This window comes from Macaca mulatta, chromosome 8 (genome assembly GCF_049350105.2).
Source record: "Macaca mulatta isolate MMU2019108-1 chromosome 8, T2T-MMU8v2.0, whole genome shotgun sequence".
Classification (NCBI taxonomy): Eukaryota; Metazoa; Chordata; class Mammalia; order Primates; family Cercopithecidae; genus Macaca; species Macaca mulatta.
Genome location: NC_133413.1, coordinates 30,237,206 through 31,380,180, shown reverse-complemented (window position 1 = coordinate 31,380,180; position 1,142,975 = coordinate 30,237,206). Strand labels below are relative to the sequence as shown.

The following is a 1,142,975-nucleotide window of genomic DNA, read 5'->3' as shown; positions in this document are numbered from 1 at the left end:
TTCTTTTCTTGTTCACATTGGCCATAGAAGAGATTTTTCCCTCTTCTAAGGTTCGCTGCTCAGAGGGTCTCTACTCCCTGCAAAATAAGAAAATCCCACAGATTCCAGTTATCTTCACATTTGGTTCCAGGGAAGCAAGAACTTACAAGCAAGCCAACAACATTCACTTATTATGGCTTTGCTGTCCATAGCCCTGAGCTAGGGCTATAGTGAAATAGTATGTTTTTGAGTTGAACCAGCATTGTCTACAAGCATATTTAAACATGTAGATCTCCATTGTATTCAAACAAGACATAAAAGCAAAGATGGTGGTAGAATGGAGTGTTTAATCCCTTCATGCCTTATCCTGGCTTCTGATGGTGTATAAAAGAGTCAGTGAATCCCAGAAAGTAGTAGAGACCTCCCCCGTCCTCTTCTGAGACTGACTTTACTTGCTTTCTCTTCCCAGATCCTAAAGCAGCAGCTCCAGAGTGTCCCTGTAAGAGGGACTTCACAGTGGCTGTCAGGAGGCTGAAGTGCTTTAAGCTGCTGTTGCACAGCTAGCACATAGGGTGTATTTGACCCATCGGTTTGGGTTGAATTGGGGCAGAGAAACAAAAGAGAATATGAAGGAATTAAAGGGGCTAAGACCACCTCTTAGAACAACTACTTCAGATCTCCTGCTGGCTGAGGGATAATGGGTCAAGTCACCCATCCTCAGGGACCTCTATTCTCAGTGCGTTGCACTCAGTGAGGCTCAATCCACATGTGGGGAAGAAACAACAGCTCCTATGGGTAAAGAGGTACCATTTCTCCTGTCCACCATGCAGCAATTTCAGAGATGTGGGTGCAGATGACCTCTGCGCTTCCCAAAACTCTGTTGCTTTGACAGCCATAGGGGAGAAAAGGTGATTTTAGACACAACATACCATGTTATTGGCCAAAAGGAAGGCCGGGAGAGATGTGATTTAGAGAATTGCGTTCCACAGGCACTGGAGCAGAGAAATATCTTAGTTCTGGAACCATAAGATGAAAAAGATGCACAGAGGAACTCATGGCCTCCCGGAAATGCCATCAGACATTTCTCCAATGCTGAACCCCGAGTTCAATGTGTTCTTCGAATAACTGGGTATTCCTGAATATTGTACACGTTTAGCCAAACCCGCAGGAGGCTGAGAAGTTCTCTAACATCTGCCTCATGAAAATCAGAGTAGTGGCCTGGAAAGATGGAGTTGGGGGCTGCTTGCTGGCCCCAGGATTGGTTTCTTCCCACCAGCTCACCTTCCATCATCCCTCTCCAAGGCTATTTTCCAAACTCTTAATTCCTTTAAATGTTTCCACTGCACTCCAGCTCTGCAAGAAGCCTTCCTTAATCACTGTACTTGCTATGCCTCTGGCTTTCCCTATATTTGTATCTTTTCTTCCTAGAGACAAACTGTGCACTGATTCTAAGAGGAATTTTGTTGAGAGTGAATTATGCGCTCAGAAATTAATCACTTGCAAGGAGTGGGGTTGAAGGGATGCCTTAATATATGGCAGGCTCTATACTAGAAACTTTATATGAATCATTCCCCTTGAGCCTCCCTACAATCCTGCGTAATAACTGGTATCTTTTACACATATCAGAAAACTGAGGATCCTAAAAATAACTTCTGTCATGCAGATAACAAAAGTTTGTTGCGTGTCTTATATGTGCCAGGCAAACTGCTAGGTCCTAGAGAGGCAACTTTGAAGAAGACCGATATAGACTCAATCCTCCAAAGTGTAGGGACTAGCAGAGATGCAGACAAGTAAACGGAATAGTCCATTCTACAGGAAATAAGAGTGTGTGGTCAGGAGAGAGATCTATGGTAAAGGGACACATGAAGGAGCCTCTAATTCATTAGAGAAAGAGATTGCTAAACTGAGAAAGAGGACAGGGGTTCCAGGGACACCAAGGGGAAAGAGTGGAAAAGTCAAAAGAGGAAAGGGGAAAGGAAAGAAAGAGCTTTCCAGGCAAAAGAAGCCTCATGTGCAAAGATCTGCAAGTTTGAAGGCAATGAAAGGACAATGTGGCTCAGCTACACCTGCTTCTAGAAAACTCCAAAATTAGCTCACAGGATACAAAAGCTGGGACAAGAAGGCACAAATCAAAGAGAGAAACTTAAGAAAAAATAAAAACAGGGATGGAGGTTTCAAATGGAGCCAGGAATGAGACTTTAAAACTGCATACCATCATGGTATGTATGCTTGTTAGCAGAGAGCCACCAATTTGACTCTGAGCTTTCTAGAAACCAATCCTGGGAGGAAAAGCTGGTGGTTTCTCTAGACAAGACTTCCTTAGGGAAATAGCAACCATTGGTCCAGAGAGGCCTACAGGGCCTTACTAAGCAAGCTAGGATACTCTCCACCGGGAAAGCATCCTGACAGCATCCACATGATGGGATGTCCTGGCCGTCACCCCAAAGCACGTTTCATAACAACAGTTGAAGTAGGGGCCCTGCAACATTATCCAGGGGTCTCACTCTGGATCCACAAACGTCGATTCCAGGGAAGATCCTAAAACAGCAAAAAAACAGAAGAATAATTTATCCTTCAAATAAGTGTCCCTGGGATAGCCTCTTTCTGCCAAGTTTAGAGCATATTAGTTAGAAGTAAGTTACAAACTATTTCCTTACAAATACTTGGAATTCAGCTCTTCTATGCTGCCAGTTCACTGTAGACCTTATCATACTATCAAGCTGACAGTAGAGTATGCCTCAGTGAGAAAGCATCTCCTATCTCTCATCTCCCTCCTCTCATCTCTCCTCTCTTCGTTCAAGACCTACCCCAATGCCATCCTCTCTACAGACGCTTTGTACTTTTCCAAAACCAGAATTACTTCTCCATGCTTCAGTCTCTCAGAGTGTGTTACCCTTTTAAAGACACGTAGCACATTCAGTTTGGTGCCATGTATCTGCAGATCTTTCCTCCCCTAATGTGCCCATCACAATGCCATCCTCATCACCAAACTCAACAAAACCTGATCCAATGAAAGCAACATTCTCCAAATACGACACTGAAAAGTCCTCATTCTTCAAATCACTACCTTTTTTTGGTGGGGGGCTCACTCTGTCATCCAGGCTGGAGTTCAGTGGTGCAATCATGGCTACTGTAACCTCAAACTCCTGGGCTCAAGTAATCCTCCTGCCTCGGCCTCCCAAAGTGCTGGGATGACAGGTGTGAGCCACTGCACCCAGCCAATCACTACCCTTGTAGCAAGCATGTGGATTCATTCATTCATTCATTCATTCAGAAGATGTACTCAGTGGTCTGTGATTTTTTGTGTACAATGGTTTGTCTGGCATGTTGAGCTTCCTTAGTCTGCGTGAGACCTTTTGTGACCTCCCCATCTACAATGGGAGGTCATGGGTAAGGGTCATATCCTTTGAGGAAACGTAAGAGCAGATGGGATGAGGAACTGGAAAAAAATGTAATGCAGGAAACAGCCTTGACCTCTAACCCTGACACACAGAATGAGTGGATTAGAGATCCTTATAGGCAACTGGGCCTGATGTTGTCATAAAATACAAAGACTAACACTCATTGGACCCTTGATAGGTAATAGAAATTGTGCTAGGCTTCTTAAAACATTTTAGTAGTCAAGAGTTATATCATTCAACCATGACAATAACTTATGCATTATTGTGAGAATTTATAGATATAGGGCACTAAGTAGTTAGTAAAATGCTAGAGGTATCACCGTTGGTAATTTGCAGAACAAGAATTTGACCTCAAATGCATTTGACTTCAAAGCTTAGTTGGGAGACTCAAGATATGTCACTTCACTCCTTAGTCACGTAAGCCTCGGTTTCATCATCTAAAAAGACAAAATAGTATTTGAAGGATTCTTTTGAAGACAAAATGAGGAAATACACATAAAGCATTTAGTACAGTACCAGGCAAAAAGTAGGTACACAATGAAATTTTCTTATGGATATTAGGAAGCTCTGCTATCTAATTTCAAAAAGGAAATTTGTATGCATTGAGAGTGAGCTGTTTTAGCCAGAAATGAATGCAGATTCACCAATATCTTAGAGGGTATATTAGTTTGCTAGGGCTGTCATAACAAAGTACCACAGACTCAGTGGCTTAAACAAAATACATTTATTTTCTCACAATTCTGGAGGCTAGAAGTCCAAAATCATGGTGTTGGCAGGGCTAATTTCTTCTGAGGCCTCTCTCCTTGGCTTGTAGATGGCCACCTTCTCCTGTGTCTTCACGTGGCCTTCCCTTTGTGCTGTGTCTGTGGTCAAATTTCCTCTTATAAAAACATCGGTCGTACTGGACTGCAATCTACCCTAATAACCTCATTTAACTTAAAAATAACTTAAAAATTAACTTAATAATACCTCTTAAAATAACTTATCTCAAAATACTGTCACATTCTAAGGTACTAGAGGTTAGGATTAAATATATGAATTTTGGGGGGACACAACTCATTCCATAACAGAGGGTCTCAATCAAACTTTTCTAGAAATATTTTAGTGCTTTAAAATTTTGTTTTGGTAGAAGGCATGTTAGAGCATCCTCACTTGGCTTTGAGAGGAAAGCCCATTTTAGAGCCTTCAGTAGACAAATTATTCAAATTATTGCTTGTTTAAAAATGACATTAGTCAATAGGAACTACAGTGGTTTTGGTGCGTTTATTTTTATTTTGGAATCTCCGAAGTTCCACACTTCCCTAGGGCTGCAGCTGTTCACTTTATGCACATCACGACTGAAAAGCATCTTAGCCAGGATCCTTCTTTGCCAAAGGCTAGGACTAGAATGGAGAAAAGTATAAGCAACAGAGAGAGGCTCAATGGAGGTGGGTATATTTTTTCCTAGGGACACTTCCTCCTTTTAATTTTGGAAATAAGAGCAAGATCACAGGTACACTGGTAGACACATAGTAGGTGTATTAAATTACAAACTATGCCGGGGCTGGGTGCAGTGATCATGCCTTTAATCCCAGTACTTTGGGAGACCAAGGCAGGTGGATCACTTGAGGTCAGGAGTTCAAGACCAGTCTGGCCAACATAGAGAAACCCCATCTCTATTAAAAATATTTTTAAAAAGAAAAAGAAAAAAGCCAAGTGTGGTGGTGCATGCCTGTAATCTCAGCTACTCAGAAGGCTGAGGCAGGAGAATCGCTTGAACCCAGGAGGCGGAGGTTGCAGTAAGCCTAGATTGTGCCACTGCACTCAAGCCTGGGAGACCGAGCAAGACTCCATCTCAAAAAAATAATTAAATAAAATAAATTACAAACTATGCTCCTGTAACAAAGCACAATGGTAAAATAGATTCTTTTTCTGGGTTTGAGCGACTACATTGATGACCCCAACTAACAGCACCCTGTATCTGTCCCCTTGCCTTGTAATGATAGTTTTACCTACTCTGAATAGGTCGGTTAGTGACTTGTCCTATTCAGTATAAATGGCAGAAGTGGTAGAATTGCTGTTGCAAGCCCAGGAATTCCTGTTTCAAGCTCAAGGACCCTTAGAGACAGACCACTTGGGCCACTTCTGGTTCTATCGGTTACTAATTTCATGGCCTTAGGCAAGTGTGTAACCTCTCTGCATCTTAGTTTCTTCTTTGCCAGGAAAATGGGGGTTGGATGATAATTCCAAGCCCAAAATCATTCTGAAAATTAAATAAAATAATACTGGCAAAGTTTCTTGCAGGTAATAGGGACACAATAAAGATTGTGTCTCTCAGCCTGGGCAACAGAGCAAGACCCTGTCTCCAATTTTTTTTTTTTTTTTTTTTTTTAGCTGGATATGGTGGTGCACACTTGTAGTCCCCAGCTACTCAGGAGGCTGAGGCAGGAAGATCTCTTCAGTCCAGGAGTTTGAGGCTGTAGTGAGCTATGATTGCACCACTGCACTCCAGCCTGGGCAAGAGAGCAAGATCCTGTCTCTAAAAAAAGAGCTGTCTCCCCCTTCTTTGTTCCTCTGTTGCCACTGACTTTGGTTGTCCTGTGAATGCTATTTCTAAGGAGAAGTGTGGCCCAGCTGAGATGAATTAGTTAATTAGCTAAGTGTCTTGCCCTCAGGCGTGCAGTGCAGAGGGCGGCCACCCTCTTGGAGATGAGATACTGTCACTGCCATGGTTACGGACCTAGGCTACCATCTTGCCATTTGCTGCCTGTATCTCTTCCAAGGGTGGAGGCTCCTCCATGATACACATTTAAGTTTGGCCTGGGAAGGTCCTTGTTGCTTAAACAATCCAATCTTCTGACCCCCAACACCCCAAACCATAACCTCCCTATGAAATGCCATGAGGCCTGCAGATTCCACGGATCCTGGGCTGTAGTCACGTGGGAAGGGCAACCCCTCAAGCCCCAATATGCATGAATGATTTTCATGGGAGGAGATGAAACTTGCAAGAAAGTGTTTCTCGCATAAATGTCCGGAGCCCAGAAAGAAGAAAGGGAATATGTGGTCTCTGGTCCTCTTCCCAGCCCTCTACAGACAAGGTACGGGGACTTATTTCTGGTTTGAACACAGGTGGCCTATTAAGAAGTATGTCAGCCTCTGATTGATGGAAAAGTGGAGAGGGAAAACAAGAGGGCCAAAGAACAAGCCCCACAGCACTCCCATACAGAAGGCAGGAAGAGGAGAAGGAGCCCCCATGGGTACTGAGTAAGCATAGCCAGGGAGTTGGCAGGAAAGCCAGAGTCCAATCCATCAGAAGAGATGCCCTTGAGGCATCCTTGGGAGTGGTATCTACCCACTGGCAAGTCAGTGGCCAGGCAGGATTATCTGGACTAGAGAGTGACAGTGTCCCGAGGGCCTGGCTTTATTCATAGATTCATATGACACTCCCTGGGGATGCCCAGATGTACTTCCTGGTATAGGGCAAAGGGGAGCATGAGTGTGGTTAAGGGGCAAGAAGTGACAGAATGAAGACGCTAATGCTAATGGCAGCTGATTTGTCCGGTGAGGCCAAGAGAGGTGATTGTTTGCACGGTCACTCGGTCACTCTGGCCGTCTGGTGTGTTTCCACCTTAGCTTTGGCCTGCAGGAGGCTTTGGGCCAGATTTACAGCCTACCTCTAGCAGCTGCAGAGGACTGCATAATACACACTGCCAGATGTAATCTCATCCCTGGATTTATTGTTTCATTTTCCGAATTTTTCCTTCAAACAAATTTCTTCAATTAATTTCATTTTTTTGCAGTGTGTCTGTGTTTTATAAACTGCTTCAAATCCTTTATCATATGGGAAATATAATAGATAGATAGATAGACAGACAGATCTTTTATATATGTATACATACACATACATACATACATACACATGGGAGTCTCCAACCCCCGGGCCACAGACCAGTACCAGTCTGTGGCCTGTTAGGAACCAGGCCAAACAGCAGGAGGTGAGTGGTGGGCTAGTGAGTGAAGCTTCATCTGTATTGACAGCAGTTCCCCGTTGCTTGCTTTACCACCCAAGCTCTACCTCCTGTCAGATCAGCACAGGCATTATTAACAGATTCTCATAGGAGCATGAACCCTATTGTGAACTGCACATTCAAGGGATCTAGGGTGCATGCTCCTTATGAGAATCTAATGCCTGACGATCTTTTACAGTCTCCCATCACCCCCAGATAGAACCATCTGGTTGCAGGAAAACAAATTCAGGGCTCCCAGTGATTCTACATTATGGTGAGTTTTATCATTATTTCATGATATACTACAATGTAATAATAATAGAAATAAAGTGCACAATAAATGTAATGCACTTGAATTGCCCCAAAACCATCCTCCCCCTGTCCCATTCCCTGGAAAAATTGCCTTCCACAAAACTGTTCCCTGGTGCCAAAAAATTTGGGGACCATTACATATACATATAATCATACAATAGATATATGTACATATATACATACACATACAGTATATACATACATGCATATAGGTAATAATTATTGGCAAATTCTCATCACCCCAAGCTACTTCTGTGGTTTTCCTCATCTTAGTTCATAAGTCACTGCTTACCCAGCCTCCCAAGCTAGATTTTTCAAACTCATACTTGACTTCCCTCTCCCCTTACCTACCACATTAACTCAGTCATCAACCCTATCATTTCTACCCAGAAATGGCTCTCCCTTCCCATTTCTGTCTCCCTCACCCCATTCCTATCTCACACCATCCTCGTGACTAATGCTATTATCTATTTTTTTTTATAAAATACACATAGTGCATTTAAGCTCCCAAAATAAATGAAAAAAAAAAAAGATCAAGAACTAAATAGAAAAATGGGCGGATAATTTTTTTTTAAATCACAAGGTGGATACAAAATAGCAAATTTAAGAGACACACAATTGCACTCCATAAAGTAACTGAAAGTAGTAAAACCTCACTGAGGGCCGGGTGCAGTGGCTCACACCTGTAATCCCAGCACTTTGGGAGGCCGAGTCGGGTGGATCACCTGAAGTCAGGAGTTCAGAGGCAGCCTGGCCAACATGGTGAAACCTTGTCTCTACTAAAAGTACAAAACTGAGCCGAGCGTGGTGGCACGCGCCTGTAATCCCAGCTACTCAGGAGGCTGAGACAGGAGAATCGCTTGAACCAGGGAGGCCAAGGTTGCAGTGAGCCAAGGTGGCGCCATGACAATCCAGCCTGGGCGACAAAGCAAGACTCCTCCTCAAAAATAAATAAATAAATAAATAAACAAATAAATAAATAGGCCGGGCGCGGTGGCTCAAGCCTGTAATCTCAGCACTTTGGGAGGCCGAGACGGGCGGATCACTAGGTCAGGAGATCGAGACCATCCTGGCTAACATGGTGAAACCCCGTCTCTACTAAAAATACAAAAAACTAGCCGGGCGAGGTGGTGGGCGCCTGTAGTCCCAGCTGCTCGGGAGGCTGAGGCAGGAGAATGGCGTGAACCCGGGGGGCGGAGCTTGCAGTGAGCTGAGATCCGGCCACTGCACTCCAGCCTGGGCGACAGAGCGAGACTCCGTCTCAAATAAATAAATAAATAAATAAATAAATAAATAGTAAAACTTCACTGAAATAGCATTTGTCTCCTAAACTTTGACAAAAATCCAAAGTTTTCTAGCCCACTGTGTGAGCAAAGATGTTGACTGAGAAAGCGGTGCCCTTACACACTAGCAGTAGGAGTAGAAATTGCAACCTCCATGGAGGGCAGTAGGGCAAGATTTAGCAAATTACAAATGCTGCCTCTGCCCTGTGACCCAGCAGTTCCACTTCTGGGAATGTCCCTTATGGATATACTTAAGCATGAGTGAAATGACACAAAAGTTTATGTAACATTTTTATAACGGAAATAACTCAAATGCCTACCAGTACGGATCTTTTAAAAACAAATGACAGCAAATACAATCAATGGAACACTATGCAGCTGTTAAAAAAAAATAGGGAAGCATTTTATAAACAGTTATAAAAACAACCTCAAAAATATGTTCCTATGTCACAAAAAATCAGGGTGCAATTATCATGTTAGCACCCCCATATCTCTGCTTCTCTATGCACTGACCATCCCAAAAAGGATAAGTAAGGAATGGGTGATGCTCACCTCCTCTGGAGATGGCTGGGGGTCAGGGATAGGAGGAAAATTACACCTTCAGCACCCTTTTGTGCCTTTTGCATTTTGAATCATACATATGAATCAACGATGGAAAAAATAAAAACGCGATTATGGCATTTCTCTGTTAAGTGCATGCACGTGTGCATGCTCTCTCTCTCTCTCTCTCACACACACACACACACACACACACACACACACACACACACACTCTTCTGTTGGATACCACACAGCCTTCCAGATACAAGACAAATTATTTAGAGTTCTTCACCAGGCCCTTCCCAGTACAACCCCAGTTGATCTCCCAGCCAATCTCTCAATTTCCCATCCTCTCTCCCTCCACCCTGAACTTCTCACCCTCTTTCCAACCCAGGCAGAGGGAGTGTGATGAGGTGCCATGAACAAAATGAAGGCATTGAATCAGAAAAACTTGAACTTTAGTTATTTCTTCATAACTGACAGGCTTTGTGACCTTAACCACTCTGAACTTCAGTTTCTTCATCTATCAAATGGGAAGAACGATGTCCACTTTCCTGAGGTTCTGGGAAACATGAAACGAGATAACCCTTGTGAAGCATTTGGTACATATGGCGCATTCAACCAATGCTCCCTCCCTTCCACCTCCCTTTCCTATTTGTGCCTCTGTATAATTTCTCAGTACTCTCTGCCTGCCTAGAATCCCTTTCTCCTACTCCTCTTGGCAAACTCCCACTCAGACTTAAGGTGAAATTCAAATGTCATCGCTGGTCCTTTTCTCTGCCCTGCATCTCTTTTCTTACAGGATGGATCAAGCTAGATGTCATTTTCTGCTTCCATTTCTGTCTCTACCACCAGAATGGAAGCTCCACAAAAGCAAAAACTATTTCGTCTTCCCCCCTCCAAGAGCTTAGCAGAGCATCTAAGTTTGAAGAACTCGTTCGAGTTCAGAAAATCACTAAAACAGAGAGTCCTGTTAGGGACGTCCTGCTTTCTTACCCATGCTTGCCTGGCCCATGACTTTTGGCTGTTAACACTCTCATGGCATCTTGCTCCCTTGTAGTGTATTTCTCTACAAAAGGGAAATGGACTTTTAAACAGAAGGAAAGATTCATAAGATGAACACTTTCTTCATGACCGCCCACCAGCTACCCATGCTGCAGAGAAAAGTTGCGGGTGGTAGAGTAATGGGAAGGTGAACATTTCTTTAGTGCATTTAACACCTGCTTGAAAAGCAAGGAGCCCTTGCCCAAGCGATTTCTTCCTATCAAACCCTCATATAGCATTCTTGCGCTTGTTAGCCATGTGGCATTTTGCAGTTTACTGTGGGGTTTAACCTAAGCTCTTCTCAATTGATGAGAAAGCAAATGAAAGCAGAATTCTGAAGCCAAGAGGGGTCTAAATTCCAGTCACCAGCATAGTGTTAAGGAATTCTTGGCCGAAGAGTGCAAGTGGTGTCAGAACATCTGACCCTTTGTCAAAATATGTGTCAAAATTCATGGCCCATTGCATCCCAAGGCAATCTGCATAGGTGAGTTCCTGCTTTCCTTGATCTGAAATTCTTGTAGGAAGCTAACATATCATCCTGTAAAAAACGCAATGAGAGGAGTGCTTATGGGAGCCTGACCCAGACTTGAGGGATCAAAGAGACTACAGCAGCTGAAATCTGAGGGTCTAGCAGGGTTGGCCTAGGAGTGTGGACAGATGTGTGTGTGTGTGTGTGTGTGTGTGTGTGTGTGTGTGTGTGTGTATTTGTGTTAGTGTTGACAGGAGATAAGAATGGGCCTGACCATAAAAGGCCTTGGGAACCATGTTAGTTTATCCATTCAACAAATATTTATTGTGCTCTCATAATGCACTGTGATTGAAATATAACATAGACTGGGTGCAGGGGCCTTGGTTGGGCCTGACTTAATCACTTGAGCCCTTTAATTCTGGGTAGAGAAGCCAGAGACAGAAGTTACCTGTGAAAGGGATTTGATGCAAGGGAGAGTCGGCATGGTTAGCTTTGAAGATGAGTGACCTAGAAACAGCATGTAGGAGTTGAGAATGGTCCCCCAATGGCAGCCAACAAGGAAACAAGCACCTCTGTCCTATACCTGCAAGGAATTCAACTCTGTCAACAACTTTCTTGAGCTTGGAATAGAAGTCCAAGCTTCAGACAAAAACACAGTCTGGGCAACATGTTGATATTGGTCTTGTGATATCCCGAGCAGAGAATCCAGGCACACCATGACCATATTTCTCACCTATAAAACTATGAGCTAATAAATGGGTGTTGTGGAAAGCTGCTAGGTTTGTGATAAATTGTTACACAGCAATCGAAAGCCTATATATGACATTTCACCACAAACTCAGATTTGACCAATATTTGGACATGTCCTCATAGGTTAGGGATGTTCATATGTGCCAAAATTTTTAATTTTCCCTTTAATCCTTCATGAATAATGGTACCTTAGTTGACATCGCCAGCAAACCCCTTCTCTACCATGAAGCAGTTGTACTGTTTAAATGTATTCTCAAAATCCCCAGCTGAAATCCATTAGCAATTCCATCCCACATGCTATGGTGGTTGGTATAGAGAATGTGTGACTGAGGCCTAAGACGAACAGTGCCTGGTATCCGCCAAGTCAAAAAATTGGTTTAGGAGTTAGCACATGATGTAAGTTGGTCCAGTTAGGATGATGTATAATAATTTTGGCCAGTGATGGGGGAAGAGAAGTTCTTTATGTGATATGCCTCTGGGAGGCCTGGAACAGCTGCCACCATCTTTCTTCCAGGAGAAAAGCAAATGAAGAAGGGCAGAAACCAGAGACTCAGAGAGAAATGCATCTGGAACCCTGATCAAACCATGCCTGAAGCTTATGCCACTTACAAACTTTTTAGTAGCCGTGAGCTAATCATTTCCTACAGTATTTAAACCATTTTGAATTGGGTTTTCAGTTATTTGCAAATAAAGCCATCCTAATTAATACATTATTATTTTTATTAGATAGATGAGAAACTGAAACTTAGGAATTATTTGCTAGAAGTTACAAAGCTAGTAAGTGGCAGAGTTGAGATTTAAAATCTAATCCTTCAGCCACAAGTTTATTGCTTGTTCTATTACACAAGTTGCTGCACCTGATTTTCCTTTGTCCCATCCTACTGGTAGATATGCTTTGCTCCCCCAGGAAAAAAAAATTACTCTAGCTTTAGGGATTCCCGCTTCTAGTCACTGCTAGAAAGAGACCCCCGGCTTTACAATCTACATGTTTTCACACCTCAACTTCTGGCACCACGCTATTTTCCCAGTCACAATACTTTTACCAGAAAGGGGCCCCAATCCAGACTCCAAGTGAGGTTCCTTGGATCTTGCACAAGAAAGAATTTGGGGCTAGTCCATAAGATGAAAGCAAGTTAATTAGGAAACTAAGGAGTAAAGCATGGCTACTTCATAGGCAGAGCAGCCCCAAGGCTGCTAACTGGCTATTTTTATGGGTATTTCTTGATCATGTGCAAAATAGGGGGTGGATTATTCACTAGTTTTCTGGGAATGGGGCAGGCATTTCCTGGAACTGAGGGTTCCTCCCCTTTTAGACCATATAGGGTAACTTCCAGATGTTTCCATGGCATTTGTAAAGTGTCGTGGCACTGGTGAAAGTGTCTTGTAACATGCTAATGCATTATAATTAGTGTATAATGAGCAGCGAGGATGACCAGAGATAACTTTTGATTGCTATCTTGGTTTTGGCCGGCTTCTTTACCTTATCCTGTTTTATCAGCAGGGTCTTTATGACCTGTATCTTGTGATCTCCTATCTCATCCTGTGACTAAGAATATCTGACTTCCTGAGAATGCAGCCTAGTAGGGCTTAGCCTTATTTTACCCAGTCCCTATTCAAGATGGAGTTGCTCTGGTTCGAACGCCTCAGACAATGTCAGCATATCTCTAAAGAGAACTTTGTTTTTACTCACTGCTTTTTCTCCAAAGGGTCCTAACACAAAGTGCTGTGGGAATGGCACAGACCATTCCAGTTAGGGGGAGAATGGGGGCTCAGGCCAGCACAGCAAGTGAGGAAGAGCTCCCCAAACACCCAGGGAGCCACTCTGGAGAAAGCTTCAGGAGGTGGTCAGTGAGTAAACAAAAGAGAAAACTCAGAGATAAATGAGAAAGCGTCCCCCTCTTTAGCAAGAAAATATCCCATTCATCAATGTCCAGACACCCCACCTCCTACAGGGCTGGCATCTGAAACAAAATTAAGTGACTAAATACAAGTTCCTTCCTGTCAGTAGAAGGCAATATTATTAGCAAATTAGCGAACACATCCATCAGCGGTAAAGGAAAATCAATGGGTTTTGGAGTTTCACAAAAACAGGAAAAAGGCTAGAACGAACAGCAGAAAGGTGATACACCCCTTAGAGAACTTGACGTTTCTTTCATGGAGATTACGGTTCCAGCCGGTTTCACACCCCCACTCCCACTTCCTTACCCAGAAAAGAGGGGACCTCGCCCTCTTCCCAGATACTGCAGTGGTTTCCCTCTGCTCCCTGCTTTCAGGAGCTAAGCTTAGGAATTATTTCTTTGCTTGCACAATGGCTGGCCAAAGCCATGAGCCCCCCGCCCTGAGGGAAGTCTGTTGGAGATATCTCTTTTGAAGTCAGGGAGCAAGGGTCGACCTGGTGACTTTTTCTTCCGGCATTCCCCCTCCATGGCAATGAATGGACATGCAGTCAAGAAAGAGCCTTCAAATGGCTAAGCCGGCAGGAGGGGATTGTACAGTTCCCTGCTTTTGGAAAAGTAGGTAGGATAAGAACAGTGACAGCAGAGACTGAACAAGGAATGGCCCCACTCAGCCCCTGAGCTGTGAAGCAGCTGGTGGACCTGGGAAAGGGGCTTGATCTCCCCTCCCCTCCTCTCCTCTCCCCTCCCATGTCTTTTTCTTTCTTCTTCCATTCCCTTCCCTTTACCACCCTTTCCTTCCCCTTTCCCTTTTCCTTTCCTCCCCTTCCTTCCTTCCTCCCTTCCTCCATCCCTCCCTCCCTTCTTCCCTCCCTCCCTCCCTCCCTGCCTTCCTTCCTTCTTTCCTTCCTTCCTTCTTTCCTTCTTTCCTTCCTTCCTTTCTTTTTCAATCTGGTACAAGCTACAAACACTATGCTTAAAAAAAAAAATTTCTGAGGATTCATGCACACATTGGGGGTTCAAGTACGCTTTGCTTTAAGAAAATTCACCATGCCCTGGAGTCAGACCCACCTGGCACGCTTCTCCACTGAAGTGCAGCTGAGGGCATGAACCTGGCACTTTCCATGAGGGCAGCAGGGGTTGCTTTGAACTAACCAAGGGGGGTTTAAATCATGGGATGGAGCGCAGCCTCCTTCCGACATCTGGAATTTTAATGAGCTCGGATCAGGCCGGCAGACCCTGAGAGCATGTTTAGGGCTCACAGAAAAGTTTTTTCTATAAGAATCTTTGTCCATTGTCCAAGCATTCAGTAGACACTCAATAAAGATGTTTAAGAATTAGTTTGTTTTGTTGAAGAGCAGATTCCCTTAGCAATGGCCATTGCTAAATGCCTTCACCTCTAGGGAATTGGGCAATGTACTAAAACCCCCTCCCTCGTTCTACTCAATCATCTTATTTTTGCCTCACATAAAGCCTGGCTTAACTTTCAGGGGAGCACATGACTATCAGAGGCTGAATGACCTCCTCCACTTACAGGGGCACTTGCACAGGTAGAGTACAGCCAGGCATGCACACATCTTCAGCAGGGCTCACCTGCCTTTCTGGAATCCCATTAGGTCCCAGGGGACAAGTAGAGAGCCTGATAACACTTGCCTTGATCCAACCCCAATCCACTATGTGAGAGAAGAAGGCAAAGACTCACAAGACCCCGTCTTCCCCCACCTTAAATACAAGCATTCCCTGAATAATATTCCACATTTCCAAAGTCAGCCCTCTCTTCCACTTCTCTGCTGTGTTTCAGACACTGACTGCCCCTTTTCTTGGAGCCATGAACTGTTTCTATAATAGGAGCACCCAGAAGGAGGCTGTTCTTGGTTCCCCTCTAATTAACCTCCTCTCTGCTCAGAACAGGCTTTTCCCTCCCATGTTACCCAACTCAATCCCCCCTCCAGGAATTTCTCTACCTTACGGGGATTAAGAGAGTGTGTGGGGAGCCCATTTTCTAATGGTGGCCTTGAGCATCCAGAAGTAGAGAGAATGTCTAAGGGACAGGTGCAGAAAGATCTCAAGCACCTTCCTCACTTCCGTCCCCTGTACAGGATGGGCCCCTCATCCCTGGTTCAAGATGTGTCCTCCAGGGTGCAGTGTGCATGACTCATTTCCTGAGTCTCAGTCAAGAGAGCTCTTTTTCCTGCCTCCTTGACAGGCTGGGGACTCTGGGGGATTTTCAGTTTCTTCCCTGATATAGGTATTGCCACAGCAAGAATTGCACCTGTTCCAACAGGAAGTACTGTTTATGATGATACAAAACTCAGAGAGATTCAAGAACATCAGAGCCTGAAAATAACTCTAGAAGATTCCTCCCTTGATGTCTGCATTTGATAGATGAGGACACTGAGGTCCAAAAGAGTGAGGAAAGAAAATGCATTTGCTCCACTTGGCATCATCATCCACCTGACATTCAAGTGCTTTTCAACTCTAGACTAAGTTGCTGCATCTAGGTCTTTCCATCTTAAATTATTATATTTTTTATTTTTGTAGAGACAGGGTCTCACTATGTTGCCCAGGCTGGTCTTGAACTCCTGCCCAAGCAATACTCCTGCCTCGGCCTCCCAAAGTGCTGGGATTAACAGGCTTGAGCCACCACGCCCAACCAGTAGCTCTTTCCATTTTAGAAATGGCCGTACTGAGCAAGTTTGTGTGTCTGGAGTTTGTGTGGCATAGATAGTGTGTCTGGAGTTTTTTCCTTCTCGTGGGTTTGTGGTCTCACTGACTTCGGGAATGAAGCCATAGACCTCTGTGGTGAGTGTTACAGATCTTAAAAGTGGTGCGGGCCCGAAGAGCAAGCGGTAGCAAGATTTATTGTGAAGAGCAAAAGAACAAAGCTTTCACAGTGTGGAAGGGGACCTGATCGAGTTGCTGCTGCTGGCTGGGGGTTGCCAGCTTTCATTCCCTTATTTGTCCCGCTTATGTCCTGCTGATTAGTCCATTTTACAGAGTGCTGATTGGTCCATTTTACAAACCTCTAGCTAGCCACAGAGGACTGATTGGTGCATTTTTACAGAGCACTGATTGGCGCATTTTACAAACCTCTAGCTAGCCAGGGAGTGCTGATTTGTGCGTTTTACAATCCTAACTACAGAGTGCTGATTGGTGCATTTTACAATCCTCTTGTAAGACAGAGTCCCCACTAGACCCAGGAAGTCCAGCTGGCTTCACCTCTCAATAGAACAGTGCAAAAAGTTACCTAGCACAGACAGAAGCCAGGCTCAGAGGAGGTGAGACTCCTGTCTCCCTATCACAGATAAAATGTGGTAGACAAAAGCTGATGACAACTGGGGCAGTGTTAACAAGGACAGCCAGTTAAGCTAATTCCTCTTCCACACGCTGTATCTCCAGTGTAGTTTGCCACTCCCAGGCAGTCACTATGGACCTACTTTTCAAGTGGAAACCATAACTCTTAACATGTGAGCAGGAAATGAATAAGCAGGGAAACGGATCCATTCCAACAAGGACGACGCAGCTGACTGTGGCCTTTTGGCCTTTTAAAATCTCTACATAAATAAAACTAGTTCTAATGTACCAGTTAAGTATTAAAAACAAGCTTTAAAAAATTCTTATGATTTAGTTAATAGAACAGTGCAATCAAGAACACAGAAGGCCCCCAGCCGCTTTCTCTCCTTTCAAAGATGGCAGCCGCCATCACCACCACCACCCAATCAGCAAGCAGGGCACCTTTCTCTTTGCTCCACACGGACAGTTCATCTTTTTCTTCTCACGCCACCCACAAATGTTTGCCTGGTTTCAGAATTTTCAAATAATTTCTCATTTTGGTCCGCAGGTTCCCTGGTGAAGTTTCTAGTCCAATATAAATCACCAGAAGTGTAAGGGAAGTTGGATCTCACTGTTCCTCTGTCCCATCAGGACTCACCTTGGGGGTAGTCAAGGCTTATCCACAGGACGATGTGGGTACTGGGATTCGCTGGGGGCAGTCCGCAGCTTCCATTCTTCTCTAGCTAGGGAGAGAAGGAAGGCACAGCTATGGCCCTGGCCCTGGCCCTGGCCCTGCATGAGGCAGCCACATGCCCACTCTGGTGGTGACTGTCTACTCTTCTGACAGATTTTCTTTCTCGTTCTCTGATAAGGCAACCCTAAGGTTTTTATTAATAGTGACTCTTACAAATGAAGGGCTTCAAATGTAATCTGGAGGAGAAAATGTGGTTTAGAGAAAGCGCGAGGAGAGCCGTAGGGTACCCCAATGCCAGTCACTGCATTCTGTAAATATCAACATTGATTTAATGCCTGCCCTGTACCTGGTACTATGTCCACAAGTACATGAGTAGGACAAAGTCCCTGTTTTCTAAGAGCTTGAAAGCTACTGGAGAAGACGGAGAGGTAAGCTTGTATTTTTAGCATATGATAATAGTTATAATAAAGGATGAACAAAACTTGATAGGGACCCAGAGTAAAGACCTCTTGTCTGTTCTGGGTGAGAGGGAGTTTCTGAAGGGGTGACACTTGCCCCCAGAAGGAAAAGATGACTAAGAGGTCAACGGGGAGAGGAAATGAGAATGTGGATACAGCAAGGTGTTGGGGGCATTCCGAGCCTGGGAAACAGCACACACAAACCCACAGGAGCTCAACCTGGCATGCCAACAAGTGTGAGCCCTGAATCCTCTCACCTTCAGGTTTTCCTCTAGACAACAGTTCCTCCTCCAAGCTGCCCTCTCTGATTATCCCCACCCAGCCTCTCAGGGATCCCTTCCTAATCACAGTCCCCCTTTCCTGCCTTTTTGCTGATTTGAATTCTCCACTTAGTGTAAGCTCCATGAAGCAAAATCAGTGTTGGTTTTGTTCACAGTTTTAGCTCAAGGCACACTGGCATGTAGGATGTGGTATGTAGTAATCTCTCAAGAAATAGTTTCTGTAGGATTAAGTCAAAATTTCTACCAAAATTGTATTGCATACATTTTCTGTATATTGCATATTGCGGTGTTTGCTTGTGTACATATATATACAAGCAGGAAAAAAAATCTACAATGTGCTCAAGGAGTTAGTTAATTTTAACTAACATTGTTAGGAGTTAGTAATTGCAAACGAAATTGTCCAGCATTTGCAATTTCCCTTATGTGAGATCTAGTTGGAAGAACAGGAGGCCTCGAGACTCAAGGTCTATCTCTATCACCAAGAAGTTCTGTGACCTCAGATAAGGTACCTCACTTCTCTGGAACTAATTTTCCTCCTCTGCAAAATAAGGGGATTTCAGAATTGTGTTTAACACTTATTCTTATCCTTATCTATGACTCTTATTTCCAGAAGCCTAAAGCAAAACCTGCCTCCAGAATTTAATGCAGCTGAAATTATGTTCAACCACTAACGCTCTTGAAATCTTCTCTTTGAAACACCTCCTGAAACATAAGCTTTCTTTTTGCCTTTCAAATAAAAGCTTCCTATTGAGCCCAATTCTCTATGAGAACACAGGACTCTGGCTCAAGGAATGACAATGACGTGGCGTGGGTGAGGATGTGGAGAGAACAGAGCTGGTAGAGCTTACTTACTTAATTAGCTGAGAACAGAGGGACATCTGTGACCGTGTCCTTCTGTTCCCGGGACCTTTAGGAACCACGAAAGCGTGGCACATGCTGACTTGGAGGATGTAACCTACCAGCAAGCTCTGGACTGAAAGCACATTCTCTTAATTTCACTGTTATTCAAGGAGTTCAGGTATATTTAAAATAAAACAAACAAACAAAAACAAAACACTTTTGTATAACCACACAGTATCTCCTCCAGCTTACTGGGGAAATTGCAGTTGTGTGTTCTGAAACTATAGAAATGACTTCTGTAGCTATAGAGCCTACTGATATTTTAAATTAGAACCAGATTCAACAGATGAAAATTACTAGCTGAATGGAAGACATTGGCCTCCCAGTGAAATGAACGTGCCAGCTACATTCAGGGTTTTTGAAACTGTAAGATTCAAATGGGGAGTCTCCTGAGTATGGGATGAAGGTTAGAATCTGTCACCATCATGACTTGAAACTAACAGGAATCCAGGAAAAACTGGATATTTCCCATTTTCCTCCCCCTAAAAAATTACACACCAAAGACAGATGTAAATGTGTTGCTAATGAGGCTAGAGCCTTTTCTAAACATTAGCCAAGGATTTAGAATATCTCTCCAAAAGGAAAACCTTCATTTAGAGAGCAAAATGAAAGATACTATAATCTTGGAAACTGAAGCCTATCTGTTATCAGAAGTAATGTCACTATAGAAGTTTTAATAACTGGCCAGGAATACTGGAAATGGAGAGAGAAATGATCAGAATGTGTGGGTGTCTCCAGTGCTGAAGAGAGCAGAGCACCTGCCCTTTCTGGACTGCATTCTCTCTAGGTAGAATGGGTATATCAAGCAATCATAACTTGAAGGCCTTATTTCTTTATTAAACTCTATACCCACTAGGCAGCTTTCTTACATTGATTTGGCTTCTTAAGTACATTTCCATATGGAAAGAGAATGTGCAAACCTGCCAACAAGAGCCTTTCAGGACCACCTTTGGAGATCTAGTTTTCAATAAAAACTGACTATTTGCTATTTTTGTGTCTGTAACTGGTTATAGGGAGAAGGCCTGGAAATTATCGCCAGGCCTATGCAAAATTACAACGTTTTCCAGAGCTTATACACCTTCTAAGCTATATGTCTACTTGTAAGTGTGCATTCATCTAAAGACGTACGTGATTAACTTCTTTTAATCTATAACTAAGGTCTGAGTCCTAAGAACCTTCCTATGGAGCCTCAGTAAATTTATTTCATCTAAATGGGTACAGGGGCTGGGGTGATTACCCTTATCTTGTTTCCTGCTAAACCATGGACGTTTGAGGGGTTTCTTGTTAGTGGAACTTGTTTGTGGAGGCCCAGAGAGTTTCTTCAGACCCCCCATAAAACTTGTTTAATCCCAAATGGATCCTGTTAAGAATTCCTTCGTTATTTTGTCATGCTTTAAGGCCCAGGAAAGGCCTAGGCAAAACTCTTGATGGGCTTTTGTTATATCCCAGCCTTTGTATGAGGGCACTGGCTTTTAAAAGTTAACTTAACAACACAGTACTGAAACAATTGTTAGTGAGACCTGGCTTGCACACCTGAAGAAACTGACGATAGTTTCTGAACCTTGCAGCAATGCCAGTAGGAAGCAGGCATCCTGGGAAGCTGACATATTTCCTTACTTCAATTTCAAGCTTTCTGTGCCCATGGGATGAACTAGTTTTGGCAGGATGCACATCCCAATGTATTTCCTCTGGAAGATTTTCTAGAACATTATCCAAAGGAATGATTGAGAAATAAACAAATATTTATGGACAGGGAAGACAATACACATGATGCTCTTTTGAGTTACTGATTTGGTAACTTGCAATGAGAGGATCAAGCCACAACAATTACCATGGAAAGCACTCAATGGATATTTATTGCTCACGCCTGTAATCTCAGCACTTTGGGAGGCCAAGGCAGGTGGGTCACGAGGTCAGGAGATTGAGACCATCCTGGCTAATATGGTGAAACTCCATCTCTACTAAAAATACAAAAAAATTGGCCGGGCATGGTGGCACGCACCTACAGTCCCAGCCACTTCAGAGGCTGAGGCAGGAGAATCGCTTGAACCCAGGAGGCAGAGGTTGCAGTGAGCCGAGATCGCGCCACTGCACTCCAGCCTGGGTAACAGAGCGAGACTCCGTCTCAAAAAAAAAAGGGAAAAAAAAGACATTTATTTATGCAGTGCTACCATGTGCAAGGTACTGTGAGGGATGTGAAAGGAAAATAAATCTGGGGGCCCCCAAATCACTAAACTAAAGGGAACTGCCTAGGGCAAACCTGCCTCCTGTTCTATTCAAAGTCACCCCTCTGCTCATTGAGATAGAGGCATATCTGATTGCCTTTCTTGGAAAGGCTAATCAGAAACTCAAAAGAATGCAACTGTTTGTGTCTCACCTATCTGTGACCTGGAAGCTCCCTCTGGCTTTGAGTCTTCCTGCCTTTGCTTCAAGTTGTCCCACCTTTCCAGACCAAACTAGTGTACTTCTTACACACATTGATTGATATCTCATGCCTCTCTAAAATGTGTAAAACTAAGCTGTGCCCTGACCACCTTGGGCACATGTCATCAGGATTTCCTGCAACTGTGTCACGGGCACATCCTCAACCTTGGCAAAATAAACTGTCTAAATTAACTGAGCCATATCTCAAATTTTGAGGATTCACAGGGTTACGGAGCTGAAACAAACACAGGTTTCTTTCCAGGAACTTTCAGCCTAGAAAAGGAGAGAAGATAATTCGTGTAATAGAAAGCAGACACTGATATGCACTATAAAAGATATGATTGAGGCCGGGTGCGGTGGCTCATGCCTGTAATCCCAGAATTTTGGGAGATCGAGGCCAGTGGATCACGAGGTCAGGAGTTTGAGATCAGCATGGCCAACATGGTGAAACCCCATCTCTACTAAAAACACAAAAATTAGCTGGGCATGGTGGTGGGCACCTGTAAATCCAGCTACTCGGGAGGCTGAGGCAGGAGAATCACTTGAACCCAGGAGGCGGAGTTTGCAGTGAGCAGAGATCACACCACTGCACTCTGGCCTGGGCAACTAAGTGAGACTCCGTCTCAAAAAAAAAAAAAAAAGATATAATTGAAATTTTGCTAATCGTTCAGAAAATAAAATATTATTTATTTTAACAAACATATATCCCATATGGTTCTAAGCACTTACTATGTATTAACTCACTTAATCTTCCTAACAACCTATGAGATAAGTACTATTTTTGTTTTCATTTTACAGATGGGGAAACTAAGGCACAGATACAGTAAGAAACAGCCAAAGTCCCATGGCTAGAAAGTGGCAGAGCTGGGATGTGAATTGCACTGGTCTGGTTTCAGAATCCTTGCTCTCTGCTACTACCCGCTGTCTTGCAACTGGCAGCTGGAGGGACCCAAGGAAGCTTTCAGGAAGGTGGGAATATTTACATAGAATCTCGAAGAGGGTGGGTGGCATTTGGATATGCAGACATGGAAGGAAGTACATTCCGGGTAAAGTAAACAGTGTGAAGGAAGGCAGGGAGTCTAGCATGCTTGGAATTATTGTTTCCTAGTAAGCCAACAATAGTCCCATAGCCTTAGCACAAGTTCAAGTTCAGAAAGAATAACTTGTCAAAATAAAGAATCTGAATAAAAGGTCAAGCATGAGGGCCAAACAATGGATGAGAATCTAGCCTTTTGAACTTCAATTTCCACAATTTCCATTAATTCTCTCTATCCCAATCTTTAGCTGAGTAATTGACTGAAAAAGAAGGCATGACTTTGATAGGGGCAAACGTTATTAGAGCCATTCAAATCATATCCTGACATGGCATGGAGCCAAAGGCAGGGCTAACCATTGCCCCAGAACCTTAGAGTTTGGTATTTCCTGATCTACGGGGAGGGGCAAACCGACCACATTTATTTTTATATATCCTACAGCAGAGGAGGAGGCAATACTAGGCAACCAGGGATCATGTTCTCTTTCTTAAAAAAAGTCAACCCTATTTCAAAAGTAAGATCTCTTCCAGGGTTACAAGGTCGTCTCATCAGGCTCTAAAATCAACTGAATCACAATGGTTGCACTCTTCATGAGCAACGAGATTACTTACTGAGTGTTAATTAGCACTGAGTACTGAGCTCGAAGAAACTGTTAAAGGAAAATGCATATTATTACCTTTAACTGAATGTTGGGTTCCTTCATTTCTACCTCCTGAACTGGGATCACAATTAAAAACCGGGAAGACTGGCCGGGCGCGGTGGCTCACACCTGTAATCCCAGCACTTTGGGAGGCCGAGGCAGGCGGATCACGAGGTCAGGAGATCGAGACCATCTGGTTAACTGTAAGATGTGAAACCCCTTAGAAGTATAAAAATTAGCCAGGCGTGGTGGCAGGCGCCTGTAGTCCCAGCTACTCGGGAGGCTGAGGCAGGAGAATGGCATGAACCCAGGAAGCGGAGCTTGCAGTGAGCCGAGATCACGCCACTGCACTCCAGCCTGGGCTACAGAGCGAGAATCCGTCTCAAAAAAAAGAAAGAAATGAAAACAAAAACAAAAACAAAAACGGGGAGATTGAAGAACAGGTACATGATCCCTCAAAAGTGGACTCAGGACAAATAAGTAAGTATGCTAAGGTTAGGGAGCCAGACCCTTCCCTTCCAGGGCAATGTGTGTATGGTTGTAGTTTCTTCTTCTCTTTTTATTTTTATTTTTATTTTTTGAGATGGAGTCTCGCTCTGTCGCCCAGGCTGGAGTGTAATGGCACAATCTCGGCTCACCGCAACCTCCGCCTCCCGGGTTCAAGCAATCCTTCTGCCTCAGCCTCCCAAGTAACTGGAACTTAGATGCATACAACCATGCCCGGATAATTTTTGTATTTTTAGTAGAGATGGGATTTTGCCATGTTGGCCAGGCTGGTCTCAAACTTCTGACCTCAAGTGATCCACCCGCCTCAGCCTCCCAAAGTGCTGGGATTACAGGTGTGAGCCACTGCATCCGGCCTACTGTAGCTTCCTTTGACGCATGCACCAGCCTCCGGCTCATGGCTCCAGATTCTTGCAGAAGGCACGGGAGGTGCATGGGGATGATGCCAGGAGATCACATTTGACTGAATGTAGTCCAGATTTCAGATTCTCAGGTTTGCCATCCCCATCCCTAGAGCCTGCCTGAGGAGAGGAGAATTTTGGCTCCAAATAGACCTTGGTGCAAATCCCAGCTCTGCCGCATACTTGCTGTGCAGCCTACAGGAGGTGACTTCTTGACTTTGCTCGGGTGAATCTCAATTTGCTTACATGGAAAGTGGAGGTTACAACATTTTATTTAAGAGGTGATTTGAAAAAAATCAAATGAGGCAATCTGATACATAACAGATGTTCAAACTCTTTCTTCTCTGACTCGATAAAGTCACCACATCGTTAGAGCACCATGCATTCAGGGCATACAACATTACAATCACTTCTCACGTCATTCAACAAGAGGCAAAACCTTGAAAACCAGAGATTCAACCCTTGCAAAGTAGAAAAGAAGCAGAGCTAAGCCCTAAAAGTAGAAGTGAAATTGGAGGCTGTTGGAGGCTTTGATGGGAAATACCAGTAAGAGAAAGCCACCAAGATGCAGTTGTTAGCATCTTACTCATTATTTTCTGCATCTATTCACATAGATATATTTACATAATTGAGATTAAATTATGCATAAAATATCACTTGAAATTTTCAGTTAATATATCATTAATAATTTTCCATGATGTTAATTATTATAATGTGTTCAAATGGAAAATAACTGCTTTTCCTCCCAAAGTGCTGGGATTACAGGCATGAGCCACTGTGCCTGGCCTACTGTAGCTTATAAAAATGAGTGCATTCAAAAATAAAAATATTCAAAAATTGTATAATAAATTGAAGTAAAAATCATGCCATCAATTCATACTTGACAAAGGTGATAGTCCAAATGAGAAAAAAGAAAATATTTTCATCTAATGGTGTTAGAGCAATTGGTTATTGATTTGGGAATTTTTTTCAGTTAAATTTTTATTTTTTATTTCATAAATACGAAGAAATAATAGATGTATTATAGTGCTAAATATGAAAAGCAAAACTGTAACAACAATTAGAAGAACACATAGAGACATATTTTCCTGATCTTGAGGAAGAGAAGGTTTTAAATATGTAAGAAAATATCAATAATCAAAGTATTCATTGTTAAAAATCTTGTAAACCATTAATTAAAAGATAAACAACCAAAGAAGAAAATGGATGAAGCTTATGAACGTGAATTTTTCAGAAGAAATGTCTAAAAAACATATGTAAAAGTGATCAACTTTTTTAGTTATCAGAGAAATGCAGATTAAAACAACATAAAGATGCAGTTCTTCCCTGTCAAACCAGCAAAACATTAGAAGATTTGTGATATGATTCTATGTTGACAAGAGGGTAGAGAAATGGCTTTCTCACCTAAGATGAGGGGAGAGGTAAGTTAGTGTCACCTTTGTGAAAGACAGTTTGGCAGAAACTATCAATACTTAAAATGAATGCATTATTTTACCTGGCAATTCCATTTCAAAACATTTATTCAGAGAATACACACAACATTTACAAAGGGAACCAAACAAGGTGTTCACTAGTGCACCGTGGCTTGCAATTGCAGAAGACTGGATGCTGACCAAATGCCCATAAAACAAACCAGAATGCATCTATATTTGGTAATACATGCATATTAATGATGACCATGCAGCAGCTAAAAAGGACAGGAGGTCGGGCACAGTGGCTCACGCCCGTAATCCCAGCCTGTAATGCCTGAATGTGGTCCAGATGTCAGACCCTCAGGTTTGCCATCCCCATTACTAGAGCCTGCCTGATGAGAGGAGAAGCCTGTGAGCTTTGGCTCCAAACAGACCTTGGTGCAAATCCCAGCTCTGCCACATACTCGCTGTGCAGCCTACAGGAGGTGACTTTGGGAGACCGACGTGGGTGGATCACAAGGGCAGGAGTTCGAGACCAGCCTGGCCAACATGGTGAAACCCCATCTCTACTAAAAATACAAAAATTAGCTGGGTGTGGTGGCAGACGCCTGTAAATCCCAGCTACTCAGGAGGCTGAGGCAGCAGAATTGTTTGAACCAGGGAGGTGGAGGTTACTGTGAGCTAAGATCACACCATTGCACTCCAGCCTGGGTGACAGGGCAAGACTCCGTCTCAAAAAAAAAGGGACAGGAAAGTCACATGTACTGAAACAGACAGAAAGAACTTCAATATTGCCGAATGAAAAAAGCAAACTGCAGAATATTATACATTGACTAATCTCACTTAATTTAAATAATACATACAACTAAAACTGTGTCTGTCTATATGTGTCTTAAAAGTCTGGAAGGACACAAACAAAACTGAAAATGATAGTTATCTCTGGGGAGGAAGATAGGATTTGGTGGGGTGGGCAGAAGAGAGAAATAAAAAGAACTTCTGTATTTTAATCTATGCAGTTTATTCCATATTGCTGGGAGTTTAAAGATTGACAATCTATTCAGGCTGAGTGAGGTGACTCACACCTGTAACCCCAGATCTTTGGAAGGCCAAGGCAGGTGAATCACTTGAGGCCAGGAGTTCGAGATCAGCCTGGCCAACATGGTGAAACCCCATGTATACCAAAAACTACAAAAATTAGCTGAGTGTCGTGGCTCACACCTGTAGTTCCAGCTATTCAGGAGGCTGAGGCACGTGAATTGCTTGAACCCGGGAGGTAGAGTGCCAAGATTGTGCCACTGTACTCCAGCTTAGGCAAGAAAGCGAGACCATCTCAAAAAAAAAAAAAAAAAAAAGAATGAAGAGAATACATTCATATATTGTTTTTGTATTTATGGATATGTAGACAGAGAGCCAGGATTGAGAGGTGAGGGAGACAGAGAATTCCAACACATAGAGCCAACCAATGCCAGCCTTTGGGTGAATTATCTTTTCATACATCCCTCTACATCATGTATATAGAGAGAAATTGAGATCCATAATGTGCAGAAGTGGAATTTACTCATAATTTACACAACAAATACTCATGATGTTCAAGGTTCTGGTGTGCAACAGTAAGCTTACATTCCCTGACTTTAGGTTAGTGAGGGTGAAAGATAATAAAAAACAAAAATTGCATAATTCAAGTGGATGTAAGTGCTAATAAGAAAATACATCAGTGATCATAATAGAAATGCAATCTATTCTCATCTTGTCATTATATTTTAATCTTTTTATGGCCTTTTGTTCTCATATTGGTACATACAAGTTTAAATCCTAATGTTTTTAAAAAGTTTAAAATATCACCATAATTTCAGAACTTTATATCATGCTTATCATACCATCCCATAGTATGAGAATCTTTCCATTTCAGTAAATGTAGATCCACAGTAATATTTTTAAGGGCTTTGCATCCCATTGTCTAGAGGAACCACGGTTCATTGAAACGACTGTCCGATGATGAATGCTGGAGTTGATTTTACAACTGTATCTTTGTGCACTTATTATTTTCTCAGAAAATTTCTAAAAGTGGAATTTCTGGATGTTTCAGTGGTGATTATTTATGTCTAAAGACATTAATTTTGCATTTAAAAAATCTGGCAATCTTACGGAATTCAGTATTTCCAAAAATTTTATTTTCTTGAGGTTTCAATGATGTGATCAGATCCCTTACAAATAATGAGTTTCCTTCCTTTTTAAAATATTGAAATTGTATTTCTTCACTCTTTTGTCTAATATATATATTAGACAAAATATATATGTATTTATATTAGACAAAATATACATAAATATATATTATTAGACAATATATATTTATATTAGATAAAATATATATTTATATTAGACTATATATATATTTATATTAGACAGACTAGAGTCTCACTCTGTCACCCAGGCTAGAGGGCAGTGGCGCAATCTTGGCTCACTGCAACCTTCGCCTCCCAGGTTCAAGTGACTCTCCTGCCTCAGCCTCCCGAGAAGCTGGGATTACAGGTTTGTGCCATCATGCCCAGTTAATTTTTGTATTTTAAGTAGAGACGGGGTTTCACCATATTGCCCAGGCTGGTCTTGAACTGCTGACCTCAGGTGATCTGCCTTCCTTAGCCTCCCAAAGTACTGGGATTACATGCATGAGCCACCGCACCCGGCCTTGTATAAATATATTGACTAGCACTTTCAGAGCAATGTTTAAGAAAGTAGCGGTGCCTGGGACATTGTTTTACTCCCAATTTGGGACAGCATGTGCTTCATGCTTCACCAGTCCTATGCCTTGATTTCTCATGGCTGCACTGAACATGCAGGGTGTGATGGTAGACACAACGCAGTGGCACTGTGCACATGATACTGAAGATACTGAAGAGCCTCCTTCCATGCAATAAATCACCCTGTGGGTGGGGAGGGGAGCTGTTCTAAATGTCTCAAACTTCAGCAGAGAACTGGAGATTCTTGGGTGAATCAGGGTTACCGTGGTCCTGTGTATATGTGTAATTTGCTCCCTTGGAGGTCCCAGAATTTCATACTGCATCAGGGTAGGCTGGAAGCAGCTGAGGGTAATTTCTATAATAATAAAGGAGTATTAGGAAACACCTGCTGTTTTTGGCCTCTTTCATTGCTACCTAACGCAACAGAGACTGTGACCAGGACACTGCGGGCAAATCAAGTCAGCAAGGCAGTGGGAGGACCCTGAATCCCACCTTCAGGTTTCCCTCTTAATTTGCCATGCTACCCAGAAGGTTTCTGGGGAAGATTCTCTCTCTCTACCATATTGACATCAGAGATGAAGGGCCAAATGGAAAAATGTGCATATTGTGAGTCAAGCAATTGCTGTGTCAGGCTTTGGCCACAGCTTGTTTATGATGATGGCATTCAAATGTCCTAGGAAAGAACAATCACAGTTGCTGCCCTCCGGGTGATGACATGGGGTCTAGAACAGGGTAGTAAACATCATTCCTATCTTCTCTCTAAGGAACTTTTTCTTATGAGGGAAGCTATTATTAACTCAAAGACTAAGGTCACTCAAACAGGAGTATCACTAGGAGTACTGAATCAAACGGTAGGGATGGCCGTCCCATTTTGGGTCCTAATAATAGAATTGTAGCCCCATGAGGGAGAATGTTCCCTTTGGTGATCTCCTTGTACTGTATGCAGCAGAGAAAGGGCCGGAACGAGGTCAGAAGGATAGCCTCAGTGCAGAGGCTCTCATGAGTGCTGACCAGGAGATGAGACCTCAGTCTAGTAACTGGAGTGCAAAGGAGCAGAGATGGTGAGGTTGCAAAGAAGATCATCGTGCTGTGCTCTCAGGAGGAGCCATGAGCCACCCCAGGAGCCCAGATAAGCCAGGAGGGAACAACTTGTAGGGTTAGGGTCTGGTGTTTCAGCTCACAAGAGAAGAGCCAAAGACCATCACTGAACATCTCTCGAGGTCAATCACACTCAAGAAATGCCTGCCTTATGCTCCTTCCAGGAAAAGACAACTTAAGCTTCCCAATGGCATCCATAAGTTCTCAGTTTCAGAACTTCCCGGTGAAATGAGCCCCCGTGGAAGTCACTGTTACTGTTTGTTCTTCCCTAAGTTAAATGTCAGGAGTGGGCTATGTTTGAAGGGACACTAACCTTCAAATTTTGCTATCATACCAGAAACCATGAATACAAGGAAAGTAAAATCCCCAACTGGCCAAGATGTCCTGTGACACCGGGCCACACTTTCCTAATCTGGTTTCTTCAGTAGTTGATCCCCAGAGTGGGAATCTGTGGGGTCAGTAGGTGTCGCCTCCACCAAGTAACAAAAATGGTGGTGAAAGGAGACCAAGGATATAAATTACGGTGTTCTAAATGTGTTTGGAGGCAGAGGGACCCTGCCACTTGCTGTCCTTATCTCTACTCCTGTGGCAAAGCCTCCCTCAACAGATACCAGGTAATGGCTAACACATGGAGAAAATCGGACACTTTGGAGCACTAGGTAGGTGTTCCATCAGGAAAGATGACTTTTGCTTTTTACAGAAAGCAGCAACCTCTACACCTGGAGTGAGAGCTGCCCTCAGGGTGGATTGTAAAAACAAGACTGGAATGGAAGGAAAAACTTATTCCTTTTGAAATAATAAATAGAACACAGAATAAGCTAGCCCTCCTCCACATGCAAACCATTTTCCCCTATATTTTAGCCAAAAGGCCTTTCTTGCATTTGATCATTTTTCTGCTTCGTCTGAAGGGCAGACCCCGCGAAGGCCCCCACGAGCACTTCAGAAGAACAGGGAAAGTCAATTTAGCCACACTGAGCGTGAAGGTTTCTGATTAGGCCAAGTTCTCTCTGCTGCAAATCCAGAATTACAAACCAGAAAAGTTAGCCTTGGCCTCCGCTTTTAATTGGAACTGGGGTGAAGCAGATTCTGGAGCTTCAGGCAACCAGGAGGCCAGAGAAGGAGGCCAGTCAGCCCACAAAGAGAGATGGAGAAGGCAGGTGGGCAGCAGGGGGCAGATCTGACCAGAAGACCACACCGGTCAGAGTCAACATCCCAGGGGTTTCCAGTCCCTGGTTCCAGGTCATTCTTTGACTTGGATTCTGGGAGACACCCTGAACCCTAATAACAAATTGACCCTGCTTAGTGCTGAAGTGAATTTGAACTGAGCTTCTATTGTTTACCACCAAAAGGGTTTTTTCTAAGACAGAAGCCAAGGTCATTCTTTACCTGGGCTGCTCGCCCACATCTACATCTACAGCGCTGACTTCATCGCCCTTATTCTTGGTGTTGGCCACATCCCCCGGCCACTTGCACCTTATGGCAGTTGGCGTTCATATATATATATATATATATATATATATATATCCTGCTTTATACCAAGCATTGAGGAATATACACAAAGACAGTTCTTGCCTTTGAGGAGGAAGAGAAAACGAGCACAAATGAGACAATTACTGATCTATGAATTCAGTGAAGAGAGAGAGGTGTGTGAGGCGGGATTGTCTGAGAATCTTCCTGGAAGGACTAGAGATTGAGATCAGCAAAGGAAAGAGGTAGAGAGCAGGAGAACCAGGAAGCTTGAGCAGGAAGGCAAGAGTGAGCCTTCTCAGGGCTGGGAGAGAGACAAGGATGACCAGGATGGAGAGAAGAGAGCAGTGAAAAATGAAACCAGACAGGGGAAGGGATAACTTATAGAAGACCTTAAAGATCAGATTGAGGAGTTTGGATTTGAAATGGGTTTTCTTAGGCTAGGCTGGGCTGTGGTAATAAAGAGACCCAAATATTTTCAAACACAATGCAGTTAATTTCTTGCTGATGTAGCTCAAAGTCCAATCTCATTGGTGGGTTGCTTTCCTCCTCTCAGGAATTCAGGGACCCTGACGCCTTCATTTCCAAAGCTGTCATCTCCTAAGCTGCACTGTTGTCTGCTGATAGCTGATGTTTTTCTTTAAGTGTTGTTCATTTCACTCACATTCCACTTCCTGGAACTCAATTATCTGTTACATCTGAATACCTGGGAGACCAGGAAATGTAGGAGAGCCATGAGCCCAGGAAGAGGAAATGGATCTTTGGTGCCCATGCCCTAAGGAGCTGTGATAGCTGTTCTTGACACTCAGCTCATCACTTCATCATTTTAGCAGGACTTGGGAAGGTTTGGGGGAGAGAAATACCCATTGCAGATCGACAGCTAGGAGACCATGCGTGATGTCCGGAGACCCAAAGCTGTCTGATGGCAAAAGAATGCAGAAGAAAAGAGGGTTCAGAAAAGAACCATGGAACTGGGGCAGAGGAGATTGACTTGGGGAATGAATAAAATGATGTTTAGTGAATTTACTAAATCCAAAGTGACTGCAGGGTCTGTGATGTCACAGCCTGGAGAGGGGTGGGAACTGTGACAGAGATTGACAGAGATGTTGGTGGTCAACACTAGACTGGGGCAGTCAGTCCGGGGAGAAAGAACAATCAGGAAGGGGACCAAGTGTCTCACAAAAGCAGTAAGAGGGAACTTCAACAAAACAGGTCAATGCCAAAGCATCTCAACTTTCTTTCTTTCTTTTTTTTTTTTTTTGAGATGGAGTCTTGCTCTGTCACCCAGGCTGGAGTATAGTGCATTGGCATGATCTTGGCTCGCTGAAGCCTCTGCCTTCTGAGTTCAAGAGGCTCTTGTGCCTCAGTCTCCTGAGTAACTGGGATTACAGACATGCATCACCACGCCCAGCTGATTTTTGTATTTTTAGTAGAAACGGGGCTTCACCATGTTGGCCAGGCTGGTCTCAAACTACTGACCTCAAGTCATATGCCCACCTCAGCCTCCCAAAGTGCTGGGATTACAGGCATGAGCCACTGCACCTGGCCCATCTCAACTTTCTTACAGGAACGGTGACCTCAACTCCTCAGGACTATGTCCCCCATCCTCAGATGATGAATTGAGAGACCACAGATCCACAGATCCTCAAGGGCTTTACCAGAAAAACTAGTGCTATCCTAACCTTCAGATTGGCCCTTGGCCATTTTAGACCTGGAGGAACCCATGCTCTGTTTGAAAAAGACCCCTGAAAAAGAGATGTTCCTTCCACCATGAAGTCTAATACCACCGCCCGCAGCTGCAAATTTTAGCCACTTTCCCACTTTCCACTAGTTGTTTCTAAAGGCAATGGTTCCATAAACCAGCCATGGGGTAAGGTGTGCAGGATCTCCCACACAATAGGCCCTCAGTGATGTATATTGATGACATCCCATGAATCCAAGTGACCCACAGTTGACTCTTGAACTATACCTAATAAGCGACTGTATTAGGTGGCAGGTCATGTGGCTTTCTCAGACCTGTTGTCCCTAACAAAATCCCTACCACCACCCTTATACACACACGGCCTCTCTCAGAGGGGGCATCCTTTTCCCTGGGTTCTGTGACTAATGTTTGATTCAGCTGCGTGCTTAGCTTCAAAGCTAAAAGCACATCCACCTGTTCTTTTCTCCCCACGTCAGTCTGGGGGAATGACTCACCTGATGTTTGCTGTTCCCTAACTCTTCCAACCTCCTCAACCTCCGGAGGCTGAAAGGGCTGTAGTGAGGAGCAGAGAGGAACTCCCTAGGAGTGAGAGAGCCCACAGCTACACCCTGGATGGAGAGCTGCATGATCTGAGGCACAATGGCAGACCTGGGAGGAGGGTCTGGGAGCAGTAGTGGGCTGCGAGGGGAGGGGGAGCTGGAGAGGAGTGAGGAGAGATGGGAGATCACAGCCTGCCTAAACCCTGAGTACACGGAGACGGGATGACATCCTTTTGTCCCTGCCAGCGCCTCTCCATGATACCCAGAACACCCTGGTGGGCTCAGTCCATGATTCATGACATGCAGTCCCACAGTGGCATCCAAGAAGTACTGGAATAAAGGAAAAACCAAAGAGAGAATGTTCTTTTTTTTTTTTTTTTTTTTTTTGAGACAGGGTCTTGCTCTGTTGCCCAGGGTGTAGTGCAGCAGTGCGATCTTGGCTCACCACAACCTCTGCCTCCTGGGTTCAAGTGATTCTCCTGCCTCAGCCTCCCAAGTAACTGGGATCACAGGCATGCACCACTATGCCCAGCTAATTTCTTTTTTTGTAGTTTTAGTAGAGACAGGGTTTCACCACGTTGGCCAGGCTGGTCTCGAGCTCCTGACCTCAGGTGATCGGCCCGCCTCAGCCTCCCAGACTGCTTGGATTACAGGAGTGAGCCCCTATGCCCGGCCCAAAGGGAGAATGTTCTAATGCAGCCCTGTGGGATGACTTGGCCACAGGAAGTTACATAAAGGTGACTTAGGTGTTACAGTGACATAAGAGACCTAAAGGCTCTCACCTCCACCCCACAGAGGATGTCCATCGCCTGAGGATGAACCCACACTCCAGATCAAGATATAAAGGAGCAGGGTTGCAGCTCACCTGGGCTGGGGATTGCCTGGACTCTTCAGAAAACAAAACTTCTACTTTGTCATGGAACAGCTAGAAATTCACCTCAACATACTCAATAATTCAGTGTGTTTGGGCACATATTCCATGCCAGGCACAGTACTGGAATAGGGACAGCTGGAAGGAAGTGGGAGACCCTCTAACCACCACGATCCCAGAGAAGAAGCAAAGTGACTTGCCTAGAATACCAACTGGAAATGATGGAGCCAGAAGGAGAGCTCCTATTTCCTGTTTCTCGTTACCATCCGCTGCATCCCATCTTCTCCCAGGAAATTATTTTACAACACAGGAAACATGTTTGCTTAGGAAATCTAAAAATTAAAGGTAGGAGCGAGAAAATGTCCAGCCACTCTGCTGTGATTTCTGGGCCAGTGAGGGCTGACCATCACTGTGGGGAGAGCCCAGTGTTCTCGGTCCTGACCCTTTCTTTTGTCACTGGACGCGAGGGGACCTGTTTCCCCACTTTCTCTGCAAAACCATCTCCTACTCAAATTCATTCATAGCCCTAGAATCAGGCAGCCTCCTCCACCTGCTCATCTCTTAAATGTGAACAACCACTAAGAAATGCAGCAAGGAAATCTGGTGGATCCATTTCCATAGCTCTTAATCCCTCTGTTCATCCTTCCTGGTATCAATATCACTTCCCCATTCTCCATTGCCTCCCCCCAGTTAGAGGAAATCTGACAAAGCAATGAGTCTACAGCGGAAGAAATTATTAGCATCAGGTGGACATCATTTGGATCCAACCTACATCACTTACTGGCTGTAGGACCATGAGCGAGTTATTTAAGCTCTCTGTCCCAGTGTCTTCATTCACGAATTGAAATGGACCATGCCCACCCTTTGGGGGATTTGTGACAGTAAAGCCAAATAACTAGCACACAAATGGTGCCCAATACACAGTGTAGCATGCAAGTGGAACTCAGTAAAAACTCATTCCTTTAGTTGACAACTTATTCCAATCTATCATAGTTTTTGTTTTTGTTTTTGTTTTTGTTTTGTTTGTTTTGGTTTGTTTTTTGTTGCTCTTGCTTTGTTTTGTTTTTTAAACCACAGGGCCAGAGCTGGGTCAAGGAGGAAGGAGGAGAAGGAAGAGCATCCTTTAGCCGCCCTCTGACTCTGCCTTTCCGGGTCTCGCTCCTGGCCTCACTTTAGACATCATCCCCAGGCACACCTCCGCACCTCCTTCCTGCTATAGAGTGCAGTCTCACAGGTGAGCCAGCCTGGTCACAAACGCCCTGAGACTTGCATCTTTCTCCTGAAATGGAGTGCTCTGGCCAGCTTTCGTATCCCCCTTAGCCCTGCTCCTCATCTCTGGGGCTGCTTTACCTGCAAAGCCCAAGCAAGAAAGGGATGGGGATGCAGAAAAGGAGTCTTTACCCGAATCCTGTTCCCATTTCTACCACGAGCAGCACCCCTTAGGCAAGTTAAGCTTTGGGACCAAAGGGGTCCACTCGGTTTCTCTGAGAAACTGACAGATCCTATTTTTCAGAGTCCTCTGCAGCAATCCCACCTGGTCTCCTTGCAAAGTGGCGTTGACTCCCCCATAGGGAGGTGGGGCCTATGTTCCCTCCCTCTGAACCTGGCTGTCACAGAAAGAACACTCCCGTGACTGCCAAGACCAGGTTGTAAAAGGTGCTACCGCTTCTGCCTGGCTGCCTTCTATCATTATCATCCTCACTGACCTGACACAGAGAAGTTCAACGTCCAAATGTTCAAGAAAGTGGAGGCGAGACAGGGACGAGGACTCGGCCACACTGTGCCCTGAGTCAGGATGCAGGGCTGGTTGTGGCTGATTCCCATGCCCCACAGCTCAACCCTTTTCCCCACTGGCACTTCGATCGACCTCCCAGGCACCTGACCTAAGTCCCTCTGGGGCGCAATGCTAAACAGGTGACATGCACCCAGAGACAAAAGGGGAAATGGAGCATCTCCCTGGGACAAGGCAACTGGTATAGCTACTGTTGGGTGACAGTCGCCCTAAAGGAAGGAGGGCTTGGTCCTGGGGTTAGGTCCTCCTACCTCTACCTTCACTTCCAAGACTCCTGCTGGCCTCAGAGCATGAGAGGTCATCTGACCCTGGAATCTTACCTCAAGCACCTCTGCCAAGGAAAGGGGAGAGAAGTTGCCTTTCCATTGTAGGCCAACTTTTATGTCTTAGTAGAGTGCTGGGGCATTTTGATCCAGGGAGGCAGAAGGAGGCACAAGAGGAGACAGACAGACAGACAAAGGGAGGTAGAGACTGCTGACAGCTCAGGAGATGAGACTGGCTCAACGGGGCCTGCGGTTTGCCAGCTCTGTGCTCTGCACCAAGGGTAAAAAGATGCCCTGTCCTCAGGATACTTGAAATCTAGTGGGGATTTGGACACCGACATAAACAAAGTCATGCACTAAGGAAGCTGAGTTTGGTAAAGAAAGCAGAAGTAAAGAGCTGGGCCCCGCCAACTCTGAGCTCCAGAGAAGGCTGCAAAGAGAAGACTGAGTTCTGAAGGCTTTGTCCAGTGCGTTTTACTCCTAGACCTTTGTAGTTTTAACACAATATTTATGTCTTTAAGTCCTCACTATGTGTCAGGCATGGTTCTATGCCATTGACTTATTTGACTTCATTTAATCACTGACAAGCCTACGTGGTTGATACTCTTACCTGTTTGTTTGTTTATTTATTTATTTTTGAGACAGGGTCGCTTGCCCCAGGCTAGAGTGCAGTGATGTGATCATAGCTCACTGCCGTCTTGAATTCCTGGGTTCGAGTCATCCTCCGACATCAGCCTCCCAAGCAGCTGGGACTACAGGTGTGCACCATCATGGCCAGCTAATTTTGTATTGTCTGTAGAGACAGGATTTTGCTATGTTACCTAGACTGGTCTCAAACTCTGAGGCTCACGTGATCCTCCTGCCTCAGCCTCCCAAAGTCCTGGGATTAAAGGCATGAGTCACCACGCCCAGCTAGTGGTTGAAACTCTTACTATGGCCATTCTGCAGATGAGAAGACTGAGTCATCAGGAGGGCTTGCCAAGGTCACTCTGCTGGGGAAATACAGCCAGGATGTGAACTCAGGCTCTTGGGGTCCCTGCTGGTCACTGTAGCCCAGTGGCCCTTCTGAAGAATGTCACAGGAGAGCAAGGCTGAGAGGGCCTTATGAACTCATCCACAGCTGTCTCCCACACTGACCTACACCTTTGGTTCCAGAGGTGCTTATGAAAGACAGATTCTCAGGTCCCTCCTTAGAGAGTCAGATTCAGGAGGTCTCATGTGAATCCCAGAGAGCTGGAATTTTACCGATGGCCCAGATAATTTTTATGGTCAGATACTGACCTAATTCCACCCAATTTCCCACTAAATTTTATAACTGAGGAAAGCAATGCAGAAGAGTTACAGGAAGGCCCAGTGTTACATGCCCAGGTCATGGCCCAGGGCCAAGTCAGCCCCAGAGGTAGAACCCTGGTTCTCTTGGCCTTCCCCAACACCTGTCACCCTGGCTGCTCCTCCAGGGAACCCTGTCTCGGGAGAAGCTTGAGCAAATGTTGATCTTCCCAGAATAGGAGTCTACAGAGTCCAGATGTGTTGTCAGCAGTCACATGTGTCCTGTGATTTGAGCGATTCTAAGGGATGCTTCTCCACTGCCCAGCTCCTCCACAGCTCTGAAGTTCCCATCATTAGATTTTCTCCTTTGGGCATCCTAGAAAAAGCCACTAAAATGCAAATTGCTTACTGTAAACAGTAGGATGCTGACAGCTGTTAGAATTTTGGTTCATCCACAGATCCAAACTTTGAATCGTTGAGACAAAAGATAGCTGTGCTTTGATAGAGAAGATAGATAACAAGAAAAGGGTGTGAAATCTGAGTGTCACAACAGAGGCAGAAGCAGATGGAAACTAGGTTTCTGGAGTAGGGGAGGTGGGGAACCAACTTTGTTTCTCCCAATTTTACCTTGTCCTAGTTGGAATCATCTCTCCTCATCCCAGCTGCAAAGCCGGAGAGGATTTACAGTCAAAGCGTCTACACCAGCGGTCCCTCTTACTGACACTGATCAGACAGGGAGGCAGAACTGACAGAAAACACAGCATGGCATCAGAAGCACAGCTTGGGAGCTTATTAGCAGCAAAGTGCTGTTCTCTGGGGCGTTTTCTGGGTGTTCCAGAAATACATCCCCTTGGATGGAGATACTACCGGGCCACCTAATGTGAAATTTTCTACTGGAGTGGTTAATGCTGGAGATTTCCTTGAAAAACATTGCCACTGAGAGAGGCTGGCTTCAAGTTTCATATATATGTATATGTATCTGTGTGTGTATGTGTATGTGTGTGTCCGTGTGTGTGTGTATATATAAATAAATTTATAATATAGTATATAAATATTTATATATAAATAAGTATATATATATATTTTTTCAAAGTCAGGGTCTTGCCTGTCACCTAAGCGGAAGTGCAGTGGTGTGATCATAGCTCACAGCAGCCTCAAACTTCTGGGCTCAAGCCACCCTCCTGCCTTAGTCTCCTGAGTAGTCAGGACTACAGCCTGGCTAATTATTTTATTTTTTGTAGAGATGAGATCTAACCCTGTTGTCCCAGCTGATCTCGGACTCCTGGCCTCAAGCAATCATCCCACCTCAGCCTCCCAAAGTGTTGGAATTACAGGCATGAGCCACTGCACCAGGCTGATGTATTTTTCCGGTGCAGAACTTGGGGGCCATTCCAAACAACCACACTTGCCTCCCACGTGGGTAATAGTGACCGTGGCTATGACACCCCCACTGCAGGCCTGTTTATTTCTTCTGTTCTGTAGGAAAGGGCCTTCTCACCCACAGTCACCAGACACTAATTTTCCAAACTCACAACCTCCCATCTTCTGGAAGGAATGACAGAAACCCAGCCATGCATGAGACAATAATTTTTTTTTATTAAAAATCACCAGAGTGGCCAGTTCTGAAAAAGGCATCACACTACCTCTCAAGAAGAAATTTATTTCTTCTGCCATGGTAAATCAGCCAAGCTATTCAAAGGATGGTAGAGTACATCATCCCCAAACATGCCCCAAAGATTTGAGGTAACCCACCTTCCCCATCCCCCTTGCTGGAATAATAAGATGTCAAAGATGGAGAAGACTGGAGAGGTAATGTTACCCAGAGGACACAAAGCTAAGATGCTCATAGGAGGCAGATAGCTAAAGTAATGAGGGACTCAAGCCAGGTGGGGACTACTGTGACTCAGAGAGTTCACATCCCACCCTAGGGAGTAACATTCCAAAAGTTCAAGACACCAGTCTGTCTGTCTCCAAATCCCATGCATCTTCCCTTAAGCCAGGTATATTAATTTCCTAGAGCTGCTATAATAAATCAACACAAATTTGGTGGCTTAAAACAATAATAATTTATTGTCTTTCAGTTCTGGAGGTCAGAAGTCCAAAAATCAAGGTGTCAGCAGGGCTGTGACTCCTCGGAAGGCTCTGTGGGACAATCCCACCTTGCCTCTTCCCACTCCTGGTGGCTATAGGCATTCCCTTTATATCTGCGTGTTTATGGATGTGTCACTCCAATTCCTGCCTCCATCTTCCCATCACCTTCTCCTCTGCATGTCTCTCTTTTTCTCCTCTTTCGTCTCTTATAAGTTTGGATGTCATTAGATTTAGGACCCCACCAGATAATCCAGGATGATCTCATCTGGATATCCTTAATTTTTTGGAGATGGAGGGGGTCTCTCCCTATGTTGCCTAGGTCAGTCTCGAACCCCTGGCCTCAAGAAATCTTTCCCTGTCAGCTTCCAGAGTAGCTGGGATTACAGGCGTGCTGCCACAATAAGATCACGTTCACAGATTCTGGGGGCTAGGATATCTGTTGGGGGAGAACCATTATTCAACCCACTACTCCAGAGAACAAATGAGCCATGCCGGGACCTGCAGGTGAATCTCAGCAATGCAACTTCCCTTTGTCTGATTTCTAAGAGCTGTTTGCATCCACATTTGTTCTTCACTGTTGTTAGCGGAGGCGGTCCTTCCAACTTCTGTGTGACACCAGTGTCAGGTGTGTGCTGATCAAGAGAATCCAGGTTACCTTGAGCTGCAGTCGTTGTGACTAGTGTATTTTTTATTCTGGTAGCTCTCATCACCTTTTCTTCTTATGGAGAAGAACTTCTTTCTATTTTTTAGTTCACTCCCCTTGTCCCCCTGTGCTTTCAGGGCCATCTCCTCCTCATTCTAGAAGTTTCCCTAATCCCCTTCCCTTTTTTTTTCTTTTTTTCTTTTTTTTTTTTTTTTTTTTTTTTTTTTTTTTTTTTTGAGATGAGGTCTTGCTCTATCACCCAGGCTGGAGTGCAGAGTGTGATCTCGGCTCACTGCAACCTCCATCTCCCAGGCTCAAGTGATCCTCCCTGGTAGCTAGGACTGCAGGTGCCTACCAGCATGCCTGGCCAATTTTTGTGTTCTTTGTAGAGTCAGGGTTTCACCATGTTACCCAGGCTGGTCTTGAACTCCTGGGCTCAAGCCATCCTCCTGCCTCGGCCTCTCAAAGTGCTGGGATTACAGGTGTGAGCCACCGTGCCCGGCCCCTGGCTCAGCCCCTAATTCCTACTCTTTGCGGTTCCTTAGCAATTGCCTCCCTTGGGGTTCCCTGACTCAATGTTTCTTAAACTTTAGTGTCCATCAGACTCACTGGAGGACTTATTCAAGTACAGCTTGTTGGGCTTCAACACTTGAGTTTCTGATTCAGTAGGTTTGGGAGAGGAGTTAAGAGCTGACATCTCCATCTTGGGTGCTACTGCCGCCACTAGTCCAAAAACCACAATGAGAACCACTGCTCTTGCTTGGCCCTTCCTCCTGCTCCTGTAGTGGTATTCATTTCTGACTGGGACCTCATTACCACATCCGCCTCCCATCTGCCACCCTCAGTGCCCTGTGGTCGCTTACTCAATCCCATCTGCTGGCATCATCTCCAAACAGCTGGGGCTACAACTAATTTAGTTTCTCTCCTATACCTTTAGACTCCCACTTAACCATTTCAGACCTCTAGGGCCCATCCAAAAACCTTTCCTCCAATTCTCAACCTTCTTTCTTCATTAAGTCAAAGTTGTGGAAACCCAAGGAACTTCCAACTTACTTGGAAGCCTTCAGAAAACAGGAAAATCTGGTCCCAACCAGGGGAAATGGCAGCTGTGCTGAGAAGCCTGATTTTAGATATTCTCAATGGACTAATAAAGTGGGTAGTCTGGGGCTGGCTCCAGTCTGGCCGGAGACGATTACAGAGAAAACATCCACCCTCATCTCCACCCACCCATCCGCCCATGCTTCTCTGTCCTCACCAGACCCATGTGCCCTGGAGTACAACCACTCTTCTCTAGGGTGACCCCTCAGATGCCAGCAGACCGTCTTCCCAGGACATTGAGTAACTCTTGGTGAAGCATTTCCAGCATTCACGCACTCCCCAGCAGCCTGTAAGACATTTTCTCTAAGGAATTTCAACACACATAACTAGCGCTTTGTTCTGATGTGAATGAGGGTTTGTCTGGGTGCCAGTGTTTCACCATACAGGAGATTAGCAAACATGAGCTGAAGCCTCTTAGCAGACACATTTCAGCCTTAATGATCTTTCTTCATACTATGGACAAATGTCAAACCACTCTAGAAAAAAGAATGAGAGACGATGTCAGTCCCATTTGCAGATTTAATTAATCTGGACAATATGCTGTTACAAGCCCTTTTAATGTCAAGTATCTGCTGTCAGTGTCGCTAAAGATGGTCTGAGCTAAGCATGGCCAGGTACTGTCGTCAGAGTTCTGCTAATAGTGTGTCAACACTCAAGAGCTTCTCATACTTTCTCCTTATGCCCTCATAAATTCAATTTTTTTTAAAAAAATAAGAGGTAGAGCATTAATGATGATAGTTCACATGTAGCTGTTATGTCCCAAGTGAATGGTGGACTTCTCCACAAACAGCCCAGGAACCTAAGTGGAATGGAAGGTCTAACTGGGTGCTGGAATTAGATACAAGGGACAGCTGGGGTTGGGTTGACAGGTCTCTTGTTAAGGCATGATGATCCCTTATCTCAATCCCTTGCTCTGTGCTCTTTGAAAGTTTTAGTAAGAGGTCTGTATGAGTTTTCCAGGGCTGACATAACAAAGAACCACAGACAGCATGACTTAAGCAACAGAAATTTATTTATTCACAGTTCTGGAAGCTAGAAGTCTGAGATGAAGGTGCAGGCTGGGTTGGTTTCTTCTGAGGCCTCTCTCCTTGGCATGCAGATGGCCACCTTCTTCTCCCAGTGTCTTCACATGACCTTCCCTCTGTGTCTGGGTCTGGGTCTAAATTGTATCTTCTTCTAAGGATGCCAGTCATATTGGATTAAGGTCTACTCATATGACTTCATTTAACCTTAGCTACCTTCCTAAAGATCCTATCTCCCAATGCAATTACATTCTGAGGTACTGGGGGATAGGACTTCAACATATGAATTAGGGAAAGAGACACAATTCTGCCTGTACCACTATGATCATTCATTTAAACTAATACTACACATGCAAAGGGTTACATTATTTCTAAGATACATATTATTCCCCATTCTAACATCTGGGAAGTCAGGTTCTATCTAACAATCTATGAAGTGGTCTTCATCAGTGGTATGTAAAGTAGTGATGCACCTTACAAGGGGTCGCATCTGGAATTTAATAAATTATGGTAGTCCTTGCAGTACCCCACTGAATTAGGTACTATTTTTATCATCATTTTACACGTTAGAAAACTGAAGTACACAGGATAAGCACCTTGCCCAAGGAAACCATCCAGTAAGCAACAGAAGTGGGTTTCAGGCCCACCCAGCTCACCACTGTGCCAAACTGTCGTCACGGTGTTGATCTGAGGCTAAATGAGTTAGCTTCTACGAGGCACTTAGAACAGTGCCTGGAACAGAGTATGTGTGCAACAAATGTCAACAATTATTATTCCTTCTTGGGGGAAATCTAAATGGCATGACTTTACCTTATTATCACAGCACACTGAGTGTGTGCTCCTGAGAGCAGGGCCCCCTCCACAGTCATGTGTCATCCTGATGCCTTCTTTCTTCATGAGCGAAAATATTTGGCCTAACAAAATATAATGGAAGTTTATTTATTTGTCCCTTTCACCTGAATGTGTGTTTCCATACACAAGCTTTATCTTCCATATGCAAGCTTTGATGAGCTTTGAAGGATTAAAGACAATGAATAAGGAAGGTCACCGTTTTTGAAGGACTTAGTATCAAGTAGGGGAAGAAGGCAGGTAGCAAGTCAGTATATGCCAAGGCAATGACAATTGCCACATAGGTGATAAAAGGGAGGCATTGTAGGAGTGGAGAGGATGGACATTGCTTCTGACTGGGTGACCAGGTAGATGGTGTCTAAGAGATGAAAGTATTATTTGAAAAGGTTAAGAATGGGTCAGGAAGGTAGTTGGTGCTAAACAATAACATGGACAAAGGCCCAGAAGTGACCAGTTCCTATGGGAAGAGCTAGCTCAGTTTGACAAAGGCAATGTGCAGGGGAATCATGGAAGACTCATCCAGTAAGGCAGTGATACTGAGTGAACGTTTGTATCCCCAAAAATTCCTAAGTGGAGACCCTCACGTGATGGTATTTGGAGGTGGGACATTTGGGAGGTGAGGAGATTTAGCTGAGATCATGAGATAGGTCCCCATGGTGGGACGAGTGCCCTCATAAGATGAGGAAGAGAGATCAGAGCTCTCACTGCCATATGAGAGTGCGAAAGCAGCCGTCTGCAAGCCAGGAAGAGAGCCCTCACTGGGAACCAAATCTGCTGACACCTTGATTTTTGCCTTGCAGCCTCCAGAACTATGAGAAGTAAACGCTTGTTATCTAAGCCACCCAATCTGTGATATTTTGTTATGGTAGCCTGAGCTGACTCAGACAGACAGTTTAAGGCCAGATTGTTGGGGGGCCTTGAATGCTGCAGAAATTAATTTAAACTAAGGAGAAAGCAAATTAAGTTCTTGAAGCTTGAAAGTTTTGGAGGCAGGAACAATGACTTCTTCAAAATTATGAATGGTGAAATTCAGTCAGAGACAGTGTGGGTAGGGACAGCTTGTGGAGAGAGGAGATTAAAGGCTGGGAGGCCAAGGAAGAACTCACTGCAGTGGTCTAGGATAGACAACCAACTTGTTCCGGTTTGCCTAGGGCCTTTCTAGTTTTAGCATGGAAAGTCCTGCTTCTCTCAGTCCTAGGCAACCAGGATGGTCGGAGTCCCCATCTGTAGGAGGGAAGGATGCCCTAAACCCAACTTCAGGAAATGGAGAGGGAGGAACCCCATAAAAGTGGGAGACACTGTGAAGGAAGAGCCCATCCCCGTGGGAGCTAGTTAGATGGAGGCAGGGCTAAAGGACAAGGGGAGTTAAGAATATGTCAGAGGTTTGGGGCCTGGCTATTCAGAAGAAGGAAGGGGGATGTCACGGAATGAAGCTGGGTGTGGGGAACCAGATGAAGAATCTCATTTTTACTCCATGAGTTTAGGTGGTCTAGAGCCAACCAGTTGGGCTGTGAGTGTGTGGATGGGAGGATAGTCAGAGCTTCTGAGGATAGACTCTATAGCCATCCCCTGGAATGAATGGACCAAAGGCAGCCTGGCACAGGGACAGCAGAAGAAGAGTCCACTCCTCAAAGGAAAGATGGTCCATGGCCTAGACAACGGTACTCTTTACCACGGGAAAGAGTCACCAGGGGAATACGTAGAAATGCAGATCTCTAGGTCATATTCCATTCCAAATCAGAATTTAAGGCTCAGGACCCTATACTTAAAAAAAAAAAATGGAGACATAGTCTCACTGTGTCACCCAGGCTAGAGTGCAGTGGCACGAACATAGCTCTCTGCAGCCTTGAATTCCTAGGCTCAAGTGATCCTCCCATCTCAGCTTCTCGGGTCACTGAGATTACAGGCATAAACCACTGCACCCAGCAAAGGATTGTACCTTTTAAACACATTCTCGAAGTGATTCTTTTTCAGATAGTCCAAAGCCTCCAGTTTGAGAAACGGTGGCGCATGGGCATGGGATTCAGAAAGCAGACAGTGTCTGTGCCAAGTCACCACCAGTGGGGTGTCCTCTCCCACTTTCCCAATTCCTTTGGTGGACATATTGCTTGTATCTTGGCTGCTGTGCTGATTGTAAGCTCTGGCTGGTGGTGACACCTCTTTCACTCCTTGACTGCCCTGTCCCTGGTGTTTAGGGCCAGGAATAGCAGTTTGCTTCCATGAAAAACTCTCCTCCCCTCTTCCATCCGACCCCTAATTTTCCAAAATCCTTTTTCCCTGCCCTCCAAAGACTGCTTGTTGTGTGTTCTGGATTTTATCCAGAGGGTCACTGTAACCTAAGCTCAAGAATTCTGTGGGTTCATCTAGCCAGGTCACCTGTTTGAGTGAACCACTTCCATCAGTCACCACCGCTGAACAGAAAGGGATGGCTGAGAAAGAGCCACAGTCAAACAAAGGTAAATCATATCTCTGTCGTTCTCCAGGGCGCCTGTGCTCAGACCACCAGAACAGGTTCAGTTACCAACTGGGAGCTGCAGCCTGGAACAGACCATAAACAACCTGTGTGGAGGAAGGAGCAAACTGGCTCCACTCTGACACCTCTCCACCAGCCCAAGAGATTCAGTCAAAGCTGTAGTGCACTTCTCGAACACTCTCAATCGCATTCTACTTCAGAAAAGGGCAGGGAGGGAGATCAGAGCCATCGCTGCTTGCCCCAGGCTACTGACAGAGCAACAAACCCATAGTACAATGCTCAGCATACTACTCAGTATACACTAATAATCTCATAAATGCCTGAGAGTATTACAAGGCCCAAGAACAACAGAGTGTTTGTTACTTCCAATGAACACAAAGTAAGGAAGCTAAGCTCTGCCCTTTTCACTGAACTGGAGGTTGAATTTATTCAACTTCACTTAAAAGAATCACAGAAACGGCTGGGCACGGTGGCTCACGCCTGTAATCCCAAGCACTTTGGGAGGCTGAGGTAAGCAGATCACGAGGTCAGGAGATTGAGACCATCCTGGCTAACAGGGTGAAACTCCATCTCTACTAAAAATACAAAAAAAATTAGCCAGGCGTGGTGGCAGGTGCCTGTAGTCCCAGCTACTCGGGAGGCTGAGGCAGGAGAATGGTGTGAACCCAGGAGGCAGAGCTTACAGTGAGCCGAGATCGTGCCACTGCACTCCAGCCTGGGTGATAGAGTGAGACTCTGTCTCAAACAAACAAACAAAAAAAAATCACAGAAACTTTCCTATTAACAAACATCAACATTCATGCTCTTAGCTACAAAGCATCATACCTAGTGACTTCATGTCACAGTGTGCTACCAACAGATGATGTGGGTGACCATATTCAGTTATTTCATTTCCTGCCATTGGCTCCAGCCTCTATGACTTAATTTTCTTATTTTGTTCATTTAACAAAGATACACTGGGCACACACTGCATGCCAGGCATTTAGGATATGTCAATAAGGAACACAAACAAAATCCCTGCCCTGGGGGCGTCACAATCTATCTAGGGAAGGGTGAGAGTGAGAGTGGGGAGACAGGTGATGAACAACTGACATGATAAATAACTAAATTATAAAGTAAGTTACAATGAGGTAGGGGCTATGGAAATAAAATAGAACAAGTAAGGAGAGTGGGATAAGCAGGGCAATAGCATGCAACTCTAAATAATGGTAGGCCTCATGGGAAGGCAACGTGTGAGTAAAGACTTACGTTTTCTGGCCTGAGCAAGTGGAAGGATAGGGTTGCTGCCAACTGAAATCAAGGAGCCTGGAGCAAAGCTGGCTTGGAGAAAGAGGTCAAAAGCTCAAGTGTGGGACATGTTCCACCAAGTTCTAAGTAGATGTGTCAAGAAAGCAGTTGGATTTTTTAGTTTGGGGCTCCCAGAGCAAGGACTAAGATACACTTCGAAATTCAGGAGCCTTTGGCATATAAATGGAGTTTAAAGCTTTGGTACTTACTGAGATTGCCAAGGAAGGGAGTGTGGAAAGAAAAGAAAGGAGGAACAGAAAGTGGGAGGGAGAAGCCAGCAGAGAGGACTGTGACGGAGCAGGAGCATGAGCCACATAGGAGGAAAGGCAAGGGCACAAGTCCCTGGAAACCAACCCAGGAGCTTGTTTCCTGGAGGAGGAAGTGAACAACTGACCGAATGCTGTTGATAAGTCAACTAGAGGAGGAGGACCATTGGCCACGATCAGAATCAATAATGTGGCCTCACCAGTAGCCCCTGGTGATGAGTGAGGGATGTGAAAGCCTGTTGAGAGAGAATGAAAGAGGGACGGGAAAAACTGAACACAGTTAAGTTCAAACAATTCTTTCAAAGAATCCTCTTGGCAAAACACAGGGCAATAGCTGGTGAGGGAAGTGGGGTTAAAATAAGACTTTTGTTTCCTTTTTTAAGAGGGAGAAATGATGCAAAAGGGAGAGGTGAATAGTTGTAGAACAATAACTTTGGGAAAGCAAAAGGGGGAAAAGATCCAGTTGAAAAACTAATAGATTAACTTAAGATGGGGGCACAGAGAGTCCTTCTGCAGCAGGTGGGAAGGCAGAGGCATGGGCACAGATGGGGGTGGGAGGCGATGGGGCTGTGCCATCTGCAGACGTTCTCTCTCAACCACTTATGTTTTCTCAGGAAGGAAGAAGCAAGTCATCAGCTAAGAGTGAGGCCAAATAGTGAGGGTTTGAGGATGGAAGAGAAATCATGAGCTAATTGTTTGCGATTGTGGGAGAGGAATTGGGAACATGCTGTGTTCTGTTTTCTGACAGCATTGAAGACCTGACTGAGGATTGTAGTCATGACTTCAAGGTGAGCCCAGTGAGTGAGGCAGAGGGCTTTCCTCCAGCCATGTTCAGCTGCTCAGCTGCACATGCTTAACCAGGGCTGTGGTTCTGGCCAAAGGAGCTAAGGACTTTTGCAAAGGACTAATCATAACAATTAGCCATGGGGTGTAAGCTGGGTAAGGAGGGGAAAAAAAAGTCCCAAAGGGATGCAGAATAATGAACAAATGGTAGGATAGAGGGAATGGGAGTTTCCAGTGAGGTCATGAACTCTTGGATTCGGGCTCTTGGAGAGACCAAGCTGGACAGAGAGGAGGTGGTGGCCTGAGATTGGGATGCACAAGCCTGAAATATAGGGGAGCTGCAGTTGTTGAGGACTGATCTGGAATTGGACCGGGGAAGGAGGGAGGTAAGGAGTGGAGGACAAATCATCAGAGGAGAGGTCAAGATATGCAGAGTCCTGGGCATTGGAAAGATCATCTATGAGAATTCCAAAATCACAAACATTAAAAGGAGAGGAATAGTGGAGAGACCAACAGCAAATCAGGAGCTAAAATCTCCAAGAAATCAGAGAGGGACCCCCTTCATCCATGGCAGAAACAGTGAAGAGTATTGATAGTGTGATATAATCTGATGGGGGATTCAAAGCTGGTGCTGTTTGCAGGGGAGAGTGGGGAAAGGTCTTTAGGAGGCAGTGAGGTTCGGGGAGAACACTTAGCTCTCCTCCAGGCAGGCCCAGGGATACAAAGGCTATAGGAGAAAAACAGCCTCACCCTAAGGGGCTGTAGGGTAAGCATTGTCCTGGGGAGAGATTTGGAGGGAAGAGAAGAGATTAAGGATGTATGGGATTTTGTTCATAATGGAACAGGAATTACAGAGGCACAGAAGATGGGATTCAGCAAATAGGAATGGGAAAGAGGACAGAATTGTGGGGATGCAGAACCATAGAGGGATTAGAAGTTGTGAGAGGAGGGTGACCTGCCAGGCTGGCACTCCTGTGATAACTGAAATACACATGAGATTAGTCCTGCTGAACTCAAAACAAATATTGGTGCTCACACTGTAACTATGGAAAGGTAGAGAGAAGTGGGTACCTCAGGCCTCCCCCTGAGTCCCCAAAATGGAGGGATAGATGGCCAAGGGTGGCAAGGTCATAATCCTGAGCTCAGGGACTGTTCTTCACTCCTGTAAGTGACTCGGAGATTCAACTATCCTCCTTGAATCTTGTATATGAGGCTACAGACATTTAGGAAAGCACAGAGAGACCTCTGCCTCACCAAGACCAAGTCTCCACTTGATCTCAGTCAATGAAGGGTAGAAATTTTGTTGGTTTTTTTTTTTTTTTTTTTTTTTTTGGTATTTTGCAAATATTGTTAACTTCCTCATGTCTGATATAATAAAAAATATGAGAATATCCTAGTAACAAGAGAAAGAACTCTTATGGAAATGGATACAGAAATTAAAGAGAAAATTGAGAGTGGTGAAAAAAAGGCCAATTATCGCTTGTTAGGAGAAACTTTGAACTTACAAACAACTTAATTTAAGAAGAACCTTAAGGATCTAACCTGTTTACAAGTAAAGGAGCTCATAAATTCGCTAGCCAACATTTAGAACATCGTGTGCCCCAGGTAATAACACATGGCCATATTGCAGATAACTGATCTATAATTCACATCATTGTTACTCTTTTGAATCATTTTCTGATGTTAGTGCAATCAGAGGAAGAGAAGAAAGCCTGTTTGGAAGACAAAGCTCTGACCTCAAAGTACTTATTGTCAGACTCACAGAACGATGGATGTAAAAACAGGGTCAAGGAAAATCATCTAGTCCCAGTGGCCCTTTTCTTCCGTTTCAAAGACAATCCTACCACTCAATACTTGGGAGATCTCAGTTTACACTTGCATTGAAATTTCCTTTTTCATGTATCTGCTTCTTTACTTTGAACCTGCTCACAAGCTTCTTGAGTGGAGGCTGTCCTGTGTATAATTCATGATGCTCGAACACTTCATGGTCAATTGTATTCATTCAATCCCAATCCACAAACTCCAAGGGACTGCCTGAGTTTTCCTACACTACTGCTTTACCTATAGGATTACTTTCTTTTACCTATAGAGCTATGTATAGAGAGCCTTTCTCTTGCGACTCTGCATTGGTGTTGACATAGGCAGCATTTTTGCCAGTTTGACTCCAGGGTCCTGGAGCTTAGGTCTTCTGGCCATTTCAAAAGAGTTCCTTAGTGAACATGAGTTGCATGAAACACCAGCAGGAGGAAGGTAGGTGAGAGCCCTGGGCAAGCCTCTGAAAGTTTGGAAAGTTTGTACCTCCTGAGGGGGTTTGGGAGGTACATGCCCTAATAAGACTCTCCTTTGCCCTTGACATAGTGCCTCTTATTTATGGTAAGGAGATGTTCAGACCTCTGCCACCTGGCTTGGAGTGTTTAGGCAAGTATCATGGAGGCAGTGACATTTAAGAGATGAACAGAACATTCTTAAGCAAACAATGAGGGGAGCTGTCATTCAAACAAGTGAATAACAGAACATAAAGTATCTGTGCATAGGACAGAGTAAGGGGATAAGAACAAGGGACAGAGAATAATTCTGAGGGCACGACAGAGAATAATTCTGAGGGCAAAAATAATTTGGCGAGCACAGAAGGAAAGATGGATGTCCACTATTCTTTGACTTCTGAAGTCTCCCTCATCCTTCATGCCCTGCCTAAAGACAACTCCTGCACATAAGTTGTGCTTCCCTCATCTCTCTGCTCCCAGTCTCTCAGGGTATTCTTCCTGGTGCACAGATCATATTCTGTCTTCATTGTACCAATGCATCACTTGCAATTTTTGTCCTCCTCCTTTAGATGACGGGGATTACATCCCCTGGGTAGCCGTCTGTAAGCTCTGCTCCTAGCTAAGACAGTTTTCTACTTTTTAGAATGATAAGTGTGTGTGTATCCTACTATAGACTGAAAGCTCCTTGAGTACAGATACTTTATCCTTTGTATTGAATGACAGCATTCCCTCATCGTTTGCTTAAGAAAATCCTATTTATCTTTTTGTTTTGTTTTGTTTTGTTTGAGATGGAGTCTCGCTCTGTCACCCAGGCTGGAGTGCATTGGCACAATCTCAGCTCGCCGAAACCTCTGCCTCCTGGGTTCAAAGCAATTCTCCTGCCTCAGCATCCCGAGTAGCGGGATTACAGGCTCATGACACTGCGCCCAGCTAATTTTTTTTATTTTTAGCAGAGGCAGGGTTTCACCATGTTGGCCAGGCTGGTCTTGAACTCCTGACCTTTGGTGACCCACCTGTCTCGGCCTCTCAAAGCACTGGAATTGCAGGCATGAGCCACCGCTCCCGGCCCCTATTTATCTCTTAAATGTCACTGCCTCTGTAATACCTGCCCAGATGCTCTGTGTCCCCAGCCCTCTGGTTCACATATTTCATAAATAAACTGATCGATTATACATTAACGGTGTTCTAATTTCATTAGTTACAAATCTATTATTGTCTTTTACTGAAAGGGTGAGACTTTGATGTTACTCATCTTTACATCTCTAGCTCTTTGCCTAGTGACTGGAACATATTAGGGCAAAAAAAAAAAAAAAAAAAAAAATCCTTGTTGACCCAAACTGAAGAGATTTCATGGGCAGAAGCCCAAGTAAATAAGGTAAGAATTACATCATATGACCTTAGGATGCTGAAAGATCTTTCCTTCCCCCAACAAGGGCAGGAAATTGTACCAGGAGGCCTCTGCCTCTTTAGTCTTGAGCTTTAATTACACTGCAGAGTGGCTGTCCTAGGAAGAGTTTCCATTTAAAGCCTCCTTATCCTGGAAGGTCGTGACTCCGAGCTTCCTAAGGTTGTGGGGTAACACACAATGGGCCCACTATACATCTTCTCATGGTATCAATGCCAATATCATGGTTCCCTAGAAGCAGCCCTGACCACAGTCAACAAGGGGAACAGGAGCGTAGACAGCTCAACCAGGGAAAATCTTTGGAGGAAGGAAATGGACTACAAAGGAGATAAGAGAGAGGAGAACCCTTAGTTGGAAAAAATTGATTTACAACTCATTTTACACCATCATCACTACCACCCTTTCACCCACTCTGTTGTTTAAGTCCATTGCCCTATAACTTAAAAAATTCAAGGACTTCTCACCTTGCAGTGCATTTAACATACATTTAGAGGAGCAACTTAAGGCTCTCCAATGCCAACTCTCCTTACACAATTTAGAGATAAGAATCAGAAACTGGCCTCACCCTTGACAGAGTAATGCCGATTGCTTTGGGCAGGACAAGAGTAGGCTGACACACCAGTGCCAAAGTGAAGCTAACCTAGGAAGAGGATAGGAGGAAAATGAAATTCCATGCTGTTCATGTAGAGGCAAGTGCCATGGGCGCTCCATGAGGCTGATTCACCATTCAAATGGTAACGCCAAAAACCATTCAAAAGTAGTAGAAGTTACTACTACTCAAAGCAGTAACTTCTCCTTGAGTAGGCTAATTTTATTGTTAGAGATCATGGGCTGATAACCTGACCATAGGTGGAAATGCTGGGATTTTCCTTGATATCTTTGTCTGCTCTAAGAATGGAGCACTGCAAATAAAACATAGGAATATGCGCTTTCCCATTTTTTATGTGTTTTCCAGTAAAAGTCTATTTTTTAAATTATTATTTAAAAAAAATTCTTTTAGGGACAAAATTGTTCTATTTCCCAGGCTGGAATGCAATGGTGTGATTTTAGGTCACTGCAGCCTCCAACTCCTAGGCTCAAGTGATCCTCCCATCTCAGCCTCCCAAGTAGCTGGGACTACAGGCATGTACCACCATTACTGACTAATTTTATAAAGTTTTGTAGGGACGAGGTCTCACTTTGTTGCCCAGACTTGTCTTGAACTCCTGGCCTCAAGGGATCCTACCACCTTGGCCTACCAGACTGCTGGGATTACAGGCGTGAATCATCACATATGCGGTCTAAAATTCCATTATAAATGAATGTCTTTCAATTAGTTTTACAAAAGAAAAAAGAAAAAAAATCCACGAGTATTGATAGGACATTTTCTCCTTTTTTCTCCTTTTCTTTACCAAGTCCCCAATCTCAGCCATTCCCTAATTCTGATGACAAATTTAATTGGCTCAGTGGAAAGAACAAAAATGATTGCAGGTGCTGGGGATATAATCAACACAATTACTTGGTCAGCTCTTTTCAAATATTATTTATTGAACACTCTCAGTGTGTCTAGTACACTCAGGTGCTGAAGGAGTTGCAAAAAACGCAAGTGCTATGATATCTGACCTCAAAGCATTGCATACTCATTGGTGATTTGAGGCTTCCATACAGAAAATAATTGCAATAGCTGGTAAGTTTCAGTAGCCCTTCCCCCTGGCCCGGCCTTTCTAAGAAAGTTTCAGGAAAAAGGATCTAGCATATTGAGTGTTGGCTATTCGTATTATTGAACCTAATTAGAACCCTGACATGGTAAATTTTGTACACTTATGTAAGTACCAAGCTTCACCCTTTCTTTTTCTTTTTCTTTCTCTTTTTTTCCTGAGACAGAGTCTTGCTCTGTCACCCAGGCTGGAGTGCAGTGGCATGATCTCGGCTCACTGCAACCTCCGCCTCCCAGGTTCAAGCGATTCTCCTGCCTCAGCCTCCTGAGTAGCTGGAAGTACAGGCGTGAGCCGCCATGCCCAGCTAATGTTTGTATTTTTAGTAGAGATGGGGTTTCACCATGTTGGCCAGGATGGTCTCAATCTCTTGACCTCATGATCCACCCGCCTCGGCCTCCTAAAGTGCTGGGATTACAGGTTTGAGCCACCTCACCCAGTCCAAGCTTCCCCCTTTCAACAGTGCACAGTGTTTACCCCTTTGCCAATATCCAATGCCTCTCTCATTCTGCCAGATGACTTCCTAGACACTGATCCTGCAGTTCACTAAATCAATAATCTCTGCTCTAGGAGAGAAGCCACTGCTCTGTTCTTTTCCCCAGAGTCTCATCCTCAGTTGTAGCCTAGACCTCCCTCTCCTCTACAAGTTCTTCTTGACTTATAACTCTTCTGGCCTCTGTATTTTACAGGTTGTGGTCTCCAGTCTGTGTCCTTTAAACTATGTGGTCAAGCCTGTGTGCTTGTACCTGCATCCTCTAGGCTGTGTCCCTAAGCCTCTGTCCTCTAGGCTGTGTCCTCTAGACTACTGTTTCTCTTTAAACCAAACCTCCCTCATCTTGATTTTCCCCCCTACAAACTTTCTACCACTTCAGTATAAACTGTAATTTGCTTCCCTTTCAACATCATTTTCATTAGTAGGCTAGGGAGCAGAGTTAGGGGGAGTGATTTCAGTTTGAAACATTGATTTGGGGTGCCTATGCAGTATTAATCTGGAGATGCCTCATATGCAGTTGAATGTGTGGATCTGAAACTCACAAATAAAGTTAGTGCCAAGGGCATAAGATTGGAGAGTTGTCAACATGTAGAAATTGCTTTTTTTTTTTTTAATGCGCAACAAAAACTCTGGAATGGATGGAGATTGCTCAGGGACTGCAAGAAGAAAAGAAGTCTGAGAGTGGTAGTCCCTAAAAAATACTTTTAAAAGATAGGTAGTCAGGCCGGGCGTGGTGGCTTACTCTTGCAATCCCAGCACTCTGGGAAGCGAAGGCTGGTGGATCACTTGAGGTCAGGAGTTTGAGACCAGCCTGGGCAACATGACAGAACCCCTTCTCTACTGAAAGTATAAAAGTTAGCTAGGCGTGGTGGCGCACACCTGTTGTCCCAGCTACAAGGAAGGCTGAAGCACAAGAATCGCTTAAACCTGGGAGGCGGAGGTTGCAGTGAGCCAAGATTGCACCACTACACTCAAGCCTGGGAGACAGAGTGAGACCCTGTCTGAAAAAAATAAATAAAGTAAAATATATGTAATCAGAGGAGAAACCAGAAGGACCAAGAGAAATAAGAGAAAAATGAGATGGATGTGGAGTCACGGAAGCAATGGGAGGAGAGAGAAGGAAGCAATGGGAGGAGAGAGATAAGGATGAATATGCCGTTGACTTTGGGTACTACATTGTGGGTCTGAAATTCATGACCCAAGAAGTTTCAGACGAAAGAGGAATCAAGAATCTAAGTGTTGAACAGATAGACTGAGAAGTAAGAGAAAGGTGAGACATTGGTTACAGACCCTTTGATATGGTTTGGCTGTGTCCCCAGTCAAATCTCACCTTAAATTGTAATAATCCCCACATGTCAAGGGCAGGGCCAGGTGGAGATGATTGAATCATGGGGACAGTTTCCCCCATATTGTTCTCATGGTAGTGAGTAAATTTCACGAGGTCTTATGGTTTTATAAATGGGAGTTCCCCTGCACAAGCTCTCTTACCTGCTGCCATGTAAGAAGTGACTTTGCTTTTCGTTCATCTTCTGCCATGATTGTGAGGCCTCCCCATCCATGTGGTACTGTGAATCAATTAAACCTCTTTCTTTTATAATTTACCCAGTCTCAGGTTTGCTTATTACCAGCATGAGAACAGATGAATATATTCTTCTTTTGAAAAGCTTTAACTGGAGGGAAGGAGTCATGTGGTAGCCTAGAGAGCAATGTGGGATCGAGGGGGTTTTCCCCCAGTTTTTTACGGTCCTTATTGTTGTTACTGCCTTAAGATGGGTTCAACATGAGCATATTAACAATCTAGGACCAAGAAGCCTATAGACCTGGCAAGGTTGAGAATTACAAAGAGGATAATTGATGGAGCAAGAAACTGAAAGAGATGAGAATTAGGAATTTAGATGGAGTTTTCAGTCTTAAACTTATTTCCCTGGCTCTAGAGGAAAAGCAGCCAAGGGTAATTTGACATGTGGAAGTGTGATTTGAAGGTCTCAGTGTCTTTCCCGAAGGAGGAAAAGTCATTATCTTCTGAGAGTGAGGGGGAAAGGGCTGAGAGGTGAGTTTTGAAAAAGTGGGATGATTTTAAAAAGCATAGATAAATGGGAGAAATGGTTGATTGAAGACAAGAACAGAATTGTTGGTTCATCATTCAAGACCCAGCTGAGAGAGTATGCCACCTGTAATAGTCTGTTCACATATTGTTATAAAGGTCTTCCTAAGACTGAATAATTTATAAAGAAAAGAGGTTTAATTGACTCACAGTTCCTCGGGCTACACAGGAAGCATGGCAGAGGGAGGCCTGAAGAAACTTACAGCTATGGCAAAAGGTAAAGAAAAAGCAGGCACATCTTACATGGCTGGAAAAGAAGAAAGAGGGTGAAGGGAGAAGTGCTACACACTTTTAAACAACCAGATCTTGTGAGCACTCACTCCCTATCATGAGAACAGCAAGGGGGATATTCCTTGCCATGATCCATTCACCTCCCACCAGGCCCCTCATTCAACATTGGGGATTACAATTCAACATAAAATTTGGACGAGGACACAGATCCAAACTCTATCATCACTCAATTATGCACCTATATGCACGGTGTCTTGAGTTTCTGTAGATGTACTAGGCAACTTCTACACTCTACACTAGTTAAGAGTGGAGAAACAAGATCACAAAATTGATGGCTATTTTCGGGGTTTGTTTATTGGGCCATTGAGCAGAATTTGTGCTCCATGTAATACATGCTGAATGAGCCTGTGATATAGATTTGTCTTTCCTACCTACCGTGCTTCTGCCAGCAAGATCCTATATGGACTTACTCAATGCCCTGTTCACCATCACTGTATCACACAACATTCACTCTCTCAAAGGAACTTATAGTGAAAGAAGTAAGGCCATGTGCTCATCCTCACAGAATTCATGGGTCTTACCATGTGCCCTTCAACCAGAAACAGATGGTCTCATAAACGTGGAAATGGCCCTCTAAGGCCCAGTTACAGCATGAGCTGGGAGATAACACCTGACAAGGTTATAGAATGTGGTATATCCAAATCAGCAACAAATAAATCACCATTTCTAAAACTGCAGCATCACCATTTATTTGTTGGCTGTAGTATACACTGTATTACTCCTGTATTAGCTCATTCTCACATCATATGTAAACCACATGCTGATTTGCATATACCATAGTCCACAAATAAATGGTGACTCTGCAACTTTAGACGTCGTAGTTCTCCAGGGGACACCAAAATGCTCCCATTGAACTAGAAGTTGAGACAGCCATGTGGCTAGTTTGAGCACTTCATGCCATTGAAATAATAGGCAAAGAAAATAAGGGAGATGATTGGTCTTGATGATCAAGACAAAAAAGATTGTTGTTACACAATGAAAGTAGGGAAAAATAGGCCCAGAATGCAGGGGAAACTATGTCCTTAAAATGGATGTATCTATGGTGACAGTTAATAAAGTCTGTAGGAACCCTGTACAGACAAGACTGTCAAGGTCCAGACTACTCAGGAATAACTGTTTAGAGCACCCCACTAAGTAAAGAACCTTGACTGATTGAAGTATTGGCTGAGGGCAAAAGTATTAGCAGTAGAGGGAGGAAACTATAAATAGAACTATAACCTTGGTTGGGAATTTACAGAAACAAGGACTGTAACAGATTCTCACATTTTCTTTCATTCACTCTCTCTGCTCTGCCTATCTATCTATTTGTCTGTCTATCATCTACCTTTCTATCATCTATCTATCTATCTATCTATCTATCTGTCTGTCTGTCTGTCTGTCTGTCTGTCTATCTATCTATCTATCTATCTATCTATCTGGTAACCTCTTTTATCCCTTTCTCTTTCTTTTACTGCTGTGATTGTGATGGCTATCTTTCCAACTTATTCCCTAGGTTAGAGGACAATAAAATTGGATTGTAAATGAGCTACAAGAGGCATAACTATTACTCAGAGATGGATGCTCTCACCAGTAAGACTTTGGAGAGGGTAAATATGTGTATTACAGTTATTAATAGTTATTATTAAGCCCTATGAATTTGACATTTTTAGGTCAAGAAGTCAAATATCAGCAATGTCATAAGCTTTAAACTAATACCTTAAGTTAGGCAATGTGATGGTTAATTGTGTGTGTCAACTTGACTGGGCCATTTTATGCATCAACTTGACTAGGCCCAGACATTTGGTTGAATATTATTCTGAGTGTGTTCATGAGGGTGTTTCTGGATGAGATTAACATTTCAATTAGTAGACTGGGTATAGCAGAGATGGCCCTTCCTATTCTGAGTGGGTCATCCAGTCCATTAAAGGTCTGAATAGAAAAAAAGGATGACCACCCACAAGCAAGAGGGAATTCCTCCTGCCTGATTGCCTTTGAACTGGGACATTGATATTTTTTCCTGCCTTTAGACTGGAACTGAAGTTTCAGCTCTTTCTAGATCTCAAGACTGCCAGCATTTAGATTGGAACCAAACCATTGCAGGCTGCAGATCTTGCAATTTGTCAGCCCCCATAATCCCATGAGCCAATTCCCTATAATCAGTATATATTATTGTTTCTGTTTCTCTGGAGGATCCTGACTAGTACAGGCAGAAACATCAGTTATTGTTTGGAAATTTAAATATAAGGAAAGATGTGTATGAACGTTGAATACCAAAGTGGCAAACGTCACATTACTGGGGATTAGCTTGCTCAATACCCATTCCAACCCTCTCTGGTCCTGTGAATGCTAAATTTCTCAGACTACCTAGTAATGATGATTCTGTATATAGCTTGGGATCTACCGTTCTATTGTACTTCTATTGGTCTTCGATTGTCAGTTGACTTATGTGAGAAGAAAGAAAGAGTGCAAGGCATTCATTTTCCGATGTGGATCAGGGTAGAGGTGTGCTTCTGGAGCCAGTAGCTACAGTGATGGCTTTCTGACTTCATGTCCTGATCTGGTGACTCCCAATCACACCAAAGGCAATAAGATTCTGGAACCAACCACTGCCTCTTCATGCTGAGGAAGCAACTCCCTTGGCAGTGCAGTTCTGCAGTGTGGGTTTTGGGAGTCGTTCCTGAAAGTTCTGCCTAGACTAGAGCATGGTTTCCAGCCCTCTCAGTGATTCTATAAGCTATACACACCTTTTAATAAATCTCTCAGCGCTTAAACCAGATAGAGTAGATTCTACTGCTTGCACCTAAGAATGTTATCCAATGTACAGGCCATTTGCAACTCAGCCCTGAGTTCTGACCCAGCTCTTCTCAACTCTTCCCATCCATGATGCATATGACTCTGACATGCAGCAGGAGAGTACCCACCGTTCTCCCCTTGCCTGCTGTTGTCCTCATCCCTTCTCCCTACATAGCACCTTAATGTTTGACAAGGTTAGGGAATGAACAGTACTCTGGTCGATGTAATGATTTTGCTTAGTGATCTTCAGAATGTTATCCACTGGAAACCAAAGCAAACATAGACAGGTTGCAAAGGTTTCCTTCTGAACTCTTTTACATCAAATGCTATAAATTGCGTGGTATAGCCTTTGCTAAAAAACTATTTACCATGTTGAGGTTCTGCCTAAGATTTTCTTTGAGAAAGAGAGTTCTACCACTAAAACGTTTTTAAAGCACTGTTCCAGTTACCAATTGCTGTACTAAAAGTGAGAGACACATTGAAAAATGCTATGAAGAAATGGCCTTGAAGCCAGGGCATCAGGCTTGTGGCTTTCTAGACAGATGAATTGCAATTACCTGTAGGCACGATTCTTTCCATGCAAATTCATTATCTGCAATAAGCCCCACACTGATAGGTGTGGGGCACACAGAGGTAAATCATATATAGTTTCCAATTTAGGAGCTTTCAACCTGGGACTTAGTATTTAACAGAATGCTATATTAAACTTGTTTTGAAATGCTTAAGAAAAGTGCTCTGTTCTCTGTGAAACCCAGTGAAAAGAGCTCTGGATTAGGAGCCAGATGCCCTGAAAATCTCTCCGTCTCTTCATGCCTCAGTTTCTCATTGGTGACATGGAGCTAATAATTCACTAAGCTACTGTGAGAGGCAAATGAAATATTAGATGTAAATTCACCCTGGAAACGTTCCTGTGCTCCACAAAGGTAAGGCGTTCTGATGATCATGACCTGAATATTTCCCTGAAGACTTCAGAGTCAGGGATCTCAGAGGGCCTAGCTTATTCCAACGTCCTCCTGAGCTCAGGAGTTGGCCGGCTGTGGGACGATGGGAACAGCAGAGGCTTCAAGGTAACCTCTAACTTTCATTCTACCATTTACTAGCTTTGTGGCCTCAATCAGGTGACTTCCCCTCTCTGAGCCTCCATTTCCTCATCATTAAAGTGAGGCCATAGTTCCTCGGCAGGAGGCTCTTGTGCAGATAAAGTGAAATGGTGCATGCAAAGTGCCTCGTTCAGTGCCTGGCACACAGCCACTGTTGAGAAGAACTAAGACTTGCCCACTTCTTCAACTTCCCTCCCCTGCCATCTCCAAGGCTCTGTCATGTGGCTCAGTCCGATGTAGCCTTCCAAACAGGCATCCACTGTCCTGGGGCAACAAAGAAAGAAAGGGTTCTAGGCTTTGTCATTTACTTTCAGCATAGCTTCTATTTAAGACAGATGTGCCACCACATCGAGAATCTTCCAGAGTGAGCAAGTGGTCCAAAAACTGTCCCATTTATCCGATTTATTCAACTGATATTTATCGATTTCCTTTATCAGTTTCCCTCTGTGACCTTCACATGGGGTACTCCTGGAGGAGAAAACCTCTGGGGAAGAACAGGTCGCTATTATTTCTCTGGCAAGAGCTACAGAGAGAGGAAAACACACTGTGCATGATAAGGCTGTCAGAGGACAATTGTTTCCAGGGCCAAGTAGTAAGGAACCAAAGGGCATCTCAAGCCTCTGCGGGTGGCATTGGTGGCCTCCTGGGCAGCCAAAACATCTTGCCAACACAGCCCTGACACAAGCAGAAAGCCAGCTTGGCCCACCAGATCTCGCTGAAGTTCTCCATGTGCCAGGAACATGGCGCATTGAATGAAATCCAGGCTGTGCACCTGGGTGACAGAAGGTCACAATACTGAAGGAAATGAGCACTGTCCCCAGGGCCCTAGCATTCTCACTAACACATGCATTTAAAAGGTCTGGAGATGAGTGAGTTAGGCCAGCTGTGGGCTCCAGGAAACCCTATGCAATTACCTGGAGAGAGAGAGAAGTGCTTAGCATGAAGGAAGGGTACTGGCAGTCCTTGACTTTGGCACTGGAAGTGAATGCCTGTCAGGCAGCTGTCCATCCTCGGAACATATCCTGTCGCTACTGACTAGGTCTTGCCCGCTTTCTGTGGCTGACCTGTCAGCTCTCCAAGCCACCAGCAAAGGCTATGTTTGTGGTGGCAGACATCCACCTGAGGACTCAGTGGGCTTCAGAGCTGACTTCTTGGTGAGTAAGGACCTCGGGGAGTCAGGTAGACAACCTACAAATTCAGTAACTCCATTGGAAATGATGCCATGATGCTTGAGCATCCTACAAAAAAAGGATGAGAATCAGAAGACATTCAAGGCATCCTTATTTCTGTGAAGTTCAGACCCATTATCTCTTCTCTTGACCGTAATGGCTTTCATAACCCAAGAGCAAATATGCTAAAGACAGTTAAAATGAGTAATCCATGGTCACAGTGATCGCCTTAATTTTAGTTCTGTCTACTCAGACAGAACGAAGTTAAAACTCTCCCTTAGACACATTGGGACCATCAAGTCATTGGGTATTTCTCAGCACAAATCTAGATTAACCTCTTCTTTTTCTTTTTTCTTTTTTTTTTTTTTTTTTTTTTTTTGGAGACGGAGTCTCACTCTGTCACCCAGGCTGGAGTGCAGTGGCGCAATCTCGGCTCACTGCAGACTCTGCCTCCCGGGTTCACGCCATTCTCCTGCCTCAGCCTCCCGAGTAGCTGGGACTACAGGCGCCCACCACCATGCGTGACTAATTTTTTGTATTTTTAGTAGAGACGGGGTTTTACCGTGTTAGCCAGGATGGTCTCGATCTCCTGACCTCGTGATCTGCCCACCTCGGCCTCCCGAAGTGCTGGGATTACAGGCATGAGCCACCGCACCCAGCCTTAGATTAACCTTTTTCTACAGAAATCCCACATGATCATTACAAAGTGCAAGAAGGCGAGAAGAAATGTCCTGGAATGTGGGGAATGGAGTTAAGGGATAGTATTGCAGAATAGACTATCTGTTGGTATAGACAAAATCCTAACACACAGTAAATTGTTTTCTTCTCCCTTTTTCCCTTGAGTCTCAAACAATAATAGTTCAAAATCCAACAGGCAGTGGAGTTCCAGACACCCAGTGCTATACTGGGAAACCCTCATTGAACAGGAAGCACCCACATATTCTGTGCAGACTCTACCCTACTACCTGGAAATTCATTTTCTGCAGTGGGGCACGTTGCATTATTCAGAAGCATAATCAGCTGGTGAGTATGAGTGAGGTCAGAAACTCATCATCCCTCTTGTCTGTGTAAAATCCTCCCCACCAAGTATTTCTCAGCGCCCTCTGGCATGTATTTCATGTTTGTGAATAATTCTGGGCTTGTTGTTCTCCCATGGAGTTCTGCTGGTCGTCTGTCGGATCTCCACTGTGGAGAGGCTGCTGTCTAGGGCTTCCACTGCTGTCTAGGGCCTGTATTCCTGAGTCCCTAAATTTGTGCCTGAAGGTTGTGTTTCCCCAGTCCTCACTGAACTAGAGCCAGGCTGGTGCTCTGCAGAAATGCAGAAACAGGGAGAACACTGCCCCTTTAGGAAGGGATTAAACTGGATAGCACTCCGTTGCCACCATCTCTTTCCTCTGTCCCCAGGTGTCTTAGCACCTCAGGCTTCCTACTCAAGGGTCCCCTTCTGGATCCTCCTCCCACGCAAAACAACTCGCCTGGGACACTTGGGGGCCCCACGTGCCTCTTACCCATTCTCAAATTAAACTCAGCCAGGACCACGCTGCTCTAAGAAACCCAAAAAGCACCCAAGGACCCACAAGGCAGATACTTAGAAAAGACTTACAGGAGATGAGAGTTGAACAGGATTTTGAAGCAAAAGAGATAAATAGAAAAGAGGATGAGAAGATGGTACAAGAACTCAAGGATGTGTCATATCTGCTTTGTCATTGAGAAGAAAAAGGAAGAATGGCCAAAGAACCCGACAGTTCCTGGGAGCCCAGCCCCAGGCAGGCTCTTTCCCCATGTATTATTTCATTTAATCCTGAAAACAACCTTATTAATTCCTATCATTGGTGCTTTACAGATGAGAAAACCAAAGCTTTGACTGACTAAGTCACAGCCTTTCTTAACACCATGAATTATACTTTGAGAAACAGTACTCCAGAGAAGTTCTTCTCAACCAAAGAGTCAGGATCTGGGGGAAAAAGGGACTAAGCACGGACTGGAGGAATGAAGACACTTGGCTTCCAGCTTTTTGTATGTCAGTCTCTGTGGTCCACACCACAGAGCTCCTTTGGGCATCATTATATCTGCAAGATGATTGTTGTTTCTTTGCAGGCCAAGCAAGGTACCAAGTGCCAAAATGTTAAAAGAGGGGGCATTGGATAGAAAATATTGGACAACCTCTTTTCCTAAGAAAAGAAGATCTTTATAAGAAAATAAAGCTATTAATACCTCTGTTTCTAAATACAGCCATTTTTATACCTGCCCTCGAGTTGGTTCACAGAAGAGGATACCAATTCCATGGCTTTCTTTGAATTGGCATATCTAACTTCAAACTAGTGGAATTAGTCAAAGTTCTTTAACACTCTAAACCACCCATAGGAATGGAAGTCACCAATATAGGGGACAGACAAGCAGGTTTCTGGGTTCTTTAGTCATTGATGCAGACACTGCATTTACTGAGTGTCCTCTATGGGACAGCATCATTCCAAGTGCTGGGCTAGGGATGGAAGCAAGAGGCAAAGATAAATAACTTAGGGTCCCTACCTTCAAGTGAATCTCTCTCAGTCTCTCTCTGTCTCTCTTTCCTCAAAACAGGTTTGTTTGGCTCCCACAAAACACAAGACGTCCCCTGAGATGGTGACATCATCAGGGCATCTTCCCTTATTGAGAACATTCTGGCCCATTTATACCCTCAACGTTTTTCAAACTCACTGGCAGTTCCATTCCTATATCCAAGTTTTAAAAACTAGTACACCAATGGGTTAAAACAATGCCACTGATGAAACAAGGAAATATTCAACCGGGCTTTGCAAATTCCAAACACAGTTTTCTCTGTATACAAATAAACCCGGAAGCATGGCTTGGAACAAAGATGACCCTGTAACACAATCCTCTCTGTGCAAATAAGAACGTGTGAGCGGGGTGATGTGCTCTTTGACCAAAACTCCTATCCAGGGGAGTTGGGTCATGCCTTGGCCTTTCACCACAGTTTTCCGGGAGGTCAGCAGCATCCCAACACCTCGGGAGCAGAATGAGCTAAATTATGGAGACTCAAAATCAAGGCTGTTTTCTTGCATGGCAGAAAATGAAGAGCACCAGACCAGGGTTCAAATAACACCGACCCGATATTTCAATTTGAATCACAGCTCTGCAACTTACTGGCCATGAGTTTCCAGGCAACTCACATAAGCTCTTGGATCTTCAGTTTTCCTATCCATAAATAGGGTGGAGGAAGCGGGTAATAATGCCAGCTCTGACGACCTCAAAGAAATATTGTGAGATTCTAAAGACAGAATGTGCTTGAAACCATGCTGTAAACTGCCTAATGCACCCCAAATATAAGAGAGTCCCATCGTTATTACCATAGTAGTCTCTACAGTGGTATGTTTAGAAAATTCAAGTAGTTCCAAGTGTGGCTCTATTTGCCTCCTACCATTTCCCTTCCACAGAAATAAAAAGTAGCTACCAGGGCCGGGCATGGTGGCTCACACCTATAATCCCAGCACTATGGAAGGCCAAAGTGGGTGGATCGCTTGAGCCCAGGAGTTTGAGACCAGCCTGGGCAACATGACAAAACCTCGTCTCTACAAAAAATACCAAAAAAATTAGCTGGGAGTGATGGTGTATGCCTATAGTCCCAAATAATTGGTAGGCTGAAGTGGAGAGGATCACCCGAGCCCTCATATGTCGAAACTGGTGAGCTGAGACTGTGGTGAGCTGTGACTGCACCACCGCACTCCAGCCCAGGTGAGAGAGTGAGACCCTGTCTCAAAACAAAACAAAACAAAACAAAAACAAAACCAACAAACAAAAGTAGCTACCTGCTAAATAGAAGACCAGCCCAACAAATAGATAGGCAATGATTTGTGAATTCTGTTGACTTCAGCCATTCTGCTTCCATCTAGTGTCAACTGAAGAATGTCACAAACATGCTTGTTACTATCGGGTTTCCTGCTGAAAGAGCAATCTGGACTTGATTTTCATTCTTGCCAAAAATCTGACTTCTTTTCTTGTACTACAGGCAGAGGAATCTGCCGGCTGGAAGCCCCTTAAGGCCAAGGAAGGAAGCCCAAGTTTTATTCCATCCAAGCACTACTATGTTGATGTGAGTGACAGCCCTTACAGGAGGCTGCAGCAAAGCCTGTACTACCATCCCTTCTGCCTTGTCCTGGGCTCATGATTCCCACTCCCTGGAGCAAAGCTGGCTGCTGCTATGAGAACAGGTCCTTTTGGTTTCACAGAGGACTTTCAGCAACTATGCCCTTCCTGTTTTATGATTAATAATTCCCACTTAGTTCCCCCAAAGCAGATAGGAGCTCAATCATAAAATACTCATCCTAACACCATAGTAATGGTTTTCTGTTGGCCAAAGAGAAAGTGTCAATTCCTCAGCTAGGTATACAGCCTCACAATTTGCTCCCAATCTGGCCTTTCAGCCCACGCCAATTACATCTGTCTCTCTATTAATATATCGTTCTACCTACCCACCTAGCTTCCTACCTATCTACTCTATCTACCTTTTCATCTGTAAGGTATACAAATAATTATATGAGAAGGAATTATTCCAAGTTCCAGAGGGACACACTGATGTAATTGTACCTGAAACAATACATATTTATGTGAAATGCACCTAAACAATATATATTTATAATTAATTTGTGCATTGATTATCTCTGATAGCCATGCTATACTTATTCAGATATAAAACATAGTTGTTCAGATATTACACATACACTCTCAGTGTGGGCAGGAGAAGCTTTTGTCAGCTTTATTAACTTATTTTAGAGTGACTATTTCTTTTTTAGAAAAGTTGGATTTGAGCAGCCTTTTTAGATTACTCTGACTTGCAAAGATCTCCACTTGCCTCGTAATCCCCCAGCACTCATCTGTTGTTCACACACAGTTTTGTGTTATCTCTGAGGAGGTTGAGTGTCCTCTTTCTGTCTTTGTCTTAGTTCCTGGTAAGTTTGCATCCACATTCAAATGGTCAGACAGCTACAGAACACCCCCAGGAGGTGCCCAGCTTTACATGTAGAGTCTCCTGCCACCACCATACTGTGCTTGTGGATCCACTCCGACCACCTTTGTAAATTCACATTCTCATATTTTCAATCTATGATGCATGGTCAAATGCCTACTGACCAAAATTTGACTTACGTCATGCCTTCAGTGGGTAACCTCCATAGTTTACACTCATCTGAAAGCTGAGATCAAAACACCATCAATTTCTGCTTTAGTTCACAGCTCCTTGTAGATGTCCCAGCAAGCCTTGACTGGGTTTATATTTGGGGCCCACTTGACTCTGTCTTTGGTCTATTTGTGACTTCCATCTAGATTGCTGCACTCTATCACTTTTCTTATCAGAGTCCAACCCCCCTTCAAAATCCAACGTAAATCCCACTTCCTCTGATCCTACTTCCTCTGAGAAGCTTTCTCCATCTATTCACAGCCAGATCTGACATAGTAGAAGCAACCATAGCACTTTCATCCTCTGTCCTGGTGTGGCACTTACTATACTAGTACCTATTTGTTACTACTTTTTTCTCTGATAATAGTGCTTGGAAGGCAAGGACTGTCTGCCCCTACATGACACTTTGCTCCTGGTGAGTGAGAGCAACTCCATTCTGGGTGCAATGACACAGAATCTTGCAGGGTTGAGAAGATGAAATGCAGAAGTGTTCTGTGGAGGCCACGTGGTGACCATAAATTCCCCCAGGCCTACTCTCAAGAGGAATGCTAGTCCTGAGGTTCCCAGATGAGCCTCGATCATAGAAACTTTGACTATACAGACTCTTTGGAGAAAATAATACCACGCCCCTCTTTGGCCAAATGAGGCTACTAAAGCCAAGGTAAGGGTGGCAAGTTCTCATTCATGCAATTAGTTAAACAACAGAGGTGAAACTAGAATAAAATGAAAAGCCACAACTATCCAGAATGCACAGTACAAATCTAAGTTCCTCACTGAAGAGTCTGAAGATTTAAAGAACACCATTCTCCTTTTTTTTTTTTTTCCTTTTTCTATAGACAAGATGGGTCTCACTCTGTCACCCAGGCTGGAGTGCAGTAGTGCCATCATAGCTCACAGCAACCTCAAACTCCTGGACTCAAATGATCCTCCTGCCTTAGCCTCTCAAGTAGCTGGGGCTACAGGCACGTGCCATCACACCCAGCTATTTTTAAAATTTATTTGTGGAGATGGGGTCTCACTAAGTTGCCCAGGCTGGTCTCAAACTCCTTGGCTCAAGCAATCCTCCTGTCTCAGCTTCCCAAAGTGCCGGGATTACAGGCATGAGCCACTACGCCTGGTCAAAACATCATTCTTAATATTGGCTATCACTGTCACCAACATTTACTGAGTATCCTCCTTAGTCGAGGCTCTCCAGAGCCAAGGTAATGAAAAAGAGAAAAATTGGCCAAGCAAATCCACCCCTAGTTCAACAGGAGAAACAGAGTTATCACTGTGTGGGGGCTGTTCAGAGACCAGATGAGGCAGATGACCCTGGAGACGCAGTGTGGGCAATGGGGGAGGGAATTGGCTTGCCATTTGGGATCTGTCCCAAGCTAGCTGTACCATCTTTGACTGGTTCTTCAAGCACTCTGAACTTTGGCTTTCTTATCTGGAAAATAACTGTGACCATCTTTTTTAGCTTGCACATTCTAAGACTGTTTCTCATGTAGTATATGGATGACAAGACCTCAAGCTTTTTATTCTGTGGCAAAAATTCAATGCCCGTTGGAGCCAACCTTATGCCTGTGTGTAGCTGGTGTTTACATTAAAGCCCCTCCATCTTAGGACTAAGTAAGTGATTCCTGAATGTGAAAAAGGAGGCACTCACTCATGTCTTCCTAGCCCTTCCACAAGTTGACTTGATCTACTTTTCCCTTGCTTTGTATCTTATGGGAGGGAGGAGACATGCTCAAGTATAAAAGGTTGTGTTAATTGTATTTCTCAGCTCACACCACATTATCATCATTAGGCCCTTAGAAAGCCCCTCTCCTGTTTATGTGTTTATTTATTGTCTTCTAACTATATTTTTCACTCCTATTTCCACCCCCAAGAGCAACCATCCAATGGATTTAATATATATCATTTTGCTTGGTTGTGCCCTTATAAAATGTGGATATTTGCTTTGCATGTATGTATTTTTAAACTTCTATATGTCCCTACATGACACTTTGCTCCTGGCGAGTGAGATCTGCTCTTTCTAGGTTGTATACTAGGTATTAGGTTGTACATTTCTATTTTCCTGGTAAAGCTGTTTTCACCAGGAAACAGCTTTCCTGTCTATTTTCCTGGTGAAGCTGGCCAGAGAATTCCTACCTCTGAGCCCCTTCCTCTCCACCACAGAAGATGTGTTCAAGCAAAGGAGATCTGCCAAAACCACACTTTTCATTAAGTGATACAGCATATATTATTCATCCATACAACAAAGGGAAGGGGGGCAAGATGGCAAAGTGATTAACAACACAAGCTCTCGAGTCAAACGTGCTTTAGTCTGAAGCCTGCTTTTCCACATTTATATAACCGCAGGCCAATTACTCAGCCTCCCAAAAATCTCCATTTCTTCATCTGTAAAATAAGGGTAAGAGTAAATCATGAGGTAATGGTAAAGGTTAAATAAGATAGGCTTAGAAAAACAGGGGCTGGCACCGAGTACATTCTAAATGAATGACAACTGAATTTAGTAATAAATATTTATTGGAGTGCTCACAGATGCCAAGCCCTGCAGGTCTTGTGCAGGAGAGAGAGCTTAGAATGGAAGACAAACAGGAAGTGAAGACTTTTAAAGGCATGTCTGGGAACATAGGAAATTATACCATTAAAGTCTTCTAACTGTTCATCCTTTAAGTTCCAGGGATACAAGATTCCAGTGAAGATACTTACAAGTGTCGTTATTGGTCATTTCATTTTGTACACTGGCACAAAACGATGAAAGGAAAGAATAGTCTTCCATGTGTGAAACTTCTTTTTTTAAGGATAAAATCTATACTTGGAGGCATAGGTTTTGTGTCCACCTAGCTTTCCCTACTTTCAAATGAGAGCCTCTCACACATGTAAATTGCCAGCTGTCTGGTATCAGCTTGGTCAAGTATGTCATCCCAGGCTATCTCTATTCTGAGACTTTTTATTCAAGGAAGCTTAGTGTTACAGGAAGTTGGCCAGAGCCTGGGGATAGGGGAGTCCTTAAAGACCATCTGCCCTACCCTTCCTTTGCACATGAGGACTCTGAGTAGATTAAGCAACTTCCATCACCAGCAGTGTTTTACATAATGTGCTTCAACAGACATGCAGCAATCATACAAATATGAACTCCCGTGAGTGATAATACTTAGCACGTTCTGCTGTTGCCTCCAAGTTCATGGGCACCTGCACAGAGACAGCAGTGGAGGTCATGCACGACCTTGCCTTAGGACCAAGAAATACTCCATAATTCATCTCTGGTGTCCAAATATCTAGGAAAGAATGTGACCTAAACTTAGCATATCATGTGTTCTTCAGCCCCAAAGCCTATGCCATCTCGCCATCGATTTAGCCTTTAAAGGGCACACCCTGGGGAAACAATGATCTCAGTCATTGCCCTTCAGCAATGTGAACTCTGGACTGTGTATCTAAAACAGCTGGAGCCAGGTGCGTCAGAAAAGTGACGCCCAAAGCCACAGTGATCACTGCATGATTACGAAAACCACAACCTGTAGCGTTAGCTCAGAGAAGCAAGTTGAGTGCTTCCTCTAAGAAAAGTCTTTTGATGAGCCTAATGAGTCATATGAAATCAGGAAATATGTTATTCTTCCATTTATACTTTCCAAACTGGCTTAACTGTCTTTATTAACTGTTGTTAGCCCATGAAAAATGTTGTCGATTGACTTTCAGCAGAATGATGAATTAAACTTATCTTTTCTCATTGTTTCTCAATATAACACTGGTGTTATTACCCTCTTTTAAATGTCTGATCAGCATCTACAGATATTCAACTCCTTAAGTGGAGATTAGAAGAGTCGATACACACATAATTAAACCTAAACAGCTGAGATCCACCATTGGTGGACGTTGGTCAATGAACTGTTGTCATAATTAATGTTAAATGTATAAGAAAGAACAATTTGACTTTATACTGTTCATGTTAAGGCAGCTAGATAGAAAAAAATATACAAAATCTTCCAGAAGAATCTTGAAATGGATACATTTTAGAGTTTCCTATGTCTTAGCATTCTACTTGTTTAAGATACTTATAGGGAGCTGTGAAAATGTGTCATATTTTGTTCTGATTAGTTTCAGGTTTTATAAATTTCTGCCTATCAAATAAACTGAATTTATTAAGACATAATTAACCTATTTTCACATTTTAATCATCTAAGACATATATAACTGTAATCAAAGTTTCAGATCAGCATGATAATCAATGTTATCAAACTGAATTAATTTAACTCTAATCAAAAGCAAAAATATCATGACATTCTGGTTAATTCATGCAGTTTTATTTTGGGAAATGTGCGATGTCTGTTGAACTTCTTGAAATAATGAAAATTATTCAAAAATCTCTCTTTCTTCCTTTAAAGAACTCCTATGGGCTCAGGTCCCCCAGGGGATGAACCACTGAGTTAATGTTTCATAGAAGGCTCAGTAGTAGAATTCACAGCCTTGTATTGGAGAAGGAGATCTTTTACTTTTCTGTCTTTGTGCCCCAAAAGCTGTGTTTGTGACCAAGACACAAGTCCAATGCTTACCTTTCCAATGTTTAAATTTCCCCATCTGAAAATAGGAAAACTATGAGATAATTTAAGAAAAAAAAAAAAAAGAAAGGAAGAAAAGAAGAAAAGAGAAGGAAGGAAGGAAGGAAGGAAGGAAGGAAGGAAGGAAGGAAGGAAGGAAGGAAGGAAGGGAGGGAGGGAGGGAGGGAGGGAGGGAGGGAGGGAGGGAGGGAGGGAGGAAGGAAGGAAGGAAGGAAGGAAGGAAGGAAGGAAGGAAGGAAGGAAGGAAGGGGAAGGGAGGGAGGGAAGGAGGGAGGGAGGGAGGAAGGGGAAGGAAAGGGAAGAGAAGGGAAGGGAAAAAGAAGAAAGAAAGAAAAAGAAAAAGAAAAGAAAGAAAAGAGAGAGAGAAAGAAAGAAAAGAAAGAAAGAAAGAGAAAGAAAGAAAGAAAGAAAGAAAGAAAGAAAGAAAGAAAGAAAGAAAGAAAGAAAGAAAGAAAGAAAGAAAGAAAGAAAGAAAGGAAGGAAGGAAGGGGAAGGGAGGGAGGGAAAATTTTGCACCTCAGGGCTTAACAAAAATTCTGCAGGAAGAAAACAATTTGGGTGTTCTGAGTTCAGAGAACACCTTAGGATATTGCTCATTCACAACTTCTTCTGAGCACCAGATAAATGCAACCTGCCTGAGAATTTAAAGAATTCCAAAAATTCAACTAGACTTGATGGGTTCCATTTCAAGTTATTTGAATTCAATAATCTTCAGAAAAAAAGAGTACAATTCCAGAGGGAGAAATCGTTTTGAATTCTGGACCAGGGAAAAAAGTCAAAAGTTTTGACTTGAGCCCTAAAGAGTTTCCAATTGCATTTCAATTGGAAATAAAAATGTGCCTAATTATGTCCACATCTACTTCTTTTGTAGTTTATATCGTAGCTGTTTGAGGTGACTTTCCTTAGGAAACAGAGCTTATGCCTTGATAGCTAATGAAAGGGATGCTTTAAAAAGTGTACTCACATAGACAATAGTCCCCTCTGACTTTAGACTTTTCTAAAAGTCCCTCTCTGGGTTGAATCCCAAGCTACACATGTTCATTCTTATGCAAATAAACCAAATATCCAAACCAGGTGCAGAAAACAGGAAATTCCAACACAGAAACAGAAACTTTATTTACTCACAGAATTACAACATTCTCAGTATTAACTGCTCCAACCTCATAAAGAATCACGTGCTGAGGGAATCAGGTGCTGGGGACTCACGACCCATGAATTTCAGCCTGAGGAGACCATGATGATCCTAACAAGATGAGATGCCCCAAGGGACCACAATTTCTGACCTTTGTGTACACAGTCCATTGGCCGACCATCTCCTCTAAAAGAGTCCACCTTGCAAAGAAGTGCTCTTTGTTTCTCTGATGTTCTCGTTGGAATCAAAAGAAAAGAAAACCTACAGACATGGTGTGTATCATGCTGCCATGGGTGACCCCCTGGTTTGCAGCCAACTGATAATCCAAAACAGTTGAGATGATGATTGTTTTAAAACACTGGTTTAAAGAAAGGCTCTTATTTTGGCCAACATGAGGCTGAAAAAAACCTAGCCAATGCCATTTTGAGACCAAATGGAAGAGCAGCAGGAATTCTGTCTGATTTAGAATGTTCCATGACACAATCTTTCATTAACTCCCACTTGGTTTACATGTTATTTATGCTCACTGAAATAATTTTTAGAGAATATAGAAAGAATAATTTTTAGAGAAATATGCTAACCATGACTATTGTCATTTGCACCACAGAACCTTTAAAAAGCTCAGAAATTGGTGATACCAGGTTACTTTGGAAGCAGAGTTAATGGTAAATATAATTGTTTAAAAGGCTGTTGACAAGCTGTTAGGAGTTCACCTCTAATAGAATAAACTCCCACTGGACCTCTCTGCCTCTAATAATAATAATAAACTTTGAACAACTTTTAAAAAAAGAATCTGAAAGCACTGCAGAGTGAACAAAAGCAGATAGACTGTGGAGGGGAGTTGGCATTTGGAGGGAATGGCACAAGGTAGCAGAGTAAGTTTCCCTTTTCTTCCTATTTCTTGGACCTAAGGAAGGTGGCCAGGTGGCACTACTAAAACTCCAATAGAAAATCTGCGGTCTTTCTGGTCTGAAGAACCAGAGAAAAGAGTTCAGGGCCACTATAGCCACAACCACAGGGGAAATAAAGAGGTAATATTGGAAAGGAGGGGCCAAAGAAGGGGAGCCACAAATTAAGTGTGTTAACTCTGAGTGACTGCCTAGCTACACATGCACAGGGCAAACTGCACACAGATCAGCTAAGTATGCAGGAACTACCAGGAGATATGAGCTGCCACCAAAAATCAGAGTTTTTAGCTTGAATCTATCCAAAGCAATTGCCTACTAAAATAAATAAATTCAACAACAACGCTCTCCCAGATTGTCCAAACATAACATCCACAACGTCCAGAATACAATCCAAAATTATTCCATATATGAAGTAACAGGAAAATGCAACTCATTCTCAAGTGAAAAGATAATTAACAGAAATTGACCTTGAGATGACCCAGATGTTTGAAGTAGCAAACAAGGATTTTATGGAAGCTATTATAACTGTGTGCAATGATGCAAAAGACAATACTCTTATAATGAATGAAAAGATAGGGAATCTTAGCAAAGATACAGAAACATAAGAAAAATTCTAGAACTGAGCAGTATAATATCAGAAATAAAATATTTACTAGGTAAAAGAGTAGGAAGGAGATAACAAAGGAAAGCGTGAGTAAACAAGAAAACAAATCAACAGAAATTATGCAATTTAAAGCATAGCAGGCAATTAGAACAATAGATCCTTTCCTTTACTCAACCAGATGACTTTCCCTCCTCCACCCCAACAGAACACTAAAGGCTTAACATTCTCTAAAGGAGGTAAAACAGAGTCTCTGAACTTAGTGACCAAGCATAGCTGAAGATGGTAGTACAATAATAAAAACAGAAAATTTAAGTAGAAATTGGCATACTAAATAGAGACAACACTCACTCCCATGCCTGCTCTTTTTCTCAAAATGTTAGCAGCTAGGCTTCTGCCCTCCAAGCAAGATATTAAAATATTCTGCTATGAGGACTCCTACCAACCCAGGAGAAAAGACCCAGTGATATTGACAGCCAAGGTTATATTCTCCAGCAAAATAATCCAACCATTTCCTACCTAGGAGAATATACACCTGGATGATTGCTTTTCCAGGAACAAGATGGAGAAAGAAAACTGGGACTTCCATCATTCAGTGTGCAAACTTCCATAAAATACTTACACTTGTTAGCCCTAACCCTCTGTTCCCCTCTGTGCTGTCCCAACTGTGAATATTTATCCCTACCAAGTAGATGAATTGGATATTTAAGGAGCAAGGGTCAGAAGGAGGCTAACTTCTATCTACATTCTCATTAGTAATTTTGAATTTTGTACCAAAAGCATATATTATTCATTCAAAAAAACAAAGCATAAAGTTTCCAGTGCTCAGTAAAGGGAATGACAGATAAATTTGAGGAAAGAGCCCACAAAGACCAGAAAATACAAAGAGGAGAAAAGTTGAAGAATAAACATGAGAAATGTAAAGAATCAATACAAGAAATCTGACAAACAACTAATAGTAGTTCCGAGAAAAGAATAAAGAAAACAAAGAGAGGAAATTGTCAGAGAAATAATAGAAAACTTCTCAGAACAAAATAATGTGAGTCTCTGGATTGAAAGTAACCACAAAGTGCTCAGCATAATAAATGAATAAACAATGATCCGAACTGAATTATGCCAGCCATTTAAAAAAGAAGATACTAAAAGCACTTAAAACAAAACAATCACATGCAAAAGAAATGAAATTGGAAATACATCAGAATGCTCTACAGTAACACAGGAAGCCAGGAGACATTGAACCAATCCTAACTTCAACATTCTGAGGGAAGTTATGGATGTACCTGGAATTCCATTACCAGTTAAATTATCAATCAAGTATGAGAATAAAGATATCTTCAAATATACAAGGACTCTGGAAATTTTCCTCTAATGTACCTTTTCTTAATAGGCTTCTAGAGGATGTGCTCCAGAAAAATAAGGGAGTAAAATAAGATGAGGATGCAGGACACAGAACAGGTACAAGGAAAATCCAGGAGGAAACTGGGGAGTAGGACTATGGTAGTAGTAAGTACAGACTGGACTAGAAGGATAAATGGCTCAGGGGCAGATGCCTTCGAAGCACAGTGGGATTGTCCAATTATCAAGAATATTTGACCATTTGAAGGTAAAATGGAAGGTGTTGGATAGACCTGAGTGATCGTGGGTGTGGTGGAGAATTAAATAAATTTAAGTAAATTTTAAAAAATAATTATTATCTCCAATAAAAACAAAAATTTCTAAAGCAAAATGTAATTATAGCACATCACTTGGTTCAAAAGTGAACAATGCATATATAACCATAATAAAGTAAATGCCAAATCTGATTTAACCATAAATTTGATAGAACCTCATTGCACTGGTAGATATCAGAGAAATGAGAGAATGAACAAAAGCTCAACTCAACAGCTATAATACATATAGATAGATAATGTCTAAAACTGATAAATCAAGAAATAACCATTTATACTTATTGTTTAGAACCAAGGAACTAAAAACTAGAATAATCAGCCAAAAGAATGGATTGGAAGTAACTGCCTCTGGACAGCAAGATCACAGATTGGTTGTGAACATGGAGACTGTTATTTTTCATTACTACCCTTTAAATACAATTTGACTTTTAACCAGGTTATGTATAACTTTGATAAATATAAAAAGTAGTTTAAAACAAATAAGTACAATAAAGGCTGAATTATTCTAAGCAATGATTCTGAGAGGGGTAATAATCACGATAGCTAAGACTTAAGTCATGTTCACTACCCGCCCAAGTTTTCCTTAGCATTTAATATATATTAAATCATTTAATTCTCATAACATTATATGATGTCTCCATTTTGCAGACAATGAAACTGAGGCAGAGTAAAGTTAAGTAACTCATCCAAGATTCATGCAACTTTTAAATGGTCTAGTCAGAAATTGGACTGAGACAGAAGGTTCCAGAATCTGGGCAATTTACTACCATTGCCCTTTTAGGAAAAAATGTCTTCTAACTCCCCTCTCCCTTCCTTCTATGTACTATTTAGGTTCAGTGATTCTAGTTTACATAAAATATACTAAAGTAAACAATATTTTAAAACATTCAAAAACACTTTCTTTGTAAGACTTTTTTAAAAGCAAACATTTTTATTACTATAAATTGTAAAATGATGATCCATCGTATAAGATTTATTTTAAAAATCAGAAAAATGGCCGGTCGCGGTGGCTCAAGCCTGTAATCCCAGCACTTTGGGAGGCCGAGACGGGCGGATCACGAGGTCAGAAGATCAAGACCATCCTGACTAACACGGTGAAACCCCGTCTCTATTAAAAAATACAAAAAACTAGCCGGGCGAGGTGGCCGGCGCCTGTAGTCCTAGCTACTCCGGAGGCTGAGGCAGGAGAATGGCGTAAACCCAGGAGGCGGAGCTTGCAGTGAGCTGAGATCGTGCCACTGCACTCCAGCCTGGGCGACAGAGGGAGACTCCATCTCAAAAAACAAAAAAAAAAAATGGGAAAAATATAAAGAACAGATTACCCCCTTCCTCAAAGGCTCAAATTCAGTGGATCTCTGGAAATGGGCAGAGAGGTGTGAAGACTACTCAAAGACCTTGGGTTTTTAGAGCTTCTGTTGTATTGAAACTCTTAAAGTTTGAAGCTCTTTAAAACTCAAAGCATTTCCAACAGAACAAGGTCCCAATTTCATATCATCGTCCTTTCCATGTCTGAAAGTATCATTTCCCTAAGTATGGGCAGCAGAACAATCATACTAATCATTTCGCAGGAAGAGGAAGTACTGCTACCATGACTATCTCAATTATTATAACTATTATGGTCTCTAAGCTACTTGATCAGGTAATCCTAGGCAAGTTGATGGTGGTACCCTGAGGGATAAGTTTGAAAATAGATGCCAGCACCCTTAGGTTGGCATATGCTAGATTAGTTTGTCAGAAACTATGACATTTTTTCAGAATCCATGTATACAACAAGGTTCTTTTTGTCTCTTAGGTCTTCTGCCAATACTTCAGTCTCAGTTCTGAGCTCTAAATTCTGAGAAGACTCTTGAATTACTGTAGTTGGATTCTTTCACTGTATTCTGTGTGACAAGAAGCTTTAGGAAAAAAAAAAGCACTGTGGCCGGGCGCAGTGGCTCACGCCTGTAATCCCAGCACTGTGGGAGGTGGGCAGATCGCTTGAGGTCAGGAGTTAGAGACCAGCCTGGCCAACATGGTGAAACTCTGTCTCTACCAAAAATACAAAAATTAGCTGGGCATGGTGACTCATGCCTGTAGTACTAGCTACTCGGAAGGCTAAGGCACAAGAATTGCTTGAACCCAGGAGGCAGAGGCTGCAGTGAACCGAGATCGCACCACTGCACTCCAGCTTGGGAGACAGAGTGAGACTCCATCTCAAAAAAGAAAAAGGAAAAGAAAGAAAATACCCTAATGCTCATTTATTGAAAACGGTACGCACACACAAATCCATTTATTGCTTACAATAAGCATTCAGGATAGTCGCATTATCCTTATTTTAGAGATAAGAAGACTGAGGTTTAGAGAGGTAAAGTAACTTGCCTAAAATTACACAGTGGGATCCCAATCCAGTTGTGTGAATTGAAGCTAGTAGTGTGATTCAAATCCAGTTGTATTCACAGGTTTCTCCATTATCCAGATCATTCTTGGTTTCCCTTGTCTGCAAGAATAAAGCTACAATATACTTAGATGATTCAGACCCATGGAATATTTTTTAAAGGTCAGATGTCTTTTCTTCACAAGCAGGTGCAAGAACCTTAATGAGAAATCATTACTTTTAAGAATGGTTTGAGATATATTTAGAAGAAGAGAAATGTCTTTCACTAAAATCACATATGCTAAAAGGTCAGTCTAACATTATGAGCATTGTCTTGGGGGATTTTTGGAGAAGAGGAAAAATATGGTGTTTAAATCATTTAAGTGGCCTCTTAAGTTTCCCTTATTTTTAACATAATTCCTTAGTAAGTTGACGGCACTTCCAGGTTTGAAGGGTTTTTGCATATATTTGATGTTCTGCTACTTCCCCTTCCTTTGAAAGAAATATTGGTTGTCTTCCAGAGAGCTCTGGAAGCATTTTACAGGTCTATGTATCTCTGGGGGAAAATGGCTTCTTACATAAAATATTGTTTTAAGCATTTGAAGCTGGCTTTGTTAATCTTCCATTTCTTAAAAATTGGGACATCACAGTGACATTTTAAGAGAGCAGTTGTCTATAATTTGCATGGCTAAATTTGGTTTCTGGATTGTCAAATATGCAAGTGTATTGTTTAGAATAATAGTTAATAATAGTTTCCAAGCAAGTCGGAAATAGAGCCACTATCATTTAAAGGCTGAAGCCAAAATGCAACTGCTTCTCCAGCAAGATAATAAATTAATGAAGAGGACCCCTTTCAAACCAACAAACACCATCATTCAGAGTTATCTAGGTGCCCACTACCTTGAACGTCCAGTTGCTAACCCATAACAAAACTAAGAATAGATCCATTACCACCTCTTCAGCAAGGGTGTGAGCTAAACAGCTGGCTCTTGTGTCTGTGCTCTGCAGAAAGGGTGACTACAATAAGAATAAGGTCCTGGGATTACAGAGCTTTCCTGAGAACCAGAGCAAGCTGTTGGATTATGGAAGGGAGTGACTTTAAGACTCTGAGATTCTAAGGCGCCTGCAATAGCTCCTTTAATGCACTCCCCCAGAAAACTCTTCCCAGTTTCCCCCGGCATGGATTTTGCACTGGATAGTCTCCATCTGTCCTGCCAGAACCACCCTCTGTCCATTTCCTTTCTGCACTGTGCTCCAGCCAGGAAGCTGACCTCTAAGGACTGCAACCACACAGCTCCAGTGACCTCTGGCTTCCAGGGCACCAGGCGCATGATCAGAGGATATTGGGAGAGCAAGGATGGAATATTGATAACTCTGATGCGGCAATAGCTGCGCTTCCGTACCCATAGCTGACCATGCCTCACCTACTGCTCCCTACCCCTTGTCCCTCAGTGCCAGTGGCTTCCTGTTGCTGCTGGTTCTGAGGCTTCTGCATCCCTTGTTGCTTTTCTCCAAACCAGCTCCACCTTTGTCAATGGCCCCTCCGTGGAACTCTCGATCACATATTTTGAGTGTGTCACTGGTTTCCTGTGGGACTCCGATTGATACCATCATCCTCATTCTCTTCCCTTGCAGCAAACTGATGTTGGCTCCTGCCGTAAGGAGAGTGCAGCTTTTGGAGAAGACAGAGGTTGGTTAGATGTTAGCTATCCAGGATGCCTAAGACACAGTCGCAACCCAGCTATTAGCTCTTTGTGTGAACTTGAGAAAGACATCAAAACCTCAGTGTTTACAGATCAGATTCCCAACAACACATGTGACTTCGCATCTAATCCTCCTCCCGCCAGACAAGCTCTTTGGGAAGCACGCTGCCCTCACAGCCACTACACACAATTTCCACTTAATGCTTCACTTCTCTGGCAACATGATACAGGTTTTGGTACTAGATGCTGCTTATTTTGTCTCTGCTAACGTGCAGAGCACAATTCTTAGGCCATAGTAACTTCTCGGTCCTTGTTAACTTGGGAATAATTCAATAGACATAAATTTATATCAGCAGTAAAATACACGTATCCATGCAAATATATGTGTGTGTATCTGTATCTATCTATCTATCTATCTATCTATCTACTTCTCTATCTGTCTATCAATTGTTAATATTATCTAGGGGTGGGGGCAGAGGGTAGGGCCATGAAATAGAAAGGATGGGCTCTAAAACAATATAGCTCTGGGGTTTCAACTCCAGTTCATGCCACTTACTGAGTGACCTTGGGCAAGTTTCTTAGGCTCTCAGATCCTATTTCCTCTTCTGTAAAAATGGTGATAATCCCATCCCTGTCACAGGTTATTGTTGAAGATTAAATTCCTTGTTTTATATAAAGTGTCTGACCCATAGAAGTGCTTAATAACGGTTCATTTCCTTCTTCCCAGAATTATGGCTTATAAACAATGGAGATCCTGAAATTCCATGGAAGTCCTGTTTCTTTTTCCAAGAGTCCCTTGGTTCTTTGAGTCAAACAGCCCTGGACCAGAAGCTGTGACACTAGAAGCTTTGAAGATTGACAAAATAAACTTTCTACTGCTGAGAACTTCAAATTAACCTTATCAAAGTCCCTTGAGTCCCAATGATTAATTGTCAGAAATTTAAGTGATTAATAAGATTTAGGAGTAGTAAAGAGGTACGTTTATTACCTGTCTCATGGATTCTTAAGAAACGAAAGCAGCCTCAGCTGGGTACAGTGGCTCACGTCTGTAAACCCAGCACTTTGGGAGGCTGAGGCAAGCAGATCTCTTGACACTGGGAGAACAGCCTGGGAAACATGGTGAAAACCCTGTCTCTACAAAAAATAACCGGACATGGTGGCACACCACTGTAGTCCAAGCTACTTGGGAGGTTGAAGTGGGAGGGTTGCTTAAGCCCAGGAATTTGAGACTGTAGAGAGCTATGATCATACCACTGCACTCTAGCATGGGCAACAGAGTGAGACCCTATCTGAAAAAAGAAAAGAAAAGAAATTGAAAGAGAAAGAAAGAGAGAAAGAGAGAAACAAAGGGAAAGAAGCTAAAGGAGTCTCTAAGAAGGAACCATGAGGGTGTGATCAGCTTACTGCTAGATGTCTTCAACCCAACTCATCAATCTGCTCACGTTTACAAGCTAATAAGAAAATATAGAGGCCAGAGGAAACTTTATTTATTTATTTAGAGACAGGATCTCACTCTGTCACCCAGCTGCAGTGGCACGATCAGGGCTCACTGCAACCTCAACATCCTGGGCTGAGGAGATTCCCCAGCCTCAGCCTCTTGAGTAGCTGGGACTACAGACATACATCACCTAAATTTTTGTATTTTTTTGCAGAGATGGGGTTTTTGCCATGTTGTCCAGGCTGGTCTTGAACTCTTGGGCTCAAGTGATCCTCCCACCTTAGCCTCCCAAAGTGCTGGGATTACAGGCACGAGCCATCACACCTGGCCTAACAGGAAACTTTTGCAGGTGATGATTATTTTCATTATTTCAATTATGGTGATGGTTCATGTGTGTATATATATATTCCAGTTTATTATTATATATCAATTGGACCTCAATAAAGCCCTTTTAAAAGTCATACAAGAAAAATAAATTTTAAAAAAGAAAAAATTCACTGGCCTATGCATTATGTTGTGTATATTTTACTATATATGTTATGTCTCAATAAACTACAAATAAATATAGCAACGTGTCAAGCAGTGAATATGCTACTTTCTGTGTAAGAAATAGAGGGTATAAGAATACAGATTTGTATGTGTTGGTATCTGCATAAGAGTTTTATTTCTAAAAACAAATAAGGATCGAATAACGATGATCACTTATGGTACAGGGCGAAGAAGATAAGGATGGAAGCAGGACTGAAGCTTCTCAATGCATATCTCATCATATCATCTTGCTCCTTGAACCCTGTGAAAACAAAAAGTAAATAAAGAATTTTAAAAGGAAGATGAGTAACGAAGTGACTGGAGTGGGAGTTTGGGGAGTTCATACAGAAAAAAGAAAAGGTCAGATGGGCATTTTCTAAAATAAGAAATACTTTGAAAGCACAAACAAGAAAAGCCCACATCTGGGCCGGGCGCGGTGGCTCAAGCCTGTAATCCCAGCACTTTGGGAGGCCGAGACGGGCGGATCACGAGGTCAGGAGATCGAGACCATCCTGGCTAACACAGTGAAACCCTGTCTCTACTAAAAAATACAAAAAACTAGCCGGGCGAGGTGGCGGGTGCCTGTAGTCCCAGCTACTCAGGAGGCTGAGGCAGGAGAATGGCGTAAATCCGGGAGGCGGAGCTTGCAGTGAGCCGAGATCCGGCCACTGCACTCCAGCCTGGGCGACAGAGCGAGACTCCGCCTCAAAAAAAAAAAAAAAAAAGGCCCACATCGGAAGGCTTTGTGATGCTCAGTGACAGCGCCATCACCATTTGAGGGCATGGAGTAGACGTGACCTGCAATCTGCTTGCCACATGATCTATCTACTGCCCAGGAGTAGAAACATTTTGTTATACTCGAAACAGATTTGCCAGGTATATTTAAAATTAAACAAACCCAAAGCACCATATTATGTACATCTGTTATGAAACCAAATCAACCAACCAGGACATATGTATTAAGCTACCTCTACATGTTAAATACACCTGCAGCAGCACTGTCAGGGACCCAAAGAAGGGGACATGCAAGACGAGGCTCATTCCCCTGGGGAGGTCAAGTCAGCTCAGGTGAAATGGCAGGGGACAGTTCTTGACAGTTGTCAGCTGTAGAATGAGGAGGTGCAAGTTCAAAGGGGCCAGCCAGAGATGGCTTCAGTGACTCAATTTCTAGATATTAACTTTTTGGTCCACACTGTTAGGCCCCACAATTGAAGGGGAAAAAATGAGTTCAGCTTCTCGTCAGCCAAAATGGGATCCCACACAGCCCACACATTGCTCGGCTTTTCCCCTTGCCCAACTTTGAGTCAGTGCCGGGTAAGCCCTTCTGAGAGCCCTTCCTCCTTGGTTCCCCTCCCTCCTCTCTCTTCTAGGCCCCTCTGCACATGTCCTGGCTTTATCCTGCCTCAGCTGCCTGGGCTCCGCTATGAATTAGTTTCTTAGAACTGTTGTAAGGAAGTATCACTAACCAGGTGGCTTAAAACAACAGATATCTATTCTCCCATCCTTCCAGAGGCTGGACGTGCAGGATCAAGGTGTCTGCAGGGCCACACTCCCTCCAAACCTCTAGGGGAAGAACCCTCCTTACCTCTTCCAGCTTCTGGCAGATAGGGCATCCTTGGCTTGTGGCAGCATCACTCCAATGTCTGCCCTGTCACAAGTGTTGTCTGTGTGTGGCTGTGACTCTTCTCTTCCTATAAATGTAACCGCCCAGTGGGTTCCCCTTGCCCACTGCCTAGACAGAAGCGATTTATCAAGACAGGGGAATTGCAGTGGAGAAAGAGTAATTCACACAGAGTCAGCTGTGCAGGAGACCAGAGTTTTATTACTACTCAAATCAGTCTCCCCGAGCATTCGGGGATCCGAGTTTTTAAAGATAATTTGGCAGGTAGAGTCTTAGGAAATGGGGAGGCTGACTGGTCAAGTTGGAGATGGAATCATAGGGGGTCAAAGTTAGGTTTTCCTAATGTCTTGTGTTCCTGGGTGGGATAGCAGAGCTGGTTGGGCAGAACTGGTTGGGTCTGGGTGGTGTCAACTGCTCCATCAAGTGCAAGGTCTGCAAAGTATCTCAAGCACTGATCTGAGATTTTACAATAGTGATGTTACCCCCAGGAGCAATCTGGAGAGGTTCAGACTCTTGAAGCCAGAGGCTAATTTCTAATCTTATAGCTCATTTGTTAGTCCTGCAGAGGCAGACTGGGACCCCAGATAAGAAGGGGGTCTTTTTGGGAAAGGGGAGTTATCAATTTTGTTTCAGAGTCAAACAATGAACTGAATTCCTTCCCGAAGTTAGTTCAGCCTACGCCCAGGAAAGAACAAGGACAGCTTAAGGGTCAGAGAAGCAAGATAGAGTCGGTTAGGGCTGATTTCTTTCACTGTCATAATTTCCTCAGTTATAATTTTGCAAAGGCAGTTTCATAAGGGCGCTAGTTACACTGGATTAAGGGCCCACCCTATTCTAGTATCTCCTCTTAACTTCCGTCTTAATTACTTCAGCAAAGACCGTATTTCCAAATAAGGCCACATTCATAGGTACCAGCCATTACCACTTCAATCTGTCTTTTTGGCGGACACAATTCAACTTACAACACCCCGTATACCTATATTCTACTGAGAGGGATCCCCACTATACAAACAGGTCTATTCCGTCATTTAAATAGAATCCCAAGGCAAAACTTCCCAAGGGTGATTCTGTTAAAAGCCTCCCTCCCTGCTGTGGGGCGGGATGATGAACAAAGGGGTAAAGAGGATGGAAAAGCCACTTTCTTCCATGTCGGGGAGGGTGAGTACAGGCAGAGGAGAAGGGCAGAGAAGCCGGCCCTGCCAAACTGTGTGTTCTGCGTTGATGCCACCTGCTCACCTGCTGGTTGAATCTCCTCTAAAGTGATGCTGACTTTAAGCCTGTAATGGAAAGGAGGGTAGAACTTGCTCTACCACTGCCTCTGAGAAGTCATTTAATCTTTCTGATCTCTGGTTTCCTTGCCTGTAAAATGAAGGGGTTTAACTATATTACCCAGGGTGTGGTGGGGGGTTACCTTGAAAATGTCCCCAGTTTTATGGTGACATTTGGGGGTTTCCTGCTCTCACTGACTCTGGGTTAACCAGAGGCAACTGACTCAGGATGTGGCAGACGTCCCAGGCAGGGGTCTCTGGATGGAGTTGCTGCCTCTCGGTAGCTCCTGGCCCCTCTGCTGCCAGCACTCAACAGTCTCTGGGCTGGTAGACCAGAAGACTGAATTGGCGGCATGGAGAGAGTGGCTTCAAAAGGCTGTGGAAACTGGTTATACAGAACATAGCCCTGGCTCCCTTGGCTTCTTGGTTCTGGGAGGGAGCCGGAGCTCCAATTAGGGAGTTATGTGAGTTCCTGCAATTCCCATCTTTCCCTGCCTGCTGGCACCTCCCTTCAGAGCAGAGCAAGGGACATTGAAAATGACCAGTTAGGGCAGGGCATGGTGGCTCATGCCTGTAATCCCAGCACTTTGGGAGCCCAAGGGGAGGCAAATCACTTGAGATCAGGAGTTTGAGACCAGCCTGGCCAACATGGTGAAACCTTGCCTCTACTAAAAACACAAAAAAGTTAGCCGGGTGTGGTGGCGCGTGCATGTAATCCCAGCTACTCGGGAGGCTGAGGCAGGAGAATTGCTTGAACCCGGGAGGCGGAGGTTGCAGTGAGCTGAGATCACACAACCACCCTCCAGCCTGGGAGACAGAGTAAGACTCTTGTCTCAAAAAAAAAAGAAAGAAAGAAAGAAAAAAATGAGTGAGACTTCCTCCCTATTACCACTTGATTAGAAGGACTTCCACAAGGCCTGAGATTTCCTAAACTTGACCTCTCCACATCCCCACCTGCATGGGTGATGTTTCCCGTGCAGTCCCACTGCCCTCTCCTTCTGGAGGGCCCCTCTGCATTTTTCCGAGGCCCTCCTGTACCACTGGGCACTGGGTTCCTTCCCCTAGCCAGACATTCATCCACCCAGTCAATAAGCAGTTTTTAAGAATCTCCAGTGTGAGTAAGATGCTCTCACTGCACCTAGGAAGGCTTGCAGCACAGTAAAGATAATTACAGTCCCAGTAGCTTCTATTCTGCCTGGGCCTTCCTAAAAAGGGCACCAGGAGGACAATGGAGCAGAGGGTGAGGGGTCACAACAAACATTGTGACTCCCAGACTCGAATTTCAACCCAGGCTCCTTAAAGCTTGAAGGCCCTTGGCTTAGGGAGATGGAACAGTTTTGCATAGAGAGTTCCTATGGTTGGCAGATGTGCATCATATCCCTTGGGCCATGTCTTTAAATTGGTATCTCCCATGGTACCAAATACTGAGCCACTGCATAAATGTGTTTCCATCATATCTCTGCCTAGTAACTGGCCCTCCCTGCCCAAGGGAACATTGTTCTCTGGCAAACAGTCATGGCTTCCCTACCTCTCCATGCCTCCCACTCCCAGCACCCGCTATGGATTCAGAGTCATGTGAATCGTGTGCCTCTCCAATAGTCCTCGCTGACATCCATTGCTTACGCGATCACTAGCGTTTCATTCTGATTACAAAATTTTTTCCGCATTGCAACACAAGCCCCTGCACAAGATTGATCTCTTCCCTTCGCTGTTACCATTTCTCATGTCTTGTTTTTATTAATACATTGGTTTCATCCTAGCAGCTTTATTTCAAGTGAGTCCAAGCTGACTTCCTCTTTTAACTTAATTCAATCTCAGGGGAAACTGGCCTCCGACTGCATTTGAAGAGCTCTGATCCCATGCTGATGTCCTTTAAGCACAGAGACTACACTTTCTTCTTATTTTTCCCTCAGCGACATCCAACCCAAATCCACTTCTCCTGTGTGCCGCTCCTGTGTCCTGGGTTCAGTTCTTTGAGATAAGCTCCTTGGAAATTGTTTCTCTCCGCCTGAAGACCTGTAAAGACCTACAAACTGATGAGATCTGGATAGAAGAGTGAGTGACTACTCTGGAGGCTGAGGCAGGAGAATTGCTTGAACCCAGGAGACGGAGGTTGCAGTGAGCAGAGATAGTGCCATTGCACTCCAGCCTGGGTGACAGAGCCAGACTCTGTCTCAAAAAAAAAAAAAAAGAGCGAGTGACAAGGTCATTGGATGCATGGGGTCCTAGACTCATGACTTACATGACATTTCATAGAACTACTAATCAGCCCCTATGTTTCTATTCAGCACTCCAAAACCTAGTGGCTTAAAACAGCAATCATTTACCTATCTCACAAGGGTGCAATTGGCACAAAGCTTGAAGGAAAGCTCATCTCTGCTTCATACAGTCTCACCTGGGGTGGTTCAACTGGGAATTGGAGGATTAGTTGTAAGATGCCGTATTCTTGCCCCTGGAAAGGTGGTGCTAGTGGTGGGATGGGAGCTCAGCCAGTGCCCCCAACCCGTGAAGGTACTGAAAAATAGTGTGTAAAAACAGCTTCGAGAGTATAACCTGGTGTCTGGGGCTCTAAGGCCCAAATTAAATATGAGTCCTGTTTCCGAGCTCAGACTCAAAAACACTTATCACTTGAGGCAAAATGCTTTTGCTCCTCTGCCTGTTTCTCAGGGCTCCACAGTCGGCAATCTCCAGCACACAAAACCCACCTGACTTGACTCTCCAGAGGCACACCCTCTCCCCCACCTGCCTCACTGCCTTGCTTTCCCTAGCATGTCTTGCACCTTCCTCTAGATTTACACTTGTTCTGTTTTATGCACGGGAATTGCCTTCTTCACCTGTCTCCAATTTATTCAAATTCTTGAAGGACTGACTCACGTATCAATGTGTCCAGCAAACCTCTGTTGAGTGTTTACTGTGTGGCAGGCCTATGCCAAGCACTATTATGTAGGATACAACAGTAAAAGGCCTGGTCTCTGATTCAAGGAGCTTACACTCTGGTGAGGACACACACACACACACACACACACAATTTATAATACCCTCAGATAATTGCCATAACAGAAATGTGTATTGAGAGAACCTAAGAGAAGCTGCCCGGGCCACTCAGACAAGTTAAGAAAGACTTGCTTCAAAGGTGGAGATAGCATTTGCATTCTCAGATGTCTTTTATTAGCAACAGAAACATCCCTGCATACATAGCCCAACACCTCCTTCCCCAACTTCTCTTCTCTAAAAATTTGCTCTTTCCTTGGAAAATCAACTTCAACAGTGTCTCCCAGCTGTTAAGCGTGTTCTAAAGTACAGTGCTACTTACCAGGGATCCACAGATCAGCAGCATTCGCAGTGCTTTGATAGAAATGCAACTATATGAGCCCTGCTCCAGATTCACTGACACAGAATCTAGAGGAGACAGGCAGAAATCTGTGTTTGAACAAGCTCTCCTGGCCAGGTGCGGTGGCTCCCACCTGTAATCCCAGCTCTTCGGGAGGCCGAGGCAGGCAGATCATTTGAGGTCAGGAGTTCAAAACCAGCCTGACCAACATGGTGAAACCCTGACTCTACTAAAAATACAAAAAAATTAGCTGGACGTGGTGGCACACACCTGTAATACCAGCTACTCGGAGGCTGAGGTTGAATTGCTTGAACTCAGGAGGCCAGGGTTGCAATAAGCCAAGATCGTTCTATTGCGCTTCAGCCTAGGTGACAGACTAATACTTCGTCCCAATTGAAAAAAACAAAACAAAACAAATAACAAATAACAACACCAACAAAACAAGCTCTCCCGGCTCTCTTGGGCACACTCACGTTTGAGGAGCGGTCCTAGGAGACTTGCTCCTGGTCTGCTAATCTCTCTCTGCCTTTCCTTCTAGCTCTGCTCCACAGTGCTAGCCCTCAGCAAGTTAGTCTGCCTCCTGGACCCTAGCAAATTAAACATCTCAGCCCCACTCTCCTCCCCTCCACTCGCTTCCAACGTCCAGGTCTCCTCTTGAAACAGCACCATCAAGCATTCATCAGTCATTCCCTCCGAACATTGTTCCCATCACAGTTTCTTCTGCCTCAGTCAGACAAGCTGCAGGTGTTTCTGTTTTCTTCCCATAGAACATGCCAGACTCATTGCCTGCCGTCTCTTCAATAGCTGACTGGTTGAAATCTAGAGAAGAAAACATGACTTTTGGAGCGAATCTGCTACAATTTGGTCCCAGTGCTTCAGAGATTTAAGGCATTGCCACAACAAGGTTTTTTCTGTTGATGCTTCAGGTTCATCTATTATACCAACAATCTTACCAATTTTCTTTAAAACTCTTCTTTTTTCTTATTAAGTTCAAATCTGAGACAAGATCTAAAATATTCCTGGTTTTAATTAATTCCTTTATTTTTTTTGTCTGTGATAGGGAGTTTTGTTTGTTTTCCCAAGGGACCAAGCTTTCTTTGGGATATGTATTACTATATAGACCCCACATATTATATTAATAAAAATCCAATATTATATTACATAATACATTGTATATTACCTTTATATAATTTATTCATTATTTATTTATCTATGTAATATATTTATGGTCTGAGTCATATATTTGACTCATTTTGGATTTCTATTATATTAAATTATATATTAGAAATACAATATATATTATATAACTTATTGGAAATCCAAAATGAGACTAATAATGGCCCTCGCATTTAACCACATGGCAATGTGGTAGTGGGCTGCTAGCTTTGGAAATATCCAGATTGTTCAACTGCCGTGGGCTCCTGGGGTTGAAGTCATCATCCTGGCAAATTAGCACTAAGTCTGCTTCTCAACCTCAGAAGCTCAGAAACTAGGTTTTTTTGGCATAGATATGGTGGCTGCTCCTCTCCTAGCCAAAATCTCAGGGATGGACCATGACACTGATGAATCAAACCAGAAAGTCAATTTATTGGCTCACAATGAGCAATTACTGTCTCCGGAAATGCAAAACCCTGGTCCACATATAATCGATGCATTCTTTTTCTATCTATAGTCCAATGACACGGGAAGCCAAATCATTCTCTGAGTCTAATTTATGTATTTTACAACAGGAAATCACCGACACAGGAACTAGAATACTTAAAGTCTGTATGACTAAGACATCTTTTCCTAGAAGGAAGTTTCCATGGGAGCAACATCATAATCTAAGGGTTGCTATTATGAGTTGAATTGTGTCCCGCAAAAGGTCTCTTTAAGTCCTAACCCACAAGACTTTGTGATTGTGACCTGAGTTGGAAGTCAGGGTCTTGCAGATGTAATTAATTGAACCTGCGAGGTGGAGGTTACAGTAAGCCGAGATCGCATCATTGCACTCCAGACTGGGCGACAGGGCAAGACTCCCTCTCAAAAAAAAAAAAGAAAAGAAAAGGAGAAGAGACAGATACACACAGGGAAAAGACAGCCGTGTGACCACAGACGCAGGAATAGGAGTGAGGCATCTACAAGTCAAGGAGTGCCAGCAGACACCAGAAGCTAGAAGAGCAAAGAAACTTTCTCTCCTTCAAGTTTCCAAGAGAGCCGGGCTTGCGGACATTTGATTTCAGACTTCTGGCTTCCAAAACTACGCAAGAATACATTTCTATTGTTTTAAGGCACCCAATTTGAGTTTGTGATACTTTGTTATAACAGCCACAGAAAACTAAAACAGCTAGTTTTTCTTTTTTTTTTTTTTTTTTCTGTCACCCAGGCTAGAGTGCAAGCTCCGCCTCCCAGGTCATTGCCATTCTCCTGCCTCAGCCTCCCCAGTAGCTGGGACCACAGGTGCCCACCACCACACCCGGCTAGCTTTTTGTATTTTTAGTAGAGACGGGGTTTCACCATGTTAGCCAAGATGGTCTCGACCTCCTGACCTCATGATCCACCCACCTCGGCCTCCCAAAGTGCTGGGATTACAGGCGTGAGACACCGCGCCTAGCCAAACAGCTGCTTTTTCAATATGGAATCTGAACGAAGGGAATTAGGGAGACTCCCATGTTTAAGGGAATCGAGCTCTGAGAGCCAGTTCACCTTTCTCATTACAGAGAGGACTTTTCAACTGAGACTGAAATATTCAAAGGTCCATTATGTGAGACCCAATCTTACATGGACAGTACCCATGAGATTAGGTAGTACTTATGGGGTCAAATTTCATGCTTAATAGAAATCCCACACGTTGAGGCACATGCCCTCATTTCCGAGCAGCAAATGAGACTGGCTGGGCCTAGTACAATCCTTAAGAATAAGCAAAGACTCTCAAGAATAACTTATTCCATGGCATTCCTCCCTCCCCGTTTTTTTCTGGAAATAAGGCCCATGGACAATGCCTTGTAGCTGGCAAATATCTTAGAAAAATCTCCCTGAGTTTCATGTCACAGCTTTTATGTAGTGGCTTCTGATGCTTCCTTTAGGGGTCAACAGACTATGAACCAAATAAATAGACTTCTTCTTTTTTTCTTCTTTTTTAAAAGACGGGGTCTTGCTCTGTCATCCAGACTGGAGTTCAGTGGTGCAACCTTACTTTACTGCAGTCTTGAACTGCTGGGCTCAAGGAGTCTTCCCACCTTAGCCTCCTGAGTATCTGGGGCTACAGGTACACACCATCATGTCTGGATAATTTTTTTGTTTTTTGAAGAGACAGGATCTCACTGTATTGCCCAGGCTGGCCTTAAATTCCTGACCTCAAATGACCCTCCCACCTCAGCCTCCCAAAGTGATGAGATTACAGGGATGTGACACCACACTGGGCCCTCTTTATATCTTTTAAGATGACTCTGCATATCTCTGCTCTGATTTTAAGTTAATCTTACATTTAACTCTTGGCAACCTTGTTCCCCAATTTGGACAGGAAAACCACTGGCGTTCCCAAGTACTGATAACACAGTTGCCACTACTACATGGCCTAAGGTATGAAGGAAGAATACCAGAAAAAGCCATGAAGACGCTGTTTTAAAAGTTGTTGTGTATTATGGAAATACTGTTCATTTTTTTAGGCGTTAATGGTATGGTGGTTTGTAAAATGTCCTTATTCTTAGGAGATGCAAGCTGAAGTATTTCAGAATAAAAGATCATGATGTCTGCAACTTACTTTTAAATGACCCAGCCAAACATGCACACACACACACACATACACACACACAGCTACATATACAGAGATAAAGCAAACCTGGCAAAATGTTATTACCTGTTCAATCCAGGTACAGGATATATGGGCATTCATTCATTGCAGTACTCCATCAACTTTATGTATATCTAAAACTTTTAAAAATAAAACATTAAAGGAAGAAAGTCGTATCCTTTAGGGTACTGTAGGGTAGAAGAAGGATGGAGAGAATCTTCCTTTTCCCCAGCAAGTCTTCTTCTAGAAACAAAACAAAACAAACAAACAAAAACAGTGGAGTAATCTAGATGCAACTGCTTCAGACTGACATGTTAAGTAGAAATCCATCTTTGTTTTAGACAGGGAGTCTGTAGAAATTATTTATGGAATTAAGGCATTTTTGCTTCCTCTGGCCGGAGCAAGGAGATAGGGAGGAGCAAGGGACAAGGGATAGGGAGTGTACAAGTCCTGAGTTCATCATTTTCTTTCATAACTTTGTCCAGTGAACTTAGGAGCAACCAACCAACTTCATTACGTTCCTTGGTTCTCCACATATAGTCAAAGGTATTATGTATAGAGTCACTAAACTCCTTACGTCTCACGAGGGGTGAATCAGGAGTATCAAATGCATTTATTTTCCATAACTCTCTGAAGAGTTCACACCAATGACTATTAGTGTTCTCTATACTATTAGCAGCAGAGTCCTTAGCATTTTGGGATCTAATCATATTAAGGAGCCAACTCCAGAAACCCCAAAACCAACTAAAGAACTCCATCCTTAATATTCTGTTCCTCTAGAACCACTCCTGGTAGCAAAATCTGTATTAGTCAGGGTTCTCTAGAGGGACAGAACTAATAGGATAGATAGATATAAAAGGGAGTTTATTAAGTAGTATTAGCTTAGAGGATCACAGAGTCCCACCACAGGCCATCTGCAAGCTGAGGAGCAAGGAAGTCAATCAAGTTCCAAAGCTGAAGAACTTGTCCGATGTTCGAGGGCAGGAAGCATCCAGCACATGAGAAAGATGTAGGCTGGGAGGCTAAGTCAATCTAGCTTTTTCATGTTTTTCCGCCTGCTTTATATCCTGGCCACACTGACAGCTGATTAGATGGTGCCCACCCAGATTAAGGGTAGGTCTGCCTTTCCCAGCCTCAGATGTTACTCTCCTTTGGCAACACCCTCAGAGACACACCCAGGATCAATACTTATATCCTTCAATCCAATCAAATTGACACTCAGTATTAACCATCACAGGGAGCAAGAGATTCCGGGCCAGGAGGTGACCTCCAGGGCAGGGCACAAGCAGGCAAGGGTGGAGGCAGAGACAATCAGGAGTGAGAGTGTTCACTGTTTTCCAGGGAATGGGCAGGGGGCTCCTGTATCCACCTTACTGCAGAGAGACTGAGCTAAGGGTACCACTGCAGCACAGATTAGGAACTGCTAAAAGGCCAGAGTTAACCTGTAAGAGGACCCAAGCAATGACTTCTAGAGTAAGACAATGGGTAACTGGCCCTTCCCTAAGGGACCCTCAAAAATATGGGGAGGTGAGAGGACTGGATTTGCTGCAGGGCCACAGGAGTGGAGGCTCAAGCCTTTTCCGTGGACAGAGAAGGCTTGGGGATATGTGGATTACATATGCAGAAGGGACACATTTTTGCTACCCACTGTACCCTAACACCAGATGGTGTTAACAGGAAGGCCTTTATTTTGCCAAGTGCTTGGTGGGCTTGTGAAAGTCAATTGGTGACAGAGGCTGATACCTCCGGAATGTTGACCTGTATAGTAAGGCCTCAAAGGAAAGTGAAACCTTCGCATTGAAGCAATGAAAGAATTGGAGCACCCAGGAGCCAATCCAGGTTAGAATGAGTGAGAACCAGAGGGACCAGGCGTGGGGTGGTTCACGCCTGTAATCTCAGCACTTTGAGAGGCCGAAGCAGGTGGATCGCTTGAGGTCAGGAGTTTGAGACCAGCCTGGCCAACGTGGTGAAATCCCGTCTGTACTAAAAACACAAAAATTACGGGCGTGATGGCACATGCCTGTAATCCCAGCTACTTGGGAGGCTGAGGCAGGAGAATGGCTTGAACCTGAGAGGTGGAGGTTGCAGTGAGTTGAAATTGTGCCACTGCATTCCAGACTGGGTGACAGAGCGAAACTTCATCTCAAAAAAAAAATAAAATAAAATAGGACCAGAGATAGGGGATGGCAGAAGGCTCAGGGCTCCATAAGGGGACCCCATCCCACAAACTCCCCAAACGTAGTAAGTTCTACTTAAATTCAGGATGTTTGGCATGAGCAAGTCCCTAATGAAAACAAAAAGTGGCTTTCAGCACACCGAGACCCATGTTGCCCAAATGAACTGAGGTCTGTGCCTCCAGGGCAGTGAAGCCAAACATTCACACTGAGGTTTTGTAGTGAGAGGAAACAGGGTGTTTATTTGCAGGGCACCCAGCAAGGAGAATCAGGCAGCTCACCTGACCTTCCCAAAGGCTTGCAAGCAACGGTTTCTTTCTAAAGGCAGGCAGGCAGAGGTTACACGCAAAGTCGTAAGTCGACACATGGAGGCTACCTATTGGTTTGACCTTAACACACAGGATATCTTGAAGTAGGGGCTTACAGGTTACAGGGGAATTCAAAAATTTTCTGATTTGCGATTGGTTAAGGAAGGGAAGCTCTATTTAAAAACTAGGAGTTAGCAGAAAAGAACGTTAGGTCTGGCCCATGGGCGTGACTTCCTTCAGGTCCTTCAAGAAAAAATGTAGAACAAGAAATAGCGGTCAGAGTTCAGTCCTCAGTTTCCTTTTTTCTGAGGTCTACGTGCCAGCAGATCCATTTGGTGGTGGTCTAGGTTTCTGAAAAATAACACAGGGACGTATGTTAAGATGTATCTTTGGTTTCTACAGGGAACCAAACATCTCATGGCTGTAATTTTATGGCTATTGTTTTATGCTGCGATTACCTTTTTGCTTATGAAGTTGCTCATTAATTTCTCAGGGATAGCTAGGTGCCTGGAATTTTCCTTAAAGGAACTCAAGGTTTTTATTTCCACATTGTGGAGGAGGGGTGGCACGGCAAGCCCCTAAGAGGGACAGAGACAGAACATTCAGACAGACCAGCGGGCCAGGGAAATCTGCCTCACATCTGCTGGCATACACAGATGTATACGGTATTTTCAAGTCTGATGAGAAATGGCTTGGATATATGTCATTCCCTAGCATAGGCACCAATATCTTCCCAAGTAGTTTCCTCCCACTTTTACTAGTGCCTTCTCCCTGCCGTCCCCTCCAGGGTTCCTGCCGTTTCATGCCAATAATTTAATTACTCTCTTTGCAGAGGCTCAGTTCTACAGACAGCCTAATTTGAGGTTTGCCTTACTCTTAAATATATGTATCATTTCAATGGATTTATGAAGGGGAGAAAAGAGTGCAGAACCAATTAAGGAATCAAAGACAAGCTCATCCAAGCTCCCAAGGACCAAAAAAAAAAAAAAAAAAAAAAAATGGAAGGACGGGGCCAAGGACCTCTTCCCTCCTTTCGTCCTCTCTGACAGTGACCAACACCAGGCTTTCTGGTCAAACACCCTGTGCTGCTGGGTGGATTTTCCTAGTGTTTTCAGCAGAAGGAACAGCTGTCCCGGGATTTGCTGCTATTCCCAGGGAGCTGGAGCTGAATTGTTGGCCAAACTGCAGATGATTCGTTTAAGGCTCGGAATGAGAGACGGATAGGGCTTTCGGAGATAAATAATGAACTCCATGTGGGTACACCACTGAGCCGTGTATCCTCAAGGGTTAACAGCTTAAAGGTTATTGGGGTTTCTGGCTACACGTTAGGAGTCCTGCGTCCTAATGTAAGCTCCCTTCCCCCACATTCTTTAAACACATTACTTCCTCAAGCACTTCCTCTGGCTTAGGGGCGGGGTTGGGGGGGAAGGATGCAAATGTATCTAATCTCTAAAAAAAAGCCTCTGGTATTTGCAGTGAGTTTCAGGCTGAAGAGAAGAGAGAGACCTGAGGCTGTTTCCGCCTACTCGTCCCAGCTCAGCCTCCAGAGAACGCCGCGTGGTTTGTTGCTTGGACCCTCCCAGATCCTCTTCCAGATGCTGTTGGAAAAAAAGAAAAGAAAAGAAAAGCTGGGCAGCCAGTGTCACAGCCCAGATGCCATCTCGGTCTATCCGCGGAAATGCAAGCACGCAGCGCCCAGCCCAACCCAGTAGGTGCCAAGCCCTGGGTGCAGACTTCAGCTTCACGCCGCATCCTCTCTCTCTTTTCAGTCTCTGAGTGACTTGACTCAGCCAGGGAGAGGAGATACCTACACATCCGCATGAAGGCGCGTGGGAGGAAGCCGAGAAATGAAGGATGGCGCAGGGCCTACTGCAGGCACACGTAGACTAGCTCCTTCTTCACGGGCAAAACCCCCTACTCGTCCGCAGTTGGAAAGGAGTTCGTTCAGGGCAGGCTCTGCTCGCTGAGCTATGAATGTAGATAGTAACTAGGCGCGTGGAGGTCATTACACACCGTATTCGGATGGTGGAAATTATTGCTTATTTCAGTACACGAAAATGGTCCATTTATTTATTTATTTATTTATTTATTTATTGAGACAGAGTCTTGCTCTGCCGCCCAGGCTGGAGTGCAGTGGCGCAATCTCGGCTCCCTGCAAGCTCCGTCTCCCGGGTTCACGCCATTCTCCTGCCTCAGCCTCCGGAGTAGCTGGGACTACAGGCGCCCGCCACTGCACCCGGCTAATTTTTTGTATTTTTAATAGAGACAGGGTTTCACCGTGTTAGCCAGGATGGTCTCGATCTCCTCGTGATCCACCTGCCTCGGCCTCCCAAAGTGCTGGGATTACAGGCGTGAGCCACCGCGCCCGGCCCAAAATGGTCCATTTTTATGTCTTAAAGTTATTAAGAATGAACTGGCTGGGCTGGGTGTTGTGGCTCACTCCTGTAATCCCAAGACTTAAGGAGGCAGAGGCGGGAGGATCATTTGAGGCCAGGAGTTCAAGACCAGACAGAGCAACCTAATGAGACATACACCCCACCGCCACCACCACCCCTACAAAAAACAATTAGCGGCCGGGCGCGGTGGCTCACGCCTGTAATCCTAGCACTTTGGGAGGCCGAGACGGGCGGATCACGAGGTCAGGAGATCGAGACCATCCTGGCTAACACGGTGAAACCCCGTCTCTACTAAAAATACATTTTAAAAAAATTAGCCAGGCGCGGTGGTGGGCGCCTGTAGTCCCAGCTACACGGGAGGCTGAGGCAGGAGAATGGCGTGAACCCGGGAAGCGGAGCTTGCAGTGAGTGGAGATCTCACCACTGCACTCCAGCCTGGGCCGCAGAGCAAGACTCCGTCTCAAAAAAAAAAAAAACACACACAAACAATTAGCTGGGCTTGGGGGTATGTGACTTAGTCCCAGCTACTCAGGAGGCTGAGGTGGGAGGATCACTGGAGCCCAGGAGCTCCAGGCTGCAGTGAGCTATGTGATTACACCACTGTACTCTAGGCTGGGCAACTGAAGGATACTCAGAAAAAAAAAAAAAAGAAAAAAAAATGGCTGACTCACTGTAAGGAATTTTGGAATTTTATCTAGTTAAAACAGGCTCTTCCCTCCCACTTCCTCACCGGTCTGGCTGTGCCCCAGGCCCACCCTGAGTGGTAGCTTACCCAGGTGTGGCGGCGCTATGGTCAGCTCGGGAAGCGTCTCTGAGTGGGAAGGTGACTAGTTGTCTCACAGTAAAGTTACACTGGGCCTCAGTAGATAGTCTTTGGACCCCTGCATCAGCATCCCCAGAGAGCTGTGGAAATGCAGATTCCTGGCCCTATGGCACTCTAAGTTGGACTCTGGGAGTGGCAGCTCAGAAGCTTTAGTATAAGCAAGCTCCCTGGCTGTTTCCTGTTGCAGATTAGGGTTTGAGAACCACTCCTCTTTCACCACATTGGAAACTCACTAAACGCTTGCCTAGTGAGTAAATAAATATAATAGCATCTAACTCCTGCAAAGGTATTAACCAGTCTCTCTAACAAGGATGGACATTTTTGTAAAGGAACTCTTGAAGTTTCCAAAACTTAAGTTTAAAATGGCAGCTCCTTGGGTATGTGAGGAGTGCTGTCAGAGTGGATACCATGACCACATCCCCTCCGAATACTCACATACACCCACTACTCACAGACTCCCAATCCCACGCCGAAGAACATGATCTTGGTGTTCTTTTCTCACTGCCTACCAAGCTTCCCAGCAGGCACTTCACAGACTTCATCTCCATATTCACATCAACGTACAAAGTACAAGTCCCAGTTTCCAGACAGGGAAACTGGGGTTCAGAAAGATTAAATAATTTGCCTTCTTATATTGCTACTAAGGGCCAAGGTGCAGATTCAAATCCATTCAAGTCTCAAAGCTTGCATGATCTTACCACACCCACCAAAATCTATTTCATAAGTTCAAAATGGCATCAGAGGTTCATAAACAATCAGGACAGGCAAGGCCCTGCAGGTTTATCTAGAACAACTTTCCCACTTTACAGGTAAGAGGCAATGCAGTATGAAACTGAAGCTAGCTGATATGTTTTGTCTGAGCTGCTTAGTTTTGTTTAAGAAACTTGAATTATTCAACATTGAAAATCTTGAGATTTTGCATTAAAACTCAGACTTTTTCTCCGTTATAAAAGCAGATTTTTGTAACCCTGAGCCCCGTTCCTGATTCTGTTCATGGTTAACTGTATAGGTTTTGAAATCCACAGACGTGGGTTTGAGTCTTGGCTCTAGGCCTTATTGGCTATGTGACCTTGAGTAAGTCACTTAGCCTCTCTGGGCCTCTTTTCCTCAAGTAAAGTAGACACAGCAATAGTATCCACTTTATACACTGGCTGTGAACATGGGATGAGATGACATGTGTTCACTGCTTAGCACTGTTGCTTAATAAATCTTAATCAGTATAAGCTTAGATTGTGCAGGCCTTGACAATGGCAATATGCCTAGTCTATGACAGAGCCAAGACTCACACCCCGATTCCAGATCCCAATCTCCAAACTGCTTCCACTGATCATCCCTCAACCACCCTCATGCCCCTCACCATTCCCCATGAAGTACCTAGGTAATCTTGCAAGCAATGAAGAAACCTGAGTTTTCCAAATGTCTTCGATGGCACTAACCAGATACATCATTTCGCCTCAAGAGACAAAGTGTTCTTTGTGTAAAGAACACCCAACTGAGATCCAGATTCTAGTCTCAACTGGCGTACTTTACTATGCAAGTTACATGTCCTCACCGGCCCTCAGTTTCCTCACCTGTAAGATAGATAGTGCTTATATCATTGGCTGAACTGTGTCACCCCAAATTTCATACGTCAACGTCCCAAACTCCAAAATTTCAGGATGTAAGTATATTTGTAGATGAAGTTTTTAAAGAGATGATTGAGTTAAAATGAGACCATTGGGGTAGGACTCTAATCCAATGTGATTGGAATAGATTCAAATCCATTCAAGTCCCAAAGCTTGCATGATCTTGCTACACCCACTAAAATCTGTTTCATAAGTTCAGAATGGAAGCGGAAGAGACACCAGGCACACACATGCACAAGGGACAACCAGCTGAAGAGGGAGGAAGAGGGTGACCATCTGCAAGTCAAGGAGAGAGGCCTCCAAGGAAACCAAATGGGCCGGCACCTTGATCTTGGACTTCCAGCCTCCAGAGCTGTGAGAAGATAAATTTCTGTTGTTTAAGCCACTCAGTCTGTGGTGTTTTGCTGCCCTAGCAAACGAATACAATCTGTTTTACAGAAGAATCATTGAAGAGCCTGCTACGTAGTAGGTATCTGGTTCGTTCTTGTCCTTACACAAGCTGTGCCCTTACACAAGCTGTGCAGGGGGCGTGGGATCCGCCTGATGGGGACTTTTGCTGTGCTGAGGCTCCTTCACTGAGGGAGTCTGCCAAGCACCCTGGAACGCGTATGCTGTCTGGCAAGAACGCCCTCTGCCTTGGACAAGACTGGAAGGATAATGACAGATTTGTCAACTCTCCTTCAAGCCACCACCTTCCTGTTAGCACTTGTCATTACAACAAACCCTTTCTTCATTTCAACATCTTTCTTAATGTGCCTCAATCTCTAAATACCAACTCAATCTCTAAATACCAGCTCAATCTCTAAATAGCAACTCAATCTCCATGACATCTTTTAAAAGTTCTTAATAAAATCCAGGAAGCTACCTGGACTCACAGATAAAATTTCTCTCAACGTAGAATGAGTTATTCATCGGACACATTCATTCTAGTTTTCACACCCCTTGGGTGCTGATTTTGCTCATTCTAGGAGCCCTGTGTTTCATATCTGATTGCCCTGACCTGCTCTTGTCCTTGCATCTATGGCCTCTTGTGATTCATAGGATCACCATCTGATCTTCTGAAATTTACTTGAACCTCCAACTCCATGAAAGAAAAAAAGACTATTCATATTTTTGGTTGGCACCACTATGACTACCTGTATCTCTCATGTTGTTTAAAGCAGACATTCACTCAACTCTAAAATACTACACAATACTCTTGAAAACGGAATCACACATCCATTATACAGAACTGCTATGTTGGCTAGTGGCTGCTGAGCGCTTGAAATGTGGCCAGTCTGAATTAAGTTGCACTGTAGGCCAGGCGCGGTGGCTCATGCCTTTAATCCCAGCACTTTGGGAGGCCGAGACGGGTGGATCACAAGGTCAGGAGATTGAGACCTTCCTGGCTAACACAGTGAAACCCCGTCTCTACGAAAAAATACAAAAAATTAGCCAGGCATAGTGGCGGGCACCTGTAGTCCCAGCTGCTCAGGAGGCTGAGGCAGGAGAATGATGTGAACCCGGGAGGCAGAGCTTGCAGTGAGCCGAGATTGCGCCACTGCACTCCAGCCTGGGCAACAGAACAAGACTCTGTCTCAAAAAAAAAAGATGCACTGTACATGTAAAATAGACAACAAATATTGGACTTGGTATGAAAAATAAGAAAGTAAAATGTTTCATTAGTAATGTTTTAGGCCGGGCATGGTGGCTCACGCCTGTAATCCTAGCACTTTGAGAGGCCGAGGTGGGAGGATTGCTTGAGCCCAGGAGTTTGAGACCAGCCTGGGCAAAATGGCAAAACCCCATCTCTACAAACAAAATTTAAAAATTAGCTGGGTGTGGTGGCCTGTGCTGGGTGTGGTCCCAACTACTTGGGAGGCTGAGGAGGGAGGATCACTTGAGCCCAAGCAATAGAGGCTGCAGTGAGCCATGATCATGCCACTGCACTCCAGCCTGGGCAACAAAATGAAATCCTGTCAAATAATAATAATACTAATGTTTCATATTGATTATACCTTAAAATGATAATATTTTGGATATATTGGGTTAAATAATGTATATTCAAATTAACTTCACTTATTTCTTTTTTGTTTTGTTTTCAACACATCCATCACCACCCATGCTGTATATTAGATCTTCAGAACTTGTTCCTCTTACCAAGTTTGTACCCTTTGACTAACATCTCCCAATTTCCTGGAGAGCACTGTTCTACTCTCTGCTTCTGTTAGTTCAACTTTTTTAGATTCCAAAAAGTAAGATCAAATGGTATTTGCGTTTCTGGGTCTGGTTTAGTTTTTTTACTCTTTTAATGTGAATTCTAGAACGTTTGAAATTATGTATGTGGCTCACATTCTGTTTCTATTATCAAGCTGTTAAAGAAGGGAAATTGAGGCACAGGAATGTTGTCAAATGACTAGCTCTGGGTTTCATGAGATTCAGAACTAAAATGAATGACTGATAGCCTGGGAAAACGTCACTAAAGGAATATGGCCAAATGAAATACGAATGGCAGCATTGGATGTGATTCGTTTGAAATATCTCTCTAGCCCTGAGATCATTTATCACTTAGTATCTCCTGAGAAGGAAGCAGGTGCATATGAAATCAGCCCAGAAGATCAACAGAAAGCCGTATGGCATATGAGTCTTGAAGGGTAATGAATGAGCTAAGAATTTTCCATCTCTGATATCTAGAGCAGTCATAACAGAATTCTTTACTCCCACTACCACATCAGAACATATATGACTAAAAAAAATAGTGAAACTCATATGACAAATATTTTCACTCTGTTATCTCTTCTTTATCAACAATAGTTGGGGTGGTTGATAGCCACTCGACAAATCTCCAAATGATGTCATCTAAGGTTCTGAAAGGATCATTATCTTGTGGAGGGACCCACCTGGGTATGTGCATTGCATCTAAGTGGAAATATGAGGAAAAGATAGGGCGCCTCAACTCATTCTGCCTCAGCCTTGAGGAAGGATAGCCCATACAGAGAGAAAACACCAGCATCCAGTGTGCCAAATGTCACTGAGTTTAGGGGCTCAGCTCCCAGCAGAGAGGTCCTCTTCTCAGCCAGATCTTGTCTGTGCCCTCGAACTCTCAACCTAATCAGAGCCATTCAGAGAAGACCCCTGCTCACCTGTCACAGCCTAAAATGCCTTCCTTATCTGGAAGTCACCACTGCAGCATCCTCCGCAAGACAGGCAGAAACACTGATGTAAGAAGAAGACAAAAACAAGCCTGGGAACAGCCTGAAGAGCTATCAGTTAAGTTTATAGAAAACTTATTGGGTTCTTTCCAGAGCTTGTTTACTCTTGCCCTCATATATGACTATAATGAAGTAATTTATTAGTTTCAGTAGAAAGGAGTGGGGGAGAAAAAAGGAAGAAAATACCAAGACTGACCCTGAAACCATGTCAAAGCAGCAAAGAAGAGAAGGATGATGAAAAATAAATTCATGAATTCAAAAAGCATCACAGTTTATAGCTGGTCGATGTAGTTCTGTAAGTTTTAATACAGTGTTTGTTTTGTTTTTGTTTTTGTTTTTGTTTTTTTGAGATGGAGTCATCCAGGCTGGAATGTGGACTAGAGTTGCGCTATCTCGGTTCACTACAACCTCCACCTCCCAGGTTCAAGCAATTCTCCTGCCTCAGCCTCCGTTGTAGCTGGGATTACAGGTGCCCACCACCACACCCAGCTAATTTTTGTATTTTTAGTAGAGACGGGTTTCACCATGTTGGCCAGGCTGGTCTCGAACTCCTGACCTCAGATGATCTGCCCACCTCGGCCTCCCAAAGTGCTGGGATTACAGGCGTGAACCACTGTGTCAGGCCCACAATACAGTGTTTTGAACACCAAAATAAAATAGTAGTTATGATCATTGATTATGCTTAAAATTTGATCTTCATATTAATGACCCAAAACATTCATAGAGGTTTGTATTTTGCTCCCTGTTTTCTGCTTTAACAAAGATATACGATGTTTAGAAATAGTTTGGTCACATTTCCTTAAATGTTTAATCCCTTGCAGAGAGGAGCTTGTATATTTTCCGTTCCTCCAACAATACCCCACAAAAGAGGCTTTGTTAGAGAAAGCATGCTTATGGTGGTCACAGAACATATGTCTCAGTAATCCCCGGACAGAAGTCAGTTGTCCCATCCTTAAGAGCCCTAACGTGCCTCCTGCACACTGCACACCATTTGTGCAGTGGCCGCGTGGGCCAGGGGCTGGCTGGCTCGGCTTCCTGAGTCAGCATACTCTCCTCTCCACGGAGCAGATGGGCCAACCCTCGGGGAAAGGAAGCTCTTCTAAGATCCTCCTGTCTTCATTCTTCCCAAATGGGCTTTGCTATAAAAAGCAAATTAAACAGCCATTGTTCCTTTTCTTCATGGCGCTGGCATGCTAACATCCTGCCTAATACCAAAGGCTCCCGGATGTTTGTTGCTGGCCTGGGGATGCCTGCCACTGCTTACAGCAATAAGAAAAAAATATGCCTTCCACTTGGGAACAGAATCTCTCTTAAAAGTTCCAGGCCTTTCTTTCTCATCATGTCCCTCCCCTCTTTTTTTAATGTTATGACATATAGTACACAGCAGAAAAGGGCTTTTTTGTTAGCTCAGCATTCTTCTCCGTGCCTGGCGAAGTACTCCCACGGCCTTACAAATAGGCTTAGGCATCTAATCACAAGAGATCCTGAAGGCCTGGCCCTTAAATCTTCCCCGCTACGTGATGTTTCTCAGTGCAACACTTATTGCATTGTGTTCTGGAGTCCTTCTGAAATACCAAGAAGTCACCCTCCTCCGAACCTAAAGAAGAACACATAAAATACTTTCTAAAAAGACAAACAGCCGAGGGTAAAATAATAAAGCCATATTGAGCCCCTACAAGACAAGGCCCTGAGGGGGAAAAAGGGGAAGTAAAACTTATCATGTGTCTTCAGGCAGATTTTGGTCTCTGCAGAGAGAAGAAAAACTGGGAAAAAGAGAGAGAAGAGAGAGAGGGAAATTGAAAGAGAGAGAGGAGAGGCAACCTGTATTTACCATTTATCACATTGTAATGTAATTGCTGGTGTAATTTTCTCTCTCCTCTTGCTATACACTCCGGGATCTATAATTTAGGCTTCTATTTTATATGTAAACTTTATTTCAAATTCAATTTGTTCTGAAATCTGATATTTATCGGCAACTCACTGAAAGTCAAACCATCCTGAAGTGGCTCATGGGGCTATTTCTCCTAGGAGAGTTATCTCTGCAGCTTCTTTGTGGACCATCCAAAGGTAATTCAGCACTGGCTGAAATTCTATTTGATAAGCTGAGATCCCTCTTTTCACACTTCTGTATAGTCCTATGACTGCCATTAACCACAGAGCCCTCTCTCTCCCTGATGGAATTAATAACTTACCGGCCAGGCACAGTGGCTCACACCTGTGATCCCAGTACTTTGGGAGGCAGGCAGATCACTTGAGGTCAGGAGTTCGAGACCAGCCTGGCCAAAATGGTGAAACTTTGTCTCTACTGAAAAAAAAAAAAAAAAAAAAAAAATTCTGGGCATGGTGGCATGTGCTGTAATCCCAGCTACTCGGCAGGCTGAGGCAGGAGAATCACTTGAACCTGGGAGGTAGAGGTTGCAGTGAGCCGAGATCACACCACTGCACTCCAGCGTGGATGACAGAGACTGTCTCCAAAAAAAAAAAGGGGAATTAATAACTTACCACAAACAACTCAAACATTCAATTCATTACTCTTCAATAACCCTAAGGCAGGAATTCAACAATGCAAATAAACCTCAGGAGAGTTCCAGATACAAGGTACCAGAGACAGGCAGTTCTAGGAAAGTGAGTCCCAGGAGGAAAAATATGGCGGAACAGTAGGCTTTTAGCCAAAAGGATTTTCAAAACTAATTACTCTTCCATCTTTTAGAGAGAAGACCAGATATTTTAAATACTAGTTTTTGAAAGCCAAGTGGATTCCTGGGACATTTCACAGTTACTTATTCACTACACCACTGCTAAACTTGGGGGTCTTTGAGGTTTCCAACCTCAGCTCTCACATGAAGCTTTTCAAAATGAAACCTTGGTAGGTGTTTACTGAACAGCTTCTCTCTACATGGTCAAGCGGATTTGTTCTCAGTAAAAGGACAGACATTTCTGGTAAGTAAATGACCCAAACAGGAAGTGAGCCCATGACAAGTGCGCTGAATGTGCTGGAAAGTGTGCAAAGATGAGGAAGGTCCTTGGGGACATAACTCATGCTTTTCCCAGCAGAGCTCCTCAGCATCGTGATCTTCTTCCCCTAACCCCCCTGCAAGGAGAGTCCTGGCAGGAAGGTGCCAGGCAGGACCTGTGTGACCAGTAGGAGCTCATTTCCTAGCCCATGGCTTCTACCTGATGGTGTGATACTGACCAAACTAACATTGTAGGAGATGCAAATTATACGTTTCCTATGACTGCTGTCACAAATCACCACAAACCTGGTGGGTTTTTGTTTGTTTGTTTGTTTGAGACGGAGTCTCACTCTGTCGCCCAGGCTGGAGTGCAGTGAGGCAATCTTGGCTCACTGCAACCTCTGCCCGCCAGGTTCAAGCCTGCCTCAGCTTGGGACTATAGGCACGTGCCACTACGCCCAGCTAATTTTTTTCTGTTTTATTTTAGTAGAGATAGGGTTTCACCATGTTGGCTAGAGTGGTCTCAAACTCCTGACCTCAAGTGATCCGCCCACCTAGGCCTCCCAAAGTGCTGGGATTACAGGCATGAGTCACCATGGCTGGCCCAAACTTAGTGGTTTAAACAATACCACTTATTATCTTTCAATTCTGGAAATTGGAAGTCAGAAATGGGTCTTTCTGGGCTAAAATTGAGGCATCAGCAGGACTGTGTTTGTTCTGGAGGCTCCAGGGAAGAATCGGTCTCTGTGTCTACAAGAACACCCTCAAGCTGTGCCTTCCTCTATCTTCAAAGCCAATAAGGGTGGTTGGGTCCTCCTCACGTTAAGTACCTCTGACCTACCCTTCTGCCTCCATCTTTTTTTTTTTTTTTTGAGGCGGAGTCTTGCTCTGTCGCCCAGGCTGGAGTGCAGTGGCGCGATCTCGGCTCACTGCAAGGTCCGCCTCCCAGGTTTACGCCATTCTCCTGCCTCAGCCTCCTGAGTAGCTGGGACTACAGGCGCCCGCCGCCACGCCCGGCTAGTTTTTTGTATTTTTTTTAGTAGAGACGGGGTTTCACCGTGTTAGCCAGGACTGCCTCCATCTTTTAAGGCCCTTTGTGTTAACATAAGATAGACTAGGATAATTGTTAAAGTCAGCTGATTAGCAACTTTAATTCCATCTGCAATTTTAATTCTCCTTTTGCCATGCAGTATAACACTCACAGATTCTGAGGATTAGGATGTAGACATCTTTGGCAGCCAGTGGGAGGAAGGTGGTAGGGCGCACATTGGTCTTCCTACCACACAAGCAAACCAACATAAACAGGATGTAAGATGGGGAAGCATGCCCTCTAGATTAATACACATGAAAATGTGAAAACACCAGGCAATACAAGGTGCAAGCTTTAAAGTGAAAAAATACAAGACATTCATGGGCAGGGGCCAGAATGCCCCCGTGTGTCAGGGGAGATCATAACGAAATCAAAGAAGGATGAAGCCCTCCCAGAGATTTTTGATCTGTGAGAACTGATAGGAACCTCGAGAAGTCATAGCGCTACTTTTATTGAGTGCTCCTACACTTTCGTGGTCAAAAACTTTGGTGCAATGTTTGAAGATATTAAAAGACGCAAACCGGGCAGGTGCAGTGGCTCACCCCTGTAATCCCAGCACTTTGGGAGGCTGAGGTGGGCAGATCACGAGGTTAGGAGTTCGAGACCAGCCTGATCAACATGGTGAAACCCCATCTCTACTAAAAATACAAAAATTATTGGGGCGTGGTGGCACTTACCTGTAATCCCAGCTACTCAGGAGGCTGAGGCAGGATAATCGCTTGAACCTGGGAGGTGGAGGTTGCAGTGAGCCAAGATTGCGCCACTGCACTCCAGCCTGGGTGACAGAGCAGGACTCCATCTCAAAAAAAAAAAAAGAGGCCGGGTGTGCTGGCTCATGCCTGTAATCCCAGGACTTTGGGAGGCCAAAGCAGACGGATCATGAGGTCAGGTGATCGACACCATCCTGGCTAAGACGGTGAAACCCTGTCTCTAGTAAAAATACAAAAAATTAGCCAGGTGTAGTGGCAGGCGCCTGTAGTCCCAGCTACTCGGGAGGCTGAGGTAGGAGGGTGGCATGAACTCAGGAGGCAGAGCTTGAAGTGAGCTGAGAGGGCGCCACTGCACTCTAGCCTGGGGGACAGAGTGAGACTCTATCTCAAAAAAAAAAGAAAGAAAGAGAGAAAGAGAGAGAGGAAGGGAGGGAGGGAGGGAGGGACGGAAGGAAGGAAGGAAGGAAGGAAGGAAGGAAGGAAGGAAGGAAGGAAGGAAGGAAGGAAGGAAGAAAAAAAAAAAAAGCACCCATAGTTTTCACACTATTTACCACTATTTACTCAATTCCTACCCCTATCGCTTTCAATTCTAAGTCAGGATTGAAAAGAACTGTTTACAGCCCTGACAACTGAGAAGGCAAAGTTCTCACATGGCCCAGTAAACACGTTTTTTTTTTCCCCAAGAGTTTGCTCATAGTAAATTGTTTCCCTATTAGCCTAAGTGTTGAACTGGATTTGAAAATCTGGCAAATATCTGGTGCCCATTAGAGTCACAGTACAGAGGGGACCTCCCCGAGAAGGGCTTGAGGGATACCAGTGTATCTTTGCACACTGATTGAGACCCATGGACTTCTTAAGAGCCAATTCAAATCTTCTTTCCTCTCATCTGCCCAGCAAAACTTTTTGGCAGGTAAGGAATGCTGAAGTTCCAGCAGACCTGAGATAGAACCTAGGTATGCGCTACCTACCCGTAAGTCAGAGTTTTTCTGTTGTGTTTGCTGTCACTCATGTAATCATCCCTGGTTGCTCCATTCTTCCTATTGCATTAATTATGGAGAAGATGGATTTCCTGGCTGTTATATTATAAACCATAATTTAACTAACTATAGTTAAATTATGGTTTATAATATAACAGCCAGGAAATTAAAAATAATGAAGTTATAGTATAACATATATATGTAACATATAGTATAACATATATATATATATGTTATCCGGATATGCAGTGGGTGTCAGTAAATATCCCTCTCAATCTCTTCTCTAAATTTTCCCAAATTCAAAACTTCCTTATTTTTAGTTTTCCTATGAAATATTATATCCATTAATCTCTGTGTCTCTGTTTCTGTCTGTTGACCTCTCTGTACTTCTGTCTTCAACTCTGTCTCTGTCACTCATCTCTTCCTCTATCGCTCTCTCCCTCTTTCTCTCTCCCCATCTCTCATTATCTCTTCCCTTTAGAAATTCACCTCATGGTGTCAGATCCATTTTTGTAGACAAGAAGAGACAAGTACTATTCCAAAGTAGATGTTGGGGTACTTCCTTATCCTAAGCCACCTCATTCATTTTGTCCTACCACTGTTGGGCCAAACAGTCTCAGGTTTAATGTACTTCCCTTTCTTAATATGACTTACTGCTCTGTTCTTAGTCTCAGCCCAAACCGTTGGTCAGGTACTCATCCATTCAAGCCCCCCAAATCAATCTGCTCTGCAGATTTCTGCCTTTGCCTTCTTCTTTGTTCATTTTACTCACACTTTTAACGTTCCATCCAAAGTGTTCTCATGGGAAAGTTTTTCGCCCAGACACCTACCCACTTCACTCCTACCCTTCCCCATCTGGTAAACTCCTCTCATCTTCTAGAATTTCCATCTGTCCTGCAAAATTGTCACAACTACTGTGTTTAACAAACACACACTTCACTGTAGGGCACAGGGATATTTGCATAAATACCAGGTAGCAGCTCTTTTGAATAAAATTCAGAGAAATGGTCCAATATTATAATTCACGAATGTAAATTCATTCAGGAATGGTAATGTGTTAATCAATGCAGGCTCCTCCCTTCTTCTTCAGAGAGGGATTTTGCCCTGTCAAAGAAAAGAGAACAAGTCTAATCAAGATACTCAATCTACTCAATTCACTTAGTTGCAGAGATTTGTAACACTTATCCTGTGAGATTTTTTGCAAAGGAAGAGCTTTGTTCAAAGGCATCCATGCTAGAGAAAGCTCCAAGGTTCAGGAGAGCAATTGAAATTAAAATCAGCCAGAGTGGAGGTGAGGCAAGAATAGCAGAGAACTGATTGTTTTCCGGGATGAGGTGGACAGCTGAGGCAGGACAGGATTTTGTGAAGATCTGAGGGTAGGGGAGGCAGTGCCTGGTTGATATAGAAATCTACGGTTTCTTTGTGTAGGGAGGGGAGGGAGAAGATACAGCCTTGCCCCAGTGCTTGCTTTGGTTAAACTGGGATGTTTTACCCCACTGTCTGGACACGAGACGTAGCTACTGTCCAGAAGGGTAAAATTATTTTGTTCCCACCTTTAAATGCTTAGGAAAAATATCAAATGGGAAAATTGAACCAAGAAAAAAAACAGTTGATGCCTTGAAACAGAACCCAGTAAAAGTGAGAACATTTTCTTTTCTTTCTTTTCTTTTCTTTTTTTCCTTCCTTCCTCTCTCCCTCCCTCCCCCTACCTCCTTCCTTCCTTCTTTCCTTCCTTCCTTCCCTTCTCCTTCCTTCCTTTCTTCCCATTTCCTTCCTTCCTCCCTTCCTTCCTTTTTCCTTCCTTCCTTCCTTTCTCTCTCTCTCACTCTCTTTCTTTTTTCTTTCTTTTTTTGAAAAAGAGTCTATTCACTCTCACTTAGGCATGATCATGGCTCACTGCAGTCTGAATCTCCTGGGCTCTCAAGTAATCCTCCTGCCTCAGTCTCCTGAGTAGCTAAGACTGTAAGTACATACCACTACGCCTGGCTAATTTATTTTAAATTTTTTGTAGACAGGGACTCACTATGTTGCCCAAACTGATCTCAAACTCCTGGGCTCAAGCGATCCTCCCGCTTCAGCCTCCTGAGTAACTGGGACGACAGGCACAAGCCACTGTACCTGGCTAGAGGTAGGAACCTCATTCAATGCTTGGTGACAAGGTCCCTGAGAAGAACGCCCCAAAGCGTTCCAGACTACATAGAAATTCTAGGAGCTTTCTTATACCCCAAAGAGGAAAAACTATCATTTATCAGCAGTTATTATGTGCCAGGCATGATTTATTGCTCCAAAAGTATTGCAATTCTTCAAGAAAAATATTTTTAGGTCCATTTTACAGTTGTAGGAACTAAGGTTGTACTAACTAAGAAGTTGGTAGAGCCAGGACTTAAAACCAGCTCAGCCTAATTCCAAAGCAGATGTTCTTTCATTCTTTAGGGGAAGGAGAGAAATGTACGTTCCTCAGTACACTGTAATTTAAGAGACTTCCTGTAAGAACACACTAGTTCCTACCTTTAGGCAATGGGTCTGAATGCAAGTCCCAGTTCAAATGCTTTTCTCCGTCATTCCTGTAAACACTTGTATTATTGAATCATTACTCTTGATGATATTTCAAAATTATGAATATTTAGAATGAAAACTTCAACTGTCAGCACAGAAGAAAGGATTCTTCAAGAGAAAGATACTACATGGATGATTTCTGATAGGCCTTTTGTAAATCACCTGTATCAGCGATCTTGGCTGCACGTCAGAATCACCTGGTGATATTTTAAAACTAAATGCCCAACCTTAGGCCTGGAGCTTCTGTTCTGTAGGTTTGGATCCAGGATTAGCAATCTTTCCTTTTAAAAAGTTGCTATGCTTGTGTTGATCTGCAGCCGGGGCTGATACCCACAGACACAGGGCAAAAACAGACTACAGATTTCATCTCTGTTCTGTCACTTGCAAATGCAATCACAATGCAATCAAAGAGAGGCACAAATCCCTGATCCAGAAACTCTTCCAAAGCAACACAAAGCAATCACAGAATCGTTTTTTAAAAATGCAGGCCAAAGCTAAGCATAAACTAGGGCAGGAAAACCACCCGATGTGAACATATTAAGCTTTATTTTAAGGGATCTCAATTGGAAATTGTTTAAACAGGAGCGTGAGTGCAGTGAGGTGGCAGATGGTGAGTGGCCCGAAGGAGAAAGGCAGCCTCCTCTCACAATCCTACATTAATCCAGTCCCACCTCTCTGGTCACCACTATGGGAGGTGCTGTACTGTTTCTTTGGCACAACTGCCCTCTGGCTATACCGGAGCCATTCCCATTTTAATCCAGACTTGATCCTTTCAAATAGACAAGGTCTCAAATGTTACCATTTTCAGAACTGTAACTGTAACAGTAATATCCCAAAATGTATTATGCATTTTCCCTATGTACAGAAGCTCATCATTATCCCCATCATCAGCCGTCTCCATAAAAATCTGGAGTTTTATTTATTTTTGTTTATTTGTGGGGAGAGGATGGTCTGTACAATTTTTATTGGAAAACCACATGCAGAGACGTACCCAAGCATAAGGACTAACTTGATGAATTTTCACAAAGTGAACACAACTACGATGGAACCAGCACCTATATCAAGAGACAGAATGTAAGTGTGGGCTGCTTTTGGACTTAATACAAATGGAATCATATATGTACTCTTCGGATCTGGCTTCTTTCAATATTATTCTTTCAAATATTGGGTTTGTAAGATTCATCTGTGCTGTGGGTAGTTCATTCCTATTCTTTGTCTAGGGTTCCAAAGTATAGTATATCACAATTTATCCATTCTACTTCTTAAAAACCTTTTTTTAATTTTTAACTTTTATATATTTAGAGAGAAAAGTGCAAGACGTCTTATATGCATCTATTATTGCACTGGGGTGAGGTCTGGGCTTTTAGGGTGCCCATCACCCAAATAGTGAACATGGTACCCAATAGGTAATTTTTCAGCCTTCACCACCCTCCCATCTTCCCACCATTTGTGGTCTCCAGTGTCTATTATTCCACTCTGTATGTCCATGAGTAAGCATTGTTTAGCTCTCACTTGTAAGTCAGAACATGCAGTACTTGAAAGGCTGAGCTTTAAAACCAAATGCACAGAAAGAAGAATGAAAGTGTTTCCCATGGGCCATAGAATGTCAGGAAGAACTGTCCACTGTGCATGCTGTCTTCATGGACGGTAGTCTGAGGACAGTATACCAGCGCCAGGATCTCCTACAAGAGCTACATCCGCCTGCTACAAGGTCCAACTTCTGGGATTCACCAGGTTAGTTCAGAAGAGCTTTTGTTTTTTGTTTTTGTTTTTGTTTTGAGAGAGGGAGTCTCACTCTGTTGCCCGGGCTGGAGTGCAGTGGCGTGATCTCGGCTCTTGGGTTCAAGCGATTCTTCTGCCTCAGCTTCCCAAGTAGCTGGGACTACAGATGTGCACCACCACACCCAGCTCATTTTTGTATTTTTAGTAGAGATGGGGTTTCACTCTATGTTGGTCAGGCTGGTCTCAAACTCGTGACCTCAGGTGATCCACCTGCCTTGGCCTCCCAAAGTGCTGGGATTACAGGCATGAGCCACTGAGCCCAGCCCAGAAGAACTTTTGATGTCTTCCAATAGTGTTGTTTTAAGAGTTTGGTGGATACATTTCAGGGTCACAGAGAGACATCGCAATAGCCTCTAGTAAGCAGAATAGGTGTATCAGCACAGAGGGTCATGTAACCTGAACAGATGAGGCTCTGGAAGGAAGCAGGCTGTGCATTCCCTGACAGCCCTTTCCTTGAGGGGATGAAGTAGAAAGGTGAAGGAAACATCCCAGGGAAAGTAAGACTTCATGAACCGTGCTGCAAAGGGCAGGTAAGAATGAGCCTGCCAACACTGAGACTGGGAGAGAGGACGGCCTGTGAGAAGTGAGGTCCATTCCAGGCAGCAGAAGTTCAGTGTGACCAAAATGCAGAATGATAGAGTGGGAAGCCCCAGGAGTTAGAGATGAGGCTGTGAGGCAGGCCCTGCAAAGAATGGTGGGAAGTTTAGACTTCACTCAAGATGCCATGGGGTACAGCTGCAGGGTACAGCCGATGAGTGATAAGAAAAAATATGCAATCCAGAAGATTACGCAAGCCAAGAAATGGACTAAAAGAGTGAGTCGCCAGTAAGAGGAGATGAGCTAGGAGGCCAGAAGGGAGATAATGGTAGCCAGGGTGAGAATAAGAGAACAAAGCGAATAGAAGAAACAATGGATCTCAGGATGCTCAGAGGCACTGTCAGCAAGACCAGAGGGTTCATTTGTTTGATGGAGGCAGGACAGATGAAAGACAGAGAGAGAAGAGAGAGTAAATACTTCAAGATGATTCCAGCACCGTTTAATGGGAGCAGAGAGATACTGGAACCATTTTGGACTTCGGCGTTTGGGTTCCTGCGACATCCAAGCAGAGGTGTCAAGTAGGCAAGTGACTAACAAGCCTGGAGCTCGTTCAGGACACTTCCCTTCTCCCCACCAAGTTAATTTTGCTCTTGTGTCACCTCTTTATATTTCCCTCCCAGTGACATATAACCAACACCAGAAAACTCTCTAGCGAAAGCGAATGCCATAGGCAAATGCCCAGTGGTATGCTGGTATATGTTGACAATTGCTTATTCCCATCCCACCGTCCCTCAAAAAGCCCTGATTTGTAGCATTTGCCAGTTTCCATGGTGTCAATATTCTCCATATGGCCAGGTTCAAGACCTGTCAATGTGATGCCACTGAATGTGGAATTGGGAAGAGATGTGTAGAATCAGTGTTCACAAGCCTGTGTGAACCAGTTCCACAAACCAAGGCACACACCCATCAAACCTAAAATAAACAACACCCCAAGGCAGAGTGCAAGACACACTGGCCCATCAGGCCAACCCAAGTGACCTCTGCTCTCGAAGACCTGTGTCGTACAAAAGTCCTAGAAAAAAATAATTCTGTGGGTGCCTGGGAATACCATAGACCTTAACTGAAATTGAGCTGAACCCTAGTTTGATCCCTGTTCTCTAAAGCAAGGATCAGCACTTTACAACCTCAAAGTCAAATTTGGCCAGCAGCCTGACTTTAAAGTCTGTCTGCTAAGAATAATTTTTACATTTTTTAACTAATTTTTTTTTTTTTTTTAGAGGCAGGGGTCTCACTGTGTCACCCAGGCTAGAGTGCAGTGGGACGATAATAGCTCACTGCAGCCTCAAACTTGTAGGCTCAAGCAATCCTCCCACCTCAGCCTCTCAAGTAACTGGGACATATGGGTGTATGCCACCATGCCTGCTATTTTTTATTTTTATTTTTTATTAAGAGACGAGATCTTGCTATATGGCCCAGACTGGTCTTCGACTCCTGGCCTCAACTGATCCTCCTGCCTCGGCTTCCCAAAGTGCTGGGATTACAGGCATGAGTCACTGTGCCTAGAGAGTTTTTACATTTTTAAATGGTGGCATTTTTAAATAGTTCTGTAAGTACCTACATAATATCCTTGATTTTGCCTCTTAGCACACAGCCCCCAAAGCCTAAAATATTTACCACCTGACCCTTTAAGAAAAAGTGTGCTGACTCCTGTTTTAAAGAACCCTGAAGACAAAGCCAGATCTGCTTCTTAATACCTCCTGGGCACCACCAAAGCAAGTATTTTTTTTTCCTCTCCTCTCCCAGGCCATCTCCCAGCTCCTCAGACTGGGAAAACCCACATCGAAATCAGGAGGCCAGATTGAATTAGCCTCTCCACTCTCAGGCTCTTTTGCCACTTGCTCCATCCAGCGCTCATCCTGGGCCTCTCTGTCTGCTCCCTCCCCTGCTGGATTTTGCTGAAGCCAAACCACAGGGTGTGAGTCAGGCTTTCCCAGGGCTGACCTATGCAACGTGGAAGTGCAGGGCTTATCTGCCCACGGAACAAACCTTGACTTATAGGACACAAAAGATACAAGGGAGCCAGCAACTAAATCGCCTCTCCACTCTTCCCTCCAGTGGATTGTTCTGAAGCATGATATTCCTGTGTAACCTGTCTAGATTCATCCCGTGGAGTCAAGCACCTACCTGTGTGCCTTGTGAAATAGCAGCCGCTTCAGAAAGCCACCTTCTCCACCTCCTTTCTCTTTCCCTTCATTCTGGCTTCCCTGGGATTGCACCTCTTAATAAAGTTTTAACACTTAAGCTGAGCATTAGGCTCTTTTTTCTAGGAGACCTGGCTAAGAAACCAGATGGTAAGGTATTATTTCTGATAATCCATCCCTTTCCTAAAGCAACAACAAACTAGGTCACCATGCCATACCCCTTGAATAACTTCAGATGGCATAAAGCTTTAAAAAAAAAAAAAAAAAAAAAAAAGCACAAGAAGAGCTTTTTAGAAGACTACAGAAAACCAAAGTGTTATGTGATGCTCTTTTTGAAACCGTAAGATACATCCATTAGAAAAGAAAGCCCTGAAAAAAGTATGAAAAATAATAGTGGCAACTAAAAGAAAGTCACCAGAGGCAATGAGCCCAGGAAGGCAAGACTGATTCAGTGAAATTTCTCAGTGGAGGCCAAAAGACTCATGACTCAGGATATTTGGGATGCAATCTGACCTCAAAGGTGAGGGCCAAATAAATCCATTGGAATGAATCTTACTCATTTATTGACTAGGGAACTTGAGGAAGAAGTTTTATCTGGGACAGAAATGAAAGGAAAACAGAAACCCAGACAGATAAATAGAAATCAACTGTAGAAATGTAGTGGATTGGCCAGGCACGGTGGCTCACATCTATAATCCCAGCACTTTGGGAGACCAAGGTGAGCAGATCACCTGAGGTCGGGAGTTAGAGACCAGCCTGACCAACATGGTGAAACTCCACCTCTACTAAAAATACAAAATTAACTGGGCATGGTGGTGCACGCTTGTAATTCCAGCTACTTAGGAGGCTGAGGCAGGAGAATCACTTGAACCTGGGAGGTGGAAGTTGCAGTGAGCTGAGATCGCACCATTGCACTCCAGCCTGGGCAATAAGAGTGAAACTCCATCTCCCACCAAAAAAAAAAAAAAAAGAAGAAAAGAAAAAGAAAGAAATGTAGGTTAAGGTAATGTGATAGTGCCGATGTATCTGTAACTTACCTACTGATATGGTTTGGATCTGTGTCCCTGCCCAAATCTCATGCTGAATTGTAATCCTCAGTGTTGGAGGTGAGGCCTGGTAGGAGGTGACTGGCTCATGAGGGTGGTTTCTCATGAATGGTTTAACACCATCCCTTAGTGCTGTCCCTTATGTTACTGAAATTCCTGCAGTTCAGTCTAGGTCCTATTATTCACTGCACAGAAAGACAATCACTGAGACAGCCATTATTGCCAAGAAAGAAGGTTTTAATCAAGTGCTGCAGCCAAGGAAATGAAAAGTCAGTCTCAAATCCATCTCCCTGACCAACTAAAATCAGGGCTTTATATAGCAGGGAAGAAATGTAACTATATGCAGGAAAACAAGAATCAGGGAAGGATAAGGAAGAAGAGCTGGTCAACAGGAAGCAGGTGGTTGATTAGAAAGTCATGATGAGTGAGGGATCCAACATCTCATTGTTCAGATGCAGTGATCTGGTGAGTTTCAGTTCCCTGATACTCTCTGGGAGACCTGATAGTTGGTTTCCTGAGAAAGGAACTCAGATAAGACAGATAAGATAGTGAGTGAGTTCTCATGAAATCTGGTTGTTTAAAAGTGTGTAGTACCTGCCTGATCCCTCTCTTCCTTCTGCTCAGCCATGTGAAGTGCCAGCTTCCCCTTCAACTTCTGCCATGATTGTAAGTTTCAATCATGCCTGAGGCCACCCCAGAAGCCAAGCAGATACCAGCATTATGCTTTCTGTACAGCTAGTGGAACTGTGAGCCAATTAAACCTCTTTTCTTTATAAATTACCCAATCTCAGGTATTCTTTAGAGCAGTGTGAGAACTGACTAATACATCTACATATCTGCTGTTTTGTCCCACAAGTCTTCTGCAGGAACCTGTGCTCTGCTTCAGAGGCTCTGCCCAAGGAGTATTCAATCCTTTGGAGGATCATACTAGATCTCTAGCAATAGATTCTTAGGGATGGAAGGGGACTCTAAGTCCATTTTGCACATCCTTTCCTGTATCTTTTAACTTTTACCATTAAACTCTATCAAGTGTGAATTGTTTTCCTTGGCCCTAGATGAAGATGTTAAAACTCAATTTGTGCTGCAAGTTCAAGAGTATCTCTAAACTAAGTGCATCAGCAGCAATGTATCAGCACCCAAACACAGATTCTGGCATAGGGAACACATAATAAATATGGTTCAAGAAATTAGGCCGGGTGTGGTGGCCCACACCTGTAATCCCAGCACTTCAGGAGGCCCTGAGGTGGGAGGATTGCTTGAGGCCAGGAGTTCGGGACCAGCCCGGGCAACATGGCAAGACTCTACCTCTGCACAAAAATTAGTTGGTTTTGGTGGTATACACCTGTGGTCCTGGCTACTTGGGAGGCTGAGGCAGGAGGAGGTGAGGGCTGCAGTGAGCTATGATTGTACCACAGCACTCCAGCCTAGATGACACAGTGAGACCACTGTCTCTAAAAAAACAAAATTATTGAACACATGACCAGTCCTTGAGTGCCTATTTGTCCTTTTCTTAGGGCAGAAAGCGTAAATCAATTTCAGTGGACTTTCCATAGAATGAAATGATATCCTCCATTGAGAAAAGAGTGGCAAGCAGGCCTACATAGTCCCCTTACCATAGCACATGGCTTAAATTCTGCCATTTGGGCTAAGAAGTTGAAAAATAAGGAGGTAAGAGACTCTTTCACTGCCTCCTTGCCCAGATAACCATTTGATGTGTCTCAAGGATTAAGTGAAGTAAGGTTTGCAAAGCTTTTAGTACAATGCCTGGCACATAATAAGGGAGAAAGAAATGTTTGTTAATGTGGTGGATTTTACTATTGTCATTGTTGCTGTGGTTGTTACTTGTGTGTTGCATATTCAGGTGAAAGAGTTAAATTAGCAATCCTGTCTCAGCCTTTTCATGAGTTCCATCTAAATAACAAGCTTTATGGTAATCCTTTATCTAGACCTGCACAGGCTTTCCTGAGATGATTTCCAAACACAATCACACAATTTAAGCTTTAAAAAGGTGGAGGTATTAGGAGTGCTTTCTGTTCAACAAAAGCATTTAGGATTTTACAGGGGAAAAAACGTATATATATATATATAAAAATATAAACCTTCCTTGAGCCTAGCACATGGCAGAAATTTCCCAGAGGGCAGTAAACACTTGTCCAGGAATGACATGCACACCTAAAATTCAGGACAGAAAGACACTCCCCTGAATCCCTTCCTCTTGCAGGGTTCAGGGGTTATTGAAGTTTGCCTCTATTCTCAAAGACATTCTGACCTCCCCATGTCTAGCCTGCCTTCACCCAAATTGCTCCCAGTTTCAAAGAATATTCTAAAAGCACACACAGAGATAATAGGTAGGATGCTGACACTTTGTTCTTACTCACACAGGGTAGCAGTGCGCTGGCAAAGTTTATGGCATTTGAAAATGAAAGTAAAGTTTTGCATTTCCCTGATGGCTGCCAATATCCAGGCACAGAGTCACTGCTTTGCAAACTGCATCCTTACCAACAAACACTCCCCATATTACCTGATACTAGAACTATCAGTTGGTGTATTAAACAGAAATTTAGGCTCAGTCAGCAGAATTCTACCACAATTTCATTAAGGCAAAATACACAGGTGTATTGTAAATTGTTAAAACTTTTTATTTTCCCAAGGCTTAACATCCCCACAAACTAGCTGTGAACACCCCACCCAGGTGACCAGGTACATTAGGGTGACAAAGCTGGTCCTAGCCCCACGTTCCTCTTCTCACCCTCACATAACTATGACCTAGTGACATTCAAAAGCATCAAAGAAATCACTCATTTCTTACGGGATACTCTTCCAACTTCCAATAAAGGCACTTGCCTATGAGTCCTCACTCTCTCTCTCTCCCTCTCTCCTCCCCACCTGCTTGGTTGAGTTCCTTGGAGCTCCTTCCCTATGGCCCCTCCTTCTCTAGGTGCTGAGAGTATAATAAATCCTTTAACTTCCTATGCCTCCACATGCAACTTCCACAGTCATGTTGGAGTGACCCTTAAAGGCCCCACAAGCAGGACCGGGCACAGTGGCTCACACCTGTAATCCCAACACTTTGGAAGGCTGAGGCAAGAGGATCACTTGAAGCCAGGAGTTCAAGACCAGCTGGACAACATAGTGAAGCCCTCTCTCTATAAAAAAAATTCAAAATTAATTGAACATGGTGGCACATGCCTGCTGTCACAGCTACTCAGGAGGCTGAGGTGGGAGAATTGCTTGAGCCAGGAGGTAGAGGCTGGAGATAACCATGATTGTGCCACTGCACTCCAGCCTGGGCAACAGAGGGAGACCCTGCCTCAAAACAAACACACACACACACACAAAAACACGAGGAGGACTTGCTATCCATTTACAACATAACAGGGATTCTTGGGTGCCTCCTCTGAAGGGAACAATAGAGATTCTCCTCTCCAAGTTTATTCTCCAATGACTATCCTGCTGAGCCTGCAAACCAGAAACAAATAGACACCTGCCTGTCAGCCCTGAAAAAAAATAATCCTTTTCCTGTTGCCATTTACTCTTTCTAGCACACACACATTTATGCAGATTAACAGCATCCCCACTGGCCCCATGGCCTCCACTGGCATTCACGGAGCATAATGCTGTCTTAACATAGATTTTACACTGTGCTATTGCCTTTTAGAGTCAAATGGACACCCCTCCGGGACACTGAAAGCTGAGCACAGAACAAAGATGAAGAGTAGGGGGTGGCTGGGGCATTTCCCATCACCCCAGGCCCCTGGGACCCTGTGCCCCAGGCCACAGCCCTTGTGTTACTGAAATGCCTGCAGTTCAATCTAGGTCCTATTGCTCACTGCACAGAAAGACAATCACTGAAACAACCATTATTGCCAAGGAAGAAGGCTTTAATCAGGTGCTGCAGCCAAGGAGATGAAAGGTCAGTCTCAAATCCATCTCCCTGACCAACTAAAATCAGGGATTTTAACAGGGAAGAAATGTAAATATATGCAGGAAAATGGGAATCAGGGAAGAGGAGCTCGTCAACAGGAAGCAAGGTGGTTGGTTAGACAGTCATGATGGGTGAGGGGTCCAGCATCTCATTGTCCAGATGCAGTGATCTGGTGAGTTTCAGTTCCTTGATACTCTCTAGGAGACCTGGTGGTTGGTTTCCTGAGAAAGGAACTCAGATAAGACAAATGTAACTTTATCAAGTTTTAAGAATGGGAGGGTCAATTTCTATATTTATTCAAAAGAAACCATAAACATCAGCTCTATGGGACAATTGAGCCCATTTCACCTGGGCCTTCATCTCAGGACCCAGGGAAATCTGCCCAGAAGAAGCAGGGAGAAGGTTGTCACCCTGTGGCCCTCACCCATTAGGAATAGTGTGGATTGAGGACTGAGAGGAAAAGGATGATGTATGGGGGACCCTGCAGCCATGAGGGGTAGCCGTGTAGACTTGTAGGACGTTGCAGTAGACCCACCCTGGGCACAGCTGGGGAGGGGCAGACATCCAGGAGTGAGACACGTCCAGTGTGGATTCTAGAAAGCCCCTCTCCCAGAGAGTCGATGGTGCATCCTCTTGGTGACCTGACCCCAAAGTGGGAGGAGGGTGCTCTCCCCTGGGAGTGTTCCCTCTTCTCACTGGGAGTTGACAAGGAAGGAGAATAAGCTACATGCACACAGACTTCACACATTGCCAAAATCACTCCAGGAATCTCCATAAGAAATGTGCCTCAGAATCCAAAGAACTTAAAACAGAACTACCATTGGACCTAGCAACACCATTACTGGGTATCTACTCAAAGGAATATAAATCATTCTGCCAAAAAGACACATGCGCCTGTATGTTAATCGCCATGCTATTTGCAATAACAAAGACATGGAATCAACTTAGGTGCCCATCAACTGTGGACTGAATAAAGAAAATGTGATACATATGCACCATGGAATATTGCACAGCCATAAAAAAGAATGAAATCATGTTCTTGGCAGCAACATGGATGCAGCTAGAGGCCATTATCCTAAGTACATTAATTCACCATTTCCTTTGAATTTGTGAGACTGCAAAGTAACAGAAAGCCAAATACCACATGTTCTCATTTATAAGTGGGAGCTAAACATTGAGTACCACATGGACCGAAAGATGGGAACAAAAGACACTGGGGACTACTAGATGGGGATGGGTGGGAGGCAGGGAAAGGGTCCAAAAACTACCTATTAGGTACTATGCTCAGTACCTGGGTGATGGGATCAATCATACCCCAAACCTAGCTGAATCTAAAATAAAACTCAAGAAAAAAAGAGAGTCAAATTAACTGGAGACTTTTCTCTTACCTCTGACTTTGCAGTGGTGTTTGTTTCCCTCTTGTCTCCTTGTTCTGAGATGAAAGAAGAGCCTTACCCAGCTGCTAATTGCCTGCTCAGAGGCACTGACAGTCACTAGGAAGGGGTGGCAGAGCTCTAAGAGAGCAGAGGCCATGCACATGTGGCTTGCAACCCTGCAAGGAGCTCAGGGAAGCATCCCCAGAGGAGAGAAGTTTTTCACCATCCTTTAGCAGACTTCCTACATTCAGCTGCCTTTGTGTGAAGGTAAAATCCTAAGCACCTTCTTCATAAAGCTGTTAAGAAACACAGATTTCTTCTGGGCTTCCACGGCCGATGTCACCATTCCTCCCCTGCATGTGGAGACTGACTTTTGGGCATCTTCAATGAGCTTCTGTGGTGCTGCAGAAAGAGCGCTGCAGCCACAAGGCCTGGTTTTAAGAGAGGTAGACTAGATATCTTAAGAACCTTTCTAGACCAGCGACAATTCTAACACTGAGTGAATGAAGAAGAACGCTTTAGATTTTGCCCAGGACCCAGAGTGGGAAAAGGTTGCCTTCCTTGGGACTTGAGCTTAACTAAGGCAGCTAGTTATACCAGACTCACACCTGGATGAGATCAAAACAAGGGGAGACTAGAAAATGGAGAGAAACAGCGACACCATGATTTTTAGTCGTATTCAGGATTGTAAGTCAATACTAAGGAAGCTCCTGGGAAAGTGAGTACATCCATTAATCAACCTAAACTGAATTCAATTAAGGTTAAGAAGGGGAGGAAGGGGAGATGCTAAAATATTACCCCACCATTTTCTAGAAATGTCCTAACTGTCCAGTTGAGACCTGGGGGAGAAGGTTGGCAAGGGTTCATGTTGGACCAGTCACCTAGGCTCCCCGGCTTGGGATCATCTTGATGAACAGCTGGGACCATCACCCTGTGGCTGCCACTCCCCACTGCTCAGCTGAGTCTTCAGCAGCACAAGGGCTGTCTGTCCTCCTTCCAAGTCTAGACACAACCTCTTCCCTCCTAAGGGGGACGCCACTTTCTAATCAGCAGGGAAAAGCCAACAGCAATAGTTTTCACATGAGAGAGGTGGGAAATCCCTAAATAAAACAGAAGTCGGTCCAACAGCCCTTGCAATGCCCTTTAAACCCTGGCAAAACAACAGCTGCCTTGTTCTGATTCAATCTAATCTTTCAGAATTTATGTTCCTGAATTCTCTTACTTGGCCTCAATATAGACAAAGGAAGTACATGGCTTTGCCAAGTCAGGTCCTACTGCCCTGCCAAGTCACAAGCATTCTCAAAAACCAGGAGGCCCATGTTCCTCCAGGCAGCTACCCTGTGACATACCTGGCACACTGGACTCAGATATCAAGTGGGTTAAAGGGGAATTGTCTGGGAAGGTTGGGCTTTTCGAAGGATCTCAAGGGGTGATGATGTTTCTTCTTGGGAGTCACTGAGATTTCATGGATGGATTCCAGTGTCATTCCCTGAATTGAAACTCACAGACTGACTGCTGCCTGATGAAGTATGCTCTACAAGAAGCGGATTTTTGAGACCAGACACAGGACTATGTCACAGCAAAGTGGGAAGAATATACTCGCCCCTGGGGAGTAAAACTGAACCCCAACATCAGCCCTAATACACCTCCAAAGATGGTTATAAAAGTAAGAATCCCATGAATGCTTTTTTAAAGCACTGTGATCTAAAGAGGTTGTAGATTGGGATGGGGTCATCTAGATCTATTTTAAAATAACCCCGACCCAAAAGCGGGTAATATACAAACGATTTGCTTGTATCCAGAGCTGATTTTGAAAAAACATCACATCGAAGTAGCAGTGCTGCTGAGTGCTGAGTCTGTGTTATTTGACCACCCTCCATGGCCTTCGTGGTCACACCAGGACACAAAAGTCACCCAGGGCCAGGAGAACTTGGTGCAAAGCTCAAGACTTTTAGTGGGTGAACCACTAAATAGAAGCAAATTACCTCTTCTGAAGACCCAATCTTCTCAAACAAAGGGAATTTACTTCATATAAACAAGCACATAAGTGACAAGAAGGCACACATTTCCAAATCCTTCACCATTATTGCATAAAAATGACTGGGTGCCAACACCACAATGGTATCTCTGAGAACAGGGAAAAGGCATGGTCTTCACATAGAGTTTCATGTGGCAAAGAAAAATAAAATGACCCTCATATTTGGAAAACATATAATCCCCACAAGTGCAAATCAAGCTGATTCCATCCTGTTAAGAAGGAGAGGATGGATTGATGTCTGTCTGCATTGCCGTCCCTTGTTCTGAGGTTGCTTTGGGGAGCTGGGGAAGACAGAATTGGAGATTAAATATTTCCTGTTCCCCTTCAGCAAGCATTCAAGAGGACTTACAGGGTCAGTTGCATTTGGGAAGGAATTGGAGAAGGGCAAAACAGAGATATGAAGAGAAAAACAATCATGACACTAGATGAAAGATACAAAGACAAGTGAAATGAAAGACTCCAACTGTTTCCAAAAGGAAAAGGGATAACATATTTGCAAGTAGCAGTGAATCCCATGGGCTGGAAATCTAAAAGGGAGGGGTCAGTTTTTCCAATATGAGGGACAACAGGAGGGGTCTGGTTCCCTTTTCTTACCCAATGTTAAATTTTCTCATTCTAATACCCTAGAATACACATGCACCAATATTAAAAATTGTCACTTTTAAGTGGTACAATAAGGTACAGATTCATGAATTACTTGCATAAGGTAACCCAGCAGAGACTCAGCGCCAGAACCAGTACAATCCTCTAAATGTCCAAGACAGTGGCATCATGATTTGAATTACCCACTTTGGACAGGTAAGTTTCTTGGATGTTAATACACATATGAGCACACCCCAATTAAGGTCGCCACATACAATAAAGGACAGTTGGGTACATTTGTATTTCAGGTAAACAATGCATAATTTTTAATATACATATGGGCCAAATATTGCATGAGACATACTAAAACTTATTTGTTATTTATCTGGAATTCAAATTTGTCCAGGCATCCTGTGTTTTTATTTGCTAAATCTGGCAACCTTAATACCAACGGTCTTTGCTCCCCTTTCATTCTGGTCTTCCTGCTAGAAATGCCATCCCCTCTCCTTGTACCTATTTCAATCATGCTCATCCTACAAGGTGTAGGTCACACCTTGCTGACTTTGGCGGTCTTCTCTTGACTTCTCCCACCCGTGCTATTTGTCTCCCTTTATCAACACCTAAAACAGATACTGATGGAACAGCATGAAGCAGCCTGGGATATGCCGCTGTGTCATTCTCAAATTGTTTTATAAGCTTTCATTCCCTCTGTCCATCAATATTGCAAGCTACTTGAATGGAAGCCATGCCTGACTCTTTCCTCTGTTGTATCTGGTGTGAGGCTTGGCAGAAGAAGCTTCTCAATAACTGATGGAAAACTGCTTTAAGGCATACAGAGAAGGTGACCTGGGGAAGCTGATGCTATCTTTTTTTCCCCAAGTTTCTCCCAAGGCAAAGGGTGGAGAAGGAAGGGTCTAGAACAGGGGTGTCCAATCTGTTGACTTCCCTGGACCACAATGGAAGAAGAAGAATGATCTTGGGCCACACATAACATACACTAACACTAACAATAGCTGATGAGCTGAAAAAAAAAATCACAAAACAATCTCATAATGTTTTAAGAAAGTTTACAAATTTGTGTCGGGCCACATTCAAAGCTGTCCTGGGCCATATGCAGCCCATGGGCTGCAGGTTGGATGAGGTTGATCTAAAAGGCTCAAAAAATGATTTGCACATAAATTAAAGATGACATTTGTGTGTGAGATAAGAAGCCACAACCAAATTTTGAATTAGGAAAATTACAAGAGCAGGTGATATTACCGACCTGTAGATTTGCTTCTATGGAAATCTTCTCTCCTTCCAAAGTCTGCAAATACCATAAGTTTCCCTAAGCATTAGAGCTGGAAGGACCTTAAGCATCACCTGGGCCAAACTATCATCATACAGGAGAAGAACTGAGATCTGGAGAGGAAAGTCACTTGTCTACAACCCTATAGTGGGCTAGAGACAGCCTCCTGGTCCCCAGGCCAAAGATCTTTCCGTTTGTCAAACTGACCTTCAGTTTCAGGGTCAGAGTCTCATGCCTGGGGGCAGATTTTCAGCTCTGCTCAATTTTTAAAATAACATTTATTGTCTTTTTCTTTCTGTGAAAGGCATTTACTTTTAGTAGAAAATCTGGAAAATACAGAAGTACATAAAGAAGAAAATTCAAATTACCCACCAGCCAGAAAAATGCTATTATGAATATTGGATATATTTGCTGTTATGTCTTTTTCTATGCTAGACTATAAGGGAGACAGGAATTAAATAAATCTTGCTCATCTCTCTAACCTCAACCCCAGCCCAGTGTCTGGTACATAAAAGGCATGCAATTCACACTTGTTGAATAAATGCCTGTGTCACTATGCACATCAATATATGCATTATAGATGCATACATATGTTTATATAATTTTAAAAGTGGAAGTCATACCATTATAGTTCACCCAGTTTCTTTCACTTAATATTGTATTATAAATATTTTCCAAAAAAATCTTCCTATAAAAATATTTTCAATCACTGCATAGCAGGCTGTTGTATAGCTAAACTGTGATTTACCCATCTCCAATTAATAGACATTTAGGTGATTTCCAAATTATTCTGAAAAACAAATTGTACTAAGATATCTACTTCTGGGCATGAGTCTTTGTGAGAATCAGTCTGTGGGGAGACTAGGCCTTTACTTTCACTATTGGGAAAAGTTTGGGCAAAAAAGTCATAGCGAAACAGCTACCTAGGATCATTTAATCATCCCTGCATAGGTCATTCGACTCAGCCTCCCTTACAAATCACAAGCCTCGAGACAGACGATAGCATTAGATTATCAACTTAATTTTATCTCAGTGATTGCTTACATGGGGAAGTCACCTCGTGTAAGGGTGATAAGAATATCTGAAACAAAGGGCATTTTAGAGGTGATTTCTTCAGTCCCACTCTTAGCCAAAGAGCACTAAAAAGTAAATAAGTTCCCTCCTCTCCCAAATAAGTTCAAAATATATATTCTAGGAATGTGACTTTAAATTCAAGAAAAATAAAATAGGTGACTCAAATTCATATCTAAGTATGACATTTATTTTTTCTAAAAGAAATCTGTCTGTAAGTTCCCTGCAGAACTCACACGTGGCTGGACTTTTTTTCTTTTCTTTTCTTTTCTTTTCTTTTCTGAGACAGGGTCTCACTCTGTCACCCAGGATGGAGTGCAGTGATGTGGTCACTACAGCCTTGAACGCCTGGGCTCAAACGGGTCTCCCATCTTAGCCTTCCCAAGCATCTGGGGCCATAGGCACACACCACCACGCCCAGCCAATTTTCTAATTATTTGTAGAGATGAGGTCTTGCCATGTTGCGCAGGTTGGTCTCAAACTCCTGGGCTCAACCAATCCTCCTGCCTTGGTCTTCCAAAGTGCTGGAATTATAAGGATGAGCCACCACACCCGGTTGGTTGAACATTTTTCAGTGATGGTACATTACAGATCGACTGACGTTCAGCAACCTATGAGTTCACGTTGCCGCTTTCACTTTCCCTTTCAGCTAAAGCAAAGCAGAACAGAGCGGATCTTTCAGCGGCTAGGGTCCTCAGTTCTAAGAAGTAAAGGGGATCTTCATGGTATTGTTTTGTGTGCTGCTCTGAGCACTGACATTAAAGAAGGCAGCCAGAGAAGAAGTGGGCAGAGCAGGTTCCTTCCTCACCAGCGTCACCCGCTTTTCTCTTTCGAGTTCAAACTCGGCTTAGGTCCTGGCCTGGGGAAAAGGACATCAGATTCCAGGACTGGCCTGCTGCACCAGGCGGAGAGCATGAGTAACCTTCCTGCTGTATGGTGTTTAGGCATAGATATTCTGGATGTGACCTGAGACTGCTTGCTGTTTCAGGACCATTTACACCTATTGTTGTCTTGTGAGCCCAGTCATGGCCTGACACGGAACGCCTCTCACGTAATCTTCTCATAGGAATATAACTAATGCAGAGTGCTGTGGCATTGCCAGCCCTCATCTTACACACTGCTCAGGCTGCCAAGGTGGCTAGTATAGTAACATCTGCCTGTTCAGCCAGAGCCTCAGTTGCTCCAGTTCAAATATGGGGAGGGAGCTGAGTGCAGTGGCTTATGCCTGTAATCCCAGCATTTTGGAAGGCCAAGGCAGGAAGATGGCTTGAGCCTGAGGAGTTCAAGACCAGCCTGGGCAAATTAGCAAGACCTCATCTCTACAAAAATTTTTTAAAAAAATTAGACAGGAGGCCAGGCCCAGTGGCTCATGCCTGCAATCTCAGCACTTTGGGAGGCTGAAGGGGACAGATCACTTGAGGTCAGGAGTTCGAGATCAGCCTAGCCATGATGGTCAAACCCCTTCTCTACTAAAAAAATACAATTACAGGCACGTGGTGGCATGTGCCTGTAATCCCAGCTACTTGGGAGGCTGTGGTGGGAGTGTCACTAGAACCTGGGAGGCAGAGGTTGCAGTGAGCCAAGATCGTACCACTGTACTCTGGTCTGGGTGACAGAGTGAGACCCTGTCTCCAAAAAAAAAAAAGAAAAAAAAATTAGAAGTGGTGGCAGGAGGATCAGTTGAGCCCAGGAGTTAGAAGTTGCAGTGACCTTTGATTTTGCCACTACACTCCAGCCTAGGTGACAGAGCAAGACTCTATATCTAAGTAAATAATAAATAAATAAATAAATAAAACAAATGGAGCTATTGGACAAGGAGAGCAAACATTTTTCATCTTAGGAGCTGGTTCTACCTGACTAGTAGTAACCCTGGGAGTACTATCTGAAAACTATCAGATCTTATCCAGAGCGTAGGGAAAAAAGGGTTTAGAGTCACCGAGTGACAGGGCCTGAAGGAAAACCTAGCATACCCAAACCTCAAGCATGTGACCCCTGAGAGCAGGCATTCATCTGATTTATCTCCGACCTCCAGATGCTGGCACAGTGCCTGGCACACGGTGAATACATGATTACAATGAGACAAGATGAAGACATGGAATACACCATCGATGGAATGAATAAACAAATCCTAAAAGTCTGACGACAGAGCTTAATTCTCTTTATGTTAAGTTGTTACTGTTGAGTACAAATAAGAAAATCCTCCCCTAGCAGACATATTGCCACGCCTTCAAAAGATCAGAATGACTCTAACATGAGACACATCTTGCCAGGGCTGCTGAGGACTCACAGGGCAGGAAGAACAGGACAGAGGAGGTGCTGTCTCTCCTCCACCTCGGACTCAGCTAGCAAGACTCTGAGTATGCTCCTTGCTGTGGCACCACATTGACTTTTAGATGCTTGCTGGTCTTCTTTGGACTTTCCAAACCTGGTGACTGGCCGCCCTTAGAGCTTCCTAGGTAAGCTCTGTTTTCTCCCAGACTTGAACAACAAAACAAAGACGACACCAAGGGCACTTGGCGTAGCCAGCAAGTTCCGAACATTATAGGCTGAGTGCAGGAACGTGCACCGGTAGCCCGAGTTACTCGGGAGGCTGAGGTGGGAAGATAGCTTGAGCCCAGAGAGTTGGAGGCTGCAGCGAGCTGTGATCATGATTGTGCCGCTGCACTCCAGCCTGGGCAACAGGGTGGGACCCCATCTCAAAAAATAAAACAAAAAAACGAAACAAAAAAAATCATTATAACACTCTGTTGCTGGGTTTATGTCCTCTACAGATGGATAATACATGACAATGACAGCACAAGGAAAAGCGTGAAGGAGAATATATTAGAGCAAAATTGTAACATTTTACCTGAATGAAGTCAGTATTAACCTGAGGCAGATTGTGCTGAGTTCAGATGTATCTAGTAATTCCTAGAGCAACCAATGAAAAAATAACTAAAAATCAAAACACTGGAAAAAAATCAAAAAAAGGAACTAAAGTGGCACACAAAAAATATATTTGTTTAACATGAAAGAAGATGATAAAACAGATATAGAAGACTATTAAATGAGTCAATATCTGTAAAGCTCTCGGAACAGTGCTGGCTACACCAAGTACCCTTGGTGTCATCTTTGTTTTGTTGTTATTTAACTCTGGAAGAAAACATAGCTTACCCAGGTTTGGAAAGTCCAAAGAAGACCAGCAAGCATCTAAAAACCAGTGTGATGCCACAAGCAGGGATCAGCGCTCTGACAACCTCAGAATTCTTAAGAAAATGCAACAGTTGACCGGGCGCGGTGGCTCATGCTTGTAATCCCAGCACTTTGGGAGGCTGAGGCGGGTGGATCACGAGGTCAGGAGATCGAGACCATCCTGGCTAACACAGTAAAACCCCGTCTCTACTGAAAATACAAAAAATTAGCCGGGCATGGTGGTGGGCGCCTATAGTCCCAGCTACTCGGGAGGCTGAGGCAGGAGAATGGCGTAAACCCAGGAGGTGGAGCTTGCAGTGAGCTGAGATCCCGCCACTGCACTCCAGCCTGGGTGACAGAGCGAGACTCCATCTCAAAAAAGAAAATGTAACAATTGTTGGGGGAGAAAGTGAGAGGGGATGGAGATGACATTGACCTTAAATAAGCCCCCAAGTGCATGGGTCCAAAAGATGCCTTCGAGTTTTAGCCAAGAGAAAAGGCTTGCACAAAGGTGTCAGATGCTGAAAGGGATTTTCTAAAGATGTGTGAGTAACAACAGGGATCGACTGGAGTTGAGCCTGATGGTCACATTAATGAATGACAAGGATAAAGCAGAGTTCCAACCGCTGCTTCCGTGCTTCTGCCTTCCGAGGAAAGCAACATTGATGGGCTTGACTCCACAGCAAAAACTTTTCCCATGGGTTCATTGAATTCCAAGCCCAGGAAGTCAGAAACTAACATCTCCAACTAAGCAATGGAGAAACAGAGTCAACAAAAAAAATTGCACTCTCTTGAGGACACACAGCAATAATTGACAAATCAACATTCAAGTCCTACCTTTTTGTCTTCAACACCACAGCTACTATCTTGGTCAAATAAAAAGATCTTTGGTGCTGGGCGCGGTGGCTCATGCTTGTAATCCCAGTACTTTGGGAGGCCTAAGTGGGAAGATCTCTTGAGCTCAGGAGTTCAAGACCAGCCTGGCCAACATAACGAGATCGTGTCTCTATTTAAAACATTTTTTAAAAATTAAAACAAAATTAAAATTAAATAAAAATTGTAAGAGAAAAAGATCTTTGGTCAAAAATTGGATTATTGAGAAAGAACTCAAGACTGAGCAGAATGAGTGAGGGTCTTTAAGGAAGCGCTGAATTGCCCCACATAAGTACAGCCTCCTGCCTTTGGTGAAATCCACCCAATGTGTGGAGAGAGCCTGTGTTTTAATTTCCTAGGACGGCTGAAACAAAAGACCACAAAGCAAGAGAAATTTATTCTCTCATAGCTCTGGAGGCTAGAAGTCCAAAATCAAGGTGTTAGGAGAGCCATGCTCTCTCTGAAGACTGCAGAAAAGTCTCTTCCTTGCTCCTCTCCTAGCTTCTGGTGGTGGCCAGCAACCTCAGCATTCCTTGCCTTGTGGCATTTTGATTCCAATGTCTGCCTCCGTTGTCACATGGCATTCTCCCCGTGTGTCTGTCTCTACACCCAAATTTTCCTCTTCTTACAAGGATACCAGTCATAGGTTAAGACCCACCTTAATACAACATGACCTCACCATGACTTGATCATATCTGCAAACATTCTATTTCCAAATAAAGTCCATTCACAGTTACCAGGGGTTAGGACTTCAACATATCTTTCAAGAGGATACAATTCAACTCATACCAGCCAGCAAATAAAACCACAGCTCCATTGCAGGAGGAGCCACAAGGCTGGAGAAAAGATAAGTGGCTCTTACATTTGCTCTCCTGGCCTCCTGCCTCTGCTCAGAGAGCCCACAGGAAGTAGATTGGCTTTCACAGACCCCTTCCCATTGGTGCAACCCTGACCTTCTTTTAACTGTCGAGCTATTCTGCCTCAGAAGCAAGAAACAGGCTCTACCCTGTCTTTTTCTTCCTCAGTGCACCTCACAGATGGGTAAGGAGGGCCAGGACACCATATTGGTTCACTCCTCCCATGTGGGAGACACACTCTGGTAGGCTCTTCTTTCCTGGAAAAAGATACACCATTTTCCAGTTTCTTTGCCTGAAACTGGTGAAACAAATTCAGTTTCAAATGAAGATAGAAAACCTTATTACATTTCCCAATCTTTGTACACAGATAGTGGTCCATCATGAATAAACTTCTACTTGCATTAACCACCCTGTTACATCTCAAAATGCTATCACTTATATTGCTTTATTTTATTCCTATAAGCTTCTCTGGAAATTCGTAGGTATCGTTATGCTCAATTTACAGATTAAGAAAAGCAAAAGCTTGGAAGGAGTATTTTGTTCAAGACTGCACAGATAGTAAGTATAAGAACAGGACATGAAATTCAGCAACTTGGACCCTAAAGTCCATGCTCTTTCCTAACCATTACTTCTCTCCTGGCCTCCCAGGTCCCAGTGGAAGTTGGCTTACTCCTAGACTGATCAGATGAGGAAAATTCATTAGCTATCAAGTAATAGGACATTATCTTGTCTGTAAATTGATCACAAAAAACTTTGTCCTGTCTTGGGCTGGATGCTATTATATTATAATGGAAAGGTGTATAACTGGTGAAAAGTCCTGAGTCCCCAGATGTTCACTGATGGACTGATACCTGAGATTCTAAATATGGTCAGTTCAGCTACCTTAATACCTGTCCATGTGCTCCTTTCCCCATCACAGTCTTTTGCCTGATCATCTCTTACTCATGGTCACCCTCCTAACCAGTGGTCAGGGCTCCAGGCCTGCCTCCTACGCCCATGATCACTCCCCTAACTGGTGGCCAGGCCTACAGCCCTGCCTCCTATGCCTATAATTGCTCTCCTAACTGGTGGTCAGGCCTCCAGCCCTACCTCTTACACCTCCTACATTTGAATGAGGAGAAAGGATGGAGAGTGAACAAACCACAGTCTAGGTTTGAATTCAAGCTGGAGACATAAGGATGGAAGAAGTGAAGGTTGCCGGAGATGTTATGAAGGTAGAATTGACCCAATGTCGTGATTCACTGGATACAAGGGATGAAGGAGAGGGAGTGCAAAATGACTCACGAGTCTCTGACTCAGATGGCTGGGGTGGCGAAGGGTATTACTCAGGATAGCGAATACAGAAGGCTGTGCAGGTTTAGGGGAGGACTCAGGCATGCTCACTTGAATGGGCATGTTGTATGGGCCTGGGTACTGTCCCTCAGATGCCTAGTGAGCAGCCAGCTCTAGAGGAGAGCTGTCAGGGCCAGAGATTTGGGTAAGAACATTGGATTTATGTCCTGGAGCTACCATGATAAATTACCACAAACTGGGTAGCTTACAGTTTGAAGTCTAGAAGTTCAAAATCAAAGCATCCACAGGGTTGGTTCCTTCTTGTGGACCCTGAGGAAGAGCTATGCCATGCCTCTCTCCTTTCTAAGGTTGTGGCCATTCTTGGTATTCCTTTGTTGGTAAAGAGATTACTCCAATCTCTGCCACTGTCTTTATATGTAATCCTCCTCTGTTCTTCTTGTAAGAACAGGCTTTCTTACAAGGCCATCAGTCTCTGACTGTAGGGCCCACCTGAATCCTGACGACATCATCTTAACTAATTATATCTGCAAAGACTCTGTTTCCCAATGTCACATTCAGGGTTCTGGGTGGGCACGAATTTTGAGCAACACTATTCCATCCAGTAGAGATGTTATTATCTGCAGGCAAATGGAAAGGCAGGCTTGTACACATGAGAAAGCCAGAGAGAAAGACGCAGGAGAGAAGAGCCATGAGTGGAGGAGGCAGGCCAGTGGGAAGGAAGTGGGAGAGTCAACTCCAGGTGTCAACTTGACTGGATTGAGGGATGCCTAGATGGCTGGTGAAGTATTGTTTCTGGGTGTCTGTGAGGATATTTCCAGATAAGACTGGCATGTGAGTCAGTGAACAGAGAGAGGAAGACTAGCCCTCAGTGTGGGTGGGTGCTGTCCAATCTGCTGGGGGCCTAGTTGGGACAAACAGGAGAAAGAAGGGGATGATTTATTCTTTCCATCCCTCTCTCTCACTCTCTCTCCCCTTTCCCCTCCAGAGCAAGATGCTTTCCTTCTCCTGCCCTTGGACATTGGACTTTGGACTCTGAGGCTTGTTCCACCAGCCTCCCAGGGGCTCTTGGGTCTTTGGCCTTGGACTGGGGACTGCATGGTCAGCCTCCCTGGTTCTGAAGCTTTGGATTTGGACTGAGCCACGCTAGTGGCTTCTCTGGTTCTCCAGCTTGCAGATGGCCTAGCATGGGACTCCTCCATCTCTGCGATTATTTAGGCTAATTTCCTCATAAATTCCCTCTAATATATCCTATTGATTGTCTCTCTGGAGAATGCTGATTATTACAGGAGGCAAAACAGAACTCAGAGACATGTCCTGAGAACAGGAGACAATGGCATAGAAGTCAAAGAGGTGTGGGTTTCCAAAGGGAAGAAGTGGTAAATGTTGCAGAAAAGCCAAGCAACAAAAACCAAGCAACCCAAACCAATCGCCCCATTGGGTTTGGCAATTACAAACTCATTCCTGACCTTCATTGCATGCTTTCTGTGGAGCAATGGGGCAGAGGTATGATGGTCATGGGCTGCAGAAGAGAAGGGTGGCAAGGGGGTGGGGCAAGAGCAAAGACTGCCCTGAGAAATTTGTTTTGTGATGAGGGGCAAGGAAGGTAGACTCTAGAAGGGGTGCCAGGCAGGGGGAGACTTCTTATATATTTACTGTTTTGAAAATGAGAGACACTTAACCATAGTAATATGCTGAAATAAAAGAGCCCAGAGTAAAATGTAGATTTTATATGAAAATGAAGGGGAAATTGATTAAACAGGAAACCTGAAAGGGTAAGAATTAGGGCAGTTTGGACAACAAGGCTTAGACAAAAAGGAGAGGCAGTGTGGTATAATAATATATTCAGGTTTTCTCCCCAGTGCCTGGTACAGAACCCTAAAACCCTTGGGATTTCCTGAGTGATAGGAGTGTCTTTTGTTATTAATAATAAGTCCCTTCTGATTATTCCTGAGTTTATGCCAATGAGGTGACGTACATAGGGGACCCTGATAGCTTCAGGATGGGGATAGTCCTCAGAAAGACCAAATGATTAGAAGGCTAAAACTTTCAGACCAGGCGCAATGGTTCACACCTGTAATCCCAGCACTTTGGGATGCCAAGGCAGGTGGATTACCTGAAGTCAGGAGTTCAAGACCAGCCTCGCCAATGTGGTGAAACCCCAACTCTACTAAAAATACAAATATTAGCTGGGCATAGTAGTGCATACCTGTAATCTCAGCTACTTGGGAGGCTGAGGCAGGAGAATCACTTGAACTTGGGAGGCAGAGGTTGCAGTAAGCCTAGATCACACCATTGCACTCCGGCAGACAGAGCAAGACTCTGTCTAAAAAACAAAACATAACAAAACTTTCAGCCCCACCCACTGACCTCTGGGAAGAGGTGTCAGGTCCTGAGGGTTAAGCTCTATAAAAACTACTGAAGGACAAGACGTGGTACACTTCCAAATGGCTGAGACTGTGCAGGCGGTGGGAGAGTGGTGTGCCCAGAGACAGCATGGAAGCTCCATGTCCTGCATCCCTAATGCCTTACTCTGTACATCTTTTCCATCTGCTCTTCCTGAGTAAACAGACCTAAGTTCTGAGTGCCTGAGTTCTACTGATAGCAAGTCACTTGGCGTCCTGAGTCCCTGAGAGTACAGGCCTGGACTTCTGATTGGCATCTGAAGTTGGGGGAGCAGGCTTGTGAGACTGAGCCCTGAACTCGTAGGATGTGATGCTAACTCCAGGTAGACAGTGTCAGAATTTAATGAAATTTTAGGACTCCTAGCTGGTGTTCAGAGAATTGGAGACTTGCTTGGGCTGGAAAACAAAACAAAACAAAACCCACACATCTGTTAGAAGTGCTGTGTGAAGGTAAAGAGAAACTGTGTTGTTCTCTAGGCAGAGAATTACTGGAGACAAAACGAATTCCTGGAGGGGAGGATGAGCACAGTTGAAGAATGAGAGGACTTGCTGGTGTTTAACTTGACGGCCTCACTCGTACTGATAAGAACAATGTCAGCACTATTATTCATATTTGCTGTGATGGAGAGGCCAGATCAAGTGCTGAGGCTGACAAGAGGAAACCAGCCAAGCTTCTGTGCAGAACTGCAGAGGCCCTGCTGTGGTTGGAGACCACAAATTTGTAGTCACACCCACCTGCATTTCCTCCAACTGGGCTGCTGTTAGAAGGAATTATTGCAAGGTCCAACATTTGCACCCCCAAACCACCACAAAAGTACAGGCTGGTTAATGTATTATTTTAGTGGGAGCTTGTGAGAGACAGACCTCAGAGCGTCTGCCAAGCTAAGTGAGTGGTCTAGTCATGATGGTGCACAGAAGTTCATGCTTCCTCACACCCGCTCTGTTCTGAACACATAAAAATGAGAGATAGAATATCGGAAGAGGAGCCCACTAAGACACAGGTGGTCTCAGAAACAAGCTAAACATCTCCAAAAGCCAGAAGCAGATCCAAAAGCAAGCAGTGTGTGGAATTGAAGCCTTTAGCCTGCAGGGTTCTGGGGCCAGAATCAGGTTGCTGAGAGGTCAGCTGCTTGAATAACAGGGACTCAACATGTTCCTGCTTGAGGCTGAGAGGGAATCAGACCTGATGACACTCAAGAGGCAGCTGAAAAAAATGGCACCTGCCCAATGCCTGGGACTGTTTTCGGGAAAACAGAGGGAAAGGTTCAGCCTCAGTTCCAGGACCTGTGTCCACCACCTGCTGACCAGAACATTGGACCTGGCACATCCCCAAATCCCAGGGTGTAAAGAAAAATCCCACCCAAATGACTATAGATGGGATCCTGGTCCTAAGTTGAGGCCACTCAAACTTGCTGAACAGAGATGAAGACAGTAGCAAATGGGAGGTCATGGCATGTTTGAGCAATAGCAAGCGGGCCAGAGTGGGGAAGGCAGAGAAAATTCAGGGCAGTGTCAGGAGAGGAGGTGGAAGAGCAGCCAAGGATACATCATGCTGGTCCCTGGAGACAGTAGTGCTTGGGATTGGGATCCCAATACAAAGAACAGCAGAACTTTTTCTTAGGAGGAAAGCACATCTGGACAAGAGAACTGTGAAGTGAATGCAATGGTTTGAAAGTGCTTTCTTTGGGCCCTACAAGTTGAAATTTAATTCCCAATGTTGCAGGTGGGGTCTGGGGGGAGATGTTTGGATCGTAGGGGTAGATCCTTCAAGAATGGCTTGATTCCATTCTCGCTGGAGGAAGCAAGTGAGTTCTCACCCTTAGTTTCCATGAAAACTAAACATGGTGGTTGAACAGAGCCTGGCAACTCTTCCTTCCATCCTCTTGCTTCCTCTCTCACCATGTGATCTCTGTACACTAGCTACTCTTCACCCTCTGCATGAGTGGAAGCAACTTGAGGCCCTCATCAGACGTAGATCCTGGTGCCACGCTTCTTGTACAGCCTGCAGAACCATGACCCAAATAAACCTCTTTTCTTTATAAATTGTCAAGCCTAGGATATTCCTTTAGAGCAACACAAATGGACTAAGACAGTTAATACAGGAAAATTATAAAGCCAGTTTATCCAGGAATCCATTTTGAAAATGGACAACAATGGAGAAAAATAATTTCTACTAAATGCTAAAACGTAAAGCCACAGTAAACAAAATAATGTCAAATTAAAACATTATTAGGCCAGGCACGGTGGCTCATACCTGTAGTCCCAGCACTTTGAGAGGCTGAGGTGGGTGGATCACCTGAGGTCAGGAGTTTGAGACCAGCCTGGCCAACATGGTGAAACCCTATCTCTAGTAAAAATACAAAAATTAGCTCGGCGTGGTGGCAGGTGCCTGTAATCTCATCTACTCAGGAGGCTGAGGCAGGAGAATTGCTTGAACTCAGGAGGCAGAGGTTGCGGTGAGCTGAGATCACGCCATTGCACTCCAGCCTGGATGACAAGAGTGAGACTCCGTCTCAAAAAAACACAAAAAACAAAAAACATTATTAAGCAGACAGATCAAGGTAACAGGCCTAAAATTCCAGAAATAGACCTAAATGTATTTAGTATAGAACAAAGTGACATTTCAAATCTGGGGTAAAAAAATATATTTGCACTACCCCAGGCAATCACTAGTATAGTATTAAAAGCAAATCTGATTATGTTACACTTTTCTTAAAGTGGTTTACAATTGCTTTTGGGGTAAAACCCAAAGTTCTTGGCCTATAATATGAGGCCTCCCATCATCAAGAGCCTAACTACATTTACAACTTCTTCTCCTACACATTATCTAACCGCGAAAAGTTACAAACCACACAATACAATACAAGGCCTTCAATAAAACTATGCACATATTTTCTCTTGATAAACACTTTTGTATCCCTTATGAAGTAAAGAATTACTTAGAAAAATAGTCTTATTATCTGACACAGGATAGATGGAGGCTCATTTTACTAAAACACAAAGAAGTACCAACATTCCAAAGAATAACAGGCAAACAAACAAACAAACGAACAAAAATAGTTTACAAAAAAGGTAATCCAAATGGCTCGTAAGTACATAAAATGGCATTCAAAAGAAATGAAAACAGGTTGAGGTGACATGTTTCATCCACCAGATTAGCTAAGACCAAAGGATTGGATGACATGCCGTATTGGTGAGCTTGCCAGGCATTTACCTATTTTGCTGTCAAGCCCCTTCCCAGCTCTTTTCCACCCTGCTGCTTTTATCATGTACCCTATCACCAAGAAGCCTCTGGGAGAATGGCCCTGCTGAAAGCGCAATCATTCTCCAGCCATAAGACCACACACCATCAGGTGGGTAAGCTCTCCTAACAGGAGGTAGCACATACCTTGAACCAGAGATCAATATATCATATAGTTTCTTAATACCTGGGGACAGGAACAAAGTGATGAAAGAGTGGCTTCTCTCTATATACCCAATGGCCATTCACAGAATTTTTGCTTGCCAGCTTTGCAACCTTCGGTTCTGCCCAATTAGAAGTATTGATTTTTATATTTAAGAAAAAAAAAAAAAAGAGGCCGGGCGCAGTGGCTCACGCCTGTAATCCCAGCACTTTGGGAGGGCAAGGCGGGTGGATCACGAGCTCAGGAGATCGAGGCCATCCTGGCTAACACGGTGAAACCCTGTCTCCACTAAAAATACAAAAAAGTTGGCCGGGCGTGGTGGCGGGCGCCTGTAGTCCCAGTTACTCGGGAGGCTGAGGCAGGAGAATGGTGCGAACCTGGGAGGCGGAGCTTGCAGTGAACCGAGATCACGCCACTGTACTCCAGCCTGGGCGACAGAGGGAGACTCCATCTCAAAAAATAAAAATAAAAATAAAAAAAGTATTGATTTCTAAGAGAAAAATGCACCCACCAGAGATACAATGGCTTCACAGAATTGGAAGCTGAGACCACCATCGGGCTGCCCTGGGATGCTCATGCCACCAAACCAATGGGCAGAGAAAGATAACACAAGGAACGTCGTATTGGCTGAGGAGAATAATCTCAATTTCTCAGAGAAAATCGGCTTTCTGATATATTATGGGGCAGGGAAGTCTACATCTGAAACTGAAGAGATTCTCAGCAGTGCCTCTTAGTATTTCATGATCGATAGTAAAAGACAATGGAAGGCACTGCAGACCTGAAGGGGAAATCAAATAAAAAGACAGGACTATTAAGAAACCAGATCCTTTGGGAACAAAGACTTGAATCACTCCGCCAGGTAAGGATTTTCAAACAGCCAAGTGCTGGCAGAGGTCAAGGGGATTATGCAATGAGCGGTGGAAGAAGACTGCGATAAATGTCAACTTCAATCTCACGGCCAGTGGCAGACAAAGAGGACTGAACAGCTATACTTACTTTTGTAGGCATGTATTAACCCATTTTTTTCTTTTTCTTTCTCATTCCCTGACAGTTTTGCATGAGAGATGTTCACAATAATTACATTTACAACTGGAGGAACGACGTCCATGCCTGAGACCCTGGACTATCAAGGTGCACATAGTGAGAGCGGGACGATACTCATCTCCTTTTGGGGTCTGGGCTATAGTGTCAGAGTTGGTACAAACGACAGTTACATTCTGTTAGGTAGAAGCGCCAAGTCGTTGTTGTCTGGCAGTTAAGTATGAAGCTGAGAGCAACAAGATTAGATGGTGCCAGGCCAAGGGAGGTGGCTCATGCCTGTAATCCCAGCACTTTGAGAGGTCAAGGTGGGCGGATCACCTGAGGTCAGGAGTTCGAGACCAGCCTGGCCAACATGGTGAAACCCCATCTTTACTAAAAATACAAAAATTAGCTAGGCGTGGTGATGGGTGCCTGTAATCCCTGCTACTTGAGAGGTTGAGGCAGAAGAATCTCTTGAACATGGGAGGCGGAGGTTGCAGTAAGCGAGATCATGCCATTGCACTCCAGCCTGGACAATTCTGTCTGGAAGAAAAAAAAAAAAAAAAGAATAGCCGGTGCCATACTTTTTGTTTTTGACTTGTTGTTGTTGCTGTTCCTGGATCCATTTTCCATCCTTCTCCACTCTGGTCTGCATCATGGGAAAATGCATTTATTTCCCAAGCTGAATTCAGGTGGTTTGCAGGAATGGGAGACATTGGTAGAAAACAAGAGTGTAGAGGCCAGGGCACTCCTCCCCTCCACTTTGCTTCAGGAGGCATCTCCATCAGCAGCTACTTCTCCTCCGCTCCCTCCTGACAGCCCTCACTCCATCACCAGTTCCTGACAGGCAGCCTGCTGGGGTCCTGGCTTCATCAATGGCCCTGGCTCCTGGACCCTATGACACTGCCAAGTGGTTCTCTAGCTCTGGGGGTTGCCTTTCCCCTGGGCTGCCTCACTATCCCGTGTTAACCTTTCCAGCTCTCCCATCACCTGGGTACTCATTTCCCGTTTTATGTCCCCCTTTGTTCAAAACCCCCAGAGATGTCTCCATTTCTTGACTGTCCCCTGGCTGCTATGGTGAGGACGTGGGAAAACCAGCAAGTAGGAGTATGAATTAGGACAGCCTTTGCTGGTGGGAGTGTAAACTGGCAAGCCTTGATGCCGGAAAATTAGGCAATCTCTATATATCTATTAGAATTACGAAAGCAGAAGCCAGTTGTCCCGGCAATTCCATTTGTAGAAATTTCTCCTATAGATATACATGTTTAAATAATGTTTGTATAAGATTATTCGTTACAGCATTGTTTGTAAAAGTAAAACACTGGAAACCACCTAAAAGTCCTCTGATGGGAGATAGGTTTAATAGATAAGGAAACATTCATAAACTAATATGTAGTCATTGAAAAGAATGAGGAAGCTCTTTATTCACAGTTAAATTGCTAAGAAATGAAAAAACAAGATACTTAGCAGTGCCTACACTGCCACCATAAAAGGAATGAATATACAGAGTATATTTACTTATATTCACAATGATTATTTGCAGCAAGAAACTATTAATACTGGCTACCTCTGGAGAGAAAGACTGGGAAGATGGGAAAAAGAGATGAGGGGGAAATCATTTACTGTTTACTCTTTAGTATACTTAGAATTTGATAATATATGAGAGATCACATATTTCAAAAATAAATACAATTTAAATTTTGTTAAAATGCAGCTCTATGCTGCTTACAAGAGACATGTAAAACACACATACAAATGCAGAGAGAGATTGAGATTCGAAATAAATGAATGGAAAGTATATTCTATGAGAAACCTAGTAGAAAGCAACAGAGTTCTGGGAGTAACATTTAAATCAGACAAAATTAAAAGTAAGAGAAAAGCATCAACAGGGACAAAGAATGACATTATAAAAAACTTAATAGAAAAAATGTACCAGTCATAGGATAAAGAAAATGTGGTACATATACCCATGGAAAACTATTCAGCCATAAAAAGGAATGAGACCATGTCCTTTGCAGGGACACGGATGGAGCTGAAAGCCATTATCCTCAGCAAACTAATGCAGGAACAGAAAACCAAATGCTGCGTGTTCTCACTTGTAAGTGGGAGCTGAACAATGAGAACACATGGACACATGGGAGGGGAACAACACACACTGGTGCCTGTCGTTTGGGGGGTGATGGGAGGAGAGAGAGCAACAGGAAGAATAGCTAACGGATGCTGGGCTTAATACCTAGGTGATGGGATGATCTGTGCAGCAAACCAACATGGCACACATTTACCTGTGTAACCAACCTGCACATCCTGCACATGTATCCCCGGAACTTAAAAGTTGAAGGAAAAAAGAAAATCTACCAGTCATAAATATGTATATATGTAACAACAAAGTCTCAAATATACAAAAAAAACAACAAAAATAATCACAGAGAAGAAACTAACTGTGCCAGTAAAAAAATTAGTAATGGCAGAAGGTTAGAACAATAAAATCAAGTCCCATCTGATAGAAAATATAGAATCTTTCACCAACAAGTGCAGACTCTACCTCCTTTTCAGACACACATAGAACATACATTAAAAATGGATGCAGGTCCTTAGGAGATGGAAGATATCTCAATACACTTCAAAGAATGCATGCCATACAGACCACGTTCCCTAACCATGTGTTGATCAGAAATCAATAATAAAAACGTTGTTTTGCAATATGTTTGGAAACTTAAAAATTCACTTTTGAGTAATTCATGAACTTAAAGTAGGATCATGGTGGAAATAGTTAGATATTTGGAACTTGCCAATACTCGAAATACTAAATATCAAAATTTGTGGAATGATTGTTTAGTGGGAAATTGATAACTGATTGCACCTATTTAAAAAGCAAGAAAGATTGAAAATAAGTTAATAAATCATTTCTCAAAGCTAATAAATTTAAGGAAAATGGAAGAAAGGACTCTGCATTAGGATGTTTAAACACACACATCTAGTTTCTCTCCCTCCAGAAACTTCACTATATAAAACTGTAGTAAAAGGATTTTTTTTTCCAGACAGGGTCTTGCTCTTTGGCCCAGGCTGGAGTGCAGAGGCATGATCATGGCTTACTGCAGTCTACCTTCCAGGCTCAAACCATCCTCCTGCCTCAGCCGAAAGGATTTCTTAAAAGGACAAAAAGCCCAGGTGTGGTGACTTGCACTTATAATCCCCGTTACTCTGCAGGGTGAGGCAGAATGACACCTTGAACCCAGTAGTTCAAGACCACCAGCCTGGGCAATATAGTGAGACCTTATCTGTTTTTATTTGTTTGTTTGTTTGTTTGCTTCCTTGTTTGTCTGAGATGGATGGAGTTTCACTTTTGTTGCCTAAGCTGGAGTGCAGTGGTGCGATCTCGGCTCACTGCAACCTCTGCCTCCCGGGTTTAAGCAATTCTCTGCCTCAGTCTCTTGAGTAGCTGGGATTACAGGCCTGTGCCATTACGCCTGGCTAATTTATTTATTTATTTAGATAGATAGATAGATAGATAGATAGATAGATAGATAGATAGATAGTAGAGATGGGGTTTCATCATGTTGGTATGTTGGTCAGGCTGGTTTCAAACTCCTGACCTCAGGTGATCCACCCACCTTGGCCTCCCAAAGTGCTGGGATTACAGGTGTGAGCCGTGGCACCAGACCTTTTTTTTTTTTTTTTTTTTTTTTTTTTAAGACAAAGAGCACAAGCACAACAGAGAGGACAGAGGAGACAACAACAATAAGAGATGGAAGCTGGAATGCATGTGATGGAATCATAAGTGACTCTGCAGACCTGTGACAGGCACATCCTAAACCTGCAGTGGGAAAAACTGGGAACAAACCTGGTTGACATGGTGGCAACTCTCTAGGGCTAAGACGCTGGCAGTACTAAATGCTTCTGGATTGGAAAGGAAGGGGGTACTACATGAAGCAGGATTTGGTGAAAGCTGTTTGAGAAACAGTAAATCCTTAGAGTCCCCCTGGTACTCCACACTGCATATAACCACCCTCTCCCACCCTGGCAAGGGACCTCTACACTGGGGGCCACCAGACACAGCTGAAGATACAGATGTCCTGCTCCAAACAGGGAGATCACATGTCATATGCAACTTGGTTGAGACAGGAGATCATAAGATTTTTCTCTATGGAATCCAACAGGAAAGATCTAACGAGACTGACATCAGAGATTTCCCCAATAAACAGTCCACTGAGGTCACTCCATGGCAAAGTCAAGTGATGACCAGCCTCCCTCATTCTCTCAGTGCTTCCAGCCTCCTTTTTAATCTTCTACTTTTAACTATAGAAGCTTGGTAGCCAAGGATCACTTTCTGCAGACGGGGCTTTTATACATTCTCAAGAAATCTAAAGCCACAGCGTGACTTGAAGACCCTATTCAGCATTTCTTCTCTGGCTGTGGAACTATTGCTCTTTCTTTGCACAACTAGATTTGGGCTGGCTCCCCAATATTTCAAAACTGATTCCAGAGCATACTCAATACATATGTAGGTGGTAAAACTATAATGATATGGGTGGTGCATCTCTGGGAGAAGGACACATTAAATGAGGTCAGTGCACCCCGGGAAGAGCTGTGTGGGCCCCCTTCCATTTGCACTCTCACTGGAATGCTTTCTCTGCCCTTCACTGCCCGCTCTGAGCCCTGGGGAGGCCTATCCCTACAGACCTCATCATCAGGGCACCCTTGCCCTCTGGGTTTAACTTCTTTGGAGTTTGACCAATGGGAAATAACAGCAAAAAAAAAAGGAAGCCTGGAGAAGACAGATGTCGAGATATTTATTCCCTGACATGCTCCTACTTTGGCACGTTTCTACCATAAACTACATCTCCCTAGACGATCATTCTTGTAGCATGGCCCCTCTTCAGCTCCAAGTCTTTCCTCAGTCCCACTACCATTATCCCCCGCCTTGCTCTTACAAGTGGAATTGGATCAATATGGGGAAATGGTATTATGCAAAAAATATTCTGGGGCAATTGGTGATCTTCATGAAAAATACAAGAAAATTAGATTCCTACATCATATCACACACAAAAATCAATTCCAGGTTAATTAAAAACCCAAATTAAGGTCGAGGGAACTATAAAACTTAATGAAGAAAATATAGAATAACATTTATAACCTCTGGAGAGTAAGAATATTTCCCTTAGAAAAAAGAAAGAAAGAAAGAGGGGAAATCATTAAAGTGTATTTTATGACATTAAAATAGAAATATTTTGTTCACTAAAAGACTCATAAACTGTTAGACAACAATGTGTAGTCTCTGGGAAATGATACTTGCAGCACTTTAATAAAGGGTGATGTCCAAAATGTTAAAAGGATTTCTACAAATGAATAAGAAAAAGACTAAGGTCCATAGAAAAGGCAGCAAAGTATAGAAAGAGGCAAACCACAGAAGAGTAAAACTGAAAATAAGCATGTGAAAAACACACTCAGCAGCCCTGATAATCAGGGAAATGCAAATTAAAACAATGGATACCATCAGACTAGTGAAAAATGTTGGTGTGGCAACACCATGGATAGGTAAGGACGTGGAGAAAGGAGACCTCGCATTTGTACGGGGAGCTACGAACACTAGGCAGCAGTAGACCCGGAAATTCTAAGTGCAAATGATAGAAAATAAATCTTCTGTTTGTATGCTGGAAGACAGGTACTAGTATATGTGTGTGTGTGTGTGTGTGTGTGTGTGTGTGTGTGTGTGTGTGTGTGTGTGTATATACTTTTTTTTTTTTAAATACAATTTCACTCTTGTTGTCCAGGCTGGAGTGCAGTGGTGAGATCTTGGCTCACCACAACCTCTACCACCTGGGTTCAAGCAATTCTCCTGCCTCAGCCTCCCGAGTAGCTGGGATTACAGGCATGCACCACCACATCCGGCTGATTTTTGTATTTTTAGTAGAGATGAGGTTTCTCCATGTTGGTCAGGCTGGCCGCGAACTCTCGACCTCAGGTGATCTGCCCGCCTCAGCCTCTCAAAGTACTGGGATTACAGGCATGAGCCACTGGGCCCAGCCTACTTTTTTGTTAATTTGTTTGTTTGTGTTTGTTTTTGAGATGGAGTCTCACTGTGTCACTCAGATTGGAGGGCAGTGGCATGATCTCGGCTCACTGCAAACTCCATCTCCTGGGTTCTAGTGATTCTCCTGCTTCAGGCTCTCAAGCAGCTGAGATTACAGCTGTGTACCACCACACACAGCTAATTTTTGTATTTTTAATAGAGACAGGGTTTCACCACATTGGCCAGCTGCTGATATGTCCCACTGCCTGTAAAATTTCAGAAGGTCTTTGACTCCAGGCTAAACATCCCAGGTGCATTCTGTTTCTTTTCTGATCTAGTTTGTGTCCTCTGACAGGTCCCGGCCAATGTGTCGAAGTGCCTAGGAGCAGTAATCTATTCACATTCGCTGCAGTGAACCAATAAATGGGCAAAGCGCTCAAGTGTGGCACTAAGTACAGCTTCTCTCTAACATGAACAGTCAACAACGAGCTCCCAATCTTTTCTATTCCATTAAACATTGCAAGTTGGAGTCCAAGGAGGAAGCTAATTTCCAATCAAACAGAAGAACTAGGGGCCTGAAATCTGTTCTCCAGTTTTTGCCCAGATGGCCACATAGGCCCACTCGCACAGGCCAGTTCACCCACTTCAAAAACATAACAGAGCAAAATACATGGAAATAAACAAGTGGCTAGATCCTGTGTCATGGGTTCTTTTGCTTTTATCATAGTCATCCGTTCTTAACACAGCTTGAGGGGCATGATCTGGGTGCTCTAGTATTTTGGGGAAAGGGTACAGGTGTCTAAAATGGGTTCGGTTCCTGACTTGGGTCCTCTTGCCCCAAATACCCAGGCAGTCTCATAGCACACTACATTAAAGCCTTCCATTTGAGCCAAACTTACACTCTGCCCAATAAGAGCACAACATCCACATTTCAGACCAATTTATTGTACTCGAATATAACATGTCTCATTAGTCTCTTCCATCTGTTGCTTATGTGCATGGACAACTTTAATAGGAAATATAAAGGACTGACACAGGATTTACTACTCCAGCCTCTGAGTTCAGGTTTAATTTGTAAGGCATTACTATTCCTGCAGATGGGACACAGATTGGTAAGAACTGGCTTTTCCCCAGTTGCAAAGACGTTTGTGAGAATTTTCTTGTCTGCCCGGGCAGTGTTCCCATGGCCAGCACCATGCAGAAGCTCCTATGTCATCCTACCCTGGTATCATCAGAAGTCAAAGGCAGAATAGGATTTCCAGGGCAGACATCTGCCAACTCTGTTATTCAGGAGCTTTTCTTCTTCTTACTGCCTCTGCTTTCAGATCAATTCATTACTCAATGTACCCACCACCAGGCTCCAGACCAGACAGACAAAGGTCATTGTCAGTCAGTTTTACCACTTGGAAATAGTGCAATTTAAAGTGCTTGTGTGAGAAGATGCTGACATGAAATTAGCTACCCTGAGGATGGGGGATTACTGAATGTACAGTCTTCCAATTCCCACATCACCAAGGATAATCTGTGTCTTTGAGGGAAAATTAACACCTCATGAAAAGCCAAACTGAAAAACACCAAGTATAATTAGATGAGGATAACTATGTGTTTATTAATTCAACAAATATTTGAGAGCCCAATATGTGACGTGCTTTGTGCTAGACGCTTGGCATGCGATGGTAAATGAAGCAGACACAATCCTCACTTGTCTAAATTATTCAGTGCTGTTATGGGGTTGAGTCGTGTTCTCCAGAAATTCATATGTCCTAACCCACAATACCTCAGAATGTGATCTTATTTGAAAATAGCATCTTTAAAGAGGTAATCAAGTTAAAATGTGGTCATTAGAGTGATCCCTAATCAAACATGACTAGTGTTCTTATAAAAGGGAGAAATTTGGAGACAGACCCACATACAGGGAAAACACTACATGAAGATGAAGTCAGAGATTGGGGTATTACTTTCATAATCAAAGGAACATCAAAGATGGCCTTCAGAAAACACCACAAGGCAGGGGAGGGGCCTGGAAGAGATTCTCCCTCACTTCCCTCAGAAAGCACCAACCCTGCTGACATCTTGATCTTGGACTTCCAGCCTCCAAAACTGTGAGGCAATGTGTTTCCGTTGTTTAAGTCACTTAGTCTGTGGTCCTTTGCTGCAGCAGTCCTAGCAAACTAAACACAAATGCCTTCTATAAAATAAAGTCACTTAAAAAGGAAGAATTCATGAAAAATTCCAACAAACTTTGTTTCTTTCTCTTCTATTATTGGAGGAATTCAGCTTCCAATAAACATGGCGAACTTCCATCTCTCCCAGCGGTGGCAGTTGTAGGGAATCCCAAGACACAGTCCCGGCCTAGCCACCTCTGAAGGAACCAGGGCCAGAGTAAGTGGGGGCTCCTTGGAGTTCTGTGGAGGGACCTCACAGGTCAGTTGGATACCATGCAATGAATCCTTCCTTTTTAAGTGACTTTATTATATAGGAAAACCTTTCCAAAATTTCTCTGGGGGACCCAGGATTATCCTGCCACTTCATTGTCTCAAAAAATGCTGGAAAATGCTGGCTGGCTTCAAAGATACATGTCTAAGTAAATATTTCTCACCGAATTTTTAATTCTATTTATGTTACTAGTGAATTCTGTGACCTTAGGCAAGCCTTGCCTCCTTCCTGGACCTCAGTTCCACCCATTTGCAAAGTGAGAGGTTAGACTGGAGGGTATCTGGGCCTTCTCTTCAGATTGAGTTGTGTTGCAACTTGCAGCTCATTGGTGCCAGTCTATGATAACAATAATAAGAGTTAAAATGTGAATGCTTACTTCTACCAAGATTTGATCTACACCATCTTCCTAAATTAGTGCATTTAGTCTATGCAACACTTTTATAAGAAAAAGCAAATAAGTTGATTATTCTGAAATTTCTCTATGTACCTGGATTCAGTGGAATAAAAACGTTGTTATCACAAGAAAGAAAGTCACTGTCTCAGGCAGAGTATGAGGTGGCCTCTAACCTTCAGAATGCCCAAGGGAGTGCTTGGTCTGCCCTGCATGCTGGATGTAGGGCTGCAGTTTGCTGCAGGAGCAAGCTATCCACACAGTGGAGAGGGGCCTGTGTAGCCTATTAAATATCTCATAAACTGTCATACAGAGGCCATTGATCAAAAAGCCATGGGCAGAGAAGAGAATGTGGTATGTGATGGAGTCATTGCTAATGATTCCACCTAGCCCAGACACAAGATTTCCTAAAATACATTTTCCACAAAAAATTGCTACGCTCAAAAGGGACCAAAGGCCAACCCGCTGTAGTGGCTTCCAGGTGCTGCTACGAGACAGTGCTTTTTTCTAGAAAGGAGAAGTAGTGGAGTAGGTCTGCAATATCTTGGAGGAAGAAATCACCAAGGTCCATCTCTCATCCCGAGAGCTGGCCTGTGGGACCAAGATGGCCAGGGACATGCCCCAGCACCTGCCTGCTGCCAGGAAAGAATATATCACCCCAGAAAGAATACTTCTTGCATCTCTGTATTGCTGAGATAAAGGAGACTGTGGTGAAAATTTGGGACTGAGTTCAGCCTGTTAGGCATGCATTTTTAACTCCCGCTTTGTGATGGGAGTATCTTTAAAAATTATACCAGTGAAAGCACTTTGAAAAGTGAATTAAAATATTTTTTACATTCTTATTAATGTTAAAACCAAAAATCCAGTGTAGATTGTTTTATGGAAAAGACAAATAGCTGATTACATTTGGATCGATTATTCATTTATAAATTCAATGGTATTTATTCACCTCTACAAACTAGTAAGTTTGTCTTAAATCCATCATTCTATAATCCACTCCTGAGAAGGGGTGGTAATCACAACCATAGATCCATGGCTGATAGAGATGGAAGGAATCTTCTAGAACATCTGGTCTAATGTCTTTTTTTTATTTTTTTCTTTAGACAAAGTCTTGCTCTTGTTGCCCAGGCTGGAGTGCAATGGCATGATCTCGGCTCTCCTCCACCTCCCAGGTTCAAGCGATTATCCTGCCTCAGCCTCCCAAGTAGCTGGGATTACAACTGGGATGTGCTACCACGCCTGACTAATTTTTTCTATTTTTAGAAGCGACGGGGTTTCTCCACGTTGGTCAAGCTGGTCTCAAACTCCTGACCTCAGGTGATCCGCCTGCCTCGGCCTCCCAAAGTTCGGGGATTGCAGGTGTGAGCCACCATGCCCAGCCTAATTTCTTATGTTTACATTGAGGATACTCAGTTGTGAAAAGAAACGAAGTGATGTGCCCAAGATTACAGTGGTCAGAGGCAGCACTACAGGAAAACCCACAACTCCTGACCCCAGGTGGGTGAGGACTCTGAACTATAGCCACAACACCTTCTGAAAGCCCTCACTCTTCCCTGTACCCCCAGCCATGACTCTCCACCTGCCTGGTCCTTCCCATCTATCTTTTATGCACGGAGGCTGGGGGCTGACCCTTCACAAAATGGAAGCATTTTGAGATTATATTTTCAAATCTAGAAACATCATTTTAAGTTCCTAGGCTTACAGCCAGATTTTCCCATTGAATAGTACAACTGGATAACTTGCATCCCATTTGCCAGACTTTCTTCCATAATCTTCTTTCCCCTGCCCTTTATTTGGGAGAAAAATAAGTCAGAAAGAAGGAACAAAGAGGCGCTATATGCACAGAAAAATGCATAATCCATCCCCGGCCATCAAGGCCTGGCTGAAGCCCAGGAGAAGGCTGAGAACAGTTTTATAGAAACAGGCTCATCTAGAGGGATTCCCAGGCTGACAGCACTTGTTCAGGGTGTGAACTGAGGATCTAGCCTTTGTTGCTAAATTGCTTAGGTCAATGGAGTATGATGGAAAATAATGTCACACTTCATTGTGATAATCCCAAATTGGGAGAGCTCTTAGGCATGACGCAACACAACTCCTTGAACTGTATAATATAGACCCTTAGCACTCTGATGTGTGATGTTCTCAGCTGCAGCTGTTGACACATGATCTCAAAATCCATGACATACTCATTTGTAATTTTGAGGAAGTACAAGTTTGAATCCAAGTTTTGAGCCAGCAGTGAAGGAGTAGATCAGTTGGCTAAAGAATTGGCCTTGCTACATGCCCAACTCACATACTTCACTGGGGCCCTAATATTTTTCTTCTGACCCCAATTTCTAACATTAAATTCTGTTATAATGATATCTGTATGTGTGGGGATTTCCAAAGGTCTAGTAAGTGTTTTCCCCAAGTATCAAAGATTTACTCTGTAAAACCTCTCGCCATGGAATCCCTCAGAGATACTCATTCAGCCTCCGGTTGCAGAGTGAAACAGCGAAATCTTTGACCCACTCACCTTGAAATTCTTTCATCATTCTCTTAGCAGTTTACCTGCTGCCCCCTCTTAGTCTTCAGCTATATTCCTTCTCTTTCATTATTGCTTTTTTCCTCACTTGTCTAACCCAATAGTCTTTCACATTGCCACTGGAGGGTCCTTGCAGTGCTTCACAAGTATGGTGGAGAGTCTCAGCTTCCCACAGCAGAGATTCGGATGCATATGGCTTTTGAGTTAGGTGGCATTTCATACCATGGTATCCTCTAGTACCCATTGAGTTCCATCTAGTTAGAAGCACACTACGGAAAAAAAAAAAAGTTAAGTATGTCTGCATCCATGGTGGGAGAGGCAGCCCCACTGAGGAGGCCACAGGTGCCTGGGGAGAGCAGCCCTACAAGTAGCAAGCCGTGATTCTGGCGGGTGGCAAGAGAATCCCAAGGGGCATATACCCCACAGGCCAACACAGAGTGGTAGGACAAGAGGCTGCCAAAGATCATCGTCTACATTAAAGATACCTCCAGGGGACTCCCAGGCATTCTACAGGAAGGAGAAGACCAACCTTGAAAGGCTTTGGGGGTTCTTCAGTTTAGAGGGTGGAAAGATCAAGCATAATTGGGGCCTGGATAGTCCTGTAATGTAATCTCATTTTTCTTAACATTTGTGAGGTCAGGCAGCATAAGAGTTTACCCACCCAGGAAAGGGACTGTAGACAGTTTCTCAACCATTCACAGAAAGGAGAATCCCTTCATCTCTCTGTCAACCTCTATGTATGATTTGCACAAATACAACCATAGAAGTAAATCATAAAAAACAAGCAGGCATGTAAACCCTTGTTGGGCACCATGGAAAATGTGGTTTGCCACAAGATAGTGGGGCTCAGAAATGATCCCACCAAGAGATATTTAAAACTGGGTGACACATGGGTTGCGTGTTGTTTTCAGTGTTTTCTCATTCAGAAGAGCAGCATTTTTGTGTACCTGTGAACTCAGACCCATCGAGCCTCTAGTTCACAAATCAAATCCCATGCACTCTGGAATGAACCTGTCTGTCAGTGATGTCAAAGATGTCCCTGAGAACTTTCAACAAGGTGATGTCACCTTAATGCTTTGGATTTAACACATTTCCATTGACTCAGCCCTGACACTGTCCTACGTTCTATGATGAGAAAGCAGGGGAGCAGAGGCCAAGGCTAGCTCTTCCTCCTCTGAAGATTGAAGGGACTGTGTAGAGGCCAAAAAATAAAAAATAAATGCTGCTGGGCATAGTAGCATGCACCTGTGGTCCTAGCTTCTTGGGAGGCTGAGGTGGGAAGATCACTTGACCCCAGGAGTTCGTGGCTACAGTGAGCTGTGATTGCATCACTGCACTCCAGCCTGGGTGACAGAATGAGACTGTCTCTAAAAAGGAATTTTTATAAGTAAAAGTAATAGTAACAAATAAATGTTTATTGTTTAGAAAAAAAAACCCTGAAGAGTATAGAAATACATAAGAATTAAAAGTAAGGCCAGGCACGGTGGCTCACGCCTGTAATCTTAGCACTTTGGGAGGCAAAGGTGGGAGGATCACAGCTCAGGAGTTCGAACCAGCCTGGCCAATATGGAGAAACTCCATCTCTACTAAAATTGGAAAATTAGCTGGGCATGGTGGCAGGCACCTGTAGTCCCAGCTACTTGGGAGGCTGAGGCAGGAGAATCGCTTGAACCTGGGAGGCAGAGGTTGCAGTGAGCCAAGATCATGCCACTACACTCCAGCCCAGGTGAGAGAGTGAGCCTCCCGTCTCAAAAAAATAAGTAAATAAAATAAAATAAAAGTCCAATATTTTCCAATAACCCCACCCAAATGCAAACAATTCAGACCCCTAAGGTAGACACTGTTAAGAGGTTGGGGTGTGTGTTTTTATTGTCTAAGACTAGACAAGAACTCCCCACCAACACATCAAAAAAAATGTAATCACACTAAACACATAGAGTGGGCATCCTACTGTTTTCTTTTTTCTTTCTTTTTTTCTTTTTTTTTTTGTTTGATTGTTCGCTTGTTTGTTTTTGAGACAGAGTCTGGCTCTGTAACCCAGGCTGGAGTGCAGTGGCACGATCTCAGCTCACTGAAACCTCCGCCTCCCGGGTTCAAGTGTTTCTCCTGCCTCAGTCTCCTGAGTAGCTGGGACTACAGGCACACACCACCACACCTGAAAAATTTTTGTATTTTCAGTACAGATGGGGTTTCACCATGTTAGCCAGGCCGGTCTGGAACTGCTGACCTCGGATGATCCGCCCACATCAGCCTCCCAAAGTGCTGAGATTACAGGCGTGAGTCACCGCACCCGGCCCATCCTACTGTTTTCAATCAAAACTCTGTCTTGGATAGCTCTCCATGTCAGTATATACAGCATCTCCTTATTATATTTTTTAATAGCTGCATGGCTATCCCATTCTATATGTGAACCATATTTATATAACCTATCTTTTATTAATAGACATTTAAGTTATTTTGAGTTTTTTGTTATTACATGGAGTGCTTCAATACATATCTTTTGTACAGTTATCCTTGGAGACGTGTATAATTTATTTCTATAAAATAAATTTCCTGAAGTAAAATTGCTGGATCAAAGGTGTCTTAGTCCATATATACTTCTATAACAAAATACCTGAGACTGGGTGCCATGGTTTTACTGTTTATTCCCCTCCAAAACTTATGTTGAAATGTATTGCCAATGTAACTGTATTGGGAGATGGAGCATTTAAGAGGTGATTAAGACATTAAGGCTCCATCCTCCTGGGTGGGTTTAATTTTTTTTATTTTTTGAGACAGGGTCTTGCTGTGTTGCCTAGGCTGGAGTGCAGTGACACGATCATGGCTCATTGTAGTCTCAACATCCTGGGCTCAATCGATCCTCACACCTCAGCCTCCCGAGCAGCTGGGACTACAGGTGCTCACCATCATGAATGGCTAATTATTTTATTTTATTTTATTTTATTTTATTTTATTTTATTTTATTTTAATAGAGACAGGATCTTGCTATGTTGCCCAGGCTGGTCTCAAACTCCTGGGCTCAAGCAACCCTTCCACCTCAGCCTCCCGAAGTGCTGGGATTACAGACTTGAGTCACTGCACCTGGTCTACCTTAGTAAAAGGACTTTCAACAGTGGGCTGTTTCACTCTTCTGCCATGTGAGGGACAGTGTTTCTCCATTCAGAAAGATGCAATGTTCCACGCACCATCTTGTAAGCAAAGACCAAGCCTTCACCAGACACCAAAACTGCTAGTGTCCTGATCTTGAACTTCCCAGCCTTCAGAACTGTGAGAGATAAACTTCTAATGTTTACAAATCACCCCATCAGTGGCATTTTGCTATAGAAGCACAAAACAGACTGAGACATTGGGAAATTTATGAATAATAGAAAAATATTTCTCACAGTTCTGGAGGCTGGGAAGTCCTAGATCAAGGCACTGGCAAATGAGACGTGGTGTCTGGTGAGGGCTGCTCTCTGCTTCCAAGATGGTGCCTTCTTGCTATGTTCTCACATGGTGGAAGGGGTGAAAGCTGTGTCATCAGACAGCAAAAGAGATAGAAGGGCCGGTGGCTCTCTGAAGCGTCTTTTATAGGGGTACAAATTTCATTCACAAGGTCAGAGCCTTCATGGCTTATTGACCTCTGAAAGGCTCCACTCCTTAATACTATCACATTGGGTCTTAGGTTTCAATATGGATTTTGGACAGACACAAACATTCAGACCATAGCAAAGGAGAGGTGTCTATTTTTTTATTTTGATGAGTACTTTCAAGAGGCTGTACCAGTCTGTAGTGCATATGAGGTGGCTTTTACAGGTACAGAGAGTGTCATAGTTGCAGTAGTGATGTATCCCAACCTTGCTCACTTGGCTTAGCAGTGAAATACTGTTCTGATCAAGACTGAAAGAACAGTCTGGTGTCTTGGCCTTTGGAAATTCAACAAGTTTACCCAGCTCTGCCAGTTTATTTATGGACAAGGTGGTCTTCAGCAGTTACAGGGGTGGTGGTGTTTCAGAATGACAGAAGGTTGACACAGTGGAGTCCTCAGGGAGATAATTGAATCAACCACCTCATTTGGCAGCTGAGCAAATGGATCTGTGGGTGGATGCTGTCTCTGGGTGCATGTCACCCTGTCCCCATCCTCCTGTAACGTGGGTGTGCAACAGTCATGCTCAGAATTTCTGGGTCTTTCCAGTGAAACCTCAGTGGGGGAAAACATGCTCTCAGAAGTGCAGCTGCCACTAAGGGTTTGAGAGATGTTCTCGAAATGTACACCATCCCCAGCTGGATGTGTAGTACCTGTCTGGGATGATCAAAATGATAAGAGTATACTTGTTGAACAACAGAATGAAGTAGAAACTACCTTCTGTGGCATGACTAACTCTTCAGCATGTGATCTACAGGCAGTATCCTTCTCCCATCCAAACCTTCCTGTTTCAGCCCTTAACGTTGGAACTTCTTCCCTTTCAAAAGACCCTTGCAGAAGTAGGAGAGAGTAAACATCTACCCACGTTTTCAACTACCAATTTTTCCAACTCTCTGACTTCTCAACAAAGCAGGAAGCCTGGTGTCTCTGAGTGGCATCTCTGAGTGGTCGGATTGGGAAGGAGGAACAGCCACACCTAGCCCCCTGTCTAGGAAGAGTCTGAAGGGGGCATCAAGCTCTGACTATGGGTACACATAGGTGTGGGGATGGATGGGTAACTTGATTTGAGTTCATGGTGGTTGTAGTTTCAAGCTGCGTCCTCAGCATAGCTCATCAGTAAGGTAATATTTTCATCTGACCCCTGTTTCTATCTCTTGATTGGTGCAGAACTCATAGGAAGAAAGGGATTTTTTTTATTGGCTCTCTTTAATCCACAACATCCTCCCTCAAAGACTGTGGGCCTAGAAGCTCAGGAAATAAGTGCTCCATGGTTTTCCACATGCAAAAGTGCTGGGTCACAGGTCTCCCACTCTCTTTAACTTCAAGGAGCAGGCATCAGATTGAATTGAGTCTCTCAAGTGTATTCAGTTAGGTGGTACCCCTTTTGCCTACACTGGTGGGATTAGGAGCTAGGAACATTGTGGAACAAATGTAGGCCTGTTAACAAGGTGGGCAGAGGTGCCAGCAAAGACATACTGCAAATAAGAATTGTAAGACCAATACACACAAACACACACACACACACACACACACACACTTGTGGTAGTGGGAGAAAGGGAGAAATTAGAAAAGAAAAAATATACAATTGAGCCATATGTCTTGAATTGTTAGGAATGTTCCTGGTATACAGTAGTGCTGGGGGAGATAAAAAACAAATTGTAGACTAATGGGTTTACTTCAATTATATTTGGGTAAAAAAAAAACAAAAAACAATCTATCTGTATGCAAATGTGCATTTGCATCTGTTTGAAAGAACAAGGGAAAAATGTGGAAAGTCTGCAGCAGGTGTTAGCATTGGCAGCTCAAAGGGATGGGGTTGAAGATGAGGCTAAAGAAGATGATTTGCTTTTACTTTATGTATCTTCATATGATTTCAGTTGTTAGAATAAGCATGTATTACTTTTGTATTTAAAAATATTAATGGCTAGGTGCAGTGGCTCACGTCTGTAATCCCAGTACTTTGGGAGACTGATGTGGCTGGATCACATGGGGTCAGGAGTTCGAGACCAGCCTGGCCAACATGGTGAAATTCCATCTCTACTAAAAATACAAAAATTAGCCCAGCATTGTGGTACACACTTGTAATCCCAGCTACTCAGGAGGCTCAGGCAGGAGAATCACTTGAGCCCGGGAGGCAGAGGTGGCAGTGAGCTGAGATCGTGCCATTGCACTCCAACCTGGGCAACAAGAGCAAGACTCCATCTCAAAAAAAAAAAAAAAAAGAAAAGAAAAAAGGAAAAGAAAAATATCAATGAAGGAGATTTAGTGAAAATAAAAAGGAAATGTTAGTTTCACATTTGTATGTTTCTCTGTATTTAGGGGTAAAGGAGAGAAGGGAAACAAAGGAAAAGTATAGAATAGAGTCTGTCATATAATCTATTATGTCAACAAAAAAATTCATTCATATATACAATGGTTTATACATCAAAATATCTTTCAGTATCATGTAAAATAGTTGTCAAAGTGTGTAATTCTTTCATTTGTCAAAAAATTATATTTATGAATAATTTATAATACAAGGAAACAATGCTCATAATGTCTTAAACAAAAGAGTAGTATATGAAACTGCTTATAGAGTAAAATTTCAGTAGTGAGGTAACAGTAGGGGAAATTGCACAAAGGACTAGATGGGAAAACGCCAAAATGTTAATAATGATGGTAAAATTATAGGTGATGTTTCTGAGAATTAAAATTGTGTCCTGTGACAGGGCAGGGTAGCTCACACCTGTAATTCCAGCACTTTGGGAGGCTGAGGCAGGCGGATCACCTGAGGTCAGGAGTTCAAGACCAGCCTGGACAATATGGCAAAACCCTGTCTCTACTAAAATTACAAAAATTAGCCAGGCATGGTGGCACACACCTGTCATCCGAGCTACTGGGGAGGCTGAGGCATGAGAATCACTTGATCCCAGGAGGCTGAGGTCACAGTGAGCTGAGATGGTGACACTACACTCCAGCCTGGGTGACAGAGTGAGACTCTATTTAAAAAAAAAAAAAATAGTGCCCCGTGGGTATGACTTTACCTCTGTTGCAATGAGGTTGGGACAGGCTTTGCCTGCTGGTGGATGGAAGCAAAGTCTAGGACCACACCATCTACTTGGTATCTCTCTAAGGTCACAAATGATGCCTTAACCTCAGGCTAGAACATGCAAGGGAGGGTACAGTAAATGCTACTTTGGCAGCACAGAGAGAAAGCAGCTACCAGTCTCTGCCCTAATGGCAGGATGAGTATCCTTTGCTCTGAGTACAAACAACATGATTAAAGACAGAAAAGAATCCATTGGGCTTAATGGAAGTGAGAAATATTCCATGTTAAACAGCTGCTTGGATTCAAATTCCAGGTCCACAATTTCAATCAGGTGTAAGCTTCTTAATCATTTCTCCATATTTCCATTTTTTCATTGGCAAAATGAGAGTAATAATAATCTATGCCTCATGGGATTACTATGAGAATTTAATGAGTTAAGACATGTGAACACCTCAAGATAATGTTTTTCAAATAGTGTTTGTTATTGTTATTAATATTATCCTTTTTACATTTAAAAAATGATATTAATACTTGATTCATCATCATTACTTTAATAATTACTATGATTTATTGAGCACCTACTATATGCCAGGCACTATGAGGCATTTTGTTTACCTTAGATAGGATTATTCTTTAGGACTACCATGTAAGTATTTAATATTACAAACCCCATAATAAAAAAAAATTGAGGCTCTAAAACAACAGCTCTCAACCTTTTTAGCACCAGGGACCAGTTTTGTGGAAGACAATTTTTCTATGGACCAGGATGGGGAGGATGGTTTCAGGATGATTCAAGCCCATTACATTTATTGTGCACTTTATTTCTATTATTATTACATTGTAATTTATAATGCAATAATTACACAACTCACCATAATATAGACTCAGTGGGAGCCCTGCGCTTGTTTTCCTGTAACTAGATGGTCCCATCTTGGGGTGATGTGAGACAGTGACAGATCATCGGGCGTTAGATTCCCATAAGGAGCCTGCAACCTAGATCCCTCACATGCACAGTAGGGTTCCGGCTCCTATGAGAACCTAATGCCGCTGCTGATCTGACAGGAGGTGGAGCTCAAGCAGTAATGCTAGCAGTGGGGAGCGGCTGTAAATACAGATGAAGCTTCACTCAAAGGCCCCTGGCTCACTTCCTGTTGTTGGCCCAGTTCCTAAGAAGCTGCAGACTGATACTGGGTCCATGGCCCAGGGGTTGGAGACCCCTGATCTAGAAGATTGTTTTTCTGGGATCCATACCTAGTAGGTGGCAGAACTAGGATTCAAGTCCAAATCTCTCTGCCTCTGAAGTCCAACAAGCTGTGTCTACCATCCACTGCAGCTCCTGTACTATCTAAGGTATTTACACATAGTCAAACACAGAACATCTCTTGGTATTTACCGTCTGTGAATTAACCAAGCAGAAGCCAACTTTGGTGTCCTTACTTAAGAACCAAGTGACCATCTGCCAGGTGTGCTCTCCAGCCACCCAGCCAAGCAGGCAAGGCAGCCTCAACCCTATTCTTCTACGCATGACTCACTGGCACTTGGCTCAGAAGTGCAGGGAAGTTTCACTTTATTCCACTCTGCAAACTTGCAGATGAACTCAATATATCTAATTGACTCACTCTTTAAAATGTAATTTAAGTTCCTATTGGTTAAAAGAAAAAAGTTCACAGCAAACAGGCAATAAAAGAAAAAATAGATAAGTTGCACTACATCAAAATGCAGAATTTTGAGCATCAAAGGATGCTACCAAGAGAATGAAAAGATAACCTACTGAATAGGAGAAAATATTGCAAACCACATATCTGATAAGGCATTAACATCCAGAATATTTAAAGAACTCTAAAATTCAACAACAAAAAACTCAGTTCAAAGAGGGGCAAAGGACTTTAATAGACATGTCTGCAGAAAAGATATACAAATTGCTAATAAGCACATGATAAAATGTTCAACATCATTGGTCATCAGGGAAATGCAGATCAAAACCACAATGAGTAACCACCCAGACCCACTAAAATGGCTATAAACAAACAAACAAATGGAAAAGAACAAGCTGTGGAGAAATGGGAATCCTTGTACATTGCTGGTGGGAACATAAAATGCTGCAACAGGAAATGAAATAAAACAATAGACACTGAGCCCCCTAAAAAATGCTGCAGCCATTGTAGAAAATAGTTTCACTGTTTCTTAGTTAAACATAGAACTATCTTTTTTTTTTTTTTTTTTTTTTTTGGTTGGGGAAGTGGTATGAATTTAATGAAGAGTTTAGTCAGAAGGCAAAATTTCATAAAGAACAGAGGTTTTAAAGCAAGGAAAAAAGTCACCCACTAATAAAATTGAAAGAGGCCATGAGAAGATAATTCATAGAAGAGAAAATCCAAATGTTTCACCAAGCATATATTAATGAAAACATGCTCTAACTCACTTGTGGTCATATAAATAAGTAATAAATAAAATAAATCCAAGAGTCTGATTACAAAAGATTTTGTGAGCTGTTCAACTAGAACTATCATATGACTCAGCAATGCCACTCCTAGGTATAAACACAAAAGAATTGAAAGCAGAGACTGGAGTAGATTATTTGGTTATCAGAGTTCATAGCAGCATTTGTCACAATAGCTAAAATGTAGAAACAACCCAAGTAACTATCAACAGATGAAAGGATAAACAAAATGTGGTATATACATGTAATAGAATATTATTCAACCACAAAAGTGATTCGAATTTTAATATATGCAACAAAATGGATAGGCCTTGAAAACATTATGTTAGTAACACAAGTCAGATATAAGAGGACAAATATTGTATGATTCCACCTATATGAGGTACCCAGAATAGGGAAATTCACAGAAATGAAAAAGGAGCTAGGGGGAAGTACTGTGATGTGTGTACTGTACATTCACCTACACAGCAATACCTGGCGAAAAGTATTTGGATACATGTGCTATTGTATATGTGAATGTACAATAGTACATGCATCAAAATATCTTTCAGTATCATTTCAAATATTTGACTCAAGTGTGTAATTCTTTCATTTGTCAAAGCAATTATATTTATAAATAATTTATAGTATAAGGAAACAATGCTCACAGTATCTTAAACAAAAAAATAGTATAGCAAACCACCTATATAGTAAAATTTCAGTAGTGAGGTAACAGTAGCGGAAAAGGTTAGATGGAAAAATGCCAAAATGTTAATAATGACAGTAAAATTATAGGTGACACTTCTGAAAATTAAAAATGTGTTCTGTGGGTAGGACTTCACCTCTGCTGCAACAGGGCTGGGGCAGGTTTTGCCTGGTTGCTCAAATCCAGAGAGAGAAAGTAAAATAGAGGCATCCAGGGGCTGCAGGGAGAGGGAAAGGGAAAGTTATTGCTTAATAGATATGAAGTTTTTGATGGGAATGATTAAAAATTGGGGGGCATAAATAGCAGAGACAGTTATAAAACATTGTGAGCATATATAAATTGTACTAATTGTACACTTGCAAATGGTTAAAATTATAAATATTATGTTCTATATATTTTATCACAACAAAAAAAGAAAGAAATCCATCAACATATTCCTTTCTAAAACTATTTTAAAATGTTTTATTACAGGAAATAAATGCTTGTCTTTAAAAATTAAACCCTGTAAAAATGTATCATATAACACATACGTACACACACACACACACACACACAATTCTACTACCTAGAGGTAATCGTTGTCTGCAGTTTATTATAAATTTCTAATTATGCCTCTACAAGGATTTTTTTTTTTACTTGACAATGGACTGTAGATGTCTTACAGCATCAGTCTTCTAGTACTTACTCTTTTTCATGGCTGTGTAGTATTACATGCATGGATCAGCCATATTTTGTACAGTCACTCTCCTATTGATTAATCTCTATGTAACACCAAACAGCATTCTATGCACCAGTTGTCTCAGTTCTCACAAATAAGGCAATAAGCATATGCCATGTTTATTTATCATGAGTCATTTCATTCACATAGGTTTGGAAATCATCACCACCTTTGTGGTCCCTACTTCCTACCACACAGTTAGGGTTGAAAACAGAGGTCAAAGTTGTGTCTTGGAAAATATATCAATTTCTTCTGAGAAAGAGCCAGAGGGTTCAAAACAGATAGTATGTGAAGAGAGGAACACAGTCTGTGTTTGAAATTTCAGAAAGCCTTTCTCATGTTGGTACTTGCCACGTGCAAGCTTGGGTTTGAGAAGCTAGGGGTCCCGTGGAGAATTATTCACTCCGAAAGGTGGTAGAGATAGACACATTCTCAACAGGCAACACCTCACACCAAACTTTGGGAATTTTCTCTGGTAGATTAGAAGCTTCTGTACTATTTTAATACCTGTCACTACTTCAGTAACTAACCAGACCTGAAGCCTTCATTGTATTTCAGGACATGGTCTGTGTGTTTCTTGCAGCCATCCATCACACATTGATTCATTCATGCTAAGAACCTAAGTGAACCAAAGAGAAAATTCTACAACTGATATGTCATTTGCATCTCCTTGTATAAATGCACAGGTAAGTGACAATATCCACACAAATAAATCAATATATATATAAATATATTGCATGCAGATATATGTTTTTCCAGTATATACTTATAGGTACTACATACAGTATTTATTTATTTGAAATGTCTAAATCTGCATCTCCCAAGCTCTGCCCAGGTAAAGCCCTTCCTTACCAAGTCCTCTACAAAACATCCCCTAGTCATCTTCAGATCCCATTTATACTCTGTTCTTTGGATTCTTAAAGCTTTAAAAAATTTTTTCAATTATAGACTAACTTGCATTGTTATAGGTGTTTCACATGTGTTTATCCTTCTCATCTTGAGAAATTTTTTTTTTTTTAAAGACAGGGTCTGACTCTGTTGCCCAGGTTAGAGTGCAGTGGTGCAATCATGACTTGCTACAGCCTGGACTCTCCAGGCTCCAGGGTTCCTCCCATCTCAGCCTTCCAGGTAGCTGAGACTACAGGTGCACACCATCATATCTGGCTAATTTTTAAAATTTTCTTATAGAGATAGGATCTCACTTTGTTGCCCAGGTTGGTCTCGACATCCTGGACTCAAGCAATCCTCCTGCCTCAGCCTCCCAAAGTTCTGGGATTACAGGTGTGAGCCACCATACCCAGACTTAATACATTTTTTGATGATACATGGTGTAAAGGGTTAAATCTACTCTCTCCTACCCTCCCTGCAAAAGCTGACAATACTATAAAACCCAATATAGAATACTAATTCATGGAATTTTAGTCCCAGCAGGGACTTGAATCTGTGGAAGGGACTCCTTTCATAACTGAAGAACCTGATCAGGCATCAGTTTGTAGGATGACTATTTATCTGAACTATGGACACTGATGGTAAACACAGATATTCTTTGTTGTTTTTGTTTTTGTTATTTGTCTTGCTTTTTGTATTTGTTTGTCTTGTTTTTTGTATTTTTGTTTTTTGTTTTTTTTATTATACTTTAAGTTCTAGGGTACGTGTGCACAATGTACAGGTTTGATACATATGTATACATGTGCCATGTTGGTGTGCTGCACCCATTAACTCATCATTTACATTAGGTATATCTCCTAATGCTATCCCTCCCCCCACCCCCTCCCCACAACAGGCCCTGGTGTGTGATGTTCCCCTTCCTGTGTCCAAGTGATCTCATTGTTCAATTCCCACCTATCAGTGAGAACATGCAGTGTTTGATTTTCTGTTCTTGCGATAGTCTGCTGAGAATGATGGTTTCCAGCTGCATCCATGTCCCTACAAAGGACATGAACTCATCCTTTTTTATGGCTGCATAGTATTCCATTGTGTATATGTGCCACATTTTCTTAATCCAGTCTGTCACTGATGGACATATGGGTTGATTCCAAGTCTTTGCTATTGTGAATAGTGCCGCAATAACATACGTGTGCATGTGTCTTTATAGCAGCATGATTTATAATCCTTTGGGTATATACTCAGTAATGGGATGGCTGGGTCATATGGTATTTCTAGTTCTAGATCCTTGAAGAATCGCCACACTGTTTTCCACAATGGTTGAACTAGTTTACAGTCTCACTAACAGTGTAAAAGTGTTCCTATTTCTCCACATCCTCTCCAGCACCTGTTGTTTCCTGACTTTTTAATGATTGCCATTCTAACTGGTGTGAGATGGTATCTCATTGTGGTTTTGATTTGCATTTCTCTGATGGCGAGTGATGATGAGCATTTTTTCATGTGTCTGTTGGCTGTATGAATGTCTTCTTTTGAGAAGTGTCTGTTCATATCCTTTGCCCACTTTTTGATGGGGTTGTTTTTTTCTTGTAAATTTGTTTGAGTTCTTTATAGGTTCTGGATATTAGCCCTTTGTCAGATGAGTAGATTGCAAAAATTTTCTCCCATTCTGTAGGTTGCCTGTTCACTCTGATGGTAGTTTCTTTTGCTGTGCAGAAGCTCTTTAGTTTAATTAGATCCCATTTGTCAATTTTGGCTTTTGTTGCTGTTGCTTTTGGTGTTTTAGACATGAAGTTCCTGACCATGCCTATGTCCTGAATGGTATTACCTAGGTTTTCTTCTAGGGTTTTTATGGTATTAGGTCTAACATTTAAGTCTCTAATCCATCTTGAATTAATTTTCGTATAAGGAGTAAGGAAAGGATCCAGTTTCAGCTTTCTACTTATGGCTAGCCAATTTTCCCAGCACCATTTATTAAATATGGAATCCTTTCCCATTTCTTGTTTTTGTCGGGTTTGTCAAAGATCAGATGGCTGTAGATGTGTGGTATTATTTCTGAGGGCTCTGTTCTATTCCATTGGTCTATATCTCTGTTTTGGTACCAGTACCATGCTGTTTTGGTTACTGCAGCCTTGTAGTACAGTTTGAAGTCAGGTAGCGTGATGCCTCCAGCTTTGTTCTTTTGACTTAGGATTGTCTTGGTAATGCAGGGTCTTTTTTGGTTCCGTATGAACTTTAAAGCAGTTTTTTCCAATTCTGTGAAGAAAGTCATTCGTAGCTTAATGGGGATGGCATTGAATCTATAAATCACCTTGGGCAGTATGGCCATTTTCACGATATTGATTCTTCCTATCCAAGAGCATGGTATGTTCTTCCATTTGTTTGTGTTCTCTTTTATTTCACTGAGCAGTGGTTTGTAGTTCTGCTTGAAGAAGTCCTTTACATCCCTTGTAAGTTGGATTCCTAGGTATTTTATTCTCTTTGAAGCTATTGTGAATGGGAGTTCATTCATGATTTAGCTCTCTGTTTGTCTGTTGCTGGTGTATAAGAATGCTTGTGATTTTTGCACGTTGATTTTGTATCCTGAGACTTTGCTGAAGTTGCTTATCAGCTTAAGGAGATTTGGGGCTGAGACGATGGGCTTTTCTAAATATACAATGATGTTGTCTTCAAACAAGGACAATTTGACTTCTTCTTTTCCTAACTGAATATCTTTTATTTCTTTCTCTTGCCTGATTGCCCTAGCCAGAACTGCCAACGCTATGTTGAATAGGAATGGTGAGAGAGGGCATCCCTGTCTTGTGCCAGTTTTCAAAGGGAATGCTTCCAGTTTTTGCCCATTCAGTATGATATTGGCTGTGGGTTTGTCATAAATAGTTCTTATTATTTTGAGATATGTTTCATCAATACCAAATTTATTGAGAGTTTTTAGCATGAAAGGCTGTTGAATTGTGTCAAAGGCCTTTTCTGCATCTATTGAGATAATCATGGGGTTTTTGTCTTTGCTTCTGTTTATATGCTGCATTACGTTTATTGATTTGCGTACGTTGAACCAGCCTTGCGTCCCAGGGATGAAGCCCACTTGATCATGGTGAATAAGCTTTTTGACGTGCTGCTGGATTTGGTTTGCCAGTATTTTATTCAGGATTTTTGCATCAATGTTCATCAGGGATATTGGTCTAAAATTCTCTTTTTTTGTTGTGTCTCTGCCAGGCTTTGGTATCAGGATGATGCTGGCCTCATAAAATGAGTTAGGGAGGATTTCCCCTTTTTCGATGTCTTGGAATAGTTTCAGAGGGAATGGTACCAGCTCTCCCTTGTACCTCTGGTAGAATACGGCTGCGAATCCATCTGGTCCTGGACTTTTTTTGGTTGGTAAGCTAATAATTATTGTCTCAATTTCAGAGCCTGCGATTGGTCTATTCAGGGATTCAACTTCTTCCTGGTTTAGTCTTGGGAGAGTGTAAGTGTCCAGGAATTTATCCATTTCTTCTAGGTTTTCTAGTTTATTTGCATAGAGGTATTTATAGTATTCTCTGATGGTAGTTTGTATTTCTGTGGGGTTGATGGTGATATCCCCTTTATCATTTTTTATTGTGTCTATTTCATTCTTCTCTCTTTTCTTCTTTATTAGTCTTGCTAGTGGTCTATCAATTTTGTTGATCTTTTACAAAAACCACCTCCTGGATTCATTGATTTTTTGGAGGGTTTTTTGTGTCTCTATCTCCTTCAGTTCTGCTCTGATCTTAGTTATTTCTTGCCTTCTGCTAGCTTTTGAATGTGTGTGCTCTTGCTTCTCTAGTTCTTTTAATTGTGATGTTATGGTGTCAATTTTAGATCTTTCCTGCTTTGTCTTGTGGGCATTTAGTGCTACAAATTTCCCTCTACACACTGCTTTAAATGTGTCCCAGAGATTCTCGTATGTTGTATCTTTGTTTTCATTGGTTTCAAAGAACATCTTTATTTCTGCCTTCATTTTGTTATGTACCCAGTAGTCATTCAGGAGCAGGTTGTTCAGTTTCCATGTAGTTGAGTGGTTTTGATTGAGTTTCTTAGTCCTGAGTTCTAGTTTGATTGCACTGTGGTCCAAGAGACAGTTTGTTGTAATTTCTGTTCTTTTACATTTGCTGAGGAGTGCTTTCCTTCCAACTATGTGGTCAATTTTGGAGTAAGTGTGATGTGGTGCTGAGAAGAATGTATATTCTGTTGATTTGGGGTGGAGAGTTCTGTAGATGTCTATTAGGTCTGCTTGGTGCAGAGTTGAGTTCAATTCCTGGATATCCTTGTAACTTTCTGTCTTGTTGATCTGTCTAATTTTGACAGTGGGGTGTTAAAGTCTCCCATTATTATTGTATGGGAGTCTAAGTCTCTTCGTAAGTCTCTAAGGACTTGCTTTATGAATCTGGGTGCTCCAGTATTGGGTGCATATAATTTAGAATAGTTAGCTCTTACTGATGAATTGATCCCTTTACCATTATGTAATGGCCTTCTTTGTCTCTTTTGATCTTTGATGGTTTAAAGTCTGTTTTATCAGAGACTAGGATTGCAACCTCTGCTTTTTTTTGTTTTCCATTTGCTTGGTAGATCTTCCTCCATTCCTTTATTTTGAGTCTATGTGTGTCTCTGCATGTAAGATGGGTCTCCTGAATGCAGCAAACTGATGGGTCTTGACTCTATCTAATTTGCCAGTCCGTGTCTTTTAATTAGACCATTTAGTCCATTTACATTTAAGGTTAATATTGTTATATGTGAACTTGATCCTGTCATGATGATATTAACTGGTTATTTTGCTCGTTAGTTGATGCAGTTTCTTCCTAGCGTCGATGGTCTTTACATTTTTGGCATGTTTTTGCAATGGCTGGTACCTGTTGTTCCTTTCCATGTTTAGTGCTTCCTTCAGGATCTCTTGTAGGGAAGGCCTGGTCGTGACAAAATCTCTAAGCATTTGCTTGTCTGTAAGGATTTTATTTCTCCTTCACTTATGAAACTTAGTTTGGCTGGATATGAAATTCTGGGTTGAAAATTCTTTTCTTTAAGAATGTTGAATATTGGCCCCCACTCTCTTCTGGCTTGTAGAGTTTCTGCCGAGAGATCTGCTGTTAGTCTGATGGGCTTCCCTTTGTGGGTAACCCGACCTTTCTCTCTGGCTGCCCTAAACATTTTTTCCTTCATTTCAACTTTGGTGAATCTGACAATTATGTGTCTTGGAGTTGCTCTTCTCGAGGAGTATCTTTGTGGCATTCTCTGTATTTCCTGAATTTGAATGTTGGCCTGCCTTACTAGGTTGGGGAAGTTCTCCTGGATGATATCCTGCAGAGTATTTTCCAACTTGGTTCCATTTTCCCTGGCACTTTCAGGCACACCAATCAGACGTAGATTTGGTCTTTTCACATAATCCCATACTTCTTGGAGGCTTTGTTCATTTCTTTTTACTCTTTTTTCTCTACACTTCTCTTCTTGCTTCATTTCATTCATTTGATCTTCAATCGCTGATACTCTTTCTTCCAGTTGATCGAGTCGGTTACTGAAGCTTCTGCATTTGTCACGTAGTTCTCATGTTATGGTTTTCATCTCTATCAATTCGTTTACGGTCTTCTCTGCATTGATTATTCTAGTTATCCATTCTTCCATTCTTTTTTCAAGGTTTTTAGTTTCTTTGTGCTGGATACATAGTTCCTCTTTTAGCTCTGAGAAGTTTGATCAACTGAAGCCTTCTCTCAACTCGTCAAAGTCATTCTCCATCCAGCTTTGTTCCGTTGCTGGCAATGAGCTGCGTTCCTTTGGAGGGGGAGATGCACTCTGATTTTTTGAATTTCCAGTTTTTCTGCACTGCTTTTTCCCCAAATTTGTGGTTTTACCTGCCTTTGGTCTTTGATGCTGGTGACGTACTGATGGGGTTTTGGTGTGAGTGTGCTTTCTGTTTGTAAGTTTTCCTTCTAACAGTCAGGACCCTCAGCTGAAGGTCTGTTGGAGTTTGCTTGAGGTCCACTCCAGATCCTGTTTGCCTGGGTATCAGCAGCAGAGGCTGCAGGAGATAGAATATTGCTGAACAGCGAGTGCTGCTGTCTGATTCTTGCTCTGGAAGCTTCTTCTCAGAGGTGAACCCAGCCTTGTGAGGTGTGAGGTGTGAGGTGTCATTCTGCACCTAGTGGGGGATATCTCCCAGTTAGGCTACTCAGGGGTCAGGGACCCACTTGAGCAGGCAGCCTGTCTGTTCTCAGATCTCAGCCTCCATGCTGGGAGAACCATTGCTCTCTTCAAAGCTGTCAGACAGGGGCATTTACCTCTGCCGAGGTTTCTGCTGCTTTTTGTTTAGCTATGCCCTGGCCCCAGAGGTGGAGTCTACAAAGGCAGGCAGGCCTCCTTGAGCTGTGGTGGGCTCCACCCAATTCGAGCTTCCTGGAGGCTTTGTTTATCTACTTAAGCCTCAGCACTGGTAGGCGCCCCTCCCCGAGCCTCACTGCTGCCTTGCAGTTAGATCTCAGTCTGCTGTGCTAGCAATGAGGGAGGCTCCATGGGCGTGGGACCCTCCGGGCCAGGTGTGGGACATAATCTCCTGGTGTGCCGTTTGCTAAGACCCCTTGGTAAAGTGCAGTATTAGGGTGGGAGTTCCCCGATTTTCCAGGTATTGTGTGTCTCAGTTTCCCTTGGCTAGGAAAAGGAATTCCCTTCCCCCTTGTGCTTCCCAGGTGAGGCAATGCCTCGCCCTGCTTCAGCTCTCACTGGTCGAGCTGCACCCACTGACCAGCACTGACTGTCTGACAAACCCCAGTGAGATGAACCCAGTACCTCAGTTGAAAATGCAGAAATCACCCATCTTCTATGTCACTTGCACTAGGAACTGGAGGCCGGAGCTGTTCCTATTTGGCCATCTTCTGTTTTTTGTTTTTTGAGACAGAGTCTCACTCTGTCACCCAGGCTGGAGTGCAGTGGCACAATCTCAGCTCATTGCAACCTCCGCTTCCTGGGCTCCAGCAATTCTCATGCCTCAGCCTCCCTAGTAGCTGGAATTACAGGCATGCACCACCATGCCCAGCTGATTTTTTTTGTATTTTTAGTAGAGACAGGGTTTCATCATGTTGTCCAGGCTAGTCTCAAACTCCCGACCTCAAGTGATCCACCCACCTTGGCCTCCCAAAGTGCTGGGATTACAAGCGTGAGCCACCACACCCAGTCACAAGTTTTAACTAATCCTAAAGTCTGCCAGTAAACCACGGTAACAAGTTTCCTAGTTCTAACTGCAAAGCACTGTGTTAAAGTGTTACTTAATCCTGTTAGCCATATTTATGGTAAAACTCTATGCATGGTTTTACACCTTTTATGCTAATGTGTTTCCTTCATAAAATATAAATAGGGCTAAACATTCAGTCCAGCATCATGTCTCACCATTGTATAAGAAAAAAAAAAAAAAAAAAAAAAAGCCTTGCTGGCAAGGGGCAGGGGACGGGGCACACAGACTCCAGAAACTGGGCCCAAATCTTCATTTCCTTCTACACTAATGAATTCAATGGCACTGGGAACTTAGATCTCATGGCTTCCTGTGACTTTGGGGGTAAGTCAAATCTATACTTTCCCCCTTACATATCTGAAACACACACCATAAGAAGGAATTGGATTTGGCTGGTCACCCATAAATTTCTTGAGTCCTACAGGCTGACTGACAGTCAGAAGTGCTCTTGGCAAGCAGAAAACACTTTGCAACTTTGAGTTTGGTGATTGGGCAATAGCTTCAGAATTCTGCTATGATAAATCACTTAAAAATCTTCTTTCTCTTATCTGCATACCTTAGACTATAAGCTAATCAGTAATTTTTTGTTATTTATCTCTGCACCTCAGTACTAGCAAACAAGTCTGGTGGGTGCTCAAACGATATTTATTGAGAACTGATTTGAAAGTGAACAGATAGACAGCAGGCAGGCTACTGCTCCTGACGGTAACCATCCCTGTCAAAACAACACCTTCCTACTCTCCAGCAATCATCACCCCTTTTCCTTTTCTCACATCTCCCTTAGATTAGCAGGGGGCCCCTGCCTACAGAACAACCCCCAGCTGACTCTCCTTCTGTTTGGAAAACTGACATTTGTTTACAGATGATCCCAGATTACACCATGTTCCCCACTTTCCCAAAAATATCATGGTGTCAAAACTCAGCCTGAATATAGATAGTAAAATGAGCACTGATGTTCCGCCTAAAGGCCTTCCACAAGCTGCAGGAAGAATATTAATTATGTGTTCTATTTGTTTTCGTAGCCTAGAGGGAAACCCAGCAACAGACACCGGCAGATCTTTAATCTCGATGCCATTTCCTGTCTGGGGGAGGGGGAAGCTGGTGTTCTCTTCACCGACTTTCTCATTCAACTTCACCCATCCCCTTCAAGCTACTATGAGCCAGCAGAAACTACTGAGGAATCTGAAACACAATGGGGAAGCCTTTTTCCCCAATGAGGAGTGGGATTAGCGTAATATAAAAACAAGACCTTACAACAGTTCTAAAATGACTTGCTTTTCCATCTGTTCAGACACAGGATATTTCTCTTTTCATAACAGTTTGTTACAAAGACTATAAGAATATTTTGCCTATGTCAATTTCTGTTTTTCAGACTAAGTTTACCTATGGCCAAGATTTCATACATGTATTGAATTTGTAGAATTTCAAAAACTCCACCACAGGTGCTAGATAAATAATAATGTTCTCAATTATTAAGGATCTTTTTATTTTCAGATCACTGACCTAAAGGTATACGTGTTAATGCCCAGTTCTTTCTGTAAACATCTTAGGTGTTAATAGTCTTATGTTCCAATGAATGTTTATTTTGGCATTTATTTTTGGCATTTCCTGAAATTGGTTTTACCACAAACTGAGATTTAGAAAGGAAAACATGTTTAAGGAAGGAAGAAATATCTATCACCCAACCTAACAATCTTCTAAACTCTGAGAAAAATCACTCATTTCCTAGAAAATTTGGAAACCATTTCTTAAACCAATTTTTAGACAATTTTTAGAGGCAAAACTTTCTGATTATAGTTTGCCAGCCCATAATCTTGGGCACGCAAAGCCTTACAAGTACTTTATTGACCTAGCTTTTCTTTCCTTTTTTTTTTTTTTTTTTTTTTTGAGATGGAGTCTTGCTCTGTCGCTCAGGCTGGAGTGCAGTGACACGATCTCGACTCACTGCAACTTCCCTCTCCCCGATTCAAGCAATCCTCCTGTCTCCGCCTATGGAGCAGCTGGAATTACAGGCATGCACCGCCACACCTGGCTAATTTTTATATTTTTGGTAGAGACGGGGTTTCACCATGTTGGTCAGACTGGTCTCAAACTCCTGACCTCCTGTGATTCGCCCGCCTCGGCCTCCCAACATGCTGGGATTACAGGCATGAGCCACTGCACCCAGCTGATCAAGCTTTTAAAACACACTCAGCATGAACTGTTCCCACTATTATAGTTCCTTTAAAAGAACATTATAACAGGTTCAATGCATTAAGAAACAATAAAGATTACATAAGCTAGTCAATCAAAAAGTACAAATGGACTTTGCCAAATAGCAATGGGTGGCCTAGATTTTGAATGTACATAATTGATCTTACACAGATGTAAGCATGATTGCAGCCAGCTATGCTCAAGGGTGACCGTAGCCCTCTTCGGTGATTTCAGACCACACAGCGTCCTCACCCGTGGTGTCTCTTGTTACAAGTTGCTTAGCACCTCAGTGCCTTGTGGGTGGTGAAATACAAACCATCACCACTGAAACAAAAAACAAAAAACACCACCACATTTCATAATATCCAGTGTCAGCTCTTTCACTTCCAATTATCCCTTCACTGCTTATCACCCCACAAGGGCAAGATTAGGGTGTGGCAAGTGAGGCACATGCCTTGGGACAAAACTTGAGGATACCAAAAACTCAGTTACCAAGATAACATTTTAATGCATTTTTAAATGAAATTTAATGCCAAAAAAAACCATCATGCATGAGATATCAAAATTTTAAATAACAAGATCCAACCTGCCTTTACACAGTCTTGCTTCACTTGCTTGACCCTAATCTCAGCTCTGGTTCCAATAAAACTTTATTTATAAAAACAAGCAGCTAGTTTATGGGCCACAGTTAACCAGTTTGATTTTTTTCCCTTGAATGTTTGGTAGAATTCACCAGTAAAACCATTTAGGCCTGGTTCTTCTAGTTTTGAAAGGCTATTAATTGTTGATTCAATATTGTAAATAGATTTAGGCCTATTCATGTTATCTATTTCTCCTTGTGTGAATTTTGTAATGTTGTATCTTTCAAGGAATTGGTCCATTTCATCTAGGTTATCAAAACTTCGAGCATAGGCCAGTCGCTGTGGCTCACGCCTGTAATCTAGCACTTTGGGAGGCTGAATCGGGTGGGTGACATGAGATCAGGAGTTTGAGATCAGCCTGGCCAACATAGTGAAACCCCGTCTCTACTAAAAATACAAAAAGTCACCTGGCATGGTGGCAGGCACCTGTAATCCCAGCTACTCAGGAGGCTGAGGCAGGAGAATCTCTTGAACCCGGGAGGCAGAGGTTGCAGTGAGCCAAGATCGCACCATTGCACTCCAGCCAGCCTGGGGGACATGAGTGAAACTCCATCTCAACCAGGACAAACAAACAAACAAAAAATTTCGAGCATAGAGTTGTTCTTAATATTTCTTATTATTTTCATGCCATGGGATCAGTAGTGATGTCTTCTCCTTTTTTTTTTATGATATAAGTAACTTGTGCCTTTCCTTTTTTCTCTTAGACCAGTGAGAGGTTTGTCAATATTATTGATCTTTTCAAAGAATCAACTTTTGGTTTGGTTGATTGTCTTTATTGGTTTCCTATTTTCAATTTCATTGATCTCTAATTTATATTATTGCTTTTTCTCTGCTTACTTTGGATTTAATTTCCTCATCTTTTTCTGGTTTCCTAAGGTAAACACATATTATTTACATTAGGTCTCTCTTCTTTTTTAATATATGCATTCAATGCTGTAAACTTCTCTCTAAACACTGCTCTTGCTGCATCCTACAAATTGTGGTAGGTGATATTTTCATACACTTCTATGAGTTAGTCTGTTTGAAAATAAGGTAAAACCAGAGCTGGGTGTGGTGGCTCATGCCTACAAACCCAGCACTTTGGGAGGTTAAGGCAGCAGGATTGCTTGCCCCCAGGAGTTCTGGATCAGCCTGGGCAACATGATAAAATCCTGTCTCTACAAAAAATATAAAAATTAGCCAGGTGTGGTAGCACCCACCTGTAGTCCAGCTACTCAGGAGGCTGAGGTGGGAAGATCACCTGAGCCCAGAAGGTCGAGACTACAGTGAGCCATAATTGCACCACTGCACTCCAGCCTGGGTGACAGAGTGAGACCCTTGTCTCAAAAAAAAAAAAAAAAAAAAAGGTAAAGGTAAACCACATATTATCATCTCCAAATACCTACCAATAAACAATTGTTTCTGGAGATTCTTTAAGATTTGAAAAAGACAGAATGGGGAGGAAAAGTAATGGACAAGTTGGAGAAACTGTCCTAAAATGACCTTCCTTGAACTAATTATTGTGAAGTGTATCTTCACAATATCTTCTCAGACATAGAGTATATGCCAAAGAGCACAGACCAAAAACAGCCACTGTCCTCATACCTCCACACCTGGCCTTTCTTTTTTTTAAAAAAAAGTGATGTCTCACACCAAATGTTATGGTCTCAGTGTGCTAGAGCCAGCTTGCACCTGCCCTGGACAGCCAGTTGCTAACCTGATGGTAGCTTGAAATTGGCAATGGCTGGCTGGGGATGGTGGCTCACACCTGTAATTCCAGAACTTTCAGAGGCTGAGGTGGGCGAATCACAAGGTCAAGAGATTGAAACCATCCTGGCCAACATGGTGAAACCCCGTCTCTACTAAAAATAAAAAGATTAGCTGGGCATGGTGGCGTGTGCCTGTTGTCCCAGCTACTTGGGAGGCTGAGGCAGGAAAATCGCTTGAACCTGGGAGGCGGAGGTTGCAGTGAGCAGAGATGGCGCCATTGCTCTCCAACCTGGAGACAGCGAGACTCCGTCTAAAAAAAAAAGAAAAAAGAAATTGGCAATGGTGGGAGTATATGGGAGTCTCTGTAAGAGAAAAATCAGCCCGTACTATAGATCAGGGCTTTGTTTTGCTTTTTCTGTTTGTTTCTTCCTTTAAGAACTGTCCTATTAGCACGCTAGTGCCAAATTACAACACCTACAAATTCCAATTCCTCTAGCCTTCTGAATTTACTGGATACGACCAAGAAACAAACTATTGTATGTAAAAATTGGAGGATTGGGAGCTTCCAAAAGTCACTATTACACCAGATGCCATGACTATATCAGATCATCTGAGGAAAGGAATTATTTCAAGTAGCAATTTAAAATGTAGCTGGGCAATAGTCCAAAATAGATTTTCTAAGAACACTCAAGTTACGTATTTTATAAACATGACAAAAATATTCTTCAACCAACTTTCATAGGGTTAAACTTAAATGATTCATCCAAATGTAAAAGCTCAAAGGAACCAAAAATGGAAGTCACTCTTGGGTTATTATTTACTCTGTGGTGGTTGAGATCAAGATTTTCCTGGGAAATCAAGATGCTTCACCCATATCAGAATAAGCAATTACCTGAGGCTTGGGGTTTGAACAGCCTCTGTAATAAGTGAGGAGAAAAGGCCAGGAGAAAGAGAAAAAAAAAATTCCTATAAAGCTAAAAATAACTTTAGGATCATTATATACTTATTTGTATATAAATGCATATTCCTAATTATAATTTGAACAGACATCTGGTGCTACAATCTAATTACTGCCAGAAGGAAAGAAGAGAGATCAACGATTCTAAAACTAAAGTGACTACTTGTAATTACCTACAAATAAAATTTTTACAAAACAAGTTATCTCATTTAATTACTGTGGTATGTATTTTGCAAACACATGAATACGGGCACATACACACACACACACACACACACAGAAACATACGTAAAAATATACCTGTGTGCATGTATTACTGGAAAGGGGTCCCGATCCAGATCCCATGAGGGAGTTCTTGGCTCTCATGCAAGAAAGAATTTAGGGTGAGTTCGCAGTGCAAAGTGAAAGCAAGTTTATTAAGAAAGTAAAGGGATAAAAGAATAGCTACTCGAGAGAGCAGACCCGAAGGCTGCTGGCTGCCCGTTTTTATGATTATTTCCCAATCATATGCTAAACAAGGGGTGGATTATTCATGCCTCCCCTTTTTAGACCATATAGGTTAACTTCCTGAGGTTGCCATGGCATTTGTAAACTGTCATGGCACGGGTGGGAGTGTAGCAGTGAGGACGACCAGAGGTCACTCTCATGGCCATCTTGGTTTTGGCGGGTTTTGGCCGGCTTTTTCACTGCAACCTGTTTTATCAGCAAAGTCTTTATGACCTGTATCTTGTGCTGACCTCCTATCCCATCCTGCGACTTAGAATGCCTTAAGCGTCTGGGAATGCAGCCCAGTAGGTTTCAGCCTCATTTTACCCAGCTCCTATTTAAGATGAGTTGCTCTGGTTCACACGCCTCTGACACATGTCCTCAACTTTCTTCCATCTCTCTACTAAAATCAAATAAAAAGCAATAGGGCAGGCAGCCCTCAGTATCCATGGGTTCTGCGTCCATGGATTCAACCAACTGCAGATCAAAAATATTTGGGAAACAAATGTGTTTATACTGAACATCAACCGACCTTTTTTGTCATTATTCCACAAACAATACCAGGTAATAACTACTAACATAGCATTTTTATATTAGATATTATTGGTAATATAGAGATGATTTAAAGCATAGGTGAGAAGATGCATAGGTTATATGCAAACACTATGCCGTTTTTTATCAGGGACTTGAGAATCCACAGATTTTGGGATTCAAGGGAGATCGTGGTGTTTCCCGGGGTCCCAGCTCCCAGAGCTCCCAAGATGGTGGCGAGTCGCTTCCAAAATTGGGGCGGGCCACTTCCAAGATGGTGGCAAGCCTCATGTCCTCTGACCTGGGGTTCTTGGCCTCACGGATTCCAAGGAATGGAATCCTGAGCCATGTGGTGAGTTTTATGCTTCTATTTGAACCTGTGGGTCAGGGAGGAGAACTGTGGAACCGAGTGACTAGTGTTCAGCTCGATTAGGACGAACCCAGGCACTTAGCGGTATAGGAACAATGGCAAGCCTTTAGCCTGAGTGGGAGCGGCAATGGGCGCCTGGCTGGATCAGGAGCACAGGGCATACCCTGCCGAATCTGGAGGGATGGAAATCAGCGGTGGGTCTGCGAGGCGAGTCTGCCAAGGCGGCAAACAGTAGTGGTGGACAGCGAGGGAAAGCTCAGCTCCAGCCATAACAAACACGGACCAGAAGAGTGCAGTTGCAAGATTTAATAGAGTGAAATAGAGTGAAAACAGAGCTCACATACAAAGGGAGGGGACCCAAAGGGGGTTGCTGTTGCCGGCTCCAATGCCTGGGTTTATATCCGTATCATCGTACCTCCCATTGTGTTCTCAGGAGATAGATGATTGGCTATTTCTTTACCTCCTGTTTTAGCCTAATTAGCATTTTAGCGAGCTCTCTTTCCTACCGCTTGGTCGGGTGTGAGCTAAGTTGCAAGACCCATGTAGCGGTCACCTTCCCAGCTAGGCTTAGGGATTCTTAGTCGGCCTAGGAAATCCAGCTCGTCCTGTCTCTCACTGGAACCAGTCCCCATGGATAGTGAGGGACACCTGTACTGTTATTTGTGCAGCAATTATGGTCTACGAAGCAGCTTCACAAACACTATCCATTTTCTATCATTTGTTCATGTCAAAGGACAAAATTGCAACCAATTTAGTTAAATTATTGCATTAGCTTTTATTTTCGATTCATGAATTAAAGCATCATCTCTAAAAATTTAGAAAAGATGCTTGGATAAACTGAGCACAGGAGGTTGACTTTATTGGCAAAAAAGGGTTAACATACACAGAAATAGGGAACAAAGCAAATTGGTGGTTTCAAAGTTACTTTCCTTATAGGATTTAAAATAGAGACTTCCTTGTCATGATGGCTAAAACTGGCCTATTTGAAGATTTGGCTATACTCTCTCCTGGTTTCTCAGAAGGTCAGGTAAACAAGTTAGTTTTGGTTTGATGACATGGAACTTTAGCATGAGTGACTCCATTTTGGTTTGGTCTGTTGGGGCCTAGTGCAGGAGCTCAGGCCAAGTCAATGAACGCCTATAAGTTTTATTTTATATTAATAATGTAAACATCATTAACATCCTAGTTTTACACATGAGGAAACAGCCTCCGAAAGACCAACTGACTTGCTCTAAGTTGCACTGTAGGTTAGCACATGAATCAGCATTGAAATACGATTTTTTAAACTGAAGTCCTTCATTTCCTCTTTATCACAAAACCCTTGCTCCATTTTGCCACTTCCTTTATGGCTGCCCTGAACAAATATTTTGACCAGACTCACCTGTAGTGTCATACAATGGGATTAGTCCTGGGCTGAGAATTTTCTTTCTCGCTTTCTTATAATCTCTATGCTATGCTGGGTATCGATCCAGAAGAGTTGAGGATTTCTCCTGCAGGTAAGAATTGCATCTGTATAGTCCTAAAACATAAGCGAGGAGAGAAGAGGGCCTTACTAACTCAACCACACCTATTCTGAGCACAGGCCTCCTTGGACTTGGTTTTATCTAGTACAGAGAACAGCATAGTTAATGCTCAACTCGAAATGCTTAAAAAGAGGGCTTCCACTACATCGTGGGTTCCTTTTGGGTTCCCTTATACAGACATAGAGAAAACAACTTTTTCAATCAAATGAGTTGCTAAAACTGAAGTCATTTGCGTTCCTGGTATGTCTAAATCTGCATCTATCTAGCTCATGTTATTTACTTCTACCAAAAAGAAAAATGGATTTATCAGAAAATGAAAACTACCTGACTAATATCATTGAAAGGCTCTTAAGTCATTCTGGTTAATTTTTTTCTTTCAACGTTTAAAGATTTTTGTCTGGTTGTGATTACCCATGATTTTCATATGTATGAAATCTTTGTGAGTTTTCATACATATCTTTGCCAGTTACTTCCTATGTATCTGACACCTCATGCAACGTGTATTGTTCAGATCATAAAATGCAGATCTGAATAAGGACTGTATCACTACCTATCTCAGAGGTTAAGAATTTATGACAAATTCTAAGAATGGGGAGGAGGGGAACTGTAGCTTTTTCAAGTAGTTTGAATCAAGAACTGAATTGAGAAGGATGCTTTTGGGCTGGGCATGGTGGCTTATGCCTGTAATCCCAGTACTTTGGGAGGCCGAGGTGGGTGGATCATGAGGTTAGGAGATAGAGACCATCGTGGCCAACCTGGTGAAACGCCATCTCTACTAAAAACACAAAAAAATCAACCGGGTGTGGTGGCACACGCCTGTAGTCCCAGCTACTTGGGAAGCTGAGGCGGGAGAATCGCTTGAACCGGGAAGGCAGAGGTTGCAGTGAGCCAAGATCACACCACTGCACTCCGGTCCAGGTGCGACAGAGCGAGACTCCATCAGAAAAAAAAGAAGAAGAAGAAGGAGAAGGAGAAGAAGAAGAAAGAAAAAAGAAAGGTGCTTTTGGATTTCCAGATTCTCTGGATTTTTTAAATGTACACATATAGTGAAGTATCCAGGTAAATGTAGAGGAGAAAGTCTAAACAAGCTGAAAACATCCTGGATGAATCACTTGATTAGTGTCTACATTGCCCAAATGCCCCTTTACTTTGCTTTAGGCGGAAAATCTGCTTGTTTTCACCAAAACTATTTGAAACAAAACAGGTCATAAACCAGATGGACTCCCTCCAGGCATTTTATTAAGGTAGCACCTCAAGGTATGAGAGGTAGGCTCACAGTTCACTCTCCAACAGGGAAGTGAGGAAAGGCATTTTCCAAAATTAAGCTCTTATGAATTAAATATTCAGAACAAGTTCTCTGAGGAAGGAAAAATGGCATTATTGAACAGTTATTTTAATGAATCATAAAGCTTTCCCCCCTCTTCTAAAATGCTTCTTTAGCTGTATAGAATAAAATTAAAAATAGACTGATCCTCACATTTAAATATAAATTTGCCATGCAAATTATTTCCTGCTTAACTACCCTTTGCCAGCCAGGGGTGGAACAGGGGATTGGTTCAGCAGCCCAACACACTGCTCTAGTTGGTACAGGCTGGATCCCTACCTTAGGTTAGGTAGCTAACCTAGGATTCCAAAGGGCCCCCGCTGATCCCTAAAGAGAGGGAGCTTGGGGTGGGTTATAGAGGGAAGACGTCTGAGTTGAGTGCTCCTGACATATCCTATTAAAGATGAGCATTCCTTAAGAATCCACCTATCTTAGGAAGACCAATTAATTCCAGGAAGAAGAAGAGGAAGAGGAAGAGGAAGAGGAAGAGGAAGAAGAAGAAGAAAGAAGAAGAAGAAGAAGAAGAAGAGGAAGAAGAAGAAGAAGAAGAAGGAGGAGGAGGAGGAGGAGGAGGAGGAGGAGGAGGAGGAGGAGGAGGAGGAGGAGAGGAGGAAGAGGAAGAAGACGACCACCTCAGGACTTGCTTTTCTCTTTTTGTTTCAGTTTCTCCATTAATGGAAAAGCATTTCCCACAACCACAAGTAACCATTTTCCCTCTTCTTTAAAATATTTAGGAAGGACACACCCAGGAAATTTCATTTGCATTTTGATGATAGCTTTTGTCCCTTGTTTTACTTCCAAAGCTGATATTTTGTTGCCTAACTTGATTGATAACTGCTTCATTTACAACCCAAAAGGTTTAAATAAAAAGTGATCAAGGGAATTTGCATAGGTAATTCCAACTGAGCTCCCTAACTAGTAGAGAAACCAATTACACTAATCCTGCTATTTTAACTCCCTGGAGTCTATTCCCATCTCCGTCCCCTAACTGTAAACAAAATTTTGTTTTGAAAGTACCTATGTGCATTTCCCCCCATTGGGAAAGGGTCCAGAGACTTGATCAGATTTTCAAAGATGTCCCAGATCCAGAAGAGTTTAGAACCACCATTGTCAAGTGGAGAAATGGAGCTACAATCAACAAAGGCTGAAAAAAAAAGTGAAATCAAATTGGTGCTCCCCAAACTAAATGGAAGTCTCCCTGGGGCACTGCTCAAGTGAGGAGAAGTAAGGCTGTTAAAACCTGTGGCCAGACAAACTTCCTGTGGACTCCCAGTAGAATAACCCTCTCCTGAGAATTGGGGATTTCTTGCCCATGGATGTAGTGTATTTCCATAAAAGCAGCCAGAAACAAACCAAGAAGAAGAAATGAGACCCCTAAAATTATTTATCTAGGAAACACAGGTAAATCACAACGCATGGCTGGATTATGTGAGGGCTCTCTTACTGTACAAGACATATTAATCTCACTCCTTGCATTAGAAATGACTGAAGCCGGCCAGGCACAGTGACTCACACCTGTAATCCCAGCACTTTGGGAGGCCGAGGCAGGAGGATTGCCTGAGCCCAGGAGTTTGAGACGAGGCTGGGCAACATGGTGAGACTCTGTCTCTATTAAAATTTAAAAAATAAAATAAACAAAAAGAAATGACTGAAGCCTGTCTACAGCTAATTCAAATGAAAAGGAACTTTTTGTTGTTGTTGTTTGTTTTTTTGAGACAGAGTCTTGCTCTGTTGCCCATGCTGGAGTGCAGTGGTGCCATCTTGGCTCACTGCAAACTCCACTTCCCCAGTTCAAGCAATTCTCCTGCCTCAGCCTTCTGAATAGCTGGGATTACGGGCACACGCCACCATGCCCAGCTAATTTTTGTATTTTTTTAGTAGAGACGGGGTTTCACCATGTTGGCCAGGCTGGTCTCAAATTCCTGGCCTTGTAATCCACCCACCTCAGCCTCTCAAAGTGCTGGGAATACAGGCGTGAGCCACTGCACCTGGCCAAATAATGTTTTCGTTGACGTATGACAAATATACAGAAAAGTGCACAAATTTCAAGTATACATCTTGATAAATTGCCACAAAAGTGAGCACACCCACTTAACCACCACCCAGGTCAACACGTTTACAAAAACATGATCAACATTTTCCTAATGACTAAAGATGATTAATGAGGCTGAACACCTTTCATATCTATATAGCTGTATATGGTTTTCTATATATGTATGCATGTGTACGTTATTTGGGTATTCTCTTTTATAGAGGGCCTTTTCAAGTTCTTTGTTCATTTCTGTACTGGGTTATCTGTATTTTCTAGCTGATTGGTAAGCAATAATTTGTGTATCTGGATATGAGTCATTTGTCAGTTATATGCGTTGCAAATATCTGCTCCCATGACAGAGGCCCTTCTCTCCCATAAAGATATCTGTGATGAATACAATTTATGGTGAATGTTTGGTTTGTTACTTAAGAAATCTTTCTTACCCCAAGGTCATAAGGATATTCTACTATGTTCTGGAAAACGTACTGAATGACCATTCACATTTGGAGATACAGTCCACTTGAAATAGATTTTTATATATATGAGATAGGGGTTAAATTTTAATTTTTCTTTGTGGATATCTAGTTGACCCAACACTATTTATTAAAGACTGTCATTTCCCATGGCTCTGCAGTGTTCCTTTGTGATAAATCCTGTGTCCATATATGTGTGGCTCTTATTGAACTGTGTTCACCAGTTTGGTCTATTTACCTGTCGTCGTACTGGTTACCTACTGTATTAATTTCTGTAGCTAAATAAAATCTTGATTTTAGTAGTGTAAGTTTTCCAACCTCTCTATTTTTCAAGATTATCTTGGCTACTCTTCTTTTCCCTTTATATTTCCATATAAATTTTAAAATAAAATAATCTCATCAGTTCCTTCGCACTCAATAGAAGCCAGTTGGGATTACACTGAATCTATGTATCAATTTGGGGAGAATTGGAATCTTTACAATACGGAGTCTTATCTTTTTATTTTTATATATGAATTTTATTAGAATTTCCTTCAATTGTTAAAATTTCTCTCAATAATGTTATATGGTTTTCTGTGGAGATGTCCTCAATATCTTTCATTAGATTTATTCCTAAGTAGTTGATTTAATATACTATCCTAAATGGTGATATTTAATAATTTTACTTCTAATTTTTTATTGCTGTAGAAATACTATTAGTTTTTTATATGTAGATCTTGTAACTGGTGACCTTACTTAATTCACTCATTTAGTCTGAAAGTGTATCTGTAGATTCAGTTGTAATTTCTATGTATTATCAAGTCATCTATGAATAACGACTTTTTTTCCTTTTTGTCTAACCAATGCTAATGCCTCTCACCTCTCTTCCTCCTCCTCCTTCATTGAATAGAACTTCAGTACAATGTTGAATAGAAATGGTTCCAGTGAACATCCTTGTCTCAGTCCCAATTTCAAGGGGAAGTGCCGGAATTTTACTATCAAATATAATGTTTGTTGTGAGATTTTTGTAGACACACATTATAAGATTAAGGGCATTCTCTTTTGTGGAAGTCAGCATCTAAGATGGCCCCAATAATTCTCACCTCCAAGTCCAAGTTCTTGTATAGTATTCTGCCACACTGAATCATGGCTAACCTGTGTGTTGAAAAGAATATGGCAGAATCAATGGGTGACTTCCAAAATTATGTCATCAAAGACATTTCTGTGTCCATCTTATCTCTCTAGGGTTTCTTAATCTTTCTTGAATTACTTACCCTGAGGGAAACCAGCCATTATATCTTGAGAAGACCCAACCAGTCCTATAAAGAGGTTCACAAGTAATAATAATGAATAAAGAATAATGTATCTCACCAACAACCAACACCAAGTTGCCAGCCATGTGAGTGAGCCACCTTGGAATCAGATCCTCTGAGTCAAGCCTTGCTATAACTGTGACCCTTACCAAAATGTTAATTAAAACCTCATTGAGAGGTCCAGAGCAAGAATTCCAATCTAAGCTGCTCCCAGATTCCTGATCCAGAGAATATGTAAGGATGATAGGCGTTTATTGTTGTTTTGAGCCACGAAGTTTTGGGTAATTTCTTATGCAGCAATAGTTATTACAACTCCTGCTCTTACTTTACCAAGAGTTTTATTTTAAATGAGTGTTAATTTAACCAAATGTTTTTCTGCATCTATTAAGTTATCATATAATTTTTCTCATATTTTGCACAATATGTGAGTAGAACACATTTCCAGAAGTAAAATTTTTGACTCAAAGATGATGTGCATTTTTAGTTTTGATAGCTATGACCGAACAGGCCCTCAAAGAGGGTATATCAATTTATACTGTCACCGCTAATGCCTGTTTCCTCATATCCTTGCCAACAGAGTGATATTAACTTTCTCATTGTCTAATATAAGGTTTAAAAAGGTATTTTTTGTTTTTTAAAATTTGTATTTTCTTAATATGAGTAAGATTGAGTATGAGTGCAATTAAATGCATACAACTTAGAATTATTACATTTTCTTAGTTGGTTACCCTTTTATCACTCTGAACTCTATCCTGTCACTAACTTTTGGCGTAACTTTTATTGTTATGAACCTCTAACTTTAATACTGCTTCTTTTCTTAAAGCTTATTTTGTTTAACGTAGGACTTCATCTAGTATATTCCATGATACACCTTTTTTCATTCTTTTACTTCCAGCATTTCAGTATCCTTACCTTTAGTGTATGATTCTTAGAAAGTAGCATATAATTTGAGTGTTTCTTAATCCTTTCTGATAATCTTCACCTTTCAATTGGAGTATTTAATCTCTTCATATTTAATATAATTACTGATACATTAGATTTTAATACACTATCTTACTATCTACTTTACATTTGTTCCACCCATCCTGTGTTCTTTTACTTCTATTTTTCTTTTTCATGTCTTCCTTTGGATTAATTGGTTTTTATTACTCCGTTTGGCCCTGTATTTGCTTGTTAATCATACTTTCCCAAAAAAAGATTCTTTCAGTGATTACTCTAGAGATCTAGCATTCACCCTTGATTTATTAAAGCAAAATATAGGCTGGGCACTGTGGCTCACACTTGTAATCCTGGCACTTTGGGAGGCTGAGGTGGGAGGATTGCTTGAGCTCAAGACTTTGAGGCCAGCCTGGGCAACACAGTGAGATCCCATCTCTAAAAAAAAAAAATAACTGTACATGGTGGCACATGCCTATAGTCCCAGCTACATGGAAGATTGAGGTAGTAGAATCACTTGAGCCCAGGAGATCAAGACAGCAGTGAGCCACGATTGTGCCACTGCAGCACTCCAGCCTGGATGACAGAGCGAGACCCTATTTTTTTTTTTAAGTAAAATATAAATTGGCACTTTGTCACTTCCCAGACAATGCAATGACCTTAGAACATTTTAACGCCATTTAATTCTTCCTGCCTTTTATACCATTGTTCTGTGACTTTAAATTCTATACGTAGTTAAAACCTCACAAAACACTTCAATTACTGTTTTATGTATCACTTTTTATTTTGATTTATTTAAATATTTAGCCTGTATGTTTTCTTCTTTCAGAATCTGTAAACTACAATCTAAGAATTATTTTCCTTCTACCTAAAAGATTCCCTTTACTATTTCCTTGAGTGCAGGTTTGCTGCTGATGAATTATCTCCATTTTTATAATAATGCCATTGTTTTCTCTTCATTTCTCAATTTTTTTAAATTGGACCTAGAATTCTGAGTTTCCAGTTACTTTAATACATATTTATACAAGGTTATTCATTGCAGTATTGTTTGCACTAGCAAAAATGGAAACAGCCTTAAGTCCATCAGTAGGGAACAGATAAATACATTGTGAATCATCCACTCAATGAACTACTATAAAAATAAATAAGGCCAGGTGCAGTAACTCACACCTGTAATACCAGCACTTTGGGAGGCCGAGGCAGGAGGATCACCTGAGGTCAGGAGTTTGAGACAACCCTGGCCAACATGGTGAAACCCCGTCTCTACTAAAATTACAAAAATTAGCCAGGCGTGGTGGCACACGCCTATAATCCCAGCTTCTAGGGAGGCTGAGGCAGGAGAATCACTTGAACCAGGGATGTGGAAATTGCAGTGAGCCGAGATCACACCACTGCACTCCAACCTGGGCAACAAAGGAAGACTGCATCTCAAAAAAATAAAAATAATAAAAATAAATAAATAAAAACTAGCTGTAATCCAGCACTTTGGGAGGCCAAGATGGGTGAATTGCTTTAGGTCAGGATATTGAGATCAGCCTGGGCAACATGGCAAAACCTCGTCTCTACCAAAATAATAATAATAATAATAATAATAATACAAAAAATTAGCTGGGTGTGGTGGCACAAGCCTGTGGTCCCAGCAGGCAGGCTGAGGTGGGAGGAATGGCTGAGCCCAGGAGGCAGAGGTTGCAGTGTACTAAGATTGTGCCACTGCACTCTAGGCTGGGTGAGAGTGAGACTCCATTTCAAAATAAGTAAGTAAATAAAAACTCACACTTTCTGTACTAATTTGAGAGACGATCTAGCTCAGTGGTTAAGAGAATGAGCTCTTAAGACAATAAGATTATGGAGCAGCTTCACCACTTTTAAAAAGGTTTTTAAGCAGAAGTTTAAAGGATCGTTACATAGTAAAGTCAATCTACAAGCCTGTAGTCCCAGCTACTCGGGAGGCTGAGGCAGGAGAATGGCGTAAACCCAGGAGGCGGAGCTTGCAGTGAGCCGAGATCGCGCCACTGCACTCCAGCCTGGGCGACAGAGCGAGACTCCGTCTCAAAAAACAAACAAAAAAAAACAAACAAAAAAAAGAAAATAACACCCACTCCCTTTTCACCTCGGTGTTTTTGTGGAGGTCAATTGACCATGCTCAGTTGTCTGGGTTTATAATTTCAGACAACCAAGGAATGGGTCCCAGATAATCCACAGAAAAAGCAGAACTTGGTAGGACCAATACTGAGATAAGACTAAGATAGTTACTATGAACAAACTAGAACACATTCCAGGAAGTACATGTGAACTCCTCAGTGCAATGCATCAAACCACCGGCCTTGATTCTAGCAGCAGGAAGCGACTGTAAGAGCATAGGCTATAAATATAAAGTATTTGAAGCAAAAATAGAGCAAGGTGTTAACATGTCTCCTCCAGACTTCATTCCACTGTCTTCACATTCTTGATATTTTCTCTGTCCTTCCAATTTTTGTCAGATACTTCAGAAGATCTCATTATGAGAACTTCTTGTTGGTTTTCAAAATCCTTTACAACAGAGGACTGAAGTTATGTGGTAAAATGGAAAGAGCTGGGGACTTGGAGAAGGAAGACTTGTTTTAATTACTAATTTTGGGTTTTTGTTTTGTTTTGAGACTTCTTCTTGCTCTGTCGCCCAGGCTGCAGTGCAGTGATGTCATCACAACTCACTGCAGCCCTGACCTCCCAGGCTCAAGTGATCCTCCCATCCTAGCCTCCCAAGCAGCTGGGACTACAGGGTGTGCAAGCACGCCCAGCTAATTTTTGTATTTTTTGTAGAGAGAGGATTTTGTCATGTTGGCCAGGCCAATCTGGAACTCCTGGGCTCAAGTATTCCACCTGCCTTGGCCTCCCAAAGTGTTGGGATTACAGGTGTAAGCCGCTGCACCTGGCCTAATTACTAACTTTGTGATAAACGATCTCTATGAACTCTCTGAGCCTCAGTTTCTTCCGCTGTAGAATGGGTCACAGTGAAACCTGCTCTGCTTCACAGAACTGCTATTAATATGAAAATGACTTAAGGCATGTATACATGTAAATGCTAGCGCACTATACAAGCATGAGGTATGATTTGTCCAACCATCAACCCAGCCATGGACAAGACTGAAAGCTGTCTACCTAAAATCTATTTTCTCCATTTCACTTACTAACAGCAACCCTGTTTTGTGGGGAAGGGAAAGTCATTGTGCTCAGGTTAAAAACTACATCTCCTATACGTCCTTGAATCTCAGAAGTCTGCTAGAGACTTCTTGGAAATATCGGTTTTCTAAATATGGGGACTACCTCTTCCCTTTTGTGCCTTCCTTCCTCTTCCTGATGAAAATGTGGACATAATGTTAAGAACAGCAGAGACGCCTTAGAACTATGAGGGAAAAGCAGAGACCTCAGCCCTGATACTCTTGGGCCATTGAACTAACGGTAACCACTGCCTGTGCCCAGATTTCATGGCGCATGAGAAATCAAAATAAACAACCAAACGTGGCGTTTAAGCATTGGTAAGTGTCAACTCCTGGCTCTTGGAGGTTGGGGGTGGGGGCGTAAAGCCCTGATTTTTAGCATTTGTTATTTTTGTGGTATAAATTATTTCATTTAGGTCTGATTTCAAAAATAAAAAGAGATGCACAATAGCACACCATTATATAGTATTCCAATCACATGGACAATGTAAATAACATATTTACATATCTAATTTTCAATAATGGCTGTTTTTAACAATTGGCACACAAAACTCCTGAAAATTCAAGAATCAGCTCTTGTACAACACACTGTTGGGTTTAAGCCAGCATTCATTGCATTGTCTGTTTCTCTAGGAGAAGACCATCTAAATTAATACATCAGCCAATGTTTTCTTTCCCACCATTCTTCAATTTGTCCCTACTACATAACCAGATCAATTCCTCGCTTAGTTCATTCTTGCTTTCATGCTTTCTATCACACGTTCCTTTCATTATTTTCTATCTTTCTTTCTTTTCTTTTCTTTCTTTTTTTTTTTTTTTTTTGAAACGGTCTTGTTCTGTTGCCCAGGTTGGAGTGCAGTGGCGCAATCTTGGCTCACTGCAACCTCTGCCCCCAGGCTTAAGCGATTCTCCTGCCTCAGCTTCCCAAGTAGCTGTGATTATAGGCATGTGCCACCATGCCTAGCTAATTTTTGTATTTTTAGTAGAGACGGGGTTTCCACCATGTTAACCAGGCTGTACTCAAACTCCTAACCTCAGGTGATCCACCCCTCTCAGCCTCTTAAAGTGCTGTGATTATAGGCATGAGCCACTGCTCCAGGCCTATTTTCTATCTTCCAAAAGGGTAAAATTCCATCCACATTGGAGATGTATACATTGGTTACTGCTGTCTGGATATATTCAGACCTGTCCTGTTCCAAGCTTAGCAACTGAATGACAACACATTCTTGAGATGCATATGCAACAGGAAGTCAGGAGGGATGACTTTTTTTTTTTCAGTGCTAGAATAGAGGAGGATAGTAAGCAAAACATCTCATTTTGTTGTTGTTGTTGTTGTTTTGGAGATAGTGAAGATAATGGGTATGATAATGAAGATAAGATAGGGGATAAATGCAAAGTATCTTCCGGTTCAAAAGAATAGAATGTGGAAGAGCTGAATGACCAGCAATATGGATAATCAACAATCTGAAACAGTTGATCACAGAATGAATCATTAGTCAATAAACTTATAAATATGTAAGTTGAAAAAAAGCCTTGGCCAGGAAGGAAGAAAGAGGAATTTGGAGTAAGCGTCATTCTTTGCAGCTTCAGAAAATACAGAATCGGGAATACTAGGTAGAAATTATTTCATGACCTATTTTGGCATAAGGGATAATGTTCTAACAACAAGCATTGAAAGAAACAAACTCAAAGTATGATGAACTCCTCTTAGAATAATTCAAGCTGAAGCTAGCTGGGTACTCACTAGAGACGCTACAAAGGGGATTTCTGAAGAAAGAAGTAGCTGAATTTGCCATCTTCTAAAATGCCATCTTCAAATATGATTCTTTGGTAAGGAGTACATTGCTCTAAAGAGATGTAAGAAAGTTGCTAATTGTGGTTCTTACAGAATCCAATTTGAAGATGTAGAATCACTTTTAAAACTTGGTGTGGCTGGCCAGGCGCGGTGACTCACACCTGTAATCCCAGCACTTTGGGAGGCCGAGGTGGGAGGATCATGAGATCAAGAGCTCGAGACCATCCTGGCCAATATGGTGAAACCCCGTCTGTACTAAAAATACAAAAATTAGCTGGGCGTGGTGGCACACACCTGCAATCCCAGCTACTTGGGAGGCTGAGGCAGGAGAATCATTTGAACCCAGGAGCTGGAGATTGAAGTGGGCCAAGATCGTGCCATGGTGACAGAGCAATACTCCATTTAAAAAAAAAACAAAAACAAACAAACAAAAAAAAAAAAAACAAAAAAAACTTGGTGTGGCTTTGATTCAAACATCGAGACCCACAGTATTGCATGTCTTACGCTCTTTCCTACATACTCAGCTAGGCCAATCTCAGTATAGCTAATTGTATCTGTTATCTATTGGTGCATAGCAAGCCAACATTTTGTGGCTTTAAGTAAATCTATTTTATTTGCTCATAAGTCTGTGGGCCAATATTTTGGACTGGTTTCAAGTGAGCAGGTGACTTTTGCTGGTGTTGTCTGAAGTTATCCATTGAGGCTGTGGCCCTGGTGGATTGCCTGGGGGCTGCTCGATCTAGGGGGTCTCAGCTAGGATAGCACCTATGTTCTACAGTTTCATTCTCCAATAGACTAGCCTAGGCTTCTTCATACAGCAATGGTAGCATTTCAAGGGGATAAGAACAGAAGCTGCAAGACATAGAAGTCATATAATATCACCTCTCCAACATTCTATTAGTCAAAGCAAGTCACAAGGCCAGCCCAACTTGAAGAGGCGTGGATATAGATTTCATTTCTTGATGAGAGGGGCTATAGATTTTGTGGCCATCTTAAATCTATTGTATTAGTAAATCCACCTAACTTTATTATGTCTTATACAGATGCTTAGTCTCCTATCTGTGTTTGCTGGTGATGATATTTCAACAGAATGGGAGTGGAAATCTTGTCCACAAAAGATCCAACTCTGATGAGGCAGTTGTCACCCCCTTACTTCTTCCATAGTTGTTGATAAGGCCAGGCATATCAAACCTTTTCTAAAACCGTCTGTTACTAGCATCTGTATGAAGAGGAGGCAGAATGGTCCCAATCTGCTACCTACAACAGATTGCCAGAGAAATGGTTGCTTTCTTTACACTCAAGTGCCCTTTCCCCAGCACCCTTGCTGATAAGCCAGCATTCGCCAAAGACCAGTAAGTATGCTGACATTTCACTAAGAGTTGTTATCTCTAGACACCTGTGGACAAATGTGCTAATGAGAGGGTTTTCTTAAGGGCTCTTCTATCCATGATTATTCCAAGCCACAGTTGAATACAAACATCATCAGAACAGGGGGTTATGCTTCATAGCCTAGAATGCTTCTGTAATACTTAATCCTCTTTATGCTTGTGACAGATCAGCCTCTGAAATAGGAGCACAGCCCCAGGGGAGAGAGTGGCTTAATCATCAAGCTTGAGGTGGGAGAGCACCAATGGGTAATGACTCTGCAGCCCCATGGCACTCATAGTCTATGTATTTCCAGTCCAATCAAGCCAGAAACCCAAGTAATTATTTACCATCAAACTTCGTTATTCAAATCATTTATGGAACAATTCTCCGAGAGGGGCTAGTTGTTTCTTATACTTTCTTAGTAGAGAAAGAAGTCAGTGAAAAGAAGTTTTTATATCATGCAAAGGCTTTACTCCAAGACAGTTAGTTCCCCATGCTGCTTAAACAAGCCCGATGACCAAATATCTGAACTTTGTTCAAGTTTCTTTCTTTCTGTTTTTCTTTCTTTCTTTTTCTCTTTTTTCTCTTTCTTTCTTTCCTTTTTCTCTTTCCCGCCTTTCTTTCTTTCTTTCTTTCTTTTTCTTTCTTTCTCCTTCCTTCCTTTCTTCCCTCCTTTCTTTCTTTCTTCTCTTTCTTTCCTTTTTCTCTCTTTCCCTTCCTTCCCTCCTTCCTTCCTCCCTTCCTTCCTTCCTTTCTTTCTTTCTTTTCTTTCTTTCTTTCTTTTTTCTTTCTTTCTTTCTTTCTTTCTTTCTTTCTTTCTTTCTTTCTTTCTGTCTTTCTCTCTTTCACACACACTCTCACTCTCTTTCCTTCCTCCCTTCATTCCTTCACAGGATCTGGCTCTGTTGCCCAGGCTACAGTGCAGTGGCATAACAATAGCTCACTACCGCCTTGACTTCCTGGGTTCAAGCGATCTTCCCACCTCAGTCTCCTGAGTAGTTGGGACTATAGGTAGGCGTCACAATGCCCAGCTAATTTTTAAATTTTTTTGTAGAGTGAGGTCTCACTATGTTGCCCAGCCTGGTCTCGGTTTTCAGAGCTCAAGTGATCCTCCCACCTTGGCCTCCTGAAGTGCTGAGATTATAGGCGTGTGCCACTGCACCCAGCCATTTGTTCAAGTTTCTAGAAAATTTTACTTGTCACTTCTTGAGTTTTTCATGTTCTGTCTGGACTGTCAGCAGTTATAGGCGTTACCTTCTCAGGCGCATAAACATGTCTTTATTTATTTATTTATTTATTTATTTATTTATTTATTTATTTTTGTAGAGATGAGGTCCTGCTATGTTGCTGGTCTTGAACTCCTGGCCTCAAGCAGTCCTACTACCTTGGCCTTCCAAAGTGTTGGGATTACAGGTGTGAATCACCACTCCTGGCCTAAAGTTACCTTCTGCTTCTTCTTCCTCTTGCAACTCTACCTCCCACCATCCCCTTCTTTTTTATCTGCTCCCTTTTTTCCATTATCCTTATGGGTCTTGCTTTCCGTTTAAAGTAGAATCTAGCACTTGAAACACAATCTACTCAGTATTTTAAACACAAAGGGATTTCATTATAGAAGTAGTAGAAAGGTTGGAGAAATGGGATCTCAGATGAAGCTCCAGGAGAAACGCCCAGAATACCAACGAATTAACCACCAGGGAGCTACTTCCTCTGCTAAAATCAGGAAAGTGGCAAATCCGAAGGCTGTTCCAGAAACTACTGTGTTCAAGAACATATCACCAAAGTTGCAATCCAGGGATGAAGAAACAGGAATCTGAAAGCCAGGATCAAAAAGTTATTGTTTCCGGCCAAGCGCAGTGGCTCATGCATGTTATCCCAGCATTTTGGGAGGCCAAGGCAGGTGGATCACCTGAGATCAGGAGTTCAAGACCAGCCTGAACAGTATGGCGAAACCCCATCTCCACTGAAAATACAAAAATTAGCCGGCCTTGATGGCGGGCGCCTGTAATTTCAGCTACTCGGGAGGCTGAGGGAGGAGTATGGCTTGAATCTGGGAGGTGGTGGTTTGAGTATGGCTTGAATCTGGGAGGTGGTGGTTGCAGTGAGCCGAGATCGTACCACCACACTCCAGCCTGGGTGACAGAGCGAGACTGTCTCAAAAATAAAAGAAAAAAGAGTTATTGCTTCTCACCACCTATAAAGCTAGACCAGTGCTCCATTAAATTCCATGATCCCAGGACCTTGCTTGCCTACAGAAAATAGCCAAAAGCATCATGCAATTGGCCACCATATCATCTTGTCCTTGCAAATATCACATAAGTATCTCTGATGAAAAGAAACAATTTTCTGGTTGAAAGTGTGTCTGGGAAGTCCAGTCACTTTTAGTTTTCTAACCTCTGCAGTAAGGGAAGACATGTTAGAAGGAGATGTCCATGAGTACCTATTGATCAAATCCTACAGGGTTACCCTCAGTGGTTACCCTTCGCTCTAATAACCTCAATTAGAATGTTCAACAAACAAGCACGTGCCAGGCACTCCTACACTTATTTTCATTTTTTTTTTCTTTTTTTTTTTTTTTAGACAGAATCTTGCTCTGTCGGCCAGGCTGGAGTGCAGTAGCACCAATCTTGGCTCACTACAACCTCCGTCTCCTGGGCTCAAGCAATTCTCCTGCCTCAGCCTCCTGAGTAGCTGGGATTTACAGGCATGTGCCACCATGCTGGGCTAATTTTTATTATTATTATTATTATTAATGTTTTGAGTAGAGACAGGATTTCACCATGTTGGCCAAGCTGGTCTCAAACTCCTGACCTCGGGTAATCCACCCGCCTTGGCCTCCAAAAGTGCTGGGATTACAGGCGTGAGTCACTGCGCCGGGCCACCTACACTCATTTTCAACATGATTCCATTGAATGCTAACATCACTCCCATAAATTAGACATGATGCTGACTCTAGTTTTCTAGATGAAGAAACAGAGGCTGAGGAATTTAAGTAATTTACCCCAGAACACTCAGTTGTAAGGAAAGAGCTGATAATCAAACCCAGCTTTATGTAATGCCAAAGTCGATTTGCATCAAAACCTATCTCACCTTAACTACTATGATAGATCACATTACAGAGCTGTTGACTCCCTCCCCAGACCATGGGCTCACTCAGTGAAGCACATAAGAACAGTCTTCCACTCTCCTTTCTAGAATAAGGCTGATTGCTTCATTCGTTTAACCCACTCCAGCAAGCCCTGGATCCAGGCATAGACACTGGCCAAATAGAGGACTGACAATACCCTTACTGTATGATGTTCACGGTGGTTTTGCCACCCCTACACCAATTGGTTTTCTTAGAACATCATTGCAGAGAAAGCTGAAAAGACGAAATTTAATGACATAAAAAAGAGTCTGAAAACGATTTTTAGCTTAGTGTTTATAATCATCCCATGCATAATAAATATCATTCACAAATGTTAGGAGAAAGAACAGAGGCCCTCTAATCTGCTGCAGACCCAATGAATAGCCTTTGGCAGGTGAAAGTCAATGTAAAGGTATAGGCTCACCCACTAATGGTATGCAAAAACAATTAAAGCACTTGTTTTTTCCATTCTGATAAAGAATATAATTTAGGATCTGATGGTGAATTCCCCGTCTGTAGGTATTTGAAGTATCTTTCTGTCACAGCTGAGTACCAGTGTTTATGTCAGGAAAACAAAAACACAAAAATATTGTTCCTGGTCTAGTACTTCATTGTTGTTGTTGTTGTTGTTTCCATTCTAATTCAGTCAAGGTTTAAATCCTTTCAACACAGGAATTCTTCATTCAAATAGAATGCTGCATCAAATCCACAATGAAGGTGTGGGGGAGGCAACAGGTTACCTCTCACCTCCTAGAGCCTCCAGCAGGGGCCTGAGAATTAAATGGACATAGGACAGATTAACAGGAGAGAAGCACACTGATTTTATTTCTGTGGGACCCCAGGTTGGAGTGCAGTGGCTCATTATTGGCATGGAAGCCCACACAGAAAAATAAAGACTCAAAGAAGTGGCAAAACCCAAGTGCTTATGTACTGAGTTGAACAAATAATAGTTAATAGTGAAAACATGGCAAGACAAAAGGGCTCAGACTTGTGTAGTTAATCGTGGAGAGAACTGGGAAGATAAGAATTAGTTTAACAAGTTTTGTCTGTACAGTTGGCCATCTCCATCTGCATCTGCAGATTCAGCCAATCATGGATCAAAAATATTCAAATAGGCCAGGCGTGGTGGCTCACGCCTGTAATCCCAAAACTTTGGGAGGCTAGTGCTAGAGGATTACTTGACCCCAGGAGTTTGAGACCAGCCTGGGCAACAGATTGAGACCCTCATTTCAACAACAACAACAAATTTTTTTTTTTTTAATTAGCTGGGTGTGGTGGCCTGTGTCTGTGGTCCCAGCTATTCAGGAGGCTGAAGTGGAAGGATTGCTTGAGCCCAGGAGGTAGAGGCTGCAGTCAGTTGTGATCATGCCACTGCACTCCAGCCTGAGCAACAGGGCAAGACTGTCTCAAAAAAAAAATTTTTTTTTTTTAAAAAACTAGTAAGAAATAACAGTACAAAAAAAATACAATTAAAAAGCAATTTAATAATACAATACAATAATAGTACAACTATTTACATAGTATTTACATTGTATTAAGTATTATAAGTAATCTGGAGATAATTTAAAGTATGTAGGAAGATGTACGTAGGTTATATGCAAAAACCACTTTGCAAATACTACTATATGTTACATGATTTTGGTATCCACAGGGGATCCTGGAACAAATCTCCTGCCAATACCAAGGGACAATTGTACAGATTTCCCTCAGCCTCAATTCCTCTTCCCTGGTGATACAACTGTTTCCTTCCTCCTAGTCTTGAAGGGACATCTTCCATGTGGAGGTTTCATCCCCTGCTTTCAGGAAGAAAGGGGAGGTCACAGAACCCTTCTTGCACCTACTGTTTTCCAAGCGCCTTAAGTTCAAAATAATCCTTCTGCCAAACTGGCTTATTTAGGGCAGCACATTCTGCCACCCTTCAGATGTCAGCGTGCCACCACTGAGCCGTTCACCTGACTCAGTACCTGGCCAGTCCTTCTGGTAATGGACAGACTTGCTGCCTCCAGCCTCCAGAGAGTTCCTTCTCAGACACAAGTGCTGTGAGACAGCTTCTGGTTCTCAGAGGGAATCTCACTTTACACACACAACTGGATCAGTAAATAGTACTTTCAGGCTGGGCATAGTGGCTCACCGCTGTATTCCCAGCACTCTGGAAGGCCAAGGCAGGAGGATCACTTGAGCCCAGGAGCTGGAGACCAGCCTGGGCAACATAGCAAAACCCTGTCTCTAGAAAAAATACAAAAAATTATCCGGACATGATGGTGCATGCCTGTAGTCCCAGCTACTCAGGAGGCTGAAGTGGGAGGATTGTTTGAGCCCAGGAGGTCGAGGCTGCAGTGAGCCAAGATTGAGTCATTGCACTCCAGCCTGGGTGACAGAATGAGACCCTGTCTCAAAAAGAAAGAAAGAAAAGGAAAAAGAAAGGGAGGAAGGAAGGAAGGAAGGAAGGAAGGAAGGAAGGAAGGAAGGAAGGAAGGAAGGAAGGAAGGAAGGAAGGAAGGAAGGAAGGAAGGAAGGAAGGAAGGAAAAAGAAAGAGAAAGAAAGGGCCGGGCGCGGTGGCTCAAGCCTGTAATCCCAGCACTTTGGGAGGCCGAGACGGGCGGATCACGAGCTCAGGAGATCGAGACCATCCTGGCTAACACAGTGAAACCCCGTCTCTACTAAAAAATACAAAAAACTAGCCGGGCGAGGTGGCGGGCGCCTGTAGTCCCAGCTACTCAGGAGGCTGAGGCAGGAGAATGGCGGGAACCCGGGAGGCGGAGCTTGCAGTGAGCTGAGATCCGGCCACAGCACTCCAGCCTGGGTGTCAGAGCGAGACTCCGCCTCAAAAAAAAAAAAAGAAAGAAAGAAAGAAAGAAAGAAAGAAAGAAAAAAGAAAGAGAAAGAAAGAAGAAAGGGAGGGAGGGAGGAAGGGAGGGAGGGAGGGAGGAAGGAAGGGAAGGAGGGAGGGAGGAAGGAAGGGAGGGAGGGAGGGAGGAAGGAAGGGAGGGAGGGAGGGAGGAAGGGAGGGAGGGAGGGAGGGAGGAAGGAAGGGAGGGAGGGAGGGAGGAAGGAAGGGAGGAAGGAAGGAAAGGAAGAGAGAAAAAGTGCTTTCAGAACTACCAGTTCTTTTAAAATGGAGCAAAATGTTACAAAAAAAGCAGGGGGAATATTTTTATCTGAGGAGTCCCATGTCCTACACCCTCCTACAAAGGATATGATAATGAAAATGAAAACAAACCTTATCTCTCCCTCTTTGAGGCTGTCATGAACAAACAGTAAATGTTCTTATTAACTGTGAGGTACCCTTTCTGCCTGAAAATCACCACAGTGCGTGTGGGCATTTACTCAGTGTCGATGATGTATGGGTAACAATCAATGCTTCAGCACCATCAAGAGAGAGGATAGGTCTTCATTTTATTAGTCAGGGTATCTTATCTGCTCTGCACATTTCAACAGATTATAATATAATATCCTGCAGCAGCAACTCCTTTTTTGGTTTCTACTATAATTATCTGGAAATTCTTCCTAATTCCCATGCAATACACCTATCCCAGTGGGAATGGTTTATATTTAAATATAAACCATTTTTACATAAACTATATTAAATATAAACTATATTTAAATATAAACCAGTGTTTATTAGATTGAGTGTCCAATCTAAGTAATTCTAGTTCGTTTGACTTTTCCTTGCTCTCTGACATGGAAAGTCAGCTTTGAGTCATCTGTACACTCTCTCTTGTTCTGTGTGTTCCTATTCCCTGAAATCCAGAGCAAGTTTTAATCCTCTAGGGACACAAAGCTTCACACAATTCCGGCTTCATTATGTACAAGAAAAATATTACCTTGGCTAAAAAGGGATCAATCCTTCTTTACAAACAGAGAATTAAATGAACAAAGGAACATGTCAGTGTAATTTACCTAAGAATGGAGAGGTAAACGATAGAATTGGAGCCTGAGCTCAAATCAGGATAGTGCCAAAAATATACCATAGGTGCCTGGCATACACCCAGCCGAATATCTGGTGCAAATCCAAGGACACTGACTCAAAATTTTTCCATTCCAAAAATTCCTTTTCCAGTTTATTTTTCCAATGAATCTTTTGTAAAATATATTCCTTTAAAATTAAGGAACAGGTGATCCTCCTGAGTAGCTGGGACTACAGGCGCCCGCCACCATGCCTGGCGAAATTTTGTATTTTTTGTAGAGATGGGGTTTTGCCACATTGGCCAGGCTGGTCTCAAACTCCTGGGATCAAGAAATTTTCCCACATCAGGATCCCAAAGCGCTGGGATTACAGGCATGAGCCACTGCATCCAGCCCCGGTTATACCAATATAATAAAAGAAGACATATATCCATCATATATTACATCATTAAATGTAAATGTATTTACATTTAATCTGTTTGAAATACAATGTTTAAATATTTTAGCTTAATGGATGGTTAGCATTTTGCTAAAACTTAGTATCTACTCATGGGTATTCAAAATATATCAGCTATTTAATTTTTAAAAATGTTTTCTCATAAAATGAATGGTAAATATTACCTGAAGGAAACCACAGCTTGATCATGCTCTGCTCATAATACAAGGTTGTAGCCGTCTCTAAAGGTGGGTTATTTTATTAAATCCTGACATGAGCTGACATAAAATTTATAAAACAATCTAAGAACAATTCATGTAACATAACCAACCATCCAGAGGGTAAAGAATATATGCAAATAAACTAATCAATCTGTCACTTGGATTAAAAAAAAAAAAGAATAAAGAAAAAGAAGTTACCTTCCCTCATATGCCTGTGAATGAATATTTAATTTTCTTAGTCATCCATTCCCTCCCCATAGCTAAGATGAGGTGAAAGGGTTGTACTGTATCATTACCCTCTGGCTATGCTGTTTTAAAAACTAAAATATGCAGGCCGGGCGTGGTGGCTCACGCTTGTAATCCCAGCACTTTGGGAGGCCCAGGTGGGCAGATCACGAGGTCAGGAGATCAAGACCATCCTGACTAACACAGTGAAACCCAATCTCTACTAAAAATACAAAAAATTTGCCGGACGTGGTGGCAGGCGCCTGTAGTTCCAGCTACTCAGGAGGCTGAGGCAGGAGAATGGCATGAACCCAGGAGGCGGAGCTTGCAGTGAACTGAGATTGCGCCACTGCACTCCAGCCTGGGCGACAGAGTGAGACTCCACCTCAAAAAAAAAAAAAACAAAAACAAAAACTAAAATACACTACATCTGTGATTTTCCATCCCCTTTCCTACCTCAGTGTTTACTTAGATGCATCATACATGAAATGAGCTGCTTTCATGTAAAGCCCTGAAGAAGTCAACTGATTTTTAAAAAATCTGATAGATGTATGTTTTCTTTTATTATATTCATATAACCAGGGCTGGAGGCAGGGGCTCACGCCTGTAATCCCAGCACTTTGAGAGGCCAAGGTGGGTGGATCACTTGAGTCAGGAGTTGAAGACCAGCCTGAGAAACATGGCAAAACCCCGTCTCTACAAAAAATACAAAAATTATCCAGGCAAGGAGGCATGCACCTGTAGTCTTAGCTACTCGGGAGGCTGAGGTGGGAAGATCACTTGATCCTGGGAGTCTGAGTGTGCAGTGCTACAGTGCACTGCAGCCTGGATGAGAAAGTGAGACCCTGTTTCAACAGAAAGAAAGAGAGAGAGAGACAGAGACAGAGAGAGAGAGAGAGAGAGAGAAAGAAAGAAAGAAAGAAAGAAAGAAAGAAAGAAAGAAAGAAAGAAAGAAAGAGAGAGAGAGAAAGAGAGAGAGAGAGAGAAAGGAAAGGAAAGGAAAGGAAGGGAGGGAGGGAAAAGAAGGAAGGAAGGGAAAAGAAGGAATGAAGAAAGGAAGGAAGGGAAAGGAAGGAAGGAAAGGAAGGAAAGAAAGAAATAAAGAAAGAAAGAAAGAGAAAGAAAGAAAGAAAAGAAAAGAAAGAAAGAAAAAAGGTATAACTATAATAGGTTTGTTGCCCAATGTGCACAGCATGACAATACACAAAGACACCAGGTTGCAACAGAGAAAGTTTAATTGTAGGGCCATAGAACAAGGAGAAGAACTTCAGATCTATCTCCCTAAGGAATTTGGGGCTAGGCTTTTTAATCATTTTGGAGTGGATGGAAGTGTGGAGATTGTTGATTGGTGCGACAGAGAGAGGAAGACACTGATTCAGTTTCTCTTTGGGGGTCTTTAAACTGGTTGGTGTCAGCAGTTCCACTGAAATTCAGGATCTGCTTAAGCAACTCTTAAAAACTTTATGATTCTAATATCAGAAATTCTATCTGTAGAAACAATGGAGATGTAAATGGTCAGTGCTACGTGACTTTCGGTTACAAGGAAGTAGGTCAAAGTGCACTCTGATTAATGTTTAATTATAACTATTAATTCTTGATAACTCTGTGAGGATGGTTTCATTGGGAGGTACCACAATGGTACTGGTTGATTTGAATATTAAATGTCATCAGCATAAAATGTTTGTTGTTTTTATTTACTGCTCATACCTATTTAATGAAGTCCCAGAACACCAAGCATTTACTATTAATGTTCCAATCTGTCCCCCACAAAATTCTCACCACACACTCACCATCATGGAAACCATATTTTTAAGAGTTTATTTTGCAAGAAAATTGGATGACTTTTCACATTTCTACTACTCATCAAATGCACCAATATCTACCTATGAGAGTTTTTGATGAGTGTGAGATGAGAAGAATTCTGTAATAAGTTGATACAAATCCAATCAAGAGCAAGGAATCTTGAGATTTCAGTTAACTTGCAGCCCTACTCTAGGTCAATGGAAAGTTAAAGAACCAGTTCATCTCATCCCCACCACACCTGACTCCCACAATTTCTTCCTTTATAGTATCCCAAGGATGAAGGGACTGTCAGCCTAGAACCTCTGTTCTAGGAGATAGAGCTGAGAAGATTTTTCTTAGATCATTCTTTTACCCAGTAATCCCCAGTACAAGAGCTGTGAAGAGCATGAAAACAACAAAGCTGTTTCCACCGGAAGCTAAGAAGCAACCAAACAGAATTAATCTGGAACCCACGCTGCAGATGGAATTTTGTTGTTGATGATGATGATTAGGAGGAAGGATTGTTTTTATTATTGTTATTTTATTCTCTTTTTCCTCCCATAATGTTCTCTTGTTGAATGATTATGGGGACAGTTTGATGACCATTATTTCAGTTACTCTTTTACCTGATTCTCCTCCCTTTTCCTCTATCTTCCATTCCCCAACCTCTCACAAAATCCCAATTGTCTTAAAAGGATCTACTCTTTCATGGATATTTTCCCCCTTCTCCTGCCATCTAGCAACAGGACTGAGGTCTCTGGGGGCTTTGTAATGAGGTGGAGATCCTGGAAGGGTTGAAGCTGAGATGCTTACAGCACATGGAATTACACACTTGCCTCTGCTGATTTGCGTGGGGACTGGGATTCTCTAGGGTTCAGATACTTTCAGGCATATCCAGAGACTGGGGAAGTGGAGATTGGGGAATAGATAGAAGTGAGATGAGAAAGAGGATTTTAGGTCTCTGAGAAGAAAATACAACTTAAGAGAAGGAGACAAATTGTCCTAACTCTCAGTACCTGGTAGTAGGAGGCACAGTGTAGTTCTAGAAACAATATAGTAGCTGAAGGAGTTAAAAATACACAACTCTGCCATATTAATTATTTTGAGCTAAAAGCACTTAAAAAAAAAAAGGTGCAGGAAGAGCGCTCTGAACTTCCTTCTGTTTCTTCAAAGCAGGAGATGAAATTTCCATGTGAAAGATGCCTCCCGACACGAAAGGAAGCATCGTTCTTATTATCAAGAACGGGAACTTGAGGTGGTGGGAAATCTGTACCAAAAAACCTTGTTAGATGAACCCTAATCCTCTTAGCTACCTCTCTACACAATTAACTGCCCTACCCCAAACCCTTTGACCTTGTCACATTTTTACAATGTTCTGCTCTTTGTCCAATTCGGGGTGTAAGTGTTCAACTCTGACTGCATCTTTGGGGTCTTCATTGCCTTATGCAGGCTCCCGAGCCACATAAAACTTTTATATTAAATAAATTTGTCTGCTCTTCTCTTAATCGGACTTATGTCATTTTAATTCTCAGATGCAGCAAAAACGAACAACAACAACAAAAACACTCTGAAAGGGTAGAGGTAAAATTTTGCCTCCCTACATAAGTCTGACGTAATCCCTCCCTACCTGGGCATCCCACCAGCCTATGCATCTTCCAGAAATGAACATTGTGGCAGAAGTGTACAGGCTTCTCTACAAGGAGGGAGGAGAGAGAATGGGGGAGGAGAGAGTGCAGAAAAGAAGCCATTCCCAAGCCTTCTGTTGTGGTGTCTTCTGTGAGCTCTGCATCCTCAACCTATCCTCAAGATGTTGGTTTTTGGTTTTTGGTTTTTGGTTTTTTGAGACAGTGTATCACTCTGTCGCCCAGGCTGGAGTGCAGTGGCGCGATCTGGGTTCACTGCAACCTTCGCCTCCCAGGTTCAAGTGATTTTCCTGCCTCAGCCTCCTGAGTAGTTGGGATTACAGGCACCTGCCACCACACCTGGTTAATTTTGTGTATGTTTAGCAGAGATGGGGTTAGACCATATTGGCCAGGCTGGTCTTGAACTCCTGACCTCAGGTGATCTGCCTGCCTCAGCCACCCAAAGTGCTGGGATTACAGGCTTAAGCCACCGCATCCAACCACATTCCCAAGTTGTTCATACCACCCAGGGTCATGTCTGTGGCCCTGTTCCCACCTAATTCCACCACCAGGATTGTCACATTCATTCTGTCTCACAAGTTCAACTACTGCATATGTCCTGATGGCTCCAAATTCACTCCTGCATCCCAGACTTTCCCTGTATCCAGATCTGTATGCCCACATGCTTACTGAAACTATCCATCAAAGGTCACAGCAATTTTTAACATATCCAAACCGAAATTGTTCTCTTATCCCCTCCACATTCCTTTCCCTCAACCACGTGTTCTTCCTCCTATGTTCCCTACATGCTAAATGGTGCAGTATCGTCAATGAACAAACCAAAAACCCATAGAGCTTTAAACAAAAGTATTCCCTCAAGAGGGTAAGTTTTTAAGTGCTAGAAAGGGGGAATATGTAATAATTATCCTAATGGAAGCATTGAAAACTATCAGTCTGTATTGGATAAAGTGAGCCAGCGGATCTGCAGACAGTTGGTTAAAAACAAGGCTCATAATACCATGAGAAAGGAATCTTCCCTTGTTCTGGGGTATGGAGACCACTGAAAGTGCACAGTCCTTATCCGCTTGGGCGGATCAGAATCAGTAGCGCTGAAACTCGACAATCAACTTTGATATCTCCTAGGCAAGTGCTGCTCTAAGTGAAAAACTTGCTTTTTACAACTTCTACTCATTCACCCTAGCAGGAAACGTGAGGGCTGGCACAAATGTCTCCATCCCGCGCATGCTGCCTTTCATCAGCCCTGATTGTCTCTTGCAATCAGATTTCTGGAATCATCTCCTGACTCGTTGATACTCGAAGTGTGGCAGAGAACACGCAACCTCAGCATCACTTGAGAGACTGTTAGAAACGTAGTTAGGCTCCACCTCACACCTTAGCATAGTCAGCCTTTTAACACTACCCCCAGGTGATTCATGAGCACAGAAAATTTTGCGAAGCACTGTCCCTTCTGACTGCCTCCCTAACTCACCCTCCAACTCGTTTAGATCTTTCTAAAATATGGGTATGACCAAATACACTCTGTACAGCTTTATTAGTGTAGTATCCTGCACCCCAACTCCCTGTTGCCTAAATCTGGTGTTTCTCACTCTGGCTAAACCTTAGAATCACCTGGGCTGCTCTCAAGACTGCCAATATCTTCGTCCCCATTCCTGAAATTCTGATTTAAGTGACAATAGGGGATTAGTATAATGTTGTTGCTCCAAGTGATCTTAATGGGTCACAAAGTGTTGAAAGTTATTGACCCAACAATGAAGTTGCAGTTTCTTATTAGGGCAGGTAAGTTCCTTTAGGGACTGAACCCCTCTCTGGCCTCCTCACTCTTATCACATTGGTATCCGTCGGACCATGAGCTCAGCTTTAATAAACACACAGAAGAACACTTTCCCCCAGCACCTCCAGGCCCCTGCTCATGGATAAATATCCCCCATCTTCTCCTGTCCACCCTAACTTCCACTAGCCAACATCTACTGCTTTTTTAAGGTTAAACTTGCTCCACTGCCCAGGTAACCTTGCCTCCTGTCTTCCTCTTCTCCCACTCTGCTGAAGGTATTTACACAACTGCCTCTCTTCCCACAGAACTATATGCCTCCCAGGGCCAGATCCCAAATCTAATCCTAGCATCCTAGCAAATATACTACATAAGGCCAGAGATGTGTGTGTGTGCGCGCGCACGCGTGCATGCCCGTGTGTGTGTTTTACTGCTCAAGACGGGCTACAGTATTTGCAGCGCCAGTGCTAAATGAAAATGCAGACCCTCTTGTTAAAAAACATTGAGAATTTCAAGAAGGCATCAACAGAGCATTAAATCAAGCCGAGGGCCCTTCTGCCTGTATATAGCTGGTGCTCAAAAGGGTCTGTTGAAGGATTTTTTTTTTTTCAGGTTTTGCACCTGGTATAATGATTTGTGGAAAGCACGTGTACTCCTGCATTCTGAGAAAGGCACACATGCCGTGGCTGCAGTGGTAGAAAGAAAGAAGGGGGATGGGAGAGGCACTGCACAATTTATGATGAAGCAAATGCCTCATTTAACAACATCCAGACACTGCAAACAACCATGCAGGATTCATCTTTATGATCCTATTGATGATTGCACGTAGCAACAGATAATCTACTCCCAGACTGGCAGGCAGAACATGAAGTGGGTCTCTCTACCCAATCAAGTATTTTCTGCTTTTAATTGGATAGCAACATAACCAAAAGGGATTTGCCAAAGGCACTTGATCCTGGAGAGAAAAAAACATGTATCTTCTAAATTTTGCAAATAGCTTTATTGTTTTTTTTTCCATTTGCTAAAATGTAACATGCTTGTTTTTGTAATTATTCTTCTATTCTTAACAGAGAGGTTCCTTCTAATCGCACCTTTTACACAAAATGACTCTTAAGATTTTGGTTTATTTCATGGTTTATTTGTTTGTTTTGTTTTTTGTTTGTTTGTTTGAGACGGAGTTTCGCTCTTGTTGCCCAGGCTGGAGTCCAATGGCACGATCTCAGCTCACCACAACCTCTGCCTCCCAAGTTCAAGTGATTCTCCTGCCTCAACCTCCCAAGTAGCTGGGATTACAGGCATGTGCCACCGCTCCTGGCTAATTTTGTAGTTTTAGTAGAGACAGGATTTCTCCATGTTGGTCAGGCTGGTCTCAAACTGCCAACCTCATGTGATCCGCCCACTTAAAGACTCCCAAAGTACTGGGATTACAGGCGTGAGCCACCATGCCAAATGCACAGCAGCGTGACCTTTCATTTCTCCACACGTCTCTTAAAAATTGGGACATGGCTGGGCCTGGTGGCTCACGCCTATAATCCCAGTGCTTTGGGAGGCCAAGGCAGGCAGATCGCTTGAGCTCAGGAGTTTGAGACCAGCCTGAGCAACATGGTGAAATTCCATATGTACAAAAAATACAAAAATTAGCCAGGTGTGGTGGTGCTTTCCTGTAGTCCCAGCTTCTTGGGAGGCTTAGGAGGGGGATCACTTGAACCTGGAAAGTTGAGGCTGCAATGAACAGAAATCGTGCCACTGCACTCCAGTCTGGGTGACATAGAGTGAGACCCTGCTGTAAAAAAAGAGGGGGGAACATTACTTACATACCATAAAGCTGCAAAAAGTCCAGAACCATTCATGTTATTATGTTAACAAAACCATAACTGTATTGCCATTACCATACCTAACAAAATTATCCTTAATCCCTTTGTATGTATCTCCTGATTCTCTCTTGAACAAGTACACCAGATTCCATCTTTATTAAGATGGAATATCACCCCTAAAATCTGTGTCCTGCTATGTCCACTGAGAATGGATTATCTGGAAAACTACCGCCTGGGAACACCCAGCTTCAAGGGAAGAATGAGTCACGTCAAAAGCGCGTTGTCGTGTCCATTCCTGCCTTATTCACCACTCTGGTTAGAAACGTCTTAATATTCTGATATCTGGGAGGTTAGGGCACCTACCTAGTTTTTCTCTTAAAGAGGAAAACCAGCATTTCAGCTAACTGTCTTTATCCTCCAATATTAAATGGACTTTTCTCTAATCGTGGATTTCCTTTTATGTCTCACCATGCCCACATTTCTCCTTTCCTTCTTGCTCATCCTCCCCTCACCTGCTGAAGACTGAAAGTGTGGTGTTAAAAATACCAAGTTTCATTCACAAACCCTTGTTCCGAAAACTTAGATTTGATTTGCAGTACAAGGGCTTTCTTAATCATTCTATTCTCAGTCTTAAACACATTCTATTAATTATTCCATTAGTAGTGATGCATCCCACTAGCCTCTTTCCCTTCAGGGCAAATCCGCTGAGCAGACAGTGGGCTTTCCTCTGAGACTCATTAAAGGAGAACAGTATTTAACATCTAAATGGATTTTTAAATATAAAATAACACTAACACTAAATTAATTCCATACAGGGATGCTCTGTGCATAGTTGGAAAAAGATTATTGCCAACAAAAGTCCAGAAACATTGGGACCCATCGGAAGCCAATCCCAGAGCTGGTTTTCTCTAGAAGCAAACACATTGTGTTTAGAATTCTACCCTGAAATTTAAAATGATAAGGCTAACATTTATTTAGCAATTTACCATGTCTCTACTCATCTTTGAAACAACCCTATGAGGTAGATACAATTATGCTCATTTTTAAAAAGTTGTTTTTTGGAGAGACAGGATCTCACTATGTTGCCCAGGCTGGTCTCAAACTCCTGGTGGTATGGTTTGGCTATGTCTCCACCCAAATCTCATCTTGAATTTTAACTCCCATAAGCCCCACTTGTCCTGGAAGGGACCTGGTGGGATTGAATCATGGGGGTGGCATTTCCTCTGCTGTTTTCATGATACTGAATAAGTCTCATGAGATCTGGTGATTTTATAATGGAGAGTTCCCCACCTGCACATGCTCTCTTGCCTGCCACCATGTAAGTCGTGCCTTTGCTACTCCTTCACCTTCTGCCATGATTGTGAGGTCTCCCCAGCTAGGTGGAAATGTGAGTCCATTAAACCTCTTTTTGTTTATAAATTACCCAGTCTCAGGTATGTCTTCATTTGCAATGTGAGAACAGACTAATACACCTGGCCTCAAGCAATCCTCCCACCTCAGCCTCCAGGAGAGATTAGTTTTTCTGGGAAGGATTGTTTCTAGAAATGAAAATGCGGAATAGCAGTTCAGACAAAAATTTTCTTACTGCTTCAGTCTGTTCAGAGGACAACAGTAATAGAGTGAGATACACAAATCTCTTCTGTAGGTCCATTACCAATTCAACAAACACTAATGAAGACACTTTTGCTTTCATAGCCTGTGGATTTTTTTTTTTTTTTTTTACCACTAGAGATATTCTATAAGCCAAACTTGTGTCCCAGAGAGAAAAGAACTGCTTACCTGGGAGCCCAGACAGCCAGAAAGAGAAGGATGAGATTAAATCATCGGCACACAGACCACTGAAATTGAAAATGATCTTTGGCCACCTGAAGAAAAAATAATAATAAGGGAGGGTGGGGCAGGAAGGGTATGTGCGTTTGATGGGTAGATGGGAGTTGAAGGAGTGCTAAATTCTCATCGCACATAGTGAAGATCAATTGATAAATGCCCACAACTGAAAAAGCCAGAAATATAATGTTACATAGAGATACCATAAAATGTGTCTAAAAGAATGAAGGGGATTCCCCCAAGAAATCCCTTTCTCTTAGTGAGGGACTGTGGAACTACTTGACTCTTTTAAAAACTCATCAGATTTACTGAATTTGCATACAATATAATTTGCATATAATATTTACATACAATAAACAATCTTTTTTAAGTGTATAGTTTAGTGAGTTTTGATAACATATGCAGTCATGTAGCCACAATCACAAGCAAGATATAAAAATTTCCATCACCTCAAAATGATTCCTAGTGCCCCTTTGCAGTTAATCCCTTCCCCCAGTTCCCAGTTCCTACACTCACTGATGTGTTTCTTCCCTATAACCTTTTTTAGAATGTCATATAAATGCAATCGTTCAATATATAGCCTTTTAGGTCTGCCTTCTTTGCCACTTAGCATAATGTTTTGAGATTCACCCATATTGCTATGTGTATCAGTAGTTCATTCTTTTTTTATTTCTGAGTGTATTTCATCATACAGACATACCACAATTTTTTTTTTAACCAGTTGAAGGACATTTGCATTGTTTCCAATTTGGATCTATTACAAATAAAGCTGCAATAAACTTTTGCATACAGGTTTCATGGTAGGCATATGTTGTATTTATCTTGGGTAAATACTCAGGAGTGGGATTGCTAAGTCATATGATAAGTGTATGTTTAACTGTAAAGAAATTACCAAGTTCTTTTTCAAAGTGGCTGCACCATTTTGTATTCCCACCAGCAAAGAGTTCAGGTTAATTCATATCCTTGCCAATACTTGATAAAATCAATCTTTCTAATGTTAGCCTAGAATGTTACACTAGAATGTGGGTGTGTAGTCATATCTCGTTGCAGTTTCAATTTATATTTTCCTAATGTCTAACGGTATTGAGTATCTTTTCTTTTCTTTTCTTTTCTTTTTTTTTTTTTTTTGAGACACAGTCTCACTCTGTCGCCCAGGCTTGCCATCTCAGCTCGCTGCAAGCTCTGCCTCCCGGGTTCACACCATTCTCCTGCTTCAGCCTCATGAGTAGCTGGGACTACAGGCGCCCACCACCTCGCCCAGCTAGTTTTTTGTATTTTTAGTAGAGAAAGGGTTTCACCGTGTTAGCCAGGATGGTCTCAATCTCCTGACCTTGTGATCGGCCCGCCTCCCAGAGTGCTGGGATTATAGGAGTAAGCCACCGCGCCTGGCCAGTATTGAGTATCTTTTCATGTGCTATTTGCCGTGGTGAAGTGTTTCTTAAACCTTCTCTTCATTTGTTAATGGGGTTGTGTAATTTCTTATAATTGAATTGTAAAAGTCTGTATGTATTCTGGATACAAGTTCTTTATCATATATATGTCCTGCAAATAATTTCATCCAGTTCTTGGTTTTTTAAATTCTTTTATCGGTGTCTTTTGAAAAGCAGTTTATAATATTGATGAAGTTGAATTTATCAGTTTTTTCATTCATGCTTTGTACTATTTTTGTGTTCTACCCAAGACATTTTTGACTAATTCACTGTCACGAAAATTTTCTGTTTTCTTCTAGTAGTTTTATAATTTTAGCTTTTATATTTAGGCCTATGATTCATTTTAAGTTAAATTTTGTAATACAGTGTGAGGTAAGGGTTAGGCCTGTTTGTTTTCTGTGTTTTTGTGTGGTTTTTTTTTTTTTTTTTTTTTTGCATATGAAAATCCAGTTGTTCCAGCACTATTTGTTCAAAAGATTATCACTTCTTCTTTGAATTGCCTTGGTAACTCTATTACTGGAAAGGGATCCCAATCTAGATCCCAAGAGAGGGTTTTTGGCTCTCACACAAGAAAGAATTCAGAGTGAGTCCACAGAGTAAAATGAAGGTAAGTTAATTAGGAAAGAAAAGGAATAAATAATGGTCACTCCATAGGCAGAGCAGCCCCAAGGGCTGCTGGTTGCCCATTTTTATGATTATTTCTTGGTTATATGCTAAACAAAGGGTGGATTATTCATTTCTCCCCTTTTTAGACCATATTGAGCACTTGTAAACTGTCATGGCACTGGTGGGAGTGTAGCACTGAGGGTGACCAGAGGTCACTCTTGTCACCATCGTGGTTTGGGTGGGTTTTAGCTGGCTTCTTTACTACAGCCCATTTTATCAGTGAAGGCCTTTATGACCTGTATCTTGTGCTGACCTCCTATCTCATCCTGTGACCTAGAATGCCTTAACCATCTGGGAAAGCAGCCCAGTAGGTCTCAGCCTTATTTTACCCAGCCCATATTCAAGATGGAGTTGCTCTGCTTCAAAAACCTCTGACAACTCTGCTGGAAATCTATTGACTATGTATGTGTAGATCTAATTCCAGACTCTCTCTTCTGTCACATTTATCTTTATGTCCATCTGAATACGAATGCCTCACTAAGTTACTTATTCTTACAATTTTATATTGTCTTAAAATTAGGTAATGTAAGTCCTCCAAGTTTGATGTACCCTTTCAAAATAGTTTAGTCTTTATTAGACTTATTACTTATAAATGATTTTATTATAAAAATTAAAAATTAAAACCCACAAGGAAAGGAAAAAGACAAGCCAAGAACTTAAAGAAGACATTGGCAACCCATATAAGAAAAACAGATCTTTTATGTATAGTATATACATTGTTCATACATTCAATAAGAAAAATACACACAACCCCAAATAAAATCAGATAAAGAACCTGTAAACACTTAACAGAAAACAAAGCAATAACAGCAAATAAACATTTGGGTGAAAAAATTCTAAACTACCTTGATGGCTGGGCATGGTGGCTCACACCTGTAATCCCAGCACTTTGGGAGGCCAAGGTGGGCGGGTCATGAGGTCAGGCGTTTGAGACCAGCCTGGCCAACATAGTGAAACCCCGTCTCCACTAAAAATACAAAAAATTAGCAGGGCGTGGTGGTGGGCGCCTGTAATCCCAGCTACTTGGGAGGCTGAGGCAGGAGAATCGCTTGAACCTGGAAGGTGGAGGTTGCAGTGAGCCAAGATCGTGCCACTGCACTCCAGCCTGGGCAACAGTGCAAGACTCTATCTCAAAAAATAAATAAACAAACTATCTTGATAATTAGTAAAAAGCAAATTAAAATGACAATAGGCTATCAGTTTACAATGTAGGAAATTTTACAACTTAGGAAAAATTTAAGAAATCGACAATATTAACTATTTGCAGAAATGGGAAGCAACAGAAACTCTTAACACTGCTGGAAAGATTGTAAATTGGTAAGACTCCTTAAAAAAACACTTGACATTATAGTGGTCCCCCCTTATCCGAGGTAGATATGTTCCAAGACCCCCAGTGGATGTCATAAACTATGGATAGTATGGAACCCTACATATACGATGTTTTTTTCTATCCATAACATACCTATGATAAAGTTTAGGTTATAAATTAGGCACAGTAAGAGATTAACAATAACAAATAATAAAATAGAATAATTTAAACAATATATTATAATAAAACTTACGTGAATGTGCTTTGCCTCTTTCTCTTTCTCAAAATATCTTCTTGTACATAATATTTTTGGATCACAGTTAACCACAGGCAACTGAAACTGCAGAAAGTGAAACCTCAGAAAAAGAGGGCCTTCTGTATCCAATGTAGTTAAACCATAAAATTTTAAATCAGGAAAAAAAAGACAGAATAATATACACATGTTCCTCAATGTACAATGAGGTTACACACTGATAACCCTATTGTAAGTAGAAAATGCATTTAATACAACTAACATATGGAACATCAAAACTTAGGTTAGACTACCTTGAATGTGCTCAGAACACTATGGGCAAAATCATCTGGCACCACTGCACACTGTAGTGTCAGTTGTCTGCCCTGTGGTCATGTGGCTGACTGGCAGCTGTGGGCGCTGTGGCTCACTGCTCCTGCGCAGCACCTCAAGGATGCTGTAGCGCTTTCCACTGAATACATATGGCTTTCACATCATCACAAAGTTGAAAAATCATTAAACTGGAATCATCATAAGTTGGGTTTATCTGTATTATTTAGTGGTGTATACATATACATAAAGAAAAATGGGGTCAGGCATGATGGCTTATAACTGTAATCCCAGCACTTTGGGAGGCAAAGGTGGGCAGATTGCTTGAGCCCAGAGTTCAAGATAAGCCTGAGCAACATTGTGAGACCTCTTCTCTACAAAAAATACAAAAATTAGCCAAGCATGGTGGCATATGTCTGTAGTCCCAGCTACTCAAGAAGCTGAAGTGGGAGCATCATTTGAGCCTGGAAGGTCAAGGCTGCCGTGAGCTATGATCATGCCACTACACTCCAGCCTGGGCAATACAGCAAGACCTTATCTCAAAAAAAAAAAAAAAAAGAAAAGAAAAGAAAAAGAAAGAAAGAAAAGAAAAGTTGGAGAGACAAAGATTAAATCAGAAAAGGATGTACAGAGAACTTCAAATGTCCTGACAATATTCTAATTTCAAAGATAAATAGTACATATAGCATTATTTCATTGATTTGTCACTATTTTTTTATTATTATTATTATTATTTAAAGTTTATATTTAAAAGGTGGTAAGCAAAGCAATACTAGGCAAATGTAAAGCAAAAAGAAATTGGAGTAGAGATATGAATTTCAGACAAGATGAAATTTAAATTTATAACCACTGAATAAAATAGAGGAACATAAAATTCAAATGTCAGAAATGTTTTGCTTTCTTTCTTCCCACTTATACTAGGTGGACATTATCTGAGAAAAAAGAGAGAGACAGAAAGAATTAAGTATGGACTCTATCTCCTTGGAGCAGTATTTTAAATCTTGGTTGATTATCTTCCCAGGTTAGATTGACGACCTAGAAGCTTCATTGAGTTAATTTTGTATTGAAATATAATATCAGTAGAGAAAAATGTACCTATCAGAAGTATCAATGAGGTAGGGCGTGGTGGCTCACTTCTATAATACCCGCACTTTGGGAGGCTGAAGTGGGCAGATCACTTGAGGTAAGGAGTTCAAGACCAGCCTGGCCAACATGGTGAAACCCCGTCTCTACTTAAAATATAAAAATCAGCTGGGTGTGGTGGTGTGCACCTGTAATCCTAGCTACTCAGGAAGCTGAGGCCGGAGAATTACTTGAACCGGGGAAGCAGAGGTTGCAGTGAGCCGTGATTACACCACTGCACTCCAGTCTGGGTGACGCAGCAACACTCTTTCTCCCCTCTCCCCCCAAAAAAGAAGTATACAGCTCAAATAATTTTTAACATTTTTAAATTTTTTAAATGTATTTATTTTTGAGATAGCATCTTACTCTGTCACCTAGGCTGGAGTGCAGTGGCATGCTCATAGCTCATTGCAACCTCCAGCTCCTGGGCTCAAGCATCCTCCCTCCTTAGCTAGGACTATAGGTGTGGGCCACCATGCCAGGCTAATTATTTTATTTTATTTTATTTTTGTAGAGATGAGGTCTTGATACACTGCCCAGGTGGGTCTCAAACTCCTAGTCTCAAGCAATCCTCTCACCGCAGCTTCCCAAAGTGCTTGGATTATAGGCATGAGCCACTATGCCCAGCCCCAATTAATTTTTCAAAAATGAAACATCTGTGTAATTGGTCCCAGATAAAAAACAGAACATTACTAGTGCATTAGAAGTGCCCCATGTGACCCTTCCAGTGACCACCTTGCACACACGGAAACCCTTATCCTGACTTCTCACATCATAGATAAGTGTTGCCTGTTCAGCAGCTCTATGTTTAACCACATTCAGATGTAATGTATGTAATTCTGCATGGCACCTGGAATAGAGACTGGTCGCATTCCTCACTATCCCATGTGTACTTCAAGACATAAGGAATAAATTGAAGTGATTATTTAATGCTAAATGTGCATCTTGTCACTCTACACATATGTCAAAAAGTCAACAAATTAATACAACGGTGGGGTGCCTTCACACTCAGCCCAACTTAGAAATTTTTTAAATATCGAGGGTTTGCTATGTGCTAGGTAATGTGCTGAGTTCTTTACATATATAATCTTATTTTATCATCATAGACATTCCTTTAAAGGTGAGTTCTGTTATTTTTCTTACTTTCCAAATTCAGAAACTGAGCCTCACAGATACTGAACAACTTCACACAGCTAATAAGTGGGTCTTTCTTACTCAAAAGGCCATGCTCTTGGTTACTGTACTATTAGACCTTCTAGAGATAGTTTATCTCTCAGTGTGTAGATAAGAAAATCAGAAATAGCTTCAATGTCCTCTGAGTCTATATAAGCTGTCTGATAAGCTTCACTCCTATCTATGAGAGAGGACATATTCATTATTTTAGAGGTGATATACACAGAGGAAGCCAAGATAATAGCCCCAAATGACCCCTATCTACAGGGCTATACAGAATCCAATACCATTTCTAATCATCTCATCCCACAATCCACCCCCAACCCCACATATCCCTGAGATGCCTGGAAGAGGGAAATTCCCTTCACACTTCAGACACAACCAATGATTAATATCTGGAGGAACTGAGTTATGCTTAAATTTGATTATCATCTCTATCTTTCAACCTGAAGCAGGTACCTCCTTGTGGCTCACAGAACTAAGATATGAATTGGGCGTTCCAGTCTGTTTACTGTCTTTTATAAAAAAGATTGGATTAGACTTTCATGTAGTGGCAAATAACTTCTAATACTTTAATTCTACAAGTACAAGATGACTGAAAATCATTTCATTGTGCATTGAATGAGTATGTTTATTTTCTACTCTTGTAAGCATTCAGCAGTTTACAGAGTTAGGAAATGAACTTATGGATTCCATGTGGTTTATTTCCCAGAAACTTATAACATTTGCCAAAAAGGATAGATGGGAACTTTATTTGCTCAAATTCCAGCTGACCTACGCCAGTGGCCCATCCTCAATGATGAAAATGAGTAAGAACTTTTCTCCACTGTCCACAGATCCCCACCTAGTAATCATCCCAGTAGAGCTTGAAACTCTACTGTCTGGTCTTCAACCACTGCAGTTCAACTCTTCAAACCAGATGAGTCTGTGGTGTTTTGGCAAAGAAAGGAATTGGGACAATATTATTCACCATTTAAGAATAGGATAGATCTAAGCATACTAGGGTGGTGAGCCTTCTTGAAGCATCCATCCTCTTAATCAGAGAGTGGCTTCCTAACCAACCTATGTGTGGTTGAGAAACTCCCATGACTGGGAGGCTGCAAAAATTGCATCTGGAAAGAAAACCATCCTGACATGTGTAAAAGAATCAGGATTGGACATGATATTCCTTCCGACAAGGTCCCAGGGCCTTTCTATCATTGCCCAAGATAAATTCCTGATGAGAAACCTAATGTAGGAGCAAACACAATGACTTGAGGCCATACTAAGCGTAATAATCACCAGTCACCACTAACTGCCTCTCGTGATAAAAATCATTTTTATATAAATCATTTCATTTGACCTCTATGTCCTATGGATGTCATTAGTGCCCTTTGCCATATATTTCTGGATCTACCTTTTTCCCGGCACGTGATACAGTCGCACTTTCTGGCTCCCTTGTAGTTAGGTGGGGCCGTGGGGATAGTTCTGGTTAATGAGTTGTGAGCAAAGAGAAGTGGGTGACTTCCACTTTAAATGGTTTCATTACAGCATAAGTAGCAACATTCGAGATAGGAACAGCTTCATCAGCCTGGGCCGCTGAGTAACTGTTAGGAGTGAAGTAGAGCCTAGAGCCCCCGCCCCCACACTCCCTGCCAACCTTTGATGGACATTAAGTAAGAATATAAGAAATAGACCTGTGTTTTGAACTGCTGAAACTTTGGGGTTGTTTGTTCCACATTATGACCTTGCTCATCCCAATTTACGTCACTACTAGGTGGAAGAGACAATTGTTATAATTATTTTACAGTTTCATTCATTCTTTTATGCAGCAAGCATTTACTGAGCCCCTACTTTGTACCAGGAATTGTACCAGCTCCTCAGTACTGCACAAAGCAGACACAGTCCTTTATCCTAGATCTATGGCTACAGATATAAAAATGTGGAAAGAAAAAAACCTTCATTTAAGTAACTTGGCTTGTCAATTAGCCTTTCTAAGGTCAGTCCTCTCATCTGTGAAAGACATATGTATATTACCTACCTTACAATATTTTTGTAAAGATTAGCAAAATGGCATATGAGAGGAGAAAACCAAACAGTCATAAATATTTTCTTTCACATTTCATAACAAATTATTTTTGACAAAGAAGAAAAGATAGCTGAAAATGAGAATTTAAATTCTCTGAACATCAGTTGCCACTTTCACATTCATCCTTACTCAGGGGTGTCTCTTGTGTTTCTTTTTTAATTTAGTACTTGGCACAGTTTATCTTCCAGCCTTTTTGTAACAATAAACTCCAAGGTCTATAAACAATAGCTTGGGTTTTCCTTGGAGACAAAGTATCTCGGAGAGGCCTCTGTGTTTCCATAGGCTGAGCTTTTTACTAAGGACAAGCAACATCTTCCCCCAGATTTTCAGGAGTCCCTGAGCAGAGAAGAAACTCTGATTTGTTATGGTCTTTACTGCATTAAAATCAGCTCAAAGGTGAGGAATGTAGGGGAAGACAGAGAGAATAGGTTTCCAGAGAATAGGCTGGACAGAGGGACTTGAGGTAGCAGGATATTTGCCTGTGACCTACAGGATCATTTTCACAGGCATCAGTGTCTCCACGAGTGGGCAAACATGACTCAGGCCATGCCTGTATGCCTAAGGATTTGCGTGATTTAGAAGCTCTCACCAACTTCCTCAGTGTCAAACAGAAAGTGAGAAGAGAAGAGGCCTGCACATGGAGTGCGTTTTCTTGAGATAATCATCATCACCATCTCAAAATAGTCCCTCAACTCTCTAGGCGATAGTGATGACATTTGGACCGTCTAGAAAACATGCAAAATAGCTGTGAATCTACGTACTCTTTGGGAAGTGAGCAGTAATGGAGAAACAAATGTCTGACACCTACACTTTGGGAAGTTAATGAAAGTCAGTAGGCTATTGACTAACAAACCTAAGAAATGAATGGATCTTCAGGTGGGAAGACGATGCCTTCAGTTTGAGGATGCAATGAACTGAATGAAGGTGCCCATGGAGCTGTCGAGTAGGCAGTTAGAACCTAAGCTAAGATGAAACATTTGGGCAGAAGATAATTACTTAGTAGTCATCTTTATATGAATGGTAATTGAATACTTGGAAATAATTGAAACTAATCTAGATTCTAGACCAGGGGTATCCAATTTTTTGGCTTCCCTGGGCCACACCAGAAGAATTGTCTTGGGCCACACATAAAATACACTAAGGCTAACAATAGCCAACGACCTATAAAAAGAAATTGCAAAATAATCTCATGATGTTTTAAGAAAGCTTATGAATTTGTGTTGGGCCACATTCAAAGATATCCTTGGCCATGTGTGGCTCACAGGCCACAGGTTGGACAAGCTTGTTCCAGACAATGAAGCAGAAGAGGTGAAGAATAGTGTGAAAATCATTGAGATGGCCAGGGGCAGTGCTCACACCTGTAATCTCAGCTCTTTGGGAGTCTGAGGCAGGGGACCACTTGAGCCCAGAAGTTTGAGACCAGCCTGGGCAACATGGTAAAACCTTGTCGCTACAAAAAATACAAAAAAATTACCTGGGTGTGGTGGTGCAGGCCTGTAGTCCCAGCTACACAGGAGGCTAAGGTAGGAGAATCAACTGAGCCCAGGAGGTCAAGGCTGCAGTGAGCTATGATCATGCCACTATACTCCAGCCTGGGCAACAGAGTGATACCAAGAAAGAAAAGAAAAGAAGACAAAAGAAAAGAGAAAAAGAAAGAAGGAGAGAGAAAAAAAACACAACCCATTGAGATTACTCAGAACCTTGAGCCTCCTGCTTGGTCCTGCTAGAAAAAAAACTAAGAAAACTAATGGAGAACACTGGGGCTTGTCCCTGTCTTCTGTTTTAGCCATTAAAGGCATAAACATGACAGTTCTACTTAGACAATATAAACATAAAAGTTAAGAGCATTAGGTTTTAGAATCAGACCAGGATTTGAATCTCAGTTCCAAAATTTACTAGATGTATGCCCTTGGGCAAGTGATTTAATCTCTGAGTTTCAATGTCATCATTTATAAAATATATTAATAATATCCACAATGAATAGCTACCTGTGAGAATTAAATTAGATAGTGCATCTATACACACTACAGTGCCTCCTATGTAAGTGTTCAGAAGGTAATATATAAAAACATTGTGATTGTGGCTATAAGACAATGACAGCTATGTGTCCAACAAATATCCAGGCTCCACTTCTGCAGTGTAGAGTTGTTGCCACAAAGTGGAAGCTCAGCCAGGGACTACACTTCCCAGGATCCCTTGCAGTTAGGTGCCTATGTGACTGAGTCCTGGCCATGGAATGTGAGCAGAAGAGATCTGCACTACTTCCAGGACTGGCCCTTAGAAGCCTGCAGTGCAGCAGTCCTCCATGATCTTTGTCTCCTTCCAACTAGATGGGAGTGGAGGTAACCTCCAGGCAAGCTTGAAAGTCATAAAGTGGAAAGAGTAGGGCCAGCAAAACCTGGGTCTCAGAATTATTATGTGGAAGAGGGTCACCCTACTGAACTATTCAATCACCCACTTGTTATGTGAGCAAGAAATAAATTTTGAATGCACTAGAACCATTATACACTTGAAGGTCTATTCGTTACATCAGTTAGCTTACCCTAATGGATTTTATTTTTCGGTGGCATGGCTCTTGAGAATCAAGTATCTAAGAGGCACTGGTAGATAACAGTTCATTGTAGGGCTCTTGAGTCCTACTTGTATTCTCTGTAGGATATCAAATACTCAGATTTATACTCTTTCTAAAAATCTTTTCAGGAATGGTGGTGCATGCCTGTAGTCCCAACTATTCGAGAGGCTGAGGTGGAAGGATTGCTTGAGCCCGGGAGTCCAAGGTTGACTGACCAACAAAGCAAGAGCCTTTCTGTTAAAAACAACAAAAAACAAAAGCTTTTTGAAAGGAGAGAAAAGGTCACTAGCATTAGGAATAGATAGCACAGGTTGTCTATATGACAGGACACACGTAGGATTCACAGCTGTAATGTGCCATAAGAAAGCCATGTCGGCTCTAAAAAGGCTATGGGAGATTGGAATCTGCAGAGATGTGGTCAGTAAGGAATTTCTGGTAGCAATGTGCCAGAAGGATTTCTGAAAACACAGATGTCCAATATTTATTTTTAAGTTACTTGCATTGCCATTATAGAAACCCATCTTTTCAAAACCTCAACAAGTCTGATATGTACATACACACACACACACACAAACACACACACACACGTCACACATTAAAAAGAGAGCAATATTGAACTATACATCCAACAAAGGTCCAATATCCAGAGTCTATAAGGAACTTAAACAATTCAACAAGCAAAAAACAAATAACCCCATTTAAATGTGGGCAAAAGACATGAGCAAATGCATCTCAAAGGAAGACATACAAGCAGCAAACAAACATGAAAAAATGATCAACATCACTAATCATCAGAGAAATGCAAATCAAAACCACAATGAGATACCATCTCACACCACTCAGAATGGCTATTACTAAAAAGTTAAAAAACAACAGATGCTAGTGAGGCTGTGGAGAAAGGAATGTTTATACAGTGCTGATGTGGAATGTAAATTAGTTCAGCCCCTGTGGAAAGCATTTTGAAGATTTCTCAAAGAACTTAAAACAGAACTATCATTCAACCCAGCAATCCCATTATTGTGTATATATCCAAATGAATAGGAATCGTTCTACCAAAAAGATACATACACTCGTATGTTCATCACAACACAATTGACAATAGCAAAGACATGGAGCCAACCTAGGTACCTCTCAATGGTGAACTGGATACAGGAAATGTGGTACATATACACCATGGAATACTACACAGCCATAAAAAGATCAAAATCATGTCCTTCACAGCAACATGGATGCAGCCAAAGGCCATTATCCTCAGTGAATTAATGTAGGAACAGAAAACCAAATACCACTTGTTCTCACTTATAAGTGGGAGCTAAACATTGTGTACTCATGGACATAAAGATGGCAACAACAGACACTGGTGGCTACTACAGGGGAGAAGGAGGGAGGGGGGTAAGTGTTGAAAAGCTGTTGGGTACTATGCTCAGTACCTGGGTGATGAGATCATTCATACCCTAAACCTCAGCATCATGTAACACACCAAGGTAACAAACCTGCATATGTACTCCTGAATCTAAAATAAAAATTATTATTATTATTATTTGAAACAGAGTCTCACTCTGTCACCCAGGCTGGAGTGCAGTGGCATGATCTTGGCTCACTGCAGCCTCTGCCTCCTGGATTCAAGCAATTCTCTACCTCAGCCTCCCAAGTAGCTGGGACTACAGGCACATGCCACCACGCCTGGCTAATTGTTGTATTTTTCATAGAGATGGGATTTCACTATGTTGCCCAGGCTGGCCTCAAATTTCTGACTTCAAGTGTTCTGCCCATCTTGGCTTCCCAAAGTGTGGGATTACAGGCATGAGCCACCACGTCCGGCCAAATTGAAATTATTAACAAAAAAAAAAGAGAGAGAGAGAGAGAGATAGCAATGTTGAAAGGGCAGTTCTGTTCTTCCCTGGACCACTGGCCACTGATAAACCTCAGGAAAGAAAACAAAAGGGGGATGAGATGTTATTCAGATTTTTCAAATTATTGGTCTATGTCATGGGTATAAAAGTAAGGCGGCTCGATTCAGTGTAACAGCATACATTAACCTGAAGGCACACAGACCTTTGCCCTTCAGAATAAAGTTATCTTCTCAGAGTTATATTGGTTAAACACACACCAAATACATTCCTAAAAGTAACACAATTTTCTGTAAAAATATGGCTGAACAGCTTTGGGAAAGCTAAAATATAACCTTGGCAACTTAGATATGGTCTCAGAGACATGCTTACTAAAATATGAGTCTAACTAAAAAGACAAAAATCTCATTAAGTACATTATATCCAAAAAGAAGGGAAATGGTAAACACTCGAAATCTAGCTAGATGGAGAAGGGGGTGTTAAAAACAAGAGTCAGAATTTGTCAGTGTTGATCAGTATCCAGGAAGAAAGCCATTGGGCCCAGTTGACAAGACCATTCTATTCATAAGAGATCTCTATTCTATTGCAAGAGACAGGTATTTTGTCAGAATGCCCCATGCTGAAAATATCCCTTAAATCAACTCATTCATTTCAGCAGTTTGTATAATAGCAAAAGATTGTAAGCACAGATATGCCCATCAAATTATGGTATATCCCTACAATGGAAAAAGTAAGACATCATGGAAAGATGCCCAAGATATAATGTCAAGTGAAAAAAGTAAGACATATAACAGTGTATGCAGAGTATTGCCATATGCACACATAAAATGCAAGTGGAAGAAATAGGCACACATGTATGTTTCCACACATATAGAATATCTCTGGAAGGAAGCATGAGAAATTAGGAGCTATGGGTAGGAACTGGAGAACTGGAGACAAAGGGGGAAGAATAATTCTGTTTTCACTGAATACCCTTTGCACTATTCGAATTTTTTTAGCATAGGCATGTTTATTATTACTATTTGAAAATAATAAATAGTAAATAAATAGGTGACAGATAACCTGTAAAGCTTCTTTGGTTTTGTTTTTACTTAAGCAAGTCTGCTACACACACACGGAAACACTAGAGAACAATGAAGGGGGAAATAAAACTGGATATAGATTTTAAATCCACCTCTTTTTCCCCTGGTTCTAGTTTTACCAAGACATTCCTAAAATTATAATTGGCTTCACACATAATATAAGTCTACATGGAGAAGATAAGCTGGTTAGTGAACTGTCCGCTGGTCCTCCTGTGGTTATATTTCTTATTCTAAATTGATAATCTCCTCTTGAGACTTTTGACCGTCATGATGATTATGTTTCTCTTTGCCTGAAACAGAATATCTGGATTCTGTAACCCCAACCAGAAGACCCGATCCTGATTGGGGGATCTGCCCTTGAGATATTACTGGTGAGGTCAGCAGGTCTAATCCACGACAGGACATGGCCGGCTGGTCCAACTGGAACACTCCATCCACCATGGAGGTGGAAGAGACAAGGCGGCTCCGAAGCCATATGCAGCTGTCAACCTCCGCCCCCCATTAAAGGGATCCTCCTGCTCTGCTCTACAAGATCTAGCCCATCTCCAGGAGGAGAGGGAAACATGCATATTTTGGTCAATATCCAAATGTTCTGTACCTCATTTGAAGGCTGAAATATTAGCAAAGGACTGATTAAGAACCAAAACAACGAAAACAAAACAAAACAAAAAAAACACAGAGGCAGCAAGCCTGAGCTATTTTCGAGTTCTTGTCATTAGAAATGATTTCATCAGCACTCGGCTGGCGCCGAGGTCATGATTTACACCAGGCAGGCAGCCTCCCTGGGTGGGAGCTCCTTTTTAATAAATGATAGTGAGTAGGCTTATTCCGACCTGTGACTATGAGTCACCATATTTGAAGCTGAATGACAAACCCCATCAGGAACAGACAGATGACCTTGTCCAGGGGACTTTTTCTTTCAAGAAAAACCAAATACATTTCCTGACAGTGACACGAAGCCCGAAAGTCTCAAATCAGATCAGTGAGAGTCGCGTGGGCCTGTGAATTGAGAGGACCAGACCAAATCGTCGCCATGGTCCCCCTTTCCTCCCTCCCCAGAGTCTGTGATTCACTGCACTGGGGAACTGGGTAGGAGGAACAGTATTTAATTCAGACAAAAACTGAGCTGCTGTGGGAGAGCAGGGTAAATTACTTTTTGAAAAAGGTTGTACCCTGCGATTCTTGCTGTCACTAATAATCCTACAAATTAATAACAGGCTGATGGCTCAGCCATTGGTTTTGGCTTCAGGTTCCCTTTGATTGCTACAGAATGCCTTTTCCAAGAGTGAAATGAAGAGGAGGTTCAAAGGCACCCAGGACACCTATGATGCATCAGGGCCATGGGCCAGGGACATGAAAGAGGAAGTCTGTGAGCCCTAGAGGTGGGAGGGAGAAAGTCCATAAAGTCACCTCCTTGAAGGACATTCATGTTCCATGGTCTGTGAGCTGCACAGAGCACAGCTTGGGAGGTGCTTAGGCAGGCTTCCTGGAAGCCGTGTCAGCCTGCCCCCTCCTTCTCTTCTGCCCCATCTGTTCTGCAGTTTTGCCTCTTGCTGTACCACTCTATCATCTAATATTCAACTGCAGGGGAAGGAGGAAGAAGAAATAAGATCAGAAATAAATAGGAGTGGCTATTTCTCTCTGATAAAGAGAGGGAAGAGGGAGAGAGGAAGGGAGGAAAAAATGGTAGAGATTAGAATCTGAGGGAGAAGTCAGAAGTCCTAGTCACAAAGAAAAAGATAAAAGATAGTGCAGTTAGATCAGCCCAACATAGAGCGAGCCAAAATACACTTTATTGCCAGTCTTTTTGTTCTTATTTTGGCCCCTAATTGTTACATGCCTCTCTCTCTCTCTCTCTCTCTCTCTCTCTCTCTCTCTCTCTGTGTGTGTGTGTGTGTGTGTGTGTGTGTGTGTGTGTGTGTGTGTGTGTGGTTGCTTATATAAACAAGAAAAATCTCTGGAAAAATACATAAGAAACTGATAACACTGTTTGCTTCCAGGAAGGGAACTTCTTGTACCTTCTGAATGTCAAGTGAGGTGGAAGTACTACCTATGCAATCGATATATAAATAAAATGTATAAAAAGCAGAATGCTTCTCAACTCATGGGATAAGGACACAGTGGTCCCTGTCTTAGAAGTAGTGAATGTCAGGTTGTAGGTGACAATTTGTTAGTGAATGAAACATTTCTAAATGACAATCACAATGGGAGATCTCACAATCTCACATTCACATACACCCCTTCCAATACCTGGCAAAGAGGTTTTATTTTTGAATCGAGAAGATATAAATCTTGTTTTTGAGACCGTGTCTCGCTGTCATCCAGGCTGGAGTGCAGTGGCACTATCTCAGCTCACTGCAACCTCTGCCTCCTGGGTTCAAGCAAGTCTCCTGCCTCAGCCTCTGGAGTAGCTGGGATTTCAGGCATGCGCCACCATGCCTGGTTAATTTTTTTATTTTTAGTAGAGACAGGGTTTTGCCATGTTGGCCAGGCTGGTCTCGAACTCCTAAGCGCAAGTGATCCACCTGCCTGTGCCTCTCAAAGTGCTGGGATTACAGGAGTGAACCACCATGCCTGGCCATAAATCTTTAATAATACTTCTATTTTAATAATTGTTAAAATAACACATACCAAATATAGAAAAGATTTTTAAATATTCTTTAAAAAATAAAATTTACTTTAATCCCATAACCAGAATTAGTTATTTCAAGTAGTCACTCTGCCCAGACAGGATAGATGGATATCACAGACCATTCATTGGTCATATCTGACTTGACCTCAATATGAAATTGGTCCAGAAAGAGATAATTTCTTTTTAAAGAATCTGCCAGCCTGAATCCATAGCTTGATATTCTGAATATTTTTTATTTAACATCTTTCAACAAATAGAGCCACAATTTTTTAGCTATCTCGAGGTAGGCAAATATCTGTTTTTGATTTTGTTTGTTGTTGTTGTTTGAGACAGTCTCCTTCTGTTGCCCAGATGGGAGTGCAGTGGTGCAATCTCAGCTCACTACAACCTCTGCCTCCTGGGTTCAAGTGATTCTCCTGCTTCAGCCTCCCGAGTAGCTGGGACTATAGGCATGCACCATCACGCCTGGCTAATTTTTTATTTTTGTAGAGACGGGTTTTCACCATGTTGGCCAGGCTGGTCTCGAACTACTGACCTCAAGTAATCCACCTACCTCAGTCTCCCAAAATGTTGGGATTACAGGCATGAGCCACTGTGCCTGGGCGAGGCAGGCAAATATCTGATTCCCGTAGTACAGGAGATTCTCTAAGATCCCCTCAGAAAGTAGACTTCCTAATCTGGATGGATTGAGGTCAAGCTTTCCAGAAAAGAAGTGGCCACGGTCAACCATACCAACCATAGGATCTTCCATGGCCCACTGCTGATGGAGAAGTTCCAACCTTAAACAAGGTCATCTGCAACCGTTCACTGCCAGTTGATATCCACTCAACACTCCCTCCAAAGAAAGAAACATTCAGCTTATATTACTGCTTTGTATTCCTTAAGGTAAACTCCTTTTGGAAGGCTAAAGGAAATCCAGGGATGCCACAAGCAGAAGCAATGGGAAGTGTATTGTTTAGCACTATTTGAAGGTGCAGTCCCCCGGTACATCACACGAAGTATTGATAGCATTTGTGAGAAGTGGGCTCACTTTCCTTTTTATCACTGTTTGGGAGAGTAAACCCATGAAAGGCAAGGCTTTGGAGTCAGATGAGGACCCAATTCCTGTTACAGTCAATTATTTAACTGAGACTTTTGGCAAGATTTTTAATCTCTTTAAGTTTATATTTCCTCATCCATGAAATAAGGATAATAACGCCTTCCTTATAGAGTTTTTGTGAGGTATAAATGAGAGGATATAAAAAAATATTAACCCAATGCATGCTACGTGGTGCACTGAACAAATCTCGTCTGTTATCATTGTCCACATATTGTGGAAACAAGGGTGCCTATCTCGTAGGTGAGTAAACACCACTCAAAGTTTCCAGGGACTCAAACTCTTATATTCTACATCTCTGGACTCTAAAGCAGTTGACTTTTTAGAGCCAGCCAAGTAACCGCTGGTATCTTGGGCTCCATCTAGTTTTATCCCACAACTCCTATACCCCATATTCCATAAGAGAGCTAGCAATACATTCACATAAAGGAATGAATTTTCTCATTTAGGATTTAAGTGGATCACGGGTAAGCTGTCGTTAAGAGAACTCTGAATAAATAAAAAGTTGTTGGTTTTAACATTTTTTTCTAAAACCCCAAACAGCCTAGGAAGCTTAGCAAAGAGAAAGCAGGGATTTTAAAAAAAATCCTATTGGTCCCATTTAAAAATCAAGGGCTACTAACATCAGTTGCCATCTTCCCCAGACACAAAGAAGGCATCTCAGCCCCTAAAGGACTGAGCAAGGGACTTCAGGGGACTTGAGAGTTCCCACTCTCTCTTTTCTACATCATTGTGCTGAAGGTCTCAAGGTCAAGGAATTTAGAACTTTTTAAAATGACAAATAAAGCACATTTCCCATATTCCACAGCAGCGAAAAATGTCAGCATATAAGGCACTTGTATTCAAAATGAACATTTTCCCACTGATAGAAAGAGAGAGCAAGGCACATTGGCTAAATTCCAACTTGCTTGATATATTCTGTAAATTCTTCCACTCTGTTCCTAAAAGGAGTCCATGAGAATATGTACTATACTCCCACAGCTTTCCCCTTTTTCCCTGTACCTTCATTCCCACTCCACCCCTACCAAATAACAATAACTAAGAAAAAAATTTCAGATGCCTTGCATTTGTGTGATCAGTTTTTGTTTAAGTTGGTTATATCCTGTTTATTTTATGAGTACAGAAATTAGAATGAAGTAATTCAGGTCATTTATATGAGGCATTGTACTGAATAAAATAAGGACTACAGGACCAAAAGTTAAGTTCTACCTTCAATATTTCAATGTAAATTGAATGACTTGAGGACACACACACACACGCCAAAAAAAAAAAAAGTATATCTAACCCCAGGAAAAATGTCTTTTTAATAGAAAATTAACATGAATCTATAAGCTATGAGCCAGCTACCTGTAGGAAACCTGTTGAGAAGGCACAGCAGGCACAAGGGAGAAGGGGCAGAATCTCGGGTGATTCCTCCATTAGGAGCCAGTGACATCCCAGCATCATATCCCTTGGTAGTGTGACCGTCCAATCCATTTGCCCCAATTTAAAGAAGGACCCCTCCTTCACCCTACTGATGGGGAACATTATAAAGGGGTCGAATGTTCCATGGGGAGTGACAGAGAGAGGGTTTGTTTCTCAGTGCAGACAAACTATAGGTGAGTTGATATTTCACAGAGAATGATGAAAGGCATGAACATCAATAGAGCAGAGCTAATGTTGCAAAGGAGAGGGTCTAGGAAGGTTACTGTCCTACAGGGTCATCATAGCATGTTACAACCCTTTGCCCTTTGAACTCTGTGTGTTTTGTGCTTTGGGCATTTGCTTGCATTTACAGCATTCTCTGCCATACTTGTAGCTTTGTGTCTGTATCCACACAGAGAGTATTTCTTCTAATAAGATGCAGATTCCTTATGGAAGACATAATGCTTTTTTTTCCTTAGTGTCCTTCACCCCACAGTGACAGGAAGAAGTTTGTATGCAGAGAAGCAGGTAATAAGCTCTTATATCTCCCATCGGAATGTTGTAATTGAGGTTGCTCACTGCCTACCATTTCATGCTGATGTCTGGGCACAGAAGCCAACCACATTTCCCAGACTCCTTTATGGTTCAGAGTGTCATGTGACTCAGTTCTCACCCAACAGACTGTGAATGGAAATGACATGTGTCACTTGTAGGCTTGAGCCTTAGAAAGTGGCCATGCCTTTTCTGAATTATTTTGCCCTTTCCTACCAGCAAACCTACTCACCACCCAAGCTTCAACCATGTAGCAATGACAAGACCATAGTTGATGGTGGAGTAACCCAGTAGAAGGAAACTGGGTCCTTGATAGCTGGTGTGGAGCAGAGCTGCCTGCCAACTGGAGTGTCTCCTTGGAATGTTATATGAGAGAAGAATACAGTTCTAACTTTAACCACTAAACTATTGCTGAGTCTCAATTACTATAGCTAACCCTAACCTAACTCAGAGAAATACAAACTCCAATAGGTCAGGGATCTTACCTGCCTTGTTTATACCTGGCAGAAATAGGCATTAATAACTATTTGTTGAACTAATAAATGAAATCGACCCCCGGAAATGTGAATGAGGAAAAATTTACTGATGAGACTAAGAGGCTCTGCCTAGATATCCCTAGGAAACTTACCTAAAATGGAAACATTGCTAACCACATTATTAGCTTAGAACTGTAATTGTTAATCGTGAAAATAAAATAATATGATGAAGTTCAGTATTGAAGGGAAAAATCTGAATGCACTGATTGGCCCATTCTTCTCCAATACCACTAACAGGAGACAGTCCCTGACCCAGTCTGCTTGACATATATAGCTGTGTAGAGAAGAGAATGAAGGATAAACCTAGCACAGATTGATGAAAACATACTAATACTATCCAACTATTTTTGTTCTGCTTATGATTTCACTAAGTGATCTTCTCATATTCTTTGATTTCCTAAGCAAACTGTCCCATTAGAAGATAAAGAAGAAAAGAAGCACTTATTCACCACTGCATAGCAGCCCAATTGTTACCTGTATCCATGGATCAGTTAGGATCAACTAGGTTCTGTTGCAATAACAAAAATTCTAAAATCTACGTGCTATACTGGAATAAAGTTTTAATTACCACTAATGCTTACATGCCCATTATAGGTTCATGGGCAGCCAGGCTATGCTCATTGTAATGATCCAGGGATCTGGGGTAATGGGGTACTCACCACCTCAAATGTTGTTGGTTTCTGTGCCAGAAGGAAACAGAGTGCATTGTGGAGGGTCTTGAACCAGCAATTAAATGTCCCAGCTAACGTGACAATAGGTTTAGCTTGCTGGGGACTGTCCTGATTTAGAGCTGTAATTCTCACATCTTGGGAAACCCCTCAGTCTCAGGAAACTAGGACACTTGGTCACCTGAGCTGTAGCCCAGATGTGACATATCTCATTTCTACTCACAACTTAACGTCCAGACCCAGTCGTGTGTATTCTCTGCCCAACTACATGGGGGCCGAGAGGTATAATCTGAAAATATGCCCAAAAGTAGAAAGAACCAGAAATAGTTGACAAGCAGTATGAGCATAAACTCTGATCATAAATTGGTATTCTGATTTATAAATCACTCTCTCATGAATTTATTTTTTTACTCCTTATTTTTGATTTTAAGGGAACTTGGCTATATGAGTCAATTCTGAATTTCTATCTCTATGCTGAATTGTGCAGGAGCTGTAGAGATAAGTAAGCTTTAAGCCTTGCCCTCAATAGAGTTTTTAATTAATAGGGGAAATAATATACTAACATTATAAGATGAATGCAGAAGAATATAGAAAAGGCTGAGATATTAAGAGTAGAGAGGAATAACACCCAGTTGAAAAGTCAATCGGGCAAATAATTCAACAGGAATAATATTACCCCAAGATAGTATCCATCAGACACATCAGCACACAAAAAATCAGAACCACACCATCAAGCCCTCCGAGAAACCTTGCCCCGTTATCAAACCCTCCACCAAATCTTCCAAATTTAAGACTTTTAAAACTGATCCCAAAGGTTGGCTTTGTTACTTACATGTTATTATCCTAGCCTTCATATTTTCCAAACCTTTGGAAAAAAATTTATTTTCATTCACTCAATACTTACAGCATGCTATATCGTTTTACCAGTGTTATTTTTGCCATCACTTTTAGGAAATCTCTGCATTATTCTAAAAGTCTTCAATAACATCCCTATAAGTGAAAACTGGCATTGATGTGTCGGGATGTTTTGTTCTCTGATAATTATTCTTAATAAAAATGACGAGTCTGTACACTGCCTACTTGCAGTTGACAGGGGAGGGGTCATGCGTGTTACCGCAATTAACCAACTAGTGACTCAGAAACAGATTTAAAAAAAAGAGATGTTGACCGACTCGGTGGCTCATGCCTGTAATACCAGCATTTTGGGAGGCCAAGGCAGGAGGATCACTTGAGGCCAGGACTTTGAAACCAGCCTGGGCGAGAGTGAGACCCTGTCTCTACAAAAAAATACAAAAATTAGCTTGACATGGTGGCATGTGCCTGTAGTCCCAGCTACTCAGGAGGCTGTGGCAGGAGGATCACTTGAGCCAGGAAGGTTCAGGCTCCAGTGAGCCATGTTCATTCCACTGCACTCCAGTCTGAGTGACTGAGCAAGATCCTGTCTGGGAAACGAAAACAAAGAGAGAAAGAAAGAAAGAGAGTGAGGTCTTCCTGTTCCTCTCCGTGCAGGACCAGGAGGAGGCATGCAGTAATCAGGCAAGATTTTCCATATTTTCTATCAACAGATCGCTGGTGGCAGGCCCTTTTTCCAGCCAGATTTTGGGAACGCAGTCCTGGAAAATGGCACCTGCAGTGGGTGAGGCTCATGGCCCTGTTTGCAGTTTCCTCCAGGATCTCAGGAGAATCTGTCACCCAGACAGACGACTAGTACTTGAAAGTGTTTCCAGTTCTTCCACAGCTTTCAGGCTGCAAACAACTGTGGAATGGAAATCTGCTGCACAAATTGAGAAAGGGCCAGATGCAACCCGATAAAGGGATTTACACTCTTTTGGGAGCCTCGTGTCCCTCAGCGAAAGGCAGCTGGCAGTCTACTGCCCCCCTCCCACTCTGTGTCCTCCCTCAGTGTCTTTCTAGTCCCAGATGGTCATTCCACAAGTCCCCTCAGTCAGCCCTACTCCAGCAACACAGCAATAGCATAAACCTGGACTCCCAAAGGAGATGAGGCAACCTCTGTATATATGAGTCTCATTATCCAAAAGTTTCAGGTCAAATCATTCATTCACAAACACTTATTGGCCCCTACTAGGGATCAGACACTGTACGATAAGCCTGGGGCACAAAGATAATCAAGACATGGTCCCTGACACTAGAGATCCCTTCAGAATTACAGGATAGACAGAAAAACAAGTGAGTGCAATGTGGAAAGAGCTATAATAGAGATGCAAACCAAGTGCCAATCCAGGAGAGGAGTGGTGTTTGACCTAGGTCTTCAAGGATAGTGAAATGGTAACCAAGAAAGGGGCCTTCTTGGCAAAGCAAACGGCATGGAGGTAGAAAAGAGTGTGGCATGTTTGAAAAGCTGCAAGAAGTTTGGGGTGGTGCGAGTACCAAGGGGCAATGAGAAGGGGAAAAGTTTTTCCACTCATTCAGCAGATATTTACTGGATGTCCTGATGAATCTCATGTTTGGTGTTAGAGATACAACAGAGAATAAGACAAGGCTTAGTAGACCTTAAGCTTCTAGTAGAAGGAGATGGGTAAGAAACGAGCAAAAAAAATAAAGCCGACTTTCAGGCTGGGTGCGGTGGCTCACGCCTATAATCCCAGCACTTTGAGAGGCTGAAGTGAGCAGATCACTTGAGGTCAACAGTTTGAGACCATCCTGGCGAACATGGTGAAGCCCCATCTCTACTAAAAATAAAAAAGTTAGCCGGGCATGGTGGTGCATGCCTATAATTCCAGCTACTTGGGAGGCTGAGACAGGAGAATCACTTGAACCTGGGAGGCAGAGGTTTCAGTGAACTAAGATTGCACCACTGCACTCCAGCCTGGGTGACAAGGTGAGACACTGTCTCAAAAAAAAAAAAAAAAAAAAAAAAGGAAAAGTAAAGAAAAGAAAAAGATGAATTTCAGAAAGAGATAGCAGCAAGAAAGATGATAAAACAGAAAAATGTGAGGGCCATGGAAAGAGACCATTGTTAGACAGTGGTCACAGATGGCCCTGATGTGAGGAATGCACATTTTGGCTGGGAACCAGATACAAAGGAGGCAATGACATAACATCCTAGGGAGAGAGATTCCAAGCAGCCTGAACAAGCAAGTGGGAAGATGATGGAGTGAGGAAGACAGTGGAGTGAATGGCCTTGCCCACTATGATGATTGCTTAGAAATTCAAGGTCTTATTCATAATTGGTTCACCAATGGCAAAAAGAGTGATGATTTTGGAGGTCTAGTTAGTTGGTGGCCCTACAACATACCCAGAACATATACAAATAATCTCTGACAGGGCCGAGCAAGGTGGCTCACACCTGTAATCCCAGCACTTTGGGAGGCCGATGTGGGTGGATCACCTGAAGCCAGGAATTCGAGAGCAGCCTGGCCAGCATGGTGAAACCCCGTCTCTACCAAAAATGTAAAAATTAGCCACACATGGTGGCGCACGCCAGTAATCCCAGCTACTCAGGAGGCTGAGGTGAGAGAATCACTTGAACCTGCGAGGTAGAGGCTGCAGTGAGCCAAGATTGCACCACTGCACTCCAGCCTGGGGGAGAGAGGGAGACTCTGTCTCAAAGTAAATAAATAGATAAAAATAAAATCCCTGACAGAGCTAAACATTAATCTTCTAACACCTAGGTACTTAAAATTCTTATTTGAAGAATTTCCTAAAGAAAATGCTACCGCCTATGCAGCCACTCAAGAAAGGAGGTCAGTGCTAATAAGGTATAATATAAAGAGGACTAAAAAGGAAAATAATTATTTTATCTCCCAAGTGGACGGAATCTCAAAAGTTGTCCAATCTAACCATTCCCCTAAAACCCCATTTCACAGATGGGAAAAAAAAAAAGGATCAGAGTGTTCAAGTCACAAACTAAATCAATGGCAGAGTTAGAACCAGAGAGAACCCAGGTCTCTTAACTTCCAGGTTTAATTCTCTTGCTAGTTTGTTTTAGAAAAACTCACGCACTTAAGCAACATTAACCTATGCAACTAAACTAAGAAAGAACATATACTACTCCCGTTCATTTCCACTTAAATAGAATCACCAGCAATAGCAGGGCACAGACGAGTTCACCTATGAACAACCTTAGAGTTTATTATATAGACTGTATCTCTCTTTCCTCTGCCCCACTCCCACCTGCAAGCGCAGAAATAGCACCTGCTAGCAAGGACTTTGGAGAGTGAAGTTTTACTGTGTACTCAGTTTCAGAGGCGGAAAAATCAACTCTAAAATCTATAATCATTTTGCAGTCAAGTAGGAGACCTTAAAATGGAAGTATTTCTTACTCTTGGGGAAGGATTCTCTGCACCGTTTTCATCAGATGGTAGTAGCCACAGAAACCTACCTTCCTTATACGAGTTGAAAAGCCATTTCCAACTTCTCCATATGGGAAACGAAGAAAATATTTTGCCTTGAGAAACTTTTGGCATTTTCCCCTTCCTGGTTGTGATCCATGCAGCCTGAGAAAAGCCAGTGTCATACATACTATTTTGGTAGATCTAACGCCAATGCTGAAAGAAGTAAAATTAACTACAAGTGAGGGAGAGAGACTCAACCATAAGTTGTGTTCGAACTGGTTTCCATTTGGTTTTGCGGTGGAGAGGCAGTCTTGGTTCCTGCACAGGCTTTTGGGTTATTTCATAAATGCTCTCCTTAGAAGCCCTGTGAGGATCCTCTATGTGATTAAAGTCACCAAGAAGTTTTATGATTGAAAACTCCCCTTGGCTTAGAATTTATTTAGATACTCCTCTGACATGCTCTTGCTAACTCTGTAGCTCCGGTGGGAATTGTACAAGGAAATTTACTCATAAGTCACAAAACCAAGCTAATATGACAAGCAGAGAAGAGCCATCTGGCAAATTGTTTCTAAAACACTTTCCTCATATTTGTTCGATCCTGTTTCCCTGCAAGGCATTTAACAGAAGATCCAGCACACACAGCTAAACCAATTCTGAACGTTCCCCAAAGCTTTTTGGGTGGGTATCTAGGGTAAGAAATTATTTAAAGACTTCCAGGTATAAAATAAAGTCTTAAGAATAAAGACAGAGTCCTCAGTGCTGGGAGACTTAATCATGGAATTGTGAAAGAGATATGGGCATTATGAAAGGGTCCCAGAGGCTTCTAGGACTCCCAATGACTGAAGAAACAAAACTAGCCTTTGGCAGATTGAGTGCTAGATGGTACTTCCCTTGAAGTTCATAAGAGGCCCTGAATAAGGGTGAAAGGCCACAGGAGTGCCACTCCCCCAGCCTTATGAGGCAGAACCAGCATCTGCAGCACAACATTCTACCTGAGTGAAGAGGGATGAAAATAAAAAGGTTCCAGGCTCCCATTCCAGCCAATAGTGGATAGGGAACACAAACCATTAGACAAGATAGAATCAAGCTCTGAAAAGTCTTTACCTAACAAGGCACCAGACCTACTTAACTTCAAAATGCAAAAATGGTTTACATTACTGTAGATACCCTGTTTAAGCCCTGGGACTCTGAAATGCTTACAGCCTTCAAATGGGTCTTGTTTTAGCATCTGATCATTAACAAGTACAATCCCCCCACCACCTTTTTTTAGAGATAGTGTCTTGTTCTATTCCCCAGGCTGGAGTGCATTGGCGTGATCATGGCTCAATGCAGCTTCTAAATCCTGGCCTCAAGCAATCCTCCCGCCTCAGCCTCCCGAGTAGCTGGGACTACAAGCACATGCCTCTGCTCCTGGCCATGCGGTCCCCATTTCTTACTTTGGTTTTAATTCATGGCTTAATTACTGAAGGCCACATTGACTCTTTGGGTTTGGAATACCAAAGTTGAACTTCACCCCACACCCTGCCCCCAGGTTTGCCTTCCCTATGTCTCTGCCCTCCCCATACCTCATTCCAGCCTCACCTCAGAAACACAGGTGCAGACCTGTCCCCAGCATCAGCTGCTCTGACCACTCAGCAGCTGACAGCACAAGCTTGTGGTGTTGACAGCTGTTATTACCCAGAGCTCCTAAGGAGAGATGCCAGAGGCAGAGACCTGCCAAGCAGGTAAAATTTGTTTTAGCAAAGCAAAGTGAAGAATCTACAAAACAGGAGCCTGTGGCCCAGGGTGAATGAAGGGTTCAGCAGAGTCCTCAGCTCCCATCTCTCCCCTACGTGTGAGAAATCCCCAGGACTGCTTGATCACACTGACCATTCCTGGATTCTCTCCACTCAAGGGTAAGCGGTGAGCCTCATGAATCTATTAGTGCTGGGAATACAATAGGAAAGGGTGCTGATTATATGTTCAAGTGTCCGCTGTCCCAGGAGGAAACAGTCTGGCTTATATTCTCATATCAAGGACCGTAAATGTTCCTACTTCAATTTCTCATCTCTTAAGTAGAGATGATCAGAGCTCACCCCACAATCCTCTCTGTACCCATTCTCTCCACAACTTTAGATCTGTCACCCTTTGGAGAGGAAGAATTTACTTTTTAAAGAAAAGTATCTATAAATAGGATAAATGGGAGGAATTGGAAAGTTTTAAAATTAAACAACTTTGTTTCAAATAAAGCGACCAATTTCTAGACATTCTTATACTAGCCTCTCAAAACAGGTTGATACCTAATATGCATCTTGAGAATTTATTTTTCCAGTAGCTATCTATGCATGCATAGTCAATTTTCTGATTACCTATTTTGATAAGGGTTAGGGATAGTCTGATGATCTAAACCTTTGTTTTAAGTTTGAGTAGTGCTCTAACTTATTTTCTTCCTTATTTTCACCTTGTTGGCCAGGCTTACGCCACAATGCTTGACTAATTTTTTGCATTTTTAGTAGAAACGGTTTTGCCATGTTGGCCAGGGTGGTCTCGAACTCCTGGCCTCAGATGATCTGTTCACCTTGGCCTCCCAAAGTGCTGGGATTACAGGTGTGAGTCACCACGCCTAACTGAACACTTTTTATAATGAATATATATTAGCCATATAATCGCACACACCCAGTCTAAGTTAATCTCCCTCTATAAGAAAGCCGGGCCTGTGCTTGCTTCTGGAGCACACATACTGTGCACACCGGCTTGTGGGGTCACCTGTGTGTGTCCCTCCGCCCTATTGTGTGGCTGTCACCCATACGTGGAACATAGGATGCCCCGAGGACTCTGCTTCTGCTCTCAGCTATTTTTTGGAACAGACTTGAAGACTTGTCATTTTGGTCACCTATCAGAGGAAAAGAAAAACAGCAAATGAGTCACAGAAACCACATATAAGGAAAAATAAAATAAGCTCCCTAACCTCAAATACATGAATACAAATTTGGATGCCATGTAATTTCCCCCTGGGGGTCACGTTTGTAATGATTGGAAAAAAAGAGAGAGAGAAAAAAAAAGAAAGAGAGAATCTGGTTTCAGGTGTATAAAGATCAGATAAAACAAGGCTTTATTTGAAGTAAAACAAACACAAAAGGAGAAAGTTATGTATTGCAACATTTTATGAGGATCTCCTCTTCCTTTTCTTCCCCTCAACTTTCAACTGCCAAGCTCTTTAAAGTACAGCTTGCCCTGGATGGTGGCATATTATAATTTCTGTGATTTCCCCAAGCAAAAACCTGGACAGGCAGATAAAACTTTTCTTGGGCAGGAGGATGTGAAGAATTAGGGGTAAGGTAGGCACAGAGGAGAAAGGAAAACAGAAACAGAAAAAAAGCTAGAGGCAAACGTGAGTATCCTGAGTTGAAATTGGGGGTTGTTTGGGTTTTTGTTAAACAAAGCTGAAGAGTGAAGACACAAGATGGACCCCAAATTCAGAAGTCCTCTTGCATCTAAAGCCCATCACTTAGTCCTGATGTAGTGGCTCATGCCTGTAATCCCAGCCCTTTGAGAGGCTGAGGTGGGAGGATCACTTGAGGCCAGGAGTTTGACACCAGTCTGGGCAACTGAATGAGACCCCCATCTGTACAAAAGTTTTAAAAAATAGCAGAGCGTGATGGCACATGCCTGTAGTCCCAGCTACTCAGGAGGCTGAGGTGGGAGGATCGCTTGAGCTCAAGAGTTGGAGACTGCAGTGAGCCATGGCTGTGCCACTGCACTCCAGCCTGGGTGACAGAGCAAGATCCCTTCTGGAAATAAAAAGCCCACAACTGGCCGGGGCGCGGTGGCTCACGCCTGTAATCCCAGCACTTTGGGAGGCCGAGATGGGCGGTTCACAAGGTCAGGAGATGGAGACCATCCTGGCTAACCCGGTGGAACCCCATCTCTACTAAAAATACAAAAAAATTAGCTAGGCATGGTGGCAGGCGCCTGTAGTCCCAGCTGAGGCAGGAGAATGGTGTGAACCCGGGAGGCGGAGCTTGCAGTGAGCCAAGATCGCGCCACTGCTCTCCAGCCTGGGCAACACAGAGAGACTGCCTGGAAAAAAAAAAAAAAAAAAACAAGGCCCACAATTTTACATGAAAGAGGGAGGCATCTGTGTGTGAGTGTAAAACAATGAACTCCATCATTTCACAGTATGTAAAAGAGAGAAAGAATCATCCAAGATTCCACAGAGGAGAAAAAGAAGAAAACTGAATTTCTCTCCAAAACCTCTGCGTAGACAAGTCTCTTTCTGGAAGCAAGGCAAGGGGTGGTGTGGGTGGGCCGGGGTCTGTGCAGAGCCCTGGAGAAGGTGCAGCTTACTTGGTTGGCCCCCGGATGGAAGCTATGGCATTAGAGGCTTTAGCAGTGCGCAGGGACTCTGCAACTGTTTGTTGCTCAGAGATGAGCCAACCAAAGGCCTCTTCACATCTCTTACGTCTGAGAGTGGGATGAGAGGCGGGGGATGGTCTGAGAGCGGGATGGGAAAAGAGTTGGCTCTTTTACTTTCCTTCCTTTTTAAGGAAGGAAATTTTCTGGTTGTTGTTCACTCCCAATTTCCTTTCCTGTTATTTCCACTTCCTAGTCCCACACATCATCTTAAGAAACACAGCTTCCTTCCTAAACAACTGCCCTGATCTGAGGCCTTATCGTGCTGTCTGACATGATCTTGACTTTTTCATGCCAAAACTTAAAAATCAGAGAAGGAGAGGGTTAATAGGTATCAAAAACAAAACAAATATATAGAAAGAGTGAATCAGATCTAGTAGTTAATAGCACAACAGGGTGACTATATTCAGTCCGTATGTATGTATGTATGTATGTATGTATGTACTTATGTGTGTATGTATTTTTTGAGACAGAGTCTCGCTCTGTCACCCAGTCTGGAGTGCAGTAATGTGATCACGGCTCACTGAAGCCTCGAGCTCCTGGGCTCAAGTGAAACTCCTACCTCAGCATCCCAAGTAGCTTTGATCACAAGCACACACCACCACACCCAGCTCATTTTTAAACTTTTTTGTACAGATGGGATCTCGCTGTGTTGCTCAGGCTGGTCTTGACCTCCTGGGTACAAGCAATCCCCCTGTCTCGGCCTCCCAAAGTGCTGGGATTAGGCGTGAGCCACCACACCCAATCTCAATAATAATTTAATTGTACATTTTTTAAATAAGTAAAAGGCTGGGAGTGGTGGCTCACGCCTGTAATCCCAGCACTTTGGGAGTCTGAGGCGAGTGGATCACCTGTGGTCAGGAGTTCAAGACCAGTCTGACTCACATGGAGAAATCCTGTCTCTACTAAAAATACAAAATTAACCAGGCCTGGTGGCACATGCCTGTAAATCTCAGCTACTTGGAAGGCTGAGGCAGGAGAATTGCTTGAGTCTGGGAGGTGGAGGTTGCGGTGAGCTGAGATTGTGCCACTTCACTTCAGCCTGAGTGACAGAGGAAGACTTCCTCTCAAAAAAATAAAAAATTAAAATTAAACAAAATAACTAAGAGTATAATTGGATTGTTTATAATACAAAGGATAAATGCTTAAGGGGATGGATATCTCATTTACCCTGATATGATTATTATACATTGTATGCCTTTATCAAAACATCCCATATACCTCATTAAGATATACACCTACTATTTAAAAATTTAAAAATTTAAAAATTAAAAATCAGAAAATCAGTCTTCAGAAAAAAAGTTCTTTAACAAATTCAGCAAATGGTTTATGAAAGTCAAACATTCCCAATGCCACCCGCTACAACCCTGTGAACTAGGTGGGTTTTTGTTGTTGTTGTTTTTGTTGTTGTTTTTGTTTTTGTTTTGAGACAGAATCTTACTGTGTCGCCCAGGCTTCAGTGCAGTGGTAGGATGTCGGCTCACTACAATCTCTGCCTCCCAGGTTCAAGTGATTCTTGAGCCTCAGCCTCCCAAATAGCTGGGAATACAAGCGTGCACCACCACACCCAGCTAATTTTTGTATTTTTCATAGAAACAAGTTTTCACCATGGTGGCCAGGCTGGTCTCAAACTCCTGGCCTCAAGTGATCTGCCCGTCTCAGCCTCCCAAAGTGCTGGGATTACGGGTGTGAGCCACCACGCCCGACCATGAAGTAGATTTTGTTATGCCCCCTGTTTATAGGAAGAGTGTGAGGTACAGGGAAGTTTGTGGGCATCACAAGTAAGGATATTTCACAATAACACCTGAGGCCAGGCTCTTGCACAGTCCCAGGGGCCTCAGTCTCTCCTTTGTAATCTGATAAGCACATGTCACTCTGAGGCATTAGGGTAATGGACATCTGGAGTATTTTTGATGAAAAACTCAGAAGGAAACCTCTTTGAAAAATTCCTGAGTCTCACTGTTTTGCTAAATTTCCCTCTTAATGTTAATTTCTACTAGGGAACATTTCTAAAAGAAGGCTGGGAGGGTGCCTCTGATGATCTTAAGGAATCCTCCAGGCTTCCTATGGCTCCCACTATTCCGTATCTGTGCTTCTTTTCCCCACTCTGTCATGTTCTCCTTTTCATTCCTTAGATACCTTAGTAGGGAAGTGCAGAGGCTTCACATTTAGAAGTACTATGTGCCCATCACTCATGTGCACACCCTCCCACACACGCACGTGAAATTATGTGTGTATTGGTTTATTTTCTATACATTTGTTTCCTTTAATGTTCACAGTAAACCCTGACAAGATAATGATATTGCCATTCCACAGATGGGAACAGGAATCTTCAAGAGGTTGAGTAATTTGTCCTTGGTCACTGCTGCATTGCTTGTGCAGTAGTTAACTCACTCTGAAAGCAAAGTAAATTACCACAATGGCTGGAGTGCAATGGCATGATTATAACTCACTACAGCCTCCAACTCCTGGGCTCAAGCTATCTTCCTGCCCCAGCTTCCAAACTAGCTGGGTCTACAGACATGCGCCACCACACCCAACTAACTTTTTTTGTTTTCTGTAGAGATGGGAATTCACTGTGTTGCCTAGGCTGGGCTTGAACTCCTGGGCTCAAGCGATCGTCTCTCCTTAGCCTCCCAAAATGCTGGAAGTACAGGTGGGAGCCGCTGTATACAGCCAACTTTAAAAATACATCGATAAAAACAGTGTGATACTTGCAGAAGACGCTTCTGATTTATATACTGAGGGCAGTTAGTGTGCATTCAAGGACAAATCAAGACCCAGCCTTCCAGGAGTGGTTAACAGATGAAGTGACCTAATCAAGGATCAATCTCTTCAAAGGTAGTTACTTAGCATTTAAGTTATAGTATGAAAAGCTACACTAGAGAGTTTATTGGTTAGCATAAGGGATGCTAGAAATATTTGTATTGGCTACATGAATAGGTGATTCATTGCAAAAGAGGTCATTGGTTAGAAATATCACACAGCCTCCAGTGGCCTTGCATATTTGAGGCTGAAAAGGTGGGCAAGTCGGGCATTTTCATGCCAGAGGACACTCCCGTGGATTCTGTCTTTCCCATTCCCTGTGGACCTAACAAAAGACGTTCCCTGCACTTCTGAGCTAACCTTCCAGGCAAGGCGCCTGTCTGAGTGACGCAGGACAGGGTGGGTGACCAGGTTGCAGGACTGTTTGTACCAGCTTGCTGATAAATATTTGCGTGCTTAGTAGAATTTAGTTGAAGACTCGCTTTCATCGTTACCCACTATTGGGGACACGGCTGAGGAAACAGGCCTCAGCCCACTTATCTCAGAAAGTCGCTGTCTTTGCCAGGTGACCCCTGCTGCTTGCTGAGTGACCGGACTGGCTTAGGTGTGTCAGCAGCAGTTCCACAGCTGGTGAGGGGCAAAGGCAGAATTTGGGACCAGCTCCATCTTCTCCAAACCCCACAGACCGGTTGCCCCTTGAAAGAAAAGATGGTGCTGTTGAGGCTGAGAAACTGATACCTAAAATACGGGACGTTGACATGCTGGACTACAGAAGCAGGCTCCAGGTCTCTCTGACCTCCCCCTCCTGTCTCTCAATCTTCTCTCTGTCCCAAAGTGAAGGATGAAGCTGTTCTCTGAAGTTCCCTTATCTGCCTAAAGTCTGCACCCACCAAAGAAGAAAACAAGCACCTCTGGTCCCTTCCCTGAGTTTTCATTAACCAAGCTCATATCACAGGAAGAAAGGCTGAAGCTTATCAGCACACCTGGACAGACTTGTCACAAACCATTGTCTTCCGCTTCAGTCCCATTCAGTATTTCAAAGAGAATCTTTTACCAGCCATTGTCTGATCTGTGGACCCAACAGACTTTGACCTAGGCCATGGTATGTTCTCCAAGTCCATTGAATTATCCTAAAAATCATTTACTATACCTCTCAAAGCCATCCACATTTCCCCATCTTTCCCCTATGAAGAAGGGAATATAAGCGTCTGTAACCTATCAGGTTATGGGGTCACTGATTTCCTATGGTTCCCCCCAGTGCAGGTTAAAATAAATTCTGTATGCCTTTTTTCCTATGAATCTGCCTGTTGTCAGTTGGTGTTCTGCAAACCTTCAGAGGGTAGAGAGAAAGTTTTCCCTTGGCCCCTGCAGTTTTGGCACTGTGAGCAGGACAACCAAATCCACTCTGCTCTTCTGAAGATGCAGTCAAGGGAACCCAGGACCTGACAATCTGGCAGAAGGGTAAGAAATTCTTACCGGTCAGATTCCTGGTCTCTTATGTGGAATCCAGTTGAGCGGATGATAAAAGTCACTGCTTGTCTCTTTTTCCTTTTCCAAGTTTAAAATGAATGGGAGAAAAGTATTTGTGTGACTAGTGTTAGATTTAGCGACTCTGATGTATTTTTTGTTATGAATGTTCATAGTCTGATCTTTTTCCCCCCAGAAATAGTCCTTGTTTTTCCTGTCTTTGTCTTCCTGTGTCATTTTTTCACAAAAAGGTGTGTCATAGGGTAGAACATGAGCCTAATGCCCCTCTAAGCCTATTCCCTAGCCCTTACAGATTGGTGATTTTGATGGTTCTCATCAGACCAGCAGACAAATTGTACTATGGGTCTCTGAGATAAAGATAGAATGAGGTTCGCCTCTCATCTTGTTTGATGTCCTTGAGAGCTTCATTGTGACCAAGTGGGAGCCCCCCACACACACACCATCTGCTATCCGAGGGGCATGATTTTCAAGTCTTGTCTGGTGGCCAGTCCAAAAGCACTGGGGATGACAAGACATATTTAAATTTTAAGCAGCACACTCTCTGTTCCTAGCATGCCAAGCTCTCAGGGGAGTTTATCTTAATAAGAGGTCCCCTCCATAAGGGGCTTTTGCCTCAACTCTTGTTGCCTGGTACTCCTGGAAAAGTCCAATCCCAGGAGGGCGTACCTGGTGTCACAGACTAATGGGTCTGCGATTGGCAAGCCCTTCCACCCAACAAGTTTGTGGGTCCTGGAAGCACCATATCCACAAACACTATTCTTAACCATCTGTGGCAATAAGAGTCTTGTGCTATCTCAGCCTATTTCTGGGAGTGAATTTTTGGAGAATCATGGAGGCTGCATTTTCTGTGACCATTTTTTTAAAATAGCACTAACATCCATGATATTCTAAACCTGGAAATTTACCTCTGGGACTTTTTATGAAAAAGGCTCATTGGCTTGAGTCACTTATGGGATAAGTATATTGGCCATATATATTTTTAAAACTTTTTAGAGCGCTCACATGTTAAATAGTGATCTTACTGGTACCTATGAAAGGATGGGAAAGAAACATAGCCTTAAAAATTAAAAATTATTTTGGACCAGGCATGGTGGCTCACACCTGTAATCCCAGCATTTTGGGAGGCTGAGGTGGGCAGATCACTTGAGACCAGGAGTTTGAGACCAGCCTGGCAAACATGGTGAAACCCTATCTCTACTAAACATACAAAAAGTAGCCAGGCATGGTGGTACATACTTATAATTCCAGCTACTCAGGAGGGTGAGGTGGGAGAATCACTTGAACCTGGGAGGCGGGGGTTGCAGTAAGCCGAGATCTCACCGTTGCACTCCAACTACACTCCAGCCTGGGTGAGAAAGCAAGAATCTGCCGGGAAAAAAAAAAGAAAAAAAATTCATTTGGCAAGATTTTTAACAGATTGAATACAAAGTGGCCAGGCATGGTGGTGCATGCCTGTAGTTGCAGCTACTCAGGAGGCTGAGATGGGCCTTGGGCCCAGGAGGACAAGGCTGTATGAGCTATGATTGCGCCACTGCCCTCCAGCCTGGGTGACAGAGTAAGACCCTTTCTTAAAACAAGAAAAGAAAAGTTAAAAATCCTTTGTACACTCACACTACCTGCTTTGGGTTCCTTGTGGGATTTGCAAAAAAAAAAAAAAAAAAAAAGGTATTCACTCTACCCTGTCGCTTGCCTGGTTAAGGTTCTGCACTTTCACATTGTAGCTTGGGTTTGATTCCAAGTCAGGGAACCAATTTCTAGATGATGTAAATCCTTTAACTCAGATCAAAACAAAACAAACAAACAAGAAAAAAAACAAACAAAACAAAAAAGAATTCGTTTGAATTATTTGTTTTGATTATGTATTTGTGTGACTTGACTTTTTGCACTGCCTATTTGTTCTTGATCCTCTTCCCTCCTGTGGACAGCTCTTGTCTTTCTGCTCATCTCTAGGTACCTTTTTTTGTTGTCTTTGTAATGTAGCTCTGGATCTTGTGAGGACTCCTTCTTTGCACCTCTTTGGAGATGGCTCATGCATCCTTGGTTGTCATACTTATTGGTTTGGTTGAGTCACTTGGTAGGCACCTTTGATTTAAAAGGAAAGAAAAAAGCCTGGGTGTGGTGGCTCATGCCTGTAATCCCAGCACTTTCGGAGGCCAAGGCAGGTGTATTACTTGAGTTCAGGAGTTTGAGACCAGCCTGGACAACATGGTGAAACCCTGTCTCTACTAAGAATACAAAAATTAGCCAGTTGTGGTGGTGCATGCCGGTAATCCCAGCTACTTGGGAGGCTGAGGCAGGAGAATCGCTTGAACCCAGAAGGCAGAGGTTGCAGTGAGCCGGGATTATGCCACGGCACTCCAGCCTGGGCAACAGAGTGAGATTCCATCTCAAATAAATAAATAAGTAAATAAATAAATAAACTCTGCTGACTTGTGGGGTAATCACACTCTTGTGATTCCCTCTGCTTCCTTCCACCTATGCACATTAAAACAAACTTGTATGCCTTTCCTCCTATTAATCTGCCTTATTTCAGTTGATTTTTCAGCAAATCTTCAGAGGGCAAAGGGGTAGTTTTCCTTTGGCCCCGACAAAGCCAGCAAAAGGAAACATTTGAGGCCATCAGTTCTGTTAGTCAACAAGTAGGAAAAAAAAATCATTTTTATTGACTGAACGATCTTTAATCTTCAAGATCTTCCATAAAGTGAATCCTTCAAAATCCTGTTTGTGTCATATCTTCTTTAAAGGTCAGGCTGAATATATAAACCACTTTAAGTCCTAACAGGAAATAAGCGACGTTTACACTAAAATATGTACTCAGATATTTTATATGAAATTCAGTACAGGGCCATAAAATGAGAGAGTGGGGAAAGTCATGGCCCCAAGGTTCTCAATGTTCCTTTGCAAAAGGTCAACTTTATTATTATTCTGGTGTCCTGGGCCCAGCCAGGGAAGTGCACCCTCTGTTTCATGTGGTGAAACTCCAGGCTGCTGCTTTTTCAAGCAATCAGATTGTCCAGATCATCAACAAGGACTTATTTTTAGACCTGCAAGGATGAGAATTTCCTACCCTTCTACCGCCCATTGAAGGCGATGGGGCCTTGTTTGTGAGTTTTATCAACAAGGATATAAAACAGAAAATCTTCCAGGTTTTTTTTTTGTTTCCACCCACACTGACATATTGACTGAAAACATTTCTGAATTGGACCCAAAAAGAGAAAAACATGAGCAGGAAAATCGCCTCAATGGCAATGACTGTTGAATTGTAGCCTTTAAAACATTCATCTCTGTCTTTAACACACATGAGCCCCCTGTAAAAAGATTGCTGGGAAGTTTCCCTCGAATGCGTTCATAGTGGTGAGGTCAGTGGTATCTGTGCTTAGAGTTCATAATACCAGAAGCACAGGTTTCTGGTTGGAAAGCTGGAAGGGGTCTTGGAGGCTGTCTAATCTAGTTTTCTCATTGTACAGATGAGGAAACTCACTCACTCAAGGTCCCATGATAGCTAGAGGCAAAACCAGAAGAATGCAAGAGTTTCAAATCCTAGTGTCCTTTTTCCAATCTCTCTTACCAGAAACTAAACTACCTGTGAGCTCCAGGCCAAGCTGGGGCATCAGGAGATAATACTATCTCTAGATCTTTCCATACTAATCTTTCTATGATAAAGAGTCATGCTGACCCGGTGCAGTGGCTCACACCTGTAATCCCAGCACTTTGGGAGGCTGAGGCCAGAGCATCACTTGAGCCCAGGAGTTCAAGGCCAACCTGGACAATATAGTAAGACCCTCTCTCTATTTAAAAAAAAATACGAAAATTAGTCAGATGTGGTGGCACGGGTCTGTGATGCCAGTTACTCTAAAGGCTGAGGCAGGAGGATTGCTTGAGCCAGCAGGCTGAGGCTGCAATGAGCGTTGATTGCACTGCTGCACTCCAGCCTGGGCGATGGACCAGAACCTTGTCTTTAAAAAACAAACAAACAACAACAACAAAAAAAGTCATGCTGAGGTCAGAGTGCCTAATATACTTCCTCTTCTCCACACCTCTCTTGACATCTTTAGTTCCTGCCTAGAAGGACTTAAAGTTTTCAAGATTTATCATTTAACAAAATATATTTATCCCTGCACTGGAACAAACATTCTGAAACGAGGCCATATTTTCTATCTCTTGTAAAAGCAACTTCCCACCTAAAGCCAAGTGTCTGGTTTCCTGAGGAGCTGAATGGCTGGAGACCCTAGCTAGGTGAATTAAAACTATTTACCATCTGCCTTTGTTTGATGCCTTAACAGAGGACCTGAAGCACCAGTCTGAAGCTACTCTGAGAAGTGAGAGAGGCAACAAGTCCTAGACATGACTGTGAGCCAACCTAGGTGAGCTTTCTGGGGATCTCCAAGTAAATTTCTTTTTTCCTTTCTTTTCTTTTCTTTTATTCTTTTCTTTTCTTTTATTCTTTTCTTTTCTTTCCCTTTCTCTACTCTTTTCTTTTTGAGTCGGAGTCTCACTGTCACCCAGGCTGCAGTGCTGTGGCATGATCTCAGGTCACTGCAACCTCCACCTCCAGGGTTCAAGCGATTCTCCTGCCTTAGCTTCCTGAGCATCTGGGATTACAGGTGTCCGCGCCACCATGCCCGGCTAATTTTTGTATTTTTAGTAGAGACAAGTTTCACCATGTTGACCAGGCTGGTTTCAAACTCCTGACCTCAGGTGATCTGCCCACTTCAGCCTCTCAAAATGCTGGGATTACAGATGTGAGCCAATGCACCCGGTCAGGTGAATTTCTTGATCCTAAATGGGAGGAGTGCTATGCTTGGTTCTATCAGTATACAGGAATAAGAGCAGTAAGGTATGGGGCTTGGGGGCAGGAGAGAGAACCCCTCTTATTCTTTATTCTGGAAACTCGTAACCTCTGGTCCTTATCTCCAGCCCCCTCCCCCAGACCTTCCTCCCTATTTGACATTATGTTTTTGTCCCTGTATCCTGGAAGGGTTGTTTTTCCAGGAAGTAAGGATAATCTGGAAGTAAGAGGACAACATGGATTCCACAGTGGGCAGTCGCTAACTCCTTTTCATTCATTCATCATACACGTTCTGAACATTTATGTGCTAGGCTCTGTGGTTAGCACTGAGGCTGTGGTGTGAACCAACTCCTACACCTTCCCTAACACTCAGCCTTTCTCCTAGCAGGATGACTGGGACTGATACCCCTAAGCCCTTGAACTAGGATCACAGAATTCTGCATCCTCCTCTTCCTGACCTTTCATCCACTCAACCAAGACTTACTGACCACCTGCAATGTTAAAAATACCGAGAGTGTGCAGGCGAATCAGATACGCATCTTGTCCTCACTGTCTAGAAGGGAAGATGCTCATATAAAAAATAAAATGCATGCCGGCACGGTGGCTCACACCTGTAATCCCAACACTTTGGGAGGCCGTGGCGGGCGGATCACTTGAGGTGAAGAGTTCGAGACCAGCCTGGCCAACTTGGTGAAATCCTGTCTCTACTACAAGTACAGAAACTAGCCAGGCGTGGTGGCGGGCACCTGTTGTCCCAGCTACTGAGGAGGCTGAGGCAGGCGAATCACTTGAACCCGGGAGGCGGAGGTTGCAGTGAGCTGAGATCGTGACACTGCACTCCAGCCCGGGTGACACAGGGAGGCTCCGTCTCAAAAAATAAAAATAAAATACAAATCTGGATTGTTTCCAATTTGGAAGTATTATTTTAAAAAGCTACAGTGCATATACTTGTATGATTATTTTGTGGACATATGTTTTCATTTATCTTAGGTAAATACAGCATCCAAAGGACTGTTATTGGATGAATAGATAAATTGTGGTATATTCATTTATTCAATGAAATATTATTCTGAAATAAAGAGGAAAGAACAACTAATATTTGCAGCAATGTGGAAGAATTCCAGAAACACTGTGATGAGCAAAGGAAGCCAGGCACAAAAAGAGTTCATTCTGTATGATTCTATTTATATAGAGTTCTAGAACAGGCAAAACTGATCTGTGTTGAGAGAAATTAGGACAGTGGTTGCCTCTGGCAGGGGGCATTGACTGGAAAAGATGCATGAGGAAAGGTCTATATCTTATCCGGGGTGCTGGTGGCACAGATGTACACATTTGTCAAATCTTGCCACATTGCACGCTTAAAATCCATTCATTTTGTTATATGTAAATTATTCCTTAATAAAGATTTCGTTAGAAAAATAAATCTGCACAGGGTTTATTTGTATCGGGAACAAACGTGACAAAAAGTTAGGATCTGGCAGTTACAGGGTGGTGACATATGTGTTTGTTATTTGTTGTATTATTTTTGTGCCTTTCAGTATGCTTGAAACAACTCCTAATAAGAATATTTTAAAAGTTTAAAATAGAAATACAGAATAATCAAATCCCAAGTTAGGAAAGATCTTAATGTTCATTCATCCAATTTTGAGCTTGCATTCCCTTAAAACGTCCCTGGTAGGTGGTCTTCCAGACTGGATGGGAATCCACTGAAGGAGAGTGCTTCCTACCTTGCAGGGCAGCATATTCCAAAACTAACAGGGTGAGTGCGGCAGGCAGACAGGTATAGGGATAGGATGCTATAGGATGGAAACTCAAAGGGGGAAGGAAGCACCTCTGGGTAGCCTGCCCTCCTTAAGAGCAGATGGATTCCAGAACCGCCAGGAGCTGGCACTGGAGATGTAATAGGCAGTAAAAGCATCCTTGCAAGCAGCAGCGCTGTGGCTGATAGTTTGATACTACTTAAAGGTCTGGTTCTTTCTTCTCTGCCTGACACTTTCCATGTCTACCAGCACTGACCTAGCTTCAGGGCTTTTAGGAGAAGATCAAGGAGGGAGACAGCGACCCTGGAGCCAGGCCTGTTAAGAGTCAGAGCTGGGAGGCCAGGTCGGACGCTGGGCACATACTGAGAGGAACCCCTCTCCTTTCTATCCAGAACAGGGGTAAGGTAAAAAAGACATTCCGGAAACTGTGGGTTAAAATATCAAGGAATTTTCTTAATGGCAACATTGACCACCCAGCTCTTCCATGACATCACAGGACAGGAGTGGCTCTGCCTGCTGGCCTTCCTCCTGCCACAGCTTCACCATCATTGCGGAAAGCAGGGTTCCAGGGACCCTGTGACTATGGCTGGACCTATTTCAACCTCTCCCTGTGCAGGATCAGGTCCAAAGGCAAGCTGCAGATTGGCTTTCCTATCACTTACTGTTCTCAGGTTGCCAGTAACAGAAAACAACTTAATCTAGGCAAGAAAATGAATGTATGAGACAGATACAGGGTAGTTCTCAGAGTAGCAAAAAGAACTGAACAACCAGGCTTGGAGGGACAGGAATTAGGGCCAGCTGGGATCTGAGTAGCAGAATCACATGGACGGTCCCACTGGGGCAAATTTGTGCCAGCTGTTCCCATGTCTGCTCAAGAGAAAGAGAGTCTAATAGGCTGGGCTGGAGGTGGGGGTGTATCCATTGTAGGCAGGCATTTTGATTGGCAGTTCCACCAAGACCAGGGATTTCTCCAAGGGAAAATGATGGTGCAGTGGCCAGAAGAAGCGCTGGGCAGGTGAAATGCCCCAAATACTTCCAGTGCCCTCAGTGTCTAATTTGTGTCCTCATCTGCTATAGGGCATTTGCAAGGCCCTGCGATATCACAGAGCAGCATGGTGCACTGAGCGCGAATGGCCCAAATAACCCTGAGGCTCCCCCAGGGCCCTCTCTGTTGTTTGTATCCCAAATAGCCCACCAAAGACCTGGGTAGTGTGGAGTTCAGAATGAACTCTCCAAATCCACAGGACAAATTATCGTCCACCATGTGAGCTTCCCAGGATGTCCCTTTTGGCCCAACCTAAGCTCAAATTGCGTGGGAGATTTTCCTAAGCAAACCCCACTCTGACTCTTCCTGAGTCACCTCTGTCTCTGTCTGGCTGAGCACGTCCAGGTCTTCCTTTGCAAGCTCTGCCAAAAACCAGCCTTTAGGGAAGTCTGTTCCTTTCGGAGGCTGTGGTGTGAGCCATGCAGGTAGAAGAGGCCCACAGCTCCGGATCTAATCTTGGCCTTCCCTATAATTTGCACTGACTCCAGGGGTGGCCAGGACCAGGAGGCAAGATAAGGTAGCCCAGGCAGCACAGGGTCTGGGGTGGAGGCAGGACACAGGATGAGAATGCCCCACAGGACAACCTCAGCTTCAGGCTGCATAGAATTTTCACGAATCTGGTTAGCGTCACTCATTCATTCACTAGAAACATGTGCTCCTCAAGTGCAGGGTGTCTCATTCATTTTCTTCACTGCTGTGGTTCCACTGCCCAGAGCAGCACCCAGCCCATCTGGGAGTCACTATGTCTTTGTAGCACGAATGTGTAATAATATGGCGTTGTCTTCTTTGCAAAACCAGGGTGGGATCCTCTTCCTCACCGGCCGGGACTGCCTGTGGAAAGGGGCTCAGAAAGCCCCCCTTCTGCTTGGTTCCGGCCATCAGAGGCAGCCGTGTGACCCAGCCAGGCAGCTGGCCAGCGGCTCTGCAGTACTCAGGGCTGAGGATGAGTCAGGAGTTCCTCCGCCCTGAGTACTAGGCTGAAGAGGCTGTGACGCGCCCGGTGGCCCCTGTGGGCAGTGGCTGGCAGCAGAAGCACACACGCAGCAGACACACTCGGCTTCCTCGCCCGGAGAGCCGGGAGAGAGCAGTCTCTTCTGTTATGTAAGAGACAGAAGGCAGACTGGGGGGCCTGCAGCTGCACAGGGCCCGCTCCCACTCAGCCTTCTTCCTGAGATCCTTTTCTTCCTTTGACTCCAGAGGATGTGATGAGGAGGAGAAGGGAAGCCTGCTGCCGAGAGCAGCTCCACTCACTGAGCCCCCGCCCCTTAGAGGCTGCAAGGGCACTTACCTCCCACTCTTCCTGACCAAGGCCACGGCCTGCAGCGGCTGCCTGGGAAGCACCCTTGACAGGGGCCCTGCTTACCACACCCCTGGGCAGTTAGCACCCTGCCTGCCCACTCTGCACCCCTGGCGCTGGGGGCCTGCACCCCCCTGCAGCCTCTCCACTTCCTTCCCTTCTCCTCCTCCCCGGGATTTCCATGGTCAGGAAGGATTTCCCCTGGGTAACCAACTGTCTCTGGGTACAAAGAACTGCCTGTGAAGGCCGTCTCCCCAACAGCCTATCAGAGCTCACCTCCCGCTCACCCCTGGGCCGGTCACAGAGGCTTGCTGTGTCCCTGAAGGGCTATCCACGGCCCTTCCACCTGTGCACATCAGTGAGTACTGTGGAGGTTTCAAGAGTCTCTGGGGCGAGCCCACCTGAGCTCACCACCTGCAAGCTCCTACCAGAGAACCTCGAGGAGTGACCTAAGCTCTGCGTTCCTCACTGTCCTCATCTGTAAATTGGGAGCAATCGCAGGGTCCCCCTCATAGATCTGTGGTGAGGATCAACCGGGTTCGGGTATCACTTAGAACAGCTGCTGGCAGGTAGCATAGGCATAAGAAATGTTCACACCTGTCCTCATCCTACCTGCCCTTCAGGGCCTACCTGGAAGTCTCATCTGGTCTTTCTCTTCTCCAGACCCCCAGAGTACTTCCATCTGCAGCACACAGTACATCACAGATGGTCAGCGCTGTCACTCAGTACTACTCCGGTTATTTCTGGTGGTTTTCTTTGCTCCTCAGGGAGATGGTGAGTGTCCTGCTCCATGGAAGGCCTCGAGGTTGCCAGGCACACAGAGACCCCCTGCGAATCTCTATGAACTTGGACATTCTGTGTGCTGGGCTCTTGATTTCTTGCAAACCTATCTCAGAATTCACTTATACGATTTTTTTTTAATTTTTCTTTTTCTTCTTTCTGTTTATTTAAAGACAAGTTCTCCCTTGGTTGCCCAGACTGGAGTGCAGTGGTGTGATCATAGCTCACTGAAGCCTCAAACTCCTGGGCTCAAGAGATCCTCCCACCTCAGCCTCCTGAGTAGCTGAGACTACAGGCATGCACCCCCACACCTGGCTAATTTTTAAATTTTTCGTAGAGACAGGCCCCACCGTGTTGCCCAGGCTGGTCTCGAACTCCTGAGCTCAAAGAAACCTCCCATTTCGGCCTTCCAAAGTGCTGGAACTCCAGGTGTGAGCCACCACACCTGGCCCACTTATAGGTTTTTTGAGCTATGATCATCACTGCACTCCAGCCTGGGCGAAAGAGCAGGACCTCTTCTCTTAAAAAAAAAAATTATATGTAGGTTTTTCATATTTTCATATTTAAGTGCAAACAAGCAAGGCCTATTTTTCAGAAACCTGTTATATGGTAAGTACTATGAGGATAAAAAGACTCATCAACACAACTGCTCAGTTCCAGCCAGAAACCTTTGAGTTACCCAGGCCTGCCCTCCACTAGTCCCCATCTCCAGCAGTCATAAGCCCTGTGGCTCCCACCACATCCTTCCCCTCCTGAACTTCCTCTCAGTCACTGCTCTCATCTTGGCCCCCTGTTTCTTGCCGAGACCATGGCAAAACCCCCCCACTGGTCTCTCTGCCTCCAGTCTCTGACCCTAAGACCCCAGAAGTATCTTCCCCAAGTACAGTTTAGATCCCGACACTCTTTCATCTCACGCACAGGTGGAATCTAAAAAAGTTGAACTCTTAGAAGCAGAGAGCGGAACGGTGGTGACCAGGGACTGGAGGCTGGGGGAAGGGAGTGGGAAGATGTTGGTCAAAGCACACAAAATGTCAGTTACACAAGAGGAACAAGTTTGAGAGACCTATGGTACGACATGGCACAAGAGTTAAAACAATGTGTATTGTGATCTTGACAATCACTAAAAATGTAGACGAGTGTTCTCACTACAAAAAGGAATAAGTATATGAGGCAATGTGTGTGTTCATTATCTTGATTTAACACACAAGACATACATATTTCTTCTCGGTGTTTTATTTTGTTTTGTTTTAGACAGGGTCTCACTCTGTTGCCCCGGCTGGAATGCAGGGGCACGATCCTGGCTCACTGCAGCCTCAACCTCCCGGGCTCAAATGATCCTCCTCCCCAGTAGCTGGGACTACAGGTGCATACCACCATGCCTGGCTAATTTTTTTGTATGTTTTTGTAGAGACGGAGTTTTGCCATGTTGCCCCAGGCTGGTGTCAAACTCCTGGGCTCAAGCGATCCTCCTGCCTCAGTCTCCCACAGCAATAGGATTATAGGCATAAGCCACCACATCAGGCTGGCATACATATTTCAAAACATTGTGTTGTACACCATAAATATATACAATTTTTATTTGACTACTTAAATAATTGATTGATTATTTTTAAAAAGACTTCCAGCATTTCCTATGGTCTCTGGGATAAAAGTTCAATTTCCAGGCCGGGCGCGGTGGCTCAAGCCTGTAATCCCAGCACTTTGGGAGGCCGAGACGGGCGGATCACGAGGTCAGGAGATCGAGACCATCCTGGCTAACATGGTGAAACCCCGCCTCTACTAAAAAAAAAAAATACAAAAAACTAGCCGGGCGAGGTGGCGGGCGCCTGTAGTCCCAGCTACTCGGGAGGCTGAGGCAGGAGAATGGCGTAAACCTGGGAGGCGGAGCTTGCAGTGAGCTGAGATCTGGCCACTGCACTCCAGCCTGGGCGACAGAGCGAGACTCCGTCTCAAAAAAAAAAAAAAAAAAAAAAAGTTCAATTTCCACACAAGGTCATTGTCAATGAAGTCTACAACCTTAACAGCCTCAGCGCCCAGCTCCCTCCACTGCATGCATTCCAGACATCCCCCATCTTGTGCCTGGACACACTCTCTTTCTTCCACTGAGAACAACTTTTTTCCCTACTCTACCTGGCAGCCACCACCCTTCCTTTACAACCAGCTCAAAGGCCCCTTCCCTGGGCTTCCACAAAGCTTGTCTCTGCCTCTTTATGCTCCCACAAAACTTAGTACAATCCTGTATCAGAATATTTGTCACTTGGAATTGTCATTGTTTACAGAAGAATTTCCTCTGCTGGGGAGTGGCTAGGCCTTGTTCATCCGGCACCCATCCCTAGCCTGCAGTAAATGATCAAGAAATATACGACTGACTTCATGCAAATAGCACTGGAAACTCAAGGACTTACCTTCCATTTTTCTCTTGTCATTTTCAGCAATACTGAATAGAAGAGTGGTTTATAATCACTGTCTCCAATTCCACTTCTCCCATCTTTCTTGAGTCCACCCCAGTTGTTTATCTGCACTACTTCTCTCCAAGGGCACTGGTGGCCTCCTCATTGTTTAACCCAGTGGTCAGACGTCTGTCCTCCTCTTCCACAGTTGATCACTCCTCTGCCTGGTCACTTGCTTCTCTGGTGTTCTTTTCCATCTCATCTCATCAGTGCTTCTCAGACTTCTTTCTAATTTTCCCTCATCTCCCTAAACTCCTAATGTTAGAGAGTTTCAGAGCTTGGTCCTGGGGTCTCTTCCTACTCTATTTTTTTTTAGAGACAAGGGTCTCACTGCATTGCCCTGGCTGGAGTGCTGCGGCACCATCATAGCTCACTGTAGCCTTGACCTGCAGACTCAAGTGATCCTCCCACCTCAGCCTCCCAAGTAGCTGGGACTACAGGTGTGTGCCACCATACCCAGCTCTTTTCTCTCTTCCACCTGCACTCACTTTCTTGGTTATCACAGGCAGATACATGGCATTAAGTGTTATCTCTGTGTGGATTATCCCCAAATTTATGACCCCTGCCTATTCTCCTCTCTTAAACCTAAGGCTTCTATGTGCAACTGTATACTCCACATCACCACTCCTCTTCTCAAGCTTGTTCAGCTGAATTCCTGACCCTCCCCTGCCCTCCCCAACACCTCTTCTCCAGCAGTCTTCCTTGTGTCAGTGAGTTGCAGCTCCCATCTTCTGGCTGCTCAGCTCAGACATCTTAAGTTAGCTTTGGGTTCTTTTTTACTCTTGAGACCCCACCCCCATCCATCGCCAAATTCTGTCACTCTATCTGCAACTTATCTGTAGACCTGGCTAGTCTCACCTGGACTATTTTCAGCAGGCTCCCAACTGGCTTACCCACTTTGGCCTTTGTCCCCTACAGTCAATTCTCAACATGGCGGCCTGATTGATCCTGGAAAATCCAATCCAGGTCACGTCACTGTTCTGTGCAAAACTCTCCAAAGGCTTCCGTCACTTCAATCAAAGCACATCTCAAACGGAATTCTGCTTGTGTATTTATTAACCAAATGATTATTAGTAAAGCAGACCGCAAATTGTTCATACAACCTGTTCTGAATTCTCATCACTCTCTACATTTCTGAGGTTCTGGCTTTGTAGTTGGAATCATGTAGCCACACATTCTTTCAAACCAACAGATGGACACAGGGCAGATTAGGCCTCAAGTCTCTCCTGATGAATACAGGTTACAAGCCTTGTGTAATTCTTATACCCTGTTTATGTAAGAGTAGGGGTTGTCTGGGCTGGGCGCGGTGGCTCATGTCTATAATCCCAGCACTTTGGGAGGCTGAGGCGGGTGGATCACCTGAGGTTAGGAGTTCGAGACCAGCCTGACCAACATGGTGAAACCTTGTCTTTACTAAAAATACCAAAATTATCAGGGTGTTGTGGTGTGTGCCTGTAACCCTAGCTACTCCAGAGGCTGAGGCAGGAGAATCGCTTGAACCTGGGAGGCAGAGGTTGCAGTGAGCTGAGATCACGCCATTGCACTCCAGCCTAGGCAATAAGAGCGAAACTCCATCTAAAAAAAAAAAAAAAAAAAAAGAGTGAGGATTGTCTGTAAATAATTGTAGTCAATGATTTGAGCCAATCCAAAAAAAAAAAAAAAAAATCTCATTTTACCTCGATTTTAACTTTCACCATGTTATTTAGCATATTGCTAGTTTTGCCAATAAAGACTTTTAAAAAAAATGTAATGTGTTAATTAGCAAAGTATTGGTTGTTGCTTGAGATGCAGATGACAGAAACTCTTCAGATTTAGCAGCTTTTGGAAGGTGGTCTTTTTGGTAGAGGGCCAGCTGAACTGTGCATTCTCGATTGCACGTTGGCTGACTGGCTGTAGTATTAAAGCTTCAGTGAGCTGGCACATACATAATATCCCACTGATTGTACTCAAGTATTTTAAAGTAAATTACAAATGTTATAAAGGTGGTTGGGCAAGACTTGAAGGTGGTGGAGAAGTGAGTCCTGCATCCTTTGGGAAGCGTGCTAGGCTGAGGGGACCATGTGCGCAATAGTGGCATTATGGCTGAGTAGCTCATGATCTCACCTACCTCAACCTCCTTAGTGTCTACTACTATTTACTAAAAACAACTTAAGAATTGCATATACCCAGACTGGCTTAGGTCAAGCTCCCAAGACCTTCCTATTCAAAATTGGAAGCATTTTCCCATACTCCCTACCCCTGTTCCACCTTGTTCCCAGCCTGTCACCATCTAACACACCATGTATGTCACTTCTTGTGTTGTGGATTGTCTGTCTCTGCCCATAGATGATGTAAGCTCCATCAGGTCAGGGATTTGTGTCTATATTTGTTTGCTTTGCTCAATACCACAACCCAGTGCAAATAACAGAGCCTAGTGGAATAACAATGGCTCAGTCAGGTGCAGTGGTTCATGTTTATAATCCCAGCACTTTGGGAATCTGAGACAGAAGGATCACTTGAGCCAAAGATTTTGAGACTAGCCTGGGCAACATAGCAAGACCCCATCTCTGCAAAAAAAAAAAAAAAAAAGAATAGCTGAGTATGATGGTGCTTGTTGGTAGTCCTAGCTACTCAGAAGGCTGACGTGGGAGGATGGCTTGAGCACAGGAATTCGAAGCTGCGGTGAGCTATGAGCTATAAGCACACCACCACTGCACTCTAGTCTGGGTGAGAGAGTAAGATCCTGTCTCAAAGAAACAAAACCAAAAAATAATGTCTGAGTATTTGTTAAATGAATGTATAAAAGAAGATGAGGGATCACTGCAAGAGAACAGATGGAACACTGAAAATATTCAAAAGCAACTCCTTGGCTGGAATATCAAGAAAATATAGAATGTGGTCATGTCACAGAACAAAGATAACCAGTGCAGTCTCAGTTACAGACACAAACTTATCGTTTACCCAGTAAGGAGAGTCACATCCTTTAAGAAAAGTCGGTGAGTCTCCCTGAACTGAAAGTGAAAGGGACAGACATAACGTGGAAAAGAAGTTTTGCCCAAATTTCCGATTGACTCAGAAGTGAAGTTTGAAGTCTCTCTTGAGCTGGGTTCTTACTTTTGTTTTTCATCATTGAGACGTGGGGCAATTCTCAAACAGATCCAGGATTTGCATAAGGCTTCCGGGGAGCATGCTGGGGATAACACTGAGGGCAGATTCATACGTGCATGCTCCAAGCTGGGCAAAATCTTCCTTAAACTATCCCAAGAGGCCCAGGAAAGGGGCAACTAGGGCAGAGAAAAGAGTGAACGAAAGCATTCAGGAGATAGAGTAGAGAATGCAGCCAGGAAGACACGTGGTTCAAGGGAGCTGAGCAAGGGGTGATTCCAGATGAGGGGTGGGAGATGCTAGGAAGGGAGGTCAAGGTCCCACTGCAGATCCCATGAATGTGGGAGGCAATAAAGAGTCCTAAAACATTTGCGATCAGGAAATAGAATTGGAGTTGTGATACTGGGGGCAAGAGGGCTGCTTTAGAGGCTGGTGTGATATTCCAGGTAAGAGGTAGCAAAAGCCTAGACTCAGAGCCTATACACAGACATGCCAGCTGCCAGGGAAGGGGCCAAAGAAGAGGGTGGGAGGAGTCACAGATGGCTCTGGGACAGGCCGCTATCAATCCGTCAATCTGAAGTCCACGGATATGTATGCTTCTCCGCAGTCACTCTCTCAGGCTATAAGGCTGTGACTCAGCCAGGAAGCATGCTGAACTTCACAGGGGCAGGTTGGTGGCCTGGAGGGATTAACCTGGTTTGAATTAGCTGGCCACTGGGTGGAGGGAGAGGGAAGGAAGGGCAGGAAATGCAAATCCCAGTGGTCAGTGTAACCAGCTCCAACGCTGGGTGTCACAGAACCTGGTGGTTCAGCCCCCCTTATTTAGGAGGTGGGAATCTAGTGAGCAGCATTTCATTCCCCCCGGGGAACGTCCTGACCACCAGATCCAGCCAAGGAAATAAGATACAGGCAGCAAGAACCCAGGCCCAGAGGGGATGGAGCAGAAATTAGAAAATCATGGTGAAAGGTCAGGCCTGGGCCCTGCCTGGGCAAACCCAGTGTAAGGCTACCAGACTCATGCAAGGTTTAGCAGCTGGTGGGGAAAGAGCTCCAAGCACCCAGCCAAGCTTGGCTGAGGAGCAGTGGGGCTAAGTGCCTTCATGGACAAGCAGTGGAAGGCTGGGAAGCCTACTTTCAATCCCACATTCCCTTCCCCACTCCCTGGCAAAGCTTCATGCAGATGATTGGGCTATGGAATGGCCAGTGATGACTTACCCTTTGTCTATGTCCTGTTGTATCGGGAAGAAGGGGTGCTTCTGAGTACACGACACTCAAACAGATCTAACACAGCTGCCTCTGCCAAGCAAAATGGACTTGCTTCTCTGTCACCTCTTCCTCTTTGTGCACCTTCTGGAGAAGGTGGAAACTAACCATTGAAGGGCAGGAAAAGGCCAGACAGGGAGGCCAGGGAGAATACAGCCACCAGCAGGGCAGCTTGCCCTAAGCAGTGCCGGGTCAAACACGTGCAGCTGCCCTTGGCCTGGCTGGCTCTTCTCCACTCCCCCTCTCAGAAGGTGTTGCTGCCCAAAGTCCCCCAGATGTCGCTGCCCACCAGAGCCCTGGACTTCAAGGAAGCTCCCACTCTCAGCAGCACAGAGCCATAGGGGAGATGAGTGAATGGCACTTGGTGCAGTGATTCCAGCAGCTCTGCAACCTCCTTCAGAGAGAGAAGCTCCTTCCCTGTCTTCGGGGATGTCCTCCACACACTGCCTTCTAGAGCAAGGAGTGTCACGTTCTTCCAACTAACCTGGCACTCTCCCTCTTCTTCCCCACCTTCTTCAACTGCTCTTAGCAATTGTTTCTGACTCTCCTGACAAATAAACAGGTCACCTTACCCAGCCTAGGGAATTGCTAATCACTTGAATCCAACAGCTAGTGCAAGTGGCGTTTGCCTTGGCCCCCATTCAAGGCTGGAGGGTTACTATTTCAGGCTTCAACCTCTCTGGCATCCTCACCAGGTCTCTGCCCCCTCCTCTGCTTGTCTCGGGGCATGGAACTTTGGGGGATGGAGGCCCCTAGTTCTCCCTCAACCCCAAGCCCAGCAGGGTAAGGAGCTGCTGCTGTGGGGAAGGTTTGGGAGGGGTGAGACCAAGCAGGAAGCTGGCTCAGCTGTGCCTGCAGGAACCTGGAAGAGACGAGGGCCCCAGGAGACTGAGATCTTCCCTAGAGATTCAAAGATGTCATGAGATGGGCACAAGCGATTGACCCAGGAGATAGTTGCTCACCTTATCGGAAATAGATGCATCTGTCTGATCCCTGAACAGGTAAGTCCTTGGAGACCTCAGAGAAGTAAAGACACATTCCCGAGCCTGGAATCAAGGTAAGAAAACTAGGTATTGAGTCAGACACCATGCCAGGCTCTTTTATGTCATCTCATTGAATCCTCAGGCTTACCCTCAGGTGGTCTATTTTGTACCCATTTCAAGGCAGAGAAAACTGGAGATCAGAGACATTAAGTAACTGACCTAAGGCCATGTAGCTGGAAAGGTCAGAGCTCGGGTCCAAACCCAGCCTTGGCTGACTCTAGAACATGTAGTCAAGCTCTTATCAGCCTTGGCTTACTCTCTCTACTGCACAGAACTGCCTTCTGGTAAGAGTATAAGAAGAAGAGTGTTGCCAGGTTCAAGCCTCTTTCTGGGAAAACAGAAACACTTCTGTTATGCCCTCTCCAGATTCATATATAGAGGTCCTAACTCCCGGTATTTCAGAATGTAATGTGTTTGGAGATAAAGTATTTAAAGAGGTAATTAAGTTAAAAAGAAGTCATCAGGATGAGCCTTAATCCAATACAACTGATGTCCTTATAAGAAGAGAAGATTAGGACACAGACACAGACAGAAGACCAGAGAGAAGACAGCCATCTATAAGCCAAGGAGAGGGGACTCAGAAGAAACCACTCCTGTGACATTTTGATCTTGGACTTCTAGCCTCCAGGACTGTGAGAAAATAAATTTCTGTTGTTTAAGCCACTCAGTCTGTGGCACTTCACAACGGCAGCCCTAGTAGACTAATACAAGTTCCCATTTACTGAGGGTTTCTTGTTGTCTAGTCCACAGTCTTGGACTTCCCAGCCTCCAGAACCATGAGCCAAATAAATTTCTGTACATTGTAAATGACCAAGTCTCTAGTATTCTTTTATAGTAGCACAAAATGGACTAAGACAGGTAGGTAGGAAACCCCTCATAAAATTCAGCATGTGGCATATGTGGCATATGTCTCTGTCAACTCTCTTTCCATCTTAATTCTCTTGGCAACCACTGCCCTTGGACTTCTCTCAAAACAGGACTTGACTTACAGAAGGAGTACAGAAGGAAGTGGGATAAACAGACACTGGGTGAGCCTTCCTGACTGTAGGCCTAAGCTGACTTTGAGGACAGTGGCAGGGTGGGCTAACAGGCACTTCCTCCCTTGGCCTAATTTGAGCAACTGCCTTTCTCATGACAATAATCACAGTGAAATGCAACATGCTCCACTCCTGGGGGTGCCCCCTGACCTTTCCTGTTCCTGCCTATCAATCACCACCCAGTGACTGCTGATAACCTCCTCTAGTGAGGACTGACTGAAGAATCACCAAAAAGTGAGCAGCTTAGACTGGATGTGGAAGGAAATTGGTCCCTGAATTTTGTGAGCATTTAATTTGAGTACATTCCGTGATCAGTCAACGCTAACATACGTAACACTCACAGAAAGCGGGAAGGAGAAAACTCCTTTCAATTGCAAGGGGTGGAGAAGGAACTAGGGCTTTGTTTTTTATTTTGCTTTTTACAAAAATGAATCCAGCAATAGAGGGAGAGGTTGGAAATGGGTGTTTCAAAAAGAAAAAAAAATTACATGCACACATACATACACACTCTTCATCTTCTGCAATATAAGGTCTTGGGGAATTTTATACAGGGAGAAGGCCTTAGCCAGAGCTGTCCAGTAGGGAATGTTTAAGCCCATCTCCAGCATTTTTCTTGATTCTTCAGTCAATTGTTACAAAAAAAAAAAAGAAAGAAAGAAAGAAAAAGAAAAAGAGAGAAAAAAAGGCACAGGAATAGGAACTCTCATAAGTAAGGGGAAATCTATATTTTTAGCATTCTGCAGTTTGGTATTCTTCAAACTTGAGAAATTCCAAGTGGAAATCCTGGTGGGGTTTTTTTGTTGCGGTGAGCCAAGACTGCGTCACTATACTCCTGACCGGGTGACAGGAATGAAATTCTATCTTAAAAAATAATAACAAAATAAATAAGTTCCTGCAAAGCATGCGAGAGGATGAAACCTGCATCTCTGGGGCAGGACTGGAAGTGCCTGAAGCTCTTGGACTGAGGATGGAGTAGAGGGAGCATAAGGGGAGGTGGCTAGGGTGTATCAGTCAGGATGGGTATCTCCAGAGAGGGAGTCGTGGCCCTGGGTACCCAGGCAGGAAACCTCAAAATCATACAAAATGAATAAGAAGTGGAAGCCAGCAACAGTGGTGTGTGGTGGAGCAGGTGGATTTGCAGAGTATTTGAAAGAATGTAGGGGACACAAAGGGAACAGAGAGACATAGGCAGGGCGGGGAAGTTGGGGGGTTGGTGCTTGGCATGTTCGCCGAGCACAAAGTCAGTAATTAATCAGTTAACTGATCTCTGTTCCAAATATTTGGTGCACAGCTGTGGCCTGAGGATTGCAGAATGTTTGCCAGTATTCAAGAACAGACCTCACAGTGCCTTCTGGGTAGATGACATGGGCAGGGGTTGTAAGGTGAATTGGCTGCAATATTTAGGAATACTTAATTTTGCTATAAAAAATAAGAAAAACTAATGTTAGCCATAGAAATAAATAGAATATGTGAGTATTGAACACAGATTTTAAAAAAGGATGAAACCGGTGGTCTCTCAAAAAGTTAAGTAGAATTACCGTAGGACCCAGCAATTCCACTTCTAGGTATAAACTCTCAAAGAAATGAAAGCAGGGACTCAAACAGATACCTGAACATCCATGTTCATAGCAGCATCACTCACAATAGCCAAAAGAAAGAAACCACTCAAATGTTCATCAACAAATGAGTGAATTCAAAAATATATGGTATACACAAATGACGGAATATTACTCAGCCCTAAAACGGAATAAAATTTTGATACATGCTACAACATGGGTGAACTTGGAAACATTATGCCAAGTATTGAAATAAGCCAGACACAAAAGGACAAATCCTGTATGATTTTACTCATATGAAGTATCTAGAATAGGCAAATTCATAGAGACAGAAAGTAGAATCGAGGTTACTAGGGGCTAAGGGGAGGGGAATGGGGAGTTAGTGTTTAATGCACACAGTTTTTAGTCGGGAGTGATGCAAAAGTTCTGAAAATGGACAATGGTGATGGTTGCACAACATTGTGATTGCGCTTAATGCCACTGAATTATACTCAAACATTGTCAAAACAGCAAAGTTTATGTTCTGTATGTTATATCACAATTCTTTAAAAAGAATAAAACAAATAAGAACGTTGCTTACGTTACAGGAAAGTGGTCCCAGTCCAGATCCCAAGAGAGGATTCTTGGATCTTGCACAAGAAAGAATTCAGGGCAAGTCCGTAGAGTAAAGTGAAAGCAAATTTGTTAAGAAAGTAAAGGAATAAAAGAATGGCTGATGCAAAGGTAGAGCAGATCCGAAGGCTGCTGGCTGCCCATTTTTATGGTTATTTCCTGATCATATGCTAAACAAGGGGTGGATTATTCATGCCTCCCCTTTTTAGACCATATAGGTTAACTTCCTGATGTTGCCATGGCATTTGTAAACTGTCAAGGCGCTGGTGGGCATGTGGCAGTGAGGACGACCAGAGGTCACTCTCTTGGCCATCTTGGTTTTGGTGGGTTTTAGCCAACTTCTTTATTGCAACCTGTTTTGTCAGCAAGATCTTTATGATCTGTATTTTATGCTGACCTTCCACCTCATCCTGGGACTTAGGATGCCTTAACCATCTGGGAAGGCAGCCCAGTAGATCTCAGCCTCATTTTACCCAGCTCCGATTTAAAATGGAGTTGCTCTGGTTCACACGCCTCTGACACTTATAGTGAGAAAAAAGATGAAAGGGCCAAGTTACAATGTGTGTATTATGCCACCTCTATATGACAGGCACATTATCGCTGAATCAGCCATCATTGGTGACACTACGTTAATCCCATCTGTACCCACATGAGCTTTGTCTAGAAACACAGATAAAAGCAATGGCTGTTTAGCAAGCTCTTTATTGGCCAGGCATACTTGCGCCTTCTTCTCTCTGCTAGAACAAGATTGTTTTGGCTTTAGGCAGTTTTCTCTGCAGAGCCTCCTTGTTCCAAAGTAACTACCCCATGAGTTTGGAAGGTCAATGTAGCAGAGAACACCGGTCACATGAACACTGAGTCACTGAGGATCCTGTCGTATGGTCCTGCCACCCGCTTGCACCCTAAGCTAAGCGGGTGAACATATCTCACATATTTCCCCTTGAAAATACTGGACATTTTCAGCTGATTCAATAAACCTTGCAATATGAGTGACTTAACTTGGTCTGAGAGCCTTTCTATTCCACGACCTCCGGGATGGCTTGCCCAGTAGCATAATTGGAGACTACCATTGTATCAAAGAAATTGCTCACACAATGTCAGAGAAAAGACAAGTACTGTGCAGGACACAGTAAGAAATAGATGTGAAAAGAAGGAAGGGTGAGAGAAAACTAAAAAAGGGAAGGAGCGCCTTTCTTCGCTTGGATAAATGGGGGTAGCATCGAGATGAATCAAGGAGACAGGGAAGATGGGAGGTGGAGCAGTCCAGGTGGATGGAAAGCAACAGAGAGAATCCAGGAGCCTATCATGTTCTGTTGATGGACAGACAAACACCTGGACTAACAGCTGAGGCCACTGAGCAGCTCAGTCTGATGGCATGAAGACCCACCCGTGCATTTCCGTGCACCTGGAGTTTTGCCAAATGCATCTCCATGGAGAAAACAATGTATAAATCAGAAATGTTGCCCCATTGACACCCCTCAGCTTAAAAAAATTGTCTACGAGAAAGGAATAAGGAATAATAATACATTTTTTGAAAATGTTCCCTATGATGAATCTAGGTGTTAAGAACATTCCCGGCTGGGTGCGGTGGCTCACACCTGTAATCCCAACACTTTGGGAGGCCGAAGTGGGTGGATCACGAGGTCAGGAGATCGAGAACATCCTGGCTAACACGGTGAAACCCCATCTCTACTAAAAACACAAAAAATTGGCTGGGCGTGGTGGTGTGCACCTGTAATCCCAGCTACTCGGGAGGCTGAAGCAGGAGAATGGCTTGAACCCAGGAGGCGGAGCTTGCAGTGAATCGAGATCATGCTACTGCACTCTAGCCTAGGTGACAGAGTGAGACTCCGTCTCAAAAAATATATATATATATATATAATAATATAATAATAATAATAACATTCCCAGTGACAAGATGTGGAAAGCAACGGCCAGAAATGTACCCAAAGTTCCCCAGCTACTGAAACAGTGGCTCTGGCATCAAAACCCACAACTGTCTGGCTACAGAGCCTGTGTCCTTTTTCAGTGCAACAAACTAAGCCCAGGTCTGCAGAAGATAAAACTCAGATTCAAGGCAGGGGCATCCAGACAGTCCTTGGAAAAGGGACCTTGGGCTTCTGGAAGAGAAGACAGACCTCGTCGCCTGGTTACTTGATGGAGAGTTTTAGGACTGTGCGACAGAGAGGACACACAGCATTGTGAGTCTAGGGGAGGAGAGAGAGAAATATATTAGATTAAAAATGGAGTTGGCAGGGTGCTAATGAGTGACCCTCCAGTAAATGGGCTGAATAGCAGGATGTAATTACCCTCTGCTTAAAGGGGACTCTTGGTGTTTCCCTCAGTGGGTAAACCCTTTAGTACTGTTATGCTAATTCCAATGAAAAAGGTAGAGAGAGACTATAATTCTTTTCTGCAAAAGAAAACAGCACATTTTGCTGTATTCTTTTCTTATTATTGATTCCGGAGAGTCCAAATAATTGTTTTAAAATTAGATTACATAAATGAAATAAGTCAGGCACAGAAAGATAAATACTGCATGTCCTCATTCATATGTGGTAGCTAAAAAAACGTTGAGCTCATGGAAGTAGAGAGTGCAGTTGTGGTTATTAGAGGCTGAGAATGTTATTATACGAGGGAGAGGAAGATGGGGAGAGGCTGCTTAAAGAATACAAAATTACAGCCAGATAGGATGAATAAGTTCTTGTGCTCTATAGCACCATAGGGTGAATATAGTTAACAACAATTTATTGTATATTTTGAAAGAGCTACAAGAGAGGATTGTGAGTGCTCCCAAGATAAAGAAATGATCAATGAGGTGATGGATATGCTAATTACCCTGATTTGATCATTACACAATGTAGATAGATACATGCATGAAAATACCAGTCTATATTCCATAAATATGTACAATTATGTGTAAACTAAAAACAAAAGGAAAAGAAATTTAAAAATTTAAAAACTAGACTCATAGAAGATTAGAATACATAGAGGAGAGACGAGCAGCTCCATGGTGCAGGATGACCAAGGCACCCGTCGGTGCTCGGGCTGCAGAGCTGTGGCTCTGCAGGTGTCATCTCAGAACAGCAAACGGTTGAGAAGCGCGGGGTGACATGGGGGTCCTTTGGCTCCTCCTCACCTCTGCTTCTCCTTTTGTTCCATCGCAGGGCTGATAATCTGAGCGTCCCATCCAGTGGGGAAAGGCTGTTCGTGCCTTGACTTCAGAAAACCATTATTTCAACTGGAGTGATTTGATCAGTCTCATACAGTATCAAAGGCCTTTTGCTTTTAGCTAAGGTGGAAATTTCTTATTTAGAAATTGTTGGTGTTGGCCTTTTCCTTCAGTCTACCAGAAAAATCAGAACGAAGGACTCCAGGGTTTCTAAAGCCACTGATTAGCTGGAGGAGACCTGCTCACCATCTAATCAAGGCTTAAGCTGAAAGCTCTGACACCTTTCTTTGCACTGTCTAGCACCTGGTCAGCCATGATGTGGTTACAAGAAGAATTAACTGATCATTAGACAGGGCAGGGAAGACTGGCCAGGACCTCGACAGAATTAATGTGGAGACATTAGTGGATGATGATGGCCTGGGGCTCTGGTAGCAAACAGGTGTCATGACAAAGGTCTTCTATCACTTTGTCTCATTTATTATTTTGTCAGTGAAGAAATAAGTCCCCGATTTTCTCTGATAGACTTGATTTCAGGTTGTCTTATTTTCAATAAAAGAAGATTTAGTAAACATATAAATAAATGTGTTTTTTAATGCTTCCTTCTTGGTAAGAATTTTTATGTAAGTAATTTCACAAGTCCAAAAGACATCTTTTCTGACCATGTACTCCAACATTGATTTCGAAAATACATTCACTGTTGAAGCCTTGGAAAGGTGATTCAGACATTTTGTTGTCCTGAAAAAAGTAAATATAAAATGTAAACAATAATTACATTATTTTCCTTTGTTTTACAGATGGTAAAATCAAAGTATGGAACAACTGACTTGGTTAGGATGGCAATGAAAAAGTCAGGCCCTTACTTAGGTCAGCTACCATTCTAGGTCGGTTGTTCGTCCATGGCACAGATTTTCTACAGAGCTTTTGCATCATCTTAGCTCCCTTGTAGTTTCAGACCAATTGCTCATCTATTTTTAGCAGGCAAACCCACTGGGGAAGAGAGATGCTAACAAATGAAAGGAAAAGAATACAAGGCACAAGGGCAGAATGAATGTCAGAGGTGAGATAACAGTTAAAAAAAAAAAAAAACCTACAAGAGAACTCAAGGACATTTCAAGGATAACATTTAAGTAGATGAAATGCACTTTATTCATGATGGCCTTTTCCTCCATTTCCCTAATCCCACAACACGGCTCGATCCCTTTCTCTTGTGAAACTTCCTGGCATGCTGTTTGTTCTCTAATGACATTTGTTAGATCCTGCTTTCTGGCAATGTACAGTGGCAATCACACCCTGACTAGACCAATGAGACTGTCAGCTTTCTGAAGGCACGATGTTTTGGGCAAATTTGTTCCCCTACTTCCCACACCTCTTGCTGAGTCTACCATGTTTGTTGAATGAGTAAGAAAATCTGCACAGATAGAGTGACCCCAAACAACGGAGTTTTGTCTTGTATTGTTTTGCTTGTTTGTTTTTTGAGACAGAGTCTCACTCTCTTACCCTGTCCTCCAGGCAGGAGTGCAGTGGCCCAGTCTTGACTCACTGCAAACTCTGCCTCTCCAGGTCAAGGGATTCTTTTGCCTCAGCCTCATGAGTAGCTGGGACTACAGGCACCCACCACCACACCTGGCTAATTTTTGTATTTTTAATGTTGGCCGGGCAACCAGGAGTTGGTCTCCAACTCCTGACCTCAAGTGATCCACCAGCCTCCCAGAGTGCTAGGGGATTACAGGCATGAGCCATCATGCCTAGCCTCCCAGTTTATTTTTATTTATTTATTTATTTTTTTGACAGAGTCTCGTTCTGTCCCCAGGCTGGTGTGCAATGGCGCAATCCCGGCTCACTGCAACCTCCGCCTCCCGGGTTCAAGTGATTCTCCTGCCTCAGCCTCCTGAGTAGCTGGGATTACAGGCACCCGCCACCATGCCCAGCTAAGTTTTTTGTATTTTTAATAGAGGCAGGGTTTCACCAGGTTACCCAGGCTGGTCTTGAACTCCTGACCTCAGGTGATCCACCCACCTCGGCCTCCCAAAGTGCTGGGATTACAGGCGTGATGTTTCTGAAATTTTGAAGACGTTTTATCAAAATGCTTGGGACATTAGCACTTGACTAAACAAATAAATAAAAACTATCAGCTCTGCTCTCCATAAGTTTATATTCTAAAGCAGGGACAAAGAGGAGCTAGAGATCGTCCTTTATCTTATGGCATTATAGTGTGCTCGGCTCTTCAGAGGGTGAGATGAGAAACCTAGTGAAACTTGGACTTGGAGCTGACAAGTCTTCTTCTGCTCTGAATCACACAGGGTTGGAAACAGACCAGACCTGAGAAAACATCCTGCCCAAAGTCTTCATTTTGCAGGTGAAGAAAGTGAGGCCAAAGGAGACTGTCTTGCCCAAGGGCACTAAGCTAGATGGTGGCATAGCCTAGATTGAATAGTTTTAAAATAAAGCAGTAAATAAAGCAATGCATTAAAACCTTTCTACAGAGACCCTGGGTTAGAAATTTAGCCTTTTATCATTTTTATTTGTGTTTATTTATTTATTTTGACATGGAGTTTCGCTCTTGTTGCCCAGGCTGGAGTGCAATGGTGTGATCTCAGCTCACTGCAACCTCCGCCTCCCGGGTTCAAGTGATTCTCCTGCCTCAGCCTCCAGAGTAGCTGGGATTACAGGTGCACACCAGTCATGCCGGCTAATTTTGTATTTTTAGTAGAGACAGGGTTTCACCATGTTCGCCAGGCTGGTCTCAAACTCCTGACCTCAGGTGATCCGCATACCTTGGTCTTCCAAAGTGCTGGGATTACAGGCATGAGCCACCTTGCCCTCCGAAACATAGCCTTTTAAATCATTAATAAGTGCTAGAGTATCAAGCATAGAAAACAAATGAAGATCTGTGACAAAGTCAGGACTTAAAAAAAATAATCCTCAGGCTATGTATTTGAGAGTTTTTGGTTAGGTTCAGTGTGAACATTGAAGACTCTCCTTCGCTTTCAGTCCTGACTTGATGGGCAGAGGTAGGCAGGGAAGAACAGACATTTCTCAATTCCATTTCTAAATGTTGCCTAAGAACATGCTGTGTAGACCACAGGCTTCTCTGCTTTCAGGAGCAGGAGAGAGTCTCCCAGTTCTTTTGAGCCTTCCCACTACCAGGGGGCAAGTTCCCTAATTAGTTGATCTAAGAAGGCTAACCAACAGATCTGTGCAAAATGGATTATTCCTGTTCCAGTTCTGCGTAATAGCAAGGCTCCCTCTTTGCTCAGGAAAGGAAAAGCCATAGGACTTTTCTTTCCATCACCACCTTAATTAATTCATTAATGATTTTTCAGGCAAGTTTTATTCAGGCACTTTGGGACAGGGCAGTGAGTCAGAGGTTGGCATCAAAACCAGAATAGAAGCTGTACTTCTCTCTGGGGATTCTACTCTGGGCTTTAGATTCCCAGATCATACAACTTCCTAATTGGAAAGAAATGTTCCTAAACAAGAGCAGGGGTTTTGCTGGAGCCTGACAGTGACTAATAAGGTCGGTCTAAGGACTGTCTGATGAAAGAGAAGCTGGATTTACTTGTCACAGTGAATTTTTAAAAGTTCTTTCACCCCGAGGTTTACTGCTGAATATAAATAAAAGACCTCTCCTTGGGCAATCCCACCCCAATTCCTGCAAATATGCCTTAGTTAATTAAATTAACTTTGAAATGACATTCCATGTCTTGTTCCCAAATGCCTTTGTTTTCTCCAAGATCTGGTTATTAACAAGCTGTTTCACAAGGTTCCTGTTTAAACTGGTTATGTTTTGTCCACAGACTGCAGACGAATCGGAGACAGGTTTTATCATCATCTCTACAGCCGGCATGGAATAGCCCTCCCGTCGTACTCATTTGACTGTGGACCAAATGGCTCACAAACATACAATTAAAAAAGTATGTATCTAGGGTGTTTACACAGTACCCCGACAAATATAATATGGTAATTTAAATCCCCTTTGCTGAAATTCCTGAGTTAGCAATGGGGTGTGGGAGGGAATTTTAAAAATTAGTCTTTTTTAAAAATCAGGCCTTCTATTTCGCAATTCAAGTGGCTCTCGGCTTAAACACATTAAGTCCTAAGCTGTGACTCCCCTCCAGGGAACAGCCGCGCAGGCGCGGGGCACGCACACGTGGACACACACACACACACGCGCGCCCTCCCACACCCCTTTCCGTGTGAATCGCCTGCGGGATTTAGGGCTTCTCCACCAGCGATTACTGTCAGGTGCAGAAAGCAAGCCTCTTTGTTCTATGAGCATTTTCCTCCCCCCGGATTTGACTGTTATTTACGGGCCACGTGAGCGCCAGGCGCGGGTCCCTTGGGGGAGGCGACCCCAGAGCAAGGGAGACAAAGGCTGGCCCAGAGCGCGACCCGTGCGCCCCAGCGACGTCTCCCCAGCTCCTGCGACACGCGGGAAATTGGCCCGGACCTGCCTCCTGAGAGGCTTTTTCCAGAAATGTCGTTAAAGCCTTTGTAAAGGTATCGGTGTTTACTTGCGCCGGGAGAGCTCCGGCCCTGGGGCCTGACGGGCGGCGGATTTCTGAGCTGCTAGAGAGCAACCCGGGAAAGCAAAATCAGCCTTGGACTGTCGGGGCCCCTGGGGCTCCTTGCTCCTTATCGAAAGCGAGTTATTAGATAGACCCCCACAGTCCTATTCAGCAGAATGGGAAACTGGACTCCGACACCTTTTGCCCTCCCCACAGGGAGGCCACGCAGTGCGCCTTTGACCACTTATCTCCCACCCGGAGTACCCGACGCCCAGGGTCCCGCCACCGGGCAGCCTCGGTCAGTCCACAGTTGTGGCCCCTTCCAGGGCCTGGACTAGGGTGAGCACGAGCCTTGAGCGCAACATTTAAGAAGGGCGCCGAAAAGTCAGTAATCAAAAGAAATATCTTGATGCAATGCCTCTTTAAACAAATAAACAAAAAAAAATGCAAAATATCCATGATTAATAAAATACTAAATTTTAAAAAGAGAAAGGATCCGTGCTGTGCCATCGTGAGCCATTTTGGAGCCCGGAGCAAAAGGAAATATCACCTTGCCCAAGCGGTGCCCCTCACAGCCCATCCGAGTAGGACCCGAGGGCCGAGGCATTCGGGGCGCAGTGGGGGACGAGGCTGGTCGAAGGTCTCGGAAGTGGAGGCTCCGCCGAGCTCCGGTGGGAGAGTGCAGGGATGCCCCCGGGACCGGAGGTGAGAGCTCTAGAGAGCAGCTCCGCCTGGAACAAAGGCATGGGGAGAGGGCGAGCTGGGGCGGGAGAGACCCGGCGGGTTCCGCTGCCCTCGCTGCCTGGGTCGGGCTTCCACGCGCGCGCTGGAATGGAATACGCTACTCTGCAGCCTCCGAAACTGCGAGCGAGTCCTGTAACTCCCTTGCTCTGTGATTCTCACTAACAAGACTTGGCAAGATGTCGGGCGAATAATTTTTGGCTTCTGCACGGTCCCCACCGCGTGCGTGCACAAACCCCCAGCCAAAAGCCGCCTCTGGGAAATTAAACGCAAAAGATAAATGGGGATGGGGAGGGCTGTTACGTGACCAGGAAAAAGGGATGCCCAGAAACCTGAATCAGGCCCAGAGCTGAAGTCCTTTCAAAAGGTCATTTTTTACGGGTACATTTTCCAGGGTCCAGCTCCGCAGCAAATGTGGACCCTGTCATTTCCTGAAAGGATAATTCACAACTATGCAAAATAGGGTGAAAACCTTTCCCAAATCCGAAAACCTTGTTTCTCCCCCGACCAGGGTTAAACAAACATCTTTTAGGAAGCGTGGACAGAAATGTAGACGGCTCTCCTCCCTCGGAACACCATTCCGGCAATTAATGCCTCCCTTTGGGTCGTAAAGCAACAAACCCCACACCTCACTCGGATCCTGGGCTTCGGGCGGGAGGACTTTCTCTTTCATCTTCCAAGCAGGGGGTTGCCCACGTTCCTGAGGAAGCTACAAAACTGATTTAATGGCTTTGGATGAAAATCGATCACGCTAATACAAACTACGTCTCAGGAATCACATTTTCAGAAAGGACTGGCCGTGTCGAAAGCGCATGGGGAGTCTGGGGCTAGGAGGTGCCAGGCCCCGCCGGGTGGGCAGCGGCGCTCTGGTCCCCTCTCCACTTGGGTACCCAGGAGAGACCTGCGGGGCTGTCACGCTGGGAAGCGCGAAGGTGCAAAGGGATGAAAGCTCAAACCCGAGCCCCGGCCTCCTCAGCCGGCTATATTCCTTTGACACCGCCCGCCTAGCGGCGAGGTGTAGCGGCGGCACAGGTGCCGGTGTCGGGTTGGAGGCGCGGCGCAGCCTGGGCCAGCGGGCAGACAGCGAAAGGCGCCGCGCGCTCCATTCACAAAGTCCAGGCGCTGCCTGCAGCTCGCGGCGGGTCGGAGGCCGCCTCGCTCTTCCTCTCGGCCTCGGTTTTATGAATGGGCCTGGCGGCGAGCACCCGGCGCCCTGTTTACTCCGCTCTTTGTGACGTCGAGTTCCCGTGACCAGGAGCCAGCGGCCGCGCTCCATTCAAGCTCCGGGGAGGGGGTGGGAGGAGGGGCTGGAGGGGGCGGGGAGTCAGCGCGGGGGGCGGGGGAGGGCGCCGAGCCCGGAATGGAACGGGGCGGGGCCTGGCGGGGTAGTACCTAGCGCCCCCTCCCCCTGGAGCGCGGAGGAGCATTAATAAATCTCTAAGCCTAGGAGGAAACTCTGGCTGGGGTAGTGCGCGGCGCGCCGGGGGAGCGTGGGGAGCGGCAGCGCCTGCGCCGGTGGCGACAGGAGCCGCGCGACCGGCAAAAATACACGGGAGGCAGCCGCCGAAGAGAGTCCGCGGTCCTCTCCCGTAAACACACTCTCCTCCACCGCCGCCTTCCCCTCCGCGCTGCGCGCCGCCCGGCTGGGCACCCGAGGCCGCTCCAACTGCTATGGGACCGCGAGGCTGCGGGAGGAAGGGGACAGGGGAGAAGAGGCTCGCCCGCGGGAGCCCCTGAGGACCAAGTTTGCGGCCACTTCTGCGGGCGTCCCTTCTTAGCTCTCGCCCGCTTCTTCCTGCAGCGTAGGCAGCCCGGGTGCCCTTCTCTTCCTCGCGCGCCCAGCCGCCTCGGTTCCCGGCGACCATGGTGACGATGGAGGAGCTGCGGGAGATGGACTGCAGCGTGCTCAAAAGGCTGATGAACCGGGACGAGAACGGCGGCGGCGCAGGCGGCAGCGGCAGCCACGGCGCCCTGGGGCTGCCGAGCGGCGGCAAGTGCCTGCTGTTGGACTGCAGACCGTTCCTGGCGCACAGCGCGGGCTACATCCGAGGCTCGGTCAACGTGCGCTGCAACACCATCGTGCGGCGGCGAGCTAAGGGCTCTGTGAGCCTGGAGCAGATTCTGCCCGCGGAGGAGGAGGTGCGTGCCCGCTTGCGCTCCGGCCTCTACTCGGCGGTCATCGTCTACGACGAGCGCAGCCCGCGCGCCGAGAGCCTCCGTGAGGACAGCACCGTGTCGCTGGTGGTGCAGGCACTGCGCCGTAACGCCGAGCGCACTGACATCTGCCTGCTCAAAGGTAAACGCGGGCTCCGGGCGCTAGCTGGAGGGGAAATGGAGGGGGTCTTGGCGGCCTGCACCTTATTGGCACGGGAAGGAGTCCCCGGCGAGATTCGTAGTTGCAGGGATCCCCGCGCGCCCTTTTGTGTGTTGGTGTGTACGGGTTTGCGAGGTTTCTGTGCAAGTGAGAGCTTCAAGTCCTCAGGGACAGTGCGGACGGGTTCCCCCGCTCACCTGCAATTCCGCACCGTCCTAGCGAGGCCCCGTTTATTGAGACTAACGGTCCTGGCCTCGAGGATGAAGCGGCCACTCTGCGCGGCCCATCTTGAGTCCCGGGAACAGTTCCCAAGTACCACGGGGCGCGTGGGGACAAGATAGGCCTGTTGGTTTGGCTTGCCAGGGCCCTGCACTGAGCCGGACCTGGAGAATCAGAGAGGTGGGGAAAAGGGTGAAGAGGGGTGGACGCCGAGGTACAATTGGCCCTGCCAGTTTCACTGAAAACAAGACCCTGGCAATGCAGAAAGGAGATTGGGTTGCACACACCGTGTAGAGCGATCTGTATCTGCGTTCCCGCTGCCCAACTCCGAGCTCAGCTTGGAAGGTGGCCAATTCCCGTCCCGGGCTAGATCCAGGCTCTGGGAGCGGGAGGCTGGAGGACTGGGTATCTGGGGGACGCCGGGCGGAACCGGTCCTCTAGCTCCTGCAAATCCGGGCAGCGGACAATGACCACCTTTTGTTCAGCCCGGATTTTCGACTATCTGATGGCGGCGCGTGCCGGATTTTAGCGAGCCCTGGCGAAACTCTTGGCGGCGGGGCTGTCTTGTCACATTTGTAGTCAGACATCCCGGAAAAATCGCGTGCCGTCCGAATCCCTGGAGGGATCGGGGGCCCGCCACACCTGCAGGGCCGGGTGGGTCCGCGGCCCTCGGGCTAGGGAGCGGGCAGGGCGCGTGGGGTCCGGGCGCTCCCTGCCGCGCTGCGCCCCCCGCCTCCCGCAGCCGCATTCCGCGCATTCTTTCGTGCGGGTCGGGTCTGCGCTTCCGAGCCCGGGAGGCATTTCGGACCCCCCCACACCCCATCAAAGAGCCGCTCCTCCCCCTGCAGGCGCCTTCGCCGCCTCCCTCTTTTCCTTTCCTTTCCTTTCCGCTCCTCTTCCGACCTGTCCACCAGGGAGGAAGGGAGCTGGAGGGGGGCGGAAACCTCTCCCCTCCAAAAAACACAACAAAATTGCTCGGTGCTGAGGAGCCGGGTTCGCCCCTGCCGAACAGCGGGGGGCTTTGTTCTCCGCAGTTGTTTCCTGCCCATTTGACCTGTCAGCTGCTGGGGAAACGCTGCTGTTGACCTTTGGTTGAACTGCTAAGGCGATTTTGCTGATTTTTATTTCTTTTTCCGCGGGGGCCGTCTTTTGCTCCTCCAATTGAGCCCAGTCCCCCTCCCTTCTCCCCAAAGCGCTCCAAGAGAAAGTGCCAGGAAGGGGCTTGTCCCGGAAGGCCTGACCGCTGAGCGGGGCCAGGTCCTGATTAGGCCACCAGGGTGGGCTTCCGCGCCATTGTTTGAGCTTGTCGGCGCTGGTGGGAGAGATGAGGGCAATTCCTCTGGGACGCAAGTCCCCTGGAGTGGCCGGGGCTGGCCGGCATGTTCCCCGCACGGCGCTGCCCTCGAGTCCCCCCGATGGAGAGCGCGGGCGCGCCTTCCTTCGCTGGCCTCCAAACCCGGGACCCGCGAGAACACAGGAGGGCTGGGCTCCAGCCCCACGTGGAGTCTGGGTTTGTTTTGTTGTGTTTTGGTTTCCTTCCTGGAAGAAATCCCGAGGGGACCGCTCTAGAGCGGCATCTCCGGGACCTCGTCCCTTGGGCTTCCGGGGTTGCAGCCACTTAGGCCCCGCTCCCGGGGAAAAAGGGATTATTTTTTAAGGTTTATTCCCAGGGCGCGCGGCATTTCCCTGTCCCTCGTGAATCCCGTTGAGAGTCCACCTCCCCAACCTCCTCCGTTTCCTCAGCCAAACCGATTCGAAGCCCTGGAGACTCTGGGCGAGGCTAGGGACTGAGTGGGATAGGCCTCTTGGTAAAATGACAGCCCTCCGGTGTGTGGTGAGGTGCCTGGCCAACGGAAGAGAAGTATTTTAAAGGGCTGTTTCCTCCTGGAGCCTGCACTGCCTCTCGTAGTCGGCCCCGATGCGGGCAGGGAGGATCATCTTCGGCATCGCCAGGTGGACATCCTTGCAGATGGAGGTGTGCAGGCCTGGGCCACAGATCAGCTTCGGTCTCTTCTGGAATAGCCCCTCCTCCCCTGCCCCCTGTAACCAGAAGTTCAGCTTCTACTTCACAAGCAAAGGGAGCCTGCCCTTGGAAGCAAGCACTTAAAATTGAGAGGTGGGGGAAATCTTCCAGCTTGCTCTGTAGTGGTGATGAACATCTTTGAGGTTAATTGGGCCCTATTCGTTTTAGCTTAGCTGATTTTGACATATGTGTTCAGCAGAGGCCATCTTTAACCCAGTTCCTCTTCCTTGCCCTCTAATGGAAAGCATCCCTAGAGAGGTCAGAAGGAAAAAGTCAGTATCTGCTCCCACAGCTCTGCGGGTAGGGGCTGGGGAAGGAAATCAAGGTGTCTCCCAGGTCTCCAGATACACCTCCCTTTCGTGCCTGGAAGCCAGTGCAGTGGATCAAATGTGGTTTCCCGGGAGGGGGCTCTGGGGCAGAGACCTAAAGAGGAATTTTGAGAAGCAAAGGAAGAAAAAGCTCCTTAGATTATCTCTAGTAAATGCCTTAATTGATGAAGGATTGTAGAATTTGTTTCCTACTGGAGTTGTTCATTTTATTTTCCAGTGAGGGAATTTATGTATGTCTCATTTCATGTGTGCCTGTGCATGTCTGTAGAGCAGGACAGGAAGCCAGTGGAAGGCCTGAGGGTTGGTGTCTGCCATTCTTGGAGGGGTTAGGGGAAGCAGTAAAAGCAACAGAATACTTTCAGAAGTGATAGTAGCATTCCCAGCCAAAGCTAGCTAATTGTCTTAATTAATTGTATTTTAAAATTCAGTTTTTCTATTTCTGCCACGTTGAGGGGTTACTTCACGTTGAATTGGTTACTCCACGCAGGTGGCAGGAGGTAAACTTCGCTTAATATCAATAAAGTACAGCCTAGCCTTAACATTTCCTCGATTACCCGACTTTTGCTAAAAGCAATAACGAAAAATGTAATGTTTTCTATCTTTGCTAGTAAAGGAATTCCAGTGGGGTAACTTTTAAAAAACTCATTTAAAATCCTGTAAGGCATTTTTAGGGTCAGTTTGGAAATTTTAGTTTTTCAGATTTTATCACAATACACTTCTTGAAATCCCTTTCTCTCTCATTCATAAATCCTTGGATTAGAGTTTGAGACTCCCCTGGTCATTAGAGAAAGACAAAAAGAGCTTTTGCTTGCCTTATTCTTTGCCTTTAATAACTCCAAATAACAAAACAGTCCGTGATGCAAAAAGATTTCAGGTATAAAAACATTGCCTTCCTTTCCACCTACCCAAAACTTCCCTCAGCCTTTGTCAGTTCTTATTTAAAAGCTGTCCTGGAGCTGTCTGAGAAATGGGGAAGATCATCTAGATATTTCAGTTTCTCCTTCCACTCACCCTATAGTACCCGATAGCCTCCAATAGCCCAGGGCCTGACCATACAGTCCCTGATATTACCCTTTCTGTAGAAAACAGTCACTAAGGCCAATGATGAATGTGGGGGAAGAGGGGCACACTTAACAGCTCTGGAAACTCTGGTGACATTTTTCCATTTTTTCTCTCTCTACCCCCACCATTGCTATCTCTGTCTTCAGTTCCCCAGGAGGGCAATGGCACCAAACAGCACAGCTCTGGGGGATGTCAATATTGCATACCTTTTCTACCTAAAGGGAAAGTGACTAGCCTTTCTGCTTCCAAATATAATAGCCTTTCTGATAGCAAATACGGTAGCTTTTCTGCTTGCAAATGTAATACAATGCCCATGACAGCCAAGGATTGGAAGTATAAGTGCTAGGCCTTACAGGTAATTTTTAACCCAGATTGTAATTCGTTAAATAATTACAATGAAGCAAACTCACTACGTTGGGCGTCATTTACATTGGATGTCTCCAACTAACAAAAGTAACTAAAGACAGATGCAGGTGAAAATTGAAAGTGAAATTTGACCCTTTAGACCATCACAACTTCCTTGGGCTTATCCTAGGTGCTTATAGGAGAGGTGGGCTCCACCCACAAAAATGGGCTGCTCAGAAAAAGGAGGGAGAGAGAAAAGGTGGCCACTTTACTGAACCAAGAAATTACTTGAAAAAAAATCAGAACATCTGAAACCAGATAGCTGATTTCCTTACCGGGAGGCAGTTCCCGGCTAACAAAGAGGAAGCACAACGGGAAGAAAAGTTCACTCCAAAGGAAGGCAGTTTGCTGAATATAGCAGATCGCCCAGGAGGACTGGGAGAGACTGCAAACCAGTTCGAGCCCCCAGCATGGCGTTAGGTGTCAGCCAGCTGGCAGGAAGGTCCAGGTGTCTGTGTTCAGAGTCTCAAGGTGAGAAGTTCACTTAGTTGGATTTTAAATACAGCTCAACATTTACGTCGGTGCTTACTAAATCAACACTCACCTAAAGTAGAGTTCCCAAAGGCAAATGGCCTTCAAACAACCCCAGACTTTCTTGCAGGAGCATGACTTTTCTGGCAAGAGCAAGGCCATGAGCCCTGCCTGGGATCTGGCACTATTCTGAGTGTTGGGGCGTAATGGGGGAAAAGTGGCAGCCACGTTAAGATCCATGATCAAGGCCGGGCGTCGTGGCTCACGCCTGCAATCCTAGCAGTTTGAGAGACAGAGGCAGGCAGATCACTTAAGGCCAGGGCAACGTGGCAAACTTGGTCTCTACAAAAAATATAAAAATTAGCCGGGCGAGGTGGCATGTTTCTGTATTCTCAGCTACTCAGGAGGCTGAAGCAAGGAGATTGCTTGAGCCCAGGGAAGTAAAGGCTACAGTGAGCCATGATCGTGCCACTGCACTGCAGCCTGGGTGATTGAGTGACAGTGACAGACCCTGTCTGGGGGAAAAAAAAGATCCATGACCATAGTCACCACCAAAGGACATCTTCCCCATCACAAATCACATTAACAGTGCTATTATGGTGATATTATCAGCGCTACATCAATCTGCCCTTTTTAAAGTACTTTTACATACATTATCTCCTACTCCTGCAAGGGATGGGGGAGTGGGGGGAGAGCTTCTGATGAGGGGTCCTCATTTCCACTAAACTTTGAAAATTGCCTTCCTGTATGAGGATGTGAGGAGGAGGAGGCACGGCGGAGTTGAACTGTAGATAGAGTTATTCTTCAAGTAAGTCTGATGAAAATCACACTCTTTTTTTCTTCCAGACTTTAAAATTATAAAATAAAGGTGATAAAATGAGAGATTTAGGAATAGAAAATATATTCTTGAATAAGAACATGGGAAAAACAGGTTGAAATTAGTAAGAAACCTGTTATGGAATTACATTCAGTAGGACACAGACACGTTCAATACATTCATTTCATACCTTCAAAGGACGTAGGAGAAACAGAATTCATTCATTCAGAATGGCACATCTGATAATGAAATTATTCAGAAGATAGAAATGCAGCATTTAGGCACCTGCTGCTTCAGAGCTGGCAAAACTGACCCGCAAATAAGTAGATCCTGGATATTTAGAAGCACAGGATACTGGAACTTAAAGATCATTATAATAATAAATTCTTACATTTTGAGAGTGGGAAAAACCAGAGTTGAGGAGGGAACATACTTGTCCAAGTTCCACAACTCGAGTTGGACTTCACCTGGATCTGTCTCCACTTCTCCTTGCACACCTGCTAGGGGCACGGGATAGAGCCCTGCCCCTTTGTAGACAATGAAAATAAGCTTTCGCTTTCATGATTTTCTTGGGATAAAACTTGGTGATCTAAATCTAGCTCTTGAAAGAGCTGTGACTATGGTACTTGCATGGATTTGGGGATGGATAGGAGGGACTGAGTGGAAGTAGCCTTAGAATAATCTTTTTTTGACCCCGCCTACAGTAAGAAACGCATTTTAATTTATATCGTGACCCAGGAGAGGGATACATGCACATCTGAAAAAATGTTCCATGAAATGATATCCTCTTTAAGGGTAATACATCCTCCTAATTCCTATTCTATTGTATTCAGTTTTTAAAATGTGGGTCATGACTCTTTAATGACAGCCTGGATTAGGAAAGCAATGGATAGAAGCAGAGTTTGGTGAAATACCAGCAGTGCCCTATTTGGATCAGTTCTGTCTTTGCATGAAAAGTCTGTCTTCACTTGAGGAAACCAGCAGGCACTGCCCCCTGGAGAAGGGCCCCCCAGGAAGGGATGGAAGGCAGAGGTGGCATAGATTGACACCCAGAGATGACTTACTGGGTCTTGGCCCTGTGGGAGGTGGACTTGAGCAGCTTCTTCCACCGATGGATAAATGCTAACTTGCATGCATCCTCCCGCGTCACCTTCACTGTGTCCTCAGGGCTCCACCAACCCAGAGCATATCGTTCTCACCCATGAGTGCTGGCCTGAGTGCAGCCCAGAGCTCACCAAAAGGGACTCCCTTTAGTGTGGCATCTTGTGACAACCAGCCACAGACCCCCAAAAGCTGGCGACCATTGTTAGGGACGAGAACCTTCCAGTGCTCCTGCCCCTTGAGCGAATTTGCTTCTTCACCTTGTTCCTTTTTGCTTGTTCTTTAAAACTCCCCCAGAGGAAACTGACTTTCCTGTAATCATTTTTCTGCTGCCTTCTAATGGTGCCTTTTCCAAACAGTTGTGATCAGCCTGGGGGAGATGTCGAATGGCCCCCTCAGGCCAGATCTAGCCTGTTTCCCACGTAATGGGTCACGTCGGCACTCCCTGCCTCCCACACCACTCTGTGGCCAGCAGCCGACTCCAGGTCCCTGAGAAGGGTTCTGCTGAGTGGCAGCAATGGCCATGCCTGGGAGAGAAGATGGAACCCTTCCTCTTTCTTCACTATGAGGTCTGGAGGTCTCCCGAAACCAGGAGACAGGTTTGTGGGAGAGCAGGCTGTCAAATGTGCAGTACCTTACCAGCATTACCCCATCCCCTGGTTCCTCTTTGGCCTTTGAGGATCTCTGCTGAGGGTACCCAAGGGCACCCCTCCATGTAGGCACCGGGAAGGGAAAACTTCCTAATCTGTCTCCCTGATGCAAGGCACAGAGCCTGGCTGTTGGAACCAGTCCTCAAAGGCCTCTGTGCAGGGGACTTTCATCACCTCTTACAGACAAGGAAGAGGCTCTGAGAGGTTCAGGAGGGCCGGGCTGCACAGCTGATAAATGCTCCGAGTGGGGTGCAACCTCATAGCAGAGCCTGTGCCCTTTCCAGAACTTCACTCCAGTGCCCTGTTCCATACCCTCAGCAATGAGGACAACATCCTCTAAGCCGCTCTGGGCTCTTCCTGCTTCTCCAGCCCTGAAGGTCGCTCTGCTCTGTGACCATGGGGCCTGCCCTGGCACTCCTGGGCCACCCAACCATTCACTTTCAAGTGCAGGCGACAGCTTGTCTGTCTTGGTGGTGAGTTTTTGCAGGACACCACCTGTGTCTAACATGTCGTTTAAAAATGTGTTTTAATAGCTCGGATTATGTAATAGACACAAAAGGATCATGTAGTTAGAATTTTTGCAAATCCTAGAGAAGTATATAGAGTAACAAGTGATGGCTTGGGATACAAGTGCTCAACCACTGTTAATGAATGGGTTTCCCTTCCACTTTCTCCAAAAGGGAGCATGGACCGAAGTTTCCCATCACTGAGGCCCCTGAGGGACTTCAGCTGCAGACAGATATTTCCTTCCTCTTTCCCCATCCTCTAATTACTGCATTTTGGGCAGCAGTGATGGCAGCCGAATAAGGAAAGGGGTTTATGATGGGAGGGAGGGGGTACTTCTGTGATGAGGTGGCTGCCGAGGCCACCAGCATGACCGAGGCTGGCGGTACCAGCCCTGCCAGCAGGTTTTCCATCCAGGGAGGCTGGTCACTGTGACTCAGCAGGAACAAGGGCCTGTGACCAGAGAGAGATCCATTTATATCCTGAGGGAGGGAGAGGAGGGGAATAGAGAAGCCTCTGGTCAGAGAGGAAAAAATGTACACCCTGTTTCTATAAGCCTTATGATGTGGTAGAGAACCGTTTCCTTCCTCTCAGTAGGAAGCAGTCTTTAGGGTTGGGATTTGGGGCAAGTGACTGACTCACCATCACATGTCTGCACATTGGAAAATTTCTATGAATGGCCCTAGGGCACAGAGGTCCTACGTCACTGTCACGAAGATCGCAAAGGTAGCGACATCCGGGACCGTTGGCCAACTTGTCATTGGAGTCAGTTGAATGGGTCTGTTGGAATGGCGGTTCTCCAACGCACAGGCCCTATTGAATCAATCAAATCCATTTCTGGCCCTACCGAAACTGTAAAATAAAAATAAAAGCAGGGCCATACATTGATAGCACTGTGAATTGGAAGTTGGCCGCAAAAGGAAGTCCCAGAGATCACAAGAAAGCCAGAGATAGGCCTTGAAAGGTTGTCTTTTTGGAAGGCCTCCCTGTGGCCTCTCCCTGAATCCCACCCGCCTCCACCCCTCCTGAATAGGAGCACCCACCCTATCCCAGCTCAGCTGGCCATTTATCTTCTTCTTCTTCTTCTCTTTTTATTTAAAAGATCTCCCTTCTCTGGAAGATGACCCCACAGATAACCATTCCAGGGCTTACCCACTCTCAGGTCAGGAAATCCTTCCTTGCCCCAAACGTGCATGTAGCATGAGGGATTTATTTAGATTTCAGCCCGTTTTCTCTTGTTCTGGCCTCTTGGTGACAGAACAGCTGTTCATGAGGATGTGCAATGGGCATCTGCTCCCTTACTGAGATCCAGAAGAGTTTGTGCCAGGGTCATTTTTTTTTTCCCTTCTTTCTCACATCGGAGAACCTCCCCCGAGGAAGGGCTGGAATCGGGGGTGGCAGGTGTCTCTACAGGTGCTTAGTGTCCTTGGAATCCCAGCGTGACCTTCTCTTCTTTGTTTTGTGATTGCCCTGAGGAGCTACTCCGCAGAGTCCCTTCTGCACATCCCCTGCACGTCTTCCTTTGTATGTCTTCCTCTCTAACCCAGGTCTTGTCCATAAAGCTTATCCTTCCAGCTTTGCTGCAGTCCTGGCGAGTGTGTCCTCTGCATCTCTGGAAACCGCTCCATGGCCATTCTCTAGGTCCACAGCGCCACCCAGTGGCCAATAGGGAGCACTCCAGCCTCTGCCTTTCCAAGCAGCTCGCCTGAGTCTGTAGGAGTCAAGTTCATTCTGACTTCTGCTGGCTTAGTGACCCCATTAACCTGAGCTTTCTCCTTTACAGGTGGCTATGAGAGGTTTTCCTCCGAGTACCCAGAATTCTGTTCTAAAACCAAGGCCCTGGCAGCCATTCCACCCCCGGTTCCTCCCAGTGCCACAGAGCCCTTGGACCTGGGCTGCAGCTCCTGCGGGACCCCACTACACGACCAGGTAGACTCGGGGGGCAGCGCTTGGAAGTGGGGGGCAGGGCAGCGTAGGGGCCAAGGGATGCCTTCTTTTCAGAATTACAAAGGTGTTTTTTGTCTTTGCTTTTGAGACAGTCTTGCTCTGTCACCCAGGAGTGCAGTGGTGTGATCATAGCTCACTGCAGCCTCGAACTCCTGGGTTCAAGGGATCCTCCCTGGTAGCTGGGACTACAGGTGATGCTACCATGCCTGGCTAATTTAAAAAGTTTCTTGGTAGAGACAAGGAGTCTTGCTTTGTTGCCCAGGCTGGTCTTGAACTCCTGGCCTCAAGTGATCCTCCTGCTTTGGCCTCCCAAAGTGTCGGGATCACAGGGGTGAGCCACCACATCCAATCCTGAGATTTTTTTTACGTCTTTGAATGTTATACCTCAATTTGGGGAGAATGCGGTGAACCCTGAGTATTGGGGTGGGATGTTTGGTAGGGCCCATTTACTCCTTGGAAATCTTCCCCTTCTCTCTCTAAATATCCTCCTAAGAAAACATTCTAAAGACACGACTCCCTGGCTTGACCTCTAGCGTGGTGTGTGGACAAGTGAGGAGGCCTCCAGAAGCCCTGGGGGACCTGCGGTATGGGAAGCTGAGGTCATCCTCCTTTGAAGTAGCAGGCCATGAAATACATCTCAGTCCCCGACAGGCAGGCTGCCCCCATGGATCAGCCAAATGGACACAGACGGTCACCCACCCTCCCTCCAAGAAAACTTGCTTGAACCACTGTGTTTCTTACAAGCCCACCCTCCAGCCCTTTCAGTTAGATGGACTCTGCTGCCCACATCTCATGTGCTGAATTTAAGCCACCGTTGCCTCATTTTTCCAAGATCCTTTCTCTTGTCTGTGTGGCCAAGAAGGCATCGGCTTATTTACTTATTTTTAGAGACAGAGTCTCACTCTGTTACCCAGACTTGAGTCCTGTGGCGCAATCATAGCTCACTGCAGCTTCAAACTCCTGGGCTCAAATGATCCTCCCATTTCAGCCTCCCAAGCAGCTGGGATTACAGATGTGCACCGTCATGCCAGGTTCATTTTTTGTAGAGACGAGGTCTCACTGTGTTGCCCATGTTGGTCTTGAACTCCTGGCTCACATGATCCTCCCACCTCAGCCTCCTAAAGTGCTGGGATTACAGGCGTGAGCCACTGCACACCTGTTTCTGATATGCCCAGTGAATACATATCCAATCAAATAAGTATCTAAACCACACAGCAAGTGGCTTGATGATTAGCAGATACAAACTCAGTGTCACAGATGGTGCCATAAGGCCAGCATTGTCCTGCCACTTCTTTGCCATGGGCGAGGTGGGCTGCAGAAGAGTCCCACAAGACTTTACCTGCCCCGGTCTTCCTGCCCACAAGTAGAGAGCAAAGGCTGGGGAAGTCCCACTGGGCCCATCACCCCTCCAGGAGCTCCAGGAGGCTACCGGGGGAGCCTGGGAGGGCCAGGCTAGCAGGCATTCTCCCCGGGCCTGGAAAGGATAGCTCTTCTTAGACAAGCTTCCACTCCCTGTGCCAGGCACCTTACTCTCATGTCGTTTGGGGGCATTTGTTTCCCTTTCTGCGCAGGGGGGTCCTGTGGAGATCCTTCCCTTCCTCTACCTCGGCAGTGCCTACCATGCTGCCCGGAGAGACATGCTGGACACCCTGGGCATCACAGCTCTGTTGAATGTCTCCTCGGACTGCCCAAACCACTTTGAAGGACACTATCAGTACAAGTGCATCCCGGTGGAAGATAATCACAAGGCTGACATCAGCTCCTGGTTCATGGAAGCCATAGAGTACATCGGTAGGCTGGCCCTGCTCTCAGGTTCCTGGGTCCAAGGGCTGGTGGGAACGATGAGAAGGAATCCCTGTAAGCCTGGGTTGAGGGTGGACATGGGAGGCACTGAATCCAAGGATCCCCATTCCCCCTCTCCCTCACTGGGAAGGCTTGCACGTTGGATGTTTGGTTGGGAGGAAGGTGGGAAGATGGACCTACACCCAGGCTTAGCTTGCAGAGCCAGGCTTAGCTTGGGTGACAGAGCCACCCAAGGGGCACTGTCCCCTTGGGTGGCTCCGGTGCCTAGATGGTAAGAGTTTTTGAATGGGGAGGAAGACACAGGGAGCATTGAGTCACAGTTTTTATTTTATTTCTATGTATTTATTTATTTTGAGACAGAGCCTTGCCCTGTCGCCTAGGCTGGAATGCAGTGGTGCCATCTCAGCTCACTGCAGCCTCCGCCTTCTGGGTGCAAGTGATTCTCCTACCTCAGCCTCTGGAGTAGCTGGGACTACAAATGTGCCACCACGCCCAGCTAATTTTTGTATTTTTGTAGAGACAGTTTCATCATATTGCCCAGGCTGGTCTTGAACTCCTGAGCTCAAGTGATCCGCCCACCTTGGCCTCCCAAAGTGCTGGGATTACAGGCGTGAGCCACCACCCTGGACCCTACTGTTTTGTTTCTGCAAATGGAAATCCTTGAACGGATAATGGGATTTAACCTGCTCCAGCATAGTGATTGGAGAAAATAGACCTCAGAATGGGGGGCATTCTAGAGAATCTCCCACATGGGTTTTCTTCCTCCCAAGTCCTTGGTCTAGCATGGCTAGTCCTTCCTTCAGAGCGCCCCACCCTCAGGTGCTGGCCAGTGACCCTGGTCGGGCGGGGACTGCAGAAACGCGCACTAACCTGTTGAACCCTGTCCCCAGATGCGGTGAAGGACTGCCGCGGGCGCGTGCTGGTGCACTGCCAGGCGGGCATCTCGCGCTCAGCCACCATCTGCCTGGCCTACCTGATGATGAAGAAGCGGGTGAGGCTGGAGGAGGCCTTCGAGTTCGTTAAGCAGCGCCGCAGCATCATCTCGCCCAACTTCAGCTTCATGGGGCAGCTGCTGCAGTTCGAGTCCCAGGTGCTGGCCACGTCCTGTGCCGCGGAGGCCGCCAGCCCCTCGGGACCCCTGCGGGAGCGGGGCAAGACCCCCGCCACCCCCACCTCGCAGTTCGTCTTCAGCTTTCCGGTCTCCGTGGGCGTGCACTCGGCCCCCAGCAGCCTGCCTTACCTGCACAGCCCCATCACCACCTCCCCCAGCTGTTAGAGCTGCCCTGGGGGCCCCAGAACCAGAGCTGGCTCCCAGCAAGGGTAGGACGGGACACATGCGGGCAGAAAGTTGGGACTGAGCAGCTGGGAGCAGGCGACCGAGCTCCTTCCCCATCATTTCTCCTTGGCCCACGACGAGGCCAGCCAGAATGGCAATAAGGACTCCGAATACATATTAAAAGCAAACAGAACACTCCAACTTAGAGCAATAACGGCTGCCGCAGCAGCCAGGGAAGACCTTGGTTTGGTTTATGTGTCAGTTTCACTTTTCCGATAGAAATTTCTTACCTCATTTTTTTAAGCAGTAAGGCTTGAAGTGATGAAACCCACAGATCCTAGCAAACGTGCCCAACCAGCTTTACTAAAGGGGGAGGAAGGGAGGGCAAAGGGATGGGAAGACAAGTTTCCCAGAAGTGCCTGGTTCTGTGTGCTTGTCCCTTTGTTGTCGTCGTTGTAGTTACAGGAATTTCATTTTTTAAAAGAAATCTTCAAGGGTGTGGTTTTCATTTCTCAGTCACCAACAGGTGAATATTTACGCTTAATAATAAAGTATTTATTAAGACTTTCTTCAGAGTATGTAAGTACAAGAAGTCTAGTGACAGTGGATTTAGAATATATTTATGTTGATGTCAAACAGCTGAGCGCGGTAGCATGCAGATGTCAAAGCAGTTAGGAAGTAAATGGTGTCTTGTAGATACGTGCAAGGTAACGTGATGAGCAACTTGCATTAATTGCCACTGAGAAGCAGGCAGGGTGGGTGGGAGGAGGAAGAAAGGAAAGGATTAGGTTTGAATTGCCTTTTTAAAAAAAAGAGAGAGAGAGGATCTCACTATGTTGCCCAGGCTGGTCTCAAACTCTTGGGCTCAAGAGATCCTCCCACCTCAGCCTCCTGAGTAGCTGGGACTGCAGGCGTTTGTCATCATGACCAATGTGAATTGCTTTTGAAGCTGGTTGCTGGGCACCAGCTAGGCCACTGAAGCAATTTTAGACCACAGTAAGTCAAGCTTTTTTCTCTCCAATGATCACTGGGTGATTGGAGCATTTTTCGCATAAACCTGCCTAAGACTTGTCTATTGTCTGTGATCAATGCCATATTACACTAAGGTGCTCCTGGAAAATTGGGTGCAGTTCAGATTTTCCTACAGCAAATCATTTGGCAAGGCCAGCCATTGGGGAAACCAGACAACTAGAGATAACCCTGAAATGAATCCTTTTGTAAATTGAAGCACCATCTTTTCCTTTTTGCATAAATTGGAGGTTTTAATTTTCGGGCAGTTACCTGAAGTGAAATATACCAACAATTTCTTGTGTTCTTTAAATTCCTAGTTAAATGAATATTTTCTCGAATCACTATGCTGGAGCAGGCTAAATCCCTCTTTTGAATTGAGAGGGGAATGGACACCACATTTCAGGTCTCCTCAAAGTGTGGAAGGGCAAGAGAGCATCAGTGAGCTGATTGTGGATTGCTTATATCGGATTCCATTGGTATGAATTTCCCAAACTGGAAACCAAAGCGCCAGGGTGGGGTCGCGGCTGACTGCTGCTGAGCCGGCTGGCCACTGGCTCCCGTGACGTGCATCATGGGTATGCAGGCGCCATTTTGAATCTGTCGTGGGCACGTGGGTGCCATTTTGAATCCTTAGTTCGGCCTTTCTACATGGGGAATGGCTTTGGAGGGAGACACATTTTCTGTGGGGAGGGTTTGGGGGGGAGGGAGGAGGGAACAAGCTACATGCTAATTTGTTTGTAGTATTGTGGAACAGTCTTGTTATGGAGTGCCCGATTAGAGGTTATTGCAAACTTGTCTAGAAGTGAGAGCATGGTTTTTTTTTTTTAGCCGTTTGAGAGTCTACATCTAATGAACATTCTTGCTCACCCATAAATAATGTCAAGCTTTAATGTTAACGTCACGTTGGGATGCTGTTTCTCATCTGGCATCCTAGACAGGACCAGGTTGGTTACCGTCCCTTCCATGGACCATGAACCTGTGATGGCATCATTCGTCCTGACTTTGCCAAGCTCTGCCTGTGGGCGAGGCCAGAGCTCCCATGGGCAATTTTTAGAAGAGCCAGAGGCTTCCTGCTTCCTCTGGAAATAACAGTTCAGGGTGAAGCATGGAGGGGTTGGGTTCCCAGACAATGGAACCATTTAAAGACAACACCGTTGGACATTCCCACTTTTTCCTTGGTTCCTGAAGTCCAGTGGGTTCTGCAGCTGAAAAAGTCCTGGGTCCCAGCAGCAGAGAGACAGGACAGAGGGGATGCTGGGGCGGGGAGGGACGATAACCTGCAGAATGGATTCCATTATTGTAGAACGAGCACACATTTGCCAAAACTGTCCTGCTTTCCCAGACTGGACTCCTGCCATGGGGACAGTCGGAACTCAGGACTAGCTCCAGCGACATCTTTCCTCCCAATTCAAGCCGCCTATCACAATGTCAAAACAGCTATTTATAAAGCCATTTTCTTTGTATTTGATAACACGAGTCCCAAAACTTAGAAATAAAATAGGACATTGGCTTGATTGGAAAGAAGGACTTTTAAAAAATTGTTCTTTCATCAGAAGCCTTTTGGATGACTTACAATATCTCTGATGAAGACACCACCCCAGGGTAAGTCCAAAAGGTCAGTGAGTTTCAGTAGGCATGCATCCCTCCCATGAAGGGATTCTGGTGACGGAAACTTTCTGTAATGACAGGAAAGCATTGACACTCATTGTCAACTTTGCTATTACTCATGAAAGGACAGGATGTTCACTGGGTATTCTACAGAGTGAGGAATGCTGCCCATTCCCTCCCAGAATGTCTGGCCCAGGGCTGTGTGTGGAGGAACCCTGGGGGAAATGGACCAAGTTTTCCCACAGAGCAGTATTAGGCTGAAGCGCAGGTGAGCCGGTGACTGGTAGGTCCCAGCTCCATCATTCCCTCCCGAGGCCATTTTGTTTGGTTGCTCATCCAAGCTGGATTCCAGAGAGTTTTCCAATTTGGGAAGCCATGAGAAAAGTTTTTAAATCTTGGGAAGATGGAGAGAGGGAGATAGGATAGTTGACTCCAACATGACAGGAAAAGGCTGGAGATTGGGAATTCACCACCAACCAAGGCTGTAGTACAGCCATGGTTCCACGTTGGAATTACCTGGGGAACTTTCACAATTCTGATAGCCAGGTTCTTCTAGACCAGTTCAACCAATTCTAGGGGGGACTCGGGCATCAGTGTCTTTCGTAGCTCCCCAGGTGGTGTCCCTGTGCATCCAAGCTTGGGAAACTGCCATGCTTTCTGGATGTCAAGGCGCTGTTGGAGGCTGGGTGTGATAGCACTGAGCCAGATTGTCTTGTGGAAACCACAGCCACGGGTTTGCCACTGGCTCAGCATGGCCTCACCACCAGTCCCAGTCTGGCTGAGGAACAAGATGGTTTCTCTTGGGAGTTCCTGAGTGGAGCACCCTTCCAGGCGTTTTGAAAGCCAGCTGATCTGTGGATCCTTGTTAAGGGACTCTACAATGTTTGGGTATTGATGTTTTTCCTTGAGACTGTCTTGTCCATCAATAAAGATGGAGGATGTCTCCTCTTTGAACCCCACTTCCCCACCAGTACCCTGTCTCCCTTAGAGTTTATGAGTTATTCAAGGAGGAGGCTTCTTAAAGGCAGCAATGCAATTCTTGTAACTTGTGTAAATAGCCCCGTCTTTCAGAGTGATGTCATTTCTACATTTGATATGCCTGTATTTCTGTAGGATGTATATAGTTTAGGGGATTTTTTTTGTTTGGTTTTGTTTTTTAGAAGTCAATATGTCTGGTTTTATTTATTGCTTGAAAAAGATCATTTGAAAAAAATAAATACATTTTCAACCACTTCTGGCTTGGTTTAACCTTTCCTTGAAAACTGTTCTGCTGTTACGACTTGGAAGGGGAGGAAAGAACTGCTGGGTCAATTAATAACCTTGCCCACTTAACAGCACAGTGGAGATGGAGTCCATTTGTTTCCCCTCTTTTCTATTTTCTTTTTTTCTTTACGGAGCCCATTTGTTTTCCTTCTTTTCCTTTCTCTTCTTTTCTTTTCCTCTTCTTTTCTTTTCTTTTCTTTCTTTCTTCTTTCTTTCTCTTTCCTTCTCTCTGTGTCTCTTTCCTTTTCTTCTTCTTCTTCTTCTTTTTTTTTTCTTAGACAAGGTCTCACTCTGTCCCCCAGGCTGGAATGCAGTGGCACAATTATAACTCACTGCAACCTTGAACTCCTGGGCTCAAGCAATCCTCCTGCCTCAGCCTGCCAAGTAGCTGGTATTATGGGTGCACACCATCACACCAGGCTAATTTTTTTTTTTTTTTTTTTGAGATAGCGTGTCACTCTGTCACCCAAACTGGAATGCAGTGACACAATCTCGACTCACCACAATCTGCCTCCCAGGCTCAAGCAATTCTCCTGCCTCAGCCTCCTGAGTAGCTAGGATTATAGGCACATGCCATTATTGCCTGGCTAATGTTTTATTTTTGGTTTTTGTCTTTTTGAGATGGAGTTTCACTGCCCAGACTGGAGTGCAGTGGCACAATCTCGGCTCACTGCACCCTCCATATCCCCAGTTCAAGTTATTTTCCTGCCTCAGCCTCCAGAATAGCTGGGATTACAGGCATGCATCACCATACCTCACTAATTTTGTATTTTTAGTAGAAATAGGGTTTCTCCATGTTGGTCAGGCTGGTCTTGAACTCCCGACCTCAGGTGATCTACCCGCCTCGGCGTCCCAAAGTGCTGGGATTAGAGGCATGAGCCACCATGCCCGGCCTCCACCTGGCTAATTTTTAGTAGAGATGGGGTTTCACAATGTTGTCCAGGCTGGTCTTGAACTCCTGCCCTCAAATGATCCACTCATCTCGGCCTCCTAAAGTGCTGGGATTATAGGTATGAGGCACCGCACCCAGTTTTTTTTTTGTTTTTTTTTTAAGAGACATGGTCTCCCTGTGTTGCCCAGGCTGGTCTTGAACTAAACCCAAGCCATCCTCCTGCCTCAGCCTTGCCACCGCACCTGGCATGAACCCCTTTTTGCTCCCTGAACGCTCTTCAAGGCAGGCGAGAGGAGAAGGCTGATACTCATCCCTAAGAGCCTGATTTCGCCACACCGTTCTCCAGTAGCAGAGAGACAAGGAAGAAGTAAATGATGAGAGATAGTACTTCCTCTTAGCCTCTGCTATGTGTCATCACTTAGGCCTTTAACATTGACCTCTCCCACCGAGAAGCCATCATTAGGCCTTTAAGATTGACCTCTCCCACCGAGGAGCCATCATTGTATCCTGTAGTTGGTTGTAATAGAAGAATGCAAAAGGAATGACCACTCCTGGAACACCCCTCCCCATTGGGGAGGAGGTCCCGCGTGTCTCAGAGAATCTGAAGAAATTTTACTGACCTTCAGTGGTACCCCTGGTGCTGATTGTGGATTACTTGTATCAGATTTCATTGGTATGAGTTTCCCAAGCTGGAAACCAAAGGCATTAGTGAGCATGCATTCCCACCATATCATGACAATTTAACATTATGGAAGCACTGGCCAGTGTAATTCACAAGGGAGAGAAATGATGTACACAATGTGGAAAGTGGGAGGTCAAATGATTTTCACATGATGTGTGTTAAACAAAAGGGAATCAACTGAGAAACCATCAGAGATAAGGTAATTCAGTAAGTGGTTGATTACAAAGTAAACATAAAAAACAGCTTTCCTATAGGAAATACCAATAATTAACTAGAAGTGGTGGAAAATCCCATTTGCAATCAAAACATACCTATGATAGACCTTAACAGAAATAGGATGTATACGATGGACATGGTGTAGCTCTGCCACAGGACACATAGAGACACTTGGAGAAAGCGGAACTTACAGATGGTCCCCAATTTACCAGGGTTTGACTTTATGGTGGTGGAGAAGTGAATGCATTCGGTAGAAACCATTGAAAAAGGAACGTAAATCTCAGGACCCCCAAATCACTAAGCCAAATGGAACTCCCTAATAAATCTTGGGACCCCAAAAATCACTAGGCCACAAGGAAATTCCTTGTGAACAAAGGACAGACAGAACTCAAAGTCCTCTCTTTGCTCACCGTGAGACAAATGCTTATCTGATTGCTTCCTTTGCCATATTGTTTCACTAAGAGACTAAGGCCTAAGTGACTATTCCTGTAAATTGTGTTTTCAGTGGAAGGCTTATCAGAAACTCAAAAGAATGCAACTGTTTGTCTCTCATCTACCTATGACCTGGAAGCCCCTATCCCCACTTTAGGTCATCCCACCTTTCCAGATGGAACCAATGTACACCTTACATATACTGATGTCTCATGTCTCCCTAAAATGTATAGAACCACCATCGGGACCTCCTGAGGCTGTGTCACGGGCACATCCTTAACCTTGGCAAAATAAACTTTCTAAATTGACTGAGACCTGTCTCCGATATTTTGGGTTTACACCACACTACCCATACAGGCATCCTGACTTTCACTTTCAGTACAGTACTCTTTAAATTACATGAGATATTCAACACTTTGCTATAAAATCAACTCTGTTGGATTATTTTGCCCAGCTGTAGGCTAATATGTCTTCTGAGCACATTTAAGGTGTACAGAACTAAACTATGATGTTTGGTGGCTTAGGTGTATTAAATGCATTTTCAACTTACGATATTTTCAATTTGCAATGGGTTTATGGGGATGTAATCCCATCATAAATCAAGGAGCATCTGAACTGTATTCTAGGATAAGAACACCCAGTATTGAATAGTATGATGTCTCCATAAATGAACCTATACAGTTAACGGGATCACAATCAAAAGAGCAAAAAGATTTTGGGAGGAACATGGCAAAATGATCTTGAATTCACCTGGAGAAATAAATATTCAGGAAAGCTTTGAAAAAAACATAACAGAAGGGAATCACATGGTGGAGGGAGATAAATTTATGTCCTTTTGAATTGTCCATTTACTACTATTGTGATAAAAGTAGCTTAGCATTTTCACAGGAGATTATTCTTAAACATTCCTGGGCCCACCTAAGACTTAGAGACTCTGCAAATTCCCATAAGATTCTGATTTACAAGCCAATTCAGCAATGTCCGACACAGGTTTCTCCTCTTCCATTCCTTTTCATTCAATCCCCTCCTAGCATAACAGCCCACAAACCATAATGCTTTCGATTACTATCACTGTATAACAATTTACCCAAGAACTTATTTTTGTAAACTAACAACGATTTGTTTTCTCACACATTTGTTAATTAGGAGCCCAAGAAAGGCTCTGTGGGCATTTCTTATTTGAGGGTCTCTCCCGTGGTTGCAGATGAATGTTTGCTAGGGCTGCTCTTACTTGAAGGTTTGGTTGGGTTGGCCATCCACAATGGCTCACTTACAAATGACTGTTGATGTCGGTCATCAGCAGGGAGTTCCATTGTGACTGTTGACTTGAGTGCCTATACGTACTTTCTCCATCATGGTGGTTCCTGAATAGTCAGATTTCTTACATGACAGATCAGAGCATGAGTGTTCCAGTGAACAGAATGGAAGCTACCCGCCTTTTATGATCTAGTTGCAGAAGTCTCAGCATATCAGTTCCTCTCTACTAATTGGTTTCAAGCCTGCTCAGGTCCAAGGGAGGGGAGACAGACCCTGCCTCTTGATGGGAAGAGTGTCAAAAACTCTGTGTAGCCATTTTTAAAAAATCACCACTCCAAAAAACAGATAGTTACCTAGAAAACCTGAAAATGCAAGTTTCACCACTAATCCGGAAACATTTGTCAGCTAACATAACACACACTAGATATTAGTAGTAACATCGATGATATCATGAATATCAAAGTGTGTTAACACTGGACAAAGTGTGTTTATTTAATATCACAGTTTGTTTAATAACAGTGTGTTAACATTGGACATCAGCAGTAATATCAGTGATATTGTGAATAATATCACAGTGTGTTTAATATCACCGCGTGTTAACATTGGACATCAGCAGTAATATCAGTGATATTGTGAATAATATCACAGTTTGTTTAATATCATAGTGTGTTAACATTGGACATCAGTAGTAATATCAGTGATATTGTGAATAATATCACAGTGTGTTTAATATCACAGTGTGTTAACATTGGACATCAGTAGTAATATCGGTGATATTGTGAATAATATCACAATGTGTTTAATATTACAGTGTGTTAGCACTAGATATTAGTAGTAATATCAATATTTCATTAAAATCACAGTGTGTAAACACTGGCTATTATAAATATCACAGCGATATTTTATTAATATTACAATGTGTAAACACTGGATATTATAAATATCAGGGTGATATTTCATTAATTGCAAACACTGGATATTATAAATATCCTGGTGATATTTCATTAATATCACAGTGTGTAAAAACTGCATTTTATAAATGTCAGGGTGATATTTCATTAATATCACAGTGTGTACACACTTGATATTATAAATATCAGGGCTATATTTCATTATAATATCTCAGTGTATAAACACTGGATATTATGAGTATCAGGGTGATATTTCATTAATATTACAGTGAGTACACACTGGATATTATAAATAACAAAGTGATATTTCATTAATATCACAGTGCATAAATACTGTGTTTAAACACTGGATAATGTAAATATCAGAGCGATATTTAATTAATATCACAGTGTGTAAACACTGGATATCATAAATAGGGCAATATTTCATTAATATCACAGTGTGTAAACACTGGATAGTATAAGTATCAGAGCAATATTTTATTAATATCACATTGTGTAAGCACTGTGTGTAAACACTGGATATTATAATTATAAGAGCAATAATTCATTACTGTCACAGTGTGTAAGCACTGGATATTATAAATATCATACCGATATTTTGTCAATATCACAGTGTGTAAACACTGGATATTAAAAATATCAGAGTGACATTTCATTAATATCACACTGCTTAAGAGCTGTGTGTAAACACTGAATATTATAAATATCAGAGCAATATTTATAATATTAATTATATTAATATCACAGTATGTAAACACTGTGTAAACAAAGGATATGATAAATATTAGATCAACATATTATTAACATCACACTGTGTAAACACTGCTTGTAAACACTGGATATTACAAATATCAGAGGGATATTTCATTAATATCTGAATAAACACTGAATATTATAAACATCAGAGTAATAATTCATTAATGTAACAGTGTGTAAACACTGGATATTACAAATATCAGAGCAATATGTCATTAATATCAGAGTGTGTAAACATTCTGTGTAAACACTGGATATTATGAATATCAGAGAATAGACAGTTAATATCACAGTATGTAAACACAGGATATTATAAATATCTGAGTGATATTTCATTAATATCACTGTGTAAACACTGTAAATCCTGGATATTATAAATATCAGAGAGATATTTTATTAATCTTACAGTGTGTAAACATGGGATATTATAAATATCAGAGCGATATTTCATTATTATCACAGTGTATAAAAAGTGTGGGGAAACTGGATGTTATAAATATCACAGCAATATTTCATTAATATCCCGGTGTGTTTACACCAAATATTATAAATAGCAGAGCAATATTTTATTGATATCGTACTGTGTAAACACTGAGTGTTAAAACTGGATGTTATAAATATCAGAGAGATTTTTCATTAATATCACAGTGTGTGAACACTGCATATTATAAATATTATAGCGATATTGTTGTTCATAATATCTTCGATGATATTACTGCTAATATAACAGTAGGTGTACACCCTACTTTACTGTTCAAATATCTTTGATGATATTACTGCTAATATCACAGTGGGTATACATCTGTGATGCTGTTCATAATATCTTAGATGATATTACTGCTAATATCATAGTAGGTGTACACCCTATGATACTAAAAATAGTATCTTCAATGATATTACTGCTAATATCACAGTGGGAATACACCTTGTGTATACACTTTGTGATACTGTTCATAATATCTTCGATGGTATTACTGCTATTATCAGAGTGAGTGTACATCCTGTGTGTACACCCTGTGATTCTGTTCATAATATCTATGATATTACTGCTGATGTCACAGTGGGTGTACACCCTGGGTGTTTACCCTGTAATGCAGGGGTAATACAGTGGGGTACACCCTGTAATATTATTAATAATATCTTCGATATTACTAGTAATATCACATTGGGGTACACACTCTGATATTATTCACTATATCTATCAAGGATATTACTGCAAATATCACAGTGGGGATACAACATGTGTGTAAACCCTGTGATATTATTCATAATATCTTTCACATTACTACTAATATCACAGTGAGTGTACACCCCTGGATATACAACCAGTGATACTATTCATAATATCTTCGATATTACTGCCAGTATCACAGTAGCATTATTATGTGACATTATCCAAAATATTTTTGATGTTACTGCTAATATCACAGTGAATATATACCTTGTGATATTATTCATAATATCTTCAATATTACTGCAAATATTACTGGGTGTGCACCCACTGTGATATTATTTATAATATCTTCGATATTACTGCCAATATCACAATGTGTGTAAATGCTATGATATTACACATAATATCTTAGATATTACTGCTAATATCACAGTACATGTACTCCCTTAGATATTACTGCTAATATCACAGTGAAGATACACCATGTGTGTACATCCTGTGATATTATTCATAATATTTTTGATATTACAGCTAATATCACAGTGGGGATAAACACCCTGACATTATTCATAATATCTATCTTCGGTATTACTAATATCACACTGAAAGTGTATTATTCATAATATCTATCTTTGATATTACTGATAATATCACAGTGAAAAAACACCCTGTGATGTTACTCACAATTCCTATCTTTGATATTACTACTAATATCCCGGTAAGGGTACAATCTGTGACATTATTCACACTATCTCTCTTTGATATTACTGCTAATACAAAAGTGCAGGAACACCCTGTGATATTATTCACAATATCTCTCTTCAATATTACTGCTAATATCACAGTGGAGGTACACGGTGTAATATTATTCACAATATCTTCTATGTTACTGCTAATACCACAGTGGGTGTACACCCTGTGATGTTATTCACAATATTATCGATATTACAGCTAACATCACAGTGGGGGTACACCCTGTGATATTCTTCACAATATCTTCGATATTACTGCTAATGTAACAGTGGGGGTACAACCTGTAATATTATTCACAATATCTTTCTTATTACTGCTAATATCAAAGTGGTGGTAAACACTCTGACATTATTCATAATATCTTTAATTTATGGTTAATATCACAGTGGGGATACACCCTGCTGTATTATTAACAATATATTTGATATTGCTACTAATACCACTGTGGGGGTACACCTTATGATATTATTCAACATATCTTCGATATTACTGTTAATATCACAGTGGAAGTACAACCTCTAATATTCACAATATCTTCGTTATTACTGCTTATATCACAGTAGTCGTATATACTGTGATATTCTTCACAATGTCTTCAATTTTACTGCTAATATCACAGTGGAGGTACAGTATACCCTGTAATATTATTCACAATATCTTTGACATTACTGCTAATATAAAAGTAGAGGTACTCCCTGTGACATTATTCATAGTATTTTCAATATTATTGCTAATATGACGGGGGGTACCCCCTGTGATATTGTTCACAATATCTTCAATGTTACTGCTAATATCACAGTGGGGGTACACCCTGTGATATTATTCACAATATGTTTGTTATTACTGCTCATATCATAGTGGGTATGTATACACCCAGTGATATTATTCACAATATCTTTGGTATTACTGCTAATATCAAAGTGGGTGTACACCCAGTGATATTATTCACAAGATCTTCCATATTACTGCTAATATGACCCTGGGTGTATACCTTATAATATTATTCACATTATCTCCCTAAGATATTACAAATAATACCACAGTGTCTGTACCACAGGGTATACACCCACTGTGATTTTAGGAGTAATATCTCCATAGATATTATGAATAATATCACAGGGTATACACCTACTATGATATTAGGAATAATATCTTCCTTAGATATTACAAATAATATCAGAGGGTATTGATATTAGGAGTACTAGCTCCCTTTGATATTACAAATAATATCTCCAGGTGTACATTCACTGTGATATTAGGAGTAATATTTCCCTAAGATATTACAAATAACAGGATGTACACCCACTGTGATATTATTCATAATATCTTCCTTAAATATTATAAATAGTATCACACGGGGTATGCACAGGGGGAAAACCAACTATCACATTAGGCATAATATCTCCCTTATTACGAATATTATCACTGTACACTCACTGTGATATTAGGAATAACATCTCCCTAAAATATTACAAATAATATTACAGTGTACACACACAAGGTGTATACCTATTGTGATATTAGGAGTAACATCTCCCTTGGATATTATGAATAATATCACAGAGTGTACACTCACTGTGTTCTTAGGAGCAATATCTTCCTTAGATATTATGAATAATATCACAGGATGTACACACATGGTGTAAAACCACTGTAATATTATTCATAATATCCCTCTCAGATATTACAAATAATATCACAGTGGTTGTACACAGGGATATTACTCATAATATTCTAAGAAGATACTACCTTTAATATCACAATGGATGTACACCATTTGTATACACCCTATGATATTACTCAGAATATCCTAGGGAGATATTACTCCTAATATCACAGTAGGTATACAATATGTTTGTACCCTTTCTAGGATATTAGCAGTAATATGGATATTATGTAATATTACTAGCAGTAATATCCTAGAAAGATATCCTAGAAAGATATTACTGCTAATATCACAGTGGGTGTACACATGTGTGTACACCCTGGGATATTACTCGTAATATCCTAGTAACATACTACTCCTAATATCATAGTGTGTTTACAGCATGTGTATACACCTGTAATATTACTAGTAATATTTTAGGGAGATAGTCCTCCTAATCTCTATGTGTGTGTGTACTCCCTATGATATTATATGCAATATAGTAGGAAGATATTACTTTTAATATCACAGGAGGTGTACACCATGCATGTACTCCCAGTGATATTACTCGTAATATCCTACAAAGATATTACTTCTAATATCATGATGGCTGTACTCCATATGTGTACACCCTGTGATATTACTCATAATATCCTAGGGAGATATTACTCTTAATATCACAGTGGGTGTACAATATATGTGTATACCTTGTGATATTATTTATAGTATCCTAGGTAGATACTACTCCTAATAGTACACACTATGTGTGTACACTCACTGTGATATTACTCATAATGTCTTAAGGAGATATTACTCCTAATACCACAGTGAGTGGACCCCATGTGTGTACACCCTGTGATATTACTCATAATATTTTAGGGAGATATTACTCCTAATATTACAGTGAGTGGATACCATGTGTGTACACCCTGTGATATTATTCACAATAATTTAGGGAAATATTACTCCTAATATCACAGTGTGTGTATGCCCTGTAATGTTACCCATAATATACTTGGGAGATGTTAAGCATAATATCACAGTAGTGGTACACCCTGTGATACACATGGTGTACACACATTGTGTACACCCACTGAGATATTAGGAGTAATTATTTTAGGGAGATATTACTCCTAATATTACAATGGGGGTGTACACACTGTGATATTACTTGTAATATTCTAGGAATATTTCGAATCCTATCACAGTGTATACCCACTGTGATACTATTTGTAATACCCTTAAGAGATGTTACTTTTAATATCATAGTGGGTGTTCCCCATGTATGTACACCTTGTGATATTATTCATAGTATCTTAGGGAGATATTACTCTTAATATCACAGTGAGTGTACACTTTTGTGATATTAAGGGTAATATTTCCCTAGAATGTACACCTGATATACACACACTGTGATATTAGGCATAATATCTGCCTAGAATATTGCCAGTATTATCATAGGGTGTATTATTAGGAGTATCATCTTCATAGGATATCATGAGTAATATTACAGGGTGTACACCAACTGTGATATTAAAAGTAATATCTCCCTAGGATATTATGAGTAATATTACAGGATGCACACTCACAATGACATTAGGAATAATAGCTCCCTAGGATATTAGGAGTAATATCACAGGGTGTACACACATGATGTAAAAACACTGTGATACTACAAGTAACATCTCCCTAGTATGTTATGAGTAATATCACCCACTGTGATATTAAAAGTAATATCTCCTGGCCGGGCGCGGTGGCTCAAGCCTGTAATCCCAGCACTTTGGGAGGCCGAGGCGGGCGGATCACAAGGTCAGGAGATCGAGACCACAGTGAAACCCCGTCTCTACTAAAAAAAAAAAATACAAAAAATTAGCCGGGCGCGGTGGCGGGCGCCTGTAGTCCCAGCTACTCAGGAGGCTGAGGCAGGAGAATGGCGGGAACCCGGGAGGCGGAGCTTGCAGTGAGCCGAGATCGCGCCACTGCACTCCAGCCTGGGCAACAGCGTGAGACTCCGTCTCAAAAAAAAAAAAAAAAAAGTAATATCTCCCTAGGATATTACAAGTCATATCACAAGTTGTACAAACATGGTGTACACCCCCTGTGATATTAGGAGTAAAATCCCCCCGAGATACCACAAATAATATTACAAGGTGAACACCTACTGTGGTATGAAAAGTAATATCTCCCCAGGATACTACAAATAATACCAAACGGTGTACACCCACTGTGATATTAGGAGCCATATCTTCATAAAATATTACAAGTAATATCATAGGCTTTACACACTTTGTGCACACCCACTGTGATATTACTCATAATATCTCGTTAGAAAATTACTCCTAACGTCACAGGTTGTGCACACATAGTGTACATCCACTGTGATATTAGGAGTAATATCTCCCTAGGATGTACTAGTAATATCACAGGGTGTACACCCACTGTGATATTCATAGTAGTATCTCCCTAGTATGTTACTAGTAATATCACAGGGTGTACATTCACTGACATATTAAGAGTAATATCTCCCTAGGATATTATGAGTAATATAACACCCACTATGGTATTAGGAGTAATATATTCCTAGATTTATGGGTAATATCTCCCTGGGATATTAAGAGTAAGATCACTGGGTTTAAACATATGGTGTACACCCACTGTCATATTAGGAGTAATATCTCCCTAGGATATTACAAGGAATATCACAGGGTGTACACACACAGCATACACTCACTATGATAATGGCAGAAATATCTTCCTAGGATATTACAAGTAACATCACAGATCGCATAAACATGGTGTACACCCACTGTGATATTAGGAGCAATATCTCCCTAATATATTATGAGTAACATTATATGGTGTACACACAAGGTGTACACACACTGCGATGTTAGGAATTACATCTCCCTAGATTAGCACATGTAGTATCACATGGAATACACATATGTTGTACACCGACTGTGATATTAGGAGTAATATCTCCCTAGGATATTGCAAGAAATTTCACAGGGTGTATGCATAGGGTGTACTCCCACTGTTTTACTAGGAGCAAAATCTCCATAGGTTATTATGTGTAATATCAGAGGGAATACACACATGTTGTACACCCACTGTGATATTAGGAGTAATATCTCCCTAGTATATTATGAGGAGTCATATCTCCCTAGAATATTATGAGTAATATCACAGTTGGTGTACATTGTGTGTGTGCACCCTGTGATATTAAAAGTAATATCTCCCTAGAATTTTATCAGTAATATCACAGGGTGTACTACACCCTCTGTGATATTAGCAGTAATATCTTTTTAGGATATTACTTTAAATAATACAGGGTGTACACACATTTTATACACACACTGTAATATTAGGAGTAATATCTTTCTAGGATATTATGAGTAATATCAAGGGGGTACACCCATGACAATATTAGGAATAATATCTTCCTAGGATATTATGACTAATATCACAGGTTGTACACATATAATGTACACCCACTGTAATATTATAAGCAATATCTCTTTAGGATATTATAAGTAATATCACAGAACTTACACCCCCTGTGGTATTTGGAGTAATGTGTTTTTAGATATAATGAGTAATATCACAGGGTGTACAACCACTGTGATATTAAGAGTATTATCTCCATAGGATGTTAGGAGTAATATCACAGGGTGTACACATATGGTGTACACCCACTCTGATTTTAGGAGTAATATCTCCTTAGGATATTATGAGTACTATCACAGAGTGTACACACATGGAGGACATCCACTATGATGTTAGGAGCAATATCTCCTTACTATATTATGAGTAATATTACATGGTGTACACACATGGTGTACACCCACTATGATATTAGGAGTAATATCTTCCAAGTATATTACAAGTAGCATCACAGGGTATACACACATGGTGTAAACCCATTATGATAAGAGGAGTAATATGTCTCTAGTATATTATGAGTAATATCACAGGGTGTACACATGTGGTGTACACCAACTTTGAAATTAGGAGTAATATATCCCTAAGATATTACGAGTAATATTACAGGGTGAACACTCACTGTGATATTAAGAGTAATATCTTCCTATGATATTACCAGTAATATCACACCATGTTCACCCACTGTGATATTAGGAGTAATATCTTCCTAGAATATTACTAGTAGTATCACAGGGTGTACACCCTATGTGATATTAGGGGTAATATCTCCCTAGGATATTATGAGTATTATCATGGGGTGATGAGTATTATCATGGGGTGTGCATACATGGTGGACACCCACTGTGATATTAGGAGTAATATCTCTCTAGGATATTACAAGTAATATCCTAGGATGTAATATCACAGGATGTAAGCACATGATATACACCCACTGTAATATTAGGAGTAATATCTCGCTAAGATATTGCAAGGAATATTACAGGGCATAAGCACATGGTGTACACACACTGTGATATTAGGAACAATGTCTTTATAGGATATTACATGTAATATCACAGGAAATACACACATGTCATACACCCACTCTGATATTAGGAGTAATATTTCCCTAGGGTATTATAAGTAATATCACAGGGTTTACACACATGGTGTACACATGTCGTGATATTATGAGTCATATCTCCTTAGGATATTATGAGTAATATCTCTCTAGAATATTATGAGTAATATCATAGGGTTTACACCCACTGTGATATTATGAGTAACCTCTCTCTAGGATATTATGCATACTATCACAGGGTGTATAAACATGGTGTGCCACTCTCTGTGATATTAGGAGTAATATCTCCCTAGAATATTACAATTAATATCACAAGGTGAACATTGACTGTGATATTAGGAATAATATCTTCCTAGGTTATTACAAGTAGTATCACATTTAGTACATACATGGTGTACACCCACTGTGATATTAGAAGTACTATCTCCTCAGGATATTACAAGGAATATCATACAGTGTACATCCACTTTGATATTAGGAGACATATCTTCCCAGGATATTATGAGTAATATCACAGGGTGTAAACACATGTTCTACATCCACTGTGATATTAGGTGTAATATTTCCCAAGGACATTACGAGTAATATCACAAGGTATAAACACATGGTGTACACCCACTGTGTTATTAGGAGTTATATCTCCCTAGGATATTCCAAGTAATATTACAGGGTATATGCACATTGTGTACATCCACTCTGATTTAGGAGAAATATCTCCCTAGGGTATTACGAGTAATTTTACAGGATGTACACCCATTGTGATATTAGGAGTATGTCTTCCTAGGATATTATGAGTAATATCACAGGGTGTACACCAACTGTGATATTAGGAATAATATCTATCTTGGATATTATTAGTAATATCATGGTGTGTACATCCACTGTGATATTAGGAGTAATATCTCCCAAGGATATTAGAAGTAATATTACAGGATGTCCACCCAGTTTGATATTAGCAGTAATATCTCCCTAGGACATTAGGAGTAATATCACAGGGTGTACAGCCACTGTGATATTTGGAGTAATATGTTTCTAGGACATTACCTGTAATATCACAGAGCGTATAACCACTGTGATATTACTCATAATATCTCCCTAGGATATAACGAGTAATATTACAGCGTGTACACACACGGTGTACACCCAGTATGATATCAGGAGTAATGCAAAGCTTATAGCTTGCAGTGAATGCCAAGAATGAGTTCTCAGACAATTCCAGCTGAGCAGGGGTGGCGGTGGGGGGACAGCTCTTCTGAGAAAGTGCCACTCCAGCATCCGTCCGCTAAGTATTGAAAGGGCTTGTTAAACCACAAACATCCACTAGATGGCCATTTGAGGTCGGTTAATTTAAGCACTTACGGCCTTGTAAAAGCACTCAAACCGCATTCTCAGGAGGCTGTTTTCAGCGTTCCTTATCACACACTCCACTCCTTGTCCTGTTTTCAGGGTCAAGGAGTTACATTCTTAAGCACAAATAACATACACACAGTGCCTCAGTATTTTTCCATGCCCCGACCTCAAATGCCATGTACATAAGCTTGTATATGTTGACGTGCGCCCACCACAACCCCCCCTTCTTCAATTCTTAGACGTGCTGGTCATCCAATGCAAGGTAAGGTTCTATCGTTCTTCTCTGGCCATAGATGCACCGGGTGGCAGCACAGAGCCATCTGCAGACGCCTAGCAAACAGATACAAAAAAGTGTAAGCAGAGCGGCCATCACCCAAATGTGTACGTATCACCCAGACAACCAAGTGGTCGGGTTTGACCACAAAGCCTTCTTGTAATTGCTGAAGGGTACTTGCTTGTAATTGCTGCGACTATTCTTCAAGTTGTTTCTTTAACTCACACTCACGAGTAGAAATTTGAGAGGAAAAATGGTCGTGATAAGCCCCTTGCAGGTGTGATTTCACTGTCTCCCAAGCATATTGGAAGCTATTATATGGCAGAGGTGTGACACAGATATAATTATATTGCCAATCACAATGTAAATTTTGATGGGTAATGAATGCCTGCTGCTGATCCCCCAGCCATTCAATGTCGGCTTCAAGAGCCTCCAGGCGAGACAGAATAGTTTTATCAATATTTACCTGTTCTTGAAATTCACGGGTTACATTATATACCATGTGGTTCACCACTGAGGCTGTGTGAATTCTGTTGGAGAGACAGCTGCAGTAGCAGCAGTTGCTAGTATGATAATAGCTGAGACTAAAAAGTCAATTAAAGTGGCCAGAAATCTTTTTTTCCGAATATGAGACAGTGCTTTTCTAAATAGCTGCTGGGTGGAATTTCCTTCCCAGCTCCAGGTTAAATTTACAGGCAGCCACACTTCTGCATGCCGTTTTAAGATCATGACGTAGGTTTATATTTAACTGTGTAACGTTTTGATAAGACAAGCAAGTAGCATACCAACTCCTGGAAGAGACTTCAATACTATAAAAGGACTGATTCTGCTTTATGTTAGGAACACCTTGCCCAAACAGAAGTATATAGGGGTGCGTAGTACAAATCAGGACTGTGTCAGTAACATTACGCAAAGAGAGGGTATAGTTGCCACTGCTAGTAATGTATTCACCCTGTAAAAGAACTCATTCAAAAAGAAGGAAGTCCTAATCTCCAAATTTGGGTATGAGCAGGGCTTAAAGCTTGCTTCCCTTTTAGTTGTAATATTGGTCCTGAAAGCCCATACTCTGACGGGGTGATAGAACTATTGGAGGGACTCCCAAACCCAACAGTCTGATTTGCAGACATAATATAACCATGGGGACCCCAATCAAGTGAGGTGCCATTATTAAACAGAGGCCCTTGACGCGGTGCAGGTTGTCTGCACGGGGACCACTGGACAGCCTCAAACTTATATCGCCAGTTCCTACTCAGATGGCATATAGGAAGATCAGGCACTTGTGTAGCTTCCTTAGATACCTTAGTAAGATTAGTAGTAGCAGTAGAAATAAAGGTCAAGTTTGCAAGCTTAGCATCCCTTTTAGGCGGATAGTTAAGATACTCCTGAGGAATGAGAGTAACACAGTTATCATGTGCTATTGTGGAAAAACAAAGACAAAAACTAGACAATAAAATCAAGGAGTCATTAAGTTTAATCTATCCCAAATTTTCAGTTAAGGGGTATGACAGGGACATCTATTGACCTCCTGTCCAAGAAGTATCATTAGATAACAAAGGCGGGTCAGCATCCCACCATGTAATAAAATTAAAAACAGGGGGATTTAGAACATGACTCCAATAAACATGTTCTTGAGCTGATTCCACTTGGCAAAGGACAAAAATTACCAACCACCTCAACATCCATGTCTGTCTTACTTTCTCAGAAGTTCCCCCAATTACCACCAGATACAAAAGAAACCGATTCTCTGCAGTTGCAGGGGCTTCCATGGCGGCAAGCCAGACAGTTGCCTATCGGTCCAATTTCTGTAGCCGTCCCCAGGTAATGTCAGGTGCCTTCCGAGTCATCGTCATCATTGTCAGTTGATTCTCCAACAACAGGTCCTATTCTCGAGAAGAGAGCCCCATATTCCCCCTTTTTGTTTATTAAGTTATACTTTAAGAGTTTGAGGAGTTTAATAATGGCCTGACTGGTTGAGTTATAAGGAATACCAGTTTTGTGTTGTATGTGACAAAGTTGCAATACATGTGCAAATCGAGCACTCAGATAGCAAGGTCTATTATCAGTTTTAATAGTTTGTGGAAGAACTAAAGTCATAATAGATTCAAAAACATGATCAATTGCATCTTCAGTTTTTTTCTCCAGTCCGGGGGGTAGCATGTATTAAGCCTGTATAAGTGTCCACGGTAACCGGGAAAAATTTGAAACATCCAAATGATGGATACTGAGTAACATCAGTTTGCCAAATAGCATTAGGCACCAGACGTCATGGGTTGGCACCAAGCCCTAAGGAAAAGGGGGAAAGAGAATGCCATTGGCAATCAGGACAAGTTTTAATAATCATGCGAGCTTGAGCAAGTGTCAAATGAAACTGTTGTTTAAGACTGCAGGCGTTCTGATGAAAAAACAAAGCATGACCAGCTTGAGCTCACAAAAAGGCAGGAGAATCTGCAAACCACATCTGTGTTTGTACCACAGCATCAGCTCAAATGTTCCCTTCTGATAAGGGACTAGGTAGCCCAGAATGAGAGTGAATATGTGTGATGTAAAGAGGGTGATGACGGGCACAGAGGAGCTCTTGCGCTGCAAGAAGCAAAGCTGGTAGGGGTTCATTAGTAATGCCCTTCACATGTGCATGATCTAAATGAGTAATACTACACACCGCATAAGCGGAATCACTAACTATATTTATGTCTTGGTGAGGAAAAGTTTGTAAGGCCGATATTAGGGCACCTAACTCTGCCTGTTGAGTGGTTCTAAAATGTTCCTGGATTTTGTGCTGCCAGTTCTATATGGCATCTTGCCACACTATAGTTACCTTTCCAGTTTTTCCTGAACCATCTGTAAAGACAGAAGTGGCGTGAAGCAAGGGCTCAGAGACAACAATAGATATGAATTTAACAGGCACAGTTTGTAAAAAGTTCAGGAGCTTAGAGGCTGGTCAATGAAAGCTGATGTTACCAATAAAGTCAGTCATTGCTACTTGCCAATTAAGATCACAAGCTAGGAGAGTATGAAATTGTTCCTTGTTTAACAGTAGGAAAAGAGTAGCAGGGTTATTTTGGTCATACGCCCGGTTAGGCCACAATTATGATATGTGGCCCCAGTTATCATTGCAGCAAAGGTCTGAGCCAGATGGGTTGTAGTGCCTATATTCTGGCACACTTTAATAAACATGCTGATTTCAGTGGCAGTGGCTGGGACTGGAGTTATTCCTGCCTGACAATCCTTATTTGCATTTTCAAAAGCCAATTACAACATAAGAAGTTTGGCAGCTTTAGGATAGGGTGCCTGTTTTTATTGCAGCCTGCAATTAGTCAATAAATTCAACGTATGTTTCTGTGGCACCCTGTTTAACTATCATAAAGGAACCCTGGGATTGTCTTATGGGTATTTTTTATGCTTGTATTGTTAGCTGTGAACATTGAGGAAATAGACGGCTATCTGCCTGAGCCTAAGCCTGAGCCTGAGCTGAAGCAAAAGGCCCTGTTCCCAATAGCATATCAAGTTGTATTGGGATATTATTATCCAAATTTTGTAAGGATTGCTGCATGGCTAAATCACTGTACTCTCTCCACCACACAGTATATTCAGCAGCTGAAACTGAAAGTTTTACTAAAGTTTTCCAATCATATAGAGTCATAACCATTTCCCAAAGCCTCAATCATCCCCTGCGTAAAGGGTGAAGGTACACCGTTTTCAAGAATGCTTTTCTTTAACTCTTCAAAGGCAGTAAAAGGCAAATTCTCATGCCGTCTCCTGTTGTTTTGAACAATAACGGAATGCGCCAAAAAGCGCCTCAGTCTCCCTTCCGAAGTCCCTCTTGGAGGCATCCGTCTAATAAGGAAGTTCGAGGAGGAGTCGGCAGTCGGCATCGAGGACGCGGCCACCAATCACACAGATGTTCACTGACCGAGGCCTTATCCAAGAACCATCTCTTGGGCGTCTCCAATCTCCTCGAGGGGGATGGGAGGCGCTGTTGGCTGAACCGATGCAGGTCCCTCTAAGGGTGGAGGAAAGGAGGGCAATGGCTTTTCTACAGGGGAAGGAAAGGGCTCCGGTCCGTCCTCATCCTCACTAGCAAAAATCTCTTCCTTATTCCCCATAGAAGGGAATGAAGAGGAGGGAGGAGTCTCTCCCTGTTGTTTTGGTTCCTGTTTTTCCTTCTTTAAATCTCCTGATTTCCTTTCAGGAGGAGAAGCTGGGCGGTCTGACTCACCGCAATCCTGCAGATAAAGAGGATACAACGCAGAGCGTACCAGCGCTCAGGTGGTCAAAATGGTAACCGTAGTAAAATGACCTTGCTCATATCCGCTTTTCAGGCAGCGAACTACCTGCTCCCACAACTCTAACTCTAATGTTCCTTGATCTGGAAACCGAGGGCATTCCTGCCGAATTAAAAACATAAGCTTGTGCAGAGCTCCAGGCTCTACAGTGCACTGGATAGCCTTAAGTAGCTGTTACAAAATACTTTCTGTTCTTTAGTCATTTATTGACCCATGATAACCCAACCCCTGGTAGTTTACGCGTGGGTACCGTCCTCCTGATGGGAGTCAGGGCTGTCCCTTACCGGGATTCCCCGAAAACTGATGAGTTTTCCTACTTCACGCGTAACTTCAAGGCCACCACATTGGAGGCACCACTTACAAAGCTTATAGCTTGCAGTGAACGCCAAGAATGAGTTCTCAGAGAATTCTAGCTGAGCGGGGAGGGGAACAGCTCTTCTGAGAAAGTGCCTCCCCAGGATCCGTCCGCTAAGTATTTATTGAAAGGGCTTGTTATACCACAAATATTCACTAGATGGCGTTCTGAGATCGGGTCGTGAGACACCTGCAGCCTTGTAAAAGCCCTCAGACCTCATACTCAGGAGGCTGTTTTCAGCGTTCCTTATTACATACTCTACTCCTTGTCCTGTTTTCAGGGTCAAGGACTTACATTCTTATGCACATATAACACACACACAGTGCCTCAGTATTTTCCCATGGATTTTAAGAGTTGTATCACAGAATGTATGCACATGGTGTACACCAACTGTGATATTAGAAATAATATCTCTACAGGATATTATGAATAATATCACAGGGTGTATGCACATGGGGTATACCCACTGTGATATTAGGAACAATATCTCCATAGGATACTATGTGTAATATCACAGGGAATACACACATATTTTACACCCATTGTGATATTAGGAGTAATATCTCCCTAGTGTATTACGAATAATATCACAGGGTGTACACATATAATGTACACCCACTGTGATATTAGAAGTAATATGTCTGTAGTATATTATGAGTAATATCACGGGATGTACACCCATTGTGATATTAGGAGTAATATCTCCCTACAATATTATGAGTAATATCACAGGGTGTATACACATAATGTACACACACTGTGATATTAGGAGTAATATTTCTCTAGGATATTACAAGTAATATCGCAGGGTGTACACACACTGTTATATTAGGAATAATATCTCCCTAGGATATTACGAGTAATATTACAGGTTGTACAAATAAGGTGTATACCCACTGTGATATTAGAAGCAATATCTCCCTAAAATATTATGAGTAATATCACAGGGTGTACACCCACAGTGATATTTAAAGTAATATCTCCCAAAAATATTATTAGTAATATCACAGGATGTACACACATAATGTACACCCCCTGTGATATCAGGAGTAATATCACCCTAGGATATTCCGAGTAATATCACAGGGTGTACACACATGGTGTACCGCCACTGTGATTTAGAAGAAATATTTCCCTAGGATAATATGAGTAATGTCACAGGGGGTACACCCACAGTGATATTAGGAGTAATATATTCCTAGGATATTAAGAGTAATATCACAGGGTGTGCACCCACTGTGATATTTGGAGTAATATCTCCCTAAAATATTATGGGTAATATCACAAGATGTACACACATGGTGTACACCCCCTGTAATATTAGGAGTAATATCTCCCTAGGATATTCTGAGTAATATCACAGGGTGTACAACATGTGTGTACACCCACTGTGATTTAGAAGAAATATTACCCTAGGAAATTATGAGTAATATCACAGGGTGTACACACACTGCGATATTGAAAGTAATATTTCCTCAGGATATTAGCAGTAATATCACAGTAATATTACTGTTAATATCACAGTAATATTACTGCTAATATCACAGTGTGTATACCCAATGTGATATTAGCAGTAATATCTCCCTAAGATATTATGAGTAAATTCAAGGAATGTAAAGCCACTATAATATGAACAGTAACATCTATCTGAAACATTATGAGTAATATCGGGAGTACACACATGGTGTAAACCCACTGTGATATGAGGAGCAATATCTCTCTAGGATATTATGAGTAATATCACAGTGGGTGTACACAAATGCTGTACTCCCACTATGATATTAGAAGTGATATCTCCCTCAGATTTTAAGAGTAATATCACACGGCATATGCACATAATGTACACCCACTGTGATATTGTGAGTAATAGCTCTCTAAAATATCATGAGTAATGTTACAGGTTGTATACACATGGGATACAGCCACTGTGGTATTAGGAGCAATATCTTCATAGGATATTATGTGTAATATCAAAGGGAAAACACACATGTTGCAAACCCACTGTAATATTAGGAGTAATATCTCCCTAGAATATAATGAGTAATATCACAGACTGTACACTGACTGTGATATCAGGAATACCATCTTTCTAGGATATTACGAGTAGTATCACAGGTTGTACACACAGGGTTACACCTACTGTGATATTAGGAATAATATCTTCCTAGGATAGTAAGAGTAATATCATAGGGTGTACACACACTTTGATACTATAAGTAATATCTCCCTAGGATATTACTAGAAATGCTGTGATGTTACTAGTATTACTTGTAATGCTCCCAATATCACAGGGGGTATACACTGCCTCTGTGATATTGTTCCTAATATCTGGGGGGAGGGGCGGGAAAGGATATTACTACGGATATTGCAGGGGGTGTACACCCCCCTTGTGATATTTTTCCCAGTTTCCAGGGGGAAAGATGATGATATTACTCCCAATATCGCAGGAAGTGCACACTCCCACTGTGACATTGTTCCTAATATCTGGGGACAGAGAGGATATTACTCCAGGTATACACCCCCTTTGTGATATTGTTCATAATATCAAGGGGGAGAAAATATTACTCCCAATATCACAGGGGGTGTACATCCCCACTGTAATATTGTTCCTAGTATCTGGGGAGAGAGACATGATAATATTACTCCCAATATGGCATTAACTGTACACCCCGCCATGATATTGTTCCTAATATCGAGGGGAAGGAGGATGATGTTACTCCCAATATCGCAGGGAGTGTACACCCCCCTTATGATATTGTTTCTAACATTTAGGAGGGGAGAGGATGATATTACAGCCTATATGGCAGGAACTGTACATCCCCCCGTGATATTGTTCTTAATATCTGGAAGGAAAAGATGATATTACTTTCATTATTACAAGGAGTGTACACTCCCAGCCATGATATTGTTTCTAACATCGAGGGGGAAAAAGGATGATGTTAATAACAATATCACAAAAGTTGTTCACACCCTTGTGATATTGCTTTTAATATCCAGGGAGGGAGGAAATGATATTACTCCAAATATCGCAGTGGGTGTACACCCCCCCGGGATGTTGTTCCTAATATCCTGGGAGGGAGAGTATGATATTACTCCCAGTATCACAGGTGGTGTACATTCCCCCGTGATACTGTTTCTAATATCCAGAAAGAAAGAGGATGATATTACTCCCAATATCGCAAGGGGCGTACACCCCCCTGTGATATTGTTTATAATATCCAAGGGGAAAGAGAATAATATTACTCCCAATATGGCAGGGTGTGGACAGCCCCTCCTGTGATATTTTTCTAATATCCAAGTGGGAGAAGATAAAATTTCTCCCAATATCGCAGGGGGTGTACACCCCCACTGTGATGTTTTTTCCTAATATCCAGCGTGGGAGAGGACGATATTACACTCAATATCGCAGGGGGTGTAAACTCTCTCTGTGATATTGTTCCCAATATTCACGGGGGGGGGGAGAATATGATATTACTCTCAATATCACAGGTGGCGTACAGCCCCTCAGTAATATTGGTCCTAATATCCGAGGTAGGGGGGAGAGGATGATATTACTCCCAATATCATAGGGTTTGTACACCACCCTGTGATATTGTTCCTAATATCGCAAGGGGGGGACGATGATATTACTCCAAATATCGCAGAGGGTGTACATTCCCCGTGATATTGTTCCTAATATGCAGGAACGGAGGAGGATATTACTCCCAATATCACAGAAGGTGTACACCCGGCCTGTGATATTGTTCCGAATATCAAGGGCATAAGATGATAATATTACTGCCAATATCGCTGGGGGTTTATGCCCTGCCCCCCATAATATTGTTCCAAATATCCAAAGGAGAGATGATTACATTACTCTCAATATTGCAGAGGGGTGTACACCACCCCTGTGATATTTTTCCTAATATCCATGAAAGAAGAGGATAATATTCCCAATATCGCAGGAGCTGAACACCCCCCTGTGATATTGCTCTTAATATCCAGGGAGGGAGACTATTATATTATCCCCAGTGTCGCAGGGGGTGTGCATTTCCCCTTTGATTTTTTTTTTTTAATATCCACGGGGAAGAAAATGATATTACTCTCAATATCACAGGGGGTGTACACTCCCCCTGAGATATTGTTTTTAATATCGAGTGGGAAGGAAAATGACGTTACTCCCAATATCGCAGGGGGTGTACACTCTCTGGTAATATTGTTCCAAATATCCAAGGGGGGAGAAAATGGTTACTCCCAACATCGCAGCGGGTTACAGCCCCCCTGTAATGTAGTTTTAAATATCCAGGAAAGGAGAGGATGATTTTACTTCCAGTATCGCAGGGAGTGTACACCCCTGCTGAGATATTGTTCGTAGCACCCAGAAGAAAAAAAAGATGATATTAACCACAACATAGCATGAGGGGTACACACCCCATGTGATATTGTTTCTAATATCCATGGAGGGAGAGGATATTACTCCCAATATCGCAGGAGGTGTACACTCTCCCTGTGATATTGTTCCTAATATCCAAAAAGGATGGGGATGATATGACTTTGAATATTGCAGGGGGTGAACACCACCCTTGTGATATTGTTCCTAATATCCAGGGAGGGAGACTATGATATTACCCCCAATATCGCAGTGGGTGTACATTCCCCTGTGGTATTATTCCTAACATCTAATATCTAGGGAAAGAGAGAACGATATTACTCTGAATATCGCAGGGTGTGTACACCCCCCGTGATATTGTTCCTAATATCCAGGGAGGGAGATGATTATATTACTCTCAATATCGCATGGGGCTGTACACTCCCCCTGTAATATTGTTCCTAATATTCAGGGGGAAAGATGACGACATTAGTGTACACCACCTCTGTGATATTTTTTCTAATATTCAGGGGCAGGGGAGGATGATGTTACTCCCAATATCACAGGGGGTATACACCAGCCATGTAATATTGTTTCTAATATTTAAGTCAGGAAGTATTCACATGCCTTGTGATATTGTTCTTAATATCTGGGGGGGAAATGATGATATTACTCCCATTATTGCAGGGATGTACCTTCCCTGTGATATTGTTTCTAATATCCAGTAGGAAAGAGGATAATCTTACTCCCAATATCACAGAAATTGTACTCCACTCTGTGATATTGTTCCTAATATCCAGGGAGAAAGGAAATGATATTACTCCAAATATCGCAGGGGTGTAAACCGCCCTTATGATATTGCTCCTAATATCCGGGGGGGGAGACAATAATGTTACTGTAAATATCGCAGGTGTTTTACACGCCTCCTGTGATATTGCTCCTAATATCCAGAAAGGGATAGCACGATATTACTCCAAATATTGCTGGGGGTATACACTTCCCCTCTTGATATTGTTCCTAATATCCAGAGGGGGATAAAATGATATTACTCCCAATATCGCAGGAAGTATACACTCCCTCTGTGATGTTGTTCCTAATATTCAGGTGGGGGGAGAGGACGATATTACTACCAATATCCCAGGGCGTGTACACCCCCCTTGTGATATTGTTCCCAATATCCAGGGAAGGAGATGACAATATTACTCCCAATATGGCAGGGGATGTACACTCCCACTGTGACATTGTTCCTAATATCCAGGAGGAGAGAGGATTATATTACTTCCACTATGGCAGGAGGTGTACACCCCCCACCCTGTGATATTGTTTATAATATCAAGGGGGTGAGAGAATATTATTACTCCTAATATCACAGAGGGGTGTACACCACCCCTGGAATATTGTTCCTAATATCCAAAGAGAGAGATGATGATATTACTCCCAATATTGCAGTAAGTGTACACCAACCCTGCCATATTGTTCCTAATATCCGGGAAGACCAGGATGATGTTACTCCCAATATCGAAGGGAGTGTGCGCAGCCCTTGTAATATTTTTCTAATTTTTAGGAGGGGAGACAATGATATTACTCCCAGTATCGCAGTAAGTGTACGCCAACCCTGCCATATTGTTCCTAATATCCAGGAAGACCAGGATGATGTTACTCCCAATATCGAAGGGAGTGTACACAGCCCTTGTAATATTTTTCTAATTTTTAGGAGGGGAGACGATGATATTACTCCCAGTATCGCAGTAAGTGTACACCAACCCTGTCATATTGTTCCTAATATCCAAGGGGGAGAAGATTGATATTACTCCCATTATTGCAGTGTACTCCTCCCTATGATATTGTTCATAATATCCATGAAAAAAGAGGATAATATTACTCCCAATATCGCAGGGAATGAATGCCCTCCCTGTGATATTGCTCCTAATATCCAGGGAGGGAGAGTATGATATCACTCCCAATATTGCAAGGGATGTACATTTCCCTTTTGATATCGTTCCTAATACCAATGGAGATAGAGGATATTATTCCCAATATCGCAAAGTGTACATCCCCCTTGTGATATTGTTTTTAATATCCAGGAAGGAGGAGAATGATATTACTCACAATATCGCAGGTAGTGTGCAGCCTCCTTGGATATTGCTCCTAATATCCAAGGTGGGAGAGAATGATATTACTCCCAATATCACTGAGGGTGTACAGTCCCTCTGTAATATAGTTCCAAATATCCAGGGAAGGAGAAAATGATACTACTCCCAATATCACAGGGTGTGTACACCCCTGCTACCATATTGTTCATAATATCCAGGGAAAAAGAAAATGATATGACTCCCTTTATAGCATGAAATGTACATATGCCCTGTGATATTATTTATAATATCCAGAGAGGAAGAGGATGATATTACTCCCAATATCACAGAAGGTGTACACCCTTCCTGTGATATTGTTCCTAATATTCAGGAAGGGAGGAGATGATATTATTACTCCCAATATTGCAGGGGTGCACAATACCCCAGTGATATTGTTCCTAATATCCATGAAAAGAGAGCATGATATTATTCCCAATAAGGCAGGGGTTGTCACCCACCCTGTGATATTGTCCCTAATATCCAGAAAGAAAGACTATGATATTACTTCCAATATCATAGAGGGTGTACATTACCCCTGGGATATTATTCCTAATAATCAGAGGAATACTTTCATTATCGCAGGGCATGCACAGCCCCACGCTGTAATATTGTTTCTAATATTCAGAGGAGGAGAGGATGACATTACTCCCAATATCGCAGCAGTTGTACACCCACCCTGTGATATTGTTCCTAATATCCAGGGAGGGAGACTATGATATTACCCCCAGTAACACAGGGAGTGTACATTTCTCCTTTGATATTAGTCCTAATATTCAGGGAAAGAGAGGATGCTATTACTCCGAATATCACAGGGCGTGTACACCCCCCCCCCCGATGATATTTTTTCTAATATCCAGGGGAGGAGAAGATGCTATTACTCCCATTATTGCAAATGAAGGACACACCCGGGTGATATTGTTTTTAATATTTAGGGGGGAAAATGATATTACTTGTAATATCGCATTGTATGTACACACCTCTGTGACATTGTTTTTAATATCCAGGGGAAGAGAGAATGATATTACTCTGAATATCGCAAAAAGTGTACACCCCTTGTGATAGTTTGTAACATCAAGGGGGAAGATGACATTACTCTTAATAAAGTAAACACATAGTGTATTCACCCCCCTGTGATACGATTCGTAATATCCAGGGAGGAGAGGAGGGTGATATGACTCCCCATACCGCAGGGTGTGTACACCCCTCTGTGATATGGTTCCTAGTAACCAGGGGCGGGGGGAGGAGGGTGATACAACTCCCCATGTCGCGGGGGATGTTCACTTCCCTGTGATACTGTTCGTAATATACAGAGAGAGTGATCTTTTTTTTTTTTTTTTTTTTTTTTTTTGAGACGGAGTCTCGCTCTGTCACCCAGGCTGGAGCGCAGTGGCCGGATCTCGGCTCACTGCAAGCTCTGCCTCCCGGGTTCACGCCATTCTCCTGCCTCAGCCTCCCGAGTAGCTGGGACTACAGGCGCCCGCCACCTCGCCCGGCTAGTTTTTTGTATTTTTTTAGTAGAGACGGGGTTTCACCGTGTTAGCCAGGATGGTCTCGATCTCCTGACCTCGTGATCCGCCTGTCTCGGCCTCCCAAAGTGCTGGGATTACAGGCTTGAGCCACCACGCCCGGCGAGGAGAGTGACCTTACTCCCCATATCGCGGGGGGTGTTCACCCCCCACACTGTGATTTGGTTCCTAATACCCAGGAGGGGAGAGCAGGATGATATTACTCCCCATATCGCGGAGGGTGTACACCCGCCTGCCATATTGGGAGTGATATCGTCCTCTCTTCCCCTGGATACTACGAGCAGCATCTAAGGGGTGTGTACATTCTCCGCGATATTGGAAGTAATTTCATCCTCTCTCCCACCAGATATTGTGAACAATGTCACAGTCGGATGTACATTCCCTGCAATATCAGGATTAATATCATCCTCTCGCTTCTTGGCTATAGTGAACAATATCACATGGGGTTGTACATTCCTCAATATTGGGAGTAATATCTTCCTCCTGCAACCTGTATATTATGAACACTATCACAGACGGGTGTATAGCCCCTAAGATATTGGGAGTAATATCATCCTCTCGCCTCCTGGACATTACAAACGATAACACAAGGGTATGTACGCCTTCTTCGATATTAAGAGTAGTATCCACCTCTCCCCCGCTGGATATTGTAAGCAATATTACCAGGAGTTTACACCCCATGCGATATTGGAAGTAATATTACCTCTCTCCTTCTGGATATTATGAACAATAGCACAAGGTGGTGTACACACAGGGTGCTTACGATATTGAGAGTGATGTCATCTCCTCCCTGCCTTGGCTATTAGGAACAATATCACAGCGGGCTGTACCCCCCTGCGATATTGGGAGTAATATCATTCTCCCCCCTCTGTATATTACGAACAATATCAAAGGGGGGATTAGGCCCTCCCACGAAATTTTGGGTAATGTTATCTTCTCATCCCCTGGGTATTACGAACAATATCACAAGGGTGTGTGCACCCCCTGCAATATTGAGAGTAATAACATTCTCTCGCCCCCTGGATATTGTGACCAATATCGCAGCGGGGTGTGCACCCTTTGCAATATTGGGCGTAATATCCTCTCGACCCTTGGAAATTGCGAACAATACTGCAGAAAGGTGTGCACCCCTGCGATATGGGGAGCAATATCATTGTCTCGACCCCTGGATATTGCAAACATTATCACATGGGTGTGTGCAGCCCCTGCGATATTGGGAGCAATATCATCCTCTCGCCCACTGGATATGGTGAACAATATCACAGGAGGGTGTGTACCACCTACGATATCGAAAGTAACATCCTCTCACCCCCTGAATATTGTGAACATTAGTACAGGGGGGTGTGCACGCCCTGCAATGTTAAAAGTAATATCGTCTTCTCGCTCCTGGATATTACAACAATATCACAGGTACTGTGCACCCCCTGAGATGTTGGGAGTAATATCATCCTCTCACCCCCTGAATATTATGAAAACTATCACAGGTGTTTGTGCACTTCCTGCGATATTGGAAGTAATATTATCCTCTCGCCCCCTGGATATTGAGAACAATATTACAGGGGGTGTGCCCCTCTGCGGTATAAGAAGTAATATCATCCTCTCACCCCCTGGATATTGTGAACAATATCACGGGGAGGGGGGAGAGGGTGCATTCCCTGCGGTATTGGGAGTAATGTCATCCTCTCGCCCCCAGGATATTGCGAATATCACAGGTTGGTGTACACATTTTGCAAGAGGAGTAATATCATCCTCTCGTTCCCTGGATGTTGCAATCAATATTACAGTGGGGTGTACACTCCCTGTGATATTAGGAGTAATATCATCCTCTCACCTCCTGGATATTGTGAAAAATAACACAGGGCAGTGTGCACTCTCTGTGATATAGGAAGTAATATCATCCTCTTGCAATCTGGATATTGCAAACGATATTAAAGAAAAGTGTGCACACCCTGCAATATTGTGAATAATATTACATGGTGTACACACATTGGGTGCACCTACTGTGCTATAAGGAGTAATATCTATCTTCCTAGGATATTATGAATAATATCCCTCGGTATACACCCACTGTGCTATTAGGAGTAACATCACCCTAGGATATTACTAATAATATCACAGGGTGTACAAATATAGTATACACCCATGGTGGTATTAGGATTAATATCTCCCTAGGATATTAGGAATAATATCACAGGGTTTACACCCACTGTGATATTAGGAGTAATATCTCAGAAGGATATGGAAAATAATATCACAGGATGTACACATATTGTGATACTAGGAATAATATCTTTCTAGGGTATTAAAAATAATATCACGGGGGTACACCCACTGTGATATTAGCAGTAATATAGCCCTAGGATATTACAAATAATATCACCGTGTGTACAACCACTGCGCTATTAGGAGTAATATCTTACTAGAATATTACAAATAACATAATAGGGTGTACACCCCTGTGATATTAAAAGTAATATCTCCCTTAAATATTAAGAATAATATCAGAGGGTGTGCACCCTCTGTGATGTTAATAGTAATATCTCTCTTGACATTATGAATAATATCACAGGATGTGCACTGACTGTGATACTAGCATTAATATCTCTCTAGGATATTACAAATAACATTACAGGATGTGCACCCACTGTAATATTAGATGTAATATCTCCCTAGGATATTACGAATAATATTACAGTGGGTGTACACACATGGTGTGCACCCACTGTGATATTAGGAGTAATATCTCCCTAGGAGATTACAAATAATTAGGAGTACTATCTCTCTAAAATATGACAAATAATATCACAGGGTGTACATACACGGTATGCACTCACTGTGATACTAGGAATAATATCTCCCTACTATATTATGAATAATATCACAGGGTATACACACGTTGTGTGAACTCACTCTAATACTAAAAGAAATATCTCCCTAGGATATTGCCAATAATATCACAGGTTGTACTCACATGGTGTGCACCCACTGTTATATTAGGAGTAATATCTCCCTAAGATACTACAAATAATGTCACAAGGTGTACACACATGGTGTGCACCAACTGTGATATTAGGAGTAATATCTTCCTAGGATGTTACAAATAATATCACACGGTGTGTACCCACTCTGATACTAGTCGTAATATCTCCCTAGGGTATTACAAATAATACCACAGTGTGTGCACCCACTGTGGTGTTAGGAGTAATATCTCCCTAGGATATTACAAATAATATCACACGGTGTGCACCCACTGTGATATTAGGAGTAACATCTCCCTAGGATATACAAATAATATCATGGGGTGTGCACCCCACTATGATATTAGGAGTAATATCTCCCTAGGATATACAAATAATATCATGGGGTGTGCACCCCACTGTGATATTAGGAGTAATATCTCCCTAAGATATTACAAATAATATCACAGGGTGTGCACCCTCTGTGATATTAGAAGTAATATCTTTCTAGGATATTAAGAATAATATCGGGCCGGGCGCGGTGGCTCAAGCCTGTAATCCCAGCACTTTGGGAGGCCGAGACGGGCGGATCACGAGGTCAGGAGATCGAGACCATCCTGGCTAACATGGTGAAACCCCGTCTCTATTAAAAAATACAAAAAACCAGCCGGGCGAGGTGGTGGGCGCCTGTAGTCCCAGCTACTTGGGAGGCTGAGGCAGGAGAATGGCATAAACCCGGGAGGCGGAGCTTGCAGTGAGCTGAGATCCGGCCACTGCACTCCAGCCTGGGGGACAGAGCGAGACTCCGTCTCAAAAAAAAAAAAAAAAAAAAAAAAAAGAATAATATCAAGGTATGCACATACTCTGATATGAGAAGTAATATCTTTCTAAGATATTACAAGTAGTATCACATAGTGTGCACCCACTGTGATGTTAGGAGTAATATCTCCCTAGGATATAACAAATAATATCACAGGGCGTGCACCCACTGTGATATTAGGAGTAATATCTCTCTAGGACGTTACGAACAACATCACAGGATGTTCACCCACTGGGATATTAGGGGTAATATCTTTCTATCATATTATGTATAATATGCACCAACTGTGATAATAGGAGTAATATCTTCCCATGATATTATTCCTAATATCACAGGGTGTGCACCCACTGTGATATCTGGAGTAATATCACCCTAGGATATTATGAATAATATCACAGTGGGTGCACACTCTGTGATATTACTCTTAATATCTTATGAAGATATTTCTTTTACTATCACAGTGGGCACATGCCCTGTGATATTAGGAGTAGGATATTACAAATATTATCACAGGGTGTGTGCCCACTGGGATATTAGGAGTAATATCTCCCTAGGATATTATCAATAATATTACAGGCTGTGTACCTACTGTGATGTTAGGAGTAATATTGCCCTAGGATATTTTGAATAATATCACAGGGTGTACACTCACTGTTACATTATGAGCAGTATCTCCCTAGAATATTACAAATAATATCACAGAGTGTACACCCACTGTGATATTAGGAGTAATATTTCCCTAGAATATTGCCAATAATATCATAGGGTGTACACACATGGTGTACAACCATTGTGTTCTTTGGAGTAATATCTCCCTAAGATATTAGGAATAATAACACAGGATGTATATCCACTATGGCATTAGGAGTAAAATCTCCCTTGAATATTGTGAATAATATCAAAGGGTGTACACAAAGGGTGTACACCCACTGTGATATTAGGAGTAATATCTATATTCCTAAGATATTATGAATAATATCAAAAGATCTCCACCCAATGAGATATTAGGAATAATATCTAACTCCCTAGGATATTACAAATAATGTCACATGGTGATATTATGACCAATATCACAGTGGGTGTATACCAACTGTGATATTAATAGCACTGACTTCCTCAGATATTATGAATAATATATCAGGATGTACATCCACTGTGATATTAAGAGTTATATCTCCCTAGGATATTACAAATAATATCACAAGGTGTATACACAGTATGATACTAGGAGTAACATCTCCCTAGGATATTACTGCTAATATCACAGGGTGTATACCCACTGTAATATTAAGAGTAATATCATCTTTCTAGGATATTATGAATAATATCACAGAGTGTGCACCCACTGGGTGTGTTCTTCATCCACAGATTCAACCAACTGTGAATTGAAAATATTCAGAAAAAAATGACAAAAGTAACAATACAACACTTTAAAATAATACAGGCTGGGCATAGCGGCTCACACCTGTAATCTCAGCACTTTGGGTGGCTGAGGCAGGAGGATTACTCGAGGCCAGGAGTTTGAGGCCAGCCTCAAAAGGCTGCAATGAGCTATGCTCATCCCACTACACTCCAGCCTTGGCAACAGAGTGAAACACTGTCCCTTAAAAAGTAAACAAATAAAACAATACAAATAAACAACACAGCATAACAACTATTTATATAGTCATTACATTGTGTTAGGTATGATAAATAATCTAGCAGTTAGGCGCAGTGGCTTACACTTATAATCCCAGCATTTGGGAGGTCAAGGCAGGCAGATTGCCTGAGGTGAGGAGTTCGAGACCAACCTGGCCAACATGGCGAAACCTCGTCTCTACTAAAAATACAAAAAAAGTTAGCCAGGAGTGGTGGCGCTCACCTGTAATCCCAGCTACTCAGGAGGCCAAGGCGCAAGAATCACTTGAACTTGGGAGGTGGAGGTTTCAGTGGGCCAAGATTGCACCAGTGCACTCCAGCCTGGGTGACAGAGCAAGACTCCATCTCAAAAAAAAAAAAAAAAAAAGTTTACAGGAGGATGTGTGTAAGTTATATGCAAATACTACACCATTTTATTTATTTATTTATTTATTTATTTATTTATTTATTTATTTGAGATGAGACCTCACTCTATCACCCAGGCTGCAATGCAGTGGTGCGGTTGGCTCGCTGCAACCTCCTCCTCCTGGGCTCAAGCAATCCTCCCACCTCAGCCTCCCAAGTAGTTGAGACTACAGGCTTGCACCACTAAGCCCAGCTAATTTTTTAAAAATTTTGTGTAGAGATAGGGGTCTTCCTATGTTGCCCAGGTTGGTCTTAACTGCTGGGCTCAAGCAATCCTCCCACTTCAGCCTCCCAAAATTCTGGGATTACAGGCATGAGCCACTGCTCCTAGTCACTATACCATTTTATATCAGAAACTTGAGCATCCATAGAGTTCTCGGGGGTCCTGGAACCAATCTCCCACGGCGCCAAGCAAGGACTCTATATGAGGTTTTGGTACTAAATGAACAGCCCACATCACCCTCACAGAAGCCAAATAAGACAGCTAGGGGTTGAATTTGGCCCAGGCTGACACCCTGTGAGGCACATTCTTGTCCTAAGTGCAGGCTGTTAATGGACATGTAGCCCTGGGCAAGGCTTCCCAGGACTTTCCCTCAAAGAGAAAGAGCAACCTTTGAAGGAGGCCCATATACTCTTCTAGCATTCTCAAAGGCATCTCACTTTTTCTCCAAAACCATATTTGGGTAGGGTGTGGTGGCTCATGCCTGTAATCCCAGTACTTTGAGAGGCTGAGACAGACAGATCACCTGAGGCCAGGAGTTCGAGACCAGCCTGGCCAACATGGTGAAACTGCATCTCTACTAAAAACACAAAAACTAGCCAGGTGTGGTGGTGGGTGCCCATAAGCCCAGCTACTTGGGAGGCTGAGGCAGGAGAATCACGATCCTGGTAGGCAGAGGTTACAGTGAGCCAAGATCATGCCACTACACTCCAGCCTAGGTGACAGTGAGACCCTGTCTCAAAAATATACATAAATAAATAAAAGAAAAATTTTCTAAAAACTTTGAGATTAGCCTAGGCAACATAGCAAGGCTCCATCTGTACAAAACTAAAAAATAAAAATAAACTGTATTCATATTTGCATAGCGTCCATTACTACCACAAGTGCTAAGATTATGGATTGGGGGTTTCCCATCATCTCCAGCCCTATGAAACTAGATCTTCTTCCCATAAGAGAGAAGAGGTTCTGGAGAGAAAATAGTTTGATCCCTTTGGGGAGCACTGAAGACGCTTCCAATAATTGTTTTGGAATTGAAAGGGGGCCGTAGGTGAGTGGCTTTTAAGAGTAACGCTGAGTTGATTCATCTAGCTGCCAGGCAAGTGGCAGCTAACAGAGGGGCTCCAGAGGCAACTGTTTCTGGAGCCAGGGGAGGTGCAGACTGAAGGTCAAGGAAGAGGCCAGCACCAAGCTTTTGATCAGAGGGAAGGAAGGATGCATTGGAGTCTCCGAGGAAACAGCCTGAGAACCATACCTGTGTTCTGGGATTATTTCAGCTGAGCTCTGCAGAGGCTCTGAAAACTGTTCCAGGCAACAGAGCTCATCACAAGGGGCAGAGCTCACTCTCTTAAAAAGAAAGACTGGGCCAGGCAAAGTGACTCACGCCTATAATCCCAGCACTTGGAGAGGCTGAGACGGGAAGATCACTTGAGTTCACAACCATCCTGGCAACAAAGCAAGACCCCATCTCTCCAAAAAATTTAAAAATTATCTGAGCATAGTAGTATACACCTGTGATCCTAGTTACTTGGGAGGCTGAGGAGGGAGGATCGTTTGAGCCCAGGAGTTTGAGGCTGCAGTGAGCTATGCTCATGCCACTGCACTCCAGCCTGGGCAACAGAGTGAGGCCCAGCCACAAAAAAGAAAAAAAATTAAAAGAGAGACTGAAGGAGAATAGACAATCCTCAATAGATGACCTAGGAGACCACTTCCAGGAGACGGAATAAGATCCAAGGCACAGCTAAGGGGCTGAAAGGAAGGAGGCAGGACGTGTTAAGGTTTTGAAGCTCCATTATGGACAGGACACTGTGCAACGTGCTTCCACGGGTTATTTTATTGAAAACTCTGACACTAGCCTGCTGGGTTGGTATTGTCATTTCCATTTAGCAGGTGGAGAAACTAATGTTTGGCTTCAGTCACTTGCCTGCATTGCACAGCTAGTAGCAGTGAGAGGACTGTGACCCAGGTTTGTCTGATGTTTGAGGAGCAGCACAACATTTGTTAAATGGAACAGGGCTTGTGGAACACTTTGGAGTTATGGTTCTTGATCTTATTTTGAGTCACAGACCTCTTTGAGGGTAGGAGTCTTAAACCTAGGGAACCTATGGGGGAGCTTTTGGGGGCCCCTGAACCTCCTGAAACCATCCACAAAATTCACCTTTTGTGTGCATTTTTCTGAAGAGAAAATCCAGAACTTTCTATCAATTCTCTAAGGGTCTCTGTCAAAAGGTTTTAGCCATTATTCTAAGAAGTCCACAACCTTTATAGTAGGAGGAAAAGGAAAGGACCCAAAAAATTTTAGACTGGCCGGGCTTGGTGGCTCTTGCCTGTAATCCCAGCACTTTGGGAAGCCGAGGTGGGTGGATCACAAGGTCAGGAGTTTGAGACCAGCCTGGCCAATGTGGCGAAACCGTGTCTATACTAAAAATACAAAAATTAGCTGGGCATGGTGGCATAAGCCCATAATCCCAGCTACTCTGGAGGCTGAGGCAGGAGAATCACTTGAATCCAGGAGGTGGAGGTTGCAGTGACCCGAGATTGCGCCACTGCACTCCAGCAAGACTCCGTCTCAAAAAAAAAAGATGATGCAAAAGAGAAATGAGAAACAGGGGCCAGGTAAGACGACAGGGTCTCTGAGGACATCACATATCCACATGGGATCAGCGTCCCCACTAACATCCATGGCCACCCAGCATCATTTTTATTTTTTGAGACAGGGTCACCCTGTCACCTAGGCTGGAGTGCAGTGGTACCATATTGGCTCATTACAACCTCTACCTCCTGGGCTCAAGCAATCCTCCTGCCTCAGCCTCCCAAGTAGCTGGGACTAAAGGCACAGAACACCATGTCCAGTTATTTTTTTAAATATTGTGTAGAGATGGGGTCTTGCTATGTTGCCCAGGCTGGCCTCAAACTCCTGGACTCAAGCAATCTTCCTGCCTCAGCCTCCCCAAGTGTTGGAGTTACAAGCATGAACCACTGTTCCTGGCCACACAGCATCTTTTGAAGGTTCTTCCTGTGTCCTGGGAATTTCTCACTCATGTTGTGAGTCCACTTCCCTTTCCCAGGGTCACATAACAAAGATCTGTGACATGAGCTCTGCCAATCGGATGCTCTTTTATTGGACTGGGGCTCAGACAGTTCTGACCCAGGAAGGGAAACTTGCTTTGTCTGAGGTGGAGGCAGCAAAGATGTTGATGAGGCTCCAGCAGTGGCTACCTTGTGAGTCTGGGGCCCAGAAGAGGCAGTGGTGTTAACTGTGGAGTCCGGTGCCCAGTGGCCCTGGCAGGTGTGTCCTCACAGGCCAGGCTTGCAGTGTGGTTTGGACATTGTTTCTGGAAGCTGAGCCTCAAGCTGAGTCCTTCTGCCTTCCCAGCGCAGCTTCCCATTAGCCTCGTCATAAATTCCTTTCCTGCTTTATCCGCCTAACTCAGTGTCTGTTGCTTGTAATTAAGACAGCTAAATGAGGCCAGGTGTGGTGGCTCACGCCCATAATCCTAGCACTTTGGGAGGACGAGGCAGGTGAACCACCTGAGGTCAGGAGTTTGAGACCAGACTGGCCAACATGGCGAAACCCCGTCTCTACTAAAAATGCAGAAATTTACCAGGTGTGGTGGCACGTGCCTGTAATCCCAGATACTACTCAGGAGGCTGAGGCAGGAGAGTTGCTTGAACCTGGGAGGCAGAAGTTGCAGTGAACCGAGATTGCGCCACTTCGCTCCAGCCTGGGTGAAAGAGCGAAACTCTGTCTCAAACAACAACAACAACAACAAAAGACTGCTAAATGGCATAGCCACATTTGAACGTGGGGAAGAAATGAAAATTACAGCGTATGAGGCAGAGGTTCACGATCATGAACATTAACACCCCTATATAAGAGATTGAGACCAGGCATGGTGGCTCACACCTCTAATCCTAGCACATGGGAGATGGAGGCAGGTGGATCACTTGAGCCCAAGAGTCTGAGACCAGCCTGGGCAACATAGTGAGATCCTATCTCTACAAACATTTGAAAAATTAGCTGGGCCTGGTGGCACATGCCAGTAGTCCCAGTGACTCAGGAGGCTGAGGTGGGAGGATCGCTTGCACCTGGGAGGTGGAGGTTGCAGTGAACAGAGATTGCACCACTGCACTCCAGCCTGGGCAACAGAGGCAGACTCTGTCCAAAAAAAAAAAAAAAGATTGAGACCAGCTGTAGAGGCAGGAGGATTGCTTGAGGCCAGGATTTTGAGACCAGCCTGGGGTCTTTTGTAGAGACCCCAATCTCTACAAAAAACATTAAAAATTAGCTAGGTGTGGTGGCTTATGCCTGTACGTCCCAGCTACTTAGGAGGCTGAAGTGGGAGGGCTGTTCGAGCCCAGGAGGTTGAGGCTGCAGTGAAGTCGTAATTGTGCCACTGCACTCCAGCCTGGGTGACGTAACGAGAAAGAAAGAAAAGAAAAGCTTAGAAGGAGTAAATGGAGTAGATTAGAATATTACAAAGCAGACACAAAGAAAAAAGTAAAAGTGTAAGACAGTCCAAGGATTGTTTTTTAATTAATAGTTTGAAGGGAATGGAATGTTTAAAAAAAAATGAAGTAGAAAAATTATTTGGTGAGTAGTTTGGCAATTACCACTAGAAAAACAGTAAAATTACAGGTGCAGTGACTCACATCTATAATTCTAGCAGTTTGGGAGGACAAGCTGGGCGGATCACTAGAGCCCAGGAGTTCAAGACCAGCCCAGGGACCATGGTGCAACCCCTACTCTACAAAACATACAAAAATTAGCCGGGCGTGGTGGCATGTGCCTGTAGTCCCAGCTACCTAGAAGGCTGAGGTGGGAGGATCACCTGAGCCCGGGAGGTCAAGGCTGCAGTGAGCTGTGATTGCGCCACTGTACTCCAGCCTGGGTGACAGAGTGAGATTGTCTCAAAAAAAAAAAAAAAAAAAAAAAAAAGAAAAGAAAAACAGTAAAAGTCATTGTTGCATCCTCTAGCTGTTTTTCATTAGATTATGTATAATTTCAGGCAACAATGTATATGGTCCTGCAAAACACAAATGCATAGTGCACGTAGTTTTAAAGTGCTTCCACCTTTATCATTCTCTGAATTTAACAACAGTCTCAATGCTGATATAGTCTGAAACAGCCTCACAATTGTCACTGAAAGCAGAGTGGCTAGAAATGATGAAAGAGGAACTATTTTATGACTTTACATTCTGCTTTAGTCACATTAAAAAGAAAAGCAGGCATAGGGATTTCTGTTAAAATTCCTACCCAGGTGGAAGTAAAATTTTCAGAAACCAGAAGAGGCAACTTACAAAAAAAGCGTCTTGAAGAATGTTTAGAAAATGTCAGAATGGATCACTTCATTACAGGAAGGAAAGTCAATGATAGATGTGTTATATTTTTAAAAATCACAAGAAATATAATCATTGGTAATTAAGGACACAATGAGAACTGCATAATTTAAATGGTTGTACGAGGCTGGGAGCAGTGGCTCACACCTGTAATCCCAGCACTTTGGGAAGCCAAGGAAGGAGGATCACATGAGGTCAGGAGTTCAAGGCCAGCCTGGCTAACATGGTGAAACCCCATCTCTACTAAAAATACAAAAATTAGCCTGGTGTGATGGCATACACCTGTGGTCTCAACTGCTGAGGAGGCTGAGGCAGAAGAATCGCTTGAACCTGGGAGGCAGAGGTTGCAGTGAGCCGAGATTACACCACTGCACTCCAGCCTGGGCCACAAAGCGAGACTCCACATATAAATAAATAAATAAATAAATAAATAAATAAATAAATAAAAATGGTTGTAGGAGATGTGAGAATGAGGACCAAGTCAAAATAGAATGTCACCGACACACACACACGATCCCTGCCTAGCTATCCGGAGGCAGGTAGAGTTGAGTGGGGGTAGGTGCTCCCCTGCACTGGCCCAGAGAGTGATGGATTCACAGACTCAAAAGCCATGATGATGAGCTGGGGTCTCCCTGCCCCCACCCAGTCCACCAGTGTCATGGACTAGTCCCCCACCCCCAAATGTACCTGGAGAATGGCAGCTCTCTCCTCAGTCGAATACAAGGAGTTGGTAAGGGAAGGGAGGTCAGGTCCACCCTGGTGAGAGGTGAAGACAGCTGGGCTTCTGGGTCAGGTGGGGACTTGGAGAAGTTTTCTGTCTGGCTAAAGGATTGTAAACACACCAACCAGTGCTCTGTGTCTAGCTAAAGGTTTGTAAACACACCAATCAGCAGTCTGTAAAAATGCACCAATCAGTGCTCTGTGTCTAGCTAAAGGTTTGTAAACACACCAATCAGCACTATGTAAAAATGCACCAATCAGCACTCTGTAAAATGGATCAATCAGCGCTCTGTAAAATGGACCAATCAGCAGGACGTGGGCAGGGCCAAACAAGGGAATAAAAGCTGGCCACCCAAACCAGCAGCAGCAACCCGGTCGGGTCCCCTTCTACGCTGTGGAAGGTTTGTTCTTTTGCTCGTCACAGTAACTATTGCGGCTGCTCACTCTTTGGGTCCACGCTACCATTATGAGCTGTAACACTCATTGTGAAGGTCTGTGGCTTCATTCCTGAAGTCAGCAAGACCACAAACCCATCGGGAGGAACAAACAACTCTGGATGCACCACCTTTACGAGCTGTAACACTCACCGCGAGGGTCTGCGGCTTCATTCCTGAAGTCAGTGAGACCACGAACCCACCGGGAGGAACAAGTAACTCCAGACACACCATCTTCAAGAACTGTAACACTCACTGAGACGGTCCGTGGTTTCATTCTTGAAGTCAGCGAGACCAAGAACTCACCGGAAGTAATAAATTCCAGACACAATTTGCCCACCACGAAGGGACACTCACCAAGCAGTGAGTACCATTGGACCCCTTTCACTTGCTATTCTGTCCTATTTTTCCTTAGAATTTGGGGGCTAAATACCAGGCACCTGTTGGCCAGTTAAAAGCAACTAGCACAGCCTCTGGACTAAAGATGTGGGTGTCAGGCTTTCTGGGAAGGGGCTCTCTAACAATCCCTGACTCTTCGGAGTTGGGAGTGTTAGTTTGCCTGGAACCAGCTTCTGCTTTTCCTGTACTTCTGGGCTGAGCCGAGGGTTGACAGAGAGGAAAGCCATATAGCTCTGGGTCCTGATAACAAGTTGGTTGACCCTGCAGCCATGAGCAGAACTCTCAAAGTCATGTTGCACAAGCGAGACTCACCCATCTATCCTATGTATCCTGACCCTTGCCTACTGGGTCCTAATGCCTATCAGACAAACTTCCTCTCACCTCTCTTCTCCAAAGCTAGTCTCACTTCTAAAATCCACTCCCTGTCTCTGGTGCTTTTCTAGTTTCTCCTATAAGAATGGTTTCTAGTATAAACTTCAGGACTCTGTTACCTTCTTTAAGCACCCAGGCTCACCAATCAGAAAGACATAATTTTTGCCCAAAGCCCCATCAGGGCGGGGGACTATCTGGAATTTTAGGATCCCTCCTCAGACTAGCAGGCCTAACAAAAGCTATTCCTGAAGCTAGGATATGGGGAGCCTCAGAAATGGTATCCTTCCTATTCAAATGAGGACAAAAGGCATCACTCTTCCAACCCTGGAGATCCCTTCCCTCCCTCAGGATATGGCCCTCCACTTCATTTTTGGGGCATAACATCTTTATAGGACAGTGGTAAGGTCCCAATACTAACAGGAGAACACTTAGGACTCTAAAAGGTTTTCGAGAATGTGTTGGTAAGGGCCACTAAACCCGACCTTCCTCGGTCCTCCTTGTGGTCTAGGAGGAAAACTAGTGTTTCTGCTGCTGTGTCAGTGAACACAACTATTCTGATCATCAGGGTCCAGGGACCGTTGCGGGTTCTTGGGCAAGAGGTGTTTCTGCTGCTGCGCCGGTGAGCGCAACTATTCCTATCAGAAGGGTCCAGGGACCATTGTGGGTTCTTGGGCAGGGGTTGTTTCTGCTGCTGCATCTGTGAGTGCAACTATTCCGATCAGTAGGATCCAGGGACTGTTGTGGGTTCTTGGGCAGGGGGAGATACAAACCAAAACCATGGGTGATTTTGTCTTTCAGATGGGAAACACTCAGGCATCAACAGGCTCACCCTTGAAATGATCCTAAGCCGTTGGGACCAATTTGACCCACAAATCCTGAAAAAGAAGTGGCTTATTTTTTTCTGCACTACGGCTTGACCCCAATATTCTCTCTCTGATGGGGAAAATGGCCACCTGAGGGAAGTATAAATTACAGTACTATCCTGCAGCTTGACCTTTTCTGTAAGAGGGAAGGCAAATGGAGTGAAATACCTTATGTCCAAGCTTTCTTTTCATTGAAGGAGAATACACAACTATGCAAAGCTTGCAATTTATATCTTACAGGACGACCTCTCAGCTTACCCCCATATCCTAGCTTCCCTATAGCTCCCCTTCCTATTAATAAGCCTCCTCCAGGCTGAGCACAGTGGCTCGCACCTGTAATCCCAGCACCTTGGCAGGCTGAGGCAGGCAGATCACGAGGTCAGCAGATTGAGACCATCCTGGCTAACATAGTGAGACCTTGTCTCTACTAAAAATACAAAAAATTAGCCAGGCATGGTGACAGGCGCCTGTAGTCTCAGCTACTCAGGAGGCTGAGGCAGGAGAATGGCATGAACCTGGGAGGAAGAGGTTGCAATGAGCCAAGATCGCACCACTGCATTCCAGCCTGGGCAACAGAGCAAGACTCTGTCTCAAAAAAAAAAAAAAAAAAAAAATGCTTCCTCCAATTTCCCCCACCCAGAAGGAAACAAGCAAAGAAATCTCCAAGGGACCACAAAAACCCCTGGGCTATTGGTTATGTCCCCTCCAAGCTGTAGGGGGAGGGGAATTTGGCCCAACCCAGGTACATGTCCCCTTCTTCCTCTATGATTTAAAGCAGATCAAGGTAGATCTGGGGAGGTTTTCAGATGATCCTGATAGGTATATAGATGTCCTACAGGGTCTAGGGCAAACCCTTGATCTCACTTGGAGACATGTCATGCTATTGTTAGATCAAACCTTGGCCTTTAATGAAAAGAATGCAGCTTTAGCTGCAGCCGGAGAGTTTGGAGATACCTGGTAATTTAGTCAAGTAAATGACAGAATGACAGCCAAAGAAAGGGACAAATTCCCTACCGGTCAGCAAGCCGTCCCCAGTATGGATCCCCACTGGGACCTCAACTCAGATCACGGGGACTGGAGTCGTAAACATCTATTGACCTGTGTTCTAGAAGGACTAGGGGGAATTAGGAAAAAGCCCGTGAATTATTCAATGATGTCCACCGTAACTGAGGGAAAGGAAAGGAAGAAAATCCTGCCTTCCTTGAGTGGCTATGGGAGGCCTTAAGAAAATATACTCCGCTGTCACCTGACTGACTAGAGGGTCAATTGATCCTAAAAGATAAGTTTATTACCCAATCAGCCGCAGATATCAGAAGAAAGCTCCAAAAGTGAGCCCTGGGCCTTGAACAAAATCTGGAGGCATTATTAAACCTGGCAACCTCAGTGTTCTATAATAGGGACCAAGAGGAACAGGCCCAAAAGGAAAAGTGAGATCAGAGAAAGGCCTCAGCCTTAGTCATGGCCCTCAGATAAACAAATCTTGGTGGTCCAGATAGGACAGAAAATGGAGCAGGCCAATCACCTGGTGGGGCTTATTACCAGTGTGGTTTGCAAGGGCCCTTAAAGATTGTCCAACGAGAAACAAGCCACCCTCTCATCCATGTCCGCTATGCTGAGGCAATAACTGGAAGGCACACAGCCCCAGAGGACAAAGATTCTCTGGACCAGAAGCCCCCTACCAGATGATCCAACTACAGGACTGACGATGCCCAGGGCAAGCGCCAGCTCATGCCATCACCCTCACTGAGCCCCTAGTATGTTTAACCATTGAGGGCCAGGAAATTGACTTCCTCCTGGACACCGGCATGGCCTTCTCAGCGTTAATCTCCTGTCCCAGATGACTGTCCTCAAGGTCCGTTACCATCTGAGAAATCGTGGGACAGCCTGTAACCACGTATTTCTCCCACCTCTTTAGCTGTAATTGGGAGACTTTGCTCTTTTTCACATGCCTTTCTTGTTATGCCTGAAAGTCCCACACCCTTATTAGGGAGGGATATATTAGCCAAAGCTGGAGCTATTATCTACATGAATATGGGGAACGAGTTACCCATTTGTTGTACCCTACTTGAGGAGGTAATCAACCCTGAAGTGTGGGCATTGGAAGGACAATTTGGAAGGGCAAAAATTGCCCACCCAGTCCAAATCAGGCTAAAAGACCCCACCACTTTTCCTTATCAAAGGCAATATCCCTTAAGGCCTGAAGCTCATAAAGAATTACAGGATATTGTTAAACATTTGCAAGCTCAACACTTAGTAAGGAAATGCAGCAGTCCCTGCAACACCCCAATTCTAAGAGTACAAAAACCGAATGGTCAGTGGAGACTAGTGCAAGATCTCAGACTCATCAAAGAGGCAGTAATTTCTCTATATCCAGTTGTACCCAACCCCTATACCCTGCTCCTTAAATCCAGAGGAAGCAGAATGGTTCATTGTTCTGGACCTCAAGGATGCCTTCTTCTGTATTCCCCTGCACTCTGACTCCCCGTTTCCCTTTGCCTTTGAGGATCCCACAGACCACACATCCCAGCTTACATGGACAGTCTTGCCCCACGGGTTTAGGGATATCCCTCATCTATTTGGTCAGGTACTGGCCCAAGATCTAGGCTATTTCTCAAGTCCAGACACCCTGGTCCTTCAGTATGTGGGTGATTTACTTTTGGCTACCAATTCAGAAGCCTCATGCCAGCAGGCTACTCTAGATCTCTTGAACTTTCTAGTTAATCAAGGGTACAAGGCATCTAGATCAAAGGCCCAGCTTTGCCTACAGCAAATATCTAGGCCTAATCTTAGCCAGAGGGACCAGGGCCCTCAGCAAGGAACAAATACAGCTTATACTGGCTTATCCTTTCCCTAAGACATCAAAACAATTGCAGGGGTTCCTTGGAATCATCAGCTTTTGCCAACTATGGGTCCCCAGATACAGTGAGATGGCCAGACCACTCTATACTCTAATCAAAGAGACCCAGAGGGCAAATACTCATCTAGTAGAATGGGAACCAGGGGCAGAAACAGCCTTCAAAACTTTAAAGCAGGCCCTAGTACAAGCTCCAGCTTTAAGCCTTCCCACAGGACAAAACTTCTCTTTACACATCACAGAGAGAGCAGAGATAGCTCTTGGAGTCCTTACTCAGACTCGTGAGACAACCCCACAACCAGTGGCATACCTAAATAAGAAAATTGATGTAGTAGCAAAAGGCTGACCTCACTGTTTACAGGTAGTTGCAGTGGTGGCCATCTTAGTGTCAGAGGCTATCAAAATACAAGGAAAGGATCTCACTGTCTGGACAACTCATGATGCAACTGGCATACTAGGTGCCAAAGGAAGTTTATGGGTATCAGACAACTGCCTACTTAGATACCAGGCACTACTCCTCGAGGGACCGGTGCTTCAAATGTGTACGTGTGTGGCTCTCAACCCTGCCACTTTTCTCCCAGAGGATGGGGAACCAATCGAGTATGACTACCAACACATTATAGTCCAGACTTATGCTGCCCAAGATGATCTCTTAGAAGTCCCCTTAGCTAATCCTGACCTTAACCTATATACTGATGGACGTTCATTTGTGGAGAATGGGATACGAAGGGCAGGTTATGCCATAGTTAGTGATGTAACCATACTTGAAAGTAAGCCTCTTCCCTCAGGGACCAGCATCCAGTTAGCAGAACTAGTGGCACTTACCCGAGCCTTAGAACTGGGCTCCCCTTTCTAGGTCCTGTGGCAGCCATCTTGCTATTACTCACCTTTGGGCCCTGTATTTTTAACCTCCTTGTCAAATTTGCTTCCTCTAGAATTGAGGCCATCAAGCTACAGATGGTCTTACAAATGGAACCCAAAATGAGCTCAACTAACAACTTCTACTGAGGACCCCTGGACCAACCCACTGGCCCTTTCACTGGCCTAAAGAGTTCCCCTCTGGAGGACACTTCAGCTACAGGGCCCCTTCTTCACCCCTATCCAGCAGGAAGTAGCTAGAGTGGTCATCACCCAATTTCCAGCAGCAGTTGGGGTATCCTATTTAGAGGAGAGAATGAGAGGTGAAGCTGGCTGGCCTTCTGGGTTGGGTGAGGACTTGGAGAACTTCTCTGTCTAGCTAAAGGATTGTAAACACACCAATCAGCGCTCCGTGTCTAGCTAAAGGTTTGTAAACGCACCAATCAGCACTCTGTAAAATGGATCAATCAGCGCTCTGTAAAATGGACCAATCAGCAGGATGTGGGCAAGGCCAAATAAGGTAATAAAAGCTGGCCACCCGAACCAGCAGCAGCAACCCACTCAGGTCCCCTTCCATGCTGTGGAAGCTTTGGTCACAATAAATCTTGCTGCTCCTCACTCTTTAGGTCCACACTACCGTTATGAGCTGTAACACTCACCACAAGGGTCTGCAGCTTTATTCCTGAAGTCAGCAAGACCATGAACCCACTGGGAGGAACAAACAATTCTGGACGCACTACCTTTATGAGCTATAACACTCACCGCGAGGGTCTGAGGCTTCATTCCTGAAGTCAGCGAGACCATGAACCCACCAGGAGGAACAAACAACTCCAGACACACCATCTTTAAGAACTGTAACACTCACCTTGAGGGGCTGCAGCTTCATTCTTAAAGTCAGTGAGACCAGGAGCCCACTGGAAGGAATAAATTCTGGATAGACTGGGAAAGCTAGACTTTCTCTAATCCTGGCTTTTTTGGGCCCAGAAGGTTCTGCCCTTTGGGGTGGTGCCAAACACGCCTCCAGCATAAATGACTGCAGTTACAGCTGACGTGCACAGAAGCAGGGAGGGGGGTTTCTATCCTGCTCATTCTGTCTTTCCTTCCTGGTGAGAAAGTGGTCTTTTATCATAAAATATGTTATTCCAATTATGCCATGAAATGGGGTTAAATATCAGCAAGGTGATGGTTTGCTTCTCTGGTGGATGTTTAATTTTTAATTTTTTTTTTTTTTTTTTTTTTTGAGAGGGAGTCTTGCTCTGTTGCTGAGGCTGAGGCTAGAGCACAGTGGTGCAATCTTGGCTCACTGCTACCTTCACCTCCCAGGTTCAAGTGATTCTCCTGCCTTAGCCTCCCGAGTAGCTGGGGCTACATGACTGGCTAATTTCTGTATTTTTAGTAGAGACACGGTTTGCCATGTTGTCCAGGCTGGTCTCGAACTCCTGACCTCAAGTGATCCAACTCCCTCAGCCTCCCAAAGTGCTGGGATTACAGGCTAGATGTTCTACTTTGATCCCAGACCAGCAGCTCTGCTCAATGCCAAGAGGGTGCTGGACCCCGTGGGGATGTTCAGGAGGAAGGTTTGCAGGGACATGAGGACCCAGGCAGAGACTGAAGAGGGGAAAACCCCAACAGAAGAATTTCAGGACACTTGCTGCAGCTGCATGTGTAAACCTGAAAGTTGAAGTGATGGGGAAGATAAAGAATTGCTTTGGCTTTTTATCTGGGTCCTGCTGGTCTGTGGTCTGCCGATGGTAACCTCTCCTCACTTTCTAGCACAACCGGGATATATCTTTCAGACACTGCAGGGCTTGACGGAAGATCTAAACCATTTGCTTGGACATTCTCCCTGCTATTGTGATTGGCCTCATCTGTCTGAAACCTTGCTGACCCCAGCTTATCTGGTGTTGGACCAAATGGCCCTGGAGTCTCTGCATCCTCTTCAGGGTGACCTGCGCATATCCTCAATCCCTGCCCCCGCAAGCCACAGGCTGACCTACCTGGCCCTCAACTGCATGGGCCCCAGTGAAGTACATTCCTTTTGAATCCAGGCCCTCCCTTTAGTTTGGAAGATTGCTGGAAATAGCTCCCAGCACTTTGGGAGGCCAAGGCAGGCGGATCATGAGGTCAGGAGTTTGAGACCAGCCTGGCCAACATAGTGAAACCCCATCTCTATTAAAAATACAAAAAATTAGCTGGGCGTGGTGGCAGGCACCTGTAATGCCAGCTACTTGGGAAGCTGAAGCAGGAGAATGGCTTGGAGAGGTTGCAGTGAGATGAGATTGTGCCCCTGCACTCCAGCCTGGGTGACACTGCAAGACTGTCAAAAAAGAAAAGAGAGAGAGAGAAAGGGAAAGAGAGAAAGAGAGAAAGAAAATAAATCAGATAACCTGCAGTTGTTAAGCCACTTCCATATCCTGGGCTTGGTTTGATCAGGGGGAGCAACTAAAAGATTGATTACAATTATAAACCGTGGGTGGAGACAGTGGCTTACACCTGTAATCCCAGCACTTTGGGAGGCCAAGACAGGAGGATCATTGGAGGCCAAGAGTTCAAGACCAATATGGATAGTGAGACCTTGTTTCTGAAAAAGAAAAAAAAATGTAAATTGTGATTATGATAAATGCTCAGGTATCAGCATAAAAGGGTGTTGCATAATTTGTGTTCCCTTTTTTAGCACTCACTTTTTTGTTTTTTTGGGTTTTTTTGAGTCAGGGCCTCACTCCATTGCCCAGGCTGGACTGCAGTGGCACAATCATAGCTCAGAATAGCCTTGACCTCCTGGCCTCAAGCAGTTCTCCCACCTTGGCCTCCCAAAGCACTGGGATAATAGGCATGACACACTGCGCCTGGCCTCTTTCAAGAGCACTGTGTATGAAGCTGTTCTTCTTTGGGCAAGCCTTGGCCTCCATTTGAAGACCCTCAGTCTTCTGCTCTTGCCTCTGCGTATTCTATTGCTTGAAAGCATTCATTCTCACGGTACCCAAGTCAACATCCTAGTCCCAATTAGAGTCCTGAGGCCCACTTGTGTTCTAAATGCAGGTGGCATGTTTCCACTTCTATGTCCAGCCAATTAGCTCTAACCTAAATGGCCTAAAAACAAATGTCCATCTCAGGATAACCTATCCTTACCTTGCCTTCTTCTGTAGGCCAGGGTTATTCTCCAGGTAACTAAGTTGAAGTCTCCAAGGATCTTCAGAAGGAAGGAAAGGTGGCTAAAGCTTTGAGTGTCTTCTCTAGCATTGCTCTGTCCACGTAGACCCTTGGGGACAGGACGAGGTGAGACTAGTGAGGGGCCCAGGGGCAGGTGTGTCCCCTGAGAGTGGATGCCTCCTGACACTTTGCTTCCCACCTTGCTTCTCCCGTTGACCCTTCCTTTCCATTCCCAGAGCCACAAGCCAGGTTCCTGAGCTGATTCTTACCATAACTTTCCAGATGGGTTTCCCACTTCCATCCTTCTTCTCCTTTCAGTCCAAGGACATTTCTACTGTTGCCTCCTTCCAGCATCATTCTGCTAGGCACAGTCACATCTCCCTATGTTCCTAGAACACCATGAAGCCACTTCTCACCCAGGATTGTGGGTTTGGGGGTTTGGTTGGTTTTCTTGGGGGTGCAGGGGAGACAGGGTCTCATTCTGTTGCCCAGGCTGCAGTGCAGTGGCACAATCATGGCCCACCACAGCCTTGACCTCTGGGGCTCAAGCAATCCTCCCACCTCAGCCTCCTAAGTAGCCGGGACTACAGGTGCATGCCATCATGCCCGGCTAATTTTTTTTATTTTTTGTAGAGACCAAGTCTCTCTATTTTGCCCTGGCTGGTCTTGAACTCCTGGGCTCGAGCAATCCTCCCACCTCGGCCTCCCAAAGTGCTGGGATTACAGGTATGAGACCCCATGCCCAGCCCAGGGTTGTGTTTTTTTTCTTGAGATATCTGTCCCTGTCTTGAAGGCAGGTGCTGTGACCATCGATCTTTGTGCCCCCACATGTAACAAAGTGGCATAATCACATAATGAGTAAGAGGAAGTCAGCGGGGTGGTTATGAATGTGGGTTCTGCAGTCAGGACAGCTGCATTCAAATCCTGCCTTGCTCTTTATCCACCTGTGGCAAGTCACTTAGCCTCCCTCACTCTTAGATTCTCCATCTCTAAAGCAAGATCATCAAACTATCTGCCTCATAGAACTGTTGGCAGCAGGGTGGTTGCTCATATTTGTAATCCCAGCACTTTGGGAGGCCAAAGTGGGCAGATTGCTTGAGCTTAGGAGTTTGAGATCAGCCTGGGCAACATGGTGAAACTTCATCTCTACAAAAAAATTTGTTTTGAAAATGAGCCAGGCTAGTGGCCCGTGCCTGTAGTCCCAGCTACTTGGGAGGCTGAGGTGGGAGGATCGCTTGATCCTGGGAGGTGAAGGCTGCAGTAACCTATAATCACACCAATGCACTCCATCCTAGGTGACAGAGCGAGACATTGTCTCAAAAAAAAAAAAAAAAAAAAAGACTTGGCAGAGTTGAATAAGACTGTCACTGTCACAGGGTTTTCTTCAATAAATGCTAGTCACTATTTTTTTTTTTTTTTTTTTTTTGAGATGGAGTCTGGCTCTGTCACCCAGGCTGGAGTGTAGTGGCATGATCTCAGCTCACTGCAACCTTCACCTCCCAGGTTCAAGCGATTCTCCTGCCTCAGCCTCCTGAGTAGCTGGGATTATAGGCGCCCACCATCACACCCGGCTAATTTCTGTATTTTTAGTAGAGATTGGGTTTCACTGTGTTAGCCAGGATGGTCTAGATCTCCTGACCTCGTGATCCACCCACTTGGGCCTCCCAAAGTGCTGGGATTACAGGTGTGGGCCACCGTGTCCGGCCTCTTTTTTTTTTTTTTTTTTTTTTTTTGAGACAGGGTCTTGCTCTGCCACCCAGGCTGGAGGGCAGTGACTGAACATGGCTCACTACAGCCTCTACCTCCTGGGCTCAAGCAATCCTCCTGCCTCAGCCTCCCGAGTAGCTGAGACCACAGGCATGCACCACCACACCCAGCTAAGCCACTATTATTAATAAATGTTTGCTGAACCAAACTGACTGCCTTATACTTCAATGTCTGATCACTCTTCCTACATTTTCACTTTTTTTCCATCACTCTTCTGATCAAAATCTCCTAGAAGCTAGGCATGGTGGTACACACTTGTGGCCCCCACTACTTGGAGGCTGAGGCAGGAGGATTCCTTGAGCTCAGAAGTTCAAGACCAGCCTGGGCAACATAGCGATTCCCTGTCTCATAATGAATGAATGAATGAATTAAAAAATCTTCCAGGGTCCTGCTCCATGTGGATAAAACCCCAACTCCTTAGCTTAAGTAGAATTTTTTTTCCTTTTAAAGCTAGAAGGAACTTTATTGATAATTTATTTTCTTATTTCTTTTTTTAGATTTGCCTTGGCATATAGACCTTTGAAAAAAATACATATATAGTTTTAATTATTAATAGTTTTTGGAGTAAAAGTGGTTTTCAGTTACATGGATGAATTGTATAGTGGTGAAGTCTAAGAGGATTTATTTTATCTCTGTTTAAAAAGCACATTTAGGATTGTTTAAATGTTTCTTTCAACACTAGTTTTATAAAGCTTATTTTGTAATTACTAGGCAGTCACAAGAAAATGAATCCATCAGAATGAACTTCTTAGTGAGCAGCTCTAAAAACCTGCCCATAATCCAGTGGCTCCCAGTCGTAGCTGCACATTAAAATCACCTGGGGCCTTTAAAAACATACCAGCGCCTGGGCCCAACCCCCAGAAATTCCAGTCCAATTGGTCTGGGGTGTGGCTGAGCACTGGGTTTTTTTTTTTTTTTTTTTTTTTTAAAGCTCCCAGGTGAGTCAAATATGCAGCCAGTGTTGAGTGGCACTGTTGTCACCTCTGCTTCTTCACACCTGAACCTTCGTCTGTCGACTCATCTGCAACCACACAGTTCTCAGGTTCTTTCTCCTGGGCCCCATTTGCCTGGGATAGGGCGAACTCACCCCAGTTCCTGCCCTGGAGCAATTATACAGACGTACCTTCTAAGGCAAACAAGCCTTGTCTTCAAATCAGGCCACAAACACACCTTGACCCACCCTCATAACTTCCTGGATTCTTGATCTGGTTTATGGTTTACCAATAACATCCTGGATGGAGAACCAGTTTCGGACTTTCGGTGACCTAGTCACCCCTTGGCTGGGGCTGGAATTTCATGTTATCTGGGCTCCTTGATGGTCCCGGAGTGGGCGGTGATTATTTTTCTTTGGTCCTTGGTGCTGCACCCACTGAGTGCCACCTTGATAGGTTCTAGTTTCTCAGCTTTTGCAAACTGTAGCTTTCGTTCTGCAGTTCTAAACCCTCTTGCCCCCACCAGCCCCCAACCTCAGCCACTGGGGCCTTACAGGTCACCAGCTTCCACTTACTCTTCTGATAAAGGACTAGGTGACGAACTGAACATTGAAAAACAAGGAAGAGAGAAATTTGGAATAAGTTAATCTAGGGAAAGCGGGGGCAGTCTTTTGGGTTGATCCAACACAATTTACCTTTCCTTTTTTCTTTTTTTTTCAAATAGAGATGGGTCTCGCTATGTTGCCCAGGCTGGTCTCGAACTCCTGGACTCAAGTGATCCTCCCACCTTGGCCTCCCAAAATGCTGAGATTACAAACATGAGCCACTGCAACTGGCCACAATTTACCTTTTCTTTGGTGTCTTAGGAACCTGAGGATAATGCATGGGGTATTCCAGTAGACTGTGCAAAACCCACCATCTTCTCATTTCAATATCACGGTTTCTGCTACTTATCTATTCCTGCCTCCTTTTTTGCTTTCCCCTATTTTATCACACGCAGCACAAGGAGCCCAAATAGAAAAGCACAGTTACTTATACCGTCAGAGCAAGAATGAAATTTCAGAATCAAAGGAACCGTCTGGGACTATGGAGTAGGCAAGAGTTACAGGTGACAAGGATTCAACATGTATATAGTTCCCTAATACAAGGCTTGCACCACTTGTCTGGGAGGGCCATGCTCTTAATGAATGTCCCTGCAGTAGACTTGAGACTCATGATCTTGTCCCTCCTTGCCTTGAGTCATGCAAGTGTAACAGACTCGCAGGACACAGCCACAAGTACCACTGTAGAAGCAGGTGCTACCTCTCACATCAGCTCACTACATTCCTTCTGCAGTTGTCAGCTGAGAGCCACCGAGTTCACAGTCTGTTCAGGGGAACTCAAGACATTAAAATCAACTAAAAGATGCATCAAGAATGAGGTCGGGTGCAGAGGCTCCCGGCTGTAATCTTAGTACTTTGGGAGGCCAAGGTGGGCAGATCATATGAGGTCAGAAGTTTGAGACCAGCCTGGCCAACATGGTGAAACCCCATCTCTACTAAAACTACAAAAAATTAGCTGGGCATGGTGGCATGTACCTGTAATCGCAGCTACTTGGGAGGCTGAGGCACAAGAATCACTTGAACCCAGGAAGCGGAGGTTGCAGCAAGCTGAGATTCCACCATTGCACTCTAGCCTGGGTGACAGAGCGAGACTCGGTCTCAAAAACAACAACAACAACAACAAAGAATGAGGAAATCTACACTAAGGAATGAGAACTGTGTGCAATTTACTCTGTAATTAACTTAAAGTTACTTATGTAAGTCAGAACAATAAATAATATAGGGAAATTCTCTACATCTTGGTGAAACCTTTGATAAATTTCTTTGCGGAGTTTCCTTATTTCCATTTTTTGTTGTTTGTTTGTTTGTTTTGAGGCAAGGTCTCACTCTGTCACCCAGGCTGGAACAGTGGTGCGATCGTGGCTCACTGCAACCTCAACTTCCTGGACTCAAGACTTCCTCCTCAGCCTCCTGAGTAATTGGGACCACAAGCACATGCCACCACGCCCAGCTAATTTATTATTATTATTATCTGTAGAGATGGGATTGCAATATGGCTGCCTAGGCTGGTCTTGAACTCCTGGGCTCAAACAATCCTCGCCTTGGCCTCCCAAAGTTTTGGATTACAGGTGTGAGCCACCGCCCCCAGCCTGGAGTTTTCTATTTCTCATGGTTTACCTCAGCATCAGCATCCCATTCTAGTCTGCAATGGAAAAGTCATTTCCTTATAGCATGAGCCTTACAGCTAATTCCAGAAATTTCATATTCACAGTTAGCAATCACTCAACCTTCAGACAGTACTAAAACATTTTATTTGATTATTTTTAAAAAGCACCAAAAAAAAGTGTTGATTACAGAAAATTGGGAAAATATGAAAAGTATAATAAAAAAGTAAAATACGTCATAATCTTCCCACTCACATATAATAGTGTGAATTGTTTGTTTCTAGTTTTTCTTTTTCTTTTATTATATATATTCATATACATTCATTGTTTGACTAAAAATTGGATCACACTGTAAACTGCTTCTTAAAGTTACTGTTAAAATGAGTTTTGGCTGGGCATGGGAGCTCACACCTGTAATCCCAGCACTTTGGGAGGCTGAGGCAGGTGGATCACCTGAGGTCGAGACTGGCCTGGCCAACATGGTGAAACCCTGTTGCTACTAAAAACACAAAAATTAGCTGGGCATGGTGGCTTATGCCTATAGTCTCAGTTACTTGGGAGGCTCAGGCACAAGAATTGCTGAAACCCGGGAGGCAGAGGTTGCAGTGAGTCGAGATCATGCCACTGCACTCCAGCCTGGGCAACAGAGTGAGACTCAGTCTCAAAAAAAAAAAAAAAAAATTAGTCAAGTGTGGTGGTACACATCTTCAGTCCCAGCTACTTGGGAGGCTGAGGCAGGAAGATCCTCTGAGCCCAGGAGTTTGAGGCTGCAACGAGTTGTGATCACACCACTGTACTCCAGACCAGGTGACAGAACAAGACTCTATCTCTTAAAAAAAAAAAAAAGAATAAGCCGGGCGCGGTGGCTCATACCTGTAATCCCAGCACTTTGGGAGGCAGAGGTGATCACAAGGCCAGGAGTTCGAGATCAGCCTGGCCAACATAGTGAAACCCTGTCTACTAAAAATACAAAACTTAGCTGGGCATACTGGCAGATGCCTATAATCCCAGCTACTCAGGAGGCTCAGGCAGGAGAATTGCTTAAACCAGGAGGCGGAGGTTTCGGTGAGCTGAGATTGCACCACTGCACTCCAGCCTGGGCAACAGAGCAAGACTCCATCTCAGAAAATAAATAAATAAGTTTTAAGGTCTAAAAACATGAGTTTTAAGGACTGCATTTATTCATTAGAACATGCAACATAAAGCAAAAGGACTGTATTTAATGACTGCATCCCATTGTTAAAAGAATTAATACATTACATACATGTCACAGTTTATTTCCCTATTGTTGAAAATTTAAACTATTTTCAATTTTCAAATGTTATAAATAAAGCCCAGTCAACTATCCATAACTATAAATGTTTAGGAACTTCTTTAATTATTTCCTTAGGATAAATTTCCCGGAAGTGGAATTACTGACTCAAAGGTACAAATATGTTTAAGACTCTTGAAATGCACATTCAAGTTGCTCTCCGGAAAAGTTACACCAGGCTGGGAATGGTACCTCACACCTGTTATCCCAGCACTTTAGGAGCCCAAGGCAGGAGGATCACCTGAGGTCAGGAGTTCAAGACCAGCCTGGCCAACAGTGGTGAAGCCCTGTCTCTACTAAAAATACAAAAATTAGCCAGGTGTGGTGGTGGGCACCTGTAATCCCAGCTACTCGGGAGGCTGAGACAAGAGAATCACTTGAACCCGGGAGATGGAGTTTTCAGTGAATCGAGATTGCGCCACTGCACTCTTGCCTGGGCGGCAGAGTGAGACTCCATCTCAAAAAAAAAAAAATAAAAAGAAAGAAAGAAAGAAAGAAAGAAAAATGAAAAGTTGCACCAATATAAACTTCTACCACAAAGATCTGAAAGTGTGTTGTTCACAGGGGCTGTGCATGTGTGATTTTAGCAGTTAAAGCACCACATTTCACAAGACTCCTCCACAGGACATGAGAAGTCCCAGTTTTCAGCAATGAATGGGGAAGACTGAGGACAAGCAGAAAACTTGAATGGTAGTCGAAAAAGCGGGGTTGAAAGTAACACTGGTTTCGGTGTCAAGCAGTTAGTGCACAGACTGTCCACCTACCATGGTCATTGGCCACTGATACTGATTTGTAGTTCCCAATAATAGACACTATTATTAGGGACAAGGGCTGCTATAGTTCTTGCTGGGCATGATAGGACTTCAGTGTAGAACTCATGTGCTTTGTCACCATAAGCGTGGACAGTCTGGCTCCGCCTTTGCCTGTGGAGTAACTGTCGTGCTTTGTTTGTATTGAGATAGTGTAATCTTTAACACCATGAATATTATGATCAGGTTTTCTAAGAGTTCAGATTACAATACCAATGCCAGCAAGACCCAGTGGTCACTGAAAAGGAAGGTTAAGCAACTGTGCTATTTTAATGACAGATAGAAGGACAGGGGTGCCTGATTAAGGAGGCAAATGTCAGAAACAGCACATACTTGATGGGTGGGGTGTGGTGGACAGGAGATAAGGCACATATAGAGTAGATTCTCACAAGTCTGGGGTGAGACAGACAAGACTTTCTCAAGCAAAAGGTTTTTTGGGTTTTTGTTTGTTTTTGAGACAGGGTCTCACGCTGTCACCCAGGTTGGAGTGCAGTGGCGTGATCACGGCTCACTGCAGCCTCAAACTCCTGGGTTCAAGCAATCCTCTTTCCTCAGCCTCCTGGTAGCTGGCACTACAGGTGCGCAATACCGCACCCCACTAATACTTTTATTTTTTGTAGAAACAGTCTTGCTATGTTGCCCAGCTGGTCTTGCACTACTGGGCTCAAGGGATCCTCCCACCTTGGCCTCCTGCCTCAGCTTCACCGGGCCAAAAGTTTTTCTGTTTCTTCAAAAGACACCAAAAAGGCTGGGTGTGGTAACTCACACCTGTAATCCCAGCAGTTTGAGAGGCAAAAGTGGGATCACTTGAGGCTAAGAGTTTGAGACCAGCCTGGGCAACATAGCAAGACCCTATTGCTACAAAAAATAAAACTATTAGCGAGGCAGGGTGGTGTGCACCTGTCTCAGCTGCAGGGAGGCTGAGGAAGTAGGATTACTTGAGGAAGCAGGATCACTTGAGCTCAGGAGTTCAAGGCTGTAATGAACCCTAATGGCACCCCTGCACTCCAGCCTGGATGACAGAGTGAGACTCCGTCTCAAAATAACAATAATAATAAAAATAATTAGCTTAAACTTACCACGCTAAGGAACACACATTATCATATCATTCCCTTGATTGCTCTATGAAACACCAGTATATCAAAGAATGGGTTAAGATCACACCAACAACAGTCACCATGAAGGGAACCAGAACATGCCACTTTAGCATATCGATTCTTTTGAGCTGAAGGCAATTGAGAAACAGCAGATGTGGGAAGAGCTCTCTGTCCTCCTCCTATCTGTCTAAAAATAAGGCGCATATTCCCCCTTAAAATAGGTAACTCTCCCCTTGCCCCAGAAGAGAAGAGCATTTTGATCACTGGATACAGGTAGAAGACATTGAGACCAGTTTGCATAAACAGACCTTACTAATGAAACCCTTATCTTGCATTAGTTCCCCCATATATTTCTGTTGTTGTTGTTGTTTGAAACAGAGTCTTACTGCCTCCCAGGCTGGAGTGCAGTGGTGCGATCTCGGCTCACTGCAATCTTTGCCTCCCAGGTTCAAGCGATTCTCCTGCCTCAGACTCCAGAGTAGCTAGGATTACAGAAGCCTGCCCCTACACCCTGCTAATTTTTGTATTTTTAGTAGAGACAGTGTTTCACAATGTTGGCCAGGCTGGTCTCGAACTCCTGGCCTCAAGTGATCCGCCTGCCTCAACCTCCCAAAGTGCTGGGATGACAGGCGTGAGCCACCACACCTGGCCAGTTCCCCCATATATTTCTAGTTACTCCCCATGATTGTCCCTTCAAGCCCAAACCACTTTGTTTTTATTTATTTTATTTTTATCTTGCAGCTGCAGCTCAAAGGACTCTTTTCCTTGTGAAAATGGTATATAAGCACCTGCTTTGAGTCTCACTTCTTTTCTGTAAATGCCTGTGTATGTAACTGTTAAAAAAAAATTTTATCTTTTCCCCTGTTAATCTGTCTTTTGTTCATTGAATTATCAGGCCTCAATTACTGAATATAAGACAGTGGAGGGAAGGTTTTTCCTCCCCAACAACAACAAAATGTTCTCTCTACTTCTTAGGTACTTTCACCAAAAAAAAAATTTTTTTTTAAATCATCCTCTTGATTTCTATGAGGATTTTAATGAAACTATAGAAAACATATTCAACAAAATTATTGATACATAATATTGATATATTATCCAAATATAAACTAGGCCTTGCTGGTCTATCTGCATATATGGCAAATAGTACAAATATAAATTTTGGGAAATTTCATTCCATCTTTATATTTCTTACCAAAGACAATAAAAAGGATCTTTCCTGTTCAATATCCTGCACACCTTGTACACCACATTGCTAAAAAGGAGTGTGACTTGGTTACCTGTAACATTGACGCTTTCATTATGAAAGTTTTGGTCACTTGTTAGTTTCCTCCAAGCTGCAGGATTACTTAATGAGATAATAGATGTTATAAAAATGGAAGGAGGTAGTTTCCTTAGATATGTGCTCATAAGATAGCTGTCTGGCTGCCAGCTATAAAAAATTATTATTGTTATTATTATTGAGACAGGGTCTTGCTCTGTTGCTCAGACTGGGGTGCAGGAGCATGATCATAGCTCACCACAGCCTCGGACTCCTGGGTTCGAGTAATCCTCCCTCCTCAGCCTCCCTAGTAGGTGGGACCACAGATATGCATCATCATGCCCGGCGAATTTTTTTACTACTTGTAGAGAGAGGGTCTCGTTATGTTGCCCAGGCTAGTCTTGAACTCCTGTACTGGACTCAAGAGATCCTCCTGCCTTGGCCTCCTAAAGTGCTGGGATTACAGGCAGGTAATTAAATATTGTCTATAAAGTTGTATTCTCAAAATGTGAGACAAGGGCCAGGTGCAGTGGCTCATGCCTGTAATCCCAGCACTTTGGGAGGCCGAAGCAAGTGGATCACCTGAGGTCAGGAGTTCAAGCCCAGACTGGCCAACATGGTGAAACCCCGTCTCTACTAAAAATACAAAACTTAGCCAGGCGTGGTGGTGCATGCCTATAATCCCAGCTACTCAGAAGGCTGAGGCAGGAGAATCGCTGGAAATTGGGAGGCAGAGGCTGCAGTGAGCTGAGATTGCACCAGTGCACTCTAGCCTGGGCAACAGAGCGAGACTCCATCTAAAAAAAAAAGTTACCAAAAAAGGGCAGCCAAGTTAAACAGGACTTTCTCATTTCTTTACTAAAACTACAACTTATTTGGAATCCAGTTTTTATTTCATAAAATCAGATTACATCTATGCTTTAAACCCATTTTTCCCGAGAGGGATTTAACTTATGACGGCATCCAATGTCCTTTGGAATGTTTACAAATGATAGATATCTTAGATGTGGATTGTCTATATGATGGATGTATAGATGCAGAGGGCCTCATTGAAAACAGCTGGTTTACAAAACAAGACTGTAGATACAAAGCAGATGGACATTTTTGGAGTGTTGGAAATGAATTCTCCTTAGTCTAAAAATCCTAAGGATTCCATGCTTACACGCTTTTGTTGAGATGATATTAAGCTTGATGTCATCCCAAGAAATCGACACCACAAATTAGTACACCATGGGATCAATAACAGCAGAGCTGCAGGTCAGACTGAATTTTCCATTTGACCATATTCAGTTCACCACTGCAGGAAAAAAAAGAAGGATATCCTAAAGGCTGCAGGCATTTCAGAGAAATATTATTGGAAAAGGAAACAAAGAGTAAAAATATGCTATATTATGGAACAGAAAGAAATATGTCGTTGTTTTTTGTTGTTGGTATTTTGAGACAGAGTCTGTCGCCCAGGCTGGAGTGCAGTGGCATGATCTCCGCTCATTGCAACCACCGTCTCCTGGGTTCAAGTGATTCTCCTGCCTCAGCCTCCCAAGTAGCTGGGATTATAGGTGTGCACCACCATGCCTGGCTAATTTTTGTATTTTTAGTAGAGACAGGGTTTCACTATGTTGGCCAGGCTGGTCTCGAACTTCTGACCTTGAGTGATCCACCCGCCTCAGCCTCCCAAAGTGCCGGAATTATAGGCATGAACTGCCGCACCCAACTGTCATTATTTTTTATTAGATATAGGTTAATATTTGTTTAACTAGTCCTATTGTATTCATGCTCTCCTTTTGAAGAGTATTACATTTGTGTATTTTAAGAATATATGAGGCCCAGGTGGAGTGACTCATGTCTGTAATCCCAGCACTTTGGGAGGCTGAGGTGGGCAGATTGCTTGAGCCCAGGAGTTCAAGACTAGCTTGGGCAACATAGCAAAACCCTATCTCTATAAAAAATACAAAAATTAGCTGGGCAAGGTGGCACATGCCTGTAGTCCCAGCTACTTGGGAGGCTGAGCTGGGAGGATCACTTGAGTCCAGGAGGTTGAGGCTGCAGTGAACCGTGTCTGTGCCACTGAGCTTCAGCCTGGCTGCAGAGTGAGATCTCGTCTCAAAGAAAAAAAGGAAAAAAAAAAAAAAAGAATACACAATAATATGATCTATACAATTTAAATATCTAATAAAGAGTTAAAAAATTGTTGTATCAGGCCAGGAGTGGTGGCTCACGCCTATAATCCCAGCACTTGGGGAGGCTGAGGCCGGTGGATCACTAGAGGTCAGGAGTTCGAGACCAGCCTGGCCAATATGGTAAAACTCCGTCTCTACTAAAAATACAAAAATTAGCTGAGTGTAGTGGTACACACCTGTAATTCCAGCTATACAAGAGGCTGAGGCAGGAGAATAGCTTGAACCCAGGAGGTGGAGGTTGCAGTGAGCAGAGATCACACCACTGCCCTCCCCCTCCAGCCTGGGTAACAGAGTGAGACTCTGTCTCAAAAAAAAAAAAAATTGTTGTATCAGAGAATCCAAAGAAACATTATAAAATATCATTATACTTTCTTGCACATTATTTTTAATTACTTCTATTATTACTACTAATTGCCCCTGTTAACTAGTCTTATGTGGTTTTGTTTAATAGCATTTACGGAAGAAAAGTAACACAGAATATATAATTTTAAATAAATACCTATTTTTCATGTTTTATGTTAAAGTAGTAACATATATGTGTAAATATTATATATACATACGTGTGTGTGTGTGTGTGTATATATATATATATATATAGGTCTGGTATGACTGTTTCTCAGTTGACTCTCTAAAAAGCTGGTCACCATACCCCAAAAACTAGGCATTAGCTTTTTGCTAAAAGTTTGCTAGCCAGGTAGTGGCTCATGCCTGTCATCCCAGCACTTTGAGAGGCTGAGATGGGTGGATCCCTTGAGCCCAGGAGTTCAAGACCAGCCTGAATAACATAGCAAGACCACCCACCCCCCCCATACCATCTCTTAAAAAAAAAAGTTTGCCAAATTGTTAGACAAGAAAATGTATGTTAAATAATTATTTGATTAATAACTTTTGAGAAAATGTACATTTCTTTGATTCCTAGGGAGACTGAACATTTTTCACATGTTCATTGTTTACCAAATGACTTCCTTTGGCGCAGCCTGGTTTTAACGTTTGCCAACATTTCCACTGACCTCTTTTTGTCTTTTTTTGATTTGTTAAGACTTCTTTAGGACTATACCCCTATGCCTATCATATATTGCAAAAACATCTCAAATTGTTGCTTGCTCTTTATGGTGGGTTATTTGGACATACTATAGAAGTTTTTCTCTTCTGAGTTACCTCTTTTTAGTTTTTCCTTAAGGAGACAGTTTCATGCAAGGTTAAGAGTGGGGCTCTGGGCTGGGCATGGTGGCTCATGTCCATAATCCCAACACTTTGGGAGGCTGAGTGGGGAGGATCACTTGAGCTCTGGGCAACATAGATCTCATCTCTAAAAAATAAAATATATATATTTTAAATAAAGAATGGGGCTCTGGGCCAGGCGCAGTGGCTCATGCCTGTAATTCCAACACTTTGGGAGGCCAAGGCAGGTGGATCACCTGAAGTCAGGAGTTTGAGACAAGCCTGGCCAACGTGGCGAAACCCCATCTCTACTAAAAAATATATAAAAATTAGCCAGGCATGGTGATGGGCACCTGTAATCCCAGCTACATGGGAGGCTGAGGCAAGAGAATCGCTTGAACCCGGGAGGCAGAGGTTGCAGTGAGCCAAGATCGCGCCAGTGCACTCCAGCCTGGCAGACGGAGCAAAATTCCGTCTCAAAAAGAAAAAAAAAAAAAAGAATGAGGCTCTGGAGTTCTAAGTTTGAGTCCCAGCTCCACCTAGATAGACTTTGAGCAAGTATCTCAGTACTGTTACTATTATTGATGTCTTCTCCCTTTGCTCGAGATCAGCTAAATATTCACTTTTCTTTTCTTTAGTTTTTCAAGTTTTTATGCCAAGCATTTCATTTGTCTGGAATTCACATTGGTAAACGACGGCGAAATCATCCTCTGTTTCTAGGGAGGTTTTGCTTTCCTCCCATACAAGATGGAAACGGGTGAGCCCGCAGCAGCCGTCCCTCTGTTCTGGGTCCTGCTCAGCTGCCTCTGAATCACGCTTTGCTGTGGCACTGGGAGGGTTTTATAGCTCCTGGCTTCCTGGTGGGCAGAACAGCGTCCAGATTGGGTCCCAGCTGAAACAAGTCTCCCTTCGTGGCATAGAAAAATGACCTCTATGTGCTTCCTCTGTGTGGCTATTATGGAGCCCCTGGCTGCAGTTGTCTTGGGTTTCTCTTTAACTGATTCATGCCCAGTGGCCAGAAGATTAAAACCACAGGCGACATCTCTCTGACCCTGTGCCACTTTCTCCGACCTTCTCTTCCCTCCAGAAGCAGGATTTCCCACCCATCCTCATGTTTCCTGCCTAAGTGACACCTTCTAGATCTGAATCCGGGGTGACTGGTTCTTCTTCCTCCCCTCCTAGGCTCAGGCCTCACTTCCACCCACCCGCAGGTGCAACATGTGACATACTTGGGAAAACAAGCTCTTGTTTACCTGCCTGGTAACAAAGTAGGAATTCTATGGACATTTGATTCCATTTTAACAGCATAATTATCTTCAAACAAATTCTAGCTTTCTGGAAATGTCAAGTGTGTCATATTCACTTTAATTCCCGGTTTGGCAAGTACTTTGCATTGATTACATACGCAATCAAATATTGGTTAAACTGAATTATATTTGATTTTTAAAATATTGATAATGAATACAGGGAGGAGAGTGTCTTTGTATATCAACATAGGCCTGGATTCCTCCCTAGGCCTACCTCTGCCAGGTTTCTTTTTTTCCAACTCTAATTTATCCAGTATTTCTCAGAGGAGAGCTTTGCTCCTTCTCCAAATTATTCTTTAGGGGAAAAAAGTCAGTTGCTTCTCCTTAGGCTAGGGGCCCTGGGCAAAATAGTTTCTTTACCTCTAGCTTATCTCACTCTTTCTCCTGTGGTTTCAAAAAATCCCTGTAAATTCTAGATCAGATTTGCTGATGAGCTATGGGAACCTCTGAGCTTAAGGGAGCATGTAGGCTGCAACCGCAGGTTCTTCTGACTAATCTGATCCCTCCGGAGGCGGGTCCCCCAGGCAGTCAATGCGTTTGTACCACAGCCTATGAATATTTTATGGGTGTCCTTTTGTGCTCACTAATGGGGCCTGAACTGTACAATCTGCCTTAAATAATACCAAAAGAATGCTCTCTCCTGACCTCTGTCCCTGAATGATTTATGTAGATGAACTAGGCCTATCAGAGATTCATTATTGATGTTGTTCTTTGGAGACATTTTTCAACAACGTGGGAATGGGGGTTGTAAATTGATGTTCATCCAGACAGTGAACACTTTGGGAGAGTTTAGTGTGAAATCTGTGCGTTTGGAGATGGTTTTTAAGTTGCTGACAGAAATAGAGTTCTAGCTCTTTGGAGGTTACAAGATTAGAAGGGGCTTAAATTTCTTAAATAAAGAGGCCAAAAGAATATTCTAAAGATCTTTACTCCCACTACCCAAGATTATGTAATTCCTCTAATTTCTTGTCAATCTAGAGCATCAGTCAAAATAATTAAAGTCCTTCCTTGGCTCCGGGCTCTCCCACCTCTATGCCTTCTTTTATCTGGAAGTCACTATTCAGCCACCGAGTATTCATTAAGTCAGCTGTGTACTCTTCACTTTGAGTGATACCAAAAAAGGGAAGACATTATTTCTGCTACTGAGAAGTCCTCAGTCTAATTGGAGAAGACAAGACCTACGTACATTATTTAAGTCAGCTTGTAACCGAATGTGAATATGGCACAGTGCTAGGAAAGTTTCCAGAAGGAAAACATTAATGTCTGCAGGATAAGTGAAGCATGACTTTACGGAGAGAATGGGGCTTGAATGGTTAGATTTCGACTGGCAAAGAGCATCCTAGAAAAGGTAGCAACATGAGTATAAGTCACTAAAGCAACAGTGTGGGTTACAGGGACTGCATCAGTTGGGAAGAGAAGAGAAAATAGGGGCTGGGAATAGAAGGAAGTGTCATCCTCTAGAATGAAGTGGAGCCCAGAGCCCAGAGCTGTATGATCAGTATGAAAAGAAGACTCTCGGCTAGGCACGGTGGCTCAAGCCTGTAATCCCAGCACTTTGGGAGGCCGAGGCGGGCGGATCACGAGGTTGGGAGATAGAGACCATCCTGGCTAACACGGTGAAACCCCATCTCTACTAAAAATACAAAAAAAAATTAGCGGGGCGTGGTGGTGGGTGCCTATAGTCCCAGCTACTTGGAGGCTGAATCAGGAGAATGGCGTGAACCTGGGGGGCGGAGCTTGCAGTGAGCCGAGATTGCGCCACTGCACTCCAGCCGGGGCAACAGAGCAAGACTCTATCTCAAAAAGAAAAAAAAAGAAAGAAAAGAAGACTCTCCTGGGGCAAAACCCAGTGATCTCTAATCTATCTATCTATCTATCTATCTATCTATCTATCTATCTATCTATCTATCTATCTTTCTATCTTTCTATCTATCTATCTATCTATCTTTTTTGAGACAGAATCTTGTACCATCTGAGCTCACTGCAACCTCCACCTCCCAGGTTCAGATGATTCTCCTGCCTCAACCTCCTGAGTAGCTGGGATTACAGGCACCCACCACCATGTCTGGCTAATTTTTGTATTTTTAGTAGAGACAGGATTTCACCATATTGGCCAGGATGGCCTCAAACTCCTGACCTCACGTGATCTGCCCGCCTCAGCTTCCCACAGTGTTGGGATTACAGGCGTGAGCCACCGTGCCTGGCCCAAATCTCTACTTCTGATTTGCCTCTTGCTGTGGTGTCTCCCCAGTTCCCACTGCCCCCACCACATTGGCCTCAGAGGTTAGACTTCCTCCTTTTCAAACCTCTGTCCCACATGTGGAGCAATGTCCTTTCCTTTGCTTCCCCTTGCACAGCTGAAATAAACCTAAATTTAAGGAACATTTACTAAACACAAAGGGTAAACCCAAAGAGAACCAATACATAAATAATTTAGTTTATAAAGTACACCTTGCCTTCTGGGCTTGTAAATGCTAGCTCATTCCAAACTCCAGGAAAAGTGGGCATTGCCTCAGTCCATTCTACCTAGCTTATTTTATATTTTATTTTATTTTATTATTTTATTTTATTTTATTCTATTTTATTTTATTTTATTTTATTTTATTTTTTTTGAGACGGAGTCTCGCTCTGTAGCCCAGGCTGGAGTGCAGTGGCCGGATCTCAGCTCACTGCAAGCTCCGCCTCCCGGGTTCACGCCATTCTCCGGCCTCAGCCTCCCGAGTAGCTGGGACTACAGGCGCTGCCACCTCGCCCGGCTATTTTTTGTATTTCTTAGTAGAGACGGGGGTTTCACCGTGTTAGCCAGGATGGTCTCGATCTCCTGACCTCGTGATCCGCCCATCTCGGCCTCCCAAAGTGCTGGGATTACAGGCTTGAGCCACCGCGCCCGGCCTATTTTATTTTATTTTATAGACAGAATCTCACTCTGTCGGCCAGGCTGGAGTGCAGTGACACAATCTTGGCTCACTGCAACCACTGCCTCCAGGGTTCAAGCGATTCTTATGCCTCAGTCTCCTAAATAGCTGGGACTACAGGCGCCCACCACCACACCTGGCTAATTTTTTGTATTTTTAGTAGAGACAGAGTTTTGCCATGTTTCCCAGGCTGGTCTCGAACTCCTGAGCTCAGGCAATCCGCCCACCTTGGCCTCCCAAAGTGCTGGGATTGCAGGCGGGAGCTACCTCGCCCTCTCCTTAGCCTATTTTAGGGACATCTTTAACCTTCAACACCCAAGAAGATCCTTCTAAACATGTCAGTCCCTTAAAATCCAAGTCAATTCAATTCAGCCTCCTAAACCCACAGGTATTACCTTATCAGGAGAAATGCAATCCAGCTATCACAAAGTAAGTGATGCCTGTGCACAGTTAGGAGGGATACTTTCTGCCTAGGAGATATCTTTGGGGAGGGGCCATGCAAGGCTTTGAAAGCAAGAGCTGTTGAAAGCTGATGGCAATGGGTTCAGGATAAATGGATAAGAGAGATGTGATATTTGAGGTACATAAACTCACTTGAACTTTTTGCACGGTATGCCCCTGAGGCTACTCTCTGATACAGACTAGCATTTCTTTCTTTTGCCTTTTGTCCCCGTTATTTTTTTGAGCTGACGTCTCATTCTGTGGCCCAGGCTGGTGTGCAGTGGCACAATCATGACTCACTGCAGCCTTGAACTCCTGGGCTGGAGCAATCCTCCTGTCTCAGCCTCTCAAGTAGCTGGGATCACAGGCACGCACCACCACACTCAGCTAATTTTTTTTCTTTTATTTTTTGTTTATTTATTTGAGATGGAGTTTTGCTTTTTCTCCTAGGCTGGAGTGAAGTGGTGCGATCTCAGCTCACTGCAATCTCCACCCACTGGGTTCAAGCGATTCTCCTGTCTCAGCCTGTCAAGTAGCTGGGACTACAGGTGCCCACCACCACGCCTGGCTAATTTTTTTTTTGTATTTTTAGTAGATATGGGGTTTCTCCATGTTGGCCAGGCTGGTCTCGAACCCCTGATCTCAGGTGACCCACCCCCCCCCAGCCCCCCGGCCTCCCAAAGTGCTAGGATTACAGGAGTGAGTCACCGTGCCTAGCCCTGGCAAATTTTTTTTTTTTTAAGACAGAATCTTTCTATATTGCTCAGGCTAGTCTCAAACGCAAACCCTCAAGCCATCCTCCCCTCTCAGCTTCCCAAAGTGCTGGGATTACAGGCATGAGCCACCACACCCAACCCTTTTGTCATCTTTCTTTCCTTGGCTGCCCACTTTTTTTTTTTCCTTTTCTTTTCTTTCTTTCTTTTTTCTTTTTTTTGAGACGGAGTCTTGCTCTGTCACCCAGATTGGAGTTCAGTGGTACAATCTCGGCTCACTGCAACCTCTGCCTCCCGAGTTCAAGCAGTTCTCCTGGCTCAGCCTCCCTGGTAGCTGGGATTACAGGCACCATCAACCACCACACTTGGCTAATTTTTGTATTTTTTTTAATAGAGATGCGGTTTCACCATGTTGGCCAGGCTGGTCTCAAACTCCTGACCTCAAGTGATCTGCCCGCCTTGGCCTCCCAAAGTGCTGGGATCACAGGCGTGAGCCCCCGTGCCCAGCTTGCCCACTTTGTCTCTAGCTCCTCTTTCCCCAGGAACTCCTGAAGGTCCTTAGCTTTGCCTTCCACGTTCTCCCCTAGGTCGAGCTACTGAGCCTCCTCCTTTTCAATGGTATTTGTCCTTAAAGGGGGTTTCCACTCCGTACCAAGCAGCAATACAACCTGAAGAAGTTACCAAATTTCCAGAAATCTGACCAAACCTCTTAGTCCTTAAAGACCAGGAGTCTTTTAAAAATCTTTGTATCCTGGCCAGGCGAGGTGGCTCATGCCTGTAATCCAAGCACTTTGGGAGGCCGAGGCAGGTAGGTGGCCCGAGGTCAGGAGTTCAAGACCAGCCTGGGTAACATGGCAAAACCCTGTCTCAACTAAAAATACAAAAATTAGCGGGCGTGGTGGCACATGCCTGTAATCCCAGTTACTCAGGAGGCTGAGGCAGGAGAATCGTTTGAACCCGGGAGGAGGGGGTTGCAGTGAGCTGAGATCGCACCACATCACTCCAGCCTGGGCATAGGAGCGAAACTCCGTCTTTCGGGAAAAAAAATTAAATATTTGTATCTCAGGCTCTTAAGATAGTTCCAAGCCTGTAATAGGGAAGTGTTTTAACTAACCTAATATATTAATTAAAATAAGGGAGAAACGAGCCATGTCATAGAAGCCAAGGATGAATCAAAAGCTTCCAGAAGGGGATGCTCAATAACACCAACTATTACAGAGACACCAAAGGAGGACCAAAAACCACGCTCCTGGATTTGCGAAGGGAAGGTCAACGGTGTGCTTTGTCAGGACAGTTTTAGTGCAGGGGTGAGGGCAGGTGAAAGCGTGATTGAATTAATTGTTGGTTGACTAATGACAGGTGGAGAAGGGAAGCTGGTGAGTGTAGACTATTACATTGGGGGGAGGGCTGGCGCCAGAGGAGGTAGGAAGACTTCGGGAAATTGTCCTTGTTTTTTCTTCAAGTGTTACTGTTTGTTCTTGTTTTTCCATGGGAGGTTCTCAGCCGAGGATAAGGGGTTAATGGAGAAGGAAAGGTTGAATGTATCAGAGAATGACTAATAGAACAACACTGCCATGGAGGTGGTGTGAAGAGTGTGGTCGTTCACTGCAACCTCCGCCTCCCAGGTTCAAGCAATTCTCCTCTCTCAGCCTCCCGAGTAGCTGGGATTACAGGCACATGCCAACGCGCTCGGCTAATTTTTGTATTTTTAGTAGAAATGGGGTTTCACTATATTGGCCAGGTTGATCTTGAACTCCTGACCTCAGGTGATCCACCCACCTCAGCCTCCCAAAGTGCTGGGATTACAGGCATGAGCCACCGCGCCGGCCTGTTTCCTCTCTGTTAAAGGCCATAATGATAGTGCCAATTTCATGGGATTGTTGTGAAAAACGAGATCATATGTGTGGAGTGCTAAGTGCAATGCCTGGCACATCACAAACACTCAATAACAGCTAGAAGAGGTCATTGTTATTAGTGAGATCTAGGCTTTCACTAGGAGTTCACAATGCTGGAAAGACAATGTACACCTGAAAAATATGTAAGGGGACACACAGGGCCTTCTTTGTGGAAAGGGCAAAGATTTGTGGAATCAAACAAATTTGTGTTTGCATTCCAAGTCTGCCACCTACCAGCTGTGTGGCTTGAGGCAAGCCATTTAATCTGAGAGTAATGATGATGCCATGTAGTTAATATCTTCATTCTCCAATGTGTTAAGTGCCTACTAAGTACCAGTCACCGTACGAGGTGTTAGAGATAAAGAGACTTTAAAAAGACACTTTCAGCCAGGTGTGGTGGCTCACGCCTGTAATCCTAGCACTTTGGGAAGCTGAGATGGGTGGATCACCTGAGGTCAGGAGTTCAAGACCAGCCTGGCCAACATGGTGAAAGCCCATCTCTACTAAAAATACAAAAATTAGCTGGGCGTGGTGGTGCACACTTGTAATCTCAGCCACTCAGGAGGTTGAGGCAGGAGAATCCCTGGAACCTGGGAGGCAGAAGTTGCATGGTGAGCTGAGATTGTGCCACTGCACTCCAGCCTGGGCAACAGAGAGAGACTCCATCTCAAAAAAAAAAAAAAAAAAAAAAATTACAAAAGACACTTTCAAGCTGGGTGTGGTGGCTCACGTGTGTAATCCCAGTACTATGGGTGGCTTGAGGCAGGTGATTGCTTGAGCCTAGGAGTTGGAGACCAGCCTGGGCAACATAGCGAGACAAAAAATACAAAAATTAGCTAGGAGTGGTGATGTATGCCTGTAGTTCCAGCTACTTTAGGAGGCTGAGGTGGGAGGCTCATTTGAGCCCAGGAGTTTGAGGCTGCAATGAGCCATGATTATGCCACTGCACTCCAGCCTGGGTAACAGAGCGAGACCCTGTCTCAAAAACAAAAGACACTTTATCCAGGCTCAAAGAGCACACAGTAGCACAGTATAGCTGGGGAGGCAGATGAAGATATGGTTACAATTGGGAAAACTGCTCTCACAAAGGTAGGTGTCAGGCAAGCAGGGAAATCCTGACACAGCGAGACTCCATCTTAAAAAAAAAAAAAGATAGGACAAAGTGACTTCCATAGCCTATGCAGGGACCACCAGAAACTATTGAATGGGTAAAGCCACAGAAAGTAAACTAGAAATCAGTTTTAGAATGAGCAAGATTTGCAAAATGTGAGGGCAAAAAAGGAGAAACCCCTTATCCACACAGCTAAAATTCAACAGCTCTATCAAAATGGCTGTAGTATCTATACCATAAATACTTGTTGATTTCCTAAGTACTGGCTTTAAGAAACAGGTACAAGGGAATGCCTTATTTACTAGTTGTTTCTTTTTCCTCTAATAGTTGAAAAGAGAGAAACTGGCCAGGTGCAGTGGCTCACATCTGTCATCCCAGTACCTTGGGAAACCGAGTTGGGCAGATCACCTGAGGCTGCGAGTTTGAGACCAGCCTGACCAACATGGCCAAACCTCGTCTCCACTAGAACTACAAAAATTAGCCGGGCTTGGTGGTGAGTGCCTATAATCTCAGCTACTTGGGAGGCTGAGGCAGAAGAATTGCTTGAGCCCAGGAGGTGGAGGTTGCAGTGAGCCGAGATTGTGCCACTGCATTCCAGCCTGGGCGACAGAGCGAGGCCCTGTCTCAAAAAAGAAAACAAAAAAAAAAGGGAGAGAAAAGAGAAAAGAGAGAGAGACCAGGACTTTTCTCTCTGTCTTGCTGGAGCCTGTGCTGAACCCCGAAGCCTGTTGATAGTTCTCCAATTTCATTTGGCATTGAAGCCCCTGAAACTCCTGGGCTGCAGGTTGTAACTTGCATCTTGGTCCTCTGTCTCCCACCTATCAGAGGAATACTTTCCATGGGAAGATACGGGCATTTCTAGTCTTGGACTCTCTTTTAAGAATCATCTTCACTGCAGAAGTCAAAGGAGACAGAGTAGTGTGAACAGAAGTCAACAGGGGAAACAGCTCACAGGGGCTCTTCCCTGCAGTCCCTAGGGGGAGGATACTGTCATTTTCCTCCAAATATTTTCAGAACATTTTAAACGGTTTTGAGGACTTCAGAGAAAGTCCTCACTTCTCTGTTCTATTCCTCCCTTGCTTGAGCTCCTTAGGGGCTTTCCTCTCTTTTCAGTTTCAGCTTAAGTTTAAATACAATATTTCCATAGAAATGTTCTCTGGTTATCTTTTTCTGCCTGCTTTGACTCTGTTTAAAAAGCCAGATTCAAGTTAGCACCAGGACACACCACTGACAAATTAAGTTTACCTGGTTATAAAAGACATATAAAGTGACGTATGGAACCTTGGGACATTCCAAACTCTTATTTTTTATAACCTGAATGTAGGGAGGTGGTAATTAGGATGTGTGTTTAAGACAAGAGTACCAACCTCTGATAACCAGTCTGGGCCCATGGCAAACACTAAATAAGAGCAAAAGGACAGTAGGGCAAAACAATTTCAATATAAAATTATACCCTTTATGACCTTTTTTTTTTTGAAAAAAAAAAAAAAGATAGTGATGGTAGGTAGTGATTGTTGTGTGCATTCCTTTTCAAATAATTTACTTGATGACCTAGCACAATGGCTCACATCTGCAATCCCAACATTTTGGGAGGCTGAGGCGGGAGGATCACTTGAGGCCATGGGTTCAAGACCAGCGTGGGTAACATAGTGAGACACTGCTTCTACAAAAAATTTAAAAACCAGCTGGGCATGGTGGTGCACGCTTGTAGGCCCAGCTAGTTGGGAGGCTAAGGTGGGACGATCACTTGGGCCTGGGAGGTTGAGGCTGCAGTGAGCTAAGATGGCGCCACTGCACTCCAGCCTGGGCACAGAATGAGACCCTGTCTCAAAAAAAAAAAAAAAAACATACTTGCTAAAATTAAGAAGCTGTCATAGTGTCAAACACTAAGACTGGCAATCCTAATTTGGTTTTCCTGATGTTACTGTTTACTTTATTGGGCTGTGAAAATCAAAGGACCTGCCACACTAAACCCACTGCTGGTCTAGCTGAGACCTCCTGAAGTGCAGAGGCAGTGCCCCTAAGAAAGAAATTTCCTTTTTTTTAAAAAGGGGGCCTTCTGGGGTAGCATTTTCTATTTTTAACCTTTTTTGAAATTTTGATAAAAAACACATAACATAAAACTTACTATTGGCCAGGCCCAGTGGCTCATGCCTGTACATTTTGGGATGCTGAGGCGGGCGGATGACTTGGGGTCAAGAGTTTGAGACCAGCCTGGCCAACATGGTGAAACCCCGTCTCTATTAAAAATATAAAAATTAGCTGGGCATGATGATGCACACTTGTAATCCCAGCTACTCTGGAGGCTGAGGCAGGAGAATCACTTGAACCCAGGGGACAAAGACTGCAGTGAGCAGAGATCATGCTGGCACTCCAGCCTGGGCGACAGAGCAAGACTCCGTCTCAAACAAACAAACAAACAACAACAAAAAACTTACCATCTTGGCTGGGTGCAATGGCTCATACCTGCAATCCTGGTGCTTTGGGAGACTGAAGTGAGGAGGATTACTTGAGGCCAAGAGTTCAAGACCAACCTGGACAACACAGCAAGACTCCATCTCTACCAAAAAATGAAAAATAAAAATTAGCCAGGTGTCATGGTACGTACCTGTAATTCCAGCTAGTTGGGAGGCTGAAGCAGTACAATCGCTTGAGCCCAGGAGGTTGAGGCTGCACCACGGCACCCCAGCCTGGGCAAACAGAGCGAGACCCTGTCTCTAAAAAAACCTAAAACACTTTACTGTCTTAACCACTCTTAAGTGTTTAGGTGGTGTTAAGTACATTTACATTGTTGTGCAACTATCACCACCATTCATTTCTGCAGCTGAAATCTTCCCAAGCTGAATCTCTGTACCCATTGAATATTAACTCCTCATTCTCCCTTCTCCTAGCGCTTAGTAACCTCCAGTTTACTTTCTATCTCCATGAATTTGACTACTGTGTGTATCTCATATACATAGAACCATGCAGTGGTTGTTCTTTTGTGTCTGACTTATTTCACCCAGCATAATGTTTTCAAGGCCCATCATCCATGTTGCAGCATGTGTCAGAATTTCCTTCCTTTTAAAGGTATTTTTTGACCAGACACGGTGGCTCACGCCTGTAATCCCAGCACTTTGGGAGACCGAGGTGGGAGGATCACCTGAGGTTAGGAGTTCAAGACCAGCCTGGTCAACATGGCAAAACTCTGTCTCTACTAAAAATATGAAAATTGGCCAGGAGGGGTGGCACATGCTTGTAATTGCAGCTACTCAGGAGATTGAGGCATGAGAATCGCTTGAACCCAGGAGGTGGAGGTTGCAGTGAGCCAAGATCGTGCCACTGCACTCCAGCCTGGGGGACAGAGCTAGATCCATCTAAAAAAAAGGTATTTTTAACTTTTCTGACAACACTGCTTGTATTGAAGATGTTCAGTAACAGGATGGTTGATAAAAGGGCAAGTCTTGCCAGCTTTCTGTATTTACTCATCTGTAAAATGGTTCTGAGTTCTATTACTATCATTTAAACACATCTAAGCAGGGGTCACCAACCCACAAGGTCCAGGCACATGTGTGGTAAAGCCACCTGGAGGGAGGCTGTGGTGAAGTGGAGAGAGACTGGCCTTTGATAAAGGCGGCTGCTGCTAGTTAGTTCCAATCCACTCTGTCCAATGTGTAATGTAGGCCCAGTACTGCAAGCACAAATCTGATTTCACACTCTGTCACCCAAGCTGGTCTCAAACTCCTGGCCTCAAGCGATCCTCCTGCATCAGTATCCTAAAATGCTGGGATTCCAGGTGTGACCCCCTGCCCCTGGCCACAAATCTGATTTTTATGTGTTGGCCAACACTGTTGGGCTAAACAGAACATGTTTGCAGGCTGGCTCTGGCCCACAGGGTCACCTGTTAGAATGTCTGCCAGGGCTAATAAAAAGCTAATTTTAGTGTGGCCTCATTGATTCATTCCTGCAATTAACGTTTATGGGTCTCTACTAAAGGCTAGGTTACACATGTAAGTTAATCTTATTTAAAAATGTACCTATTTTATTAGGTACTAGCATCATCTCCACTTTCCATATTAAAGACAAACCCAGAGCGGTGAAATAACTTGCCCCTGGTCACACAGTGGGAAGCGCTGAGGTGGGATTTGAACTCAGATGGTTTTCAGAGCCCAAAGTCCTGTCTCAAAGGAGGGCGACTCATAGGACAATGTTAACCTATGCACCTATGGACACTCCCAGAAAAGGTGATTTGCAACTTGTCTTGAAGGACGTCCTCAGCGGACAAGGCTGGACTGCAATCTAGGCAGAGGAACTAACTTGAGCCAGGGATCAAACACTAAGATTGGCAGGAAATGAGCAGGAAGAGGTAGCGGGGTCCCTGACGCCATCTATTCAACTGTTTTTCAGAAAAGGTATCAGCTCTCGAAGTCTTACTTCTCGAAGGCTTACATCTTGCGAGAGCAAGAATGGTGTGTAAAGACGGGAATTTACAAAAGCCCTCACTGCTGACCGTAGGTGCCAGCGAACGACTCGCGCCCTAGCTTTCCCGCCTCCGCCTCCGCTGCGGCCCCGCCCACGACCCTGGGGAACTACAAGTCCCGTCATGCACCGGCGCGCGCCGGGAGCTCGCTCCTGCCCCGCCCCCAGCCCGGTCCCCGCCCCCCGCCCCGCCCCGCCCTCGGCCCCCTCCCGCCGGGTCAGCCCCGAAGAGTCGCCGGTGGCCGCGGCAGACGGAAGCAGAACGAGTGCCTCGGCGGCCGCAGGATGGGGGACTCCAAAGTGAAAGTGGCGGTGCGGATCCGACCCATGAACCGGCGAGGTGAGAGCCGAGCCCCCCCGGGCCGCCGGGGCTGAGGCGGCAGGTGCCTGGCGCGCCCGTCCCTCGGCCGCCGTGGGGGGTCTGGCGGCCCCGCCCCTATAGTCTGCGGCGGGGCGCGAGGAGGGGCCCGCGGACCCTGAAACCCGCGCCCGCGCTGAGTCGCCCGGCTCCCTCTTCTCCCCTCCCTTCCCCCCCTGGCCAGTCCCGTACCGGGAGCCGCCAGGCCCCTCGTGCCGGCCCCGCTGCCCCTTCCGCCTGCGCCCGCCCCGCCCCGGCGCCCTTTCGCCCTCTCGTCTCCCCCGGAGGTTCCCGAGGGCGCCCTCGGCCCTGTCGCCCCGCCTCGCCCTAGCCCCTCAGCCCCGCGCCTTCCCCGCCAGCTGTCACTGTCGCCCCCGCGCGCGGGTCGCCAGCCCCTGCAACCCGCCTCGGGACCGCCCGGGACCCCGCGTCTCGCCCGGATCTCCCAAGCCTGCACCGCCGCGGCCCGCGGCGGGAAGGAGGGCAGGGGGCCAGGTGGGTGCCCCGCGGCGAGTTCCTTCCACCTGGGCGTCCTGAGATTGAGGTCAGGTGGAGGAGATGCCTTTTTCGTTGTTTTTGGACAGTCGAGAAAGTTTTGGTTTTGCCTGAAGTCTCATTGGTCATCTCTCAATAAATAGCTTAAGTGCCAAGATTCTTTTGGAATTGTATCTTTCTGACATTCTCTTAAGTCTGCAGGGAGGGTAGAGAAAGCAGATAAACCGAGTACATTGAAGTCATCTGTAGACCCAGGGAGTGGAGAGAACCCCAAAAGTCGGGAGAAGGTGGGCTGGGTCTTGGCTTTGATAGTAAAAAGCAGCGTGACTGGGCGAGTTGCTTTAAATAAGATAATGTATTTGAAAACGCTTTATATACAAGGTTCTATCATTGGGGTCACTATTACTGTCCCAGGGGATGACTTTGCCATTGATAAGACTTTGAACTAATTAGAATCTTTTAAGTACCAGAGACAACTAAGAAGTTGTAGCTTCTTAGCAAAATCAAATGTTAATTTTTATGTAGAAATTATAGGTTGTTTTCCTCTTCTTTGCTCTCTTTTGTGTATATTGAGACGTACAGATCAATCAGTTGACATAAGCTTTGTTGGTTTGTCCTTCTCGGGGAAATTGGTTTCTCGCTTGGAGTTATCTCGTCTATGGGAATTGGTTTGTCCTGTTTCTGCTAGGTCCGATTAAGGCTGTCAGGTGAGTTTTTTTCCTTAAGAACTTAATTACTTTAAGTTCTCAACTAGTGCAAGATTGAGTCCTGCTTTGCTTCACTAATCTCGTACTCTGACAACACAAAGCAAACGTCGATGCAATTCTGAAAATTTTCAGAAGCGTCAGTTTTTAAATATTCAGGTATTTGTATTTCAATTTACTTCCAGTTTACCATCACAATAATTTAAAGAAAGAAGCCAAATGAAACATATCTGGGAACTGATTCTGAAAGGATGGTTTCAGCACATTCTTAAAATTTCCTTTTCACAAAAAACTTGGAAATGTCAGTGCTAAAAAGAGGCCGCGAACCAACCACCACAAAAGACATCTCAGATATTTAGAGCCCTTCTTTCCCTCTCCCTTTCTCCATTGGTTTCACTTTTTGAGGGGAATTCGTATGCTTTTCACTCATAAATTGCCATTGATAAGGTTGTAATAAACATCAGAGTTTAGAGGAAGGCAAAGAAATAATAGTTTTAGCTGTGGAATGGATGTAAGCTGATCCTTGGGTTCAACTCATTTTAAAATTGAGGTTTACCCATAGATTCCATTAGCCTATATAGAGAAGTGCATTATTTGGAGTAAAGTACCTCCTGAGTTCACTTAGTGCCCATTCTTAGCCTTATATTTCCTGACATGCATGTGGACTTCTTTTTTCAGTGATTACCACACATAAATTTGTTCTTTTCCATTTTTGCTGTGAAGTAATTGTTAACATAAATAAAAAGGTTATTATGGAATACAGTGTGGTGGGATTCTAAATCCAGTGATTTTTAAAAATTGGTATCTAAAGTTTGTATAGAAAGACTAAAACAGGCCAGGCACGGTGGCTCACGCCTGTAATCCCAGCACTTTGGGAGGCCGAGGCAGGTGGATCACCTGAGGTCAGGAGTTCGAGACCAGCCTGCCCAACATGGCGAAACTCTGTCTCTACTAAAAATATAAAAAATTAGCCAGGTGTGGTGGCGGGCGCCTGTAATCCCAGCTACTTGGGAAGCTGAGGCAGGAGAATCGCCTGAACCTGGGAGGCGGAGGTTGCAGTGAGCTAATATTGCGCCACTGTGCTCCAGCCTGGGTGACAAGAGCAAAACTCCGTCTCAAAAAAAAAAAAAAAAAAAAAAAGGATTAAAAACCATTTTTCTTTCCAGTAATTTCTTTTTTTCTTCCTCATATGATCTGTAGGAACCTTTCCCTTAATTTTGAAAAGAATATTACTTTGAACAGTTATTAGTATTATAGTGTATAATTATGACAAATAGTAAAACTTGAGTCCTAATAGTTTCTATCATAACGTATAAGTGCAGGAAGCAACCTTATAAATCACTGTCCACAAATGAGGGGATGAGAATGGATTACTGTGATGATGTAGTTTTACTGTATAGACTCTGATATTTGGAATCACATTAGTTATCTTTTGAGGAAAATCTGAAAATTTCCAGAAAACTCTGGTGTATTAAGTCCTTGTGTGATTCAGTGTCTGGTTGTGCTTAGCTGTTTGGCGTTTTAAGGTGGTTAGCTGATTTATTATTTAACAGTTATCCTCGAAGTGAAGTGTTTTAGTCTTTTTGCTAAACTGTATGTGGGATTGGGAACCTTAGTTATTTGAAGGTTAAGCATTAGGCCCTAATTCAGTAACAGGAAGAGTTGTAATGGCTAATTTGTCAGGAATATTTTTGTAGTCATACATTTATTTTAACATTACACTAACAAAAGGAAAAATAAAAAGGAAAGAAGTTCACATACTTTCTTCATCCTAACAGCTTTTCTTTTCCATGCCAGTTTGTGCTCACATGTGTATGTAATTTTACATGATTTTAATATTACAACCTTTATTTTGCCTTTCTTCATCTGAGATACAAAGCGAAACAACTAGAGAAAAAGGGGTAAGTTTTTGTCACAAGATCTTCGAGTTCTATTTGCAGATATTGTTTGTTTTCCAATGTTGTTCAGACTGTACAGCTCAACAGATAACTCTTGTGTGCAGTCCGTGCACTGCACAGAACACCCATTCATACATTGTTAACCTGTCTAATCATTACAGGAGCTGAAAGTTTTGTAGCCATAATTGGTGGGATTAGTTAGATCAGCAGCATTCTCCTTTCCAGGAATTTGATGTTTTCTAACTTTAGGTGGCTTAAAAAACATTTAATAGTTAAGCAAACTTTTATGGAGTGCCTGCCAGGTATCTAGCTTATATTAGATAGGATGAGAGCTTAATGCCTTTCCTCAAGGGATTTCCTGTGTTTAAATCTGTGTAAGATCAACTACCAAAATAAGTAAATATCTGTAAAAGGTGTTTGGAATGCCTTTGTTACCTATCTAGACTAAGGGGGTAGAACCAGGAAACGAAATAAATGAAGATAGAAACAGTGAAATAGATTATTTCAGGTGTTAGGGAGCATGGACAAGAAATTTATTTCAGGAGATATTTCAAATGAGTTTACTTTGCATTTTCCAATACTTGACGTGGTGAAAGACACAGAAGTATGTAATAATGTCTAATAGAGTCAGTGCCTTGGTAATCATGATGTATCTCAATGGAGGGACTGTTGTACAGCGATTAAAATGATGACAGTCAAAACCATTTAACAAGGAAGATCATTTTCTCTGTTAGTGGAAAAAGAATGTAAAGCTGTATGTGTAACTGATCAAATCTATTATGATTATTACTATGTAAAAATGTATACAGGAATGGGCAAGAGCTAGAAAGAAACATGAAAAAGTGAAATTGATTGTTCTTGTTAGGGGGATTTTACTTCCTAAAAGTTTTCTTAGGGTTGCCTGGTACCATCATATTAAGTTTCTTAAAGCATGCTTTATGGTTCATGCCTGTGAGGAAATGACTGTCATGGGCTTGAAAAGAAAATGCCTGTGAAAAGATTAGATTAAAAGATAAACAGCTGTAGCAGGCTGCTAGTTATTAAGTGCTAGGCGAATGACAGGGAAATAAGGGAATCGAGAGTTTAGACTTCACTGAGGAGGGTGAACTTTGGTTGGACTTCCAGGGAGGAAGCTTATGATGTGAGCACGGGGGAGGGGAGGGCATGGATTCTTCGAGGAGGAAGTGTGGCCTGAGAGTGAGGACGCAGAGACAAGAATGAGCAAAGCAGGTTTAGGCAGCAGAGACGAGATCTGCCTGCCAGAATGGAGATTCTGTGAGGATAGCTAGAGAATGATGGGACGGGAAGGTCAGGTGGATTGCAGGAAGCCCTGAATGCGGCCAGGCCAGAAGTCTGGACCTAGGGTGGCTGGTCCATGCACTCTGTTTTGCTTCTTGTGACCTTGTGTGGGTCTTAGACACAAACACGACGGAGAAAAATTGGTAGATCTCAAAGCAAGATTGGAAACCTCAGTAGATGACCGATTTCTGGCGTAGCTGGGCAGGTTTTAAAAGCGCTTGCTGAAAATGAAGCCTTGTGGATGGGCAGCGTAAGGAAGCCAGTCAGAATTAAGCAGCTGTGACTCAGAAGGCAAAGGAAAAACCCAGCAAGTGCGAGGAAGCTTAGAAGATGCTGGTAGTCAGTGAAGATGAAGACATAGGTGACCCTTAGGAAATGAAGGGACAGGAGAAGGTGGCTTTGACCCCTGGGGTCATTGGTGATTCTTCAGTCTTCTTAGAGAGATCACTGACAGATGTGGAGCCAAAGAGGACCATGGATGGAAATTTGCTAAAACAGAAGATACTTGTTTTGTCAGCATCTGCTTGCTACATTAATGGTGAATGAGACACACATCTATTACAACATTGTTTTGTTTCTGCTGTCAACTCAGTGACTGAAATTTGGATATATGCGCATAGGGCCAGAGGCATTTTGAGAAGAAGGTACACTCTTAAATTCTTTTCCCCAAATCTTGTGTGTGTGTGTTTTTTTTTTCTTTTTCTTTTGAGACAGGGTCTCCCTCTGTTGCCCAGGTTGGAGTGCAGTGGCATGATCATCACTCACTGCATCCTCAACCTCCTGGGCTCTAGCAGTGCTCCTGCTGCAGCCTGCTGTGGAGTTGGTACACAGGTGTGCACCACCATGTCTGTCTAATTTCAATGTTTTTTTTGTAGAGATAGGGTCTCACTTGGTTGCCCTGGCTGGCCAGACCTCCTTTCAAGAAATATACATTTATAATATAAAATACGATGTTGTTTAATTGGCATTAGCTTTTACCCTCTCACCTCCATAAAACGATGACTGTCTGACTTTTCCACCTAAGTGCTGAAAATGGAAGAAACCACTGACAAAACTATTAGTTAAGGAGATGGATTGAAGTGCTGATTGAGTGGAAATGGATGTATTGATCTCTATGCTTGCTCATCACGTTCCCCTTGTGTTCGGCAGAGCACGTTCTTAAAAAAAAAAAAAAATTCGGCCAAGATGAGCAGTGTGCCCTGTGACCCCAGAAGTGCGTGAAACTAACTGGTCCACTCCACACAAGTCCATGACTTAACTGTATGGGGCTTTTGCTCTCAGGAGATAAAGATATCTTTAGAAATTGGTATCCATTCGTCATTCATTTCAACAGTGTCGATTGAAGAAAAAGAAAATAGCTGCTTTTTGACAGCTTTCTATTTGCAAGCAATGGAGTTCAGTGCTTTTTAATGCTTTATTTTATTCTTCAAACCAGACTTTCAAAAGGAATTGTAGGCCAGGTGTGGTGCCTCACCCCTGTAATCCCAGCACTTTGGGAGGCCGAGGTGGGTGGATCACTTGAGGCCAGGAGTGTGAGGCTAGACTGGCCAACATGGTGAAACCCTGTCTCTGCTAAAAATACAAAAACTAGCTGGGTGTCTTGGCGAGTGCCTGCAATCCCAGCTACTTGGGAGGCTGAAGTGGGAGAATCACCTCAACCTGGCAGGCAGAGGTTGCAGTGAGCTGAAATCGCACCACTGCACTCCAGCCTGGGTGACAGAGCGAGACTGTCTCCAAAATAAAAGGTAGTAATTGTAGCATTTCTGTGTAACAGAACCTCAGAGAGGTTAATTAACATTCCCAGAACTACAAAACCCACCTGTGCGTTTACTACAGTGTTGGACATTATTATCTTTAAGAGGATCTTGCAATCCTGAGATTACTTAATTTTCAGAGATGTGCAGGATACACTGGAAGCATAAGTCTTGATCTTCCACCAAAGGAGCTCCCAGTCTTGTTGATAATAAGAGATACATGTGTAAGTTCATTGGAAGAACGTATGTACCTAGTGCACCGATGGCAGCGAATCATGAATTAAAGAAATGGGGGCGGGATTTGAGAACAGCACAGAAGACAGCTTGAGCGGGCCCCTTGGCTCCAAGTCCCACTGAGGTGACGTGGAGGAGTCCAGATGGGTGCTGCACATGCAGTGGATTTGTGTTGCATCTGAGGATCACTGAACTTGGGAAATCCCCTGCAAAGCCTCTGATTTAGATGACTGGGTGAATGCTGGTGTCATTAGCTGAATCAGAAGCACAGGAGAAGCAGGTTTTAGGGTGGAGGTGTGGGAAATGATGAGTTCTAGTCTCAGACAGTCCAACAGTATGTCATCAGTGCTTATGTGCCATGTACTTTGCCTGCAACTATGAATAAGATGCAGTGTGCCTGGAAGCAACTCAGCACAATTGGGTTTTAGGTGTCTGAAGTGCAGCCAGGTGGATGGATCCAGAAGACCATTGTGAATATGAGTCTGAAACGAAGGGACTGGACTTAGGTGTAGATCTGGGAGTCATTACTGTAGGTAGAAGATAGAGCACCTCAGGTGTGTCTGTGATAGAGGCGGTCACAGAGGCCAAGAAGAGCAACCTCAGGAGAATCAGGTGAAAGCAATGTTGTGGATGCCTAAGAAGGAAAAAATGTGTCAAAAGAGTGAAAGGTCAGCAATCACATGTCACAGGAATGGCTGCGTGATTAACACAGAATTGTGTTCAGTGGATTTGGTGTTCTGATAGTCAGTGTTAATGTTCAGGATAATTTCACTGAAATGAATTAGTGTTGGGCATTGGAAGTGGGCTGAGGAGTGAGTGGAAATGCCAGTATGGAGGCAGCGAGTCTCAAGAACATTCTTTCAAGAAGCTCCAGGTAGAAGGGGAGGGTTCAGAGTGGTACCTGGAGGGGTAGGTACTTTGTTTTTTTAAAATTTTTGGAGATATTTGAACCTTGTGTAGATAGAACCAATAGAGATAAGTTTTTGAAATATGGGAGGAAGAGAATAATTACATAATGGGAAAGCCCTGGAATTTCAAGCTTCATTTTCTTGACAGGGTAAAATGTGAGGTTATTGAAAGTAGGAGGAATTTGGTGAGCTGGGGTATTCTGAGTAGTGAATGTGTAGGAATGTGGTTGAAGGACCCTAACTGTATTTTCTATCTGTTGAGGGTAGTAGGGTCATCCATTCCAAGTTTTTTCTTCTTGGTTTTTAGATATAAGTCACATCCCCAAAGTGTACCATTACTGGGTTTTAGTTTACTCACAGACTTGTGCAGCCATCGTTACTATCCAATTCCAGAACATTTTCATCACCCCACAGAGAAACCTTGTACCTGTTAGCAGTCACTCTCCATTTCCCACTCCCCAGCCCCTGGCAACCACTAATCTACTTCCTGACTCTATGGATTTGCTTATTCTGGCATTTAAAACATGGAATCCTATATTATGTGGACTTTTGTATCTGGCTTCTTTCACTTGGTATAATGCATTCAGGGCTCATCCATGTTTTGTCATGAATCAGTGCTTCATTGTTTTTATAGCTGAACAACATTCTGTTACACAGATATGCTGTGTTTTATATTCATTCATCAATTGATGGGCATTTGGCTTGTTTCCAATTTTGGCTATTATGAATGATGCTTCTTTGAACATTTATGTACAAGCTTTTGTGTAGACATGTGTTTTCGTTTTTCTCATATGTGCATATATATAGGAGTGGAATTTCTGGGTCATATAGTAACTAACTTTTGAGGAACTGTTTTCCAAAGCATCTGAACCATTTTACATTCCCATAGAAATGCATGAAGGTTCCACTTTCTCCACATCCTTACCAACACTTGTTCTTGTCTCTCTCCATGAGTATTGCTATCCTAATGGGTATGAGGTGGTATCTAATTGTGGTTTAGATTTGCCTTTCTCTGGTGGATAATGTTGAGCATCTTTTCATGTGCATATTGGCCATTTGTATAGCTTTGGAGAGATCTCTATTCACATCTTCCCCTTATTTCAAAAACTGTTTTTTTGTCTTTTTATTACTGAGTTGTAAGACTTCTTCATACATTCTGGATACCATTCTGTTATCAAATAGATGATTTGCAAATATTTTCTTGATTTTGTGGGTTGCCTTTTCACTCCCTTGTGTCCTTTGATTCATGAAAGTTTTACATTTTGATGAAGTTCAGTTTATTTTCAGTTGCTTGTGATTTTACTGTGATTTCTGAGAAACCATTATCTAACATCATGTGGATTTCATTTGTTTTCTTCTCAGAGTTTGATAGGTTTAGCTCTTACATTTAGGTCTTTGATCCAGTTGGAGTTTTCAATGTGGTGTGAGGTAGGGATCCAGCTTCATTCTTTTGCATGTGAATATCCAGTTGTTCTAGAACCATTTGATGAAAAGACTGTTGTTTCTCCATTAGATTGTCTTGGTATCCTTGTGAGAATCAATTGACCATAACTGTGACAGTATGTTTCTAGACTCCCAATTCCATTCCATCAATTTATATATGTCTTTCCTTATGTAAGTACCACACTGTCGTGATTACTCTACCTTTGTAGTAAGTTTTGAAACTGGGAGTCAAGTCCTCTGACTTTTTTTTTTGAGACAGTGTTGCTCGTGTCACCCAGGCTGGAGTGCAGTGTCATAATCTTGGCTCACTGCAGCCTCTGCCTCCTGTATTCAAGTGATTCTCCCACCTCAGCCTCCTGAGTAGCTGGGATTACAGGTGCCTGCCACCACGCCTGGCTAATTTTTGCATTTTTGGTAGAGACAGAGTTTCACCATGTTGGCCAGGTGCCTTATGAGTTTTTTAAATACCTGTTTGTTAGTCTTCTGAGGTTGATTGGTTTCTTTTTTAAACTGTTTATTTATTTAGAGATGGAGTCTCATTCTGTTGCCCAGGCTGAAGTGCAGTGCTGTGATCATAGCTCACTATGGCCTTGACCTCTTGGGCTCAAGAGGTCTTCCCACCTCAGCCTCCCAAAGTGCTAGGATTATAGGCATGAGCCACTGTGCCCAGCTGATTCGTTTCTTGAGTATGAACATTTTATGTTTTTGATCACATAGGATTATTTTATTTGTTTTTAGATATGGGGTCTTGCTCTGTTGCCCAGGCTGGAGTGCAGTAGCACAATCATAGCTTATCACAGCCTTTAACTCCTGGGCTCAAATGATCCTTCCATCTCAGCCTCCTGAGAAGATGGGCTACAGGTGCATGCCACTACACCTGGCTAATTATTTTTTTAAAATTTGTTTTAGGGACAGATTCTTGCTGTGTTGCTCAGGCTAGTCTTGAACTCCTGGCCTCAAGTGATCCCCCTGCTTCAGACTCCCGAGTAGCTGGGGGATTATTTTAATTATTTTCACACTACCATGTCTCCTCTCCTAACCTGGCGTCTCATTCTTACATTAGCCATGTTAGAGCTCAGTTATATTTTAACCTTTTATTTATTTAATACATTTTCATGTTTACTAGTAACAATATAAAAGTAGTGATTAGGATATTTTACATACTTCTTTTTAGAAAGCAAAGACCAATTTGCTTTTTACTTATATGGTATCACGTGATTTTTTTCTCCCAGTGTCAGCAGATCTCAATAAAAAAGGGGGTCCCAAGTGACTTATAAATAGAACAGAGTAATATAAGTAGTGTTTCCTGCTATGCCATTAAATGTTAGATTCCAATTGGGAAAACAAGTCCTTCCTACATAAATATCATTGATGAATGTTTTATTTATGAACGTGTGTAGACATGGAAAAGTATTGGGTATGTGACACTAATTGGTTGAAAATAGGATCACATGTGGCATGCAAAGTTTGTGGTTGAATAAGTAAATCTTACAAATAGTTTGTTATCTACCTTTAAAAAATGAACCCAAGTGAATTTAACAGTAAACTATAGTTAGATATTTAGGAACTTGACTGGTAAAGGGAGGTACACCTATGTTTCTGGATAGTAGATTTGGTTTGGAAATTATTACTAATTTTCTGGAGAATTAGAAAAGCAGATTACTAAGTAGGCAACTCAGATTATTTTGTTCAAACTGGGAATGATGCATTTCCCCAGATGGAACATGAGTTTTGTAAAGGGAGTCTCCCAGGTCCTGCCCGTATTTTACTATGATGTCATTGGGGTGCGAGCCATAGCTGATGTGTACATCGAAGAAAGACTTGTTTTAAATTATTGTTCACTTTTACAAGGTGACTAATATGCTGGCTGAATAAACTGAGTTGTCAACTGTTGATATTTTAATATTCATTGTGGGGAATTTGCCCTGGAAAGGAATCTTGTTTGGGAAATAATACGGGATCTTTAATGTTGGTGGAATGTATTAATTTTTTCCTTTCTTTCCTCTTCCCCTTCCTCCCTTCCCACTTCCCCCTTCTCCCATCCCCTTTCCTTTTTTCCTTTTTCCTTTCCTTTCCTTTCCTGGCTCGTGGGTACATCAAAGCATTCGTGGTTCTGAGTATTGTAAAGCTTGGTTAGTCATGAAATAAACTTACAGTGCTACCTTAATATCACTGTTGCTTTCAATTGCTTTTTATACATAGTACTAATTAAATTATAATCTTGCTATTTTAGGCTTCACTATGAATAAACTTGTCCATGTGTTACTTATAATGAGTATTGAGTGCTATATTTTAAATTGTAAAATAGAATATAATATTTACCATTTTAGCCTATGAAGTGCACAGTTCAGTAGCGTTGCGTACATTTCACATTGTTGTATCACCATCACCACCATCTATTTACAGAATGTTTTTCATCTTGCAAAACTGAAACTCTATCTCCATTAAGTAACAACTCCTCTTTCTCATTTTCCCCCAACCCTGGTAACCCCCATTCTACATTGTGTCTCTATGAATTTGACTACCCTAGGTACCTCATGTAAGTGGAATCATAGTCCTTTTGTGACTTGCTTATTTCGCTTAGCATGATGTCTTCAAGGTTCATGTTATGGTGCGTCAGAATTTCCTTCGTTTTTAAGGGTGAATATTGCAGTGTATGTATATACATTTTGTTTATCCATTCATTTATCAGTGGGTGCTTGGGTTGCTTCCGCGTTTTAGCTGCTGCCATGAACACGGGCACACTTTAGTGCTGTTTTTACAAAGGCAGTGCATAGCAGCTAGGCTCTTTTTAATTTAGTATTTTAAACCAAGAGAAAGGTGTTGATCCTTTGGATTTTTGGTAGGTGTTTTTTGTTTTTCCAGGCTAAGTTTAAAGCTTAAATTTGTAACTGCTATTTAATCATTGTTTTTGCTTTTTTTTTTTTTTTTTTCTGTTTCCAGACAGGGTCTCCCTCTGTTGCCCAGGCTGGAGTGCAGAGGCATGATCTTGGCTCACTGCAACCTCTGCCTCCCGAGTTCAAGTGATTCTCTGGCCTCAGCCTCCCGAGTAGCTGGGGATTGATTACAGGCGCCCACCTCCACACTCGGCTAATTTTTGTATTTTTTTGTAGAGACAGGGTTTTACCATGTTGTCTACACCACTGCTTTGCTCTCTAAGCATTATATACAGCAAGAAGTTTTCAGTGGCGAGTGTGTCACATTTAAAATCTTGTAGCAATATAATTTAATTCAACCAACTAGTAACATTTGATGGTACACTAGCTATAGCATTTTATATTGAAATGCATTTCATATTAAAATGCTTTTCATATATCTGACCCTTAAGCTTGCTTCAAATCTCATTGGCTTTATTTGCTTGGGTGTGTGCCCTAGATGTTCTGCTCGTGTATATATTCTCAACAGTCCTTTGAAAAGCCTTCTCTTAATATCCTTCAATCCACAGGGTTGGGGTGGGAATTTTATTTGACAAAAAAGATTGTCTGAAATAGTGAAGATAGTTGTTTACATATTAAAGGCCATCTTTGATGAGTGTTGGATGTAAGGGACATTTGTAAGTTGCCATCTTAGGACAAAATGAGTTTAGGTTAGATGTATTAGTTATTAGGTGATTTTTTTTGTATTATTTTGGATTTTCCAGGATTGGTCCCTTAATCACACCATTTAATTCTTCCAAGTTACTGGTTTTATCTGATGACATACATGGTGTAGGGGGTGGCAGAGGGAGAAGCTGTTAAGAGCATAGGAGAGAAACGTGAATGCTGAAGGACAGTGTTTGGTTCCCTTCTTAAAATAATTTGAAATGAAGGAACTGCACTATTGTAGGGAAAATATTTGATGAACCACCCATTTTTTTGAGGCCTGCATTCTAGATGTATTCTGTATGAGAACTGCCCTTGCAGTTCTTCTGTGCAGACCAAATGTTCTTGCAAGAAACTAATGACCAACTTTGTGGTGGGTGGTGAGTCACAGTAGATTTCCGGAGAGTTGATAATGTGCTTGTGTATGATATAGATTTGACTGTGAGGAGCCAGCTGATACAATATGGTCAGATTGCATTAAGCAGTGGTTTTAAGAAACTCTCATGGACCTCTGGGCCTGAGGAAGTGAAGAGGTAAAATTGCGTGTTTGAAAAATTGTTGCAGTGTGGCTGAGACTTTCTTGCAGCATTTTTGTGATTGATAGTCTAGAGTAGATTTAAACACAAAACATTAGAAATAGATTTTAATGCTAGTTGACCACATTAGAACAGATTTGTCTTTTTTGGGTTAGTGTTCCACATTTAGGTAAAACATAACTCTAAAGTTTTCCTTTTGATTCTCTTTGCTCTTTGCTTGAAAAATGTGTGGCTAAAAGAGAGACCACTAACTACTTAGTACTTTTTGAATATGTATTTAAGAATAAATGTAAAATAACTGATGTGAGAAAAGTTAAGTTTTGGCTAGCACAGGGAAGGAAGTTTTTGTTTTGTTTTGCTTTTTTGCATTTGGCTTAATTACGTGAGTTAAAGTGAAAAAAGCAATTACCTTTCTTGAGAGTGGAAACACTCTTAAGTTATAATGAATATGACATTGACCTTGGCCAAGGTTCTTTAGGAAGTACAGAATAACTCTGACATGGTATTGTTCCTTTCCTTAGAGCTTATCTTCTTCTTTTCTTTCTTTTTTTTTTTTTTTAAGAGGGAGTCTCGCTCTGTCACCCAGGCTGGAGTGCAGTGGTGTAATCTTGGCTCACTGCAACTTCCACCTCCTGAGTTCAAGCGATTCTTGTGCCTCAGCCTCTTGGAGTAGCTGAGACTACAGGCACACGCCACCACACCTAGCTAATTTTTTGTATATTTAGTAGAGACGAGGTTTCACCATGCTGGCCAGGCTGGTCTCAAACTCCTGATGTCAAGTGATCCACCGCTCTCGGCCTCCCAAAGTGCTGGGATTACAGGCATGAGCCACTGTGCCTGGCAGAGCTTATCTTTTAGTAGTGGAGATAAGGGAAACAGAAACAGTTTCATACTTTGGGTCAGAAAAATATAAGAATATAAAAATATGAGATCATAAACAAGCCATGGTCTTTACTTTTTTAGAACAGCTGTATTGAGACATCGTTCATGCCCCATACAATTCAACCAATTCAGTTATTTTTAGTTTGCTCCCAGTTGTACAGCCATCAGCACAATCAATTTTAGAACATTTTCATCAGTCCTGAAAGAAAGCTGTACCTGTTAGCAGTCACTCCTTGGCCCTAGACAACACTAATTTATTTTGTCTCTATAGGTTTCCCTATTCTGGATATTTCAAGTAAGTGGAATCATACAGTGTATGGTGTTTGATGACTGGCTTTTTTTACTTAGCGTTAGCTTCATACACAGTGTAGCTTGTATCAGTTCTTGATATAGTTTGGCTGTGTTCCCACCCAAATCCCATCTCAAATTGTAGCTCCCATAATTCCCTTGTGTTGCGGGGGGACCCAGTGGGAGATAATTGAAACGTGGGGTCAGTTTCTCCCATACTGTTCTCGTGGTAGTGAATAAGTCTCACGAGATCTGCTGGTTTTATAAGGGGAAACCGTTTTCGCTTGGCTCTCCTTCTCTTCTCTGCCGCCATGTGAGATGTGCCTTTTGCCTTCTGCCATGATTGTGAGGCCTCCCCAACCACGTGAAACTGTGAATCCATTAAACATCTTTCTTTTGTAAATTGCCCAGTCTCGGATATGTCTTTATCGCAGTGTGAAAATGGACTAATACAGTTCTTCATTCCTTTTTATTGCTCAGTAGTGTTCTGCGCTAGGGATATACCACATTTACCCATTTGTCAGTTGATGGACATTGGGTTGTGTCCACTTTTTGGCTGTTATGAGTATCCAAATAATGGTACTGTGAACATTTGTGTACAAGTTTTGTGTTCTCATGGGTATGTATCTAGGAGTGGAATTGCTGGGTCAGGTGGTAACGCTGTTTAACTTTTTGAGGAGCTGCTGGACTATTATCCGAAGTGACTGTACCATTTTACATTCTCAGTGGTAATGTATGAGGGTTCTAATTACTCCACACCCTTGCCAACCCTTGTGATGATCTGTCTTTTTGATTATAGTTATCCCGGTGGGTGCGAGGTGGTATTTCATTGTGGTTTTGATTTGCATTCCAGTGTTGAATGATATGGAACATCTTTTCTTGTGCTTATTGGCCATTTTTGTATCTGTTTTGGAGATGTATATTCAGATCCTTTGCCTATTTAAAAATTTGATTATTTTTCTTTTTTTTTTTTTTTTGAGACAGGGTCTTACTCTGTCACTTAGGCTGGAGTGCAATGTTGCCATCACAGCTCACTGCAGCCTTGATCTCCCTACCCCAAGTCATCCTCCTGCCTCATCCTTCTAAGTAGCTGGGACTACAGGCTCCCACCACCATGTCTGGCTATTTTTAAACACTTTTTTTTTTTTTTTTTGTAGAGACAGAGTCTGTTGCCCAGGCTGTTCTCAAACTCCTGCGCCCAAGCAGTCCTCCCAACTTGGCCTCTCAAAGTGTTGGGATTACAGGAGTGAGCCATTGTACCTGGCCTATTTGTCTTTTTATTATTGAGTTGTAAGGGTTCTTTATATATTGTGATGCAAGTTCCTTATTAGATATATGATTTGCAAATACTTTTTTGATTCCCTTTTTCACTGTCGATGGTGTCCTTTGAAGCACACAAATTTTTAATTAAAACTTTTTTTGTTGTTTTTAGAGACAGGATCTCTTTTGCCTGGGCTGTAGTGCAGTGGCACAGTCATAGCTCACTCTAACCCTGAACTCCTGGGCTCAAGGTATCCTTCCACCTCAGCCTCCCCAGTAGTTGGAATTATAGGTATGTACCACCATGCCTGGCTAATTTTTGGGTTTTTTTTAGAGCTGGGGGGGTCTCACTATATTGCCCAGGCTGGTCTTGAACTCCTGGCCTTAAGTGATCCTCCCATCTCAGCCTCCTAAAGTTCTGGGATTACAGTCATGAGCCACCATGCCCAGCCCCAGAGTTAATTTTGATGAGGTCCAGTTTATCTTGTCTGTGTTTTGGGTGTTCATTTCCTAACCCAAAGCCATGTGGATATACACTTATGTATTCTTCTAAGAACTTGATAGTTTTAGTTCTTACATTTAGCCCTTTGATCTGTTTGGAGTTTTGAATGTGATGTGAGGTAAGGATCCAACTTCATTCTTTCGCATGTGGATATCCAGTGTCTCACCATTTGTTGAAAAGACTGTTCTTTCTCCATTGGGTTGTCTTGGCACCGTTGTCAAAATCAATTGACCATAAACGTGACAGTATATATTTCTGGACTTTCAATTCTATTCCATCGATTTATATATGCCTTTCCTTCTGTAAGTACCGCACTGTCTTGATTACTGTGGCTTTGTAGTAAGTTTTGAAATTGGAAGGTGAGTGCCCTCTTTTTCCTTTTCAAGATTGTTTTGTCTATTTTGAATTTTTTGCATTTCCATATGTATTGTAAGACCTTGTTGATTTTTGTAAAAAAGCTAGTTGAGATTTTGATAGGATTGCCTTGAATCTTGCAGATCAATTGGGAAGTATTGTCATCTTAACAGTATTGTCTTTCAATTCATGAACATGCAGTGTCTTCCCGTTTGAGTCTTTAATTTCTTTAAAAAGTTTTTTTTTTAAACTGATATATCACAGTTGTACATATTTTTGGGGTATATGTGATGTTTTTCCTTTCTTTCTTTCTTTTTTCTTTTTTTCTGAGACAGAGTTTTGCCCTTGTCTCCCAGGCTGGAGTGCAGTGGCATGATCTCAGCTCACTGCAACCTCTGCCTCCTGGGTTCCAGCAATTCTCCTGCCTTAGCCTCCCGAGTAGCTGGCATTACAGGCGCCCACCACCATGCCCGGCTGATTTTTGTATTTTTAGTAAAGACGGGGTTTCATCATGTTGGCCAGGCTGGTCTCAAAGTCCTGACCTCAAGTGATCCACCTGTCTCAGCCTCCCAAAGTGCTGGGATTACAGGCGTGAGCCGCCGTGCCTGGCCACATGTGATGTTTTGATACATGTATACAATGTGTGATGTTCAAATCAGAGTAATTGGGATATCCCTCACAAGTCTTTAATTTTTTTCAACAATGTTTTGGAATTTTCAGTGTACAAGTCTTGCATTTCTTTTACATTTATTCCTAAGTATTTTAATATTTTTGATGCTATTATAAATGAAATTGTTTTCTTAATTTCAGTTTCAGATTTTTCATTGCTGGTATATAGAAACACAACTGATTCTTACGTATTCTTGTATTCTGCATAACTTGTTCTCAGATTTTTAGTGGATTCTTTAGGATTTTCTCTGTCTTAGGATTTACTTCTTCCTTTCCAATCTGGATGCCCATTGTTTATTTTTCTTGCCTAACTGTCCTGACTAGAATTTCTAGTACAGTGGTGAGTAGAAATTGGGTAGCAGACACCCTTGTCTCATTCCTGATGTAGGGTGGGAAGCCATCCAGTCCTTCACCATTAAGTGTGATGTTAGCTGTGGGTTTTTGTTGGTGCTCCTTATCAGGTGGAGGGAGTTTTTTTAATTCCTACTTCATTGAGTGTTTGCATTATGAAAGAGTATTGAATTTTTGTCAAATGCCTTTTCTGAAATAAATTACTTTTTAAAATGACTGTTTTTCTTGTTTTCTATCTGCAGAGATTGACTTGCATACCAAATGTGTGGTGGATGTGGATGCAAACAAGGTTATTCTTAATCCTGTAAATACGAATCTTTCCAAAGGAGATGCCCGGTGAGTTAAGAAACAGTGCTATGCTCAATGGATGTTTAAGTAACTGGAAGCAACTGTGGCTGCAGAATTAAGTTGCATTGAATAGATATTGAATGCTTACCCTGTGGAGACATATTGCTGTCTTCTGCGAGCCTGTACTCAAGTTGAAGAGATGAAGTCTATACTATGGGATGACAGTGTGCCGAATGAGTATTAGAGGTAGTAATTGTATTAGAAGCACAGAGAAGACAGTGAGTGTTACGTTGAGAAGTAATTGAAGGCTTCTTGAAGGAGGTGCAGCTGGCTGGAGGATTAGCTAGGATGTAAATCGGTTCCTTAGCAATAGTGGCTTTTACTTCTGCCAAGTTCAAATGCTGTCAGAGCCCATTTCAAGTGCTGTCTTCATGAAGGTATGCCTGCAGCCCTCAGTGATTTATTTCCTCTAAATACCTGTCAGTTATAATCTGTCCTACTTAATTTAATCATAGATTGTTTTGGATTGTTACTTCCAGCTGTACGGTGGATTTTAATGTCTTTGGGGGAAAGACTCAGGCTGAAGATGAATATTTGAGCATCATTTCTAGATGTGGATGGTAGTATGAACAAAAGGGAAGGGAAGAACATGAATTTGGGGCAAGAAAAGATTATTTTGGGTTTTCTTAGTAAATGGAGGACAGTAAATAAGCTGGGATCAGATTACAGAAGACCTGGAAAGCAGACAAGGAAGTTTGGCCTGTGTTTTTGTCAGTAAGATTTTGTTTTTGACAGTTTTTGAGTATTATGATTGAGGATCAAGGAGAATTAGGAAAAGTTGTTGATTGGCAATGTAGAGAGAGGGTCAGAGCGGGGATAGGCCGACCTTTTGTGGAGATAGCTGTATCAGAGATGTTTTCGTACTGGCCCTGACAGTGGAGAGGACAGGTGAAAGACGTTTGGCATGAGGCTTTGTGCAAAGTAGGGTTCATAAATCCTTCTAGAAACAGTACTGTATTTGGCACTCTGCAGATGTTCTTTTGAGTTGTGTTTAATTGAGTTGAAAAGAGCACTGGATTTGGAGTGAGAAAATCTGAAATCGAGTCCTTCATTATCTTATTGTAGTGAGTTATTTTTAATTTTTTGAACCTGTCTTACATATCTCTCAAGGGTTTTTTCCCACAAAGATCAAATAAGTGATTTTTAAAAGATCTTGCAAAGTGTTCGGTACCAGGGGCAGGTTTATTGTTATTGATGTAGAGACACATCAAAATGTACAGCTTGATGAATTTTCATAGTGAACATACTCCTTATAAGTGGCACCCAGATAAGAAATAGAACGTTACTAGCATGGCAAGAGACTACATCAGGAGAAGAAGTTTTTCTTTCTTTTCTTTTCTTTTCTTTTCTTTTTTTTCTTTTTTTTGAAGCAGAGTCTCACTCTGTTGCCTGGGCTGAAGTGCAGGGACATGATCTCAGCTCACTGCAGCCTCCGCCTCCTGGGCTCAAGCAATTCTCATGCCTCAGCCTCCCGAGTAGCTGGGATTACAGGAGTACACCACCATGCCCAGCTAATTTTTGTATTTTAGTAGAGACAGAGTTTCGCCATGTTGGCCAGCCTGGTCTTGACTCCTGACCTCAAGTGATCCGTCTGCCTCAGCCTCCCAAAGTGCTGGGATTACAGATGTGAGCCACCACACTGGGCCAGTTGTTACTTTTTTTTTTTTTTTTTTTGAGACTGAGTCTTGCTGTGTTGCCCAGGCTGAAGTGAAATGGCAAGATCTTGGCTCACTGCAACCTCCGCCCCCCACGGGTTCAACCGATTCTCCTGACTCAGCCTCCCTAGTAGCTGGGATTATAGGTGTCCATCACCACGCCCAGCTAATTTTTGTATTTTTAATAGAGAAAGGGTTTTGCCATGTTGGCCAGGCTGGTCTTGAACTCCTGACCTCAAGTGATTCGCCTGCCTCAGCCTCCCAAAGTGCTGAGATTACAGGCGTGAGCCACCACACCTGACTGGTTACTACATTTTTAAGCCAAAATGTATTCAATACTTGAGTATACATGTCTACCAAAAAATCACCTAGTTCTAGAGAAATTTCAGCTTTGCAAGGTCAGAAACTTTATTTTACTCAGTTTGCTTAATGTTGAGTGGAGTCTTGGGGACTAACATGCCATCTCTTAAGGAGACAGGCAGGACCTCTGATTTTATGTTTACAGTGAGTAAAATATTAATCTCAGCAATCCACTCTTCTCCTTCTTGGTATCAACGAATTGGAAAACCAGGTCAAAACATTGCTGTGAACATAGGATAAGAATGAAGGGACGTTTTTGTCAAATATGGAAAAGATAAATGACAAACTCTTCCTATTCCACATCACTGCTGGGAGCACTCTCGTGACTGAAATACTTGAATCCGCCAGATCAGTGTAGTTCTTCTGTGTATAATCCTGGATACACATGGAAACATTTTATCACTTATTTGCTCATGCAGAGCTGTACTGCTTATACTGCTAGAACAATTAATATCTTTTTGGAATTATCTTTTTCCCCTCAATTAATTTTCTGGATCAGTTTTTGGGATTTTCTAAATCTTTGTCAGCAATATATTTCTAAATTGCTTCCCTTTAAATGACTAAATCTTTATGCCTTGTTTTATTTGAATTATATCTTAAAACTTAAAACTTTTATCCTATAATAAATTTTTGTTGTTGTTTGAAAGCCATGGTGAGATTGTAGTAAAACTTTAATGCTTGTCACCATGGTAGGGAAAGTAGTTTCTTTTTGTTGTTGTTGTTTGTTTTTGAGATAGGGTCTCCCTCTGTCGCCCAGGCTGGAGTGCGGTGGCACGATAAAAATAGTTTCTTAAGCTAAGTTTTATCTTCTGTTTTTGCTTCTTTCTCTCCTCTACCCACCAAACAGGACTTTCTTGCTAACTCTGGCTAAAAAGTTAATTGGTATACTTAAAATGTTGCCTTAAAAGGGATTAAGGTGCATTTTCTCGTGGAGAGTGGGAGCCTCCACTGTATGAATCATTTGTGTTATAAAAGTTGAGGCATAGGTGAGTTTGGAAAATGGAGTGCATTTTCCCACAGGAAATGTTAGTTCCAAGTGAAAAGTTTAACCTAGTGACTAGTGTAACCCACAACTCGAACATACTTTTTTTTTTTTGTCTCATATCTTTTTTTAAAAATATATTTTGTCTCATATCTTCACATTTCACTGCAATAATATTAAGTAGTTGTGTACTCAAGGGCCGAGACTGAGTAAAATGAATAATCATTCTTTCTGCTTTGTGGAGGACATTCTTATGTGGAAAAGGCTTTTTTTTTTTTCCTCCTGCTGTGGGTGCGTGGTGATGAAGCGTACAATGACTGCTGCTTTGCTGTGGTGTCTTCGTGCCCAGGGCACCAGCAGTTTCCCCTCCATCATGTTCGTGCCACCAGCACAAATGTCAACACAGCAAGGAAGGCAGATGCTTTAGTACTGTTATGTAAATAATCCCAACCTCCAGACTCTCTGAAAAGCTCTGGGGAACCCCCAAGAGTCCTCAGACTACAATTTGAGGGGTTTAATCCAGTTTATAAGTTTCTAAGAAGCAAATAGATGTGCCTGGTTTATTTTTTAAAAAATTTATTGAGATATAATCATAATACAATACAATCCACCCCTTTAAAGTGAACCATTCAGTGGTTTTTATTACACTTACTGAGTTGTGCAGCCTGCACCACTATCTGCTTTGTGTATGTCATTTTTATCACCGTGTTAATTAATCCACTTTCTGTCTCTGTAGATGTGAGATTTGCCTGTTCTGGACATTTCCTATAAATGAAATCATACATGATGTGGTCTTCTGTGATTGGCTTCTTAGCATCATGTTCTTGAGGTTTATCCACTTCGTAGCATTTATCAGTACTTCATTCCTTTTAATAATGAAATAGTCTGTTCTATCACATTTTGTTTATCCATTCATCTGTTGATGGGCATTTGGATTGTTTCTACTCTTTTGGCTTCCTGGATAATGCAGCTTGTGTACAAGTCTTTGTGTGGATGTGCGTTTTCATTTCTCTTAGATTCATTTCTAGTTATGGAATGCTTCTGGGTCATATGATAACTGTATTCTGAACATTTTGAGGAATTGCCAAACTGGTTTCCAAAGCTGCTGTACCGTTTTACATTCCCACCAGCAATGCGTGAGAGTTCCAGTTTTTAAAAACTCTCATTTACTGTAAAGAAAATGGAGGTAACTCTGGCTAATTAAAGAGTGCATATCCTGCCTCAAGGCATTCAGATTACAATGAAAAAGCAAAACCAAACATAGTGCTGTCCAAGCTAAACACTCCTGGCCAGATTCAGCCCTTGGCTACTGATTTAGAACCCTGGGTTCTGGTAAACTGGATTCTGGTGTACTTCTCTGTTGAGCAGTACCTACTTATTTTAAAACAATGTTTTGAAAAATTTGAGCAAAATTAAAAAACATGGTATACAAAAAGTTCTACAGAATGAAACACTTTTATGTACCTATCAGGTTAACAAATCCTTGCCAATGCAATTTAAACCTATGTGAACTGCCTTCTGTTCACATAGGAACCCTTTCCCTCTCCACTACAGTTCACCACTTTCTTAAATTTGATCTTCTTTCCCTTGTATTTCTTTACATTTTCACTTTATGGAGGACCTTCTTACGTGGAAAAGACTTGTTGTTTTTTTTTTCCTGCTGTGGGTGTGTGGTGATGAAGCACACAATGACAGCTGCTTTTCTTAAGCATACTTGTAAGTTGTTTGCCCAGTATTATGTGTACATGAATGCCTTTTTCTAGTGAAAGGCCAGATGGGTGACTTGAAAAAGTTTCACTGTTCTTATAAAATATAATGCATGATTTTTAAAGACCAAAAAAAAATGTTAAAAGGAGCTAAAAATAATATCACCTACTTAGCTTGGGGAAGAAAGCTCAAACTTGGTATTTTATCAAATTTCCTGTTCCTTGTTTTTTTCCTCTTTTGTGTTTCTTTTTCCTTTTAGGTTCCAGGGGTACATGTCACAGGTTTGTTACAAGGGTATATTGCGGCTGGGTGCAGTGGCTCATGCCTGTAATCCCAGCACTTTGGGAGGCCTAGGCGGGCAGATCACTTGAGGTGAAGAGTTTGAGACCAGTCTGGCCAACATGGTGAAACCCCATCTCTACTAAACATACAAAAATTAGCCAGGCATGGTGGTGGGCACCTGTAATGCCAGCTACTCAAGAGGCTGAGGCACGAGAATTGCTTGAACCCAGGAGGCGGAGGTTGCAGTGAGCCAAGATCGTGCCACTGCACTCCAGCTCGGGCGATAGAGTAAGACTTAGTCTCAAAACAAAACAAGCAAGCAAACAAAAAAACAAGGGTATATTATGTAATGTTGAGGTTTGGGCTTTTATCAGTCTTGCCATCCAGACAGTGAACATAGTACTCACTGGGAGTTCTTCAGCTCTTGCCTCTTCCTCCTCCCCTTCCCCCTTTTGGAGTCCCCAGTGTCTGTTGTTACCATCTTTGTGTCCATGTGTACCCAGTGTTTAATTCCCACTTACAAGTGAGAACATGCAATATTAGGTTTTCTGTTTCTCTTTTGTCCTTTTAAACAAAATCAGAACATAGGCTCTCCCGTCTTGTCTTATGTACACTTCTAGTTCTTTTGGAGACTGAAACAGGGAGCTATACCTCCTCAGAGGTGCTGCTTAAACATCAGAACCAAAACCTGAAAGGAAAGAACACCTCTATGTAAGTTGCATTTTTCAGTTGCTTGGTCCAGTGTGAGTCCATTTTCTTTCTTAGCCTTCTGTTTTCTATTACGTGTGGGGGTGGGGGGTGGGGGTGGGGGTGGGGGGGGCGGGGTATGCACATTAACACAGTGCTAAATACATCAGCCTAGAGTTTCTCCTGTCTTTCTTTTCTGTTTTTTTTTTTTTTTTTTTTTTTGTTGTTGTTGTTGTTTGTTTGTTTGTTTTGAGACAGGGTCTCATTCTGTTGCCCAGGCTGGAGTGTAGTGATGCAATCACTGCTCACTGCCACCTCTACCTCCCAGGCTCAAGTGATCCTCTTATCTCAGCCTCCTGAGTACCTGGGACTACAGGCATGTACCACCATGCCTGGCTAATTTTCATTCTTTCTTTGTCCTCTCCACCCCCAAGTGTAAGGTTTTGAGACCAGAACTTTTGGAGGTTGAAAGCATTTGGAGGTTTAGGTGTCAAGATCTTCATTAACCTGAACACTAATTTTTTTGGTGTTCTGTGAGTTAACTTATTCTTTAGAACAGGTGGGGAAGATCCTCTAACATGGATGAAAGTAGCCACAGATGGCACAAATAGGCAGAGACTGTTAAAGTTTTACAGTAAAAGATGGTGCTGCCCTCTCCATCCCCCATGTGTCATGTTTAACCTAATGAGCAATAGACAGTGTAAGGGTTAACAGCTGCCAGTCTAATGAGACGACAGATGTTGATCGCACCATCTTTTTTAGTAAGGTCATTGAAAATCTTTTTGTTCCTTCTTATAGTTTTACTGGACATCAATTTAGTCAGTATCATTAGGTAATCAATGAGTACCTAATATGAACAAAGTACACCCAGCCCTTCCTTGGAGCTTCAGTATACTCTGACCCTGGTAGATGTACAGATTGGAGCCCTTAAAGTATGTGCAGAATTAAGTGAGTTTGACCCATGTCCTTACAGTTCTCTTGCAAATTATGTTGCATAATTCTACTGAGGGGAGGGGCTTATGGCATACATGAAGCCATTTTCAGACTAATTCCTTGTTAGTGGAAGGCATCATTAGGTCATATTAGATAATGACCTTTTAGATTTCTCTACTGCTATGTGGATGCTAATTTAAATAGCGATTTTAATTGAAGGAAGTCATGCAAAATGTAATTATGGTACCCACAATAGACCTGTTTGTTCTCTCTGCTGTGAAATGACTTGAATGGGGCTAATATTTCTCCTCAAATAGAGTCTGCTCCTCTGGAGAATAGTACGTGGTATGTTTTAATTTCATAATGGGGCTCTTCCTCAGGGAGCCTGTCCTGCTAATTATGTTAGAGTATAGTGGGGAGAGCATGGTTCTATGTACTCAGAAGTTGTATATGATTCCTCAACCTTTCCCTTTAAAAAGAATACTGTGATCATTTACTGCTTTTGAATATACTTGTGAAAATGAATCAGGGAGATTCTTAAAAGCTAAAAAGATAAGAAAATATGTGTGGTTGAACGCGTATCATTGCATAATTAATGGAGCAGATAGTCAAATTCAGCAAATACAAATTTTGCGAAGTTTTACCAGCAGAGTCTAGCTGGTTGCCAAAGTAAACTGTCTGATAGCCTTATTAGTGAACCTCTCTAAACACAAATTACAGTAGACTGCTACTATAGAATTTGGTATTTTAGCATTATCATTAGACATAAATATTGTTCATGCTTTCACTACTTTTATTGGTGCAGCAATAAGAAGGAATAAACTTTTTTAAAAATGCAAGAAAAGAGAATCTTTACCTCTGTGCTTGAAATACTACTTGGATACTAACATTTGATATGAGGACTCAGGGTTTGTGTATATGGTTAGTTGCCAGCTCTTGATTAAGTAAGTTATGGATAATAGGAATTACATGTTTTGAATTTCCCTAGAATTCTGGATTCAGCATTAAGTGGTCAGATTGCATATAATATACTAAATAAAATATCGAATTATGAACACAGTTTAGGCAACTACCAGGTCCTACTATTGCTTTTTTTTTTGTTTTTTTGTTTTTTTGTTTTATTTTGCTTAGGTTTTTTGACAGTACTTTTTTAGGGCTCTTTGTCTCAATCTCTAGGGTAGGAGTTGTTACTAATATAAATCAGACACTGTATAAGAATCTAGATTTCTGGGCCTGGTGTGGTGGCTCACGCCTGTAATCCCAGAACTTTGGAAGGCCAAGGCGGGCAGATCACGAGGTCAGGAGATCGAGACCATCCTGGCTAACACAGTGAAACCCCGTCTCTACTAAAATACAAAAAATTAGCTGGACGTGGTGGCAGGCGCCTGTAGTCCCAGCTACGCAGGAGGCTGAAGCAGGAGAATGGCGTGAACCTGGGAGGTGGAGCTTGCAATGAGCCGAGATGGCGCCACCACACTCCAGCTTGGGTGACAGCGAGACTCTATCTCAAAAAACAAAACAAAGCAACAACAACAAAAAGAATCTAGATTTCTGTTTTAAAGATGGAGGGAGCAGTATTCCTTGAGGAAATGTGACATGAGAAACCCATTCAACCACAAAAGTTGTTGTATCATAACATGTTTATAATTTTTTCTGATGTGATGTATTCAATATTTGAACATCAACAGTGTGCCAAGTATCAAGCTAAGAGTTAGGTTAATCTTTACCAATCCTTAGTTCCATTAAATTTATTGTGTTATTCATTTTCTTACATGATGTATCTTTCAGCATACTAGTAAAAAAGCAAAACAAAAAACTGGAAAGCAGAAAAAGAAGTTAAATTATTCTGTTGTGCATCTTGTTAGATTTTGCACACTCAAGTTTGAAATTATTTAATTTTGAGAATTGTACATTTTCTCGTGAGAAAGTTTTCTTTTACAAAGAAAGGAGTTTAGAACTCTGGAGTCCTCAAACTTCTTCCACAGAGTTCTTTTAAAAAGCATAGGTATTTTATAGATGGTAAATTTCACCTTTGCTTTACTTTTATCAAACCTAATTTATATATACTTTTAATTAAGTAAAAACATATAGGATGGGTCATAATTATTAAGGGTAGTGACTGTCTTTATGTTTTGACCTATATATACAAGTCAGTAATCCTTTTGTTCCACTTTTAGGAAAATTGAAATAGAATTTATATAAAGATCATTGAATATGTAAAAGTTTTATTTGCAATTTAATTTTTAAAAACTTTTGTTAATGGAGAATTTAAAAGATATGCCAATTTAGGCAGAATAGTACAGTAGTATAATGAACCTCCATGCTCCTGTCACTCACCCTGAAAACCATTAATTTGTGGCTGTTACTGTCCTAGCTACATCTTCGTCCCTGTCTTCTTCCCCATATCATTTTGAAGGAGATCCGATTTTACCCACAGATGTTTTAATGTGTCTTTTATCATTTGTAAACATAACTGCAATACCATTATCATATCTAAACAATTAACAATAGTTAGGTGCAAGGAGGAGGAAAAAAATATAGTGAGGTGGTGGCATCAAATTTTCAGTGTTTAAATGCCCAGTTGTCTCATAAGGTCTTTTTTTCCCTGAGGTTTGTTTTGAATAGGATTGAGATGTGGTCTGCACTTTGAGGTTGGGTGATAGGGTTTTTAATTTATTGATTCCTCAGTCGTTGAAGAAGCCGGATTGTTTGTTCTGTCCTGTGGATGGATTAATACGTGAAATTATTACAGTAACTAGATTATCCTCATTGAGTCAAACGCCAAACCGTGTTTGTTTTCCTTGTAAATATTTTCATTCCAGTATTCCTTTTCATTCTTCTGACATTGCCCTAGTGAAGGACCTCATTGCCTTGTGTTTAGATGACAACATAGCCTTCTAACTGGTTTCTGGAACCCACCATCGCCAGACTGATCTTCAAGCCTGCTCTTGCTTCCTGTAATCTGTCTTTTGAATCTAGAGCATTTATGATTTCTCCTCATTGAGAAATGCCACTACGTAAGTGGCATCTTTTATATGTTTGTCCCACATTGTTTTCTAATATTGGTACTGCTTTGCTTTTATCTGTGCATTTTGAAAACTCCCTTCCCTTCAGGCTGTGGCTGCTAGAAAGCGGGGGCCGCTGTGGCTTCTTCCTGGGTCTTTGGTGGTCTGTACTAGAGGCCTCTTGATTGATTGCAGTGGTCCTGTTAGTGCTCATGCTCAAAGGCTCCCTCTTCTGGTATTACCCTCAATTAGTAGTTTGAAGGGTGATTTGCAGGTCTCAGAGTTGGAATTTCTGAAGGGTACGTCTCAAGACAACAGAGCCTGATGAGCTGTCTTCCTCCATCCCACTCTATGGAGTTCAGTATTCTAGCAGTGGCTGTCCTTGTCCACTAGATAGATTATCTTGCTTGGACAGTGCACAAGGGTGACATTTGCATTACTGTAACCTTTCTAGACTCCCAAAGCACCACAGCCTTTGTTTTGCTTTTGTCGCTTTGACAGCAATCTTTCGTGTCAATGCTGTTTCATTGGTTATATTTTATTTTTATTTTTTAAGCCATTATAGAGCTAGGTTATATTTTAAGTTTGATGTTTCTTTGCGATCTAATATTAGGATTATACTATAGTATAAATTTCCATTGGGAAGAATTTCCTGAAGATAAAACAATTCTGTTTATAATGTATAGATTAGAGATTGCGTACTCAGGCACCATAGTCCATATTTTACCCAGGGATATGTTTTGTTTGGCCTGAAGTTTGAACATTTAAAAATCAGGTTTTGTATAAAGATTCAGATTCATTGTGTTTCTTAAATAATCTGAAAATCTGGCAATCCTGGGTTTTCTGTCCTCTTCCGGCCCCTAGCTGTTCCATTCCATCATTTATATGATTTGCCAGGCCCCTGTAGGCCTTTTCCTTTTCAACCTTGGTGTAGATTCTTACTGGCTTCAGTCACAAAAAATGTCCTTTCCTGACCTTGGCCCTGGGTTTTGAAGCTCACATTACTTTTTCTTTCCTCAATTTTTTTTTTTTTTTTTTGGTAAAATACTCATAAGAAAATAAATCATTTAACCATTTTTATGCATATACAGTTCACTGGTGTTAAATACATTCATAATGTTCTGTAACCATAGCACTATTCATCTTCAGAACTCTTCTTAAAAACTGGAACTCTGTGCTCATTCCATACGAGTTCCCCATTCCTCCCACCCCTAGGCCCAGGCAACCACCATTTTACTGTCTGTATGATTTTGACTACTCTAGGGACCTCATGTAAATGGAATCATGCAGTATCTATTTTTTGTGTCTGGCTTATTTCACTTAGCATGTCCTCAAGGTTCGTCCATGTTATAGGACATGTTGGAATTTCCTTCCTTTTTAACGTTGAGTAATATTTCATTGTATGGATGAACCACATTTTGCCCATCCATTCATCGGCCGATGGATACTTGGGTTGCTTCCACCTTTTTCCTTTTGTGAGTAATGCTGCTGTGGACATGGGTGTGCAAGTATCTCTTCAAGACCCTGCTTTCAGTTCTCTTGGGTATAGACCCAGGAGTGGAATTGCTGAATCGCACATTGGTTTTCGAGACCATCAGTCTCTGCACTCTGAATCTGTCATGTTCTCAGATTTTTCTTTAGCTTATTAAGAAGTGTAGCCATGTGAATTCCCAAATTGTTGACATGACTTTGTTTATAAATTATCAAACGTTCTTAATGTAGTATTCAAGTTAATACATTATATTGCAAAAATGTACAGTGCTACTCTTATTAAATGTCTATTTTTCTTTAACAATGTTGTTTATATTAGCATATAATGACTCATTGTTAAGTGAACTAAAACACACACACACACATATACGTTCATTAGAGTCAAGGTCTCACTCTGCCACCTAAACTGGAGTGCAGTGGTGTGATCATAGGTCATTATAGTCTTGAACTCCTGGGCTCAAGCAGTCCTCCTACCTTGGCCTCCCAGAGTTCTGGGACTATAGGTATGAGCCACTGTGCCTGGCTCTAAAATACTTTTAAAATTTCTCAGTTTCTAATTCAAAAAATATCTATCGGCTATAACCCCTATAAACAAAAGCTGTTATTGCCCTCACTGATATTTAAGAGTGTAAAGGGGTTTTGATACCAAAAAATTTGAGCATCTCTGATCTAGATAATGTGCTAGCACAGGTTAATTAAAATTGTCTGAGATACTCGCCACAATTTTAGAACATTTATAACATTTTTCCCCGTATAAGCAATGTCACATAAATGTGTAAATCATCCCTGGGTTACTACACATACTTACTTACCTGTGGTATTTCTGAAGTGCATAGCATTATTAACTAAAACATTTTGAGCAAGTAATTCTATAAGTTCAGCATTCCAACTTAGAATGCCAAGAAATGTAGCTATTCCCTCTCCTTTTGGGGTTGGAGTGGCAAGGATTCCCTGGTTCTAAACCTCTCTGATTGTTCTCTTGCTATTGATAGAGAGGGTTAGTGGGTAAACAGTGGGAACGGGATTTGAAGAACCAAGATGGAATTTTGGTGTCATATGGGATTTTTTAGAAAGCTTTTTTGAGATGGAGTCTCGCTCTGTCACCCAGGCTAGAGTGCAGTGGCATGATCTCTGCTCACTACACCCTCCACCTCCCGGGTTCAAGTGATTTTCCTGCCTTAGCCTCCCGAGTAGCAGGGATCAAAGGCCTGTGCCACCATGCCCAGCTAATTTTTGTATTTTTAGTAGAGACGAGGTTTTGCCAGGTTGGCCAGGCTGGTCTCGAACTCCTGACCTCAAGTGATCCACCCCCTTGGACTTCCAAAGTGCTGGGATTACAGGTGTGAGCCACCACCCCTGGCTGAAAGCTTTCAAATGAGTTTCAGGTGCTGGAGGGGTGAGAGTGGGCAGTTGTATGGGTGCTATGGAGTCCCTGTGTCTACCAGGATATTAAGAGGACAGAAGAGGCAGAAACAAGTATCTACGATGGGTCCTGGAAAAAGCAAGAAACCTTTGATAGATCACTGTTGTGCTTACTGTGAACAAGTTGGAATTATTTAATTGTGAATTTGTCAGAAAGTTTATAGTAATGTAATAAATTTTAAAATATTCCTAAGTAAAAGAAAACTAAAATTTCTAATGTCAGCAGAATGTGGTCACTGTGAGGGAGAAAAGGATGGCAAGACTAATTTTATTTTTGTTTTTACTTGGAAGTATAAATTCAAATTTCGGGATCTCTGAGTTTTTTTGTAGCTGGAATCTTTCATTATGTGTGTGTGTGTGTGTGTGTGTGTGTGTGTGTGTGTGTGTGTGTATTGTTCTATTTTTATTGTTTTAGAGACAGGGTCTTGCTGTGGTTGCCCAGGCTGGTCTTGAACTCCTGGCCTCAAGTGATCCTCCCATCTTGGTTTCCCAAAGTGCCAAGCCTATATGTATTTTATTTTTAAAATTTTATTTATTTCTAATTTATTTATTTTTAAGTCAGGGTCTCATTTTGTTGCCCAGGCTGGAGTGGAATGCAGTAGTGCAGTCACGGCTTACTGCAGCCTCAACCTTTCTGGGTTCGAGGGATCCTCCCACCTCAGCCATCCAAGTAACTGGGACTACAGGTGTGCACCACCATACCCTGCTAATTTTTGTATTTTTTTGTATAAATGGGGCTTCGCCATGTTGCCCAGGCTAGTCTCAAACTCCTGGGCTCGAGTGATTGGCCTTCCTCAGCCTCCCAAAGTGCTGAGATTATAGGCATGACCAGCTGCACCCAGATATTTCTAATTTCTTTTAAATTATTTTTTCAAGATCCACAGACAGACTGGAATATGTAGCTGGAATCTTACAGATTCTTTGTAATTCTTAAAAAAAAATTTGGAAGTGGAATTTATAATGCATAAGAAGTTTTGATTGGAGTTATTTGTTTTGTTTACATACACACATATATGTACATTTCCATTAAAGCAAACCTTTTTCCTTTTTTTTTTTAGAGGATATAAACAGCTACAAAATTATTGTGTTTTAAAAAATAAATTTTACATATGAAATTCAAACCATCGTAGGAATCAGTGCATGGTAACTGCTGTTCTTATCATTGCTCTTTATTATTTTGTTAGATTGCATATTCCTTTCCAGAGAAGATTGGCTGACTTGGTGTTTTAGTCACATGTAAGGAGCACAGAAGCTTTCTTGCTCAATTTCATTCTCATCCAGTGTTACCACAACAGAAACCTGTGTGTAAGCGAAATCCTTGGCCTGTTCAGTGATTACCCCTCCTTAGTTACTAGGCCAGTCATGGCCACACTTGCCACCTGCCCTCTTCTTTGGGGGATTGGGTATAATATGACACAATGGGAGGAGCCAGACATTTCATACACGTTTGGTATGATTTTGTGTTAGTCATTTTAATATAGTTATATAAGTAGTATAGGAAAACCCTACTGTGGGAAAAATCCCTTCTCTGAATGTAGGATTTATCAGGCCGAACCCGTATGGTAGCCTTCATCTATTTACATCAGGAAGGATGCTTAAAAGTAGGATGGGGGACAGAGACGGGTTAAGATTAAGTCATATGTCTGGGCGTGGTGGTTCATGCCTGCAGTCCCCGCACTTTGGGAGGCTGAGGTAGGCAAATCACTTGAGCCCGGGAGTTCAGGAACAGCCTTGGCAACATGGTGAAACCCTGTCTCTACAAAAATAAAAATCACCTGGGCATGGTGGTGCATGCCTGTGGTCAGCTACTTGGGAGACTAAGACAAGAGGATCACCTGAGTCTGGGGAGGTCGAGGCTGCAGTGAGCTGTGATGGTGTGATTGCACCACTGCAGCCTGAGTGACAGTGTGAGACCCTGTCTCAAAAACAAAACAAAACAAAAGATTAGGTCACACTCTGGCTTTGGACCAGGACTTTATGCCTTGCCGTTTCCAGAAGCTTCACTTAGGGTTTCAGACTCTGCTTTCATCGTTCTGCCCCGTATCAGACCCCTTGCAGGTGCCGCTTCAGGTCTTCTTGGCCTCACCTCTCCTCGGAGTAACTTTGATCACTTTTCAACCCTGGCTTTTGCCAGCTCAGCCTGGGCTCACGCCAGCTTCACATGCTCATAATCTGACACTTCCTCACGCTCACTCCCTTCCCTCCTTGCCTGGGACGCACTCCTACACAAGCCTTGGTTTTTGCTTACTGAGGAATCCACACTAAGACGTCCTCTTGCAAGCCCTTGTCTGTGTCCTCAGGGATTCTCTTGCTGTGTGTTGAGCTGGCTCTCCGTTGACCTGGCCTTTTTGGGCCTATCTGGTCCTTTTGCCCCCCACAACTTGGTGTGGATAGTAAGGACCTGAACTTAAAGATTAGGAAGAGGATAGGCCAATTTATAGATTGGGTTAATTTTTAAATTGATCAACCCCACAAGCAGTAGCCAAGCTGCAGAACAGAGGTGCTGCGAGGGAGTTTAATGATTACCACTGTGTCTGGGGATGGGAAAGGCAAGAGTTGGTTGAAGAGAAGCATGACTCAGACTTGGGTGTGAGTGCTGGGTCTACTGTTTACCAGCTGTGTAAAATTTGGAAGTTTATATCGCCTCCCTGAGCCTCCATTTCCTTTTCTGTGAAGTGGAGGTGATAACACTGTAATATGGATCATGCAAGATTGCCGTGGTCATGAGTGAGTTATTTGTGTAAAATGCCTGGCACATGGTACCTACTTAGTAGGTGGTAGCTGCTATTTTGCCTTGATTTATTTATTCTTGTCAACTCTCTTAAACAAATTTTATTTATCAAAACATGTCATATTTTAAGTAATATTCTTTTCAAATAACACTGGCATATATGCTAGGTACTCAATAAATGTTAACTGGGTTAGACATGTAGTCAATTATAATACCAGGTTTCTAATAACAAATGATGCCCTTTTGCTTTTAATTGACAATAATCATAGCTGTTTAAGCTGTAGATCTAAGTGTAGTTTCTTGATGCTCCAGATAGCAACTGTAAGATGTTTATTTCAGGGATTGTGGGTTTCCTCTGAAGAGCATCAGTTTGCATAATATTGCTCAGAGTTGGTTTCTTGAACTATCATTATCACAGGAAAAGGAACTCCGTGGTCAAGGTCTTTGAATGCTTAGAAGGTGTCGGTAATGCAGAGACAGCCAGCCCAGCATTCTTGGAAATACAGGAAGTGAATAGAGACTTAGTTTGTGGATCTTCTCATTGATGACAACCAGCATTTGTTTATAGGCATTATTATTGTTTATATTGTGTTAGAGCCTTTGCAGGAGTATAAGTTCTCATGACATCTTTACAACAAACGATATAGGTACCATTGTTATCTCAACATTTTCAGAAGGGAAATGAGACTCAAAGGTGTTACAAGGCTTCCCAAGGTCACATGATCAGCAAGTGGCAGAGTGGGGATCTGAACTCAGATCTGCCTAAGCTCATCTCTCCAAAACTAGATGAGATCACAGCTTCTCATTGCCTTCTAAGATTTTACAGAAGAGTTTCTTCTCCAAACATTTGGAAAAATGTAACTGGTTAATTCAGATTAGATCAGAACTAAAGACATTCAGCAGTTATTCATTGACATCTGATACGCATCACTCCAGCAGAGTGTCCTGACATGGGAAAGATAAATATGACGTGCTTTTTTTTTTGTTTAAAGGAACTGACATTCTGGAGCTAGGAAAAACCCACATACAGCTAAATGTGTATCATATTCATTAATTCATTCAACAACTGTGGAGTGTCCTCTGTGTGTGTATCAGGATGTTGACCCTAAGAAAACACTGGTAAACAAAAGAGAATTTGGTTCCAGCCTTCATGGTCCTTATTAGTCTCACGGGAGTGTTATGAACTGATCTAAGCCATTTTGGTCATTTGTAACAAGATATTAACAGGGTTCTGCTGCATCTTTATTAGCAAGCAGCCGCAGCATTAGTCATGCCACCTGTTCCTGTAAGCTTAGTGAAGCCACAGCTCTCAGACAGACACCTTCCCCAGAAGTTTCCCTTGAGACAGATGTAGCAGGATTCAGGTACTCTTCTGATCAAAATTATGCAATAGAATCTGAGTCTAAGTCTGGATAGAGCCCTGACTAAATGACAGGGAACAGGATGCTAGGTTTGTTAGTCTTATACTTTGCTGTCCTAAGAATGGAGGAACCTGTATCATATTTTTAGTCATTATTTTAGTGACACTTTCAACACTATGCACTTTACCAGTGAAAAATTATTTCTTACATTTCTTTTGCTAATTAAGCCCTCTAGTTCATGCCCAGTGATAAATTTGAAAGAAAAAAAAACCCCACAAATGTTAAAAAAAATTCTAGTGTTGATCAGGAAAGAAAGGTAGCTGAAGGCACTAAAAACTGCTTCGAGAGCAGACATAAAAAAAATTTTTTTTTGAAAGTCTTGCTTTGTTGCCCAGGCTAGAATGCAGTGGTGCAATCATGGCTCACCATGACCTCGAACTCTTGGGTTCAGGTGATCCTCCCACCTCAGCCTCCTGAGTAGCTCAGGCTACAGGCATGCACCACCATGCCCAGCTAATTTTTCAAGTTTTTTTTGTAGATTTTTGGTTCCTTCTATGTTGTCCAGGCTGGTCTTGAATTCCTGGCCTCAAGTGATCCTGCCACCTTTGCCTCCCAAAGCCCTGGGATTACAAGCGTGAGCCACTGCACCCAGCCTGGAGCAGAAATTTGCAACCTTTTGTTGGTCATGAACCCTTTGGCAGTCTGATAAATCATATGGACTCCTTTCAGAATAATCTTCCAAAAGCATAAAATACATAGGATTAAAAAGGAAACCAGATATGTATTGAAATATACCTAAGTAAGGAGTTCAAGACCAGCCTATCCAGCATGGTGAAACCCTCTCTCTACTAAAAATACAAAAATTAGCTGGCTGTGGTGGTGGGCACCTGTAATCCCAGGTACTTGGGAGGCTGAGGCAGGAGAATCATTTGAACCCAGGAGGCAGAGGTTGCAGTGAGCTGAGATCACGCATTGCACTCCAGCCTGGGCAACAAGAGCGAAACTCCATCTCAAAAAAGTGAAAATAAAAATAAAGTGTAAACCACTATAGCAATTCGTATAAAATGCTTTTTATTAATAAGCGGCAGAAAATATTAAATATTTCATAACTTAAGATGAGGATTGACTGTAATTGAAATAAATATTTTATGTTGTGATTTAATAAAAATAGGTTAACTACCTTGTTGAATCCTTATTGAATAAGGTACATCAAAAGCCGGAAATAAATGGTACAAAAATGTATCTGTGCATAAAGCTGATGCATCCTAAAAGAGTAATCGGTCATCCTACTTTGGCTGTTTCAAAGTACTTTACCTTCCAACTAATGGCCTGTCCTAGGGATGAGTATTAACCCATTTATGCCTGAGGTTGCAATTTTTTGAATTTTTGCAATCAGACCTTGGTGATGACCTTGAGCAGAATATAAATAACGCCCATAAATTAAGAACAGATGAAAATAATTGCTTCTATTTTCCAACCTGGAAATCTACACTTTAGTAACTACAATTAACAACTAAACTTAAACAGAAGCTGTTTGCTAAGAAATCTTAAGTCAGACCATTAGTCAATATGAAAGTGAAAATTTTAAATATGGAAGTGAAACATGGGATGCAGAGAAGAACACATGTCAGAGACCACGAGGGTGAAAATTTTAACATTTAGTCTTGACTGTTCTTAAGATCTTCACTGCTTTCTGGTAAGTTAAAAACAAATCATTCTGACCAGCAATCTCAGAGAGCTTAGATAAGGAGACACCTCTCTGGGGCCTGGGAAAGTGATGGAATAGCTCCAAGGGTTGGGTGGGTGAGCGTCTGGGGAGTGGACACCCGTGGGCTTTCCGGACTACCCACCCACAGGCTCCTGAACAATGACCTTCAAGTGAAGGGCTCCCATGGTACAAATACAAGGCCAGGAGCTGAATCTGAACCCGCCCAGTAAAAGACTTTTGGACCAGGAACCAGCTGACTGTCAGTGCAGGTGGTGAGTTAGGTATGTTTTTATAAAACTCCCATTTAGCTCCAATCATCTAAAATTCCATCTATAATGTGAAGAGCTACAGACCCTAATTACTTACATGCCAGGCAGTCATGTAAGTTCAAATTACTTTTATGGTCTCTTGAATCTGTTTATTAGAGAATTCACTGTGCTGCCAGGACCTTCTCTCTTTTCCTGCAACTAGGAAGTTGGGACTTTGTTGTATTTTACATCAAAGATGAATCAATCAGTCTCTAGATCCTGCATGCATTCAATGCAGAAGGTAGGTTAGGTGTGTTTTTATAAAACCTTCATTTAACTCCAGTCATCTGAAACTCCATCTACAATGTGAAGAGCTACAGACCCTAGTTACTTATATGCCAGGCAGTCGTGCTCTTGACCTTAAACGTTCCCTCCCGCTTCACTCTTAAGTTCTTGCAAACTGCTAGCAAATGGGCTAAATGGTCCGTGTTTCCTTTGCTGCTATCTGGTGCAAGCATCTGACAACTGTGAGCTTAGTCACCATATAATGAACATTTGGAAACTGTGTTACTGTTGTTCCTATCTGGTCAGGGGACTAAGGTGGTGCTTAGTGTAAACATTAGCTGGTGATTACAATAAAATCCTGCCCAGACGAACATTCTTTAGTTGGAGGGAGACGCTGGTATTGCAGGAATCGATCCAGCCAGGCACAGGAATATTTAAAACTGCTGGTAAAAATCTCTACTCAGAAACACTGAACTTTTATTCCCTATTTTGTGGGTACTGTCTAGCCTAAAAACAAATGTTTAGATTTCCAGGCTGGACATATTTTTTCACCTGTTCCTGATGCTTGACTGGCAGGGTACACCTCCACCGTATCTTCGCCAGCATCATTTCAACAGCCTTTGACTTGATCTCCTATCTCCAGTCATGCTCCCACCTAAGCAACAGCTCAATCTTGCATTGAGTAGTTTTGAGTCCGGAGGAGCCAGACAGACCTAGTTTTGACTCAGGATGTTACTTAATCTCTCTATGCCTGTTTCTCCATCTGTAAAATGCAAATAATAGGGTTGTTGTGAGGACTAAAACCATTAATATGCATAAAATGCTTATAACTGTGGCTGGACTAGTCTGTCCTTCACATGCGGAAAAAGCTTCTGTGCCTTCCCGTCCTCCACGTGTGGCCCTGTCTTTCTACCTTCCCATGCTGTCATGCTATTCTCTGTCTGAAACAGCTTCAGCTCCAGACCACAGACAACAAAGACCTTGTGACATATTTTTTCCGCGATGTCCTTTTCAATCTTAAATAAGGAATAACAGTAATAACGACTTTCATTCTTTCTCTCCACTTTTTTCCTAGCTGCTGTAACACATATTACTGTATTTGTGTTTGCCAGATCCTCTTACAGTGTCTTTAATTTAAAATACTTCAGCATAACTGCACTGCACTTCATGGCTCACCCCTTTGGATCTCCTTGTAAGTCCTCACTGTTTGTATTCATTTGTACAGAAGTCTCATCATCCCTGTTAAAGTATACCCAAAAAAGTGATATAGATGCAGGCATTAATTTTAATCCACACAGAGGAATAACTGGTTAACATTTGATATCCTAATTACGAGTACACACTCCAGGGTGGATGAGGTAGCATATGACCACCTCTAATCAAGGATGCATGCTCTAGAATAGGGATTCTTAATGTGGATAGAATGAATGGGGGGTCTATAAATATGGATGGGGAGAAGGTTACACTTTTGTTTCTCAGCAACTTACAAATGAAATTTAGCAATTCCTTCAATTATTAACATAGGTAATGAATTATAGTATTAGCAGTACCTGTGACCTTGTCACCAATAAAAATCACGACTGTTTTCATATCACGTTCTCATTGTTACAGTTATCTTTAGATGTTGACATTCAATACAACTTTGAAGTTGAAGCAATTATTCCCAATGCTAGACCCTGTTAGTTAATAATAAATAAGCCACTATGCCTGGCCAGTGGTTCACACTTCTGTATACTCACTTCTTTTATTAAATACTTAGGAAAAAAGCCCACTATTGATGTTTAAGAAAATTGAGGCCTGGTGCGGTGGCTCACGCCTGTAATTCCAGCACTTTGGGAGGCCGAGGCAGGTGGATCACGAGTTCCGGAGATCGAGACCATCCTGGCTAACACGATGAAACCCTGTCTCTACTAAAAAAAATACAAAAAAAAAAAAAAAAATTAACCGGGCGTGGTAGCAGGCACCTGTGGTCCCAGCTACTCGGGAGGCTGAGGCAGGAGAATGCCCTGAACCCCGGAGACGGAGCTTGCAGTGAGCCGAGATCGCACCACTGCGCTCCAGCCTGGGTGAAAGAGTGAGACTGCGTCTCAAAAAAAAACAAAAAAATTGATAGGCTGGGCGCGGTGGCTCACACCTGTAATCCCAGCACTTTGGGAGGCGGAGGTGGGTGGATCACGAGGTCAGGAGATCGAGACCATCCTGGCTAACACAGTGAAACCCCATCTCTACTAAAAATACAAAAAATTAGCCGGGTGTGGTGGCAGGCGCCTGTAGTCCCAGCTACTTGGGAGGCTGAGGCAGGAGAATCACTTGAACGCAGGAGGTGGAGGTTGCAGTGAGCCAAGAGCATGCCACTGGACTCCAGCCTGTCTCAAAGAAAATTGATAGAATTCCTTCTCATTCTTATTTATTTTCAAAAATATAATATACCGGAGTTGGATTACTTAATAACATACATTAATCAGAGGAATGCCCTATCTTTATCATCTGGCTTGTTTTATTAATAGCTGCTAATTTTAGTTACATGTTAAATTTTATTGCAGATTAATTACTAAGAAATAGCATATTGATCTTTTATCCCTTTAAATTGTTAGATATACATAATTCAAATTCATCCTTGGTTACTTTTAGTAATCTTATAAAACATTTAATAATCTAGTTCTCTGTGAAGTGGCTGTTAAAACTTTTGTTTGAATTTTAAAATGAGGCCGACTTGTACAGAAAATGTTTGATTTAGCTGATTTTTTTTGTTTGTTTGGAGACAGGGTCTCTCTCACTCAGGCTGGAGTGCAGTGGTGTGATCAGGGCTCACTGTAGCCTTGACCTCCTGTCAAGGCTCACTGTAGCAGTCCTCCCGCCTCAGCCCCCAAAATAGCTGGGACTTGAGCACCACCATGCCTGGCTAAGTTTTTTTTTTTGTAGAGAGGAGGTTTTGCCATGTTGTTCAGGCTGGTCTTAAACTGAGCTCAAGCGATCCTTGTGCCTCAGCCTCCCAAGTGCTGGGATTATAGGCAAGAGCCATAGCTCCCAGCCATATAGATTTGATAATGTATATAAAAGATCAATTTTTGATCATAAAGCTACTTTCTAGATTATATGTCAAATTGTTAGATCACATAACAAATTTTCCCGTAGATTGAATTAGCTAAATCTGCAGCTCTAACATTTTGAGGAAAACATATCGTGTCACATAATATTACTTTGTCAAAGGTATGATGAAGTTAACAGTGTTTTGTCTTCTCAACCCCTTCTGTGTATAACAGGTTAAGCAAAGTGCCACTAAGTGAAACAGTAGCAGGTATAATTAATTTGAAAAGTTATGGTGAAGTCTTTGGCGTATATCCAAGAAATTGAGAAAAAGAGTGACTTTTATGATCTAAATCACAACTCTTTTTGCAAGCCATATAGTTTTCCATTATTTGCTTTCAGGAAATCGAATTCATTCTTTAGCTGAAAGATCATTAAAAATAATATTTGACCAGCCTGGGCAATGTAGTGACACCCTGTCTCTACAAAAAAAAAGAAAAAAAGCCAGGTGTGGGACTTGAACTCAGGAGTTTAGTGTTGAAATGAGCTATGATTGCACATTACACTTTAGCCTGGGTGACAGATTGAGACCCATTTCCAAAATAAAGAAAACAAAATAATAATGTTAGATGTTAGAGTACTGTTTGTTTTGTTCTTTTGAGACACGGGGTCTTGCTGTCACCCAGGCTGGAGTATGGTGCCGTGCCATGCCATAAACACAGCTCACTGCAGCCTTTACCTCCTGGGCTCAAGCAGTCTCTTGCTTCGGCCTCTTGAGTAGCTGGAACTACAGGCACACACCACCATGCCCAGCTAATTTTTTCCCCTTTTTTTGTAGAGATGGGGGTCTCACTTTGTTGCCCAGACTGGTCATGAACTCCTGGGCTCAAGCAATCCTCCTACCTCAGCCTCCTGAAGTGCTGGGATTGTAATTGGGAGCTACTGTGCCTGGCATATGTACATATTTTTATAGAAAACAGTGATAGAGTGGTTAACTAATAAGACTCTACATTAGGACAGAATTCTTTGGGGAAAGTGGAATGGAAATATGAATTCATTGAAAAAAGTAAAGATACAAAACTACTGACTATTCAAGAAGTGGTTTTTCATTTTACAAAGTATCGATAGTGAATATAAAAACTAAAAATACTATGAAATACCCAAATACCAAATTTTGTGCTCTTTTGATACCAATGCATATATTGAAAGGAATTTTATTTAAAAAACAATATTTTGTACGTTATCCTTTGCAGCTATTCAAACTTAATTTTGAAAAATCTTGTACATTGATTTAAAAATGTATGAGCAGTTACAAGGCTTCACAAAATTCTTTTGGGGCACATGAGCAATAATACTTGAATTACTGTAGGTGATACATGTGTACCTTGAATAATTAAGATTCATATTAAAATCATATTGGATACATATTTATTGACTCCCTGAAGAAGATTAAGTTCATATGTGCAATCCTTTTTACCTCTTCTCCTATTTCATTTTTATATTAGTTTTAGTGCTTTTCGGTGCTTCTTTTCTTTTCTTTTCAATACAAGATCTCACTCTGTTGCCCTAGCTGGAGTGCAGTGGCATGATCACAGCTCACTGCAGTTCGGGCGCGGTGGCTCACGCCTGTAATCCCAGCATTTTGGGAGGCCGAGGCGGGCAGATCCCTTGAGGTCAGGAGTTCGAGACCAGCTTGCCCAACATGAGGAAACCCCGCCTCCACTAAAAACACAAAAATTAGCTAGATGTGGTGGCATGTGCCTGTAATCCCAGCTACTTAGGGGGCTGAGGCAGGAGAATTGCTTGAACCTGAGGGGCGGAGGTTGCAGTGAGCTGAGATCATACCACTGCACTCCAGCCTGGGTGACAGAGTAAGACTCCATCTCAAAAAACAAAAAACAAAAAACAAAAAACAAAAAAAACAGCTCACTGTAGCCTCGGCTTCCCTCGCCTCGGGTGATCCTCCCACAGCAGCCTCTTGAGTAGTTGACACTATAGGTGCATGTCACTGCACTCAGTTAAGGTATATACATATTTAAATTTTAACATATAAAAATATATTTATTTATAGAGATGGGATTTTGCTGTGTTGCCCAGGCTGGTCTTGAACTCCTGGGTTCAAGCGATCCACTCGACTTGGCCTCCCAAAGTACTGAGATTTTTTGGGATGTTTTTACATAAGATATTGATACCCATATTTCTTGTTAAATCAACCTTAAACTTTATCTCTCTGCTCTTTTCTTACCAATATTATGAGACCCCATGTTTCTCCTTCCAGCACTCTTTTACAAGCCACCTTTCTTTATTCATAAGTTGACATTGGTTTATATGTTATATGCATCTTTTTCTGTCATTGCTAGACCAAAGGGTGTCTTAGGCTTCCTGGTCCTTCTCTGTGGGCTTATTATCAAAACCCATGGGCTGTTTCATGGAGACTGTTCTAATATAGACTTTTTTTTTTTTTAAATAAAGAAATTTTATTTACTTAGAAAGATTCAGAATGTCAACAAACCAGCTGCCGCCTTCCCCTCCTTGCCAGTTACTGAGTAGTGTTCAGTTAACAGAACAACAGTTATTTTATATAAGCTGCAGCAGAGACAACTGAAGATGAAAAAGCAACAACCATCTGCATATATAACTAGCTGTCCTGAGCACTGGCAAGAACCTGCTTTAAATTTCCATGCCAGTTTACAGCCCCGTAGAGGACCAGGCAAGGTTAATGACCACTGGGAATACTATCAGGACAGGGCTCTCTGAAGACACATTGGGTAGTGCATTAACTATACAAAAGAAGATACTGCACAGTTTAAAAACAAGTCTTACATTGCCTTACATTTCAGTTTTTTTCTTTAAAGGAGTGAGTTGTGTACAGGGGGCTTAAATGTTTTATAGACAAAAATATGTTAGAACCAACTTATTCATCATCATCATTTTATTTTATTTTTTATTTTTTGAGAGAGGGTCTCACTGTGTTGCTGAGGTTGGAGTGCAGTGGTGTGATCTCGGCTCACTGCAACCTCTGCCTCCTGTGCTCATGTGACCCTTCCACCTCAGCCTCCCGGGTAGCTGGGATCATAGGCATGCACCACCACACCTGGCTAATATTTTGTATTTTTAGTAGAGATGGGGTTTCACCACGTTCCCCAGGCTGGTCTTGAATTCCTGGGTTCAAGCGATCTGCCTGCCTCGGCCTCCCACAGTGCTGGGATTACAGGCGTGAGCCACCAAGCCTTGCCTTATTTATTTATTTATTTTGGAAACAGGGTGTTGCTCAATCTGGAGTGCGGTGACACAATCTTGGCTCACTAAAGCCTCTGCCTCCCTGGTTCAGGTGATTTTCTCACCGCAGCCTCCCGAGTTGCTGGGGACTACAGGCACCATGCTTGGCTAACTTTTTTTGTATTTTTTGTAGAGACGGGGTTTCACCATGTTGCCAAGGCTGGTCTTGAACTCCTGGGCTCAAGCAATGCAACTGTCTCAGCCTCCCAAAGTACTGGGATTACAGGCATGAGGCACCGTGCCTGACCCATCATCTTCATTTTCTTTTCTACTCCTCCTCTTCATCTTTCTCATCTTCCTCCTCTTCCTTCTTTTTCTTGCTTTTTTACAGCCTTGATGACTGCCTTTTTCACCCCATCAGGCTTTCTTGAGTTCATATGCAGTAATAGATTTTTTGTGTTTTCCTTCGGCTTAGCAGCCCTCTGGTCTTGGGTCTGCCTGTCATCAGCAGCAGCATTATTATTCCACATCTTGCCCAGTTTCTTTGCAACATCGCCAGTGGATTGGCTGGGATGTTCGCCTTTGATTTTTGGTCAGTGCTCAGGACACAGCAAGAAAAAGGCCCAAGGAGGCTCCTTCTCTTTGATGCATTGGGATCCTGGAACTTCTCTTTTGTGTTCCATGTAGTAGGGATGGAGCTTGTCATTTCTTTTTCTGCCTTTGCCATGTCTGCAGATTTTCTTTTTGCAGACATGACCTTCCAACTCCTGAGCACTTCTTAGGAAACTCTGAGGAGTTGACTGAGGCCTCTGGCTGCCACCACTTGTGTTTGCACGGAAGTTGCATATGAGGATGTTTTACCATTCCTTTGCGCACGCTTTGTTATTTTTTCTCAGCAAGGAGCAATTTGCGCAGTGCCCATCAGGCTCTCCCTTGCTGTGGTGCTGTCTCTGTAGTGCAGGGCACTGTAATGGCTCATAGCATAAAGTTTAAATAAATTCTTTCCGTAAATCCCATCAGTTGCATCAGAGTGTACCACATTTTTGTTTGCTTTATATAATCCATGACTCTCTTACAGCTTTTTTTTTTTTCTGTAGTTTTATTTGTGTTTTTTGGTTCTGTCTTTAGCGTATTCTTGAAATTTTTGTTTTCACATTCTTAGCCATGCCATTCTATTAATTTCCTCCAATGCTCTCCATCTTAGAATCTTCTGTCTTCTGGTTGTTCTCTAGACCTGCTGTTATAGAGCTGTTGTCTGAAATTTGGTGAGGAATACTTTTAAACTAATATCTTCTGTCTCTTTTTAATTTTCAGCTCATGGTTTCTTAAGGAAATGCATAGTTTAAGATCTTATGTCTAACAGTACAGCAAGGACAAGATGTTGACAGAGAACAGACGTAGGAAAAGTGGCGTCTGGACATTTGAGGAGCGGTTTATGAGGAAAACTACTTTTTAGACAGGTTGTAGTCATGGTTAACCTAATTCCTAGGCTCTGATTTCAATAAATGTTTGCTGAATGCCTACAATTTGGCAGGCACTGGGCTAAATTTAGTTGCTGAGGATTTCCAGTGCAGGAGCTGGTGTGGAGGCAGCAGGATCACCTGTAAGTGGCTGATGACATGTAATAGATGTTAAAGGTGTTTAGGAACCTTATATTTTCATCCTTAATTGCTGTAATTCTCTTATCCCATCCAATAAGCTTACACTGTGCTTATGTGTTCCTAGACACGTCGAGTATTTCACATAGGAAACAGGTTTAAGAAGTTCGAAGGGGAATCAGTTGATACCTATACTAAGTAGAGAGCAGAGGTGGTTTCAGGAAAAGCACCAAACTCTCACATTGAGTATTAGTGAGTGATAGAGCTGATTAATATGGAAAATTATAATGAACCATCTTGGGGGGGGGTGTGTCCTGATAGCCCCCCACACTGGAAAAAACCATGACATTGCAAATTAATTTCTCATTGGTAGAGTATGGTGGGGGAGGTTTTGAACTAGGCACCCTAGTGCTTTGTCTTTGGGACCAGCTGTTATTCTGAAGTTTTCTCCAAACTAGTTCACCAGAAAGTAACATAAGATATTTGCATCATCTCGCTACTGTAGCCAAAAGACGTTCTTCCTGTCTTACTTTTGAAAGAAATTCTTTTTTTTTTTTTTTTTTTTGAGACGGAGTGTCGCTCTGTCGCCCAGGCTGGAGTGCAGTGGCCCAATCTCAGCTCACTGCAAGCTCCGCCTCCCGGGTTTACGCCATTCGGCCTCAGCCTCCCGAGTAGCTGGGACTACAGGCGCCCGCCACCTCGCCCGGCTAGTTTTTTGTATTTTTTTTTAGTAGAGACGGGGTTTCACCATGTTAGCCAGGATGGTCTCGATCTCCTGACCTCGTGATCCACCCGTCTCGGCCTCCCAAAGTGCTGGGATTACAGGCTTGAGCCACCGCGCCCGGCGAAAGAAATTCTTTCTCTCTGTTGGGATTTTAGGAAGCTCGCCTTTGTTCCCCCTCCTAGTTTTGAACTGAGATTGTTGCAAGGATCGGTGAGATAGAAGAAATAAATAATAAAGACACTAACACTGAATGCTTATTATGTGCCAGGCACTGTTCTAATCTTCATCGCAATCCTATGAAATAGGCTCTCTTGTTGGCTATGTTTTATAGAGCAGGAAACTGAAGGCTGGAGAAGTTAGGTTAGTTGCCCAAGGTCACATAGTAAGTGGTGGGGCTGGGATTCACAACCAGGCAATTCAGTTCCTGAGCCCAGTCTTCGCCACTGTTTTTCCCTTTGTCTCATTTCACCTTAGTTATTGATAAAGCTGTAAGAGAAAATGGCTTTCGGTCTATTGGCCAAGTAGGCTTGCTGACCCCTCACTCTTAGCAGGCACAGGCAGGCTGGACAGTTGCAGGTCTCCTCTACAGGGTGGAGGAGCAGAGCCTGTGCGTACTCATTTCCTTCTCTTGAGTACCACTGATTTGATAGTTCATGCATCCTCTACTAAGAGGTAGAGTGAGACAGTTTAGGGACATCAGAAGCACTACTTTCAGTTCTTTCACATGGAAACATGAGGAATGAGGAATAAGTATTCTTTCCCTAACACTTAACAGTGCACTTAAGAAAAAGTTGTTTTTTTTTTTTGACTGAATATACGTCAATGGACACAGGGCCAGATACTGAGAAAGGGCAGGTTTCCTCTAGGCAAGATTTGCATGGGGAACCTGAAGCTCACATCGCTTCAGCCCTGCGCCACAGCTTACACTTAGACACATAGGTTTCCCTACTCATAGCCCAGTCTCAGGCTGCCCACTTTATTTGAAGGCAAGGGAAAAACAACAGACCAAGTAAGATAATTTGAAACAAGCATCTTTTCATTCAGTTTTCTGCTACAAAGTTGTCTTTAATTTCTTCTCCTGTATCATTTGCCATGGGTGGGAGGGCAAAATGTTTAAGCAGAAAGAACATAGTTGTATTTTTTTTTTTAATTAAAAAAAATTTTTTTTGAGATGGATTCTCACTTCGTCACCCAAGTTGTACTTCAGTGGCAGGATCTCCGTTCACTGCAACCTTTTCCTCCCAGGTTCAAGTGATTCTCCTGCCTCAGCCTCCCAAGTAGCTGGGACTATAGGTGCCCACCACCATGCCCAGCTAAGTTTTTTTGTATTTTTAGTAGAGGTGGGGTTTCACCATGTTGACCAGGCTGGTTTTGAACTCCTGACCTCAAGTAATCTGCCCGCCTTGGCCTCCCAAAGTGTTAGGATTACAGGCGTCAGCCACTGCGCCTGGCCTAGTACGTGGTTTTAGAATGAGAGACCTAGGTTTGAATCTAGCTTTATTACTGAACAAATTATTTAACCTGTTTGTGATATGCTTTCTTTGTTACTCTATAAAGTGGAGAGGATAAGACCTACCTTGTAGGGTTGGTGTATTAAAGTGTACCAGGTATTTGACATTTAGCAGCTTAAAAAAGGTAGTCTCTATTATTATTACTAAAGCAATTAAAAATAGAGACAAACATAATTTAACAAATTTAAACAAGCAGGTGAACAGTTTTTTCAGGCAAGTCTCCCTTTATCTCCTCTGGGAAAGAGGTGATCAGTATTGGGTGTTTTGTCTGTTTATCTGCACACACACCCATGTGTGAAGATCAAAACAAATGTTCAGATATACCTCCTATAGGCAATACTAGTTACCTGTATGTGTATACAATTTAGTTTTAAAACTACTGTTCATATCCTCATTTACTTTTTTCCACCAAGATTATAAATTTGCTTTCAAAGCTTTTAATACTTTAAAACACTTTTTTCTTTGTCCTTCAAGCATTCAAAGATTCCCATTGTTTTCTACAAAACATTTTTAGCTTAGTTGACAAATACCATAAACTTGGAAGGCATACTCTTATTTAAAAGGGTCTCACCTTGTCGTCCAGGCTGGAGTGCAGTGGTGCCATCATGGCTCACTGCAGCCTTGAGCTGCTAGGTTCATGCAATCCTCCTGCCTCAGTCTCTTGAGTAGCCGGGACAACAGGCGCATGCCATCATGCCTGCTAATTTTAAAAAGTTTTTGGTAAAAACAGTCTCCCTATGTTGCTCAGACTGGTCCTTGAACTCCTGAGCTCAAGCTATACTCCCTTCTCAGCCTCCTAAAGTGCTGGCATTATAGGTGTGAGCCACCACACCTGGTCCGCATACTGTTCTATAGAGTTGGTTCAATCGATCCTGAGACATGAAATAAAGAATTTAGTTTTTTTTCGCTTCTCTAAGACATTTCCTATGCCTCCCTCCCTACTCCAGGTGTTGCCCCAAAATTGCCATATTTTGCTTGTGTTAGGTAGGTTGGAAAAGTCTTTTCTGCCCTCTGTCTTCCCTCCCTTGCCTCACATAACACTCCCTCTACTTGGAGGCTGGAACACATTTCCTCCAGGATGTTCGCCTGCTCAGAACACAGGGCTTCATGAGGATGGGGAAAGGAGGGAAACAAACATATGCGACTCATGCAGGGAGCGTGGAGCCACTGGAGCAACAGGTCCTGGAGAGAAAATGCAGTCCTTATGATGTCACAAGACCTGTACAGTTTTGATTTTGTCTCTCCAGCAGAGTATTATTTAGAGGTAAATATTCCTTCTGCCTTGGTTTGGATCACCGCTGTATCACAGTCATGCACCCCATAATGACATTTTAGTCAACAGTGGACTGCTTATGTGAAGGTGGTCCCGTCAAATTATGAAGGAGCTGAAAAATTACTGTCGCTTAGTGACATCATAGCCATTGGTAAAGTTGTAGTGCCATGCATTACTGACGTGGTTATGGTGAGGTTGGTGAAAGCAAACCTACTGCACTGCCAGTTATATAAAAGTCTAGCACATACAATTATGCATGGCATATAATACTTGATAACGATCATCAATGACTGTTACTGGTTTCTGTATTTACTACACTAGACTTTTTATTGTTATTTTAGTGTATATGCCTACTACCTATTTTTAAAAAGGTGAATTGTAAAACAGCCTCAGTCAGGTCTCTCAGGAGGTACTACAAAAGAAGGCATTGTTATCACAGGAGATGACAGCTCCATGCCTGTTACTGCCCCTGAAGACCTTCCAGTGGGGACAAGATGTGGAGGTGGGAGACAGTGATACTGATGATCCTGACCCTGTGTGGGCCTAGGCTAATGTGTGTGTCTTAGGTTTTTTTTTTTTTTTTTAATCTAAAAAGTTTTTTAAAAAAGTTCTAAAAATATAGAACTTCTAGAATAAGGATATAAAGAAAGAAAATATTTTTGTGGAGCTCTATAGTGTTTGTGTTTTAACCTGTTATTGCAAGAATCAAAAAGTTAAAAAGGTTAAAGTTTATAAAGTAAAAACTTTACAGTAAGCTAAGGTTGGTTAGTTTATCAAAGAAGGAAACATTTTTGAAAATAAATTTAGCGTAGCCTAAGTGCGCAGTGTTAATGAAGTCTACAGTAGTGTATGGTCATGACCTAGGCCTTCACATTCACTCACCACTCACCCACTAACTCACCCAGTGCAATGGCCAGTCCTGCAGACTGCATTCATGGTAAATGCCCTAGACAACTATACCATTTTTTAAATCTTTTGTATCTTATTTTTACTGTACCTTTTTTAAATTTTATTTTATTCGTATTCAGTTTTTTTGAGACAGAGTCTTGCTCTGTCTCCCAGGTTGGAGTGCAGTGGTGCAATCTCAGCTCACTGCAACCTCCACCTGCCTCTTTCAAGCTATTCTGCTGCCTCAGTCTCCCGAGTACTTGGGATTACGGGAGCCTGCCTCCACACCTGGCTATTTTTTTTTCTTTTTTGTATTTTTAGTAGAGACAGGGTTTCACCATGTTGGCCAGGCTCGTTTCGAACTCCTGACCTCAGGTGATCCACCCGCCTTAGCCTCCCAAAGTACTAGGATTACAGGCATGAGCCACTGTGCCTGGCCCCTTTTCTATGTTTAGATACACAGATGCTTGCTATTGTGTTATATTTGCCTCCAGTAAAATACTATACAGGTTTGTAGCCTAGGAGCAATAGCCTATACCATACAGCCTGTGTGCATAGTAGGCTGCACCATCTGTGTTTGTATAAATACACTGTGTGGTGCTTGCACAGGTTAAAATTGCCTTGTCATGCATTTCCCAGAACGTATTCCTTAAGCAATGCATGACTGTATTTAATTGTGGACCTTGAGTAAAGTTACTTAATCTTTAAGCCTCACTTCCCTTATTTATAAAATGTGGGTGATAATAGGATAGATGCTGTAGGGTTATTGTGAGAATTAGAGAAAATAATAAGTGAAATGCACTTAGAATAGCTTTTGGTTCCAGTAAGAGCACAAGCATTTATTGAATCTAGATTTGAATTTAAGTCTGCCTAGCTCCCAAGCCATGTTCTTTCCATCACACCCCACGATGCACAGTAGTGTGAAGTACGTTATGTAGATAGTGACCCCACTTTACTACCGAGGTGGCGGAGAGGTTGAATGAGGTTAAGTGACTACCTAGGATCCTAAAGCCCATGTTCAAGGCAGACCATAAACTGAACGAGGGCTGCTTACTCTTAGTGTAGAGTACTGTTTCTTATAGTGTCATGTCATGAAGACAGTTTAATATCTTGAATTATCTAATTACCTCTTGTCTCATCAACTAGACTATTAGCTGCTTGGGACTGTTACATTCATGTGCCATCTGATTATACATGCTTAAATAGTTAGAGACTTGAGACCTAAAGGAATAACGATTACTTTAGCATAGTGCCTCAGGTACGTGTGTTATCTAGTATGAACATTAGAAATCAAATATAATTTCCCAAAATAAATTAACATGCATTATTAATTTGGGCATCTGGACCACAAAACAAATAGTAATTGTGAAGTTTACAAATATATGCTTACCACATGACCCAGCTGTTCTACTTTTAGTTACCCAAGGGAAATAATAACGAATGTCTACACTAAGACTATGAAGGAGCTCGAATGTTGTTGAAGAGGTCAAAGGACTGAATAGATATGGAACAGAAAAATCAGTGTGAATGGGCTAAGGAAGTAGTTTGGACTTGGATAAGAATTAATCTTTGTAATAGTCTAATGTGGAGAGAAACTCAATTGAGAAACTTTTTCTCTTCTCTAAAATGAAGTCTAAACACATCTTTAGAAGATTCTCAGCATCATTCGTTGTTAGAGAAATGCAAGTTTAAAACTGCAGTGAGAGGCCCCTACACTCCCACTTGAATGTCTGTAATCAAAACGACAGACGATGCTGCACTGGCTGTTGGTGAAGATGGGGAGCAAACCGTGACTCTCACGTCTTGCTGACAGGAATGTAAAGTGGTACATACATTTTGGAAAACTGTTTTACCATTTCCTAAAAAGTTAAATATACTTTTGGGTATAAACATACTTACTATGTGACCCAACAACTTTACTTTTAGGTATCTATTCAAGATAAATAAAAATAAATGTGTATACAAAGATTTATTCTTGAATGTTCCAAGCAGCGATATTTATAATAGCTTCATGCTAGAAAAAGCCTAACTGCCTATCAGCTGGTAAATGGATAAACAAAATACTGTGCACAATAAAAAAGGAATAAAGTACTGATAACATGCTGGGTGTGCATGAATGAGTCTCAAAAACATGCTAAGTGAAAGACACCAGGTAGAAAAGCTACATATTTTATAATCTAATTTATATGAAATGTCCAGAAAAAAGACAGTAGATCAGTGGTTGCCTGGACCCAGAGGAAATATACTAAGAAAAAAAAATATATAAATAATGCTAAGTGTATCACAGAACAAAGCAATTAGAAATTAGCAATTGTGGCAGTTAGCAATACTAGGCTCTATACCAAATGCTGCCTGGCGTTTAAGGAGATCTTTCCTCTGGCTGGTTGTAACTCACGCCTCCAAGCCCCATGTGAGCTCTGGGAATTGTCCAGCTTACACATGCTTCTTCAGTACTAGTTGTTTCCTGGTGATTTTTGTAGCTGCTTGGTGTCTCACCTCCTGAATGTGCAGTTTTCTCAGCCAAAGACTGAAGGGCCCCCGAGCAGATTCCTGGAGTTCTCCCTCTGCATTGCTTCCTTCTCCCTGGCCAGCAGACTGTAACTGCGTCAGCTTCTCAGGTCTCTAATCCCCGTCTACTCAGTTCCGGCCACCAAGTTCTGGCTTGGGTTCCCCCTTCCTGGCCCATGATCTGGAAAGTGTCTATAGGCAGAAAACCTCAGCACTTGAAGGGCTCACTTCCCTTGTTCTCCTCTCAGGGATCCTCGTTTTACTCTGCCTGTTGTCCATTGTTTGAACACATTCACTTCAGGTCTTTTGCCCAGTTTCCTTGCTGTTTATGGCAGGAGAGCTAGACCCAGTTGTTCTATCATGGCTGGGGCTTCACACCTATAGTAAATGCCTTGTCTGATGCCCATGGCAAACAATACATGGAAGCCAATGCCCTCTCCAGGGTTCTTACTAGTAAATGATGTTTTTGTGCAGATGAGAGGAAGGTGACCCCTCTGGCCAGACTTAATTAGAAGAAGGCACCACTTCTGAGCTGTCTCAGTTTTATGGACATGGTGCCTTTTTCTTTGTGCCCCTTCTTGGCTGTGGCCCTTTTCTGCCTGCCCACTGTGGCAGGGGCTGCTCTTTAGCCCCCACTCCCCTCTGGGTCAGGTGCTTCCATGAAGGACACAAACCGTACAACTGCAGGCCCTGGCCAGGTGGTCTCACTTTACCAGGTACCTCTTTTCCTGCAGCAGCGTTTAGCATGTCAGTTGCTGAAGGGAAAACAAATTAATCCTGTTATCCTGTAACCCGTTTGTGCTCTTTGTGCTCTACTTGTGGCTCATATTGATGAAAACTCTCTGAAACATTCTTTGGTATTTCTCATTCACAAGAGGGGTTAAGTAAATTTGGCTAAAAGTTAAAGGAAAAGGACCAGGAAAAAGGTCGTTCATGTTACTTTATTCTGAATCACCATGGAAATAAAAAGTCTCAGGATCCCATCTTAATATCTTATGACCAAATATTTTCTTGTTGGTTCTCATATTGAAACAAGTGTCATCTGCCATACACTTCTTGTTTCTATCGAACTAAATGAAAGATAGAGCCCTATAAACTCTTGGGAAGAAGATGCTTTCTCAGGCTTATTATTTGGGGGCAATAAGGCTGGAAGGAGGTGGCGTAGGGTGTGCTTGGGTGTGATCTCATCTGAGAAAGGATCTGAACACGTTCCTGCTGGTGTATCTAGACAATCAGTTCTTCCATCTTCAAGTCATTTCTAGAAACAGTGAAGCCTGTAGCCCTCTCTCTGGTGAGTAGATTTGTAGGACTGTCTGTGTGCTCTGGAATGGTATCTGGAATTCAAGTGTTCTGGGCAGTTTACACAAAGGTATACTGAATGTCAATCCTGTGAACTTTTACAACTCATTTTAGATATTTTTAGACTCCATCCCCTTCCATCCATTACCCTCTCTCTTTAATTATATTTCCCATTTCTTCCTTGATCCATGGTAGTCTGCCTACTCTTCCCACCACTTCCCTGCTCATGTGGTGGATCAAGGATCCTTTTTTCTTTTCTTTTTTTGTTTTTTTTGAGACAGGGTCTGGCTCTGTTGCCTAAGCTGGAGTGCAGTGGTGCAGTCATGGCTCACTGCAGTCTTGACCAACTGGGCTCAAGTGATCCTCCTGCCTCAGTCTCCTGACTAGCTGAGAATACAGAGGTGTGCGTCGCTACACCCAGCTATTTTTTTTTGTTTTTGTTTTGTTTTTTTGTAGACGTGGGGTCTCACTCTGTTGCCGAGACTAGTCTTGAACTCCTGGGCTCAAGTGATCCTCCCATCTTGGCCTCCCAAAGTGTTGGGATTACAGGCATGAGCCACCACATCTAGCCAGTGATCCTGTTAAGTGATCACCCTCTATCTTTTTGTGCTCTAGATACTAGTTCAGAGTGTACTTGATGCTCACCTTTTAGTTGTATGTCCAAAGCTTGTGCCACTTCGCGTTGGTTAGCTGTGAAGCAACAGAAGCACCTTAAGGGACTGTCACACAGATATGCTTAGTCACACCCTGCCTGGAGAGGGGAGTCAGGAATCATCACACAGAGTCACAGGAGATGAACTCAAGGAGTAATTAAAGCAGCTCTTAAAATTGGTCTTTGGGAGCTAGAGACCCAGGCCTGCTGTGCTAACCTCCCATTTCACTGGCCTTTGTGACATTGGACTCAGACCACTATAGGATGGTGGCAGGAGCTTGTTCCTTGGATTTCTGAGGCTTAGGTAGTTTGGATGGCTATGTGAAATGCAGAGAATAAATGAGATATGGTTGAGTCCACATCAGAACGGAGAGACAGATATAGGGAGCCTTCTTGTCCTCCATGAGCCTGTTCTTTCTGTAGCCTGGGTACTACTGCCCATGGCATCTTCTCTATCCAAACTCTCACCTCCCAGTGGTGCCTGTCGCCTGGTTTTCCTCCTCTTCTGGCAGTTCCTTTTTTCAGTGTCTTTTGAAGTTACCTTATTGTAGAAATGTAAACTTGCAAGTTAATGTTACTATTCTGTTGGTGTCTTACGTTTACATTTGGTCCTCAGTGGCTCTACTTCTTATCTAAGGTGTTAGATAACCAGCCTATGGAAATAAACTAAGACCACACAAATGAGAACAAACAGACTGTTAACCAGAGTGCACTCCAGCAAGGGAGTCGGCCACCATCACTTGAGTTTGGCAGATGCACAGAGGCAGGTGGGGGTGTGGGAAACTTTATGGTGGAGAAAAGGAGAGCTTCGAGGGTTTTCTGAGAGGAGGCTGTGGCCTGGGGGAGCTGGAAGCAGGCTTATAGAAGTGGATGTCTTAGGTGCTTGTTGTGGGGAGCATACTTGACTTTCTCTCTCTGATTCTGGGTTGCAAGCAGGGGCGAAAAATAAGGAAGCTAAGAGTCACTGACCAAGGTCCCACCCTCATGGGCCAATGACCAAGGCTGTGAATTAGAGCTCTGGTCGTGTGCGATCTGCCTGCTGTCTATTTGAATATTCAGTTTCTCCCGAGCCAGCGCTGACCTAGGACATGGAACCTCATAGCTCTTCATGAATTGTCTCTACCGCACTGTTTCTTAACCTTTTTTGGGTTATAGACTCTAGACTATTTCAAGAATCTGAAAGCTATATAACTCCTCTGCCTAGAAAAAACCAAAAAGCAGTAGCAAGGATTCACAGACCCATTGAGGCCCACCACGGATCTCATTTTATTTATACAGATGTAACAATTTTATCTTTTTTGTGACTATGATGCAGCATTATTCCATGTGAAGTGTATAGACTGTTACCACTTTCTTACACCTTAGAAGTAATTGCCAATCAATATATATGCGAATATGTTTAAATGGCACTACTTTAATCCTATACCAAGTAAGTAATATGCTAGGTGAGTCAATATTGTGCGATACTGTTGAGTAACCTCATTAAGCACCAAAAAGGATATTTTTTTGGTTATTTCAACTAATTTTTATTTAAAGCTTTCTAAGTTCTTATTTCTCTGCCATCAGAATAAATTAATGGAATATCATGGCTTAGCATCCATTTCATGATGGACCGCAAATATGTGATTTTCTAATGTTGAGATACCTGACTTACGGGATTGTCAGCTCCTTGAGGGCAAGGACTTGTGCCTGTTCTGCAGCCTCTCAGGAAATGTCGAAATTAATACGTCAGGGCTCTCCTCACATGGTCCCTGCCCCAGACTGCCTGTCATGCTTTCCTCCTTCATGTTTCTCTCTTCATTTTTTGAGCAGTAACTGTTGGCTTCTATAATAGTAAGCCATCATTTCAAACTCCTCCAAAACTCTAAGATTGTTAGAAGCAGATGAGCCAACCCCTTCTGGTCTGTAACCTTAAATTAAGCATATACCTGGCCTCTTCTGTAGAGAAAAGCATGGCTTCTGTTTTTCTCCATCTCTGAAAGCATTTTTTTTGCTTTTGATTCAAGTATATTCTGAATAGTTGATAGGTGGAATTCCAGTCTTTGGATTAAAAAAGGTGTATTAATGAATCTGTTGAAACTTTTTTTTTTTTTTGGATGAGTATCAGTACACTGGGAGAACTATAGCAGGCATGGGGACAACATAAATCGGGACCGAACAGTTTAGACAAGCTCATCATTTCATGTCAGAATCCAACAAGCATTATCGAGTGCCCACCAGATGATGTCAGGCACCAGGAAAGAAACACCTTCTGTGTCCTCAGGGAGCTCGCAGTCACAGAGAGGGCAATATAGCTTTGATACTTCCTTAGAAAAGAAGACCCGAGGGACTTAGGAGTCACTAGTAGGGGACAGAGAAGGTCACTTTTGTTCTGAAGAAGTAGACCATCATCAGGCCTGAACAGTAGGGGAGGCACCCTGGTAACCGAAAGGACGGAAGTGACTGAGCCTGAAGGACTTGCTGAGCTTTTAGAGTAATTCAGTGGAAGCATAAGCACGGCTGTAGGAGATTGAGGCTGGAGAGTTGGGGGGTGGTGGTGCTGTGAAGAGCCTTGCTTGCTTAAGGAGTTAGAATTTCATCTGGGGGCCGGGCGCGGTGGCTCAAGCCTATAATCCCAGCACTTTGGGAGGCCGAGACGGGCGGATCACGAGGTCAGGAGATCGAGACCATCCTGGGTAACACAGTGAAACCCCGTCTCTACTAAAAATACAAAAACTTAGCCGGGCGAGGTGGCAGGCGCCTGTAGTCCCAGCTACTCGGGAGGCTGAGGCAGGAGAATGGCGTGAACCCGGGAGGCGGAGTTGCAGTGAGCTGAGATCCGGCCACTGCACTCCAGCCTGGGTGACAGAGCGAGACTCCATCTCAAAAAAAAAAAAAAAAAAAAAAAAAAAAAGAATTTCATCTGGGAGGGAGTCGGGAGCCATTGAGGGATTTGAGGCCAAATTATGACCACCAGGTCAGTGTGTGGTTTAGATGCGTGCTTTGGGTGAGAGCACAGCTGGGAAGGTGCGTGGTAAACCAGGAGGGCATGAAGCAGGGCAGTGTTGTGCCCCACCAGCCATGTGGCCCGCTCCCTTGCTTCCACTTGGTCACCATCAAATGTCAATTCAGCAAAGCTTCTCTTTTTTTTTTTTTTGAGACAAAGTCTCTCTCTGTTGCCCAGGCTGAGTGCAGTGGCGTGATCTCGGCTCACTGCAAGCTCTGCCTCCTGGGTTCATGCCATTCTCCTGCCTCAGCCTTCCGAGTAGCTGGGACTACAGGTGCCTGCCACCACGCCCGGCAAATTTTTTTGTGTGTTTTTTTTTGTTTTTTTTTAGTAGAGACGGGGTTTCACTGTGTTAACCAGGATGGTCTCGATCTTCTGACCTCGTGATCTGCCGGCCTCGGCCTCCCAAAGTGCTGGAATTACAGGCTTGAGCCACTGTGCCCAGTCCAGCAAGGCTTCTCTTGACCACCATGTTTAAAATTTCCACTCTACCTCCACTTCCGCACACCCAGTCCACCTTCCCTGCTTTATTTTTTCCCTTAGCACCTATTATATGACGTATTTATTTACATTCATTCATTCATTCATTCTATTTTTAATAATTTAAGCTCCTGCAGGGCAAGATTTTTGTCCCATTTTTCCAGGCTGTCTCTCCAGGGCTTAGATTAGTGCTTGGCACAGCAGACTCTGTAAATATTTGCTGAATGACTATCAGAAGGAAAAAGGGAGGTTGGGGTTGTGAGACATTTCAAGGTGAAAACCATATCTTAGGACAGGGATAAAGCCATCTTTGGTTACTTAAGCTGTTTATTCTCTTGTAAGTAGTGAAATAGGTAGTCGGGGAACTTTTGGAAACTGAATTTTCACTCAAGGAAGTTAAGGGAATCTTTGCTAAGCTATCAATTTGAGGAGTAATTATAGTAAATTTCAGTTTCTCTCAACCTATTGGCTGACTTAACCCCAAAACATTGCATCATGAGACAGAATCACAAAAATGATAGCATCTAACATTTATCAAGCATGCATCAACATACATGTGCCAGGCACTTCACATATGCCTTTTTTTTTCTTTTCAATTTTTTCGTAGAAACGAGGTCTCACTATGTTGGCCAGGCTGGTCTGGAACTCTGAGCTCAAGCGATCCTCCCGCCTCGGCCTCCCAAAGTGTTGGGATTACAGACGTGAGCCAGCATGCCCCCATCCCCAGCCTCTTTATTTAAAAAAAAAAAAAAAAAAAAAAGGTGGGGTCTTGCTCTGTTATCCCGACTAGAGTTCAGTGGCACAATCATAACTCACTGCAACTGCAAACTCATCAGTTCAGGTGATCCTCCCAGCTCAGCCTTCCAAGTATTGAGGACCACAAGTGAGTGCCACTATTCCACACTGAGTTTTTTGTTGTTGTTGTTGTTGTTGTTGTTGTTGTTGTAGAGATGGAATTTTGCTGTATTATTCAGGCTGGTCTTGAACTCCTGGGTTCAAGTGATCCTCTCACCTCGGCCTCCCAAAGTGTTGGGATTACAGGTGTGAGCCACTGCGCCCAACCTGTTTTTAATTTGAAGTCCCAAGCTTTCCAGCTTAGATCTAAACTCTAGACCTACTGCTGGTTATAGTGAAGACAAAGGCTTTAGGTTTAATTTGATTTCATAGCTATTAATTCTAATGACATTACTGCTGCTAGGGACATTTGAATTTGGGATTCCTTGTTTAGCCTAGCTGGAATTAGGTTTTGGAATTTTAAAGCAGACTATAGTATTTAATGGAGTGCATAGAATCTGTAATGTAGTCCTAACATAATTGTGATGGCTCTGTTAGGTTCTTAGGACTTGGATTTGGAAGTGTTCTCTTGATTTTCCTATGAATTTGTGAGTTGGTGTTTTTCTTCAAGTCTGAAGAAAAGAAAACTTTTTTCTGTTTTCTCTTAATAGGAGGAATTTGAAACTGCAGGGTCCTAGTAGGAGGTGGTAGTGGTTCAGATCTACCTGTTGCTGCTGTGTGGGAGCTTAAGCCTAGCATTTCCAAGTCTTCTGAATTTTCAAGAGAATTTGAAAATTTAGATTTTCTAATGTAAAATCTTCTAATTTTCTACTTTTGATCAATAAAGTGAGGCCCAAACAAAATGCTTGTGGACCTTTTTTTAAAAAAATTTTTTTGGTGGCAGGATCTTGCTCTGTCACCCAGGCTAGAGTGCAGTGATGTGATCATAACTCACTACAGCCTCTATCTCCTGGGCTGAAGTGATCCTCCTTCCTTCGCCTCCCAACATATTGAGATTATAGGTGTGAGCCACTTTGCCCAGGCAGGCCTGTAGACCTTGAGTGTGTGGCCTCTGGTTTGGAGATAGAGGTGTAGAAAAGGTGAAGGGCTGGGGGAAATTAGTTAATTTCATATTCAGTGAACACTTTCCCCAGTTCAATCTAATCAATTAGAAATTCAGTCGTATTAATCTGATCAAGAAACACAATGGAAAATAGGGATTAAATTGAAAAGCACAAATATTGAGAGAAATAAAAATTATAAGCTTTCTTTGCTTGTAGTCTAAGAATATCTTAATAATCTGTCCTTTTTTTTTTTTTTTTTGGCCTGTCTCCCAAGGCCAGATGTCTGGCCCCAGGGCCTCAGCTCAATAATGTATTCTAATCTCTGTATATAGAATACCTTGAAGTTATTTGAATTTGCCATGATTAAAATGAGTATGTATTACCCTGTGAATGTGGGACATGAAATACACTTCACAAAAAACCCTCTGCAAATGAGTCAGTGTTCTTTGGCCAGATTTAAACTTTTTTTTTTTTTTTTCCTTTCTTTTAAATTTTTGTAGAGATGGGGATCTTGCAATGTTGGTCCTGAACTACTGGACGCAAGCAATCCTCCCACCTCAGCCTCCTGAGTAGCTGGACTACAGGCCCACACCACTGTACCTGGCTAGATTTAGGCTTTCTTATAGTGAAAGTGGACAATGAAATGAAACTTACTCTGCTGGTGTGTTTGACAGATGAGAAAAGACAAGTGATTTGCAAGTTATTGAGTTACTACTGAGTGTATTCTTTCAAGTATGCTATCCCAGCATATGACAGTTTGAAATTATGGAATTTATACATCAGAGTCTTCATATTTCTAAAGTCCTGTGATTGTGAAATATACTAGTTGTGGTTCAGTGGCCATATTGCTTGGATATCCCTCTGTTCTCAACCAGTTGTTGTTTGTGTGGGTGGAAGATTCTAGTAGAACGGGGTTGTCAAACTTTTTTCTTCTCTGAAAGTTTTCTCCAAGGACTGTAAATTACCGGTAGCTACCAACTGTCCTGAGATTGGACACAGGAAATGTGTAACTACTCTTTTCAAACAACCTTCCTTTTCTAGGTCCCCTCCCCTTCTACCTTCTGGGGTAATTGGCACCACTCAGTTTCAGTCTTTTCTTGTATTTTGTGGATGCATTTTCTGTCTTAATGTCATATGTTTCAGTTGTAAATATCTCCACGTTTCATTGAACATGGAAACATTGTTTTCTTTATTGTTTTGGGCATGATTTTAGAGACAGAGGATGGTGGTGGAAGTGGTTTTATTCTCCCCATAGTACTTTTTCAAGAGTAACATAGGATGTTTAGGAAAGATAGTATCTAGGGAACTCCTGATTAAACTGAGAAATTTAATCATCATGAGTTTAATAAATGAATAAATGAAGTTTAATAACTGAATAGGAGTTAGCCTCTAGAGTCCAAGACAGAAATAGTCATGTATGAAAGCCCTGAGACTGAAAAATGGGTACCTGGGTCAGTCCCACGGGGGTGAAAGGAATACCAGTATAAGATGTAGTTGGAGATAGAGGCAGGGGCCAGATCACCTGAACAGCTTAAGAAATATTTGCGGAATAAGCAAAAAGCCTTACATTCCCGTAAAGGAAGAACACTTTGTCTTTCAGAAGCTTACGGTCTAGCCGAGATGACATGTGAAAGTTTATTCTATCATGAGACAAACCGAGTGGTCCTACATAAGCAGTAGAAACAGTTTCGGCTTTATATAGGAATTGGGGAAGGAAATCAGTTTTGTATAGGTTCATATGGACGGATGTTTGAGGGAGATGAAATGTGATAAGAGCCTTTCTCTTGTGGGTGGGCCTTGAGCAAGCAGAGTTGCTAGGGGGAATGGTGTTATCTAAGTGTAGGTATATGGAGTACAGGGAAATGACGTAGCTGTGTTGGGGGAGATGACGCCTGAGCCGCCAGTGGTCCACAGGTGGCACTGATAGGGATGTTGAAGGCTCACTGCTCCTTTTCTTATTGTCAGTGAAAAGAGTTGTACAGTGAATCCAAGGCAGCTTCACATTCCTTGTGCCAGTTCCCAGCAGAAGCTTTCTGCTCTCCCCTTAGACATTCCACTACTAGGGGAACTGGCTGTCTCTTGAAACAGTGTTAATTATTCTTATACTAAAGAAATAAACCACTTGCTATAATCCCAGCAGTTTGGGAGGCTGAGGTAGGCAGATCATCTGAGGTCAGGAGTTTGAGACAGCCTGGCCAACATGGCGAAACCCTACCTCTACTAAAAGTACAAAAATTAGCTGGGCATGACGGTGGGTGCCTGTAGTCCCAGCTACTTGGGAGGCTGAGGTGGAAGAATCGCTTGAACCCAGGAGGCAGAGGTTACAGTGAACCAAGATCTTGCCACTGCCCTCCAGCCTGGGCAACAGAGCAAGACTGCATCTCAAAACAACAATAAAATAAAGAGATATCCCACTTCTGGCAGCTTTTCCCAGTAGATTTTACTGAATGCAGCCCTGGAAGTGACCTAAAACAAGTCAGCTCCCCTGCCAGGTATGAGTCCCGTCAGCTTCGAGGGTGGGCAGCCTATCTTCCTCTCATCTTACCCACTCCAGGCATTTCCACTTCTTTCACTGGTAGAGTTTTCAAATCCCCCCACTTCCTGAATGCTATTATTCTCCAGTCATACTCTATTTTATCAATGTTGCTATTAGAATTTATCCTTCAAAAGTGGATGGAAAATTCTAGATATTGAGAACACAGCGAATGGGCCTGTTTGTGATATTTGTACTTCTTACAGAGAGTTGGCTGGAGTAAGCAAACGTTGAGAAGCTTCTGTTGTGAGTGTAGTCACTTTCTAAATTTCAAGTCAGCTCGGCTTCATTCCGCGTGTGGAAAGTACATTGGGGGAGGAGTGACAAAGAAAAAAATCATGCTCATCACACAGATTGTTGTTTGGTTGCTGGTAGTGCCAGCTAAGTTCAAAAAAGCAACAGTATCATGACGTAGTATGGCTGTATTAGAATAAGCTCTTTGTGATGTATACATCTGTTATACAGCGGGTTGGGGTGGGGTCTTGTTGAAACAGAGATTCCATATATTTCAGTTGTGAAGATTTCAGTTTAGAATTAAAAGAGGTGATGGGATTTGGATTCAGTATTTTATTTTGGTAGTTGATAACAGTAATTGGTCTGTAACTTTCCATTCTACTGACGTTGTTTTGTGTTTTACACATATGTGATACTGTGTGGTTTACTTTTGGACGCAATATCAATTTTTTTGTGTGTCATGGACAGAAGTATTACAACATTTTCAGAGGTGATCAGTTTATAAAATTCTTCGTATTCTGGCATTCTAGAAATTACAGATATAATTTGATTTCTTTGTATGATGTGATTTGTTATTTCAATGAGAAGTGAGCACGAGCCCCCAAGGCAGATCAGTAAAAAGGAAGAAGGTAGTTTATTCATAGATAACTGTCTTTATCCCAGATATGCAGCCATATCGTTTGTTGTTTCCCAAGCTGCCTGCTCCCAAAAAAGCACATTCATCTATGATGATCTACCTGGGCTGGGGAGGTCTCCAGTAACTAAACAGTCACTATTTGGGAGGTAATAGTTGTTGCAGGCAAGAATTACAAGTGGGTGCTAACATTCGCAGGTTGAAGTATGATGAGAAACAGAGTGTTTCCATAGTCTCAAAGTTTATCCCCCACATGATTCTTACTAGTTACAAAGGGAAAAATAGTAGTTTTACTGTGGGAAACCTCATAGATCCAGCCTTGACCAAGTGATCAGAATTAACATGATCAGTAATGGCACATGCACCACATATACCTCATGGTATAATGCACCAAGGAGGGCGAATGTTGCTTCTGTGGTAGGCTTGCCAAAATGCACAATCTGGATTTAGTCAGGAGGAAGTATTAGGTAAACCCAGATTGAGGGACATTCTACAAAATAAATGGCCAGTCCTCTTCAAGTGTCAAGGTCATGAGAGACAAACTGCCCCAGGTTGGAGGAGACATGACAAGTATATGTAACACAAGGTCTTGGACCAAGAAAAGGACATTAGTGGAGGTAGCTGGCAAAAATTTGGAGGAGGTTGTCTATAGGTTATTTAATAAACTGTGTTGATGGTTAATTTACTGGTTTTGGTCATTGTGGCTGTGGTGTTACAAGAAACATTTGGTGGTTAACATTTGAGGAAGCTTGGAGAAGGGTGTACAGGATTTTTTTGTACTATTTTTGGAGCTTTTTGTAAGCCTGAAAGTATTTCAAAATGAAGTTAAGCAACAACAACAACAAAAATAATTCAACTCAGCTGAGAAATTACAGCTTCAATGCTTGCACTTTGAGACATTTCTCTAGATTGGTCAGCAGCTGCTTTTGCTTCCTGAATCTCCACAGTGATCTGGATAGTTGAGGTTTCTAATTAAGGGATCTTGGGATGAGTGAGACATGGCTGTATTGAATTGCAGCTACACTTTGACAAGGTTTTGTTTAATTAATTTACTTATTTATTTTTGTACAGGGTTGTAATTACATCTTTGGGTGTCCCATGCCTGTGCAGGTTATTTGAGCTTTGCTGTCGTAGCTACCAGAATCCCTAGCGGCAAACTTAGCTCTGTAATTAATTTACTGGTTTGTTTCTGTTTTTATTATGATGTGAATTCAGGTTAGTCCCGTGGATTCTTCTGCTATGTGTCATATGGTATTGAATTTCATAGTTGTTGTTTGTCTCTTAGGAAGAGTTGATATTTTTGGTACGAAAACATTTTATTTAAACTTGAAATATCACACAATATATATTTTTCCCCTCAGAAAAGACACTTTGGAGTTTCTATAAATAAAATGAATAGTAAATGTACTCTAGCATAAGCACCAAGTGCTAACCTTTTATTAGGTAATCATTAGAATGAGAGAAATTAATACATTGGGAAATGTTAGCAGGAGCAGTGGTTAATGTGTGATTCATAGATTGTTGAGAGTGTTTTGATCAGTGTGGGCAAGAACATGGACTTTGGGAGTCAGAAGACCTAGTTTTGAATCCCAGATCCATCCTGCTTATTACAGGTTGAGTATCCCTTACCCAAAATGCTTGGGAAGTGTTTTGGATTTCGATTTTTTTTTTTTTTTTAATATTTGCATTATACTTAGGTAATGAGCATTTCCTTTGAACATGACCTTTTGAGCATCATGTTGGTGCTCAAAATGTTTCAGATTTTTGGACCATTTCACATTTTGGATTCTCAGATCAGGGATGTTTAGCCTGTAGTATGTGCTAGACGGGTTGACTTTTCTGAGCCTTATTTTTTGCATCTGTAAAACTGAAATCCTAATAGTATCTTGCAAAGTTATCATGAGAATGGAGTCATGTAGCATGCAGTGCACCTGGCCTAAAGTGGGGCCTTTCATCCATGTTGAATTCTCTTCTTACCTCCCTCTAGGTTTATAGCAAAGCCACCTGCAATTGATGAGAAACTGCTTTGCTTATAAAGACAATGAAAAGATGATAGCATGTCAGTAACCTCTCTAGCATTTCAGAAGTCTTTTTTTTTTAAATTTTCAAAAACTTTTTTCTATTAAAAAAATTTTTTTTTATTTTGATAGCTTTTGGGTACAAGTGGTTTTTGGTAACATGGATGAGTTATACAACAGGGACTTCAGAGATTTTAGTGTACCCCTCACCTAAGTAGTGTACATTGTACCCAATATGTAATCTTTTTATCCTTCACCCCTCCCACTCCCCCTCTTCTGAGTCTCCAAAGTCCATTATATCACTCTGTATGCCTCTGCATGCTCATAGCTTAACTCCCACTTATTGGTAAGAACATGCAATATTTGGTTTTTCATTCCTGAGTTACTTCATTTAGAATAGTGGCCTCCAGCTCCATCCAAGGTGCTGCAAAATACAAGAATTCATTCCTTTATACAACTGAATAGTAGTCTATGGCATATATATACCACATTTTCTTTACCCACTCATTGGTCAGTGGGCACTTAGGTTGGTTCCAGGTCTTTGCAATCTGGAATTGTGTTAGAATAAACATACGTATGCATGTGTCTTTTTCACATAGTGACTTACTTTCCTTTGGGTGCATACCCATAGTGGGATTGCTGGATCAAATGGTTGATCTACTTTTAGTTCCTTAAGAAATCTCTGCCTGGGTGCCGTGGCTCACACCTGTATTCCCAGCACTTTGGGAGGCTGAGGCAGGCGGATCACTTGAGGTCAGGAGTTCGAGACCAGCCTGGCCAACATGGTGAAACCCCATCTCTACTAAAAATACAAAAAATTAGCTGATGTGGTGGTAAGGCCCTGTAATCCCAGCTACTTGGGAGGTTGAGGCTGGAGAATCACTTGAACAAGGTTGCAGTGAGCCAAGAATGCGCCACTGTACTCCAGCCTGGGCCACAAGAGTGAGAACTCTGTCTTTAAAAAAAAAAACAAAAAACCCACAAAAAAACCCTGCATACTATTTTACATAGAGGTTGTACTAATTTAAATATCTGCCAGTAGTGTATAAGCATTTCAGAAGTCTTTTTGTCAGGAAGTTCTTCCACATCTGTTATTCCAGAGAAATTATTTTCTTTTATGTATTAGCCGTTGGATATTACTCCAAAATCTCTTAAACAGGTATCACTCATTTGCTAGACTTTCTGTGGTGTTTTAATGTTCTTGTCTGAAATCATTTGATACAAATAAGTATTAAATTTCTTTTAGAAGAAAATCTTAGAAGACAAAGCAACAAAGAGATGGTCGAAGACAATTGGAAACAAACATTTTCATGTACAGTTTCCTTTCAGATTTCAGGCCCTGAAGGTTGAGTTTTGATCCTCTGAGAAGGGCCAATTATTATTGTTCCTATTTTATTCCAGTTTCAAAAGTACTTTCCTTTATTCTTAAAATTGTCTGATTTCAGTATTGCCCTGTTATTATGTAAGTGAACATCATCGTTTTTAGGAAGTTTAGAAAAGCTTGTCCGACCTGCCTTAGTTTGTTGTGTTGTTGTTCTGTTTTGTTTTAGGCTTTTAGCAGCCTGAAGCCGTGGTCTTTAGTTTCTGTCTCTAGTGATAAGCGGAAAAGAGGGATGAGGAAGGGGCTTTACTGGCCCAACCGGAAACAGAAACCAGGAACCCATGACTGTTTTCTGTGTTTCGGACACCCGGATTGTTAAAAGAGGCATGTCTGCAACTTACCCTCAAATGGTTCAGAAAAAAAAAAATGTATATATTTTATATATATATATATATATGTGTGTGTGTGTGTGTGTGTGTGTGTGTGTGTGTATTTATTCATATAAATCCTGGGGGGAAAGGGAAGGAGAAGGAGAAAAGCAGTCATGGCAGTGTTAACAATTGCGGGGGAAGGTCTATGGGCGTTCTTTGTACTTTTTACCACTTTTCTGTAAGTTTGAAACTATCTCAGGATTACATTGGTTGTATACATTGAGTTATTTTCCTGTCCCCTGATGAGATGTCAGTAAGTGGCAGTTTCAGTGGGAGGAAGGTGGGAGGTTAGAAGTGCTTATGTGTGCAGAGAGGAATAAGTAGTGAGTAATTCAGTAAGTACAGGTTGAGCATCCCACATAGAAAATCCAAAATGCTCCAGAATTTGGAACTTTTTGAGTACCCATGTGACACTCAAACAGAATGCTCATTGGAGCATTTTGGAGTTTGGATTTTCCGATTTGGGATGTGCAACTGTTAAGCATAATGCAAGTCTTCCCAAATTCAGAAAAAATATGAAACCCAAAACACTTCAGGCATTTTGGATGAGGGATACTCAGCTGGGTTAACTCACTGGCAAGAAATTAGTGGTTTCTTTAATTTCGCCTTTTTTCCTTGGCCAGAATAGAATTCATTGTTTTGTAGAAGAGCCTGAACAGATAAGAGAGTATCTGTTGCTTTTTCAAAGCAGAGAAAGCTACTTGGACCTGAAACCAGATGATAAAAAAGTAAAAGATTAAAAAAATATATATTTATAAGGCATACACAAAGATAAAAGCTAAATCTATAAGGCAGAAATATTAGGACTGTTGCAATTATCTGTGCTCAGTCCTCCTTCTGCCAGAGAGACACAAGTTGTCTATGATTAGCAGCCTATCTTACTAGCTTATAGACATTCATTTATCCTTTAAATTACTATGTGGCTTCAAAGGTAGTATTTTATATTCTTACTGTGAATTTACATAATGTTTATTATTTTACCCTTCAAAAAAAGTCTTCTAAACTAACTTTTGTTTGTTTGTTTTAACTTTTCTTTCATGTCAATGACGACATCTGTTTTGGGAGCTCAGGGGCCAGACGAAGGTAAGAGATTTGATTTGTTACGTGATGCTTGTAAAGATCTTATGTGCATATTGTTGAACTCTTAGAATTTTTCTTCTCAAAAAGGAAAATATTTTCTGTCATCTTATACAAGTAATGCAAGCTGCAGCCTACTCACAAATCTGAAGCCATTTATTGGCATGGGAAGGGCCGGAGGTTTATGGAAAAGCTGTATTTGCACTTTGACCACTTCTGGCTGGTCTCCTAGCAGCTACAACACAGATTCCTTTTGTGCCATAGATTGGCTCAAGACTGGTAGTTCCAAACTGTGGTCAAAGCCGACTCATCCTCCCCGCTCCCGAGACAGCTAGGGATGCATTCCCGGCCAACAGAAACCTGCGTGGCCTCAAGCTGCCTCCATAGATTGGCTCAAGACTGGTAGTTCCAAACTGTGGTCAAAACCGACTCATCCTCCCTGCTCCCGAGACAGCTGGGGTTGCATTCCCCGCCAACAGAAGCCTGTGCAGCCGCAGCCGCCTCAAGGGAACATGCTTTCGCCTCTGTCTTTTAGGGAATGTGGAGCCCTGCTTGAAGTGAGCACAAAGACTGTTTCTTATCTGACCATGAAGTTACTTGGAACTTCCAGGAAACTTAGATTGCTAATCTCCATTCTTGGGGTTTTGTTTTTCCTTTAGAGCCCGTGGCTGAATTGTAATTCAGTTCTCTATTATTATTGCTAAAATGTGTATTATAGACATGGCTGTTTGGGACTCTGACTTTTTAAGATCTTTTATTTATTAAATTTTTTCCCCCTAACCACAGGGACTGAATGACAAACAAAGTCACCCTGTCAGTATAAAACATTATTAAGAAAAAGTTGAATAGGGCGCTGGTTTCTTTATATATGTAAACTTTCTCTCATCTTTTCTACTGAAAATGTGTTGGATTATTTTTGTTTTCTTATTTTTATGTATTTTTTTGAGATGGAGTCTCGCTCTGTCACTCAGGCTGGAGTGCAGTGGCGTGATCTCGGCCCACTGCAACCTTTGCCTCCCGGGTTCAAGTGATTCTCCTGCCTCAGCCTTCTGAGTAGCTGGGATTACAGGTGCCCACCACCACACATGGCTGGTTTTTATATTTTTGGTAAAGATGGGGTTTCACCATGTTGGCCAGGCTGGTCTTCAAATCCTGACCTCAAATGATCCACCCGCCTCGGCCTCCCAAAGTGCTGGGATTACAGGTGTGAGTGATCATGCCCAGCTGTTTTTTTATTTTTATTGGTGCAGAGGCTGGAGGTTGCATTGAAGATATGAAGGAACCATTGCCTGGTTATTTAAAAATTGTTCATATTTTATTTAATTCAGTTGCATGTTTAGAGAAAATGTGTTGACTTAAAACACATGGGAGGTTAAACACCTCAGAGGTCACCTCTGGTGAGAGGTGGACTTGTTGAACAGGGAGACCTTGATTTTTCCTTTATGCTTCTATGTTATTCGAATTTGTTATAGTGTTTACTTGGAAAGAAAAGGCTTGTCCACTTTATGAAATCATTGCCTGGAAGATACCTATAATAATTTATGAAGTTGCTAAGCCTTGAAGAGGATGATTGAGTGCTGGAGTAAATAAAAAGTGTTTATTAGTCCCCAACTTTGTGCCAGGCTTTGGCACTTTCATATTGGGGAATAGAGCTAGGCTAGCCTAGTGGTGCAGAGGAGGGACCTTGGATCCAGACTGTGGGCTGGAATCCCAGCACCGCAACCTGCTAGCTGCAAGGCGCTTACCTTCTTTGTTCCTCAGGTTCCTTTGAACAATGTTGAGCACACGGGCTTAGCTCCGGTATGGTTGCTTCGGTGATAGCCTCTCAACTCAAATTGGGAATAAGAAATGTCACTGTTAAATCCCTAAAAGAAAGACAAATAAAAAAAAACCCAATAATAATGGAGAGGAGAGTGCCATTTAGAACCTATCTCTGGTAAATATACAGTCGGCCTTCTGTATCTGCAGATTTCACGTCTGTGGTTCAACCAACCGCGAGTTGAAAATAGTTTTTAAAACACTACGAAAAATAATACAATAAAAGTCAAAATTTAGGGCCAGGCACTGTGGCTCACGCCTGTAATCCTAGCACTTTGGGAGGCCGAGGTGAGCGGATCACAAGGCCAGGAGATAAAGACCATCCCTGCTAAGATGTACCTGCAAACTAACATGCACACCATCGTCAGTGAAACACTGTCTCTACTAAAAATACAAAAAAAAAAAAAAAAAAAAAAAAGCCGGGCATGGTGGCGGGCGCCTGTAGTCCCATCTACTCGAGAGGCTGAGGCAGTAGAATGGTGTGAACCCAGGAGGTGGAGCTTGCAGTGAGCCGAGATAGCACCACTGCACTCAGCCTGGGTGACAGAGCAAGACTCCATCTCAAAAAAAAAAAAAAAAAGTAAAAATTTCAAAAGCAGTACAGCATAACAACTATTTACATACATCTACATTGTCTTAGGTGTTTTCAGTAATCGAGAGATGATTTGAAGTAGATAGGAGGATATTTATGTGTTATATGCAAATGGTACAGTATTTTATACAAGGACTTACACATCCATGCATTTTAGTATTCATAGGAGGTCCTGGAAGCAGTCCCCCTCAGGATACTAAGGGACAACTGTATACACATGTGGAGATGGGGCTTTTGAAGTGAGAACTAAGCTTACAAGAATCAGGATGGTTTCTACTTAGCCTTATTAAGAACAGAATTAATTAAATAAAATTATGGAGATGAGCGTGGAAAGCTAGGGCAGGAGAAACTTTGTTTGAGCTCCACGTTTTATTTAATCCTACTCTGCTGTAATGATTCTCACTATGGTTGACACCTGGAGTTTGCAAGGTAGTTCCTCCCAGTTTGATGCCCAGTCCTTTGGGGCCATCTTCCATCTTCCTCCTTTTGTTCCTCTCTGTTTGAAAATGGCTTAGTGAGCCACCACTGCTGATAGATAATACATTTTAGCTTTGGAAAAACATGGAGGGTGAGCAGTGTGTAACACAGCACTGCAGCTGGATGACATCTTCTGGGCCCAAGGGCTCTTGGGAGCTGTCACCCACTGGGGGTCTGCTTTCACTTCCTGGCCTCGCTTCCTCCTCACTACCCCATTCCAGGGAACAGGTGTCTCCCCTGCCTGCTGTTTCACACAGAGACGCAGGTGTGCTGATCCTCACCTGTCCAGAGGTGCTGAGTCAATTGTCCTCTTGGTTGCTGCCAGGGTTTTCTCCCTGCCCCTTTAGTTGCCCTCCTGTTACCTCCCAGAACTGCTCACTGGCTTTGCAGCCTGTGTTCTCCCTGCAGGCCCCCACCCTTACCCCCATCAGTTTCATCGGAACTATTTTTTCAGGAGTTTCTCAATTCTGATCCAGGCACAAGCAAGTACTCTTGGTTTCAAAAACTTGTTCTTTTCCCCCCTTGTCTCCCTTTTTGGCATTTTCCCCACTTCGCTTACCCTCTGTCATTTTGAGTTAATTTTAGCTGGGTGATGGATATCAGTATGCATTCTTAATTTACCATCTTAACCTAATTTTCTTTCTTAAAGAAATTAACCTTTAAACTTCTGGTCCAAATAATCTTGAGAGTTTACACAGAAACCTTCTCCTGCCAACACCAAAATTATAGCAGGGATAGATAAAATATTTTAAAATGTGAAAATCATGTCATCATACTCAAAAACAACATATTTAGACCGGGCATGGTAGCTCACAGCTGTAATCTCAGTACTTGGGAGGCTGAGGCTGGAGGATTGCTTGAAGCCAGGAGTCTGAGACCAGCCTGGGCAATATAGTGAGACCCATCTCTACCCAAAATTAGAAAAATACAACAACAACATATGTAACTTCAAGGACCAGCAGTAAGCAAGGGCTGAAGTGACATATTTTGAGGGCTTTGGAATCAGACCAGGTGCCTGGAGGTGATTGGAAGTTCAACTCTTGCCGACTCATGGGGGCACTGGTGTATAGTTGGGGACTGGAGCCAAGCTCACCTTGTGAAAACTGATTTGGGTGAGCCTTCTCTGTGAGTGTGGGCTTACAATCAGTTTTTGGCCACCAACACTGAGCTAATGTCTGTGTTAATAGGAAGGGATAGAGACATTGGGCCTTGAGAAGACCAAAATCTGGGCTTCGGTAATGGAAATGACAGCATAAACTAGTCATGGAAAGGTGGCCATCAGGAGAGGAAAAAATAAGCAATCATATAAACCATAAAATAAACACTCCCTGCTAAGATGCACCTGCAAACTAACATGCACACCATCATCAGGAAGCATGGCAACAGACTCGTAAAGTGGGAGAGTGTGGCAAAATGGGAACCGAGATACATTTTAAAACAATTGCATTTAAAATCTTTAAGGAGGTAAAATCACAAAACACGAATAAGTAGATTTGAAACTGTCAGAAATTGAAAAAGTGAAAGATGCAGTCAGTGAAAAACTTGCCTTTGCTTCGTTGGTTTAAAGAAAAAGAAATAATTAGTGAAAAGAAGCTTTTCAAACAATGCAAAAGAACTATGTGATATTCTAGAAAGTGGTGATAAGGCGAAAGATCAAAACAGATTATCTGTAAGATCCCAGCAAGTAGCATTTTAATACAGATTGTGCCTGCTTTTTATGCATATAGTTTTTTTGTACAAATATAGAATCATACTCTGGACTTTTATAACTTTTTCATTAACATAAACTTTTTTTTAAATCAGTAAATCTTCTATACCCTCAAATCTATACTTGTGCATGGGCGTGTCATAATTTATTTAAACATTCTGCTATTTTAAGCTATTTTGGACATGCTGTAGTGAGCATCTTTAAATGTTATTTAAAAATATCTTTGACTACAAAAATAAAAATATTGAAAACATATAAAAACATAAAACAAAGATCACTAATTTTGTTGCAAAAAAATAAACTTTATAGGTGTAACTGTGTGTGTGACTATAGGTGCATGTGTGTGTGCAATAGCCATTTTATTACACATTTTGTTTTGTAACCTCTTTTGTTACTTTGTGAATAGTTTTCTGTGTAAAATATAGAGTCATATCACCTATAGGGTGTTTAGTTCTCATTGTAAGCCTCTACATACGTAATTAATTCCCATTGTATGACAATAAGTTGTTGTATTTCACTATTATGAACAGTTCTATCAGTTATGGTTTGTAAGTAATGTTAAGGTTTTCTTAATACACACTTATGTTCACTTTCAACAGGTGTTTGCTTATGATCATTGTTTCTGGTCTATGGATGAATCTGTCAAAGAAAAGTATGCAGGTAATAGAATCCAGCATCCTGTCAGCTACTGATCGTATAGAAGAGGTGTTCAGTATTTTTTCCTTTACACGATTGCTTGGCAAACCCCCCAAACTATGTGTTTCATCTGCTGTCACATCGCAATAACAATCATCAATACAGAAGATGACTGTGTGTGACCAAACATGGGGGTGGTTTTCCCTGCACCCCAAGCAGCAGACATTGGCTGAGCGTCCTCGAATTCAGTTCTGACGCTGTCTACCTGGGGACGGAGTCAGATCCACAGACTGAGGAATCAGTCCCACAAGACTGCTCCTTCCTTCCCACCAGCGCAGGTCCAGGCCTCTAGAACTTCTGACCTACTGGCTTCCAGTTAGGGTTCCCACAGCCTCCTCTTCTGGTTTGATTAATTTGCTAGAGCAGCTCGCAGAACTCAGGGAAACACTCATGTTTAGGGGTTTATTACAAGAGATTTTCTTTAAAGGACACAGGTAAACAGCCAGATGAAGAGATACAGAGGGTGAGGTCTGGAAGGGTCCCAAGTGCCGGAGCTTCTGTCCCCGTGGAGGTGGTGTGGCACCTTCTCGGTGTGTTGGATGAGTTCTTCCTGTTGGGCCCTGTGTGTTCAGCAATCCAGAAGCTCTCTGAACCCTGTCCTTTTAGGTTTTTATGGAGACTTCTTTACATAGGCATGATGGTCAACTGATTAGAAATGTGATTAGACGTAAAGCGCATGATCTGAACACAGTGTGTCCTGTCTGTTCAGACTTTTCTTGGCCATTCTGTGTAGCATTCCTTCCTCTAGGATATGAGGCAGGACCTGTGGAATGAGAAGCTCGAGACCCACAATCAGAGGAGAATCTTGCCTCGGGCAGGTAGAAGGAGGGTAGGAGATCAGATCGTTTCCTGAGGCCTAAAGTGCCCCAGCAATGTAAAAGACTGCAACAAGGGTTAATGAGCCAGGAACTGTGGATGGTAACCTATATCTGTATATTTACCATAGGATATATATGAGTACCATAGCATTATTTTGCATAACTTTAGAAAGTACAGACAACACCCTCCCGTGTTTGCTATTAGAGTTTTTAATGTTGATTAGAAAATGGGAGACTCACGATGTGCCATTCTTGGTATATGCTGATGAAATTACATGACTAGTGCACACAGTGGCTATTCCACACTCACAATCCCCAGCTCTTACATGAGGCTGGGAGCGCAAGGTTGCTCCTTAGATTGCCCTGGAGGCCTGAGATTGGGCGGGAGAGACAGGAAGGCATACTGAAAGAAGGGGAGCACCGGCCAAGGAGAAAAGGAACCCTAGGCCCACCTCACCTGTCAGAGCTTCAGTTTTCTCTCTTTGATGAAGAGGAAGATACCATATTCTCTCTAAATTTTCTTTTGGCTCTGGAAGTCTGTTACTCTATTCTAAATGATGACTGTCTCTAGCCCCATCTCACCACAAGTTTAGGACTACAGAGACAGCCTTTGATTGCCTTTATTCCTAACTGCTTTTGTCACCTGTTTTTAAACAATCTCTTTTAAATATTAAGCATCATATTGTTTTGGCTTCTGTTATGAGAAAGATGAATATTATGGCTGTTTGGAAGTTAAGATTCATTTGGTCTAGGTGGCCCAATATCAGAAGTATAAATTAACTGGTATTAAAAAAAAAAAAAAAAAAAAAAAAGAAGAGCCATAATGGAATACCCTTGCCATAACATAAAAGCATCCAGTTCTTCCATATGGTATTGAGACTAAGTGAGGTAGGGTGACTTGTCAGATTCACATTCGATTACTGACTATTGACATATCTCATTTGGCCTGTGGGGGGAAATGACATATCTCATTTATCTCCATGGACATAAACTTGACTCTGTGGTTTATGTCCATGATGAAAACTGGGGGAAATTTCCAGGCTCTGACTCCCTGTCCTAACTGGTATGTATTATAGATCCTGTAATTAGAAATTGTCACTGAGGGAAAGGAGAGGGGGTTGATATATATGATTGTTCTAAACTCTGGTACCCACTGAATAAAAGCATTGGCTGAGTGGTAAATAGTTAAATCCAGGTACACCTGGGTTCCAAGTATAAATTTCAGATATTTATAATCATTGATTATAAAGTGAGCAGCTCATTGGCTCTGCATTGCAGGGGATTCTTAGTAGTGTTTATTTGTTCAAGTATGTAGTACAGGGAGCTGGTTTTCCCTCATGTGCTAACTAGAAATAACCTGGAAGGCATAAGCCTTTGGGAACATTCATCAAATTTAAAAATCTTGTTTGGAGATAAATAAGCACATTATACGTTTTTGAGATTTTTGTTTTTGTTTTATGAATTGTTCATATGTAGTTTTGGCTTAAAATGTCTTTTCTCTTATTCTCTCTCTCTCAGGTCAAGATATTGTTTTCAGGTGCCTTGGGGAGAATATCCTGCAGAATGCTTTTGATGGCTACAATGCATGTATCTTTGCCTATGGACAGACTGGTAATGTTAAATAACATGGAATCACATAACCATCAATGAAGGAGAAAGTAGAACTGTGTGTATTTTACTGAATAACATTGCTGATTTATTCCTTGTTATTTTTGCTTTCAGAAAGTATTGTAGATGTTGAAAGTAGTCAATAACATTATTTTAGAATGAATGTGATAAAATTAGGATTGGGATCTTTTATCTTTACTGATTTTTTCTCACAAGGCACTAGCAGGGTTGTTTTTAAAAAAAATACAGAGCTATGACCGTTGAACATATTACTAGCCATGCCTATAGATCATGCTTTTTTAAGGCTTTCAGAATCTTAACAGAGAAAATACCAAAAAGAATGTACTTCTTAATGTCTCTCCAGTAATAACTAATAAGCTTTTTGGCTTTTGCATCTCTGTGGTCAAGAAAAGAAAATCTATTTGAAGTGAACTTGTTACTTTTATGAGAGTAAAGCGTACAGCTTGTCCAACTAGAAATGTTCTCACCGAAGAATGTGTCAGATGTTTTCAAGAAGCCTTGTGTCGTGTTGAAAGGGCAGAAAGCTGGGGTCAAGTGGCGACAGCTCCAGTGCTGCTCCTGCAGCTGGCCAGTGGAGAGACCTGGGCAGTTACTTAACCTCTCTGCCCTTTAGTGTCCTTACCTGGAAAGGCTGATGATCATAGACCTTCTTGTAGGGTTGTCATAACGAGTTCCCATGTGCAGACTTTTTACAGAAGTCCTGGTACTTAGGAAATGTGGCACATTAGCTTTAGGTATTATGATAACAATAAAATGTTGCGTGACAAAAGCAGCAACTTGTAGGTTAAAAGCATGTTTGCAAAAACACTGGTACTAAAAACGGAATTATACTTAGGTGTCGGTAGTTACTTGTTTTTGGACAGTAGGACTATGGTAATTTAAGTTTTTTCTTTCTATTTTCCTATGTTTTCTAAATTTTATTTAATATATATTTCTTTTACAAAGGAGAAAATGCATTTTTTTTTTTCCCTGAGACGGAGTCTCGCTCTGCTGCCCAGGCTGGAGTGCATTGGCACAATCTCTGCTCATTGCAGCCTCTGCCTCCTAGGTTCAAGCGATTCTCCTGCCTCAGCCTCCTGAGTAGCCGGGATTACAGGTGCCTGCCATTGTGTCTGGTTAATTTTTTTGGTATTTTTAGTAGAGATGGAGTTTCACCATGTTGGCCAGGCTGGTCTCAAACTCCTGACCTCAGGTGATCCCCCCACCTTGGCCTCCCAAAGTGCTGTGATTACAGGCATGAGCCACCACGCCCAGCCAAGAAAATAATTTTATATAAGAAAAAATAAGATTATTCTTTAGTTTCCATACTAGAGTGAAAGGGTAGTGAGTTAATTTGCTCTGGGGTCTGCAGGGAGAACATTTTTTTTGTGCTGTGATCACTGGTTGGGAGCAGGCACAATAGTATTAATTATATGGCTCTTCCAGCTTATTTCAGAAAACTTTTAGACCTCACTATTTCTCAGTTGTTTTAGGTATTTTCTAAAAGTATGAGGATGATTAAAGACGTTTCTTTTTCTTTTTCTTTTCTTTTGGAGATGAAGTCTCACTCTATAGCCCAAGCAGGACTGTCGTGGCGCGATCTTGGCTCACTGCAACCTCCGCCTCCCGGGTTCAAGCAATTCTGCCTCAGTCTCCCGAGTAGCTGGGACTACAAGCACACGCCGCCACGCCAGGCTAATTTTTTTTTGTTTGTTTGTATTTTAGTAGAGATGGGGTTTCACCTTGTTGCCCAGGCTGGTCTTGAACTCCTGAGCTCAGGCAATCTGCCCGCCTCAGCCTCCCAAAGTGCTGGGATTACAGGCATGAGTCACTGTGCCCTGCCTATTTTTCTTTCTAAAGGACATTTGCTTTTCACTTTCTCATGTGCAGTAAGAAAGCTTGTGTATTTATTATTCTCATATTTGGATGTATTTTTCATTGCATTTTGCTAAGTGTTTATAATTTATTATGAGCAACAGAAAGAGGGTTATATATTTAACTTCTCAAAGAGACAATAGTAACTCTGATTTCCTTGTTTTTAGGATCTGGAAAATCTTACACCATGATGGGCACAGCTGACCAACCTGGATTAATCCCAAGACTTTGCAGTGGACTCTTTGAACGAACTCAGAAAGAGGAAAATGAAGAACAGAGTTTTAAAGTAGAAGTGTCCTACATGGAAATTTATAATGAAAAAGTTCGAGACCTCCTTGATCCCAAAGGGTAAACGAATTTGAGACTTTAGTGTTTCAGCATTGTGAACTGAAACAGACTTAAATTGGCTTAAGTACAAATCTTACTTTTTAACTTTTTAAGAGGGTCTCGCTCTGTCACATAGGCTTCAGTGCAGTGACATGATCATAGCTTACTGCAGCCTTGAACTCCTGGGCTCAAGAGTTTTTTTTTAATCAAGAAGTTTCAGGTGGAATTCAGCTCTTTGCGGGCTGTGAGGTGAGGGAGAGGCATTATCAGAGTGATGAAACCTGGTCTTTAGGACAGTGAATTTTTAAAGATTCTCAGGAACAAAAAAAAGTGCCCATGATTGCATGGCACAGACTTGGAAAGAGAATTGGGTCAGAAGTCTTAGGAGGCCTTCACAGATGCTGGTTTGACACTGCAGCTGTAACTGAGTGAGGAAAGTGCGAGGTATCTAGAAATCTATTCCTTCCACAGAGAGTTCTTTGAGTTCAGATTTTAAGGAAGCGTGACAGTGGAGAGAGATGGAGATAATGACCACAGCCTGTGGCTTGTTGATGTAAAAACAATATTAGGAAGGTCAAAGAGCCAAATAAGCTGAGGCCTACAGAAAGTTTGGAGGACAACAGGAGGACATTTAGTTTTGCCGGATGAGGAAGATGATCAAGGAAAAGAGAATCTTAGAGGCAGTGAATCTTAGTGACTCTCAGTCAAGAGCAAACAGAACCCTCAGCTCTTCTCTGTTGTCAGTTTTCCTTGACCAAGATGATAATCTTCAGGGTTCTCTCAGGGAGATTGAATTGATGCTCAGTGCTTCTATACAAACTTAACAAACATTTATTGAGTGATCATTGTATGCCAGGCACTATGCAAGAGCTCACAATGTGGACAGAATGAGAGTTTTGTAAACAAATAATTAAAATACAAGGCAGTCTGCTTTTAACTTGTGAAAGAGGCTCCTACAAATTAGGGAGCAAAGAGACAATGACTGATCTTGCCCTGAGGAGAAGGGAAGATTCCACCGAGTATACTTGCTTGATAACTTTTGTGCTGAGTGGGAAGTTTGTTCACTGGGAAGTTGGGTGAGAACTACTCAGGCGTAGGGAACAGCCTCTGCCACACCTTGAAGGTGTAAATTAATCATTAAATGTAAATCTCCTTTGGAGAATGATCCAGCAGTTCAGTGTGGTCAGAGAGTAGGATGCACAGAAGTCAACATGGAGCGAAAGGAGGCCAAGGTGGGAGGATCGCTTGAGCCCAGGAGTTTGAGGCTTCAGTGAGCCAAGATCGTGCCACTGCACCCCAGCCTGGGTGACAGGATGAGAGATTCATCCTGTCTCAAAAGAAATTAAAAGTAAATTTCTTTTAATTAATAAAAACTGTTCCAAAACAAAGAGGCCAGAGAGTACCTTATGGCCCAGGTACCCACATCCTACTTAATATTATACCCCTGTATATGTATATATTTTGTTCTGCCTTGAATACTTTCTCTTGGACTTTGACCTCTGCAAAGATCATCACTTTTCTGAGATCCAGCCCAGACTTAACTCCTTCCAGAAATTCTTAGCTGACTGACTTCATACCTGTTCGTTCTTCTGCTTAATCCAGGGTGCTTGTATGGCATCTTTTCAACTTATCTGCACGTGTACAGTCTTTAGTAATTTCTCCTGTGTTTGTCTTGGGTATAGTAATTAACAGCTTACTTACAGTAATGAATTAACAGTGAATTCCGAAGAGCTTCGGATTCGCGTAGCTCCAGATCTAGGTCCTCTACTTGTTACCTATTGAGCACGTTTCTTACGCTTTCTAGGCCTAACTTGTGGGCCTAGAGGGAACTTGAAGAGGGAAATGATAGGATACAATTATCTCAGAGGGCTGTTGTGACGATAGACTGGGATGATACACCTGAGGTCTTAGAACATTTGCTGGCATACAGTAAGTACTCAATAAGTGGTAGCTGCTGCTGTTATCTCCCCAGTGAAAATTTCTTGGAAATTTTTTTTTTTTTAGTTTCTGAAGATTCAAAGTAAATGGATTAAAATCTCTAAAGGTGAATTTCGGTCAAAGACCATTTGAGAAAACTTCGTTTTTTATTCACGTACTAATTATATTAATTCAGCATCTAGTATGTAGTAATATAATTATGTTGTTTTACTCAGGAGATAATAGAGGATACATTAAGAAAAAAGAGGAAATATGAAAGGAAAAAAGTGAATAATAGAATATATCCTGGGGTGAGAAGTAAATCACATACTCTATATCTGCTTTATCCAGTTACATGGTAATAAGTGACATTTTTTTTGTGGTTGATCCTAGGGTACTATAGATTTTAGATTTAAGAGTCATTTCCTTATCCCCTGATTTTACTGTTTATATGAAGGGTTATTCTAGAACTATCCTTTTCTTGCTTTCTTTATTATGGGTATTAGCGATTGAATGCGGTTCAGCTTCCGTGCTAGTCATTCACTGTATGTGTTCAACATTTCTTCCCTTCCCCTCCTGCCTTCTTAGTTACTAGCACTCCCTCTCCAAATGATGATTTCTTCCCTTCCTCTCCTGCCTTCTTAGTTACTAGCACTCCCTCTCCAAATGATGGAAGCTAACATTTGAAGTCCTCTCTGTCACCTTAATCTCTCTCATCTTCACTTTGTTAGTGAAGTCTGTTCATTCATCTAGTGATTCTTATGTGACAGGACTTGTGCTAGGAACTGCAGACTCCCAAAGTAATTAGACATTATTCTTGCTATTCTAGAGCCCAAAGTTTATTATAATACAAATGGATAAAAGTAAATTAATTCCTGCCTAAGGCGAGGATAAGGAGAGCTGACTAAGAGGTAGTCAAGAGCAGATTATAAAGGAGCATACGTATCAAGCTGAGGAGTGTGCACCTCTCTTCATAGGCATCAAAGAACCACCAAAAAACTTGAAACACTGGTTGGGCATGGTGGCTCATGCCTGTAATCCCAGCACTTTGGGAGGCCAAGGCAGGCGGATCACTTGGGGTCAGGAGTTCGAGACCAGCCTGGCCAACATGATGAAACCCCGTGTCTACTAAAAATACAGAAATGAGCTGGGTGTGGTGATGTGCACCTGTAATCCCAGTTATTCAGGAGGCTGAGGCAGGAGAACTGCTCGAACCCGGGAGGCGGAGGTTGCAGTGAGCTGAAATCCTGGTGCTGCGCTCCAGCCTAGGTGATAGAGCAAGACTCCATTTGAAAATAAAAACAAAAACAAAAAAACTTTAAGTATTATAATTTATTACTTTTTTAAAAAAGATTTTGTGTAGTTCAAAAATGGACACACATTCGTGGTATAAAATAAGGAAAAAAATATAAAATGAAAATCACCAGTAACCTCATTATTAACACTCTTTTTTATAATTTAATTTTTAATTGACAAATGAGAATTGTATATGTTTATGGAGTACAGTGTGTTTTGATCATGTATATATTATGGAATGATTATATCAAGCTAATTAACATATCCGTCACCTTACCCACTTACCTTTTTTTTTTTTTTTTTTATGGTGCAGACATTTAAAATCTACTCTCAGCAATTTTGAAACACACACTGTGTTACTGACTATAGTCACCATGCTGTGCAATAGATCTCAAGAACTTACTCCTCCTAACGGAAACTTTGTACCCTTTGACTAACACCTCAACAAATATTCTTAATATTTTTGGTTTATATTATTAACTATGCTATCTGTGCTCTACAGTTTTCTCAGATGTCCTTTACTGGGTTTATTAGTTCCTTGTTTGCTAAGAGGGTTTTTTTTTAAAAAAAAAAACAACTTACGAATATTTAATTTTAATTTTATTGACTCTTTTTTCATGCGTTTATTGAAATGATCGTACTTCCTTCCTCTGCCCCCTTAGGCTGTCAATGTGATTAAAGTGCGAGCATCTTTTTTCCAGTGGTCAATAGCCTAGAAGCCCTGAGATAAGCCCAATTTTGTATTTTGAAATCATTAGATTCAGTTTATTGTCTTTTGTTTGTCTTTCTTCATGACAGACTGGTCTGTAGTTTTCCTTTCTTGCACAGTTAACATTTACTGAGTTTCTGCTGTTTGTACCACATTCTGTGTAAGACAAATAGATTGTTCATATTTATTTGACTCTGCATTCTTTGTAGTAGCAAAGAGACATCCCACAATGTACCCTTTGAGTGATGTGATATTTAATCACATTATGAAGTTTTCTTCGCAGTGAAGATTTTAAAGTTTGGTTTAAATTCTTCTGGGATCAAGTCGGTTGGTTTTATTTATTTGGGGTCTTTCTTGAATTCATTGTATATTTTTATGGAGCAGAGCTGAGTCCTTTTTAAAAATAGGCTATTATTAAAAAAATCATTTCTTTGTTTTTCGTGAACAGAAGCCGTCAGACGTTGAAAGTCAGAGAGCATAGTGTGTTGGGACCTTATGTCGACGGACTTTCTAAACTGGCTGTCACAAGCTACAAGGTAACAACATCCTGTATGTGAACGACTTAAATTTAGTGTAGTAGGGTGGGCTCCCTTTCCTGGCTTACTTTGTTGTTTTTTAAAATTGCATATATAATAGCATCACTTAATAAATCCCTTTTTACAAAAATCCTAAAAATGAGGTAGTTGATCAGAGACCAGTGAATAAATATAGACTAAATAGGATGAGGCTTTTAAATGAGAAGTTATCAGACTTAGTGAATCTAAAGTGGGTTTGAATCAATCTAGAAAATTATGAATTTTATCTTTTGTTGTTGTTTTCCCATTCTGGGGCCCACTTATACTTCCTTTTGCAGTTAATGTTTTTACTTTAAGGCTCTTTATGTATCGTGTTGAATTTTTTCTTAAACATTATTCTTTTAATAGAAAATTGTGATTTTCAGTTTTTGGTGATGTGTGTCAGTTAGGATTGTGTTCAGTTGCATATAACATTAAAAAAATGTAACAGTTCTTTGAAACATGGATTATTACCTGTTTTGTCCATTGTATATTCTCAGTGTTTGAAAAGTACCTGCCCTGTGGTAGGTGCTTTCAGTATATATTGGAAAGTATGAATGAATGAATGATGATTGAAACAAGACTTTTAATGGAAAAGAAATATGGAGGTAGGCTCTCCAGGGCTGATATGGTGGCCCCAAATGTGTTATTAGGGACCTGGATTCCTTCCAGTGGTCAACATAGAGAGGTGTGGTAATGTCCTTATTCCCATAGTTCAAGATGGCTCTTAGAACCAACACGTGATAGCACGCCTACTCCCTGAAGGAGAATTCCCAGATGGCCTATTTTAATTTTAAATCTTACTCACTAAAATGTCATGTGGCCAGAGTGAGCTGCAAGGGCATCTGGGAAATGTAGTCTCTTACCTTGGCCATATGTGCCAAGTTGAAGATTGGGCTGTCTTACTGGAACGAAGTGAAGACTGGGTAATAGGAAGCATCTAGTCAACTTTCACACATACCATTTTTCTCACTCCTCATTAAGATCCTTGTAAGGCAGATGGGTATCATAGCTCTGCATTGTTGTTAATGCAATTAAAATCCAGGTTGGTTAACTGTTTTAGAGCTTATAACATTAAAAAAAAAAAAAAGAAAATCCCTTGACCTTCCTATTGTATTTTGTTGTTTCTCTTTTTTAGTAGTAGTAGCAACCAAGTGGTAAATCAATGCAGAAAATTAGTCTCTTGACATTCTAATTTTTAAAAACAGGTCTGCCGAGTTAATGGGTGCAGCACACCAACATGGCACATATATACATATGTAACAAACTGGCATGTTCTGCACATGTACCCTAGAAATTAAAGTATAGTAAAAATAAATAAATAAATAAAAAACAGGTCTGCTAAGATAGTAGTAGTCGGTGATATGCCTGGATGAAAGGAGAAATAACACAAGTTATTTAAGTTATTTGTGTTGCTTATTTGTATAATCTAATTTGTTTTAACAATAAATTTGTATTGCTTCTGTATTAAAGAAACTTAAGTTTTTTCAAATTTCTATATTAGATGAGGTTGGCGTGGCATACTTATTCATCTTGTGTGACCAAAGGTGTAGCTTCTGAACTTTGAGTCAAAGCTGCCACCTCTGTACCTGTAGCAAATGATCTACTTTAAGTTTTCAGAGATGGTATTGGCTATTGTACTCCATGGGGCCCAATGTTCATTGAGAAACAAGAATGTTAACTCCAAATGTTGTTGACTTAGTAGCAAAACTTGTAATGCATTTTATAGTGTAGCAGGGTTTTAGTGTGTATTACACAAGTAAAGAAATGTGGGTCTATGATTTGTTTCCACTTAGGATATCGAGTCGTTGATGTCTGAGGGTAACAAATCTCGCACAGTTGCTGCAACCAACATGAACGAGGAGAGTAGCCGATCCCATGCAGTTTTCAAAATCACCCTCACACATACTCTCTACGATGTGAAGTCTGGGGTAGGTGTTCAGATGCATGACCTGTTTTTATATTTCTAAAGTGGATTGTGGTTTTTTTTTCTCTACAGGTGTTAGATGAATTAAAGTCCTGGCTAGACTTGTGTATCAATGAGGACTCTGGACAAGAAACAGAAGCCACTCTAGGTCAATAGAAAGGGATGTCATGTAGGGAAGCAGGTGATTCCAGGGTTGTTGGGACATCTGAGGAGGACCAGGTTCTAGACTGCCTCTTGAGGAATAACTTTCTGAACAGCACACATCTGGCCACCGGGGTGGTGCCACCTCTGAGGACATCTCTAGAACGCTGAGTTCCAGGCATACCCATAGCTGTGATCCAGGAAGCAGGAATAGAGAAGTTGCTTCGGTCCATGCTGCCGCCTCATAGCATCCTGGAACCTGGAGAATGTGCTTACATTTCCCTAGTCCCGCTGCCAGCAGAAAGAGCCAGAAAGTGGCAGCAGGCGGCCTATGCTCTACTTCTGCTTTTCAGCCTCTAGCAGGTGTATCCTGAGCCTGGGCTGCCAGGGAGTCTGAGAAGTGTGGGTTTAAGCTTTCCACCCACTCCCACTAAAGGAAGGTGGAGCAGAAGTTAAGTGGACCGATGGCCCACTGTCTGCCCCAGCAGTTTTTGAGTTTTAAACTGTGATGGCTAACTGAGTAAGCCAATGGTAATGCTCTCGCTTGCCCAGGCACTGTGCCTCACACCTGTAATCCCAGCACTTTGGGAGACCAAGGCCGGAGGATTGCTTGAGCCCAGGAGTTGGAGAACAGTCGGGTAACATAATAAGACTCCATTTCTACAGAATATTTGAAAATTAGCAAGGTGTGGGTGGTTCATGCCCATAGACCTAGTGACTAGGGAGGCTGAGGTGGGAGGATGAGTTGAGCCCAGGAGCTTGAGACTGCAGTGAGCTATGATTGCCCCACTGCACTGGGCAACAGAGCAAGACCCTGCCTCAAAAAAACAAAACAAAACAAAACTTCTAGCTGATTTAGCAGAGGTTCTTTTGCAGTGTTGCCTTCTGTAAAACACCATTAGAAGGAATAAATGACACTGGGGAAATTGTACTATAAAATCACTCGCTTTTGTAGAATAACTTTTTGAGTGTTTGGTTTTGAATCTTGTGAAGAGTAAACCCAGTCAGAGATACATGTGCTTCTGCTGCGTTGCAGACTTGTCTGTTGCCTAGTATATTTGCGTCTTCCCTCTTAATGTGAATTTTACATATTTTATTATGATGCCTACCCCCTAGTGTGTCCATTTCAAATACCAGAAGGTAAAATAATCACCCTGGCAAAGTGCTATACTTTGGCAGGATTTTCATCTGCTGAAAGCATATTTTTCTCCTTTTACCATCACAGCAAGATTAGTGTAACAACAAAAAGTTCTTTGTTTCTTATTTCCTTTTCAGCATAAAACAAAAAACATACTGAGGACTTTTTTTTTTTTTTTTTAAACTAAAAGTGCTTTTGATTTGGGATGCTGAATATCCTTTTGTTAACAGCATGTTTATTTATGGAAATGTCTATTTTAAAGGAAGGCTTTAAAAATGATTCAGTCTGTAGATTTTGGTATTGGTTTCCTACATTTCTTGTATTGCTATTGAAGTACAAAGTATGTTACATGTATGTGCTTGATAAGAAAACACTTTTGATAACGATATCTTTGTGTCTGTATGTATATAATATCTTAACTAGAAAAAGATATAAATCTAACACCCGACATGAAATGGAATTATATATGAATAAGATGTAAATGTTACAAAATATTTTGAGATTTTGAGGGATTCTTCTATTGTATAAAGGTCAGTTGTTTTTTTATGTCAGAATTGCAAGTGTTTTGTCTCAGGATTATTGATAAATATCCATGAAATTTTAAACACAGTTTCCAATAATAGTAAAATTTAACTCTTAGAAGTACTTTTGTATACTACTCTGGAAATTTCCTTGGGCACCCTTCAAAATGGCTCATTTTGGAGGCACTGTTTTTCTGAGATAATTAGCTTTCATCCTGGCTGGATTAGTAGTTTTATAAATTTTCTGTGTCTCCATCATTAGATTGTACAGTTTTCTTACAGTGTGTTATAGCAGCACAAAATAATTTTGAAGTAATGGTAAATACTTTTAATAAAGGGTTTAGATCATAAATTCATTTAGTTGCGACAGAACTGCTTTTTGTATTGCTTTTTAAGAGACAGGGTCTCACTGTGTCGCTCAGGTTGGAATGCAGAAGTGCAGTCATAGCTCACTGTGGCCTGGAACTTCTGGGCTCAAGTGAACTCCCACCTCAGTTTCCCAAGTAGCTGGGACTATAGGTACGCACCACCATGGCCAGCTATTTTTTTTTTTTTTAATTTTTTGTGGAGACAGGATTTTGCTGTGTTGCCCAGGCTGTTCTTGAAATCCTGGGCTCAGGTGATCCCCATTCCTTGTCCTCCCAAAGTGCTGGGATTACTGGCATGAACCACCACAACTGGCCTTGTGTTCCTGTTTATTAGCACTGATTGATTTCCTTTGTAGACATCTGGAGAGAAAGTGGGCAAACTGAGCCTGGTGGATTTAGCTGGCAGTGAACGAGCAACGAAGACGGGCGCTGCAGGGGACAGGCTGAAGGAAGGGAGCAACATTAACAAGTAAGTGCTCTCAAGCTTATTTGTATTGCTTTGTTGATTTGATAGCCAATGAGGGAACATCTGTGGTTATTAAAATAATAAGGTGATTTGGAATTTTTTTCTGGTATTTTCAATGGCCCTGGGCTCATATGAGGTTTTGTTGAGATGCCTGATGGGGCGAAAGAGCACAGCCTCAGGTCAGGGTTTCTCAACAGTGGCCCTGTTGCTGTTTTGGGTCAGGTAGTTCTTTTCATGGGAAGGGTGATCCTGTGCTTTGTAGAGTGTCTAGCTGCATCCCTGGCTTCTCCCCACTAGATGGCGATAGTAGCTGCCACCTCTTCCCCCACCCCTAGGTGTGTCAACCCAAGCTCACTTTCAATATCCATGGCTGTTCCTTGTGGGGACACAGTCACCCTCCAGTTGAGAACCACTGGTTTAGCTATAGAGAAGATCAAAGATAACTGGTCTCTCAGAGTGGAGCTGTTGAAACTTGACCTGTGTGTTGCTCTTTGGACAAACATGTACTAACCACATTGAGCTTTTCCTTTATTAGACACTGTCGTGCTTGTCCAAGTCCAAGAAGCTAAGACTTTACCAAGTAATATTTTGTTCACCAGTTCCTTCATGTGGGCTCATTTTAGGTTTTGTTGAGATGCCTGATGGGGCCGAAGAGCACAGACTCAGTCAGGTCAGGGTTTCTCAGCAGTGGCCCTATTGCTGTTTTGGGTCAGGTAATTCTTTTCATGGAAGGGGTGATCCTGTGCTACGAATAATACGAAGTAATATTTTGTTTACCAGTTCCTTCATATGGGCTTCAAATTTTCTCCCTCAAGCTGAATCGTTAGCTCATTATGGGTAGGAAGCTTTTCTGTCCTTGTGGCTCCCAGAAGGACACATAGGAGTCATAAACCAAATGGAGATGATAGAACACCATCACCCAGATGCTATCCTATTATTGAATCTCATATATATAATTTTTGCTTTGTACTATGGTTTAATTACTGTGTTTCTGGCTTGCTTTCTTAGAGATATGTGGTTTTGGTATTATATTGACCTGAAGATTTATAACTCACATTTTTATGTACTACAAAATACTGGGCTAAGCATTTTTATTGCTTATAGTAGTATTGGGGAAAATAGCTATTTCGAGTTGTGTGCTTTTGAACTGAGCAGCAAAGTGCTGACAGGGTGCTGCTCACATGCAGGTACAAGGGCATCTTGGTGTTCAATCTTTGTGCTAAAATGTGACATTTGATATATTGTTGTACCATGCAGGTCCCTCACAACCCTCGGTCTGGTTATCTCAGCTCTTGCAGATCAGAGTGCTGGCAAAAACAAGAATAAATTTGTTCCATATCGTGACTCAGTTCTCACTTGGCTGCTCAAAGTAAGTTTGTTTTTTTTCTTCATGGCAAACTTTTGGTGGTTGGCAAGAAGAAAGGAAAAAAGAGTAGACTGTTAATCCCTTCCAGGTATCATTTCCTCCATCGGTGTGCAAATGTATAATTATTAGGCTCTTATGGTAATGACATTTTTGATGGAATAAACATAGGTTTTTTTTCCTAGCAATTCACATTCCAGCTTACTAGAACCTGGATGCAGTGAGGTTGCTGGACGCGCACGGAATCACATGATTGCTTCTGGAGATTTGGGGGAGTAGAGAAAGGGCCTTCTGCTAATCTGACTGCTGTGTGAGTCATGGAGGAGGAGCCTCCGCTGCCCTCACACTCAAGTGGGCCACCCTGGCCTACCACAGACTCCTTTTCTTGGGCTAACATTTTGGAGCTTGTTTTCTGTTTAACTTCAGTGCATTCAGACCTTGGTTTCTGTTTAGCTTTCTCATGATGGCTTTAATTTGCTTTTGGCTTCTTAAAGGTGTTGTTAAAGGCTGCAGAGTAGGGCACACAGTCATTCATTAATTGATTGATTCTGTATGAACAAGAGCAATGGAGGTGAGAAAGAAGAAAGTCAATGTGCAGTGGTAGGAGGAGAACGTAGCCTCCATTTTAAAACAGAGGAAAACAGAGGGCACTTCTTGCGCTCTGTGGCTCACGAGGGAGATAAGATGTGCACACACAATATTAGAACCTGAATTTGTGATAGATCATGACAGAGATGGTGATAACATGTAATAGGAATTTGGTGAAAAAAGAGAGACTTATTTCCAGCTTCCTCCAGCCCTCCGGAGCCCCTTTAGTCTTCATAAGGTGGTGTGGTGAGTTGGATATTGGACTGGGAATTAGAGGATATAAGTTGCAGTGACAATTTAACCCATTTATAGGGGTGTCACCTGACTAAATCCTTTAATACTCTTTTTTTTTCTATTTTTAAAATGGAGAAATAATTTTATGTGCCCTGTTTAATTTTGTGATGCTCTATTTTCTTATTGATCAAGAATTTGTTGAATACCTGGCATGCATTGCATTGGGAGTTGAAAGTACTAAGATGAGTTCAACACGGGCCGCCCCAGTAGCTTAGTAGAGGACATAGTTACTGATTTAGTCCATAGCATGTTTAAAAAACAGCCTTTGTGAAATGAATTAGGGGTTTCTCCTGGTTTCTACCTCCTCTCAAGATTTACTAGTGTTCAACTTTTTAATTCAAAACTCCGCACACTGTTTGAGTATGTTTTGTTAAAATAAAACATTCTTTATGTAAATGTCAGTGTGTTCTTTCTTAAATGTAATGCTAAAATTCAATAAATTGGCCACAGTAGAAAATCAGGTCCAATTACTTCCTTTGGCCAAAATGCAGTACTGTTAGAAATTTAAACAAAAGTGTAAACAAATTTTGATAATTAAAACCACTTGTAAAGGTTTGTCATGCAACCTCACAAACATCAGATAGTAAGAGATAATTTTTAGGAACAAAATTAAAACACCTTGGCCTGCCATAAAGACAATTCTAACCTTTAGTCTTTTAAAGTAGTACATTATTATTCAGATTTTGTTATTTGAATCACTGGTGTCGGCCTATATAACTAAACACCTCAGTGCTTTTAACCTAAAAAAAAAAATTTACTTTTCCTTCCTGTCTCAAACAGCATAAGCACTTCTACTTCTGTAAGACTAACAGAAATGTTTTGTAGTTTTTTTCTGTAGAATAATTAGAAAAACAAGCAAACTGCAAAATTCAAGACTTTGGAGGATGAATATAATTATTCTTTTTCATAAAAGCCATTAAAATTAGTGAATAAACTTGCAGTTATATAGGATACTAAGTCTGGATATCTAATGGGCAGTATAAGGACTATAGTTAATAACATTGTATCGTATACAAAAAAAAATTTTGCTATATTTTAGGTGTGCTTCTCACAAAAGGTAACCGTGTAAGGTGATGGATGTATTCATTTGTTTGTAGTAATCAATGATATTAGTATGTTTACATATATCAAACATGCTTTATACCTTAAACATATGTATTAAAAAATTTTTTTTAATTGTTTCATTACCAAAGGAACTTTTTTATTTATTTATTTTTTTTTGAGACAGAGCCTTGCTCTGTTACCCAGGCTGGAGTTTAGTGGTGCAGTCTCAGCCCACTGCAACCTCCACCTCCTGGTTCAAGTGATTCTTCTGCTTCAGCCTCCCGAGTAGGATTACAGGTGCGCACTGCCACACCTGGCTAATTTTTTTACTTTTAGTAGAGACAGGGTTTTGCCATGTTCACCAGGCTGGTCTTGAACTCCTGATCTCAAGTGATCCATGCACCTCAGCCTCCCAAAGTGCTGGGATTACAGGCATGAGCCACCGCAACTGGTCAGGAATTTTTTTTTAAATATATAAGAAGTCTTTTTTTTTTTTTTTTTTTTTTTTTGAGACAGGGGGGGTCTCTGTTGTCCAGGCTAGAGTGCAGTTGTGCAGTCATAACTCACTACAGTCTAGAACTCCTGGACTCAAGTGATCCTCCCACATCAGCCTCCTTGGGTAGTTGGGACTACAGGTATGCACCACGATATGTAGCATTTTTTTTTTTTTTAAATTTTTAGTAGAGATGAGGTCTCACTATGTTGCCCAGGCTGGTCTTGAACTCCTGGCCTTAAGCATCCTCCTGCCTTGGCCTCCCAAACTGCCAGGATTACAGTTGTGAGTCACCATGCCTGTCCTCTAGAAGAAATCTTGATAAGATGCTTCCTCAAACTTTCCACAGAAACATTTCCTGATCATACATTGTCCTTGTTTCAGTGTTGCTACTTGAGTCCATTTAAAACAACAAGTATCTTTTGTTGGTCCGACATAGAGGCTAACGCCTGTAATCCCAACACTTTGGGAGGCCAAGACGGGAGGATCAGGTGAGGTCAGGAGTTTGAGACCAGCCTGACCAACATGGTGAAACCCTGCCTGTACTAAAAATACAAAAATTGGCTGGGTGTGGTGGTGCATGCCTGTAATGCCAGCTACTCGGGGGGCTGAGAGAGGAGAATCGCTTGAACCCAAGAGGAGGAGGTTGCAGTGAGCCGATAACGTGCCACTGCACTCCAGCCTGGTGACAGAGTGGGACTCCCTCTCAAAAAAAAAAAAAAAAAAAAGCACCAGAAAACAAGAACTATCTTTTGTTAATCGACACAGTGAAAATGGCATGGGTAATCACTGGGTGGCTTCAGTGGGCTGGAGGCCAGGAGCACCCGTTGCAGGAGTGTCTGGTGCCATACCAAGGGCTTCATGGACATCATCTCATTTCCTTCTTAGAACAGAAAGGGTGGTGTTCCCAGTAGTCAGATGAGACAGAGGGTGCAGAACTAGTGAATGGCAGGATCGGGATTGGAATCAGCACTGACTTGACTGTGCAGCTATTTTTGCCAAGGTTGTGCTCATCTTATCAAAGGTTATTTTCATTAGAAGGATACTCACTTGATATTTACCAGTCTTTGATAGAAAATAATGAAAAAAAAAACTGTTCATAATACTTGAGCTTGAAGAATGAAACCATAAACATTTTTTAAAAGGTCACTTAATCTGCTATTCAGTTAACTTAAGTTATAATTACAACTTTCATGTATTAAAAATAAGTCCCGTGTTTGCTGAATATTTGACATTATTTTTTTCCTTAAAAATGTATGTGATCTGGCTGGGCATGGGGCTCACACCTGTAATCCCAGCACTTTGGGAGGCTGAGGTGGACAGATCACCTGAGGCCAGGAGTTTGAGACCAGCCTGGCCAACATGGTGAAGCCCCCATCTCTACTAAAAATACAGAAATGAGCTGGGAGTGGTGGTGTGCACCTGTAATCCCAGCTACCTGGGAGGCTGAGGCAGGAGAATCACTTGAACCCAGGAGGTAGAGGTAGCAGTGAGCGAAGACCATGCCACTGCACTCCAGCCTAGGCAACAGAGTGAGACTCCATCTCAAAAAAAAAAAAAAAGAAATGTATATGATTTTTTTTTTTAACATCATTTAGCCTTCACAGAAGATCGTAAATAGGGGTATTTTTTGCAAAACATGTTCCAGAGCTTAAGCAGTTTTCCCAGAGCCCTCTCCAAATTGGTGGAAATGCAGATTCTTTTCCTTTAAAGTGGGTTTCAGGTCCCTGTTGCTTTTTCCTTCTTAAATTCTTAGTCTGACTCATCCAGATCCTACTTTGACATGGGCATACTTCCTGTATTCTCCAGAATAATTTCCATTGAACTTGTAAAACTGCCCATCTTCTATAACATTTTCAGTTTCCCAGGGTCTTTTTTTTTTCTGCCTCGTATTTGCATTGTAATTGTGTTGTGCTCTTAATGTGTGTAACATCTGAGAATGAGAGAAGCTGTGGCTCCTCTTGGTGAGTTGGTCCGCGATGGATGTGAGTGCTCTTCTCCCAGGGAGGATGGAACAACCATTAAACGAGGGTTATGCATTCGCTAAGTGGTTAGTAGAGAACTGTTTCATATTAAGATGATTTTTGGTCCTCTGAATAACCATCTAAATGTGGGCCTCTTAACATGAAGTAATTTCTGGTAATGAGTGCTCAGATGATGAGTACCTTTCTAATTCATCTCCCTCTTTTTGTTCCTACTGCCACCTCCCTAATGAAGGCCACTTTCATCTGTCGCTTGGATGACAGTCATTTCCCTCAAGCTTTCTTAGTCCAGTCCTTTCTCCATGGTTAGGTTGCAACATCTTTTTAAATTAATACTCTTAACCCTCAGTCTCTTCAGTAACTTCCACAGGCACTTAGGATAAAGTCCAAATTCTATTTTTTTTCGTTTTTGTATAAACAGGGTCTCACTATGTTGGCCAGGCTGGTCTTGAACTTCTGGACTCAAGTGATCCTCCTATCTCGGCCTCCCACGGTGCTGAGATTACAGGCATGAGCCACTGCACCCAGCCACAGAGTCCAAATTCTTTAATGGCGTGTGACTTACAAGGTCCTTCATGAGCTGACCACCTTTACTTTTTATTGTTCATCGTGTGCTTCTTGGTGTTACAAACTCCAGCTAGGTGATGAGTGTTGTCTTACCTCTAGGACTTTACTCTTGTTTCACTTGAAACATGCTTTCCCCTCCCATCTCTTCAGTCTCTCCTGCCTCCTCTCAGACCCTCTCCCTTTACCTGGGTAACGCTTCTCTATTTTTGAGTCTCACGTGTCACTTTCTGTGAGAGTCTTCCTTAACCTTTCAAGATTTGGCTCTCTGCTGTTTGTTTTAGACCATATTGTATTTATCCCTATCATCTTAGTTCCTGTCATATAATGTTTGCTTACCAGCATCCTCCCTAGATGGTGAACTCCAGGAAGAGTCGAATGAATGAATAATTTCAGCTCTGCTCTGAACCAGCTCTGTGACCTTTGAAAAGTCTGTCGTTTTCCTGGGTCTCACTTTCTCATCTGTAAAATGAAATAATTTGATTATATGTCTTCACAGAGTTCTTTCAGCTTTTAAAAATTCTGACTTCCAAAAGTAAATTCTATCCTATGTCTAATTTGCAGTTGCCACTCTTGAAACAAACCTCGTCCGATTTGCCCAATTAAACAGTTAAAGAGTAAACAAGACACTTTCTACTTTTTCCTTGAATGAGTGCCAGTTCTTTTGTTGTGATTTCCTTTTTGCTGATGGCATGAGGTCATTTTTAACATAAGGGTATTGTTACTCCATGAACAAGGGCTTTTAAAATATCAAGCATTTGTTGTTTGCCAGGTTTCCTTTTCTCAGCATAAATTGGAGCACAATATACATGCTTTTCTCCTTTGGTAGTTGTTGTTACAGATCCCCTTTCAACTGACAGCATTTGCTGTTCACGTGGGCTGACAGTGTGCTGTGGTTCTCAGAGGACAGCGCGATGCTGCTGGTGAACCAAACAGCAATGAGATTGAATTCCTGTGCTCTTGTTATATCACATTTGAATTTCATTCATGTGCATGGGACTCTTCGTGAATTTTTTCTGGAAGTTGCCAAATCTGGAGCACCAGCTATGTGAGATTAGTGTCTAGAAGTGAAGAGCGAAGCAAACAGTCATGGCTTTTACCTCCTAAAGTCCAAATTAGTTATAGTTCTTTCTGTGTCATGCATTAAATTATATTTTCTTCAACAATATAATTATGTTTTCTGTGGAAAACCAAACTTTCACTGTATATGAATAAGGGACATACTGTCTGTGATCATACTGACCTTTTAGTAACACCTTAGGAATCATTTTGTTTCTGAAACTAGGGCAAGATAATTTGGAAAGATATCAGGTCACCTTATTCAATCTTCAGACCTGAATTTTCTCTGTGTTACCAAATGTGTATTGTGGGCAGTGGAAATCATGTTGGACTTGAAGGCAGAATCTAACTGGGCTAGGATATTGTTCAACTTACCAGTTCTAGATTTTTAGGCAGAGTGCAAGATTTAACCTCCATTGTCCAAACGGACCTGTTTCTCACCGATAAAACCAGGCTCTGTGATAAATTGAATTCGCAAAAGGTGGAGACCTAAGTAAAATAAAGTGCGTGCCCAAAGACTGGGGAAATCACAGATTGTTCCAACACATTTTAGTTGTAATAAGATTGGCAAAGTCTTCAAAAGCAGTTTTCCATAGGTTAATGCTGCCCCAAAGGAGAGTTAGCTTTCTTATGCTCTAGTGAATTCCCCATTACTGGCCCGTTGCAGTGTTCCCTCTAATCTTGAGAGTCTGTCATTCAGTGACATTCTGTTACCAAAAAGAGTATATTCAATCTTTTTGTTTGTTTGCTTTGATACTTTGTCTCAGCCTGGGTTGCTGTCCTAGTGTATGAGTAGTTACCTATTGCTTGTAACACATTACCCCCAAAATGGAACAGCTGGAAACAAGTCATTTATTGTCTGAGGGTTTCCATAGGTCAAGACTCCGGGGGCGTGCAGCTTAACAACCTGGCTCTAGCCGGGTTGTTTCACGTGGATGTAATTAAAGTGTTGGGGATGGGGGTGCCATCATCATCTCAAGGCATGACCAGTGTGGGGAGGTGTCTGCTCACTTACATGGTTGTCAGCAGGGTCCAGAAGATCTGCTTCCAAACGCATTCCTGTGGGCCTGTCTTCATAGGGCCACCTCACTTCACGGCAGCCCGTTTCCCCTCGAGTGAAAGAAAACACCCAAAACAGAAGCCACCATCTTCTTTGAATCTACCCTTAAAAGTGACATGCCATCACTTTCATTCCTTGGAGACCGATGAATAAGTCCTGGCCACACTCAAGGTGTGGGTACCAGGAGGTCACCTGCACGGGCAGCCTTGTCTGTGGTGCAGTACAGCATGGTGGGCTTGATGTCCCAAGTCTAGTTTTGTGCCTGAGTTATATCTCTCTATTTTTAATGTTCTCAAGCAAGGGTCATTTTTTCATTTTGTTGGAAGCCAGTCAGTCCTCAAGCTGTTTCACTGCACTTCGCAGTTTGAGTATCGTGAAGACAGTATCTCTTCTCAGGACCGTTGTCCGAATGGTGGAAGTGTTTCTGTAGAACTTGTAACGTTAGTAGCTTTTGAAGTGCTATCAGAGGGAAGAAAATGAAATGGCTTTAACATATTTTTTGTAAGATTGTAATTGTACCTTATGTTGTAAAAACTTTACAAGGTGCTTGATAGCTTGTAACAGCAACTTTCTGAGCCGTTATTAGGCTTCACAGAGACTCCCAGTGCAGGGGGTTGTGGAGGAGCTTGCCAAATAAGTATCATGCTTGTTCCTCTAAGGAAGATGTTGGAGGCATTTAAGGAGTCCTTTTTTATTCCGAGTAGTCTGTGTTCTTGTGGTCTCATCTTGCTTATAAAATAGGGCAGATAGCTTAGAATTAATTTTTGTTACCCTGAGATAAAGGTAGGTTTCATGACATTTCCCTGTCCTTTATCAAAGGCTAAAACTCCCTCTTTTTAGTACAATGGCTTGGCAGAGAAGACACAGCACAGGACCCAAGTCCGTACACCTGCATTTTAGCCCTGGCTCTGTCACTGAACGTGTCGGACCCGGGGAAATTTGTTCACCATTTCTGATTTCAGGTTTCTCATATGATGTCTTGTTTCAACTTTAATATGCTACTCAACTTTCTTTTTTCTCCTGTAGGACAGCCTTGGGGGTAACAGCAAGACTGCCATGGTGGCTACTGTGAGTCCTGCAGCTGATAACTATGATGAAACCCTCTCAACTCTGCGGTATGCAGATCGAGCCAAGCACATTGTTAACCACGCTGTGGTGAACGAGGACCCTAATGCCCGAATTATCCGGGATCTCCGGGAAGAAGTTGAGAAACTCCGGGAGCAGCTGACCAAAGCAGAGGTAGGAGGCACAACCGCGTGTGCCCTGTGAGTCCAGAAAGAGGAGTCAGCCTGGAGCTTGAATTTTCTTCCCCTGGGCTGTGAGGGATGAGTACTCTACTTTGTGAATCCAAAGAGGTTTTACAGATATGAAAAAGATTGAACAGCAACAAATAAAGACAATTGAGAAAATGTTTGCATTTCTATTCAGGCAGCAGACAAAAGAGAGGTAGAATAGAATAGGAGAGGAAGAGAGATGCTGGAGACCTTGTGTATATAATTTTAATTTTTGTGCAGAAAATGATGGAGAGCAAGATTTTTGTTGAATCTCATTTGTTACCTGGTAGAAGTCAGAATGAAAATCTTGAGTCTTCTACACTTTCATAATCTAGCTTTTCCATGTTGTGGATTAATTATGTTTGTAGAAAATATTTTATAGTAGAAGTACCCATATATTTAGTAGTATTCTGTTATAACTATCTTCTGTATATTCTGTAATGGATAATGTTACATGAATAAATTTGAAAACCTGCCAACTCTGACCTGCAATCCCAAGTGCTCATCCTCTTGGGAAAGTGGAATGAAGTGTCAGATTCAAGATTCCTACTTTTTTTTTTTCGAGATGGAGTTTCACTCTTATTGCCTATGCTGGAGTGCAATGGTATGATCTCAGCTCACTGCAACCTCTGCCTCCTGGGTTCAAGTGATTCCCCTGCCTCAGCCTCCTGAGCAGCTGGGATCACAGGTGCATGCCACCACGCCCAGCTAATTTTGTGGTTTTAGTAGAGACGGGGTTTCTCCATGTTGGTCAGGCTGGTCTTGAACTCCTGACCTCAGGTGATCCTCCCACCTCGGTCTCCCAAAGTGCTGGGATTACAGGAGTGAGCCAGTGTGCCCGGCCAGGATTCTTGCTTTCATTAGCATTTCTCTTCCCACAGTTTCTCAGCACTATGGGATTCTTTCTGGAGTTTGCTTTCTTTCTTATACCTGTTTTCTGGGAATAAATCAGTAAGAGACATGGTCAAGATGATTATCTTGATCATATTTTTACCTGTTGAATTTTATCCTGTTTTTATAGGAATAATTTTACAGTCCATGAAGAGTGTTGTCTCCTTGGTATTAATAACACCATCCAATCTGCAACATGTACACGTTAAGTCTGTATATACGTGGATTAATTCCTGAAGTCATCAGCAAGGGCTAGAATGAATCATGTGTCTGAGTCTAGATGTATAACCTATTGGGATTTTAAAAATAAACCCTTAGAAGCTTTACATTTTTGCATCCTTAAATGTAATTACATCTTCACAGTAGAGTGGCAGAAAAGGAAAAAAGCCTTCCTTTTGGGCATATTTTGGATAACTCGATGAGTTTGTGGTCCTCAGAACAATCGAGGTACTGGAGGTCTGTCGTTACATTTCAAGTAGATGTTGGACCTCAGCATGACATTCAGCCAAGAGGAGGCAGATTGTTACTTTTGTCCTTTTAGAGTTGGCCGCTTCTTTTTCCAGGGCATCATCTAGACATTTCATGAAGTAAACATTTTGCTTGTAGGCAATGAAATCTCCAGAGCTAAAGGACCGGCTGGAAGAATCTGAGAAGCTAATCCAGGAAATGACTGTGACCTGGGAGGAGAAATTAAGGAAAACGGAGGAGATTGCACAGGTTCGTGTTTCCTGACTGATGAAGCGCGTGAAACCTCATGGCAGTTTGCACAGTGGAACACATGGTCTTCCTAGTTCCTTTTTGATCTTCAGCTTGGTTGATGGCAAATCTAACACTATCATTAGGAATCTAGATCTAAGAGAATCTATACTTTGCAAAATTAATTCGAAGGATAAACAGGATATAATTGCATTTAATCATTTATGTGAGAAATAATTTTTTAGTATCAGTAATCTTTTTTAAAAAAATTTAATGAAATAACTCCTTTGTAGCCCCTGGCTCTTAACACTCCATTCTATTAAGTGCTTTAGAGACCTAAGGAACTTCCTGAAATTACAAAATTAATCCAGTGCATGTGGCCAAGAAAAAAAAAAAGTATCATTAATTTTTTTTTTAGGTATTAGGCCATGAACTTCTTGGTTCCATGTGAAAACCCAGTGAAAATAATATGAAATTCCTAAATCTGAGGTGACTGTCTCTCACCATTTTCTAGTAACAGTAATAGTTATGAAATCTTAGGGTGGTGGCCAGTGTGGTGGCTCACACCTGTAATCCCAGCACTTTGGAAGGCTGAGACAAGTGGATCACCTCAGGTCAGGAGTTCGAGCCCAGCCTGGCTAAGATGTCGAAACGCTGTTTCTACTAAAAACACAAAAATTAGCTGGGCGTGGTGGCACACACCTGTAGTCCCGGCTACTTGGGAGGCTGAGGCACAAGAATCGCTTGAACCCGAGGGGCGGAGGTTGCAGTGAGCTGAGATCATGCCCCTGTACTCCAGCCTGGGTGACAGAGCAAGACTCTGTCTCAATAACAAAAAACAAAAAAAAAAACACAACAGAAACCTTAGGGCGGGAACATTAGTATTCGTCTAGGAAGATCTAGTTAAGTTTAGCATTGGGAGAAAAAGTCTGTCCACCTAATAATAGATTTACACTGTGGCTTTCCTGTTTCATGATTATCCAACTTCTGTTTTAGAAATATATATAGTAATGTGGAGCTCAGGACCACATCTGACAGGCTTTTTGTGATCAGACAACTCTAATAGTAGCGATTGAATCAGTCTTTTATTCTTTCACTTCTACTTACTGGCCCTAGTTTGTTCTTTAGTAGCTAAGAGAGGTCCCACCCAAACACAGGAACTGGTGATGACAGTAACAGCCAGCATTTATTGGATCCACTTACGTATTGAGCCCTATGCTAAGCACTTTTAACTACAGTACTTGATGTAATCCTCTCAGTAGTCTTACAAGATAGGGACTGTTGCTACCCAAGTTGTTCGTGTATATAAAGTCATCTCTCTGCTTCTTCCTCTTCCTTTTCTAAGTTAAAATTCCCTGTTGTTTTTAACTGTTTTAACTTGTATTAGAGAATATATAGAACTTGTTCCATCTGTTTTCACTCAGTAGATTCCATCTTGAAATGTGCTGTCCAGAATCAATCTGTGTATCAGATATTGTAGGATGGTACTGTTGTTACTTAGCATAAAGTGGATGTTATATTAGCACAGACCGGGATTAAAATAGATTTTAAAAACATTTTTATTGCAGACATTTTCAAAGTAGATAAAAATTAGAAAAAAGTATACTAAATCTACAGGTACCCATCACCTGGTTTCATTAAAGATCAACATATGGCCAGTGTTGTTTTTGTGTCCCTGCATTGGCTTATCTTAAAGCATATCCCTCAAATTATAGAGAAGAGATCAGTATATAAACTATTTCTCATTACATATCTCCCTGTGGTTTTTATGAATTGTAAGTCATTCTAATAATTGTCCAATTTGGAAGCCACTTTGAGCCATTCTCAGTTGCTCCAACAGTAAACATTTGTTGTGATGAGTCGTTGTGCTGATAGAAAACAGGGCAAGTCTAAGTGAGTCTGCATCGGGGATCTTAGTGTTGGCACCTTTACTTTTCCTCTCCCAGGGGTCCCTTTTGGGGGCACTGCCTGATTTTATTCAGCAGCAGCTTCAATGCCTTACCTTCTAGAGCTCCCAGGCTGTAGTGCTGCTGAACGTTTTTCTTCTGTCATTGAAAAAACCTGGTCTGTTGGTCACTTACCTCTTCCTAATCCAAACTGACATCTTCCAAAATCTATTTCTGACAGTAGAGCCACAAAGTGTTAGTGTATCTTCTGGAAGATGACTTGAGACATGTCAGTTGACGTGGTCCATGGTCAGATAAATTTGGCAATTTCCGGGCAGACTGAATTCAATGACTTTCTTTTTTGAAGGACTTCTCACATCATTTTGGGGGCAATTGCAAGTTAGCTGGGCTCTCCATGGGTCCTCCGGGCTCTGTGACACCTTCCGATAGGGTGCTAGCCCTCAGATGGCCCTGCCACGGAATTCCCTGCAGCTTCTGCACCCTTTGACCCTACATCATCCAATACTTTACCATTGTTTAATTGTTATGGGTAGTTTTAGTTGCTATTGAGTTTGTAAGGTTCTTAAGAAAAAAGACTATCTTTTAGTGTTGTACGCTTAATAATATTTTTGCATAAAAAGAACTCATGATGAGTATTTTCTAATTACAGTGCCATATCTGCTATACCACATTGTCCCTTATTTTTATCTTTTATATTCCCATTAGAAGATATACACTTAAGTGAAATCCAAACCTTGAGATAGGTCAGGGGTTGACAGACAATGCATGTGAATTAAACCGGGTCCGCCACTTGCTTTTGTAAATTTTTTTGGAGTACAGCTGTGCTCATTTGTTTACGTATTATGTATGTTTTCGGCAGCAGAAACGAATAAGACAGAGAGCCCATGGCCCACAAAGACTAAATATTTACTATCTGACATTTTATAGGAAAAGTTAACCAACCCCTGATATCAGAAGCAATATTTGATGATATCAGTAAACTGTATTTTATCATATAGTACTTTGTTATGAGCTGATTCCTAGGTGTTACAAACATTCGTAATTTTTTAAGATGATTTTAAAACTTTAGTTTTTGGTGGGAAACACAATAACGAATTGACAGTTTTCCACCATTATGTCTCTTTTGGATTAGACAAAAGTTTTGTAGCGTTTTTACCAGTATAAAATCTCAAATGACAGAAACATGCACAGGGAAGTAGCGTAAAACAGTAATAACTAGGATAACTTAGAGAAAGGTATAGTTACTTTCTTCATCTTATGGACATGACTCTTTATCAAGGAGAAATTCTTGGAAATGAGCACAGAAAACGCTGATGGTTAGTGTTAAATGACTCAAAACTTCTGAAAGAAGCCTGTAGTCCTTTTTGTTAGAACTTGATTTAAAGACTTGATTTGATTTGAAGACCCAGGACCAAAATACACATTTCAGTTTTGTGGTAGTATACTTCTAGGTAGGATATATTGGCTGAGTTGCAGTGATTGTATAAATTACAGTGGCATGCCTAGAAATAGCAAAATTGTGAAGCTTTATTTTAATTATGCTGCAAACTTACTGTGTGGCTGTAGTTAAGTGACTTAGTCTGTCTTGCCTTTCCCCAGAATCAGAGGTCTTAGGTGATTGACTCATTGCTACTTGCTGTTTACCCATAGTCGAAGATACCCTCTCCAGCTCCGACTGTACCCTAACCACAGAGCATCTGGTTGTGAGATCCATGCCTATACCCTTATGATGTACAGATGTTCATATGTTGTATGGGTTCAGAGGCAGGCACAAAAAAGGAAAGGCCCGTATTATGAAGATAGTGCTTGAGTGCATATGCAAGTTTGTTTGTTTTTGGATAAATTCACCACACTGATGTTTTGAGTGCTCACCATGTGTCCTTCACTGCTAAGTGCTGGGAACACAACAGTATATAAGGTAGGATCCGTGCCCACACAGCACACAGTCCCGTGTGAGAGAAATGGCTTGATAAACAGTTACGAAGTGGAGCATGTCTGCTCCAGATAGAAGAAAGAGGTATAAAATCTTTTCAGCTAACGAGAACAAAGATAACTTTTTTTGGTTTGTTTTTTGTTTGTTTGTTTTGTTTTTTTGAGATGGAGTCTCTCTTTGTCGCCCAGGCTGGAGTGCAGTGGCATGATCTCAGCTCACCACAACCTCCACCTCCCGGGTTCACGTGATTCTCCTGCCTCACCCTCATGAGTAGCTGGGATTACAGGCGCCTGCCACCATGCCTGGCTAATTTTTATATTTTTAGTAGAGATAGGGTTTCACCATGTTGGCCAGGCTGGTCTTGAACTCCTGACCTCAAGTGATCTGCCTGCCTTGGCCTCCCACAGTGCTGGGATTATAGGCGTGAGCCACCACGCCCAGCTCAGAGAACATTCTTAGCATTTTCAAGGACCTGGAACTTGTTTCATGCAGTTTCATGCCGGGTTTGACAGAAGTTAGAAGCCAGAGGGGAAGCAGGCCACATTGAAGGGCCTTGTGAACTTTACTGAGGGAGTTTGGCCTTTATCCTGATTGGGAGGTCGCTGAAGATGTCAAGCAGAAGAGTGTATTGATCCTCCTTTGCTTTTAAGAAGGATCACAGTTGAGGAAAGTGCACACACCTTTGCTCATATATTCAGAGTTAAATGAGATGAATTCAAGATTTTAGATATTTTCAAGAATGAAAACTGAGAATTCACTAGTACAATTAGTTACTATATGTAATGGACTTTATTTTTCAAAATAAAATTAGAATTAATGCAAAAATTATATAGTTTGGAAAGAAGAGAAAAATGCAATAAATCTATAATACCATAGCCTAAGAGAATGTATTTGAATTACAACACTATTGAATAATTGTAACATTGTAATGTAAGCGCTTGGATATCTCACTGCCTCAATGGCTGTGGAATTAATACTTCTCTGATACATTTACAGGAACGACAGAAACAGCTTGAGAGTCTTGGAATATCTCTTCAGTCTTCGGGAATCAAAGTTGGGGATGATAAATGCTTCCTGGTGAATCTGAATGCTGACCCAGCTCTGAATGAGCTTCTGGTCTACTACTTAAAGGTGAAGTAATGTGCTTTGCTACTAGATTCTTGTCACAAAATAGGATAATATTTCACAGTACTTTAGTAAACTTGGGGAACCATGCTTACTCAAAAAACAGCAAGAAGTTACGGACCATCTTGGGTTTCTGGGCTCAGTTTTCTTTTTTAGTCCTTGATGCCATTCAACCTGACAATAGAAAAAAATGATACTCTGATATTATTTCCAATAAGTTAAATAGCCTTCCTACCATTATTTAATGTGATTTGTATCAAGGAATTAAGTAGATAACTTTAAAAATGGATGACTTTGAAGACTAAATGATTCATTTAGTAAGTATACTAAAGCTTTTATGGTTTACGTGAAGTGCATTTTTCTGGGAGCAGTGTGTTAGCTCACAAGAAAAAAATGTATAAATAAAGTTCTTAGGACCGGTTGGTATGAAATTTATGTTTCCAATAACTCTTAGGAAAAATTAAAAATTTGGGTTATCAATCTGTTAAAAAAAAGAGAGAGAGTATAGGTTACTTAGAGACTGAGTGAGTCAGAGCATGGAACAGAAAAGATGTATCCACTGAAATCTATAAATCATGGGATATATTAGTAAGATAAGAGACAACTTCAGAATAAGCCTGAACCCTGAGATGCCACATGGATTCGAGGAGTGTCCAGAATGGGCTGTGTCAAGCCCAGAGCACAAATTACTTATTATATATGATGGACTGCACGACTCTAACACAGGGTTGATAATAGTTTTTTTCCCCTCACATGTGTGGGTTTAATTAATGTGACCAGGAAAGTAAAGCTAACAAGCTGACTACCTGGAAAACAGCTCTAAGAGAACTGCATGATTTCATTTCAGAAAAGCTTGGAAAGATCCGGGGGCAGTGACTCTGTGTCATTTTGAGAAGGCCTGTTGTTAATAAATGTCTTATACGGTGTGTTGTTGTGCTGTGAGTTTGGCTGTGTCTTTGATGCATACCTTCATGTGTGCTTGTCTCAGGTGTTGTGGTTCAGTGGCCCCAAAGCTGGGGTAGGAGGGAGTGACCTGTCTCTCTAGTCTGTGGCCAAGCCCTTTGCCCCCTCTAGATTAATTCCTTTGTAAATGGAGGGAAGTGTCTCTGGCTACTTTACCAGGTTCCTGTGAGGGTTGGAGATACAGAAGCACTTTGTAAACAGAAGTACTACACAAAAGAAAAGATTCCACGTTCCACTTTTTTGTTTGATACTCCTATGGTTTCTTATACACATATTTTCCTTGCCTATTAAAAAATGATGTATTATTGGCCGGGTGTGGTGGCTCACACCTGTAATCCCAGCACTTTGGGAGGCTGAGGTGGGCAGATCACTTGAGGTCAGGAGTTCAAGACCAGCCTGGCCAACATGATGAAACTCTGTCTCTACTAAAAATATAAAAATTAGCCAGGGGTGGTGGTATGTGCCTGTAGTCCCAGCTACTTGGGAGGCTGAGGCAGGCGAATCTCTTGAACCCCAGAGGTGGAGGTTGCAGTGAGCTGAGATCATGCCACCGCACTCCAGCCTGGGCAACAGAGCAAGACTCCGTCTCAAAAAAAAAAAGTATTATCCATTACCTACTTTGCTTCTGAACAGTGCTGGTAGCATTCTGAGTTAGGATGTCAGCTGGGGATAGTCACATGACGGTGACCAGGAAAGTAAAGCTAACGAGCTGACTATGTGGGAAGAGATGCGATGTTAGAATAGGACCTAAATATTCTGTCCTTTTTTCAGAACTAGAAATTCTTTTTCTTTCCATTGTAATGTAGTTCAAATCGGAACACACAAACACACACATCAAGAAAAATCTCTGATTCATATCTGCTCCTTGACTAAAAACTAAAGAAGCTGTTTAAAGATGTTTGGAGAGTCGTCAAATGTTTCTGGTCATCTTGTATGGAGGTGTTTGGGTTCTGTTTCAGACTGTGTGGCCAGCCCTGTTGGGCCGAGTCTGAGGCAGTGTTGATTTCTTGACTGCCCAAGCTGACCCCACAACAAGCATATCTTCAAAACAAAGCACATTCAAAAGGATGAACAGTTTTTGCTTCAGTAAAAGAATACTTTTTGCTTCAGTAAAGTGATACCAACTGTTTTTGCTTAAGTAAAAGAACCGTTTTTGCTTCAGTAAAGTGATACCATAATGTGGGATGGTGGAATTTGGAGGCTGAGCATTTTTTATTACTATGCCTTCAAATTCAAAAGTCAATTTAGATGCTGGGCAGATGACTTCCGTCACTCCATGTGTAAGTGAAGGCATTGGATTAAAACATCTCTAAAGTTCTTTCTAGTTCCAATTGTACAGTTCTCTTACTCTTCTACAATATAACACCCCCTTTATTTATCCTGGAATACTTTATAATAGAATACTTTAGAATCATGATACCCATCTATCAATAAAGAGACTGAGATGCTATCCCTGAGTAACTTCATCTTACTTTGATTACCTGGGCACACAAAGGGAAATGATTGTGCATTTATTTTTATATTTTTTTAATGCCTACATATGCCAAGCCTTTGTTAAGTGCTTGGAGTACAAGATGGACAGTAAACCCACAGTCAGTCAGTGTCATGGAAAGAGTTAAAATAGGGCAGGATGACAGTGGCTTTTTCCAGTTGGGAGCTCAGGAAACACCTCTCTGAGGATGTGACTTTAAAAACTGGGATAGAAATGATAAGAAATGACCCATATCAGGATCGGGGAAGAACATTTCAGACAGAGGAAACAGCTAGTAAAAGGCAATAGGATGGAAATAGGCTCAGTGTGCTCAAAGAACAGATGGGAGCCGATGTGGCTGGCACATGCTCTGTGAGGGGAAGATGGTGAGAGTGAGGGTCAGAGACAGGCAAGGACAGGTTGTTGAATGCTTCGTAAGCCTGGGTAAAAATTTGGGCTTTATTGGAAATTCAAAGAGAAGCCACTAGAAGGTTTTATTCTTTCTTTTTTTCTTTTCTTTTCTTTTTTTTTTTTGAGGCAGAGTCTCGCTCTGTCACCCAGGTGAGTGCAGTGGTGCGATTATGGCTTATTGTAGCCTCAATCTCCTGGGCTCAAGTGATCTTCCTGCCTCATTTTTATTTTTATTTTTATTTTTTTTGAGATGGAGTCTTGCTCTGTCGCCCAGGCTAAAGTGTAGTGGCGCGATCTCAGCTCACTGCAACCTCCACCTTCCGGGTTCAAGCCACTCTCCTGCCTCAACTTCCCGAGTAGCTGCAGTTATAGGCACGCGCCACCACGCCTGGCTAATTTTTTTGTATTCTTAGTAGAGACGAGGTTTCACCATGTTGGCCAGGCTGGTTTTGAACTCCTGACCTCAAGTGATGCGCTTACCCCGGCCTCCCAAAGTGCTGGGATCACAGATATGAGCCACTGCGCCTAGCCACAATTTTTTTTTTTTTTTTTTTAGTAGAGACAGGGTTTCACTGTGTTGCCCAGGCTGGTCTTGATCTCCTGGGTTCAAGCGATTCTCCTGCCTTGGCTTCCCAAATTGCTGGGATTACAGGTGTAAGCTACCATGCCCACTCTTAGAAGGTTTTAAATAGGGGATGATGTGACCAGCTGTTGTGGCAGGAGTGGAAGGGAGTGGCATGCAATGGAGACACAGTAGGAAGCTCCTGCATCCACAGGCAGGAGATCCTGGAGTGCGAATCTAGGATGTGGTTGTGGAGGTGGGGAAAACAAGCTGATTCTTGATAGACCTTGGAGGAAAAATCTGTAAGATTCTCCCTGATTGACGTGGGGTGGGTATGGGCTTGTAAGAGAAAGAGGACTCAAGAATCATATCTAAGCTTTTCATTTGACTGACTGGTAGTGGTAGTGCCATCCATTATTATTGGAGAAGGAAATAGACTTCTGTTGGGTTGGGGGAGACGGGAACAAGAGTTTAGCTTTGGCCTTTGTTCCCTTTGATACATCTTCAGACATCCAAGTTGTGTCAAGTAGGCTGAGTAGGCAGAAAATAATAGTGGCTGAGGCTGGGCATGGTGGCTCACACATGTAATCCCAGTGCTTTGGGCAGCCGAGGTGGAAGGACTGCTTGAGCTCAGGAGTTTGAGATCAACCTGAGCAACATAGTGAGACCCTGTCTCTACAAAAAATAAAAAAAAATTAGTGGTCAGGGTGGAGCCTGCCTGTGATCTCAGCTACTCAGAGACTGAGACAGGAAGATTGCTTGAGCCCAAGAGGGTGAAGCTTAGTGAGCATGGATGGTGTCTCTGCACTCCAGCCTGGGTGACAGAACAAGACCCTGTCTCAAAGAAAAAAAAAAAGTGACTAAGACTGCAATAGTGGTTGTGGAGGTGGGGAAAAAAATGAAACTAAAGTATGTAGCTCTAGGGTGGTGATAGAGATGTAGTTTATTTGTAGATGGCATTTAAAGCTGTGGGAGTGGGTGAGTTAGTCTAGGTCAGGGTCAGCCAACTACTTTTCACAGGCCAAATCTAGCTCCCTTCCTGTTTTTGTTTCAACCACGCCTGCCTCCGTTTGCTTTTTAAAAATCTTTTAGGCCAGGCATGGTGACTCACGCCTGTAATCCCAGCACTTCGGGAGGCTGAGGTGGTTGGATCACTTGAGGTCAGGAGTTTGAGACCAGCCTGGCCAACATGGTGAAACCCTGTCCCTACTAAAAATACAAAGAAAATTAGCTGGACATGGTGGTGCATGCCTGTAATACCAGCTACTTGGGAGGCTGAGGCAGGAGAATCGCTTGAACCTGGGAGGCGGAGGTTATGGTGACCTGAGATTGCACTGCTGCACTCCAGCCTGGGGAATAGAGCAAGACTCTGTCTCAAAAGTAAAATAAAAATAAAAAAATATTTTAGCAAAGGTAATAGGACAATATAAGAGGGCTCAGTGTAAATGATTTCAATTGTGTACATGTAAGAATACAGTATTAATCAGTGAATTTGATTTTTTTCTTAGGAACATACATTGATAGGGTCAGCAGATTCCCAAGATATCCAACTGTGTGGCATGGGAATTCTTCCTGAACACTGCATTATAGACATCACGTCAGAAGGCCAGGTCATGCTGACTCCTCAGAAGAACACCAGGTAACGTACTTGAATTAGTGTTCATATCATGAGAGTTTTTCAGAGGAAGAAAGTACTCTACTGGCGACAATGGCCTTTGTTGCTTTTAAGTTGACCACATTAAGCTATCCAGTTGGTTGGGTGGGCCCCTTACATTTAGCTTTAATGCCTGTCACACCCGTTCCTTCCTCTGTATGCCCACTGCCATGGCCTTACGTATTTAGGCCTCATCAAGTCTTCATCAGAGCCCCTGCTAACACCCTGAGTTGCCTCCTGGTTCACTCACCACAGCCCTAGAAGGCTTTCCTCTGTTTGTGATAGAAAATCCCTTATAGCCCCCTGGTTTATCTCCTCCTCCTCTGCACCTGCCAGTCCTTTGGCCTGCTAACTCCTGTTCGGTCTGCAGGGTTAAGGGCTGCCATGATCTCCTGCGGGGAGGTCCCTGTTTGGTCTGAATGCAGTGCCCTTAGGAGGTATTGGACCATCCCCCTGTTGTGGCAGTGCTTCTTAGTGTCTGCCTATGGGCTCTGAACCCTTATTACCCCATTAGACCGTGAGCTGCTTGAGGACAAGGGCCTTTTTTTGATTCTCCATTCCTGGCGCAGAATATGAGACTAGTACACAGGAACTTAATACACCATTGAGGAGTGAAGGGGCTCCACATTTTATGAATGACACGTTTGTCACTTTGTTTCCATCTGCTATAGAGCTGTTATCCCCTGTTAGGGAGTTGGAAGTATAACAGTCTGTAACTGTTACAGACAGTGATTAACGAATTATGTTGACCTTTCAAATGCTGATTTGTTTCATTTTATGGTATCAAAAAATCACTAATATCACTGATTTTATCCATAAAGTCTTCAAGTATTGAGACACTATCAAGCTCTGGGGAAGGATCAAGTGAGAAAACAGGAGCAGAAGCTGGTGTGGCCCTCACAGCTGTGCTGTGCTCTTCTCTAGTGAGGCCATAAATAATCACACAGAACCCCAGCCTCAGGCAAGGGTTCTCCAAGACCGGGATGCAATAAGACAGAGCAGGCCACGTCATCATTTCGTTTAAGCACAGACGAAAACATGGTCACTGTGCCACCCGAAGAATACTCTTCTCTGTGCCTTATCAATGAGCGGTAATATTTTGAAAGGAATCTTCTGAGCATTAGGTCTCAACAGTGGGCTTAAAATATTCAGCACACTGTGGTGTACACAGACATACTGTCATCTGGGTTTTGTTCCATTTACAGAGCACAGGCAGAGCTGTTTTAGCATAATTCTTAAGGGCCCTAGGATTTTCAGAATGGTCAATAAGCATTGGCATCAACTTAAAGTCACCAGCTACATTAGCCCCTAAGAGAGTCAGCCTGCCATTGAAGCTTTGAAGCCAGGCGTTGACTTCTCTTCTCTAGCTAAGAAAGTTCTAGATGGCATCTTCTTCCAATAGAAGTCTGTTTAATCTACATCGAAAATCTCATCAGCAATCTTGCTGCAGCTTCTACATTAGCACTTGCTGCTTCATCTTGTACTCTTATGTTATGGAGGTGACTTCTTTCCTTAAACCTCACGAACCAACTTCTGCTAGCTTCCAACTTTTCTTCGGTTGCTTCCTCACTTTTCTCAGTTCATAGAATTAAAGAGAGTTAGGACCGTGCTCTGGATTAGGGTTTAGTTGAGGGAATATTGTGGCTGGGCTGATCTTCTCTCCAGACCACTGAACTTTCTCCATATCAGCAGGAAAACTGTTCTGCCTTATCATTCATGTAGTCACTGGAGAAGCACCTTTAATTTCCTTCAAGAGCTTTTCATGTGCACTCACAGCTTGGCCAGCTGTTGGTACAAGAGGCCTGACTTTCGTCCTGTCTTGTTTTTTGATGTGATTCCTCAGTAAGCTTAATTATTTCCACCTTTTGAGAGGTGTGTGACTCTTTCCTTCACTTAAATAGGTAGAGGTTATTGTAGTTATTAATTAGCCTAATTTCAATATGGCTGTGTCTCGGAATAAAGAGACCCGAGGAGAGGGAGAGAGTCAAAACCCACACTGCTTTTATTAAATTTGCCATCTTACATGGGTGCAGTTCACGATGTTCCAAAACAATTAGGTGAGGTCAAAGGTCCCTGATCACAGGCCTCCATGACAGATGTGAAGTGAGCACATGCTGTTTGAAAAGAATCTCCCATAGCCTTGCTTAACACAGGATAGCTACAGACCTTCAATTTGTAAAAAATGTGATATCTGCAAAACACAATAAAGCAAAGCGCAATAAAATGAGATGTGCCTGTGCTTTGTACCATCAACATTTTAGGTGAATCAGCAAAGGAGTGAATGTAAATATTAAAATTCACCAAGAACAGGTTGTATTTGGGGGAATTGTTGTTTTCCCTAGTAACTATATCTCTATGTTACTGGGAATTTAAAGCAGAAGACGTGATACTGCACTCCTCGTTCACGTTTGATCTCTTCTCCTTACAGAACATTTGTAAATGGGTCATCTGTCTCCAGTCCAATACAGTTACACCATGGGGACAGGATATTATGGGGAAACAACCATTTCTTCAGGTATGATGTCATTCGTGTCCCTTAAGGAGATTATTGAAGATTGTGCTCTGAAATAGGTTTACTCTTTAATATGTATTTTCTGTCTCTAAAACAATTATGTTATTGTGTGTGTACATATATATTTGCTGCATATATATTATATATATATATGTGTGTGTGTGTGTGTGTTCATTCACTGTATATGGTCTGAACCCTAGAGACATATAAACAATATACCGTGGAAAAATACTGAGTTCATCTACACAGTTTTTCCCTTTTATTTCCCACTGGAAGGTGATTCCTTTGCTGTGTGGTGTAAGAATTTATTAATAAACATTAATAGTTTTCCTGACATGTTTATCTTTTTAATTTTTTTTTTTATGGAAACATGGTTTTGGTTTTAGTTTCCTTATCTATAAAATAAGGTTGGTATTTCTTTTAGAAATTCTTTTCGGCTCTAAGTCATGGCCAGTTTTACTGTAATGGGTTAGACAGATCATTTATTTCCCTGACAGAACCAGAAATCTAAAGGAACATGGTTGTTAGTGTTGGCTAAGCCTCTCAAATAAAGTCATGGCTAAAGTCTGGTCACTGTCTTGGCGTCTCTCTATGGCCTGAAGTTGGCCATGCTGCACTGCCGTCAAAACAGCATTCAGGTACAGGAAGAAAAAGGAGAACCGTAAGCTGTGCTAGCCCTGACTCTCCTGTTCATCCGAAAAAACAGAGAAGTCTTCCCAGAGTCCTCAGCAATCTCCTTCTGTCTCCTTTGCTAGAAATTGCTTCCTAGTTGCAAAGGGGGCTGCAAAAGACTGTATCTCGCCTGGGGCTGTACATGCGGTTTCCCAAACAAAATTGATGTTGCGTTGACAAGGCAGGCAGGCTGGAGATTGTAAAAAGTGAACATCCTGGTCTCTTGTTACTGTCACTGGTCATCGTGCTCCAGATGTCAGACTGACTTTTCTGTAGCTAATAGAGAGCGTTTGCCATGGGCCAGTGATACTTTGGTTACTGAGAAAAGGGTAGATGGGCACAAAGAGCATGGAGTATTTTTTTCCTTCCTAAATTAAATGACGTGTAAACTGCTTTGCTTTGTGTTCAAAACCCTCATTGTTTGGATGAAGCTGATCTTTCCAGCTTTAGCTCTAGTGTGCTGTACAAATTTTGAATATCCCGTTGTTTTACTCATTTCTCCAGGGAATGTGAATGTTTCCATTTTCACATCTTTTCCCACGCTTTCCCTCTACCCTGCTTTCTCTGTATCCGTGAAGACAGTTCAAATGATTTCCTCCTGTTGCACTTTCCTTTATCACCTTGCTCTGAAATCGTCCTCAGCTTTCCTTTAACTCTGAGTTTGTCACAGGTGTGTGGACTAGTGTCACACTTTCTGTTGTAAGTTTTTGCTGGCACTTGAGTGTCTTATTTCTATGACTAGATTATCAACTTCCTGAGTACAGTAATTGCCTTGTACTTACATGGTATCTACTTGGCTTCTAGCGGATGCCATTACTTAATGAATGACATAAATAAGTACCTGTCTTAACTTCAGAAAATAATACTCTTTTTTTCCCCCCAAGACTCAATTTGCCTAAAAAGAAAAAGAAAGCAGAACGAGAGAATGAGGACCATGATCCCTCCATGAAGAATGAAAACAGTTCTGAGCAGCTGGATGTAGACGGAGACTCCTCCAGCGAGGTGTCCAGTGAAATTAACTTTAATTACGAATATGCACAGATGGAGGTCACCATGAAGGCCCTGGGCAGCAATGGTGAGCAAGTCAGGCGTGCTGTTAAGCACTGGTTCCGGTTGGTAGACTGTTGCCTACAGTCCCACCTACTCGGTAGGCTGAGGTGGGAAGATCACTTGAGTCCAGGATTTCCAGGCTGCAGTGAGCTGAGGTTGTGCCCATGAATAACCACTGCTCTTCAGCCTGGGCAATGTAGCAAGACCTTCTCTCTTGAAAAAAAAAAGATGATAGAGTGTTAAAAATGTTTATGATTGAGGCCTTTTTAAATGTTAAAAAGGAAAATCTTTATGTTGCTATTCTCTGTATTTTGTGTCTTTGGCTTTAATTTATATCAAAATGTTCTGCCTTAATATACAGTCAGATCACTTTGTTCTCATGGATAGAATCTCTCTGGTTTATTTTATTTTAATTTTTTGAGACAGAGTCTCGCTCTGTTGCCCAGGCTAGAGTGCAGTGGCACGATCTCAGCTCCCTGCAGTCTCCACTTCCTGGGCTCAAGTGATTCTATTCTCCTGCCTCAGCCTCCTGAGTAGCTGGGATGACAGGCTTGCACACCACCGTGCCTGGCTAACTTGTATTTTCAATAGAGACAAGATTTCGCCATGTTGACCAGGCTGGTCTCAAACTGATGACCTCAGGTGATCCGCCCACCTCGGCCTCCCAAAATGCTGGGATTACCGATATGAGCCACTGCACCCGGCCACATCTCTCTGCTTTAGAGACTTGCCTGCCACTGGCTTGTGATTGTATTTCTGGAGGATTCGCCATGTCTTAGGTTATGTGTAGAACATATAATAGACCTGCCTTTTCTGCAGGGAAGATGGTTGAGGATATGTCTGAGAATAGATAACAACCTGAGTGATTGAAAGTCAGGAAAGCTAAGTTTATGCCAAATTGTCTTTAAAGTATTAGTTAGGTGGTATAGTTAAGATGACAAACAACATCACCATATAGAACCACATTTGAAGTTTGTTATGTTGTAACTCGCGATCATTTATCTTTTTTAAAAATGTGTTTAGATCCAATGCAGTCCATATTAAACAGCCTAGAACAACAGCATGAAGAAGAAAAACGATCCGCACTGGAGCGCCAGAGGCTTATGTATGAGCACGAATTGGAGCAGCTCCGGAGAAGGCTGTCTCCTGAGAAGCAGAACTGCCGGAGCATGGACAGGTTTTCTTTCCACTCGCCCAGCGCTCAGCAGCGCTTGAGACAGTGGGCTGAGGAGAGGTAGGCGGCACAGAGAGGCTTGTTACACGTATAGCTCGGCCTCGCCACCTCTAACACACCTAGGGAAAGTGTCAAATGGAAACATTGAGATGGTGCTTACAAAAGAATTATGTTAAAAGATAAGTGTTACAGCCAAGAACCACTTTGCATTTTTTTTTTAAAAAGGGAAATTGCCCATTTATATTGCATTATTTAAAACTGTTGATGTTAGGTGCTGCTCCATTTTCAGTTGGTATGGCTTTTGGATTTGGATATAGAGTACACTTTATCATTGTATTATGCTTCAGGTTCTGAAGCTTGGGTAGATGATTTTTAGAAAAACAAAGTTGATTATCTGGACTGATTAGCTCAGGTAGTTAAAGCATGGTGCTGATGAGGTACAGATTGCAAGTGTCATCTCTGTACGGGATAATCAGCGTTGTATTGAAATGCGTCATCCCATGGTTGCAGACTACTTCACTAACCTCATATTATTTAAAGTTTGGTCTGCAGGCAGGCAGCTTCCCTTTCACCTGGAGATTGATAGAAATGTAGGATTTCAGGCCTCCACCTCAGACCTGCTGAGAAAATCTTGAGTTGATGAAGATCCCCTGGTGATCTGCATACACGGGCACTGCCCTTATCTACAGCCAGCCTGCTGTGTGGCTGTGCACCAGTGCCTATCGTGTAGTTCAGGTTCAAGTGTGTGCATGGGTCAGTGTCAGCAACACAGTCCCTGCGTGCAGACCACCATGGAAAAGCTCAATTCACATTTTGGCAATGATGTACTGCCACTGTATGATTTTCTGACTAGCTGCTTTGTGTTAATCTCTTCCCTACCTCTGCCCCTTCTTTATTTTTTTAAGAGAAGCAACGTTGAATAACAGCCTGATGAGGCTGAGGGAACAAATTGTTAAGGCCAATCTATTGGTGAGAGAAGCTAATTACATTGCTGAGGAGCTGGATAAAAGAACAGAATACAAAGTTACCCTACAGATTCCAGCCTCCAGCCTGGATGCCAACAGGAAGGTGAGGTTGCCATTCCTTGAAAAAAACAAAGATCTCATTGGATAAGATTGCCTGATGTTTCCTGGTGTTATTTAAGCTTCAGATCCCTATCTGTGCCTGCCCCAAGTCAGATCCTTTGTCCTCCTTGCTTTTGGGTAGAATTGACTTCCTTTCCGTTCTCTGCCTTTGAGTGTATATATATTTTATCCGCTAGGGGAATATTCTCTCCATCTCACCTGGCCCTGACAGTTCATTTCACTCAACTTTCTCCCTTCAAATCTGTTTAAATTCTTTCTTAGAAGTCTTCTCTGATTCATCTTCCCCAAATGTCTTTTTTTTCTTCCTTATGCTACCACTCTACACCCCCTTTCCCACAATTTAGGTGTTCATTTTGCTTATGTTATTTTCTACTTTGAATAGCTTACTCTGTGAAACCGTTCATTAGTTGTGTCATGGTGTCATGTATATATTCAGGTATAACAAGTTTAATAAAATGTAGGGGGAAGTCCCATCACAGTCTTCTATCTTTGCCATTCAGTTGGGTTTTTTTTCCTTCTTTTTTTTTTTTTTTTTTTTTGAGGTTCTTTTCTAGCTCTTGATCACATTCATACATAATTTCTGATGGATTAGGTAGAATTTTCTATTCAGATGAATTTTTTTGTAGGTCCATGCGTTCTGTTTATCCTACAGTAGTCAATACAGAAAAGCTTTAATCGATCCATCTTGGATATTCTATTTTGTTTGTTCATTTGTTTGTTTGAGATGGAGTCTGGCTCTGTCACCCAGTGCAATGGTGTGATCCTGGGTCACTGCAACCTCCACCTCCTGGGTTCAAGCGATTCTCCTGCCTCAGCCTCCTGAGTATCTGAGATTACAGGTGTGTGCCACCACACCGGACTAATTTTTGTAGTTTTAGTAGAGATGAGGTCTTGCTGTGTTGGCCAGGCTGGTCTCAAAGTCCTGACCTCAAGTGATCCACCTGCCTTGGCCTCTGAAAGTGCTGGGATTACAGGCAGATATTCTAATTTGATAGCAAGGATTACATCTTTCTTTCCCTATGACATCACAGCATTGAGGTCAGCATTTTGTACAGGGTTAGATATTTGGCAAATGTGATTCTTAGTATTTTAAGAAAGGTATTGTCAATATGATGTGATCATTACAGATCATTGTTTTTGTATACTCTGTGTGTATTTTGAAAAATTTTACTTAATTAGAACTTACTAGTATTTGTAAGGGCAAAGTCTGGGTACAGTAGGACTCACCAAAAACCAAAGAGGAAGGCCAGTCACAAGGAGAAGGTTCAGGGCCTAGTTTCTTCTTGAAGGCTGAGAAGTACAAGATCCTCTTTCATTTTACAGTGTACGAGTTGAAAAAAGCAGAAATCTGAAAAATTTTTCCCCATTAAACATGACTGCAGCCCTTTTCTCTAACCTATTTTGGGGTTTGTTGAAAGGTGTGACTCTGCTTTGGGGTAGCCATGTCAACACCCAGAAGTAACTCATGTCACCTGACATCTCTCCTTAGTTTAGTTAGGCTGAATCTGTAGTCTTTAATGCAGCAGACTATTTTTTGGTATTTGAAAACTTGTTTAATGTCCCATCCATTCTGTGAACACTCTCTCCTCTGGCAAATTTTTTTCTTATTTCCAATTTTGCAAGAGGGCTAAGTTATGGTAGTTGCACCGTATTGCCCATTGCTATTTAGTCCCAGGTCCAGCATTCTCCCCCAGGAAAGCCACTACCTACAAAGGTCACAGATGGGATTTTTGGATTTATTCACTGGCTGACTGAATATAAGGTAGGAGGGCCTTTAATTTTGACTGTAGGATGGCTGGGCATGGTGGCTCATGCCTGTAATCCCAGCACTTTGGGAGGACAAGGTGGGTGTATCACCTGAGGTCAGAAGTTAGAGACCAGCCTGGCCAATATGATGAAACCTCATCTCTACTAAAAATACAAAAATCAGCCAGGCATGGTGGCAGGCACCTGTAATCCCAGCTGCTCAGGAGGCTGAGACCGGAGAATCACTTGAACCCAGGTGGAGTTTGCAGTGAGCCGAGATTGGGCCACGCACCCTAGCCTGGGTGACAGAAAGAGACTCTGTCTCAATTAAAAAAAAAGAAAAACACATTTTGACTGTAAGAATTCTCAAATGTTTGTTTTATTATTTAAATTTTGTTTCTTAGAAAATGATTGTAGGCAAGATGTTAATGAAACATCAATATGTTTCCTTAAATTTTTCCCTGTATTTCAAAGTTCCCTTAAGTTTTAAGTGGAACAGTTGAAAAATTAAGCCAGTAAACCTAGATTGATTAGCTAACCAGTAGATAAGTCTCCCTTGGGGAAATGTATAAGGGCTTTTTTTTTTTTTTTTTTAAACTTTGTGGTTTTTAAAAGTTCTAAATTTTTTTCTATGTTAAAAATACATTGCTCAAGTTCTTCTGCTCTGAAAAAAATCCACATTGCTCTTATAAGCTGGAAAAACTTCAGAGCGTACCTTTTTTTGGAGGGGGGTGATATTTGCATAACAGAACATTACTATTTTATTTTATTATTATTATTTTTTTTGAGATGGAGTCTCACTCTGTCGCCCAGGCTGGAGTGCAATGGCGCGATCTCAGCTCACTGCAACCTCTTCCTCTTGGGTTCAAGCGATTCTTCTGCCTCAGCCTCCAGAGTAGCTGGGACTACAGGCACCCACCAGCATGCCTGGCTAATTTTTGTATTTTTAGTAGAGATGGGGTTTCACCATGTTGGCCAGGCTGGCCTCAAACTCCTGACCTTGTGATCTGTCTGCCTTGGCTTCCCGTAGTGCTGGGATTACAGGCGTGAGCCACCGCACCCGGCCAAACATTACTATTTTGAAGTGAACAACTCAGTGGCATTTGGCACAGTAACAATGTGGTGTGATCACTGCCTCCATCTAGTTCTGTATGATCTTAATAAGAAACCCGAACTGCATATTTGGAAACTGGTATCATTTATTGTTTCCACATGGGTAAACTGGTTTTCAGTTTACTCTTTTAAGTGTTTCATGTTTTATACTCTATGAAGATGCCATCCATTACAATAAAACAAAATTCACCTTCTGAGAGGTAAAGGGACGTTTCTTCCCCGTACACCGCAGCAAACTTTCCCTCTCTCCCATTGATACATTGTGGTCATATGGTGGCCTGAATAAAACACTTTTATTTCAACTTGCTGTTAAATGTGGTCTTTTGGGTTTTAAACTTAAAATCATTTCCAACTACAGTCAAAATTTAAATGTGGTGGCTCATGCCTGTAATCCCTTTGCTTTGGGAGGCTGAGGCAGGAGGATCACTTGAGGCCAGGAATTCCAGACCAGCCTTGGCCATATAGCAAGACCCTGTCTCTGTGCAAAACAAACAAAATTAGCTGGGTTTATTGGGATGCACCCGTGGTTCTAACTACTTGGGAGGCTGATGCAGGAGTATCACCGGAGCCCAGGAGTTCGAGGCTGCAGTGAGCTGTGATGTGCCACTGCACTCCAGCCTGGGTGACAGAGTGAGATGCTGTCTCTTTACACACACACACACATACATACACACATACATACATACATACATACATATGTATATATTTATTTTTGAGAGCCTCACTCTGTCATCTAGGCTGGAGTGCAGTGGCGAGACTTCAGCTCACTGCAGCCTCTGCCTCCTGTATTCAAGCTATTCTTGTGCCTCAGCCTCCCAAGTAGCTGGCATTACAGGCACATGTCACCACACCTGGCTAATTTTTGTATTTTTAGTAGAGAGGGGTTTCACCATGTTGGCCAGGCTGGTCTTGAACTCCTGACCTCAAGTTATCCACTTGCCTTGGCCTCCCAAAGTGCTGGGATTATAGGCGTGAACCACCACGCCCAGCAACCCCCCCCAAAAAATTTTTTAATGTAAGTTTATACTTAAACTCAAGTTTATAAATAGATTTTGATTGTACTTGGGTATGAAGGTATTACGTTATAGCTTGTTAGACTTTTGGGAAACTTTGTAATCCACAGATTAAAGGGTGATTGCCATTTGAGTTTTGTGTAATGACATTTGACTGATGGGGGTGGAATTTTCAGCTTTGACTTCCCCTGCTGCCTGTGTGTTTCTCACGGTCATTCTTACTCTCTCTGCAGCGAGGCTCTCTTCTTAGTGAGCCTGCAATCCAGGTGAGAAGAAAAGGAAAAGGGAAGCAGATTTGGTCTTTGGAAAAACTGGACAACAGGCTGTTGGATATGAGAGACCTTTATCAGGAGTGGAAAGAGTGTGAAGAAGATAACCCAGTAAGTTATTTAAGAGAAAATCACTTAATTGGTGATTATGGAAGGAGCCAAGCTGGAATGAGCCTACCCATATCAGGGGAAAATTGTTCTTTTTCCAAAATTATAATCCTATTTCTGGAGTAAGGTTTATTTTAATCACCTAAATTGTTTAGCAAATTAACAATTTTAATAATCTCTCTTTCTGGTATCTTCTTTTTTCTTCTCATTTCTGTCTTTTAGATTTCTAGCAGAATTCTCCACTTTCCATTCTGACTTCTGTTGGTGTGCGGGTGTCTGTCTCCTGTGCTCTCTGGGAAACTCTTTAGGACAGAGGCCAGGCCTCGTTATTTGTCTCTCCTCCCATTGCTCAACCCGTTTAACCTTGCAGATAATAAACCTACAGTATATGTTTTGTAAGTTGAACATCAGTGGTATCTTAATATTTACAAGGAACATTTTTGAAGAAGTTTTGATCATAACATAGATGCTGTAGATCTATATACATTGGTACTCTGTCCTCCACTTGCAGGTTTTCTTACTTAGATCAGCCGTGTACTCATATGTATTTAAAATAGAAATGCATATTACGTATGTCTGAACATATTTTCATTACTGTTAGGCCTGTTTCCGCATAGAGTTGTTTACTTCCTTTGCCTTTTGTTTTGTAAAAATGATTTTTCCAGATTGTCATCAATAAAAATGTTTCTTAGGTGACGTTTTTGCTTAAAACATGTTTGTCTCTTTGGTCCCCCTCTCCTATTTCAACTTAGAAATAAAACAACAATAGTAAATACAAAAGAGTCACTTCCATAAGGGCTTTCCTTTCTTTTTTTTTTTTAATTTTAATTTCTGTGTTAGTGTAGCCATTTTTTTCCCATAATTCATCCTCGATGTATTTTCAAATTAGAGAAAGACATGCTCCTTGTCTCAGTTTTTTTTTTTTTTTTTTCTTTTTTGAGATGGAGTCTTGCTCTGTCGCTCAGGCTGGAGTGTAATGGCACAATCTCAGCTCACTGCATCCGCTGCCTCCTGGGTTCAAGTGATTTTCCTGCCTCAGCCTCCCGAGTAGCTGGGATTACAGGCACACGCCGCTGCACCTGGCTAATTTTTGTATTTTTAGTAGAAACGGGGTTTCACCATGTTGGGTAGGCAGGTCTCGAACTCTTGACCTCAGGTGATCCACCTACCTCGGCCTCCCAAAGTGCTGGGATTATAGGCGTGAGGGCTCACCTTTCATTAGCAGAGTTGTATCTGATGACTTGCTAGGAACAAGCAGAGCAGATAAGAATTACTGTCTTCCCCAAAAGAAAGGTGAAGTGTAGTTTAGCACACTCTACTTCTTTTTCTGGTCAACATGTATTGTTTATTTTGTGGCAGGATTTCCATGTAAAGTAGAATAACTGCTAAAAGTAATGACCTGTTACTGGGATCGCTCTGTCATGGGTGGAGGATGCTGACCTCCATTGTGAATGGGAGTGACCTCCACTGTGAATGGGAATGAGGAAGACTGTGTGTGGGAGTAATAGAGTGCTGTGCTTCGGCAAAAACTTTAGAGTGTTTTACTCTAAAAAATACAAGAGTCAGGATGATGAAAGTTAAGTTTAATGACCTAGAGTGCATCAAAAAGCAGTAGGTGGAATGCATTTATTGTAAGTGGTTATTCTGAAGTTGTATGTTCTCAATCTCTTTACAGGTCATACGATCGTACTTCAAACGTGCTGATCCATTCTATGATGAGCAGGAAAATCACAGTCTGATTGGGGTGGCCAATGTCTTCCTCGAGTCCCTTTTCTATGATGTGAAGTTACAATACGCTGTCCCCATCATCAACCAGAAAGGAGAGGTTGGTTGGTTTTCTTTTCATGCCTTGTTTCCTGTAGAGAACAGTTTAAGAAACAAGAGGGTGGTGATGGGACATTGTTGCTATTTTTTGTCAGTAATGTGTCTTATTAATACCTTGTGTTTCCAAGGACTCTGAGGGCAGAGTAACTGTCAGAGACTAGGCCTCTAAATCCCCATTAACCTGACACCTTGACTCTAAAAGAGAAGAGAGGTCGTCTTAAGGGAGCATGAACCAAATCTGGAGAAATGTTTCTGCCTTCCCCCATTGCTGCAGGTGGCAGGCCGGCTGCACGTGGAGGTGATGCGCATCAGTGGTGATGTCGGGGAAAGGATCGCGGGAGGGGACGAGGCAACAGAGGTCTCCTTTGAGAAGGAGACCCAGGAGAACAAACTGGTGTGCATGGTAAGTCCCAGCTTCATCCTAGTATTACATTGATATAAAAGTCATTGCAATTTTTGCCATTACTTTTAATGGCAAAAATCACAGTTACTTTTGCACCAACCTAATAGTTCAAGTGGGGCTGATTTTGAGAACTGCAGGTCTTTAGATGTAAGTATCATGTTCCTTTTCAAATTTTGGAAGTAGAGCTGAGCCTCCCCCACTCAGGAAAATGCAAAATCCCCTCCTTCATTTCCAAACACCTGCTAGTGGGCCAGACCTGCTGGTGGCTGAGAATCCCCACAGGAACCAGTTATAAAAAGAAGGTGCTGGGGGGCAGGAAGTCAGCAGGGGGCGTAGGTGCTGTGTACAAGTGAGAAGGAGGTGAGGTGAGGCAAAGGAAGCCTAAACCTGACTCTTAATTCATAGCTCATCCTAGAACCAGTCCTCTTTCCCAGTAAACGTTTTTAGAATTGAAGCTGATGTTGAAGGGAGTAAGTTACGTGTTAGCCACAAGGTAGCATGAAGCTGGAGCTGTTGGAGTCAGGGTGCTTTCTGTAAGGCTTCGCATATGTTGAGAGGGCTTCTGGTGTTTCAGTTACTTCACTAGGAGGGGGAGGAATCTTAATTCACTGAATGGTTCATTTTTGTTATATTGTACTTGATTTCAGAGCAGCTTCTTTGAGTCATATGATGATCAGAGATGGAGACATAGGGTTGATGACCCCACAATGGCCCATTTTAAAGGTGATGGACTAGTAAATGCAACTCTCAAATATCACCTTCTGCTATTAAAGTAAAATAACATACAAGGACACTTCTCACTTGGGAAATGTATCCTTATTACGGAAAAAAAGTTGTACATTCTGAGTAATATGGACTTCCTAAAATGAAGTTAAAATACCATGTTTTTTAATGGAAGACATCAAACATATACAAAAATAGTGAGAAATGTGTTACTGATCCCCATTCACCTTCACTCCACAATTATCACCTGTGGTCAAGCTTGTTTCATTCATACACGCAGTCACTTCTGTGCTGCCCCCTCTCTTAGCACCCCAGGCACCCCAGCATCGTATCTTATCTGTAAATAGTTCAGTGTGTGTCTCCAAAAGATGAGTCCTTAAACCAATATAACCATAGTTGTCAAAATTAGTAATTTGTCAAAAATTAATAATTTCTTAATATCATAAAATTGTCAGTTTCCTTAATTGTCTTGGTTGGTACGTCTCTTGGGTCTGTTTGAATCTTTAGGCCCTGGTATGCTCGTGCTGTCTGACTTGCTCGCTTTCTCTTTTTGCCTCTCTCACCAAACCTGCAATTTATTGTAGAAACTGGGTTGTTGACCTGTAGTTTCCTATAGTCTGGATTCTGCTGATTGGTGTTACTTAGCATGTTAAGATGCTTTGCTGAAAATTGGTAGTTAGGTATACACGTGTTACGTGAGGGAGGGAGGAAGGTAGCCAAGGTACTTTGTGGGTGGTGGCCTGTGTTTTTCCATCAGGGGCCACGTCTTGTCTGGTTGTTTGTCTTTTGGGGATGATCAGCCACTGATGATTATTACCTAGATGCATTATTTTGTTAGGAGTTACAAAAGAATGGTGCTATAATTCTATTGTCATTTCGTTTTTCTCCAGAGAAAATCTTCCTATTATCAACTGTTTTGCTCTACAGAGATAATTTATATAGAAAAGGAAGGATAAATGCTCCATCTCTCCCTTTATTTACAAATTTTGTTTATTTTATTTTTAAGACAGAGTCTCACTCTGTCACCTAGGCTGGAGTACGGTGGTGTGATCTCAGCTCACTGCAACCTCCACCTCCCAGGTTCAGGCAGTTCTCTCGCCTCAGCCTTCTGAGTAGTTGTGCCACCATGCCCAGCTAATTTTTGTATTTTTAGTAGAGACTGGGTTTTGCTATCTTGGCCAGGCTGGTCTTGAACTCCTGGCCTCAAGTGATCCACCTGCCTCGGCCTCTCGAAGTGCTAGGATTACAGGTGTGAGCCGCCATATCCAGCCTAATTTTTAAAATAATAAATTGGTTTTCCAAAATGTGACCAGTGGGGTTTTTTTGTCCTTAGTCTTAACAGCATGATTATGAACTCTTGGACTTAACCATATTTGGTATGTGTCTATCTGTTGCATTCACTACCTGTATTTAAACACAAATGTTCCCGTCTTTGGCCAGTGGGAGGCACTTCAGTTGGCCCTTGAGTCCTGTTGTCATAACTTTAACCTTCCTGGACTGGGATAGCTTTCTTGTTTTCTGGTGTGATGAATATTCTGATCTCATCTTGTGTATTTCCTGTCCCAGACCTGGAATCAGCCATTTCTCCAAGGAGCCTGATTCCTTTCAGTGGGAAGTGGTTTTTAGAGACCATATACTGGCATGTAATAGCCTTTTATGTAAAAAGGACGAGGACAAATAAGCTGTATGACAATAAATAAAACGGTGGTAGAAAAACAAAAGAAACCAGCCTGGAGACAGTTAAGATATCATGGGTGATGAGTATAATTAGCCCCCAAAGAAGTCTGGATTTGTTTTTTTGTAACAAGGCTATATGCACATATTAACATCTTCATGTTTTCACTGATATGAAGTAAAGTTTGTATGTTTAAAACCTGGGCACAAGCATCAATCCCTGCAGACATTTGTCCTCTGTCTTGAACAGCTGCAAGTTGAAGTCTGTAGTATTCTGACACCTTGTGGTGGTTTTAGTTTTTGTGTGCAAAATTTTTTTTAAAAACCCCACAAAACCCAAACAGCCTGTGTTCATTTCTTATGGCTAATAGTCTTCATTCCTGGCAGTCGCATTCCTGAGAGGTTGCCTGTAGATGAGAGTTCAGCGTATTAAATCTTGTTTGTCTATTTTAACATTAAAATTGTGATTAATTTTGAACGGAAAAAAAGGCTTTCAGATGGCATTTACTCACAAAGAAGTATGTATTGAACATGTATCTACTCAATACCTGTTACAGGGCTGGGCGTGGTGGCTCATGCCTGTAATCCCAGCACTTTGGGAGGCCGAGGCAGGTGGATCACAAGGTCAGGAGATCGAGACTATCCTGGCTAACACGGTGAAACCCTGTCTCTACTAAAAATACAAAAAAATTAGCCGGGCATGGTGGTGGGCGCCTGTAGTCCCAGCTACTCGAGAGGCTGAGGCAGAAGAATGATGTGAACCCAGGAGGCGGAGCTTGCAGTGAGCCGAGATTGCGCTGCTGCACTCCAGCCTGGGTGACAGAGCAAGACTCTGTCTCAAAAAAAAAAAAAAAAAAAATGTTACAGGTCTCTTTTATTTCATTCCATTGGTGTGGTCAGTCTTAACCCTGTCGAGTAAGTTAGCTACTGATATTCCCATTTCACCTAGGAGAAAACTAAGCCTAAGAAAAGTAAGAATTTGAGTTATTTGAGCCAGCACACAAGCTAATAAGTGGGCAAGATTTTTTTTTGTGTGTGAGATGGAATTTCACTCTTGTTGCCCAGGCTAGAGTGCAGTGGCGTGATCTCAGCTCACTGCAACCGCCGCCTCCCAGATTCAAGCGATTCTCCTGCCTCAGTCTCCCGAGTAGCTGGGATTACAGGCATGTGCTACCACATCCAACTAATTTTTTGTATTTTTAGTAGAGATGGGGTTTCTCCATGTTGGTCAGACTGGTCTCGAACTCCCAACCTCAGGTGATCCGCCTGCCTCGGCCTCCCAAAGTGCTGGGATTACAGGAGTGAGCCACCGGCGCCCGGCCGAGATACTTATTCTATTTATTTTATGTAACTCCAACATCTTGTAATTTTCCCAAATGCCATATTGCTGTACCTTAATACGATAAATATTTAAAAACAATGAGAAAATGATGGTTTTTAAAAACTTGGTGGAAAAATTAATTGCAGAGTACTGTTTGCTCAGTTTGGTTTGGAGGAATAAAATATGTCAGCCAGTCTGTCTTTCGTAGCCTGTCAGGAAGTAGCTATCTAGGTGTTTCAAACTCCTGTTGACATCACAGAAAAGATGAATTATAATGGGGGTTCCTGTTTGTTGCTGGTGTGTCTGGTATGGAAGAAAATAAAATTATCTGGTTTGTGTAGTTTTGTGTGTCATTATCAATGCTTCCCGAAATGTGTTTTTATTTGTTTGCTTGTTTGTTTTTTGAGACAGAGTTTCTCTCTGTCACCCAGACTAGAGTGCAGTGATGCGATCTCTGCTCACTGCAACCTCCGCCTCCTGGGTTGAAGCGATTCTTGTGTCTCAGCCTCCGGGAGTAGCTGGGACTACAGGCATGTGCCACCACATTTGGCTAATTTTTATATTTTTGGTAGAGATGGGGTTTCACCATGTCGGCCAGGCTGGTCTCAAACTCCTGACCTAAGTGATCCTTGGCCTCCCAAAGTGCTGGGATTATAGCCTGAAATGTTAAGGTTATGTTTGTGGTTTCTGAACTACATGAACTCTTATGTCATATATTCAGATTTATTTTCATTAAATACATTTACTGGAGGTAGATTAAATCATACAATATGCAGAAAGTGACCAAGTGAAAAATATCATTTATGATGAATGCTCAGTCATGTGAAAATTGGTTTAATCAGTTATAAAGTCAGAATTTAGCTTAACTGACTTCAGGATTTCATTTTCTTTATAGTTGGAGAAGTTTTAGAATATCGCAGTTTATCACAAAAACTCCAAATTAAAAATCAACGCAGGCCAGGCATGTCTATAATCCCAGCATTTTGGGAGGCTGAGGCAGGAGGATCACTTGAGCTTAGGAGTTCAAAACCAGTATGGGAAACATAGTGAGACCTCATCTCTACTAAAAATAAAAAAAATTACCTGGGCATGGTGATGCACACCTGTGGTCCTAGCTCCTCGGGAGGCTGAGGCTAGAGGATCACTTGAACCCTTAAAATTGAGGCTGCAGCCCATGATTGTGCCACTCACTCCAGCCTGGGCAACACAGCAAGACCCTGTCTCAAAAAAAAAAAAAAAATCAATCTAATGCTGCCCACCAAAAGAAATATTAAGAGTATTTGGGGCCGGGCGCGGTGGCTCAAGCCTGTAATCCCAGCACTTTGGGAGGCCAAGACGGGTGGATCACGAGGTCAGGAGATCAAGACCATCCTGGTTAACACGGTAAAACCCCGTCTCTACTAAAAATACAAAAAAACTAGCCGGGCGAGGTGGCCGGCGCCTGTAGTCCCAGCTACTGGGGAGGCTGAGGCAGGAGAATGGCGTAAACCCGGGAGGCAGAGCTTGCAGTGAGCTGAGATCCGGCCACTGCACTCCAGCCTGGGTGACAGAGCGAGACTCCATCTCAAAAAAAAGAGAATATTTGGCTGCTTAGAAACTGTTATAGGTGTTTCTTCTGGGGCCTTTGGGTCTGATTAGACATGTATCTCCAGTTGCACTTTGTTACAACCACGCCCTGCCCTCCTGGTCCAGAGCACGCTTCCTTTGATACACCTTCCCCGCAAATCTGCATAGGGAAGGTTTTCCATAAACGGTGCAGAAAATGGTCAACATTCACCATCTTCACTTCCCTTCCTTCTCCCCCTATATCTTTAAATTATACATTTCTGGTGCTTTTAAGTTCTCCCAAACAATGTTGTAGTATCGTGTAAAATCTTCAGCTGAGACCCTTGTTCCTTTTTATACTTCAAAATATCAAATCCATGTTTTGCTCTTTCCTTAATATTTGTTGTTTCTTGGCACATACATTGATTTTGTTCTTCATTCGCTGTGCCTGACAATCTTGTTCTGTTCTGTGGCATATCTGTGGTTGGCCAAGTTCATATCATTGAAGAGTGCTGATGTTTGAGATCTTTCTTCATCTGAATTGATGATGATGATTCTTGTATTCTGAGAAACTAACATTTAAATGTTCTTAGACTTTACAACGTCCACATCTGTAGTCAAGGTCCTTGTAACCCTGCGTCCACCCTCTCACTAAACATAATAATTGCTACCGCTATTTCCCAGATGCAGAAGTCCAGTCTCAGGGTGGTTGGGATTTGGCCAACGTAAACATAAGCACCTAAATTAGTGACAGACCTGGGACTGGAACCTGCAACTCTGACTCCGAGTGCTTGTTGGAACCCTTGGGTTTCAAAACACACAGCCTTCTTTTTCCTTCAGGTTAAAATCCTCCAAGCTACTGGGTTGCCACAGCATCTGTCCCACTTTGTGTTCTGCAAATACAGCTTCTGGGATCAACAGGAGCCGGTGATTGTCGCTCCTGAAGTGGACACCTCCTCATCTTCCGTCAGCAAGGAGCCGCACTGCATGGTTGTCTTTGATCATTGCAATGTGAGTTTGTTTTCCAGAGTAGGTCAGCATTTAGATTACTTACGTAAAAACAAAACAGAAAATGACCCTTGTTTCTTTGAATAATTGTACCAGTATATGTGTTGTAGAAGTTTCTGTAGAGTGTGGGGATTGAGTAAAAAGCGTCAATGCATCTATACTCCTCCACAACCCAAAGGTAGCTTTTGCGTGAGAAACAAATACATGTGTAAGTATATATGCATATTCTTCTCCAAAGAAAATCTATGTCCTATATTAGATTATTGGAGAAATTATCTAAAACAGTTAAGAAACATATTTTAGAGAAAGTGAACATAGGTAACAGAAGAACTAACTTTATTGGGCACTGAATGCTCTGTGAAGCTCTTTGTTATTCCTTCATTTGGATCCTCACCACAGTTGTCTTTGTTGATAGTGCATTTTTTTGTGTTTGTTTGTTTTGTTTTCTGTCACCCAGGCTGGAGTGTAGTGGCACGATCTTGGCTCACTCCTACCCCTGCCTCCCGGGTTCAAGCGATTCTCTTGCCTCAGTCTCCCAAGTGGCTGGGATTACAGGCGCCCACCACCACGCCTGGCTAATTTTTTTGTATTTTTAGTAGAGATAGGGTTTCACCATGTTGGCCAAGCTGGTTTCGAACTCCCGACCTCAAGTGATCTGCCCACCTCAGCTTCCAAAAGTGATGGGATTACAGGCATGAGCCACCACACCTGGCCGATAGTGTGTGTGTGTGTGTGTGTGGTTTTTTTTTTTTTTTTTCTTTTTCTTTCCTTCCCAGCTGAAAACACGAACAAATCAGAGAGGTCATTTTGCCCAAAGTAGTTCTTCACTGGTTTGTCTGTGGCTGGTGACCAGCAGAATGTGGACTATTGGGTCCCCCAGTCTTTCTTGCTCCTGCACCACACTTGATCCATTTCATCTCTTTCAAGAGAGAGTCCTCTTTCTAATCCATTTGAAACCAAAATACTTCAGTGCATTAAAGATAGATAGAGAGGTGGAGACAACAACAGAGATAGGAGATTCTGTGATTTCTTTAATAAACTGTTTTAGAGCTAAATCCTAATTGCCATATGTTATCTTATAAAGATGGAGAGGCTGGGAGAATTTTTACAAATTAGGTCTTTTTTTGGTGCTAATGATTTTTATTTTGTTTCTTTCCTAATAGAGATAGTTAACTTTCTAAAAAGTGGGAAGAAATGTTTTTGCAACACACTACCTTATTGCATATAACTTTTATATCAACACATTATAGATCAGTGTTGTAATACTTTATGCAATTATGCTTTTAAAAATAGCTCCCAAAATATTGCTAACAAAATAGAATACAATGCTGGTCTTACATACTAGACTTTTGATCTGAAAAGTTTTTAAAAATTCAGACTTATAGTTATGTTTAAAGTCAACCTTTTGCCATCCGAGCATTCATTATGGGTTTTAGATGATAGTTCTGTATAACTAAAACGTTCCGTTTTCTTTTTTTTTCCCTGATATAATTAAGTATGTGATGTCTGGTATAAACAATCATAAGATTACCAGAAAGAGTTTGCTCTTCTGTAATTAGCTATTGTGTTTCAGGAGTTTTCTGTTAACATCACTGAAGACTTTATCGAGCATCTTTCCGAAGGAGCATTGGCAATCGAAGTATATGGACATAAGATAAATGATCCCCGGAAAAACCCTGCCCTGTGGGATTTGGGAATCATCCAAGCAAAGACACGTAGTCTTCGGGACAGGTGAATATTAGATGTTCATCTGATTCCATTTATATATATATATATATGTAATTTTTTTTTTTTTTTTTGAGACAGTCTCATTCACTCTGTCACCCAGGCTGGAGTGCAGTGGCACGATCTTGGCTCACTGCAGCCTCTGCCTCCTGGGAGTAAGCAATTCTCTTGCTTAAGCCTCCCCAGTAGCTGGGATTATAGGCATGCACACCACACCTGGCTAATTTTTGTATTTTTAGTAGACACGGGGTTTCACCATGTTGGCCAGGCGGCTAATTTTTGTATTTTTAGTAGACATGGGGTTTCACCATGTTGGCCAGGCTGGTCTTGAACTCCTGACCTCAAGTGATCCGCCCACCTCAGCCTCCCAAAGTGCTGGGATTACAGGTGTGAGCCACCATGCCTGGCCAGATTCCATTTAGAATTTTTAAAAATTGCTGGAAATTAGTACTGCCGTTTATAAAGGTTACTATTTCCTGAGCATGACCAGTGTTCCCTGGAGGGATGGCGGTGTCTCCAGGGTATTAATCACACAATTAAACTTCCTTAGGGAAGTGAACTGCAGAGAATGATGGAAGAAAGTTCAGTTTGTAGCTGGTTAAGAAGAAACAGTGAAATGAATTTTGGAGAATAGTGACTTACTATTATGAATTACTTCTAATTAATTAGCTGTAGAGAGGATGGATCGAGATTCACTCTAGTGTTGACATTTTGTCTTTAGCTCATAGCTCTGAGTGGCATCAGTGTTGGAAAGAGGTAGGCTTCTTTGTGGACTTAAAAGAAAGCGTTAATAGGGAATGAATGAAATTGCATATGTTTGTGCTTTTCATCTAATTAGAGATGAAAACCAGACTTTTTTGCATTTAGATAGTTTAGCAAATACTAAATTAGAAAGTGACATTTGACATTTTTTTCTTGATTCTCTTCCTGACCTGAGAAAAATACTTGGCAAATCACTGAAGCATATGGTACTACCTTTGTCTATCTATGAAAAGACAACTCCTGTATTTGCTTTTTTTTTTTTCCTTTTTTTTTTTTAATAGTTTCAAATTATTTTAGATTCGGGGGTACATGTGCAGGTTGGTTACCTGGGTATATTGTGTGATGCTGAGCTTTGGGATATGATTGATCCTGTCACTTAGGTAGTGAGCATAGTACCCAGTAGGTAGTTTTTCAACCCTTGCTCATTCCCTGCTCCCCAACCCCTGGGAGTCTCCAGTGTCTTTTGTTGCCATCTTTTTGTCCGTGAATACCCAGTGTTTAGCTCCCACTTATAAGTAAGAACATGGGGTTTTTGCTTTTCTGTTTCTGTGTTAAATTGCTTAGGGTAACAGTGTCAAGCTGTATCCAAGTTGCTGGAAGGGACGTGATTTTATTTGGTTGTATTTTTTTATGGCTGTGTACTTGCTGCTTCTGTACATCCGATTAGAATTTCCAGTTTTTGAGTAACGACTCTGAAATAGATTTGTCATTACATCTTTTTGAACAAAGTAAAGGAGCCGTTTCTAGTTCCAATACTGTGAGTTTAACTTTGCTTTCCATTATACTTGCCAGTATGTACATGCATGGTACTCATTGAACTGCAGATCATTCTGAATTACGCTGTTTGGAGGTCATTTTGGTTGTTAATTCTTATGTGGGTAGGACCCTAAGCTGCCTGTAATGAAATAGAAATGTATGATTTTCCAAGAACTTCACCTATTTCCTAGATGGAGTGAAGTGACCAGGAAATTGGAATTCTGGGTTCAAATCTTGGAACAGAATGAGAATGGTGAATACTGCCCTGTAGAAGTGATTGCTGCTAAGGATGTCCCAACAGGAGGAATCTTCCAGCTTCGGCAGGTAATAGAATCGTAAATGTTTATATTAGATTCTTTGGTGCCAGAAAGCTTAATATTGGCTTCTTTTTAGCAGAAATGTTGGTAATAATGAAATCTAGACTGACTGAGTCCATTTCTTACATTAAAATTTTCCTATCTCATGTGTCACAAGTATTGCTATTAAATTTTTTTTTCTTTTATTAAAGTAGAGACACAGGGTCTCGCTTTGTTGCCCAGGCTGGTTTTGAACTCCTAGGCTCAAGCGATCCTCCCGCCTTGGCCTTCCAAAGTGTTGGAATTACAGGTGTGAGTCACTGCTCTCAGTCAAGTATTGCTATTTATAATATTTTAAAAACTAGTTCTGTTAGTTTAGGTAAGAAAAAGGTTAAAGGAAAACTTAGAATTGATTTGTAGGACGTACGCCAAGCATATCAAACAGCTTTAGAACATTTAGGAAGACAAGGAGAAGCTATGTGACATGGCAGAAAAAATCAGCATTCAGACTCTAAAATGCTTGGGCTCAATTCTGGCTCTCCAGTGTCTTAGCTGTCTATCCCTGAGCAAGTTCAATAACCTCTCGCCTTCGCCTGTTATGTAGATATGATGGTAACACCACCTTCATAGGATTAATGTGAGAATTAAGAGAGATGCGTGTTTAAAGCATAGGGCCTGACATGCCAGGTGTTAAGTACCTGCAGTTGGGTAGATACACATGCCAGAATCCACAGAGCAGAGAAGAATATGGGAGTGGCCACATAACCCCACGTGCATCTGCAGAGTCTGTGCTGCCAACCAACAGGGAAATTTTTAATTTAATTTGTATACAGGATTTGGAATTTTTTTTTTTTTTTTTTGCTATACCTTAATGCATTGTTTAGGAGACTGCTATGTTCTGTGAGTTTCCATACTTTAAAACAGTAGTAAAACACTAGAATCGCTCTAGAAAATGAGCGTAGAAAGCTTTCAAAGCAAAATAGAGAAAATTGAAGGAAAGAGAACATTTGCTTAAACGTTTAAGTTCTGGAATGTTTTAAGAGGAGGAGGATGATAAACACTTGTTCTCTGACCCCAGCAAATAAATTTTAGCAAAGTGAAAGGAGATTAGTTTAAATTAAAGCATGCGTTATACACATAAAATATAATTCTTTTTTTTTTTTTTTTTTTGAGACGAAGTCTCGCTTTGTCGCCCAGCCTGGAGTGCAGTGGCACGATGTCCGCTCACTGCAAGCTCCATCCCCCAGGTTCATGCCACTCTCCTGCCTCGGCCTCCCAAGTAACTGGGACTACAGGTGCTCGCCACCACGCCTGGCTAATTTTTTTTTTTATTTTTAGTAGAGACAGGGTTTCACCGTGTTGGCCAGGATTGTCTCCTGACCTAGTGATCTGCCCGCGTCAGCCTCCCAAAGTGCTGGGGTTACAAGCATGAGCCACCGCGCCCGGCCATAAAATAGAATTCTTAAGGGTGTGAAGAACATCTTTTTCTGGGCATCTGTTAAAAAAATATATATGTCTTCTTCGAAGCCTTAGAAAATCATCTACTGGAAGGCAAGACTGGATAATTTTCTATGATTTAGTATAAATTGGATATTTAAGTATTTGTCAGACTTCTGACACCCTTTACTAAAAGTGTTCAAAGAAATGTTGGTTTGTCAGGAAAGGACTTTTTGAAGGATATGCTTCTTTACCTTGATGCTGAAAAAATCAAGTTCTGAAAGGATTTTTATTACATGATGGCAAAAACCGCAATTACTTTTGCACCAACTTAATGATACTAAGGACACAGAGGCCAGAAATTAGGTCCATTTGGATAAAAAGTCATGTGGAGAAAGAGCTGGAAAACAGAAGAGAAGAGGTTGCAGAAGCTTGTGGCAGCTGGTTTCGGAGGGCCTTGAATGCTAGGCTCATTTGAGTGTAGTATGTTTGAAAATTGGGTTGTATTGTTCTTGAACAGGAAGGTGGCAGAGGACAACTGATTAACTTTAACCAAGTGAAAAGTGCTGTTTTTGTAGAAATAAATGGTCAAATATCAGCAGTGACAGAAGTTCTAATAGTTTAAGTGTACTTTTAAAAGTTGTTCTGTGGAACAGTAAACCATTGCCGGATCCTTTCTCTCCTTTTCTTCCCTCTCCCTAGGAATCTTCCCTTAAAGTGCACACTTCACCCTTCACACTTAGGCACAGATTCAAAATAGATCACTTTGGAAAGTGCTTAGGCAAACTAAGCAAATAAAAGGTAGCTAATTGAAATGACAAAACTGTTTAGGCTATTAAAATATTTTCTTTAGGACTTTTCCCACAAAATATCTGAGGCTTAGTCCTTGGTGATACTAAATCAGAAAACATCTGTATCCCATCCATTCAAATGGAGCTTGATAGGATCATTGGTTGCCTTAGCTGATTTTCCTGATCATGCAGAGCTCTTGGGAACTAAAATCTGATGGAAGAGGGCAAGAGTAATTGACTTGCAATTGAACATTTAAATTCCATTTTTCAAATGCTATTTTACATTTCTAAAATTTATAAAGCAAGTTTGAAGTCAGTAATTTGGGAATACTGTGAGTTCTCTTTTAAAATATTGCTTCATTGTAAATATATACCAAGTCCCATGCAATAAACAGTCTAAACAGTCATACTTGTATTTACTGATTATTATGTTTATAATTATACAATTAATATATTTATATTTATGACATATACTGCTATATCAGTAAATTATATTTTATATATTATATATACAAATTATATACGTAATATATTTACTGATATTTACTGATACTGATTTATTTATATTTACTGATATTATATTTATATTTATATTTACTGGTGCTTTACTCTTTAACAAGTCATGTTTTTCTACAGTAATACTTTAACAACTGTATAGTGTTTTATTATATGTTTCACAATTTAAAGTTACCAATATTATATATTCAATTTGCGTCTAATTTTTTGTTCTTAAAAGTGCTTAAGATTTTTTGTGTATATGCATGATTATTTACTTAGCTCTCTAGAAAGTCGAATTGCTGGGTTAAAGGAACTTATATGTTTTTAAGTCAAATTGCCTTGCAGAAAACTTGCACCATTTTAAATTCCCACTTACAGTGTATGAAATTGTTTGTTTCATAAATGTAGGGCATTATTGGAAATTCCCTTTTTAAAATATATTTGCCAATTTAGGAAGTGAAAATACAGGTGTATCATGCTTTAATTTAATTTGGATGTATTTATCAGTAAGTTGAACTTTTTTATTGGCCAACTGTTTGCATTTCCTTTGTTAGAATTTTTTTAATGTTACTTCTTATTGAAAGAATATGTAAACATATATTCTGTTTTTTAGCTCACTTAAAAGGGAAATGATTTTTTCTAATTAGTTTTTAAATTTGTATTTTAATGCTTAACAATAAGGTATGGTGATAGTGTCCGAATTGAACATTTTTCTCAACATCAGCCTGTAGGGGTCTCTCTAAACCAAATTTTTGGAAATCAAGAAACTGATTTTAAGACTCTAAATTGTCTGTGACCCAGGGGCAGTCCCGGAGAGTTCAAGTCGAAGTGAAGTCAGTGCAGGAATCTGGGACTTTACCACTGATGGAAGAATGTATATTGTCTGTTGGCATTGGATGTGTCAAAATTAGACCGCTCAGAACCCCCAGAATGCATGAGACCTTCCATGTAAGTTGCTATGCCTGTTATGTTCTTCTTGAAAGACAAAATCAGACCAGAGTGCCTTTTGGAACCTGTACGAAAACTACTTTCTGTGAACAGTTCTTTCTGTGAACCTCTTTGTTTACCTTTGCTGTCCTTTTTTGTGTCTTGCATTTTCATGGAATCATTGCATCGAACTGTATTACTGGTTTTGCCCTGGTGTAGGTGGCAAGCTGAGGGTTAAAACGTCTCTGCCTCCACAGATTCCACAGTGCCTGCTAGTGATTAACTCCTCAACATCACCCCACCCCTCTGGAGAAACCCCCTACTGGCTTGTAAAGACTATTTGCCAGCAGGTGTTTGATTTCCCCTGGTGAGTGGGACTATAAACCCAGCAGGGAGAGCATTGCACTGGTTCCCGAAAAGGTCAAATGAGTGTTCTTCACTCTTCTGTGAGCGGCTCCAACTTCCTGACAACTGTAAAACCCAGAGTGAGGGAGTGGGTAGGTGGGAGATGAAATAGTATATTAATTCAGTTGAAAAATATAAATTATGAGTAAAGAGTCAGATTGCTTAGCATAGCCTGATTCTTGGATAAATCAATAATTCAGTTCTATGTAATGTATTTTTTTTCTTTTAGGAGGAAGAGGAAGACATGGACAGCTACCAGGTAATTTAGCACCTGTTAATCTCAAATAAGCATGTTTAAAGTATATAATTACACATTCCTGGATCTGGCTATACTGTTATTTAAGGATTAAACAATTCATACTGCTTTTTTTGTTGTTTTAAAGTAAAACAGAGTAGGGAACATTGAGTGTTGTTTCATAGACCGTAAAGTGTTTTAGGAGTGGGAAATCATTTGTGACTGAGATCCTTTTCCAAACCTGGAGCTCCCCAGCCAGACCCCCAAAGATCCTTTTCTTCGGATGCTCTTTCCTGGACATTTTCTGTCCTGAGTGAGTCACCACTCGTTGCCCTTATTATAGTTGTGTCAATCTGAGCTTCAGTCAACACTAGGTGTTTTGCATATTTTTGTTTTTTTGTGACAGAGTCTCATCCTGTTGCCCAGGCTGGAGTGCAATAGTGCAATCGCAGCTCACTGCAACCTCCATCTCCCGGGTTCAAGCGATTCCCCTGCCCCAGCCTCCCGAGTAGCTGGGATTACAGGTGCATGCCACCAAGCCCAGCTAATTTTTTGTATCTTTACTAGAGACGGGGTTTCACCATGTTGACCAGGCTGGTCTCGAATTCCTGACCTTGTGATCCACCTGCCTCGGCCTCCCAAAGTGTTGGGATTATAGGCGTGAACCACTGCGCCCGGCCGTATTTTGCATTTTTTAAGCCAGATCTTTCTTCCCCACTTCCTGGAATCATACAGCATTTGGAATCTGTTTTTTTACTTTCTTTTCCTAACCTTCTAAAGATTTTGTTTCTGTCTGTGCAGTTTCATCTGTTAGTCATTGTTCAGGACTGTCAGGGCTCTTTGGAGCCTGATTATGTCATCTGTGTAGTCACTGTCTTGGTTTTACATCATTCTAATTTGATAGAAATGTCTGCTTTCCTATAAGTTGCTGATAAAAACACTGTATCAGATAGGGTTAAATACAGAGTCCTATGGCACAACAATAGAGACTTTTTTCAAGCTGACATTAATCACTGTTCTTTGGATGTGATGTTTGAGTCCTCTGTGATTTCACTGAAGTAGATGTATCGCCTGTTTCTCCATCTTGTCCACAATAGTGTCATAGGCTATTTGGTTAAGTGCCCTAGTAAAGTCCAGACACACTATATCTGCAGCATTCCACTGACATACCCAGTCTTGTAACCTTATTAGAAAAGGAAATGAGGTAAGATTGGTATTCATGTAGGTGTTGGCTGGTAGGTTGTTATTCTGTTAATGACAACCCCTGTCCCATTTTCCCCTACCTGTTACCCCACAAAATGCACAAAAACAAGTGAGAGAAGCATTTACATGTCTTCGAGAGCCTATGTTGATAGAAAGCAGAAGTTACAAAAGTTAAAGGATTTGTCTGATTATTCCAAGGTACATAAATTGAAAGTGGTTTTTTGTTTGTTTTGTTTTGGTTTGGTTTTTGGAGACAGAGTCTTGTTCTACCACCCAGACTGTAGTGCAGTAGAGTGATCTTGGCTTATTGCACCTCTGCCTCTCAGGTTTAAGCAATTCTCTTGCCTCAGCCTCTCAAGTAGTTGGCATTAAAGGTGCACACCACCATGCCCAGCTAATTTTTATTTATTTATTTATTTATTTAGATGAAGTTTTACTCTTGTTGCCCAGGCTGGAGTGCAATGGCACGGTCTCGGCTCACTGCAACCTCTGCCTCCCGAGTTCAAGTGATTCTCCTGCCTCAGGCTCCCGTGTAGCTGGGATTACAGGCACCTGCCACCATGCCTGGTTAATTTTTGTATTTTTAGTAGAGATGGGGTTTCACCATGTTGGGCAGGGTGGTCTCGAACTCCTGACCTCAGGTGATCTGCCTACCTTGGCCTCCCAAAGTGTTGGCATTACAGGTGTTAGCCACCGTGCCTGGGCAATTTTTTATATTTTGAGTAGAGACAAGGTTTTGCTGTGTTAGCCAGGCTGGTCTCACACTCCTGTCCTCAAGTGATCTACCCGCCTCAGCCTCCCAAAGTGTTGGGATTACAGGTGTGAGCCACCACGCCCAGCCATATTGGAAGATTATTGAGTGCTGTTTGTGGGTTTTATCCAGCAAAGAGACCTTTTAGAAGATTTTTGTTGCAGGTGCTTAAAGTTCTACCCCCAAGCCATTAGAAATAAAATTGGTTCTGGATACCTGAGAATGCCCTTTCTGTTCAAGAAAATAATGCTTTAAATTCTGAAAACAGCTGTTTTGAATGATGGGTGCAGTCAACTGGTGGTAGTAATAAATTATTATGTACTACCTTACCTTTCCAAGGCATAGGAGAGTAAGGTTCTAAGATAGGAGCTTCAGTTTCAGATAGATTATCTTGACATTACATTGAACATGATTTTCCTTGCTTGCTTCCAGGATCGAGATTTAGAGAGACTTCGTAGAAAATGGCTAAATGCATTAACAAAACGTCAGGAGTACTTGGATCAACAATTGCAAAAGCTTGTCAGTAAACGTGGTAGGAAAAATGAATATTTTTCTCCCTTGCAAATCAGTGCATAATTAATTATTCTCCCTTTGTAGCCACATCAGTTAAGAACCAGATGAACACATCAGTAGTGGGGATGGCAGGAGCAGATGAGTGCTACTCCTTGTTTATGTCATACCGTTTATCCAGCTGTCATATCTTGGTGGAGGTCTTCCTCCCACCCCTCACAAAGAGAAAATACGGTGCACAAAGCATACATGGTCCCTCAAAGATAATGTAAAGGAAGGTGGTGACTTTTCTTACCCAGAGGGCTCGAGTCCTCTGACTCTGGACCAGTCACTCCTGTGTGGTCCCTCTGTAGGCCTCCCAGGAACTGAAGGTGGCCTCTGCAGGAGCCCATCTGACCTCCCTAGCTGTGGGTTGGTTTTTTATCACTGGGAAGCACTTGTCAGCTAATAACTGAAATATAGGCAAATCCAGTCTTTACTCGGGACAAAAAGATAAATGGCAGGTGAGGTTTTGGCATTGAATCCTCATTCTTGGTGTTCTAGATAAAACAGAGGATGATGCTGACCGCGAAGCGCAGCTTCTGGAGATGCGGCTGACCTTAACTGAGGAGAGGAACGCGGTGATGGTCCCCTCTGCTGGCAGTGGTATTCCAGGGGCCCCAGCAGAATGGTACGAACCCTGTGATGTGTCTTGTGAGGTTCTGAATGCTCACCAGACCATCTGCTTTTAGCTTGAATTTTGCGTGTGCTACGGTTAATGGAAGAGTCATAATAGCATGGGGGGAAATGTTGTTTAAATTAAAGGAACTGTTAAATTATTTTCATGAGTTGAGTAACTATGACCTAAAACTGTTTTATTAAATAATGTTGTTATTGGCCAAAGTCATTAAGATTTCTGAGAACTTAAATCAATATTTAATACCATTGCACTTAGCATTAAAAAAATAGTTAATATGTTAATTACTTGGGTCATTCCCTTAGAAGACTGCTCGGTCATAAGAAAATTGCATCTCCACGCGATTTTGGTTTTGGTGCTGGCTTAAACTGTGCTGTCAGCAAATGTTCTGTGCTACTTTATAGAAATTAAAAATAGTAAATTTAGCCAGAGGGAGCCCTTAAGTGTATCATTTTATGAGAAAGTAGGTTTAAACAAGAGAACTTCACTATAAACAGGTAGGGGTGTCTTATAAGGCTAAGTTCAAATGTCAGGGTACGAAGCAGCAGCTACAGCGGAGGCTTTGTGGCCTCTCTGATTCTGGATTAGAGTAAAATCAGGGCCAGGGTTGTTACCGCTTTGCCCTCTAACAGCCCTGAATGCCATTAAGGCTGTGTTCCTACATGCCTGCCACTGAGAAAGTAACCTGATTCGGATGCCATTTGTTCTTCATGTTTTAGGACCCCAGTGCCTGGGATGGAGACACACATTCCTGTTATATTCCTGGACTTAAACGGTAAGTTAGGAGGTGTTTTCTGAAGGCTTACCTCTGAAAATTTAGTGCCTCATAACATGTAGATTCCAACCAAGTGCATCATGAGGCAGTTCTGTCCTCCTAAGGCTAGAACCAGTTTGACGTGTGTCCAAGTCCCCTGGTTGTAGACAGACTGATTTCTATGTCATAGTCGAATATGTTTTTGACAGTAATAGGCGCACTTCACCATGCTCCTCACCTCTCATTCCTGCAGCTCACAGTGCCATGTGGATGCTCTACTCTCCCGGTATTAGGATGGTAGCAGTGTTCTTCTGCACTGAAAGTATTTTCTTCTTTAAATTTTTTTTTTGTTGAGATGGAATCTTGCTCTGTCACCTGGGCTGGAGTGCAGTGGTGCGATCTTGGCTCACTGCAACCTCCACCTCCCCAGTTCAAACGATTCTCCTGCCTCAGCCTCCTGAGTAGCTGGGACTACAGGTGTGTGCCACCACACCCGGCTAATTTTTTGTATTTTTAGTAGAGATGGGGTTTTACCGTGTTTGCCAGGGTGGTCTCCACCTCCTGACCTCGTGATCTGCTCGCTTCGGCCTTCCCAAAGTGCTGGGATTACAGACGTGAGCCACCGTGCCCAGCCTCTTTAATTCTTAGGGAAAGACTTCTCTCTGGAAAGGACAAATAACTAGTAGTACTTATGAAGCATGTTTCCTTCTCGTGGTGTTTTCTTAGCATTATCTAATAAATTTTTCACTTTTTCTATGAGTTCTTGTGCCATTCATCCCTGTATTACCTGTTTAAAACAAAACAAAACAAAAAAAACTGTCATTTTTTTCTGTTTCCCATTCACCCCCATGTCAAATATTTTGGGCCTGGATACATTTTACATATATTCTGCCTGTAGGAGTTCTGCCTGTAGGAGGGAAAATAGAAAATGGAAAGGTAGATTAAGGATCTAAAAATAAGTTGAAAGTCAGCAGTTAAATTCCTAAAACATCTGCAGAACTGTGTATTAACATTAACTCTCCTTAATAGATGAGTGTGGATGTCCTCCATGATTTTCTTCCACCTAGCTGACAGCGAGATGCAATCTCTGAGGCATTTAGGATCTCCTGCCACTTAGCTTATTTACATGGAAGATTTTTCTATGTATAGAGTTGGAGAATAATACCGAATAATACAGCCCCTGTCTGTTTGCCTGATGGGGTGGAAGGTGTTTGTTTTTTAATGTTTGCCACAAGTCCTTATCATGCTGTGGTGTTTTGAACTTGGCGCCTGAGGGTGATTCTGGCCTGTTCTTCTGTTAGGTTTCCTGGGTAGGTGAGGTGCTCATATTTGGGTGCAGGCAGGGATGTGCATAAAAAAGTGAAAAACAATAAGCTTAAGGAAGACGCGTTAGTCTGGGCATTCGAGGGGATGATCAGGACTTTGGTCAGCATGGTCCATGTTCTCGGTCCTCCCATGCCCACCTCCTAGAAAAGGAACTTCAGATGTCTGCCCATGAGCTCCAGGTGAAGGGGAGTGGGGAGGGCCAGGCTCAGGCCTGAGGAACCAGGGGACCATGGTGTAGCCCTTCTGTTTCCAGCCCATACAGCCAGTGGAACTTTCTGCTGAGTGTCACTGTCAGGCTCGTTTCTCACTCCTTCAGTGCACTAAATGGTAGGGAATTTGCGTTATAACCCAGTCACTGATATTGATGAGATGACCTTGGGTAACCTCTTAGGTATCTTGGTTTCATTTCTCTTCCCTATAAAATAAGGCAAAAATGTAGCAGATTGGATGAGATCATTTTTTGAGGCACTTTCTTATCTCTAAGATCCGTGAACTTTTAAATGGTCATCTTCAGTGTCATGTAAGATTTCAGAGCAAAAAGTAAATGAAATTTGAAGCAGAAGAATTTTAATAATCACATTGAAATTTAGCTGGTAGGGGTTATCCTTGAAAATGATCTCAGTATTTAATGGAAATTCTTTGCTTTTAGCTGATGATTTCAGCTCTCAGGATAATCTTGATGACCCAGAAGCTGGTGGATGGGATGCGACCTTGACTGGGGAAGAAGAAGAGGAGTTCTTTGAACTGCAGATTGTGAAACAGCATGATGGGGAGGTAAGGAAAGCGTAACTTGGGACAATCAGATGAAAAGTGGTTTACTTAACCTCTCCTCGAGCTTTTTGAAACAATTAATAAGGCAATCATGCCAGTGCTTTACATTTCTCAAAATACATAAAGGAAAACCTTTCATCATGACTTGCAGAAGAATGGAGCTTGAGCATCATATTATATCCATTCACCTTTTCCTTCCTTTCCTGGTAACTTGTACTGAGCTTTTGTGAGCAATTCAGGTCAGCAGCGGTCGGGAGCTTGAGGCTGTCTCTGTTCCTCAACCAGTGAGAGATGGAAGCACGGGTTGCGGAAGGGCATGGAGGTAAAATGGCACCAGGTTTGGGATTTGCTTTGGGGTTTTTTTGTTTTTTTTTTTTGTTTTGAGATGGAGTCTCGCTCTGTCACCCAGGCTGGAGTGCAGTGGCAGGATCTTGGCTCACTGCAGCCTCTACCTCCCAGGTTCAAGCGATTCTCCTGCCTCAGCCTCCCAAGTAGCTGGGACTATAAGTGTGTGCCACCATGCCTTGCTAAAATATATATATATATATATATATTTTTTTTTTTGTAGTAGAGATGGAGTTTCATCATGTTGGCCAAGCTGGTCTTCAACTCCTGACCTGAAGTGATCGTCTGTCTTGGCCTCCCAAAGTGCTGGGATTACAGGTGTGAGCCACTGCGCCTGGCTGGGATTTGCTTTGAAATCCTTTTGTCAGGACTTTTTTTTTTTTTTTTTTTAAATTGAGATTGAGTCTCACTCTGTTGCCCAGGCTGGAGTGCAATGGCACGATCTCAGCTCATTGCAATCTTCACCTCCTGGGTTCAAGTGATCCTCTTGCCTCAACCTCCGAAGTAGCTGTGAGTACAGGTGCACATCATCAAGCCTGGCTAATTTTTGTATTTTTAGTAGAGATGGGTTTTCTCCATGTTGGTCTGGCTGGTCTCGAACTCCTGACCTCAAGTAATCTACTTGCCTCAGCCTCCCAAAGTGCTGGGATGACAGACATGAGCCACCGCACCCAGCCAGGATTTATTAAAAAGGAAAAGAATAGGTGAAGGCAATGTGGTGACATCTTGATTTTTAATGGTTGAATCTGAGCGATGGGTATCTCACAGGAGTTTATTTTCTAATTTTGAGTATGTTTGAAAAATTCTGAAATAATCAGGAAGGAAAGCTGTATGTGATGCTTTGAGGACACATCATTACTTAGTAGTGTCCCTAAGAATCAAAACTTGAGTCTTAACAGTGAGGAGTCAGTCCAACACACACAGCGGCTGTGCATTCTGTGAACAGTGGGCCGGCACCCTTCCAGTTCAGCAGGGACAAGGAAGGGCTGAGGAGCTATTGCAGATTAGAGTAGGCTAGAGGAACATGACTAAGGCAGTGTGTGGTTCCGGGATGGGAAAATTGAAAAATTTCAATATGGATTCTATATTAAATAATAATGTATTGCTGTTAAATTTCTTAGATATGATATGCAACTTACTTGAAAGTGGTTCAGCAAAAGTGATAATGTGTGTGTGTGAGTTTTGAGAAAGAGAAGCAAAAGTGGCCAGATGGTAGCAGTTGGTGCATCGTGATGAAAGGGTTACAGATCACTCGACTGAATTTTTGCAACTTTTCTTGACATTTGAGCATTTTTAATACAAACTTTAAAAGTAAGCCAACTGGGATCATCATGCCCTATACTTTTCAGGCTAAGGTGATTGTGGCCACACTGTCACACTCCATTGTCTTTTCAGGGCAGCTGTCATAGTAGAACTTCGCTGGTGACTGGCATATGCCCTTTCAGCCTGAGCCAAGGTGGTTTCCTTGAAAGAGTTTTCGTGTTTCTGGAGAAGAGAGAAACCTATTTCCTCTCTGTCTTCTCTGCAGGCGAAAGCAGAAGCCTCCTGGGACTCCGCGGTGCACGGCTGCCCTCAGCTCAGCAAAGGCACGCCCGCGGACGAGCGGTTGTTTCTGATCGTGCGCGTGACGGTCCAGCTCAGCCACCCGGCTGACATGCAACTGGTGTTACGCAAGAGAATCTGTGTCAATGTTCACGGCCGGCAGGTTAGTCTTCCGTGGAAGAAACGACTCTAACCACAGTTGCGACCCGAGGGTAGGGCCGGGCAGTGCTTGCTCTAACCTTCTGTCCAAACAGGCTCCCGGGAGCACTGACCTATTCTTTTCCAGGTGACTGCTGCTGTCCTGTACCCATGCTTGCTTCAAGCCCCAGATGTGTCACTTGCTCCTGGACAGTATTCTTACACTGAATCTTTCTTAGGGCAGATTCACAAATCATGGTTATTCTTTTGGGTACCACACAGCCCTGTCAAGGGCAAGGTCAGTGGTTTGGTTGTTGCCTTTTTATCTGGGCCCTGTCAAATGAGGAGTTTCCCTCTTACTCTGCTGTTTCCAGGCTTTTTTTTTTTTTAAGATAGGGTCTTGCTCTGTTGCTCAGGTTGGAGTGCAGTGATGCGATCATAGCTCACTGCAGCCGTCACCTCCTGAGCTCAGGTGACCCTTCCACTTCAGCCTCCCCAGTAGCTGGGACCACAGGCACGTGCCACCACACCTGGCTAATTTTTTGTTTTTCTTATGGAGATGGGGTCTCGCCATGCTGCCAGGGTGCTTTCCAGACCTTTTACCTCTTGCCGTCTTTGATGTGTATATTTGACTTTGGGATAAAAAGGTGAATAAGAAATGAGCCCAGTGCAGTGGTGCACACCTGCTTTCCCAGCAACTCAGGAGGCTGAGGCAGCGGGATTACTTGAGCCTAGGAGTTCGAGTCCAGCCTGGGCAATGTGTCTCAAAAAACAAACAAAAAAGTCTGTGTCCTGAAAGAGCCAGGTTGATTTGCATAGGTAGATACATAACAGGCAACTGCTCTCGGCCTGAGCTGAGCGCGTGGTGCAGCAGGTCCTCACCACTTGTGGTGAGAATGCAGGTAAGAGAAGGAAGAATTCAGCCCCAGGGAGCTGGGGGGTGGTGGGGGCGCTTCAGAGAGGAGGGCAGCATTGAGCTGGGACTTAGAGAGGAGGGGCATTGGCTAGGCAGAGCAGGAGGAGATGCAGTTCTGTGGATCGGAGGAAATACATGTGCAGAAAAAGTGGGGAGGGCAGGACATGGTAGGATCGGGGACCACGAGGAGCTCCATGTGCTGGGGGTCCTGCTTGTGCCAAGGAGCGTGGCTCTCGCATAGTTGCAGCTGGATTGTGAAAGTCCATGTGCCATATGAAGGGATTTAATACAAAATTTCTAGGTAAGAATTTAAGGCCGGGTGTGGTGGCTCACGCCTATAATCTCAACGCTTTGGGAGGCCGAGGCAGGCGAATCACCTGAGTTTGGGAGTTTGAGACCAACCTGACCAACATGGAGAAACCCCGTCTCTACTAAAACTACAAAATTAGCTGGGCGTGGTGGCGGGTGCCTGCAGTCTCAGCTACTAGGGAGGCTGAGGCAGGAGAATTGCTTAAACCTGGGAGGCAGAGGTTGTGGTGGGCTGAGATTGCCCCATTGCATTCTAGCCTGGGCAACAAGAGTGAAACTCTGTCTCAAAAAAAAAAAAAAAAAAAAGAATTTAAATTCTTTCTCTTACTAGTTTTGCAAATATAAGGATTTGGGAGATTGCGTCTGGGGATCCTTTTAACTGTCTTATCTCCCTTTTTTGAGGCATTCTCAATACACTGACTAAAACCAGTACAGATGAAAATCTTTTCATTTAAAAGAGCACAGTCATGGTTGACAGACTCCTAGATGTAATCTCCACCCCTAAAAATTAATCTTTAGTTCTAAATGTCACACCGATATCAATCTTTGAAATGAAGACTGGCGGTAATGCTGTTAAAATTGCAACTCTTTAGCTTGGCAATCCAACATCAATAAAATCCAGGTCACGGGGTTAGCTATAGATGTATGGTATGCTCCCATTCACTCTCTCTGTCTTCCTTTTCTCATAAGTCTGTGAGGGTTTGAAAAAGACACACTGCTCATGAGGAGCATTTTGAAGAGCGATTTTCCATTTCGGAATTAGACATCCTGGTTGCCAGGCCCTGGGACTGACCTGCCACAACCACCGGCCCTACAGGGTCCTTGACAGAAAAGGTACATTGTGCAGTCACCACATGTTGCTTGGTTTTTGTTTCTATTGTAGGGACAATAGGTTTCCATATATATATATGGGATATATGTATATCTATATGGCATATATATATATATATATATATTTTTTTTTTTCCTGGTTGAAATGATGTGGAAGTATTTGTAAGGCATGCCATTTTCTCTCTCAATTTCAGATATTTCATTCCTAAGAATGGTCATGTGGAAGGCTCTCTTCTGCTTTATAACAAGAATAGGACCTTCCACATGACCCTAATACACACACGTCAGCTTCACTAATTCCATACAAATGGAAAACGAAAAGGTCGGATAATAGTAGCATCGACATCTCCCTTCACCACCCCTAGGGACAGCGATCTCTATACCTTGACTTGCATAATTAGCCTTGGCTCAGTACTGCAAGGCTAAAGTCAAGGGAGAGAAGTAATGACATAAATTGTCTCCCTGCATTCTGAGATACTATATTCTTTTAAAAATTTAAAGATCATTGAATATGAAATAAATTATCATTAGGTAGGTTTCTGAAATGGTGTATGTCTAAGACCAAATAGCTTGGCTTTGCTCTTTTCTTGGGGGCTTCACATGTTTCTGCTGTTCCTTTTGCGTGGGTAGAAAGCTCGGTGCCCATTTCATGTTCTCTCCCCTTTACCTTTGTTCCCTGATGGTATTCTGCTCTCATCCCTGCTCTCTTCAACCTCTGCAGGGTGTTCAGTCTTAACAGCATCTTGAAATGAGTCATCTATACATTAATTCAACAGTTCAATTCCTAACTGTGCAAAGAGCGCAGTCAGCATAAACAATGACCGTGCACTCTTAAATCATTCCTCATAACGATCTTGCTTTGGTCAAGAATTTAATGCCTGGACTTGTCAATATTCATGGTACGAGATGTCCATCGTGCTGGGGAGAAAAAAATGTGTAAGCCTCACCAGTCCTTGCTTCTGTCTTAGTTAGAAGGTCATTTTATTGTGTGGAAGTCAACAAGCTTATATTTCTGTAGCATTTAAGCACCGTTCTTCTGGATGCCTACTGCCAGTTTACAGACTTGGAGGTCTGTACTTTTCCTGTGTTGGGTGTGGGACCCTTCACACACGGTGGGCATCTAATAAGTTGGTTTCGTACCATAGGACGACGTTGAGGAAACGGTACTTGGTGATTTCACTTGCTTATGTTGGAAACATGACCTGTTTTCTTTTGGTTAGAATGAACCGGTATTTTCTATGCTGTCTTTTGTTAATAATGTAAACTCAGTTTTTTAGGTGGGAAACCATATCTTCTATTTTGTTTTTCTCTAGGGTTTTGCACAGAGTCTCCTAAAAAAGATGTCTCATCGAAGTTCTATTCCTGGCTGTGGAGTGACTTTTGAAATTGTCTCCAATATTCCAGAGGTGAAGGATATACAATTTGAATTTACTAAAAATAAACACTTAAAAAAAGAGCCAACTCCCTGAAAAGTGACCTACCCAAGACATACATATGAAGTGAAAGTGTATGTTTAGGGAAGCTGTAGATTTTTAGAACGATTTTCTAATATCAATTCATAGTACAATGTACTTGTGGCTTTAAAAATTACAGTTTTAGCTGGGTGCGGTGGCTCAAGCCTGTAATCCCAGCACTTTGGGAGGCCAAGACGGGCGGATCACGAGGTCAGGAGATCGACACCATCCTGGCTAACACGGTGAAACCCCGTCTCTACTAAAAAATACAAAAAACTAGCCGGGCGAGGTGGCGGGCGCCTGTAGTCCCAGCTACTCGGGAGGCTGAGGCAGGAGAATGGCATGAACCCGGGAGGCGGAGCTTGCAGTGAGCCGAGATCCCGCCACTGCACTCCAGCCTGGGAGACAGAGCAAGACTCCGTCTGAAAAAAAAAAAAAAAAGTTCCAGTTTTAGTATTTTGTTGAAGAACTTTCTTTTGAAAAGCAAATCAACACCTTTTTACACAGAAGATGACAGAAGAGAAACATATTGTACCCAGGAAGGGAGGCAATATAGCATAGAGATTCCAGTTGGATCCTGAAGTCAAACAGAAATCTTGTTTCTGTCACTTACTAGGAAAATGAACTTGCGTAAATTACTCTGAGTCCGTATTTTTTTTTCTTGTCAAATGGGGTTAGTAATACCTTTGCACAAAGTATTTTTAAGGGTCAAATGAGACAGTTTGTACCAACGGTTGTGCATGTGCTAGAGAAAATGTTATTGCTACGATTGTTGTTACTACGATTATTTTATTAGTACTATTAGTATTTCTCTTTCTGAACTAATTGAGATATTCAGAGGATTCAGAGAAGCAGAGCTTAAATTTATCCTTGGTACAAACTTGATGGAAGATGTGGCTTATCCGTACTTCCTGATAGGTCATTCCTGAATTAGATGTGTATTCATTCACCCAGATACCAGCACAGCTGGGAAATGGGGCATCCCTTGCAGGGCCAGGAGAAGTGAGGGTCTTAAGTGAAGGACTCTGAAAAGAGAAAATTCCTTCTCCCACCCTCACCCTCAAAGAGGGGGTGTGGGCAAGGTGGTGGAGGTTTCACTTCCTCGGGGTTGGAGAAGTGGGGGATGTGAGACATCAGAGGATGCCCTTCCTCACCATGCCATCAACACCAGCACCAGTTCCTGTCATTTCAGGGCTTAGGATTTGCCCATCGACACTGTTGAGTATTTGAACAATAGGTGAACAGTGTATATTTTAATACAGAGATCAGCTTTTTTTTTTTTTTTTTAATTGAGACTGAGTCTTGCTCTGTCACCAGGGTGGAGTGCAGTGGCATGATCTTGGGTCACTGCAACCTCCAACTCCCGGGTTCAAGTGATTCTCCTGCCTCAGCCCTCCGAGTGGCTGGGATTACAGGCATGTGCCACCATGCCCAGCTAATTTTTGTATTTTTAGTAGGGACGGGGTTTCACCATGTTGGCCAGGATGTTCTCAATCTCCTGACCTCCTGATCCGCCCGTCTTGGCCTCCCAAAGTGCTGAGATTACAGGCGTGAGCCACCACGCCCTGCCAGAGATCAGCTTTTGGAAAAGAAAAATATTACACAGTACTTAGGCTTTCTTTTAGATATCTTGTGTTGCAGGATGCTTTTGCCTCTCAAATCATGTTGGATAGTAACTTGTTCTTTCCTGGATCTTTAAAGTGTTAGGCTTGCATAGCAAATATTAACCATCTAATTATTTAATTTGGAGTTTGCAGAATATTTAAAAATTAAGCCTGTTTGCAGAGTTAGTTGTTGCACGGTCTTGGGTCTGTAATAGATTGCTCTGTGTGCTTCATTCACTCTTGTTTGCAAGATTTAAAATAAATATACATCTATGTCTAGCTAGAGACTTACTGTTTATGTATCTAAACATTTTCTGTATCTTCCAGTTGTTTCAGATCTTGTCTCTGTAAATTGCTTGAATGCAGTTGAGAAACAGTGATGGCTATAGGAAACTGTTTTCATTTCTTTTCTCTCTTCACCCCTCCCTTTTCCTTCTCTTCCACTTAGTTTCTTATGCCTCTTAAAAGTGCTTTTATTCTCCAGAGGACAGGGTTTAAAAGGAAAGAAATATGGGGGGGATCAGCTTGAAGATAAACATAACCTCATGTAATTGTGCTGTTAGTTAGCTAAACATCCAAGCTGGCAAACGTTGTTTCCACATTATCAAATCCTGATGATAGAGGCAAAATGAAACATAAAACTGATTGTGTAAAGACTAGACCCAAAAACAAAACAAAAAGATCCCATAATAGGCAAGTTTCATCATGAAAAAGCCCCAAAAGTTCCTTGGGTTCTGTATCACAGAAGCCAATAGGGCATCATGGCCAAAAGAAGTAGCCCAGGCCAGAGACAGTTTCTTTCTCCTTATAAAATGAGGATAATGTCTGTTCCCTTCAGACACTGAAAGTATTCTGTGTTGGGGTGAAAAGAATATCCTACCAGGAGACGGGAGACCTAAGTTCTAGTCTTCACTCTTGTAAATTGTGTGGTCTTCCTCTTGTCATCTAGGAAATGAGGATGATTCCTTCTTTTCATGGTTATTATGAGGCTTAAGTGAATTACTGTACAAGACAAAAAAGTTTTTGTGAACTTAAGCCATCTTACAAATCCTCCCATATTTTATCTGTTCTAGGACTCACTTAAATTGTTTAAAGTATCTTTGAAGTAGAATGTGTCGTAACTGACGGTATCTTAAAATTAACAGAGTTTTTTTCCCCTCAATCATGTATAAAATCTTTTGTCTTACAGTTGATGGCATTTAAGGTGCAGTGGTATATGGATATACATTCTGTAGTTTTGGCATAATTATAAGAAATTTACAAGTGAATAAAGTATCTGATTGTCTCTGAGAATAGTAATTTGTTAAGAGCCCACTTTGCTTGAAATAACTAAATACATTAATAAAGCTTCTTTCTGACTGTGCATCTCCCATTTGTATTCGCAGCCAGCTCATGTCCCAGGATTGGGGACGGGCTGTACCAGAAAGCTCAGTGTAGGAGAACTTACCTAGACAACCTCTCTTTGGCTGGCTCCAGGCCTTTGGCCTCTGCCACTTGAGCAGAAGATTGAACCGGTTCTAGAAGCTGCGATGTTCTGAATATGTTAGCTACCCCGGGCTGCGTGGTGGCAGGCGCTGAAACCCTATGTCCACTATTTTCTCCATACCGGGTCTCCTCCCTGGGAGGCAGTTTGATTGACACCCTGTGTAGCAGTCACCCCAGTCCCTCTTCCCTTTCTCTGTCCCTCAGGAGTTCCAGGTCGGGGGGTAATGTTCCTGAAATATTGTTTTTATGGTGGTTACATTTCTGGCTAGTCGACAAAATCCTTTCTAACCAGTCATGGGTTTTTTGCAGTGGGAATGTAGTAGAGAACAGTTTTGTTGAGAATGCGCTGTGTTTCAGCTGTGCTGTGTTTAACTTAACCGGCCTTTCAAGTGGACTTAGCCACCTGATCACTTTTTCATTATTTCCTTGGAAAAATGCATTGGCCTTCCAAAGCTGACTTTAAAATGGAGCTTTGGAATACGTTCTGTGTGTGTGTGCATGTGTGTGTATGTGTGTGTGCACGCGTGTATGTGTGTAAATCAAGAAGCTTTTATAATGTGCAACTTTCTACTCCTCAGGATGCCCAGGGAGTGGAGGAACGGGAAGCATTAGCAAGAATGGCAGCCAATGTTGAAAATCCAGCTTCTGCTGACTCGGAGGCTTATATTGAAAAGTACCTCAGGAGCGTGCTGGCTGTAGAAAACCTCCTGACTTTAGATCGTCTGCGCCAGGTTAGCCAACCGCGTGGATAGGGCAGGCAGCAGAGGCCCTGATGCAGGCTGAGTCTGTGTTGGACTCTGTAATTCACAGTGTTGTTGCACCTAACATTTGAAGAGTTCACTCTTACGAACTTTGAATAATCCAGAGTGATTATAATTGGATCATTCTGTCTTATGAAGTAACAGCCTTTATTTAATTTAAAAAAACTGTTTATGGGTACATAGTAGATGTATGTATTTATGGAGCACATGTACTGTTTTGATACAGGCATGCAGTACGTAATAATCACATAACAGCATTGTTTAAATAGCTAGGGATGTCTGTATAGATGGGGGATGCAAGTCTGCTGTACATGGTGTTGCTTTTGCAGTGTGTCTCTTACATGTCTTTTTCCTCTGTATGTTTTCTGATTCGCAGGAAGTTGCAGTGAAGGAACAGTTAACAGGAAAAGGGAAGTTGAGCAGGAGGAGTATCAGTTCTCCAAATGTGAACAGAGTGAGTGTGTGGAACCAAGCTCTGTGCTGTGCCTGGGACTTCTCTCCTCTCCTCTTTTCTTGGGTAACTCTTTTCCACCTGTCAAACCCCATCTCTGAAACCCTTCCCTTGCCAGGACTGATGTCAGGTCCCCTGGTCTCTACCCCATTGGGTCTGTGCACCTCTGCCCCATTCCTGTTAATATTGTAGGGGAAGTAGCAGTTAAGTACCTTTCAGTTGTTTCTTATCTTCCCATCACCACTGCCTAGCATAGACTGAGGTGTTCAGTGAATGTTTGTTGAACTAAACCAGAACTAGCCAAGGGCCCATTGCAAACCAATGCCATTTTCTTGGATCAGATTATTTTTAAGTTGAGGAGGAGTCTGGACTAGGTTCAGAAACCAGTTGTTCACAAGACAGCCAGGGTGGTGTCCATGTGTCAGATACATGGGGTTGTTTCATAACAATGGCTTCAGTTTATTGTTTTTAAAAACCTAGATATAATTTATGTGCATATTGAACGTGGGAATAATCCTTCACAAAGAAATAGGCTCTTGGCCCCTTGATTTATTACTCTTTTCCTCATTTTTGATGAAGATGTGGATATGAAAAATGACACTTTCATCCTAACTTCACACAGAGAGAAGTTACAGCACAAGCGCTGTGAGAAAGGGCAGCTGACATTGGCCTTAGCGTCTGAGAGAGAAGGGAGAGCGATAGGAGGAGTTTCACACTGGACGCCACCAACCATCTCAGATATTTAGGAAGATCACTTTAACTCAAGGCAGATAACGTCTCATTTCTCCAGAAAATGATATATTAAAATACACTGATATATGCAGAGATTCAGTATTTGGGATCTGATAATTTAAATAGTTTGTGAGTTTATTTACAGTTGCTACAAATACCCAGAGAAAGGAATCATAAGCTCAGGCCATGGTAAGACAACCAGTAACCTGGTATCTTTCACACAGAAGGGCTCACCCAACAGGACAGCTCTTGTTCAGGTCCAGCCGGTTGTGACCTCAGTGTGAACTGAATATCCAGATCTTACAGAAACCTCTCATCTGAAAATTGTTCATAACCAATTCAATGTTGGTAATGTCCCAAAGACCACTAGTGTGCAGCCTTCGTCTTGACAACCTCTCTGCTGCCACCCAAATTTTTGACGTTTGGTTGACTGGGTTGGCAAAGGCTGGCATTGCCTAAACCACATTTTTATGCTCTGATGCATAAAGAACTAACCCTCCTTTCTTTCTTCTTCAGTTGTCTGGAAGCCGACAAGATCTCATTCCATCATACAGTCTAGGCAACAACAAGGTAGGTGTTTGTAACTATTTCTATCAGTGTTTTAAGGCCCATTTCCCATTCGGCTTTCATCTTCTCAAATCTCAGGTTATTTTTGCAAACCAGAATTTCCCCTACTCATCTGTATTATGTGAAACTTACTGGAAAGTATTTTAGAGTTCATTTCTTTTAACCTGCCAATTAAAATAAGGTTTACTAGACTCTACTGGGGTTGAAAAACAATTTTCCTCTAAAGCTTGCTTCTGTCTAAATTATCTTCCTATTTCTGTCAGAAAAGAAACTTTAAATTAGATTTTTTTTTTTGGAGACAGAGTTTCACTCTTGTCACCCAGGCTGGAGTGCAATGGCGCCATCTCGGCTCACTATAACCTCCGCCTCCCAGGTTCAAGTGATTCTCCTGCTTCAGCCTGCCGAGTAGTACCTGGGATTACAGGCACATGCCGCCACACCCGGCTAATTTTTGTGTTTTTAGTAGAGATGGGACTTCGCCATGTGAACTCCTGATGGCAAGTGATCCACCCGCCTCAGCCTCCCAAAGTGCTGGGATTACAGGCGTGAGCCGCTGTGCCCTGCTGAAATCAGAGTTTTATGGTGAAGTACTGATGTATAATGATAGAAAATGTTTGAGGAATAAGAAAATTATATCTAAAAGTTAACATTATTTGTGAGAAGAAAGAAAAACAAGGGAACGGAAATTTTGTTCACTGGAATTTATTTACTTGTAATAGAGCCTTCCCTGTTTAACAGAGTTTGAAGCATGGAGAACTCATTCTTATTTTTAAAAAAGGTTAGCGCTCCTTGAAACCATCTTATTTGGGCACCACACATCATAGTTTGTGCCTGTCGCTTTTGCGGGGTCTGGGTAGATGTTGGTGCTGCCATCTGTGTGCAGCATGCTCCAGGTTGATTTGCGGCCCTGGAGGAGGTCAGTAGCGGCTGTGGTCTTATGAGATGGTCTCATGTGAGGGACTTGTTTTCAGATCTCACTCAAATCAGAGTGAGAGAGACAGACTGAAGATTGGCTGCTTCATGATAATTCTTAGCTGTGTGGGGTTCATTATGCTATTCCTATTGTTAATTATTCTACACTCTGCTTTTGTGTATGTTTGACATTTTCCTTATAAAAATTTAAGAACAATGAAGATGAAGTTGATTCATTAGACTGTTTATTTGTTTATTTGCATATTTATTTATTTATTATTATTTTTTGAGACAGAGTTTCGCTCTTGTTGCCCAGGCTAGAGTGCAGTGGCACCATCTCAGCTCACTGCCGCTTCTGTCTCTCACGTTCAAGTGATTCTCTTGCCTCAGCCTCCCCAGTAGCTGTGATTGCAGGCACTCGCCACCACGCCCTGCTAATTTTTGTATTTTTAGTAGAGACGGGATTTCACCATGTTGGCCAGCCTGGTCTCGAACTCCTGACCTCAAGTGATCTGCCTGCCTTGGCCTCCCAAAGTGCTGGGATTACAGACGTGAGCCACTGCTCCCGGCTCTAGACTCTTTTAAGATCTAGATTATGAGTAGTTTGCCTACACTATGATACATGTATGTGTTTATAGACATACAAATTGCTGTCCAGCTCACCCATTCGCTGAAGCCCTGCATGGACATGGTTTCTGTAAGGGTGCTGAAGTTTGAATGCTTGCTTGTTCTCTGCCAGTGATAGGTTCGATTAGCTGTAGTTTAGCATCAGTCGTGATTACCTGAGGAGAGCAGAGTTTTTGAAAATTGGTTGTACGTGATTTTTTAATGTAAGTAAAATATCTTAAGGAAAATATAAGAAAAATACGACTTTCTGTGTTTTTTTGGGAAATGCATCTAACTCAAATCTCCAGTTATAAGTTCCTTAAAAGAAGTGGCCAAAATTCTTCTGTTTTTCTTCTGTTAAGAAAACTCTGGCCAGACCTGTAATCCCAGCACTTTGGGAGGTCGAGGCCAGTGGATCACCTGAGGTCAGGAGTTTGAGACCAGCTTTACCAACATGGTGAAACCCCATCTCTACTAAAAATACAAAAATTAGCTGGGCTTGGTACCAGATGCCTGTAATCCCAGCTACTCGGAAGGCTGAGGCAGGAGAATTGCTTGAACCGGGAGGCAGAGGTTGCAGTGAGCCAAGATTGTGCCACTGCACTCCAGCCTGGATAACAGAGCAAGACTCCGTCTCAAAAAAAAAAAAAAAAAAAACAACCAAAAAAACAAAAAAAACTCTGCCCAGTTTCTTTATTTTAAATGGATACAATAACAGAACATAATAGAATCTACTTCAAAGAAAAGTACCGTCCCTCATGTACACCAGAAAAATAGAACAAAGGAGCAGAGACGCTATTAGAACTGAGCCAGGGCACGGCAGAGGGCGTGGACCCCCCACTGGCTTCACACACGACTCACAGGAGGCTGCAGGGCGGAGGCCATTCTTAAGCCTTTCCCTGAAGGATGACGCTGAGGTCCACACAGGCAGGGAAGGAGCTGAAGGAACACTGTGAACAGAAGGATCTGTATGAAGGAAGGCTTGGGGATGAACCAGCTTGCTGTGTTCTTGACAGTACACGTGGTGGGGGTCAAGCACAGGGCGTATGGGCTGGGCACGGTGGCTCATGCTTGTAATCTCAGTGGTTTGGGAGGCCAGGGTGGGAGGATGGCTTGAGCCCAGCCGTTTGAGACCAGCCTGGGAAACATAGGGAGTCCCCTTCTCTGCAAAAAAGTTTAAAAAATTAGGCATGATGGCTTACACCTGTAATCCCAGCCACTCGAGGCTGAGGCGGGGGAGGATCATGGGAGCCTGGGAGTTTGAGGCCACAGTGAACTATGATCACAACATTGCACTCCAGCCTGGGTAACAGAGAACCTGTCTTAAAAAAAAAAAAAAAAAGAGGGAGTCTGTGGGCAGAATCCAGAGACATGGGGCCTTATTTTTGGCATCCTGACGTCATGGCCCAACGAATGGCAGAGGAGTTGGACACCATGGAAGGAATTGAAAACAGAGCAGTAACATGGCCACATGTGAATTAGAAAGTTTGTTTTAATGGTCCAGCTGAGTCCCACCCTGTCCCTGGCTGTGGTGTGTAATTTTGCATTAGGAAACTATATGGTATAAATGTATACAGTTATCAGTGCAAACGTGGGGGAAAATGGTTTTGAGTCGGAGGGTGGAGGGACTGGTTAGGGGAGAAGTAGCTAGAGAGAGGAGGAGAGACACAGATGGGTTGGAGAGGGGGACTCTAGAATCCTGCAGAGGCCAGGTATGTGAGGGGCTGGAGTGAGGGGACTTGGGTGACATTGGGTTTTGGACGGCAGTATATAGGTCCGAGAGATGAACTATAGGGCAGGCTTGGGGAAGAAATGATTCAGTTCCATTTTTGAGGGTCTCATGTGTCTGAGTTGAAGTCAGGTTCGGGAGCCCGAGGGGATAGTGGGGACAGTGAGGGGCTGGGTTGGCTAGGGAGCACCAAGGCGGGGTGATGCTTAGGGTCACGGTGCTAAGGTGGTGGCACCAGGGAGGAAGGCAGGACCAAGGGAGTCTCAGCAGTCCAGGGGAGGAGTGTTTTAGGAAGGACTCCATCCAGATGCTTCAGAGACAGCATGGGGTGAGGATGGAGGAGACCATTTCAGGTGCGACACTGCAGCACTCATTGTGTGCCTGTGCAAGGTGCCTTCTGTGCTGAGGGCTGAGGGTTAGCAGGACAAATCGTATTAGGCAAGTAACTATAATGTTACACAGTTGTGTTAATGCTTCTGGACCTTCCTACTTCCGGTTTTTGGTTCCTTGGGGTGCCTAGGTAACTTAGTGAAGATGAAGAAAGCCTGGGTTCTGGCTGCTCGGCTGCCCCTCCTGTGGCAGTGCCAGCGCAGGCATAAGGACGCATCTCTCCGCACTGTTTCATGTACATCTCAAGCCCTGGTCATAGTGCTCTCAAGGTCGTGCGCCTTTGTTCAAGGACGGCAGTGGTTTGCGGTCCTCCTCAGATTTTGGCCTCTCTGGCTGTCCCCAACCGTGGCAGTCCCATCCTCTGAGAAATGGTGAAGTATGTCAGGAGAGACAGAGACGCCAGCCTGCCAGTCCTAGCTTTGCTTCCAGTTCAGCCGTGGAGGCTTTTGGCACCCACAAGCCTGGAAGGTTGCCATGGATACCAGGGCCTCAGCATCATGGGGCTCACCACGTGTCAGCTCAGCCAGTTAGGTGAATGTCCGCGTGTCAGAATTGGAGAATTGTTTCTCCACAGGGCGAAGTGAAGCAGAAATGTTCTTTAACAGAGTTGTATGGATCGACCTTAACAGATGAGCAAGTTCAGGTGATAGAGGAGAAAAAGACTAGCCCAAAGGGCTTTGGTTCCAGATCCCCTTGTAAGGGGTGCAGAACAGCTTCCCCATTTTCAGTGGAAGGGACTCACAGTGGTCTTACCTAAAATAGAGCATCCTGAAATAACATTAGGGAAAATAAAAATGTTTTAAATTGTATTTTCTTAAGAAACACCCCTCTACCCCCATAGCAGCAGGGAACAAGAGACTCTCCCTGTGGCCTTTTAAATGAAACAAGGAAAAACATCTTTAAATATTGTGTGGCATTGCCTTAAAATCAAAGTGCTATGGGCCACCTGTGGCAGCACTTCTCAGGAGGGAGTAGTGTTTAAACACACAGAATGCTCAGGATCCTACAACTCCTTAACGCGGCAGTGCTTACACAGGTAGTATGTACAAGGGCATTGGTGGCAACATTGTTACACACACAAATGGACACTATGCAGCTGTAAAAATGACCAGAAACCCTTTCAAGTATATGAAAAGATTGCCAGGATATATTTAGTGATTAAAAACGAAGTGCGGAACAATATACCACTGTCTATAATGGGAGGGTTGCTTATAGATTTGCCTGCATGTAAATGAGAAGCTGTAAGGATTCATCGTTCCTTTACCTGCCTGGGGATGGGGATGGGAGGTTGCAGTGGGTCAGCAAGTCAGGGTAGAGGTCGGAGGAGACATCTCGCTGTGTACCTTTTTATATTACTTGGCTTTTGGACCACGTGAAGAGATGATCTTAAAGTCTTATTTTCCAACATTTTAACTTGTTGGAAGTTTTTGTTCTTCTGTAGTTAGTGTTTTGAGGAGGTCTCCAGTTGCTTTTTCCTTAATAGCCTGCATACAAAATCCCAAAGGAGAGATACTGAAAACATTGTTGTATTGGAAATCTCAGACTCGTGGTTTTTTTTGTTTGTTTTTTCTTTTGGGGACTTCTGCGTTCCTCAGTTTTCAGAGCTCCAGGGAGAGATAACTGATTCATTAGGCTTTTCTCCTGAGTGGGATACAAGCACTATCCTACTCTCTAAAACTTACCATGCTTGCTTTTCCCTCCAGCTTATGACTGCTTTTTTAACTGTAGTTTTTAGAAGATGACTACATTCTACACTGTACTAACCCTCACCCCCCTCCCCCTTTTTTTTTTTGAGACAGAGTCTCGCTCTGTCGCCCAGGCTGGAGTGCAGTGGCTTGCACTCCAGCTCACTGCAAGTTCCACCTCCTGGGTTCATGCCATTCTCCTGCTTCAGCCTCCTGAGTAGCTGGGACTATTAGCCTGCCACCATGCCTGGCTAATTTTTTGCATTTTTTAATGGAGACAGGGTTTCACCGTGTTAGCCAGGATGGTTTTGATCTCCTAACCTTGTGATCCACTAACCCTCACCCTTTTGTAAAAATACCTATGGCAGTATGTCTGTCTGTCGGTACAACCAGTACAAGTGATGCCTTGCAAATGTTCCCTGTTACCTGGGTCCAAGGCTGTTTATAAAAGTATTTATCTGTCAAAAAAGACCGGGAATTAAGGCATCCTACTGGATTTAGAAGGTCTTGGAATGTGAGGAGTTGGAGTTAATTCGTATTAAAATAAATAATAAACTTTTGGAGACCTGGAAGCTTGGGTGAGGGTGAGTGGGGAGCAAACCATGGTGAAGGTGCTCTAGGTGACCTTTTCACACCAGAATTGTGCCCAGTGGGACCATCTTGGTTTCTTTGCATGAAAATGTTGAATGTACAGGAGAGTTGAGTCAGAAATGTAATTTTAAGCTGGACTTGATGATGCTGAGAATGCTAGAAAATACATTTTGAAATCATTGACAATTATAATGACATTAGTTATGTCTGCTTTGCAGACATTTTTGGGGTCCCTTCCATTAATCCATACGTTCATCTCTCTGATGCTAATTACAAATCAGAACTGTAGATTGTAGGGTCTGTCATGCTGTGTATTCTGTATCACATCACACGGGAGCAGTCAGGTCAGGTTAGTTGGAATAATGTTAGAAGCAGAGAGAGGCCACCGGGAGGTTCTGGTGAGGGTCTCTTAGTTTTCAGTTAATGTTGTAGCAAAGATTTCTCAATTGGGTACATGAGAGACATTGTGAAGTGGGCAGGGAGGCACATGCCTCTCTGTGTGATAGGATTAGGGGTATGGGAGGCGAGAGGGAAGTGGTTAGGTTCTAAAGACAAACTCACAGTTTGGCCTAATAATACTTGGAGTAAGGCCAGCCTGCTTTCCATTCCTCTATTTGTCGATGCCCCTACATGTGAAAAGTGGAATTGTTTTGCTGAACTTCACCAAGATTGAGTTGATGAACTAATTAATTAAAAAAAAATAGTTTGGTTAACTATTCCAAATGCAAAATTCACCATAGGGCCTAAAATAAATCACTCTTGGGATAAGTCTTTCAATTAAAAATATAAAATACGATCCCTGATTGAAGTAGTGTTGCTATTTATTGCTATTGGGTGTTTCGTCATTATTGTACAGATATTTCCTGTAGGTATAATGAAACCTTAGCAGGGTTTTTATGAGTGTCTGCCAAGACCGGCTGAAGTTGAGGTGCAGGGTGAATTTCGGCGTGTCGCTTCCCCCCCGGAGTCAGCTATGCATTGAGGTCTTCTGCAGTGCGACAAATGCTTTCGACAAAACCATTTTTATTTCCAGAGTTATTTTAGGAGAAATTTTATTTTTAATAAGCCAGTAAGGTTGTATGATTGTCGTCTTTTGATTGGAGTTTTTGAGGAAATGAAGATTAGTCAATAGCGTGAACAAATATCCAGTTAGCAGAATTGAATTTTGTGTTGGCTCCATCGCCTCCCTGAAAGCCGTGACGGTTTCATGCAGCCCTGGGAGGAGCTGCCAAGCATGAGTCACTCCTCTTCCAGCTGCAGTGGAAGCTGCCTTTGGACCCGAAATGTCACTGGCACTTCTCGTTATTTACCTTTTTGTCACTTTCCTGATCAAAACCAGACTCATTTCCAGAAAACCCAAATAATTTGTATCTGGCAGAGGAGCAGGAGTGGGAAAACTGCAGGGGTGCCTGGGGACCAAGTCAGGCCCTCCCCCGGTGCCTCCTGTGTTTTTACCTCGTCAACTTTGCCCCTGAGCATGGTGCTGCCTACCAGTGACTTCAGTATCGACTGGGATTTTCTCTCTTTGAGTCTGCCTGCGAGGACAAATGCGCCCTAATGGCAGTAAAGCTGGGTAAGGATCCAAAACGAAGCCAGCTTCCCTCTTGTGTAACTGTATCATGGCTGATTCTGAAGTGTGGTAGACATGCAGGGTGTTGGAGACAGATGAGAGATGTATCTTTTTCGAGTTCAGGTGGAGGGGTGTAGATCACTGGAGGAGAGGTAAAACAAGGATATCATACTCTTTCAGTTTTACATCTGAGCTATTGAGAGAGCCAGAAGTTCCAGCATCCTGAGAAGTCCTTTTAGTCCATGGTCCTGGGTTCATCTCCCTGTGAGGTACATTGAACTGGGTTGCTTCATTTTTCTTTTTTTTTTTTTTATCTGCCCCAACATTTCAGTAAAGGGAGCGTAACTCTAGGACAGCCAAGCATATACAATGTATTGGGAAGATAGTCGTTACGTTGTCCTTGGGGAACAGTGTGCGTAGCCGTAGCCGGACCCTGAACCACAGGTTTTACCTCTGTCAAGAGGATGGAGGTGTAGTGCAGGAGAAAAATCGAGTGAGTAATTCCAGTGGAGCGTTTCCGCAGAGATACGTAGGCATCAGCTGGAGGAGGAAAGCGAGTGGTATCCAGTTTAGCATCTGCATTGGTTGCTCCCTCTGAAGCAGAGCCTTTTCCATCCCAGTGCAATTTGAGGTCCCTGTCTCAGAACAGTGGGATCAGAATAGGTGGCTGGGGGGAAGCATGTGAGGTTCCTCAAGGTTAAGATGACTGTTCAGGTAGAGGGCAGAGTGAGCCGTGTCTCTGTTTGTCGCACTCCACAGGGCTGGCAGGATCTACGCCTTGTGTCGCTTTCAGTGTTCTCACTTGCAGTATTTGAGTAAATGAGATGGAGTTACTGCTCTGTTCTGATTGGGTGGTGCCTGCTGGGAAGAACTGCCCCTGAAGCCGTCAGGGTCTGGGTGTGCCTTGGGGAAGAGGTGGCACCTCCATGATTTGTTGTTGGCCCAATTCTACGTCAAGCAGCCCAGGTGCCGACTCCAGATCACCGGCTTAGTTTTCCGTAGGGACAGACTGCAGCCATATCAGCTGCCAAACAAAGAAAATCTAAAATATGAAAATAAATACTCTCAAGTAAGCTGTCTTCAGAACAGCCATGTGTGAGCTCGCCACTGTACACAAAGCAGGTGGCTTTTCTTCCTCTGAGAAACTCCACAGAGGGCTGACCTCTGTTCAGTCACCTAATGGTGATATCCCGGGGTACACAAGGCCACAGCTTCCCAGACAGATCATGAAATGTGAATGCAAAAATTAACAAAACATTAAAGTATGTAAATCAGCGTGTGATTCATGGGGATGCCAGCGCTCCTCTGGTCAAGTATCTCAAAGCTCACAGTCTCACTGATCACATGTTCCTGTCTCTCTTGTTCTCCTTGCTTCCTAATCAATCCTGACCATCACACCAATTTAAAAAATGATACCAAGTGCTGAGAGAGTTCCTAGGGAAAAGTGGCATTCTCTGAGGTACACAGGATCCAGATCACTTAGGGCTTATTGATTTTTATGATCAGTACTTAGGTTGCTACTAAAAGCAGATGAGTTTCCAATACATTTCTGAAACCTAAGAGGCCCTTCCTCCACAATCCATCTTCAAGAGCAGCGAGAACTCACTGTCCCCATCCTGCTGTTCAGGGCAATTAGTAAAGAAAACTTGCCAGGCCCGGTGGCTCACGCCTGTAATCTCAGCACTTTGGGAGGCCGAGGTGGGCGGATCACCTGAGGTCAGGACCAGCCTGACCAACATGGAGAAACCCCCCCATCTCTACTGAAAATACAAAATTAGCCGGGCATGGTGGCGCATGCCTGTAATCCCAACTACTCAGGAGGCTGAAGCCGGAGAATCGCTTGAACCCGGGAGGCGGAGGTTGCCGTGAGCAGAGATCGCGCAGCTGCTCTCCAGCCTGATCGACAAGAACGAAACTCAGTCTCAAACAAACAAACAAACAAACAAAAATCCTTGAGTTAATCGTTAGGGTTATTCATCTGTGCAGCGCTAGCTCAAACTCATATTCACGTGTTTATTAAACTCCAGTGGTAAAGAAGTCAGTGGTTATCAGGGGATCAAAGGGAACTTAAAGCATTTAAAAGATTTGGTCTCATCTCTTACCAGTTTTAGTAGAAGCAAGCAACGTTTGGGGTTTATATCTTCCCTAGATAGGGCTGAAGTTAAAAGTGCTTTGATGGTATCACTATTTTTATGGCTCAACATGAATTTTGGAATGTTTTGTTTTTGTTTTTGTTTTTGTTTTTTTGAGACGGAGTCTCGCCCTATTGCCCAGGCTGGAGTGCAGGGGCGCAATCTCTGCTCACTGCAAACTCCGCCTCCCAGGTTCCCGCCATTCTCCTGCCTCAGCCTCCTATAGGTGCCCACCACCACGCCCAGCTAATTTTTTGTATTTTTAGTAGAGACGGGGTTTCACCGTGTTAGCCAGGATGGTCTCGATCTCCTGACCTCGTGATCCGCCTGCCTCGGCCTCCCAAAGTGCTGGGATTATAGGCCTGAGCCACCACGCCCAGCCTGGAATGGTCTTTTAATCCATCAGCTGATGAAATGTCTTTAATGGGTATTTACAAATAAGTTGAGAGTACAATAAAATTTGATAATTCAGAGACTTCCATCATTGAGAATTTGTAATTATTTGACTTGGGCTTGACTGTAATATATCTTTAATATCTATTTAAAATGAGAGGTTTGGTAATATTTACTGTTACGCACTGTATGTGAGTGAGTGGAAACACAGTCTGGGAGTAGAGAGAAGAGGCACCCTCTGACTACAGAGTTGTTCGTGGGTTTCTGTGGAGAACTGAGTGAAAAAGGGCATCTTGAGGCAAAAGAGCAGAAGTTGTCTCAAAGCAGAACCGAAGGGAGAATTGCGGAAGGAATATGTCTGTATTCTGTGGGAGGCAACAGGATGCACAGAGTAGAAAACATGTTAGGACAGAGCTTAATGGGAGACTGTAAACTGCAGTATGGAGGGGCTGTCCAAATGTGTGTGTGGGGGCATTGTTGTTGTTGTTGGAGAAATTAATAAAATAAGCAGGATGACAAGGAGAAAAGTGCTGGTCAGGCATGGTGGCTCACACCTGTAATCACAGCACTTTGGGAGACCAAGGCAGGAGGAATGCTTGAAGCTGGGAGTTTGAGACTAGTATGGGCAACATAGTGACATCCCATCTCTACAAAAGTAGTAAAAAGATTAGCCTCCTGTGGTGGCATGTACCTGTAGTCCCCACTACTCTGGAGACTGAGGCGGGAGGGTTGCTTGAGTCTAAGCGTTGGAGGTTACATGCGCTATGATGGCACACCCATGCACTCCAGCCTGGGTGACAGAGAGAAACTTGCCTCTTAAAATAGAAAAAAAAAAAAAAAAAAAAAAGTGCTTCTGTAATCAAGCTTATATTCAAAGGAGCTTTAGTAATATGTAACAGTTTTTTTCTTGAGTATCTGTACTTTTTTTTTATTTGGTTAATTGAATAACTTGAAACACAATTGCCAATTTTGTCTTTACTAGGGCCGGTGGGAAAGTCAGCAGGATGTATCCCAAACCACAGTTTCCAGAGGAATAGCTCCTGCTCCCGCGCGCTCTGTTTCTCCCCAAAATAATCATTCTCCAGATCCAGGTAAGTTATCTTTTCACTTGTCAATTACTGTCAGAAATCTGAGCATCTTTCAGAAAGTTTAAATTAGGATTTCTTGCCAGGCAGCCACTGTTCTACTAGATAATGTCCATCGAATTGTTTCATTTCTCCTCTTAACTGGTTGAGTTCCGTTGGCTCTGGAATGTTGGATTGATCTTGCATTGCCCTGATATATACCGCCTGATCATGGTGTGTTAGCCTGTGCATTGCTGGACTCTCTTTGCTCCTCTGTGTTAAGGACTTTTGTGTATGTGCTCTATAGTAAATATCTGTAATGTTGTATCTTCTCATCTTCATGTCTTTGTTAGGTTTTGTTACGATTGCATTGGTTTCATAAAATGACTTGGGAAATGTTTCTCTTTTTTTTTCTGGGAGAGTTTATGTAAGATTGGTATTACCTCTTCCTTAAATGTTTCATGGAATTCCTTAGTTACATGATCCAGGCCTGGAATCCTCTTTGTGGAGAGATTTTAAATTATGACTTGAGTTTCTTTTTTTTGAGACGGAGTCTTGCTCTGTCAACAGGCTGGAGTCCAGTGGTGTGATCTCGGCTCACTGCAACCTTCCCTTCCCAGGTTCAAGCGATTCTCCTGCCTCAGCCCCCCGAGTAGCTGGGATTACAGGCACCCGCCACCAAGCCTGGCTAATTTTTGTATTTTTAGTAGAGATGAGGTTTCACCATGTTGGCCAGGCTGGTCTCAAACTCCTGATCTCAGGTGATCTGTCTGCCTCAGCCTCCCAAAGTGCTGGGATTACAGGTGTGAGCCACCACGCCTGGCAAGTTTCTTTACTATGGGAATATCTAGATCTTTGTGTCTCCTTTTGAGTCACCTATCATAGGTTATATTTTTTTCAAGGAGTTTCTTAGTTTATCTAGATTATTAAGTTTATTTTCATAAACATCACTTTACTTTTTTTTTTTTTTTTTTTGAGACGGAGTCTCACTCTGTCGTCCAGGCTGGAGTGCAGTGGCATGATCTCGGCTCACTGCAACCTTCGCCTCCCGGGTTCAAGTGATTCTCCTGCTTCAACCTCCTGAGTAGCTGGGACTGCAAGCACGTGCCACCACGCCCAGCTAACTTTTTGTATTTTTAGTAGAGATGGGAGTTTCACCATGTTAGCCAGGATGGTCTCCATCTCTTGACCTTGTGATTCACCAGCCTTGGCCTCCCAAAGTGCTGGGACTACAGGCATGAGCCACTGTGCCTGGCTACTTTACCTTATTGCTTAAATACTTATAGGATCTCTTGTGATGTTCCTTCTTTTTATTCTGATACTGATAATTTTTATTTTCTGTTTTGAATACTTTTCTGACAGGTTTATCAGATATATTAATCTCAGAACCAGTTTTTGGCTTTGTTAATTTTTGTATTGCAATTGTATTTTTAAATTTTTCTCATTTTACGTATTTTGTTATGTTGTGCTTTCATTTTCATTCTATTCAGAGTGTTTTAAAATTTCTCTGATTGCTGCTTTGATCCGTGACTTATCAACTAGCATTAATTCTTTTTTATATTTGGGGGTAATCTGTATTCCAGATTGTGTTCTATCTTGGTTAATATTCTATGTGCACTGTTGTGTTTGGGGACATGGTGTTCTATGTATATCTAATTAGGTCACTGTGGTTTATCGCCTTGTTCAAATCCTCTGGATCTTTGCTGATTTGGTGGAGGCCTATTCTATCAATTCTTGAGAGGGCCTTAGATATCCAAATACGATTGTGAAAATTATTTGTATTTCCCTTTATAACAGTTTTTGCTTCATTCATTTAGAAACTCTGATAATTAGGTACACACACATTTAAGATTATTATATCTTCCTGATGGAGTGACCTTTCTGTCGTGAAATGTCCCTTTTATCTCTGGGAATACTCTTATCTTGAAATCTCTCTTACCTATCATTTATATATAACTGCATCAAATTTATTCACTGTTTGCACGATGTATCTTTTTCTCAGCTTTTAAAATTGTAGCCTGTATTTGTCTTTAAATCAAAAGTGATTGCCTTGTAGACAACGTCTGTTTGGGTCCAGTTATTTCCCCCTGCATCTCATCTCATAGTTCCTGCCCTTTAATTGCCATGCTTCACCCCTTCCAGTGCCTCCCATTCTGGTCCGCCATGTTATTATTGGTTTTCTCCTTGGCCATTCTTCTGTTTTTTGTTTCACTGTAACTCCTTATTTACCTTCTTTTGGGTTAATAAAAAACAATTCGTATCTCATTTATTTCCTCTTTTTGCTTTTTTGGACACCTGTATTTGTTTGCTAAATTCTTTGCTCAGAAACCCTACTTGGCATCCTTAACTTACCAAATCTGCTTAGAGTTCATATGATGTCTTCCCTCACCTCACAGTACAAGAACCATGCAACAGTGTAAGTCATTGACCTGTTCCTCTAGGCCCCTTATTTTGTACTGTTGTTTCATCTTTTACATATATAGGTGTTACAAACCTCTATGACGTTATTCTTTTTGCTTTAAAATAGCCACTTGTAGGCCGGGTGCAGTAGCTCACACCTGTAGCCCTAGCACTTTGGGAAGCCAAGGTATGGGTTAGTTGAGACCAGCCTGGGCAACAAGGCAAAACCCTGTCTCCACACAAAAATACAAAAATCTGCCGAGCGCGGTGGTACACACTTGTGGTCCCGCTACTCAGGAGGCAGAAGTGGGAGAATTACCTGAACCCGGGAGGTTGAGGCTGCAGTGAGTCACAACTGCATCACTGTACTCACACCTAGGCGACAGAGTGAGATCCTTTCTCAAAAAAAGCTCAGGCTGGGCGCAGTGGCTTATGCCTGTAATCCCACCACTTTGGGAGGCCATGGCAGGTGGATCACCTGAGGTCAGGAGTTCAAGACCAGCCTGGTCAACATTGTGAAACCCCTCTCTCTGCTAAAACACAAAAATTAGCCAGGCGTGGTGGCTGGTACCTGTAGTTCCAGCAGGCTGAGGCAGGAGACTCGCTTGAACCTGGGAGGTGGGCGGAGGTTGCAGTGAGCCAAGATCACGCCACTGCACTCCAGCCTGGGTGACAGAGTGAGACTCTGTCTTTAAAAAAAAAAAAAAAAGCTACTTGTCTTTTCAGAGAATACAGAAAAAATGGATAATCTTTTATTTATTTATTTATTTTTCAGATTATTTCTGACAGTATCCAATCCTTCCTGATGGTCTTATTTTAATCTGATTTTATTTCTTTCTAGCCTGAAGAAGTAGTTGGTTTTTTTGGGGGGGAGACGGAGTTTTGCTCGTTGCCCAGGCTGGAGTGCAGTGGCCCAATCTCAGCTCACCGCAACCACTGCCTCCTGGGTTCAAGCGATTCTCCTGCCTCAGCCTCCCGAGTAGCTGGGATTACAAGCACCTGCCACGACGCCGGGCTCATTTTTGTATTTTTAGTAGAGACAGGGTTTCTTCATGTTGGTCAGGCTGGTCTCCAACTCCTGACCTCAGGTGATCTACCCGCCTTGGCTTCCCAAAGTGCTGGGATTACAGGTGTGAGCCACTGCACCCAGCCTAGTATTTCTTAGAGTACAGTCCTGCTGGAGAAAAATGCTCTCCTTTTTTGAAAGTATCTTTATTTCACTGTTTTTTTTTGTTGTTAACAATATTTTCACTGGATAGAGAACTCTTGAGTTGGAGGTTTTTTTTTCAGCACTTCAATGACGTCTCCTCATCTCCAGCCCCTTCTTTTCTGCTGAGAATTCAGCCATCATTTGTCAGTTCCCACTCAGTGTGATATCTCTGTTTAGTTTGCCTGCTTTCAGAAGTTTCTCTTTATCTGTGGCAATTGTACCATGATTTGCTTAGGTATTGTTTTCTTAGTATTTAACTTGCTTATCAAGTTATTGGATCTGTCAGTTGATGTTTTTCAGCAATTATAAGAAATGTTTAGACATTATTCATTAAAACTTTTCCCCTAATCCTTTTGTCTCTTTCTACTCCTTCTGAGAATCTCATTACTCACAGGTTAGATTGTTTAATATTGTCCTACAGGTCACGGAGGCTCTATTCTTTTTTTTTTTTTTAATCTTTTAATTTTATTTTTTCTAGTTGGATAATTTTTTTTCTGTGATTTCCAGTAGTCTGTTAAGCATATCCAGGGAACTTTTTTCATTTCAGTCATTTTATTTTATTTTTTTTCGGTTCTAGAATTTCCATTTGCTGCTGCTTTTCTGGTTTTAATTTCTCTGCTAATATTCCCGGTCTGTGCACTTGTCAAGACTGTATTCTCCTTTGCATCATTGGACTTGGTTAAGAAAGCTGCCTTAAAGTCATTTTCTATTAAATCCAGTGTCTAGACATCTCATGGTCTATTTTTATTGACTCCTTTGTTGACTGTGGGTCATATTTAATAAGTTTTACCAAATGTATTTGTATATACCCATGTGATTCATACCCCAGTCAAAATGTAGGACATTGACATCACTCCAGGTAATTCCCACTCCCTGTGGGCAGCCAGTGTTCTGATGACTACTTCTCTAGATTACTTCTGCAGTTTCATAAATGGAGCCAATACGATGTATGCCCTTTCTGTGTCTGTCTCTTTGGCTTACCTTATATGTTAAATTCTTCCAGATTGTTGCTTGCATTAGTCATTTATTTTTTACTGGTGAGAAATACTTCACGACCATGCATTGTGTTTGTTGAAGAAACCAGGTTCTTGTACGGTAGACTGGTACGGTAGGCCAGGTTCTTGCACAGCAGACTCTGTTCATTCTTATTTTTTCCTGTTGCGTTCCCATGAGACTATTGAAACGCAATTCTATCCCCTGTTTTGCCTGTGAACTGGTAGTTAGGGCTAGATTCTTGATTCAATTCAGCTGATTTGAGAAGGATGCGTGTGGTAGGGTGGTTGGGTGTGGATGTGTGGTGGGGAGGTTGGAGACACATAATGTCTGATGGTCTCATTTAGTGATATGTGTGGCCTTTGATTCATTACTGGCTAGATTTTTACTTAATGAGGGATTATCATTACTCTAGAATGTTAATTTGATAAAGAACTCTAGATTATAATTTTTTTCCTCATCTTTGAAATAATTGTATCTTTTTGGATCTTTATTCATCTTAAACTTATTTTGTTTTCTGTCTCCCCTCTTTTATTTTTCTTATCCTTGTTTTTGCCTTGCTGTAAATAATTGGACTTTTCTAAACTGAGGTATGATGTATCTATCTCTTGGCTCGGTATAGCCATTCTTTGCTTTATTTTTCAGTGGTCGCCCTCATGATTACAATGTACATCCTTAACTTTTTGCAGTATGCTTACACTTAATATTCTACTGCTTTATGTAAAATGTAGAAACCTTACAGCTGTATCCATCCATTTACCAACTGAATTGCCAGTAAATTTGGAATCCTTTCAGGGTTAGTGTGGAGTAGAGATCTGTGGGGAGTTGTGTGCATCTGTTAAGGCAAATGTATTCCTTAAGATGACTTGCTTGTTCATTTCTAAATGTTATATGAATACAGCTTTTCATCACTTATGACTTGGGATTAGATTTTAGTATAAATTAATAGGGGGAAGAAATCTTAGTATATCATAAGTATGACCTGTTTATACCTCTGATCCCAGCCCTTGGAAATTAACAGCAGATAAGAACGTAAGTTGTTCAGGGCATCTCTCCCTGACTTGTAATAAATAACTCAAACATTACCATTCACCCTTTTCCCAAAAGGTCAGTTTCATCATCTTCCTTCAGTAAATAGTTATGAAACATTAGATTGAATAAGACATAGTCCCTGACTTCAAAGAGCTTAAAGTCTAGACAGAGAGCTATACATGTGTGTCATTGGCAGTGTGACTTAAAAATCAATCCCATTTTATTCTAGGGCAGAAGTGAATGCTTTTGCCAATTATTGACAGGATAGAGGTGAATTGCTGTTCTGATGCTGATAGGAACACTGAGCATTTTGGCACTAGAGCATTTTGGCAGCACCCCAGTTACTGCTATTTAATTTAAAAAGGGACATTACTATGTTTGAGGGAAATTACGGAAACTACAATAATACTGTGTTTTTCTAATATTTTTTAAGGATACCTTTGGTTTTTGTTAGATTTGCTGACAAGTGATGTCTGGCAAATGTACAGGAAAGAAGATGTCTATGTAATTGTATATGTTTTATCTTTTTCCCCTATAATATGGGCAGGACTAAGTAACCTCGCAGCATCCTACTTGAATCCCGTCAAATCCTTCGTGCCTCAGATGCCAAAGCTCCTCAAGTCTCTCTTTCCTGTCCGCGACGAGAAGAGGGGCAAGCGGCCATCTCCGCTCACACACCAGGTACAAAGCACCGAGAAAGCAGCTGTGAGCGTTTTTCTGATAAACCCGTGCTCTGTGTTGCACCAAATTGGCTGGAGGTGGAGGCGCAGCCTCGCGGGTGGGGGCTAAACCGGGTTTTTAAACCCAGGAACAGCTGTCAGTCATTTCTCCTCCACGCTCTTCAACGATAACAGAGCTGTTTAAACTTACAAACACACTCCCTCTTTTCTGCTTTTAAAAAGTGCCAAGGACACTGCTAATGTGATTTATGGTAATATTACTTAGAGCAACAGTAGTAAAATTTATGAAGTGCACTTAGTGTTGTTTGTGTATTGCCAAGTAGAAAATGTAATTCTATTTTTATTTCTTGATTTCATTTCTTTTTTCAAACAATTTTGTATGAGTGCCCTTCCCTCTCAACCTCTGTTTTCTCTACTATGGATAACCTGTTCTTTCATTGAAAAGTGATCACCTGTCTTACTTCGTTTTTCTTAAAACTCTTTACCCAGCCCTAGGGTAAGTGTTAGAGCAAATGCGAAAAGGTTTTCTAAACAATCAGGAAGCTGCTCTTATGCAATAGTGAATGGGAACCCCATTGGAAATGCAATTTCCAGCCTTATATAGGTGTTAACTCAGCAGAAAATGATAAATGAGGATTTATTTATACTCATTCAAAAACACATACAGGGCAAGTTCTGTTGTCCAAATAGGTCTTTTGACATCAGCTTCTCCACGTTCTTCTAAACATTCGAGTTGCAGAAATCCAAGTGAGTTGTCTGAGACTTAACTATTTAAAGAATTCTCTAAGTGTATGAATGCATATATTCAGGGGAGAAGGAATTAGTTTTTATCAGGCTGCCATGCAGATATGTAATTTTTAAAATTCTAGCTTTATATAAGCATATAAGTAAGCATACACAGTAGATGGAAAAATTAAAACCAAGATTTTGCAGCTGTTTAAATTGTATTTAGGCACATGGTGGGGCTTGAGAGTTAGTGAAATGAATCTATGACTGCAGGAGCTAAGTCCTGCGGGGACTGAGGTAGGCAGTGATTATTTTTCCTGGTGTTTTTTTTTCCTCAGAGATCCACCAGAACTGAACCAGTGGGTCATTATTGTGTGTGTTATTCAGTTCTAAACTTCTGCATCATTGTTTCACAAAGTGTGATTCATGAACTGTCAGATTTATCAAGGGAGCTGTTTTAAAAAACAGTTTCTTGGCCTGCCCTGGGAACCCATAGCTAACTTGGAGAGACCTTGTAATCTGCATTTATAAGCGCCTGTGGTGATTCTTATTTTTATTCAGAGAAGTCTGCTATCCAGTGTTGTTAGTTGCTGTTTGGTGAAGGCAGTCACGTAGGTTGGAGGAAATTGGAATCACGCTGGAAGTCACGGAGTCAGCCTGCCATCGTTACCATTCTCCTTTAAAGCTATTTTCAGTTTTGCTTGTGGCAAGTCATATCACCTGCTACCTGTAGAACTTACTTACTCTCTTATTGTGTTGGCAATGAGTGATTAGCTTTCTCTGGATGTGAGAGGAACAGTGTGTTAGAAACAAATGTAGTGATTGGAGACTAACTATAATTTATAATGCCCAGGTTAGAGGTTACCTTGAAATATATGGAAGATTTCTTAAGCAACTTTTATTCATTTACTCTAGTTGGTCATTTATTGTTTGAGCACATGTGAGCAAAGGTTTGGGAAAGCTGGCCTCATACATATATTTTGTATTTCATAAAAATATAAAATATATGGCTGAGTGCAGTGGCTCACACCTGTAACCTCAGCACTTTGGGAGGCCAAGGCAGGTGGCTCACCTGAGGTCAGGGGTTTGAGACCTGGCCAACATGGTGAAACCCTGTCTTTACTAAAAATACAAAAATTAGCCAGGCATACTCCTGTAGTCGCAGCAACACATTAGGCTGAGGCATGAGAATTGCTTGAACCCGGGAGGCAGAGGATACAGTGAGCCAAGATCGTGCCACCGCACTCCAGCCTGGGTGACAGAGTGAGACTCTGTCTCAAAATAAATAAAAATAAAAATAAAAATATATAAAGTATATAAATCTAAAACTGGTCTTGATGAAGATACCTGGTAATAGAGCCAGAACATTCCAGTTGGTTTGTGAGAACTCTGCTCCTTGGAAGGCATTTCCCTTTTCTCAGGGTCTCCAGGGAGCTCCCCCTTGTCCATGCCGCCTTGTCCTCATGGTGCAGACTTTGCGTCAACATAACACTGGAAACACTTCCATCTCCAGGCTTCAGTGCAACTTCCTTTCCCTGGCTTCCCTTCCCTCGGTCCTTGATCCTCTCCTGGGACTGTAGATTCCATCAAGTCTTTACATCCAGCGCCCAGAGCTACAACCAGGACGCTGTCTTTTATTTTTAAACCTGTTTCCTTCCATGCATAAATTTCATTCAGTTCCGTGGCTTTAGCTGTTTAAACAGAGTAGCCAGAGTGGTCTTTCACAGCCTTACAGTCGTCAGTAGCGTGACACCTTCCACTTCCTCCCACTGAAAGGAGTGAAATGTGAATTTCTCACTGTGGCTCACAGTGCACTGCAGGACCTGTCCCCGGTCTTGAATCTTCATTCTTCTTTATTTGCTCACCAGTACTAAGTCAGATAAGTCGCCTTTTTATAAAGCCTATGAGCACGCGAAGCACCTTCAGTCTGGAGAGCTCTGGTGCTGGCCCTCTCACCCTGCTCTTCCCAAAGGCCTCCCATGGAACAGTCAGGAAAGGCCACTCTGAGGAAGGACCTCTGAGTCTAGAGTGGGCTTTCTTGAACGGCCACACCAGAACAGCTTCCACCATGCACACAGGCACTACATTACCATTTCTTTCTTTCTTTCTTTTTTTTTTTTTTTTTGAGACGGAGTCTCGCTCTGTTGCCCAGGCTGGAGTGCAGTAGTGCAGTCTTGGCTCACTGTAACCTCCACTTCTCAGGTTCAAGGGATTCTCCTGCTTCTGCCTCCTGAGTAGCTGGGATTACAGGCACTCGCCCACCCCACCACGCTTGGCTAATTTTTGTATTTTTAGTAGAGATGGGGTTTCACCATGTTGGCCAGGCTGGTCTCAAACTCCTGACTTCAAATGATCTACCCGCCCCAGCCTCCCAAAGTGCTGGGACTACAGGTGTGAGCCACCGCACCCAGCCCATTTCTAACCTTTTTATCAGGAGTTATTGTTAGGTTTACATGTTTATCAATTATCCCTCTCCACAGTATTCCTTGAGGGCAGGACTTGTTGTGCCAAAATGGTGCCTGGTGCATAGAGGATGCAAAATGTCTATTGTTTGACATGTGAACAAATTATAATAATATTATTTTAGAGACAGGGTCTCGGTCTGTCGCCCAGTCTGGAGTGCAGTGGCACGATTATAGCTCACTGCAGCGTTGAACTCCTGGGCTCAAGGAATCCTCCAGCTTCAGTCTCCCAAGGAGCTAGGACTACAAGTACGCTCCACCACGCCCAGGTAACTTTTAAAAAATTTTTATTTTTAGAGACAGAGTCTCGCTGTGTTGCCCAGGTTGGTCTCGAACTCCTGGGCTCAGGTGATCCTCCCGCCTGGTATCCCACATGTCTGGGATTATAGGCATGAGCCACTGTGCCCAGACTGTAATATTAGACTGTGGGTCCCAAGTGTTACTCAGTGGTAGACAGGACTGTGTTTACAGCTTAGAGATGAAAGACGCACGACTGAGTGGGGATTAGAGGGATGAAGACATATTTAAGAACCTTCTTTCCTAGGTTGGTGGAAGTGCTAAAGAACATTTCCAAAGGAGAGAAAAATCTTAGCTTTTCATTATGGATTTAGTTGATCAGAGATGATCTTGGTTATCTCATTTTCACTGACCATCTCTACTAAAGCTCTGTGAGAAATAAATTAGAACTGTAGATGATAATGTCAAGAAAACTGTTTTTCTTACTTGGGTCACACTTCAGGGTACAACAAGTGAAGCATACTTGAAATATACTTTGAATATGCTTTATGCTTTCACTTGTACTCTGAAGTGTGTTTCATCTTTGAAAAAGGGCATTTTAGTGCCTGTGGAATTGCAAATAACAGGAAGAAGAAAAATGCCGTATTGGCTAGACTCCTTTAGTGTTCCTCATTTTTTAAAAATAGTAAGCTTTATTATTATAATGGAGTTCCATGCACTTGAAAATCAGATTCGATACCTACAATTTGAAGTTTGAGCTTCTAAAACAATCTCTACTCCCCCTCCTGGGGGTCCTACAGGAACGAGATCGTCATTTTTCCAACCAATCTTTGCCTCAGAGTTTGTTCTTACCAGGAAGTAAAGGGAGTGGGGAGGATTGTATATGTGAGCCAGGACTATATATGTGAGCCACCCTGCCCAACAAGACCCTATTTTTGAGGTGTTTAGATTAGCAGACATTCTTTAAGTAAGCATCTTTAATCCTTCATGGGCACTTGAGAAACTAATAACCATCATTTTGGATGAAGTGAGTATTATATCCTTTAAAATATATACTTATTTTTTTTGAGACGGAGTCTCGCTCTGTTGCCCGGGCTGGAGTACAATGGTGCGATCTCAGCTCACTGTAACCTCTGCCTCCCAGGTTCAAGCGATTCTCTTGCCTCAGCTTCCTGCGTAGCTGGGATTACAGGTGCCCGCCACCACGCCCAGCTAATTTTTGTATTTTTAGTAGAGATAGGGTTTTACCATGTTGGACAGGATGGTCTCAATCTCGTGATGTCGTGATCTGCCTGCCTTGGGCTCCCACAGTGTTGGGGTTACAGGCGTGAACCACCGTGCCCTGCCAAAATATATATGTATAATTTTCTTATATAAATATTTGAATAAGTTTTAACTATTATTATGTTGAAGTTTTTTAAATTTTTTTTATTTTTTGTGACAAGATCTCGCTCTGTTGCCCAGGTTGGAGTGCAGTGGAGTGATGATAGCTCTCTTAGGATCTTTGTTCTCTCAGACCTCCCCCGTCTTAACAGCTCTAGATGAGTCTCCCACATCTCATCTGAGACATGCTTTGTCATTCCACAGTTGTCTCGCCAGGGTCCTCCCTAAAGTGAGGAGTCCAGAAATGAGAGCGTTCCCCCTGGACTTGCAAATGGTGGAAGTGTTTCCTTCCTCATCTAAATGATCACGCTGCTGGCGCAGCCTGGGACCGCGCTTGGTGGGGCTTGTTTTTGAAAGGTGTTAGCTCATTGTGCTGTTGGTCAGGTAACATCACCAGGTTTTTTGTCTGTTGATACGCTTGTCACTGTACTACTACTCTTTTATTATATGGTGTAATTGATGTGTGAAAATAATGAGGAACTTCGGATTCATTCCTAGAATTTTTTATCTTTGATAGTGTTTTAACATTCCCAGGATATCAAGATCTTTCTGAGTAATTTTTTTTTAAATGCATATATTCTGGCCGTCCACATACTTCTAAAGCTGTAATCTCTCTGCATTTGAGAGTATTGGGATATTGAACATAATAAGGCCTATGGCAGAGCTCTATACCTGGAAGTAGACATCACTTGTCAAGCCAGAGTGACAGACCAACACATTTCAGTTCCATGTAGCCAGTACTACCTTCTCCACTCCACACTTCTCCCTCTTTCTACCAAAGAGTTTGTGGGAGACTGTGTTACATACATATATGGAAATAAAGTGGCACTGCGGCCAGGGCCTTCCTCTGTGTCACCAGCCACGCAAGCCTGAAGCAGGGTGGATGTTGATGGCGGTGGCTGGACTGCCCTGCGCACACACTGGTGTGGCTATGGCCCTGTGTGAGGCATCCAGTGCTGGACTTAGCCGCACCTTTAAAGAAATACACAAGTACCCGGAACCTTCCTCTCCAGTTTTGAGTCTTATGCTTCATTTTTATTTGCTAGTGCCTGTTAGTGCACCAGTTTCAATAGTCTGTGACCATTAAATGGTTGTGAAATAAGCAATATCAGATATTTAAATGTTTAGACAACATCAAGATAAAATCCAGAAAAATCCAGGTCCATTCATATGCCTAAAAGGAATCTGGATCAATAGTACAATATAGGAAGGGGGAAATAGTGATACTAATATGGCATAAAGACTTAGGACAGATAGTTAACATCGCTTAAGGGTGACAATGTGAAACAGCACAAAAACAAAACACCCCGAACGGTTTGGGGATCGGCATGGAAACCAAGCAGGTCATGTTTAATAACACACTTCCTGAAACCGTTTGTCTCCCGTTTCCCACCTGTCATGAAAGATACTGAAACTGCTTTTTAGTTTATTTTATTTGAGACAGATCTGAAACTCCTGGCCTCAAGTAATCCTCCTGCCTCAGTCACCCACATATGTTTTTATTCCAGTTTAGTTTGGAGACTTAAAACTTCTCTGAAACAGTTGCAATAATGCAGAAACTCACACTATCCTATCTAAACAAAGCCCCAGCCCCCAACCTGGGCTCTCTTTGATATTATTAGATGACACTTAGATTACTGTACTTGGTTCTGGATTTATTACTACTAGAAATGCAGTGACCAGTTGGAATTGTTTCAGAGAATAACATCAAAAATGATTTATGAGGAAGGATTAAAGGAGTTATTTATAGCTTCACCAAACAATGACTAAGAGAGCTGACTGTATAAGCATTCAAGGGATACCAGCACCGAGGAGGGAAGGATTGTTAGGGATGGTTTTGCTAAGGCAGTGGAGGGTCCTAGGGCCATAGTGATGAAATTAACAGAGAGGATGGTGACAGCTGACAGTGGGAAAATGGTTTACAGATAGCAAGGTACTCTTTTTTTTGAGATGGGCTCTTGTTCTGTCGCCCAGGCTGGAGTGCAATGGTGCTATCACAGCTCACTGTGGCCTCAACCTCTTGGGCTCAAGGGATCCTGCCATCCCAGCCTGCCTGTCTTTTTTTTTTTAAAAAAAGGAGGGGGTGGATTTCTGTTACTTAAAAACAGGAAGTTAGACTGGGTGCGGCGGCTCACACCTTTATCTCAGCACTTTGAGGGCCAAGGCAGGCAGATCACTTGAGCTCAGGAGTTCGAGACCAGCCTGAGCAACATAATAAGACCCTTGTCTCTACTAAAAATTAAAAAAATAGTATTTGGGTGTGGTGACACATACCTGCCTCAAAAATAAAAATAAAAACAAAGTTTATGAGAATATAAAATAATCCAGGTAAGGACTAAGGAATAGAATGAGTCCTGTTTTTACCAGTCATTCCTTATATTTTGTTATGTTAAGTGGAAAAGAGGTACAAGTTGTGTAATGGAGGAATGATTATTATAAAAAAATACTTTTAATTAGAGTGTCCTTGACATTTTCAGACAAGAATGTTCAGTTCTCTCCCTCATGCAAAGATACACAGACCCATAACTGCAGAGAAGCTTTAATGAAAACCTGGATGCTTATTAACCTGTTCTTTGGAATCAGCAGGTTCTCAGGTGAAGATGTTATTGTTTTCCTGTTACTTTATCTTCATATTGTTTATCAAATGGAAATGAAAATGTTCCTGGATCTTTTTTTATAAGATGAAAGTCAACAGTTTATTCAGAAGGTTTAAAAACAAAGATATTCTTAAATTTACAAGATCTTTTGGTTTGAACATATTCATAAGGACTTATGTTTCTCATTTTTATGGAGATTTGTTTTTGTTTGTAATCAGTTTCTGTCTGAGTTCCAGAAATGCAAAAATACTGCACTGAAAGAGGTGGCAGCTGACAAAATTGCTGTCTTTGACCTTCTGATGCAAGTTTAGTAACTAATCTGGAAAATAATGAACTGCAATTAATGAAATCTGTACTCATATTCAAGTGTGTTTCTCAGACAGCACATAAAATAATTGAAGGAACTTCCTGCTCTCTAATTAGTTAGATTGAATTAATTTGTCATAATAGCTTTTTTTCATGTATCTAGAAGTTTGTGTTCAGATGAAGCTATTTATGTACTTCAAAGTTAGGAACTGTAAATGGCATCTTTGATGAATCTGGAGAATTAAAGAGTTAATGGTCAGATTTAATTTCCACTGTCAAAAGCACAGTCACATTGCTGGCCTGTCTTGATTTATGTGTCCGTCCCTTTTGGTTAGGGCTGCCTTATCAACAGCAGGGATATTTTTCTCCTATTTCAACATAGCCTCATGTGTGGTAGGTAGATAAAGGCTTGTGTAGAAAGAGCACGCCCCTGCCCATCTCTGATGCTAATTGAAAAGATGTCTGTGTAATTATCCATCTTTCATGACTGTGATTCTTTCTTATATAAAACAGGGAGAAACAAGCACAAATACTAATTCTTGCCTTGTACACAAGGATGCTGTTTTAAACTAGCCATACTTCCTTGATTAAATGAATTATGTAAACACGTATCCTTGTGTCTCAAGTAAAGGTTCAACATCCTAACTAAAAGAAGAAAACACTGCCGGGCACAGTGGCTCACGCTTGTAATCCCAGCACTTTGGGAGGCCGAGGTGGGCAGATCACGAGGTCAGGAGTTCGAGACCAGCCTGGCCAACACGATGAAACCCCATCTCTACTGATAAAAAACAAAAATTAGCTGGGCGTGGTGGCAGGCGCCTGTAATCCCAGCTACTCAGGAGGGTGAGGCAGGAGAATCGCTTGAACCTGGGAGGTGGAGGCTGCAGTAAGCTGAGATGGCACCACTGCATTCCAACCTGGGTGACAGAGCGATACTCCCATCTCAAAAAAAAAAAAAAAGTAAAGAAAACACATCTAGGCCTTGTTTCCCAGCCTCCATTTTTCTTAAACCTTCAGGTTATTTAAAAAATAACATATGAGCATTTTCTCTGTAGTTGAATACCGCCCATCTTAAGCAGCTATTGATATAGTGTGCTGCATTTCACTTGTTCTGGGGTTAACAAATAGTTTTTTAAAAAAAATTCAGGGCAATTGATTTCTCTTCAGTGTAGGGAGGATTTTTTAGGCAATCCTGCCATTGTTGTAAGACTCTTATCACTCTTTCAGTTTTCTAAAATCGTAGCATTTTGCTGTCTAGCCTCGCCCCATGCATTTATAGGTAATATAGTGGACATAGTTAGAGATGCCGGAGTTGTCTTCATAATCAGGTTTAGTAGCTGATCTGAAAAATAATGAAATTTAACTTAAATTCACTTCAGCAAGTAAGAGGGTTTCTGAGGCAGTAAAGAAGTCGATTGAAGAGGTGCATCTGCCAGCCATTTTTAAGGAATGGGCTTTGTTTTATTCTCTAGACCAAGGGTTGCCATACTGTATTTTATAAAGGGACAGATTGTAAATATTTTAGGATTTGCATGCCATGTGGTCTCTGTCAAAACTAGCCATAGACAGTATTAAACAAATAAGTCTGGCTGTGTTCTAGTAAAACTTGATAACCTGCAATTTGAATTTTACATAATTTTTATGTTATGAAACATTCTTTTGATTTGTTTCAATCTTAAGAATGTAAAAGCCATTTCTTATTTCATAGGGCATATTAAGTTGGTGACAGGCTGGATGAAGACTTTTTTTTTCTTTTTTTAGACAGGGTCTTGCTCTGTTGCCCAGGCTGGAGTGCAGTGGTGTGATCATGGCTCATTGCAGCTTTGACCTCCTGGGCTCAAGTGATTCTCCCATCTCAGTCTCCCAAATAGCTGAGACTACAGGTACACACCACCATGGCTGGCTAATTTTTAAATTTTAATTTTGTAGAGACGGGATCTCCCTATGTCACCCAGGCTGGTTTTGAACTGCTGTGCTCAAGCAGTCCTCCTGCTTCAGCCTCCCAAAGTGCTGGGATTGTGTGTGTGAGCCACCCCGCCCAACAAGGCCCTATTTTTAAAGCTTTTAGATTAGCGAACATTCTTTAAGCATCCTTAATCCTTCATGGGCACTTGAAAAACTAGTAACTCATTTTGGATGAAGTGAGCGTTTTATCTTTTAAAATCTCTGTGTCTAATTTTCTTATATGAATGTTTAAATCAGTTTTAAGTATTATTATGTAGAAGTTTTTTGTTTTTTTTTTTTAATTTACTTTTTCTGACAAGGTCTTGCTCTGTTGCCCAGGCTGGAGTGCAGTGGTGTGATCACAGCTCACTGCAGCCTTGAACTCCGGGGCACAAGTGATCCTCCTACCTCAGCTTCCCAAGTAGCTGGGACCACAGGAGTGTGCCACCATGCCTGGCTAATTAAAAAAAAAATTTTTTTTATAAAAATGGGACCTTGGTATGTTGCCCAGGCTGTTATGTAGAAGTTTTTAAAGTAAACTGGCTAGATACTAAAAATCAGAAGCGATATCTTTTCTGGTAGCTCTGGAAATATTAGTATTTAAAATTTTATTTATGTAATACTTAGAATAAGTTAGACTATAACACATATCTAATGTCTTATAGACCACATGAATGGTATTATTCACTTATATCCAGTGATAAAATAATTTACTTGTTGATAGGAAAAATAGGCCTTTTAAAAATTGTTTTGTGTAACCAAAATTAAATAGGAATATAAATGTTAGACTTTGAGTGCCTAGTTTTGAAGAGCACAGGGACTAGTTTTGCTCACACTGCATCCCCAGTGCCTACCACAGTCTTTAGAATGTAGTAGGTACCTGGTACATATTTGTGAATGAGTAAATTAATGAAATCTTAGTTTCTTTCTTTTGAAAGAAAATGGAATTCATCCTGGAATGACTTTGGGACTGATTCAGTTAATTCAAAACTTGTGATTTCTAGATCAGATGAAATTATTGACTGTTTAAAAATGTACTTTTAGTAAGCCAACTTAGAGATATCTAGGAAGACCAGACACAAAATTCCAATGAAGTACTTTACAAATGTGCCGAGAGCTTCCAGTGTACCTGGCACCACACCAGGAATTTTAATGCGCCATCTCAACAACAGGACTGAGTTAGACAAGCACCATGCAATAGATATATAATGCGAGTCATGTATGTAACTTACAATTTCCTAGTAGCCACATTAAGGAAGTAAAAAGAATACAGGTCAGATTATTTTTAATAACATTTGTTTAACCTAGTGTATTGAAAGTACTGTCATATCAACTGTAGTATAAAAAAAGATTGAGATATTCCCATCCTTCTTTCTGTACAAAGTCCTTGAAATCAGGTGCGTATTTTACATTTCTAGCACATTGCAATTCAGACACTAAAGTTCCGTCGGAAATACTTGATCTGCATTTAGAATTCATAAAATTTATGGTTGAAAAAGCAGACCCACATGCCGAGGCTGTTCTAAACATACTTAAAACCGTTTCAGTTATATAACCAGTTAAGGTTGTACTTTATTAATTAAAATAAAAAATGGACTTCCTGAATCACATTAGCCTCATTCTCAGTGCTGGGTTACCACCAGGGGCCGGTGGCTGCCATGTCAGGGCCGCTGCCCTGTTGGGGAAATGGGGAGGGTGCGCACCTGTCTCTGGTTACAGAGCCTTGGGAGTGGCAGAACTGAGCTTCCCATTGAGAAAGCGAGGTTAAATGCTCAAATGTGACCATAAGAGATTTCGCTGACAGTGATTAAGAATAACCAAGTCATTGTAGTTGTGGAATGAATGAATCAGTAGAGCGTTTGTAGGAGGGAAGGATCGAGCAGCAGAAATACACCATGCGGGACCTGCCGGCGTTTCCTCGTGTGCTGCAGTGGGAAATCCTGGCAGCTGCTACGCCGAGAGTGACATGGTCACTTCTGTTTTTCGGAAAGCTCCCTCTGGCTGCAGTTTGGAAAGTGGATTTGAAGAGAATGGAACTAGAAGACACTATTCGAGTGTGGGTAGAACCCTTAGCAGGGATTGTCACGTGGGTCAGAAACCCGCAGTCGCCTTCTGGTGTTGAGTCCTTCGAGGCACTGCTTGGAGGGGTATGTGGCAGGCAGGGTCACGGTGGCTGTGGCGGGCATCAGCAGCCACCGGCCCGCCTCCCTGCTTAGAGAATTCATGTGGATGGGATCACCCCCTTGCAGACAGGTGTGGAAGCCCAGAGGTGATGAGGTTTTTACACGAAAGTTACAATGCCAAGCCATGCATTTAAAATAACTACACCTGCCAACTGGACAAAAGTGCTGCTGCCGTCATGGCTCACACATTCCTCCAGATCAGCCTGTCAGGATCTAGAGCCTCCAGGTGCACAGGGTGGCTGCGTGTCCCGGTCACTGAAGGCCTCACGTGCCGGAGCCTGGATCACAGGCTCCAATCCAGGGCTGGACGTGTTCTCCCCGCTCGCCTCCCAGAACGCTTCATTTTCCTCTCTTCCAGGCCCCTGGTCAAGACAACCTTAGAAAAGTGTTTATATTGATTAGGTTATTACTGAGGCTTAATGTTTGGGTTGTACATGTCTTTTTTTTTTTTTTTTTTTTTTGGAAACTGGGTCTCATTCTGTCACCCAGGGTGGATTGCAGTGGCGTGATCATTGCTCACTGCAGCCTCGACCTTCTGGGCTCAAGTAATTCTCAGCTCCCAAGTAGTTCGTACTATAGGTGTGCACCACCATGCCCAGCTAATTTATTTTTTGTAGAGATGGAGTTTCTCCATGTTTTCCAGGCTGGTCTCGAACTCCTGGGCTCAAGGGATCCTCCTGCCTCAGCCTCCCAAAGTGCTGGGATTGCAGGCGCGAGAGTCACTGTGCACTGTGTCTGATTTGTATCCGTTGTGTATTACTTTTATCAGAACGTTTTTGGAGGTTAGCAGGTGTTTCCTTATATGCCCTTGCCCTGCTTCCTTTTGTTTCTTAGGTTTTTCACACTTCAGCAGCGGGAAGATGAAAGGTTGGCTACTAGTTATTTGTAATAAAAAATAAATCTTACATATCTTATATATTCCATTAAAAAATAATTTTCTATACTTGGATTTAAATCATTGGTTAGTATTTAAAACAAGACTTAGAGGATCGTATTAGTTTAAGCACCATTAAAAAATGACATTTAAGAATTTTTGAAATTCAGGATAAGGCGTGATTGTTAGCCATGAAAGGTTTATTTTCAAACAAGAAAAAATATGCATCAGAAAATTCAATGTTGGAGAAGTTCTGAAGTGATTATTTTTTTGCTTCAGCTGGGACCTCTTTTCCCCTTTACCTCCTCTGATGCCCGCATTTCAGAGTCTGTTCTATCCCACATTCCTATGTAACTGTACAATTTAGTCTTCTCTGTCACTTGCTAAGTAATTTATGCATTTGTTCATTCAACAAACACTGAGCTACTGTTTTATGTAAGGAAATACAAGGATGAATGAGACGTAGTCTGTCTCCTTCCAAGAGCCTGAAGTTTAGAGAAGCCCCTTTAGAGCCACATAAGCAGATGAAGAGACAGTGCAGGATGATGTAGATACCATCACATGTGAGTGTCTGCGGATGACACAGTGAAGCCAGTGGGCGCTGCTCCCTGCAGTTGCAGGAGAATTCGATCATGCTTGAGCAGAGACTTAGAAATGAGTCTGTATTCACTAGGTGGAACACGATTCCCCAGGGGGTGGAGTGGCATGAGGAAGGTTCTGGAAAAACCATCCATTGAGGGAATTCTGAGTGGAAAAGCCGTCCATTGAGGGAATTCTGAGTGGCCTAGTAGAGCAAGCAAGGCAAGGTGTGTCCCCTTGGAGATTTTGTATGTCATGTCAAAGGGTTAATTTTATTCTTCTTGGCAGAGGGGTCTCCAAAACAGCTTTTATTCCAGGTTTTGAAATTCTGATCCGATCTCCCGTGTGTTCATGTAGAATGTGAAAGCCAGAGTTAAAAAATAGCGCAATATGATTAGAGCAGTGACTGGCACCTTTTCCCTGAAATATTTCTAAGCCGTTCTGTTGCCTGTAAGCTACTCATCTGTTCAGTTTCAGCAACGCTCAGTAGACAGTGTGATTGCAGGTTCAGCCAGCACTTGAGAACTTAGTCCTTTTCCATCTGTGTCACTCACTCATAGGGCCACGTGAACACATTTAACCATTAGGTAAGTGCTCTCTGAGCCTCGGTTTCTGTAGTGTGAAATGTAGATAATTATACTCATATTCACTTGCCTCATGGGACTTCTCCTTAATATTTATAGCTGCAAAATACTTCACAGTCATTTTTATTAATAGTTACCAGATGTGTCATAAGGATTAATGAACTTACGATCTGAAATGTTTTGAGCCCCTGAAACAGGAGGTGACTGCCTGTACGGGGGAGATGTAGAAGAGCATGAAGGTGCAGGAGACACTTGAAAATTTCAGCTATTACATGTGAAGGATGATGGCACAGTTACAGTCAGTTACAGTTTCAGTATTCTTGGTCGATATATTTGGCATCCTTAAAAAGTTGCTGAACTCATACCCAAGGCCTGTGCCAAAAGCCCCCCTCATGTGGTATTCACACCCGTTGTATTTATGACCCCTTCCTCCTCTGAATCCTCTTTTTTTTTTTTTTTTTTTTTCTGAGATGGAGTTTCGCTATCGTTGGCCAGGCTGGAGTGGTGCAATGGCACTATCTTGGCTCACTGCAACCTCTGCCTCCCAGGTTCAAGCAGTTCTCCTGCCTCAGCCTCCTGAGTAGCTAGGATTATAGGCATCTGCTGCCATGCCCTGTAATTTTTTTTTTTTTTTTTGATTTTTAGTAGAGACAGGGTTTCACCATGTTGGCCAGGCTAGTCCGAAACTCCTGACCTCAGGTGATCCTCCTGTCTTGGCCTCCCAAACTGCTGGGATTACAGGCATGAGCCACTGTGCCCGGCCTCCTCCCTGCTTTTGAAGTTTCCATTCCGCTGTCACATTCCTTGATTTTAGTGATTTGCTCACGTGTTCCCCACCAATGAGGTTGCCCATCTGTTGAGAGCAAAGCCCATGCCTCTGATGTTTATGTTACCCGAGGCACCTGGTGCCATGCCCACCGCGTGGTAGGACCTGATGCAGTCTCTGTTGAGCTGAACTTTTTTACGTGGAGGGTGAGAACCAAAGTGGCAGGCAGTCCAGTCCCTGAGTCCATTTCAGCAAATATTTAATAAGCATCTATCTACTGGGTTTTTCTAATCACACTGGGTCCTGAAGGAAAGTGTAACTTGTTTGCATGTTCTATTTCAGAGGGCAGGAATCATGTGATCTTAGAAAAGGTTTCATGTTAGGCACTTAACATCCCATCCTTGGAGTATTTACATTTTTAGGCTTTAAGGGGAATAAACTTCACCGTAGTGGAAACAGTTGCTCCCCAATCTTGTCCACTTTTGGTAACATGTAGCTGAAGGATGCAAGTATTCTGGAGTTTGAGAAATGTTTTTGCTGCTTTTGTCATGAAATATACCCTTGAACACCCTCCCATTTGTGGGGACGTTAAATACTATGGGGAGAAAAATGAAGACACCAGCCCCGGCATGCGAGGACTGCCTGGCAGTGTGGGATGCGCGCTTGAGCCTCACTTTCTTCTCTGGGAGGCCACAGGCGGGACCGTGGAGAGCAACAGCCGGGACAGAAGGAACTCAGTGCTGGGAGGGGCGCAGAGGAGAGTCTGTTCTGGTCAAGGAATTGAGGTGGAGGCTGAAGATCTTGTTCTTCTGGCCTTGTCATGTGCAGTGGCCTAACTGCCACTAGGGGACCCTCCCTCATTCTGTCCCACTGGTTGCTCACATAGTTTTCAATGGACCCTGGTCCTAGCTGTCCCTGACCTCAGACCACCGCAGGAGCGCCCCAGTGTTTGCAGGGTAAAGTACCCATGCCTTTTGTTCATTTCCTTGGTCCTTCCACCTTTTTTCTTTTTTTCTCCTTTGACACAGGGTCTTGCTTTTTGCCTGGGCTGGAGTGTGGTGGTGTGATCATAGCTCACTGCAGCCTCCAACTCGTGGGCTTAAGTGATCCTTCTGACTCAGCCTCCTGAGGAGCTAGGACTGCAGGTGTGCGCCACCACATCTGGCTCCAGTCCTTCCAGGTCTTTAAGCTTGATCGCTGCGTTTCCTCTCGAGTCCTCTCCACCGTGCCTTTTCTCGAGTCCTGCCACTGCCCCCTTACCTTCCACAGAATCAATTCCCTCTTATACTTTTCTTCCAAAAGCAGCCCCAAGGCACAAGTGGTCATAGTGGTGCCCTTTGGTGAAGCGAGGCTCTTCCATGCTTGTAAACATGGTGGGCACCCTGCTGAGCGGACTGGCTTCTTCTGGGGCTCTTCTCCCTATGGCTGGAGTCCAGGCTTCCCAGTAGGAAGGCCTGGGCAGTCCGACTGCACGCCTGCAGGCTCTGTCTAGAAGGCCTGACTCCGTCGAGGCCTCAGGTGCCCAGACACACAAGAGCCAAAGCACCAGGACTGCCAAGGGCTGGGAGGAAGGAGGCGGGAGAGGTGGAGTCCACACCTCTGGGCAGTTGAAGTTCAGTAACTGAGCAGCCACCAGCTGTGCCCTGTGGACCCAACAAGGAAGAAGCCCGACCTGCGGCTGTCCTGGCAGAATGGAGTCCTCGTGAGGCCCAGCATGTGAGGCCAGGCCCAGTTCCTGCAGCTGGGGAGTTGGGAGGGTGAGGGGCAGAAATGGCGTGTTCCTAGCTTCTTCCGGGATGAGCACATCTGTTCAGCTGCTTGTGTGTCCCACAGCCACTCCGCAGCAAAGAATGATGCTCTGGTTCCTTCTCTCCCCCAGCCTTCCCTTTTCCTGGCTCTGATGATTCTTTCCTCTCGCTCTTTAATGTTCCCTGGCCCATGTGTCCACAAGTCACCAGGCCCTTTCCTGTGGCTCTTATCTCCTCACCCCTGCTCTGTTGCTGGAATTGCATTACTGATCTGCTTCTTTGGACTTTAAATATTCTTCTGGTCAGGTTGTGTCCCCGCCTGGTCAGTCTCTCTGGCTTTCAGCTGTCTTCTTGATTTGCTCAGGACTCAGTGGGGACCCCCTTCCTCTCCTGAGTAGGGTTAGTTTCCAATGCCCAGGGCCTCCTGCATACCTGCGCCTGCCATCTTGGGCTCTGGGTTTGTGCTCCAGCCAGCCTGGCCTCCTTCCTCCTCCCCTCCTGTGACTACACTCCTTCCTCTCCCCAGCCATCAGGGCCTGGCGTGGCTTTCACCTCCTGCCGGAAGTCTTTCTGGATCTTTCCTGTCTCAATGTTTGTCTGTACAGGCCCAGTCCTCGGTTCACATGTGCATATGTGATCGGAGGGAGGGAGGGAGTGTCACATGTGTCTAAGTGCACCACGTGTGTTGGTGATCTTGGCATGCGGCCTGTTTCCCTGGCTGGAGGAGTAGCCCCTGGCTGGGTCCCTTGTTCCTTGGAGGGTGTGGAGCCCCTCGCACTTGCTCACCTGATGGGCCGATTCCCCTCGGGCAGGTCCTGGCCCTCCAGCCTGTGCAGCGGAAGCCTCTCCGCTACCCCTGTTCTGTCCTCTCGACCCCTGACCTGCGCACTTGCCTCCTCAGCCCGTGCCCCGCATCATGGTGCAGGCAGCTGGCCCGGACGTCAGGGTGACCAGGATGGAGGAGGTGAGTCAGTCGGGCCAGGGATGGCCACCTCGCCTACAGCGAGCGGGTGGCCCTGATGCTGAAACGGTTGAGTCCACACCCGCGGTTTTTGATGTTAGCATTCCTGTTTTGGTAATTAGCTATAATATAGGTCACTGCCTTTTCCCTCTCTATTTTCCTTGTTACACTTTTCTATTTTCAACTTGTTAATCATATGATTGCTAAACTTTTAGGTGCTTGACTGCTAATGTAGTCTGCTGCCTTAATAGCCCACAGCTAGGCAGAGGAGATTTCTATAAACAGAACAATCTCCTCCTTCTAAATGTTTGCTTAATTCTCAGTTTTATATTTCATTCTGATTCATGATATCAGCGTGAAAAGGCGAATGCTGAACTGGGGAGAAAATAGTCTCTTATGATCTCCCACAGATCAACAGCACTTCTCATCTTATGAACAACAAATCTATTTTCTCCCACTGCGCTTTCATTCTCTTAGGAAATGCTCTATCTTCTTAGGAAAATTTTCTTTATTAAAACAACAGCAACAGAGGCACAATAATTTGAAAGAATATTCAGATCTCCATGAATTTACTTGTATCTGAACGACCCTTTAACTATCCCAGTGTACGCTGGGCATTCACGAATTTGCTGTGGATGGGATGGGGTGCCCCCTCCCCCCGGAGTGGTGCTGGTCTCTTTGCTGAGGCAGGTTTGAGCATCCCCGGTCAGCGGGACGGTCAGAGCAGGCCCCTTGCCAGTGAAGGCAGTGGCTTCTGTGGTTCATCATGGTAGTTTTCCAAGCTTGGACTTTTCCAGAAATCTCCAGAAATGTCTCCTTCAGTGGCAAGGGTATAATCCAGAGAAGGCACCTGGGTTTCAACTCGCAAATCAACTCCAGTCGAATGGGGGCGTGGCCTGGAGTGCTAGTCAGTGCTTTCCACCATCCTGCTCCCTCCTTTGTTGACACTGCAGCTCTGCCCCCAATTCCTGCCTTTTTACTTCGAGCAGCCTTGGATAAGGGCTTTCCCCTCTGGAGGCCTGTTGTAGAATAATGTGATGATCCTTCCAGCCCAGCCCAAGCCAGTGACTTCCGTGGAAGCCAATGGGATGATGATACTTGCAAATCTGAGGCATGCAGCTGGCCTCATCCTGGGACAGCCTGACCTGGCCGGCCCTTAGCGCCGGGTGCTGAAGTGACAGTGGCTGGCCTCACGCGGGGTGGGGGCAGGGAACAGAAGCCATTTCAGGACCCTGGTTACCATTCAGATTCCCGGCTCTCGTAGTTTTGCATATTCTTCCCTGCTAGGTCAGTGATATTAAAACTAAAATAGAAGAGAATAAATAAAAAACATGGACAATGTGCAAAGGAAAAATGATTGAAGGATTGCCTAATCTTTTAGAGTATTTATGCTGGTGACAGTTATTGATCTATTGGATTGAGTAAATTTTGCAGCCTAGAGATTCATCACAAAAATGGGCTGTTAATCTCAAGAGGTGCCGTTAATTTCACACCCTGAAAGTGTGGCTGGTGGGGAAAAGAGGGCCCTTGGAAACGGGAATATAAATGACAGTTCCTGGGAAAACGCATGATTTATCAAGCCGCTGAGGTAAGCCAAGTAACTGTAAGAGACTTATAGATCTCAGCCGCTTCCCCGTTCAAATAAATCCTGTATTTCAAATGGAAAATGACCATTCCTGTAATATAAATAATTTTTCCGTAAATATCGGAAAACATATTTCTTCTGGATAGCAGTGCTCTCCACCCCACCAATCTCATTCCCTGTTCCCATCTTCTCCTTTTCTTCGGTCACTGTGAACAGGAATAGAAAGATGATCTGGCAGCTTCTTCACATGGTTTCCGTTATAGACGAAAGAATACCCCAGAGACAGTAGGACTGGGGCAAGCGGTGGCTACTATCCCCCATGAGATGTGGGCATTGCATGTGTGTGTGTGTCCTCTGCCTGGGTGACTCAGACAGAGTGACCGACATAAGGAGAGCAGCTGGCCTCACTTGGTGGCTTCTCCCTGGGGGCTGCTTCCTGGCCTCTCTCCAGGGTCCGAGGCCCCCCCAGCCCCTGACATGGCACCTGCTTTCCATAGCAGCCAGAATAGCAGCCTTGGAGAGAAAGGGCCACGGACCACAGGGAGCCTTTGTCTCCCTCCTCGTCTGCCTCTTCATCCCCCTCCTCGCCTCTCTCCTCACCCCCCTGCCGCCTTGCCCAGGATGCCCAGCCAGGCTGCAGGCCTGTGGCTCCTTGTTGGTGCCTGAGCTGGCCAGGCTGTGCTGAGCATGTTCCAGTCCTCCAATGAGATCATTGTTTAGGTTTTGCCGGAGAAAACAGTGCTCCTCTGGCCTCTTTAGTGACTCAGTCTCTTCGTGAGGTCAGGGGTGGGCAGGGCCTTTGTCTCCATGGGAGGAAAGCTCTCGCCCTAGCAGAGTTTTGGTGTGCACCTACTGTGTGCTGCCCTCTGTGGCAAGGGGTCTTGGTCTTAGTAGCATGCTGGCCCTGCGTGGCAGGCGCTGGATTCTATTCTGTATGAAAGGTAAAAAGTAGATGGGGCAGGGGCTGTGGCCATGGTCAGTGTTCTTGATCCTGGGCACACAGCACAGGGCCTGCAGAGTGCACCATCGGCCCCTCAACCTTTGTCACTTTGGAAGCCAGGGCCACGCAGCCCTAAGTGGCAGAACCAGTGTGGGAACCAGGCCTGGCCGGGTCCCAGCCATGCTCTTTTATTTATTTATTTATTTTGTGGGGATGGGGTTTCACTATGTGGCCCAGGCTGTTCTTGAACTCCTGGGCTCAAGTGATCTTCCGCCTTGCCCTCCATAAGCACTGGGGTTACAGGCTGAGCCAGTGCCCCTGACCTTATGCTCTTTTCCAAGTCATCGCTGCCTGTTTGGATTGTGTTGGGAAGTTTTCTGTTCTCAGCCCCTGCTTCCCCCTGTCCCGCTGCAGGCTCAGCCAGAGATGGGCGCTGACGTGCTGGTGCAGACGATGGGGGCCCCAGCCTTGAAGATCTGCGACAAACCCGCCAAAGTGCCTTCCCCACCGCCTGTCATAGCTGTCACAGCGGTCACCCCGGCCCCGGAGGCACAAGACGGGCCCCCCAGCCCCCTGAGTGAAGCCTCTAGCGGCTACTTCTCCCACAGCGTCTCCACCGCGACCCTGTCGGACGCCCTGGGCCCAGGCCTGGACGCTGCGGCCCCGCCCGGCTCCATGCCCACCGCCCCTGAGGCCGAGCCCCAGGCGCCCATCAGCCGCCCCCCGCCGCCCACGGCCGCCTCTGCCGAGGAGCCCCCTGGCCCCCAGCAGCTCGTGAGCCCCGGCCAGGAGCGCCCGGACCTCGAGGCCCCGGCGCCCGGCTCCCCCTTCCGCGTCCGGAGGGTGCGGGCCTCGGAGCTGCGCTCCTTCTCGCGCATGCTGGCCGGGGACCCCGGCTGCTCCCCAGGGGCTGAGGGGGACGCGTCGGCCACGGGCGCTGGGGGGCAGGCCCTGGCCTCTGATTCCGAGGAAGCTGAGGAGGTCCCAGAGTGGCTCCGAGAGGGCGAGTTCGTCACCGTGGGCGCCCACAAAACAGGCGTGGTGAGATACGTGGGGCCCGCTGACTTCCAGGAGGGCACGTGGGTCGGCGTGGAGCTCGACCTGCCCTCAGGTGGGTACCGGGCACTCCGGGCTCCAGGGCGGTGCCGGGGGTCGGGGGAGGCAGGAGCGTGGCCGACCTGAGAGGGGACAGGGTCCAGGCAGGAGAGGAGGAGCCGGGAGGCAGCGGATTGGCTGAAGCTGCAGGAGTGGCTGGGCCTGCGGGGGTGAAGCTGGGGGCAGGGCTAGTCCCTGGAGATGGCGTGGAAGATTCCTGATAATTTTGGCTACGAAGATGCTGTACCCATCCCCCCTATTGCCATGGCTGCCCCTGCTCCTTTTGTTCTGGTCTCCCCCGCCCTTGGCTCTCCCTGGACTCTGCTTTCTCATCCTTCACCTTAGAGCATCTCTGCTTTGCCCTTGGAGGAGGCTCTTCCTCACCCCATCCGGACACATCTCGCTGGCCTCTGACTCGCCGTCATTTGGCAGTTTTGCCAGTTTCCACTTCATAGATTCAGCAAAAGAACCATTCTCCCGCCACCCAGCCCAGGCCTGGGTCCAGATGGAGAAGGGTCTGTTCCCCCACGGGTCGGACCAGCTGTGCCTTAGTGGCTGACCTGTACCTGCGTTTCCGCAAGGCACTCCCCAGGGCCTGTCACCTCCTACCTGAAGCTGCAGGATGGGCTGTGCATCCTTGGTCACCACTGCTCACTGTCGTGGGAGGCGGTCACTCCATGCCCTGGCCACATTCATTTAGTCCCTGCCAGACAATGGCCAGTGTCTGAGTGCTGACTGTGCAGGACCTGTGCCAGGGGGGTGGCAGTGTGGGCACATGGCCTCTGCAGAGGTGAGGGAGGTGTAGGGGGGAGTCTGCAGCTGGGCTGCCCTCCATGTCACCCTCTCCTTCCCCCACAGGTAAGAATGACGGTTCCATCGGCGGGAAGCAGTACTTCAGGTGTAACCCCGGCTACGGGCTGCTGGTCAGGCCCAACCGGGTCCGCAGAGCCACGGGCCCCGTGCGGCGGCGCAGCACAGGGCTCCGGCTGGGTGTCTCAGAGGCCCGCCGGAGCGCCACTCTCTCAGGCTCCGCCACCAACCTGGCCTCGCTGACAGCTGCCCTGGCCAAGGCCGAGAGGAGCCACAAGAACCCTGAGAACCGGAAATCCTGGGCCAACTGAGCCGCTGCCTCAGAGCGAACTCTTCTTGGGGTGCCCAGCCCCTTTTGAGCCCTGCCAGTGACAGCCCTGGGGAGCCAGGAGCCTGGTGGCCTCTTCCCCAGGGGCGGGGCAATGAATGCTTTTTGCACGACACAGAGCTGGTGACCTCCCTGGGCCTCTGGAAGCTTTGTTTCTTCTCTGCCTGGGGAAAGTGGGGGCCTCAGCTGTACCTCCTCAAGTGGATGGAAGGTTCTGGGTGCCCGCAGGGGCTGGGGGATGCTAGGACTGAGGCCCTGGGTGGTGCAGCACCTGGCCATCTTGCTGTGTGCCTGTGCCTGGGGCCTTATGTTGCTCTTTCTATCATTTCCATTCTGGTGGCCCCACTAATGTCTTAACCTAAACCATAGTTGTAACTAGTGCCTTTCCTCCCCACTGGAGGGCAAGCCCCACCCCCGCCACCCAGGATGTCCTGGCTCACTCCTCAAGCCCCCCAGCCTCCCACCCTGGTCCCAGGTTCCTGCAAGTGCCTCTGGGGACCCCCCAGCCTCCCACCCTGGTCCCAGGTTCCACAAGTGCCTCTGGAGGGCCCTGGACTCTGGCAGATGGCCCTGGTGCCCCAGGCGGGGGCCGAGGGCCTGAGCCCCCCATCCCTCCTCTGCCAGGGTTTCTTAGTGATTTCTTTGTGGGTGTTTTGGCATCTTTACACCTGAAAAGTCTCTTATGTTTGCCGTTTATTCCCTTCACAGAAGGCTTGGAATGTATTTATTTATATTTATTTTTTCAAAATCCGAAATCATTTGCGAGCCGCAATCGTCGTCTGCCTGTGTATGGGGGCCCAGGGCCTGCCTTGCACGTTGCGGCCTCTCTGGCCATTGCAGAGCTGCTGGCCTCCTGCCCGGGTGGAGGGTCCTGGGGGCAGCAGAGGATAAAGCCCCCTCCTCACGTCACTCTATTGCGGATCCACAGTGGCCTTACTCTTAACTTGGATGAAAGCAAAAACCTGGGAGAATGATGTGCTTCTGTAGTCGGTGACAAAGGAAGAGGCATTGCTACTTTATTTGGTGCACTTTTGGTTTCTAGGAAGGTCTTTGGATCATTTTAACTTCTTGGCAACTCCCAGACCCTGAGAGTATAGGGCTGGGACTTGGCGGCTGGGCGGGTACAGGGAGTGTGCCTGGTTTGTGTCCGGACCCTGGCAGCAGCTGCGCCCCCAGGCCCACTGTGCATGGTGCGGGCGACACAGCCGGAAGCTTCCAGGGTGGCCTCCACCTCCTTGCTGGGGCACTTCTGCTCCTGGAGCCTTTGGTGGGAGGTTTGTGGGGTGGCGGTTAGTGTCTGTGTGTGGAAGGCCACCAATCGAGGGACAGGAGCCCTGGGTCAGGATTCATACAGCCACTCTTGGAGCTGGTTTCTAGTTCTCATGTTTAGACAACACCTAGAAAGCGCTGTGGAAGCCTCGTTCTCCAGGGTCTTGAAGCCTCCAACGGAGTGGCCTCCATGGTGGGCCTGTCCCAGCCCTGGCTGCGAGGACAGGTTGTCTTTTTCTCCCCAGTTGCTGTGAGGGACACGAAGGCCGAGGCCGGGCTGGCAGAGGGCCTGGCCCCTGCGGGGAGGCACTCCCTGCAGGGCTCTCCCTGTTCTTAGCCAGAGTTTCGAGGGAACCCTGTGGCACCTGTCCCTGGATGAAGAGCTGTCACCTCTGCCTTGCCCTTTAACTCAACCCGCTTCCCAGCACAGCAGCTTTCTTTTTAAAACCCGTTTCACTCAGAAGTTGGTTTCTGGGTCTGCTGGTGTCACTGTGGCCTGGGTGAGAGGCCGGCACTGCTGTTGCCCTGAGGGGGAGCCCCTGGGCTGTGTAGTGGGGACGCTCTGGGAATGGCGGTTGGGCAGTGTGGGTGGGACCTGGAACTTCGTGGTGGCTGAGCCATCCACCCAGCAGTGGCCTCCTGTGGCATCGTCCCGGGAAAGTCCTGGGGGACGGGTGTGCCGTGCTTTTTACCATCGGTTTGACTCACAGTGGAGTAGAACAAGCCAGAGTTCCTGATTGGAGCAGGTGGACTTGGGCCCAGGCCCTGTTCACTCTTGCTTCTCGGTGCAGACTAATGTCAGCTTGTGGCTGGGAAAGAGGGACGTGCAGCGCTGTGGTCGCTAAGGCATTGAGCCCCACCAACCCGGGCCAGCGATGGCAGGAGGTGCGGTCTCAAGAGTGGTGGGCCAGGACGGGCTGGCCTCCGTCTTCTAGTCTGCACTTCTTGCCTCCCTGACCAGCAGACTCTCCTCCCAAGAATGCCTGCCCGCCTACCTGCCTTAGGACTCCTGAAGCGCTCCTGGAATGCCCCAGGAGTGGCACCTTAGTGCGGGTTGGCCCGCAGATGGCACCCGAGGTCGGGAAGGGCAGTAACCGCACACAAGGTGCTGTCAGAGATGGGGATGGGAGATGCTTCTGGGGGCTCTGCCTCCCCACTGCGTGCCTAGAACGTCCCTGGCCCTGCCCCGCCACTTCCCTTGGGCCCTTGTGAAGGACGGAGGCTCCAGGGTGAGAAGGCTCACTTCTGCCCAGGGCCCTGCGTCCGGCAGCAGAGGGGACAGGGGCAGGCGTGTGACTGGAGTCCCGGGTGCTCAGGCCTGACCAGAGGGAGTGGGAGGGCGGAGCTGAGGAGGGGAAGATGTTTCTGGTTCCACCAAGGTGGGCCTTGTGTGTTCAATAAGAGAACGGAGCTGGGACGGTGACTGGTGGAGGTGTTCAGATCCCCCCGTTACTTCCTAGCATTTTCTCCTCTTGCCTTAAAAGTTCCCTGTATGTGAAACAGGAAGTCCTGAGTGTGTGTGTGTGGCTGTGTGCACGCACACAAGACGGGAGTGACCCTTTGCTTCCTGCCCAAGATACTGACCCATTGAACCGCAAAGCATCTTTCTCCGCAGAGTCCGCGGTGCCTTCCTGGTGGGCTGCTGACACTAATGGTGTTGGGGGGTCTTAGAACAGCTTCTCTATGTGTGGATTTGTGTAAATGCGAGGAGTTCACATATAAAGAAGTGACTTTGATTCTGGGATTATAATGATTTGGTACACAGTAAATGGGAGTTTAAAAAATCCAAAGACTGTAATGACTTGTAAAGACTCTAATGATTTGTATCATGTAATGAACTAAACCACCTGTAATTGTGTACCATATATGTCTTTCCATCCAATGACCAACAGCTTCTCAATAAAACCAGATGATTTCTCACCTGCATCATGTCTGAGGTCACTCTTGTTGCTTCTCTTTCCCCTGACCCCAACATAGGGTTTTGGGGCTCCTGGCAGGCCATCCTGTCATGGCGTAGCCTTGTTCTCAGCAAAGGTGGTGGTGGGGCTTTTCCAGACGGAGACTGGGAGGAGGAGGATCAGGGAACAGCAGCGGGCCATGCTCGCCTCTCCAGCCCATGGACTCCAGAGGCCGAACTCTTCATGATTTGGACCAAAGAGCCCAGGGAGGCCTCCTGGTTCCGAGTCATCTTTCCTTGTTTGGACTTCAGCCCCTTACAGAAGCCAGGAACTATGGAAACTTTCTGGGGCCCTTCGACCCCAGGTAAGTGGTGCTACTGGGAGACAGGTGACCTGGTAAGGACTGTCCTTGGCTCTCAGGCATGACTCCACTGTCTGCCGTGACCTTCGTGTTAGTCCCCACACTGGACCTCCCCTTTCCCTCCAACTGGGGTGAGAGGACTTCTTTCCCCGCTGCAGAGGTGGGCAGCCTCTGGCAGGGCTTCTGTAACAAGGGGTTTTGGGAAGTGGGGGATCATGGTTGCGGGGCTGACATTGGTGTTGCCGGGACCTGCTCGCCAACGAGGCCTGCGTTCTGCAACCACCCTGCCCAGCTGTGCCGTGTGGGCCTAGAACGGTACTGAGGATGCTGGGTCCAGCCTTTGAGTCGGGTAAGGTGACCTCGCTCCCTTCCGTTCACCAGTGGATTCCCACTCAGCCACAGGGCCCCAGCCCAGTACCAGTGAGGGATGCCCGCAGCCAGTACACATTCCCACAAGGACACAGAGGCACTTGTGGCCCTGTATAAAGCTTTTCTTGCTGTGCCAGCGAATCAATTGGCCCTTGGATATGAAATACACTTGCAAGTGGAGGGCTCAGCCACTCCGAGGGCCGACGAGAGCTGTCCATCAGCCAGCACAGCCAGGCAGGGCTGGGTTACATTCCTCAGTGTAGAAGAACGCTCGGAGACAAGCGCTGCTGAATAATGACAGAAATTTGGCAGCAGGAGATGCCCTGCTCTGAATGAGGCAGGAATCTGAACGTAAAATTGATACAGCGCCTAGAGTGGATCTTACTTTTCAAGCTGCTACTGTCTTGCAACTCAATGAGATGTCTTTTGTTTGCCTAAGGCTGTGTTTTTTTCAGAGTTGCCCAGACCCTGAGATGGGCTCTAATGGATGTCACACCCAGTTCATTCCTTCCACTCACTGTTAGTCGCTTAACTAACATTCACATACTTACCCTGTGCCTGTCCTCATGGAGAGGACAGAAGCAAGCTTTCCTGATGGGTGCCATGGTAGGGCAGCCCTGGTGCACCCAGGAGGGCCTGGGGGGTTGAGGGAGTTGGCCCTAGAGTGCTCTGAGGACACAGGGCAGTCGGGAGATGTCCGGGCTATGTGGTGCGCACGGAGAAGGGTTGGGCGGGCTGTGGGAAGGAGGGTTCACCAGCGCTTCTGCTTAAGCAGAAATAGCAATCCCGGGCCAAGAAAGGGGAACATGGGTGGGGATGTCGTCAGAGCTGGCCCCTGTCCTCACCCCCCAACCCCGAACCCCTCCCTGCCTCTACTTGGCAACTTCAACAGGGTTTGGGGCAGCTGAAAATTTGGCATCATCTTTCCTCATGATGCTTGTGAAGAAGAAAAGACACACCCTTTGTGTCTTAGGTTTCCTCTGAGAAGGGAGAGGGAAGCCAGGGCACCTTGTCCTTGAGTCCTGCTTAAGAATTTGATGCCAACCAATGGAAGCCTTTAGAGAAAACCAATAATGAAGGCTTGGCTTTATTTACTGTGTTTTTTATTTACTGCTGAAGGTGCAGCCCCAACAGAGACAGAGCTCTTTTAAGAAAATGAGGCTCAGGGCGTGGCCTGGAATGGAAGAGAAAAGCTGCATGGACTTCAGCCGCTTGGCGTAAGTCAGAGGCTGCACTCCTAGTTCGGGGAGAGCTGCTAGGATCCTGATGGTTTTAGGGGCGGCCAGATCTTCATGTGATCGTGTAGCTTGAAGATGGTGGGGAAAAGGCAGGCCGGGTGGGCATGTGCCATACTGAGGGTGCAGTCAGGGGACTCCCAGAAGGCACAGCCTCTCCTGGTGTCATCCAGACACGTGCCAAACGCAGGCTGGAGGATCAGGGAGTGGGATGTGCAGAGGGGCTTTCCTGGCTCGGTGTTGCCCTCTTACCCAGGTGGTGTGCAGCAGTCTGCGTGAGCCTTTCCCAGTCATTTTAAATGCACAAAAGGACCAATGTTCAAAATGGAACACTTCCATCTCTTTGTTTGGGTCGGTCACTTCCCAAATAATCACTTTGATCCAAAGAAATCCCAGCCAGTCTGTATTCAGTTATACATTTTATTCTCTAATAGGTACAATACTAAAATAAACACAAATTAAAAAAAAGTTTTATTAAAACAAAACTGTACAAAAAAGCAGTATACTACATTTTAATTACAGAACAGTCTACTGTCCAAAAGGCACTAATCCAGAATAGGAGATACAATGATACAGGACTCATTTGAACTATTTTATTCAATACAATAGAGCGCTTGTTTCTTTGACCATTTACATCTAGAAACAAGGGCTTTTTGCTACAGCCATTACACATTGTTATAAATATGAGTCCTACGGGTGGAGGTGCAGTATCGCTCTCCCTAGAGGAGGTTCCCATTAGAGGGACCACCGTGGAGCTCAGAGGCGGACGGCAGCAGTGGGTGGGGCCTGGGACCTGCCACATGGTTGGCCCGTCAGCCCCTGGGCACCCGGAGCTTGTCTTTCAGCCTGGCCTCTGGTGGTTGGTTTCTGGCCATTACTGGCAGCCACTTTCACCCCCTCTTGTGTTTTAGCACCGGCAAAGTGGGTTCTGAGAAGCTCCAGGTAACTGGGGCTGGAGGTGTGGGGGATGAAGCGTCAGCAGCGGGGAGGCATTGTGGTAACCTGATCTGAAGAAAGGCAGCAACTACTCAGAAGAGGGAGACGAAGCCCAGGGACAGCCGATGAGCCGGGCTACAGCCAGGCAGAGCCACCTGCTGCTTTCTGGGCAAACTTCTGGCCCCAAAATATGAGGGGCTGTTCCAAAGTTCAGAGACATCCTGTGTCCTTTCCTGGTGGATCCAGAAAAGTGACATCGGATCATCTTTTGTCTTGGAAGTTGATTTTTACGAGTGGGATTTTGCTTCCCAGAGGGAAGTCAAAATACAGTGACCAGCCTGAAGTGGGGGAGCCCTTTCCCTCCCTCAGTCCCACCTCAGGACCACGAGTGGCTCCAGGTCCCAGGTCCCACCACACCGTGTAGGGGAGCTGAACTCTGCTGGCTTACCTGTCTGTGTTTGGTGGCCAAGACAACTCTAAGCCCCATGTTTATTCTTTAATGGCCTCTGGACCTCAGGAAGAGAGATACTGCAGCTTTCCAAACAGTGTCATACACATATAAGACAAAGACAGGCATCTGATGTTAACAAAAATAAGTAACAAAGAAATAGGATTAAACCAATCTCTTCTCACAGCATCCTATACTACATCCTCCTTCTGCTTAGCAGAAAATTGTACGTACACAAAAATACAAATACACAATTTTGTAGAACAGTCTGATTTTAATATATTTATATATATTTATATTTATACGAGTGGCAGGTTAGTTCATTATATAGAGCTTTTTGCACTTTTGGCTCATACGCAACAAGGCTTATAAATTCAGCTTCAGCTTTCATTCAGGTTTTATAGCTTTTGAACAATTGTTTTCACATTTAAAGCAGCATCCAATTTGCACTAGGAGTTTGTGGTGATTATAGGAAAGACAGGGTCAGGAGGTTATCGAAGGGGCAGGGCGGGGGAGATACATTCCAGTGTGTGTGGTGATGGACGGAGGATGCCGTGGGACAGAGCTTACCATGATGACCCCTTGAGGTAGACTGAACACCTTACAGCAGACTCAGACACAGGTGTGACTCACCCTCAGGGACACATGGTGTACAAGATGGACAGGGACTAGAGGAGACGCCAAGGGGAAACACGAAGACTAAGACACACAGCAGCCGAGGCAGGGAGGAGCGCGCTGCCCCCACGCCCATGTGGCAGGGATCCTGCATGGCCCATCTTAGAAACTCAACTTATTTGGTGGATGCGAAACACTTCAGGCAATCCCAAGGCATCTGCTCCGGGGTATCCGACGAGATTACAGCCGTTAAGCTTGCTTTCCATTTCATAACTTGCTGTGCAGCTAGTTACCACCCCCATGCTGAAGAGTAAAGCAAAGGTGCCGCGGTTTGGCAGTGGAATCCACCCCCAGCACTCTGCTCGCGCTGGAGCTTTCAAGTCCGGTTACGTGAGAACAGACTAGGACTCTCTTGCTGCCTCTAATTGCATTTCACTGTCGCCCTCCCCAGTGCTCTGCACTCTCACTTACATTCATCTCTTCCCTAGACAATTACAACTAGGGTAATCAACAAGCACTTGGTAGAACCTGCAAAAATAGCATCTGGAGAACTGAGGGATGACGCACTGCCAAGGGCCTGGTTTGGTTTACATGCTACAGAAAAGCCTCATTCTCATGATCACCACAGCACTGTTCCCCCATTCGATCACCTTTGTCAGCCTGCCTTCCCTTCTCTATCAGGTCATAATTCCACTGGCAAGTTTGCCCATGTGTCAAATATGAATACCCAGTGTTTTGGGTCATTACATTGTCTGAACAAAAATGCTGGATTATTAATGAAAATAAAGTGCCTGGGTATGGATTGTTCCATTTTGCAAAACCTTTTAATGCACCAACAAATCATCTGAGCGCTGCTTAGTGATGTGATTTGAACAGAATGCAGTCACAAAATAATCTGTCGTACACCCATCACAGAATAAAGGCCCCATATTTAGATCAGACTTAAATTATTTTTTAAAAAAGAAACAAATACACTCACACTCATTTCCAAAGACACACTTTGGATCTGAATGCCCGACTGCTGGTTTTCCCAAGCCCTCGTGAGCAGACACCCCGATCCCTCTAGGAAGAGAGGGCTCGCAAAGGCAGCTGGGGTTCCAGTGGCTCATGCTGGCAGCTGAGTCAGGCTCATGAGCTAGGATGATTCGACGCTTTGCCCTCTTGGATGTGGATACATTTCCAACTCCTACCAAAGCCAGAGCTGGAATGCTGCTGTGAGGCTGTCTTGCTCTCCTGTCTTCTTAGTGGCTACTGAGATTTCCCTAAGCAGACTTAAATTCTCTATGAACCAAGACCAAAACCACATAAACAGAAACAGCCCTAAAGAAACAAACGCTGGAAAACAGTGATGAAGCCAGCCTGCTGTGGCTGTGAAGCGATCTCCCCCGCTAGTTTGTCCCTGCCTTGTTCTGCCTGCAGAACGCCAGGGACACTGGAGAGGGGCAGCCGCCCTGTGCCCACCCTCAAGGGCCAGTGCAGGGTGGGGAGGGATGGGGACAGGGCACAGGCCGACTCTCTGGCAGGTTCCAGAGGTCTGTAACTTGCTTAGGCACTTAAAAAACATAAACAAAAATTTATCCTTGAAAGGTACTGCATACCCAATGTGACCATGGCCGTGGAAGGCAGGGCAAGCCCGGGCTGGGGGGAGGTCATAGAAGGCGGTGGGCTCTTCCAGGGGAGGCAATGATGATGCACTTGGCATCTCTCGGCAAGGGGAGTGTCCTGCCTTGCAGCCAGGGTGTGTCTGACGACACCAGTGCTGTGATGGCTTAGGGGCCAGGGACTTGGCCCAGCAGAGGCCTTCCCATGACCGTGTTCTACAGCCCCCTGGAAAAGTGGCCAGAAGAGGCAGGGGTGGGGAGGCTCCCAGGGTCTATCCAGATGCCCGCCATGGGTCGGGGAGGCACAGGCTGCACACGCTTTCTAGAGTCAACATGAGGCAACTACTAGGAAAAGAGGAGGCCCTTCTGAGTGTTCCGACAAAACTGAGGAGCGGTCAGGGGACGCCCTGCCCAAGCTCCCAGTGCTTTGAAAGAAAAGCTCCACTCCCCACCTCCAGAACTTTGGTTTTGGTTTCAGGGTGCCCATTTTCAGAGATGCAGTATTAAGGGGATCACCGATTCTAACATAATGAAATGTGGTTTTCAAGGCATACAACAATGCTGCCTGAAAGCAGCCACCACTGAACACACGCCTTCATGCGGCCCACTCTTCTAACTCTGTCCCTGCCCCCCGTGAATCTGGTTTAAGAACAAGAGTTCAATGGAACACACCAGGGTGGCTGCTGCTGCTCACATTAGTATGACTGATGTCATTCTGTGTCCAGCTTAATACCTCCAGCAAATGATGAGGTGGAAAAGTGACTCTCACGAGTTTATGCTGGGATCTTAGTTCCAGTAATGGAAGGAAAGGAGAGGTTTCTGTGCTCAAAGGAAGCCACAAAACATGACTGAAATTTAGACTTAGCCCGAAGTGACAGGAAGTTGAAAAAGTCCTAAAGGGAAGAAGGAATAAACCTTGAAACACAAATTCAGTGACTTGTCACTGCCACAGACACTGGTTTGTGAGAGCCATGAGTTCCTTCCTAGGGAGGAATCAAACTACTCCCATTCCAAAATCCCAATGGCACCCCAGCCACCACCAGATGCAAAATCTGGACCGATAACAAAATGCAAGGCACATACACCTTTTCTCTTTCAAATTAAGGAGGCTTTTTGGGGATTGGAGGTTGGATAATAACGTAACTATGTACCTATTACAGGTACATAGGATCCAGGGAGACTCTCACAAGGACCAGTCCACAGCTGTGGCTTTGCTTCTGAGATGGTTCCAAGATGCCCACAACAGGGCAGAGCAGATCAGAAGAGAGAGACCATGAGAGAGCCAACCCCTAGAGGACCACTTATGTTTGATGGAAAAGAGGTAGACAGGTGGAGAAGGGAAGAAATGTGGAACTTTAGTTAGCCGAGTTCTCAGGTCAGCTTGGCACCCATGTCCCTTGTTCAATGTCCCTAACAACAGTCACCGCAGTTCCACGTGAAATGTGACAGGACAGGAACCAGACCTCTACCTCAAAGGAGCTCGTGCTTCAGCTGGATTCTGACTTCTAGAAAGTTCTTATGCTGAGCCCAAATCAAGGTATGTCTTTGCAGTCAGGACCCATGAGGAGCCAGGGAGGCCTGAGGCAGTGCAGACACTGATCTAATTCCAGAACCCCAGACCCTCGGGTTCTAGAGAGAAGGAGGGGCCAGCTGGGCAAGATGCTCCTGAACACAGCAGGAGCCCCGAAGGAACGACCAGGGAAGTGCTACAAGAGCTGAAGAGAGAAGACAGGAAGCGCAAGAAGGTTTCCTGGTCTCTGCCTTTGCTAACTGCAGGCAAGGGGTGCTGGAGTTCAAGTTCCCCTCAGCCACACAGGCTTCCCACCCTGTCAACCACTGCGGCGCCTCCCTGCACTCCTGTCCTCACCACTGACCAAGGAGGAAGACTCTGGAGAGGCTGTAGCATCCAGACCCTCACGGAGGGAGTTCAGCTCACAGAGGTGGGGGCGATGCCACAGCGCGCCTGGGGGTACCTGGCACTGCTGCGTGAGAAAACCAACCAGGTTAGTGTTCAGAGGGCAGACTGTCCTATGCGGTCTGTTGTTTGAAGATGAATGTCCTACTGAAATGAAAGAAACGAGGGGAGACTTGCCTTGACGTGGGCGAGGGGACTTGCTTGGTGTTGGGTCATGAGGCAGCACACATGTCCAGCACGACGCCCCGCACACAGTACGTGCTCAGAAAACATGGGCTGTATTGACTTTGGGGTGCTTGGGAGACCTGTGCGTTTGTCTCTGTCATACTATGATTTACAGTGGTGGCATCTTTAGTTTCCTACAAGAACAAAACCCACATATTTCATGGGTAAGCACTGCCTCGATTTTCACTGATTTTGGTAAGCTGAGTTGTGATGGAGAGGGGTGGGGGCTGCTGATAAAGGAATATATGGTTGGGGTTTTCTGAAGCACCAGAGTGGCCTGCAGAAGCATTTGGGAAGGGAGGTGTCTCTCCAACTTCGGTTCTTTTGAAGTAGCACCATCCCTGAGGCAGCACCTCTAATACCTTGATCCCTAAGACAGGGGCTCCATTAGAAGGTTTTAACTGTGGTGGTGTTTTGAGTGTAGGTGGATCATCAGAATGTTCTGCTGACGATTTTAATGCATGTCTCACAAATCATAGAATTAGACCCATCCAGTCAGTTCTTACCATCTCTAATCTTAAGATGGATTCTAAATTCTAATGGAGATAGTCATCTTTTAGCAGCTGGGAAAATAGGAAAAGGAATGCTCTACTCTTTGGGGTCATAAATCTGTAATCATTCCAATTGTCATAAAGATAGGATCCCAAAGAAAACAGTTTCAACAACTGCATGCATGGATCTTGAATGCAGGTGTGCAAGGACTGGGTGGGAATGAGGTTGCTTTCAGGGCCTATAAGAGGAGGAATACTGAAGGAATACTACACATTTTTTTGTAGGTATTTTGCGGGGAATGAAAAGATTCCCAAGGCCTAAGAGCCTTTCCCTAAATTCTCTAGGTGTGTGTATTTTCAGGGAAGAGGAAAATTTTAAATCAGTAGCCTACTTCAGCATTCTCATGAAACTGATTTGCAACTAGCATTTCAACTAGGTTAGGATTCCTTTTGGTATATGGAGGGGGAAAGATCTGTACAAAGAGAAGCAGCAAAATATGAAAAAAGGCCAGAGTTGTACTCTCCCCAGTGGCTAGCCAAACCAACCCTGGAGTGTCCAGACCTGGAAAAGAAAAGGCTCATGGTCCCAGGCTCACCCAGCACAAGTGTGAGCCTCTTGGGCATGGAACCGCTTGCAAAAGGCCATTTGGCACTATGTCTGGTGCTGGTATCCTTGTAGACTCATTCTTGATCATATAATTGAATAAAGACCTCTGCAAGTGATGGGGGAAAAAAAACAAAGCCACATTCTAGGGAAAGGTGAGTTGGTGACTCAGCAGCTCCTGTCCAGTGTGACACTTCCGGAGAAAAGTAGGGGACCATGGTCAGGGACTGTGTATGGCATCAAGCCCACATGGTGTCCCGTGCGACAGGGAGCACGGAAGAGACAGGAGGAAGAGTGGGAGGGAGAGAACATGAACTTGAGTGCCAGGGAGATGCTCACACTGGCACAGCGGAACAGTGGGGAAGACTCAGGGCAACAGCGCCGGTGGGAGGGGGCACCTGCCAAGGGGTGTGAGAGGAGCGCACAGGCACATGTGTCCCATGCTCCAGTAGCTTTAGAATGTCATGAATAGTACTCCATTCATGCCCCCACGTGTTTAAAGCCTGTGTTAGTTATGTGTGTGCTGTCATGTTGTCTGAGTCTTAGGATTCAATGAGGAAACCTTGATTCAATTTTCTGTAAACTTCTGTTTGGGAAATGCTTTCTGATAGTGACATCAATGGAAATATCAAGCAACCAAGGGAAATCTGAAGATCCCAGAGAGCCCAGCAAGCAGCAGTGTCCTCGAGCTAGGCAAGCAAGGGCCCTGAGCTGGCCAGACCATGGGCTGGAACGCACTAGAGGCTGGTCAGAGGGGCTCCTTCTGGGGTCCCGACTGTGGTTTCTGCCAGAGGTGGAGCAAGTTGGAACTGGATGTTGAATGAAGTTTCAAAGAACTTAGAAGTCAAATGGGGAACAATAATCAAAGGCTTCCATTTTGAAGCTGAAACAACTCCAAATTCTGCTGTTTCACTTAGGGGAGAACAGAAGCACCATGTCATTATTTTAGTTTACAGAGCTGCTGTTCCAAATGTTCTTGGGAGCATTAGTGCTAAGAGGGAACAGGGGATGGGAGCGCTGCCATTTCCAATCACATAAAGGACAGAAATTCTTTTAATTATGACCATGCCAATCTACATCCTGCTAAAACAGCTAATTACATGTCAGGAGGACACTCAGTCATTCAGAACAATTGCCATTATATTTTTATATATTCATTCTATGCCACCCCCCTCAATTACCATGGTTACAATTTGAAAAGATTCAGTCCAACCTTCATTTGATCACAGCACACCAATGTGAATTTGAGAGTTAATTATGGCTATACAGAGCCACTCTTACTTAAAAGAAGAGAAAATGAAAATGGAGTCGAGGGAGCCGGCATCCCAAGACTTCTCAAGTGGGAGCCGGGTTGTGCATGCCCACGCCGGCCGCACCAACCAACTGGAGGGCAGCCGAGCAGGCACGGACACAGCTGTCCAGACTGGGGCCGACCAACCTGCAAACCTGCCACATGAAAGGAGTGTCAGGAGAGGAGAAAGGCACGGCTCCCCTTCAGCTGCATCCCTCTGGATGCGGTTATGGGGCTGGCTGATGAGACAGACAATGGGTGTGGCATGTGGGTAGTAAACTGTCTCATGGTGTAAAAATGCTTGTCACATTTCATGTGAACAGAATCAACTAGAAAGTTCTGCCACAAATGTCAAAGGAAGAACGACAAAGAGGTTCAGTGCTCCGCATGCCTGTAATCCCGAGGCATCTATGTCACTGAGATAAGAATGGGCAGCCAGCAAATCTTCCCTCCCTCCCCTCATGTATCTCTTCCCGTCTTGATTTAAAACAAAGCCAGTGTTAGAGGAGACTGGAGTTTTCAGATTGCTGGCTTGCTTTTTGCTGCCATTTCTATTCCTCATCAAGAAAGAATAATACAGCTAATACTGAAACTTTCAATTTACGAACTTCCAGGTTTGAAAATACATAGATATGAACAAAGTTACCTTTCAGAGATGAGTGACTCAACTATTGGCTCTGCAAGATCACAAGACAGTAGCTTATCACTTTCAGTTTATAGGTGGAATTGAGGGACAGCCTTTCCAAACACAACCTGCATGTGAGAGGAGTTTCTGTAATCAGAAAACAGAATGTTGGCTTGTATCTGAGAAGCCTTTCCTATCACCTTAGTATGATAGTTCTCTGGAGAGCTGTAAGGAAATCTTTCTTTTAAAGTGGTGGTCATCTTTGAAACCAAGCACGCTGAAGGAAGTAGAGCACATTACAGGAAAAGAAAGGCCCTCTGCTCTGACCGCACACCACCATAACATCCTGACAGATGACCTGGCATGGACAGCTGCCTTTCCAGGAAAATATTCTACTCTCATCAGGGAACACTGGACTGGATAACTTAGGTATTCCTAGGCGAAGTAAGTCAGACAATATGGAAACGAAGAAATAAAAAGAGGGCTTTCAGGGCACGCAGCTCAGTTTGCCAAATTCAACATGGCTGACAACTGATCCCCAAATCCCGAGTAAACACCCTTGCTATGTAATGAGCACAAGCAAAAAAAAAAACAAAAGGAATGCCTTATATGTGTCATTCCCACCCCTGCCCCAGGACATCCCCCCACCCCATCCCACACTCCCCAAAGATACCACCAGCAGGAGCTGGGCAATGTGCCCAACTTTCACTTGGGAAATCTTGACAAATCAATCCGGCTCAGTAAAGCTATAAATGGATTTGGCTGGTCTCAATGCAGCCCCAATGAATACAGTAGTAAAACATTACTAATAATCACAACAAAATGATAAAATCTATCATCTCTCTGACATGATTCAGATCACAGAGATTAACACAGAAACCAACGCACAATGGTGAGGGCCAGGGTTCTTCAATGTAGTGTGCTATTGAGCACAGGATCATCAACAAGAAAAATTATTGCCTAAGAATCTGTTGGGACACACTGGGGAGAAAATACTCTGGTTGTTCCCTGAACAACAAAAGACAAAAAACAATTTTAAAAGGCAGAGCCACAAATTAAATGGGAAGACTGCTTCTAACCAAACCCTCTGAAGACCAGAGAGTAAAGACTTAAGACTTCACATTTTTAGGAAGAGGAAGGGAGGGAGGGTGGGTGGGAGAACATCTGTGGGAAAGGGATCATTTCCACTGTTGAGGGCAAAGATGATGAGGCTGTTCAGTGGAATATGTAGCTGGTCAAGACAGGGAGGAGTGTTTGTGTTAAGAGATGGACCACATCCAGCTACTTTTCCCTGCTGTCACAAGATTAGAAAATTCCAGCAAAGAAGTCAGCTTAAGGCCTTGTCAGAGGGAAACAGAAGAGGAGCTATTCACAGACAGGATGAGGCTGGAGACTCCTGATTCAATGAGTCTGTTTATACTTGGTGCCTGATGGTTGATATCCAAGGGAGAAGTTTCTAAAGTCAACATTTCTTAAAGACAAACGTTAAACAGGCAGAAAGGAAATAACTATATTGGTCAATTCTTCAGTCATCTCCTTTGAGGTAAAATATATCTGGATATACGGACCTAACATAGGTGGTGATCACTGAACGGGCTGCCACCATCAATCTACCAAGAACTAGAGAACTGGATGTGTACACTTCTGCATTAATGATTTTCCTCCTCTCTGCCTCAGGTTCCTTCTTCCTGTGATGGGCCATGGGAATGTGAATATGGGGGTGGGGTGGGAGGACTGCCCTTGTGAGTGACAGGGATGGGGACTGTCCAGAGTCATAGGTGGGTGGAAGGCAACTACATTTATTAACCACTTAAAGAACTGTGATTTTGATTGTGAAGAAAATTGCTGTAAGGGCACTCCAACATTACCGGCTTTGCTGAAACAAATCAAAACATCTATTTGGGACTAAATAGCACTGAAGGGCTCAGGTAAGAATGCAGTGTGTTGCCCTCCCAGCCTTCATCTGCTGTTAGGGTTATCAACAGATGGGCAGAGATCTCATCAAGATGGCCCATTTTAAAAGGTCCCTGTGTCAGTGTTTCTAAAGTTTGGAAAGTTTACCCATCTGACCATAGTAATTCAATTAAGGTGTCTTTAAAGAAATAAATTATATGAATACCTGTTGGCAAGTTCCCCCACATCCCACTTCAAAAGACTTTTGAAAGTCTTCCTCGACAGGAACAGCCCCTGCAGGAGTCTCCTGGGGCCTGAAGGAGAGAGTGAAGTACAACCCGGGTCGGGCGGGGGGCGGGGCGGGGGGAACAGAACAACCAAGAAGCACACAGTGTGAGTTTTCAGAGCCTGGCTGCTTTCCCTTCAGTAATAAGGAAGTTTAGGGTTTCTAGTTTAATTCCGCCACTAAAACCTGAAAAAGCTTAAGAGAGAAATATACTACCTAAAGACACTAGAAATATAACAGTAGCAGTGCCACACACCATTATAAGAACCAAGGTGGCCTGGACAAGATGGCAGAATTGAACTTGGTGACAAACAGAAAACTAACAGGTTTAAATCTAGGCCCAGAGGAAGTAAATTCTCACTCTTGGTGAAAAAGCAAAAGTGACATGTAAGGCAGTGGGTCTTCAGAGCAGCCAGCGGTCTTCTCCAATGACAAGAACAGCTGTGGGTGGAAGATGCCTTCCTCCTGCTCCCACTGAGCTCTCCAGGACATTCTCCTGCAGTGGCAGAAATATTCTTTCAGTTTCACCACATTGCCATATAGGGTCTGGTACTGCCCTTCATGGATGCGAACTTGCCTTTATTCTCTGAAGCTTTTTTCCTCCCGTAAAGGTGTTAAAACAATGAAACCTTTGAGTACATCTATGACAATCTTTGTAGTTCTTTAGAAACTGCAGCTGTCTTAACAGTTTGAGTCTGTTCCTTTAAAAAGACTAGCAAGTACAAATGATACTAGCAATCCCATGATAAAGAAGCTATCAATTATAATAATCTCCTTACAATCAATCATGGATGTGGCTTGTCAGAGTGGATATTTCTCTGTCTCCTTGTATTTTGATTCAACTGAGAATAAGCAGTCAAAATTCCACAAAAATGGAAATATGTTACATTTCCTTTAAGCAAAATAAAAGGAAAGCAAGAGAACACAATCTCCTAATTGAAATAAAAAGTCAGATAAACCAAGAAAGAATATGAGTTGGCCGCGGGGGGAGGCTCATTCCTGAGAATAACAAATGCTACTCTTGAATTTGTTGGTTCAAGTAATACAGTAAAACAGAAGAGACGGCTCCACTTTACTTCAATGCTTGGAAGCTGAAAAAAGTACATATATTTTTTCCCCCTGAAATCCATGGACAACAGCAGGACCAGGCCCTGCATATAGCTCTTTAAAGTCACAGACATATATAAGGTGGCACTTTCATGCCCTCTCGAAGACTTTCCTCACACTCACATAAGCAGGATTAACAGATAAGGAAATGACGCCGTCAGCGTGTGCCTTAAGTGGAAGGAGACCAGCTGGAAACTGGCGGATATTCAGTATCTCCTGAATGAGAAAGAAAATTGAGGAAGGTCATTGAATACATTTGGTGGAGGAGGATGGGTGAAGAGGTAAGGAAACGGCACCTTCCTTTTATTTTAGAAATTGTTTTCAGGTAATGGACAAAAAGAAGCCCTGCTTAACAGCCAGCCCCACATGCCCCTTTAAACAAGGCTTCATTATACATAGGAGAGATGGAGCAAGGCAGAAACCACAGCAGTTGTGCCTCTTTCAGACGCACCCTGTGCTGCTACATTGAAGGCTCTTTCCTCTTACCCACAGTGACAGTGTGTCATTTAATCGGGATGCCAAGAGATCATTTTCATACAAGGCCAGCAGATGTAATTTTCTTTGATGCATGAATAGTTCATCATTTTGCTACTAGATGACAAGGTGATCACAGGGTGACTTTATAACGCAAGTTCACTGTTTGGTATTTTGAGTTCTCAAAATGAAAAAAAGATTTATCAAATATAAATATCTTTAAAAAGTAACAAAAGTGCTACATATGTGATCAAGGAAAAAAATTCCATTAGTTACTGCCGCTTAAAGTAGATTAAACTTTACAAATATTACCACATCCATTATCAATATGGCTTGCAATTATTAAATAAATTGCCTGTAGCAATACAGCTTTTCACACCTCTCCAAGGACAGAGTAAAGAGAACAGCAAAGCAGTCCCATCGTGTTCTTGTACAGCCACAATGTGAGTAGGAAACGTCCCCTGCTTTTCTCTGCTCCTGTCTGGGCAAGTGTCTGCGTCTGTGACAGGCAGCACAACCCCACTATGAAGTCCTCTAGCGACCTCTCAGATTGAGGGGGCTTCCGTTTAATGGATACAAACACTGCAAGTTTTTTCACTCATTTTTGACCTTAGCTCCATCCTTGAAAGACTTTTTTGGTAGCAGGGAAAGGGGACACTGACAGGAGGCAAAGCAACTTCCACGATGGCCTCCAAAACTTTTCCAGGCAGGCACTGCTAACTGTGCCGCGGAATGTACAGTGGTTCTGAAAACTGGACTTAGCATCCATTAGACATTCAGCTCATGTTTTTTTCCAATGCTCTCAAGCTGGGCCTTTTTTTTTTTTTTTTTTTTTTTTATGACGTTTGGTTTTTGTCTTTGTTTTTAATCATGGTCCCAAAGGCAGAAGGCAGTATTTTATCTACTAAGTCACACAGCTTGTGAGAGGAAAGGATGTCTGTGTCAGGCATGTTAACTTCAAACAAAATCTGAGATTGACTTTTTCCATTGACATTCTTAGCACAGCACCCAAAGAAGTATAATCTAGCCACAGTGTGGCTATAATGAGGCACGGCTTATTGCAGCTGGAAATCAATTATCCTCACACTGAGGTGGGGATTCTAGTGTTCCTTTGACTCTGTGGATACTCCCCAAATGGTGTCTGTCATTCCTGTGCCACGACCTCAGCTTGCATCCTATCAGTCTTGGGGAAGGAAAAGGGGGTACAGACTAGTGTTACAAGAATCTAAAGGTACCCAAGATTTTACACATAGCCTAATATTTCAGAACTGAGGGCTATCTAAATACCTGGAAGCACTTTCTTGGAATGCTAAGACGGAGCAGCAAGATTTTCTAGCCTCACGGGCTGGGAGAGGGAAGTTTGGTTGGTTGGTTGGTTATTATTTACTGGGAATTAATACTGAGAGAGTATATGCAAAGGCTGAGGGCACCATGCCATCTTCACAGAACAAGACCCTAACGGCTACCTGACATACAAGAAACTGCAAGTTATACTGTAAGAACACATGTTAAGGACCGAGGAAAGTCTGCTAAGGTGCTACGTCTAAACTAAGTTAACCTGTCGTGTTTAACCTCCCTGATCAGTCATCATCCAGGGCCTCTGTCTTGATTTCGTTGGCTCCTTGTCGGGCCAATGCCAAGATAGTGTGGTTGACTGCTGCCATTTCCACAGCTAATGAGATGGGGTCTTGGTGGTCACTATGGCTCGTACTGTCATCCTAGATGTGCAGAAATAAGAAATGTTATTAGTGGATTGGAAGAATTCTTCAGTCACAGAAAGACATGCTGGGGCAAGGGGAGGCAGAACATTCGTGGGAGGAAACTGGGGGAGGGGCTTATGATAGAATAGAGGTAAATTGTATTTAAGTAGACACTGAATGGATATAGGTCCAAAGATTTTCAGTTGATAATTTTAGGATTCAACAAGTAAAAAGCACAAAAAATGTTTTTCCTCACTGAGAATTCTATTCATTCTATTAATAAGGTTGCTGGTGATGATGATCAAACCTGCAGTGATTGATATAAAACCAACAATTTGGATATTTGGATCTTTCTGTTTGTAACAAATATAGCACTAATCACTGAAGGCCATACTAGTGAGCTATTAAATTCCAGATTGCTGCTTTTACAAATAGATTATTAGAATTCATGGTCCCTCTCTGAACTGAGAAAACTAGACAAAACTTACAATTACATCTTACAGATAAAAAGTGCATTTTTGTTAAAAAAAAAAAAAAAAAAAAGGAATTCTCAATTACAACAGGACACGTGTCTCTGCTGGAAATGGCTATGGGAGAAAGGGGAGGAAGGTGTGGAGCTCTCCTGCTGGAGGCAGCTGTGCAAGGGCAGCGGCAGGTGTCTTACCTAGAACAAGTGTGAGGCTGTCCTCCCCGCGCAGCTCAATGTGTTAAACAATAAAGCTGTGAAGGAAGCTGGCATTGCAGGATGTACGTCAGGCACTGAAGACGGTGTTACAAATAAGGGGTACGTTTCTCACCTGTCATCTTCAGGGGAATTCTGTATCAAAGAGCTTTGGAAAGGGTAAGTCCCTTAAGGAAAAAAACAAACAAAACATGGGATGTGCTGCCCTTAGGGCATCTGTAAAAAAAGATGGAAATGATCCATCTTTGTGGGTAGACTGAAAAATAATAGGAATGTATACGAACAGAAAGACTTACAGAATATTCTCTTGGGGCTATGAAGTAGAGTCCTAAAGGGAAAAAAATGGTAGTTCTTTGGAAGTGTGGACATCATTGTTTCCTTCTGATGTTCACAGATTAGTTTTTAGAATTTACAAAGGGATCAGCACAGACTTGCATGCATTCTAGGCGTGTGGTAAACAGAGGCTGTTAAAGAACACACTGGACTATATGAGCTGGCTGGGGGGCAAGGAAAAAGCACAGACCCCAGAAAAATGAGAAGTTTTCTTGCTGTGGTCTAGGGGAAGGCACCATGCGTTCCCTGCATATTCCAAATGGAAATTTACATCCTATCAAAATTTTAATGAAATCTGTCAACATCTATGTGGGGTCAAGGAGGAACTCCCACGGTCTTAGTTACTGAATTACTCCATGCAGTGGCTACAATTAAATACATTTTCCCCAAAAGCAATGCAGAATAAATCAGGGCGAGGTGACGAGTCATGCAGGTATTGCACTTATGAGAGGATGCATGTGTCAGTGTGCCAGAGACTCTGGAAGAACCACTCCTTTGGGCAGGAGGGTTCCCACTGCAGTGGGGCCAGAGTGAGTGGGGCCTTCCATCGTGCCCTGCATCGGTACATGTTTAGGCATGGGGTCCAGCTGCCCCTAGTATTTCTCAAACACTGAGTGTGTGTCGTGAATGGTGTAACTTGCTTGTTTGGATCAGATCCTCCTCTCTTCTTCTACCTTCTCTGCTTCTCTGCCTCCCTCTGAACTTCTTCCCTCCTCCTCCTCCCCATTGCGTACTTGCCAAGTATCCTGTTGTATGACAATAAATCCATGTGGGTGAATAACGATTTCTCACAAATTCAACAGGACAACCGAATCTTACCACATTCCTTTCAAATTACATGAAATCTAACTAGACACAGGAGCAGAGTGGAGGGACAGTGACTGCTTCCCCTCCCCCACCCCATCAGCCACACCCACGGAACTAAGCTGTCCCACTGTTCCCCTGCTCAGGCACCAAGAACCTCGCCCAGCTGTGCAGGGGCTCACCTGCTCAGAGTAGTCATTCCCGTCGACGTCATCACTGTTCGAGTGGCCTCCTGGACTCTGCACATCTATTCCATGACTCTCCAGGATTGCTGCTTCTTCGAAAAAAGCAAATAGATCCCTAAATTATCTGTTACCTTATCACAATGGCTGAAACACTGAATGAATTTTTGTGCTAAGGAAATTAGAATATAATTAAACAAAAACCTATATTTCTCTACAGTTGTTTCTTTTAGACTGTAAGATGGATGAAATTCAAATGCATGTAGGTCAAGGGAGGCACACATTTGCCATTCTGGGGTCTCTGCTGCTGTGCATGTTACGTGCTTCATAAATACTTGCTAACTAACTAAACAGTCCTCCTATCTTAGGGTTCTATAAAGCATATGAGAACTGTACTGATGAATAAAAAGTATATTTACAAAGGAAAGGAAAGGAAATGAAATGCATTCTATGCCCATACCACGCTCAATGCGCCCGATCTCGTCTGATCTTGGAAGCTAAGGAGGATCAGGCCTGGTTAGTACTTGGATGGGAGAAATGAAATTCAATTTTAGAAGCTAAAAACCAACATCCTACCTGACTCACCAACTTAAATTTCTTATTCTTATGTATTACTATTATAGTTTTGAATGGGAAAAAATCCTTTATTTCTTCCTTTTTCAGTTGTATTCATAGTTCCCTCTAGGGCACTTCTGGCATTTTTGTTTTCTCTGTTCAGCTTTATTGAAATATAATAAAAATTGTATATATTTATAATGTACAAAGTGATGTTTTGATATGTGTATATATACATGTATACATGATTACATCGAGAATTCATATTTCTTAAATGCTCTTTATCTCTGCCTTTTGCTGCATTCCTTGTCTATTAAGTCTCTTTCATTCCAAACTATTAATCGTTTTGTAATATCTAAGTCATAGTCCAGTAATAATAAATTCTGGGTATTACACTCCCTTTCTCAAGACCCTACAAGTATCTTTCATATGTACCACAGGAGTAATCAATTGCTCAGGGGCCAAGTCTAATTCTATATTCTAGAACTTTAAGAACAATGAGTTTTATAAAAATGTCATTACCATTACAATACAAATAGTGCAAATACTACTAACTGTGGTTTATTAAAAATACAATGAAAGACATTAGGGCAATTTTTGTTAGTCCTAGAAGTTAGGATCTGGCATGGTGGCTCACGCCTGTAATCCCAGCACTTTGGGAGGCCGAGGCGGACAGATCACCTGAGGTTGGGAGTTCGAGACCAGCCTGACCAATATGGAGAAACCCCATCTCTACTAAAAATACAAAATTAGCCAGGTGTGGTGGCGCATGCCTGTAATCCCAGCTGCTCGGGAGGCTGAGGCAGGAGAATCACTTGAACCCGGGTGGCAGAGGTTGCGGTGAGCCGAGATCGCGCCACTGCACTCCAGCCTGGGGAACAAGAGCGAAACTCCATCTCAAAAAAAAAAAAAAAAAAAAAAAGAAGTTAGGATCCTTTAGACTTGCAGTTTCTAAACTGAAGTTAATCTTAATATAAACATGACGTTCACAACTGCAGCACAAGAGAAAAGCAGCCTCACTGATACATTACCAATATTGGCTCTCCTCTTGATCTCCTTCCTTCTGTTAGCAAACCAATTATATACTTTCAGGGAGGTAACTCTTTCCAGATCTGACAGTTTTTTGCCTGTAAATACATGCAATAAAATTCAGATAATCTGTATCTGGGATCCAAGAATAAACTAGTTTTAAGGGCTAATATTTTTATTTTGTTGCTTTTGATTACATTTGTTGCCAAAACTATAGATGCAGAGGGATGTTTAAAGTATTACCTGGTACCATGTACACACCCCAATTATTGAATGAATAAATATGTAAATGAATACAAACACAGCAACTAGTAACACAACATGCTTCAATTCAGAAAGCCATACATAATATTAGAGAATTCCACAAAGTCAGTTGGCTAGGGTGCCAGATCCATGTTCATGTGACAGTACTATGGGGGTTTCATTTAATTACCATTATTGTATCAGAATAAGTTACTCTTTTTTTATTTTTTTGAGAAAGGGTCTTACTCTCTTACCTAGGCTAGAATGCAGTGGTGCAATTATAGCTCACTGCAGCCTTGACCTCCTGGGCTGAAGTGATCCTTCCACCTCAGCCCCCTGGGTAGCTGGAACTACAGGCCCAAGCCACCATACCAAGCTAATTTTTGTGGTTTTTGTAGAGATGGGGTCTCACCATGTTGCCCAGGGTAGCCTCCAACTCCTGGGATCAAGCTATCTGCCCACCTTGGCCTCCCAAAATGCTGGGATTACAGGCGTGAGCCACACAACGACCCAAGATAAGTTCTTCTTTGTCAAGTATCCAGACAACAAAAATTTACTTACATCTTTAAGACCTTATGTTAACTAATTACCTGCTGTCTTAGGACAGAGGATATTATACATGTTTTCTTGAAGGCTGAAGGCCGCTATGACTATCCATTATCGTAACTGGGTTTGACTACATAGCACAATTCAAGTTGCATTTTAGATTTACCATCTTTGAAGTCCAATGTGATTTTTTTTTTTTTTGAGACGGCGTCTCACTCTCTCCCCCAGGCTGGAGTGCAGTGGCGCAATCTCAGCTCACTGCAAGCTCCGCTTCCCGGGTTCACGCCATTCTCCTGCCTCAGCCTCCGGAGTAGCTGGGACTACAGGCTCCCGCCACCACGCCCGGCTAATTTTTTTGTATTTTTAGTAAGGACAGGGTTTCACCATGTTAGCCAGGGTGGTCTCGATCTCCTGACCTCATGATCCGCCTGCCTTGGCCTCCCAAAGTGCTGGAATTACAGGCGTGAGCCACCACACCCGGCAAGAAGTCCAATGTGGTTTTTTATGGATAGTACCATGCTTGCCAATACAGACCCCTCTGTAACATTCCCTCCTCACCTTTCCTTTTGTTTTTCAGCTATTAATCCAGTGTGTGAAGAAACCAGAAAGCAGGTTTGTTAGGGTCTTGATGATACGAGGGCAACATGTTCCAGGGAGAGTTCAAGTTTCTGCACAGCTTTAGGGCTGGGACTTTTGGCATGTTTGAAACAGGGTACAGATTCCTTTCACTTATGTGTCACTGGAGCAGAGTTTGTAGGGTCTACATTGCTAGAAGTCTGGCTTCTGGGTGAGGGAGAATGAAGGTCTACTTAATTTTATAAAACACTGATACTTTCATATGTAGCCTTTAGGCCAATCAAAATAACTGGCGACATGGAAATCAATTGGATCTATTAACTGAAAATGGTTTATGTTTAACAAAATCTGTAAAATGTGAAATAACATTTTAGCACAAGGAAGAAAATACATTTGAAATATTTAAGTGGGTTTGTTGAGTTTGGAACAACAGGACTTCAAAATGGTACCTGCCCTAAATTTTTCTTAGCTAAGCAAGCAGAAGTCATCTCAATGTGTAAAGGAGATAGAAACTAACTACAAAAAGAATTCTTTTCCCAAAGAGAAATACAGCATTTTACAATTTATAACAATTGTTTTAAAAAATTCTATCTTAATTTTATATTGACAAAGCTTGCTTAAATATTTAAAACTTTAACACTGTTTCATAGTATCTTTTAGCTAAATTCTTGGAAAAGGAAATCTACACATTAAAAAAATAGTAATTTCAAGGTCTCACATCTCATGTAGGGTCATTCCTTGAAAATTCTCCTATGTGAGCATTTGATTTTGAGTACCATAAAAACATCCCTCAGAAGTACTGTGTGAGCAGGACAGGGCACTGGTCACCTGCTGAAGGATGGCACAGACTGAGCTGGGAGCACTATGCCAACGCACGCACAAGACTAACTGTCCTAGATGTCAACCTGTAACCAAGCGCTGTGCTGCACCACCGCAGAGCAAGGCTGTGCCTGCGACCTTACCTGGCTTCTGTATAACTGCATTGCAAGCGTTTGCAATTTCTTCCCTCTTTGCTTCATCTGGGTATTGATTCTCATTGAAGTAACTGCAGATGCAACCAATACAAACACAAAGTTTTTATTTTTCAAACATACTCTCATTAAAACACTAACTCGTTGAAAAATATGTGCTGTAAGATGCCACACGTAAGTGTCTAGGTCCAGGCTGTCGAATGGAATGTTCTGTGAGAGTAGAATCTTCTATGCTGTCCAGTATGGTAGCCAAAACTCAAAAATGGCTACTGAGCACTTGAAAGGAGGCTAATGTCAGGGATGGAATTTGAATTTTATTTAATTTTAATTTTAATTTGAATAGCTCCATGTGACTAGTGGCTATTATATGGGACAGAACAGGTCTACATACTGCTGTGCTTCATTAAAAGATGTCATTGATATAGCAAAAATTTGAAATTACCCACGTATCCATCAATAGAATGGCAGAACAAATTATGGGATATCTATACTTATACATTGCTGTTTAAAACTAGTAGGAAAAAATAAGTTAAGAGTTCTGTCCACTGACCTGGAGGGATGTTTATGACATATTTCTAAGTGAGGAAAACTATCCACAGAATAATACTGAAAACACTGTTATTTTCAATATTGGTATTATACCAATAATAATATGAAAATATCATTACAGAATTAAAAATTCCTATGTGTACATAAGTTTGCATAGATGAAAGCTGGAAGACTACACAGTAAGCTTAAATACTGGTTACTGATTTGTGGGGAGGGGGCTTAGTGGGAGGAGTTTAAACATTTTCTTTTTCATTTGTTAAAAAAGTATGTATTACTTTTGTACTTTTTAAAGAACAATAGTACTTTAAAGAAAGAATAAATTTACTTAACCCATCCTTAGAATTCTCAGACCCATCAGACTGCATGTGGGAATAGAATGCTTATTAGTGCTACTTTTTCAGTCACCCATGAGTTTAAAAAAAGAAAAGGAGAACTTTCATGGTTTCAACTTGGAAACTTCCAATCAGGAAATGGGCCCCTGTCAAATTCTAGCACCTACCATTTTTTCACGGGTTTCCCTTTCCCTGTAATCCAGCCTTTCTTAAACCTTCAGCACTCCTGTCTGCACTGGTGGAAATGCCATCCTACTGTGAATAGCACTGGAGGCCCCAGCCCTTCCTGACGATGACCTGCAAACCCAGCTCCTAACACTGACTCCCTCCTCTCACCGCCCACTCTTCCTCGGAGGGCATGCCTTCACTGTAGTTATTTATTTATTTAACCTCATCTGATGTCTCACCTGATGTAGTCCTGACCCACAGCAGCTGTCCCCACCTAACTACCTTTTCTTCTGTAAAACTTACGTCATATAGCTATATCCTCCCAGTCTTGTCAACTACCACCCTCCACCATGGTCTTCTGCTTTATTTGAGCATCTCTTCCTGCACCATTTTCTGCTGTCATTTCTGGGACTCCAGTGTGCATACTGAGGATTTTTCCAAGTCACTACCCTCATAATTGCTTCACTTTCACATTTCTAATGGCTTCTGTCTCTGCTCTATGTCTGCTATTTACTTAGGCTAAGAAGCTTTGGATTAACTCTGAGAACTAACAGCATGGCTGTCACCTAGGAGCCAGTTAGAAGAACTGAATCTCAGACCCCACCTCAGACTTACTAAATCAGAATCTGAATTTTAACAAGATTTCCAGGTGACCTAAATGCACAGGTCATAACTTCTGAGATGTTCTGGATGAGTTCATTTACACAAAATTTAACAAAAAGCAGATACTAAGTACCTAATATGTGCTTGTCACTGTGGATAAAGAAAGATGATATAGTTTCTGACTCCGAAGTGTTCACAGTCCACTAGAGAGAGACATGTAAGTCAATACCCTGTGGTGAAATGCCATAGGATGTACGGACAGAGCACTGAGGGAGCGTGGATGAATGTGTGCTCAGTGTTGTTGGCAGGAGCCTGGAAAGGCGTCACTGAGGAGTGCCATCTGAATTAGGTCTAGAGGATGTGCAGGAGATTGCAAGGCAGAGAAGAGGAGGAAAAGCATTTTATTTAAGAGGGAACAGCATATGCAAAGGCAAAATAGCAGATAAAAGCTTTTGAGGATTCTGGGCATAGAGAAGAGTTAAATGTGGCTAGAACATAGGGCTTGTACAAAGCAATGAGATAGTGGCCTGGAAAGGTGGGATGGGGCCAGTTTGTGAAGACCCTTGTGTGTTCCTCAAGAAGACTTCATACTGAAATAAACGGGGTGCCTTCGAGGTTTCCAAGGTACACAGAGATATACTCCCATCTGTTCTTTAAAAGACAACACTTTATCTTCAAGGCTTAACCCTTGGAATTCTACCTCCATGATCTTCAATTCTGAAATTCCCCAGTCAACTTTGTATTTACCTATGCCTCCTCTTCAAAATAATTTGTTCTGCACTTTCTTTATTTTAACTCCTTAATTCTCCCAACCACCAGTTAAAAAAACAAAACAAAACAAAAACAAAAACAATCTCTGTTTTTCACTCCTTTGGGCTTCACCTGTCATTTCTTAGCCTGAACTCCATGGCATGCGAAATCAGCAACTTCCCTTAGAGAAACTAGGTTCTTTAGCTTTTCTGTCCTTCCACCATACCTGTCCAGTCAATCTCCTACCCTGCAGAAAGCAACTTCCATTTATTTTCTTCCATCCTTTTCTCAGGGGACCAAGTGTTCCTGGACAAAGTCATAAAATAGGGCCAATTGGTTTTTTAATAAATCCACATTTTTCAACCTTAACTGAGACCCTCATTTCTGTTCGGAATTCTTTTGGTCTTTTCTAACCAATTGCCTTTCATATCCCATCTTTCCTGCCCCATTTACCTGAAAACTTTGCACTCTCTTACCCCAAACCCTCAAATTGACCACTGTCACTTTTTGCAGATGACCTTGCTTTCTCTCTTATGAAGATGGAGATTATTTAATATGAGTTAATTGCTTGGCTTCTCAACTTGTACAATGTTCTAAGCATTACTCATTCATTTGTCTTATGGCAGAGGAAGATGCATGCATTCTCCTCCTCTTCAAGGTCAACTTCTCCGCTTTTGTCTTTGACCTCATTCCCCTTCCTTTCATTTTCTCAACTCTCTCCTTTCTTTCCTGCATATCTCATCTTTTCCATGTGCCCATACAGTGATCTTACTTCACTGTTTTTATAATACATATTTCTTCATTATTGTGATCTCTGAAGTCAGGATGCATTTTATAATTGGTGGTGTTCTGTCTCCCTTACTGGCACGTCAAATAAGGTGTGTCTTACAATCTAAGGCCTTCTTAGACTTGATGGGATACACTAGTTGCTAAGACCTACGGGTTCCTTTTAAGCAATAGCTCTTTGGCCAGTACACCTCATTGTGATAACTTTTCTTCCAAGTGACTGCAAAGCCTGTGATGACACTGTACCCGCTCCAGTGCCTGATTGATATTCCTAAAGCATATCTCTAGTTACTATCCTGTTCAGAAATTCTCAAAGGTTTATTAGAGAGGTGTTCAAAGTCCCCTCTAAACAACCTCATAAAAACCCTAGAAGAAAACCTAGGTAATACCATTCAGGACATAGGCATGGGCAAGGACTTCATGCCTAAAACACCAAAAGCAACAGCAACAAAAGCCAAAATTGACAAATGGGATCTAATTAAACTAAAGAGCTTCTGCACAGCAAAAGTAACTACCATCAGAGTGAACAGGCAACCTACAGAATGGGAGAAAATTTTTGCAATCTACTCATCTGACAAAGGGCTAATATCCAGAACCTACAAAGAACTCAAACAAATTTACAAGAAAAAAACAAACAACCCCATCAAAAAGTGGGCAAAGGATATGAACAGACACTTCTCAAAAGATGACATTCATACAGCCAACAGACACATGAAAAAATGCTCATCATCACTCGTCATCAGAGAAATGCAAAACAAAACCACAATGAGATACCATCTCACACCAGTTAGAATGGCAATCATTAAAAAGTCAGGAAACAACAGGTGCTGGGGAGGATGTGGAGAAACAGGAACACTTTTACACTGTTGGTGGGACTGTAAGCTGATTCAACCATTGTGGAAGACAGTGTGGCAATTCTTCAAGGATCTAGAACTAGAAATACCATTTGATCCAGCCATCCCATTACTGGGGATATACCCAAAGGATTATAAGTCATGCTGCTATAAAGACACATGCACATGTATGTTTATTGCAGCACTATTCACAATAGCAAAGACTTGGAATCAACCCAACTGTCCATCAGTGACAGACTGGATTAAGAAAATGTGGCACATATACACCATGGAATACTATGCAGCCATAAAAAAGGATGAGTTCGTGTCCTTTGTAGGGACATGGATGCAGCTGGAAACCATCATTCTCAGCAAACAACCTCTACATCTTTATCTGCTACTCCCATATATGCATGCTACCACCTAGGAAAATGGAACAACTCTATAAACTCCTTGCATCTCTATACCTTTCTCTTGCAAGTACATCAGCTTTTTGCCTCCCCCCACCCCGCAGTGCAAATCTTATCTTTCCAGGGTACACCTCAAATATCACCTCTTGGCCAATCAAATGTATTTTCTTTGCCCTATGGATCCCACCGCACTTCATCTATTCCTCTCTTATATATCTTTCATCTTGTATTACAGTTATCACTGTATACATCTGTCTTCTGTTGCACTGAAAACCACATGATGCCAGGGTACAAGTCTGACTCATCCTCACATGCACTCCTCACTAATGATAGTGCTGATGAGTCAATAATGATAGACAATGGCACCACCAACCCAGTGTGGGGGCCTCCAAAAGAAATGGATCTCACAGTAAATGAACTGCTAACAAGCGAGGGCAAATAGGTATTGCAAAATGGATCTTGAAGGATACGTACTAAGGGGTTAGCAATGACTACCTCCAAGAAGTGACAGTGTTGGGGATGGGGGTAAAAACGGAAAATATTGGTGGCAATTAAGAATGATTTTCACTTTTTCTTGGAGAAATAAGAAAAAAATTTTAAAAAATTGACATTCTGCCTTATATACTTCTCTGTTGAATTTCTGAAATAAACACATGCTATTTTTATAAATTACTTTTTAAGAAGAGAACTTGGGAGAGACAGTACAATATTTAAGAACTAGTTTAATGATTAATACAACTCTGTAACTATTTATGTTTGGAAAGTGTATTTGGACCAGCTAGAAAATATTAGGATTGTGATTTCTGTTCTTGTGACAAATAGATAAAGCCATGCTATCTCTGGAAGCTAAATTAGAATTTGCAGTTATTCATGGTATATATAATTTTTTGTACTGAGTTAAAAAGGTTTAAAATGAATTAAATTTAATTAAAGATTAAAATTAATCTGTATTTTTAGGATCTAACTATATAAAATAAAGAAGACTAGAGTAAAAAAGGAAATCAGTAACTTTTTCCAAATCAAAGGCTAAAGAAAATAAGAATTGATTCAATATGGTTTTAAATCTCTAAGTCTGGTAACTAATTAATCCTTTCTTCTCTACTAAAGACCTGTTATTTTTGTAATTAAGAAATGTAGGCCTATTAAAAAATATGAATTTTCATTGAAACGTGCTATTGCAGCTGGAGGAGTATACAAAGGACTGTCAGCACAACTCTCTTCTTTATTTCTGTAATGTTTCAATGTTTAAAAAATATTAATTCAAGATACAGAGTATAATCTAAATGGATAAAATGACATTTACAGTACCTCATGGTAAAATTTAAGTTTAAAACGTAGTAAGATTTTTCACTGCAAAACTCTTAAAACTTTTTTGTGAGAAAAGACACACAATATTGATATAAGTAGAAGAGTTTTTTGAAAAGATAAAGGTAGACCAGGAAATTAAAATACCAAACAACTATGTATTACATGACTATGCATAAGGCATTGTACTTGAGGGATATGAGTAATTTCAAAATATGGGCCCTGATTATGGTTCAGTTGAGAAGAAGATATAAAAAAATTAAATAATAAAAGGAGTCAAAACATAACTGTGACAAAATAAAATGCATCTAGCTTCTAATTAAGTATAAAACAACATGTTAAATTCAGAAAAGAGTGATATCTCTATGGACTGGGCTGATCTGGGAAAGCTCATTGAATTGGGCAGGCTTCTGAGGGGTGAGCAGGCATTGGAGAGGCAAGGGCAACAGTAATAGTAAAGACAAAAATATGAAGGTATAAAACTTAAGACATGCTTGAAAAACAGAAGGCAACTAGTGATGTGATGTGATTAGGCTATAGGGCTTACAGAAGGATGGTCATACACGCTGGTTTGCCTGACATAGTGCTGTTTTCTTGGATTATTAACAAATCCCATCTTAATCTCCCAGAGTGTCCCGCTTTGGACAATAAATTATATGGCCACTCTAGGACCACACTACATAATATATATATATATATATCTGAATTTAATGTCAACTAAAATCCTCTGAATCTTTTTCACATGTGCTCTGACGAGGAGGATATGGTAATTGCTCAGAAAAAAGGAAGCATCAAGAGGAAGATGGCTATAGTTTCTATCTACTCACAAAAGGAGGTATTTAAGCCCAAAAAATATGCTTGGCATATAATAGACAGTAAGTATCTAATGAACAGATGGTTGAATAAATGAATACACCAGGGAATAAATGAATGAGAAAAGGAAACAAAGGTGAAAACAGAAAACAGTGGTTTCAGTTAAGACTTTTGGTAAAACCCAGACTATCTCAGGAGAAAGTGAGGATTTCACCATTTCGTACAATTATCTTCTCTAAGTAAATTTGGTGGTTTTAGCCTAAGCTATTTTTGTTTTATTTGTATTTATTTTTGATATTTGTGTTTATTTCTGAGCTATATATAACCAAAATGAACTGCCAATGAAGTTGGGAAATAGATCTAATAACTTTGATTTTGAATATACTGAATTAGTCATTCATTTCAATCACCCAAAAATGTTAAGTCCTAGTGTATACCAGGCAGTTGGCTAAATGGTGGCAAAGGTGAACCAGACAAAGCTTCCCCAAGTAGTCACCAGGAGATACAGGTATGTAAAGAAGATATTAGGAAGTATTGTAAAAGAAATTGTATTAGCTGTATGAATACAGTACCGCGGTAGCAGAGAGGAATGTATATTTGGGCAGGGTCTTGAAGAAATAGCAAGGGTTTTCAGGGCAGAGAGGGTGGGTGCAGGGAAATGTTGTCAGGCAGAGGAAACAACACGATATCCAAAGGCAGTGAAAGAGTCACGAAAGAGCTTACAATGTTCCGAAAATGGGAAGGAGTTTAGTATGGCTAGAATACACAGCGTATGACGGGGGGTTGTGAAGGGTTGGGTCCAGATTTTAAAGGGTATGGAGTTAACTTTGTAGGCAACTGGGAGCTATAATTTAAAGCAGAGGTATTCTAAGATCAAACTTATTTTTGTAGGGCAATATCTCTGCTGATACTAGAGGCAGAAGCCAGTTAGGCAGCTGTGATGATGGCTGTGGAGAAGGCCTGAAGTAGGTTGAGGCCTGGACATAGAAAAGAAAGGTGAGATTCAAGAGATGCTTCGGAATGGTGATAAAATGCATTCAAGACAGCCCTAGGAACAGTACACACTGTTATTCACCTTCCAACATTTTAGATTATTTTGAAGGACTAGAAATTTCTGTTACCAAGTGGATAAACTGTAGGAGAACTTGGCTGCTGGACTCTAAAGGGGACCTGTTTCTGAAATGAAACTCTGGAGCTCAAAACATACTTCTAGTCCATATGAAATGTATATAGCCCTAGACATTTCCTAAGACAAAACAGGAAAAGAAGTATAAACAAAAGTCCGCAGGTAGCAATAAAAAAGTGATAAAATAAATCCGGAGGGCACTACACTTCTACAGACAAAGGACACCGTCGGCTGAGTGATCAGTGAATGTCTTCACAGGGAGAAACCAAATGATCTTTTGCCAGACAATGACAGCAAAGAATTAAAATGAAAAGTGGCAAAATAATTTACATGAGATGAGAAACCATAAGCTAGTAACAAATGGAAATGTCCTTGAACCACTTTCATTTCAATAACACTGAAGTCTATAAAAATTGCAGCCAAAGAATTCCTTCTTTTGTGTCTGCATGAGCATATAGAAAAGACAGAGACTGACTCTCCAAGCAAGGGATAATGCCATGTAAATGAACATGTTCTTCTGTGCCTTCCTGTGAACTATCTCTGCTAAAGAGATATTTAAACCTCATCATTTCAGTTATCCAAAATAAGGTTTTAGAATTGCCAGACATGTCCCACTAAGTACAATTCAGTGTGTATTTCTTCATCACCAAGTAAACTTACTGGGCAGTGGGCAGGAAAGGCCTGCTTTTAGAAGAAAGATTACTCTTTCAGAAGAAGGAAAAAAACCAGCTTTAAACTAACATACTTTAGAACCTAAGTCCCATCTCCTATTTGAGAGTATCTATGTGATAAATGATCTCTGGAAATAAACAAAATGATTTCCATATCCAACCACCAGGGACTGGGTAATAAATAAGAGGATATTCTTAAAATGGATTTAGTCAATGAAAATCATGTTTTCAAAGATCATATAAGTGAGAAAGTATAAAACTACATATCTGGCACAATCATCTTTTGTATGAAAAGATGTGTAGATATATACATAATACACAGAAAAATGACCCAAATGAAATATGCCAAATGTTAACAGTTACTATCTTTGGATTGTAGTATTAAGAGGTATTTTAATTTTCTTTATATTTTCTTGTGTATCCCTCAGTTTTATATATTAAGCATGTGCTAATTTTATAATTTAGAAAAGCATTATTTGAAAATAAAGTTTGCTGTCTTAAAGTATCAGCAAAATGGAATTAGATTAAAATTATTCTTAAATAATAAACTTTAGCCTATCTTAATGCCTTTTAGCAACAAACCAACTTACATTTTAAAAGTTTGTTTTGCATACACACTGAGGAATAACAAACAAAAGATGTTCTATACTAATGTATTTTTTACAGATGAGCTTATTTTTAACTCCATGGGGACTTAATAAAATAAATAATGGCTCTGTCCATATCAACCTTTCAGAAGGTGTGAGCACAAGCTAAAATATAAATGAGTTCTGTTACAGAAGAAGCTGTAAGTTTTCATGACTTTGCAGCATCTTAAGGTTTTAAAATAGAATAGCCTGTGAAAAGAGAAGAGAGTTCTAAACGGAAAAATAAGTACTGACCTAGGAAGAGATTCACATGAGAAAGTGAATTCTTGAAGCCTAATTTACAAATGCCTATGGAATCCCATAACACAGCTCATTACACATGGATTTAGATGTAACAGAGTAGATCTGACAAAGAATCAAAGACCTTTAAGCTGAAAGCTTCTTTATTTTGCAGGGGAGGACATGAACGTTGCAAATGAAGAGCCAGAGAGAACTGACTTGCTCAAGGTCACGTGACCTGTAACTCAGGTTTCTTGACTTAGTTCACTAGATCAGGAAAAGCCATTACTCAGCTAAGAGACATGGTATTGTTTCTGACATCATTTAACATATGTAATGCAAATCTCTGTATCAATGAATCACCTAGACCAAGTTTCTGTTAATTTCACAAGAGTTCCTGGAAGCAAAGATGTGGTGGCACCAGAAAGAAACTCGTGATAGCCAAAGGACCACAGTTACATCTCATCTAGCCTTGCCTTTTCCTCTTTGGGAAAGGAAATCTAATTGCTCTGGAGACACAACCATAACACTGACCTCCCTTTTTTCCTGGGCAGAGGAGAATTAAATAAACCCTGGGACTTCTCACTTGAAACAGAACATCAACACCCATTAAGTGTGTCTACTACACAGTTAACCTATCTTAGAAGAGTTAGTACCTCTTCAGACACTAGCAGAAAACAAAGCTTCCAAATCATTATCAGGATGGTAGGATGCTTTTCTTTACTTGTTTAAAAAAAAGAAAAAAATCCATACATGAGAATGAGAATTATGGACACCATGTATGAAATGTGCCCTAACATAAAGTTTTCCTTTCCCCAGGCACTTCACTGCAAAGACTCTATGTTTAAATGTTTCATTTACTTGCAGCATGCTAATAGCCACTAGATCCCACTTGCTAATTGATAAACAGGTGTCAAGCATAACACTGGATTTAGAAGGTGAGTTTTTAGTACACTTTATCCTATTACTAAGTCCTCAAAACAACACTGGCTATCACTTGTCCTAAAACATGCAGTCTTAAATGAAGTGCTACCATATTAGAGGTTTGGTGTGAGTCTTATTACTATGTAATAATTGGTTTTCCTTCTAATGTGTACTATCTTTTAATTATGTCTGTGAAGACCATGAAAAGAATGGAGACAATTTTCTAGAGTTGTCACAAAAACAGTAAAACTGACAAATTTGACCCAAATCTTAAAGAAAAACTGAGAAACAGTATTTCTCCTAAAACATGTCTTTTGACTACCACTGAATTTAGCAAGTATTTGCTTAGCCCTCCATTTTATTTAAATAATGAAGAAAAAGAACATGCACAAGAGGGCAGTGTTTGGTTTTGTTAGTCTGTGGATTTCTTAGTTTCCTAATGAAAAGACCAAATGTGAGTGATAACTAAGGTCATACCAGTGGAAGCCACGGTACCTTGGAGAGTAAACTGCACTTAACCAGTTCCCAAACTCCTAGGGCACAGGTAGTGGTATACTCCTTCCTCCATTTGCTCCACTTTAGCTAGATGCCAGCTGCATCTTGCTCTCTCTGTTTTGTCAGCCTTCACTGGTAGGAAGTAGGTTTACCAAAGAGGTTTGTAAGGTGACCCAGAATTAAGTTTCTCATTCATCGTGTACAAGGTGTCCCAAGGCAGGGAATCTATTCTTTTTTTTTTAAAGTGCTGAATTATAAACTGGTCACTTACAAACTTGACACGATTGATCAATAATTATTATAACATGGAGATCAACAGAACAGGATTGATACGGATCAATCCATTGTTTTTTGCATGGTTTTTCTTATGATCAATACTATGCTTCTGCAAAATGACTACCTCTTGCTAAAAGGCTATTGTATTGTCTGTATCTAAAATGAGAGCTGGTCCTCCCAGGGATCAATCCAAATTCTTTATCTCAATAAGCAGCAAACCAAGCATGGAGAACAGCATAGATTCTTTTAAGAATCAGAGGTGCATTGGTCTGGGATTATGCTGATATGTCTCTGAAGGCAGAGGGAGAAACACAATACTTTATATACAGGGATACTTATTACTTTTTCTTAAACCTAGACTTTTACTTCTTTTTTCTTAGGTTTGCTGCTGTTTTAGGTGGGAGTCAATCAAACTACCAGGATATAGATAAATGAGTCTTCAATTGCCTTTGTTTGTTTATTTATTTATTTTGAGATGGAGTCTCACTCTTGCCTAGGCTAGAGTGCAATGGCGCAATCTCAGCTCACTGCAACTTCTGCCTCCTGGGTTCAAGTGATTCTCCTGCCTCAGTCTCCCAAGTAACTGGGATTACAGGTGCGCACCACTAGGCCTATTCTTCTGTATTTTTAGTAGAGACGGGTTTCACCATGTTAGCCAGGATGGTCTCGAACTCCTGACCTCAGGTGATCCAACCGCCTCGGCTTCCCAAAGTGCTGGGATTACAGGCATGAGCCACTGTGCCTGGCCCTCAATTGCCTTTTAAAAAGCCAAATTAATTCTGATCACATCTGACCAAAAAATGTGCTACTTATATTAATACTGACAGAGCTGGAAAGTTATCTTACCAACTGTATACAAGCTAAATGAATTTCTTCACAATAACACTGCAGAGCAAAAATATTTTGATGACAAGCCTAGTAAGATGATGATAATCACATAATAGTGTCAAGAAAGACAGAAACATAGCTTAATCTGGCATTTTAATTTAATGGATGACATGTCAAAGTAGGAACCAATTAAATAGAATATTTGGACGAGACACTATTATAATCAGGGCTCCTAGGTTTTCAAATATACTCTTAAGACCACTTTTAGATGCCTCCTACCACTAAACTAGCACAGTCCATTCAGATCCTACCAACTGAGATCTTCAAACACCAAAGACATATACAAGCCTCTGTACATGTTGTGTATGTTTAGTATAACAGTAATGATTTCTTAATGCCATTAAGGCCAGAACCACATTTGTCCTGTTAATTACTGTATTGCCCAGTATCTATTACAATGATTGGTACAAAGTAGAAGCTCAATACATATTTGCTTGAGTTTTTGAAGGTTCACTAGTTTTCTGTGAAGATTTTCCAATTCATCTGTAAGTTGATTTCCCTTGGTATTAATGTTTATAATATGATGCCTAGAATTCTGCTCTGGGATGAATCATATACTTAACTGGTCACTCGTTATATACAATACCAGTATTTACCTAACTATGCTTAATTTATTTGTAAACTGTGGCCACAGAACATTGTTATGAGGAACATGGGGTCTTTTGCCCTGTTTAATTGGCTTGGGGACTAGAGAAATAAGGGGTATACCATTTGTACAATATGAAACTGCTGGCAAAGCATCTCTATGAGGATAGGGAAAATTTTTAATCTGCCTCAAAAACATCATGATAATTTCTCTTCTGGCTATTTGTTTGACCAAAAAGGAACCAGGAAGTATAATTTGCCAATTTTAAAATGCATTTAAGCACAGTTCATCTTCTTACTGGCTATGAGAAATGGATTGGGATAACTTTACCTGTCAATAAGTGGGAAAGTTTTTTGTTTTTTCCTCAAATAGTCTAATGGATTGAAATGAGGTCATGTCCAGGCTCCTGCTGTCTCATATAAATGTTAAGAACTGCCTTCTATTTGTAGAGAGATACAGGAGGTGTAGTTCATTATGTTCCACCCGAGTCATTCCATAAGGAGTATAAAAGAGGGTAAACTCCTTTTAAAATACAACTTCCAGCATAATTAATTCCAAAATTTATAGTGCATTCTTCCAGCATGTTCTCTTAGAACAGCAATGACATCAGAAGAGAGGGGAAGGAAGACCAGCTTGCCAGGGGTTGCAGTGGTGGCAAAACAACCTAAGGGAGGGCAGAGTGCATGTTTTACATCCTCGTTCATTACAGGCCAGGACAAACATCACATTTTAAAGGACTCAACTCTGCTCCCACAAAATGTTTTTTTAAATGGATGAAAATGATATAATGTTCTAAGGAAAACGACACTGAGGCATTCAAAAGTAATTTTCCTGCTTTTTTGAGTCATTTTGATTGGATCACTTTAAATCTTCTGATTATTATTATTTATCATCAAACTGATTTGAATGACTTAGGATTTTAACAAAATTAGAAAATACTGCACTACCATATCTACCACGTTGAGTCTAGCATGTACGGTGGGGGAAAAAGGGTGGTAACATTTTCTAATGTTGTTAAAGTTATAGGATCTTCTTAAATATTCGATCAAGTTCAAGTGACACTCTGTAATATCAGACTTCATACATAGCACTATGCCTGCCTACAGACCAGCCGAGTATAACCAAACCCTAGCCCAAAGGAGCATAAAAACTGCACCACTGAAATACCAAGTAGACTTTACTCAGCAGATGGTGAAGTAATTCATTCTGGCAAAGATATTGCCCAAATTTTCATCCTAGCAATGTACCTCTATAATAGAAGTCAGTTAAAGAAAAACTGAATTATCTAATTTTTGTTAACAATGTACCTGTGTAACATGAATCAGGAAAAAAAATTGATCAAAAGATTTTTTTTCTTCTTTCTAATTGAAAATGATTAGAATTTCAAGATGTTTCCTTGATCACGTAGAAAGGGGAATCTTATTTACGCTTCTGTCTTTAAAAAGGAAGGCTAGAAAGATTTTTCAAAACAGTTTCAATTTTTTAATTCTCAGGATGTTTTATAAATATTAACAGAAAATCCACTCCCCACCTGCAAAACAGTTTGAATCATTGGCATAAAAGAGTTATTACTTCTGTTTTATATCTGGGAGAAAAGTGGCACCAACAATTCCAAAAACTGATTAAGAAAACTGTTTTTTGGTTATTAAAAGAACATACTTCACATAGATACAAATAGCATGCTTTGAGAAAGACAAATGTTGCAAATGTCACAATGTAAGGTCATTCCCAATCTGACTAGAACCTACTCACCCAGCCTCATTTCCCACCCGACTGAGCAGACACTCAGCAGCCTCATTTTTCCAGTCTCTGTGCCTTTGCACATGCTGCTCCCACTGCTGGCCATGTCATTCTTCCTCTTCTCACCCCATCGAAACTGTACTGCTCTCCAGGACCCCACTCCACTGTGACCTCAAGGTTTCCTTTCCTTGCACCACTCTCCTGTGTCCTTATTGTACTTGGTACCCATCTCTTGTGTGAGATTTTTAACCTGACTCCTCCAATGGACTGAGCCTGCCAGGGCTAGGAGCTAATCTTTCCGTACTCCTCAGCACGGGGTACAGCGTTGAGGAGCAACACTATTAGAAAAAGTATGTTCCTAAAGCCATACCAAAGTACTCCTATTAGATAGGTATGGTTATTAAAATCGTTTATAACAAGCAATTTCCATAAGGACACATAGCTGGTGAGTAAGAGGGTAGGGCCTGGAGCACCAGTTGTTCTAACTCCAAAGTCTGTGTTTTTAACCATTATGTCATCAGAAAAAAAAAAAAAAAAAAAAAACTTAAGGTAAATTATTTATTTATTTCTCTCATTATTTATATTTGGATATTTATGGCTTTTTACATTATTATAATATACTGTTTCTTCTTTTGCTTAACATTATTTCATTTGCATTTTTCTTCAAACTTACATAGGCCATATCTGTCATCTTACGATGATATTCCACTTAATAAATTCATCATCACTGACTTAGCCACTTGCTACAAAGCTATCAGAGGTGAATGTAAAGAAGCTGGAAAAACATTCACTGAATTTCCTATCCAAATATAACCACCATCTTGGTCAGACACATGGGCTCTTTGTTATGACATATGAAGAAGATATCTTCACCTAGTTCGCTCAATTCAGCAGCAACATAATAAAGAAGAAAATGAAATGTAAGTTTTTTTGCAACTGTAAACCGCTGAAACAAGTTTTAGAGATAAACTGAAAAATAAGAGAAGCTGATTTCTTCTAAGCAGTAGGAAGGTGAGTTTTTAGTTTTCTCATTTATAAGGAAGAAGGAAGTAATTCTAACTACCTAGACTGATAAAAAGGTAGGTGAACAATAATTTCTTAGGATTTTCAGATTGCAGCAACCTCAAGATACTTCATTTCTGTAATGCATAACCATAAAAAGTGAGGGAACCAGAATCCAAGCCAATTGCTAAACAAACTATTAAGATAGCTCATGAGAATATGCATGACGTGATTTTGTCTTCTGAAGTTAGTCTGTTTGTGTTGTTATGCTAAGAATCAGTTATTTTCCAAAGATTTAATTCTAGGGTGGGAAATAATTTCTTATCCAAAGCCACAGAATCTCAGAGAAAACGAAGACTCTACACAAAAACAGGAAATTATTTACAATCATAGCATAGAGTGATATAATAATTTTAATAACTTGAAGGACCTTTTAAGAAATTATATAACATTTACAAATTGATTTTAAAAATAGGTATTGATCGGCCAGGCGTGGTGGCTCACACCTGTAACTCAGCAGTTTGGGAGGCCAAGGCAGGCAGATCACCTGAGGTTGGGAGTTCGAAACTAGCCTGACCAACATAGAGAAACCCCATCTCTAATAAAAATACAAAATTAGCTGGGGCTGGGGTGGCACATGCCTGTAATCCCAGCTACTTGGGAGGCTGAGGCAGGAGAATCACTTGAATCTGGGAGGCGGAAGTTGCGGTGAGCCGAGATCGCGCCATTGCATTCTAGCCTGGGCAATAAGAGCAAAACTCTGTCTCAAAAAAAAAAAAAAAAAAAAAAAAAAAAAATTTGCTTTTTAAATGAAAACAATTTTGTTTTTTACATGAAAAAAAAAAAACTGGAACCTAATACTTTATTCAGAAAGTATAAGATACACTAAAGCACATACTTCAGTTTTACATTATAATCAACAAAACCAAGAACAGAGTTGGAGGGTGTGCTTCAAAGAAAAAAGTGTAAAAGAAAAGAAAAAAGAAATGGACAGAAGTCTTTTTGGCAAACTAAAGTACCAGAAGGTGAGGAAGAGGAAGATACAGAAAGGAGTTTAGGAACGAAAATAAACAAAAATAATAATAATAAGGGGGCCTAAGAGAAACAAGAATAAAGAAACAAAGAGAAGAAATCTGGGTTAAATGAAATAAGGACTTTTGTCTTCCTCATCTCTGTGTCCCAATTCTTAGTCTAAACCTTAGCAACAGTCAATAAATGTTTACCACATAAAAGTTAAGGAAGATAAAGGGCTAAGAAGTTCAACGAGTAGAATTATTTTTCAAATCACATTTTACGGTTCCCATAACTGTAAAGTCTCAAAATAAGCAACTTAATCTTATTTCTTCTGTGAATGTAACCAAGTTAATTAGTCTCTTTGAATTACAGGTTCTTGATCTAAACAACAAACTGAACTAGAAGATCTTTAGGGTCACTTCCTTATTCTTTGCAGTAATGGTGACCAAATATAGGTAAATGAAATCAAAGGAAGGCTCTCAGCTTACACCTGGATTGCTTACATGGAATCAGTGGTCAGTAGATGCAATTTATATTTTTTTGTACAACAAGAGCAAAAGTCACTTACTGTTCACATGACACAAGCTGCTGTCCAAAGAAACATCCAGATAGGTTTTAATTTCTCAGAAGAGCAATATTAGAAAGGATTTATAAGTATTTCTGCTCTAATTATTTTTCTGGCTAGGAGTAATCTTACTGACATTAGAAGGGTCTCTAACTCCATAGGTTTCTGCATAAGTGATATACATATTGGTACATTATACAGAATAATGAAAGATATAAACAAAATAGCATCACTATCACAATGCCATAACAAAGTGAGGATACTGCTAAGGAAGAAAAACATGATTATTTTTGCATTTTGCAAAGTAACAGGATTCTCTTCAAGAGGTAGAGTGTTTTTTTTTAAGATGGGGAAAATCCTACTAGAAGTTATTTCTTCATTTTTAAATGACAATTAAGAAAGCCTCAAATTATATAAAGCAAACAAGAAAAAATATATTAAATGAAAGCATAGCTTCATGAAACGAGAGAAGAAGTGGAGAGAGCTTCCTGGGTAAATATTTTTAAAATCTCACAGTGGTTAATAAAGGTAATAAAAGAATAACAGGAAGTGACACTAGGAAAATAGGGCAGGTTAATATTATTCAGAGATTGCTATAAAAGAACACAGAAGAAACTGATCTTCCACAGTCACTTGAAGCTTGAACCTATGAGTCTCTTTTGTCTTTACACATACGAAAGTATTACTACAGATCATCATATCATCGCTCAGCATAGTTCAGAGTCAGAAGACTAGGAAAAGAAATGTTCTTTGCAGGTCAGGGTTTTGATGACTTGCAAAACACTAGGCAAGTTGCACTGCAGTTGTCTGAACCAACCACACCCAGTCTGCAGTTAAATATAGAATTTAGTTTCTGGAACTGTTAGTCTTAACCTTCACTGAAAAAATTAAAAGTAAAAAGGAGAAAGGAAAGACACCGAAACCAAAGTCTATGTACTAATAAACTCTCCTGGGAAGAATTCCAAAAAGCAGTAAAGACCAAGAAAATTAAATTACAGAAACCTCAAGCAATGTTCTAGAAATCGTTTTACAAGCTGATTTGTCTCTTCCATGCTAGTTCTCCCAGTATGTAAAGCATCCTTGAATAAAATCCACTTGGTTATTAGATGCATGCCTCTAATTCAGATTATATACATGTCAGGTTAACAGCAGTGACACCAAATTTAAAACTATGATATAATTTTGATTTGTTATAGTATTGTGGTTGTGATGCTATTTTTGTTCATGAAGACACTTTTATTGTAAGACCTGATTTTTAGATGCTTAAATTTGGGGGAAAGAGATACTCTCAAGCTAAAATTTTTAATGCTGATTCCTTGCCTGGGAGAATATTTTGGATTAATTTTTTAAAGTTGTTTTGGAGACTGACAGAGGTTAAAACAACAAAAACAAAATATTTTCCGTATAATTTCAGAGGGTTCTAGGTTTTACTAATGATTTTATTTCATATTGCTCGCTGAAGATGAACATGAACAGAATTTAATAACAAAAACATATTAAATATACTTATCCATAAGAAAAATAAAACATGCAATAGTTTTCATTACAAACAGAGGTATTCATTTGCCTTCATTAGCATTTAATTTGCATGTTCCTGGATACACCCAAATACAGGGTCATCATTTAGCCACTCTGATTAAAAATGATAGCAATAAGTAACCTTTCCACATAAATTTGGCCCCAAAGCTGGTACTATTAACCATTATATTCTATTGCTTCTATCTATCACTGCTAGGTATTCTCACATTTATGCCTGCATCCAGTCAAAGCTTTTTTCCAAGTTGTTGCTTCTCTTTCGTTCTTGCTTAGTTGGGCTGAAAAACCTGTAAGGAGATTTGGAGGCTTATTTTACCTTCCTCCCTTGTGACCAGAATAGGTGCTATAGCCAGGTCTTACTCTTTTGTGTCCCAGTCACATACGCTAATGCTCTAGAGACACGCCTGTTTCCAAAGATAAAGGAATATCTAGCCCAAATTGCTGAAAGATTAGTAAGGAAAGAGTATATTAGAAGTCACTCTCCTAGGCCATGAAGCCTCCAAAACTTCTTCTGACATAAACCTTCTCTTCAGCTCTACTCCTTTCACTCTTCTCATCCTTAAATGTATCTATTCTTTCTATTCCTAGCACTTTGCCTCACAGCCCTTAAGTACTTCATTGAATGAATGAACAAATGGGACAGTTAGCTTTGTAGAATCACGTTTGAGCATGTAGAATCACATGATCTGCATATGCAGATATTCCAGACATTCACTATAGATGACTTTTTTCCCCTTGAGAATATGTAAACTACTTAAGGTAAGCCTAGGTTACTGTTAACACACAGCAAATGCTTTATTTAAAAAACGAATAAATATTAGTCAATTATATATTTTATCCATTAAAATCTAGTCAGGTCCTCTTTTTAAAAACAAAATCCTTTTAATTATAAATATTTTAAACCCACAAAAATATAATAAACCCACAATCCCCTACATACCAGCTTCAACAATTAGCAACCATTTTGCCATTCTTGTTTCATCTTTTCCCCATTCTAATCCCCATATGCTCTTAAACAAATGGAAGGTTGCAACATATATTAATCTAGGGACATCAGACTTTAGAGTTAATAAAGCCCAAGTCCATGAATTAAAAACAATCAGTATATACCCAAATTAAAATAACATTCTTCTTAGTTAATAAAAAGAACTCAAATCTATGAATAGCACTGGTTAAAGATCTACATGTGGCCGGGCGCTTCAAGCCTGTAGTCCCAGCACTTTGGGAGGCCAAGACGGGCGGATCACGAGGTCAGGAGATCCTGGCTAACATGGTGAAACCCCGTCTCTACTAAAAAATACAAAAAACTAGCCCGGCGAGGTGGCAGGCGCCTGTAGTCCCAGCTACTCGGGAGGCTGAGGCAGGAGAATGGTGTAAACCCGGGAGGCAGAGCTTGCAGTGAGCTGAGATCTGGCCACTGCAGCCCGGGTGACAGAGTGAGACTGTCTCCAAAAAAAAAAAAAAAAAAAGATCTACATGTGACTGGGACACTTGTTAGCTTTGTGGTCCTAAGAAGTTAGTTATTCAACCTCTTTGAGCCTTGACTGCCTCATTAGAAAAAGGAAAAACTAGGACTGCAGTGAGAATTAAATACGGAGGGTAAGTATATGTGAAGCTTCTAATAGTAAGTATATGTGAAGCTTCTAATAGTGCACTGAATAAATGTTTTTTAAAAAGCAGCTTGATATAATTCATATACCAAAAACTTCACTTATTTAAGGCATACAACAGTTTTGAGCATATTCATAAAGTTGTACAAGCACCTCCACAACTGATTTTAGAAATCTTCAGCACCCCAAAAAGAAACACACACCCCTTAGCCATCACATACCCCTCCCAACACCCTTATCCTCCCCTGGCCCTAGGTGACCCACTTATCTACTTTTTGTCTCTATAGGTTTGCCTATTCCAGATACTTCATCTAAATGGAATCACAGAATACTGTCCTTTGTGACAATAAATGTTTCTGGAATTAAATATTTTAAAAGTCAAATATGTGGAATACACCGTGGAATGAGGTCAGAGAAGGAGAAAACGCACATATATATGAATGATGCACCAAGACACATACTAGGAAATATACATATCATTGAAGTGCTCTGGGTATGTTAAGAGGCAGGAAAACTGTGTGTGTGTGTGTGTGTGTACATGGTAGCAAGTAGGTAGTTTGTGGACAGTCTCTGATTGCTTTATTTTCTTCATTTCCTTTCATGATGAGCAAGGTCACCATGAGAGAATGAGGATGGGGAGTTTGCAGAGAGAGAAGAAAGTGTGAAATAATCTTATAGGAGAGTGGGAAAAAATAAACCAGAAAGGTATAATATTAATTCTGCTTGGCAGAATTAAAGACCCACTTGAGGTTCATGGTCATGAATTTAAAATGAGATCAGTCAGTAGGGTTTTAAGTTTTTCTCCAGCCACATTTTGCTGCAAAAATGCACGAACTGTATAAGTGGATATATTTAACCAGAGTTTATTCACACTCATGGCTTTAACTGTACCTAATATATTGATGACTCCCAAATCTCCATTTCTAGTGCCACTGAACTCTCCTAACACAGAAATCTTGAGGTGACTTCACAGTCAAAGCATTAAACTAGAAGAAGCTTAGATGGAAAAAGAACAGTGGTCTAATAAGGGTTATGAGAAAGGCATTCTACTGTGTGATTTATACATATTATCTCAAATAATTCTCATAACTCTTCTCATAATAACCATCTCCATTTTACAGAAAGCTGAAATTCCCACAGATTAAAGTGAAGCTGTGACTAATTCCTAAGTCTGTGTGCCTCTGAAGTCCATCTTTTTACTTCATCATGATATTTAACTCTTCATAAATGTGGCAACTGGGACCCAGAGATGCTGAATGATTTGCCCAAAGTGAAAGCTTTTTTTTTTTTTTTTTGAGATGGAGTCTCGCTCTGTCGCCCAAGCTGGAGTGCAGCGGCTCAAACTGGGCTCACTGCAAGCTCCGCCTCCCGGGTTCACGTCATTCTCCTGCCTCAGCCTCCAGAGTAGCTGGGACTACATGCGCCCGTCACCACGCCTGGCTAATTTTTTTTGTATTTTCTAGTAGAGACGGGGTTTCACACCCCGTTAGCCAGGATGGTCTCGATCTCCTGACCTCATGATCCCTCATGATCCGCCCTCCTCGGCCCCCCAAAGTGCTGGGATTACAGGCGTGAGCCACTGAGCCCGGTTAGTGAAAGCATTTTCTAATAGCACGTACTGTCTCCCAGATGCTCTCTAATCACTATGCTAAACTCTTAAATACTTCCTGTTTTGTCATTCCAAAGTGTGTAACTAGGTTAGACTGTTTTTCTTCCGTTTTTTTTCTGATATCTATCACTTTTTATCCATTTGCTATCCTTTTGCTTATACAATATAGCTTAGGTCCTCAGCAGTCATGCACAGGTTACTCTAATAGCTTCCTAAGCTGGCCTCCATCTATCCCTCCTCTAATCCAGTGTTCTCCAACCTTTTTGGCACCAGGGGGCCAGTTTCGTGGAAGACAATTTTTCCACAGATGGGGTGCGGGATAGGAAGGGTGGTTTAGGGATGAAAATGAATAGAGTTCGAGCTCCTGTGAGAATCTAATGCCACTGCTTATCTCATAGCAGGTGGAGCTCAGGCAGTAATGCTTGCTCTGCTGCCACTTGCCTTCTGCTGTGTGGAGGTCCACAGCCCAGGGGGTTAGGGACCCCTGCTCTAATCCATTTGCATATGAGTTAGTCACTTCCTTTCTCTGAGGCTCTTATATATAAACTGCAAATAAAATACCTACAGTACAGAATTCTGAAACTTAAATAATTTCATATAATTATCAATAAGATCAGTAACTGTATAGTAATTAAATTCCTATTCAAATGTAAGCTATCACTGCCTTAAGATTTACGAAGGGAGATACTATAACTTAGATATATATTACATTTATTTCTCCAATTATACGCATGTAGTATGTGTTAAAATACATACTTGATTGATTTCTTGTCCATTATCCATACTCCCACCACTATTATCTAATCAGATATATCTCCTACATAAGGCCCGAATGCCAACGCTTATGGTATAATTAAACACGGTGCTTGTTTGATTATAGAATGCACAATATAACCAAGTTCTGAATAATCAAAGTAAGAATGCTCCTAACATTATAATGCCTTTTCTCTAACTCGTGAACTCCTATCCCTCATCTGAATGCAGCCAAAATGCTACCACTTCGGTGTAGTTTCCCACTTTTCTCTACATGCTCCTTTTGTCATAACAGCATTCAGTTCTCAGTTCCACAATTACTTATATGTTAGCTCCCTCCCTGCCGTCACACATTTGTGAGGGAGTACATTTCAGGGTAACCAAAGAGTTGATGAGGGAAAGTTCTTTACAGAATTCCAGCTGATTAATGTACAAGAAATAAACAAATTTCAATACAACAATTTTGTGACTCCTTATGGAAAAAATGACTAGGAAGCAATCATCAATAGATAACAAAACAGTGATTCTCAGTCCTGCCTACACTTCAGAATCACTTGGGAACTTTTCAAAATATATCTCTGCCTAGGCTCTACACCCAGAAATTAAGATTCAGTCCGTCAGGGGTGAAGCCCCCTGATAGTTTTTTTTTTGTTTTGTTTTGTTTTTAAAGCTCCTCAGGTGATCCTAATATGCATCCAGATTTAAGAATCAATGCTCTAAAACTATTAGGCAGATGGTTAATAGGGGATTTTCTAATAAGTGAATCAAGAAAGTAACACTGAATTCACTGATCAATCTTATGGTTACTAAAATTGGTGCTGTAGCGGTGGATCATGCCTATAATCCCAGCACTGTAGGTGGCCAAGGTGGGTGGATCTCTTGAGCCCAGGAGTTCAAGACCAGCCTGGGCAACATGGCAAAACCTGTCTCTACAAAAATATAAAAATTAGCCAGGCATGGTGGTGCGTGCCTATAGTCCCAGCTACTCAGGAGGCTGAGGTGGGAGAAAGATTTGAGCCCAGGAGGTTGATGCTGCAGTGAGCCATGATCATGTCACTGAACTCCAGCCTGGGTAACAGAGCAAGATTCTGTCTCAAAAAGGGAAGGGGGCTGATAAACATGTTCTAAAATTGACTGAGGTTATGGTTGCCTAATTCTGTGAATATACTAAAAAGCATTAAATTGTACACTTTAAATAGATGAATTGTATTTCACTAAGGCTGTTTTTTTTAAAATCAAGATAAATTTCTATCTCTATGCAAACATACACACAGAAGACTACAGTGTTTTATTTAAATCTTTTGATTTTATATTTCTCTTTTCCTTTGCACTGACAATCTTGGTTCCTAATAACTTTAATATGACTATTTGTTTTATCTGTACCTACATCTATATCTACACCTATCTAGCTATATAAATAAAAATAGTATCTAAATAGCAGTATCTATGACACCAAATTCAGGAGAAACAGTGTAAGATTTTTTTGGTGTTTCTTTTTCTTAAGCTGTTTCCCACTTGGGAAATATAGTGAAATTACTGTGTTATAAACACATTTTGAGAATTCTTGGGTGTTTAAGTCACTATTTTGATACACAGGTTTCATTTTAGTTATTTTTTAAAGATCACCCTTTTCCCCCCATTTTTTCCCTGATTTTAAATTTTGTTTTATAATTGTGTAATTTAGTTACAGGTCAAAACAAAGTGTTTCCCGAGAAATCTAGCTTCTACCCCTCCCTCTTCCAAGTTGTTTCTCTTTTATTGATAACCATTTATTTTATGGTTTATTCCTCCATTTTAAAATAAGTTATAAGCAAATACATAAATGATAGCTTTGTATTATATACAGTTGATTCTGCCTTGTTTTTAACTTAATGTTGTATCCTGGAGATCACTGTATACAGAATTTTTGTTCTTTATCTGCATAGTAATCCATTACATGGGCTTCAACATCCAATATATGGATGTGCTATAATTTCCTGACCTAGTCACTACAAATAGACATTTAGGTCATCTTCTGTATTTTGAAATTAGTAAAAACAGTGCTGTTATCTTTTCATATTTTTTGCCAGTATATCTTTAAGATTCTTTTTTTTTGTTTGTTTGAGATAGGGTCTTTCTCTGTCACCCAGACTGGAGTGCAGTGGTGTGATCACAGCTCACTGCAGCCTCAAACTCCTGGGCTCAAGCAATCGTCCTGCCTCAGCCTCCCAAATGGCTGGGACTACAGGCATGCCCCACCACACTTTTTTGTATTTTTTGTAGAGATGGGGTCTCACTATGTTGCCTAGGCTGGTCTCAAACTCCTGGCCTCAAGTGGTTCTTCCACCTCAGCCCTCCCAAAGGGTTGGGATTTACAGGTGTGACCCACTGGTCCTAAGATAATTTTCTAGAAGTAGGAAGGTCAAGTCAAAGGGTAAACTCATAGGTAATTTTCCTTGATATTGCCGAATTCCCTTCCATTAAGTTGTTTCATTTTGCATTTCTACAAGTAATGTATGAGAGTGTCTGTTTCTCTACAGCCCAATCAATAGAAAATGTTGCCAAACTTTTAGATTTTTGTTAATGTGATAAGAATAGTATCTCAATGTAGTTTTAATTTGAATTTCTCTTGCTATCAATTAGATTGAGCATATTTTCATATGTTCAAGGACCATTTGCATTTTTTTCTCCTATCTTTAGCCCAATAAGGATAGAGTTGTTGGTCTTTTCTCTTTTAAGAACTCTTTATTAGAGATAATAAAAGTTGCAATTTTTTTTCCCAATTTGTCTTTTACTTTGCTCAGCTTTTTCTCCCTCCAAAGTTTTTCTTTTAATTTACGTAATCATATTTATCGATCTTTTCCTTTATTGTTTTTAGATTTTGAGTCACAGTTAGGAAATATTTTTCCCATTTCCAGGATATGAAGGGACCACTCATGTTTTCTTCTATTATTTATATGGATTCATGTTTTCTTCTATTATTTATATGGATTCATTTCTTTGACTCATTTGAAATTTATCTTGATATATGAAGAATGGAATAATTTTTTACTTTTTTAAAATTTCATTTTAATTTTTGAGATAGGATCTTACTGTGTCACCCAGGTTGGGGTACAGTGGTGCAATCATAGCTCACTGTAACCTCAAACTCCTGGGCCCAAGCAGTCCTCTCACATCAGCCTCCTGAGTAGCTGGGAATGTGGGTGTATGCCACCACGCTCAGACATTCTTTGAATTTTTTGTAGAGATGGGGTTTTGCTATGTTGCCCAGGCTGGTCTCGAACCCCTGGCCTCAACTGATCCTTCCGCCTTGGCCTCCCAAAACTGAAATTATAGGTGTGAACCACCATGTCCAGCCTTACTTTTCTCTTATACTAATATCTGAGTAAGGCTTTCTTTGCTGGTTTTACAGTCTATGCATTATGTATTCATTTGTCCATTCAGTCAAGAAAAAATTTTATGTGTCATACTAAGGGTAGGAATTTTGCATTTCATTTTGGAAAACAAAAAGTTACATTTTTACAGAACAAAAATCATACTGTGACCTTCTGTACTATCAAGTATTTTGAAAGGCTTTTTGCACTTTTGCAACTATTGGCATAAACTGCATCCTCTTTCTAGTTGTGCCAGGTAACATAAAATTAAGCCAAAGATAACCAACTCCTGCATTAGATAAAGCCATTTGTTAATTAAAATTAATGTTAAAAAGCATAAATTAAGACTAAATAGGAGTCACAGAACAGGGTAAATGCTCAATATCTTTTTAATTAAAATTCAGTGTGATTCTGTGTCTAATTCTTGTCACCTAGGAAAAATAAGAATCCCTAAGTCTCTGAGGTTCCACTCTGAAAGTACATTAGGAATATCACCTATTGATATTACTGTCATCAATTTTTTACTTAATTCTTTCTCATGCTGACATTTTGTGATAAATATATACTGGTATTTTCATGAAAAAAACTAACTGGCTAAGTCACTAGCACAATTAGAACTTAGCACCAGGTAGAAACTAATACCTAAAGGAAAATGTACAATATTGAAAATAATTTAGGTTAGACATTATTTTAATTCTCATCTGCTGTGTGCCAAGTTCTAAAGAAATTTTCAAAAAGAATAAAAATTCCTAGATGAGAAAAATAGAGCAGATTGTAAATGTCAGGTCTCCAGGACAATAATGTCTCATTCTTTCACTTTAATGACTCAAGAATATAAGGATTCATTATTCAATGAATGGCTTCTGCTCTTATCTATAATAAAGAGAGCGAGGAAAGGAATAGATGACAACATCAATGGATAACCTATCATCTCATTTTGGATACTGGATCTCACCTTCACCTTAAGCAAACCTATTAATTTCAACCATATCACATGAACAAAAACATCCGAATTTCGGCATTTTAAATCTCCCTCTCTTTCAGGTAGTGAAGTTCATGAGCTGGGAAATAATCAGAAAGTAGCAGGATGAGAGATGGCAAAAGTCTTAGATGACATATTGGCTATCAAAAAACTTCATTTTAGACAGGAGTTACAGCTGAGAATTTGTGACCTAAACAAAGTTAGTTGGGTGTAAGTCTTCCGACTCTGAGTCCAGTGCTCTGTCCAATATACCAATTCTACTAGTCAGGTCAGATAAGAAAAATGTACAGCTGGAACATTATTACCTAACTGCATATAAACAAAATTCCACTGAAAAAAAATTCTGTAAACATCACTTACAAGTAGATGACTAAAAAAGATAATTCTACTATAGGATCTATGCTAAGTATGCCAAACATTTCAGAATCATAATTAATTTATACCATTTCAGATGGGAAAATTGAAGCTACGGTCAAATTTAGGTTAAAAAAAAAATCACTGAGTACCTACTATGGATCAGGTACTGTAGAATGAGAGGATAAATTACTAAAACAAAGTCAAAAATAAGTATTTTTAACCTTTGGGACAAAGCTTATTTAGACCATACTCCTTATTAAAGAAAGTTAAATCTCAGTAGTCTCCTATACAATTATTCAATATTTTTGATGAAAAGAAGACTTCAGAGAGTTTTCCAAAATATAATACAAAGATGTGAATTCAAAAAATATTTATTCCAACATTTCTTAAATTACTGGGGACACTATTATAAGTAAAATAAATTGACAGATGCTAACTCCAGCTTTATGAATTCTCAATGCTAAGATCACCTTATTTCAATAATACAGCATTTATAATATTCTAATGCACTTTTAGAGATAGAACCAAGATACCCAATTACTTGTTCGAAGTGAAAACTGTCCCAATCTATCCAGAGTTGATGTCTTCCCTAAGTTTGCGAGATTTCTCATAGAAAAAGGAGATACATACCTTTCCATAACAGCCAGGCACTCCTTTCTCCAAGTAAATCGACTCCCTCGTCGTAGTCGGAAAGTACCAGATGTGGCAGAGACTGGGGGAGGCGTTTGTCTCCATTCAGGGTCCTCTATTGGAATGGGGGCTGGTCTCATACTTAGTGTAGCGCCTGAAATAAATAAGACAGTTTTAGCAAATATCTTGCAGTTAATTTAAACCAATATGACATCTACCTCCTATGGGACTAGGGAAGTATGGTCTTTGGCTTAGTGACAACTTAATCAATGTATCTTTCTCTGAAAAATTTCTTTTGAAATTCCTGCTTGATAGTTATACTTTTTGAACAATATACCTCAGATGTTCAGAATCTTTCATTACCATTCAAATAAGTTATGAGGTTAGGAATTTATGCATGTAGGAGATAAACTTAAAATAATCCTAATTCTTGTAAACTCTTTTTTTTAAAGAGTGAAATACAGCATGAAAGAAAATAAGATGATATTTGATGTGCTTTTTGTCTACTAACTAAATCAGGTCTCTATAGGTCTAGATGCTATACTAGATTCTGCTACCTCTTGAACATAATAAAATTTCAATGAAAAATATCTATAATTGAGACATTTTACTAATTCAGATTACTCTTTTCTCAAATAGCTTGAATTGCCAATGACGCATTCATTATTCATTTACCATTTATCAAATCCTTTTCAAGTGGCTTGCTCCAGGCTAGAAGCTAAGAATACAACCAGGAAAGCAACATTGTCTCTGACCTCCATGAACTTATTTCATAGACTTCCAGTGTAACTTGGTATATGCTTTCATGGAGTTCAGTCCCTGGCTACCCCACTCTTCTTTCACTCCTTACACTGTTAAATTCATCTTCCCAAAACATAATTATGATCATATCGGTCTTCTAATCAAAAATCTTCAACAAGTTCTCTCTGCCTGTAGTTTAATTCAAACTCTTAATACAGGTCTAGAAAGACACATTAGAATCTGTAGTTTATGCAAACATTAATGCATATATTAATTTTATGTTAATGAATATTAATAAATATTTCTTTCTAACAGAATTAATACTCTCTTTATTGTACCTTGCAAATAATACTATGGATAGCATTTCTACTTCAAGACTTACAGACCTATTGTAGATCCCTTTCTTAATAGCTACATCTTTAGACGTATTCTCTTACACAGATGTCCAAAATATTAATCAATACTGATTTTGCTTTTCAAACCTACTGTCCTGCAGTCTTTCCCATCTCAGTAAATAGATACCCACTCTTCAAACTGCTCAGCTCAAAATTCTCAAATTAATCTTTCACTTCTCTAATTCTCCCACCTACCACATAACTAATTCATAGGCAAGTTCATTTTATCAAAATATTTCCAGTATCAGACCAATTTTTATTTCTTGCACTGCTACTACTTTTAGAACACGTCAGCATCATCTCTCACAATTATGGTTTCCTGGGACAAGTTTCAAAGATGGCTCTTCACAGTAAGTCATACCTCTGGCTAATCATGCCCTTGAATCTGGGTCAGTCCTGTGACAGGTTGTTGAGCAAGAAAACCTAAACAATTCAAGGCTACGTTATAAGATGCTTTGAAATTTCTGCCTAGGTCTCCTAAAATGCTGGCTCTGGGGGAAACCAGAGTGGCCATATAGGAAGTCTGACTAACCTGAGACTATGATGTTGTAAGGAGGCCCAGGATAGCCACGTGGAGAGGCCACATGGAGTGAAAGATGCTCTGACAGTCCCCAGGGGCTTGTGCCAACTCCACCCAGGTGCCAGCATTTGAGAGAAAAAGCCATCTTGGACACTGCAGCCACAGCAAACGCCACATGGAGAAGTGCAGAAACCAGGTGACAGACAGAAACAAGGCCTCAGACATTCAGTCCCGGCACATGAAAGTAGACGTCAACCTCCAACGTCCCTAAGGATCCCTGCCTCCTGGTCTGCACACCTCTGTGTAGTCCCTTCCCACATTGCACCATGATTAGGCTGTGTGACCAACAGCATGTGGCAGTGATGGTATGTCACTTCCAGGATCAGAATACAGAAGACACTGTGGCATCTGTCTTGGATGCTTTCTCTCTTATTCACTCAAGGGAAAACTACCTGCCATGTGTGAGGACACTCAGGCAGTGGACGGTGAGGCCCATGTTGTGAGGAACTGATGTCTCTGACCAACAAGCAGTGAGGACCTAGGACCTGTCCACGTCCACATGAGTGAACTTCCAAGTGGACCATCCAGTCTCAGTGACTGCAGCCCAGGCTGACAGCTGGACGGCAACCTCTACAGAACTCTGAGCCAGAAACAACCAGTTAAGCCACTCCTGGATTCCTGATCTACGAAAACTATGAGATAATAAATGCTGATTGTGTTATGCTACTAAATTGTGGGTAATTTATTGTATAAGAATAGATAACTAATAAAAATTATCACAATCATTCCCAGTTGTTTATTTCCCTTTATCCCCCAATACACTATTATTAATTATTCAAATGTATAAATTTGGCAGCAAAAAATTTCCCTTTAATATAGAGGCTTCACTACTTACAAGAATGAGCATCTTTGCCTGTTTATTGACCATTTATATCTTTTCTTGTGAAGTCCTATCTGTTGTTCCTTTTATAGGGGGTTATTCATTTGTTTTTTATAGTGTGCTTTGTGATCTTAATTGTAATATAGTCAAATTTGTCAGTCTTTTGTATTATGGCCAATGGGTTTGAATATCACTCAGGGTATTTTTATATCTTTCATTTTGTGTTTCAGCCCTTAGTATGTATGTGATTTCCTATAGCATGTGATGGAAAGTAAATATTTAACTACTTAACATTTCTGCTCAAACAAGTAAGCTTGTCATCATATAATGCTTTAGAGATTTACAGCCCACCCTGAAACAGAGTTGGCAAATTATACCCGCTGCCTATTTTTGTAAATAAAGTTTTACTGCAGCATGCTCATGCTCATTCATTTACAGATTGTCTATAGCTATGAATGCACTGGAGCAGAAGAGCTGAGTAGCTGTGATAGAGATCATATAACCTGCAAAACCTAAAATATTCACTGTCTGGCCCTTTATATGAAGAGTTTGCTGACCCCTGGTTTAAAAACATTTCTGCTCTACCCAACATGAAACTCTAAACCGAAACTCTTCTTTAAACAATTTAAAAGGGTTTCACTCTGCCAAAATAAACTGAGAATTTAGTCTGGGCCTAATTGAAAGTTAACTAAGTTTAGACATAAGCAGGAATTTGGGGGCTGGAGGGTTTCACAGTCTTTAGTACTTTTCTGAAAACAAGCAGGGATTACAGCACAGCAAGAGCTCTGGAATCTACCTAATTAAAATTATATAAATTTTATTCTACAGCAAGGGTGAAAAGGACTAAAACACAGCCAACCGGTTATCATGGCTGATCAAGATAGAGGTAGAAATAGACTCAGTAAGGGAATACAACCTCTTGTCTAGGGGCTGACCCTGGTAAAGAAAGAAAGAGTTTCAGGATGAAGGGTGGGCAATAGGTCAGTGAATTCCAGGTAGTAGGCCACATCCATAATTGCGGCACGCTCCTCAGTAAGCAGAGTGATAAATGTGTACAAATAGAACGGAGAACAGAAAGAATCTTAACCAAGAGGTTGAAGGAAATAAGCCAACTAATAATAATGGTTCTTTCTTGGTATTGGGGTTTATTGTTAATATTATGCTTCTTTATAATATTCTGTATTGTCAAGAGCGTCTCAAGAACTGAAAGAAATTCAGATGAAATAAAACTGGGCAGGAAGGAAAAGGAAAAGGGGAGAGGAAAAAAGGGAAAAAAGGAGAAAAAGAAGATAGAAAAGTAAGTAGTGGCCTGGTTATTTTGAAAGAAATCAAGGCTGGGTACGGTGGCTCATGCCTGTAATCCCAGCACTTTGGGAGGTTGAGGCAGGTGGATCACCTGAGGTCAGGAATTCAAGACCAGCCTGACCAACATGGTGAAACCCCGTCTGTACTAAAAATACAAAAATTAGCCAGGTGTGGTGGCGTACACCAGATACTCAGGAGGCTGAGGCAGGAGAATCACTTGAACCCAGGAGACAGAGGTTGCAGTGAGCCAAGATCGTGCCACTGCACTCCAGCCTGGGTGACAGAGCGATACTCTGTCTCTGGGGGAAAAAGAATGAAATCAAGACAGTTTACACACAGAAGGTGAAAAATGAATAATCTTAAATTCATCAAAATGCTTAATTTAAAACATACTATTACATTACTTTTCAGATTTTTTTCTGGCTCCTTTTTCTTTTTCAATGTAGCGGTAGTTAAAAACAGCACAAAAAAGTACTCTGGAAACACTCTATTGATGAACAGATTTGTTCTGGAAACCTTAGTTCATCTTGTTTTGGTTGAAATGGATGAAAAGCAATGAAAAAATCCAAGAATGAGTTCAAAACTACGGACTCTAACAGAAAAAAAAAAAGATACTAGAATGCAGGAACAATGTATATAAGCCTTTAAACTCCTCTGAAGTAAAATACAGGAGTTCTGGGTTAGCTAAGGTCCTAACAGGAAAAGTGTATTGTCTATTTCCTTACAGAAATGTTTTTTCCCCTCATCTAAGTTTTCATTAAAACAAAACTTTGCACCTTCACCTAGCAAATCTAAACCCATGAGGAAAACAAAAACAAAAACAAAAACAAAAAACCTCTTTTCATAATTTGTTAAGAGACTTAAAAATTTTGTTAAGTGTTCTCTTTACATATATGATAGATAATGTTCTTGCTGATCAGGGTTAGCTCTGGGTGAGGGACTATAAGCACATCATTACTATGCCATCCATAGGAACTAGCCTCTCCAAAATTTCACATCTCCCCCCATGTCACACACATGTTTCTCTGAGATCTAACACTCTGAAAGTGAAGGACTGGACATTTCTTCTGATGACATTTATCTCATGTATTTGCTGCATAACCTTCTTGGCAAATTTTATTTAATTGTTTAGAAACATGCAGAATATGCGCCACATGCCAAGAGGAACTCAGCAAACCCTGTCTGCTATAGTAATGTTTAAATTAGACAAGGGAAAAAGACTGTGAACTTAATTTGATCAAATAAAGGGATTTTTGATGTCAACCATGCTGAATTTAGCACTCACTTTAAAAAAAAAAATAGGTATTTTATTGTAAGTGTTTTCACAAGAAACAAGATAAAATCTATCTGATTCGTTTACATCAGCCTATTTTATTAATATGCCTTGGCAGGCTTTCAGTTATGCTGGTAAATTCTGATAATGAGTCTGTTATCAGAGAACTACACTATATCAACTGGGTTATCAGTAAAATTAACCTAAATATCCATTCTATTATTTTTCTTGCTGAGTCCACTTAAAGAGAAACTTACAAAAAACCAAAAGCCATATCCAACTGGATCCAGACTGAAGAGGTTGAAAAAAAGAACTTCCACTGGGTGCGGTGGCTCACGCCTATAATCCCAGCACTTTGGGAAGTCCAGGTGGGTGGATCACAAGGTCAGGAGTTCAAGACCAGCCTGGCCGACATGGTGAAACCCCATCTCCACTAAAAACACAAAAATGATCTGGGCGTGGTGGTGTGTGCCTGTAATCCCAGCTACTCCTGAGGCTGAAGCAGGAGAATTGCTTGAACACGAAAGGCAGAGGTTTCAGTGAGCTGAGATTGCGCTACTGCACTCCAGCCTGGCGGCAGAGCAAGACTGTCTAAACAACAACAACAAAACAAGAACTTCACTCAAAGTATACAAAGAGAAATGCTCTAACGCACGGGAACAGAGTCATAGAACATAGAAACATTTTTGTTTTCTAAATGCTTAAATTTACAGAAGAAAAAAGAAAAAGTAGTTTTTCATTTTGTGACTTTTCTTAATTTTGCATTTTCTTCTCAGAATATATGTAAAGGGATCACATTATTTACACTTACCCTAATGAGCTATCTTTCCTAGACAGACAAAAAATTATGAAATAAAAGAATTACTTGATAAAAATCACAGACAACTTATTTTCTACTTGCTTCTCAAAAGCAGGTCTGGACTATATAAACCTAAGTTTTTCCTCCCCTCCCCTCCCCTCCCCTCCCCTCCCTTCTCTTCTCTTTCTCTCTCTCTCTCTCTCTCTCTCTCTCTTTCTTTCTCTTACAAGGCAGATTGATTTCTTTTGGTCTCTCCCTCCTTCCTATTACACTTTATTTTTCAAATATGCAATACAAGTACATAATACAAAATTTAGAAAGACACGTTAGGCTGTGTAGTTAACACCTTACCCCTGTACTCCCAGTCACTCAGTTCCCCTCCACAGAGCTATTCTTCCCAGTTCCTAACACAGCTTTTCAGAGATCTTCAATGCTTAGGTAAGTATATACATGTGTATGTGTGTGTGTGTTCCCCTACATAAATATGCCCTTGATACTGTTATGTACCTTTTTTTACTTATGAATTCCATATCACCTCATATAAATTTAATTCATATAAAGCTGCCTTCAAAAAGTAGTTACACAGCTCCATAAGATTCCATTGTTCAGATGTGCCATTAATTTATTTATGTTCTCAATTGAGGGACATTTGGGTGGATTCTAATCAGGTCTGAAATGACTTGCAACAAAGGATCTGCTGTCCTATAAGCTAACATAATTTTAGTTCATCTTAACCAAACGTAATAGTAGCTCCAAATTCTTTAGCTAAAATCAAAGGTTATTTTACAGTCAACAAAACAAAATCATTTTTATCAAGAAAGAATTCTATGCCATATTTGCCTTTATAATAAAGGTGAAAATACAAAGAAAAAGATAAACAAATTTCAACTGCTAATACCCAATTGCTGTTAATGCAACAACAACTACCAACTGGCAATTATGAACTTACCCTCTTATCTCTGGCTGCCTTTAAATTATGTCCCACAGAAAAACTTGACAAGAAAACCAGTAGTTAGGATTTGGTTTTTAAACAAAAAATAAAAAGTATTTCTTTTAAAAAGGTGACAATAATGCAACCTCACCAAAAACCAAATGCAGATAATTAAATGAACGTCTTAAAAGGAGGCACTATGTCCTTAAAGAAATCAGCTCCTAATGATCAGATAGAAGAATGCTGTTAGTTTCAATTCCCTAGTTCTACCTTCCTCTAATTTCCCGATAATGAGTGGGCCCAGCTCTAGTTTCAAGATAAACTAAAATAGGAAATAAGACTTTTAAAAGCTAAAATAAATAACAATAAAAAAATAAATAAAACCAGTTTTGGAAGAACACTATCAGCCCAGTGCTAAAGCTGGACTCCTGTAGTTAGTATCCAACAACTGGCTATCAGATCAGCTGCAACAATGCCACCGTGGCCCTGGAGCTGCGCCTTAGTCCTCCCTCCTGTTTCTAGTTCAGAGCTGGACTAGAGCCCAACCCCGAAACTCCAGTGAGGGAATTTGGCCTTACCAGTTGATGACCCCATTTTGCAATCCCCATTAGAATAACAGATTCAATCAAGAAGCATCAATGAATGCTAAGGCCACTGGTGAAAGCTGCTGCAGGAAAGGATATTTATCCAGGGGCAAAATGTCACCCTAAAGATTATTCACAAACTGCAAAGAAAAGATCTGGTGGTTACCATTTTAACAAAACCATCAAACTTGGCATATGAATAGTGCTACAACCTTCTAATGCTGACAGGCCTTTTAATATGTGGCAATATTAGGTAAACACTACCTACAAAGTATTTTTCCCCAGTGTTTCATTGCAAAAATTTTCAAACACACAGTAGTGAAATAATTTTTTAAGTGAAAACCATACTCATACCACATATTTTACTTTATCACATACCTATCCATTTCCCTAAATATAAATCCATTTTATTTTCTGATGCATTTCAAAATAAATTGCTGCCATTAGTACGTGCCTCCCTAAATAATCTATGAAGTAATCTTGCCTAAAATATTCAACATGAATCCTAACTTCAGATTTTAATTCTAACTTCCAGTTTACAGAAATATAGAAGATAAAGAAATGAGATATTTGATAATAAAAGTAAACAGAAAAATCCAGCATGTGGGACATTCTGTCAAATTACATGGCTTAAGAAGTTCATGTCATTAAAAAAAAAAAAGTTTGGGTTACTAGATTTAAGAGACATCCTAATTTTCCAACCTAAAAGAGATACTAAAAAAAGAGCTACAAAAGACATTCTTCTAATGGCTAGAGAAATGTGACTCAGACTGGATATAAAATAATATGAAATTATTATTAATTTTCATAGGTATAATAATGAGGACTGTGGTAATACAGATTATCTTTATTCTTAGGAGATGAATGCTGAATACACACATACATAAATCTTAATTTATTTCTTTTATAGGAATAAAGCAAATGTAAAATGTTAATAATTTTTTATATATATATATATATATATATATATATTTTTTTTTTTTTTTTTTTTGAGACAGGGTCTCCCTTTGTCACCCAGGCTGGAGTGCAGTGGCACCATCTCCGCTCACTGCAACCTCTGCCTCCCGAGTTCAAGCAATTTCCCTGCCTCAGCCTCCCAAGTAGCTGGGACTACAGGCATACGCCACCACACCTGGCTAATTTTTGTATTTTTAGTAGAGACAGGGTTTCACGATGTTGGCCAGGCTGGTCTTGAACTCCTGGCCTCAAGTGATCTGCCCACCTGCCTGCTTCAGCCTCCCAAAGTGTTGGGATTACAGGCATGAGCTACCACACCTGGCCAAATGGTAATTATTATATCTATCTATTAATTACTATATCTAAGAAAGAGTAAACAGGTGTCTACTGTGTTAGTCTTTTGAATTTTCTATACATCTGAAACATTTCAAAATAAAAATTGGGGGTTAGAACAGATTTTTAATATTATTGTAGAGGCTGATATGGTCTCTTGTGTTTCACCCTGCCTGGACCATTCGGATTGAGAAACTGACCTTTGGGGAAAAAAATCTTATCACATACTTAAATACAAAAATACATGTCTATGACATTCTTTATTTCTACCTCAGAGCCAATGCTATTATTATGCACTATTTTGACTAGTGATTCAGTCTGTGTGCAAAGGCTTTAAGGCTGCAGCATTACAGAATATACAACCCAATCATAAATTTACACATGAGGGCAGGCTCACTGCCACTTGCCTGCGTAAAGTATAGATTGAGATAGTCCCATAACTTCAGATTTTACTTTATAAAATCACCTGTTAAAAGTATCTTGAATAGATCTTGCCTACTTCTTCCAACTCTAGACATACATTTTTTTTGTCATCTTAGTTTTCTTAAGATTTCATTCTGCTTTCCAATCTACTGCTGCTCCTGGGAGTCATCAGGGCAGCTGCATCCTAAAGTCCAAAGACACATCCATTACCCAGGTCATTAGAATTAGAAAAAAAGAAATCATTAGCAGAGATCATTGGATATGGTACAGCATGAATTAAATAAAAATATTAAATTTACATTACTAATTCAAACAAGATTTGCCAAAAAAAAAAAAAAAAAAAAAGATACGGAATCTTACATAGTTATGTAGTTGAAGAAAACAAAATCAGCCACTGAACATTCATGGCATTCTTTCAAACTATGGCTAGAAATATCATATAACCTTAAAGCAAAGAGGTGTCTTAGGGGAAGAAATGAATACAACTAGATAATATTAGACAATAAAATAAAATTTATTACAATCAGGGTTTAGCTATTGCCGTTAAGAGTGTTTTTCTGCATAAAGCAACCATAGTAAAGTATGAAACTATCTTACTGAACAAGTTAGCACATGGAGTCATTAAAGTAATTCATTATATCTGTCTTTTTTCAGATGCAATAAATAAAAGAAAATGCTATTTACCAGGGTTTGTCTTCTCAAGTTGATACCATCGGTAAAATGCTCTTTTCTTCTGTTCACTCAGATCTGATCCCTGCTGCAACAGCCAATGAGAGATCCGGCTCTGACTGATACCTATGTAGAAATAGAAATAAGTTTTGGGGGGCACAGAAATTACAGTGAAATTAATAAAGGTTCCTTTGGTTCTAGGTTACTGGACATTCTCTGTGTCCAGTCCATAAGGAAGTTGCAACCTGAGCCAACTATTATTGGATTTTGTAATAAGACTGTAAAGACTGAGCTGGCTAGGATATACTCAGAAATTATCTCTTAGACGTCAAGGCAGTTTATTAATTAAGACCCGACAATGGCCTCTAAAATTAATCTCCAAAAAAGGTCCATGAATCTGAGATAAAGATTCCTAAAGTAAGAGTTATTTGTCAGAGTTTATTATATTTGTGCTCCTTCAATTACCACTGCTCTCCATTCCACCCCTAATTTAGAATAATAAAACTTTTAACAGATATTGAGCAAAAAAGTCAAGTCAGCAAGTTTTGTTACTCATTACAGATATTGACCAAAAGATTTAGGGGCTAGGAAACAAAAGGTCATTGAAAATACTGTCTTAGTAAGGTTTTTTTTTTTGGCTTATTTGTTAATTCATTTAGCCATTTTTAGAGTCACTACCATTAGTACAGAGAAGAATTAGCAGACTTTTAGAGTTATGTATGCTACAGTATGACCTCTTAAGAAATCTCAACAGCTAAAGACATTTTTCCGGCACATGCTTTCCACAAAACTGAATAGAATATAAAGCAGTAGTTTTCTGCTATCTCCAAGAAGCTCTTGACAGCAATTACTTAGAAATGTAAAGAATCTCTACATCTGAAAGTAAAAAAGCATGCCTAAACCTTACTAGTATGAGAATCACATGTTCATTTGATCATTCATAGCTATTCCAAAAAGTGAGTAATTCAGTACAAACTGGCAAACGCAAGTAACAATGGGAAAGACAAAACTGTCTTGTAAGTTCACAGGCACTTTCCAAAAGACCATTCAGCTACCAGAGAAGGTTACCAATACCTAAAACCTCCCAAGGAATTACTGAGGGTAACCTAATATTACTAAATACCACCTGTGTTGACACCTGTTTAAAGCTATACTGCCCAACAGGAAGAGCAGCTATCATGAAGCAATCATACCCTCTAACATCAGAAAAAGCAGGAGATCCCGAGGATCACATTTAACTCATTAAAAGCAAGCCCCTAGAGTTTCACACACTTAAAAACCTATGTCAAAAGAAAATTTGAGGAAATGGGAGAGGGGAGTGTTAAAAGAAAGACTGTGAAGCAAAGTTCTCCAACTGGAAACATCTTTTGTTTTTCTTTTTCTTTTTTGAGACAGGTTCTCCCTCTGTCTCCCAGGCTGGAGTGCAGTGGCGCAATCATGGCTCACCACACCCCCTCACCTCGGCTTTCCAAAGTGCTAGGATTAAGGGCATGAGCCACTGTACCAGGCCCCACCACATCCAGCTAATTTCTTATTTTTTCTGTAGAGACGGGGTCTCACAATGTTGCCCAGCCTGCTCTCGAACCCCTGGGCTCAAGTGGTCCTCCTGCCTTGGCCTCCCAAAGTGCTGGGATTATAGGCACAAGCCACCATGCCCCTCCTGGAAAAATCTTTCAATTTCAAAAGGCAAAATTCAAACAGCTTTCCAAAACCTAAGTGATTATATTCTCAAATAATTCACACAGCAGTTTTCCAGTGGACTAAAGATTTATGTGATGGGTGCACTGTATGCCTTTTCTAAGAAAATGCAAATTATTTTGGATAATTAATTCGGCTTTCACCAAAAGTCTAGTTTCAGACATTATGGTTATCTTTTAACACTACTTTTTTTTTTTTTTCTTTTAAACAGAGTTTCACTCTGTTGACCAGGCTGGAGTGCAGTGGTATGATCTCGGTTCACTGCAACCTCCACCTCCTAGGTTCAAGCAATTCTCCTGCCTCAGCCTCTTGAGTAGCTGAGACTTCAGGCATGTGCCACCATGCCCAGATAATTTTTGTATTTTTAGTAAAGATGGGGTTTCACTGTGTTGGCCAGGCTGGTCTTGAACTCCTGACCTCAGGTGATCCGCCCACCTCAGCCTCTCAAAGTGCCCAGATTATGGGCATGAGTCACCGCACCCAGCCTATACTGCTTTTTTAAAGGGTGAAGAAAACAACCATCATGAAATCAACATTGATTTTCATGTTAGCAAAATAAAATTATTTTACATGAATTTTTCATGTTGCTATCATACTACTCAAAACAGAAAACTTCAGAAAAATTGGTTAGGAAAAAATATATTATCAGCTCTGTTAATTGGTTCCAATATGAAATCTTCCTTAGTCAGATCATACATAGAACAAGCCTCAGAACTCGCTAGTCAACAGTGCTGTCCAGGTTCTGACTTTGCTATAGTGAGAGAAGAGGACAAAATCTCATCAAACAGACGTTAGTTAAGTTAGAGTATATTATATAACAAAACACTTGAAGGTTTTAAAATTAATGCTTTTAAAAAGCCATAAAAACCCCAGAAAACTACAACAAAAAAGCAGAACCAAACAAACAAAAAGCCATCAATACCAAGTGTTGGCAAGGTTATAGAGCATATAAGATTCTCACACTGCTGATGGAAGGGTAAAATGGCAGGGCCACTTTGGGAAATAGTTGGATGATAACTGCTAGAGCTGAACGTATACATACTCTATGACCTAGCAATTTTTTTCCTAGGCATATATCCCACAGAAATGCGCACCTGCTCAACAGAAGTATGTTCAGAAGAGACAAGAAGGCTCTTATAAACATTTCCATAATAGACCCCAATGTGAAACAACTAAATGCCCATCAAGAATAGAATGCATCAGCCAGGCGCAGTGGCTCACACCTGTAATCCCAGCACTTTGGGAGGCAGAGGCGGGTGGATTGTCTGAGGTCAGGAGTTCGAGAACAGCCTGACCAATATGGTGAAACGCCATCTCTACTAAAAATACAAAAATTAGCCAGGCATGGTGGTGTGTGCCTGTAGTCCCAGCTACTCGGGAGGTTAAGGCAGAACTGCTTGAAGCCAGGAGGTGGAGGTTGTAGTGAGCCAAGATTGTGCCACTGCCCTCCAGCCTGGGTGACAGAATGCCACTCCGTCTCAAAAAAAAAAAAAAAAAATGCATCAACTGTGATAGCTACACATTCTATTACAGGCTACTATACTAAATAGAAAAAGATAAACTACCGCTATATGAAACCACATGGATAAACATCACAAAAACAATGTTAACTGAAAAATCTTATAACACAGACACACATACACAAAAGCCATACATAACTATATATGATTCATTTTATATAAAGTTATAAAACAGACACGACTAATCTATAGGGATGGAAATCAGAATAGTAGTTACACACATGGGAGGGAGAAGGTTTCTGCCTGGGAGTTAGAATGAGGAAGGTTTATGTGGTGACCAGCATTTCTCTTTATCTCGATCTGGAGGGTGGTTATATGGGTGTCCTCACTTGACTTTTATGTGTCCATTAAGTCGGACAGTTTTCTGTGTATATATTTAAATTTTAAAGTCTCCCCAAAAATGTTTTTAAAATTCTATGTAGTTTCAAAAAAATGAAGTAAATGGATATGTATCAATATGGAAAGATGCCCACGAAATAAATGAAAAGGTATATATTTTTATGAATATACAATTTTACATATTCTAAATTCTGTCTGTATAGTAACAAAAGCTAATATATAACTAAAGATATACAATATGAATTTAAAGTGGCAGATTCTTCCTACATTTCTATCTCTATATTGTTTTCTTAATCTTTCTATAAATTCGCATTAATTATTTTTGGCTTTTCACCCTAAATACTACATACAGAACTTTATTGGTTATTTTAACAACCAAATAGTTGCAAAGAATTTCTGTCCTCCCCCTCCAATTCTACTTTCTGAAGTAAGCAAGGTTAGCTATTTACACATATGTTGTTCCACAATTTTCTCTATATGTAATTACTACTTTAATAAAACAAAGGGAGAAGAGAAATATAGAATATTCTCCTGTCTTTTGTGTGAGGAAGAAATAAACAAGAATTTCTTCCCTCTAAATTTAATCTCAGTATTCACATAATAAACGTAGAAAATAAGTAAAGCAGGTAGTTTTTCCAAAAGAAGCACTGTAAAAAATAAAATAAAAGCATAAAAGGACACATTTTACAGTGATTTTTCTTAGCAGCCTGTTAACAGATGGGTAAGGCTCCACGATCTCATGCTTCGAGCTGCTTTGGTCCTTCAGCTGAGCACAGTCTCATAAGCCCTGGCAGTCTCTTGATACTATCAGCTTTGATACTTTTCCTCAGGAGAAAATTTCCCTAACTTTCCACCTACTTCCCACTGCAGAAGAAAATGTCATTGCCCACAAGTTTTAGTTCCTCAAAACCTCATCTTGTCTACTTCTGACAGGGCAGAGGAAAAGAAAACATTTACATATAACCTTCACACATTGAGAGACTAAAACTAAGCCCTGATTAATTTCTTTCCAATAAGAAAGTTATCACATGGTATTCAAAGGAAGAAAAGCCTTTCCAGCCTCATTCACATTATTCTCTGAGCAGCTGCATCAGGCTATGTGTTCCTCAAACACCACACTCCCATCCACTAGAGGGCTCTCCACCATAATCCATTCTTGTCAGAATCTCCAGTATCACTAATTTATGTTTAATTTTCCTTCCACTTCCTGTGGAGTGACACTACTGACTACTCCCATCATCTTCCTCCTTGGAATGCTGGATACAATTTCAACACCACATCTTTTCAGTCGACTTCAGGGCTGCTTTGCTAGCTTCTTACGTGTTAGTGGCCCTCAGGATTCCTTTGGTCATCTCAGTTACCAACAACATTGATTTAAAATGTGATCTAAATGCCAATGACCTCCAGGGTATCAGACCATTCTTTCAAACCATCTGCTAGATAGCGTCCATGAGATTTTCCCACAGGTCCTCAACATAGTCAACTTAACTCACTATCATCCTTAAATCTGTTCTTCCCGTGTTCTCCATCTCAATTTTACTGTTCACTCTACTTTCCCCCCACACTCTTACATATTTACTAAATACAATCACTTTCTCTTCCTAAAATTCTTTTCATGTTCTCTCCAATCCTTATTCCAGAAGTTTGGAATCTCAGTCTCTTTTGCCTGGACAATTGTAGTAACTATAAGAAAAAGAACAAACCATTTAAGATCTACAAAGTACAAAATTCTCATGATAAGTTCCTTCTTAATTAGAAGACCATTTCACAATTGAAAAATTGAAATTTCCTTCTTCAAGCAATCTTCTACCTCAGAACTGCTATCATCTCTATAATTCGCCATCCACAGTGCAAGCAGAGTTATGTTTAAATTTCAGTTAAAGCACATACACACATTCTCTACAAAAATTCAAATAATTCATAAATGTGTGCAGAAAAAAAAAAGCTGTTGCTCCATTCCCATCCCTTATTTCCTATCCTAAAGGTATCCTTATTTGGTGTGAATCCATCCAGACTTTCCCCATGCATTTAATACAGAAAAATATGCAAATATATATATAGATATATATATACACACACCCAGTTTTTTTAAAAAACATACACTTGGGGTTATTCTACATATAATAAGTAACTTACTTTTGTCTAATATCTTAGAATGTTCTCATGTAGTACATTATAAATCTTCATTCTAGTGGTTACAAGGTATTCTATACCATAATTTAATAAAACATGAATCTATTATTGGATACTGCAGTTGTTGTTAATGTTTCACTATTATAAATTATGACACAATGACACTCTATGTATATCCTTCTGCAGACAGATAAATATTTCTCTAGGGCTAACTCACAGGAACGAAATTTTTGATTCATAGTTTGTGAAGAGCATTTATGTTTGTGACAAATGTCACCTAACTGTCCCCTAAAGAAGACTGTACTCTCACTCCTCTCCTACTTAGATTAAAAAAGGAAAAAAAAAAGACTGTACTTAATTTTATATTCTAACCATAGTGATAAGCATGTTTCCCTACATTCTCACCATTACTGAATATTATAAAACTGTTTTGAAAGTCTGACTTTCTTTTTGTAAGCATAATACATATCCATTATTTTAAAAATCCTAAGCAATTCAGATGAAAGGAAAAATTAAGAGAAAAGCAAATTTTAAAAACCACACACCTGAATTCTCGCCCCTTAGAAATAAATACACTAATTGCAAGATCACTCCAAGCATATATAGACATAGGACAGGTAGAAGTAATAACTGAAATGAGACCATACTACAGACAGAATTTTAAAATGTATAAAAAATTAGTTTTATTTTAACACAGGATTTTTTTTAACTGGAGTGAAAACAAAAGATCTGAAGTTTTGTAAATGTTTCCATAAGAGAAATGAGGTTCCTGAAAGAGTCCACTAAAGCAAGGCAAAAGCATTATATAAAAACACTGTATCATTGGGATGCATTTTTTTTTTTTAAACTTACGGGCACTATTTAATGGTTCCAAGCTTTAAAAGCTAAGGAAATTAGCAGACTGTGGTAGCTAACCTCCAAAGGGACCTCCAACCTCCAAATGATCCTTCTGGTCTTACTACCTTTGTGTAATTCCCTCCAACACTGCATCAGAGTTGCTCTGTGCAACCAACAAATGTGGCACAAATGATGGTCTGTGACATCTGAAGCTAGGTCATGAAAGATACTACATCTTCTGCCTTCTCTCCTTCTCTCTTTCCTCTCTCCCTGTCTCCCACTGCCCCACCCTCAGATAGCTGGTTGTGGGAGAAGCTAGCCATGTTATGAGAACACTCAAGCAGCCCTATGAAGAGGTCCATGTGACAGAGAACTGAGGCATTCTGCTAACAGCCAATGCAAGTGAGTCATCTTGGAAGAGGGTCTTCTAATCTCATTTAAGCCTCCAGATGACTGCAACCTCAAGAGACCCCCTGAACCAAAACAACCTATCCAAGCTGCTCCTGAATTCCTGGCCAATACAAACTGAGTGAGATAATAAAGGTTTATTTATTACAAGATGCTAAGTTCTTAATGTAGCAACAGATAACTAACACACATCCTTACACTCTAGTTCCCCCATCTCCATATCCCAGCCTTTGCACCCATCTCCTCATATTTAGAACATATGTTTAGATGGTCAACATTTACATTCTGTTTTGAATTCATAGTTGCCACAGCTGTACACTCACGGTTATAGATTTTAAAAGATTTAGGATTTACCACAGAGTTTCTTAGTTTTTCCATTCCTCAACTCCATTTTTGTTTTGTTTTGAGTTATATTTTACAAACAGTAAAATTTTAAGTATATAGTTCAATGAGTTTTGATAAATGTACAGATGCATGTGATAAATGTACATGATGCATGCTCAAATCAATTTATAGATTATTTCTATGCCCCTTGAAAAGTCCCTCTTGTTCCCTTTCCAGTCAATACCTAAATGCCTTGTTTTGTTTGAGATGGAATCTCGCTCTGTTACTCAGGCTGGAGCGCAGTGGCATGATCTCGGCTCACTGCAACCTCTGCCTCCCAGGCACAAGTAATTCTGCTGCCTCAGTCTCCTGAGTAGCTAGGATTATAGGTGCCCACCACCACGCCTGGCTAATTTTTGTATTTTTAGTAGAGACAGGGTTTTGCTATGTTGGCCAGGCTGGTCTTGAACTCTTGACTCTAGGTGAGCCACCTGCCTTGGCCTCCCAAAGTGCTGGGATTACAGGAGTGGGCCACTGTGTCCGGCCAAAATGCCTTCTTTTTAAATATAACTTTGGTTATAGATTTCTTCCCAGAGTAGTTTTTAACAGCACAGGCTAATTGGTGCTGTATTTTCCAGCCCTTGTATGTTTGTATGTTTGTCTCCATTTTTATACTTTGAGGACAATTCTACAGGGAAAATTTTTGGGGTCAGCATTCCTTCAAAATCTCTTGGAGTGACATCAGTGAGAATGGTGAAGTAAAAACCTCTGAAAAGCTACTGCTCCATAAAAGCAAAAACAGTAAAATCTGCTGTTCCATCAAAGCACTGTCAACAATTGTCAGAATCAACTTCTTCAGAACTTTAGAAACTACCAAAGGCTTTCCAACAATCCAAAGAGCATTTATTTTAAAAAATGCTGAATTCTGGTAAGAACAACATGTGACATTTTAACTTGGCCTCCTCCCATGCCTGTCATACTATCATTATAGTAGACTTAAAAACCAACATTACTGCAATCACAGTGAAAACCAGGTGTGGCCTAGTAGCCACTGGAGGGGAAAGGACAGGTTTGAAGTTCCTCAAAACACCCTTCTAAGAGAACTGTCATTATTTGACCTGTCTGGCAATTACCTGGAAATCCTTTATTTGCAAGGGTTGCTTTATTTGACCTGACTCAAGATCTCACTCAGTATGAACAGCTTCTCTCTGAGGAGGAAAGACAGATGTGAGGTAATTTGTCGAAAACAATCAGTGCCAGTAAGTTAACACTGCAGCTGCCTGAGGCAATGACAACAACTGATGTGAACAAGAAGCTGACCAAAATATTTCAACAGAGAAATGGAGGTATGAGATGTCCATGAGAGTCTTCAAAAAGCTATGACATACTCCTAGGAATCTAGAAGGTCCTCAACTTGAGTAGGGCTGTGCACATGTATAGGGCTATTAAGATGTACAGGAAAGACCCATGAAGACTCGAAGCTCTCACCTCTGGCTGACCTTGAGACCTAGTACAAAGAGAAAGTGAAGGGTTAGGCAGAATTATAAGCTGTCTGCCTGAGCATTAAAGGTGTGCCCAGTACACAGAGAGACACCCTTGACAAAAGCTGGGAGACTTATTGTTTCTAGAGATTTAAGGAATTCTTTACCTAGTAATTATCTGACCATTAAGCTGACAAGGAAGAGAGTTCAACAGCTACATACCACAAAGAATAATAACTTTATAATGTTAAATCAGGAAATTCATTAAACAAACATCACCAACAACGGTAATAATAAATCCAAGGGAGGAAGGAATCTGATTTCCAGTTTCCACATTACTTAGAATTTCCAGGTTTTAAAACAAAACTTACGAGACATGCAAAGAAACAAGAAAGTATGGCTCATACACAGTAGATGCAGTCAATAAGAAGTGTCCTAGAAGAAATCCAGACAGTGAACTTAATAGACAAAGATTTAAATTAACCATTTTAAAGACTAAAAGAATCAAAAGAAACATGTCTCAGGAACTAAGGAAAGTATGAGAAAAATGCCTTACCAAACACAGAATATCAATAAACAGACAAAAATTACAAGAACCAAATAGAAATCTTGGCATTGAAAAGTATAAAAAATGAAACGAAAAATTATCTAAAAGGACTCAACGGTAGATATGAACTGGAAGAAGAAATAATCAGCAAACTTGAAGACAGGTCAATGGATATGATCTATTATAAGGAACAGAAAGAAAAAAAGAATGAAGAAAATGGAACAAAGGCTCAAAAACCTATGGGATACCATTAGGCTTACTAACATACACATACTGGGAATCCCAGAAGAAACAGAGAGACAAAAGTGAGGAATATTTTGAAAAAATAGTGACCAAAACTTCCCAAATTTGATGAAAAACATTAATGCACACATCTAAAAAGCTCAATGATATTCAAGTAGGGTTAACTCAAAGAAATCCATACCTAGACACATCATAAATTATTGAAAACCAAAGACCAAGAGAAAAATCTGGAAGTGACAAGAGAGAAGTGACTCATTACATACACGCAATGCTCAATATGATAAACAGCTAATTTCTCATCAGAAACCATGGGAAGGAGACATTAAGACATTTTCAGATGAGGAAAATTACAGAAAATATGCTCTCAGCAGATGTGCCCTGTAAGAAATACTAAAGGGAGGTCTTCAGGCTGAAAGGAAAGGACATTAAGCAGTAACTCAAATACACCTGAAGAAATAGAGTGATGGTAAAGGTAACTAAGTAGGTAAATATAAATGAGAGTATAACTAAATATTTTGTGTCTATAACTCCTTTTCCTGCTTTATTTATACAAGGAAACTATATAATGCAATAATTATAATCTAAGTTGATGGACACACAATATATAAATGTAATTTATAAGACAAAATGAACCTATTATAGGAGAAAAGTTTTTTTATACTATTAAAATTAAGTTGGTATTAATTAAGTTGTCATAAATTAAGATGTTAATGGTAATCTCCAGGGCAATGACTGAGAAAATAACTCTAAAAATATAGCAAAAGAAATAACAAGGGATTTCAAATTGTACATGAGAAAACAATATTTTTAACACAAAAGAGAAAGTAAACAGAGGAACAAAAAGATGAAACACATATAGAAAACAAATTGCAAAATGGCAGATATAAATCCTTCCTTATCATAATTAAATTAAATTTAAATAGATTAAAAACTCCAATAAGAAGACAGAGATTGGCAGAAACCCAATCCAACTGTATGCTGTCTATAAGAGAGACATTTCAGATTCAAAGACATAATTAGGTTGAAAGTAAAAGAATGGAAAAAGATACATCATATAAAAATAACCAAATGAGAACTTGAGTGACAGTTAAATATTAATGTAAGACAAAACAGACCTTAAGATAAAACTTGTTACTAGAAAAAAAAAGACATAATAAAAGGCTCAATTAACGAGGAAGATATAACTATAAATGTATATATACCAAACAACAGAGCACTAAAATGCATAGAGCAAAAACTGACAGAACTGAAGACAGAAAGAGATAATTCAACAATAATAGTTGGAGATATCAATATACCATTTTCAATAATAGGCAGAACAAATACATAGATCAACAAGGATTATATAAACAACTATATGCCAACAAATTACATAATCTAGATGAAACGAACATAATTGTAGGAAAAAACTACTAAAGCTGACTCAAGGCCCAGAAAATCTGAATAGAGCTATATAGCAAATAAAGATACTGAATTCATAGTCAAACATCTTCCCGCAAAGAAAAGCCAGAATGCTTTACTGGTAAATCCTACCACACATATAAAAAATAATTAACGCACATACACCTATTAACAACTCGTCACAAACGCTTCTATAAAAATAAAAAAGGAAAAAAACACTTCTGACTCAATTCCATGAGGCAGTATTATCCTAATATCAAAATCAGACAAAGACACCACAGGAAAACTACAGACAGGCTGGGCATGGTGGCTGACACCTGTAATCCCAACACTTTAGGAGGCCAAGGAGGGAGGATCACTTGAGGCCAGGAGTTCAAGACCAGCCTGGGCAACACAGGAAGACCCCATCTCTGCAAAATAAAATTTTAAAATTAGCAAGGCATGATGGCACACACCTGTACTCCCCAGCTACTTGTGAGGCTGAGGTGGAAGGATCACTTGAGCCCAGGAGGTCAAGGCTGTAGTGAGCCCTGATGGTGCCACTGCATTGTAGCTTGGGCGACAGAGTGAGACCCAGTCTCAAAAAAAACTACAGATTAATGTCCCTTACGTATGCAGATGTAAAAATCCTCAACAAAATGCTAGGAAACTGAATCCAACAACACATATAAATATAAAGGATTATAAACTATGACCAGGTGGGATTTATCCCAGGATAGCAACGTTTACTCAACAAACGAAAATCAATGTAATACAGTCACATAAATAAATGACAAAATCCACATAACTATTTTAATAGACACAGAAAAACATGACGAAATCCAACCTTTCATGATATAAAAAACTAAGAATAGAAGCAAACTTCCCTACCCTGATATGTATCTATGAACAAACAACAGCTGACATCATACGTAATGCGGAAAGACTGAACACTTTCCCTAAGATCAGGAATAAGACAAGGATGTTTGCTCTTGCCACTTCTGTTATACATTGTATTAGAGGTTCTAGCTAGAAGGCAAGATAAAGAAAGAAAAGGCATCCAGATTGGAAAGGAAAAAGTAGAACTACTTCTACTTGCAGATACATAATTTTGCATGTAAAAAATCCAAAGGAATACACAAACAAAACACACACACCCCTATTACAACTAACGAATGAGTTCAGCGTGGTTGCAGAATATAAGATCAATATACAAAATAAACCTTATTTCTATCCATTAACAATAAACAATCCAAAAATAAAATTCAGAAAACAGTTCTACTTACAATAGCATCAAAAAGAATAAAATACATGGCACAAGTGGATATCCACATTAATAGAATGTTCACATCCCTTCCTCACATCATATATAAAAAGTAACTCAAAGTGGATCAAAGATGTAAACGTAAGAGCTAAAAGTATAAAACTCTTAGAAGAAAACACAAATGCAAATCTGCATGATTTGGGAATAGGCAATGTTTTCTTAGCTATGATACTAAAAGCAAAAACAAAACAACAAAACAATATATACTTCATCAAAACTAAAAACTTGTGTGCTTTAAAGAACACTATCAAGAATGTGAAAAGACAACCCAGCGTCCACCTGCTGGGTTCAAATGATTCTCCTTCCTCAGCCTACCAAACAGCTGGGATTACAGACATGCGCCACCACACCCAGCTAATTTTCGTATTTTTAGTAGAGACGGGTTTCATCATGTTGGCCAAGAATGTGAAAAGACAACCCAAAAACATGGGAGAAAATATGTGCAAACACCATATCTGCTAAGGGATACATCTGATAAGCGACTTGCCAGATATAAGTTCACGTATATGTGTGTGTATACGTGAACTTATATAAAGAATTCAACTTATACATGAACTTTTATATGAACTTAAAGAACTCAATTTATATAGGAACTTATATAAAGAACTCAACACTTCAATATATTATATAAACCTATATAAAGAACTCTTAACACTTCAATATAAAGAGTATAAAAAGATGAATAATCCAATTTTTTTTTTTTTTTTTTTTTTTTTGAGACAGAGTCTCACTCTGTCACCCAGGCTGGGGTACAGTGGCACGATCTCAGCTCACTGCAATCTTTGCCTCCCGGGTTCATGCCATTCTCCTGCCTTAGCCTTCCAAGTAGCTGGGACTACAGGCGTGTGCCACCATGCCCGGTTAATGTTTTGTATTTTTTTTTTAGTAGAGACGGGGTTTCACCGTGTTAGCCAGGATGATCTCGATCTCCTGACCTAGTGATCCACCCGCCTTGGCCTCCCGAAGTGCTGGGATTACAGGCGTGAGCCACCGCACCCAGCCAAATAACCCAATTTTTAAAATGGACAAAGGATTTGGCTAGACATTTTTCCAAAAAACATACCTAAATGACCAAGATGCATGTGAAAAGTGCATTACTCACTAAATCAAAACTACAGCAAATCAAAACTACAATGAGAGACATACCACTTCATATCCACTAGGATAGCTATCATAAAGTGTTGGTGAGTATGTGAAGAAATTGGAAATGTCATACATTGGTGGTGGTTTTATAAAACGGAAAAGAGTTTTGGCAGTTCTTCAAAACATTAAACACAGAATTACCATGTGACCCAGCAGTTCTATTCCTAGGCACATTTCCCAGAGAATCTGTCCACTCGAAAACTTATCTACAAATGTTCATAGCAGCATTATTACCGACAATAGCCAATGAAACAATCCACATGTCCACCAACTGATGAATAAATAAAATACAGTATATGCATATAACGATATATTATTCAGTTATGGAAAGGAATGAACTACTGATGCATGCTATAACATGTGTGCATCTTAAAAACATTATGCTAAGTAAAAGGAAGACCAACACAAAAGTTTAAGTAGTGTATGATTCAATCTTATGAAATGTCCGGAAGTTTGTTTGTAGCTGTATCTACAGAGACAGAAAGTAAATTAGTGCATACCAGGGCTTGGAGGACTGGGGGATTAGGAATTACAGCTGATGGGTATGGGTTTCTATGTTAGACTGTATCTATGCAAGATTTCCCACCATTTTCCTCTGTTTTGATCCAGAATTCTTATTTGACTTGGTCTGTGTTTTAAGGTTCTAGCTACTGCTTCACTAGTTTTTCTTCTATTTTTGTTTTATTGTCTTTGCTGGGTTTTGATGGACAGAAGTGGACCACTGATATCCCTCAATCTTCTAAAGTTTGCTGATTTAATGGGCAAAAATCCCCCCGATCTCTTGCAATTAAATTGTTCTTATTTAATATTCTAAGATGATGCTTTACATCTTTTCATGTTTATTGGCCATTTATATTTTGTCTTGCGTAAGTTACACACTGCTACTCTTTACAAATTTTTCATTAGGTTACTTGTCGTTTTTCACAATAACCTGTAAGAGCTCTTTTGAGATACCATCATAGATACCAATCTTTTGCTCTATAATGCTACAAATATCTGTCAATGTGAATCTTTACAGTATCTTTTACTGGATATATGCTTAAAATTTTTATGCAGTTAAACCCATACAATTTTATTTTTTGGGTCTTATGTATTGCTTAGGAAAGCCTTTCCTATCCCAAAATAATAAAAATATTCATTATTTTCTTTTAACAGTAGTGTAGAATCTTTTCTCCAGCTTTAAAAAGTATATTCGTTTAGTTCTTTATTCTATATGAAAACTGATTTTTGCTTCCAGTATAATGTTGGTATCTATATTTATTTTTTCATTTTCAAACAATCAATGGAAAAACATTATTTCCTTACAGATTTTAAGGGCTTCCTTTATTTAAGCTAAATTTGCTCATCTCCAAGGATCTATTAATGAACTCTATCCTGTACAACTGATATATTTATCTGACAATAAAATGACTCTGTTTTACTTACTCTAACTTTATGTAGCGTATTTTAATATCTGGTAGGGCAAATGTGGCCAACTCTTCCCCCCACAACCCCCCCCCTTTTTTTCTTTTTTTGTGACGGAGTCTGACTCTGTCGCCCAGGCTGGAGTGCAGTAGTGCAATCTTGGCTAACTGCAGCCTCCACCTCCTGGATTCAAATGATTCTCCTTCCTCAGTCTCCCGAATAACTGGGATTATAGGCATGCACCACCACACCTGGCTAACTTTTGTACTTTTAGTAGAGACAGGTTTCATCATGTTGGCCAGGCTAGTCCTGAATCCTGACCTCAAGTAATCCATTCACCTTGGTCTCCCCAAGTACTGGGATTTCAGGTGTGAGCCACTATGCCTGGCCTTCCCCTGTTCTTTTTAAACAATCTCTAAGTTATTCTTATGTAGTTTTTCTTAAAGATAAACTTTAGATTCATGTTGACAAAAACAACAAAATCCTGTTATGATTCTCATTGGTATCAGAGAGCACAATGAACAAACTGGTAACCCTGGGGTTGAATTTGGCCAATAGAGATTATTGTTGAGTCTGTGACATAATATTTGTTTTTAAAATTGGTGCTGGAATTTTTTTTAAATACAGAACTTATACATGGAGTACAAAATCCAAAAGGAACAAAAATAAGTCATCTTCCATCCATACCTTACAACCTATCCCCTTCTTCATTCCACTGGAGACATACAGAGCTGCTTTATTCTTTTATGGGCAAATAGTACTCCATAGTATAGATGTACTATAATTTACCTAGCTAGCCTCTACTAGTGAACATGTAGGTTATTTATAGCATTTTGTTATCATACGATATGCTGCAATAAATATTATTCTACTGTCATCATTCTAGACATAAGCAAATATTTCTATAGGATAAATTCCTAAATTACACAGTCAAAACTTTAAAAAATCCTACTCATACAAAAGTATGTATATCTTAAAGAATAATACATCATCAAATTGAAATCTTATCTAAATCTTTATCAAAATATACCTTATTTAATTTGTTACATAAGTAGTGTCTATTTTGTGTGGAATAAAGGCAAAAAATAGTTTAAAATAGTTACTTAATTGCTAACTATTAATAGTTGAAATTTATGCATCTAGAAGATGGTATACTATGTTCTTTCCGAAAATACTGATAATACTCTTATATACCGACATGGAACAATTTCCAAGTTAAAAAAAACCTAGGTGTTCATTTGGCACAAAAGGACAATGGACATACTTATTTGCTAATAAATGAATAAAATTTCTGAAGAAACTGTTAACATTAGTCTCATCCGGGAAGGGGATATGGCTGAGGAACAGAGGAGAAAGGAGATTTAGCATTGCATACTCTTCTTTTTTTTTTTTTTTTGAGACGTAGTCTCCCACTGTTGCCTGGGCTGGAGTGCAACGGCAGATCTGGGCTCGCTGCAACCTCCACCTCCCAGGTTCATGCGGTTCTTCTGCCTCAGTCTCCTGAGTAGCTGGGAGTACAGGCACATACCACTACACCCAGCTAATTTTTTGCATTTTTAGTAGAGATGGGGTTTCACTATGTTGACCAGACTGGTCTTGGACTCCTGACCTCGTGATCCCCCCTCCCTTGGATTCCCAGAGTGTTGGGATTACAGGAGTAAGCCACCTCACCGAGCCAGCATTGTATACTCTTCTAAGGGTACTTCTGAAGTTTGAACCACATGAGTATATTTTGTAATATAAAAAGTAAATTTATGGTTCAAAAGTTCATTATCAAGTGGCCCAAAGCTATAAAAATTATGGTTAACATATTTAGTCTCAGGAAACTTAGCTTTAGGAAAGTCTAACTGGAGAGACATGAATGAAAAATGATTGCCTGCTGAAAATTAAGCAATTATAATGGTTAACGATAATAACAGAAAAACTTCTATGGCATTTACTATACGCCATTTGAAACTTTACCAAAACTAACTCATTTAATCCACTCAAGAATCCGTTTAGGTAGGTACTGTTGTTATTCTTTCTATTTTCTAGAAGAGGAGAAACTGAGGCTTAAGTAATTTGGCCAAAGTTACATAATAAGTAAGGGATGGAAATCAGATTTTTGAAGCCAGGCAGTCCATCAACAAAGTGCCCTTGACCATGGCAGTACATTTTCTCTGTATACCAAATTGCTATGTAAAGAACAGTGGCTGTGTGGCAAAACAAACAGCAATTAACTGCATGACTATTGGCAAATGAGTCAATCCCCTTAAGCCTGGGTTTTCTCATTTGTAACTGAGGAAGTTAACACCTGCTTCTCAAGTATATAAAACAGCATGACATCTAACACCTGATAGTGTTAAACAAGTTATAGCTAAAAATAAACCCCCCCCCCAAAAAAAGAGGGTTAGCTAAGAGGGTGCAGGCTAGTAAAAAGCAGAACCACTGGCCATCTATAAGTCACTTGGACGGCTAGATACTGATGGGGATTCAGCTTAATGATAAAGCTGAAGACTAAAAACAATGTGGCTAAACAATGGCTTAAGAGATTTCTTATTATTATTTCTTATGCATGATAGTAATTATTTTAACACACAGCACTCAAGCATTTCAAAGACTCTTTTTTATCTCCTAGAAAAATCAAGACAAACTGGTAATAAAATGTCTTGCAAAAACTGTTCAGCAATGGAAGGGCTTGGAAGCAAAAGACAGTATGTTTAAAACTGTCAAGGGAGAAAAAAGCACTTTTAAGAAAATAGCATATTCTAGTTCTTAAAATGACTCAGAACATTAAATGAAAGATCACATTAAGAAAGTTTCTAAGAATCCTGGACTACATTTCTCATCAAGAACAATGATAAGCTTGGGGCAATATTAGGACTTGTACTTTAAAATCAACATGTTCAAAAGCAAGATGGTGTTCATGGATCTGTTTGGGAGATCTAGTGACAGGCCACTCAATATTTTTAAAACTACTATAGGGAGCAAAATCTCATAGCATAGCAAGTAAAAACTATGTTCTTTACTCAGGCATCACAAGGACATAAGGGAAGGGCCACTGCTTATTCAAAGCTAATTTAATTTGGTTTGTGGTTAGTAAATCTGTTATTTTAGGCAACTGGCAAGAGAAAAATATTCCTGCCATCAGTAAAATCATGTAGAAAAGTGCTGGCAATCTTTCAAATATTAAGGACCCAATAATCTCTACTGTTCTATATTCTATTCTGCTGACTTGAGTACAGGGCACAAGCCCTAAGATCCAGTTAGTAAATTATGACCAGTGTAAGATATTCACTATAATAAAAAAAAGGCACATTTGCAAAGACATTTAAGAAAGAAATAATACCAATTCTACACAAATGCTTCTGGAAAATACAAGAGAAAGGACCACTTCCCAACTTATCTCATGAGGCCAATGTTATTATGATAACAAAACTATATAAGGACATTGTAAGACTAGAAAGTGGCCGGGCACAGTGGCTCACGCCTGTAATCCCAGCACTTTGGGAGGCCGAGGTGGGCAGATCACTTGCGGTCAGGAACTCGAGACCAGCCTGGCCAACATGTTGAATCCCTGCCTCTACTAAAAATACAAAAATTAGCCAGGCGTGGTTGCAGACACCTATAATCCCCTCCAGAGGCTGAGACAGGAGAACTGCTTGAACCCGGGGCAGAAGTTGCAGTGAGCCGAGATTGCGCCACTCCCTGGGAGACAGAGTAAGACATCGTCTCAAAAAAAAAAAAAAAAAAAGAATAGAAAGAACATAGGAAGTAAAACATAAACCCAGAATAATGTCCCTCATGAACACAGATGTGACAATTCTTAATATCACCAAATTAAATGAAATAATGTAAAATGGATAATATAACTGAATGGGGCTTTTCCCAGAATATAAGTCGATGTGATTTACCATATTAACAAGACTAAGCAAGAAAAACCATATGGTCATCTCAAAAGATTCAGGAAAAGCATTTGATAAAATACAACATCCATCATGGTAAGAACTATTAAAAATTATAAATAGAACTTTCCTTGAAAGGAATCTTGGTAAAGGGCAACTATGAAAAACTTACAGCTAAGATCATACTTAACAGTGAAAGACTGAATGTTTTCTCCCTAAGATTGGGAACAAGGTAAGGATGTCTGCTTTTGTCACTCTATTCAAGATTGACCTGTAAGTCTTAGTTCAATAAAGGGGAAAAAGAACAAAGAAAGAAGAAAGACATATTGAAAAGGAAGAAGTAAAATTATCTCTATTCACAGATAACATGATTGTATAGAAAATCCTAAACAAAAAAAATCTTTTAAAGCTACTCGAACAAATAAATGAGTTAAGCAAGTTCACGGGTCAATATAATAAAAACAATTGATCTATGATACAAGAAACAAGGAAGTGGGCACCGAAATTAAAAATAATACAAATATAATAGCAACAAAAATATAAAATATTTAGAGAGGAATTTAATGTGTACAAGACGTGTACACTGAAAACCACTAAAATGGTTAAGAGAAAATAAAAAAGACCTAAACAAGTGGAGAAGTATCAAACTGTGTTCATAGATTGAGACTTGATATGATTAAGATGAAATTCCTAATGTCAGATTGAGCTATATATTCAACATAATCCCAATCTCACTACAGATGTGCTTTTTGTAGAAACTGAAAGCTAGTTTTAAAATGTATATAAAAATACAAAAGACCTATAAAGTCAATAGTGATCTTGAAAAGGAAAAACAACATTGGGAGAATTACACTTTCTGCTTTCAAGACTTATAATAATCTACAGTTTGTATTGGTATACAAATAAAGATTGACAGAACAGAATACAAAGCCCAGAAACAGACCTTGCATGGATGTCCAACTAAGTTTCCACAAAGATAACAAAGTAATCAAATGGGGAAAGACTAGACTTTTCAAAAAATGATGTTCCAACAACTGGATCTCCATAAGAAAATAAAAAATGCCTCAAGCCTTATCTCAATACAAAAATTAACTTTAAATGGTCCACAGACCTAATGTAAGAGCTAAAATTATAAAACTTACAAAGGAAAACATGAGGAAATCTTTGAGACTTTGTTTAAGCAAATTTTCCTTTTTTTTTTTTTTTTTCCTGAGACAGAGTTTCACTCTTGTTGCCGAGGCTAGAGTGCAATGGCGCAGCTCACCGTAGCCTCCGCCTCCCTGGTTCAAGCAATTCTCCTGCCTCAGCCTCCCGAGTAGCTGGGATTATAGGCAAGCACCACCATGCCTGGCTAATTTTGTATTTTTAGTAGAGACGGGGTTTCACCATGTTGGTTAGGCTGGTCTCAAACTCCCGACCTCCTGTGATTCGCCCGCCTCAGCCTCCCAAAGTGCTGGGATTATAGGCGTGAGACACGGCGCCCGGCCCTGTTTAAGCAAATTTTCTTAGAACACAAAAAGCAAGATCCCACAAAAGAAAAAAAAGGATAAACATAACTTCATAAAAATTTAAAACATTTGCTCTTTGAAAGATATTAAGAAAATGAAAACGCAAGCCTTAGACTAGAAAATATGTATATCTGTATATTTAAGGACTTGTACCCAGAATATACAAAGAGCTCTTATAATAAATAAGGCAAAAGATAATAATAAATAAGGCAAAAAATAATAGACAAAAGATTTGACAGACATCTCACCCAAGAAGATACATGAATAACAAATGATCATATAAAAAGATGCTCAACATAGTCATTAGAAAAATGCGAAATAAAACTAGAGTGAGATATCATTATAACTGCACTAGAATGACTAAACTCACAGAGAAGCACAAACACCAAGCACTGAAGAGAATGCAGAGCAGTAAGACCTCATTCTTTGCTGGTGGGAAGACAAAATGGTGGAGCCACACCGGAAAACAGTTTGGCAGTTTCTCAAAAAGTTAAATGTATATTTACCAACAACCCCACAATCCCACTCCTGGGTATTTACCCATAGAAAATAAAAACATAATCCAACACAAAAACTTGTACACAAAATGTTCATAGCAGCTTATTTCAAAATAGTCAGGCCCTGGAAACAATCCAAATGTCCATCTACTGACTAATGGGTAAACTAATTTTGTTATATCCATTCAATGGATTAGTATTCAGCATTCAAAAGGCATAATGACTGAAACATGTAAGAACACTCACGAATCTTAAAAGCATCATGCTAAATGAAAGAAGTTGGAGACATAAAAGGTATGTTTTTTATGATTCCACTGACATGAAATTCTAGAAAAGTCAAATCAATAGTGAAGGAATACAGATGAATGGTTGCCAGGGACTGGGGGTGGGATAACAGTATTTGACTGCAAAGATGCATGAGACAACTTCTTGGAATACTGAAATACTCATATCTTGAATTTGGTAATGATTATACTACTGTATAAGTTTGGTACAACTCAGAAACCTATACTCTTAGGTAAATTTTATCTTAAAGGTGATAAAAACAAAGAAAAAAACAATTTCCCCTGCATATCTCCAAGTTTATTTTGTGAGAATCAAATGATATAGTCAAATTTAGCTGAAGTTGACACATTCTGATATTAGAAACTTTTCTTCTAAGCCAAAATAATTTGAAACACTGCTTCAAAATTTTATAGGCCTCTCAGGTATCAAGGCTCTCAGCTGTAGTTTAGTTAGTGCAAGCGTCAGTTCCTTACTTAAGTAGATTTAGTAACACTAAATATAGTATTACATCTTCCCGACAAAACTATTTGCAGCACCTTGATTTAAGGTCTCACTCTGAGTAAAACTTTTTTTTTTTTTTTTTGAGACGGAGTCTCGCTCTGTCGCCCAGGCTGGAGTGCAGTGGCCGGATCTCAGCTCACTGCAAACTCCGCCTCCCGGGTTCACGCTATTCTCCTGCCTCAGCCTCCCAAGTAGCTGGGACTACAGGCGCCCGCCACTTCGCCCAGCTAGTTTTTTGTATTTTTTAGTAAAGACGGGGTTTCACCGTGTTAGCCAGGATGGTGTCGATCTCCTGACCTCGTGATCCGCCCGTCTCGGCCTCCCAAAGTGCTGGGATTACAGGCTTGAGCCACCGTTTAAGACTGACAGACTACAGCTGAATCTAAGGTTTTGCTATTTTATCACGCACAGATACCTTCTGACTTTCTTACTTGGGTATCACTTCCTCTTTTTGTCATTTATTCCTGTATATTTAACAATTAACATATTTAATATAACAATTTTTAAATTACATTAGGCAAGAAATATTTCACACAACAATCAAAGGAACATTGTATCTAAGTACAGGCTTTTCCCCATAATCTTAGGAAACAAGATCTGGAGAGAAACAAAAATGGTAATTACTGAATGAGGGAAAAACCACATCTGTGCCTAACCTTTATAAGTCATTGTCAGGGCCTGTGGTAGGGTAGTGTTTTTAAAAATACAGTTTCTCCTTTATATACAGGTGAAAGAGATGCCATTTTATACCTGACAATGAGTCTTCCTAGTATTTACACCAAAAATGTATACTCCTATGCATTGTATCTGAGATGATCGAAGCCCTGGCAGGACAATGAATTTCAATAACTGTACAGAACTGATTTTCAAACAACAAAAAATATCCTCCAAAATTATTTTCACTCCAGTTCCTCACTTAGCTGTCAACAAAGTGAGAAAATATGGGCATTTAGATGTAGAAAAGGCTGGTTTTTTCCTATGAGGGAAAAAAAAGTAACTTCATGTGTTATGTTTATAAGAAAATAGTTTTCCAAAAAATTAAAGAAGACAGAAGGAAATGAGATTAAAAAGTAAGAATTTTTTGAACCATGGAATAACATCTGTTCCTATTCCCCCAAGGCTGCAAAACAAAAGAAAATCCCAACATGCACTCTGCGAAAACAATTATAACGTGAGTGAATGAAGTACATTCAGAGAAGATTTGAAAAGAAGGTTTCTGCTAACAAAAAGAAAAATTCTAAACCTCTTCCATTTGGAGAGAGAATTACATCTTTCATGTAGAAGCCCACCCATTCTGTAGATAGGTGATAGCCTTCAAATTGGAGATCCACATAAAACTGGTAAAATCCATTAGGCAGAAATTCATAAAATCTTGTTAAATGAGCAAGATAATTATTTCTGGTTGTATTATAATAGGACAATTCCACAGTCTGTGACTTATAGTCTACCAGCATTGCTTTACTAATATAGATAGAAATTCCACTTGTTTACAGCAGCTTTATTCATAATTGCCAAACCTTGGAAGCAACCAAGATGCCATCCAGTAGGTGAATAGAGAAACTGTGGTACATCCAGACAATGGAATATTATTCAGTGCTAAAAGGACATGAGCTATTAAACCATGAAGAGACAGGGAGGAACGTGAAATGTGTATTACTATGTGAAAGAAGCCAATCTGAAGCTCCACACTGTATGACTCCAACTATATGACATTCTGGAAGGCGAAACTAGGGAAACAATAAAAAGGTTGCCAGGAGTTGAGGGGAGGAGGGGACGAACAGGCAAAAGCACAGAGAATGTTTTGGGCAGTGGAACAACTCTGTGTGATACTACAATGGTGGATACATGTCATTAAACATTTGTCCAAAAACCACAGAATGTGCAAAACCAATATAAACTATGAACTTTGGGTGACAATGACATGTAATGTAGGTTCACTGGCATTAACAAAAGTACCACTCTGGTGCTGGATGGTGATAGTGGGTCAGGGGGATGTATGGAAGGCAGCTGTGAACCTAAAACTACTGTAGAAAATGAAGTGGTGGTGGTTGTTGTTTTTAATATACTGAAACTTTAGTTGATTTTTAATGTCTGATCTTAAGTTCTCTGATTAGGGAACTTAATTCTTTACCTTTGTAAAAATTTTTTTGCTATAATTAAATAGAATATGCAGTGGTTTTATCCCATATTTTAGAGATAAGTTAAAAAGGAATTGATCTGAGTACAGTTGGAACATTTGTAAAACCAGTTCAGAACTTGTCTTACACAAATTCTTATGTTTTGGGAATGAGAATCACTAGGTACAGGTAAGATGCACATCTGATAAAATGCATTTACAACTTAAAAACAATAAAATTTGACAGCTAGAAAAGATATATAGAAGCTGCTATGGTTGAATGTTTATGTCCCTCTAAAATTCCTACTTGTTGAAATTGTTACTTCCAAGATTTTAGGAGGTGGGATCTTTGGGAGGTGATTAGGTCATATGAGTTGAATCCTTATGAACCAGAATTAGTCCCCCAATAAAAGAGGCCCAAGAGAGACCCTTTCCCCCTGCCACTATGTGAGAACACAATGAGATGGCATGGTCTGTAAGTCAGAAAGCAGGCTCTCACCAGACACTGAATCTGGCTTGATTCTGGACTTCCCAGCCTCCAGAAATGTGAGAAATAAATTTCAGTTGCTTATAAGCCACCCAGTTCATGGTATTTCGTTAGAGCAGCCAGTTCAAATGGACCTAAGAAAGAAACTATTTAGTCAAAGTCCTTTATCTTATAAATAAGGAAAATGAGACTCTGGGTCACAAGGCTATTTTATGGCAGAAAGACCAGAACATTGAGATTCTGTTACTTCTTCATTATACTACATTTTAAGAAAATAAAATTATGGTAAATTTCTTAAAATTCTGAGGCGCTGTTTTTTTCTTCTTCTGTGTATTTATTTCTTCAGAGGAGATGCATCAAATTAGTATATTTCTTTGGCTGATAAGCGCTCATCAGGCTCTGCCCATTTACTCATTTATTCTGCATGCTTGATTTTTTTCCCCAAAGGTCATTAAAAAAAACTATTTTTAAGCATTCTTAAACAGCCTAAGAAAACACTTTACCCTGAAAGTGAATAGAGAATACATGTGCTTATTACTAAAGCAAAGACTATGCTTACCAACCCACCATTGTTAGTGAGAATTTAGAATCTTGGCTGACCTCTTACAGAGGTAAAAATCCACCCTTGGTGGGAACAGCTGCGACTGTGAAAGAAGCTACAAATAACATGCTGGGAATTCAGCAGGCACTGTTATTATATCCTGTTTATACTGTCATTTTTCCTATCAGTAGGATATTATTTATACAGACCCCACCCATGAACTTCTTGTTTATCTTATTATAGAAATCCTCTGAATCTATAAAAAGAAACTTCTGTATTTGTTTCTGGAACAAGCACATGTGTTATAATTTTGCACCTCATTACACTTTTTATTTAGCATTTTCTTTTGTTATGCACCACTCGTTCTCATTTTTATCTCAAGGTTGACTTATTTCACATATTAGAGTTGAACTTAAATCTTTTTAAGATAACTTGTTATAAGATTCAGGATAACCACATCCTAAACCTTAAGGTAGATTTCATTAGGTACATATTCTTTGAAGATACACTTGACTAATTTGTTTAAAGACAAAAAAATATGTATACACACTGATGAGGTACTGCAGGGAGTGAGCTCTAGGTGACCAGAAGGCTTCCATACTCAGGTTCACTCTAACCTAAGTGGACCAATTACGAGGACAAGGCTTTATTCAGTTCTACCGCCTCACTATTCTCTAGCTGGATCTCTTCTCTGCAATGAGAAGCCTTGCCCCTGAGTTTAGCTTGATGGCTGGGCAGTCTGGGTAAAAAAATGTTAACACAATAATACACAAAAAACATAGGAGTTCAGTAAATTGACCAATAGGACAACGAACCAATATGGTTATCAATCATCCTCATTCCCCAGGCCTGATATAAACAACTGAAGTAGATAAAGGAAAAATGCAAGTTCCTTAACGGCAAAAATTCACACAGCATTTGTCGGGCAAATGAATTATTATTTTTGGAGAGGGCACACCACTGAAGAAAGTCACACTGGACAAATTTTCACATGTATAGCTTGTGTCAGCATCACCTGTTCTCCTCTTATACTATAAGGTGGCTAGATAAACATGGAATGTTCAGAGTACATGCACAATGCTAGACTCTTTGTGTAAGGAAAGGTCACTCTTGAAGAACACTGCTCTAAAATGCATAACTAAAATGAGTACTAAACCTCAGGGTGATGAACTAAGTGTAATTCATTTCAGAAAAAAAGAGAGGTCTGCAAGGACTAAATTGGTCTAGAAGTTAAAATGAGGGTAACAACTGAGATAATCTTGATAAACAGAAATTCATAAGGCTGGGATGAGGAGGTGAAAGATATCTTTGGCACAAACAAAACTTCGGAAGCATCCAACTGAGCAGAATTCTGGGAATGGCAAATAGTGAAATTCAGCTGGGGGCATACTGAATAGAGGATGGCAACAAAAGAGAAGACTGGAGTCAGATTACAAGAAATTTCATTTTTTAGACAATGGAGAATCATCAAAAGATATCTGATCAAGGGAAGAGGAACCCAAGCTTTTGGAGTAGAAATGAAGAGGAGGAAGAACAAGTTGGGGTGAGGCTGAAAGGGGGAAATAAGTTTGTAACACCACCAAATCCCATAGTTATGGCAGCAAAAGAAAGGTCCATGTGGTACAATAGATAATAAATGTGTAACTGTATTTTCAGTTCTTGCTTGCAAAAACAGAAGATGATGGTCGGGTGTGGTGGCTCATACCTGTAATCCCAGGAGATCAAGACCAGCCTGAGCAACATGGTGAAACCTCATCTCTACAGAAAGTAAAAAATAGGCTGGGCACGGTGGCTCATGTCTGTAATCACAGCACTTTGGTAGGCCGAAGTGGGTGGATCACCTGAAGTTCAGGAGTTCAACACCAGCCTGGCCAATATGGTGAAACCCTACCTACACTAAAAACACAAAAAATAGCCAGGCATGGTAGTGGGCGCCTGTAATCCCAGGTACTTGGGAGGCTGAGGCAGGAGAATCACTTGAACCTAGGAGGCGGAGGTTGCAGTGAGCTGAGATCACACCATTGCACTCTAGCCTGGGCGACAGAGCAAGACTCCATCTCAAAAAAAAGAAAAAGTGAAAAATAAAAATTAGCCAGGTGTGTTGGTGCACAACTGTAGTACCAGCTACTCAGGAGGCTGATATGGGAAGATCACTGGAGCCTAGGAGGTGGATGCTGCAGTGAGCCATGATCACCGACCACTGCACTCCAGCCTCGGGAACAGAGCAAGACCCTGTCTCAAACAAAACCAAAAACAAACAAAAAAACAAACAAACAAAAACAAAAATAAAAACAGGGGATGGCATCATGATGACCATTACTGAGTAAGGTAATGTTAAACAATGCCAATCCACTGAAGTTAAAGTCAGTAAAGTTTACCAGTCTCCTAGAATAGCATTTCTCAAACTGAAATCACCTGGGCTTGTGGTTAAAATGTAAATTATGTTTCAGCACATTTAGAGCAGTATTCAGTATTTCTACAATTCTAACAAGCTCCCAGGTGATGCCAAAAACGCTGTTCTATGTACTATATTTTGAATAGCAAGATGGGAAAACATATCTTTCAGTTTCCCTTTCCAAAAAAGCAATACTATATTTAATGCATCATGTTTAACCCATTATGGTTTATCCAATGCCTTTAGATATGTTCAAGAAATGCTTTTTAAAGGTATGTTACTATGATTTGTATTAACTAAGGTTGGATGGGTTTCAAAGCTACTATTTTAAAAGTCCTAAATGATTCAAGATTCAGGGAATTCAATACACTAAGAAATGCTTCTACCTGAAAAAAAAAAAAAAAAAAAAAAATCAACATTGCAATGCTATTCTGTAACACTAAAATTTTGTCTTTTTAGTTTTAGGCTGGCAAACTGGAAGATACTATTGCTTCTAGTAATGGAGGCTGAAATATAAGTACTGAAAGGCAACATTTCATCTTTTCAAAGTCCAAATCAGTGAGTTTCACTAAAACCTGCTTGACTTGTCCTTACATTGCATTAAGCACCATAACTTGGTCCTTGAAGATAAAGGTTAACAACATATTTTAAATATCCTATAGAAAAACACCTAAATACTACAACAACTAAACTAACACACTATCCTTTGGTATAAGACTTCTACACCGAAGGATACCTTTAATTAAAGTATTTTACCATAAACAAAAGTGTCGTTTATAAAAATATATTACTAGTGTAATATATTAAACACACACACACACTATAAAAGATTGGCTGACCTTAGATACTTGGGATGAAATGTAAGACTTCTAAACTCTGGAGTTTCATTTTTAACAAAATTAATGGCCAGTAACAACCTTTTAGGTAAATTAGTTACAATATGTATCATGGTCTGGAGAACAGAAATAATATTTTAAAATCGTAAGTTATTGTTGAAGATCAGATCCAAGTATTTCATTGTAGAAGGAAGAAAACGGAGGCACAGAGGTTAAAAAGCCCAAATTCACATAGCCAGCTAGTAGAATGTTAATAAAAGGAGGGGAGAATTAATTTTTATATCTATCAATATACAAAGTATAACAACATTGCAACTACAAAATGTACTTGAAAGAGTGTCCGGTTCTTCTAATGACTAAGGCCCAGTTAATTTTTTAAGGATCTTATAAATCACTGAGATCTAAGAAAGGAAGTTCACACATTAACAAACAAAAGACATCTGCCCCCAAATTTAAGAACTTCATTAAAAAATGCAATCTGAATAGAGAATGACAAAATACACCACATACTAAGGATGGGGCTTGGGTGGGGGTGGAGAATGGGATGGGATATAAAGAACAAAGAGAAGACAATGGTAACTCTTCTCAGTAATGTTTCAAGGAATGCTTTTACATATGCAGAAGTGGTTTAAAAAACAACTTTCTTTACCCTCATGAATCATTTTTTTAACTGTATGTATAATCAGGGATTATACTTGGAGGACTACAAAGCTTTTAAAAATATATAGTATAGAAAGCAGTTGGATGTGCATGTGTCATACGCTCTGTTACAATCAAAAGCAAACTATAGGAACCTTTTTTAGCCACAAAATAGGGAATTTTGTGCTTATTACAAATGCTATAAAGTTTACTAGCACAAGTAAAAAAAAATCACTAGAGAAGTTCGGTGATATTGGAGACAATGGGTTTTAAATCACAGGCATACATAATTATGCCTAAGTTGACAGATCTGCACTGCAATGCAGAAATGCAAGCATTATTCCAACATCTGCACCAGAAGGCAGAGACTAGACATGATTCCAGAATAAAGGGCTCTTCAGCTCTTACCTGTTACCTGTGCAACAACTGCTTGGGAAATCCTCCGATTGGCAAGAAAGGCTTTGATTTCCTCTTTTATCACACTGCTGTCCCTCCTAACAAAAACAGAAGACAAGACCAACAATGTATGTTGAAGGTAGAAATCCTCATCTTTGCTAAAAGAAAGGTGAAGCAGAGAGGTGGGGAGAACACAGAAAGGACACAAAAATAAAGGGTAAACAGACCAAACTTGTGTGAAAATATGAAATTACAATGAACCAAGAAACACCAAATATTCAAGTCCTAAAACATCACACCATCAGACAGACGCTTTAGTGAAGATCATAACAGATATAAGTCTCATACCAGAGGATGGTTAATCGCATGCTCTGTATAATTCATATTAGGAACAAGGCTGTCATATGGTATATACAAAGTTTCATTACTGGGGAATGAATGTATCTTACAGAGACAGAAATCCTAGAAAAATAAAGAGCAACAACAACAAATTCAGTTGTGAGCAGACTGTGGGCTTGCATGTTAACTACACAACTGCATGAACAATGTTCATTTAAAAACCTTTAAAATGATTAAGGAAAAAGAAATCATCGTTCCCACAACTGTAAAAATGTTAGCCATTTGAAGAAAGGCTTGCCCTTTAACTTCTTTTCCTGTATAAACAAAAAAAGTGGGATCGGTTGAATATAAAGTTTTAGTATTAAAAAGGCATTTATTCATTTTGTATTATATATAAGAATACTTAAAACTACACAATATTCTGTGTCCTTGGGAATACATTATAGACCTCATTTTTCCTCCACTAAAATGCTTGTTCCAAATTTTTACTTAAAGACTCAACAAATTCTCAAAAGACCAGACATCCACAAAAATGACAATGAGTGGCAAGACTTCTGTTATTTCACCAGAACAAGATTTAATAAACAAAAACTATAGTTAAACCCTTAAAACTGACCAATCTCTCTTTCAATGCTTTATCTTCAAAAGGATTACATAAATAGAGCAGTGGTTTCTGTTTAGAGGTAACTTCTTATCTAACACAGGGGTCAGCAAATTACGGCCTATGGGCTAATTCTAGCCTGCCACCTATTTTTACACAACCTGTGAGCTAAGGATCATTTTCAGAGATGGACATTTGCAATTGATTTGATGACAGAAAATGCAAACGATAAACACAAACTAAGCAAAATATTATCCCTCCCCTTGCAATTTCACTCTTCTGACTAGTAGGCCTATATTTTTAAAAACTCTACCCAATTATTATTATTCTGTATTGACTTTTGTCAATAAAAATTTGTGGCTGTTTGTTTTCTGTCTTGTATGTGGCTCTACATGATATCCTTTTTTTTTTTTTAATTGAGACGGAATCTCACTCTGTTGCCCAGGCTGCAGTGCAGTGGCATGATCTCGGCTCACTGCAACCTCCACCTCCCGGGCGCGAGCAATTCTCCTGCAGCCTTCTGAGTAGCTGGGGTTACAGGCATGCAGCACCACACCCGGCTAATTTTTGTATTTTTAGTAGAGTCAGGGTTTCACCATGTTGGTTGGCCAGGTTGGTCTTGAATTCCTAACCTCAAGTGATCTTCCTGCCTTGGCCTCCCAAAGTGCTGGTAATACAGGTGTGAGCAACCGCACCCAGCCTATGTCTCTTCATTATATCCTTAAATTTGCCTCTTGGCCACAAAGTCTAAAATTTTTACTCTCTAGTCCTTTAGAGAAGAAGTTTGCTGACCCTTGATCTGAGACAAAGGATCACAAAACCTTAATAATTGTTTTGTGAAAGAACCACAAACTCTTTTTAGGGGTTCACATTTCTCTGTAGACTATTTGGAGGAACTTAAGTATCCTATCCAAAAACAGTGAGTTGTGATTTAACTTGGATGAGGGATTTTAGCTCCCTGATGAGTAGTTGTTACATGCTCTGTTGTAAGACCATGCTCCCTTTGGGGAATTCTGGAAAAAAACAGAGAGGTGATAGTGGTGAGTTTCCAATCTGTAGCTCTATAGTATACTGCTGATTTATCAGTTGGAAATCCTAACCAAAAATATTCTTAAAGGAAAAAAATAATCAGCTGCCTAATGCAGTATTTAAATTTTCTCATACTGATCTAGATTCTGGTTAGATTCTTCCCAAAATGCCTGTCTATATTTGAAATATTTCTTTTTTTTTTTTGGAGACAGTCTCGCTCAATCGCCCAGGCTGGAGTGCAGTGGCACAATCTCAGCTCACTGCAAGCTCCGCCTCCCGGGTTCACGCCATCCTCCTGCCTCAGCCTCCCAACTCACTGGGACTACAGGTGTCCGCCATTACGCCAGGCTAATTTTGTGTGTGTGTGTGTGTGTGTGTGTGTGTGTATTTTTAGTAGAGATGGGGTTTCACTATGTTAGCCAGGATGGTCTCAATCTTCTGACCTCGTGATCCACCCATCTCAGCCTCCCAAAGTGCTGGGATTACAGGCGTGAGCCACTGCGCCCAGCCTGAAATATTTCTTTGAAAAACATGCATTCACATTTTATTTAAAAATTATGTATACAAAAAAGAAAAACGTACAAATAAATATATTTTAAAGTCAAACAAAATAATTGCTGACTAAAATGCAGGTAATGTAGAACAAAAGCTTTCAAATGTGCATCAATAATCAGTGTGCAAGAGATAACTTCAGCACTATTTCAATTGGCTTATATAAACAAAACAAATCATTTGGTTTCTAATATAACTATAAAATTAATCTGAAAATTTTTAAATAAAGTATTGCATTTCTATATATAGAATGATCTAGGAAAATGAAGCTGAATTTAAAAAAATATTTTTTCAGGTTAAATTAAAAAATGTACCTTTGTGGAGGAAAGAATTAAATAGGTTTTTTGACTAATTTACATTGATATTTAAATCAATTTATTTCAAATCAAATTCATTTAGACACTAAATCATACAGAAGAGATAACACTCAATTATTGAAATAGGAAATATCCAGTTTGTAAATTATTCACAGCCTTGCAGCATGATATTATTAAGGACTGCACAAGACAGAAGGAATCCCAAAAATATGTCAAACAGTAGCAATTTTCATTTTTAGATATTTGACAAGTTTCTAAGTATCAATAATGTTTAAAAACATAGAAATAGACAGACACGGTGGGTCACGCCTGTAATCCCAGGACTCTGGGAGGCTGAGGCAGGCGGATCATTTGAGGTCAGGAGTTCAAGATCAGCCTGGCCAACATGGTGAGACCTCGTCTCTACCAAAAATATTTAACAAATAGTTAAATTTAAACAAATAGTTAAAAAAAAATATTTAACAAATAGGTGTGGTGGCATGTGCCTGTAATACCAGCTACTCAGGAGGCAGAGGCAGGAGAATTGCTTGAACCCCAGAGGCGGAGGTTGTAGTGAGCCAAAAACGTGCCACTGCACTCCAACCTCGGTGACAGAGCAAGACTCCATCTCAAAAAAAAAAAAAAAAGAAAAAACTCTTTACTGCTTTACCAGAGAGCTTTTTCAAAAAGCAAAAGAAAAGACTTAAAAGATAAGGGTGTGCAAGGGCAAGACATTTAACAAAGCTGGGCCCTGGCTGTATCATCTGATAAAATAAAAGCATTGGCCAGGTACAGTGGCTCACTCCTGTAATCCCAGTTACTTGGGAGTCTGAGACATGAGAATTGCTTGAAACCAGGAGGTGGATGCTGCAGTGAGCCAAGATTGCGCCACTGGGCAACAAAGTGGGACTCCATCTAACAACAACAACAACAAAAAGCATCAATACTCCCTTCACAAGGCTTTTAAAATTTGTCTCCTAGCAATGAAATTAAATATTGTGTGTATACATATGTCTGTAATACATAGAATCAAAAATTCATTGCAAAATTTTTTTTGAAATTGTAAAAATACTAAACATTGACTATTATTTTATAAAACTTCAGAAAGGTTCCCAAGAAAAGAAGAAACAAATGATCTGCTGTAATCATATAAGACCGAAGTAAACATCTGTACCAGGTACTTAAGGTGGCATTAAAAGAATTCTATACACAAGCAGTGATGTGTCATTTAGTTGGTTTCACTAGGTATTTTCAAAATACTAAACACATTCTATTTTCATTGTGTCCAATTCTCTTAAATATTTTTAAAAGTTCCATTCTAGTGGGTTAGCTTTGTTGTTCAAACCTTGACATCACCTCCTTCCCTCATTCTCTCCTCATTCAGCCTTCAAGGACCTGCTACTCCTATTGTCCTCATTGTAATCTAAGAATCACCACTTTGTTAGTGTAAAAACTTCATTTACTCTAAATCTAATTATCTCATCTTCTCCCACCCCTCACTTCCTCTCTTCATCTGCAATTTTACATCCTCCTTAAAAAGAATAAATCCCCTCCTTCCTCTCTTATAAAATCTCATACTCTTCAAGATTTCTATGCCTCAAGTCTTATGGAATTAAAGTGAAGAGCAGGCTGATCTTGTCTTTCATTCCACAGCTTACTTACTTCAAGATAAGATACCCACCTGACTTGTAGCTAACCAGTTCAAGTCCATGTCATTGCCTCCTACTTCCCTTTTGAAATCATTGCCATGCTAGATTCATCTGGTGATTTCCACGCCAGGATGAAATTCTTCCTTCCCACCCTCCATTGCCATTATTTTTATAATTTGCTAAACTTTCACTGTTACTTACAGACCTTTCTTAATATCTGGATGAATTCATCAGTAATGCCTCTTTGTGGAATCCCCTTTTACTAAGACACAATTTAACTGTCATCTATTCAAAGAAGTTCTCCCTGATCTTCACAGCTAAAAAAGGTATCTTCTTGCAATGGCTAACTTTAACATTTCAATACTACTACTCACATGCTAATATATTACATGCTGTTCTGTATTATGGTTGTTTCTAATCTTGTCTTATCTCTCCTACTACGCTGTAAAGTCCTTAGTCCTTTAGCACAAAGACTGTGCCTTATTCATTTATGGGGTTTGCATATAATAGAGCTTAATTTGTTCAATGAATGAACAATTCTGTAGTTGGAGAAAAAAGGTTGTAAAATGGAAAGCCCAATCTAGATAATTTATAAAACAGCTTTAAATTTTTATTCTCAAATAGATTTAAGCTTACCAAATCAGAAAGGAAAAGAATTATTTATAGTAGTTCAAAATGACATTGCTTCCTTTTCTAGAACAAAGAATAATAAAGACCACCTGTTTAAAAAATGATATGCTTTAAGATCTTCCATATTTTCATAGTTAATATACACTGCACATTTTTTAGGATCTCTGAAAGGTAATCATCTATCTGAAAGACTTCCAGAGATGAAGCAACACCTGCCAAGACAGACTATTTCACACTTGGAAAAATACAATGATGTACAAATTTCTTTCACATTTGAATAAAACCTATCCCCATACATTTTTACCCATGGAGACAAAGTATAACTTTAAATTTTAAAAATTCACTCAAAAATAAAAGTTACTATATACGTATCAATAACATAGTAACTGGATATCATGACCATTTTGTCTTATCTACAGAACATGCACATCCTACCTATGCAAGTAAAATACTTAGCCTATAGATAACCAACTTAGAATAAAGCCTCAGTTTTATACAAAATACTAACATATCATAAAATTTAGTACATGGGTGGTTAAGAATAATATATTTAATGTATGGCATTATTTACAAATTCTGATAAATTAAATTATATTTAAATTTTATCATAATATGTACATAAAACACACACTAGTATCTATACACTATATTAGCAGATGTGTATACACACATACCCCTACACATATATTTATATATTAATAGATACATTTTTAAACATTAATATGTAAAACAGTTATTTCTGGCTTTAAAGTCCTTCCTAAAATGTTATATTCAACAATCTGTTAAATTCATATCCTAGTTTACCTTTATTTTTTTAACCTAACTCAAAAACGAAAAAAGTGAAAGCTACTTTCTCACTGTTTCTTAATGAGTTGATAAGGTGTACAATTATAACTTGATGAAGTTATACAAAAAAATCTCCATTATGGGCTGGGCACGGTGGCTCATGCCTGTAATCCCAGCACTTTGGGAGGCCGAGGTGGGAGGATCACTTGAGGCCAGGAGTTCGAGACCAGCCTGGTCAACATAGTGAAATCCCGTCTGTACTAAAAATACAAAAATTAGCTGGGGGTGGTGGTGCACATTGTAATCCCAGCTACTAGGGAGCCTGAGACATGAGAATCACTTGAACCTGGGAGGCAGAAGTTGCAGTGAGCCCAGATTGCACCATTGCACTCCAGCCTGGTTGACAGAGTGAGACTCTGTCTCAAAAAAAAAAAAAAAAAAAAAAAATCTCCATTATGTATCTTGAAATTTTTAGGAGTGAAATTTGTAAAGTGAATGAATTATAAGATTTTTAAAACTACGTCTTATGTTTGAGTTGAGGAATGTGAACAAGCAAGAGGTGAAGCACACAGGTAGAAAAGGAGACAGGAAAGCATTCAGATATCCAGGCTCCCCCACCAGAGACCACCACTTCCAGCGGGCTTATAGCATCTAGTGATCAGCAAGGGCAGTATATTCCTAAAAGAGCACAGAATACTCAGAAAGATCCACCGCTCAAAATATTTCTCTAACATTCCACTAAATAAAAATTCACATGGTAAGTGAATTTTTGAAGCAGCAAATATCATGGGGGAGGGGGATGCGAAGCCCATTAAGGCAATTCATGCTTTGTCTTATGTTAATTAACCACCTTTCCTAAAATCTTATTAAAATCTACAGACACGAAAAATTTATTTGGAGAGGCAATGTACACTAGTGATATATTGATAATAAAGACATAATTTAGGCTCTGCCACTTAATATTGAAGTTCTCTTGAGCAAAGTATTTAATTTTTGTGAATCTCAGTTTCTCTGATCAACCTCACATCATGATTTTAATAAGTGACAATGTCATCCAATAAACTTTCCCACTGATCCAAGGATTGTTATTATCTACAACCTGAGAAGCGTAAGAGACGGACACAATGGAGGAAAGCAGGAGTGCAGCAGTGGGTGAGGGTGCAATGGCAGAGAACCAGAGAGATCTAGAAGGACCACTGAGACCCCAAGATGATCAAGAGAACCCAAAGGAGCAGTTCTAATAAAGAAGCAGAGAAATGGAAAAAGATCAAGTGTCCTGATTAAGCGACAACTGGTAGTACATAAATACTGATAACAAAGTATAAACCTGTATATATTTCACAGTGAAACTGGAATGGGTGTAATTACAGGATTTAACTACAAATCCCAGTCATTGCTAAATAGGTTTTCGTTTAGTTTGAGCATATATTTGAATTAAAACATCATGCCAACCTATGAGTTAAAAGTCAAGTTTGTAGACCTTTATTTTTCCAAACAATCTTCTAGAGACTTTTACTAACGAGCTTTCCCATACTTCTTGTTAGTCTTATACATGTTTAAGAATTAACTGTTATGTCAAAAGCTTATCAAAACTGATGAACAGCAACACCACCGAAAAAACCAGGTTGGCATCCTTTTAAAATTTTTGATATCCTCTCTACTCAGAATAATTAAAAGCTAATCTTGTTATGTTTCAATGAGTGAAGTAACTTCTTTGCCCAAATGGTTCTCCCTCTTAATCTTAACAACGTTAAATTCAAAAGCAACACCTGAACTTCGGTCACTTACTTTAACACATGAAAAAGAATTCAAACTCAAACTGATCTCTTTTATTTTTAACTTTTAAAAAAATTAGCTGAGCGTGGTGGCACATGCCTGCAGTCCCAGCTACTCGGGAGGCTAAAGCAGGAGAATCACTTCAGCCCAGGAGGCAGAGGTTGCAATGAGCCGAGATCACACCACTGCACTTCAGCCTGGGTGACAGAGCAAGACTCCGTCTCAAAAAAACAAAACAAAACAAAACAAAACAATGACTTGTAACTGTAACTGCTGTATCATATTATTCATTACAGGTATTAATATTATACTTTATTTATACTGTATCTGAAATCCAGATAAAATAGTTGATTTAGCACAGAATTTCATATAATAAAGATCTACCTAAAAATAAATTCAGGACAGTTTGAAGGATATTTCAACACTGTGGTACTATTGGACAGATCTTCCAAGTGGCAATATTATGTGTCACTACTATTCAATCTTGAAGTTTAAAAATCTTTAGGAAGAATTATAATGATACTTACAGGTACTATTTTTATTTCTGACAAATTCCTGCTACAGTTTCTTTCATTATCTACTGTAGCTAATTTATTTGCAGGCTCTTTCCCTTCTATGGTAGTGGAAATCTACTGAAAACAATACCTTTATCATCTCTATTCCTAGAGGAGTTTTTACAAAACTCCTCAATTCCAACAAAAGTAAATAAACTAGTATGAACTCAAAGTCTCCCAAAACCTGTATTGTTTCCTAATATATTATTCTTATTACATTGTCTTACCCGTCAGTAATTTTTATCAGACTGAAGACACGCCTTGCCTTTTCTACCCTTTACTAGTCCCTTAATTTTAAATAAAGTTCCTGTATTTTAAAAACAAATGCTATTCTTTACCATTTAGGTCAAGGTTACCCATTCATTAAACATATTAGGCCCTTACCATGTGCCAGGGAAAGTTCCAGATCCTGGAGGCACAATAATGGAAAACACATGGTGTTACCCTCAAAGCGTCCCAGGGTCCAGTGTGAAGCCTTTCCTAATTATCTCTGTTGAAAGTAGATTTCTTGTGGGCTGGGCTCGGTGGCTCACGCCTGTAATCCCAGCACTTTGGGAGGCTGAGGCAGATGGATCACCTGAGATCAGGGGTTCAAGACCAGCCTGATCAACATGGAGAAACCCCGTCTCTACTAAAAATACAAAAGAGCTGGGCGTGGTGGTGCATGCCTGTAATCCCAGCTACTCGGGAGGCTGAGACAGGAGAATTGCTTGAACCTGGGAGGCGGAGACTGAGGTGAGCTGAGATGGCGCCATTGCACTCCAGCCTAGGCATACAGAGCAAGACTCCATCTCAAAAAAAAAAGTAGATTTCTTTTCTCAGTGTTTAAAACTCTAAGAGTTCTTACATTTATAAGACAATGTGTGTATATGTGTGTGTGAGTGTGTGTGTCATCTATTGCTAAAATTAGAACCTATATAATAGGTACCCCAAATTATTTTCTTGATTAGAATGTTGGAGAGAAAAATTAAGAGTGTATGTATTCTGTATCAAGATAAAATTATCCCTCAGAAAAAGTACTTACTACAGATTTCAAGATTAGAATGTGTCTGTTAGTCAGAAATAAGCCAGTAGAGTCATAGAGAAGGTTAGTGTTTGATAAAGAGAATGGAAAAGACTTATCAAGCAGCAAAGAGAAAGGGCTGAAGTAAAGAAGAGAAAATTTAAATTAAAAACATAAAGCTTGAACTTCCTTTCATCTCCAAAGGTGGGAGAAGGAAGTTACAGTTCTTATAGCTAAGTAGCTGAAATGCAGCATACTACTTTAAAACAATCTAAGAATACAGATGTTTCTAGGGACTCTGAATAAGCAAAGTCACTAACCTCATTAATTCTTCCACTTTATCATCTACATCTAGGTCCTCTTCTGAGGCTTCAAAACTGTATGACCTCTGACCCATGCTGTTTGCATGGTAGCGAGTTGGTGACATCTTTCCATTGGATGTAGATAATCGCTCATTATTCTCCCTCCCATTTTGATTGGTAGTGCAAGGCTGCGGGGAAGTATCATAACTGTTGCTAGGTGATGGGGACATTCCCGAATGCTGCGTCTGTGTGGAAGCTGTAGCTGTAGAGGAAGATGCTGGGACATTGTTGGTACTATTCCCATATGAACTTCCTCCATAGCTGGACCTTCTTCCAAACTTGTCACTATGCTCTTGATCAAGACGGTCCAAAGTTTCCAAGGCATGGAGAATTTCATGTTTAGTCATTCCAGTACGCCGAAGTCGCTGAAGCAGATCTATCTGCTCTATGGTAAATCTGGGTTCATCTGTATAATGAGACATGGTTTCCAGCAAACTAAAAAAAAAAAAAAAAGATAAAAAGAAGTCTCTTTATTGACAGTATCTACCAAAGCACATATCATTAGAGAATGTTCAGAAGATGCAGTATTTATACACAAGCTTCTTTATTGAAAATGAAAGCATGTCCCATGCTAGAATGATTGTGCCATGGCAAATGGATTGGTACAGATACTAAATGTGTTAGTAGGTGAACATAGGTGTAACATAAAACCTAATTTCATATGGCATACAATTTACATTTTCCTCAATTTTGGAAAATATCAGAACCAAAATTTTAGTTATGTAAATAATACCAAAACAACAGATTAGGTACATGGAATGCATTAAACCCAGGCTATGTGATAACTCAGAAGTGTTTTGCCCATCTCCAGTGGATTACTCTACATTAGAGTATTAATGGAAAATTGCTGAAAAAATAGTTTGTATTATATTATTTACCAACTATTAGCTACACAGACCTAGGAATTCTCTACAACCTCATTTAGTGAAAACAAATGATTTGCTAAGCTAAGTCCAAGCAAATGCTAATAACCAGCAAAAATATTTAAGTGGAAAAGAGAGGTACATTAAAAAAAAAAAAAAAAAGCACCATTTCATTCACTACTTAGCAATTTCCTAAGTTTTTCATCTCTGGTAATGCATTCTCTCTTAATAGCTACCCTGAGAAAGATATTTCGTGGTTGTAGCCAGACAATGCTATTCATTTTTCTTAGGAAATTACTTTTACATGTTTCCTTTAACTAGCACAAGATACTGCAGCATATCAGAAAATGTTTTCTTAGGGTGAATAACAATATTAAGAGAATAGTCAAATACTGTAAAAATTCTCACTGCTTGAATTCCTTTGTTGTTGTTGTTGTTGTTTTGGACACAGAGTTTCGCTCTTGTCACCCAGGCTGGAGTGCAGTGGCGCGGCCTTGGGTCACTGCGACCTGCACCTCCTGGGTTCAACCTGCCTCAACCTCCTGAGTAGCTGGGATTACAGGCACCTGCCACCAAGCCTGGCTACTTTTGTGTTTTTAGTAGAGATGGGGTTTCAACATGTTGGTCAGGCTGGTCTCAAACTCCTGACCTCAGGTGATTCGCCCACCTCGGCCTCCCAAAGTGCTGGGATTACAGGTGTGAGCCACCATGCTCGGCCTTGAATTACTTTCTTATAAGACCTGACTTTCCCATTCAAGATTTTTTGAAGTGGTAATCTCTTTTATTTTGATATTTATTGTTCTAGTGCCAAATATAATGCATGGCATGCATAGGCTCTCAATAAGTGTTTGCAGATGGAAATAGATGTCAAGTTTTTTCATCTTTCTCAAACAAACATCTGCTCTGGGCCAGTGCCCCACAGCTATTGAAAGTTTCACTGTTTCTTTGTCCTTCTACACGAAAACTTTATTGAACAGTCACTTCTAGGCAGGTATTGGGTAAGAGTTTCACACATAACATAATCTCATCCAATTCTCACAGCAATTCTCGTGGTAGATGTTCTTTATTCATTTCATTTTATGTTGATGGATTGATTGTTGAGGAAACTAAGGCTCAGAGTAGTTTTATACCTTACAAAAAATCTGAGTAAACATTAGGAAAAAGATTTAAGCCTAGATCTTATTGACTCCAAAAGCACACATCATTCTCCTTTACAATACCTTGCAGGACTTAACTGGAAACATATGATATGGGACACAGGCTATTCTACTCCTTTAAGTCTCATTTAAAGCCATTTAGATAAAACTACTCTAATTACTGATGAACCTAGGGGTCCTAGTAATAGTTTTCTACATTTAAAATCTTTGCTCCATCTAGAATTTTTATTGACTTAACAAGTATAAAAAATTGGGGTTTTATTTCATCCCAAATGGACAGCTAGATGTCATATGTTTTTATTGAATATCTGTCTTCTCCTCTGATGTGAAATGCTGCCTTTATCATATACACAATTTCCATATGAATCTGCATTACCTTTGGATAGTCTATTCCATTTTACTGATTGTTTTATCTTTCAAATTCTTTTTAAAATAAGTAGGCGGAAATCTAGAACTTTAGATGAAATCTCCCTAGTTTTAAAAACAAGCTCATTAAAATAAAACACAACCAAACACACATATTCTGTGGACCTAAACATGTTGCAGGCCATTTGTGCCCACGGGCCACAGTATCTGACCTACACCTACAAATGTTACGGTCTGATTTCTTCCGATACTCACTTGTAATAAGCTAGGCATCATTTTAAAAAGACCTATTTTCATGATTAGTATATTCTTTCTTGATGGCCTAAGTTCCCCCCACAATATTTTGTAATGAAAAATATTAAACATAAACATTATTATTTTCCCTTGAAAATGAAGTAGACCTGTTTGTTGCTATCTTCAGCCTTCATGTTATCAAAGTATTTCATAAAGTGATCTTACTTTAGATGACTTCAATAACTGTTTTATTATATGGACAAAAATTCCCAATCACAGTATTTTCCTACAGTATTCACATCAGAGCAGTTAGTTATCTGTATACAGTTCTTCAAACTATTCCTGGTATGGAGCAGCACTCTGTATTAGCATAAAACAAAAGTAAGTTATATGACTTTCACTTATTACTGAAAAGTATCCATCCTAACACTTGAATTGTCAAAACTAAAGATTTCACAGCATGTAAAACAATCTAATATTTTATGTTATTTCAGATTCATTGACTATTAGAACCACTTTTATTCCAAGTCATAAAAGGAGAAACAATAGGCCACCTATTACTTTGTCTGCCTAGAACACCTCATTGTTTTCAAGCACATGTTCTTGGGCTATCACTCATAATACCCCACCTTCTGCCCAGTGGGGTGGGCGCACAAGAAAGCCAAACCTTGCTCTCCCCACAATTTTCTAGTCAGACGAGGGGAAAGATGAACAGTCACCATAACTGTGCTCGGTTTCAGGAAGATATTAGTCTGGTAAATTCCTTATTATACAGAAGCAGCTAGTTCATGGGAAGATGAAGCGGACATACCAAGAAACTTAGAACAGACCGATGGCAAAAGCTGTGCAGTGCTCATATCCCTTGTTCCAATAATCCCTAAGCCCCTGATACATCCCTGCTCTTCTTGCTGTTTTGTTTCATCAGAGAATACATTTCCCTTTATGTATCACCTTGTTCAAATTAGATGTCTGTGCCCTGCACTGAGAGGTCCCTAATGCAAACATAACCTAAAGCAAAATGATCCACAATTGCTAGAATGATCATTCATATGATCACTACAAAGCAAAATGATTAAGAGCATAACAAACAAGATCAAAGCATGCATGTGACACTGAAGATACGATATTTTACTGAGAAAACGCTGACACTAGAAGCTCTCCTGGATATTGAGAACAATGTTCCAATGTGTACTAATATAAACAAAGGCATATACACTGGCATTTCAAAATTTTATTTCTCATAATTTACCTAGTTTAAGCACATAATCACGAATTTATGGCAGTAAATGACCTACAAAGGTCATCTAAGTCCATGATACCAGCAATTCTTTTATAACAGAAAAAGATAACGTGTAAGAATTGAATTAATTTTCTTTTGCACAGGATTGTTCACAGGATAAGGAACATCTTTCACTTTAAATTACTAATCTGAATGCAGACTCAGGCCAACAATAATTGAAAATGATGTGAGAAGAATTTCAACACTGTAATAACAGAGAATGTTTAAGGCATAAAAGAACAATTAAATTCAGGAATTATGGCTCAGTTCATAAACTGATATTCTAAGAAAATATCATACCATAAGACCATAATAACTTTCCACAATACATTTTATCCTGACTTGAATATGTACCTAAACCCTTCTTGGATAAGGCATGAGGTCCAGAATATAATTTCATAAGCTAAATTCTACAAACATATAGAGCAGAGAAAGCATTCACAAATAATTAACCTTGAAATAACATGGGTAGAAAGGACATTACTACCTTACTTGTAAAGCACCAACAGTTAGTAAAATTTTATTGAATAACAGCTTTTTCTTTAGCGCAATTCTGCTCTTTATTATTATTATCTAGAATGACTAGGCAAAATAGGTTAGTTTTGTTTTGCATACATGATATTTACTGCATGATAATTTAACACACTCTAGAGTCAATCACAATATTTTTATCAGAGAGTGAACTCTCCATCCTCTCAGGAATGTCACCTCATATCAAACTGTATATGTGAGTTACTGTCACAACTACTGGACTTCAAAATACATATACACTCAAGAGCTTAACAGACACTTTGGGAGCTTAGGCTGTGGCAGGGCTACTCTGTCAGTGGCTTCTCCAAAACCGGAGAGCTCAGGCTGCAAAAGACCTCAAAGCTTTTACACTTTGCAGGCCAGCACTTTCTAGCAATGAGGGGCCTTACTTGTGGTTTTGGATCTCAGCTATGGTGGTCAAATCAGTTTCTCCCAAGAACTGCTCATATAAAGGTACACTTCCACTTTTAGCCTTCACTTGAACACAGAGGCCTCCTTTCATCATAATTGAGCAAAGACACTTTAATAGCTTTGGAACACACTCACAATGTGGTTAATGTACCTCATCTATTGAGTGTATTCCCTGTGAAGTCTGTCCATGTTACTCTCCCCATCTTTAAGTATTGTTAAGTCAAGAAAAAATTCTCTTTGTATGGCAATAAACACTGTGATTCATGAAATCATAGGTTGATCATCTTATTTCTACCATAAGTAACAAAAATCCAAGTACAAACATGCACATTTATAGAGGGAGATATAAATTAGGTGTGGAATGAGAAAACTGGAGACTATTTAGACAAAAACCATCCATTTAAGTAACATTTATTGAGTGCCTACTATGTAACAGATCCTATGTGAGGCACAGAGGACACAACAAGGAACAAATCATGCAAAATTTCACAGCTTCATGATGCTTACATTCATTTCAGTAAGTATTAGACATCTTACTATTTTCAATAGCCATTAGACATCTTAACTCTCTTGAATGCTTAGCCATCTATCTCAGAAACTTCTAGGCTTTGAACAGTTAAAAATAATAAGTAATTTTATATTCAATTTAAAATTAATGTCAAAATTCAAAGTTGAAAATAGAAATGATAAAAGAGAAGGCTGATAGATTGAAAACAGCTTTTAGCAAATAAAATTTTTTAAAAAGTGGGGAGGGAAACTAAGGCCCAAAGAGGTGAAGTGCCTTCCCAAGGATATAGCTACTTAGCAGAAAGTCAGGCTACAGTTCACATCTTCTAGGTCTGTTCCAGAAACTTTTCATTGTGTCATAGAATCTGTTGGGGTGGGGGGGAACTATAATGAAAAGACTAAATAATAAGGAAAACCTCTCTTAATATCTACTTATTGTTTTATAGAACTGTCAACCAAAACGGAAGAAATTTAAGCAAAGTGGAGACTCCATCAAATTTTAGAAAATACTTATGCTAAAGGCACTCTGCATTAGACTCTAAAGATGCACTTAATGAGCTAATAGATACTCTGTCTTCTCTAATATCTGAAATTCCCGGAATACTTTTATTCAAAGGCCTATTTAATATGAACTGGTGGTTATAGTTCATATCCTAGCACAAAAACACTCTCAACACAATACCACTATCTCAATTTGTATTTTCTGCCTGACTCCAAATAAAGGCTAGCACATTAGCTAATAGGCTTAACTACATTATCATGCCCCCAGCAGGTAAAGGAAAATGGTTAAGGTGCTAGGAGTTTTCACACAAAAGGCAACATGAAGGTGTATGCTTCCAGTAGTCTGCTTGTCACAAGGAATCCAATACTAGCTCTCTTGAACTGTTAGCCATCTATCTTGGATGCTTCTAAGCTTTAAGCAGTTAAAAATAATAAGTAATTTTATATTCAATTTAAAATTAATGTCAAAATTCAAAGCTGAAAACAGAAATGGTAAGAGAAGGCTGATAGATTTAAAGATTCATTTCTCACCACATGATCACGACACTTATTCACCTTAATGTCAAACAGGTATACCATTTGATTCATTTCCTAAAAAAACTTTTCAACTCTACGAACACCCATTGTCGAATCTGGATCATAATCATAATGACATCTTAACTTTATTAAAATGACTATGAAGATAAAAATCAAGAAGGACTTGATACTTACACCACTGGAAAGGAACTGAGCATACTTTACATGAGGTGGATCAATATCCTTTCCAGAGATGATCTGCGTTATCTACCATTCTGTAGAACAAAGATAGAAAATTGAGAAATACTTATGTTAATCAAGTGTTGAATAAAAATTTTAATTATATAACTTATGGATATCAAAAGTTAACACTAGCTAATCATGTTAAATATTATGTCTTCTGATTTGCATTCTACTGCTTTATTCACTATACAGTTTGAACCCTTTCAATTCAGACACAGATCTTCACAAAAAATGGTATTTACTATTCATTGTTTAGAAGCTAAAGATCATGAAGACAACTTATTAGCTGGTTAAAACCATAGCCATAGAGGCACTGATTTCCATTAACTCTAAGTTAAGATTATAAATTAGACAAAAGTTAAAAATGTTGATGTCAAAAACTCTCACATTAAAATACACATTCAGTACTGAATTACATTATGCATGGCTGAAGTGTCCAACAATGACTAATGATATATGCAAAATGTACAAGGTAAAGTTAGAAACCTTTCACATTTGTATGTTCTAAATTGTAGCATTAATGAAGATCCTGTTGTAGATAATTTTCTTGCCCACTTAAAAGACAGGCCCAGGCGCGGTGGCTCACACCTGTAATCCCAGCACTTTGGGAGGCCAAGGCGGGTGGATCATCTGAGGTCAGGAGTTCGAGACCAGCCTGACCAACATGGCGAAACCCCAACTGTAGTAAAAATACAAAATTTGCCAGGCGTGCTGGCACATGCCTGTAATCCCAGCTACTTGGGAAGCTGAGGCAGGAGAATCATTTGAACCTGGGAGGCGGAGGTTGCAGTGAACCGAGATCGCACCATTACACTCTAGCCTGGGCCACAGAGCGAAACTCCATCTTGGGCTAGGGGGGTGAACCTGTCCTAAAAAAGTAGATATAAAGTACAAAATGAAACTACTGAAATTGTTCCTCATTGTAGTTCCTAGGCAAAATAGTAAACCAAAGACACAAAAATGATTACTGGTCAAAATACATTTTTCACTATCTGCTCAAATTCAGTTAAAACATATGAAGCACCTGCTTGCCCTGGCATAGACACAAGAACCAAAATATGAGTAAGATATGGTCCCAACAGTAGAGGAGCTTAGGAGCTCATTAAATGGCAGAAGGTGGGGAGAATAGAGACGAGGGACAAAAATTATAGACACGCCTCTCTCGAATAAAAAGTATAACATTAAAGAAAGACTAAAAATAAAACATTTATATGAATAACAATCCAGAAACTAATTTAGGTTAGAGAGAACTAGGAAGATTTCTTAGAGTGAAATCTGGCTGTTATTTGAGGATTAGAACAAGACTTCCACAACATCAAGGCATAGAGGGAGGTGAGAATCATTGGAGGAAAGATTCCAGGAAGAGGGAACAGTGAAAAGAAATTATGAGATTTATTTAGGTAATCAGTAGGCTTGTGTTGCTGGCCTTTAACACAGTATGTGTGAGGAGTAGATGATCTAGAAGGGGATCCTGGCCTTTATTCTGTAATCATGAGAACCATGCAGCATGTTTACATGTAGCATGTTTAGCATGTAGCATGCACCATGAAAATAGAATAAAGGTCAGGATCCCCTTCTAGAGGGGATCCTTTGATAACTTCCATGCTAGGAAGTTATCATCAAAGACCCTGATTTAACAGACAAGAAAACAGATTAAGTCACTGATACAAATTTATGTAACCATAAGACACTGAATTTTGTCAGTTATATTTCAGACATAAATGGGCTTAAAATATTCTACAAAAACAAAATGTTCTAAAAACAGAGGACCAAGCAAACAAGATGTTATGAATTCTCTCAATTTCACAAAGCTCTTCTGGCAGAGGAGACAGACTATTTTTTTTCTAATTGACAGATGTTTTGAAGTTATTTTAAAAATAGATTAAGAACTAAATCAAAATGGATATTAAGATCACATCCACACTGAGTGCAATGGCTCACACCTGTAATCACAGCTACTTAGGAGGTTGAGGCAGGAGGATCGCTTGAGGCCTGGAGTTCAAGGCTAGTTTGGGCAACACAGTGAGTCCTCTGTCTCAAAAATAAATAAATAAATAAATAAACAAAAAAGCAAAATACAATCACACCCATTTGAATGCCTATTATTTAAAAAATAAACATAAAACAACAAGTGTGGCAATGATGTGGAGAAAATGGAATCCTTGTATGTTACTGGCTGAAATGCAAAATGGTGAAGCCATTATGGAAAACAGTATGTCAGTTCCTCAAAAAACTAAATACAGAATTATCATATGATCCAGCAATTCCACTTTTGGATATCTATCCAAAAGAAGTGGAATCAGGCTGTGTTCACAGCAGCATTATTCACAAAAGCCAAAGGTGGGAATAACCCAAATGTCCACTGGCAGATAAATGGATAAATGAAATGTGATATATATATAAACAACAGAATATTGTCTCAGCCTTTAAAAGGAAGGAAGTTCTGACACAAAAACATGAATGAACCTTGAAGACATTATGCTAAGTGAAACAACCCAATCACAAAAGGTCAAATATTATATGATTCCATTTACATGAGGTACCTAGAGTAGTCAAATTCAGAGAGACAGAAAGTAGAATGACCGGTAAAATGGGCAAGGAATAATGAGAAGTTATTACTTAAGGGTACAGAGTTTCAATCTGTGAGGATGAAAATGTTCTGGAAATGGATGGTGGTGACTGCTGTATACTGTATGTATTTAATGACACTGAACTATATAAGTTAAAATGGTAGATTTTATGTTATGCATATTTCAACACAATAAAAAAGTAGAACATTATAATAAAAACCTTATATTAAAAGGCATTAGGGATATAAATTTATGGATGTTGGATCACATTCAAGCACCTGGTCATAGAAAACAAGCAACCTATAAAAGAAAAAGAGAGGCCGGGCGTGGTGGCTCATGCCTGTAATCCTAGCACTTTGGGAGGCCAAGGTAGACAGATCATGAGGTCAAGAGATCAAGACCATCCCGGCTAACATGGTGAAACCCTGTCTCTACTAAAAACACAAAAATTAGTTGGGCGTGGTGGCATGCACCTGTAGTCCCAGCTACTCAGGAGGCTGAAGCAGGAGAATCGCTTGAACCTGGGAGGTAGAGGTTGCAGTGAGCCAAGATCATGCCACTGCACTTCAGCCTGGCGACAGAGCAAGACTTGGTCTCCAAAAACAAAAAGAAAAGAAAAAGAGATTATACAATTATAAAATATACAGTTTATGACCAAGATATAAGAGTTACAAACACAAAGACCAAATAACATGAGAGGTAATAAAGCAAAAATCGTAACAACTTTAATAATTTTGTTTTTAAAAATATAAATGAGTTATTTCAGTATACCTTTTAGAATGAACAAATATAGTTGGAGAAAATTTTAAAAAGAGAAATTTGCTGTATTATCAATAAACATAATTTTAAAGATAAAAAGATACTTTGTAAACCTTTTAACAAAGAAGTTTTTTTTTTCTTTGTCCACTACCATAATTGATCACAAACATGGTAAAACAAAAGGTTTAATTTCATTTATATAATCCAAACAATCTAGGGAAAAATGTACAAAAATAACTACTTATAAACTACAAGATAGTCATAAATAACCCTTGGATCAAAGAAGAAATCACAAAGGAAATTATGATCCACATAGCTATACACTGTGACAAAAAAAGAGGATTATTATTCATAACGAAAATCCAGGCCAGGAACGGTGGCTCATGCCTGTAATCCCAGCACTTTGGGAGGCCGAGGCGGGCAGATCATGAGGTCAGAAGTTCGAGACCAGCCTGGCCAACACAGTGAAACTCTGCCGCTACTAAAAATACAAAAATTAGCTGGGCATGGTGGCACGCACCTGTAATCCCAGCTACTCAGGAGGCTGAGGCAGAACTGCTTGAACCTGGGTGGCGGAGGCTGCAGTGAGCGACACTGCATTCCAGCCTGGGTGACAGAGCAAGACTCCGCTTTGAGGGGGGAAAAAAACCCCAGAAAACCCAAATGACCCAACAAAAGTTGTATTTAGAAGTAAATGTATGGCCTTAAAGACTTTAATATTTTAAAATTCATATTCTTACTGTTTTAAAATTTACAGCCTAAATATTTTTAAAAGTCAAAAGAAAAAACAGTATTTAAAAAACTAGAAAAATAAAATACTATACATCAAAATAAGCTAGAAAAATGAAACTAAGAAATACTAGTTGAAATTAATATAAAATGAAGCTACGGAAGGTATAAGTCCAAATGTTGGCTCTTTGAAAGACTATTAAATAATTACACAAAGTCTAATAAAGAAAAGAGAGAGAAAAAAACTGCTAAGATTCAGAATGAAAAGAAAAATACAGCCATGGTATTGGGGAAAAAAAACCCTAAGAAATTATAAATGCAACTGCATGACAATTCATTTAAAAACCTAAAAGAGGAAAACGATTTCCCAGTAAAATAGAATACATCAAAATTGACCAAAAAATAAATTCTTTAGTTGAACCAGATAGCGTAAAATAAAGGTAATTAAGAATCTATACAAAGAGGCATCAAAATCAGCTGAGTTCTCAGCAGATTCAATCTATTTTAAAAACAGAATTCTAATAATACTAAACTATAGAAAAATACAGGAAATGTTCCAATCCATTTTATGAAGCCAGAATTATTCAATAGCATACCTAATAAAGGTAGTACACAGAACATGCCATTTCACTTAAAAATTAAATGTAAAAGTTCTAAGGAAAAACTCACATTAGACTATAGAGTGCAGGACATATGAGAAATAATACAGTAGTCCCCCACTTTATCTGCTGTTTTACTTTGGCTTTCTGTGGTTTCAGTAACCTGCAGTAACCATGGTCCGAAAATATTACGTGGAAAATTCCAGAAATAAACAATTCGTGAGTTTTAAAATTTGAGCCACTCTTAGTAACTTAGAAACCTCATGCCCCTCCTTCAGGGCATCCACACTGTAGACCCTACCTGCCCCTTAGTCACTTACTAGCTCTCTAGATTATCACACTGACTGTCCTGGTATCTAACAGTGCCCCTGTTTAAGTAATCCTTATTCTACAGAATGATGGCCCCAAAGCTCAAGAATAATGCTGCTGGCAATTTCAATACACCAAATACAAGCCAAAAGTGCTTCCTTTCAGTGAAAAGGTGAAAGTTCTCAATTTAAGTTAAAAAAAAAAAAATCATATGCTGAGGTTACTAAGAACTATAAGAATGAATCTTCTGTGAAACTGTGAAGAAGGAAAATGAAATCCACACACACTATACATAGAGTTTGATACTATCTGCAGTTTCAGGCATCTACTGGGAGTCTCAGAATGTATTCCCGGTGGATAAGGGGGGTTCACTGTATACCACTATAATCTACGCAGAAATGCAAGAGTGGTTCATTTTTAGGAATCAACATAATCCAATATGTCAACACATTTAAGGCAGAGAAATTATATGGTTACATCAATAGATGTTGAAAAGGCATTCAGCAAAACTTAGCAGCCATTTTAAAGAAAAAACTCTATGGAAAAGGCGGCTAGAAAAAAAACACTGATAAAAACATAAGAAGGGAAAATATTATTCTAAACAGCAAAACACTAAAAGCATTTCAAATAAAATTAAGATTGCATGCACACACAATAAATATATAGAGTATATATGTGTGTAATTTCACTTTTATATGCATAAAATAATCCGTGGAAGAGATCCAATAACAGTGGTTACTTTGAATGCCGGGTTGGGAACTAGAGAGATTATGGAGAGGAATGGGAAGAAAGCTGTTCATAGGAAGCTTTTTAAAAAAATTATTTTAACCATGTGATTGTTATTACCTATTCAATAAATCGAATGAATAAAATTAGGAATTAGAGTGAGACGCCCACTAAATCCTTTATAAGTAAACACTGACTTAAAGTTTATAGGAAAAATGGTAAGACACAGAAAAGAATTAACTGGCAAAAATAATGGAATAAAAGAGAAAAATATCTTTTTGTCAATGATTTGGCAAAACAATGTCTAGAAAACTCAAGCAATTACATTGTCAAAAAACTGAAAATTAACTGTGTGTAGGGGCTCATGTCTGTAATCCCAGCAGCTCAGGACACTGAGGCAAGAGGACTGCTTGAGGCCTGGAGTTCAAGACTATCCTGGGCAATATAGCAAAACCGGTATCTTTAAAAACAAAACAAAACCCTGAAATAAAAGAAAGTATTAAATTGAGATATGATACAATACATTTAAAAGTAAAAGTTTCTCTAATTGAGCAGGAAACACCTAGAAAAAGAATGGGAAAGAGATTTTCATTGACAGTGGTAACCTTTCCCAATATTTATGAATAACTATATAGAGAAAGAAGCCCAAAAGGTTTTCCTTTCAATTTAAAAATAGGACCGGCCGGGCGCAGTGGCTCAAGCCTGTAATCCCAGCACTTTGGGAGGCCGAGACGGGCGAATCACGAGGTCAGGAGATCGAGACCATCCTGGTTAACACGGTGAAACCTCGTCTCTACTAAAAATACAAAAAACTAGCCGGGCGAGGTGGCGGGCGCCTGTAGTCCCAGCTACTCGGGAGACTGAGGCAGGAGAATGGCGTAAACCTGGGAGGCGGAGCTTGCAGTGAGCTGAGATCCGGCCACTGTACTCCAACCTGGGCGGCAGAGCGAGACTCCGTCTCAAAAAAAAAAAAATAGGACCTAGGCTGGGCGTGGTGGCTCATGCCTGTAATACCAGCACTTTGAGAGGCTGAGGCAGGCCAACCACTTCAGGTCAAGAGCTCGAGATCAGCCTGGCTAACATGGTGAAACCCCGTCTATACTAAAAATACAAAAATTAGCTGGGCATGGTGGCGCACACCTGTAATCCCAACTACTCGGAAGGCTGAGGCAGGAGAATTGCCTGAACCCAGGAGCTGGGGCTACAGTGAGCCGAGACTGTACCACTGCACTCCAGCCTGGGCGACAGACAAGACGCTATCTCAAAAAAATAGTAATAGTAAAAATAAATAAAAACAGGACCTAATAGAGCAGAAAGGTTTTGTTTGTTTTTCAACTTTTATTTTAGACTCAAGGGGTAAATGTGCAGGTTTGTTACAAGGGTATATTGTGGGCTGCTGAGGTTTGGAGTACAGTTGAACCCATCACCCAGGTAGTGGGCATAGTACCCAAGTTAGTTTTTTCAACCTTTGCCCCTCATTTCCTCCTTCCCCTGTCTTGGAGTCTCCAGTGTCTACTGCTTTCATCTTTACATGCATGTGTACCCAAAGTGTAGCTCCCACTTATAAGTGAGCAGGTGGTATTTAATTTTATTTCTGTATTAATTCACATAGGATAATGGCGTCCAGCTGTACCCACCTTGCTGCAAAGGACATAATTTTGTTCCTTTTTTATGGGTAGTATTCCATGGTGTAAATGTACATTTTCTTTATCCATTCCACTGTTGATAGGGACCTAGGCTGACTACATGTCTTTGCTATTGTGTATAGTGCTGTGATGGACACATGGGTGCATGTGTCTTTTTGGTAGAACAATATATTTTCCTTTGGGTTTATACCCAAAGGAAATAAAAGGATATTTTATTTATATCTATCCTGGCAATTAACCGGCAAAAATATTGGAATAAAGGAGAAAAATATCTTTTTGTCAATGATTTGGCAGAACACTAAAATAACAAATATTTATTTATATAATATCCTTTTATTTTCTCACACACACATACATATATATATACACACACATACTGGAGATATATATACAGGAAATATATATATACTGAAGATATATATATATACAGGATATATATATACTAGATATATATATACACACACTAGAAATACATATACTGGAAATACTGTGTGTGTGTGTGTGTGTGTGTGTGTGTGTGTGTGTGTGTGTGTATACTGGAGACAGAGATATATATACTGGAATTGCTGAGTAGAATTTTTCCACTTTTAGTTCTGTGTTTCTTTTTTTTTTTGAGATGGAGTCTGGCTCTGTCACCCGGGATGGAGTGCAGTCGTGCAATCTCGGCTCACTGCAACCTCCACCTCCTGGGTTCAAGTGATTCTCCTGCCTCAGCCTCCCAAGTAGCTGGGATTACAGGCGTGCACCACCACACCCAGCTAATTTTTGTATTTTTAGTAGAGACAGGGTTTCACCGTGTTGGTCATGCTTGTGGGGAACTACTGACCTGAGGTGATCCGCCCGCCTTGAACTCCCAAAGCACTGGGATTACAGGCATGACCCACCATGCCCAGCCTATTTTTGGTTCTTTGAAGACTCTCCAAATTGCTTTCCACAGTGGCCTTGCCAACATCTGTTGTTTTTTGACTTTTTTAATAATGGCCATTCTGACTGGTGTGACATGGTATCTCATTGCAGTTTTGATTTGCATTTCACTGATGACTAGTGATGATAAGCATTTTTTCATGTTTGCTGGCTGCTTGTAAGCCTTCTTTTGAGAAATGTCTGCTCATATCTTCTGTCCACTTTTTAATGGGGTTAGAACAGACAGTTTAAGAACTACTAAGAAAATTGAGCAAAAGAAGAAAACCAAAAGTGGACTTCTGACCAGAGAAGTCAAAAGCCAGTGTAATGAAATCAATATGGCACTGGTATAGAAACGGATACACAAAGGAGCAGGACAGAATAAAGATCTTAATTATAGATTACAGCAAGTACGGCACAATGTGCTATCAAAGGTTACATTTTAATTCAGCAGGAGAGAATAAATATTTTTTAAAATTATAATAGAAAAACTGGTTATCATCTAGCAAAAAAACAATTGCATTTTTATCTTATATTATATGTACAAAATAAGTATCAGGCAAAATAAAGACAAATGTAAAAAATCACAGTAACACATCTACAACAAAATTTAGAAGATGACAGGTCTTGTAGATATGCTTAACAAAGACCAGAAACTTCAAAAGAAAAACAAAAGGTTAAAAATTCCTTATTATGAAAAAAAAAAAATAAGCAGTTAAACTGAAAAAAATATGACATGTAGAGAAAGAGCAGATCCAAGTTATCAAGTTCACTCAAAAAATACTCAAATGCACTAGAAGTCAAGGAAATAACAGCTTAACAATGAGATGTCACTTCAGTAAAAATTTAAAAGATATATCTTCAATCATGCTACCATATTTCATTGGTCTAAATGTGATTATGACATCATTTGGAAAGAAATATTGTGATATATATTAAAATTTAAAGAACTTACACCTTTAATTTAGCAATCCTACTCCTGAGAATCAATTCTACAGAAATAAAAGTAACCATACATAGGGATATATATATAGGAAAATCACCTACTTTCCAATTTCTTTTTTTTTTTTTCCTAGTCAGTCTCATTCTGTCGCCCAGGTTGGACTGCAGTGGCGTGATCCTGGCTCACTGCAACCTCCGCCTCCCAGGTTCAAGCGATTCTCCTGCCTCAGCCTCCCTAGTAGCTGGAACTACAGGTGCCCAACAACATGCCCGGCTCATTTTTGTATTTTTAGTAGAGACGGGGGTTTCACTACATTGGCCAGGCTGGTCTCGAACTCCTGACCTCAGGTGATCCACCTGCCTTGGCCTCCCAAAGTGCTGGGATTACAGGCATAAGCCACGATGCCCAGCCCCAATTTCTTATCTCTACAAAGCGTTGTTTCAATCAATACAGAAATGGCTAAATAAACTATAATACACTTTGATCAATTAACATAAATCCAATCATTAAAAAGAATTAGAGTTTTATCAAGTGGTTTGGTAGAATTTATTTAATGCAGTGTTGTGTAAAAAACAAAATGCTATTTTAAGAAAGCATATGATCAGATTTTAAAAAAGAAAACTACAACCAAAATATCCCTTTATATGTGTGTTCTGACGTCAGTTTGCATATCTAAAGGCATACATACATATGCACATCTCTATGTACAAGAGCATAGAAGACAAGAACAGGTGAGCAACACACAATGGAACTGGGGTGAAGAATGGGTGTGCGTATAGGATATGATCAGGAAGGAAAAGTGAATGGCCTGGGAAGCCAAGGAAATGAAGGAGGTAAAGAAAAAAAACAACTTGAGAAGAAAAAAAAAAAAAGACTATACTTTTTAAAAAGTATATGGCCACATTTACATATATATGTATATGTAACAAATATATATATGCATATTTGATAAAATTATAAAAATTCCTACCATCAGAAATAAACTTTTAATTACCAAAGGACTAGAACTGTCAAAATATTACATGAAGTCAAGTTGAGCAATGAAGATGCCTACCATCAACAATGTTGACCTCTAAAGAAAAATATAATGAAGAAAAATCTGTTAGGAATAAGAACTTGTCGATACTGTATTGCCTGCAGGTGGCACAATGGCTCATTCTACTCTAGTTTTTCTCTTGAATATAAAAAGTAATTACTGTATAAGGTACAGAAAAAAGTAAACTTTGAAAAACATAAAATGAAAGGTAAGCTGACCTCCCACCCCAAACTCCTTCTTTTCCACTCACACACCATACAGTTTCTTGTCATCCGTCCTTCTTCATACATCTTTGTACACGTGTAAGTACGTCATCAGGGTAAAATACTAGCAGAACAATTGTTGTGACAGAGTACATACATTTTAAGTTATGACAGATTTTGTCAAATCGCCTCCCAAAGAGGCACCAGTTTATACGCCCATCTTCAAAAAATGCTGCATTTTGAATCCAGTATGTTAGTGGTGACTTAAAATTGAATTTACATTGTACAGCTTGGCACAGATCTGTTTCACTCAATAATGGTACACACAGAAAGGGCAGAATATTTAAATCAGGGAAGAAAGAAATATTAAGAATTTAAGGCTTCTGGAAGAAAGCAAAGAATTAAGAAAGGGTGGCACAGTCAGCAAGTAAGCCATCATTGGGAGAGATGACAGGGTATACTACAGAGACCAACTAGTAAGACCCTTAAGCCCAGATTTGGATAGTAAAAAAGAATCCCCAAAAGTTTACACACCATTACAGAGCCCCTTTTACTGCTCTTTTATTCCCTTACACAGAACCCAATTTTACCCATCTAAAATATCTATAAAAATAAAACCAAAAAAGTTTAAAATAGAAAAGTATGCAATGCTCAGAATCCCATAAATTAGACATTACTGGTATTTTCAATTTACAGACTAGAATATGAACCTCCTTCCTGACTATAAATTTTTAAAAAATACATATATACATAAATATAAAAATAAACACAACTCATAGAGGAAAAAATATCATAAACTCCAGCAGGATAAAAAGAAAAGTGAACATCCTCTCCCCTAAGCTCTCAGTGCTACTGACCAAAGATAAATACCACGCTTTCCTGTGAATCCTTACAAAAATAAAAACAAAGATACAAAATATGCATAGGCCTGCATATAGCTAACATACAACTCTATTTTTAACTGGTGGTTCTTTAAAATCAGTTATTATTACAAAAATTTGCAAACATGTAAAAGAGCAGAAAGAGGAGACAGTTAATGAACGCTTATATAACTATCATCCAGCTTGAACAATTAGCAAATCATGGCCAATCTTATATCCCTTCCTCTCCCTGCTCCAAGAGGTATTCTCAAGCAAATTCCAGGTATCAGATATCTCATCATTTTAACATGTAAAATTCTTAGCAAATGCTCAATATTTGGTTTCCAAATCCAGACTAGACATAGAAACTTAAAAAGTGGTTGGGAGAGTATAAAAAGGCTTAACCACTGGTGGGGGGTGGGGGAATGATAGCTACCAGAAGAGAAGAAAATAAAGTAAATGAAAACAACTATTTAATTACAGCTACACATAACAGTGACTCATCAAGAAGTTAAAGTCATGTTTAGGATCTTTGTTTTAAACAGGCAGGAAACTATGTTTTTTAAAGCTAAAATGGCTAAAAGACAAGTTTACCTTTTAGGAAGTTAATCAGCAGGTATTGCACTCATGCCAAACGGTTTTTCCCTCAAACAATGCCCAATAAATGAGGCCTTACTACATTTAGCTGTGACTTGAGAGACAGACACATGGAGGGTCTGGGGTGAAGGATGGTTGGTGACACAAGGAAAACACATACCATAGAAACAGGAATTAAAAATGATAATTAAGATATAAATCTCTCAAATAATGCCTCTTGATAGTTTAAAATGGTAAAGAAAAACTACTACCACCATTTAATGAACACTTCTTTGGGTCAGACACTCACTGGGAAATAAGTACTTTACACTTAATAGCTCATTTAATCTCAGAATCCCTTCAGGTTGGTAATTAAGACAAGACACTACTTGCCCAAGGTCAGTCAGCTAACGGACTTCCCTTTAGTAGGCTTCACCTTTCTCAAAATGTAAGATTCAAATACTATTTGTTATCATTTCTCTGGAGCAAATGTTTACTTCTGATAAGTACTATGCAAGAAGTCAAGCATCATTATGATTTGTGATTAAAATTACATATATCACATATCATGGATATTTTTATTCCAAAAGAATTATTACATATAGTACTTGTCAAAAATTGATAGACCTATAGATAATCATGTAGCCTTTCCTACACTTCCAGTGACCAGAAAGCATATTGGAGAGTTTTACTGATAAAGATCTTCCTTTTATAGTTTCTAAAATTGTTTCCTGTAACTTCAACCTATTCATCTGGCTGGACTGATAAAGATTAAATTTCTTTTTTCTTCCACAAGTCAGCCTTTTTAAAAATCAGCATAATCTTTGCAAATAGTCTCCATGTTAAATATTCTTTGTCCTGGCTGGGCACGGTGCCTAACGCCTGTTATCCCAGCACTTTGGGAGGCCCAGGTGGCCAGATGGCTTGAGGGTCAGGAGTTCAAGACCAGCCTGGCCAACATGGTGAAACCTCATCTTTACTAAAAATACAAAAATTAGCTGGGCATGGTGGCGGGGGCCTGTAATCCCAGCTACTCGGGAGGCTGAGGCAGGAGGATCGCTTGAACCCAGGAGGTGGTGGCTGCAGTGAGTCAAGATCATGCCACTGCACTCCAGCCTCGGCGACAGAGCGAGACTCCGCCTCAAAAATACAACTAAATAAATAAATATTCCTAGTTCTGATTCCAGTTGGATATGGTTTTCTAATTTTCTTTTCTTTTTAAGATAGGGTCTTACTCTGTCACCCAGGCTGGAGTGCAGTGGCACCATCACAGCTCACTGCAACCTCAACCTTCCAGGCTCAAGCAATCCTCCCACCTCAACCTTCAGAGTAGCTGGGACTACAGGTACATGCCACAATGCCCAGCTGAGTTTTAAAAAATACTTTTGTAGAGACAGGGATCCAACTATGTTGCCCAGGCTGGTCTCAAACTCCTAATTGGACTCAAGCGATCCTCCTCCCTTGGCTTCCTAAAGTGCTGGGATTACAGGTGTGAGCCACCACGCTCAGCCTGGTTTTCTCATTATCTTGACTGCCTTCTTCAGATGTGCATGTCAGAGTTTATCTTAAAAAGTGGCTCCCCAAATTCAGCACAAAACTCCTGCAGAGAGCCTAACCAGAGCAGAATGCAAGGAAACTATTAATTCTCTGGGCCTGTACTTTAAAATTATATTCGGTACTTTCTCTCATCACCACATCATTTTTTTGTATATTAGATGTGCAGATAACCCTTATGTCTTTTGCACATTCATTCAAGAAGCATTGATTAAACATGTATGATGCAACCACACAAGCTTCTCTTTTTTCCAGGCTTCCTTTTCCTAAACTCAGCTTTTGTTGTTGTTGTTAAGCAAAATAGTCTTATTTTCACTTTTTCCTCTAAGCAGGTATTACCACTTGACATACTATATATTGATTTTATTTGTCTATTATCTATATCTGCTCCTAAAATATTATTTGGGCCGGGCATAGTGGCTCACACCTGTAATCCCAGCACTTTGGGAGGCCGAGGTGGGTGGATCATGAGGTCAAGAGATCGAAACCATCCGGGCCAACAAGGTGAAACCCTGCCTCTACTAAAAATATAAAAATTAGCTGGGCGTAGTGGCGTGCGCCTGTAGTTCCAGCTACTCGGGAGGCTGAAGTAGGAGAACCGCTTGAACCCAGGAAGTGAAGGGTGCAGTGAGCCGAGATCACGTCACTGCACTCCAGCCTGGCAACAGAGCAAGACTCCGCTCAAAAAAAAATAAATAGGCCGGGCGCAGTGGCTCACGCCTGTAATCCCAGCACTTTGGGAGGCCGAGGCGGGCGGATCACAAGGTCAGGAAATCGAGACCATCCTGGCTAACTTGGTGAAACCTGGTCTCTACTAAAAATACAAAAAATTAGCTAGGCGTGATGGCGGGCGCCTGTAGTCCCAGCCACTTGGGAGGCTGAGGCAGGAGAATGGCGTGAACCCGAGGGGAGTTTGCAGTGAGCTGAGATCGCACCACTGCACTCCATCCTGAGCGACAGAGCAAGACTCTGTCTCAAAAAAAAAAACAAAATAATAATAATAAATATCTGGAACATAACAGGCACTATAATATTTGCTGAACTAATTCATGAATAGAGAGAAGAGTTTAAAACATCACATTCTTTATGGCTTCTGGACAAGAGGCTCCAGGCTACTGCTAGATGATGTTAGAGCTTTATCAATAAATACAGGTAATCAGAAAAGCCACATGACTGCCACATACCCTCCAGAATTTACTGTAATAGTCTAGTACAGGAATTATAGGTCTTGATTACTTTAAAACACATGGTGGCTTTTACTGTTGATCTCAATTATGTTCTCTACTTTTTTCTATTCTAAAATATGTAATCTGAAATAGAAATATATATTTCTCTATTATCAATAGTGAGTAACTGGTAAACTCTGTTGAACTATGCTAGGAAATGTCAGAGAATACTTATCCCTAGGTCAGAGCTGAGCTACCATCTCTACCTCTATACAGTTGTGCCTCTAATGTACTGACTCCAACCATGATTACCTTCAAGCATAGTCAGTTTAAATGTCACTTCCCTTGTGGCTTCACTGTTTCAGAAAGAGTTGTAACTGTACAATCTGTGGTTTGACTTCAGATCTTCAGATTCGTCTAAACATATCTAAGGAGCCGCCACTGTTTATAATACACTACTTAGCATTCCCTTCTATGGAAATCTCAGGGTGCTCCACTCCCATGGGGTCGTTACTGTTAAGTTATATGTGAACCTATTCCATTCTTACTGAATTACAGTACAAATGTATTATAGCAGGTAGAACTTTCTCTCCATGTCAGTTTAGTGCAATTGTTCCCAAACTGTGCTGTACATCAGAATCACATGTAAGTCTTTTATAAGCATAGAAAAATCCCCAGCCAACTCTGGACTTACTGAATCCAAACTAGAGGTGGGGGTCCAAGAATATTTTTAAATGGCTCCTAAGATAATTCCACTTGGAAACTATGTACTGGTTTAGAGTACAAGAAAAATTCTCATGATGCAATACCTTATCTCCTGGGTAAAATATAATGTCTAGGCATAAAGACATACATACTGGCATTCCAAGCTGAATTGATGAAATACATTTAATGATTTAATCATAAGTGAAGATAAACTTGACAGCACTTAGGATATGTCTACTTTAAAGGAATTCATATACGATATTGGTGAAAGTTAACTCATAAGAATTCCCAAACTAGTCTCTAACCTCTGTTGCTCTCATCCCACATAGTAATGACTTGCCCCAGCCAATCAGGTCCTGTAGACCTTCTGAACCGGAATACCTTCCTCCCCTTTCTTTTCTACTGGCTTCAGGACAGCAAATAGTCTTTCAAACTTCTGCTAGTACAGCACCACACATATATTTCTGTTATCCTGTATTACAATAATTTGAATACCTATCTGTCTTTCCCTACTAGAATGTGAGCAGAAGAGCAGGGATTGTTTCTTATCAATTGCTGCAGTCTCAGCTGCTACCAATGAGCTGGCAACAAGCAGTAAATAAATCTTTGCTTAGTGAAGAAATAAAAGAAAATGCCCATTTTGAAGTCTTATTCAAGTAAGATCATCTTAAGGGTTCCAGTCCTAAAAATTAGCACCAAAAGATTCTATGATACTAAATTTAAAAATAGCATAATTCAGACATTTTCCAAGATAATTAATAAGAATTTATTAAGTATCCACTGCAAGCCAAAATGCTAAAGTTACAAAGATAAATAGGCTTTGTTCTTGATAATTGGGTAAATAATATGTGTTCTCAGGATGAAAGAGTTACCATCCACCCTACCCTGTCATTGGTTTACGATCTATATTCACAGTGCCTTGCAGGCCAAACTCTGTTAAGACTGCAGGTGCCCCACCCCTCCACCAAGGTAGCTAAAAAATACCAGAGAATCCAGATCAACATCTCCATGTTGCTTAGCCCATGACAGCTCTCCAGAGTTGACTCCAACAGGAAAACTTAAAAAGCTGAATTGCAGAGTCTCCTATCATCATTATAAATAATTTTAACGTCTGTGTAACTATTATTCAAAAAAGGAAACTATCTCCTGGACTAAAACAAACAAAAATTATTCCTACTGGCATACATCTGGAATATTTTCATGTTAAAAAATTAAAGTTTACTCATAGAACTAATACAGAATATAATACAGATGCCCTGATTTATTACTCATTCATGTAGCTTTGAAACCTCTACTCTCTTCGCTTTGCAGGCAGAGTATAATAAACAATTACTAGAGCAAAAAATTGTGGTCTTGAGTTTCTGGAAGATTTAATGTCTTCATCCTTATTTTGCATTTCCCTTACCCCAGAAGTTTCCCAATCCTTAATAAAGGAAATAATTATAGAATTGGAGAAAGATATTTTATTAAGCTAGAATAAGGTAAATAATAAAATCTTATATTAAGCTACAACTGATATTAACAATCATGTTTTCCAGTCACATCAGTTTACAGATGAAAAAAAATCTGATCGTAGGAGCTAGAAACTCTGATTCCCAGGTTAGTGCTAACACTAATTTGCACAATAAATAAAAGCAAAAATTCCAGACATTCAGAAACTTAAGATCTACTAAATGCATGTCATTCAAAGGTTTTGTTAAGAGTTAAGAATTGTTATAAATGTGCAAACAGAAGCCTTCTATAGCTGGCCATAGACAAGGATTTCCTGTAGAAGGAGAAGAAAATAAAATTTTAAAACATATTTTCACAGAATACCATCTTTAAAAAACCTGTAACATGAGATAAATGGTATCCTCTCTATACAGGCACTTCTTTTATGCCTCAATCCTGCAAGACCCAAGTATTCATTCATTTATGCACTCAGCAAATATTTACTAAGCACCTATTACATGCTAGGCACTGGGAAATATAGCAATGAACAAAACAAAATTCCTGCTCACATGGAAGTTACATTCTTGTGGTAAAACAATGTATTTTCAGGTCATGATAATTACAATGGAGAAACAAAAAGTGGGGAAATTTGATAGGGACAGTGCATGGTAGGATTACGATTTTAAATAGAATGCTCAGAGAAAGTCTTATTGAGAAAGTAAAATCTTAATAAAGATTTAAATAAGGTTAGGTTAGGCCTGGCACAGTGGCTCAAGCCTGCATTCCCAGCACTTTGGGAGGCCAAAGAAGGAGGATCACTTGAGCTCAGGAATTCGAGACCAGACTGTGCAATATAGTGGGACCCCATATCTACAAAAAATTTTTTTAAATTAGCTAGGTATCATGGCATGCACCTCTAGTCCCAGCTCAGCTACTCAAGAGGCTGAGACAGGAGGATCACTTGAGCCCAGGAGATTCAGGCTGTAGTGAGTGTATTCGCACCACTGTACTCCAGTCTGGGCAATGTAGCAAGACCCTGTCTCAAATAAATAAATAAATAAATAAATAAATAAATAAATAAATAAATAAATGAAGTTAGGCAGCAAGCCATGTAGATACGAAGGACAAAGCATTCAAGATCAAGATCTCGCAGCCTACCAGTTTCAAAGAAACTGCACGAAGACAATATGGTTAGAGCTGCATGAACAAAGTAACACGTGAGAACATGAAATCAGGGGCATGAGGGCCAGATCAAAGGAGAATCTACACTTGAAAATTTCTATTAAAAATATGAAATATTATCTTAGCTAACGTGGATTAAGTCAACAGCCTTAGTAGGGATAATCCAATTTAACAGGAGATTTAGCATGAATTGCTAATGGTAGAATTTCTGATAATATCAACAGGTTACTCGAGACATTAATTTTGGACATTCCCAGCATCCATTAAATTGTACTTCAGAGTATTATCAACTACTCTTCCGACTAGCTTTGATGCATCATCAGTCAATTTACTAGGTGGTGAGTGCTGAAAGGAAGAAAAGAAGGCAGAAGATGAGAGAATTCATATGCTTTCAATTGCAAAAGAAGTGGAGAAGTGTTTTACTTTCCATATCTCAGGAGGATATGCTAATATATAATTCAGAATAACCAGGTGGCCAGTCAGATAATGGTTCACAATTAAAAGCTGAAGTCTAACAAATTCCACAGAGCCAACTTACTCTTTACCCAATACTCGTAATACTGTAAGCAACTCAAGGACAACAGTTTATTTCTCTGCATTCCTCAGAGTCTACTATAGAGAGTTATTTTAGGGCCTCACATTTTATACTGCCTTGCTAATAGACATAAAAATTACCTGAATTCATGAAAAAAGGTTCTCCATCTGAGTTGTGGAGCATACATCTTTCTTACACACCCATCTTTAAACACCTGGGCTACAGATAAGCATCACATTTTCTCTTTCTTATGTTCCTCTATATTCCTCAAGATAATGTATTCTACTCCAAAATGACAAGGGTTTATCTCAATTTTATCTTCTAAAGTATCCATATGTTTCAGATCCCTTATCCTGAATTATTTTCCTCAGATATCTACTGACAAGCTCCTGGGTTCTCAAACTATAATGACAGTTATAAACTACAATGTGCCATACAAATATACAGTGTTAATATTTGTATTTATTGTGTGCAACCAAATATAATGAGGTCTCACAAAGTACCCATTGTTCTATGGACTTATATGTAACTATAGGTGGCAAGACCTCTTCGATCTTTAGAATAATTTCCAGACTCAAATTGGCTTTAAATTCTTTTATGTTATTTCTATACAGCATTTTTAAATGAGCTAAATTTATATCCTATGCTCTTTATTACTTATTTTATCTGAGCTAAGATACATAAAAATAATGATTTGAAAATATATATCAAACATTATTATTATTATTTTTTTTTGAGATGGAGTCTTGCTCTGTCACCTGGACTGGAGTGCAATGGCACCATGTCAGCTCACTGCAATGGCACCAGGTCACCTCCTGAGTTTAAGTGATTCTCCTGTCTCAAGCTCCCAAGTAGCTGGGATTACAGGCATCCACCACCATGCCAGGCTAATTTTTTGTATTTTTAGTAGAGATGAGGTTTCACCATGTTGGCCACACTGGTTTTGAACTCCTGACCTCAAGTGATCTGCCCGCCATGGCCTCCCAAAGTGCTAGGATTACAGGCATGAGCCACCTACCATGCCCGGGCAACACAATCGTATTAAGAATATCCCCTATGGGCCGGGCACGATGGCTCACACTTGTAATCCCAGCACTTTGGGAGGCCGAGGTGAGTGGATCACCTGAGGTCAGGAGTTCGAGACCAGTGTGGCCAACTTGGTGAAACCCCATCTCTACTAAAAATATGAAAATTAGCTAGGCGTGTGGCAGGCACCTGTAATCCCAGCTACCTGGGTGGCTGAGGCAGGAGAATCACTTGAACCTGCGAGGCGGAGGTTGCAGTGAGCCAAGATCGTGCCATTGCACTCCAGTCTGGGTGACAGAGCAAGACTCTATCTCAATAAAGAAAAAAAAAAAAATAATATGCTCTAAGGATTTCATGATGGTTACACAACTGTGAATATGGTAAAATTCATTGACCTGTATACTTTAAATGGGTAAATTGTATGGTATGTGAATTATATCTTATTAAAGTTATTTCAAAAAGTGGGGGGAAAAAAACATATTCCCCATGAAAGGCAGAGAATAATGGACTATTAAAATTCTGCCTTTATACTTTATGTTATGCCATATCCCACAATATTAAGTGTTATTAGATAAATTCAAAATATAATTGATAGGTCATCCTTTTAAACAGAAATTCACATCTGGAAAAATTCATTCTTTACTTGATAAACTAAAACAAAATACAAAAATGCTACACTAAGTGGTACCAACTGCCCTCCTTAGCAGGTTCTTTTATCTATAACTTTCTCTCCAATCCTACTGCTATCTTACTTGAGACCTTCTCTTTCTGTTGTACTAATGTAATGATTTCCAACCACTCTCCCTACCTTCTGTCCTATTCTTGTTATACATCATTAACAAAGTAATCTTCCTCAAATGAAAAACTGGGAGTTGGATAAAATAAGAGATTACAAAGAATAAGATTTTACGCAACACTGTTGTGTGTTTGACCTCAGGTTCTAACACTTGTTAGCAGTTTGATCTTGTACAAATGTCTTAATCTTGTTAAGCCCTCATTTCCTCTTCTGTAAACTGTGGACAATGATATCTTCCTCAAGGGATCAGTATGAGAATTAAAGATACAGTAGAAGAAGCTTCTAAAGTAGGCACCTAGAAACGTTAGCACTTTTGCCTCTTTGAAAGTTTGAAGCATTAACCTTTCTAAAAGCTATCACATCTTTAGGGAAACCTCTTAAGGAGGATAAAGTCACAGGAGGTAGTATTTGTAACAAAAATAACAACATTGGAATGGCCTATTGAGAACACTTGCTTTTGAGTGGGGGAGTTTATTTGCAGAATCAAACTATGATGAGAAAGTTGTTTCCTAAATACGCAGAAATCCAGAGCTAGGCAGGTATCTCTCAGCCAAGAACTGCTTGGATGAGACTTGCTTTCCCCCAGCAACTGCAGGGACTCATTGTCCCGAGTTTCTTTCCAAACTTCAGGTTTTTACAGTGCCTCTAATGAACCTTTTAATTATTCTAATTATGAATAAATTACTATTTGAGAAAAAGAATCAAAGCAGTAGTTTCTAACCACCTTGAAGGAATTACCTTTTTCTTCCCAAAAGCTGTGTAATCACTTTTGATGGATTGGAAACAGGTCCAACAAGAGGAAGAGAAGAAATGATTAGTGACAACTGTACACCTCTCTCCAGTGGGAATTTCTAAAAACTAAAATAAGGATATAGTACCGGAGACCCACCAGGTTAAGATTTTTGATCCAATGGAAATAGTAATCCAATGCTTGGAAACTTTAGCTCAAGTTCTTAATTCCTCTTCCAGGACCTCACAGAACAAACCACATTCAAAGGATGCCATGGATGACTTCAGACAGAAAAACTTTTATTGGTAAGCTTTATTTTTATTAATAATACTTAACCAATATCAATGATCATGCTCTCCTGCTCCTTCAAATAATGACCAGACTCTAGAAAGAATCTTGGTAGAGATCATGAAGAGAACATAACAAATGTCTGTATTTTCTGTTTCTAGTTGCTAAAATTCTAAGTCTACACTTACAAAATAGAAATGCTTGTTGGATTTATAGGATATGAATAATTAAATGAACAGAAATGCAGTATTTGAATCTCATGATTCTGTATATTGTGACTAAAACACATCAAGGGTAAAGGAAACTCCAAATAAAGATTTCAGAAGACAGACAATGATGATACGCAGAACTGAATATTGTAAAAATCAGTGGACCATCTAGGGCAATATCTAGCCTGCAGCAGATGATGAGAGACTAGAATATGTAGAAAGTCAGAGCTAGAGAAACAAGCCAAGAATGTGTCTCTGTAGGTACAACAGTAGAGGGCAGAAACTCCCGGCTTAGGGGGCTGGATCAATCCTGTGGATGTATATTGACCTACACAGTATTTAAAAGTTGGGAGGCTGCATATAAATATTGAGGCTTCTGTTTTTATAGAAGAAGAAGTGCAGCATCTGTCACCACTGAGTTTGTAATCCCTCATGTAATCCCTCGATATGGGACATGCACCTTTCAGTTCACCACAGGGCAGAGTGACAGTGGTCACCCCACCATCTCTAGACACCAAGTATCAACTCTCATTTATCATTGAAGGTTATACTGTGGTTTGTCCCACGCAAGAGACGTAATTCTTTACACTTATGTCTCTATGAGAAGTGTTAACAGGGTTCGGAGCATGCCACCCCAAAATATGTTACTTTGGCATATTGATTATTTTGAGTTAAGGGCACTAGAAAAACAGCAGATACAAGAAGGCACTCTGACCTTCCTTTCCTTCCTGAAAGCAGAAGATAACATTTCCATGTGAAACGTGCCCTCCCTGTACCAGGAGGAAGGAAGACATTCTTATCACCAGAACCTGGGAGTTGAGGACAAGAGAAATCTGTACAAACAAACCTTGTCAAACTAACCCTTATCTGCCTAGTCAGTTTTCCACGACAAACTGCTCTAGCCCATATCCCTTTGCCTTGTCATGTTTTCACAATTTACTACTCTTTGTCTACTCAGTATATAAGGTTTTGGTCCTCACTGCTTCCTTGGGTCTTCATTTTCTTGTGAGGGCTCCCATGTACATGTAAATTATTGAAAACAATTTGTATGTTTTTTCTCTTGTTAATTTACATCAGTTTAATCCTTAAGCCCGGCTAGAGACCCTAAATGTACACAGAAGAAATTTTACCTCCCCCACAGTGTGAAACAAAACAATCTATTTTTTTCCCCTTATACCTGGTCCACTTACTTATATTGCCTGGGCACTTCCTGAGCAATCATCAAATAAAATCAGATGGTGATGAAGCAGTTCACAAAAAGCAGGAGTCTAGAGTAGAAGCTAGGAATCAAAGACAAAACAAAAGCCAAAAAGCCAGACAAAGCCCCTCAGAGTTTAGTAACTGAAAAGGTAGCAGGATCCAAATTACAATGCACACAACTTTTAACCCAGCAATGCCAGTAGTAGAGATTTATGCTACAGATACACTCATAAGCAAAATAATTTATGTTCACTATTATTCTTTGTAGTATTATTTGTAACACCAAAAGATCAGAAAACACCCTAAATGTCACCATTAGGGGACTACATAAATAAGTTACAGTATAACCATATAATGCAACTATAAAAAAAAAATAAGAAAATTCGTTATGTGCTAATATGAAACAGACTCCGAGAGAAAAGAACAAGGAGCTGAATATACATATGTCAGTTGTGAAGGAGCAGCAGGAGGAGGAAAGTGGGGAAGAATATAAATAACTATATATAGATTTGTTTTTACACATGCATGAAATATTTCTGGAAGGATACAGAAGAAACTGGTAGTATTAATTCCCTCAAGGAGGAGAACTTAATAACTGAGGGATGGGGGCAGTTCTGTAGCAGGTAAAAATTAGTTTTAAAAATGTAACAAATTGGCCGAGCTGATTCCAAATATGACTAAGAAATTAAGTAATTACCAGAACTGGTGTGGCAATGACCCCCTCCCTCCATATATATGTTATTTTGCCTTGTTCAAGGATGCTGGAGATTTCAGAAGGAACCGAGAGGGGGTGAAGGAGTGAGCAGAAGGAGACTGCGATGAACTAAGGACAATGGAATAAATGGCATGGTGTCTTTTTCCATCTGGCTCCTTGAACTGGGTCTAATTCAGTCTGGTACCTCCAGGGCACCCTGAAGACTGGCAGCTCTGAAGCACTAAAGACAGCATTTCTCACACCGCTACCATCTCTCACAGAGGACCCAGTAGCAGTGGCATTGATAGATGCCACACTGGGGTGGCCTGAGAGAGGATGGACTTCCCAAGGGAGGCTGTAAGGAAGGAGTATTCGTTTCTGTTCTTGAACACATATCACATTCCATTCGAGGGCTCCTAGAAATACTGAAGAGGACTCTGAAAGGGCTGGGGGGTTTGTGTAAGCAAGAGGAAACTAAAAGTTATTCTCCATCTCTGCCTTTGGTGATGAAGCCCTAGAAGCAATCAACCTATAAAAATATAACAGTAATATGTAGAGAAGTAAAAGAACAGAAAACAATACTCTGGCAAGAGAACCAAAGGAAATTCTTACTGAATTTTTTTTAAACTTAGGCTACTGCTCACTGAACAGGAAGTAGAGAAAAAACATGAGGATGGCTGGAAAGAGGTTACTCAAGGCTCTGCTGGGAACCAACACACTTAGTTATGCAGTACCTACTTTCTAAAGTGAAATCTTTCAACTGCTTTAAAATGTTTCTTTTCTAAGCCATTGAAAGCAATGAGATCATGTTCTTGATTAACTGCCAGGTTTTTTTCCTCTGCAACCCAGATTGTTGAAGTTAAAAAGAAGAAAAATTAGAAAAATAAAAAAGTAAAGGTAAGATTTGGGAACAGAAAAGAGAGGGGGAAACCATAAATACATTTTAATAACCTAGTGGTAGAAAATTATGTAATGACCTAATATAGAGTTGTTTTGTTTTTTAAATTGAGGACATCTTGCCCTGTTCCAAAAATACAACAAAGTATTTATTTCAATTTAATTTATCTAACTGATGTTTTCCTATTCCATTTTACCCAGAGTTAACATATACAATCTCTTTATGCCCCACAGCACAAAATATTTATAAATACATAGATGAGCCATTTGTAAAAGATAGTTTGTGCTGAAACCATAGAGCTTTCTGAACCATAGAAAAAAATATGAGGACTAGCCTTAGGTAATTTTGGTTTACATGTTTTTCACAAGGGGAAATAAATAATATTCACTACTCTAAACAATGGACAGTAAGATAATTTCTAAGATAAGCAAAAAGTAAAATATACAAGAATTAGAAACTAAACTCCATCTTGAAATACAACTCCTAGAGGTTATAGAATAAGTAACAATAACATGATCCATGTATTAATATTATTACTTTGTATCCACCACAGTGCCTTCCACCTATATCAGGAGCTATTTAATGTAATTTTATATGTGAATAGAACCTTTATACTTTTCAAAGTACCTTCACATTTCTCATTTGATGCTCACAACGCCCTGTGAAGTAGGTAGGGCAGGTTTCATTCAGTTTTACAATACTAAAAGAGATAGAGAAAAGTTAAGGGATAAATTGTATGTCAGTTGTAAGTCAGAGACAGAATGCAAGGGTCCAGAACTCCTGGTCCAATGCTTGTCCAAAAGATGTCTGCAGACCATTATTCCTCCACCCACTCAATATTTATTATGCAACAACTGTGTTCTAGGAACTATTTTAGTCATTAGGAACATAACAGAGAAAAAGAACGTACGTATTCCTACCCTTAGGAAGCTTCCAGTGTAGTGAGAGTCATTACATAAATAACAGTACAAATAAATGCAAAGTTGCACTTGTGATAAACATTATAATGGGGTATTGAGTGCTATAAGAACATATAATGTGGGGGAGTTGACTTTGTCAGAGAGATTGGGAAAGGATTCACCTTAGGAACTAATGATAAAGTTCACTGACTAGCCTTTTAAAAAAATCTAAAACAGGCCAGGCGCAGTGGTTCACACCTGCAATCCCAGCACTTTGGAGGCCGAGGCGGGTGGATCACCTGAGGTTGGGAGTTCAAGACCAGCCTGACCAACATGAGGAAACCCCATCTCTACTAAAAATACAAAATTAACTGGATGTGGTGGCACATGAATGTAATCCCAGCTACTCAGGAGGCCGAGGCAGGAGAATTGCTTGAACCCAGGAGATAGAGGTTGGGGTGAGCCAAGACAGCGCCATTGCACTCTCTCAAAAACAATAACAAAAAAAACTAAAACAATTGTTTTTAAAAAGATAAAGCTCAGATCTGAAGGATAGACATTATATAGACAAAGAAGCAAAGGGAACATTATGTATAAAAGACCTACTATGGGAGGGGCCAAAATACAAGAGATTTTTTAAAAAAGCAGCCTGTTTGACACACTGCCTCATCCCCAGCTTACTGCAATCAGAGTGTAAGGTTAGGGCTGGTGTTTTTTAACAAGCTCCCCAGCCGGGCCCAGTGGCTCACGCATGTAATCCCAGCACTTCAGGAGGCCGAGGCGGGTGGATCACCAGAGGCCAGGAGTTCGAGACCAGCCTGGCCAACATGGTGAAACCTCATCTCTACTAAAAAAACAAAAATTAGCCAGGCGTGGTGGTGGGTGCCTATAGTCCCAGCTACTAGGGAGGCTGAGGCAGGAGAATCACTTGAATCCAGGGAGGCGGAAGTTGCAGTGAGCCAAGATGGCGCCACTGCATTCCAGTCTGGGCGACAAGAGCAAGACTCCATCTCAAAAAACAAAAACAAGAACAAAACAAAAAACAAAGTAAGGTTTCAGTGACTCCTGCCCTATTCCAATGATTATTTCAGAGCATCCAAGATGTTTCACTCAGGAATAGCGGGTGACTGTAAACAATGCAAAAATAGAAGAACTGCTACATCCATTCAAAAGCTGCTAAATTATCTGCATTCTAGAGGGTGATATCATTTTTTGTTCTTTCTTTTTCTTTTTCTTTTTTTTTTTTTTTAATTTTTTATTTTTGAGACGGAGTTTGGCTCTTGTTGCCCAGGCTGGAGTGCAATGGTGCAATCTCGGCTCACCGCAACCTCCGCCTCCCAGGTTCAAGCAATTCTCCTGCCTCAGCCTCCCGAGTAGCTGGGATTACAGGCACATGCCACCATGCCCAGCTGATTTTTTATATTTAGTAGAGACAGGATTTCACCATGTTGGTCAGGCTGGTCTGGAACTCTTGAACTCAGGTAATCCACCCACCTCAGCCTCCCGAAGAGCTAGGATTATAGGCATGAGTCACGCCTGGCCGCTTTTGTTTTTTTAAAGAGACAAAGTCTTGCTTTCTTGCCCAGGTTGGCCTGAAACTCCTAGCCTCAAACAATCCTCCCATCGTGGCCTCCCAAAATGCTGGGATTGCAGGCCTGATCCCCCATCATTTTTAATCTAGAAAGGAAGAATTTATGAAGGTGGTGCCATCGCCCTAGGCTTTGAATTTCCACAGATAGAAAAAGGCTACTACTCCAGAAGAAAAAGAAAAGAAGCAAATGAAAAGATACCCCTGGCCAGGTGAGGTGGCTCATGCCTATAAACCCAACACTCTGGGAGGCCAAGGCCGAAAGGATCACTTGAGGCCAGGAGTTCAAGACCAGCTGGAGCAACATAGCAAGACCCTGTCTATACCAAAAAAAAAAAAAAAAAAAATTGCCAGGAGTGGTGTTGTGCACCTGTAATCCTAGCTACTCTTAAGGCTGAAGTTGGAGGATCACCTGAGCCCAGGAGTTAGGGACTGCAGTGAACTATGATTCTATGATTGTGCCACTGTATTCCAGTCTAAGCTAATGAGCAAGACCCTGTCTCTTAAAAAACTAAAAATAACCAAAAAAAAAAGATACCCCTTGCTGCTTCCTATGAGTGTGAATATTTTATTTTACTGTAGCCCTTCCTAAGTGGTACTTATTTTAGAAATATCATTCCCATAATACCTGAAAGTTGCAGAGGTCTTGCAGCTTACAAATCTTTAATTTTATACTCACAACAAATTCTATTACATTGCAACAGGAGATATTAAGTTTCTCGATTTTGCAGATAAAACTAACTGAGGGAGGTTTACTTGTGCAAAGTCACAATTCAACACTGCTCTTTGTTTTTAACATATAGATTCCTGACCAACATGATGTGGAAAACATACTTATCAAAGTCTGTTATCTGAAATATGGAGAACTGAGTAGGCCTGCGATGCCAGACATACAAGAACTCTAGTATGACAAATTGAAACAAAAGCCTGTTATCCTGGCTTCAATTAATAAAGGCAATGAGCAAGAGGTCTCCTGAGGCAGTCAAAAAGAGAAAATGACAGACGGAGATTCAATGAGGGATCTATGATGACACCTAATAACTGAAGTATAAAAAAAAATTATGGACAGAGGAGAAAAAACAAAACTAAGTAGCATAATATACTGAGGGACAAAAATGAATAGATGGCAGATCCATGTTTCACCTTCAAAATTTACTTTCTAATTTTTAAAGTTATTTTTCAGTTTTCTCCCATAAATTACCTTCAAGAAAACTTTGATCATCATCACACTTTCTAAGTCTATGCTGTTCCTGGCTGTAAAACATGTTTATTCTTCTCTTCCTTTTCTAACACAGGGGGGCCCTAGAAATGATAAGAGTCTTGCCTTTGAGATTAAACCTCCACTTTGCGCAAAATATTATGGAAGATACAAAGAGGAGGTCTCCAGTCTCAAGGTTAGTATTTTGGCAACACCGGTAGGTACTAAGAATACTTCCCAAGATTGTATTGAAGAAAATGTGTTGGGCTGCACTCTATGTTCATAAACAAAAAGAACTTTTCTTGAATGGAAGAACAAAACTTTCAGAGCCATGATGAAAGAATTCCATGTCACACAGAAATTAATCCAAGGAACTGGAGGCCTTTGGGTTATGAATCTATCTGGCCTATAGCAAGTACTCTTATGAGATAATAATGTTGTACACATCAGAATAATTTTCCTTTAGGGTGGCATAAAGTTAGAAAGAACAGAGATTAGGAATAAACATTAACTGCTAGTGAGAAAAACAGAATTTCAATGACTACGGATAACAAACAACTTATTACTACAACCCAAAAGATTTAGGACATCTGTACAGAAATGCTGACACCCACTTCAAAACCACTAGAACCAGTTTATAAGTCTCTTTTTCCATCCTAGCTATGCTATCCTCACTAGCAATCTCACATCTTCCTTCTTGTCTGGCTGACTGGAAAGGTGGTGCACTAACAACTGAAAAATATACATATAGAAAGAAGATGATAGCCTATTTTTTTCTTTCACTCTTTTCAATACTACCGTCTTATATCCTGTACTCCCTAAAATGAAGAATAATATTGTACTTTAATTGTATTAATTGAACAAAATTCTATATTCCTGTTTTTATATTAAAAGTAGAATGAACGCAATTTTTTAAAATCTTTCTTGCCCCCAAAACCCTCAGCACAGCTCTTTGAAAGTGGCCTTGGTTGCTGTTTTTTTTTTTTTTTTTTTTTAACCCTCTGGTTCAGTGGTCCTTGATGGAAAAAATACTCTTAACTTGTGTAATATAGAAAGTTTAAATTTATAATGGATGAATCTCTATAACCTAACTCTCAGATATTAAAAAGATTCATTTTCTCTGTGCCAAAGACAAGTGGATTTGTGAAGCCATAGAGTTTATCTCATTTGACATGAAATCATTCTCATTTTAGCTCAAAGTGCCTAATATGTTCTTGGGAACCACTTAACTATCTTTCATTTCTCACAGTGGATAATTACATGTTTTAGAGTACAGCTGAATCTCACTACAACTAAAAAAGTACATGGAGAAAATTTCTAGGCAAAAAGTACTCTAATGACCAGTTTTATTATTATTATAGTTTAAATGTATAATACATAGTATGTATTTATAATGTAATATTAATTCATATAATTATAAATGATATTATTATCTCTATATTTTAATTGCTCATAAAAGTAATACTGGTGAAAGGGACTGGTCTGACATAAAACTACAGAGTGTAACAGTGTGAGCAGTTCTTCTCTTATGAGAAAAAAAATGTGATTACACCCACTTTTGATTCCTACAGTCAAGAATCAGAAGGTTAAAATAAACTGGAGTTTATACATCTACTGAAACATTAAAAAATTTTACACTCCCCTTAGCAGATAATTATAGTTAGTATTGTGAAAAAGAGACATCTTTTCATACTTAGCATTTTGAGGAACTATTAAGGACCAACTATGTATAATAACAACAATGGTGATGATGACACATTAAATAATAGCAAGAGCACTTTATATATATTTTCTTTTCTATTTTTTTATTTGACTTTCTATGTAATTCTAGAGAGCAGGCATCAGTATTACCATTTTACAAAAAAAAGAAAGCCAATACACAGAGAAAATAACAAAACACTAATTTACTAAACAGTATCTTTGATAAGTGTCAGAGTCAAGATTATATATTAGAGGTTCCTGACTAAGCTCAGTACACTCTTTTCTATGCTATACTGGAGTAATGCATTGCAAAATAAAGCTGCAAATTATACCCATCTCATGTTGCACATCCTTTTGTAATGTGACCTTGCTGCTCTTCCATCATGTCTTTAGAAGTTTATAATTTGATAAAATAGAATTTACCAATATTCTCTTATTGTTCATGTTTTTTGGTTTCTCTCTAAGAAACTTGGCTTTAGCAAAGTTATATTTTCTTCTGTATTTCTTCTAGAATCTTTATCCTTCCACCTCTTAGGTTTAGGACTATAATCTACTCAACTTAATTTCTGTATATAGTATGAAGTAAGAGTCAAGAAATGCTCTCCCTTACCCTCAAATGGATATTCAGTTCTTCCACCTCCATTTCCTCAATGAACTACCTTGGCATATTTGTCAAAAATTAATGAGCCATAAACAAAAGTCTTTCTAGTCTCTATTCTGTTCAACTCATCTATCCTATGCTAACATCACACAGTCTTTAGTTATGTAATTCCTCTAATTTTTTAAAAATTGGCTTACTGTAGGTATTCTGAATTTCCATATAAGTGACAGACTAAGCTTATCAAGTTCTATAAAATCCTCCCAGGGATTTGATTGAGACTGGGTTCAACTTCTGGAAGAATTTGGAAAGAACTGAAAATTACAAATTATTGAGTCTTCTGATCCATTAACATAGTATATATCTTAATTTATTCAGGTTTTAATTTATGTCAGCAGTGTTGTATATTTTTCAGTACCAGGTCTTGTACATATTTATTTATTTTTAAGTATTTCATTTTTTGATGCCACTATAAGTGGCAATGTTATTGTGCTTTCCCTTTCCAATTGTTTATTTCTAATATAAGGGTGTACAGAACTAAAAATGATTCTGTATATTATTTCATATATCCTGTGACTTTATTAAACTAACTTAATAATTCTAAGAGTTTTAAAAAACATATCCCTTAGGATTTTTTTTTTTTTTACAAGCACAATTAGGTTGTCTGTGAACAGAGACAGCTTTGGTTCTTTTTTCTGTAGTCCATATGCCTTCTATTTTCCTATTTTACTGGTGAGGAGCTATAGTATATTATGAATAGTAGTAGTACCTGCAGAAATTCTTGCCCTGTTGCCAGTCACAAGAGAATAGCATTCAGGCTTTCACCATCAAGTACAATGTAAGTTTTGGGTATTTAGTAGACACCCTCTCTCAGTTTAAGGAAGTTCTTTTCTATGCCTAGTTTGCTAAGTTTTGGTTTGCTTTTAGATTATGAATGATGTCTTTCTGCATCTATTGAAATGATCATAGTTTCTCTACTGGAGTCTGTTAATATGGTGAATCATATTGATTTTAGATTGTTAAACCATCATTACATTTTTTGATATACAAACCTTTTAGTCATCAGGTATTAACCTTTTATTTTTATACTGCTGGATTCAATTTGTTATTTTATCATTTTCTAATATTTTATTAAGGATTTCTGCATATGTTTCTAAGGAACACTGGCCTATAGATTTCCTGTAATGTCTTTGTCTTAGTATTCTAGTAATCCTGGCCTCATGAGTTGAGAAGTGTTACCCTTCTTTTCTGTTTTCTGAAAGAGTTTATATGAAATTGGCATTCATTATTTCTTCCTTAAATATTTGGAAGAACATTAATTAATTCACCATTAAGCCATGGAGTTTTCTTTGCAGGAAAGGTTTTTAGCTATAAATCCAATTTCTTCAAAAAACATATTACAGTCCACTATAGACTTTAATAGGGGTTTTTAGATTATTTCTTCTTGAGTGAGCTTTGATAATTTGTGTCCATCAAGAAATATGACCATTTATCAAAGTTGTCAAATTTACAGGAATAAAGTTGTTCATACTATTCTCTTATTCTTTTAATGTTTGTAGCTGCTGTAGTGATATCACCTCTTTCATTCCAGATATTGGTAATGTGTGCCTCTTCTTTTTTTCTAGATCAGTCTACCTAGAAGTATATCAATTTTATTGATCTTGATTTCAAAGCACCCAGCTTTGAGAGGTTCACTGATTTTCATACTTTTCTATTTTATTGATTAATGTTCTCGTATTTATTTCCCTCTGTTTACTGTGGGTTTAATTTGCTCATTTTTATCTAGTTTTTTAAGCTGTAAGCTCAGATCACTTATTTGGCAGTCTATTTAGTTTACAGGTCTCTGAATCAAGAGTTCCCATACTGGAGAAACTGAATTTGAGAAGCCTTATTCACACAGGGACCTGGTATAGATCAAGAGATCATGGACTTGGAGAGTATGGTTGCAAACAAGTATGGTTTTTTGGTATTTAGGGAGAGGATGAGTGTTTGCATGTGGGAGAAATATGAATTGCAGTGGCTAGAGGGTAGACCATGATAGACTATTTACATAGATAATCAAAATTGCTCCTTTACAATGTGACTTTGCCCTTCTTTCCATCAAAAAAAGAGTACAGGATCTGACTGGACTTGGACCTGCTTTTATAAGCAGAATGTGACAAAAATGAGGTTATATGACTTTTGACTATAAATCTGGTGCCTCTGCTAGCTTCTGCTTTTCACTTTCTTGGAGAGCTACGCAGAGATCACCATGTAAAGAAAATGATCTAGTTTACTGGAAACTGCCTTGGTTCTCTGATTTAATACCACATCTCCATCATCAGGGAGAACGAAGGCACTCCAATCAACAGTTAGACATGTAGTTAAGGCCATTTTGGACCTTCTAGCCCAGCCACACCTCTGCCTAAATGCAGCTCCTGAGTAAGCACAGACAGAATCAACAGAATAACAACCCCATCAACCTTCAAAATCATGAGAAATAGTAAATTCTTGTTGTTTTAAGTCATGTAGTTTTGAAGTGGTTGATCAGTCTACAAATAAACTACTGAGTACTGATAAAAAATAGATGAAAAGGTTTTGTTCTTGAAGGTTTGATAATAAGGGGAAAACATATGGAAGAAGAAAGTTGACTGAAATACTGCTAACCCTACTTTTTTAAAACCATGAAAGTAAAAAGAAAAAAAAGATAGGTATGAGGCAGAAAAGCTTATATAAGGACTTCCTATAATTTATACACTAGTTTTACACTGTCTATCAGTGTCTACTAATCCCTCTCTTTAAAAAGCAGAATTTACAAGCCATTCTCAATGGTAGTCAGAATCACCCTTCAAAACCGTAACTCAAATAATGTAATACTCCCACTTAAAATCTTGCAATTGGCTTCCTACTGTACATAGGATAAAATTCAAATTCCATCTCATGATCTATACTGCCTTATAAGATTTGGCATCTGCCCTTCACTCACCATTCCCTAGGCACAACTGCCTTCTTTCTGATCCTTGAATTCCTTTTAGATATTTTAACTGTTCTTTCTGCCTAAAATATTCTTTTCACATTTGGTTCCTTCTTATTACTTAGGTACTAGTTTAAATGTCACGTCAAAGAGACCTTTCTTGAGCCCCTAAGTTTAAAATACTAACATAACCCTGACTTATATGCTTCTAGCACTTACTACTATCTAAAATTATTTATTATATATGTCCTCCCAACCCTATCAAAGTAGAGATTGTTTCAGGCTCGTTCACCATTCCATCCCAGGATCTTACACAGTGCCTGGCACATAAAAGGTCCTTGTTTTCCTAGTAATTACATTACGTAAAGATAAGGTATTGGCTGGGTGCAGTAGCTCACGCCTGTAATCCCAGCACTTTGGGAGGCCATGGCAGGAAGATCACTTGAGCCCAGGAGTTCAAGACTGGCCTGGGCAACATAGGGAGATCCCATCTCTACAAAAATGAAAAAATAAGCTGGGCACAGTGGTACACTCTTGTGGTCCCAGCTACTTAGGAGGCTGAGGTGGGAGGATCACTTGGGCCTGGGAGGTAGGGGCTGCAGTGAGCTGTGATTGTAACACTACACGCCAGCCCGAGTGACACAGCAAGATCCTGTCTCAAAAAACAACGACAACGACCAAGATAAGGTATTAGTTTTGGACTTTCACTCCACCCCACTGAGAAGGGGGATGAGAAAGACTAAGCTCCCCATTAATGGAAAACTAAGTATTTTGAAAGGTACAAGTATTAGGTTATCTAATAAGTTGTCACACTTAACTAAATACGGTCTCCTCTAGTACAACCCCTACACTTCATGCTACAGACCAGGACTATGCATGAGCACAGGAAGTAAAACTAGTGTTTCCACAGAGAAAGTTTAGACTATAATTGTCTTCACAGAATAACTGAATACACAATCTAAGCTGTCACTATATAACTTTCTACATTTGTTATTTTTTAATCATGTGAAACATATATTAGGTGTTGGAAAATAATCTAGCTAGATTTTTAAATCTCCTCACCTAAAATGAGATGTAAAAATTACTATTAAGTTTAATGTAAAAAATCACTTTTTGAGTTAACATTTCATGCCAAAAGTCAACATGGTAACAACAACAACAACAACAAAAAATAATAAGAGGGTTGAGGAGAAAGGGCAAATTGTTCCCAAAATGATTTCTGATGACTCTCTCAGTACCATGTCATATAATCATAGATCATTTACCAATCATTTATATTCAGAATACACAGCTAGGTGCTAGGTGACATGTTCCCTACCATCAAAAGTTTCACAACCTAAATGTCGAGATAAGAAAAATATAGTTAACACAAATCAAACAATAAGGATGCACAGGCTAAATAACACATGGTACAAAAAATGTATGTTACAATTGATTCAAAGAAGTGAATGATCACTGAGACTCTGATTTCAAAAAGGAAGATTTCAAAAAGGACATAGGAGGAAAGAAGCGAGGGAGGGAGGGAATTCCAGGGAAGTGGAATTGCTATAACAAAGATGCTGAAAAAGAAAAAAAAAACAACGTATGCTTAAGGATACTGATTAGACTGGTTTGATTTAAACCTGGGGCTGGTAAAGGTAACAGTGAGGGAAAAAGACAAAGCCTAATAACCATAGTGATATTTGCATAATACTTCACTTATGTTATTTGACTATCAAAACAGCAGCACAAGAAAGGGTGGATTGTAGAGGGCCTTGAATATCAGGTTATAAATATCTAGCAGCAGTATCTACGTGTCTACAATGGAATACTCCATCATTAGAGGATAAAGAAAGTGGAAGCAGGGAGACTAGTTATGACCGTTCAGCAGTAAGCTAAAAAGGACCCAGGTTAAAGTGACAGCAGTGGGAACAGAAAGGAAGAAATTTGTAAGGTGATAGTGATAACTGGGGAAGGAGATAAAAAGGCTACCAGGTCTTAGACCTCAGTTACTAGGAGAAGGATGGCAGAATTGAGAGAAATATTTAAGTCCAGATGGGGAGGAGCTGTTTTTAGTAGTAAAGAGTCTGGTTCGGACATATGAGTTTGAAGCAACAGCAGCACATCTAGTTTCTAGAACCCCTATCACTCATTCCAAAGACAGTCTTCTATGCCCACCATCACTCTAACCAAGAGAAATATGTTTCCCTGACATTAGGCCCAGTGCCCTTCTTTCTCAAAAAGACTGCTGATGTAGGAGGCAGGAATGAGGAGTGACTTACGATTAGAGAGTCTCCGTTGGGGGGGTGGGGGTTAGAAACGTTCTGGAATTAGATAGAGGCAATGGCTATTCAACACTGTGAACACACTAAATGCTACTGAATTGTACACAGAGGTACAGTAAAAAGGATCGAGTCCCGTGGGTGGGCAGGGGACAGTACTGCTTCATTTTAAAATAGTCAAGAGTGGGCCTCACAAATTTATTTCTTCAACTCGGAAATGTCCTCTGAGCTCCAGACATGCATATTCAACAGCTTATCAAACTCAAGCAGGTCCAAATGGAATACATAAATGCCTTCCCCATCTCTCTATCCCAAACAAATACAATAAACAATAACAACCATCCTAGTTCAATAAAGAGCAATAACCTCCAAGAACACTGTAAAAGCCAGACTTTGAAGCTATTCTTAGTATCTTACACTCTCTCATTCTTCCCCATATCCAATTCAAAGTCCTATCAATTTAACATCCTAAATATTTCTGGCATTTGTCATCTGTCTCCATCAATAGCCATCACCATTGCCACCACTACTACCCAAATGCAGGCTACCATCACCTTTATTTTATCAGTCTTCATTCATCTTGCCTTCTCACTTTCCTTCTCACAATCATTCTTTACAAAGCAACGAGAATGAGATTTTCCAAACATATCTTTCAACTTGCTTAAAACACTTCATATGCTTTCATTGCTCTTACGATGAAGACCAATTTCCTTAAAACTTGATACAAAAGGCTATGGGTAATCTGACCCCATTTCACCCTTTCATACTCATTTTGTACCACACCTCTCAGATTTATTTCCCCCAAACTTTATTGGGGCATAAGAGACAAAGAGAAATTATATATATTTAAGGCATGCAATGCGATGTTTTGATATATGTACACATTGTGAAATGATTACCACAATCAAGCGAATTAACATATCCATCACCTCACACCATGTAGTTACCATGATGTACATTAAGTCTCCAGAACGTATTCATCTTATAACCAAAAGTTTGTACCCTTTGACCAACACATCCCCATTTCTCCCCCTGCAACCTACCTTTGGTAATTACCCTTCTATTCTATTTCTATGAGTTCAACTTCCAAAGATTCTACATACTAGTGAGACCACGTGGTATTTGTCTTTCTGTGCCTGGTTTATTTCACTTAGCATAATGTCCTCCAGGTCCATCCATGTTGCCACAAATAGAAAGTTATCCTTATTTTCTCTTTGATGCAACAGTATCTTTGTTTTCTAATGAATAATTTTGCATTGTGCATATGTGTGTCATACACACTCTGCATTTTTTTTATTCATCTGGGGACAGAACTTAGGTTTTTTCCATATCTTGGCTATTGTGAATAATGCTGAAATGAACCTGAGAGTGCATGGATAGTGACTTTATTTCCTCTGGATATATATCCACAAGTGGGATTGCTGGATTTTATATAGTCATTCTGTTTGTAATTTTTTGAGGAATTTCCATGCTGCCCTCCATAACAATTGTACTAATTTCCATTCCCAACACACCTCTCAGACTTCTTGACTCTAATCATACCAGCTGATCCTTATATTTGTCAAATTCCAACTTACTACTGGGCTTCTGTTTGATTGGTTTTCTCTTCTCTCTTAGACTGGTTAACTTCTATTGATCCTTCAGATCTTAGCTCAAGAGGTACTTTCTTGGGAAGTTTTCACTGACTTCCCATACTAGGGCAAACTGGTATGCATAACACCCTGCATCTTTACTTTAGAATAGTTGTCTATGGTGGTAGTAGTAGTTCCTTTTTTTTTTTTTTTTTTTTTTTTGAGACGGGAGTCTTGCTCTGTCGCCAGGCTGGAGTGCAGTGGTGTGATCTCAGCTCACTGGAATCTCCACCTCCCAGGTTCAAGTGATTCTCCTGCCTCAGCCTCCCAAGTAGCTGGGACTACAGATGCACGCCACCACACCCAGCTAATTTTTGTATTTTTAGTAGAGACGGGGTTTCACCATGTTGGCCAGGATGGTCTCGATCTCTTAGGCCTCTCAAAGTGCTGGGATTATAGGCGTTGCGCTTTTGTTGCCCATGCAACAAAACTCCCCACCTCAGGTGATCTGCCCACCTTGGCCTCCCAAAATGAGCAGCTCTTTTTAGAAGTTGTTCTAGTGGTTACATATGGTTTGTTTGTACCCACGTTGAAATCGGATCCTCACTGTTGGTGATGGGGCCTAGTGGAAGTTCTCTGGGTTGTGGGGGCAGATTCTTCATGAATGGCTTGGTGTCATTCTCAAGGGAGTGAGTTCTCACTCTTAGTACCTCCCTCTCTTCCTTCTCTTTTTCCTCCTCCTCCTCCTCCTCCTTCTCCTACCTCGCCATGTGATCTCTGCAGGTGTAGCCTGACACCCTCACCAGAAGCAGATGCTGGTGTCATGCTTCTTGTACAGCCTGCAGAACCATAAACCAAATAAACCTCTCTTCTTTATAAATTACCCAGCTTCAGATATCCCTTTATAGCAACACAAATGGACTAAAAGTGACATTTTTATTATTTTAAAATATATATTTTTCTTTTTAATATTTGTGGGTACACAGTAGGTATATACATTTATGGATTACAAGAGATATTTTGATACAGGCATGCAACGCATAATAATCACATCAGCATAAATGGGGTGCCCATCCCCTCAAGCATTTTATCCTTTGTGTTTCAAACAATCTGATTATACTCTTATTTTAAAATGTACTAATAAGTTATTTTTTACTATAGCCATCCTGTTGTGCTAGTAAATACTAAGTCTTATTCATTCTTTCTAACTATTTTTTTAGTACCCATTAACCATCCCTACTTCTTCCCTAACCCCCTACTATTCTTTCCAGCCTCTGGTAATCATCCAACAATTTTATATTTTTTGAATGGGTCATGTGATTAAAAACTCTCTGCCTCACAAAAATTGCTATGGAAAAACTTAAAACAGACTATTGAGTTCATAGTACAAAACCTTATTTTACAGGCCAAGTGTGCTGGCTCACACCTGTAATCCCAGCACTTTAAGAGGCCAAGTTGGGAGAATCCATTGAGGCCAGCAGAGTGACCCCATCTCTACAAAGATTTTTTTTAATTAGCTAGGCATGGTGGTGTACACTTGCAGTCCTAGCTACTTAGGAGGCTGAGGCAGGAGGGTCACTTGAGCCTAGGAGTTTGAGGTTAACAGTGATTGTGCCACTGCTCTCCAGCTTGGGCTGACACTGCACCCTTGCCTGGGGGACACAGTAAGACCCTGTCTCAAAAAATAAAAAAATATAAAAAGCTCTACTTCTCAAGGTTTACTCCAGTAAATTACACATTAAAGTTAACTATGCCTATTAGACTAGATCTGGAATAAGTCATGAGGTTGTTAGAAGCATTTAATTTTTTCTGGCAGAGGTATTCTCTCAAACTCAAAGGTGAAATTTGAACAGTACAAAGATATCTAATACATCTAGTCCATCTACTTCTAAATGAATATTTATATTTTATGCATCCAAAGTATATATGTGTGTATGTGTATATATATATCTCTCTCTCATGAATAAATACATATATGTTTATCTCTAATAAAGTCACACTGCAGCCTCAAACTCCCGGGCTCAGGTAAGCCTCAGTCTCCTGAGTAGCTGGGACTACAGGCATATGCCACCGTGCCCAGCTAGTTTTTGCATTTTTTTGGTATAGACAGGGATTCACCATGTTGCCCAGTCTGGTCTCAATCTCCTGGGCTCAAGCCATCTGCCTGCCATGCACTCCCAAAGTGCTGGGAATACATGCATAAGCCACCACACCTTGTCCAGGTTCATTTTACCATAAGAAATCATTATAAAAAAAAAAAAACCTGAAGCTGATGACATGTTTATACTTTGAGTAAATAAACATCATTTAACCATCAACACACCAGGTTTTAACTGTTTCTAATCTTTCATTTATCACAAGTGTCTAAAAGTAGATTCAAGGTCACCAAAAACAAGTTGAGAGAAAAGTAATTAACTACTTTTATATTATTTTTAATACATTATTTTTAAAATATTAAAAAATGCCTTTATAAGGATCAAATAAAAAGATTTCTTGACATAAAAGCCTCTCATTAAAAGGACACAAAAGAAGCAACATAATGAGGAAGAAACAGAATAGATGGATACTTGTAAAATAATGAGAGAGTTTTTTTTTCAATGCCAGGGTCAAAACCTCAAGGCTAAGTCCGTATTTCTGACAGGGTCAAGGTGGTTTATCTGCAGTGCTTTACTAAAAACAACACATCTTATTTTCAACTATAGAACTCTATGTGCTTTCAAAACATTTTCCCCATTACCACCACATAACTGAGGGCAAACAATAATGAATACAGTGTTTGCCAATAAACAAAAGAAAGGATTAAACAATAACTATATGGCTGCCATTTAAAAAGAACAAAACTAGAACTAAAGAACACCCTGAAGAAAAAAAACAAAATAGTTTTCTCTGCAACCAGGCTGATCAGATGCAAACCTTGGGTTATTCTCCCTTTAAAGTACTCTTATTCAGGGGCTAAGTTCTTAGTCACTGGTAAAAAACACCCTATGTCCCCTGCAACCACAGACAATACACCAACAAAATGTGTACACCTGCGTTCTACTAAAACCTGATTTCTGGACAATGAAATTTGAAAGATATAATTTTCACGTCACACAATGTTATTCTTTTAATTTTTTAATTAAAAATTTAACATCACTCTTAGGTTACGACTGAACAAAAACAGATGGTGAATCCAATTTGGCTTTGGGCCATAGTTTATCAACTCCTAGCAAAAAAGAAAGATCACTAATAGAAAAGATAACAAGTTCTGCTCTTATATGTAATCCATAACTTCACTGAACTCCACTTTCTTCAACTATTAAAAAAAAAAAAAGAGGCTGGGCATGGTGCCTCGTGCCTATAATCCCAGCACTTTGGGAGGCCAAGGTGGGCAGATCACCTGAGGTTGGGAGTTCAAGACCAGTCTGACCAACATGGAGAAACCCCGTCTCTACTAAAAATACAAAACTAGCCAGGCATGGTGGCATATGCCAGTAATCCCAGCTACTCAGGAGGCTGAGGCAGAATTGCTTGAATCCAGGAGGCGGAGGTTGTGGTGAGCCAAGATCACCCCATTGCACTCCAGCGTGGGCAACAAGAGCGAAACTCCGTCTCAAAAAGAAAAGAATACCATATACAAAAATCACCTCAAAACGGATCAAATACCTAAATATAAGAATTAAAATTATAAAACTTTTAGAAGAAAACAGGAAAATCTTTATGACATCAGATTTAGCAAGGATTTCTCGGGCAAGACACCAAAAGCACAGGTAACCAAAAAAAAAAAAAAAATTAGATAAATTGTATTTCATCAAAATAAAAAACGTATGTGCAGGGCCAGGCACGGTGGCTCACACCTGTAATCCCAGCACTTTGGGAGGCCAAGGCAGGTAGATCACGAGGTCAGGAGATTGAGACCATCCTGGCTAACACAGTGAAACCCCATCTCTACTAAAAATACAAAAAAAAAAAAATAGCCAGGCGTGGTAGCGGGCGCCTGTAGTCCCAGCTACTCGGGAGGCTAAGGCAGGAGAATGGCGTGAAGTCCAGAGGTGGAGCTTGCACTGAGCTAATATAGCACCACTGCACTCCAGCCTGGGCGACAGAGCAAGACTCCGTCTCAAAAAAAAAAAAAAACAAAACAAAACACGCAACTTATGTGCAAAGGTCACTCTAACAAGACAAAAAATAACCTATATATAATCGGAAAATATATTTGCAAATCATGTATATCTGATACAAGATTAATATCCAAAATATATTAAGAACTACTAAACTTAACAACAAAAAAGCCTAATTTAAAAATAGGCAAAAGGTTTAAACAGACATTTCTCCAAAGATAAATAAATGACCAATAAGCACATGAAAAGATACCCAAGGACATTAGTCATTAGAGAAATACAAATCAAAACCTTAATGAGATACCATTTCACACTACGATGGCTAGAATTAAAAAAACAAAAAATACAAATAGAAAAATAACAAATGTTGGTGAGGATGTGAAAAACTGGAACCCTTGTATATTGCTGGTAGGGATATAAAATGGTACAGCCACTGTGCAAACAGTTCGGGAGTTCCTCAAGAAGTTAAACAGAATTACAAGATGACCCAGCAATTCCACTTCTGGTGTACTTTAAAGCATCTCTAGATTACTTATAATACCTAATATAACGTAAATGCCATGTAAATAGTTGTTATACTGTATTGTTTAGGGAATAATGACAAGAAAAAAGTATTGCTATATATCCCAAAGAAATGGAAACAGGTGTTCAAATGAAAACTTCTTTGTTAGCTCCTGGTTTTAGCTCTAATTTCATAGCAATATCCATCAATTTGGACAAATTGAATGGATAAAATGTGGCATACCCACAAAATGGAGTATTATTCAACTACAGAAATTAAGTAATGAGTCATGCTACAATATAGATGAACCCCGAAAACATTATGCTATGCAAAATAAGCCAGATTCAAAAAGTAGTATGCTGTGTGATTTCCATTTATATGAAATGTCCAGAATAAGCAAATCCATAGAAACAGAAAGTAGACCTGCAGTTGCTAGGGGATGAGGGCAGGAGAGAATTGGGAGTGACTGCTTAATGGGTATAATTTCCTTCTGAACTGAACCCTAGATGAAAACCTTCTGAACCAGACAGTGGTGACAGTTATGCAATACTGTAAATGTATTTAATGTCACTGAATTGTACTCATTAAAATAGTTAAAATGGTCAATTTTAGGTTATGTGTATTTACATAATTTTAAATTTTAAGAAAACAAAAGAACAAGTACAAAAAATGGATAATGCCCATCCACCTGTAGGCTTTTTTATAGCATTACTTGATGTGTAAAGAGAGATCAGACACATAGCATCACTTTACTCACAATAAATTATTATTATTCCAGGGAACGATTATTATGCCAGAAAAGAATGGTTGCTACCAAAGCACACTCTGGATAAATGAGATTTCACAGTAGTAACTCATAGAATATATTAGAAATAAAATATTGTTACTCCTCTTCAAACGCAACTTAATGTGTTCAAAGTCTCCATTACAGATTAAGAATAACTTAAGAAAATAACATAAAATTAATGCCTGGTGAGTTAACTAGAGGTCTGAGAACTGTCTGAAATTATGTGGAAATTGTGTGTGTGTATTACTGTAAGAATTCATAATTTTTAGATTTCAACGGTATCCAGGTTAACAACTACTGATAAGCCACAAAGAAAACATTAAACAAAGAATGTTTTGCTTCACTTCTCAAAGCACAGATTTGATTTTGCAAAGATAAAAGTGCTTTAAAAAGTAGAATTCAAAAATAAAAGCCCAAGAAAGCAATGGTCTATTACAGCTGTCCCTTGGTATCCTCGGGCTATTGATTTTAGGACCACGCGCCGTTCCACCTCTCCACACAGATACCAAAATCCATGGATGCTCAAATCCCTTATGTAAAATAGTGTAGCATTTGCAAAGAACCTACGCACATCCTATGGTATACTTTGAAGCATCTCTAGATTACTTATACTATCTAATACAACGTAAATGCTATGTAAATGGTTGTTTGACTGTATTGTTTAGGGAATAATAAGAAAAAAGTCTGTATATGTTCAGGACAGACACAACCTTTACTTTTTCTTCCCCAAATATTTTTGATCCATATCTGCATAAATCAATGGATGTGGGACCAACAGATATACAGAACCAACTATATTTCCAGGCAAAGTTTAAGTTCTGCCTCCTCCCTGTAGCTTTTCCTGATGACATTAGTTCATAATTGTCTCCCTTTTCTAATACTTCTCTTCTAAGTATTACTTTTGTGATGGTTAGCTTCTTATGTACTCATTTGTTGATTTAGCATAATTCAACATCTTATTATGTACTACCTTGATCCCAAGTACTTTTGCGTATAAGTCTTCTCTATCTCCATAAATGAGAAGCCACTCAATTGATAGAGGTTTTGTATTTTACTTATTTAGTAGCCCTACAACATAAAAGACAACACATAACTATTTTATTTTTATAAGCTTGCTATGTCTTTTAAAATTAAATATAAGCATGTTTTATTTAGTATGGCATATGTTCTATGCTTCAAATGAGGATGTGTATTGTGGAGTAATACTGCAGTTATCATAACACTGAATAATGAATGAAACATATATAGTTATCAAACCCATCATTAAAGTATCTCCTAATCATGTTGGTTCATTTGGTCAACCAGATCTACTAATGCTTTGTGGTACTACTGGTAGTATTCATTCTTGCCTATTTTACTTACACATAGAGAAGGTTTATTAAAATCTTTCTCAAGTCTACAGGTTTCCTTTATACAGTATATTCACTGCATAACAAACTAAAAATAAAAGGTCATAATCCATCATCCTGATATCAAGTGATGGCCAAAGGTCTATGGAAATATATTTGGTTTAGGTATGATTGAGACAAGGTCTCACTCTGTTGCCCAGGCTGGAGTGCAGTGGCGTGATCTCAGCTCACCACAACCTCTGCCCCCCAGGCTAAAGTGATTCTCCTGCCTCAGCCTCCCCAGTAGCTGGGATTACAGGCACATGCCACTACCACCTGGCTAATTTTTGTATTTTTAGTATAGAAGGGGTTTTAACATGTTGGCCAGGCTGGTCTTGAACTCCTGACCTCAAATGATCCACCCGCCTCAGCCTCCCAAAGTGCTGGAATTACAGGCGCGAACCACTGTGCCCAGCCAGGTTAAGCTATGATTTTAAATGCTTATGAAATGTTTGTTTTAAAGATTTATTTATATCATAAAGTTATAGTGTATTTAGCACCACTTATTACAAATTATTCTGGAATCCATAAAAGTTTTCTTATATTTTTTGTCTAGTTAGACTATATTTTGTCTATATTAGACTAAGTTATTCTTTAAGTCAGATATAAAGTAAAATAACATACATCTCTACTTAAATTTCACTTACCCTAGCTTTTCCACTGTGATTATTTCATCTACTCATTATTTTATAGAATGTCTGGTCTCTCAAAAGATAGATGAATACTTTTCTGACACTCTCCTCTAAAAAATCAAGGCAGATTAAGCACTTTCCTTCTATACCACCTTGAGCATGTTTCTATTATGGCAACAATCATACCGCTGGGCTCGTTCATATTCGTATCTCCTTCATCAGACAGTAAACCTAATGACAGTCTCCAGCATAGTAGGTACTCAATAAATGCCCATTAATTTCTTTGAGGAAATATTTGGGCATGAGGGTACTATGCATAAATGAACACATGTTACAGAGAATCACTTAAAAAGATAAATCTCATGAGATAATCTAATCATATAATATCATAACAGTTACATCTTTTCCATTATGGCAACACAAAAAATTATCATAATAAAATATAATGTATTTAAACTTCAGGCAAATACTGCCTAGGGTTTTAATTTATAAGCAAATATGAAGGGCTTATGAGTTTGGATGACCAACTGTATTATTCACAACTACATTCCAAGGCCTTACCACAGCACCTTGTTCATAGTAGGAACTCAATAGTGATTTGATAAATTAGTTAATAAAAACAGGTTAACGAATTTGATGCAGAGAGGCACAAGTTAGTAAATAGTATCTGGAGCTAATAAACAATGAATATAAAGAAAAGGTTAACATATAAATTTGAAACTGGGTTATCAAGTTTACCTGGTTGATGTAAAATCTTGGAAGAAATGTAGAAAAAAAATGCTGTATCTGTCACAATAAATGTTCTTGTTTATTCATAAGCCAGCTCTGTGTGCAACACATCTCTAGGTCTAGCTATTGAAAATAAAACACACACACACAAAACTTTGCTCTTTATAATATTTAGCATTTGAAATACCTTTTTGACTATGGCTTTCATTTTAAAATTAAGGTATAACACTGATCTCGAGTATTCATTTTAGCTTTCCTTGTTCTTGCTTAGGGCATGTGCAACAAAATTTGATTTATAAAAATTCATATTATATACTACTTTCCAAGGAAACGGATTTTGCCAAGAGAAAATAAAAATGTGTGTGGGTATGTGTATCACTATGACATCCAAAATTATAAAGAAGTCATTCAAGTTGTGGACATCCTACATCTTTTACCTATACAGTTGGCCCTCCATGTCCACGAGTTTTACATCTGAGGATTCAATCAACTATGGAAATCTGGAGCTAATAAACAATCCACTGTATTGTTTATTGAAATTATTGAAAATACAGTATTGTGCTATCTGTAACACAATAAATACTGAGATAAGTACAGACCAAATATTCAATAAAGAAATAATGTCAATTCTACTCAATTTCTTCCAGAAAATATAAGGGAAGAAAGCATTTCCCAAATCATTTTATGAGGTCAAAATTATCCCAATAAAAAGGTCAGAGAATTAAATTACATGAAAATACAGTATTGTGTTGGCTATAATACAATGAATACTGAAATAAATACAGTGTTTTCCATCCATGGTTGGTTAAATCTGCAGATGCAGACCCTTGGATACAGAAGGGCCATCTAAGGGACCTGAATATCAGCAGATTTTGGTAGCCAAAGGGAGTCCTGGAACCAATTCCCCACAAAGACATAGTCAAAAACACAGTATATAGTTTGAAGGCTAACTGTATCTGTTACTGGGTTAATCCTTCACCAATGGAGAAAAATTTATGACATGAACACTGAGCAATCAATATTCTGTCACTTTCCTCTCCGTTTTCCTCAAGAAAAAGAACTTCCCCGTTTTTTAATTCCCTAATTTTTCTATTTAGAATTGATAGTATAAAGAAATGCTTTGAAAGTTGCTATAGTTATTTGAATGTCTTCGGAAGTTCCGGCTGTTTTTAAAACTGGGTTATGGCTTTACACACTGAATACAGGTGTGTAAACAACTTTGATAATATATCATAAATAGCAGCAGACCTTATTTTGTATTCATGTTCCAGAAAATGACGATGCTTTTGATGACAGTGATTCTTACTACTTTAAGATATTTATGTTAAATGAAAGGTGGGAAGCACTTAAACTTGGTGTGCTGGTGGTAAAATGATGTTTATAAACTCAAATAAAGCACAAACATTTCACCAGTTATGATTTTTTAATAACGAAAGAGGGAACATCAGTAGAGACCCTACAGAAATTAAAAGTATCAAGTAATACTATAAACAAGTCTATGTTCATAAATTCAGTAACTCAGATGAAATGGACCAGCTCCTTGAATACATACATTACCAAAAGAAACAACATGGCTGGGCCTAGTGGCTCACCTCTGTAATCCCAGCACTTTGGGAGGCCAAGGCGGGGAGATCACAAGGTCAGGAGATTGAGATCATCCTGGCTAACATGGTGGAACCCCATCTCTACTAAAAATACAAAAAATTAGCCGGGCGTGGTGGTGGGTGCCTGTAGCCCCAGCTACTCGGGAGGCTAAGGCAGGAGAATCGCTTGAACCCAGGAGGCAAAGTTTGCAGTGAGCTGAGATTGCACCACTGCACTCTAGCCTGGGCGACAGAGTGAGAGTCCATCTCAAAAATAAATAAATAAATAAAAATAACATGAATAGTTGAATAGCTCTTAAGGAAACTGAGTTCATAGTTTAAAAATATCACAACCAAGAAAACTGCAGGCCTGGATAGTTTCACTGGCCAATTTGACCAAATATTCAAAGAAATAATGCCAATCCTACTCAATCTCTTCTGGAAAATAGAAGAGAAGAAAGAATTTCCCAAATCATTTTAGAAGGCCAGCATTGGCCGGGCGCGGTGGCTCAAGCCTGTAATCCCAGCACTTTGGGAGGCCGAGACGGGCGGATCACGAGGTCAGGAGATCGAGACCATCCTGGCTAACACAATGAAACCCCGTCTCCACTAAAAATACAAAAAAATTAGCCGGGCGTGGTGGCGGCGCCTGTAGTCCCAGCTACTCGGGAGGCTGAGGCAGGAGAGTGGCGGGAACCCGGGAGGCGGAGCTTGCAGTGAGCCGAGATCGCGCCACTGCACTCCAGCCTGGGCGACAGAGCGAGACTCCATCTCAAAAAAAAAAAAAAAAAAAAAAAAAAAGAAGGCCAGCATTATCCTAATACAAAAGCCAGAGGATTAAATTACATGACAGGAAAACTACAAACTAATATCCCTGATGAACACAGATGAAAAAATCCTCAACAAAACTGTACCCAACTGAATCCAGCAATATATGAAAAGAACAATACAGCACGTAAGGTTTATTCAGTATTCAAAAATCAGTTAATGTAATTCTTCATAATCACAGACTAAATAAGAAAAGATGAAGAAAAAGCATTTGATAAAAGTTAATACAGTATCTTATTCATGACCAAAACTCAGAGCAAACCAGAAATAGAACCTCCTTAAACTGATAAATGGCATCCATGAAAACCCTAAATACATCATATTTAAAAATGAAAGATAAAATGCTTTTGCCTTAACACTGAAAACAGACAACTTTGTTCGTTCTAACCACTACTATTCAGTATCATACCAAAAGTCTCAGTATAATACAGTAGGGAACAAAAAAAGCACAGATTGGAAAGGAAAAAGTAAAACCTTTGCTATTCATACACAATGGGATTGTCATGTAGAAAATCTTAAGGTTTCTAGAAAAAAACTCTTCAAACTAATGTACAAATTTAGCAAGGCTATAAGATACAAAGATGATATACAAAAATCAATTACATTTCTACATATTAACGATGAACTAACAATCCAATAAAAACATACCATTTATAATAGCACCAAAATCATAAAATATTTAGGCATAAGTCTAACAAATAGATGAAGAATCTATATGCTGAAAACAATAGACAGAAAAAAATCAAAGATGATCTAAATACAGTGTTCACAGACCAGAAGACTTAATATTGCTAAGATGTGAATTCTCCCCAAATTGCTCTAACAGCCAACACAATCCCAATAAAAATTCTAGAATATCTTTTGGTGTATATTAACAAGCTAATTCTTTTTTTTTTTTTTTTTTTTTTGAGACAGGATCTTGCTCTGTCACTCAGGCTAGAGTACAGTGATGTGATCTCCACTCACTGTAACCTCTGCCTCCTGGGCTCAAGTGATCCTCCCACCTCAGCCTCCTAAGTAGCTGGGACTACAGGCATGCATCATAGCTGGGACTACAGGCACGCATCACTAAGTTTGGCTAATTTTTATATTTTGTAGAGACAAAGTCTCACTCTATTGCCCAGGCTGGTCTTGAACTCCTGGGCTCAAGCTATCCTCCCACGTCTGCCTAACAAGCTAATTCTAATATCTGCATGGAAAGGCCAATGAATGAAAATAGTAAAAACAATTTAGATTTTTTAAAAAGTTGGAAGACTCATATTAACGGACTGTAAGACTTACAATACCGTAATGAAGATAGTGTGTTCGTACAAAAGGGACAGACAGACAGATCAATAAAACAGAATAATAGAAAGTCCAGAAACAGACTCACACAAATATGGTCAATTAATATTTGACAAAGGTGTAAAGTCAATTCAATGGAAAAAGGATAGCCTTTTTCAATAAATGGAGCTAGAACACAGGAAAATCTGTATCTAAAAAAGTAAAACCTTGCCCATACCTCAAATCTTCTACACACATTAACTCAAAATGGGTCACAGACTTATATGGAAAACCCAAAACTATAAAATTTCTAGAACAAAACACAGGAGAAAAACTCTTTATGAATCACATAGGATTTGTGGTCCTGGCTTATATCCCATGGGTGATTCCTGATTGGCACATACCATTCAGTACATGTCATCCTCCTGGTTACAGGGGCAGGAATCATGATCAGAAGGCCCAATACGAACAACGAAACTCATGGTGACATCTGCTGAGGGATTCTGGGGAAAAATTTCCCCTTACTTAGAGGGCAGATACTGAAAATATGCTGTCTTCTTAAAGATATAAACAAGAAAACACATAAATCTGCTGATGCAGTGGCCAACCTGAGAAAATGAGAGCCAGCCCTAAGACAAAGTAGAAACTATAACTGCTGTCCAAAATAGTAGCCACTGGCCACATGTGGTTACTGGGCCTTTGAAATCTGGCTAGCCTTAATTGAGACATGTTGTAAGAGCAAAATACCAGTTTTGAAGACTTGACAAAGAACGTAAAATATCTCAGTTTTTATACTAATTCCATGTGAAATAGTAGTATTTTGGAAATACTGAGTTAAATAAAACCTGTTATTAAAATTAATTTTGCCAGGCACAGTGGCACATGTCTATAGTTCTAGCTACTCAGGAGGCTGAGACAAGAGGATCACTTGAACCCAGGAGTTCTGTGCTATAGCGTGCTAAAGCTGATCAGGTGCCCCCACTAAGTATGGCATATCAATATGGTGACCACTCAAAGCAGTGGGGAACCACCCAAGTTGCCCAAGGAGGGGTGATCCAGCCCACATTAGAAACAGAGCAGGTCAAAACTCTCATACACCTGTGAATATAGCCACTGCGCTCCATCCTGGGCAACAGATCAGGACCCTGCCTCTCTCTTTTTTTTTTGAGACGGAGTCTCGCTCTGTCTCCATCTCGGCTCACTGCAAGCTCCGCCTCCTGGGTTCACGCCATTCTCCTGCCTCAGCTTCCCGAAGAGCTGGGACTACAGGCGCCGGCCACCACGCCCAGCTAGTTTTTTGTATTTTTAGTAGAGATGCGGTTTCACCATGTTAGACAGGGTGGTCTCCATCTCCTGACCTTGTGATCTGCCCGCCTCAGCTTCCCAAAGTGTTGGGATTACAGGCGTGAGCCACTGCGTCAGGCCAGACCCTGTCTCTTTAAAAAAAAAAAAAAAAAAAAAGAATTTCATCTGTTTCTTTTTACTTCATAAAATGTAGTAACTAGAATATTTAAATTTTAAAATGTAATAGGCATTATATTCCTATTGGAGAGAGTTGCTCTAGGAAGTTGAGAATACAAAGTAAAACAACACAACAACATTACAACAACAACAAAGATTACTGATGGTATCTTAGAGCCTCTGGATCAACTTTTGCCAGAAGCCTTCCCTGTCTTTGGATTTTGTGATATATAAACAAATAAATTGCCTTTATAGTTTGTTAGTTTCCGTAGAATTTGTTGTTTTGCAACTGAAAATATCTAATCCAGAAGTACTTCTATAGCCATCTTTGAAGAAATAAAAATATGTTCTGCAGAATTTCCTTTGCAGTTCTTTCACTCTATTCGCATATGCTTATAATGCATTCACTGGTTTTTATAAAGCATTGCATTTCCATTATAGGTATTACAAGTATAACATTGTATTCAAATAAAGTAGAATATATTCTAACAAGGAGGTTCTCACTGAAATAAGAACAGCAAAAAAAAGAAATTTTCACTGAAATGAAAACCACATATTTATTTTATTAATTCAAATGTTACTGACCCTCTAACTTAGGTTAGGGATGTCAAATAGGCTTCAATGTCACATTAACTGTCACGGCTGTCTGTTGTGCTGTGGTTCAAAGAATGCTAAGCTGACGTTTATACAGATGTTTGTCTTGACCAAGATGAGGGAAGACATGTGTTCAGATATTTGCTTACCTAGCAAAACAGTGGCTGTCCACAGTTTAAAGTGGGAAAAGATGATTCTGATGACGCAATTTTTTAAGCATTTAATTAGTATGTTAAATTTCCCATTGGCCATTCTTTAATAGATGGGGTATCTATTTGATTCCACATTTACAATTTGATCCTTAAGTTCCCAAATACAGATTTTACTATATAAGTCCCAATAGTTTTCTAATATCCTCTTTGACAATGCAGGTTTATAAAATTCTCGGTAGTTTTTCCGTAGGTGAATATAAATGTCAACACTGAACTTACCCATCTCAAGTGGTTAGGCTGATTTATTTAATACAAGGAGGTTATCTCTTTTTAAAACAGATCAGGCTGGGAGCAGTAGCTCACGCCTGTAATCCCAACACTTTGGGAGGCCTAGGCAGGCAGATCACTTGAGGTCAGGAGTTCGAGACCAGACTTGCCAACATGGTGAAACCCCGTCTCTAAAATTACAGAAATTAGCCAGGCGTGGTGGCACATGCCTGTAGTCCCATCTACTTGGGAGGCTGAGGCAGGAGAATCACTTGAATTTGTGAGATGGAGGTTGCAGTGAGCCGAGATTGCGCCACTGCACTCCAGCCTGGGTGACAAGAGTGAGATTCCATCCCCCCATCCCTGCAAAAAAAAAAAAAAAAAAAAGAATCACTTGAACCCAGGAGATGGAGGCTGCAGTGAGCCGAGATCATGCCACTGCACCCCAGCCTGGGCGACAGAGTAAGACTTTGTCTCAAAATAAATAAATAAATAAAAATAAAACAGATCAAAGGATCTTTATTCACTTAGCAGATAGTTACTAAGCATTTACTATGAGTCAAGAACTGTGCTGGGTGCTATGGGGAGAGAAAGAGAAATGCATGGTTCTTAACCCTATGCAGTTTACAGTCTAGTGGGAAAACAGACAAATAATTACAATAAGTTGTAATGTATATTATAGGGAAAGTACAGAGTATTCCAGAAGCATGTAAGAAAATATCCTAACCTAACTTAGGGAAGTATTTAAAGTGAGATACAAAGAAATAATGGACAGGGAAATGAGGGAAAGTGAGGTTGAGGGAGCTTGTGTCTTTTTACTTTAAGATGGGAAACACTCGAGATTCTTTAATACTAATAAGACGGAGCACCTATTTTTCATTAAGAAGCTTGAAAGTGCCAGATATTCATACCCCGGCTTCCTTTAGAAATACAGTACAGATGTTCCTCGACTTAGCGTAAGGTCGCATCTTGATAAACCCACAGTAAGTTTAAAGTTGAATATGTACTTAATACATCTAACCTATCAAACATCATAGCTTAGCCTAGCCTAAACAAAATGTGCTCAGAACAGTTTCAGTACAGTGTTCAATAAATTAAATGAGATATTCAACACTTTATTATAAAATAGCCTTTGGTTAGATTATTTGGCCCAGCATTGTGAAAAAGTATCATATCACATATGGCCAGCTGGGAAAGAAGTCAAAATTCAAAATATGAAGTATGGTTTCTACTGAATGCATATCACTTTTGTACCTTCATAAAGTCAAAAAATCATTAAGACAAGCCATGGTAAGTCGGGGATCATCTATACAGCTGTCCCTTGGTATCTGCAGTGGGCTGGTTCCAAAATACTCCCCTCTGCCCTCCCCTGACACTGCAGATACCAAAATCCACAGATGCTCAAATCACTTATATAAAATGGTGTAGTGGTGGTGTCACAACCAGAAAGAACCCTCTCAAATAGAGATGACCACTGCAGCAGGGGCAAGTTTTAGGGGCAGCAGCAATAAAAGTCAAGCAGCAGCTGGGCGTTGTGGCTCATGCCTATAATCCCAGCACTTTGGGAGGCCGAGGTGGGTGGATCATATGAGGTCAGAAGTTCGAGATCAGCCTGGCCAATGTGGTGAAATCCTGTCTCTACAAAAACACAAAAATTAGCCGGGCGTGGTGGCAGGCACTTGTAATCCCAGTTACTCACGAGGCTGAGGCAGGAGAATCGCTTGAACCCAGGAGGCAGTGGTTGCAGTGAGCTGATACCACGCCACTGCGCTCCAGCCTGGACAACAGAGGGAGGCTTCAAAAAAAGTCAAGCAGCAGCATTCAGTGGTGCCAGCAGTAAGCAAGCAACGGTATTGCTGTCCTAATCAGACTGCACCTGTGGTGTGGCTCTGACTATGGTTTTTGCCAAGGAACAGCCCCCCACAGGTCTTCTCATTGTACAAGCCTGGTTGCAGCCTTCCTAGCAAGTCTAAGAGCTTCCTAATGTCTATTTAATAAATTTACTTCTAGGTTAAATAAGCCAAAATCAGTTTTTGTTGCTTCCAACTAAGAAATCTGACTGCTTAAGGAATTACAGTAAAAGATGATGTTCTGTCAGTGGTATGGTGGCAAATCGACTCCCCCAGTACAACCACCAGAATGTTCAGGTTTGAAACAGTGACATGGTCATTTAGCATCACTAAGCAAGTGAACTCTACAATTAGATAATTACTTTCTGAAACAGAGCTGAAGCAGAATAAGGGCTGTCACTGCTCTCTCATTTCATTAGTCCCTGTGATTCTTTAAAATGAGCATCAATTTTATAAAGAATTGAAAGGTTCCCCCTTCAAAACAACTCAATAAGAGAAAGACAAGGGAAAGATTAGGAGAAAATATCTGCAAAACATATTAATATATCTATAAAAAACATGTATCCTGAATACATACAGAACTCTTACAATTCAATATGATGACAACCCAACTATAAGATGAGCAAATACCTGAATAGGTATTTCATCAAAAAAGATATATGAATTGCCAATAAGCACATGAAAACATGCTCAACATCATTAGTCATTAGGGAAATGCAATCCAATACCATTCCCACTAGAATGGCTATAATAAAAAAAGACAATAACAAGTGTTGACAAGGATGTGAAGAAACTGTAACTCTAATATATTACTGGTGAAAAAGTAAAACAGTTTTGCAGTTTCTTAAAAAGCTGAACATAAATTACCATGCAAGCCAGCAATTCCACTTCTAGGTACCTATCCAAGAAATAAAAACATGTTCCCACAAAAAGTTGCATGCAAATGTCATAGAGACATTTTTAAAAATATCTTCCAATCTGCAAATTGGAACAACCATCAGCTGCTGGACAAAATGTGGTATTTTAAAACAACTGAATGCTATTTAGCAAAAGAACAGAATATTGATACATGCTATGATGTGGATGAACTTCAAAAACACTACACTTAGTCAAAGAGACCAGAAACAAAAGGCCACATACTGTCTGATTCCATTTACATAAAATGTCCGGAAAAGACAAATCTGTAAACACAAAAGGTATTTTGGTTGGTATAAGCACATAAAGCATGGTGGTTGTCTGGAGCTAGTGTTGGGGCTAGGAATAGGGATTAAGTATAAAAGAACATGAGGGTTCTTGTGGAGGTGATGAAAGTGTTCTGGGACTGAACAGGCTGAGAGGTAGGAGAATCACCTGGGCCCAGGAAGTCGAGGCTGCAGTGAGCCATGATCACACCACAGTACTACAGCCTGGGTGACAAAAGTAAGACCTGGTCTCAAAAAAAAAAAAAAAAAAGAAAAAGTTATAAAATTGGATTGTGGTGGTGTTTTGCACAAGTTGGAAAATTCACTAAAAGTCAATGAACAGTACACTTAATACAGATGAATTTTACACCATATAAATTATATGTCAATAAAGTTTGTTGTTTCTTTTTAAAATAAAGTTCTCAAGTCTCATTTTTTTGGTCTTCATAGAAGGCCACTAAGCACTCTAGCAGGCGAGGCACCTTTATATTGCTTGCAGAAGCTGTGTCTGGTGTGAAAGACAACTCTTCAGCCTAGCAATGACTCCTATTACACAGCATTTATATATTCTAGGACAGTTTGTCTCAAAGTCTGGTCTGTAGACCAACATTGATCCATGGGTACTGTTACTGTCTGAAACTGGTCCATGACTAGATAATTACAGAAATTGAGACTAAGTGTTTAGAAATTTTAATAGCAATTTGATAAATTAATATAGCTCCTAAAACTGATATTTGGACTTGTGTCGTATTTCTTTGGCTATTTTTCCCACTTAATTTTTCTAGTTACCCATTTTTATTGTTTTACAAAAGACACTATCAGCCAATGAGATTATAAAAATGCTGCGTTACCAGATAGTTCAAAAAACATTGCTCAACAAGGTTTTTCTACCATCCTACAACTGGCCATCATATAGACTGGTAGGTTAACTATCCTGTCAAACTAACTTTTAAAAAATACATAAACATGCTTTCAAATAACCCAACTACCCTGGTGGTACAATCAACGTTAATTTTTTGTTTTTTTTTTTTGAGAGATAGGGTCTTACTCTATCACCCATCTTGGAGTGTAGTGGTGCAATCATACCTCACCACAGGCTCCAACTTTGGCTCAAATGATCCTGCCTCAGCTTCCTGAGTAGCTAGGACTACAGGTGCATGCCACTACACGCAGCTAATTTTTAAACATTTTTTGTAGAGATGGAGTCTCTCTATGATGCCCAGGCTGGCTGGTCTCAAACTCCTGGCTTCAAGCAATCCTCCTGCCTCAGCTTCCCAAAGCACTGAGATTACATGGAAGAGCCACCTCACCCCGCCACAACGCTAAATTTTAAGTCCTTCTATATAACCCAGGTTTTTTTTTTAAGACAGAGTCTCGCTCTGTCGCTCAGGCTGGAGTCCAGTGGCATGATCTCAGCTCACTACAGGCTCACCGCAACCTCCGCCTCCCAGGTTCAGGCAATTCCACTGCCTCAGTCTCCCATGTAGCTGGGATTACAGGCATGTGCCACCATGCCCGGCTAATTTTTGTATTTTTGGTAGAGACGGGATTTGGCCATGTTGGCAGACTGCTCTCGAACTCCTGACATCAGGTGATCTTACCGCCTCAGCCTCCCAAAGTGCTGGGATTACAGGCGTGAGCCACCACGCCCAGCCCCAAACCCGTATTTTAATAGATTTTTGTTTGTGTTCCCGTTTTTATAAATAGACTTTCAAGTTTATAATTAAAAGATAAAAATTCAAGCTGTATATAATTAATGTCAATTTTTTCCCTTTCCCTTAATTAAAAAAGTAGGTTTGAATTTGAAGAAAAATAAATCTACTCTTTGAATTCTAATAAATTATGGTCCTAGGAAAGGTCCTATAAAACAAGACAAGCTAATTATATTTTCATTTAAAAATAACAGTACAAACCAAATATGTTCCTATGTCCATTTGGAAATTAATCTAAAACATAATATATAAATCAGTATATTTTAGGCTGGACACAGTGGCTTATGCCTGTAATCTCACCACTTTGGAGGTTGATACAGGCAAATCACTTGATGCCAGGAGTTTGAAACCCACCTGGGCAACATGGCGAAACCTCATCTCTACAAAAAATACAAAAGCTAGCTAGGTATGGTGGCATGCACCTGTGGTCCCAGCTACTCGGGAGACTAAGGTGGGGAGGATGGCTTGAGCCAAGGAGACAAGATTGCAGTGAGCCAAGATCATGCCACTGGACTCCAAACTGGACAACAGAGCAAGAACCTGTCTCAAAAAAAGAAAAAAGAAAGAAAGAAAGGAAGGAAGGAAGGAAGGAAGGAAGGAAGGAAGGAAGGAAGGAAAAGAAAGAAATCAGTATATTTTATATAGTATACAACGAAATATCCCAAATGTATGTCAATGAATTAAATCAGGCAATATAATAACCAAGGATACACATATACTCAAGAGATCTCCAGGAGAGGTGCTTTATAATTCGGTGGTCAGCAAATAGCTGGAAGACTCAGGACAACAGCAGAACAGAAGCTGTCTAAGATCCCACAGACATGCTGAGATGTCTGTAGGCTTCTTAAGACACATAATCAGGAGCAGAGACACATAACAAATCATTGATTGCACTAATCGTTTTTATACCACCTGGATGAGATGTTTAGACAATGTACACTATATAATAGAGATAAACTGAATTACTATTAAAAATCAATACATATCTACAAAAAGGAAGTAATTCAAATCCTAAGTGTCTAACACAAATTAGTAGCATTTGGGCACAATGAATTAGAATGTTTCAGCCACCTTTGGCAACAGGTAGTACAATGGAGAAAATGTAAAACTAGGAGATAAGTGACCGAGTTCTACCCTGGCAATAAGACTTTAGACAAGAACATCTTACTCCCTTCATTTCCCTACTGGACACAAGTGATAAACTAGATTATTTCTGGTCCTTTCCTTTCAAGAAATCTACATTACAGTTTGTTGATTTAAATATCAACAATGCAAACCACCACCACCACCACAAGGAATACACTGCCTTAAAAGGTTACTGTGCTTCTTCTAAAATGAACCCTATATATATGGTTCATTTGGAAAATAATCTTTCATTTATGCCTTGAAAATAAATTAATTCCTGCTATAAAGCCATGTAATTATTTTTCAAATAATTTTGATAACATTTTTCAATAATTTTGATAACATTTTCAGTAACTTTGATAACATTTAACATTATAACTGACTTGCAATTTACCATCTTGATCAGTTTAGAATTATTAGTTTGATAACCCATTAAAAACCATCATTTTCAAGGCCAGGTGTGGTGGCTCACACCTGAAATCCTAGCACTTTGGGAGGCCAAGGCCAGCAGATCACCTGAGGTCAGGGGTTCAAGACAAGCCTGGTTCAACATGGTGAAACCCCATCTCTACTAAAAATACAAAAAATTAGCCAGGTGTGGTCAAGCTAACGCCTGTAATCCCAGCCACTTGGGAGGCTGAGGCAGGAGAATCCCTTGAACCCGGGAGGCGGAGGTTGCAGTGAGCTGAGATCACACCACTGCACTCCAGCCTGAGGGACAGACCGAGACTCTGTCTCAAAAATAATGATAATAATAATAATAATAATAAACCACCATTTTCAAAAAGCATTTACTAAGAATCTCTACATAAGTCATTATATTTGAAAAGTGAGAGGAAATGGACATGTAAAACTGAACAAAGTTTCAAATACTAAGTATTTTATAAATGTAAGATAACCACACAAATACACAAAATAACTTTTTATACGGTGATTTTTGTTTTAATATAAGCCTGGAGGGAAGGAATGATTATATTTAAAAATCTCATTACCTTAAGAGTTAACTCAGGCATGCTGCTCCAAGTAATCTCTTATCCTTCTATAATCTTAAAGTTTCTCTAAATAAAGAAACCACCATCATTAGCAGAAAGTGCAGGAAAGAAAGGCTAACATTTTTCCCAAAAACTACAGAAACAGTAATTAACAACTTTAACAAGTCTATGCTAATTCAGCTTTAATCCTCTAGCTCTGACAAGATTAACAATCTATTCAGGTTAGATTTCCCAATGGGTGTTGGTTACTAGAGAATCCATTAGACTATCTAAAATGCCGTTTTCTGGACCTCTCTGATTAATCTCTGATTAAATTCTAAAAAAACATCACTTTTATTAAGCAACGAGTCAGCCTGCATAAATTCATGTAGCCAAAATTATGCATATATTCTGAAAATGCATATAATCAAAGCTGAAAAAAAATGTGCTGTTACAAAGATTGGAAATGTGTTTGAATCAAGTCTTTAGTGAAAACTGAGATGCTGGGTTTAAGTATTTTAAAGAAGTTTAAGAAATGTTTTGGCAAAGTGCATGAGACTGGCTGACGGGGCTTAGTATGTAAAGGCCCATATGAAAGTATTCCAGAAATACAGAGGACATGATCGAGGCTGCTAGTCTGCTTAAAACAGAGTTGTTAAACAGGATAAGGCCAGCTGGTAGCAGCCCTTGAAGCACACACAAAAATATGATTAAGCACATTTTATGAAACGAACCGAAACCTAGCAAAATAACTGAATCACTTCTAGATAGGCAGAGCTTCCTGATTATCCTAAATACCCAAAGATTTCTGAAGTTACTCACCAAGGCTGATAAATCAAGAGTGAAGAGCACTGTTCTCTTTCAAAGGCCATAACTGGCATCATCACCGTCCTCTGATGCCCTCACAAATCTTACCAACTTGGGATAAGACAAAATTCAATTGAAATATAAAACTGTATTATGCTTTTAGGCTTTTTGTTTTTGCTTCTCTCTCTCTCTCTCTCTGCATGTGTGTTTGTGCCTGGTTTTTTTTGTTTTGTTTTTCTTTTGGCTTAAGCAAAAGTTTCCGGTGAACTTACTTTGAAAACGATTCTTTTCAACAACAACAACAACAAAAAAACCCTTCAGTTCCTATTGCTCATGTAGAAGCTCTTGGTCAACCTCCAATTAACCAACCATCATAATCAACCAATATTCTCTAGATCCCCTTCTAAAACAAATTGACAAGGATGCTTATTAGGCTATTTCAAACACTCCACTGTGTGCCAACCAAGAGCAAGTTGGTTTATTCCCTGTTTAGACAAGTTGTTCTTGCAACTGTGGAATTTGATTATACTATCTAAACTAACAAAATAAGAGTGTGAAGAGGCCGGGCGCAGTGGTTCGCGCCTGTAATCCCAGCACTTTGGGAGGCTGAGGAGGGTGGATCACAAGGTCAGGAGATCGAGACCATCCTGGCTAACACAATGAAACTCTGTCTCTACTAAAAATACAAAAATTTAGCTGGGCGTGGTGGTGGGTGCCTGTAGTCCCAGCTACTTGGGAGGCTGAGGCAGGGGAATGGCATGAACCTGGGAGGCAGAGCTCGCAGTGAGCAGAGATGATGCCACTGCATGCCATCCTGGGTGACAGAGCGAGACTCCGTCTCAAAAAAAAAAAAAAAAAAGTGTGTGAAGATTTGTTTCTATTAAAAGTAAGTCACACACACACAAAAAGGGTTAAATGTTTGGCACAATTTAAGATGATTTCCTTAAAAAAATACGAATGCTATTGAATTGAGTATAGGTGAGACTACTGTAAAAGATTTGGGAGAAATGGGCCGGGCAAGGTGGCTTACGCCTATAATCCCAGCACTTGGGGAGGCCTAGGCGGCGGATCACAAGGTCAAGAGATGGAGACCATCCTGGCCAACATGATGAAATCTCATCTCTATTAAAAATACAAAAATCGGCTGGGCGTGGTGGCACGCACCTGTAGAGGCTGAGGCAGGAGAATCGCTTGAACCTGGGAGGCAGAGGTTGCAGTGAGCCAAGATTGCGCCACTACACTCCAGCCTGGAGACAGAGCAAGACTCTATCTCAAAAAAAAAAAAAAAAAAAAAGATTTGGGAGAAATAAAATATTATGATTTGACTCATAGATTATAAATGTCTTTAAGGTCTCCTTCCATTTAAAAAAAATAAAAACTGGAAATAATAAATGATACATTATGGGTATGGTTTATGCATGAAAAGCTGATGTAGAGTGTCAGTCAATCCATAGATTCACACACAAAGAAAAGGCATTGGCCCTAGATCAGTTTCTCAACCCCAGTAATACTGACATTTTAGATGGGAGAATTCTCTGTTGGGAGGGGGAGGTATTGGCCAGTGAACTGAAGGATGTTTGGCAGCATCCCTGCCTTTGCTATTCCCCACTATATGGCAGTAGCACTCCCACTCCAGTAGTGGTAATCAAAAATGTCTCCAAATGTTACGAAATGTCCCTGGAGGGTAAAATCACCAGTTGAGAACCACTGTCCCTGTACCAAATAACTAACAAATGTGTGCATGTCTATATATTTTGATTAAAGTAAAATGTTTAAGTCATCAGTTTTTAATGCTTTTTACTATAACCAACTTTTTAAAATCAATTGATCAACTCCTAGTTCAAGTTAAGTCATTTAAGATGTCTTTTGCATACACAACAGGAAGAAAGACAAAAAATAATCCTTCACCTGATCAAGTGCCAAATGAGATATCTTTGTACATGATGATAGCCCCATCTCATCCATATCTTTTGCTGAGATCAAGACAGAAGCACAGGATTACTGAGGAGGTTGTAGCAGGGAAAAAAGAAAGAAAAAGCAGCAAAGGGGGGAAAAAGGAGACGTAAGAAACAATTCCCAGATGGTTGCAACAGTGGCACAAGGAAAAAGCTTATTACCTCTTGCCTTCTTAGTCCCATTCACAGCAATGTTTACTACAGGCCAATCTAACACCAAACAAGAGGTTCCTACTAAAATTACTTACCAAGGCTGATAAATCAAGAGTGAAGAGGATTATTCTCTTTCAAAGGCCACAAGTGGCATGATCACTGCCCTCCCTGATGCCCTCACAAATCCTACCAACTTGGGGTAAGACAAAATTCAACTGAAATCTAAAACTATATTATGCCTTTAGGCTTTTTGTTTGTTTTTGCTTCTCTCTGTGTGTGTGTGTGTGTGTGTATGTGTGTGTAAAAGAAAGCTTAAATGTCCACTGGTGGGTAAATGGTTAAATTATACTTCATTTGTTTACATTTAAAAAAATGAGTTATGTCTTTATATGCTGACACCATTATATATCGCTAAAGAAAGAAATATAAGTGATAGTATGACACCATTGTAGAGGAGAGAACACACTTGTAACCTGAAAGCAAAGCAAATTATTAACAGTATTTATCTTTTGGTACGGCAGATTGCATTTTCCAAAACTGCCACAACATTTCCATCATATATGCTCTTTGAGAATGTTGCCACTCCTCCCATCAAAAGGTAGAGTGGAGTCTCTGTTCCCTGCTCTCCAACATGGGCAGGCCTGCATGACTGCCTTCATAAGTAGAATGTTGTGGAAGTAATCCTCAAGTTTCCAAGGATAGGTCATAAAAAACAATAAGCCTGACTTCCTTTCTCTTTTGGGACACCTGCCTTTGGAGCCCTGAGGCACTACGTGAGAAGTCTGGCTACCCTGAAGCCACCATACTGGAGAGACCACACAGAGACAGGGAGATGCCTAAGAAGACAGTATGTTTTCCCCAAAGGAACAGTGAGCACATGAGTAAGCTAGCTCAGATGACTGAAATTACTGAAGCAAGCATACCCCATGTGCAGTACTGAGATCTGTGCCTCATGGTTGAGTCCTCTTTCTGATCCTATTGAAACCAAACGGTGAGTTTCCTAAAGGGTAGGCCTACATCTCACTCATTGTTGGCTAAAGAAGTGGAAGTTAACAAATGAACTGTGAAAATGAAGGGGGGATGGGAAAGAACGTCATTTCTCTGATCCAGTACCCTCAGTACTAGACAGATTGCTGTGTCTAAGTTCTTGACAAGTATTATTGGCTGTAGAATGCTGGCACCAGTGGCAGGGGTACCAGAAATTTTAGGTTCATTATCTTCTGAGGATAAATTCAGTCCCCTCACCCCTGCCCCCTCCCAGGGGCAAGTCAGTAGAAAATTCAAGGATCTTACACTTCAACCAGGAATCCAATTCATATACACAACATGAAAACTAAACTATTTTAAATGTCACATACCTTACAAATAAATACAAAAAGTTACAATAATGATTGAGTATGTAAATACAGCTTATATGTGGAGTAAATGACTAGTCTAAGTGTGTCGAGGTTCACTGGGACATGTCTCTTCGACAGAAGGATTTAACTGGGTTTTAAGTATAAGGTTTTAACTAGTAAGATAAGGATATACAAATATATTAAGTGGGTAGGGTAGCAAATACCAAGAAACAAAGACTGAAAATATACAGCAGGAGGAAAGGTAATTTATTTGAATGCAATGTAGAAAATATCTTCTGGAATAAGAAAATAAGACATGGAAAAGGGAGGAAAGGAAATGTCAGCAAACCCATTACAAAGCACGGGGACTAAAATTTGGCATATGGCACAATTTGAACTAAGGTATAGTAACCTCTTAAATGACTTGATGAAAAGTTCGATAAAAATTATTCTAAGAGTGCTGTGCACCATGGAATAGAGTAGGGAAGTGGCAGGAAGGTCAGTATTACTTCTGCAGTCATCTTAACAAGAAGTAATGAGGATGGCAATTACAGACAATAAAGGAAGAGAATAATCTAAGCGATGTTATGGGGTGACAGAATCAGCAGATCACTGACAAATCAGATGAGAGGAGAAGGGAAAAAAGAACAAAAAGAAAAGTACTAAAGGGAGATTTAAAGCCTTTAATTCTAGGAACTTCAAGACCAGCGGTAATTTTAACAAGAGAGAAAAGAATGATGGAAGAAAGACTTGTATAGAAAGAATTTTAAGGGGAAATATTATATCTAATGCAGCTAAGAGCTACAAAAGGAAAACTGAGAAGAAAATAAATAATGCGCAAAGACAAAATAAATTAGCCAGAAAGAGATTATTTACAACAAATGAGAATTCTAAAGATTAAGGAGGGGGGTAAGTATTACCTTGGAAAAAGAAGAACAGGACAACTAATAATAAGATAAGGTGTAACAACCACTACTCTAAGCACTTAGCAAATGATGCCTCATATACTCACAAGAATCCTATTAGTAAATGAATAAATACTATTATTTATCTATGCCCAGTTTACAGATAAGACACATAGAGGTTTACACAAAATTACAGGGTTAAGTAGTGGAGATCAGATTTGCACCTAGACAATACAGCTCCAAAGTTCATGTTTTCAACCAGCTCAATATCGTAAGAGTAATTAAGGCTCCAAAAAGAATGACAGACCTTAAAAAAAAAAGGTGAGAAATTTAATTCGTGAGGGCAAAGGTTCAAGAGATGGCTGATATTCCAAAGTATATAAGTTAAAAAACAAACAAACAAAAAAAAAACTTGCTTAGTAGATCCAGAAAATTAGAATAAAGGAGGACTTAATGATGAAAGGTGGGAATAAAAAAAGACTGTCTTCTTAAGAGTTCATATATAAAAATACAGAGTTTAAGAAAATGAGCTGCCGGGCGCGGTGGCTCACGCCTGTAATCCCAGCATTTTGGGAGGCCGAGGCGGGCAGATCACAAGGTCAGGAGATCGAGACCACGGTGAAACCCCATCTCTACTAAAAATACAAAAAATTAGCCGGGCGCGGTGGCAGGCGCCTGTAGTCCCAGCTACTCAGGAGGCTGAGGCAGGAGAATGGCGTGAACCCGGGAGGCAGAGTTTGCAGTGAGCCGAGATCGCGCCACTGCACTCCAGCCTGGGCGACAGAGTGAGACTCCATCTCAAAAGAAAAAAAAAAAAAAGAAAAGGAAAATGAGCTGATGCCATAACCATAAAAACTAGATGTTTAGGGCATAATACTATTAAGTACGACATCTAGAAAAATAATCATACTTATCCAAAATATAGCCCATGTCACGATTTACTGACATAAGCAATCAGAGAGGATGGACATAGTGTTTAATATGAGGCAGGCACATATCAGGAAAGAAACACTCCCAATTATAAACAGATATTTGAGACTTCCACAGAACAAAGCACATAATAGGTTCTAAGTAGGTATTATGCTGTCTATGCACTTTCCAAGCATTCTGAGGACTCTACCAATTAGAATTACTTGATATACTTATGAAGGATATATATTCCTAGGCCCATCTCAGATTTTAGGAATCTTGGGGTAGAGCTCAGGAAACAATTTTTTTTTTTTTGAGACGGAGTCTTGCTCTGTAGCCCAGGCTGGAGTGCAGTGGCGCAATTTCGGCTCACTGCAACCTCCGCCTCCCAGGTCCCAGTTCAAGCAATTTTCCTGCCTTAGCCTCCTGAGTAGCTGGGATCACAGGCGTGCGCCACCATGCCCAGCTAATTTTTTTGTATTTTTAGTAGAGATGGGGTTTCACCATGTTGGCCAAGCTGGTCTTGAACTCCTGATCTCATTATCTGCCCCACTCAGCCTCCCAAAGCGCTGGGATTACAGGCATGAGCCACCGCGCCCAGCCAGAAACTAAAATATTAATACTTTTTCCAGGCAATTCTTCAGCACAAAAGTTGAGATCACTGTTTCCTTCTGTTGTAGCCTAAGTGCTTAGAACTCTGTGACTCCCCATCTATTTATCTCCTGTGGATCTGCAATGTGACTCTAATCTTCTAGGTTCCTTAGTTGCCTACCCTTGACTTGTACTTATTTCTAAAAATCTTGGCCCTGATTTGGTAATATAATAAAGACTTAGCTTTGGAAATTTTAGCTCTGAAGTCCATATAAACTCCAATACTGACATAGGAATAAAAAGGTCCAGTTCCTTTCCCTGAACTCATGGAGCTTTTGTTAAATATCACATATGCTGTTGACTGGACATTGGACTGACCCAATATGTCAATTCTCTTGTTGCCAGATCTGCAGAGAACAAGATGCTCACTACTACAGACTCAACTATTTGAATTCCTGCTTATTGCCTCTAAAGTAAGAAGGCACAAATTGTCTTGTTAGGGATGAATGACATTTGCTAAGAGAATAGCTGTCACTATATAGATAGAGGGTACCTATGAGAATGTTCCAGTTCCTAGAATAGTGATGAAATGAGTTCTCCTAAGATGTCTCTAGATCTTAACGATGGGACAAAAGAATGTCTGCTTGATATGAATAAGAGCTTCTTTATTCAATAAGGGATAGTCTTTGATAGCAACAATGAGGATCCTGATACATGGCTTCTAGATGCTTTCATGCTTAGTAGATCAGTGATCCAAATTGTAGAGATAGTACATTCATGTATCCAGGGCTACCTCTCATTCTCCTTCCTTAATCCTACCTAGTTCTTACAGTCCTACTTTGTCATCTTTCTGGTTTGCCTGAAGTGACTAGAATAAAAAGCCAATATTAAATTATAGGAGTCTTTTTGCTATTTCCAACAAACTGATCCTTGCAGAAAAGGATTAAATCCAACTTACCTTTGTATCCCACAAAGTACCTCATCATGCACTGCTAGACTTGACATGTTTAACTGAGTGCCTTGTTCAACCCCAACAAGAAAACCCTCCTCATATAAAGCATCTAAAAGCTTAAGCCTCACACAAAAGGTGCTTTCCACCCTACCTCCCACCAAGGTCATGGGATAAGGACAGGCATTTAAGTCACGGTGGTCATGCAATGCATTCCAATTTCTCTCTTCCCAACTGAACTAAAAGAAACATACTGTCACCAACAGGTAAACTTTAGTTGAAAGAACAGTTCAAGTCAATACCATGGCAAATCAAATCCACTTTCCAGTCAGAACTTTGGAGAAGCAGAGACTATGAAAAACCAGGGCAAGACAAACAGAACTGGAAGGAAGACATGAGAAAGGGAGATGAAGCAGACACGGAAGGAGATGCTGAGACAAGAAACCATTTAACACCAGAGAGCTTGAGAGACTAGCTTCTCAGATTCCTAACAGTTCTCCCATTCACACAAGGTCTAGTCACTCTTCTTCAACCCAAAACAGCTGAATCCCTACAACAGCCTGTCCTTGAAGCCAAATGATCCCTAATTAAAGCATTATTTTTTAGAAGGTACACCAAGACAAATAAAAAGCTAGAAACATAAATCCAAGGAGGAAAAAATAATTCTACCAGGAAAAAACTGAAATCACAGGTAGCCAAAAAGCTTTATAAATATGAATCTTATTTATCAGGAAGTGCCATCAATATTTATATTGATGTATTCCTACTAATGAAACAAATGAAACTTTAACTGGTCTTTTTTCAATGGAAATTATCACAGTATTGACATATGGAAAATTGTCTCAAATCCAGAGAAGACAAAAATCAGGTGCTCTACCTTTGTGAATACATTTGAAAATATTTTGTTAGCCTGTTCAAAACAGACTTCTGTTGTTGTCTATAATAATCGATAGTATATTGGATTAACAGCCTCATCTTTTTAAGACAGGCTTTATAATCATATGGCTGATTAAGGGGCAGCAAAGTATAACCAACCGTGTAACTATCCTTTAACTTGTACCTAACAAAAATAGTAACTATAACCTCCCTTTTTATTCTGTAAAGATCCTTTTTCTGAAAATATCTTTGAATTAACTTTCTTTAAAGCTAGTTCCCTTGCAATAAGTACAAAATAAAACTACGACATATGCTGACAATCAATTAATCTGACAAGTTTGCATTAACACTGTCAAAACCAAACTAATGTCAAAATAGCTATAATTTTGGTTATCTAACACAGATTCTAACATATCGTCTCTAGCAAGAAACATATCATGTAAGCCTTGAATTCATTAAAATTTAAATCTTTTTTTTTTTTTTTTGAGACAGAGTCTTGCTCTGTCGCCCAGGCTGGAGCGCAGTGGCACGAACTGGGCTCACTGCAACCTCCACCTCCCGGGTTCAAGTGATTCTCCTGCCTCAGCCTCCTGAGTAGCTGGGAGTACAGGTGCATGCCACCACACCCAGCTATATTTTTGTATTTTTAGTAGAGACAGGGTTTCACCATGTTGGTCAGACTGGTCTCAACTCCTGACCTCATGATCCGCCCAACTCGGCCTCCCAAAGTGCTGGGATTACAGGCCTGAGCCACCAAACCCAGCCTCATTTAAATCTTACACATTTGTGGACAATTTCAAAGTTATCGTTAACTTTTACCAGAAAATTTTAATGGGTCCTAATATTATAATTCCTCATTAAAAAAAAAAAAAAAAAAACTAGCCGACCTGGCGCGGTGGCTCACACCTGTAATCCCAGCACTTTGGGAGGCTGAGGCGGGCGGATCACCTGAGACAGAAGTTCGAGACCAGCCTGAGCAACATGGAGAAACCCCGTCTCTACTAAAAATACAATACTGGGCATGGTGGTGCAGGATCCCAGCTACTCAGGAAGGCTGAGGCAGAAGAATCGCTTGAACCTAGGTGGCAGAGATTGCGGTGAGCTGAGATCACGCCATTTTACTCCAGCCTAGGCAACAAAGAGCGAAACTCCATCTCAAAAAAAAAAAAAACAAAAACAAAAACAAACTAGCCAATATTTAGATTCTTATAACAAAAAAAATTGGTATGCTTGCAATGTCAGTTCATCTAAATAATAAACTTTTAAAAGAAAGTTTAATTGGAATTTTTCATAAAAACTTTCAGGATGTGCCAATGCAACACTTAACGACAGAGATACATTCTGAGAAATGCACCATTAGGCAATTTCATTGTTGTGTGAACACCATACAGGGTACTCACACAAGCCTAAGTGGTGTAGCCTATTGCTCCTAGGCTACAAACCTGTACAGCATTTACTGTATTAAACACTGTAGGCAACTGTAACACACTGGAAAGTATCTGTGTTTCTAAACCTTGGAAAAAGTACAGTTAAAATATGATATAATCTTATGGGACCACTGTCATATATTCAGTCCGTTTTTGACTGAAACATCATTATGTACTATATGACTGTATTACATAAGGCAAAAGAACGAAATTACTGATCCAATAATTGGTATCTTTCTCCTTAGCTATATTGACAAAACAACAGAACTTATGAAGAAGAGGAGAATCATTCAACCTTTGCAGTAACAGTTCTGTACCTTGATTTTGGTGGTTGTTATGCAATCTACACACTTGTGATAAAATGGCATAGAACTATACACACACATTGTACGGACGTCAATTTCCTGGTTTTAATATTGTATTAAAGTTATGTAGGATGTAACCAATAGGGGAAACTGGGTAAAACGTACAGTGCCCTCTCTACTATTTTTGCAGCTTCCTGTAAACTATAATATGCCAAAAGCATCCTAAGGACTTGCCAGCACTTCAAGGGCTCACAATAATCCTATGAAGTAGCTACTATTTTTATCCCCAGTCTATTGATGGGGAAGCTGAGGTACAGACATTTTAAATGATTTGCCCAAGGTCACATAGCTAGTAACTGGCAAAGTCAGGATTTGGACACAGGTGGTATGACTCTAAATTTTTGATTTCTGTGAAAGTCTGAGGAGCTGCTAAAGGATCACAGGCAAAGTATGGCTGACAATCAAATTCACATTTTATTTTGGCAAGATACTCCAATAGGAGTTTAGAATGACTAATGAAAAAAACTTCAAACAAGATTAGTTAAGATACCGAAGCAATAAACCAGAAATGATGAAGGCGTGAAATAAGAGAACAGTAATAGAAAGAAATGTATACAAAACATGAAACCAACTTGACTTCACGACTGAAGAGAGAGAACTTAATCCAATTTCAAGGCTTCAGTGACTATACCCAAGCCAAGAGTTTCATGTTTTAACAATACTATTACATTATCAAAATCTTTTTTTTTTTTTTTTTTTGAGACTGAGTCTCACTCTGTCGCCCAGGCTGGAGTGCAGTGGCGCAATCTCAGCTCACTACAACCTCCACCTCCCAGGTTCAAGCGATTTTCCTGCCTCAGCCTCCCGAGTAGCTGGGATTACAGGCATGCACCACCACACCCAGCTAATTTTTGTCTTTTTAGTAGAGACAAGGTTTTGCCATGTTTGCCAGGCTGGTCTCGAATTCCTGACCTCAGGTGATCCGCCCGCCTCGGCCTCCCAAAGTGCTGGGATGACAGGTGTGAGCCACCATGCCCAGCCTAAATTATTAAAATCTTAAATCAGTTCAGTCTTAAGTCATCCCTGTTTCAGCAGTAACCACAGCATTTCACTTTCTTGCTATAAAAATTGTGACTAGATACAAATTAAAGTTACTGCCACTTGGCAACTCTACACTATTTAATATGTATACAGTAATGAGGCTACTAATATTTTCAATACACCACATGTGGACCATCTCTGGACATAAGATAAACAAAGAAGCAGCCAGAGAGTATATTCAGCATGTGGAATTTAGTAAACATTTTTTATCACAATCCACACTCTAAGAAAAACCTAGTGCCCTTTGACTGAGTTAGAATCATTTTACCACTTAACAGGAAGGAGTCTAGTGCCACCCATTTTAAGGGCGAAAAAGTTAAAATAATTGATCACTTCAAAGCTAAAATCAGACTATTGTTACCTTTTTTTTTTTGTAAATGTAAAAAAAAAAAACACTATAGCCTAAGAAGCTGTCAAATATTGCATTAAGATTATAATAGCCACTGGAAAAACTTAATGTAACTTCAACCTTATTATCACTATGAGGGTAAAAACCATGCTAAAGCCAGGGCCCTTCCAGGAGCTAAATGCTCTTGGAAAGTGTCCAAAACAATGTTATAGTAAATTTCCAACTTGTTTCATCTAAGGTCAAGGAAAACAAATTATCTAAAGCACTGGATTATATTTGAATACACTGCAACTAAAAGTTTTACATCAAATAATCCCATGGAAAAATCTTTACTCTGTACCTATCATGGGCCCTAAATTCAGTAAGGGCAATGTGGGGGAATAGCTGCACCTAGGAATCCATGCTACGTGTTACTTAGTGGTATTTTGAGAAAACTTTCAATATCGATAGCTTCCATTTTGAGAGAACTATATTTTAACAAAATCTGTGAAAATAATGGCTTGGAATGACACTGAAAATCTCCTTAGCTTCTATAATGTGGACAACATGTGCTGGTTACTCTTTGGTTTCTAGCGTCACTCAAAGTTCAAGGTCTCCTGCTATTTGTGGCTCAGATTCTTTCTTATGGGAGGCATGTCTGATAGATATATACCAATTTCATAAATAAACAAACATAAAGGTATTTTATGTGTGAGTGCATGTGTGGGTGTACATATATAACACTCTAGACAAGCCATGCTTTTCACTCACAACAGTATTTTAATAAATTACAGTTCTACTAAAGTGAGAAGTAAAAGCCAACCGTTAACAGAAAAATCTAGCCAAAGAATAGCAAAGTGAGCTACAAAATTAATTCCAGAAGCCAAAGAACTAAATAATGCAGGTTCACAAAACAAACAAAACCAACACATTTTCAATGAGCACTATTCGGTTTATCTATAAATGTTCATGTATTTAAAAAGTTGAGTAGTACGTCAACTTTCACTTATGACAACATTCTACATAAATACCTAATTCCCAAGAGAAATAATTCAGGTTTAAAGAGCTGTATACAAAAATAAGAGAAGAGCTACAATGAAAAGAACAGAAGCAAATTACATGGTAGCTGCCTGAAACACTAAATGTGGGATGTACTGAATACAGTGTACAGGAGACTCAAAATGCACATATTAAGCCTAAATATTCCCAATGTATTCAATATCTATGAAACAAACAATAGAATTTCAATCAACACTTGCCACAAAAATTGCCATAAGCTGGTTGCTTCTATTTTTTAAATGATGTAACAATGACAGATTTGTTGCCACATATTTTGTAACTTACCAACACTGAGCTATTAAGTTTCTATTAGCAATGTTTTAACTGAGGATTTGGGCTAGAAGACTGAAATCTGTTCATACAGCAGTGAAAACGAAGCCTCACTAAAGGCATTCAACTTCCAGCTAAAGGCTCCTTTCCTTGATGCATATTTGTGATCATAAATAGTGTTCACTAAATGCAGTACACTAAACTAGCAACAGATTAGTTAAAAGTAGCTTAGATTTTCAACTTCCCATAATACAAGCAACATCTTTAGAAGCAATCACATTAAAATAAATGTGTCTTTCACAGTTACGCGATGAAATTTTAAGCTGGACAAGCACCAATGCCCTGGTTTTCTACTTTATTCGTAAACCATATGACTCCCACATGCTGAGAACGTTTTATGCTTTAACCTGCAGTAAAGGCTTTACATCATTTTAATGCCCAGTACTTAAAATGAAACGGAATCACCCCCAATGAATGCTAGGAATATATTTGGTTTACACGTGATGATTTTGATCCCACTAGTAGTCAGAAAAAGTTTAATGAACGCTTTTCCCAGTAAATAACTTTGTACTTCCATGGACAAAACAAAAAGAAATTTTGAGGTAAGGGTGGATGGAAGAGAAAATACTCATGCTTTTCCAATTCAAAATATTAACAAACATGTAGGTTTTTTACTTCTAAAATAACTATTAAACATTTTTTAAAACCTCCATGACTATAATAATATGCTTCAGAAAAATAAAACAAAACACTCCGTTAAGTAGTTATGTAGGATTTTTCTCCAGCTTTTGCAAAGTAGTGTTTCAAGTTAAGACACAAGCTTAAAACAAATGATTCTGAAAATCCTGGTCTATCACAAACTAATGGCTTAGTTTGGAATCAACATATTGTATATTCTACATCTGAAGATTTAGAAATCACAGTTTTTTTCTATTCAGGTCAATTGAAGTATACATGCTACCTCATTCTTTCAGTCCCCCTTATCTGTGTGAATGACCAACAGCAAAAATTTCAAATAAATGGTTAGAGGACATACCATAAAATTATACACTATCAATGTGGTTTTCAGTTATCATAGAATCTAAAGGTCCCTTACTGATGATAGGTGGCAGATTCAATAATTGATAAGTTTGGGGAATATATTCAACTCTCAACAGTTGAAATAGAAATTATGCCAATTTCTTTATTTTAAAAATCCGTTACACTAAAAAAATTGTCACATAAGAATTATTGAAGAAATTAACAAGGAAGTACAAAATATGTGATCTTAAATTCTTCTAGTGTGTTATTAAATATTAAAAACTGTGAGAAATATATTGCAATCCTTTTCTTTTTAACTCTAATTGAAATTTGAAAAAAATTTAGAATTCAAATTTCCCAACTTTGACTTAGAAACATAATTCAACTAGATCAAGCAACTTAATTGTACAATTTTAAAATAAGTTTAATGCAAAGCACTGCAATCCTGATGTGATAATTACCTGCAGCATAAATGCAAAATAATAAATGCATTTAATGATGCATTTTATGGTAAAACCACAAAAAGCACAACCATATTAGCACAAACTAAACAAAAAGACACAGGCGGTATTACGTCCATCAGAATGAGAAATGTCGTACTAAGCCAAGAAAGAAAGGAAGGACTTAAGGAAGGAAGGAGGGAGGATAGGAAGGAAGGAAGAGGGAAGGAAGGAAGAGGGAAGCCAGAGGTTTCTATACCTGCAGGATCCCAGAGAAATGAGCTAGTCACATCACTCTACCCTATATGATACATGGGTGATTTTTTTTAAGCTTCAGTGTAAATAAAAGCAGTAATCACTTTATACCATTCAACTTTACACAGTGTTATCTTTAATGCCAACTGCATTCTTCCCTTTACTCACCCAATGCTTCTTCACTGTTCCATTCCACCAGCTTTCAGGCAAATGCAAGACAGAACAGGGTGGAGTAGAAGAAAAATACAAGCAGCGCCTTTCCGCGCACCCCCTCTCCCGCAAATAATTTCCAACAGTTCTTCCTACTACGAAAATAAGTCGCCCTATCTCAAGATACACAGCAGACATTCCGTCTCTTTAGTAGACATACACAGACGCGTACACAATCCAGCACTCCCGACCCCCACCCCAGGCCCCCCCGAATCTTCAGCAATTATTCATCTAATCACACGAAGACAAGATACCTCTACCTACGGTTTCGGGGTGAAGGTGGGTGGAGGACGCCTTTCAAAGTAGCCCCAATAGTGTAACCAAAACACGGTTCCGGAATAAAATATTAAGAAACACTTTTCCTTTCCCACCTATCTACCGACTTGAGGATGCAAAAAACCCATCTCCACATCACACCATCTCTACAGTTCTCGTGGCTGGAGTTTGGGGTGGAGATTCGTCCAGGGGAGGGGGCGGAGGCGAGTGGCGGAGTGTGAGCGGGCGACGGGACACGAGCGAGTTGCTAAGCCCGGCTGCCCCGCACCACGTCGCCAGCCCAAATGCCCAGCACCAGGACCTCACGCCCGCCCCTCAGCCCAGGCCCAGAGCGAGCGAGGACTCGCGCTGTCTAACTTCTCATCTACAGACACCGCTCCAAAACAAGCAGAGCACACAAGTACACGTCACACAGTTTAAACACACTTCCACACCCCAAACAAACCAACACACCTGCAAATCACCTCACAGTTTCTCGAACTCCACACCAGAGACCCCACCTCCAGGATTCAAACCTTCCGCTCGTAGTAGAGGAAACCAGAAGAGTTGGGGGGCAGTCGACGCCTTTCCAGGACCGGCCCCCACGAACTGCCCCACCCCACAGCCCGCGTCTGGATCACCCACTCGGAAGCCCCCTGCTTCCTCCCTCCTCTCAATCCGGCCGCTAACGAGACCCATCCCCAGCGTCCGCTCACTTCCTCCCCAAAACCCCTCCAAAAAAAATTGTTTTAAATGAAGAGAAAGAAGTGAGGAAAGAGACTTGAGGTTGTCCGGCTTCAAAACCGCTCGACTCACCTCAGAATCCTCGCTGAGTTCTCTCCGCCCGGCAGAGCCCCCTCCCCAACGTCCCAGTACGAAGGGCTGAGGTAGGGAGGAGGGAAAACGGGAGGGGGAGGGGTGTCTTCCGCGTGGGGCGCCCGTCGGGAGGGGACTGGGGAGGGGTTGAGGCCGGCGCAGGAAGAGGAGAAGGGGGAGGGGAGGCCCCTATCTCCCAGTCTCCCCCTGAAAAACCTCCCTTGTCTCAATCACATCAGACTGACTGTCTTTGTCTGGCTGACAACCGCCATATTGATATCAACAGCCCCGCTCCCACCTGCTGCCGCCCGGCGTCCCTGGGAGTTGTAGTTCCTGCCTCCCCCGAGTAAAAGCGCGGAGCCCGGCGCCTAGAGGCCCAAGAGAACTACAACTCCCGGCAAGCCCCGTGCCCATCCGCCTTCCCTTTGGGAGGAGGGGAAAGGGGACCCGGAGCCGTCGGGACTACACATCCCAGAACACCATGGGCTCCAGGCGCGTAATGGGGACATGATATCATGCTGGGGTGGAGAGGGCGGCGGGGATGAATTTGAGCTGACGGAAGGAGGCGTCCGCAGAGGAAACGGAGGAAAAGGAAAGGCGACCACAGTTCCCATGGTGCCTGGAGGGGAGACTACATTTCCTATGATTCCCCTGGAAGGGACGTGAGAATGAAAGACTGCAAGTCCCGCGATGCTCTGGGCTGGCAGGTGGCGGAGATTGCACCGGAAGACGCTTCCTGCGTTTGAGGAGTTCAGTGACTGCTATTGAACCACCAAAAGTCCATTATGAAACTGGTGAGTCTTCGCTCCTAGGTCAGAGGGCAAAGTTGATGCTATATCCTTTTGGACCTCTTTTTTTCCTACTTTGGGCAGGGAATCGTCACACAGGAGGGGTAGCAATTAAGTAGCTGGAAAGTGGAGTGGGCTAAAGAAAGCTGCTTTTTGTTGTTAAGAAGGCTTGAATTCCCTCTCCCGCCCCCCTATCCCTCCCAGGAGGTCTTCTTTCACTCGTTGGTGGGTCTTTTTGTTCAGACAAGACGTTGACTCGGTCACAGTCCTTCCCCTATGAACTCTGTGGGCTCTGTTAACCAGGTTTGGACGTCCTGGCTCCCACGTTAGGGTTATAATAGGCTGTTAACAACCCCTTTCCATTCGACTGGCGCTTGAGTAGCCTGTCTCCCTACTGTTGTTGAAACTTTGGCTAGATTTAAGCAGACAGTAAAAAAAACATTCGGCAGAACGTAATCACTTATTAAATATCCTGTTGTATAGACTCCTCACTGCCCTTGGTATTAAGGACGAGGTCAGAGTGTGGAGAAGTTGAGTCTTAAACCCTAACTGGGATTTAGATGGGGAGAGAAGTGTTATATGGTATTCCATTCTAAGACTGTAGGGACTGCATGAGCCAAGTCTGGATGAAGTGTGCCGGTATACCTGAAGTCTTAACATCACACAACTCAAGCACCTGGCTCATAGAGACTTCTCAAACCTTTGATTTGAGCCATTTGACTCATTGTGCATACAGGTCTGACTAGTTTATTCCAACTCGATTCAATTAGTAATAACATAGTGTAGAAAGGCAGGTGTGAAACTCTCTTTATCAACCTTTTAAAATCCATATTCGTGCAGCCAAGTTACTGTCAAGCTTTACTTGAGGCAGGAGAATCGCTTGAACCCAGGAGGCGGAGGTTGCAGTAAGCAAAAAAAAAAAAAAAAAAAAAAAGTTTATTTTACCATTTATATAATTATCTGAATATGCTTTTCCAAACCACACAACCCACCTACCCTCATCTTGATAATCATTGTGTTACAGGCATATACTCTGCAAAGCCAGCTGTTTTCTGCGTAGTCAAAGTGTTAAAAGTGGATTCAATTCTGAAATTGTCTCCATGTAAAGATGTTTATGTAAGAGGAAGGATGCGGGTCACTAAACCTTGAGAATAGCAATTTACTCCTGGGTCAGTGTGCTATACATTTAAGAATGCAGAATTAAAAGTCATAGCAGTTGCCCTACAGAAGCGTGCAACCTAAGAAGAAGATGAAAAGTAAACCAAAGTTATTATTTATTTATTTAAAGACAGGCTCTGGCTCTGTGGGGCCCAGACTGGAGTGCAGTGGCGCGATCTCAGCTCACTGCAACCTCCACCTTTTGGGCTTAAGCGATCCTCTCGTCTCGGTCTCCACATGTAGCTGGCAATACAGGCACGCACCACCACACCCTGCTGATTTTTTTGTAGAGATGGGATTTCAACATGTTGCCCAGGCTGTCTCAAACTCCTAGGTTCAAGGAATCTGCCCACCTCGGCCTCCCAAAGTGCTGGGATTACAGGCATGAGCCACCGTGCCTGGTCCGAGATTATAATTCACTGTGTTCAAGGTAAAATAGAGGCGTGTTCAGGGTTTTGGGAATTGAGAGAAGATTGGGGAGGTCAGGGACAGCTTCCTGGAAAGGTGACTGACTCTTGAGCTGATAAGAAGGATAAGTAAGCCAGGACCTTCCATGAAAGAAGTCAGCTTATAGGAGCAGAAGACCTTGGTAACTTATTGGCTAAAGCACAGACCCTGTGTTCTCAATAAAGAACAAATTATACTTGGTGTGTTCAGTTTAAAAAGGCAGGGAAGTGTGAAATAGTTTTTCCCATAACAACTCATTAGTGAGGGTATCAAAAAGCCAGAGTTGGCCGGGCGCGGTGGCTCAAGCCTGTAATCCCAGCACTTTGGGAGGCCGAGACGGGCAGATCACGAGGTCAGGAGATCGAGACCATCCTGGCTAACACGGTGAAACCCCGTCTCTACTAAAAAGATACAAAAAATTAGCCGGGCGAGGTGGCGGGCACCTGTAGTCCCAGCTACTCGGGAGGCTGAGGCAGGAGAATGGCGTGAACCCGGGAGGCGGAGCTTGCAGTGAGCTGAGATCCGGCCACTGCACTCCAGCCTGGGCGACAGAGCCAGACTCCGTCTCAAAAAAAAAAAAAAAAAAAAAAAAAAAGCCAGAGTTTACTTTACGTATACTTTAGTTTGCTCATAAAATCCTTCTGCTTAATTTATTTAGAAATAGGAAACCAGGGAATAGGAAAAAGTAAAAAAGTGGAAAATTATTTTTTCCATTAAGAACCAAAGATGCCTCAGAGGAAAAGGAAGTCTTCTACTGATACTCATACTCTCTCTTTACTTTGCAACTATGTATTACATACTAAAACTTATTTGGTAGTTGATAGATACATATAATTGAGAATTTCCATCAACATACCAAAAGCATTGTTGCTCAGTAAGTTAGGTTGATGCGTCATGCCTCCCAAATGGTGGTAATAAGTCCTCCCATGGCCTAAAAGTTTTAATTTTGTGTACTGCTTCAGGAATATGTGATAGGCTGTGTTTTAAGTTTATAATTATGAAACAAAAATACATAATTTTGTTTAACATTTTCTCATTTTTGAGATTGACTTTCCAGAGTACCCTTCCCACATACAATCTATGACCACCTCTTATTGATTCTACTTCCTAAATGAAACTTTCTTAAATAGATTCTGTTCCTCTCCAGTCCAACTAGAATACTGTCTTTGTAGTGGGCTCTTTTTGCTTGGAATTCAACAAGACCCCTTATCTGGTCTCCCTGTATTCAGTCTTAACCCTGTCAAATTCATTCTTTCCTCTGCATCCAGAAGTTGTTTTAATTGCAGAGTTCCATGAAACCCTCTCAGTATCTTCCTTTGCCCTTAGGATAACTTCCTACACTTAACTTGGTTGAATGCGTTCCATTGCCGGCCTCACTCTTTTTTGCCTGGCTAATTTCTTCATATATTTCAGATCTCTGTCTAAATAACACTTCGTCAGGGCCTCCTTGAATTAAATACCCCTGTCATATGTTTGATGGCATACTTCCTATATGTAGTACTAGTAATTATTGGACTGTGTCTGTCCTCCCCCATGTAGACTCTGTGTAAATAATTAGTAAATAATTTCTGAAGGTTTATCAAGGTTTATCATATTATCTATGAATACCCTTGAGAAAAGATTAAAGAATGAAATTAAAGAGATTACAATAAGCAGTAACAATTGAAGTAAAAAATGAATAATTGCTACCTTTTATAAAGCAATTATTGTATGCCAGGCAATGTGCTAAGTATTTGCTATATAGTCTCCCATTTAATCCTTTGATTCAGATGACAGTATTCCCATTTTACAGACAGAACAATGTGAGCTTCAGGGAGGTGAAGTAAGTGGCTTAAAGTTAGCACGGATTACAAATGATAGAGTCAAGATCTAAACCCAGGTTTCCCTGTTATTTAGTGAGGGTAGGAACTCTAGCACCCTGCATCATGCCTAGGTTATCTCTTAAAAAAAGGAAGGTAGAGTGCATACCCAAAATGTATTCAAGGCTATTTTTAAAAATTAGCTTTAAATGCAAGTGTGGTTCAATTAAGATCTTCAGGCCAGGTGCAATGGTTCATGACTGTAATCCTAGCACTTTGGGAAGCGGAGGCAGGCAGATGGCTTGAGATCAGGACGTTCTAGACCAGCCTGAGCAACATGGCAAAACCTATCTTTACAAAAGATACAAGAATTAGCTGAGCGTGGTGACATGTGCCTGTAGTCCCAGCTACCTGGGGGGCTGAGGCAGGAGGATCACTTGCGCCTAGGAGTTCGAGGCTGTAGTGAGCCGTGATGGCACCACTGCATTCCTGCCTGGGTGACAAAATGAGACCCTATCTCAAAAACAAAAAACAAAAACAAAAAAATATTTTTAAGGTTATTGGTTAAAAAAATTTTTTTTTTTAAGTTTGGAAACTTTCTTGATGAGCTAAAGGCCCCCATATCAGAGCATACCAATTTGATTTTGAAGTTAGTCTTTTTTATATTCCAAATTTAGTTCCTGCGATACCATTTATAATTCTCCAACTTTGCACATCACCCTCTTGGTGACTTTTCACACACCCACATGAAAACAATGGATGCCATTTTAATGTAATACTTGGGTATCTCCTTCTTAGATACCAACTCAGAGGATTTCAGTGGCCTTCCATATTTATAATATGCAATATTCAGGCAGCTTTATTTAACTGAAGAAAACTCGTTGGCATTTTCAGTTAACCAGAATCATTTTAGAAAGCAGAGGAAAATTAGAAATGTATCTTTTAAATTAGCGCATTTTAGAGCATGTTCTGTTATTCATATAGATTGAGCCTAATTGGGTACCCTGATGGCCAGTTCAGCTAGGGATAGAAACCTGAATTCACAAAGGCCCTTACCGAAAGACCATGGAACAAAAAATTCTGAGCACATCGACAGAAATTAAGTTTGAAACATCATGTCCAGCAACCCAGTCATTTAAATAGATGAAGATTCAAGCGAATAAAATAGTCCGAAGCAGTTCAAGAATGCAGCCTGTGTGTTGTACTTCCTACAGATACTACCTGAGATGGAGAGACTCTTCTGGCTTATTCAGTCAACAAAGATTTATTATGCAACCACAGTATACCCTTGGCATTCACAGTTTTAACGCTTTCCATTTTAACCATTACATTTGACCCCTGTGACATGGAATTATTTATAACTTTGCTGAGACACAAATTTGAATGTGACTTTAAGATTAATGATAATCCTTTGGGAGGGGCCTGAGTGCCTCAGAATCCATGGAGCTCTGCAGAAGCCGGCTTGTTAAAAGTCTTAAAAGAAGGTCATTTAAATGCTTGTTATACTAACTAAATTTGATGGAGAAAATTATATTCTGTAGTTGTGTTTACAAATTTTAAAACTTGAGAAAGCCACGAAATACATTCTTCAGTGGTCTTTGCTCCTTTGTTCAAAATGCTGTTTCATTTCTACTGGCTCAAACTTTTAACTTGCCATTTCTCCTGGGAAAACAGATGGAGCAAAGAAATGAATTCATGGACTGCTCCCAGTGGAAGACAAGTAAAACACTGAGTGCAATTGTAGATTATGTAGAAGATTGCTTGAAAGGGGCAAATCCTGCCCCAAGGTCAGTTTAAGAAATCATTAGAAAGGGGCGTGGTTAATCCTCACCTTGGATCTGCGAGTGTTGGATTCTTCCTCCAATTTACATGGTTGGAGAATCCTGTTGGCTTGCTAGGTTGTACATGAAAAACAGGAAATCTTGGGCTATAAATTACAAGCCCTCAACGTTTTACCAGTGCCTGATTCAACTATTGCAGTACAATTTGTTAAAATGTCAGCTTGACTTCACTGTCTTTTCTGTTTTTCTTTGCTGGTTGATAAGAGTGCCCTCCTGTGTCTTTAGGATGTAATGTCATTTCAAGCTTTTCAAAGGTCATATTTTATCATAACCTCAATAGGTTTTTTCCTTCATGATTTCCTCAAACTCTGAAAAGCTACGTGTGACATAAGGCTAAGTTACATACCTTGCTCAGTAATGCTCTGTGATAAAGATGGGTATTTTACTCTTAGGCATTTCTGAGTCCAAAATTGTTGTTCTGAAGATTAAATCTTTTATACTTAACAAGATAAAAAAATATACCGGGCCAAGCACAGTGGCTCACACCTGTAATCCCAGCACTTCAGGAAGCTGAGGAGGAGGATCACTTGAGCCCAGGAGTTCCAGACCAGCCTGGGCAGCATAGTGAGACCCTGTCTCTACAAAAAAAATTAAGAATTAGCTAGGCCTGGTGTATCATGCCCATAGTCCCAGTTACTCAGTAGGCTAAGGTGAGAGGTTTGCTTGAGCCTGGGGATTTGAGGTTACAATGAGCTGATTGCACCACTGCACTCTAGCCTGAGTGACAGAGCAAGCCCCTGTCTCAAAAAAAAAAAAAAAATACACTGATGACAGACTTTTGGTAATAATAGTTGAATTGAAAAAAAAAAAAAAATTCTGGCTTACCTATGGTCAATCAGCAAAGCCAGAAGACTGTTCTAATACAAGTACTACAGCATTACTGTTGCTATAACCACAGTAGCACATTTGTTTTGTGACTGGTTTGCTCTGAGTACTCAGATCCCTCTGGCATTTGCTCTGACGCTCAGCAATATTTAGTTAATAGTTCACAACGGCCCAGGTTGCAGCATGGCCACCAAGTCATTCCACATGGAAAATACACTCCTGGTTTGCTGAACACCAGCAGAGGTCCAGGCATAAACCAACCCTCAGATCTCCATCATTCATTTATTTACTCAACAAACCTGAACACCTCCTCTGTACCAGGCATTGCTCAAGATACTAAGCATATTGCAGTGAACAAAACAGATTTATCCCCAGCCTATATGGAATGTGAAGCCTCGTGGGTTTACTATCCAATTCAAACAGTATTACATTGAATGTCCTGATTAGAGATACCCTTGGGCACTGTCTCAAATATTTTTGTTACTTGTAATGGTCAAAACTATATTTAATTGTATCCAGTAATATGCTTTCTGAATATTTTAACAGATGAGGCCAAATTGCTCACTAGTTTTCCATTGTACAGGTAGTATATGAGAATGCATTTTCCCCACCCTTGCCAATGATACTGTTTCTTTACTTTCACTATTTGTGTTCCAAATGTAACTTTCTTCTTTGATCTATCCTCACATGCTCTCAGTCTACTATAGACTTCATCCATGTTTAGTAAAATGTCCCTAGAGTAGTGATTGCAGACGTGGGAAGATGTACCAGAAAGGGGAACACATTTCTTCAGATAAAAATATGGTGCCATAAGAATCTTCAAAAGGAAGCTTGTAAAAGATCTATGGTGTTGCTTTGAAAATGCCAGTGCTTAGATGTAGGAATTAAGATGATGGTACTATGGGATCAGACAGATTGGAGAGGCAGCTGGGGAAGTGTGGGTAGATAGCAGAGGAAATCCCTTATTCTCCCCACAATAGGGAAGGCCAGTGAGAGGAAGCCTGCAGTTGACACATCAGGCAGGACTAAGAAAGGGGTACATGCCAGAAATTTGCAGAGATCATAGGAAAAGGCAAAAGTAGGAACAGCAAGGACAGGAAGGGAAATAGAGAAGACCCTGTAAGAGCAAGGCGCTGGCTTGAAAGTCACAAGTTGCTCAGTGATCATGACTAGTAACTGTGTGGTGGGAACTTTACTGAGAGAAAAACAATGGGTTTAAATGGCTCCTGATTTACCATAAATTTGAAGGAAATGCCTCGAAGATTTAAAATGTTTAAATTTATTGAAAGCACATTTGAATGAACTTTAGCTCTCTCGAAGATAGGTAATCAGACAAATGATGTTCAAGAAAGCTATTCTTTAATAGGTATTGTAAAACTAACACCTTTTTTGGCCTTAGATTAGTTTATTTCTCATCACTCATGTTTATGAAGAGGTGGGGGAGGTGAATAATAAAATGTCTTGTATAATCCATTTCTCAGATTTATGGCTTAATCAGTCTCTTTTTCTAAATACAGTATTCCTACATTTTTCTATGCTGTTAATATGAAGGCAAGCATAATGAGATGTTCTAGCTTTATAAGTCTTCGTTCCTCTATTTTTTTCCAGCATGTGGAAATATGGGTAAAAAGCAGTAGTTTTAATATGTAAATGATATTATAGGTACCTTTTTTTACATGGTTTAAACAGCTTTTTTGAGGTATAATATGTAATATGTAAAATTCATGCATATAAAACAAAATTCATTGACTTTTAGTAAATTTCTTTTTTTTTTTTTTTTTTTTTTTTTTGAGGCGGAGTCTCGCTCTGTAGCCCGGGCTGGAGTGCAGTGGCCGGATCTCAGCTCACTGCAAGCTCCGCCTCCCAGGTTTACGCCATTCTCCTGCCTCAGCCTCCCGAGTAGCTGGGACTACAGGCGCCCGCCACCTCGCCCGGCTAGTTTTTTGTATTTTTTTTTAGTAGAGACGGGGTTTCACGGTGTTCGCCAGGATGGTCTCGATCTCCTGACCTCGTGATCCACCCGTCTCGGCCATGACTTTTAGTAAATTTCAGAGTTGTGCCTCATTCACCACAATCCAGATTTAGTGCATTTCCATCACTCCAAAAAGATCTCCATTACTACCTCCAGGCCTCAGCAACCACGAATCTATTTAATTTCTGTCTCAGAAGATTTGCCCTTTCTCGTCATTTTATGTAAATTAACTCATTTGATATGGGGTGTTTTGTGGCTAAGACATCTTCTTTCATTTGGTGTAATGTTTCTGAAGTTCATTGATGTGGTAGCATATATCAGTTGTTTCTTTTTTCTTGCTGAATAATACTTTCCTCTGTGGGTACTCTGCATTTTGTTTATTCCTGCACTAGATGATGGACATTTGAATTATTTCTGCTTTTTGGCTGTTATGACTGTGTAGACATAAGTTTTCATTTCTAATTTATCCAGGTTTTCACTTCTTTTTCTTATAAGATTGTACTAGCTAGACCCTCCAGTACAATGTTGAATAGAGGTAATGCAAGCAGGCGTCGTTGATTTGTTCCTCATCTTAGGAAGAAAATATTCAGTTGTTCACTCCTAAATATGATGTGAACTGTAGGTTTTTCATAGATGCCCTGTGTCAGGCTGAGGATATTCCCTTCTATCCAGCTTGTTGAGTGTTTTTTATCATAAATGGGTCTTGGATTTTGTCAGATGCTTTTCCTTCATCAAGGCGATCATGTGGTTTTTGCCTTTATATTAATATATTACTTTAATTGAATTTTGAATGTTAAGCCAGACTTGCATTCCTGGAATAAATTCCGCTTGATCATGATCTTTTGTATATGTTGCTGGATTTGGTTTGCTCACATTTTGTTGAGTATTTTTGTGTATGTATTCATGAAGGATATTGGTCTGTAGTTCTCTTGTGATATCTTTGTTTGGCTTTGGTATCAGGTAATATTGTTCTCACAGAATGCGTTGGAAAATGTTTCCTCCTCCTCTATCCCTCTATGTTCTGCAAGAGTGTATGAAGAATTAGTATTATTTCCTCTTTAATTTTTTTTTTTTTTTGAGACTAAGTCTCACTCTGTCACCCAGGCCGGAGTGCAGTGGGCAGTCTTGGCTCACTGCAACCTCCACCTCCCGGGCTCAAGCGATTCTCCTGCCTCAGCCTCCGGGATAGCTGGTACTACAGGCACCTGCCACCATACCTGGCTAATTTTTTTATTTTTAATAGAGACAGGGTTTTTCCATGTTGGTCAGGCTGGTCTCGAACTCCTGACCTCAAGTTACCTGGCCTCCTCGGGGCCCCCCAAAGTGCTGAGATTACAGGCATAAGCCACCATGCCCAGCCTTTAAATGTTTGATAGAATCTGTTAGTGAAGCCATGTAGGGTGGGCTCTTCTTTGGGGACGGTTTTTAATCAACTAATTCAATTTCTTAACTTCCATAGGTGTTTTCAGATTTTCTATTTGTGCATTACTTCTTTTTAAATTGTGGCAAAATACACACAACTGGGTCAAATTTATCGTTTAACCATTTTTAACTGAACAATTCCGTGGCATTAAGTACTTTCACTTTTTTTTTTCTTATTTTTTTTTTTTGAGACAGAGTCTGGCTGTGTCATCCAAGCCGGAGTGCAGTGGTGCTCTTTCAGCTCACTGCAACCTCCACCTTCTGAGCTCAAGCCATCCCCCCACCTCAGCCTCCCGAGTAGCTGGGACTACAGGCACATGCCACCACACCCTCCAGCCCCTGACAAACCCCATTCCACTTACCATCTGTATGAATTCAACTACTCTAGGTACCTCATATAAGTGGAATCATGCAGTATTGTCCTTTTGTGTCTGGCTTGTTTCATTTAACATAATGATTCATACATTTTTGTAGCATGTATCAGAATGCCCTTTTTTTTTTTTAAAGGCTAATATTTCATCGTTTGTATATGCTACAAACAATGTGGTATTATTTTCTTTATCCATTTATCCCTTGATGGACACTTAGGTTGCATCTGCTCTTTGACTATTGGTAGTAATGGGTGTACAAATATCTGTTTAAGTCCTTGCCTTTGATTTTTGGGGTATATACCCAGAAGTGGAATCCCTGGATCAAATCACATGGTAAATCTGTGTTTAACTTTTGGAAGAACTAACATTGTTTTCCATAGTGGCTGCACCTTCACTGTTTTATATTCCCACCAGCAGTCCACAGGGGTTCTGATTTCTCCCCACATTCTTCCCATCTTGTCATTTTCTAATTTTTTTTTTTAATGATTGGTGTTCTGGTTTTTTAAAATAGTAGCCATTGTAATGGGTGTGAAGTGATATCTAGTGATTTTAATTTGTATGTCCCTAATGATTAGTTATGCTGAGTATTTTTTTTTTTTTGGTATATTTTTAGTTAGGTAATACGTGCACTTTTCTTCTTTTTTTTTTTTTTGAGATGAAATCTTGCTCTTGTCCCCAGGCCGGAGTGCAGTGGCACAGTCTTGGCTCACTGCAACCTCCTGGGTTCAAGTGATTCTCCTGCGTTAGCCTCCCGAGTAGCTGGCAGTGCCTGCTACCACACCCGGCTAATTTTTGTATTCTTAGTAGAGACGGGGTTTCACCATGTTGGCCAGGCTGGTCTGGAACTCCTGATTTCAGGTGATCTACCTGCCTAGGCCTCCCAAAATGCTGGGATTACAGGCGTGAGCCACCACGACCTGCCTGTGCACATTTTTTTTTTTTTTTTTTTTGAGACAGGAGTCTCGCTCTGTTGCCCAGGCTGGAGTGCAATGGCACCATCTTGGCTTACTGCAACCTCCGCCCCACCTCCCGGGTTCAAGCAATTCTCCTGCCTCAGCCTCCCGAGTAGCTGGGACTACAGACACCCGCCACCATGCCCGGCTAATTTTTTTTTTTTTTTAATTATTATACTTTAAGTTCTAGGGTACATGTGCATAATGTGCAGGTTTGTTACATATGTATACTTGTACCATGTTGGTGTGCTGCACCCATCAACTCATCATTTACATCAGGTATAACTCCCAATGCAAGCCCTCCCCCCTCCCCCCTCCCCATGATAGGCCCCGGTGTGTGATATTCCCCTTCCCGACTCCAAGTGTCTCATTGTTCAGTTCACCTATGAGTGAGAACATGCAGTGTTTGGTTTTCTGTTCTTGCGATAGTTTGCTGAGAATGATGGTTTCCAGCTGCATCCATGTCCCTACAAAGGACACAAACTCATCCTTTTTTATGGCTGCATAGTATTCCATGGTGTATATGTGCCACATTTTCTTAATCCAGTCTGTCACTGATGGACATTTGGGTTGATTCCAAGTCTTTGCTATTGTGAATAGTGCCGCAATAAACATACGTGTGCATGTGTCTTTATAGCAGCATGATTTATAATCCTTTGGGTATATATCCAGTAATGGGATGGCTGGGTCATATGGTACTTCTAGTTCTAGATCCTTGAGGAATCACCATACTGTTTTCCATAATGGTTGAACTAGTTTACAATCCCACCAACAGTGTAAAAGTGTTCCTATTTCTCCACATCCTCTCCAGCACCTGTTGTTTCCTGACTTTTTAATGATTGCCGTTCTAACAGGTGTGAGATGGTATCTCATTGTGGTTTTGATTTGCATTTCTCTGATGGCCAGTGATGATAAGCATTTTTTCATGACACGTGTTTTCATGTGTCAAGATATGAATGTCTTCTTTTGAGAAATGTCTGTTCATATCCTTTGCCCACTTTTTGATGGGGTTGTTTGTTTTATTCTTGTAAATTTGTTTGAGTTCTTTGTAGGTTCTGGATATTAGCCCTTTGTCAGATGAGTAGATTGCAAAAATTTTCTCCCATTCTCTAGGTTGCCTGTTCACTCTGATGGTAGTTTCTTTTGCTGTGCAGAAGCTCTTTAGTTTAATTAGATCCCATTTGTCAAGTTTGGCTTTTGTTGCCGTTGCTTTTGGTGTTTTAGACATGAAGTCTGTATTTTTAGTAGAAACGGAGTTTCACAGTATTAGCCAGGATGGTCTCTATCTCCTGATCTCGTCATCCGCCCATGTCAGCCTCCCAGAGTGCTGGGATTAGAGGCGTGAGCCACCATGCCCAGCCCAACATTTTTAAAGTATACTTTACTTAAAAAAAAAAAAAAAAACAGTGAAGGCCAGGCACAGTGACTGACACCTGTAATCCCAGCACTTTGGGAGGCCAAGGCAGGAAGATCACTTGAGCCCACAAATTTGAGTCCAGCCTGGGTAACACAGTCAGACCCTGTCTCTACAGAACAAAATATATATATATATATATTTTTTAGCTGGATGTGGTGGCACGCACCTGTACTCCCAGCTACTCAAGAGCCTGAGGTAGGAGGTCCACTTGAGCCCAGGAGGTCAAGGCTACAGTTAACCATGATCGCTCCACTGCACTCCAGACTGGGCAACAGAGTGAAACCCTAAGTCAGGAAAACAGAAACAGTGAAATGATTCCCTCCCACTCTATCACTCCTTATCCTCCTTTCCAGGAGCAATCTCAGTTATCAGTTTGCTTTGTATTTTTCAAAGATATTCTGTGGATTTTCATGCATGTATATAGTTTTCATCCCTATTTTATTTTTGACAAAAATAGTGAGATATTATCCACATTGGTTTGGCATATCACTTTTTCTTTTTTAAGTTAGAGATGTGTCTTTAAGATTATTTCATATAAATATCTAGAACGACTTCATTTTATAAGACTGCATACCCATACCTAATGAACAGAATCTGCATTTAACAAGATCCTAGTTCTTTTGGTTTCAAGATACTTTTCTTCTGAATAATGAAATATTTTCAATACTGCTCTCAAATATTTTTAGAAAATATTTCTGACACACTTTTTATTTTCATTGCTTGTAGGAAGAATTTAGAATTGTGGGTATTTGCCTGAAAGATATCATTCCACCACCTATACTCTTCCCCAGCTATTTTAAAAATCATTCATGATTAAAGTTTAGGGCATGGTTTTTGTTGCTGATTTAAAACATAATTATGAAACTAGTGTCAATATATCTCAAAAATACATTCATATTGTTGCTAAAAGAAAAACCAGTTGTATAATGTTCTGTTGTTTAAATATACCATAATTTATCTAACAAAACTTCTATCAATGAACATTAATTGTTTCCAGTCTCTTGCAATTACAACTCATGTTTTACAGATTATCTCCTTTGTGAACCTCTTAGGAAGTACATCTATAGCATACATTTCTACTGGTGAAATTGATAGTTCAAAGGGCATATGCATTTTTTATTAAGGTTTATTGCAAAAATGCTCCCATAGAGATTTATCAAATTGCAGTTGCCAGTAGCATATCCTAATGCTTACCACTACAATGTAATGATCAAACTTGTTTTTTTCTCACTGAAAAGTGAAAAAATATTATATCATTATATTTTAAATTTGATTTTTCTCATATGTATGCAATGTGGAGCATATTTTTATATATTTATAAAAGCATTTGTATTTCCGTTTCCTGCTCAGTTATCTTCCTCTTGATCTATTAATATTCCAGTAGTAAACTGTTTTACCTTATGTAGTTCTGGAGTATATTTTAATATCTTATAGTATTTGTTCCTGTTCATTGCCCTATGTCTCAGAATTTTCCAGGCTGCTCTCAGACATTTATTTTTTTGTATAAAACTTAGATTTTTACATTTCGTATAAATTTACAATTATTAGTTCCTGGTAAAATATTTTTTGTAATTTTATTGGGATCAGGTTGAATTTATAAAATTTAAGAAGAGAATTGACTAATTTATTTTACTATATCATTGAGTCTAAGAATAAGACATCTTTTCCTTTATTTAAATCTTTTTTTAAATGTTTCTTTGTAGCATTTTAAAACCTTTTGTTAATATAGCTTTTAGATATTTCTTGTTAAATCTATATCTAAATACTTTATCTTTTTGATTGTTACTGAAACTGAAATCTTTTCCTGTGTGGTTTTCATGTAAGAAGGCTATTTATTTCTTGTGTTCACTACACAGGCCCCTTGTTGAATTTTAATTTTTAATGCCTTTTCCAGTTGATTCTCATGGGGTTTCCAGGTGCATAACTTTGCAGATTTTTTTTACACTTCATTTCTTTCTCTGATGTAATTGCAGTGGCTTACATGTACAGAATGATTTGGAATAGGAGTTTTGGTGGTAGGCATCTCTGTTTCTGATTAGAGTGGGCATACTGACTTTTGGCTTGAAATTTTTATATATTTCAATTTACATGCTGTAGCTGGCTGCTTTCTTGGTCCATAATTTTCTAGTCATTAGTAAAGTGAGATTCTTTTACATAGCCTAACAATAAGGTATTTTTCTAAAGAGAAAGTATATTTGTGTTTTATTGTGTGTCCTAGGCAGTTAATTATATCTTGTAAGCCCTTTCCAGACTTTTGAGTAAACAATGGATTTTATAACTTAAAGTCTTAGGTGGTGCATAGCACTCATAGAAGTAATATATTGCTACACATGATCCTAGCCAAAACACAGGGAAGAAATGAGTAATAGATTTCTATGACCTTAAAAGAAAATTGCAAGGTTTCCTTGGAAAACAGAACAGCCAGAAATAGTTTCTCTGTACTTGAGAGAGAGGCCTGATAAACCCAAGAAATGTAAACAATCAATCTGTTAAAATAAACACAATGGCCACTCACACACACCCCCACAAAAAAAAATCTCTGTAGAAACACAAAGGGGCTCAGAGCCGTAGGTGGTGGCTTATTTTTAAATGGTTTTTGATTGAAGCTATGTATCCAGTAGGAAGAAACTGTTGATGATTATGTTGATGACTGTGATAGTTACAGCTAACAGATAAGAGAAGCAATAACAAAAATCCATTGTTTGGCTATACGATTGAACAAATGTTATTAAATGTCTATCTCGTATAAAACATTCTCAGTGCTCTGAGATATAAAGATGAATAAGACATAGATCCTACCTATCAGTTACTATTGAACAAACTGTGTATATTCAATGTATGTGATTGAGAATATAACGTTTTGGTGATAGCCTTTGATACAGGCAGTAAGGACCTACCTATGTAAGATTAAGATTATGGAAGATTAATCTCATCAGGTAGGTAGCGGGAGGGAGAGCATCAGGAAGAATAGCTAATGGATGCTGGGCTTAATACCTAGGTGATGGGTTGATAGGTGCAGCAAACCACGATGGCACACATTTACTTATGTAACAAACCTTCACATCCTATATATGTACCCCTGAACTTAAAAGTTGAAGGAAAGAAAAAAAGATGAATTCCAATGGGAGAATCACAGTTCCCTAGAGAGGCAAAATCTGAACTGACCTTGAAAAGTACTTTGATAAATATGTTCAAGAAGGAGTGTTTTGTCTTATTCCAAGTAGAAGGAACAGTTAAAGTAAAAATAATTTGGAGAAGTTCCATTTCCCCAATAATGTATGTGTACAATTTATTTTGTATTTTTTGCTTTGTAGTGCTCTGTAGCAGTGTGTACAAAAATGGACTTATTTCCCCCTGGTGACATCTTCCTATTTGGATAGTTCAGAATATCGACTACTGATGTGGTTGGATCTGTGTCTCCACGCAAATCTCATCTTGTAGCTCCCATAATCCCCGCGTGTTGTGGGAGGGACTGGTGGGAGATGGTTGAATCATGGGGGCGGGTCCTTCCCAAGCTGTTCTCATGATAGTGAATGTGTCTCACAAGATGTGATAGTTTTAAAAATGGGAGTCTCCCTGCACAAGCTCTCTCTTTGCCTGCTGCCATCCATTTAAGATGTGACTTGCTCCCCTCTGCATTACATAATGATTGTGAGGCCTCCTCAGCCACGTGGAACTGTATAAGTCCTCTTTCTTTTGTAAACTGCCCAGTCTCAGGTATGTCTTTATCAGCAGTGTGAAAATGGACTAATACAGCTACTCATGAAATTAGTTTCATTATATATGTTATTAACATCTGACAGATTTGTGTATTTGATGGCAACAATAGATCACTATAAGTGGGGGAGGGGCAGACCTAATAAGTGTATTGGAAGGGGAAGTTAGGCAAATTGAAGCAAAAGCATGGTGGGTTTTAACTACAAAGCTGAGTGGTTTGGACAGTAAAGAGTAAGGATTGTGGAGGTTTTCTGTTTTCCAGAAAAAGTTTCAAGGAAGTTTAAGAGTTTAAAGTGGCCAGGCGCAGTGACTCATGCCTGTAATCCCAGCACTTTGGGAAGCTGAGGCAGGCGGATCACGAGGTCAGGAGATCGAGACCATCCTGGCTAACACAGTGAAACCCCATCTCTACTAAAAAACAAAAAATACAAAAAATTAGCCAGGCGTGGTGGTGGGTTCCTGTAGTCCAGCTACTCGGGAGGCTGAGGCAGGAGAATGGCGTGAACCTGGGAGGTGGAGCTTGCAGTGAGCCAAGATCGCGCCACTGCACTCCAGCCTGAGTGGAAAAAAAAAAAGAGTTTAAAGTAAGAATTTGTAAACATGTAGAGCCTTTAATTTTTTCCCTTTGGAAATCTGGGACCAAGGAGTTAAAAGAGCTTTATTTCACACAATTAAGAAAAACTGGAATGTGAAATCAAAAAATATGACTTCATTGCAGTTACAGAAAATATTTAGGAAAGTGACATATAATCAAAACAAGAAGAATTAGGGAGCTTAGCAAATGCATCAAAGCAAATTCCAAGTCAGAATTACCTACATAGGAGAGAAAATATTTTTTAGCACTTTACAGAAGACCTCAGAAGCAGTAACAGAATTCACAAATACACCAGAGGGCAAAAGACATCCCAACAATCAGTGGGACCAGTTGATGATACAGTATGAGAAGAATGCCCAGATGTGAATAAGGAGGGAACAGAAACCTTAAAGAATTTCTTGACTTTCATCTCTGTTGAGGAAGAGATAGTGAGCAGGGGGTATCCTCCTCTTCCAGAACTGATAAATATGTATTCTCAGTCACATCAACATGTTGAGTATAGACAAATTACTAGAAAGTATGTTGCGGTCCACAGGGTGCTTGTTTGGTTTTAGGTATACTTTTCATTCAGTTCAGCTAGCATAAACTTCAAGCATACGTACAGCTTGATGAATTTTTACCTATATATGCATCCATGTATTCATGATCAAAATTAAGATCCAGAACATTTCCACCAACTTTGTTTCCTTCCCAGTCAATAACTTTCCCTCCAGTTAATCACTATTCTGACTTAAATCACTGCGTCTCCCATTTGCCTATTCTTGAACTTCATTTAAATGGAACTATACCTTATGTCTCATTTGTGTCTGACTTCTTTAATTCAACATTATGCTGACCTGAAAGTTTTAAAGGGTGAAATTGTTGAATATGTCACCTATCTGCAAACAGCAACTTGGTAGAGGACTGGCAAACTGCCTTTCATCTGTAAATTCATCCATAAATCCATTATGGAAAATCTATCCATAAAGATAAATTACCATCTTTATGTGGGGTTCTTCAGGAAACCTTAAGAAATTCAGCCTAGTAAAATCTATTTGTGTGCCTGGCAGGCTGCTGAGATTCAGTGGGAAACTGTCAGGCAATATAGTTGTTTTTCAAAAGAAATCAATCTGACTAAACTAAAGAGAGTTCTTTCAAGGAACTAAGTAAAAGAAAGCTTCTATTTTTTTTAACACATTTTTAGAAAACTTCTCAAAATAAAAATAACTATTACAGAATCAGTACGTATTGATGTAAGAAAAAATTTTCAGAATATATTTCTGAATCCTGAGAAGTATAAAGAAAATAATAAAAATCACCTGTAATCTCACCACCTCAAATAATCAGTCATTATGGTATACCTGCTATGATAGGTGTATACAGTGATAACTTCTGTGTGAGTCACCCTAAAGCTGTACACCAGTTAGGATTAGATTCAGCTCTGAGTGACAGAAAGCCTGAAGTAATGGTGGCTTAAACAGGATAAATGTTTACATCTCTCTTGTGTAAATGATGTGCTGAGTTAAATAGTCCAGGGCTGTTGTGGCAGGTCCAGGCTCTCCTGATAGCTTGTAGCTCCACCATCTGTAATCCATGACTTCCTCTTTGTGATCCAATATGACTACCAGCTCAGGCCATTATATCCCTATTCTAACCAGTAGGAAGGAGGAAGGGACAAAGAAAGGCATGTCCTCTCCCTTTGATACTTTCTCAAAGTTGCGTACGCTACTTCTATTTATACCTTCCTGACGAGCATTTTCTTACATGGCTACATCTAGTTGCAGTCAAGTCTAGCAAATAGTTTTTGTTCCAGGTGGCCATAATTACAACTGAGACACGGATTCTAATTTAAATGGAGAAGAGACATATAGATAATGAGAGACAATGGTCATAAGCTTTTTCATTTGGAACATTTATATAGTTCATTTTAAATATGTTTACAGTATAACATTGTATGGACGTATTATGCTGTTGAACATTTTGGTTTTTATTCCCTACTGTCCTGCACAGTGCTGATGAAAACATATTGTTTATATTTTTTGCACCCATCTAGTTACTGTATTTGCTTATTGTAAATTCCTAAGTGGAATTTCTTGTTCAAAGACTATACATGCACATTTTAAACTTTGATGCAATATTGCTCTTCAGGACTGCTTTAGTTTTTACCCATAGAATAAATAAGAATTTCCATTTCCCCACAACCTCATCTTTAGCTTCTTTGCCAATGTATGGACTGGGCATTTTATCTCAGTATAGTTTTAAATTACACTTTTATTTCTTCTGGGTTTCTGCTTTGCATTTCTGTTACATCTTTGCATATGTTTTTTCACTCATTTGTATTTCATGAATTAACTGTGCTTTTTGCACATTTTTCTGTTGGAATCTTTGTCTTTTTCTTACTCATTTGTTAGTGCTCTTTATATATTAAGGGTATCAATTTTTTGTCTTGGTTTTATAAATACTATTTTCCCAGATAATCTTTTACTTTATTCAAAGTAGTTTTTCTCATAGAAAAGTCTTTAGTATAAGTAATCCAATCTATCAGTGTTTTCTCCCAGGATCATGGCTTTAGGATCATGCCTTAAAAGTTATTTCCTGGGTCAGGCATGATGGCTCACACCTGTAATCCCAGCATTTTGGAAGGCCAGGGTGGGCGGATCGCTTGAGCCCAGGAGTTCAGGACCAGCCTGGGCAACATAGTGAGACTTCCTCTCTACAAAAAAATACAAAAATTTGCCAGGCATAATGGCTTGCATCTGTAGTCCCAGCTACTCAGGAGGCTGAGGTGTGGGAGGATTGCTTGAGCCCAGAAGATTGAGACTGTGGTGAGCCATGATCACACCACTGCACTCCAGCCTGGGCAACAGAGTGAGACCCTGTCTCAAAAAAAAGTTATCTCCTACCCCAAAATTATATTAAATATTTCGCTAAAATTTTAGAATCTCCTTGCTTAGATTCCATAATAAAGATTTTCAAAGAAGTATTTTATCATGGACCAAGGTAAACTGAAAATCAAAACTTAACTAGTTCCTCCAGTAAGTATGGCTCTCCCTTCTGCCTAATCTATAGGATCAGCATACGTTAGTAAAGAAGCTACTGCTTCCGTTCTCTCCCAAAGTCTCTACCAAATGATAGAGGCAAATGGAAGCTCTTTCCTTTGCTGACTCCTAATTTATTATGGTGTGACTAGTAAGAAGTTTTTCCATTGAAAAGCCTTTTCTCGGCCCTAGTACTTAGCCAGTCAGCCTGGTTTTTGTGCGTACATAAATGCATGCGAATAATCCAGCATGAAGTCAATAATTAATAAATGTTCGCTGTCTTTAAAAACTTACTCAATTTATCAAAAGCTGTTTGGCAATCCATTTCTTTGAAAAACTGAAGTGACTAAAGGCGTAAATTTCTCCCCACCCCCATCTGTTGATCCACCCAGCAGCATATTTGTTCAAAGATTGAAACTAGGCGTGCTCTCCTTCTTGCTGAAATGTATTATACCAGGCATCTTCCCCTAAATATAAAACACTTTTGTCTGCATTGAAAAGTCTGTTAAGTTAGGGAACCCCTTCCTGATTGTCTTCACAATTGTGATCAGGAACTCCCTAGTATCCATGGTATTTCTGCTCCATGCTTTGTGATTGATTGTGATGTCCAGATTTGTCTAAACTTTGAAACTTGAACCATTGCATTTATATGTGGTTTGAAGAGAGAGAGAAAAAAAGCGTATTTCTAACATGCTAGAATAAATTCTTAGCTTACTCTTGAATAATATTACACTAATAAGTCTCCCTTCTTGATGCTGATCCTCTAGCCATGTACAAGTTTTACCATTTCATTAACCATTTTTCTTGCCAGTCGTCATTGTTGCACATTTTCAGCAATTTGTATAAATTATATTGTCCTTAAAAACTTTGTTGCCAATAGAAACTTCTTTGGTAGTGACTATTCAAAAAAAAAAAAAAGAGAGAGAGAGAAAAAGGGGTTTTTCTGATTTCTTTAAAAAAAAAAGAAAATTCTGGTTAATGTTTAAAAGTAGTAGTAGTCAAGGATACAGAAGTATCTAAGTAGAAAGTGAGAGTTCCAGTATGGTCAACCACTTTCCCCTGTGGTAACCACTTCAATCAGTTTGGTGTGTGTGCTTACAGTCTTTTATACATACATACATATATACATATATATAACAAACAGAGTCACATATATAGTTCCATGAACTTTTTTTCATCAACTATAATTACTTTTTAACGTGTATTAAGTGCTGGTTCCAGATAGCCAACAATGTTGGTTCCAAAGGCAGCCCCTACCTGTTTTCCTTCCCTTACCCTTAATGGTTTACTATCAACATTTCCACCCTTCCTGTGCTTCTGTTGCGGAAATTTTGCTTTTTATGACCACCCTCTGCTGCTTGTCTCGTTTTCATGGAAAGCCAAGGATGAGCGTGAGGGAGCAGCCCTAAGTGGCAGTTACTCAGCTGTGTGTGATATCTAGCCACTCTTCAACCGGAAAGTGGCTTTTCTGTGTTCGCCATGCATGCTACAGATTTTCTGCACAAGTGGAAAATTATCCTTCTCTTTTATCCAGCTGTGTAGTCACTTTGACAGTGAGTATGATTGGCACATTTAACAGCTCTCCTGCGAGATGGAATCAAGACACAAAGTGGAAGAAAGTGAAAGATTACCAAATAAAATTGAAATGTATTTATAGAACTCTGATTATTGGAGGGCCTGGCCCAAAATTCCTAGCAGGGATAATTTGCCTCCAAATTAGGCAAATTTGCCTCAGTGGAAGCTAGCATCTCAGAATGGGGTAATACAAGGTAGAGACGCTCCCTGTCCCTCTGGGAACCTTATATGCCCTGTTAGGCCATGGAGTGTCTCCTAGTAAGCTGCATTTACTGATGGCAGTGAATGTTAATACTCGGATGTGTTGGAGAAGAGAAAAGTTTACAAGCTCTGGAAGAACAGGGTTCCTTGTTTCTAAAAGAAATATTTAGGCTGGGCATGGTGGCTCACGCCTGTAATCCCAGCACTTTGGGAGGCCAAGGCTGGTGGATCACTCGCTGGAGCCCAGAATTTCAACAGCAGCCTGGGCAACATGGCAAAACCCCATCTCTATTTTAAACTTTAAAAAGAAAATAATAAAAGATTTTTTTAAAAGGAAGCATTTAGACTAGATGATCTTGAAATTAGTTCCAGCTTGTGCATTGTATAGTTTTTTACATTTTCAGAAAGTCAATTTTTTTTTTTTTTTTTTTTTTTGAGACAGAAGCCTCATTCTGTAGTCCAGGATGAAGTGCAATGGTGTGATCTCGGCTCACTGCAACCTCCACTGCCTCAAGCTATTCTCCTGCCTCAGCCTCCCAAGTAGCTGGGATTAAAGGCACGTGCCACCACGCCCAGCTAATTTTTGTATTTTTAGTATAGACGGGGTTTTACCATGTTGGCCAGGCTGGTCTTGAACTCCTGGCCTCAGGTGATCCTCCCACCTCGGCCTCCCAAAGTGCTGGGATTACAGCCATGAGCCACCGCATCCGGCCCAGAAAGTCAATTGTAAAGAGTACAATGTCACAAACATGTGTTGGTGACAGGTTATATAAAAGAGGAGTTTTGATTGACCCAGTGAAATGGTGGAATAATGAGAAACAACATTTGTGTGTTAAAAGAAAGCTTAAAATAATCTAGTTAAATCTCCTCATTTGTCAGATAAAGATATTTGAGACCCACAGAATTTAGGGATTCATTCAGGCTAATATCAATGTATCAGCAAAGTTAGAACTAATACTTTATGCTGACATCAAATGAGATATTAGATGATGTGATACATGGGTTGGTTAAATAGAAAATGGAAAAAATTGGTGATGTCATTTACAACTTATTTCATTAACACTATTGCCTATTTAAAAAAAAAAGTTTCTTTATGACTGTGCAGTTCTCTCAAGCAAGAGTAAGAGCTATTGGCATCAATTCAGCCTAGAAGTTATAGGTTACAGTATAGATAATTAAAGGCAGTCTCAGCAGCAAAACTACTTTACAGTAAGAGAATCTTCTCACTCTTTTTGAATGGAAAGGAAACCAACGAAAGAAAATTACTGCTTATAATGGATTGCAGGGCAATTTAATAATTTAATTTACTTGGGACCTTTGCTTTATTGCATCAGTCAGCTAACTAATTCTCTTTGTTCAGAACCAGATTATAAACTCATCTGCATTCTTACCAATTCAAAATAAGGCCTTTTAGAGTATACCATCTCTGCAAAAAATAATAATTCTTTAGGTCTCTGACAATGCCTTTCATACTGTGTAACACGGTGTGTATGCTATGTTGGCTAACTGTACTGATTCCAGAGCTCACTGTCCAGGTTCAAGAAAAGTCCTGGCACATTTTCTTAGAACATTGAGATCATGTGAAAGTTTTATACTTTCTGTGCCTCATTTCTTTCATCTTTAAAATGAGAAAATAATTCCTACTTCATGGCATTCTTGGGAGGATTGTAAGAGTTAAAATATAAAGTTCTTACAGAGTAGTACCTGATACCTAATAAACACCATAGCATAATAACTATGCATATTGTAATTACTTTAAACAAGATTAGGGAAAAGAACATAGATGATGTTTTAGACTATGGTTCTTTTTGCAAAAAAAAAAAACAGACTTGTTACCCAAAGTCAGTTCACTAAAATTCAATTTGTCCTATGACCAAATTGCCAAATTTACTAATTTGCCAATTTTTTTTAATGAAGTTCACAGTATTTCATACTGCTTTTAAAGATTTTTGTGAGATTATGTTGGCTGGCTGTCATTTTGTTTGTATAGCCTTTTTTTTTTTTTTTTTTTTTTTAAATCTCGGCTCACTGCAACCTCCGCCTCCCAGGTTCAAGTGACTCTCCTGTCTCAGCCTCCCGAGTAGCTGGGATTACAGGTGCTCGCCACCATGCCCAGCTAGTTTTTTTTGTTTTTGTTTTTTTTGTAGACAGAGTCTTACTCTGTCACCCAGGCTGGAGTGCAGTGGTGCGATCTCCACTTACTGCAAACTCCGCCCCCTGGGTTCAAGCAATTCTTCTGCCTCAGCCTCCCAAGTAACTGGGATAAGAGGCGCATGCCACGACGCCCAGCTAATTTGTGTTTTTTTAGTTGAGACAGGGTTTCACCATGTTGGCCAGGCTGGCTGGTCTTGAACTCCTCCTGACCTCAAGTGATCCACCCGCCTTGGCCTCCCAAAATGCTTCGATTACAGGCATGAGCCACCGCTCCTGGCCTGATGTCTTATATTTTAGTAGAGATGGGGTTTCACCATGTTGCCCAGGTTGGTCTCCAGTTCCTGAGCTCAGGGAGTCCACCTACCTCGGCCTCCCAAAGTGCTAGGATTACAGGCGTGAGCCACCGCGCCCAGCTGGAAAGCAGATTGTTTCTTTTTCTTTTTTCTTTTCTTTTTTTTTTTCTTTTTTTTTTTTTTTTTTGACAGAGTTTAGCTCTGTCGCCCAGGCTGGAGTGCAGTGGCAGGATCTTGGCTCACTGCAAGCTCCGCCTCCCAGGTTCACAACCAGTCTCCTGCCTCAGCCTCCCGAGTAGCCGGGACTACAGGCAACCGCCACCATGCCCGGTTAATTTTTTGTATTTTTAGTAGAGATGGAGTATTACTGTGTTAGCCAGGATGGTCTCGATCTCCTGACCTCGTGATCCGCCCGCCTCGGCCTCCGAAAGTGCTGGGATTACAGGCGTGAGCCACCGCACCCAGCCAGCAGATTTTTGAAGTATTAGATTTGCTGAAACCTTAGCATAATATGATTTAATCTTGTTAGTAATAAATGTGACATTCAAAATGCATATTTCAAGATTGATAATCAAGAAACTCCCAAGGACTATATACATCAGTGAAGGGAGTACTAGAAAAATTTCATTTGTTTGCTCCTGGGGTCTATAAGGAAGCTCGTCTCTGCAAGGAGCTTGGGCCAGTGTTTTGAGAGTGTTGAGAGTCTGATGTGTATGCTTCCCTTACAGTACAGATATTTAAGTTGAGAAATCAACATAAAATGGTCTCAAAATGGTGACATTTATTGGGGACCCGCCTCAACCCATTCCTCATAGAGTTCCCACAGAATTCCCACAAAGCCCTATCAAAAATGAGCTCACCATGCAAACTGTTCAAGGATCTGAAATCCACCATGAGTAAGGATGAGTAGACATAATAAGACTACCAAGAACTTCAGAAAATCGTGTAACATGGAGACTCTGTAATATGTGAAAGTGATTTAAAGGCATGTATGAAAGAATCCAAACCTTTGAAAATAATAAGATGCTGTTTTTAATAAGGAAAGAGGACTTACTAGATTTCAGAAACATAGTCACTGGGAAGAAAATTTCAGTATTTAACCCATTGGTTAAATAGCAGATTTGACACCACTAAAGAAAGAATTAGCAAAATGTAAGATAAATCTGAAGAAAATACCCAGCATGCACTATACATAGCAAAAAAAAAAAAAATTGAAAGGATAAACAGGGAAGGGGTAGTAAAATGAAACATTACCACATGTATTTAATAGGCATTCCAGAAGTAGAAACTAGAAAGAATGGAGAGAGGCCATATTCAAAGTGATCATGTCTGACAGTATTTTTCACAGTTGTGAAAGACGAGTTCTTATGTGTTAGAAGCGTAAACCAAAAGGAAAGTAAGTTATACCTCACACCTGTGTTTGAAAAATCAGAGCACCAACAACAAAGAGAATATTTTAATAGCAGCTTAAAACAGCTAGACTGGCAGCAGGTTTCTCCCCTTGAAATCTTTGGAATTCTGTCAAATTTCACTTCATGTATTTTGAGGCTATATTGTTTGTGCATAAGGGTCACAGTTATTATATATTACCAGTGAACTGTTTATTATTATATAATAATCTTTGTCTTAAAATCTATTTCCAGGTTTTTAAAATTTTACTAATTTTTTTTAGAAATGGGATCTAGCTCTGTTGCCCAGGCTGGAGTGCAGTGGCATGATTATAGCACACTGTAGCCTTCAACTCCAGGATGTGAGCAATCCTCTTGCCTCAACCTCCCAAGTAGCTGGGCTATTTCTAAGTAGGTTTCTAGGTTTATTTCTAAATAGATACATCCCCTTTTTTTTTTTCACTTGATGAATCATTGTCTAATGAGGTTTTTTTAAAATAAAATTTTATATATGCACAGTTAAAAATGAATCAAATAGTTTTACAAACTGGAAAAACTCTCAGTCCCCAGTTCCCAAATGTAAGAGATAACTTTTTTGGCTCTGCTAGTTACCATTATATTTTTCAATAGTATGATTATACTGTTATTTCTTGATTTTTAAGTTTTAGTTATTATGATTTTTTGTTTTTATTTTTTCTTCTGATTCGCTCAGATTTTTTTTTTTTTTTTTTTTTTACTATGAAAACTGACCACAAGTTGAAGCTTTGTTTTGTTTTTTTTTTGAGACAAAGTCTCGCTGTGTCTCTGAGGAGGGAGTGCAGTTGTGCCATCTCAGCTCACTCACTGCAACCTCCATCTCCTGGGTTTAAGCTGCTATTCTGCCTCAGCCTCCCGAGTAGCTGGGATTACAGGTGCACACCACCATGACGGGCTAGTCACTCAAGTGATCCACCCGCCTCAACCTCCCAAAATGTTGGGATTACAGGTGTGAGCCCCACATCTGGCCAAGTTGAAGCTTTGATGTTTTATAACCAAGATATGTACAACAGGATTCCCTATCTCGTTCTAAAGCACATGAAGACAAATGATAAATTTCTTGCACTATATGAAAGGAATTTCAAAGTAAAAAGAAGTTAGCGTAATAATATACTGCACTGTTCAGTCCCATCATTAAAGCACTGTGTTTTTATTTATTTCTCATTGTTGCTGTTTTTCTCAGTGGTATGTAAATAAAAGATGTGTTTTCATCACATTTTAGAGTCAATGAATTATTTGACTTTTAAAATAGTTATTATTTAACAATATTTTAACCAATTTATTTGCTCACCAATCCTTCTTGTATCGTATGTCTTCTGAGTTCAACTCCCTTCTTCCTGAAATATAACCTTGAATATACCTCCTTCAGTGATGGTGTTGAAATAGTGAATTCTTACTTACTATTGGTCTGAAAATTTCTTAACTTTACTTCTCGACAATGATGGTGTTGGAATTGTGGGGTAGCAAATTACCTTAAAACCCCAAAGATACTACTCCAGTTGTCTTCTGGCATCTGTTGTGTGCCACCACACCTGGCTTTTTTTTTTTTTTTCTTTTTTTTGTACAGACAGGGTCTCACTGTGTTTCCCAGACTGGCCTCAAACTCCTGGCCTTAAGTTATCCTGCCCTGACCTCCCAGTGTGCTGGGATTATAGGTATGAGCTACCATGCCTGCCCATAATAAAAGCTTTTTAATGAAAATAACAGAATGAGAAATATATACATTAAGTATAACTGATAAAATTTTTATTCAAAAAATATAATGTTTATCTTAGCCACATGTAACTTTCAAAACCAGTTCACTTATTCTGTGAAAAAAAGGCACACGGGGAAATACAGATAGTATAGTAGTCCCTCCATACCCACAGTAGATAGCATCTAATACAATATAATTGCTGTGCAAATAGTTGTACATTGCTTTTTGTTTGTTTGTTTGTTTGTTTGTTTTTTGAGACAGGGTTTTGCTCTGTTGCCCAGGCTGGAGTGCAGTGGCATGATCTCAGCTCACTACAACCTCTGCCTCCTGGGTTCAAGTGATCCTCCTGCCTCAGGCTCCCAAGTAGCTGGGATTACAGGCACTCACCACCACGCCCAGCTAATTTTTGTATCTTTAGTAGAGATGAGGTTTCACCGTATTGGTCAGGCTGGTCTCAAACTCCTGACCTCAGGTGATCTTCCCGCCTTGGCCTCCCAAAGTGCTGGGATTACAAGCATGAGCCACCATGCCCAGGCTGCATTTTAAAATTTATATAACTTTTGCTGCGTTGTTATATTTTATTATTTGTAGTTTTTTCTTTTCAGATATTGTTCCATTTGTAGTTGGTTGAATCTGTGGATGCAGAAGCCATGGATATGGAGAGCCAACTATAGATTGTAATCACAGAAAAACCTGTAGCTTTTTAATTAAGTAGAAATAAAGTGAACATGAAAGCATTGCTATGTGCTTGTTAAGCTGGAAAAAAATAAAGTTTATTCTGTACTTACTAGTGGATCTATCTTCCTGAAGAGCAGACTAGCAAAATGGGAACTATTTATAAAATTGTTCATTCATTTCACCTAGTCTTAGGGGATGCATATATAATGTTAGTGAATGCCGCTGCAGAATATAAATTACTCCATCCAAACTTACATGACCTCTTCAGCCCCTTAATGATTTTGTAACTAATAGCAACTAAAAGCACTTACTGTTTACCAGGTAGCGTATCCATTCATTTAGTCCTCCCATCAACTCTGCTACAGGGATAGGTTCTATTACTGCACCTTACAGTCCAAAGTTAAGTAACTTCCCCAAATCACACATTAACACTGAGTGCAGTCAAGATTTGAGCCCAGGCAGTCTTAACTTCAAATTCCCTACTTTATATCATTGCACCAAACTGCCTCTCAGAACTAAAGCCACTTATCACATAGTTAACTTTCCTTGGTTAGGGTCATTTCATTACCTCTACATGGCTACTACTAGGGTGATAACTGCATTTCAGTACAGATTCTACATGGTTTTGAATATAATGCTCATGGGTTTGAGCAGTGAAACAGATCTTCTGATATATTACCAATGACATTGTAAATAAGTACAGTCCTTTTTGGAAAGCATTTTGGCAGCAGATTGAAAGTGCTGTAAAATCCTCATCTTTTTTGACCCAGTTAGTACCACTTCTGGGAATCATCTTAAAAAATAGTCCAGTGTGGAAAAAGACTTATGCACTAAAGTAATCACCACAGCCATGCTTGTGATAGTAGAGTGACAGGAAACAACCCTCAATGTTCAACAATAAGGGAATGAATGACCAAATAACATGGTATATTTACTTAGGCCAATAAAAATGAAGTGTGATGTAACATGAGGAAAACATAGTCATCCAGAGTTGAAGCAGCACCCAAAGCAGTATGAATACTAAAATTACAGCTTTTACAAATATGAAAAAAGATGAAATATAAAAATGATCAGATTGGTGCGATTGTAGATAATTTTATTTCCATAATTACTTACTGGTTTTGAGCCTTAGTCTCATAACCCTCAGTAGATGATACGCTGCTTGATGACAGAGGCAGAAAACTGGAATTGCCCAAAGAGCATCGCTAGAGGCCACAAGGTCTGGGCCCTTTGCAAGCGCCTCCTGTACAAGTGTGCGAACCTCAGGCAAGCCACTCTGTGCTCCTGTGCACTCAGTTGACCCATGATGAGCAGTGCAGTTTGGGAAGCATGAGTGGGATCTTTGGAGTCAGAGAGACCTCGCTGTGTGTCCAGCTCTTCCCAGGAAAGCTGCTGAAACTTGGTAGAGCTCAACCTTCTCATCCATACAAATAAGGCAAATGAGCTTGGGGCCTGGCACCTTTCATCAGTGCTCTAAAAATGTTTGTTCCGTTTGGTGGTAGCTGTTAGAAAGCGTTCCTCACTTTTCTTTGGCCTTTGGCCTTTAACAACAGTAACAAATGTAAAGTCGTTCAGCGAACTTCCTTTGCTGAAATATTTTGAGCATCAGCTTTTAAAAATTGTACATATTCTTCTGTTTTCTGGTGTACCTTATCTTCCATGATTTAGAGTTAAGGAGGAAGATAAAAATTTTGTCATTCAACGTGGCTGGCTAAATTTTCTGTTTTGTTTTAATCACATTTTTTTTTTCTGATTATAAAAATGTAGTAAAAGCTCATTGCTGAACTTTTGGAAAATAGAGGAAGACGAAAGAAGAAAATTGGACAATAATCTTCCCACTCAGAAATAAGTGTTATATGCATTTCATTTTATTTTCTTCCATGCTTTTCTGAATATCTGATTTTTTCTTATTTTTGAAAGGAAAAATATAGGAAAGCTTTTCCTGGAACATTAGCTATATTTGGAGCAAGTTTAACATGATGCTTTGTGTTCATTTTGAGATAGTTTATCTTTAACAAATAGTTTTTAGATGGGGATAAAGACCGAGTAGCAATAGGGAACCAGATGGAGGGTAGAGATAGGAATATCTCTGTCTTAGACAATTAGGAGGAACAAATTTTCTGTAATTCTGATACCTATCAAAGAAGGAACTTATGTAAAATGTAATTACCAAAATCATGGATCCTAGACTTCTTCAGGACAATTGCAATTTTAAATACTTTGTATTGTTTTCATTGTAAGTGCCCTGCATCTTTTCAAACCATGACTTGTGAATTTTTGTTTGGTAAAATGTAATCATCATACATAAACTTGGAATGAAGAAGCAGCTTGCAAAATACAACTTCTTGGCTCTTGGCCTTACCATTTTTAGAACATGCAGTTTTCAAAAATTATCAGTTCCTGTAATGTCCTCTGGAAAAAGTCATCCACTACAAAGATAGAACCAACAGAGCAACAAATACCTGGAAAGACTTAGCCTAAGTGACTGTAGCCATATGGGGCTGGGCATTGATGGAGCTTCACTCCCACTCGTGCTGTCCTTGTGCTTAAATCAGGAGAGGGCTGGGTGCCATGGCTCACGCCTATAATCCCAGCACTTTGGGAGGCCGAGGAGGCGGGCGGATCACTTGAGATTAGGAGTTCGTGACCAACCTGGCCAACATGATGAAACCCCATCTCTACTAAAAATACAAAACAATTAGCCAGGCATGGGGGCAGACACCTGTAATCCCAGCTATTTGGGAGGCTGAGGCAGGAGAATCGCTTGAACCAGGGAGGTGGAGGTTGCAGTGAGCCAAGATCGCACCACTGCACTCCAGCCTAGGCGACAGAGTGAGACTCTGTCCCAAGGGGAAAAAAATAGAGAGAATGGACTTGCTAGTGGATTTAACACACTGTTCCCTTCGTTTTCTGGGCTTTGTTGCTCAAGGGAGGGCTTTAAAAGTTGGGGAAAGGGTCTTCCTCCATTTCTTTTCTTCAGAGCAGCAATGGAATTATTAAAAGTGGCAGAGCGTGTCCCATATAGATAATTTTCAGTGTGGCAGATCTGTTACTGCCACAACATTGAGGAGAACATGAGAAATGTTTTGGGTCAATGTGTTGTGCTCACTCTCCTTTGAAGACACCATTGTGGCTTGTGCCCCTTTGACTTCTGAGCTCTGCCGCCACAGGCAAAAGACTCCTACTTGTCTGGAAGTAGGTTCCCACACTCCTGCTTAGTGTCTGCACATCAGGGAAGTCATTGTCCTTTTGAGTCATTTCTTCTGACAAGACTGAGCATAAACCTTTACTCATGCTTGTTAGTTAACCTTTCTAACCAGTTCCTCTTTGAGCAAGGTCACTTATTTACAAGGGGAGAAAACCAAACCTAGAGCACAGTTTGAGTATCTAGCTTAGAGTTGCATTGACATCCACAGCTTTAGACAGTACTTCCATACAAAGGGGAAGATGATAATTCGCCAGTGTCTTGTGAGAACAGAATAACTATAGCCTTGAAACCTTCTATTTTGAATAACTGTGGCCCATCTAAAACCAGGCTTGCTTGGCACCCTGTGAAAAGACAGACGGGCGTGATCTGAGACTTGAGTATTTTGAACAGCTGGGGAAACTAGTCCCCAAGCAGTAAAAGGGAGGAAACCACATAGAAAGTTAGCTGAACTTAACATTCTGGTCTTATGAGAGAAGATCGTCAGTGTTACTTAATTCATTTTACTTTGTAGGATTCTTCTGTAATTGATTACTGATCAAAGTGATTTAATTTTTTTCAGTATTGCCTGTCAGGGCACCCAACCTTACCATGCAATGTGCTCAAATTCAAATCAACCACCATTATGTTGGATTGTGGACTGGACATGACGTCTACCCTCAATTTCCTTCCTTTGCCACTTGTTCAAAGGTATGTGCTGGTGCAGCCAAAGAAAAAATGAGCTTTAAGTTTGCTGAAAAATGATACCATTAGTATGAATGTTACTAGTACCTAGTGTATTGTCGTAAGTTTGCTTTGTTCCCTTAAAAATGTTCTTTATCAAAATAATTTCCTTTGGCTGAGTTGATGGAAAGTGTTCTATTGATTTATTGATTGGCTTCTTTATTATAACTTCTTTTGAGCTTCTGTAAAATGTTCCGGCATCTGCTCAGTACAACTGAAGTCATGTATATTTCATCTTTCATCACATAAGAGCTGGTAAATGGTCAACTGATGAGCCCAAGAATTGAATTTTAGAATTATTTAACAGCCTTTGCAGAGACTTAACAGCATGGAATCTGACATTTCTTTTCGATAGGCTTCTGTGCATTATTTTCATACCAAGTCAACCTTAGATTTAGAACCACATATGTAGCCCAAGTTCATATCTTAAATGAGACAGATTGCCTCAGGCCTACAATAGCACTGTTTATGCTTAACTGAGACTTTGCCTTAGGAAATTGGTTTCCCAGCATACTACTATTTAGAAACAGTTTATAAAAGATGTGACTACCTTGTAGAAGCAAATATACTTACAGTAGCAAAAAGTGACACCACATACAAGATAGGATATGGAAAAGCTATCTAAAGCATATTTAAGAGCTCAAAAGCATAGCAAGCTGGGTAAGCTTTCTAGTTTATCTCAGTCATTCCTGAAGATATCACTGAGTACAATGATTATTCACAGCGATAACCTGATGAACCATCTAAAATTTTCATCAACTATTGATTTTTCTGAGATAAGGGGTACAGTAAGGTGGTGTGAGGATAAGGTCAGAGATAATTCCAGATTACATTTTATGCAAAGCTGATGGAATTCAGTTATAATTACACCCAGCATTTAGAAATACATGTGCCACCCACAGGCCAGGCGCAGTGGCTTAGGCTTGTAATCCCAGCACCTTGGGAGGCTGAGGCAGGTGGATCACCTGAGATCAGGAGTTTGAGGCCAGTCTGGCCCACACGGTGAAACCCTATCTCTACTAAAAATACAGGAAAAAAAAATTAGCTGGACATGGTGGTGGCTGCCTGTAATCCCAGCTACTTGGGAAGCTGAGGCAGGAGAATCACTTGAACCTGGGAGGTGGAGGTTGCAGTGAGCCGAGATCGTGCCACTGCACTCTGACCTGGGCAACAGATACTCCATCTCAAAAACAAGAAAAAGAAAAAAAGAAGTACATGTACCACCCACAGATATTGCCTAAAAACTGGGTTGGGAGGAGCTTAATTACATGACAATTGGTTATTTCCTAATAAAATAGCCTGATATTATTGTCTTTTTCCCCCAAAGAGCAAAATGTTTGTTTTTTGATGTTTATTAAAAATCTGCACTGTTCTGGACCAGAGGATTTAGAGATGAACAGAACAACCTACTTTCTCTCATGAAACTTACAGTCCATCAGGGAGAAAGATATCACACAGATGAATATTTAATTACACCTGTGATTAGAAAACAAGTATATATATTTAGGATAATTACTTAAAAAATGAAGTCTAAGATACCATGAGAGATTCCAAAAGGGAGCCCAACCTGCTCTGTGGGGTCATGAATTTCCTGGGTGATGAGAACTGGATGAGATCTCTCTTCCGCTTCCCATTCTTTCACTCTCAGAGGGAAGTTCTACTAGCAGAATGGTTAGCTGTCCATACGGTTTCTTACAAAAGGTGTCTCCTTTTGCTCAGACCAGGGCACAGTTGCCTAAAGTGGTATTCCTGACCCTGTCTGTCCGCTCAGTTGCTTTATTTGTCTTCGTAGCATTTATTATATTATGAGTACATATTTATTGATTGTCTTTCTTCTCCACTACATGTAAGTTTCATAAAGGCAGGGAATTTGATTCTCCATTGTATCCCCACTGCCTAGAACTATTCTTGGCATGTGGTAGCTACTCAGTAAGTATTTGTTGTATGAATGAGTTGCTTTATCTTCTCTGGATTCCATCCTAATCACTTTTTCAGAGTCCTTTTACTATTACAATTAACTAATTAATTAAATTATTATTTTATATCTGCTTGGACTTTTCCATGTTGATTGTCATTTAATTATAATCATTCACATTTAACTTAAAATTTAAAAAACAATTTTAATTTCTCTCAACTCGTTTTTCCCCTTCAGCATTTCTAAACCCTGTCCAGGCTTCACTCTGCCCACACCACTCCACTAGAACCTCTCAGGTCCCACATGACTTCATGTCATTGGACGTGATGGGCATTTGTCAGTCCTCATCTTATTTGACCATTCAGTAGCAGTGACCTCCATGATAATGCATTCCTGGTTTTCCTCTTACCTCTGTGACCCTTCTTTCTCTGTATACTTTGGAGATGTGTTTTCCTGTAATTGGCCATCATTTATTGACATTCTTCAGTATTCATTGCTTGGCCATCATATTCTCCATCAAGGGCATTTAATAAATGCTTAGCACTATTCATAATAGCAAAGACATGGAAGCAACTTAACTGTCTCTCGGCAGTGGAGTGGATAAAGAAAATGTGGTACATATACACCACGGAATACTACACAGCCATAAAAAAAGAATGAAATCATGCCCTTTGCAGTGACATAGATGCAACTGAAGGCCATTATTCTTGGTGAATTAACACAAGAGTAGAAACCAAATACTGGGTTGTTGGCGCCAAGATGGTGGAATAGGAACAGCTCTAGCCTCCAGCTCCCAGCATGAGTGACACAGAAGATGGGTGATTTCTGCATTTCCAACTGAGGTACCGGGTTCATCTCACTGGGGCGTGTTGGACAGTAGGTGCAGGACAGTGGGTGCAGCCCAAAGAGTGAGAGCCAAAGCAGTGCAAGGCATTGCCTCACCCGGGAAGCACGAGGGGGAAGGGAATTCCTTTTCCTAGCCAAGGGAAACCGTGACACACAACACCTGGAAAATCAGGACACTCCCACCCTAATACTGTGCTTTACCAAAGGTCTTAGCAAACGGCACACTAGGAGATTATCTCCCGTGCCTGGTTCGAGGGGTCCCACACCCACAGAGCCTCCCTCATTGCTAGCACAGCAGTCTGAGATCTAACTGCAGGGTGGCAGCGAGACGGGGGGAGGGGTGCCCGCCATTGCTGAGGCTTCAGTAGGTAAACAAAGAGGCCAGGAAGCTTGAACTGGGTGGAGCCCACCACAGCTCAAGGAGGCCTGCCTGCCTCTGTAGACTCCACCTCTGGGGACAAGGCATAGCTAAACAAAAAGCAGCAGAAATGTCTACAGATATAAATGTCCCTGTCTGACAGCTTTGAAGAGAGTAGTGATTCTCCCAGCACGGAGGTTGAGATCTGAGAACGCACAGACTGCCTGCTCAAGTGGGTCCCTGACCCCAGAGTAGCCTAACTGGAGAGCCTAACTGGGAGTAACCTAACTGGAGTGGACCTCAAGCAAACTCCAACAGACCTGCAGCTGAGGGTCCTGACTGTTAGAAGGAAAACTAACAAACGGAAAGGACATCCACACCAAAACCCCATCTGTACGTCACCATAATCAAAGACCAAAGGTAGATAAAACCACAAAGATGGGGAAAAAGCAGTGCAGAAAAGCTCAAAATTCAAAAAATCAGAGCGCCTCTCCCCCTCCGAAGGAACACAGATCCTCGCCAGCAATAGAACAAAGCTGGACGGAGAATGACTTTGACGAGTTGAGAGAAGAAGGCTTCAGTCGATCAAACTTCTCAGAGCTACATGAAGAACTATGAACCCAGCGCAAAGAAACTAAAAACCTTGAAAAAAGATTTGACAAATGGATAACTAGAATAACCAATGCAGAGAAGTCCATAAATGACCTGATAGAGATGAAAACCATGACACGAGAACTACATGACAAATGCGCAAGCTTCAGTAACCGACTTGATCAACTGGAAGAAAGAGTATCAGAGATCGAAGATCAAATGAATGAAATGAAGCAAGAAGAGAAGTTTAGAGGAAAAAAGAGTAAAAAGAAACGAACAAAGCCTCCAAGAAATATGGGATTATGTGAAAAGACCAAATCTACGTCTGATTCGTGTACCTGAAAGTGACAGGGAGAATGGAACCAAGTTGGAAAACACTCTGTAGGATATTATCCAGGAGAACTTCCCCAACCTAGCAAGGCAGGGCAACATTCAAATTCAGGAAAGACAGAGAATGCCACAAAGATACTCCTCGAGAAGAGCAACTTCAAGACACATAATTGTCAGATTCACCAAAGTTGAAATGAAGGAAAAAATGTTAAGAGAGAGAAAGGTCGCATTACCCACAAAGGGAAGCCCATCAGACTAACAGCAGGTCTCTTGGCAGAAACTCTACAAGCCAGAAGAGAGTGGGGGCCAATATTCAACATTCTTAAAGAAAAGAACTTTCAACCCAGAATTTCATATCCAGCCAAACTAAGTTTCATCAGTGAAGGAGAAATAAAATCCTTTACAGACAAGCAAATGCTTAGAGAGTTTGTCACCACCAGGCCTGCCCTACAAGAGCTCCTGAAGGAAGCACTAAACGTGGAAAGGAACAACCGGTACCAGCCATTGCAAAAACATGCCAAAATGTAAAGACCATCGATGCTAGGAAGAAACTGCATCAACTAACAAGCAAAATAACCAGCTAACATCATCATGACAGGATCAAGTTCACACATAACAATATTAACCTTAAATGTAAATGGGCTAAATGGTCCAATTAAAACACACAGACTGGTAAATTCGATAAAGAGTCAAGAACCATCAGTTTGCTATATTCAGGAGACCCATCTCACGTGCAAAGACACACATAGGCTCAAAATAAAGGGATGGAGGAAGATCTACCAAGCAAATGGAGAACAAAAAAAAGGCAGGGGTTGCAATCCTAGTCTCTGATAAAATAGACTTTAAACCAACAAAGATCAAAAGAGACAAAGAAGGCCATTACATAATGGTAAAGGGATCAATTCAACAAGAAGAGCTAACTATCCTAAATATATATTCACCCAATACAGGAGCACCCAGATTCATAAAGCAAGTCCTTAGAGACTTACAAAGAGACTTAGACTCCCACACAATAATAGTGGGAGACTTCCACACCCCACTGTCAACATTAGACACATCAATGAGACAGAAAGTTAACAAGGATATCCAGGAATTGAACTCAACTCTGCCCCAAGCGGACCTAATAGACATCTACAGAACTCTCCACCCCAAATCAACAGAATATACATTCTTCTCAGCACCACATTGTACTTATTCCAATAACTGACCACATAGTTGGAAGTAAAGCACTCCTCAGCAAATGTAAAAGAACAGAAATTATAACAAACTGTCTCTCAGACCACAGTGCAATCAAACTAGAACTCAGGACTAAGAAACTCAATCAAAACCACTCAACTACATGGAAACTGAGCAACCTGCTCCTGAATGACTACTGGGTACATAACAAAATGAAGGCAGAAATAAAGATGTTCTTTGAAACCAATGAGAACAAAGATACAACATACCAGAATCTCTGGGACACATTTAAAGTAGTGTGTAGAGGGAAATTTTTAGCACTAAATGCTCACAAGAGAAAGCAGGAAAGATCTAAAATTGACACCCTAACATCACAATTGAAAGAACTAGAGAAGCAAGAGCAAACACATTCAAAAGCTAGCAGAGGCAAGAAATAACTAAGATCAGAGCAGAACTGAAGGAGATAGAGACACAAAAAAAACCCTTCAAAAAAATCAATGAATCCAGAAGCTGGTTTTTTGAAGAGATCAACAAAATTAATAGACCACTAGCAAGACTAATAAAGAAGGAAAGAGAGAAGAATCAAATAGACGCAATAAAAAATGATAAAGGGGATATCACCACCGACCCCACAGAAATACAAACTACCATCAGAGAATATTATAAACACCTCTACGCAAATAAACTAGAAAACTTAGAAGAAATGGATAAATTCCTCTCCCAACACACACTCTCCCAAGACTAAACCAGGAAGAAGTTGAATCCCTGAATAGACAAATAGCAGGCTCTGAAATTGAGGCAATAATTAATAGCTTACCAACCAAAAAAAACTCCAGGACCAGATGGATTCACAGCCGAATTCTACCAGAGGTACAAGGAGGAGCTGGTACCATTCCTTCTGAAACTATTCCAATCAATAGAAAAAGGGGGAATCCTCCCTAACTCATTTTATGAGGCCAACGTCATCCTGATACTAAAGCCTGGCAGAGACACAACAAAAAAAGATAATTTTAGGCCAATATCCCTGATGAACATCGATGAAGAAATCCTCAATGAAATACTGGCAAACCGGATCCAGCAGCACATCAAAAAGCTTATCCACCGTGATCAAGTGGGCTTCATCCCTGGGATGCAAGGCTGGTTCAACATAATGCAAATCAATAAACGTAATCCAGCATATAAACAGAACCACAGACAAAAACCACATGATTATCTCAATAGATGCAGAAAAGGCCTTTGACAGTATTCAACAGCCCTTCATGCTAAAAACTCTCAATAAATTCGGTATTGATGGAACATATCTCAAAATAATAAGAGCTATTTATGACAAACCCACAGCCAATATCATACTGAATGGGCAAAAACTGGAAGCATTCCCCTTAAAAACTGGCATAAGACAGGGATGCCCTCTCTCACCACTCCTGTTCAACATAGTGTTGGAAGTTCTGGCTAGGGCAATCAGGCAAGAGAAAGAAATTAAGGGTATTCAATTAGGAAAAGAAGAAGTCAAATTGTCCCTGTTTGCAGATGACATGATTGTCTATTTAGAAAACCCCATCATCTCAGCCCAAAATCTCCTCAAGCTGATAAGCAACTCTAGCAAAGTCTCAGGATACAAAATTAATGTGCAAAAATCACAAGCATTCTTATACACCAATAACAGACAAACAGAGAGCCAAATCATGAACGAACTCCCATTCACAATTGCTACAAAGAGAATAAAATACCTAGGAATCCAACTTACAAGGAATGTGAAGGACCTCCTCAAGGAGAACTGCAAACCACTGTTCAGTGAAATAAAAAAGGACACAAACAAATGGAAGAACATTCCATGCTCATGCATAGGAAGAATCAATATTGTGAAAATGGCCATACTGCCCAAGGTAATTTATAGATTCAGTGCCATCCCCATTAAGCTGCCAATGACTTTCTTCACAGAATTGGAAAAAACTAAAGTTCATATGGAACCAAAAAAGAGCCCACATTGCCAAAACAATCCTAAATCAAAAGAACAAAGCTGGAGGCATCACGCTACCTGACTTCAAACTATACTACGAGGCTACAGTAACCAAAACAGCATGGTGCTGGTACCAAAACAGAGGTATAGACCAATGGAACAGAACAGAGCCCTCAGAAATAATACCTCACATCTACAACCATCTGATCTTTGACAAACCTGCCAAAAACAAGAAGTGGGGAAAGGATTCCCTATTTAATAAATGCTGCTGGGAAAACTGGCTAGCCATAAGTAGAAAGCTGAAACTGGATCCCTTCATTACTCCTTATACGAAAATTAATTCAAGATGGATTAGAGACTTAAATGTTAGACCTAAAACCCTAAAAACCCTAGAACTAGGTAATACCATTCAGGACATAGGCATGGGCAAGGACTTCATGTCTAAAACACCAAAAGCAATGGCAACAAAAGCCAAAATTGACAAATGGGATCTAATTAAACTAAAGAGCTTCTGCACAGCAAAAGAAACTACCATCAGAGTGAACAGGCAACCTACAGAATGGGTAAAGTGTTTGCAATCTACTCATCTGACAAAGGGCTGATACCCAGAACCTACAAAGAACTCAAACAAATTTACAAGAATAAAACAAACCACCCCATCAAAAAGTGGGCAAAGGATGTGAACAGACACTTCTCAAAAGAAGACATTTATGCAGCCAACAGACACATGAAAAAATGCTCATCATCACTAGCCACCAGAGAAATGCAAATCAAAACCACAATGAGATACCATCTCACACCAGTTAGAATGGCAATCATTAAAAAGTCAGGAAACAACAGGTGCTGGGGAGGATGTGGAGAAACAGGAACACTTTTACACTGTTGGTGGGACTGTAAGCTGGTTCAACCATTGTGAAAGACAGTGTGGCGTTTCCTCAAAGATCTAGAACTAGAAATACCATTTGACCCAGCCATCCCATTACTGGGGATATACCCAAAGGATTGTAAGTCATGCTGCTATAAAGACACATGCACACGTATGTTTATTGCGGCACTATTCACAATAGCAAAGACTTGGAATCAACTCAGATGTCCATCAGTGACAGACTGGATTAAGAAAATGTGGCATGTATACACCATGGAATACTGTGCCGCCATAAAAAAGTTCGTGTCCTTTGTAGGGACATGGATGCAGCTGGAAGCCATCATTCTCAGCAAACTGTTGCAAGAACAGAAAACCAAATACCGCATGTTCTCACTCATAGGTGGGAATTGAACAATGAGATCACTTTGACACAGGAAGGGGAACATCACACACCGGGGCCTGTTGTGTTGTTGGGGGAGGGGGGAGGGATAGCATTAGGAGATATACCTAATGTAAATGACGAGTTAATGGGTGCAGCACACCAACATGGCACAGGTATACATATGTAACAAACCTGCACGTTGTGCACATGTACCCTAGAACATAAAGTATAATAATAATAAAAAAAGAAAACCAAATACTGTATTGTTCTCACTTGTAAGTGGAAGCTAAACATTGGGTTCATATGGACATAAAGATGTCAACAATAGATACTGGGGACTACTAGAAGGGCTAGTAGGGAGGGGGTCAAGGATTGAAAAACTAACTCTTGGCTACTATGCTCACTACCTGGGCAACAGGTTCAGTTGTACCCCAAACCTCAGCATAATGAAATATACCCAGGTAACAAACCTGCATGTGTACCCTATGAATCTGAATAGAAGTTGAAATTCTAAAAATTAAATTGCTCAGAGCTGCAATAACCATCCAAATAGCAACTTACAAATGTGTATCTTTAGTTAGTAACTCTTTTCCAAGTTCCAGATTGATGTGTCCAAAATGCCTACCAAAAATTTTAAAATTACCTAGGCATGGTGATGTGTGCCTGTAGTCCTAGCTGACTTGGGAGGTTGAGGCAGGAGGATCACGTGAGCCCAGAAAGACGAGGCTGCAATGAGCCATGATCATGCCAGTGTACTCCAGCTTGAGGGAGGGAGGGTGGGAGGGAGGGAGAGAGAGAGGGGGAGAGAGAGAGAGAGAGAGAGAGAGAGAGAGAGAGAGAGAGAGAGAGAGAGACTATGTCTCAAAAAAAAAAAGAAAAAACTCAACATGCCCTCAAACTTTTTTTCACGATCACACTGGGTCCAGAAGAGGAAAACGAATCCTTCCAGATACGGTTTTCTTCAAGTTCCTATCTTAGTAAATGGTATCCTTTTATAAAAACGAGAAAACTGGGAGTTAACTTTCATTCAGCCTTTTTCCTCACTGCTCCATATGCAATCTTTGATTAAGCCTTGACACTTTTACCTTCTAAATAGTTCTAGAATCCAGTCACTTCTCTTCAGTGCTGCTGTAGTCATTCCCGTCTTTTATAGGTATCATTACTAAAGCCTCCTCACCAGTTTCTTCAATTCTCATCTTGACCCTGTCTCAATCAAGCGTCATCTTTTTGGTGTGACTTTTTACTGGAAATCCTACAGATTTACAGAAAAGCTGCAAAAACAGTACAAGCAATTCCTAATTGCCTTTACCAGTTTATTGGCATTTTAACAAATTTGCTTTATCATTTCCTCTTGATATGTATACACATAATTTTTTTCTGACCCATTTGAGAGTGAGATGCAGGCATGATGCTCCTCACCCGTAAATGCTTGAGTGTATTTCCAAAGAGCAAGGACATCGTCTAACATAACCATGATACAAAAATCAAAATCAGAGAATTTACATTGATAGTATACCAGTGTCTAATCTGTATACCTTATACATATGTCTCCACTTTTGCCAATTCATAATTCACTATGAAACCCGTTATAGCAAGAGAGAGAAATGGTAATTTCTGGTCCAGGATCTCATCCAGATCCCATCCACGTTGTATTTAGCTGTCATTTCTTCAGACTCCTTTAATCTGGAAGACTTTCCCGGTCTGTGTTTTATGACCTTGAGGTTTTTAAGAGTATGGCCAATTATTTCATATAATGACTTTCAATTTGGGTTTGTCTGATGTTCCCTCGTGATTAGGTTGGGGTTATTGTTTTTCGTAGGAATACCGTGCTGATGATAGTATCTATTATCAGAAGGCACATGGTTCCGTTTTCCCCACAATCATCTTTTAGGAGCACAAATCTAATCTTATATTCCTTGTTTAAAACCTTTCAGTGGTTTTTCATTGCTCTTAGGACAAACACCACACTCATCTCAGTGTATCAGCCTTCACGCCTGCCCCTCCAGTACCTTCTTTATACTCTGCCTCTTGTTCTTTGTTTCCTTCTATTAAATAGTTTCAAAGAAATCTTCTGACTCCTTACTCAGAGCAGTCACATGTATTGTTTTTCCAGCTTGGAAGACTGTGTGAGATCATCCATGACTACAGTTTTGATATAGGAAGGACATAATGATGGCATTCTAGCTGGATGGGGACTGGGAGGGAGTGTCTTGGAATCTGCTCAAAGTTCCATGTGAATAAATGAATAACCTTCATGGAAGCTGTCCATGCCAAGGACTGGTGGTGAAAAGGACTGAAGGAACCTGCTGGGCTGTTCACCATGGAATACGACACAACCAGAAAAAAGGAACAAAATCATGCCCTTTGCAGTGACATGGATGCGGCTGGAGGCCATTATTCTTGGTGAATTAACATAAGAACAGAAAACCAAATTCTGTATGTTCTCACCTGTAAGTGGGAGCTAAACTTTTTCTAGTCCCTCAGGCCCTGCCCCCAGTTTCCCCTTGACTCTGCTCCTGTCCAGATCTCAACTCAGTCCTCGTGTCCCCAGGGAAATTTTTTGATGCTGCCTCCACTTGTCCCCATCAATTTGCATGCTGACTGGATTCGTGTGCCTCGCCTGCTTCCTCAGGAGGAGGGAGTATTTTGCTCACAGTCCTATCGCTGGCACCTAGTCCTGTCACCAACATCTTGACATACTAATAAAGATTCCTAAATCAGTGAGTGAAAAGATGAGCACCTCACTGACCTGCAACACCGCACCCTGTGATGAGGCTCTTCCCTGTTTCCTTCTTGAAAGACCTCCTCCACCTTCACTTCCTAACTCCTATTTTCTACTCTACCACCTCACTGCAAACTGTCAAAAGTGCACTTTCTGTGAACCCATGGCACCTCCTGTGTACCCCTGTCAGAGCTCTTATTTTATTCTGGTGTAATGACTCCCTATACTAGATTGCAAACTCCTAAAAGGAAAGGATTGTTTATTTACTATCATTCCAACACTTTGCACTGGGAATTAAGCTTGTTAGTATTTTTTGAATAAATGAATGAATGGACTCATGCCTCTTTCATTATTATTTTCTGATTGTAAAAGTAATACATTTCATACCTGGATGTGGTGGTATGTACCTGTAGTCCCAGCTACTTGGAAGGCTGAGACTTGAGCCCAGGAGTTTGAGTCTGCGGTGGGCTGTGATCTCACAAGTGCATTCCAGCTTGGGCGACAGAGTAAGACTCTGTCTTTAATAAAAATAAAAAAGAAATTGCAGGCCAGGCGTGGTGACTCACGCCTGTAATCCTAGCATTTTGGGAGTCCGAGACGGGCGGATCCTAAGGTCAGGAGATGGAGACCATCCTGGCTAAAGTGGTGAAACCCTATCTCTACTAAAAATACAAAAAATTAGCCGGGCGTGGTGGCGGGCGCCTGTAGTCCCAGCTACTCGGGAGGCTGAGGCAGGAGAATGGCAGGAATCCAGGAGGCAGAGCTTGCAGTGAGCCGAGATGGCGCCACAGCACTCCAGCCTGAGCGACAGAGCGAGACTCCGCCTCAAAAAAAAAAAAAAAGAAATTGTGTATAATGTTCAATCTTCTTTTCAGTATTTTCCTAGGCAATAGATTACTTGTCTAAGGTTATTTTGCTTTTAAGCATTAAAGTTCAACTGTGTAAACTTCGTAAATCTTTCCACAGAAATCTTAGAATAATTTACCTATTTTTCCAAAATAAACAATTACTTTAAAAATCTTTTTTTTTTTTTTTTTTTTTTTTTTTTTTTTTTTTTTTTGAGACGGAGTCTTGCTCTGTCTCCCAGGCTGGAGTGCAGTGGCCGGATCTCAGCTCACTAAAAGCTCCGCCTCCCGGGTTCACGCCATTCTCCTGCCTCAGCCTCCCAAGTAGCTGGGACTACAGGCGCCCGCCACCTCACCCGGCTAGTTTTTTCTATTTTTTTAGTAGAGACGGGGTTTCACCGTGTTAGCCAGGATGGTCTCGATTTCCTGACCTCGTGATCTGCCCGTCTCGGCCTCCCAAAGTGCTGGAATTACAGGCGTGAGCCACCGCGCCTGGCCCCTTTAAAAATCTTTTATACATTTTTTCGACTAAAAATTTTAATGGTATCCTTTTTTCCTAAGAAATGTTAGTAAAATAGCGGGTGCAAAGATGTGCTCTTCTACAATCTTTTTTTTTTTTTTTTTTGGGGCACCTTTACCTCCCATGTTTTATTAGATTGATTTCTTTCTTTTTTCTTTTTTTTTTTTAGATGGAATTTTGCTCTTTTTGCCCAGGCTGGAGTACAGTGGTGCCATCTTGGCTCACTGCAACCCCTGCTTCCCAGGTTCAAGTGATTTTCCTGCCTTGGCCTCTCAAGTAGCTGGGATTACAGGGAAGCACCACCATGCCCGTATAATTTTGTATTTTTAGTAGAGATGGGATTTCATCATGTTGGCCAGGCTGGTCTCGAACACCTGACCTCAGGTGATCCACCCACCTCTGCCTCCCAAAGTGCTGGGATTATAGGCGTGAGCCACCGTGCCTGGCCATTTTATTAGATTTCTGTGGAAAGATCTCTAGCTCCTTGTTTACAAAGTTTACACCATCGAACTTTGTAATCATTAAAAGCAAAAAACTAAGTCCCTTCCCCTTTGGTAACTTAAAATTTACTCTTTGTGGTTTATTCATTAACTCATTGGAACACAGTAAGCAAATATTTTCATCTCTATAGTCAGCATCCCTTTGCCATGTGGTGATGTATTTGCATCCCCTTGTCATTGGCACTATTGTTACAACGTGGTCATGATTTCCTTTCAGCATTCAGTCTCATCTACTAGCAGTGGCTCTAACCCAAAGTAACCACCCAGGTATAATAGATGGCTTTGATGTTATTAAAAAAATGTTTTCCAGGAGTGTAAACCACAACACCTGAAAATTTTGCTTGTTAAAAAATTAGTTATATTCTGATAAGCAACTTACTATTTCTAAACGTTTGTTGAGGACAGCTAACTGCATCTGTCATCTGATTTGTGTGGGTCTGATGGGGAACAGACAGAGTGTGTGTCCTTTGATCCAGTTATCTTTATAAAGGGAAGTAGATATTTACAACCTTGTTTTAGAGAGTTAACATGCATGAAATGAGAACAGTGTCCACATTGTCTTGTCATTACACTTTTATTGGAATACTTGCTTTCTTAATCTGATCTGATAGCAAATATATTTTTCAAGAAGTAAGAAGTCTTCAAAATATATGACTATGAAATGAGGTGGGAATTAAAACAACTAATGGTAATAGTATATTTTTCTGAAAAGTTAGAGCAGAAAACTCCCAGAGTTTATTTTTAAAACTTTTTTAAAAACTCCCAGAGTTTAAAAAAAAAAAAAAAAAGTTATCAGGTGTGATTTATACCAGTCAAATTTGATTCTCTCAGTAGTGATTTTCTTTTTTTGTTTTTTTTAGACAGGGTCTTGTTTCAAAACAAGATTCTACTTTGTTGCAGTGGCACGATCATGGCTTCCTGCAGCCTTGACCTCCTGGGCTCAAGTGATCCTTCCTCCTTGACCTCCCAAGTAGCTGAGACTACAAGCGTGTACCACCACAGCCTGCTAATTTTTTAATTTATTGTGAAGACAGGGTCTCACTATGATGCCCTGGCTGGGCTCAAACTCCTGGGTTCAAATGATCCTCCCACCTTGGCCTCCCAAAGTGCTGGGATTACAGGTGTGAGCCACTGCACCTGGCCTCCAGTAGTGATTTTCATTCTCTAATATACATCAGTATTCTCACTTTTGGATAAATAAAGGCAAAATGTAAACAGTTAATCTAGATAAAGGGTATGTGAGAGTCCATTGTATTCACATCCTTGCAACTTTTCTGTAAGTTTGGAATTAATGTCAAAATTATTTGCACCAACCTAATAATTAAAACTTAACCCCCACCCCCGGCTGTGTGCGGTGGCTCACGCCTGTAATCCCAGCAGTTTGGGAGGCCAAGGCGGGTGGATCATGAGGTCAGGAGATCGAGACCATCCTGGCTAACACGGTGAAACCCCGTCTCTACTAAAAATACAAAAAATTAGCCGGATGTGATGGCGGGCACCTGTACTTGGGAGGCTGAGGCAGGAGAATGGCGTGAACCCAAGAGGCGGAGGTTGCAGTGAGCCACGATTGCACCACTGCACTCCAGCCTGGGTGACAGAGCGAGATCCCGTCTCAAAAAACAATGACAACAACAACAACGAAAAACTTACCCCCACCCCCAATTCTCACTTTTTTCTGAAAGTAGATGCGTTTATATTTTATTCAGGTTTTTAACCATTTCTAAAAGATTGACAGATATTCACATATTTATGCTTTTATGTTGACTTTCATACCTATCTACTTACAGACTTAGCATCTGACCAAATTATTTTGAGAAGAGGAAGAGAGACCTTACAGATACTTGGTTTCTGATTCTTTTAGTCCCGCACCCTTACTTTGTCCTTAACTTTTGCATCACAGAAGATAATTTTGTAGTGAGTGCTGAAATCCTTTTGCCATCCAACTTGGAATCCTGATGGGCTTTTTCTTCACACATTACCTTGGTCATTACGCTTTTAATTTTACCAGCATACTGTTTTCTCTCCTGAGTTATTGGCACTTTCAGCTTGCATTATATTTCTTCTGGTCAACTAGTAGTACACAGTTAAATCTTTAGATTATTAGTAGTAAATGATTTTTTAATTCAGATTTTTAAAATGTAACATACACATGAAATTGACCTCATCTGCTAGAAGCTGTTCACTTTAGACATGGTGTCATTTTGTAACACTTGGGAAAACTAGCTTCATTCTCCAGAATTGGAAGCTCAAGTCACAGGTGACAGGTGACTAATCCACTTGTAAAGCTGTGAACCCAAAGCATGGATTGGACTGGAATTCGGGTATTCGTGTTTGTGGTGAATGCTGACGGGGAGATAGTAGGGCAGTGTTCTCATCAGAGCTCCTATTCGCATCTGTTTTTTCATCCGCAATAAGATGATGCCTGTTCTGCCCTGTCTAAGGACTGTGGCCAGACACATGGGAAAGAAGATGGGGTGATTGGACAACTATAAAAGCCTCTCATGTCTCATCTTTCTTTTTTCTTTATTATTCTGCATACGATTCTTTTAGTTTTTCCAATTTTCCGCCAAACTGTTTGACCTTTTAATATCCTATTGCCACATAATTTTTAAGCTTGATACAACATGGTTATTTCTCTTATATTTGATTGGTATTTAGGATAAGAACTACTACCAGTAATTTTAAACTGTTCTTAACTTTATGGAGACAGTACAGTTACCATGAAATCATTGAGGATTATAATCTATCTAGGTTAACTTAATCTTAATATTTTGTTTTGCAGTCCCAGGCTGTCCAGTCTTCCTGGCTGGTCCCTGAAGGATGGAAATGCTTTCTTGGACAAGGTAATATCTAAGACTACAAACTAAAGCATATCTATACACAGTGGAAAGTTATCTTCTCATACCAGAGCCACCCTGTAGTAGTGTGACTGATGGCTTTTTTTTTTCCCTCTCTGAAAAACCCCAATATCTATGCTGGGGTCTTCAGGACATGGTAGCTACTATTTTTAAGTGCCTTTTAGAGAATGTCACTGTTCTGATTCAGATCCATTTTGCTCATGTGTAGAAATTTAAGTACTTCTGCTGCAAATACCTTTTATCACCGCAGAAAGAAAACTGTTATTTCTAGAATTGCAATGAGTGTTTCAAAGACAAGGTTTTTTAAAGAATCAATCCAGTTCATTTTGTGATTGAAAAGAGTAAAACCTTTTTTAAAATAACTTTAAAATCCTCAAGTAGATGAGTTTTAAACTGCTTCTATGAAGGGTCAGATCAGGTAGGGCTTTGTAAAAAGCTTGGTTCTTTTTTGGGTAACAATAGGCCACAGAAGGTTACAGAAGGACAGTGGCATTGTCAGATTGGATCACTCTGGCCACTGTGTGGGGAATGGTCTGAGGAGCAGAGTGTTTGACTTCCCCGGCAGTGCCTTCGTGTGCAGGGGACAGTGCTCTTAGGTAAATTTGAGTAGAGGGTCTCCCACACTATGATCTGTGATCCCATTTCAGCCTGTCCTGATAGTCTAGAATGGATAATCTCTATAGATGATTTAAAAAAAAAAAAAAAAAAACAGTTCTAGGAATCTGGGATTTGGAGTTCTATTATGACTTTAATGACTGACTACACCTAAAATAAATGGCTTAAATTACTTCTTTCTCTTTGAGGCTATTAAATTTTTGACATTAGGTTATCTTTTCAGTAATTTCTTCCTCGGATCAATAGTTAGACAGTTATTTAATAAATGAAAGACTAAAGCTACCAAAAAATGTTCCAACTATAAGCTAGTCAAACTTTGTACTAAAATCAGAGGTATAGGAAGGTTAAAGACTGTAAAGCCCCCTCAGGCCACTTCTTAGTCCCCTAAATCATTCTTCCTTTCCTCAGTTTCACATTTGAAAAATTAAGAGTTTAAAGATGCTTAACATGATTCATCTAAATAAAGCATTTTCTCTTGTAATAGATACTATTAAATAAAGAGGTGTTCTTTTTACAGAATTAATTCCTGTAACTGCACTGTAGCCTCAAGTACAAGCCAAATGCATAATTTGAAACCAGATTTTCTTCAGAGCTGACTGTAAAATTATGTGACATTCAGAAACCTGTGCACCTGATTTCAGCCTGATTCTCCTGCTGGCTATAAATCATTGTTCCCTGCAAAAGGCTCTGAAGCATCCCATTACCAGCGCATTGTGAGCGAAATGACTTGCATGTGCATGTGGGAGTATTTCATTAGAAGGGAGTGGTGAATAAAATACAGTGACATTGTAAGTGTTTGGAATGGCAAATATGCTTCTGCAGGTCAGGAAGGATGAGAGCCTGCAAGGAGACTTCATCATATGCCCTGTCCTGAAATGTAGCATTATGGGGAAGAAGATTACATAGCCCATTTAAGGCCAGGCAAAGCTTTGAAATTTCCCATGATTTGTCTTTAATCATTTTTAACCTCATCCTAAGGGAGTGGGGAGTCTTCTCCCATTAAACATAATTGCTCATTTGTTTTTAGCTGGCAGGTACATTGTAATTAAGAAAAGTGTTCAGTCTCCTTTTGGCTCAGCCTGTCACTAGTTAAATGGTACTCATCTAAGGAGAGGAACCAGAGTGTATAGTGGAAGGCAAGGGGAGGAAATTGTCTATCAAGGTTCTGATATGAGACTTGTAACATTCAAAAGGACAGTACTATGTAGTCAGTGCCCTATTTTCAGATAAAGATTGAGAGTAAAATCATTCAGACTCCGATATGTAACTATAGATACATGTATATATAGATACGTATAATATATGTTGAGTGACTAATGGAAACATGATAGAACAAAATTACAAAAGTATCTTTCCCTTTCTGGAAAGAGCAAAGGAAACTGTCAACCACATTCTATCTTTTACTGGTTTCAGTGTGAAGTCATAGGTAGCTTTAACCTTGATGGTGCAAAAAATTCACTGTGGACTTCAGTTTAAAGTGTCAGTGAGAGGAGAAAGCATTAGTGGCCTTCAGGAGGCATCGTAGCAGACCCTATTGGTAGCCCACCCATATCTCTCGGACTTTGCTATTTCACTGTCGTCTGTCATAATTCCATCTGCCAGTGTCTGTATGGCTTTGCCTGAGAGTTTTTTTCCTGAGGCTGCACAAAATGCAGGAGTTGGTATATAAACATTTCAGCCCCATTGCTCCTCAGTGGGATAATTTGGAGCTGTCTGTGTTAGATCATTTCTGAGTTTCCCCATGGGGATAAGTTCCAGTTGCCCCAAGTTGTATGTGGCTCAGTGACAAAGCCATTATCTGTCACCTTCCTTTGCACTGATCACTTCTCTACTCTGTTTTCTCAGCACCTCCCATATGAACTACCTTCTGTCAAACTCTTTTCTCAGGGTCAGTCTGTGGGGGAAAGACAGGTTTATTAAATTTGGTGGGTCATGGGTGGGGTGAGAAGCTGGACTATATCTATTTATTTATACATATACTTTTTTCTTTTGAATAAATACATTTGGTTTATAATGCTAAATAAATGGTATGTTGTGCAAGGAAAAACGTTATATTCGTGGTGCTGGTGGTGGTTGTGGTGGAGGTGGAGGTGGCAGTGGTGGAGGTGGAGGTGGTGGTGGTAGTGATGGTGGAGGCAGTGGTGGTACTTGTGGTAGCGGAGGAGGTGGTGATGGTGGTAGTGCTGGTGGTGGATGCTGAATCCCTGTTTCAGGCTCTTGACCCTCCCTCCTTACGTCCCCCTTTCCTCCCAACCCTTGGTAGGTGGAGAAAAAGCCTTTAAACAGTTTATGTAGGGCCATGACTCCTAGCCTGACAGCATAACAGAATCACTGGAGGTGCTTGTTATAAACACACATTCCATGGCCTCATCCCCAGTTTCTGATCCCTTCAGTCTTAGATAGGGCCAGGGATCTTTTTTGTAATCCACGTCCCCACATAATTCTGGTGTTGCTAGTACAGTTTGCATACCTTATTTGGAAACCACTGGATTGTGGGTTATGGGAGCAGCACATACCCATGCATGGAAGAGGTTTCAAAAAATGTGCATTCAAGTCCTGAGTCTGCAACCAACCAGCATTTTACCCTTAGTAAGACACTTGGCCTGCCTGAGCCTAAACACAGGACAGTCGGCCTAATAACCTCCCAGCTTCCCTCCAACTCTAGTAGTCTATGATTCTTCGTGAAAAGTTTTGTTTGAGGAGTATATTTATTTGGTCCTATATGTACTGGGTATCTCTTCCTTGTGTTTTTCCTTTTCATTTCTTTTAGGAGCTAAAGGAGTGCTCGGGTCATGTATTTGTGGATTCTGTGCCTGAATTCTGTTTACCAGAGGTAAGATTAAGGTGAATCTTATTGTAGAAACAAACCTTATTATGTAATTGCTCAAAATGAAGTCAAGAAATAATTTTAAGAGGCTTAGCTTCCTGTTTTCAAGTTTAAATGAATCCGTTATTCCAGGCACATTGTTACACAGCCAAAATGTGATCATTTAGCAGCTTTTTATATTGTCTGTAAGTCATTTACGTCACTCTCTTCTTCCTATTTCCTGTTCTTTCTGTAATCCCCACTAATACTCCTACTAGGGCATGTTTTGAGCAAGGTAAGGAAATAACTCAAGCCTTTTAGTTTTATGATTCTGATGCCTGTGTGCTTAGGTTAGCCATATGTGTCCTGGTCTTGCTTTATGGTGGATAACTGACAATTGCTATTATTTAGCCAATGCCAGTAAACTGTAAAAATTCTTGCTGACTTGAAATACCATATTTAATATTGTTTGAAATTCATAGATTCTGAACTGAGTCATAGAAAACAGTTACTTATTATTATCATAGTGAGACTTATTGTTAGGGTGTGGGGCCAGTTTCATCCTTTCAAGGGAAACTAAGATCAGTTTCCGTTTGTTTTAAAGGCAGCTAATCTCAGCTGAGAGACCTAATCCCCAGAGTAGCCTAGATGCGGTTCTTAACAGACATGTGAAATGTGGAAAGCCGGAGCTGCTCGCAGGTTCATGAGAAGGTGCCATCCTCTTTTTTCCATATGCCCAGTGGATCACAGTACCTGTAGAAAATACTTCCACAAATTCAGGGCCAAAGAGAAAAAGAATTTGGAGTGCAGTTTCTCTTATTTTTGTTTTCTCTTCTTCCTTCTCTTTCCATTTCTACGCTTTGTTTAATATCCTGTAGATCAACATTTTTATCTCTCTTGGAAGTATGTGTATATGTCTTTGAGGGTACCAGAGCAAACAGAAAAAGAAACACAGACAAACGTGGTAATTGAAGTTGGCAGATAAGGGAGAAAGTTTGAGATTTAGTAGTAAGCCTAAAGCTGAAGGAATCCAAGAATCCAGAGCTCTCCCTCACCATTAACCAAAGTCATTTTGTCATCCTCATTTGTCACTTAGGAATTGGTAGGGCAGTTCACCATCTGTTTGAAGATTCCTGATCCTAGGTGCTACATTTGTTTTCAGTTGACCACGTGTGATACTGACTACTGCAACCTTCTGTTTATGGACACCACTGTAGAATTTATGAATTGGTGTTCCGGTGGCTTTCTGACTTACTCTTTAGGATACTCAGCTTTTAAATTAGACAGTTACCATTCCACAGTTCACTTTTGCCAAGCTAAAGGATTATTGATATATTTAGGGTTCTAGAGCCATATACATTTTTTCAGGCAAGATTTTAGGGCACAAATTAGTAATAGTCACTGTTTTAAGGTAGAGCCAGGCCTTGTATGATTGGAAAAAAAATGGGAGAGTAATGGAAGCAGGAGAGAGGCACTTATTATAGCCCAGTCTTCACTGACTTGTGGGTGAGCCACACAGCCAAGGTCCCAATCGTCATGAAATTTACAAACTAGTACAAATAGCTTATATATCTTTGTATCCCAGTACAGTACGCAACCAGTAAATGAGGGTTGTTTTGATTGAATTTATGGTCTGTAGAACCCCAAGTGTTGGTATACAACAGTTTTAAAGTTAGAGTAATCTTTACTGGATTCCATTGAGTGAACATATGTAAGTAAATATGTTAGTACAGTTGACCATTGAACAATATGAGTTTGAACTGGAAAAGTCCACTTACATGTGGAGTTTTTCATTATGACAATTTGAAAAAACTTGCAGATGAACTGCATAGTCGAGAAATAGCAAATTAAGAAAACGTTAGACATGTCATTAATTCATAAAGTATGTATAGACAGTAGTCTATTTTCTCATTTACCATCATAAAGTATACACAAATTTATTATAAAAAGAGAAATTTTTTTTTTTTTTTTTTTTTTTTGAGACAGAGTTTCACTCTGTCACCTAGGCTGGAGTACAGTGGCATAATCTTGGATCATTGCAACCTCAGCCTCCTGGGTTCAAGCGATTCTCCTGACTCAGCCTCCCAAGTAGCTGGGATTACAGGTGCCCACCACTATGCCCTGCTAATTTTTGTATTTTTAGTAGAGACAGGGTTTCACTATGTTGGCCAGGCTGATCTTAAACTCCTGACCTCGGGTGATCCACCCACCTTGGCCTCCCAAAGTGCTGGGATTACAGGCATGACCCACCACGCCCAGCCAATAATTTTTTTTCATTGGCTCTATTGCCCAGGCTGGAGTGCAGTAGTTCAATCTCAGCTCACTGCAACCTCCGCCTTCCTGGCTCAAGCCATCTTCCCACCTCAACCTCCCAAGTAGCTGGGACCACGGATGCACACAACCACACCCTGCTAATTTTGTATTTTTTGTAGAGAGGGGTTTTGCCTTGTTGTCCAAGCTGGTCTTGAACTCCTGAGCTCAAGCAATCTGCGTCAGCCTCCCAAAGTGCTGGAATTACAGGTTTGAGCCACCGCGCCCAGCTGAAAAAGTTAAAATTTATCAAAACTATGCACACCAACATTTACAGACCATACATGACACGATTTGCACTCGAAAGAAACATAAATGAGCATTAAGATTCAGTATTTAATCACATGCATAAAACTGTAGTACAGTCTATAACTTCATAGCCACCTCCTGTTACTGTTGTGGTGAGCTCAAGTGTCCGCTTAAAACACCATGTGATGCCAGTCATCTCCATGTGAGCCGTTCCCCTCTCCTATAAATTGCGTATTGCAGTAAAGAGTGATCTCTCACAATTCTCATGGATCTTGCGTCATGTTTAATGCAGTACCGTTAACCTTGAATAACACCCATACGAAGTGGGACCCATACGAAGTGCCGCTAGTGATGCTTGAAGTGCTCCCAAGAAGCAAAGAAAAGTCGTGGCATTACAAGGAAAAGTTGAAGTGCCTGATATGTAGATTGAAGTCTGCAGCTGACATTGCCCGCCATTTCGGGACAAATGAATCCAGCATAAGGACCATTGTAAAAAAGGACCATGTTAAAAAAAAAAAAAAAAAAAAGAAAAAGAAAAGAAAAACAAGAGAAAACACATGAAGCTGTCACTGTAGCTACACCAGCAGGCATGAAAACTTGTACTTCTTGTGAAATACATTTTTACCTCGTATTGAAAATGCAGCATTACGTGGGTGCAAGTCTGCTGTAAGAAAGGCATACCTATAGACTCTGATGTGATTCAAGAAAAAGTGAAATCATTGTATGACAACTTAAAGCAAAAGGAAAGCTTAAAAAAATGTCAAGATAACAGGAAAAGCAGCTTCCTCCAGCCAAGAGACACCAGACAAATTCCTAGATGCCATTAAGAAAATCACTGAGGAGAAAGACTATCTGCCTGAATGGGTTTTTAATGCAGATGAAAGTGTCCTAATCTGGGAGAAAATGTCACAAAAAAACATTTATTAGGAAGAGAAGTGAGTTCCAACACTTAAGGCAGGAAGGGATAGGCTAACTCTACTGTTTTGCGCAAATGCACTCGGGTTTTTTTGTTTGTTTATTTGTTTGTTTTTAATCAGGACTGCCTTTATCTATAAAGTGGCCAACCCCTGATCCCTGAAGGAAAAAGGTAAACACCAGTTGCCAGTCTTTGGCTTGTACAACAAGAAGGCCTGGACAGCGAGAACGGCTTTTCAGGATCGGTTTCACTGATGCTTTGTCCCTGAAGTCAAGAAGTACCTTGCCACTAAGGGACTGCATTTTAAAGTTCTTTCAGTATTGGACAATGCCTCTGGCCACCCATAATCCCATGAGTTCAACTCCAAAGGTGTCAGAGTGGTCTAATGCCCTAAACACACCATCACTAATTCAGCCTCTAGATCAGGAGGTCATAAGAACCTTTGAGCCTCATCACAGTACTCTGTGGAAAGGACTGTCAGCTCTATGGAAGAGGACCCCAATGGAACATCATGAAAGTCTGGAAGGATTACACCATTGAACCTGCCATCATTGTTATAGAAAGAGCTATGAAGCCTGAAACAATAAATAAATTCCTGCTAGAGAAAACTGTGTCCAGGTGTTGTACTTCACAGGATTTACAACAGAACCAGTCAAGGAACTTAAGAAAGAGATTGTGGCTATGACAAAAAAAAAAAAAAAAAAGTGGGAGGTGAAGCGTTTCAAGATATGGAACTTGGAGAAATTCAGGAGCCTATTAGCACACCAGAGGAGTTAACAGAAGATGACCTGACCAAGATGAGTGCTTCTGAACCAGTGCCAGATGATGAAGAAGACATAGAAGAAGCAGTGCTGGAAAACAAATTGACATTAGACAGTCAGGCAGAAGGGTTGCGATTATTCAAGACTGCTTTTGACTTCTTTTACAACTTAGATCCTTCTATGATATGGGCACAGAAACTAAAATGGTGGAAGAAGGGTTGATACCATATAGAAACATTTTTAGAGAAATGAAAACGTGAAAATGTCAAACAAATTATGACATATATCCGTAAGCACTCCGAGTGTGCTGGCTTCTCCTACCTTGCCTTCTACCTCCTACACTTCTTCCTCTCTGCCACCCAAGCCAACAAGACCAACCCCTCTTCCTCCTTCTCCTCAGTCTGTTTAATGTGAAGATGACAAAAATAAAGACCTCTATGATGATTCACTTCCACTTAATGGATAGTAAATGTATTTTCTTTTCCTTATGATTTTTTTTGTTTTTGAGATGGGGTCTCACTTTATTGCCCAGCCTGAAGTGTGATGGTACAATCATAATTCACTGCAGCCTCGACCTCCTGGGCTCAAGTGATCCTCCTGTCTCAGCCTCCGAGTAGATGGGACTACAGGTGTGCAGCACCATGCCTGGCTAATTGTTTAAACATTAGGTCTCACTACGTTAACCAGGCTGGTCTCAAACTCCTGGCCTCAAGCAGTCCTCCCACCTCAGCCCCGCAAAGTGCTGGGATTACAGGTATGAGCCACCACATCTGGCTCCTTATGATTTTCTTAATAACGTTTTCTTTTCTCTAGCTTATTTTATTGTAAGAATATAGTATATAGTGTATATGCGAAGTATGTGTTAGTTATGTTATTAGGAAGGCTTCTAGTCAACAGTAGGCTATTAATAGTTAAGTTTGAGGGGAGTCAAAAGTTATTTTCAACTGTCCAGGGGGTCAGCACCCCTAACCGCTGTGTTGGTCAAGAGTTACATGTATATAAATGTGGTTTGGAATTTAAATTTCTCAGAGGAAAAATGTTTTATGTCAGCATACATTTTTTATATATACCAACAGAATAATTTTTTATTTTTTTAATTCTAGACTCTGTGGGCTGGTTCTTAGACATTAAAGAGAAATTTCAAGTTTTCTCACCCAGTTTCTGTATACATGAGGACTGGTGGCGATGGTTTTCAGCTTTATTGTTGCTTCAGTGTGATTCGCATTGTTTTCTTCTGGATCTATCACTGTGCTACTCCGTCTTAATTTCCCTATTTATTTAAAAATGATGCTAGGGAGGTAGTGGAGAGTAGGACCAGCAAAGAGTTATATGGTCCTTCATGAGGAGGACACTGTCTTGCAAGGGCAGTGCACAACTTGGGGTGAAGGTTAGGATGGGTTGGCTGTTCATTAGGCATGGTGTTCACACAGACAGCAGTACCCTGGCACTGAGTAGTTTATGAGCTCTGCTGGCATCCTATCCTTGGGGGCCAATGCTGCCTGGCATCTTTATTAAATTACTCATTTTGTTTGTAAAGTTACTCAACTGAAAAATACCCATAGCCAGAATGGCACCCTGCCTCTCTTCATCTGCTTGTGTCACATCATCCTTCTTATTTCTTCTTCGTGGGGATGTATTATCTCAAGGACCCACCTCTTAACCGAGTCACTTGCTTTTCCTTAGTGCACCGTACATTTCCCAGAGTTATGGGAAATGTACCTCCACGGCGGAGGGCCCTGTGAGTGACGGGTTGTCTCTGAACCACGGTGTTTCACTTCTCCCAGAACATGCCACTAATAAAGCTGCATTCCTTCAACAGAAGCACACCAAGGCTTGTTAAGTACTGGCTGCCACAGGTGGGAGGGGACAGAGGAGTCACACAGGACAAAGTGCTACTTTGAGGTGTTGTGTATAGATTGTGAACTGTCATAAGAGTTACACATACAGACCAGGCTTGGTGGCTTGCTGTAATCCCACCACTTTGGGAGACTGAGGCAGCCGGATCACTTGAGGTCAGGAGTTTGAGACCAGCTTAGCCAACGTGGCGAAACCCCATCTCTACTAAAAATACAAAAATTAGCCAGGCGTGGTAGGGCACATCTGTAATCCCAGCTACTCTGTCTCAAAAAGAAATAAAAATTTAAAAATTGAGTTACACATACAATACTTTGGGAGTTCTGAGGAAGTTGTGGTTTCTATCTTGTGAGCAAATCAGGAAGACCTAGTGGAAGAAGAGAATTGCGCCTTGACAGACTGGTAGGACTTAAATATATGGAAGAATTTTAGGTGTTTTCCTAAAATTTACCCAAACTTGGATAGCCTTTTCCCTCACCTGCTAACCTGTCTTTTCTCCCTTTTTACATGACCTTAGTGATGAACTTCAAAGCGCAGATCTGGGGTTAAGATTAGGATGGAAGATGAAAAGATAATTTCCTTTCATGACTGCCACTCTGCTTTTTTGGAGAGCTCTATAACCAGCACTAAACTAACAAAAGTTACCTCAAAAGAAAAACCAAAACAATTGTCTCTCCATCTGGCTTTTGAAGAGCTGGTTTCTGTGTGCTGCGTCCCCATTGCCCATTAATCTGTAGCAGTGGGGTGTTGTGTTCTAGTGTATGCTTGCAGCCTATATGCTGCTCTCTCTGCTTCCAGTTACCTGGTTTCACTTGCCTGGCAGCAGCTGCCGAAGGGTCCTGCTGTCATTTAACCTCATAAGTCTAATTCAGAAGAATTCTGTTCTAGTAAAATCAGAGTGCTGCCTCTGGGCTGGCTGTGTTCTCATTGCTGGCCATCCTGTCCTGCTACTTAATGTCAGTGTAGAAAACCTCTTCAAATGAGAGAATGGCAGTGTTGCAGGGAAAGCCATTGTTATTCTGCAATACAGAAACTACTTCTCTGCATTCTGACAACATCGTTTTTTAGTCACATCATATTGATCGATCCCTGAACAGATATATATCATTCCCTCCCTTTCTTTTCAGACCGAGCTAATAGATCTGTCTACGGTAGATGTGATTCTCATCTCTAACTATCACTGTATGATGGCGCTGCCATACATCACCGAGCACACTGGCTTCACGGGCACAGTGTATGCCACGGAACCGACCGTCCAGATCGGCAGGTGAGAGGGTTGATTCTGATCCCGCTAGGATGTGGCTACGGAGCTCCTCCTTCAGTGACGACGCTGTCACAGTATTATACCAGAGCTGGTGGTTACTTCCTTCTGAACAACTAACCCAAAGAACAGGCAGGAGTAGACGACTCTCTAGATGAGGAATGTTCATTGGAAATGCCTAAGGATTGATGGTGCAAGTAGCCTTGTTGGTCTTTTTCTTATAAATTAATTGGAAGGAGTTCATGGAGACAGCTGTACAGAGGATACTAATTAGGGGAGGTAATGTTTAGGAAGATGCCACAAAGATGCAAGGCAGAGGGCTTCAAAGAGAAAAAGTGTAGCATCTTTAAGAAGACATTTTATTGCTTTGCTTTCAAAAATTCCCCCTTTTGTGGTTTGTTGTAGACTATAAATGGAGACAGCTTGTAGAAAATATAGGATAGATAAGTAAATAGATGGTTAAGTTGTCTCTGCTGTTGATGGAGTGAAACTGAGCAATCTAGGAGTAAAACTGCAGTTTTCCTTTGACTCTAAGAAGCCTCTGCCATCCCTTTCTCTGCCCCCTACTAAGCCTTTGTGACACGGGTGGTTACCACAAGTAACCATAGTATCATTTAGTGAGAAATTAGGTAAAGAAAATTACTCCAGAAAAAAAAAATTGTCAATTTATTTTTTTGAAAGAATAAGAATGGTATAAGTTGAAACTGTCAGGTCCCAAAATGTGAGACTTAAGAATTGCTGTAGACTCCTAGGTTGGATTCTAGAGTCTTATAGATGAAATAATGTGTTTTCTTGTTTTTATGTCAAACCATATTACCTGCACTGTGTATGTAACCATAAGGTTGCTGAGAAAGGGCTCTCATAGGAAAGTAAAACACTCAAAGTGATGCATCAATTTCAATTGAGAGGATAAGCTAAAAGACTAGCCTCTAGTCTGGAAAAGTTAAAGCAGTGAGGATCAGCACACCATACTGTTCCTATGAAAGCTACATCCAGGACACCAGTGAGCTGGAATCACAGGTCTTGAGATGTTGAAACTAGCACTCTTCCTTCAAGATGGAAGGAGGAGATGGTATTAGGCCAAATAAATAAATGAGAATGAAATGAAGTTGTTTAGCTTTCAAATACTAATACATTAATGGCTTAACAGTATGTATATGTTAGCTTGGAGGGGATTTAAGTCAATACGTATCACCAGTATTAGATTAGGAATGAGGATTCAAGGTGTTAAATCCATTTCTAGCTTTGTGGTCATCCTCTGGCCATCAAGAATTCCCGCAGTTCTCTGTCCTGTGAATCCCCAAAGCCTGTGTACCTTGATCCAACTGATAGCGCAGCATTTCTTAGATTCCTCATCCCTGGTTCTGTGGTACTCCAGCTCATCTCAGAGAGAGCTAGCCTTCTGCATTTAGCAGCCTACTCCATTTGTCCTTGGAGTATTCTTCCAGATGGAATTTTGCTAATTCCTAAAACATGTCAAGAAAACTTATTTTATCCATTTAAAATGTTCATTTAGGCCGGCCGTGGTGGCTCACGCCTGTAATCCCAGCACTTTGAGAGGCCGAGAGAGGTGGATTCGCCTGAGGTCAGGAGTTCGAGACCAACCTGGCCAACACAGTGAAACCCTGTCTCTACTAAAAATACAAAAAATTAGCTCTGTGTGGTGGCAGGTGCCTGTAATCCCAGCTACTCGGGTGGCTGAGGCAGGAGAATCGCTTGAACCCAGGAGGCGGAGGTTGCAATGAGCTGAGATTGTGCCATTGCACTCCAGCCTAGGCAACAAGAGTGAAACTCAGTCTCAAAAAAAAAAAAGTTCATTTAATATTGTAATTAAAAAAAAAAAAAATCCTGCCCATTCCCTGCTGTGTCACCAAAATTAGATACTTGACAGTCATTTAACTTCTCCCTATGTATTTTTAGTAACATAAAGGTAGAGATCTTAGAGTGAGAGTTAAAACAGGCTTGTGTATTTCTATGTTTAGAGACAAGAAACGGGCCAGGCTTGTTTTAAAGGTGAATTAAATTATTTAAGTTCAGGATTTTTAGCACGGAAATGCAATAAGAGAGTGAGGATTTTGTTTAACTTAATATCAACTGGTGATCAAGTTTATGTGCAGCAGAGAGGAAGATGATGATGAGATGGTGTAGGAGGAGGTGGGCAAGTCATTTCTCCTGGCCAACTGTTAGAGTAGGGTGTTTCTCTAATTTTTTAATGGGTGTTCCTCACTTTTTTTCTTTAAACTCAGGCTTCTCATGGAAGAGCTGGTGAATTTCATTGAAAGAGTGCCAAAGGCTCAGTCTGCCTCCTTGTGGAAGAATAAGGACATTCAGAGGTGAGGAACAGACCACTCTCTTCCCAGAGACTATAGCACCAGGTGCTTTGCAAAGCAGTCTCATTTGATTTCTTCTTCTATGCTTAAACAATGATTTGGTTATATTAAAGATTCTCTTTTTCCTAATACATGAAAGGGTTACATTTGATTCAACCAATGTTTTCTGAGAGGCAACTATGTGCAAGGTGCTATGCTGGGTACTGGAGTTTTTAGGAACAATTGGCTCTGTCCATGAGGTGCTCAAAGTTTAATGGAAAATCAGATAACTCAGGTCAGTTACAGTTTGCATGGCATGTCTTAGAAGAGATGTTTGCCAGCTAGGCGCGGTGGCTCACGCTTGTAATCCCAGCACTTTGGGAGGCCGAGATGGGCAGATCACCTGAGTTTGGGAGTTTGAGACCAGCCTGACCAACATGGAGAAACCCCGTCTCTATGAAAAATACAAAAAAATTAGCCGGGTGGTAGCGCATGCCTGTAATCACAGCTATTCGGGAGGCTGAGGCAGGAGAACTGCTTGAACCCGGAAGGCAGAGGTTTCAGTGAGCCGAGATTGTGCCATTGTGCTACAGCCTGGGCAGCAAGAGTGAAACTCCATCTCAAACAAACAAACAAAAAAAAGATGTTTACCCACAGTGCTGTAGGCACTCAGAAACTGAAGAACCCTGCTTAGGGAGGCTGAGAAGGACATTCCTTAGGAGATGACAGTTGAGATGGGTCTTGGAAGAAGAAATGGACTTGTCCCTATTGCAGAGGTTGAGAAGAGAAGTCCAGGCACGGTGTCATGGGACATAGTATATTCAGGAAACAGTGAGATGTTCAGTGTGGATTAGGGTGAGTAGAGAGATGAGAGGTGCAAGTAAAGGGGTGAGTTGGAGCAAGAGAATGAAGATTCTCATATGTGAAACTTGAGTTTTACATTGTTGAGAGTGTGAACTTGGCCAGTGAAGGTTTATAAAGGAGGCAGATGACCACATTTGTTTTGGGGAAGGTAACTCTGGAAGTAGCATAAAGGATGGACGGGAATGCAGAGACAGGCAGGAGGACCAGCAGTGTGACTGCTGAAATCCAGGGGAGATGACAAAGCCTTGAACTAAGGCAGTATCTGTGAGCATGAAGCTGAAGTCTAACTTCAAAGGAATTTCTGAGATAGAATTAAAAAGAACTGGTAAGAGCTGTAAAAGAGGCTGTAAGTAATTAAGAAGGTAAGAGGAGAGCTGAATGGAAGCCAAGGGACAAGGAAGTTTCAGAAAATATAGGTTGTTGTTGGTCTCAGATGCTGCAGGAATATCAAGTAAAATGGAGATGAGGCCCTTGACTATAGGAATGGGAAAGTCCTTAACAATCCCAAAGAGGTGAGTTGCCGTAGAGTGCTAGGTCCAGGAACCAGGCTGTAAGAGATGAAGTAAGGAGAAATATGGTAGAAGCAGCAGCTTAATTTCACTTCCATGCTCTCTTACTTAAATTGGCAACAGAGTACCCCCGTGGATGTTAACACACTGGGCTTTCTCTAACCATAGCAATTGTGCCTTCACCTCCAGGCCCTGCAGCAGCCCCACCTTCTGATGGTGGCATCACATCTGGAGTAAAAACTAGTCTTTTGATTTCTTGTTTTCTTTTTCTTTTTCTTTTATTTATTTATTTTTTTTTTTTTTTTTGAGACGGAGTCTCACTTTGTCGCCCAGGCTGGAGTGCAGTGGTGCAGTCTTGGCTCACTGCAACCTCTGCCTCCAGGGTTCAAGCGATTCTCCTGCCTCAGGCTCCCAAGTAGCTGGGACTACAGGTGCATGCCACCACGCCCAACTAATTTTCGTAATTTTAGTAGAGATGGGGTTTCACCATGTTGGCCGGAATGGTCTTGATCTCTTGACCTCTCAATCCAGCCACCTCGGCCTCCCAAAGTGCTGGGATTATAGGTGTGAGTCACTGCACCCGGCATAGTCTTATAATTTCTTAGGCAGTTTATATTCCATATGCTCCTACCCAAGTCCACTTTTTTCCAGTTGGCACTGGTTTCTCTTTCCCTCTAGATCAGCGATTTGTAGTCATCTGCTTATTTCAACATTAGAATGTCTTAGTTTTTGCAGATCTTCTTTTGATTAGAGTATAAATACGTAGCTAGAGGAATACACTTTTTCTATAGTGACTATTTCAGAGCCTGAGCATTAGTCTCCTCCGTGCATCCCTTTGTACACATGTTATTTATTTTACTTATGTAACACTTGTTGTGTGCCAGGCACTCTTCTAAATGTGTTGTTTAATTTATGTATTCCTTTAATAAATAGGTAGGTAAGTAGTCGTGTTACTACATTTTTTTTTTTTTTTCTGAGATGAAGTTTCTGTCTGTCTTCCAGGCTGGAGTGCAGTGGTGTGATCTCCGCTCACTGCAACCCCTGCCTCCCAAGGTTCAAGCAATTCTTCTGCCTCAGCCTCCCGAGTAGCTGGGACTACAGGTGCGTGCCACCATGCCCGGCTAATTTTTGTTTTTTAGTAGAGATGGGGTTTCACCATATTGGCCAGGCTGGTCTCAAACTTATGACCTCGTGATCTGCCCACCTCAGCCTCACAAAGTGTTGGGATTACAGATGTGAACCACCACACCCAGCCAGTGTTATTACTTTTTTACAGGAGAGAAAACTGATACAGAGAGATTAAGTAACTTGTCCAAGGTTACACAGCTAGTGAGTGGCAAGATTTGCATTCGAACCCAGCCAGCCAGCTAGCCTGGCTGCAGGGTCCATGCTCCTAACCCATCTGCTGGGCCACCTCTTGTGCACACACACATGCCTCTTCTCACATGCATGTGAGCCGCTTCTTGTGTCAGGGGATGAGAAGGTAGGCTTATCTGTGCACATTTTCTCCTGCGTTTTAAGGATTTTCTGAATGTCCATTTCCTTGTTTGGGGATGTATAGTGTGGGCGTGGCTTCACATTAGGAAGCATTTTCTGGACATGTGCATATATAAGTCTTCGGAGTGTATGTGAATGGCCTCCTTGATCTGACTGCCCTGGTGCAGTACCGCATTCTTGTTCCCAGCTCCCTTTTCTCTTTTCCTCAGTTCTGATAACCTCCCTTCTTTTGTTTTCATCTCCCGTGTGCCCACTGGACTGGACAGGACCCCAGTTCCCTACATCTCCCTCTCAGAAACCTCAGGACTTTGTTTTCTTTCCCATGGAACATGCATGCTCTGACCTCCCTTCTTCCTCTTAAATATAAACCATTTATAGTGTTTTGCTGCAAATAATTTTGGCACACCACAAATAGTGTTCAAAAGTCAGTATTTCTTGGCCAGGTGCAGTGACTCAGGCCTGTAATCCCAGCATTTTGGGAGACCGATGCAGGCAGATCACTTGAGGTCAGGAGTTCCAAGACCAGCCTGGCCACTATGGTAAAACCCCGTCTCTACCAAAAATACAAAAAAAATTAGCCAGGCATAGTGGCGGACACCTGTAGTCCCAGCTCCTCAGAAGGCTGAGGCAGAAGAATCGCTTGAACTTGCGAGGCAGAGGTTGCAGTAAGCTGAGATCACGCCACTGCACTCCAGCCTGGGGGACAGAGTGAGGACTCTGTCTAAAAAAAAAAAAAAAGGCAGTATTTCCTGACTCCCAAATCTTGGGCAAAGTCTTAGGAAGCCCCAAATCCTTACTTCACCTTTTCTCTTGTGACCTTGGACACAATCCTCGGCCATTTTTTCTTTGCCTCCTATTTGGCCACACAAAAGAAGTGCCACCTACATTAGGGAGAGTATGAATGAGGCTAAAGGAGGAGAAGGCTAGGGAGGGGCCTGAAAGGTATTTCCTAAGATGCACAAGAAATCTCCCTTTCTAAAAGTTTTTTCATTTTAAGTTCTGGGATATGCGTGTAGGACATGCAGGTTTGTTACATAGGTAAACATGTGCCATGGTGGTTTGCTGCACCTGTCAACCAGTCACCTAGGTAGTAAGCCCCGTATGCATTAGCTGTTTATCCCAATGCTCTCTCTCCCCATTCCGCCCTCCCTGAGAGGCCCCAATGTGTGTTGTTCCCCTGCCTGTGTCCATGTGTTCTCATTGTTTAGCTCCCACTTAAAAGTGAGAACATGCAGTGTTTGGTTTTCTGTTCCTCAGTTTGCTGAGGATAATGGCTTCAGTTCCATCTATGTCCCTGCAACACACATGATCTCATTCCTTTTTATGGCTGCATAGTATTCCATGGTATATAGGTACCACATTTTTTTAATCCAGTCTATCACCGATGGCCATTTTGGCTGATTCCGTGTCTTTGCTATTGTGAATAGGGCTGCAGTGAACATACACTTGCATGTATCTTTATAATAGAATGGAAATCGCCCTTTTAAAAGAAGCTGCTAGTTGAACTGTGGGCAAAAATCAGAAACTGTTGAGACTAACTTGGTGGAGGAGCAAGGAGAGTAGTAACTTGCACTTTTGGAGAAGGCCGTCTTTGATTCTCACCCTGGCCAAGGATTGTGCTTTGATTTTTGAGCATGACAGCATGAGATGAGCCATAGTTATTGGTAGAGAAAGGGAAGAGTCTAATTATTGGAAAATATACTGAGGTGTGAAAGAGACACTCCATAGCTGTGTTCTCTTTTTCTCCTAGATAAATTCAGCATAAATATTAGAAGTGGTGGAAGAATTTGAAGAGCTATTTTTTTTTTTTTTTAATTTTTTGAGACAGGGTCTCTGTCACCCAGACTGGAGTACAGTGGTGCAATGTCGGCTCACTGCAGCCTCCACCTCCCAGGGTTCAAGCGATTATCCCTCATCAATTTGCTGACTAACTGGGACTAAAGGTGCACACCTCCATGCTCACTAATTTTTGTATTTTTTGGGTTTCACCATGTTGGCCAGGTTGGTCTCAAACTCAAGTGATCCGCCTACCTCAGCCTGCCAAAGTGCTGGGATTATAGGCATGAGCCACTGTGCTTGGCCATAAGATCTATTTATTCTTTAATTGGCATCAAGCGAAAGAGTTCTTTTGAAATATTCACCTAGAATTTAATCTTGGACCAGAGTTCTAAAAGTGCTGCATTTGGACAATGTTTGTGCTAAGGGATTTACATCACCTTTAGATTTCTCTCTATCACAAGCTAGTTGATATCTAGCGTCCCAAACTACTGTGGCATGCTACATTGACAAACGCTATTTTTTGCTATCTAGTTCACCAAAATTTTTCCCATTATGTAGGCTGTATCTTCTCTTTATGTTTTCATTCTTTTTGTTGTTGTTGTTGTTGTTGTTATTTTCTTCATTCTTGCGCTTTGCCTGTCCAGGTCTTCCAAAGTAGGGATCACAGGTCCACATGCCTACAGGGCTGAGGAAGGTACACACCGGAGTGAGATGGGCTGGTGGAAAATGTGGACCAGTGACCACACCCCTCTATAGGGGCAGCTGACTTGCAACTCCAGCAGATCGTGGCCATATGGGAATGTGAGCCCACAGTTGCCAAGCCTTCCTTAGAACTCAAAGTCTAGATGTTGTAAATGTGACTTTTAAAAAATCTTTTTAGAAATGTTGGCTGCTACATTAGAATAAAATCCCGTATGATCTGAGCAAACTACCTCTTTGAGAGGTACTTTGAGAGGTACTCGATTTGAGACTTGAGCCCCCAGTTTTTGACTTACACTATATATAGGCAGACTCAAAGCAGATCTTGTCAAGTGCCTAGAATTAATACATCTTAGTAGCTTACATTACTAATAAAACTATCAACTAAAGAAAACAGTAAATTAAAAATTTTCAAACTCAGTCAAAAGAATCTGACAAATTCTCATAAATCATTTGAAGTTAGTTCGAATTAGCATTTGATTTATTATTAGTACATGTACCAAAAAAAAAAAAAAACTATTACTCCTACTTTTTGGCAGCTGTATAACTTCCTGCCTCAGTTGACAGTGCTCCTTGAGATTTATATCAAAGAAGTTAGCCATCCTTCTTCCTAACTTTGACATTACAGTTTACTCTTGAAAAAGAGATGGATTTTGAAGGGGAAGGAAAAGGAGAATCCCTCACAATATAATTTTTGGGTCTCTGACTTTCCCACACTCACTTAAGTTTAGGTTTTTAATGGAAAAATGTAAAGGAAGATACTCCACTTAAGAAAGTAACCCCACCTCTAGTACTTCTTTTGTATAAAGCTAACATTTTTTATAAGATTAGAAATCTACAGTTACAATAAGGATAAATCATTACAATATATTGTCATCATCCTCATGCAAGCATTAAGCAATTAAGCATTGATATATTCTTGGCTGAATTTTTATGGCAGTTTTTAATACTTGAAACTTGAAATGTGGCTTCATACCTTACAGAAGACTTAAAACTAGCCAGGCATGATGGCTCATTCCTGTAATCTCAGCACTTTGGGGGGCCAAGGCTGGTGGATCACCTGAGGTCAGGAGTTCAAGACCAGCATGACCAACATGGTGAAACCCCATCTCTGCTAAAAATACAAAATTCGTCACACCTATAGTCCCAGCCACTTGGGAGGCTGAGGCAGGAGAATCGCTTAAATCCAGGAGGTGGAAGTTGCGGTGAGCCGAGATCGTGCCATTTGCACTCCAGCCTGGGCAACAAGAGTGAAATTCCGTCTCAAAACAAAACAAAACAAAACGAAAAAGACTTAAAACCATGCATGTTCAAGTTGAAGTTCCTCTGCTCTGACACCCCTTGGGTATGCGTACAGTTTATCAACTAACTGTATGATAGGAAGAGAAGATAAAAGTGTGTACTTGGAGGTCAAATAGACTGGTATTCGAATTTCAGATCTGTTTTTTGGTAACTGTGGCAACTTATTTCTTCTAGGCTCTATTTCCTCCTTCATGAAATAGGAGTGATATTAACAACTTAATAGGATTGTTGTAAGGACTAAATGAGTAATATGACTAAGTTCTTAAAATTATGCCAGTCACCCAGTAGGTGCTCAATAAATGCCAGTGTCCTTGTCTCCTTTAATAAGATAAATGGCTTACATAATCTGCTTTTGTTAACCAGAACACATCTGTCTTCCACAGCGTAAGGTACCTTCAGACACTGCCTTTCCGATGAGAGCAAGGTAGTCAAGTGGACAGAAGGAAAACGGTTTTCAAATTCCACTGTTACCTGTAGTTAGCTGTCACTGTCACTCAGACTCTTAGACTCAATCTTTTCTGTAAAATAAGAATTAAATTATCTCTAAGTCCACTTGTGTTAGAGATCTGAAAGTTGTCCAGAGAGAGGCTCCTTAAGGCAGGCCCTCAGAGAGCAGCAGTGCTTTGACGGAGTAATCACAGCTGGTTGGGCTTTGCGATTCCGGTCACTTCACTGTTTCATTTCACTCGGAGTTGATTAGCCTCTGAGGGACTGATTCATGCTGACCAGACTCCCAGGATGTAGAGTGACAAACAAAAATCCTGATTAATCACTTTAAAGTAAGACCTCTGACTGGCTCCAGAACTAGAGTGGCTCCTCTATCTAGGACACTCTGTGCTAGCCAGGAAGTCCACTTAAGACCTCAAATTATGGGTAAGAAATTTTTCCATGAGCATAGGATTAGAACAGAGATCGTTGACTTGCTCTCAAGAGTTGTTCCTGTCATGCTTTGGTAGCCTAAGCAATTGCTGTTTTTTAAGCAATAATTTGATCTAAAATAAACATCAGGGGTTATAACCTAGTTTCTGGTTAATATTGAAACATACTTCATTTTGAGGCTCCACAAACTCCATATGGGTCCTTATTCTGCCAACATACCCAGTCCATCCCAGCCCCAACGGGCATGTTAAGCCCTTTGCTGTGATGAGAGTCAGGCGGGGAACTTTCTTGATTCCTATCTTCTTTGTATTCTCTCCTTACATTAATTTTGTTCATTCATTCATTCATTCAACAAACACTTAATGCCCAGCCAGTTTTTTACTTACCACCTTCCAAGTGGTCCTTCTGGACTTAAAAGTCTTAATATTTAATAAAAACACAAAAGCGTGCTGCTTTTGCTGGCAGGATGGAGGAAGAGGCCGCAGAGCTTTGGCATCATGTCAGAGCCCTGGGAAAGAAGTTCATCAGGCATTCAAGTGTGGTAAGAACAAAGCAAAACAATGAAATCCTTTAGAAAGTACTTATGAAGCATTTAGACTCTGAGAACTTGACTTTGATAAATTAGAAAGCCAGAGAAACACAGAACTAGTTCCCTCTGGGTTTCCTTATCCTTCTTATCCAAAATCAGCCAATAATTCTAATGGCTTTAAATGGCTCTATAAATGCCTCTCCGTAATTGGGACCTCAAGTAAGCCTAAGGAGAGTTTCTGGGAAAGCTAAGTTAGACAAGATGTGTTAGGAGATAGCGGAAGCACAACAAAGTAACTAAATATCTAGAAAGAATAAAAGAGGATGTCAGCAAAAGGACTTTGTGGGCAGAAATATGAAATTCAGAGAATTTCAGAGTTGTTGAGTAACTACCAAATGCCTGGTATTTTGATAAGTTTGTAGAAAAATACCCAAAAAAGTTTAAGATTTAGTCGCTCTACTCAAGGAGCTTGTCAAGCAGAGAAAATAGAGGCTAAATGGCAAGACTTAGGCTGGGCTGGGCAGATTGAGTAGGGCTTGAATGAGGAAAAAGAGACCATTCCAAGCGGGCAAGAGAGTGAGCAAGATAGAAGTCCTAGTCTTCTGTAACCTAACCACTGAAGTGACAGCCCATCATCATCTTTGTCATATTAGAAGCAAGCCACTTGATCCAGCTCACACTCAGGAGAGGATTCCACAAGGGGGTGAATCCTGTAGGTGGGGGTCACTTGGAGCCATGGCAGAAGCACCTGCCACAAAACCCTGAACCGGGCAGGTCAGACTGAACCAGAGGCAGTGGGGATGACTTGACTTTCCTCTTCTGGGTTACCCCTGAGCTCCTCCCTGCTTTTTTCCACCACCTCTCGCAGTTATAGGGCTCACCTCTACCCAAACGTGGTGCAGTTCAGAGGGGACATGTTGATAATTGCATTGCTGGTTCTTTTCTTTCCTGGGATAGCAACTGAACTTTTTTTCTTTTGAGTGTCATTTATATTGGGCACTGTGCTCAGTGCTGAGGAGACAAAAACGAAAAAAATATTGCTGTGTGAATCATATGATACAATGGGATAAAAAGATACACGTTACTCTTTTCAGTGGGTACTAGTAAAATACAAAACAAAAGGCGAATTTAACACGACTGTTCTTCTAACTACAGTGTTCTATGGATCTGATTAGCAAAAATCACCTGTAGTGAAAATTTCTGTATAAACATGCTTTCTTCAGTTTTTGTAGAACGTAAGTTTATGATTTCCATACCATTTACTTTAAAAGAAAAGATGGGAAAGATTCAGGCTGAAATATACCTGGATCTTCAGGAGCCTTTTGTTTTGCTTAAGAAAATTGTGTCCCTATTTGAAACACCAGTAATTTCTCTAGAAATAAGTTCTGGGCTGTTGAGGACAAAAGTTGTAGATGCTTTGCATCTTCATGATTCCCTCTTTCCCTTCTAAGGGTTCGGTCAGAACACTGCTAGTACTCAATCAGCTGAATATAAGACTGTTTCATCTCCAGCACACAATGAAAACATTAAAGTGACCAAAGCCTCTTTTTTAGCTAGGCTGTTCCAGTTCTTAGTCTGCTGAATTTTCACAGGGTGTTGTCCTAGATGGAAAGGGGAGACTGTGCTGGGAAGGGCCATCAAGAGAAGACAGAGCTAGCAGGAAGGAAAGCCCACGTGGTATGGTGTTCTGGGTAATGGCAGTACTGGTTGTCAAATAATGGGTAAGGAAAATCACAGAAAGAAAGCAGGCATAGTTCTGGCCTTGTATGTGACTTTCTAGTCAGCCTTTAAGAGAGGTGACTGTTGCAGGGCCCTGGCAAAGCTGGGGACAATGTGAAAGAAATTCAACTGAATGGAGAGATGTGGTTGGGGGTTGCAAGTGTTATTCATCATTATTCATCACAGTCCCTGCCCTCTAGCCACTCCCATGACAGCCTTCCAGCTCTGGCATTTTTAAGTCAAGAAACTCTTTGGCTGCTACCGGGCCCAAAGTGAGAGGTCTTCATTTTCTGTGCAGGGCAGCCCCAGGAGGTTCAAGCCCCTGGGCTGCCTGATCCTGAGAACTTAAAGGAGGAGTCAAAGCTGGGTAGAACCTTGGGTTTTTCCTTGAGGCCTCTCAAGTTCAGAATCGTTGCTGCCAGTCAGAGTTAATCTCCTTGGGTTGGAGTCCACTGCAGTATTGTAGAGAAATGCATATGCTCCTGGGGCTGTGTTGGAGTAGGGCTGGAGACAAACCTTGACTCAGCATCTCTTCTGCACCAGACACTTCACATGCATTATATTATACATCATTTCCCCATTGCAGAGAAACTCTCAAAGGAAGGTAGTATTCTCTCCATTTTATAGATAAGGAAACTGAGGCTTGGAGGTGAAGAGCTAACTCCAGGATGTAAACCTAGACTTGTCTGGTTGTAAATTCTCTTTTTTCCTTATTTACCAGTGCCTCTGAGAGAAATATCTCCTTCCTCAAAGCAGGCAGTCGTGAGTTATGGGGATGTGGAGGTAAGAGATGCAGGAGCAGCAGACCCTGAGGTGGCCTCAGTCCAGAGGGAGCTTCTGTGCCACTTCCCTGCACTCCTGCCAGACTCAGGGCCAGCCAGCCTTCCTGAAGAGCATGTGAGTGTGCACCTAGCCTAGACTGGGGTCACAAGATCTGAGAGAAAGTGACAAATGTGTCTAGGTTTTAAGCAAGAGCAAGTAAGTGTTGTCCACTCAAAATGTAGAAGACAGAGGGACTTAGGTAGGTGGGGTGCAGGCAAGCAGGGCCTTGCACTGAAAAAGCCCGGTATAGACAGTACAGGCAAAAGCAGCGCCCAGATAAAGAAGGGCCTTAGGAAGTCATGCTGAGAGCCTTGGATTTTATCCTCAATGTATTGGTGAACCATTGAAGTTGGGGGATGATACGATCTTGAGATTTGCATTTGTAGTATATTGTTTAGGCCTTTCTGGGAGGGAAGGCCAGCCTGTAGGCAAGAATGACTCGAGTCCTTTGGCATCCCTTTTGTTGCCTTGTTCTGTTAAATTTTTCTTAGACTTAAGCACAGTGTGAACAGAAGCCCTGTATTGTGCGTGTCGTTCCCCTTATGTGACTTACGTCCTGAGACCACAGTCAGTGCTAAGTAAATATGTATAGAATAAATATTGCAAAACCTAAAGCAGTTCACTATGTGTACCTAAGATAAGTGAATAAGAAAATCTTCATGTATCTGTTTATGTAGAAGGTAATGACAATGGATCATTGATACTTTGTTGCTAAAGAAACAAGGGTAAAAAGCATAGGAACGATTTGATCTATGTGCTGCTCTGGTTAAATCTTAATTCAGTGTTTCCATTGTTATGGCTGTATAAATGCAATTCACCGGCCATATAAGATTATTAGGATTGTTTTTTCTATCTTGTGCAACTTTTTGTTTTCCCTTGAGTTAATTACCTTGTTTTCTTATTTGTGTAGTAATTTTATGTACCTATTGTCTCTATACTCTTCCCCTACTTGTCTCTCCTCAATATGTTTGTAAGTGATTACAAATTTCTCCTCTACCCTCTTAGGGTATCCAGTTGTGCCTAAGAATTAAACTGACAAAAAACAGGTTAACAGAAGAAAGGCATACACATTTGATTAAATTACATATATGTAGGAGTCCGCACAGGAGAATGAAGACCCAAAGGAGCAGTTAGAGTTGAACGCAGACACTGAGTTGGACAAAGAGCAGGACGTTGGGAAAATGTGACAAGGGAAGGGGACTTGGGCCAGAGCAGTCAATTGGGTGGAGAAGTGACTGGGAAGATCAGGGTTTAACAAGGTTTGCTGGTACAGGTTTTTCTCGAACTCCATTCCCTTTCCCTACAGATAAAGTGTTACTTTCCTCCTGCTATAGGGAGGACATCTTCCATATGGGGATTTCATCTCCTTTCAGGAAGAAAAAGAGGAGGTCAGAGAGCTCTTCCTGCACCTGCTGTTTCTCAGGTGCCTTTACCTCAAACTAACCTTTATGCTGAAGTGGCATATTTTGGGGTGGCATATCCTGCCACCCATCATGTTCAGTCTCCGTAGGTATTCAGACAACTTTTATCTCCTTGAAAAGTCCTCTCCCCAGCCTTCTCTCTCTGATGTCAGCTGTCTTGGGCCCAATGCCATGGCTTTCAGCTGAGGATTTTCCTCACCATTATCCCAAGGACTTCTTTTGCTTCTGTTAGAAGCTCTGTTTTGAGTCTTCCATTTTCTTGTTTACTCCTTGATTTTTCAGGCCACATCCTCCAGCAACTCCCTGACAAAGAATGTGTGGGAAGTAAATTTTCTGAATCTGCACATCTAAAACTATTTGGTTGAAATAACCCTCAAACTATTTGACAGAAATCTACATTAGATATAATTTTCTCTTACAATGTTGAAAACATTATTATATTTTCTTCTAGCTTCCAGGAGCGTTGTTGAAATGTCCAGTGCTGTTTTGAGCCTACATCTTTAGTTTGTACCTCTTGATTCCCATATGATAGCTTTTAGAATCTTTATTCCTTGCGTTCATGATGGTGGATCTTACTAAAGCAGTTTCATTCATGTGCTGAGTACTTAATGGGCCCTTTCAATTTAGAACAGGAGTGGCAACTGTTGGCCAGCACTGTTTCTGGGCCAAATCTGGCCCACCACTGTTTTTATAAAGCGTTATCAGAACACAGCCACGCTTATTTACACATTGTGTATGCTGTTTCGCGGCTAAGCTGAATAGTTGTGGTGGAGACTGTATGTGATCTGCAAAGCTTAAAATACCTGCAACCACTTATGGAAAAGGTTTGCCAATTCCCAATTTAGAAAATTAAGAATTTTAATTCTGGTTTAAAAAAGAAGTTTTCTACTTCCCTTTTCTGTGTTCTGTCTTTCTGCAACTCTTGCTATTAGATGCTGAACTTCCTAGATTGTCATGTAAATATTTTTCTCTCCTCTTTTCCATCTGTTTTTCTTTTTGTTTGTTCTTCTGCAGAATTCCCTTAACTTCATTTCCCAAGCTTTCTATCCGTGTTTCATTCCTACTGTAATATTTTTTAACATAAATTCTTCTGATTGTTAAATTAACCTTTTTATTGTAATATAAAACACAGATATTAGTCATGCCCATAATCCCAGCACTTTGGGAGGCCACGGCGGGCAGATCGCTTGAGTCCAGCATGGGCAACGTGGCAAAATCCCATCTCTACAAAAAATATACCGAGCCGGGCATGGTGGCACACACCTGTAGTCCCAGCTACTTTGGAAGCTGAGGCAGGAGGATCACGTGAGCTTAGGAAGTTGAGGCTGCAGTGAGCTGTGATTATTCCACTGCACTCCAGCCTGGGTGGCAGAGCAAGACCTTGTCTAAAAACAACAGCAGCAAAAAAAAAAAAAAAAAAAAAACCCACAGTTATCAAAACACACAAAACTAATATATTGCTTAATAAATTACTATACAGCAACCACTCTTAAAGCCACCCCACTAGTCAAGGAAGAGAACATTCCCAGCAACTCAAAAGCTCCAGTCCAATCACAGCCCCCTCTGAAATATTGCATGGTTTCAACCCATTGGGTGGTGGTGGTGGTGGTGGTGGTGGTGGTGGTGGTGGTGGTGGTTGTTTCAGCTGAAATTGTCCCATCTTTGAACACTGAAAGCCTTGTCAGGTGTTGATACAGTTTGCCTCTGTCCTCACCCAAATGTCAACTTGAATTGTATCTCCCAGAATTCCCACATGTTGTGGGAGGGACCCAGGGGGAGATAATAGAATCATGCAGACCAGTTTTTCCTGTGCTATTCTCATGATAGTGAATAAGTCTCACAAGGTCTGATGGGTTTATCAGGGTCTTCTGCCTTTGCTTCTTCCTCATTTTCTCTTGCCTCCGACATGTAAGAAGTATCTTTCGCCTCCCGCCATGATTCTGAGGCCTCCCCAGCCATGTGGAACTGTAAGTCAAATTAAACCTACTTTTCTTCTCAGTCTCAGGTATGTCTTTATCAGCAGCATGAAAACAGACTCATTGTCCCCTAGGTCATTTATTGTGACCCTCATAGTCTTTGATTGTTTCCTTGCCATCTGTGATAGCAGGATGTTTAAGACTCTTCTTGTACATTCTCTGCCCTAAATTACCCATTTCTCCAAGAAACCCTGGTTTTCTTGGGAAGTGGAATTTTAAGATCCCATTTTGGTTGTTAGCAATGCTCATTGCTACTCAGTTGGTCACTGTTTCTAGTACTCTTTGGAGAACAGAGCATATATATTTCCCCCCGCTTTCTTTTTATACTTGTACCATATCTGTGTTGTCAGAATATATATTCATTACATACTATCCTCCCTTCCTTTTAACCTTCATTTAGTCTGTCAGCTACTAGCAACTGTATATTTAATGCTCACTACTGGCCCATTCATACTGGTTTCTTTAATCATTCTGATTGTCTGAAACTCAGTCTTCAGTAGATTTCTCGGGATGGGATCACAAGAACAGTATTCCCTGAGTTCCTGCATGTTCATAATTGTTTATCTGTCATCTTTGGCCTTGAAAGTCAGTTTTGCTAGATATATAGTCCTTGGCTTGCATTTTCTTTCTTTGAGTATCTTAAATATGTTCTCCTATTTTTTTCTAATATTAAACATTGCTGTTAAAACCACTGATAAAATCTAATTTTCTTTCCTTGTAAGTCACTTGCTCTTTTTCTAGATCCCAAATGTTTGCTTGTTGTCTAAATATTTTCCCAGAATATGTCTGGCGTTCATTGTTCTGGGTCAGTATTCTCAAGTGTGCACTATGTTCTTTTAGTGTGTAGTTTCATGTCTCTTTATTTTAGTAATTATAATATTTAGTAATTGAATGTTATGAGTATTAATTTTTATTCTCTCACTTGGTTTTCTGTTAGGGACTACTATTACCCTTATGTGGCATCTTGCTTATCTGTCTTCAACATTTGTTTCTTTTGAATTGTTTAAATCTCTTCATTTCTTTTTGCTATTTTTTCTTCCCATTTTTCTTGTGTCATTATCTATTGTGTTAATCTACTCTTGTGTTTCTGTTACAGGTTGAGTGTCCCTTATGTGAAATACTTGGGACCAAAGTGTTTCAGACTTCAGATTTTTTCCAATTTGGAATATTGCTGATTGAGCATCCCAAATCCCAAATCCAAAGTAATCCAGTGAGCATTTCCTTTGAGCATTATGTTTGCACTCAAAAAGTTGCAGATTTTAGAGCATTTCTGATCTCAGGTTTTCAGATTTTTTTTTTTTTTTTTTCTGAGAGGGAGTCTCTGTCACCCAGGCTGGAGTGCAGTGGTGAGATTCTCGGCTCACTGCAAGCTCTGCCTCCCGGGTTCAAGCGATTCTCCTGCCTCGGCCTCCTGAGTAGCTGGGACTACAGGCACCCGCCACCACACCCAGGTAATTTTTGTATTTTTAGTAGAAATGGGTTTCAGTGTTGCCCGGGCTGGTCTCAAACTCCTGAGCTCAGGCAATCCGCCCACCTCGGCCTCCCAAAGTGCTGGGATTACAGGTGTGAACCAGCGCACTGTCCAGGTTTTCAGATTTGGGATGCTCAACCTGTAGTTTAGTCTTCATTTCCAAAGTGATGTTTTCTTTTATTTCTAATTCTGTATTGAGTTCTGTCATGTCATTTATAAGCTTTGCTAGTTTTTCATGTATGTGCCTCTTTCGTGTTTGCATAACTTTTAAATCTTTTTCGCGTATTTTGAAATTCTGGTGTATTGTTGGCATGCTTTCACTCTCTGTATGACATTGTATTTCTAATTTCTAACAGCTCTTTTTATTCTCTTAATCTTTTTTCTGTAGCAATCTCTTCTCATGTCTTAGCTATACTATCTTATTTTCTAACGATAGTAAGGACAAGCTGTTTAACTTAAAGTTTTCTTCTACCTGCCTAATTTATTTCTTCTAATTTCCCTACCTGCTCCTCTGCCCCCATTTGAGGCCTTTATTATTTTAGAGACTTTTCTCAAATTTATGGTAGTTCTTGGCTTACTGGCTCATGTTTAAGAGTTGGAAAATTTAAAAAAAAAAAAAAAAAACTAATTAGAAAGTCTGTGTGCCATGAGTAGGGCTTATTCAATTCCAGACTTTACCATAAAGTAATCTGGTTGAGCTGTTTCTTTGTGGAACCCCCTGTGTTAGGATCTTTTCATCAATTTTTTTTCTTTGAGGCTGATCGGATTCTTCAGAGAAGATTCTTTCAGCCCCCTACCCTGGAGGGTATAAGCTTACTCATAGTGCTCTGGCAGCCAAATGAAGAGAGGAACATTGTTTCTCTAAATATATGAATTTTTGTTTAGGAAGGCTGCCTCAGTTGATGGTTTCCCCTAGTCCAGATTTCTATTTTTACTCCCTCCAGAGAACAATCTCTGGTAGCATATCTGAGAGGAGAAGGGACAGCCGCTGAGCTATATGGAAGGAATGAGGAGATCTGGAAGGTTCTAAGAATCTCATCTATTTTTTCAACAATTCCTCTTGTTTTTAGATTGATTCAACTTCCAGATATACCTGTTGTTTTCAGTTGCCATACTTTTTGTGGGTTCTGCAGTAGAAATTAAACATTTGCATTGAACTTTCCTGGGCCTACTAAGTCAGTTATCATTTGTCTTTCTGCTTTCTAAAATGCCTTGCTATTGTCTCTTCTCATTCTCTTTGTCTTAACGGTGTGTGTGAGTGTGTGTGTGTGTGTGTGTGTGTGTATGCGTGTGTGTGTGTAGCCCTCCTCTATTGTTCAGTGTTGTTTCAGGAGAGAGAGGAGAGGCTAATGGCATGCATTCATTTCACCCCAGTACTTGGACCTGTATTGTACAGTGAATGTCAGGGAAGTTACTCTTCAGGTCTCCTTCTGATTCTTTTGGAGCAAATGATAAAACGTTTTTCTGTTGACACATATTGGGCAACATAGCAAGACCATGTCTCTATTTAAAAGAAAAGAAAAGAAATGGCTGGGCACGGTGGCTCACACCTGTAATCCCAGTACTTTGGGAGGCTGAGGCGGGCCTGTCACAAGGTCAGGAGGTCGAGACCATCATGGTCAACATGGTGAAACCCCATCTCTACTAAAAGTACAAAAAGTAGCTGGGCATGGTGGTGGGCACCTGTAATTCCAGCTACTTAGGAGGCTGAGTCTGGAGAATCGCTTGAACCCGGGAGGCAGAGGTTGCAGTGAGCCAAGATTGCACCGTAGCACTCTAGCCTGGTGACACAGTGAGACTCTGTCTCAAAAAAAGTAAAAATAAAAAAAGAGAAACGATCATAAAGGAATCCTATGAACAATTATATGCCAGTAAATTAAACCATTTAGATCAAATGGACAAATTACTGGAAAGGAATGCTGTAGAACATGAAGAAATGTTCACCCGGTAGTTGATATTGTGATCCATTTGCAGGCTATTACCTTCTCCTCTCAAGGATGCAGTGGAAGTGTCAACCTGGAGAAGATGCTATACAATGCAAGAGGTGAACTCTGCCCTTAGTAAAATCCAGCTGGTGGGATATTCTCAGAAAATTGTGAGTATTCATATTACATTTCATTCATTTATGAATGCTTTCCGTTCATATTGTTATTGTTTCGAAGGATCCTATAGTTACGTTTTTAAAGCCATTCCGTTACTGAGGATCCAGAGCCTCTGTTCTTTCCTCCGTTCCAGTCAGGAACAAGGGCCTAACAGCTAACTGAAAATGAAAAAGGAAAGCCAAAGCGTATCTTTGGTCTGTATGGTAATATTTCATCTCTCCCTTTTAATGTGTGAACCTTGAGTGCCTAGGGATATGGAAGAGGGCTGGAGCTCTCAGGTGACAAGTACAGATTATAGGATTGCTTTCTATATTTGGAGCATGATGATCTCCATCATCTTTCTGTTTTCCTTAAACTTTGTAGTTTACTTTATTGATTGATTGACTGAGACAAGGTCCCACTTTGTTACCCAGGCTAGAGTACAGTGGCACAAACACGGGTCACTGCAGCCTCGACTTCCCAGGCTCATGTGATCCTCCTGCCCCAAGTAGCTACTTGGGGACTACAGGCATGTGCCACCATGCCCAGCTAATTTTTGTATTTTTTTGTAGAGACAGGGTTTCGCCACGTTGCCCAGGCTGGGTTCATGCGTTCCACCGGCCTCAGCCTCCCAAAGTGCTGGGATTACAGGCGTGAGCCATTGCACCCAGTCTCTGGTTTACTTTAAAATATTTTTTGTTTTTAAACTGAGGATATTTCTGTTGTTTTTCCCTCCAGAATTACCTTGTGTGACTGTCACTGTAAGCTCATTGCACATTCTTACTGTGGTTCTCTTTTAGGAGCTTTTTGGTGCAGTCCAGGTGACGCCTCTGAGCTCTGGCTATGCCCTTGGGAGCTCCAACTGGATCATCCAGTCTCATTACGAGAAAGTGTCTTATGTCTCTGGATCCTCCTTGCTTACCACACACCCCCAGGTATTTCCAAATTCTCTTCTTGCAACTCAGCTTTTTGGTTACTTAACTCAAATTCGGAATGTGTCCAGGGTACCATCAGCCATTTTTAAATCTTCCCAATTTGGTTTTCTACAGATACTCTCTAGCCAAGGTAGACTATTTGAATCCCAACATTTTGGCCTACAGGTTTCTCTGAAATAGTCCTGCTACCTTGAGGGTCACCACTAGGGTTCTGAAATTCCCACAGTCCTTCCAAAGACCATAGCCTAATGTGGGACACAGATAGTTAGGCATTTACTCAGCAAATATTAGCTGTTTAAAATCCTTCCCAAGGGCCAAGTGTCAAGTGTCATGCACACATCTGGGTATTGGGGATTCAGTGGTGACCAATGGGCAAAGCCACTCTTGTGGATCTTATGTTGTAGGGGAGTTGATGATGTTGGGGAGAGGATGGTGTATAGTAGGTAAAAAAATAAAGTGTATGGCCATTTCCAATTGTGATACAAGTACTGAAAACAGTAAATCAGGATGATTTTCAGAGCGCTGGAGACTGGTTTAGATTGGGTGCCCAGGAAAACCGGTGGGAAGATCTCACTTAACTGAGATCTGGAGAGGTAAGCCATGTTGGCTGGGCGCAGTGGCTCACACCTGTAATCCCATCACTTCGAGAGGCCAAAATGGGATAACTGCTTGAGCCTAGGAGTTCAGGACCAGCTTGGGCAATATGGCAAAACCCTGTCTCTACAAAAAATACAAAAATTAGCCGGGTGTGGTGGCACATGCTGTGGGCCCAGCTACTCAAGAGGCTAAGGCAGAAGGATCGCTTGAGCCTGGGAAGCAGAGGTTGCAGTCAGCCAAGATTGTGCCACTGCACTCCAGTGTGGGTAACAGAGTGAGATTCTGCCTCAAGAAAAAAAAAAAAAGTCTGGGTATGGTGACTCATGCCTGTAAATCCCAGCATTTTGGGAGGCCAAGGCAAGTGGATCCCTTTTTTTTTTTTTTTTTTTTTTTTTTTGAGACAGAGTCTCGCTCTGTTGCCCAGGCTGGAGTGCAGTGGCCGGATCTCAGCTCACTGCAAGCTCCGCCTCCGGGGTTTACGCCATTCTCCTGCCTCAGCCTCCCAAGTAGCTGGGACTACAGGCGCCCGCCACTGCTCCCGGCTAGTTTTTTGTATTTTTTAGTAGAGACGGGGTTTCACCGCGTTAGCCAGGATGGTCTCGATCTCCTGACCTCGTGATCCGCCCGTCTCGGCCTCCCAAAGTGCTGGGATTACAGGCTTGAGCCACCACGCCCGGCCAGGTGGATCACTTTAGGTCAGAAGTTCGAGACCAACCTGGCCAACATGGTGAAACCCTGTCTCTACTAAAAATACAAAAATTAGGTGTGATGGTGTACACCTGTGATCCCAGCTACTTGGGAAGCTGAGGCAGGAGAACCACTTGAACTCGGGAGACAGAGGTTGCAGTGAGCCGAGATCGTGTGCTGCACCCAGCCTGGGTGACAGAGCAAGACTCCGTCTCAAAAAAAAAAAAAAAGAAAGAGAAAGAAAAAAAGAAAAACAGAAAAATCAGCCACGTGAAGCTGTGAGTGTTTGTATTATAAAGGGATGGCCAGTGAAGGGCCCCTAAAGCAAGAATAATTTGAAGGGCAGAGAAGGCTATTGTGGTCTCAGCATGGTGGTCAGCAGTGAGGTCCAAGAGAGTGGCAGACACCATGTCATGTAGTGCTAGCAGGCTGTGAGGAAGAATTTTGGTTTTATTTTAATATGGAGAGGGAAACTATTGGAAGGTTTTAAGTTACTCATTCCAGTCATATTTAGCAAGAAGCCCAGCACATATAAACATTGTTATGAATGTGATACTTACTCCTTTTTAGGTATTTCTAAATAATTTACTGTTCATTTCCTGAATGTTGGTTATTTCTATGTTTGTAATAGGGAGTGGGGGACATTAGTTAGCTGTTGAATGGGTATATAGATACATGAGGTAACTTGTGGGAGTCCATATTCCATTTATTTATCTACATCCATTTACAGAGAGATTGAAGGTCTTGTTCTGTCACTCAGACTGGAGTACAGTGGTGCAATCATAGCTCACTGGTAATCTCAAACTCCTGGGCTCAAGCAATCCTCCCAAGTAGCTAGGACTATAGCCACCACACCTGGCCTATTTATTTTTTAACATAACCTCAAATTTTTATTGTCTTCATAATACAAACAAAAATGAAGCTAAGAACTGGATCACTTGGCGTTTTCTCCTTTTATCCCTTCCCAGTTAAAAATGCTTATGTCTCTTAGTAGCCAGCATTCTCTTAGATCTGCAGTTGGGCCCAACACTTAAGCTTTAGCACAATCTCATTTGTAGTTTTAGCCTTTTTCCAGAAGATTGGCTTGGTCTGCCTGCGTAGCCACTCCTTCCTGCCATTAAGCCACTTTCCCTCAGCATACAGATCATCTTTGCCCTTCTTGTACCGTGTCACTCTGTGGAGTTGGTGCTGACCATGCTTCTTACACAAAGTTCAGTGGGTGTGAAGAACATTCACCATGTTTGTGAGAGCACTATCCATAAGTAAAGAAATTATTCATCTTTTAATTACAAATAAAAATTGTATATATTTATGGTATGCATGATGTGTTGATATATGCATGCATTATGGAATGGCTAAGTCAATAATTAACAGACCCATTTTAATATGGGGAGAACCATGCTGTGCTCTAGTGGGGAATAATAGGATGTCTGAGCTGCCATTCTGCATTATTTCTTTATACTTTCTTTTATAGCCAAGTTTCATCTCAGGGTCTAGAGGGGACGCTGCTATTTTTTCCTCCATCTAGCGGAATTCTGGGCCCTTCCTGGTTATTGAAATCAAAAGCCCATCAATGTCACCATCATCTGGTTCATTGAATCAAAATTTTTTATTGGCATCTTCTATCATTCCTGATGTGTTCTTCCATAAAAGACAGAAAGATGACTTGGCTGCCAACTCTTCTGATTTGTCCTGCTTAGTTCAAAGCCTTTACAGTACTATTGATGTAATTTCCAGTAAATTATTCTTACAAGATTCATAAATTTAAAGGGAAAATAATGTCTTGAAAGTAATGAGCAACATACCTAAGTAATTAATTTTAATTTCTAGCTGGCGACCTGTGTTATATGTAAAAAAGAAAAAAATTAGATTTTTCTTTACCCACGTAATTGGATTCTGTGTTGAATTGGCAGGGATGAGAAAAGTTTTGGTTTGAAAAACTTGATAGTCTAATTGCACAGTTAGCAAACTGTGGCCTGGGCACTAAATGTGGCATGCCACCTATTTTGGCATATAATATTTTGTTGAAGTACAGCCACACCCGTTTGTTTATGGAATGTTTATGGCTCAATATACACCATAGGCTGGACAGGGTGGCTCATGCCTGTAATCACAGCATTTTGGGAGGCCAAGGCAAGATGATTGAGCCCAGGAATTCAAGACCAGCCTGGGCAACATGGCAAGACCCCATGTCTACAAAAAGTTTAAAAAAAAGAAGCCAGGTGGGGTGGCATACGCCTGTGGTCCCAGTTACTCAGGAGGCTGAGGCATGAGGATTGCTTCAGCCTGGGAGGTTGAGGCTGCAGTGAGCCATGTTTGTGCCATTTGTACTCTAGCCTGGGCAACAGAGCAAGACCCTGTCTCAAAAAAAAAAAAAAAAAAAAAAAAAAAGGTTATAATGGCAGAATTCTACTTTAAATGTTACAGCAAACTTTGCTAACCCGTGGTCTATTTGAGTAGAATCTTTACTAACTAGGAAGAATATCACAGGCTGCTGTATAATTCTGATAAACATAGAGAAATAAGGCTTTGGATTAAGCCTGAAGGCAGTAAGAATGGAGAAAAGAGTTAAAACATTGGCAGGTCTTTAATGCAAGAAATATTTGTTGAATGCCCACTGTCTTCAGAAAAGAAAGAATAAAAATTAGAGATCTTATGTCTGCATGACATTGAGAATGGTGTTAATGGCCACTAATCCAGTTAACAAGGAAGAGTTGGCAGAGGACCATTTGTTGCAGAAGAGGGTAGTAGGTTTCATGAATGTGAATTTGAGAACATTAGACAAATGGAAATATGGGGCTGGAACTGGGATGTGGAGGCAAGTCTGGAGACAGATTGGAGAGTTGTCACATTTTAAAAATCTAACTGAGCATGATTGCTCATGCCTGTAATCCCAACACTTTGGGAGACCAAGGCAGGCAGATCACAAGGTCAGGAGTTCAAGACCAGCCTGGCCAACATGGTGAAACCCCATCTCTACTAAAAATACAAAAATTAACCGGTGTGGTGGTGTTCACCTGTAATCCCAACTACTCAGAAGCCTGAAGCAGGAGAATCGCTTGAATCTGGGAGGTGGAGGTTGCAGTGAGCGGAGATCGCACTATTGCACTGCAGCCTGGGCAACAGAGAGAGACTCTGTCTCAAAAAAAAAAAAAAAATCTAGATAAAGGGCCGAGGGCCAAAGACTGAGCCATAGGGAACTTTTACCAACAGACAGTGGAAGGAAGAAAAAATAGTCTTGTGTAAGAATGGTTGGAGAGTTAAAGGAAAATTGAGGCCAAAGAGTGCAGCCTCCCAAATGGAGAAGGAAGAGAACTAGCCTTTACTGAGCATGAGGTCTCAGTATTAATTTTTTAATGGATTTGATATTTAGCAACCATGCTGAATTCTCTTAATTCTGATATTTATCTATTGATATTATCTTGCAATGAAGTAACAGTTTTCTCACCTCTCTTCTAACCTTTGTATCTTTTATTTTTCTTATCTTGTGACTGAGCCCTATAATACTGTATTGCACAGCAGTGATGATAGTGGACATCCTTGTCTTGTATAAGACTGTAAAAGGAAAGCTTTTGTAGTTTCTTCGTTAAACATCGTGCTTACTACACCATTTTTATTTGTCAAGCTAAGGAGTGTCTCCTTTATCCCCAGCTTTCTGATTTTTTAAAAGTCAGATATAAGTGTTATACTTTATCAAATGCTATTGAGCATGTACGATCAACTTTGATTTCTCTCCTTTGAGACCATTAGTGTAGTGAATTGCAGTGTTAGCTTTGCTCACGTTCAACCATCCAGTATTCCTGGGATAAATCTTGCTTGATTACAATCTATTATTTTTAAAATACTCTCCAGGAATGAGTTGGTGAGTATTTTATTGAAGTTTATAATCTATAGTCATAGGTGAAAAATGGGCCCATACATTATTTTCTTATACTACCTTTGTTTGTCAGAAACCAAGGTATGTTCATCTCATAAGGTGATTTGGGAGCCTTTCCCTCTTTTTCTAATGTCAGAAAAAATATATGAGGTAGGGATTATCTTTTCCTGAAAGTTTGGTCAAATGTTCCATAAAACTGTCTGGATCTGGATGACCACTATTGAACTACGTTTTCTGGGCCAAAATTGTGCCAGAATTTTGGCAGAGATTTGTCCTTTTTGCCTAGGTTTTCAAAATCATAGGTATAGAGCTATTTATAATCCTCTTTTATTTGTTTAACCTTTTTGTGTAAGTCTGTTTTCATTCTAAATTTTATTTTCATCATCTTCTTGATCAGACTTGCCAGAAGATTGTCTATATTATTGATTTTATTCAAAAAATAAGTTTTTGCTTTTAATTGTTTTGGTTGTATTTTCATCCTTTGTTCTGCCCTTTATTTCCTTCCTTCCTTCTTTACTTCAGATTTACTGTTTTTACTAAGTGCGTTTCAGTGTTTGCTTTTCCACAAATGTATTTAAAGCAACCAGTTTGTATCTTAGTATAATTTTACTCTGTTACATTTTTGATACGCAGTGCTTTGTCATTCATCTCTAAGTATGTCATAATATTCTTTATAATGTTCATGATTTAAATAACCAAAGGTTATTTTACAGTATAATTGTTTCTAGTCCATCCAGTCTGATTAGACATAGGATTAGAGGAAATTTTTTTAAGCCTATGTTTCAAGAGTCTAATCTTTTGCATTATAATAAACATATCCTGATGGACTGAAATTTGATTAGGCTTCCTTTGAAGCACAATCTATTTTTGTAAATGTTCTCTACGTGTCTTGGAAAAGAATGTGTATTCACTGTTGGGTAAAATATTTCTATATGTATTTGAGTGTTTTGCATCATTCAAGTCTTACATCTTTGCTTAGCTACTGATTTCTGAAAAGGGTGTGTTAGTTGTTGATTATTTCTCACTGTAGTTTTACCAATTTTTAGTTTTTAATATTTCTATGCTGTATACTCAGGAGTCCATATATTCATGATCATTATATTTTATCAATCAGTTATTCTTTTTATCAGGATGCTTCGATGCTTTCTTTTTTTTCTCTATAAAAACTGCATTAAAAGCCAAGAGGCTTTTTCCCAGGTTTGGTTTGGTTTTTGTTTGTTTGTTTGTTTGTTTGTTTCTGAGACAAGGTCTTGCTGTGTCACCCAGGCTAGAGTACAGTGGTGTGGTCTCAACTCACTGCAGCCTCTGCCTCTGCAATTCAAGCAGTCCTCCTGCCTCAGCCTCCAAAGTAGCTGGGACTACAGGCACATGTCACCATGCCTGGGTAATTTTTGTCCTTTTTGTAGAGACAGGATCTTCCTATATTGCCCAGGCTGGTCTCAAACTCCTGGGCTCAAGCGATCAGTTCACCTTTGACCTCCCAAAGTGCTGGGATTACAGGCATGAGCCACCGTGCTTGGCCGGGATTTTTTTTTTTTTAATCTAGTGTCTCTTGGTTGGTGAGCCTGTTTGTATTTCTTGTGATGGCTGTTGTAGTTTTGCCATCTTCTTTCATGTTTTTAGTTCGTTCTTTTCCTAGTCTTTTCTTGCCTTCCTTTAGAAGGGTAAATTTCCTTCTGTATATGTGAAAATACACATTTTATTTTTATTCTTCTGAGGTATTTCTTAGTTTATTTTTTCTGTGACTATCTTACTTACCAGTATCTGTATGTTTCCTCCCAAAGCCACACTGTCCTCTTGTCTCCCCCATCTTTCTCTCTTCCTTTGCACACCATACCCCATGCTGACCATGGTGAAACCATCTCGAATTTTAGTTCTGGGTCATTTAGAATACACATAGGGTGGTGAATGTATTCCTTATTGCAACAACAGTGATCTTCATTGAGATACATTGTAAGTTTTTCAACCTTACTTTCCATATGCAGGATCTCATAACATCCTGCTAGATTGACTTTTATTCTTCCAGGAATACTTGAGGAATGGGAAGGAATCTAGAGGATCTTGAAGTGGTAAGCCTATGAGGCCTTGATTATTAAGAGTGTCTTTAATTTTTTCTCACATTTAAATGATAGCTTGGATGGATTAAAAATCAAAGGCAAAAAAACTTTGATAGGATAAAGCTTTGGAAATACGACTTCATTTTCCACTTGTATCACTTGTTGTTGTTAAGAACTCTGAAGGCATTTAGATTTGTGTTCCGTTATATGGGATCTGCTTTTAGAATTTTCACTTTAATATTTGTATGTTTTACAATGATTTCTCTTCAATGTGTGTTTTTCCTGTTAATATAGTGTCTGTGAGATCTTCCAGTTTCCTTTAACTTAAAAAACTTCTTAGTCATATTTTAAATTACTTACTCCTGGCTGATTTTCTTTTTCTTTTTATGGAATTTCTAGTATATAGATACTGACACTTTTGTGTATTGCATGTCTTTTTTCTTATATATTTCCCATCTACTTCATGAAGCCTCCTGAAAAAAATCTTCCAGCTCCTGAATTCATTCTCGGCCATATTCATGCTGCTCCTCACACAAACATACTTTTGTTCACAGTATTTCTAGATGTTTCTCCTTACACTTGCTCATTTTAATCTCCCTCTGTATATTTTTTGGGACATTGTAATACATATATTCCTACTGTGGTTCACTAATTCTCCCTGTGGAGATAGATTTTAGCTCACAATGTTTAGTAGGTGCTGCCTTCCTTGGTGGTCTTGTTTGATTCCCTGCGAGCTCTCCTTGCTTGACCCTCAGGGCCCCTCCTCTCATATCTGTGCTTCAGACATTGTTTCTCCTGAGTGTCTCCCTGACTTGTCACCACTTTGCCCTTGTGGTGTGAGGGAACAACCAAGGAGTGGCTTAGTGTTCTGTGAACCTTCATCCCGCTGTTCTGGCATTTCCTTCCTCACAGAGTGGGGGTTGAACCGGCCACAATCTGCCAACTGTAATATGGAGGAAAGAAAAAAGGACAAAGGGTTTTTGCGCAACCTCTCCTCCACCCGCAGTAGAAGCTATTGCCTGCCCTTTTGTCCTCATTCCAAGGCCCCTAGTTTCCCCAGGAATTTATTCCCCAGGAATTTATGATTTAGTTTCTCACATTTGTCAGCTGCCTTTGCTTCTGAGCACCTCTGTCCTTTCAGTTTAGATTCTGGGAGTGTGGCAGAGCACATTGGCTCACGCCTATAATCCCAACACCTTGGGAGGCCAAGGTGGGAGGATTGCTTGAGCTCAGGATGTTCGACACCAGCTTGGGCAACATAGTGGGACCCATCTCTACAAAAAATCAAAAAAGAAGCTGGGCGTGGTGGCACACGCCTGTGGTCCCAGCTACTCGGGATGCTGACGTGGGAGGATCACTTGAGTTAGGGAGGTTGAGGCTGCAGTGAGCTGTGGCCGCACCAGTGTGCTTCAGCCTGGACCACAGAGTGAGACCCTGTCTCAAAATAAATAAATAAAAATAAAAATAGATTCTAGGAGCATGCCAGCAGCTCATGCCCATGTGTGGTCTTGTCAGGAGTCATAGTAGATGTCTTATTTTGAAATAATATTATTTTCTTCTATTTCTGATTAGAAAATTTTAATTTGTATTTATTGTAGTAATTTTGGAAAATACAAAAATCTCAGAGAAAAGATAAAAATTGTATGAATCCTAACATTAAGAGCTATTTGCAGCCTGCTTTTCTGCTCTTTCTGATGAACTGTGTAGTGAACTTTACTTAGGTCATCATGGATTCTACCACATGACATATGATATCTGTCTAGTGCTCTGTCCCGTGGATATACCATGAAATGTTTAACTCTTTCTCACTGTTGGACATTGAAATGGTTTAAAACTTTTTTCCTGAAAAAAACTTATTTCAAACAGTTGTATAGTCTGCCCAGAAAGAGGGCCCAGGACACAGTTTAAAAATAATACTAATAGAACAACACAAGCAGCACCTGTTGGAAAGATCCCATAAATGTATTGGCAATAACTAGCAAGCACTTTTGATAATTGAAGTCGCGGCCTTTCTGACTGTGGAAATCAAATGACTGGATTTGCTTGTGACTTTTGAACCTGTATTTGAATACTACATTTTGTATTATGTTGGTTTGAAAAGGCAACGTAATAGTCATATTATTTCAATAGCTTCTTGGCTACTCTGCCTGACTTCAGGGGTAGACTTGAGTGTTAGATGTGAAACTCCCCAGCATAGTATAGTAAAAGCTACATATACCTAGACATTAGGGCTTAGTTTTATAATTTATTTATTTATTTTTGAGACAGTCTCACTCTGTTGCCCAGGTTGGAGTGCAGTGGCGTGATCATGGCTCACTGCAACCTTAAACTCTCCAGGCTCAGATGATCCTCCCACCTCAGCCTCCCAAGTAGCTGGGACTACAGTGCACCAGCACATCTGGCTAATTTTTTTTTTTTTTTTTTTAGAAACAAGGTTTTACCATATTGCCCAGGCTGGTCTTGAACTCTTGGGCTCAAGTGATTCACCCATCTCAGCCTCCCAAAGTGGTGGGATTACAGGCATGAGCCACCACGCCTGGTCTGGTTAGTTTTAGAAACTTATCTATAATAGAATGTGACACTGATGTCCTTACCAGGCTAAGATTTGAAGTATGGAAAATTGTTGGGCACGGTAGAGTATTTTGTTGTTACTCTTGGCAGTATGTTTTCATTTGTGTTTAGGTTTAGTTTGTTTATTGTTTTGATCTTTTCTCATCCTTCTGACCACAAAACAGACCTGGAAAGGTACCCATCCTACCCCTTTAGCTGTTACCTGAAGGCCTTGAAGACTCTCCAACACCTTGGTCTCTGGCCAGGAATAAATTTGGAAAACCAGGCACCGCCAGTCAGTGGGCTGTTTCCTTCCCACATAACTTTTGGCCTTGAAGCTAAGACACGTGGTTCCCTAGTTTCTAAGGCTCCTGGGTCTTTGAGGGAGAAGGGGAGGAGAGATGATTTGAAAGCAAGGGTTCCACAGGGGGATGTCTGCCTTCAAGCAGTGGTTCTTAACATTTTGTGGGTCATTAACCAAAAGCCTGATAGTAATAATCTGATGAGAAGTACTCCAAAAAAAGTAATAAAACATTTATGCACATTGACACAGACTTCGCTTTTTATTTCTGGAGACCCTGAGTTTATGGAGTCCTCAGAAGCCCATTGTTATTTTTCAGGTTAAGAATCTCTGGCTTAGAATTTTGGAAAGAATTTGTTTAAGAAATGAAATAAAAGGGCCGGGCGCGGTGGCTCAAGCCTGTAATCCCAGCACTTTGGGAGGCCGAGACGGGCGGATCACGAGGTCAGGAGATCGCGACCATCCTGGCTAAGATGGGGTGAAACCCCGTCTCTACTAAAAAGAAAAAAATACAAAAAATTAGCCGGGCGAGGTGGCGGGCGCCTGTAGTCCCAGCTACTCGGGAGGCTGAGGCAGGAGAATGGCATAAAACCCAGGAGGCGGAGCTTGCAGTGAGCTGAGATCCGGCCACTACACTCCAGCCTGGGCGGCAGAGCGAGACTCCGTCTCAAAAAAAAAAAGAAATGAAATAAAAGAAAATGAATTGGCATTTTCCACCCAGTCATTCCCTGAGCTTATGATGTTTTATTCTTCACTGTGGGAATTCCTTCTTATCCATGGGGTTGGAAGATGGTGGTTGGCCTATGAGAAGGTCTCCTAGAGCTGGCACAATTCCCACACCTGTACTTCATGATCCTTTTCCCTTTGAAGGTCAGGGGAATGCTCCTATTGGCTCATTTTCTTGAGGTCTTAAAGACTCTGGCACTGGTTGGGCCTGGTGACTTGCGCCTGTAATCCCAGCACTTTAGGAGGTCGAGGCAGGAGGATTGCTTGAGCCCAGGAGTTTGAGACCAGGCTGGGCAACATGGTAAAACTCCATCTCTACAAAAAATACAAAACTTAGCTGGCCATGGTGGCATGCACCTGTGGTCCCAGCTACTTGGGAAGCTGAGGTGGGAGTCTCGCTTGAGCCCAAGGCAGTGAGCTGAGGTCATGCCACTGCACTCCAGTCTGAGCAATAGAGCAAGATTCTGTCTCAAAAATAAATAAGAAATAAATAACAAAGACTGGCAGTAATGTAGTTTCTTCTCTTAAATCTAAAGAAAATATCTTAAATTTGGATTTCTTGAATCAGGTTTTTTGTTTTTGGGGTTTTGTTTTTTGTTTGTTTGTTTGTTTGTTTTGAGACAGGGTCTTAATCTGTCACTCAGGCTGGAGGGCAAGGGCATGATCTCAGTTCACTGCAACTTCTGCCTCCTGGGCCTAAGAGATCCTCCCATCTCAGCCTCTTGAGTAGCTAGAGGTATAGGCGCATACCACCATGCCAGCTAATTTTTTTGTATTTTTTGTAGAGATGGGGTTTTGCCCTGTTGCCCAGGCTGGTTTCAAACTCCTGGGCTCAAGTGATCCACCTGCCTCGACCTCCCAAAGTTCTAGGATTAAAGGCATGAGCCACCATGCCCAGCCAAATCAAATTTTTAAGAACTAAGGCAGTTGCTAGGTAGGTTTGTTTTGTTTTTTGTAATGTTTTCTTCCCCCTGAATTTCCCCAAATGTTATGCTGTTTCTGCAATACTATGCCCTGATCTGGAAGCTCTACAGTAAAAATTAAGCCTAATATATTTGGGGGCTAGGGCGGCAGGTAAGCTGAGCTACTAATAGTCCATGGATTGGTTGGAGGTAGGTCCCACGAAGCAAGGAGGGGGAGACCGGACAATTTACTGGCTCTCCACCTGTTTCTTTCCATGCTTTCTATCTTATTTGTCTTATCTGGCTATACAGCTTCTCTCTGCAGAATGTTTCCTTCTCTCAGAAATAAAGTATACCATTTATGGTGCATTTGTTTAGATGTTCATTCATTACCTCCTGTAGTTAGTGATATTTCCTAAACCCCTACTTTGGGGAACAGAGTAAGCTAGGCTATAGGAGAAACATGAAATTTACAGAAGTGGTAATAGTGGGCGAAGATGTGTACATGCAGAACTTTTCTCCAGGGTGCAGGTGATCAGTCAAGTGGATCTGCTGCTTCCATCTCCTCACCTGCCATGACATTATAATTTGTTTCTCTCTGTCTGGACTGCTATAGGGGCCTTAAAAATGTTCTCTGTTTGCTCTCACCTACCTCCTTTAGCAAAATCTCCTGTAATTGCTGTTACCAGAATGTCATTTGCTGCTTCAGAAGGTTGACTCCTCACTGCCCACTCTGTCAGTGGGCATGATCCTGACCACTTTGGTCCTTTACCAATTGCACTCTCTTTACTCAACTCCTTTCTCTAGCCCAGAGTACACTCTCCATCCTGCAGTGGTCATGCTTCCTCTCACCTTCCTGACTCCCACTGCACTCTTTCCCAGTGTGAAATTCTCACGTTTCCTACCAGACCATGTTCTTTTTATTTATTCATCTATTCAGCAAATGTTTGTTTAGCAAATGCTGTATGCCAGGCATTTTGCTAGGCAACAGGGAAACAAAGTTCTTGCCTTCACGGAGCTTCAGAGTCCTGTGGGGGACACAGACAAGTAAATAGTACTTTCAGTTTGGAGTGATCAGTGCTGAGATAGAAAGTATTAGAAGCCCCAGCGCACATGTTAAAGTGACAACTTGGTATTGGGGAAGGGAGAGATGTCCGGGAGATGTTCCAAAGGCAGTGAGTGACCCAGGCTGTTGAAATTGAGTCTTAAGTTCCTTAGCCAAGGAAGAAAAGAAAACTGGAGCAAAACATCATCTGCCAAAAGCCATGTGTTACTGACCTCACCTGGCCTGGTGCAGCTTGCTAGTCTGCATTCCTCTTGGCATCTGTATACTCAGTGCAAACTCTGAAAATTTGCGTTATACTTTCTGTGGCTTTTTGAAAAATCCTTTTTCTAAAATTATGCATAAATGTTTTCTTCAACTGGATTATAAGCTTCTAGGGACCAGGTCTTCTTCTCATGCCTTGTGCCAAGTGTTCAATCTAAATGAAGCATCAGAGGCCCGACACCATGGCCACAGCCCTCTTAGGCTTGGGGTTTATGAAAATATTATTCCTCAAGTTTGTGAGAGCAACAGGAGGCAGCCAAATGCCTGGGCAGATAGGATGGGTACCCAGTGAAACCACACCTCCAAGCCAAAGACGGTTTAAAGCCTGAAAGCCAAGCTACAAGTTAAATCTTCGGACTCGGATTGAGAATTTATCTTTCTGTTTGGTGCGCTTTCCCCTGATTGATCCCCACCCTTCACCTATTTTACATATACCTACCCTTTCCTACTTAGTTTTCTACACTGTGATACTCACCTTTTATTGGTGTCTTTGCTTTAACCTTTTTTACATACTAACCAATCAGCATGCACTGTGCATCCTCTGCTTGTAAGACCCCAGCCTCAGTCAATAATAGGAGAGAACCACCCAACTGCAGGGGTGGGGGACCACCCCCCACATCCCCTCTCTTCTAAGAGCTGTTCCATCCTCAATAAAATTCTTCTTCACCCTCCTCGCCCTTTAATGTTCAGTGTATTCTCATTCTTCTTGGGCGCTGTACAAGAGCTCGGACACCACTGAACACAGGTATAAGCAGTAACAGGTAAGCTGGGGCACACCAGCGTGGCTGAGTGAGGCCCGAGTGGGGAGTCGCTGGCCAGGGGTCCCTGGCTTGCAAAGTGACCAAAAAGAAGAATCACTTGTTTATGACTTTCAACTTTGTAAGGTATTTTAAGTTGGTACTTGGACAAGATGGCTTTTTCTTTGTGTGTGTGTTTGAACAAAATGTTCCCGTTTGCAGCACTCAGTGAGTGGTCATTGACACCAGTAATCTATACATTTGCCCTTTGGTGGTGAAATGGAGATGTTTGAGGTGTCAGCTTGCTTTGGAGAGTGTCACTAAAAGCCTTTTAAGCCTGCTTCATCACAGTAGCCCTGGGAATCAACGAGAAATGTCTCTGAGTTAAGGGCTAAAATTACAAACATCCAGTCTGAACTGATCATGAGGTATCTTAAAATGGTTCCCACTCGGCGACATTCGTACTGTAGCACTGCCTCTGTTTGTGTGTTGGCGGTCCTTTAATATTCAGAGGAAGATGCTGATGGCCAAGTTTCAGAGATGTTTGCAGAGTTTGCTCTGTGTTACATGTTTTGTTTTGTTTGAGACGGAGTTTTGCTCTTGTTGCCCAGGCTAGAGTGCAATGGCGTGATCTCAGCTCACTGCAACCTCCACCTCCCGGGTTCAAGCAATTCTCCTGCCTCAGCCTCCCGAGTAGCTGGGATTATAGGCACCCGCCACCACGCCTAGTTAATTATTTGTATTTTTAGTAGAGACGGAGTTTCACTATGTTGGCCAGGCTGGTCTCCAGTGCCTGACCTTGTGGTCCACCTGCCTCGGCCTCCTAAAGTGCTGGGATTACAGGCGTGAGCCACCGAGCCCTGCCTGTGTTACATGTTTTTATCTGGATCGGTAGTTCTTTTGTTTTGTTTGAGAGGGAGACAGTCTTGCAATGCCGGCCAGGCCAAAGCACAGTGGTACACACATAGCTCACTGCAGCCTCAAATGTCTGAGCTCAAGTGTGGATTAGCAGTTCTTCATCTTTTTAGGATCATGGCCCCATTTCACCACCCAGTTAAATTTATGGAAAAGTATACACAGAGGCTGGGCATTGTGGCTCATGACTGTAATCCCAGCACTTTGGGAGACCAAAGCAGGAAGATCGCTTGAGGTCAGGAGTACAAGACCAGCCTGGCCAACATGGTGAAAATTTTCCCTACTAAAAATACAGAAGTTACCTGGGCTTGGTGGTGAGCACCTGTAATCCCAGCTACTCAGGAGGCTGAGGCAGGAGATCGCTTGAACCCGGGAGGTGGAGGTTGTAGTGAGCCGAGATGAGAAGAAAAAAGAAAAGTATACACAGGCACACACAGAATTGTATATACCATTTCAGAAGGTTCCTGGATCCTCTAAAGTCCCTCATCTCCCTTCAGCCCTCGGGATCATTATTGGTTCATTCTAACAAGGTCCATATAAAATGGTTGCCATTTTAAGCTAACTGCTACCCATTGATGCTTGGTTCCTTTGTCACCATTCTGGTTTCTTTCCAGTTGATACTCGCACATGAGAAATCATCTGAGGCCCCTTACACATCTGCTAAGAATCGCTGTCCTGTACTTACCTTCCTCTCTTCTCTGGAAACAATGGATGCATATGTATTTGTTGGAGAAGTACAAATAGATGAGTTCTGCCCAAGCAGAGAAAACGCTCTTACATACTTGTGTGAATATACTTGTGCAAATAGAAAATAGAAGCTATTCACATATAGCTGTCTTCACCACTGGCCTTTTTCTGTTTTCATAGTAAATGTTTTTCAGGTTATAAAGCTGCTTATAACGTAGGACCACAATTATGTTATTTAAAAAATAATGAAGCTCATGTATCCATGCTTATATATAATAGAAGGTGAAAGGAAAATACTCAAGGCACAGCTCCTCGGAGACCACAATGCAGATGTTGAGACTTTGCTATTATTTGGAATTTTATTTATTGCGAAATTGGGTGGGACAGAAAAAAGAGGGATAGGCCTTCATAGTAAACTGTGTTGCTAGCTTTTTTCTTCTGATGATCCACTGGGTATTTTCAATGGAGACGAGGAGAGGATGCATTTCACATGGAAATCTTTATGAGCTCTCCTGTGAGCTCTCCAGCTTCTTAATCCATGGGCCCTCATTTTGGTTTCTTATTTTAATCCTAATTTATTTAGAAAGGGTAATATTTTTTGAAATGATTGGAAAACAATCAAAATTAAATTCAAGCTGTGGTGAGTAAAAATAAAAACACAGCATCCTAAGAATCACATAGTAGTGTGCCCTGGGAGTTCCTAGTTCACAAGATCATGGATGTTAACCTATGAGACTTACAGAAGTCATCTAAGGGAGATGGGTCAAGAAATAGCCCCATTTTATAGGAAACTCAGCTCAGAGCCATGACTGAGGTCATGAGGCTGGTCATGGAATTGGGAGTAGATTTGACCTTCTAGTTCCCAATCCAGGGTTCTTCATGGCTTCTATGCCACTGGGATTTAGTGTAAATCTCCTTACCTCTTTGAGTCCCAAATTCCATATTCCCATAGTGTATGCTTACTTCCTGTGCTTCAGAGTTATTTTAAGAATCAAATTCTATAATGTATGCTTCTCAAAGTGTGATCCCCCAGGCCAGCAATGGCAGCATCTCCTGGGAACATGTGAAAATGCAGATTCTCAGGCCCCATCCCAACCTGCATCTGAAACTCTGGGAGGGACCCAGCAATCCGTGTTTTAGCACACCCTCCAGGGGATTCTGACTCACATGAAGCTTGAGAACCACTGATGACATGTGAGATAGCATTTTGAAACGAAGAAAGCATTACAGAAATACAAGATACCTTGTTTTAATGGAGGTAAAATGTATATATGGTGAAACATAAAGTTCTTAAATGTGTAAAACTGAATTTTGATATAATCACTGCCCCAGTGAAGATACAGAACTTGTTCATCCCTGCGTAAAACTTCCTCTTGCCTCCTGCCATCAGTCCCCACCCAACTTAGGCAGCCAGTGGTTAAGGACAGACTATTCCTTAGAGAACGTAAGAGAACTCGATGATGGGTTCAACATAGAAAGAGCAATGTCTGTGTTCTCTTATTCTTTCACTATTTGCAGGTAATGCTCCTTTTAAAATTACCAACCATATTTCTGTGTTCTTTTTCAGCCCATGGACCAAGCTTCTCTCAAAAACAGCGATGTTCTTGTCCTGACAGGGCTTACCCAGATCCCCACTGCAAACCCAGATGGCATGGTGGGAGAATTCTGCAGCAACCTAGGTGTGCAACCATCTCTCATCTTACGTTGGATGCTCTATCTTGCATTTATTTTACAATAATAAATATACTGGCCGGGCGCGGTGGCTCAAGCCTGTAATCCCAGCACTTTGGGAAGCTGAGGTGGGTGGATCACGAGGTCAGGAGATCGAGACCATCCTGGCTAACACGGTGAAACCCCGTCTCTACTAAAAAATACAAAAAACTAGCCGGGCGATGTGGCGGACGCCTGTAGTCCCAGCTACTCGGGAGGCTGAGGCAGGAGAATGGCGTGAACCCGGGAGGCGGAGCTTGCAGTGAGCTGAGATCCGGCCACTGCACTCCAGCCTGGGCGACAGAGCCAGACTCCGTCTCAAAAAAAAAAAACAAACAAACAAACAAAAAATAATAATAATAATAAATATACTATTTTACAATAATGCGGGAAGGAGTGCTTACAGGGTAGCAGTTGTCGAAGAAGGGAGGCAGTACATCTTTGCAAATAATAGCACAGAAAAGAATGTTACACTTTGAACTCACAACAGCAATACAGTGAACAGATATATATATATATGTTTGTTTGTTTGTTTGTTTTTGAGACAGAGTCTTGCTCTGTCACCTAGGCTGGAGTGCAGTGGCATGATCTTGGCTCACTGCAACCTCCGTCTCCTGGGTTCAAGTGATTCTCCTGCCTCAGCCTTCTGAGTAGCTGGGACTACAGGCATGTGCCACCACACCTGGCTAATTTTTGTATTTTTCATAGAGACAGAGTTTCACCATGTTGGCCAGGCTGGTCTGGAACTCCTGACCTCAGGCGATCTGCCCACATTGGCCTTCCAAAATGCTGGGATTTCAGGTGTGAGCCACAGCACCCAGCCAAACAGGTATATTTTTTCCCCACTAATATTTGCTTGGTTTTATTCTTTCTTCTTTTGGAGAAAGGCTAAATTAAGAGAGGTATGGGTCATTTTCTACCTGTAAGAAATTTATTTTCCTTCAGATATAACTCACTAAATCTGAATAGCTGGGACTACAGGTGCACACTACCGTGCCCGGCTAATTTTTGTATTTTTAGTAGAGATGGGACGGGGTTTCACTATGTTGGCCAGGCTGGTCTCGAACTCCTGACCTCATGATCCATCCGCCTCGGCCTCCCAAAGTGCTGGGATTACAGGTGTGAGCCACCGTACCCAGCCTCTCTTTCTCTTCTTACGAGGGCATGAATCCCATCATGGGGCCTGCACCCTTGTGACCTCATCTAAACCTGATCACTTCCCAAAGTCCCTGCCTCTCTGTACCATCACAGTGGGGGTTAGGCCAACAACATAAGAATCTTGTGGGGGACACACACATTCAGTCCATAACAGCTAAGTTAATGAGCTCAGACCTTCAGCTCTAGCAACTTTAAGTGATACTACTTCTGCTCTAGGAAGAAGAAGTGGTCATCTTCTTATATTTACATGGAAGGCACTGTTCTTAGAAATTTCACTTGGCCATGCTAATAAACATAGTCTGTTTTTGTTCTTTGATACTAACCCAAAGGTAATTTATTTTTACCTTAGAAAAATAATTGGACTAATCTCAAATAGTCTTGGTTTGTATGTTTGTTTATAGTCTAGAATCATCTACTCGAAGAACTTTAGGCTTGAAAGGAACCTTACTTCTAATTCAGTCTCCCAAAGTGGGGTCCACTAACCACATTCCTTAAGACCAATGGGATTACTTATTAAAAATGCAAATTTGGGGGCCCTACCTGGTAAGTCAGAATCTCTGGGGAAAGGAGACACCCAGAAGAAAAGTTGCATTTTCAACATATTCTCTGACATTTTCCATGCAAACTGAAGCTTGAAAATTACTGATCTCATTCATTCTTTTCGTGTAACGGATGCAGGAACTGAGGCCAGGGAAGGTTGTAGTGGCTTTCCTGTGGTCCTGTGGGTTGGGACAGAGGTAGGATTTGAGCCAGGCTCTTGAGCTATAACCAGCTATGTTGATTTTCTCCACTGTACCCTACTTTAATACCATACTCTAGCAATAGCAAGTCCACCAGCACTCAAGTTACAGCATCTAGGTGAGCCTAAGTACTTAAAGTATAGGGGATTTTCCTGCAGACAAACGTTAATGAAAGAAAATACTACTAACTCCTGCAGACAAATATTACTCAAACAGAAAAACTTGGCCTATTTCCTTATATGTCATTCAGCCATGTTCAGAGACTGAACAGAGACAAATCCAGCAAATTTTTGAGCAGGATCTAAAACAGGAAGGAGCTTGGAGGCTCTGTTCTGAAGCTCAGCTGCCATTGGTAAAAACCCAAACCCCTAATCACATGCTCTATTCCCAGGGACCTAGATTAGACAGTGATGAGAAAATCAGTATCAGCCTATAGCATCCCCTGCTTTGATGTGTTCTTCAAAAGAAGCAGGTTATTAGACAGGCGAGTGAATCATAAAAACAGAAGTCGGAAAACAAGTGCAAATCTTATTTTACAAGTTACAGTCTATAACACTGCCCTCTTGATACGATGTTTTTTCTCCTCTGGCATCCACTTTTCTAGCTCTGACAGTCCGCAATGGAGGAAACGTGTTGGTTCCCTGCTACCCTTCTGGAGTGATCTATGACCTCCTGGAGTGCCTGTATCAGTACATCGACTCAGCTGGGCTCTCCAGTGTCCCCCTCTACTTCATCTCCCCTGTGGCCAACAGTTCACTGGAGTTTTCCCAGATCTTTGCTGAGTGGTATGTCAGTAGTTTTTTTCTATGAATTTTATTTGATTCAGGACATTCAAGCAGTAAGAATAAAAATAATCCTGTTTTTTCTCACATTACTATGGAAATTTCATTTTGTTGTTTTTCTTTCTGTGATAAGATTGCATTATTAAAAGCCAAAACTGTGGCATTGCTAAGTTTAGAATAATAGTTGTCAAAGAGGGAAGCATGTAAGGCAGAGACTTACCTTAGCCCAGCACTTTCAAAATTGGTAACAAAAATCTTATATACTACTCAAATGTCACCCTCTGCCTGTTACTCAGTGAAATGACATTCTAAAAGTTAAAAAAATTTTTCAAGCCCAAGCTCATGTTGTCTAAAATGTATAGTACCAAATCTGAGAAGAAAAACTAGATTTTTTAAAGTTGCAATAGTATGATATTTGACAAAATTTTATTACATCAGAAAATTGATCAAATCCTAGAGTTGGCAAAATATTAAACAATACGAAGTTAGTGAACCTTTTTAGAGTTATTTAGATGCATGTTTGAATGTGACTCACCAGACCAAAAATAAAGGGAGAAGTGGGAAATAACTTGTACAATATCCCAATGGTGCCTTAGAATGGTGCTTCCCAAACGTTCTGGGACTGTGACACAGGCAGTCTAGGGTGCATTTAATCCTTTTAGTCGTGAGGTAACCAGATAGACACAGCATGTACTGAGTTTCTAATTAAAAAGGAATTTGTGCATCACCTTCTCGTAACATATTCAATTATGCTGCTCCCAACCCTTGCTTTTTTAAAGTACTTTTTTCATTCCCTTCTGTGGTCTTTTTTTCTAAACCCCACCTGTGTTTAGACTCATACAGGCTTCTCTATCCTATGTACAAATTATTCTTCTCTGTAGCATTTTTTTTCTGTTTGTTTATTTTAAGACGGAGTCTTGCTCTGTCGCCCGGGCTGGAGTACAGTGGCATAATCTTGGCTTACTGCAACCTCTGCCTCTTGGGTTCAAGCAATTCTGTTTCAGCCTCCCGAGTAGCTGGGATTACAGGCACCCGCCACCATGCACGGCTAATTTTTGTATTGTTAGTAGAGACGGGGTTTCACCATGTTAGTCAGCTGTTCTCAAACTCCTGACCTCAGGTGATCCGCCTGCCTTGGCCTCCCAAAGTGCTGGGATTACAGGCGTGAGCCACTGCGCCTGGCCCTTTGTCACTTTTTATTGGTACCCAGTGAATTTTATCCTTTGTGAACAGGGTCTCATTTTCCCCAACAGAGGAAGGTCATCTTGAGTAATGAGCAGTCTACCCTCAGTATCACTTGCACATTTCATCAGTGTGCTCTGAATTTCTGCTTCCAGATCCTTAATAAAAATACTGAAGAAGATAACTCCCTGGGCCAGCCCTGTGGGCCTCTGTGCTTGGATCCCAGCAGGGTGTGCACTCTTCAAGTCCAGTTTTCACCCACCACATATGTTTTATGTTGTTGGAATATTTTATTCAACAGAAGTCGAGAATACAAAAATGAGAGGAGGTTGTTTTTGTGTTTCTGGTTTTTAGATATTTGTTAGTTTCTAATATACATGTAATATGTGTTTACCATAGAAAAAAATTTAAATTACAGAAGACAGTAAAAAAAAAAAAAAAAACTGACCCCGGCCAGGCACAGTGGCTCACACCTGTGACCCCAGCACTTTGGGAGGCCGAGGCGGGTGGATCACCTGAGGTCAGGAGTTTGAGACCTGCCTGGCCAACATGGCGAAACCCCATCTCTACTAAAATACAAAAATTAGCCGGGCGTGTGGTGGGTGCCTGTAATCCCAGCTACTTGGGACGCTGAGGCAGGAGAATCACTTGAACCTGGGAGGCAGAGGTTGCAGTGAGTCGAGATCACGACTTTGTACTCCAGCCTGGGACAAAGGGAGACTTCATCTCAAAAAAAAAACTGACCCCATAATCCTGCTATCCAGAAGTAACTTACCACTCTTAGCATTCTGATGTATTTCTTTTTCCTATATCAGTATCTTACTGAATATTTAATTTTGAATCCTGCTTTTAAAAATTAAATATTAGAGGCCAGGCACAGTGGCTCATGCCTGTAATCCCAGCACTTTGGGAAGCTGAGGTGGGTGGATCACAAGGCCAGGAGATTGAGACTACCCTGGCTAACACGGTCAAACCCCATCTCTACTAAAATTACAAAAAATTAGCCAGTTGTGGTGGCGGGCACCTGTAGTCCCAGCTACTCGGGAGGCTGAGGCAGGAGAATGGTGTGAACCCGGGAGGCGGAGCTTGCAGTGAGCCGAGATCGAGCCACTGCACTCCAGCCTGGGTGACAGAGCAAGACTCCGTCTCAAAAGAAAAAAAATAAATATTAAAGCATCAAATCTTTAAGAACATAAATTTTACATGACTACATTATTCCATCATTTGTACATCATTTGTATATAGTATGATGTAGTTAACTATTTCTTACTACTGGATGGAAGGGCTTTTCCCAATTTTTTTGCTTTTCGTAACAAATGTTCAATTAATATCTCTGTATATATGGTGACATCTTTTGCTTTAGGTAAATTACTAAAAGTAGAATTACTGGAACAAAGGGTATAAATAGTTTTTAATGCTTATTATCTGCATCTAAATTGCTTTCCAGAAAGATTTTTCTGTAAAATCGTTCTCTTCTTGCCCATTTACTTGTTAGAGGTTTTGTACATCACTCATACATTTATTCAAACTCCTTATATATGTATTAAGGATATATTTAGGTAGACTTTTTTTTTTCTTATTTTGGCACATTTTTGTCTTTTTTTTTCCAATTTTTAAATAATAAACTTACTACTTTGGAATGATTTTAGATTTACAGAGAAGTACACAGATCGTACAGAGGGGTCCTGTATACCTCTTACTCGGTGTCCCCTAATGTTGATGTCTCACGTGACCATGTTCATTCATCCAAATTTTTAAAATAACATTAGTACCTTTTTTTGGTTTTTTGTTTTTTTGTTTTAAAGACGGAGTCTTGCTCTTCTCGCCCAGGCTGGAGTGCAATGGCACGATTTCAGCTCACTGCAACCTCCGCCTCCTGGGTTCAAGTGATTCTCCTGCCTCAGCCTCCCAAGTAGCTGGGATTACAGGTGCACACCACCATGCCCAGCTAATTTTTGTATTTTTTAGTAGAGACAGGGTTTCACCATGTTGGCCAGACTGGTCTCGAACTCCTGACCAGGTGATCCACCCACCTTGGCCTCCCAAAGTGCTGGTATTACAGGCATGAGTCACTCTATGCCCGGCCTAAATAACATTAGTACATTATTATTAACTCTGATCTTTATTGTGATTGCACCAGTTTCTCCACAATTTTTTTTTTTTTTTTTTCTGTTCAGGATCCAATCCAGGGTCCCACATTGCATTTAGGCCTTTGGTTTTTTTGTTTGTTTTTTTGCAATAAGTTTTTTTAGTTTTTTATACTGATAATTTTAGTCTCTTTTGCAGTTTCTTCTGTTGATATTATCTTTAGAAAATTCTTGCCTGATAGGTGTCACATGGCTAAACCTACTTTCTTTCAGTTTTATTGTAGCTTCTTTCTTTCTTTTTTTACATCATCCCTTAACTATTTTATCTGGAATGTGTTTTAGTATAGAGTATGAAGAGAAGCATTAACTTTGTTTTTTTCCCAAATAGTCACGTAGTTACCTGTCCAAGTACTATTTACTGAATAATGTTAACTTTTTCAACTGACTTGTGTTAATGTTGTATGCCAGACTTTCATATGTACTAGATTTTGTTTCTAGACTACCCTGATTGAGTGATCCATTCATTCTTTGGCCAACATACTGCCAATATATTTTAATAACTGCAGCCTCACTTATAATTGTACTCAGTGGTAAAGTACATTTCTCTATTATTTTTCTTAGTCAGAATTATTGGAGCTATTTTTGCTTACTTATTTTTGTGTAAGAATTATAGAATCACTTTGCCAGTTTTCAGAATATTTTTTTGAGTCCACAAAACCTATAAATTACAAATCAGCATCTTTGCAGTAGTTTTCCCATGCTGAGACATGAGATGTGTCTCTGTCTTTTAAGCCTTTCAAATATTCCTCCCATAGACTCCTAAACTCAGAGATCATATTATTCTTGTTTCCATCTGTAGTTGTATTTAGTTCAGTCCATAAACCTTTAAGTGCCAAAGCACTGAGGATACAAAGAGGTCCCTGACCTTGAGGAATGTGTACCATGAAGGAAGAGGCAGCTGTGTAAACCTCTTACCACTTGGAAATAATCTGATGGAGATATATACACACATACCCACGCATACACCTATGTATATGTGTATGGTATTCAGAGAAGGGGTGGTGACCCCATTTGGGGGTTTAAGAAAGGCATTCTGGAAGGAGGTGCTCCTGAAGAATGACCAAGAATCAGCCAGACAGAAACCCTACTTAAGGATGAGCTGGGTGGGCTGCTGGGGGTGATAGTGTGGGTCAAGAGGATAACACAGGCCAAGACATAGATGGGAGGTTTGAATGGTTTGGTTCGTTCAGAGAACTATCCATAGTTCTTTATTGTTTCAGTATGAAGTTCAGGGTGGGGAGTGGCAGGGTACGAGGCTAGAGGGATCCTGTCCATGGTAGGGATTCATTGGAGGATTTTAAGCAGGAAATGAACATGATTATATGTGCATTTTATATAGAGCCTTCTGCATTTATGTGAAGTTTGTTGGGGGTGGTGGGAGTGGGTGAAACTGAAGTATAAGACAATAGTCTTTGCAGAGGCTGAGGGACAGAAGACTCCAGTCTCTACCATCATGGAGGAAAGGAAGGCAGGAACCGATTTGAGAGGCGATGAGGAAATACAACGGGCAGTACTTACTGGTTACTTGACACAGAAATGGTAGCAATCGAGATTGACACTGCAATTTCTAGTGTGGTAGATCGTGTTGGCCCCAAACAAAATAGATTCTATAAAGGAAGGGTAGGTGCATACAGCAAGGATGGTTAGCTTAGTTTGGTTTTGTCCCTGAGGGCATTCACGGTGCCTGAGGCAGGGGATGTGCAGGTGAAACTTGCCCAGTTCAAAGATCTGAGAAGCCCAGGCTGGAGTCACAGGTTGGGTGTCCTCAGCATTGAGGTAGTTGTGAGTGGCTGGGATTGCCACAAGAATGAATGGGATTGCCTGGGGAGAGGATTTCAGGTTAGAAGAACACGCAGTGGGAAAAGGATGGACTTAAGTAATGCCTGCATTTTGGGGGTCAGTAGAGAACAAATATTTAGGAAAAGTGTGAAGACAAATAGTTAAAGAAGTAGAAGAGGCCAGTCAGGATGGCTCACACCTATAACCCCAGCACTTTAGGAGGCCAAGACGGGAAGATTGCTCGAGACCAGGAATTCAAGATCAGCCTGAGCAACATAGCAAGACCTCATTTCCACAAAAGATTAAAATATTAGCAGGGCATGGTGGTGCATGTCCGTAGTTCCAGCTACTCAGAAGGCTGAGGCAGGGGAATCTTTGAGCCTGGGAGATTTCTCTGTATTTCTGTTTCACTGTGCTGTTCTCTTTCATGCAGCCTTGCTGAAAAGCACCCTTTCTCCCTAAATAAGGAACTTAGTTACCAAAATGGACAGCTGCTAGCTCCAGACTTGCATTAACTTAGCAAGTCCCAGGCCCCTACGCCAGGACCACCACAGCCTGTTCTGACGTTTGGCTTCCTCTCCTCTTTGGTGTTCTGAATGGGTGCCTCACAGCCTGGCTGCTCTGTGCTCAGCCTCAGGCCCGGCCTGCTGTCCTGGGCTTACTCCCTGCCACTCTGGTTCCCTGGCTCTGTGTTTCCCATTCTCAAGGGTTCTGCTCTGGCTTCTGCATGGTCCTGCTTTGATGCCTGCAGAAGCCCAGCCCCTTGCTATCCAGTGTCTGTCCCTGCTCCAAGCTAAGAGGCTTGGTTGTTTGGGTTGGTTTTGTTTTTGCAGGGGATGGAGATGGGAGGGAATAGCTCTTGACAGACCTCTCTGATCTTTTGTGGGGTTTGGAGTGTTGGTTGGTTGGTTGGTTGGTTTTTGAGACAGGCTTTCAGTCTGTCACCCAGGCTGGAGTAGCACGATCACGGCTCAGTGCAGCCTCAACCTCCTGGTCTCAAAGCAATCCTCCCACCTCAGCCTCCTGAGTACCTGGGACTACAGGTGTCACCATCATGCCCAGCTAATTTTTGTAAAGACAGGATTTCATCATGTTGCCCAGGCTGGTCTCAAACTCCTGGGTTCAAGTGATCCACCCACGTTGGCCTTCCAGAGTGGTGGGATTACAGGCCTGAGCCACAGCGCCTGGCTCTGATCCTTTGTTGAACAAGCAGTGGAAGAGTGTGTGGTACCTGAGGTCCGGCCATCAGGGAGCAGGAGGGTCTGTCACATTCCCAATTAGAGATGATCCTGGAAGCATCATTTATTCTTCACTCTTCTGATAATCTGGTATACACAGATCTCCTTTTGAACTCCAGCAGCTATCCCCAGAAGAAGCAAACTCTAATCAGGTCCTTCAACCTCTGTCTTAGAAAGGGGGTGGGTTGCTGTCTGCTGTGCCTGCATGAAGATTCTAGAGCAGAGCATGAAGGATCTGTTAGCAGAACTGGCCTAAGTGTTATGTAGATGGGCTTCACAATCTCTAATCATATTGTGATCTCTTCGGTATCCCTAATCTCTGCCTTTAATGGATGTAGGATAATGTCCTTTGGAACAATAAAAATAAGTTTAGAACCAAGCACTTTATGTTTGTCTTTCTGAGCTAGAAGTAAAGACGGAACTAGTATCTATTTAGATAATATAAGGTAACCCTCCAAAAGCATCTTGCTCTTCCATATTTATATCTTCCAAGTAGGGTATACAGTGATTTTTTTAAACCACAGGTAAATGAAACTAAGGGTAGGAAAAATTAGATACAATGTATTAATACAAAATCCAAGCCCTGAAGCCCTGAGCTCCTCCCCTCTAAGTAGGACAGTTTTTTAAATGTCAAACCTGCACAACACTCACATATATTGATTTATCAACTAAACTTTTTGCCACATTTGCTTTATCCAGACATCTCAGTATTGTAAAGTCATAACTGACTAGGAAAAAGCAAACGTAAATTACCAAAAACATTCACAGTGTCTCTAGCCCACGATCCTTTGTTCTTCTCTCGTTGGAGTTAACAATGCTGCTGTTAAAAAGAGTGTGTGGGCCAGGCACAGTGGCTCACGCCTGTAATCCCAGCACTTTGGGAGGCCAAGGCGGGTAGATCACCTGAGGTCAACAATTCAAGACCAGCCTGGCCAACATGATGAAACCCCGTCGCTACTAAAAATACAAAAATTCGCCAAGCATGGTGGCGGGTGCCTGTAGCCTGAAATCCCAGCTACCTGGGAGGCTTTGGCAGCAGAATCGCTTGAACCCAGGAGGCAGAGGTTGCAGTGAGCCGAGACTGCGCCATTGCACTCCAGCTGGGCAACAAGAGCAAAACTCTGTCTCAAAAAAAAAAAAAAAAAAAAAAAAAAAAAAGAGTACATAGACAAAAACAGAAGCCATGTCTCAAGGTGTAAATCACTTTCTTTGTGAAATTGATCACAGCTACATGCACTGTGGTATCTTGGATTGGATCCTGGAACAGAAAAGGGACATGAATTGAAAAACGAGTGAAATCTGAATGAAGTCTGGAGTTTAGTTGATTGTCACGTCTTGATGTTAATTTCTTAGTTGATGACTGTGCCAGTCATATCAGATGTTAACTCTGGGGACATAGGGTGAAGGGGACATGGGAACTCTGTACTGTCTTTGCAGCTTTTCTTTAAATCTAAAATTATTCCAAAATAACAAGTTTATATTTTAATAAAAAACGTATTGAGAAATTTTCTAAAGTTTAAAAAAATACAAGATATGTCTGTGCTCTGTAGGCACTGCCTTTCATTCACGGGGAAATTCGCTGGCAGGAAATTTTTAATAAATTTCAGTATTTAATATTTGCACTGCTGCCTCTAGGTGGCAACAGATGCCACCGTGTGCTCCTCCTCACATGCTGCTGTGTTTTTCCTCTTTAATAGGCTTTGTCACAACAAACAGAGTAAGGTGTATCTTCCAGAACCACCTTTTCCTCATGCAGAGGTAAGAAAACAAAATCACTGGGACATGGAAAGGAAGCAGTGTGGGTAACCTGATGCAGATGCAGGCAGCAGGTCGTGAGACACAGCAGACCCCCAGTAAACCTGTAGACCCCTCTGCCTCCCAAGTCAGACGCAGGGAAGTATTTTAACTCAAGCTTCACTTGTTTTCCTTCTATTAACACTTTCTGTTGCACACGTGGAGCAGCCCTTCCCCGAAATGCTGGGGGCCACAGAATTGTTTCAGACTTGGGATTTGGGAATATACTTACTGGTTGAGCATCCCAAATTTGAAAGTGTGAAATCAAAAAGCTCCAGTGAGCATTTCCTTTGAGCATCATGTTGGTGCCCAGAAAGTTCAGATTCTGGAACATTTTGGATTAGGGATGCTTAGCCTGTACTATGTTCATGCAATTCATAGCCTGCTTCTGTTCTACTGACCGCATGAGGAATTTTATTTTGATACATACTACTACCTTTTTGAATTGGGTTTATGTATTGGCAGAGTGTTCTTCCCAGTTATGTCAGTCATATATGTACATTTTTAATGATGAAAATAACATTTCAGTTCAAAAACTAAAGGCTTCTTCCTCCCTCACAGAACAAATGGGTGTTTTCTGTGTAGCTGAATACCCAGCTTTGTTGTCAGATTCTTCTCACCCAAGGGTATATTATGAACATTTTTCTGTGTTTCATGTTATTGTTGCTCTACTACCATGAAGCTAACACACAATAGTTACTCCTCTTTTTGGTTATATTTTCACTCAAAGGTTGTCTAAATTGGTATCACCACCTTAGAAAACTGACAGTTTCGGCCGTGCGTGGTGGCTCATACCTGTAATCCCAGCACTTTGGGAGGCTGAGGCGGGCGGATCACGAGGTCAGGAGATCGAGACCATCCTAGCTAACACGGTGAAACCCCGTCTCTACTAAAAATACAAAAAAATTAGCCGTGCATGGTGGCGGACGCCTGTAGTCCCAGCTACTCGGGAGGCTGAGGCAGGAGAGTGGCATGAATCTGGGAGGTGGAGCCTGCAGTGAGCCAAGATTGCATCACTGCACTCCAGCCTGGGCGACAGACGGAGACTCTTTCTCAAAAACAAAAAAAAAAAGAAAACTGACAGTGTCTGCTAAAGCTGAACAATGTACTCTATGCCTCAGCAGTTTTGTTCCTAAAGTATACATCGAACAGAAATGCATAGAGATGTTACCAAAAGACACACACACAGATCTAGAATTTGGTGAGGTGTGGTGGCTCACAGCTGTAATCCCAACACTTTGGGAGGCTGAGGTGGGAGGATTACTGGAGGCCAGGAATTTGAGACCAACCTTGACATCATGGCAAAACCCTGTCTCTACAAAAAAATACAAAAAATTAGCCGGGTGTGGTGGCGCATGCCTGTAGTTCTAGTTACCCTAGAGGCTGGGGTGGGAGGATCACCTGAGCCAAGGGAGTTTGAGGCTGCAGTGAACTGTGATCGTGCTACTGCACAGCAGTCCGGGTGACAGAGCAAGACCCTGTCTTTAAAAAAAAAAAACTAAACTTTTTGGTAATAGTACTGAAATATACTCAACTGCCCATCAACAATAGAATAGATTTTGTGGTATAATCACACAATACCTTACATCACTGTGAACAAATAAGCTCCAATTACATGCAGTGTAGATAAACTTCACAAACATAATGTGAGTGAAAAATCCAGATCTAAAAGAGTAGATATGGTATGATTTTATTATATAAAATTAGTTTATTGTGTTTTGAATACAATAAACTAATCTGTGGTATTAGATGCCAGTGTGGTAGTGATCCTGGAGGGGAGGGGACAGTAGTGACAGGAAGGGGACAAAGAGGGATTTCTGAGGAGCTAGTAATGCTTTATTTCTTGATGTACATGTGCTCACCTTGTAAAAAATCCATCAAGGTGTACAGAGTTAGATATAAGGAAAGAGCGAAGGCCGGAATGAATCCTGTGCTGTTGGATAGAATTGATGGTATTGGTGTGAACTCCTATTTTCAATATATGTAGACAGACACAGAGAGAAATACACTTGTGCATGTGTGTGTATGCGTGCATGTGTGCACATATGTATCTTCCAACTCTGGCCAGAGAGAGGGCCTGGGAGAGTTACATGCCACTAACTGAAGAACACATTTAACTCCCAGATGCTGTTTCTAGATACTATTCTCCACTAAAAGGAACCAGGCCTCTTTGGAAAATACAACATGAGGCTGAAAGATCTTGCTGTGTGCTCAGAGAATGGTGGGTCAGAAGCCACATCTGAGATCACTGGAACATCAAAATAAATAATGCTAGTAATGAATATAATCCATTGAATAACAGAAACTCCCGCATCCATAGTGAAGTAACTGAGTACGTAGGCAAGAAGGGAAAGTTCTTCCAACAGTAAACTTACATAATTAATGTAGGAAAGAATCTTAGAATTAGAAAATCACCATTTGGCAGCCACCACAGTTATAATTTATTCCTGCAAGAAACACCAGTGGGTGCTAAAACCAACAAGTAAAAATTGTATGAAGAACTCGATCATTTATAGTCCCAAAAAGTGTGTCCCCACAAAATTCATGTTTAAAGAGAGAAATAGTAACTGGAGTTTGGACAAACTTGACATATGCAATCAACGTTAACATCACCAGTAATTGGACTAATTGACACTGCATGGCTCTTAGTGCAAATTATTGAGAAAACAGCATGATTTCTGTGATCCTGCTGCTAAAAATGCCTCACCTGAATCTAATGAGCATTCAGACCCAAGTTGATGATGCTCAACAAAATAACTGATCTGTACCCTTCGAGAATGCCGGAGACCTAGGGGACAAGGGAAGACTGAGGAACTGCCAAGAAAATGAAGAGTTGTGGCAGATACATGCACTCCATGGCCATGGGCTGGATCTGGAAATGGAAGAACTTGTTTGTTGTCTTGTTTGTTTGCTATTAGGAGCATTGATAACAGTTGGTAAAGTCTGAATGGGGCATGTAGATGAGAGGGGGCAGTATTGTGTCAGTGTTCATTTGCTGCTTTTGATGAGTGTACTGTTACAATACATCCATGTTAACTGTGATTATCTCCCCACTCATTTCTTTGTCAAAATTATAACCTTTCTTCAACTAAGGCAGATAGACTGTTTTTACATAGAGCATGTCAGTGCAGATAGATATGTTTAGGAATTTAGTTTTAGAGTTTTGTTTTAGAGTTAACTATTTAACACGTATTTCAACAAATGTCCTGCTAATTACTTTAAATGTAATTACTGTTTTCATACTGTAAAGGAGAGGTCTTATAAGTGAACCAGGATGCCAAGTAGAAGGTTTTGAAGAAGTTAGTTTTTGGTTGCAGTAGTCTAAATAGTATTTCAGCAGCCAGGGTTTTTGCAAGCTGTGTCAATGCCATAGTGAAATACAGGCTAGAAATATTATTAAAATGTCAGAAAATTAAGTGTGGCAAAACATCTTGTGGTGGACTTTGCTTTTGAAAGTCTATTTTGCTTCCTTTGCAGTCAGCCTTTCTGTAGAGCTTGTTTCCTAGGAGCGTGATCACATTCTCACTTACGCACCTGTCACAGATGACCTGGTGCCACTTAGAGTTAGGAATGTGAGTAGACTGGTCGCACCATCAGGGTTCCTCAGGTGCACCTGTCATTGTTAGGGCACGAGGGAGTCGACCCTTGGTATTGTTACCATTGCGCATGAGAAACGATGGTTCTGCCCTTAGTACTGGTAACAAATTACTGTCCAGAATTCCTGCCCCACAGCTTCATTTCCGCTGGTCACATGCAGTAAGTTGGCTAGAAAGGTAGATCCAATTGGCAAAAAATGATGAATTTATCTTAGTTTCTATGCATTGATCAGTAGAGCTACAGGAACTATAGATAATGCTTAAAAGTGACTTAAGTGTGCAGAGACCTGCTGCTATTCTTAGAATCACATTCATCATCTTGACATCTCTGGATACAATAGACTCCTTTTGACAGCCACTCACCCATTTAACTGAGACAGTTAATGATTTTGGCCATATAGGTTATAAAAAAGAATGTCAGTTTGACTTGCAGACTACCTGGAAGGAAAGTGGGAATTCGATGTTTGCTCCGGCTTTACTATTCATATTCCATCCAAGCATGCGACAGCTGATAAAGATCTCCGGGATAGTGTTAGTGTCTTCCTAATACAACCAGGTCGCTTTAATTAAAGATGAGGTCTTCAAGGTGAAGACAGTTTGGCTTCTGTTTGGGGTGTGTCCCATTCTGACCACATCCCCACTCTTAGGGTGACTTCATTTGCACTTCAAGGTGTTGGCCAGGGCCCTCTCATGCACCACGTGTGGCCACAGGATTGAGCCTATCACAGGCCATTGCTTTATCCATGAAACAGCCTCCCAGAGCAGTGCTTCCTTTGGCCTGGTTGATATTTAGGGTCTGTGAAGTCTGGGTGTCTGCCCTCTGGATACTGGGGTGGGGCGAGGAAGCCTGGGCGGCAGGCACAGTGTCTGAGACGTTACAAGATGCCATCTACTCGTAAGTGTCTTTGCTGTTGCCTTGAATGGGCCTGGCACTGGGAGATGATTGTCAAGTGTTGTGCCGCAGGGGTGACTCTTGGTTCAAAACATACACTTGAAAGAACGCTTTGAGGCTGCGAGCTACCTGCTTTTTTTTTTTTTTTTTTTTGAGACAGAATCTCACTCTGTCGCCCAGGCTGGAGTGCAATAGCGCGATCTCGGCTCACTGCAAGCTCCGCCTCCCGGGTTCACACCATTCTCCTGCCTCAGCCTCCTGAGTAACTGGGACTACAGGCGCCCGCCACCACGCCCAGCTAATTTTTTTGTATTTTTAGTAGAGACAGGGTTTGACCATGTTAGTCAGGATGGTCTCGATCTCCTGACCTTGTGATCTGCCTCCCAAAGTGCTGGTTTTTTGTTTTTTGTTTTTTTAATTTGTGTTTTTTTTAGTGACAGGGTCTCAGTCACCCAAGCTGGGATACAGTGTTGCAGTCATAGCTTACTGCAGCCTTGAACTTCTGGGCTCTAGCCACAGTATCCAACTAACTTTCTTTTATTTTTTTGTAGAGAGGTATTGCTTTGTTGCCCAGCCTGGTCTCAAACGTCTGGGCTCAAGCAATCCTCTTGTCTTGGCCCCCAAAGTGCTAGAATTACAGGCGTAAGCCATTATGCCTGGCCCCTGTTTGTTATATAATATAACTGTGTGTGTTACGAGGACATCACATTTCTAAAAGCCAGTTTGATCTTTGTCATGCATGTGCCTGTGTGCGTGTGTGTGCATGTGTGTGCATGTGTGTGCATGTGTGCGTGTGTGTGCATGTGTGTGCATGTGTGCGTGTGTGTGCATGTGTGCGTGTGTGCGTGTGTGTGCGTGTGCGCGTGTGTGCATTGTGCATGTGTGTGCGTGTGTGCGTGTGTGTGCGTGTGTGCGTGTGCATGTGTACATGTGTGCGTGTGTGCATGTGTGCGTGTGTGTGCATGTGTGCGTGTGTGTGCGTGTGTGCGCATGTGTGCGTGTGTGTGCCTGTGTGCGTGTGTGTGCATGTGTGCGTGTGTGTGCGTGTGTGCCTGTGTGCGTGTGTGCCTGTGTGCATGTGTGCGTGTGTGCATGTGTGCGTGTGTGCATGTGTGTGCCTGTGTGCGTGTGCGTGTGTGCATGTGTGCGTGTGTGCTTGTGTGCGTGTGTGTGCCTGTGTGCGTGTGTGCGTGTGTGTGCCTGTGTGTGTGCCTGTGTGCGTGTGTGTGCCTGTGTGCGTGTGTGTGCATGTGTGTGTGTGTGTGCATGTGTGCGTGTGCATGTGCGCGTGTGTGCGTGTGTGTGCATGTGTGCGTGTGTGCATGTGTGTGTGTGCGTGTGTGTGCCTGTGTGCGTGTGTGTGCATGTGTGCGTGTGTGTGCATGTGTGCGTGTGTGTGCATGTGTGCGTGTGTGCGTGTGCCTGTGTGCGTGTGTGTGCCTGTGTGCGTGTGTGCGTGTGCATGTGTGTGCATGTGTGTGCCTGTGTGCGTGTGTGCATGTGTGCGTGTGTGTGCATGTGTGCACATGTGTGCGTGTGTGTGCATGTGTGCGTGTGTGTGCATGTGTGTGCCTGTGTGCGTGTGTGTGCATGTGTGCATGTGTGTGCCTGTGTGCATGTGCGTGTGCGTGTGTGCATGTGTGCGTGTGTGTGCATGTGTGCACATGTGTGCGTGTGTGTGCATGTGTGCATGTGTGCGTGTGTGTGCATGTGTGTGCCTGTGTGCGTGTGTGTGCATGTGTGCATGTGTGTGCCTGTGTGCGTGTGCGTGTGCGTGTGTGCATGTGTGCGTGTGTGTGCCTGTGTGCACATGTGTGCGTGTGTGTGCATGTGTGCATGTGTGCGCGTGTGTGCATGTGTGTGCCTGTGTGCGTGTGTGTGCATGTGTGCATGTGTGCACACACATCCACATGCTGTACACAGAGAAGCTTCTCTAGTAGCACACAACAGAAATGATCCCAGAAAATAGAGTCTTTGGTCTTGGTCCTTATTCAGTTGCTGCAGTAGCTTAAACCTCTAGCTTCACAGGAGGAGGTCCTGTACTGGTAAACAGTGTTTCTGGTGTGACAGATGTGTTTATTGTCGCCACTACTTGGTGACTAACGAGTGTTGGGAAAGTCACTTGTACTTCAAACAAAAAGTGATAATGAGAACTTCAGGCCCGGCATGGAGTGTCAGGCAGTTTATAAAGGAAGAGTCCAGCTAAATCAAGCCATAACAATCTGAATCAGTTTCCAGGAAGTATGTCAGTATTACTAGAAAGACTTGACTTGCCCAGGTGTTCCAGAAATCACATTCTAGGTAAAAACTATTTTAATAAGATCCACTTGTATTTTTTTAAATTAATAAATATTACTTTTCACAGCAGTTTTAGGTTCACTGCAATCATATGCCCCTGCCCCACACACTCAGTTGCCCACTGCACCATCCCACACCAGAGAGGTGCATTTGCTATAGCTGGTGAACCCACATTGACACGTCACCATCACCCAAAGCCCAGAGTGTACATTAGGGGTTCCTCTTGGCGTTGTGCTTTCTGTGGTTTTGGACGAATGAACAGTGACCCGGATCCACCATTACATCATCACACAGAGCAGCTTCCTCGCTCCGCAAATCCTCTATGCTTGGCCTGTTCATTTCACCCTCCACGAATCCCTGATGACTGCTGGGCTTTTTACTATCTGTATAGTTTTGCCTTTTCCAGAATGTCATACAGTTGGAATCATAGGGGCCTTGCCTTTTCGGAGTGGTATCCTTCAGTTAGGAATAGGTTCCTCCATGTCTTTTCATAGCTTGGTAGCTCATTTCTTTTTTAGTGCTGAATAATATTCCATTGTCTGGATGCATCACAGTTCTGTCATTCACCTGCTGAAGGACATCTTGGTTGTTTCCAAGTGTTAGCAATTAGGACATTCATGTGCAGGTTTCTTGTGGACATAATTTTTCAAAATATCTTTCAAAGTGGCTGTATCATTTTGCGTTCCCACCAGCAGTGAACGACAGTCCTTGTTCTTCCATATCCTTGTCAGCATTTGGTGCTGTCAGTGTTCTGGATTTTAGCCATTCTATTATAATAGGTGTGTAGTGGTATCTCGTCATTTTAATTTGCGGTTTCCTAATGACATAGGGTGTGGAGCATTTTTTCATATGCTAGTTTGCCATCTGTCTTCTCTGATGAGGTGTCTGTTCAGGTTTTTTGCCCACTTTTTAGTAGGGTTGTTCATTTCTTTTTGCTGGGGTTTCGGAGTGCATACATTTTGGGTCACAGTCCTCTCTCAGTGTGACTTTTGCAGACATTTTATCCCAATCCGTGGCTTGTCTTCTTTGTTGGTATTTTAGATCCAGTCCCGCTCACCCTCCCGTACTTTGGTTCTCCCTTCAGCCTGGGCAGGCTCACATCTCTGTGTACTTTTTCTATATTTTCCAGCTCATTCAGACCAATAAGCTGAAGCACTACCCCAGCATCCACGGAGACTTCAGCAACGACTTCAGACAGCCCTGTGTGGTGTTCACCGGGCACCCTTCCCTCCGCTTCGGGGACGTGGTCCACTTCATGGAGCTCTGGGGAAAATCTAGTCTCAACACCGTCATATTCACGGGTAAGTGAAAAAAATAAGAAACAAAACGGTTCTCTCCACTGAGGCCATGAGTGAATGCACCTACAAGGTAGAGACCCAGGGAAGGATTTTGCAGTGAGGCATAAATACGAACAGTGTTCTACTATAGGTTCCAAAGAATGAAGAAATCACAGAGAAAGAGTGAAGCAGCGTGTGCCATTGGACAGCTGGGCATCCAGCAAGGCCTTCATGCCTGTTTTCAGATTTCTCCAAGACAGAATCCTACTGAGTGCTTTTTGCTAGGATATCATGAGCCATTTCAAGAACTGCAGTGATTCAGTAACCGATCTTGTTTTACCTGTTAGGGATTGTTTACAGAGGTAGATCTTTCTCTTCTGATTGTAGTTTACTCTAGCTATGGATTTTCTTCTGGAGACAAATCCCTCAGGGGAAAAAATTCCTTTGGTAAGGTCAAGTAGAGAGTTTACGTAGATAATCACTATATCATTTTTATCAGTGTAGTGCGCCCAGCCCTTTGAATGCTAGGACCTTCTTGCTTATCTGTGATGGGGGATATCATGGAAATTATGCACAGACCTTTTTTTTTTTTTAGCTCATCAGTTGTCATTAGTGTTAGTGTATTTTATGTGTAGCACAAGACAGTTCTTCTTCCAATGTGGCCCAAAGAAGCCAAAAGCTTGGACACCCATGGGTTAGGATCTTCAGTCGGCCTTGGGTTTTAGAAATCTTACAGGCTATGAAGTTTAAAAAAAAAAAAAAAAAAAAAAAAAAAAACCTTGATTTGAAATCTGGCCCAGCTTGCAGTGACTTCAGCCAATTCACCAGCAAGCATGACTGTCCCCACGGTAAATGGGACTGTCAGTAGCTACTTCTGTGGGTCACTCTGGGCACCAGGCACATCACCCGGCACGTGGCAGCTGTTGGGAAATCATCGTCACCACCTCCCTTCCTAGCTTTAGGGGCTGGGTTTGGAGGAGGGAGTCCAGTTACATCAGAAGCATGGGGGTCAGGGACACTTCGGCCCTTCCCCCAGCCTCTGTTTGTGACCTAGAGGCCACCAGGAACATGCCTGTGGTCAAACCAAGTTGGGTTTATTGCCTCATTTCAGCAAGGGGAACACACAGCATGGGTAAAAGCAAGGTAAAAAGACCTTGTAGGAGTCAGGCTGGTATTCGGTGATGCCCGGGTGTTCACGGAGGTGAGGCGTCACCCTGTATTGGGTGGCATCAGGATACAGGGTCATTCTGCGATGAGTTTCTAAACTCATTCTTATCTAGAACCCAGGAAGAGCGGAGCCGGCATAGCGGGCTGTTTGCTCCTGCTGTGGCCAGGACGGTTCTGTGTTCCGCGTTCAGGATGATTACGGAGGGGTCTTGTCTTTGGCCGGATCCATCATTGTCAGTCAAGGTGTTGGTGTTCCAGGAAGTTGCGTTCACACAGCAGGAGGACACATGGCTTTGCTGTGGGTGCCAGCCCGGCTCTTGCTGATACCAGGCCAGGCAGAAAGTGCCAGGAGAGGCCCGGTCACCAGGACTGCTTTCCCCTTCTCAGGCCCACTTTCAGCTAACGATGGAGGAAGTTGGGCCACAAGGTATTGATTCACAACACCCAGAACTTCGAACTTCATAGCTGCCAGGATTTCATTAATCAGGAGGTTGTCCAGAGAATGTCCTACGTAGTGGGGGCTGAGGTTGGTGTCTCCTGCTCCTGCTGCTGAGTGGTGACTCTTGACATTTGACATGACAGTGGTGACAGCACCTACACAGCACAGTAGGTAACCTGGCTTTAGTACAAATGTTTCTTCAGCTAAAAGGAAATTAGGACTGTGTGATTTCCCGTGACAACTCTGGGTAACGGGTTTGCATTTAAACTGGTGTATGGAGCTTCCAGGGCAGAAGCTGTGTCAGGGAGAGGTTGGGGCCACCTTTTTTTTATTGTTTTGTGACTCCTGGATACGTGAAAAGGGGGTCAGTATTCTCAGAGAAGCACGATCCACTGGAATGGGCGTTCACGTACCTGGCAGCTCTGCCAGTTTGTCCTGACAACAGTGGGGACGTGTGTGTGTCCAGTGTGCCTAGGCCAGGGTCCCTCGTCACTGGGCAGACTGCACTGGGAATCAAAGCACACATCAGTTAGGACCGAGCGAGGTCTTTTGGCTCAAGGCGGGTAGCTCCCTCGAGCTGGGGGAATGTTTCCTGCCAAGCAGGCTGCAGCAGCCCTCAGGAGACCGGCTGGGCCGAGCAGTGGGCGAGGACTCTTCCTGGTCAGAGGGGCTGGGCCTGCTGGGGAGCATCGCAGTCTCAGTCTACAGACCATTCATGGGCCTGGGGGTGGGGCTGTGCACTTGTCTCCCGGGTGCATCTCACACCTGGGCGTTAACTCGGAGCTGATTCTAGGGTCCCGGGGTCTATGCCAGTCCTCTCCACTGTGAAGTCACTGTTTTTCTCATTGTATTAAATCAGTACCTTGTGGGGGACTCTTTGAAACTATGTATATACCTGTTCTCCCTCAAAATGGTATCTAATATTTTTAGCATTTATTAATGATTCTCATCTGAATAAGTGGTGAACTGTAATGGTTGCCAAATGGTGGTTTTGGTTTTTATTTCATCGTTTGTTTCTTGGCATTTCGTTGTAAAGAAGAGCTTTCTTTTCTCCCCCACATACGTTATTTCTCCCTCATTTACCTCATCTGCCTCTGCTGAAGCTTGGAGCCCACCCACAGGGTCCATCCCAGCCTGCCCCTCCTTCCACGGGGCCCCTTTGACCTCCGTCCCCCCCCCATGTGTGCTTCCTGGCTCCCTCCCAACCCCCTGGCTGTCTCTGGGCCCTCAGCGCCCCAGCCGCCGCCTGGCTCGGCAGCTCCTGTGTAGTCTGCATTGTAAGATTTCTTTCTTGTACTTTCCGTAGAACCAGACTTCTCCTACCTGGAAGCCCTGGCTCCTTACCAGCCGCTGGCCATGAAATGCATCTACTGCCCCATCGACACCCGGCTGAACTTCATCCAGGTGTCAAAGCTGCTTAAAGAAGTGCAGGTAATGAAGGCCACTGCTTGTGCCTTCACATAGTCATGTCACCTTGGTGTGGCTCATGCTTGTGTGGGGTGAAGGGAGAGAGGCTGCATTTGATTCTTGTCTTCAGTTCTCACGCATCTACGGAATGCTGGGACACAGGCCAGCCCCCCTCCACACTGAAAAGGAGTGGTCTTTACACCCTGACAGCAGTTTCCATTCTAAAGAAATCAGAAGTGGAAGGGAAAGAAAACCATCTGTGTCCGCTTAAAAGCAAATCCTCTCACCCCTGCCAAAAAGAGTCATTCTAGAAACATATTCACTAAGCTGAGACAGTTTAATTGAAACACGTCCTGGGGCCATGTCACACCTGTAGGCTGGTACCACAAACAGTGCTGTTGGGTTTGGGTTTTGTGGTAGTTTTTGGTCATTTGTTTCACTTCACATTTTCTGCCCTGGAGAAAGGGGAGAAGTAGCTGGGGTACAGTGTAGACCAGGAGAATCCACGCACAGGAGGAGCGTGTAGCAGGAAGGCAGGGCCACGGAACCACTGTGCTGGCTCGGCCACTGCTCGCTGGGTTTCTGGCTCTTGAGAGTCGGGAGAGGCACTGGAATTGGCAAGGAGGACAGCTGCCACCGGCGAGGAAGAGCTCTCCCTTTCCACTCCCTGGTGTTCCCAGGAGGGAGATGAGGGCCGAGGGGCCCAGCACAGCACCTTCGGCCTCTGGATGAGAGAGCTGTGTCACAAAACTCTAAGACAGGAGAACAAGAAACAGAGAAAGCGGAGAACCCCTGGAGAGCCCCAGGAGCGGATTCTGGTGATTATTAATGTGCTTGCCCAACAAAGAAAGAATATTGGCGCTCTCTAGGCATGATGAGAGCAGACGGCAAACGTGGAGCCTGTCTGCAGTGATTCGCTACCCCACTGTGTGCTCATCCACGTTAGAAGCAGCGGTGAAGGGAAGGGCGTGTTGCTTCTCATTAACTGCAAATCCCAGTCCCTAAACCAGCTCTTGGCCCCCCTGTCAGGTGCTAATCCTGGAAACTGGAGGCCACCTGGTCTCCACTTTAGGCGAGGAAAACCTGGGAGAAGCCATCAGGCTGCGACTGTGGCATGATATGCTTTGAGACAGGTCAAGAAGAGGAGCAAAGGGCAGTTCGAAGGAGAAAAGTATTAGCCCTAAGGAACAGGTGCTTTTGGAAGCTCAGCCCGGTCAGCCTGGTGGAAAGCCGTATTCATCAGGGAATTCAGGGCTTGGTCCGAGCTCTTAAGTAGAAGCGGGGAAGACACAGTGCCCCTGTGGGCTGCCAGCATTCCTTTTCATTTGGGTGATATTTGTGCAAAGTAAAAATTGGTTTACTTATCTTTTTTTCTCAAGGGACATTTTGTTAAAAAAAAAAAAAACCCTCTGCCTCTGCTGCTTGGTCGTACACAGTGAGCATATGACCTGAGCAGTGTCCACTGCCTAATACCAGTCGACCTGCACATCCAGCAGAAACTCCGAACCCACAGCGCCTGGTAATTGGCCAAGAGCTTATAAAAGCAGACATGTGGGAATGTTTTAGAAAGACCGTGCCCCCAGGAAGCCCAGAGACTGTTGGGAGCAGACACATGGAAGTTACCATGAAACTTACGTAAACAGTGAAAAAAACGAAAACAAATGCAAGCTGAGGCAGCTTAGGGGTTTCTGAGATGTTTCTTCTGCCCCAGTGCCTTCACGTTCCCTCTGCTCTCTACGGTTCATTGGGCTTGAGAGGATGAAAGTTCACCTTGGCCTGGAGGTGGTGAGCCTGTGATGGTGGGGAGTGGATCGGGGTCAGGAATGGGCCTTCTGCAGGGGCCACTGTACTTCACACCTCCTTTCTCGCCTGTCCCATTGGTTCCTCAGCCCCTGCATGTGGTGTGTCCCGAGCAGTACACCCAGCCGCCCCCAGCCCAGTCCCACAGGATGGACCTCATGATCGACTGCCAGCCCCCTGCCATGTCCTATCGGCGGGCCGAGGTCCTCGCCCTGCCCTTCAAACGCCGGTACGAGAAGATCGAGATCATGCCAGAGGTGAGCCGTTCTCCTTCCTAGGGTTAAACTAGAGTTTTCCAGAGGCTCTTGAAGATCATGCAGGGGTGGCCTTCTTTTGGATTTATGTCAAGTATGAATGAACCAGGCTGGGCACAGTGGCTCACACCTGAAATCCCAGCACTTTTGGGAAGCCAAGGTGGGTGGATCACTTGAGGTCAGTTCGAGATCTGCCTGGCCAACCCAGCCTGGCCAACATGGCGAAACCCCATCTCTACTAAAAATACAAAAAAAATTAGCCAGGTGTGGTGGCACGCACCTGTAATCCCAGCTACTGGGGAGGCTGAAGCATGAGAATCGCTGGAACCAGGAGGTGGAGGTTGCAGTGAGCCAAGATCACACCACTGCACTCCAGCCTGGGCAACAGAGTGAGACTTCAAGTATGAATGAGCAAAGAACATGGACCCTTAACCAAGTAACCGGGAAGAGGGGGGATTTTCAGGGCCTTCTTGCTTTTCCAAGTAATAAAGTAACAGCTGTTAGTCCATACTTAGCGTTCAGCAGTGTGACCCCTGGGCCACATCACGGGCCAGAGCCCTGGGGAATGGAGATGCTGACACCCGCTGTGTCCCTAAATACCATAGGGTGGTGACTTTTCTCTTCCTTCCTGGACCTTAGTTATGAGTGTCAAAGTTCGCTGAATTCAGAGGTAGATAGGGGAGATAACAGGAACAAAAACATAAGGATTGTAAACTTGGTTATTTATATCCTCTTGAGCATACTTGCAGGTTTTGGTCTATCAAAGTCTAAGTATTTTACGGGTCTGTGAACTCTTAGCTTCAGTTTTAGCAGGGAAGGAGCAGAAAGCACGCTGTCCATGTGGAACAGCTGTGGCATGCTGTGCTTGGGCCCGCCTCTGAGAGAGAGACAGCTAGGGATGCGGCCTCTCCTGAAAGACAGCGTTGAGGATGGTTGGAGGATACCTCTGGCTTCCTTTCACCCCTTGAGGCAACTTGAATGTGTTTTCAACAGACAGGAAAAAGAAATACAAAAACTTACTGTTAAAACCAGTGTGCCCAAACTTCTTTTGGAGTTTGAGGTTCAGAAATGGCCTCCAGACCTTGGGTTGGAGGTCTCGGCTCCTGAATGTGACTCATTTCCACAAGCCTGGAGAGGCTGTTAGGGACCACCAGGTGCCATCCTTAGAGTTGTTTAATGTTTACTATGTTTTTATTATTTTGTTATGATTTTGTTTTTCATTTTCTCTAGATGTGTCTCTGGATTGTTTTTGTCTAGTATTTTACAGGGGCTGGGATTGACGGCCTCGGTTTAGATTCCAACTCTCTAAGCCAGCATTCCTTATACCTTTTGGTCTCAGACATCCTTACAAATAGAACTCCAAAGAGGTTTTGTTAATGTGGGTTATGTCTATTGATGTTTGCTATATGAGAAATTAAAGCTAAGACATTTTTAAAATATTCATTTAAGAATAATAAAAACCTTATATGTTAACATAACTAAGAGATAAAGACAAAAGCAAAAATCAGTCCCAATGCCAGGGATAAATGTTAAGATTCTGACGTATTTGCCTTGTCTGTTCACTGTGTGTGTGCATACTGGAATCACACCTCATACACTGTCTTTTTCACCTAACAGTAAGTATATAATTAAAGATATTTTGGCCAGGCGTGATGGCTTACGCCTGTAATCTTAGCACTTTGGGAGACAGGGAGAACATGAGGTCAGGAGTTCAAGACTAGCCTAGCCAAGGTCAAGACTAGCCTAGCCAAGATGGTGAAACCCCGTCTCTACTAAAAATACAAAAATTATCTGGGTGTGGTGACACGCGCCTGCAATCCCAGCTACTTGGGAGGCTGTGGCAGATAACTGGTTGAACCGGGAGGCAGAAGTTACAGTGAGCCAAGATCATGCCACTGCACTCCAGCCTGGATGACAGAGCAAGACTGTGTCTCAAAAATATATATATATTTCAGCTGGGCATGGTGGGTCACGCCTGTAAACCCCAGCACTTCGGGAGGCTGAGGCAGGGGCGAATCACTTAAGGTCAGGAGTTCAAGACCAGCCTGGCCAACATGATGAAACCTTGTCTCTACTAAAAATACAAAAATTAGCCAGGCTTGGTGGCGGGCGACTGTAATCCCAGCTACTCTGGAGGCTGAGGTTGCAGTGAGCCAGAATTGTGCCATTGCACTCCAGCCTGGGCAACATAGTGAGACTCCATCTCAAGAAAAAAAAAAAAAGGTATTTCAAAAGCGTCAGCTTTAATGGTTGCACAATGGTCTGTCATAATTTAACAGTTCCTTTATTCATAGATTTTCATTTCTGCTTTTTCTGTGTTATAAATAACACTTTTAAGAACATCCTTTTACATAAATCTTTGTCCATATATGTTTATTTCCACAAGAAAATTTTCTGAAATTAGAATTTCTGGGTCAAAGATTATGAACATCCTTTTCTGGCTCTAGGCTATATATTGCCGGCTTGTCTTCTAGAATGAGTGCAGTTTATACTCCCACAGCAGAGCTGGAGACAGCTCTTATTTCTGCCTCCTTGCTAATATTGGATGTTGTCCTTTTTTAGTTCTTTTCCAATTTTATTCTTTTCCAGTTATTTAAGTATACACTGATATCTCATTTTAAATTGTCTTTTTTTTTTTTTTTTTTTTGAGATGGAGTCTCACTCTGTTGCCCAGGCTAGAGCGCAGTGGCACGATCTTGGCTCACTGCAAGCTCCGCCTCGTGGGTTCACACCATTCTCCTGCCTCAGCCTCCTGAGTAGCTGGGACTACAGGCACCCACCACCATGCCCAGCTAATTTTTTTGTATTGTTAGTAGAGACGGGGTTTCACTGTGTTAGTCAGGATGGTCTCGATTTCCTGACCTTGTGATCCGCCCCTCGGTCTTCCAAAGTGCTGGGATTACAGGCATGAGCCACTGTGCCTGGTCGTATGTCTTTTTTTGAGACAGAGTCTTGCTGTGTTGCCCAGGCTGGAGTGTAGTGGTACTATCTGGGCTCACTGCAACCTCTACCTCCCGGGTGCATGCAGTTCTCCTCCCTAGCCTCCCAAGTAGCTGGGTTTATAGGCACGTACCACCAATTCTGGCTAATTTTTGTATTTTTAGTAGAAATGGGTTTCACCATATTGGCCAGGATGGTCTCAAACTCCAATCCGCCCACCATGGCCTCCCAAAGTGCTGGGATTACAGGCGTGAGCCACCGCACCCAGCCAAATTGTATGTCTTTGATCATTAATGGAGATAACTGTCTCAATCCAACTTGCTACAGTGATTGCCTTTAAAATGGACATTATGGCCAGGCACAGTGGCTCAGGCCTTGGGAGGCCAAGGCAGGAGGATCACTTGATGCCAAGAGTTCAAGACCAGCCTGGGCAACACAGCAAGACCCCCATCTCTACAAAAAAATAATTTAGCCAAGCGTGGTGGTTCATGCCTGTAGTCCCAGCTACTGGGGAGGCTGAGGAGGGAACATCACTTGAGCTCAGGAGGTTGAGGTTGCAGTGAGCTATGATCACACCACCGCACTCCAGTCTGGGCAACAGAGTAAGGCCCCATCTCAAAAAAAAAAAATAAAGACTCCTTCAGAGTCTTCTTGGAGAGCGTAGAACGCCAACCCAAAGCTCCCACCCCAGCCTTGTGCAGGGAGGAGGCGGCCTGAAGTGAAGAACGGGATCTGGCGCACACCCTGCTCTTCCACGAGGGCCGCTTCACGCTCACCACGGGCAGTTTTCTTATTTCATGAAACAGGCCTCACGTACCATTTGCCAATCTGCTTAACTATCCTAAGCTGCTTCCTCTGCCTGTGTGTTACTGATCTTCATGTTTACATAATGGCCTCTTGCGTGTTTTTGTTTTTAAATAAAGGTGGCTTGGCTAGGTCGAGGCCTACATGTCTTAAAACCCATGCGGCTAAACGCAGCCACAGAACACTTCATAAGGTCAGGCCGCATGGCAGGGCACCCAGCAGGTGCAGGTGGTCAGAAAGACACCACCCCCAGGTAAAGCCGTGGCTCCCACCATCGGGAGAAGTCAGACTTTCAGCAAGCAGAGAGCTCCCTCAACTCCCATGCTGCTGTCCCTGTCCTTCCTGCCACTGGTCACCTGGAGAGGGAACAAGGGTGAACTAAAGGCCAGAATGAATGAAAGGCTGCACCTGGTGTGTCACCTGGGCGACAGAGCGAGACTCCATCTCAAAAAAAAAAAAAAAAAATTGTTTAAAGTTACTTTGTCTTTGTAGATTGCAGTGATGTAAATACAGATTAAAGGAAGAGTAACGGTCATCATTAAAGGCCCCCAGCCTGAACTGTGCCCTTTGCTTTCAGCTCGCAGATTCACTGGTGCCCATGGAGATCAAGCCTGGCATCTCCTTGGCAACCGTCTCGGCCGTGCTGCACACCAAAGATAACAAGCACTTGCTTCAGGTAGGGGGTGCTGGGCGGGAGTGGAGGGGACCCTCTCCCCAACAAGAGACCAGACCACCTAACAGATTATATTTGAAACAGCACTTCATATGCTTTTGTGAGATGCAGTTGTGCTCTGTCGCCCAGGCTGGAGTGCAGTGGCACAAGCTCCGCCTTGCGGGTTCACACCATCCTCCTGCCTCAGCCTCCCAAGTAGCTGGGACTACAGGTGCCCGCCACCACACCTGGCTAATTTTTGTATTTTTAGTAGAGACGGGGTTTCACCATGTTAGTCAGGATGGTCTCGATCTCCTGGCCTCGTGATCCACCTGCCTTGGCCTCCCAAAGTGCTGGGATTACAGGCATGAGCCACTGCGCCCGGCCCATGAATTCTTGTTGAAGAATTATTTCCCTGGCCATGTGCCTCAGAGAGGCTGCTTTGCCCAGAGATGAGGCCGCACATCATCCCAAGGGCTGCCACAGGCACATTCCATAGGGGAGCGCTGCCATGCAAGGCAGGGCAGCAGGTGCAGCCCTGCCCTTGGGGGCTGGAACTGGAGGGCACCTGCATGAAGCTGTGGCTGCCTGAGAGCCTGGCCCTGCCACTGACCCGCACACAAGCGGGTGGCACTTCGGCTCCAGGGCAGGCACTGCATCTTAAGAATTCCTTTCAGATCTAGACTGTGTCACTTTTATGCCACATGTAGAATTGCTCCTAGCTACCACTTAAAGTCTGTTAGACCCTGTGCTGGGTCCTTGACCCGCCTTGTCTTACTGAGCCCTCAGAATTCGCTGCTGTCATCATTTTGTAGGCAGCTTCTCTAACATTGGCCAGATGGTGGCAAAGCTGGGGTTTCCCCCTTTTGGTCTGACCGCACAGTGAGTGTACCTCGCCACAGGGTCATGACTGTACCTGCAACACGACACAGTGTATTGTGGAGAATTTACTCAGCAGATACTAAAGTGAACCACCTGAAAGTTTAACAGTGGATCTTGATAAAAGGCAGAGATCTTAGCGAATAAGGTGTTGGTCGGGTGGACAGTTGAGCATCAGAGCGTGTGGATATGGGGCCCCCGGCAGCCAGGGAACTTGAACTGAGTGCCAGCTGAGGAAACCGGGCCAGGGCTCTGTGGCCTGTGAGGACAGGATAGTCTCAGGCTCTCAGTGTGGCCTGCAGTGGCCCCTGCTGCTCAGAGGAAGCTCATGAAAGCCACTCTTTCCTTCTGCTCTAGCCCCCTCCTCGGCCCGCCCAGCCCACCAGTGGGAAGAAGAGAAAGCGGGTGAGCGATGATGTCCCGGACTGCAAAGTCCTGAAGCCTTTGTTGAGCGGTTCCATCCCCGTGGAGCAGTTTGTGCAGACCCTGGAGAAGGTGAGCAGGTTTCGCGGGCGCCGTGGAAACGCCACACGTGGCAGCCTTTCTCTGGCTCACTATGGCCCCCTGGCTGCAGGGAGTGGATGTTGCTGCTTGTCACTTAGTCCCCGCTGTCCTGTGGCATCTGCTTGGTCTAAGGTCCTGCTGGGAGACCCAGGAGAAAGACAGCAGACTGAGGAGTGCCCCGTCCTTCCTGCCAGCACGAGGTCACCAGAAGGCCTCTCCAGACTGAAGAAAAAGCTGCTTCCACACACAGATGTGATGAGTGGGGCAGGGTAGGGAGGCCAGGACAGAGGAGGACCCGGCCCTGCCAGAGCCTTGCGCTTCCACGCGTGACTCCTTGCTGTCAGAGGGGAGCCAAGGCTCCAGCTGAGTGTCAGGATTTGCAGGAGGCCATGGAGGGAGGGGACACTGGCCCTTCCCCTCTGTCTCAGCAGCCCTGATGGCTGCTTCTCCCAGACATGAGATTTCTTGACTATGATTAAAAGAAAAAAAATATCTAACCTTAAAGGTTGTAATTTTGGCTTCAGTCACAGGACTTCAGAGATGACTTTATTAGGATTATAGAGTCCTTGATAGGAAGGAGAAGGAATTGGCTAAAGGTAATACTGTTCATGCTGCTGCTTGCAAGAACTGCAACAAACTATAATTACATGGAAGGAGATTTCTACAAATTTTCTATCCAATGTAAATATCACAATTACGGACTTTCAAATCTTAAAGACTTTCCCTTTCCTAGGATTGGTTTTCTCCACCACCTGTCGTTGATCTTCCCATAGGGAAAAGGCTCTGGCTGGGTGGTTGCAGCTCTCCTCCATCCTCCTCCATGACCTTGCAGGGCTCCTGGGCCCTATTGATGGGCCTCAAGCTTGACTTTTTAAAACTTAAGATGAGGACCTTCTGCCTGGCCTGGCCTATGTCCTGACCCAGTGTTCCACCCTGGCACGCCCACCTCGGCTCCTCTATGCAGGAGGAACAAGCACCTGTCCAAGTCCCCTAGGGGAGCCTGCAGCCATGAAGTACAGGTGGCCTCCCCACACCGAGGCCCTTCACCTGCTGTGTGTGTGTTTCAGGCACATGCCTCCTTTCCACGTCACGTCTGATTTGGAAGGAAATTCTGTCCTTAGCAATAGCTGAGAAAAGTTTGCTCTGCTGCCTTCTCTCCTTCACTCTTGAGAGGGCTCTGCCAAGTCCCACAGTCAGGGGTATCTTGGTGTCACCTGGCATTTTCCTGGAAGCTCAGAGAGCTGCAACTTAGGAGGGAGCTTTGTCACCAGGGGACGGCATGGTGCAAGCAACCGAGCGTCCCAGACTCCTGAACATAGGGCTTGGACGTGCCCTCAAAGAGCTCACAAAGCTTAGGCAGGTTGTGGAAATTCTGTTCTGTTTTGCATGAGATTTTGCATGTTTTGGGTCTCTTTTCAAGTATATGAAACTATTGCTGTCAAAGGCCCTATGACTAGTCTGAAGAATTAATGTTGAGGCGTGTCAGTTTCTAGAAAGTTCGGTCAAGTCTGCGAAGTGTAGTTTGTAGATCTCACAGCTGCAGTCCGCCCACCCCGTTCTCTCTTTTCTTTCGGAGCAGCACGGCTTCAGTGATATTAAGGTGGAGGACACAGCCAAGGGCCATATCGTCCTGCTCCAGGAAGCTGAGACGCTCATCCAGATTGAAGAAGACTCGACCCATATCATCTGCGACAATGACGAGATGCTCAGAGTGCGACTGCGGGACCTGGTCCTCAAATTCTTACAGAAGTTCTGAGTGGGCCGCCTGAGCCACTTCCCTGAAATCCTGCAGGCCCTCACTGGCTGCCCTCACAAGCCACCTGACGAGTGGCATGAGAGGCCGTTAACCATGTCTTTGTGGTGTCCTCTGGCTTAAGGAGTGAAGAGGTGGCTCTTGAGGGAAATGGTCTGGACTTACTCCCAGCACTGTTTCAGGCAAGAACTTTCCCTTTCAACTTCAGGCTAATTTCTTCTCAACTCTGGCTCTCCCGAGGAGCTGAAGGGTGGCAGAAGTGGAACGGAAGCAGTTTTCCAAGAGGCTCATGGGAGCCAGGGAGGCGGAGATGACCGGCTGGCTGTCTCACATGGGTCCCAGGCCTCGGGCAGGGGAGCCAGCCTTTGGTTTCGTTTACTTGCCTACAGTGCTGCACCCAATAAGATGATCCCAAAATATGGTAAAGTGAACCCATCTATCTGCATTTTCTACTCTGAGCACATTGGTTAATAAAAACTTATTTTTATATAATTAGCTGTCTTCTGTTGAATCTACAATCTTTATATTGATTTAGTAGCTGAAAAAATATGAAAATATACAGACAGCATGAACTTAGAAAACACCACAGCAAATTGAATTTTGATGTGTATGTTAAATCATATAATTTGCAGTTTATAAAAACACAGATCTGTTTCTTCTTAAATTGCGTACGAAGGTGCTCACCTTTAAGCTGTGGCTGCATGGAGAGTGATGCAGGTCGGTACCCCAGCCTCAGGCTCCACCTGCGCCACCTCTCCCACAGAGCCTCAGTCTCTGCGTTAAACCGAGTGTTACTCACGGATACCCTCAGAGCCACTCGTCACAGGAAGCTTTCAGACAAAAGTAACCTCACAAAAGACGACTGCTTTTGAAGTGTATAAAACCAACAGTTGCCAGGTCAGATAGCATGAGCTGTGACACTTTGTGAGTTTTAAGAACAAATCTTAGCCCTGGCGGGCCATGCTAGGTAGTACGCCCAGCGCAGGCTGTTCTTAACCGTCTTGGAGTGATTGAAATCCAGTCAGAAGTCAGCCTCCAACTCGGCTGACTGCTAAACAGCACACGGGGATTTAGTGACCCGATAAATACATAACATGAACAGCTGCAGAACTGACTGCTCTGGCTTTATGGCGCATTATCACTTCTGTTGGAACGATCATATCGGTGGGAATGACTGCTTCAGTTTGCCATCTCCGACCTTACCAAACCTGGGCACAGGAATGCTTAAGCAGGTTTCTATTTTCCAAGGTTTGGGTCCACTCCAGTCAAGGGATAGGCTACAAAATAAACGAGGCTTCCAACCACGGGACAGGACTGACATTACAAGAGATGAATGTGCCATGGCTATGAACATTTAGTTTTCTTTTTAGAATTACAAATAGGCATCCCAGGCAGGCATACTTCCAACAGAACCTTTGAGAGAATCAAGTGAAATTAAATTTTAAAAACATCTGAGGGCCAGGTGCAATGGCTCATACCTGTAATCCCAACAATTTGGGAGGCTAAGGCGGGCAGATCACAAGGTCAGGAGTTCGAGACCAGCCTGGCCAACATGGTGAAACCCCGTCTCTACTAAAGATACAAAAAAACTTAGCCAGGCATGGTGGCACGCACCTGTAATCCCAGCTACTCGGGAGGCTGAGGCAGGGGAATCACTTGAACCTGGGAGGTGGAGGTTGTAGTGAGCTGAGATCATGCTACTGCACTCCAGCCTCGGCAACAGGGCAAGACTCCATATAAAAAAAAAATCTGAAATGCAAAAACAGTGTAAGCTAGAGCTCAGGAGAAACCAAAAATTTTGGTTTTATTTAAATGTCCTAGCAGTGCTATCTAGGAATGATGGGATCTGTCAAGCCTGTCTGCTGTGAAAGGGCTTGATCAGAGAGCCCAGTGCTGGTCCCTTGAGGGGGGTTGCAAAAGAAGTAAGCAGTAGGCACAAGTGAGTCAGTGGGTGCCCAATGAGCAGGGTGAAACTTAGGAGGTTTTAATCAAGTCATCACCACCCACTTAGTGGCAACAGTCAGAGGCAGGAAGCAGCAAAGACTCATGCTTTATAGAGAAGAGAGAAAAATCCAGAGCCGGCCTTTCCAGGTATGAGAAGAGCAGTTAGGAGTAACTGCCTAAAGTTCAGGTATTTGGATACCATGCCAGGTTGATTAGAAGACTCAGAAGAAGCGGCATAAGTGGCATGAGCAGCAGATGTGGCCTGGCTGTATCAGAGATGCGGCTCACTGACACTAACTGATATTGACTGACATTGACACCAACCTGGTGAAGACTCTGACATCCAGAAAAGTTTGTACTCAAACCCAGTGGAATCCTAGTGATTAATTGAAAAAAACTTAACAATAGTGCAGAGACCTCATATTATTTAAGTCTTAGTACAAAGTGATATATTAGGTATCTGTTGCACAACAAATTACCCCAAACACAGTGGCTCACGCCTGTAATCCCAGCACTTTAGGAGGCGGTCGAGGTGGGCAGATCACAAAGTCAGGAGATCGAGACCATCCTGGCTAACACGGTGAAATCCCATCTCTACTAAAAATACAAAAAATTAGCCAGGCGTGGTGGTGGGCACCTGTAGTCCCAGCTACTCGGGAGGCTGAGGCAGGAGAATGGCGTGAACCCAGGAGGCGGACCCTGCAGTGAGCCAAGATCACGCCACTGCACTCCAGCCTGGGTGACAGAGCGAGACTCTGTCTCAAAAAAACAAACAAAAAAAAAACCAGATGTTTCTCGTCTGTTTCTATGGTCGGGAATCTGGTGTGGTGTGGCTTAGCTGGTCGACCCTGGCTCAGGGTCTCCTCTTCACACGGCTGCAGTCAGGTGTTGGGTGAGGGAACAGAGGTTAAGTAACTTTCCACAGAACAGCCAGTGAGTGGCTTCTGCCTTACCACAACACCATGGGTGAGTATCAGGTCAGCAGCTGGCCAGGAAATGGAAATCTGTCTTTTAGGCCATTGCTTTTCAAGTCACATGTACTCCATCTCTCCCGATCCCTGGAGAGCTTGAAGCTTTTGGCCCTCACAGTTGTCCTGTAAAGGCGTTTCCAAACTGTAATGAAGTATCAACAGAAACAGGAGTGAAGAAACCTTTAAACCTGCATAATGACATATTAACAGGAGCCAAGCAACCAGTGGGAAGGAAAGGAGCACACTCTTCCTCTGGCCCTGAGTCCAGTTTTCTTCCTGAAGCCAAGAGAAGCGAATGCTGCCTCACTGCTTTAGGCCATCTATAAGAAGGTAAACAACACTTACCTTTCAAACGCACTGCAGTGGGACTACAGATAAATAACAGTAGTCTTCTTTGAACCTAAAATAGAGTGGAAATAACCAACGACAATCCTGGAGGAAGTCACAGGTAAATCCTGGAGACCAGCAGTGCTGAGCTGAGCCGGAGGGCCAGTCTCACTGAAGACTCAATCCAGCCTCCGTCAGGAACTGATCTTCTAAAGATCAAATACCAGAGTCTCTACTGCTCCTTGGCAGCCCCTTATGGCTTTTAATCACATCATAAAACATGATATACATTATGGCCAGGTGCAGTAGCTTACACCTGTAATCCCAGCACTTTGGGAGGCCAAGGTGGGCGAATCACAAGGTCAGAAGTTCAAGACCGGCTTGGCCAAGATGGTGAAAACCCGTTTCTCCTAAAAATACAAAAATTAGCCAGACGTGGTGGCAGGCACCTGTAATCCCAGCTACTCGGGAGGCTGAGGCAGAGAAACCCGGGGAGGGGGCGGGGGAATGGAGTTTGCAGTCAGCCAAGATCACACCACTGCACTCCAGCCTGGGAGACACAGCATGACTGTCTCAAAAAAAAAAAAAAAAAAAAAAATATATATATATATATGCGCGTGTGTGTATATATATGTGTGTATATATATGTATATGTGTATATATATGTGTATATATGTGTATATATGTATGTGTGTGTATATATATGTATACGTGTATATATATGTGTGTGTATATATACACACACACATATTAAACGTAAACTTCTGAGTCACAGGACCACAGATCTTTGAAAGGGGTGTAAACGCCCATCTCCTTAGGCATGTAGAGTATTTCTTGCTTCTCTTATGTTGGCATTGCAGGCCATTGAAAAAAAAAAAGCGTAGCCCCCACGTAATGTTGTTTGTGTTAGCAGGATTTACCCTTTACCTTTCTCTACAATAAACATTCCTAATCCATGTGTAAGTCTCCCTGATGTAGTTATCAAATCAATCACCGGTAAAAAGTAACTTCTCATTCTGAGTTACCAAACACATTATCAATTAAGTTTGCTAACATTTTGTTAAATTATCCAATATTAAGTTTTTACTCTAGTAACTATTCATAGTTGCTTCACATACTTTGGAAATAATGGCCTTTCATTTCACAAAGCCTTTCCCAGTCATCAGGAAGCACCTTCCAGTCATCAGGGGGCATTAGTCGGCACCTGCTCACATATTCGGTGTGTTGTGCTATCATGGCTTTAGCTCACCGTCACAGATAAGCCCTTCTCCCAGACTTACAGCTAGAGAGGAGCACATTTCCAGGACCATGAGCACCCTGAGGACAGAGTCTGTTTTTTCCACCTTGTCCCAGCATGAGGCTTGGGGGAAGAAGGTAAGGAAAGAAAATTTCAGAAATATTTAGGAATTACAGGCCAAAACAACATTTCCTGGTGGGTCAGTTTTTTAACTGCAATATTCTAAACATGGGAACCTGCACATAAGTGTAAAAATCCCTATCATTTAGCCCGTGCTTTAAAATAGCTACTTGATTCAGTGGGCAGCTTCCTGATGAAAAGAGGTCGGTAACTGTGGCCAACAAGCCAAATCTGGCCCACAAGCAGACTTGTTGGAAAAAAGATGCAACAGAAATCACATGTGGTCCACAAAGCCTAAAACATTTGCTGACCCTTTACAGAAAAAGTACGCCAATCCCTGCTCAGTGTGTTGAAACATTTCTATAGTACTTATTCAAGTAATGGTCAAATAATGGAATGGCGATGTAACAGCTCCCATCAGACCTGACCCTCCTAGAGATAAAACTATAAACTCCGGACGTATGTAGTTAGGTAAGTAGGTAGACAGAACAACCTACCACAAAAAACAATTCCATTAGCATAGAGATTTTATCACCCTGGTAATAATTATTAAAACAACTAGACAAAAAAAGTAAATTCTTTAGATGACCTGAACAAAACTGTCAAAAACTTTGACGTAATTGATACTTTTTAGAGTACTTGCTCCACAGCAGCAGAATGTTTACCATGAAAACCACATGCTAGGTGATAAAACACATCTCATTACATCTAAAAGGACTGAACGCATACACAAAACCTTCTCTCACCACAATGGAATTAAATTCAAACTCGACAAAATATTTTGGAAAACCACAAATATTTAGAAATCAAACACTTCTGGTTGGGCGTGGTGGCTCACGCCTATAATCCCAGCATTCTGGGAGGCCAAGGAGGGCGGATCACGAGGTCAGGAGATTGAGACCATCCTGGCTAACACGGTGAAACCCCGTCTCTACTAAAAGTACAAAAAATTAGCCGGGTGTGGTGGCGGGTGCCTGTAGTCCCAGCTACTCAGGAGGCTGAGGCAGGAGAATTGCGTGAACCTGAGAGGCGGAGCTTGCAGTGAGCTGAGATTGTGCCACTGCACTCCAGCCTGGGCAACAATGCAAGACTCCATCTCAAAAAAAAAAAAAAAAAAAAAGAAAGAAATTAAACACTTCTAAAATAGCTCATGGATAAAGATGACATCACAAAATGAATTGGAAAATATTTTGAACAAAAAAATAAAGCTCAAAATGTATAGGATACTGCTAAAGTAGTGCTTAAAAGTCATTTTATACCTTTAAATGCTTACAGAAAAAATGAAAAGCCTAAAATTGACCTAAATTTTTACCTTAGAAGACTATAAAAAGGGCCAAGTAAACCCAGAGAACACAGAGGAAAGAAATCATAAAAGGACAAATGAACAAAACAGAATAGAGAGAACTAACAAAGTCAAAAGCTGATTTTTGAAAAGATCAGCAGAATTGATACACACCTCATTACACTGATCAAGGAAAGACAGGACCGACTGCCCATATGGGCAGTGAAAAAACTATGGTCATCACTACAGATCCTACAGATATGAAGACGACAACCAATCGGAAAGGAAAAGGGGGGTATTACTAAAGAGCCTACAAATATTAAAGGGATAAAAAGAATACCAACTTATGCCAACAAATTTACCACCACAGGTAAAATGAAAAATTTCCTTTGAAGACACAAATAGACAAAGCTCATTCAACAAGAAAAAGAACTTGATATTCACTTAAGAAATTAAATTTAGTATCTTCTCACAAGGAAAACTCCAGGCCTAGATGGTTTCCCTGGGAAACTGTATCAAACATTTAAGGAAGAAATAACACCAATCATGTATAACCTCTATGAAAAAGAGGAAGAGGGGATACTTCCAATCCTTTTTAAGGGGCCAGCATAACTCTAATACCAAAACCTTACAAAGTCATTACCAAAAAAGAAAATGAGAAGTAAATATATCTCATGAACATCAATGCAAAAAACAAAAACAAAAACTTCAATTATCAGCAACCTGAATCCAGCAATACACAAATAGGATAATATGACATGACCAAGTAGGGTTTATCCCTGGAATGCAAGGATAAATATTTGAAAGCCAATCTAATTTATAATAGCAGAATAGAGGAGAAACCCCATATGATCATTTCAATAGATACAGGAAAAAAGCATTTGATGAAATTCTCTAACAGCACTCAGCAGACAGGAATAAAAGGGAACATACTCAACCTGATAAAGGTCATGTATGAAAAACTTACAGCTCAGTGAAATACTAGAGCTTTTACCCAAATATTGAGAACAAAGCAAGGTGCCGATCCATACTACTGTTCTATAGTGTTCTTGGAGTCCCAGTCATTGCAGTAAGGCAAAAATGAAGAAGAGAAGGCAGGCAGGCATACAAACAGATAAAGCATAAAGGTAGGAAAGAAGTAAAACTGTTTTCAGATGAGACTTTTTACATAGAAAGTTCTAAGAAATCTAGAAAACTACTGGAATAAGTTCGCAAGACTGCAGAATACAAGGTTAGTATCCAAAAGTCAACTGTATTTTATATATTAACATGTTTTTGAGAGAGAGTCTTGCTCTGTCACCCAGGCTGGAGTGCAGTGGCAGAGTCATGGCTCACTGCAGCCTTAAACTCCCAGGCTCAAGTGACCCTTCCACTTCAGTTTCCCAAGTAGCTGGGACCACAGGCACATGCCACCGCATCCAGCTAATTTTTTTTTCGTTTTACTTTTGTAGAGACCCACCTTGGCCTCCCAGAGTGCTGGGAATAAAGGTGTGAGGCACAAAACCTGGCCAGAAAATAAAATGTTTTTGAAACAGCAACTTCATTCATAATAGTGTGAGATAACTTTTGAAAATATATGTAAGATCTCTACACTAAAAGTCTCAAAACCTTGCTGAAATTAATGACTTGAATAAACGGAGAAATATACCATATTCATGGATTAGAAGACTCAATACTAACATTTTAATTCTGCCTATTGATTTACAGATTTGATACAATACCATCCCAGCAGACAGCCACACCACAACCTAACCCAATGTTTTAAGTAGGTAAAGGACTTGAATAAACATTTTTCCAAAGAAGATACATGGATGGCCAATAAGCACATAAAGAGATATTCAACACTAGTCATTAGGGAAATGAAAATCAAACCCACAACAAGGTACTTCACACCTACTAGGATGGCTGTAATATTTTTTTTAATTTTTTATCAGAAAGTAAGTGTTGGGCCGGGCATGGTGGCTCACGCCTGTAATCCCAGCACTTTGGGAGGCCAAAGCAGGTGGATCACGAGGTCAGGAGTTCAAGACAAGCCTGGCCAAGATGGTGAAACAAAAATACAAAAAATTAGCCCGGCGTGGTGGCGGGTGCCTGTAACCCCAGCTAGTTGGGAGGCTGAGGCAGAGAATTGCTTGAACCCAGGAAGCGGAGGTTGCAGTGAGCAGAGATTGCACCATCGCACTCCAGCCTTAGTGACAGAGCAAGACTCCATCTCAAAAAAAAAAAAAAAAAAAAGAAAGTGTTGGGAGAAGTGGAGAAATTGGAACCTTCATACACTGCCAGTGGAATGTAAAATGACACAGCTGCTATGGACGACAGTTTGGCAGCTCCTCAAAAAGTTAAATTACCATATTGAATTGAAATTACCATACAGAATTACCATATTGTCCAGCAACTCCACTGCTCTATAGATACCCAAAAGACTTGACAGCAGGGACTCAAATATTTGACCACCTATGTTCTTAGCAATATTATTCCCCACCTGAGTAACCAAAAGGTGGATGCAACCCAAGTATCCACCAACAGATGAACAGATAAACAAAATGTGTAATATACATACAATGAACTATTATCCACCCACAGAAAAGAATGAGATTCTGATACACACTGCAATGGGTAAAACTTGAAAACATGCTAAGTGAAAAAAGTCAGACAAAAAAGACCACATATTTTATGATTCATTGATATTCAAATATCCAGAATAGATGAATCCATAGAGACAGAATAGAGGTTATCAGAGGCTGGAAGTAGTGAGGGAATGGGAAGTTACTGTTTAATGAGTACAGAAATTGAGATGAAAAAGTTTTAAAACTAGCTAGTGGTGATGATTACACAACATTGTGAAGGTACTTAATGGAACTAAATGGTACACTTTAAAATGGCTAACGTGGCAAATTTTATGTTTACATTTTTGTATCTGATATCCCAGGTTTCTTAGAAAAGACTGGCAATATTGAGATGGATTTTATATAAGCATAAGAGCTAGTACCACAGAGCTAATTCTAAACTTGACAGAGAAATACAAAGTAACTATAATATTGAAAGCAATCTTGGAGATGAACAAAGTTGGAAAGCTACGTTCATCAAGACAGTATGGAACTGGCACGAGGATGAACCAAGCAGCGTAACAACAAAGGTTGCTCAGAAATAGAGCCCCACTTCTATAATGGCCACCTTTTCAACAAAGGCCCTAAAGCAATCCAATGGGGAAGGGAAAGTCTTTTTAACAAATGGTGCTGCAATGCCCATAAAAAGAATCAGAAACCTGACCACCACACACCATACATAAAAACTGAGATGGATCTTTAATTACAAGAGCTAATACCATACAGCATTTGGTGAAAAACACTGAAAATATCTTCATGATGTTGGGTAGGCACAGGTTTCTTGGGTCACTGAAAGCAGTAACAAAAGAATTGTATCTCCTCAAAATTAAAAACTTCTGCTAATCAGAGGACACCATAAAGAAAATGATTAGGCAAGCCACAAATTAAAAAAATAATTTACAAAACATATCTGACAACGGACTAGTGTCCAGGGCAAAGAATTCCTGTAACTCAGTAATAAAAAAGACGATACATCCATACAATGTTATTCAGTGAGAAAAGAAATTGGTTATCAAACTGAAAAGATACAAAAGAACCTTAAGTGCATATTATATTACATGAAAGCAGCCAATGTGAAAAGGCCACATGCTGTATGATTTTATGTGACATTCTGGAAAAGGCCATAGTGTGAAAACAGTAAAAAGATCAGTGGTTGCCAGAGATTCAGAGAGGGAGGGAGGGACCAATAGGTGGAGCGCAGGAAGTTTTTAGGGGAGTGAGACTGTTCTGTATGATACTATAATGGTGGATATTTGTCATTACGTATTTGTCAAAACCCACGGAATATACAACACAATGAATGAAGCCTAATGTAAACCATGGGCTTGAGTGAACAATGTGTCAACACTGGCTCATCAGTTGTACCAAATCTATCACACTAATGGCAGATGTTAATAAAGGGCAAGTGAGGAGTGAGGTGGAAGAAGAGAACTCCGTACTTCCCATGCAGTTTTGCTGTAAATCTGAAACTGCTCCCCTCAAAATCTATTAAAAATGTAGGAAGAAAAGAAAGCAATTCAAAAAAGGACAATCCAGTTTTTCTTAATGGGCAAAAGATGTGTACAGATAATTCATAAAGGAAATATATATAAACGGCATAAACACATGAAAAGGTACTTAAATCATTAGGAAAATGCAGAATGAAACGGTAAGACACCATTACTCACCAGAATGGCTAAAATTAAAAAGACTGACAAGACCACAGATTGGTGAGGATGTGGAACTGGGAGTCTCATAATTACTGGTGTTAGTACAAAATGGAATGATCGCATTGAGAAAAGGTCTAGAAGTTTCTTATAAAACTAAACATGTATACATCTATCATATTACCCAACAGTTCCACTCCTATTTACCCAAGAGAAATAAAAATCCACAGAAAGACTTGCACATGAATGTTCAGAGAAACTTTATTCGTAATATCCAAAAACTGGAAACAGCCCCAGCACCTATACAATAGAATGGACAGATTTTATTCGATTCATACAAGGGAATACTAAGCAATGAAAAGTAACTAATCACCCATCTATGCAGCAATGATGGATGCCTCTCCAAAATGTTATGCTGGGTGTGTAGAAGACAAACACAACAGTAGAAATTGTATGACACCATTTATATGAAATTCTAGAATATGGAAAACTAATCCAAAATGAAAAAAACAATCAGCACTGGCTATGTCTGGGGATGGAGGATGTGGGGACTGACTAGGAGGAAGGAGCATGAGGGGACTTTCTGAGTTGATCATAGTGTTCTGTATCTTGAGAGGGGTCTGGGTTACACAGGCGTGTGCGTTTGTCAGAACTCAAAAGAATGCACACTTAACATGTGTGTAAGTTTAAAATAAATTTTACATTAAAAACACAAATACTGCCCTATAATTAACAGTTGTATGCCCACGTATTTAGAAGGAAATGCACTGATGTTACCAGTTTACTCAGAAATGCAGCCAGTGCACTGTGAAAGGATGAATGAAGGAACGGGTGAAGGGACAGGGCATGGGAAGATAGGACACTCCAAGGCAGGTCCAGTAAAATGACAGACATATACATTTATACCCTAGAAATAATTTCAACATTGCTGTATGTTTGAAATGTGGGACCAATCGTTTACATCAATAGAATTTAAGTAGTTTAAATGCTAACATGACAGTCCTACAACAGGACCAGCAGTTGTACTTTACTTTTTTATTTCTTATTTTTATGAGACGGAGTTTCTTGTTGCCCAAGCTGGAGTGCAATGGCGCAATCTCAGCTCACTGCAACCCCCACCTCCCGGGTTCAAGCAATTCTCCTGCCTCAGCCTCCTGAGTAGCTGGGACTACAGGCACGTGCCCCCACACCTGACTAATTTTTGTATTTTTAGTAGAGATGGGGTTTCGCCATTTTGGCCAGGCTGGTCTCAAACTCCTGACCTCAGGTGATCCACCCGCCTTGGCCTCCCCAAGTGCTGGGATTACAGGTGTGAGCCACTGTGCCCAGCCTGTACTCTTTCGTAAACATGAAGACAGATGAAGAAAGGTAAAACAGTTTGCCTAAGCTGTGATTTCTAAGTGGCCCTCTTCAGTCTGTCAAAGCATTCATTCATGAGAAAACTATGGAACTCCTGTTGTGTGCTATGTTCTCAAGAGGCTGCAGTCTGGTGTGGGAGGCAGAGCAGTCGCCAGCACACAGCATGGTGAGGCGACAGAGCATGGGGGCTCTAACAGGAGGTGGGCAGGGCACACAGCCAGGCGCTGGTGCTCAAACCTAGTGGAAGGCAGAAAGAGCCATGAATAAGTGGACAGTATTTTACTCCAGTAACAGTTCATTTTTATTGTGTCAAACAGTGGACTCTACATATATTATGTTATTTAACTTTTAACATATGCTTAGGAGATGGGCACAACTTTTGCCATCGTATGGTGGGATTAGAGCCTAAAATATTAATAGATAACTTGCTCTCCACCAGTGTGATGGGCAGCCCAGGATCTGCACCCAGTGTGTTCTAGGATCCAGACCTTGACCCGCTACATTCTCCTTTCTTCTTTTCGGTATCTTCATAACATTCTATTTTTAATTTTTTTTGTAGAGATGGGGGTCTTGATATGTTGCCCAGACTGGTCTTGAACTGGCCTCATGTGATCCTCCCACTTCTGCCACCCCAAATGCTGAGATTAAGACGTTAGGCAGCACACCCCGCCATTAACATTCTTCTTCACACATTTTTGTAAACCTTGTGGAGCCTTCCACTTCAGTGACGATCCCATCAACAGCTCACATTCACCACCTTGGGTGACCGTAAGTCCAAGCCACAACTCAACAGGTAGAGACTCAAAGCAGACATCGCATCTCTGTGTATATAGGAAGATTTTCTACAGCCTCATGCTACCTTCTCAAGTCTCTCCGGTCCCAGGACAATCGTAACATGGAGACGGATGGCTGGAAGAATAGCAGCTTGACAGCCAAAACTCCAGAGAACGCCCCTAGATGACATCTCACCCATCAGCTGCTGCAAACCTGCCTGATCAGTCGTGAACCCCACTTGAGGAGGGACACTGACCGTTAGGTCTCACCCATTCTTAGGACTGTCAGTGTGACCGAAAATGCCACCTGCAGAGCCCAGGAGAGGAGCCCTCGCCTTTACCCCCTTTCCCTTCTCCATCCTTCTCCCCGAAGCCCACAGCTCAGTGCCCTCTCCTGAGGAAGCCTCTGATCCCACGGCCAAGCACAAGTTCTAGGCCTGTGGGCACCAACAGGAAGGGGCTGTGCAGTCAGGGAGCGCCAGCCCGGTGCAGGTACAGGTGTCTTAGTGCCCTGTAGGTCAGGGGCATGACCTATGGACCGAACTGAGCCATTCACAGTGAGGCCTCGCCTGTCCTGGGATCACAGGCACACACAGCTCCCCATAACCACTCCATATACACACACGCTTTTAAATTCCCGTGAAAAAATTAACTTTGCATATATGGGCCACATGCCCTTCCACATCCTGCAAAGCACCTCAACAGCCCCTAAGTTCCTGTTTAGTCAAAATGACTTGCCCTGGAACCGGGTGCAGGCAAGGATGCCCGCGTGAATGTGAGTGTGTTCACCCATCTCTGGTCCACAGCCCACACCAGGGCCTGGTCACGCTGCCTCCTGTCTTCTTCTGCGAGCGGGCCCAGCTGGTGTACGCAGGTGGCGACCTGGAATCAAACAATCAAGCAGGTGCCTTCTCTCAGGTCACTCTTCCATACCTGCTGAGGAAAACCACAAAAGAACTCCAAGCTGCTTGAGTTAAAGTCTCCATTTATTTTTATTTTTTTACAAAAATCCAATGTAAGACCATTGTGCTCGTGACGAAAAGGGGTGGGGTGGATGGACGTGGCATGGATATCAAAGCTTCCCCCCTCCAAACTAGGAGCTCCCCACTCGGTCCGGCGCAGCTCCCAGAAAGATCCCATCCTTCTGGACAGGACCCCAGCTGGTGAGCCCTGGCCCGAGGCACCGTCCACACGGAGGAGCACTGCCCAGGGAGCCAGCGCTCACAGCGGCCTGTGGAGCCCTGGGATGGCGTTAAAGTAGGACAGCCCAAACCGGAGCAGCAAGCTGGCCACCCAGAGAACGAGGTGGTCCTGCACCCTGCGAGCCAGGACGAGGTGGCCACGGGCGGCTCACAGACAGCCAAGGAGACCCGGCGTCTGTGGCGCTACTTTCCCGTCTCGCATGAGTCACAGGTCAGCGGCTTTCCCGTGGTGAGAAGCACCTGACCAGTGACACTGTGGCCGCCTTGCTGCCTCTCGCCGAGGAGGGCGTGCCCCTCCGAACCTGTCTGCAGTCCTTCAAGCCAGTGTTCCTTTCAGGGTCAAGGAGGGCTGTCCTTGCTGGAAGCGCCAGCACCACAGCCCTCCCTACAGCACGTTTTGGTGTCAGACCACTCAGCCCTTCTTGGATCCACCAGTGACATTCAGGGCCCGACAACCTGGCTCCACTAAAGGGACAGGCCCCTGACCCCACCACACAGACGACCTATGCTCACCAAGTCCCTCTAAAGGGGGTCCCACCACACAGACGGCCCCGGCTCACCAAGTCCCACTAAAGTCAGTATATGAGTTCCTCACATTAAAATAAACCAGATAAAATAGCAGCCACAATATAGCGCCACACACCACACTCTTTGGCTCCCCGAGGGAAGAAGGCTACTGCTAAAAGGAATACCAGTCAGGAGTCAGGGAGAGTGCAACTAGAAAGTTCTGAGGCAGAGCGTCCGACCCCCGACTGCTGGGAACAAAACCACACTTCCTAGGTCGCTGCCTCAGCGGGGGAGCTACAGGCTGTTGCCAGGGGGAACCTCTGGAAACAGTCCTGGCAGTAGCCAGGTCCGATTTGCCAATGGGGAGCGTTCCCTTAAGCTGAGCTAGCCCTACAGGTGGGTGGGAGCTACCAAAAGAGCCCAGCTTCAACACAATACTTGAAGAGGACCCATGTGGTACAGGCAGGTCAGAGAACGTATTCCGAGAAATAGAAGCACAGGATGCCAAGGTCTAGGGAAGACGGAACTGGCTTAAGGCATGTGCATGACCAGGACAGACCTGAGCTTTTGTTCAGTTGCTAGAAACCTTCGAGTCAACTCCACCTCAAGAAAGCAGGGTTCAAGAAACAGATTTCATGGGCTAAATCCCTGACCAATTCCACTCACACCCTCCTAGGTTCCCCTACTGCCACTATGACCCAAAAAATTAGCTTATTTCAGTTTCAGCCCAGGGAACAGAATCCTAAGCAGGGAGTGGAAAGTGGTAACTCGGGCTGTGAATGCCTGTTAAGATTCGAAGGCTGGATGTGAGCTTACACAGCAAATCACGGCCTCCCATTGTTCTAGCACATACCAAACCTCAGGGGGTCCTACAGCCAAGCTGACATTAGGGGTCCAAAAACCACAGATAACACAGGATGGGGCTCCAGACAGAGGCAGGGGGAAGGTGAATTTCACCAAGGAATTATCCCAAGGCAGGTGCCTTGCTGTAAAACTTCCCGGCCAGCCGGGTGGGGTCCTCGAAGGACACTGGCTTGCTCTACACCAGGGAGAGGAGGCTGACCTGCAAACCACTTCAGACCACAGCAGACGTGCACCCTGCTGATTTCCTGTCCAATCCAAGAGAGAGCACTTCAGAAAAGCCTGAGGCCCACAGCACGTATGTTTCAACAAAAGAACAAGACAGAAAGAGCCATCTGGGAGTAGCATCTTCAGACCCTATTCTTTCTCACTCTTTGCTTCCTCATTCTCTCTCAAACAAGGGAGAAATGGGAGAGCAGGGGTAAGTACTGAGGCAAGCCTGGCCTAAAGATAAATCCTCAAACATCACTGGCCCCAGCAGCAGGAAGCTGAGCAGCCCACCAGGGTCAGGCGCTCCCAGGGATTCACTGGGAAGAGAATGGGAGTTACAGGTTGCCGACTGGCAGCAGAAAGGGTACGGAAGACACCCACAGGTCTTCTCTCGTCCAGGCCCGTAAGAGGGCCACGTTCATCCCTGTCTGGTTTCTGCACGCAGACGGCGCTGGGGAGGATGGGAGATGATCTTTAAGTATAAGCCAGTGACACAAGGCCAGGAGCCATCTCCGCCAGAATACAGAACAAAGGAGCCTGCGCAGTCCCTCCCTTAGAGAGGCAAAACTCACGCTCCCCCAGCCAAAAATATATATGTATGCAAGTGTGTGCGCATATATTTATATACACACACATATATATAAATAAGCCGTGAATGGCAAATCTGAAACTTTCTCTTTTTAAATAATCATAATAGTTGTTACTGAATTTAAAAACCACAAACTAGCTGTCCTGGGCGTATGAATGGTGTGAGTGACTCTGCAGAGTTTCCACGGTCCTCAGTGTAAGCTATCAGTCAGTGCCCTGTGTGGGGAACCCCGGGGCCTCCGCCCAGGGCTCCAGGCCCAGTGTGGCCGACTTCAAGATAAAGGCAGCGGTTTCCTTCCACTCTTCATGCTGCCCCTCCCAGCAGAGGGTCTGGGCCACCCACCCAGCAGATGTCCCCAAGGTCCTGCAATGCCTTGGAACCTTGGGAGCCATCTTCCTCCCTCTGCCCATCCTCTTCCCCAGACCTTGCGCTGCCCCTAGATGAACTTGAAGCACTTGGTCTTGTCATGAGGCAGGCGTGTCTTGAAGAGCACGGAGTCCACCCTGAACTGCGTGTACAGGAGGGGCATGTAGCCGTACACCTTCACAAAGAAGTTGATGCACTTGTGCCGCTCGTGGAAGTGGGAGTCATCGTGCGACAGGGCCTGAGGGCATCCTGGGCATCGGAACGTCCACCGTGAGGTCACCTGGAAATGGAAGAGAGACACAGAGTGGGAATCCCAGCTAATACCAACAGAACCCTTGCAGCTGAACCGATCCCACAACCCCCATGTCCAGGGTGAAGACGCTGATCCCCCAGAGGCAACAACCCCGCAGAGTGTGGCAGGAGCCAGAGCCCCGCCCCAGGCCTCCTGCCTACCAGATGTCTCCAAACATCGTCAGGTATTCTGTCCAGACGGCCTGCACTTCTCAGATGCCACAAGCCTTAACGTGTGCAGTGTCAGCTGTCTCAGTAAGTCCACTCCTAGTATGTACACCTGGTTGCAGAGCCATAGTTAGGTACCGAGTTGTTTGTTTCATCAATGTTTTGAATGAAAATGCTGAAGACTCCCCAAAGAGGGGCTAGTCAAATCATTCTTGAATACTGTCCATAAAAAAGATGCTTAACTACATTTAAAGCCATGGGAAAGTGGCCATACTACAGTCTAGTCATATTGTTATTAATTAGAAAATGTCTAACCAGAAAAGTGTGAAGAGGGACAGCTTCATTACAATGTGGCAGGCCGAATGGCATAAGTCCCTCAGAACACCTGAACACGCAAGATGAAATACAGAAACCCTCTTTAAATACAGGGCTGAGCCTGTAATAAGAAATGAAATCACCTGGTGATTAATCCCAGCACTTTGGGAGGCCAAGGCAGGAAGATCGCTCGAGCCCAGGAGTTCAAAACCAGCCTGGGCAACAAAGCAAAACCTCATCTCCACAAAACATAAAAATATTAGCAGGGTGTGGCAGCAGGCCAGTTATTTGGTGTAGTCCCAGCTACTTGGGAGGTTGCTTGAGCCCAGGAGTTTGAGGCTGCAGGGAGCTATGATGGTACCACTGCACTCCAGTCTGGGGGACAGTGAGAGCCTGTCACTCACTCACATACATACATGCATGCATGAATAAACAATGAAGAATGAATGAATGAATGAAAGAATGAACAAAATCCTGAGGCCAATGAAAAAGCAAATCCTGCAAGATAGCCATGAACTTGGGTTTTCAATGGGCTGAAGAAGCAACACCTGCAAAGCGGGCTTTGGAAACACTGGCTCCACGGAAGGGAGGATGGAGGGGAGCAGGGAGGGGAGGACGCCACACAAAGAAACATGGGGCAGAAATGTCTTTAAATTTATCTTCTACTTCCTTAATTTTCTTTTCACCTAAGTCTGATCTTTTCATGCCTTTTTGACAGAGATTTTAATAACTATGATTTTCATTTTCAGTAGTTCCATTTAGGGCTTTCCAATCTGTTCTTTTTGGAGTGATTTGTTGCTTTTTTATGTTTTCAGGTTAGTCATTTTAAGCCTACTTGTTTTAGAGTCTACCTAATGGCTTTATTACTTGAAATCCTTGGAGAACTATAACCTGTTTATTATGTGTGTTCGCTCTTGCTCATGATCAGCTGTTTCCTTGGTGGCTAACTGGTAATTTTACATTTCAAGCTCATTTTCAATGAGGCTTTTCCTGTGCATGTCCTATGTGGCCTGAGGTGAAGAAATTTCTTTTTCTTAAGTGGGAACTTCCTCTGCTGAGAGTAATTTCTCCTTACAACAGATTTTTGGTTTTATTCTGTCAAACAGTCCAAGGGTATCAATGACTGGGTCGAGTTTTCTTTTGTTATTTTCTCCCTGGGGACTCCCTACATTGCCCAGGCTGGTCTGGAACTCCTGGCCTCAAGAAATCCTCCTGCCTCAGCCTCTCAACGTGCTGGGATTACAGACTTGAGCCACCTCATGTGGCCCTGGGTCTAGATTTCATACAGAGTGAGTACCTAAGCCCATGGAGGCTCAAAAGACTATTTAACGTTCTCAACCTACACTTCGCGCGCCCCGCTCTGTCAGAGTCCAGGTTAAAATAAGGTGCATGTCATCTCCCCGGGGCAACAGGTAGGAGATCTCCATTCTAATTCTCCGCCCTTAACAGGCTCTTCACTCCTTCACATGAGTGATAAAACCCAAGCCTCTAGACAGCTGAGGTGAGAACAGCTCCCCATGAAGGCCTCAGCGACGCCTCCATGCTTGCCACCCTAAGTTTTAGTCCTCCCGTCTGCTTCCTTTCCGGCAATTCTCTTACCTTTTTATTAGCTCAACTATACACTGAAAAAAGAAGTTTGTTACTTATTTCAAATTACCTAGTCCACTATATAACAAAAACCGAGAAAATTTACTGTAAAGTTTTTTTGTTTTTTGTTTTTTTTTTTTTTTTTAGACGGAGTCTCGCTCTGTAGCCCAGGCTGGAGTGCAGTGCGGTGATCTCAGCTGACTACGAGCTCCGCCTCCCAGATTCATGCCATTCTCCTGCCTCAGCCTCCCAGCCTCCCAAGTAGCTGGGACTACAGGTGCCTGCCACCACACCAGGCTAATTTTTTGTATTTTTAGTAGAGACAGGGTTTCGCTGTGTTAGCCAGGATGGTCTCCATTTCCTGACCTCATGATCCACCCGCCTCAGCCTCCATATTGGGATTACAGGTGTGAGCCATACCGCCCAGCCTACTGTCAAGTTTTTAAAAAGCAGACTGCAAATCAAGTATATAAATTTAAAATACAAAAATAAGGCCAGGTGTGGTGGTTCCCACCTGCAATCCCAGCACTTTGGGAGGCCAAGGTGGGTGGATCACTTGAGCTCAGTTTGAGACCAGCCTGGCCAACATGGCGAGACCCCGTTTCTACTAAAAATACAAAAAAATTAGCTGGGCATGGTGGCACATGCCTGTAATCCCAGCTACTATGGAGGCTAAAGCAGGAAAATCACTTGAACCTGGGAGACAGAGGTTGCAGTGAGCTGAGATCATGCCACTGCACTGCAGCCTGGGTGACAGAGCAGGACTCCATCTCAAAAACAAAAAAAAAAAGAAAAAATATGTATATATGTATTTTTACACATGTACACGTGTGTGTGTGTTTGTGTATATATATGTATGGATAAAAAAGTCACCACAATAGACAGGATACCAGAGAACCAAAAGAAGCCAAAAGTTTTAGCACTTTTGATTTCTTTCTGCATGTCTCTTTTCCCAAATAATTTTTAAATTTCTATTATAAATTAAGTGGAAAATTTTTAATTAAAAGACACATCCCATAACTTAATAGCAGAAGAGTAATCATTGTGTACGGCCAGTATTCGCCGTCAAAGCCCAGGTCCCAGAGTTTAAACTGGGAGGAGACACAGGCCAGTGCTCGAAGGGTGGCTCACCTCAGAATCTAGTCTCTGGGCAGTCGTGACCTCCACAGCTTCCCCTCCAGGTCCCACTTGTCTCCTCACATCCCCCCTCACTCACTGGCTGCTCCCTTAGAACCCTTTGGGGTCATGTCAACACCGAGTTACTGCTCTTCCCATGGTTCCCCCTGGAACAGGATGTGGGGGTCAGGAATCTGGGGAAGGATGTTCTCAAACAGCATCTATGTCCAGTATTCCATGGGGCTCTCACTGGATCTAAAAACCCTTCTCCTCACCCCAGACACCAGAATCCAGCCCCAGGAGAAATGCCCTTTAGCCTGCATATTATTCCACGTGACACAAAAAGTGTCTTTATAACTGTTGTTTTCACGGAAGCAGTGGTTTCCAAATGTTTTTAATCATGTAATCCATCAGTAAAAAAACTTTTAAGCCGGGCGCGGTGGCTCACACCTGTAATCCCAGGACTTTGGGAGGCCGAGGCGGGCGGATCACAAGGTCAAGAGATCGAGACCAGCCTGGCCAACATGGTGAAACCCCGTCTCTACTGAAAATACAAAAATTAGCTGGGCGTGGTGGCACATGCCTATAGTCCCAGCTACTCAGGGGGCTGAGGCAGGAAAATCGCTTGAACCCGGGAGGCAGAGGTTGCAGTGAGCCGAGATTGTGCCACTGCACTCCAGCCTGACAAAACAGCAAGACTCCATCTCAAAAAAACAAAACAAAACAAAAACAAAACAAAAAAACCACTTAAGACTGCATCCCCAATATATTTGTAAATATATAAGTATGTTGCATAATAAAACATGCAAAAAAATTAAAAAGAATGAAATAACTATAATATAAACTGAAGTTTGGACATTTACTTATTTAACCAATATCGTGGATCACAGTTTACATGGAAGATTCCAGGTAACTCAGTCTAAGAGAAATATTCGTTTTATGCTTAGTAACAATGAGGAAAATCCTCAATAGATGCCAAGAACCTATATTACCCCAAAGAACCAAGACGTTCACTTGCATTTCAGCTTCCTTACCACCTAAGCCATCTGTTTTCTCAAAACTTTACGGGTGATTTTTTAATCTCTTATCCTGAATGAAGCCTATTTACATTCTGTGTTCTCCTTACAAAAGTAGTACATTATTCAAAGCAATAATATTACATTAACTCCCCATTCTTTAGTCAATATCATTAAGATATTAACATTACTGAAAGAACACTGCCAATCATACAAAGCAGTCAGACCTCCCTAATTCAAACAGGGAATAGTTTGACAGTAAAAATTGGAGGTATTTAAAGCACAACAAAAAAATTACTATTTTTGAACATACAATAGTACATACACCTGATACCATTAAAATTAGGTAAATAAAATATTTAATTCAAACTGGTTATTATGAATAATTAGATTCATAAGTTGAAGGAATTACTGAGTTTGAAAACACACTTAATTTCAGCCTTTGAATTTGAAAACTCATCCCAATCTTGAATTCTTCATATATTCCAGAAAGATGAAGAAAACTGAGAGAGAATACTCAGTTTTGAAGTTTTCAATTGGTAAGAATCATGTGCACCATGCCCACATTACTTCCCCCTGCACTGAAGAGATGGCTTAGCTAATGAAACACTGGCCTAATAATGCAGTAGACAAACACACGTTACAAAGATGAAAAATCCCCCATGTCTGTGCCTGCTCAGGTCACTGATGCTATTATTAGGTACCTAATCACTCAGATACTTTAAATTTTCATGGACCATGTCTTCTGGTCTACTAGAGAGGCATAAATTGATGCACACATCTTGACTCAAATCCAGTCCCTGGCTACATAAGAAAGGAAACATAAGGAAAAGAAAATTGCACCCATTGTTCATTGCTTTCTAAAACCTTTGCCTCCCTACCTCAAAGTCTACAAAGTCTTTTCACTGTTTAATATGAGACCTACCACTGTACCTGGAAAACATACTATTTTTATATAAATACTTGTGACTATTATTTTTCACAGTTAAAAAAAATTGATACATTATTTTGCTAATTATTCTTCTCTTGTGAGACTTTAGCAGAAGTCTCGGACAGAAGAAACCCTGGGACAATCAGGAGTGACATTCTACCCAGGAGCCACAGTTAGCCTCCAAATACATTTCTATCTTTGTTATGCTTTGCTGCATGGAACCAGCGTCCTCTGGTGGCCACTCTGCTTAGCACTCAAGCTACGACTTACTTCTCACTAAGATGCCCAGGCAGTGGCTGTTCACAGACACGCCCATGGAACATTCAGCCTTGAACTTCTGGATTCAAGCAATCCTCCTGCCTCAGCCTCCTGAGTAGCTGAGACTACCAGGTGTGTGCCACTGCACCTGGCTTCTAAACATATGATTTCATTATCGTTATTAGTATATGCTGGTGGGTACTTAGTCTAGAACCAATTATTATTATTAATTTTTTTTTGAGATGGAGTCTCACTTAGTCACCCAGGCTGGAGTGTAGTGGCACGATCTCAGCTCACTGCCATCTCTGCCTCCTGGGTTCAAGCGATTCTCCGGCCTCAGCCTTCTGAGTACCCGGGATCACAGGCGCATGCCATCACGCCTAGCTAGTGTAGTGTTGTGTGTGTGTGTGCGTGTGTGTGTGTGTGTTTTCTTTTTGAGACTGAGTCTCGCTCTGTCGCCCAGGCTGGAGTATGGCGGCATGATCTCAGCTCACTGCAACCTCTGCCTCCCAGGTTCAAGTGATTCTCCTGCCTCGGCCTCCTGAGTAGCTGAGACTATAGGCGCGTGCCACCACATCCAGCTAATCTTTTGTATTTTTAGTGGAGACAGGGTTTCACTGTGTTAGCCAGGATGGTCTCGATTTCCTGACCTCGTGATCCACCTGCCTCAGCCTCCCAAAATGCTGGGATTATAGGCGTGAGCCACTGCGCCTGGCCTAATTTGTATATATATATATATATATATTTTTTTTTTTTTTTTTTTTTGAGATGGAGTCTCGCTCTGTCGCCCAGGCTGGAGTGCAGTGACCGGATCTCAGCTCGCTGCAAGCTCCGCCTCCCGGGTTTACGCCATTCTCCTGCCTCAGCCTCCCGAGTAGCTGGGACTACAGGCGCCCGCCACCTCGCCCGGCTAGTTTTTTGTATTTTTTAGTAGAGACGGGGTTTCATCGTGTTAGCCAGGATGGTCTCGATCTCCTGACCTCGTGATCCGCCCGTCTCGGCCTCCCAAAGTGCTGGGATTACAGGCTTGAGCCACCGCGCCCGGCCTAATTTGTATATTTTTTAGTAGAGTCAGGGTTTCGCCGTGTTGACCAGGCTGGTCACGAACTCGTGACCTCAAGCGATCCGCCCGCCATGGCCTCCAAACGTGCTGGGATTACAGGCATGAGCCACCATGCCAGGCTGAACACAACTATTTACTCATGGCAATGACACCCATGAAGGTAAACTTATTTCATAAAATTAAGTAATATACCTTTTTGATAATAATGAAAATATGACCTCTTTAGTTTGCTGACCCTTCTAAAGACATCAGGTACAAATCTCTTACTGGAATTTAGCATTTTCTTCAATTATGAAACAGACATAAACACAGACATAAGCACAGTCACAAATATTCGTTTGAAGTGACAGACTCCACAGTACTACTGGTTCTAATAATGTCTGCTTCTCTAAGGACTGAGCTATCCTAACGCTTACCAGCATGCTCTAACTTGCTGACAGAGCCCTCAAAGATGACAGGAAGGCAGTGGAACCAGGCTTTCCGTGCACTGAGTGTATTTGTTAATAACTCCAAGAAAAAAACAGAACAATACCCTCAGAATTTCTAGAATTCACAGGTGTGAGTAGTCCTCACAGTTGATGTATTCATCCACCATGTCCCAGATGGCCTGGGGCATCACATAAGAATACAGGTAGGCATAATACTGTCAGAGGAATTCTAGAAATTCTGAGGGTATTTTTGGTTGTGAGCAAATAATTTACATAGTACTTATGTGCCAACACTATTCTTAGAGCCTTACATATATTAACTCAGAAATTCTTAAGTTTTTTGTTTGATGGACATCGCCTGTGCCTCTGGCTTGGCAATCTGATCAAGGCTGTGGACTCCTCAAAATAACGTTTTTAGATATATAAACTGCAATACACAGGATGACAAAGGAAGCAAGTTTCAGTAAAACACAGTGACACATATGCTCTTTTCCTAATGCATTAAATAACAACATCTAGGGGAAAGGGAATAACTGCCGTGAATTCAAAGTGGTAACAAATAGAAACAATACTTTTTGCAGATACTCCAACAAAGGTAATGTGATACGAAGATATCTATGATTTCTACTGGTGACAAATCAGTTACTACAAATACTATTGTGAACTGTAGCCTGTTTCATAATTGAAGAAAATGCTAAATTCCAGTAAGAGATTAATAAAAATAATGATGCAACATCTTTCCCACCCAAGTTCCAAACCTTCTGATTTCTATCCATTGCCCTTAGGAATGAAGGGCCCCTGTCGTAACAACTCATTTAAGCCCATAATCCTTTGATGAGGTAGGTAGTATCATCCCTATCGTATGAATGAGGACTCTGAGGTACAGTGCAGTTACGTGCTGCGCTACTGTAAAAAAAGTGAAGTAAACATGCGCGCATCCAGTCCCACCAGCGGCGGGACCTCACCTTGATGGGGGGCTTCCGAGTGATGTGGGAGACAAGGAAGTTCATGGCGATGTCCTCACAGTTGATGTATTCATCCACCATGTCCCGGATGGCCTGGGGCATCACATAAGAATACAGGTAGGCATAATACTGTCAGAGGAAGAAAAAGAACCACATGCTGTGTTAGAAGACACAGGTTGTTGGCTTTCAGCCAAAATATGCGTGGATGGAGGGGTTGTTTGGGTGTGGCAGTAACTAGGAGGTATTCCTGGCACTCAGGGCTGGGCCCGGGGATTCGAGACATTCTATCGTGTGGATCTTCTGCAGTGAGGAATTATCCCATTCAAATTGCCATCATCACCCCCTTTAGTAACAATGTCATATCATCTTCTTGGTACCGCAGCAATTTTGAAATCAGTATAAAGATTTGTCAAACTAGGTCAGATGCTGGTTCAGTTGAACACTATTTTCTCTCTAACAATGGCGAAAAAAAAAAAAAAAGATAAGTGAGGGAAAAAAGCCTGGTTATTTTCTCAGATCTCAATAAATCACAGAACCACGAAACACACGATCCCTCGCTGCCTCCTGTACAGATTCTTGAGTCTGGTCACTACTCGCTATCGGCCCTGGCTACCCCCTGCTCCCAGCCACCTTCATCTCTTGTCTGGATTCTCCACATCAGCTCCTGAAGATTCTCCCTGCTGCCATATTCTTCCCTATGTGCTAGTCCCAGCACAGCAGGTGACTGTGTTAACACTCAAGCCAACTGAACATGTCACCCCTTCCCTCCAAAGCCTCCAGTACTTCCCATCTCACTCAGAGTAAAAGGCAAAGTTCTCAGACTGTCCTACAAGGCCCACAGAGGGGCGTGCTGGAGCCACTCACACCTGCTCATGAATGCCGACCGCTACATTTTCAGAATGTTGTGAGCTTGTTGTTAAACATAGCCATTAAAGACGTAATTACATAAACTTCAAATTAAATAATTATATTAAAAATCCATGCAATAAATACCTTCAACTCATTACTTCCTAACTTTGTATTTTACTATTAACTTGAGGTTACCTATATCTACTGTTTATGTTGAAATTACTATGTAATGGTGTACAACTGTGTATCTCTTCCCAAATCCATGTTCAGTGACTCATGTTGATAACTTCAAATCAGCCAAGGTAAGAATATTTATTCATACCACAGAAATCAGCAAATACTACAAGACAGGGCACATGTTAACTGCTATATGTCGCAATTTGCTGTAATGAACAAATGAACAGGTGAAGTGCCCAGCTAAACTGATTAACTGATTAACATATTTCATTACCTACAATACAATCTATTTAGTGAAATAATAAAATTTTTTTGTAACACAGAACAAATGTGCTCGTTTAAGATAAACTAACTTAAACAGCAAAGTACTTAAGAGTTGGTGAACTTAAAAAATGAATTGTACTTTTTTTTTCTTTTTTTAAACAAAAAAGTGGTCCAGGCTGGGCATGGTGGCTCATGCCTGTAATCCCAACACTTTTTTTGGGAGGCCAAGGTGGGTGAAATGCTTGAGCCCAAGAGTTCAAGGCCAGCCTGGGCAACATAAGGAGAAGACCTCATAGCTACGAAAAATAAAAAAAATAGCCAGATGTAGTAGTATGTGCCTGTAATGCCTGCTACTCAGGAGGCTGAGGTGAGAAGATCGCTTGAGCCTGGGAGTTCTAGGCTGCACTGAGCCATGGTTGTGCCACTGCAATCCAGCCTGGGTGACAGAGTGAGATGCCGTCTCAAAAAAAAAAAAAAAAAAAGTAAGAATAAATAAAATAAAAAATAATACATTTTTTAAAAAAGGTAATTCAAATTTATTGACCCTTTAAATGGCCAGTGACTGTCCTTAGTATGCTGATGAGAAGGTATTAACATAACTCATGTCTTGAAAGAAGAGACATTTTAGTAATAAGAACTGCCTTTTAATAATAATTTTTTAAAAACTATGATGAAAGCATTATCAGAATAAATGTTCAGTTATTTCCATCAGCATGTGGTTCTGCTGTCAAAAATGATTTATGTTGGCCAGGTGTGGTGGCTCACGCCTATAATCCCAGCACTTTGGGAGGCTGAGGCTAGTGATCACTTGAGGTCAGGAGTTCGAGACCAGCCTGGCCAACAGAGTGAAACCCCATCTCTATTAAAAATACAAAAATTAGCCGGGCGTGGTGGCACATGCCTATAATCCCAGCTACTGGGGAGGCTGAGGCAGAAGAATTACTTGAACCCAGGAGGCAGAGGTTGCAGTGAGCCAAGATCACACTACTGCATTGCAGCCTGGGCAAAGAAGTGAGAAGACTCCACCTCAAAAAGAAAAGAAGAAAAGGAAAAAAAAAAGTTTAATTTAGAAACAGACTTGACTTGCTGTAACACACAGTATCAAGATTTTCAAAAATAATAAAACATATTCAATCATACTGCTTTCACTAAAATTTAAGACTTTAGTGATCACATTATTTTAAAATTTTGTTTCACCTTTATTTCAACCTTTAAAAAATATCTATCACATGCATGGATCACTTGAGGTCAGGAATTCAAGACTAGCCTGACCAACACAGTGAAATCCCATCTCTACTAAATATATAAAAATTAGCGAGGTGTGGTGGCATGCTCCTGCAGTCCCAGCTACTCGGGAGGCTGAGGCAGGAGAATTGCTTGAACCGAGGAGGCAGAGATTGCAGGGAGCCGAGATCGTGCCACTGCACTCCAGCCTGGGCCACAGAGCACGACTCAGTCTCAAAAAACTAAAAACAGAAATGGGTGTAAGAAAAACGAGGAGCCACAGGCAGGTGAGCGCACACAGACCCCATCATGGGCCCCAACTACAGGAGCAGCCGCCACGAAGCCCCAGCCAGGGCCTCATAGGACCTGATCTTCATTTGTATTGCAGCTCAGGTCTTTTATGAAATCTTCTGATTTTTAAAAGTTGTCAGTGTATAGGACAACACTAGAGGGCCCAAAAGTCTCTCTGGAAGCCAACTGAGGCTTGGGGGCTGCTAGTCTGTAATCTTCTTTATAGATTTTCACACAGAAAAAATACTAAATTTCATTAAGTAAATGATTTCTTGAAAGTAGAGGTACCTGACCGTTCGTGATTTTAAAGAACAATCTGAATCTGAGAAGGCAATTCAGAAGAAAAGTACATCCTCAAGGTATGAGTAGACACTGCTAAGATCAGTCAGTGGCTCCTTCTTAGCTGACCAGCTGCTAACACCCTGCTCCTCTCACCCTACTTGCAATTCCCCAAACAAAGCCCACCCAAGGAAAGGAAGTCCTGAGGAGAAGTGCAAGAATGGGATGAGTGTATCAACTTCACACATTAAGTTTTTAAAAGAACAGCTGAAAGTTTAATGACTGCTTAGGCTGGTTCAAAATGTCCCTATAGGTCAGGCACAGCACCTCACATCTGTAATCCCAACACTTTGGGAGGCTAATGCGGGCAGATCGCTTGAGCCCAGGAGTTGGAGACCAGCCTGAGCAACATTGCAAAACTGCGTCTCTACAAAAAATACCAAAAAAAAAAAAAAAAAAATTAGTCAGGTGTAGTGATGCATGCCTGTCGTCCCAGCTACCCAGGAGGCAGAGGCAGGAGGGTCACCTGGTCCCAAGAGTTTGAGGCTGCAGTGAGCTGAGATCCCACTATTACACTCCAGCCTGGGCGACAGTGAGACCCTGTCTTAAAAAACAAAAAAAAAAGTCCCTATAAAAATGAATTGTATTGTTCTATTTGAGGTGACCAGCAAGATGCCGCCACCTGAGATGTGAGCTATGGAAGGGAGGAAAGACTTCAAGGAGCTGGGGAGAGACGGTGAGGGAAAAGTTTATCTGAAGTGTCTGGGGGGCAAACGGGAGATATGCTGAAAATAATTAAATACACAAACGCAAACCTCAGCAAGAAAGGCCAAGGCTGGAATACAGAAGAGGAAATCACCAGCCTGCAGATGCTAAGAAAAGCCTCGAAACCTTGAGTGTGTGAGAGAACGCCTAGGGAAAATAAGAAGAGCAACAGAGGCTAGACCCCGGGACGCTTCACCATCCATGCAGAGAAAGCGGTGGGAGGGTCTTCTGTGAGGACAGTGAAGGCGCCAGAACCGTGGAGGGCATGAATGCAGACAAAGAGAAGGAGGCAGGTGCCGCCATCTTTGGTGACTGTCAGGGCACGATGAAAAGGCTAGTTGATGGCAGGAAGACAGACGACAGGAGCTGCAAATGAGACTTTATGTGCCAGTTGGGAAGGAAGTGTCATTGGTAAGCAATGAAAACGTTCCCTACGCCTGCCCTGTGCCAAAGCACAGATGTGGGGAAATGAGTGCCTCAAAGTCCACAGGAAAAGGCTAAAGGAAGCACTGTCTTCAGAGAAGACTCGGGAGAGAAGAGGTGCTCTGTGAGGTGGGCAGTGGGGGTAATGCCAGGGTAATTTAGAACAGGGACTCCTCAGGGCCCGGGAAGACCTCAGGAGGGAGGTAGAGAGCAGCACTCACGGACACAGAAGGCAAACCACATACAGCACTGTAAACTTTCTAGAAGCCACATCGTTAAAAAGTAAAGAGAGACAGTAAAATTCAATAATTTTATTTAACCCAGTAATCCAAACTAACTGCATTTCAAGATGCAATCAATATAAACAATTACTGAGCTATGTGACATCCTTAGTTACAAGTTTTCGAAGGCTGTTGTGCACTTTACACTTAACAGCACGTCTCCATTCTGACCAGTCATGTGCCAGGTGCTCTGTGGCCACACGTGGTCAGGGGCCACTTTACAGAATGGAAGAGGTAGAGAGGGAAGACAGGCCAAGAGCAAAAAAACAGAACACAGACCAGTAGAGGAGGAAAGACTGCAGGGTCCTAAGCTTCAGATATTCAGTGAAAATCAGATGATGAGACACAGTGAAAGAATAAGCACTAAAGTATCACAAAGAACTGGCAGAGCCACACAGAGGCTCATCGCGGGGCCTGGGACAGGCATGGTACATCTAAGTCAGAAAAGTGCCCAGGTCACCTTCTGATAGCCGGGCCACATCTGGGGTGGTAGTGTTGAAACCAGAAGGTATTTGAGGTGTCTTTTAGCCCAGAGCCCTCAGTTTTACAAAGGGAGAGCCAGTGCCCAGAAAGATAAAGTGGTTTCCAAATGGCCTATGTGCAACTGTACAGGCAGCCCTCTCATCTTGACTTTTTATCCCAGAGTTGCTCTAAGCATCTTGATCATTGTCTCTAAAAATTGAAACAACTGACTTCTAGCACAGAAGAAACATGTAAGAAGCATTAGGAGAGCTAAGCTGAGGGCAGCATTCCACTATCACACAAAGGCCAAACTCTCACCAAGTCAATGCCATTATTACCAGCTTTTTCCTACCTTGTGAAAGAAGGCAGCACCTGTCAGCACCATGGACAGCTCACACGAGTAGTTGGAGTTGTAGAGCCAGGACTGATGGGGGATGTCCCATGCGTGGTAACGGCCAGGGAAGCCCACGATGCGGTCCCGAGCTTCTCTCCACACCCTTGAAAAACACAAGTGCATACACAGACCTGAGTACAAAGCTTTAGGGTCATGAAAAGCGTTCACAGTTATTGCCTCTACCTTACAAGCTCTGGCCCTTAGGCTTTTACTTCTCTTATCCTTTCAAAATAAAACAAAATCAACAACAAGCCAAACAGGATAAAAGCAAATAAGGTACCATATTCAGCTTCCTTAATAAGCACCTGCACATTGTTCCTCTAGCAGTCAGTATCCTCCAGCCCTTCCAGAAAGAATAAGTCATAACTTGGGAAAGGGGTCTCCAGCATGGGGTATATACAATAATCTACTAAGGAGGTCTCCAGAATGGGGTATGTACAATAATCTACTAAGAAGCAGGAAGATGATATCAATTTCAATTCTTTTTTTAGCTTATTTAATTTCTAAGAAAGGGCCGGGCAGGGTGGCTCATGCCTGTAACCTCAGCACTTGGGAGGCCAACACAGGAGGACCGCTTGAAGCATGGAGTTGGAGACCTGCCTGGGCAACATAGCAAGATCCTGTCTCTATAAAAAAAAATTGTTTCTAATTAGCTGGGCATGGTGGAGTACAACTGTACTACCAGCTACTTGGGAGGCTGAGGTGGAAGGACTGCCTGAGCCCAAGAGTTCAAGGCTGCAGTGAGCTGTGATTGCACCACTGCACTCGGCCTGAGCAACAGAGCAAGACCTGGCTCTAAAAGTGAATGAACCAACATTTTCTAAGAAAGGCTTTGTTTTTAATGAGCACGACATATTAGTTCAGTAGGACGTGTATGTAATTTACATATACTGCACACTTTTCTTTTATGAAGAAGGAACATAATAAAAAGGTTTGGAGACCACTGGTTTAACCACAGAAGACTACTGAACTGCACCACTCCTAATTCCAAATTTGAGCAGGGCTGAGGGAGAAACGTGTATCGTGAGAAGTGGTCTACAGAACCATACAACTGAAAGGTTTCATTAAATGGCAGAAATAAATGGAGAATTCAATATGTTTCAGTAGAAACTTTTATATCATCTCCAAATTTATAGGCAAAGTAGAACAAATAAAATTGGTCCCCAGTGTCACAGGATACATTGGAGAACTGAAAGCGTTTTAAGCTCCACAGAACCCAACAGGCCTGCAGAAGGGCTGCCAGAGATTTAAACTGCCTGCAAACTCCCTCATCACTTACATGGAACTTCAGTTCCTAAGACACATATTTTATTTCAAAAGAGCTTCTCTCCTAATAAGTCTGGAAGACTCTAATCTAATCCAAAAGATGAGAAATCACAATTTCTATCACAATGTAATAGCCTTCTAGGTGGGTTTTTTAAGACAACTGATTTTTTTTTAATTGTGGCAAAATGAACATAAAATGTACCATCTTAATCATTTTTAAATATATGGTTCAGTGGCGTTACAGACATTCACAGTGTTGTGCAACCATTCCTGCCATCCATCTCCAGAACTCTTTCATCTGCCCAAACGGAAACTCTGTCCCCATTAAACAGTCATCCCCACTCCCACCTTCCCGCAGCCTCTATTCTGCTCTCGGTCTCTATGAATGACTACCTAGGGACCTCACATAATGGAACCACAGTATTTAGCCCTCTGTGTTGTTTGCACTTCTGTTACAAATAATGCTGCTCTAGCCATTCGTGTATTCCTTTCTGTATGGACACATGCTCTCAAGTCTCTTGGTATACCTTTTCTATCTGTCCCTTACGATTGATTCTATCTCTTTCTTGGCTACATAAGTTGAAGTGAGTCAAGATCTATCTTTGCCAGAGGAAAGAATTCTTAGACTTACCCTTTCCTTTCAACTTAGGTCTGTTTCATTCCCATTAAGGTGAAATAAGCAAATTGGGGAGATTAATAAGAGAAAGGCTTTAGATCAAAGGATGCCCAAACGCATAAGAAAAGGGTCAGGGTAGGAAAAGGTTAGGATGTACAGACAGCAATAATTCACCAGCTCCATTACCAGAGGCTAAATCTCAAACGTGAATGACGGTTAAGAGACACATTAAAAGGCTTCCCATTACTCTCTCACCACCTGCAAATCTGCTGGAAAATAGCATGGGCAAGGTCAGAAATCCCTAAATCAGGGGCTTGGAAGCTATGTTAATGCCAGCTATGTTAATAAGCTTCAAACTCCTTAAAGCTGGGCTCCTTATCAAAATCATTCTTGGATCTAAGGGTTGGCAGTTCTCCTGTTAACACCCCACGACTATGCTCACCACACCAGCCCTTCAGCATGCTCCAAACCACATCACGCTGCAGCAGAAACACACTCCCTGCCGCCCACCCCCTACCACTACCACCTGCAGCAGCAAAGATCACGCCTGGAGCTACTGCATGGCTTTTTTCCTTTCATAAAAACAAATGGAGAGAGTCAGCTATTTGTTATCGTGTAAAAAAAAAATACACCTCGGCTTACAAGGATTTTTTTAAATCACAGCTATCAATAGATTTGCCTCAATAGTACACTAGGCAAGAGGTCAAAGGAAATGTGAGAGGCTGGGTGGAGGAGAATAAGAACAGATGTTCTAATTTTTCAGAAATGTGTCAAATCATTCTTTACAGATGGATTTAAGACAGATGAGCAATAAAGCCACTGCTCTTTTCATCTGAGCATCTGCTCTTACAAGCCTAAGCCAAAGGCAGCCCCATTGCCAGGTAGGTCAGGTTAGGCCTTCGGTGAACAGAATGGAAGCACAGAGAAAGAACTCTCTATTCTGGATCCACACTTAATTTGAACAAGACCTCCAAAGAAATCTACTCCAGTGGCTTTTTTTTTTTTTTTTTTTTAAGCTCTGTTGCCCAGGCTAGAAGTGGCGTGATCTTGGCTCACTGCAACCTCCGCTCCCAGGTTCAAGTAATTCCCCTGTCTCAGCCTCCTGAGTAGCTGGGATTACAGGCACGCGCCAACACGCCCTGCTAATTTTTATATTTTTAGTAAAGACAGGGTTTCGCCATGTTGGCCAGGCTGGTCTCGAACTCCTGACCTCAGGTGATCCACCCACCTTGGTCTCCCAAAGTGCTGGGATTACTGGCGTGAGCCACTATACCTGGCCTCCAGTGGTTTTCAAATGATGTGGGGAAGAACTAATTTTTCCCCAAAATTATTATAGATTAATACTTTGGTAAAATATAACAAAAATGAACTGCCTGGTTTCTAAATATGACACCCAAAGCACAAGCAACCAAAGAAAACAGATCCACTGAATTTCAAAACATGAACTCTGTGCTTCAAATAATACCATCAGGTAAGTAAGAAAATAACCCATGGAATGGGAGAAAATATGTGCAACTCTGATCTCTGATAAGGGACTTGCATCTAGAATATATAAAGAACTCTTATAACATGATAATAAAAAGACAATCCTGGCCTGGTGCGGTGGCTCATGCCTGTAATCCCAGCACTCTGGGAGGCTGAGGCAGGTGGATCACCTGAGGTCAGGAGTTCGAGACCAGCCTGGTCAACACGGTGAAACCCCGTCTCTACTAAAAATACAAAAATTAGCTGGGCATGGTGGCGGGCGCCTGTAGTCCCAGCCACTTGGAAGGCTGAGGCAGGAGAATGGCATGAACCCGGGAGGCGGAGCTTGCAGTGAGCCAAGATCACACCACTGCACTCCAGCCTGGGTGACAGAGCGAGACTCTGTCTCAAAAAAAAAAAAAGGACAATCCAAACAAAAATGGGCAAAGATTGTGAAAAGCCATTTCTCCAAAGAAGGTATACCAAGGCTAACTAACTGATCAATAAGCACATGAAAAGATGTTCAACATCGAGAGAAATGCAAATCACAACTGTATGTCTGGGTACTGTGGCTCATGCCTGTAATCCCAGCACTTGGGAGGCCTGCTGGAGGCCAGGAGTTTCAGACCAATTTGAATAACAAAGTGAGACCCCATCTCTACCAAAAAAAAAAAATGTAAAGATTAGCCAGGTGTGGTGATGTGAGCCTGTAGTCCCAGCTACTCAGGAGGATCACTTGAGCCCAGGAGTTCAAGGTTACCACGTGCTAAGATTGCACCACTGTACTCCAGCCTCAGTAACAGTGTGAGACCCCCATCTCAAAAAAAAAAAAAAAATACACACACACACACACACATGAGTTGTTACTTTACAATGACTAGGACGGCTATAAATTTTGAAAATAGAAAATAACAAGCGTTGACGAGGATGTGGAGAAACTAGAAGCTTCATACACTGCTGGTGAGAATGCAGTATGGGGCTGCCACCCAGAAAAACAATCTGACAGGCTCAAAATGTTAAAGCAGCTATCCACATTACTCTTAGGTATACACTCAAGAGGAATGACATGTTCATACAAAAACTTGCACATGAAGGTTCACAGCATTATTCACAATAGCCAAGAAATAGAAATGACCCAAACAGCCATCAACAGAAAATGAATGACTAACTGGTACCTGGGCTGGGCACCATGGCTCAAGCCTGTAATCCCAGCACTTTGGGAGGCCGAGGCGGGCAGGTCGCCTGAGCTCAGGAGTCCAAGACCAGCCTGGGCAACATGGTGAAATCCCATCTCTACTAAAATACAAAAAATAAAATTAGCTGGGTGTGGTGGTCCATACCTGTAATCCCAGCTACTCAGGAGGCTGACATGAGAGAATCGCTTGAACCTAGGAGGCAGAGGCTGCAATGAGCTGAGATCAAGCCACTACACTCCAGCCTGGGCAACAGAGTGAGACTCCATCTCAAAAAAAAAAAAAAAAAAAAAAAAAAAGAACTGATACCTGCTACAAGATGGATGAACCCTGAAAACATCATGTTCAGTGAAAGAAGAAAGTCATAAAAGGCCATGCGTGGTTGTACGGTTCTATTTATAGAAAATGTCCAGAATAGGCAAATATATAGAGACACAAAGATTGAGTGGCTACCTAGGACTGAGAGGGGTTGGAGAAAAATTGGGAATGGCTGTTAATAGATACTAGGTACAGGGTTTCCTTCAGTGGTGATGAAGATTTCTAAAATTAACCATGGTGATGTTTGTGCAACTCTGAATATACTAAAACCACTGAATCATACACTAATATGAGGAAATTTTACGGTGTCTGAATTATATTGAAGAAATGTTGCAAAAAAAAAAGAACTACAAGAAAAATAATCATATACTTGGATTTCATAGTAAATGTCAAATTGCTTTAAAAGTTTCTGAATGCTTGCCCTCAATTTTTGTACTTACCTCACCATAAACAGGTAACCAACTGTCCCCAAGCCAACATCCCAGTCCCTGACACACTTGGAGTAGCCTTCATCTACTCCATCCTCTTCCCCACAGTGACCCTCAAGTGGGATCCTTCAGCAATTCCTAAGACTCAAGAAGGCACGAGAGCTGAAGGCTGGGTGAACGTCGGGAGTGTGACAAACCTGCATTTGAACCCAGAGCTCTGCTGCCACTTCCTAGCTTCTACATGGTTTTGTTCTCTTGTATCTCAATTTACTCCTATATAAAATGGAGACAGCTACAATTTATGTCATCAAATTTTAGAAGGATTAATGAGATAAGACAGAAAAAGTCCTAGGCTAGTCCCTGGCACACAGTACGGGTTCAACATATGTTTAGCATCATCATCGCTGCCATCATTACCACCACCCCCTTTTCCTCCTTCCCTTCTTTTCCCTTTCAAATCATTGCTTCTGACACCCTCTTTCCCCCAAATCTTTTTGGGTCCAGGATCCTGGCACTGTTCCATTGCTCCAACACACAGCAACATGTCACTTCTGCCTGCCTGGAAGTTACTTCCCATTCCTCTAAAAATGAAACCCTCCTATTTCCTTTAGAGAACTACCCTACCCATTGCCTCTACTCTCTGCCCATGTAGTTTGGATTTAAGGATGATACACCTGCAGCACCAGGAGCAGGCAGATAACCACGGTCTAGCCAATCAAAGAATTCCACCTCCCCGGCCACAGAGGGAAGACCTGTAGGAACGCAGAGCACAGCCTAGAGGTAAAGAGAGACAGACTCCTCCCACGCCATCTACAAGCCTGCATCCAGCCACGTCCCACATCAGCCCTGACTACCTGTAAGGGTTTCTCAGTTACCATCAGCCAATTACCATCAGAAATTCATTTTGCTGCCTAATCCAGGTTTTCTGTCACTTGCAACCTAAAGTGTTTGACTGGAAATTAGTCTCTCACCGGAACCCAAACATGATTTCGTCATGGCGGAGGTGAGCATCGTCATCGATGGACAGGATGGCCTCTGTCTCAATTTCATTCCAGGGTAAGAATCGGTTGTTCAAACTGTTCTTCTCAGTACGGACCACCTGTGATGAGGAAGGAAAAACATTAAAAATCAAGGCTGTGTTATGGAAGGTCAAACAAAATGTGTATTTAGGTCTAAGGAGATCATGGCTGGATTTACTGAATAATTTTGACTGATCTCCGCACTTGTAAAATCTAGCATGTGCCTTTCAGGAATAAAAGCTGCCTTACACTTCAATAAATGTATATGGATTTACCTTTTCAGCTTCACTCGTTAGCTAATTTTCTTGTGAATCAAGCAAAAGCTGAGGATTATTTTACACATGCAATAAACACGATGTAGGGAAATTAAAAACGACTCTCCCCAGAGAACACAAGGTGGCAGAGTGGATCTGAGATTCCAATGGCTATGGAGTTCCCAGCCTGGTCAGTAATTTTAAAACCTAACTCAGAAACCTCGTGAGTCTGTCACTTCTGACTCCCAATTCTAATGCCTTTTTGGGATATAAACCCAAAAAAAGAGCACAGCCCATCTGGTCGAGATTAATTACTTCACCTTTGCAATTCCTACCTACAGTGCTGACTACTCGTACACAAACTTTTTCTTTCTTTTCAAGGTGTCATGTACTCAGTACAACAGCTTCTGCATCTTCAGCAAATCCCAATTCAAAAAACATCTAAGTGATTCTACATATATGCAAAGCAGTATTTTCTTCATAAAAAAAAAATTGGTGCTTCAAACAGTACAACTATATAACAAAACAATTTTTATTTTACCATATCTCAGTTTAGTTTACCTACAATGTGGGTGAGTAGCTGTGTTATTCACCTTGCCACCTAATACTCATATAAATCATGACCACAGTCAGTACCTGGATGGCTCATTTTATTCTTAGAGTATCTTTGTCTAATTAGTCCAACCAAAGGGGAACCATTATTTTGCTCTCAAACCCCAAAAACAAAGAGCATCTCGTGAAGAATGATCTTTTCAGAATGCCACGAAAAATCACCTTACTTCCAACAAACTGTTTTACTTGTACTGAGGACAACCTCTACCTGGCATGATGAATTAATTGCATCTGAGGACTTAAATTTATGAATGGTTTCCAAGGAGCTCTGTGACCTACTAGCATGTCTCTTCAGCTTCAAATAATACCTTCCCTCCCGCTGGAGGTCCAGCTAAGACGCCTCTTGCCATACCCTCCTTACCAGGAGAATCCTTTATTCCGTGTTCTTAATGCAGAGCCCTCATACTTCAATTAATTCATTCTAGCACACTTAAAATCCAATTAATTCAGAGCTAGAAGGGCTTTGGAGACTATAGTGTCTCACTTTATACATGCAGAAACTGAGGCCCAGAGTGATGTCATACAACTGGCAAGTTGCAAGAGCCAAAACTCTAATTCATACCTTTAAAAAAAAAAAAGTTCTCAAAGTCTCATCACTATGTTGCCCAGGCTGGTCTAGAACTCCTGAGCTCAAGTGATCCTCCCATCTCGGCCTCCCACAGTGCAAGGATTACAGGCATGAGCCACCACGCCCAGTTTTTTTTTTTTTTTTTTTTTTTTTTTTGAGATAGAGTCTCACTGTGGCCCAGGCTGGAGTGCCATGGTACAATCTCAGTTCACTACAACTTCCATCTGCCAGGCTCAAGTGATCCTCCTGCCTCAGCTTCCCAAGTAGCTGGAACTACAAGCAGATACCACCATGCCCGGATAATTTTTGTATTTTTGTAGAGACAGGGTTTCACCATATTGCCCAGGCTGGTCTTGAACTCCTGACCTTATGGCATCTGCCTGCCTCAGCCTCTCAAAGTGCTGGGATTACAGGCATGAGTCACCACACCTGGCCTCAAAATGCATTATTAATCTGTGCACTGTCAAGGAAAAACAATGTTGCTAATTAAGAAGGCATGTGAAATTGATGATCCCATGTTTACTTTATTACAGAACTTTAAAAAAAATTTTTTTAAGAGATGGAGTCTTGAGTTGTCACCTAGGCTGGAGTGCAATGGTGCTGTCATAGCTCACTGCAGCCTAGAGCTCCTTAGCTCAAGTGATTGATCCTCTTGCCTCAGCCCCCCAAGTAGCTGGACCTACAGGCATGCACCACCATACTTGGGTAATTTCAAAAAAAAAAAAAAACTTGTAAAGACACGGTCTCGCTAGGTAGCCTAGACTGGCCTCAAACTCCTGGTCTCAAGCATTCCCCCTCCCTCAGCCTTCCAAAAAAAGTGACAGGATTACAGGTGACAGCCAACACTCAGCCAGAGCTTTCTTTAAGACTCCACTTCAGCCCCAGAGGAGTTCCTGCCCAACTCAAGACAAAGAAGGATCTGCAACAGATTCGCCACCACAGTTAACAGATGTCCAAGCCAAGCAACAGATTGAGAGATCTACTTTGCCCTGCAGCATGTCTGACCAGCATAAAAATCCCCAAGTGTACAGCCCAGGGTGTCTTAAGCTCAGACTCCGCAATGACAAAACGAAGGACGGAGTGAGGCCTAGGTCAGACAAGAGAGAGCGGCAAGGAGAGGAGATGCCAAGTGCTCACCTTAGCAGCTGTCAGCTCCGCTTGCCACAGGGCGGGAGGGTGGCAAGAAGGGGCTGGACTTGAATGGCAAGCTCGGCGATGGTGAGAGGCCATCCATTGTAAGACGCATCCTCAATTTCAGAGATGACAAAATGTAAAATAAGGTCTGCCTTGGAAATGATGGCACATAGCAGCTGTTCACAAACTCCCTGAACAAACTCCCCCCGATCATTCACTTTACCTTCCTAACACACCTAGCATTCACTCAGTATAGAACTAATTCTGCCAATTCAGCCAAACAAAGCTCGCCGTCACCCGCAGCAGTGAATACACACAGCTTAAAATGAAGAAAAACCACTTGAAAATGTCAGTTCTTGAATATTGGCTTGAAGATTATCAGTTTTGTGGGTTAACCTTCAGACAGATTATCTACGGCACAATTAGTAAACCAGGAATATAGCAAGGAGCTTCAGTGTTCAAAGTGTGAAGTGAAGACCAGCAGCACACACCACTGGGGCCTGCAGGGGTGCTGGCACCACCCCAAGCCCAGAGTCAGAATCTGCATTTTAACATGCCCCTGGGGGATTCCTGTGCACATTAAATGGGGAGAAGCACTGGTACAGAGGGAGAAAGCATGGCTTTGGAGCTATTCAGAAAAGCTTGGGTTCAAATTCCAACTCCTCCACTTACTAGACGTGTGAATGTAAGTACCCTCTCTGCTAACTCAACATAGCACCATGCTGTTTGCAAAATCTGAAGTTACTTATCAGCCAAAGTTGACAATCCTATTAACAACCTAACTCTGCACCTGCAAATGAAAAACAAGAAAAACTAAAATGATTTGATATCTAGGTCATACCCAAAATTATCTAAACAACCAAATCAAGAGAACCTACTTGTGCTCTAGAAGACTTCGGTGGGGTCATGGAGCTGGAGGTCAAATATCAAAGTGTTTTGGCCTAGATTTCACACCAGTTTTTTTAGTAAGTTTATTAAAGTCCATTACTTAGGTATCAAGAAGCAACAAGAGAACAACTACTAAGGACTCCAGGAACACAGGGCGCCTGCCACCACGGCTCACCCTCTGAGCACAACTGCTCTGGGCTAGAATGACAACAGCTGTTCAGGTAGAGCGAACTGCATTTTAATAATCAGAACAGCAATCAGAATAAAAGGGCCAGGCATGGTGGCTCACGCCTGTAATCCCAGCACTTTGGGAAGCCAAGGCGGGCGGATCACCTGAGGTCAGGAGTTCAAAACCAGCCTGGCCAATATGGCGAAACCCTCTCTCTACTAAAAATAATTTTTTAAAAATCTAGCCAGGCATGGTGGAGGGCAACTGTAATCCCAGTTACTCAGGAGGCTGAGGCAGGAGAATCCCTTGAATCCAGGAGGTAGAGGTTACAGTGAGCCAAGATCGCACCACTGCACTCCACCCTGGGCCACAGAGTGAGACTCTGTCTCAAAAGGAAAAAAAAAAGAACAGAAAAGCTGTTAAAGATTCACAGAAACACACCACCAAGCACTACAGTTTATTTGTGGTTAGCTGACAAGTAACTGCAGTAAGTCAGCTTTAAAAATTCGGAGCAGTGGTTCTCAACCAGGAATGATTTTGCCCCAGGCTACAGTGGCAATGTCTGAAAGGATTTTTGGTTGTCACAACTGGAGAAAAGGGTGCACTACTTGCATCTAGTATCTAATGGGCAGAAGACAGGGATGCTACCAGATCCTACAGTGCACAAGACAGCCCCCCACAACAAAGAATTATCTGACCCAAAATGTCACTGTGCCATTGCTCAACACCCTGATTTAGAGTCAACCTGCAGGAGACAGTAAACCAAACAGCGCTTGGAAGAGTAACTATAGTTCATTACCTAAGACATTCCCCTTTTCCCCATAACCACAAAAAGATTTCTGCCCTCACAACCTTTGCAAACACCAACTAAAACTAAATGGGTGGAAGAGTAAAAGTTTTCTTCTAACAGTTTTGCTTCAAAGCTGCAGTGTTTAATGGCTAAACAAAAGCTCAGCAAACCAACTATTATCCATTCTGGCACCAAAATCAGAAGAACAAAGAGGCTCAAACATTTCTAAATGCAGGCTGGGCGCAGTGGCTCACGCCTGTAATCCCAGCACTTTGGGAGGCCGAGGCGGGCAGAACACAATGTCAAGAGATCGAGACCATCCTGGCCAACATGGTGAAACCCCTTCTCCAATAAAAATACAAAAACTAGCCAGGTGTGGTGGTGTGCGCCTGTAATCCCAGCTACTCAGGAGGCTGAGGCCGGAGAATTGCTTGAACCCAGGAGGCAGAGGTTGCACTGAGCCGAGACTGTGCCACTGCACTCCAGCCTGGGCGAGAGCGCAAGACTCCGTCTCAAAAAAAAAAAAAAAATTTCTAAACGCAGACTCACAGATTAACATGGCCTCTAAGAATCTGAGAAAAGACAGGTTGAACATAACAGAAACCAGTCAACCAGAGGGACTGTGTCATGTTTAGGAAAGGTTCTCATTTTTGTTGAAGTCGTTTTGTTTCAAATTAAAACAACACTCTTCCCCCGACCCCACAATACTGGCTATTTCTTCATGTTACTCTAGCACATTGCTATTAGATGCCTTATGATTACACCTTAGTAACTTGTGAACAGGAAAACTCACTTTCAAGTTATTGCTTTAATTACTGGTATGACATTAACCAAAATGGATAGACCATAGTGCCTGGCAACATAGCAGATGTTCAGCAAATGTTTTATAAATGAATGAATGAGCAGAAAATAGAACATAATTTAGCCCTGCCATTCTATTTACAGAATATGAAATAAAGACTTGAGAAGTTTCTAGATCAAAATTATAAGTAAACATTCAATATCTGTAATAATCTTAAAGAATGATAACTAGAGAGGAATAGGAAACCTCTTAGTATTTACTGTAGTTTTCTATAGCAAAAAACCCATCCACCTACATCAAGCCAGGAGCACTCTTTGCTTGGCTTGTCTCACACACAGGGCTCCCTGACGGTGCCTCGCTTGCTCTTCTGCACAATATCATTCACGGGACCCTTGACCTCCCATCACAAAGGAAAAGGGACAGCAATCGTGGCCTAGAACGCTGCCACCTCTGAAATTTGGCCATTTAAATACACTTGAAATGCCCTTTTTCTCTTTAAGATTATATCCAGCCCAGGCCGGGCGCGGTGGCTCAAGCCTGTAATCCCAGCACTTTGGGAGGCCGAGACGGGAGGATCACGAGGCCAGGAGATCGAGACCATCCTGGCTAACACGGTGAAACCCCGTCTCTACTAAAAAATACAAAAAAAAACTAGCCGGGCGCGGTGGCAGGCGCCTGTGGTCCCAACTACTCGGGAGGCTGAGGCAGGAGAATGGCATGAACCCGGGAGGCGGAGCTTGCAGTGAGCTGAGATCCGGCCACTGCACTCCAGCCTGGGCGGCAGAGCGAGACTCCGTCTCAAAAAAAAAAAAAAAAAAAAAAAAAAGATTATATCCAGCCCAGCCATGCCCAATAATCTCCATCCTCCAACAAAACACATACATGCATAATACATCCCTATAGCAAATCCGTATCTGAGAATGAAACTTAACATCATGCCATCACACAGGCAAGAAAGGAAACGGCAACTGATCTTAGTTCTCCATCATCCCCTTCCTCCAACTTAAAAGAGGAACCCATCAGAGAACTCAGGACAGGAAAATCAGATCCAGGAAGAGGCACACAGTCATGCCCACCTAACTCAGGAGGACCTAGGTAACACAGCTTGGAGTGAGTGGGGAGGGAGGTGAGTGACAGAAAGAAGATGACAGAAAGAGGACTACTACTACATCATCATCATCATCATCATCATCGAGACGGAGTCTTACCCTGTCACCCAGGCTAGAGTGCAGTAGGATGATCTCGGCTCACTGCAACCTCTGCCTCCCGGATTCAAACTATTCTCCTGTCTCAGCCTCCTGAGTAGCTGGGATTATAGGCGTCCGCTACCGCCCCTGGCTAATTTTTGTTTTTTGTTTGTTTTTTAGCAGAGACGGGGTTTTCACCATCTTGGCCAGGCTAGTCTCAAACCCCTGACCTCGTGATCCACCCATCTAGGCCTCCCAAAGTGCTGGGATTACAGGTATGAGCCACCACACCCGGCCGAGGACTACATTATTTAAGGGATTCATTCAATAAACGTCAAGTGATGGGGCAGAAAGCAAGAAAATGCAAAGGAAGGAAAGAGAATAAGAAGGTAACAGTGCATTGGTTTTCCATTTATAACTTTACATATGGATGTCATACAGTACAAACAAAATTGTACATGTTTTAAATGACACAAGTCTATTTTAACTTCTAAGAGAAAAAGTTGCCAATGATCCCAGTGCAAGTGTAGGTAAAAAACCTAGGTTAGCAGGTCAACAAATGAGAGAATGCAGATAAAGACCATCCACAGTGCCTAGCACACAGAAAATGCCCAAAAACTGTTAACAATTATTATAACATGATATTAGCACAGTCTCTATTTTAATTGTCATACACTTTACATGTATATTTTATATTCTGTATGTATTTTAATTTATACATTTTCTATATTTTATATACATATTTTAAAAAACAAGTTTGTGCTTCTCCAGGAAATGTGCATGCAGAAAAAAAAAAGAAAAAAAATACATATCTATTGGCAGAAGTCCTAAGACCTGGGGCTGGCAGTGGCTCACACCTGTAATCCCAGTACTTTGGGAGGCAGAGGTGGGCAGATCACCTGAGGTCAGGAGTTCGAGACCGGCCTAGCCAATATGGCAAAACCCCGACTCTACTAAAAATACAAAAATTAGCCGAGCATGGTGGTGTGTGCCTGTAGTCCCAGCTACAAGGGAGGCTGAGGTACGAGAATCACTTAAACCAGGGAGGTGGAGGCTGCAGTGAGCCAAGATCATGCCACTGCGCTCCTGGGCAACAGCGTGAGACTGTGTCTCAAAAAAAAAAAAAAAGTCCTGAGTAATACAGGCATCAATTAGTCAAGTGACCTGAAGCAACAGAATTATCACAGTCTCAGATTCCTTACTTTGAATTAGTAAAAAGAGTATACATAAACTAAGAGGGGAAGACACTACCTCAAGAATCAATTTGCTGCAATTAGTAAATTATGCAACATGACTTTCCGGCAATTCCTTTAAACTTCTGCATTTCTTGCTATTCATTTTTGGTTTGGGGTAGCCTTGTTTTATATAATTTTCCTTTGCAGCCATACAGCCCATTCGCAAACAGAAAGCCACAGCTATAGCCAACAAGTTATTAAATCAAATGTTGTCAAAGAGAAAATCAAACCACCCAGATGTGCCAGCTCCTAGTGAAGTGCACCAGACCTTGCACAGTCTTGGACCTGGAGAAGCTGGACAAGGTTTTTCCTGCTGGCTTCACCTAGCTATCACAATTTTAGGAAATTATCATCTCATTCGTTCAAGGGACATTTTTAAAAGTAGAGTGGGCAGAGATAAAAAATACAGCTTACCAACACTTTAAGGAGTAAGCCCTGAGAACGATCTCCACTCTCTTGCCTGAGGTCTAGCCAGAAGCCAAGCCTCTTAGCCTGAGAGGCAGAGTCCCCATCCAGAAAGTTCCTGACGCCAAGAGTGCACTACAGATGCTACTGGGGAGAGAGCATGAAAATAACTCCCCTGGAATGATATTTACATCAGAAAAATAATTTTGTATCTCTCTCTCTCTCTTTTTTTTTTTTTAGAGACAGGGTCTCCTTCTATCACCTAGACTGGAGCACAGTGGCACAATCACAGCTCACCGCAGCCTTGAGTTACCATGCTCAAGCAATCCCCCCCACCTCAGCTTCCCAAGAACCTGGGATTACAGGCATGCATGATGCCTGGCTAATGTCTTCTATTTTTTTGTAGTGATGGGGTCTCCCTATGTCAGCCAGGCTGGTCTCAAGCAATCCGCCCGCCTCAGTCTCCCAAAGTGCTTGGACTACAGGCATGAGCCACTGTGTCCGGCACTATCATTTTCATTTGGAAAAAAAAAAATGCATTCTGACCTCATCACTTCCACAGACCTTGCAGTCTGCAAGGATGTATGCTATGCTGATCTCTGAACTGGTTCTCTCCACCACCGCTCCTCACCTAGGCTACTGCGAGTCTTTTTGCTTCTGCTCTTTTCCCCATAGTTCCATAAAAATCATGTGCCTCCTCTGTTCAACACCCTCCAAGGGCATCCTAAGGCAGAGAGGATAAAACCCAGACAAGCGCGACCTGCGCTGTCCTGCACCTGCTGGCCCTACCGCCTACTCCAACCTCCTTCAAACATGCCACCCAGATGCACTGGGTATTGCTTCTGGCGCTTGCCGTTCCCCATACATCCCTCCAGAATGTACGTGGCGTTCTCGCTCGCTTCATTCAGGCTTCTGCTCAAATGTCATCCCTTCTAAGAGCCCTTCCAAGGCACCCTGTGTAAATTAGCCATACCCTTTATGAAGAAAAGAATGAAAAACTAAGACTCAGGGATGGGCTGCCAAGAGACTGTCTCAGCAATCAGTGAGTATACAGTGTGAAGAGAAGCAACGTCTTGAGTGAGCTAGACTACACTGTTAGTAACTGAAAGACGTCCCTTTCCTAACAGCCCACATGTTACAACTCCAAAAGGACAGATTCTAAAACGGCCACCCTACTTACTATTTTCCAGAGTATAAAGCAGAGTAAGGAAGATGTGTCAACTGGTCAAAGTAGTAACTGAAACCAAAATTTTTTTTTTTTTTTTTTTTGAGACGGAGTCTGGCTCTGTCGCCCAGGCTGGAGTGCAGTGGCGCGATCTCGGCTCACTGCAAGCTCCGCCTCCCGGGTTTACGCCATTCTCCTGCCTCAGCCTCCCGAGTAGCTGGGACTACAGGCGCCCGCCACCTCGCCCGGCTAGTTTTTTGTATTTTTTAGTAGAGACGGGGTTTCACCGTGTTAGCCAGGATGGTCTCGATCTCCTGACCTCGTGATCCGCCCGTCTCGGCCTCCCAAAGTGCTGGGATTACAGGCTTGAGCCACCGCGCCCGGCCTGAAACCAAAATTTTTAATGGGACTATCTATCAAGAAGAGATTACTTGGCGTTTCTGCCTCCAGAGAGTTGAGTAAGCTTCTGCCAGACCCAGTCTTCCCTCAGATGACAACTATAACCTCTGCACAAAAATCCCAAAAAAGCAATTTCCAGAAGGCACTAGAGAGTCAACAAAAGACAACCAATTATGGAGAGGTGCTAAAATTCAGAGGGAGGGAGTTACTGGTACAGGGAGAATTACTGTTGCTTCACCCTGAGAGCAAGCCAGAGTTGGTACCAAGAAAGACCGCTAAAACTCTCATACGAAACCTATGGTCTTTCTGGCCTGTAAAGGAAATGTATAAGGTAACCATAGCCCCTAGAAAGAAAGGAGAAAAATCCAGAAAGGAGAAAGCCAGAGAGGGGGAGCTCCAAGTTCTGTGTAGAAACTGCTCTGTCTCTGGCCCACCCCTAAGCCATGCATGCTTGGTGCAGGCTGTAAGCAGAGCAGCTACATATAAAATAACTCAACATGCGAGTGGCCATTCACGAGACAGGGCTTTTAGTCTGAGTCAATACAACTAACCACCTACTAAAACAAAAATATCAACACTTTCCAGAATAAACATCAAAGAAAACCATGCTGAGGCATACCACAAACTGCTGAAAACCAAATAAAAAAAAATTTCAAAAGTAGCCAGAGAAAACCACACCTTACATACAAGGAAACAAAAATCTGAAAACCACTGACATATCGTCAGAAACAACAGAGGCCTGGAAACAGTGGAATATCTGTCAGGTGCCATGAAAGTGGTGGTCCCCAATACAGTGGAGAGTTTTTCAAAAGCCTAGACCTCAAATCCTTTGGCATAACAATACTCTCTAGTTGGCTTTCATTAGGTATTTTGTTGTTGTGCTCCAGGAGCTAAGGGACCTGATTCACATGTTTACAAAATATACAAAAGCCAGGGAGAGAGCAGACACCCACCATCGCCCCTCTGTTTAGTAGTCCTACCCCATTCAACAGGAGACCCATTTCAACTGGTGACACTTCTCCCATCTCTCTACAAGTCCTGCCTCCTTGCCCCACCACCATCCCATTCGTGCTGAAGTTCTCTTTACACAGAGCATTTGAAACAGGACTGTTCAAGGGTGGTGGCAATAAAGATCACCTTCACTCTAAGCTAGATCTTTTTATGTAAGTAATTATTTAAAAGAATGAGAAATTTTAACATGTAAGTCCTATGGGGGATCCCTAAGACAATCCTTCTCCACTTAAAATAGCTGGTGCTCAATAGACTTCACAGCCCACAAACATCCAGCACTTATGCCTATTGTTAGTGGGAACCTGAGCATAAGAGAAGCCCGTAATGCCCAGCACTTTCTGAAATGGCACGGAGGTTCCTGGGTAGATCCACTGATGCCTGGGAACCTTGGTTTAAGCTAGCATACTGAATTGGCTATATCTACATCTTGACAGAAAACCCACTCTGAGGTGTATCATAGTAGTGCCATTTTTCTATAGCAGAGAGGGCTGCCAGTCTCTTTCTAGCTCTGATACCCAGGTACATCCAAGATGTCAGCAACTTCAACTGCAGGCCAGAACACCTGCCTCTCCTAGATACAAAGCACAACCAGAATATTTGCAGGATGGAGTGAAATTCTCCATCTGAAGCTACTTCCTCTTTTTTAAAAGGATCAGAAAAAAAACTTGTAATGCTAATATGAGAAAGCTGTTTAGAACGGCCTATTTGTAAAGTTTCTGGCATTTTCCATTAGGTATTATTGCGATGGGCTGCCCAACAGTCAGGACAACTTATTTCCCACGAGAGTTTTTTAAAAAGGATTCATTCTGGTAAGTTCTCGATGAATTTCAGTCAACTGGGGTGGTACTAGCTTCTCTACGTCCCTATCAAAATCAAAGAAAACTCAGGAAAAATGGAAAACAATGGCTTCTCTATTATTCCACTATTTGAGGAGCATCTATCTTTCACAGAGCAAATCCTTCTTTAATTTCAATGACAAAGTTGTAACAGAAAGAAAAAAAGTGAACTTTGAGAAGTCTATTAAAAAAACTCATTTACAAAACTTTGCTTAATATACAAAATAAACAGGGATAAAAAGGATTTATAACCCTACAGTCTTTGAATAGCTTCTGATTATAAATTCAATTAAATAAAAAAATAAGATTAGCAGCAGTAAGAAAAAATTTAAAGCAAAGAGGTACTTTGCACAGAAGGAAGCAGGCAGTAACAACTATGACACAAACAGAAATGATGCAGAGAGGATACAAGAAGCCTTTATGAGTGAAGTCAGTTAAAGCTGCCCACAGCATAGGCAAGACAAACATATTGGCTTCCATCTCCTTTAACATTAAGGGGCAAGAAGGAATCAAGTAAGTGAGCACCTTTCTAGAATTCTTAGTTGTCTTATCTTAGATTCCTCTTTAATGCAAGATCAAAAAAGCTAATTATCAAAGATCACAAAATGACTACTTAATCCCAGGTCTGTATCACGCCAAATCTCATACTTATTATACCATGCTGCTGCTTAGAAAAACAATTCAAATAAATTGGCTTCCCAGTGAAATACATTTTTTAAAAAACTAGACTTCTAGCAATGTGTGGCCCATCAGACCTTTTGCTACCTTTTGCCGGAAAGTAACTACATATGCAGCAGGTTAAATAGTTGGCAGTCTGCTTAAGACCTGCTCTAAGGCTGCACATTTAAGAGAGATGGTCGCCATCTCTCTTCTAGAATGCCAAGTTTCATTCTGAAGTGGATACACTCCTCAGAACTAAAGCCCTGTCCTACATATTTAGCTATTATTTTTCCTGTAAAATACAGCACCTAACCATGAGATGAAGTAAAGAATGAGAAAGAACCTACAAGACACCCTGGAAGGTTCCACTGGAGTTGGTTCTCCAACTCCAAAATATCAAACCCCAACCCCAGTCTTCCAAAAGACTTCTATGAATACCTGGAAAATGACACAGGCCTTCCTAAACCCTTTGGGAGGTGACTAAAGCTGCCGCTTCTGGAATCAGACACACTAAAGCTCAGCTTCTCCATTACTCACCATGATCTTGGGCAAATTCATTAACCTAAGCCTCAGCTCCCATATGAATAAGTTGAAGAAACAGTGATAATGATATGTCACAAAATGCTTATTATAGTGACTAGATGCTAAGTGCTTCCTAAATGGTAGCTTATCATTATCATCATCATCTTGTTGTGACATGGAAGAAGTCTATGGGATAACCGACAAGGTTTTGTATATTGAATATACAATCAGTTTTGGTTTTGGGGATCCTAGATTTAGGAAGTGAGTAACAGCAACAGAACTACCAAGGCTTGAAAAAGCAGCAAGCAAATCCTTCAGGAAGAAAGGAAACTATACAGGTTTTTCATGAGTATGAATGTATTCTCCTCTACTAGAAGTCACTATTGCTAAAGTGAAGGAAGATGGAAAAGGGATTAAGAGCGACACTATTTCATGCACCAAAACGAACTCTTCGTTTTTCTATTACCATGATGGGGACGCCAATGTCAGGCCACAGAAGGTCCTCTGATGGCAGCTTGGGAGAATTCCACACCACCACGACCTTGTTCAGGTAAGGGAGGCCGTTCAGCCTCTCTAAAGAGTTCATAAGCACTTCCTCCCGCTCATAAGTCAACATCACCACTGTGAACTGCTCTCGGGGAACATTGCCTCCAAGCGCTGCCTGAAACTCCTTGCCAGAACCCCCAGCTCCACCACCAATAGGCCGAAAGCCAGTCCCTGAGCCCAAGAATTTGGCCTCTGAGGGCAACACAGGGTCAAAGGGAGTGTGGGGGAAAAGATGGAAAGGCCCTGGGGCAGAGTTCCAGCTGCGGTAAAAGTCAGTGACAGTCAGAGTGAAATTGCGGAGGTATCTGGGTGAGGCGTAGGGCGGCTCTGTCTCCACTGGCCCCAGGTCCAAGTCCCCGTTGTCAGCCATGTTGGGGTCGGTTCCAGCCGCCTTGCCTGAACGGTGGGGGATCTCAGCTGCCGCCTCTTCCCGTATGGGAGCGGCTGGGATCTGGATGCGAGTCCTAATCATCGCCAGCACGGTATTAAAAATACTGTCAGCAGTGGAGAAGTAAGTCTCCCAGAGAAAGCGGCCTTGCCGCCTCATAGCCAGGAGGTCACTATCGGAGAGGCTTCTGAGCAGGAAATGAACCTCGGTAACACGAGGCTTGGGCACCACCAGGGCCGCCTCGTTCCACTGCAGCATGTCCTGGTAGGGAAGCTGCACCTGCTCCCCGAGCACCACCGGGACGGCACCAACTTCCAAGGCTTCAAAGAGCCGTGTTGCACACCCAGAGGAAATAACCAAGCGAGGGTCCCCGGGGGTGATGATGAGGGCGAAGGTGGAGAGCTTCAGCAATTCCAAGCGGTCCTCCCGCTCCCCACACAGCGCCCACTCAGTCGGCAGGCTGGGTTTGGGCTGGTTTTTGCAGGTGAATTCCACCAGGACCTGATCCAGCTTGCTGTCCTGCACCGCCTTCAGGGTGGCAATGATCCGGTCATCGTAGTCAGCAGGAGGGTCGCCCTCCATTTCCTCTTCGAAGGAGCGGGCCTCCTGAAGGCTAGACCTCAGAGACTCAATCTTCTCGCCCTGGAAGGTGAAGAGATATTTCCGCTTCACCGGCACCTGTGGTGGGATTTCCATGAAGTTGGGCTCAGACATGGCATGGACCAGCGGCGATACGACCAAGTCAAAGCCAGGTCTGTACTGGACAGCGTAGAAGGTGGACTGGGCCACCATGGCACGGCCAGTACTGACGTTATATAGGAGGTTCTGTGTATCTGACTTACGCGACAGATTGATGATGACATGGTTGTGTCCATCTGTCCGCCAGTGTGGCAGGGAATGCAACTGCTTCTCCAGCTCAGCAGGCCGCAGCACCACCGGCTCCTGCATCTCTCCCACTAGTATCACGTAAAGGCAGGCAATGTCTGCGTTTTCTGTAACATAAACGTTAGCTCGTGCTGTTGCCTGAAAAGCCTGCTTGACCAAGGGATCCAGGTAGCTGCCAAAGACAAACTGGTCACTGTCATAGACATAGACCGGAAAGCCAGAGGTGAGAGGGCAACGAGAATAATCAAAGCAGTTGTGCAGCCGGCAGCCCCGAGTGGCCTTCGGGGGAGGGAGGCCTGCATCGTCCTTCTCTGGGAGCAGTCGGATGGGCAGGGACAGCTTGGGCTGGTTCTGGGCCATGAGCTCCTTGTAGGAATGCTCGGTCTGGCTGATGACATTCTTGAGCTGGAGCAGGTCCTGCTTGGCATTCTCGATGCTCTTCTTACAGGCTTCGATCTTCAGATTCAGCTTGGCGATCTCGCTGTTCAGCTCTTGGCGCTTGGCCTCCAGCTGCAGGAGCTCTTCACTCACCGACTCCCGGATGCGGCACAGATCCAGCACGTGCTTCACCTCGCACAGCTCGTTCCCCACCCGGGGGCCAAAAATCCGCTTGCCTGCCTCATCAGCCTCATCCAGAGTGGTGAGGTAATAGTGGGCGATGAGCGGGAAGAAGACCAGGATGACAAAGAGCGTGAAGCTGAGCCACGTGAGGCGAATGCGGTTGGACCAACGCAGCATGCAGGTCTGACCTCCGTTCCCCACGCCCCCATTCCGCAGCATGGTATAGCCTGTCATGAGTCCTCTGCAGCCTGCCCCCCAGATCACGTCGGGTCACTCGCCATAACCATGGGTTGCTATTCCACAAAACTATCTCTGTTTCACTGACGCGTTTCCGGAAGAGTTAGTGTGCTCCCTGGACAAGGCACCAAATAAAATGGAAATTTCATTTTCCTCAGCTGCAGCTGAAATGGTCTCTGACCCTATTCCAGAAGATTTTAAGTTCTGGCTGTTGACCAAAGAACATGTCCTTAATCTTTATCAAACGGTAAAAGGTGCCACATTCTTGCTGCGATGAAAGGGAGGAAGTACCTGATGATGAAACCCAGAAAAAACACCCTGGAATCAGACAGACTTTCTCAACTGCCATAGCTCTTGTTTCTTGGCTTTGCTGACCAACAAGTATGCATAGTGTCAATTCACAGTTATACAGTAATGGGTTAGAACAGAAATAAATGCCAGCTTCTTACAATGCCTTTGCCAACAATCAGGCCTGCAAAAGAAAGAGAACCATGTCAGTCTTGAAGAGATTATGTTCAACACCCCCACCACCATACATTTCTAGAAAATGCTTAAATCTTAGATGGAACAACGGCTAGAACACTGGCTGTGTCTCAAAGAACATTACAATGACAATGTAGAGATGCTGTTTGTTGTTTGGTACGGGTATTTTACTTGGGGCAATAAATGGATAAGTGCCCCCAAAAAGCTGCAGTTTACAACCCCTCCCCACTTCTTATTTAACTGGATCTAGAGTGGCATTACAGCCCTATAACACAATGACCAACTAAATTCACGGGACAAAGATGTCCACAGTCTCATTTTCTTATCTGTTCCATACCTGGGCATCATCTTTAGATGAAGAGAAATACCTTCCTAGCCAACTTGGGTAGTTTATGTTTACTCCTAACCTGTAAGTCTTCTTTGGAAATACTTTACAAAAAAAGACTCTGAAAAGCTTAATTTGTTCAACATAGAGTTGAAAGGGTTGAAGAGAACTCTTTTGATCTGTATCCAGTAGTAGATGCAGTAATCCTGAGACAAAATGTATTTCCCAGTTTGCTTCTCATTTATCTTCCATTAGCAGACATCATGTGCTCTTTCTTAAAATATAAATAGTAACTTGCTCTTTTAGAAAGAACACTATACTTAGAAATGAGAGACATTCGTTCTCATTCTTTGCTGACAGATTTGCTATCAGACCTCGGTTTCCTAGTCTTCTAAAATGGAGATAGGTGCGTGGAGATGGCAGTGCACCACAATGCTGTGACACAAAGTAGAGTGGACGGGAGGATGCTTGAAGCGACTCAGTCCCTCAACGACACTCCCAGCCCTGCTCTCTCACCAAGCTTCACTGCCACTGACTACAGAGGCTTGCCACTTGCTTTCCCTCAAACTCAACAGAGCTGGAAGCAAATCATAATATTCTATGCCAGGGAATATTCCCGGTTTCTTTTTTCATTCTTCCAAAAAATATTCACCATACTCTTAACAGGGCTAAGACATGCTAAATATAACTGTGGGAGAATCTAGGATGTATAATCCTTGACCTCATGGAACTTCCTTCAGCCTAAGAGATAAGATATAAACAAACAAGGGTACACGTAGCATAAAATGAGTAGGAATTCACAGAGGCACAACCACTTTTTCTAGCCTCTACCTCTGTCAAAGATGTTTAACTATTAAAGGTGTAATACTCTTCTCTCCTTTTTACCATTTTTATAAACATAATTTTTTTTCAGAATAAAGATTTCTTAAAACATTCTAACATTTTTTCAAGTAACATTTGATTTCATTGTAACATTTGATATTAAATTTTAATCTGTCAATAAATTATAATAACAATTTCTAAAGAAAAGGGGACATTAGGCCAGGCATGGTGGCTCACGCCTGTAATCCCAGCACTTTGGGAGGCCAAGGCGGGTGGATCACCTGAGGTCAGGAGTTTGAGACCAGCCTGGCCAACATGGCGAAACCCCATCTCTACTAAAAATACAAAATTAGCTGGGTGTGGTGGCACGCAACTGTAATCCCAGCTACTCAGGAGGCTGAGGCAGGAGAATCACCTGAACCCGGGAGGCGGAGGTTGCAGTGAGCGGAGATCCCACAATTGCACCCCAGCCTGGGCAACAAGAGTGAAACTCCATCTCTTAAAAAAAAAAAAAGAAAGAAAAGAGGATATTAGAATTGGCTAACAGCAAAGAATGAGAGGAGGGAAATGATGGTGTGAGTCACTTCGTCCATTAGAAAGAACATCTGACAAGACATCAGACCTCAAGTTGATGATAATATTAATAAAAGTTTTAAGTATTTGGATAATCTAAACTTGGATAATTAGCAGCTGACCAAATACTCGAATTTACATTATCCTTGTGATTCACATGTTTAAATCTCTTGCTTTCAAAAGAATCTTCTTTGCACTTATGACCAAATTGTAACAAAGAAACAACAGAATGGAAGAAAAAGAAAAGAAGGCATAATCACGTAATCACCGCAATCCAGCTGACTCATTCCTTTCTCACCATGTGTTTCAGGATCCTTCCTTCCTCTGACTTGTGTAGCATTACACTTCAACACATGATTTCTTGAAAGAGTGAACCTCCAGGGCTTGCTCTCCTGATTAAAAAAAATTAAGCAAAAACAAAAATAGAACAGTGACACGCTATTAGAAAAATACTCAATACTGAAAGTGCTATTAAACAACTTATTTACTGTCCCCTATGAAAAGATTTCTCTCATGTATATGAGGTCACCGAATAATTTACTGTCCAAACAGACTCTTTTAAGTGGAAAGGTAGACTTTTAATAAACACACCGTGACAAGTGGTATACAAGGGGACTCACGCAGGCAAACCATCCAGACAGACGTTACCTATTTATGTGCTCTAAGGTGGAATAAAACCAAACACTAAAATATGGAAAAGTCCTTACTTGTTGAAAGTATATACTGAGATATTTACAGATGAAATATTATTGGAATTTGCTTCAAAATAAACAGGATGAGGGTGGCGGGGAGTGTTTGCAGGTAGAAATCAACCCAAGATCAGCCGTACGCTGACTGCTGTTGACAGTGAATGATGGGTACCCATGGGGGCTTATTATATCACGCTCTCTGCTTTTGCCTAGGTTTGAAATTTTTCATACCAAAAATTCAAAAAGATACCACATACAGTGTCTAAACACGGGTTTTTAAAAAGTCATTTGGAGACTGACTATACTTAGTGTAATATTTCTAGTGCTACCAACTTACATATAAGCAGAGCTGAGAGTAAAAACAAACATTCTCACAGAAACCAATAATTCAACAATGATTCAAAAGAATGCATCCCCACTAAATTCCCATCTCTTTTACTGGAGCCAGGCAAAAGCATCGTCCATGTCCAATAGCATTAGCATTCCTTCCTAAACAGCTAATTAAATTATTTCAAGCTGAAAGAAAAAGAATACTCTCAGAATCTCTTCTGTCATTCTCTGGAAAATGACAATAAATATATCAGCCTCTAGAATAAATGTCACTGAAATAATGATAAGGAGGAACCTTCAGATTTTTTACTCCATATACAATGTACATGTCTAATTCATTCTCCGTCACCTGCCACAGCATTTCATGCTTAACTTGCCAGCTGGCCTCCATTCCTGCCCCTACAATGCACTCCACACACAGCGACCAGGACCATCTTGAAACGTGACTCAGACCACGCCTCCCCTCTTGGTATTTTCAAGGCTGCCCACCGTACTGCCGGGCCCCCCAGACCCATCTCAGTTACCATCACTGTTCCCCTTGCTCTCTCAGCTTCGGCCACACTGGCCTCCTCTTACCTCCTCGACTATGCCAAGCTTCTCGCTCTCACCTGTTTTGTCTGAAATGTTTTTCCCCAGGCTTCTGCCTGGCAGACTCTTTCTTATCCTTCAGGTCTCAACTTTCCTGGCATTCTCATTTAAAGTTGCCTTTCTTACTCCCTGATGGCCTCTGGCTCCGACCCACTGATTTACTTCCCAGTATCTTTTAATTTATTAATTCCCTCCCTTCCCCACCAAAGCCTAATCCTCAAGGGGAGGAACCCTTTGTGCTTGGATCACTGCTGGGTGGCCAGCACCCAGCCCCGTGTCCGGCACACTGTACACACTCTATAAATATTTGTTAAATAAATGAGTCGTACAAACTCACTTCCTCATCCTACAAACTCTCAATTCTCCCCTGGACTTCCAGGAAGCTGTGCTTTTTTAGTGTTCCATCTACTTCCCTGACTCATCCTCCCTTTCTGCTTTGCTGGGACCCAGTCCTCCTACCTCATACTGAACGTGTTCCCCATGGCTCTCAACATAATGTTAATGAATCCATGAACAAATAATGTATTGAATACACTGTAAACTACAGAGAGAGAACTTCAGAGTCGGGAGGCAGCTGGATGGCCATATGGACCTGCAGCTAGACTACCTGACTCAGGACGCAGCTCAGCCTTGAGAATTTCGGAATGTTACATAATCTCCCTGAGCTCATTTCCTCCTTTGTAAAGTGAGGCTGAAAATCTCTGCCTACTGCCAAAGTTACTGCACAAATTAAGTAAGATATTATAGATGGAAGAAAAAAAAAACGGGAACATGGCTAAAACAGTGCTTAGAGGAAAATGTATGCACGAATTCTTATATTGAAGAAAAGTCTCAAATCAATCACCTATGCTCCTCCTTCAAGAACCCGGAAAAAAAACAAAACCTAAAGAGCAGAAATCAACAAAATCAAAAACAGAAAAGCGGAAGAGAAAAAGCAAAAAGCAAGAAAACAGAGGTTTGTCACTGGTTTGACAAACCTGCAAGAGTGACAAAGAAAAAAGGGAAAAGACACAAATTTCCAGTACCAGGAATGAAACAGGGACTACCACTGCAGGCTACAAACAACTCTACACACTTCAGTGAAATGGACCAACTCCTTGGAAAACACAAAGTACCACAACTCATCCAATAGGGAATAATCTAATTTGTTTTATAACTATTAAGTAAATTGACTTCATACTTTTAAAAATCCCAAAAAGGAAATCTCCAGTCCCAGATGGTTTCACTGAAGAATTCTACTAAACATTTAAAGAAAACTAAACACCTACTCTACGCTGTCTCTTCCAGAGGAAGGAACACTTCCCAGTTCATTTTATAAACCTAGCATTGCCCTGACACTAAAGCCAAACAAAGACAGTACTTAAAAAAAAAAAAAAAAAAAAGACCACCACAAGCCAGGCACTGGGGCTCACGTCTATAATCCCAGCACTCCAGAAGGCTGAGGGGAGAGGATGGCCTGAGACCAGCCCTGGCAACACAGTGAGACCCCACCATCTCTAACAACAACAACAACAAAAAATTAAATTAGCCAGGCATGGTCCCAGCTACTCGAAAGGCTGAGGTGGGAGGTGAGATCATACCTGGGTGACAGAGCATGACCCTGCCTCAAAAAAAAGAAAAGAAAAGAAAAGAAAGAAAACTACAAAAAAAATCTCTCATGAATATAGACACAAAAAAACTCAACACAATATTAGGGACAGAATTCAGTGACATATAAAAAGAATCCCATTATATTGCATTTAAGTAGGGAAGTCTTAAGTATTTTAATATAGTTAATCCTATCCAGAAGCATAAAAAGTCTCTCCACTTACACCTTCATTTCTCCTATCAAAGTGTCTTGCATTCTCACCCGTGCTGTGTACCTCATATTAAGGCAGTTTGCATTTTACACTTCCTGCCCATGCCCTCTCCTGGTTCTCTTTCTCTGACCCCTTTTCACTGCTCCCCAAATGTAGCTGTTCCCGCAGGCTTGTCCTCGACCTCTTCTCTGCCTTCACCTCCCAGAATTTGCCAGTGAGCTTCGGTTAGCCCCGGATTGGCTGACTCTCAAATTTACTTTTCCCATCTTCACCTCCCTCCTGATATCCTTTTTCCAGTGGTCAGCAACACAGCCATCTACACGTCAAAGGTCCAATGGCAGCAAGCACATCTTCTATGACTAGAAGGGGATTGTGACAGTGTCTTCTCCCAGGGGGAAAAAAACTAAAATAGTTGTATACAGAGATTTATCATTCAGATTGTGGCCAGCGTCCTACCTTTTACTCTTTTCCCTAATTAGACATTTTGGTGACAAATGCAAAGTAGAAATCTCTATCTGCTAGCTATTCACTGAACGGCTGAACCAAGCTGTAGCCCTGGAAAGCTACAATGTAATCACTCTGTTTCAGAGTCTGAGCAGTGGGCTGAGAAGTCGGGGCTCAGAGTTCCAATCCAGAACTGTGCACGTGCTGGTGTTCCCCTTCACCTTCTCACCCCTCCACCTCCAAGTACCAGGGCCCTCCTCCTCTCGCATCCCTTATCTCAACAGCAAACTGCGATTATCAGCAGGAACATTACTCACGGCCTTGCTTTCAAGAGTTTGTTGATATAACAACCATCCTACGACTTGACTTTTCTCCTTGTAAAACAAAAACACTGATATTGAAACTTCCCATCTCGGATCTGGGATATGTCTCTATTTAGGTCTTCTTTCGCGTCTTTTAATAAAACTGTATAATTTTATACGCAGAAAATTATCAGACTACAATGCAGCTCTGACAGAAAGAAAAAAAGTTAAACTACACTAAAACACTCACCTGGAGAGACAGGAGGCGCAACGGGGAAGAATGGAGTCACTGCTCCATCTGGCTATTATGCCTTCCACGTGGAAGGTATGAAGGGCGAACAGGGCGAGAAACAGAGAGGCTAGACGCTTTCCAGATGTTCCCAGTGAAACCTTCAATGGCCTCTAATATCTTAAATAATTATGATAATAGCTAACAGGTACTGAATGCTCACTATATGCCGGGTTAAACCTACTACCACATATTCCTCAACACACTCACTTAATCCTCACAACAATCTCGTGAAGTGGATTTACTGTTATTCCTGTTCTGTACATGAGGAAACCAAAGCACAGAGGCTAATTAGCCATAAGTCACCCTTGTTACGTGGTGAAACTTGAATTCAAACCAAAGCAAGCTGACTGTAAGGCTCATACCTTTAATGCCTTAATTATGTTACACTGTCTATATTAATACAAGTAACAATGCAAGCAGGCACACACACATGCCTATCATATGTATTTTTACATTCTCCATATCACTGCTACTCCACTGTAACCATGAATAATAATTACAATTGAAACACATAATATTCCTCCAAAACCGAAAGTCAACACTATATTCAAAGTATCTACCTGCTAAAGAGAATAGCAGACTTAGAGCAAAATATGTTTGCCAGTGTGCCTTTGACCCACCTGTATATCTGTGCTTATAGTACCATTTTCTCTTTTTCATTTAGGTCAAAATGGGCCCATCAAGTGGCAGAACTCCATGACAACCCAGGTGCGGGTTCTACAGAGCTGTCTGCACGTTGCTGCCATTGCTGCCATCACCAGGAGCCCTTCCAATTAGGTAAAGAGAGTTCTCCACAGGAAACCATTTCAGTGAGGTCGTTGAAAGCAGTATTTCAGAGGATTGTTTTGTTTTGAAGTACTAACAACCCAAAAAAACATCATTTCCTGATTTCCTTACTAAGTACAGGCATGACAAACAGCCTGTCAAGGCAAGACAGTACCTAGTTCGTGAAGTCAGGAAGTATGTTAATAAGCACTAAAACACATTTCCCAACGCGATCACTGATTTGTCTTCTGTTTAAAAAAAAGGCACTTCCCAGGGAAGCTAATTGTAGATAAAGAGTAAGCTGTAAGAACTACATATAGACACTTCCCAAGTTACAGGAGACCAAGGCTCTATGTTTTCACAATCCAACGACCACAGTGGTTTCTTACTGGATAATTTAGCCTGGATGAAAAAAGCGAAATAGAACATCCTCAGCAATTAAAAAAACAAAATGAAGTGTGAAAAACTGGTTGTGCCTTGACCTACTGACTCGAGAGTGAAGATTATGATGCAACCAGAGAACCGGAGTTTGAGCCACCCTTATGGCTGTTAGAAAGGGAAAACAAGTTATTCTTTGGGTTTAAGAGCAGATTTCTAAATCCCAAGGTGTTCCCCAAATGCCACTAGCAGACAAATCACAAAATACAAAAGGAACTCATCAATAAGTGGTGAGCATTCCTTCCGCTGCTCAATATATAGATACTAAAAAGGAAAATGAGGCTATTGATTACCCCAAGTCATCTGTTTATTTGGCAACAAACCTGAGCCCAGAAGTCTCAACTCGCTGGGTAAGTCCTCAATTTGAAAATTATGCCATTGCCTTACCTGTTTCCCTTCCCACCAGTTTGCTAATGTCCCACAAATCCAAATCGTATTGTCTTACCAGGCAAGTTTAACTAGGTGTAAAAATCAGATTCACCACTTAAGAATTTTTTCAAATAATAAACCGTGGCCCAAGCTACTTTAACTAAATCGGAATTCCTACGTGTGGGGGGCCAAACTCCTGCAGTTTGACGAAGTTCCCAGGTGATTTTAATGCAGAGCACACAACCCTAACTCCAAAACCATTGGTCTAATGAAGAACTGATAGTAATGGAGATTCAGATTGATGGCAGCCGAATCAATGTAACTGTAGACAGCTGAAGAAGACAAACAGCACTATCCCTTAGCTAATGCAGAAAGTCCACACTACAATGCACCACACGCCCTTGGAAGATGGGGAGAAGAGGGCTTTATCATAATTGCTACTGATTTATATTTACAGTGTGCTAGGCACAGTACTCTAGATAACACACTTCACACATATTATCTCATTTCATCAGCCACATGGGATTACTGTCTTTCCCACTTCACCGATGAAGCAGTGGCATATCACTGAGGCTAGGAAATTTGTTCAACGCAATACAGCAACCAAGTTACAAATCCAGGTCTGTATGACCTACAGCCCTGTATACTGCTTCTCACTTATCTACCATTTGTTTACTTAGAGGATTCATTTTGTCTTAATTCATTTTACAATCAATATGTATTACTTTTGTAATTAAAAATATTACCTTGTTGCAATCTTTTTTAAAAAACACCTCACTACATTTTTCAATAAATAATGTGACACATCTATTTGGAAAAAAAAAATAAAGTCAGATTACTACATGACAAACCAAATCCAAAAATAAGTTCCAGATGCATTCAAGAGTTAATTATAATAAATGAACTGTAACAAGAAAAGGAAAACATAAGTGTAATTTCATCTCAAGTTAAGCATAGCCACTTTTCCAGGAATCCAAGCAGAATTAAAATCCAGAAATGTTCAACAGGTTTGACTCTATAAGAATCAAAGGATTCTAAGTATTCAGAAGGGAAAAAAAGCTTAAATTTGATTAAAAACTGGGAAGCCTGCGCAATATGACAGAATTTTAAAAAGGCAATCAACAGTGGTCAACGGATATAAACAAGAAATTACACAAAAAAGGGTTCAAGTGATAAACATGTTTATATATTTAACCTTCCTAGCGATCAAAGAAATGCACATTTCAAACAAGATACTGTGGTATTTTCCACTAATAAATCATCAAAGAATTGTAAAATTATAATATCTGGTGCTAAGCAGGATCCAGGGTAAACATTCCCACACTTGGCTGCTGGGATTGCAAGTTGGCACACCTTTCTGGAGCACAATTTGGCAGTAATAGAAACAGTGAAACTGTGCCTGTCCTCTTTCCCTGTAATTCTATCCCAGAAATTATTCTTAAAGAATCATGAGTGAGAAAAAAGATTTAACTTCCAAAATGTTCGTACTAAAACATTAAAATAAAGTGATTAGAGTACAACTCTGAACTATGCTGGCTGCCACAATGTGGCAGGTACTCTTGTGTCAGTAAAAAGGTAAACTGAAAAGTAATTTGCCATTTGTAAGAAAAAAAACCTTCAAAATTTTCTTATCTCTGATTCAGCAATTTCACTTTCTAGGAATGTATTTTAGGTGAGCAAGATTTGTATATAAAGATGCAATCACCTCATTATTCTTTATCATCTATATAAAATATATAAATTAAATGTCCAAGACTAGGAGCAAGGTTAAACAATGTGTGACTGTCACTGATATGACTATCATACCATTAGGAAGCTTTTCAATGGTTTTAAATAAAAGGAAAAGATGTTCACAAGATAATGTTAACCGGAAAAATACAGATTCAAAGCCATATACGCCGTATAACAAGTTTAAAATGCATATGTATGTATTTCTGAATAGAAAAACAGAAGCAAAAACACCAACAGAGGCACTTCTAGATTCTGAAATTATAGGTCATTTCTGCATTCTTCCTGTCTTTCTCACTCTCCCTCCTAAAATGAGATGCATCATTTTCATAAGGGCTGGGTAGAGATGTAGAAACAAGGTTTTTAAATACGGTCTTCAGATGGATTTTGCTAACTTATTCTCAGAACAGTCAACTTAGTATACAAGTGCCTAGAGTATAAACTAATCTCTCTAACGCTTTCCACTTCTCCAAAACACATGATTTTTATTTTATGCTGTGGAGGCATACAACTGATGTCGTTCGTGCCCTGGGCCTCCCTGAATGAGACACAGAAAGTGAGGCAAGTTTGCTAAGCCATGCATAAATCAGTTTTTGGTTTGTTTTTTTTTTTTTAAGAGACGGAGTCTTACTATGATGTTGCTCAAGCTGGTCCTGAACTCCTGGACTCAAGGTGAGTGCTGGGATTACAGGTGTGAGCCACCGTGCCCAGCCTTAAATCAGCTTATGACTCGGGCATCCTCCTTCACCCTTCGTGGGTGAATTCAGCTTGAGACGCTTTACCATCCCATCATCATTACCATCTTTCTGATTCATCAGGCCCCCTAACTTCCCAGTTCCTCCTTCTTGACTCACAAGCTCCTTATCCTTTGTTAACTCATAAATTAAGGGGTTAGACCAGATGACCTCAAAGATCCTTTTAGACTCTAGGCCCTCAGTGACTGACAATTGTCTTGCTCCCAGAAAGCACAAAAACATGTTTTACTGTGGGGAAAATTTCACCACCCTATCTACTCAAGGCAGCAAGGCCATTTCCAAGACCTCCTTCTCGTTTCACCTCCAAGATTTCAAGCATAAGGCTTTCCTTTAAGGACCCTCTTAATTTTCCACAGACTCCATTAATAATTTGGGATCCCATCAACTATTTTCTGCATTTGAAGCCACTGTGCTTTTTATATTTTACAGCTCTATTTCAGAAACAAAGGAAGCCGGATGCTGCAGCTCACGCCTATAATCCCAGCACTTTGGGAAGCCAAGGTAGGTGGAAGTTCAAGACCAGCCTGGCCAACATGGTGAAACCCCATCTCTACTGAAAATACAAAATTACCCAGGTGTGGTGGCGCGCACCTGTAATGCTAGCTACTCGGGAGGTTGAGGCAGGATAATTACTTGAACCTGGGAAGCGGAAGTTTCCAGTCAGCTGAGATCATGCCATTGCACTCCAGCCTGGGTGAAAAAAGCGAGACTCTGTCTCAAAGAAAAAAGAAAAGAAAAACAAAGAAAGGAAGCCATGCTGGAAAGAGTACATCAAAATTGCTGAAAAAACATGTAAAAGCAAGTTGGAGAAGAGGTTTGAAAGAGAAAGCAGTCAACAAAGCAAACATCCAGGACGTTAACCATTAATGTTATTGACCAGTCCAAAAGGTACTGGATACAGCCAAATGAAGGAATATACCAAAGAAAAGGCATGTGTGTGAGGGGTGGCGCTCTAAGGCAGGCACCCGCAAGTGGCAGCTGTCTGCTTTTGTAGATAAAGATTCACTGGAATACAGCTTTGCTCATTCCGTTATGGATTCCGTTTGTATGGCTGCGTATAGTAGGCATTCTTATATATTATGTATATGATGCTTTCACTCTCCAACAGACTCTACAGTTCATCTTCCTATGGCTCCACTTCTAGACTTTTAATGGGTCATTTGGGTGTGAGTAGTATCCTACACTGCACTTTATGGCCTAAGTGTGGGAGAGGGAAGTATGTTAGTAATGAGTCTCCACATTCCTCTTCTATTTTCAAGATCACAGGTTTTTTAAATCCTGCTTCTCTTCTCCCTAGTAACATCACCCAAGAGGTCTGAATGATTGAAAATTTAAAAGGACTGTGCAACTGATTCCGCCAAGAAAAGAAAAGATGAAGCTTACAGGTGAGCCCACCTCTGTCCCTCTGGAGCTCATCAACTCTCTCTGCCTGGGCTATGCTATTTCCATGAAACCTCTAAAAGTGAAACATCCTTTCTTCCCTCTTAGTCAACTGCCCTATCATTGAAAGTCTTCGAAATGATAGTTGCCGAAATGAAGAGGTAACAAAAATAAAACAGAAATATGTTAACAGAAGTTTTCTGAGCTAAACTTAATAACCAGTGAATGGAGTGGGCAGTTTTAAGACGTTATGAAAGGTCCTGGTTTCATATTCCTTGCCTCACTCTACAGTAACATGCCAAGGCACTCGAACCTTTACCAAGAGTAGGTCTGGTGGGACCTTCATTTTTTTCTCCTAACACCGGAGTCTACAACAGGGAATCCCTCCCACCCTCCTCCAGAAGACCACCAGTCTCAACTGGGACAGGGTCTCCGCATCACTCCTGCACCCCCTCATCACCCATAACCCTCCAATCCACAGCTGGCCTAGGGCCCTGCGGAAAAGAACCGGAGTCTAAGACATTCTTCTGCTGGCTTCAAACCACCCTCTGGACTTGCCCTCTCTCCTAAAAATACATTTCCCATGCTCAGCCTGGCCCCTGACTTACTTCTCTCCAAACTGTTCACTTAAAATCTTTTTACTCTGAGATCAAAACTCTGAGGCCTCATCACTGAAAGATCCCAACTACACACCAAATATTAACAGAGTTTTCCCCCACTAGAAAAGCCAGAGGTGGAGGGATACAGACATATGCCTGTCAATCACTTTTTAGGTAGGTATGCCCCTCACATCTGGATATTAAACACATGTTTCCGGAAGTCAGAAGAGCCACAATTCCGACTCTTCCAGAAAGCACTTAGTTAAGCTAGATTCTCTCATGCTCGTGAGTTCTTATGATTCTTCGGGCCCCCCACAGGCAAAAGAATGGGGAATTCTCACAGGATAAGGTATTTTTAACACACCAAATAACAGTTTAAGAAAACAGTTCTTTCATCACAAAATATTTAAAAGTCCCTCTGCTAAACAGCAAGTCGCTGAAAAGGCTTCGCTTCGCTCCAGACTCTGTGCCCCGCTGTTACTATACCAGCACACAGGTCACAGACAGTCACCGTATCAGAATGCAGGACTCGCTGGCGAACAAAATACAGAAAACTGCAGAGTCTGCATGGCTGCAACACACAATGCCTTTAAAAACAAAAGAACCCACGGGGAGCTTGGCCAGTAAAAATGAAGCTACCTAAATTGGACAAAGAATAGGACAAAGTGACAAGAAATGCTAAAGACGCCTCTTAAGTAAATCACATATGGGGAAAAAAATGGACATGTGGTGGTGTTCTGCGCTTCCTCCTCCACCAAAGCAGTCGAACCAAGAAGACTTGATGAAGCTTTTGGAGTTTTTAAAAGGGGAAGCAAAACAATCCAGGTTGCGGGGAAGGGCGGGGGTGGGGTGGTGCGGCTGGCGGGGGAGGGGCAAAATCCACAAAATTTAAGTCTTCTGAGAGCCATATAGATTTTATTAATAAAAGGAGCCGAACCTCTCGCTCAATGTGGGGAAGAGAAAGCAGCACCCATCAGCAGCCGGGCAGCCCTGCCTCGCCTCCGAGGGGCTCGGAATAGGTGCTGTCCCCGTCGCTGGGCTCGGAGCTCCGCCGCGCACACACGCCCCGCGCAGCCCTGTCCGGTCCCGCCCGGGCAGCGCGAGGCCGGCTCTAGGGGAGCTGGGCCTGGGAGTCAGGGTCCTGCAGCACTTGGACCATCGAACAGGAAGCGGCTCCTCTGACTGTGGCTCCTGAAAGGAGGCGAGCCCGGCAAAAAGAGCCAGCGGGGAGGGCAGCAGGCGACTGCGTGTAGAAGCAGGGGGCAGATGTGGGAAGGTGTGCACGGGAAGGGGTGGGGGTAGTCCCGGGCTGCGCCTCCGCCGACAGAAGATGCTCCGGGCCAGCAGCCGGACAAACGCCGCGAGCCACAGAGGATGGAGGGCTTTAGGGAGCAGAGGAAGCTCAATAGCTGCAACCGAGCGTGCAAGAAGAGACGTGGAGGCGGATCCCGAGCAGCCCAAACTGGGGCGAGAGAGGGCGTGTGGGGGCGGGGAGGGGGTGCCCCAGCCCAGGGACCCGTTAGCCTTCCCCACTGCCGGCCGAGGGCCTGGCGGCCTCTCCCCGGGCCCCTGAGCCGTCGGGCAGGCCTACTCCGCTCGGAGGCTGCACGCCTCCCGCCGCCGGGCAGCAGCCTCCCCAGGGCACCGCGGACCCGGTTCCTCCCGCCGCGTCCCCAGCGCTCGGGGCCAGCCCCGGCACCCTCCCACGAGCCCTTCCGGGCGCGGCCCCCGCTCCTCGGGCTCACGCGCGGCTAGCAGTCCTACCGGCTTCCAGCTTAGGGACCTGCCGCCGCCGCTGCCGCTGCCTGCGCGAAAGTCGGCGTCCCAGAAGCCGCTCGGGCTGCCGGCCGCCCGCCTTCCAGGCCGCGCCGGATCCGCCGCTCCCCCTGCCGGCCGGCAGCCATTTCCGACAGAAGCCTGCGGAATTTGCCGAAGGGCGCCGCGCCGGAAATGGCCGAAGCCGGCGTTCGCGAGCGGGGGCGCGGACGCGGGCACGCGCTCTCCACTTTCCCGACCGCGTCCGAAGACCGCCGAGGCCTCCCGCAGCGCCACGGTGACACCCGGGTCAGGGCGCGAGGCCGGGCGCCGGGGATTGTGGGAGGTGCGGGGGGCGCGCCGGCCGCCTTCGGAGCCTCGCAACCCGCGTCCTGCAAAGGCCGCCGGGCCCAGTTGAGAAGATGCGACCGCGGAGGGCAGGGAGGATGCTCCCGGCGGCGCGGGAACCGGCTCTGACTCCCGAGCCACCGCCGCTTCCGCAGTAGCGGTGGCCCAGGAAAAGTCAAGTCACAAACCCCTGAAATCTAAAACTCCATCCCCAGAGAAAAGGCCTCCAAGGACGGGCGCCGTGCGCGGCAACAGCCTGCAGTTTTGAAGCCCTTTGACTATTTCATAACAAAGACAAGGCCGGACGGCTTGGACGCTTAGGAAAATCCTGGGGCTTTGCAAAAACAACAGGTTAATCCAGTCGTGTGAGATATCACCAAAACAAGACAGGAAAGAAGGACACCGTGTCAATGCTGAAGAGCCAGCCCCTGTGAGCCCCAAACTGCACATTTTCCACAGTCCCAAGGAACACGTAACTGTGTTTCCACACTTGGCGAAATCAGGACAAGACCTCTTGGATAATGGAACAAGGGATGGGGATGGGAGCAGGCACCCTACCTGGTCACCTGCTTAACTTAGAAACCAGCTTTTAAAACCTGTAACTGCAGTATGAGCTACGATCAAATTTGTCTCAATGTATTTTTTTTTTTTTTAATGTTTTTAATACCCAGAACACAGGGCTTCTACTTCAGGGTTTCCTCGCCAGGGAACCCCAAACACACAGGGCCTGGAGAAGCCGGGTAGAGCCCGGCCAGGCTGGCTTCTGGCCCTGCGCTTGGGTGGTCGGCTGCCTTTAGAAGAACTGCTCCCCAGAGACAGGCTCGCAGCTGCCGGCCTTATCCACTTGCCCTTCCTGCTGGAGCCCAGGCCCAGTGCTCCAGCGAGGAGGCTGAGAAAACGGTGAAGACTGATGCCCACGGGGGACAGCTTGGGCTAAGGATGACGTTTGCAAAACAAACCTTTAAAAACCCATAGCAACCTGTTTTCTAGAGCACACTCTTCATCTCTCCACCCCCAAACCAGTCCCTACTCGGATCCTCCTTTTCCTATCCTCTTTCTCTTGCTTTCCCCTCTCCTGTTCACTTTTCCTGTCCTTTCTTCTTGATTACTATAAGCAAACGCTTTCCAAGTCTTATCGCCATCAGATGTGTACATACGCAACCCCTTACTGTTACCAATTTGTTGAGGAAAGTCAAGAGAGGAGGAGGAGGCAAAGTTTAAAAATCAGAAGCATTGCAGGAAATGAAAATGGAGTGAGTGTTGCCTGGGTATCATAAATTCTATTTTTTTTTTTTTTTTTTTTTTAACAATTCCTCTACTTGGCTCTCCTCCAAAGGTACGCGGCGGTAGCAGGTAGGGGCTTGGCAGTATGGGAGGAGATACCACAGAAGACGGAAGAACTACCAGGCCTTGGTTCATCTCCACACTGGCGAGAGAGGACGTGCAGGTACCTGCTACCTGTTGGACTGTCTTCTTTTACGTTGGAGTAACTTAACACATTGCTGCCCTTAACTTTGACTTACTTGCTTTTAAAGATGATGAAGCTGGCCAGGCGCAGTGGCTCAGGCCTATAATCCCAGCATTTTGGGAGGCCCAGGCAGGTGGATCACGAGGTCAGGAGTTCGAGACCAGCCTGGCCAATATGGTGAAACCCTGTCTACCAAAAATACAAAAATTAGCTAGGCGTGGTGGCACACGCCTATAATCCCAGCTACTTGGGAGGCTGAGGCAGGAGAATCGCTTGACCCCAGGAGGCAGAGGTTGCAGTAAGCCAAGATTGCGCCACTGCACTCCAGCCTGGGCAACAGAGCAAGTCTCCGTCTAGGGAAGAAGAAAAAAGATTATGAAGCTTTAGGGAACAGGGATATTCACCTGCTGCTGACCTCCCCTCCGCTTTGATCTTGTGAGCCTGCACTCTCCTGCTCCCCTCTCTGTCTCCTGTTCCTTCTCCTACCTTGTGTTCTCTGTCAACGATATGACTGGGGCTACTTTCTTTTTTCCTCCTCACACTCTCTTCTTGCTAATTTCAGCCAATTTCCTTGCATCATCTTCATCTGCAAGCTGGTCCTTTACAGCAGAGCTTGGGGCCCTGCTGCCAGTAGCACTCTGGACACCCTCCCATCATCATCATCATCCTTATTTATTTTTTGGAGACAGGATCTTGCTCTGTCGCCCATGCTGGAGTGTAGTAGTGCAATCACAGCTCACTGCAGCCCCGATGTCCCTGGGCTCAGGTGTTCCTCCCACCTCAGCCTCTGGAGTAACTGGGACCATACATCCCTGCCACCGTGCCTAATTTTTGTTTTTTGTTTTTGTTTTGTTTTGAGATGGAGTCTCACTCTTTTTGCCCAGGCTGGAGTGCAGTGGCGTGATCTAGACCCTCTGCAAACTCCACCTCCTGGGTTCAAGTGATTCTCCTGCCCCAGCCTCCCAAGTAAATGGGATTACAGGCACGCACTACCATGCCCAGCTAATTTCTGCATTTTTAGTATAGATGGAGTTTCACCATGTTGGCCAGGCTGGTCTCGAACTCCTGACCTCAAGTGACCCGCCCACCTTGGCCTCCCAAAGTGCTGGGATTACAGGCATGAGCCACCACGCCGAGCCTAAGTTTTGTTTTGTTTTGTTTTGTTTGTAGAGATGGGGTTTCACCATGTTGACCAGGCTGGTCTCAAATTCCTGAGCTTAAGCAATCAGCCTGTCTTGGCCTCCCAAAGTGCTAGGATACAGGTGTGAGCCACCACCCAGGGCCGTCATCACCCTATTAATATATACTTTATGAATACTTAATTGCCAGGCAATAAGCTAAACCCTTTTATTCACTGCCTCACTTCAATCCTTACAGGGAGGTATCGGCTGCCAGATAGGGAACTGAGACTTCAAGAAGCTAAATAAATAAGGTGTTCTACACCACACAGCATGGAGCAAAGGACACATGGGACTCCAAATCTTCCTAATTCTTGAGCTCATCTGGCTATCTCACCAGGGCCTTAAATTTAATATATCCTAAACCGAACTCATCTTTATCCCTTCCCACTTTGCACTTCTCAAATGTCCTTGTTTAAAATAGTTACCTTTATCTTTCCTAACCCAGAAACTCAAAACCTGACATCATTTTCAACTTTTCTCTTTACCTTCACATTCAATCAGTTTCCAAGACTTAAAGCCTTTACTTGTAGGATCTCTACCATTGATCCTCTACAGTTTCACACCTACATCCCATTCTCATTCCCAATCCCCGTAACTCCCCTCCCTGGCCCATCCCTTAACACTGAAATCCTGGCTTGGAAAATATGGTCACGTTCACAGCAGCTGTCCTCAAGAAGGAAGCCAAGGCAACAGTATGCACAATGAAGTGAGTCTTCACTGTCTTCACTGATCTCTCCATATTTTGACATTTTACAGCACTTATTATCTCTACTCTGTATTTTGAAACTGAATCCAAAATAGTTTTGCATTGTTGTTTTTAACAGTCATGTATGTAGATTTTTTTTTTTTTTTTTTTTTGGAGACAGAGTCTGGCTCTGTCACACAGGCTGGAGTGCAGTGGCGTGATTTTTGGCTCACTGCAATCTCTGCCTTCTGGGTTCAAGCAGTTCTTGTGCCTCAGCCTCCTGAGTAGCTGGGAATACAAGCACACACCACCATGCCTGGCTAATTTATTTTTAGTAGAGATGGGGTTTCACCGTGTTGCCCAGGCTGATCTTGAACTCCTGAGCTCAGGCAATCTGCCCACCTCAGTCTCCCAAAGTGCTGGGATTACAGGCGTCAGCCACCGCACCCAGCCCTGCGATGTGTGTAGATATTTATCTACATCTAGAAATTAGGAAAAGCAGGATGCATTGAACCTTTGGTACCCAGCAGCAGGAGCCTGTGGGTTTTCTATCTGGAGCACAATCACAAGGACTGAGCATCAGCAGCATGCACTCTCCTTTCAGCTCCAAATTTTAAACTCCCATAAGAGAGACATCATTGGCCCAGCTTGGGTCACATGTCCACCCCTTTAATCAATCAGCTTTAGCCAAGCAGCAGGTCATCCTGGTCCAAACATCACAGCTGGGGGCCTCACCTGTAAATAGAGCTTGTTCCCAAAAAAGAGGGAGGCACGCACCATTCATTTGTTCATTCATTCAATCAGCAAATAGTTGAGCATCTATAGAAATATATGCAAGATTCTATTATGTATGCAAAATGTGTAAAACGGCCCTGCCCTCACATCACGAAAGTTACCACATAAAAAGAAGTCACCAGATAAAAAGCATAATGGTATTCATAAGTATTCATGAGTGACCATCAATTCAGTTACACATGATGGAAGATAATTCATTATACCTAGTAAAAGCCACTGGCGGTAAAAGTAGTTAGCAGCAATGTGTACATGATCAACAAAAGCTCACAGCAGCACCATTTACCCAAAAACAGAAAAGTACCCAGATGTCCATCAGAGGTAGACCAGATAAACAAAATATAAAATATAACACCGCACAATGGCTCACACCTGTAATCCCAGCACTTTGGGAGGCTGAGGCGGGTAGATCACTTGAGGTCAGGAGTTTGAGACCGGCCTGATCAACATGGTGAAACCCCGTCTCTACTAAAAAATACAAAAATTAGCCAGGTGTTGTGGCACGTGCCTGTAATCCCAGCTACTCGGGAGGCTGAAACAAGAGAATCGCTTGAACCTGGGAGGCCAAGGTTGCAGTGAGCCAAGATCATGCCACTCCACTCTAGCCTGGGTAAAAGAGCGAGACTCCATCTCAAAAAAAAAAAAAAAGTATATATATGTATAGTGTATGCATGCACACAATACTTTACGGCAATAAGAATGAATGTTCTACAAATATACACAATATTGCTGACTCTCCCAATGTTAAACAAAAGCATCCAGACACACACAAATGTGTACAGTATATGATTCCATTGATAGCTTAAAAACAGGCAAAACTAATTCACTCTTATGGAGTCTTAAGTAAGGGGGAACAAAAGGGGCCATCTGGGCAGTGATAATGCTGTTTCTTGAGCTGGGTGCTGGGTTCACAGGTGTGTTCAGTTTGTCACATTCATCAAGCTTACACTTCCCATACATCTTCTTTTCTATATGTATGTCATCCTTCGATAAAAAGTTTTTTAAAAATAAATAGTTGGGCTTGTGTGGTGGCTCACACCTGTAATCCCAGCACTTTGGGAGGCCAATGTGGGAGGAGCACTTGAGTCCAGGAGTTTGACCAGCCTGAGCAACATAGGAAGACCCTGTCTCTAAAAAAAAATTTTTAAAAGCCTGGCATGGTGGCACACTTAGGTGGCTAAGGTGGGAGGATCGCTTGAGCCAGGAAGTCAAGGCTGCAGTGAGACGTGATCGCACCACTGCACTCCAGCGTGAGTGACAAAGCGAGACCATGTCTTAAAAAAATAAATAATTGGCACTCAAAGTAAGACACTTTTAATCTCCCTTGAACATCAGCACCATGATTATCGTAGAGTTGCCAATTATTCCCACACTCCCTGCCTCCTTCCCACCACCACCACCATTATGCCCCGTTCTTAGGGACATAAGACACCGGAGCCTTTGGAAGGAGCCACTATATTTACCGCATGACCTCCTCTCCTCTGGTCCCAGCCTACTGGACTTCTCACCTGGAATTGTGGGAACAGGTCACTGTAACTGAGTCACGTGACAGAGACAGTGCTTGATCTATTAATTTACACAGATCTGGGAGAAAGAATTTCTGGGCCTGTGCACAGTGATAAGCCCAGAAAGCTGGTCTGCAGAAAATAGAAGCAAATAGAGTCAGCATAGAGAGAGAAGCAAATAAACCCACCAGAGATGCAAGGAGAAGCCTCACAGGCTGTTGACATTGACCTCTGGTACCCACAGGTCCCAGCTGACACTGGGTGTCCACGTGATTGCTTATGTAGCCTTATTATTTAAAAAATCCTCATAATCTCAGCACTTTAGGAGGCTGAGGCGGGTGGATCACGAGGTCAGGAGTTCAAGACCAGCCTGGCTAACATGGTGAAACCCTGTCTCTACTAAAAACACAAAAATTAGCTGGGCGTGGTGGCTGCTGCCTGTAATCCCAGCTACTCGGGAGGCTGAGGCAGAGAATCACTTGAACCCAGGAGGCAGAGGTTGCAGTGAGCCGAGATGGCACCACTGCACTCCAGCCTGAGTGACAAAAGTGAAACTCGGTCTCAAAAAAAAAAAAAACAATCCTCATTTACTTAAACTAACATGAATACGTTTGTCTCTGGTCACCAAACATGGCCCTGACTAAAGTTACGATGTTCTTCCCTGGGAGTAACTAAGTAGTTATTTTGTTTGTTTGTTTATTTGGAGACAGAGTCTCACTCTGTCACCCAGGCTGAAGTGCAGTGGCGCAATCTCAGCTCAGTGTTGGCAACCTCTGCCTCCTGGGTTCAAGCAGTTCTCCTGCTTCAGCCTCCCGAGTAGCTGGATTACAGGTATGTGCCACCATGCCCAGCTAATTTTTTGTATTTTTAGTAGAGATGGGATTTCGCCGGGTTGCCCAGTCTGGTCTGGAACTCCTGAGCTCAGGCAATCCACCCACTTTGGCCTCCCAAAGTGCTGGGATTACAGGCGTGAGCCACCACGCCCGGCCCCTAAGTAGTTATTTCAGAACCAGACTCTTAAGCACTTTGCATGTGTCATCCCATGTGCTCCTTTAATGACCCTAAACAATAAGGACCATTATTCCTTTGCCACAGATGAGAAAAATGAAGCCCAGGGAGGTTAACTAATTTGCCTAAATCGCCAACCTAGTAAGTGGTGGTGCCAGGTTTTGGACCCGAGCAGTCTAACTCCAGAGCCTGAAACTTTACCAACTCTACTCCACTGTGGTGCAAGATAGATGCTGACCATGGTGATGTGAACTGTCTGCTGCATTAGATTTAACAAAGGCATTTGATTTGTTAAATGAGTTCAAATGTAGAGATGATACAAAAGATCGGCTGTCTAGAGAAGCTGGTGCGCACATTTCTTTCACAAGGGAATTATCATTTGAGGTGTACATGCCAGAAAAATGTAAATTGCATAGAGTGTGACAAATATGCCCAGCAAGTCTGTGTTCTCTTATCAAGAAATTATTTTACAGATTTCAGCAAATGCTCTCTTGGGGGCCCCCACTGATTGCTTATTTATCCCCACGTGTTTAATATCCAAAAGAAGGGGGTTTGAGTCCCACAGAAGGAGAAACTGGTGGTAACAGTTACTTCAAGTCTCAGGGAGGGAGGTGCCTGAGTCATTTTCCGTGCTAATGGCTGCCAGCCCCACAATCCACTCAGCAAGCCTTCTAGATCAATCCCAAACAAGCCATTGGTGACCCCCAGCAATCTTCAAAGGGAATTATCAGTGAGGTTAAGTCAGATAAGAATTAGTCTATTTGTAAAGCTTTGATTTTAAAAGAAAGTGCTGTCTCAAAAAAAAAAAAAAAAGAAAGTGCTGACAGCTGCTATTCAAGATCTCTTCTATATATAAATGACTAAGCAATTTTGTGGCTTATAATTAGAACAATGCATGACAATTTCTAGACTGAGGTTCCAAGGTTACTCTTCTCTTTGGTCTATCAGTGCCAAAAAGCCAAAAGGTCATCTTCTAAGGCTCCAGGGATAGCACTCATTACCCAGATAAATGGCTCACTCTAGAAGTCCTGACTTTGATGTTACCTTTTAAAAGTAGCTGGTTTTTGTCTGGCCAAAGGTGGGGCCATTTGGGTGGCTCACAGATAATTTGTGGCAAGAACACTGAGTTAATATCAGTTTCAAGACAAGACACATTTTATTATTAAAGTATTTGTTAACTCATTACCTCATGTCATAGTATTTTCTGCCTTGCCATGTGGCTGTAAAAAAAAAAATAAACATTCAAGTTTCACATTAGAAAGCTTAGCCTGATTCAAATCTGTTAGCTGTGGCCGGGCACTGTGGCTCATGCCTGTAATCCCAGCACTTTTGGGAGGCAGAGGTGAGGGGATCACCTGAAGTCAGGAGTTTGAGACCAGACTAGATAACATGGCAAAAAACCCATCTCTGGCCGGGCGCGGTGGCTCAAGCCTGTAATCCCAGCACTTTGGGAGGCCGAGGCGGGCGGATCACAAGGTCAGGAGATCGAGACCACAGTGAAACCCCGTCTCTACTAAAAATACAAAAAATTAGCCGGGCGCGGTGGCAGGCGCCTGTAGTCCCAGCTACTCAGGAGGCTGAGGCAGGAGAATGGCGGGAACCCGGGAGGCGGAGCTTGCAGTGAGCCGAGATCGCGCCTCTGCACTCCAGCCTGGGCAACAGCGTGAGACTCCGTCTCAAAAAAAAAAAAAAAAAAAAAAAAAAAAAAAAAAAAAACCATCTCTACTGAAAATACAAAAATTATCCTGGTGTGGTGGCAGGCGCCTGTAATCCCAGCTACTTAGGAGGCTGAGGCAGGAGAATTGCTTGAACCCGGGAGGCGGAGGTTGCTGTGAGCCGAGATCGTGCCATTGCACTCCAGCCGGGGCGACAGAGCAAGACTCCATCTCAACAACAACAAAAAAATCTGTTATCTGCATAAGACACCTAACCTGTAATGACCAATTAAGACTCAAATTAGCTAGCACCAACAGCGGGTATCAAAATGCCATCAAAATTTTCTAGGCTTGTACCTACAAATGTTCCCTAAGGCAAGCATAAAGGCATCTAACATTTACCCTAAATTATGCTGGTGAGTAGCAAAAATGTGCTCAGTTAGACGCAACATGTCACAACATGGTCTGACTGTTGGAAGAACTTAGTGCAGTGAGAGCTATACCCAGAGGAAAGAAGTAAAATTAGGCAGAGTGTTGATGGCTGAGTTCCAGTGTCACATTTATATACAGCTCAATGACTCTAGAATTGTCCTTACACCAAAATAATGTTATTCATAGATTCAAAAAATCAACTGCTCACTACTTTCATTTAAAAATGCCTTGTGTGAACAAGGCGTTCCAACTGAAAACTGGCAAAATTCACAGAGGTTCTTAAAGCACATCAATTAGCTTCTTAGTCAACCAATTTGGCTGTAAAATCAAAACTGAAAGTACAATTTCCAAAACTAATTATGCTACTTTTAAATATATATAACTTGTTAATAACATTTGGACTTTATGTATGGAAAGAAACAGTAGTTTCCACCAAAGGGATTTTCAAAAGAAAAATATATAGGTTTTAAACCAATTTATGAAGATCTGCAATAAGATTTTATTGAAGAGAAAGTTTTCCCCTTATTTTCCTAAATATTACTCAAAATTAATTCTCAACCTAAAAGGTGATAGCATGATTCCAGTAGGGTCCAAGTCAATCCCAGAACAAAATAATAATTGATCCCTTTCCCAACCCAAGCCTTCAGCCTTGCAAACACTATGCCATAGATCAAAAGTGGAACCAAATGAAAATGTGACCATATTTCTACAAATCCATCAATTTGGAGGGCAAAAAACTAACAATCCAAAGCCCATCTCTAATGGATAGTGTTAGATATTTCACCCTCATGTCAAAAGAAACATGTATAATTACATCATCTAGGTTACTAAGAAAAGCATATATTTAAAGTGAAGAGGTGATTATTTAGAAAAAGGATACTTGACATAAATGATGCAAATAATAAAAAAATATATTAAACATCGTGAAATGTATTAACTATGAAAGTCCTTTAAAAGCTCATGCCGAGCCTTGTATTACCTTTATGTACATTTAACGAGGCTTCAATAATGCTCTATTTATCTTTATTTCATTAATTAAATAATAAACATCTAAATTTTTTAAACATTTTTTGAGATGGAGTTTCACTCTTGTTGCCCAGGCTAGAGTGCAACGTCGCTATCTCAGCTCACCGCAACTTCGGTCTCCTAGGTTCAAGCAATTCTCCTGCCTCAGCCTCCCGAGTAGCTAGGATTACAGGCATGCGCCACCACACCTGGCTAATTTTGTATTTTTAGTAGAGACGGGGTTTATCCCTGTTGGTCAGACTGGTCTCCAACTCCCAACCTCAGGTGATCCACCCGCCTCAGCCTCCCAAAGTGCTGGGTTTACAGGCGTGAGCCACTGCAACCGGCCAACATCTAAATATTAGTAGGAACACAATAGCAAAAAAAAAAAAAAAATCACAAAAACTGATACATTAAATATTTACCAGCTCTGTGGCTTCCTTCCAGCTCATGAGCATGATTTTATAAAATTGCTATCTCTGTGTCAACCATTTCAAGTCCTTCTTTTTCACTTACTTTGAATGAACTATTATGTTTCTACATGATCCTCACAGTCATCTTGAAAATTACTGGAGCATCCTATGGTCTAGCTCAGTAATTCCTGAATAACAATTTGTTGACCAAGCTAGGATGAAGTTTTCATCAGTCCACAGTTAAATGCGAAAAGCACAGACAAGTTTGCGAGTTTTTCACAAAGTTGAATGATTCAATTGAAAGGATTAGACTTTATTCTGAGATTATGTCCTTCTCCCTTTTTTATGTTAAAATGTGTTTTTATGAAATGAACATGGTGGTGGTCAATGGCAGCTTTTTCTGTATCTTTCTCACACAACAAAACACTGAAATATACTAATTTTGGTATCCCCTACCCAGTTATTTTTTATTTTACTGGTCTATTAAATCTAAAAGTCTGGTAACTATAATACCAGTCTAGCCTGTCTAACAACACACATATATATTAAGGCATACGCTTCCCCCCAACGTCACCCCCCCAATACAAAATGTTTTCGGAGACTTCCATGGCAGCCAGCCTCTGAAGAGGCCCCCAGTGATCCCCGCCCCCTGGTATTCACACTGTTGTGAAGTCTCCACCCACACCCCAACTAGGATCCATCTTTGTGGCCAATGGAACATGGCAAAAGTGATGGTATGTCACTCCCAGGATTAAGCGACACGAGGCGTTTCAGCTTCCATCTTGGTTGCTTTCTCCTTCTTAGATCACTCTGGGAGAAACTCACTGCCACGTTGTGACAACACTATGGAGAGGCCCAGGTGAGGGACTGATGCTTCCTGCCAAGGGCCACATGAATAAGATTGGGAACAGATCCTTCAGCCCCCATCAAGCCTTCAGATGACTGCAGTCTCAAGAAAGACCCTGCACCAAAACCACCCAGCTTGATGAAATAATCTGTACAACAAACCCCCGTGACACAAGTTTACTATAACAAAGCTGCACATGTACCTCTGAACTTAAAAGTTAAAACAAAACCACCACCACCAGCAGCAACAAAAAACACCCAGCTAAGCCACTTCTGAATTCCTAACCTACAGAAACGGTGAAATAATAAATATCTGTATTTTCAAAATTAGCTGGGTGTGGTGCCATGTGCTTATAATCCCAACTACTTGGGAGGCCGAGACATGAGAATCACTTGAACCTAAGAGGCAGAGGTTGCAGTGAGCCAAGATTGTGCCACTGCAATCCAGCCTGGGCAGCAGAGTGAGACTCTCTCAAAAAAGAAAAGAAAAATTAAAATTGATGTGCAGACTATTTTTTTAATTAAATAAATATTTGTACTTTCAACCATCAAGTTTGAGATAATTTGTCAAGGACCAAAAGATAATAAATACAACCCTTTTATCCTATTTCAGCCGCAAAATGAACATCCCTGTAGCCCCCCAGGGATGCAATGTGGTGCGGTGCAGAAACTGTATTTATGGCTGAGTTGGAAGAGAGATTGGATCAGCAAAGACTGTGATCTCCTTTACCCTGGCTTTAGTTTACATACTCTGACTTTTTTTCTCCCTGTTGCTTTTTCTACTTTTCTTGTGTTGACCAGGGTACTCAGTAAACCGAATAATCCATCTCTAGCAAGGGAATCAATCCTAGAAGTTTCTAAGCTTAAAGGAATTACTTTATGTAAATATGGTATTTTATGAAATTTTAGAAAACTGGTAAATGTCTATTGACAGAATCCCTAACCCCAGCTATCCAAATCTTTGCTAGACTCATCCCTACCTCCAAAGAGGAGCATGTCTTATATTTCACTAAGAAAATAGAAGACAACAGATGTAAACTCTTTGAAATGCTTTCCTTCCACCTTTAAAACTATAAGTATTGAGGTGAAAAACTATTATTTTAGTAGATGCTAGAGTTCTTCTTAGGGATGGAAAATGCCTTATTTAGGAAACTACTTTGAAATGACATTTGAAGTATGGAAGAAGACAGGATGACTTAGAATAAAACTCGGAAGCAAAGAGACAGCTAGTCGGATCTATATTTTTTAAAATCCAAAAGCATGGGGACTGGAGGAGAGGAAATGGAGGTGGATAAAAAGAGATGGGGCTCAAATAACAGTGTGGGAGGCTGGATCTGCGGGAGAGAGTTCCCAGTGATGGGGAGCTGGAGAGTGTTTAAAATAGAGATATCCATTGTCGGAATTTTAAGTTATTTGTGTTGCTAAGGATATAAAATCCCCTAAGCCTTCAGTAATATCTGTCACATGCACAAATGCCTTATGTGAGTGATCTGGGGGAAAATTAAGAAAAAAAGATTGCAAGAGGCTGAGTTCCACAACTGGGTCAGCAAAGAACCAAGAAATGAGAACAGCCACAGAAGTTCGGTAACAAGTAAGATAAAGAATTTAGTGGAAGCAGAAACTCAAAGCCAAAGAAACCATAAGAAGGGGAGCTTCCAGGAATTCACAGAAATCTTGGATTGAGTTTCCCAATGGATGGGGAATGGGGACTTAAGCCAATGTTACTTAAATCTCAGAAAAGAATGTTGCCTTAAGCTGACAGCTGAGTACATATTCACTGGTTCTTCTTTCATCTCTTCTGGCCCTTGACAAAGGGATGTCCCTAACTCCTTTCTGAAACTAGATGCTCCATTTTTTAATGTGGTCTAATATCCTTCCTTTAAATCTTGTTTGATCAGTTATTCTCTTTGCTACATATATGGTCACTATCCTCCTTACTATAGGGTTTTACCCCCATTCCCTTATAAACAGGCTCAGTCTCAGGCCTGGGGGAAAATAAGAGAATAACTCAGCTCAAGCTACTATCATCTTACAACACGGGCACTGAACCCAGAAAGATTTAGATTTGAATCCTTGTTCCACTATGTATTCATGGTAGAACACCTTGGGCATATTACATAACCTCTCTATACTCTCTCCACTACAATTTCCTCATCAGAACATGGGGATAATAATGGTACCTACCTCATAGGAGTATTGTAAGGATTATCCCAGATAATCCATGTAAATTTTTAGTCCAGGGCCTGGTATACAGTAAGCCTTCAATAACATCAACTGCTGTCATCATCATCATTTGCCCAAATTCTTGAGTCATCTCAGGCTGGGCGCGGTGGCTCACGCCTGTAATCCTAGCACTTTGGGAGGCCGAGGTGGATGGATCACCTGAGGTCAGGAGTTCAAGACCAGACTGGCCAACATAGTGAAACTCTGTCTCTACTAAAAATTAAAAAAAAAATTAGTTGGGTATGGTGGCAGGCACCTGTAATCCCAGCTACTTGGGAGGCTGAGACAGGAGAATTGCTTAAACCTGGGAGGCAGAGGTTGCAGTGAGCTGAGATCGCACCACTGCACTCCAGCCTGGATGACAAGAACAAAACTCTGTCTCAAAAAAATACATAAATGAGTCATCTCTTCTCTACTGTCATTCACTCTTTAATCCCTGGGGGTGCTGGCTGCAGTCAATCTACTGAAACTGCTCTCATTAAGATAACCAGTGATCACTTCTAATATGAGGTTATCGAAAAAAACAAATTTAAAAAAAATGAAAAAAAATAACCAGCAACTTCCTAATTTGTTATCCCACTTAATCTTTCAAGCTTCCCTTTGGAACTCTTCTTTAGAACTTAACAGACCTAGTCACTCACCTTCTTGAAATGGTCCAGTCTTTGCTTTGCCTCTCCCCATCCTTTCTCTTTTCTTTCACTGAGTCTTAATTCTCCACCATCCTTTAAATGCTTGTATGCCTGGGTCTCCATCCTTAGCCATCTTTTCATCACTAGGTGAACACTTCTAAGACTTCACCAGCCAAATCACTATCTTTAGGCCAGACCTTTCTTCTGAGCTCTTGAGCAAAACTGTCCACTGGATATATTGTCTAAGGTTTTCACAAACACAGTCATCCAAACCAAATTTATACAAACTGTTAACAAAATCATTATTTTCTCTCCCTTCCCCAATTCCCAATTCCTTCCCTTCCTTAGTAATCATTTTCTTTTTTTTTTTCTTTTTGAGACAGAGTCTTGCTCTTTTACACAGGCTGGAGTGCGGTGGTGCGATCTCGGCTCACTGTAACCTCTGCCTCCCAGGTTCAAGCAATTCTCCTGCCTCAGCCTCCCGAGTATCTGGGATTACAGACATGCGCCACCACGCCCAGCTAATTTTTGTATTTGTGGTAGAGATGGGGTTTCACTGTCTTGGCCAGGCTGGCCACAAACTCCTGACCTCAAGTGATCTGCCCACCTTGGCCTCCTGAAGTGCTGGGATTACAGGTGTAAGCCACCGTGCCCAGCCCCTAGTAATCATTTTCTCTAGTTTCCAGCTTGGACTGGAATGTCACTGTTATAGTCTAGCCAGGAGTCCAAGCTGGAAACATCAGTTGTTACCCTTATATCTCCCTCACCTACCATGTCCAACTGGCTAGCAGGGCCTGACAGTCCCACCTCAGAGTCTCATGGCTTCCCGGAGTCCTGCTCTGTCCTACATGACCCCACTGTATTTCAGAGTGGGCTTTAGGGTCACATGGGCCTGGGTTCAAATATTAACTATGCCATAAACCTACTAATGACTGTTTTTGGTCAAGTGACTTAACCTCTCTGACCTCAGCTTTTTGTGATAATTAAATGAGATATCATATGTAAAATAGCTGGCACACAGTAAACACTCAACAAACATTCCGCTGCATCCCCTTCCTTCGGGTCTCCCTCGCTACCTGGTGGAATGCAATATCTGCCTACTTGGTCTATCTTGTCCTTTCTCCTCCTAATTGCCCTAGAGTTAATTTTTCTAAAATAAATAAATCTGGTACTATCATCGCTGGCTTTAAAACCTTCAACGTTTTCTTTTTTCCGTGGAATGAAGTCCCAATTCCTTAATATAAGTTGTAAGTTGCAGCTGCCTTTCTGGTCCCTGTTCCCTCAGCCCATTTACTCCAAAACATTGGCTTTTTGCCAGCCACTTCATGTACATACGGGCTGAATCTCCACACATGCAGAGCCCTTTGGCTAATTCCCTTCCCCACACCAAGTTCTGTCCAATTGGCAAGAACCTCAAGGCCCACTTCCAAAACTATCACATAAAGGGTGACACCTATTCTTAAGTGGTTCAATTTTTTTATTTTTTTCTTTCTTTTCTTTTTTTTTTTTTTTTTTTTTAGAGAGAGAGAGGGTATTGTTATGTTGCTCAGGCTAGTCTTGAACTCCTGGGCTCAAATGATCCACCCCCCTGTCAGCCTCCCAAAATGCTGGGATTACAAGTGTGAGCCTCTGCACCTGGCCTGGTTCAATTTTATAAAACGATTTTTTACGTATACACAAACATAGGCCGGGCACCGTGGCTCACGCCTGTAATCCCAGCACTTTGGGAGGCCGAGGTGAGCGGATCACTTGAGGTCAGGAGTTAGAGACCAACCTGAACAACACGGCGAAACCCCATCTCTACTAGAGATACAAACATTAACTGGGCATGGTGGCAGTCACTTGTAATCCCAGCTACTCGGGAGGCTGAGGCAGCAGAACTGCTTGAACCTGGGAGGCGGAGGTTGTAGGTGAGGCGAGATGGTGCCACTGCACTCCAGCTTGGGTGACAGAACAAGACTCTGTCTCAAGAAAAAAATAAAAATATAAAATATATATATACACACACACACACACATAATATAATATACACACACACACAAAGGAAGAGAGAAAAAATGCTAAAACATGGATGTGGCAAAACATCAAAAATTGGTGAATCTGAGTAAAAATAATTTCAAATGTACAAAAAAACTTGCAAAATGCTATATAATTCTGGCAATGTTTCTGTAAGTTTGAAAATATTTCAAAAGAAAAAAGAAAGGATGGGCAGGGTGGTTTGTGCCTGTAATCCCAACCCTTTGGGAAGCAGAGGCAAGAGGATCACTTGAGCCCAGGAGTTCAAGATTACAGTGAGTTATGATCCTGCCACTTCACTCCAGCCTGGACAACAGGGCCAAACAACTAGGCTATGTTTTAAAAATGTCAATGTCATCAAAAAAAGCAAGGGCAGAAGGAAGGAAAGGAGGAAGAGGGAGAAGGGGAGGGGGAAAGGAAAGGAAAAGGGAGACAGGAAGAAAGAAGGGGAAGCTGAAGAAACGTTCAAGAATAGACAAGACAAAAGAAACATGAGAGCTAAATGCAATGTGTTATCCTGGATTGGATGTTAAATTGGTATTTAAAAAATTGCTATAAAATACATTACTGGGCTGGGCACGCTGGCTCACGCCTGTAATCCCAGCACTTTGGGAGGCTGAGGCGGGTGGATCACGATGTCAGGAGTTGGAGACCAGCCTGGCCAACATGGTGAAATCCCATCTCTACTTAAAACACAAAAATTAGCCAGGCGTGGTGGCATGTGCCTATAGTCCCAGCTACTCAGGAGGCTGAGGCAGGAGAATTGCTTGAACCCAGGAGGCAGAGGTTACAGTGAGCCATGATCATGGTACTGAACTCCAGCCTGGGGAACAGAGCAAGATTCCATCTCACACACACAAAAATATATATATATATTTATTTATTTATTTATTATTGGAACAAGTGGTGAAATTTGCAAATTGACTCTATTATATAATAAATAATAGCATTATAACAATGCTAAATGTTTTGAATTTAAAAGTTATTCTGTAATTATGTAAGAGAATGGTCTTGTGCTTTAAAAAATTCATGCTAAAATATTTAAGGCCAAAGGATCATGATATGTGCAACTTTAAAATGTTTCAGATAAATAAATAGCCTGTGTTTGTATGTGTGTCTGTCTAGAGAGAAAAAATATATAGCAAAATGTTAACAACTGGTAAATCTGTATTAAGATTTACTACTTTTGCAATGTTTCTGCAAGTTTGAAATTTTTTCAAAATTAACATTTTTAAAAATATTTTTTCTGAAACAGGGTCTCACTCTGTTGTCCAGGCTGCAGTGCAGTGCCAAAATCACAGCTCACCACAGCCTCAAATTCCTGGGTTCAAGTGGTCCTCTCACCCCAGCCTCCCGAGTAGCTGGGACTACGGGCATGTACCAAGATACCCAGCAGCATTTTTTATTTTCTATAGAAACAGGTCTTGCTGTGTTGCCAAAGCTGGTCTCCAACTCCTATCCTCAAGTAATCTTCCCACCTCAGCCTCCCAAAGTACTGGGATTATAAGGGTGAGCCATCATGCATCATGCTCAGTGAAAATAAAAAAATATTTTTACAGAGTCACCTCAGATAGAAATAATGCCTTCTGAAAACCAAAAAGCACTGATGATAGATAGTATGACCACTATGAAGAAGAGTTTTGAGGTTCCTCAAAAAACTAAAAATAGAACTACCATATGATCCACCAATCCCACTGCTGGGTATATACTCAAAAGAAAGAAAATCAGTATATCAAAAAGATAGCTGTACTCCCATGTTTATTGAGGCACTATTCACAATAGTCAAGATTTGGAAGCAACCTAAGTGTTCATCAGTAGACAAATGGATAAGGAAAATGTGGTGCATATACTTAACGGAGGACTATTCAGCCATATGAAAATGAGACCTTGTCACCTGCAGCAACATGGATAGAAACAGAGGTCATTATGTTAAGTGAAACTAGCCAGGCACAAAAAGACAAACTTCACGTTCTCACGTATTTGTGGGAGCTAAGAATTAAAACAACTGAATTCATAGAGATAGAGAGTAGAACAACAATGGTTACCTGAGGCTGGGAAGGGCAGTGGTGGGGGAAAGGGGAGATGGTTAATGGGCACAAAAATATAGTTAGAAACAATGAATAAGATCTCATATTTGATAGCACAACACAGTGACCATAGACAGCAATAATTTATTGTACATTTTAAAAATAACTAAAAGGGTATAACTGGATTGTTTGAAACAGTTGTAAACAAGAAGGATAAATGCTTGAGGTGACAGATATCCCCCCAAAAAAATCAATGAAAGAAATTGCAGACACAAATGAATGGAAAGATATGCTGTATTCATTGAATGGAAAAATTAATGTTATTAAAATGTTCATATTACCCAAGTGATCTACAGATTCCATGCAATCCCTATCCAAATTCCAATGACATTTTTCATAAAAATAGAAAAAATAATCCTAAAGTCCACATGAAAACACAAAAGACCCTGAATTGCCAAAACAATCTTGAATGAAAAGAATACATCATGACCTGTTTCAAAATATACTGCAAAGCTACAGCAATCAAAATAGCATGGTACTGCTATGAAAACAGACGTATAGACCAATGGAACAAAATAGAGCACCCAGAAATAAATCCACACATTTATAGTCAATTGATCTTCCACAAAAGTACTGAGAACATACAATGGGAAAAAGACAGTCTTTTCAATAAATGGCACTGGGAAAATTGGATATCCACATACAGAAGAATGAAATTAGACCTTTATCTCACACAATATACAAAAATGAATTCAAAGTAGATTAAAGACTTAAACACAAAACCTGAAACTGTAAAACTACTAGAAGAAAACACAGGAGAAAAGCTTCTTGACACTGGTTTGGGCAATGACTTTTTGGATATGACTCTAAAACACAGGCAACCAAAGCAAAAATAGACAAATGGGATTGCATCAAACTGAAAAGCTGCAGCCTGGGTACACTGACTCACGCCTGTAATCCCAGCACTTTGGGAGGCCAAGGTGGGGGCATCACTTGAGGTCAGGAGTTTAGGACCAGCCTGGCCAACATGTTGAAACCCCGTCTCTACTAAAAATACAAAAAATTAGCCAGGCATGGTGGTATGCACCTGTAGTCTCAGCTACTTGGGAGGCTGAGGCAGGAGAATCGCTGACCCTGGGAGGCAGAGGTTGCAGTGAGCTGAGATTGCACCACTGCACTCTAGCCTGGACAACAAAACAAGATTCTATCTCAAAAAATAAATAAATAAATAAAAATTAAAAGCTGCTGCACAGCAAAGGAAACAATCAACAGTGAAGAGACAACCTACAGAATGGGAGAAAATATTTGCAAACCATACATCTGATAAGGGGTTAATAGCCAAAACACATAAGAACTCAACTCAATAGCAAGGAAACTAATAACCCAATTTAAAAATGGGCAAAGGACCTGAACAAATATTTCTCAAAAAATACGTTAAAATGGCCAACAAGTATACCAAAAAAAAAAAAAAAATGCTCAACTTCGCTAATCATTAGGAAAATGCAAATTAAAACCATAATGAAGTATCATCTCACACCTGTTAGAATAGCCGTTATCAAAAAGAAAACAAATGTTGGTGTAGGCGTAAAAAAAGCAAACCTTATAGATTGTTGTTTTTGAGACAGAGTTTCGCTCTCGTTGCCCAGGCTGGAGTGCAATGGCGCGATCTCGGCTCACCGCAACATCCACCTCCCAGGTTCAAGCAATTCTGCAGCCTCAGCCGCCCAAGTAGCTGAGACTACAGGCGTGCGCCACCACGCCTGGCAAATTTTGTATTTTTAGTAGAGACGGGGTTTCTCCATGTTGGTCAGACTGGTCTGGAACTCCTGACCTCTGGTAATCCGCCTGCCTTGGCCTCCCAAAGTGCTGGGATTACAGGTGTGAGCCACCATGCCCAGCCTATATTGTTGATAAGAATGGAAACTGGCACACTCATTACGGAAAAGCAGTATGGAGGCTCCTCAAAATATTAAAATATTAAAAATAGAACTACCATATGACCCAGCAAACACACTTCTGTAGTATTTACCCAAAGGAAATGAAGTCAGCATGTTAAAGATATATCTGCACTCTCATGTTCATTGCAGCGCCATTTACAATAGCCAAAATATGAAATCAGTCCAACCCATCAAGGGATGCATGAATTTTATTCACTTTTTGAGACAGAGTCTCGCTCTGTCATCCAGGCTGGAGTGCAGTGACACAATCTCAGCTCACTGCAACCTCTGCCTCCAGGGTTCAAATGATTCTTATGTCTCAGCCTCCTGAATAGCTGGGATTACAGGCACATGCCACGGTGCCCAGCTAATTTTTTGGTATTTTTAGTAGAGACAGGTTTTCACAATGTTGGCCGGGCTGGTCTGGAACTCCTGACCTCAGGTGATCTGCCTGCCTCAGCCTCCCAAAGTGTTGGGATTACAGGTGTGAGCCAGTGCGTCTGGCCGGGATGCATGAATTTTTAAAATGTGGAATACTATTCAGCCTTACAAAAAAGAAGGAAAATTGGCCAGGCGCGGTGGCTCATGCCTGTATCCCAGCACTTTGGGAGGCCAAAGCGGGCAGATCAGGAGGTCAGGAGTTTGAGACCAGCCGGACCAACATGGTGAAACCTCGTCTCTACTAAAAATACAAAAATTAGCCAGGCATGGTGGTGGGCACCTGTAATCCCAGCTACTCAGGAGGCTGAGGCAGGAGAATCGCTTGAACCCAGGAGGCGGAGGTTGCAGTGAGCCGAGATCGTGTCACTGCACTCCAGCCTGGGTGACAGAGCGAGACTCAGTCTCAAAAAGAAGGAAATCTTATCATTTGTAACAACAAGGATGAACCTAGAGACATTAAGCTAAGTGAAATAAGCCAGGCACAGAAAGACAAATACTGTATTGATCTCACTTATATATAGAATCTAAATAGATTAAACTCATAAAAGAAGAGAATAGAATGGTGGTTGCGGGGATTGGAAGTATGGGGAGATGTTAGTCAAAGGGTACCAAGTTGCAGTTAGATAGGATATATTGGTTTTGGAGATCTGCTGTACAGCATGGTGACTGTAGTTAACAATGTATATTTATAAATTGCTAAGAGATTGATCTTAAATGTTCTCACCACACACACACACAAAATTAAGTATGTGAGGTGATGGATATGTTAATTCATTTGATTTAATCATTTTACAATGTGTACATAAAACATCGTGTCATACCCTGTAAATATGCACAATTTTTATTTATCAGTTACACCCTAATAAAGCTGGGGGGAAGAAAAGAAGAACCAGGGGAAGAGGATACTTCTTCTCTGGATATGCCTTTTTTTTTTTTTTTTTTTTTTTTTTTTTTTTTTTTTTTTGAGATGGAGTCTCACTCTGTCGTCCAGGCTGGATGGAGTGCAGTGGCGCGATCTCCACTCACTGCAAGCTCTGCCTCCCAGGTTCACGCAATTCTCCTGCCTCAGCCTCCCGTGTAGCTGGGACTACAGGTGCCCACCACCACGCCCTGCTAATTTTTTGTATTTTTAGTAGAGATGGGGTTTCACCATGTTAGCCAGGATGGTCTCGATCTCTTGACCTCACGATCCGCCTGCCTCGGCCTCCCAAAGTGCTGGGATTACAGGCGTGAGCCACCGCGCCCGGCCGATGTGCTTTTTTGTTGTTGTTGGTTTGTTTTTGAGACCGAGTCTCATTGTGTTGCCCAGGCTGCAATGCAGTGGTGTGATCTCAGCTCACTGCAACCTCCACCTCCCAGGTTCAAGTGATTCTCCTGCCTCAGCCTCCAAGTAGCTGGGATTACAGGCACCTGCCATCATGCCCAGCTAATTTTTGTAGTTTTGTAGAGATGGGGTTTCGCCATGTTGGCCAGGCTATTCTTGAACTCCTGACCTCAGGTGATCTGCCCACCTTGGCCACCCAAAGTTCTGGGATTACAGGCATGAGCCACCAAGCCTGGCTGAGGAAGAGGTTCTTTTTTAAGGCAATAGTATTTTGTCTATGTACTGTTAACCTACACCAAAAAAAAAAGCACAAATATTAAATCCTAGCTTGCTTTTCAAAACATAAAAAAGAACTAATGTGGCTTGGTTTAAGCGGCTATAAATTTTTCTTGTTTTTACTATAAAAAGCCTGGATTAGGTTGTAATTATTGGTTTAAGCATTTGTCTTATTCTATTAGATTGAGAGCTTCTTGATGCAAGAACTTAAATTGCCTTTTGGAATTGAATAGTGAGACAACTATCCTAATTCAGGGCAGTATTATTTTCCTGGCATGGCGTTATTAGAGTACTTTCATGCTACAATTTAGGATCATAGTAGACAAGGCTGGACATTCTTTTTTTTTTTTTTTTTTAAGAGGTAGGGTCTTGCTTTGTCACTCAGGCTGGAATGCAGTGGCACAGTCATTGCTCACTGCCGCCTTGAACTCCTGGGCTCAAGCGATCCTCCTGCATAGATGGGACTACATGAATGCCTCACAACAGCCTGCTATGTTTAGTTTTTTTGGTAGAAAAACTGTGTTTTATGTTGTAGAAAACAGTTTTTTTGTAAAAAAAAAAAAACAAAAAAACTATGTTTTATGTTGCCCAGGCTGAATCCTCCCACCTTGGCCTCCCAAATGCTGGAATTATAGGCATGAGCCACCAGACTGGACATTCTTTTTTTTTTTTTTTTTTTTTGAGAGAGTCTTGCTCTGTCTCCAGGCTGGAGTGCAGTGGCGTGATCTCGGTTCACCGCAACCTCTGCCTTCTGGGTTCAAGTGATTCTCCTGCCTCAGCCTCCCGAGTAGCTGAGACTACAGGCGCGTGCCACCACGCCCAGATAATTGTTATATTTTTAGTACAGACAGGATTTCACCATGTTGGCCAGGATGGTCTCAATCTCTTGACCTCGTGATCTGCCCGCCTCGGCCTCCCAAAGTGCTGGGATAACAGGCTTGAGACACCATGCCTGGCCTAGACTGGACATTCTTAAAATGGGAACAAGAATAGAAAACGACCCTTTGGTTTGGAGCATAGCACAGTGCTGGCATTAATCTACTCAATGCACTGTTCTGTGTCTTTACAGAACCTTCTGCAGGCAAGACTGGATAGTCCACCCCTGGTCCCAGGCAGATGCACAAACAAGCTGGTGTGAGGGAGAGAGAGGCCTCATGAAAGTTAGAGCTGAATTTGCCATTGATGCCTAGGATTGCATCCCCTGGTATCTGTTTTATCACTTCCACTACATGCAGTGCAAGAGGGCAGCCCATCCTCGGTTGGCCAGAGGTTTTATTTTAAAACCCATGGACTAAGACACCAAACAGTTGGAACATACAGGGGAAATCATGCTCTTCCCTTCTCCCCATGCTTGCTTTGACCAAGAATCTAGGAAACTTTCTCTTCTCCACAGTATTGAAGCGATGGCATCTGTCTTAGTCCATTTGTGTTGCTATAAAGGAAGACCTGAGGCTGGATAATTAATTTACAAAGAAAAAAAGGTTTGTTTGGCTCACGGTTCTGCAGGCTGCACAAGAAACATGGCACCAGCATCTGCATCTGGTGAGGGTCTCAGGCTGCTTTCACTCATGGGGGAAGTTGAAGGGCAGCCAGAGTGTGCAGAGGTCACATGGAAAGAAAGGAAGCAAAGGGGGGGGGGGGGGGTGCCAGGCTCTTTTTAACACCAGTTCTCTCAGAAACTAATAGAGTGAGAACTCACCCACTCCTCCCACCATTAATCTATTCCTAAAGGATCTACCCCCATGACCCAAGCATCTCTCATTAGGCTTCACCTCCAACACTGGGAATCAAATTTCAACATGACATTTGGAGGGGACAGACATCCAAACTATCTCAGCGTCCATCCTTCCCTCTGCGCACTCTGCTTACTTACTCTTCCTTGTAGAAGAAAACAATTCAGTGTGTGATCGATGAGACTAGGTGCAGGGTCACTGCACACTCACTGTCCAGGCTCCCTTTGAATTCCTCTTTTGTAGATGTCTGCCCACAGGCCACGTGCCTTCTTCTCTTCTCCACTCAGCAGCAGATACAGCAGTTTCCAGCGACTATGCCTATGTCCAAGGTCAAGTTCAATTCATGGAGAAAGAAATGAGAAGCCTGTTTTGGCCTTGGATCCAAGCCACCTTCTCCAGGCCAGCTTCAGTAGCAATCAAGCTGACATTTTAAACCCAGTCTGATTCCTGTGACTGTACCGTTTGGCTCAGGACTCAAAAGAGAGAGGAAGATGAAGGACCTCTCAGAATCCCAACAGTATTTTACTAATCTTTGGATCCCAGCACCTCTCCTGGTGCTTGTTCTATTACAAGCCCTCAATAAAATTTTGTTGTCTTGAACTCAGAGTGTGTAGCACACAGGCAGATAGCTGCTCATAGCTATTATTGGGGTGGCTGTGTGGTTTTTTTTTTTTTTGTAACACAACAAAGTGATTTTTGATGCTTTTCTAGTTTGTCAGAGGGCTCTGAGGCTATACAGAAGCAACTTTAGTGAACAGAGGAGAGCGAGATGTGTCTTTGTGCTTCACAATGATTGCAATGCCAGAGTGATATCCCAGGGGAGCTGTCAAACAGCTTGACAGCAATTCTAGCAAGAAGTGGTAGAAACACAATTTTGCAATAATGATCATACGTTTTTTGAAATTTTCCTTTATCCTTGAAATGCCTTGTGTTGTTGAAAATCTATTCATTACTGTTCAGTCATCTGTAGCGAGTCATCCCTTCAGGTCTCTGTACCCGGAAGTTACAGCCCTGGGAGAATTTTGGCAGAAAGACAAAGGCTCCTAGGCACAGTGGGGGAGTCAGAAAGGTACAAGTAAATAGCAGCTCCAAGGAGTTAGATTTTTTTAAAAAAATAATAAAAGGAAAGGAAGTGATAAGAAATCATCTTCCTCAAAGGGGCTTTAGTTTTCTGAAAGCAGGCACCATAGCTCTTTAATATTTTTACTGTGCACATCTCTGGTGCTTTCATTTTCTTTTTCCTCTAATCTCTTCCATGCATTTCCTTCATTAATTATCCCTTTTCTCTCCAGGATGTTCAACTTCTCCCCGTCCCTACTGCCTCCTTCACCTCGACCTATCAAGATGTACAAGTTTCTTACATCCCCAGAAACTTCCAGCTACCCTCAGATGCTCACTCTCTTCCCTTCTCTTTGTAGCCAAGGGACGAGCCTATTCCAATGCTACCCAAAGCATGGGCTGCGGACCAGGAGCATCAGCATCCCAAGGGAGCCAGATGTGAAATGCAGTTCTCAGGCTCACCCAGACCTACTGAATCCGAATCTCTGTGGTTGGGGGTCCAAAAATCTGTTTCAACACACTCTCCATATGATGCTTACGCACATTGGGGTCTGAAAAGCACTGCCTCTACTTCCTGTCTCCTTTCACCACTTTGGGTGATCTTCCTCCATCCCTTTAAGGCTTGCACCTTCCCCAGGGCTCTGTCCTGGGCCTTGGCTTCATTGCACTCTATCATTTCCCTACGTGATCTCATCCACCAAAGGTTGATTTAGTTATTTGTGTGTTTTAACATAGGTTTATACCAGTGATTCTCAAATTTATGTCTCTATCTCAGGACTGTTTCTCTGAGCCCTCAGAATGTCCAGTTGCTTTCTGGACTTGCTTACCAAAATGTTGCACAGCTCTCTAAACTATGTCTAAAACCAACTTACTATCTCCTAAACCCACTCTGCATCAATATCAATAATCTGGGTTGTATGACAGCTCTGCCACCCCCTTGGCCCCTGCCACCCCGAGATCCAGCTACACCCACTGCATTTATGCTTCCCGGTTCACTAACTGAAATGTACACCACAAGGTCTGGCCCACAGACAAGAGCAATCACGGAGCTCTTCAAGGATGCCAGGGCACCCCTCACACATTTATTTCTCACAATACTGATAAAACGTATGCCTTCTAGACCCTCCCAGGGTGGGTGAGTAGACCTCAAATGACAATTGCACTGTAACCTGCCTGTCCCTTAAGTCTTTGAATCCCTTCCTCCACATTAAACCAAGGCATGTCCACCATTTCCAGTTCACTCATGAGGACTACTTTTGAGTGTATGTTTCAGCCAGCCAGGCAACCAATCAGATTCAACACTTCCTTTTTATTCTATTTTATTTTATTTATTTATTTATTTTGAGACGGAGTCTCATTCTGTCACCCAGGCTGGAGTGCAGTGGCGTGATCTTGGCTCACTACAACCTCCGCCTCCCAGGTTCAAGCGATTCTCCAGCCTCAGCCACCCAAGTAGCTGGGATTACAGGCGTGCACCACCATACCCAGTTAATTTTTGTATTTTTAGTAAAGACATGGTTTCACCATGTTGGCCAGGTTGGTCTCAAACTCCTGACCTCAAGTGATCCATCTGCCTTGGCCTCCCAAACTGCAGGATTACAGGCATGAGCTGCTGCGCCCAGCCGGATTCAACACTTTCTAACGCCCCAAGCTGCAACACTGAATGGAGAATCTCTGCTCCCATAGTGAGCCCATGTCAAAACATTCAGCCCAATCCAACTTTATGTTCCTTCCACCTGCTGGGCGAGGTGTCAGAGCCCCAGCATCAGAAAGTGGTAAGCTCATGGATAGTAGCGTAGTAAGAAGAATCTACTGACAGCAGTATAGGTTAGAAAAGGACAGTTTTATTAGACAGAAAAGTGCAGCTGAGTGCTTCTGCAAAAAAGGACTGAGCGTGCTGCAGTGGACTTTTCCTTAGGGGTATTTATGAACCTTAAAGAGGGAGCGTAACGGTAATTTGGACTATACTAACCACATAGGTCATGATAAACGATTACATTTGTAGACATTTTGGTGCCTTGATGTCAGCAAGGGTTGCACAATGAGTTTTGACGTGCATGCATTCTGGAGATGTACATAAATTCTAGTTACGCATACATTTTGGAGAAAGAAGCGCATACCAGATGCCTACTTTAGATCATAGGGAATCTCATTATTTGTAAATCCCTCAGTTGAGGAGTTTGGCCTCTGGATGGTCTGCTTGGTGCCCTCTGCCCAGGTGATCTTTGCTCTCCTCACCACCATTATCCCACACTCATAGTATCCATTCCCATACACATTCCCTGAATTTCTGTCTGTAGAAATTTAAAAAGTCAAGTAGTTCAGTGGAGTATAGCACACCTCTTATGGGCCAGTCACACAGTGTACCTCATCTTCAGGGGCTGCTGGACTGAAGTCTAACAAAGAGGAGTGGTGGGGTGGGTCCCGAGGAGTTCAACATTGTGTTGCTCGGCACCTGCCTCAGGGGAGGCCATTACTATTTCCTCAGGCAATGCAGGCTTCTTCCTCTCAGAGGGGGAAAGACCAATACAACTGAGGGGTGGGGATGCCGCCATTGCTGGGGTTGGGAAGCAAAGGTGGGAGTGCTCCTTCACTGATAAAGGAGACATCAGAATTTAGGGGCTCAATGTCCTCAGCTTTATCAAAGTTTTCCCAAACATCCCCATCCCAACTTGCAAGATCCCATTCTTTCCCAATTAATGCTCTCACTTTAACTGCACACAGCCTGCAAAGCTGTGAGTTCAACTTGTAATTCAGCCACTTGCAGGATGAGGTTCTGCATTTGATTTTCAGCAATTTCAGCCCTTCTGTATAGTAGATAAAGGTCTCCCTCAGGGCACACATAGAAGCTCCTAGGTCATTTTTGTGGTGCACGAACTAGGAATATGAATCCCTGACCTCATCCTTTCCTTCCACCAGCATGACATTAGGGTTCCAACCAACATCATTATATTCATTCATTTTCCAAAATGTTTGAAAGTATCATATATAAGCCAGGCGAGGTAGCTTACACCTGTAATCCCAGCATTTTGGGAGGCCAAAATGGGAGGATGAGTTGAGCCCAGGAGTCTCAGAACAGCCTGGGCCACACGGCAAGACCCTGTCTCTTAAAAAAAAAAAAAAAGCTGGGCAAAGTGGCACATACCTGTAGTCCCAGCTACTCAGGAGGCTGTGGTGGGAGGATAACTTGAGCCTAAGCAGTCAAGGCTGCAGTAAGCCATGATTGTGCTACTGCACTCCAGCTGGGGTGATAGAGTAAGACTCCATCTCAAAAAACAAAAAAGTATCATATATAACATTAGTGAGCTCATTGATTCTATAGTTGGTTGATTAGGAGTATCCAACACAGTATTCTGTGTATCTCCACAAACAGCTCACACTATGGACTATTAGCACTCTTTTTACTACTGGAAATAGAGTCATTAGTGCCTTTAATCATATTAGAGAACCAATTCTAGAAACCCCAGAACCAGTTCAGAAAATTCATCCTTAAAATTCTGTTCCTCTAGAAGCACTCTCAGTGCCAAAATCTATACAAAGTTTTCCAGAGAAACAGAACAAGGAGGAGATATCTCTATATATAGATAGACATAGAGATATCTCCAGATATCTCCTTCTGATTCTGTATATAGACAGATACAGAGAGCTAGTCACATCCACAAACATTCTCAAAGACACAATGAAAAACAGAGAGAGAAAGAGATAGATTAATTGTAAGGAATTGACTCACACGATTATGGATAGTAAGTCCCATGACCAGCCTTTCTGTAAGCCAGAGACCCAGGAAAGCTCGTGGTATAATTAAATCTGCATCCGAAGTCCTGAGTACCAGGGAACCAATGGTGTGTAAATCCCAGTCTGGAGATGTTCCAGCTCAAGCAGGCAGGCAGGAAACCAAAACAGGGCAAACTCCTCCTTCCTCTGCCTTTTGTTCTCTTCAGGCCCTCCACTGATCAGATGATGCCCGCTCACACTGGGGAAGGCAATCTACTTTATGGAATCCACCAATCCCAATGTCAATCTTATCCAGAAACACCCGCAAAGACACATCAAGAAATAATGTTTATTTTGGGTATCCCATGGCCAGTCAAGTTGACAGATAAAATTAACCATTTCATGGGCATATGACTAAACTTAGCAACCATACAGTGATGAAAATGCCTGCTGAAAGGAAGAGTGTCATCTGCAGTTTTGAAGTTCTCTAGAATTCTGGTTTGTTACTGTATTAGTCCATTTTCATGCTGCAGATAAAGACATACCCAAGACTGGGTAATTTATAAAGAAAAAGAGGTTTAATGGACTCACAGTTCCACGTGGCTGAGGAGGCCTCACAATCGTGACGGAAGGCTAAAGGCACATCTTACATGGCTGCAGGCAAGAGGGAATGAGAGTTTGTGCAGGGAAACTCCCCTTTACAAAACCATCAGATCTCACTATCACAAGAACTGCACAGGAAAGACCCACCCCCCATGATTCAATTACCTCCCACCAGGTCCCTTCCATGACACGTGAGATTTGTGGAAGTTACAATTCAAGATGAGATTTGGATGGGGACACAGCCAAACCATATTGGTTACCTTTCTAGGTTTTAGGTCAATTTCAAGATGTATGCATCACCACCAAGCAACTACATGCCAAATATACTCAATCCGTAATTCTGAAACATGGGCATGCATCAGAGTCACCTCGGTGGCTTGTTACAATGCAGATTTCTAGGGTCCAACCCTAGAGTTTCTGATTTAGTTGATTTTGGATGGGACCTGAGATTTCCTAGTACTAACAAATCCCCAGGTGATATTGATGCTGATCAAAGGAATATACTTTGATATTGATGCTGATCAAAGGAATACAGTAAATTCAAGAGTACAATTGCTACACCTGACAATCTTCACAACCAAGACAAACTAATCTGATCTCCCTTAAGAAAACCATATTCTTTTTTTTTTTTTTTTTTGAGACAAAGTCTTGCTCTGTCACCCAGGCCGGAGTACAGTGGCACCATCTTGGCTCACTGCGAGCTCCGCCTCCCAGGTTCATACCATTCTCCTGCCTCAGCCTCCCCAGTAGTTGGGATTACAGATGCCCACCACTACACCCGGCTAATTTTTTGTATTTTCAGTAGAGATGGGGTTTCACCATGTTAACCAGGATGGTCTCAATCTCCTGACCTCAGGTCATCCACCTGCCTCAGCCTCCCAAAGTGCTGGGATTACAGGCGTGAGCCACCACTCCTGGCCAGAAAACCATATTCTAAGGAAAGCAAACAGTTATCACAATTACTTCAGCAACCTCAGCTCCTCCAAGCTACTTAAGGGAGGAAAACATCAACTGTGTATGTAAAAGCTAAATGTTGGAAAAGTGGAGGAACATAATTTTGTTTTGTTTTGTTTTGTTTGTAGAGACAGGGCTCTCACTCTATTACCCAGGCTGGTCTCAAACTCCTGGACTCAAGCACTTTGCCTGCCTTAGCCTCCCAAATAAGTTCTAACACTTTAAATTCTGTTCATCTCTGAAAAATAACTGCAAGGCTGAATTCACTGTACAATAAAGAAATTACTGGCCAGGCGCGGTGGCTCAAGCCTGTAATCCCAGCACTTTGGGAGGCCGAGGCGGGCGGATCACAAGGTCAGGAGATCGAGACCACAGTGAAACCCCGTCTCTACTAAAAATACAAAAAATTAGCCGGGCGCGGTGGCGGGCGCCTGAAGTCCCAGCTACTCAGGAGGCTGAGGCAGGAGAATGGCGGGAACCCGGGAGGCGGAGCTTGCAGTGAGCCGAGATCGCGCCACTGCACTCCAGCCTGGGCAACAGCGTGAGACTCCGTCTCAAAAAAAAAAAAAAAAAAAAAAGAAATTATGCCCACAGTGTTATTCTTCTGGGGTTCCCTTTTCCTCACAAAGTGGTGCCAGTGGAAAGCAGCATTTCAGTAACTCCTACCTTTATCCTAGTTTAGTGACCGATGCATTAACATGGGGTGAGTTTGATTAAAGGGTGCAGCCAACATTTACAGGTACATTTAAAACAGTAGCTCTGGGCTGGGCGTGGAGGCTCATGCCTATAATTCCAGCACTTTGGGAGGCAAAGGCGGGTGGATCACCTGAGATCGGGAGTTCAAGACCAGCCTGGCTAACATGGTGAAACCCTGTCTCTACTAAAAATACAAAAGTTAGGCAGGCATGGTGGCGCACGCCTGTAATCCCACCTACTCCAGAGGTTGAGGCACAAGGATTGCTTGAACCCAGGAGGCAGAGGTTGCTGTGAGCCAAGATTGTGCCACTGCACTCCAGCCTGGGCAACTTAGAGAGAGTCGGTCTCAAAAAAAATGATAAAAATAAAATTAGGCCAGGCGCTGTGGCTCATGCCTGTAATCCCAGCACTTTGGGAAGCCTAGGCAGACGAGACCACCTGAGGTCAGGAGTTCAAGAACAGCCTGGCCAATATGGTGAAAACCTGTCTCTACTAAAATACAAAAAATTAGATAGGCATGGTAGTGCACACCTGTAATCCCAACTACTGAAGAGGCAGAAGCAGGAGAATCGCTTCAACCCAGGAAGCAGAGCCTGCAGTGAGCCAAGATTGTGCCACTGCACTCCAGCTGGGTGACAGAGTGAGACTCCATCTCAAAAAATAAATTAATTAAATTAAAAAAAAGTAAAACAGAAGCTACAGTGCTGTCAGGAAAGGGAGTAAAGATTTGCTCCCATTCTATTCTCTCCTCCTTTATGTTTCAGATAGTTGAAGGGACTACTTAAATACCAAAATGATATTGAGGAGGAGGAACTTAGTGATGGCTAATTTTATGTGTCAGCTTGATTGGGTCAGGAGTGTCCAAACATTGGGTCAGATGTTATTCAGGTGTCTGGGGATGACATTAACATTGGACTCGAGAGACTGAGTAAAGCCTGCTGTGCTTGGGCCTCATCTGAACAGTTGAAGACCTGACTAGAGCGAAATGGCTGAGAATGAGAGAACTCCTCCTGCCTCACTGTTGAGCTGGGACATCAGTTGTTTCCTGCCTTCAGACTTGAACTGAGACATTGCCTCTTCCTTCAGACTTGAACTGAGACGTCAGCTCTTCTTGAGTCTCAAGTCTGCTGGCTTTCGAACTAGAATTTACATCACCAGCCCTTCTGGGTCTCCAGCCATCCAACTGCAAATCCTGGGACTTGTCAGCCTTCATAATTATGCAAATCAATTCTGTAATAAATTTCTTTATACACCCACATACTCTATTGGATCTGTTTCTCTGGCAATCCCTTAATACAGCACTGGACCAAAAATTCTTTCTAAATCACTGTTTTCTGCCTTAATTTCTACCTCACTAAAGATTAGCACTATTCCTAGCAACCTGTCTCAAAGTCCTCCCTCTCCCCCACCCATTTTTTTTTTTTTTTTGAGACAGAGTCTCACTCTGCTGCCCAAGCTGGAGTGCAGTGGTACAATCTCAGCTCACTGCAATCTCCACCTCCCTGGCTCAAGCGATCCTCTGGCCTCAGCTCCCCAAGTAGCTGGGACCACAGACACACACCACCACGCCCAGCTAGTTTTTGTATTTTTGGTAGAGACGTGGTTTTGCCATGTTGCTCAGGCTGCTCTCAAACTCCTGAGCTCAGGTGATCCACCCGCATCAGCCTCCCCAAGTGCTCGGATCACAGGCATAAGTCACTGCACCCGGCCTCAAAGTCCCTTTAAAGGACATCTGTAACTTGGCATCTCAGTACAGGTGATTCAGATTCAATGACTCAGTGGTGATTTCAGCCCTTGTTGTGCCATCAGCCCTGGAAGTGAAGGTTGAGGCTTGCTGGAAGGGGAACACATGGTCACTGAGACACCCACTATAATATTCTGGGTGATGTTAATTTTCTTGCTTAGTATCAGAGAACAGAGGAGTTAGAGATGATATCAAAAGTGGAAACAACATGTACATTCCCCATAATTTGTGAATTATGGGGATAGATTCCATTTCTGTCTTTTGTCTTGAAGATTCTATGTGAGCTACTACAAAAATGACAGGGCTTTCTGTCCTCCATTTCCCCCTTAGTTTGCACAACACACACTCCTTCTCAAACTTCTGAAAGCTCTCAGACATACTTTTGAAAGTAAAGAGGCCATAGAGGACATATCAATTTATCTAATAGAGTAATAGCATTATGCAGGAAATGGTAACTTGACGAGAAGCATTTGATAGGCATGAAAGAACAGCGAAGCTGCATAACATTAGCACCCCACTCCACTTTAAGTACTGATGTAGGTAACTGCTGTAATAATTATGCCATTAAAAAAAGAGTGTTCCAATGGCCTTGATACATGCTGCTATTGGAATAAAGTTAGGACATTTTCCTTATAGTTAGTGCAGTGCAAATTGAAGAAGACTAAGAATGCTTTTCAGAGTAAGAGAGGTACCATAAAGGGCCTCGGAGATTTGCTTCTATCAGGTCAGGCATGGTGACTTACACCTGTAATCCCAGTATTTCGGGAGGCCAAGGCGGGTGGATCACTTGAGGTCAAGAGTTTGAGACCAGCTTGGCCAGCATGGTGAAACCCCACCTCTACTAAAAATATAAAAATTAGCTGGGTGTGGTGGCATACACCTGTAGTCCCAGCTACTCAGGAGGCTGAGGCAGGAGAATTGCTTGAACCCGGGAGATGGAGGTTGCTGTGAGCTGAGATTATGCCAATGCACTCCAGCCTAGGCAACATGGTAAAACTCCGTCTCAAAAAAAAAAAAAAGAGAGAGAGAGATTCTGTTTCTATCAAAGGAGACAGGGGTATGCTATTGGTTACTGGTACGTATTAGATGCTTGCCAGATGCCAAGCCTAGGTCAACTTGTACATTAGCCATGATACGGGAAGTATGTTGGGGCTGGCCCTGGCTTCAGGAGATCTACATGATGTGAGTGAGTTGGGATCAATAAAATGTGAAAATTAATGATAGCTTCCATTTAGTGAACAATGATGATAACATCAATAGTTAACAACTCTGGGCTGGGTGTGGTGGCTCACGCCTGTAATCCCAGCACTTTGGGAGGCCGAGGCAGGCAGATCAACTGAGGTCAGGAGTTCGAGACCATCCTGGCCAACATGGTGAAACCCCGTCTCTACTAAAAATACAAAAATTAGCCAGGCGTGATGGTGGGTGCCTGTAATCCCAGCTACTGGTGAGGCTGAGGCAGGAGAATCTCTTGAACCCGGGATGCAGAGGTGGCAGTGAGCCGAGATCACGCTACTGCACTCCAGCCTGGGTGACAGAGTGAGACCCTGTCTCAAAAAAAAAAAGTTAACAACTCTGGAAAGAAAGTATTCTTTGTCTTTTCTTCTTTCTTTTTTTTTTTTTTTTTTTTTTTTTTTTTTGAGACAGGACCTCACTTTGTTGTTGGAGTGCAGTGGTACAATCATACCTCACTGAGGCCTTGTACTCATGGGCTTGAGCAATCCTCTCTCCTCAGCCTCCCAAATAGCTGCCACTACAAGTGCACGCCACCATACCCGACTAATTTTTCCAGTTTTATTTTGTAAAGACAATGTTTCACCATCTTGCCCAGGCTGGTCTTGAACTCCTGGACAGACTCAAGAGACTCTCTCGCCTCAATCCCCCAAAGAGCTGGGATTACAGGTGTGAGTCATCGCACTTGCCCAGGCTGGTCTTGAACTCCTAGACTGAAGAGATTCTCTTGCTTCAATTCCCCAAAGTGTTGGGATTACAAGTGTGAGCCACCACGCCTGGCCAAGGGAAGAAAATATTCTTAAGTGACCTGCCCAAAGTCATACAGCTAATAAGTGGCAGAGACAAGATCTGAACCCAAGTGCTTCTGATTCCAAAGCCTGGGCTTAAACACAATTTGATTCTGCTTGCCAAAGCATTAGAGCTGAGTAAGCTTTAAAGAAACCTCACCAATCAGAACCATGCAAAATAAAGAAGTATCAGAGGCCTGAGCTATCAAGTCCAGTGAGGAGGGTAGACACTTGGCCAGGAGGCCCAGTATTGAACAGAAATATTCACAGAACGTTGAATGAAGGAGGGGCCAACAGTGACTCCCGGTCCTTGACCAAACTTGAGTCAGGCTTCTCTGAGTGCTCTTCTTGACCAGGTCTCATCCTTGGCCTGCTGAATCTGGTTCTGCAAGAATCCCCCACATTTGTTACTTTGCCAAGTTCCTCGCATTACTTTTCCATCCACTGGCCCCTGCACCCTGTCCATTGTCTACAAATCCCCAGCTGCCGCTGTTACATTCAGAGTTGAGTCTTGACCCCCAATGCAATAGTCTTGAAAAAAGTTTTCTTTGCCTACTTAACTTGTCCAGTGCAATTTTTCTCTGACAGGTAAACAATGGGGGAGCTCCATTAGCACAACCAAAGTATTTCATCCTTGCTGCCCCAGAGGATCTGGTGTCTGGGTCAACAGACCGAGCAGCACAGGAAGCTCCCACACCTTCAAGTCCAGTCTGCCAGGAGGATTGTCCAGGATGCACTGCTGTGGGGACCTTTATGCAAGGTAAGGAGATAAAACAGGGAGTCGAAGGCAGGAGGAGAGGACTGGAATACAATTTTAAGAAAGGAGTGGCTGGGGCTGGGCATGGTGGCTCACGCCTGTAATCCCACACTCTGGGAGGCCAAGGCAGGCAGATCACCTGAGGTCAGGAGTTCGAGACCAGCCTGGCCAACATGGGGAAACTCCATCTCTACTAATAATACAAAAATTAGCTGGGTGTGGTGGCATGCACCTGTAATCCCAGCTACTGGGGAGGCTGAGGCATGAGAATCACTTGAACCTGGGAGGTGGAGGTTGCAGTGAGCCAAGATCACTCCACTGTACTCCAAGCCTGGGTGACAGAGTGAAACTGTGTCTCCAAAAAAAAAAGAAAAGAAAAGAAAAGAGTGGCTGGGCCTGAGCATGCCTGTAATCCCAGCACTTTGGGAGGCCAAGGTGGGAGGATTGCTTGAGACCAGGAGTTTGAGGCCAGCCTGGGCAACATAGTGAGACTCCATCAAAAAAAAATTAGCCAGGCATGGTGGTACACGCCCGTGGTCCCAGCTACTCGGGGGGCTAAAGCAGGAGGATCACTTGAGCCCAGTTGTTTGAGAATGTAGTAAGCCATGATCGTGCCACTTCAGTCCAGCCTGGGTGACAGAGCGAGACCTTGTCTAAAAACAAAAAGCAAAAGAAAGAAAAGAAAAGAAAAAAAGAAAAGAAGCTTCCAGAGCTTAAACTGATGCACTGAGTACCTAAGATCCTTCTCATCTCCCATTCAAGGACCCATTGAAATGATGAAAAAGATACTTTGAAAAAGAATGAAATAGTAAGAGGCGCAAAAATAAAGGCTGGATCAGCAGGCAAGAAATCTTTAAAAATCCTGGAGGGCAGAAAGCATTAGGATGAGACTGACAAAGAAGTAGACAAGAAAACCACAGACTCAAACGCCACCAGGAAGGCCAGGTCTTGAAAAGAAGTCCATGGAAGCTTCTAACTGGATGGCGCCAGACAGAAGGCACAGAAGTGCACCACGGCGATTCTTAGGATAATTCATTAAAGCTGGGAGAGTTGGGACCGCCACTGTCTTAAATACCTTCAGCTTTTGCCCTCCAGCTAAACATAGAAAACCCATCCAGAAAAGAATAAAAAAGAGTACTTGGTAATTAAGGTATGATTACAGGGCAAAAAAAAAAAAAAAAAAAAAATCAGATGGCAGGACTGCCTTCCTTAGAATGTACACAAGTAGGCCAGGCACTGTGGCTCATGCCTGTAATCCCAGCACTTTGGCAGGTTGAGATGGGAGGATTGCCTGAGCCCAGGAGTTTGAACCATGGGCAACATGGTGTAACCGCATCTCTACAAGAAATACAAAAATTAGCTAGGTGTGGTGGCATGTGCTTGTGGTCCCAACTACTTGGAAGGCTGAGGTGGGAGGATGGCTTCAACCCAGGAGATTGAGGCTGTAGTGAGCCATGACCACAGACAGAGCGAGACCCTGTCTCAAAAAAAAAAAAAAAAAAAAAAAAAAAAAAAAGTAAACAAGTGAAGACTGAGCTTGAGATGTGAAAGTAAAGCGGCCAGATGCGGTGGCTCATGCCTATAACCGCAGGACTTAGGGAGGCCGAGGTGGGCAGATCACCTGAGGTCAGGAGTTTGAGACCAGCCTGGCCAACATGGCAAAAACCCATCTCTACTAAAAATACATAAATTAGCCAGGCATGGTGGTGGCAGGCCCCTGTAATCCCAGCTACTCGGGAGGCTGAGGCATGAGAATCACTCTAACCCAGGAGGTGGAGGCTGCAGTGAGCTGACGTCACACCATTGTACCCCAGCCTGGGTGACAGAGTGAGACTCCCTCTCAAAACAACAACAACAAAAAAAAAACTTTGGGAGGCCGAGGCGGGCGGATCACGAGGTCAGGAGATCCAGACCATCCTGGCTAACAGGTGAAATCCCGTCTCTACTAAAAAATACAAAACACTAGCTGGGCGAGGTGGTGGGCGCCTGTAGTCCCAGCTACTCGGGAGGCTGAGGCAGGAGAATAGCGTAAACCCGGGAGGCGGAGCTTGCAGTGAGCTGAGATCTGGCCACTGCACTCCAGCCTGGGCGGCAGAGCGAGACTCCGTCTCAAAACAAAACAAAACAAAACAAAACAAAAGTAAAGGAAAACTTTCAGAATAAGAAGGAAATAGACAAAAATAGGTAAATGTGAGAGAAAAGGCTTAAGGGTGATAGAGTCAGGTAGTCCAATATTCCTTTCATAGGAATTCCAAAGGAGAAAAAGAAGGAAGGGGAGGAAATCACCAAAGATATGAGAGAAAAAGACCCTGAGCTGAAGAGGAACTCATCGTCAGATTACAAGGACCACTGACTGCTGTACAGAATGAATTTAAGAAAGACCTAATGGCATTCTTATGAAATTTCAGAACGCCGGGAAATTTTGAAAGCTTCCAGTGGGGGAGATGTATATAAAAAGGAAAGGGAATTAAACTGCCATCAAATTTCATCGACAATACTGGTTGCTGGAAGACAATGGAACAATATCTTCAAATGCCTGGGGAAAGGAATATTTTGAACTCTGGATTCTATAAAGAATCATCCGATACAGTTAAAGAATTAATATGAAAAAAATATATTCAGACCTGTCAAAACTCACATCATTTACCACCACTCATTCCACATGAAAAAAGTGCTTCAGGTGTTTGCTTACTCAAAATGAAAAAAGACCCCAGAGGCCGGGTGCTTTGGCTCACGCCTGTAATCCCAGCCCTTTGGGAGGCCGAGGTGGGTGGATCACCTGAGGTCAGGAGTTCAAGACCAGCCCGAGCAACATGGTGAAACCCTGTCTCTATTAAAAATACAAAAATCAGCTGGGTGTGGTGGCACGTGCTTGTAATCCCAGCTATTCGGGAGAACCTGGGAGGTGGAGGTTGCAGTGAGCCGAGATTGTGCCACTGCACTCCAGCCTGGGCGATAGAGTGAGACTCCGTTAAAAAAAAAAAAAAAAAGAAAAAGAAAAAGAAAAAAAGAAAAAGACCCCAGAAAGACGATGGCCTGGGTCTCCCGTAACCACCGTGATTAATTTTACAGATGAGATGCTCACCATTTTTCTGTGGGTCATTTGCCCCCTTTCTGCCCTGGTGCTGGCTGAGAGATCAGTTAACAAACTCAAATTCAGACTTTGGGCTTATTATTTTCCTCTAATCAACCTAACTCTACACAGATATTTTTTGTCCTTTTTGTCATCCTTCTGGGGCTGGGATACTGTAAAACCTGACTTATACAGGGGGGGTCTCCGGGAAATTGAACTTTTCTTGTTAATGCCTTAAATTAGACTTTTCATGTTAATGTCCAACTATCTTTCAATGTTTATTATTTTTAAAATATTTTTTGATCAGGCACAGTTGCTCACATGTTTAATCCCAGCACTCTGGGAGGGCAAGCCAGATGGATGGGTTGAGCCCAGGAGTTCAAGACTAGCCTGGGCAACATGGTAAAACCCTGTCTCTACAAAAAAAATTACATAAATTAGCTGGGCACGGTGGCACATGCCTGTAGTCCCAACCACTCAGGAGGCTGAGGTGGGAGGATTGTTCGAGCCCAGGAGGCGGAGGTTGCAGTAAGCTGTGATCACACCACTGCACACCAGCCTGGGTGACAGAGAAAGACCCTGTCTCAAAAAAACAAAACAAAACTTGAATATGTTAGCTTCAACTTTGTCACAGTAAACAACACAGTGAACAGAATGCAATCTGCCTCTCAACACAGGATCTTGTATGTATAATCACAACTGGGTCACCATTTCCCCATAATCACACATGCCTTCCTTGAAACCCAGAAAAACAACCAAGCCACCAGTCCATTGGGATCACAATCACTTAGTGGCAGAATCAGGATCAGATGCCTCATATCCTGATTCTTGGTGAATCAGTGAATTGTCCCCCAAAATTCGTATGTTGAAACCCTGTATTAGTCCATTCTCACATTGCTGAAAAAGACATACCTGAGACTTTATAAAGGTAAAGGTAATTTATAAAGGGAAGAGGTTTAATAGACTCACAGTTCACATGGCTGGGCAGGCCTCACAATCATGATGGAAGGCAAGGAGGAACAACTCACGTCTTACAGGGATGGTGGCAGAAAGAGAAAAAGCTTGTGCAGGGGAACTCCTCTTTATAAAATCATCAGATCTCATGAGACTTATTCACTTTCACGAGAACAGCAAGGAAAAGACCCGCCCCTATAATTCAATTACCTCCCACTGGGTCCCTCCCACAACACGTAGGAATTGTGGGAGCTACAATTCAAGATAAGATTCGGGTGGGGACACAGCCAAACCATATCAAACCCTAACCCCCAATGTGACTAATTATTGATAGAGCTTTTAGGAGTTAATTAAGGTTAGAAGAGGTCATTGGGTAGGGTTCTAATTCCATAAAGATTGATGGTGATTGGCAGCTTTATAAGAAGAAGGAGGCAACATAGTGAGACCCTCATCTCCTTAATAAAATTTAAAAAATTAACTGGGCTTGGTGGTGCATGCCTGTGGGCTTTGCGGCTTGAAAGCCTAAAGGCCGAAGGATCACTTGAGTCCAGGAGATTGAGGCTTCAGTGAGCCATGATCACATTACTTCACTCCAGCCTGGGTGAAACAGCAAGACCCTATCTCAAACAAACAAACAAAGATGGAGAGAAAGATTCTGTCTCTGCCCATGCACTCACCAAGGGAAGGCCACATGGGCACACAATGAGAGGCAGCCACCTGCAAGCCAGGGAGAGGGTCCCTACCAGACGGGGATGCTGGCACCCTGATCCCAGACTTCCAGCCTCCAGAATGGTGAGGAAATCAATGCCGGATGTTGAAGCCACCCAGCCTGCTGTGGTATTTTGTTAGGGCAGCCCAAGCAGACCATGACAGCCCGCCAAATCCGGGTCTTTCTCTCTGCTCATTCTCTAACCCACTGCCTGTCAAGTGTGTCTTCACCAATAGTCATTCTGTCACTGGTGAAGAAGGTGTCACCTGGTCAGGGCCCATGTGTATTTTCGAAGGATAAAGAGACAGCAATGTTTCCTCACCTATTTTCTTCCTCTTTTCCTAGGGGTCTATTCACTTCATAATGCCTATCTACTGAGCAGCCAAATTCTTTAGCCTGCAGCCAGCAATGGCAGCCTCCTCAGCCCTGCCCCAGAGAGGAAAACTGAGAAACCAGCTTCTGCCTGAAACCGTCCTGCTGAGAGGAGATTTGAGAACGCTGTCTTGTAAAGTAGAAGAGATCAGGGGTTTCAAAGAATAGTGGTCTTCAGGCCAGCCGCAGTGGCTCACACTTGTAATCCCAGCGCTTTGGGAGGCTGAAGTGTGCAGATCACTTGAGGTCAGGAGTTCAAGACCAGCCTGGCCAACATGGTGAAACCCCATCTCTGCTAAAAATTTAAAAATTAGCTGGACGTGGTGGAGTTCACCTGTAATTCTAGTTACTCGGGAGGCTGAGACAGGAGAATCGCTTGAACCCAGGAGGTGGAGGTTGCAGTGAGCCAAGATCACACCACTCTACTCTAGCCTGGCAACAGAGTGAGACACCATCGCAAAATAAAAACAAAAGAATAATGGTCTTCAAATGGAGGTGTAAGAACACTTCCTCTTCAGTACGAGGGCACCAACAATTTTAAAGGAATTGATTTCCAGGTATTCATTAGGCCCGCTTTTCTGCAACTGATCTGCCTGAGCCCTTGCCTGCGAGGGAAGGGCAGAGTCTTACTTTCCCCAGTAGCCCCTTTTCCACCTTATAAAACAAGAGGACACCCCTTACCCATCCTAATCTTACCATGGCATATTTCCTCGGGCACCAAACCCAATCCCGGTATTAGTGCTGAACCAACATATAACCGCAAGGACTGAGTAAAATTTGCTTTTGCAAAGTCAGGGGGTTTCCAACATTTTTCCTTTCCCTCAAGCCCAAGGAGAGATCCCATTGAATTGCATGTGGATAGAGCATTAAAAATTATTTTTGACAATAAATTAGAATAGGGTTTTCAGCTCAGAATGAGCTCAAAGAATTAACTGACAGTACGGTAATACAATTATTTCCATTTCCATCTACTTTTTTATTTTTTGGAGACAGGGTCTCACTCTGTCTTCCAGGCTAGAGTGCAGTGGCACAATCATGGTTCACTGCAGCCTCAAACAACTGGGCAATGGCGCAACTGCAGCTCAGCTCACTGCAGCCTGGACCTCCTGGGTTCAAGCAATCCTCCTGCCTCAGTCTCCTCAGTAGCTGGGACCACAGGCACGTGCCACCACGCCTGGTTAATTTTTGTATTTTTCACAGAGACAGGATTTCACCATGTTGCCCAGGCTGGTCTCAAACCCCTGGACTCTAATTATCTACCCATCTTGGCTTCCCAAAGTGCTGGGATTACAGGCGTGAACCACCAAGCCTGGCTCTACTCTTTATACAAACAAGTTTCCTCTGCAGTGTCATGGAGAAACCCAATTGATTCCAGCAGTGAGTAGGAACCAAACCTAGACACATAAACTAATCGGAGAAAAAGGCCAACCATCTCATTAAGGAATATATTTCTAACTTAAATTAACTTCCTATTTAATAAGGATTTATTCATTGGAAATACATAGTGTGGTTTTGGCCAATTTGTATTACTACTACTGATGACAACTTCATCAGAAGAAATGATTAAACGCTTGTTCAATGGTGACAGCAAATAAAAATATCAATTTAGGTCTATCCTTTTTATGCAGTATGATAGGGTGACCAGCAAAAGACTTTCAAGGATAAAAATATATATGAGAAAAAGCTGTGTGGGAATGGAATGGAAATTCAAATTTAGAAAAAAAAAAAGAATAACATTTCTTATGTTTAAAGGAGAGCTTGTCCAGGTATTATTTTAATGGATGATGGCGGGAGTCAAACACTATGAGATTCCTTTGTATACCATCAAAAGAAAAGAATAATGTAACAGGTTTCTGCGCATGTGTATGTTACACCCATATATACACACACATCTATACACATATTTATGTTAAGGACCTATCATTTACCCTCTATAGTTTATATAAGTATATTTATATGTTATATTGTATTATATATATTTATACTTTCACATATTTAATATTGTTTGTGTAATATGTGAAACAACATGTAATAAATACATTTATATTTTATTTATTTAATTTTTTTTTTTGATGGAGTCTCACTCTGTGTCCCAGGCTGGAGTGCAGTGGCACAACCTCGGCTCACTGCAAGCTCCACCTCCCGGGTTCAAGCAATTTTCCTGCCTCAGCCTCCTGAGTAGCCGGGAGTACAGGTGCCTGCCACCACGACCAGCTAATTTTTTTTGTATTTTTAGTAGAGGCGGGGTTTCACCATGTTGGCCAGGCTGGTCTGGAATTCCTGACCTCAAATGATCCATCCATCTCAGCCTCCCAAAGTGCTGGGATTACAGGCATGAGCCACCTCACCCAGCCTACATTTATAATTTATATAACATACAGTCTTAATATCAATACATATGTGTACTATACATATATGTGTGTTTATATACACCCCAACATACATATATTCATGTTAAGGCTTTATATTTACGTATATGTATTTAGATATTTTTTATTATATATAATATACATATCTATTCATACACATGTATGCATTTATATTTATGCTAAGGCTTTATATCATATAATACATACATTGTGTGTATATGTGTGTACATATATATATGATAAAGCTCATATATAAAGCCTCAACATGAATATGCTCTGATTGTGATGAGATTATACATACAATGACCAAAATTTATCAAATTATACACTTCAAATTGGTAGACTTTATTGTATTAAATAATATAAACGAAAAAAAGAGAGAAAACTTTCTCCATTAAAATAGTAATCGCAAAAAAAAAAGCCAAAAATTGGAATAGAGGGCTATTTCCTTAGTATGTGATAAGTAAGTAATATTGTACGTGCCTATGTGAGGCACACAGAATAGTGAGAATCGAAGGGTAGAGAGTGGAGGGGGGGTTGCCAGGGACACGGGGAATCGAGAGTTAGTATTTAGTGGGTACAGAGTTTCAGTTTTACAAGATGAAAAGAGTTCTAGAGAAGGACAGTGGTGATGGTTGCACAACATTATGAATGTATTTAATACCACTGAGCTGTACACTTAAAAGTGATTAAGATGATAAATTGTGTTATGTATATTTTAACAAAATAAAAAATTGGGTATGTGTATATATATGTGTGTGTGTGTACAAACATATATTTATTATCATTATTTAAGAGCTTAACATATATATACATGTGTACATGTCTACCTAACAACTTTTTTTTTGGAGACAGGGTCTCACTGCTCTATCACCCAGGCTGGAGTGCAGCTGTGCAATCACAGCTCACTGCAGCCTCAACCTCCCTAGCTGAAGCAATCCTCCCAGTTCAGCTTTATAAGTAGCTAGTACTACAGGTGCATACCACTACAGTGGGCTAATTTTTAAAATTTTTTGTAGTGACGAGGTCTTGGTATGTTACCTAGGCTGGTCTCAAACTCCTGGCCTCAACCAATCCTCCTGCCTTGGCCTTCCAAAGCACTCAGATTACAGACCCAGCCCAACTTTATTTTTTAAATAAAGTTGAGTGTCAATATTGACAATATTCTGTAAAATATATCCTCACAACTGTTTAAACGTATAATAAAATGTCGCATGTAGATTGTCAGCATGCTAGGGGGCATACAATTTTACAAAGTTCTTTCAGGGGATATTCAAGCCAAAGAATGTGAAGAGCCCTGGACCCCCAGGCAGAATTAGACACAGGGGAGACTCCAGCACAGTGAGAACCGAGACAACAAAGAAACACTGAGGACATTTTCACCACCAGGATATAGGCAAACGAAATTTGCAATGATGTCATGTTTGCATATGTGGCAGATACAAAAAGCTTAAAAGCAGCTCTTTGTTCTCTTGCTGAGTTTGGGGCAGGCGCTGGCACAAATTGAGGAAAGTAAGCGACGGGACTGGCAGCAATTAGACTTGCTGATGTTAGGGGCAACCCTGGGGTTGCATCTGGGAAACTGACACCCAGATCCAGGATAGAAGCTGACATAGAAGTAAGCAAAACTGCTGTACGTCCCAGTCAAGGACTCTCCTCTCAGGATTCCTACCATAACTACCTGAAACAAGGATGTGGAATACCTTGACTTTGGAGGGAGAAGTTGAAATCAGTTCAGCTGAACTCTAACCAGGCGTGAGAATCCTCTTGTCATTCAAGTTTAATTGGCTTAATCTCCCAAATGATACTGAAGGCAGAAGTAGTTCTTATGCTCCTAGGGTGCAGTATTATATTATTTATAAATGCAGACACTTCAAAAGCAATAAAACACTTGGCCCTTGCTCTCAATAAACTTGCCCTCTAACTGGGAGGACAGCATCCAAATGGAAAGAAAAAAAAAAGAAGAAGAACAGTTCAAAGCAACATATAAGAAGTATGTAATAATCCCCCAAGAGAAACAAAGACTGCATTGCATACTTTCCCGGCAGAAGTACAAATTGGCACAGTACCCCATGGAGGGAAGTGGGCCAGAGATCAGAATTACAAATGAGTATCTCCTTTGACCCGGTAATTTAACTTCTGGGAATTTATCCTTCAGCCATACTTAGGAAATAACATATACTCTAAGTTACTCACTGTAGCATTGCTCAAAATAACAAAAGATTGGAAAGAAGGCAAATATCCTTGAATAGAAGACTGATGAAATACATTGTGTTACATACATACAATGGAATATTTTGAAGGTATAAAAGTGCATGAGGAGGGCCGGGTGCAGTGGCTTATGCCTGTAATCCCAGCACTTTGGGAGGCTGATGTAGGTGGATCACTTGAGGTTGGGAGTTCGAGACAAGCCTGACAAACACAACAAAAACCCATCTCTTTTAAAAAATACAAAAATTAGCCAGGCACGGTGGCAGGCACCTGTAATCCCAGCTACTCGGGAGGCTGAGATAGAAGAATCACTTAAACCCAGGAGGCAGAGGTTGCAGTGAGCTGAGATTATGCCACTGCACTCCAGCCTGGGCGACAGAGCGAGCTCAAAAAAAAAAGTGCATGAGGAAGCTTTCAAGGTACAGATATGTTTAAAGTCTCCAAGATATATTAAGTAGGAAAAAAAAAAAAAAAACAGCAAGGTACAGAAAAGGTGTATAAGACACTTCCTTTTGTTTACAAGGAAGGAAAACAAAGAATAGAGAATATATTTGTATGTGCTTTAGTAGTCACAAATAAAGTCTAGATGAATACACATAGAAATGAAAAGCTGATTACCTGGAGTGGATCAGGGAGGGTGAAAACAGGGTGGATGGGGCTGAGCAGGAGGGAGACTTCTGCTCCATAAACCATGTGACTATGTTCCTACTCAAAACAATTAAGAGAATAATGAACAAATATCCCCTGCTGAGGCCTGACATAATGAGCAGGAAGTTGGTTTCTGGGGGACCCCCCCATCCCCCATCCGGTGTCAAGCATAAGCCCTCAGCTTTGGCCGGCTCTGAACAGTAGGGGAAATGTGAGAGCGGGACCACGTGGCTTCTGCGCGGGCAGCCCTGTGTCCAGGCCCCTGCCCAGCTGCTGAGCTTCCTGCCTGGTGCCCCTGCATCAGCCAGAGTCCGAGCCCACCCTCTCAGCGTGCCCTCTTGCCAGCGGGCTCAGGATCAGCTGTCCTTACCAGTTACCAGAATCCGCAAGCAGCTGGCTTTAATTCTGTCTATGGGAAGGCAGAAAGTGGAGGGGAAGGTCGATTAAGTAAACCACTATTAAGGGAGGAGTGGAGCCCAGGAGGTCAAAGAGCCCAGGCAAGGCTAGCTGCCAAGCCAAGCTTGGAACACTCCCCAAAGATACCACAGAGAAACATGCCCAAATGCAAATGCTACTGGCTTCAAGTTGTGTAATAATGGGTAGGTTTTTTCCCCCCTGGTCTTTATGTTTTGATGTGCTTTCCAATTTTTTTTTCCAATTTTCCAATTTTGTATGACTCTTACAAAGCAAAAAAATAGAGTGTACAATGTGAAAGATGTATACATTAAAAATAAAAACCAAACCATGATTGTTACCAAACCATGTAGTCCAGAAACCTTGAAGGATAAAAAAGGAAGCTCAGATGGGCAGCATAAGAATGTTACAGCTCTAAACAATTAAAATTAAAATATTACAACAAAAAAATGTTCCCATAACGCTGAAGATATCTTTGGACGGCAGGTCAGTGGGGCCCACTTAGTCAGGCCAGGCAGAGTGGAGCTGTCCAAGGTGCCAGGGTAAGAAAGGGCAGTAGATGCAGAGATGACTGCGTTACTCAGTGCGCTGGCCAGGCCAATAGCTCCTCCCCAGTCTTCCTCCCACTGAGTTTAAAACTCTCTATGCAACACTTCAAACCACTGTCTTCCTTATACTCGCTAAAGTCCATAATGAGACTGGGCACAGTGGCTCACATCTATAATTCCAGCACTTTGGGAGGGCGAGGCAGGTGGATCACCTGAGGTCAGGAGTTCAAGAGCAGCTTGGCCAACATGGTAAAACCCCCACTTTACCAAAAAATACAAAAAAATTAGCTGGGTTTGGTGGTGGTGGGCACCTGTAGTTCCAGCTACTCGGGAGGCTGAGATGGAAGAATCACTTGAACCCGGAGGCAGAGGCTGCAGTGAGCCAAGATCATGCCACTGCACTCCAGTCTTGGCAACAGAGTGAGACCCTGTCTCAAAATGAATGAAAAAAAAGAAAGAAAGAAAGAAAGAAGAGAGAGAGAGAGAGAGAAAAGAAAGACCATAATGATGGTCACATTCATCTCAGAAACAACAAATAATTTTTGAGTCTTCACAAATTTTTTTTCTCAGCTCTTTAGGGGTTATGAAAGGAATAAGCAAATATTTAAACTATTTGAGGAGGTTTGGGCATATTTGAAGCTAGCAAAGTTTCCCACCATTTAACACAAGGCTTTATATAAAGTCAGTAAAATCAGACGCAAAATCAAGCCCCTCAATACTTGAAAGAATACAGTAGACCTTGACGTGTGCAAGTTATTTATCCCAAAACCTTTCCTAATCCCAAGGTTGGGAACAGCCCTGTAGCAAAAAACTTTCCCCTTTATTAGTCAGGACTCTTTTGATTATAAATTATAGAAACTCAAATGACACAGAGGGGAATGAATTGGAGGATATAATTCAAAAAATGGCTGAACAGATTGGGCGTGGTGGCTCATGCCTGTAATCCCAGCACTTTGGGAGGCTGAGTCAGGCAGATCACTTGAGGTCAGGAGTTTAAAACCAGCCCAGGCAACACGGTAAAATCCTGTCTCTACTAAAAATACAAAAATTAGCCGGGTGTAGTGGCTCACCTGTAATCCCAACTACTCAGGAGGCTGAGGCAGGAGAATCACTTGAACCTCCCAGGAGGCAGAGGCTGCACCCCAGCCTGGATGACGGGAGAGAAACCTTGTCTCAAAAAAAAAAAAAATGGTTGAACAACCTTCTGATTGCTCACGGATGATAAATTATAAATTATTAATGACCAGGGTCCAGCATGCCATAGAGAAAAGAAGTTTTAATGGCAGGTGCTTCCCTGAAATGAAAAGATTTATTGTCTAAAAGGCAGAAGGTTCTCAATGATCCTGCATCTGTACTCATCTTGACACCACCTGCTCTTTCTCACCCACTGCATCATCAACTAACTCCTATTATTTCTAGGCCAATAATAGGTCTCCAATTAGTCCCTTCCTCTCTCTCAACTACTGTCCTTGTTCAGGCCCCCATCATGACGAGGTTGAACCATTCTGTAAATAGTAGATGGAGAAATGTGATGCCTGGGCTTATTAGCTAAATACCCATTAAGAATGAATGATTTAGGCCAGGTGCAGTAGCTCATGCTGCAATCCCAGTACTTTGGGAGGCCGATGCTGGTGGATCATTTGAGCCCAAGAGTTCAAGATAAGCCTAGGAAACATAGCAAAACCCCGTCCTCTACTAAAAATACAAAAAACTAGCCAGATGTGGTGGCACACACCTGTGGTCCCAGCTACTCCAGAGGCTGAGGTAGGAGGATCGCCTAAGCACAGGGAGGTCAAAGATGCAGTAAGCTATGATCATGTCACTGCATTCCAGCCTGTGCAACAGGAGACCTTGTCTCCAAAAAAAAAAAAAGAATGATTTTTATTCTCAAAGTATATTAAAGAAGACTAGGAAAATCACAAGAGCATGGGTTTCAGAATCAGCTAGTTCTGGCTTAAATATAGCTCTATCACTTACTCTATGGATGACCATGGCAAAGTATTCAATCTCTCTGAGTCTGACTTTCTTATAAAATAGGCATAATAATATTTGTCTTGCAGAATTTTTTTCTTCTTTTTCTTGAATAGACAATGGGCCTCACTGTCACCTAGGTTGGTCTTGAATTCCTGGACTCGAGTGATCCTCCCACCTTGGCCTCCCAAAGTGCTAGGATTACAGGTGTGAGTCACCAGGCCTGGCCTTGTGAACTCTTAATGAAGATTAAATCAGGTGAAAGATTTTTAAAGTGCTCAGAATATTGAGACAATATTCAATATATGCTGCTAATATCAGAGGCCTCATGCTAAGCTTACAAAAGTCAATAAACAAACACAAGGAAAATGATGAGGGTCAGAAAAATACATCGGCCTTACTCTTCTCACCTTGCTTTGGCTCCCAAACAAAGGTCTGCTACCATTTTATTTCCCTAAGCCCAAAAGGTTTGACTAAATAATAGTTCTCTGTTTGCCTTGTTAGGCAGTGTTTTGATGTGGTACCATCACCTGAAGAAAGAAGTCAAGAGTCATTCTTGGAAGAGGGTTAGAATGTTCGAATGTTCAGGTTTGAATGTTTGCAGAATTACAACAAAATTGGGGTATGAGAAAGAAGATGGGGCTCCAGAAAGTCAAAGATCTAAAGCGTTTGTTCTATATTATTATATGATGTAGACTGCAATGTGGATATAATGATAGAAGATGGTATTAAAGATGATATTACAATATTGAACATGGATTCAATAATAACATCTTCCTGAAAGATTTTGTTTAGAGCCAGACTCCCCAGCCTGGGCAACATAGACCCCATCTTTACAAAATATAAAAAGTTGGCTAGAAGCAATGGCACATGCCTATAGTCCTAGCTATTCAGGTGGCCAAGGTAGGAGAATTGCTGGAGCCCAAGAGGTTGAGGCTGCAGTGAGCTATGATGATGCTACTGCACTCCAGCCTGGGCAACAAAGCAAGATCCTGTCTTTAAGAAAAACAAAACAAAACAAAAACAGCACAGGGTAAACTCATCTCATTGTGACCTGCTAAACATAATGAAGTCCACAAAATCTCCCAAGAATCTGAAGCCATACAAGTTTCTTTTTCACCTGTTTAACAATTCTCAGAAATCATGACTGGGGAAACCAATTCTGGTATTAAAAATAAATACTGCTTTCTCCCTTTTTAGCTAAACTTTGTAAGACTCAGCATTTCAGAAAGACCCTCTTATATTCTAGAGACATGCTACTCTCTTCCTAGAGAGCACCAGTAAACAACTAACTTAAAATGTAATCAGTGAAAAAAAATATAAAACATTGCCAAAAGAAATTTTAAAAGACCCAAATAAATTGAAAGACATCCCATGTTCATGGACTGAAAGACTTAACACTGTTAGGATGATAATACTATGCAAAGTTTTATACAGATCCAATGCAATTCCTATCAAAATCTCAAGAGCATCTTTTGCAGAAAAGAAAAATCCCATTCTAAAATTCATAAAGAAGAGACCCAAAATAGCCAAAAATAATCTTGAAAAAGAAAAACAAAGTGGGAGGGCTCACACTTTCTGATTTCAAAACTTATTACAAAGCTACAATAATCAAAAAAAGTGTAATCAAAACAGCACTAAGTGTGGTGCTGGCATAAAAATAGACATATCAACCAATGGAATAAAATTTAGAACCCAGAAATAAACCCAAATGTCTATAGTCAATTGATCTCAGCAAGAGTGCCAAGGCCACTCAATGGGAAAAAGATAGTGTTTCCAACAAATGGTGCTGAAAAAACTGGATATCCACATGCGATATGAAGTTGGACCCTTACCTTATACCATATAAAAACTAACAGTGAATCAAAAGCCTAAATGTAAGAGGTAGAACTATAAAACTCTTAGAAGAAAACATGGGGCAAATCTGCAGGGTCTTAGATTAGGCAGTGGTTTCTTAAGGATGACACTTAAAAAGCACAGGTAACAAAAGAATATATAGATAAGCTAAACTTCATGAAAATAAAAAATTTGTAGGTATCAATGGACACTATCAAGAGAGTGAAAACACAATCCACAGAATGGGAGAAAATATGTATAAATCATCTACCCAATAAGGGTTTGATGTCCAGAATACGTAAAAATCTACTACAACTGAACAACACAAAAACAATCCCATTTTAAAATGTGCAAAGGGAGGGATTAGCAGGAAAGAAGAAATGAATAGGATGAGCACAGAGGATTTTTAGGGCAGTAAAGCTACTCTATATGCTACTATAATGTGGATTCATGTCATTATACAGTCATCAAAACCTGCATACCAACACCAAGAGTGACCTCTAATGTAAACTATGCATTCTGGATTCTAATGATGTGTCAAGTTGGTTCATCAATTGTATTAGATGTACCACTCTGATGAGGGATGTTGAATGTGGGTCAGCTTATGCATGTGTGGAGGTGAGAGGTATATGGGAATTCTCTACTTTCTGCTCAGTTCTGCTGTTAACTTAAAAACTACTCTAAAAAATAATACAATGGGGAGAAAAAGACGACAAAGAGCTTGAACAGACATTTCTCCAAAGAAGATACACAAATGACCAATAAACACAGGAAAAGATGCTCAACATTGCTAATCACTAAGGAAATGCAAATGAAAATCATGAGATAGCATTTCACACCTACTAAGATGGCTTGTGCCCTCTCTCTCTCTCTCTCTCTCTCTATATATATATATATATGTATGTATTTTTTTTTTGAGACAGGATCTCACTTTGTCGTCTGGGCTACAGTGCAGTGGCACGATCATGGCTCACTGCAGCCTCCACCTCCTGGGGTCAAGCGATCTTCCTACCTCAGCCTCTTGAGTAGCTGAGTCCGCAGGCATGCACCACCACAGTCAGATAATTTTTTTTTTTTTTTTTTTTTTTTTTTAGCTATGGGGTCTCCCTATGTTGCCCAGGCTGGCCTGGAACTCCTGGGCTCAAGCAATCTTCCCATCGTGGCCTCCCAAAATGCTGGGTTTACAGGCATGAGCCACCACACCAGGTTGACTATATTTTTTTCTTTTAAAGGAAAATAGCAAGTGTTGAAGAGGATATGGAAAAATGGGAACCCTTGGACATTGCTGGTGGAAATGTAGCGACGCAACCACTGTGGAAAACAGTTTGGCAGTTCCTCAAGAAGTTAAACATAGAATTACCATATGATCCAGCAACTTCACTCCTATGAAAATACCCAGAAGAAATAAAAAGGACTCAGGCAAATACTTGCACACCGATGTTCATTGAGGTATTATTCACAGGAGCCAAAAGCTAGAATTGAAATGCCCAACATGGGAAGAAACAAAATGTGGTTCAGTATATACATACACACAATGGAACACTATTCAGCCATCAAAATTAAGTTCTGATGCATGCTACAATATGGACCTTGAAGATATACTAAATGAAAGAGGCTAGACACAAAAAGACCATATTGTATGATTCCACATATAAGAAGAGATGCAAATTCATAGATACGTAAGTCTAATGGTAGTTGCCAGAAGCTGAGAGGAGAAAGGAATTGGGAATTATTAACCTCGGTTAATGGGAAGAGAGTTTTGTCAGAGTAGGGATGTTTGCACCGATTATGAATGTAATGAATGCCACTGAGTTATACACAAAAATGGTTTAAATGGGAAATTTTGTGTTATATGTATTTCAACACTTTTTTTAAGAAAAAAGTAATATGTGCAAAATGACCTATGAATACAGGAATTAGATACTGTTGCCAGTCAGGCATGGTGGCTCATGCTTATAATCCCAGCACTTTGGGAGGCTGAGGCAAGAGGATCACTTGAGCCCAGGAGTTTGAGATTAGCCTGGGCAACATAGGGAGAGCATGTCTCTACAAAAAAATTAAAAATTAGCCGGGTGTGGTGGCACATGCCTGTAGTACTAGCTATTCTGGAGTCTGAGGTGGGAAGATTGCTTGAGCCTAGGAGTTCGAGGCTGCAGTGAGCCATGATAATGCCACTGCACTCCAGCGTGGGGGACAAAGTTAGACCATGTCTTTGGAAAAAAACAGAAGAAACTGTTCTGAAAGCTTATCAGGAAGGATAATGTCATCGGGTCTAGTGCAAACAGCAGCATGGTGGTCTAGATGAAGCCTTGGAAAGTACTCAGGATTATGTATTCTGTTTTTAAAGGTACAGATTGAGCATTCCAAATCTGAAAATCCAAAATCTGAAACTTTTGAGCAACGGCAATGGCACTCAAAGGACATGCTTATTGCAGCATTCTGGATTTTGCAGTTTGGGATTAGTAACAGTGCAAACATTCCAAAATCCAAAAAATCAAAAATCTGAAACATTCAACACCTGTGAAAAGGAGAAAAATAAAATTTGAAACACTTCTGGTCCCAAGCTTTTCACATAAGGGAGACTCAACCTGTACTAGATAAGCTGATTCTAAAATACATATGGAAAAACAAAGCACTGAAAATAACAAGAAGGAAATCTGAAAAAAGAAAAAGAAGGTAGGCTTTGTTATCCCTATGAGATATCAAGGCTTTTAACAAGGTATAGTATTTAGACTGTACAATATTAGCCCAGAGTAGATAACTAGATCAACCAATCAAAGGGGCGCAAAACCAACTCCTACCTGCATGGAAACTTGCCATCAGACAGACATAAGAAACTAGTAGGGAAAGAATAGAGAAATAATCAGTAAAGAATAAATATAGGCCAGGCACAGTGGCTCATGCCTGTAATCCCAGCACTTTGGGAGGCTGAGGTGAGCAGATCACAAGGTCAGCAGTTTGAGACCAGCCTGGCCCAACATGATGAAACCCCGTCTCTACTAAAAATACAAAAATTAGCCAGGTGTGGTGGCGCATGCCTGTAATCCTAGCTGCTCAAGAGGCTGAGGCAGGAGAATCGCTTGAACCTGGGAGGCGGAGGTTGCAGTGAGCTGACATCACGCCACTGCACTCCAGCATGGACAGAGCAAGACTGTGTCTCAAAATAATAATAATAATAATAAAGAATAAATACAATAAAGGTGCTGAACCAATCAATTATCCATATTAAAAAGAAAAGAAAAATGGACCCCTACCTCACACCAATCACAGAATAAATTCTGAAACTGGGGAGAGGTAGAGAGAGGCCTTCAAAAACATCTGGAATTTTTTTTTTTTTTTTTTTTTTTTTTTTGAGACAGAGTCTCACTCTGTTACCCCAGTTGGAGTGCAGTGGTGCAATCTCGGCTCACTGAAACCTCTGCCTCCCAGTTTCAAGCAATTCTCCTGCCTCAGCCTCCAGAGTAGCTGGGATTACAGGTGTGCACCACCATGCCCAGCTAATTTTTGTAGTTTTAGTAGAGATGGGGTTTCACCATGTTGGCCAGGCTGGTCTCAAATCCTGACCTCAGGTGATCTGCCTGCCTCTGCCTCCCAAAGTGCTGGAATTATAGGCGTGAGCCACCATGCCTGGCCTTTCAACAACATCTATATTTTGGATTATCTGCTTATTGCTTATAGGCTTGATGTAAAAAAAAAAAAATCAAAACCTTATAGAATTTAAGAAAGAAAACACAGGATAATGCATACATGATTTGGAGTAGAGGAAGAATTTTTAAAATAAGACTTGAAAGCATAAATCACAAAGAAATTACTGTGAAATGGCTGACTACATTAAAATTAAACTTATCTACACACTGAAATACACCATAGACAAAGTAAAGAAACAAACAAGCAAGAGACTTGGAGAAGATACCTGCATGGCACATGGCTGGTAAAGGTTTAGTAACCAGAATATATAAATAACTACTTCAACCAATCAGAAAAATGACAACACAACAGACAAAAAAGCAAAGAATATGAACAGATCATTCAACAAGGAGGAGATGCAAATGGCCAATAAACATATGAAAAGATGCTCAACTTCATTAGTAATAAGGCACATGCAAACAATTACAAGACACGATTTCACAGGCATCAGATTGGCAAAAATTTAAGTCAGCCAACAGTAGTAAGCATGGTAGAGGCAGAGGAGAAGCAAAAGCTGTCATACACACCATCAACTGGGACAAGCACTGTTGAGAAAAATTTGACCAGATCAGTGTGCACTCACTAAGCCCCAGCAATTGTAGCTCTAGATAAATATCCTAGAGGAACAATTGCATAGAGGTACAAGGAAATGATACATGAATATGACTTATGTGGAGCACATTAGCACATGGCTGTATTCCCAGCTACTTGGGAGGCAGAGGTAGAAAGCTCGTTTGAGCCCAGGAGTTCAAGTCCAGCCTAGACAATGTAGTAAGATCCTGTCCTGTCTCTATAAAACAAAAACCTTAGCTGGGCATGGTGGCGGGCATCTGCAATCCCAGCTACTCAGGAGGCTGAGGCAGGAGAATTGCTTGAACTCAGAGGCAGAGGTTGCAGTGAGCTGAGATTGCACCACTGCACTCCAGCCTGGGTGACAGAGTGAGACTCTGTCTCAACAAACAAACAAAGAAACCAAAACAAATCTTAGCTGGCTGTGGGTGCATGCCTATAGTCCCAGCTACCAGGATGCTGAGATGGGAGGATTCCTTGAGCCCAGGAGTTTGAGTCCGGCCTGGGCAACATAGCAAAACCCTATCTCTAATAAAAATAGATTTAAAGAATAAAAGTATGTGCCTTATGATCTGTGCATGGATATATAGTAACAGGAGGATAGCATGCCCTGTAATGACACACAGCTCACTCAGGACAGTGGTGGCCTCTGGAAGGGAGGGAGGGAGGGAGGATAGTGAAATTGGAAGTGGTGCACAGTGGGTGTTCATGACTTTTTCTCGTATTACTTAAAAAAAGGATCTGGAGCCAAAAGGCAGAATGTTATGATGTGTCAAAGATAAGTAATGACTATGGGATGTTATTCTTCATACTTTTCTGAATACTTGAAATATCTCCAAATGATAATTTTTTAAATTTGTGCAGGACTTATTCAACATGAACATGAACATTCCAGAGGGTTGGGCAACTGCAGACTGGCAGAGGAAGAGGGATATGGGGGAGCTGGAGGAGCTGAGGAGGCACACCTTTCCGAAAGACTCAGGGCCAGGAAAAAAAACCCAAAATTACAAAGTATAGTAGTTAGACTGTACAATATTAGCCCAGAAATAGATAACCAGGGTCAATCAACCAAAGGGACCCAAAACAAAACTCCTACCTGTATGGAAACTCAGCATCAGAATGACATAAGAAACCAGTAGGGAAAGAATCGAGAAATAATCAGTAAAGAATAAATACAGGAAAGGTGCTGGACCAATCCATTATCCAATATCCACACAACACTGTGCAGTGTACAGGAGGCGTCAACTCTTGGATTTCTTCACCTTAGCCTGGTAGCATGACCAGCATCAAAGGACCTCCACTGATGGTCTCCCCTACCACCCCCCACCCCCAACCCAACTAGTGCCCCCTCAAGGCTGCACCCTGACTTCTCCTTCTAATTGAGACCTCTTTTTCACATGTTGAGGAGAGTCACCTGCAATTCCTGATTGATTCAAAGAAACATTCTAAGCAGAGCTGTCATTTTTGCCTTCTCCAATCATTTCCTGCAGAGATAATTAAATATTTTAATACAAAATGACGAAAACTCAAATTTATTTCCCCGACAGCTTCTGCTGCTTAGAAAAAAGTGTTGGCAAGAATGTCAGAAAAGAACTATCAGCAAAAATGACAGCCTCACACAGACACTGGAAGCGAGACTCCCAATGTGCAGGGATCAGGCGTGAGCTTTAGAGACAGACAGCCTGGGTTTGAATACCATCTTCTCCACTGGCTTGTCTCCTGAACTTAACATAACCTCTCTGATGCTCAGCTGCCATACCATCAGATGACAACAGGAATCTCTGCCTCACAGAGTTAATGAGAAAATGAGATTATGTATGAGTGATTATGCAGGCAATCACTCCACACAGTGGCTGTCACATAGAAAGAACTAAATTGGGGCCTGTAATCCCCACACTTTGGGAGGCCGAGGTGGGTGGATCACCTGAGGTCAGGAGTTCGAGACTAGCCTGGCCAACATGGTGAAATCCCGTCTCTACTAAAAATACAAAAAATTCGCTGGGCGTGGTGGCAGGCACCTATAATTTCAGCTACTAGGGAGGCAGAAGGAGGAGAATGGCTTGAACCTGGGAAGAGGAGCTTGTAGCCAGCCAAGATCATGCCATTGCACTCCAGCCTGGCCGACAAGAGCAAAACTCCGTCTCAAAAAAACAAGAACTAAATAAATAGGAATGCTTATTAGCAACAGCCGTGGATTAGAATACAGTTTATTTCATGTTTGCATCTGCTTGAATTTGTAAGACTCACAAGAACAGAGATTTTTGTCTGTTTTGTTCACTGAAGTAACCAAGTACCTAGAACACGGACCATAGTAAGATTCACTTAGTGTATACTGAATGAATGGGACTTAAAGCTCAGTACCTGGCACTTAGCTGTAATTTTTTGAGAACTTACTATGATGCATTTTGTATCTCATTTAATCCTTGCAACAATTATGCATTCATACTATTCACTTTATAAAGGAGGAAATGGCAGCCCAGAGAAATTAACTAACTGCCCCCAAGCTCACAGTGTTAAATAGCAAAGCCGGCATATGAACCCAGCCTGTCAATATTCAGATATCTGTTGAATTAATGAATAAGTAATGACTCAGATTTAACTTGACAATTTAGTGAATGTGCATAGTAGTTACACTGGAAGTTACAAGGTAACCTGAAAGGTTACCCTGGCTGGCCAAGATGGACCATGTTTCATTCCAGGAGGGGAGTCCCCGGAGACTTTTAATACATCTGCTAGGGTAGTAATGAGAAAGGCATTCTCCACATTTCACAGAGAGTTGCTGGACAAGAAGCGGCAAAGTAAATATGCCAAGGTTGTAAAGAGAATTAGTATGTCAACCATAAACAAAATCCAAGTTCCCTGTTCTCTTCTCACAAGGCTCTAACTTAACATAGCTATGGACTCGGAACCCACTGCAGCTGGGGGAAAAGTATTATCAACGCAAGAAAGTAAAAGAAATGTGTTCCTTTTCACAAGACCTCAACTATTAACAGTTATTTATTTGTAATTGAGTACTTCTGAGGAAAAAGAGCTATATAAAATAATTACATTAACAGAAGCTCTGGTGGCTGAAGCAGTTTTTAATTTAAGAATAACTTTAGGCTGAGCACAGTGGCTCAGGCCTATAATCCCAACACCTTGGGAAGCCAAGGCAGGTAGATCACTTGAGCCTAGGAGTTCAAGACCAGACTGGGCAACATGGCAAAACCCATCTCTACCAAACATGCAAAAATTAGCCCAGTGTGGGCTGTGGTCCCAGCTACTCAGGAGGCTGAGGTGGGAGGATCTCTGGAGCCTGAGAAGTTGAGGCTGCAGTGAGCCATGATCACAACACCACACTCTAGCCTGGGTGACAGAGAAAGACCTTGTCTCAATCAATCAATCAATAAGAGAATAACTTAAAAAAAAAAAAAAAAGTCCAGATGCAGTGGCTCATTCTTATAATCCTAGCACTTCAGGAGGCCAAAGTGGGTAGATGGCTTGGGCCCAGGAGTTTGAGACCAGCCTGGGAAATATAGCAAGATCCCATTTCTTAAGAAAAAAAAAAAAACAGAGTAACTTTAGATAGCAAGACCCCATTTCTTAAGAAAAAAAAAAAACAGAGTAACTTTAGAAAGCCTTAGTTTATGGTAAGACTACAAGTGGTTCTAATAAAAAATAAAGGTTTATTGTAGAAAAGTTTAAAACACAGATAAGCAAAAAAAATTTATTTTCATCACTAGCACATATTCTTTGTGACCATTCTCCTAGTCATTGTTGTACATTTGTCTTTTACAAAAATAGGATGACACTGTACATTATAGCTCATGTTTTCCAATTAATAAATCATAAATATCTGTATCCATATATATGTGTGTGTGTGTGTGTATATATATATATATATATAATTTTTAACAGAGGAATTCCACTGTATTTATGTGTTAAATCCCCATGGTTGAAAATTTGTTTCTAATTCTTCTCCGTTACAAACAAGGCTGAGATGAACATGTTAGACCTAAATGTTTTTGCACAAGTTTTAATTATTTCCATAAGATAGATTTCAAGAAGTAGACTTGCTGGGTCAAAGGGTTGCATTTGGAATTTTTAAATTAAAGCACAAACATCTGTTTTAAATATATCTTAAACTTGTCTTTCATTTCATGTTAGTTTCTTTTTTTAGTGTCAAGTACCACGACAAATACAGTGCAGGCCCCCAGTAGAGACTGGCTGAGCAGTTCCTTCTATTATTTCCTTTCTCACTCCCCTTTTCAGAAGAAACAATGTGCCCCAAATTAAGAAGAAATGAAAGGAGGAGAAAAGATGAAAACAATACGATAATGTTAACCCAAAATGAGAAAGACTAGCTGGCCTGACCAATAGCTAAGGAAATAAAACTCCATCACCAGAGGCGTATACAGAACATTGCATCAGGCACCATGGTAAGATCTAAGAGATATGAAATCCATAGGTCCAGTAATAGCCCTTGAGAAGCTTCAAATTCATTTCAAAAGCAAAATTATAATACATGAAGATTCAGAAGCATAGAACAAGCCACATACATGCAGTAAGAGAGTAGGTTTTTCTATTAACTGAAATAACCAGTTGAAGCAAGGAATCATAACAAAAAGATACATTGAACATTTTATTTTACTTTTAAAATTTATTTTTTAGAGACAGGATCTTGCTCTGTCCATCATAGCTCACTGCAGCCTTGCACTCCTGGGCTCAAGCAATCCTCCCACCTCGAGCTTCCAAAGTGCTGAGATTATAGGTGTGAGTCACTGTGCCTGGATAATTTTTAAAATTTTTGTAGAGATGGGGTCTCACTCTCTTGACCAGGCTGGTCTCAAACTCCTGGCCTCTAGTGAGCCTCCTGTCTTGGCCTCCCAAAGTGCTGGGATTACAGGTGTGAGCCACTGCACTGGGCCAAACATTTTATTTTAAATTAACAGTTGAGACTGTACTTCAGAGATTCTATGTCCAAGCATACGCCCAGAGTAATGTTCATAGCGGCACTGATTCACTAGCAAAAAAAAGAAAAACTTGAAACGTCCTAAATGTCCAATAGTAAAACTGATAAGTAAATTGTGATCCCTTTATATAACAGAGTACTACTCTAAATAAATGAATCACACCCATCTTTAATGAATCAATCTGAAAAACATAATATTGAGCAAAAAAAAGGCTCATAAGTATACAAATAGTATAATTTCATTTATCTAAACGTCAAACTAAAAAAAAAAAAAATCAAACTGTAAATATGTTTTAAAAACATATGGCTTAGGCTGGGCACAATGATTCATGCCTGTAATCCAAGCATTTTGGGAGGCCGAGGCAAAGGATCACTTTATCTTAGGAGTTTGAGACCAGCCTGAGCAACATAGTGAGACCTCATTTCTACAAAACTTTAAAAATTAGCTAGGTGTGGTGGTGCCCACCTGTGGTCCCAGCCACTTGAGAGGCTCAGATTGGAAGATCACTTAAGCCTGGGAGGTTGAACCTACAGTGAGCCATGATTGTGACACTGTACTCCAGCTTGGGTGACAAGGCAAGACTCTGTATCATAAAACAAAAAACCCATATTGTTAAGAAATACAAAGACATGTACTAAAAGAAAGCAGGAGAATGATAGGTTCAAAATTCAGGATAGTGGTTATTTCTTAGGGGGAAGAAAGGGAGTAGAATGGGCCAATGGGGGCCTCTAAGACAAGCCATCATGTTCTTAAAATGGTTGATGAGTACACAGGATTCACCGTGGTATTATTTCTTTTTTTTTTTTTTCTTTGAGATGGAGTCTTGCTGTGTCACCCAGGCTGGAGTGAAGTGGCTCAATCTCGGCTCACTGCAACCTACACCTCCCAGGTTCAAGCAATTCTCCTGCCTCAGCCTCCTGAGTAGCTGGAATTACAGACACCCACCACCACACCTGGCTAATTTTTGTCTTTTTAGTAAAGATGAGGTTTCACCATGTTGGCCAGGATGGTCTCAAACTCCTGCCCTCAAGTGATCCATCCACCTCGGCCTCCCAAAGTGCTGGGATTATAGGCGTGAACCACCACACCTGGCCCAACGTAGTATTGTTTCTATACCCTACACCTGTATTGCACATTTTCTTTTGCATCTACTCAATATTTATATAAAAGTCATTTTAGAAGTAGTTTCTACACGCTAAATTTAAAATTAAAAAGTCTATAACTATATATCCCAAAAGTCAATTTTTTGCATGTCAATTTTTAAAATAAAATTTCAACGTTAAAAAAAAGTTAATGGTAAAAAAAAATTAACATTTGAAGAACAATTATGTGCAATCTGTGGCCAAGAAATTTCCTTTTGGAATAGGTCCATTCACTGGAGTTTCATAATATATTGGTCAATCGGTTCTACTTTTGGTTTTCTTAAAACATTTCTTTTGTAATGCTAGGGTCTTGCTCTGTCTCCCAGACTGGAGTGCAGTGGCACAATCAGAGCTCACTGCAGCCTCGAACTCCTGGGCTCATGCAATCCTCCCACCTCAGCCTCCCAAAGTGCTGGGATTACAGGTATGAGCTACCACAACTAGCCCTTTTTTTTTTTTTTTTTTTTTTTTTTTTTGAGACAGTGTTTCTGTCACCCAGACTGGAGTGTAGTGGTGCAATCTTGGCTCACTGTAGCCTTTACCTCCTGGGCTCAAGTGATTCTCCTGCCTCAGCTTCCCAAGTGGCTGGGACCACAGGTGCATGTCCCCATGCCCCTGCTAATTTTGTATTTTTTTATAGAGATGGGGTTTCACAATGTTGCCCAGGCTGGTTTCGAACTCCTGGACTCAAAAATCTGCCCACCTAGGCCTCCCAAAGTGTTAGAATTTACAGGCATGAACCACTGTGCCTGGCCTAAATTTTTAATTAAAAATTTAAAAAAAAAGTTATGGCCAGGTGCCATGGCTCACACCTGTAATCCCAGCACTTTGGGAGGCCACGGGGGTCGGCGGGGTGATCACTTGAGGTTAGGAGTTTGAGACCAGCCTGGCCAACATGGTGAAACCCCATCTCTACTAAAAATACAAAAATTAGGCTTGGTGGCACACGTCTGTAATCCCAGCTACTCTGGAGGCTGAGGCAGGAGAATCACTTTAGCTCGGGAGGTGGAGGTTGAAGTGAACTGAGATTGTGCCACTGCACTCCAGCCTGGAGGAAAGAGTGAGACTCCGTCTTAAAAAAAAAATAAATTAACTAAATACTTTTCCCCAATATTTGTTTTTTTAATCCATACCCAATTCTAAAATAATTATTTTTCGACTGTTACTCTTGCTTGGTCTTTTCCAAACCTTAACTTACAGAAACAACTTTCTTTTCAAGCTCATATTTCGTAATGGACTGTTCCATTGCCCCTGTAAAGTTAACAGTGTGTCCTGTAGATTTCACAGAAGCAATGGGGAACAGTTAATACAAAGAGTTAAACCAAAGTCTGTTACTTCTTTTACACAATATAAGCATTCACCAGATCATCAAATCCAGATGGCATCTACTCAGTCACTATCCTTGTGAGGTGAAACTGAAGGAGAACTGAATGCAGTGTGTAACATCTGGCTCTCTCTGAGCAATGTGTTAGATATTAACCCAACCCGTGAGCACAGAACCTTAGAGGATACCCAGGCGTCTATAGACCTGGCAGTGATTTTCCTCCTGAAAATCTATTGAGATGTACAGGATCCAAAAGTACATTTTAAAAAGTAAAACATGAGGCTATAAGCAATAAGATTCCTTTGTATCAATACAAAAAAAAAAAAATCATACTACACTAGTCTGTTAAAAGTGCTAGTGACAGCCAGGTGCAGTGGCTCATGCCTATAATCCCAGCACTTTGGGAGACTGAGACAGGAGGATCATGTGAGCCCAGGAGTTTGAGATCAGCCTGGGTAACATATTGAGACCCCCATCTCCACAAAAATATAAAAATTAGCCGGGTGTAGTGGCACATGCCTGTGGTCCCATCTACTCGGGAGGCTGAGGCAGGAGAACTGCTTGAGACCAGAAGGTCGAAGCTGCAGTGAGCTATGATCGCACCACTGCACTCCAGCCTGGGCAACAAAGCAAGACCTTGTCTCAAAAAAATAATAAATTAAAAATACATAAAAATGCTAATAAAAGTGTTAATACCATGGTGAAGCCCTGGACTGAAAGTTGGGGGCTCTGAGTTTGAGTTTATGGATCGAATTATGCAACCATAAATAGCTCTGTGGTTTCTGCAAGTTACAGAGACCCTCTGAGCCTTCCCTTCCTAAGCTGTCAAATGAAGTGAATTAGTGCTAGATTTTACTACGATCTTTTCAATTCTCAAATGTTACCGTTTGTTAAGGGGGAACAATAAGCATATAAATAAAGAGAAAGAGTAGATATTATATTTTTAGATTTTTCCAGTTTATGGAATCAATCTAAATTCTAAAATCTAGAAGAGAACTGGAAAACCACTAACACAATTGCATCTCATTTTATGGTACAAGTCAACAAATACATATTGAGTTCTATTCTGTAATATTGGGGATATTTCATAAAGCAAAGCAAATATCTGCCCTTGTGATCCTTAGAGTCTGCAGAGGGGTATGGATTTTTTTTTCTTTTTTTGAGACAGAGTCTCACTCTGTTGCTCAGGCTGGAGCGCAGTGGCGTGATCTCAGCTCACTGCAACCTCCGTCTCCTGGGTTCAAGTGATTCTCCTGCTTCAGCCTCCTGAGTAGCTGGGATTACAAGCACGTACCACCACACTTGGCTAATTGTATTTTTAGTAGGGACAGGGTTTTGCCATGTTGGCTGGGCTGGTCTAGAACTCCTGGCTTCAAGTGATCTGCCCACCTTGGTCTCCCAAAGTGCTGGGATTACAGGCACGAGCCACCGCGCCCAACCCAAAAGTATGGATGATTTAAAAGCAATTACAAGAAAGGGTGATAAGTACTAAGATGGAAAAAGTAGAATGTTCTAACAGGAAGAGTATATACATACTGCAGTATGAAAGGCTGTCCTCGGTGAAGTTATGTCTAACTATGACCCAAAAATCAGCTGTCAGGAGGGACTCAGGAGGAGAACAGTCCAGGTGGAGTAGGATGGAGAGAGAACTGGGAGGGAGTGGCTCATCTGGCATCAGAAGCCAAATCACAGGGACCAAGAGGGGAAGTATAAAGAGGTAGGCGGGCAGGGGCAGGCAGGAGCCGCAGCAGGCAGCGCCTTACAGAAAACATAACAGGGAGTTTTGCTTTCAGCTTCCTGCTAATGAGGACTTTGTATATTGAAGGGATGGGACCAGATTAATGTTTTCAAAAGATGGTCCCAGCTGTGATGGGAAGAGTGGAGTGCAAAGCAGCAGGAGCTGAGGCAGGAAACCCCCCGGGGGTCAGACAGGGATGGAGACAAAGGACAGTGACCTGAATGAGATTATTGGCAGCAGGGATGCAGAGAGATTGAGAACCTGGGACTGGACTTGGTGTCTAAGCCAATGTTGGGAAAGAGGAGTCAAAAATTATTCCTGGTCAGGTGCGGCAGCTCACACCTGTAATCCCAGGACTTTGGGAGGCCGAGGCAGGCGGATCACAATGTCAGGAGTTCGAGACAAGCCAGGCCAACATGGTGAAACCCTGTCTCTACTAAAAATACAAAAATTAGCCAGGTGTGGTAGTGGGCGCCTGTAATCCCAGCTACTTGGGCGGCTGAAGCAGGAGAATTGCATGAACTCGGGAGGCGGAGGTTGTGGTGAGCCAAGATCACGCCGTTGCACTCCAGCCTGGGTGACAAAGTGAGGCTCCATCTCAAAAAAAAAAAAAAAAAAATTATTCCTAGCCAGGCTCAGTGGCTCACACCTGTAATCCCAGTGCTTTGGGAGGTTGAGGTGGGCGGATCAACTAAGGTCAGGAGTTCAAGACCAACCTGGCCAACAGTGAGACCCCGTCTGTACCAAAAATACAAAATTAGCCAGGCGTGGTGGCACATGCCTGTAATCCCAGCTACTCAGGAGGCTGAAGCAGGAGAATCGCTTGAACTTGGGAGGCAGAGGTTGCAGTGAGCTGAGATTGCACCATTGCACTCCAGCCTGGGTGATAAGAGCAAAACTCCATCTCAAAAAACAAAACAAAACAAAACAAAACAAAAAAGAATCCTAGACTTCCAGCTTAAGAAATTGGGTAGAAGAGGCCGGGCGCGGTGGCTCAAGCCTGTAATCCCAGCACTTTGGGAGGCCGAGACGGGCGGATCACGAGGTCAGGAGATCGAGACCATCCTGGCTAACACGGTGAAACCCCGTCTCTACTAAAAAATACAAAAAACTAGCCGGGCGAGGTGGCGGGCGCCTGTAGTCCCAGCTACTCGGGAGGCTGAGGCAGGAGAATGGTCTAAACCCGGGAGGCGGAGCTTGCAGTGAGCTGAGATCCGGCCACTGCACCCCAGCCTGGGCGACAGAGCAAGACTCTGTCTCAAAAAAAAAAAGAAATTGGGTAGAAGATTGTCTTGTGTTTGCTAAGAGGACTGGGTCTCAGCCTGGAGATGCTGGCAGGCATTTTGCCATCACTTGGAGAGAGGCTGCCTGAGAATGAAGCAAACAGAAAAACAAACCAAGAGACAGGCAGAGGGAGGCTGAGCATGACGACCTTACTTTATGTCTCTGGACCAGATATCACAGATCTACCTCTGGATTTTCAGATGCGTGAAACAATGCATTTCCTTTGTCATAGGTTTCGTTTGTAGTGGTGTTTTAGTTGGTTGAGTTTATGGAGCTAATTGTGCAACCATAAATAACTCCATAAACTCAACTATCCCTTTGGTTGGCTGTTACAACCAACAAAGCAAAACACCACTACCAACAAAACCATGAATTTGGGTTCTGTCACTTGGAACCAAAAGATTTCCAAGAAGATGGGTACAGGGAGAGTAGGGGGCCCGGGGCAGAACTGCCATGGAAGAAGAGATCCAGGAAGATGAGACCAAGAACAAACAGCACGAGGAAAAGGAGGAAAGAAAGTGGGAGAGGACAGGGCCAGCAGAAGAGAATTTCTCAAAGACACGTGCTTTCGGGAGATAAGTTAGATAAGGACTAAGACACATACATTGGGTTTAGCAGCAGGAAAGTGGTTGTGACTTTTGCGAGGATGGTTTCAGTGCAGCCAGGGGAACAGAAGCCAGAGTGAAGGCAGCTGGGGAGCCGAAGAGGAAGGAGGTCCCTGGAGAGAAATAATTCTAAGCCAAGAAGCTGGGCTGTGAAGGGGCGGGTTGCTGGAGGAAGACAGACTTTGACGGATGAGATGGGACAAGGTGTAAAGGCCAAGAAGGATGCAGGAGAGGTGATCATCAATGAGAGAGACCCTAAAGGAGGGAGAAGGCCTAGAGCACAGGCCAATCCACAGATTGATTGATTTTTCTTTTTTTTTTTTTTTAGAGATGGGGTCTTGCTATGTTGCCCAGGCTAGTCTCAAACTCCTGGGCTCAAGTGATCCTCCCACCTCAGTCTCCTGAGTAGCTGGGATTATAGACACAGACCACTACCATGCTTACTCAATCGACAGATTCAAAGGTTGGCCCTAATCAAAGGAGTGATACTTCTTCAGCTGGAATGAGATAGAAAGAGAGAAAAACTTGCTCAGATGCACCTGGACGGCAGCAGGAACTGACTGTCTCTCCTATCTCCATAAAGTAGCCAGCTGGCTCTTTGCCGGGAGTGATGGGAACCTGGGAGGTTTAAGGGGAATGGGGGTGTTTGAAAATCTGCTGTGAAGAACAGGAGAGAGAGAAAGCTGGCTAGAAAATAGACTAAGCTAGGAGAGTCCCGTTGATCATAGAAACTGCTCCCATTTTACCAGAACCTGATGAGAAAGAATGGAATCTAGAAGTTTGATTACAATAAAACGACTGATTTATAAAAGGTTTCTTTTATAAAGAAATGTTATTACTGGGACATTTTTCATTAATGACCTGAAAGAGGAACCTTTAGGTTGGCTGATATAACACTATGTTTGTTTGATTTTTTTTTGAGACAGTCTTGCTCTGTTGCCCAGGCTGGAGTGCAGTGGCAGGATCTCAGCTTACTGCAACCTCTGCCTCCTGGATTCAAGCAGGGATTACAGGCACACGCCACCATGCCCAGCTAATTTTTGTATTTTTAGTAGAGACAGGGTTTCACCATGTTGGCCAGGCTGGTCTCGAACTCCTGACCTCAGGTGATCCACCCATCTCAGCCTCCCAAGGTGCTGGGGTTATAGGCATAAGCCACCATGCGCCAACCTGCTATAACACTAAGTTTTCTGCAGAGTAAACGGGCAAGCTCATGGGGATCTGCAACCCTAGGAACTCACAACAGGCCCAAAGTGGCCGAAAGGATTCCTAGGCTAGAGTGAGAGTATGAAAAAACCAACTCAAACTGTTCTTATAAGATAAAGGTCTTGAGAGCTCAGTGATCACCCAGCTGAGGTCAAAGTTACAGACAACCATTCTCTTAAGGGCAGATATTGCCCTTGGAGAGAGCAGATAACAAGAGGCTATTAGTTAAGATCCTTCCAGCCCCAAATCCTTCCTTGTCTTGTGACAAGATTCTGTTGAGAGTGATAAGAGCTCATGTGTACTTGAAAGATCTTATCTCCTGGCCAAGTTAGACATTTGCTTTTTTTTTTTTTTTTTTTTTTTTTTTTGGAAATGGAGTCTCGCTCTGTCGCCCAGGCTAGAGGGCAGTGGTGCAATCTCAGCTCACTGCAACCTCTGCCTCCTGGGTTCAGGCGATTCTCCTGCCTCAGCCACCCAAGTAGCTGGGACTACAGGTGCGCACCACCACACCCAGCTAATTTTTTTGTATTTTAGTAGAGACGGGGTTTCACTGTGTTGCCCAGGGTGGTCTTGAATTCCTGACCTCAGGTGATCTACCTGCCTCAGCCTCCCAAAGTGCTAGGATTACAGGTGTGAGCCACCGTGCTAGGCCAACATTTGCATTTTTCAAATTCTATCCTCTGCCAGGGGCAGTGACTCACGCCTGTAATGCCAGCACTTTGAGAGACTAAGGCAGGCAGATTGCTTGAGCTCAGGAGTTCAAAACCAGTCTGGCCAACATGGCAAAACCCCATCTCTATTGAAAAGAAAAGAAAAGAGAAAAGAAAATTCTATCCTTATATTTTATCATCAACAAAGTTGTTGCACAATATTGTCTCAGCCCCTCCTGAAATGTCTTCTCTGAATTACAATGTAGTCTTGTGCTATAAGTCCTTGGAGAGGTATTACATGAATATTGTTTGATTAGTGTGTGTGTATGTGTGTGTCTGTTTGGAGTCGGGGGTCTCACTATGTTGCCCAGGCTGGTCTCGAACTCCTGGTCTCAAGTGATCCTCCCACCTTAGCCTCCTGAAGAGCTGTGACTACAGGTGCACATCACTAAACCCAGATTTTTTTTTTTTTTTTTTTTTAGAGACCAGTCTTGCTATGTTGCCCAGGCTGGTCTCAAACTCCTTGGCTCAGGTGATCATGCCTCAGCCTCCTGAGCAGCTGGGACTACAAGTGCGTGCCACCATTCCTTGCTTAGTGCTTTCTGTCTTTTATAGTTAAGGGTATTTCCTACTGAATTATTCAATATCCTTCACATAAGGGAAAAGAAAAAAGCCCAGCCAGGAATATTGCCACCCTAGGCCTTCCTTGCTTGAGTTTCCATTTATCACCATCATCTCTTATTAAGGAATTTCTAGTTCTTGAGTGAGAAAGTTCATTCCTCCCAGTCCTTCAGAGGACTCTGATCCTCATTTTCAGCCTTCACACATTCCAGGTTACCATGGTCCAGGAGCCGTGTAGGGTGCTAAGCTTATAATGTCATCCCTAATGGGAAAGAATCCATGGACAGTGGACATCGCCCATGCAGAGTGACAGGTGGTAGGATAGGAGGTAGAGTGTGGCAAAAAGGCAGATGTCAGCCAGGCGCGGTGGCTCATCCCTGTAATCTCAGCCCTTTGGGAGGCCGAAGCGAGCAGATGAGGTCAGGAGTTCAAGACCAGCTTGGCCAACATGGCAAAACCTGTCTATACTAAAAATAAAGAAAATTAGCTGGGTGTGGCGGTGCCTGCCTGTAATCCCAGCTACTACAGAGGCTGAGGCAGGAGAATCACTTAAACCCAGGGGGTGGAGGTTGCAGTGAGCTGAGATTGCACCACTGCACCCCAGCCTGGGCAACACAGTGAGACTCCATCTCAAAAAAAAAAAAAAAGAGAGAAAAAAGAAAAAAGCAGATGTGGTCATCTCTTTCCGGATGGGCAGAAAGAGCCAGGGAGGGCCTCCTGGAGGAGGAGGTGGCACTTCAGCAGAATCTTGAAGACTGAGGATTCCGCCAGGCTGGGAAGGTGTGGAGGGGTAGGAAACAGAGGGACCAGCAGAGAATAAAACAGCATGAAGGGTGCAGCAGACTTCTTCCTGGGTGCTGCGAGCTGCAGGGCCTGGGCAGAGCCAGGGTATAGGGAGTGATCAGGAGGGGAGTCCCGACAAGGAAGTGACAGGGGCCAGGCAGACACAACATGGCTTAAGAACAATGAAGAACTTTGGACTCTCTCCTGGCCCAGATGTGAATCAATCATTTCTCCTCCTTGGTTTAGCTTCAATGAGAATTTTAAAAGAGAATTTTTGCTAAAATACAAAGGGAAAAGCAATCAAATACGAAAGCATAGAAACAAAAAGCTCAGAGATCCCAGATTTCTCAGCCTGCTCCACTAAGTTCTGGCCCTAGATGGGCTTGGCCCCAGCCCTGTTTCTCTCCTCAACCCGGCCCATGTGCATGTCGGGACTGCCCAGCACAGGCCCTGTCCATGGGTTCAACAAGGGGGCAGATGGGATTTCTGCTCCTACCGGATTCCATGTCTGAAAAGTCACCCCTGGGCGATCTTGCTTACACAGAGGTCAGCTGAGTTTCTGTTCTGTAGCTGCCCCTGGAAGTCTTGTTCTAAATCAGGGATCAGCAAACGTTTTCTGTCAAGGGCCACACAGTAAACATGTAGGGCTTTGCAGGCCATTCGTATCTCTGTCACAACCACTGAAGATTAATGCAGCACTGATGGCTTTAGATGGCATGTAACATCTTTAGACAGCATGTAAATAAAGGGGCATGAATGTGTTCTAAGGAAACCTTATAAACACTGAAATTTGGCCGGGTGCAGTGGCTCAAGCCTGTAATCCCAGCACTTTGGGAGGCCGAGACGGGCAGATCATGAAGTCAGGAGATCGAGACCATGCTGGCTAATATGGTGAAACCCTGTCTCTACTAAAAAATACAAAAAACTAGCCGGGAGAGGTGGCGGGCACCTGTAAGTCCCAGCTACTTGGGAGGCTGAGGCAGGAGAATGGCGTAAACCCGAGAGGCGAAGCTTGCAGTGAGCCGAGATCCGGCCACTGCACCACAGCCTGGGCGACAGAGCAAGACTCCGTCTCAAAAAAAAAAAAAAAAAAGAAAAGAAATTTAAATTTATATCATTTTCATATGTCATAAATTTTTCTTTTTTTTTTTTTTGAGACAGAGTCTCATTCTGTCACTCAGGCTAGACTGCAGTGGGGCAATCTCAACTTACTGCAACCTCCGCCTCCTGGGTTCACGTGATTCTCATGCTTCAGCCTGCCAAGTAGCTGGGACTACAGGCGCCCACCATCACACCCGGCTAATTTTTGTATTTTTAGTAAAGAAGGCCAGGCTGGTCTCAAACTCCTGGACTCAAGTGATCCGCCCACCTCAGCCTCCCAACGTGAGATTACAGGAGTGAGCCACCACACCTGGCCTGATTTATTTTTTTATTTTTATTATTTTTTTGCAGACAAGGTCTCCCTCTGTTGCCCAGGCTGGAGTGCAGTGGTGCAGTCATGGCACACTGCAGCCTCAACCTCGCAGGCTCCAGTGATCCTCCAGCCTCAGCCTCCTGAGTAGATGTGAATACAGGTGTGCGCCAACACACCTGCCTAATTTTTAAATTTTTTGTAGAGATGGGGTCTTGCTATGTTACCCAGGCTTGTCTTGAAATCCTGGCCTCAAGTGATCCTCCTGCCTCGGCCTCTCAAAGCACTGGGATTGCAAGTGTGAGCCATCGTACCTGGCCTCTATTTTCATTTTTTTCCTCAACCACTTAAAAATGTATACACCATTCTTAGCTCATGGACTACAAAAACAGACAATGGGCCAGATTTAATATTTTTATTATTTATTAATTTGAAACAAATGATACCAATATATACCATCTGCTGAGCATCTTCTAGTTGCTCATATGGTACATATGGTAGTATGTACCATAGAGAGTACATGCTAATCCCTGGTCTTCCCATCAGCAGTAAGCATTATTAAGAATAAATGTGGCTGGGCGTGGTGGTTCATGCCTGTAATCAGAGCACTTTGGGAGGCCGAGGCAGGCAGATCACCTGAGGTCAGGAGTTCGAGACCAGCCTGGCCAACACGGTGAAACCCCATCTCTACTAAAAAATACAAAAATCAGCTGGTCATGGTAGCACGCCTGTAAATCCCAGCTACTTGGAAGGCTGAGGCAGAAGAATCGCTTCCACCCAGGAAACAGAGGTTGTGGTGAGCCAAGATCATACCGCTGCACTCCAGCCTTGGCAACAGAGCAAGACTCCATCTCAAAAAAAAAAAAGAAGAAGAAGAAATGAAATAATGCAGTTAAAGCACTTAGCAGAGGGCCTGCACTAAGGTCTCAATCATTGTTAGCACTCATTATTATTACTATTATTATTGTTTATATACCTTATCTTTAATTGGCAAAACAACTAGAAATATGAGATAACTCTTTTTTTTTTTTGAAATGGAGTTTCACTCTTGTTGCCCAGATTGGAGTGCAATGGCGTGAACTCGGCTCATGGCAACCTCTGTCTCCTGGGTTCAAGCGATTCTCCTGCCTCAGCCTCCCAAGTAGCTGCGATTACGGTGCCCAGCTAATTTTTGTATTTTTATTAGAGATGGGGTTTCACCATGTTGGTCAGGCTGGTCTTGAACTCCTGACCGCAGGTGATCCACCTGCCTCAGCCTCCCAAAGTGCTGTGATTACAGGCGTGACCCACCACGCCCAGCCCAAGATAACTTTTTTTGGTGCGGCACGGGGAGCGGGGGCAGGACGGAGTCTCACTCTGTCGTCAGGCCAGAGTGCAGTGGCTCGATCTCAGCTCACTGCAACCTCTGCCTCTCAAGTTCAAGCGATTCTCCTGCCTCAGCCTCCCTAGAAGCTGGGACTACAGGCGTGCACCACCACACCCAGCTAATTTTTATATTTTTAGTAGAGATGGGGTTTCACCATGTAGGGCAGGATGGTCTCGATCTCTTGACCTTGTGAACCACCTATCTCGGCCTCCCAAAGTGCTGGGATTACAGGCGTGAGCCACCATGCCTGGCCCAAGATAACTCTTAATATCCCATTGAGGATCAGAAAATTAAGTAATTTGTGAAACTACCAACTAGCAGACCTAGGATTTGAACCTGATAAACCTGACTTCAAAGTCTATGCCTTTTCCATGACATCACCCTACCTCCTGTTTAGTTTATCTGAAGTATATTCCCTGGTTGGTTGCTAATCCCTGGTCTTCCCATCAGCAGTAAGCATTATCATCCCCAGAGCCTACTATCTTGTGTCAGGATTAGCACAGGACTTATTCTATTCTTGTTTTAACACTTCAACGCCTGTTGGACCACTTAGCTCTTATTTCATGCCAAGGGATCCTCTGCCCTGTAGCACAGAGAAAATAACTAAGCTCAGAACACTGAGAACTTTTCCAATCCTCTCACTTCTCCAGGTTCTTCTGATGACTCATCGCCAGGTAACTTGCTGAAAGTGACTCTCCCAGAATCCTAGCACACCAGGATTCTAACAGTAAACCACTTTACACGTCAGTGATAACTCCAGAGAGCTTCCACCAAAGGTAAGAGGAGTGCCGTGGTATAAAAACCATCAGAGCTGTCCATAAAATGTTACTGATGGTACTGTTCACAGCTTCAAAATTATATTCAAGGGAGTCCACGTGATAAATCCTTCCTTGATTTAGCTCCAAAAAAAAAAAAAAAAAAAAAGTCCTCTCTAAAGTTGAATCTGTGTACTTTCTCTTACTAGAATAAGAAAATGATGTCACCCAACCTGTTTCCTTTTCTGTCGTGGCTTCTAAGAGACTTAAAGCCAAATTCTCTGCCAAAATGTCTCATCTCAGGTGTCCCATGAGATTTATTTCTGCTTCATTGCTTTGATCATTTTTATGTTTTATAATTTTAAAAACAGCTAGTATCTACTGTGTCTCCTATATGCCTGGCCCCATGCCATTCCTGACATGCCTTCCTTCTTTCTGCACACATTTCCTGATATACCTTCTTTCTTTCCTGTATGCATTTCCAGCAAAGTTCTTTGACACCTCACCCACTTGTCTATCTACGTGTCTGTCTTCCTCCGCCCCAGTTATAAGCCTCTCAAGGGCAGGCACCATGTCTTACCCGTCCTTACCTGTTCTGCTCCTAACACAGTATTGCCACTAATGTAGCACTCAGTGAAAATGCTGAATGAAAACACTAATGGATTTCTAATTCTCCCAACACTCTGTAAAGTTGTTGTTATCTGCATTTTACAGATAAGGAAACATAACATTCTGGTAGGTTAGGTAATTTTTCCAAGGTTCCAGAGTTTGATAAGTGGTTTCAAAGCTGGTCATTGTTTTACTAAACCACCCTAGTGCCTCATTTTTAAAGTTGTTTTATCGTGTAGTCTACAACTCAACTCTCCTGGAAGCAAGCAGGTACAAATAGTGGGTTAATGTATTAGTACTGCTAATAAAGACATACCCAAGACTGGGTAATTTATAAAGAAAAAGAGGTTTAATGGACTCACAGTTCCACATGGCTGGAGAGGTCTCATAATCACAGCAGAAGGCGGAGGAGCAAAGGCACATCTTACATGGTGGCAGGCAAGAGTGTGTGTGCAGGAGAACTCCCCTTTATAAAACCATCAGATCTCAAGAGACTTATTCACTATCATGAGAACAGCACGGGAAAAACCTGCCCCCATGTATCAATTACCTCCCATCAGGTCCCTCCCAAGACACATGGAGATTATGGGAGCTACAATTCAAGATGAGATTTGGGTGGGGACATAGCGAAACCATATCAGTTAAAAAAGAAAAAGAGGCTCTATCTACCTTTATGCATCATTGTGACGAGTCAGTCTGGCTTTATCCTTAGAGGCCACAAGATTGAGATGTCATCCCAGGAAAATTGTGGTTCTTCCAGATTGCACTCTCTTCCACATCTCTCTCTCTCTCTGCATCTCTGCTTATCTCTGAATATCTCTCCTTTCAGTCTGTCTTTTGAGTTTTCTGCTGCATGTATCACTCTGAACATCCATGCAGGCATTAAGACCTCCAGGCAATCCCCATACCTGGTCTCTGCTGGAGCAAGTTACACTAACAGGATTCCACTTCTGCATGTTACAGCCCCTAGACACACGTCTGAAATGGAATCCTGTAGCTCTGGGTGGCTTCCTTGATGGAACTGAAACTCTGTCTGGCATCTGGTACCGCCCACCTTCATCTCATATCATCTACCCTCCAACTCTACCTATTCCCGAGTGGCCCCATCCAAGACTCAATGAAAGCTTATATAAAAGGAGTTTATGTCCAAGGGCAACTGGCAGAACATCTAGAATAAAGATGGCAGATGGTTGTTACTAGATAGAAAAACTAGAAATTGGAAAAGATATTTGACACGTTGTCAGCCCTCAAATATTTGATAATGAATGAATGAATGAACGAACTCACTCTAACATCACCACTTTTTCACCTTGATACCTAGACAGCCAGCAACCAAACACCAAATTCTGAGCACCCAAATCTCTTCAGCCATGGTAGTCCTATGAATATGCTGTAGCAAGACTGATGGAGATGAAAAACTCGGTTTGTTTTCTGCTTGAAAAGCAAGCCAGAGCACAGCTTTGTCAGTCAGCCCAGAGATTCCTTCTCAGTACCAGGCGCTGGTTGTCTTTCAGGGGGAATGGGAGGGTGGGGATGGGGGAGGGTGGACAGGTTTTGGCTTCACATCCTCCCTTTGCTTGAAGTTGCTCAGTGACCCTAGGCAGTCACTGGATAACTCGGGCCTTACTGTTCTCATCTGTAAAAAGAGAAGTTGAACTAAATGCCGTCTCTGCCACCTTTCAGCTTCTCATTCTCTGATTTGTCCTCCAGGAATCCAGCCAGCATTCTTTCCTTGGGCTGTGATCTATGAGATGCCCATTTTAATCTTCCCAATTGCATTTCCTAGTCTTCCTTGTCACAAATCTGTCAGGAGTTGGAGATCAGCCTGGCCAACACCGTGAAACCCTATCTCTACAAAAAATACAAAACTGAGCCAGGCATGACGGTGTACACCTGCAATCCCAGCTACTCGGGAGGCTGAGGCAGGAGAATTGCTTGAACCTGGGAGGCAGAGGTTGTACTGAGCAGAGATTGTGCCACTACACTCCAGCCTGGGCAACAGAGTGAGACTCTGTCTCAAAAAACAAACAAACAAAAAACAAGTTTGTCACAAGCTCCTAGACCTTGAAAATCTGATCATAACGTGACGTTCCATGGAAATTTTTACGTGTGTGGTAAAATAGACTGAACATGAAATTGGCCATTTTCACCATTTTTTATTTTATTTAAGAGACGAGGTCTCACTTTGTTGCCCAGGCTGGAGCAGTGGTGCAATGATAGCTCACTGCAGCCTCAACCTTGGCTCAAGTGATCCTCCTGCCTCAGCCTCCTGAGTCACTGGGATTACAGGCGTGAGGCCACCCTGCCCAGCTATCTTAACTATTTCTTTTTATTTTTTGAGATGGAGTCTCACCCAGTTGCCCAGGCTGGAGTGCAGTGGTGCGATCTCGGCTCACTGCAACCTCTGCCTTCTGGGTTCGAGCAATTCTCCTGCCTCAGTCTCCCGAGTAGCTGGGATTAGAGGAGCGTGCCACCACACCCAGATTCTTTTTGTGTTTTTAGTAGAGACGGGGTTTCATCACATTGGCCGGGCTGGTCTTGAATTCCTGACCTCAGGTGATCCACCAGTCTCAGCCTCCCAAAGTGCTGGGATTACAAGTGTTGAGTCAACGTGCTCAGCCTATCTTAACCATTTTTAAGTGCAATGGTCTATGACATTAAGTATGTTCACATTGTTGCATAACCATCACCATCATCCTTCTCTAGAACTTTTTCATCTTCCCAGGCTGAAACTTTGCACCCGTTAAACACTAACTCCCCACTCCTCCTCTCCCCAGCTTCTGGCAACCCCCATGCTTTCTGTCTCTATGAACTTGACTGCTTTAGGGATCTCATACAAGTAGAATCATATAGTATCTGTCCTTTTGTAACTGGCTTATTTCACTTAGCATGATGTCCTTAAGGTTCATCCATGTTGTACCATGTCTCAGAACTTCTTTTTTAAGGCTGAATAATATTCCACTGTTTGTATTGACAGATCTTGTTTATCCATTCATCTGTCCATGGACACTGAGGCAGCAGCCACCTTTTGGCTATTGTAAAGAACTTTGCTAGGCACATGGATGTACAAATATCTATTCAAATCCCTGCTTACAATTCTTTTGGGTTTAAATCCAGAAGTGGCATTGCTGATCATATAATTCTATGTTTCATTTTTTCCAGAACTTCTATACTAGCTCATTGCAGCCTCTACCTCCTCAGCTCAAGAGATCCTCCCAGCTCAGCCCCAACTAGTAGCTGGGACAACAGATGCACACACAACCATGCCAGGCTAATTTTTGTATTTTTTGTAGAGACGAGTTTTGCCATGTTGCCCAGTCTTAAGTGATCTGCCTGCCTCAGCCTCCCAAAGTGCTGGGATTAGTCATGAGCCACCGTGCCCAGCCTCAAGGGGAATTTTGTTTTATTTTTTTTTAATTTTTAATTTTTTTGAGATGGAGTCTCGCTCTGTCACCCAGAATGGAGCACTCTTGGCTCACTGCAAGCTCCACCTCCCGGGTTCACACCATTCTCCTACCTCAGCCTCCCAAGTAACTGGGACCAGAGGCGCCCACCACCATGCCCAGGTAATTTTTTGTATTTTTAGTGGAGACAGGGTTTCACGGTGTTAGCCAGGATGGTCTCGATCTCCTGACCTCATGATCCGCCTGCCTCGGCCTCCCAAAGTGCTGGGATTACAAGCGTGAACCACCGCCCTAGGCCAGGGGACTTTTAAATGCATAAACAGCACTGCTTGAGAAGCCAGGCACTGCGGTCTCACTCCCACGCTGGCGCCTGAGGTGTGGGTTTACCTGGAAGGGCTGTCCCACCTCCGTCTTCAGAGGCAAGGACCCACCTGCTGTTCAGAATGAGCCCTGTATGAAAGACCGCACCTGGGGCTGATTGTGCCTCTGCCCTCACTGGTGCCTTAGTACACACTTCTGGGAAATGGGCTAATAATGCTCAATTCATAGGGTTTTTGTAAGAATCAGGGATAGTGAACACAAAACACCTAAGTAAACACTTGTAGAATGAGCCTATTAATCTACCCTACAAAAACCAAAGGGTGGTTATAAAAACCAAATGAAATCATGTCTAAGAAAGCTGATAATGTCTAAGCATGAATGACCATTTGGTCACACATTCCACCAATGCTGCACCCTCATCATTTCTTTCCTAATCACCGTTGCAGCCTCTTAACGGCTCTTCCTGCCTCCTATCCTCCTAAGTCCATTCTTCAGTGAAGTCTCAGAGCAAGCTGCTTAAAGCAGATCTGATCCCATTATTCTCCCACCAAAGTTTCCAGTGGCTCCCCCTGCCTTTACAAGACTTTTTATGGTGTGACCCCTTCCTCCTTCTTTAGTCTTATTCTGTATCTTTCTGGGCCTCATATTTTGGTACTTTATCTCCATCATTTAAAAACTTTTTTTAATTTAAATTTTTTTTTTTTTTAGACAGGGTCTCACTGTGTTGCCCAGATCGTAGTACAATTGTGCAATCTCTCAGCTCACTGTAACCTCCACCTCCCGGGTTCAAGCGATCCTCACACCTCAGCCTCCCAAGTAGCTGAGACAATAGGAGTACACCACCTCACCTGGCTAATTTTTTTTTTTTTTTTTTTTGGAGAAATGTGGTCTCACTATATTGCCCAAGCTGGTCTCAAACTCCTGGGTTCAAGCAATCCTCCCACCTTGGCCTCCCAAAGTGCTGGGATTATAGGCATGAGCCACCGTGCCTGGCCTTTACCTCCATGATTTTCTTAATGTTTGTCCCCTCTACCTGGAGCACTCTCGTCCCACTTCTGGCTAAAACTTAGTCATCCTTTAATACTAATTTCAGCCATTGATTTTTTCAGAGGTCCAATAGCACTACGAGCAGACATCTATCATCATACCATGTACATACTATAATTATCTCTGGGTTGATTTCCCCAACTAGATCAGCCTCTTAAAGTCACATGTTAAACTATTCATCTTCATATTCCTAATCCTAGAACTGTGCTAGGGTGTTTATTGAACAAATACATGAATAGGAATAGAGTGATGTTTTTATTATTGGAAACCTGGATAGTTCATGTATGAGTGACTCTCCTTCAGAATAACTGCTTCTATAGCCTCACATTACATGACTATTATTTAAAAATTAGTATCATTAGACAATAAAGAACTTTTTTTTTTAAATTGGCACCACAAAGGGGGAAGCCACAGAGGAAATGCTCTGAGTTCCTCTCTGTTGTTCTTTCTCTGTTCCTTTCTCCCTTCCAAATAAATGATGTGTTTTAACACAGAGCTACTCATGTCTTTATGGTTCTTCTGAGAGATGCTTCTGTTTCATCAGTGTCTAAGAAATACACTGGCCCCTACTTCTGAGGTCTTGATGACACAGCCTCCATTAATAGATCCTATGTACAGTGTTTTCACTAGGACTGAGCTAAAGCTATGAGTCCAGTCTTGCACTTAGTAGGTAAATAATCCTCAGAAAAAATGAGTAATTGATGAGTCAGTCACCTGTTTATGTTAACTCCTCTAAGTGCCAGTCTGTAACTACAGGTCCGTTTTTAAAGTTTACCTCCTTTAGAAGCAAAAACTATGCCAGTTGTGCCTTTTTGGAAGCATATGGGCATTGGAATTTTGTAAAAAACAGTGGATCATTTTTTAAATTAACCTAACATGTGTGTATTTACAGTTGATGTTGGAGACCCTTGATCTGCTTATTTTTTTAGTAAGCCCTGAATTTGTATTTAAATTTCTTGATCTGAGTGTCAGTGTCTTTCCATAGGAATCACTTGAGGCTATGGGTTTACCGATGTTCGCAAACCACTGTGCAAAGTTATTGTCTGAATTTAAGATGTCTTTAAACTTCTTTTTAAGCTTCAAATGGTGCCTTCTAGTTCTTATGGTGTCAGTGACTATTAATGACTAGATTTTGGTTTTATCTTTTGGGTTTACTGTCGCTCCAGGGAAGTCAAAATGGTAATCACTAAAATATATTAATTTTTTCTTGTTTTTAATCTTTTAAAGATTTGTTTCTTTTTACTCACAAATACACAATGATTTTTATTTTTTGAGACAGGGTCTCACTCTGTCACCCAGGCTGGATGGAGTGCAGTGGGGTGGTCTCGGTTCACTGCAACCTCTGCCTCCCAGGTTCAAGTGATCCTCCCACCTCAGCCTACCAAGTAGCTGGGACCACAGGTGCTCATTACCATACCAGCTAACTTTTTCATTTTTTGTAGACATGAGGTTTCTCCATGTTGCCCAGGATGGTCTTGAACTCTTGAGCTCAAGCAATCCTCCCACCTTGGCCTCCCAATGTTCTAGGATTACAGGTGAGAGCCACCACGCTCGGCCTCACAACGCTTTTAAATGAATATTAATGTGAGATGTGGAATATTGTATGTAATAGGCAATTCATAATTCACATTTTGAAAAAGAACTGATAATTCCAGAGCAAAGTTAAGGACCAGCAGGAATTTCTGCTTAACAAAATATTTAGAATCCCAACAACCTGAGACTTACCTCCTTTCCCTGGGGATAGGTAAGGTGAGAACAATTTGAAAGAATTTTCTTCAGTTCTGGGGATGGGGAGAATTTTCTTATTTTTTATTATCTCAAGTCAACAGGTATGAACGTCTAGCAAAAAAGGAATCTGAGTTCATTGCTGGCATTTTAGACTTGGAATGAACAATAAATGTAATTTTAATAGTTCAACCTTCTCAGAGGCAGAAATGTTTTAAAACCAAGCTTGCCTGATTTCCCATCTGCTTCCTTTTATGATCAGCAAATTCGTTAAGGAGGATCGTGTTTACCTGATGAATATCTTTCAGTTTTCCTAATTATAACCTTTATTACTAAACACCTAAAGGAGTTAACAAGTAAAATCAACCAATTCGTATTTATAGGAATGAAAATATAGGGTGAAGGTTTTAAATAAAAACATACCTTTAAAAACATGAATTATGCTACATGGGGGATAAGGATCAAAAGACACACGTGCTTTGCCAAACCTTGAAAAGTAGGCAAAGATGGGGTCACCTTAGACTTTCAGCCTGGAGCCTTCAGGGCAGGACATTCTTACCAAGGGGTGAGACTGAACGGATGGAGCCTTGCAGGGTGACCCAGAAACAGGCTGAGGACAGACACCAACAAAATTCAGCATTCCTAGCGCCCCCTATTCCCAGGCTTCCAATCTGCCAAACTTAACTTTTGAAAAGCTCCAATTGTGGGATACCAAATTAAAGTTAGATGTGCTGAGGGGCTCGCGGGTACAGCTGGCTTTGGGGTCCGCATTCTGTGGTGTCCTCTGGGGTAGGTATGTTTGGGGCTGCAGGGATGGGAGGGCACCCACGGCACGGGCTTACCCACGGGGACGGCGCCTCCTGACAGCGCGCGAGGCGGGAGGGTGGCAGATGCCGCTTACCCCGTACCCGAGGCAGCAGGGGTTGGGACCCCCGCCCACAGTGTGATACGGACCCCTGCTGACAGCCACACTCTCCCAGCTCTCACACATTCCCGCCTCTGCAGAAACCCAGCCCAGCCCACCCCGGAGTTCACGTCCACACTCGAGGCAGGAGGCATGCACCGCGAGCTTGCAATCGCCCGCCCCAGACACCCAGAGCAGGCGCCCCACGTTCGGCCCGCGGGCAAGACGACGGGGCCAGACAAAGAGTTTTAAAATCGATCCCCCGGGCAAAGCCCGGGCTACGGCGAGAAGTGCGAAGCCGTCTCTAAATTTTAGCAGCTCGCCGCTTCTCCCATTAGCACGACGGAGAAAAGACTTCCCACTCCCGAAAGCGAAGATCCCGAAGAGTCCCTACCTCGCTGCAGCGCCAGGTCCCGCGGTCTCCAGCGGCTGCCACTGCGGCCGGCAACAGGGCCAGTGGCCTGGCCCCGCCCTCTCCACGGGACCGCCCCCTGAGGCCCCGCCCCGGCGCTCGGCAGTCCCGGTCCCACCCACCGCCCCCCGGTCGCTCTCGGGCCCGCCCCCGACCGAATGCCCCGCCCACCGCCCCCTCGGCGGCTCCCGGCCCCGCCCCCTAACGCCCCGACCACCGCCTCCGTGTAGGCTCCCGGCCCTTTCCTCGGAGGACCCGCCCCCGCCGGCTCGTGGGCCCGCCTTCTCGAGGCCCGGCAGCTGGGTTCAAGAGGTAGTGCAGGCCCCAGAGCCCGGTGCATTGTGGGACGTCGCAGCCAACACCGAGCCTGCGCTGCCTCCTGGCGGGCGCCGCTGCAACAACACCCGCACCCGGGTGCACGCGGCGGTGGGCTAGGGCGCCGAGCGCCGAGGGCGCAGAGTCGCTGGGGTCCGGGTAAAGCATGACAATGAGCCAGATTCTTAGAGTGCGAGGCCACCTCCCGCTTAGCGATATAAGGAAACGCGAAAGCAGCGTTAAGACTAGGGCAAGCTTTCGAAACTAGGGAAAATCATTACAAAGGGTCAAACGAAATGACGTCAAGGGAAGGGAGAAACCTGTATGCGTCGTTTTTATTTCTGGGGAAACCACAGATCAGCTCAGTCTGGAGAAGAACGGGGTTCCGTGTGACAGGGGCTAAAACTGGAATCCCGAATTCTTCCCATACATGCCCCGAGGAAAAAGTTTAAATGGAATTAAACAAATTACACAAAAATGTAGTGAAAAATGAGAACATAAATGACTAGTAAGTCGCTACTTAAATAAGATATGAACATTGTCACTACGTGGAAATACTTGTCATGCGATGTTAAGTAACAAACACAAGACAGCACGTGGCCAGTGATGTCAACTGTGGCAAATCTGCGTGTCCACGAACAGAAGCAGCAGCTTCTGAGCAGCTTAAGAGTTTAATGCGTCTTAAGGTTCTTTATTTTTATTAGATCAGTTTTTAACGTTTCTGAGTGGTTGGGACTAATCCTAATTGTAGATGGCATTGCAATATTTCAGTTTTTCCTCACTGTAAGTAATAATTTTAAAAAGTGACTTAGGAAGAAAACATTCTGAGGCGTTAGGGAACCATGACAATTTTGCTTGTCTGCAAACCCTGGTGGGGCACAAACGGAAAAGTACGTTTAGCAAGAGAGCGTATTGGTTAGCTAGCGCTGCTGTCAGAAAGTGCCATAAACTGGGGTGCTAACTCAGCAGACGTGTGCTGTCTCACAGCCCTGGAGGATGGAAGTCTGTGTTCAAGGTGTGGGCAGCCTTGGTTCCAGTTCCGAGGACTGTGAGGGAAGATTGTTCCAGGCCTCTCTCCTGGGTTGTAAATGGCCAGCTTCATGTACACGTGGCATTCTTCCTGTGTCCACATATCCCCGTTTTATAAGAACACCAGTCAGATTAGATTTGGGGCCCACCCTACTCCAGCATGCCCTTATCTTAACTAATTACATCTGCAATCGCCTGATTTCCAAATAAGGTCATATTCTGTGGTACTGGGGCTTAGGACTTCAGCCTGTCAGTGAGCAAGGAGGGGGATAATTCAAACACACCTGGAGATTCAAAGTGTACTCTTTGGAAAATCACACAAACTGAATGACAAAAACAATCATAATTAACAATAATGTACATGATCCTAAATGTCTCAGAAAGCCAACAGTGGTCACTGTGGCTCACATTTGAAATCCCAGCACTTTGGGAGGCTGAGAGGGGAGGATCGCTTGAGCTCAGAAGTTAGAGACCAGCGTGGGCAAGATAGCCAGACCCGGTCTGCACAAAAATAAGAAAGTTATCCAGGCATAATGGGGCCCACCATAGCCCCAGCTACTCAGTAGGCTGAGGCAGGAGGATCACTTGAGCCTGGGAGTTCAAGGCTGCAATGAGCAATGATCACATCACTGTACTCCAGGCTGGGGGATAAGAGTGAGCCCTATCTCTTAAAAAAAAAATAAAAAGAAAAGCTAAACGGTTAAATACAGTCAAACCAAATTGATTACAATGTTTTTGTTTCTGTTTAACACCTTTCTGGCCTTTCCAGTTTAACGCTGAGATGTTAATGAGCTAAGACAGCCTAGAGGCCATGAAGCCTACATGGCGAATCTAACGTGCCTGGACTCCGGTCCAAATGCCTGAGACGGGTGTAGGGGCAGCATCTCCTTGCATTTGAACCCCAGGAACATGAGAGGACATGGGTTGGCAGTTATGGGAAACAGCATCCCCATTCGTGGATGGCACACACAATCCTTCCTGCTGAAGAACTCAGCGCTCTAGTTCAAGTTCCGTAGGAGCCTGCAGAATGTGCTTGTGAACTGAGCCACCTCTATCAGTTAGCCCGACCACAGGGGTGAAATGGGAAGTTCTACAATGTCAGGGAGCACTGGCCCTGCCTCCTGAGGTGGTGGGGACTTAGTGGATCTCAGAGTATTGAAGCCCTGCCTGGCACTGTGGGATCAGTTTTTTTTCTTGCGGGAGTCTGTCTACAAGAACCAGAAGCCCTGTCGGCGGTGTACGGATACGGATGACAGCTGGCTCTCCAGAAATAAAAGCTGTGATGTGTGGTGTCTGCAGATGCCTGTGCTGTAATACTGCCACCCTCGCTGATTTCAAGCTACCGACATGAAGTCACTGAACAAGGAGCTGGGGCCCAGGTGACTGAGTTAACAGGGTCTCAAAGTGGAGAAGCTACTGGCAGGGAGCTGTATCTGGGAGCACCATGGGGGAAAAGCAGACAGAAGCAGCAGCCCTTGGGGGTTAGGAGCAGAACCTCCACCTGGCAGCAGTGGGCAAGGGGAGCTGGGAGCCATGGGCAGTGGGTCAGTCCAGGGAGGAGCAGCAGGGGTGGGGAATGGCAGGGAGCCCCAACACACCAGGAGGAAGCGTGTTCTTTCGGAGTGCAAAAGGGGGGCAATCTGAATTTTCAGAAGGGAGGAAAATCCCCTTCTTTCACTTCTCCCCCAGGAGACCTTGCCAGGAAGGTAGATATTTAGGTTAGAGGGTCCAGGGCTCACACAGGTGTTTCTTTTTTTAATCACCAAGGTAATTTCTGTGTGGGCTTCCTCCCCAGTTTAGAGACTTGATATCCAGGTGAGCCTCGAGAAGGCCATATGGTCTCCTGTTAGAGCAGGGGAAGCTCGTGCTAAATCAGGTATCAGAACTGAGATACAGGTGGGTCTCCTGTTTCTCACACTGGCTCTTAGGAGCACTAGGGGCTGCTGGGGAGTGGGAGCGAGGCCAGAGCCTATTTTCTCACGCCTGGCTGACCCTGTGGCGTTCTCTCACTGCTTTCAGCACTGTTCTCAGGCCATAAATCCCCCACACTTGCTGGAGTGATTTTACCCACGGTCAAATCTGACCAGCCATAAGCTCCTTCCTGCTTAGAAACCTTGCTGCGCCAGGTTCAACCTCTTTTGTGCCGAACATGAGGCTTCTCCTGATCTGACCTCCACTCAGCTCCCCAGCAGCTACATTCACTGCCAGCCCCTGGTGACTTCATTGAACCCAGGTTCCCATTTCCCAACAAGCTTTTTTTGCTTCTAATTCTAGGCCTTTGCGTTTTTCCCCCTCTGGATTTTATCTCTTTTCCATAGTTCCCTCAGTCTATTCCCATGCCAGGAATCTCGAGTCACATCTATAGTTTTACTATTATTATGATATACCTTTTTTTTTTTTTTTTTTTTTTTAGTAGAGATGGGGTTTCACTCTATTGGTCAGGCTGGTCTTGAACTCCTGACCTCAGATGACCCACCTGCCTCGGCCTCCCAAAGTACCTGGGATTACAGGTGTGAGCCACCACACCCGGCCTCACTGTCCTTTTTATTATGGTAAAATATTTAAGATAAAGTTTGCCATTTTAGTTATTTTTAAGTATAGAGCTCAATAGCATTAATTATATTCATAAAGTTATGCAACCATCAACACTATCCAAAACTTGTCATCACCCATAAGATAAACTCCATATCTATTAAAGCAATAATTTCCATTCCCCCCTCCCCTTAGACCCCAGTGAGTTCGAATCTGCTTTCTGTCTTATGAATTTCCATGTTCTAGATATTTCATATAAATGGAATCATGCAATATTTGCCCATTTGTGTCTGTCTTCTTTCAGTATAATGTTTTCAAGGTTCATCCATGTTGTAGCATGTGTCAGAATTTCATTTCTTGTTTTTTTTGTTGTTGTTGTTTTTGATTTTGGTTTTGGGGACAGCGTCTTGCTCTGTCACCTAGTCTGGAGTGCAGTGGCACTATCTCACTGCAGCCTCCATCTCCTGGGCTTAAGTGATCCTCCCACCTCACCTCCCAAGTAGCTGGGACTACAGGCATGTGCCATCACGCCTGGCTGATTTTTGTATTTTTTGTAGAGACAGGGTTTTGTCATGTTGCCCAGGCTGGTGTTGAACCCCTGGGTTCCACCAGCAATCCACCCACCTTGGCCTCCCAAAGTACTGGGATTACAGGTGTGAGCCACCATGCCTGGCCTGACCTTCATTTCTTTGTATGGCTGAATAGTACATATATATTGTACTATTGTATATTGTACATAAACATTCCTTTTTGTTTATTCATGTGATGAACACTTGGATTGTTCCCACATTTTGGCTATCGTGAATAATGTTGCAATGAACATCAGCTTACACTTCACATATGTTTTCCCCTCCGCATAAGACCTTATTTCCACTGGAGACCCTAGTCATGGGCCATCCCCATGCAAAATGAGGAAGGAAGCTGCCCCATCTTCTTTCTGTGTCCTCGCCTTCCCCGCACGGGGTGTTGCTAGCAACAGGTATGACTCATTCATGGTGGAATTTTTGGCATGAATAGGACAGGGCAATCTTGCAGACACTCCTCAAATCATTCCACAGAGACACACCACATACTTGGCGTGGCTAAAAAGCAAGTCCTGCCAGGACAAATCCTCTCAAGACTGAGACACTCTAACAGGAAGTGGGCTTCCTGGAGTCGAGTATTAGTAGGCATACTGTGTTTCCTTGATGTAGCCTTTGTGCAAAGGGTTCGAGCACACCTGTTAACTGAATTCACTTAGAGAGGAAAGCTCTTAAGCATTCAGGCAATATCAGCCCTGGGTAAGAATCTTGAAGAGCACATATTTTGGCTTTCATGTCTGACTGCCTCTCTTTCTCTTTGTAGGTCTTTCATCTCCCTCCTTCAGTTACTGACTCTTCATCCCTCACCCCCCTCCCCCATTTCCCTCCACAGAAAAGTATACCTGTTTATTGAAAGTCTCTTATATACTAATTCTTACTAAGGTACAAATGACTGAAAGTACCTTACTGCACTGCCCTTTGTAAGAATGGTTACATTTTTCACAATAATAATTTCACCAGTGATATATTTTTTCTTTTTTCTTTTTTTAAAAGATAGTCAGCATCTCCCTATGTTGCCCAAGTTGGTCTCAAACTCCTGGCCTCAAGTGACCTGCCTGCCACAGCCTCCCAAACTGCTGGGATTACAGGTGTGAGCCACCGCCTGGCCCAGTGATAGATTTAATGTAATAAAATCCAAGAGTTGGAGAAAGACATACTATGCTAACACCAATCAAAAGAAAGCTGCAGGCTGGACGTGATGGCTCAAGCCTGTAATCCCAGCACTTTGGGAGGCCCAGGCAGGCAGATCACTTGAGGTTAAGAGTTTGAGACCAGCCTGGCCAACATGGTAAAACCTCATCTCTCCTAATTTTGTTTGTTGCACACAAACAAAAATTAGCTTGGCATGGTGGTGCATGCCTATAATCCCAACTACTTGGGAGGCTGAGGCAGGAGAATTTCTTGAACCCAGGAGGTAGTTGAGCCCAGGTTGCAGTGAGCCGAGATCAAGCCACTGCACTCCAGCCTGGGCGACAGAGCAAGACTCCATCTCAAAAAAAAAGAAAAAAGAAAACTGGAGTAGCTATATTAATTTCAGACATATTAGACTTTTGAGAAAGGAAAATTATCAGGGATAAAGAGGAACATTACATAACGACAAACGGGTCAGTTCTACAGGAAGACATCACAATACTCAATGTGTATGTGCCTAACAACGGCATCCAAATAGATGAGGCAAAAACGGATAGACCTGCAGGGAGAAATAGACGAGTTCACTATTGTAATTGGAGACTTCAGCACTCCTCTATCAGAAGTGGACAGATCCAGCAGGCAGAAAATCAGTAAAGATACAGCTGAACTCAACAGCACCATCAATCAACTGAATATAATTCACATCTACAGAATACTTTATCCAGCAACAGCAAATTACAAATTCTTCTCAAGTGCACATGGAACGCTGACAAAGGTAGACCACATTCTGGATAAAATACATCTTAAGAAACATAAAAGAATGGAATTCATTCAAAATATGCTCTCAGACCACAATGGAATTAAACTAGAAATCAGTAGCAGAAAAATAGCTGGAAAATTCTCAGATATTTGGAGATTAAACAACATAATTTGGAGGACAGGGGTGGGAGGAGGGAGAAGATCAGGCAGAACAGCTAATGGATGCTGGGCTTTATACCTGCGGGATGGGATGATGTGTGCAGCAAACCACCATGGCACACGTTTACCTATGTAACAAACATGCATATCCTACACATGTACCCCACACTTAAAATAAAAGTTGGAAATAAAACACATAATTCTAAATAATACATGGAAGAAGTCTCAAGAAAAATTTTTAAACATTTTGAAGTAAATGAAAATGAAAATATCATTTATCAAAATTTGTAGGTGCAGTGAAAGCAATGCAGAGAGATAAATTTATAGCATTGAATGGAAATATGAGAAAAGAAGAAATATCCAAAAGCAGCAACCTAAGCTTGCACCTTAGGAAAATTTAAAAAGAGCAAAATAAATACAAAGTAAACAGAAGAGCTGGGTGCCTCACACCTGTAATCCCAGCACTTTGGGAGGCCGAGGTGGGTGGATCACTTGAGTCCAAGAGTTCAACATCAGCCTGAGCAACACGGTAAAATCCCATCTATACAAAATATACAAAAATTAGCTGGGCATGGTGGCACATGCCTGTAGTCACAGCTACTCGGGAGGCTGAGGAACGAGAATTGTTTGAACATGGGAGGCAGTGGTTGCAGTGAGTTGAGATTGTGCCACTGCACTCTAGCCTGGGTAGCAGAGTGAGACCCTGTCCAAAAAAAAAAAAAAAAGCAAAAAGCCCCCTCCAAACCCCACAAAGTAAACAGAAGAAAAGAAATAAAAATTAGGCTAGAAATCAAAGAAACTGAAAACAGGAAATCAATAGGGAAAATCAACAAAACTAAAAGCTGGTTTGTTGAAAGCATAATAAAATTGATAAATCTGACTGGGTTCAGTGACTCATGCCTGTAATCCTAGGGATCAGAAGGCTGAGGCAGGAAGATTGCTTGAGGCCAGGATTTTGAGACCAGCCTGGGCTCATGATGTTTCATGAGACCCCATCTCTACAAAAACATAAAAAAATTAGCTGGGTGTGGTAGCATGTGCCTGTAGTCCTAGCTACTCCAGAGGCTGAGGTCAGAGGATCGTTTGAGCCCAGGAGGTCAAGGCTGCAGTGAGCTATGACTGCACCAAGTGAGACCCTGTCCCTAAAAAAAAAAAAAAAGAAAATACACCTGTGACTAGGCTAATAGGCTAACAAACAAACAAACAAAAAAAACAAAAAAAAAGAGAGAGAGAGAGAAACACAAATTACTATTATCAGAGATGAAAGAAGAGAGGCCATCACTACTGATCCCATGGCATTAAAAGAATAATTAAAGAATATTATGAACAACTATGTCCAGAAATTTGATAACTTAGATAAAATGGACCAATTCTTTGAACTCACATAAGGAGTAGATAATTTGAATAGATCTATACCTATTAAAGAAACCAAATCAATAATTATTAACCTCCCAAAACAGAAAGCACCAGGCCCAGATGGTTTCACTAGTGAATTCTATGAAATGGTTAAGGAAGAAATGATATCAATTCTATACAATCTCTTCCAGAAAATAGAAGCAGCGGGAGTACCTCCCATTTCATTCTATAAAAGACAGCATATGGCCGGGCACAGTGGCTAACTCCTGTAATCCCAGCACTTTGGGAGGTCGAGGTGGGTGGATCATGAGGTCAGGAGTTCGAGACTAGCCTGGCCAACATGGTGAAACCCCATCTCTACTAAAAATACAAAAATTAGCTGGGTATAGTAGCGGTTGCCTGTAATCCCAGCAACTCAGGAGGCTGAGGCAGGAGAATCATTTGAACCCAGGAGGTGGAGGTTGCAGTGAGCCAAGATCATGCCATTGCACTCCAGCTTGGGCAACAGGGTGAGACTCCGTCTCAAAAAAAACAAAAAACAAAAAAACAAAAAACAAAAAAAACCAGCATACCTAATACCGAAACTAGACAAAGGCATTACAACTATAGACCAATATATTTCATGAACATAGATGCAAAAATCCTCAACAAATTATTAGTAAATTGAATACAACAATGTTTAAAAAGAATTATAGACTGGATGTAGTGGCTCACACCTATAATCCTAGCATTTTGGGAGGCCAAGGCAGGAGGAACACATCAGCTCACAAGTTTGAGACCAGCCTGGGCAACATAGTGAGACCTCATCGCTACAAAAAACTTAAAAATTAGCCAGGCATGGTGGTGTGTGACTGTAATCCTAGCTACTTGAATGGCTGAGGTGGGAGGATTGCTTGAGCCTGGGAGGTCGAGGATGCAGTGAGCCATGATTGCAACACTGCACTCCAGCCTGGGCAACAGAGCAAGACCCTGTCTGGAAAAAAAAAAAAAAAAGTCAATTTGTGTAATCTATCACATCAATAGGCTATAGAAGAAAACTCATATGATCACAGCGATAGATGCAGAAAAAGCATTTAATAAAACTCAGTACCCGTTCATGATAAGAATTCACCCTGGGGCTTTTATAAAATTAAGAAGATAATAATAACTTTTACCTGGGTAGATTATTGGTCAAGCATACCTGGAGAGTTGACTCACTTTGCTAGAGTTTTGTTTTTTCTTTTTTTTTCCTTTCTTTTTTTTTTTTTTTTTTTTTTTTAAAGAGATGGAGTCTCACTCTGTCACCCAGGCTCCCAGGCTGGAGTGCAATGGCACGATCTCGGCTCGCTGCAACCTCCACCTCCCAGGTTCAAATGATTCTGTTGCCTCAGCCTCCTGAGTAGCTGGGACTACAGGCATGTGCTACCACGCCTGGCTAATTTTTGTATTTTTAATAGAGACAGGGTTTCGCCATGTTGGCCAGGCTGGTCTTGAACTCCTGACCTCAGATGATCTGCCTGCCGCAGCCTTCCAAAGTGCTGGGATTACAGGCGTGGGCCACCATGCCCCGCCCACCTTGCTAGAGTTTTAAGACATGTTAGAAATGTACAACCACCAAAAAGTTACCATAGGAGATTTAAACATCCGAAGAACATTTGCACTGAAGATAGATTTTGAACAAACATCACGCCACTAAGCTGGAGTGGCTCTTTCTGTCTGCCATCAGAATACTGTTCTGGATCCAGGCGGGCTCACGTCAATGAAGAAAGAGCCCTTTGCTCTTTGCTGTTGGCAAAGCCTAAAAGAAATGACGGTCCTCTTGCAGGGAGCCCCGATGACGAGGTCTAGCTGGGGTGGGTGATAGCGGCCAGCTTCCCAGCCAGCAGTGAACAGACTCGGTTCTGTATTTAACCCTGTGACCCCTTTGACATTCGCCATCAGACTTGGTCTTCAAAGCACAATGATTTAGAAAATGAGAACTATTTTCCAGAGCTAAGGAAAGGAAGGCGCTGGGGGCAAAGGGAGCAAAGTGACTGCGACAGAATCCTTTATGCTTCCAAGAGGCCTTTCACCTCGGGGCTCGCAGCAACAAATCCTTGCATTTCAGATGCCCCAACTGCTGAATCATCACCCCTCTTGCTGGGAAAGCGTGGAAATCATGCTCTCGCTAAAGCATTTCAGCTACAGTAAGATTCAAAGTCACTTAGAAAACTGAAACATAAACACACTCGAATGCATTCAGAATCCAGAATATTACAGTTAGATGAAACCGTAACAGTCAATGTGGTTTTTTTTTAAGAAGCAGGGTCTCGCTCTGTCACCCAGGCTGGAGTGCAGTGGCATGACCACAGCTCACTGCAGCCTCAACCTCCTGGGCTCAAGTGATCCTCCCACCTCAGCCTACCAAGGAGCTGGGACTACAGGCATGCACCACCACACCTAATTTTGTTTATTTTTTGTAGAGATGAGGTTTCACTATATTGCCCAGGCCTATCTTCAACTCCTGGAATTAACCAGTTTTCCTGCTTCAGCTTCCCAGAGTGCTATAATTATACAGCCCTGAGCCACCACACCCATCCTAATAATGTCCCACTTAATAAATGAAGAAACCCCAGCCCAGAGGGACTAAAAATCTGGCCCAAGCACATGCAGCAAGGAGAGGTAATACAGTGGAACAGCATCAACAGATGTGGGGGGCGCAGTGGCTGACACCTGTAATCCTAGCACTTTGGGCAGCTAAGGTGGGTGGATGACTTGAGATCAGGAGTTTGAGGCCAGCCTGGCCAACATGGTGAAACCCCCTCTTTACTAAAAATACAAAAATTAGCCAGGCATGGTGGCAGGCACCCATAATCCCAGCTACTTGGGAGGCTGAGGTGGGAGAATCACTTGAACCCAGGAGGCGGAGGTTGCTTCGAGCCGAGATTGTGCCGCTGCACTCCAGCCTGGGTGACAGAGCAAGACTCCATCTCAAAAAAAAAAAAAAAAGGCCAGGCGTAGTGGCTCACGCCTGTAATCCCAGCACTTTGGGAGGCCGAGGCAGGTGGATCACTAGGTCAGGAGATCGAGACCATCCTGGCTAACATGGTGAAACCCCATCTCTACCGAAAATACAAAAAATTAGCCAGGCGTGGTGGTGGGTGCCTATAGTCCCAGCTACTTGGGAGGCTGAGGCAGGAGAATGGCGTGAACCTGGGAGGCAGAGCTTGCATTGAGCTGAGATCATGCCACTGCACTCCAGCCTGGGCGACAGAGCGAGACTCCGTCTCAAAAAAAAAAAAAAACAAAGAAAATTAGCCAGGTGTGGTGGCATGTGCCTGTAGTTCCAGCTACTCAGGAGGCTGAGGGAGGAGAACTGCTTGAACCCGGTAGGCAGAGGTTGCAGTGAACTGAGATCGCGCCCCTGCACTTCATCCTGGAAGACAGAGTGAGACTCCATCTAAAAAAAAAAAAGAAATAGATCTGGGCTTGATTTACAAACTTGAAGAAGCCATTTTACCAACCTGAGCCCATTTCTTCATCTGTGAAGTGGGGAAAGTAAGAATCATCACAAAGTTCTGGTGTGGAAATTAAGACAGAGATCCTGAGAAGCACCACATAGGGTTGCCACGTGAAAGTGCTCGATAACTGTTATTTTTCTTTGTTTTGATTCCTGGAATCAGAGCTGGTTCTCAGCGCCTGAGCTCTGGGATCCCAGTTCATCCCTTTTTCCTCTGGTCCAGATGACAACCACAGGTAGTGTATTTGCCAGGACTAGGTCAGGTTGGAAATGAAAGAGATCCCTGGGTATGTTACAGCGGCTGTCCAGCACACAAGACATTGACTTGGACCTAATTAACGATCCGTTAACAAAGAGATGAGGAAATTTCCCCTGTTGCCCCAGGATTCCCCACATCTATATTTTCAGCCCTGATCTCTTTTCCCAGGACTCTTGACTAACTCTGGAGTTGTTTCACATGCGTACACACACACACACATATATATTTTGAGATGGAGTCTCGCTCTGTCACTCAGGCTGGAGTAAAGTGGTGGGATCTCAGCTTAACTGCAAGCTCCGCCTCTCGGGTTCACATGATTCTCCTGCCTCAGCCTCCCAAGTAGCTGGGACTATAGGCACACACCACCACGCCCGGCTAATTTTTGTATTTTTACTAGAGGCAGGGTTTCACCATGTTGGCCAGGCTGGTCTCGAACTCCTGACCGCAGGTGATCCACCTGCCTTGGCCTCACGAAGTGGTAGGATTGATTACAGGCGTGAATCACTGCATCTGGCTTTTTTTAAATTTTTTTTGAGCCAATGTCTCACTCTATCATCCAGGCCGGAGTGTAGTAGCTTCATAACGACTCACTGCAGCCTCAACCTCATGGGCTCAAGCGAACCTCCCACCTCAACCTTCCAAGTAGCTGGGACTACAGACTCACAGCACCACACGCGGTTATTTTTGAAAACTTTTTGTAGAGACGGGATTTTGCCATGTTGACAAGGCTAGTCTTGAACTCCCGGCCTCCACCAGAGATCTACCCACCTTGGGCTCCCAAAGCTCTGGGATTCCAGGTATGAGCTACCATGCCTGGCCTTGCATACGCCTCAAAAGAACTTATGCAAAAGAGAACTCTGGATTCCACCTTTCCTTTGCCCACCCAGATCTCCTCCTTCAGGGGTCCTCATCTTTAAAAAGGCACCATAATCCACTCAGTAACTTAAACCAAAACTGTAGGAATTTCCCTAGATTTCTTTTTTTTAAATCTTCTTTATCGCTTGTGGAATCCATGTCCGAAATGCACCCAAGTCCACTCTCCACTTTTACTGTACCACCCTCCCCTCCAGCCAAATCCTCATGCCAGTGACCTTTTAAAAATATGTACCATATCAAGTTTTCCCTCTGCTTGTAGCTTTCCAACAATTTCCCATTGCAGTTAGAAAAAAATCCAGACTCCTTTCACTGAGTCACACATTCTCTGTGATGGCCCCAGGCTATTTCTCTAACTCCTATTGTACCCACTCTCTGTTCACTCACTGTGCTCTGGACAAATCGGCCCTTGTTTCTGTGCCTCAAATGTGTCAAGCTCAGTCCTGCCCGAGGGCCTTTGCACGATCTGTGACTCTGCCTGGGATGCTCTGCTAGCAGACCTCTGTGTGGTAGGCTCCTTCAGAACTCAGCCTAATGTCACAATCTCAGATCACCCGACACAAGAAGCCACCCATTCACTGTTACGCCATTTTATTTTAATTCCCAGCTCTTATTGCTGTTTGATAATTTTCTTGGTTATTTCTTTGGGTTTTGTGTGCGTGTGTTTTTTAGTTCATTTTTGTTTTTTGTTTTTCTGAGACAGTCTTGCTCTATCTCCCAGGCTGGAGTACAGTGGCATGATCTTGGCTCAACCTCTGCCTCCCGAGCTCAAGTGATCCTCCTACCTCAGGCTCCCAAGTAGCTGGGACCACACATATGCGCCACTATGACCGGCTAAGTTTTTGTATTTTTGGTAGAGACCAGATTTCACCATGTTGCCCAGGCTGGTCTTGAACTCCTGAGCTCAAGTGATCCTCCCGCCTTGGCCTCCCAAAATGCTGAGATTAAAGGTGTGAGCCACTGTGCCCAGCCAGGTTATTTCTTTGGTTATTTTCTATCTCACTCTACAGGAAGGGAAGCTCTATGAGACAGCAGAGATCTTATCAATGTATCTTGTTAACTATATCTTAGCACCCAGAAACTCTTTGGCTGTCAGCAAAGGTATGTTGATTGGGTAAATGAAAGACTGAATTCCAACCCACAAAAACTAGTAGTAAAGTGGAGAGCCTTATCTTGGGGAGTGTTCATTTTCACTGGACTCCCAAGATGGTCTCACATTAGGCACATTTGTGCCTAAATGCACTAGCTCACTGGGCAGGAGCCACAGGATGGGTGAGTTCAGCAGGATACCCTGAACCCTTCCCCAAGTGATCCCAACTAGCTGGACATCCAAAGGCCTCTCCGCCAGGAGATCTCTGCAAAGGGAGTTCTCTGTGTGTTTCTGTAATGGGACCAGCTTAATGGCCTATTTCTTTCTTTCTTTCTTTTTTTTTTTTTTTTGAGATGGAGTCTCGCTCTGTTGCCCAGGCTGGAGTGCAGTGGCATGATCTAGGCTCACTGCAAGCTCCGCCTCCCGGGTTCATGCCATTCTCCTGCCTCAGCCTCCTGAGTAGCTGGGACTACAGGCGCCCGCCACCACGCCCAGCTAATTTTCTGTATTTTTAGTAGAGATGGGGTTTCACCGTGTTAGCCAGGATGGCCTCGATCTCCTGACCTTGTCATCCGCCCGCCTCGGCCTCTCAAAGTGCTGGGATTACAGGCGTGCGCCACCGCGCCCGGCCTTGATGACCTATTTCAAGACTGTTAACTTGTGTTCCCAGTGCTCTGTGCTATGGCAGTGGATGGTCTCTTACCACAGACATGTGCACGGAAGTTACTGCCTCAAGTCTGTGCTTAGCAGTCTTTTCGGAGGATCAGTTACCTAAAGTAAACACGACACTCTTAATTATTTCCTTCTTTTCATGGCATGCCACGTGCTTTCACACTATTTGCTTTTACTTGAGCTCCTTCCCACCCCACCCGACTCACCACCTATGGAAACCCCATTTCTTCCTCTTTAGGGCACAGCTCAGGTGCTGCACCTTCTGAGAACCTGTCTGATATTTTCAGATTGAGATTGGTCACTGCTTCCCCAGATTCCCGTACTCTTTTTTTTTTTTTTTTGGAGACAGAATCTCGCTCTTTCACCTAGGCTGGAGTGCAGTGATGTGATCTCAGCTCACTGCAACCTCTTCCACCCGGGTTCAAGTGACTCTCCTGCTTCAGCCTACCGAGTAGCTGGGACTACAGGCATGTGCCATCATGCCCAGCTAATTTTTGTACTTTTAGTAGAGACAGGGTTTCACCATGTTGACGAGGCTGGTCTGGAACTCCTGACCTCAGGTGATCTGCCCGCCTTGGCCTCCCAAAATGCTGGGATCACAGGCGTGAGCCACCATTCCTGGCCCCAGTACTCTTTTGTATGTACACACATTATTGTACTTATTTTATCTTACCTTATATAATTACTTTTATACACCCACACCTAGAAAATCATGTTTTTGAGGGAAGAATCATGCCATTCTTTTTTTTTAAACTCCCCTTAGCAACTATCACAGTTATTTATACTGAGTACGTACTCAGTAAATGTTAGTAAAATGTATAAAGGAATCCAAAAGGTAGAAGCAACCCAAATATCCAGCTACACGTGAATGGATAAGCAAAATGTGGCTTATGTATTCGATGGAATATTACTCAGCCTTAAAAAGGAAGGAAGACTGGATGTGGTGGCTCACACCTGTCATCCCAGCACTTTGGGAGGCCAAGGTGGGCGGATCACTTGAGGTGAGGAGTTCAAGACCAGCCTGGCCAACATGGTGAAAACCCATCTCTACTAAAAATACAAAAATTAGCTGGGCATGGTGGCTGGCGCCTGTAATCCCAGCTACTCAGGAGGCTGAGGCACAAGAACAACTTGAACCCAGGAGGTGGAGATTGCGGTGAGCTGAGATCGTTTCACTGCACTCCAACCTGGGTGACAGAGTGAGACCTTGTCTCCAAACAAAAAAAAAAAAAAAGGAAGAAAAGAAGGAAATTTGGACCCATGCTACAACATGGATGGAACTTAAGGACATGATGCTAGTGAAATGAGCCAGTCACAGCAAGCAAAGCTGTAAGATTCCACTTACACGAGGCACCAGGGGGAGTCAGATTCCCACAGACAGGAAGTAGAATGGGATTGCCAGGGACTGAGGGCAGGAGGAATGGGGGTTAGTGTTGAATGAGGACAGAGTCTCAGTTTGGGAAGATGAAAATGTTCTGGGGATGATGGTGGAGAAGCTACACAGTGATGTGAATGTATGTAACACAACTGAGCTGTACACATAAAAAGGATTAAGATGGTAAATTTTGTTATGTGTATTTTTCCACAATTAAAACACTTTTTAGGCCAGGCACAGTGGCTCACGCCTGTAATCCCTGCACTTTGGAAGGCTGAGGCAGGAGGATCACTTGAAGCCAGGAGTTTGAGACCAGCCTGGACAACATAGTAAGACCCCATCTCTACTAAAAATACAAAAATTAGCTGGGCGCGGTGGCATGCACCTGTAATTCCAGCTATTTGGGAGGATAAAGCAAGAGAATCATTTGAGCCCAGGAGTTTGAGGCTGCAGTGAGCTATCATTGCACCACTGCACTCCATCCTGGGTGACAGAGCAAGATCCTGTCAAAAAAAAAAAAAAAAAATCGAAGAGAGAGTGAGCAGTATTCCTTTTAGTCAGGTGGTAGCTGAACACCTTTTTATGACTACGGAAAGCAGACCCAGGGAGTGGGGAGGATCTTAAACTTCTGCCAGCAGTTCATAGCTATTTTCTCTCCTCTCAGCACAGGGAGACTGCAAATGCAAACCAAACGTGCTGATCTGCTCAAGTAACCCAGACCAGAGGTCCAGACCTCCCCCCTTGTCAGGGCAATATGCCAGGCACTCAGAAATTACCAAGCAACCCCAAGTCACTCTGTCCAGTCATCTTGAAGGGATGACGAGGAACTGCTAGGATCAGACTTTTGTTCATGATAATAATAATAATTTTCTTTTATTATTGTTATTATTTTATTTATTTATTTTTTTTTTGAGATGGAGTTTTGCTCTTGTCGCCCAGGCTGTAGTGCAGTGGTATAATCTCGGTTCACTACAACCTCCACCTCCCTGGTTCAAGCGATTCTCCTGCCTCAGCCTTCTGAGTAGCTGGGATTACAGGTGCGTGCCACCACATCCGGCTAATTTTTTTTTTTTTTGTATTTTTAGTACAGACAGAGTTTCACCATGTTGGCCAGGCTGGTCTCGAGCTCCTGGCCTCAGGTGATCCGCCTGCTATGGCCTCCCAAAATGCTGGGATTACAGGCATGAGCCACTGCGCCTGGCCTTATGATATTTCAATTCATGTACACAATGGGTAATAAATCAGGGTAATTAGCATACCTGTCATCTCAAACATCTATCATTTATTTGTGTTGGGAACATTCAAAATCTGTTCTTCTAGCTTTTGAAAATATGCAGGCCGGGTGCGGTGGCTCAAGCCTGTAATCCCAGCACTTTGGGAGGCCGAGATGGGCGGATCACAAGGTCAGGAGATCGAGACCATCCTGGCTAACAAGGTGAAACCCCGTCTCTACTAAAAATACAAAAAAACTAGCCACCCCAACTTCTTTCCAGTTCATCTTTAGGAAGAGCCCTCCCTTCTTTGGGAGGCTGAGGCGGGTGGGTCACGAGGTCAAGAGATTGGGACCATCCTGGCTAATACACTGAAACCCTGTCTCTACTAAAAATACAAAAAATTAGCCAGGTGAGGTGGCGGACCCCTGTAGTCCCAGCTACTCGGGAGGCTGAGGCAGGAGAATGGTGTAAACCCAGGAGGCGGAACTTGCAGTGAGCCAAGATCCGGCCACTGCACTCCAGCCCGGGCCACAGAGCGAAACTCCATCTCAAAAAAAAAAAAAAAGAAAATATACAATAAATTGTCATTAACTGTAGTCCCCCTATAGTGCTACAACTAGAGCGTATTCTAGCTGTAATTTTGTATCCACTTAAGATAGGCTTTAAAATATATATATATTTTTATATATATATATTTATATATATTTATATATATATATATATATATATATTTGGGGCGAATTACTAGATGAAATGTCAGGAGGCTGAGGCAGGAGAATCACTTGAGCCCAGGAGGTGGAGGTTGCAGTGAGCCAAGATCACGCCACTGCACTCCAGCCTGGGCAATAGAGTGAGACTCCATCTCAAAATCAAACAAACAAACAAACAAACAAAAAACAAATGTGGACAGACATGGTGGCTCATGTCTGTAATCCCAGCACTTTGGGAGGCCAAGGCAGGCAGACCACTTGAGGTCAGGAGTTCAAGACCAGCCTGGCCATATCGTGAAACCCTGTCTCTACTAAAAATACAAAAATTGTGGCTCACGCCTGTAATCCCAACACTTTGGGAGACCGAGGTGGGTGGATCATGAGGTCAAGAGATCGAGACCATCCTGGCCAACATGGTGAAACCCAGTCTGTAGTAAAAATACAAAATTAGCTGGATGTGGTGGCGCTTGCCTGTAGTCCCAGCTACTCAGGAGGTTGAGACAGGGGAATCGCTTGAACTTGGGAGGCAGAGGTTGCAGTGAGCCAAGATCACGCCACTGTGCTCTAGCCTGGACAGCCTTGACAGATCGAGACTCCATCTCAGAAACAAAACAAAACCCACAAAAATTAGCTTGGCGTGGTGGTGCATGCCTGTAATCCCAGCTATTTGGGAGGCTGAGGCAGGAGAATTGCTTGAACCTGGGAGGTGGAGGTTGAAGTGAGCTGAGATTGCGCCACTGCACTCTAGCCTGGGCGACAGAGTGAGACGCTGTCTCAAAAAAAAAAAAAGATGAAATGTTACAGGTTAATGAAGAAAATATACAACTTTAATACTTGCTTATAAAGTTTTTCTAGGATGCATCTTGTAAAGGATAAAGTTCAACTATTGTAATAAAATTTCGTTTTTAAGTAAAGAAGACGGGAAATTCACGGCCTCTGCCTCTCCGGGACAGTAAATTTTGATCTACATGACCAAGGCTCCACCACCGCTGCAGGCTGGTGACATGAAGGGATTTCAAGGAGATATTTATTTCTGATTTTGTTGTCAGGAAAATTAACTTACTCATTTTTACAGGCAAATGGCATAACTCTGAATGATTTTAACCTCTTATAAAAGCTTTGTCGTTTCCATTTTCTTTCTTTTTTGTCGTCAGCAAGAGAACACTCAATCCTGGAGCGCGCTCTGGGGACAGCATCCTCAACACCGCCCTCTTTGTTGGCTTTGACCTCAGCGCCCCCTGATAAGTTTTTATTCCATGTGCTCGAGCCCTGACTCTTCCTCCCTTTTCTTCCTTGCTTCTCTCTCCTTTTCTCTGACACTCTCCAGTCAGTTTGTCCTTATGTCCCTCACCACCTCCCACCAGCTGGCAACCGAGTGGGTTTCTAGAAGCCACAGGTGAGAGTTTCCATGGAAGATGCTTCTCTCTCCAAGGCACCTTGGGTGAAAGCAACTGCGGGTTCAGTGCCTACTGAAGCTGAACGTGTGCCTAGCTCTGCCTCCGGGATTCCACTCCTGCAAAATGAGAGTCTATGTCCACCAAAGGCTTGTACAAGAGTGTTCATGGCAGGTTTATTCATAACTCAAAGCTAGAAACAATGCAAATACCCATCAACAATGAAATAGATACACTGTGATCAGTCACATCACGGAATGATACACAGCAAGAAAAAGGATGAATTATAGGCCCAGCACGGTGGCTCATGCCTGTAATCCCAGCACTCTGGGAGGGTGTGGCAGGTGGACCACAAGGTCAGGAGTTTGAGACCAGCCTGGCCAATATGGTGAAACCCCGTCTCTACTAAAAATACAAAAATTAGTTGGGCGTGGTGGCATGCACTTGTAGTCCCAGCTACTCAGGAGGCTGAGGCAGGAGAACAACTTGAACCTGGGAGGCAGAGGTTGCAGTGAGCTGAGATCGCACCACTGCAGCCTGGGTGACAGAGCAAGACTCTGTCTCATAAAAAAAAAAAAAAAAAGGAAGAAGAAGAAAAAGGATGAATTGTTGCTATATGTACCACCATCCACTGATGAATGGCAAAAACAATAATGAACAAAAGAGGCCAAACACACAACTAATGCATACAGAGGTGTCTCCATATGTCTGTCTAGCACTCTGTCTCCATAGGTACAAATCACACAGGCAAAGCCAATGCATAGTTATGGAGACTAGAAGAGTGGTCACCTCTGGGGGATACTCACTGGGAGGGGCACAAGGAGCCCACTGGAGTCCAGAGGCATCCTATCCTATGTCTTAATGTGGTTGGTGGCTACATGGGCCTATACACATGTAAGAAACTGTCATGACTTGCACACTTTACTGTATGTAAGTTACACCTCAATCAAAAAGTGAGAAAATATATTCTCACACCTGTAATCCCAGAACTTTGGGAAGCTGAGGCAGGAGGTTTGCTTGAGCCTTAGAGTTTGAGACCAGCCTGGGCAATATAGCGAGACCTTGTCTCTACTATTTAAAAAATATATATCTAAAAAATTTTAAAATTAGCCCTGTGTGGTGCAGTGTGCCTGTAGTCCCAGCTACTCTGGAGGCTGAGGTGGGAGGATTGCATGAGCTGGGAGGCTACAGTGAGTGGTGATCACATCACTGCACTCCAGCCTGGCCGAGAGAGCAAGAGCCTGCCTCAAACAAACAACAAAAGGAAAATGTATTTAGAAATTCAAAATAAAGTAACCCATAGATTATCACAAATTGCAAAGCAGAAACGAGCGGGGCTCTGTCCCTCTCCCCGCGTTCTCACTTTGTTGCCTGCTTGGTGTCTGTGCCCAGTGGCATCTGAGGGTGCTGTGAGTGTGCAAGACAAGCAGACACGCAGCAGGTGGAAGCACACGTCCCTCCCCAAAGGCAGCAATCTGGACCCTCCCTTTGCACTTTTGCAATCTCCTAGGCTGTGGATAAAGAGATGAGTGTATGCCCTGAGAAAAGTGGTAGAATTAGAAGTTTCTCTGATTGCGTTTTTCCCCTTGCGTTTTCCCTGATTGCACACAAATGCTCTATCTCAGAGTTAAGGAAAATTCTCCAAAAGCACCGCACCTGTGGAATAACTTCTATGGGTGGGATCCACTATGGACAAGTCGCCCCGCACCCATCGAGCCTCTGTCTCTCCCTTTCCCTATTTTATCCTATTGTATCTCCTATTTTATCCTATTTTTCCCAGATCCTTCTCTGTGCCCACATGGTCTTGTCTCCCTCCTTCCTTTTTCTGTCCCCATCCCTCTCGGTGATTCCCTCCCTCTTTCCAATCTTCCCTCACGTAAAACCTCTAGGGTGTGGAAGAAAGATGTCACGATTGCTTACAGCATTCTATCTCACGATTGCTTACAGCGTTCTAAGTTATTTCCTTTTTTTTTTTTTTTTTTTTTTTGAGAATGAGTCTTGCTCTGTCTCCCAGGCTGGAGTACAGTGGCACAATCTCGGCTCGCTGCTACCTCCGCCTCCCGGCTTCAAGCAATTCTCCTGCCTCAGCCTCCTGAGTTACTGGGATTACAGGCAGTGCATCACCATGCCTGGCTAATTTTTGTATTTTTAGTAGAGATGGGGTTTCACCATGTTGGCCAGGCTGGTCTCAAGCTCCTGAGCTCAGGTGATCTGCCCGCCTCGGCCTCCCAAAGTGCTGAGATTACAGGCGTGAGCCATCGTGCCCAGCCCCAGTTTTTCTTTCTTTTCTTTCTTTTCTGTCCTTTCTTTCTTTTCTTTTCTTTCTTTTTTTTTTTTTTTTTTTTTTTTTGTGACAGAGTCTCATTCTATCGCCCAGGCTGGAGGGCAGTGGTGCGATCTCGGCTCACTGCAACCTCGGCTTTCAAGCAGAGCGTTCAAGCGATTCTCCTGCCTTAGCCTCCTGAGTAGCTGGGATTATGGGCGCGCGACACCACGCCCGGCTAATTTTTGTATTTTTAGTACAGGTGGGGTTTCACCATGTTGGCCATGCTGGTCACGAACTCCTGACCTCAAATGATTCCCCTCGCCTCAGCCTCCCAACGTGCTGGGATGACAGGCGTGAGCCACTGCGCCCGGCCTGGTTATTTCCTTTTAAAAAGGACTTTGGAAAAAAACTCAGTTTTGTTTTACTGAACGCGTTTCCTGTTAATTTAGAGTCATGTACATTACTACGTGGAAATTTGATTTTTTAAACTACATAGCTGTCACTCTAAAGGTTAAAAAAAATAAAGAAATCACGCCTGTTGGGGTTGTGGTGTGGTAGGCTTGCTGTTTTCTCCCCAGGAAAACAATTTACAGCAATGCTGGCATTAAGTACGGAAAAGATTTACTCCAGCTGAAAATCACATACAATTTCTAAACGGTCTCCATTTATATACACAGTAATTTACAAAATGCCTCGTGGTGGGAATGCTGTCGTGAGAGAGTTGTTTCATTGATCCCGTGTGACCCGCAGAGAGAGGAAATGCAGCTGGAGTATGGCTGGGGGGAGAAGTGAGGCCCCCTGAGGGAGGCTACCAGGGCAGGGAGAGGCCTGCATGCTGGTCAGAGACAGGGCTGGGTGCAAGTTACCTGGGACCGTGGGAGGCAGACCACCTGCCTCTCCTTCAAAACAATAGTCTTCTCTGTGCCCACACATCCTTGTCTTCCTCCTTTTTTTATCCCCACCCCCTCTCAGTGATTCCCTCTCTCTTCCCAATCTTCCCTCATATAAAACCTCAAGGCTATGGAAGAAAGATCTCACAATGCTTTACAGCATTCTAAATTATTTTCTTTTAAAAAGGAATTTGGAGAAAGCTCAATTTTGTTTTACAAAACACAGTTCCTGTTCATTTAGAGTCTTGTACATAACTGTGTGGAAGTTTGATTTTTAAACTATATAGCTGTCACTCTAAACGTTAAGAACGTTCAGTACGTGGAAGGGAGGCCACGCCGCATGGCGTGATGGGGCGGGGGTTGCCGGGAGGAAGAGCAGTGGACCCTCCGGTGGCCCTGCTCAGTCTTTCTTCTGTTGCCCTGAGGATTCAGGTATCACTGCAACCTGGCCCAAACCCTGCATTCACCGGGCCCTGCTCCACCCTCTGCCTAGTAGCCAGGGGTATGACTCATCAACTGTGTCTTACCATCTGCTGCTGTCTATGCTCCTCTCCCCAGGAAAAGAGCCGGAAGTGAAACAGTCTCACCTCATTATGTGTCCAGTAAGGTATCTGCACTCTTTAGAGATTGATGTCTGGGCCACTAGAGTTGGCTTAGCCTTTATTGTGTTAATTTATTTTGATTTTTTATTTTTTTGTAGAAACAGAGTTTTGCTAGGTTACCCAGGCTGCTCTCCTGGGCTCAAGTGATCCTCCCACTTCAGCCTCCTAAAGTGTTGGGATTACTGGCCCTGGCCCAGACTTTAAATCAGCCCTGCAAGGAGTTTTGCTGGAGCACTAAAAAAATCCCCGGTAAGAAAAAAAAATCTGGTCACTTACCCTAATTATCAGTTCCCAGATCTTCAAGATTAGGGTGAAAATACTTAACACAGAGAGTTGTTTTGAGGCTAAATGAGATAGGAGGCCTTGTATACAGCAGGTGTGCAGTCGTGGTTGCTCCTCTCACTCACATCCCACTCCCCCTGTTCCCCGCCCCTTAAACAAGATGAGTTGATAAGTTTATTTCAGACTGCTTGGCCAGCAATTAAGAGACACTCCCCCCACGTGGGTAGAGCCAGCTTGGTTCCAGCCTGATGGTCCCTGGAACTCCATATTCTACTAGATTTGTGACAGCTTGATGCAGCTGCTTTGATGCAAGAGCATTTTTGATACAGTTTAAAACACCATCATTGTTTTTGTTTTTGCTTTGTTTTTGAGAAGGAGTCTCGCTCTGTCGCCCAGGTTGGGGTGCAGTGGCACGATCTTGGCTCACTACAACCTCCTCCTCTTGGGGCTCACGCGATTCTCCTGCTTCAGCCTCCGAGTAGCTGGGATTACAGGCACGCGCCACCATGCCCAGCTAATTTTTGTATTTTTCAGTAGAGATGTGTTTTTGCCATGTTGGCCAAGCTGGTCTCGAACTCCTGAACCCAAGTGATCCACCCGCCTCACCATCCCGAATTGCTGGGATTACAGGCGTGAGCCACCGCACCCGGCCCATTGTTATTTACCTTAAGAAACATTACAAATTATAAACATTCTTGCTCCTTCCCTGAGATTAACCCTATTAAGACATCTCTGCTCTCCTATCCCTGGATGGATGTCAGTTCTGCAGTAATCCCTACCCCTCTACCGCAAATGCAGCTGAAGCTTTTTTATTTTTTGTTTTATTTTATTTATTTATTTTTAAGATGCAGTCTCACTCTGTCGCCCAGGCTGGAGTGCAGTGGTGTAATCTCGGCTCACTGCAACCTCCGCCTCCCAGTTCAAGCGATTCTCCTGCCTCAGCCTCCTGAGTAGCTGGGATTACAGGCGCCCACCACCACGCCTGGCTAATTTTTGTATTTCTAGTAGAGACGGTTTCACCATGTTGACCAGGCTGGTCATGAGCTCCTGACCTCAAGGGATCCGCCCGCCTCGCCTCCCAAAGTACTGCGAATACAGGCGTGAGCCACTGCACCTGGCCACAGCTCAAGCTTCTTACAGTAGTTTGCCATTAGGGTTTTCATTCAGATAATGTTTTCCTACTAGGAATTACAAACTTGAAACACTTTTTAAAGCTTAAAAATATTTAAAACAGGCTGGGCGCAGTGGCTCACACCTGTAATCCCAGCACTTTGGGAGACCAAGGCAGGCAGATCACGAGGTCAGGAGATCGAGACCATCCTGGCTAACAGAGTGAAACCCCATCTCTACTAAAAATACAAAAAATTAGCCTGTGTGGTGGCGGGTGCCTGTAGTCCCAGCTACTTGAGAAGCTGAGGCAGGAGAATGGCATGAACCCGGGAGGCAGAACTTGCAGTGAGCTGAGATCGTGCCACTCCAGGCACTCCAGCTTGGGCGACAGAGAGAGACTCCATCTCAAAAAAAAAACTTTTTTAAGAAATTAAAAGGATCTACTAAGCCTCACTTGTTTTCTTTACTAATCATTTTGGATTTTTTTCCTTTGAATTATGGGCAGGGAAGATACTCAAATATGGAAGATTATTGCTCTAATTTGAATGAAATAAATGTTTATTAATGCGAGGCAAAAAAAAAAAAAAAAAAAAAAGTGGACTTGCAGCTAAGTTCAACCATAGGGACCAGATGGTGTTTTACAGACTTGAAAAAAAAATTACAACCCTTAATAACACTTATTCATGTAGTATAATCAAAACTGACCAGGCATGGTGATTCATGCCTGTAATCCCAGCATTTTGGGAAGCTGAGGTAGGAGGATCAGTTGAGGCCAGCAATTAGAGATCAGCCTGAACAATATACTGAGACTCCATCTCTACAAAATATAAAAAATAAAAACTTAGCCTGTCATGGTGGCATATGCCTGTAGTCCCAGCAACTCAGGAGGATCACTTGAGCCCAGGAATTCCCAGATATAGTGAGCTGTGATTGCACCACTGCACTCCAGGCTGGGCAACAGAATAAGGCCCTGTCCCTAAAAAAAACAAAACAAAACAAAACAAAAAAAACCCAATAAACAAAACCCAAACATATTTCACAAAACAATACTTTTTGTTTTTTTGAGGCAGGGTCTCCCCCTGTCACCCAGGCTGGAGAGCAGTGGTGTGGTCATAACTCACTATAGTCTTCACCTCCCTGGGCCCAAATTCTCCTACCCCAGCCCCCCAAGTAGCTGGGACCCCAGGTGTGTGCCACCACGCCCAGCTAATTTTTGTATTTTTTGTAGAGACGGAGTTTTGCCATGTTGCCGAGGCCAGTCTCAAACTCCTGGGCTCAAACAATCCACCTACCTCGGCCTTCTGAAGTGCTGGCATTACAGGAGTGAGCCACTGTATCCAGCAATCATATCTATTCCCCTACCACCCCACATGGATATTTTCCATTCCATTCTATTTCAATTAAAAGAAAATCTAGGCGGGATACATGGGACTCACACCTGTAATCCCAGCACTTTGGGAAGCCGAGGCAGGCAGATCACCTAAGGTCAGGAGTTCAAGACCAGCCTGGCTAACATGGCGAAACCCCATCTCTACTTAAAAAATAAATAAATAAATAAATTAGCTGGGCATGGTGGCAGGCGCCTGTAGTCCCAGCTACTCAGGAGGCTGAGGCACAAGAATCGCTTGAATCCGGGCAGCCGAGGTTGCAGTGAGCCAAGATCGTGCCATTGCACTCCAACCTGGGCAACAGAGTGAGACTCCCTCTCGATTAAAAAAATTAAGAAAAAGAAAATCTTAGGCTGGGCATGGTGGCTCACGCCTGTAATCCCAGCACTTTGGGAGGCCGAGGCGGGCAGATCACATGAGGTCAGGAGTTCGAGACCAGCCTGGCCAACATGGCGAAACCCCACCTCTACTAAAAATATAAAAATTAGATGGGTGTGGTCGCACATGCCTGTAGTCCCGGCTACTCGGGACGCTGAGGCAGGAGAATTGCTTGAACCCGGGAGACGGATGTTGTAGTGAGCTGAGATCACGCCACTGCACTCCAGCCCCGGTGACAGAGAGAGACTCAGCCTCAAAAAACAAAAGAACATCTTCTTTTGACCCACTAAGCTTATTCTACTTCCTGCTAATGGATTATGATACGCTTTGAAAACCAGTAGGCTAGAATGCAGAATTGCTCTGTGAAATAGAGAAAAATACATGTATAGTGTTTAGGGGTAACAGAAAAAGCACGGGAGGAGGACAGGTGGGAAAGGGAGGCGTGAGGAGGGCTGTGCAGACATCACAAGAACAGAGCAATAAGGGGGCAAAATGACCTGGAGTCATTGGCTACCTGAAGGACTTTTAAACACAGACATTCTGATGTCTGTTTCCAGCTGTTTGCCTTGAAGCATTGTGACCTACTCTTTTTTTTTTTTTTCTTTCTGTGAGCCTATGGATTATATTGAAAGACCTACTACTCTCTCTTCCTGAACATCAGCTAAGTCTATTCTTCACACAAATGCCTCTGGAAAGTAGGTTTTAGGTGGGAAAGTGGGGGATGGCTGAGTCTCATTTCTGGGTCAAGGAAGTGCAGAGCCCACACAGCACTTACAGGGCCTGGGTGAGATCCATCAGCTCAACTCATGGTGGGAGCAGGGCTCACAGTCGGGAAGTCACAGAAATGAGTGCAAATTCCTGGGCACGCGATGGACATTCTCGCCAATCTTATTTGGAGAGCAAGGCTATACCAGCACTGTCAGACCAAAGAACCCAAATCCCAACTATTCAGTGACAGTTTTGAGAGCGGCAGGAGGCAGCCAAATGCCTGGGCAGATAGGGGTGCATCCCCCGTGAAACCCCACCTCCAAGCTGAAGAGAGTTTAAAGCCTGAAAGCCAAGCTACAAGTGAAATCCTCAGACCGGATTAAGAAACTGTCTTCCCGCTTGGCGTGCTTTCCTCTGATTAATCCCACCCTTCACCTATTTGACATATACCTACGTTTTCCTAATTGGTTTCCTACACTATCATGCCCACCTTTGAGTGGTGTCTTCACTTTAACCATTTTGGCATGCTAACAAACCAATCAGCATGTACTCCCCATCCTGAGCCCTTAAAAGGCCCCAGACCTAGCCACACAGGGGGACTTTCGCGCCATCGGATAGGGGAACTACCCAGCCACCCCTGCCCCGTGTCCCTTCTCCGCTGAGAGCTGTTCCATCGCTATATAAAATTCTTCTCCGCCCTCCTCACCCTTCAATGTCCAGCATATCCTCATTCTTCTTGGGTGCAGTATAAGAGCTTGGGAACCACTGAACACAGGTCCAAGCTATGACACAGGTGAGCTGGGGCACGCCAGTGTGGCCGATTGAGGCCTGGGTGGAATGTTGCCGACCGAGTGTCCCCGGCTTGCAAAGTGACCAAGAAGAAAAATCCGACATCGGTTTCATACTCAAACGAGAGAAGGGCAAAGGAAAAAGGAGAAAGGTATGTGAGGAGGGGGAGGCCCCTCAAGACAGAAGAATGCACCCCTGGCTAATGGACCTTATAAGGAGCTCTCTTCTGGAACCAGGAAGGGCTGAAATAGAGACTGGATGAAACCATATGAGGGGGTGAAGAGAGCTGTGTGGGACAGAGAGGGTTGGGTGGAAGCAGGGAAGATGTGAGGGTCAGGAGAAACATAGGCAGGGATGGATGGGACTCAGAGTGGAAGAAAGGAGAGAGTGTGACGGGAGAGAATGAAGTGGAAATAGTGATAATATTGGGAAAACCTATCTAGTGACATAAAAATTGGCCGGACGTGGTGCCTCACGCCTGTAATTCCAGCACTTTGGGAGGCCAAGGTAGGTGGATCACTTGCACTCCGGAGCTCGAGACCAGCCTGGCCAACATGATAAAACCCCATCTGTACTAAAAATACAAAAATCAGCCTGGTATGGTAGTAGGTGCCTGTAATCCCAGCTACTCGGGAGGCTGAGGCAGGAGAATCGCTTGAACCCGGGAGGCAGAGGTTGCATTGAGCCGAGATCACACCATTGCACTCCAGCCTGGGTGACAAAGCGAGACTCTGCCTCAGAAAACAAACAAACAAATAAAAAAAAAACTTGTCCTTAGACAGATAAAAAAGGCACTCCAATTTGGGTTATCACTTAACCCCTGAAGGTCAAGGTAACTTTTGCCAGTCCCTAAAGGTGAAATAGGGAAACTACTTCATTGGAGACCATGCCCCCTGGGTGTAGCAGGCACGGCTTTCCCTGCTCTGTGCTTCATTACTGTACCTTTTCCTGTGACTGTACCAAACACAGTGGCAATGCAAACACACAACTATCTGCTGGGTGGAAGGATCTCAGCTCCAGACATGCTGTGGTATGCAGGTGGCATCCTCAGAGTTAACAGCTTTGACTTTTTTCTCTGAGTCCATTTCAAATTACACATGTTTTTGGTCTTGCTTTATAACATTGAAACGAATCTTTTTAGGACAACTGCTTTGTGCTTACCTTCCAGGAACTGCAATCATTTTATTGACTCTTAGTTATAGCTTTTGTCTGGATTTTTTTTTATCATCTTCTGGCATGGACAGCTGGAGATTCTAACGCAGAGTTACCTGTTTCAACTTCAACGCCGTCATGTTCGTATTGTGTTGGTTCAAATGTCTTTGAGAACTAAGACTCATTCTTCCCAGAGATTCTTATCAGTTACTTTCCTTTCTGTCCTTGCTCCTTACCAAAGCATCTAAGAATGCTTCCTAGATGAGTGCATGTTTACTCCATTTGAAAATTAAGCTAGTGTCTAACTCTCTAAATATATCTCAAGATGTAAAGTTTTCTTTTATTTATTTATTTAGTTAGTTAGTTTTTGAGACAGGGTCTTGCTCTGTTGCCCAGTCTGGAGGCAGTGGTGCAGTCATAGCTCACTGCAGCCTAAACTCCTGGGCCCAAATCATCCTCTGGCCTCAGCCTTCTGAGTCACTGGTACTACAGGCGTATGCCACCATGCCCAGTTAATTTTTCTTTTTTTGTAGAGATGGGGGTCTTGCTGTATCGTCCAGGCTGGTCTGGAACTCCTGGCTTTAAGTGATCCTCCCACCTTGGCCTCCCAAAGTGCCGGGATTACAAGCATGAGCCACTGTGCCTAGCCCAGATTTTTAACATACCACAATGATAGCATCGTGCCAACAAAAATACCAATATTTCAACATTGAAAAATAATACAGCATACGGGAATATTTATATGCCAAGATATCGGAACGCCACAAAGTGGGAGTGCAGTCTGTACCCTTGAATGTCAAAGGGGTGTTCTCTGTAATTGTTGAGGCAAATCATGAAAAGTCTCGCATTGCTCAGGAGCACAGTATAAGACTCTTCCTTTTCTCTCCTACATCTGCAGCCACCTGTCCTGGCAGCCCCACAGCCTGCTGACAGCCAATCCTGTCCACGGACTGGAATTCTTACCTTCCTCACCCGAGCAATATGCAATCTGAAACAGTGACGCTAGAGGGAGCCGTTACGCTCCAGATGTCTAAGTAGGCCATCCTGGGGAACTTCCCATTAACGGGGTTCCTGGGGGGCCAAGTGAATTGTCATAGGCAAGTCAAAAGCAGCCTGCAACTATCCTCATAAAAAAATGTTTCTAAGAAGAAAATATCCAGCTAGGTGGCTTTTAAAATTAGGAACATAGGAAGTCCTAGCCAGAGCAATTAGGCAAGAGAAAGAAATGAAAGGCATCCAAATAGGAAAAGAAGTCAAAACTCTCTTCGCTGACTGTATGATTCTATACCTAGAAAACCCTAAAGACTCCACCAAAAGGCTTCTGGAACTGACAAATGACTTCAGTAAAGTTTCAGGATACAAATTCAATGTACAATTATCTGGGCATGGTGGTGCACACCTGCAATCCCAGCTACTTGGGAGGCTGAGGCAGGAGAATCACTTGAGCCAGGGAGGCAGAGATTGCAGTGAGTTGAGATCACACCGCTGCACTCCAGTCTGGGCAACGGAGCAAGACTCTGTCTGAAAAAAAAAAAAAAATTCAATTTACAAAAGCCAGTAGCATTTCTAAACACCAATAATGTTCATGCTGAGAGACAAAGCAATAATGCAATCCCATTTAAAACAAAATACCTAGGAATACATCTAACTAAGGAGGTGAAAGATCTCTGCAAGGATAACTACAAAACACTGCTGAAAGAAATCAGAGATGACACAAACAAATGGAAAACCATTTCATACCATTGGAAATGGATTGGAAAAATCAATATCCTTAAAATGGCCATGCTGCCAAAAGCAATCTGTAGATGCAATGCTATTCCTATGACACTACCAATGTCATTTTTCACAGAACTAGATAGAACTATCCTAAAACTTCATATAGAACCAAAAAAGGGCCCAAATCACCAAAGCAATCCTAAGCAAAAAGAACAATGCCAGAGGCATCACATTATTCAACCTCAAACTATACAACAAGGTTACCAAAACCAAAACAGCATGGTACTGGCACCAAAAAAACCACACACACACACACATAGATGAATGGAACAGAACAGAGAACCCAGAAGTAAAGCTGCTGCACGCCTACAGCCACCTCATCTTCAACAAAATCAACAAAAATAAGCAATGGGGAAAGGAACCCCTATTCAATAAATGGTTCTGGGATAGCTGGCTAGCCATATGCAGAAGAATGGACCCCTACCTTTCACTAGATACAAAAATTAACTCAAGATGGATTAAATATTTAAATGTAAGACCTCAAACTATAAGAATCCCAGAAGAAAACCTGGGAAACATCATTCTGGACATAGGCTTTAAGAAGGAATTTATGATTAAGTCCTCAAAAGTAATTGCAACAAAAACAAAAATTGAGAAGTGGGACCTATCAAACTAAAGAGCTCTGTACAGCAAAAGAAACTATCAACAGAGTGATCATCTGAGGTCAGGAGTTTGAGACCAGCCTGGCCAACATGGTGAAACCTCATCTGTACTGAAAATACAAAAATTAGCCGGGCGTGGTGTCATGTGCCTATAGTCCCAGCTACTCAGGAGGCTGAGGCAGGAAAATTGCTTGAACCCAGGAGGTAGAGGCTGCAGTGAGCCAAGATCACGCCACTGCACTCCAGCTTGGGCAACAAAGTGAGACTGTCTCAAAACAAATAAACAAACAAACAACAAAAATAAAAAATAAAAACAAAGTGAACAACCTATAGAATATAAGAAAATATTTGAAATTATGTATTTGACAAAGCTCTAATATCCAGAATCTACAAGGAACTTAAACAATTCAACAAGGAAATAACCCCTTTAAAAAGTGGGCAAAAGACATGAACAGACACTTCTCAAGACATACAAGCAGGCAAGAAACATATGAAAAAAATGCTCATCATCACTAATCATCAGAGAAATACACATCAAAACCACAGTGAGATACCATCTCACACCAGTCAGAAAGGCTATTATTAAAAAGTGAAGGCAACAACCCATTTTTCTGGGTGTTTTTTTTTTTTTTTTTTTTTTAGATGGAGTCTTGCTCTGTCACCCAGGCTGGAGTGCAGTGGCACTATCTCGGCTCACTGCAACCTCTGCCTCCCAGGTTCAAGTGATTCTCCTGCCTCAGCCTCCCAAGTAGCCGGGATTACAGGCACGTGCCACCACGCCTGGCTAATTTTTGTATTTTTAATAGAGACAGGGTTTCACCATCTTGGCCAGGCTGGTCTTGAACTCCTGACCTTGTGATCCACCCGCCTCAGCCTCCCAAAATGCTGAGATTACAGACGTGAGCCACCGTGCCCGGCCTGTTTCGCAAAAAAGGTGAAAAAACAGATTCCGACGAGGCTGTGGTGAAAGGGAGCTCTTGTACACTGTTGTTGGAAATGTAAATTAGTTCAGTCACTGTGAAAAGCGGTTTGGAGATTTCTCAAAGAACTTAGAACTACCATTTGACCCAGCAATCCCCTTACTGGGTATATATTTCAAAGAAAATAAATTGTTCTACAAAAAAACACATGTACTCCTATGTTCACTGCCATTTTTCCATAAAATAGATAACATGTTTCTATACTTCAGGAGCCCTAAGTTAACAACTCTTGGTCTAAACAGGGCTACAGAGAAGCAGAAGCCAAGGGAAGGAGGCAGAGAGGCAGAAAGATGGAGAGACGCACAGAAAGAGCCAGGAGGAAAGTGAACGAGCAGCAGGGAGGGGGCCCAGCAGCCTCCTCCCCCTCCCCCCACCCTCCCCTGCTCCACATGTACCTGAAGTCCTTGCAAGGCTAAGCCTGGGCTCATCTCCGAAGATGGGCTTCCCTCAGTGCCTCTCTGTGTCCCCCGCCCACCTCGCTCTCCTTATCAAAGCGGGTTTCTCACAGGAAAGGGAGCGCCATGGTCTCAAAACTCACCAAGGTGCACCATTCCATGGCAACAGCAGGGCTCACAGTCCTGCGGTCTGTTAGGCTGTGCTACCTCGGCTCTCAGGTCCCCTGTTTACCTCTCAAGTCCCCTGTTTCTCATTTGGACAATGGAGGATTCAAATACAGACACTCCTGAATGAGGATGGGATTACGTCCCCATAAACCCATTGTAAATTCAAAATATCCTAAGTCGAAAATGCATTGAGGCGGCCAGGTGCAGTGGCTCACTCCTGTAATCCCAGCACTTTGGGAGGCTGAGGTGGGCAGATCACTTGAGGTCAGGGGTTTGAGGTCGAGTTTGACCAGCCTGGCCAACATCATGAAACCCCGTCTCTACAAACAATACAAAAATTAGCTGGGTGTGGTGGCGGATGCCTGTAATCCCAGTTACTCAGGAGGCTGAGGCAGAAGAATTGCTTGAACCCAGGAGGCAAAGGTTGCAGTGAGCCGAGATCGTGCCATTGCACTCCGGCCTGGGCAACAGAGTGAGACTCCATCTCAAAAAAAAAAAAAAAAAAAAAAAAAAGCGTTGAATATACCTATAGAACATCACAGCGTAGCCACACCTGCCTTAAATGTTCTCAGAACACTTATATTAGCTGATGGTTGGGGAAAGTAATCTAATACAAGCCTATTTTACATAGAGTGTTCAATACCTCATGTAATTTAGTGAAAATCAGAAAAGTTGTATGGGTACTGGAAGTATGGTTTCTATTGAATGCATGTTGTTACCACCATCGTTAAGTCAAAAAATTGTTAAGTCAAACCATCCTAAATCGGGGACATCTGTTGAGGATAACGGACATTTTTGAATGAATACGACGTCAGCTCAGAAGTGCAGGGGGCAGTGGGAGTCAGCGTGTCATAGACAGACAGCAGGTGCAAAGGCTACCAGGAAGACCAGCTAAGGCTCTCTCTCTTCTAGGACCTGTGGGTGACAGGAACAGGGGGGCACAATGAAGGGAACCTCCCTCTTTCGGTGGAGGGAGGAACCTCCCTTTTTGCACTTCTGTGGTCCTTTGTTTGTTTGTTTGTTGTTGTTGTTGTTGTTGTTTGAGATGGAGACCTCAGGTGATTGCCCTGCCTGGGCCTCCTAAAGTGCTGGGATTACCGGCGTGAGCCACCGCGCCCGGTCTTCATAGTGTGGTCTTGTGATTAAGAAGGTGGTTACTGCAGTGAGGCCATCAACCTTGTGTCTAAATCTGACCTCTGCCCTCGGCCTCTTCCCTTTCCTTGGGTGTCAGCTGGCGGATGGCCCAGGAGGGCATTTTGGAATTGACTTATATAAATTCCAACTTAACTTTTAACACTAAATATCTAGGCTTGGCTTTCATTCTAGAGTTCTTGCCAAGAGAAGAAGAGCTACAAGAAAAAGGTCCCATCAGGGGTTTGAAGCAGGGCTAACATAAGGAATAAAGTGGCTGGATTAGGCCCGCGCCTTTACAGGAATAAGGACTGCTGACATAATATTCTTAACCTCGTGTTATTTTCTTACGGGTTATATTTCCTAAGCATCTGGGGGCTGGGGGGCAGGTATTGTTCAAAAGAACAGAGGCTTTTAGATGACTTGGGGCAAACAATGTTCCCATTCAAGGGATCAAGGTGGGAGTAATGGATGGAGGAAGAAAGGAATAGATCAAGTGTGAAAATTCTGTGCCAAGCAACTTCCACAAGCTTCCTTCCAGCTGCTCTGACCCTTTTCAGTGAGATGTGTGAACTACACTGTTGCTTTGAGATCTTTCCACTGAGGTGAACGTGGGAGCCACAGGCATTCCTTCATTTGCAATCCTACAAGACAAGGCTCTGGGCCAAAAGCGAATAATGAGCTCCTCCCCTCCAGTCAGTCAGCAGGCGGTGCTCATTAGGAAAGCTCCCTAGAGGGACGCCCCTCTGGGCTTGCCGGCAGGTGTGTCTGCACACGCCCCACCTGCTCCCCGTGACTGAGGCCAGCTGTTAAAGAGAAAGGGCTGCTGGGGCGAAGGGGAAGGGAGGGCAAATCCAGAGGCGCTTTCAAGACGTCTCGTCATCACCTGCTTACTTGTCTGTCTGGGATACAGAAGGTTTACTTGTTGCCCAGGCGACTCAAAAATCCTTGATGTGGGGGGACTGGGCACAGGGGCTCATGACTGTAATCCCAGCACTGTGGGAGGCTGAAGTGGGAAGATCACTTGAGCCCAGGAATTTGAGATCAGCTTGGGCAACATGGTGAGACCGCGTATCTAAAAAAAAAAAAAAAAAAAAAAACCAGCCAGGTATGGTGGCATGTACCTGTGGTCCCAGATACTTGGTAGGCTGAGATGGGAGGATCACTGAAGCCAGGGAGGTCAAAGCTGCAGTGAGCTATGATTGCACCACTGCACCCCAGCCTGGGCGATAGAGTGAAATTCTGTCTCAAAAAAAAAGCATCTGTGATGTGGGGAAATGTATTTTAAAGTATGATCCCTGGGCCATAGAGGGCAGAATCATGTGTGTTTTAAAATTCAGAGTCCTGGATCCTACCGCAGACCTAGTGAATCAAAAATCCCTTAGGAATCTGTTTTCTCATAATTGCCCCTCACCTCTCTGGCCTCCAGGTGATGTTGATGCAAAGCAAAATTTGAGAATCTCTGTTCTAATAGAAGGAGCTCTTCTCTGAGACTCACGGGAATTGGATTTCTAGTCCTGGTTTTCCTTCAGGCTAACGGGGCCTCAGTTTTATCATCTGTTGGTTTGGATCAGGGGTCAGCAAACCACAGCCCTTGGACCCATTCTGGCCTACAGCCTGCTTTTGTAAATAAAGTTTTATTGGCACCAGCCTTACTCATTTGTTTCTGTATTATCCATGACTACTTTTGTTTTATAACAGTAGAGGTAAGGGGTTGTGACAGAGACTGTTGTGGGACCCTAACAAATCAGTAAGTTAACAGGAACTAGGAAGGAGCCAGCCTGGCAGAACAGGGACCTAATCCAGGCACCGGGGGTCTAACAATTCAATAAGTTAACAGGAACTAGGAATGAACCAGGGGCGGCAAAACATAGACCTAATCCAGGGACCGGGGCCCTAACAAATCAATAAGTTAACAGGAACTAGGAAGGAGCCAGGCTAGCAGAACAGGGACCTAATCCAGGGACCTAACCCTGTTTGCAACCCCTTTGTGTGAAAAACCACAGCCAGTATCTTGCAACTCCAGAAATGAAGATATGTGAGTTGCAAGAAGGCTAAGATCAGCAAAGTGTTTCCCTCAGGCACCTGGAAAGGCCTGGCGGTTATAATTCACCCCAATATTTTCTGAGTGTATATAGCCCAAGCTTACTTGCATGTAACCCCCTGTAGCATGACCTTGTACAGCTTCCCTCCGGCCCCTGCATCCTTGCAGACAGCCCCTTCCTTGCTGTGCTGCCCCTTGCATTCTTGCAACTTATTCTCATCCTTTCTCTAATATATCTTCCTTTCTTTACCGATGACTGTCTTGGTAAATACTTTTACTACCTGTGACAATATGGGCCCCAGTAGTCACACCCAAGACAACTGTCACAATTAGCCTGAAATGTTAACTGTGTGCCCTTTACAGGAAGTCTGCCAGTCCCCAGGTTGGATGATTTCTAAGCACTTTTCCAATCCTGAGATTCTTTTCAAAAGAATGGATTCCCCCCTCCATAGACATGTTTATGGAGTTCCTGCATCAAGAATTTATTTTATTTTTGACACGGCCAGGGAGAGTGAGGAAAACCAGGGATGGAAGAGGAAGAAGACAACATTTGGAGCCTGAGAATTGGCGGTTAGTACCACTGAAAATACAAACGAAGGGGGAATTGAAGAGAAGGCAGGATTCCTTTCTCAGAGTTTGTTTTAAACCAGTGAAGAGTGGTCTGGTCTAAAACTGTGAAGTATCGGGTTAGTACAAAAGTAATTGTGGTTTTTGCCATTACTTTTAATATCAAAACCCGCAATTACTTTTGCACCAACCCAATAGATGAAATTGGTTTTAGTGCCTACAACCTTTCGCCTAGCCTCATTCAGAACACGTTCCAGGCTTAGAACTTACATCCCCAGACCGAACCCTTATATTTCCTTCTACCGTACAAAATTTCCTATCTTTATCTCATCCATTCCAAAACAAAGATGTTAATCTGTAAATTAATCCATGCTGATAAGCTAATGGGGAAGAGAAAAAAAGCCCGCTCTCAAGTAGAAAAAGGAATTTTAACTGCATTTCTGTTGTCTAACGGTTAGACTCTAACCTATGCTCTACTCTGATGTTGAGAGTTTCAGTGTAATAAGTGATTTGAGTATCTACTGGGTTCTAGGACTTGGGCCACATGCCCTGCCTCTGTGAGGAATGCACCATCCATCTATAGCATTCTCCTCCACTTCTTTTTTTTTTTTTTTTTTTTTTGAGATGGAGTCTGGCTCTGTCGCCCAGGCTGGAGTGCAGTGGCCAGATCTCAGCTCACTGCAAACTCCGCCTCCCAGGTTTACGCCATTCTCCTGCCTCAGCCTCCCGAGTAGCTGGGACTACAGGCGCCCGCCACCTCGCCCGGCTAGTTTTTGTATTTTTTAGTAGAGATGGGGTTTCACCGTTAGCCAGGATGGTCTCCATCTCCTGACCTCGTGATCCGCCCGTCTCGGCCTCCCAAAGTGCTGGGATTACAGGCTTGAGCCACCACGCCCGGCCCTCCCCCACTTCTTGTTGCAACATCTCTTTACCACTCCCTCTCCCTCCTTCATGCGCTAAAGACTGCAGCATCTGGTCCCAGGTTTCTTCTGCAACCTGGTTCCTGCAGCTGCCTCAGCAGCTTCAAGGTCTGTGCCAACAATACATCCAACACTACATCCAAGCCTCTTGGTTACCTGATACCCTCATCTCCAATGACCATTTCCTACGCTCCACCTTGGTCACCGTCTCCCACAGTCAGACCCTGGACTTCTTATCTCCAGAAACTGGAGCCAAAGTCACTCAAAGCCAGGAGCGTCCACTCTGCCCCCAGGCCCAACACATACCACTGACTTTAACTCACACTACCCACTTTTTAAGCCTGTTGTTAACTCTTCCTAGGATTATGACTTATTGCAGGCAACAAGCCTAGGGAGACAAGAGGACCCAAACAGAGCCTCATGACCATTACCTCATGACCATGAACCTCATGGTTCATGACAGAACCCAAAATATCCCTAAATATTGCCAAGAGGGAAGAGAGCTGAGTCATCAGTCTGAGTCTGGTTGAGGGACCTTGGGAGGCCCCACAAAACTATTAGATGGGGAGAGAGATGGTTGGGTTGGGCACTGAAATAATGAGTAGCACTAATAAAATACATTCGTGTATATATATATATGTGTGTGTGTGTGTATATATATATATATATATATATTTTTTTTTTTTTTAGATGGAGTCTTACTTTGTCACCCAGGCTGGAGTGCAGTGGCACAATCTTGGCTCACTGCAACCTCTGCTCCTGGGTTCAAGCGATTCTCCTGCCTCAGCGTCCTGAGTAGCTGGGACTATAGGCACCCGCCATCATGCCGGGCTAAGTTATGTATTTTTAGTAGAGATGGGGTTTCACTATGTTGGTCTCGAACTCCTGACCTCAAGCAATCCACCCGCCTCGGCCTCCCAAAGTGCTGGGATTACAGGGTGGGCCACCGCGCCTGGCCCATGAAATACACTACTATGTTTAAGTTCAAATAGCATTTTAGGCCAGGCGCATTGGCCCACGCCTGTAATCCTAGCACTCTGGGAGGCCACGATGGATTATTTGAGCCCAGGAGTTCAAGACCAACCTGGGCACCACATAGCTGGGCCTTGTCTCTACAAAAACATTAAAAAAAAAATAGCTGGGCGTGGTAGTGCATGCCTGTAGTTCCACCTACTCAAGAGGCTGAGCAGGAAGGATTGCTTGAGCCTGGGTGGTTGAGGCTGCAGTGCACTGTGATTGCACTGTTGCACTTCAGCCTGAGTGACAAAGCGAGAACCTGCCTCTTAAAAAAAAAAAAAAAGCATTGAAAAAATAATTAGCCTTATTCTGTGGAAAACACAGTTTCATCAAATTACAGATTATTTTAACATTAATTATAAGTTACAGCATAAGGTATAACAAAAAGTAAACAGGCTGGGCGTGGTAGCTCACGCTGAGTCAGGAGGATTACTTGAGCCCAGGATTTCAAGACCAGCCTGGACAACACAGCAAGACCTCATCTCTACAAAAAAACTAAAAACTCAGCCGGGTGTGGTGGTGCACACCTGTGGTCCCAGTTATCAGGAGGCTCAGGTGGGAGGATTGCTTAAACCCAGGAAGCAGAGGTTGCAGTGAGCTGAGATTGTGTCACTGCACACCAGCCTGGGGATACTCTGTCTTAAAAAAAAAAAAGCGTAAGGAATGATAGAATTAGCAAAATCAATTATTTGACAGCTGTCAGAGTAATAGTCTGCTAACATTTATTCAGGTAAAACTCGTAGAAGGATGTGGGTAAAAAAAGCAAGTGGGTAAAAATTTGTTGAGGAATAGAATATATACATGGGCTCAAAGTGTGTGTTCACAATTTGAATGGGATCCATGGATTATATGGTAGTACTGTATCAATGTTAATTTCCTGATATTGATTGCTGTAACTTTTATCATTTTCTTCCCTCTGCTTCCTTGGGGTTTAGTGTGCTCTTTTTTTTTTTTTAGGTTATTGATTTGAGAACTTCTTTTTTTCAATGTAGTTTACAGCTATAAATTTCCCTCCTTTCACTACATCCCGTAAGTTTTGGTATGTTGTGTTTTTATTTTCATACATTTCAAAGTATTTTATAATTTCCCTTCTGATTTCTTATTTGAGCCATTGGTTATTTAGTTCTTGTATGTTTAAAGCTTTTTTTTCCCCCTAAAGCTTCAATACTTGAAGGACACTTTAGCTGAACATAAAATTCCTTCTTTTCTCGAGTCTCCTAAAAATGAGGCTTTATGTTGGTCTTGCTTTGTATATTGCTTTTGAGAAGTTTAATGCCAGAATAATTCTCATGTCTTTTTAAGTTAGTTAACTTTTTTTTTTCTTCTCAAGACTCCGAGGGTTTTTTTCTGTGTCCTTAAAGTCTAATCATTTTACCAGGTGCTTTAGTTAACCAACCACCCCAAAACTTAGTGACTTAAGACAATAAATATTTATTATATCTCATGATTCTGCAATTTGAGTTGGAATTACATGTGCAATTCTTCTGCTACACATGGTCTCTGTTGGGACACTCGCATGTTTATTGCCTTAGCTAGGGTGGCTAAAACACAGGGTAGCTGGGCCTCTTTATATGGGGGCTAATGGCTCCAAGTAGGAGCATTCCAAGAGGACAACCCCTAATATACAAACACTTAACAAGCACCTGCTTGCAACATGCTGATGTCTTATTGGCCAAAGCAACTCACATGACCAAGCCAGAGTCAGTGTGGGAGAAGATTACAAAGGACGTGATGCCAGGCGGTGTGATTCATTTCGGTTGCATCCACAGTTTACCTTACCAGGATATGTTTCAGAATTGATAATTCCAAATCAGTTTTCTCAGTGCCCAGTGGACCCTATCAATATGTAGACTCCAGTCTTCTTATATTTCTGGGTAGCGTTCTGTTTTGGTTTTTCTCAGCTTTGCAGATATTATTTTTGGGCAGTGGTGATGGAAATTTTACCGGCCAAAATCTTTTGCTTTTCTTTTTCTGTTTCTTTCTTGAAGTAGGTTTATATAAGTGAAGACTGTTTACGTCTATGCATTTCCTGAGCAGGGTTTGTGGTGAGTTTGGGAGCATCCTCTTCTGATGGGGTAGTAAAGTGTATTTCTTCAATGGGCAGATTTTGGGAAAGAGTCAAGGGAAGGGTTTAGCTGTCCTTTGACTTTTTGGTTTTCTTTCATTTTGCAAGATTCTGAAATTTCCCCTTGTGGTTCTTTTCCCCTTTACTACTCAGTTTCCACAGGGCACTTCTGCCTCTACTGCTCCCCATTTTTTTACTCTCTTTGCCCCGAGAAGATGACGGTGTCCTTGAATCTTGCATGTACTCTTAAAGTCCTGCGACCTCTAATCTGACAGGACTCTTTTCCAATATTTTCATGATGTGAGTGAAACTTTGATTTTAGCTCAAACTCGTTTTCTCTCTCTCTCCTTTTTTGTTTTTGAGACGGAATCTTGCTCTGTCATCCAGGCTGGAGTGCAGTGGTACGATCTCAGCTCGCTGCAACCTCTGCCTCCTGGATTCAAGTGATTCTCCTGCCTCAGCCTCCCAAGTAGCTGGGACTACAGGTGTGCACCACCATGCCCGGATAATTTTTGTATTTTTAGTGGAGATCAGGTTTCACCATGTTAGCAAAGCTGGTCTCCAACTCCTGACCTTAAGTGACCTACCTGCCTCAGCCTCCCAAAGTGCTGGGATTATAGACGTGAGCCATCGCGCCAGGCCCCTTTTCGTTCTTAAGTGCAGATTTTCTAGACCCTCTGGTTCTCTGCAAAGTTTGGCAGTGGGGCCTCAAGAGAAATCTCTGCTATAAGACAGTGTTTACTTTCCTGCTTTAGGTAATTTGAAATTTGCGGTGTTTGTCTTGTTATGCTAAAGGTGTGTGATGTGTATGGTTGTATTCTTCTTGAAAAACAGTAAGAGGTAGATATGGAGGGACTTGGGGTAGGTGGCCATAGTGGTGATCTTGGCTACCCAGATAATTTGAGCCCTCATTCTTTTTTTTTTTTTTAGATGGAGTCTTGCTCTGTTGCCAGGCTGGAGTGCAGTGGAGCGATCTTGGCTCACTGCAACCTCCGCCTCCCAGGTTCAAGACTGCCTCAGTCTCCCGAGTAGCTGGGATTACAGGTTCACGCCACCACACCTGGCCAAGATTTTTGTATTTTTTTTTTAGTAGAGACGGGGTTTCATCATGTTGGCCAGGCTGGTCTCGAACTCCTGATCTCTGGTGATAACGCCTGCCTCGGCCTCCCAAAGTGTTGGGATTACAGGCATGAGCCACTGCGCCCAGCCGAGCCTTCATTTTTGAGAGATAGTTTTGCCAACTGATAATTCCTGGTTTACAATTGCTTTTCTTTCAATAAACTAAGATATATTCCCGACTCCTGACTTCCACTATTGCTGTAAAGAAACCAGCCTTTGGTGTAATTGCTATTCCTTTATGATTGATCTGTCTCCGTTCTGGCTGCTTCATTTTTTCCCTTCTGGTATTCTTCCATTTTCCTATAACGTGTCCAAATGCACTTAAACAAATTATTCATCTTAGCATTCACTGGGCTCCATGGACTTAATGATTAATATCTTTCAACAATTCTAGAAAATTCTTAGCTATTAGCACTTGAAATATTTCTTTTTCCCATTGCTTTTGCTGGAATGCTGATTTAATGTCATTTCACGTCTATTTCTTTGTCTTGTGCTGCATTTGGGATAACTTCTTCAAATCAATCTTGTGTTAGTTATTTATTGTGGCATAACAAATTACTCCAAAAGGGAGCAGTGTAATGCAGCAAAGGTTGATCATTTCACAGTTTCTGAGAGTCAGGAGTCCAGGTGTGCTTGGTTGGTGGTTCTGGCTTAGCGTCTCACAAGGAGCCGTAAGCCAGGGCTGTGGTCGTGTGAGGGCATCACCAGGGCTAGAGTAGCTGCTTCCCAGGCCTTGGCTTGCCCCAAGGCCTCAGCTCCTTGTCACCTGGCCTCTCCACAGGGCTGCTGGAGTCCCCTCATGACATGACAGCTGGCTTCCCCAGAAAGGGATCCAAGAGAAACAGCAAGAAGCTGCAGGAAGCCACAGTGACTCCTATGACCTTATCTCCAAAACTGTATAGCTTCACTTCTGCTTTATTCTATTTGTTAGAAGCGAAAAGCTAAAGAATCCTGGATATTTAAAAAAGTCACTTTTTAATTTCACTAATCTCTCATCAGTTGTTTCTTCTGTTGTTTCTAATTAAATTGTTCATACCTATGAATTCAATTAGGTCTTTTTTTTTTTCCAAATCTGTCTTGGCATTTTCCACAGTATCTTGTTCCTTAGTTATACCCCAATACCTTCTTTTATTTCTTTAAATATATTAAATTATTTTGTATTCTTTATTAATGTTAGAATATGGAAGTCTTTGGCGAACAGGCTCTCACTCACAATGTCTTGTGCTCTTTTGTGTGTTTTGCTAGTTTTGACTATGAACTTTTCATTTACCTTGCACATTTCTCTGTGGGAATTCCTTGACACCTGAACTGAAATTGCATTCCTCCAAAGAAATGGTGCATTTGCTTCTGCCGGTTGCATGAAATTACAGTCATCCAGGACCCTTTGAGTTATATTCTTGGCTTTGGGTTCAAACCACACAGAGAAAAGTGTGTATTTGGAACAAACAATGTTCATGAAGGCAGTTATGGTTACAAATTCTCAGAGGGGATTCACCATACTCCTGCCAACCAACGCTAAATTTGAAGCAATTAAGTTTCTTTGATGTCCTGTTCTGCATGACTTCTTTTTTCCTCCCTCACCTTCACATTGAAAGTATACCCCTTTGGAAGTCTCCTATTACATTCTCTAATGGGCTGGAGCTTAGGCTCAATCTCTTGCCCCCACATGCTGTGCTGTCTCTAGAGTTCAGCAGAAACTCTCACAGCAGAGCTGCTTCTGGTGCTTATTACCAATGATTTTTGCTTTCACTTTGTTTTTGACTTTTATTGGTAAGATCAGGGCAGCTTAGCAATGCAAATTACAAAGATTTTCATACATAGTCCAGAATTTGTGCTGTTTTCGTTGGGAAGGTCACTGAAAGTATCTAATCTTTCAAGTGCTAGAAATGCAAATTCCCCAGTTACTCCTCAATCCGTTTGCAACTGTCTTTACTCCTACCCACTGAAGTTGTTCTTTTCAATAACCTCCATGATGTCAAATCAAATTGTCTTTCTCAGTCATCATCTTATTTGATCTTTTTTTTTTTAAGACAGGGTCTTGTACAGTGGTAGCATCATAGCTCACTGCAGCCTCAAACTCCTGGGCTTTAAGTGATCCTCCTACCTCAGCCTTCTGAGTAGCTGAGACTATGAGCTAACCACACCTGGCTTTTTTATGTATGTGTATACATATATAAATTAATATATAATATATAAATTAATATAAATTAATATATATTTATATATAAATCTATATATTTATATATACATTAATTTTTATATATTAATATACAAATAATACATACTAAATATATAATATATAATATACATAAAAATATATATAACCACACCTGGATAATATATAAATTTACATATATTTTTACATATATATTTATATATAATTTATTATATAAATATTATATTTATATTATATTTAATATATTATATAAATACTATATATTTATATATTATATATGTAAAAATATATGTATATATGTGTGTGTGTATATATATATTTCTTTTTTGTAGAGACAGGGGTCTCACTTTGTTGCCTAACTGGTCTCAAACTCCTGGCTTCAAGCAATCCTCCCACCTCAGCCTCCCAAAGTGCTGGAATTACAGGTGTAAGACACGGTGTCTGGCTTTATTTGATCTTTTTTTTTTTTGAGATGGAGTTTCACTCATTACCCAGGCTGGAGTTCAATGGCATGATCTCGGCTCACTGCAACCTCCGCCTCCCGGGTTCAAGCATCCTGCCTCAGTCTCCCGAGTAGCTGGAATTACAGGCGCCTACCACCACGCCGAGCCAATTTTCTGTATTTTTAGTAGAGACAGGGTTTCACCATGTTGACCAGGTTGGTCTTGAACCCCTGACCTCAGGTGATCCACTGGCCTCAGCCTCCCGAAGTGCTGGGATTACAGGCATGAGCCACTGCGCCCACTGCCTTATTTGATCTTTAAGAATCATTTGATTGGTTGAACCACTCTCTCCTTTACAAATCTCCTTTCTCTCCTGGCTTCCGTGATAACACATCCCCCTGACTGTCTCCCTATCTCACAGGTCTCTCCTTCTCTGCTTTCCTGACCTTTTGTCCTCTACTCAAATTCTCTTCACTACAAAGTCTTCTCCAAGGTAATCTCATGTAGCCGGATGGCTTTAAATACCATCTAAATCTTGATGATTCTCAAGTTTCTATCTCAGGTCAAACTCAACCAGAGCTCCAGACTCATATGTCCACCTGCTTACCTGGCATTTCCACTTGGATGGCTAGCAGTCACCTTACATCTAACCAGTCCAGAATAGAGCATATGATTTTTCTCTCTCCAGCATCTGCTCTTCCCCCAGTCTTCATTTCAGTAAGTGACACCATAATCCATGAGGCTGCTCTAGTCAAAAAACAAAGTCATCTATTATTCATCCCCTTTCCTTCATCTGTCACGTCCAGTACATCAGTACGTCTAGCTCTACTTTCAAAATACTTCCCTGTTTTGTTCATCTCTACAACTAGAATCTGAGTACCAGCCATACTAGTATCTCTAATGTGTACTGGCATAGTTGCTTTTTGAATTGGTCTCCGTGTGTGTGTGTGTGTGTTTTGTTTTTTTTTAACACAGGATCTTGATCTGTCACACAGTATGGAGTGCAGTGGTGCAATCTCAGCTCACTGCAACCTCTACCTCCCTGGTTCAAACGATCCTCCCACCTCAGCCTCTCAAATAGCTCGTGGAACCACAGGTGCACACCGTGACACCCTGCTAATTTTTTTTTTTTTTTTTTTTTTTTGTAAAGATGGGTTCCACCATGTTGCCCAGGATCCTATGTGCAATCTTGGTCCTAACAACCCATTTTCTATGGAGCTGCCGAATAATTTTTAAAAAAAATAAAATTATGTCATGTTAATCCCTTAACTAAAACCACTGTTTATTACTTTAAACAATATCCACATTGTTTATGAAGACCTTTAGGGGTCTCTTATCAGACCATGTTATAATATTTATCACTATCTGAAATTAATGTTTATTGTTTGTGTTCTCCCTTTAGATTCAAAATTCTGATTACAGGACTTCAACAGAACAAGGGCATTTTGTTCCCTGACATAATCTCAACAATCAATAGGTGGTCAATAAACATTGATTGACTCTTCCATATTCTACAAACCCCTCTGTACCATCAGTCCTCATGGCAGAAGTTCTTCCACACGTGTGCCTCCATGATGCTTTGAGCACAGCAGTATTGCAGTACTCAGGTGTTTAGGAGCTCATCTCCTCACAACAGTGTGAGCTGTGTGAGCTTTGCAAGATTAGAAACCATGTCACTGGCAGGGCGCAGTGGCTCACGCCTGTAATCCCAGCACTTTGGGAGGCCAAGGCAGGTGGATCACGAGGTCAGGAGATCGAGACCATCCTGGCTAATACAGTGAAACCCCATCTCTACTAAAGAATACAAAAAGCTAGCCGAGCGTAGTGGCGAGCGCCTATAGTCCCAGCTACTCGGGAGGCTGAGGAAGGAGAATGGCATGAACCCAGGTTGCAGTGAGCTGAGATTGTGCCACTGTACTCCAGCCTGGGTGACAGAGCAAGACTCCATCTCAAAAAAAAAAAAAAAAAAAGAAACCACGTCATTTTCTCCTTTGCATGCCTAGGGTCTTACAAAAGGAGTAGGTAAACAAATGAGTATTTACTGAATAAATGAATGAATGAATGCTATTGAATGGTTACAGATACTTGAACATCATTTTCTAAAGCAATTTTCATCAACAGACAAGGAACAATATACAAATGACCCTTGGCTCTGAAAACAACCAAAATTATGACAGCTGAAACAGGCTTAGAGTTAAATATGTCACGTAAAGAGCCTTTATCAATGAACAGGACAAGGAGAAGAAAGGAAGGATTTTTCAATTTTTTTCTCCCCCAAAATAGGACGTCAAGGAGTTTTCAGTTACAGGATTTAGCTTGTTCCCACCTGAGAACCTCTGGATTTGTTAATTTTAGTGCTGTAGCAGGGGCTCCAGAAATAAGCCAATATCTGGCCCATACATTTTTGGAATTTTCAGAAATGCTTACTACCATCACACTGAGAATGCACGGGAATCTTTGTCACTATAATAAGGGTTCATTTGGAATCCACCAAATTGATGAGTGGAGGCCCATGCATTACCTGTGCCCTGGGGGCCTGTTACCAACAGTTCCCCTAATCTGGCTCAACTGTACCCTATCTGTCGTCAGAGAACAACTTCCCTCTTTCTGCCTTTCTGGTCACCTGGACATGTGAGAAATCAAAAGCTTGCATACATAGTGTATGAACGTGTTTCCCACATTTAGCAAACACTTTTCCAACAAGTCTGGTGTCATGTGGCGTGTTTAAACTCCTCTGCCGTTTTTGTTATTGTACAGTAGCTTGTCTAATATTATTTGAGGCTGATGAGGACATTCCATTGGCCCCAAAGGGCTTTTAGTCTTGAGCTGTCCACAGAGATAGTGAAAAGAGCTCAATATAATTCTTCGGCTGCAGAGTAGAAGACAGTGACTCCTCAGTACCTTAGTAGAGAGCTTTCGTTATTTTCAAAATATTTTTGAGTGCCCGGTGTTGTAGCTTTTGTTTGTTTAAATAAGTGGATTTGTGTATAACTCTTTTTTGTGTATGTTCACAGTCTCAGGAGAACCCAGAGACTAGATACTAAAGCTGTGTTCCCTAACTTTTCAATAGTTGGTACATGTGAAAATCTCATTTTTCCAAAGCCTAAGTTGCTCCTCATCTCCTTCTGACGAATGGGTTCATTTGCTGGTGGAAGTGTGGGGTTGGAAAAAAAAAACAACAAAAAACCACCATGCTTGATTAGATTAAAAGAGAAAAATGAAGACCATATGGAAATAAATGAAAACTGAAAAAGTAATGGTAAAAAAATAATAATAATAATAAAAGAGATGAAATCAGAAGAAAGGCAGCAGGGACCGATTGCTCTTATTAATCTCAATTCCTCCAACCTGCCTCCACCCACCTCAACAGTCTGTTTCATGGCAACTGGCCAGCTCTCTGAAATGTTTCTGACTCTTAATGGCCTCCTTGGGCCATTTTCCATTACTCATTTGTTTACTGCCTACACTTTGCAGATGTGGAGGTGTGAGGCTTAGTATATTAGCTTTCTATTGCTGCCGTAAGAAATTACCCCAAATTTAGGGGTTTAAGCAACATGAATTTATTAACTTCCAGTTCTGTAGCTCAGAAGTCTTGACGTGGGTCTTACTGCCTTAAAGTCGTGATGTCAGTGGTTCCTTTCTGGAGACATTCAGGAAGGATTAATACCTTTGCTCATTCTGGTTGTTGGCAGAATTTAGTTCCTTGCAGTTGCAGGACTGAGAGCCATATTTTCTTGTCGGCTGTCAGCTGAAAGCCATTTCCAGCTTTGAAAGGCTGCCTGCATTCCTTAGCTCATGGCCTCTTTCCTCCATCTTTAAAGCCAGTGAGCTTGGGTTAAGTCCTTCCAATGTTGAGCCTTTCTTAGCCTTCTTCCATTGTCACATTTCTCTCTGACCACAGCTGGGAAAGGTTCTCTTCTTTTAAGGAATCATGTGATTAGATAGGGTCTCCTTGGATAATTCAAGATAATCTCCCCACTTCAAGATCGGTAACCTTAATCATATCTGCAAAGTCCCTTTTGCCATATAAGGTAAGGTATTCTCAGGTTCTGGGGATCAGGAAGTGGACATCTTTAAGAGGCCATTCTTCTGCCACACTTGGAGTAGGGGTCCTGAGCAGTTTGACTTCTGAATCATTGCTCCTGGGAAGCTTAGAGGAAGTGGGGGGTTGGAAACAGGTAGAATGTGAGGGCTATTTTCTAATTATGTAAAGCACATTACCAGTGTCTTGTTTTCACTGAGAACACCCAATTAGGAGGGCCACGTAACAATCGAAAAATTCCCGGGTAAGATACTTTCACCAAGAGTCTCTTCAAAACAAATGCTAATTGTTTCTTTAAAATTAACGGAAAGGAAAGGCAGCTAGAAAATGAATGGGGCATTAATCAGAGAATTTTAGAAGGGACCTAGAGATTATTTTAATTTACGAAAAAATTTTGTTACACTTTTTAATTGTAGATTTACATGCAGTTTAAAGAATACCCACACCCAGTTTTCCCCAGTGGTAACTATGATATAAAAACCAGGAAATTGGTATAGATATAATCCATCAATATTAATCAGATTTCATTGGTTTATATGCACTCATTTGGGTGTGTGTATATGCAATTCTGTGCAATTTTATCACATGCTGATGTGTGTGGCCACCACCAGTCAAGATATAGAACAGTTTAGTAATTTTTAAAGTGGGCTCTTCCAGCTGGAAGAGAGTTCTGTCTCCGTGCTTCAAGAGATGCTGTAATGGACAGGGGTTAAGAAGGGCTGGGCCAAGTAAGTGGAATTCAGGGACCTTACACTTCTTTTAAACAAAAGGGTGCTTTTATCTATTTTACGTACTGAGACTACATACACTATTTTATTTGATGAAGGATCCCATAGCTAAAAAACACTGGCTTAGTCCAATACTTCCATTTTGCAGATGAAGAAACTGTGCATATATGCACCTCTGTGCTCCAGCATACACGCTGATTAATCCTCAACTGGCGAATGACCGGCATTTGCCCACCAAGTTAGCCAATGATCAACATAAAACACTCAAAAATACCCTCCTCCCTTCCCTCAAAGGCGAATCTTAAATTTAGCAACAATAATTTAGGATATTTTTCCATCTTAATTAAGTCTTTGGTTTATCTTAGAAATAGTCAGGAGATTAGGGACTTTATTTGGTTCACTGCCTGGCACATAGTAGACAATCAGTGCCTCAGGGAAATATTTGACTTTAGTTGACAAATTTGTTTGGACAATTAATGAATATGTATATATACATATCTTCATCATATAAATAGCTAGACCCTTCAATGGTTAGAGGGAGATGATTGTAAAAAAGGGCTCCTGTTTTTCTGCATAAACTTCGGATTAACAGTAGTGTAGAGGTTAATTCGAAGTTTATGTACACATAATGTACAATGCAATCTTCACTGATTTTACAGCATCTGGAGATGAGTGTTCAGTTCTTTGGAAGACTTTAAGAGGAGTATTCACAACTGGAGTGTTTTGGAGAAGAACTAGGGTCTGACAGGATGTTATAGGATAACTGGAGAATAGGAATTGGAGAATAGGACACATTTTGCCTGCAGAGATTTGGAGGAAATAGGATACCTTTTTTTTTCCCAAATGTCTAGAAAGTACTTCTGTGATAGAATTATTGTATATCTGTAGAATAGTATCAATGAGTGAAGGTATAATTTCCACTCAATATACGGAAAGTCTTTTTTAACAATTAGAGTTGTCTCAAAATGAAATGGAAGGCCAAACAACAAAAAAACAGACAAAATAAAAATATAAAATAAAATAAAAATGAAATGTAAGGCTTTACATAGTGAGCTTCCTGCTACTGAAATCATTCAAGCAGAGGGTTATAAAGGATGGTGTTTTGAAGGTCTGCACCAGGTTAAGCTGGACCTTAGGATTTCTAAGGTCTCCCAATAAAAGACTGTATGATCGAGGCAAGATATATGCTAATACATACTACTAATAGTTTAAATCCTCTTCTGCCTTCCTGTGCATGAAAATAAATCACCTGATAATTTGTTTGCTTATATGGGTAGGATTTCTTATTGGGAAATTGATATAAATACAATACTTCAATGTATTTAACAGATATTTATTGAGCCTCTAGTATGTGTCTAATAGTGTAATGTGCTGAAGATATAACAAGAAACAAAGATGGGTTTTATCTGCATTGACAAAATAAGTAAGAGAAAAAGGGATATAATATAGGATGGTGTGTGTTTATTTCTATGTGGCAGACTACTGTGATTCCTACATTATTATATGAAAAACTTAAAATATGAAAACATTTAAAAATGCAGTACAGTAATGTTAAATAGACTGTTTAAAGGGTCTGGAAGATGACAAAGAAAATTATAATTAATCAGGTACTAACGACAGAAAAGAGAACAAAGTTTTTAATTTTATTAAAAATTTCCAATTTATAACCAAAATATACAACCACTACATTTAAAATCAGTTTGTACACTCACAGTTAAAGTGCTAAGAAAAAACATTTACAAAAACTGACATCAGTCTACTGTAAACAAAATAAATCTACAAGAGCAGAGTGCAAAGCACATCAGCTAATGTGAAATTCCCAGTTCATGCTCTAACCAAGTGCACTTGCCCTGTACATCCCAACAACAGCAACTTTTCCACTCATTTGGAAGTGAACCATTTTAATGAACATATAAAAAAGAAACACAAAGAACTAATGCCACAAAATACAAGTCTTTAGCATAAACACTTTCTAATTAGATGTTTATATGATAAACCAAGATTAGACATTTAGAATCACCTCAGCAATTTGATTCAGAATAGTTTGGAAAACTAAACTTCTAAGTGCCAGCTATTTAAAAATGATATATTTTTTAGAATAATGAAAAGGATACCTTTTCTACCTTTATAGCTCTTGAAAAAGTGTAACAGTAAAATGGGGAAAGACTTTTTTTTTTTTTTTTTAACAAGCATGGATAGTGTTCATCTGTAAATGTAGTATCAATGAGAAAGAACTAGAAGACAGACCTAGCTGTTGGTCAGGTAGAATGAGGGTGAAGGAGATCTAGGATGCTTCAGGCATTGCCTTTGAACTTAAAAAACAGGATCAGCAGGCCGTGACTTCATAAGGCCCATAAATACAAATGACTAGCTCCCTTTCTCAAGGTCACTGAAAATACACAGCAGTTTCAGACATTACATGGGCTTGGGCAAAGGAGGCAGATTTCCAAGCTAGGCCACTTAATGATATCTCTTGCCTCAAAATGTCCCATCAACACTAATTTAAATGATTTCCACTTTTGTTTTAAAGCTTAACATTCTACTCATTGAGATTAATTTGCGCTAACAGCAACGTGGTTGCTTTTAATGCAGATTTCTCTTTAAGAGAGCTAAAAGGGCTATAGTCACTAACACTTTAATATAAATTAGTTAAAGCAAATTTCTAACACTTGAGATAGGTTATATTTTGGAAGTACTGATAAGAATAACTAGGGATAGAAGGCAGGTAGGGAAGTTCTGGAGAACGTAGCATTTGAGGAATAGGTCACAAGAAGAGGGTATCACGAGCATATTGCCCAGGAAGAAGTGTACCAAGCCATTATTGAGAGATCAAAGTAACCTTTCTCCACTATAAAAATGTATCTAGAGTACCTCTGTGGTGTACTAGATTAGTTTTTGTTGGCTAATCTTTTACCCTTATTATTCATATTATTTATATGATGAGATGTAGTCTGAATTTGGAACAACTCAATTTACAACCTATTAAATCATAAAATTGGGGATTTCCTGTGTAGGAGTTTCCTATTTTTTTTGTATGATCTTCAACTTATATACCTTTATTCTTATAACCTGAAATAAAGGTACAAAGAAAATCTTTAAATGGCATTTTATGGCAAATTTGTTTACTATACCACATAGCAGTATTCATTAATTTAGAATGCCTACCAAGAGGATACAATTCCAGTTGCCAAAATTTGAGTCCATATTAGATGTGAGGGGGAAAATTGTTTTGCCTCTAAATGATACTTACAGATGAATCCTTTTATGTCAGGTTGGTGAAAAACTAACTGCGGTTTTTGCCATTAAAAAACTGGCAAAAACTGCAGCTACTTTTTCACCAACCTAATATATAACAATATCTCAGATTATAAAAGCTTTAAACTACACACAGAGTTAGTGAAAGCCTTATTAACATATATATACTCCCAAAAGGTATTTACTTCAATTATGAAGTCATTTTGATAAAACATTTTTGAAAACTGGAAAATTTTACAACAAAATAAAGGATAATTTTTTTAAGGAGAATTTTCTTGGTAAGACTTGTGGTTATCTGTAGAATCTCCTTCATAAAACATCCGATATGTTGATAGGGTTAGGATGAGAAGTTAACATATCTATTCTAAAAGATCTTTTGTTTGTTCCTTCTTGAATATATATATTATGAAATTGCCAGCATCTGATCATTTTTGACCAATAAAACCAGCAATTTCAGGTGGTTCAGAATAATACTGTATTATCCAATTATGACCATGTAGCAAAAACCTTCTTGGCCTGACTCTAACAGAGAACAACTGATCTACTACAGGAGCTGATCTACATGCTGAGATGTGACCATGATCATCTAACAACACTGTAAAAAGTTAAGAAAACAAGATGAAAAAAGGCTCAAAAAACACCTCACATTAAATAAATATGAGTCTTGGGTATCACAAATTAGAGAGTGAAGTAACTAATAATTACTGTTAATTATGATACATTTACATAAATAATCCTCAAATTCACTATCAGATTAAAATACAAAAAGTATTTTTTTGGTAAAATATTTTAGTTTTGAAGAAACAGCTTCCACTGTTCTATTAAATAACAAGATAAGAGAATTTACTCATTTTTGAGTTGTCGAACTTTTCTTTCTGGGGCTAGAGGAAAGGGATGGTGGATGGCATCAATATCAATCTTTATTATGCCAAAGTGAATGTCTAAATCAGTCATTCCTTCATATATGTGATACTTTTACACTTCAATGAGAAAATAAAACACAAAGATACAATTTGGCATTTGAAAATAAAAGCAGGAAAGTTGTTGGAAGTTGGGGTTAAAGACGTGGTGATTCTAGGGAAGTTAAATATTATAAAAAGATGAATGCTACAAAATTCTGATTTAGTCCAACTCACAGCTAAGGTAGAAATAGCACCTGATGGCAAGAGAATGTCCAGCCTAAAATTTTCACATTGGGGAGTCCTATATATGATTTTTAAAGTTTTTTAAGTTCATATAAAAAGAAAATAAGAGTATTTTTAAGTATACATTCACCTCAGCTCAATGTAAAGAACTACTGTGTTGATCTTGTCTCAGAAATATGGAATTATTTCATATTAAATGTTTCTGCTGACAAGATGAGTTCAGGGAAAAATTATCTGAGGCAGGGAAAAGGGAAGACATTTGTAAATTTCCTTTTAAAAATTTAGAATGGGAGGAGTAGAGAAAAAATGGTGGATGACTAAACAAAGTAAATCACTCTAGGATTACTTGCTTTATCTTACAGGATATCCCATTATTAAAACCCAGAAAATATTAAATGAAATATCTGAATCTCAGATTCAATTTAACAAATGTGATCACAAAGACTTGCAGAGCCAGAGAACTGAAAACAATTTTTTTTTGGTACGCAATCAAAATAACATAATACAGGCATCTCTGAATGAGAAAGGCTGGGCATCTAATTTAATTTCTGACAGCCAGGAGAGTTACATGATCCAGTGAAATGACATAAGACAAGGAATCAAGTGGAGCTAAAGAATCACACCAGAAACCAGTATACCTTCCTATATCAACTTTCCACTATTCTCTAATCATCAGATCTTATCCCAACACCCAGATTTGAACCAGTGTTCAAAGGATTGATATGAGCTAATGTAGACAATCAGAGCAAACACAATGATCTTTAAAGGTAACAGGAACTTCCTTGGCCTAGTGCACAGAGAACACTTAATCTACCAGAGAAATCTGAAATGTAACTAATACAATCTCTTTTTTTTTTTTTTTTTGAGATGGAGTCTCGCTCCGCCGCCCAGGCTGGAGTGCAGTAGTGAGATCTCGGTTCACTGCAAGTTCCGTCTCCCAGGTTCACGCCATCCTCCTGCCTCAGCCTCCCGAGTAGCTGGGACTACAGGTGCTCGCCACCACACCCGGCTAATTTTTTTGTATTTTTAGTAGAGACGGGGGTTTCACCATGTTAGCCAGGATGGTCTTGATCTCCTGACCTCGTGATCCGCCTGCCTTGGCCTCCCAAAGTGTTGGGATTACAGGCATGAGCCACTGCACCTGGCTAATTTTTGTATTTTTAGTACAGAAGGGGTTTTGCCATGTTGACCAGGCTGTTCTGGAACTCCTGACCTCAGGTGATCCACCCACCTCAGCCTCCCAAAGTGCTGGGATTACAGGCGTGAGCCACTGCATCTGGCCTCAATCTCTACATTCTATCCGATGACATTTAAGGAACCCTTCGAGAAACATTTTCTGTATGGCCAGAAAAAAATTAAAAATAGCAAGCCACACTGATCTCTAACAATACTTCAAATGAAGACATTCACTTGCCCATGGCAATCTGGCAACTATATTTACGTAATAAACCTAAGAATGCAGCTTAAGAATAATTACTGAACAAAAAATTTTCAATCAACTCCTCTGAAATTTCTTTTATATTTTATAATTATTTTAATATTGGTAAATTGAATAGCTTTTAAATTAGCCATATGAACCACTGCTTTGTTCACTAATTCGATCTTGAATACATTTTGTGTAAATTTTAGGCTAACTAGCTATATTCACATTTAAGAGAACAAAGACCACAAAATGTTATGTCATTCTTTTCTATATATCAATTTAAGGTGCTTATATTGGTACTTAAGAAGACTTTCCCATTTAAAAAAGCCATGTCTAATATTTATAACTTTCTTTCATTTTATTACCTGTAATATAATTTTCCTTTTTTGAAATTACTTAAAATTGCTAATGGAAAAAGTTGATAACATATCTGAATCCCATCAATTTACATGCAAATGACATTAATAATACAAGTCGATCTAGTAAAATAATACAAGTTGATCTAGTTCATGGGATGAATAACAAGAATAAAAATGAGACCAAAATAATGATTATAAAATGGTCATAGGAGAACTAAATGAGAGCTGGGTGGAATTTTAGACGCCATCTAAACTAATTCTCTTGTTCCCTAGAGAATGAGAAAATGGAGGCAGCACGAGGTAAAATGCCTTGTCCAAAGTTACACAGTTAACTGCAAAAGAGAGGCAAGACTAGAAATCAAGTTTCCTCACTCAAAATCCTATGGTATTTTTAAAAATAAAATAATGCATTTTTACTAATCATTAAAAAAAAATTCTGCCAATTTAGAAAATTTTTTTTTGTTTAATTTTAGACTCCAGGATAGAAAATAGAAATTATTAAGCTCTAAGTTAAAAAAAAAAAAAAAAACAACCAATAAGCACAACACAAAGAAATATCTGCAATTTAGCATATACAAACAAGCTGACTTATACAACAAAAAGCCTTAACACTACAATAATAATAAAGTAATCCATCCTACTTCAGGAAATATGACAAAATATCAACCTTAAAAAATCTTTAAAGACTAACTTTACCAGTTAATGGTAATTAGCAAAATAATGAAACAGTGAATCTTCAAAATCTGAATTATTTCAAGGTAAAAAAACTTGTTTAATCTCTATTGGGAAAAACTGGTGACAGTGACCAATAAAATGAGCATAAAGTATAAGCAACACTTTGACACCAACAAAAATATTCAAGAAAGAACATAACAGATTTCCTGAGGCAGACGATGATTAAAAAAGTAATCTGAAGGAAATTATCCTTCAATGCATTTCAACAGATTGAACTACTGTGTCTTAGGAAGTAAGTAATGTAGTGGTTTTGTGTTTGAGTGAAAACTTTACTTTCTTTTATATTTATGTCAACAGAATTTTACTTCCTAATTAGAGATCACAGAATAAGAAACATGTTTAACTCATATTAAATCTTTATATATTAAATCTTTATAAATCAACCAAATAGAAATGTCTACAAGGATGGCTGATTCTGGGTAGACTTTAACATTTTCATTCTTAGAAGACTTGGATCCTGAGAGAAAACTGTAATCCTATATCAATTTAATGACTAAAGAGGAGCACAGGATTAAGATTAAATCAGTAAAAAACCCAGGAGATTGATTACAGTCAGACGGAAGGCATAGTCTTCCTACTCCTTTCCCAAATTCATCTAATTGGAACAAAAGGAGGAGAGAAAAGAATGAAATTATGAAGAGATGCCAACACAATTATTTTCATACAAAATAGGTCAAAATTATATAAGAATAATGTATAAGATTATACAGCTACTAGGAAATACAGCTGTATTAAATGTAAACATTTTTTCTTAATCAGTTGTAAAACTACATAAAAACATTTAAAAGAATCATGAGTTCCTTTGTAAATCTAGGTTCCATAAAAATGCTATCCTTTGTGAGTGAAGAATGGAGAAAAAATCCTTACTTTACACAGTTTAAAAAAATTATAAATTGTACAATTCTCATAGTGTGATGACTTAAAATGTAAAGTTTTGCCATGATGAAAACCAACAAGTGAATGACTTTTTCAAAACTGTTCTCAATCAGAAAGAATTAGGTACATAAAAGCCAAAAAGTCAAAGACAAGAAACGTTATAGGGTCTACATTCTTCTTTATATATATATATTTTTATAATTTAAGTCAAGCTAATGTACTTACACAATTTCATATAAAAGGAAAAATATAATGAATATCCCCAAATTTGTTCTAGAAATTCAACTACATAAAATTTGAGAGCATACTCTGGTATAACACATATTAAAGAACCAATACAATTTAAAAGCATAACCTACTTTTTAAAGGTTAATTGGATGACCGATTTAAAGACTGTACCAAATGAATACTGGTCTAATTGCCTTATTTTGTTGTTACTGCTAAAAAGAAATACTAATGAAGACTGTAACTTTGTTTTCTACAGCCCCCCCCAAATTCTAACAAAATCAAATATCAGTAGAACAATTTATGGATCAGGCATGGTGGCTCATGCTTGTAATCCCAGTGCTTTAGGAGGCCAGGAGTTCAAGACCAGCCTGGTCAACATAGTGAGAACCATCTCTACAAAAAATTTAAAAAATTTGAATTAAGCCAGATGCAGTGACTCATGCCTGTAATCCTAGCACTTTGGGAGGCTGAGGTGGGCGGATCACTTGAGGTCAGGAGTTTGAGACCAGAACAGCAAAACTCCTGGCCAACATGGCAAAACTCCATCTCTACTAAAAACACAAAAACTAGCCGGGCGTGGTGGCGTGCACCTGTAGTCCCAGTTACTTGGGAGGCTGAGGCAAGAGAATCACTTGAACCCAGGAGGTGGAGGATGCAGTGAGCCGAGATTGTGCCACTGCACTCCACCCTGGGCAACAAAGCCAGACTCCATCTCAAAAAAAGAAAAAAAAAAAAAATTAAAATTAGCCAGGTGTAGTGGTGCACGCCTACAGTCTTAGTTACTTGGGAGGCTGAAGCTGGAGGACTGCTTGAGCCTAGGAGTTCAAGGTTACAATGGACTATGATTATGCCACTGCTCTCCAGCCTGTGTGACAGAGCAAGACCCTGTCTCTAAAAAAAATTTTTTTTAAGTAGAATAATTTATGGGTTACAGAGCATTATAATAAATGTTATTTCACTTGATCCTTACAATATCCAGTGAGGGACGCTAAAACCAAAAATTACCTTATCCACATTTTACACTGAAGAAACAAAGACTCAGAGAAATTAAATGACCAGCCCAGTTGACATCATGAGTTAAATTCCAATCCCATGGGAATTTTCATTACACTAGACTACGTAAGTCATCCAAATATGGTAATATGTAAATGTACCTTTGGCATGTCAAAAAGCAATATAAATATCATCATAATGAAATTTTGGTATGTTGATATTTTCTAAGCTCCAGCAAATGATTCACTAATTTATATAAAAAAATTAAATTGTTCCTTTCATTTCACAGAGATATAGCCTAAACTAAGATGGGTACAATTTGAGTTATTTCCAGCTATTATCACAAAGAAATTGATGAGGTAGGTTAAAATGTAGTAAATTTTTCTAATTTGAACACATTCTTAGAATTTTTATAAATCTGCTCTAAGAGCAGCAGAAAAAGGAAGGTTGATTTGAAGATTAATTTACCCAACTGGTCCACAAAGATCTAACAGCATAAGACTAAAAGGAGTCTAATTACTCACTTCTAAGAATCATTCTTTATCTTCTAAAATTAATTAAAAGGATTGGTACATGTCTGTACATATATTTCTTTAATTACAATAGTGACATGGACTGTTATCTATGCAAAATATGTTTCATTCAGTGTATTTTACATGCTTATTACCTGCCATATATTATTCTGGTAAAGCAGAGACTTCATTTCAAATACATTGGTTAAATTTAGATCTTTCCAATTTCTTTGATGTGAGACTCAGTACTAGAGTAAAAGCAAGTTGTGTGACAAGAATTGTTCATTTAAATATTTATTGAAAAACTGTATGAAGCCCTGTGCCAGCTGAGTTATTGACCAATTGTTCTTTGAAACAAACTGTTTTGAGTTTAATATTATCTTAGATCTTTTGTCTAATTATTGAATAAAACAATGTTGCTGAAATCAAAGTACTTTTTGAAAAGCTTTTGATAATATATTAACATTTTAGAGAGAACTATTGTTTTCTCAGTTGTCAACTGAAAAAAGAAAACACTAAACATTATCATATGCCAATCAAAGTTAAACATATGGTAGGAAAACTGTCCAGACTTACTCAGATTGGTTTAAGCTAGTTGAGACTTGAAACTGCTGCCCAAACTAAATACTGTTGTTTAAAACCATGGATTAACAATATTACATAAATTTTGTGGGACAAAATTAAGATACTTACTGAAAGTAACTGAAAAGTCACTATAGTATTCCCATACATACCAACAATTAATTTGACAAAGAAAATACAAATGAATATATAAAAATGTAGAAGCACGAAGATTTTCATAGTGATGTTCACTTAACTGTCTATACTTGGCCCACTTGTAAAAGAAAACCAATTAACATTTTGGCAGTTGATAATATAATGCAGATGGCAATGAATGACAACATCTTCGAGCTCAAACTGGTACCTTCTACATTAACTTATTTTTGTTTGTGAATGTTTGTTTTGGTTCTCTCATGCTGTTTGCAGGAGAGATTCTCAGACAAAAGCTTCATGAATTATTGATAAATGAGTTGTTATATGTTTGGCTTTCAGAGAAAATGTTTATTAATTGTCAGTTATGAGGGAATTCAGACCTACCTGCCTTGAGCATTAACTCCAGTTCCAAGGCAGTGAACACAGAGAAAAACTGAAAACACTTTGGGCCAAATATTCAAATATCTCCCATGAAGAGTAAGTCATATTATCATATATGTACTTTGAAATATATAAAATAATAGACAAATTATTACTATCAGAAAACTGACTTTGCTGCCTGAAGAGAAGATTCTTTTTCAACACCTAACTTCTTGGCAGTTTTTGTTTTAAAGGGTGAGAAAGAAAGTACACATGAATTCAACACGTCAAGGAATATACTACAGCAGTCCTCACACCTCTTAAATCCACAATAACCTAATCCCTTATCATTCATAATGTTTTATGGTTTTCAAAGAGCTTTCACAGAATTTTTTTTCACTTGGTCTTAATTTGACAGCTTTGTGAGGTAGGTAGAGTAGGTATTTATCTTCTATCTTCATTTACAAACAAGGGAACTGAGGCTCGGAAAGTTGAATTGTTAAAGGTCATAAACTATAATAGCAGAAGGCAGAGCCAGGCCTCTTCAGAGTCTAGAATAAATCTTCAAAGTATGATTCTTGGATTATCTGCATAAGAATCACCTGCAGTTATTTTTGTAACTACAGATTTTAAAGTCCTATCACTTTGGCCTTACTAAGTCTCTCTAAGAGTGGAGCCCAGAACTCGGCATCTGATGCAGAACAACTGAATATCAGATAATGATATGAAAGCCAAAGACTGAATCCATGTGGATGTTCATGTGATATATGATGCCATCAGATCAGCAGGGGCAAGTTATAGTAGTGAGTTTCAAGCCAGGCTGCAGATTAGAATCACCTGGAAAGCTTTTTTCCTTTTTAAGAAAGCTACCAATTCTTACTTGTATGAGGAGAAGGTGTTAGGCATCTGAAGTAACCCAAGTGATTCTTACCTGCAGTCAGGGTTGAGGACCCTTGTTTAAATATGCTTTTTACATAATACATCCAGCATGTTCCAGCAATTTTCTTTCTCTTCTGATTATTTCATGCCTAATAAGGTTTACAGTTTATATTGTAAATTATTTAAACATTACCAGATAAACATTTTTTACTTTAAGATTAAATGATATTCATAGTAAGACTACTAATCATGCTTCATTTAGCTACAGTGATTTTCCAATATCAAATCAATCACCACTTTGGACTGAGGTTATATATATTTCAGTTGTAAACAAGAATGATCCAGAATCTGAAAATAAGGGTGTGGGGCAAAAGCTGTAGCCTACTGGCTATTGGGCAAGGCAAGTGCAGACAATCAACTCACTATAGGAGGGCCTGGAAGCCAAGGTCTGGTGGCTTTGGCAAGATCACATCTCACTATAGAAAAATACAACAATGAATACAGAGAAAACGTTTTGCCATTTTGTAAGTGTGGTTACCACAAAGAACCTTATAATGTATGATGTTTATCTTATCACATGCCTCCACAAAGCAAATTTTGAACATTAAGTTCTGTATGAATCAATACTATTACATGGGAAAAGATGGCCACAAATTAAAATTTTTCCATCATGCATATGGATAAGTTATAAAAACACAGCCAGTAAAAGTAATATTTACAAAAGTTAGAAAAACAGCACAATTATAGGGGAAAGAATGCCCATCTCTTTATTCCACTGCTAATCCAAATCCTGAATATCTCTGGATGAAGATTATTTCGAGAGAATGCTGAGAGAACCTTTCATAGACTAATCAAATTCTTCTGTTATACTTTTATTCTATTAGCTAAAATACCCTTGCTGATTTATTAAATTCTCCTACAGTTTAAAAACACAGTTCTTTTTTCCCTTAGTGTAAATAAAACTACAAAGTCCTACTATTCATCTGAGAAGTAAACCTTGCATAGAAAATTTCTTTAATTCTGAAATTGTTTTATTAACTGAGCTACCAGAATGTTATCTCACAACTAGTTTACAGCATATGAAAGTTCACTACAAAGCAGTCACCACATATTTAGGATTTTTCTAAATATAAAATGAGTGGGTTTATAAAAATGCTTACCAGACAAATAATTATCTCTTCATAACCTAGAAAGACGAATTATTTTTGTGATGATAGAATTGTTAGTGTTTTGGATGCCTTGATGTTCCAAGTTTGATGCAATATAAAAAGCAAACATTTACCTTTCCAGTGGACACAATTTGTAGTTGACTGAAAGCATGTTAACAGTGAGTTACAGCAATCAGTCATGCAAAAGGCAAAGAATAAAATCTTTTTAAACAGCACAAGTTTTCCACCTTAGACAAGACAAATTAAGCACTGGTTCCATCTTCTTCAATAACCCGATTCATGCTGGTGCCATGTGTGATGTGAGTCATGGGATTATTACTGAGATCTCTGATGCTGCTATGTCGTGACTGTTCATTGAGTCGATGAGAACTACTATGCCTGGAGTGATCTGTTAGTCGTGACATGCTGCCATGAGGTAGTCTCTCCTCCATTCCTCTGTAACTGCAGGGCGTGTACCTGTCACGAGAGAGTTTATTTTGAAGTGGGTAACAGAACACACTAGAAAATTAATAACACTAATAATTTTCATAAAAACGCCTCAGTAAGGGAAATTATTAGGAAATCAACCATGAGAAAGTAATAACCAACTTTTGATTGCTTAACTTCGTTAACACTGTAGAATTATTGACATGGCCAACAAAAGAGAAGAAATAATCCACTCAGAATTAAGGTTCCATTCATTCTCTGCAAAAGGACAGAAGCTAAGATTAAATAAGGCTGATCGATTTAAAGCTGCACTAGATATGGATACCTTTGTCATTCAAATGAGTTTTGAACAGGGTGGGTTCAGGGAGAGGGGTAACAACAAATAGAAGAAATGTGGCATTGTCCCTGGCAGCCAAGAAGAGTGGCTATGATCAGTAGACGGGTACACTCAAATTTTATTAAAAGACTCTGATTGGAAGAGGGAGAATATGAAATCAGAGGTGAAATCGGTATAACCTAAAAAAATAAATAAATGAATAAACTGGCAAGCAATGATGACAGTATGTGCCGAAAGCTGCTTTCCAGATAGCCCAGTTAACAACTGAATTAACTACCTGTAAATTATCTTAATTACCTCTCATCAGGGCTTCAGGCTGTGAAGATGCTCCTTCATGGAAGCTACATCTGCTTGGAAGTTACGTCCTAACACTTTGTAACCTATATTCTGGCTAAAGTAAATTCTTTGTACCTTCAGCTCTAGACCCAGCTTGGAGTTTGTGAGCTGGGCTCCCTCTGCTAACTGCAGGCTGTCTCCTTCTCTGCACTTATCTTGGAAAGCAACAATGGAGCTGTTAAATTTTCTTTTGTTGCAGTCCTGACTCACTGAGCTTTGCCATGAGGAATAAGATTAGCTCTAGGCCAGTCAAGGTCAGGAAAATCAATTATGACTTTTTTATTAGGCCTTTGCTTATGGAGCTAGCATGCTATTTATCAATGATTCTGGCTTTATAGTGTGCTCTTTCAAGGTAAGGACCATATTTTATCCTTTAATCCCTAGTGCCTCAAGAAGTATTTGTTTAAAATACTTTTTGTTTATACTTACACCTATACATATACCATTTTGTAAAAGTATTTGATTTAGGATAATAAACCTCAAAGAAAACTTAGTATAATCTATAACTTTAATTAAGATTAAGTTTTAAGTAACGTTTCTAAAAATAATATATAGCAGGCTAGGTTTTTTTTTTTTTTTTAAACAGTCATCAAAAAAACTAATCATAAGCAGCTGCAGATCTGTTGGCTGTCAGAAAGCGTTAATCCACCATTCCTTCACAAAAATAATTGTAACAAATTTCATGACTCAGTGTGAATTATTTATAAAATTTAAAGATAGATTCATACACCACAGAGGTGATCTTCTAGTAACATTTTCATTAGATCAGAGTTTAAAACTTGAGAAGTCCTTTGAAAATTATTTTTTCAAAAAAACATGTATTTTGGCCGGGCGCAGTGGCTCTGGCCTGTAATCCCAGCACTTTGGGAGGCTGAGAAGGGCAGATCACCTGAGGTCAGGAGTCCAAGAGCAGCCTGGCGAACATGGTGAAACCCCGTCTCTACTAAAAATACAAAAATTAGCTGGGCGTGGTGGTGGGCACCTGTAATCCCAGCTACTTGGGAGGTTGAGGCAGGAGAATTCCTTCAACCTTGGAGGCAGAGGTTGCAGTGAGCCGAGGTCGCACCACTTTGCTACAGCCTGGACGACTAGGGCGACACTCTGTCTCAAAAAACAAAAACATGTATTTTTGTTTCAGTAAAGCAAAAAAGAAAAGTTAAATATGAAAAGATAAATATTTTAAACATTTCTCATGTTAATAGGTAAAATGTTATTTCTCATTCATTAAAAGATAACTTCATATTTAGGACCTAAAACAGTTTTAAATTTGTTCTGCATGTTTCGGTAAATAATGACAATGTTTGCAGATGAAAACATTTCAGAATGGGCTTGTTATTCTAGTCTAATAATTATTATTCTGCATAATGGTTGTTGCCTTAAAACTGAGTAGAAGATTTTTCCAAGTTTCCAAATATGACTTGGCAGCTGATTTGGAGATCTTTCACCTCTCAATGGCTACCCAAGCGTCTGTCTCAAATAAATATGGCAAATGAAAAGAGCAAAATATGATGCAGTTTTCTAGTAATGATATAAAGTTTTCTTTTAAAAATCACTATATAAAAATATAAGCTGAGCATTTTCTAAAATGAAATATAAAGCTTTGAGTTACAAAAACTCAAATAATATATTTTTCATAGAAAAATTTACTATATTGAATAATTTTATCTAAATTCCTTAAGTGACACATATGGCCATCCACAAAACATTTTAGAATATGAACAACCTGCCCATGGATAATTAAGAGTCAACTACATAGAAAAGTAAATTTAAATATACTGTTTAATCTCAACTGTATATGTAGGAATTACCAAGTTTATTTTTTGACAGTCATTTAAACCACTGTGACCACTGACTCTAAAACACAATGTGAAAATGTAAATAAATTTTAATATAAGCTTAGACAAAACAATTAGGATGGTTAATTTGCTGCTATTGTCAAAAAGATACTGTGGTGCCTTCCAAAGTCAACATAAAAAAACCTTGAAGACGACTGACTCTTTCTGAGTTTCCATAGTATTTGCTATCACTAATCTAAATAACTGAATTAACTGTAGTTTTACTAATACCTCCTTATTTATTCCCTAGCTTTTTCTTGTCATGGCACCCACTTACCAACCTAATCATTCATTCCCAAACCTCCACCTACCTACTTATTCACTTCCTTTTTCACCCACCCTCTCATCTAACCACCAATTACTTATTCTTTGAAGCTGACATATGTGTGTAGGTGTATTCACCTCAGCCTATTTTGTTTTATATAGCACAGAGATCAATAATTATCCAGCAAAGAATCTGGGCCAGAGTGAGTATTGGGAAGTGTGTGTGTGTGTGTGTGTGTGTGTGTGTGTGTGTGTGAGATCCCACAGCCAATGAGATGACTAGAAAATGACCAAAACATAGTGTTGACACACAAAGTTAAAAACTGACTGAAGCAGAAGGAAATCTCCATGAGATGGCTTTTCAAATTACGACAATCCTTGTTCAGACTTCTGGTTCACCATAGTCTTGGAATCTCAAATCTGCCCTAAAGTTCTAGGTACAGCAAAGAGTCCTACAGTATGAGTACTCGTGCGCCACATTACAAAACACCTTCAGTAGGGTGCCACTGTCATTCTGGCTCCTGAATTTCTGGGAAACATCCACATTATTTCTAAAGTCATTATTTATTTGATAGATGTGTACATTCCCTACTATATACATGCCTAGCACTGTGCTAGATACTGTGAAGGAATATGGTGTCACTTAGTTCTTATTTTCTAGAAGCTGCAAACTTAGCTGAGGAAAGACAATTATACAGAAAATAGATCATAACAAAAAGAATGATAAGCAATTTCTCTGACTCACATGCCCATTGTTCTTCTTCCTGTATTATTATTACTGTGAATATTTCCCAAGGTCTTGTTTTTGGCCTGTTGTTCTTTTTTTAATAGTGACTCAAGGGATTCTAGCTCACAATTTTAATTGCCAACTACCTCGTATTGATGATTGTAAACTTTCTTATCTAAGCTACAGCTCTATTCAGATGAGAGTGGCTGAAATCTATTTTTAACTGCCCTCAGAAATTCTCTACTTAATGTAAACTCATCTTTTACTGTTCATTCACCCTACTTATCTCCTCTAAGATATTTTCATGAACCAATCTGACCTTTCTCTTTCCTGCAGTTCTACATCTATTATCTTTAACACTCACTGTCTTAATTATATCCTGGCTTGTGCTATTATTTAATTGGTTCATATGTATATGTCTTATCTTTCCTATAAGGTTATATGCTCCTAGAATGCATAAATTACATGTTACTTTTCTTCCATACACATCTTATCTTTCCTATAAGGTTATATGCTCCTAGAATGCATAAATTATATCTTACTTTCCTTCCATATACATCTTTATACACAGTATGTCACATGCATAGATATTATACTATAAATAATCATTCATCATTGAAAGGATAAGGCCAGGCCGGACATGGTGGCTCATGCCTGGGCCAGCTCTTTGGGAGGCGGAGATGGGGAGATCACTTGAGGCCAGGAGTTCGAGACCAGCCTGACCAACATGTCAAATCCCCGTCTCTAATAAAAATAAAAAAAAATTAGCTGAGTGTGGTGGCACACACCTGTAATCCTAGCTACTCAGGGGGCTGAGGCATGAGAATCGCTGGAACCTGGCAGGCAGAGGTTGCAGTGAGCTGAGATAGTACCACTGCACTCCAGCCTGGGCAACAAAGTGAGTCTCGGCCTCAAAAAAAAAAAAAATAAATAAATAAATAAAAGAAATAAAGAAAGGATAAGGCCGATAACGTCAAATAAAGCTGAGTTCATGGAGGGTGGTGACTGATAAATATATGTTAAAAGAATTCTGATTCCCTCCCTCCTTATCAGTATTTTTAGCTGGGACCCCTAAATTACTGTAGAAACTTCCTAACTAGTCTTACTCACAATTTTCTTCATTCCGATGCTATTGCCAAGTGATTTTTCTAAAATACAAATCTGATTTTCTCACTTCAATGCCTGAAGTCCTATGATAGTTTCTCACTGCTGTGAGGGAAAAATGCAAACTCCTCAGTATGAATTCCTCTCCGTCAGTTGCCGAAACATGCAGTCTATGCTCTAGCCATACCCACGTACCTAACTACCTGCCTGTCTTCGTTGCCTCTGCATGTGCTGTTTCCTTGTCTTTAACTCCCAACTGCCTCCTCTGAATCCTATTGAAAGTAGAAGAGACATCTCTTGCGAAGCTTTCACTTTCTTTTTTTTTTTTTTTTTTGAGACGGAGTCTCGCTCTGTCGCCCGGGCTGGAGTGCAGTGGCCGGATCTCAGCTCACTGCAAGCTCCGCCTCCCGGGTTTACGCCATTCTCCTGCCTCAGCCTCCCGAATAGCTGGGACTACAGGCGCCCGCCACCTCGCCCGGCTAGTTTTTTGTATTTTTTTTTAGTAGAGACGGGGTTTCACCGTGTTAGCCAGGATGGTCTCGATCTCCTGACCTCGTGATCCGCCCGCCTCGGCCTCCCAGAGTGCTGGGATTACAGGCTTGAGCCACCGCGCCCGGCCTGAAGCTTTCACTTTCTATGATTTATTAAATGGTTTTCTTCTCTGAGATCCCAATGCACCCTGTACACATTTTTACTATACCTACTGAAGTGTATTGTAATTGACTGTTTACTCTTTTGTCTTCCTTCTCTGCATCCCCAGCACTTAGAAGAATGCTTCTCATATAGGAGCGCTAAGTGGAACAAAAGGAGGAAGGAAGGAGAAAGGATCCTTGTGGTTAAAATGAAGTCACTGGTGATGTTAGAGGGTACAGTTCAGGCAGGTAGAGAGGAGAAAAAGACTACACTTTCAAGGCATAAAGGATGGATTAGGAAGAAAAATATTCAAAATAGTTATTTCCAAAATTTAGCCAGGAAAGGAAAAGGAAATGGATACAAGATAAATCAGCATCAAAGAAAGACTGCTGCTCTTTTAAACACAGGGTAGCTGACCAACAGAAAGTAAAAGAAAACAAGTTAAGAGGAAAAAACAGAAGATTAAAAAAGGAAAGTACAGAGAATCGGATCCTACACTAGGAGGACAGGGAGAAGACTGAGACTGACAGGACAGAAACAGCTGTGGAAACAGATGTTTTCAAGTGAACACAGAATCCTGTCAGTTTCAGGCATTATAATTTCCATTCTTTCAGTTTCCCAAACTAGAAATCTTAAAACAAACAAACAAACAAAAAAATCCCAAAAAAGTCTTTAGCACATTCCTTTTCTCTAGCTGCTAATATTAATTTCTTACCAATCTCTATCATTTCTTCTTTCTTCTTCTTCTTCTTCTTTTTTTTTTTTTGAGACAGAGTTTTGCTCTTGTTGCCCAGGCTGGAGTGCGGTGGCATGATGTCAGCTCACTCCAACCTCCACCTCCCGGGGTTCAAGTGATTCTTCTGCCTCAGCCTCCTGAGTAGCTGGGATTATAGGTACCTGCCACCACATCTGGCTACATCATTTCTTCTTTCTAAATATCTTTCAGGTCAGCTCTTCCTCTCCTCCCACTGCCACCATTCTCCTAAAAGCCTTTATCATCTCTCAAATAAATTACTGAAAAAATCCCAAGCAGTTTCTAATTCTAGTGTCTCATTTTTCAAATTTAACAAGAAACGCACAGCCAGGCTTCTCTCAAACATTTTCTCTGTGAAACCAACCCCTCCCCAGCCACCAGAATTAATCACTCCCTCCTCTATGCTACTACTGTACCTAGTAAACAGGGGTTGGCAAACTAAGGCCTGCTGGCCAAATCCTATTTTTGCAAATAAAGTTTTATTGGAATGCAGTTACTTCTATTTGACTACATATTGTCTACGACTGCTTTCATGCTACAACAGCAGACTCAAATAGTTGCAATGGAGACCATATGGCTCATAAGGCCTAAAATATTTACTATCTGACTCTTTACGGAAAACGTTTGCTAACTCCTGAACTATACTATCATACTTATATGTTGCTTTGTCAATTACAATAATAGAAGCTGATATGAGGTACTCGCTGAGGCAGGCACTGTTTCAAGGAATTAGGTAGGCTATCTCATTTAATTTGTACAACATTATTAAAGAGGCAGATATTACTATTTTCATTTTATAAATAAAGAAACTGAGGCTTATCATTCCAGATCCATGTTCTAAACCACAAACTGACTACACTTCTTTCTAAACAGACTGTGAGCTTATTAAGAGCAAAGATCATGCCTAAGTCATCTTTGTATTCTTAGGGCCTAGCACAGTGCCAGATGTTGCAGGTGTTCCATAATTGTTTACTAAATTAGTCTTACTAAAATAACCACTTTTACCCGGTCTTCTCCCTGCTCAATCCCCTGCAATAACTCCCATATTGCTTACCGCATCAAATCTAAACAACTCTGACTGACTTTAAGTCTGACCATAGTCTGGACAACTCTATCTAGCAAAGTTCAAAGGCTTAATTATGTTCAACTTCTATTTCAGAATTGGCTGCTCTTCTTTCTTAAGCTGTATGACCATAATTCAGCTTATGAAATAAACTACACTACTAACAAAACTCACCTGCCATCACGTGATCTGTGGAGGCTGCCGTGGTAGCTGCTCACTTTGCTGTGGACGCTCCCTGCTTTGCTTCTTTGATCATCCACCATAGCCAGCTGAGTTGAAGAAGCATGGGTGGATGTTCCTTGAGTGGAAGTTCCCCTTGACTTTCTTATGATAGGAGTATTTGGATCCCTCAGGAGAGACTGTGCAAAATCAGGTTCCTGGAGTACCTGTCGGCTCTCATTCACTATCCTAGACAACAGAATAGTAAGTTTAACATACATACCAATCTTCCCACAGACCAATAAGCAATACTTCTGTGCAACACTGATATTATTCTTGAAATTAATTGCTCGCCAAATTAGATCTATAGGACTGATATGAAGAAACATTGTTGACAGAGGAAAGACTATAACAACAATCCATGTCAATCTGTCCCCTAAGGTGGTATGATGGAAAAAGGCCTGTGTTAGAATAAGGAAATCAGGATTTTAGTTCCAACTTTATCAACAAAAACGTGATCTTAAGCATGTCATTATCTCTTCTTCGTTTCATTTCTTCATCTATAAAATGAAGGTATACAATTTCATCATTTCTAAAAGGTCCCTTTCAGCCAAAGAAATTTGTCATTCTCAAGATACTGAACTATTATGAAGATATAACTCTAAAATAGAAAAATTGTTTTCTTGCATGGTTTATATAACTAGTAGAGGCTTCACTGTAGCATGGATACAACATTTAAGTTGTAAGAGCAGTTGTTTTAGTGTACGAGTTGATTTTATGCAGAAGCAGTTGTCTAGTGCTGGAATAAACATGAGCAGTCATAATTAGAATAAAACAAAATGAAAAATTAAAGTTACAATTAAGTCTCAGACATATTAGAAGCTTAAAGGGAAACATTTAGGGGAAAAATTATTGTCAAAAACAAAAAATTCTAACTGCTATCAAAGGATTAAGTAGACAGATGGCTTATGATGATGAACAAGGCAGTAATTAAATTAATACATGAGCTAAACAGTTGTAAAGGTTAGTGTCTTGGATTATGTAAATAAAGGACTTACTATGAAAAATCATAAAGTTAAAATCAGATCATCAATTTCACTTCAAAAATAAAACTCCAGCATGTAAAGACTGGATCATATATTGAGAAATTACATATATTATAAATTTTCACATTACAAAAGGATTGTCATTATTGCTGTTGTTTTTCATGTTGGGGTAGGTGGGCTGAAGGAAGTCTAGTATTTATCGAGTACTTTATATATATTCTTCTTTGAATCCCCTTAATAATGTCATCATTACAGAGATTCATGTCCTAAGAGTATATTTCTAAGGGAATATTGGATATCTATTAATAACAGACATTATAATCCCCATTTCATATACAAAGAAACTAAAGTTTTAAGAGATTAAAGAACTTTCAAAAAATCACACAACAAAACCAACAGTCAAGGATCAAACAAGTTTAAAGTCTTAGAGGCTAATCACAAGGTAATGATAAAACAGTGTTTATATATATCTGGAAAACAAAGTGTCAAAAACATGACAGAAAAAAGAACAAGTCAAAAATAGTGGAAAAAAAAAATCTGGATTCGTTCCTCTGTCATCAATGACCTTATTCACATATATACATACATCCTACCAAGTCATTCTTGGTTGTTGACTTTATTTTCTAAACTTGGTTAAAACTGACTTCTAGTTGTCCCAAAAGTTTAACTCACGTTCAAATGGTGAAGGTTTGTCCCCTCATTTTACAGATAATGTCCAGAGAAATTAAGTGAAATGACCCAGGTAATCCAAAAGAGGATTTCTAAAAATATTTAAATCTATGTCAGAATTATTAGCATAAGTATGGTCTTAAATCTGGCTTCACTTAAGGGGAGAACATTAATTTGATTAGCACAATATTAGAAACGAATCTACAGCATAGTATAACAAAGCAGTTAAAAGCAAAGCTCTGGAGTCAGACTGTCTGGGTTTGAATCTATATGTCAGCAATCACTTGTTATGAAATCTTGGTTCTATGCCTCAGTTTCCTTATCTGTAAAATGATGTCCTCCCTCACAAGGCTGTTTACAGCATTAAATGATTTAATGTGTAAAGTGCTTAGAACAGTCTTTGAGTATTAAATATGCCCAATAAATTAGTACCCATTATTATGATTATCTTATAGTCGTTTCCCAAAGGCTAACCAGACAAATGCTAGAAATAGCCAAAGGGTGCCCACACTCTTGAATGCCAGAATAAGGGGCTGCCACTCCAGCTCAGAGCACATTCTGGCTTGGAAGATGACAAGGACTGTTGGTTGGAAATCCACAGCTGCAGAAAACCAAATGGAAGGGCCCGAGAGTTTTAACCAGTTTCAGAAGGATTTGGGCCCAACCAGTATCCCCGCCAACTAACTAGGATAAATCTCTATAAGGAAAGCTTCAGTTTAGCTCTATCTGGAATTTCTAATGCAACTCTATTACAGAATTATTTATATATGGCCCAGAGGTGTCCAGGAATGTTTAATTCAAGTCCTTTCCTCAGCATCGTGCTTTACTGTGATTACAATACAGTTTTCTGAAGAATACACAAATAAATCACAGTAAATCCCAAAAGGGAGGAAACTCTAAGAGAGCAGGGTCTTGGCCTGTTCTGTTTGCTATCAAATCACTGGTATCCAAAGTTAGTTGGTGGCACATAGTAAGCATTCAACAAGACTTTCTTTTGTTTTTTTTTTTTAATTATACTTTAAGTTCTAGGGTACATGTGCACAACATGCAGGTTTGTTACATACGTATACCTGTGCCATGTTGGTGTGCTGCACCCATTAACTCGTCATTTACATTAGGTATATCTCCTAATGCTATCCCTCCCCGCTGCCCCCACCCCACAACAGGCCCTGGTGTGTAATGTTCCCCTTCCTGTGTCCAAGTGTTCTCGTTGTTCAAAGAATGAATATGCCCAGAAGATAAATGTTTTTGGTTGCTATTGAGTGAGCTCATCCCCTTCTTCCCTTCTCTGCTCTACGAAATTATATTTAAAGGAGAAATGCATGATCTGATATCACTAGTAGCAGTCTCAGATATCAGAATAAGAAATGTATACAGTCATCCCTCAATTTCCTCAAGAGAGTGGTTCCAAGACCCCCTGCGGGTACCAAAATTCGAGGATGCTCAAGTCCTTATATAAAATGGCGTAGTATTTGCATACAACCTCTTGTATATTTCAAATCACCTCTAGATTACTTACAGTACCTAATATATCACTTTATTTGCATAGATTCAGTGTAGTGCTCAGCATGCAGCAAATTCAAGTTTTGCTTTTTGGAATTTTCTTGAATTTTTTTTTTCCCAAATATTTTTGATCCATTGTTGGTTGAATCCACTGATATGGAACCCCCAGATACAAAAGGCTGACTGTATATTAAACTGTGATGTTAATATAATTTGTGTAACAGAAATTGTTAATTACTGGTATTTTAGTGAATATAAACTTTATTAGTGAGGCAGAAACTAAAGTAACTTCAAATTGTATCTCATGAGAAAATGACATTAACCAGTACTAGGCACATTCTACATACAATTTTAAAATATTTACAGACTACCCCACAAAAAAATCATTCTTTCATGGATCCTAGGTTAAGTAAAATCATAAGAAATATACAATCCACTAACTCAGAGTTTGTGATAACTCAGACAGAGATACCTATGAGACTTAAAACTAAGTAGAGTCTGAAATCATTTGTTTCACTGTGAAAACTGAAGGGTCTTGTTTTGTTTTGTTTTACAAACTAAGGTACAAACATTCAAAGATTCCTTAAATATGCCCTCAAATCACACTGTAATATGCAGTATGGCCAACTATGAATTAAACAACCTCTAACACATTTCAATTAATCTACTAATATCATTTTTCTATTTGGCTTTAACATGTACTATATTAGAATGGAATAAGAGTATTTCTTTATGTCACTTTTGGTACACTTGGAAGAACAATGGACAACTGGAGACAGAAGTTTATCTAGCTCTTATCAGTAAATACCTGTGTGACTTTGGCCAAGCACTTAACCACTATCTTGGTTTTCTCATTTGTAAAAGAGAGATAAGAATATATGTCAACCTTCAAAGGAATATCAGGAAGATCGGATAAGAATGTAGAGAAAAGCATTAATTTGCTTTTAAGAAAATTACAATTTGAATTTTTTTCACAAAGATTGGACTTCCTTCAAATACTCTGAATTAGTACAGGAGGCTTGGTCATCTTCGGGACTACTTGGCCGTCTTCTCAAAATAAGTTTTTAGTTTTAAATTAAGACATGCTACTGTGCCAATCATAACTGGATACTGCTGAAAATGTTATAGTCTTGTTTGAATAATTCTCCAAATCCAAATCATTTTAACACAAGCAACACACAAAAAAATTACGTAAATGTGAGGTTTGTGAACACTGTGATAATTTATTTCAACTTACTCTTTTTTCCTACGACCATGAAAAAAACTGGCCCATTCAAAGCATGTCTTTTTGCTTCCAACCCAAAATACAGAGGGAATGCCAACTATGAGAGCCATCAAGTATTTCATCAGAAAGAGAATCAAGTCTGGACGACTCATTTGAGTAACCTGGAAGAACAGAAAGAAAAGCATCTTAAATATATAAAAATAACTTTCTATTAAAGGCCATTATGAAATCTTTTTCTTTTTCTTTTTTTTTTTTTTGAGACCGAGTTTTGCTCTTGTCACCTAGGCTAGAGTGCAATGGTGTGATCCTGGCTCACTGCAACCTCTGCCTCCCACGTTCAAGCAATTCTCTTGCCTCAGCCTCACGTGTAGCTAGGATTACAGGCATGTGCCAACATGCCCAGGTAATTTTTGCATTTTTAGTAGAGAGGGGGTTTCACCATGTTGGTCAGGCTGCAGGTGATCTGCTGCCTCAGCCTCCCAAAGTGCTGGGATTACAGGCATGAGCCACCGCACCCGGCCCAAAATCTTTTAAATAAAGTAAGAGTAAAATAATTCTACAAATTTGATGTTCTCACTTATAAGGTTTTATAGGTAATTTTCTTATTATGTGGAAAAAACACACTCCTGAAAATTTGACAATAAATTTATACTCTATACATTGAGACATATCTATCTATCTAGATAGATATGATGATAGACATTTGGCTGACGTTAGTCATCTTCTAAAATACGAAAGAATGAAGAGCATTTGTACAATGGTGGGGGAAGGGTGGTGGTGATGTAGATGAACTTTTTAAAAGAGTAATGTGAAAATAAGATGCAATAAAAGGAAAAGACTGATAGTTTTGACTATTAAAAAATTAAAACTTCTATAGAACAAAAAGCCTTAAATCAAATCAATAGAATAATGACTAACTAGAAATATCAATTGTATTATCAATCAATAAAGCAAACCTAAGGAAAAGAAAATGAAGAATAGACTGGGTGTGGTGGCTGTAATCCCAGCACTTTGGGAGGCTGAGGCAGGCAGATCACCTGAGGTCAGGGGTTCAAGACCAGCCTGGCCAACATGGCGAAACCCCATTTCTATTAAAAATACAAAAATTAGCCGGGCGTGGTAGCAGGCACCTGTAGTCCCAGGTACTCGGGAGGCTGAGACAGGAAGAGTCAGTTGAACCGGGGAGGTGGAGGTTGCAGTGAGTCAAGATTGTGCTACTGTGCACTCAAGCTTGGGCAATAGAGTAAGACTCTGTCTCCAAAAAAAAAAAAAAGATAAAAGAAGAAATAAAGTATTTGTTAAGACAAAAAATAGCAGAATAACCCAAAGTTGGTTACTGAAAAAGGAATAGTCCAGACTCCAGTCTAATCAAAACAACAAAGGGAAGAAAACAGCAAATACACAGACACAGAAACGATAATAAACAGATGCAAATAGAGAAAAATTAAATAATCTTAAAAAGACTACTTTGCTCAATTCCATGCAAACAGACTTGAAAACCAATGGAAACAATTGATAGGAAAATGTAATTTAACAAAATTGACTCCAGAGGAAATAAAAAAATTTAAACAGATATATTATAGAATAAATAAAGTTGTCAAAGAGCCACCTCCTCTCAGAAAGCACTAGACCCAAGAGTTTCATAGGAAAATGCTAATAAACCATTAAAGAACACATAATTTCAAATTGTCTGAAAACACACAAAAAGAAAGCTATTAAAATTATTGATATAAAGCAAGAATAAAATCGTACTTAACAAAGGCTCCATAAAGAAACTATTTATTTATGTCTCATTTAGGAATTTGTATGCAAACAGAATTCAACAGCAAATTAAAAGAATAGGCCAGGACCAAACAGGGGAATGCAAGCATGGTTCAATATCAGTAAATTTATTTATAAATTCAACATATTATTAGATCAAAGGGAAAACATATGATCATCTTCATAAATGCCACAAAGGCATTTGATAAAAGTATTCACTCTTGATTTTTAAGAACTGTAACAAAATACAAATAGATGGAGTCCTTAAAGATGCTATATATCTATATCACAATCCAAAAGCAAACATCATGCTTAATAGAAACACCAAAAGTCACCAGAAATATTTTCATTAAAATATGGGATACAAGAAGAGTATCTACTGCCACCACTCTTAGTTAACCATTTCAACAGCTCTAGACTGCAATTAGATAAAAGAAATAAAGGTTATAAAAACTAGAAAGGAGGAGGCAATGTGATCGTTATTTATAAATAATATAATTTTATACCTGGAAAAACTAAGAGAATAAAGTAAAAACTATTATAAATTATAAGCGGGGTGGCTAGGTATGAAATAAAATACACAAATAACTTTCACATATATAAATATCAATTAGTAGATATAAGAAAGAAAATTTTTCATTTACCATTGTTATGGGCTAAACTGTCTCCTCTATCCAAATTCATATGTTGAAGCCCTAACTCCCAGTACCTCAGAATGTGACTGTATTTGGAGGTGGGGCCTTCAAAGAGGTAATTAAGGTTATGTGGGTAGATCCTAACCCAATCTGGCTGATATCCTTATAAGAGGATGAAATTTGGACATAAAGACACCAGGGATGTGTACACATAGAGAAAGACCACATGAGGACACAGCAAGCAGGCTCCCGTCTACAAGCCAAGGAGAGAGACTTGAGAGGAAACCAAACCTGCCAGCACCTTCATCCTGGACTTGCAGCTTCTAGAACTGTGAGAAAATTAGTTTCTGTTGTTTAAGCTACCCAGTCTGTGGTCTCTCATTATGGTAGCCCTAGCATACTAACACAAACTATAACAAAAGAGACAAAACACCTAAGAATAAATTTAATATGAAAAATAATCTATTTGAAGATGTTTTAAAACACACCCCACTTCAAACATGTTCTTAGTTAGAAATAATTTATCATAAGAAAGGAGATTATCCTTGATTTAGTTATCAAATTCCAAAATTCCAATAAAAATACCAAGAGTTATATGAGAATTAGACAAGTTGATTTTAAAGTTTATAGGGAAAAACAAACAAGAACAAACCGGAAAGTCCTGAAAGAGAAGAAAAATACATCATTAAGCTATAATAATTAAAGCTGTGTAATTATGGAATACAGTGTTTAATATAAGCAGTATTTAAGTAAGTGACATTTCAAACCATTCAGAAAAAATATGTTTATTCAATAAATGGATTCTGGACACGCTTCTAGAAAAAAACAGCTGTGAAGTCATACCATATTTCATACCTAGATTAATTTCTAAAAGATCAAAAATTCAGGCCAGGCACAGTGGCTCAGGCCTGTAATCCCAGCACTTAGGGAGGCTGAGGCAGGTGGCTCGCTTGAGCCCAGGAGGCAGAGGCTGCATGGCGCCACTGCACTCCAGCCCGGGCAACACAGCAAGATCCCATCTCAAAGTAAATAAATAATTAAATAAAAACAAAAAAACAAAAATTCAAACGTAAGAAAAAAATTAACAACAAAAAATACCATAAAGTTAAAGTTGTAGATGAAAGCTTTTATTTCGGGGAGAGAGATGAGGAGTTACTTTCTAACAATGACACAAAACTTAGAAGCCATCAAAAAGAGACAAGTGAGCCAAGCACAGTAGCTCCCATCTGTAATCCCAGTGCTTTGGGAGGCCGAGGCAGGCAGATCCCCTGATGTCAGGAGTTCGAGACCAGCCTGACCAATATGGTGAAACCCTGTCTCTACTAAAAATACAAAATTTAGCCAGGTGTGATGGTGGGCGCCTGTAGTCCCAGCTAGTTGGGAGGCTGAGACAGGAGAATTGGTTGAACCTGGGAGGCAGAGGTTGCAGGGAGCTGAGATCATGCCACTGCACTCCAGCCTGGGCGACAGAGCTAGGCTCTGTCTCAAAAAAAAAAAAAAAAAAAAAAGAAAGAAAGAAAGAAAGAAAGAAAGAAAGAGAGAGAGAGAAAGAAAGAGAGAGAGAGAAAGAAAGAAAGAAAGAAAGAAAGAAAGAAAGAAAGAAAGAAAGAAAGAAAGAAAGAAAGAAAGAAAGAAACAACTATGCCAGATAAAATCCCACATTTCTGCACGGCCATAACTATTGTTAACAGCAGCCAAAATACAATTAAAAAGCTGATATAAAATTGTTGCAAATTATATGGCAGATAAAAGGGCTAATTTCGTTAATTAATAATAAACTCCTACAACTAAAAAAGCCCATGACCCGAAGAAAAACAGGCAAAATATACCAACAATTTACAGAAAACAAAAGACAGATCTAGAGCTCAGACTCATAGTTAATTATATGCTGGTTCTACTTTTCAACCTATCAAATAGGTAAGATCTGAAAGTCTGACAGTATATTGCATTAGCAAATGTGTGGACGAATACTCTCATATATTGGCGATGGAGAGGTAAATTCATAAACCTCTATGAAAGACAATTTGGCAATATCTATCAAAGTCATGCCCTTTGATTAAGCAACTATTTTAAAAATGTATGCTATATATTCATATATATATGTGAAATGATGTATGTTCAAGTATTGTACATATATCATATACCAATAGTAAAATATTAGAAGCAGTATGATTTATCCACTCAATGGAATACCATGAGGGCATGAAAAGATACTGAGGAAGAGTTTTCTCTTTTGGTATTGATCTCCAACATATCATTAAATGACAAGAGCAAGGTGGGGAAGTGTGTGTGGGAGCTACCAAGTGAGTAAAAGAAAGAGGGAGCAAAGGAATATACTTGTTTGTACACGCATGAATACCACTGAAAGAGGATATACAAATTCCTTATAAAATTCCAAGTAACACTTGGAATTTTACTTGGAATTTTATAGAGGGGCACTGGGAAGCTGGGAAGCACAGGCAGTGATAGAAGAGAGACTTTTCCCACATACTTTTGTAGCTTTTGGGTTTCGAACCAGTAAAAACTTTTTTTTTTTTTTTGAGACAGAGTCTTGCTCTGTCGCCCAGGCTGGAGTGCAGTGGCACGATTTGGCTCACTGCAAGCTCCACCTCCTGGGTTCATGCCATTCTCCTGCTTCCCAGAGTAGGTGGGACTACAGGCACCCGCCACCATGCCCAGCTAATTTTTTGTATTTTTAGTAGAGATGGATTTTCACTGTGTTAGCCAGGATGGTCTCGATCTCCTGACCATGTGATCCGCCCACCTCAGCCTCCCAAAGTGCTGGGATCACAGGCGTGAGCCACTACGCCCAGCCTCGAACCATTAAAAACTTTTAAGAATAAAAAAACAATTTAAAAAAATATATGTATGAAGATTCTAAATATAAAAATAAGTGCTGGGTGGGGCACTGGGAAACATCCTCACTGTTGGTAAACTGGTATAACCTTACTAGTACACAATCTTGTAAAACTTATAAAAAATTTAAATGTATATTCCATTTGATTCAGCAATTCTATTTTGAGAAATAACATCCTAAAGAAATAACATGTCAATAATAGGGGATTGTTTAAATAAATTATGGTACATCCAAATTACCAAATAAACAGTCATTCAAAAAAATAATGTAAATGAAAAAAGGAAAATACAGACAGTGGTGTGCTGGTAAAAGTTCAACAACTGGCTCTCTGGGTCAAGGGAAGCCCTGATTTGCAGCATCTGCCAACTTCGATGGTCATTTTCAAGCAACCAGTGTGGTATCACTGAACGTGGAGTTGCCTCTTATAGGCCTGAGAGCCAGCTACAGCACACAACTAGGTGTAGACCGATGTGCCAAATATGATCACCATTTATGTTTCAAAATTATACAGTCATGTGTCACTTGACAATAGGGATATGTTCTGAGTGATGCGTCATTAGGCAGTTTTGTCATTGTGCGAATATCAGAGTGTAGTTAGACTAAACCTCGATGGTATAGCCCACTACACACCTAGGCTTTATGGTATAGCCTATTGCTCCTAGGCTACAAACTTGTACAGCAGGTTACTGTACTGAATAGTGCAAACAATTGTATCACAATATTAAATATTTGGGTATCTAAACATAGAAAGGGTAAAATAAAAATACAACATTATAATCTTATGGGAACACCATAGTCCCATATGCGGTCCATGGTTGACTGAAACACTGTTATGTGGTGCATGACTGTAATATCTATAACATTATTTATACATATATTAAATATGACTTTTGGTATGTTTTTTAATATACCAATATGCACTGTTCTGGCCATCTATGACTGTGTAAAAAACTACACCAAAACTTAATGGCTTAAAGCAAGAATTTATTCTCTCTCAGTTCTGTGAATTGACTGGGCTCAGCTGGGTGATTCCCACTTGGGCTCTCACATGTAGCTGCAGTCAGATGATGGCTGGGGCTGGAATCATCTGGATGCTAGTTCTGAGCTGGACATACCTACAGGATGGCTTCTTCACTCAAATGTCAGCTAGGATGGCTGGAAAAGATGGGAGCTGACTGAGAAGATCTCTCCCTCTCTCTGTGATTGATCTTCTCAATCACCTTTCTTTCTGTTTCCCTCCCTTCATGAAGTCTTTCTACACAGCTTAGGACTAGCCTGGGCTTCCACACATCTTGTGGTCTCAAGATAGTCTGACTTCTTACTAGAGGCTGACCTCTCCCAAAGCAAGCATTCCAGGAGATCTTGGCCAAGTCCTGGGGTCATACAGATCACTTTTGTTGCATTCTACTCATCAAAGGCAAGTCACAGTGCCAGCACGATTTAAGGAAAGGGACTACTCAAGAGCAAGAGATGTGGTTCCCTGGTTGGAGGCAGGGGGCTGCATCTCTCTGAAGAGAAGCTACCATAATGGTTGCTACATATGGTTGGAATGTTTGTCCCCTCCAAAACTCACGTTGAAACGTAAACCTCAGTGGGGGAATATTGAGGTGGGACCTTTAAGAGGTGTTGGGTCATGAGGGCTCTGCCTCATAAATGGATTAATGGGTTATCACAGGAATAGGACTGGTGGCATTATAAAAGGAGGAAGAGGGACTGAACTAGTACTTTGAGCCCTCTCGCTATATAATGCCCTGCATCACCTCAGGACTCTGCAGTTCCCATCAGGAAGAAGACCCTCACCAGATGCGGCCCCTTCAACCTTGGACTTCTTAGCCTCCATAACTGTAAGAAATAAATTCCTTTTCTTTAAAAATTACCCAGTTTCAGGTCTTCTGTTATACTCAACAGAAAACAGACTAGAGACATAGGGATCAAAAAGTGTGGAAAAAACGTAAATTGTGGTTATATTGATTTACAGGGGTAAGGGGGCTTTTCCTCTGAGTATGTTTTATCATTTTCTTCCTACATATTCTGGACTTTTTAAAAAGTAGAAAAGACTATATGTGTATAATCAAAATTGACAAAACATTTAACCAGGAAAACTTTTACTGTATTAATGGAATTCCACAAGTTCAAGAGACACAATGTAAATTTATATTATGATAGATATCAACAAATGTTCTACAAATGAATTGCTCTAAGAAATTATCAAAAATTATACTGATATTTAATCTACAGTATATGATATAGGAATATCATAAATATGTAAAGCTATATAAATAAATCAATGATCAACTAGATAGAAAACACAATAAATTTGTAAATGAATCAATACCTAGGACTTATATTCTGCATACACAAACACATCCTTTCTTGCATTTTCCAATATGTATTATCCAATATGGCATGCTACTTCTTAGAGGCAGATATTCACATAATATTAAGGAAGAACACATGAATGTAGTAGATAAAACAGGTTGAAAAGCGTAAAGTACTTAGAACTGTGTTTGACACCTAATAAATATTCAAAAATGTTTTTTAGGAGCACTACTATCCCAGAAGATATTAACAGGTAATCCATATTTTATCCGATTTTATTTTACCACAGAATATCTTAAAAAGATATTGGGTATTATGAGACTCTCCCCCTGCCCCTGAGGGATTAGACATTAATATATTCAAGGTTCTGAGAAGTCCTGAAGAATTGTTCATTTTGTTTACCTCAGTGTTTTCTAAGCTGATAGATACATTTTCCCCACTGAAAATTAAGGAGTTGGAATAGGTAAATTCTAAGATTTATTCTAATAGCCTATGAGCCTATTAATCTGGAAAAACTTTATAGGGGAATTAGAGACTAGTTTTGCTACAAAAGTTATTTTCCTTTTCCATTATTAAAAAATCTATCATATTAGTTAAAATGTACATATAACCATGACTGTATAAATTTTTTTTCTTTTTTGGCTCACAAAAAGAGAAAATCTCATAAAAAAGGAGTGTGGGCCAGACGCAGTGACTCACACCTGTAATCCCAGCACTTTGGGAGGCCAAGGCGGGCAGATCACTTGAGGTCAGGAGTTCGAGATCAGCCTGGCCAACGTGGCAAAACAGTGTCTCCACCAAAAATACAAAAATTAGCCAGGTATGGTGGCAGGCGTCTGCAATCCCAGCTACTCGGGAGGCTGAGGCAGGAGAATTGCTTGAACCTGGGAGGCAGAGGGTGCAGTGAGCCGAGATCACACCACTGCACTCCAGCCTGGGTGACAGAGCAAAACTGTCTCAAAAAAACAAACAAACAAACAAACAAAAAACAGTGGAGTGTGGCAAGGGAAAGAATGAGAGCTGGGAAGCAGACTTCAAATCACATTTGCTTATACTCAATAAATGGTGAGAAAACAAAGACTAACTGAAGAAAAATAATTATTTGTAAAGAGGTGACTTACATAAGTAATATGATGAAGAGGATGAAGGCAAAGAACATAAAAATTAAAACTAATAGAATTGTAATGAAAAAAGATAAAGAGAGCTAATCAGAGTTGATAGCAGAATTAGAACAATTGTGTGATATGAAGAGCACTGGCCTGAGCAATGTGACATGGGTCCAATCACTTTTTATAAAATAAGAGGCTTGAACTTAATGACTTCAAGGCTGTCTTCAATTCTAGATGACTGATCATGAGTCAGAAAATTATCTGCCCTTGTTGAACTTACACTCTAGAACAGGGTAAGGGTGCAGTGCTATCAATGTATAGGAACTAAAGAAAGCTTACAATTTCAGGTAGCAATAAGAACAAAAACACAAGGTAGGGGATAACGTGTGTGGGTGTGGTGTGGTGGTGGATGGGCAAGCTATTTTATTTTTTGAGACCCAGTCTCACTCTGTTGTGCCCAGGATGGAGTGCAATGGCAGGATCTTGGCTCACTGTAACCTCTGCCTCCTGGGTTCAAGCGATTCTCCTGCGCCAGCCTCCCAAGTAGCTGGGAATTACAGGCATGCACCACCACGCCCAGCTAATTTTTGTATTTTTAGTAGAGATGGGGTTTCACCATTTTGGCCAGGCTGGTCTCGAACTCCCTGCCTCAGGTGATCCACCCACCTCGGCCTCCCAAAGTGCTAGGATTAAGGCGTGAGCCGCAGCGCCTGGCCAGCAAGCAATTTTAGATCAAAGTGGTCAGTAAAGGCTTCTTCAAGGACATGACATTTAAGTAGGGATTTAGGCAGAAGAAACGGCAGTAACAATAATCCTGACAGAACAAGTCTGTTGTCTCTGAAGAATAACAACAAGGCCAGCAAGGATAAAAGTGAGCATGGATGGAAGAGATGTGGTAGGAGATGAAGTCAAAGAAGGAGGTAGGGGTCAAGTCATATATGGCACTGCAGGGAATAGTATTTAAAAAAAAAAAAAAAAAAAAAAGGATTTTATTCTAAGAGTAATAGGAAGCCCTGGAGGGTTTTGTACAAACTGGCGACATGATCTCACTTATGTTTTTAAAACTCGCTCTGACTACTGTGTTGAAAACAAACAAAAGTAGAAGCATGAAGATGAATAGGAAGGCCACTGTGAATTACTGAATGGCTTGGACTAAGGTAAAGGTGGAGGTACAGAAAAGCTGAAGGACTGGATCTGAAATATGTGAGAAAGACAGGGTGCACAGACAGCTCCAAATTTGTGTCTGAACAACGAGTGGACGATGATACCATTTACTGAATGGAGCAGAACTGGGAATGGGATGCAGGAAGCAGATTTGAGAAAAATTCAGAGCTGTGTTTTAGACATACTAAGTTTGAAATGCTTTATAGACTTTCAAAAGGAAGTGTCATGTAAATAGATATTCTGGAACACAGAAACAAGGTTGGGCTGTATAGTCTAAAACATGGGACTGGATAAGATTACACAGAAAAAAGGAGAAGGGAAAGAAAACAGAGATCCTAGGAGAGACACCCTATCTTCCAACTTCTATTCTTTAGCACCTTAAACTGAATTGTCTGTGTAAATTAGAAATATTGTTCACATAACATAAATGCTTGCATAAGAGGGAAGGAGCGCTAAAAACAAAATCAGTAAAAGCAATAACCAAAACCTCCAATTAGGCAAGAAGATTTGGAAAACAGCAAGGATGTAACACAGAACATTTTGCATTACAGAGTTCTGGTTAAAGCCAAAATTCCAGAAAAGACAAGTCAGCACCTGCCCATGGCAGGGATACAGTAAGAAAGCAACTCAAACACCACCTGTTTTTTGAACATGCCACAGGCAGAGTGTTGGAGCCAGAGGGCCAAGACACTAGGAAGAACAGCCAAGCTACTGCTATAAAGGAGTGTCCCCTTATAAATGAAGAACAAAGAGGAGGGAGAATACATTATTATCTACTTATAAATCACACAGAGACACAAAAATAGTGGGGTAGTTAGTATGTAAAACAGGCCATATACTAGCTAGAAAGGCAAAGCTCACTAAAGAAAAGTATTTAAATAAAGGAAATGGGATACAGTGTTTAGTTTTTATTTTTAAAAAGCCCTATAATAAACCGAATTTTATTTATTTATTTATTTATTTATTTATTTATTGAAAGGGGCTCACTCTGTCACCCAGGCTGGAGTGCAGTGGTGCAATTCTCAGCTCACTGCAACCTCCACCTCCTGGGTTCAAACAATTCTCCTGTCTCAGCCTCCTGAGTAGCTGGGACTACATGCACCCGCCACCACGCCCAGCTAATTTTTCTATTTTTAGTAGACACGAGGTTTCACCATGTTGGCCAGACTGGTCTCAAACTCCTGACCTCAAGTAATCAACCTGTCTTGGCCTCCCAAAGTACTGGGATTACAAGCGTGAGCCACCACACTTGGCTATAGAATTTTTAAAGAAAAAACTCACAAAACATCTCAGTTCCTTGCATAATTAAAATGGACAAGTAAGAAAACTTTCAAGTATTCTTTTTAAGTGTTCCTGAAAACGCTATATTCCTATTGATGTTGTATCACCTTTGCAATTGGAAAAAACTTACCTGATGTATCCCAGCACTTTGGGAGGCTGAGGCAGGTGGATCACCTGAGGTCAGGAGTTCAAGGCCAACCTGACCAATATGGTGAAACCCTGTCTCTAAAAACACAAAAATTAGCCTGGTGTGGTGGTGGGTGCCTGTAATCCCAGATACTCGGAAGGCTGAGGCATGAGAATAGCTTGAACCTGGGAGGCGGAAGTTGCAGTGAGCCGAGATCGTGCCTTTGCACTCCAGCCTGGGCGACAGAGCGAAACTCCATCTCAAAAAAAAAAAAAAAAAAAAATCCCCAAAACTTACCTGATGTATTTCTTTATCTACCTGGAGAATACCTGGCAAAAAAGGGAGACATCAGCATCTACTTACTGTAAGCCCTGGGTCTTGATGACTGTCCCTGTTCTACAACAGCCTGGCTAGCTATAAATAGCCTACATTCACTGTCTTCTGAATCACTGATCTCCACTAACAGTGCTCCGATTTAATCTACAGAATTGCAATAACTCTTTTCAACCATCATATACAAACCATTTACCTGCGTTTTGATTTTTCTATTTAGATACATAATCCACAAAGACTTCGAGGCTTAAATTATTTTTAATTAAATAGAAAAAAAACTACTCATGCTAAGGGTGAAATACCCTGCAAAAAAAGAAAAACACTTAAAGTATTTTATTATTATTATTATTATTATTATTGTGGCAGCCTAAATTCAATACTTGTTTTTGAGACCTTAGCTTTGAATCAGGTTGGCAGAATCCCTGGCTTCTTTCCCTATCAAGAGGAATCTATACTTTACTAATAGAAGTACATATTGCATTGGGCTTGCTTTTATTTTTTTAAATAAATTCATTACAAAATATTGACTTATATCAAGCCTATGGTCACCTAAAGCCCGCATAAAAATGAGCTATTCATCAGGTTCATACAGAGTCTGCCATACAACTGGTAAGTGACAACAGTTCCTGAATGGAGGTCTTCTGATTCCTGCTTCTGTGTACTTTTTAGCTACACTACACTGCTTAGCAACCTTTACTGTTATTATGCTTTGAAAAGTCACTTACTCGCCCTATCAAATATAAAGGCTTATTATGTGATAGCAATTAAGACAATGTAGCCTTGAATAGAACAGCAAAACACATTTCACATATGGGAACTTGATATATGACTAAGGCAGTATTATAGATCAGGGGAGAAAAGATGAACTAGTCAATAAATGTGCACGCAACCTAGATTCCTCACATGCGCAGCTCACAACAGGGTTCGTGCTATGAGAATCTAATGCTGCTGCTTACCTGTCAGAAGGCTCAGGCAGTAATGCAAGCGATGGGGAGTAAATACAGATGAAGCTTTGCTGGCTCACCCACCACTCACTTCCTGCTGTGTGGACCTATACTGGTCCGTCGCCTGGGGGTAGGAGATCCCTGATACAGGGTATAACTATCATATTCCTGAAGACATTTTTATTTTTACTAGGGTTCTCCGTTTTTGTTTTTTTTTTTTAAGGGATGAGACAGAACTAAAAACTAACTGTTCTTTAGTCATAGAATTATCTGATTTCCATGTTTATTTTCTCTTACTAGGCTATGAACTGTAGGGCAGAGGCTGTATTTTACTCACAGTTGCTTCTCCAGCAACTATCAATATGCCAAAATAGTACATATATAATAAATGGTTTTGCACTAATGAATGAATTTTGTAAAAGGGGAAAAACAAATTGTGGTTTAAGGGAGAACAGTTCCTAGATTCATTTAATATTAGACCTAAGAAAAAAACCCTACAGATTATTCAATCCAATCCCTTAAAAATTTTAGAGATGAAGAAAGTTTAAACTTAGTGACTAGCCTACAGACACAAAACTAAAGATCTAGCCAGAACTACATGATGTCTCTCCAAATACTCAAACTTGTGTTTTTTGCATAGGAAGAGGTGTAAAGTGATGTTAAGTCTATAGACTTTGGAATCAGCTCACATCCCAACTCTGTAACTTACTGTATGACTTGGGATAAACTGTATAAATATATGAGACTGAGTTTTCTCATTTGTAAAACTGAGTACAATATAACTTACTGGGCTAATGTGAGGATTAAATGAGATGACGTGTATAAATTGTTGAGCACAGGACATGACACACAGCATATAACTTAAAAAAACTAGAAGAAACTATGATTATTAAACTATGTTGCTTCTAACTCTACTATTCTCATAAAATACTAAAATTATTTCGTTAAATTGGTATGGTAATGCCTTCAAAGATTACTGGAAATACGTCTTATTCACATGTGTTTATTATAGTGATATGTTAGAATTCCTTTTTATTTATTTACTATAGTGATAGCAGTACTAGATTATATTGAATTATTATTATTTTTTTTTGGAGACAGTTTCACTCTTGTCGCCCAGGCTGGAGTGCAGCACGTGATCTAGGCTCACTGAAACCTCTGCCTCCCGGGTTCAAGCAATTCTCCTGCCTCGGCCTCCTGGGTAGCTGGGATTACAGGCGCCCCCCCAACTACACCCGGCTAATTTTTGTATTTTTAGTAGAGACCAGGTTTCACCATATTGGTCAGGCTGGTCTCGAACTCCTGACCTCAGGTGATCTGCCTGCCTTGGCCTCCCAAAGTGCTGGGATCACAGGCGTGAGCCACCAAGCCCAGCATATATTAAATATTTTTAATACTATTATGCAGTAGAGTAAAAGGATGATCCTCAAAAGTAGTAATGAGAATGCAACAATGACAATTTATATGGGACAGAAAAATGTCATAGGTCACCAACCACTGTTATAAAAGAATGATCAAAGATGACATAGAATAATACTTGCTATAGACGAGGGGTCAACAAACTACAGCCTGAAGACCAAATCTGTTGCAGTGCCTGTTTCTACAAATAAAACTTTATTGGAATACTTCCTTCCATTTGCTGACTTATTGTCTATGGCTGCTTTTGTACCATAGCAGCAAAGCTGAGTAGTTGTACCATAGCCACAAAGCTGAGTAGCTGCAACAAAAAGCAATGGCCAGCAATGTCTAAAATGTTTATTATCTGATCTTTTACAGTTTGCCATGCCCTACTGTAGATAATGGCAAGTACATTGAATTTTTTCCTAAAAATGTGTAAGCTATTTGCATACCAGGTATTTCTGCAGTTAAGACTTAAACTGAACACACAGGTTATTCTGTTTAACAGAGGCCAGAATAACTTGTATATTTTATCATATTTATCCAAAAGTGTCATTTGACAGCATTTTACAACCAGTACATAACAGTATTAACGGTTTCTATAAATTTCTATAACAGTCTATGTTTCCTTCTTATCCTATTCTGTAATATTTTCTGGCAAAACAAGAGATATAGAATATTTTTTCAGGGAATTCTCATTCTTTTCCTCTATTACAGAAACTAAATAATTTTGAGGTTTGGCCCTAGGAAGTCATAGGTAGGCAGGATATTTACCAATTTAAAGATTAGTAGCAAAAAAAAAAAAAAAAAAAAAAAAGGTTAGTAGTACTACATATTTATAAAAAAGAATTACTCATTGTCTAATGTTGGAAGCATAAAACATACCCATTTCCCTCATGGTCCTTTCATAAACAATTCTGACTCCTTTTGGAGCTGCCTGGTAAAGGGAAAGACTCATCAGAAAATGAAGCTAAAATCATAACAAATTAGATTTAATGTTATTCTGCTATTTTTGTATTTTTCTGAATCAAGACTAGATAAAACAGATGGGATGCCTTGTGTGCTCAGAAGAACAGAAATAATATTTTTTGTTCGTTTTCTATAAAAATCATTTTGCTTTGAGACCAGGTCTCCCTCTGTCACCCAGGCTGGAGTGCAGTGACGCGATCTCGGCTCCCTGCAACCTCTGCCCCCTGGGTTCAAGCAATTCTTCTGCCTCAGGCTCCTCAGTAGCTGGGATTATAGGTGCGTCGCCACCACAGCCCAGCTACTTTTTGTATTTTTAGTAGAGATAGCGTTTCACCATATTGGTCAGACTGGTATGGAATTCCCAACCTCTCAGGTGATCCACCCTCCTCAGCCTCCCAAAGTGCTGTGATTATAGGCATGAACCACTGTGCCTGGACTATAAAAATAATTTTTAAAGAATTCTATAAATGGTTATAATGTGAATTTGACAGTCTTGGTTAAGCTGCCTGTATAACACATTTCTGTTGCTGAAATAAAAGTTCTAATGTCAAAATTCCTTGGGACACACTGCATTAAATTAGATGGATGAAACAGATGAAAAAAACGAAGGAAGGGGCATTTTAGGAAAGGAAGGAAACATGTGCTTTTCAAAATCGATGTTTAAAAGAAAAAAATTACTCTAGTGCAGAGTATAGGATAATCCTTTTTAAAGCCTCAAGAATTATGCACTTGTAGTAACAGGAGTTAATACTGAAATTTTACTTTGTGCAAAGCACTCTGGTAAGAGGTTTAAATTTCTCATTTAATCTTCATTGCCACCCATGAGGTACATATTACTGTATTTAGCATACTATTTCCTGCATTTTATATGAAGGAATGGTAGCAACAAGTCATAAACCCAGCCTGTCTGATTTTAAAGCCCACATTTTTAATGAATATCATGCTAAATTCAAATTCTTTTCTAGAAATATCAAGAATCTTTGAGAACTGTAACTCTTTCATAGGATACTTTGAAATTCTTAGAAGGCATTAAACAGAGGAAATTATTATTAGACCAAAAAAACCCAAATATCTGTAAAATTACTGATCTGTTATTTTTAAATACACAATATAAAAAAAGTATTCTAGAAATAAACCAGCTTTTAAATTGTGAAATACTACTCTGACTACTCAGACTATGTTTCATAATTAATTCATAATTTAGGCATTCAATACTACTTTTCAAGTATTATTTAATAAACATTAAAAATGAGTCTTCTTGCTAAAAATGGTTGGTATAGTATTTTAAAATCTAGGTAGTGACATCAAAAACAAAGAGAGGCTGAAAGACGGTCATAGCCAAGAGGAGGCCAAGGAGACATGACTACTAAATGTCACCTCCTGGGTGGGATCTTAGAACAGAAATGGGACGTTAGATAAAAACTAAAGAAATCCGAACTAAAGTATGGACTTCAGTTAATAATAATGTATCCCTATTGGTTAGCCAATTACAACAGATGTACCACAGTGATATAAGATGTTAATAACAGGGAAAGCTGGTACAAGGCATATGAGAACTCACTGTATTATCTTCACAATTTTTCTGTCAATCTAAAACTGTGCTAAAACCTAGAATTTTATTTAGAAAACAGAAAAAACAAGCCAGTGAAACTGTTTTCAGCAACAGCACTCATTTTAAAATACTTTACACCCAGCCAATTTTTCTTTAAATTATCAATTTATATTTACGCGATTTGCACTAAACCCAATTGGTATTTTGAAAAAACACGATAAACAACTCACGAACTGATTTTTTCAGATATTTGAAAGTTTCTATAATATGAGAGATAACTGTAAAGCAACCTTACTGGTTTTTAAGCAAATATATTCAAATATTTTCTCTTTCTAAGTCACCTGAGGAGACTGCTCCATCATTGCTTAAAACATTTAAAAAACTTACTAGGAATTATCATCATCACCTACTAAGTGTTCTATAAGGCACACTCAATAACAGCAGATCTTTATTCAAGTATGTGGGGTATTACTTCAATATAAAAATTTCACATCACTGGTGCTCAATTCAGAAGTCTGTATAAGATTCCTCTAAAAATAAATTCTGAACAAAAACAAATATTAATATCCTAATATCTGAATATTTAAAAAATCAAAGTAGGGCAAATTATTGTATAATTCCATTTATATGAGATATCTAGAATTAAATTCATAGAGACAAAGTAGAATGGTAGTTGACAGGGGATGTGGGGAAGAAGAATGGGGAGTTATTGTTTAATGGGTGCAGAGTCTCACTGATTGATTGGCTGATTTTTATTGAGATAGGGTCTTGCTCTGTCACCTAGGCTGGAGTGCAGTGGTGCAATCACAGCTCTCTGAAGCCTTGACCTCTTGGGCTCAAACTATTCTCCTGCCTCAGCCTCCCGAGTAGCTAGGACTACAGGAGCATGCCAACATGCCTGGCTAATTTTTATATTTTTTGTAGAAACGGGGTCTTACCGTGTTGCTTAAGTCTTCTCAGTTTGAAAAGATGAAAAAGGTACTGGAAATGGATGGTGGTGATGGTTGCACAATGTGAATTTACTTAATGTCACAGAACTGTACACTTAAAAATGATTAAAATGAAACATATACATAACGTGTGTGTGTGTGTATAAAACGACAATTAAAAAAAACAGGTGGCTGGTCCTCTAGTTTATCTGTAGGCTACAGTTCAGATGGGCTATAGTTTGCTGATCCTTAAGCTAATGTAACTGTGTAAGCCACATTACTTCTTTCTGCTTTAAATGCTTTTGAATGGCAGGAATGAAGCCATGCTGTCTATTTGAAAAGGTTGTTGTGGATATCAGTAACCACAGATTTTACCCACAATGACGTCTATATGAATAAGAGTTCATATTTATAGTGCTTTATTTTTTTTGAACAGGCCAGGTTTAACTCAACATCTACTTACGCAAGCAAGATTGGAAAGTACAAGAATCACAAAGGAATTCATGGGACTCACATATAGAATAAAACTTTAGCCACACCAGCACTATCTTCTAGAGCAGTCTCTGAATTATTATGCTAAAGAGAAAGGAAATCCTAGAAAAAAATACTTATTGGAGGGAATTTTTAAAATGTATCCAAGTGTTATTAACCCATGAGATGTTAGGGTAAAAAACATCCCTTTCCATCAGCTTTGTGAAGGGACATTTCTGTGAAGAACAAAAAGCCAGAGAGAGATTCCCAAACTTCAATAAAGGTTCTCAAAAAAAAAAAAAAAAATCATAAAGTTGCTTAAAGCTAAGTTCAGGAGACAGAATGAGTGTGAATGACCAAACTGGTTAATAATGGTCTTTTGGTTAAATTTAAAGTAACTATTAAATGTATTTTTAAAATTAGAAAATATTGACAATAAATGAGTTAAGCTTTCAATTCAAGAATCTAGAAAAACAAAGTAATTCTAAAGAAAGCAGTAGGAATGAAATAAGACCAGAAATAATTGAATTAAAAAGATAATCTTTGGTGGGCACAGTGGCTCTTGAGAGGCCAACGAGGGAGGATCCCTGAGGCCAGGAGTTTGAGACCTGCCTGGGCAGCATAACAAGACCCCATCTCTACCAAAAACAAACAAACAAAAAGAAATAATCCTTTAACAAGATTGATCATGGGGGAAAAAAAGAACATATATATTAGGAACAAAAACTAAAATGGTAAAAACATTTTAAAAATGAACAAATTTATGCCAATGTATTTGAAAAGTTAGATGAAATAATGTTCCAGAAAAATGTAAATGAAAAAAAAAAAAGCCTCAAGAAGAAATAAAAGACCTGAATAAAACCATTAGTATTGAAGAGATTAAATGGTTAACTTACAAAAGCCTACTTTCTTAACTAACTTCTTTCCTTTCACTTCAAAGATATGAGGACAGAGTTTTACAGGAAGACGCGCAAATCCTTTCCAAGAGTAGGCAGCTCTTACGTGAAACATAAAACTTTGAAAGCAAGCGAGACAGAATGGTCCCTACTTGCAAACAACATGATTTCTAGAAAGAATATCTAAGAGAATCCATACACAATCAGAACTAATAGGGGTTCAACAAGGATGTCTGATATAAAACCAATACACAAAATCAATCAGGCCAGGTACAGTAGCTCACACCTATAATCGCAGTCTTTAGAAAGCCAAGGTGGAAGGATCACTTGAGACCAGCCTGGGCAACACAGGGAGACCCCATCTCTACAAAAAATAAAAAAAATTAGCCAAGTATGGTAGCACACGCCTGTAGCCCCACTTACTAGGGGGGATGAGACAGGAGGATCACTGGAGCCTGGGAGTTCATGGTTACAGAGAGCTATGACTGTGCCACTGCACTCCAACCTAGGCAACAGAGTGAGACTTTGTCACAATAAATAAATTTAAAAAATTTTTAAATGGCATGCCTGTACACCAACAACCAATTTAATGAAAATGTAAATAAACAAGATATCAAAACTCAGTATTGCAAAAACAGCAATGTTCCCCAGATTCATTTATAAATCGAAAACAATTTCAATGAAAATCCTGACAGTGTTTTCATGGAAAATTGATTTTAAAACTCATACCGAAGAGCAAAGCACCAAGAATAGCTAAAATAGTTTTGAAGAAGAAGAACAAGGTAAGGAAGATGTGAAGTTGACACATGGTTATACAAATGAGAGAGCCTAAAAATCAAACTTGTGCATGAAAAAGGTTGCATTACAATTGAAATAGATGAACTATTTGATCTATGATGCAGAAAGCACGTCTTATCCATATGGAAAAATAAAATTATGTTCCTTACAACATTCACAAAAATAAATTTTATGGGATTAGAGATATGACTCAAAAAAGCAAATTGTAGAAACTGCTAGAAAAAATACAGCAGGCCCTTTTAATGACTTTAGTGGCAGGGAAGAATTATCTTAAAACACAAAAGACAAAGCACAAATAAAGTGAAAAGACAAGCCACAAAGCAGAAAATATCTGTAATGCAAATGACTGGCAAAGAATACCAAGAATATTTAAACAGTAAAAAGCAAACAATCTAACAGAGCAATGGACAAAGATAAAAAAATAGGTAAATCACGGAGAAACCCCAAATGGCTGATAAAAATACGAAAACACATTCAACCTTACTTATAATAAGAAAAAGGTAAATTACTACAGAATTGACATATTATTTCAAAGGTTGGCAAAAATTTAAAAGCCTGAGAGTGCCAAAATGGGGACAAAGGGGAAACGCATACTCTGGTGTGAGTATAAATTAAAATAACCACTTGAGTTGAACGTGCTTATGGCCTACAATGCAAAACTTCCAATAGAAACTCTTGTTCATATGTAAGAAATGAAGGTGTTATAAGAATATTCACTGAAAAATGGCTTAACAAAAAATTAGAAATGACTATAAAATTCATCAATAAATGAGTGAATAAATTACAGTATATTTATACAGTAGCATACTCCACTGCAGTTAAAACAAATTATCAGTACACATACCAACATATATATTCTCAAAAACATAAAACTGAGTTTAAAAATGAGCTACAGAATGATCTCACGTATATGCATTTTAGAAACTTGCATCAACAGCAAATTTCATGGATACATAAACACTCAGCAACAGTATAAAAATATTCAGGAGAATGAAAAATACCATATTTATGAGAAGAGTTTCTCTAGGGAGGGAGACAGAAGAGGAATGGGAATATGGAAAGGAACAGAGGAGGTATTAACTGTATCTTTAATATTAGATACATAGGTACACAGACAGATATAGATACATATGCCATAATTTTAAGATTTCACGGTAGTTGGGTTGTGAGTACATGGATATTTATTTTCTATATCTCTATATATTTGAAATATGTTATAAATTTCCTTTATATTAGTAAAAGGAAACATTTTAAAAACTAGAGTTGTAGTATTAACATAAATGCAACTCAAAAACAAAATGTTGAGTTAAAGAATTTAGTCAAACATGGGTGAAACAAACATTTTTTATAACTACATATTTATTGGTAATTGTATCGGCTTTTATGGGAATGAACAACTCCAAATTCACGATGATGGTTGTCTCTGGGGAGCGAATAAGAGGAACAGGATGAGGGAAGGGTACACAGGAAGTTTCAGCTAAATTTATGACTTCTTTTAAAAGTCTGAAACAAATATTGCATTTGCTAAAGCTTACTACTGGATGGCTTTTAAAAAACATATTTATATGTAAATAATGGTAGCAACAACAATAATAGACAATAACAAGTAAGAATAGAGCCAACATTTTGAGCACCTATTATGTAGTAGCCACACTTCTCCTATCCAAGGACTAACCAGGCCCGACCCTGCTTAGCTTCCGAGATCAGAAGATACCAAGAGCATTCAGAGTGAAGTGGCCCTAGACTAGTAGCCACACTTCTAAGTATTTACATGCATAATCCTAAAAACAACCCTAGGACGTAGATTCTATTACTATTCTCATATTATGAAGAACTGAAGCAGAGAGAGGTGAAGTTCATCCAAGGTTATAAAGTTAATTAATGAAAGTAAGAAAAGAAGCTAGGACTCCTACAGTTTAATACCTTACAGTTTAATACCTTTGTTGTTATTATCATTTGTTATTCATTTCTGTATGATGGAAATATTTCTTAGAAAACACTATTAATCCCGCCCCCAACACACACACATATATATTTCAGTGTAGCTCAAACTGGTTCTAAAGATGCTAAAAGAATTCTAGGTATGTCATGAAAAGAGCAGCATCCCAACTACTCTACTGATTTACATGTTTGAGGTTTGCTATTTTTTAAGACCATTATTTCATGGTCATAGCCCTAAAATAATAATTTACAATCTTAGAAACTGACATGGGGAAGCATAAAATATAACTCAACATCTCTCTCTCAGAAGGAAAACTGGATTTTTACCTTTAGGTCTGAAAACTCGTATTAGGAGTTTTTAGTAAGCAGTTCTGGCAAGAAATTGAATGAAATTTCAATTACTCATTTTTTCCTAGTCTCTTAAGTTATGAGTTGGTTTATTTTTAAAAAATCAGTACCTAATATTATACAATGATAAATATCATTTGTATAGGACTATTTATACCAAAATAAAAGGGTAATTGGCATTCTCAGTGATCAAAAATGTATCAGCATTTATTATGTGCTAACCCCATACTCTCTGTAGCAGTAACCATTTCTTAAATGTACATTTCTGTTACCATGTCTTAAAAATGTCTTCTCTTCTCAAGCTATATACCCACATTCTCATTACTATTATCTACAGAATGTCTTCAAAACACAAAAAAAGAAATTCTTCCTTTCAAAGAATTCACTGTATAGTAGTAGGGGAAACAGACTAGTAAACAAAAGTTATCTGTAATACATAAGTACTTCAATAAAGGTATTTAAAAGTATTAGAGTAACAAAGGTTGGAGGAGATGAAAAGGTGGCTGGTGCACTTTTATAATAGGAAATCTGGAAAATGACAAACAGGAGACACCACATTAGAGTACTCTTTTAAGAAAACTTGTTTTAAAAGAAACAAGAGAGGCTGGCATGGTGGCTCACGCCTGTAATACCAGCATCTGGGGAGGTCCAGGAGGGAGGATCACTTGAGGCTAGGAGTTCGAGACTAGCCTGGGCAACGTAGTGAAACCCCATCTCTTAAAAAAAGAAATAAAAAATGAGCTGGGCATGGTGGTGCACACCTGTAGTCCTAGCTAATCGGGAGGCTGAGGCAGGAGGATTGCTTGAGCTCCTGGAGTTTGAAGCTGCAGTGAGCTGTGATCACGCCACTGCATTCTAGTAAGACCCTGTCTCTAAATAATAATCGTAAATATATAAAAGAAGATAGGGTAATAGTAGGAACATAGATTCTAGAAGTACTAAAGATGGGAGAGAGAAATACTTAGCATTAACTCTTCTGATATATTTTCCTTGACTACATTTATCGAAGACTAAATCCTAGCTGTTCATTTACTACTCATGAGCAAGTCATTTAACATTTCAAAGCTTCAAATATGATGCTAGATGTTCAAGAACTCTAAATTACAGAGGGAATCTGAATAAATGATCTCTAAAGTTCTTTCTAGATTTGAAATTCCATAATTCTAAGACTACCAGAGGCTCTGAACTCTAAACTCAAAAAGAAATCACAAAATATTCAGTATGTAAAGAGGAAAAATCAAGATCATTAAGAGTTTTTATACTTGCATCTTATTTTTGCAAAACTGCTATTAATAAAACAATTTCTAACCTGAACATCAGTAAAATTCCCATAAAAAGACAGCACATTTTTATAAATGTTGGTAAAGTGCTTCTCCCCCACAATACTGCACACTTCTGGAAAAAAAAAAAATCACCAATAGAAGTACACTGCTTAAAAGCCCATAGCGTAGACTTGTAAGTCATCTTTTAAAATGAAGATGTCTATCAAATATGTGTATTACATATTTACTACAACGTATTTATCTCACCCTTAAAATGTTAACGTACAAGTTGAAGATTCATGACATTTCAAAAAACAGCTGATATTAACTCATTATAGTAATATGCTTTTGTTTTATTACTACACATTCTGAAATTTGTAACAAGGTTTCCCTTACCTGATATGGACACGGAATGTGATATTCTCTGCAGCGTTCTTGTATCCACGTTGTTTCCCAGATGCCACGGTAAGCTTGTTCATAAAAGTAGCATCCAATTACAACCAAGAGTGGTACGAGATAAAGAATGCTGAAAACACCAATCCGGATCATAAACTTCACTAATTTATCTTGGTTCTCCTTTTCTAATGGAATCTCAATTCGAACTCTGTTTAGGGATATAATGCCAGCTAAGAGGAGAGAAACCCCAACTACCACATACAGGCAGAGGGGGGCAAGAACAAAATATCTCAATGCATCAACATCGTAGAGGCCAACAAAACACACGCCACTAATATTATCACCTTCAATTTTATTCATCGCTAAAAGGATGATAGTTAGAGTTCCAGGGATGCCCCATGCACTGGCGTGAAACAGCAATGCTTTCTTCTCAATAGCTTCACTACCCCACTTTGGCACAGCTGCTAAAAACCATGTGATGGTAAGAATTACCCACCATACACTGCCAGCCATAGTAAAAAAATAGAGTACCATAAAAAGCATGGTACAGGCTTTATTATGAGATCCTTGTGTCACTGTGGAAGCCTTATATTGTGCAGGGATGGAGGCATTGCAGGCTACTCGATCCTCAAGCAAAAATCCAATGAAGAAAATTAAGGATACCATCATGTAGCAGACTGCATAAAATATAATAGGCCTTTCAGGATAACGGAATCTTGTGACATCAATCAAAAAAGTTAAAAAAGTAAACAATGTGGCAGAGAGGCAAATGATTGAAATCAATCCTATGAAATAGCGAGCAAATGATAGTTCTTCTCTCCTGAAGTACATATTTGGACAAGGAGGTGAACAATCACGCACGTGCAGAAAAGAATAACCCAGATCAGGATCAATTTTTAACTCTCGGGGACACCAAAAACCATAGTCTCTCTGCACTGCCACTGGGGCTCCTTCAGTTGGTTCTCCAGCTAAATTCAGATCCACAAGTCGAGGATACGGCTCATCACAATCTGGGAACCTAAAAAACAAAACAACATGAGAACTATTTTTACTTATGGGGAAATCTACCACGATCTAACAATTTGGATTTCCAAATCTGGCACTCACAACCTTATTTATTCCTGGACAGCAAATGTAATATGTAGAAATAAAGTAAATGGTGATATCTTGTTTGTGGTCCATACAACCAGATTTTTGACAGTTGAGCAAAAAATACTAGTTGTATGTCTTGAGAAAGTATGATAGCCTCGAGACAAAGAAAACAAGGTTGTGTTGCAGATATTTATGCAACTAAGGAGACCATTATCATGAACTCCCTTCATCTTTAATTTTTTTGCCAATAACTGTTTCTAAGACTTTAGACTCCCAGTAACTAGCTGTTTGCTGTTTTATATGCATCAAATAGTTTCTAAGAAACTATCATTAAGTTTGCCAAACACATATATAACCTTATACTGTAGATGATTAATATCTTCAAATTTTTTAGATTTTCTAATACAAACCATTTTCTTCACAGATAATTATAAAGCCAATGACAGAATGTATTGCATTCAAGTATTTATTGGAACACTGCAATATGCCAGGAGTTAAAAAGATAAAAATACAGATCTCTATCCTTGAATCTAGAAGGAGACACATACTTATAAACACAACATACACAAAATATAGCAGTGTGACACTCTGCTAGCAATTAAAATCTGTATGAGGTACAAAAATGATAATGATAAAGACAAATTAATTACATAAGTGGTAGGAATTATGAAAGACTTCACAGAGTAAGTTCCCCAATACAGGATTTTAAATCATTATTAGCAGTAAGCCAATCAGCATTCTAGTAAGCAAATATAAACATAGGCATAGGTGTCTGAACAGGGTGTGTTTGTTACTGCTGGAACATAAAGTGTGCATGACTTGTGGCAGGAGATGAGACTGGAGAGGTAAGCATGTTGCAGAAATGTGTGTGTGTGTGTGTGTGTGTGTGTAAACATTAACAAAATTTAAAACCATGTAAACACTACAATTTTCCCATGTTACCCGATACTGATATATCTATGGAAATTATTTGTATATCTAACTGCCAACCCAACATATACACTTAGATATATAATAGGCACCTCAATCTTCAACCCTTCTGAAAGCAAATTCTTGACTTCCACTCCACAGGTTTCCCCATATCAATAAGCGATTATTCTATACTTCTAGCTGCTCAGGCCAAAAACCTTGGGGTTATCCTTGATGTCCCTTATCTTTCATATACACATCACAATCTACCAGCATTTCCTGTGATTCTACTTAGTGATACATCAGGAAACCGACCTCTTCTCATTTCCTCCCCTCTGGTGCCCAGTCTGAGCCATCAATACTTCTTCCCTGGACTTCTAGAGGGGCCTCCAATTGATCTCCATCTCCACAGAGCAGCTAAAGTAATCCTTTAAAGATATGCTACTCCTGTGTCCGTGATCTTCCCTCTCTTCTGCTTAAAACCCTCTAATGGCTTCTCATCTCAGAGTCAAATCCAAATTCTCTACCACAGCTATACAGACCCTCAGCCCCAGTACTTTTCTGATCTTATTTCCTTCCATTCTCCCTCACTCACTTGGCTCCAACCACTTTGGTCTCCTGTCGTTCTGAGTTTAGGAAGCATGGTTCCACTTCAGAGTCTCTGTACTTGCTGCTCTGTTTCCCCTCTGCCTAGCCTGCTCTGCCCCCAGATATCATCATTTGTTTTCTCACTTCATTCAAGTCCCTGGTCCAAAGCCTCCTTATCAAAAAGGACTTCTCCAAGCACTCTATAGAAAATAGAATCCCTCTGCTCTCCTATATTGTATCCCTATCACCTACCGCATTTGTTCTTATTAGCATTCATTTTCCTGTGACATTGTCTACAATTTTATTTACCTCCACCACTAGAATTTTCACTCCATAAGAACAGGATCTCTGTTTTCCTCACTGCTCATTTTTGGCATCTAGAATAGTGCCTAGCACACCAAAGACATTCAATTGACATCTGTCGAACTAAAGAATGTTGGTTGAGTGAATATATTCATATAACCCAAACCCAAGTAATCAGAAAGGTAACCAGGAGCAGTGTAAAAGACAGACTTGAGTGGGGCAAAAATGGGGGCAGGGACACCAGATGTGCCAAAATGAAAGCCAAATAAGGCAGCGAGAATGAGATGGATATGAAATTAGTTAGCTAAAAGCAACAGAATGCATAATTTGAATGTGGGAGTTAAGATCAATGAAGTAGGAACAGAAGATACTTCAAGGGAATAAAAAAGTAAGCCAAGAAGTAAAATCAATTTTACATATGCCAAAATTGAGGTTGCTGAGACAAACTGAGGCCAGGATTTCCAATGGCTACTGGATATATGTTAGGATTTTCAACAGCTGCTGGATATATGCAGGTTTTGAGCTCTTCAGGGAGAGGCTACAGATTCAGGTTTAGGAATTATCAGTATATAAGTAAGAGTTAAAATAGGTGAGATGAGATTATCCAGCAAGGGCTGTAGAGAACAGGAGCCAAACTCTGGGAAGCACCATTATTCAAGGGGCAGAAAAAAGAGGAGGATCCAGGAAGGAAACTGAGAAGGAACAGTCTGAGACATAACAGATCACAATAGTTCTCTTACACGATGGACTGAATCATTTTCAGGAAAGGAGGACAGGCTGAGGTTGAAGGAAATAAAGGTGAGATACAAGTTTAAGTGATACAGATTTGGCACAAGTGCTGAGGAAAATGAACAGAAATTTTTCTGACCAAGACAAGTGGTTACAAATAGAAAATACAACTGCTGTAATTTCAGAATCATTAAATATACAGCATAATCAATTTGTAAAAAATTAATCAGTCTATTTGGAGGTCTAAATAAGTACAGTAAGAGGAATGAGATGAAACTGCTATCAAACATGTTATTTCAAGTGATAGACCACAACATTTAAGCTAAATAAAGAAACAAATGAGACCAGAAAGGGTCTATTTAGGATAAAAAGATAAAAATTCTGGGGTTGTCCATGAATTATTAGAATAGGTGCTGTCTTCGTCCATTTTGTGCTGCTATGACAGAATACCTAAGACTGGGTAATTTATAAAAACCAGGGATTTATTTCTTACAGTTCTAGAGGCTAGGAAGTCCAAGTCAAGGGGGCCTGCATCTGGGAAGGAGGTGCATCCTTGGTGTACCAACCCATGGCAAAAGGGCAAGAGAGCATGGGGGTCCAGGGAGGAAAAGAGGCCAAACTCATCCTTTTATCAGGAACCCACTCTCGCAACAACTAATGCCCTCCTGAGATAATGGCATTAATCCATTCATCAGGGTGGAGTCCTCATGATCTCTTAAAGGTCCCACCTCTCAGCACTGTTGCACTGAGAATTAAGTTTCCAACACATGAACTTTGGGGGACATGAATATTCATGAAACAATCCCCACTGCAGTGGCACTCAGAGGCAGAGCCTGGCCAAGTGCCGTGGCTCAGTTCATAATCCCAGCACTTTAGGAGGCCAAGGCGGGAGGACTGCTTAAGGCCAGGAGTTTGTGACCTCCCTGGGCAACAAAACAAGACCCCATCTCTACAATTTTTTTTTTTTTTAATTAGCTGGACATGGTGGCACGCACATGTAATCCCAGCTACTTGGGAGGCTGAGGCAAGAGGACTGATTGAGCCCAGGAGTTTGAGGCTGTAGTGAGCTATGACTGTGCCCCTGCACTCCAGCCTGGGCAACAGAGCGAGACCCTATCTCCAAAAAAGAAAAACGAAGTGAGGTCTTTGGGACAATTAAGGGATTAATGTCCTTATAAAAGAGGCTGCAGAGTGAGCTTGCCCCTCTTGCTCTCCTGCCACATGGGGATACAGTGTTCCTATCCACTGAAGGATGCAGCAACAAGGTGCCATGTTGGAAGCAGAAAGCAGCCCTCACTAGAAACACAATCTGCCTGTGCCTCTGCCTGAGAAATAAATTTTTATTATTTATAATTTGCCCAGTCTGTGGTATTTTGTTATAGCTGCACAAATGAACCAAGGCAACCAGTATAGTAGGTACAAAAGTATGAGAGCCATGGAAGAATAAAAGGTTGCTATGAAAGTTCCCTTTGAGGCTGGGTGCGGTGGCTCATGCCTGTAATCTCAGCACTTTGGGAGGCCAAGGCGGGCAGATCACCTAAAGTCAGGAGTTCAAGACCAGCCTGGCCAACACGGTGAAAACCCGTCTCTACCAAAAATGCAAAAATTAGCTGGGCATGGTGGCGGGTGCCTGTAAGCCCAGCTCATCGGGAGACTGAGGTAGGAGAATTGCTTGAACCCAGCAGGCAGAGGTTGCAGTGAGCCGAGATTGCGCCACTGCACTCCAGCCTGGGTGACAGAGCGGACTCCGTCTCAAAAAAAAAGAAAAAAAGAAAGTTCCCTTTTTCAGAATTTAAGATTTCAAATTTAGGCAATCCCAGGATATAATGAGGACATAAAACAGGTTTAATCCTATCAAAACAAATTTTAAAAATAAAGATTATGAGATTTATATGCTTATATATAAGCTATTAAAATAAAAAGACACCTAAACAATAGGCGTTAAATACAAGAAGCATAAAACAAGAGTTCCTACCCAGGCAATTCATAATTGTTTTATTTACGGACTCCTAAAAGAGAAACTAGCAACATTTTCAGGTGTCTGGAGAGAGAAGAGATGAATGGTTAGATGGGACTAAATAAAAGGGCAGGTAAAATAGGTGGGAAATAGACAAATATGAGAAAGCAGAACATCAATGAATTGACTACAAGAAGCTAATACAGTAGTCCCCATTTAACATCATAGATAGATTCTTTTAAACTGTGACTTCAAGCAAGACACCATACAGCAGGTCCTTAAAAATCACTGTTTTTTTTTCAACGTCATTTTGTTATAACGTTTATAAGAAAACAAATTGGTATCCACGAGGCTAAGGCAGGAGAATCGCTTGAACCCGGGAGGTGAGGTCGCAGTGAACCAAGATCATGCCACTGCATTCCAGCTTGGGGCACAGAGTGAGATTCCAGCTCAAAAAAAAAAAAGAGAAGAGAAAAGAAAACAAATTGGTTTCATTAAATGTCATTCTGCTTAAAGTCACATATTCTGAGAACCTATCAACAACGTTAAGTGAGGACTTACTGTACAGCATTTATTATTTCTTAAGTTTCTCCATCTGTCAAGTAAGTAACAAAATCTGCTTTACTTGCCTCCAAGGGCTATTGCCAGACAACAAACAAAATTATTTTTAAATATGAAGGAGAAAAGAAGGTTGCTTATAATAACAAAAACCTGGAAACAACCTAAATGACCATCAGTAGAAAGCTAAATAACTGTAGGATATTAATACAATTGGCCACTACACGGCAATTAAAAGGAATGTACCAGACCTACAGGTTACAGGTACAAACACAGATATATACATACAAAAATGTTGTGTTGTTTATGGATATGCATATATGTAGTAAGAGTATATAAGCAAACATGGGAATGATTTTAAAACAAATTCAACATAAAGATTATCTCACTCCTGGGGGGTAAGAAGATAATAAGCTCAAGATGGATAATAAGGAAAAACCTTCAATTCAACCTGTATTGTTTTATTTCTTAAAAAAAATCTGAAGCCAATATTACAAACTGTTAAGATTGGGCAAAGCTAGATAATAATAGATACATAAGTATTCACCTTAATCTTTATCCTTGAAATATTTCAGAATACAAATAGGTAAAACATTGTTATATAATAAATATATTATTACTAATAACAATGCTCACTCAAACGAAACTTTAAAAATGTCTAATAAATCCTCAAAACTTTAAGACATGCTTATTATAGTCTATATACTGGATGTAATTTGAAAAGTATTTGACATTTTCTGGATTTGGTATGTTAATACTTGACAGAAAAAAAGAACTGAGAGAACTATTCTACAAGTCTATAGTTAAATCATAAAGGTATTTAAGCTCCTGCAATGATGAGGTAATAAATGGTTTTCTTCTCTGTATAATTTTTCACAAATAGCACTATTTTCATAATCAGAAAAAAATGTTTTAAAGGGGGAAAAATCAACTGTCTTGATTATGTAATTCTTAACTCTTTTAAAAACTTCTTCACAGAAATGTTTTCTTTTTCATTTAGTGCTTCCAAATTTCTAAGCAAATAAACAATTCTGAGGCCATAAAACTGCTATTCAAAATTAATGACTAATATGCACACTTCAAAAAAAGTTTTTTAAAACAGATGGAAAAGAAGACAAGTAATTTCAAACATATTGCAACATAAGAAATGATCCATGAAAATCTACAATTTTCGCACCTACTGCATTCCATATCTTCAGGCCAAGGAACACCGAACATCTCCATGAGCTTCGAACACTCACTGTAAGCCCGCTGACACAGCCTACGACAGGGAAGTGTGACACGTCCATATTCCATACAAATAGGAGCGTAGAGTGCACAAAGAAAAGGCCGGAAATCCCGAGAACAATCCAGATTCACCATAGGGTGGAATGGCTAGGGAAAAGTTAAAATTGAATAATTAGTTAAAGAGCTGTATACAAGTTAAAGCTTTCTATAATATTGCAACATTCTCTTTTTCATTAAAAGAAAATTCTGAGGGTTATTAAAATTCTCTGAAGGGGAGTTTTTGGTTTTTTAAATAAAACTCTCCTAGCCCTACCCTTGAAGATTCTGATTTAGTTAAATGTGAGGTGTATCCCAGAATCTATATTTTAGGTGATATTAATGAAGAAGCAGGGTTGAGAACCACTGACAATATCCATTTTACAAAGAATAAATACACAAAAGACATGCACCAAATGTTCAAAAGTGTGACTAAATCGGTGATGGGATTACAAGAAATTTTAGTTTTCTTCCTTTAAGTATTTCTTCCTTTCTTTTTCTTTTCTTTTTTTTTGAGATGGAGTCTCGCTCTGTTGTCCAGGCTGGAGTGCAGTCGCATGATCTCGGCTCACTGCAACCTCCACGTCCCACATTCAAGCAATTCTCCGGCCTCAGCCTCCCAAGTAGCTGCGATTATAGGCATGCACCACCACGCCCAGATAATTTTTGCATTTTCAGTAGAGACAAGGTTTCCCCATGTTGGCCAGGCTGCTCTCAAACTCCCCACCTCAGGTGATCTGCCCACCTTGGCCTCCCAAAGTGCTGGGATTACAGGTGTGAGTCACCACACTTGGCCTCATTTAAGTATTTCAATTTCTAAATTCTCTTCAATTAACAATAGTCAACAGGAGAGAGAGGACAAGTAATAGGAGAAAAAATGGGAGGAGGAGAGGAAGGTAAGTAGCAACATAGTAGCAATTTAAGCATTGAGGGTAGGGAAAGGGCTCTCACTTTGGGCTCAAATTTTCTTGATCTTTTTTTTTTTTTTTTTAAAGACAGGGTCTCGCTCTGTCACCCCGGCTAGAGTGCAGTGACAGGATCTCAGCTAACTGCAACCTCTACCTCTTAGGCTCAAGCAATCCACCCACCTCAGCCTCCTGAGTAGCTGTGACTACAGGCACGCACCACCACACAGGTTAAATTTTGTATTTTTTGTAAAGACAGGGTCTCACCATGTTGCCCAGGCTGGTCTTAAACTCTTGGGCTTAAGCAATCTGTCCACCTCAGCTTTCCAAAGTGCTAGGATTACAGCACCATGCCTTTTTCACATTTTAAACAGAGTTCTTTATACTGTGAAATCACGTGATGTAAACAAAGCTAATGCTGTAAGTTAATATTAAGGGAAAAAAAACAGTAGCCCCAAACATAAAACCCAGTAAAATAATCATTTCAACCACAGGAATAGAAAAAATATCCCAAGGATGTGCATCTGTGCTTTTGACTATGGAATATTTTTTGCATTTATTTATATAAAAGTTTGAGTCATTGCTGATTTTGAAGTTGTTAGAGATATTCTTACCACCAGGCCTTTCTAATGTGGACGAATCAATTTGTTTCTGCACTGATGTATATTATTTTCCAGAGCCTCCTATACATAATACAATTAGAAAATCAAGAGTCACTTAAAGAAACTGATGTCAGAGAACTATAAAATGAATATAATAACTGATATATAACAAACTATGACTTTCACTTCTAAGAAACTCTGTATTACACCAATGTTTCCATCAAGAACAACTTACAAAGAGAAAAAAAGTTTTAAGTTATCTATTTAAAGCCACTGGAGAACTGCTAAAGAACTTCAGATGGAATAAATTCAAAGAGCAGGAAAGTACCAACAGGTAGCCTGATATGTACAGCCACTTTTCGAAGCAGGTATTTGTTGAACTGGGCATAAGACAAGAGGCTAGGAATCAAGCTTGGCCTAGGCTGTGCTGGAGAACCTGAGAAACTAGCAGAGCTGTAAGTGGTCTTTTCAGGCTATAGAGACAAAATTGGAAATGAAAGAAATAAGATCTAAGTGAGAAGTGGGAAGGATTGAGCCTAACACAGAGTCAGTTTTCCCTATGTGTATCTGAAAATTCTAAAGCTACACAGGGAAGGAAGCCAAGAAGCTAAGCAGAAAGAGAACAGAGTGGAGATTCTGGCAGTCTTATCAGTCTAAAGGACATGAATTACAGTTCAACCTCCACACAGCATCTCAACATACCAAACTTTCTGCTGAGAAGTCCTGAATGACTACACCCTAGTAGCAGAGACAAATCAGAGGGAGAGACCTACCAACACTGCAATGCAGCCTCTAACTCAGCTCAGTTCCTGACTGAATTAACTGATACAACAGCTCACAGCTGTAATCTCAGTACTTTGAGAGACCAAGGCAGGAGGATCAACAGCTCACAGCTGTAATCTCAGTACTCTGAGAGACCAAGGCAGGAGGATCACCTGAGCTCAGGAATTTGAGACCAGCCTGGGCAAAACAGCAAGACTATCTCTACTTTAAAAAAAAAAAAAAAAAAAAAAAAAAGCTAGGCATGGTGGCATATGCCTGTAGTCCCAGCTACTTGGGAGGCAGAGGCAGGAGGATCACTTGAGCCCAGGTGTTCAAGGCTGCAGTAAGCTATGATCGAAGCTGCAGTGAGTTACGATCACATCACCACATTCAGCTTGGGAGACAGAGTGAGACCCTGTCTCTAAAATAAATAAATAAATAAAACAAATAAATAAAAGTAAAGTGCTAATTGCATTTATCTGCTAAGCAGAAAAGAGGATTAATCTTTTCTATAGTAATATAACCTATCTGGAATCTCACTAATATTTTATAACGTCTAGCACTTAGTAAAAAATTACTGGGCATCTCAAGAGACAGGGTGATATAACTGAAAACCAAAAAAAAAAAAAAAAAAAAGTGGTGATCCAGCTCTTAGAGTTAACAGACAAGACTGTATATAACTATGACTATCTTTTTTATCTTCAATAAAAGATAAAAAAATTCATCAGAAAGTCAGAATTATAATAGAATTAAAATTCTATAATTGAAATTATATTACTGAAATTAAGAACTTATTAGAGATATCAAAAGATAAGACTTGCAGAATAGAAAATAAGGCAAAAGAAAATATTCAAACAGAAAGAAGGTCACAGACCAAAAAATACAGAAGAGAGGGTAAGAAACATGTAAAACACACAAAAAAGATCTAACACATGTAAATGCAATCTCAAAAGGACAGATCAGCAAGAACGGGGCAGAGGCAAAATCTACAAAGATGATGGCTAAGGATTTTCCAAAACTGATTAAAGACAATCACCTACAGATTTGAGAAGTTCCCCAAACCGCAAGGATAAATACAAGAAAACCTCAGCTAGGCATATCTTATTTAAAGAGTTGAAAACCAAAGAAAAATATGTTAAGGGCGGTCAGTGGAAAAAGGACATTACCTTCAAGGAAGTGACAGTAACTTTCAGAATTGACTTCAGAAAACCAGAAAACAATGGAATGGCTTATTTAAAAAGTTGAGAGAAAATAACTGCAAACCTATAATCTCTAGCCAGTAAAAATATTATTTACAAATGAAGATAAATACACTTTTAGATAGACAAAAAAGGAAAAAATAGCCATCAGCAAACTGCACTAAAAGAAATGCTTGAAAGTTCTTTAGACAGAAGGGAAATGATCTAAGATGAAAATTAAAAATGAATTAAGAGCAACAAAAGGGATGACTGTGGGAAAATATAAATGAATACTCTGTGCCAACAAAAATAATATCATCTTAAAATACATACAAAATACACGTAAAATTAACATGCATTATAGTAAAGTGGAAACGGTGGAGGGTCAGAAGAGCACTAATGGGGGAATGGTCGAAGTAATTATTTCTATCAGAATATTATAAGTCAAAAGTACCTATCATAATTTTTAGGGTAAACAATAAAAGAACGCACAACTAACAAAGCAACAGAGAAGGAAACAAACAATAAAAAGAAGAACGCAAGAGAGAAAAAAAGGATGCAAAATAGTTTGAACAAATTAAAATCAAATAGTAAGACTGTAGATATAAACCCAAGTAGATCAATGAAAATTTTTAAAACTACCAACAGAAAAGAAAATTATAAAAAATTATTCCATTTAAAAGAGTATCAAAAAGAATAAATACTTAGGAATAAATTTATCCAATATCACATAAGACAGAAAATTATAAAATATTGTTGACGGAAACTGAAGACCTAAATAAACAGAAAGACATCCTGTGTTCATGGTTTCGAAGACAACGTTGTTCAGATGGCAATACTCCCAAAAAAGACCTACAGATTCAGTGTAATCCCTTCAAAAATCCCAATGGCCTTCTGTTGTTGCAGAAATGGAAAAGCTGGTCCTAAAATTCATATGGAATTACAAGAGACTCTGAATAGCCAAAACAATCTTGAAAAAGAACCAACTGGTGTACTCATATTTTCCAATTTAAAAACGTATCACAAAGCTATTATAGGAATCAAAAGTGTGTACTAGATAAGGACAGACATATAGTTTAATGGGACAGAATTAGGAGTCCAGAATTAAACCATCACATGTGTGGCCAATTCATTTTCAACAAAGATGCCAAGACTGTTCAATGGGAAAAAAGTCTCTTCAACAAAAGACAGTGGAATAAGAGAAAATCCATATGCAAAAGCATAACATTAGTCTCTTACCTTACCTTATATACAAAAATTAACTCAAAATTTTATCAAAGGCCTAAGTATAAAAGCATAATCTATGAAACTCATAGAAGAAAACATGGGGCAAATCTCCATGTCCTTGGATTTAGCAGTGGTTTCTTAGATATGACACCAAAAGCACAAGTTGAAAAGAAAAAAATTGGTAAACTGGACTTCAACAAAAATAAAAGCTTTTGTGTACTGAAGGACACTATCAGGAGAGTGAACAGACAACCAACAGAATGGAAGAAAATATTTGACGTTCAAGCCGCTCTAAAATAATAATTGGTTTCAGCTGATGCCAGGGAAAGGCATCCTCCCAACAGATAAGAAAAACCTGAAATTGGTGATTAGCAGCTTCCCGATAAGATCTCAGGAGCTGAGGGAGTGGGCTCAAACATGTTCACTAAGAGGCAAAATAGCAGCGTTTTACTGGTATATGACCTTCCTCTAGGAAGGCTAGACGGGTAAGGGAAGAATGCGTCAGGTGAGCATGCATACAACTCCAGTAAACACACTGTACATGCAGCCCCTTCCCAAGTGCTAGCAGGTTACTGCACATGCAAACAGCCCACCCCAAGGGAAGACTCGGGGGAGAAGACCCAGAAGTATGCCAACATATAAAACCATTAAGTCAAATCAAACCACGCACCTGATCGCTCAAGTCACCCGCTTGGCCTTCTTCCAAGTGTGCTTTACTTCCTTTCGTTCCTGCCCTAAAGCTTTTTACTGAACTTTCACTCCTACTCCAAAACTTGCCTCAGTCTCCCACTCTGCCTTATGCCCCTCAGTCGAATTCTTTCTTCTGAGGAGGCAAGAACTGAGGTTGCTGCAGACCCGTATGGATTCGCTGCCACTGGTAACACACTTCGGTGCTGTGTGATTTGGATACATTCCAATGCTAATACAAGCACTGTTCAAAATGCCTCACACATATTATCTCATTTAACCTTCAAAACAATCCTATAAGGTAAGTACTATTATTATGAACTCATTTTACAATACACGTGAAGAAAATGAGATATAGAAAACTAAGTAGCTTTTCCAAGATCACACAACTACAAAGACAGACCCAAGATTAAGTCAAATCTCGGCATTCTTATCCAGAGCCCTTGCATTTAACAAATTTGTTGTATTCAAATCTCTCTAAGCTTCAGTTTCCTCTTCTGTAAAATGGTCTTAATAACTCATAAGTAAAAAGATAAAAGTTAGCATACAGAACACAATTAATAAATGATAGCTTGAAAGGGATTGGGGAAAAGGTGCAAGTTAATAGAGCTGTAGCAGGCCTACTTGGTGGGCATAAGGAGGAACCTTGCTAAATTCCCTGTTCTCAACTGCCAAGTGAGACAGTTTTTAAAGTGAAGTTTTCAAAAAAACAAAATAAAACACAGATGAATCTCAAAATCATTATGCTGAATGAAAGAAACCAGACATAAAAAAGTAGATACTGCATGATTCTATTTATACAAAACTCTAGAAAATGGAAACTAATCCATAATGAAAGAAAGCAGATCAGTGTTGCTTGGAGCAGGCAGTAGAGAGCGGGGTGACTACAAAGCAGCACAAGAAAGCTTTTGAGGTGATAGAACTGCTCTGTATCTCGACTGTGGTGATGGTTTCACAGGATCTGTCAAAACTCATCAAACTGAATGTTTTACATGAGGGCAGTTTACTGTACTCACATTATATCTCAATAAAGCTGTTACATAAAAACAAATACAAATATTAACATTTTTCAAATAAGCAAATTGCCCTGATTTTAACCTTAGCAATTTCTGACCTCAGCAAAATCAAAATTAAATGAGGTAGCGTGAACACCAAAAATCTGAGAACAAATGGATAACATAAGAAACACTATGAAAGCTCTATGAAGTACAGAAAAGGAACTTTAGCTAACTGAATTTTAAAAGATTCTTATTGAGTACTTCCCTAAACCATAATACTTTTGTTCACTAAATCAAGACCAGGGTATAGGAAGTTTACAAACTGGAAAGTAACTTTCTAAAATTAAATTTCTGGTTTCTACAACAAAGGTGCACTACAGGGAACCTTCCATTCTTTGTTCAAATTCAAATCAACCAAGTCTTTGTGCTACCATTCTCTTTCTTCTTTCAAATTTCCATTCCTGTTACCATAGGAACCTGCTTGCTGACAAGCCTTCAAGCATAGCAACAGCCCAAGCTTAGCAAGGATGTGCAGAGGAGACCCAGTCAAAGGCCAAAATTTGACTCATGAGAATCAGAATTCCAACCTTTGTCACTCTACAAAGGGTCTGGTAACCATAGAAACTGTACCCTATGGGGTTTGGGAGTTTTATGACTAAATTCACTAAATATAAAACCAAACGTGGAATGGTCTTGAAAATTTAAAAATGGCTATTTCAGATCCCTTAGAATGAGAAATTATTCAAAAACAACTTTTTAGAATAACTGTAAGTGACTAAAAATGAGACCTTTTAAAAATCCCCTTTCTGTAACAATAAAATGCCTAATGAGAAAAGGTCCAAACTTTAATAATTATTTTGTATTAAAAAAAAAAAAACTCTAGGTTTGTAAAAATGTCTTTAATCTCATAGATTTATTTTCCTGTTCAAATCTTAATTTTTAAAAATGTTCTGTGATAGCATATTAAATACCTTCCAATACTTTCTCAGTGAGTTTTTTACAGAAATTTCTCATTATCAGAGAAGAATATGTATTTTCATAAGTTAAAGCCGAGTTCCCAGAGAGGTCCATAAATCTGACTCTCCTATGGGAAGTAAACTTTTAATATTTCCAATATCATGGACGGGTTCTGAATTAAGTCTCAAAAGATAAAGCTTTACAAACCAAATTTCAATGCATTTAATAATTTAAGACAAATCACTTTATAGTGATTTGTCACACAAGAAAATCAATCAAAAATTTCAGAAGCTGCTATTTTTTGTCCTAAAGTCTGAAATGACCAAATGCAATTTACTACTTGTATGTACCTTTTTGAATTTGGAAGTTTAATTCCTGGCTGGTTTCTCGTCACACCAGGCTTCTTAGGCCACTTTGCTAGATGTTTGTTTAGGGAAAACCACCTATTAATATTAACCTTAACAAAAAATAATAAAGAAAGTAAATCTGTTTGATAACGCACATATTCTAAAGATTAACACCATGAATTCTATAAATGTAATAAAAGAAGTTTCATTTTCTAAAAACCCTATCCATGAAATGTTAATAATTATTGTTATATGGGGTACATTATACTATTCTCTTAAAATAAAAACTACAGTAAAAAAAATCTGTCTTTCAAGGTTCATTTAAATATCATCTGCGATTTGAAGCCTTCCATGACTCCTTCCACGTACGACCATTCTCTCTTTGAATCCCCTTAGCACTTTGCTTTTTTGCAGTATTTACCAAGTTCTTCCCTATATTGTACTTATCCAATCAAAATATATTTAATAAATACTAAATCTTAGACCCTGCACCAGGAGCTAAGCAAAAAAGGACAGTTGAAAGTTTTTAAAAATAAAATTTGCTAGTTTTACTATTTTAAAAGCATAATGTGTTCCTTACAGGAAAACCAGAAAATGTACATGTACCCTAGAACTTAAAGTATAATTTAAAAAAAAAAAAAAAAAAGAAGAAGAACATAAAAAACACAAACTACTAATTCAGGAACAACCACTGTTGGTCCTGGTGAAAATCCCACCAGCTCACTCACTCTGAATGAACATGCATATATGTTTTTCAACCAAACCAGGATGATACCATACTAATGTTTTGCTATCTACCTTACTTTCTTTTTTCAACCTAACAATGGATCAAGTACAACAGAATTTTGATAAGCAAAGATGGAGAATATGCATGCAGAAGAAACATGAAAGGCCTAGAGATGAGAAAGTTGTGTTGCTTTCTTTGCTTAATTACACCACTTATAAGTAGAAACACATAATGTTGAAGGATTCAAGTCACTTTGACACCCTGGCCCCCCAAAAAAAAGAAAAAGAAAAAAAGAAAAGTAAAATACTAGTATTCAAAAGTATATGGCAACCTTGGTACTGGAATTACCATCACCATCTCCACCAACCACAGAATTATTTATAACCCTAGGAAATTAAGAGCTTAGGTATAGCACTAAACCGTAATCAATTACTACTGCCACCTCTAAGGGATTTAGGATTTATAAAGTTCATGAATTAATTCAAACATTTATTTAGCAGTTACTATGTGTGAGGTTCTGTGTCGGGTACTAGGCATACAAAGATGAATAAAGACAAACTCTACTTTCAAGGGGTTAATTCTAGTAGAAGGAATAAAAACGTAAACAATTCCAATATAATAATATACACACAAAAATAGAAGTACATATAAAACACACTGGTGAGTATGGAGGAGAGAGTCACTAACTTCTAGACATCCCAGGTTTCACAAGGAAATAACAGCCACACCAGGCCTTGAAAATTAAGACATTACCAAATGGGATACTACAAAAGCCTTCCAAGCAGAGATAGCATTTACAGACTTGATAGACTTAAGGAATGCTAAATAAGTAGAAGCCAATTTGTGAATGTCTATTATGCTTTGGATTTGATCCTCTAGGCAAGGATTGGCACTGATGTTTTATTTTGTGTGTGTGTGAGATGGAGCCTCACTCTGTTACCCAGACTGGATGGAGTACAGTGGCACAATCTCCACTCCCTGCAACCTCCGCCTCCTAGGTTAAGCAATTCTCCTGCCTCAGCCTACCAAGTAACTGGGATTACAGGAGCACACCACCACGCCCGGTTTTTGTTTTTTTTTTTGTTGTTTTTTTGAGACAGAGTCTTGCTCTGTCGCTAGGCTGGAGTGCAGTGGCGGGATATCGGCTCACTGCAACCTTCGCCTCCCAGGTTTAAGCTGTTCTCCTGCCTCAGCCTCCCAAGTAGCGGAGACTACAGGCACGTACCACCATGCCCAGCTAATTTTTGTATATTTAGTAGAGACAGGGTTTCACCATGTTGGCCAGGCTGGTCTTGATTTCTTGACCTCGTGATCTGCCCGCCTCGGCCTCCCAAAGTGCTGGGATTACAGGCGTAGATCCACTGTGCCCAGCCAATTTTTGCATTTTTAGTACAGATGGGGTTTCCCCATGTTGGTCAGGCTGGTCTCAAACTCCTGACCTCAGGTGATCCGCCCACCTCAGACTCCCAAAGTGTTGGGATTACAGACGTGAGCCACCGCTCCTTGCCAGTGTTATTTTATTTATTTATTTATTTATTTTTGAGATGGAGTCTTGCTCTGCCGCCCAGGCTGGAGTACAGTGGCATGATCTCTGCTCACTGCAACCTGTGCCTCCCAGGTTCAAGCAATTCTCCTGTCTCAGCCTCCCAAGTAGCTGGGACTACAGGTGCCCACCACCACGCCCGGCGAATTTTTGTATTTTTAGTAGAGATGGGGTTTCACCATATTGGTCAGGTTGGTCTCCAACTCCTGACCTCAGGTGATCCGCCCGTCTCGGCCTCCCAAAGTCCTCAGATTATAGGCCTGAGCCACCGCGCCTGGCCCACTGTTATTTTAAAAAGCAATTTTCACATAGTTTGATCCTCATAACCAATTTCATTCTAATGATGGCACATGGATATTATATTGTTACTGTCCGCAGTTGATAAGTAGCAAAACTTGGGCTTGAACTGCTTTGTCTCTGAATTTCATACTCTTGTCGGTATTAAGAACCCTCATGTATCAATAATTATGAAGGTGTTTCTGTCTCTGTAAAGTAGGTGATGAAAATCATTAAGACAACATTTCCCACCTATCATACTGGTTTAAAACAAACAGACATGACAACATATTATTTTGGTAAAGCTGTGAAGAAACAGATACTCTCACACATTATTAGTGGGAACGCAAAATGGTACAACCCCTATAAAGAGGTGTGGCAATATTAACGAAAGTAACACATACATTGATACTTCTAGGAACCTATCCCAAAAATACACTAGTCAAAATGTGAAAACACACTTGTAAGATTATGTAACAGTAAAAGACCAGAAACACAGTTGTTTCCTGTGTCCATCAACAGGAATTGAACGAATAATACTGTATATCCAACCCAATGGAGTAAAATTTAACTATAAAAAAATAAAGATCATGTCATACTTATGAAGACAGCTATTAAACAAAACAAAACAAAACAAAAAAACAGAAAATACCCAGTGTTAGCCAAGATGTGGAGAAACTGGAATCTTGTGTATTACTGGTGGAAATGTAAAATGGTGCCACCATATGGAAAACATTTTGACAGTTCCTCGAAAAATTAAACATGGAATTAACATACGACCCAGCAATTCCACTTTTGACTACAAACCCCAAATAATTTAAAGCAGGAACTCAGATTGTACATTTATGTTCATAGCAACACTATTCACAATACTCCAATGGTAGAAACAACCGAAGGGTCCACTGATGGATAAATGGATAAGCCAAACATGTTATATACCTACAATGGAATATTATTCAGCCTTAAAAAAAGAAGAAAATTCCAACACATGATACATCGATGAACCTTGAGGATGTTATGCTCAATGAAATAAGCCAGTCACAAAAGGGCAAATACTGTGTGATTCTTCTTATACAAAATACCAGAGGCAAAGAAAGTAAAACGGTAGTTGCCAGAGACTAGGAAGAAGAAAAAATGGGGACCGATTTGTTATTTAATGAGTGTAGATTTTCAGTTTTGGAAGAAGAGAAAACTCTGGAGATGGAATTGTAATTATGTTACATAACTGTATTATGTATATCTTACCACAATTTTTTAAAATTTTAAAATGAGGAACATCTATAAATGCTACTATGAAATATCCGAAATATATTAAGTGGAAAAAAAAGTAATGTAGGGAAAAAAACAGTATAACTGTATCAAAAAAGGTGAAAGAATATATATAGATATATATTAAATAAATATTTTATGTAAGTGTTATATTTAAGGTTTTTAAATGGAAGGATAAAAACTTTTTAAAAATGGCTACCTTTAGGTGAAAGGAAAAAGAAAGATAGAGGTGAGAGAGGGATAGAAACTAGACTTCTCTGAATGTACCTTGAAGTATAATTACAAAATAAATGTCATTCCTCAAAATCAAAGTAACACATATGAACCTGTGTATTGTGTTTAACCACATGAAGAAAAAATATTTCAGTGACTTAAAACACAATAATTTCACTGTACATCCTTGCTGATATACATCCCTAAAGAACAAAAAGTATAAAGAAATCTTTGTCCCACGGCTGGGCGCGGTGGCTCAAGCTTGTAATCCCAGCACTTTGGGAGGCCGAGATGGGCGGATCACGAGGTCTGGAGATGGAGACCATCCTGGCTAACACAGCGAAACCCCGTCTCTACTAAAAAATACAAAAAACTAGCCGGGCGAGGTGGCGGGCGCCTGTAGTCCCAGCTACTCGGGAGGCTGAGGCAGGACAACAGCGTGAACCCGGGGGGCGGAACTTGCAGTAAGCTGAGATCCGGCCACTGCACTCCAGCCTGGTCGACAAAGCGAGACTCCGTCTCAAAAAAAAAAAAAAAAAAAAAAAAAAGAAATCTTTGTCCCTAAAGGACAAAAAGAAGTATAAAGAAATCTTAAACTGCTTGCTGTAATCATTGTTAGTAATAATATTACTAATATTATTCTGAAAATCTATAATGTATGTGTATAATAAACTTGAGGATAAGAGAATAGAGAAACAAAAATGAATTTAAAGATGCTAAATAAAATCCATAGCCAGGCATGGTGGTTCACATCTGTAATTCCAGCACTTTGGGAGGCCACGGCTGGTGGATAGCTTGAGAACAAAAGTTCGACACCAGACTTGGCAACATGGTGAACCCTGTCTCTACAAACAAACAAACAAAAAAAAACCACAAAAATTAGCCAGGCATGGTGGCATGCACCTGTAGTCCCAGCTACTCAGGAGGCTGAGGTAGGAGGATTAATTGAGCCTGGGAGATTAGGACTGCAGTGAGCCGTGATTGTGCCACTACACTTCAACCTGGGTGACAGAGCAAGACCCTGTCTCAAAAACAAAACAACATCCTGCAATATTACTTGAATTGCAAGTATCAGTATAAACTTACGATTGACTTTCTCTTAAAAAAAAAGTATTCCCTAGCTGTGTTCATGAAAAGGCCTAAAAATGACTTCGTATCAACAGACTTAGCACCCAGATAGTGATCTCTTAATTCTATCATTTCCAAAATAAAAGGAACCAGTGCTTCCTAGAGAAATTGATGATTCAGGGTTTGATGCGGAATTTTATGAAGTGAGCTTGAATCACACCAGAAAGAAAAGAAACTATTAAATATCATTAGGGTGGTGTCAAAAACACTAAGGAGGGCTAGGTGCAGTGGCTCATGCCTGTAATCCCAATGCTTTGGGAAGCCAAGGCAGGAGGATAGCTTGAGGCCAAGAGTTCAAGACCAGCCTGGGCAACATAGTGAGACCTTGTCTCTACAAAAAAAAAAAAAAAGTTCTTTAAAATTAGCCAGGCATGATGGCATGTACCTGTAGTCCCTACTTTGGAGGCTGAGGTAGGGGGATTGTTTGAGCTTAGGAGCTTGAGGCTACAGCGAGCTATGATTGCTCCACTGCACTCCAGCCTGGGTGACAGAGCAAGACCTTGTCTCAAAAATAAAACACTCAGGAGCTACCATGTAGAGGCTCCCACTACCAAACATGGAATATTCTGAGCCTCAATAATCACTGTGATAGATTTAAAACATCAAATATGTTTTTAAAAAAAACAAAAAAACAAAAAAAAACAACCTTGAGTTCACAATGAGACTTAAACCAAAAAAAAAAAAAAAAAAAAAAGAACCCTCACTGGTCACCTTGGATGGATGGTTGGGAATCAACTAATTATTCTAAAAACTAATAAAGGGGGAACATGGAAGCACTTATCCTATCTTTCTTATATAAACTGTACAAGAAAGTAATCCAATAGTCAATGAGAAGCTTCCAAATATTCCAGCTAAGAAATGAAGAAAGGGTAACAATTAGAATATCACATGTTGCAAACCCCTAACAAAACTATTGGTCTAGGAAATCATCAATGGCTGCTAACATTTACAAAAAGAGTAATAACTTAATATTATGTGCTCTTGGCAGGAGTATGTTAGCTACCTATGAAGTATTCCTTCCAAAACAACAATAAAAAACCAAACTGGTGTCAAATCAAGCTTCTACAGTGCCTGTTTACAAAAATAAATGAGACAGAGACATGGTAAACACCACCACAGGGATGCAATCAGCAAAATAAAGACTATGGGAAACTCTGTAAGACAAATATATTACAAGAAAAAAGGGGAACAGGAACGGAAAACCTATAAATTAAAACAGACTTAAGAGACATCAATTGGATGCAATGTATGAACCCTAATTAGAAAAAGCCAATATGAAAAAAAAATTGTGGAATATGCAAGAGTAATTTGAACATTAATTTGATACTTGACACTGATAAAGAAATCAAGGTATTGTGTTCATGTATTTTCAGAGACCTTACTTTTCAGAGATATATACCAAAATATTTGTGGATTAAATTTTGATATTTGGGATTTGCTTCAAGGTGACCCAGAAGGGCGTGCAGTGATAATGAAACAAGACTAGCTACGAGTTGGTAATGTTTAAGGCTGGATGCTGGATACATGGCATTTCATTATATTATTCTATTTGTATATACTGAACATTACCATAATAAAGTTTTTTAGTAAAAAGCTCAAATTTGAGTTTGGATAACTGGGAGACTGGTTCAAACATACTTGGTTCTTAATGAACCATAAAAGATACAGGATGTTCAGGCTTTTAAGCTCTGTGTTCCTACTAGGATTATTTCATTGCCAGATTCCCATGCTCCCATTATAAGAAAACCTTAAATCATAAAAATATCTTTAATGAGAATGACAAAGGAAAACAGGAAATGGAGGCAAACACAAACCATCCCAGGAATTTTTCCTCTGATTATCCTATAGAAAGGCCTACTTTCCTCTATATACGGGGTGGGGAGGGGCAAGCAATCAGCCTCCCAAAGAGATTAAAGATTGCTCGTTCTACACACTAACTGAAATTAAAAAACAGGGTGACAGGCAACAAAGAATAATGCTCTGTATTCACACAGCACTTTAACTTTTCAAAATTCTTTAACATAAATGCCACTTATCTCACTTGATCTTAACAATAACCCTATAAAATGGCAGGAGAAAAAATTTACTTCCTATTGGAAATCAACACAAAGAGGTCTCAAACCTAGTTAGTGACAGAATACAAGTCTTCTATCCCTATTCTAGTGCTTCTTACACTAATCTGTTCCCATCCTAGCCAATTTGGTTCAACTATTCAGTATGAGGAAAAGCCTGCCCAGATCTCTTTTATTACCACTAGAGTCATAAATACCTGATAATAGGGGGCTCAGTAAAGATTGCTACTGACATTTGTTGATTATTGCGCCATGCTGAACAGTTCCCAAAACTTTACTTAGCAATTTGGACAGCTCAAAATGGTTTGGAAGGCTCAGAAGTGAGAATTTTTTTTCCTATCAAAAGCTACTCATACCCAGGGGGAAAAGAGAACATCAAGTTAACAACTTAGAAGAATGTAGCATGTATGTTTGTATATCGATGTGCATGTTTTGGAAGGCAGAAATAAAGAAATAAACATATTAGCAAGAATCTTCTTTTCTAACTTAATGGATTGACACTTGCCCATCTAAACATGTCCCAATCTCAATACAAGTACAGAGTATGAACCCTGCAGACACGATGTAAGAAATCCAACTTGATTGTGAATAAAATTTAAAGTAACCCAGATTCTGTTCCCCTCTTTGTGGCTAATCTAGCTTACTGCCCACATACCATTGTGTTCCAGGCACTCATTTTAACTCACAAAACAGTAAAGGAATGGACTCCAACCAGGCGCAGTGGCTCACACCTATAATCGAGCACTTTGGCAGGCCCAAGCAAGTGGATCGCTTCAGCCCAGGAGTTCAAGACCAGCCTGGGCAACATGGCAAAACCTTGTCTCTAAAAAAAATACAAAAAAATTAGCCAGGGGTGGTGGCACACACCTGTAGTCCCAGCTACTTGGGAGGCTGAGGCAGGAGGATCACCAGAGCCTGGGAGGTTGAGGCTGTGGTGAGCCATGACTGCACAATAGCACTCCACTGTGGGCCACAGAGTGAGAACATGTCTCAAAAAAAAAAAAAAAAAAAAAACTCACAAAAAAAGAAAAAAGGAATGGACTCTAGGCAGGCTTAAAGCCTGGGGCCTGCTGAAAGATGCTACACCTAGGAAACTGTCTTTGAATTCATCCAGTCTCACAGCAAACACTCAAGAATGTGCTGGGTTTGCTCCAATTACTTGTGCCTGCTAAGCTGGTTCCTGGATCAGTAGAGGGATGGAGGTGGAGAGAGTCATCAGCAGCACTGAACAGGCTGTGTTGTCTGCTGAATTTCCACGTCATTTGCTATTAAAGAAATGTTACACTCTCAAACTGTGTTTGATTATTCTTTCAGCCAGTGGCATCACTGTCCTGATATGATAACCATGCAATACGCAACTATTCCCAACATTACTTCAAGTCATTAGAACCTTCTCTTAGAAACTATTACTCACTTAGGTGCTCTCCCTAGAATGTCTGAAATTCAAACAGAGGCAACCCCATTGTCACTGAAATATCTAGACTACCTGTGTATATTTGAGAAGGCAGAGAGGGCCTATCACGCTATCACTATGAATGAATGCCCCATGAACCTACAAGGAGGGATGCAAATTCACTGGAGCAAATATGTGGTGTTTCTAGTACTTCCCTTTAGATGATTTAGAAATGGAATTTGGAATAGAATTAATATTTGCAAATCACCTATTGTGTATGATGCATTGTGCTAGCTACTTTATAAATCTCTTATTTAATCCCAACAGCCCTTCAAGGTATATCATATACTGCCTTTTCACAAATGAAGAAAACAAAGATCAGGAGTTTGTTAAGTAACTCGTCCAAAGTCTTAAACCTACTACATGGCAGAGCCAAAAGTTGAACCCAAGTCAGGACAAGCATCTTTATGACCTGCTTCTTATTAACCCATTTGCTTCCCAAAGGAGTTATGATTTAAAATGATATCAGACATAAAAATGTTTCTAATTCAATTTTCTGTGAGAAATCAATAGCTTTAATACATAGCAAAGACTACTACACCTGGAACCAACTTATTGTATTAAACCAATACCCATTTTTATATATCCTAATCTGATAGCCTATACCAAATCTCTCTCTTCAACCACTTAGACCTCGTGTACTCAGAGGAAAAGCAAAAAATGTTTTGTTCAACATCTACAGCATTTTCAAATATGTGGAATATATAAGATGCCCTCCTTATTTCAAAATATATGAATAATAATCTTACAAATTTTCTCAGACTTAGGTTTTTCGATTTTACTATAAAATGAAGAATTCTAAAACATAGGCTTCCATTTGCTGAAAGCGCTATGGAAACAGGCTGAAGTCTAATGTATCAAGCATTCCCTCTAAATTATATTAGGTAGCCTCACTAATATGAGAATATGAACAAATGGTAAAAGCTATCACTTATAGAGTACTTACTATGTGCCAAGTACTATACATGGATTTTCACTTTGTACCTTACAGAAGTCTCTAAGTTACAAGCAAAGAAACTATGGTGAGAAAGTGGTGAGAAAGTTCATATAACGTGGCCAAAGTATACAGTTAGAAAGTGGTAGATGTAGAATTCAAACTCAGGTTTGTCTACCTCAACGTCTATTCTTAATACCACCACTGCTTACTGCCTCCCAGTTCTTATCTGGTATATATATATCCCTGTCCTCAATTCTAAAACCATTATAGATATATATACCCTTATTTAAACCTATTATTAACTATATCAATTAATGTGTCCACAGTTTGTAAATTTGAAATAGTTTCTAAATGAAAATAATTAAGAACTGTCTGAAGAATTACCATTAAAAAAATTCAAATAAGGCAGCAAACTTTCATAAAATTCTGAGAGATCAAGAACAGATAATTTGCATTGACAAAAACTTTTTCACTGCTTGGGAGTTATTCTTAAATTTTAAACTTCTGAATGGCTATTATCTCCCATGTTCTGGTATTTCAAATTTCTTTATAAAAGTATAATGTCTAAAATATAACAGTTACATTCACCAAATGTGAATTCTTCAATCTATTAGAGTCTGAAGCAAAACATATAAATTTTTAAATGTATAAGACATAATTTAAAATAGCATATTATTTTCCTGTTGTTTATCAAACACATTCATTAGATTGGCTGATAGGACAACACAAGAGTCACTCACTAAGATACATCAAAGAATAGACCAAGTCTTACCTCCATTGCTAAAGCTGCTGTCTGTTGGTCATAATGATTCAGAAGATTAGGCATGAAGGTAGTATTATAAGGCAAATCTTGGCACATCCTCAAGGTAATAGGTTCACAAGAAAACAAACTGTGCCCACCTATATGCCCCACGAACACAGTCAAGGGCCAAAAAGAGAAGACAATCCAAGTCATAGCCATCCTTCCTGGGTCTGAACGAGATTCGGATGATGAGGCCTACTCAATATGTATTTTAGATATTTATACACCTGCAGGTCTCAGCTCGAAGATACTTCTTCTATATCTTACTGTTAAGTTCTTCAAACAGTTAAATACTCTTCGCACCGTCAGAGGTTTGTTAGCTTGGTCTCACAAAAGGCGTTTGTTTTTGGTTTCACAATATGGGAAAATGACATCATCTTGTCTCTTCTTTTCATTTTATTACATGGGGCACATTTGGCCAACATATCAAGTTGATCAACCACATTCCCAAACCACAGATTCCATCTTAGGAGAAGAGCTATTTCTTCCTTCGACTGAAATATCTGGAAAGTATTATTTTAAAAAAATGGGAGAAATTAGTCATTTGCTCTCAAAGTATTATGGACTTGACATTAATAATCTTTGATGAGAGATATTACACTGACCTAATAGTTAACAATATGTGGGTACTTTATAAAGATATAATTTTTCTACTTTATCATTTATGCTATAGCTACACTAAACTGATTCTTAAACAGCATTTAAATGCAAATTTCATTTCTTCCCTCAGTTGCTTATATAACACATGGTTTAACTTCTCATCTATAATGGCAATTTTTCATCAGTCACAATATATAATTGATTCATTTTGAAAAATTCTTATGCTATTGTCTTGAATTTTATTTAAAATATAAATATTATGCTTATAACCTAAATTATTGAACTTAAAATTGTATGTGTTTTAATCTTTAACAGTATATTTTTGCATTAACTGATGTAGCAGAAGACATCTGTGAAAGTGGTCTGAAAAATAAGTCAAAAGATACAGATTCAAGTCTCTTGCTAGCTGTGTGAATGTAAACATACCACTTAACTTCTATGCACCCAGAATTTTTCTTCTTGAAAATGACTCCAATACCACCTCGCTCACAGGGATGATATGAGTGAATCATTAAGACAAGGAACACAAAGGTACTTTATAAATGGTAAAGCAGTATTAAACATTAGACATTTTAATCACTGAATTAGTTTATACAAATGCTACCTCTATCAACCAATACTGAACTGACATATAGAAGGTTCTAAAATACTAGGAAATTTTCACAGTATTACATTATATTTTAGATAGTACAAAAATTTAACAACACAGATGTAGCACTAGGAAATATTTCATCAACGAATGGTCATTACACACAGCCATGCTGCACAGAGAATAGAAATCATCCCTAAAAAGTCACAGCAGAAATAAGAATAATTCCCAGTTATTGTTTCCACGGAGCTTTAGAATTTCTAACTTGTATGTACTTCTCCAGGGGCAAACTTATGTGTGATTCTGAGAGGGTGTGGGTGGAGTGGAAGGCAGGTCTGGTATGAAAAAGGCATATTCTAAGCTATCACATTTCGATTTGGTTTAGTAACGATGTTAACTTTGCTTTTATTTCAATTTGTTTCATATGCATTGGATAGTTTTATGTTTGTTGTGGAGAGCCTAGGTTGGGAAAAGATGAGAAATTCAGGTTCAGAAATTCTCAAAGCCCCAGATTAACAGGACAACTCAAATGCTAGCACCTATAATAACTTAGATTGTGGGACCTGGAACTGCTTTGGCTTAAGCGGGGAAAGAAACTATCCTTTGTGCATTAACTATCAATGATTGGGAACTCTATGTCCCAAGCTTCAGTTACCAGACAGAAAACTATTTGGAGAAAGTAAAACAACGGCTGAATCTTCCCAATTTCTCCCTCTAGCAGATGGTCTTGACAAACGGAAGGGAAAAGTGTATGGTCCCTAGAATTAGGAAACTAAGGTTAAAAGTAAACCCTGCTCAAAAAGCCCCAAAGCTCCTCATGTTCTACATCAGAAATTTCTGAAACGGATTCTTGGCCTGCCATATTTTTTTCTCCCCACAAATGTGGAGGTCTGCCTATAGAAAACTGATACTGGGCTGGGCGGGGTGGCTCATGCCTGTAATCCCAGCACTTTGGGAGGCTGAGGCAGGTGGATCACGAGGTCAGGAGTTCGAGACCAGCCTGGCCAACATAGTGAAACCCCGTCTCTATTAAAACAAAAAAGTAGCCGGACATGGTGGCAGGTGCCTGTAGTCCCAGATACTCGGGAGGCTGAGGTAGAACTGCTTGAACCTGGGAGGCTCCGGTTGCAGTGGGCTGAGATTGCGCCATTGCACTCCAGCCTGGGTAACAAGAGCGAAACTCCGTCACAAAAAAAAGAAAAGAAAACTGATATTAACCATAGTTAAAAACATATTTATCTTAATTACCATGCAGCACAGTAACAACTATGCATATCATTAAATACATCAAATAACTGTTGAAAGTTTTATTTGATTGTAGTATTAAAACATCCATGTAAGTTCAGCCTTTGTTGTTTATTGCTTATGCAGCATATTCATCTGCCTGCAACTAAAAAAAAATTAAAGGGAACATTACTCCCTATTGAATATGTATATAGTAACACCAAGAATTTCAAAAATTTCATTTAAACTAATCTATTTTTCAAGCAGGTAGGGGTTTCAAATCAATGGTTCAAAGAATACTACCACATAAAACCTGAGGAAGAAACTGAGCAATATCTCATTCAGTTTTTTTTTTTTTTTTTTTTTTGAGACTGAGTCTCACTCTGTCGACCAGGCTGGAGTGCTGTGGCCGGATCTCAGCTCACTGCAAGCTCCGCCTCCCGGGTTCACGCCATTCTCCTGCCTCAGCCTCCCGAGTAGCTGGGACTACAGGCGCCCGCCACCTCGCCCGGCTAGTTTTTTGTATTTTTTAGTAGAGACGGAGTTTCACCGTGTTAGCCAGGATGGTCTCGATCTCCTGACCTCGTGATCCGCCTGTCTCGGCCTCCCAAAGTGCTGGGATTACAGGCTTGAGCCACCGCGCCCGGCCTCTCATTCAGCTTTTAAAACTAGCTGATATGTCCCCCTACATTCTGCCTACTCCATCTATTTTACCTGGTTTCCTCTTTTATTCCTTTTGCCTCACTTGCAAGTAAAGTATCCCACCTTCTTATAAAAGTGCTTCCTTATGTACTATGACATTCACATTACCATGTACCAAGATGCTTTTGTAAAATCTACTGTTCAGCTGTGAAAGGACAATAATCTTGATACAGAAAGACTGTAGTTTATGATTATTAAAGAAGGGAAAAAACAGCAGTGGAATTCAGTGAGACAAAAAGAAAACAGGCAAAGTACAGGTGTTAAAGAATTTTCATTTCCCCCAAAATAGCAGTTCTCTAATCTTAAAGTGTAGCAGATTCATGGATTCTCCCAGAAATCTGAATCCTGGAGAATGATATGCATTCTAATGATTACCTCAGGTTACAAGTGCTCCATGTCAGGTCTTGAGAAATGCTATCCTAGAACAGAATAATTAAAAAGAATAAAGGTATCATTTATATAATTATATACATAAAATGAATTTTAAAAATAAAAGCAGATGGGGATAACATTTTAATAGAAACATAAGCAAAAGACATAAATTTACAAAAGAAAGACAAGTAGCCAAGAAACATATGAAAAGATATTCAACTTCACTAATAAAAAATGCAAATGTGAGATAAGATTTTTGCCAATCAGATGGGAAAAAACAATAATGATAGAACATAGTAAAGGGTGGAAGTACAGGGTAAAGAACACCTTCAACATTTCAACATTTTCAAATGCTAATAGTAAACTAGTTGGTACTTTAAAAAAAAAAAGGGGGGCTACTTACATCAAAAGCCCTTAAAATGTACACAATTTCATCCAGCAAATCTATCTTATAATTTATTCTAAGTAAACACATAAGTACACATGATGCACAACCAAAATATTAGTGTATAAAAGCTGGAAACAACCTGAACGTCTACCAATAAGAAACTGGTTACATAAATTATGGTATAAACACATGATGGAATATTATATAGTTACTAAAAATGATGAGCATAAACCTGTATTTGTGGATATGGTAAGATAGTAACAATAAATAAAAAATAAAATTTAAAAGCAGTTTACAAAACAGTATATGTATATAGCTCATTTTGTCAGAAAAAATATATGTACATGTAATATAGTAAAACTATTTCGATTGTTTAAAAATAAAATATTAAATGCTTTACGGAATTTTGTTAAAGAACCTATCATGCATTATTTTGTGTATGAAGTAATTAACTCTGCTCAATCTATAAATGTGTGCTGACTAGCTGACAAGAAAAACTACTAGTGAAATGACTGGTTTATTGACTACTAATTAAGCAACAAGCCAAGGAACACATTACTGCTCTACCGTACCTAGTAAGAAAAGCAAATCAGTGATGATCAATATAGTAAGAGTCAAAATCTGATTTTCAATACTAAAAAAATCAGATAACCAATCAACTGAATCAAATGGTATGCACAACTTAAAAACTTTTGATAAACATTCCTGGCTGGGCACAGCGGCTCACGCCTGTAATCCAAGCATTTTGGGAGACGAAGGCGGGACGATCACTTGAGGCCAGGAGTTTGAGACCAGCCTGGCCAACATGGCAAAAACCTGTCTCTACTAAAAATACAAAAAGTAGCTGGCTTGCACCTGTAGTCCCAGCTACTCAGGAAGGGCTCGAGAATTGCTTCAACGTGGGAGGCGGAGGTTGCGGTGAGCAGAGACTGTACTACTGCACTCCAGCCTGGGTGACAAAGTGAGACCCTGTCTCAAAAAAATTAAATAAAATAAAAAATTAAAACTTTTGATAAACATTCCAAATAATATGTCTTCAATAACATAATGAATTATCTGCTTTAATCACAATCATGTGAGCATGCCATTTTTCCTAAGGTAGGGTCATCCATGGAAAAGCTGTAAGTTGAAGTTCCAGATTTGCAGGACATAGTAAAGATTCTGGCCAAAGAGATCCTATCCAAACGTAGCAAGTCATTAAATAAAGGTTAAGAGTTGTTTGGGGCGTTCTTATTGATATTATCTTCTTTTTTTATTATAAGAAACTGCAGTATATCAACTGGAAAAACAAAGGGGGGACCTACTAGATTAACATAACTGGAGTGAGCAGCTTCAGGGGTGAGGGCCCTGCAAAAAGTGAATGCTATGCAACAGTTGCTCATGCCCTTTGTAGGGGAAAAGAGACACATTCACTTCTCCATAGAGCAATACAGAATATCTGGAAAGCTGATTTCAGACTAAGTTACTTGGTTAACATTCCATCAGAAAACAAAAAGGACTAGATACTTTAAAGTTTACACATTTCTCTTTTTATGAATGTACAACATTAGGAATTTATATTTCCCAACCATTATTTATCAGGTTTCTTTTGATGACAAAAAGTCTTTAAAATAAAATAAACTAAGTATTTCTCCTGAAAGACAGCAATAAAGGGAAGGGATTCCAATCTTGGAAGACCATCTTCCCAGGCTGGCTGCAAAATCAGACCCAAAGAACTCGGTGGGAAATGCAGGAGGTGGCAACTGGGAAGAGGAAAGCAGACTGAATCCCAGAAGAAAGGATGATGAGAGAAGTGGGCCCTAAGGGTTTGTCAAAGGGGTTCTGCAACAAAAGATTATGTTCAGCAACTCTATTCCAATTTACACTTTCTCTACAGATAGGGCTCCATTTCATTGTTCTGTTGAGAATTCATTTTCTTGACACCTGATAAATGCAGGTAACATTTTGCATTTCAACTTGAGAAAGATCATCTAAAGGTTGTCTCAAGAAGTAAATGCTGGTTACACAGTGCCTACAGAGGGAACAGGAGGAATATTCTTTGTCTTTTTTCAGACACGTTTTCAAGAACGCATTGCAAGGATTAGCAATAACTATCTCTAAATAACAGTTCCTTCTCTTAAGAAAATTATTGTCTTGTTAGACAAAATATACACTCAGCGAACACTCATTGCTCAAATGGTACTTTCCTTTTCTTAAAGTCTCTATAGTCTTTGGCCCTTTGCCTACTGGTTGCTACAAGAAAGTTTATATAGCTTCATATTTAATTCACAGGACCTAGATTCCTACTAATCTCAGAGAATCTCTTTTCTGAACTTTCCTACTTCATCTAATGTTTAAAGTCCATTTGTCATCATCTACTGATTACAACAAATAACTTAATCTTCCAATGTGTTAAGTGATTAAGGCTTAAAACACACACACACACACACACACACAGAGGAAAAGTAAATCCATCTAGGTTCAAAATTTAAATGAATGGTAGGCATCAAAGTTCAGTCCAATTTAGAAATTATTAATTACTAAGACTAAAGAAGACAGAAGATCTTTAAAAATTGACCTGAAAATAAAACTGAAAAGTTAAGAGACAGATAGATTCTGGACTTTAAAATGGGCTGAAATTTCAGCCCAGCTTCTCTTAAATCTGCTATCAAAAAATTCTCTAATACCAAGTCCCTGCTTTCCATCCCCCTTAACAAGGCTGTATGGTTTGCATGCTTTGACTACGGAATTATTTTAATGAGATAAAATCTGGGGACCAGGATTTGGTTTTCAGGTCCACTAGCCTAGTTATATTCATCTCTAACTTAATGTGCAATACACTCCTTGAATATACCGAACTGTCAATAGTTCCCAACATGATGAACTGGAAAGCAAAAAGAGGAAATTGATTTTTTGACATAGTAGGTAAAACTCTTTCCTAGCCAGTAAGAAGCTGTTACACTTCACTTGTTCCTAGCATTATAGAAATATCACTACTGAAAATCTAATTTCTTTCCTCGAGACTACCACAAAATTTCCTCCAATCTATGCTGAATAATTTATCCAGTACATATTTTCAAAATCGTTCTTTTTATTTTTGTGCACAGCTGCAGTTTTAATCATGCATAATTCTAGAATTCTGGGGATAGGAAAAAAAAAAAAAAAAACTTCGGGCCAAAACCGCTCAAAGAAGTGGTACGAATTGTTTCCTACTATCTGTCTCTGAAGGAAAAGAAAGTCAACAGCAGCTTAACATCAACAAACTCACATACTCAGAAAAAGTTTTGAATATAAAATCTTAGAGTTTCACTATCAAACTAATATGAAATTTAAGTCTGTTTCCTGGGAAACAGACAACTTATTGTGAGTAAAAAACTCCTCTCTCCTTCCCCAGTGATAAAGCTTTCACTTTGTTCTATACAAAGAAAGAATGTGCACTTTGCTATTAAATTCCCTTAGCCCTCTCTACTTCAAATATCTCAATCACGGAACTCCCAAGAAATATCCACCTGAATGCTCAAAGCACAAAATAAAGCTCAGAAGCACAGAGTAGCTAGGATGAGGAAACGGCTCATTGTCCTTCTTCTCCTTTTATAAATGGGACGCTTTTACAGATTTAGGAGAAATGGAGATACAGAATTTTAGTAGTGGATGAGGGAAAAAGGATAGGAGGAAAGAGAGGGCAGAATGATAGGCTTTACCCGTAATTTACTTATTTTCCTAACAGTTTCAAACAATGGGGTGGGACGGGGGTATAGTAGAAGGGCTGCCTCTTAGTTATACTTTATCTTCAGCTCTATCCTTCCAGCCCCGCCCAGTCAAGCTCTTACACCTCTTTCCTAGGCTCTCCGACTCTGATTTTTTTTTTTAAATCTTTGTGGGTTTTCTTTTTTTCTGGAGGAAAAAAAATAGTATTGATTTGTTTAATAGTAAAGACGGAAAGCAGGAGTAACCACTTCTTAATAATAGAACTAAGGATTTCTATTCCTTTTCCAGACTAAAATGCAGGAACGGCACCAGCACACCACCAAGGACTAAAGGAGGATGAGGGAAGGAGGTAACATCCCCAGGGGTAGTCAGGTCTTTGTTTCCTTGCTCATATCATACTGGCTTTACAAAGTAACTCAATTCCCATCAATAAGCATTCCCGATCAGAATTACTTCTCTAAGATGAAGCTGTGTCTGAACACTTTCCCATAGCAGTCACTGATGTGGCTGCTCTGCTGTACTGCCGCTGCATCTCCCTCAATCCAGACGGGGACCAAAATTCAAAGAGTCATTCTACACTGGGCAAACCGCCGAACCTCCTTCATGGGGCCGATCTCTCTAAATCTGAAGTCTACTCCTCTGCCTCAATTCATGGCACGTGCTTTTGTTCTTAAAAACAAAGCCAAGAAAAGCCCCCTTGGCTTATCTTACAACAGAGGGATCGAACTCAAGACTCCTAGGATGTAAAACACCTCTAGGAAAATGTTTACATGTCTTGAAAGGACATAAGGCTCCTTAACCTTGCAGGCTATTTCACAACAGCTTGATTTCAGATGCGGACCCTCGGGCATCGAGCAGTGGCCACCCCACGGCAAACCCACAGCCCGCGGAGGAGGCAGCCGGGGGAAGCTCGCGGAAGGGAGCAAGGATTTTGCAAACTGACGGACCGGCGGGGAAACTTTCAGGCGTGGGCAGGCAAAGGTGGGCCCGAAGCTGACCCGAGCCGGGGCTGGGAGCCTGGCGGCGCGCGCTTCGGGCTGCAGGGAGCCACCGGCGCATTGTCCTCCGCCCACGCCCCCCGGCGCCCCGCGCTGCAGCCGGCTCCGGCCAGGCCCCTCTCCCAGCCGCGCAGGGTCTGGGCCGGGGTGGAGGCGAAAGAACCGCGGTCCACACTCGCACAGGTTGCCGAGCGCGGGCTCAGGGCGGACAGGGTTAACCGTCTCCAGGGGCAGCTCCCCCGTCAGCCCTCAGCCCCAAACTAGGCGTCCCCGAGGCCCCCTGCCGCCACCGCGGGCCCAGGCCCCCGCTCCGCCGTCCGCCACAGCCCGGTGCCCAAGGCTTTTGTTGTGGCCGCGACGAGAGGAACGATCCCTAAGGAGGAGGCGCCGGGCTGCTGCTGGCTCCTCGGCGCGGGCTGAGGCGGAGCAGCAGGCAGCCGCGCGGCGCGTCCGCGGGCTCCACACTCGCCGCTCCCTCTCCCGCTGCCCCGGCCCAGGGGCCCACACGCTTCGGGGGGCTCACCTCAGACCCCGGCGTCTGGCTCCAAAGCGGTGGGGGCTGCACCGCCAGCCGAGGGCGGCCGCGCGTCCCTCAGGTACCCGGAGCGGCGGAGGACCGCCGGCGCGCGCCTCCCAGCGACAGCGAGCTTTCGCGAGCGCCAGGGCGCGCGGCCCGGGGAGCGAGCGCACGAGCGCGCGCGCACGCACGGGGCAGGCGCACTGAGCACGCTCGGCCGAAAGCTCCCTGCCGGAGCCTGGGCATACCGGGCTGGCCTGGCGTGTCTCGTTGTTCTCTGCCTCTCGCCCTGATTGACGTCTGGAGCTGCCCTGCTCCGGCGTGCTGGTTCCCAGCCCCGGAGGCGCTAATCTGAGATGCACTCTGGGGCCTCCTGGCAATGCACTCCCTCCCCTGATAACACGCGAGCACGGAGGTGTGATTGCAGGACCACCTACACCTGGTCTGAGAACCAGAGGTGCCGACCTCCGGACCTGGGGATTTGGGGTGCTCAAGAGGCAGATGCCCGGATGCTGAGGGTGGAATGGGGTGCAGGAGCTCTGGCCTGCTACAGAGCTCCACGCGAAACAGCATGGCAGACAGGCTCCTCGCCCGGGATAGTTCATAGCCTCTTGGCCAAGACCTTTGGAAACAGGTGGAGCTGGTCGTTACTGGTGCGCGCCCCAATTTTTGCTCCTTAGGAAATGTTTCTCCTCTCCTTTTCTACATAATTGGCTTTAAAGCTGAAAGAATTCTTAAAGATCGTCTAAATTGAACCTCTCATTTTTCAGACGAGGAAAAGATCGCCCCAAAAGGTTAGATGATTTACCTAAAGCCATGCAGCGTTTTAACAACAGGGCCTGGATTCATCCCAACCTGTTGTTGGGATGAAAAGAAAAGGGCTGTTTTTCTTTTCACTGCACCGTTTAACCGTTTCTTTCTCTTCTTTTTTTGTTCCTCGTGAACCTAGATTGCATGGGCATCATTTTGTTCATTCGGTAGCACATAGAACTTAAAGAAATTGAACAATGTGAATGGACTTAGCACTATTAGAATTGTACACTTAAAATATGGTTACAATGGTGCGTTTACGTTGTGTGTGTTTTACAATTATTTTTAGAAAGGCGCTTGATACGTGTTAAGTAAATGTTTAAGAGTATTGAACTTAGACCTAGTGTTTCACATCAGAAGGTGAGCTGTGTGAACAGGCATGATAAATGAGATCTGAAATGACAGTTTCAGTTTCTCTAATAAGTAAATACTTATGCAGTAAACAATGTTTAAAATAATATTGATTCTTAGGTTGATTCTAGGCAGGGCGGTGTATCCTCTGGAGCCAGCGGTGCCTCTGTGGAGAGTGAGTGAGGGGGCAGATAGTGTGGGGGAAATCTGTGTGTATCAGATCCCTTGTAGCTGGGGAACCTCCGGAGATGCTGTGCGAGGTGCATTTTTATTCAATTTAGCCACCATCCTGTAAAGACTGTCAGGAATGGGACACATCATAGCTCAACATTGGGAGGTGGAAATGACGTAGAAATGATCACCACTGTATCAGCATGACTAAATCTCAGAAAAAGAACATTGAGTGGGGTGGGGGGGACACAAGATATATAAGTGATTATGCCTCTTTAGAAAAAAAAACAAACTAGCAATACTATACAATGTCTATGAGGGCAAACATACATATAATAAAAGCATAAAAATGGACAGAAAGGCTGCACACCAATTTCGTGACAATGACTGCCTCTAGGCAGGCAGGGA

General features: G+C 41.8%; 6 protein-coding genes and 2 long non-coding RNA genes across 64 annotated transcripts; 3 read left to right on the top strand and 5 right to left on the bottom strand.

The window, feature by feature from the left end:
- Positions 1-93,658: 93,658 nt before the first annotated feature.
- On the bottom strand, positions 93,659-95,798 carry LOC114680216 (uncharacterized). The gene is made up of 2 exons (XR_003732311.2): positions 95,251-95,798; positions 93,659-94,095 (listed from the first exon to the last, which is right to left on the bottom strand). It is a non-coding gene; the product is annotated as an uncharacterized LOC114680216 (long non-coding RNA).
- A 174,774-nt stretch (positions 95,799-270,572) lies between these two features.
- Positions 270,573-288,025, top strand: DUSP4 (dual specificity phosphatase 4). Its single transcript, XM_001110903.5, has 4 exons — positions 270,573-271,550; positions 280,933-281,078; positions 282,668-282,887; positions 283,790-288,025. The coding sequence occupies exons 1-4, from the start codon at positions 271,118-271,120 to the stop codon at positions 284,173-284,175; spliced, it is 1,185 nt and encodes a 394-aa protein (XP_001110903.1). The 5' UTR covers positions 270,573-271,117; the 3' UTR covers positions 284,176-288,025.
- Positions 288,026-362,385: 74,360 nt separating this feature from the next.
- On the top strand, positions 362,386-556,286 carry KIF13B (kinesin family member 13B). Of its 2 annotated transcripts, XM_015145098.3 has the most exons (40): positions 362,386-362,476; positions 379,895-379,988; positions 429,102-429,114; positions 434,303-434,363; positions 436,736-436,828; positions 438,868-439,048; positions 443,398-443,485; positions 445,300-445,434; positions 447,955-448,067; positions 449,322-449,433; positions 457,538-457,750; positions 459,283-459,393; positions 464,209-464,343; positions 469,253-469,383; positions 471,827-471,913; positions 473,467-473,657; positions 474,656-474,866; positions 475,712-475,874; positions 479,997-480,143; positions 481,816-481,965; positions 482,239-482,367; positions 488,471-488,641; positions 490,212-490,369; positions 492,073-492,205; positions 495,705-495,851; positions 496,465-496,494; positions 498,857-498,956; positions 499,478-499,604; positions 500,330-500,385; positions 502,340-502,464; positions 504,335-504,511; positions 507,856-507,948; positions 511,664-511,816; positions 512,223-512,300; positions 513,546-513,599; positions 524,587-524,695; positions 530,851-530,984; positions 548,274-548,336; positions 551,273-551,969; positions 552,812-556,286. In XM_015145098.3, exons 1-40 carry the CDS (start codon positions 362,422-362,424, stop codon positions 553,072-553,074), a joined length of 5,481 nt encoding a protein of 1,826 aa, XP_015000584.3. In that variant the 5' UTR covers positions 362,386-362,421; the 3' UTR covers positions 553,075-556,286. The 2 variants fall into 2 exon arrangements, with proteins under 2 accessions (XP_015000584.3, XP_015000585.3); XM_015145099.3 differs by lacking the exon at positions 548,274-548,336.
- Positions 556,287-566,989: 10,703 nt separating this feature from the next.
- LOC144330764 (uncharacterized) lies at positions 566,990-570,873 on the bottom strand. 2 transcript variants are annotated; one of them, XR_013397227.1, is made up of 5 exons: positions 570,747-570,873; positions 570,384-570,476; positions 569,515-569,649; positions 569,094-569,181; positions 566,990-567,121 (listed from the first exon to the last, which is right to left on the bottom strand). It is a non-coding gene; the product is annotated as an uncharacterized LOC144330764 (long non-coding RNA). The 2 variants fall into 2 exon arrangements; XR_013397226.1 differs by lacking the exons at positions 566,990-567,121; positions 569,094-569,181 and having other exon boundaries at positions 569,263-569,649.
- HMBOX1 (homeobox containing 1) lies at positions 570,209-735,167 on the bottom strand. 38 transcript variants are annotated; one of them, XR_013397225.1, is made up of 12 exons: positions 734,884-735,167; positions 660,701-660,780; positions 654,099-654,575; positions 644,576-644,661; positions 615,713-615,823; positions 605,888-606,041; positions 578,347-578,429; positions 576,022-576,117; positions 574,436-574,527; positions 573,413-574,195; positions 573,099-573,283; positions 570,209-572,452 (listed from the first exon to the last, which is right to left on the bottom strand). XR_013397225.1 is itself a non-coding variant. In XM_015145094.3 (11 exons), exons 2-10 carry the CDS (start codon positions 660,721-660,723, stop codon positions 574,100-574,102), a joined length of 1,221 nt encoding a protein of 406 aa, XP_015000580.1. In that variant the 5' UTR covers positions 660,724-660,780; positions 734,884-735,167; the 3' UTR covers positions 570,209-572,452; positions 574,091-574,099. The 38 variants fall into 38 exon arrangements, 31 of the variants coding, with proteins under 31 accessions (XP_015000580.1, XP_015000583.1, XP_015000581.1 ...); XR_013397224.1 differs by having other exon boundaries at positions 573,099-574,195; XR_003732310.2 differs by lacking the exon at positions 573,413-574,195 and having other exon boundaries at positions 574,436-574,524.
- A 447-nt stretch (positions 735,168-735,614) lies between these two features.
- Positions 735,615-863,630, top strand: INTS9 (integrator complex subunit 9). 9 transcript variants are annotated; one of them, XM_077943362.1, is made up of 18 exons: positions 735,615-735,677; positions 766,994-767,121; positions 782,944-783,004; positions 786,405-786,467; positions 793,658-793,797; positions 796,038-796,124; positions 798,476-798,574; positions 813,542-813,662; positions 814,449-814,583; positions 831,514-831,625; positions 834,159-834,339; positions 842,380-842,440; positions 850,392-850,563; positions 853,452-853,576; positions 855,442-855,609; positions 859,928-860,026; positions 861,239-861,376; positions 862,965-863,630. In XM_077943362.1, exons 1-18 carry the CDS (start codon positions 735,669-735,671, stop codon positions 863,139-863,141), a joined length of 2,076 nt encoding a protein of 691 aa, XP_077799488.1. In that variant the 5' UTR covers positions 735,615-735,668; the 3' UTR covers positions 863,142-863,630. The 9 variants fall into 9 exon arrangements, with proteins under 9 accessions (XP_077799488.1, XP_077799490.1, XP_077799492.1 ...); XM_077943364.1 differs by having other exon boundaries at positions 861,518-863,630; XM_077943366.1 differs by lacking the exon at positions 766,994-767,121.
- Positions 863,631-876,371: 12,741 nt separating this feature from the next.
- EXTL3 (exostosin like glycosyltransferase 3) lies at positions 876,372-1,009,838 on the bottom strand. Of its 7 annotated transcripts, none has more exons than XM_077943359.1 (7): positions 1,009,775-1,009,838; positions 916,715-916,838; positions 912,093-914,715; positions 898,942-899,069; positions 892,644-892,788; positions 887,277-887,405; positions 876,372-879,418 (listed from the first exon to the last, which is right to left on the bottom strand). In XM_077943359.1, the coding sequence occupies exons 3-7, from the start codon at positions 914,238-914,240 to the stop codon at positions 879,209-879,211; spliced, it is 2,760 nt and encodes a 919-aa protein (XP_077799485.1). In that variant the 5' UTR covers positions 914,241-914,715; positions 916,715-916,838; positions 1,009,775-1,009,838; the 3' UTR covers positions 876,372-879,208. The 7 variants fall into 7 exon arrangements, with proteins under 7 accessions (XP_077799485.1, XP_015000566.1, XP_077799483.1 ...); XM_015145080.3 differs by having other exon boundaries at positions 916,745-916,838; XM_077943357.1 differs by lacking the exon at positions 1,009,775-1,009,838 and adding an exon at positions 957,988-958,052 and having other exon boundaries at positions 916,745-916,838.
- Positions 1,009,839-1,070,648: 60,810 nt separating this feature from the next.
- Positions 1,070,649-1,141,370, bottom strand: FZD3 (frizzled class receptor 3). 4 transcript variants are annotated; one of them, XM_015145072.3, is made up of 8 exons: positions 1,141,242-1,141,370; positions 1,135,649-1,135,692; positions 1,132,129-1,132,661; positions 1,113,990-1,114,186; positions 1,106,677-1,107,694; positions 1,083,199-1,083,347; positions 1,078,759-1,078,992; positions 1,070,678-1,071,561 (listed from the first exon to the last, which is right to left on the bottom strand). In XM_015145072.3, the coding sequence occupies exons 3-8, from the start codon at positions 1,132,315-1,132,317 to the stop codon at positions 1,071,348-1,071,350; spliced, it is 2,001 nt and encodes a 666-aa protein (XP_015000558.1). In that variant the 5' UTR covers positions 1,132,318-1,132,661; positions 1,135,649-1,135,692; positions 1,141,242-1,141,370; the 3' UTR covers positions 1,070,678-1,071,347.
- Positions 1,141,371-1,142,975: the final 1,605 nt, after the last annotated feature.

Coding starts and splice junctions, on each gene's coding strand:
- EXTL3 (XM_077943359.1), bottom strand. CDS start 914,240: ATGACAGGCTATACCATGCTGCGGAATGGGGGCGTGGGGAACGGAGGT. Junction 899,070..912,092: donor ACATTGGCGTCCCCATCATG/GTAATAGAAAAA, acceptor TCCTCATCACAG/GTGGTCCGTACTGAGAAGAA. Junction 887,406..892,643: donor GTGCTGCCTTCTTTCACAAG/GTAGGAAAAAGC, acceptor TTCCTCTGACAG/TATTATGCCTACCTGTATTC.
- KIF13B (XM_015145098.3), top strand. CDS start 362,422: ATGGGGGACTCCAAAGTGAAAGTGGCGGTGCGGATCCGACCCATGAAC. Junction 469,384..471,826: donor ACTCCTCAGAAGAACACCAG/GTAACGTACTTG, acceptor TTCTCCTTACAG/AACATTTGTAAATGGGTCAT. Junction 513,600..524,586: donor ACAGTCTAGGCAACAACAAG/GTAGGTGTTTGT, acceptor TGTCTTTACTAG/GGCCGGTGGGAAAGTCAGCA.
- INTS9 (XM_077943362.1), top strand. Junction 783,005..786,404: donor GAAATGCTTTCTTGGACAAG/GTAATATCTAAG, acceptor CATTTCTTTTAG/GAGCTAAAGGAGTGCTCGGG. Junction 834,340..842,379: donor TCCCAGATCTTTGCTGAGTG/GTATGTCAGTAG, acceptor CCTCTTTAATAG/GCTTTGTCACAACAAACAGA.
- DUSP4 (XM_001110903.5), top strand. CDS start 271,118: ATGGTGACGATGGAGGAGCTGCGGGAGATGGACTGCAGCGTGCTCAAA. Junction 271,551..280,932: donor TGACATCTGCCTGCTCAAAG/GTAAACGCGGGC, acceptor TCTCCTTTACAG/GTGGCTATGAGAGGTTTTCC. Junction 281,079..282,667: donor GGACCCCACTACACGACCAG/GTAGACTCGGGG, acceptor CTTTCTGCGCAG/GGGGGTCCTGTGGAGATCCT.
- FZD3 (XM_015145072.3), bottom strand. CDS start 1,132,317: ATGGCTATGACTTGGATTGTCTTCTCTTTTTGGCCCTTGACTGTGTTC. Junction 1,114,187..1,132,128: donor CAGCAGCTTTAGCAATGGAG/GTAAGACTTGGT, acceptor ACTTTTCCCTAG/CCATTCCACCCTATGGTGAA. Junction 1,083,348..1,106,676: donor ACATTCCGTGTCCATATCAG/GTAAGGGAAACC, acceptor CTGTTCTTCCAG/GTTACTCAAATGAGTCGTCC.
- HMBOX1 (XM_015145085.3), bottom strand. CDS start 660,723: ATGCTCAGTTCCTTTCCAGTGGT. Junction 606,042..615,712: donor ACTTGAGAAGACAAACCCTG/GTAAATAGCATT, acceptor TATTTATTTCAG/GCGCTACACTAAGTATGAGA. Junction 572,453..574,123: donor GAGGCAGAGAAGCAGAGAAG/GTAGAAGAAGAG, acceptor CTGCACATCTAG/GATGACAGTACGAGCCATAG.